The following is a 1053776-nucleotide window of genomic DNA, read 5'->3' on the forward strand; positions in this document are numbered from 1 at the left end:
GTAAAATTTTGTAAGGTTGTGACGTGCATATGTGCAGAAGATTAATTCCAAATGCATATGCACATTCAAATCCCATCATTTACCTGGTTTAATCATAAACTTCCAAGAATCAGGATCATGTGTCCTGAAACATCCATTTCAGTGATTTATAATTGCTAAGTGACCTTTTCTAGATTTGCCAAAAATCATTTAAGCCCAAGCACTGCTCTGCAGTATTTAATAAATACCATGAAGTGGTACTTGATTTTCAGGTACTTAGTTCTGAACTGGATTCTTAACCTCAGCTCATCTGCTTCTATTACTTCTTCAGATAGTATATTTCCTCAAGGGAGGATTTCAGATGTATTGCATGAGCAGAAGGATGGAAGTGGAGAAGTCTGGAAAAATCCCACCTGAAATACAGCACATGAAATGTGCCATTAGTTGTCCATTAGAATCAGGCCCCCGACCCCGCTTCCCTGCTAGAGTGTGGGAGCAGGGCAAGCCCCAGATCCTGCTCCCCAGCAGGAGCTCGAGGGCCAGATAAAATCGGCTGGCAGGCCGGATGTGGCCCGCGGGCCGTAGTTCGCTCACACCTGCTCTGGACTATGGATTTATACTAATGGGAACATTCTAACCAAGGAACTGAGGTCCTTCCAATGATCTGGAAGCAGCCAGAGACTTGACTTAAGCCAGCAGTTTATTCCATCACTGCTACAAGCCTGAACCAAGAACTTTGCATTTAATGTATGTATTTCATTCCTTTAACCAGTTTTAACTCTCACCTTTCCTTCTTTCTTTTTATAAAAAAACCTTTAGATTTTACACACTAAAGGATTGGCATCAGCATGATTTTTGGGTAAGATCTGAGTTATATATTGACCTGGGTGTGTGGCTGGTCCTTTGGGATCAGAAGTACCTTTTATTTGATGAGACTGGTTGTAAATAACCACTTATCTTTAAATCCAGTGTTTTGGGGGGTGATACTAGGACTGGAATACCTGAGAAAACTGCTTTTATGACTTCTTGTTAGTGTGGTGAGACAGAAGTTTACTTTTGTTGCTGGTTTGGTATATCTTATGGAAGAATAACCACCAGGGGTGTAGCTGCCCTAATTCTCAGCAGTTTGTCCTGAATTTGGTGTTCTCAGTTGTGACCCACAAAGGCATGGTTACAAGATCCCTGTGAGATCTGTAACAGATGTTAGTGCCAAGCTCCCACTCACCCACCCCTTGAGCAAGGGACTTACCCAGGGTTGCCAATTGCCCAGTGAGTGAGAACAAACCCACTTGCAGTCCCACACCTGCCTCACCCTAAGGTGCCCCCTGGGGAATCTACCCAACCTGCACACACCCCTCCACGATGACCACCAGCCAGGGTGACCCACTTCTGCAGAAACTATGCAGATTCTCCAGATCCCTCCAACCAGTACAGCTCACAGAACTGGGCAAAGCTAAGACAATAAGTAGAAGCAGGTCCCACCTCTGATTCAGAGCAGTGGGGTTCATCTGACAGGGTTTATATTCCTCTTCTCCCCAAATTCTGCAGGAGCATGAGACAGGAGTCAGTGGGAAAGCAGGTCAGGAAGCTGGTCGGGCCCATCTGAAGAGTGAACACCAGACCATTGTAGGGAGCAAGGATGGACTTCTGGCTAAAATGCAGGTACAGAAGCCAGGACATCTGGGTTCTCAACTCAGCTCTGCTGCTATGTCACTGGGGATTCTTGGGCAAAGTCACTTAGTGCCAGGTTGTCTAAACTGGCCAGACCCAATCCTGAGCCCCTTGAACCATCCCCTAGATGGAAACACTGCCCTCTATCACCCACCCAGCTACAGAGAGACATTGGAGTTAAAGCCAGAAGTGGTTCCTACCTGAGTTATGGAGGCCTTGGAACTGGGAGACAATCTTTTTCCTCCTCCAGCTCCAATGTGCTACAACAAGTCCGCTAGCTGGGATCACAAAGTGACTGACGGGCAACCTGCATAGAGAGAAAGAGACAGACCCTAAACTCATGAATTCAGGCAGTGCGACCTCTCCTGTGCTAAGAAAACTCCCTAATCTCCCCCCCCCCACACCCCCCGCAGCCCCAATCCCCATGGAAAAGCAGAGTGACAGCTGAGGAGCAGTTCCTAACTCTGACATCAGTCTGAGAGCTGTGGGGCTTGGCCACTCTCCTGGGGTCTCTGCAGAGTCTCTGCAAGGAACATGAGACAAGGAGTATCCAGGGACATTGGAGGGCAGATGGGAGACTCCTTTGGATGACATGGGAACTGAAAGCAATCTCCCCCACCTGCAGCCTCAATCCTTCTGGGATGTATGGCCCCCGTCCCCACCTGGATTTTTATTAGATTTGCTCACAGTGACTATCCTGAAGGAGTAACTCTCCTTCCCAGGGATCCTCAAGGCATTTCCCTGAATTCCGATCCTAGTCCCATTCCTGCTGCTTAGTGCTGACCTTCTGGAATTGTCCATTCCATGCAATGGGAGATGAGGTCCTGGAGCGACACCATCCTGCAGCTGCTTCTGTCACCAATCAGAGCAGCTGGACCAAATGATGCAGTTCTGGCCCATGGGAATCCTAAGGATTCCTATCTGAATGGAGGGAGAATTGTGTTTAGGCTCCCCAAGGAAATGGGACGACATCAGTGATCCCACTGGAGATGGGGGACATCATGACCTTGTGTCACACACAGTCCTCTGCTTGGAGGTGTCAGTGAAGGCCCTACAGCAGGAGGTCTTGGAGTTAACATCCCATTGAGACACGTGAGTTCACCCCTCTGAACAATTGTTTCAGGCTGGCTGCAGACTCAGGCAGACACCACTGCATCACACACCATTCACGTTTTCAAGCCACAAGGGCTAGAAATTTAATTTTTGTTTTTAAATGAAAACTGAGATCTCAAATTAATCACGACTACATGAACTTGACTCTAGGCATGGACCTATAGTGCTTAGGCCTTAATTTGGCCTGGGTGTTGGAGGGCCAGCAAAGAATGGTGGTGGGGATGAGTTATTGTGGGGTGGAGAGAGGAGTATGGAACAACCAAGAAAGAAATGTCAAAAAGGGTGTTAAAATCAACAGAATTGAAAAGGCAAAAGACGACTCTGTCCAAGCATCTGAAAGTGATGTTTTAAATGGTGTGTGGATCCAGAAGCCAGTCTGGCACATTGTTGCTGATTAGTGAGAACAAATCAGGAAGCTCAGGTTCCAGTTGATGACTTTTTTTTATATATAAATGTTTACAAAATCCAATACACTTATGTCAGTTTCAGAATTTCTCTTGCTAACTTTTTCCATTAAAGTGCATGGTTCAAAACTTCATGAAAAAGTAATTATAAACTTGGCTCAGAGTGGGGAAGGAGCTTTGTTTAGTTGGGTCTGCGGCTGTTCAATATGCATTTTTTTTTCTCCTTCTGCATGGTGAAAGGGCCCAATTTAATTTTATAGTCGTAGCATCACATTTGGAGGATGCAGTCAGATAATTCCTTTGGTTGGGATTGGCAAACGTTCTTCTCCTGAGACAAGCAGCTACTCTTAGCGCACCCTTTGATAGATCTTAAGGAGAGAGGATGAGAAAACAAAGCTTATGTTATTAGACACATGCTTAAGGTACGATTGGAAGATGTTCTGATACTATGGTAATGAGAGCAGTGCAAGAAGTTAAGTCTTCACCCAGTGATTCCTTTGCCAAGCTAAGCAACCTGTAATTAAACTACCAAGTATCTTTAGAAAAGACCAATTTGATCTTGATTTAAACCCTCCAAGTGGCAGAATCACTTGTCTGCCACCAACTCAGTTAGGATGGGAAAAAAGAAAATTCACTCTGTAGATGCAAAGAGAGCCTGGAATTTTTTTACATGATCTTTCTGCTTCTGTTGGAAGGCTCAAATCCTAACAAGTCAGGCATCACCAAGAGGGAGTCTTCTGTGACATCCCCTCCTGTGAATGTGTAAACAGCTGGCTGTTGGCACTCCTTGACTGGTACAAATATCAGTGTCTCTTGGTGTGGGAGGATGTGGGCCACATAGTCAGTGATGAACCCAGCTTTCACTGCTGGAGGAAACATAGTCTTAAAGGAGGGACTGTTTGAAGGTCATTTTATAGGGTTCAAAATCAGGGAAATCAGTGTATACCCTTTTCCAAGAAGGGGAATGCAGAAATAAAAGGCATTAAAATGAATTAGACACTTTTCTCTCTTGCGCTCTTCTAGAGGTGAGTGGGAGGGAGTGTTCCCTGTCTTGGTACCACAGGCAGGAGTGTACCCACCATTGGCACTGCTGTGTGAGATTATGATCTGGATGCCACAGGGCAAGTGGGTGGGAGTGTGCTCCCATCCTGGTGCCATGGGGCAGAAGAGTGGGAGCATCTACTATATAACCACCCTGAGGAGAGTGGTTGGAGCATCCCTGGTCTTGGCATTGCAGGATGAGTGTTTGGGAACATCGCAGGTCTCAGCGCTGGAGGGCAGGAGCATTTTCTTCGTCAGCCTGCCTGCTGTCTGCAGCAGCGGGACTCAGGAGAGTGGTGAAAGACAGAAACCCAGGCTCAAATAACATCAGGAAGGGTAGAGTACACAGTAGGCTCATTATTATCCCTCTCAGCCCCCTGGTTCTCATTCAGTGGCTGCAGCACACTGGCCTCATTCTCAAACTCATCCTCATTTTCAGACAGTTGCTACTGTGCAGGGTATTAGCACTGGCACCCCCATTACCAGGGGAGGCTACTGTGCAGCATGCTGTTATTGTTATACCAATAAAATAAAAACCAGCAGGATCTTATTAAAGGGGAAAAGGCAAATTGCCACATTTATTGTGAATGCAGAAAGAATCATAGTAAGCAGTTAGTTGTAGCTATAACATTCCATTCAATTTCATATTTATTCACACATTCATTCATACACACACACAGGTTCTGCAAGGTTATTATCATAGTTACCAGCCTTAGAGTTGCTCATGCCAACCCACTGGCCAGGTGGCCTGGACACGAGGAGGGAGCAGGGCCTTGTCAGATGCACATCTGATGCTCCTGGAAGTTGGTTTGCAGAATCAGACCCCAAAGTTCTCACTTTCTAGAGTCCATTTTTATAGGAATTTATTCCTATGCCAGTCTATGGGAATTGCTTCATCATGCTGTTGCTGAATCAATTAGCAGATGGCACATTCCTGATGGCTCCGTGCTGCCAGATGTTATCTTGTTTTTCGGTTCTCCCATCCTTGAGGCTGTTGGGTGGATTCCAGTCTGCCCTCCGGGGGTCCTCTGGTTGTTTCCACTTGATGCCTTCTTCAGTCAATGGAGACTGGATTCTTAGGCTGGCACCTCCCTTATCATTCAATTATTATCCACACCAACCATCCATCCACATACATCCTCTATCTCTATTTTAATCACAATTGTTAACAAAGCGAGATAAATACAACAAAAGGGCGGGGAGTCTCTGTGTGCGGTTTCTGTTTTTACAGAGTATTGCTTTGAGTCTCTCTCTGTGTGAGCAGTTGTTGTTACAAAGAATTGCTTTGAGAACAGACTGTGTCTTAGAATGTACTAACACAATTAGCAGTTTGCAAGTTTCACACAGAGAGGGAGAGAAACAGTACCAAAAACCAAGAGACCTCTTAATTAGTAATACCCTGGAATTTAAACTATGGGGAATCAAACTCATTTGTGATTTTAATACGGAACTTCTTTAATATGATCCAACATTATCACCAGGCAGTTGTGCACATGGGCCTGGGCTGGCTTTGTTAATCTCATGCCCTTCCAAGCTCTAAAGTCCACCAACCCAGAGTAGAAGAGCTCTGAGGTCATATTAAGATGTCCAGGTCCTGTAGAAGAACATGCTGCTGCATGTCTCAGGAGGCCTGTGGAGATATTCTACATATTGTAAAAGGTTGTGAGTGGAAATAATTGATGATGAGGTTGAGGATGATGATGAAGTGGCTGAAAGAATGTCAAGTGTGCTTCTCACAGGGAGCCTGAGAGCCTAGGGAAGCCATGGCTAACTCAACAGCTGCAAAATTGGAGTGTGCCATAGATTAAACAATCTGTCCTGCCCATGCATGGCTATGGTCAGTGAGAAATCTTCCTGGTGGGCTTCAAATCAGTACTAGGTGCCAGAGGGCTCCAGTTCTTTTACCCCTAAAGGACTCAGGAGAGCAATTTCAGTGTGTGGGGGGGTGCAAACCAAGGAAGGAGCCATGGGCTCTTTCTGTATTCAGATCCAGTGGCTCCAAATGCACCTGGAAGAGGTTTGGGAAGGCAGTGGCTGCTATTCCAGCCACCAAGAGGCTGCTTGCAGGCTAGGATGTGAATTCTCTTCCCTCTTTTTGTGAAGAGAAGTGTGTGCACGTGCATGTCTGTACATGACACACATCCTTTGGTTAAGCCAAACCCATTCTCAACTGATGTATTTAAAAATAACATAAGTGAATGTAGCACAGGCTGAACAGTCTCTGTGTATCCTCAGAACAGCAATAACTCGGGCAGCTGCAGAGCAAGCTGCTCCTTGCTGATAATGTGCCTCAACCCATCTCCGGAGAGGGCACAGCTAGGTGTGAGATGGGATTGATATGCTGGCATTTTGAACATGCCCAGTGCCGTTGGTGCTATGTATTCAGGCCTTGCCTCTCTTCTGGGACTGTCAACAGTGGGTTCAATGAATGCCACTTGCTACAGGATGATATTGACATAGCCCATTATGCACTGGCCATCAACTCACTTCACTGAATGCCCATTCAATGGTTAAGACCTCCAGGTGCTACCCTCCTTCTTCAGATTTGAACTGTTGACCAGATGATAAAGGGCTTGTTTGTAGGATTCATACAAGGGTTATGCGCTTGCAACATTCAGGGCACACCCAGAATGTTGTGCTGGACCTGTGCACACACAGCTCCTCTCAAGGGCATCAACCTTGGAATCTCGCCAAGATGACATGAACCGTGGGAAGCCTCTCAGGACTGGGCTCAAAGCCTGAGAGCAAGGAATGCGGTAGATAGAAATTGGTAAATAAGAATGTTAAACAAAGCCAGTGTATTCCTTTTATCTGTTGGAGAATGTAATGCGCGGGGGGAGAGAGAGAATAAAGGGGAAGGTGGAAAGCTGACAGGCAGAAGCCTGTTAGCAGAGACCAGCCTGCTTGCTTGCTAAAAGCTGTGTTCTGTCTTGTCATTGAACCGCCACACTTGTTAACCTGTTCAGGCCAATTCAGTCCTCCGACATTTAACTCAGGTTATTCACTTGCTCTTCTTTCTATTACCTGTGTCTTGTTAGTAAGTGGGTCATGAATTCAGACCCAGGGGCTTCAGAGGACTAAAATGGTTGCATTCACTTCCGGCCAATCAGGTAACCTGAAACTAGTTACCTGTTTTCTCCCCATATGGCAAAGCAGTAAGCTCACTTCTGTAGTGGGTAACATTATTTTTTCACCAGTGTTCTTGCTCTGAAGGCATATTCCAAAGAGACTGTCTAACTTGTTCTATTATCAACGGCAATTGGACCTCTGCTCTACCACCTTGAAGGAGGCTATTTTTAGGCTCTCTCCTCTAGGCATCTGTAATCTGAAGAGAAGTATGTTAGTTAAATGGATGGTGCATTGGGCAATAGTACCTTTGTAACTGTGCAGTTAGCTGATTGTTAACAGTATTAGAAACAGGGGTTCTAGTGAGAGCCAATTTGGTTTTCTGGGCAGAGGAAACAGGCACAAAAGTTAGGACTTGCTTATAGCCAAAGACGAGCCATCGTAACAAATCAGTTATTCAAAGAGAATGAGAAGACCAAGGGCAAGTCCTTTACTTGTCTGACAATGGTGCAGACTTTGTCAGCTAACAGTTGTCACTGGAGGCAACTACTATTGAACCCATGACTTGGGCTACATTGTCAAGGATTGCACAGAGCATAGGCTTGCTTTAACTAAAACTGGTTTTGGGTTTTTTTTAAATCAATTTAACTAAACCAGTGCAACCCTCTGCATGGACCAATTTAAATATAAATCAATTAAATGTATCCACCCAAGTTTTGTATTGGTTTGATTAGCTGGATTTCAAAACCAATGCTAGTTAAAGCATTGCAATGTTTACATGTAGACCAGCTCCAAAACAGGTTTTCACACTTGTAAACATAATGGTGCACATATAGTGGGTGCTTGCCTGAATCTCCATTGACACATGCAATTTCCTGGTTTAAACTGATGTACCGGAGTGTATGTGTGCGTCAGAGAGATTGTTGCCCTCTAATGGCTCATCCAAAAAGAGAATATAAACTCTACATAACTGATGTCGCTAAAAAGGATTCCCTTTTAGCTCAAGTGGTAGGGTCCTGTGTTTTGGGAGCAGAAAGTTCCAAGTTCTGCCCCAACTTAGAAGCCAAAATGGGGGGCTTTCCCATCCCATAGCCCTGCGTGCTACCAGACGCATTGGAGAACACGCATTTGGTTTTTGTCCGTGTCAATTGTTTGTAAATTATGACCAAGCAGTATTTAGGATCCCATCTCTCAGTCCATTGTAGCAATGCTTCCTTGGTTTGAAATTAAACACAAACCTCACATCCTGACTCTTAAAAAAAATCAGTTAATTGAGATCCAAATATTCCTTCTTAACTTTGAAACAAACACTGTCACAAACTGGTATTTTTCAAGCAATTTGAAATGATTTTTCTAGTGAATTTTCTTCTGTAACATTCAGTAATAGGTGGACATTCATTTAGCAATAACACAGGGGGTGTAGGGGAAATTGTATAATGCCAACAATAGCCTGATCTCAAGCTTAAGGATGAACAACTCTAACTATCCTAGAAGTGCAATAATTTCTGTGAAATACCAGCCTGACATGCTTTCTTATTGCTATGAAGTAGAAACTGGTCCCTAAAATTAAGGAAAACAGTCAGAAATAAGAATTTGCTTGGCGTTATCGAAGTGGGAATTCTGTCAATGACAGCCCATAAGAATAACACTTCTGTCACTGAAATTGGTTCATAAGTAGAGCAGCAGGTCAGTCTTTGCCTCTTCCACATAGACCTCTACTGTTCTTGCAGAGTCGAGGTTCCCCGTGACACAGAAACCTCCTTTCGTTAATATAGCAGAACAAATGTTCTGCAGATGTAAGGGATTAGGTATGGCTACAGGCCAGAGACTTGGGAAACTTGGGGCAGTTATTGGCTCAGCCACACGCTTCCCTGTGACCTTGGGCAAATAACTCGATCTGCCCTGTGCCTCAGTCCTCCAGTCAGTAAAATGGGCATATTAATAATTCCCTACTTCACAGGGGTGTTGGAAGCATTAACAATTGTGAGGCATTCAAATACTACCATGATGGGGGCCATATGATTAAACAGATAAAAGCAATTTCCAAATTAATGATAACTTTCAGGAAAATTGTTTTATTAGGTCTCTGTTAATTGCAGAGGACTCCTGCACCAATGGCATATCTCATTGCAGTCATAGGGAGGCACAACAGTTCTTTACTATCAATAAAATATTGTTTTATTCCCCCTGGAGTTTGTCTGCTTCCAGGAATACAGCAGATGGTTCCAATCAATCATGTGCGGGACCTCTGCTTCTGTACCTTGCTCACCAAATACTGTAGCTGTTCAGAAATCCAGGGTAATTGTGGCACACACTCTGACCCTGCTTGTCAAAGCAATCTGTAACTTTAAAGAGAATATTTACTGAGGCTGCAGTATATTCCTGTGGGACATGGCAGCTTCTCCCCTGAGTAAGGAAGGACTTGATTAATTCTGACTGTGTTGACACAAGTAGGCTATTGACTAGGATTTCCTCATGAGTGGGCAAATCCGTCCCCAACAGGAAACCATTATAGAGACGTCAAACATCCTCTTCTTGTATGTTAAAAAAAAATCCATGCCAGGGCTGCAGAAAAATAGCCGAGGGTGTGCACAGTTAGAAGTTTACACTGCAATATAACCCCCACCCTCACAAGCAGTGAGTCTGAGAGCCCGGGTCAACTGATTTGGGCTTGCAGGGCTCAGGTGACAGGGATAAAAATAGCAGTGTAGTTATTCCCACTTGGGCTGGAGTCAGGGCTCTGAGATCTATCCCCCTCACTGGGATTAAAAATTCAAGCAAACTCCGCATATGTGTTAAATGTCAATGACGCTTTGAAAGCCTCCCACTATCCTTTGCCAATGATTGAAGAGATGCTGCCAAGATTCACAAAGGCCTTTCTACTGTAGATGTCAAAGATGGTTTCTGGAAGGTAAAATTTGATGAAGACAGCCAGTATTTGAGGACCTTCTGGAGTTCTCCTGGCAGACATAAATGGCTGTGAATGCTACTGGAAATTTCTCCAGTGCCAGAAGGATATCAGACTTATCAACATAAAGTGCTAGAGGGATTGAAGGGGCTGGTGTAATTGCAGATGACATTTTAGTGCTTGGTTGTGGAGACTTCCTTGAAGAGGCTAATGTTGATTATGATCAGAATCTGATAGCAATAGTGCATATCAAGTGAATCTCAAGCTGAATAACAAAAAAACTAGACCGTGCCTGTCAGCTGTACCATGTATTGGACACCTAGCAGCAAAGGGCTTAAAACTAGACGCTGAGAAAGTTTGAGCTATTTTGGACATGCACTGTCCCCAAAATATGCAAGACATACAACACTTTTTGGAATTTGTTAATTACCCGTCCAGGTCTACCACACTTTTCCTGGGTCACTGAATCTCTTAGGGTATGTGTACATTGCAAAAAAAGGACCCAGAGCAGCAAGTCTCAGAGCCCAGGTCTACAGACTCAGGCTCATGCTATGGGGCTAAAAACAGCAGTGTAAACATTCCCATTTGGGCTGGAGCCTGAGTTCTGGACCCAGCTCCCTCATCAGGTTGCAGAGTCTAAGCTCCAGCCCAAGCAGGAATGTCTACAGTGCTACTTTTAGCCCTATACTGCAAGGCCCGTGACCCTGACTCTGTAGACCCAGGCTCTGCAACTCAGTAACTGTGACAGAATGTCAGAAGCTAGCACCTATTGAGTTCCAGGAATGGGTGGATGCAAGCCGGCCCACGTCTAAAGGCCTCTCCCCCAGCCTAAAGGGAGGAGCAACTAAACCCAGGGCTCAAATGATTATGGGGGACAACTAATGATAAAACAAGGACAGGAGTGAGGGTCACAGGGTCATAAGCAGGGAGCCAGAAGGGGACACTGAGCAGAGAACACTGGACAGCACCCACGGCTCATCAAAGGCATGCAGGGAGCCAGGAATGAGGCCAAGAGGAACTCTGCCTGGATACCTGAACCAAGAGAGGAGCGGAAATAGTTCCCACAGTCGCAGAGCACCTTCCCGTCCAACATCCTCCTCCTGGCATGGTGGATGGCCATCTGGCCAGCGCCAGGAGGAGGTTGAAAAGGAGGTCTTGTGACTTTGTGGGGCTAGGGATAGGGTGTGCATAGAGCAGGAGGTGGGGGGCAAAGCACAGCCAGAACCTAAGGAGAAGGTTCTTCAGAAGCTGGAATAGGTGCTGCAACCTGGTGCACTCCAAGTAGACGTATGTTAGCGTCTCCCTGATGCCTGCCGAAAGCTAGAGGGTCAGCCAGCAGTTTGGTCACTTAGGCACCAATCAGTTCCCCTACAGAGAAGGCTGACTGGGGATATGTAGCTAATTAGCTGATCAGGCTGATGAACCAATTAGCCACCAGCAGAGGGGTATACAAGATGACACAAGCAGGAAGTGAGGGGGAGGGTCTGGGCTAGGTGGGCTCAATATGTGCTGTGATCTTGAGGAAGGGAGTGCTCTGCTTTTTTCTGGCCTTGTGGGAAAGGGTAAGAAACACTGTAAGGACTTTGCTGCATGAGGCTGTACTGGTGTTGGTGATGGGAATTAGGATTGCCAACCCTCCAGGGTTGGCCTGGAGTCTCCAGGAATTAAAGATTAATCTTTAATTAAAGATTATGTCATGTGATTAAATCTCCAAGAATACATCCAATCAAAATTGGCAACCCTAATGGGAGTATAAGTAAATCCACTTGAAGTTGCTACTTACTGGAGGGTCAGGGGTTTCTGGGGCATTAGAACAGGGACGGAGCTTGAGCTTGTTACACTGAAGATGAGTGCTTGGAGATGACAGAGCAATGGGCTATCCCAGGGCTCTGTGCTCCAACCCTGTTCAACCCTGTTCAACCTTTACATCAATGACCTGCCAACAACAGAGTCACAAAAGTTCATTTACGCAGATGACATCAGTTGTGGTACCCAAGCCTGGACGTTCCAAAAGCTTGATGGCACCTTAAACTGGGACATGATAAAGTTAGCTGACTACTGTAAGACTTGGTGCCTCCAGCCAAGCGTCATAAAAACAATCTCCAGTTTGTTCCATCTTCATCACACCAGCACAATCCGAGAACTGAATGTTTATCTGAATGGTCAGAAGGTGAAGCATGAAGTAGAACCGATCTATCTAGGTGTGACCTTAGACCGCACACTGAGTTACCATGCCCACCTGAAGAAGAAAGCAGCTAAAGTTAAGATGCGCAACAATCTTCTTAGCAAACTGGCAGGTTCGTCATGGGGTGCTCGTGCTCCAGCTTTCTGGATGTCAGCTCTTGCCACCTCGTATTCGGTGGAGGAGTACTATGCACCAGTTTGGAGTCGATTGTCACACACCAAACTGGTGGATACACAGTAAAATGCTGCCATGCGTATCATCTCCGGCAGCCTTTGTCCGACTCCACTCCCATGGCTTCCAGTTATGAGCAATATTGCTCCTCCTCATATCATAGAATCATAGAATATTAGGGTTGAAAGAGATCTCAGGAGGTCATCTACTCCAATCCCCTGCTCAAAGCAGGACCAGCACCAACTAAATCATCCCAGCCAAGGCTTTGTCAAGTCGGGCCTTAAAAACCTCTAAGGAAGGAGATTCCACCACCTCCCTAGGTAACCCATTCCAGTGCTTCAACACCCTCCTAGTGAAATAGAGTTTCCTAATATCCAACCTAAACCTCCCCCACTGCAACTTGAGACCATTACTCCTCATTCTGTCATCTGCCACCACTGACAACAGCCTATCTCCATCCTCTTTGGAACCCACCTTCAGGTAGTTGAAGGCTGCTATCAAATCCCCCCTCACTCTTCTCTTCTGCAGACTAAATAATCGCAGTTCCCTCAGCCTCTCCTCGTAAATCATGTGCCCCAGTCCACTAATCATTTTCGTTGCCCTCTGCGGGACGCTCTCCAACTTGTCCACATCCTTTCTGTAGTGGGGGGCCCAAAACTGGATGCAGTACTCCAGGTGTGGCCTCACCAGTGCTGAATAGAGGGAAATAATCACTTCCCTTGACCTTGGCAATGCTCCTACTAATACAGCCCAATATGCCATTAGCCTTCTTGGCAACAAGGGCACACTGCTGACTCATATCCAGCTTCTCATCCACTGTAATCCCCAGGTCCTTTTCTGCAGAACTCCTGCTTAGCCAGTCGGTCCTCGGTCTGTAGTTCCCCGGGTTCTCTTTCTTCCCTTTTTTAAATATGGGCACTATATTTACCTTTTTCCAATCATCTGGGACCTCCCACAATCGCCACAAATTTTCAAAGATAATGGCCAATGGCTCTGCAATCCCATCAGCCAACTCCCTCAGCACCCTTGGATGCATTAGATCTGGATCCATGGACTTGTGCATGTCCAGCTTTTTAAAATAGTCCTTAACCTGTTCTTTCAACACTGAGGGCTGCTCACCTACTCCCCATTCTCTGTTGCCCAGTGCAGCAATCTGGGAGCAGCCCTTGTCTGTGAACACCAAGGCAAAAAAAGCATTGAGTACTTCAGCTTTTTCCACATCATCTGCTACTATGTTGCCTCCCCCATTCAGTAGGGGTCCCACACTTTCCCTGTCCACCTTCTTATTGCTTACATACCTGTAGAAACCCTTCTTGTTACCCTTCACATCCCTTGCTAGCTGCAACTCCAATTGTGCCTTGGTCTTCCTGATTACATCCCTGCATGCTCTAGCAATATTTTTATACTCCTCCCTAGTCATCTGTCCAAATTTCCACTTTTTGTAAGCTTCCTTTTTGAGTTTAAGCTCACCGAAGATTTCACTGTTAAGCCAAGCTGGTTGCCTGCCATATTTGCTATTCTTTCTGCACTTTGGGATGGTTTGTTCCTGTGCCCTCAATAAGGCTTCTTTAAAATACAGCCAGCTCTCCTGGACTCCTTGCCCCCTCATATTAGCCTCCCAGGGGATCCTGCCAATCTGTTCTCCAAGGGAGTCTAAAAAAGTCTGCTTTTCTGAAGTCCAAGGTCCCTATTTTGCTACTCTCCTTTCTTCCTTTTGTCAGGTTCCTGAACTCAACCATCTCATGGTCACTACTGCCTAGGTTGCCACCCACTTCTACTTCCCCTACCAATTCTTCCCTGTTTGTAAGCAGCAGGTGAAGAGGAGCATGGCCCCTAGTCGGTTCCTCCATCACTTGTACCAGGAAGTTGTCCCCAACATTCTCTAAAAGCTCCCTGGATTGTCTGTGCACTGCTGTATTGCTCTCCCAGCAGATGTCAGGGTTATTGAAGTCCCCCATTAGAACCAGGGCCTGTGATCTTTAGACTTCAGTTAGGTGTCCGAAGAAAGCCTCATCTACCTCATCCTTCTGATCCAGTGGTCTATAGCACACGCCCACTGTGACATCACCCTTGTTGCTCTCGCCTCTAAACTTAACCCAGAGACTCTCAACAGGCTTTTCTCCAGTTTCAAACTGGAGTGCTGAGCAATCATACTGCTCTCTTACATACAATTGTGGTGGAAAATTAACCATGCATTGTGTTTGGTTTAGAACAAGCCTGAGGCCAGCTTTATTCAAGCATGTGCATACAGGGAGAGTCAGCTGGAGCTGCTCTGGCGTAAACAGAAAATACAGGGGTTTATATAGCTGAAAACCACAATTGGTCAAGCACACTTCCACCAATGGAGCTTTCCCTTATTTGGCATATAATGCGAGCCTTAACCATAGTTTTGCCTTATTTGGAATATAGCAAAACAAGCTTTTCCTGTTATTGACAAGTTGTTCTTTTGTGATTAATGGTCTTTCCTAATTTCTAGCTGTTAGGGTGATGTTTCTTAAGCTGTGTTGCTCCAATTGCCCCACAATGGAATTTTCCTTACTCTCTTCTTAGGCTTCATATACACAGTTAGCTTGACCAAAGTTTTAGGCCTACTTGGGTCTACTTTTCCTCCACATTCCCCCCTTTGGTGCCTGGGGCCTAAACTTCCATAGCCATGAGCCTGTCAATTTCCTCCTTTTCTTCCTCCTGTTCTTTTGCCCAAACTATATCATACGTCTCATTTACAATTATCAGTGCCACCTGCTTTCTTGATCCGAGGTTGGCAGGTCTAAGGCTGGATAGACAATTATGAATACATCTATTACAGCAATAACATAACCCTATGCTAAACAGCAGTAAAAGCAACAACATTCCCATGGTGATAATATGATGTGCTTGGGATTGGTGTACAGCTTTATTCACAAAACACAATACATCAGTCTGGGTACACAAAGTAGACATTCTATAGGCAGTATAAAAGGCATTCTTTTCGGCTTGATATATATTTTGGAGCATGTGAATTTGTCTCTGTAATTCGGAAATTTTCTGAATCTCTGGTAGGATTGAAAGCAAATTTTGGAATCGATCAGGTACTAAAGTAGTCCAGTTAGAGGGTATTTGGAACCTAAGAGCTAATTGTAGAATTTTATCCGCAGGCCAATGAATGATATGATTGCCTGCGGCTATGGTGAGATTAAAATGTACATCATTCAAGGTAGTGGTCTTAACATGCACACAGCTATTATTAGCTTGGAAAAGTAGATGTCCGGTCTGGATAGTCCCGTGTCCCATACCCTCCCAACAAATGTTGTCATGAACAGTGACAACCTCTCCTGGTTTTAGTTTACGTACACACTGAAGTTGAGGGGGTTCTAACGGCCAGAGTGTCCATTGGCTTCCAATCCCTACCCAAATGTCGGGCGTTATTCCAGGAGCACTGACTACAAATCGGTTGGGCATACCAGGTAGTTCAAGTTCCCAAATGTCTCGGTGAATTATCCAGTTCCACATGCGTCCTCCCCATGGACCCGGCAGGATTCAGTAGGTGGGAGCCCACACCCCTCTGACCGGCCCAATATGCTTGGAAGGAGCACTGCGAACGTCTACATTTCCACTCAGAAAATCTCCAAGTATGTCTCCACGGCCACAGATCAGATGGTACTCCCGAGGTGACTGTAAGGGCAGAGGGCCATGCCTGATGTTCAAGATCCCTCTGAATGGCCGTGAGCTGGTCATTCAGAAAATCCTGAACCGCTGAACAAGCCTGATCCCACTGCAATGCCTTTCCAGCGTTGGTGATACCCAGTACCATTTTTGTTAACAGCTTTTGGGTCATTGAACTAAGGGCATATAATTCACCAACACCAGCCTGAACCTGAGCTAGCTGTGCTCCAGTAATAAGGCCCGTGGCTTTTTCCAGCTGTTCCCATTTTTCCTCATGTTGCTAACCTTTATGGATATTCTAGATTGCGGCTACGCTATTTGCACCATCCCATAGGTGTCCGGCCAAGTCCCTTTTCTTTCTAGCGAAAACCCAGGTCCGTTGCTGTGCCAACCGAATGGCAGCTCCTTTTGAACAATTAGGATATATAGAGGTAATCTGAAAACTAGATAAGGGTAGTGTAAATTTTACAGTCCCTAGTGTTGCGGTCCAAATACAAGACAGAACAAGGCTTTAAGCAAGCAAGCAGGCTGGTCTGCCTTGTCAGCTTTCCACCCTCTCTTTTATTCTTTTTCTCCTCCTGCGCATTACATACTCCAACAGATAAAAGGAATACACTGGCTATGTTTAATATTCTTATTTACCAATTTCTATCTACCGCATTCCTTGCTCTCGGGCCTTGAGCCCAGTCCTGGGAGGCTTCCCACGGTTCATGTCATCTGGGCGAGTTTCCAAGGTTCATGCCCTTGAGAGGAGCCGTGTGTGCACTGCTCCTACACAACACTCAAGGTGTGCCCTGAATGTTGCCAAGTGCATGAACCCTGCATGAATCCTTCATCCCCTCCTTTTTTGTTTATTTGTGCTCGGCCATCTCATGGTAGCCATCAATTTGCTTTTGCAAGCCATTAACTCCCGGACAGACAAGGTCATAACTCGTGGAGCATGCCAGGGCGGGTCTCGACAAAGCCTTAACAAAAAGGCTGCACACAGCAACAGCAAAAAATAAGCCCAAGAAGGTAAAGTGTAGTTGGCCGGGCCCCAATTAGCCATGCTAGAGTACTGGGAAGAGAGGTTTGCATAAGCAGCGAGCATTGTCTCATTCCCTATTTCCTCAGGGTGATGACATACTGGAATAAGGCACATACCTAACAATTCTTCAGCTGCTACAAAATCAGATAAACAAAAGTGGGTAACATTTGCTATTGAAGCCAATCTTTCCCATAGGTTATATGTCATTTGGGCCCGTAACGGAGGAGGCGCTCCCGAGTCAACTCCTACAGGAAATAGCAGGCACATAAGGCACACAATCAATACAGAATTAGCAGTGATTTGGGCGAGAATGGCCACAAACAGAGTCTCAGGAATCTCTGGCTGTTGGTTTGCTGCCAGTCTTCGTTGAGCCGCAGCGACCAATGCTTTCACTGCTCCCCATGTCACGGGCTGGCTTGGGACGCTACGTCTCCTCCGTCTCCGTCCCGCCATTGTCGACCCGGGAGGCACCGCGTTCTCCTCCAAGGTCAGCTGAAACTCCGGTATGGGGTTTGACAGCCCCTGGTGCCATGCCATGCTGTTTCAGTGCCGGTCGCACACACCGGGCCGGAACCCACAATGGTCCCGCAGGGAGAGACACAGCAGCATATCCCCGACCCCAAGTAATTAAAGGTACTGGGCCCAACCATTGCGGATCGGGCAGCTGACGGTAATAGACATGCGGTCTTTCCAGTACCTCGGACTTATGAAAATGCCAATCCGCGGGGGACTGCTGATCTGTATTCAGTGTTAAATTATTTAAAGTAAACAAAAGGACATGCAATTGTTGCTGAATGTCTCCTAAGGTTCGGAGACGCAGCTCCCCTTGTTTTAATTGTTTGTCAAGCAAGGTTTTTAGCGTGCGATTTGCACGTTCAACAATAGCTTGGCCTGTGGAATTATAAGGGATCCCGTGTTTGAGACGGACGTCCCATTGGGCACAAAAGGTGGAGAGGGCTGTGGAGCAATAGGCTGGGGCATTATCCATTTTTATCTGGCTCGGGCGACCCATAACCGCAACACAGGCTAGCAAATGGTGAATAACTTTGGGAGTGGCTTCCCCACGCTGTGGGGTCGCCCAGAGGAATCCCGAATAGGTATCAATGGAAACATGTAAAAACGAATAGGGGCGGAATTGTGGCACGTGAATGACATCCATTTGCCACAGCTGATTCGCTGCGGTACCTCTGGGGTTAACGGCATAAGAAAAGGTAGGGGCAGCAGCAGCACAGTGGGGGCAGGAACGAACAATAGAACGTGCATGATCAGCAGGAATGTGAAACTGTCGGGCCAAAACAGAGGCAGACTGATGAAAAAAGGAATGGCTTTCGATGGGGTCAGAAAAGAGGGAAATTACCTGACCACGTAACGCGCGATCGGCGCGCGCATTGCCCTCAGTGAGTAGCCCAGTCAGAGGGGTATAACTGCTAATATGAGCAACAAAATAAGGGAAATTACGAGAGGTGAGGAGATACTGTAAGGACAAAAACAGGCGGAGGAGGTCCGCATCAATCTGAGGTGTAATGAGGGCAAGGGGTAAATGATCGATTACCTTATAAACATAATGCGTGTCCACAATCAAATTAAAGAGACAATCAGCAAAAAATTGAAAGGCCAAAATAACAGCAGCTAGTTCCAAGGACTAGTGAAGCTCTCCAAGCGCTGTGCATGCAAATGTTATTGTACAAGTGAATGAAGCGCTTTCAGCTTTTCTAGGGGGAGGGGCCACTGGTCAATCCATACGGACTCTAAGGATTGCCATACCAATGGTAATGCGGAGGGCAAGGTGGGTGGGGGAGGGTTTTGGGCCATTATATATTAATATCGAGGGTGGTGTTCAGCTTTACAAGTAAGTCACGGCCCCAAATATTGAGGTGGACAGGGAGCACAAAAGGGTGGATTGTAGCAAGGGCACGGCCTCTTGGTTTAGAGACCGTGACCCAGGACAAACTTTGGCGCCCGGGTTTGCTACCCCCGATCCCCCACAACTCTTTAGAAGGAACTGTTGGCCAACTGACCGGCCACTCCGGATCACAAATCACCGTAACGTCAGCTCCAGTGTCCACCAGCCCTGTAAAAGGAAAATTATTTAAAAGAAGTGTTAACTGAGGTTTCGAGGGGCAGAGCGACATTGTTAGAGCAACAAATTGAGAGGACGTGTTGTGAGGCGGCGACTGAGACAGCGTCGATCCAAAGCCGTCTCCACCCCGGGTTCGATCCTCTGCGGCTGGCACCTGATAGGGGACTAAAATCAATTGTGCAATTGACCGTCCACGCGGGAGCGACTGCGGAAGATGGGTCCACACCTGAACCTTAATAACTGCCGGTGTAATCGGCGTCAATGACCCCTGGGATGACAAAAAAACCCTGTTTCCCAGCGTGTGAGCGAGGGAGAACCAGACCCACAAATCTGACAGGGAGAGGTCCCATCACCTGTGTAGGTATGGCGCAAACCTTCCCCGGCACCTGAAAATCAGCGTCCTCCTGCATAATCAAATCAAGCCCTGCACTTCCGGCAGTCGCCGCCCTCATGGAGTCTATGGATTTTAAGGCAGAGGAACAGTTGTCTGAGTGGGGAACACCCCCGTTTGGCCCTGGGTTCGGGGGGGACCCGTCGTGCGGTTTCCCGACCCACTACGACACTGATTAGCCCAGTGATAGCCCTTCCGACACTTGGGGCACTTCTTTGAGGGGCGGGCAGGCGCCGTCGATGAGCGGCACTCCTGCTGAAAGTGACCCTCCTTACCACAGCGATAACAACGCTTCCCCTCCTTCCCGCTTTTCCGCAGGGCTGTGGCCAGAACCCCAGCTTTATGTGCTTGTGTGCCGATGTTTTGGCACGCCCGCAGCATGTCCGACAGCTCTAGAATTCCAGAGGCTTGTGCCACCTGGAGAGCATGGCGGCAATCCTCATTCGCATTTTCAACCGCCATTTTTAACAGAATCTCCTGAGCTGCCGCAGGGTTACCCACCTCTCGGAGGATAGCCTCCTGCAATCTGTTGGTAAAATCCATAAAGGACTCTGATGCACCCTGACGGATACTGGCAAAGCTTTTGGTAGGCTTGCCTGAATCCGGGACCTTCCGGAAAGCATGCTGGGCGCAGGCAGAAATAATGGGGAAAACAGCCTGCTGGAGTTGAGACTGCATCTGAACGGTAGCAAACGGACCCTCCCCTGCTAACTGCTCATAAGTGACACCTTGCGCTATATATACCTGGGCTTGCCGTTCTGCCATCTGCCGATACTCACTAAGCCAAATAACATACTGACTGGGCGTCAGCATCATGCGCAACAGCGCCTTCCAATCTTCAGGGACCAGGGTGTACCCAGTACCTAGCCCTTCAAGGAGACCACGTACATACGTGCTAATGAGGCCGAACTCGCGAATCGCTTCCTTTACCTCTCTGATCACCGAGTAAGGCAAACTGACCCAGTTTGCAAGCTGGTTGCCCTGGCCATCATCCTGCCAGGTCACCGGGCAAACTGAGACCAGATCAGCTAATTCCTCTGCTGTAAGATCTGGGTGAGTCTTCGCTGCGTGAACCATTTGTTGCACCAGTGAAAGCCCCTGAGCAGACGCGGATGACCCCCCGGGGGGCCCCGGAGCATGGGGCCCCACGGGGGGACGGTGACCACTCACCGGCTCCAGAGGGGAAGACAAAGGAGGCGGCAGTAATTGAGGCACTGGGGGCGAAGCAGGGGGAGGGATGGCTGCAGGAGCGGACAGGGGTGGCAAGATCACCAGCCTCTCTATTGGCGCGAGGGAGGCCCTTTCCAAGGCGACACGCTGTATTGTGTCGCGGCAGAGGTGCCAGGCATGTAAAGCCTGCACGGGCGCCCAAGGCTCTTTGTGCAATGTCTGGCCCAACCGCTCCCAGTCCGCTAGCTTAAGGGTTCCGGCTTCAGGGTACCACGGGCATGGGGCACTCACCTCCTGTAGCAGGAGAGTGAGTTCTCGAGTGGGGCAATCATGCTGAGCCTTACGCAGCAAATACTGTAGCTCATTGCGGTGTTGCACTTGCAAAGCAGAGAAGGAGCTTCCCATACTTACCACGACGAAAAATACTCACCGGGATCCGCGAAGCGGATGAGTGACGCGTCTGAAACCCTTGCTGGGCGAGGTGAGTGCTGAGGACCCCACGTTTGGGCGCCAGTTGTTGCGGTCCAAATACAAGACAGAACAAGGCTTTAAGCAAGCAAGCAGGCTGGTCTGCCTTGTCAGCTTTCCACCCTCTCTTTTATTCTTTTTCTCCTCCTGCGCATTACATACTCCAACAGATAAAAGGAATACACCGGCTATGTTTAATATTCTTATTTACCAATTTCTATCTACCGTATTCCTTGCTCTCGGGCCTTGAGCCCAGTCCTGGGAGGCTTCCCACGGTTCATGTCATCTGGGCGAGTTTCCAAGGTTCATGCCCTTGAGAGGAGCCGTGTGTGCACTGCTCCTACACAACACTCAAGGTGTGCCCTGAATGTTGCCAAGTGCATGAACCCTGCATGAATCCTTCACCCTAGTGTAGCATTAATTACAGTTTATTGAAACTTTAACCCATCTTTTTTTTTTTGATGAAGTATTATGCCACATTTGATGGCTGAACACCCTTATATACTCTTGAGGGGCCTCAGCATCAATAGCGTAGGACGGGGTGTACTGCAATATGGTACAGTTTAAATTGTTATTTATTGGGACATTTTCAGTACAGGTAATTTTTTCAGCAGCAGGACAAATCTTTTGGGTAATTTGTTTGATTATTTACCAGTTGGGTGACCAAATAACAATAAGGGCCCTATTATGCTACAAACTCCGGGAATAGCCATCATATCTGTCCTGTTATGGGCCCCATCAATTTCAATTTCTGACTTTTGGGGCTCAGTTGCAGTGATATCATATATTTCTATTTCCACCAACCCATCTGTTCTCCACTCAATCATTCGCTCATATGAACGGTCCTGAACCTTAAAAAATAATTTCTCTGACCAAAATGTCCATAAATCACTTAAATGTGAAGGTTTTGGCCATTGGGTTTCATTTGAATATAGGGTATCTTCTATATTTGGGTAGGTTGTGGGGGTGGTGGTGAGATTAATGGAGGAAGGGATGATGGAGTTGATGGTTGTGGTAGCAAGGCTTTCTGGATATACATTGTTTGGGAGTCAATTAGGGAGAGCAGTACATCCCCAGGGTACTTGCCCAACGGCGCATTCTGCCGCCCTCGGGAGAAACCCCAAATACCAAGTAGTACCACATTCCCAAGCAAAGAGTCCACAACTCCCTCCTTGCCAGTATACAATACTCCGTCTCTTCCACCAGGGTCAGTTTTCAATGTCTTTTGTGGTCATGAATTCTTGTACCTTGGCTCCAGCAGAGCGGATGTTCCTCTTCCTTTCCTGGAACGTCCATGGCTTAACGTCATTCAAGGGAGAGGTTACTGGCACTGTATCCGGTCCTTCAAAGGGTTTTTTTGTTGATGAATCACTGGTGGCTTTGTCCATCCAAAAGAACATAACAGTATCATGAAAATTCAGCAATAGTAGCAAGAACATAGTTACACATACGAACCAAATAGAAGGCATTTTCGCACCATGGCTGATTCTTTTATTCTGACCACACGGTTGGTCATGGCAGCCGAGTGCCAGCGGGCAGTAGGCTCTCCACTGGACTTCTAAAGGCTTTATTCTGACCTTTGGTCTCCGGTGTCCCTTTTACCAGCAAGCCAACGCCTCAGCTGGCTATAAAGGCGAAACACTGGAGGTATTACTTTCTGTTCCTGAGGTTATATCTAGGTTCCCTTTCGGGGCCTGAAGCGGGGTTGTTGTCACAGTTACTCTGGTTGTTTTCGGGAACTGGATCTGCCAGTTGAAAATCCCCAGCGTCTGGGTCCAGAGGTGGCGTTGTTTTCTTGCAATGGAAGGCGTGGATCCAGCTGACGAGTCCCTTGCACTTGACCGCTGTATGGGTGGTCAGAAAGACCTAGTAGGGGCCTTTCCAGTGGGGTTCCAAAGAAGTCTTCCTCTGATATACCTTAATATAAACCCAGTCTCCAGGCTGAAGACGATGGCACAATGTGTCAGCTGGTTCCACCAGGGCACTTTGGACCTGTGAGTGGATAGACCTAATGCAACGAATTAGCGTCTGACAGTATGTCATAACAGTATCATCGTTTAGTTGCAGGTCCAATTGGCAAGGGAGTGGTGGAGGGGATGCTGGCATATGCATGGATCTGGCCATAAGGATTTCTTATGGGGATAGGCCATGTTTGCGTGCAGGTGTGCTCCTCATATACATGAGAGCAAGGGGTAGGGCATCAGGCCATTTAAGGCTGGTTTCAGCACAGATCTTAGAGATTTTGTTCTTTAGTTCCCCATTTTTGTGCTCAACCGCCCCTGCACTTTGAGGGTGATGAGCACAATGTAAGTATTGGGTGATGTTAAGAGCCTTGCAGATTTGTTGCATGATTTGGCCTGTGAAGTGGGTGCCTCGGTCACTGTTAATAGAGAGAGGTAGACCAAACCGAGGAATAAAATCCCTTAACATTTTTTTTACTATGGTGAGGGAATCGGCCTTGGCACAAGGGTAGGCCTCTACCCATCCGGAATACGTACAACACAAACAAGAACATACTCATAAGAACAACACTTCAGCATATTGATAAAATCGATTTGGATATTTACAAAAGGTCCCCACGAGGTAGGGTGCGCAGCTGGTTTTGTCCGAACTGGTCTGCCACTATTGTGGGCTAGGCAGATTGGACAAGAATTGCAGTACTGCTGTGCCATAATGGAGAAATTTGGGGCATACCAATGACGCAGTACTGAGGCGATCATTCCCCCTTTGCTCACATGCGCCAATCCATGGGACACACGAGCGAGATAGGGGAGCACAGCTTTGGGCACCACCAAGCGGCCTCCTGGGGAGCGCCACAAGGCATCCGGATGCGAAGTACATCCATCCCGCCTCCATCTATCCTTCTCTGGTTCTGGGGACCAATCTTGCATAAGAACTAAATCGTGGAGAGAAGCAGGCATGGAGGGGAACTGTGAACTGAAGAAAATAAAATCAAATGAAGCCGGAGACCCAGAAAGGGCCGCCTGTCTAGCAGTAGTATCTCCCAGTGCATTTTCTCTGGTAACATCATCATAACATGACTAGTACATTTTACAATGGCAATGGCAGAAGGGAGTTGAAGGGCAGAGAGAAGAGCATCAGCAAAGGGCCCATTACTAATCTTTGCCCCCCCCGAAGTGAGAAATCCTCGGTGTTTCCATAATCATGAACCACCCCGAAGGCATATCAAGAGTCTGTGTAGATGGTAACAGACTTGTCCTTGGCTAAAGTACAAGCACGGGTAAGGGCGACAAGTTCTGCGACTTGGGCTGAGTGTGCTCCTGGAAGGGAGTGGGCTTCCACAGGCTCGTGATGGGAACAAACAGCATAGCCGACCACAAGCAGGCCCACAGGATTTCTGAGGCAGAACCCATCTACACAGAATAGTAGATCATGATTATGAAGCGGGGTATCATTTAGATCAATTCTAGGAATGGAGAGTTCTGTTGTCTCAGCTAAACAGTCATGGGGTTCTCCCTCAGTTGTCGCGGGAAGTAGGGAAGCAGGGTTAAGGACAAGGTAGTGAGTAAGGGTTACATGTGAAGCATTTAAAAGCAGCATTTCATACTTAGTCTAGAGTTAGAGACATGCTGGGTTCTGCTTTTCAGAAGCAGGGTGGTCCCAGCATGCGGGATGGCAACACATAAGGGTGAACTCAAAACGAGAGTATCAGAAGCCTCCACAAGGGAAGCGGCTGCAGCTACCGCCTGAAGACAAGGAGGGAGTCCAGCTGCTACAGGGTCCAAAGGTGAGCTATAATATGCTACAGGGCATTGTTTGTCATCATGAGTTTGAGTAAGGACCCCCAAGGCTATTCCCTCCCTCTCATGGCAGTAGAGAGTGAAGGGCTTCTGATAGTCAGGTAGGCCCAAGGCGGGGGACCTGGTAAGAGCTTCCTTAATCTTAGTAAATGCTTCCTCAGCTTTTGGGGTCCATGGAAGAGGTTCATGGACCTTGTCAAGGGTTAATTCTTGCAGGGGCCTAACAATAGCTGTATACCCAAGGATCCACTGTCAGCAATACCCAGCCATACCTAGGAAGCTGCGCATTTGTTTCTTAGTGGTTGGTTTAGGGACCTGGAGGATGACTCATATTTGCGCAGAGGACAAGCATCTCTCTCCAGTTGAAATGTCATGTCCCAAATAATGGACTTTGGGCAGACAGAGCTGCAGCTTAGACTTGGAGGCTTTATGACCCTTCTTGGCTAGAGCTTGCAATAGCGTAAGGGAATCAGTTTTAGAGGCCTCTAAAGACGGCAATGCCAATAGCAGGTCGTCTATGTACTGGAGTAGAGTGGACCCCATTTTGAATTCAATGTCATCCAGATCCCTTTTGAGGATCTGCGAGAACAAGGTGGGCAATTCAGTGTAACCCTGGGGTAACCTGGTCCAAGTGTATTGACACCCTTGGTAGGTGAAAGCAAACAGATATTGACTATCTCTGTGGACAGGGTTAGAGAAGAAAGCCGAGTAGAGGTCAAAAACCGTGAAATAAACTGCAGAGGAAGGAATATAGGAGAAAATAATAGCAGGGTTCGGGACAACTGGGTAGGTAGGGAGAACAGTGGCATTGACAGCACGGAGATCCTGGACAAAGCACCAAGTATGCTTGCCAGGTTTCCTTACAGGTAAAATGGGGGTGTTACATTTACTGACTGTAGAAATAATAACTCCTTGTAGAATTAGGGAGATAATCACTGGGCGGATTCCCTCCTCGGCCTCCCTTGAGAGAGGGTATTGCTGAACTCTAGGAAGGGGCTTTGTTGGAGCTAGGTGAATTTGAACCGGTCTGGCAGTCTTGATGCACCCTACTTGGTTGGCATGCTCGGACCACAAACATGGAGGAACCTTGGCCAGCAATTCCTGTTGCAACAAGGAAGGGCTGGAGTCTGTCTCTTCCTCTGGAACACCCAATTGCAGGACTGCCAGGACCTCATTTTGACTGGGATCCGGGACATGCAAATGCACACTGTCTGGAGTGCAATAAATTGTACAGTTTAATTTGTACAGCAAGTCTCTTCTCAAAAGGTTAACAGGTAGCAAGGGCTGAGGAGGAAAGCATGGTGCTCAGACAGAGGACTGATAGAAACGGTCAGAGGTAAGGAGATGGGATGGGAAATAGGAGTGTTGCTCACTCCCATTGCATTTACTATTTCTGAGGTTACTGGGAGGGAAGGGAAATCACCCGCCCGAGGTACCAGTATCTATGAGGCAAGAGGTAGGGGTGCCATTAATTATACAGTTTACATATGGTCCCGTCTGGTTCAAAGGAACAAGCAAAGTGATGATGTCACCCGTCTCCTGGCTATCCTAACGGCTTTGAGGGCATAAGGGAACGGGTGAAGACTATTGGTATGAAAGGGCAGGATCGGTTGATCAGTTTAGGAGATTGGGGCAATTGCTTTTCCAATGGCCCACCTGTCCGCATAAGTAACAGGCATCATTATTTTGCCTCTGGATAGGGAGATGGTGGGGACCTCTGTTGGGTCTCCCTCCTTTCCCCCTTAATGGGTGGCTGCTGGAGGGTTTCTGTAGATTCTGAATCTGGAGGGCCATTAATTTAGTTTTGATGTCATCCTGTTTCTTTTCTAACTGGCAGTAGTAGTGTTGGGCAGCTGCTAAAATTTCATCTGGGTTTTTTCCTTCCCAATCCACGATACCAATTTTCAATTGGTCTCGCAATTGTGGATTGAGTCCTTGGACAAAAGCAGCCACCACGGTTTGTTTAGCATCTCGCTCTGCATTATCTATGCCAGAATATCTCTCGAAAACCTGCTTAAGACGCTGCATATAATCAGCAGGGTTTTCTCCTCTAATTTGTCTACAAGCACTAATTTTTGTCCAATCTGTCTTTCTCAGGCAGATTTTAAGAACCGCGTCCAACAGCTTGTTCCTGTCTGTGTTTAAGTCCCTATCCTCACCTCAGTCATTGATCGGCCAGTGGGCCTCTTGTAGGAGGCGATTTAATGTTTCCCTGGGCAGGACTCCTCTCAGGAGTTTATTTAAATCTGCTCAGTTAGAGTTGTAACAGCTTATGTCTGTTCTTAATTCTTCTTGGAATTTGACATGGTCTTCCCTTATTTTGGGGAATTTTTCAACCAAGTTATACAAATCCGTGGGAGACCATGGTGCATGTACAGTTACCAGGGTCACCTGGCCTGACTCATCTAAACCTGGGACTGGAAGTTGGCTCAGGGGAAAGGTTGCCTCCTGGTGGGGAGACGGGGGCTGAGGACTGGGCATGGGGGGTTCCCGGGATTGTAAAGTTCTTTGTAACCTAGTATTCCATGCCGGTGGTCCAGGTGAATTCTCTGTCAGTCCGTCTAGTTGGCCAGATAGGAATCGGACCAAGTCTGCTAGGGCAGTGATTGGGCTTTCTGTGGGATCCGAGGGCGACTCAGGGGAAGGGGGTGAGATAGATGCTGATACTGGTGTTACTGCTTGGAGTAGGGGTCCCTGGATAGTGGAGTCAGCTTCCAGGTTGTAGTCTGGTGGAGGCGTGCAGGGTCTACCGGCCTCTCTATTTGTTCTGCCCTGGGCAGACAGTCCTGCACCCGATTGTCCAGGTGATGTAGGGGCAGCCGGTGGTCTACATTCTAAATATAAATCTATAAGATCTTCGGATGGGGCCGAGGGTTTTTTTTGGAGAGGCCTTGAAGAATAAAGGGGTATCTGCTGGCCAGCTGGGGTTTGGGGAAGAGTTCATTTCTCCTTTCCCTCTTTTAATTGTGTTTTAAGTTTCTCTTGGGAGTCCTTGAGACTCCCCATTTGAGATTCACGGTGCCTTTTTTCTGTTTCCCCATTCCAATCGAAATATGCATCAAACTGACCTTGCCCTACTGCCTTGGCCTGTAGTGCGCCTCTGTGGTGCACAATCTTGTCAAGGTCGAAGCTTCCCTCTAAGGGAAACTGTAATTTTGGATCATCCCTGGTATACCAATTCCATTTCTTTAAAAACTTGCAAGCGAAAGGACTACAATTTGCATATATGTAGTACACCAGTGTGCCTTTTGGCGGGACGGTGATCCTTTTTGACTCACCAGTCCCCATTTTTTTACCTGATGAGGCGGGGATCCTCTTGGACCCTCCAGCCCCCAGTACCCAACTCGATTCACTCATCACAGTCACACAGGGAAGGTTTTGTTTAGGGCCTCCTCGACTGTCTTGCAGCCCCCTTCAGCAAAGCGCGTCGGCTGGCACCGCATACTCTGTCGCTTCAGGCGAGGTGATCAGACCAGTCAGTGGCTTGTCAAACTGCCTTCAGGCGGGAACCAGAGATAGGGAAGGAAAGAGGGAAGGAAACAGACTGTCCGAGGACAGAAGGGATGGGATCACACACTCCTAGACCCAGACAGGCCCCTCGCCGGTCATGCCATGCAGAGGGAAACTGCCAAGGTCAGGGCATTTATCGCGATGCCCACTAGATGGAGTCACAGGGCTTGCATTAGAGGCACCTCTGGTCATGAGCCCATGGCTTTGCAGGGCGCTCTGGGCATCTTCCTGTGACTCACACTGGTCTACCGACCTTCACTTTCACACTGGCACACAGAACCAGGTCTATCCATGACCTGCCCAGCCAAACTCAATGGCTCTTCCCGGGGAAACCAAACCTGGATGGGACTCTAATCCACCCCAAGGGCATCAGGCATGTCTGGCAGCAAAAGTCCGGATAGAGCGTACAACTCACCCAAGCCCAGAGCCTACGTGCAGTCCTCCACCAGAAACCCAATATAGAGATTTAAAAGGTCTCTTACCTTTCGGATGGGTCCGGGTGGGGAGCAGCTCGCTGTCCTCCGGCACTTGGGGATCATCGTCTATCCGAGTCACGGCACCAAGATTGTGGTGGAAAATTAACCACACATTGTATTTTGTTCAGAACAAGCCTGAGGCCAGCTTTATTCAAGCATGCGCATACAGGGAGAGTCAGCCGGAGCTGCTCTGGCATAAACAGAAAATACAGGAGTTTATATAGCTGAAAACCACAATTGGTCAACTTCCACCAGTGGAGCTTTCCCTTATTTGGCATATAATGCGAGCCTTAACAGTAGTTTTGCCTTATTTGGAATATAGCAAAACAAAGTTGTCCCATTATTGACAAGTTGCTCTTTTGCGGTTAATGGTCTTTCCTAATTTCTAGCTGTTAGGGTGATATTTCTTAAGCTGTGTTGCTGCAATTGCCCCACAATGGAATTATTCTTACTCTCTTCTTAGGCTTCATATACACAGTTAGCTTGACCAAAGTTTTAGGCTTACTTGGGTCTACTGTATTTTTCCTCCACACAAGGCAGCTCCTCCTCCCATACCTGTCGTTCCTGAACAGTTTATACCCATCCATGACAGTGCTCCAGTTATGTGAACTGCCCCACTAAGTTTCTGTTATTCCAATCACATCATAGTTCCTTGGTCATACCAGTACTTCCAGTTCTTCCTGCTTGTTTCCCAGGCTTCTTGCGTTGCATCTAAGAAAACTAGCCAATTGCCCTGCTTTCTCAGTATGAATCAGGAGGTTTCCCATCTTGTACCCTCCTCCTTGTGTTTCCTCCCAGTATCCCACTCCCCCACTTACCTCTGGGCTTAGGTCACCATCCCCCGGCGAACCTAGTTTAAAGCCCTCCTCATTAGGTTAGCAACCCTGCCTGTGAAGATGCTATCAGACGAGAGGTTGCCACTGGCAAGTTACTGGAGAAAGTATGCGCCAACCCAAGCCTGTCGCTGCACAATGACCTTTTTAAACCACCAGCTGCACATTTGCCATCACGCTGCCCACTATGGTCTCATCTGCCATGCCAGGATATTAGGGCGGAAATTCTCTGACAAGAGGAATGGATATCTGTTACAATCCCCAACCAGTCCCTCGACGCCGACTTCACAATTTGCCCGCCTGGTTTTGACCTGCTCTGTCACCAGTGGTGCCTGTTGAATAGATTCCGGACCAGACAAGATCTCTGTGCATCCATCCATTATCGCTGGGGCCTTCATGACAGCCCTTTGTGCAGCTGCAGCGCAACACAGTTGATGACACAGATTGTCGATGAATGCCTGCTGACTAGGTTCAGTGGTGGCCCAGAAGAACTGCATCTTCTGCATCACTGAAGATGCCATCGCTTAACTAGACAACTATGCACATGCTAAAATTAAAAAAAACAAAAACAAACAAAAAAACCCCTGACATTATTCATGGTTATTATTACTCTTTACTGGTAATGTGAGACTCTGAGCTTGTGAAGTTTTTCCTCTTTTTCTTGACAATATTTAGGCCCATCTTTTGCCTTGCCCTGTGTGTGTCCAAGGGGCGGGGGCACAATCCCAGGCCTCATGCTCTTGGCACACAAGGACCAGGGGGAGACTAATACAGTTAACAACAAAGGGAGGCAGGCCTGAAGTCAAGAAAGCACTTAAGTATGTGAATAAAATTAAGCATGTGTTTAAGTGCTGTCCTGAATAGGGGTGTGTCGGGATTCTGGTCCTTCAACAGCATCCCCTTGGGGTGTTGAGGAAGTTCTAGACTTATTCCAGGCCTGTTAACTCAAGGGTAGGTGCTCAATAGCACCCTGAAGGGGATGGATTCTCATCTTTCTGGTTTTGTGCCTCTTGATGTTTCCCCTCTTGGGGTTCCAGGGAACAAGCAAGTGATTTAGGAGCAGCAAAATAACCCTAAGCCACCCTCCTCATCTCCTTTTCCCTCCTGGAAAACAACTAGCTCACCAGGGCGGCAGCTAGCTGTTTGCCTGGGGATGGGGAGCCAGGGACTAAAACAGTTTGAGTCTAGTTCTTTAAAGCAGAGAGTGAGGAACATGCCAGCTGCTCAAGACCCAGAGCACTGGCCAGGATTACAGTTCCCTGATGTGATCCAGGACTGTCCAGGCCAATCCAGGACCACTGGCAGCTATGCTGCTACTTTTGGACTCTGCATCCATTTCTTAAAGGTGCAACACCCACACCCAGTCACCATAGTTCTTTAAGATGCACGTCAAGCTTGACACCAGTGTACCCTGGAGCAGAATTTGACCCACTGTTTACAGAACCTGGAATATATTGATTGTTTTCTTCACTGTAGCTTTACTTTCATGCTATGGACCACTGGTGTTTGGGCCCAATTTCTTACTGGCTTAAACCCATTGAAGTTAAGGGAGGTACAGCTGGGTTTAATTTAACCCTTTGTTTCTAGCTTTCCCTGTAGTCTTCTGGGAGTTTTACAGGGTGAGGAGAGCAGGGGAGAGGACAGTGATGGATCTGAAGCAGAACCTGTCAGATGAGGTAGCTTACGTACAGTTTCTTCAGTAGCATTGCCAACTCTCACCATTTTAGCATAAGTTTCAATACTGGGTGTTTTTCTTAAATTTCTGGCTCCGAGAGTCATGTTATTTAGGTGAGACTCTCAACTTTCTTATTTTAAAAAAGCAAATGTCTAGACCTCATGGTTGCAGTGGGGGAGGTTTAGGTTGGATGTTAGGAAAAACTTTTTCACTAGGAGGGTGATGAAACACTGGAATGCATTACTTAGGGAGATGGTGGAATCTGCTTCCTTAGAAGTTTTTAAGGTCAGGCTTGACAAAGCCCTGGCTGGGATGATTTAGTTGGGGATTGGTCCTGCTTTTTGAGCAGGGGGTTGGACTAGATGACCTCCTGAGGTCCCTTCCAACCCTGATATTCTATGATTCTGTGGTTGCAGATAAAAGCTTGAGAATGTGATCCCTGAGTGCTCTAAATCCAGAAGGTGAATAACAAGAACCCCAAATATATCTTTTTTTCAAGAAAATGTGAAAAACAATCTCCGGACTCATGATTTTTTGAATGCTTGAGGCTAGCAATGCTGATACAGAAATGAACAAATACAAGTAGAGCCTTCAGATTCAAATGCTGTGCATGTGTCAGTCTGAGAGTGTGAGAGGGGCTATGTGGTCAGAGGTAGAGGTGCAAGTATAAGGAGAGGAGAAGGGGATGACAAAGCTTTAGTGAAAGGCAAGATACCTCTGCTAGTATTGACAGCGTTCTTTCTGAATGGGGAGGTAAGGACAGTATTGGGCTCCGATGTGCCAGTTGTAGCCAAGAGGGAAAAAACTGTTCATCTGTGCTGACTTCTAGGGTATTTCTAGCCCATATTATGCAGTGCCACTTTGTCTAAGCCACAAATTGTATTTACTCATGGCCTGCTTGAACTATGAAGTTCTTTGTGTCCAGCTGTTCTGAAGTGGCTCAAGAGCATGAGTACCAACCACAGGGCAGACAGTTAAGTGGCAGGGCACAAACCCCAAATTGGCTGTAAGTTCTATACTTAAATTTCAAGTGTAAATGCCTCAAGCACTGTAACAGGCTTAAAGGGGACTGTCTGTGACTCCGGTTTATCGTGCCATGCCATAAGCTTGCCTTTGTGATAAATAGTCCCCTCCAAAAATCAAACAATATTCAGGTTACTCCCAGTCCCAAAGGACCAATCACTTACCCCAGGTCAATTGCACCTTAGATCTCACACCAAGATCTAATTAGATATTATTTATCTATCTAAATATTTATTAACTAGGAAAAGGAAATAGTTATTTACAAATTTAAATCAGGTAAACATACACACACAAATGAGTTATTCTTAAATTTCAAAAGGTAATACAAGCTTCTCTAATAAGCAAGCTCTACATGTCCAGGCTAATCCAGGCTAAACACCAGGGATCTCTTGCTTGTGCCTAGAAAACCCTGCCCTTGAGAGTCCATGCTGCACAGAGATAGTTTCTCCTTGTCAGGGATTTTTATTTCCTTTTCCCCCTTCTCTGAGCATCCAGTTCAGCTGATGGGAGGAGTTTACTTGCATGTCTAGTCTACTCTTCATGGGGAGGGAAGACAGCAACCAACAAAGTATCTTGTCCTCTGGTGTTGTTTGTCTGGTGTCGATGGGCCTTCTCTGTTGGGCAGGACATAACACCTTTTGCTGTAGGCCAGCATTTCACACTAGTTAATGTCTCTCTCCTGCCTGGTGACCTACACAGTTACAGAGGCTTACAATGCAAATGCTTGAATGTTACTTTACAATATGAGCTACGGATTGTTATAAGTTAAATTAATGCATGCAACAACTTAAAGCACTCAGTAAAATCTGAACACTAAGCACATTTTTGTAACACTAATACCTATTTTAACAATACTAACACATAGGTGAGCCAGATTGGTTCCAGCTGTGCGTTTGTCAGCATCCAAATGAGGCATAAGCTGGCACCTGGCTTGCCAGCATCATTCCTTGTTTCAGCCCACAGTGTCCTTCCTTATGCCAAATGAAGAGTCTCTTTTAACAATAGCTGTAGATTCTGTAAGGTGAATAAACTCAAATCACAGGATGAAAGGTAATCCAACTCCTGGTTTCGACCCCTGTGGTGAATATGGCTTCCATGTATATCCTGCCATGCTGAATGTGTCTGAGTCTATCACAGTGGCAGAAGACATCCTGCAGAGACATCTGAACATGCATTGTTAGAGGACAAACATTTAACATTGGCACATGCCATGTCTGAGACATCCCACCGTCTATATCCATCCCTGACAAAGAAACAAAGCCTCAGCCTTTAACTAGTGTCTTGGAAGACAATCTGCTAGAGGGGAGGGTCTCACTCAGTGGCTTAGGGCTACTGATCAGTTTTGGAAACACAGTTCTCTACCTGGTTTCTCGTGCCCTGAACCAGTGAGAGCCTGGTAGAATTGCGAAGGATGGGGCTGTCTCATGTCACTCAGTACTGACTCTTGCCACTGGCTTGCCACTGGTTAACAAACATCAAGCTTGGGGTTTCTTTGAGTCTGAAGGTGCAGTTGTGACAATTGCTGTGTTGGTTGTGAACGGGGAGTGAACTTGGGACTGTCACACCTAAAAGCATCAGCCACTACAGGTTGAGCTAAAGGACTAAATTGCTTAACAGGCAGCTGTAGCAGACTCATATGTCTGTGAAATGGGCACCGAGGGGGGTGCATAATACACAGACCATGGGTTACACTATGCAGTGCAGAAGCAAGACAAGATTCTTGAATGCACTTAAAGATGAATGCAAATCTCATGAAAGCTTCTACAAAATGAAGATGAAGAGGTGGAATTATATGGCATGGAAAATGCCCTCTTATCACAGCGTGATTGCCGGTACGCTCCCCCTCTTGTCCTTTGCTTTTTTATCATTCCTTACTATCTTTTCTGCTCCCAGAAAGTATACAGTAAAATAAAAAGCACTGCCCTCCAGATGCAGTGAGATGGGATGCTATTTCAAAATAATTCCAGATGCCACTACTGTCCCATTACCCACTGATCTGATCCATCCAACTTTCAATGGCATGTAACAATGGTATGAAAAAGCCTTTAGAAACATATGTTTCTCACTCCTATTTAATTGGAACATTGGGTTTTCCCCTTTCTGAGTCTGACCCAGTTACTGCACTGCTGGGAAAGGCTGCCCTCACTATGTCCCTTCTGTGTGTAACACACAACTCCAGCTCAGGCTCTTGAATCCCTCTGCTGTGCATTGCTGTCACTGGCAGTGGGAAGGAGGATAAGCACATTCTTTGGAGTTGATTAGATCCACACACTGGCTTTCTCCCCTCCCTCCCCCCCGCCAGCAAAGGTTCTGTTAATTCTAGCTACATAAAGGGCCAGATCCTCTGGTCTGCCCAAGCCATGCTCAGTGCAAGCATGGGGAGAAAGATGGATTTAAGCTGACTTTGCAGCCCCTGACCAATCTATGCCACCCCAGCCCTTGGAGTGAGTTAGCCTGAAAATTGCTGTAATGTAATGGGCTGCTCACAGTGCCCAAGGCCATTCTGGTAACTGGAGACTGCTGGGGCGTAGTACACCCCAGCCACATCCCTGAACTTTCCCCAGCGCAGGAGCTGGGGCGGGGGACAGAGTGGTGGTGAGAGGAAGTGTGACTGGCTTAGGAGCATCTAGGGCAAAGGTGTTTGAATGGCTGGATCTGTACTGGCTTTAAAGCTTCTTCATTCCATTGGAGTGGCACAAAGCAGCCAGAGCAAAGGCCAGGATGTGATCCCTGATATTTTAATTATATACACAACTTGCTTGGCTTGAGGAGAGTGTTGTCTAGTGATTAGAGCCGGGGACTGGGAATCAAATTTCCTGGGATCCTTTCCGAGCTCTAACACTAGCTTTTTATAGTGCAATTCTGAGCAAGTTGCTGAAACAAACTGTGCCTCCATTATCCATTTGTAAAATGGAGAGAATAACCGTTGGCCTTTAATGATGCTGTGATGGGGTGTACTTGTCACGCACTGGGGATAAAAGGGTTAAATCCACACCCTTGGCAGCAGAAACCATGCCCTCTTGCCCCTGCTGGAGCTGCAGTATAAAAGGGAGCAGCTCAGTTCAGTCAGGACTGGCTGCCAAGCAGGAAGGATACATGTTGCAGGCTCTGGCCTGGGACCAGCTGAAGCCTCAGACCTTGGAAGCCAGAAGCTCTGAGACCCAGGCAGCTGAGGATGCCCAAGGGAGGTTATCATAGAATCATAGAATATCAGGGTTGGAAGGGACCTCAGGAGGTCATCTAGTCCACCCCCTGCTCAAAGCAGGACCAATCCCCAATTTTTGTCCCACATCCCTAAATGGCCCCCTCAAGGATTGAACTCACAACCATGGGTTTAACAGGCCAATGCTCAAACCACTGAGCTATCCCTCCCCCCACCTTGGAACCACCGAGAGCAGCACAGGTTGAGGCACCCGATGATGCCCAGACCATAGCAACAGGAGATATGGTAGGAAGTAGAGGGTGGGGAGTGGGAGGGGACTAGCCCTTCTCCCAAGTGTCATCAGCATGTTTTGGATGGATCCTCGCTGACTCAGTAGTGAGAACACTTGCCCCTGAGAGGGGCCTGGGCTGGAATCTGGTGCAGCAGGAAGGGCTTGGGTCCCCTTCCCTGGCTGCCACCCACCCCTAGGTGGTGGCCTACTCCCCCACTGGCCACTAGGCCACATAGCCCCGTTGAGGAGGGCAGCCATAAAGACTCTGACCACTAGGCCATGCAGCCCTGCTGAGGAGGGTGACCATATTGACACTGGCTGCTGGGCCCTCCTGCCCTGAGGGAAAGATTAGTCAGGCAGACGTAACCGCAGGGCTGCAATGCCCTTGCCCTGCCCCAAGGGGGGATGGGGTGTCCTTGTCCTGTAACAGATGCCTTAAAACATCCCTTAGTTTGTTTCTAAAACACCATGAGGACGTTGGATGAAAGTTGCTCTGGAAGTGAGCCCCATTCCAATTCACACCCTCAAGTGAGAAATTGTTACAGTTTGCTGTGTGCTTCTTAACATTGGGGATATTTTCTTCATTCTATTTTAATGCAGTTTTATAATCCCATTAATTTAAAATCAATAGAACCTAAAACCAAAGCATGTCAGTGAAGAAAAGCACTCTCCAGGGCATGTACTCGTCCTCCAATGCCATTATAGAATATCAGGATTGGAAGGGACCTCAGGAGATCATCTAGTCCAACCCCCTGCTCAAAGCAGGACCAAGCCCCAACTAAATCATCCCAGTCAGGGCTTTGTCATGCCTGACCTTAAAAACTTCTAAGGAAGGAGATGCCACCATCTCCCTAGGTAACACATTCCAGTGTTTCACCACCCTCCTAGTGAAAAAGTTTTTCCTAATATCCAATCTAAACCTCCCCCACTGCAACTTGAGACCACACTCCTTGTTCTGTCATCTGCTACCATTGAGAACAGTCTAGAGCCATCCTCTTTGGAACCCCCTTTCAGGTAGTTGAAAGCAGCTATCAAATCCCCCCTCATTCATCTCTTCCGCAGACTAAACAATCCCAGTTCCCTCAGCCTCTCCTCAGAAGTCTTGTGTTCCAGTCCCCTAATCATTTTTTTTGCCCTCCGCTGGACGTTTTCCAATTTTTCCACATCCTTCTTGTAGTGTGGGGCCCAAAACTGGACACAGTACTCCAGATGAGGCCTCACCAATGTCGAATAGAGGGGAATGATCACATCCCTTGATCTGTTGGCAATGCTCCTGGTAATACAGCCCAATATGCCGTTGGCCTTCTTGGCAACAAGGGCATACTGCTGACTCTTATCCAGCTTCTCATCCACTGTGATTGCCAGGTCCTTTTCTGCAGAACTGCAGCCTAGCCATTTCATCCCTAGTCTGTAGCGGTGCATGGGATTCTTCCGTCCTAAGTGCAGGACTCTGCACTTGTCCTTGTTGAACCTCATCAGATTTCTTTTGGCCCAATCCTCTAATTTGTCTAGGGCCCTCTGTATCCTATCCCTACCCTCCAGTGTATCTACCACTCCTCCCAGTTGAGTGTCATCTGCAAACTTGCTGAGGGTGCAATCCACGCCGTCCTCCAGATCATTAATGAAGATATTGAACAAAACCGGCCCCAGGACTGACCCTTGGGGCACTCCACTTGATATTGGCTGCCAACTAGACATGGAGCCATTGATCACTACCCGTCAAGCCCAACAATCTAGCCAGCTTTCTATCCACCTTATAGTCCATTCATCCAGCCCATACTTCTTTAACTTGTTGGCAAGAATACTGTGGGAGAACATATCAAAAGCTTTGCTAAAGTCAAGGAACAACATGTCCACCGCTTTCCCCTCATCCACAGAGCCAGTTATCTCATCATAGAAGGCTATTAGGTTAGTCAGGCATGACTTGCCCTTGGTGAATCCATGCTGACTGTTCCTGATCACTTTCCTCTCCTCTAAGTGCTTCAGAATTGATTTCTTGAGGACCTGCTCCATGATTTTTCCAGGGACTGAGGTAAGGCTGACTGGCCTGTAGTTCCCCGGATCCTCCTTCTTCCCTTTTTTAAAGATGGACACTACATTAGCCTTTTTCCAGTCATCCGGGACCTCCCCCGATCGCCATGAGTTTTCAAAGATAATGGCCAATGGCTCTGCAATCACATCCGCCAACTCCTTTAGCACTCTTGGATGCAGTGTATGGACTTGTGCTCCTCCAGCTTTTCTCAATAGTCCCGAACCACTTCTTTCTCCTCAGAGGGCTGGTCATGTCCTCCCCACACTGTTCTGCCCAGTGCAGTAGTCTGGGAGCTGACCTTGTTCGTGAAAACAGAGGCAAAAAAAGCATTGAGTACATTAGCTTTTTCCACATCCTCTGTCACTAGGTTGCCTCCCTCATTCAGTAAGGGGCCCACACGTTCCTTGAGTTTCTTCTTGTTGCTAACATACCTGAAGAAACCCTTCTTGTTACTCTTAACATCTCTTGCTAGCTGCAACTCCAGGTGTGATTTGGCCTTCCTGATTTCACTCCTGCATGCCTGTGCAATATTTTTATACTCTTCCCTGGTCATTTGTCCAATCTTCCATTTCTTGTAAGCTTCTTTTTTGTGTTTAAGATCAGCAAGGATTTCACTGTTAAGCCAAGCTGGTCGCCTGCCATATTTACTATTCTTTTTACACATTGGGATGGTTTGTCCCTGTAACCTCAATAAGGATTCTTTAAAATACAGCCAGCTCTCCTGGACTCCTTTCCCTCTCATGTTATTCTCCCAGGGGATCCTGCCCATCAGTTCCCTGAGGGAGTCAAAGTCTGCTTTTCTGAAGTCCAGGGTCCATATTCTGCTGCTTTCCTTTCTTCCTTTTGTCAGGGTCCTGAACTCAACCATCTCATGGTCACTTCCGCCCAGGTTTCCATCCACTTTTGCTTCCCCTACGAATTCTTCCCTGTTTGTGAGCAGCAGGTCAAGAAGAGCTCTGCCCCTAGTTGGTTCCTCCAGCACTTGCACCAGGAAATTGTCCCCTACACTCTCCAAAATCTACCTGGATTGTCTGTGCACCGCTGTATTGCTCTCCCAGCAGATATCAGGGTGATTGAAGTCTACCATGAGAATCAGGGCCTGCGATCTAGTAACTTCCGTTAGTTGCCGGAAGAAAGCCTAGTCCACCTCATCCTCCTGGTCCGGTGGTCTATAGCAGACTCCCACCATGACATCACCCTTGTTGCTCACACTTCTAAATCTAATCCAGAGACTCTCAGGTTTTTCTGCAGTTTCATACTTGAGGTCTGAGCAGTCATACTGCTCTCTTACATACAATGCAACTCCCCCACCTTTTCTGCCCTGCCTGACCTTCCTGAACAGTTTATATCCATCAGTGACAGTACTCCAGTCATGTGAGTTATCCCACCAAGTCTCTGTTATTCCAATCACATCATAATTCCTTGACTGTGCCAGGACTTCCAGTTCTCCCTGCTTGTTTCCCAGGCTTCTTGCATTTGTGTATAGGCACTTGAGATAACTCACTGATAGTCTCTCTTTCTCAGTATGAGGCAGGAGCCGTCCCCTCGTGCACTCTCCTGCTCGTGCTTCCTCCTGGTATCCCACCTCCCCACTTACCTCAGGGCTTTGGTCTCCTTCCCCCGGTGAACCTAGTTTAAAACCCTCCTCACTAGGTTAGCCAGCCTCTCTTCATTAGGTGGAGCCTGTCTCTGCCTAGCACTCCTCCTTCTTGGAACACCATCCCATGATCAAAGAATACGAAGCCTTCTCTCCGACACCACCTGCGTAGCCGTTCCTTGACTTCCACGATTCGACAGTCTTTACCCAGGCCTTTTCCTTCCATGGGGAGGATGGACGAGAACACCACTTGCCCCTCAAACTCCTTTATCCTTCTTCCGAGAGCCACATAATCTGCAGTGATCCACTCAAGGTCATTCTTGGCAGTATCATTGGTGCCCACGTGGAGAAGCAGGAAGGGGTAGTGATCCGTGGGCTTGATGAGTCTCGGCAGTCTCTCCGTGACATCGTGAATCCTAGCTCCTGGCAAGCAGCAGACTTCTCAGTTTTCCTGGTCGGGGCAGCAGGTAGATGACTCAGTCCCCCTGAGGAGGGAGTCCCTGACCACCACCACCCGCCTCCTTCTCTTGGGAGCGGTGGTCGTGGAACCCTAGGACAGCGCATCTCATGCCTTCCAATCGGCGGAGTCTCCTTCTGTTCCCTTCCCTCAGATGTATCATCTCGTCCACTCTCTGCATTAGTACCTGTGGAGAGAATATGAAAACAGTTGCTTACCTGTATCTGCATTGCTGGTACACGGGCGCTCCCCTTTCTTCTTCTGGAGGTCACATGCTGCCAAATTTCTTCACCATACTTCTGTCCCCGCTGCGCAGCCTGCTGTGATTCTTCAGAACATTGTGCCCATAGAAGCATATCCTGACGTCTGTCCAGGAAATCTTCAGTTTCTCTTATGCAACGCAGGGTCGATACTTGTTTCTTCAGACCTAGAACCTTCTCTTCCAATATGGAGACCAGCTTGCACTTTGTACAGACAAAGTCGCTTCTGTCCTGTGGAAGAAAGACAAACATGGCACACCCAATGCAGGTCACAACAGCTGAATGCTCACCATCCATACTACCTTCCTTCTAAGAGCTTCCTCAGGAGTTGTAGTAACTACTCATTATGCTGCTTAGCTGGCCAAAGCCAATCATGCACAATAAGAAGTGGCCTGACTCTCTCTCTGTCTCTCTCACACACACACAAATCTGAACCTTTATTCTGAGATCAGATCAGAGACATTCCTCCCCTCCCCCCACTGTGGTGCAGGTGGCTTGAAAGAGTGGTGTGCCATGCCTTCTGGGATTAGCACAACAGTGAAAGCTCTAATGCAAGAAGGCATCAAGAGTGGGATTTTCAAAGACACCTAAGGGAGTTAAGTGCCTGACATGCAATAAAAGCCTAAGGGAGTTAGGTACCTCTGAAAATTCCAGTCATAAACTAAACTTCAAGGTGGCCCAGCAGAGACACCACTTCCTGCTCCCAGCAGTTCCTGTGAGGGAGCAGGGGATAAAGCAGCTGGTGGAAGTATCTTTCTTTTAACTTTCACTCTTAAATGCATGTGACTTTTGTGCTGGTGAATAGCTGACAGCCCTGGAGAACCAAGGCCTCTACTTATCTACCCAGCCAGCAGGACACATTTGTCCCTCGGCAGTAAGTGCCAAAGTTGCCTCAGTGGGTGAGGAGGTTTTGCCCCCCATGTCCTCAGCCAATATTAGTGACAGTTGAGGTAAGGAGACTCCTAGGAATGAGAATGAGATCACTTCATAGACACTATCAAAGAACCAGGACAAGATAGTTACATTCAGTCACTATTTACCTGTGCTGGATTTAGCCCTGGGCTGGTGATTCCCAGTCCTCCCACTGTCCCATCCTCATTCCTAATCTCATCCCCGTTACCTGTCCTCTGCACTATCCTCTCCCCCATGTGATCGGATCTTCTCATTGATTTGTGGAATGCTAAGAAATGACAGCAGGTGTGTGAGGGGTGGGACCAGCAGAGGAAGGATTAAATCATTAGTTCTCCTCTCATCCTCTGCCATCACCAAATGGTTATATCTCAAATTACTAAGAGTTAAAAGCTCTAGATCTCTGAAACATGCCTACAAGCTCCCTTGTCTCCCTGTGAAGCAGAATGCTGACCTTGTGAATGCTGGGCTCCTGGTCCCTGGGCTGGAGTGAAATGAATTCACTAAACCCTTCTCAGCTTGGCTGGCTGTCACAAACAATTGATGGCAAAGCAACTCTATTCTTTTCCAAGGTGTCCTCATCAGACAATTGTAGGTTTGTCTCCCAATTTCTTTAATTGCCAGTTCCAGCAAACCCATGTGATGGGATAAATAAAGGGTGCTTGCCAAGCCCACTCGATGTCCTAATCAATGTGGACAGAAGGAGATGTCACCTCATTGTTATAGTGCCAGCACAATCAGTAAAGGATGAGCCCTTCCCTCACCCTTAACTGCATTCATGAAAATTCAGCCATCATGCCCTCAGTCTGTAATGTGCACCAGCTGTCACTCATTAAGCAGCAGCAATACAGAATGTGGACAGTGCTGTGTCTCATCTTTTCAAAGCAATATATTTCTGTTCAGTGCACTACCTCTGTCTACAGCCATGCTGCTCCGGGCTGTGATTGGAGAGAGACAAACTGCTTCAGCCACAACCCTCCCCAATGCACCTCCCCCGACCCTAGGGCTGTCCCTTTTGTAAGAGTCTCATACATTTCATTAAGGGGCGCTCTGTCCCATTTCTGTCCCAAACAAACATGGTAAGCTCCCAGAATGGCTACTAAATGTTCCCACAATGCACTTCTAAGATAGGGCCTGGTCTTCTCAGAGCCTTGGAGCTAGCCAATTGTGCCTGTGTAACGATGCTGCCTTTGGTGGGACACACCTGAGAGTACCAATTCAGGACAAATTGCTTAGAGCAGGGCAGTCAGCCCCAGGCTGGTGGTTCTTCACCTTTAAGGCACACCAAACCAGCCAAATAGAGAGGACTTTGGTCTCACCCCACTGGCTAACCATAAGTAATACAAGCAATTCCCTTAGACACTCCAATTTCCCAGTATCACCACCAGTGCCACTCATTATGGGGATGAATGGTTATGAAAACCAATACCCCAGTAAAGGAAAAAAGGTTCTCTTGATCCCAAAGGACCAAGCCCCAGACCCAGGTCAATATACAAATCAGATCTTACCCACAAATCACGCTGTTGCCAATCCTTTAGAATCTAATGGTTTATTCATAAAAGGAAAAAAGATACAGATGAGAGCTAGAATTGGTTAAATGGAATCAATTACATACAGTCATGGCAAAATTCTTGGTTCAGGCTTGTAGCAGTGATACAATAAACTGCATGTTTAAATCAAGTCTCTGGAGTACGTCCACAGCTGGGACGGGTCATCAGTCCTTTGTGTAGAGCTTCCATTTGTAGCAAAGTCCCTCCAGAGGTAAGAAGCAGGATTGAAGACAAGATGGAGGAACTGCAGCAGCTTTTTATATTCTCTTGCCATGTGGTCTTTCTTTCTTTGTCCCAAAGACAAGCGGTCCATCACATGGCCTGGAAAAACCTCTGAGTTCTGTCCATAGGCATGTCCCTGCACAAGGTCACAAGGTGTGTCTGCCTTCTCTCAGTGGGTCAGTTGTATAGCTGATGGTCCTTGATGGGACATCAAGCAGGCTAGGCAGAGCTGACACCAACTTGTCTGGGGTGTCACCTAGAAGCACAGCACAAGTTTGAAATACAGACAGTATAGAGCCAATACTTATATCTTTAAATACAAAAATGATACATGCATACAGATAGCATAATCATAACCAGCAAACCATAACCTTGTCGTAGACACCTCTTTGACCAAATACAAGATTTGTTGCCACTACAGGACCTTGGTTGCAACAATGATCTATACGGTTACAGATTGTGACGGGTGTCGGTCGGTCCTCCGAGCCCCTAGGGGCGATGGAGAGCAGTGGTCTTTGTAGCAGGCCTCGGCCCCACCTCCCGGGCCTTGGGGAATTAGCGGGGAGGTGGGCCGGCCGGAGGCAGTAGCGCGCCCCTCGGGCAGGGGAGCGCCGGCAAGAGGCAGTAGCGCGCCCCTCGGGCAGGGGAGCGCCGGCAAGAGGCAGTAGCGCGCCCCTCGGGCAGGGGAGCGCCGGCAAGAGGCAGTAGCGCGCCCCTCGGGCAGGGGAGCGCCGGCAAGAGGCAGTAGCGCGCCCCTCGGGCAGGGGAGCGCCGGCAAGAGGCAGTAGCGCGCCCTTCGGGCAGGGGAGCGCCGGGGTAGGGGAACGCAGGCCCGCCCAACTCCACTGCGTTCCAGCCCAGGGCCCTGACAGTGGCGGGAGGCGAAGGTCCCACTGCTGGGTCAGCGGGCAATCCGCACCCGCTGACAAAACACCCCCACCCCACGGTGTAGTTGGGCCCCTGGGCTACTTCCTACCCGGTCTCTCTCAGGCGGGTCGCTCCGGTCCCTCCATCTCCTCCAGGTATTCCGCTGCGGGCAGCTCTTGAATCTCCATCTCCTCCGGGTATTCCGCTGCGGGCAGCTCTTGAATCTCCATCTCCTCCGGATAACCCACTGCGGGCAGCCCCGGTTCCTCCGGATAACCCGCTGCAGGCAGCCCCGGTTCCTCCGGATAACCCGCTGCGGGCAGCCCCGGTTCCTCCGGATAACCCGCTGCGGGCAGCCCTGGTTGCCACAGGCCTTCCCCCCGGTAAGGCTCCTCCTTGCCCAGGGGTTCGCCTGGGTCAGCAGCAGGCTTGCGAGGGAGCAGCCAGCAGCCTGTGTCTGTCTCCCTCCCTGGCGCTCTCCTCACTGGGCAGAGGGCCCCGCCCTTTGTACTTCCTGTCCCACCCTTCCCCTTCCGGGGATTGGCGGAAGCTTAGCCTGGCCCCGCCCACTCAAGCCCAGAGGGTGGCTCCTTACCCTCTGGTTCGGAGGGGAGCCACACTGGCTCCCTACATACCCCACCCCTCAAATCCAGCTCCCGATCTTCGGAGCTGGCGTCCTCACCTTCTCCGAGGCAGGATAGGAAATCCGCATTGGTGTTGTCTCGTCCCGCCCGATGGTGGATCGTGAAGGCATAGGGCTGCAGAGCGAGATACCATCGCATCAGCCTGGCATTATTGTCCTTCATCTTATTGAGCCATTTCAGGGGTGCGTGGTCCGTAACCAGTATAAAGGGGGCCCCGAGGAGGTAGTAGTGGAGAGCCTCGACTGCCCACTTAACGGCTAAGGCCTCTTTCTCCACGACGGAGTAGTTCCGTTCTCTGGGGAACAGCTTCCGACTGAGGTAAACAATCGGGTGTTCCTCCCCATTCACCTCCTGCGAGAGGACCGCTCCAAGCCCAACGCCGGAGGCATCGGTCTGGGCAATAAAGTCATGATGAAAGTCGGGGCTGAAGAGTATTGGATCGCTACACAGCCGTTTTTTGATGGTTCGAAAGGCCATCTCGCACTCGTTGGACCAATGCACCCGGCGAGGACTGTCCTTGGTCAAGAGCTCCGTTAGCGGGGCCGTAATGCTTGCGAAGTGGGGTACAAACCGCTGGTAATAACCAGCTAAGCCCAAAAATTGTCATACTTGCCTCTTCGTGGTCAGCACCGGACATTCCTGGAGTGCTTGGACCTTCCCGATGAGGGGGCGGACCTGTCCGCGGCCCAAGGTGTACCCCAGGTAAGTGGTTTCCTCCCGCCCGATTCGGCATTTTTTCGGGTTGGCCGTCAGCCCGGCTGCGCGGAGGTCCCGGAGGACTGCCGCTACTTGGTTAAGATGCTCCTCCCAGTTATTGCCATAGATGACCACATTGTCCAGGTAAGCCGCCGCGTATTTCGTGTGTGGTTGCAACACCCGGTCCATCAAACGCTGGAAGGTTGCCGGGGCCCCATGTAGGCCGAAAGGCATCCGGGTGAAATGGTACAACCCTGAAGGGGTGGCAAACGCGGTCTTCTCCTTGGACCGGGGATCCAAGGGGATCTGCCAATACCCTTTGGTAAGATCTAATGTGGTGATATAACAGGCCTCCCCGAGCCAGTCGAGAAGCTCATCGACGCGGGGCATCGGATAGGCGTCAAATTTTGAGATGGCGTTGACCCTCCGGAAGTCAATGCAAAACCGCCGGCTCCCATCGGGCTTCGGTACGAGGACGACGGGGCTCCGCCACTCGCCCTGGGAGGGCTCAATAACACCCAGTTCCAACATCGCCTGGACTTCCTCCTCTACGGCCTCCCGCATTCGCCTCGGCAATGGCCGGGCTGCCTCTCGGACCATCACCCCGGGTTCCGTCTGGATCACATGGTAGGTGAGCGTCGTCCACCCGGGTTTCGTGGTGAACGTCTTGGGGAATGCCCTCACTAAGCAGAGTGCTTGTTCCCGCCGCTCGATGGTGAGGGTCTCTGCTAGCTCGGGTTCACCATCATCCGACTCTTTGGGTGGTTGGGGCCCCAATTCCGGTTCGGGGGGATATGGGGCCACCATGAGCCCTTCTCGGTCCTGCCAAGGTTTTAAGAGGTTCACATGATAAATCTGCTTTTCCTTACGGCGACCAGGTTGCCGAATCTCATAGGTTACCGGCCCTACCTGGCGGAGGACCTCATACGGACCCTGCCAGCGGGCAAAAAGCTTTGATTCTTCCGAGGGGAGCAGGAGGAGTACTCGGTCCCCTGGCCTGAATGATCGAGCCTGGGCGCCCCGGTTGTAGTGTTGCTCCTGGGCTCTTTGGGCGGTGTTTAAGTTCTCCCTCGCGAGCTCGCCCGCGCCAGCCGCCCCTGCAGTTGTAAGACATATTGCAAGAGACCCTGTGTTGCGGACGGGTTCTGTTCCCAAGTCTCCCTCAAGAGGTCCAACACCCCGCGGGGTCGCCACCCATAGAGGAGCTCGAACGGGGAGAACTTCGTGGACGCCTGTGGGACTTCTTGAATCGCCAGCAGTAAAGGAGGGAGCAGCTGGTCCCACTGGCGGAGATCCCGGGTGGGAAAACGTCGCAACATCCCCTTCAGGGTCCGGTTGAACCGCTCGACCAATCCATCAGTCTGGGGATGGTAGACCGAGGTCTGCAATTTCTTAATCCCCAATAGGGCACATACCTGGCGGAACAGCTCAGATGTGAAGTGCTGCTGCCTCTTGCCGGCCCACCTCTGCGGGCAGCTCTTGAATCTCCATCTCCTCTGGGTAACCCGCTGCGGGCAGCCCCGGTTCCTCCGGATAACCCGCTGCGGGCAGCCCCGGTTCCTCCGGATAACCCGCTGCGGGCAGCCCCGGTTCCTCCGGATAACCCGCTGCGGGCAGCCCCGGTTCCTCCGGATATTCAGCGGCCGGCAGCCCCGGTTCCTCCGGATATTCAGCGGCCGGCAGCCCTGGTTGCCACAGGCCTTCCCCCCGGTAAGGCTCCTCCTTGCCCAGGGGTTCGCCTGGGTCAGCAGCAGGCTTGCTAGGGAGCAGCCTGTGTCTCCCTCCCTCCCTGGTGCTCTCCTCACTGGGCAGAGGGCCCCGCCCTTTGTACTTCCTGTCCCACCCTTCCCCTTCCGGGGATTGGCGGAAGCTTGGCCTGGCCGCGCCCACTCAGGCCCAGAGGGTGGCTCCTTACCCTCTGGTTCGGAAGGGAGCCACACTGGCTCCCTACACAGATTCTGTCAATAACATCACACCACCCTGTTCACCTTCCATTTGGTGAAGGGCAAATCTGCCCTCTGCAATTTAACTGATGAGTTTGAAGGAAACTCAGTGCATTGAAGCTCACAATATTTCCCATGGTTTTCCTCTGTGAAGGAAAACACAGCTCTTACAGCTATGTAATTCTTCTGAAAAATGTCAGTCAGACTCCAAGGTACATGGGAAATATTATAAAACACCCAGTCTCCAGGGATTTCCTGGCACTAATCCAGGGCTGGATTAACTCTCCTGTGGGCCTTGCGCAATTAGATTTTGTGGGGCCCCTGTCTGAGGGGATGTGGGCTCTGGGAGAGAGTTTGGGTGTGGGAGGGGGTGCGGGCTCTGGGCTGGGGCAGGGGGTGGGGCTGCAGGAGGGAGCCAATTGGTCAGCCCTTACCTCGGGTGGCTCCTGAAAGCAACTGGAACACCCCTCTGGCAGCATCCCCTGTGGGGGGGGGGGAAACCAGGGGGTCTCTACGGTGTGCCACTGCCAGCAGGCACCACCCCCACAGTGCCCAATGGCCACAGTTCCCAGCCAATGGGAGCTGTGGAGTCGGTGCTCGGGGCAAGGGACAGCACGCGGAGACATCCACCCTCTCCCAGAGCCACAGGGATGTGCCAACTGCTTCCGAGAGCGGTGCAGAGCGAGGGTGAGCAGGAAGCCTGTCTTAGTCCTGCTACGCTGCTGGTGGCAGCCGGGGACCCCTGAGCCCTTTTAAATCATCCAGGCCCCTGGGCAATTGTCCACTTTGCCTCCCCTGTTGATGGGCCTGTTGCAGGGCCCCCTTTAGCCCGAGGCCCTTGATTGCAGCCCCTAAAGCCCCTGCATAAATCTGGCCCTGCACTAATCTGAAGTCCATTGTAGGATTGGGAATGAAATAAAATCCAAAATCAAATTTTAACCCTCTCCACTTTCTTTTGAAGTAAAATGGAGTTTGGGCAACTTGAGTATAAAGTTAATTGGCAGTGTAATGCTTCTACTCTTCCTGCTTACAGACAAAAAACACCAGGAGAACCCAATGGCTTTTTATATGGATATTTGTCTACTGGCAACAAACCCCCTTCTACAGAGACCACCACACAGGCCAGGATCTAAACCCGGGGTGGGCAAACTTTTTGGCCCGTGGGCCACGTCTGGGTATGGAAATTGTATGGCGGGCCATGAATGCTCACAAAATTGGAGGTTGGGGTGCAGGCGGGGGAAGGCTCCTACTGGGGCTGTAGGAGGGTGCTCCAGGCTGGGACCGTAGGAGGGTGCTCCAGGCTGGGACCGTAGGAGGGTGCTCCAGGCTGGGACCCAGGGGTTTGGTGGGAGGCGGGGGAGATCAGGGCTGGGGCAGGGGGTTGGGGTGCAGGAGGGTGTCAGGGGTGCAGGCTCCAGGTGGCACTTACCTCAAGCAGCTCCCGAAAGCAGCGCCATGTCCCCACTTCTGGCTTCTACGCGGCGGCATGGCCAGGTGGCTCTGTGCTCTGCCCTGTCCACAGGCACTGCCCCTGCTGCTCCCATGGGCCATGGTTCCCAGCCAATGGGAGCTGCGGGGGCACTGTGCGGAGCCCCTCGGCTGTCTCTATGCATAGGAGCCAGAGGGGGAACATGCCACTGCTTCTGAAAGACATGTGGAGTGGGCAAGCCCCAGACCCCACTCCCTGGCTGGAGCGCCAGAGTGGGGCAAGCCCTGGACCCCACTCCCTGGCGGGAACTCAAGGGCTGGATTAAAATGTCTGGAGGGCCGGATGTGGGCCCTGGGCCATAGTTTGCCCACCCCTGATCTAAACTGAATTAGGACTGGTGACTTGGGGTGGACATGTTAGCCTTACTGGGACAAGGAACACAGTCGCTCTCCCGAGAAACCTGCACAAGCGCATTGCACAACTTCTGCGTGAGACCTTTGAAGAGATCACTGAGGCCGTTTACCGTGACGTGAGAGAGCACATCAACACCCTATTCTGCATCTAGGCATGCATACAGCCGTAACCCTCCTCACCCCAAGAGCCCGCACCAAATAACTTCCTTCCCAAAATAAAAGCCGCTTACCGGGAACCTCCTCTGGTGTTTGTCCTTCCCCAAGCACCGGCCCCCGCGACTTGCTACCTTCCTCCTAGCTTGAGAACAGCTCCTGGCTGCATGCATCTAGGGATTCTGGGGTGTCTTCCTCCACCTCAGCACCCTTGCTCCCACTTTGCTGCTCCTCCTCGTCCCACCTTGTTGAACTGGGCTCTGAAGTGTCCATGGTGGTCCTCGAAGTGGAAGTGGGGTCAGCCCCAAGTATCGCGTCCAGCTCTTTGTAGAAATGGCAGGTCGCAGGTGCAGCACCAAAGCAGCTGTTTGCCTCGCGGGCTTTGCGGTAGGCATTCCACAGCTCCTTGACTTTAAATCCTGCACTGCAGTGCATCCTGGTCATGGCCCCTTTCCATCATGTCCTTTGATATCTGCCCAAAGGTATTGTAATTCCTATGGCTTGAGAACAGCTGGGACTGGATAGCTTCCTCCTCCCAAACACTGATGAGGTCCAGCACCTCGCCATTGCTCCATACTGAGGATTGCTTGGCGCATGTTCACCTGGAAAGATTCACTGAGAGCACTCCATGCCTTGCTGAGCAAACAGGAAGGGGATTTTCAAAATTTCCAGAGAATTTAAAGGGCGGGTCTAACGGTTGGTCACCTGAGGACAGGGGCAATAGAGTTCAAAGTGATGACCAGAGTGGCTAGAACAGGCACTGTGGGACACTTCTAGAGGCTGACCAGAGTGTACTAACAGACCAGGGCATCCACACTGGTGCCACGTGCTCTAGCGGGGGCGCGCAAAACGTTATTCCACTTGCCGAGGTGGAGTACCAGGAGCGGACCAGCAGTGGAGTCAGCGTGCTCTACGTGCTGTCGGAGAAAAACCACAGTTCTCACTCTCAGGTTGGGTGCAGCAAGTCAGATACACTTTATTATCTCAAGCAATTGCACAGAGGGAGAGAGTGCACTAGGACACAGGGTTTCCGCCACCTAGGCAGGTGTCTCAAAAGATAAACAAATAGAGCAAGCATTTATACCTTTATTACAGACAATAATAAGCAACAGCTGCATATTGTTTATACATATTCCTTCATGATAATTTATTTTTCTCACCAATTTCTCTTATGGTCTACATTCTATTCTTATCTAATACAAGGTCACAACAGCCTCTTTCACAGTTCTTTTCCTACTCGCTTCGCACTATCCCCGCTTCTACAAATCTCATGTTATTAAAGTTAGAGTTAGCCTGACTCCTACTCATTTCAGAGGCCTGCATCCAAATTCCCTTTTTCTACTTCCACAGTGCCTTGCCAGTGTGGATGGGTAGTGAGCTAGTGCGCCCGGGGCTCCTTTAATGCGCTGTAACTCGCAAGTGTAGCCAAACCTAATTCTCCCCTCTAACCCTCAACAAGAGACACCAGATTTCTCTAGGAAACCAGCAGTTTGGAGAACAGCTTGATTCAGTATTCATGACCTGCACTGAAATGTTTTATCATAAAGCTAGGGATTCGGGAACTTGCTCTCAAATGATTCATTAAAATCAGAAGGCGATCGATCCCCAGAACTTTTGACAGGCATTTTGCAGTCACAGTGGGATCCTCACAGACTTTCTTCCCTTCATTCAGTCATTAACTTTAAACCCTTTCTTGCTGCTCTCTGCATTCTTCCTGGTCTTTGCACTACTCCTGGATGAGTCAGGGGGCTGGGAATTCTGTGGCTGTCTCCGTAAGATCACTGTATGCATTTCTGTATTGCTGCATCGATGGGGATTATGTAACTAGCAAATGAAGACCCAGTCAGATAATAGAGTTTTTAAAATGGGGATTACTGGTGCTGAAGATGAAATGGTGTCTCTGATGCTGTTACAATCTTCAGTGTAAATCCTTCTTAGTCTCGGGACTATTCAACTGATGCACTGAAAGCCTCCTTTGCAGCCCTTATTGTTAGGAGAAACAGAAAAACATTGAGTGCAGACACCTTAAAGAGAGAGGGAAAAATACAAGCCTGAGAGATAAGCTTGGTACTGTTAAGGCATTTGATTACTTTCAAGCACAGTCCCAACACTTCAGCTGAAACTATATCCTGATACCATCTCTTTTGTCTTCTCAGAGATGTGTGAACTCAGTATTTCGGCTTGGAATAGCTTTAGAAATGACAATCTCCTTCAGGACCCGAGTGGCAGCCTCACAAGTCGGTGTCTGTTGGAAAGAACTGTGTAATGAGATTTTGGAAAAGCAGGTGTCTCTGACTCTTCTGCTGTTTTATCTGGAAGTGTCCACAGGCTCCAGGATATAAAGTTCCAGCACAGGGATAAATAGCCAGGTTTTTGAATAACTAGGTTGATTGTAGTTGTTTTGGAGAGGCCAATTGATTGTGAAGTGCTTTGAGATCCTCCAAAGAGGTTGCTACAGAAAGGTGAGAATTATTAGCCTGTGTCAAGGACAAAGGCTAACTGCCTGCAAAACTGTTAATGTGGAAAATAAGCCTGTTTTGAGTGAGTTCTACCAGTAGGAACGCTTTGCTTTTTCATCCAAAGATCTCAGAGTTCTGTACCAATAGTTAGCCTCAGAACAGCCATAGGAAGTAAAGCAATTAACCCCATTTTAGACCCATGGGGCCAGGTTCTTCTCTATATTAGGCCAACTTTTTGCCACTCTTCTGGCACAAAGCTTCACTAAAGCGGCCACAGGAGGCTGATCTCCATGTTGGAGGATCCTCAGGTGGCATAGAGACTCATACACACATGCACCTTATGGTGGATGCATCAGCCTGGAAAGAAGGTATGGCCAGGGCTCTGTTGCACCTGGTTGATCACTTGTTGTTATGACAGCTCCATAGAGCCAGTGGCAGCTGGCATATGTTAGACCAGGGGTCGGCAACCTTTCAGAAGTGGTGTGCCGAGTCTTCATTTATTCACTTTAATTTAAGGTTTCGCGTGGCACTAATACATTTTAACGTTTTTTAGAAGGTCTCGCTCTTTAAGTCTATATATTATATAACTAAACTATTGTCGTACGTAAAGTAAACAAGGTTTTCAAAATGTTTAAGAAGCTTCATTTAAAATTAAATTAAAATGCTGATCTTACGCTGCCGGCCTGCTCAGCCCGTTGCCAGCCTGGGGTTCTGTTTACCTTGGCTGGCAGCAGGTTGAGCGGGGCCGGCGGCCGGGACTCCAGACCAGCAAGGGGCTGGCGGCCGGGACCCCAGACCGGCAGCGGGCTGAGTGGCTCAGCTCGCTGCCAGTCTGGAGTTCCGTCTGCCGGCTCCTGGCTGCCAGGGTCCTGGCTGCCAGCCCCGCTCAGCCCGCTGCCGGTCTGGGATCCCAGCCCTGCCCACATAGAGTGGGTACCTGTCTTCTCCCTGGTTCTAGCCCATTCTCTTCCTCTCTCTCTGCACTGAGCTGAGGGTGGGAGTGCACTGAGCACAGGGCTGGGGGTGAAGGAGCAGGCTGGGGGTTGGGGTGTAGGGTCTGGCCAGGAGCTAGAATGAGGGAGGGGGCTCAGGGTTGGGGCAGGAGGTTGGGGGGTGGAATGCTTACCTGGGCAGCTCCCATTTGGTATGAGGGGTGCAGGTGGGAATGTGGGAGGGTAAGGGGGGGTGCAGGAGCTCCCGTTTTGTGCTCAGGTTGGGGGTGGGAATGTGGGGGGTGCAAGAGTCAGGACATGGGGTGTGTTGGGGGCGCTGGAGTCAGGGCTGGGGTCGTGGGGGGTGCAGGGGTCAGGGCAGAGGGTTGGGGGTGTGGGCTGGGGTCTTGGGAGTGCTCCCAGCCCCCTGCCCTGAGCGGCGCACGGGAGGGGGCTGGAGGGGATATACCCTGATTCCACCCCCCTTCCCCAAGGCCCCGTCCCCACCTCTTCTCTGCCTCCTCCCTGGAACAGGAAGTGTGCTGCGGCTTCGCTTCTCCCCCTCCCTCACGAGGGCCATCAGCTGATGGGCAGCAGGGAGGGAGAGGAGGTGGGGCAGGAACCCAGCGCGCTGGGGGAAGAGGTGGGGGTGGGGAGCTTGCCTGCCCTGCAGCAGTAGCCGGTAGGACCAAGCTTCTTCACCCTGCCCCGGGAGTTGGGTGGGGGGGAAGAGAGAGAAGAGCAGGCAGGGGCAGGCAGGATTTTTAATGGCACACTGCTGCCTGCCGGGGTCCCGGCCTGGGTTCGGCAGTGGGCTGAGCGGGGCCGGTGGCTGGAACTCGGCAGGCAGCAGCGTGCCATTAAAAATCGGCTCGTGTGCCATCTTTGGCACGTGTGCTATAGGTTGCCGACCTCTGTGTTAGACCATCTTTCAGGCTGCTCTGACTTGCACTGGGGGACTCATAGAATATCAGGGTTGGAAGGGACCTCAGGAGGTCATCTAGTCCCACCGCCTGCTCAAAAAAGGGCCAATCCCCAACTAAATTATCCCAGCCAGGGCTTTGTCAAGCCTGACCTTATAAGCATCGAAGAAAGGAGATTCCACCACCTCCCTAGGTAACACATTCCAGTGCTTCACCACTCTCCTAGTGAAAAAGGTTTTCCTAATATCCAACCTAAACCTCGCCCAGTGCAACTTGAAACCATTACTCCTTGTTCTGTCATCTGCTACCACGGAGAACCGTCTAGAGCCATCCTCTTTGGAACCACCTTTCAGGTAGTTGAAAGCAGCTATCAAATCCCCCCTCATTCTTCTCTTCTGCAGACTAAATAATCCCAGTTCCCTCAGCCTCTCCTCATAAGTTATGTGTTCCAGCCCCCTAATCATTTTTGTTGCCCTCCGCTGGTCTCTTTCCAATTTATCCACATCCTTCTTGTAGTGTGGGGCCCAAAACTGGACACAGTACTCCAGATGAGGCCTTACCAATGCCGAATAGAGGGGAATGATCATGTCCCTTGATCTGTTGGCAATGCTCCTGGTAATACAGCCCAATATACCGTTGGCCTTCTTGGCAACAAGGGCATACTGCTGACTCTTATCCAGCTTCTCATCCACTGTGATTCCCAGGTCCTTTTCTGCAGAATTGCTGCCTAGCCATTCGGTCCCTAGTCTGTAGCGGTGCATGGGATTCTTCCTTCCTAAGTACAGGACTCTGCACTTGTCCTTATTGAACCTTAGGTTTCTTTTGGCCCAATCCTCCAATTTGTCTAGGTCACTCTGGATCCTATCCCTACCCTCCAGCTTATCTACCTCTCCCCACAGTTTAATGTCATCTGCAAATTTGCTGAGGGTGCAATTAATCCCATCATCCAGATCATCGATAAAGATGTTGAACAAAACCAGCCCCAGGACCAACCCCTGGGGCTCTCCGTTTGATACCAGCTACCAACTAGACATCAAGCCGTTGATCACTATCCATTGAGCCCGACAATCTAGCCAGCTTTCTATCCACCTTATAGTCCATTCATCCAGCCCATACTTCTTTAACTTGCTGGCAAGAATACTGTGGGAGACTGTGTCAAAAGCTTTGCTAAAGTCAAGGAATAACACATCCACTGCTTTCTCCTCATCCACAAAGCCAGTTATCTCGCCATAGAAGGCAATTAGGTTAGTCAGGCATGACTTGCCTTTGGTGAATCCATGCTGATTGTTCCTGATCACTTTCCTCTCCTCTAAGTGCTTCAGAATTGATTCCTTGAGGACCTGCTCTAGGATTTTTCCAGGGACTGAGGTGTGGCTGACTGGCCTGTAGTTCCCCAGATCCTCCTCCTTCCCTTTTTTAACGAATGAATCAGTGCAAGTAAATGCCAGGAGTGGGGGAGCCCAAACGTACCAGGACATTACCCAGGGTACAATCTGAACTATGGACAGCTGTCACCCCATAACTCTCCAAACTGGGGTGCCCCTTACACTGCTTTGCTGTGAGAACAACCACTCCTGGTCTGTTTACACACAGCCCGCAGCATATAATTCACTCCTAGATATGTTGTATGAGTGCCGTAGCCAGTCACTCAAGAACTATATTACAGAGCGACACCAGCAAATTCCCAGTACCAGATTTGTCCCCAGAAATGTGCATCTTGTACTGCCCAACACCAGCCTGGATAATACAAGCTCATATAAAGTCTGTCATTTCATTATTAGAAAACGATACGCACAACCCAGTTATCTCAAATGGAGATTCCCAAACACTTCAGTCCAAACACACACTGGTTTAGATAAAACTATAAAACAAGCTTATTCACTTAATCTTTTTCTGTAATTACTACAAGTAATGAGACATAAAAGTCAGAATTGGTTATAAAAAAATAAAGGGTAAAATGCAAACTAATATCTAATTTAACAAGCTGAGTGAATTTAAAACAAAAGGGTCTCTCTCACCATATGCTCTACCAGCCTTACTGGCTGAATCTTTCAGCCAGGATCCTTCCCCAGTCCAATAATGCTTCCTTTGTTTTTCAGGTGTTGTTCCCTACAGTCCATTCCCCAGAGCTTCGGGTACTCCAGTTTTAAATGTCTCCAGGGATAAGGCTTCCATCCCTTCTCTTGGGAGACAGTTCCTTAGCCAGCTACACCTCACCGTCAGGAAATTCTACCTGAGATTTAGTCTACATTTTCCTTAACTCACTTTCAATTCTGTTACTCCTAGTTAAACTCCTTAATATCACACTAAATAACTCCTCTCCCTTCTTGGTGTTTAAACCCTTTAACTACTTGGAGATTGTTATCCTGTGCCCTGGTAATCTCTGAGCCGACCTATACATATTTAATTTCATTATTTTAATCTTTCTTTCTAAGTCAGTCCCTCAGGCTCCTGAATCATTTGTGTTACTTTCCTCTGAACTCCCTCCCAAATTTGTCAACGTCTTTTTGGTAACAAGGGGCCCAGAATGGAACACAGTATTACAGATGCAATTTCACCACAATGGCATAGCTGAGTCTATTACCTGCCCTGTGTCATGGTTTGATGCTTCTGCAAAGTGCATTGGCTTTTCTTTCCTGCCATATTGCATGAAAGACTTGTATCCAGTGTTCTGTCCCATGTCCTCCTTAAGTTTCCAGGCCTTGCCCAAGGTCAGACATAAGTATGTTGGTCTGGGATATTTGTAGGAGCCATCCAATTTTTGTTGGCTGTCTCGTCTCTGTTACAGCTTGTGGTTTTAATTATTTGTCAGGGTGGAGAGAGCCTAAGCTTTTATGCTTATGTGTTTAAATCAGACTACACGCAGTGAATTACTGGCAGAGCTGGGAGTAGAATCCAGGAGCCCTGACTGCCAATCCTCTGCTCCCTGGGATCTGCTCCTGAGATGCTTGAGCACCTCACAGACCCAGCCCTGCGACTGCACAAACATATCTAAAACTGTTTGCCGTGTGTTGTTTAGGTGGGTCTGAAGAGGTTTCACTAGGAGCAATGGGATGAAACTGCAGTGTGACTAACTAAGGGGCAGTGTGGTCCAGTGGCTACAGCACTGTGCTAGGACTCGGAAACCTGGATTCTGTTCCTGGTACCAGCTAGGTGAACTTGGGCAAGTCAGTTCACCTCCTTGTGACTCTGTTTCCCCTCACCTCAGGCAAAGGGTGGATCAGTTTAGACTGTCAGGTCCAGATCCTCAAAGGTATTTTGGCTCCTAACCCCCATGAATTTAATTGGCAATTAGGTGCCCAAATGCCTTTGATGGTCTGGGTCTTTTTGCCCCAGGTTGAAGCCCCCAGCTCATTCTAAACCTTAGAAACAAGTTTCCCAATGGAGACTGTGACAGAACCCTCATTCTAGTGGCCCAGAGCACATGGCTTTAACAAAGATTAGTTGTCCTTTCATTGCATCTGCTTAAGGAGGTTTGCAAATTAAATGTTCTCAGCTATGTGTGTGAACCTGGTCACTGCTCCCCTGCTTGCCACAATTGATTTGTGCAGCACACTCACCAGGCCTGGGCTTTTTTGTAAACAGGTCAGTCAATATGTAGAGTGGAACCTCAGCTAGTTGTCACAGGTGACAAAATTAATGTCTTATGTTTCAGCACAAGCTGCTGACACAACCTGGTGGGACAATTACTTCAATGTAAAAAGCCACTTTTGTGAAGAAACAAAGGGGGGAGAAACTTGAATTTATTTCGAGAGGGTGAGAAACTCTACTTGGCGTCTCCCTGGCTTTGCCCCAGCTTACAAAGCATTTGGGCTAATTAATTATAACAGAAGAATGAGCCCAGTCCTCCTTTGGGTATAAAAATCACAGGAATTAATGTATCCAAACAGACCTCATGTCCCTTCTGGGCTAGTAGCAAGTCTCCAGCACTGGGGGGTGCTGGAAGCACTCAAGGAGCCCAGATCTCACTTTGCAACTAGCTGCTATCCCTGTAAAGGACCCACCAGAACCCCGGCTGCATTCACTTGCATCAAGTTATCCTACCAGGTTTTGTTGGGAGACAGCGTCAGGAGAACAACACAATTACACTGCTGGGCTATTGGCTTCCCAACCCACAGATCCTGATCTCGGAGTGTCCCCATCATTGGAGGAGAGTGGGAAGTATGTCCTGGAGTGCTTATTCCCATTGTGTGAGTGCAGCACCCCTCTTGGAGGGGCACTATTTTGTGCTCTGTCATGGGTGGCTGGCCCTTTAAGGAAAGATGAGCCTAGTCCCATTTGTGAGCACTCAGTTGCCTCTCAACTGATGCTCTGAGGACAGATGGGGATCAGGTGATAGCTGGAAGATCACCTAATTCTCATAAAAGCCAGAGGGTAATTTCCTTGAGTTAGTGATGTGTGGGAGTTCTTGGGTCAGAAGGAAGAGTCAAGAATCTGGCTTGCATGCATGTGATGTTCAAGACTATAATTCTGTAGGGTGTAGGCAGGCTCTTGCAGGAGAGCCGGGTCAGGGGGAAAAGGATGTTGAGTGTGATGAGCTTGTGTTAAATGGTTTGGTTTTTCCAAAAGAAGCAGAGTTCTTAAAAACCTGAAATCTTGTGGCTAGGAAGTAAAGGGTGATAGTGGGCAACTGACAAAGATAAGAAAGTCCTCTCTGGTCCCATCTGGTGCATTGCCCATTGGGGACCAATACAGTGGGATCTCTAGGGCTTCACATTTAAGGGTAGGGATTCCACTCCTCTCTGGAAAATACTCTGGAGGCTACTAGATCTGCCTGGGAGGGAGCTTCTCCTGGTGTTTGTGGGGGTTTTATTTACATAGTTTGTTCCATCACACTATACCCCTGAACTTTAGGAAAAGTCAAACGTTCTGGCTGAAGGAGGTCTCCATCCATAATTCACCTAAGTGCAATAATATTCTTTGGCAGGAACATCTTCCAGACCCCACAGTGATCAGCACATGCCTGAAGCATGTGGATTGATCTCCCTTGTAACCTCCATCCTACTGATAAGCATTGCAGTTACTGTTCCTTCAGCCTTCCTTAGAGAACACTCTTCCACTTACTCCAGTCCAGAAATTATTGTATCTGGCTGAAAGAAGGTAGAGTCCCCACCCTGGTCTAAAGTCCAAGCTTATCCTATTCTTGGGATTTGGTTTTACTCATCACTTAAATAGAAAAATATAAACCTCAGTCTAAGCATTCTCCTTAAACTTGGCTGTCCTTAGGGTTTTCCTCTAGGACCAATCCACCTGTCTGTCCTCTAGTTTCTCCTGCTTCTGGTAGGCAGATGTCAGCCTTCCTGTATGCCTAGATTGCAGCTAATGAGATCAGGTGTGCCTGAGGCCTGGGCATGTAGGATGGGGAAGGTTTGAGAGAGTGTCAGCCTGAAACTGAGGGCATTGACTTTCAAAAGCTAACACCGAGTGGTGAGCATGAGAACAGCAGCACTGCTGTTCTAGCTTTGCTCTGGGTAGAGGATGCTTTCCTTTGCTCGGTATTTAGCACAGCTTCATCTGTCTGGAAATGGCAGCTGTGAGAGCTTGGATAAATGGAGTGAAAGGTTGTCTAGTTTCACTGTAAATGTCATCCTCTGAAATTCTCTTACATAACAAGCTACAGAAATACTCTGTGGAGCTCAGCCGCTGTCCCTGTAGCAAGAATCAGCTGGGAACCATTCTCCTGCTCTCTAGTGGCAGATACACACAGTCACAAAGTGTTGTGCTCCTACACAGGCCTAATCCTTCAAGTACAGGCCTGAAAATGGCTGACAAAATCATAATTTAATAGCTTGGAACATGGAGGGGCCTAAACTACCCAGGAAAGAACCCAAAAAAGGCATGTAATTCAGTCACATAAATGGTCACGTATCTATGGCACCTAAGAATTTCAGAGCTGCCACTGAGCTGGACCCCTTGGAACTTCATGGACACAGTGGGGATATAACTAATTTCTTCTTTTTCTGCACTGGCCCTGCACTACTTTAGGCTAATGGGAAATCCCCACTACTATTAGCACTATAGGGTCTAGGATAAACAGTTGAACAGTTCTGGCCAACAGAGGGCAATGGTATATGGACAAAGTAGCCAGTTTGTTATCTTTTTGAGGGCCTGTCAGAACAGTGCTTGGTCAAACACAGGATTCTGCATAGCTTGTGTGTAGCTTAGACACCTGTAACATGGTATATTATAAACCAAAAGTGATTCTGAAGACTGTATTGATCCTTTAAGGGGACCAGCTGCCTGCTGCTAAAGATGCTCATCAGCATTCTTTGCCAAGGGCATCTTCTAATCCACCAAGTGCTGATTAGTGGAGTCCCAAAGAGGGCTTTTTAGGGAGGTGTTTTAACCCCTTTCTAGTCAGAGCAAAGGGTCCCTTACATAACAAAACCTAACTTCTATAATTCTCAAAAGCACTGTACAAAGGAGGTTAATATTTCCATGTTACAGATGAAGAAACTGAGGCACAGCAAGGGGCACTGACTTTCCCAAGGTCATCCAGCAAACTATTGGCAGAACTGGAAATAGAAGACAGATCTCCTGAGTTCCCATCCAATCTCAATACTCAGTCCTGTAGGCCACTCTGTCTACATACAGTATAAATGGGCCCAGGCTAAAATACTGTGCATCTTGATTTAAAACACTCACTCATCTTAGAGGAAGGGCTTGGATGTGAGGTTTTGGTTCTCAGCTGCTCTTCTGGAAACCCACATGGCCACAGCAGAGATGACAGAACAAACAACTGACTCCATGGGGCTATTCCTGGTGATAATGTTAACACTAATCCAGTCTAATTTGCTATTCTCCCCGCACACTCATCCCTGCCCATCCCAACTCAATGTTAGTGATAACATTTTCCTCTACTGACCTTCATCAAGGTGACAGTCTCATATATGGCTGAGCAACCCGGAGTTTAGGTGTTTTAAAGGATTAAAAACACACTTCAATCAGGTGATACACAGCACCACCTTCTTCTGCTGAGAGATGGTGAGAAGCCTCTGGTCTCTGTTTTCCTGCATTCACTAAGCAGTTATACATTGGAGAATGAGCAATGCATAAAAATTCAATTACAGCAAATAGGGAAGAATCAAAAAGGGATGCACAGCTGGCTAACGCAAAGCAGGGGGTTTAGCTCAGCAGTGAAAGACTGACATGTGACATTCAAATATGGAGTGCTCAGATAATAAATATCAATCTTCATAACTTATGATTTTCAATTATGCTATTTAAAAAACCCAGCTATTTTGTAATGAAACCCTGCTAGCAAGATCTGAGCAGGGAAGTGAAACATATGAAGAGAAACAAAGATCAGTAAAATCAGAAGCTGCAAATCTTGTGAGGCACTCTGAAATTAGGGATGAATAGAAACCGAGAAAGCCCTTGGAAATTACAACCACAGTTCAGTGTTCTGCACATGCTGCCATTTTAAAATACACTAGTCTCCAGCATTTCCAGTGTCACACCTAGTGAAACCAAAAGGTAACAGCTGTTGCCATCTTCTCCTTACATAGTGGTTCCCAATCACTGCCACATGTACCAGTGCTACTTACTTTAACAATGAACTACTGCTCTCTTCTCTCATTCAGCAGTGCTTCCACTCGCCCACAATGGAACATGGCCTGGGATTGTGCAACTCTGGCTCAGTGCAGCCAAAGGGTGCATACAGTTGAATAGGACCTGGGGGGTACAACCAAGGTCTTCGCCTGGTAAACCAGTGTGATTGCTCAAAATGCTTGGTACCCATTGCTCTAACAGGCAGAAGATTCTGACACAGGCAAACTGGAGGTAGCACTGTATCCTCTTTCTGACACGGAGTTGCTTGTCTGTTCTCCAGCTGCACCTATCCTGTCTCTTGTGGAGATCTCCCCTTCCTACCCATCAGACAGTATCTGCCATTTGGAGTGTAGGGGGTGGAGGCGGCCTCCCTGAATAAGGGCATCACCCAAGTTGAGAGGGGTTTTTGAAACATCTAGCAGTGAAACTTCTGACTCCCTTCTCTCTAGATTCTGGTCCAGGATTTCTCACTCTGCTGCCCGGCTGGAGCATTCATGTGAGCTGCAGGTAGAGGAGGATCCTTCAGATTCTTCTGGTCGTGATAGCAGGTAGATCTCAGGGTAGACAGGATACAGCAGCTGGAATAGTTCTGTGTTGGAGTGCTAACATTTAGGAAACTGCAGAAACAATAGGGAGGAGTGCTTAACATAATGCTGCCCACAGTTGGCCGATAATGACCTGATCTCTGTTTTCGGCATGCCATACTTAATGATCACAGATGCAGAGAGGTCACATGTTCTAGTGGACTGACCTTGGACTAGGAATCAGGAAGTCTTGCAGTCTAATTCCTGTTCTGCCATTGCATTGCTAAGTGGCCTTGGTCATATCCCTTAGCCTCTCTGTAGATGGTATCTCAGTTTCCTGATTTGTAGGTAGCACTAAAACTTGCCTTTCAAGCTCATGGAAGACTAACTAGCTGGTGAGTTCGTACAGTGTTTGAAGATGAAAAATACATGTGGTTTTTCCAGGCTATAAAAATCTATTGGATTGGTACAGGTCCTTCAGCAACAGATGGGCAATTCTACATTATTGGAATAATACAAAAGGGATGGGAATACTGGCAGAATTTCCATGGAGTTCTGGGTGAGGAAAATAGAAGACACAGGGGAGACCGTTTAATTTTGCCCAACCTCAAGGAATCTTCTGGATATCCAGTCCCTTTCCAAAGAGGACCTAGGAAATAAGGGCAGATTTCTAAATGAAGAGGTCCTCAAGCCAGCACATGGATTTGTTTGACTATTTTTAATTGTTAGCTTCTTTACTATTCTGCCCTGTAATATACAAGAGGACAGATCATCATCAAGTGGTTAGAGAATGATGGTAAAGATATCTGGTTTCCGCTCCTGACTCTGGCACTGATTTGCTGTGGTATCCTTGGGCAAGACACTTGGACCTCATTTTTCCTGTCTATATAAGGTAGGGTAGGATCTTTGGTACAAAGTAGATTGATCTTATTTCAGTGGCTTTATAATTTTCCTTTATGTATACTGAGAGACAGCTAGTTGGAAATTAGCAAATGAATTTAGTTTTATTCAGCCTATGGAATGGTTCCATCCAATCCTCGAAAGTGCCAGTTTATTAGTCATTTTCCTTAGCTGTGAGGCATTAATAAAACACAAAAGACTAAAGTTCACCCCATTGTACAGGGAAATCCATGCATTATTGTTGCTCAAAGTGTCCTGGAAATCTGGATGCCTTATTTTAATTTTCCATGAGAAATGGAATATTACATACAGTGCTAAATTAACCATTAATGGTTTTTAATGGGGCTTCACAATTGGACATCCTCTCCATATTCCTTATCAGGACTTTAACACCCAAAGAAGTTGCTGCTCCCCAGAGTCCTTTCCAGATTTTACACTGAACCCAGCACATGCTCAGACTGGACTTTGATGCTCTGATTCAGTGGGACCTGTGGGTGATCAGCCCTCTCAAAGCCGAGCCATGGGAGCGTAGTCAGTGTGGTACAGATCCCCATGCAGTGCAAACATGATCAATAATGCTCAGTTATGCGGCTTACCACTGAGTCTTGATGCTTAGATTTAGCAACTTGGGATGTGACAACCCCATCCAAGTTATTTTGCTGCCTCATGTCCATTCCACTCAGAATTGTGGCTCATATAATTTGGTTTACACTGTTTCAGTGCATTCCTTCTCAATCCTACCTATGGGATTTATTCCCCTTTGTGATGGGCCCCTATAACTCTTTAACAATCATTAAGGGCAAGCCAAAACCAGGCTGGGGCAAGCGTGGGGACACATGACTACCCCACATGTTGCCTCTGAGCTGAGAAGCAGCATCAGAGCCAGGAGTGCCAGGGCAGCAGTGAGTGAGCACCCCTTGAGGTTTTTAAGGTCAGGCTTGACAAAGCTTTGGCTGGAATGATTTAGTTGATGATTTAGATTTAGGTCCTGCTTTGAGCATGGAGTTGGACTAGATGACCTCCTGAGATCCCTTCCAACCCCGATATTCTATGATTCTATGATCTCCTGGCAGCCAGGCTCCACAGACAGGGGCTGGCTTCATGGGGTGTCACCTGGCTCCTTTGGGGAAGGGGCAAGAGTGTGTCGGGATGCAGCTCAGAGCTGTGCTGATCCCCCTGCCTGGGAACTGCCCAGTTGTGCAGAGGTGGCCTGGCTTGGAGAGCAGGGCAGGGAGAGCTGCTGGGCAGCCAGACAGTGCCCTGTTTCCCGCAGCATGGAAAGTCAGGGCATGAGCAGGCCAGGCAGCTCCTACCAGCTTCTGATCTGCCAGGTCCTGGCAGGCGGTGATGGTTTTCAAACTGAAATGGGTATGCCCCACAGTTTGAAACCTCTGTGCTAAGTGGAAGGCAAAAATCTGGGGGGGCAGGGCATGACCCCCCATTACCTCTAGGGGGTGCAAATATGCTTGCTTGCCCCAGGCACTAAAATGCCTAGTTACAGTTCTGATTAGGGGCATGGGCTGAGTAGAGAACAGACCATTATGATTTGCATGAGATATGCCAATATTCACTTGTGCATGGATATCTTGTCCTTTGAGGATCAGTGATCCAGTTCCTATTTCTTTCATCGTATAGGGACACAAGTGTGTCGCAAGTGACTGTTTGAGTTACCAGAGGATAATAGCACAGGGGATATTAGCGTATCTAACACGGCCTTTATGAATCTAGGTATCTTCGTTCCCTTCTTTTCAGTGGTAGGAGGGAGGCTTGGGATTAGAGAGGAAAAGGTATTATTTCAACTCAAGACACAATAGTAATTCCCCTTAGGGCTGAATTTAATCAGAACACCAGAACTGGCATTCAAAAGTATCAGGAGATTTAAATAAAACAGAGCAGTGGGTACTAGCAGGATTTTGATATGACGGGAGGGGAAATATTTAGTGCTAGAACTATGTAAGGAGAGTCTGTGCTATCAAGCAAACATTCTGACAATCTCTGCAGTGGGCAGAGTTGGATAGCTATGCAAGACAGAGCTCTGTTTGAGGCCATGTGTCTTGCCGAACTATAGTTCACTGACAAAGGCCACCCTGTTCTGCCTGGAACCTTGAATCAGCTCTTTGAAACCCACACTTTCCTTCATTTCTCTAGAAGGAATGGAACTGTTTGGGGGCCACAGCCTGCAGGTCAGGACTGAGGTGCCCTGACAGAGCTGTGAGAGAGAACCCAGGATTGGATCAGCAGCTGGGGGCTGGAGAGCAGGATGCAGACATTAGCAGAGCTGGAATAGCAGGGGGTGCTGCAGATCAGGATTGAGGTGCATTGTCAGCTGTTGTGTCCTATGGTAGTGGCAGCTCTTGGAAAGGTAGAGCTCCCTTGTTGCCAAGGTGGCTAAAAGCATATTTGGCTGCATTACTAGGAGCATTGCCAGCAGATCAAGGGAAGTGATTCTTCCCCTCTATTTGGCACTGGTGAGGACACATCTGGAGTATTGTGTCCCCCCGGCCCCGCCACAGAAGGGATGTGGACAAACTGGGGAGAGTCCAGCGGAGGGCAACGAAAATGATCAGGGCACTGGGGCACATGATTTATGAAGAGAAGCTGAGGGAACTAGGCTTATTTAGTCTGCAGAAAAGAGTGAGGGGGGATTTGATTGCAACCTTCAACTACCTGAAGGGATGTTCCAAAGAGGTTGGAGCTAGGCTGTTCTCAGTAGTGGCAGATGACAGAACAAGGAGAAATGGTCTCAGGTTGCAGTGGGGGAGGTCTAGGTTGGATATTAGGAAACACTAGGAGGGTGTTGAAGCACTGGAATGGGTTACCTTGGGAGGTGGTGGAATCTCCATCCTTAGAGGTTTTTAAGGAAGGTTTGACAAAGCCCTGGCTGGAATTGGTCCTGCTTTCAGCAGGGGGTTGGCCTCCTGAGGTCTCTTCCAACCCTATTCTTTGATGATTCTAGAGGGAAATTCAGGTCTCTGTTTTATAAAGTCTGTTATACAGCAGATGCTTTAATTGCTATTGTGTCAAAAGTGCAGGAGCTAAACTATGAATGGCCAGATATGTTCCTGGACTCCTATGAAAACCTTAAACACAGTCTAATAGGCCTCTAGACCAAAGCCAGAGTCCCTAGCTTCTGAGTCACAGTAACCTGCTACCATCAACTTCTCAGCACAGCTTCTCCAGAGATAGCTCTCTCCGGTAAAGTCTTTGTGGACCCCTGGCCTCCCCAGGCACATCACAAAAGAGGATGCAGCAAACAGCATCCTAGTCCTAAGGAATCAGTCAGAGATGTGCAGGCACATGTAGTCTAAGGAAAACTCCCATGTCTCTTCATATAATGCTTAAACAGCAACTGTCCCAGAAAAGCAGGCAAAGAGAGGAAATGGCAGGTCAGAATGAAGGAACATTGTCAGAGCAGTTCTGGAGCCCAGGACTGGAATAATAGGGGGAGATGCTGGTTGGGGCCGAGGTTCCTTGGCAGATTTCTGTGTGGGGAATCAGAGGCCTGAAACACAGGAGTTATGGCAGAGTGGGATGTAGACGCATTTGCTCCATGCGCATGGAGCAAGAGGCATAGCACCTGCCTGCATCATACCTGACTTTAGCCTCTACTGTTGTTCACCTTCACAGATTATAAAACTAGCAGGGGCCACTGTGACAATCTAGTTTGATTTCAGAACTTCCCTGAATTAATTGTGCTTGGAATGAGAGCATTTTTTTTTTTTAAAAAAAGCCATCCAATCTTGATTTTAAACTTTGCAGTGATGGAGAATCCATTACAACCCTCGGTAAGTTGTTCCAGTGGTTAAGGATACCCACTGTTAAAATGTTTGTGCCTTATTTCTACTCTAAATTTGTCTAGCTTCGACTTCCAGCCATTGGATCTTGTTAAACCTTTGTCTGCTAGATTGAAGAGCCCTCTGAGACAGATCTGGCAATTCCCTGCAAGATCTCACTGTATTAAGTTTATGTATTATTGTGGGGCAGGGATTGACTGTAATTCCATGAGAGTGTTCCCCAGCTTTCCAGGAACTAAGAACAATGGGGGGGAGGGGTGATTAGGCAAATTTATTCAGGTTCTAACACCTCTAGAGAGATCCCACCACCTGGAGACACTCATACATCTTGGTTCAGACTGGATTCTCCAGAGACCAACAGACAAAGGACTTTTGGATAAATAGCTAAATTTAAACTGAGTCAGGGCCTTCTCTTTGCTCCAGCAAACTGACAGGAGCTTCTGTCCATGGATGGGAGGGAAGCAATCATTATGGAAGGACTGACACCTGCCAGAGCCTGAGATTGGAGTTGGTAAGCTGGTGCATATGGTTTCTACAATCACTCGTAAGCTTTAGCATGTGTAGGTTCTGTTTTGAAAACATTGCAGAGAAAGCATTAACCTCAAGAATAAAGGGGTTTGCTGTTTATAATCTCTGGCATGAGCACAAAGTGCAGATGCTGGCCTGTTTAAGCAGTCTGGTTTGCTGGGAGTAACACAATGTATATAGGGAAATGTGCAGCCTGGAAAAACCCTGGTCAGGAGAGACATGCAGGTCTCTTGCCCAAGAGGTGATGGCTGAGAAGCCATGCGCCTAGAATAGGTGCCTATGGTGGACCACGAGAGGGAAATACAGCTGCACTTGTGCTGAACTGTGACACTATCACTAGTAATCTGTTCCTCCTCTAGGTACTTACAGGAGGTGATCAAGTCACCCCTTCACCTTCTCTGTGAAAAGCTAAATATATTAAGCTCCTAGATTCTCAATAGAAGGTGTTTTCCAATCCTTTTCCTGATCACTAAAATGCACTGACACTGATCCTTTGGCCCTGCTCTGGCTGTTTTGTGCCACTTTGGCAGCACAAAGCAGCCCTAAAAACAAGCTTAACCATCCATTGAGATTCTTCTGAGGATTCCCTGGGGCATATGGTTTCACAATCACTGGAGCAGCTCCAGCATCACCCTCTTAGACCCCAGTGCCAGAGGTAGAAATCCCTGGCCACTGGAGCTGCCTGACCTGGAATTTACTCCTTCAGCACAGTGCAGACATACCCTAAGTTAGAGCAGTCTGAGGCTGCAGCAGGGGATGGGTCCAGCCCAGATCAGCCCTGGGATCTGAAGGATAATCAGAGAAGTAGCTCAGAACTACTTTTTGCTCCCAACCCTTCTGCACTTGCAACAAACAGCTCAGAAAACACAGAAAATCAGGTCTTTGATTCATTTCATCCCACTCTTCTCCCTGCTAGAAAAAGTTAAACCCTGGCTAGTACTGGAAAGTGTTGGGGGCAAACACCTGATCTGAACTTCTCCTACTGAGAAGTTGGAGTTTAAAAAGCATCAGCAAAACTCCAAGTGTTTCCTCTATTACTCAGGGACAGGTGAAAAAAATGTGTCTTTTTATACCCACACATTTCTAAATAGATCTGGTCATCAATCCTGTTAAGTGAAGCCTGCAGATCCAAGGGAGTGGAAGTCTATTGCTCCTCTGAAACAGATTTGTGCAAGGGTTTTGAAGAGCAGTGAGAAACAAAGGCAGAATCAACAGGCACAAAAATGACTGATAACATGTAATTTTCTCACTAGCAGCAGGCTGTCATCCATCTGTCATGACAGAGCTGCTTAGACTGGGGAAGAGGGCGACTTGTTCTCGTGTTTAAAGTGCTTCTTCACTGGTAAAACTGATGTCTCCAGCCTCAGAATGCTGTGCTGGCTGAAGTCCCCAATTCACACCATCACATCAAAAGGCAGGGGAAAGGATTCCATGGTTTAGATCACCGGGTTTTAAGTCTGCTTACTTTATGTAACTATTTTTACTGAACTAGTGCTCAGAGGCCACAATCAAGACAGAATATAGGTTAGTTCCTTTGTGCTAGGTGCTGTACAAAAGCATATGAAGACAGTCCCTGCCTCCAGCAGCTTTGATTAGAGCACTAACCTGAGACTCAAGAGACCCAGCTTCAATGTCCTGCTCAGTCACAGACTTCCCCGTGTGACTTCGGGCAAGTCTCTTAGGCCTGGGTTTAAGCTTAACAATGCTTAACTTTTGGGCACCTAGAAAAAAAAATCACTGAAAATCACTATGATCCACAAAGCCTGGGTTAAGTGCCGTGGCTCCCTATACAATGAATGAAGAGACCAGCACCATCAAATGTGATCCACAAAAGCCAGCATTCTAGGCAGGAAACTGCCAAAACTAGCCAATGGGAGATGTGCTGAGAGGGTTATGTGCTGAGCCCTGCCCTTCTCACAGGCCTAGGCCCCTATGTCCATTTAGCAGTCCACAAATGGAAACCCACGACCTCTAGTCAGGCGACATAGGGCCCCAAGCTGCTCCCTGGGGGAAATGAGCTAGGTGCCTGCCTCACTCTGCCAAGGAGCTGGTGCTTCCTCAGTCTCTCCTCTTGAAGCTGGCCCACTGTGGGTAACTAATGGAAAGAGGTAGCTGGAGCTTGAACATGGGTACTTGAAGCACTAGACAATGGAGTCATTTCCATTCTCTCTCTGGCCCAGCAACTGGTCCACTGCGGATAAAGATTTAATCACTGGTCCAGAGAGAGAAAATGACTCACTCCATGGTCCAGGCACCCACCAGGGAGGTGGGAGACCCTGGGCCCAGTCCATCTGCTCCAGCTACTCTTTATCCAGAGTTGAACAGCTTCCATGAGACAGTGCAGGAACCACACATCAGAATATCCCATAAGTAAAGCACTCTGCAGTGAGATGGGAGGCCTCTGTTCAAATCCTTCCTCTCTCTCTGGCAGAGGGATAGGAATTGAACCTGGGTCTCCCACATGACAGGGAAGTGTTTGAACCACTGGGCTGAAAGGTGGGCTCCTCCTCCAGCTGGATTCTGGATGGGATGGCTTGCTCAGAGACCATCTGCTAGATTCAGCACCTTAGGGAGCTGAACACTTATCTTCCCCAGTTTGTGGAACACTCTGGGGCTTAGGTGGGAGTTGTGCAGCAGGATGCTTAGATGGAGGGAGAAGAGTGAGTTTAGGTGGCAGCAGAGCAGGAGTTCTGTGGATCTCAGCGGTGCTTTGGGCAAAATGCTATTGTCCCCCTTTTACAGGTGGGGGAAGTGAGGCAAAGAGGCCCACATCAATAGAGGTACTTACAACATCCCCAGCAGAGAGGTGCTTGAGGAGAAGTATATTACCAACTGGGAAACACACTTATGCTGTGCTGGTGGGAGCCAAAGTTGTACCTAGATAATTACAATCCAAAAAAGATGAATGACATGCTGTAACAGGGAGGGACTCACCACTGCAGCATCTCCTACTAGCCATCCTGGGAATTAGCTCTCATTTCACCAGAGCGCCCTTATCTAGTGGTATCTTGCCCATCGTCATTCTTGCCTCCACCTCTTGGACCCACACCGCTCCCTGGCATCCTCTTCTGGAGGCAGCCTTCTAGCTGTGCCCCACTCTGTTCTCTCCCAGCTTCTAGGGGACCCGACAGTCCTCAGTCCAGTGACTCACCTCAGTGGCAAACTGCAGTCTCTAGTCTAGCCACTCACCTCAGTGGCAAACTCAGTCCATGCACTGGCTACTCCCCTCAGTGGCTAGTGGGAGGGCAAAGGGTGGATGGGCCTGGGTGCTCCCCACTACTCCAGGCCCCAGCCCAGGAACTCTATAGCTGGCAGCCACAGACTGCCCCTCCTTTTACTCCACTGTCTTTTTCCCTGGGCCACTTCCCCACAGCCCTAGAACCTTCTCCACCCTTGTATCAGGGCCTCAGTCTGGCAGCCGTCAGGCTGGAGCTCCCTCTTGCTCCCCTGACCCTGCCTAGCACTGCTCTGTCCATAGTGCCCTCACTCAACCCTCCTCCAGGGCAACCAGTCCTCCTCCCTTAGCCTCCAGGGAGAGACTTCCTCTGTTCTGCTCATCAGCCCTTCTTATATGGGCCAGCCAGGCCCTGATTGGCTGCTCCACTAAGCCTTCTCCCTATTGGCTGGCTCAATAAGCCCTCTGCTAATTGGCTGTGTTCTGCACTGCCTCCCCAAAGCTGCTTTAACCCTTCTTCTACCTGTATGGAAAATAGGTTGGAAGCCCTGAGGGCATAGTGGCAGGAGTAAGGAAAGGAATAAGTGCAAACATGGGGAATTTAGATCCCTGAAATAGTACTTGGAATGGTAAAATCTGAGTTGATTAAGGTGTCCTTTTGGGAGATAAGCAAGTGATTTAAGGAAAGAGTGAAAAGTTAACTCTGCAGAGGCTGGAGGGAATTAAGCAGTTAAAGTTTATGAAAGTATTAAAGAGAAAAAATATTATAAAAAGAGAATTCTTGGTTTCTTTGCATCCATTCTGAACAAAAAATGGGCCGTTTTCCAAAGGAATGTCTGTAAATAATCCAGGCAAAGAGGCTATCTAATTGAAATAATTTGACTATGGACAATTTAGTCAAATTTGCCAAAAAAAATATAAGGGGGTTCTATTGGAACTTAACTGCCCAAATGTATAAAGGGAATGTGGTCTGTATACAGCTATGTAAAAACAGAGCAGTGTAGAAGAAATGTGTATTTTCCCCAGGACATGTGCAGTGTATATTGTAGAAGGGGTAAAAGAAATGCAAACATACCATGCTACTTAATTAAAATCCTATTAGGGCACAATAGGTTGTGTTTTCTTTGTCAGATTTTTGTTTAAAAGCAGGAGTTAAAAGTGAAAAGTAATCAAAACTCTGGTAAAAGTTAATTGTGTCCCTTTTAAGACAGAGTCTCTGAGCTGCTAATGGCTTTGGATCCAAAAGCAAGCCAAAAAGCGTCTGTGTTAATGCAAATTACCTAATGGATAAAGGTAGAAGCCATTGAAACCTGGCCTGCCAAGAGAACAAACACAGGAAAATATGGGGGTAATTCCTCTGTTTTGCCTGCAATCAGCAAGGGTATTTATAAAAGAAAGGAATATTTTAAGCAATAATCTGCCACCCCCAAAGGGGTATAAAAATGTTCTTTTTTAGAAAATCAGGAAAAGCTGATACCAGCTGAAGAGCAACCCAAAATACCATGAATCTGCTGTCACAATAGAAATTGTGTTTTGTGTTCAATGTTTTGTCTTGTGTTGTTTGTCTTGTTGCTAGCACTGTTGTGTATTTAAAAAAAAATACTGCAGGGAAACATCTTCAGGTAGTATACACCATATTAGGAGGAATTGGTTTTGGAGCAGGGATTATAAATACTGTAAACCTGAAGGTAATTAAAAAAAATAAATTAAGCTCTCTGTCCCAGCTACAGGACAACCTAATACAGAAACAAATGGAAATGAAAAATCATACTGCTATAGCTATGGGATGTACTGAAATGCAGATACTTTTTTTGTCCGCCTTGGAACATAAAATGTTTTGGGTAATATCAGGAAACACTAAGGTTTGAATACACTTGCTAAAGCAAAGAAAAAGATCACTGTTTAATACTTATCAATACGAATGGATGCAGTATGTTTCTAGCATAGTAAGGCCAGACCTTTTAATTGAGGAAATTGTTGTTAAAATCGCACACCTATAAACTCTGAAAGCAAAGATATGGAAAATTAGCCTACTCCTCATATGGCACATGGAATCCTTCTGGCTACCCCAGACCTTGAGCCAGTGGGCTGGGGAGGTAGAGAAGCTATTGGACATCAGAGGTTGTACCGAGTGGACTCCTCAAAAGTGGGTGTACTTGTCCTTGCCTGTTGCTCCAGAGCCCTGTAATAAAGACATTTCACTAGGATCCTGTATGTGGAATGAATTGAATAATGAGACCAAAGTACTGTATAATGGGCAATGTGTATGTGTTAATTCCTGAAAAGAAGTGTTTTGGGAGAAGGGAAGTGTTAGCAACCCACTAGTAGACAAATGTAAATGTAATGTAAGTACTGTGTTTACCAATAATCACATTTACTATTTACCACAACCAAAAAAGTCTCAGCTTTGCCCAGTTGAGGAAGGAGCTATGTGAAACCCGCGAAGCCATAGAGGCTGCTTTAGATAAGGAAAAGGCCAAGTGTAAGGAAATTGTTGTTAAAGACATCCAGGGATGGCAAACTGAAGACAAGGTAATGTTGCAAAAGCTGGGGAAGGTGGCCCACACTCTGGACGTCAAGTGTGTGGGTCCGTACTCCATTGTGAATTGCATCTCCCTGGTAGTGTACCAGCTTCAGCTACCAGGCAAACTAAAATGGGCACATGCCAATCAGCTCAAAACATATGCTTCTCCTTAGGTTTCTTGTCATGGCGTTGTGGACCTCAGTTGTGGACCAGTCACCTGCCTGGACCATCCAGGGTTCCAGCTGTCCATGGGATTATCTGGATAATCATAATTATAAGGAGGAAAAATACCTCCAAAGGCTCTCCCTAGCTCGAGCTGCTGATGGGGCCCAAGTCACAATGTGGCACAATGCTGGAGGGGAGGTGCCTTAGAGACAGTGCATAGTCCGGATAGACACAGCAGGGCCACAACAAAATACCTGGTGGGTGGCCCCAAATCTCCCTTGGACTCCATGGGGGCAAATCCTATTCCTCATGTGGTGGCCTGGAGCAGAATGGGAAGCACTTTGGCAAGCAATAGCAGTCCCTGATCCCTGGGATGCAATATTGTTGTTGCGACCTCCTAAACCAGGCAAATGACATCCTTGACGGAGGCCAGGAGGGGCTGTAATGGAACAACTAATGATTTAGGGAGTTTTCATATGTGCCTCAGTTTCCCCGATAGGTGCATTTGTGTTGTTCTTTTTCTTTCCCTTTTACTTTGTTAACAGGACAGGCAGTAATAGCGAGAGCCCAGGGACACCCTGAACAGGAGCGGTAGGACTGCTCTTACTGCTTCAGGCCTGCAGAATTCACCAGGGAGATACAATGTATGTATGGTGGCACATCTCTATGGGAATCCTCGGGTTTCCGATGTTTTTGGCCTCCTTTATTAATTTTACCTCTGTTCAGAATTGGCCATGGTGGAAGAAAAGGTCAATTATCCACTGGCAGAGGGGCAATTGTGGCACATCATCATGGGAATGTGGCACCATGTATTACCTGGGTATTCTTTCAGGGGTGGCCCCCTGCCGAGAGCCCCAGATCCCCTGGCCCTGCATATCCCTCACCAATTGGATCCCAGACGGGATTAACCCAGAAGGGTTCCTTACCTCACCAGACAACACCACATGGGACAACACTACGTCCCATCGCCGTCTGAACCCCCCTCCCAAAAAGTTTGTTTCCACCTGGGAACAGTGGTCCCTACCTTTGGAGGAGGAAGATCTCCATCCATACTGCCAGCACTTATGGTCCCACTGGGAAGGGGAAATCTGGGAACAATGGCTCCAGTGGACTACCGATGGGAGGGTACATGGGGAGGTTTTCAGTGTCACAGAAGAGTTTAATATGCCATCCGAGTCAATGCTCCACATTGACAGCTGGCATCGGGATGTGGTTGCAGTATTGGTCCCTGGATGGTGTTGGGTCCAACCTAACCCCCACAGTTCCAAACGTTGGTATATCACATATATCACCCCCTCATTCACACACGTGCCCCACCAGTGTGGGGAGGTAAATATCACATGCCCCACACGATTTCCAGCATCCCTTTTAAATTGTAGCCTCCTCCCTAGACTTCAGGAAACAATTCTAGGAAAGCACCTCCACATCTCCCCCCACCAGCGGTGGTGGCAGATGTTACCTGCCACCAAATGGGAAGCAGCCACTCAAAGCTGAATCCTCCTTAATGCCACCTTGGGAGCTTTAGATGTTTACCTGCCCCTGACACGGGTTCAGGTCCCTGCCTTCCTTCCCAATTGTACAAGGGGGGCCACTGTCCAACTTGCCCTCCTGAGGCAGACGTTGTCCTTGCCCCTCCCCGGAAAAGGCGAACCTTAGTAAGCTCCTTGTGGGATGGGGCCAATACGGCAGCTAGTATTTAAAACATTCAGCAAGGGGCCATGAGAGACGAACAATTGGGACAAATGGAAAAGGCCACGGGACTTGTCACAAGTGCAGATCTCACCCACCTTATGGTGGCCCCCTCTGCCCTCAAACATACTGCCGAATTGGCCCTCCACATGCGGGATACCTTGCAGGGAATTGATTGAGACCATAATTGAGGCCAGAGACTGACTAGCCTGGGATTCTGTGTGCTCCCAGATCCAACAATATCTGACCCAGCAAGTCCGTAGCATCCAGGAGGATGTGCTCCATGAAGCCTGGCCCAGGGAAATCCATTCCTCCTCAGAGATTCCCCGGGAACTGTTAGGGGGCTTATTCCTTCACCCACTTACTTCCCTGGTCCTTCTCGCATGAACAGAGAGCAACAATACCCGAAGTCCAAAGGTGCAAACAATTCGATGTTTATTGGGGTGAACTTCCAGCAAGCATGATTCCAGTTTCCTTCCTTAGTATCCTCCTTCCCAGCTCTGACACTACAGAGCCTTACACCTGTGTCCCTGTTCCCATTCCTGCCCTTAGCCAACCATTATTCCAATTTCCTTACCCCCATTCCCTGTTCCCATTTCCCCTCTTTAGCAAAACATGATTCCAATTTCCACACCCCCATTCCCATCCCCCCCACACACACACTTACTCATTGACTACAGATTATATAGTAAAACTTGAGTTCCGCTTAGCTATACCTTAACCAATCATTTTCCTGAAATTTAACTAACCAATCGTAACATGTTAGGATATAGATATTCAGGCCTGTCTGCAAAGGCCTGTACTTTAAGAATTTAGGTGTATTCTTATCACTTGGCTAGTTCTAGAGGTATAAAAGAAAGAATCAAAATCACTGTCTGCCGGTGTAAGGGTCTTCTCTTACTGTGACAGTCTGCGGTCCTGTGCTTAGGCTAAGGCCTTTGGCTAAGCAGCAGAGGCAGCCATAAGCTAGGAAGCGACCAGTCACATCCTCACATTCCATACAAGTCACATTGAAAGAAGGTGCTATTGGGCTGTTAGGAATACAATCCTGTCCTGATAATGCCTATCACCTCCAGAGAAAGGGAAGTGCCTAGAAAATGTAAAAGGAAACAGCATCCTGTCTGGCAAGAACTCACTTATCAATACTGGGATGTGAAATCCTCACTTCTGTATTGTTTTGTCATTATAGTTCCCACTTTGCTATTGTTTGCCTGTATAATCTCTGTCTGGTTCTGTGATTGTTCCTGTCTGCTGTATAATTAATTTTGCTGGGTGTAAACTAATTAAGGTGGTAGAATATAATTGGTTACATAATCATGTTACAATATGTTAGGATTGGTTAGTTAAATTTCAGGAAAATGATTGGTTAAGGTATAGCTAAGCAGAACTCAAGTTTTACTATATAATCTGTAGTCAATGAGTAAGTGTGTGTGGGGGGGGGGATGGGAATGGGGGTGTGGAAATTGGAATCATGTTTTGCTAAAGAGGGGAAATGGGAACAGGGAATGGGGGTAAGGAAATTGGAATAATGGTTGGCTAAGGGCAGGAATGGGAACAGGGACACAGGTGTAAGGCTCTGTGGTGTCAGAGCTGGGAAGGAGGATACTAAGGAAGGAAACTGGAATCATGCTTGCTGGAAGTTCACCCCAATAAACATCGAATTGTTTGCACCTTTGGACTTCGGGTATTGTTGCTCTCTGTTCATGCGAGAAGGACCAGGGAAGTAAGTGGGTGAAGGAATAAGCCCCCAAACAGGAACAATGGTCTTTTTGATACTCCTGGAAACTAACTGGAAGTGCACAGGCATAACCTGCTCCTTCACGGCCTTTGGACCCATGAGAGGAGTGTGGGCCCCTGCTATAAAAATCCAACCAAGCCTTTGGGAAGGGTGCCTCCGGGACTGGGTGGTCCATTGCGATATGTGGGAGGTGGCTTCCCCCAATGACATGGCTAAGCAGTATGTGCTGACTGCAGTCCCTATCAGCACGCATGGACTGCAGAGAGCAACACCTGGCAACTATGGCCTATGGAGCCCCCTCAAATGATGTGTAAAGAAAAGGCAATTCCAGGCCTCTTTTATGAGGTGGGTCAACACATCTGCTGGGAAGGGGAGTGTCATAATTATAAAGGGAAGGGTAAACACCTTTAAAATCCCTCCTGCCCAGAGGAAAAACCCTTTCACCTGTTAAGGGTTAAGAAGCTAGGATAACCTTGCTGGCACCTGACCAAAATGACTAATGAGGAGACAAGATACTTTCAAAAGCTGGGGGGAGGGAGAAAAAAGCCTCTCTCTCTGTCTGTTTGATGCTTTTGCTGGGGACAGAACAGGAATGGAGCCTTAGAACTTAGTAAGTAATCTAGTTAGATATGCGTTAGATTCTGATTTCTTTAAATGGCTGAGAAAATAAGCTGTACTGAATGGGATGTAGATTCCTGTTTTTGTGTCTTTTTGTAACTTAAGGTTTTGCCTAGAGGGATTCTCTGTGTTTTGAATCTGATTACCCTGTAAGGTATTTACCATCCTGATTTTACACAGGTGATTCTTTTTACTTTTTCTTCTGTTAAAATTCTTCTTTTAAGAATCTGATTGCTTTTTCATTGTTGTTAAGATCCAAGGGTTTGGATCTGTGGTCACCTATGCAAATTGGTGAGGATTTTTATCAAACCTTCCCCAGGAAAGGGGGTATAAGGTTTGGGACGATTTTGGGGGGAAAGACGTTTCCAAATGGGCTCTTTCCCAATTATATACCTGTTAGACGTTTGGTGGTGGCAGCGATAAAGTCCAAGGGCAAAAGGTAAAATAGTTTGTACCTTGGGGAAGTTTTAACCTAAGCTGGTAAAAGTAAGCTTAGGAGGTTTTCATGCAGGTCCCCACATCTGTACCCTAGAGTTCAGAGTGGGGAAGGAACCGTGACAGGGAGGCATTGGGATATGCCCCCACTAAGGCACATCTGTTTACCAATACCTCCACATGCGTTTCAAGGACCACCTACCCCAGGGTGCCCCTCGATTTGCGGTTGCAATCTCAAGTGCAAAATTTTTCGGTGCATTGGCCCGCTGTTATCCAAAGCAGTGTTAATGTTTCTAATTATATTGTGTTTAAATTTTCATGGATCATGCCCAGTGTTTTTCTTCCATTGACGCACACCCAGAAACAACTGACCATGTTCCAGACAGATGCCTCCTCCTTTACAGTGTTGCAGCATACATTTAATCTGGAGAAAGCTGCCTTTGCCACAGTCATCCAGATGGGGTGTCTATACCAACAAGGGGATGTGTTGTGCTATGTTACTAATGAAGCCAGAAGCCACTACTGGCTGGTGTATGCAATTGTTGCCACCCTGACAATTTTGTTTGTGCTATATTGCTGTTTGTGTAGGAGGCCAAAAGTGACACTAGCCACCATGTCGGAGGGAGGGTAAAAACCTAAGTGGTGACCCCTCACAACAGGATGTTGATTTGGGGTCAAGGGGGGGGGAATGTCACAATCATAGTAAAATAGCCCCATGGGAATGTCCCAGTCACAGTAAAATTTCCCCCCATGGGGTCCCCTGGTAAGCACCAGCATTGTATATCGCTAACGCCTATATATGTATATGCATGGGGAAGTATTTTGGGAAGGGTTGAAGGTGAGTGTGGAGCGAAAGGTTCCTTCGTAGGTTGTGAGAGGCCGAAGGTGGAGGAAGGGAGAAGGGAATGGGTTAACTCGACGCTCCAGCTAGGTCCGAAGATAAGACGCTGACTCCAGCCCAAGGCCATGGCACACGACCGACTCTTGGCTGCCTGCCAAGAAAGACGGGGGCCTGGATTCCAACCCTGACCAGCCGTGAGAACAGAGCAGTAAACCGAACAAGACTGCAGGGGATGGCAAAAACTAGTAAGACAGTGAAGGCCAGCGAGGGGGAAAACAACAGTTTCACGTCCCTGAAGCCGGTGTGTTTTGGGAAAGCTGAGGAAGCCACGGAAGGCTGGTTTGGACTGGTACAAAGAGCACAGGGGACAGAGGTCCCTGAACGAAACACCCCCAAAAGACCCCAGGACTTAAAACCCTCCTGAGAGCTGAAGCAAATCGGAGATCAACAGCGGACCCTGGATGGCCTGTGCACAGGACAGAACTCTCGTCCACTCTTTCCCCTCTTCTTCTGACGTTACACCCAGGCTTGACCAGCCTTGGGTTGTGCGTTTGTGAGTATGAAAGTGGGTTAGGGCATGGGCACTAACGCTTTCTTTCTTCCCCTAAGTGACGTGGGGTGCCCCCAGCACTCACCGCTGTTATTTTATAAATAAAGCTTAAAACTGAGTCAATTGTTGTGCTCCTTCATCTCCTCCCCTCAAGATCCTGCGGCCTCAGCCTGATCACCTGATGCCCCAGGCAGATGGTAACAAATCTGCCACAACCTGACCAAAAGAGCCAATGGGAGGCTAGAACTTTTTAAAATGGAAAAAAACCTTCCCCTTTGTCTGTTGTTCTCCAGAGAAGGAGACATGGAGCAGCAATGCTATAAGCAGGAATGCTGGGTAAGGCTTGAACCAGGGATAAAAATTCATCTTCCATACCTAGAAGAAATCATTGGACAGGAAATGTTTAAATAGATGCAATCAGGTTTCTTTTTTTTTTGCTTGTGGATCTCCTCTGTGCTAACCCCAGATGTTTCTGTTTTGCTTGTAATCTTTAAGCTGAACATCAAGAGAGCTATCTTAATGCTTAATTTTTGGAATTGCTCTTTTAAAATCTAGCAAAAGCCTAAGTTCCAGATGTATTTTCTTCCTTTTGTTTTTAATAAAATTTACCTTTTTAAGAACAGGATTCGAATTTTTGTGTCCTAAGAGGTCTGTGCCTATGCTCTTTGATTAGCTGGTGGCAACAGCTAATTTTCTTTGTTTTTTCTTTCTCAGCTCTTTCCCCGGAGGAGGTTGAAAGGGCTTGAGAGTACCTCACAGGGAGGAATTCCCAAGTGCTCCTTCCTGGGTTCAAAGGGGTTTTTTTGCATTTGGGTGGTAGCAGCGTTTACCAAGCTAAGGTCAGAGAAAAGCTGTAACCTTGGGAGTGTAATACAAGCCTGGAGTGGCAAGTATTAATTTTTAAAATCCTTGCTGGCCTCCACCTTCTGCACTTGAAGTGCCAGAGTGAGGATTCAGCCTTGACAGAGGCAAAAAGTCATCCTTTAAAAAGTGGAAGTTAAATCTTAGTGAGGAAAATAGAAAGGAGAATAAACTCTGGCAAATGAAGTGTAAAAATGTAATTTGGAAGGCCAGAAAAGAATTTGAAGAGCAGCTAGCTAAAGACACAAAAACTAACAGCATTTTTTTAAGTACCTCAGAGGCAGGAAGCCTGCTGAACAGCCAGTGGGGCCGCTGAACAGCCAGTGGGGCCACTGGACGATCAAGATGCTAAAGGAGCACTCTAGGATGATAAGGCCATTGCGAAGAAACTAAATGAATTCTTTGCATTGGTCTTCATGGCTGAGAATATGAGGGAGATTCCCAAACCAGAGCCATTCTTTTTAGGTGGCAAATCTGAGGAACTGTCCCAGATTGAGGTGTCATTAGAGGAGGTTTTGGAACAAATTGATGAACTGAACAATAAGTCACCAGGACCAGAGGGTATTCACCCAAGAGTTCTGAAGGAGCTCAAATGTGAAATTGCAGAACTACTAACTGTAGTCTGTAATGTATCATTTAAATCAGCTTCTGTACCAAATGACTGGAAGATAGCTAATGTGACGCCAATTTTTTAAAAGGGCTCCCGAGGTGACCCCAGCAATTACAGGCCAGTAAGCCTGACTTCAGAACCGAGCAAACTGGTTGAAACTATAGTAAAGAACAAAATTGTCAGATACATAGATGTACATAATTTGTAGGGGAAGAGTCAACATGGTTTTTGTAAAAGGAAATCATGCCTCACCTATCCACTAGAATTCTTTGAGGGGGGTCAACAATCATATGGACAAGGGAGATATAGTGTACTTAGATTTTCAGAAAACCTTTGACAAGGTCCCTCGCCAAAGGCTGTTAAGCAAAGTAAGCTGTCATGCGATAAGAGCGAAGGTCCTCTCATGGATTGGTAACTGGTTAAGAGATAGGAAACAAAGGGTAGGAATAAATGGTCAGTTCTCAGAATGGAGAGAGGTAAATAGTGGTGTCCCTAGGGGTCTGTACTGGGACCTGTCCTATTCAACATATTCATAAATGATCTGGAAAAAGGGGTAAACAGTGAGACAAAACTACTCAAGCTAGTTAAGTCCCAGGCAGACTGCGAAGAGCTACAAAAGGATCTCACAAAACCGGGTGACTAGGCAACAAACTGGCAGATGAAATTCAATGTTGATAAATGTAAAGTAATGCACACTGGAAAACATAATCCCAACTATACATATAAAATGATGGGGTCTAAATTGGCTGTTACTACTCAAGAAAGAGATCTTGGAGTCATTGTGGATACTTCTCTGAAAACATCCACTCAGTGTGCAGCGACAGTCAAAAAAGCAAACAGAATGTTGGGAATCATTAAGAAAGGGATAGATAATAAGACAGAAAATATCATATTGCCTCTATACAAATCCATGGGGTGCCCACATCTTGAATACTGCGTGCAGATGTGGTCGCCCGATCTCAAAAAAGATATATTGGAATTGGAAAAGGTTCAGAAAAGGGCAACAAAAATGATTAGGGGTATGGAATGGCTTCTGTATGAGGAGAGATTAATAAGACTGGGACTTTTCAGCATGGAAAAGAAGCGATTCAGGGGGGATATGATAGTCTATAAAATCATGAGTGGTGTGGAGAAAGTAAATAAGGAAGTGTTATTTACTCCTCATAACACAAGAACTAGGGGTCACCAAATGAAATTAATAGGCAGCTGGTTTAAAACAAACAAAAGGAAGTATTTCTTCACACAAAGGACAGACAACCTGTGGAACTCTTTGCCAAAGGATGATGTGAAGGCCAAGACTGTAACAGGGTACAAAAAAGAACTAGATAAATTCATGGAGGATAGGTCCATCAGTGGCTAATTGCCAGGATGGACAGGGATGGTGTCCCCAGCCTCTGTTTGCCAGAAGCTGGGAATGGGTGACAGGGGATGAATCACTTGATGATTACCTGTTCTGTTCATTCCCTCTGGGGCATCTGACATTGGCCACTGTCAGAAGACAGGATACTGGGCTAGATGGACTTTTGGCCTGACCTAGTATGGCCATTGTTATGTTCTTATGAAGTAACTTACCAAAGTTCACCCAGAAAGCATCATAGAATCATAGGGCTGGAAGGGACCTCAAGAGATCATCTAGTCCATCCCCTGCACTCATGGCAGGACTAAGTATTATCTAGACCAGGCCTGACAGGTGTTTTTCTAACCTGTTCTTAAACAACTCCATTTCCTGCATAACGCTTCCCCTGTGTGTTTACACTCAAGACCCATCTCTTCTCTGTCCCTGGGGACACTGGGTGCACCACCCTGACCCAGAAAGTCCCTCCCGCAGTCCTGGGGAAAGGGGAAGAAAGGCCAAATCTCACCTTTCTACTGAACTGTTTCAACGTTAGAGCTGTTTCAAAAGCATTGTGGGTTCTTTTATATGAAGGAAGTGTATTCTTCCCGACACCTTCAACCAAACACTCCACGTTCTCAGAAAATAGTGAACCATTTTTGCTCAATCTTTCAAAGGAGGAAATTCACCGTTGGTTACAACCAGGTAAGCAAAATGTCAGCCTGGAAAATAGGCTCCTCCCTTTCAACAAAACCCCACCCAAAACACAACCCCCACCAAACTAAAAAGCCATAGCACCAACATGACACTTGAAGACCATGGGCTAGATCCTCAAATATACTGAGGAAATTAATGGGCGTTAGGTGCCTTTTTTGTCTTGTCTATTTAGATGATCAGCTCTGGCTTACTTCGTTGGTACAGTGGGGCCCTGATCTAAACCAGGGTCCCTAGATGCTATTGTAATAAGAGCAAAACCCTGCCAGAGCAGACCATTATTTTTAATCTCATAAAGTCGTTTTTGGTCTTATCAGTTGAAGCCTCTTCCCTTTTCTCCACTTATCTCCTGGCTCACTGAGGCTGTGTTGCTTACGGCTGCAGTACCTGCTTCCAAGGAACAGGCATGTTGGTGGCACAAAATGCTCTCATCTTATTGAAGATAATGGGCTATTTGAGGATTCTGGGGCTGGCCTGGCCCAGTCACTGATTTGTGCAGGGGATTGGTCAGGCCTGAAGAAAAAGAAACAGGTGCAGCGAGATCATGCCTGAAATTTCTTGGGGCCTCAGCTACACTAGGGGTGAAATCCTGGCCTCATTGAAGTCAGTGGGAGTTTTGCCATTGACTTCAATGGAGCCAGGATTTCGCCCTGGGATTCTTTTTTCTGAAAAGTTTCCCCCAATAGCTACAACTGGTGCAGAGTAGCAGGCACATGAGGGGACACCAGCTTCTAGTGCTTTTACCATCATGTTGTTTAGACCTGCTGGGCCTAACTCACCATTGTCTCACAACCTATGCAGTCATTTACACCAATGCCAAAGAGAGATGATATGGTCGAGTGGCTTGGGCACTGCACTCTGAGTCAGGAGACCGGTTTCTCTTCCTGACCCGACTGCTGACCTCCTGTGTGGCCCTGGGCAAGTCATTTCACCTCTCGGTTCTTCCATAGCATCTCTCCCCTTTGTTTTCTCTATTTAAATTATAAGCATGTGGGAGCAGGAATATGTGCAGCACCTAGCAAAATGGGGCAATGATCTTGGCTGGAGCCTTCAGGTACGTTAATGATGATGATGATAAATCAGAAGGGCAGTGTTTTGCACTCACTTTATACTGACATCACTGACTACACAAGTTGCAGAGCAATGTTGACTTGAGCCCACTGCATGGTGGATGATAAGGAGTTTAGAATGCCAGTGACTACCTGTGGCCTTGTCTACACAAATGATCCTACTGTTGCATCCACTCATAAAGCTGCAACGGTGGGAAATTACTCAGAAAAAGCATAGTGTAGCCCCCCAAAAAACTAGGCAGGTGACCCAGAGATCCTCACCAATGTACATTCAGATCCGTTTTCAGCTGGGAGAGTGCAAGTGAGAAATCTGCCCAATTTGTTAAAACAAGTTGGCTGTTTCTCTTTTTAATCAAAGATTTTGACTCCCTCAGGGAATGGAAGGGCAGGATCCCCTGGGAGAATAACATGAGGGGGAAAGGAGTCCAGGAGAGCTGGTTGTATTTTAAAGAACCCTTATAGAGGTTGCAGAAACAAAAAATCCCAATGTGTAGAAAGAATAGTAAATATGGCAGGAGACCAGGTTGGCTTAACAGTGAAATCCTTGCTGATCTTAAACACAAAAAAGAAGCTTACAACAAGTGGAAACTTGGACAAATGACCAAGGAGGAGTATAAAAACATTGCTCAGGCATGCAGGAGTAAAATCAGGAAGGCCAAATCACAATTGGAGTTGCAGCTAGCAAGGGATGTTAAGAATAACAAGAAGGGTTTCTTCAGGTATGTTAGCAACAAGAAGAAAGTCAAGGAAACTGTGGGCCCCTTACTAAATGGGGGATGCAACCTAGTGACAGAGGATGTGGAAAAAGCTAATGTACTCAATGCTTTTTTTTGCCTCTGTCTTCACGAACAAGGTCAGCTCCCAGACTACTGCACTGGGCAGCACAGTATGGGGAGGAGGTGACCAGCCTTCTGTGGAGAAAGAAGTGGTTCAGGACTATTTAGAAAAGCTGGATGAGCACAAGTCCATGGGGCCGTGTCATAAGGTAAAAGTAAGCTTAGGAGGTTTTCATGCAGGTCCCCACATCTGTACCCTAGAGTTCATAGTGGGGAAGGAACCTTGACATGGTGGCAGAGGTGGGATCAACTTGAAATCATTTTGAGATCAGTTTGAGATTTTTTGAACAAGAAGCACAGATTTGAAAAGGAAATATTTTTTTTCCTTTGGGCTGCTGGAAAGCAGGTTTTAAACTGAAAGCAGTTAGAGTTTCTTCTTCTTCTCTGCTTTGGGGCCAGAGCAGAGACAAAAGGGAATTGTCTTTTGTGAGCTGGAGTTTTCTCTACCTAAAGGCAGGGTAGTTAACCTCCTGCAGGGATATTCACCAGTCTTCACAGACCTGAAGAAGACCTAGAGGGGTTTTCTGCCTATTTGCCTGGAGACAAAGGTGTTAGGGTTTTTTTTTTTAAGGATTTCTCTGTTGGCTGAAGATCACTATCAGAGAACATAGGTATCCGGACAGCACAGCAAAATTTTACAAGCCAAGTTTTTTGTTTTGTTTTGTTTTCTTTCTAACTCTCGGGTGTAAAGTTAGTTAAAAACAGAGAGGTTAGGATGACAGACTCCATGGTTCAACAAAAGCTGGAATTAGATAGATTTGAGGCTGAGGAAAAACAAAAGGAACATGAAAGACAGATAGAACTCATGCGGATGAAAATGGAGGAGAAGGAAAAAGAGAGGAAGCATGTGGAGGAGGAGAAGGAAAAAGAGAGGAAGCATGCACTGGAGATGGAGAAGGCAAAGGCTCAGCAGAATATACCAACAAACCCTAGCAATCCTTCTCCAGGTACCACTTTCTATCCCAGAAAGTTCCCCACCTACAAGGCAGGCAATGATACCGAGGCCTTCTTAGAAAACTTCAAAAGGGCCTGCCTTGGGTAAAGCATCTGTACAAACCAATACATGGTAGAGCTGAGGCAGCAGCTCAGTGGACCCTTAGCTGAGGTGGCGGCTGAAATGCCTAAAGAACACATGAACCAGTATGTACTGTTTAAAACCATGGCGAGAGTCAGAATGGGGCTAACACCCGAGCATTCCCATCGGCGGTTCAGAGCCCTAAGGTGGAAACCGGACATGTCATTTACCTGACATGCCTACCACATTGGGAAACATTGGGATGCCTGGATATCAGGAGCAAGTGTTAAATCTCCAGAAGATTTGCCCTTCCTAATGCAAATGGAGCAGTTCTTAGAGGGTGTTCCTGAGGAAATAGAAAGATACATCCTAGATGGGAAGCCCAAAACTGTAATCGAGGCAGAGGACATTGGAGCCAAATGAGTGGAGGTGGCAGAAAAGAAAAAAACTGGTCGCAGTTGGAGCGGATACCAGAAGGGACAACCTCAGACCATCCCCTATTACCGGGGGCAGCCCAAGGCCCCAACTACCCCCCAAGGAACCCCCCAGACACTTTATCATCCTGCCACACCGTTCTCCAGCAACCCACCTCGCCCCAGTGACCCATCAGCTGGACGGTGTTTTAAATGTAACAAGCCGGGGCATGTAAAGGCCAACTGCCCCAAGAACCCCAACAGATTACAGTTCATTGCACTGGAATCACACCAGAGGTCATCAGGCCCAGATACCTCCCAGATACCCTTGGAGCGGAGGGAAACTGTGAGTGTGGGCAGGAAGAAGGTCACCGCATGTAGGGACACCGGAGCACAAGTGTCGGCTATCCATGCTTCCTTAGTGGACCCCAATTTAATCAACCCAGAGATCCAAGTTATGATTAAACCCTTCAAGTCCAACTCTTTCAATTTGCCTACAGCCAAGTTGCCTGTCCAGTACAAGGGCTGGTCAGGAACGTGGACTTTTGCAGTCTATGATGATTATCCCATCCCCATGCTGTTGGGGGAAGACTTGGTCAATCATGTGAAGTGAGCCAAGAGGGTGGGAATGGTCACCCGCAGCCAGGCTAAACCTGCCGTCACGCCTAGCTCTGTTCCGGAAACTTCTACCAGGAGCCGGTCAGAGGTGATGGACCCGGACCCCAGGCCAATGTCTGCAACAGCAGTAGTGGATCCAGTCCCAGAGACCCAGACAGAGCCAGTCCCAGAACCAGAACCGGCAGAACAACCAGCACCAGACGCATTGCCAGCACTGAATCCAGTACTTGCAACCCCAACACCAGAGGGCCCCACCAAACCTGAACCAACAGCAGCCCATAACCCTACACAAGAGGCTCAGCCAGAGCCTGAACCCCAACATAGTGCACCAGCGGAGAGTGGTTCACAGACAACGGAAACAGCCCCATCCCCTACATCGCTTCCAGAGGGACCAAGTATAGGTCCACAATCCAATGAGGAACTGATGTCTCCAGCATCAAGGGAACAGTTCCAGACTGAACAGGAAGCAGAGGAAAGCCTCCAGAGAGCTTGAACAGCGGCACGGAGCAACCCACTGCCTCTCAGCTCTTCTAATCGATCCAGGTTTGTTGTGGAAAGAGGACTTTTATACAAGGAAACTCTTTCTGGTGGACACCAGGAAGACTGGCATCCTCAGAGACAGTTGGTAGTTCCAATTAAGTACCGGGCCAACCTCTTGAGCTTAGCCCACGATCATCCTAGTGGCCACGCTGGGGTGAACAGGACCAAAGACCATTTGGGAAGGTCATTCCACTGGGAGGGAATGGGCAAGGGTGTTTCTACCTATGTCCAGTCTTGTGAGGTATGCCAAAGAGTGGGAAAACCCCAAGACCAGGTCAAAGCCCCTCTCTAGCCACTCTCCATCATTGAAGTTCCATTTCAGCGAGTAGCTGTAGATATTCTGGGTCCTTTTCCGAAAAAGACACCCAGAGGAAAGCAGTACATACTGACTTTCATGGATTTTGCCACCCGATGGCCAAAAGCAGTAGCTCTAAGCAACACCAGGGCTAAAAGTTTGTGCCAGGCACCAGCAGACATTTTTGCCAGGGTAGGTTGGCCCTCCGACATCCTCACAGATGCAGGAGCTAATTTCCTGGCAGGAACTATGGAAAGCCTTTGGGAAGCTCATGGGGTAAATCACTTGGTTGCCACTCCTTACCACCATCAAACAAATGGCATGGTGGAGAAGTTTAATGGAACTTTGGGGGCCATGATACGTAAATTCGTAAATGAGCACTCCAATGATTGGGACCTAGTGTTGCAGCAGTTGCTCTTTGCCTACAGAGCTGTACCACATCCCAGTTGAGGGTTTTCACCATTTGAACTTGTATATGGCCGTGAGGTTAAGGGGCCATTACAGTTGGTGAAGCAGCAATGGGAGGGATTTACACCTTCTCCAGGAACTAACATTCTGGATTTTGTAACCAACCTACAAAACACCCTCCGAACCTCTTTAGCCCTTGCTAAAGAAAACCTACAGGATGCTCAAAAAGAGCAAAAAGCCTGGTATGATAAACATGCCAGAGAGCGTTCCTTCAAAGTAGGGGACCAGGTCATGGTCTTAAAGGCACTCCAGGCCCATAAAATGGAAGTGTCGTGGGAAGGGCCATTCACGGTCCAGGAGCGCCTGAGAGCTGTTAATTCCCCACCTCCAACCGAAAGCCTAAGGTGTACCATATTAATTCTCTAAAGCCCATTTATTCCAGAGAATTAAAGGTTTGTCAGTTTACAGCCCAGGGAGGAGATGATGCTGAGTGGCCTGAAGGTGTCTATTAAGAAGGGAAAAGTGCTGGTGGTGTGGAAGAGGTGGACCTCTCCATGACCCTTGGGCATATGCAGCGACAGAAGATCCAGGAGCTGTGCACTAGCTACGCGCCAACATTCTCAGCCACCCCAGCACTGACTGAACGGGCATACCACTCCATTAACACAGGTAACGCTCGCCCAATTAAAGTTCAACCTTACCGGGTGTCTCCTCAAGCTAAAACTGCTATAGGACGGGAGATCCTGGATATGTTACAGATGGATGTAATCCGCCCCTCTGGCAGTGCATGGGCATCTCCAGTGGTTCTAGTTCCCAAACCAGATGGGGAGATACGTTTCTGCATGGACTACCGTAAGCTAAATGCTGTAATTCACCCCAACAACTATCCAATGCCACTCACAGATGAACTATTAGAGAAACTGGGATGGGCCCAGTTCATCTCTACCTTGGACTTAACCAAGGGGTACTGGCGGGTACCGCTAGATGAATCTGCCAAGGAAAGGTCAGCCTTCATCACTCATGTCGGGCTGTATGAATTTAATGTACTCCCTTTCGGGCTGCAGAATGCACCTGCCACCTTCCCAAGACTTGTAGACGGTCTCCTAGCGGGATTAGGAGAATATGCAGTCGCCTACCTTGACGATGTGGCCATATTTTCGGATTCCTGGGCAGAACACCTGGAACATCTACAAAAAGTCTTTGAGCGCATAAGGGAGGCAGGACTAACTGTTCAGGCTAAGAAGTGTCAAATCAGCCTAAACAGAGTGACTTACCTTGAATACCAGGTGGGTCAAGGAACTATCAACCCCCTTCAGGCCAAAGTGGATGCTATCCAAAAGTGGCCTGTCCCCAAGTCAAAGAAACAGGTTCAATCCTTCTTAGGCTTGGGCGGATATTACAGACGATTTGTACCGCAATACAGCCAAATCGCCACCCCACTGACAGACCTAACCAAAAAGAAACAGCCAAATGCTGTTCAGTGGACCGAAGAGTGTCATAAGGCCTTTAACCAGCTTAAAGCAACACTCATGTCTGACCCTGTACTAAGGGCCCCAGACTTTGACAAACCATTCCTAGTAACCACAGATGCGTCCGAGCATGGTGTGGGAGCAGTTTTAATGCAGGAAGGACCGGATCAAGAATTCCACCCTGTAGTGTTTCTCAGCAAGAAGCTGTCTGAGAGGGAAAGCAACTGGTCAGTCAGTGAAAAAGAATGTTACGTCATTGTCTACGCTCTGGAAAAGCTACGCCCATATGTTTGGGGACAGCGTTTCCACCTGCAAACCGACCATGCTGCACTACAGTGGCTTCATACCGCCACGATAAATAAGAAAAAGCTTATTCGGTGGAGTTTAGCTCTCCAAGATTTTGATTTCGACATCCAACACATCTCAGGAGCTTCTAAAAAAGTGGCTGATGCACTCTCCCGTGAAAGTTTCCCAGAATCAACTGGTTAAAATCGTCCTTGAGATGTGGAAAATATTGTTAGTCTTTATATACTTAGTAGTATATTTAGAGGTGCATGTGTCTTATTAACTCTGTTTTTTCCTAGAGCTCCAGGAAGAAATCCCAGCCAGCATTTCACCCTATCTGTGATTTGGGGGGTGGTGTCATAAATATAAAGGGAAGGGTAAACACCTTTAAAATCCCTCCTGCCCAGAGGAAAAACCCTTTCACCTGTAAAGGGTTAAGAAGCTAGGATAACCTCGCTGGCACCTGACCAAAATGACCAATGAGGAGACAAGATACTTTCAAAAGCTGGGGGGAGGGAGAAACAAACTCTCTCTCTCTCTCTGTCTGTGTGATGCTTTTGCCGGGGACAGAACAGGAATGAGGTCTTAGAACTTAGTAAGTAATCTAGCTAGATATGCGTTAGATTCTGATTTCTTTAAATGGCTGAGAAAATAAGCTGTGCTGAATGGAATGAATATTCCTGTTTCTGTGTCTTTTTGTAACTTAAGGTTTTGCCTAGAGGGATTCTCTATGTTTTGAATCTAATTACCCTGTAAGGTATTTACCATCCTGATTTTACAGAGGTGATTCTTTTTACTTTTACTTCTATTAAAATTCTTCTTTTAAGAAACTGAGTGCTTTTTCATTGTTCTTAAGATCCAAGGATTTGGGTCTGTGGTCACCTATGCAAATTGGTGAGGATTTTTATCAAACCTTCCCCAGGAAAGGGGGTGTAACATTTGGGATGATTTTTTGGGGGGGAAGACATTTCCAAACGGACTCTTTCCAAATTATATCCCTGTTAGACCATTTGGTGGTGGCAGCGATAAGTCCAAGAGCAAAAGGTAAAATAGTTTGTACCTTGGGGAAGTTTTAACCTAAGCTGGTAAAAGTAAGCTTAGGAGGTTTTCATGCAGGTCCCCACATCTGTACCCTAGAGTTCAGAGTGGGGAAGGAACCTTGACAGGCCAGATACACTGCATCCGAGGGTGCTAAAAGAGTTGGTGGATGTGATTGCAGAGCCATTGGCCATTGTCTTTGAAAACTCATGGCAATCGGGGGAGTCCCGGATGACTGGAAGAAGGCTAATGTAGTGTCCATCTTTAAAAAAGGGAAGAAGGAGGATCCGGGGAACTACGGGCCAGTCAGCCTGACCTCAGTCCCTGGAAAAATCATGAAGCAGGTCCTCAAGGAATCAATTCTGAAGCATTTAGAGGAGAAGAAAGTGATCAAGAACAGTAAGCATGGATTCACCAAGGGCAGGTCATGCCTAACTAACCTATTTGCCTTCTATGATGAGATAACTGGCTCTGTGGATGAGGGGGAAGCAGTGGACGTGTTATTCCTTGACTTTAGCAAAGCCTTTGATACGGTCTCCCACAGTATTCTTGCCAGCAAGTTAAAGAAGTATGGGCTGGATGAATGGACTATAAGGTGGATAGAAAGCTGGCAAGATCATCGGGCTCAACAGGTAATGATCAATGGCTCCATGTCTAGTTGGCAGCCGATATAAGTAGAGTGCCCCAAGGGTCAGTCCTGGGGCCGGTTTTGTTCAATATCTTTATTAATTATCAGGAGGATGGTGTGGACTGCACCCTCAGCAAGTTTGCAGATGACACTAAACTGGAAGGAGTGATAGATACGCTGGAGGGTAGGGATAGGATACAGAGGGCCCTAGACAAATTAGAGGATTGGGCCAAAAGAAATCTGATGAGGTTCAACAAGGACAAGTGCAGAGTCCTGCACTTAGGACGGAAGAATCCCAATCACTGCTGCAGACTAGGGACTGTGTGCCTAAGCAGCAGTTCTACAGAAAAGGACCTAGGGGTTACAGTGGACAAGAAGCTGGATATGAGTCAACAGTGTGCCCTTGTTGCCAAGAAGGCTAACGGCATTTTGGACTGTATAAGTAGGAATATTGCCAGCAGATCAAGGGACGTGATCATTCCCCTCTATTTGACACTGGTGAGGCCTCATCTGGAGTACTGTGTCCAGTTTTGGGCCCCACACTACAAGAAGGATGTGGAAAAATTGGAAAGAGTCCAGTGGAGGGCAACAAAAATGATTAGGGGGTTGGAGCACATGACTTACGAGGAGAGGCTGAGGGAACTGGGCTTATTTAGTCTGCAGAAGAGAAGAATGAGGGGGGATTTGATAGCTGCTTTCAACTACCTGAAAGGGGGTTCCAAAGAGGGTGGATCTAGACTGTTCTCAGTGGTAGCAGATGACAGAACAAGGAGTCTCAAGTTGCAGTGTGGGAGGTTTAGGTTGGATATTAGGAAAACCTTTTTCACTAGGAGGGTGGTGAAGCACTGGAATGTGTTACCTAGGGAGGTGGTGGAATCTCCTTCCTTAGAGGTTTTTAAGGCCAGGCTTGACAAATCCCTGGTTGGGATGATTTAGTTGGGGATTGGTCCTGCTTTGAACAGGGGGTTGGACTAGATGATCACCTGAGGTCCCTTCCAACCCTGTATTCTCTGATTCTATGATTTCAGGAGCAAGGGAAGGCTTGTGCGTGGCAATGAGAATTGAGAGCAATACATGAGTGGGGTCTAGCAGAATGATACAGCCACATAAAGGGTAAATGAGGAAAGATGACCCAGTGGTTCAGGCATTAGCCAGTGACTTGGATGCCAATCCCCACTCTGCCACTTACTCCGTGTGTGACCTCAGTCAAGTCCTTTAGCTTCCCTGTGCCTCAGTTCCCCACCTGTGCCATGGGGATAATAGAACTGCCCTACTCCACAGGGCTGCTGTGAGGATAAATACATTAAAGATTGTGAAGTGCTCAGATATGACAACAATGGGGACCCTATGTAAGTACCTTAGACAGACAGTAAACTGCACTGGCGTGATTCGTGTCTGTGCTGGGGTCTGCAGCTGTGCAGCTATGGTGGTGGTTAAAACACCAGGGTTGAGAAGGCCACCGTTGAACTCATTTTCTCAGCAGGATAAAGGGTTAAGTGAGCCCTGTGGGAAAAGAGAGTTTAAGCACTCCAAATCTGGAGCCTGCTTCGGCTCCCATGGGAGCCAATGGCACAACTCCCACAGACCCATCTGTGATACTAAGCCCATATTCTTCATAGAGATATTGTTAGAATATGATTTTGGTATAACTATGATATGTTTTATGCAAGATGGATCATGTGAGGTATCATTAGAAAGGTTATGATGTAATGACTATGATTATCCTATTTGTATGCAAGTATCATTTCTTATCTGAAGATAGGAATATGGATTATGTATAAATTACAAAAATGTTTGTGCCTGGGGAATGCCAACCAGACAAAATGCAGTCAGTCTGGCTGGTTAGTCAATGGGCCATTTGGGAGAACAATAGGACTCTGAAGGTGCTAATCTCCCACCTTTCTGAGAAGCTTCCTGGGATGCTGCTTTGACACTGCAAGGTCATGTGATCATGTCACCTGGTACTGGACCCCATCTTGGCCTACTAGTATTTTTCCACTAATACGGGGTGGGGACCAAACTGGAAAACAAAGTATTCCCGCCGTACATAAATCCTATTTAAGGCAGGGAAGTGAGTTAATCTTTGTTGGTTCTTCACTGAATCCCTGCCCAAGATGACTGCTGAAAACACCTAAAACTGATCTGGGGAAGAAAGAACTGGACCCAGGCTAGAAGGTGTCTGGCCTATGAAAGGAATATCTGGAGTTCTAAGCTGCAAGCAAGAACAGTTTGTCTTCAAGAATCTCTGCAACCTGCTTCAAACAACATTTAGAGTGAGAAATTACTACTTGTAGTCACAAAAAGAAAAGGAGGACTTGTGGAACCTCAGAGACTAACAAATTTATTTGAGCATAAGCTTTCATGAGCTACAGCTTACTTCATCAGAATGCATCCGATGAAGTGAGCTGTAGCTCATGAAAGCTTATGCTCAAATAAATTTGTTAGTCTCTGAGGTGCCACAAGTCCTCCTTTTCTTTTTGCGGATACAGACTAACACGGCTGCTACTCTGATACATGTAGTCAGTTTCTTTAGTGTATTAAACTTAGCTTGCATGTTTGCTTTATTTGCTCAGTAATCTGCTTTGATCTGTTTGCTATCCCTTAGAATCATTTAAAATCTATCCTTTGTAGTTAGTAAACTTGTGTTTCTTTTCTCTAGACCAGTTTGTGCAATTCATAACTGAGCGGCAAAAAGCTGTGCATATCTTCCTCCACATTGAGGGAGGGGCAAATTTCATGAGCTTGTGCTGTACAGTTTTCTGTACAGTGCAAGACAATACAATTTTGGGTTTTCCGGAGGGGGTGAGCACTTGAGTGGTGGGCAATTCCTTAGCTGAGTCTTCTGATACAGAGCTGATCTCAGTGTCTGTGTCTTTCTGCAGCTGGGTGTGGCCCTACCTGTATGTGTGCTGGAGGAGGCTTGAGGGTCTGGCTCAGCAGGCCAGTGTAAGGGAACCCAGACTGGTGGAACTGGTAGGCTCAGTGGTACCCCAGTATATCAGGTGGCACCCCAGATGTGGGCAATCCATCACACCATCCCTGCCTGGTAAGAGCTGATATAGTGCAAGTCATGTAGGAAGATACACAGATGGGGACAGATTCATGAAACAGGATCCCTATTCTCTGTTAAATTACAACTCTCTGAGTGTGGGTGAAAGGGTCTACTTTGAGACAGAAGTCCTTAGATAACCACAGCACTGACCCATCTTGAGCAAAGTTCCCCAAGCTGCCTCACCAATATTCTGGATGGGCCCAGGTAGAGGTGGACCTTGAGGATCCTGGTCCTCAGACCTCACTTGCAATGTGAGTTGGATGGAATATGTGTTTAAAATGCAAGTTGTATTGAATTTAAGTTCTAGGTACAAATTTAATGGCAGTGCTTCACTATAAATATTAGGAAACTCATCAGTAAAGCTTAGGTAACGATTTTCAAAACTGTCTAGGGGATTTAGATGCAAACTCCAATTAATGACATATTTAAAACCTCTAGCAGGCTCTATCTCAACCAGGGTCTCTTGTTACTTATTAACTCAATCGATTCTCTATATATCTTTAAGATAGGTGGCAAGAAAAGAGGAGTAGCTCTTGTATACAAAGAAAGAGAGATTTCCTGGCTGCTTTGTCCATCTTAGGTCATACCTGTATATTTTGTTACCAGTCCCTGACGCACCTGCCCCCCTAGTCGAAAAGTAATGGGGGAGTGAATGCTGTTGCTGGTCATTATGTCTCAAGTGGTGAATTTTAGCAAATTGCTGTGGTGAGAATACTAATGTACACGGCAAATCCAAACACCCTCAGAACGTCAGGGGGTTGTTTTCTGCACATTGTGTCCTATTTCCATAGATATAGGCATGACTGATCATGCAACAGAGGTGCCCTCGTTACCCTCCAGTAATGAAACTGTTTATGAGTAATGAGGACATCTCCATCATACCTCATGGACATGCGTATCTTGGATAGAGGCACATAGTTTTTTACTTGGTTACATAGGTGAAGTTAATGGGATTAGTCTAGATTAGCACTGGTGTAAGTGAGAGCCGAATTTGGCCCTACAGCTCCTTCCCCCTTGACACCTCTGCCAACCTCCCCTTCCCTCCTCTTCCCCCAAGTCATAATTTCTGCTGCCATCCTCTCTCCTCCTGAAACCATTGTTGCTCTGGCCTACCTCATCTCCCCAAGCTCCCCTTGGTGGATTCTGGATGCTGTCTCACCCACCCCCATTCCTGAGTAATAGAAAGGCCTTCTTGCTTCTTTCACCTTCACTTTCAGGATGGCAAAGATCCTTGCCCTCCCCTCTGGAATGACTCAATGGTTCCAAAAACCTCTTTTTAACCTCTAGTGTAGATCTTGAATCCACTGCAGAACACTCTCTCCTTCACCTCTGGAGAGGACCTTGCCATATGCTCCAGTACCGTCCTCTTCATGTCCTCTCCTCCTGCTCCAGCACCCTCAACTGCCACCTCACTAGCTGTGGGCAGGAGGTGTGGAGTGAGAGTTACAAGCCATTGGCTGAATTTAATCAATCTTGTGACATCATATCCATGTATTTAATTGGGGTGCTCTTAAAGGATCTCAGTGTGTTTCAGAGGACTATTTCTTTATTAGCTTCTAGTGACACCATAAACCGCAAGAGTGGAGAGCCAATGGTTTGTCACCAAAACCCTGAGATGGAATCTCCTTGTCTCAGTGTGTTAAATGTTTGTTTTATGGGCTTTAAAATGTAATAGTAGGTTAGCAATATGGGGGTAGGAAAGCTCTCACTCCAGTTTCTCATGGACAGGTGTCTACATGATAAGCTTATTAGCTCTTTTTCTGGCAGTCTCAGCAGTGAGGACAAGGACCGAATGGGTGATGGATTATGAACTAACCTATCACCATAGAGATGGTCCCACCAGAGCAGTTTGGAGGAAGCTTCCCCTGCAGCTGCCAATTGTACCTCTCCCACAGTTTATAGAGGACTTCAGTTTCCATGACTCTGTCTGCTACCTTTCATGAGTCCTGAGCTCACTATCCACATGATGCTTGCATTTATCTGTTGCTGTATTCATAGGTGCTGGAACTAAGGGTTAAAGTGGTTTCAATCATATACAGCTTTTACAGTTTGGTTCAATGGCTCTCAGCACCCCCACTGTAAAAATTGTTCCAGGACCCCTGCCTGTACTGCAATCTTTAAATTATGTCATATGTATGCGTGTATACACACACCACATATGTTCATGCAGTATCTCTGTGATCATTTGCAGAACCATATGATAAATAATCTGCCACTTTTACTGCCTCCCCTGCACTCTGTCCACTAAAGCCATCTCCCTGGGACTTATTCCAATGCCCTGGGGAGCTCCAAACAGACACCATTTAAAAAAGCAATCAACTTGCAAAACAAAAGTTTCCTCCCTCCCCTCCCCACAGCAATGACATGTACTTGGAGCCCAGGAGGAGTTAGGTTCAGTACTACAGCAGTAGCAGCTTTTCTGCACATAAAAATATTATTATGAAGTCCATTTACTCATAGGGTAGATGCTACCATAATACATAATACCAATAATGGCCATAATAATAGCTTGGTGCTCTCAGAGTTGATTCCCAGGCCTTCACACTTATTTCCAGTCCTGTAATGTCCTCAAATAAAATGATCATGACTTCGAAATTCTCAAGGTATAAAAGAGCCATTTAAAGACATTTTTAGAGGTTTTAATGCTCCCTCTGAGCCTGGGACTTAGGACTCATGGAGAAAAATTTCCCAAAAACCTTAGCACCCACAGTGGCAGACTGATTTACACGTTTTTGAAAAACTGGTTCATGGTAACAGAGGCCAGATTCAGCAAAGTACTTATGCACCTGCTTAATGTTAAGCACATGCATCAAACCCACTGAAGTTAATGGTACTTAAGCATGAGCTGAAGGACTGGGCCCAACAAGGAGTTGCTGGAAGCATGTGCCTAAAGGTAAGCGCTGTGCTGAATCCCAGCCGCATGCTTTACAGGGGCAGGGATGTTTTAAGAACTCTCTTAAAATATTCCTACATATTTTTCTGTAATACCTGTGGCATGTCGAGAATACAGGGTGCGGGGAAGGCAGGTCTGTAATCCTGCCAGAGGTTTGAGTTTTCTAATCCACAGAAACATTTCAAAATTGAGATCCCCTCCCGCGCCCGCCTTGCTCAAGGAAAGCTCACAATCTCCCCAGCCAGTTGTTGGAGTATTTCACAGGGGTCAGTCGGTGTAGGTCCTGCCCCAGGCTGCGGGGGTGGGGGGAGATGCTAGGCGAAAGCACTGCCGAGCGAGGGGGCTGCTCAGGCCGAGGCGGCATATGCTGTGAGTGTGCACGGTGAAGTCACTCCGCCGCTGGCTGCATTTCCTCGAAGTCAGAACTCCGGTGACTGACACATCCCGCCGCCCTAGCGCGCTGGAGAGCGGAACACGCCGCCAGTGACTGGCAGCAGCCTGCTGGGAAATCTGGTTGCGAGCAGCTGTACAGCTCTTCTCAGGGGAGGCGGGGGGATTCCCTCCTTCTCTGCCAGTTATCACCAGGGTGCAGGCTGCCGGCTAGTCCAGCACAGCTTGCACGGGCGTGGCCTTTTCCCGATTTAGTTTTATTTTAAATAAATACAAAAGGAAAGGAAATAAAGAGGGCGGAGGACTTAGACCCCCATGTACAATAGAGAATACTATCCTCCATCCATTAGCGCACAGGGCCAAATTCATCCCTGCGGTAAATCGTTGGGCTGCAAAGACAGGGCACCAGGGGCAGTTCGCAAATCTACCAGTTTAGAAAAGCTGGTGTGAAAAACAGCCACCCCGAATATCTTCCATCCATTAGCGCACATGACCAAATCCCCCTCCCTAGGAATACGCCTGGCTGTGTCCTGACCCCATGGCTTCGGCATCCCTTCAGGGAGGTTCAGTGCAGGGCTGTGCAGGGAGAGAGGCTCTCCAGGTCCAACTGTCAGTTTCAGCACCTGTCTCCTGGGAGACGCGGTGAGTCTGGGGTGAGTCGCAGAGTCAGCTGCCCCCTGCCAAGTGGTTTCCCCATGTCCCAGGGAAAGCCCAGGCTTTCCACCCCCTCCCGACATCAAACCCAGCCTGCCTGGTTCGGGGGTGCTCTTCGAAATATAGCTTGGATTCATGACCGCTACAGATCCAACCCCGCGGGGGAGACAGTAATGTTTACAGGACTGAGGGGAACGCAAGACAAAGGGAAGCCTGAAACCAGTCCATGGCTTGCCGGCGTGTAAAGAGAAAGATAGGCTTCCTTCCAGCCCAGCCTACGATCGAAACGCCGGGCATCCCTCAGACCCTCTGCTTTGCATGCAGCTAGCATGTGTCCAGCACGCGAGCTTTTCAAGGTGAACTGGTCTCGCTTTAGCTTTACATTTTTCCCCTTTCACCAAAGCCACAGTGTTTTAGGGAGCAACACTGCAATGACACAGCCACAACTCCAAGAACGAGGGGAAATGAACCTGGGTTGCTCTTTTTAATATTTGTAATTCACTACCCCCCAGTAGTTTCCTCTGAAACTAAACTGTACAATAAGCCTTCTCAATGAGCTAAGAGGACCCTGGTATCCCGGACCAGGAGCAGCGCTGTAGTGCCCAATCCGAATGGACATTGCAGGCTGCGCTCAGAAATATTCCAGTGTCCATCTAGCTACACGCCCGCTGCCCAGCCAGACGTTGCCCTTTTAAGAAACCGGGGTGATGGCTCAGGTAGGCAGAGCCTGTTTGCAGTAGTTGCTCCTATGGCAACCCAATTGAATTAGATAGCCTCATGAATATTCCCAGCCCCAGCAGCTGCAGGAGGGATGAGGAGGGCAGTGATGTCAGCAAGCCGGGGATGCTGCAAGTTGCGGTTAATTGTGTCTTAGTGGCTGGGGGGTGAGGAGCGGAGGCTCCCCGGGGTGGGTGGCGGCTACCCCTGGGAGATGTGCGCTGTGCCGGAGCCGCAGCCCGTTCGCAGGCGGCATGGCCACGGCTGCTGCCGCAGCGGGGCAAGCCCGGAGTGCGGCTCTGACCTAGACTTGCCCGGCGGCGGGGCTCCGGGCGGCCCGGGATTGCAGTGACCCCGCCCCGCGGGGAGCAGGCAGCAAGGAGCTGAAGCGGGACGGGGCTGCCGTCCCCTGTTGCGGACGCGGAGCTGAGCCTGATGCAGAGCCAGTGGCTGGCACGCTCCGGCGAGGAGATGACACGCCTGCCACCGGCCCCCCCTGCCCGGTGAGCTGGGGTGCGGGAGGCCGGGGCCCCGGGGCGGAGCAGCCGCCATGGATAAGCTGCCCCCCGCCATGCGCAAGCGGTTCTACAGCCTGCCCCAGCCCGGCGGGGCCAAGGCGTCGATCATGGATGAGGAGGGAGACGGCGACAAGGACACCCGCAAGCGGAGCATCCGCCTCAAGCCGCTGCCCGCGGCTGGGGGCACCCGGGGAGACGCCGGCCCGGAGCCGGGCGCCAAGAGCAGCACCAACGGGGACTGCCGGCGCTTCCGCGGCAGCCTGTCCTCGCTGGCCAGCCGGCACCTGCACGACGCGGCCGAGGGCAGGCGGCTCATCGGGGGCGAGGGGGAGGCGGCCTCCCCCGGCGAGGAGCGGAGCCCCCCGGGCGGGGGGGAGCCCGAGCTCCCGCCGGCCCCCGCCCGGTCCCCCCCGCCGGAGCCGCAGGCCCTGCCCGCCTCCGCCTCCATCAAAGTGGAAGGCGGGGCAGGGGGCGACCAGATCACCCCGGACGAGGAGCTGCGGCTGGGCCAGGCAGGCTTCATGCAGCGCCAGTTCGGGGCCATGCTCCAGCCGGGGGTCAACAAGTTCTCGCTGAGGATGTTCGGCAGCCAGAAGGCGGTGGAGCGGGAGCAGCAGCGGGTCAAGTCCGCCGGGTTCTGGATCATCCACCCCTACAGCGACTTCAGGTACTGAGACCCCTCCAGCCCAGAGCCCCTCCACCAGCCGTGCAGCCCCCCCCCCCCCCCGCGCGTTGCCTCCTGCCAGTCCAGAACCCCCCCTCTCCCCCACAGCCTGCTGTGCCCCTCCCAGCCAAGAGCCCCCGCGCGGAGGGAACTTTTCTGGTTAGTTTCCCTGTCGCTGGAGCTAGAGGACACAGTTGTTGCTGAGCAGCCCCAATGTAAACCCGCTCTCCTACTCCGCGGAGTTTAAGCAAAACTTTCCCCTCCCTCCATCTTATTTTTGACTATATTGTCAAATGTATCATCAGCTTCCACCTGCGTTAAGGGCCACTCCACAGTCCAGCGTAACTGGGAACCTGCCCTCCATCCGTTACACAGCTGTGGTTAGTTGGTGCCTGTAGCATGTTAAACTGCTCCTGCCTCTCCACTTCCACCCCTAGGGTCTGTTTTGTTCATGTTCTAGCTTCGCTGTTTGCTGTTGATCCCTAGATCGTTATTCTCCCACCCTCCAAGAGTGGAGTAAGGATGTTGCTGCTGCTCCATAGGGCTACTTACTGCAGCACTACTTGCCAGGCATTTGTATGTACAAGGGATAGGGCCATTCATTAAGCAGAATCCTAGTCCTTCAAAGAATGGTTAAGACTTTTTTTTGTTGCATATATAGATCCTGTTTGTGGAACTAATTTGAATGGGGTTAGCCAGCCTAGTTTTGCTACAAAACTGTTCTCACTTTCACTTAAGTGGCAATCTTTCATTGTGGGTTAATGAGAGAATTAACTTGTAAGCAGTAGATCCAATTTCTTTAATGCTCTCTGTCACAGTATTTGGGTATTTTGGGGTGAACGGATGGCTACTGTACAGGCAAGTGTTCCTCGGTGCAATATGTAAAGTACTGCAGTCAGTAAGGAAGTACATAGTGCAAGCAATGTCCAAGGTTTATTGCTTCGATTTTAATTACAACAGGCTTATACACTACATAAAAATTCAGTGGAAGCTCTCCATACAAATACATATCACAAAATGCACACTGCAAATTGTCCAGCCCAGCATTATCTCCTAGGATGGGGTCAGGGAGATAGTTACAGGGGAGGCGAAGTGTTGATTTCTTACCAATAAAAAGCTCCTGAAACTATGTTTTAGAGATTTAAAAATCAGTTCACATATTTAAAGGGTCCACACCTGCCAGTGATCCGATTAATTTATATTTCTTGAATTAACACACAATAATAGGGTTTTTTTTTAATCTGAAAGACTGCACTGTCAATTAAATCCATGCATTGAAGTCCCAAATGCACTGCTGACCTAGCATGTAAGGGTTTCCAATAGTCACATCATCATATTTAGTCCTTGCATGTATAATGTCCTTCATGCACTGATTGAAAAGGGTTTAAAAAGATGTCTCACAACACAGTAGAATATGAGGGGTCGGCTTGAAAAACAATAATTATGTGGCCTTGTCTACAGATCTTTGTCTTATCTGCCTCTGCCTGGATGTAAAACCGAACCAAACCTCTGTGTCCTCTTAGGTTATTCTAGAGAACTGTTCTCTTGCATATAGCATCTTAAAGGGTTTGTTTGGTTCTTAGTGCATTCGCCATCTGAGCGGACTCCATCCAAAAGTAGCCTAGAATTTGCACGTTTCACTCATACTGTGAATTCATTCTCCCCTTCTTTCTTTAGGGCTAATTTTTCAGCATAGAACCAGACTGTCAAACTCCAGTACAGAGATGTTTGTAATAGTAGCCAATGTGCCTCTCATACAAGGTGAGATGTTCCTATTTGGTTAGAATTGCTAAATTAGCCAACACTGGCTGCTTAAAATAGAGCAACACATTATGAGGTAAGTTTTTATTTCTGAGGTGCTGCAATATATGGCCATTCACAGTATCACACACAGGAATAAAACATGCAGGCAAGTTAGACACACCCAGACCAAATGATCAGGCCAAGTCTGTAACATGCAGTAGGTCTCTTAGTCACATGCATGTGTGTGGTTTGTTAGTATTAATAATTAAGTCCTTGCCTGATGTAGCCTTGTGTTTGTGCAGAGATGATAGCGCTGGCTGGATATTGTCCTCAGGTGCAAGGCACTCTTGGTTTTAAATTCCAGTTAAGATGATCAGCTGCTGCTTTGTGTTCCCTTCTAACCTTATGCTAGTAGCCTGGCACACAATATACGCTTTCTCCCCACAGTCCATACTGGGCCTGCCACAGATGGGACAGCAGCATTGGTTGTACAATGGATGTTAGTGAAGGGGATGAAGAGAAGGGGAGACGATACTGTATTCTATCTTCCCCCACTGTTTTCTCCCTTTCCCTGCTTCTAGGTCCCTTGAGAATATCCCTATGAAGATGACTGCCACTAAAAGAAACTGTGTAGACTTCCCTGAGAATACTGACCGTGGCTCAGCAAGTTTGCAGATGACACTAAACTGGGAAGAGAGGTAGATACGCCGGAGTGTAGGGATAGGATACAGAGGGACCTAGACAAATGGGAGGATTGGGCTAAAAGAAATCTGATGAGGTTCATCAAGGACAAGTGCAGAGTCCTGCACTTAGGATGGAAGAATCCCAATCACTGCTGCAGACTAGGGACTGTGTGCCTAAGCAGCAGTTCTACAGAAAAGGACCTAGGGGTTACAGTGGACAAGAAGCTGGATATGAGTCAACAGTGTGCCCTTGTTGCCAAGAAGGCTAACGGCATTTTGGACTGTATAAGTAGGAATATTGCCAGCAGATCAAGGGACGTGATCATTCCCCTCTATTTGACACTGGTGAGGCCTCATCTGGAGTACTGTGTCCAGTTTTGGGCCCCACACAACAAGAAGGATGTGGAAAAATTGGAAAGAGTCCAGTGGAGGGCAACAAAAATGATTAGGGGGTTGGAGCACATGACTTATGAGGAGAGGCTGAGGGAACTGGGGATGTTTAGTCTACGGAAGAGAAGAATGAGGGGGGATTTGATAGCTGCTTTCAACTACCTGAAAGGGGGTTCCAAAGAGGATGGATCTAGACTGTTCTCAGTGGTAGCAGATGACAGAACAAGGAGTAATGGTCTCAAGTTGCAGTGTGGGAGATTTAGGTTGGATATTAGGAAAAACTTTTTCGCTATGAGGGTGGTGAAACACTGGAATGCGTTAACTAGGGAGGTGGTGGAATCTCTTTCCTTAGGGGTTTTTAAGGTCAGGCTTGACAAAGCCTTGGCTGGGATGATTTAATTGGGGATCGGTCCTGCTTTGAGCAGGGGCTTGGACTAGATGACCTCCTGAGGTCCCTTCCAACCCTGATATTCTATGATTCTATGATTCTATGATTCAGTGTTTGAACTGAAGGGGCAAATTTTCCCTGATTTTGGTGCTGAAGCATCCTTCTTGGGGGCAAATTAGTTCTCCCTTTTATGGATGACAATATTTTTGGCCTCTGAAATGCAGCAGATTGCAACAAATAGCAGGTATTATCAAAATGCTTCCAAGGGCTAGGTATCCTTCAGCCAAAGGACTTTACTTCCTCCATTGCAAATTACTCAGTGCAATACTGACTGCTCCTAATCAAAGGCAGGTACAGATTCCATGCTGTTAGGACAGTATTCTCTGTTGCCTTGTAACTGCATTGTCTCCAAAGTGCTAGGGGAACACTTTGTAATGACAAGGAGGAGTTAAAGACTAACAGATTTATTTGGGTTCAACCCATGGGGTTTTTTTACCCACGAAAGCTTATGCCCAAATAAATCTGTTAGCCTTTAAGGTGCCACCGGATTCCTCATTGTTTTTGTGGATACAGACTAACACGGCGACCCCTCTGATATTTTGTAATGACTACACAAGTTCTAGGGCAATGGAGAATCAGGCCCCAGATCTTGTTTCCTGCCTCTGTGGGATGATCAGTTTCACTGTTGAGAGTAGCTCTTGCACCTACAAGACAGAGATCTGGAAACTCATTGCTGTTGCATTAGACAGCTGGGGATGTGAACCTGTGGGCTGGATGCCTCAGTATGTCGAGTCACTACTATTGGGCCTGATTCTGACCTGACTTACGTTGGTGTAATTCCACTTGCTTCACTGGAGGTACTCCTGATTTAAAATGGCATGAGGGCAGTTCCTGTCGCAGTGGCACAACAGATGCTTTCATCATAGATTGTCATTAAAGAATCCGTTTTACACCTAATATGGTTAATTCAATGGCAAATCTATGACTCCTCCAACAGTAAAATGAGTTAATACGGATTAATGTTCCATTGATCCCAGCTTCTAGTCCTTTGCAAGAGGGAAAGAAACTGAATGACCTCTACCAAAATCAACTCCAATGCCCTAAGTATGGTGACTAGTGAATGGGCTAATTCTAGAAGCACTTAAAAAGTGATTTAACCAATACACTTTCTATTAGAAATTGCTGTTACACTGTGAAGCATACCTATGTATTAGTTACCAGAGTTTATTTGCATTCATGGTTGATTGCACATCAGTGCAGATTCAATGTATGTTTCCTAAATCAAGATTTATGTGAAACTTTGAAAGCTTTTTCAGTGGCTAGATAAATAGATTCATAATTTCTAACTTGGAGGAAACATTGATCCAGTACAATTCATTTAAGATAAAATAATAGGCAAACGACAGGTTTTTATTTGTGTTCAAGTAAAGGATATTGGGGATATCTGCTCTCTCTGTGATCAGGAACTGCTTGCAAAGTGGGTGTAGCATGCTGCTTTTTAGAGTGAACTGAGCCGCAAAAAATGTCAGGTGAAATGTACGAGCATCAGGAACTCTTAAGGAACACAGTTGTTTTCATTCCTGAATGTGGGCCCAATCCCCCAGATACTATCAGGCGTAGTTCTTTCTACTGTGGAATCAATAGAACTGCTCCCAGTAGTACACACTAAACCTGGTTGTCTGGGCCCAACTAGGGGATGAGAAACACAAGGCCCATGATTGGGTTTGAATAGACTTACTGATTTGTGAAGGACTCTATGGGGCACTAGTGGATCTGTGCTTATCCACTAGTGGATCTTTCCCTGCTTATCTTTTTACTAATTGTTTTGCTAAGATGAAAAACCATTTGCAACATGTACAGCGATACCCACTGCCTGTGTCAGTTCATCAGGCAGTTATTGTCATCCCTGTTCTGAATCAGCAATGGTATGCTCATTACCTGCTGCTGTAAAATGGCTCTGAGTGCTACCTCTCTGCATCATTTTATTCCTGCCCAGGTTCTGAGACCACCCACCATAGTGAACTCTGATCCTGTGAATTGCTTGCTACTCTTAGTGAAGTGGAATGGAAGCTGCACATTGTTTCAATGTCTCTCAGAAAGCAAATTGGGTGAGACTTCTGTTTAAAGTGAGAGGTAGAAAAAGTTTTGTCTGTCAGTAAAAATGGACAGGTTAAACACAGGTGGTTCAAACACTGGAGTCTCCTTTCTTATTTTCAAACTGATTATCCTTGGGTTAAAACTGGTTCTACATTGCTAATTGTGAAATGGTTTCACTGACCCCCGTCCTGCCATCCTTACTTACGCAAAACTTCCCATTGAATTCCATGGGAGTAGTACTCTAGGGCAGTGCTACTCAAAGTGGTGGTCCGCGGATCGGTGCCGGTCCTAGAGCCATCGGATGCCGGTCTGTGCGCACATTGGAAAAAAAAATTGCCAGTCCCCCACATCAGATAGCTTGAGAAGCACTGCTCTAGGGCATTTAGTAGGAATTGTTCAGGGTGCTTCAGGGAAACTGCATCTGTATTCCACCTCCTCCCCCTATCTAGCCCAGGAGTGCCCAGTCATATCTCAGATTTCTGCTGTCACTGGTCTCTGGACAGGGACTCTTGACCCACTCCCTTCTGATGGGGGATTTTTAAGGCCACACAGCTCCCTGCCATCCATTGAAATATCCCCAGCAAGCCCCAGTCTGCTTAAAGGCCAGCCCTGTGTGTTGCTTTCTCTTTGAGAATGATACTGTTTTTACCAACAGGCACAAGTTACCACCCAGCTCTTTCCTAGCAAGCACATTCTTCAGGTAAAAGCATTACAGAGAAAACATATAAAAACAATAAATGGATTTAAACACATACCAGGAGTCACCCATGAGTCTTATGGGGCCCTAGTAATCCAAAATCTTTCCAACACTTCTGCAATGGTTCTGCTCCGCCCCCTTGGACAGAAGGCCCTGTTTGCTGGATCGGAAAGCAGGCCCTGCATCAGTTTAAACCTGGCCTTTTTATATCAAAAGCCCTTTCTTTGTCTGTTGGTCTCTGGAAAACCCAGTTGAACCAAACTATGCAACACCCCCACCCAAGGAAACGATACCCTTCTGGAGGTGTTTATAACCTAACTGATTCACCTGTATCATCCCCCCACTTTTTGTTATTCGTGGAGGAGCTGTGATAACAATCCCTGTCCCCCAGTGGTACATTATACACTTAAAGCAGCATGGTCCCAGAGATATTGCATGGGGTTGCAACATCTGTCACACAAGGGCCTAATCCAAATCCTGTTGAAGTAATTGGAAAGGCTCTTCCTGACTTCAGGGAGTTTTGGCTCAGATTCCAAGAGAGGAAGCCCAGTCTTATAGTTAGCTAGTCTAGATTCAGGGGTTCTACTCCTGCCTCTGACTCTGTGTGTGCCCTTGTACAAATCACTTAATTTGTCTGTGCCTTAGTTCTCCATCTATAAAATGGGATAGTAGCTCCCTGCTTTAAAAGGGTGTTGTGGTGATAAGTGCATTTGTTTATGAGGAGTGTTCAGGTACTAGAACAAGCACCATTTAAAGAAAGTAGTGCCTCTATGAATCAAACGCTGCAGCTTATTACCATAATGATAGAGCAAGATTTGGACTATTACCATAGAACAGTGGCTCTCAACCCTTCCAGAGTACTTTACCACCTTTAAGAGTCTGATTTGTCTTGCATACCTCTAAGTTTCACCTCACATAAAAACTACTTGCTTACAAAACCAGACCTAAAAATACAAAAGTATTTAAGTAATTTAAAAGGCTTCACTATTATTATACTATGCTATTACTACACACACTATTACTGAAAAATTGCTTACTTTCTCATTTGTACCATATAATTATAAAATAAATCAACTGCAATGTAATATATATATTGTACTTACATTTCAGTGTATAGTATATAGGGCAGTATAAACAAGTCATTGTACGAAATTTTAGTTTGTACTGACTTCGCTGGTTGTAAAACTAGACAAATATCTAGATGAGTTGATGTACCCCCTGGAAGACCTCTGTATACCCCCAGGGGTATGAGTACCTCAGGTGGAGCCATAGAATACTGCCGTGATTATGTATATTATACAACAACAAAACACCAATGTATGTTGAAAGAATGTTACGGAGGCTGCAAATTCAAGCCTTAAATAGGAAATGCTAGCATTTCAGAGCAGCATTCTGCTGCTTAATGGTGAGACCATCCTTTCTCTTCCTGCAGTCTCCTGCCTAATTCATCACACACCTTCCAACTTCTGCAGCAAATGGGGCACGGGTCTTACTGACAACAGTCTCCTTCATTACACAGGTTTCAGAGTAGCAGCGGTGTTAATCTGTATCCACAAAAAGAACAGGAGGACTTGTGGCACCTTAGAGACTAACAAATTTATTTGAGCATAAGCTTTCGTGAGCTACAGCTCACTTCTCCAATGAAGTGAGCTGTAGCTCACAAAAGCTTATGCTCAAATAAAGTGAGCTGTAGCTCACGAAAGCTTATGCTCAAATAAATTTGTTAGTCTCTAAGGTGCCACAAGTACTCTTATTTCATTACACAGTCATCATTCATTCCTATAGTGGATTGATCCTGTGCACTGAGTGAGGCAGGAGTCATGTGGGAAAAATAGCATATGCTCTTGTAATTACTATATCACAATGCGTATATACAGGGGGGTTGAGTTAAGGTTGTACAGGCAATCTTAATTTGGGCATTTCCTGTCATTTGAGTGCTTGATTTTGCAACCTTAATAACATTCTTTTAAAATAGTTTTGCATTATACAATAGTATGTGGTGCAATAAAGTAAATAATATCGCATCAGAATGCTTTCAGAATACAGAAACCAGAATGCTGTCTTTCTGGAGATCAGCATCATTTTAGTTTGAAACTACTGACATTTGTGTTTGTTTCTTATCAGTAACTTATTAGCTAAGCCACAGAATTACTCAGACTGCTCTTGGGACCATCATATCAGAGCTCTCCTCTTTCCCACATCATGCATTTCTCTCTCTCTCTCTCATTTTTAAAGACATGTTAGTGCCAAGGCAGTTACAGGTCAATCAAATCATTGTTGGTTCTAATTGGCACTCTAACAAGCTGTTAAATCATTTTACTTGCAGATGAATGTCACTCAGAAATAAAGGTGCCAAATCCTTTTCCTCCTTTGAGAACATCAAAGAACCCATTTCCGTGCATATCTCTTCCCACAGATGAGCGTAAGTGAAAGGTAACTCCGGGAACTGGCTTGTTGGAACTTGAGATTCAACCCACAGAGCTAAATGAATGATGGCTGCACAGAGGGCCTGTATAACCATGTTCCAGTCTGGTCCCTTGTGTGATTGTACAGTAGGAAGGGTGCAGCTTTTATACAACATGAGACTATGGAGAAGATTTTCAAAGATGGAAAGGGGAGTCAGATGCCCAACTCCCATTGCTTTTCAGTGCCAAACTGTCCTTTGTGCCTGTGAAAATCTCTTTCCTGATCTGTAATATTATCACCTTTTTGGTGCAGGTTATCTTCTCTGCCACGCCCCTCGTGATACTGGGATATAGCAAGGCTACTGAGCGTCTGTCAGTAGAGTCGACTCTGCTTTAAGCCATTTTAAGAGATGTTTTATGTAATGACATCTCAGTTCCTCTCTCTAGGCATTCATGTTCATCACCATAAGGAGAGTGGTCACTTTGGATAGGCTATTACCAGCAGGAGAGTGAGTTTGTGTGTGTGGTTTTTGGAGGGGGGTGAGGGGGTGAGAGAACCTGGATTTCTGCAGGAAATGGCCCACCTTGATTATCATACACATTGTGAAGACAGTGGTCACTTTGGATGGGCTATTACCAGCAAGAGAGTGAGTTTGTCTGTGGGGGGGCGGAGGGTGAGAAAACCTGGATTTGTGCTGGAAATGGCCCAACTTGATGATCACTTTAGATAAGCTATAACCAGCAGGAGAGTGGGGTGGGAGGAGGTATTGTTTCATGGTGTCTGTGTATATAATGTCTTCTGCAATTTCCACAGTATGCATCCAATGAAGTGAGCTGTAGCTCACGAAAGCTCATGCTCAAGTAAATTGGTTAGTCTCTAAGGTGCCACAAGTCCTCCTTTTCTTTTTGCGAATACAGACTAACACGGCTGTTACTCTGAAACCTGTCATAGTGTCTAAGCACGTCTCATTCCCTTTCTCTATTAAATGGCTTAGCTTGTAAGTCAGAACAAGATTTTCCTAGCTAGCAATATTGAAAGCTCATCCTAGTGCCTCCAAATCAAAGCTGCCTTTTCTCTGCCTCGTCTATGACAGGCAGTAGGAAATATTCTGGAATCCTCATTTAGGTGGCCAATTTTGCTGGTGATGCATGAGGCAGAATAGAATGCAGCTTTGCTCTGCACAGATGTATGGGCTCTGCAGTGCTGACAGCACTAAAATGTATTGTTGTTTTTTTGGTCAGCAGACCAAGTGGTTAGGATGTTGAGAACGTTTAGGAGGGAGCAGGTGCGTGCCAGGCACTAACAAGGTGCCATTCTAGTGGCCCTTTTCTGACCTTGACCCTAGTTAATGCTTAATGCTTCATTTCTTTGGAGTCCCTTTACAAATGGAGTATATTTGTCCCCTGCAGTGTATTCATGTCAATCATGGCCATCCTGTGCTTGGCATTAGCACCAGAATGTAATAAAACCAGACAGTTGCTCCTATTAGGATACTGCATGCAGCAATGGAAGGATGTGTCAATAAGAGAGAGGCAGATGATGATCCAGTGGGAATTCCAAGGTCAGCTCAAGGGACCATCAATCTGATATGATAGGGTCCCAACCAAGCCCCAGTGAGGCACATGAGTTAATCTCATTTGTGGTGCTTCTTCCAAACATGCTAACTGTTGATTTAAATCTTTGCCACTTTGGAGGGACAGGTTGCCTGTGTTTATGCATCTATTGTTAAGGAGCTTAGAAGCAGGAGAGGTTCTGCAGGTTGCCAACTGACACTGGGCAGTGAAAGGTGCAAGAGCTTCCCCTCTCCTCTTTCACAGCTGTGGGTCTGGTTTCTGTGATTGCACAAGTGCTGGCTTTACTGGCAATGAGTACCTCCCCTTCCTTGCACTTGGTACCTTGTAGCTCTCCTTTCTACTCAGAGCTGCTCTAACGTTGCTATAATTTGACAGACATTTATGCCCCCTGCACATTTGGGGGATGGGAAACCTGGTGAAGTATTTATAGATTTGTTGAAGGAGAAAGAAATCTCTTGCAAAGTTATCAGCACTCCAGAGCTTGTGAAGGAGATAAGAGCTGCATTCTGAAGACTTGGGGACTCCATATTAATAAGTCTTTTACTTCCACCCATCACATCACACGTGATTTCATAGCCAGGCACTCAGTCCCCACAGCACTAGTATCACTGTCGCCCAGCGCAATGTCTTGTCTGCAAAGAAACAGAGTGCAGTGATGGCAAGGGGCGGGTGGGCGGGCAGGGTGTTGAAGCCCCTATTTATCCACTGGCTCATTCTGAGAATTCAATCTCCGCTGTTATGTTAGTGAAGAGATTGCAAGGAAGGTGCCAAACCCTGGGGGTGCAGGATGAGAGAATGCAGGAGCCGATAATGGAGGTATTAGAGCTCTGCAAAGAACCAGATGTTGCATTAGACACAGAAGCAGCACACGGGGGGCACTTTGCAGGCACTGTCAGGGTTTGGACTGGCTCTCCCAACAGACAGAACGATAACAGGCTGGATACTGACAGCTGGCTCCATGCTGTCTCTTCACACAGAGAAAACCCTTCACTAAGCACTGATTCCCAAGACTTGATTTCCACCACCTGCTTGCTTATATCGCTTTTTCCAGTGTTGTAACTCCACTGACTTTAGTGATTTACACTGGTGTCAATGAGGAGGGAATCGGGTACCCTCCATCCACAGTCTTTAATGAGTTGTAGAGAGAGGAAGGGCTCAGTATAATCTGTGGCCATATTCTTTTCTCACTTACACTAGTGCAAACCTGGAGTAACCCCTTCAAAGTCATTGTGTGTGTCCCAGTGTAACTGAAGGATCAGTAGTCTCTGGAGAGGAAGCATTATCTACCTGTCAAAGTGCAATGTTGGGAGGTGGGAGATCTGGGTTCTGTACTTGACTCTGTCATAAATTCATTGTCACCTGGAGCAGGGCATTCTTTGTGACTGGAGAAAGTCACTCTTTCTCCAGCTGTATATCGTGGCTAATAATACTCAGTGACCAGGAGAGGGGTTGTGAGGCTTAACCTTTTGTAAAGCTCTTTACTACCCTCAGATGGAAGGTGCTAAAGAAGGGCAAAATAGACTTACCTGCTCTGGGATCCATTGGTACATAAGGTATGTGTGATCTACAGCAGTCCAAGGGTTTACAGGGAAATCTTGGAAGAATTTCTGTCTTCTGTCTTTGAAGATGTGGGATACACCCCTTAGCCTGTTAATGGCACAGGCCTGAATGGATCTCCACACTGCTGGCTGATTTCTAGAGAATTGGTTCCTTTGTCCTTACCTTAATGAGACAAATTTGACCAGCACCGAATCTGAAAAACAGAATCCAAGAATAACTTCTATGATTCTACATTGCTTGGCACGTTTTTGAAGCTAGATTAGACAGACAATCAGTAAATGTGCTGTAGGGACTAATCTTGCATTGGCAGGGAAAGCGGCTAGAGGAATTCTCTCTCTTCAGTGGTCAGGTGCAGCACCTTGGGAAGGATTGGGGATGCTTCCAAAATAAAATAATGCTGTGCCTTTCCCTTGTGCGCAATGTACGCCACAACGTGGAACACCCTCTGCTTGTGGAATCGCAGCCTCTTGGTTACAGTAAATGTGACCCGATGGAAGGCCCAGCCCCAGGGTTATGTAATCTGGCCTTTTTGGGATGTGGCAGGCTTGGAAAACATCACCTGGTATAATCTCCTATGGAATAACCTTTTGAATGATCTGTTGTGATGCTGGGCTTTCAGCTCAAACGTGAATGTGCTTCGGACAAAGTCAGTCCTGATTAAGCTCAGGTCAGAGAGTAGCTGAGGTGCTTGTTCCATGCTTGAGAGCTGGAACAAGGCAGCCTGAACCAATGACACATGCTTAAAGGCAAATCCAAGTATGGGGGTGTCTGTAGGCTGAACACTGACTCTGTGTTTGAAAAGGTCTGGTCTTTAGGATTCACAAGGCCCTATGCAAAGTAGTGCATGGGGGGTCCATCTAGTTCTTTCACTATGAACGCCCCCTGCCAAATCTCTCTGTACCCATGATATCCCTCCTCTCCTGCCTGTCTGTGACCCACCACTTGAATGAGGTGAATTCCTCCTTGTTACTGTCCATGAGGCTTCTGTGACCACCCATCCCACTGCACTGAACAGGAGGGGCAGCCTTCCAAGCAGGGGAGGTTAAGCTGGCTCTGTGGTCCACTGGTACCGTAGCAATGGCACTGGCAGGTTTGTGTATGGTGTGGGTCACTGAGTATTTAAACAGGGTTCTGGAAACCTCTGCCACAAGTGGAGTCGTGCAGTGAAATTTGCACTGCAGGAAGCGGAGGATTTGCCTTGACATCATCTGGCCTGCTCTGAGATCTGCAGACAGTCAGCAGACCTGTGAGCACATCCAGTATCTTCAGCTTTGTAGAATTAAGGCTTAGCTTCAACATAAGCTAATGCAAGCTGTGCCCACCCCACACAGCTGGCTGCTGTATGGCTTTATGTCTGTCTAAGCATTCTGGCATGGGGGCGGATGTGTTATGTGTGTGAATGACTCTGCTTTGGAAATTAATACATAAAATCGGGGGTGAAGCTAATAATAAGACACTGCCTCGTGAGTGATGGGGATGTGAGAAGCACAAAGCAGAGGCTTTGTCAAGCTTCTGTACTGGGAACAACACTTCTCCTGCTATCAGAGCATGGTGGTTCTCAACCCCAGCTCCACATGGTAAGAGCTCGGATGTCCAACCAGTGCCTGTCTCCTCCCACAGTCAGTGGGCACACTAGAGATTGCAGTGGAGCTTCTCCAAAACCCAGTCTCTCAACCCCAAGAATAGCTCAAGCTGTACTGAAGGTTAGAGTGCATGTAGGTGAACAGGAAATGGGCAGTAGAGGTACAGGTAGCTGATTCATCACTAAGGAGTGAAGGAGACATATAACCTCTATCCATGAATACAAAACTTTCAGAGAGCTTGAGAAAAGTCATCTGTGCCTCCAGACCTCTGGAAGGTGACCCGCACAGGCTCTGACCTTGGCAGCCTTTACAGGGGTATTGTTTTCCTAAGGATGAGTGTTCTTAAACAATTTCTCCAGTGTAATTGGCAGAAATCTACTTTCCCAAGCAATATCAGGTCAGCAGTTCTTCTTCGTCTCCTGAATGAGACATACCAAGGCATGCTGGGTAAGAGTGGCGTGAAATGTTCCCTAATCGTTCATTCAAATTCTCCTTGACTAGCGTTAGGGGTTGTCTTTCTGCATTCATTCATGAGTGTCCTAGTGAATTAGTTCACTGGTGGGACTGTTCACTAAAAGAGTGAATGTTAAATGAATGTTTGTGGAAATTTGTTATTCTTCACACCTGAAATTTGATTTGAGGGGTCGTGATCCAATCATGGAACACTATCATACCATGTGACTTATAAGCCAATCAAAATGGCTTGAATCTTTAATTTCAAATCTTGAATTCTCACAGCTGAGTGACAGAGCGTGTGTGAGTGAGAATTCTTCACAAACCTAGTCGCAGCAAACTGAGAAAGTCATTTGCTCCTGAACAGTTTGTGGAAAAGGTGAGAGGCGCCATTAATCAAATAAACTATTTTGGTTTGCATTATTCGTCCAACTTTGGAGCACAGACATACAGGCCACCCCTGATTATTTAAGATCCACAGCAGTTTTTGAAAGAGTTGGTCTCTTAGCCAAATTCCATCTGGAGTAATTCCACTACAGCTTCAATAGCATACAGTATTTCTGTTCATATCCTGCCCTGAAACATTCTGTGGGGGTTGCTGTGCATTGCTTAACAGCTGTTGCATTTCATCCCAGAGTTAGCTTCATGCCAGTGCTGGGTGAAATTACTCCAGTACACGTAGTTTGTACTGTACTCTGGGATCCTCATGGATTTACAAAGGGAAGGTGTCTTTTCTTTCAAACTATTTTTATTTGAATGGATATAGGGTGCCAGATTCCTTGGTGTAATGCCACTGAAGTCAGGGACATTACACCAGAAATGTATTTCACCCACTGTGTTTGTCTGGGGCTGATCTTTCTAGTTAAATACTTATCACTGCTGTATCTAGAGCAGGGGTTCTCAAACTGGGGATCAGGACCCCACACGGGGTCACAAGGTTATTACATGGGGGGTCGCAAGCTGCCAGCCTTCACCCCAAACCCTGCTTTGCCTCCAGGAATTATAATGGTGTTAAATATATAAAAAAGTGTTTTTAATTTATAAGGGGGGGTCACACTCAGAGGCTTGCTGTGTGAAAAGGGTCACCAGTACAAAAGTTTGAGAATCACTGATCTAGAGCAATGCCCAAGTCCTGCTTTTGCCATGCCATAGTGGTATATACATGCACTTGTTAATGTTTGTTACATGTGGAATCCGACTGCAGGATTCCAGAGCAATTTCATAGAGGTTAAGTCCAGAAAGGAGCATTAGATCATCAAGCCTGACCACCTGCATAACACAGGCTATACATTTTCACCCACTTACTCCTACGCTGAGCCCAACGACTCTAGTTGGATGAAAGTCCTCAGGTGACTAATTTACTGTGTGCCACGGGTAGAGAAGAGGAGAGACTGGGGTGCCATCGACATCCATGGCCCCTGCAGAGACAGGGAATCGATTAGGTAAGACATGCCCAGATGATCCCAGCAAGTGAACTGCACTTTATGCTGCGGAGGAAGGTGAAATCCCTGCCAAAATTCCTTCTTCACCCCACTAGGATGGGGACCTTTAGGGGGCATGGCGTTTTCTCCCCTTAGCCCATGAAGAGGCTGTGGTATGAATCAGTGCTGTCTGTGGTGGGTTGGCTCCTGAACCCAGGAGTTACTTGTCTAAGCAGGTTGAGAGGGTTCTGAGGAAGTTCTCCTGCACAAGTCTGTGAGGAAGGGAGCTAATTCACTCCCTGCTCTTCTAAGCTTCCCAGGAAGGACTGTCCCCTTGTTTCTGAGCACAGAGTAAAGGTTCCATCTACCGATGGCTCAGCTGCGAAGAGTTGGGATTTGGTTTGGATGCTGAACTGTCAGAACCTTTTTGTCCTGATGCTTCTCTCACTGACTTCATGAGCTTCAGAGGAGGGTCTTCTGATTTACGCCAGCATGAGAGGAGAAGATTTGCAAAAATGGGCTGTCTCCTCAACTTAGCCCGAATAACTATCAGAGGATCTATCTGCCTATATCCTCACAACTCTCCTGAGAAGCAGGGCAATTATCCTTATTTTACAGATGGGGAAACTGAAGCACAGAAGATGGTGTGACTTCCCAGGGTTACAGAAGCCTAGAAGAGCAGAGAATTGAACGTGGGTCTCCCAGGTTAGTGGCCAAACCACTGGACCATCCTTCCTCTAAAAATCCTCTCTGAGCACTTCAGCATACCAGTGAGTGCAAGTCATTTGGACTGGGTTGTGCCAGTGTTAGCCCAGGTGGACACAATTAGGTAGAAAGGGATCAGGTCCTACATCCTGCCTCCTACCGGAGCTTTCTTAAGTGCAGTGAATAGAGCAATAAAAAATTAAAAGCAATATCCTGGAAATCACCTCGTCAAGTCAAGGGAAGCAGTTAAGTTTTTTTCCTTCTCCCATTGAAATCACTGGGAGTGGGGATTGGTCCCCACGTGTGTAGAATTAAAAACTACCAAACATTTTAGACAGAGAAGTATTTAAGGATCCAGCTCCTCCTTTGCTTCCCTGAGTTCAGGGATCTGTGCTTTTTTAGCTGCCATCACAGCTACTTAAAACAGGGCAGGGAATGGTCTTACCCCTGGGCATTGACAGAAAAGGAAAAACCTGTTTTCTGATATTTTCTTTTAAAATATAAATGTGGTTGTAACTTTAAAGTCTGGGGAAATCTCTCGTGGTTGTAATTTTCAAGACTGCACATGGGTTTTTTTTGTTACTGATCTGAGGCCATAAACATGACTGGATAGGTTGTGTCTAGCCTTAAGCAAAATATCTTTGTTCTCCTCCTGCTCCCTTTTGGCCCCCCTGTGCATTGGTCAGGCACAGTCCCGGTCCTTGCCTAAGGACTGGATGACAGAAAAGAGGATTAATTGTGCCAGTGCCTGGCCCAGAGCAGGACTAACACATTAGACAGGATGCTACTGCCTGTTGCAGGGTGAGATGGGCATTTCCAGCCCATGATCCTGGAGCCATTGGGCCTGCCTCATAAACAATGCCCCTGAGAGCAGCTGCCAGGCTGCAGCTTCCACCTACATTCCCACCTACACGTGTCCCAACCTAGGCAGTGGCTTATAGTCACTATCTTGCTCTTTTCCTTTGTTTTCAAATATTTTGCATGTCATCAAGTACAATTGTGTTATTTGTGAGGGGTGCACAGTTCCCAGGGACTAATTCTGAACAGGCATCGGGTAAATTTAAAACACACCTTTAATTAACATGTGTGTGGTGTTTGCGGTAGGAGCTGAGTGTTAAAGGGGGAGAGCAAGACAAACAGTTCAGATCTCAATAACCAAAGATAGACGTCAATTCTGTTCAATTAGTAATTGTAGTTCATTAATATAGATACCTGTGTGTTTGAATTACTCATGACTGCACTATAAGGTGGGTAGAAAGTTGGCTAGATTGTCGGGCTCAACGGGTACTGATCAATGGCTCCATGTCTAGTTGGCAACCGGTGTCAAGTGGAGTGCCCCAGGGGTCGGTCCTGGGGCCGGTTTTGTTCAATATCTTCATAAATGATCTGGAGGATGGTGTGGATTGCACTCTCAGCAAATTTGTGGATGATACTAAACTGGGAGGAGTGGTAGATACGCTGGAGGGCAGGGATAGGATACAGAGGGACCTAGACAAATTGGAGGATTGGGCCAAAAGAAACCTGATGCGGTTCAATAAGGATAAGTGCAGGGTCCTGCACTTAGGACGGAAGAACCCAATGCACAGCTACAGACTAGGGACCAAATGGCTAGGCAGCAGTTCTGCGGAAAAAGACCTAGGGGTTACAGTGGACGAGAAGCTGGATATGAGTCAGCAGTGTGCCCTTGTTGCCAAGAAGGCCAATGGCATTTTGGGATGTATAAGTAGGGGCATAGCGAGCAGATCGAGGGACGTGATCGTTCCCCTCTATTTGACATTGGTGAGGCCTCATCTGGAGTACTGTGTCCAGTTTTGGGCCCCACACTACAAGAAGGATGTGGATAAATTGGAGAGAGTCCAGCGAAGGGCAAGAAAAATGATTAGGGGTCTGGAACACATGACTTCTGAGGAGAGGCTGAGGGAACTGGGATTGTTTAGTCTGCAGAAGAGAAGAATGAGGGGGGATTTGATAGCTGCTTTCAACTACCTGAGAGGTGGTTCCAGAGAGGATGGCTCTAGACTATTCTCAGTGGTAGAAGAGGACAGAACAAGGAGTAATGGTCTCAAGTTGCAGTGGGGGAGGTTTAGGTTGGATATTAGGAAAACCTTTTTCACTAGGAGGGTGGTGAAACACTGGAATGCGTTACCTAGGGAGGTGGTAGAATCTCCTTCCTTGGAAGTTTTTAAGGTCAGGCTTGACAAAGCCTTGGCTGGGATGATTTGATTGGGGATTGGTCCTGCTTTGAGCAGGGGGTTGGACTAGATGACCTCCTGAGGTCCCTTCCAACCCTGATATTCTGTGATTCTATGATTCTATGATGGTGGAATAATCATTGTCGATGTACATCAAAAAGCTTTAAAGAGATTGTTTGCTTTTAATAAAAAGCCAGTTAAAATCTGGTGATAAGGAGACCAAAGGGCTTTAGTTCTTCATAGTTCGGAATGCACTTCAGCTGTTTTGGATCCTGTTTTGGATCCTCAGTTTTGGGGAGCCTTAAAAGGGCCTGACTCTCATAGGGTGGGTGCTTTCAGCACTTTGCGATCATCAGGCAACTTTAAAGTTTCTCAAGGTGGGAACCCAAAATTACTAGTCATTTTTCAAAACCTTGGCCTTGGCAATGAATACCTTGGAGAGTGTTAAGAAGGGAGACTGGTAGATCTGTTTTAAACAGCTGGTAGAATCTTCCATTGTAACTCTGATGTAAGAATTCCTCTATCCGTGAGTCTAGTCACTTACATAGCCTCCATCACGATTCTACTTGAGCACCTCCCAGATGTTTATGGGTTTACATTTGTTATGCTCATATTAGGTAGAGAGGTAGTATTTCCATTCTACAGATGGGGAACTGATACAAGGAGAGATTACATGACTTGCTAGAGGTCACATAGAGACTCTGTGGCATAATCAGGAAATGAACCCAGGTCTCCTGAGTTCCCAGACTGTTTAGTGCCTTGATCACCAGTTTGTCCTACCAGTCTCCTGGGATGTCCTTTATGTTTTAGATGGAAAACAGGCAAAAATCTGTAATGAAAAAACTGGGATGCCTCCATCTGAATGTATTTCAGAACTTGTTTCTGGCAGGTTGATCATTTTAAAAATATATTTACTTCTCATTGCTGAGCTGAATTCTTAATTAATTCTACATTTCCAAGAACAATTAATCAAAGGAATGGTTTGTGACCCAGTATTACTCCCACAGAAGCCAATGGCAATGCTCTCATTGTCTTAAATAGTGTGAAATGAGGCCCTCAAAGACCAACCCTTATTTAGAGGCAGTATCTATGTAAGTTCTTATAATAGTAGCCAGAGGCTACATTGATGGGTACCTATGCTAGAAGTACTCCAGTATTCTACAGTAGCAGTAGTATGACAGCAAGGTGCAATGTTTTGCAATATTACTGTAACACTTCTCAAAATCAAGGGGACCCTGCATTATTTGTTGGCTTGTGCAAACTCCCATTGACCTGACTGGGCAGGGAAGGAAAGATCAGTGTTGGGCAATGATTATTCTATCTCGGAGAGGGTGGCTACTCACATGAGATGTTTGATGCTCTGTATTGCTGATGTTGTATTTAAGCCCACTCCCTGGCAAACCCCTCGAGATGGGCCTAAAGGGAGTGGTGGGACCACAGCACTGCTGAAGTGTGGATCAGAGCTTTGCTGCCTGGCTCCTCCCTAACATGTTTTATTTAATAAAAACACTTTCCAGGTTTAAGCCTGTGATGTCCCAGGGCACAATGTCCGTGATATTAATACACAGTAGGCCAGTTAGGCAGCAGGAGGCTTGCTAGCAGTTCAAAGAATAGACTCTTCCTGCTGCTTCTGCAGAGCTCTTTTTATGGCATTACAAGACGCCGTGAATTGCCATGGGGAGGTGCTGGTTTCTTAATCCTGCTCCTCCCATCCAAAACTCCTGCTGCCCTTGAGCTTCCCTCTACTTTCTATCTAAAGCAGCAACACTTGCTGCGGAGGAATCAGGGAAATGGAGGGGCTCACAGAGACCTGCAGAGGGTTGGGAGACCCAGAGGCTCCTTGCAGATGGAACTGCCCCATGTGGGGCCTGGTCATTCAATGAGGGTGGGAGGGCTGGGGTAAGCTGCCTCCATGCGACGGAAGAGTCTGTAAAAGCGACCTCTTGGAGTTTCCAGTTCCCTGCATGGGTGAAGTGCAAGTGGGAGACAACAGAGCCTAAGCGAAGGAAGTGAGGCGGTTATGTGAACTTCACTCTGTCTCCCAGTGAGTGCCGGGACACTGGGCTAGGGGGCGGGAGACCTTGTTCTGTGCTCAGTTCTGCTGCTGCCTTGCTGGGTGGGACTTTGAGCAAATGACTTACACTGTGTGCCTCAGTTCCTTCATCTGCAAAATGTGGGTAGCCCCCTTTGGCAAACAGCTTTGATATCACTGGATGCAAGCTCTCTCTGATCCAGGTATTATAATGGAATTAAATGTGTCCAGTGTGAAGAGGGGATAGAAGATGCATGTAAATAAGTATAGCCCTAACCTAGCACAATCTTTCTCTGCTGAGACCAAAAACAATTGCGGCTTTTTTCTTAATTGCTGCATTTAAAAATATGATTCACTCTCTTGACTCTGAGCTAGTGGATACCTGACTAGTCCAGAGATCTCAGCAGCCTTTATCTTCTCCAGTGTGCCTGGAGCTCCTGCCCAGTCTGTTACTCAGTGCAAGCAAGACACTGGCATAAAGAGCTGGGGAATCTTCTAGACTTAGAACTGAAACCTCACATAGTCACTGGATCACTTTTCATAGAATCATAGAATATCAGGGTTGGAAGGGACCTCAGGAGGTCATCTAATCCAACCCCCTGCTCAAAGCAGGATCAATCCCCAACTAAATCGTCCCAGCCAGGGCTTTGTCAAGCCTGACCTTAAAAACTTCCAAGGAAGGGGATTCCACCACCTCCCTAGGTAACGCATTCCAGTGTTTCACCACCCTCCTAGTGAAAAAGTTTTTCCTAATATCCAACCTAAACCTCCCACACTGCAACTTGAGACCATTACTCCTTGTTCTGTCATCAGCTACCACTGAGAACAGTCTAGATCCATCCTCTTTGGAACCCCCTTTCAGGTAGTTGAAAGCAACTATCAAATTCCCCCTCATTCTTCTCTTCCACAGACTAAACAATCCCAGTTCCCTCAGCCTCTCCTCAGAAGTCATGTGTTCCAGTCCCCTAATCATTTTTGTTGCCCTCCGCTGGACTCTTTCCAATTTTTCCACATCCTTCTTGTAGTGTGGAACACAGTACTCCAGATGAGGCCTCACCAATGTCGAATAGAGGGGAACGATCATGTCCCTCGATCTGCTGGCAATGTCACTACTTATACATCCCAAAATGCCATTGGCCTTCTTGGCAACAAGGGCACACTGTTGACTCATATCCAGCTTCTCGTGCACTGTAACCCCTAGGTCCTTCTCTGCAGAACGGCTGCCGAGCCATTCAGTCCCTAGTCTGGAGCGGTGCATGGGATTCTTTCGTCCTAAGTGCAGGACTCTGCACTTGTCCTTGTTGAACCTCATCAGATTTCTTTTGGCCCAATCCTCTAATTTGTCTAGGGCCCTCTGTATCCTATCCCTACCCTCCAGTGTATCTACCACTCCTCCCAGTTGAGTGTCATCTGCAAACTTGCTGAGGGTGCAATCCACACCATCCTCCAGATCATTTATGAAGATATTGAACAAAACCGGCCCCAGGGCCGACCCTTGGGGCACTCCACTTGATACCGGCTGCCAACTAGACATGGAGCCATTGATCAGTACCCGTTGAGCCCGACAATCTAGCCAACTTTCTATCCACCTTATAGTCCATTCAACCAGCCCGTACTTCTTTAACTTTCTGGCAAGAATACTGTGGGAGACCGTGTCAAAAGCTTTGCTAAAGTCAAGGAACAAAACGTCCACCGCTTTTCCCTCATCCACAGAGCTAGTTATCTCGTCATAGAAGGCAATTAGATTAGTTAGGCATGACTTGCCCTTGCTGAATCCATGCTGACTGTTCCTGATCACTTTCCTCTCCTCTAAGTGCTTCAGAATTGATTCCTTGAGGACCTGCTCCATGATTTTTCCAGGGACTGAGGTGAGGCTGACTGGCCTGTAGTTCCCAGGATCCTCCTTCTTCTCTTTTTAAAAGATGGGCACTACATTAGCCTTTTTCCAGTCGTCCGGGACTTCCCCCGATCGCCATGAGTTTTCAAAGATAATGGCCAATGGCTCTGCAATCACATCCACCAACTCCTTTAGCACTCTTGGATGCAGTGTGTCCAGTCCCATGGACTTGTGCTCGTCCAGCTTTTCTAAATAGTTCTGAACCACTTCTTTCTCCACAGAGGGTTGGTCACCTCCTCCCCATGCTGTGCTGCCCAGTGCAGTAGTCTGGAAGCTGACCTTGTTCGTGAAGACAGAGGCAAAAAAAGCATTGAGTATATTAGCTTTTTCCACATCCTCTCTCACTAGGTTGCCTCCCTCATTCAGAAAGGGGCCCACACTTTCCTTGACTTTCTTCTTGTTGCTAACATACCTGAAGAAACCCTTCTTGTTACTCTTAACATCTCTTGCTAGCTGCAACTCCAGGTGTGATTTGGCCTTCCTGATTTCACTCCTGCATGCCTGAGTCATATTTTTATACTCTTCCCTGGTCATTTGTCCAATCTTCCACTTCTTGTAAGCTTCTTTTTTGGATTTCACTGTTAAGCCAAGCTGATCGCCTGCCATATTTACTATTCTTTCTACACATCGGGATGGTTTGTCCCTGTAACCTCAATAAGGATTCTTTAAAATACAGCCAGCTCTCCTGGATTCCTTTCCCCCTCATGTTATTCTCCCAGGGGATTCTGCCCATCTGTTCCCTGAGGGAGTCAAAGTCTGCTTTTCTGAAGTCCAGGGTCTGTATTCTGCTGCTCTCCTTTCTTCCCTGTGTCAGGATCCTGAACTCGACCATCTCATGGTCACTGCCTCCCAGTTTCCCATCCACTTTAGCTTCCCCTACTAATTCTTTTCCCTTTGCCGTGCCCCTTTCTCTGGCCCCTCTCCCCCCTGCCCCCAACACCGAGGTGGCTCCAGGCTGGGGCTATGTGATGAAGCCTGTCTGAAAGAGTCATAGTCTTTAAGGCAAGAAGGGACCATTGTGATCATCTTGTCTGACCTCCTGCATGTCGTCCACCCGCTCCTGTAGTGGCCTGATAGCCTCTGGCTGAGGTACTGAAGTTTTCAAATCATGGTTTAAAAACTTCAATTTGCAGATATGCCACCATTTACTCTAGTTCAACAAGCAAGTGACCTGTGCCCCACACTACAGAGGCAGCTTTAGCTCTCACGATATAAGCTGAGTTATCCTGTAGGGATTGTGGACCGTGTCCTCAGCTGGTGTGAATTGGCATTGCTGAGTTGGCTTCAGGGAGCTATGCTGATTGGTTGTAGCTGAGCATTAGGCCTGGTGTTCTTAGGGGAAAAAGACCTGTCATTTAGGGTCAAATTATTCCTTCCTGCTGGAAAAGGAGGGGAGACAGACTGCTTGTTGCCTTCTCTGACTCCTCCCATCACAGGGCTGGTGGTTTTAGTCTTTGTAGGGAGGAACGGGAGACATGGCTTGGAAATCCCCTGGATTCCTAAGCTCCATGCACTCAGATCCTAGGCCCCTTGACAGTGCTACACTGGCCTCCCCTTCACCTCTGGCTTTTGGAGCTGGGCTGTTGTTGACTGCCTGAATTCTATTCCCCAGCCCACCTGGAGTGGATAGAAAATGTACTATGGGAGTCAAAGCTGCTCCAAGCTGCATTAATGCCAGAAGCAATTTCTACTGCGAAAGGCACTAAGCCATATGGGAGCATGTTGCAGGGAGTGTCTCTTTCCCCTTGGCTCCTCTCATTCCCAACCTGCAGAACCCTGATCCACTAGAGCAGGGGTCAAGGGTCCACTGTAGGCTTGGAAGGTGGGGTGCAGTGGAGAAGAACTAGTTTATAGCTGAGACTCTGCTCCCTTCCTTTTGTGACTCATTTGCTCCCTCCTCCTGCAGTGGGAGAGGAATTTCTGGCCCTTAGGGCAAACTAGGGGTCACCAAATGAAATTAATCGGTAGAAGGTTTAAAACAAAAGGAAGTATTTCTTCACACAACACAGAGTCAACCTGTGGAACTCTTTGCCAGAGGATGTTGTGAAGGACAAGACTATAACAGGGTTCAAAAAAGAACTAGATAAATTTATGGAGGACAGGTCCATCAATGGCTATTAGCCAGGATGGGCTGGGATAATGTCCCTAGCCTCTGTTTTCCAGAAGCTGGTAATGAGCGACAAGGGATGGATCACTTGATGATTGCCTGTTCTGTTCATTCCCTCTGGGGCACCTGGCATTGGCCACTGTCGGAAGACAGGATACTGGGGTAGATGGACCTTTGGTCTGACCCACTATGGCCGTTCTTATGCTCTTTATGTTCTAACTCTGAATGTCATGACCTCAGCAAACTCCCTGCTTGTCTCTGAAAGCTTGATGCCTTTTCATTACTGTGACAAGCAGACATACCCAGGGCCTGAGCCAAGCAGCAAGAGTGTGCGTGCATTGGCACTGCAGTCTACACATTGCTGCTATTCAACCCAGTTGTAAATCTAGGTATTTGCAAAATCAAAGTCACTTTATTTTTCATGGATTTTGCCCCAAACATTTTCATTTTGAAAAATAATAGAGCCTGATCCTGCATCCCTCCCTCTTGGGAGCAGAACCATGGATGTCAATGGGATAGCTCACTGAAGGTGACTTGCATGACTTAAGAGCTGTTGGATCAGCCTCACATTTGACTTTTCACCCAACCCTTTCCCCACTCTTTTGCTTTATTATTTTGGTTGTAAAGGCCTAGATCCTTAGCTGCCGCAAATCAATATAGCTCTAATGAAGCAGGTTCACACCAGCTGAGGAGCTGGTTCAGAAATGTTCGTGTGAGTATGTGAAGCTCAAAAGTTTTTGATACGTGCCCCAAATACTGGATGCTTTATACAGACTTCTTGAGCAAACTGCACCGGGAGTGTCCTGGCAATAGACTTTCTAGACAGATTTCCAGAGCACACTGCTTTCTGGGGTGGGAGGTTCCTGGATTTCTTGCTAATGCTAAGCTCTTGCAGAGCAGCATCCACCACCAGCCACAGAACTATCTATCATCGGTAGTTGGCTAAGAGATTCTGTGTTATCCTTATATATGATGGCCTGCCCTCGTTTATATGTACCTGCATCACCTCTACTGTGGACTATGGCAATGCTGTATGTCTGGGCACCCTTGGGAAACTCCAATGAATACAGAATGCTGCAGCATGTATCTTCAGCAACAAGGCTACTGTGAGCACATCAGATCTGTCCTCCCCTCTCTGCAGAGCTTTTCATTGAATTCCAAGTCAGACTCTAGGTCTTGATCCTGATCTTCAAGGTACTCAATGGCTTGGGCCCAGGGTATCTAAAACATCACCTAAAGCTCCAAGATGAAGACCCTGGTCAACATCTCTGCTACTCTGGCATAATAAGGGTGAAGTTAGTCTATGCAGGAGACAACTTTCTCAGTAGCTGGTCTGAGAGTGTGGAATGACTCCCCCAGGAACTAAGGACCATCACAAAACTCTTTACCCTCTGTTCCAGAACAAGGTGTGTTTCTTTGACCTGCCTTCTCTCTCCAACATCAACACAGAGCAGCCTGGGCATTCTCAAAAAAACCCCTAATCTCCAAACCAAACATTCCACGGCACACACTGTTCTCACTATGGGGAGCGAGTGAACCGCATGGGGAAGGTGCTCAGACCCTGCAGTGATGAGGGGAGGTGAGAATCTGCACAGGATAGAACAGACAAAAATGTAGCAAGGCCAGCTCTTTTCCATGGTTCTTCAGCATTTTCACCTCCCGACCCAACCAGAATCAAGGAGATCCATGTCAAGCTCCATGTTGTCCCCACTGCTCTACCAATGCTCCCAAGTTTGTCAACGTCTTTGCTAGCTTCTTTCACGGAGCCCCCTCTGCACCTCCCTAAACCCATCCACAAGGTTCCTCCCCTGTCCACATGTAAGTCCTCCTAGAGGCTCCACTTCTGCTGTGCTGTTTACAATGAATGGAGTTGGCTTGTACACAAATGGACTGTTGTTATTCCCGTTCCCATAAACTCTGTCTATGCAACTATCCCTCCTTAGATTACAAGTTCCTTAGGGCATGGAATATTTGGAAAGCACCTGGCATATTGTGGGTGCTACTGTAAATAAGAGCAATAATAAAACTGCAAAATTAACCTCGTCCAGCTTCCATTAGACTCTTGATGACTGTTCTGGCCATTTCTTGTTATCTGACCCAGTTCATTACTCCAGTAAATGTGGAGATGTTGGTGGGATTGTCTTACATGTAATTTGCTATGTGTGATTCTCAGCTGGGATAGATATGGTGACACGAGTCGTCTCTCTTTTATTTTTATATTCTAGCCTTTTTTTTTCTTCAATTAATGAGTGACAGAGGCCCAGATCCTCAGCAGGTCTAAAGTGATGTGATTTCCATGGAGCTGTGTCATTTTATACTAGCTAAGAATTTGGCCCATGGTCTCTGTAGCTTGTGGAGAGAAACATAGGTGAGAAATACATTTTGTACAACTTTAGTTTGCATGTTCTCTTTGTCATACTGTGTTGTGGTTGCAGCATTCTTGATTCTAAACCATAGAGTATGTTGAGCCTGATCCTGTAGCTGTTACTCACGAGTAGCCCAGTTTGTCATGTAAGAGCAACAGGATCAGGCCCATAAGAAGTATGCCTGTGTGTCTTTCCATGGAATTGGGATCTGGCAACTCTGAAACAGGAGACAACCCCATTTGTATTCAGAGATGGGTCCAAAACAAAACCCTGCTCCCAAACATTTTTGGGAAAGTTTTTTGATACAAATCCTAATTTATGATTCAGGCCCATCTCTATAATGGGCAAAACCAAACACTGGATCTGAGCAGTGCTCAGGGTTGGACTGTGACCAGGATCTGAGTTTTGTAGCTCGGGCCCATCTTTACTTGTATTCCTATACACTCAACAGTAGATGCACTGGGTCTTTGCAAACTACTGCCCCTATTGAGCTGTATATTCTCTACTGCAAGTTTCCAAGGCAATGCACACCCTTGAAGGAGCTTCCTTCTGTCCCCCAGCATGTTGGTTCTTTTTATTATTTGCTCATCAGAGATAAATACATGTCGAGAAGGGTCAAAGCCTGGATCAATGGACAGCAAACAAAAAGGGACTTTTCCATATTCATACAAGTGCGAGATTTTTGGGAGATCAAACAAAGCATGTTGGGCTTGTACATAATTTATGTTGGGAGCTCTGTTAAATCAAGACATATCAAGCACATTGAACGTCTTAACAAAGAGTCATGGGGAAGAGGGCTAATGATGTGTTTATCCAGTACAATGGGCTGGACATGAAGAGAGGGTTAGATCCTTTGCATTGCTTTTTCCTCGATGACTTGCTGGGATTCCAGCAGGCCTGGATGAAGGGTGAGAACGAGGAATTATACATAGCTATGTAGCTTTTTAGGGATGTGGTCATGCTGCTTATCCCCTCCTGGTGAAGCTTGGCTAGGATAAGCATAGAGAGAGATGACATCCTTTGCAGTGACATGACTGCCCAAGAAGTGATCCCACTGGGTTTCCCCTGGAACAAGCCAGCAGAACCTAGGCCCCAGACCACGGCAGAAGGTATGAAGAGTCCTCTCTGTGACTTAGCCAGTGCAACACCAACAGTGTGTGGAGCCAAGCCACGATAGGGTGGGGCCATGCTGGCCAAGAGACACACTGATTGGGCACCTCTCCAGGTCAGCTTGTGCCTACAAGTCTCTGGTGAAGGCTGTAATGGATTTTAAAGCAGAACACATATGGGAGGGGGTAGTGGTGCCATCACCAGCTTCCTCTGGCAGTGAATTACTACTCATGTCCCTTTGCATGTCATCTTCAAATCCACTCAACTTTGGCTGAGCCTGAGGTCTCACCAGAACTGTATAAACATGTCTAGCTCCAAGATATGAACCTTTTCCCTTTCAAGTCCTATGGAAGGGAGGGAATGAAATTTTTGCACAGAAAGTAATGGTCCTAAAACCTCTTTGCTCTACTGTCCTGTCGCAGAGCATGACTCGCTCTGAGCTGAAAATGGCTGGATCCAGGGAGAGTGGGAATATGAGTAATGCTGTCTAGAAGCTGAAAAGGTAATTCTGCTCTAACTGCCTCCACTCTTCAGATTTAGGGCAGAGAATTCCCTGAACCTGAGCTCTGAACAAATGAGATCTCTTGAGGCTCTGTGTGTGTGACAGGGGACGAGTGGAGTGGAGTGGAGTGGGGTGGGGTGGGGTGGAGTGGGGGGAGGGGAGGGATGAAATCACATAATTCCTCTTTCTTTTTTTAGGAAAGCCAGATTCTAAATATAGATTTAAGAAACTACTTAGTTTGCTGAGCAAGCAGCTGCAGGAAAGAGAGCACAGAGCAGGTCCAGGGCAGTAGCCACTAGAGTAGCTTGCAAAGAACCTAGTATGGCTGTTATCCTTGTGACATGTTTGTGTCTTGTCACTGCGAGGAACATCCTTGTAACACAGTAAAGGAATATGTTGTTTCCTTGTGATGCCATGCGTGCAGGCCAAGGAGGAGATTCAAGTAGCCAAATACATTTGTGAACTGGCTTTCCCTTCCATTTTCTACCATGGCATGTTGCACACTGGATTCCTCAGACCTTTCTGCAATCTTTAACGCAGTATTTTTTTCAGATGGTGGATGTTGCTTGTTTGTATTTGTATTTGAATGGTTGTGGAACAAGTGTGCATGAAGCTCTCCCCAGGGTTGCTCCCAAGAATGAGATGTGTGCCTTGGGTTATGGAGGGAGCAGTATCCAGTGGGTAGAGCACGGGATGGGAAGATGGGACTCCTGAGTCCTGACTCTACCACTGACTCATGTAGTGACCCTGGGCAAGTCACTCACCGGCTCCGTGCCTGTTTCCCCATCTGTAAAATGGGGATTACATTTACAGCAGGATTGGAGGGTTATGTAGCTTGATTGATGGCTGTCAAGTGTCATTGAATCCTATTATTACAGGTACAATATAAGTATAAAGCAACACTACTTGTCTTGGGGAGCATGGACTGACATACAATAACCAATGGGAAAGGGAATCTGGGGGAATATTTGCAGCTGGAGAAAGCTGTTGGCCTGACAGATCTGGAGACCATGAGACATACAGAGGACAGGCAGTGGCAGTGCAAGCTACATACATACTCCCTCTCTACCCTTTGAACCAGCCTCTACCATGACTGGAGGGACCACTCGTCAGGATGGAAGGGGCAGTCAGTGTCCATGGCCTGTTTGTGGTTGAAATTGTGCTCAAGGATACAACTTTCCACTCTTCTTATGTGAACTAAAAAAATACCATCCTGTTAGACTTGAAGGGTCACAAGTAAAAAGAAGTGTGGTTTGGTGGTTAGTGTGGACTTAGAGTCTGATCCCGGTTCTGTCACTGACTCACTTCAGTCAAGTTTCTTACCCTCTCTGTGATTGAGTTCCCATCTGAATAATTGGACTAATTATGCTCATAGGAATGTGTTGGGAAAGTTAATTCCCAAAGGCCTACAAAGAGCTTTGAGATCCTCATGTGAAAGGGTGAAAAGCAAAATGAAGTGGTGTTATCACAAGCTCCATATACTTGAGGAGCAGCACACTGACATGGAGGGACCTTAGCCTTTGAATGAATAATTTAAAAGGCAATGTTAAATCAAATAAAACAGTAGATCTTTGGTGAAGATTATAGAAATGTCTTGAGTCCTATAGATCCAGCCTTGCTGGGGGGATAGTCTATTGTCTTACAGCTCATCCCAGTAGCTGCAATGGTTGAGGCTGGAGCTGCTGGCTATCCTAGCATCCAGGAGCTGGAGCTTTTTCTCTCAAGGCCCCAAGTTTATGAAATGCTCTCCCTTCCTGCAGAAGCCAGAGCACATTCAAGGTTGACTGCTTTTTAATTTCTTTTTGTTCATATTTGATGGAAGGGGGGCTCTTGGTAATGGGTTCCTTTTATTGCGTCCTGCACTCCTTTATTTGAACTAATGGAAAGTGCAAGGTCCAAGACTTTCTTAATCATAGCAATTAAAAGGCTGTTTGTTTTAATAGGCATATCATTTGTTTATCCCCAGAGGGCCATTTCAGCAACTGCTTAATAGTCCACTGGAAAGAGCTGTCCAGGGTGCTGAAATGGACCACTCGCAAGGGACATAATGCTTCCTTGTGTCCGTCCCAGAGCATGCAAAAGTTCATGCTGAAATCAAAGGCTGTACTAAGAACTAACAAGGCCCTGATTTATTTAGAGCATTGTGCTATTGCATACCGTAGATTAACACATTCTCTGTCAGAGATTACCTTGACATAAGGCCAGTTTTGGTAGTTCTTGATTCTCTTGAATTTCTCTATAAACATCTCTTTGTGAACTGTGCCATGCAAAGCTCTTCATGTCTTTAAACAGCATGAAATAGAGTAGATGACATCAAAACACTAATAATTTAAACTAATTCTTATTGATTTAATGCCTTATCTTTTGTAAGTTAAAGGGCATAAATCATATTTTACTGTGTTATAATAGGGTAAATGCATCAATGCACTGAACATTTGAAAACTATTAAACTCTATAACTGGAATAAAAAATATCACTGAGTGCATATTTATATGTGTGATTATATTTTTTACTGTGACAATAAAATGCTCCAATTTTAGTGTATAATAGGGAATTAAGCATAGAACTAAGCCAAAATCTCCTGTGTTCTCATCTCAGTGCTGGCGCTGTCTTGACATATTGGTTTGGACAAGTCATTTAACTTTTCTGTATTGCCTTGTCCATTTGTAAAGTGGGGATAAAAAGGTCTGCTTGCCTAACACTACTGGGGATTGATGAATGTTTAAAAGCACTTTGAAAAATGCAAGTGTTGGTTGTTATTTGTTAATTATATAGAGTTAGGTAAAAAACTGCTGAAGGAGAAACAGTAGCAAGCTACTGCACTACCAAAATCTGGGCTACCAATACCAGTTCAAATTACTGCATTACCTTTGTTTTTCTCACTCTCCTTCCCCCAACCCCCGCACCCATATGGCATAATACATTTTACATGTTACAGGGGAAATAATAATGTAGGCATATTTGATGTGCTCTGAAAATCATACAGAGTCCTGGACTGTTCAGACAAATTTGGGCAAGGGATAATTTAATATATAATGAAGATAATTCAACTGAAAGGCTAAATACATCTAAAATATCTTGCTAACCCTTCCTCCTCCCCAAACTTGATGAGTGAATTCCATAGGAATTTTATCAAGGCTGGAGCACTGGTTGTAGTGAATCAGATGTGACAGAGTAGCTCTAATCCACTGAGACATAGGCCAATGCCAGTAGTGAATGCCTTGTCTGGTTCCCCTCCCTACCTGTGGCTCTGACCCTATTAACACTTAAACATATATGCAAGTTTCCTACTTGGAGTAGACCTGTTGATGTCAATGACAGTAAAGTTAAACATGTGCAGGATCAGGGCCTGTCTTAGTAACTTAGGCTTAGATCCTCAAAGATATTTAGGCTCCTAACTTCCTTTGGTCAATAAAATCATGAATGATGTGGAGAAAGTGAATAGGCAAGTGTTATTTACCCCTTCACATAACACAAGAGCTAGATGTCACTCAATAAAATTAATAGGCAGCAGGTTTAAAACAAACAAAAGGAAGTACTTCTTTATACAATGCACAGTCAACCTATGGAACTCGTTGCCAGCGGATGTTGTGAAGGCCAAAAGTATAACAGGGTTCTAAAAAGAATTAACTAAATTCATGGAGGCTAAGTTCATCATTGTCCATCAATGGCTATTAGTCAGGGACACAATCCTATGTTCTCGGTATCCCTAAATGTCTGCCTGCCAGAATCTAGGACAAATGAGAGCGTTCTGGATCACTTGAAATTGCCCTATTCTGTTCATTCCCTCTGAAGCATCTGGCACTGGCTGTTGTCAGAGACAGAACACTGGGCTTAGATGGACCATTGGTCTGACCCAATATGGCTATTCTTCTTGATTTCAGTGGATGTTAGGAGCCTAAATGTCTTGTAAGGATCTGGACTTTAGCCTCTATTGCAGGTCTGGCACAGCACCATTGCTCACATTCCATCCACTTGTATACATTTTAACCTGCAGTGGAGATGGAGTTTGGTGTAGTCCAAGTTCTATGGAGAATTGGAACATGCACAACTGATGGGAAGCAGCCAGCGCTGATGAGTATGGCCAGGGTGTTAGTCTGGTAAACTGTTATAGGAAGCAGACTTTGCAGTATGCTGTCACGTGATGCACACCTTATTATCGGTACTCTTCAGTGGTTATTTATGGATGGCAGAGTATACATCTTATTTGCATAGCTTAGTACAGAGTTAATTAAAGTAATTTATCTCATTCTTTTAACAGGTCCCCTAATCATTTTCCATTATGTAGCATTCAGTTTTTCTGGGTTTTTTAGTCATTTAACACAAGCATTCTCTTTGTGGATGTTTATTTCAGAGAGGTTTTTCACGTGCATAGCACATTTGAATAGATCACTATGAGTAAATGAACTTATTTAGCAGGTGAATTCCTACACTGGGTGTTTGCCTAACTGTCCTTTAATGCATTTAGTAGCAGTGACTCACCACATCTCTTCTATTATCTCTGTGAATAATGCAAAGTTATGACCATCCAACAGAAATACACCAACTCCTGGCTGGAAAAAAAAATACTCAAAATAGAGGAAAGTGTCTATCTATCCCTCTTTCCTTGTGTCTCTCGCTCCTCATTCTACCCAGTGAGTAGCTGCTTTCTGAAATAATCCCTTTCCTCCAACCCCCCAAAACCCTACCATTCCCACTGCAGTCATGCTGACATCTGCTAATGCACTTTACAAACAATGGTTTTTATCTCTAGCCTGACTAGCAGTCCAGGGAATTAAACTGTGACCTGTTTCCTGTCAAGAAAGTTGCTGGTGAGTGTAGTAATATATCATTCAACTTGCATCCTCCAGGAGAGGAGAGCTGCTCCTTTGTCAGGGCGGGGGGGGGGGGGGGGAGGGGGAATGCTTAAAGGCAGAAATTTAGGAAACATTCCCATGTAAAGAGTGACCATATAAAGAGGGGAATTCTTTTGTCTGAATCAGCTCTTAACCAGCACCCAAGACTGGTCTTGTTGGAGATGGTGGGTGTTTTTGATGGGATGTGGTCATTAAATATACCATTGCACTCTTTGTAAAAGTAGGAAGGTTAGCCATGGTATCTCATTTAAATTCCACTCCTGGTGATATTCTGACTTTGGTTTTGCTTCATTTCTGTGCATTGGCAGAAAGCTACTTGGTTCAACCCAGAGCTGGCTGCATTGCAATGAAGGCTGAAAATGGCCCAAATGCTTTGTTAATTTAGAGTTAATGTATAGAATCATAGAAATGTAGGACTAGAAGGGTCCTCGAGAGGTCATCCAGTCCATCCCCTGCATGATGAAACAGGGCCAAGTAAACCTAGATCATTCCTGACAGGTGTTTGTCCAAACCCTTCTTAAAAACCTCCAGTGATGGGGATTCCACAACTGCCCTTGGAAGCGTATTCCAGAGCTAAACTACCCTTATAGTTAGAAAGTTTTTCCTAATATCTAACCTAAATCTCCCTCGCTGCAGATTAAGCTCATTATGTTTTTGTCCTTCCATCAGCGGACATGGAGAACAATTGATCCCTGTTTTCTTTAACATATTAGAAGACTGTTATCAGGTCCACACTCCATCTTCTTTTCTCAACACTAAACATGCCCAGTGTTTTTAATCTTCCCTCATAGGTCAGGTTTTCTAAACCTTTTAGTTTTTGTTGCTGTCCTCTGACTCTCTCCACATCTTTTTTTAAAGTCTGGCATCCAGAATTGTACCCAGTACTCCAGCAGCAGTCTCATCAGTACTGAGCAGAGCAGAGCAGGACAATTACCTCCCACGTCTTACATACGACAGTCCTGTTAATACATCCCAGAATGATATTTGCCTTGTTTGCAACAGCTTCAGATTGGCTCATATTCAATTTGTGATCCAGAAAAAGCCTCAGATCCTTTTCAGCAGCACTACTACCTAGCCAGTTATTCCCCATTTTGTATTTGTGCCTTTGATTTTTCATTTCTAAGTGCAAACTACTTTGCACTTGTCTTTATTGAATTTCATCTTGTTGATTTTAGACCAATTCTCCAATTTGTCATGGTCGTTTTGAATTCTAATCCTGTCCTCCTAAGTGCTTGCAACCCTCCCAGCTTGGTGCCACCTGCATATTTTATAAGAATACTCTCTGCTGCATTATCTAAGGAAGGGTTCCCAGAGGGATTTAGACATTGCAACACCAAGCTTTGTGGCGCCTAACTTTTAGAGGCCTAGAAAATCACAGGTTCAACACTGAGATCTGCAACGCTGGGTTAGGTACCTAGACTCCCTATCCATTGCATAGGGAGAGATCAGCGCCTTGGAATGCAATCCACAAAAGCCAACACATTAGCCCACACCTAAGCTAGCCAATGGGTGATGATGACAAGAACAAAGGGTGTGTAAGCCACACCCCTTTCATGGAGATAGGCACCTAAGTCCAGGCTGCAGGGAGGCGTCTTTCTCCCCCTCTGCCAGGTGGGGTGGGGGCTGTACCTGGGTCTCCCACATCCCAGGTAAGTACTCTAACCACTGAGCTAAGAGATGTTAGGTGGGCACCACCTCCTTCTCTGGCCAGACTCTGAATTGGACCCAGTCTGCTAGGTAGTCTCTGAGCATGTCTGCTGGAGTGGGCCCTGCACACAACTTAGATGGCTGAACGCCTTTCTTCCCCTGGCTTGTGAATCGCTCTGAGGCTCAGGCAGAAGAGAGGCGTCCAGACACAGGAGAGAGGCAGCTGTTCACATGCCCAGAAACAGGAGTGTGGGGACCCAGGGAACTTTTACTCTGAAAAGCTCAGTTGCGGAGAGAGTTTAGGCAGCTACAGAGTTTACAGGAGTTTTCTAAATCACAGTGGAGCCAAAACTGGGACGTAGGCACATAACACCTGACTTAGATGCCTGCGTCTGGAGTTTAGGTGGAATAGTAACTTCATGGGTTCCACCATGGCTCATTAATGAGAACGTTGAGTAGTGCGAGACCCAGGAAAGACCCCTGAGGGTATGTCTACGCTGCAACCAGACACCCTCAGTTCCTGTGCCAGCAGATTCGGGCTCAGACTAAGGTGCTGTTTAATTGTTGTGTAGACATTTGAGCTCAGGCTGCAGCCTGTGCTCTGGGACTCTCCCACCTCACAGGGTCCTAGCACCCAGGCTCCAACCAAGCCCAAATGTCTATACAGTAGTTAAATAGCTCATTAGCCCAAGCCCCATGAGCCGGAGTCAGCTGGCACAGGCCAGCTGCAGGTTTTTAATTGCAGCATAGACATACCCTGAGAGACCCCACAAGATGCATCCTCCCAGTCTGACAGTGAACCATTGATGATTACTGTCTGAGTGTGGTTTTTCAACCAGTTGTGCACCTACCTCATAGTAATTTTATCTAGACCACATTTTCCTAGTTTGCTTATGTTATGTGGGACTGTGTCAAAAGCCTGACTAAAATCAAGATATAGCATGTCTACTCCCCCCCGCCTCCCTCCCCCTCCCCCTCCCCAGCATCCACGAGGCCAATAACCCTGTCAAAGAAGGAAATTAGGTTGGTTTGGCATGATTTGTTCTCGACAAAACCATGCTGGTTATTACTCAGCACCCTATTATCCTCTGGGTGCTTACAAACTGATTGTTTGATAATTTGTTCCAGGACCTTTCCAGGAACTCAAGTTAGGCTGACTGGTCTGTAATTCCCCAAGTCCTCCTTTTCTCCCTTCTTTAAAAAACAGCACTATGTTTGCCCTTCTGCAATCCTCCTGGACCTCACCTGTGCTCTGAGTTCTCAAAGATAATCTGAGATTGCTTCAGTGGTTCCTTACGTACCCTCAGGTGAATTTCATCAGGCCCTGCCAACTTGAATACATCTAACTTATCATAATATTCTTTAACTTGTTCTTTCCCTATTCTGGCTTGCATTCCTTCCTGTTTGTTGTTGCTTAAGTATATTTTTCTTATGAAACTGTGGACACTTAAAAATCCAGGAGAACATAAGTTAAGGTAGCATTCGTGCCCAACACAATACCAGTCTCCAAACATTAGACTGATACCGTCCATGATATTGATCCAGACCAACACACTGATACCCCTCTGACACACAATCATTTTCTGTTCCATAATAATATCTCCTCTTAATGCACACAGCCAAAAACTGAAAATCCCACTGCAGCGTGCACTCTGAACTTTGTCCTTCCAACATTACAATATTTAATTTAATGTCAGTTATTGTAAAAAAACAATCCTAGCACATCCACACAGCATGTACTTGGTATTGAACAGAAAGCTAATTTGACTCGCTGGTCAAAAATCACAAACGAACATCTGCTAGGTGTTTACACTGTGACTTTTAAAAAATCAGATCAGCTATGCAATACCCACTGCCATTCAGAAATTCACACAAATATGATTGAAATGCACATGCTCACCCTCTTTCATAGGCATATCCATAGAACGTTTTAACTGAATTACAGATTACCAGGTCAGAGTTAAGGGTGTGGGCTGCAGTGTGATTTTTTTCAGTTGTAAGGTGTGTGATAGTATTGTATTAAAAGCAAGTATGTTAGAACTGGCTGGTCAGACAGTGTGACTGAGCAGCTCAAAACAAGAGGAAAACCAGCACTAAGTCAGCTAAAATAAATCACATGCATTCCTACTGTTAATTTTCTATGTAAGCTTTTGGAAATGGGAGGGGAGCTGTGGTCAGCAAGACAGGAAATGGGAAGCAGTGGATGTATTGTTTCTTGACTTTAGCAAAGCTTTTGACACGGTCTCCCACAGTATTCTTGTCAGCAAGTTAAAGAAGTATGGGCTGGATGAATGCACTATAAGGTGGGTAGAAAGTTGGCTAGATTGTCGGGCTCAACGGGTAGTGATCAATGGCTCCATGTCTAGTTGGCAACCGGTGTCAAGTGGAGTGCCCCAGGGGTCGGTCCTGGGGCCAGTTTTGTTCAATATCTTCATAAATGATCTGGAGGATGGTGTGGATTGCACTCTCAGCAAATTTGCGGATGATACTAAACTAGGAGGAGTGGTAGATACGCTGGAGGGCAGGGATAGGATACAGAGGGACCTAGACAAATTGGAGGATTGGGCCAAAAGAAATCTGATGAGGTTCAATAAGGATAAGTGCAGGGTCCTGCACTTAGGACAGAAGAACCCAATGCACCGCTACAGACTAGGGACCGAATGGCTAGGCAGCAGTTCTGCGGAAAAGGACCTAGGGGTTACAGTGGACGAGAAGCTGGATATGAGTCAGCAGTGTGCCCTTGTTGCCAAGAAGGACAATGGCATTTTGGGATGTATAAGTAGGGGCATAGCGAGCAGATCGAGGGACGTGATCGTTCCCCTCTATTCGACATTGGTGAGGCCTCATCTGGAGTACTGTGTCCAGTTTTGGGCCCCACACTACAAGAAGGATGTGGATAAATTGGAGAGAGTCCAGCGAAGGGCAAGAAAAATGATTAGGGGTCTGGAACGCATGACTTATGAGGAGAGGCTGAGGGAACTGGGATTGTTTAGTCTGCAGAAGAGAAGAATGAGGGGGGATTTGATAGCTGCTTTCAACTACCTGAGAGGTGGTTCCAGAGAGGATGGTTCTAGACTATTCTCAGTGGTAGAAGAGGACAGGACAAGGAGTAATGGTCTCAAGTTGCAGTGGGGGAGGTTTAGGTTGGATATTAGGAAAAACTTTTTCACTAGGAGGGTGGTGAAACACTGGAATGCGTTACCTAGGGAGGTGGTAGAATCTCCTTCCTTAGAAGTTTTTAAGGTCAGGCTTGACAAAGCCCTGGCTGGGATGCTTTAATTTGGGATTGGTCTTGCTTTGAGCAGGAGGTTGGACTAGATGACCTCCTGAGGTCCCTTCCAACCCTGATATTCTATGATTCTATGATTCTAAGGGAAACATCCTTAAGCCAATCTCTCTGTAAGTTGTAGTCCACACTATGGAAAACGTTTGAGATCTAGTAGTCACAGCACAGAACTGCAAGTCGAGTTCTGTTCTCTGCAGTGCCACAGACTTGCTGTGTGACCATTAGACTATCCCTTAACTTCCCCATGTCTCCGGTTCCTCATCTGTAAAATGGAGGTGATAATCCTTACCTACCTTTCAGGGGAGTTATGAGGCTAAATTTGTTACTGTTTGGGAAGTGCTTTGGGATCCTTGGGAGGTGGTGGAGAAATGCAGTGCATGGTTATTAATAATTGCTACGAGCCCTTCCAAACGTCACATGCATTTTTATTAATTTCCATCAATAATTTAGAAAGGGCAAAAAAAGGCTTTTTACTGCAAGTATAAAATGACATTATGATGTTTGACCCCTAGGATGTTGGGATCACTGAGCAACCATTGACACTAAATTAATGATCCTTCACTAAGTGTGTTGCATTTGACCTAGATATAGGTGGGCTGCGGCTTCCTCATTGTTGCATTTATAACTTCTAGGAATTCTGGTTAGCAAATTCCACTAGGCACCTCTTTTTGCAGTGTGGGAATGGTGTCTAGGCCAAAATCCTGGTACTTTTCAACCTCCGTTATCTTCTTCGTAGAGGCCAAAAGTTGTATTTGCTCGCCATTTGGGGCACTCATTAGTGAGTAGTCAGTACATTGGATATAGATGCTCATTGTCTCTATTCCATATGTGATGCCTTCTAAATGCCAGGAACAAAAGGAATCGATGGCATTTGTCTTGACTCACTTCTCCAAACCTGGGCTAAAACTCTGCTTTAAGTACCACATGGAAATGAAGGTTATGACTTAATCTCTGCTTGTCTGCCTCACAAAACAACTGTGTGTGTGTGCGCGCGCGCAAGACTCGAAACTCAGCATTATAATGTCAGTGGCACTGCCGTTGAGCAGGTCAAGGCTGGCATGTGTTGGCAGAGCTAGGAGGGGGTCCTAGGACTGGAGCAGCAGAGACTGCAGTATTCAGGACCACAGGGAGCTGGCAGAGCTGTGTATCTGGATTAATTTACAGTGGACTGGAATACGAGGGAGTTCTGCAAATCAGGATTGAAGTATATTGCTTAACCTGTGTCTGGGAAATTTCCTGCTACTCACACTGACTAGTTAGCCAATGCCATCAGTTTCTCACTCTCTGCTGAACCCTAAAATCACCTGCTGATGTTGAGAAAGGCAGGCAGAGAAATCAAAAGATCTCTGCAGAAAGCGACTGTCACCTTTATGTGTATGCAGGGCTGGCTGCTGCTTTAGCTTTCATCTGCTTCCTTTGAAACTTGGGGAGGAGTAATGCTCTTCTTCTGTGTGTGCATCTCCCTCTGTATTCCAACAGTTAGATTAAAGACGGCTGAAAGGATTTTTCTCTTGGGAACACATATACCAATTTCTTCCAGACTGACATGCTGTTGTGTGATTATCTAAATTACTTGAAAAGGAAAGCTGCGTCATCATATCAGGCCCTTAATAAATAAGTTTGCAGCTTGGATTTGTTCAGTACTAGCACGTATTGCGATATGGAATGATGGTGCTCTGAGGCATACAGACTCATCTCGTTGCTTCTTACATCAGCTACTGTGCTTGCATGCTAGATAGGCAGTTGCACTGGGTATGTGGCAGGGCAATGACCATGCATCGAAGAGCAAGATAAAATTATCTGATGGGATTTTCAGAGGCACTCACTGTTGGCCTAACTTTGCTTCCACTTAAGTTCATTACGATGGGCTTCAATGGGACCAGATTTAGGTCAATGCTGAATACTTCTGAAAATCCCCACTCTGTGTGTTGTGTGTGTCTCTGTTTGTCTGTGTGTATATATATCTTACGTTTGGGGAGTGCAGTTTTCATTGATCTATACAGAGAAGTCTTTTGTTAACAAAATAAAGATGAGGGGTCAGATCCACAGCTTGCACAAATTGATGTAGCTCCATTGAACTTGCTAGAGCTATGCTGTTTTATACCAGCTGAGAATCTAGCCCAAGATACAGGCGCAAGGAGTAAAATTCTTACCTAGATCTTCATTCTGAACATCCCAAAGTTGGGTGTGGTTGATGCAAACCCATCTTGGCTATGTAGCCAATTTGCCAAGAAACATGTGCTATGTCTGTTTCACAGATCAAATTCTGTGCTTGGTTACATCAATGAAAATCCAGAGCAGCTCCACTGAAGAGTGCCCCTGGTGTAAATAGGAGTGGAATTTATCTCTTGTATTGTAAGCCTTTTGGGACAGTGACCTTGTCTTCCTCTTTGTACTCTCCATGGCAAAGAATATATTGGTTGCTCAGGAAATGAAGAATAAATAAAATATCTTGCGACTGTGTGAGTAAGCAAACAAAGCCGATAGATGAGTTTGCCCTGTGCACTTCATTCATTTACTTTGACAAGCACATTTTAATTTTAATTGTTTATGCTACTTCTACATGATATACTACAGGGCATTTACTGCTATTTTAAGAAGTAATGCAATCTTGGTGATAATGAGGCCACGTTACATTGATGTCTCCACGAGGATTGGAGTGAGGCCACTAGGTTACTGTGAGACTCCTCAGCAAAGTCTGAGAACTAGTGAGGTTTTCTGTCTGTCTTACTCTGGATTAGCTTCTGCAGCAGCATCATGTGATCACTTATCTATTCTACTAATACTTGGTATAACCAGCAAGTGGTTTATAACATCAGGGATTATGCTCAGACACACAGTGCTTTCCAAAAATAAAATGAATGCTGTTCTGAGAGCCCTTCAGATAATATTGATTGATCAATAAAGAAAAGACCAGAGTATCAGAGACTGGTTTGAGGGCACAGAAGTGAAATGTTTCCCTTGGTTACTTTGACAATGAAATACATATCTTCAGGCACGCGACTATGAGCTCTATTGATCATTTCTGCACTGCATGGGCATCCAGGGAGCACTGTCTAAACTCCCCAAATCCAGTCTCTGCACACGCTAGGCACAGTGAGAAATCTAAGCTGAATTCTCAGGCTCCATGTAGTGCAGAGTCCTCTTTCTGATCGTGGTCAGCACCATCTGCTTCAGAGGCAGGTGCAAGAAACCCGCAGTGGGCAGTTCTGAGAGAGCCTGCTCAAAGCACTACATTCCTTCTGACTCCCAAAGATCAAAGGTTGGCTTATGCCGGAAGTGGGAGGGTTTGTATCCCTTCCATTAGCTTTTTTTTTGTAGTGTTTGTTTATTGTTAGAATGGTGGTTGTTTTTGTCAGCCATGTAAATGTCTTGGTCTCTTGGGTTATTGCAAAGCCCTGATCAGGATTTTGGAGTGGACACCCCCATTGCACCCTACACCCCCATCAGGACCCACCATGCCAGCAACCTAATATCCCTCTTTACGTTAAGTGCCTAAATACAGTAGTCATCTGGTGTGCCCTAGACGTACCTCTGACAGGCAGGCAGGGCTTGGGGAAGCTAATAAGAGTACAGTTCTATAAAGCAGATGACTTGGTCTCTCTCGCCCTGGGGCACCTCCTTTGGCTGATCTCCTGTCTCTGTCTCGCTGTCTAGGTTCTACTGGGATCTGACCATGCTGCTCCTGATGGTGGGAAACCTGATCATTATCCCTGTGGGCATCACTTTCTTCAAGGACGAGAACACCACCCCATGGATCGTTTTCAATGTGGTCTCAGACACCTTCTTCCTCATCGACCTGGTCCTCAACTTCCGGACCGGCATCGTGGTAGAGGATAACACCGAGATCATCCTTGACCCCCAGCGAATTAAGATGAAGTACCTGAAGAGCTGGTTCGTGGTGGATTTTATCTCCTCCATCCCTGTGGACTATATCTTCCTGATTGTGGAGACCCGTATCGACTCGGAGGTTTACAAGACTGCCCGGGCTCTGCGTATCGTACGCTTCACCAAAATCCTCAGCCTTTTGCGCCTGCTAAGGCTCTCCAGGCTCATCCGCTACATCCACCAATGGGAGGAGGTGAGCAGAGGCTGTGTTTCATGTTCACTTGGGTCCTGAGGCCCCTTTCCCCTCACACCAGGAGCGCGGTTCCTCCCACTTCACACCACTGTAAGTGGGAGAAGACTTGGGTTCTAGATGTGGCTCTTGGCAAGTTGTCAGGAGGAACCTCAACCTGGCGAAATTTAGGCACTGTTGCTTTAGACTGTACTGTCTCCTTAAGGGTCATGATGTAATGTTGGATGATGTTGCACTGTTTAAAATGAGAGTAAATTCAGGTCATCCCACTGCATGTCATATGAGATTGTAGAGTACCCGCAAGGAGAAATGGATAGCCAGTCTGCCTGCTGTTGCTCTTCCAGAGCCAGAAAGCACTACCAGGTAAATCACCTAGGGCAGGGGTTCTCACAACAAACTCACAACTCTGAGTGTGGCCACGAAATCGTGCAGGGGGCCGCTCTGACAATCTTTCCTAAAATATTTAATTAACTCTAGGAAAAACAAATAAATATGCACAGATACATATCCAAGTTCCGACCCACCTCTGTCCCTATCTCCAGTGGCCTTTCAGCAAGAGCCCGCCCTGGGGAAGGTGGGTTGGGAACTCACCGGCTGCCTGCAGAGTCCCAGGCTCTCCATGCCCTGGCTGGGTGGGAGTGGGGGAGCTGATTAGAGGAGCACCCCAACAACCGAACATTGTAGCTGCTTTCACAGACAACAGCTGCCGCAGGCCCCACGCACACTGGCCCCTCGTGTCTCCAGAGGCGCTGCCCAGAATGCAGGGCACTGATCCCTGCTGGTAGAACATGCTGCCCTTGGTAACAGCTATTCAAGAGCAACAGCTGGGTGCTGCAGGGGGGGACCACTGCTTTCTGGGAGGGGAGACGGAGGGTAAGGGGTGGGCTGTGACTTAAGCTGTTCGGGAGGTGGTGGAACCTTTACATTGTCTCCCCCCCACGCACACACTATAAACGTATACATTGGGGGGGGCAATGCCCCCCAATTTACATCCATACTTTAGAGGCTGTCATGGCCACAAAAAAATCTGCAGGTATCCGCGTTTGAGAAACGCTGACTTAGGGTATCAGCCTCTCTGCAGGTGCCTGCACAGACATGGACTTGGCCACAGATACATGTTTTCATGAACCTGCAGCACTTGTTTATCCAAGTGACTTAGTTCATTACATGCTTATCTTTTGAGTAAAGAGCTTGGTGATGTATTTATAACCTGCCAGCTTTTCTAAATTCTCAAGCGCCATGTTCAGGGGAAAAAGAAGCCAGACAATCTGCAGGCAAACAGGCATTGCTTGGTGATAAGGAGAAACCTAACAATCCGGCCCCCCGCACCTCCCTGGCCCTGCAAGGAAATTCCAACTTATGGGTGCTGATACTCTGCTTCCCAGGTTGGTTTGATTGGAGCCCCCTACCTTGGCTATGGCCTAAGAAATGATCACCTCCCAGTCCCCTGCTCCCTCCACAGGAGCAGGGAAGGAGCACCTGATACTTATACCCATGTCTCAGGAGCATTTCTGCAGTGGAGGAAAGGCTGGTCAAGTGTCATGCATTTTTCTCTTCTCTGTACCCCAGCTAGCCCTGGGTTCCCCAGTTTTGGGAGCACTGATTTTATGCAATTGTGCCATTTCCTGTCATGCTTCCCACAGTGGCATGGCTAAGGAGGGAGTGTCCGCAGTCACTGTGAAATCCCTGGGGTTCATCTGTGTATCCTTATTAATAATAATTTGTATTAGAGTAGTACTAAGGGTCCCCAATCAAGATCGGAGCCCCATTATGCTTGGCACTGTGTGGGGAGACAGTGAGGGGCAGTCATCCCAAATAGCTTGTAAATAGAGAAGACAGATGAAAGTGAGGAAGAAAAGTAGAGGCATGGGCGGAGGGAGTGGCTTTCCCCACGTCACACCACAGGTCAGAAGCAGAGCTGGGAACAGAATCCAGGCCTCCTCGTTCCAATCAGAGAGCAGAAACAATACCATATGAATTAAGTGACCAAACACACAATATGAATTGTGAGTAGATGAAGCAAACGAATCCATAGCCTGAAAATTGTCCGTCCAAAACCGTCCATTAATACTGATGAATAAATATGACTGATAAGATCAGTATCCATTCACAAATGACTCAGAATAGGATTAATTCAGGCACAAATATTTGTGAGGAGTAGAATCATAGGACTGGAAGGGACCTTAAGAGTCATCTAGTCCAATCCTCTGCACTCATGGCAGGACTAAGTATTATCTAGACCATCCCTGACAGGTGTTTGTCTAACCTGTTCTTAAAAATCATAAAATCATAGACTTTAAGGTCAGAAGGGACCATTATGATCGTCTAGTCTGACCTCCTGCACAATGCAGACCACAAAATCTCACCCACCTACTCCTGTAACAAACTTCTAACCTATGTCTGAGCTATCCAAGTCCTCAAATCATGGTTTAAAGACTTCAAGGTGCAGAGAATCCTCCAGCAAGTGACCCGTGCCCCACACTGCAGAGGAAGGCGAAAACCACCCAGGGCCTCTGCCAATCTGCCCTGGAGGAAAGTTCCTTCCCGACCCCAAATATGGCGATCAGCTAAACCCTGAGCATGTGGGCAAGACTCACCAGCCAGACACCCAGGAAAGAATTTTCTGTAGTAACTCAGATCCCACCCCATCTAACAACCCATCACAGGCCATTGGGCATATCTTCCGCTAATAGTTGATCAATTAATTGCCAAAATTAGGCTATCCCAACATATTGTCCCTTCCATAAACTTATCAAGCTTAGTCTTGAAGCCAGATATGTCTTTTGCCCCCACTGCTTCCCTTGGAAGGCTATTCCACAACTTCACTCTGATGGTTAGAAACCTTCATCTAAGTTCAAGTCTGAACTTCCTAACTGCCAGTTTATATCCATTTGTTCTTGTGTCCACATTGGTACTGAGCTTAAATAATTCTTCACCCTCTGTGGTATTTATCCCTCTGTTATAGTTATAGAGAGCAATCATACCTCCTCTAAGACTTCTTTTGGTTAGGCTAAACAAGCCAAGCTCTTTGAGTCTCCTTTCATAAGACAGGTTTTCCATTCATCAGATCATCCTAGTAGCCCTTCTATGTACCTGTTCCAGTTTGAATTCATCTTTCTTAAACATGGGACACCAGAACTGCACACAATATTCCAGATGAGGTCTCACCAGTGCCTTGTATAATGGTACTAACACCTCCTTATCACTACTGTAAATACCTCGCCTAATGCATCCCAAGACCGCATTAGCTTTTTTCGCGGCCATATCACATTGGCGGCTCATAGTCATCCTGTGATCAACCAATGATGGAGATTCCACAATCTCCCTAGGAAATTTATTCCAGTGCTTAACCACCCTGACAGTTAGGAAGTTTTTCTTGATGTCCAACCTAAACCTTCCTTGCTGCAATTTAAGCCCATTTCTTCTTGTCCTTCTTGTCTTAACCTCAGAGCTTAAGCAGAACAATTCTTCTCCCTCCTCCTTGTAACAACCTTTTATGTACCTGAAAACTGTTATCATGTCCCCTCTCAGTCTTCTCTTTTCCACACTAAACAAGCCCAATTTTTTCAGTCTTCCCTCATAAGTCATGTTTTCGAGACTTTTAATCATTTTTGCTGCTCTTCTCTGGACTTTCTCCAATTTGTCCACATCTTTCCTGAAATGTGGTGCCCAGAACTGGACACAACACTCCAGTGGAGCCCTAATTAGTGCAGAGTAGAGTGGAAGAATTACTTCTCGTGTTTTGCTTACAACGCTCCTGCTAATACATCCCAGAATGATGTTTGCTTTTTTTGCAACAGTGTTACACTATTGACTCATATTTAGCTTGTAGTCCACTATGACTCCCAAATCCCTTTCCGCAGTACTCCTTCCTAGGCAGTCATTTCCCACTTTGTATGTGTGCAATTGATTGTTCCTTCCTAAGTGGAGAACTTTGCATTTGTCCTTATTGAATTAAATCCTATTTACTTCAGACCATTTCTCCAGTTTGTCCAGATCATTTTGAATTATAATTCTATCCTCTAAAGCACTTGCAACCCCTCCCAGCTTGGTATCATCTGCAAACTTTATAAGTGTAAACTCTCTATGCCATTATCTAAATCACTGATGAAAATATTGAACAGAACCAGAACCAGAACTGATCCCTGCGGGATCCCGCTCGCTATGTCCTTCCAGCATGACTGTGAACCACTGATCACTACTCTCTGGGAATGGTTTTCCAACCAGTTATGCACCCACTTTACAGTTGCTCCATCTAGATTGTATTTCCCTAGTTTGTTTATGAGAAGGTCATGCGAGACAGTATCAAAAGCTTTATTAATGTCAAGATATACCATGTTAACTGCTTCCCCCATGCACAAGGCTTATTACCTGTCAAAGAAAGCTATCCGATTTGTTTGACATGAGTATTTTGACTCTCTCTAACCCAGGAGTTTGTAGTGTTTAAGGAGCATGTTTCTTTCTGTGCTATTGTTCTGCTGGTCCAAGAGAATTAAATAATTTGGCTGCTTCTTGTACTGAACTTGTTTAAAACATCAGCAATTAAGAGCTAATCAGGAACCCTCTTCCCCTGCTACTCTCCTATCTCACAGTGCGCAGCGGCCCCTAATTTTGAGTCTGATAACATGACTAATGTGTGGTTTATTGCACTTTTGCTGCCGGCAACACTAAGCCCAGGGGTGGCTACCATTTGCATTACATCTCCAGATGCTCTGGAACACTCTGAAGATCATGCTCTCCAGCGAGGTGTTATGCTGCAAGTGGAAGGGACAGATGGCGATGTATTGCCACTCGGGACTACAGTGCAGATGCCAGCAGTGCAAGCCCAGCCCTTTCTTTGGCACAGGACTGAGCCAAAACAGCTGGTTCTCAGGGATGACCCAATGGTAGGAAGGTTTCTTGGTTTTGGGTGGAGCAGCAAGAGATGTCCTTGTTGGGGTGTCACATGCTACAAAGCAGTGAGGTGTCAGGGAGGAGAGTTACTCCTCCTTCTTGGGCAGGATTAGTCTGTCCTGCTCACTGGAATCACACAGACAGTTCTCGTGTCTCTTACCCTGAAGTGCCTACAGCTGATCTGTCTCAGATGACAAGTTCCCATGCAGCTCTCCTCACTGCACAGGCTCACTGTCACGGGCCAGAAATGTACAGCTTTAGCAGGGAGCCATGTGAGACTGGATTGACTGTGGGGGCAGGGTGTGAGGTGGAGGGCCAGCCAACCAGAGAGAGACAGAACAATGTGGGGGGTGGAGGGGAAGTGAGGGTCTGTCTGCGCTGGGGGCTAGCTGATATGGGGAAATGGCTGCATGTGTGTGGGCAAGCTGAGGAGAGGCTAACATGCAGTCACTCTTCCTTGTTAACTAGTGACCCCCATTGTCATCATTCTGTGTCTCTAACTAGCCAGCTCCCTAAACACACAGCGGGAGTGTGGAGGGTAGTTAAGGAGAGGGGGAGGAGAGGGTGGGGAACATAGAATCATAGAAAATTAGGGTTGGAAGAGACCTCAGGAGGTCATCTAGTCCAACCGCCTGCTTAAAGCATGACCAACACCAACTAAATCATCCCAGCCAAAGCTTTGTCAAGCTGGGCCTTAAAAACCTCTAAGGATGGAGATTTTACCACCTCCCTAGGTAACCCATTCCAATGCTTCACCACCCTCCTAGTGAAATAGTGTTTCCTAATATCCAACCTAGACCTCCCCCACTGCAACTTGAGACCATTGCTTCTTGTTCTGTCATCTGCCACCACTGAGAACAGCCGAGCTCCATCCTCTTTCGAACTTCCCTTCAGGTAGTTGAAGACTGCTATCAAATCCCCCCTCACTCTTCTCTTCTGCAGACTAAATAAGCCCAATTCCCTCAGCCTCTCCTCGTAAGTCATGTGCCCCAGCCTTCTGATCATTTTCGTTGCCCTCCACTAGACTCTCTCCAATTTGTCCACATCCCTTCTTTAGGGGGTGGACCAATATTGGATGCAGTACTCCAGCTGTGGCCTCACCAGTGCCGAATAGAGGGGAATAATCACTTCCTCAGTCTGCTGACAATGCTCCTACTAATACAGCCCAAGATGCCATTGGCCTTCTTGGCAATGAGGGCACACTGCTGACTCATATCCAGCTTCTCATCAACTGTAATCCCCAGGTCTTTCTCTGCAGAATTGCTGCTTAGCTACTTGGTTCCCAGCCTGTAGCGGTGCATGGGATTCTTCCGTCCTAAGTGCAGGACTCTGCACTTGTCCTTGTTGAACCTCATCAGATTTCTTTTGGCCCAATCCTCCAATTTGTCTAGGTCCCTCTGTATCCTATCCCTACCCTCCAGCATATCTACCACTCCTCCCAGTTTAGGGTCATCTGCTAACTTTTTGAGGGTGCAGTCCACGCCATCCTCCAGATCATTAATGAACATCTTGAACAAAACCGGCCCCAGGACCAACCCTTGGGGCACTCCGCTTGATACCGGCTGCCAACTAGACAGCAAGCCGTTGATCACTACCCATTGAGCCCGACAATCTAGCCAGCTTTCTATCCACCTAATAGTCCATTCATCCAGCCCATACTTCTTTAATTTGCTGGCAAGAATCCTGTGGGAGACCGTATCAAAAGCTTTGCTAAAGTCAAGGAATAACATGTCCACTGCTTTCCCTTCATCCACCGAGCCTTTATCTCGTCATAGAAGGCAATTAGGTTCGTCAGGTATGACTTGCCCGTGGTGAATCCATGCTGACTTTTCCTGATCACTTTCCTCTCCTCGAAGTGCTTCAGAATTGATTCCTTGAGGATCTACTCCATGATTTTTCCAGGGACTGAGGTGAGGCTGACTGGCCTGTAGTTCCCCAGATCATCCTCCTTCCCTTTTTAAAAAGATGGGCACTACATTAGCCTTTTTCCAGTCGTCCGGGACTTCCCCCGATCGCCATGAGTTTTCAAAGATAATGGCCAATGGCTCTGCAATCACATCCACCAACTCCTTTAGCACTCTTGGATGCAGTGTGTCCAGTCCCATGGACTTGTGCTCGTCCAGCTTTTCTAAATAGTTCTGAACCACTTCTTTCTCCACAGAGGGTTGGTCACCTCCTCCCCATGCTGTGCTGCCCAGTGCAGTAGTCTGGAAGCTGTCCTTGTTCGTGAAGACAGAGGCAAAAAAAGCATTGAGTACGTTAGCTTTTTCCACATCCTCTGTCACTAGGTTGCCTCCCCCATTTAGTAAGGGGCCCACACTTTCCTTGACTTTCTTCTTGTTGCTAACATACCTGAAGAAACCCTTCATGTTATTCTTAACATCCCTTGCTAGCTGCAACTCCAATTGTGATTTGGCCTTCCTGATTTTACTCCTGCAGGCCTGAGCGATATTTTTATACTCCTCCCTGGTCATTTGTCCAAGTTTCCACTTGTTGTAAGCTTCTTTTTTGTGTTTAAGATCAGCAAGGATTTCACTGTTAAGTCAAGCTGATCGCCTGCCATATTTACTATTCTTTCTACGCATTGGGATGTTTTGTTCCTGCAACCTCTATAAAGATTCTTTAAAATACAGCCAGCTCTCCTGGACTCCTTTCCCTCTCATGTTATTCTCCCAGGGGATCCTGCCCATCAGTTCCCTGAGGGAGTCAAAGTCTGCTTTTCTGAAGTCCAGGGTCCGTATTCTGCTGCTTTCCTTTCTTCCCTGTGTCAGGATCCTGAACTTGACCATGTCATGGTTACTGCCTCCCAGGTTTCCATCCACTTTTGCTTCCCCTATGAATTCTTCCCTGTTTGTGAGCAGCAGGTCAAGAAGAGCTCTGCCCGTAGTTGCTTCCTCTAGCACCTGCACCAGGAAATTGTCCCCTACACTTTCCAAAAAGCTTCCTGGATTGTCTGTGCACCGCTGTATTGCTCTCCCAGCAGATATCTGGGTGATTGAAGTCCCCCGTGAGAACCAGGGCCTGCGATTTAATAATGTCTGTTAGTTGCCTGAAGAAAGCCTAGTCCACCTCATCCCCCTGGTCCGGTGGTCTATAGCAGACTCCCACCATGACATCACCCTTGTTGCTCACACTTCTAAACTTAATCCAGAGACTCTCAGGTTTTTTTGCAGTTTCATACTGGAGCTCTTAGCAGTCATACTGCTCTCTTACATACAATGCAACTCCCCCACCTTTTCTGCCCTGCCTGACCTTCCTAAACAGTTTATATCCATCCATGACAGTGCTCCAGTCATGTGAGTTATCCCACCAAGTCTCTGTTATTCCAATCACATCATAATTCGTTGACTGTGCCAGGACTTCCAGTTCTCCCTGCTTGTTTCCTTGATTTATGTACATGCACCTTCCCTTTCTGTGAACAGACAACCCCGACTTTCTCCATGGGCTTATGGCAAAGGCTTTAACAAAGATTCCGCTAATGTTCACTTGAACTAAAATGTAAATTCAATCAATTCATGATAGTCATTTGTATTTGCTTTCTAAAAGTATTCCTGCAAACAAGTGTCCTGGCAGGGATGACTATGGAAAGAGCCAGTTTTAAATAACTAGGAGAGAATATTCTTGGAAAGCAGATTCAAGCTTGAAACCTTGTGTTAAAATCCTCCGGTCAGGGAACAGAAACAAGACCACGTGCCTCTGATTCCATCAGATGGGACCATTGTGGTCAACCTCTGATCTGTGCGTCCAATCAAAACAAGGCCGAGTGGTTCAGATTTTGAATGTTAAATACAATAAAAATCTTTGCTCATACAAAGTTCAAACTGAGAAAGAGGGAAAACTGACTGAATAATAAATCTAATTTGCTGAGCTTTGCCAGTAGGCACCTACCCTAACACTCAGTACTAGTATGCAGTACCATGTATAGACTTGTCGGTCATTTGAGGTGAAAGCCAATGTTTCCTGAGTGAAATTAAATGTGTATCTGGAGAACAGTGGAATATCCTTCTTGAGAAATCTGTTTTTAAACAGCAAAATGACAGCGCTGGTTAAATTTTTGTTTTGGACAAAAAAAATGGTGCTTTCAATACAATGGACTTTTCTGTGGGACTTTTTTTTTTTTTTGGTCAAAAAAACAAAAATTATTTTTGCTTTTGGAAACCAAAAACTGGAAAAATTTCAGGTTTGGGATTTTTCTTATTTTTTTTTAAATTGAAAACATGAAAACTTCTGAAGAAAAATTTAAATGACAACTTTAAAAAAAAATATTTTCCCTAGGAACAAAAAACCTTTCCCCTCCAGCGCTACCAAATAGGTTGCTGATCTTGTCCTCTGTTTCTGCTGAGTACTGGTAAGGGGTGTAGGTTTAGCCTGGAGAATATACAGCTCTCAGGGTCTGTAACTTAATTTTATGGGTATCTCAGTTCCAGAAAGACATTGGCACATTTGAGGGACTTCAGAGAAACCCAAAAAACAGGATAAAAAGGAGGGATCAGCTTGTGAAGAAAGAATAAGAGTGGAGAGCAGTGGCTTGCTGGCTGGGCACCCAGCTCTGAAGGCAGCACTGTGCCAGCAGCAGCACAGAAATAAGGGTGGTTAATGTGAAAAGTGATATTTGTCAATATAACTTTTCACAGCAGATTACCACCCTTACTTCTGCACTGCTGCTGCTGCTCTGGGCTGATAGCCAGAGCCCCACGGCATCCAGGTGAGAGATTGCCGGGGGGGGAGGGGGGTAAGGAGAGCCCAAGCCCAGGCTGCCTCCTCTTGTGAAAATGGTGGAGGTGGAAAGGAGAACCTGAGCTCAGGCTGCCTCCGGCGAGGGCTTGTTGGGAGGGTGAGCCCGAGTCTGGGTGGCAGGGCTCTGGCTGTTCCCTTTATCCCCACCTCCTGCGTGTGCATGGCCCTTCTTCACGGGCCCCAGCCACCCAGGGCTGACAGCCAGAGCTCTTAAAAAGTGAAAAAACGCACAGCTTGCACCTCCCTTGACAGATGGCCCTGGACTAGATGACCCTGGACTAGATGACCTCCTGAGGTCATCACAGATGACCCTGGACTAGATGACCTCCTGAGGTCTCTTCCAACCCTAATCTTCTATGATTTATGATTCTATGATTCCCATGCCTCCCGTGGGAGGCCTGCCCCATAGTCTGAGAAGTGCTGCGCTAGAGAATGCAGTGCAGGGCGCAGTCCTGCACTGGGGATGGAGCAGATGGGTCAAATTATAGTACTACAGTAGATTCGCGAGGCCCCAACATTGTTTGGGGGCCCCAGTGTGCTAGGTTTTGAAAATGACCTCAAGGGCATTATTAATCTCTAATGTTCACTGCCAAGGCAAACCCCCACTGGAAAGTCTGTAGCATGACCCAGGACCATCTCTGAGATTTCTGAATGAAAGCCGACCCACTGGGCACACCACTGCGGGGAGTCTAGACAGTGGACTTCCCAACTGTACACCCCCACATTTCTTTAAATGGCATGATCAAGCTTTTGTTTTAACGCCACTGGAGCAGCCTCTAGCACTCCTGCTGAAGCCCTAGTAACTTGCATTCCCACTGCATAGAATGACCAAGAGCCCTGGCATCTGTTACTTCCGGAGGACATCCAGGCTCCACTAATTCCAACTTCCATTGATTTCAGTGGGGCAGGATTTCACCCCTGTACGTGGTGAGCTGCTGTTTGTCTTGTGAAAATAACCCCTTTTGCCCCAAACTGTCATTTGGGGGGAATGGGTGCCCCTCTGTTCCTACACCTCATCACAACCTCCCTTATTGGGTTGTAGCCACTAGCAATTGACATCTGAACCTAAGCAGAGTCCTTGTTAGAGGAATAAAGCTAACAAGGTCTGGTCTTGGATTTTGCCCTCAGCAGGAAGTTATGTAGCTGTAGTGCAAATTAAGCTTTCTACCTGGGCAATGAAATTACACAATCTCAAAGTGAATATCATAAAAAAATGTATTGTAATGAATTATAAAGAGCAAGGCAAATATTTGAATAGCTGCGCGGTTGGGATAGAGAGGAGAAAAGCAGTTTTACAGTTGCTTTCTGGCAACATTTAATGTTTCTATTGTCAATGAGATGGGATGATAAAGAGAATGGATGACTCCAGGGGCTGCAGAGCCATTTGTCTCTAGGTCACTAGTTCAGATCCAGCCTGGTAGCGAGTGAACGTTATATGCCATCTTATGGCTGTTCGACTGTTTATCCTGATCAGTTTTCGGCAGACTCATGTCTGTTACAAAGCCATCACCACAGCCAGCCCCATTGGTCCCCAGGTCCCATTCAGGGGCAGCCTCTAGGTCCTGGAGGGTGGTCTCTCTACAGCAGGGTGAAAGGACATTGGTAAGAGGGTACAGGGAAGTTTGTCCTGCCTCTGCCTGCCCTGGGGTGTAAACAAGTCATCAAGGCTATCACACTGGCACCTTTCACCAGCACCAAACACACTGTGATTTAAGGACAGGATGATCAAATCTATCTAGAATCAGCTCCGTGTGCTATTGAGATGCTGCTGTAGCCTGTCACTTGCTGTCCATTGGACTCTCTTCTAGACTACTCCATATGATGTTCCTTTCCCAGTGCGTCCTGGGCAATGTGATAAGGCTGCTCTCCTCATGGAGAGTTCGGATCTATTTCCCAGCCAGCTGTAGCAGCTCCTCATTTGAAGTCCATGCCTCCCCAGTCCTGCCTATTTTTTCCAGACGGTTGTTTTTGGGTAGAGTTTTCTGCTCAGTTGTATTCTAGCCCCAGGCTGCTGTGTCATGGTAACACAGGGTCTCAGGTGAAGGAGTGCTGGAGTCCGGCACAGGGAGATTCAGATTCCAACCACAGTGGTTTCATAAGAGGCCTGTAAATAAGGGGAAGCCAGGTGAGCTAGCTATAAACTCTTCCCATAGTTTCTACATACGCTGGTAATGGGCCAGTCACCTACTGTACGATGTAGGGCCATGGTGCACTTGTCACACTGAGATCTCCCATCACATTGCCACATGAGGCATTGCTGGAGCACTCCAATGCTGTGTCTTGTGTTCCGAATCCCAGATTAAGCCCATGTGTAGCAGGAAGAGCAGCTAAGGAGCCGCTGGTAACCCTGTAACTAATATGGAGAGAGTCCAATGAGCACACGGGGGCAAGGCCTGATGGGTATCTGCTGAGATCTATGGAAGCAGCTGAGATTCAGACCTACGTGGGCCTGTGCTAGGCCAGTGCTAGCAGATATGCTAGGCCAGTTGAGAAGGTTTCCATTCTCAGTGGCATTGGGAAGCTGTTGTAAGATACAAACCAGCTCAAGCAGTCCATGTGCCACAGCAAACCTGCCAAAGAAGATCAGTGCAGACCTCTGCGTAGCCAAGGCTGTGTCTTCTGTGGCCAAGCTGCCTAAAATGATGTGTACAGCATATATGTTAGCAGCTGCTGAAGGGCTCCTTTCGATTGAGGGTTTCATTACATCGGTTGACCCCACCGCCCTGGTCCTTCCGCTTGCAATCCATGGTATGGTGTTTGGGCAGCATGAGAGACATGCTCAGCCAAACTTGCCAGGTGTTTCTGCCAGATGTGCCTGGCACCACATAGCAGATAAATCCATTTTTCCTTAGCTATAGCAAAGGGCAGCAGGGTAATTGCTGCCCTCATAAAATGACAGTGAACCCACTTCTAAGAAGGCTCTACAGATTGTAGCCATGTCAGGTAAAGAACTTAACGAGACAGCAGGTGAGAGCAGAGTTTCCTCTCTGCTGCTTTATCATCAAATGAGACAGGTGGGAGAGATGGACACTGGACCCACAAGTGAGGCAGGGAACCTGCCTGACAATTTCACGGGGCCAAACGGTTAAAAAACAACCCCAGGAAAGGAGCTGTCTCTGAAACTGAACCTCACCCACAGCTGGTTGCAGGCATGAGCCTAGGGGGATTGGGGCCATAATAGTAAGGCGTAGCAGTAGGGAACCAGGTTGGTTAAGAGAGTATATAAAACTGGGTACCTACTTTCCACATAGAGGACATGGAGGAATGAATGGGAATGGGACAGAGAAGAGTCACTCAACAAGGTGGGAAAAATAAAAACGACCTACTGTGGTGATTTAGGCCATATGTTTGATAAAGGGGCATCTGCCCTCGAGCCATTTGGCCATGCATGCTGTGCCTCAACCCTCCAAACTGTTCTACCTAGGCACGAGATCAGGTGCATTCTTCAGCCCACAAGCCACCACTAGCTGCTGTCCAAATTGACTCCACAGTAACGCACATGTGCATTGCCCCTTCCTGCATTCCAGTACAGAGGATGGGTTGGGCAGTGGAGAGACAAGTTAATGAGCAAAAACCCAGGTCTCCTGGTTTGAAGGAGTGTAATGTAGCCCATGGAATGCACTGGATCGCGGCAGGAGCTCTAGACCTAGACACCAGCTGCATACCTCTTTCAGCTCACGCCCACTGTAGTGAAGAAGGCTGAGTACACCCAAGCCTTGTTGACATTTTTCGCTTGTCCCCAGACCTGAGATACTAGCATGGCCATTGAGTAGTTGTGAGCTGGAAGGGCACTGTGGGTGTACGGGGAGACTTTGGCAAACCAGTAAAGTGCCTGAAACCACTATGGCTTATTGCCGAAGCAGCCAAGTCAGCAGGCTGTAAATTAGCCAAGTCAGCAGGCTTAGCTTAACCAAGGCAGGAGGGGAAGGAGTGTTTTGGGTGCCACAGAAAGGGCAGCTTGACCCCAGCTTCCTTCCTGATAAGAATTGTGTTGAAGTGGCTGATACATGCATTTTCAAAGAGCAGGATGTGCCCCAGGAATGTCTATTGGGGCCTCAAGGCTGCAAACTCTGGAAAAACCGGCACCTGGTTAATAGATAATCAGAAGGAACCTCTTGCTTGACTATTGACACTGCTTACTTAACAAGTTTTCTTTAAGGGACATGTCATTCTATTACTAATGTATAAAGAAGGGGGAAAAGTTTGAGGTAGTTGGACTTGTTTTTGGACTCTCCCTCTGGATACATCTTGCAGTCCCCACCGGCAGACGGAAGATTTGGCCACCGGAAGCCTGCCGCTGTGCCACTCGAGAGCCACACTCAGCTTTGGTAATTATCAAGAGTTGGGGGTGTTTTACTAACCTTTTGCAGACGTGTGTTAGTGCTTGAGACTAAGTAAAGTTTAGCTTTAAGTGAAAGCACTCTTGTGTTGTCCTGTTTGTGCCAACCATCTATCGGTCGGACAGCCGTGTCTCCCCTGATTTATTTCCTGACACCATCTTGCACAGAGTAAAAGTTACCAAGAGCTTTGGGTTGAAAGAACCCCAGGTAACATGGGTACTGCCTTGCAAGGGAGCTCCTTTAAGGGCAAGAGCTGCCTTTCCAAGTACGAGATGCACTGGGGGCGGGGTGGGGGCAGATGTCAGCTGAGCTGAGGAACCAGGAATCCTCCTACCTGCAGGGATGGCTCAGGGGGCAATTGGTTGGGCAGCATGCCCAGCAGCATTGCTAACCATTTCTCTGCACACATAAGGGCCAAGGCCTGGTCAGTCCCCCATGGGGCTGTGGAGCACTGCTGGGTGCATTAGCTGCGTTCCCCACTCAGGAAAGCACCAGCTGCCCCTCCTCCCTTGACCTTGTGCAGGTGGCTTAGAGGAGGAAGAAACTTAATGCGTGCTCATCCTCCAGAGTGCACCCAAGCCATCTTTTGCCCTTAGCAATTCCCACGTTACTCCTGGAAGTTCTGAACAGCCATGGTGGGGCGCTCTCTCCACAGCACACCCTGGAGGGTGGCGGGGGTGGGGGGGAGAGGATGGAAAGCTCCAGCCCTGAGCACATTTATTTTTTACCCACTTCTATGCAGATGTGACAGGGAGAGCCAGATGGCCCCTTTCTGTTAGTTAAAGGGGAAAAAGCTCCCCAGGGGGCGCAGGGTTTGCATCTGACCTGACACAGAGCAGTGTGAAGGGTTGATGGACGAGAGCCGTACTGATGAAGTTATTTTCTAAGCACAGCTTGGAAAGAGCTGTGGTGAAGACAGTTTCAGGACATGCAATTATCCAGTTTGCCAGCTTAATGCATTCAACTTAACCTCATTTATATGGAGTAGAAATCAATGTGTAACTTTTTTCGGGCTGCAAGATGACGTTTTACTCCTGCTTCTCTCAGAAAGATGAATTTTCTCAGCTCCCTCTTCCATGTCAAACCCTTCCCCCGCCCTGCTCTCCTAGCTCTGAGCAAACAGGAATAGCCTGTGGGCACAAGGAAAGGCTGGGGCCGTTCTCCATGATCCTTTGGGCAACCAGGGCTTTGAATGTCCAGCGTGGGGGTGAGGCCTGACAGTGCATTTACAACAGAAATCCAAGAGCCTTTTCTCGTTTCAACCCACCACCACTTAACTAAGAGAGAGGCCCATTCCGTTGTTAATGGAGTTAATCATCAGCCCGCTGGGGATTCTGAGACCTCGAGGAGGCTCCATTACCTGGAGCTCCAGCAGCAGAGCTTCCAGACAGAACCTTGGACCTTCTCTGCGCTACAGCAGCATCTCCCACCACGAAGAGGGGCATTAGTATCCTAACAGTAAGAAACACAGCCAAAGCAAACTGCATGCTGCTGCTGGAGGGGGCTCTCCAGGATCCCCGGGCTAAAATTCTGCCATCAAACTGGAAAGGGGGTTTGGGGGAATTTCCTTGCCTTTGGAGGAGTCACCCCCTCTCTGGATATTGCTAAGCCATCCCTGCCATGGACAGCTTCTCCTGGGGATTGTTGCAATTCCCGTGAAGTGTGTGGAATGGATCAGGGTGCACTAAGGGTTGGGGATTTTCAAAACACTTCCTGGGAGAAGAAACTCAAAAATTACCTCCCACCCACCCCCATCCTCCTCTTTATCAGATGATACATGCTGAACACTGGGCTGTATTCTTCATATGCTCTGCACGGTGTTGGGAACAAAGGATAAGCCTTCCGAAGAGCCGGTTGGGTCCATGCTGCCACCCACCTCTTTCTTTGATTCTCTTCCAGCCAAGAAAGCAATTTTTGTTTAAATACAAAAACAAGTGACTGGATTGCCCAGATCCTCTCCCTCCTCGCTACAGTGCCTTAGGGATGTGAGGGTTTATCCCACGCTCCTGGCAAAGTTTTGTGGGAGCCCCTTGTTTCATGCATTGGCAGCACACTGCTGGCTAGTGCACAAAAATCCCAGACAGCAGGGCAGCCTGAACTCCTGTTGAGGCGGTGAGAGTCACAATGCATGACTCAGCATTTGTGCTGCCGAATGCTCTGCAGCATCTGCAGGATGGACAATGGCAGCAGGTTGTCTGCTTAATGCAGATCCCAAGCTGGGTCACTCTTCAGAGCTATCGGCTCTCACCTTGCTGGTCTCCACAGCTGACATGACTTGCAGATTTCCATGAAATTGTTAGGCTGGTCAAGGGCAAAACGCTTCATTTTCCAAAAGGAAAAAATGAGGTTTTGTTGTTTGTTTGGACAGTGGAAAATGGCAAAGAGCTACCCTGGCAGAGCACAATAACAAATGGCCACCTGCTGAACTGCAGGTAAATGGATCATCACCATTTTCTCCAGGAAGGTCTCCTCCCATGTTTTTGGGAAAAGCCAGAAATCAGAACTGACCAGAGGAAATCTGCCTGTTGGTGAAAGGAATGACAATAGAGGGAGGCCTGGACTGAACACAGGAACTTCTGAGTTCTTGCATTGGTCCATGAATGTCAAGGCCTCAGTTCCCCTATTAGTAGAACAGGGCTAACAATAGCTGAGCTACTTCACATGGGGCTCGAGAGGTTTAAGATAGCTAATGTTTGCAAAGCACCTTGGAGCTAGAGGATCAGGATCTGTCCTGATCTGCATTCTGAGCAATCCAGCTCAGATACTATTTCAAAATACAATTATCCCTGTGTCGCTCTTTGGCAAGCCATGCACCTCTTCTCTCACCGTTCTAGAAAGACAGTCCTAGGCGAAGCCAAGACCTATATATTCCTCTGTTCCACACTAATTGTCTCCTTTGGCCCCACATTATACTGCAAACCTGCAGAAACACCATCCAGTGGGGTCTTTTACCTCCTCTTCCTTGCCTTATTTACTTTGCTGACCATGAAAAGTCTCATTAGCACAAGATCCTAGAACAGGATTGCGTCACCAAACCTCATGGCTACTGTCCCCTAAGGGGAAGTAGTTACAACAGTGACAATGACACAGCAAGGAGGTGGGCAGAGTGGTTTTGGAAAGGAGTGATGGGCTGGTAACAATGGTAGAGTCAACAAGTCCAGGGCTAGAAGGGTCCACTGTGATCATCTAGTCCAGGGGTTCCCAAACTTGGTTCGCAGCTTGTTCAGGGTAAGCCCCTGGCGGGCTGTGGGGCACTTTGTTTATCCGAGCATCTACAGATTCGGCCGCTCACAGCTCCCATTGGCCGTGAACGGCGAACTGAAGCCACTGGGAGCTGCGAGTGGCTGTACCTGCAGATGCTCAGGTAAACAAAGCGTCTCGTGTCCCGCCAGGGGCTTACCCTGAACAAGCCGCAAACCAAGTTTGGGAACCCCTGATCTAGTCTGACTTTCTGTACAGCACCAGCCAGAGACCTGTCCCCAAACAATCCCCGTTGGAACCAGAGCTGACTGTTTAGAAAAACATCCCATCTGGATTTAAACAGTGCTAGGGATGGAGAATCCACCCTGATCCTTGGTCAGTTGTTCCAACAGATAGTTACCTTCACTGTGAAGATCAAGCTCTTTCTGGATGTGTTCAGTGTGATGAGCTGCCCGTATCATTCCCCTACCTCACAGAGTCTACGCTTTACAAATAGGCCTAAACAGGGCAGTTATGTTGTGAAAGCAGAGGGATTGGTGTGAGAGAGGGGAGTGGGAGGTTGTTCTGAGCAGTGAGGCATCATGAGAGAAGGCGTGAAGTCAGCAAAAGGGGCAGGCAATAAAGGGATTGGTTGTGGGAGAGGCTGTGCAGATGCACAGGGAGTGAAGGATGGAACAAGGGCAGAAGGGGTAGGTAATGGGGGTTTGCACAGAGCCATCAAAGGGAGACTGAGAAGTCAGATTCACTCCTGTGGTGGCTCTGCTGAAATCCCTGGTTTTGCACCAGTGATGAACTGAGTCCCAGGAGTTCAGAGATGGAGGAAGCCAGCAAAGGAGTCCTAATATGGGGGCAGGCCCAGTTGGAGCGGCAGGAGTGGAAGTCCTCCTAGTAGCTGGTGAGAGTAGGGCTAGCATGCAGGGAGGCAGAGGTGGCAGCTCTCAAGGCGAGTGAGGACCAGGGCATGAGGCAGGGGATGGAGAGGGAAGGGCAGGTTTTAGAGCTGTTGGAGAACAGCTGACGTGGCAAGAGCCTGAAGGTGAGGGAGGAGCCAGTGCTGACACCGAGCTCAGGGGGGCGGTAAGAAACCCCCCGCTTCTGAACTCTGCCCAACACTGAGGCGATAAGCCAGAGTCTTCTCCATCCCCAGCAGGGAGAGGCCAGGAGACTCTTCTCCATGAGCATGGGTCAGGGTCCTGCTCAGTCTCTGAGAGGTCAGGAGCCTTCCCCGGCTCAGGGTCTGGTAGAATCATTTCCGTCCCCGTGGTGGAGAGACAGGGAGTCCTGCAGCAGGTGGCTCGGAGAGAACGTCTCCAGCATTGGCGGTGACAAGCAATCAAACAAGCAGCAAGGGTGCCTCCTTGTAAACATTGTGAGGAAACAGTGAAGATAATGGCTCCTAAAGCAGCTGATAGGCCTGTTCCTCCCAGGGTCCCTGGAGGGGTAGAGAGCATTTAAGATGCAGCAGCTGTGTTTGATTTTTTGGCTTTGCACAGCAAACTGCCAACTATTAAGTCCCCTTGATTTGATGTGTCTCAGCACAGCCTATTCTGGAGTTGCTGTCCTCTGAATAGGGTTGATTAGATGCCTCTCCTGTCTATTTTGCCCAAACATCAGCTAATTCCATTTTACACTAACAATGTGCCAGGCTCTTATTGTGCTATAAGAAATAAAGCTGCAACTGTCAACAGTTAATTAGATAAACTTAGGACTAGAGAGGTCCCTAGGGCTTCAGCAGGGCCAGCGGGTGTTCCCCAGAGCAGGGCCAGAAGCAGAGTCCTAGATCTTGGCTCCTCTGACCCCATCCACCCCAGGTTGGGATTTGCACAAGGAGACTGTCTCCTGTGCCCAGCTCTAGTTAGTTACGGTAGGGCCAGTTCATCCTAACGGCTGAGCTTGGCACAAGGATTGAGGTAAAGGTAGGTGATTTTGTGCCTCTTTGATGCTGGGGCTCATTTGTCCCACGGCAGGATTAGAGCAACCCAAGGGCTACCCTGACTTGTGCCCTGACTCACCAGCCATGCTTCCTGCTCACTCTCTTGTACCAAGGGGACTCCTGCAGAAGATGATGTAGCAGTAGTTAGGCTGACTCTATGCTGTTAGGGACTCCTCTTATTCTGGGCGATCTCCCAGAGGGCTGTAACAGTGGCTCTGCTGCCTGTTTAGGGACCCAGCACACAGATGAATTTGGCACCATGTGTTTGCCCTGTCATCCCTTCTCTCCTGCACCCTGAGTCCCAGCTCAAAATAGCCCAGCCGCTGGAGATGCACAAGGGATTCTTCTTCTTCTGACTCATTGCTTCTGGCAGAAACACTACAGGAGCGTGGGGTGCTCCGCCAGCCAGATTGTTCCCACAGTGACTGGGGCCCTCTGTGGCCACCACATGCCCTGGGTTGACAAGTGATGTGGCTGCTTGTGTGTGGCGGCTGAGAAAAGGATGGGCCAGGTGGAAGGAGTGCAGCAATGTAGGGTTAGAGCGTATTATGCCTTCCCTGGTGGTCTCTCCTCTTCCTGGAAGGGTTTGTTGGCCTAGTCTCATGTTGCAAGATACAGCAGCTCATGGCTCCTTCCTCTGCACAGCGAACGCGTGCTCTATGGAATATCTTTGCTCTACCGCATCCCTGCTGGGACATATAAACCCCTTTGTGACATCGCTGCCTGAGCTGACCTTCCTGCAGTCAGTGAATCACTCTGCGCTCACTGCAGAGGGGGACATGTGGGAATGAATGTCAATGTCTGAAGGAAATTGTCAGGGCACGTGACTGGACCAAGTGCTTGCGACTTTCTCTTCAGTTCCAGCCCTCCAGCTCTGGCAGATGGGTCTCCATCCCATGCCCAGGACACACCAGACACAGCTTCTGATTCTGGAGAGCACAGGGGAAATGAGAGCTGTGTGGAAGGCTGGACCAAAGAAGAAAAGGGAAGGTAACAGACTCCCGTAAACCAGGAGCCATAGAAATTAGAAATGAGAGTTGCCTAGTGCTTCAGCTAGTGCCTCCTAGTACAGGATTGTTCCCTGCACTGTATTTCAGGGCTGTTTCCAGATGAGTTTTAGATGCTCCAAATGGTGGGACATCCCCACTTCCCCTGGGAGACTCTCCCACAGCTTCCCGTTGAGTGCTGTGCTGGGAAGTCTTTCTTCCTGATATGTTGACTTCTGTTGCTCAGTTGGGGGATCTCCTGTTATTTCCTGCCTGTGCCTCAGCCTGTCCAGGCCCAGTGTGAGGGGTGTATTGTTCCTGTTGGAAATAGGGTGTCAGGAGATGCTCTAGGAGAGGAAGCCCATTTTGCCACCAAGGAAAAATCATTCCCAAACAGAAGGACAAGTCCTCCTGATCCAGAAAGCAGCGAGCATGTGCAGATCGCAGAGTGGGCCGCAGCACTTCTGCTTTGCCAGCCTCACATAACGCTCCTTGTGAGTGCAGCTGGGGATGGGAGAGCACAGCGACGGGCTTCGGGGGAGATGGATAATTCCCTTCCTGGAGCCCCTCTCCAGGGCACCAGAATGGGGGGGCCAATGGGCCATGTCCTCCCCACACTTTTTATTGGCCATAAAAATGGGGGAAGGGGTGGAGAGAAGCAAGTAGGGGGTGAGGTCTTGGGGGGAAGAAGCGGTGCAGGAGAGGAGCCTTGGGGGAAGAGGTGGCATGGAGGCAGAGTCTTTGAGGAATGGACGGTGTGAGGGCAGGGCCTTGGGGACAATGGGCAATGCAAGGGTGGGACCTTGTGGGGCAGCACAGAGGGATGGGGCCACAGTTCGGATGCCTGTGCCACCCCACTTTAGGGTGTTTCCACAGCTCCTGGTCCCAGCTTCTGGTAATCAGAGGCTTAGGGACACCCAGAGTTTGGGGTTGCATCCATGACCATCTTGGCTAATAGCCATTGATGGACCTGTCTTCCAGGAGCTTATCTAATTCTTTCTTGAATCCAGTTGTATCTTTGACCTTCACAACATCCTCTGGAACTTGTTAACTGTCTGTTATAAGAAGAAGTACTTCCTTTTGTTTGTTTTAAACCTGCTGCCTATTTAATTTCATTTGGTGACCCCTAGTTCTTGTAGACCTCTATCATCTCCCAGCTTAGCTGCCTCTTTTCCAGGCTGAATAGTCTTTTTAATCTCTCCTCATATGAACACTGTTCTATATGCTTAATAATTTTTGTTGCCCTTCTCGGTACCTTTTCCATTTCTAACATATCTTTTTGGAGATGGGGTGACTAGAACTGCAATCAGTATTCAAGGCGTGGGCATATCATATTAATATAGTGGCATTGTGCTATTTTCTGTTTTATCCCCTATCCCTTTCCTAATGGTTCATAACTTTCTGTTTGCTTTTTTGACTGCTGCTGCACATTGAGTAGGTGTTTTCACAGAACTATCCACAATGACGCCAAGATATTTTTCTTGAATGGTTAACAGCTAATTTAGACCCCATCATTGTGTATGTATGGTTGGGATTATGTTTTCAAATGTGCATTACTTTGCCATTATGAACATTGAATTTCATCTGCCATTTTGTTATCCAGTCACCTAGTTTTGTGAGATCCCTTTGTAACTCTTCGCAGTCTGCTTTGGACTTAACTATCTTGAGTAGTCTTGTATCATCTGCAAACTTTGCTAGCTCATTGTTTATCCCTTTTTCCAGATCATTTATGAATTTGTTGAACAACACTGCTCCCAGTACAGTTCTGTGGGGGACACTGCTATTTACCTCTCTGTTACCTCATTCTCCATTTATTCATACCCTTTGTTTCCTGTCTTTTAACCACTTCCCTCTTATCCCGTAACTGCCTACCTTGTTTAAGAGCCTTTGGTGAGAGAACTTGTCAAAGGCTCTCTGAAAGTACAAGCACACTGTATCCACTGGATCACCTTTGTCTACATGTTTGTTGACCTCCTCAAAGTATTTTAGTAGGCTGATGAGGCATGATTTCCCTTTTCAACAGCTGTGTTTACTCTTCCCCAACAAATTTTGTTCATCTATGTGTCTGATCATTCTTTTCTTTACTATCGTTTCAACGAGTTTGCCTGGTACTGAAGTCAGGCTTACCAGCCTGTAATTTCTAGGATCATCTCTGAAGCCTTTTTTAAAAATTGGCATCATGTTAGCTATCCTCCAGTCATCTGGGACAGAAGCTGATTTAAATGATAGATTACATAGCACACTCAATAGTTCTGCAATTCCATATTTGAGTTCCTTCAGAACTATTGGATGAATACCAGCTGGTCCTGGTGACTTATTACTATTTAATTTATCAATTTGTTCTAAAACCTCCTCTAGTGACACCTCAATCTGAGATAGTTCCTCAGATTTGTCACCTAAAAAGAATGGCTCAGGTTTGGGAATCTCCCTCACGTCTTCTTCAGTGAAAATCAATGCAAAGAATTTATTTAGCCTCTCCACAACGGCCTTGTCTTCCTTGAGTGGTCCTTTAGCACCTCAACTTCCAGGAGCCCCACTGATTGTTTGGCAGACTTCCTGCTTCTGATGTACTTAAACATATTTTCTGTTAGTTTTTGAGTCTTTTGCTAGTTGCTCTTCAAATTATTTTTTGGCCAGCCTCATTATACTAAATATACTCTTACTCTTGAGCTTCCTGAACTTCAGGGACTGTTTTGTCCAGTAACTATTAGGAAGGGCCTTTAGTAGAAGGGAGTGTCACCTAGTGGTTAAATTAATTGACTTGAGGGTGAGGTGGCCCCTGGCAAATCCCCACCCCTGCCTGTGACGGCCAGTCTCTGTGGGCCTATTGCCACCAGTTTTATTCTGTATAAAGGCACTACCCCCGCCCCTGCTGGCATCCTCCTGCTTTTATGCTCTCCTCCCCTCATTTTCACTGGACAAACCCACATCTGATGCTAAGTTCCTACCAGACAGGGACAGTGCGCCACAAAACTAGGACTGTCCATTTTTAATCCGGACAAAAGATTTCCCTACATGGGAGATGGTGGGAATCAGTATCATCTTAGGCTAGTCACTTAACTTCTCTCTGCTGCCGTTTCCCTGCCTGTCAGATGCAGGGAGTGCGGGGGAATAATATTCCCAGAGAATCCTATGGACGTTGTGAAGCTTAAGCACTTACCATTGTGTAAAGTGTTTTGAGATCTTTAGACAGAAGAGGCCAAAGAAGAGAGAGAATTATTCTTGTTATTCAAAAGGTAGAATAATTTAATCCTAGTGCTAAATCTTCCAAAAGTGGCACCTTGGAGCTGGCACGGGGAAATGTGCATACTTCCCTGCTGCTGCTGAGGGTCTGTGCTTCACTCTCACATGTCCCTGCTGTCAGGGTACATCCTCTGGTATCTGTGTCCTCCACCTGATAACGTGCTTCTGTCCTGAGTCACATTTCACCTCTGTCACAGCTACAGGGTCAAGCAACTGGCTCCATTCGTCCCCCATACAGTCGACTCCTCATTCTGCATGAGGTCAATATTGTTTGTGGAGCAGCCATTGGCTAAAAGAACCACACCCCACTAAACCACTGCGCTGCTGGCTCCTTCTCCCCCTTCTCCCCCCCCCCAGCCCTCCAGCCTATGTGCTCTGAATAGTGTGGTGCAGCCTCACCGCTCTGTTCACATCTTGTCCCACAGAACAAAGTATGAAGTTCATAGAATCATAGAATATCAGGGTTGGAAGGGACCTCAGGAGGTCATCCAGTCCAACCCCCTGCTCAAAGCAGGACCGATCCCCAATTAAATCATCCCAGCCAGGGCTTTGTCAAGCCTGACCTTAAAAACTTCTAAGGAAGGAGATTCCACCACCTCCCTAGGTAACACATTCCAGTGTTTCACCACCCTCCTAGTGAAAAAGTTTTTCCTAATATCCAACCTAAATCTCCGCCATTGCAACTTGAGACCACACTCCTTGTTCTGTCATCTGCTACCATTGAGAACAGTCTAGAGCCATCCTCTTTGGAACCCCCTTTCAGGTAGTTGAAAGCAGCTATCAAATCCCCCCCATTCTTCTCTTCTGCAGACTAAACATCCCTAGTTCCCTCAGCCTCTCCTCATAACTCATGTGTTCCAGTCCCCTATTCATTTTTGTTGCCCTCCACTGGACTCTTTCCAATTTTTCCACATTTTGTGGTTGCTCTGGAAGCCTTTTGGCACTTGAGGAGGTATATAATTAAGTCACACAGGCAAGAGTGGTTTGTGCCACACACTTAGATTTCTCTAATAAGCCACTGCAGGGGTTGGTGGGGTTTGCGCTGCAGCAGGATCATAAAGAACAATCAGCGCTGTCATTCTAATGCAGTTTGTTTTTCCTGGTAACTTTTCAGCACTGCCATTGCTGCTGCGTTAATCTACAGAGGCGGATTTTCAAAGTGCTGCGGGGGAGATGGGGGGGGGCGGGTGAAGGTTAGCAGCAATGACTGTCATTAAATCAGACATGGCAGCAGAAGTTGAAGAATGGTCCTCAACCATGGCAGCCAAGATGGGAGGAGGGGAATGAGCAGGATGTCATGTGACTCCCCAGAAGACTCAGTTTCAGCTAAAACTGAACAAGGAACTTTATCCAAATACGAAAGCAGTATTATCCTACCTCTGCATCACAGGAGAACCTCTTCATAGAATTTCCCCATGTTTCTCATCCAGGTCTGGCTCTCTACTAGAAATTTAAAGAAACAGTAGGCTGTAGATTGGAGGAAAGGAACCTGATTCTGATTTCACTTACACTGGTTAGGATGCATGAGGAATAGGCTGGAAAATACAATAATTCCATTATATAAAAGAGGCTGCCATTTTCATTATAATTCCAATAGGAAATGCTGCTTGACAACAGACATCAAGACAGAAATAACCAGAGCTGCAGCTGGAGAGACAGGGCGCAGCAGGAGATTTGCACAGCTCTTTGGGAAAGCAGGAAAAAGTCTGACATGGATATAGAACATTAAATCAGAAAGGAAAACCTATACAAGAGTGTTATGGAAAAATCGTGCAGTTCCCTGTCTCTCCAGCCGCACCTCTCATCTTCCTGTTCTGATGCATGTCATCAGGCTGGTAATACGGCAGGGTCCAGCTTTGTTACTGCATATTCCCATTGCCCTGTGAGGCTTTCCTGGCTAAGAATGACACTCGCAGCTCTGACATCCTTTCCACTCAGTAAACCCTGACCTACCAACCCCCCAAAAAGGAAATTAATAAAATCTAAAACCCTCACCCAGCAGTTTTTACCCTTGAAAGGTTGCAATGCCAGGCACTCCATGAAGTACACCAGGGACTTTGTATTGCTATTTATTTTAAGTGGAAATCACCCAGATACTATGGTGATGGGTGGCAGTACAAAATCCTAAAATAGACACATAGATGCTAATGAGATAATTGTTAGGGATGTTAATTGTTAATCATTGTTAATCATGTTTCACACTGGATCATGTGGCTAGATGTTATTTTGGATCCCACTAACAGGCTTGTTAGTAGACTGGTTGAAATTGACATCACTTGTTCTGACCAGTTTTTTTCTCTTGCCCTAGAAAGAGGGACCCTCCCCTTTCCCTTTTGACCTGACTTCCTAGCCAGTTCTGACTCCAACTGAAAATTGCCCTCCTTGTCCTGATGGGATTGACATCCTGCCCTTCCCCTGCCCACTCACTCTTTTCCTGGGGCCTGATTTTGATCTCAGTTATACCAATGTACATCAGGAGCAACTCCATTAACTTCAGGGTAAAACCGCAGGAACCTAACAATTGGATTGGACCTGTGGTCCATCTACTCCAGTATCCTGTCTCTGACCATAGCCAAGCTGCTTCAGAGGAATGAAACATGAAATTTTTTATGCCTTCCAAAACACTTTTTTGCATTGTTATAGCTCTGGATAGTTGAATTATCCATATAAACTGCCAAACCCTCTTTGAATTGTGTTAAGTTCTTGGCCTCAACAGCATCCTGTGGCAGAGAGTTCTAACTAAGCATTCAGTGAAAAATGTTTCCTTTTACCGGTTTTGAATTTGCTACTTTATGAAGTGAATTGAACATTCCCTTGTTCTCGAGACTGGGAGAACAGAAGCTCCTGATTTACTTGCTCTATATCAGTAATAATTTTATGTACTTTTATCATGTCCTCCCTTATCCCTCCCCTCTCTCTAAGGTAAACAATCCAATCTCCCCTCACAGGCGAGTTTTTCCAGGCCCTTGATTATCCTCACTGCCTTTCCCTGAATCTTCTCTAAGTCTGCAATATTCTTCTTGGGATGGGATGACAAGTACTGCCCACAGTGGTCCAAATAAGGCCAAAGTATTAGTTTATATCAGGGGTTCCCAAACTTGGTTCGCGGCTTGTTCAGGGTAAGCCCCTGGAGGGCCGCAAGATGTTTTGTTTACCTGAGCATCCTCAGGTACAGCCACTCTCAGCTTCCAGTGGCTGTGGTTCGCTGTTCCTGGCCAATGGGAGCTGTGAGCGGCCGTACCTGCTGATGCTCAGCTAAATAAAGCATCTCACAGCCCACCAGGGGCTTATCCTGAACAAGCCGTGAACCAAATTTGGGAACCTCTGATCTAGAGGTTTTGGTTGAGTGAGTTTTTCTGTGAATGTCTAAGGCAGCTGTAAAAACGAATGCACATGTTTTGCATCTGAAGAAGTGGTGCTTTACCCACGAAAGCTTCTGCCCAAATAAATCTGTTAGTCTTTAAGGTGCCACCAGACTCCTTGTTGTTTTTGTGGGTACAGACCTACACGGCTACCCCCTGATACAATGCACATGTAGGTGCTCTCAGCATTTCTGAGGATCAGGCCATTTAGTTGGGTATCTAAATACACACACCTGGTTTGTAAAGGTTGGTCTTGGTCGAGCCAGTATCATTGAACCATCAGGTTAGAAGGGACTGCAAGGGTCAGCTAGCCTAACCCCTGCCAAGATGCAGGATTTGTTGTGTCTGAATCATCCCAGTCTCCTTTCGAAAACCCCCAGTGAAGGAGCTTCCATGACTTCCCTACACAGTCTGTTCCATCATGTCCCACTTAATCTCTTTTCCTAACTGCTTATACCCAGTTCCTTCAGCCTTTTCTCTGGTTTGCATTCCATCCCTTTGATCATTTTTGTTGCTTGCCTCTGGATCCTTTCCAGTTTCTCTACATCCTCTCTATACATTGATGACCAAAATTGGACACAGTACTCTAGCTGAGACCTACCTAGCGCTGAGTACAGTGGTACTATCACCTCCTGTGATTTGCATGCTAGGCCTCTGTTAATGCAACCTGAAATTGCATTTGGTTTTTTTGGGTTTTTTTTTGCAACAGCATCGCATTGCTGATTCATGTTGAAGTTGTGATCCACCACAATTCCCAGATCCTTCTCAGCAGTGCGGCTGACAAGCCAGTTACCTCCCATTCTGTATTTATGCATTTGGTTTTTCTTCCCTAAGTGTAGCACCTTACATGTGTCTTTGCTGAATTTCATTTTGTTGTCTATAGCCCAGTTCTCCAATTTATCAAGATCCCTTTGAATTTTACCTCTATCCTCCAAAGTGTTGGCAATCCCCCCAACCCCCTGCAGAGTTTTGTGTCGTCTGCAAATTTGATCAGTATGCTCTATTCCTACATCCACGTCATTGACAAAGATGTTAAACAACACCGGGCCCAGAACAGATCCCAGTGGAACTCCACTTGAGACCAGTATATTAGAGCAGATTAGAATTTGGTCTAAGTGGTGCTCTTTTGGATCCAGAACTGAATCTTTGAACATGCCAAAGGACTAGGATGTTAAAAGTGAACAAGGCATGGAGCATAGGGGAACCAGCCTACATTAATGGGGACATTGCTGTGTGGCCACCAGCTAGTGCTGTCTGGTGGCAGGAGTAAAGCCTAAGAGGGGATCATGTAATTAACATTTCATTTGCCTGCTGAGGATCTTGCTTTGTGTGGTTACATTTGGCTCTGTAAAAATTGCTCGGTGGGGCTGACATTTATATAAAGTACCAACCTTGCAGACAGCAGGGGATCTGAGAGTCAAGCTGGGTCTTTTTCTCCTTGCATATTGTCAGCTGTTAATCAAGGTTCTTCAGGGCAAATCAGGCCTTCAGCCACACCCCATTGTCTTTAGTAGACTTGCTTGCTCAGCAGAGACTGGAATTCAGTAACATTCCTGTTGAAGAAGGAGGAAGAGAATCCAGCTCACTCAGTCCTGCAGAGCCAGCACTGCAATAAAGTTTATTTCATGGCCTGACTTTCAGAAATGCTGAGCTCTAATATGGGCAAGGGGCTGCAATAAGAGTCGCAGCTGCTGAGCTTGCTGCAGATCAGGTCATTAGTCACTAGCCAGAGCAGCTCTGACTCTGAACATGCAGAAAGGAAGGACAGTCTAGTAATCAGAGCACTAGCTTGGGACTTGGCAGACATGGGTTCAGTTCTCTGCTCCTCCACAATCTTTCTGGGCAATCTCTCTGTGCACCATCTGTCTAATAGGGTCAGAGCCCTGGGCCACCCCCCCCCGGGGATGCTGTGAGGGTTAAGATATTGCAGGGTACTCACAGACTGCGGTGATGATGGCTTGGATAGAGAGAAAGGGCCCATTTTACTTTTGGCACTTCAAGTCATTTTCCCTCACTTTTTGCCTGCCCCTGCATTATTGGGAACAGCAGAGCAGGAGTGCAGGGGGCTGGAGCCTTGCTCCTACTCAGTGCCTATAACTGCCCCTAGCTCTCAGCATAAAGTGCTCTTAGGGACCTTCCATGCATCCTAGTGCCCCATGCCATGCATTGGAGGGGCAGGGAGGTGTCATTGTTCTGGTCTGGCCCATTACACAGTGAGGCCCAAGTCACAGTTTGGATCCAGAACAGCTTTTGTTACCTGGTCTGCTCTGCACCTGTTTCATGGTTAATCAGATGATTTAAGTCTCCAGGGCTGTCAGTTCAATACCCTTTTGAGAGCACTTCAATCAGTAATGGCGTAAAAAATGAAGGGTGGAAGTCGCATTTGGTTCCTGAGGTTTTAATCTAATTAACTGGAGGATTGAGTTAAGGGGAAGCGCTCCATCTCTCTGTAGAATGTGACTTGTCCAGGCAGGGTGATTTTGTGCTATAAGCCACAATATATTAAACTAATACATAATGTAATTGACTGTAACACAATAACAGCCTCTGTGGACGGATGTTGCAAATTGGAATTTATGGCATCTGTTGTGTTTAAAAAAAACAAACTAACTGCAGGCATTTCCATTGACAGGAAATCTGACAGCTTTTCAAAATTAATAGCTGAGATTGACAAAGGGTCAGTGTGAAAACAAATCTAATTAAAACAATAATAAAGCCAGCAGGGCTGATTGTGGCTCCTGCCCTGGTCCCTGTGCACTGCTCTAGGGGCGGCCTGTTGTGTACTATGAGGATGCTAGGTTGTCGTGCCATCCATAGGCAGCCATGAGGAGGCTGTCATATGTTAGAGCAGCCCCTGGGCTACTCTAACTGACACCAATACAACGCATGCAGCGGCCTAGAATCCAGGCAGTGCAAAGGTGGCTTAGGGTGACATATGCCATTTGTGTTGTGCCTCTAGGAAGTACAATACAGAGTCTGCCCCTTCAGACACAGGGTAAATATCAGCTTCAGGGGAGATGTCATTTGTTAAGGGATTTCCTAAAAAGGGCTGTAATAATGAGGACTTTGGAGCAAATTCTAATAGGGGGAGAAGTAGGAGCAAAGGATGCACTTAAACCCTCCTAAACCTGGTTAAATCCACGCAGGGAGGAATGCAGTGCTCTGATCTCCACAGGGAAATGCAGATTTGCAAATGCAAATATGGGTGTTTGGGGATGAACAGGTGCATGGGCTTTTCACCTTTGGGATTGTCTTATTTTAGGTGACATCCCTTCCATACGCTCTCTCTAGATATTTGCATAGTGCTTAATGCAGGAGTAATGTGCATGTTCTTGAAATTAGACGAAGGTTTCTAACCATCAGAGGAGTGAAGTTCTGGAATAGCCTTCCAAGGGAAGCAGTAGGGGCAAAAGACATATCTGGCTTCAGGACTAAGCTCGATAAGTTTATGAAGGAGATGATATGATGGGATAGCCTAATTTTGGCAATTAATTGATCTTAGACTATTAGGGGTAGATATGCCCAATGGCCTGTGATGGGGTGGGATCTGAGTTATTACAGAGAATTCTTTCCTGGGTGTCTGGCTGGTTAGTCTTGCCTACGTGCTCAGGGTTTAGCTGATTGCCATATTTGGGGTCAGGAAGGAATTTTCCTCCAGGGCAGATTGGCAGAGGCCCTAGGGGTTTTTCGCCTTCCTCTGCAGTGTGGGGCATGGGTCACTGGCTGGAGGATTCTCTGCACCTTGAAGTCTTTAAACCATGATTTGAGGACTTCAATAGCTCAGACATAAGTTAGGGGTTTGTTACAGGAGTTGGTGGGTAAGATTCTGTGGCCTGCGTTGTGCAGGAGGTCAGACTAGATGATCATAATGGTCCCTTCTGACCTTAAAGTCTATGATTCTATGATTCTTCACTTGCTTATTTAAATGGAAGATGTGATAAATACACTCATTGATCAAGAATGTACTACATGAGTTATTTAATTCTCTAAGTTTACAGCTCTTGCACAGGACCTCTGAGTCTAGCACTGAGTTACATTGGACCCCACTAGATGTATTAATCCCCTGGTATGTGACATTCACAGATTGTTTTAAATCTATACTGAATCCTTACCTAAGGCTGGCAAATTAAAGTGTGACTGAAAGAGAGGTAAAGAGTTGTGGCTTTTTGGAACCTGATCTGGACTTTGAGCTGTTGGTTTTAGTTTTTATTTGAAGAGTGTCTTCTATGGATCTGATTTTGTTGCTTTGGTGATCTGATTTTAGGTTTCTGTTTAGATACTGAGCTGTCAGCAATTCAATATCAGGATCAGGTTCTTTCACTAGTGTAATTAGGAGCATAGGAATGGCCATTACTGATCAGGCCAGTGGTTCATCTTGTCCAGTATTCAGTTACCAGTCGAGGTCAGTAGCTGTGCTTCAGAAGGGGGTGTAACAAACCCCAAAGTGCCCACAGGGAAAGTTTCTTCCTAAATCCCATCAGTCAGAGGTTGACTTATACCCTGAGAAGGGAAGGGCATTAAAAAAAAACCCACTTTCTAATATAACTGTGGATGTCCTTGTCACCCAGTCCTTTTTTTGAATCTTGACAAGCTCTTAACATCAGTGATACCTGGTGGCATTGAATATCACAGGTTAAATGTGCATTAGGTGGAAAAAACTGTGTCCCCTCTGATCAGTTTTTAAATTTGGCATCCTTGAATGTCATTCAGTGTTCCTTTGTATTATAAGATAGAAGGTAGGTGAAGTGTTCTGATTTACCTTCAGTGCTAGTTGTTGTTTTATATACCTCTGTCATGTCCCCTTGGTCACCTCCTCTCCGGACAAAACATTCCCATAATTTTCACACTCCCCCTGTGAAAGTCTTTCCTGAACTAATCATTTTCATCTCTTACCTCGAAACCTATGTCTATTATATCAATTTGGAAGCAGGGTGGCTAGGAGTGAATGTGGTGTTCCAGGATGAGGGGACTGATCACAGACTTATGTCATGGCACAACACTTCCCCACCTTAACATTTTGTTTGCTTTTTTGACCACAATGAGCAGAGGTTTTCAATGCACTCTCCACAGCAATGCCCAGTTCCTTTTACCTGTGTTGTTAACTTAGAAGCCAGTAATGTGTATGGATAGCTCAAATGATTCCTTCCTACGTGCATTACTTTGCATTTACCACCCTTGAGTTTTATTTACCATTGTGTTGCCAAGCTTTGTGTCCGATGAAAAGCCCATTGAAATCAATGGGGCTCATTCCATTTATTTCAATAGGCTTTGTTCAGACCCCCTGTGAAGCCCCTCGGAAGTTTCTTTAAGTTTTCTCCAGTCTTGACTAATCTAAATAATTTTATGTCATCTACAAATGTTCTCATTTTGCTGCTCAACCCCTTTTCCATTTCACAGATAACTATATTAAGCACTGGTCCTGGTACAGAACCTTGGAGCTGTTAATCTTTGCTGTTGGTGAAAACTGACCACTCATCTCTCCTCTTTGCTGTCTGTTGGCCACTTGCTAATCCATGACAGAACTTTACCTCTCATCCCAGGGTGACCAAGCTTCCCAAGCCTTGGGATAGACTTTGTCAAAGGCTTTCTGAAACTCCAAGTTAATGATGTCATCTGGTTCTCCTGCATCCGTGACCTGCTCAAAGCATTCTAATAGGTTAGAGAGGCAGTGTTTTCTTTGCCAAAGTTATGCTAGTGAGTCCTTTTCAGACCATGATCAGTGACCTATTGAAAGTGTTTTATAATTCTGTTTTTAATGATCATTTCAACCAATTGTGTCTTATGTTGATGTAAGAGGAATGATATAGAATAACAGAACTTGGCACTTACATAGCACTTTGCCTAGTCCACATAGTGTATAAATATTCATTAACCCTTGCAACACTACTGAGAGGAAAGTATTATTACTCCCATTTTACAGATGTGGTGAATGAGGTGCAGAGTCATTATGACTTGCCCGAGGCCCCATATATTAATAAATGATGAGAAATGTGCATCGTTCAGTCATCTATTCCTTGCTAGGTCTTGAACTGTTTTAATAGAGGACATTGATTAAATTATACTCAAAATGTCCTTCTGTACAAATTGTTCTCCTTGTAGAATATTAAAACTGAAAAAAAAATTAAAGTCCGTTTTCCTTCATTTTCACCTTTCTGCTGTTAGTTTAATTCTTGCAGTTAGTTTGGCCACAAAGAAGCTAAACTGGTCAGTTTCACTTCCTGATTCTCCTTCACCAGCAGCAGCCGTTGTGCTCGGGCTTCCAGCGCTGCAGGGAATGGTTTAAGTGAAAGATAGAGTCATGGTGCAAAATTCAGATCGACATCTGAGGTGCAAACATTCCAGAATTTTGTTTTGTTCAGATTCGGGCCCATCTCCAAAAACCAAAAACCCAAAAAACCAGCCTCCTGGAATTTAAAATGCCACCAAAACATTCCAATTTATATGCTGAGTTTTGTAACTAGTGTTTTAGCAAAACCTAAGGCTAGATTTTCAGAGTGTCTTAGGGAGGTTAGGGTCCAATTTTCATTTCAGTGGGAGTTGGGTGCCCAAATTTGTCAATCACAAATCATGCCAAACCAATCTAATTTCCTTGTTTGGCAGGTGTACTGATATAGTGGGTGGGGGGAAGCAGTAGATGTGATAAATCTAGACTTTAGTAAGGCTTTTGACACAGTGCTGAGTGGATGTGCTCATTTTTAATTGCAGGTGATTGACATTACTCACTTTTGATTCTTTTTGTGTTAGTTTTCTAGACTCAGAGTAAAATTTCCCAAAGTAGCTAATTCCCATTTTCAAAAATGTCTTAGGGCCAGATTTTTAAAGGGATTTAGGCACCTAAAGATGCAGCTAATGAGAGTTAGACACCTAACCTGCTTAGGCACATTTGAGAGTCCCACTAGGTCTCATCTCCATCTTTAGGTGCCTAAATCCCTTTGAAAGTGTGACCCATAGGCACTTCAGAGCCAAATCCTCACTGAAAGTCAACAAAAGACTTAGGCATCTAAGTGTCTAAATCACATAGGCTCCTAAGTCTCTTAGGCACTTCTAAAAAATTTAGCACCAACCTTATTGTTGCTTTTATCAGACACCTTCTCTGAGATTTCAACCATTGCCTCTTCCTCTCCATCACAAGGAACCTAGGACCTGCTCCTTACTCCTCTTAATGGTCCCAGGAGTCTCACATTTGAGTTTGGTGGGAGCAGGATCCACTCCGGAATCTTCTTCCTAGAGGTATTTGGACAAAGCAATTGAAGGGCAAGCCAGTCACTGGAGTTGTCTGTGTCATGTTTGTCGTGGTAAGAAAAGTTCTTAAAATGATGATGATTAAAATCTAGTCTGAATGGTTGCATGGGAAGGGAGGCAGTTTCCTTGACAACCTGAACTCTAAGAGGCACAAACACATGGCGCAAGCAGGATCTTTGGGGTTTTATATATATATATATGTCTATAAACATCTGCCATTTGCACTAGCTTTTTTGGTGCTAATTAGTCCTGCTACTTCACCTTTTCCTGCTGTAAACATTTTGCAGCAGACACGAGTCTCTGCGTGAGAAGAGAAGAAAATGTTTTTTATTTTTAGTTGGGTTTCCTGGTGGCTTTTGTCCTGTCTCCTGCCCACCCACTCCCACCTCCCGACTGGAGAAGAAGCTCCATTAGCATGATCAGTCCTGCTGGAAGCCAGCTGTCTATGAAGAATTAAACTCCCTCTGGAGGTTAGTATAAATCTCTCTTGCTGCCATGCAGTTAAATTATGCTGGCCAACAGAGTGTTACAGAACATTCACTGTGCAAAGCAAAACCCCTCCACGTACAACATAATTCTTCACACTGTTATAGCCTTGAAAATAACCCCTTCACCCATTCTTGCACATTTTTTCCACTTCAAATTAGCCCCTGATCAATGAAAATGGGTCCGTTGTGAGTAATAGGTGCCTTTGAAATTCAGAACTTGTGTGTGTTAGTGGCAAAAATAGCCATTTTGTGCAATCTTGAGGGTTGGTAATTGGCCAAAATGACACATGGTTTGGGGTAAAATGTGTCTGGTTTTGCACATCTTGAATTGCAACCTCACTGGGGGGAAATGAGCAATCTTAGCAGGATGTAAATGAGAGAGGTTGATGGATATTTGGTGGTCAGCAACGGTGGGATAAGATATGCAGAAAAAGCAACTGAGAGCTTTTGTACGATGCTGCTAAAATAAAATGTATTAGAGTTTCAGAGAGTATGCGCGCTGGTTCCTCAGTGCACTGAGGGGTGAATTATTTTTCAATCTATCCTAGTCACCCTGGTTCTTATGCCTTGTCCATCACATAGTATGTGTTAGCTGGCCAAGGGGTTTGGCTGCAGGTGGCTTAGGTGTGCTTGTTACTTGTCACTGTTTTGGTGTCCATAAAGTATTGTATATTCCTGGAGAGTTTGTACCTTCCTGCAGGGAAAGCCATCTGATAAAATCGCCAAGCCTGGGGAGGTGCTTGTTTGATCTTCTCCCTCTTCCACTGGCACATCCTGTTGTCAAATAGCAGCCAGGGCATGTCATTGTTAGTGTTGTGTGGGATGTTCGTTAAGTTTGGAGAAAAGGAAGGAAGGTGTTTTCTTTGCAGGCAAGAGCAGGCTCTGTCCTCCGACAACAACAAGCCCTAAGTGAGAAAAATAATGATCCCTAAGCAGTTGCATTACCATGAATGTTGGTGTGGGGCAATAACAGCTTAGACATTATACTCAGAGGTGTGATTGAAGCATGAGTAGGTGCACCCCAGCTAGCATTAACTAGCTAATGCAAATACCAACAGGAGTGAAGCCGCAGCAGCATGGGCTGTGTAAGCCTGTCTGGGACCCTGGGTTCTTACTCAGGTGGCTGGTCTGTGCTGCAGTCTGTGCTGCCATGGCTTCACTGCTATTGATAGTCCTGTGAGCTAGATCAAGGCTAGCTCAGGTATGTCTACACTTGCTGCAATTGCACCACCAGCTGCAGTGTAGACATATCTTGTGGTCTTTTCTAGTCAGATCTTGCAAGCTAAGCAGGGTCAAGCTTAGTCAGTGTTTGGATGGAAGACATCTAAGAGGAATTGAGGCTGCTGTCAGATGTAATGTTGGTGACAGGATATTCTGCTGCTCCTCCACCAGTAGGGAGCCTGTGTGAAATCTGTGCAGTGTTACTCTTGTGTTCCTTCCCAGAAGTGGGGGAGGGATCCAAGTGTATATGTTAGAGCCAAGCAAATATTTCCCAGTGAATGGTTCACTCAAAGATTTTAGCCTCTTTCTCTGCTTCTGGAATGTTCTTGGGCAGATTAACTTACCTGATAAATTGATAAACTAAACAGTAATAAGTCACCAGGACCACATGGTATTCACCCAAGAGTTCTGAAGGAACTCAAGTGTGAAATTTCAGAACTACTAACTGTAGTCTGTAATGTATCATTTAAATCAGCTACTGTACCAAATGACTGGAGGACAGCTAATGTGATGCCAATTTTTAAAAAGGGCTCCAGAGGTGATCCCGGAAATTACAGGCTGGTAAACTTGACTTCAGTACTGGGAAAACTCACTGAAACGGCAAAGAACAAAATTGTCAGACACATAGATGAACATAATTTGTTTGGGAAGAGACAACATGGTTTTTGTAAAGGGAAATCATGCCTCACCAATCTACTGGAATTCTTTGAGGGGGTCAACAAGCATGTAGACAAGGGGGATCCAGTAGATATAGTGTATTAATATTTTAGGAAAGCCTTTGACAAGGTCCCTCACCAAAGGCTCTTAAGCAAAGTAAGCTGTCATGCAATAAGAGGAAAGATCCTCTCATGGATTGGTAACTGGTTAAAAGATAGGAAACAAAGGGTAGGAATAAATGGTCAGTTTTCAGAATGGAGAGGGGTAAATAATGGTGTCCCCCAAGGGTCTGTACAAAGACTAGTCCTATTCAACATATTCATAAATGATCTTGAAAAAAGGGTAAACAGTGAGGTGGCAAATTTGCAGATAATACAAAATTTCTCAAGATAGTTAATTCCCAGGCAGACTGAGAAGAGCCACAAAAGGATCTCACAAAACTGGGTGACTAGGCAACAAAATGGCAGATGAAATTCAATCTTGATAAATGCAAAGTAATGCATATTGAAAACATAATCCCAACTATACATATAAAATGATGGGGTCTAAATTAGCTGTTACCACTCAAGAAAAAGATCTTGGAGTCATTGTGGATAGTTCTCTGAAAACATCCACTCAATGTGCAATGGCAGTCAAAAAAGCAAACAGAATATTGGGAATCATTAAGAAAGGGATAGATAATAAGAAAGAAAATATCATATTTCCTCTATATAAATCCATGGTATGCCCACATCTTGAATACTGTGTGCAGATGTGGTTGCCCCATCTCAAAAAAGAGATATATTGGAATTGGAAAAGGTTCAGAAAAGTGCAATAAAAATGATTAGGGGTATGGAACTACTTCCGTATGAGGAGAGATTAATAAGACTAGGATTTTTCAGCTTGGAAAAGAGATGCCTAAGGGGGGATATGATTGAGGTCTATAAAATCATGACGGGTGTGGAGAAAGTAAATAAGGAAGTGTTATTTACTCCTTCTCCTAACACAAGAACTAAGGCTCAGCAAATGAAATTAGTAGGCAGCTGGTTTAAAACAAACAAAAGGAAGTATTTTTTCACACAATGCACAGTCAACCTGTGGAACTCCTTGCCAGAGGATGTTGTGAAGGCCAAGACTATAACAGGGTTCAAAAAAGAACTAGATAAATTTATGCAGGACAGGTCCATCAATGGTTATTAGCCAGGATGGTCAGGGATGGTGTCCCTAGCCTCTGTTTGCCAGAAGCTGGGAATGGGCAACAGGGGATGGATCACTTGATGATTGCCTGTTCTGTTCATTCCCTCTGGGGCACCTGGCACTGGCCACTGTCGGAAGACAGGATACTGGGCTAGATGACCTTTGGTCTGAACCACTATGGCCATTCTTATGTTCTTATTAACTTTTTCCTCTAGTTTTATTTCTATCTTTAGTTTGCTCACAACCAATTTACTGCTAGTATTCAACACTTAATACATATGAACAAAAATGAACTATTAGTTAGCTGTGATTGGCCAGATGGTATCATTATTATTTCCTGAATGGATGATCATTATTTTTGTAATCAGGCAGAAGGCTCAGCAAAGCTACTGATGCTTTGAATCTCTTGGAGAGAAGAATCAGTTTAAGGAGAGAGGGAGCATTTTTCATCAGTTTCTTAAAAACTATTTTTTTTTGCTGTCTATGTAATACAGGACTTGCCTATGGCATCTTTCCTAAAAGAACTGGGCTATTCGGGGGATGGGGGGTGGGGAGTTTTTAAAGGTAAATTTCTCTTGTACTAATCATACAAAATAACGGCTTGGACATTTGTGGTCTATTTAATTGTATCAGTACTTGAGATCTGGTGAGGGTCTTAGGGTCCTTGTCCACCTGCTACGTTTGATACCATCTAAAATGCACCACTTTTCATAGAATCATAGGACTGGAAGAGATCTCGAGTGGTCATCTAATCCAGTCCCCTGCACTCATGACAGGACTAAGTATTATCTAGACCATCCCTGACAGGTATTTGTCTAACCTGCTCTTAAAAATCTCCAATGATGGAAATTCTACAACCTCCCCAGGCAATTTATTCCAGTGCTTAACCACACTTATGTTATGAAGTTATGAAGTTTTTCCTAATGTCCAACCTAAACCGCCCTTGCTTCAATTTGAGCCCATTGCTTTTTGTCATATCCTCAGAGGTTAAGAAGAACAATTTTCTCCCTCCTCTTTCAACACGTACTTGAAAAGTGTTATCATGTGTTACACTGTTGACTTATATTTAGCTTATGGTCCACTATGACCCCCAGGTCCCTTTCCGCAGTATTCCTTCCTTGGCAGTCATTTCCCATTTTGTATGTGGGCAACTGATTGATTGCTCCGTTCTAAATGGAGTACTTTGCATTTGTCCTTATTGAATTTCATCCTATTTACTTCAGACCATTTCTCCAGTTTGTCCAGATCATTTTGAATTTAAATTTTGGTGCAAATTTGTGCACGTGTAAGTTTAAAATACACCAGGAATGAGTATTCAGGTGTTGTGTGTGTAAAACTCTGTTACTCCAAAAGTGGATGGAGCATGAGCAAAGCATACTGGATCTGATTCTCTTTTGTCCTGCATCTTGCATAGTCATTTATACCAGTGTACAGGAAGAGTGAAATGCTATCAAATCAAAATGGTAGCATTTTACGTTCACTCTGCATTAGTCTAAATGACTACGCAAGGTGCAGGGCAACAGACAAGTGGTCCAGTGAATTTTAAATTCAAGCAAATACTCTATGGAAACCTTTTTTCCTCATTCACTCAACTCTCATATACCCAGAAACAAAAAGCTTTGTTTAGAAAACCAGCTAAGTTTGCTACATGAAAAAAAAAATCACAAAATTTTCCTAATGCTTCATTTGCAAAACCCAAATAAAGGAACGAATAGTTAAGAGTGTCCTAAATCTCACATTCTCCACGTAATCAACAAACATGCTATTTTCAGAAATAATCAAATGCACATTTAATCACAGCACAACCGTAACACTGTCCCATAAGGTGGGTTTTTTAAATTATTTTTGTTGTCTTGATTTCTTGTACCCTTAAGTGTTTTCTTCTAAAGGGATATTTTTGGATTTGTACCATAAATTAATGTTGTACACTTAAACTACTTAGCCAACACCATTCTCAAGGAAATGAAATTATAGATACTTTACCAAAAATTCCACTGACAATTGATAAATCAGTTGGAGTATCCACACTCAGATATGCACCAACTTTAAAAAACTACACCTTTAGTTAAAACAGTGTGATGGAGCCAAGGCCTAGATTCCACAGTCGGGGCTGGGCCTGTTAAGTCACCTTCAAGTCTACTTTGCCCTCTGACTTTAGTGGCCGTCTGAGGCTTCGCCCAGCCCAGCGGTGTCCTACAGGGGTGTAGAGCTAGTGGAGATGTATTCTACAGAGTTGGTCAGTGCTGACAGGATTTCAAATGTGTACCACTAGGAGCCTGATGGATAATCAGGGGTTCTAAGGCACATCCACAACTAGAGGTTGCTTTACTGGGAAAGGATTCCGTCCAGCTGCGGTGTTCACAGTCCCGCCTGCTGCTGGCCTGCCAGGAAGCTTCACTGTTCTCTTGGCTGGGGGTGTAGAGCAGACTTCATAACAGGGATTCACAAGTCACAGCCATTTGTGGACAGTTGGCCTGGTTTCTGAGGTGAAGCCCTCAGCACTGTCAGCCAGTGTCACCACCTCCCGCTTGCCTCTCTCCCGAAACAGAGGTTCGGAGGTTGAGTACAGGCTGCCATCCCCTCTGCCAAACCCCAATTACTCAAATGGCAAGCAGATGAAAGACCGAGTGTGTGACCAATTCCAAGGGAGCCCAGGAATCCCGATAGAACCTAGCGCAGGACTGGTCACTAGCACTCCAGGCTTCCCTACCTTAATGACAAAAGCCAGGCCAGTACCAATCACAGCTCATGTCCCAGTGCGATGGACTTTCAGACACTCCTTCCCCATCTCTCATGCACAAGCAGGGGGGAGGGCAGGATGTGCTCCAGGGCAGCAACGCAGAGCGCTCGGTGAGAGGCCAGCTTAGGAGCTCTCTGATGAGTGTTTGGAACCCGTATTCCCCATGACATGGGACAAAATTACAGCAGCGTTATCTGCTCAGACCAAGGGCATCCACCACATCCCCTGTGGCTACTTCTCAGAGTGAGGGTTTCTTATTTGTTCTTAATGTCTGAAAGTGAATTTATTTCAAGGGGGGAAAGTTACTGAACGGACTGCCCTGGAGACAGGGGCTGTCTGTCCAGAAAGTGGCAACAGCCCAGGGAGTGGTTATGTTGGCTCACCCATGTGCCCTCCCCTTGGCCTGGAAGGAATCAGCCCTGGGGATGGCAATTCACTCTATATGGCCCATTCAACTCTTGGCTCCCATTCCTGGGTCTGCCAGCCAAGGGGGTCAGTTCGTGCCAAGAGCAAAGGCAGCTGCTTGTCATGGGGATTCCTGTCCACTAAGAACTAGGCTGAAGCTCACAACTCCGTTCACACAGGCTGCTGACGCACATCAGATGGTGAAAGCTTTGCATCCCTAGCTGGAATAGGGCCAAATCCTTAGCTAGGGGGTGAAAAGCTTCGTATCCCTTTAACAATCCCCTGAGACATCCATTTCTGCAGGCTTTTGATTTTCTATCTTTCTATGTTAAAGAAAAAAGGCAGTTCCTGCCACTGTCCCCATGGGCAGGGCTCCTAGGGATGGAATTATTGCTAGAACTCTGATGAAATGTGAGAGTGCAGATTCATAGGAGAGGAAATGTCATTAGCTTACTAAAACCCTCCATTGACAAATATCTACTTGCGGTCCCTTTCACAGATCATTGCCCCAAGCACCAGCATAGCTCTTGGTTGTCATTTGAATACTCTGGACTTGGGGAGATCATTTCTGTGACAGAAGAAGGGATGAAACCAGTCAAATGATTCTTTCTGAAGGATTTGCTCAGCAGTCATACTAACCTGCTGAGCCATACAAACAGAGCTGGATTTCCTAAGGCAGCCTTTCACTCGGGATTCTGGGTCCATCTTGCGTGGAAATGCTGTTTGGTGGCCTCTCACGCTATTTTTGGCTCTGTTTCCTGCTGCACCCGAGAAGCAGAGGAAGCTGGGTAAACAATGGGGTTGAGAAACAGTTAACCAAACTGTCTGCCTTTCTTCTTCCCTAATTACCTGGCCACATCGCCGCAGTCACTGAGCGCCTTACAGTCTTTAATTTATTCTCACAATAGTCCTGTAAGGTAGGGCGGAGCTATTCATAGAATCATAGAATATTAGGGTTGGATGGGACCTCAGGAGGTCACCTAGTCCAACCCCCTGCTCAAAGCAGGACCAATCCCCAACTAAATCATCCCAGCCAGGGCTTTGTCAAGCCTGACCTTAAAAGGAGGAGATTCCACCACCTCCCTAGGTAACCCATTCCAGTGCTTCACCACTCTCCTAGTGAAAAAGTTTTCCTAACATCTAACCTCCCCCACTGCAACTTGAGACCATTACTCCTTGTTCTGTCATCTGGTACCACTGAGAACAGTCTAGAGCCGTCCTCTTTGGAACCCCCTTTCAGGTAGTTGAAAGCAGCTATCAAATCCCCCCTCATTCTTCTCTTCTGCAGACTAAACAATACCAGTTCCCTCAGCCTCTCCTCAGAAGTCATGTGTTCCAGCTCCCTAATCATTTTTGTTGCCCTCTGCTGGATGTTTTCCAATTTTTCCATATTCTTCTTGTAGTCTGGGGTCCAAAACTGGACATAGTACTCCAGATGAGGCCTCACCAATGTCGAATAGAGGGGAATGATCATGTCCCTTGATCTGCTGGCAATGCCCCTACTTATACAGCCCAAAATGCTGTTAGCCTTCTTGGCAACAAGGGCACACTGTTGACTCATATCCAGCTTCTCATCCACTGTAATCCCCAGGTCCTTTTCTGTAGAACTGCTACCTAGCCATTTGATCCCTAGTCTGTAGAGGTGCATGGGATTCTTCCGTCCTAAGTGCAGGACTCTGCACTTGTCCTTGTTGAACCTCATCAGATTTCTTTTGGCCCAATCCTCCAATTTGTCTAGGTCCCTCTGTATCCTATCCCTACCCTCCAGCATATCTACCACTCCTCCCAGTTTAGGGTCATCTGCTAACTTTGTGAGGGTGCAGTCCACGCCATCCTCCAGATCATTAATGAACATCTTGAACAAAACCGGCCCCAGGACCAACCCTTGGGGCACTCCGCTTGATACCGGCTGCCAACTAGACAGCAAGCCGTTGATCACTACCCATTGAGCCCGACAATCTAGCCAGCTTTCTATCCACCTTATAGTCCATTCATCCAGCCCATACTTCTTTAATTTGCTGGCAAGAATCCTGTGGGAGACCGTATCAAAAGCTTTGCTAAAGTCAAGGAATAACATGTCCACTGCTTTCCCTTCATCCACCGAGCCTTTATCTCGTCATAGAAGGCAATTAGGTTCGTCAGGTATGACTTGCCCGTGGTGAATCCATGCTGACTTTTCCTGATCACTTTCCTCTCCTCGAAGTGCTTCAGAATTGATTCCTTGAGGATCTACTCCATGACTTTTCCAGGGACTGAGGTAAGGCTGACTGGCCTGTAGTTCCCCGGATCCTCCCCCTTCCCTTTTTAAAATATGGGCACTACATTAGCCTTTTTCCAGTCGTCCGGGACCTCCCCCGATCGCCATGAGTTTTCAAAGATAATGGCCAATGGCTCTGCAATCACATCCACCAACTCCTTTAGCACCCTCGGATGCAGTGCATCCGGCCCCATGGACTTGTGCTGGTCCAGCTTTTCTAAATAGTCCTGAACCACTTCCTTCTCCACAGAGGGCTGGTCACCTCCTCCCCATACAGTGCTGCCCAGTGCAGTAGTCTGGAAGCTGACCTTGTTCGTGAAGACAGAGGCAAAAAAAGCATTGAGTACATTAGCTTTTTCCACATCCTCTATCACCAGGTTGCCTCCCTCATTCAGTAAGGGGCCCACACTTTCCTTGACTTTCTTCTTGTTGCCAACATACCTGAAGAAACCTTTCTTGTTACTCCTAACATCCTTTGCTAGCTGCAACTCCAGGTGTGATTTGGCCTTCCTGATTTCACCCCTGCATGCCTGAGCAATATTTTCTACTCCTCCCTGGTCGTTTGTCCAAGTTTCCACTTCCTGTAAGCTTCTTTTTTGTGTTTAAGATCAGCAAGGATTTCACTGTTAAGCCAAGCTGGTTGCCTGCCATGTTTACTATTCTTTCTACACATCAGGATGGTTTGTTCCTGTGACCTCAATAAGGATTCTTTAAAATACAGCCAGCTCTTCTGGACTCCTTTCCCCCTCATGTTATTCTGCCCGGGGATCCTGCCCATCCATTCCCTGAGGGAGTGCCCTGACAGGGAGTTTTTCCCAATGTCCAAGCTAAACCTCCCTTGCTGCAATTTAAGCCCATTGCTTCTTGTCCTATCCTCAGAGGTTAAGAGGTTGGGGGAGGGATAGCTCAGTGGTTTGAGCATTGGTCTGCTAAACCCAGGGTTGTGAGTTCAATCCTTGAGGGGGCTATTTAGGGATCTGGGACAAAAATGGGAGATTGGTCCTGCTTTGAGCAGGGGGTTGGACTAAATGACCTCCTGAGGTCCCTTCCAATCCTGATATTCTATGGTGTAAAATGATGTAGACAATAGCTGAATCTTTTACCTAGGGAGGTGGTAGAATCTCCTTCCTTGGAAGTTTTTAAGGTCAGGCTTGACAAAGCCCTGGCTGGGATGATTTGATTGGGGATTGGTCCTGCTTTGAGCAGGGGGTTGGACTAGATGACCTCCTGAGGTCCCTTCCAACCCTGATATTCTATGATTCTATGATTCTATGAAAAACAATTTTTCTTCCTCCTCCTTGTAACAACCTTTGACATACTTGAAAACTGTTATCACGTCACCCCTCGGTCTTCTCTTTTCCAGACTAAACAAACCCAATTTTTTCTATCTTCCCCCATAGGTCATGTTTTCTAGACCTTTAATTATTGTTATCACTCTTCTCTGAACTTTAACCAACTTGTCCACATCCTTCCTGAATTGTGGCATCCAGAACTGGACACAATACTCCAGTTGAGGCCTAATCAGTGCAGAGTAGAGCAGAAGAATTACTTCTTGTGTTTTGCTTACAACACTCCTGCTAATGCATCCTAGAATGATGTTTGCTTTTTTTGTAACAGCGTTACACTCTTGACTCATATTTAGCTTGTGGGCCACTATGACCTCCAGATCCCTTTCAGCAGTATTCCTTCCTAATGACTTCCAGGCAGTCATTTCCCATTTTGTATGTGGGCAACTGATTGATTGTTCCTTCCTAAATGGAGTACTTTGCATTTGTCCTTATTGAATTTCATCCGATTTACTTCAGACCATTTCTCCAGTTTGTCCAGATCATTTTGAATTTTAATCCTATCCTCCAAAGCACTTGCATCCCCTCCCAGCTTGGTATCGTCCGCAAACTTTATAAGTGTACTCTCTATTCCATTATCTAAACCATTGATGAAGATATTGAACAGAACCGGACCCAGAACTGATCTCTGTGGGACCTCACTCATTACATCCTTCCACCATGACTGTGAACCACTGACAACTACTCTCTGGGAATGGTTTTCCAACCAATTTTGCACCTACCTTATAGTAGCTTCATCTAGGTTGCATGTCCCTAGCGAGACAAACCCTAGTGTTTTCAGAATGCCAGTTCTCCCTAGCAAATAAAGAAAAGTGTCCCCACTGAGCTGTACTCTATGGGGCTGTCATAACCATACAGCTAAGGGTAGCCTAGAATTCCTCCTTATCTGTAATGCGTTAAGAAGCTCAAATAACCTGGCTGGCACCTGACCAAAAGGACCAATGGGGAAAGAAGATACTTTCAAATCTGGGGAGGGGGATGCTTTGTTTGTGCTTTTTGTTGGGTGTTCTCTCTCTTGGGACTGAGAGAGGCCAGGCCGAAATCCATCTCCTCCAACCAATCCTGAACCAGTCTCTAATATTACAAAAATAGTAAGTAAAGCCAGGCAAGGCGTGTTAGATTATCTTTTGTTTTAGCTTGTGAATTTTCCCTTTGCTAGAGGGAGGTTTATTCCTGTTTTTTGTAACTTTGAACTAAGCCTAGAGGGAGTTCCTCTGTGTTTGTGAATCTTTTGTTACCCTGAAAAGTTATCTTCCATCCTGATTTTACAGAGGTGATTCTTTTACCTTTTCTTTAAATAACATTCTTCTTTTAAGAACCTGATTGATTTTCAGTGTCCTAAGACCCAGGGGGGGTTGATCTGTGCTCACTTTGTAACCAGCTGTATGGTTAGGATATTATTCTGAAGCCTCCCCAGAAAAGGAAGTGTAAGGGCTTGGGGGGATATTTTGGGGGGGATAGGGCTCCAAGTGGCCCTCCCTAAATGTTTGTTTAAATCACTTGGTGGTGGCAGCATACCGTCCAAGGACAAAAGGGATTTGTGCCTTGGGGAATTTTTAACCTAAGCTGGTAGAAATAAACTTAGGGGGTCGTTCATGCGGCTCCTCACATCTGTACCTCAGAGTGGGGAGGGAACCCTGACAGGGGCATATGTCTGTCTGCACCCCACCTTGATCACATGATACGTGGGCTTCTGAATATATTCTGCTTATGATTAGTATGATGGGGGGAAATACGTTGCCCCTCCTTGTAATGGAGAATTAGTGGCTGCAGAGAACCAAATGCAACTCCCTGATTCAGGGCTGCTGAGCCCTCTGGTTCTAAATGGCCCTGTGAAGAGTAAGACTCTGCATACCAGCAGAAGATGGTAGCCCAACTCTGTGTAGCCCAAATCTTCTGTGCCCCCTCCTCTCCATCAGCCTGCCCTCCTCCATGTAAGGCCAAGGGCAGAGGAGACAGCTGGATAGGAGACAAGTTCTGCTGAATTTTTCACTGTAGAGCTCTGGCTGGTTTAAGGCTGCTGTGCACTGTGTGAAAGAATGCTGGCACATGCATCCAATGTACAAACACAGAAAGAGACCCTGCCCTGGGGGGCTTATAATCCATTTTCAAACTGGGGATATCAAAGGAGGATCGCTCCCTGGAGAGAAGTAAGGCACAAGTGAAATGCTGAAGAGCAGCTATGTGATTTATTTTATAAAGCAGACTGAAAATTTTAAATCGAAGTGAAATTTGGATGAAGAATGGGAGGGGGTGGGTATATTTGGTGATTTTTTTAACCTGTTTTCTGACTTGCTCTAATATTTTGTATTTAACCACTGATCTGCCTGTGGAGAATTGACCCAGCCTTGTCTTGGACTGCCTTTGTTTTGTTGTGGTTCCCTGGCCTGGAGCTCTCTGTCTGTTGGTTGTGTTGGTTGGCTGAGGTGCTGTGTGTGAATCATCTCCCTCCTGGCCCCTGCAGATATTCCACATGACCTATGACCTGGCGAGTGCGGTGGTGCGGATTGTGAACCTGATTGGAATGATGCTCCTGCTGTGTCACTGGGACGGCTGCCTTCAGTTCCTGGTGCCCATGCTGCAGGACTTCCCTGAAGATTGCTGGGTGTCCCTCAACCGCATGGTGGTAAGTGCCTGCTCTTTCTGACACCCCAGAGCCCTCCACAAGCCTGCAATAATGAAGCAATTTCCCTCCAGCCCCCCATCACACAAGCATCCCTCCAGCATCCCCCCAACACACAGCTCCCTATTCCACAACGCTTCCCCCCTCAGCAATACAGCATCCCCTAGGATTGCCAATCCTCCCGGATTAGCCAGGACTCTCCCAGAATCAGCCTCAATCTCCTGGTCGCAATTGAAAGTAGTCAGGGAGATTTTAATAGGCCAGAAGTCCAGTCGGCGGCACAGCAGGGCTAAGGCAGGCTCCCTAGGAGCCTCAGGGACGTGCTGCTGTCTGAGGTAAGTGCTGCCCAGCTGGAGTCCGCAACCCTCACCCCCTCCTGCACCTCAATCCCCTGCCCAAGCACAACCTGGAATCCCCTCCCACGGTCCGAACTCCTCAGCCCCAACCCAGAGCCCGCACCCCCTCTCGCATCCTAACCCCCTGCCCCAGCCCAGTGAAAGTGAATGAGGGTGAGGGAGAGCGAGCAACAGAGGGAGGGGGGATAGAGTGAGTGGGGGTGGGGCCAGGGTGTTTGGGTTTGTGCGATTAGACAGTTGGCAACCCTAAGCACCCCACAGCTATCCAGCAGCCCTCCATTGCCTCCCCCACTCTAGTATCTTCCTCCTCTCTCTAGCAATCACCTGGAGGTGGAGGGAGCTGGCGGGAGGTGGAATGTGTCTTGCAGAGCCCTCTGTGGTGAAACAGGCAGGGCTGACAGGCCTGGAAAGCAGCAGGGGCAGAACCTAAGTAGAGCCTGCTCTGGATGCACACAGGAGAAGGCAGGAGCCCAGCTACTGCTGCTGGCAGGAGACAGCAAGGAGGAGGGTTCAAAAAAATTACACAAACCCTGCTCCATGCTGGGAGCAGGCTCTTGTGCATCTGTGGGGCTGAGCTGGGGCGGCAGCGTGCCCAGTGCCTCCCCATAAGGGCAGGCCTGGGTTTGAACCAGAGGCTCCTAATTCCTGACACCAATCCCTGCTGTGGCCTTGAGCAAGTCACTCAGCCTCCCTTGCCTCAGTTTCTCTGTGTATAAGATGGTGCGATCGCACTGCTCACCTCCCTGTCTTGTGGGGGTGTTGTACAGACTATAAAGCACCCTGAAAATAAACTGTGCCAGTTAGTATTGCAACTCCCAGAGCAATAGGCAGGGCTCTGCTGGTGGCTGCAGTGTTTATGATGAGACATGGAACATATGGTAAGTGCCTGATGAGCTTATGGTGCCTTTCAATATTTCCCAAAAAATTCAGGATCCCTTATTCAAAGGGACAACATCCAGATGATTAAGCAGCAAAACTGACAAACCTTAAAAAGTTTCCTCTTATTGCAGCTCTTATTGCAGCTCCGGATCCCCCAGCCACTTTTTTCTTCAAAATCAGTCACTGAAGCAGAAAGAAACTTGAAATTAAAAAAGTGCAACCAACATCTCATGCCTGCTCCTTTCAGAGCTGCGAAGGGCCAGGGTGGGTGGCGCATCTCAGGCTGAGTTAGAAGCCACAGAAAGCCACCTGTGGGGAAGTTGGTTTGTTTATTTCTCCCCGCTGGTGAATGGTGCCAGACTGACTGCTCTATTGATCTGCAGGACAGGTACAGCATGATCTTCCCCCAGGTTGCCCCCTTTCTATTTCTCTTGTGGTGACTAGAGATGAGGGCCCTGTTGTGCTGGGTGTTGGACAGAGACAGAGTGAGAGACAGCCCTGGATGGAAGAGCCTACGGTCTAGACAGACCAGAATGCACAGCAAGGGGAAGTGACATGCCTATGGTCACCCAGCAGGACAGTGGTAGAGCCAAAAATAGAACCCAGGCATCCTGGCTCCCAGTCCAGTGCCCTGGCCACTAGATCATGCTGCCTCTGATTTTCTGCTGATGTGCCTCAACCCTCCCAGGGAGGTACTAGCCTGAGCAGCAGCAGCTGAAAGGGGAGCAGAGTCTCTCTGCCTGGTCAGTGCTGACCCCAGTCAATTAGTGCCAGTTCTGCGGTGGGTTTTGTGACGTGGATACCTGTCCACTAGGAGCTGGGTGGAAGCTGCAGACATGCTGAGCAACCTGGAAGGACTTTCAGACAGTTCTCTCCTGAGCCAGACTCCCAGAGCTTTGCACCCCATCGCTACACTCTTGAACAGCCAGGCTCCCATGCACAGCCTGGCGTGCCCAAGTTACAGTGCAAATTCAGCCAAAACCAAATGTCATCTGGAGGAGCTGGAGCAAGTGGCACCGCAGGCAAGGAGGGGACAGTCCAGACTGACACATGCCAAGCGCTACACCTAGGAAAAGGCAATAAACAGTATGGTTAGGGAGGGATGGAGAAGCTGGATAGCCCAGGGGTCAGGGCACTAGCTTGCAATTGGGGAGACTGGGGTTCAAGTCCCCGCTTTGCCACAGACGCTGTGTGGCCTTGGCAAGTCACTTAGTCTCTCTGTGCCTCCGTTCCCCATCTGTGCAATGGAGGTGATAGCCCTGCCAGCCTGGCATGATGAGATGAGAAACCCATTAAAAATTATGAGGTTCTCAGAGACTATGGCAATGGGGGCCAGATAAGTACCTTAGATAGACAGACTTGGGGGGTAAACCAGTGAGTCTGAGACCCCCATGTGATAAATCTGGGCTCCCAGTGCTATCCTGGGGTTCAGTACAGCTAAGGATGTACAAACAATGCCAGTTTGTACCCCTGGGGCATGCAGCAGTTTGGTCACCACAGTCGCTCTCAAAGGACTTTGCAAAGGATATTCTTACCCCACCTTTTTTTTTTTTAGTGGGGAAATTGTGGCACAGGGAGGTGACGTGACTTACCCAGAGTGACCCACTAGGCCAGTGGTGGAGCCAAGAAAGTAACCCCAGTCTCCTGAGTCCCTGTCCAGTGCTCTATCCACTAGGATACACTGCCTCCCACTTGTCTCACCCACTACAAAGATGAGCAAAGGATTGGAGCACGAGACCCGTGAGGAGGGAGGAATGGAGCTAAAATTATCATCTTAAAAGGAGATTAGGCGAGGGCAGGGTATGATCACAGCCTATTAATATTTTCAAGAGATCAGTGTGACAGAAGGAAAGGACTATTTGCAGGCTGAGAAGATGGCAGGAGCTGTGGAGGGTGAAGGAAAAGCTAAGCGGGTTGAGGGTTAGGTGAAAAATGAAACACACATCACCTTTGATACAAACAGCCTTGTGAAAACTCCTTGACTCTGGCAACGATTGCTGATGCTCCTGTCGCATTGCCTTTCTTCAGCTCTAGGCCTAACATATGGGAAATGTGCCCTGGGTGAGGAAAATCAGCCCCCTGGTTCTATGAAGTTGAAGTGGGACAAGTTTGGGATGACCATATGACTCAGCTCTATCCCTGTGTGAGCCCCAAGGGTTTGCTAGCTGTGGGCTGCTGTCCAGATGTCTCATTCCTAACTTCTGCTATAGTAGATTGGCTCAGTCGCTCACAACTGGCTGCTCTGCCAGAAATGTCCAATAAGCCACTGCATCAGTTCCCATGGTGCCTTCTCCAAAGTGCTCGAGGCCCCGCCCTGACTCCCCGTATCCCCCAAAGCTGGTGGGGGCTTAGCTTGGGCTGGTAGCCTGGAGTTGGGGGTCAGCCGGCTGGCTATAGCCGGGGGGACCCAGGGTGACTTGAGCCAGAGGGTGGCTGGTCAGGACGGTGCTTGGGGGCTGGCCAGCGGCCCGGGGGTTGGGGCAGTTTGGCTAGGGCTCCTCTGGCTGCGGTGGGCCTCAGGGCTTTGGTGGGTGGAGAGGAGGGAGCAAGGTGGGGTAGGACCTCGGGTGGAAGGGGTGGGGAGTCTAGGAGGAGGCATTCACATAACATCCATGTACGCAATGCTTCCTTTGCGGAATTACAAGAATTGCCACAAAACATTTTGGCCTATGTCTGAGCAGGAGCGCCTGAGTGTGGGACATTGAGGGTGACCAGACCTGTGCAGCCCTATCTACATTAGAGATAAAGTCAAACCAGTTTGGCAAATCATTTCAAAAACCTGTGAGTTCACCCACGCAACAGCTCCCTGAATCAGGGAATGCACTAAACTAGGTCAGTGCCAGACGTATGTTCAAATGGACCCCCTGCTCAGCTGGGTTCACACACTGTTGTGTAACTTGGTTCTGCTTGGTTGAAAATTTGTTTAATGAGGACAGGACTGTTTCTTTAACACAGTATAAGGGCTTAACACACACAAGTTCTGCCACATTAACTACCCTGGAACATTCCCTCTCGTGTGGCCGCAGTTATTCTGGTATAGCTATTACCCTTCAGGAAGGAGAATAAGCTACATCAGTATAAGGCACTTTTATCCCCTTATAGTTGTGTCCACACTGGGGTTTGTATCAGCATTACTAGTTCAGTTACAAAAATATCACGAGTGTAACAGATTCGTAGATGTTAAGGCAAAAGAGACTACTGTGATCATCTAGCCTGACCCCCTGCCTGGCACAGGCCAATAGACATATTTGTGCCAGTAAAAAAACCCTGGGCCTAGACCAGGCCTAAATTAACAGTGTGGAGAGGTCCATAAACCAATGGGCATCCCAGAGATTGCAACCATAAGTGTCTGGAAAGGTTTTGTAGGTGCCTGAAGTGCTCAGTGGATAGATTGACGCCCTGAGGCGCTGAGCTGAAGTTCCAGTTTCTGCTGCTCTCACTCGCTGTCACTGGCACACAGCCCTGCCCAGTGCCAGCTGCTCCTTGCTTGCCTACAGCCCTGGCAGTCTGAGCTGTAACCACCATAAGATCTGAAAAGTTACTCAGGGTCTGGTGTGAAACAGGCTGCTTCCCAGGGGGAGCCAGATGCTGGAGGGAATGGTGTTGGCGGTGCAGTAGGTAGCGCTCTTCCCTCTGAGCCAGTTCTGACCCTGTGCGTCAGTAGGATGCTAGGGGGATCTGGTCTGCACTGGGTTACCACTGTACAAAGTACTGCCTAGCCCTCTAAAGTCCCAGGGTAGATGGGTAAAGATTATCCCCTGCTTCCTGAGGGGCTGCTGGAGAGGTGAAGTTGTTTGTCCAAGGCCAAACAGCAAGTCATTGGCAGAGCTGCTCCCAGTTCTCAGCTCCCAATCCTGTATCTCATTCCTCTAGATCTCAGACCCTGACCACCTGTGGCCATTAGAGACCCAGTTTTTATGTAGCATTGAGTTCCTCCTTTCACTGACAACTCCTGCAGAGCTGGATGAGAACTGAGTTTGCTCAGCACCTCACCAGAAGGGCCCAACACCACCAGCAGATCTTCTGGTGAGAGAGGGTGTTAGCCTGGGTATTTTAGCCCTTCAGGAAATTACAACAGGGCTGATAGAAATCTGTCCTCCAAAATTCTCACTTCAGTTTCAGCTTGATAGAGCATCATAGAATATCAGGGTTGGAAGGGACCTCAGGAGGTCATCTAGTCCAACCCCCTGCTCAAAGCAGGACCAACACCAACTAAATCATCTGAGACAGGGCTTTGTCAAGCCTGACCTTAAATACCTCTAAGGAAGGAGATTCTACCACCTCCCTAGGTAACGCATTCCAGTGCTTCACCACCCTCCTAGTGAAAAAGGTTTTCCTAATATCCACCCTAAACCTCCCCCACTGCAACTTGAGACCATTACTCCTTGTTCTGTCATCTGCTACCATTGAGAACAGTCTAGAGCCATCCTCTTTGGAACCCTCCTTCAGGTAGTTGAAAACAGCTATCAAATCCCCCCTCATTCTTCTCTTCTGCAGACTAAACAATCCCAGTTCCCTCAGCTTTTCCTCAGAAGTCATGTGCTCCAACCCCCTAATAATTTTTGTTGCCCTACGCTGGACGTTTTCCAATTTTTCCATATCCTTCTTGTAGTGTGGGGCCAAAACTGGACACAAAAGTACTCCAGATGAGGCCTCACCAATGTCGAATAGAGGGGAATGATCATGTTCCTTGATGTGCTGGCAATGCTCCTACTTATACAGACCAAAATGCTCTTAGCCTTTTTGGCAACAAGGGCACACTGTTGACTCATATCCAGCTTCTCGTCCACTGTAACCCCTAGGTCCTTTCCTGCAGAACTGCTGCCTAGCCATTTGGTCCCTAGTCTGGAGCGATGCATGGGATTCTTCCGTCCTAAGTGCAGGACTCTGCACTTGTCCTTGTTGAACCTCATCAGATTTCTTTTGGCCCAATCCTCTAATTTGTCTAGGTACCTCTATATCCTATCCCTACCCTCCAGTGTATCTACCACTCCTCCCAGTTGAGTGTCATCTGCAAACTTGCTGAGGATGCAGTCCACGCCATCCTTCATATTGTTAATGAAGATATTGAACAAAACTGGCCCCAGGACCGACCCTTGGGGCACTCTGCTTGATATCTGCTGCCAACTAGACATGGAGCCATTGATCACTGCCCATTGAGCCCAACGATCTAGCCAGCTTTCTATCCACCTTATAGTCCATTCATCCAGCCCATACTTCTTTAACTTGTTGGCAACACTTTCCTTGACTTTCTTCTTGTTGCTAACATACCTGAAGAAACCCTTCTTGTTACTCTTAATATCCTTTGCTAGCTGCAACTCCAGGTGTGATTTGGTCTTCCTGATTTCACTCCTGCATGCCCGAGCAATATTTTTATACTCTTCCCTGGTCATTTGTCCAATCTTCCACTTCTTGTAAGCTTCTTTTTTGTGTTTAAGATCAGCAAGGATTTCACTGTTAAGCCAAGCTGGTCGCCTGCCATATTTACTATTCTTTCTACACATTGGGATGGTTTGTCCCTGTACCTCAATAAGGATTCTTTAAAATACAGCCAGCTCTCCTGGACTCCTTTCCCCCTCATGTTATTCTCCCAGGGAATCCTGCCCATCCATTCCCTGAGGGAGTCAAAGTCTGCTTTTCTGAAGTCCAGGGTCCATATTCGGCTGCTCTCCTTTCTTTCCAGTGTCAGGATCCTGAACTCGACCATCTCATGGTCACTGCCTCCCAGGTTCCCATCCACTTTTGCTTCCCCTACTAATTCTTCCCTGTTTATGAGCAGCAGGTCAAGAAGAGCTCTGCCCGTAGTTGGTTCCTCCAGCACTTGCACCAGGAAATTGTCCCCTACACTTTCCAAAAACTTCTTGGATTGTCTGTGCACCGCTGTATTGCTCTCCCAGCAGATATCAGGGTGACTGAAGTCTTCCATGAGAATCAGGGCCTGCGATATAGTAACTTCCGTTAGTTGCCGGAAGAAAGCCTCGTCCACCTCATCCCCCTGCTCTGGTGGTCTATAGCAGACTCCCACCACAACATCACCCTTGTTGCTCACAATTCTAAACTTAATCCAGAGACTCTCAGGTTTCTGCCGTTTCACACTGGAGCTCTGAGCAGTCATATTGCTCTCATACATACAGTGCAACTCCCCCACCTTTTCTGCCCTGCCTGTCCTTCCTGAGCTTATATCCATCCTGAACAGCTTATATCCATCCATGACAGTACTCCAGTCATGTGAGTTATCCCACCAAGTCTCTGTTATTCCAATCACGCCATAATTCCTTGACTATGCCAGGACTTCCAGTTCTCCCTACTTGTTTCCCAGGCTTCTTGCATTTGTGTGTAGGAATGTAAGATAACTCACTGAACATCCCGCTTTCTCAGTATGAGGCAGGAGCCCTCCCCTCTTATGCTCTCCTGCTCATGCTTCCTCCCGGTATCCCACTTTCCCACTTACCTCAGGGCTTTGGTCTCCTTCCCCCGGTGAACCTAGTTTAAAGCCCTCCTCACTAGGTTAGCGAGCCTGCTTGAGAAGATGCTCTTTTCTCTCTTCATTAGGTGGAGGCCTTCTCTGCCTAGCATTTCTCCTTCTTGGAACACCATCCCATGGTCAAAGAATCCAAAGCCTTCTCTCCAACACCACCTGCGTAGCCATTCGTTGACTTCCACGATTCGACGGTCTCTACCCGGGCCTTTTCCTTCCACAGGGAGGATGGACGAGAACACCACGTGTGCCTCAAACTCCTTTATTCTTCTTCCCAGAGCCAGGTAGTCTGCAGTGATCCACTCAAGGTCATTCTTGGCAGTATCATTGGTGCACACATGGAGAAGTAGGAAGGGGTAGCGATCTGAGGGCTTGATGAGTCTCAGTAGTCTCTCCGTCATGTCATGAATCCTAGCTCCTGGTAAGCAGCAGATTTCTCGGTTTTCCTGGTCAGGGTGGCAGATAGATGACTCAGCCCCCTGAGGAGGGAGTCCCTGACCACCACCACCCACCTCCTTGTCTTGGGAGCGGTGGTCGCGGAACCCCCCTCCCTAGGACAGTGCATTTCATGCCTTCCAATTGGCGGAGTCTCCTTCTGCTCCCTTCCCTCAGATATATCATCTAGTCCACTCTCTGCATTAGTACCTGTGGAGAGAACATGAAAACGGTTGCTTACCTGTATCTGCATTGCTCGTACATGGCCACTCCCCTTTCTTCTTCTGGAGGTCACATGCTGCCAAATTTCTTCACCGTCCTTCTGTCCCCGCTGCGCAGCCTGCTCTGATTCTTCAGAACGTTGTGCCCGTAGAAGCATATCCTGACGTTTGTCCAGGAAATCTTCAGTTTCTCTTATGCAACCCAGGGTCGATACCTGTTGCTCCAGACCTTGAACCTTCTCTTCCAATATGGAGACCAGCTTGCACTTTGTACAGACAAAGTTGTTTCTGTCCTGTGGAAGAAAGACAAACGTGGCACATCCTGTGCAGGTCACAACCGCTGAACGCTCACCATCCATATTACCTTCCTTCTAAGAGCTTCCTCAGCTGTTGTAGTAACTACTCAGAGAAGCCTGCAAGATGAAAGGCTCTCCGCAGGCAAACTCCCTGTGTTAGCCTCTCTGCTGTTCGCTGCTCAGCTGGTTTGCAGCTGACTGGCTTTTTATAAAAGTCAGACCCACTCAAGGCTCACCTGGAACAAAGCACTCCCAATTAACACTTTTCAAACAAACAATCAAGCACATGATCAAACTGACAAACTGTCCCTGCAACAGACACTCATATACTCACCAACACAGCCCCCCTAATGCAGCACTTGGCGTACCTCCTCTCGGACAGATCCCAGGCAAACTCCCTCTGTTAGCCTCCTTCATTTCCTGTTTTAAACTGCAGCACTGCAAGTTTAAACAAGTTGCACTGCAGTGTTCAACAGCTGTTGCGTTCAACCCCAAAAGCAGCTGCCTTTCCATGATGGAAATAAGTGATTCTCATAGATGTACCGCTGATAGAGCATGTGGGATCCTTCAGGCTGAGAGACGCTGTAGAGAAGCCAGAATGACAAGGTCAGTGGAGACATTTCCTGAGCGCTGCCCTACTGGGGTGAAACACGACATTGTCTCCCCACTGTGTAGTGCCCTTCTCTTGCCTCTGTCATTGCAGTGACAGCCACAGATAAGCATGAAGGCAGAAGGGTATCAATGCAACCACTGCACTGTAGGGGGGCTGGGTTTCCATCATGCCACCTCACCAACCTAAATTGGGCACAACAAAGGGTTATGTGCAGACCATGGCTAAACTGCCCTTTTCACTTCTCCTGGTGTGCACTGAGCTCTGAGGCGGCTGCTCCATGCTCATCTTATGCTTCTGCTCCCCAGTGATGTGCCCCAGATCATCTTTCTTGGGCCACTCTGCACTGGACCTGTGTGTCCCAGTCACACACACGAGTGAACGGACATACCTGGCCTCTGTAACTTCTCCACAGGCCTTCTCTGCCTTCCCAAGATAAGATCCTGCAAGCCACTGCTAGGGATCCAAATTCTCCCATGGGCTGTGATGCTGCAGCTCTCCTGCCCAGCATCAGCCTTCTGCTCACTCCCACTGAGCAGTGACCTACTGTCTCTAATGCAATTTGATTAACACAAACCACATCCATTTAACAGGGAAGGTTCATTACACAGAGAGGGAGAGAGACCGCTGTGCTGCCTCTGCCCCCTCACATGGGTGGCAGCTGGCATAACTGGGGCTGTCAATCCACTGCTCACCTCACAGGTGACATGCCATCATGGGCAGAGGTCTGGCCAGGGCAACTGGTCCAGCCCACAGTCTCAGAGTTCCCTCTAGCCCTTCAGTACATAGACAATAGGCCAGGTGGGGAGAGAGAGCTAATGATTGGAGAGTGTTTGTGTGTCATTGTGTAAGTGATGGAGCTTTTTACAGTGATGACTGATTGCTAGAATGAAGTGGGCCCAGGGAAAGGGAAGGTGGGTAAATACCCTAACTGCAAACTAGTGGTAAGGGAACAACACGTTCATTAAAACAAAACCTAGTCTGAGGTGCACATGGAGGAACCTCATGGAGCACTGTCCGCAAGTGAAATCTGTGCTCCCATTCCAAGGTGCAAAATCTGCTCCCCTTGGCACAGTGAGGGGCCCATTTCATAGTAGGGCTCTGAATCTGCAATTACCATGTTGTCTCAATGGCAAGAGATGTTTTCCAATGCACTGGGTTGAACTGGATCCTTGTTTGTTAGCAAGACCACCCCAGAGAGTTTGACACGGTGAAGAGCTCTATATTTATGGGGCTCTGAATGGGCTACTTCTGGGTTCCTTTTGCTGCTGCTTTTGTTGTGTTGTCCATTTTTAATCAGGACATTATACGTATGGCCACTGAATATAGCCTGGGTCAGACTATCCTGAGTCTCTGTCCACTTGCTTAGTGCCCATGAACACTCTCCAAAGGTTCCAGCTGTTCTTGGCTGCCCAGAAACAGCAATTATATGCTCTGTCTCCATCTGTGCTAGTGGAGCTTCTGACAAGTTTCCCACTGAAGTTGGTAATGTTGGGAGTCCTGTTGTAGATGGGTTACCAGCCTGTTCACCGCCATTGTGGTTAGATCTCTCTATGGTGGGCAGTGTCCAGAAACCTCTGGGAGCCCATTAGCATGAGGCTTCCCAATGTTGCTACACGGTGGAGCTGAGCCAATGGTGGGAAACTCCTAGGAAGTGTCCCTAGTGTAGACAGGGTCTCTCTAGGTGGTTAATAGAACTATTCCTTGGTTATACTACACTCACCCACCAACCAACCCCTCCCCACAAAGACCTTTCCCAAGCTGGTCTGGCCCATGTTATTGGCACAGATCAATCCGTAACGTTAGCATCTTCCTAGGAACAGACGAGTGGTGAATTTGTGGGTTCTTCACTGTCACTCATGTAACCACAGTGAAGATATTGTTCATATATGTTGTTGCAGCAGTGTGTGATGACAGTGTAATGACCAGGTAGGATTTTGTGGGAAAGACCGTAGAGCTATCACTGCACCCCTAGTGTAGTTAATAAACCTGTATTTGGTGTGTGAACTCAGTCTAGTCTGAGTAGCTCACAAAACCTCAAACTTGCCTGCATTCAGCCCTATCTACTTCTGTAGCAGTTGGTGTGCTCCTGCTATTCATTTCAGTGCAGAGCCAGGACTGTGCAGACTGTCCCAAGAAGGCAATGAATCGATTTGCCTTTCGCTGTGACAGCTTAGGGCACCCCTGCAATATGGTCACCCATGGCTTGTGCTGCTCCTAGGGAGTAGTACTATTTTACACTGAAAACAAGTCCCTGCGCTGCTCTTGGGGAAAGGGCTGCTTGGACATTATAAATACTAACTTGCCTTCACCCCTTCATGCCTGTTCAGTTGGGGTCTGGCACGCCTAAGCTGGAGAGTAAATCAGAGACGTACAAGTGATGTTAGAATACAACCCAACAAGGGGTTCTAAGCATCAGCTTGGAGCAGGTCAGTTGTGGTATGCCAGCTGTTCCCCAGCTTAACCCAGTTTTTAGGCAGAGCAGTGATTTGCTGCAGTTCCTCCTACAGCACACAAATCACCCTGGGAATCACCCTGTAGCCTTTGTGTGCTGTGATCAATGGCGCTGCCTAAGATCATCCTGGGCTAGCAGCGTGTTAGTCTCTCTGGGTTCCCTTTGCAGAAGGTTTGGCCGGAGCCAGTATATGCAATTTGTGTAAATCCTAGCCATGATTTTTAAATGTTGGTGCCTAAATTTAGGCTTCTGTGCCCAGAGTTAGGCACCTAAATAAAAGATCTAATTTTTTCAAATATACTGAGTGCCCAGCTGTTTTTAGGGGAGTTGTATGTGGCCTTTGGGGAATTAAGTCACCAGTTTAGGTACCTTAAATATGGACTTAGCAGCCTAACCTTAGGCATCTGTGTTAAAAGTGTCTGTCCCAGGGAATGTCTCCCTGGCTTCCTTCTTGTGTCCTGTAACACTGCTAAAGCCTTGTCTGTCTGTCTGTCTGTGTCTGTCTCTTTAGAATGACTCCTGGGGGAAGCAGTATTCCTATGCGCTGTTCAAGGCGATGAGTCACATGCTCTGCATTGGCTATGGGCAGCAGGCTCCTGTTGGCATGTCAGATGTGTGGCTCACTATGCTGAGCATGATCGTTGGTGCCACTTGCTATGCCATGTTCATCGGCCACGCCACAGCCCTCATCCAGTCTCTGGACTCCTCAAGGCGGCAATACCAGGAGAAGGTAAGGACCCTGCTTTGCCACAATTAGATTAGAGCTGAGGTGACACCAGTTTATGGATGGTTGGTGTCTTTTCATTCACTCAAAGAAAACCCCACTAGCCCCTGGGAAGAAATCAGTATAACAGACGCAGGGGGCTGGCTGTGGGAAGGCTGGCCAACCCATGTGTCCACTCTCTTTCTCAAGGGACGTTATCAACTTCAGTGGCAGCTAAAATTTTCACCCACTTTGTCTCTTTCAGGTTTGGTTTCAAAGCCCACGTCAATCTTCCAGAGAGCGCTGCTGTTTTTTAGCCAGGCCTTTCTTTAAAAGTATCAATTCCAACCACTCCAGCGCTTCTGAGCAACCCTGTGCTACCACATTGCTGAGTGTAGCTCAAAGCACGAGAGAGCCAAACAGACAATGAGTAGGCTGCGTAGCTGCCAGATTAACCACAGGGAGATGCAGTGGCCAAATGTGATGACGTTACAGTGTCATGCTATTACATTGCATCCTTGTGTGTTAGCTGGTGCAATGTCAAGACAATAAGTCTCGTGGCACAGTTCTTTGATGGAGTTATTTTGTCCCAGCTGATACAAAAGGGCAGGAGTTCTAACTTAATTTGAGGCAGCCAGGCCCTGCATAGTAATGAAGAAGAAAAAGTGCTTGTAGAACTATGTGTAGCTGTGGGCCTAGAGTCTAGGTGCCACAGAGGTGAGGAGTCTACTTAACAACAAGGGAGTTTGGTTACCTCCATACATGGAGACAGGCACCTACCACTGGTCAATAGAGTTCAATCACCTCTGGACAAAAAGGTAGGTAGTCAGGGGAGCCAAGGTACCTCCAGAGTGGGAGAGTGGGCACCCTGACCACTAGACCTCTGGACAAGAAAGGTCTAGTGGTCAGGGTGCTACTAGGAGTCAGGAGATCTGAGTTTTAATCCAGATTCTGGTACTGATTTGCAGGGTGACGTTAGGGAAGAGATTTTCCAGCTCCATGCCTCAGTTTCCCCATCTACAAATTTGGGGGGTGATTATTATTTAAACAGGTAAAGCAACATGTTTTTAGGCTTCATAGAAGTGAGTTTTAAGGAGACACTTGAAGGAGATGGAGGGGTAGAATTGTGGATCTGGTCCAGATGAAGGTTCCAGCCATAGGAGATCAAAACTGGAACTGTGAGGAGGAAGAAGCAGGAGTGGCTGGTTGTGTAGCTTGCACAGAGAGCAGGGGCAAAGCAGGAAGCAAAAGGAAACAAGAACAGAAGTAGGCAGGACCTCATTTGTGGGGAAAGCTCAAAACTGAATTTGATTGAGAAGTTGAGAGGGAGCCAGGGAAGGAACTTGAAGGGAAGCTGGGTATGATCGGAGCAGCAGGCAATGTAGATAATTTTGCCACGATATTGTGGATGGTTTGGAAGGGGGAAAAGAGAGTGAGGAACGCTAAAGAGAAGGAGCCTGCAGCAGTCACAGTACAAATTGATCAAGTGTGTGCAGAGTGTGTATGCAAATGTGTTTGAAATGGCAGCATGTAAGCTAAGGACTGATTTGCAAATTCAACTGCCTGGACTTGGTAGCAACAGCTCAGTTTGCATCTGCAGGTCTAGGCAGTAGGGTTTGGTCCAGCCAGATTCGAAGTCCAGGGTGGAATGTGGCCCATTTGTGTTTGATTCTGATCAATGTGCATAGTCCAGAGCTCTCAAGCACCAAACAGGAAATAAGGACACAGTTTACCCATGGGGATTGCAGTGGGGGGTGGTTGGAGGGGTGTAACATTTAAAGCAGGACTAGAATTTCAGGATGTTGTGAACGAGGGGTTAATCCTGCATGTATCTGAACATCCCCAGGGAAATCTTTATGGCAGAGTCAATGAGCAGTGAGGGCATAACAAAAACTATATTTTATGTGTGCTGGTTACAGCGGATTCATTTCCCCTGGGTTTCTCTCAGGAGCATAGCCAGAGGGAATCAAGTACATTCAATTTCCTGTTGCAAATGGGGCAAAAGATGGCCTAAAAACAAATATATATTTACTTTCTGCATTCCTGGAACTTGAATAGCCATAATTAAAAATGAGTCTGCTTCATGATTTTCAGCTCCCCAGCTCAATTTAGCTCAGTCCTCCTGGGACAATGTTTCTGCTGGAGCATATTAGAAGCAGTGAGGTTCAGAGGATTGATTTGGAGAAGCAGCCATCAGGCTGGGGACTTATCCTGAGTTGCTGTTGTAGTTGTCTGTATTCCCACATACCTAGCAGCCCGAGTTGTGGACCAGGCCCTCAAGTGCTTTGGGCTGCTCCTCATTGGAATGGACGTTCTTGTGCAGTGGTCCATACTGTTTGGCTGGATGGGCTATTTCACGGGTATGATGATGGTGGCGCGGTGCTGAGGAGCAGACATAAAGTGTTGGTCTGGGGAATCTTTTATTGTATTCTTGGCTTTAAACAAAACTTCCCCTCAGGAAAAGGTTCAAATTTAAGCTTGCAGTAAAGTTTTAGGCTGGCTTATGTTTTAGTCAAGCCAGTTTGCTCTTGCATTAGAAAGGCCAGTTGCACAAACAGGGCTTCGGAGGGCCAGAACTCAGGCCCAGACTCTGCAGTCATCAGTGGGAGACTTGTCTGAAGAAGGACTGCATGAGGTGGCCCAACATTCTTCAGTTTGTAATCCGAGCCATTGAATGGTTGGACAGCCTGCTCCTGTTCTAGCTATTGATCGCCCGTTGTGCGCACCCCTTGCTGTATCACAGAATCATAGAATATCAGAGTTGGAAGGGACCTCAGGAGGTCATCTAGTCCAACCCCCTGCTCAAAGCAGGACCAATCCCCAACTAAATCATCTCAGCCAGGGCTTTGTCAAGCCAGACCTTTAAAACTTCAAAGGAAGGAGATTCCACCACCTCCCTAGGTAATGCAGTGCTTCACCACCCTCCTAGTGAAATTTTTTTTTCCTAATATCCAACCTAAACTTCTCCACCTGCAACTTGAGACCATTACTTCTTGTTCTGTCATCTGGTACCACTGAGAACAGTCTAGATCCATCCTCTTTGGAACCCCCTTTCAGGTAGTTGAAAGCAGCTATCTGAGCGCCACATCTACAAGAACAAACAGATCCTCACGGGGCTCCATGGGGCGGGGAGCTGAGACATAGCGAGATTCAGTGACTTGTGCCCAGAATTGAACCTAGATCATGGGCGACCAAGCCCCTGTCTAACCGCAAGTGCATCCTTGCTCTTGACCATCTTTCCTTCTTTCCTTTTATCGATCCTGGCAAGGCATTGTTACAGCAGTTCCACAAAGGTATCCCTGGCCTGCTGGTGATGCTGCCCAGATACCTCCAGGTAACTGCTTTGCATAGGGAAAGGTCCCACACCAGAGAGATGCTGGCTCGTGTAACATGTGAGCTGGGCTCAGTCCCGAGGGCAGTCCTCGACTGCCATGCTCTTCAGTGGGAATTGAGGGCATTCAGCACCTCAGGGATCCTTTCCTTGCCATAGCAGAAGCCTTTGGCCCTTAGGTGCCTTGGTCCTTCCTGTTCGCTGCCTGTGGTTCATACCAATCCAGTCTCCTGAAGGCTGTTATACTTTAGTCTCAGCTCAGTTGTTGGGTTAGTGTGCAGGTGCTGGGTGGTGCTGGTGGCCTGTGATCTCCAGGAGGCCAGACTCAATGGTCTGATCCAGTGGTTCTTAACCAGGGGTGTGTGTACCCCTGGGGGTACTTAGAGGTCTTCCAGGGGGTACATCAGCTCATTTATATATTTGCCTAGTTTTACAAGATGCTACATAAAAAGTAGGGCTGTCAAGAGATTAAAAAAAATTAATTGTGATTAATCGCACAATTAAAAAAATTAATCATGATTAATTGTGCGATTAATCGCACTGTTAAACAATAATAGAATACCATTTATTTAAATATTTTTGGATGTTTGCTACGTTTTCAAATATATTGATTTCAACTACAACACAGAATACAAAGTGTACAGTGCTCTCTTTATATTTATTTTTTATTACAAATATTTACTCTGTAAAAAACAAAAGAAATAGTATTTTCAATTCACCTAATATAAGTACTGTAGTGCAATCTCTTTATCATGAAAGTTGAACTTACAAATGTTGAATTATGTACAAAAAACCCCTGCATTCAAAAATAAACCAATGTAAAACTTTAGAGCCTACAAGTCCACTCAGTCCTACTTCAGCCAATTGCTCAGACAAACAAGTTTGGTTACATTTTCAGGAAATAATGCTGCCTGCTTCTTATTTACAATGTCACCTGAAAGTGAGACTAGGAGTTCACATTGCACTATTGTAACCAGCGTCGCAAGATATTTACATGCCAGATGCGTTAAAGATTCATATGTCCCTTCATGCTTCAACCACCATTCCAGAGGCTATGCATCCATGCTGATGACGGGTTCTGCTCGATAACGATCCAAAGCAGAGCAGACCGATGTATGTTCATTTTCATCATCTGAGTCAGATGCCACCAGCAGAAGGTTGATTTTCTTTTTTGGTAGTTGGGGTTCTGTAGTTTCTGCATCAGAGTGTAGCTCTTTTAAGACTTCTGAAAGCATGCTCCACACCTCATCCCTCTCAAATTTTGGAAGGCACTTCAGATTCTTAAACCTTGGGTCAACTGCTGTAGCTATTTTTAGAAATCTCACATTGGTACCTTCTTTGCATTTTGTCAAATCTGCAGTGACAGTGTTCGTAAATCAAACAACATATGCTGGGTCATCATTTGAGACTGCTATAACATGAAACGTATGGCAGAACGCAGGTAAAACAGAGCAGGGGACATACAGTTCTCCCCCAAGGAGTTCAGTCACAAATTTAATTAAAGCACTATTTGCTTAATGAACATCATAAGCATGAAAGCATGTCCTCCAGAATGGTGGCTGAAGCATGAAGGGGCATATGAATGTTTAGCATACCTGGCACATAAATACCTTGCAATGCCAGCTACAGAAGTGCCATGTGAACGCCTGTTCTCACTTTCAGGTGATATTGTAAATATGAAGCAGACAGCAGTATCTCCCATAAATGTAAACAAACTTGTTTGTCTTAGCAATTGGCTGAACAAGAAGTAGGACTGAGTGGACTTGTAGGCTCTAAAGTTTTACATTGTTTTGTTTTTGAGTGCAGTTATGTAACAAAAAAAATCTACATTTGTAAGTTACACTTTCACGATAGAGATTGCACTACAGTACTGGTATGAGGTGAATTGAAAACTACTATTTCTTTTGTTTATCATTTTTACAGTGCAAATATTTGTAATAAAAAATAATATAAAGTGAGCACTGTACACTTTGTATTCTGTGTTGAAATAGAAATCAAAATAGTTGAAAATGTAGAAAAACATCCAAAATATTTAATAAATTTCAATTGGTATTCTATTGTTTAACAGTGCGATTAATTGTGATTCATTTTTTAATTGCAGTTAATTTTTTTGAGTTAATCATGTGAGTTAGCTGCAATTAATTGACAGCCCTAATAAAAAAGCACTAGCGAAGTCAGTACAAACTAAAATTTCATACAGACAATGACTTGTTTATACTGCTCTAGATACTATGCACTGAAATGTAAATACAATATTTGTATTCCAATTGATTTATTTTATAATTAGGTGGTAAAAATGAGAATGTAAGCTATTGTTCAGTAACAGTATGCTGTGACACTTTTGTATTTTTAGGTCTGATTTTGTAAGCAAGTAGTTTTTAAGTGAGGTGAAACTTGGGGGTATGCAAGACAAATCAGACTCCTGGAAGTGGTACAATAGTCTGGAAAGGTTGAGAGCCACTCGTCTGGTCCCTTCTGACCTGGAATGCTGTGGTTCTGTGATGGGCCCTGATCGAGCACTGTGCGTTGTTTCCTGCCCTGCCTTGAAAGGGCTGGTTACTCAGTGACATCCCAGGGAGGGTAGAAAATGGCTGCTCCCAAAGCTGTGAACTTTTTACACCCAAAGGCACTTTGCCGTGTAAATGGTGTGATTCAGCCAAGAATCCCACTGGCATCTTGCTGTACTAGAGCAGACTTGGCAAGGCTTTTTCCCCTTGCTGAATCTGACCTTTTACATTGTTTATTCCCCCTTAGCCATGCCGCAGACCCATGAACCCCCCTGCCCTGCCTATCTGCCAGCCCGTCCTCTTCTCCAGGCTCCCTCCAGCACTGCTTCTTCTGTCTGCACTGGTGATTAAAGGTGTTGTGTAAAAGGAGCTCAGGTGTTGGGCTCCCAGCAGGGCCATGTGCACAGGTGGGGGAGGGTGACATGGGCTGTCAGAGGAGGCCAGGCTCAATGACAAATTTGCCACTGTTCATCTCCAGCTACTCCCACTCCTTCTTGCTGCACTGAGAAGTCCTATTGATTTCTCATTGTCCTAGAGCTCAGCAGGATTAATATTAATGGGAAGTCATTATTCATCCCCCTTGATAGACTCTGTAACCTTGAGCCAGCTGGGAGAGCTGAACGTGCTGCCTCCATACTACTTTGAACAGGACAGAGAGGGCTGAGCTCATAAGAACAGCCATAGTGAGTCAGACCAAAGGTCCATCTAGCCCAATATCCTGTCTTCCGACAGTGGCCAGTGCCAGGTGCCCCAGAGGGAATGAACAGAACAGGTAATCATCAAGTGATCCATCCCCTGTCCCTCATTCCCAGCTTCTGGCAAATAGAGGCAAGGGACACCATTCCTGCCCATCCTGGCTAATAGCCATTGATGGACTTATCCTCCATGAACTTATCTAGTTCTTTTTTGAACCCTGTTATAGTCTTCTTGGCCTTCACAACATCCTCTGTCAAGGAGTTCCACAGGTTGACTGTGCATTGCGTGGGGGCTCCCTGGACCCCACTTCTCCCTCTCTCATCCCACCAGGAGACTAGTAGGCACTGGGAGCTAGGTGTGTCCTGCAGCGAGGTGGAGCTCTCCTCTATTGTCTCCTGAGATGCAGCCGCTGACGAGAACTAGTCTTGCTGCTGTCAGCCATGAAGAATCCAATCTAGCTGAAATTTCTTTCCAGAGTCCCCTCTCCTGTTCCAGATCTCACATGCTCTATCAAGCTCTGTTCTCTGCACCTTCACTGCTCTCCATGCTGCCCATTCTAAGACAACTGTAAATATATAGTTACAGGCTGGACCGTTAGGTAAATATTTGTGCGTAGCCCCAGACTGGCTTGTCACTGCGCCAAAGGGGTGGCGTCAGTTCTCACGCACAGTCACTGGGGACTGTTGGCTTATCTGGGTTTTTTTGAAAGAGGCATTAAAATAGGGAATGGCAAACTTTTTGGCCTGAGGGCCACATCTGGGTGGGGAAATTGCATGCAGGGCCATGAATGTAGGGCTGGGACAGAGGGTTGGGGTGTGGGAGGGGGTGCGGTGTGCAGGAAGGGGCTCAGGGCAAGGGGTTGGGACTAAGGGCAGGGGGTTGGGGTGCAGGAGGGTGCAAGGTGTGGCAGGGGGCTCAGAGCAGGGGGTTGGGGTGCAGGAGGGGTGCGGCAGGGGATTGGGGTGCAGGAGGGGTGTGGCAGAGGGCTCAGGGCAGGGGGTTGGGGTACAGGAGAGGTTCGGGGTGCGGGCTCTAGCCCAGCACCACTTACCTGGAGTGACAGCAGCACACAGCAGGGCTAAGGCAGGCTCCCTGCCTGCCCTGGCCCCGAACTGCTCTGCTCTGCTCCCGGAAGCATCCAGCACCATGTCCCTGGGGTAGAGGGGCCAGAGGGCTCCACATGCGGCCCTCGCCTGCAGGTACCTCCCCCGAAGCTCCCATTGGCCGCGGTTCCCTGTTCCCGGCCAATGGCAATCCCGCAGGCCGTAGTTTGCTCACCCCTGCATTAAATAGAGACATGCTTACACTGCAGTATTCAGGATCTGCTGACCACTCTCAAATTCCAGCAGAGAGTCCCTGCTTAACCTGCCTTCTTGTGTCTGGGTGTTGGATCTCACATGGTTCTTTTCCAGGGGTCACCAGCCACTTGGAAATGAGTGGGACCTTCCTGATTTGCACAAATGTGTCCTGTATCCTGTGAATCTAGCCTGGTCTTTTCCAAGCTGCATGGGATGTGAATGCCAGTTCCCATGATCTCAGGCCTGCTGTTTAGGAGATAGACCTGAACTCGTTCTCTGCCTCTCCATGGCATCAGGATGGGTCAGTATGAGAAAACACAAACCTCAACTCATGATTTAGTCCCACCAGGAAAAGGTGCCCTGAGTCAAATTAACATGACTGCAGCCCTCTTAAAAGCTCTAGGCCAAACAAAAGCTTGAGAAGAGAGAAGGTGTCTCTAAAATATGTAAGTGGATTTGGGGCTCGGTTGATGGCCCTGGAGACTGAGGTTCTGCACCCAGAAAACTAGCAGAGTAGAAGCAGCACTAGGAGAAACTTTCCGGCACCACCCACTGCACCAGAGGGAGCACTTCCTGGGTGTGAGGGCAATCCAGGCCTCAGACCCCATTCAGGCCCTGGCCTCTCTTCTGAGACTGCCAGCACCTGAGCTAATTAGTGCCACTGGCTATTTGTCCCAGTGGGAATTGGAATGAAACCGCCACTAACTTCAGTTAGGCATCCAAACAGCCCTCAGCTGGGAACAGGTGGCATTCACTGCCAGTCTGGAGGTTAAAACGTCTCTCTGCCATCAGCCATCCCCTGGCAATTTCCTTTCTAAATGTGTACTGTGAGGATGATGGACCTCTGTTTGCTAAGAACTGGCCTGAGAACTGTTATGTCTCCATGTCTGTACGTCTCCTTATGCTAGGGTGAGTGAAAGAACTCAAAGTTGAGAGTGAGGTATGTAATCTATGAGCTGTACTGATCATGTCCACATCACATGTGTGGCCTGTGCTGGGCTGAGACTCCATGGGGACTGGCGTCTGGGTAGATTCTCTGAGAGCTGGGCTAGATTTTTTTGGTTTTCTTCAAGTCCTCACTCAGAATGTGGCAGAAAAGTCACCAGGACATTGCAAAGTCCCCAACCTGTTTCATACAGGTCACTGAACAGCTGACATTGGTAATGACTGTTGGCTTTGAGTCACACAGCCTTTGCTCTGAACTCCAGTCACCCCACCTCCACCACCATCTGGTTTCAAATAGTTTATAAGAAACAGGTGATGAGTCTTCCTGAATAGTGCTTTAGAAAGGGGCTCCCAGATGCCCAGCCTGGGGCAATAACCTCTTATATCAGGCAGCTCAGGGAGACCCCCAGCATGCAACAAGTGCTGAGGTCTAGATGTGTCAATCTTATTCAGTAGTTTTCAACCAGGGTTATGTATACCCCGGGGGTACGCAGTGGTCTTTTAGGGGGTACATCAACTCATCTAGATATTTGCCTAGGTTTACAACAAAAGCACTACATAAAAAGCACTAGCAAAGTCAGTACAAACTAAAATTTCATACAGCCAGTGACTTGTTTATACTGCTCTATATACTGTACACTGAAATGTAAGTACAATATTTATATTCCAATTGATTTATTTTATAATTATATGGTAAAAATGAGAAAGTAAGACGTTTTTCAGTAACAATGTGCTGTGACACTTTTGTATTTTTAGGTCTGATTTTGTAAGCAGGTAGTTTTTAAATGAGATGAAACTTGGGTTGAGGGTACACAGGACAAATCAAACTCCTGAAAGGGGTACAGTAGACTGGAAAGGTTGAGAGCCACTGATCTTATTGACTTCAGTGTATATGTGGGTTCACCTGAGCCTGTGGGAGGGTGAGCATACATGTGAAACACTGTGCACGTGCGTGCGTGCGGGGTGGGATGGTGGGAGTTAACTACACGTCCAGCCAACACGTACAAACCTCTGTGGGCCAAACTAATCCATGGCAGAACTCCAGTGTTGTAAGTGGACTTACACCAGGGATGAACTGGCCCATTGCGGGAGAAGGCTAAGATTTTGACTTCTGTTATTCCCGTAAGTGAATCTCTATCGAGGGTGCATGTTTTGGTCCCAGAGCCCTGTGCAGCAACAATCTGACCTGAGCAGAGCATTTGTGTGTGTGTCTGCATGTGTTCACAGTGAGGAGAAAGCTCTTGTCATTAGCAGTTCAGTACATCCTGCGTGTGGGGGAGGGGGAAGGGAAGGTTCATACTTCATTATCAGTTTTCAAATTCATTTCTGCACATGCATGGGAAAATAAATGAGTAAAGCTCAAAGCCGAGCCTCCCTGCTGAGCAGTGACCCCGGTGGGAACCGGAGGTGTCTGCTTCGTGGGCGCTGATTGGAATTGCACAGCCTCTTCGTTCCCCACCCCCACCCCTCCATCACGCTTTCCTCCTGCTCACTGCTGCAAAAGGAGTGTTGTTTTCTCCATTACCCCAGCCTTTCCAGACCCACTGGCAATGAATGTCCCACCCAGGGTGAGCTGAGTGTGCAGGCTGGGATCTTTGAAGAGCTGTGTCCCTGGGAAGTCCCAGCCCCAGGGCTTAAGGACATGACCTGGCAACCAGGGGCTAAAAGGGTCCTATACAGCTGTGCTGTGTGCTGCCCAACTGTAACCTTGCCCCAACCAGCCTGCTTGAATGTGCTGTTCTGATCACAGGCCGTGTTGGAGGGCGGCTCAAGGGCTTGCCCGGAGATATCTGCAGGTGCCATGATCCAGCAGCTCCAGAAGTTTCTTTCTATCCTGTGGAATCTTTGTTCAAATCCAGCCCCTCTTGTGGATGCCTCCCCTCTCAGATCTGATCTCGCATCTGTCCTAGGGCTGCCTCCACACAGACACACTCCATGCTTAACTCGTTCCAGGTTAGAGCCCCAGCCCCTCCGGGCGTGGCAGCTCGTGGCCCCGGCCCCTTCGGGCTTGCTGCATCAGTTATGAATGTAAAAAACATTGCTTGGTCCCTGGCACCTCTTTCATTACAAATTAATCACTGGATACCCTCATCAGTGGAGGTGGGTCTCAGGACCTGCACCCACAATCTCCCTGTCTTTCCAACTGCACTTGCCCTCATTCTCCCCACTCCCGCAGTCTCTCCTGCAATAGAGATGTCAGCTCAATAAGGGCTCAGTTGTATTTGGCTCTGGATGGATGTCCCCTCCTTCCCAGCTCCCTGATCCCTTTGTGTTCAAAAGGGACATAACACCTGCCAGGATTGGGCCTTAGCTTTACACCAGACTTCACAGACTCTGCTCTGTGAAAATCTATTGTCCAAACCTGGAGTTCTTCTTTGCTGTGCTCCTGATTCAGGCTAGGATCAGGCCCGTTGGACCCATCTGCCACGGTGCTTGGATCAGGAGTCTTTCCTAGCCTGGAGAGAAAATCATGCAAATGAGCTCTTTGAATGGCTCTCCCTCCCCTCACACATGTTGATGCATAGGGATGTTTAGTCTGGTGCCGCAATGCGCCATCCTTGCTGGGGCATACCTCCTGGGGGAGCACCTGTAAGAGCAGGCGAGTCCTGCACTGCATTTCCACTGTGTTATGCACCCAGATCAACCCCTAAGGGTATGTCCACACTGCATTGGGAAGGAAGCCTCCCAGCCCAGGTTGACAGCAGGGCTTGCGCTAGTGCATTATAAATAGCTGTATGAACTCTGCAGCTCAGGCTCACATGCCAAGGGGTGAGGGTGGGCTTGATGGCCCAAGCTCCAGCCAAAGCTGCAATGCCAACATCTACATGGCTGTTTTCAGTGCACTAGCCTGAGCCCCACTAACTCAAATGTGTCAACCCAGGTTGGGAGGCTCACTGCCAGGTGCAGGGTGACTGTACCTTTAGGATGCATCTACATAGCAAACCCGTTCCCCCCCCACACACACTTAAAATAGCCATGCAGACACCTTGGTTGGAGCTGGAGCTTGGAGCTGAAGCCTGTGTACATGGTTATGGTTCGTGCCGTAGCACAAGCCCAAGTCTGTAGACCCAGACTCTGAGACTCAGTGCCCCGGAGTTTTGTTTGCTGTATAGACACCGGGTGAAACCTGGCAGAACTCCCATTGACTTCAGTGGGGCCAGGATTTCACCTGCTGAGCATACAGACTGCCTTGTGGGGGTTAAACATAACCATTCCCCCACCACAGGGGATGTCCCTCTGGTTTGCAGTCTGGCAGCAGAGAGCAGCCATTTCCATTTCATCAATCTGGTAACTGACCCCTCCTTGTCACAGTCCAGCAATGGGATTGTCTGAAATACATCCTCACTTGAATGGGGACTGATTAACAGCCTAGAGCGGCAGCAGGGGTGGCTGATGGTCACGGCTGGACTGTGCCTGGACCCTGCATGGAGAGTGGAAAAACATACACCGAGTTTTCAGCCCATTTCTGGGGGGATTTAATAGAACAGGAGATAAGGACCCTAATTCTGCTTACACCACTGTTAATCAGGAGTAACTCCACCGGAGTCACTGGCGTTGAGTGCAGGATCAGTCTCAGATTGTTCTCAATATTTCAGTGTGATATATGGCTCCTGAAAACCCTCCTGCTGCAGTATAAAAATAGAGCCAAGGCTGAGCCATACAAATCTGATCCCTATCTGAACCCCAGTGTTTCGAGGAGCTGAGAACCAGGATATTCGGTGAAGAGTATTTGCAAAATGTGGCTTTGGATCCAAATGCAGCCATCAAATGCTCCAAAAATTGAGGAATGGATAGATCTGAGGATTAGGTTTAGTCCTATCTTTAATAAGAAATCAAAGTTGTGTTACTACAGCATCCCAGAATCACCTGGGCGTTGCTATGGAAAGGACATACAGGGCAGACTAAGGCCCTGCCTCTGCAAACAATGCCACACCTGCTTCGCTTTACGCACCCGAATAGTCCTGGGAAAGTCAGTGAGAGTCCTTGTCTGTGTGTGAAGTTAAGCATGTGTAGAAGTACTGGCAGGAGCAGTGTCTAATGTAACAAATTGCACTTATCTTGGTTCAAGTGAAAGGTGGGGACTGGAGAAGAGAGGAGTGCAAACTTTGACACCGACCCCAAAGACACTTGGCATAGACCCCTGCAAAGTGAAACAGACGAGCTACGCAACTTCTGTGTTGCTATCTCCCTTGATTTTATTGCAAGTGTTCCAATATTTGTTTATTTTCTTAAAGCCCCAACTCCTGGAGTCCTGTGATTATATGAGAATCTGTTGTTTTTGCAGGAGGGTTTAAAGTAAGATCTAGCCCTCATGATTGCAGAGAAATGTTAATGGTGTGAACTCTAAAAGCTCAAAATCCCGAAACCAATTAAAAAGAACTCAAAAATTATTAATTTTTTTAAAATCCTGTGATTTTTTTTTTAAGCCTTCCTCGTGATTTTTTATGGGGCCCAGGTCATGATTTTTGAATGCCTGGGGGTTGGCAATACAAATCTAATCTAATCAAATCTAATTCTAATCTTGGATCATAGAAAATGCAACAAAGATGCAATCAAGATATTCCATTTGGTGGATTCAGTGACCTGAGCTATGCCCTTGTAGAATGTAAATTCACCAGAGCCCCCTTGTCAGGGCCATGGCTTTGTATGTCATGGCTGCTGAACTTTGCTTTTAATCCATTCTCATAGAATATATACTGCCCTCAAAGCACTGCAATATTTCACTCACTAAATGTACTGAGCCTGAATCTCCTCCCTGTTAAACCAATGCAGCTCCGCAGAGTTCGTCCTGGGTTTACATGAGTGTGACTGACAGCAGAATCAGGCCAACAGTTGCTGGAAGTACATAAGCAATTGTCAAGGCTGATTCCCCACTCTGGCACTTTGAGTGTAGAAGGTGGGGGCCCGCAAGGATTCTAAAAATTAATACTGGCCATTCCAGGCTTGTATTAAACCTCCAAGGTTACAGCTTCTCTCTGACCTTGGATGGGTAGATGCTGCCATCACCCAAATGCAAAAAAAAATGCTTTTGAGAACCCAGAAAGGCACACTTGGGAATTCCTTCCTGTGGGGTGCCCTCAAGCCCTTTCACCGCCCCCCAGGAAGAGCTGAGAAAGAAAAACAAAGGAAATCAGCTGTTGCCACCAGCTAATTAAACAACATGTGCACAAACCTCTTAGGACACAAAAATCCAATCCTGTTCTTTAAAAAGGTAACTTTTATTAAACACAAAAAGAAAGAAAAGACATCTGGAACTTAGGCTTTTTGCTAGATCAAAAATTAAGGATCGAGACAACTCTCTTGAGGTTCAGCTTAAAGGTTACAAGCAAAACAAAAGCATCTAGGGTTAGCACAGAGGAGTCCACAAGCCATAAAGAAATAAAAGAAATAACCCTAATCACATCTTCCTAGACCTTCCCTGATTTACTTACATACATCTTTGGGGTTTCAGATAAGCAATCTCTAGGTATGATCTGATGATTTTTCATACCTGGCTTAAAGCTTCCTACATCATAGTTCAGCCCAGTTCCTGCTTTGGTCTCCTCTCTCTGGAGAACAACAAAAAACAGGCAGAGGGAAAGTTTTTTCCCAATTTAAAAAAAGTTCTAGTCCTCCCATTGGCACTTTTGGTCAGGTGCCCATTCCCTTCATTTTACCTATGGGCTTTTTTTAACCCTTTACAGGCAAGTAGAGAACAGGTACCAAGAGGGATTTTATAGCTAACTGGCTGGCTGGGTGTCCATAAAAGGAATTTCTCCCCCCCCCCCCCCCCCCCGTCCCTTCCCCCACTTTCATTTATCACAGCAATAATGCTCTGGGTAGGAAATAAATATTTATCTCGATGAGAGTTTGTGGGAAAGCATTTTGGCTTATTCTAAGTGACCTTCATGACAACTGTCTGTGTGTGTGTATGTGTGTGCATGTGTATCCATGTATATACATTGAGTTAATTGAACCGAGAAAATGGAAATCAAAGTTTATTTGAAGATCTGACGACTGATCTCTGTGGGTCAAGGGAGAGCTTGGTGGAGAGTGGGGAAGGCCAGGAGTGGGAGGGGAGCAGTTCTTCCTATGTGCAGAAACCTTCCTTGCTGATTCCCTGAGAAATGTGTCCAGGTCTATGATATTATAGCTGTCACATAGAGACACAACAAGGAGCAATGGGGTAAATTGGGTTTAAAAGTGTTCGGCACCCAAGGGCTTTGAGTGAGCTGTGCAGGGAAGGAAATAGACAGGAAACTAAGGTGACCCACCCTGGGAGAAAAAGATTCCCAATTAGATCCTTCCCTTCTAATACACTAGTGTTGCCTTCCAGGGCTTACGGGAAAAGCAGACTTGAAGAAGATGAATTGACATTTAAATGCACCCAATTTTCTTCAGAGAGATTCAGATAATCCCTAAATGAGTCTTTTAGGGTTGAACGTGGGGGTGTCACTCATCTCTGCACATGTCACTGAGCTCTGGGCAAATTCAAGAGCACAAGCGAGGGAACTGAGCAGACGACTGCAAGAGAGAGGCTGGGCAAAATGGGCCTGCCGAAATAGGACCTGGACGCAGCCTTCACCCACAACTCACAACACAGTCTAAAGAAACAGTGTCTCTCTAACAGATTCTCTCTGAGGAGCTCTCCGCCCACTCTTCCTGCAGTGCATTTTCATTTTTTTGGAGCAGCCTCTGCATTTGTGGGTTCTGTCTCGGACCAGAACTGTAGGTATTTAAATGCTACTTGAAACACTATGCATGTGTTAGTCACAGCCCTGCTGATGGCAGGAAATACCAGGAAGCTTGAGATGTCCAGTACAGTTTTCAGGTAAAGTTCATATAAGGATAGACATTTTGGGGTGCAGAATGGACCCACTGAACCTTTTGGCTCCCCCATCACTAGTAAAACTGTAGGCAAGGTGGGACAGGGAGTCTTTAATGCTCTGTTGAATCTGTTGAGAGATGCTGGTAGGGCAGGAGCAGGGATGGGAGATCTGTGGTTTGAGTCACATAGGGACCTGGCTAGTGGGATGGCTCTGGAGACACAGGTCAGGGGGTGCCTGGTCTGTAGAGAGCAAAGGCAATTGAACCGCAACTTAGATGACACTGAGATGGGGCAACTGTAGGAAAATGGAGTTCAGTCTAATTAGCAGAGTTCACCCTGTGAGCAGACAGCCCGGGTGTATCTGAACTAGCAGTTGGGTCCCACCAAGAGGCGGTGTGAAAGAGAAGAGCCCTCTGAGCTGTTGGTGGGCTGCGGTCATGATCCCACTTCAGGCTCCACAATTCCCTCAAATGACAGAACCAGGGCACAGGCCTTGCACTGGCACAGCGATCAGGCCAGGGTGCTGGCTGTCCTGCACAGGGCAAGGAGCTCAGCAAGGGAAGGGGGAGACTGTCTAAGGCTAAAATTACAAATGCTATTAACATTCAGAGTTGGCAATGAGAAAACACTCTAACATAGCACTCTGCTACTCACCCGCTCCCCCAGCTGCCCTCTCACCTTCTCAGTGAGGCTGAGACTGGCATTTAGCTTTTCCAGTGAGTTCAAAGGAGCAAGATCAGGCCCTCTTTAATTTTCAGCATCAAGCTGAGCAGACAGGATATAGTTCCTCTCTGACTCAGCACTGAACAGCAGCGGGGACTGAGTACTAGTCCATGGCACAACAAGAACACTCACCTTCCTGAACAGCCTGGCTGCAGTTTGTATCTGTGGCTGCAGCAGATAACCTCAGCATTGCTAACCCAAATCTCTTAGAGGATCGGCTGCTGTGGGGGCTCCAAGGAAAGACGTAGCCAGAGGAGAAAGATCTGGAACCCTGCCATTCCTAGGACTGTCTCAGAAATCATAGAATCATAGAATATCAGGGTTGGAAGGGACCTCAGGAGGTCATCTAGTCCAACCCCCTGCTCAAAGCAGGACCGATCCCCAATTAAATCATCCCAGCTAGGGCTTTGTCAAGCCTGACCTTAAAAACTTCTAAGGAAGGAGATTCCACCACCTCCCTAGATAACGCATTCCAGTGTTTCACCACCCTCCTAGTGAAAAAGTTTTTTCTAATATCCAACCTAAATCTCCCCCACTGCAACTTGAGACCATTACTCCTTGTTCTGTCATCTGCTACCACTGAGAACAGTCTAGAGCCCTCCTCTTTGGAACCCCCTTTCAGGTAGTTGAAAGCAGCTATCAAATCCCCCCTCATTCTTCTCTTCCATAGACTAAACATCCCCAGTTCCCTCAGCCTCTCCTCAGAAGTCATGTGTTCCAGTCCCCTAATCATTTTTGTTGCCCTCCACTGGACTCTTTCCAATTTTTCCACATCCTTCTTGTAGTGTGGGGCCCAAAACTGGACACAGTACTCCAGATGAGGCCTCACCAGTGTCGAATAGAGGGGAACGATCACGTCCCTCGATCTGCTGGCAATGCCCCTACTTATACATCCCAAAATGCCATTGGCCTTCTTGGCAACAAGGGCACACTGTTGACTCATATCCAGCTTCTCGTCCACTGTAAGCCCTGAGTCCTTTTCTGCAGAACTGCTGCCTAGCCATTCGGTCCCTAGTCTGTAGCGGTGCATTGGATTCGATGCACTGCTAGTCTGAGGAACCATCTTTAAATTCATGGTCTGATAGCTCAGAGGATAGCAGACATACAAGAACATGCCAGCAGAAATCTGTGATTTGCATAGCAATGATATAAGGCATATGAGCCTAGCTCTGGGAGGTTGACATACGTTTAAATTCACATAATTCTGATTACCATCTTACTTTTAATCCCACTTCAGTACCAGCATGATTTTTAACTATCTCAGCAATTGCTAGACTAGACAATCCATACATTTCTGCATCTGAAAGCAGCTTGGAATCCTCATTTTCAAATGCTATAAAGCAACAACCTCCGACTACTAATGTCAGACCTGAAGAGGGTGGGGAAAGCAAGAAGGTCATTGGAACTACATGATTTTATGGTGTGTTACCTCTTAACCTGCTTTAGTTAGAAACTCTTTGGTAAGACCAGTAAATGCTCGCCAACCCTGGGCTTGGGCCAGCAATCAGAAAGAAAGGAGCTTGACTCCTGTGCATGCATTTTATTTCCACTAGTCTTCAGTGAGGGATGCAGCAGGATGTGATAGGTATGCAGAGTGCCCTCTGTACTGCATTCTCATAAACGGGAGATTACAATCAGTCACTCTTCTCCCTGCAGCTCCTCACACTGGCTTTCTTTGAATGTTAGTGGATAACTCTCTGCTCCCCAATTTGTGTGCTCTCTGATTCGTATTTTCTTCTGCCATTTTATACCATAAGTAACTGGCTAGATGGTCAGTCCATGAGTGCAGCACACAGCTACCTCCAAACATTTGCTTTGTTTTCCTGGGGCTGAGCAACTGTTTTAAATTTTATGACTCTGGTACCTTCATCCAGCACTTGGCTGGCAATTACTGTTCAATGCGGGAGGTTCTCCAACTAGATGAGGGCTTGGTCTGAGCTGGTCTGGGGGTGGGCAGCTCTTTAAACAGCCACAAAGCTAGAACAGTGCTCCTCATTAGGGTGGCCAAGTGCCTGGTTTTTGACCAGAAAGTCCGATCAAAAAGGGAACCTGACAGTGTCCAGTCAGATCTACTGACTGGACACTCATGTTCGGTTACTGCGGGCAGGAGAGGCCCTGGATTATCACCTGCGCCAGCCCCTATTCAGGTGGGGCTACCTCCTAACTGTGTTGGGTGGCTGCAGCTCCCAGCCCTGGCTCCACAGGCGAGTCTCTCCTCACCTGGGCTGGGACTGGGAAGGGAAAAACAGCAAGCGACATGGGGGAGGGAGAAGAGGAGTGAATGGGGGAGGGGCCTCGGGGGAAGAGGCGGGGCAGGAGTAGTGCTTTGGGGGGAATAGGTAAGGCAGGGGTGGTTCCAACACTCCTGTTGGATTGTCTGATTTTTAAATACTACCAAGTTGGCAACCCTAGCTCCTCTGCAAGTAGGATCAGCAGCCTGCTGTGGCAGAGGGACGCTGGGACGTCCCCATGTATTTGCTTCTGATTTACTCCCAAGTGTGCTGCACAGAAATGCTCCCCCACAGCCAGTTGGGAATAGGTAGCCACCAAAGAAGCCACTAGACTGCTCCTCTAGTCAGCTAAGAGAAGGTGCTGTAGAGCAGCGCTGACTACAGTATTCTGCCATCCCCCTGCCTCTGTGTTTGCAGTGTTCCCATGTCCTTGCTGAGCAGAGAGTCAGGTCTGGATCTGTCACCTGCTAGGGTGAATCAGTGGACTTTCTCTGGGTCTAGAGTGGTGTAGGGATGAATGATGCACGTAGGAGAGCCCTGAGTATAGACATGCAGCTGCCCATTGCCTTGAGTGCCACACAGATGGCCACACAGCTGCCATCCCAGATGTCCCGTCCCCACTACTCCCCATCTGATGTGTCATGGAAATGACTGCACAGCTGCCCCATACCCTTGCAGTGGTGTCTGTCCATGTTAAACTGGCAAAGTTCTCTCTTATACCCATGAGACAACTGGAGTATGTAGGAGCCCCGCAAGACACTGTGCAACTCAAAGCTTTCCTGGCTTAGCATGGGGTCCAGGGCCTAGTAGATCTGGTGGAAAGGTTTTGCCAGACCCATTGGGTTTCAGCAAAGACAATGTTATGAATATTGGGTTTCTTTGATGCAACAGTATTCATGGTAACCATGATGTGAGAGGAAGCATGGTCTTGTTTAAGGTACTAGATTGGGACTGAAGAGAACTGAATTCATTTCTGGGCTCTGCCACATATTTCCTGTGTGACCTTGGGCATGTCACTTAATCTATTTGCATCTGTGAAATGGGGAGAATAATACTGTCCCTTTCTCCCACTTTTTGTGTTATCTTTTTAGAATGTAAACTCCTCAGGGTGAGGCCTGTCTCTCACTACATTTTTGTATGTCATCTTGCACAATTCCCCATGTCTGATCTTGGCTCCACTCCTGCACCCTTGAGCGAGTGTTGTTTATTCATGGTTCCAGTTCCATTGAAGGCCTTTTTCTCCCCCAGCACTGCCCATGTCCCATCAAATGAGCCCTTGCGTCCCCGTTAAGTGATGCTGTGGAAATGCAAATCCACAAGCAAAACTATAGCCAAATTAGACTGGCAGATGTCTGCAGTGCAATAGAGCTGTGGAAAAGGCCAGCACAAATTTGGTCTCTGGTGGCCATGCATCACGAAGTAGGGAAACCGAGGCAAGAGTGCTTAACTGCTGAATAGAAGAGGGTGGGGGAGGGGTTGTTATGTGAGTGGAAAGTGGGGACAAACTGTATTGCAGCTTTTGCTAAATAGCTTAGCTAATGTCTGGCTGTATCTGTCTATCTTGTCTAGTTAGGCTGTACCCCCTTCAGGACAGGGCCTGTGTTCTATTCTGTTTGTACAGTGGGGCCCTAATCCTGGTTGGGGCTGTTAGATGCTAAAGGAATGCACATAAGTAATAATGAGGGTAATGGACTCTCTTGGGCCATTTGATTCCAGTGGAGCTATGCTGATTTACACCAGCACAGGGGCTAGAATATCGCATTCCCATCTGGGCACCTCATAACTAGAACGACTTTGGCAAACTAGAGGCAGTTCAGCAAAAAACAGAACTGATCAGGGGGTTGGAGTAATTGACTTCTATGGGAAGATTCAAACCTCTAACTATTCACAGCTTGGCGAAGAGCTGCCTAGGAAATGGAATGGGATAATGCAGAGTGGTTCAAGGTGATGTAACTAGGAGGAATGGAAAGGAAGAGAAAACCAGGCTGAATAAGAGGCTGAGTATCAGGCTCTGTCAAGGTTCCTTCCCCACTCTGAACTCTAGGGTACAGATGTGGGGACCTGCATGAAAGACCCCCTAAGCTTATTCTTACCAGCTTAGGTTAAAAACTTCCTCAAGGTACAAACTTTGCCTTGTCCTTGAACCCTATGCTGCCACCACCAAGCGTGTTAAACAAAGAACAGGGAAAGAGCCCACTTGGAGACGTCTTCCCCCGAAAATATCTCCCCAAGCACTACACTCCCTTTCCTGGGGAAGGCTTGATAAAAATCCTCACCAATTTGCATAGGTGAGCACAGACCCAAACCCTTGGATCTTAAGAACAATGAAAAAGCAATCAGGTTCTTAAAAGAAGAATTTTAATTGAAGAAAAAGTAAAAGAATCACCTCTGTAAAATCAGGATGGTAAATACCTTACAGGGTAATCAGATTCAAAACATAGAGATTCCCTCTAGGCAAAACCTTAAGTTACAAAAAGACACAAAAACAGGAATATATATTCCATTCAGCACAGCCTGTTTTACCAGCCATTAAACAAAAGGAAATCTACTTCATTTCTAGCTAGATTACTTACTAACTTGAGTTATGAAGAGCATTCCTGATCTGTTCCCGGCAAAAGCATCACACAGACAGACAGACCCTTTCCCCCCCGCCCCCTCCAGCTTTGAAAGTATCTTGTTTCCTCATTGGTCATGTGCCAGTTAGGTTATCTTAGCTTCTTAACCCTTTATAGGTGAAAAGGTTTTGCCTCTGGCCAGGAGGAATTTTATAGTTCTGTATACAGAAAGGTGGTTACCCTTCCCTTTATATTTAAGACAGGCTCTGTGCTTGGTTCAGTTGTCATCTAATGTATCTAACACACGACTAGATCTCAGGAGGCCTGGCTTCTGTTCCTGGCTCTGCCGCTGGCCGGCTGGGTGACCTTGAGCATGTCACTTTACCTCTCTGTGGTTTAGTTTCCCTACCAACCCTTTGTCTGTCTTGACTGTTTAGATTGTGAGCTTTTGGGGGCAGGACTGTATTTTACTGAGTTTTTGTACAGCACCTAGCACAATGGGACCCTGATCTTGGTTGGAGTCTGTAGATGCCACTGTAATACACATTATTGTTGTTATTTATTATTGCATTTGCTAAGCAAGGTGAAGGGATAGCTCGGTGGTCTGAGCATTGGCCTGCTAAACCCAGGGTTGTGAGTTCAATCCTTGAAGGGGCCATTTAGGGATCTGGGGAAAAAACTGGGGATTGGTCCTGCTTTGAGCAGGGGGTTGGACTAGATAACCTCCTGAGGTCCCTTCCAACCCTGATATTCTATGATTATTGATTTGTATTACCATAGCACCTAGGAGGCCCGGTCATGGCCTAGACCCCATTGTGCAAATGCAGAACAAACAGTCCCTGCTCCAAATTCCTGACAATCCAAGTATAAGACAAGAGAGAACAGCTAGGGAATACAAGGGAATAGTGAGACGATACTGGTCAGTGTAATTGTGGAATAATCTCCCAAGCCTGTAATGTTTAAACCGTGCAAAACTCTGTTACATGTGTAATAGGACACAGGCCTGCCCTGGGAGGGAGAAGGGCTAGCTGACCTTGCCCTGTGGAGAAATGTAATGATTCTGTGATATCGAGTACCAGGGAGATGGAGGGTGAGCTTGGGGCAGATATAAATGTCCACGGAGATGTGAAGAGGAGCAAGTTAGTACACTAGCCTTCTGCCTCTGGAGATCTGGGTTCTAGTTCTGTATGGGCCATTCAGAAGTGAAACAGTGTTTGGTCTCAATCTGATTCAAAAGCCAGCACTAAATTCACAGCAGTTGGCACCCTGGAGGTGCACTGGTGGAGCTGTGTGAGGGACTCAGGACTGGCAATGCAGGGACTGTTTCCATGGGATGACTCAGGTGCACTGAGTTTTCTGTAGGAAGCTGGCATGATGCTCTGCCACAGCTAGACAGAACTGTTAGTTTCTTCTCAGGATTGGATTACGACTGAGATAGCAGGGGTGCTCCAGGTCAGAGCTGAGCTGTATTGACAGAACCAGGACAGGGTGCATGCAGGACTGCAATGCAGGGGTAGAGATGGGATTTGTGGGTGCTGCACATCAGGACTGAAGAGTATTGGCCAAGCTGTGTGGTTGCCCATTACTGGACCAGTAGGGAGTGCAAACTGAGATGCCTTGACAGAGCTGTGTGGGACGCACGGCTATAAGCCCCTTGCTTTTCCGAGTGCTAGTGGCTGCCAGAACTCAACATCATTATTCCAAAGCCTAGAAGAGCCCATGAACTGAGAGTGGAAAGTCTCAAGTCAGCTCTGAACTCCTCCACCATTAATAGACGAGGTGATGGGCTGCCCTTAGATGTGATGTGCACGTCAGCCTAACAGTACTCCAAGCAAACCTCCCCAAATGCCTCCCCTGGCCCATTATTTTCATCAACTGCTCAGTCTGAGGTCATTGCTGATCTAACCAAATGGAGCAAAAGGTCATTCCCAAGTGACCAGCATGAGCCTTCCGTGCTCATTCCTATTGGGGGCCCATCCAAGTGAAGGTAACGGCAGACAGGCAGGCCGTGGGGTGTGTGAGGGCAAGTGAAGCTCAGCCATGTACCTGTTCTGAGGACAAGTAAAGGGGGCTTTGGTCTCCTGGGTGGTCCCTGACACTGCCTGGGGTTCTGGGTGTTAACCTGGCAGGAATGGGCATGTTTGTTCTTCAGTCAGGTGAACTCTTGGCACTGAGCTGTTAGCATTCATTTGGCAAGAGCTGAGTAACCCTGTGTTGGTTGCCCCTAAACGGAAAATGAAAATGAACAGTTTAAACCTGAGAACACAGAACGGAAGAGGTTGGGTCTGGTCCGGTTGGGCAGGGGAGTCTAATGTGGGAACAGGGGAGGGATTCTAGTGGCAAGAATATTGATGAGAGCTTCTGTCTCTGAACTTTCAGCTGGGAATCCACCCCAAGCCCTCTGGACATGAGATCCTGGCTGCCAGTACCCCACCCAGCCGCTGGGAGGCACGATGGAGCGGGGGCAGGTGTCTGCTGGGAGCTCAGGATAGGGCTGGCTGCGCACAGAGCACATGTAGGGAGGAGAGGTGGAAACCAGCAGAAGGGCAGTATGGTGGCTGGGGAGCACCAGGCAGCTGGGAGAAAGCTAGGTGGGTGAGGTGGTAGGGAGAGGATCCTGGGTCACCAAGAATATGTGTCTCGGGTTCCTCTGTGCAACTGACTGAGGAGAAGTCACGCTTACTGTGCTAAGGGTTAAAACATGTGGTAGCCATTTGTGGGAAGTGTGGGAATGGACTCTGAGCTCCTCTAGCTCGTTGGCCTCTGCATCACCTGGCTCTGCCTGACACAGCAGACGCAGGTCAGCGTGAAGGAGGCAGGTGTAGCCACCATCTGAGATTTGCTCTGACGTGCACAGGCGTCTGCAGTAAGATGACTGGAGGCAGCGGAGGTGCCCTTTGGCGTTGTGTCCCGGTAATGTCTTGCCTTTGCTTGTCTCTTTCTTCCTGCGCAGTACAAACAAGTGGAGCAGTACATGTCCTTCCACAAGCTCCCCGCCGACATGCGCCAGCGGATCCATGACTACTACGAGCACCGCTACCAGGGCAAGATGTTTGACGAGGAGAGCATCCTGGGAGAATTGAGTGAGCCCCTGCGCGAGGTAATGAGGGGTGCCCTGAGTGTTCATTGAGGGGCTGAGTGGGGCCAGGGCTCTCAGCTCCACAGCGGTGGAGCTCATGGTGTGCAATGGCAGAGGCTGATACTGCACCAGCTGGCACGGGGACGTCACAGCATATGTGGGGTGGCGGTGGGGGAGAAGGAGCAGAGCGATAGGGCCTGACTGTAGCAGCAGCAGACCTAGAGGGAAGTCTGTCATTCCCTGGCCTCTGTCTGCCCATAATCCATTGCCATTGAGCAGAATAGTGCAGTCCTGGATTCCCCAGTGTCAGCCCAGCAGCCAGGACAGCATGTCTTGAGTCTATTAACCAATGCAGTGCAGGGGATTAGAGCTAGTGAGAACATTTCTGACCCAATGAAATTGTCAAACGATGCTGTTTTGTGGAAGCCAAAACCTTTTGCAGGGACATGCTGGTTCCAGAGAAGTTGGCATTGGGAAGGTTTTCCGTCTGAGAGAGATTTTCATGGGTCAGTGGTTAGAGCCCCAGTCTGGGATATGGGAGGCTCAGGTTCTAGTCCCTGCTCTACCTAATTCAGAGTGATCTAGGGTGAAACACTCTGTTCTGAATCAGTTAGAGCAGGGACCTGGGTCTGATGCTCATTGCCCCATCCTCACTCCTTTGCCTGACCCAGGTTACAGAACTGGAAGTCGCTGCTTTCCCAGTCCCTATCTTCCTCCTGCGCTAGACATCTAAAAAAGAGGAGGAAACAAGTCACAAAGGGAAAAGAGCCCATGTGATGGAATACCCCTGTGACTTTGAGTGGTTCTGCTGCTGGAGAGATCCCCAAATGTACCTCTATTATGCCCTATGCATGGGTGTTGCATTACCAGACTAGCTCTTTGCAGATGAAGGAGCCAATGCTAAAGCCAATGATCTGGCACCCAGAGTCATTCACAAGTTCATATGCCAAAGCAACAGCATTTCCCCGGATAGCCTGCCAGCCACACATGGTTTATTGCCCAGCACATGGACAGCCCCCTCCCCACACACACAATTTAAACCTCGCACTGCCAATGCCCAGGTGGGAGTGGGCTGGAGGGGAGAGAAGAGCCTTTCTCACTAACACAAGGGAGCCTCAAAAAGGAAATTGCAACAAGAAAGAAGAATCAGATTCCTTCTGGGAGTGGGTTTGGTAGATGACCTGCCTCAATTTCGCTTCACATTGTTTTCTGAGTCTGAATCGAAGTGACCCCGAGCAGCACAGTGCAGTGAAAAGCACTGTCATATCCTAAGAGGGTGTGATGCACTGGAATACACACAGGACGTATATTTTATGACAAAGGTACAATCACATTGTATTTTCTTCATCTGAGTCACTCAAACCAAAGAAGTCACAGCCAACCTGGGACACACTAACTGGTAGGCACCTATCCTGCCCACCTTCTCCCCACATAAAGCCACCACTTGCCCATGATATTTCCTTTTCCGACTGGCTGGGTACATCTGCCCAGTTTTTGGCATTTTGGAAGCAGGCCAGGACAATGCAGGACATAAGGCTGCCAAGGCGAGTTACAGCATTTTCCCAGGAATGAGCCCTCTAGCTGCTTCATGTGGCATTTCACTGGTGCCACCCACAATGTGCATGGCTGCCAAAGACTGGCCTGTGGGGGAGATGGCTGTTGGGTCCCAGGTTAGAAAGAGAGAGAGAGCATGTCGTGAATTCGAGCAATAAGACTGAGCTCCCAGCTTTAGTAAATATGGCTGCATTGAATGGCCATCCAGGCCCTCCCAGAGTGCTGTTCCAGCAGGCACTGGATTTGTGTCCATCCTACGGTGGATCTTTTGGGAGAATAGTATCTTGGTTGGGGCTTTGGAGGGGATCTCTGTAGGCTATTTCACCCTAACTGAAGCGTTTCTCTCAGTGCATGTCTCTGTCTCTTCCCCCCGCCCCTCCAGGAAATCATAAACTTCAACTGCCGGAAGCTGGTGGCATCCATGCCGCTGTTTGCCAATGCAGATCCCAACTTTGTGACATCCATGCTGACCAAACTGCGGTTTGAGGTGTTCCAGCCGGGGGATTACATCATCCGGGAGGGCACCATCGGCAAGAAAATGTACTTCATCCAGCACGGGGTGGTGAGCGTGCTTACCAAAGGCAACAAGGAGACTAAACTGGCAGATGGCTCCTACTTTGGAGGTGAGAGTCAGTGACCCACCCAACTGTGCTGCTTGGGCAACAAGACCCATGGCTGTTCCCCAGGCAGTCCTCGTCTGGTTCATGTTAGTGCTTGTCATAGACAGGGGGCCAGCACCAGACAGAATTGGAGCCTCAGTCACCTTGTCTGTCTGTCTCCACCTGAGGACTCCTGTCTTACACTTAAATCGTGAGGTCTGTGGGTCAGGGCCTGTCTTTTTGTTCCGTGTTAGGGCAGCGCGTAGCACAGCGGGGTCCTGACCCATGACTGGAGCGCCACAGCATAGAAGAACAATAATGAGATCAGCATCAAGGAGGGGGAAAGCTTTGTTAATGCCCTTTGTTAATGGTCATTTCCTCCTTGCTCCTTGTGCGTTAACAGATCTGCCAAACACAGGCCCTTCCTTATACAGTTACTTTTGCCTGGTCCCGCCTGCTGTCAGGCACTGTATTGCGGTGATGGACAGGGATCAGGCTGCATGGTGTTAGATGCTGTACAAACACGAGGCAAAATGACAGTCCCTTGAGAGAGAACTCGCTATTTAAATCTGACACAGGTTACCAGGGGAGCGGGGCACACGACAGCAGTGAGATGAGTGGGAGCAGTATGATAAACAGTGGGTTGGGATTTCATTGCCTGCCTGCAGGCTGTGGGGCTGGTGACTGCAATGCTCTCACTCCTAGGGCTCTGCAAAGCTTTCACCCAGAAACCCCAAACCAAGCAGACTTCACATGGAGGCAACTTCCACCGCAAATATTAAACCTGCCGAAGCTGAGTGGACCCGGAGAGGATGGGCGGAGTGGGCCCCTCTTCCCCACCTCCTAAGCCCCGTGGCCTGCTCTCCACAACCAAAGGATCCCCCTCCATCTATAACAGACTTTGGGACCCCCACCCCCGCAGGCCCCAAATTCACTAAAGAACCCCCTTTGTCCTACCAGGCTCCAGGATATTTGCATGACTGTGCAAACCCAGGCCAGTGGGATCCATTAGCTGGGCTCCAATCCCATGTGGAGTTTCTGGTTCACATAGATCTGAAATAGCAAAGTGAAACTTGTTGGTTTCATCATGAAACAGCTGAGCTCTTGTAGCTCCTCCCTTTCCAGCTATGAAGCCCCCTTTCTCCCCCTAGCAGGCCATGGGGTCCCCTCACTCTTCTCACATGAGCACCGCACACAGTCCCTAGGACCCACATGCAGCCCAGCCTTCTCTTGCCGTGGGTAGTTGGCTCTCTCCCAACGTTCCAGATCTTCAGAGGCTGGCTGGCTGACTTGTGAAGGGCTAAAATGGAGGAGACACCTGCTGACCTTGAGCCCTGTTTGGAATGGGCAATGGGTTCCGAGTAATCTGCACTCACCCCCAGAAATGCCTTTGGCTGGATTCCCTGATTGGGGGTGGGGGGGAAAGAAGGATATCGGCTGTGGCATCAACAAAGCCTGGCGATCTTCCTGCGCCAGCTATACCCAGAGGCCGGTGGGAACAGGAGAGCACTACACTGAATCTAGTGGTACCCTTGCTCTCAGAGGGGCAGGGTCACATTGTCTGGACCCATCTAATTTGCTAGAGGAGAACGGCTTTCCTCCTGGTGGCAGGATCCATTAGAACCATCTCCCAGAGGTGCCAGCTCTTTTTAAAAACAGATTTTAAAAATTATAGCATCAGTCAGAGTAGTACCTGGAGTAGTACCTCCTACGTCAGGGCAGATCCAAACGGGGCACTGGGGAAAGGCATCGTCCAATTACTTACACGCACACACATACACGCACAATGTGTGGTGCAGCCACAAAGTTGAAACCAGCAAAGAGCTTTGTGTGTTCTCTGCCAGCCTAAGAATGATTATGTGAAGTTTAATTGATTTAACCTTCGTAATAAAGGTGTTCCACTTGGTAAGCTTATCCTGTCAGTTAATAAGATCGTAGCAGATCCACCAATAACTTGTAAGTTTCTTTGCTTGCACAGCATCAACATGGGGGATCGCTGAACCTCCTGATGCTGAGTTACAGGTCAAATCAGAGACCTGACTGCAAATCTAGGGAGAGTTAGCTTCAGCGAGACGTGGTGTGACCTTCCACTCCCAGTGGGCCAGGAAAAGTGTGAGAGAGACAGTTCATCCATTCTGAATGCACAAGTGATACCTATGATAAGCCACAATTACAGAACTTGCTGGCTAATTAGATCAGCTGAATCCCTGAGGTGCCATATTGTACAGCAGTTACTGCAATTGAGCCCTCTGGTATTTTGTTCTGTAAATGTTATTGCATAGTGGAACATTTATACCGTTAATGTGGAGGCAGGGATGTCGCTTAGTGACATGAGCTGCTTTTGTTTGGAGGCAGCGATGGTCCCTTCCTCGCTCTCCCACTCCCGGGGTTCTCAGGCTGTGTCTTCATTCCAGAAATCTGCCTGTTGACCCGTGGCCGGCGCACGGCAAGCGTGCGAGCTGACACCTACTGCCGCCTCTACTCCCTCTCGGTGGACAACTTCAACGAGGTGTTGGAAGAGTATCCCATGATGAGAAGGGCTTTTGAAACAGTGGCGCTGGACAGGCTGGATAGAATTGGTGAGTAGAGAGTATGAGGCAATGCTTCATCACCCATGGCGATGGGCTCCTTTCAGTGGCTGTTTCCAAGTGAGGGAAACCACACCCTGCCCTACCTTCTTCCACAGTCTCTTTTTCAAATGGGTAAAACCTTCTCCATCCCATCACCTTTAGCTCCATTTCCAAGCAGGTAACTTCACTCCCCACATACCTCCGTTTCCATTGTCTCCATTTCCAAATGGCCTCTGTGGAGCACATCCTGCCAACTGTGCAATATTGTGCAGGAACTCCATATGATATAGTGTAATAGCCACCATGGGCTGGGACGTGGGACCCAAGAAATGGGGCTTAAGCCAGATTTTGGTTGGTAGTTGACATTGTGCAAACGCCAGGGGCTTCCCACTACTAAGAGAAATGGGCCAGAATCTGACATCCTTACTCTGCTAGCAATCCCATGGATTTCAATAAGTCTTTGTGTGGAATAAGATAGTAATCAGCATAAATCTGGCGCACAGTTTGCAGGGACACTAGCTAGGGTATAATTACATGGACTAGCATTATTCGTTTTTACCGCAAAAACTGATCACCAGCTGGGATTAGGAAGAGCCACACCCCTGTGATATACTATGGCACAGTGGGGTGTGGACGTGCCGGTGCTAGGCCTTGGACTATAGCCACAGAAAACAAGACTAGCAGAGCAGACAGGGTATGTTCTGAGGAGGGCAGGGGACCAGGATGTTTGCTGATCCAAAGAAAGATCCCACTATTGCAAAGTGATCTGCAGAACATAAAAGTTAAGCCTTATATGCTAATTAGCCCAATTATGAATGTATTTGCTATGATTAGATGCCTGATTAAACAAAGATATGGGAACATTTACAGAACAAAGCCAAGGTCCAGCGTTGGTTTCTGTAGGTGTACTAAGCTGGGAGTATGGCAAAATACTGAACCCCAACAGGTGAAAGGAGTCATAACTAAGGCTGATATACCCCAAGTTATTGTATAGATTCCCCCAGCAGAGTTGGCAGCTCCATTGTGCTGGGTGCTGGACAGACACCTAGGAGGCGGGAGTGTCTGCTCTGAAAAGTGGACCATCTAAATAGACAAGACAAAGGGAGGGAGAAAGGAAGGATTATTCCCTGTTTATTGCTGGGGAGCTGGGCACAGGGAGATTAAGTGATTTCCCCAAGGTCAGACAGGTTGGCTGTGACAAAGCTGGAACTGAATCTTCTGGAGCCCCAGTCCAGTGCCATAACCCCTAAATTGCCCTTTGTTAAATAGACCTCTCTTAAAAACGTGTGCTTGTTTTCACCAATTCCTAGAATCAAAATGGCTAGTGCAGTTCTAGGCAATGCTCTGGGTGGGCACGGAAGAGCTGGCAGGGGGTTCTGGGCCTGGCCACACCAAGAGGCATTCATTCAGTTCCGGGCATCGAGCTCCCAGAATGATATTGCAAATTGGAGGGACTGACTCTGGAGGAAAGAGTAAGAGCTAAATATGTGCAGCTTGGCTGAGCACTGGCTCATTAGGCCCTAATGTAAGTGGTGGCAGGTTTGTCACTTGGGACACTTGAATCTAGACTGAACAAAACGCAAGAAAATGTGCTGTAAGGAGCAGTCCTGTCTTGTCCCCAGGGGATGGACCAGATGGGAGCTAGCAGGGTTTCCCATTTCTAGTTCTGCAGAGTCTCTGAAAAGAGATTCCCTGTGATGGACACTTACGCTGCCATTCAGCCTTGCAAATGCAAAGCTCCCTGGTGCATGCATGCATGTGTGAGCAGGCTATGCTGTGGTGCCAAGCTCCATACCCATCTGCTGCATCTCTCTGAGTAGGCAATACAACTGCTGAAATCTCTCTCTCAGCAAAGCAGAGGAGAAAGCACATGTGAGCCCAGAGCACATGGTTCCTAGCTGTGTAGACAGCAGTGCCTCCTCTAATAAGGAGCTGTAACATACTAACTGTGATGTCCCCATCTAGTAGCAGACCCACACAGAGAATAAGAACCCACTACTGCTACTAGCTAGCAGAGCTGCTTTATTAACTGAAGTGGAAGCGGCCTGGGCTGAAGGTCCCGGGTTCCATCCCTGTTGATGAACCATGGTGGAGGGGGTTGTTACATACTTTTGATGAGGACCATACATAACGAGGGAGAAATAGAGTAGCAGCGGAAGGAGCTTGCTGTAGTCCTGACATGATGCTCTGGTCCAGGTTCCAGCTGACCTCATGGAACCCACGTTTGCCACCACTCTTCTGTTTTAGGCCCCACCACTGACAGCCTGTTCTTTGCAGTGTGAAGCCTGGGAGGTGACACGGGACTTGTGGAACCATGGAGCCGGGTGCAGACCCAGTAAGACCAGAGGCAGGGGCAGCGCTGATGCCGTCAGTCAGACCAATTTCCAATGACAATGCTTCAATAAAACACCACATAGAGCCATTGTTTCCGCACCCTACAAGCGTCACCCAGATGGCTGCTAGGGAGGGTGGATCAAATGATAAACTGCTGAATAAAAGAAATAGTAATGGTGTTTGCAAGTATCAGTCATGCCAGATACTCAGGGGTGAATCCCAGTGTAGGTGGATGTGGGGGTTCCCAAGTCATGTGGGAGCATCCCACCCAAACAGTGACAGGATTCAGGGACTCAGTCATGATCTACACATCAGCCCTGTCCAGCCATCATAGAATCATAGAAGATTAGCGTTGGAAGAGACCTCAGGAGGTCATCTAGTCCAACCCGCTGCTCAAAGCAGGACCAACCCCAACTAAATCATCCCAGCCAGGGCTCTGTCAAGTCGGGCCTTAAAAACCTCTAAGGATGGAGATTCCACCACCTCCTGAGGTAACCCATTCCAATGCTTCACCATCCTTCTAGTGAAAAAGTTTTTCCTAATATCCAACCTAGACCTCCCCCACTGCAACTTGAGACCATTGCTTCTTGTTCTGTCATCTGCCACCGCTGAGAACAGCCGAGCTCCATCCTCTTTGGAACCTCCATTCAGGTAGTTGAAGGCTGCTATCAAATCCCCCCTCTTCTCTTCTGCAGACTAAACAAGCCCAGTTCCCTCAGCTTCTCCTCGTAAGTCATGTGTCCCAGCCCCGTGATCATTTTCGTTGCCCTCCGCTGGACTCTCTCCAATTTGTCCACATCCTTTCTGTGGGTGGGGACCAAAACTGGATGTAATACTCCAGATTTGGCCTCACCAGTGCTAAATAGAGGGGAATAATCACTTCCCTCGATCTGCTGGCAGTGCTCCTACTAATGCAGCCCAATATGTTATTAGCCTTCTTGACAAGGGAACACTGTTGACTCATATCCAGCTTCTCATCCACTGTTATCCCCAGGTCCTTAGCCAGTCAGTCCCCAGCCTGTAGCAGTGCATGGGGTTCTTCCATCCTAAGTGCAGGACTCTGTACTTGTCTTTGTTGAACCTCATCAGATTTCTTTTGGCCCAATCCTCCAATTTGTCTAGGTCACTCTGGACCCTATCCCTACCTTCCAGCATATCTACCTCTCCCCCAGCTTAGTATCATCCGCAAACTTGCTGAGGGTGCAATCCATCCCATCATCCAGATCATTAATGAAGATGTTGAACAAAACCGGCCCCAGGGCTGACCCCTGGGGCACACCATTTGATACCAGCTGCCAACTAGACATTGAGCCATTGAGCACTACCTGTTGAGCCCGATAATCTAGCCAGCTTTCTATCCACCTTATGGTCCATTCATCCAATCCATATTTTTTTTACTTGCTGGCAAGAATACTGTGGGAGACCGTATCAAAAGCTTTGCTAAAGTCAAGATATATAAATCCACCACTTTTCCCATATCCACAGAGCCAGTTATCTCATCATAGAAGGCAATCAGGTTGGTCAGGAATTACTTGCCTTTGGTGAATCCATGTTGACTGTTCCTGATCACCTTCCTCTCCTCCAAGTGCTTCAAAATGGATTCCTTGAGGACCTGCTCCATGATTTTGCTGGGGACTGAAGTGAGGCTGACCAGTCTGTAGTTCCCCGGATTCTCCTTCCCTTTTTTAAGAATGGGCACTATATTTGCCTTTTTCCAATCGTCCGGGACAGGGCCGGCCCACAACATTTTGGCATCTGAGGCGGGGAGCTCAAATGATGCCCCCGTGCCCACCTGCTTGGGCCAAAACTTTGAAAGGTCTCAATTCTGCCTTCTTCCTGTTCTACTCCTCTCATGGTACTGCCCTGCTACCTACCCCAATAAAGGAGAACTAACAACTTAAAATGCCTTGTTCAAAAATTTTAAGTAACACTTTCAAACGCCTGAACAGCAAATGTAACTTTTCTTGTCTGCATAGTAAACACTGGCGTTTTTATCTGTTTAAATAATCAAATTGGTGCTTTCCGTGCTTTCTTGGTTGAAAAGATTTGAACTGCTTCTGCTGAAGGTCCACAGTGTGGGCCAGCTCATGCTCTAGCAGATCGAGGGACGTGATCGTTCCCCTCTATTCGACACTGGTGAGGCCTCATCTGGAGTACTGTGTCCAGTTTTGGGCCCCACACTACAAGAAGGATGTGGATAAATTGGAGAGAGTCCAGCGAAGGGCAACAAAAATGATTAGGGGTCTAGAGCACATGACTTATGAGGAGAGGCTGAGGGAGCTGGGATTGTTTAGTCTGCAGAAGAGAAGAATGAGGGGAGATTTGATAGCTGCTTTCAACTACCTGAAAGGGGGTTCCAAAGAGGATGGCTCTAGACTGTTCTCAATGGTAGCAGATGACAGAACGAGGAGTAATGGTCTCAAGTTGCAATGGGGGAGGTTTAGATTGGATATTAGGAAAAACTTTTTCACTAAGAGGGTGGTGAAACACTGGAATGCGTTACCTAGGGAGGTGGTAGAATCTCCTTCCTTAGAGGTTTTTAAGGTCAGGCTTGAGAAAGCCCTGGCTGGGATGATTTAACTGGGAATTGGTCCTGCTTCAAGCAGGGGGTTGGACTAGATGACCTTCTGGGGTCCCTTCCAACCCTGATATTCTATGATTCTATTGAGATGGTTGCAAGGCTGACCAGCCTCTCCTGTGTCATTGTGGAACATAGATGTGTTTTTATTAACTTCAGCATGGAGAAGCTGCGTTCTCCACTGGCAACTGTTACAGGAAGTGGTAGAAGTATGCACAGAGCAACAAAAGCATTTGGAAAGAGGGTGGTCATCTTACTTGTGCACATATATTCCAGAACAGCCTTTGGAGTTCTTCCTGCTGAAATGTATCTTGAAAGGGCTTTCAGTTCATCACCTAAATCACTAGCATCAATATCGCGCAATATCATCATGTGTCAACACTATCGCTAGTGCCCTGCATTGCTGGTGTAGGTCTTCTTCAGGTATAGTGAGGAGTTTTGGAATATTATACAACATCCCAAATATACTGCTGTGTTCCTTGAGCTGCATGTAACGTTCTTCAACTGACTGTATTGCACAATCTCGCACCTGGTTAAAGAATTCAACTTTGAATTGTTGTTTGGGGTCTCTTCTGGGATTATCCCATGCCTCGTAATCAAAATGTCTTCTTCTTCAGTGATTCTTGTATTCTTGAAGGGGTGGGAAAATAGCTTCAGTGTGAAGTTCCTCTGCCAACTTCTGTGCATTCTTCAGAATGTTTTGAAATCCCTCATCTGACAGGTAAGACTGTAGGTATGACTTTGCTTTGTCCAGTTGTTCCATTGCTCCAGATATATCAAGGTCAAGACTTTGGAGTCTCTTGCTTACAACATTTATTTCAACAGTATGTCATGCCACAACACTAAGCCACAGAGAAATTTGAAGTTATATATGTTTCTGGTGATTCCATTTCTCTCTGCCACTGTTCTCCCACGAACAGTTCCTGTCATAGTATTATCCTCCATAATGGCAACTATGGCATCATCTATCTTCCCAATTTGGTGTTTGATAGGCTTTATCACCTCCACTCGACTTTTCCATCGTGTGGCACTCAGTGGTTTCAGCTTCAGAGACGATGTTCCCAGACATTGCTTCAAAATTTGCCATCAATGAGTTGATGCAGAGAAAAATACATAGATGCTTTGAATTACATTAAAAAATTCAGCAGCTTCAGTAGAAATTGATGCTGCATCACTGACCACCAAGTTCAATGAATGAGAACTGCATGGGACAAAAGAAGCTCGAGGGTTTAACTCTCGAATCCGTGTCTGCAATCCTCTGTTCTTTCCTCTCATGTTGGCACCATTATCGTAGCCCTGACCTCTCATGTCAGCTATCGCAATTCCCGTATCTTCCAGCTTTTTAAGAAGCACATTTGTCATACCAGCTCCAGTAGTATCATCAATGTCAATAAATTCTAGAAAATGCTCTCTGACAGTCACCATTGCAGGGACATTTTCACTAGGTTCTATTGTTGTTACAAAACATACCATTAAATTCATTTGTTCCGTTTGGCTGATGTCAGGTGTGCAGTCCAGAATAACAGACTTGCTGACTTGCTGACTTGAGATCTGCCACAATCTTCTGTTTGACTTTTGTTGCCAATAACTGTATAATCTCACTTTGAATTGTTTTTCCAAAGTAGTGATGTGTATACATTTCTTGGGTGGTGACTCTTCTTAGATGCTCCTGGAGTACAGCATCAAACTCAGCCATCAGCTCCACAATTTTAAGGAAGTTTTCACTGTTTGGCACATACAGCAGATCTGAAGTGCCACACAGTGCTATGTTTTGGGTAGCAAGCAGTCTCACAATGGCAATGAGCCTTTTCAGAACATTTTGCCAGGAAAGAGACTCTGATGCAATCTTCTCTTGATGCTGATCGTCTATGGTGGCCTTTAACCTTAGTCTCATCTCAAGCTCTTTCCACCTATGGAATGCTCTCTGGTGATTTGCTGCCTTCTCATGGCATGCCAGATTTCTAGCCAGATTTTTCCAGTCCTTTGTTCCTGTAGAACCCAGTGTGGCTGGAACATTAGACTAGAAGAGTTTGCAACAAAAACAATATGCAGCATTCTGGGCTTTTGAGTACATAAGCCATGGCCTCTCCAATTTGTCACCATTGGGGATTTCACGCTAGTAATGTGTTGGATGGAAACTTCTATTTTCATTGTCTTTGGGGAACATGAAGTTTTTCACTTGCTATGGCCCATGCAGTACAAGAAAGTCCCTCAGGCTACTGCTCAAGTGGGTCCACAGTCCTGGATCATCTAGACTTAAGGAACTAAACTCAGCAGCAGCTGTTTCTTGCGCCTCCACCACACTCTTCTCTGATCTACACTTTTCTTCAGGAATGTGCATGGTTACATCCATTTGAGATGGAGATATGGATGCTGCAGTAGCTGCCAGGTCACCTGCTCTCTGACTAACTGGAAGATCAGGCATCTCCTCACCACTCACATCCTCGCTGGGGCCGGAAGGCTCACCATGAACATTTGTGTCTATGTATCTCAGGAGAGCTCCTTCCTGCTTAGATAGAAAAGCTTCCTTTGCTTGCTTTCTTTTTCTGAATGCTGCCCCAGAGGGGCATTTTCTTCTTTCACTCATGACGGCTGTTCTGTCCCAGCTATAGTGGCTCCCAACACTCAATTGAAGGGGACAAATAAGCAGGCTGGTAGCAGGGCCTGAGTGAGGGAAGATATCAGCTACTTAAGGGCCTAACTGGCTCTTACTACTTCAGTTGACTGCCTGTTTTCCTCAAGGGAGTTCAGGGAAGCAGCAGGAAACAAGGAACTCCCTGAGAAGCTGGTGTTAATCAGTCCAGACTCCTGGGGGTGCTAGAGAAGTTCGAGGGTTTAAATCTCGAATCCGTGTCTGCAATCCTCTGTTCTTTCCTCTCATGTTGGCACCATTATCATAGAGAGGTACATAAGAGGCTCCTCCTCCTCTCTCTCCCTGCAGCTCCTGCTGCTTTCTGTTATTCCCTCTCACCTTTTCTCCTGCCTGCCTGTTATGTCTCTTGTGCCCTCCCTCCTCCAGCACAGCACTCCACCATCTCTGTGCATCTAGAGCAGAGAGAATACATATGCACCAGCAGCAGACACAATTTTCTACACTCTGGGTCCTAGTGGCACCCCTCCCCCCACAGTCTGGCACCTGAGGCGGCCGCCTCAGTTCTCCTCGTGGTAAGGCCAGCCCTGGTCCCGGACCTCTCTCGATCGCCACGAGTTTTCAAAAATAATGGCCAATGGCTCTGCAATCACATCAGCCAACTCCCTCAGCACCCTTGGATGCATTGCATCGGGCCCCATGGACTTGTGCATGTCCAGCTTTTCTAAATAGTCCTTATCCTGTTCTTTCACCACTGGGGGCTGCTTACCTCCTCCCTATATTATGCTGCCCAGTGCAGCAGTCTGGGAGCTGACCTTGTGAAGCTAGAAGAGGTGTGCTACTATGTTCCCACTGCTCCCCAGGAGCAGAGAAATCCTCTAGAAAATCTTCCAATGAAAGGCCCTCTTAAAATTGTATTCTGGCCCTGATTTCGCTTTGCTCTGTTCCTGCTGTCAGTGCACCTATGGCAGGGGGAAAGGGGAGCATGCAAATGTGGCTTTAAGCTATCCTCTTGAATTCTGCGTCATGCCAAGGGCCTACCTCACCCCCAGAACAACTCAGAGCAGCCCCCAAACTGCTGTAAGTTGTGCCAGTTGTAAGAGTCCTCTATGGGTCATTTCACCAGCAGAGAATAGCTGGAGTGCAGTGCGCTCTGGTCAGACCACTTCTCGCTTCCTCCCTCCCTTAATGCATCTTATACCCTGGGGACTGGGAGGGAATCCAGCGTAGAGCTGGGGAGAAGCAGAGACAGACAAAGGCAAACTCTGTGTCACAATGCTGCCAATTCTCACAACTGTAGTGTGACTCTGTGTTTTTTTCCTTAAAGCCCCAGTCACTGGAGTCATGTGATTACATGAGACTGTTTCATTTTTTAAAAAGAAGTTTCTAGTTCTCATCATTCCAGAGAAAAGCTGGAAAATGTGACCCTTAATGGTGCAAACAGCAAACGCCAAATAAGAATAACCCCCAAAATAACTTTTTAAAATCTCATGATTTGTGGGGCCTGACTCGTGATTTTCAAACACCTAAGGCTGGCAATGCAGTAGCAGTCACAAACACTCTGAAGCTCTTCTGTGGCAGGTAGGTGTAAAGTAAGCAGTTCTCAAGATGATTCACACCCTCTGCCCCCAGATTGTTGAGTCTAGCAATAGTACGATTTCCACTACTGAAAGTACATGGGTCTTTTAGAGAGCTGCTCAGTTGCTCCGGTTGTAATACCACCTAGCTCTTATAGAGTGTGTTTTTCATCCATCGATTTCAAAGTACTTTACAAATGAGGTCAGTATCATTATCCCCCTTTTACATATGGGGAAACTGAGCAACAGGTAGGGGAAGTAATTTGCCCAACATCACCCAGCAACCAAAGGTAGAGCTGGAAATAGAACCCAGGAGCCCTGGGTACCAGTCCAATGCTCTGTCTACTAGGACATATTGCCTCTCTGTACAACTACATTGCTTTGGGTCAGAACAACCATGTGCACTGCAATCGAAATTTTTAAAAGGCGTTGATTATGCCTGCTACAGCTCTCTGCCCCCAGCAGAGCAGATGCTGTGCTTTCCAGGACAGATCCTCAGCTGCTGTAAACTGTCAGGTCCATTGACTTAAAGGGACTTAAGACCATTTACACCAGCTGAGGATATGTCTCTCCATATTCAAAGAGCAGCTACCTACATTCAGTGAGAATAACCCTGAGTTTAGATTGAGAGCAACAAAGAACAAAAGTCAGGTCCCCAATGGAGAGCTCAGTGTGTGTCATCTCCTTGGTTACAGTCTGCAAAACTCTGCTTGCACAAAGTGGCAGCTATAAACAGAAGATTCCTAGAAACATAAGGATGCAGTACATACCTACACAACACCCCTGGTGGGTAGGGCAGTGCTATTATCCCCATAGTATAGAAGGGGAGCTGGCCACAGAGACACTAAGTGCCTTGCCCAAGGTCACCCAGGGAACTTGTGGTGGAGCAGGGACTAGAACCCAGGTTTCTGGCTAGCACTTAAACCACTGGAACATCTTTCTCTTTTGTAATCCACTCCCCATCAAAACCAAAACAGAAAACCCACCCACAGCGCCTGCTGCTCCATTAATAATATTGTATACATTATTGTATACAGCATCTTTCATCTGAGAATTTCAGAGTATTTTACAGTTGTCAGGTAAGTATCATGTCTTCGTTTTACAGATGGGGAAACTGAGGTAGAGGGAGGTGACTTGACTTGGTCAGGATCATACAGCAAGTCAGTGACAGTGCAGGACAAAGACCTCAGGTGATCTGACTTCTAATCCTCTGCTCTAAGAACTAAACAATGCTGCCTCTCGGTAGCATCCCAGTGCTGAAGGCAAGTAGATGTCTGGCCCTCGGATGTCTGTGCTATTCTGTGAGTCTCCAAGAGGAGATACTTAGATCTTGGGTCTCACTGGCTTTGCAGGAATTACTGGAGCCATAATCTTTCAAATCCCTCCTTTGGGTGCCTGGACTTTCCCATCTTCAGCTAGGAAATGAGCATGAAAGCTCGTATGTACAGGTGCATGGTGTTAAGACTTTCCTTGTAGTGATGGCCAAGGGGGAGAGGGGCCACTCCCTGCAGCAGTGCTCTGTGAACTAGCCCAAATTCCAGGCATGCCTCTTTCCCTTGGAGCAGCCTCCCTCCAGTGCTCCTGCAGAAGTCTTGGTCAGGTCAGAAGGTGACATGGAGGAGGTAGAGTAACTGGCCCACCAGTGCTTTCTCCTGCTCTTCTTGCTCCTCTGCTGAGCCAGGGCAGCCTCTGCCGTAAAAGGCACAGCCGTGCCACCCGTAGTAACAAAGTGAAAAATCCTGGCACTGCTGCTCCCATCTCTCTCTGGGATGCTGCTTCTCCTGCCCATCAGAACTGGTGTTTAACTATTCTCCTGTGCATCCCTAATAGCACAACATGGGCACGTGAAGACTAGTACCTTACACACTCTGGCCATAGTGCCTTGCCTCCTGAAGGCTCACCAAGCGTTTTGGCTAGGATTTCCAAAGGAGCCGGAAAGAATTAAAATCCCACCCCCTTTGCACATCAACACGCTGCAGGTGCCTAACTTCCTTAGGCTCCCTTGAAAATCCCAGCCTTTGTAAACAGGGGTCACGTCACTAACCACTGAACTGCAGCCATATCGGGGGAGCGACATGGCAGCTGTGTAACAGCACCCAACAGTTTGGGAGAGTCAAGAACACAGCACCAGCTGAAGCTGCCAGGGAAATGAGGGAGGCAGAAGGTCATTCCCCAAGCTGTAATGTGACTGGAGTGGCAGGTGTGAAACACGGTGTGGGACTTGCAGTGACTATTTCTGCTCTCGTGTATGTGGATTTAATGCCATGGATGTTAGTGGAGCTCCTACTGATTGAGGCGAGTCAGTCAGAGTGGAAGCAGCCCTCCCTGCCGTAGTCAGAACTCCAATTTTGCACCTCATCTAGAAAACGGCGGTAGGAAGCCCTTCCCCACCTGCCATCTGCACTCCACAGTTAGCCAGGAGGAACGTGTTTCCTTGGGTAGGTGTTCAGTGCAGTCTTACCCCAATACCCCTGTCCATTCCATCCTCCATCCGCCCAACTGTCCCTCCATCAGATACAATGAGCAAGAGGTGCCGACAGGTGGCACGGTGCCCACCCTCCCATACACACATACAGGTACAGTGAACAGAAAGCACAAAGAGCAGGAAGCCCTGGAAAATAGGATGTAAAGCCGGCCGGCCCATTTGCCCAGCCGCATGGATTAGCAAGAGGCAGGGGGAGCAGGGTGCTCTACCATACCCCATAGCAGCAGAGGGAATTAGAGGTGCCCCTGGTTTTGGGTCCCCACCTACCTGCTCCTGCCTCCCAGTCGTAGAGGGGGCGGGCGGGGGCAGATTTGCTGTGGTTTCTGGTTCAATTCAGAGCCTAAGAACTCCAGGTTCTTTCATTAGTTTCATTCAAAAAATAAATTGCAATAATAATTAATGCACCTTCCACAAGTGCAGAGCTGCAGCTGGGTTGGGGCAGCTGGGGGCAGGGATACAGGCTGTGCGTCCTGGGAGTTCCTAAAGCGCTGAGCCCCTGAGGCCTGCCTGGTGTCATGTCCCCTGACACAGCACATGTGCTATACAAGGCAGGCCATGGGCAGCCCTAAGGAAGGGCACAGAGCGGGCCAAGCTTCTGCCCAGGATACAGTTGTCGGGGGAGCAAAGTGTAAAGTCGAGGCAGGATTTGTGCAGAGATGCACCAGCGTGAGTGTTGCTGGGGGGCAGGGAAGGGGCTTAATAACAAAGGTGGAATGTTTCCATTGAGTGACTGGGTCAAAAGCCTCCTGCAAGTAAGACATGAGCTGGGCAAGCTCCCTCCTCACTGCTCTACCTCAGACTCGACCCTCTGCCGCCCATGTCCCCCGGTCCTCGCCTGCAGCCCATGCCGCCCCCTGATGCTCCAGCGCCAGGCCTCCCACGCACCTCACTGCCAGTGCCCCGATCTGGTCCTTCAGTCCAACTTGACCCCTGCTGCTCCAACCCCGGGCCTCCCCCACACAGTGCTGCCAACATCCCCGGTCCTGTCCCGCAGCCCCATCAGCCCCCTGCTGCTCCAGCCCCGGGCCTCCCATGCACAGTGCTACCCCCACCCTCCTCCTGCTGCTTCTGCCCCAGGCCTCCCACGCACAGCACTGCCCCCACCCACCCGCTGCTGCTCCAGCCCCAGGCCGCCTGTAAAATGGGAGCAATTGCCCTGCGCTGCCTCTCAGGGGTGTTGGGAAAAGTGACACGCAGTCTATTAATGTTTATGAGGTGCCTACATACTAGTGATAGGTGCCATGGACATGCACATAAATGAAAAGAATTACGTACCTGGTGGTATCACAACATATGGGCAGTATATAGAATAAACTACACCCAAATGTGGAGTTGCAGCACCAGATCCTGCTTGTCTTACTCACATGAGTAACCTCCAGTGAATTACTTGCATGACTAAGGCAGTCAATTTGACCCAGGAGGCTAGAATTTTATATAAGGTTTCTGGTGCATGTGTACGTCACTCGGGCACAGGAGTTACGATGGTCCTGGCATTAGAATACAGCCTTAGAATAGCTGCAGTTTGTGGGGGTTTTCTTTGTATTTTAAAACAACCTTGGAGACTGCCAAACTTCTGTGACATCCCTGTTACCAGTTGTAGCCAGTGACCGACATCACTAACTGACTAGTGTAACAGGTATTATTTTATCTTCTCTCTCTGCTCTTGCGAGCAACCAATGCGCATCGAGAACTTATGATGAGCTTTCAATGAGGAGTAGGAACTGAAATACTTACTAGCCAGTAACAGTCCCCTTTACCACCAATGGGTCAGATTCTGACGTGTGTAGTTATGGAGAGTAGATCCTGACTCCACTCATAGTCCCATTGAACTCAATAGACCCGCTCGTGAGGAAGGTGCTACCCAGTATGAGTAAAGCTGTCAGAATCTTCCTTGATGGCTTGTGTTTGCTTCAACTGAGAAAAATTAGAGTAAGCAGGTGCCTATAAAAGACCAGCACTGAAACCCCCATAGACAGCACAAAAGGTGGCAACATGGTCTAGACTGTGAGCTGTTTGGGGCCCAGATTGTTATTTTGTTTGGTGTTTGTACAGCACCTAGCACAGTGGTCCATGACTGGGTGCTATGAGAATACAGATAATTATAAATAACAGCACCCTGGACTGGAAGTCAGAAGACCTGGGATCTATTCCTGGCTCTGTCACTGACTTGCTGGATGACCTTGGGGGAGTCACGTAATCTTTTTGTGCCTCCTTTCTCCCCTCTCCCCCCACCTTTTGCCTGTCTTGTCTCTGTATGCTGTAAGCTCAGGAGGACAGCCTTTCTCTCGCTATGCTTGTACAGGGTCTTGTTCAATGGCATTCCAGCCTTGCCTGGGGCCTCGAGGTGCTACCATAATAATAACAAAACTACTCAATGCTCTGCAGCAGCTAAAATGCAAATGAGCTTTTCAACAAAGGAATCAGCCAATGTATGGGGAAGGAAACCAGTCTGTAATCAAGCCAGAATCTGCATATGGATGGACAGCACATGTCTGCACAGGCATCGCAGCTGTCAGCTACTGTATGTGGTATAGAGCAGCGGTTCTCAACCAGGCGTCCATGGCACCCAGGGGGTCAGCAAGCCCTTTCAAGGGGGCCCCATGGCTGAAGCCCCGGTCCCCGGCTGGCATCCTCCAGGGGGCTGAAGCTGGGGCAGGCACGGGGCTGAAGCCCCGATTCCCTGCTGCCCCGCGGGGCTGAAGCTGGGAGGCGTGGGGCTGAATCCCGGAGCCCAGATCCCTGGTGCTCCCTGTGGGGCAGAAGCCCTGAGCCCATGGTGGGCAGAGTTGGGGACATGGAGGACATTGCCCCACACCGCCCCAAACTGCAGGGCAAGATCAAGGCAGTCCCTGGGGCAGTTCCACACCTCCCTGAGTCCTCCCCACATCTCCTCTCCCCGCCCCCTGGCCAGGTCAGAGACAGGAAGCCAGAGCCGGGCAGTGCAGGGCAGCTGCTGTTCTGACTGGTGCCATGGAGCAGGCATCCGCAGCATTTCTTCCTCTACTGCTGGTGGCCCAGTTGAAGCTGCTCCTCAGTTCCCAGCCCTCTTTGCTCCCGCAGAGGAAGCCGGTAAGAGCCCCCAGGTGGGGAGCCCCAGCTCCATGGCTGGCAGACCCCTCCAGGAACAGGGACCACAGGGGAGCCCTCCCAGCACACAGCCCCTAATACCTCTCTCCCTACACCCTGAGCTCTGCACCCTGAGCTACCCCCTACCCACACACAGCCCATAGCCACCCTCTGTGTGCACACAGCCACAGCTACCCTCTGTCTGCACACAGCACCTATCTACCCCATCCCTGCACCCAAGCTATTTTCAAACTGTGAGCTAAGCCCCCCCACCTTTGAGTTATAATTTAAATATATAAATTCCCTTCCTGGACCCCACCACGTGGCGGGGGCTCGAACCCCGCTGACCCCTGCCCCCGGCCAAATAGAAGTCAAACTACTTTGCCTATGCCCAAGGGCTCTGGAGTTTTTATAGTATGTCGAGGGAGGCCTCAGAGAGAAAAAGTTTGAGAACCCCTAGAATCAGGACCCATGGCTCCAAATCCAAAAGCTTCTGCTACCTGAGCTAAAGAGGGCTCCTTGCCCCAATCCTGCAATTGATCGAGCGCCACTGGGCTCTGGGTTCCAAATATTAAAGGTTACTAGAAAAACTTCCACAAAGTTTGAGTGCACTCGTGCCTATTTGCAAATGATTTGTCCAGCTAAATAGAGTGCAGGAATAATGGGGAAGGCTGTGGGGGAGAAATATTCGTCATGTGATTTATTTAAATATTATTAATGAACTTCCTCAAATAAATTATCAACAAGTACAATTTGACCAATTCTGATTTTAGCCAACGTGTTAAAGTCTTCTTTTCCTATGCAATGTAAACGACAGATTCACATCAAGAGACAACTAACAACATTTTGGGCAGGAAAAGAGATTGATTTGGGGGCCTGCTCTAGACATTGGGTTTGTGCTGATGTAATTATAGGTATGTTACACCAGAGCTGAAGGTGTCATTTCCAGCATGAGCATACAGACCCATGTGGCTCTGATCAAACTAGCATGCTAACAGTAAGCAGTGTAGCCCCAGTAGTGTGAGCAGTGCAAAGGGCTAGTGCAGGTAACATGCTGACAGTGTAGGGGCCATATCCAAGGCTTCTTTGCTCCCCCAGCCATCAGCAGCTGCAATATTGGCCCATTAGAGCCACTGGCAGCCAGCTAAGTTAGGACAGGAGACCAGCCCAGTGCACAATAGTCCAGGATCAGAGGATTGCAAAGGCCACATTCACACCTGCCCCATCCTGAGCTGTGCTGCAAACTTGGCTGTGCTCTAGCCAAGGATCTGACCTGGTGTGCTTACTATTCAGTCTTCAAAATAAAGACACAGAATGAATCTGAGCCTCCCAGGAGCTAACTAGCTATACAGAAGCCACCAGAATAAAGTGAGAATGTTGAAAACGCATGCAGATTCAAAAAGCAATTCCCTGACCTGTATTCTTAAACTACAGCCACTGGCCTTAGATGGAACTGGAGGGAGAGAGCCAGGATAAACAGAGTGTTCCAGCTAATCTCCCAAGGGTCTATGCAGAATTTTAACAACAGAAAACTCATCTTGATGATTTGCTAGAACTGTTGTTGAGAGCTGATTCTTTTCATTAAACCACATGGCCCTTTTCTCTGGGATTCTTTGTGTGTTATCTCCAGTCAGGTGACGTGTCTTTTCAATTCTTTATTGAGAGAGAACCATCTATTAGTTAAGCTCCAGAATTTCAGAGGCATCACTGTACTTCAGAGCTCTTATGACTGGAGGGCACGTCCTCCAGGTTCTAAATACCAGTTTTGTTTTCAGGCCATCACTGTGTTGATGAGAAATTGTTTTTTGTAGGACCCACAGTATTTACTACAATTATTTATTATTTGTATTGCGGGGTTCTCACAACAGAATGCAGCCACCAACTCTTGCTGGTGGCCGCTCTGACAATTTTTCTTAAAATACTTAATTAACTTTAGGAAAAACAAATTAATATGCCATCTACATGTCCAAATCATTGTAATCTATCTATGTATGCGTTTTTTTTTACAGACTCAGTAATAAAAATAGTGTACAGTTGTCTCTATTCTTTATTGGACCTAAATAGAATAGAAACACAAATAAGGTGCCTTGAACGTTCTTGTCTTTTTTCTTATCATTTCTTTTGCTTTTTTTTTGTTTCTTTCTTTTTTTTTTTTTTTAAGACTTGCTAGCTACTAAGTGTGCAGTGAAAAGTGATACAGAGACAGCAGGGGCCAGGGGTGATGGGGCACTGGAGGAGGCAGCAGTGGGGAAGAAGTGATGGGAGTGGGGCTTGGGCCAGAGCCCGTCACCATGCAGCCAGGGAATGGAGCCCAAAGCTCCACATACAGGGGATCGGGCCTAGGGACAGAGCCCGAAGCCCTGTGGCTGGAGCCTGCCACCCAAGGGCTGATGCCTGACCCCACTGCCTCCGGGAAGGTGGGGAACTCACTAGCTGCCTGCTCCTCCAGTTTGTGCCTCTCCAGGGGGAGGCAGGGCCCAACCACTGCTGGTGGTCTCTGGGAAGGGGCTGCTGCTTTGCTCTCCCTCCTCCAATCTCTTCCCAGGAGGCCGGGGCCACAAGAAAGCCCCTGGTGGGCTGCATTTGAGAAATGCTGCCTTAGGAGCCCCAGTCCTGGACCAGGACCCCCTTGTGCTAGGTGCTGTACAAACAGAACACTGGCTCAGTGTATGCTCCAAAGAGCTTGTGCAATCTAATTATGATGCACCACTGGTGTTTCCAGATCTTTGCTCATGCTACTTTAGTAAACTGGCTCATGTATCTTTATGCACCACTGTCCTCTACTGGATGGTATCAGAACTGCTCAACTATGTGTCAGAGATCCTGTATTACTCACACCTAGTGAAGAGTCTCCTTTACTCAAGTGGCCGGGGTCTGTGCTTTTTGGAGAAGGAAGATCTGAGTTTGATTGCTACTGCTGCTATGAAGTTTCGCATATTTGGGTTTAGGAGTCAAACTGGAACAGACTAGTGTCTATTCTATATATTATATTAGTTCTTATACCATGCTTATCGCCATAGTGTCGGAAGGATAGAAGGTCTAGAAGGATAAAGTCTTGACATCACGCAGTCTCTGTGCTTCCAGCACTGAAATGAGAGGAAAATAGATTATCCTGTCCAAGCATCCTACTGTGGTTCACTGAACAAAACTATGGTACAGAATAGCTTTACGGTTCAGATTACACAGAGCTGCTTAGAGAAGCCAAACTAATCAGCAGATCTCATTTCAAGGCAGGTGAAATGACAATAAATCCAGCGCGAAGAAACTGATCTGTAGCCAGAGCAGTTTAATAAAGAAAGAAGGAAGAAAAGAGTCATTGCAGAAACACTCTCCCTCGGAAACTCCTCTCTCCTGCCTTGCTCCAGCTTTGGCTTGTGTTTCACTCACGGCTTTAGTTAAACTGTCAGGAAACCATCTTTCCTCAACTAGGGCATCACCCTGTACCTATTATGGTCTGACACTGCATGGGGCTGCCCCACTGGAAGTAGCCAATGAGCTGCACACATGGCCAGAAGAGACATGGGTCAGTGGAAGGGTGTGCGAGGATATAACATGCTGCTGGGGTGCTCAGAGCTGTGCGCCAACATGTTACCTCTCTGCCTCAACAGGAGTGAGTTTTGCTGGCAACTAGATTGTGTGTCAGCTCCCTGCCACACCAGTCTGTCTGCCTCCCCAGCCAACTCCTCAAGGCTCTCCTGGCCCAGACCTCACCTAGCAGGTACAATCAGTGAACTCCTGCACCCGAGTGCCCCAGGGATGTTTCTCTGCAGTGCACAGTCCCTATCATGGTGCATTCACAGAAGATATTAAGTTCACTGCTCTGTTAAAGACTCAGTACATCACAGCTTATTAATTGAACTGGGGTAAATACACCCTTCCCTTCAAACACCGCCCTGAACTGGTTTATGGTAAAAGTAAAACAAGTTTATTAACAAAAGAGCATCGGTTAAGAGACACCAAGTAAAAGATAATGGTAGCGCTGTCTACAAGCAAATAAAAGTGAAAATACGTACTTAAAATCTAAAACTTAATCTAGCACAATACCGTCTTTGTGCAAGATGGTTTCTCTCATTCTCAGTCTCCTTTCCAGCCTGGCCAGGACCCATCACAGACATCAAAGAGTTCGGTTTCTTTGTTGCCTTAAGGTGAAAGATCGAGATGGAGTCTATCTGTGTTCCTTGTCTCCCCAAAGGGATGTCTTTGTGTTACATGTCAGGAAGGCCTCCTGGGGACTCAGTCTCCTGTGTCTTTCTGGGGTGCAGGGCCATGTTAATTCTCTGTCTCTTTTGTTTTACCTCATGATAAGGCCCACTGGTTTAGCATGATAGCAGCTTTGTTTACAGCTAATATGTAAATTGAGGTAAACCTCCCTTCCTTTGTCTGGAGCAGACCGGTCTATCACCTTTACCTAGGTTAGGCTGTCTTTGTCTTAAACAATGTTCTAGTAACATTATACAGAGGGAATTCATAACATCACATATAAGGTGAACACATGCATTTTACAATGATAATAATAACCAGCATGTTATTAGCTTTCAAGTGATACCTCACAAGGCATATTGTATACCTGTATTATTGCAGTAGCATGTAGGGTATGAATACAGGGGGCCCTCGGCTCACAGAGGGTAAGGATGTACTGAATGCACTGCAAAGAAGGCACTCTCGCTATACTGCTGTCACGGAGTGCAGGCATTGAACAGTTAGAGTCGTCTCCCGCCTCTCAATCTACCTGGGCAACAATCATTAACATCCCAACATTCTGCTGTGGAGTGAGGGCAGTGTCTCTGAGATCAGAGGCGGCTCAAGCATAGAAGGGCAAATTGGAAGCCAAGTGCAGATGACACAGGATGAAGGAGTGAGGTGAGGGGTTTGCTGTGATGATGGAATCACCGAGCAGACGCTGGTCTAGCACTTTTGGGGAGGCTGCAGTAACCACTCCTGCTTCTTCCCCTCCTCCTTCCATCTCTTCTCACTTGCAGGCTTCCTCATCCCAGTTTCTTGCTAAAGAAATCCACTGTACAATATCCATAGAGCTACTAACTTTCAGCCACAGGGTTGGAGTTTGACTGTCTCCTTGAAGGCCCCCATATCTCCCTCTCCACACCCTGGCCTTGCAGTTGTGTGGGAGAGCTCTTTGTACCCCTGGCTGGAATTTGCACCTGTGACTCCAGAAAGCTCATTATTGCAAACCTGAGGTGTTGCCCTCTCAGACCTACCCTTTTGATCCTTAATGTGTTAGCCAAAGTCTAGCTTGGGTAATTCCATTTTGTTTCCTACCCTGCAATTTCAATTGGGTAGGTTCTTGTTTACTTCCTCGCCAGAACTGTTGTATAGTGTTGCTGTGCACTGCTGAAGAGATGTCCCATTGCATCCCAGAAGTGGCCACACTCTTGTCCTGCATAAAACAGTCCTCAGATATATGGTTTGAATGATGATGGAATCATACAGGGTCTGATGCTCCATTGCCTGCAGCTCATATAGCTATTTACACCATTGCAAAACACTGCCAAATTCAAATTGTAGCTTTTCACAGCTATTTTGCACTGGTGTAAATAGCTACATGAGCTGCAGGGAGAATCAGGGCTTGTCTATCCTGGTTATATATGTAGCAGTCACTCTCATTCTATGGCAGGTTTTCCAGATATTGAATCATTCTTGTAGTTCTTTTCTGTACCCCTTTTAGTTTTTCAACATCCTTTTTGAAGTGTGGACACCAAAATGGGGCACAGTCTCCAGTAATGGTCTCACTAGTGCCATGTCCAGACATAATACCAGCTCCCTGCTTCTGGTTGATATTCCCCTGCTTTTGCATCCGAGGATCCCATTCTTCCTCTTAGCTACAGCATTGCGCTGAGTGTTCATGTTAGATGGTTACTTACCGTGACCCCTAACTCTTTTTCAGTCATTGCTTTCCAGGGTACAGTCCCCCAGTTATAAGGGTGACCTATATTCTTTGTTCCTCGATGTATGACCTTGCATTTGGCTGTGTTAAATTGCACATTGGCTCACCTTACCAAGCAATCCAGGTTGGCTTGTATTAATGACATGTCCTCATCATTATTTAGCACTCCACCAATTTTTGTGTCCTCTGCAAATTTTACCTGCAGTGATTTTATATTTTCTGCCCAATCATTGATAAAGCTATTGAATAGCATAGGACTGAAAACAGATTCCCTACAGGATCCCACTAGAAGCATCCCCACTGGGTGACGATTCCCCACTTACAATTACTTTTTGCAGTCTGTTGGTTAACCGGTTGCATTGATTTTGTATAGTGCTAAATATTTGTATCAGAATATCATGTGGGTCTAAGTCAAATCCTTAGAATTTGTCTACATGTGAAAGTTAATCTGGAATAATGATCTCAACAAAGAATGATGACAAGTTTATTTGACAAGCCCTATTTTTCATAAACTTTGTTGACTGGCATTAATTTTGCCTACATTCTTTAATTCTGAAGATGCAATGTGGCTGTGGTGCCAGAGTTCAGGATGGACAGTGTTTACAGATCCAATCTGCCATGCTGTGCCTGTATCTAATTCAAATTCTGCAAACCCACTGGGAGGAAGGGTGTTTGTCAGTCCTAGTTTTGGATGGGAGCTGAAAGTGCAGGCAGGAGCCCGGGGCACTGAAACAGAATGAGAAAGGAAGTTAACTGATTGGTGTGGAGCTTGAGGAAAGTTTTGTTTGGGAGGAGGGTTAATATCGCTTTTGATTTAATCCAAACTGGCTGGCGCCTTAGGATGCCACTGTATACTCACCTTGAACCCCAGTCTCAAGACAAGCTGCCATGCACACGTGCACTCCTGAGTGCTGTATACCCAACATGCATGCAGGTTACTACTGACTAACCTGAGTCCTCCAAATCTTGCCAGCACCAAGAAACAAAAGCTAAAGGGAAACCCACAGGCAGCTGCTCTAATATCTTCAGGATGGGATCAGCTGGGAGTGTGGAGTGCAGCGGCGGCCCATCCATATAGGTGAACTAGGTGGTCGCCTAGGTGCCAAGTTAAATGGGGCTCCAAATTCTTGGGAAAAAAATCAAATTAAAAAAATAATAAAACGAAAAAAAATTAAAAATGAAAAAAATACAAATAAAATACGAAGATGTCATTATTTCAATTCCCATGCATGTATGGAGGGAATAGGAATTATAATTCATTTCTCTACATTTCTGAGAATTTATTAATATGTCAAATCTTTTATTTACTGCAAAAATAAATAATATTTTAGCAAAAAAAATTTCAATTTGCGACATAGGGTCAAGATGACCCACTCCGCAATTTTGATAAGCAATAACTCAGCCACAATGAAACACATCCACCAGTGGCAAGAGCTGCAATGCTAGAGACACCTAACTCAAATATACATCAAGGTCACATAGCCGGAAATTCATGTAGAGCGGAGATATCGCGAGTTGATACATGTCAAACGGTCATTTTAACACACGTCGCAGGTAGATGGTTAAGAATCAAGCGAATACTGTGGAAAATTGTGTTTCTTGGTGCCAAAGAGTAAAGAATATCATCTTTCAGCATTATATATCCAAATGTGAATATCTTCAAGAGTTATTAAATCTTAGCGTTATTATCGGGCTGTATAATTATGAACTTTTCTTTGTTATAACTGGTTCACATGTAATAAATAAGGTTCATAAAAGAAAAGTAACAGCGTTAATACTTAATAGACTATGAAAGTGATGAAGTCACACTCCAAGCGGGTAACCGTGAGGAAGGGGATTACTTTCCAAACAACCGGTGTAAAGTTATAATGTCGAAAAAGGTCATTTTGTTTCCTTGTAAACACTGTAACTAACTGTTATAATAGGTAAGTGAGTGTATGTTACCTTGAAGCAGTGAAAAGGCATGTTGGGATGGCTGCATTGTGGTTTAAATCTCCAACCATGTGGTGTGTCAGCCATCCTTAACGCTATAATGCTTGCAGTCGGGAGCACAGTTAGCCCCGGTCTACACTAGGACTTTAGGTCGAATTTAGCAGCGTTAAATCGATGTAAACCTGCACCCATCCACACGATGAAGCCCTTTGTTTCGACTTAAAGGGCTCTTAAAATCAATTTCCTTACTCCACCCCTGAGAAGTGGATTAGCGCTTAAATCGGCCTTGCCGGGTCAAATTTGCGGTACTGTAGACACAATTCGATGGTATTGGCCTCCGGGAGCTATCCCAGAGTGCTCCATTGTGACCACTCTGGACAGCACTCTCAACTCAGATGCACTGGCCAGGTAGACAGGAAAAGAACCGCGAACTTTTGAATCTCATTTCCTGTTTGGCCAGCGTGGCAAGCTGCAGGTGACCATGCAGAGCTCATCAGCAGAGGTAACCATGATGGAGTCCCAGAATCTCAAAAGAGCTCCAGCATGGACTGAACGGGAGGTATGGGATCTGATCGCTGTATGGGGAGAGGAATCCGTGCTATCAGAACACAGTTCCAGTTTTCGAAATGCCAAAACCTTTGTCAAAATCTCCCAGGGCATGAAGGACAGAGGCCATAACAGGGACCCAAAGCAGTGCCGCGTGAAACTTAAGGAGCTGAGGCAAGCCTACCAGAAAACCAGAGAGGCGAACGGCTGCTCCGGGTCAGAGCCCCAAACATGCCGCTTCTATGATGAGCTGCATGCCATTTTAGGGGGTTCAGCCACCACTACCCCAGCCGTGTTGTTTGACTCCTTCAATGGAGATGGAGGCAACACGGAAGCAGGTTTTGGGGACGAAGAAGATGATGATGATGATGAGGTTGTAGATAGCTCACAGCAAGCAAGCCGAGAAACCGGTTTTCCCGACAGCCAGGAACTGTTTCTCACCCTGAACCTGGAGCCAGTACCCCCCGAACCCACCCAAGGCTGCTTCCTGGACCCGGCAGGCAGAGAAGGGACCTCCGGTGAGTGTACCTTTTAAAATACTATACATGGTTTAAAAGCAAGCATGTGAAAGGATTACTTTGCCCTGGCATTCGTGGCTCTCCTGGATGTACTCCCAAAGCCTTTGCAAAAGGTTTCTGGGGAGGGCAGCCTTATTGCGTCCTTCATGGTAGGACACTTTACCACTCCAGGCCAGAAACACGTACTTGGGAATCATTGTACAACAAAGCATTGCAGTGTATGTTTGCTGGCATTCAAACAACATCCGTTCTTTATCTCTCTGTGTTATCCTCAGGAGAGTGAGATATCATTCATGGTCACCTGGTTGAAATAGGGTGCTTTTCTTCAGGGGACACTCAGAGGTGCCCGTTCCTGCTGGGCTGTTTGCCTGTGGCTGAACAGAAATGTTCCCTGCTGTTAGCCACGGGGAGGGGGGAGGATTGAGGGGGGTAGCCACGCGGTGGGGGGAGGCAAAATGCGACCTTGTAACGAAAGCACATGTGCTATGTATGTAATGTTAACAGCAAGGTTTACCCTGAAAGAGTGTAGCCACTGTTTTATAAAATGTGTCTTTTTAAATACCGCTGTCCCTTTTTTTTTCTCCACCAGCTGCATGTGTTTCAATGATCACAGGATCTTCTCCTTCCCAGAGGCTAGTGAAGATTAGAAAGAAAAAAAAACGCACTCGTGATGAAATGTTCTCTGAGCTCATGCTGTCCTCCCACACTGACAGAGCACAGACGAATGCGTGGAGGCAAATAATGTCAGAGTGCAGGAAAGCACAAAATGACCGGGAGGAGAGGTGGAGGGCTGAAGAGAGTAAGTGGCGGGCTGAAGAGAGTAAGTGGCGGGCTGAAGACAGGGCTGAAGCTCAAATGTGGCGGCAGCGTGATGAGAGGAGGCAGGATTCAATGCTGAGGCTGCTGGAGGACCAAACCAGTATGCTCCAGTGTATGGTTGAGCTGCAGCAAAGGCAGCTGGAGCACAGACTGCCACTACAGCTCCTGTGTAACCAACCGCCCTCCTCCCCAAGTTCCATAGCCTCCACACCCAGACGCCCAAGAACGCGGTGGGGGGGCCACCGGCCAACCAGCCACTCCGCCACAGAGGATTGCCCAAAAAAAAAGAAGGCTGTCATTCAATAAATTTTAAAGTTGTAAACTTTTAAAGTGCTGTGTGGCATTTTCCTTCCCTCCTCCACCACCCCTCCTGGGCTACCTTGGTAGTCATCCCCCTATTTGTGTGATGAATGAATAAAGAATGCATGAATGTGAAGCAACAATGACTTTATTGCCTCTGCAAGCGATGATCGAAGGGAGGAGGGGAGGGTGGTTAGCTTACAGGGAAGTAGAGTGAACCAAGGGGCGGGGGGTTTCATCAAGGAGAAACAAAGAGAACTTTCACACCGTAGCCTGGCCAGTCATGAAACTGGTTTTCAAAGCTTCTCTGATGCGTACCGCGCCCTCCTGTGCTCTTCTAACCACCCTGGTGTCTGGCTGCGCGTAACCAGCAGCCAGGCGATTTGCCTCAACCTCCCACCCCGCCATAAACGTCTCCCCCTTACTCTCACAGATATTGTGGAGCACACAGCAAGCAGTAATAACAGTGGGAGTATTGGTTTTGCTGAGGTCTAAGCGAGTCAGTAAACTGCGCCAGCGTGCCTTTAAACGTCCAAATGCACATTCTACCACCATTCTGCACTTGCTTAGCCTGTAGTTGAACAGCTCCTGACTACTGTCCAGGCTGCCTGTGTATGGCTTCATGAGCCATGGCATTAAGGGGTAGGCTGGGTCCCCAAGGATACATATAGGCATTTCAACGTCCCCAACAGTTATTTTCTGGTCTGGGAATAAAGTCCCTTCCTGCAGCTTTTGAAACAGACCAGAGGTCCTGAAGATGGGAGCGTCACGTACCTTTCCCGGCCATCCCACATTAATGTTGGTGAAACATCCCTTGTGATCCACCAGAGCTTGCAGCACTATTGAAAAGTACCCCTTGCGGTTTATGTACTCGCCAGCTTGGTGCTCCGGTGCCAAGATAGGGATATGGGTTCCGTCTATGGCCCCACCACAGTTAGGGAATCCCATTGCAGCAAAGCCATCCACTATGACCTGCACATTTCCCAGGGTCATTACCCTTGATATCAGCAGATCTTTGATTGCGTGGGCTACTTGCATCACAGCAGCCCCAACAATAGATTTGCCCACTCCAAATTGATTCCCAACTGACCGGTAGCTGTCTGCATTGCAAGCTTCCACAGAGCTATTGCCACTCGCTTCTCAACTGCGAGGGCTGCTCTCATCTTGGTATTCATGCACTTCAGGGCAGGGGAAAGCAAGTCACAAAGTTCCATGAAAGTGCCCTTACGCATGCGAAAGTTTCGCAGCCACTGGAAATCGTCCCAGACCTGCAACACTATGCGGTCCCACCAGTCTGTGCTTGTTTCCCGAGCCCAGAATCGGCGTTCCACAGCATGAACCTGCCCCATTAGCACCATGATGAATGCATTGGCAGGGCCCATGCTTTCAGAGAAATCTGTGTCCATGTCCTGATCACTCACGTGACCGCGCTGACGTCGCCTCCTCGCCCGGTATCGCTCTGCCAGGTTCCAGTGCTGCATATACTGCTGGATAATGCGTGTGGTGTTTAATGTGCTCCTAATTGCCAAAGTGAGCTGAGTGGCCTCCATGCTTGCCTTGGTATGGCGTCCGCACAGAAAAAAGGCACGGAACGATTGTCTGCCGTTGCTCTGACGGAGGGAAGGGCGACTGACGACACGGCTTACAGGGTTGGCTTCAGGGAGCTAAAATCAACAAAGGGGGTGGCTTTACATCAAGGAGTATTTCAGGCAGGACTTCACGGAGGGTTCCAATAAGAAATGGTGCACCTAAGTTATTGTTCTTATTGGAACAAGGAGGTTAGTCTGGCCTCTGATTGATACATGGCTAGATTTACCTCGCTGCACCTTCTCTGTGAGTGACTGCAGTGTGACCTAGAGGAATGAGTCCCCTAGACAGGGGAGGGGGGGAAGCAAATGAGTACAAAACAAATCTGGTCTATTTCTTGTTTTGATTTACTCCATCTATCTTTTACATCTTTGGCTGGCAGCAGACGGTGCAGAAGGACTGCATGCCATCCACATCTCATGGCTGCTCGGCAGAAGATGGTACAGTACGACTGCTAGCCATCCTCATCTCTTGCTTGCCCGGCAGAAGATGGTACAATATGTCTGCTAGCCATCCTCATCTCTTGCCTGCCCAGCAGAAGATGGTACAGTACAACTGCTAGCAATCCGTATCACCTGCCTGCTCACCATAAGATGGTTCAATAGGACTGACTGCAGGACTAAAGAGAATGACGTGGTCAAGTCACTCCAAATTTAGTCCCTGCGCCCATGTCTGCCCAGGCGCTCCCGGCCGACGTGGCCAGGAGCACCTCGGACATGACGATGATGGCTACCAGTCGTATTGCACTGTCTGCTGCCAGAAGACAATGGGTTGCTGCTACTGTGTAGCAATGCAGTACCGCGTCTGCCAGCACCCAGGAGACATACGGTGACGGTTACCTGAGCGGGCTCCATGCTTGCCGTGGTATGGCGTCTGCACAGGTAACTCAGGAAAAAAGGCGCGAAACGATTGTCTGCCCTTGCTTTCACGGAGGGAGGGAGGGAACGGGGGCCTGACGATATGTACCCAGAGCCACCCACAACAATGTTTTAGCCCCATCAGGCATTGGGATCTCAACCCAGAATTCCAATGGGCAGCGGAGACTGCGGGAACTGTGGGATAGCTACCCACAGTGCAACGCTCCAGAAGTCGACGCTTGCCTCGGTACTGTGGAAGCACTCCACCGAGTTAATGCACTTAATACACTTAGAGCATTTTCTGTGGGGACACACACACTCGAATATATAAAACCGATTTCTAAAAAACCAACTTCTATAAATTGGACCTAATTCCGTAGTGTAGACATACCCTTAGTACATAACAATATTCAAATGCCCCATGGCAGAAAGAGGAAAAAGAAAACCCTCAGGAGCTGAGTATCATAAATGAAAGGCTGAGAAGGAAAAGGACCAAGCAAAACAGCAGGGATCCTTCCTGAAATATCTTCTCATTAATCCAAATAAAGATGGAAGCAGTTCACAGCATCCAGATGAAGGAATTTGCTCACATCCACATGGAAGCAGTTTGGAACGTCAAGATGAAGGTATATTACTTCAAGATGAGGGTAGCTCACATCCACAAAAAAGCAGTTTGAAAACTCAAGATGATGGAAACTTACTTCTAGATGAAGGCAGCTCACAGCATCAGACTGATATGGAAGTGGAGAAAATTTATTCACCTTCAGAGACACATGCAGAAATTGAAGTAAATGAAGTAGAAGGAAGAAAGGATGAGGAAGTTACAAACAAGTTACAATATGGGGACCCAGCTTCATGGCCTAGATGTGATGACAAGTGTGCGGCAAATTCTCGTGGAACATGGACCCGAACAAGTTCATGAATTTCCCTTCCCTAAGGATGGAAATAACAGAAAACTCTCTGCTCAGCATTACAAGAGGAAACTAATTAATGGGGAAGAAATTCATCAAAATTGGTTACAATATTCAGTGTCGAAGGACTCTGTGTTTTGCTTTTGCTGCAAGGTGTTTAGAAATCAAGCAATTGGTACATCACTTACTGAAAATGGTTCGAAGGACTGGAAAAACATATCTTCAATTCTCTCTTCTCATGAAAGAAGTACAGAACATTTGGGATGTTTTCAAAATTGGAAAGAACTTGAATTATGATTGAAAAAAGGAAAAACTATCGATGAAGAAAATTTACGTGTGATCAAGGAAAAAGAAGAATGTTGGCAACAAATATTACAGCGTCTGATTGCTTTGGTGAGAGTTCTTGTGGGCAAAATTTAGCATTCCGCGGCCATGGTAGAAATGAAAATTTATACATTCCAAGTAATGGAAACTTTTTAAAATATGTTGAATACCTAGGTTTTTGATCCAGTCATGAAGGAGCATCTACGTAAAATAACTGATGATGAAACACAGGTTCATTACTGAGGAAAAAATACGCAGAATGAACTGATTCAAATCCTAGCAAATGCCATTAAAAAGAAAATTGCAGAAGCTGCCCATTCTGCAAAATACTTTTCAATAATACCGGACTGTACACCAGTTCGTTTTGTGGATATAAAAAAGTCTGCAGATGAAGATAATGTTGAAGTGCTCATAAAGGAACATTTTTTGGGTTTCGTACCACTGAAGGAGATGACTGGAGCATTTATGACTTAAACTATTCTACAAGAGCTTGAAAAATGTCATTATCTATTGAAAACTTATGTGGCCAAGGCTATGATAATGGGAGTAATATGAAGGGTAAAGACAATGGTGTGCAAAGGAGAATGATGGAAATCAATCTTAGGGCCTTTTTCGTTCCTTGCAGTGTGCATTCTCTGAATTTGATTGTCAATGATGCTGATAGATGCTGTTTGGAGTCAAGCAGTTTCTTTGACCTGGTGCAACGTGTTTATGTGTTTTTCTCAGGCTCAACATGCTGTTGGGAGATTCTAACTCGCCATGTGAATTCTCTAACTGTGAAACCACTTAGTCAGACAAGATGGGGAGAGTCACATTGATGCTTTGAAGCCTCTTCACTATGAACTTGGAAACATTTATGATGCCCTAATTGAAATTTCTGATGATACCACCTTTACTAGATTATCTGGCAATATGGTACGTTCAGATGCAGAAGCTCTTGCAAATGGCCTTTCCAAGTTCAAATTTGTGACTTCACTCATTTTGTGGTATAATATCCTTTTCGAGATTAACCTCACTAGTAAGCAGCTTCAGGAAAAGAACCTGAACATACATTCTGCTATTCAAAAACTGCAGCAAACTAAAAATATTCTGGAGGAATTCAGAAGTGATGAAGGGTTTGAAAGAACACTAGTAGATTCTCTCGAGCTTGCTGAAGAAATAGACTTTCTGACAGAATTTGAACCAGAGCCAGTTCGCATTCGGCAAAAGAAACAGCAGTTTTCATATGAAGGACAAGACACACCCAATTCAGAACCCAAAACAAAGGTTCAAAGTGAATTTCTACTTTGCAGTCCTTGATACTGCTATTCACTTGGTTGACGAAATATTTCAACAGATGCAGCAGCTAGAGTCAGTATTTGGCTTTTTATATGATATCCACAGCTTGCAAAAGAGAACAGCAAAACAGATAAGAGAATTTTGTATAAAGCTGGAGTTGGCGTTGACTCATGAAAATTCAAAAGACATTGATGCTACAGATTTGTGTAGTGAGCTTCAGGCTTTTTCCAGACGACTTAAGAAACATTCCTCTCCTGAAGAAGAACTGAAGTTTGTTTGTGAAAATCAGACAATTTTCCAAACATTTTTATAGCTCTACGCATTCTTTTAACTCTGCCAGTTTCCGTAGCTAGTGGGGAACGTAGCTTCTCAAAGTTAAAATTGATAAAAACATATCTGCGTTCAACAATGGTGCAAGAGAGACTTGTTGGACTTGCCATGATGTCAATACAGCATGAAATAGCCTGAAAACTGGATCTAAAAGAATTAGTGACTGAATTTTCAAAAGTTAAAGCAAGAAAAGTCACGTTTTAAGAGCACAGAGTGTTTTTTATTCGGAGTGTTTTGTAAATACAGGTTAAAGTTCATTGAAGAGTTTTCTTATTTCTTTCTATATTGGATGTGGTGGTAATGGCAGTTAAAGCAGGATAGCATAATGGATGATTTTGGATTTGTAATAATAAAATTATAATTAACATTTTAAATGCATTTTTATTTGAAATCGGACTGAAATATCATCGAGCTGTCATGTACAAATCTATTCTGAAAATTTCGTGTCTCTATTTTATCTGATTTCAGAAACATTGGTTGAACAGACGGACGGACGGACAAACTGAATAATTAAGCCTCTGTTTAAAAAAAAAACACTTAAAAACATTAAAAGAAAAAAAGGGGCAAAATGTTTCCCAGTTTACCAAAAATCTCAGCCTAGATCTGCTCTTGGGGCTTGGGGGTGGGGGGCGTGGATTGCATGGTTCACCGAGGGTGCCAGTTGCTGTCAGCTAGTCTAGGGCTGCCCCTGGTGGAGTGCCCTTGAAAAGTCAAGTGGTGGATTTAATTGAAGCCAGTTTGTTAAGGATATGATACAAACCCCTATGAGCAGCAACTCCTCATGAAGCAATGCTGGAACAGAGTAGCTCGTTTTCATTAGGCTTTGAGGATACAACTAAATTCTGATGCATCAGACGTTCTCTCCCATTGAGAAGGTGCCATGATCTGGTGAAAGGGCTCCACACAACACCCTCACTCATGGCTCAGAGCTGTTCTTTAATCACGTGAAGTTTCCCCTCAGTGCCAGGTGGATGCTGGGGCCAGGCAAACTCGTGTCACTGAATTTTGCAACACTTGGAAAAGGCAAAGTGCTGGGTAATATTACACTGCAAGGCTGAAAGATGAGCTGGAACTTAAATTTGATTGGCTTGAAATTCTGCTTACAAAGCACAAATGAAACTATAATGGCAGGCAATCTGCTGCCCAGAGAGCTCTCACCTGGGCCAGCAGAGCCTTTGGGGAGGGAGAGTTCTTCTGTTCCTAGTGCACAGAGACTGCTGCTCAGCTAGAAGTACTTGCTTTACTTACCTCCCTGCTAGGGAAACTGCGAGACTTAGGGTGAAGTCCTGGCTCCATTGACAGAGTTCACATTGACTTCAATGGAACCAGGATTTCATCCTTAATTCCTTACCATTTGTAAAGTGCTTTGAGAGCCTGGGGCAAAAGGGTCGAGAGATGACTTAAATGTCACAGTCACCCTTAAAGGGGAAATGGACATGGACTTATATGATGGAGAACATGGGGGAAGGATGTTCTTGTGAACTCAAACAATGGTTGGAGAGCTTTGCAAAACCTCCAGGGCGAGGAGGAAGTTCCACTGTCTCTCCCTCAGTCCTGCAGGATAATGCACAGTGACTAATGATTAGAAGTTGTATGCACCCAGCACAGTGTGCTGCGCAGTGTCTCTATTCACTCTATTCAGATCATCTACTGTGCTTGAGCCAGGTGGAGGTGGCTTTAGGTCACCTTATGCACTCCCCCAATATTTGGGCTGCGTGGGGGCTGGTCCAGGTCCCAGCACAGAATACAGCAGCCTCTGGTATGCTCTAACTTATGCCAGGCCACTCCCAGCCCCTTTGTGGCAGCCAAGGCTTGCTGAGGTGTAGGAATGCTCACCCATGCCCCCTTTCTGCTAGAAATGCCCCCTGCACCAAGAAACAGGAGATGGGGATGATTTAGAGTATTCTCTGACAGTTCTGCTCCATTGGAGGGTTCCCCAATGCCTCAGGGGGACACATCGTCAGGCTTGATGGCTGCTTTGCACTGGAGGAGGGCTGAGGATCTGACTCACCATGACTCACTAGCCGAGTAGGTGCAATGAGATGTGGACTGGATACGAAGGAGGGATGTCCAACGATTAGCGCAGGAGACTGGGATTCAGCACTCTTGGGTGCTGTCACTGCCTTGCTGTATGATCTAGGGCAAACCACTTCACCTCTCCATGCCTTGGTTTACCCAGCTGTAAAAAACATTGGGACAATAATAGTGACCATACTGAGTTGTTGAGAGGCAAAATCACTTGAAATTAGTCAAGCGCTGTCAGACCCTAGGTTGAAAGGTGCTACAGAAGCACTGAGCATTAGCTAGCAAAGTGTTAATAAAAGGTCTTCTGCAGAAAATAACTTACCATTCACCAGAGGAAATTTGCCCTAGAAAATCCAAAGTTGTATGTGTGGCATACATGGCTTCTGCCTTTCTGCGGCTGGGTTTTATCAGGTACAGTTCTATCCTGAGAACATGTTGAGCTTCTCCAGAAAACTGCAGGAATGTGCAATGGCCAGGAAACCCCACTAAACCTTGGCCTCTGTTTTGGATTCCCTCCAGGTGAGAAGAAAGTCCCAGCTACCACTTCAGGAGCTGTTTGTTGAAAGCCTGTCAGGGATGGTCTAGATAACATTTAGTGCTGCCATGAGGGTAGGGGACTGGACTAGATGACCTCTCAAGGTCCCTCCCAGTCTTACGATTCTACAATTCAAAGGAATCCAGCATGGTGGCAGCATGAGGAGCATGCAGCAGGAATATAATTTGGGGGAAAGTCGGAGTACTCACGCAAGGTCCACCCACAAACCAAGCTCTTGAGATACCAAAATGAAATGCCACTGAAAACAGATCTTTACAAAATCATCCCTCAGCACTGGCTCAGGGGTGAAATAGTTAATAATGTTTGTATTTAATGTTTTGCCATTAGACTTCAGAGTGAACTAGTCCATTGAGGTGAATGAGGCAGAGCTATTGTTTCAGGCTCTCTGCAGGCTCAGGCAGACATCACTGACATAGTTACACTCAGGTCTTCTGTTTGGAGTTTTCTTTCCAACCACAAGCACTACAGAGTAATTGTTTTAAATGGAAGTTGAGATTCTAAAGCACAAGGTAATAGCCTCCAGACAAAAAAAAGCAGTTTGCCAATCTGCCCTGACCTGGCCCCTTACAACCGCTGGTGAGCAAGACTCCTCATGCCCCATGAGGCAAGATCTTATGGGACACTACTTGACTAGAGGATGTAGTGTATGTCAGCTTACTGGCTGGCACAAAGCTGCCATGGCACCTCCATTTGAGAGAACTAATGAGAATGGGACAATGTGGCCCGAAAATGAACTGGGAGGGGCAGGCAGTGGCCTTCAATTGATACCCCCTGAAAGGTTTCCCCCTTGCTTTTACCAATCAGACTGATTCTTCCTCTCTCCTTTTTTTCTACAGGTAAGAAAAATTCCATCCTGCTACATAAAGTCCAGCACGACCTCAACTCTGGTGTCTTCAACTATCAGGAGAACGAGATCATCCAGCAGATTGTGCAGCACGACAGAGAGATGGCGCACTGCGCTCACAATGTCCAGGCTGCCGCAGCAGCAGCTTCCACACCAACCCCCGTCATTTGGACTCCACTGATCCAGGCGCCCTTGCAAGCTGCAGCAGCCACCACTTCAGTAGCAATAGCTCTGACCCACCACCCGCGCCTCCCGACTGCTATATTCCGTTCTCCAGTATCTGTTTTGGGGTCTTTGGGGCAGCCGTCCAGCCAGACGCCGAGACAACTGAAAAGGCTTCAGTCTATTATACCATCAGCTGGTCCTTCTGCAGTAGGTTCTCCATCCAGCACGCCATCCCAGCTGCACACTCCAGGAGCTGAAACCCCTTCATCATCTTCCTTCCAAATCCAGCAGCTGGCAGGATTCACAGCCTCTGCTGGCTTAGGCCAGTTCCATCAGGCCTCAGTTGGATCTCCTTCCCCTGGCTCAAGCCAACAGTGCTTGGGTGGCACATCATCAGCAGGATTGAACCAGTTTCAACAGGCGCCTTCAGGGTCTCCTTTAGGGGCAGTTCAGCAGCAGCCACTTTCCAGCAACACTCTGCCTAGTGGGTTTGGCCACTTCCAGCAGGCCACCACTAGGTCTCCACCTACTTCCTTCACCCAGCTCTCATCAAACTCACCTAGCAATCTTCTCAACCAATTCCAGCCCACCCCCAGACCACCGCAGGTGGGACAGTTACAGCCACTCACGGGAAGTGGAACTTTGGGAAGAATGAACCACTTTCAACCCCCTCCTTCTTCCAGTTCTCCATCCTCTAGCTTAAGCCAGCTGGCACAAGCCTCTGGAGGCTCCCTTTCAGGGCTGTGCCAAATACAACCAAGTGCATTAGGTTCTGCAACTGGGACGATAGGCCAGCTGCACCAGGAAGGGTCACCTTTTGCCTCCATGTCTCCATTGCAGCAGCCTGGTGTAGCCTCCCCTTGTTACACCCCTTCTGGCCTTAGTCCTCCTAGTCAGAGCCCAGAGGCCACAAGAACTTTCCAATGTGGCCCTTCCAGGGCCTCTGGCTCTCATGGATCTCTGCTCATGCCTCAGACCTCCAGCCCACCTCCACTGGTCCTTCAACCCAAGAGCTCTCCACATTTGCCACCAAGACGCCTGAGCCAGGACATCAGGTTGATTTCTGCTTCCCAGCCATCTTTGCCCCAAGAATTGTCTCAGACTCTGAGCCAAAGTTCTCCTCTTTCCTCTAGAGAGTCTGTTCTGAGCTTCTTTCCTTTCTCTGGCGGAGGGTCTGGACTTCTCAGGAAGCCCTGTAGCTCTATTCCTGGACGCATGACTTTGCCACGTCAGATGTCCTCAGGTTCTCTGCCACACCCGCTAGTGTTTGGAGCCAGTGCTGTCGTTGCTCCCTCCCTGACTGCTGGTGGGAGGAAAGAATCTGTTGTGCTCCCCGGGGAGCTAGAACCTGTCAGATCCAAACTGCCCTCCAATTTATGAGGATCTCTTCTCAAAGCCGTTTTTGCCACTCCTGCAATTCAGTTCCTGATCAGACTTTCACAAGTCATTGCTTTCCTTTTTCTTTCTTTCTTTGCCTTTCTTTCTTTAGGTTTGACTGTGATTAGCGATAAACAAAAAGAAGATAACCAGGTATTCTTAGAGCTATAGATTTTTGGTCACTTGATTTTATAGAATATTTTAATACGTGGAGCAAAAGAAAATGAGGAAATTTAATCTACTGAGGTAATACACAGATACAATGTGTGCCTGAGCTGGAACTTGTCAATGATCAGCCATAGAGCCACCAAAAGTTTTCCTGTTGAGACACAGATCCCAGGTTGACATGGGCAGAAAAGAAGGAACACTGGGCCAGGTCCATAGCTGGTGTATTGTGGAACAGCTCCATTTGAAGAGCTGTGTTGATTTGCACCAGCTGGAGATCTGGCCTATAGCGTCTAGATTTTGAGGTCCTGAGCAGTTTGCTGTGTGCATTGGAAGGTTCTGATTCCCCCATGGTTTTCTCCTGTCCTGAGTGGATTGCAGAGGAAGTGGTGGAGGGTCAGTATTGCTAATGCAGTTCCCTGTAGGGATTAGAATCACAAGGGCAGGAGGGTTGCTTTTCCCTTTCTTGGACTCCTTCTGGACAAGGTGAAGCATCTGGTGACCTGGCTATGGAAGGACCCTCACTTCCCTCAGCATTCTTCCCACCCCACTGATGTGTTAGTGGGAGCAAAAGCCAGTCGCAGGTCCATCATGGTAGGGAGGGGCTATGTCCCCTCTGTATTCCTAAAGGGATCGGGGACAGGGGAGGTGCGAGTCTCATCTCACTGGTCACTGTTGTGCTTTGCCAGCTGATCAGCAGCATGGCTGCTGCCTCACAACTAGCACCATGCTCAGAGGCCTGTTGCTGATTTTGCATTCCAGCTGAAGGAAGTCAAAGTAAGTGGTGGGAAGAGGATGGTTCATTCGCCTCACCTCCCTCAGTGTTAGCCTCTCAGCTTCTGGGGGCCTCTGCTTTGAACCACAAGAGAACAGGTTAAGATGATGTTGAAAGGTAGAGGCCAGCTAGTTCCCATCCTGCCACTCCTATGTTCAGAGAAGCCCAATGGTGTGGCACAGAGTGTCACCCTGGTGCTCTGCTGGAGCCTGAGGGAGCCACCTGATTTGCATCTAAATTAATATAATGTAAAATGTGTGTATTAAATGCTGCCAGCCATGGCCTGTGCTTCTCCTCTGCCAGAGGAACAGAAATCATTTGCTTGACTTCACCAGCAATAATAACCTGCAGTTGATTGGCTGTGGCTCCACTCTGCAGTGACAGCACCATCAGACATAGCCAGATCCAGCAGGCTTCTTGGGCTACATCTTGGGTTCCTGGCATAAGACAATCCAAGTGGGGACAGGACAATAACGAGAATCCTGGAGAGGTTTCAGCCATTGGATGTGCAGAGTGCTGAGCTGCGGCAGCCTTTACCTCTAGAGCAAATATCTCCTCTTGCTTTGCTTGTTTTTTTCTTAGACCAACAGGTGTCTCTGGTCACCTCACTGTAAAGAGCCGAGCACTCGCCTTTTTTCTATCACATGGTCCCATGTGCCCCTTCTTCCTATGCCCTCTGATATCATAGATTCCTTCCAGTGCTCCCATGAAAGCAGGCCCTCCTGCCACAGTGCCAGAACAACAGAAACAATCAGAGTAATAGCAATCCTCCTGTCTCTCCCCAGCCCCTAAAAAATGGCTGGCTGCTGGTTTTATACCGAATCCTTTGCAAAACTCTGACATGGGCCTGTGTCTCCAAAAGTTGCTGCAAGTGTAACTGGGCACTCTTGGTTCAAGGTGCTTTGGTGGCTCACAATTAAGATGTAATCAGCTTTGGTCTTCCTTAAAGGGTCAAGGGTATGCTAGAAATATTTTCTACTAACTAAATACAGCTATATATGTGTGTGTACATAGGTGTATATGTATATAGATACAATATACACAGCTATACACGCACACACACACACACACATATATATATATATATATATATATCTTCTAGTTTTAAAATACATGTCAGTTTTGACCCTCCTGTAGTGGCAATTTGCAGGTGATGCCTATAGAGTATATACATTGCTTTCCAAAATGTGTATAGGATTATCCGCCCAGCTTCAGCTAAAGGCCCATTTGAAAACAGAAACCACTGACAGAGGGGGAAACTGACCAACAACCCCCCCCCCCACTCCCCCCCCCCCCCCCCCCGGCTCAAGGATACAAGATGATTCCTAGAAGGAAGCTTTGGGAGATCTTTTTTAAAAATTTCCCCCTGTTGCCACATGCTGGACAGACCGCACTGAGCATCTTGAGAGAGTGGGACCTGAGGAGATGGCTGGGGTCAGAGAAGGTAAGGAGTGGGTGGGAAAGATCTTGAGACCAACAACACCAAGCCTTTGTGGATAAACACGCTGCGACTGCTGTGTAGGCACTTGAATTTCGAATGAGACCCACGGATGCTCAGACACACAGAGCTGCACAGACACACCTGCTGGGCTGTCACTGGTGGATTTGTGTTCCTCCCCCCATTTGGTGGACAGCCTTCATTCGGGTGGGTTCCTTGGTTTTGATTTTCTAGGGGACATTATTTGATTTCTGATTCTTAGCGGTGCAATAGCTAATACTGAGTTACTCCGACTGGACTTCAGTCAACACTAGGCTTTTCACAATAGTTTTTTGTGAGGGAGGGAAGAGTTATAGGGGAAGGGTTTGGAATACAAAACAGACACAATAAAAAAAACCTTAGTAAATAAAAAAGACCCTCTGTCTTGGTATCTGTTTACTTTAACCCACAGGAGAAGGTAAACAACAGATTGTATGGTCTCTCATTTCAGGTCATCTATTTCCTACTAGTCCTGCTTGGGGACACTGGGGGACTTTGCATTTCCCTTCCTGTCTGTACCCCTATCGGTCTGTATTTTCCTAACCGTCCATGTGATTTTGAAGGGGCTTCCTTTTTTCTAGGAAAATAAAAATAAATTGCTGGAAAACACCAACAAGCATAGAAAAGGAAGGGCTCTGTGCTTTTAAACCGACAAGAGGAAACATGATAGCTGCTTATAGGGATTCGTATTTGTGTTACTGGAGAGCTGGGACACCCCAGCTGAGTTTGGAGCTCATACAAGCACATAGTGAGAAGCAGTCCTTGCTGCCAAGAGTTTATGCTCTGCATAAAAACCAGAGAAAAGTCGGGAGAAAGGAAATATTGAATCCCCATTTTCACGACTGGGCAATGCTGAAATGTACACATGGCACACGTTTTGAGGATGAATTTGTCCTCCAGAATCTAAATTTCATTTCTTTAAAAAAAGGAAGTTCTCCCTTGAGTCTTTGTGTGTGTGGATCCCACTCTAGGTGTTCATGCATCTCATGCAGGTGAGATTGGGTTCTTGAGCCAGCAGTTTCTACTGGAGCCACACCTGCATGTCCTCATGCCCCCCAGCCAAGGGTACACAGAAGCCCAACCACCTCTTAGTTCCCTCTTACTGCCTGTGGCAGCGAGGTGGAGCTCAGCTGTGTCCACCTGCTACCTCACAGCACCTTTTACCCAATCCTTTTGTAAAGCTCAGTTCAGTGAGATATTTCTGCCTTATTGGCAGCCCCTTCTTTGTTTTCATTCTCTAAAATCTGTCATTTCTTCTGGCTATTAGTCAATGCCTTCCTGCTTAAAGACTGAGCCTCAATCCTCTAGCTTTAAACCATGCCCATTGTGCGAAGGACTCATCTCTCTAATCCATGGGCACAGTCAGTGTCTGTTCTGTTTGGGCAAGTGCCACGTCCGGGACTGTTGCTCATTGTTCTGGTCCTTCTTCACTCCACTTGCTACTCCAGAGATACTTGGCTAAAGCTCCACCTACTAGAGCAGACAATGAGGGAAAAGAAAGGTTTTGGAAAGACATTCCTCTGACATCAAAAGGGACTCTTCTCCCAGCAATCCCTCTCATTAACTGCCCCTATAAGCAGGAACTCTACCCTACAGGCTCCTGGTTCCAGTCTGAAACCTGGACAGTCAGCTGTTCTTAGGCCTCCAAACTGGCTAGGAGATGAGCTGGTCAGAAAACTTTAGATTGGAGTTTCATCAGAAAATGCAGGTCCATCAAAGTTTAAATGATTAATGAATTTGTGTCAATTTTGCCAAAATTTTGTTTGGGGCGGGGGGGGGGGGGGATTTCTGACAATGTAGAACATCCCGTTTTGACATATTTTGGAACAAAAAGTTCCAGTTTTCTTTTGAGAATGACTTCATTTCAAATTGTTTAATGTTTTGAATTACATTCTTTGTTATAACATACAATTTTAAAAAGTCAAAATCGAAACTAACCATTTTGAACAATCCAAAATGAAAGGGAAGGGTTTTTATTCTCGCTGCTTCTTTATCCCCAGAAAAAAAGGGTAAATACTGTGATGGGATCCCCGGGGTGCAGCCTGGGACTGTGGGACCACTGTGCCGCCTTAACTCTCCAGCCTGGGCTGTGTCTCACAGTGCTTTGCTAGTGACAAGCAGCAAACCCCTCCAGGTGCTATTATCACTCAGAAAAACAGCATGTGGAGCCCCACACCCAGATAGATTGCATGAATGCTCCCGGAGCCACATCAAGATGAGCAGTGCAAATTTATTAATTTGTTCACCACTTCATCAATGGAAAGTGGATATACACCAGCCTTTATAAACCAGAGCAAGCACCCTTACCAAACACTTCAGGCAAATTCACTGGTAAAGATAAACAGTTAAATAAATTTATTAACTACAAAAGATAGATGTCAAGTGATTATAAATTATAGGCAAAAAGTCAGAGTTAGGTACCAAAAGAAAAGAAAATATAAGCACGTAGTCTAAATTCTCAACCCTATTAGACAGGGCAACATCTAGATTAAGTAGTTTTCTCACCCCACTGGATATTGCAGTCCTTAATATACAGGTTTGTCCCTTAAACCTGGGCCAGTCTCCTTTGTTGGAGTCTTCAGTCTTCTGAGTGTCTTTGTTGCTTGCAGCATAGGTGAGGACAGGAGAAAGGCCAAGCATGTGACCCTGTGTTCTGTTTTATACCCTCGGTCCCATGTGCTTGGAGAATAGAAGTCCAGGCATGTCTGGTGAGCATTGCTGAGTCCCCAGGCACGGCTGAGCAATTCCCCTGGTGTGGCAGGTGAATCATTGAATTGTAGCTCCCTTGCTGGACAATGGCTGTTAATGGTTGTTTGACACCCTCCCGGGCATTGGTACTCCCTGTCCTTCCTCGGCATTGTCTCTGGAGAGCTAGTATCTGGGCACTTCCCAAACCTACAGCATATTTTAGTGGGAAGCATACAACACAATTCTCATAACTTCATATGTGTTAATGATATACATATTTTGATAGAATAGTGGCTTTCAACAGATCATAACCTTTCCCCTGATACCTCACATGGCCTGCTTTATGTGCAAGATCACAATTATATATAAATGAGGAATATGGGGGTTACAGGTTGCTCCGTCAAGGTATAGAATGTCACAAATACTTCTTAACATGGGCCTGAGGCTACTGAACAGATTGACATACTGACTCCAGTTCAGAATAGTGACTCTAGCCTCCATCATCCCCTCATTAGACCCTTAGGATTGGTTTGCTGCTCTCAGCTTCCAAGATGTTTATTTTCACATAGCAATTCTTCTGACTAAACAGTATCTCCAGTCACTTTGGGACATGACCACTCCCTGTACATGGTACTGTTGCTCAGCCTTTCTACTGCCCTGAGAGTATTCAGAAAAGCTAGGCAGTAGTAGGGGCCCACCTGGGAGAAGGAATACAGCTCTACCTGGGCGTGGACAAATGGCTTCTAAGAGGTTATTCCCCATCAGGAAGCTTCCAATGCTCTCTCCATAGTCCTTAATCTGAACCACTCCTTAGGACTGAGAATGAATTACAAGTCATCCCTCACTCCAGCATAGTCCATAGAACGTATGGAGGCCCTTCTTCGTTCCAAATCAGCAAAGGCATACCTCTCTCTGGACAGATTTCAGGACATCACATCCCTGGTCTCCACCCTCAGGGAAACCCTGCAACAACAGCAAGACCTGTCTCAAACTATTAGGCCACATACGCTGTGCACTTCTGTGACATCTCTTACCAGACTTCACATCCCCCTCTCCAAAGCTGGCTGAGGCCTGCTTACTAACCAACCAACCAACCACCATTTGGGCACTCACCCCATGGGCCCAACTCCTTTAGTAGCTTCCCTGCATTGGTGGGGAACCCCCAGTCTGCAAAAGGGGGTACCATTTTGCACCTCTCCTCCCACCATCACACTAATTGCAGGTGTTTCCATTAGGACAGATGGGGGAGCTCCGCTAAACAACTGATACATCCAAGGTATATAGTCCAGGGAAGAGTTCTCACCCCTTATCCATGTGCTGTGGGATGATTCAGCAGTAGAGCCAGTCTACTGCTCCTGGCAGGGGGGGCCACTGTACAGATCCTGACAGCCAACGCCTCAGCAATGTATTGTATCAATGGACCAGGAGTGCCTGCTCATCCTCTCTCAGTTAGGAAGTGAGTCAGCTGTGGAAATGGTGCCATCTTCACACGATAACTCCCACGGCCCTTCACCTATCAGGGACAAACAATGATCTAGTCTACTAGGTTACCTCAAAAGACGGTACCCAGCCAACCAGGAGTGCTCACTGAAGCACTCCATTCTTGAACCTGTATTCCACAGCTGGGCCTCCCCCATCATAGGTCTTTTTGCCACCAATAAGAACAACAAATACCCTTTCATCTGCTCCATAGCAGGGACTGGCCCAGGCTCCCTCCAGTATGCTTTTCTCATCCCCTGGTCTCAATGTCTTCCCTATGCTTGTCATACCACCCCCCTCATACTCAAGGTCATAAACAAGATCAGGATGCAGCCTCAGTGGCCCCTTATTGGGCCAGAAGGCATTGGCTCCCAGATCTACTGCATCTGTTCAAGCAGCTGCCACGCTCTCTCCCCACGCTGCCAGACTTGCTGTCCCAGAATCAAGGGCAAATTCTCCAAATATCTCTGCCCTGATGGTCTGGAAGTTGGCTGGCTGAGCACAACAGACAGGGATTGTGCCACAGAAATCCAAGAGCTCCTGATACAGAGCAGGAAGCCCTCTACACGATCAGTCTGCAAAGCGAAGTGGGAGAGATTTTCCATCTGAGCTTCACAACAAGATCTGAACCCTTTGTGAGCTTCTACCCCCAAAATTCTGGATGGCATGCTCAAACTCAAGCCTTGCCATCAGAGTGCACCTAGCTGCCATTTCAGCTTGCTGCCCTCCTATTCAAACTCATGCAGTGGTCCCTCATGCCACTGTTTCAGAATTTCTAAAAAAACCTGTTCATGCCTTTCTCCCATTCCAGAGCCTCCCGCCCTGGGACATTCATGTAATTCTGATGGGTCTTTTGGTACCCATCTTTGAACATTGATGGACGTTCTCTCTTCACGATTTAACACTCAAAAAACCACCTTCTGGTGACTGCCTACTCAGCCAGTAGTGTTAACGCGATTCAGATACAAATGGCAGACCCCTCCCTTACTGCCTGCGCAAGGGTAAGGTGGTGCTGAAACCCCTGCCCGAGGTTCCTCACCATGGTAGCGTCTAATTTTCACTTAAACCAAGCCATCAGCCAAACTGTTTTCTTTCCCAAACCACTCAAGCCCAAGAGAAAACAACTCCCAATTTCAGATGTCTCCAGTGCTGCCCTATATTGCTTAGACAAGACAAAGCCATTCAGGAAATCACCCCATTTATTTGCGGCATTAGGGAAAGCTGTGAAAGGTCAGAGCATCTCTTCCCAGAGATTACCCAAGTGGATCACTCAGTGCATTCCGATTTATTACAAACTAGGGCCATGTATACCCTAGAAGTCCTTTGCTGGGATAGCTATACCAGTCTACTATACCAGCTCCTAGTGTGGATGCAGTTTATCCCAGCAAAACTGCCCTTTTGCTGGTATAGCTTATTCTAGTCACAACACGTCAAACAAGCTATGAAAACGCAGTTTTGACAATGTAACTCACCTACACTAGGGACTTTGGCCAGCACAGCTCTGCTGGTCAGGGATTGCACCTTCTCAGACTCATGACTGATGCAGCTGTGGCTGTAGAAATTTGTTGTGTTTGTAGACATGTCCTAGCAGATATTCCCTTTTTCTCACGAATCAAGGACCACTCAGCTAGGGCCCAGGCAATATTCCTATATCAGCGATCTGCAGGGCAGCCACTTAGAGCTCAGCAGATGCCTTTACCAAACATTACACCCTGGATCTGGCAATTCGATCAAATACCTCATTGGGGAGAGCAGTAGGTAGAACTTCTCAGACTTTCCTCACATTAATCTGGAAGCTGCTAGCTAGTCACCATAAGTGCGATCCAAACAGACAAAGACCTGAAGAAGATAAAATGGACACTGACCTTACAGTAACTGTGGGCTTGTCTACTTGAACACTGAATTCACGGCAAGCTGGGGTGTAAATCTACCCTGATCTAGGCTGCCATGCATGGCCTGTCCGTGTGGACACTGCTGTTGCAGTTCCCTAGTGCACTTTAATATACTTCCATTTCAAAGTAGGATAGATCGAAGTGCTTGGAGGAACTTGTAGTGGGCAGCAATAGGGTCCACACAGCCAATGTGCAGCAGGCTAGTGCAGGGTAGATTTACACTCCAGCTTGTCACAAATTAAGAGTTCATAGAGACAAGCTCTATGTTTTGTCTGTGCAGATCCCACAACCTGTCCTCCATTCCCACTCCTTCAGAGTCCATCTTTACTGCTATTCTGCATTAGCAAGGGAACTCGAACCACTATGCCCTACATGCTCTTAGGTGAGAGTAGGGGGAAGACATGCAGGGCCCAGGGAATGCCCCCGCTCACACTGCTAGTCAACAGATTCCCATCTTGCACATATGAGGTGCATGCAGACCACAACTGGGATTCTCATGGTCAGGACACTTGGAAGACGCAGTTACCATAAGGTGAGTAAGTGGGTGTCCCTTCTGGCTGCTGAGAATACCCTGAAAACATAAAATGACAGTAAACTGTGATGACAGCTTACTGTACTCTGCAGCTGCAGAGAGCTTGGAGCAATAGTTCTGCGAGGGGTGAACTGCCCCATTCCTCTCAATGGAGTGTGGACTTTACATGGTGGTATAGTTAACCGCTTCACTGCTGATCCAAACAAATAAGTAAAGGGGGGGAGGATTGCAGACTTGCAGAATATCCCATGAGAGGCATCTCATTTTGGTGCTACAAGTGGATGGCATCTAGGGGAGGACCACCACACTGGCCCCCATAGGCCCTGTGGATTCAAAAAGCTCAGAGGGGTGGGTCCATGCCCCGGGGTGGAGCTGAGCCTCACCAAGTGGGAGACAATCCCACTCAAACTATATGGGGCAGCCTATGCTCCAGCTAGGCAGCTCACCTGAGCAGCAGGGGCCAGGTCTGCTCCAATACTGGGTGTGAGGCCAGCCGGCTTCCTCTCCAGCTCTAGTGAATGCTGTTGATCTCTCTGCCAGATACTGTCTGCAAACTCAGGCAGACAGCACTGTGTTGATTACACTTGACTCATGTTTACAGGGTTTTCTTTGCAACAACGAGAGCTAGAAAAATAATGATTTTTAAATGAAAGCTCAGACTCCAGGGTTCTCACAGGTCTCTGGAAGCCAGGGCTCTGGCATGAGTTTATTGCACTTTTGTCTTAATCTGACCTCTCCAAGGGATCGTCTGAGACCCAGTGAAGGGCAGCCAAGTTTGTAGAGGACATGGAGCCTGCTTGGTCATATCTTGAATATTTGCACAATCTGCTGAGGGCATCTCACGTTGGAAATTAGGAATCTCAAGTGGAGCTTGGCTTGTGGGTGGATCTTGGGAGAGCACCACCACACTTGTTTCCAGTTCAAGCCTTGCCCATTTTACAATTAAGGAACTGACACACAGAGGGGTGAAGAGACTTCCCCACTGGTGCACACAGCAGATCAGGGTAGAACTGGGAATTCACTCCCAGCCCAATATGGATCCTGGATCTGCAGATTACCCTTCACAAGGGTGAGGGACAGTGCCACAAGGACAGTGTTGCCAACTTTCACAATTTAATCATGCATCTCATGATACCTGGTCTTTTTTTAAAGTTCCAGCTCCTGGAGTCATGAGACTCTCTGCTGTTTGGATCCAGGTATTTGGATCAGATCTGTCTCCAAGCTTGAATTCTGAAGTTGCGTTTTCCTGGAAGGGCTAAGAGTTCAGGGCCAGACATTTTTGTTGTTGTTCCCTCCGATCTGTCTCTTGTCTTCAGGGGAGGGATATTATAACATGGAACCAGCCTCAGAGCCAGGGCTGGATGAATAATTCATAGCAAACCATTTATGCCATGACTGTCACCTCCTTTTCATGCATTAGCTGTGAACAGGAGGCCAGTTTCTCTGGAGTATTTGTCCTTCGGGGCGACTGGCCGGATCACCTCTGCAAATGATTCCTGGGGAGTGAGCAGGTCATGGTGAGAATTTCACACCTAAAAGATTGGACTGGATCTATGGGGCCTGTGACACGTTCCTGATCCCTAGCTGGCTGGGCATAACCCTGACTGCCACCTCTAGGGGTTCCCACCCCCTCTTGATGGCAAGTGTTCAGCCCCTTCTATGGAGAAAACCTGTCAATCTTCAGCAAACACTCTCTGATTGGCTGTCATTCCTATTACCTCATCTCCTGGAGAAAGGCAGCCAGACAGAGCTACTCCATGTGCTATAAGGCATCTCTCCCCACTCCCCAGCAAGTGGAGCTCTCACAGCTGCCTCCCAACCCGGCCATCTCTTAAAGGGCCAGGTGCACCCCTGAGTCTCCTGAGTTCTCCTGCTCAGGAGCAGCTTTGTCTCTCCCATTCCTGGCACTGCTCCCTTCCTCCAGGGCAGGGGTGAGGATAAAGGGAGGCACGTGAAACTCCCAGCCAGGAAGGAGAGGAGTGAGAGACTCCTTGCTGCCCCATCCCTTCTGGGGCACACCCTGCACCTGGAGGGGTGGAGACAGGGCTAGATTAACTCTCCTGTGGGCCCAGGGCTATTAGATTTTGTGGGACCCCTGTATTCAAGTCTTTTTTCCTAATTTAAAACAAAATGATCACAATTATGGCATCGAGGCTATTAATGCTATACTAAACTTGCCTTTTAATTACCTAAAGCCATTCTGTGGTTACATTTCAGTCTCAAAACATGTAGAATATAGCTAAGTTAATTCAAAATAGCCTACTTCTTACCTGAGAACACCTGTTATATTAGTTTCTTTCTGGGAGGGAGTTTGGGTGCAGGAGGGGACTCTAGGCTGGAGCAGAGTGTTGGGGTGCAGGAGAGGGTGAGGGGTGTGGGCTCTGGGAGGGAGTTTGGTGCAGGAGGGGATTCTGACCTGGGGCGGGGGGGTTGGGGTGCAGGAAGGGGTGTAAAGTGCAGGCTCTGGCTGGGAGGTGCTTACCACAGGTGGCTCCCAGTCAGCGGTGTAGCAGGGCTTAGGCAAGGCTGCCTGCCATAGCCCCACGCTGCTCCTGGAAGCAGCCGGCTGCTGTCACGTCTCTGCACACCAGCGGGGGGAGTGGGACAGCGTGTCTCCGTGCACTGCTCCCACCCCCAAATGCCATCCCTGCAGCTCCCATTGCCCGGTTCCCGGCCAATGGGAGCTGCAGGGACAGTGCTGGGGGTGGGGGAAGCAGATGGAGCCTCCTCCTCCCCTCCCACCCGGCCAGGGGCCAAAGAGACGTGCCAGCAGCTGGCTGCTTCTGGGAGCAGCATTGGGCCACGGCATGCAGGCAGCCTGCCTGAGCCCTGCTTTGCTGGACTTTTAGCAGCCCGGAGATCTCGATCGACTGGCAGAGGGTGGGTCTGGGTTCCCCTCCAAGCCCCAAGGCAGGGGCGTACAAACCCAAGCACAAAGACTCTTGAGCCCAGGGTGGGGATGAGGACTGGGTGGGTTGAGGAACAGCCCCAAAGGGGTGGAAGGATCTCTTGGGATGCTTGGCCTTTGTTACCGTGGCAGGGGTCTGGATCAACCATGGCTGAGCCAGAGCCCAGGGAGCTCGGCTGTGCACAGAGCCAGGCCCTCACAGGGCCAACGGGGTGAACAGCAGGGGTGCTAAAGGTGAAGACCCTGCAAGGCCATGACCTGTTCCGGGGGAGGGGGGCGCTACAGCAGTAAGTGAATATACTTGTATGCAGCCAATCAGAGTGACAGAAGCGCTTCCCCGCCCCATCCGTTCCTCAGGAGCTCAGAGTTGTTTTGGGGTAGGGGAGGAGGGAGCAAAAATTGCCCCTCGGCTCAGGGTGGCTCTGCTTCCCACCCTCCTGCAAGTAGTGGGTCAGTCTGCATCTCCTCTTTGAAGCCCTGGGAAGGGGAAGCAGAGGGTGACGAGTCCCAGGAGGAGCAGGGCTGAGGCTCCAGGAGACAGACAGATGGGGTGGGGACTGATGTGGCTGCATAATGAATTGCAGGGCTGGGGGAGAGGAAGATGTGGGGTTGGGGGGAGCACAGGATTAATGGTGTGCTGGGGCTTGGGGAGAAGTTGGAGGGTCCCCGCCATCGGAGGGCCACAAAAGCTCTTGATGTGGGGCCCGAATCCCCTCACCCCATAGATTTGAGAGAGTTGATGACACTGCTTGTGACACCTGCATGGTGCCAGGGGGAAGCAGGGATGTTTGAAATCCAAATTCAGCACAGTCTAACCTTCAGTTTTAAACCCAGTCTTGTGAGTTTTAAAGCTGTGGGGTTGGTAATAAGGCAGCAGATTGATTAATTGGTGCGAGGGGCGGGGTCTGTCTGTGTTGGGGGCAGCAGATTAATTCATTGGGTGGGTCGGGGGGTGGAGTAGAGTAATTCCACCCTGGGTGGTTGGGAAAGAGCAGAGCAATGAAGGGAGGGTTTGGAATTAGCATATATGTGATGAAGTGATGGCTGCCACTGCCAGCTCCGCTCCCTGATGCTGGTGGGAGCTAATGGCAATTCCTCTCCCATTTGCACAGAGTCCCTACCCCACCCTTAGGCCATGTCTGCCCTGGGGGTCTTTCTCTCATTGCTGCTAACATTGCAGTTGTACAGGTGCGACCCTTCATACAGACAGGCAAAGCCACTCTCTCCACCAGTGGGGCTGCCCCATTCTCAAACCCCCAGGGTGAGCACCATGTAAGCACCTATACTCATGGCTCGCCTATACTCATGGCTGTAATCAGAGCAAATCCCCAGTCTAGACTGTGTGATTTAAATAGAAATGTGTTGGGTGTTTTGGCTGAAGCTCTTGGCAGGTCTGGCATCACTTTTAGAATGAGATTCCTGCTGCAAATACAATTATTTAATTAAAAAATTGGCTGGCCAAGTAGATTTGTCAAGACTCGTTCAAAATTCCCTGACCATTTCTGCTAGTAAACTCAGTAGAATATTCACACCAGCTGAAATTCACCCCTGTGCAAAGAATCAGCATAAAGCCTAGACATCACTCACTATCTGCTTGTTGCCCGGATCAGTGTGCTATCTGAGCACCTCATCATCTTTAATATAGCTATCCTCACAAGCTCCCTGCAAGGTATGACAGTGCTATTATCCCCCAGGGAACTGGGGCACCAAAAGGCTTGTCCTGGCTCTCATAGAAAGTTTCTTGCAGAGCAGAAACTTGAACCTGGGTCTCACAGGCCTTAGGTTAGTGTACTAGTTGGATACCAGACTGTGCTTCTTTTGCTTATGTCCTTCTGAAAACTTATGTAGTGCCTGGGCATTATGCTTGACCTCTGCACAGAAGTGAATTTCATTCTAAGTTAACACACAGTGGTTGTGAAGGTAGCCACAGCAAATCAATTAAAAAATTCCACTAATGCTTAGAAAATCTTTTTCCCTTTATCTCCCAGCCGTGCTCAGGTATATAGAGCCACTTGTGATGCAAACTGTTGTGTGTCACCATAGCAATTACAGATCTCAAAGGGTGTAATTGGCTTTCGCAAATGGTAGCCAAGAGCATGTTTAATTTTGTCATGGCAACTGTCACGTGGAATGGATACATCCCAAACGACTTAAGCATCATCCATCCATATTTAATTAATAGTGACCTGCTTTTTTCTAAACAATAGTATGAGCTATTCAGCCAGTCGGAGTGCTAGACTTTCTCAACAGCTCACACCTTGTACATTTGCATAGTCAGGTGCCTTATACAGAGATGCTTGGGCCCTGATTCCCAACTCACACTGGAGTAAATCAGGAGGAGTGTAGCTCCACTGATGCCAATGGAATTATGAGAAAGAGGAGAAGCAGGCCCCTGTACTCTATCTCTGAAGAAGAGGGAGTGCAAAAGAGATGAGCCCAGGATGCTAATCTTGGATTTAATACGCCCTGCCCCACCTCTTTTCACCCAGTGCTATGGGGGTGCTTGGATCCAGGGGTTTGGCCTATTATAGAGACAGGGTCTAGCTACCGCACGCAGATACAGATCCAGCTTTAAACTGTGATGCTTCCTCACCAAAACTGGGGGCTCTTTGGTTCATGTGTGACTCCAAACCTAAGCTCTGACCTGGGCCTCTTCTTTCATTTTGCAAACCTAGTGAATTATTTGACCTGGCAACTTCCCAAAGGGCTAGTCTACTCTGGCAACGCTCACGCCCCTGAGTGAGAAAGTTGCAGCGCTGTTAATTGCTAGTGTAGAGAAGATTACAAGGCTCCTTATCACTGAACTACAAAGTGATTTGTGAATGTTCCAGTCTGGAAAGAATCCTACATTTCCCTTCACACTCTTCTGTCTGCAAAACACAATGGCCAAAGGAGACCTTATAATTCAGTTAGTGCTGTGCCTCCAAGAGCCAGTGAAATATCTGGAGTGGTATATGAGCGTTGTTCAGAGTTCCTCCTTCCTCATGGGCAGGTCTGACAGCTGCTACTTTCACTCCAGCCAGGTGCAAACACACACTTCTTGTCTTCATTGCAAACCCAATGAACTGAGCAGCCCATGAATTTGAGAGCTCCTGGGATGGGCCAGACAGGCTGAGAAACAATACCACGAATGCCCATCAGGCTCATTCTCTGCTTCATTCATGCAGGGTGTTAGAGACTGAGGAATCTACTACTAATCTAAATGAAGAAAACAAACCCAAAGATTCATGTGATCTTTTGATCCTACATTCAAATTAGAGGACTCGGCCAAATTAGAGGACTGGGCCAAAAGAAATCTGATGAGGTTCAACAAGGACAAGTGCAGAGTTCTGCACTTAGGACAGAAGAATCCCATGCACCGGTACAGACTAGGGACCAAATGGCTCGGCAGCAGTTCTGCAGAAAAGGACCTAGGGGTTACAGTGGACGAGAAGCTGGATATGAGTCAACAGTGTGCCCTTGTTGCCAAGAAGGCCAATGGCATTTTGGGATGTATAAGTAGGGGCATTGCCACCAGATCGAGGGACATGATCGTTCCCCTCTATTCGACATTGGTGAGGTTTCATCTGGAGTACTGTGTCCAGTTTTGGACCCCACACTACAAGAAGGATGTGGAAAAGTTGCAAAGAGTCCAGCGAAGGGCAACAAAAATGATTAGGGGACTGGAACACATGACTTTCTGAGGAGAGGCTGAGGGAACTGGGATTGTTTAGTCTGCAGAAGAGAAGAATGAGGGGGGATTTGATAGCTGCTTTCAACTACCTGAAAGGGGGTTCCAAAGAGGATGGATCTAGACTGTTCTCAGTGGTAGCTGATGACAGAACAAGGAGTAATGGTCTCAAGTTGCAGTGGGGAGATTTAGGTTGGATATTAGGGAAAACTTTTTCACTAGGAGGGTGGTGAAACACTGGAATGCGTTACCTAGGGAGGTGGTGGAATCTCCTTCCTTAGATATTTTTAAGGTCAGGCTTGACAAAGCCCTGCCTGGGATGGTTTAGTTGGGGATTGGTCCTGCTTTGAGCAGGGGGTTGGACTAGATGACCTCCTGAGGTCCCTTCCAACCCTGATATTCTATGATTCTATGATTCCCCTTAGTTAAGAGCCTTGGTCCTGCAACCAATGCTTACTGACTGAAGCTAGGGAAATTACACACTTGAGGAAAGACCGCAGGATTGAGTCCAAAGGTTTTATGATCAGGGACATTTTTACCTTGTTAGTTCATGGAGATCCTAAAACTAGTATGGGGGTGGTGCAGTACCAACTGTAGGAAGCAATATGTGCCCAGATGCCAGGGTGATGGTCAGTGGGGAATGGGATGGGAGGTGAGGATGAGGAGTGGGAGAGATGGCTGGGGCAGGCGAAGGGGAATGGCAGGAAAAGTGGGGGACAAGGAATGGGAATGGGAGGAGATGTGGGGGAGGGGCAATGAGTGGGGAGGTGGCCACAGGAAAATCTCTCTATTAAGATGTGGCCCATGCTATGTAGAATTTGGTGAACTCCTGGTAAATTAATGAACTAGTGTCAACTCCTCCTTTCTGGGGAAATTATCCACAGTCTTGCTTGTTTCATGCCCTAAAACATCTGCCCTTTGCACCAGCCATTGGTTTTCACCCACTGCTCTACTAAAAAAAGCCCAGGCTCTGAGATCATAGAATCATAGAAGATAAGGGTTGGAAGAGACCTCAGGACATCATTTAGTCCAACCCCCTGCTCAAAGCAGGACTAACACCAACTAAGTCATCCCAGCCAGGGCTTTGTCAAGCCAGGCCTTAAAACGAAGGATAGAGATTCCACCACCTCCCTGGGTAACCCATTCCAGTGCTTCACCACCCTCCTAGTGAAATAGTGTTTCCTAATATCCAACCTAGACCTCCCCCACTGCAACTTGAGACCATTGCTCCTTGTTCAGTCATCTGCCACCACTGAGAACAGCTGAGCTCCATCCTCTTTGGAACCCTCCTTCAGGTAGTTGAAGGCTGCTATCAAATCCCCCCTCACTCTTCTTTTCTGCAGACTAAATAAGCCCAGTTCCCTCAGCCTCTCCTTGTAAGTCATGTGCCCCAGCCCTCTGATTATTTTCGTTACCCTTGGCTGGACTTTCTCCAATTTATCCACATCTTTTCTGTAGTGGGGGGCTCAAAACTGGACGCAATACATCAGATGTGGCCTCACCAGTGCTGAATAGAGAGGAATAATCACTTCCCTTGATCTGCTGGCAGTACTCCTAATAGTGCAGCCCAATATGCCATTAGTCTTCTTGGCAAAAAGGGCACACTGCTGATTCATACCCAGCTTCTCATCCTCTGTAACCCCTAGGTCCTTTTCTGCAGAACTGCTGCTTAGCCAGTTGGTCCCCAGCCTGTAGCGGTGCATGGGATTCTTTCATCCTAAGTGCAGGACTCTGCATTTGTCCTTGTTGAACCGCATCAGATTTCTTTTGGCCCAATCCTTCAATTTGTCTAGGTCACTCTGGACCCTATCCCTACCCTCCAGCGTATCTACCTCTCCCCCCAGTTTAGTGTCATCTGCGAACTTGCTGAGGGTGCAATCCATCCCACCATCCAGATCATTAATAAAGATTTTGAACAAAACTGGCCCCAGGACCGACCCCTGGAGTACTCCGCTTGATACCGGCTGCCAACTAGACATCGACCCATTGATCACTACCCGTTGAGCCCGACAATCTAGCCAGCTTTCTATCCACCTTATAGTCCATTCATCCAATCCATACTTTTTTAACTTGCTGGCAAGAATACTGTGGGAGACCATATCAAAAGCTTTGCTAAAGTCAAGGAATAACATGTCCACTGCTTTCCCCTCATCCACAGAGCCAGTTATCTCATCATAGAAGGCAATCAGGTTGGTCAGGCATGACTTGAGAGGAGAGGCTGAGGAATCTGGGGTTATTTAATCTTCAGAAGACAACAGTGATGGGGGATTTGATAGCACCCTTCAATTACCTGAAGGGGGGCGGGTTCCAAAGAGGATGGAGCTTGGCTGTTCTCAGTGGTGGCAGATGACAGAACAAGAAGTAATGGTCTCAAGTTGCAGTGGGGGAGGTCTAGGTTAGATATTAGGAAACACTATTTCATGAGGAGGGTGGTGAAGCACTGGAATGGGTTACCTAGGGAGGCGGTGGAATCTCCATCCTTAGAAGTTTTTAAGGCCTGGTTTGACAAAGCCTTGGCTGGGATGATTTAGTTAGTGTTGGTCCTGCTTTGAAAAGGGGATTGGACTAGATGACTTCCTGAGGTCTCTTCCAACCCTACTATTCTATGACTTGCCCTTGGTGAATCCATGTTGACTGTTCCTGATCACCTTCCTCTCCTCCAAGTGCTTCAAAATGGTTTTCTTGAGGACCTGCTCCATGATTTTTCCAGGGACTGAGGTGAGGCTGACTGGTCTGTAGTTCCCCGGTTCTTCTTCTTCCCTTTTTTAAAGATGGGCGCTATAGTAGCCTTCTTCCAATTGCCCAGAACCTCTCCTGATCACCACGAGTTTTCAAAGCTAATGGCCAATCGCTCTAAAATCACATCAGCCAATTTCCTCAGCACCCTCGGATGCATTCAATCTGGACCAGGGCCTTGTGAATGTCCAGTTTTTCTAAATAGTCCTTAACCTGTTCTTTCACCACTGAGGGCTGCTCACCTCCTCCCCCATACAACATGTGTTGCCCAGTGCACCAGTCTGGGAGCTGACCTTGTCTGTGAAGACCGAGGCAAAAAAAGCATTGAGTACATCAGCTTTTTCCACATCCTCTGTCACTAGGTTGCCTCCCCCATTCATTAAGGGTCCCACATTTTCCCTGACCTTTTTCTTGTTGCTAACATACCTGTAGAAACCCTTCTTGTTACCCTTCACATCCCTTGCTAACTGCAACTCCAGTTGCTTTTTGGCCTTCCTGATTATACCCCTGCATGCTCGAGCAATATTTTTATACTCCTCCCGAGTCATCTCTCCAAGTTTCCACTTCTTGTAAGCTTCCTTGTTGAGTTTAAGCTCACCGAAGATTTCACTGTTTGCGGGGTTTCACTGTTTGCGGGGTTTCAGAGCCTGGCTCCAACATGAGCAGGATGTCTGCACCGCTGTCTGCTCCATAGCATGAGCCCCGCTAGGCCAAGTCAGTTGACCCAGGCTCTGATATGGTTTGGTTTGGGGTTTGGGTTTTTTTGAAGTGTAGACTTATCCCTGGAAGCCATGTCACGCTATACGCTAAGACGTGCGAATGAATAAGCCAAGGCTCACTAATAGCCAGGGCTCAGGCAGGAGGGAGGCAGGGAACCCTGAGAGTAACAGGGCAGGCAGAGTTGCTCAGGTTCTGTTGCCTCTTTAACAGGATGGGAGGGGGAAGGAAGGGAGCCAGGCAGCCCATGAGCTGCTGCCAGATTCAATCTAGAAACAGGCAGTGAGAAGCAGAGCAGCCTCTGAGTTACTTCTTTGTTCAGAGTGTGGGTGCTGGGGGAAGTGAAGCGCTTGTGGTGGAGGGCAGCAGCGGAGGATCCTGTCATAGAATCATAGAATCATAGAATATCAGGGTTCGAAGGGACCTCAGGAGGTCATCTAAGTCCAACCCCCTGCTCAAAGCAGGACCAATCCCCAATTAAAGCATCCCAGCCAGGGCTTTGTCAAGCCTGACCTTAAAAACTTCTAAGGAAGGAGATTCTACCACCTCCCTAGGTAACGCATTCCAGTGTTTCACCACCCTCCTAGTGAAAAAGTTTTTCCTAATATCCAACCTAAACCTCCCCCACTGCAACTTGAGACCATTACTCCTTGTCCTGTCCTCTTCTACCATTAAGAATAGTCTAGAACCATCCTTTCTGGAACCACCTCTCAGGTAATTGAAAGCAGCTATCAAATCCCCCCTCATTCTTCTCTTCTGCAGACTAAACAATCCCAGTTCCCTCAGCCTCTCCTCAGAAGTCATGTGTTCCAGGCCCCTAATCATTTTTGTTGCCCTTCGCTGGACTCTTTGCAATTTTTCCACATCCTTCTTGTAGTGTGGGGCCCAAAACTGTACACAGTACTCCAGATGAGGCCTCACCAATGTCGAATAGAGGGGGACGATCACGTCCCTTGATCTGGTGGCAATGCCCCTACTTATACATCCCAAAATGCCATTGGCCTTCTTGGCAACAAGGGCATACTGTTGACTCATATCCAACTTCTCATCCACTGTCACCCCTAAGTCCTTTTCTGCAGAACTGCTGCCTAGCCATTCGGTCCCTAGTCTGTAGCGGTGCATTGGGTTCTTCCGTCCTAAGTGCAGGACCCTGCACTTATCCTTATTGAACCTCATCAGATTTCTTTTGGCCCAATCCTCTAATTTGTCTAGGTCCCCCTGTATCCTATCCCTGCCCTCCAGTGTATCTACCACTCCTCCTAGTTTAGTATCATCCGCAAATTTACTGAGAGTGCAGTCCACACCATCATACAGATCATTTATGAAGATATTGAACAAAACCGGCCCCAGGACCGACCCCTGGGGCACTCCACTTGACACCGGCTGCCAGCTAGCCATGGAGCCATTGATCATAACCCGTTGAGCCCAACAATCTAGCCAACTTTCTACCCACCTTATAGTGCATTCATCCAGCCCATACTTCTTTAACTTGCTGACAAGAATACTGTGGGAGACAGTGTCAAAAGCTTTGCTAAAGTCAAGAAACAATACATCCACTGCTTTCCCTTCATCCACAGAACCAGTAATCTCATCATAGAAGGCAATTAGATTAGTCAGGCATGACCTTCCCTTGGTGAATCCATGCTGACTGTTCCTGATCACTTTCCTCTCATGTAAGTGCTTCAGGATTGATTCTTTGAGGACCTGCTCCATGATTTTTCCGGGGACTGAGGTGAGGCTGACTGGCCTGTAGTTCCCAGGATCCTCCTTCTTCCCTTTTTTAAAGATTGGCACTACATTAGCCTTTTTCCAGTCATCTGGGACTTCCCCCGTTCGCCACGAGTTTTCAAAGATAATGGCCAATGACTCTGCAATCACAGCCGCCAATTCCTTTAACACTCTTGGATGCAACTCGTCTGGCCCGATGGACTTGTGCACGTCCAGCTTTTCTAAATAGTCCCTAACCACCTCTTTCTCCACAGAAGGCTGGCCATCTACTCCCCATGCTGTGATGCCCAGCGCAGCAGTCTGGGAGCTGACCTTGTTAGTGAAGACAGAGGCAAAAAAAGCATTGAGTACATTAGCTTTTTCCACATCCTCTGTCACTAGGTTGCCTCCCTCATTCAGTAAGGGGCCCACACTTTTCTTCACTTTCTTCTTGTTGCCAACATACCTGAAGAAACCCTTCTTGTTACTCTTGACATCTCTTGCTAGCTGCAGCTCCAGGTGCGATTTGGCCCTCCTGATTTCATTCCTACATGCCCGAGCAATATTTTTATACCCTTCCCTGGTCATATGTCCAACCTTCCACTTCTTGTAAGCTTCTTTTTTATGTTTAAGATCCGTTAGGATTTCACCGTTAAGCCAAGCTGGTCGCCTGCCATATTTACTATTCTTTCGACACATCGGGATGGTTTGTTCCTGTAACCTCAATAGGGATTCCTTGAAATACAGCCAGCAACCTAGTGTCAAAGAGGCAGGGCCCTATTTGTGGCTCGGAGCAGAGGCAGATTATGGTTTTGTGGGTTTCTGGGACAGAGCAAGTGGGGGGCCCCTCCCCACCCCTTCTGCCTGCAGTCCCCACCCAGCGCTCCTGCCGGGGAAAAGGGGTCAGGGCTCAGAGGCTTGCCATGCCCGTCCAGCACTCCTGTTGCAGCTCTGGCTGGCTTCACAGGAACCAGATCCAATTTTTCCTGAGAACATCCCCGCTCCCCAAGAGAACTCCTCAATGGAAGACACAGCCCTGCCTTTGCTCCTCCTCTGCTGTACTGATACAGCCTTTTGATAGTCCTGGGATGGAGCAAGGTTAAAGAATGGAGCCTTGCATTACACCAGTGGTTAACCAGGGTGGGGGTGACAACTTCTTCCTGCTGGAGTGGGCCATCTCTGAGACATAGCCCCAGGTCACTAGCTTTTACTCCAAGTCCATAAAACACACTTTCAATATAGTTTCATTATTCCTTAACTATTTCCCATACACACATCTTGCAATGACTATGAATTTTGACAAGTTACAAGCTTTCTACAGATACCTCACATGCTACTGTTTATGGCTAAATATCCTGCAAGATGTGCATTTGGTGTAGTGAGTTTGTCAGGTCTGAGGTCCAAGTTTGCAAAGAACAGGGGACCCTTTGCTAGGGGCTCTGTGTCACAGCCGGGACATGAAGAATTGCAATGGGAATTAAACAGCAGTAGCTTGTGGGGGTGAGGGGGTAACACAGGTATTGCTCACTGTGACAAAATGAGGGGAGTCCGTGACACTCACCCAGACAAAGACGGTTACCCCTTGGGGTGGGTGGAATTTCTGAAGCCTGGTAACTATCAGACCAAAGGCCCCTCACTCTGGATGGATAAAAGTTCTCTAGAACAGGAACTTGGGGTGGGGGATGTGAGGCAGGGAATTTGCTAAAGCCATGAGGCAGGGTAGGACCACAACTGAGTCTCAGTGGAGGCCAGAAATGCTTTCTCAGCTGTATACTTGTATATATCAGCCTCTCTTGGCCCCTGCCAGGTCACTTGAGGTGAATCTGCTACCACGTGAAGTGTGATTATCCCAGTGGAAGCTGGGCTCGGCTGACTGGGCTGACCTTGGTTTTCCGCTTGCTGGAGCTGTCAGAAGTGAGCGGCGTGCAGGCCCGCTCCTGTCGGCGCGCTGCCGGGGGGAGAGGCACTCAGCCTGACCTCTCTGCCTGTGTAACTGAGGGCAGCAGCTACTAGTGCCATCCATGTGCCAGCCTCTCTCACTTCAGGAGAGGTAGAGCAGAGTGGCGATGAGGCTGCTTTCCCCTTGAAGGGAAGTGCCAATAGCAAAGGGCGGGGGGGGGGGCGGGGGCTGAATGTGTTTGATGGGCTCCTGCGTTACACTCAGAACTCAGCACATGGGTCTGCAGCAGGCAGGGGAGGGAAGGCGGATGGTCCAGTGGTTAGGGAGCTAGCTGGAGACATGGGTTCAGTTCCCTGTGCCTCCACAGACTCCCTGGGTGAGCTTGGGTTTCTCTGGGCCGCAGTCCCCTAACAGCACGGCCTTACCCCGCAGGGGTGGGAGTTGGCGGATGTGATTGCAGAGCCATTGGCCATTATCTTTGAAAACTCATGGCTATCGGGGGAAGTCCTGGACGACTGGAAAAAGGCTAATGTAGTGCCCATCTTTAAAAAAGGGAAGAAGGAGGATCCTGGGAACTACAGACCAGTCAGCCTCACCTCAGTCTCTGGAAAAATCATGGAGCTGGTCCTCAAGGAATCAATTCTGAAGCACTTAGAGGAGAGGAAAGTGATCAGGAACAGTCAGCATGGATTCACCAAGGGAAAGTCATGCCTGACTAATCTAATTGCCTTCTATGACGAGATAACTGGCTCTGTGGATGAAGGGAAAGCAGTGGACGTATTGTTCCTTGACTTTAGCAAAGCTTTTGACACGGTCTCCCACAGTATTCTTGCCAGCAAGTTAAAGAAGTATGGACTGGATGAATGGACTATAAGGTGGGTAGAAAGCTGGCTAGATTGTCCGGCTCAACGGGTAGTGATCAATGGCTCCATGTCTAGTTGGCAGCCAGTATCCAGTGGAGTGCCCCAAGGGTCGGTCCTTGGGCCGGTTTTGTTCAATATCTTTATCGATGATCTGGAGGATGGTGTGGATTGCACCCTCAGCAAGTTTGCAGATGACACTAAACTGGAGGAGAGGTAGATACTCTGGAGGGTAGGGATAGGATACAGAGAGACCTAGACAAATTAGAGGATTGGGCCAAAAGAAATCTGACGAGGTTCAACAAGGACAAGTGCAGAGTCCTGCACTTAGGACGGAAGAATCCCATGCACCACTACAGACTAGGGACCAAATGGCTCGGCAGCAGTTCTGCAGAAAAGGACCTAGGGATTACAGTGGACGAGAAGCTGGATATGAGTCAACAGTATGCCCTTGTTGCCAAGAAGGCCAATGGCATTTTGGGATGTATAAGTAGGGGCATTGCCACCAGATCGAGGGACGTGATCATTCCCCTCTATTCAACATTGATGAGGCTTCATCTGGAGTACTGTGTCCAGTTTTGGGCCCCACACTACAAGAACGATGTGGAAAAATTGGAAAACATCCAGCAGAGGGCAACAAAAATGATTAGGGGCCTGGAACACATGACTTATGAGGAGAGGCTGAGGGAACTGGGATTGTTTAGTCTGCAGAAGAGAAGAATGAGGGGGGATTTGATAGCTGCTTTCAACTACCTGAAAGGGGGTTCCAAAGAGGATGGATCGAGACTGTTCTCAGAGGTAACAGGTGACAGAATGAGAAGTAATGGTCTCAAGTTGTAGTGGGGGAGGTTTAGGTTGGATATGAGGAAAAACTTTTTCACTAGGAGCATGGTGAAACACTGGAACACGTTACCTATGGAGGTGGTGGAATCTCCTTCCTTAGAAGTTTTTAAGGTCAGGCTTGACAAAGCCCTGGCTGGGATGATTTAGTTGGGGCTTGGTCCTGCTTTGAGCAGGGGGTTGGACTAGATGACCTCCTGAGGTCCCTTCCAACCCTGATATTCTATGATTCTATGATAAATGCATTAGGGATTGTGAGGTGCTCAGGTACCAGCATTGTGAGTGCCATATATGTACAGTAGCTAGGTGTGAAGGGCTTCTAGACTAACATGTGGTGATAAAGTTAACTGGGTTACCCAGAGTATTATGGGATGGAGCCATGTTCCACCCTTTCTTCCTGTTTAGGCAATGGGACTCCCCCTCCCACCTCTCTCCACCTTGAGATGCAGTTAAAGAAAGCAGCAAGGACCCAGCCTACAGTCCTGTGGGTAAGCTCTTTTTGTGGCACCGAGCGTCCCTTCGCAGAAGGGCTGATTGCTTTGTGATGTGTCGATGACAGGCTGTTTGCATGTAACCACAGCCCTGTCACCTCCCAGATTCGTTCTGTCCACTCCACCCAGTCACTCTCTTGCCTCCTCCCCCTCCTGATCACCCCGTTCTCCATCACTCCCGCCTGCCCCTCTCCCACCCTCGAGCTGAGCACTCCTGGGTTCCCCAGCCTTTCCTGGGAAGGCAGCATGGTCGCAGCCCCAGGCCCCAGTGTGCGATGGCTTTGTCCCAGTTATTTACACGGACATAGGAGGCGGAGCAAGGTCTCATGGCTGCCACCTTCCTATAACAGCATCTCCCCTTTCATGTTGCCCCCTCCCAAGCGAAGGCGCTGTGTGTGAAGGCGCTGTATCCCACATGCTGTGATTGCTGTTGTTTCTCTTAATCATCTGCATGTTTCCTTGATTGCATTTCATATGGTGATTGAGAAAAGTAAGTGGCAAGCCCCAGGCTTGGCAGTAACTAATCTTCCTGAGGTGGAACCCTGCTCCCTGTGCAAAGGGAGGCGAGGTGGGTCTGGGTGCCATGCTGGCACATATAGGCAAGTGACAATGATGGGCAGGATTTGGCTCTGGACTGTGTGAAGGGCAGATGGACTGTTGGCTGCCAAATCACTGCCTGTCAGCTTGGAGAGCCTCTTGCTGCAGGGCACAGACAGTGGTGGTGGCCCTGGGAGTAGCTTGCCTGGATGGAGCCTCCCTTGCCCCAGGCTTCATTTGAACTGGGTTTCCCATGCTCACGAACACTATAAAGGGGTACCAACATCATTGTCCCTTCGGTGAAATGCTCTGTTAACAAGCCCACACTCTGTTGCTACTCGCAGCACAAGCACTGCACCCCAGGAATGGGCTGTGGGTCACAAGCAGATGGAGCCAACGCAGTGCCAGGTGTTTTCCCACTCACTCACTGCAAGGCCTCCATGCTGCACCCTGAAGGGCGGGCTGCTTTGTCATTTTGCTGTGCACCCAGACGCTCTCCTGCACTGATACGTGCTCCCACCAGTGTGTTACAGTTAGGAGAGAGGCCTGAGACTCAGAATTATTCCTGGCTCTGCGGTGTTACTTCAGCCAAGTCACTTGAGTTCACTGTGCCTCTGTTTCCACATTTACAATGCTTCTGCTATGCCTCCCCTCCCACACTCCCAACACAACATCATTGCAACAGCAGCTGACGCTGCCGGCCTCGCCAACCGTTTTCACCCCTGCTCCCACTTTGGGAGCATCGGAACAGGATCCGCCATAATCCTGCATCAGGCAAAACCTCGCGTCTGCCACATTTGTAAATCACTGTCTGCTCAAGTCCAGGTGCTATCAGACCCCTGATTCGAAAAGTCATAGGTGTGCAGAAGTGACTGAAATCTCTGAAATTGGTCTTAGTCTTGCCTGAGCTCCCTCCAGTGTTCCCAACTGTGAATTGCATATACTCTGGTGTATTCGGTTAGCCTTAGCTATGACCATGTCCATGGCCCAGTAAGAGCAGCCAGGTCCGTGCCCTACGGCCATGTGATCAGAGGAGTGACTGGCACCCCACCAGCTTCTGGGCAGACTCCTCCCAGAAGACTCCTCATGGCTTCCTCAGTTGCATTGCAGGTGCCTTGGACTGACCCAGGGAGGGGCACAGCCATTGCTTGGCTTTCTTTCCTTTAGGCATTGCAATGCTGGACAGGAGGGTGTTAATGGTGGCTTCCTTGTGGGATATTCATTTGCCAGTCCCTGATGCTGAAAACACCTCTTTGAACCCCAGGGAGTTGATCTCTTCTCCTGTGCTGCAAATTAAACAGCTCTGCTTGGTCACTTTCTTAATACCCCATTTTCTTCTGCCACTTTGGAAACAACTGAGACCTGCCCACACCAGCTCCCAGCTGCTTCTCCATATCAGCTGGGCTCTGCCAAATGCAGAGCGGAGGACTGGGAAGGAGCCGCTAAGCTCCTACGCATGGTCTGCTCACTCCAGTCCAGCCCCTCCCTGCTCGGCCCACAGGCATCAGCCAGGCTGAAACAGAGGCAGTCAAATCCACCTCCCCACTGAGCCTTCTACCAAGGCTGACAGGCGCTGTCAGCTCTGGGCTTGCTCCTGTCTGTCATTATCACCCCGCCCCCCCGCCTTCCCATGCCGATATGTAGTTAGTTCTGTGTGATGCTGTACAGCCACCGGGGTGTCTTGGGGGAGAGCTAGGGGAGGCATCACTGGGGATGTCTTGCTTGTTTGAACTAGCATGGCTGCTGCCCCAGTTAGCCCAGCTGCCACATCACCCTGGGAACAAACCTACGTCTTCGCTCGACAAGGTCTCCAGGTTTGCTCAGCCCTGGTCTGGGTTCTAACTGGAAAGCCCTGGCTCTAGCACTAGCAGACATCCTGAGGTGTCTTTGTCTTGGGGATGGAGGGAGGAGCTGAGGCCCCTTTTCTATGCTCCACTGCACCTGAGTCCCAGGACTGCCCTCTCTCCTCAGATCAGTGGGTCCCACAGTTGGCCACGGTGGGCACCAGTGTCTCAAACTCCAGCCAATACTGTGTTTTGACCCGCAGGCTTCTAGGCAAACATGTAGGGTTGGTTGGGTGCACGATGGGTTTTTTTTCCCCTTCCCCTGAGGCATTGGGTCCCTGCTGCAGGCGGGATGCCAGGTGACATGAAGCAGTAAGGTACTGGTGCATCACAAACCCTGTGTCCCCATATGGCTGGGGTTTCATTTCACCACGAGTGGCTGTCATGTATCTCTTTAAATAAGGAGACTTGCAGAGTCATTGGGTAAAAGTACAGGAAAATGAACCAGCCGCTCATCAACCTTTAATGGGGGTTGCAATTTAGCCACAGGTGCTAATGTGTTTTCACAAGCACTTGCTTTCAAACAGCTACATGGAGAGTAGCAGCATGAGCTCCCCTCCTGCTTCAAGCACTGACGAAGCACTGTGATGGCTAAGCGCACAGCCAGCTGTCAGAAATCAGGAGATTGGCATAAAAATCTTGAGATTTAAAAAAATAATTTTGGGTAATTTTCTTTGCCTTCTGGTTTTTGAGCCTTGAAAGTGCCTCAGGTCACATTTCCCAGCTTGGCTTCACAATCACGAGAGATAAAATTTGTTTTTGTTTTTTTTAAAGAATGAAAGCTGAGATTCTTGGATAATCCCATGATTGCAGGAGCGTTAAGCTAAAGACTAACTAGTGTGAGAATCGCGATGCAAGCATGAGGGTTGGCAGCACTGAACTTGCTACATCCCCCTGATGTGGAAAAAGTGTTTGTATGTTGGACTAGACTCTGCGTAAAGGCTGCCCCAGTGTGGCTCCACCACGCATTGGGAGATGGTTCTGGCATAGCCCTCCGGCACATACTAGCATGGCCAGATGGCTTCTGCGCAGACGTAAATGGTGCAGTTGGGGCGTATTCTTGGAACAGTTGCAGGGCTAATAGTTTAACCATTGCCCTGCAGTGATGACAGCTCAGGTGCACGAGCAATGAGGCTGAGACTGAGACGGAACCAGCGAGCTCACTGTCATGGCACCAAGTGAGTGAAAGGAGAAAAAGTAAATGGCCTAAATGGTGACAATCATATTAGAATATTAAAATCTTTCAGATTTAATAACCCTGGACAGGCCCAATCACCCCAGGAGAGGCATCAGAGTTTGGAAAGAGGCTTCTTTTCAAACCTGTTTCCCTGAATATTGGCTCGGTGGACAGCCATACTGCAGGGTATGGCCTTCCTTCCCTCCATGGACAGTGTACATGGGTTGGTGGGGGGCAGGGAGGAGAGAGCTAAGTGTTTCCTCCATGACCACAAGATGGCTCCCTGGCTCTTTGCAAACCAGGCCACAGATACCCTTAATTCTTGCCTGGTGTTGCAAGAGGGCTCCTGCCCCTGCTCTGGGGAAAGCCCCACTCTGGGGAAAGGTTTCAGAGTAGCAGCCGTGTTAGTCTGTATCCGCAAAAAGAAAAGCTTAAGCTTTCGTGAGCTATTGCAGCTGATGACGTGAGCTGTAGCTCACGGAAGCTTATGCTCAAATAAATTTGTTAGTCTCTAAGGTGCCACAAGTATTCCTTTTCTTTTTACTCTGGGGAAAGCCACCTTCCCCCGAAGCAGCATCTCTGGGGCTGCCTGGCTCATGGCTGACTTGCTCTGTAGCCCCAGCAAGCCGACCTAGAGCCTGGGCCTGCTGAGCGCTGTCACCAAGCATTATTATTGTTAATAATGATGAGCTGCAATTTTGCTCTCAAGAAGCAGAAGGGAAAAGTGGGCTCCTGTGAAGATGTACACTATTAGTTGCCATGGCAACGCAGCAGTGGGTGTTAAGGTGGGTGATAAGGATAAGGTGGTTATGGACTAATTGCTGCTTGATGAGGGCTGATTAAACACACGGCTGAGTGGCAGGAGAATTAGCAGGTGACAGAGGCACCTTGTCCAGTCTGTCACATCACCTTCATCGGGATCATTGGAACCTTGTCAGCTCGCCTGACACTGCACTCAGGTTTGGGCTGTATTTTAAAGCAATTAAAGTCATCTGAGTAGGGCATGGCAGGGTCCTTTGGGGAGTGGGGTGACACCACTGCTGGAGGAGGCAAGTCGAATGGAAACTGCAAGCCCTCCCTCCCCCACCCTGAGTCCCGGCTTTGGGCATGTGCAAACATGGCCTCTTTTCTCTCCCATGCTCCATGCACACACTTGCTGACCCTTGGCAATGTCAGTCTCCGACAGCTAGAGGCTTGGCATTAGACTCAGGAACTCCCACTGGATCATGATTAGGGGTTTGCCCAAGACTCCTAGCTAAACTTTCCCCCTCCTCCACCCTTGTTGTGCTTTGCAGTGGTAGATAGCTTCCCTCCGCCCCAAAAATGGTTGCCAGCCAGTGGGGTGTGTGCATGAGTGTATACCTTCTGGGATGTGGTAGGACTGAAAGGAGCTAAAAAATGAATATACTTGGGACAAATTGATGGCCGCAGAAGGAATTTCCTGTTTGTCGGGGTGTTGCACGTTCAGATCTAAAACACAAATCCTCCTGCTCCAAGCACACAGGCCCCATTACTGAAGCTAAAGAAGAATCTCCATCAGGTGTTAGCAGTAGCTGGCCTAAGATGAACAATAGCGCAGTTCTGAAGCCATCCAGTAGAGGCCAGTGCTGTCTCGGTAGCCTTATGTCCTGGTGTAAAGCAGGTAAAGTAAAAAGCAGCCCCACTTGCAACAGCTGTAGGTCCATTGGCTTCACCAGTAGCTTCCACTCAGCGCCGAATTCAATCCATTATCAATATAGTTTGGTTAAATAACCTGTGGTGCACCCTCCAGCCTCACCAATGCTCCCCACCATTCCCTTCATTAAACACTAGATCAGTGATTCTCAACCAGGGGTACACGTACCCCTGGGGGTACACAGAGGTCTTCCAGGGGGTATATCAACTCATCTAGAGATTTGCCTAGTTTTACAACAGGCTACATAAAAAGCACTAGCAACATCCGTACAAACTAAAATTTCATACAGATAGTAACTTGTGTATACTGCTCTGAATACTATATGCTGAAATGCAAGTATAATATTTATATGCCAATTGATTTTTATAATTATATGGTAAAAATGGGGAAGTTAGCAATTTTTCAGTGTAATCCCGTGATTGCAGTGTGCTCTGACACTTTTGTATTTTTAGGTCTGATTTTGTAAGCAAGTAGTTTTTAAGTGAGGTGTAACTTGGGGGTATGCAAATCAGACTCCTGAAATGGGTGCAGTAGTCTGGAAAGGTTGAGACCCACTGCACTAGACAGCTCCCCTGCCCTTAGAAGTGCCACCCACCTATACAGCCAGCTGGGAAAGGTCAGCTATTGTGATGGTTTGGGAAAGTGGCTGTGCAATTTATCAGAGGGGTCGCTGTGTTAGTCTGTATCCACAAAAACAATGAGGAGTCTGATGGCACCTTAAAGACTAACAGATTTATTTGGGCATAAACTTTTGTGGGTAAAAAAACCACTTCTTCCCAACTAAATCTGCTAGTCTTTAAGGTGCCAGCGGACTCCTCATTGTTTTCATGCAAATTATGACTCTTAGGTACTTGTGTCAGGCTACAAACTCTATTTTGATTGTGCAGCCTTTTGTCTTCTCTTCGGTCTATTTGCCTCCATGTTGGTTTGAAATCCCAAAAGCTGGTGCCAAAAGAATAACAAAAGAGGGTCATTGGCTTAAAACGCTCGACCATTTACATGTAATTGCCCTGGACGATACTCTAGTGCCAACCCGGAGGACTGGTTTAGCAGTGAGGAGGGAACAATGGCAACGCGGTCACCTGGCAGGGTTTTCTGGTCACTTGGGGAGGCGGAACAAGACATCACCTGACCGGGGTGGGACGGGGAGCTAAAAGTTATAACTAGGGAGGAGCTGATTTAGCTGGGTCTTTGGTTATTTTTGTCTGTAGTTCAAAAGGAGAGAGAAGTAACCCAGCATAATAGGGGAGAAGCCTGCTTCAGGCAGGGGGTTAGGCCTGCTTTCCTGAGCCATCGGAAGTCCCTCGGGAAGGGTGAGCTAGTGGGAGTCACTCTGCAGTTAAGCTGTGTATTGTTTTGTAAATAATCTGAATGCTTGTGTTTTGATACGATATGATTAATTAAAAGAGCAATAATGTGGTATGTGTTAACTGCTTTGTGATGCCAGAGTGCCTCCAGGGAGCATTAAACTGGACCCAGAAGCTTTGCCCCTTTGGGGGTGATATGCTGGGCCAGGGTGTGTTTAAGCATGAGTAGACTGAAGGGTCAGTGGGTCAGTGCTGTATCCAAAGAAGCTAGGCCCTTGGAGGGCAGGTACCAGTTCTAAGGTCTGTGCCCTGATCATGCGCTGAGGGACCTCCAAGAGTGGGCAGTGGGCAGACTCCATTCAGGTCGTAGAGGCTTAAAACACCTGAGGATCCAGGGCCACAGAGACTTGAATTCCCTTCACACTAGCCTGGTGGGTTGCCAGCAGGGGGCACCCAATCAGAATAGTGACTGAGCCCACTTGTCATACTGGAAAGCAAGATGCTCCAAGCTGCACCCCAATACTCTTCCCCAAGCCTCCTGCTCTCACTGTGCATCAGATGACCACCCCCTCCCCCAGGATGTACCCATGCAAACTCATGCTGCTCTTCTGACGCAGTGCAGGCTGGCCTGGCTTTGCTCGCTGAGGCAATTGCTTTCCCGCCAAGCAACTGAGTCACTGTTTGGTGCAGGCATGTTCCAGAACTTTCTATGATACTGCACGGAGTGGTGGGTCTTCACCTGAACAGCTGCTGCCCATTTACCGGGCAGTCATGGAGCCTGTGCACTGCCTGGAGCAGGCCTGGGCTTGGGTTCTTGGTTATTTGTCTTATGGCACCTAAGGCGATGGGGGCCAGATGCATGACAGGGGCTCTGAGGTGCTCCCATAGTGCACATAATTTCCTAAGCCCTGGGAGCACATCTCAGGCCTATAATGCAAGGCAGGCAGGCCAGTGCCAGCTGGGCATAGGAGGGAGCAAGCACATGGCTTATTGCTGGTCTTCTTGTAAGTAGGCTGTGCACAACCTGGTGTGAGGAGTCCAGGGAGACTTCCCCATTCCACCACCACCCCGATGCCACAGTCTCTGGTGATGGCCATGACATGCCCGCTGCTGCCTCAAGTCCCTTCAGCAGGTTTTGGGTTCCCTCTGCCCAGACCCCTCACATCTTCTGTATGTCCGAACAAATGCCCATAACCAGGGGCCTAATTGTTGGGGACACTGGGCACGGCCACTAGGTAACTCGAGGGGATGGAAGACCACGAGTGTCGATGAAGCCCCGTCGCACTAGGCCCAAGTGTCCTTGGCCCCCCCACCCCACCTCCCACCCCCGCCTGGAGGCACTCGCAGCAGTTATGCTGAGGATCTGCAACAATATGTTACAGAGTCGGACTGCCTGAAACTAAACAAGGCCAAACAGGGCAGATATGGAAGAACAATGCTGAATAAAGCAGCTTTATATATGGTTTAACAGATGGTACAGAGAACAAGGGAACTAGCTGGTAACTGGATTGGCTGGCTATATGGATACTTAGGGCAGCTTGCTATTGGATAAGTATGCTGGAAAAAGGATGTATAAAAGCCTGTGTAACTTCCTGCTCTGTGTGCAGGATTTGAGATTCTATTCTCCCTGTACCTTCTTTGAAGCTTCAAATAAACTTTTCTGCTTCTCCACCCTGTTGTGATTATTGGGTGATGCACACCGGGCAGCGAACCCCTGCTGTTGCTCGCCTCTGGCACTGGGTGCCAGCAACAGCTTTTGGCATCCCTGGGTGGGCCACGAGGCTGCTATTTAGCCTTGCCCGGACCCCTCCTGGAGGTCGAGGATTGCGGCGAGAACCGACGCCCAGCGCGCATCGGTGAGTTCATTGGGGGCCTCGGAGGAGATGCGATTTGATCAACCCCGGAGGGCACAACGGTGCAGCGCACTCATATAGTGGAGAAGCAGCTGTGGGCGACGGTGAGGAACTGGTCCCTTGGACATAGGGGAGGAGCAGCTGCGGGCGATGGTGAGGAGCCGGTCCCTTGGATAAGGTAGGAACCTTTTGAAATCCAGATTGTATGCTCTGTTGGAACCTGGGGACGCCCAGAGTTACCCTGTAGGTATGGGACAGGGACAGAGCTCGGGGGTTAGGGCACAGTGTACGCCCCTAGAATGCATTCTAGCAAACTGGAAGGTATTTGGTGCGAATCTGATGACTAAGAGTCAATTAAAACAATTCTGTACGGTAGACTGGCCTCAATATCAACTAGAGGACCAGGAACGGTGGCCACTGGGAGGGTCAATCAATTATAATACAATCCTCCAATTAGTTTTGTTTTGTCAGTGAATGGGTAAATGGAATGAACATCTGTATGCACAAGCGTTTATGGCTTTAAGAGATAGAACAGAGCTGTAATTCTGCAGAGCTGTAATTTGACTCCGACTGGTTCGGTAGCAGCTAATGTTAGTCCCCAGATCCTCACCCCCACTGTAATGGCAGAGCCGGTGTCCCCTTCGGCCCCCACACCCCCACCTTATAAGGGTAGGATGCCTCGGGTTACAGAGATTGCCCCCTCAGTGGGACTCTATCCTTACTGAGACTGCTGTGGCTCGCCCAGGGGCAGACTGACGTCAGGCTACCGCTATGCAAGTTTACACCTATGTGCCATTCAATCCCATAGACCTAGCAGCTTGTAAAACACAGGCTGGGGAATTCTCCACGAACCCAAGCCGGTTTATTTCAGTCTTTGAGGGGTGCCTCAGTAGTCACAAGCCGGATTGGGACGACTGTAATATCCTCCTGAGAACCCTGAGGTCTGAGGTGGAGCAGGATCAGGTTACAGCTAAGGCAAGGGGAGCATCAGCTTTCAAGCGAAAGAAAGGAAGCTATATGCCAAGTTCCTACCCCAAGTAATCGTAAGCAGCTCAGGGCATTTCTGGGTATGGCAGACTTTTGCAGGATATGGATCCCAGAGTTTGGACTATGGGCTAAACCCCTGTACGACTGTGTAAAAGGAGCAGATCATGACCCCTTCTATTGGACCCCAGAAGCTGACAGGGCATTTAAAATCTTGAAAAGAAAGTTGATGGAAGCCCCAGCTCTGGGCCTGCCAGATCTCTCTAAGCCGTTTCAGTTGTATGTACATGAACGAAAGGGGGTGGCCCTAGGAGTGCTCACACAGCTGTTAGGAACATGGAGACGTCCAGTGGCTTATTTTTCTAAGCAACTGGATCAGGTTGCAAAGGGTTGGCCGGCATGTTTACGGGCGGTCGCACTACTGCCCTAGTGCTTGAGGAAGCTGAGAAGCTAACATTTGGAGGGGTTATGCAAATCTATACTCCCCATATGGTCCGAGCCTTATTGGATGCAAAGGGTGGGCTCTGGCTCACCCAGGCTCGGATTGCTCGGTATCAGGCTAAGCTGTTAAAGAACTCTGAAGTCACCTTACAGCCTTGTCCCTCCCTTAACCCAGCCACCCTCTTGCCAGAAACAGAGGAACAGAAACATGACTGTTTAGAGATCATAGATGCCCAGTACTCCAGCTGTCTGGATTTAAAGGATGTACCCCTCCCAAATGCAGATTATGAGTGGTACACTGATGGTAGCAGTAGTGTAATAGATGGGCAAAGGAGGTCGGGTTACGCTGTTGTGACCCTCCATGACACAGTGGAAGCTGAAGGTTTGCCTGCTGGGACCTCTGCCCAGCTGGCCAAACTAATAGCCCTACCCGTGCACCTGAACTGTCAAAAGGAAAGCGGATCAACATTTTTACTGATTCAAAGTATGCTTTTGGTGTGCTACATGCTCATGCTGGCCTATGGAAGCAAAGGGGAATGCTGACAGCCCAAGGCTCCCCAGTCAAGTACAGGCCCCAAATCCTCCGGCTCCTAGAAGCCGTACAACTTCCCTCGGAAGTGGCAGTTGTACACTGTAAAGCCCATCAAAGGGAAGATCAAGATGTGGCCAGAGGTACGCCTGGGGAGATAGAGAGGCTAAGCATGCTGCCATCCTGCCATGCCCTCAGACTGAGAATGCCCATATGCATGCCCTTATCCCATCAGTAGGGGAGCTTCCAACCCCTCAGTACTCTGAGGAGGAGAGACAGCTAACTGACAAGCTCGGTCTCCGGGAAAAGGAGGGATGGCTCCATTTCCCGGAAGGGAAGGTCCTCCTACCAAAGGGCCTGATCTGGCTGATGCTACAGAAACTATATCAAACCACTCATGCTGGCAGGGAAGCACTTATCCAACTAATGGGAAAATACTTTATCACTTCCGGACTCCGACCCCTGGCTGCCCAGGTACAAACGGACTGCTTAGTCTGCCAAAAGAATAACCCCCGACCGGGACTTCCTGTGCCATCAGCTGCCCTAAAACCCACTCCGGGCCCCGGACGAGTGTGGCAAATAGACTTTACTGAGTTTCCCCGGACCCAAGGGTTCAAATATCTCCTTGTCATAGTGGATCAGTTCAGCGGATGGCCAGAAGCCTTCCCATGCCGTAATTGCACTGCCAGAACAGTGGCCCTCAAGTTTGTTAAGGAGATCATTCCTTGCTTTGGACTCCCCCGGTGGATGGAATCTGACAACGGGACACACTTCACGTCAAAAATCATCCAAAGCATCTCAAATGCCTTACAGATCCCCTGGAAACTCCATACACCCTGGAGACCGCAAGCCAGTGGTGTAGTGGAGCATACCAATCAGACCCTTAAATGGCATCTCTCAAAAGTGAGCCAAGAAGCCTCACTGCGATGGCCTGATGCTTTGCCCCTCACCCTACTCCGTATCCACGTTCTCCCAAAGGGTAGATTAGGGCTTTGTCCCTTTAAAATTAAGTTTGGAAGGGCATGGCCTATGAATGGCACCCCAGTTCTGTCAGGGGAATGGGTGTTGGGTAATGGTTTTTTGTCACAGTATATGTGTTCCCTGTCTGCTGTCCTCTTGTCTCTTCACAGGTATATCAAGGATTCCCAGCCTCTCCCCTTTCAGTCTCCTGTCCACTCCTTATAGCCCGGCGACTCCGTGCTTGTTCGTACCTGGAAAGACGAGCCTCTCCAGGAAAAGTGGAAAGGACCCTATACCGTCCTGCTGATCTCCCATACAGCGGCAAAGATCGAGGGACACAAAAACTGGATCCATCGCTCTCGTCTGAAGGCAGTACCCGCCCCCTCGTCAGCAGAACAGTGGACCGTCCAACCTGCTGACTCCTCATCTAGTGACAATCTCAGGCTAAAGCTACTGTTTAAAAGACACAAATAGCGGGCACCTTAATGCCAAAATGGACCCACCCAGGTACTGAAGACCCTGGGTTGGGAAAACTCTGGTAATAATTAATTGGGTAACATTGTTATTCTCTGTATTGGTATTTCCAAACTGTGCATATCGGGAGCATAACTCCTTTGTTTCGCTTGCGCACCATGTTGCTACTTTAACAAACCAGACTGATTGCTGGGTATGTGCTCCATCTCCACTGTCCCCCAAAACAGGAATGCCCCTTGACATGCTGCCCCTGACCCTAGCAGAATTAGCCACCACCAAAGAGCAGGAAAGAACGGACTCTCCGTTCTGGAACAAGACCTCTTTACAGCAAGCCACCTATCAGGACCAGGAGTATTCAGTTGCAGTACTCACTGAGGGAGTATTATGTTTTACCCGAAACCAATCTGATCACTATGGGCGTCCTGTGGGAAAAAGCTCCTGTATTATTACACAGTGGGCTGATGCGTATTGGATAAAGACCAAAAGGGGAGGCCAGCAGTGTGGGTGTAATGGTTCCTCCCCTTTTAGGAAAACTTATGCTGAAAAAAGGATGTATAAAAGCCTGTGTAACTTCCTGCTCTGTGTGCAGGATTTGAGATTCTACTCTCCCTGTACCTTCTTTGAAGCTTCAAATAAACTTTTCTGCTTCTCCACCCCGTTGTGATTATTGGGTGACGTATACCAGGCCGCGAACCCCTGCTGTTGCTCGCCTCTGGCACTGGGTGCCGGCAACATAATCCTGAGCTCCTGCTCTCCCAGTGTTACACCTGGCCCCACCAAAGCTCCTGGCACTGGCAGGCATGCCTGAGTGAGGCCTAGAGGAAAGCTCCAGCCAACCCCAACATCCCTGTTGCTGCCACCTCAGCCCTGGTAGCTTTGCCTGGCAGGCACCCTGATGCCAATTAAGGACACAGCCAAGTGCAGAGAAGTCAAGCTGTTCAGTCAGGCTCTGGTTTCTTTGCTTTCCTGGGTGACTGGCGGTGTTGGCAGCCTCACTCAGCAGCCAAGACTCAATCAGGCTAGGGAATCCTTGGCCCCGCTGTTAAGGAAGGAGAGGCAGCTTGTGGAAAATGGTTTGTTCACTGGCACCCTTTCACTAGAGCCTCGTGCTAGGTAGGATTGCCAACCCTCCAGGATTGGCCTGGAGTCTCCCAGAATCGGCATCAACCTCCCAGTGACGATTGAAAGCAATCCTGGTGATTTTAATAGGCTATTTTAAGAAAATGACATTACATCGTGCTGGGGGCAAAAATTTTCCTGGAATAGCTTCAGACAGCGTTGTCAACCCCAGTGCTAGGCAAAGCTGGAGTGCAGCAGCAGCAAGGAATGTGACAAGGAGGGATGGCAAAGCCCTGGGTAATGAGGCTGGGAGAGCACAGCCTGGGATATGTCACAGCCTGGGATATGGGGAGAGCCGCACAGCCTGGTAGTATAAATCCAGCATGTCGGTCAAGTAGCACTGGTGCCTGGGAATGCCCCAAAGAATAGCCATTGTTGGTGCGGCTCCTAGAGAGAGAGTCCTGGGCTCTGGCCCTTTACTGCATGGGGAGTGTCTGTGCCCATTCAAAGTGAGGGAGCACATGAGCGAGGGCTCCTGGGTTGAAGCCCTGCCGCTAGCAGGAACAAAGCCCAGAAATGGCTAGCCACAGCTCCAGCCCTGCTCCCTGGGGAGATGTCCCAGCAGTCGCTCAGCAGGGAACTAGGCTTTTTGTGCTGTGACTCCTGTAGTGATTAAACCCAGGGGCTGGGCCTGCATCAGGCAGTGCAGCCCAGGGCTGTGAGGTGAGCAAGGGGCTGGCAGGCAGGCCTGGCGCTGACTGGTTGGGTGCCCTCAGTACAGTCACTGAGCTTTCTGTTGCCCCAATATTTGCTTGCCTTACAGGGGACACGGGTCATGACAGGGGCCTGGCCTAGGCCTCGGGAGAGCTGGGTTTGAGTCCTGTCTGCCTGCTGACTGATGCTGTGTCTGTTTTAATATCTGTCAAATGGGGCTGATGCTATGGCCCTGCTTCAAGCCCTGTGGGTGGGAAGTGCTGTGGTAATGACACCACCACCACCACCACTGATCACAAAATATTCTGAGCACTGCGGAAATCCAAAATTGTCATAGCACGGCTGGTCCTGCCCTGCCCAGGAACCATGGGCCGTCCCCAGCGCAATGGTGATGAATTGGCACAAATCCCAAGGGAAATGTGTGTTACAACTGGGGGAGCTGGTGGGCCTCCAGGCGAGGCTTCCAGGCACCAGAAAGGTGCTGCAGCCTGGGGGTTGTTACAGGGGAGGGGGCTGTCCGGGGTGTGAGAGGCAGGCAGGCTGTACCGAACACAGAACGTTTCTCTTCCCCTCTGTGTGCTGGGGCTTGGCATTTTGCTGCTGCTGACACTGTCTGTTAAACCCCTCTCCAGGGTGGGGGCCAAGCTGGGCCAGGGGAGGAATAACTTACAGCTCTGAGAGACGATCCAGACCCAAGGTGCATTGGCAGAGCTGGGTCTGGGGATCTCCTGACTGGACTTGGAAGTGGGGCTGTGGGTCAGGAATGTGGTACATCAAGGACTGGCCTAGTGGGGAGCTGTGGGTCGGGACTGTGTGGCTCTGGGAGACCTCTGTATGGGCTGAAGGGGCATCAGCAGCGCTGAGTTGTGTATGTGGCATCTGGGACTGGAATAGCATGAGTGACCAGGACAGCAATTGCAAGTGGGCGGGGGCGGGGAAGGAGGGGGAAGAGACTGTGGGTCAGGATTGAGGGGCTGTGATGGGCAGTGGGGGTGGGGGAGCCTACACAGCCAGTCACTATGCCAACATGTCATGGCCACTTCACAGAAACTTTCTTTATTTCCATTAGCCTTCGATCCTTCACAGCAGAATGACGTAACATGGAGGGAGGGGGGCATTTCTCCTGAGAAAGACAGCAGCAGGGAGAATTCCCTTCCTGCAGCAGGAAACCCATCCCCTGACCTTGTTCTGTGTAACTGGCCAATGCTGTTGCTGTGGTAACGGTGCGTGTGGAGCCGGTGGGTTGCTTCAGCCAGGCCTGGTGTTATCCGCACATACAAAGGTGCTCAAGGAGCTGGGACTCCGTGCCCATGGCAACTGCACTGAGCAGGCTGCAGAGGAGAAATGGGCTGAACGTATTGTTTGTTTCAGTCACCTGTTGAAGATCTAGCAAGGACTCCCTTGGGCGTAGGGGTGGGGGTGGTGAGGAACCACTGCTGCCTCTGAGCACTGTAGTTTACCAGAGCAGATACATTCCCTGGGGGGTGGCGGGGAGGGACTCGCTGCTCAGCCCCATGCTGCTGGAGTGAGCAAGTTCTACACGCTGGAGGGAGAAAAGGGATCTTAGAGGAGCGGTGCAGACTAACCCTGAGCCAGCTTGCACCATACAAGGCTGTGTCACCAAGAGGTGCTCATGGTTCACCACCTTCCCTCTCCCTGCTCAGGGGGCTGAAACAGAGGAAAGGATAAACCAGTTCTGGTGGTGCCAGAACGTTACACCAAGTCTATTTCCTCTGTCACTGACATTTGATTTAAAAACTCCCAGCAGTTGGCACCTGCCTGCTCCTGCAGTGCACTTTCTCCCTTGGCCAGCAGATGGTATGGCAGCTCCACAGCTAAATCCCACAGAAGGAGCTGGTTGCTGGAAGTCCTAGGATGAGGCTCTGGCATCTGAACTAATGGTTTTAGAAGCGTTTTGAGAAATGAGCTTCATTACATATGCATGCCAGTAGCTGCGCCGTGCCCTGGCACAGCTTGGCCTTACCATTGCTAAGGAGATGGATCAAAGGAGCCTGCAGTAAGGATTGGACTAAATTGTTGCTCAGAGTCCCAGGCCCATTTGTGCAAACTTACAGCAAGTTTCTGGTTTCAATGCAGTTGTAGCCATTAGTCCGATATAGGGTTTCCAGGGGTCCAGTTTTCCACTGGAATGTCTGGTCGAAAAGGGATCCTAGTGGCTCTGGTCAGCACTGATGACTGGACCATTAAAAGTCCTGTCGGTGGTGCAGTGGGGCTAACGCAAGCTCCCAGAAACAGCTCGCATTTCCCTGTGGCTCCTAGGTTGAGGCATGGCAAAGGCGGCTCTGCACGCTGCCCCTGTCTCGAGCACTGGCTCCGCAGCTTTCATTGTCCAGGAACCGTGGCCAATGGGAGCTGCGGGGGCGGTGCCTGTGGGCGGGGGCAGCTTGCTAAGCCCCCTTTGCCATGCCTCCACCTAGGAGACGGGCATGCCACCACTTCCGGGAGCTGCCTGAGGTAATCACCACCTAGAATCTGTGCTCCTACCCCCACCTCAACCTCCTGCCCCAGCCCAGAGCCCTAGGGTTGCCAACTTTCTAATTGCACAAAACCGAACACCCCTTCTCCGCCCTTTCTCCATGGCTCTGCCTCCAATCGCTCCATCCCCCCTCCCTCCATCACTTGCTCTCCCCCATCCTCAATCACTTTCACTGGGCTGAGGCAGGGGGTTGGGTTGTATGGGGGAGTGAGGACTCCAGCTGGGGGTGTGGACTCTGGGCTGGGGCAGGAGATTGGGGTGCAGGAAGGATACGGGCTGGGGGGGTGCAGGCCCTGGATGGGGCCAGAAATGAGGGGTTCAGGGTATGGGAGAGGGCTCTGGGTTGCGGCAGGGTGTTGGGGGGGTGAGACTGTGACTGTGGCTGGGGGGTGCAGGCTCTGGGGTGGGGCTGGTGATGAGGAGTTTGGGGTGCAGGAGGGCGCTGAGGCAGGGGGTTGGTGTGTTGGGGGGATGCTCCCAGCCAATGAGAGCTATAGAGCCAGCCCTTGGGGCGGGGGCAGCGCGCGGAGCCTCCCTGACTGCCCATGCGTCTAGGGGCTGCAGGGACCTGACGGCTGCTTCTGGGAGCTGTGAGGAGCTAGGGCAGGCAGGGAGCCTGCCTTAATCCTGGGTCCCCACTGCGCTGCTGACTGGACTTTTAACGGCTCGGTTGGCAGTGCCAACTGGAGCCGCCAGGGTCCCTTTTTGGCCGGGCATTCCAGTTGAAAACCAGATGCCTGGCAACTCTACGGAGCCCCCTCCTACACCCCAAGCCCCTCATCCCTGGCCCGAGAACAGCGCTCGTGCCCCCAGCTGGAGCCCTCACCCCCCCCCACACACACCCCTGCCCCCTCCCACACTCCAAACCCCTCATTTCTGGTCTCACCCCAGAGCCCACACCCCCAGCCGGAGCCCTCACCCCCCCACACACACCCCAGCCCTTTGCCCCAGGCCAGTGAAAATGAGAGCATAAGCGAGGGGCAGGGAGCAAGCGAAGGAGTGAGGGGGGTGGCATGGGGGGGGGCAGGGCCTCAGAGAAGATGTGGGGCAGGGTGTTCGGTTTTCTTGCAATCAGAAAATTGGCAACCCTAATCCATAGCTGCGTGAAGTAATAGCTTTTATGGGTCCAGCTTCTGCTGGTGAAGGAGACAAGTATGTGAGCTCTTCTTCAGGTCTGAAGGGGTGCTCAGAAAGTCACAGTTGAAAACAAACTGGAATAGATTGTTTAGCATATGGAATTAACATGTAAGAAATCATTCAAGGTAGACACAGATAGTTAACAACTTTAGGGCAAAGGCAGATTAGTGGGTTATAGGTTTGTGTAATGAGCCATAAACCCAATGGCTTTAAGGCCATGAGTGTAACAGGGACTATACATTAAATTGCGAGCACTGGAGCAGCTATTGATCTTGCTGAAGGGCGCAGGTCATGCACCATCTTGTTCTGAGTTTCAAACCTGACTGTGAACAAGGAAGCTCGCCCATCTTTACTGAAAATAAAACTATGGGGGAGATGGGGAGAGAACACTTCTATATCTAGGTTTCTAAGATTAACAGCAAAAATTGTAATCCAAAATACACAGGCAACAGACGCACCAGCCCACAGCTCAGTCTGTGACACCTGAATTTGTGCTCTTTGCTTTCCTGGTGCACATTAAGTATCATGCCTGCTATTGGCAACTTTTCCTACATTTCCTTAGATCATGATGATAATCAACGGACAGCCTAATGCTGCCACCTCTGCATCTTGCTTCCGCCTGCAAGAACGTCCGCTCAGGGGCACTGAATATTCCCCAAGATGCATGGTAAAAAAATTGTGACAGTCAATCCAAACACTGTGGATTGGCAGGGACCAGCCCAGATATGCTGCAATGACATTCACATTCAAATGCTGCTGCTGAAGCCAACACCCCTGTGCTCTGGGAGTCAGCCCTGGGTGTATGGGCTAGAGCCAGGCTCTCCTGGGCTGCTGTCACAATGTGGGGACTTTGCTATGTGACCAGGGCAGGATTAGGATCATGATGCTGTGAGAGCAGATTTAACAGATGTGGCAGAGCTTAGTTAACAATTTCAAGCTGTGCACAAGGACTTGCTGGGCAAACATGGCACTTCTCTGGGACCCTCTCCTTTGGGACACAGCCAGTGTTCCCACTAATTTTTCCCCAATGAATTTTGAATGTAACAAAATTAATGTGGCAGGGGTGGGGCCGAGGGCTTCGGAGTGTGGGAGGGGGCTCAGGGCCGGGGCAGACGGTTGGGATGTGGGAGGGAGTGAGGACTCCGGCTGGGGGTGCGGGCTCTGGGGTGGGGCCGGGGATGAGGGGTTTGGGGTGAAGGCAGCCCCAGGGTTACAGTGGGGAGAGAGGACTCCCCCCCACCAAGCTCTCTCTCCCCTTAGCAACACTTCGGATAGGGGGATAGGTGCCTCTCCCGCAGCTGCGGCAGGGCCAGGGCAGGGCTGGAGCCAGCAGGGAAAGGCATCTCTCCCCGCTGCAGCCTTGAGCGCCTGCACGGCGCTTAATAGGCTACTGTACAGCCGTACAGCTTAGAGGGAACTTAGGACACAGCCCTCTCCAACTTTCAGCCAGTGGCAGACACTGGTGAGCAGCATATTGAGAACAAGACTTGCTGCCTACGGCAGGAGTGGCGGGAATCCCAGAGGGCTGTGCTCTAACCAGCTGCCAAGGGAAATGATTGATTTGCTTTGAATTGCGCCTCCTGCTCCCTTTCAGGCAAGGGTGCCACAGATGGCTAGGGTGGAGGCAGCTGCCTGGGCTCTGGGCCAGATTTTTAAAGCTAGCATGATGTCTAAAGATGCCGATAGGCACCTGGGTGCTTTTGAAAATCCCTAGCTGCATTCCTAAAGACCCTTAGAAAGCTGGTCCATCCTGTCTCCCATGGTTTTTTGTACAATTGCAGGAGCAAGGTGAGTTCTTGCCCCACATTCGGTGGGAGAAGGTTTGGGCAGCAGGCTCCAGCGGTGGGACTTCAGGAACCTGGTCGTGCAGCCCTGGGCTCTGACCACGGGGCAGTGGGTACTGACACCCCCACCCCCGGACTCCAGCTGCGGGGCTTCAGCCTCCTGCCCCTGGTTCCAGCTGCGTGGCAGCAGGTGCTGGCTCCTGACTCAGTCCTGAGCTCCGGCTGCACAGTGGCAGGCGCTGACTACAGACGCCAACCCCCAGCCCCGGCCGCAGGGCAGTGGGCTCCAAGCACTGAGTTTTGGGCACCAACCCCTGGCTCTGGCTGTAGGGCAGCAGGTGCTGACCCCTGGCTCCAGCCTCACGGCCCTAGCCCTTGGTGCCAATCCCCTGCCCCAGCTGCACAGCAGCAGGTGCCGCCACACAGCTGTGGGTGCTTACTCCAGCCACACAGCCCCAGGCTCTGGCATCCAGCTCCGGGTTGTGGCCACAGGCACTGAGCCCTGGCCCTGGCCGCATGGCAGCAGACACCAGGGCCTGGCTCTGGCCACTCAACAGTGGGGCTCATGACCCACCCCCATTGCCTCTGTATCCATCTTGGCCCCCGCTGTCTCCCATGGCCCTATATCCATCCCCATATCCATCCCATTGCCCTGGGCCCCTGCTGCTTCCTCTGGCCCCACATCCATCTCACTGTCATGTCTGGCCCCTGCTGCCTCCCCCTTTGGCCCTCCCATCCAGGGCTTAATGGGTTCTGGGGCTTGCTGAGAAGTGTGATATTAAGAAACATGCAAGTATCACTTATCACAGCAGACTGACTAGCTATCTGTGAAAAATGGTAGGTGTAGGTTTGTTAATAGCACTTTTCGTAGCCTCCCAGGTAGCTACTAAGTGTGCTGTGCTAGTAACAAAGATCACTTTTCACTGCAAGGCCCAGGACCCACTAGGTCCTGGATTGGCAGGGGGAGGGGGACGAAGAGGGAGGCAGCATGATTTTTGTTATTGAGTCTGCCAAAAAAAACCCCTACAAATATACATTACAGTGACCTGGATGTGACTGTGCACATTTAACTGGTTTCCCTAAAGTTAATTAAGTATTTTAGGAAAAAAGTGTCAGTGCGGCCGCGGGTGAGAGTTGGTGGCCACACTCTAAGGCCGCCAAAAATGTTGTTGCAAGAACCCCTGCTCTAGGAGCTGGACTGCAACAGGCAGCACATTCCACACAGCCGGGTGTGTCAGGCTGGGTTGTAGCACAGGACAGTCTGCAGAGCACGCGCTGGTGGATCATGCAAGGTGTCAAGTCTGAGAGTGTGCCAGATTGAGCTTTGTTCCTTCCCAACCCCCCTTAGTTTCTAGTACTTGTTCCCCGACAACTTGTTTTGTATCACATCAATCAGGCATCTCCCTTCAAGGGCACAGTCACATTCTAGATCTCCACTCATCTCCTCCAGCTGCCCCTCACTTCTCCTGCAGCGTTCTCTTCCCCATCTGCATTCCTTATTTCAGTGCTTTCGCGGCTGGAAAAACCTCCCATGTCCTCTCTATCGAACACCCTCTCTCCTCTTCAAAACCCACTTCTGCCAAGAATCTTCACCAGCTGCCTCCATATCCGCTGTTCCTGCAGTCTTGGTGGCTGAGTTTCAGAGGTGCCAACCACGTGCAGCTTTCCTTGACTTCAGTGGCATTTTGGGGTGCTCCTCACATATGAAAATCAGGCCCTTAAGTGTATAAGCACATTGGTGTATGTGCTCTGTAAAGCACTGCATCCATTTATAGTGGGGGTATAGATATTTACTCAGTCATGCCCCTGACCTGGAGAAAAAGTTTACTCCATGGGCCATGCAGGACAGTTTGCTTTTGCACAGATAAAGTCTGAGGCCTTGTCTAAGTGGGCGGGGTGCACTGGCTTAACGTAAATTTGATTGTATACCCATTTAGTCTGTTAAACCAAAACATCCCGTTTGAATGCTCTCATTTCAGTTTAAGGGGGCTTTTTGTGGTTTATCTTAAACCTGTACCTAACTGATTTAAGCTAACCCAAAACAGCCACTAAGCTGAAAATCGTGTCCATACAGGAGTTTGCACAGTTTAACTAACCTGGTTTAAATTAACACTCTAGATTAAACCAATGCAATGCTACTGCCTAACAGTGCAGTGACAGGGGGATGTAGTGTTGAATGCATCAGCAGTCTGTTCAGTACCTAGCACAATGGGTGCTGGTCATGACTAGAGCTCCTAGATGCTTTAGTAATGCAAATAACTCATTTGATGGATGATCACATGCTATAAGTTTTTCCAGTAAAGAAGTTACATTTAACTGTGAGGTATATGTGGAATGGGCTGCCCTCTGACATTTATGCTTTGTCATTGCCACTCTGTGGGAGTTAGTAGCCAACCAACCTGAGAAATTCTTCTTGTGAGAGACTTAACATCACCTCTGCGCTCTAAAGGTCACTTCTCCTCCCTCCACCATATAAAATTTGTATCAAGTTTTGTTTAAGTTGCAAAGCCAATACCATCAAATTACCTGAAGTGACCAATTTAACAGTGGTCTCTTTCCATTTTTAAACCTAGGCAAGGTGTTTGTTTAGCCTTTTCAACTTTTTCTCTGTCTGGTTTAGGTTCAGATTATGCAACATTCACGGGCTGCTTGATAAATGCACCATTGTACAAAAATGAGGTAAATTTCTTTGTAAACTCCCTGTCTCCTATAAACCCAAAAAATCCCTGCCCAGCTGCAGTACTGAAGGCAGCTACCTAGAAACACATTGGAGACCAACTCCCATCTAATTCCTCAACACATTGCCAAAGCTTAAGTGGAAACAATCAGAATCAGACTGACTGTTGCCTTGGGTCGGAGGCTAGCTGCCATGGGCTGTGTAGATGTACTCTAAGAGAACCAGGCTAAAGTGAGTGTGAAAATGGGAAGCACTTGGAGAGATCATCCCAATAATGTAACACATGGGATGTTGCTCGTCATGGGCTGCCCACCCTTTGGTCTTCTAGACTGCTTTCAGGGCAGGGAGCCAGGAGACCTGGGCTCTAGTCCAGACTCTGCCAGGGAAGTAGCTAGGTGACTGGCTTGAGAAGTAACTTACCTCTATTTCTGATCAGTAAAATAAAGATAATACTTACCCCACATTGTAAAGCACTTAGAAAGCTACAGCTACAAATGGCTAAGTGCAAAGCATTAGAATTCTGTTCTTCTATGGATTTATGGGTTTATTGTATTAAAGACACTTTCTATAGCATACTTCATTGCTTTGAAATACTCTCATTGTGGGGCAAGTTTGTTGGAAGAGGAGATTTATGCTGGTGAGTTTCTGAAATGTAGGGGAGTTAGGTGCAAAGACACTGTGCATGTTGGAAAAAACACACTCCACTGCCAGTGACATGCTGGTTCTGCGTTGGAGCCACTCAACTCTGCACTGCTCCACCCAGAAGGAAAAACAGGTATGAGTAAAATTCAATCCTGGGTCACCGAAAGGGTTACAAAATAGCAGGTATGGTGTGATAAATGAAGGAGGGGTAGCTCCCTTTTATGGACATCCAGCAAACCAGTAGCTACAAAAATTACCTCTTAGTAGCTGTTCTCTAATTGCTCTACCTGTAAAGGGTTAAAAAGTCTCACTGCTATGCATAGGTAAAAGGAAGTGAGTGGGCACCTGGCCAAAAGAGCCAATGGGAAGGCTAGAACTTTTTAAAATTGAAACAAGACTCCCCTTTTGTCTGTCTGTCTGTTGTTCTCCCGGGGAGAGGTGCACAGAGCAGCACCTATGCTGTAAAAGCTTGGGCGAGGTATGAAAAATCATAGGTATCATACCTAGAAACTACTCATTTAAAACCCCAGATATGTAAGTAGACCAGGAATGTCTAGGAAGATGCAATTAGGTTTATTCCTTTTATTTCACTATGGCTTGTGGATTCCTCTGTGCTAACCCCAAGTGCTTTTGTTTTGCTTGTAACCTTTAAGCTGGACCTCAAGAAAGCTATTCTTGGTGCTTAATCCTTGTAATTGTTCTTTTAAAATCTAGCAATAATCTGTGTTCCCAGATGTATTTTCTTTCTTTTTTTAATTAATAAAATTTACCTTTTTTTAGAACATAATTGGATTTTTTGTGTCTTAAGAGGTTTGGGCACATGTTATTTAATTAGCTTGTGGCAACAGCTGATTTCCTCCCCCCCTCCCTTTCTCAGCTCTTCCCCGGAGTGGGGTGAAAGGGGTTGAGGGTACCCCCCAGGAAGGCATTCCCAACTGTGCCTTCCTGGGCTCTCAAAGGGGTTCTGCACTTGGGTGGTGGCAGCATCTATCAATCCAAGGTCAGAGAGAAGCTGTAAGCTGGGGAGTTTAATACAAGCCTGGAGTGGCCACTATTAATTTTTAGAATCCTTGCAGGCCCCCACCTTCTGCACTCGAAGTGCCAGAGTGGGGAATTAGCCTTGACATATGGGAATGAACAAAGGGAACAAACTTTCCAAGCAGACCAGAATTTGATTGGATTAAAAAAGTGTATTGGATATCCAATACTAAATAATAAACATGAAGTTATTAAAAAAGCCATAGAGTATACAGCAAATACTACAGAAAAGCAAAAAAAACCAACCAATCAAAATTGTACAGAAAGGTAGAATTCTACAGCAGTCCTCAAAATTCTCCTACATCAGAATCATAAAACCATATACAGGGTTGGTTTGTTTTTTCCCAAATCCTTCTGAAGGAAGCTGCCATTTAACAGCCTAACGATGACACTACAAGATATACAATGTTCCAAATTCAAAATCACAGGATATGTAAGAAAACGTAGCATTAAAATGTGAAAAAGTGCAATACAGATTGTACACTGATTTGAATGTTTTTTTAGTTTAACCTTAAAAACCAACAACTTTGAACAGTTGTTTTATCAGTAAAAATACTAGCCCCCACCCCAAATTCAATGGCAATATTAACATTCCCTGTGTTTTACATAAGTAATATTCACAAAGACCCACCAACTAAGAATATTGAGTACAAATGATGGTACACTTTGCGTATAGAGGAAAACATACACAACCCTTACAAGCAACATGTGCATCCAAGTGTGTGTGTTTTGTTCATTAAATACAAGATCTGTAGCTTATTTTGTCCTGAATTGTATTGACAAAGGCCTGAACATCTATTTTCAGGTGGCCCGGGGTGCTCAAACGTTGCACTTTTCACCAACTTTCCCCCCAGTCCCAATAATAAATAATACCAGCAAACCCGCTGGAAATGGCAACACACAAGGAGTCCAGGAAAAGAAAGGAAGTCAAATCCCAAATAAGTCCCAGCTACTTTCCAGGATGATTCATTGCTTCCCTTCCCAGTGTCAGGAACCAAACCATTGGCCTAGAGGGTCAGCTTTTAATCCAATGGATAGAAGAAAAAGAAAATGCAGTCTTATTGCTTTCTTTATTACATAAACCCTAATGTTTCCTGCTCTGAGAGGTGCAAGTGTCTCCCAGAGAGCCAGTCTGTGCCCACTGGAAGTGCTATTTGCCTCACCTCTCCTATCATTAACCTGTGTTGGCAGAATAGATTTTCCATATAAAGCCATCAGTAAGTTCTTGTTTTCCTTTCTTCAAAAAAGGGTGTATATGAGTTCCATGGGAAGCTAAGATTTCATCAAACTACTCCTCAGGCCCGTCACCATTGCCGCATGTGGCACGGCCAAGCATGCTGGTGTACCACATGGCAGCAAGTGTGCAAGTCGGAAAAAGAAGATGCTTCCCTTGCCCCCCACCCCTTCTCCTCATGCAGGAATTCCCTTTTAACTTCCCTCCCCTGCGCAGAGAGATGTGTGAACAGCACCTGAGTCATTAACACTGATTTTTCAACGGGTTTTAAACATGTAGAAAAATACATTTTGCCTTGACTGCAGTTGAACATTTAAGAATCTTTTCAAAGCACTGTTTAAATGGCCGGGGACAGCAAAACTACACTAGGGTTGATCTAGCTGAAAGAGCCGGGGGTGGGTGGAGGTTAATCTAGTTAAAAGATCCTATGGGTGGGGTTTGATTGTTTCCAAAGGCCTGCTATCCTACTGGATTATAAAAGCTCCACCTTTCTCTGCTTCAGGATATGCCAGCACTTAAACCCCAGATTTAAGTACCATAGCAGCGGAGAAGCGTTGTGCAAACTGTGCACTGCTGACTGCTGTATGTTCTAAGAGCTGAAATAATGCTCAATTTGCGCTTAAACATTTTAAGATCTGTAGGATCTTTAAAATTATAGCTAACAATAAATCCAAGCACTGTTGCCAAAATAAACTGTGATGTCATCTGTACATACGAATCCTACTGTATAAGAGGAACTTTTAAAAAATGGTTCTAAATGACACTCCCACTGCAATTTAATAAGCAGAGATATAATTAAGTTACAAGAAAGGACATAACAGAAGATGCTTTCATTTTCTTCAGTCTTTTAGTGAACATATGAAGACTGGAAAACAACAATAAGGAAACCTCCCATTAGCCCCTGGCTCCCCTCCCCCTTCCCCATTTACTTTTCCCCCATCAAAGTATTGAAACTGCACAAAAAGCAACAAACAAGTCTTTCAATGTTACATTTCAATTCAAACAGATTTGTAATCTCACAGTGATGAGAGGAGAAAGTCAGGCTTTTAATAATTATAATATAAAAATAATAAAAGAGCTTACAAATAGCAATGCAGCATCCCAAATGGCCATGGATTAACTGCTGGAAGGGGATGTAATTATATGCAGAATAAAAACAAAAACAAAACAGAATACCCCACACTGGCAATGAATTTCCATACACAATAGAACAAGCAGTCAAACGTCAGCCTAGGCTGTGGAAAACAACAACGCTTTTCTTTTTTTTTCAGATTACACAATTTTTTTCCTTTTTATAAAAAAAGATAAAATAAAATAAAAACACACAAATAAAATTGTACATAAATGCGAATGTCCAACACTGAAAAGGCAGGGCAATCACACCACTGAGACAAAACCTGACCAGAAAAAGAATGTAAAGTCCATTTGATTTTTTTTTTCTTCTTGCCTGGACACTAGATTTCACCTGATGTGTCCCATCCTGCATGGTTTCAGCAGGCAAACAAGACTTCAACTTGGCAATGACTTTGTTTCAGGATGAGGAGGAGAAAAGTCATCCTTTTTAACCAGCATTAGCATTAATGCACCAGTTGGTTTGTTTGCTTTCTACATCTGCTCTCGTGTGCTGTCCCTCTCTTTCTCTGTACAATTCCTTGTGTTCCAAGGCTGAGTTCCAAGACTTGTAAAACTGGATTTGGAGTCATGTCCTGGTGAAGGTGTTCATGCTGTAGTGATGGCATTAAGGTCCTTCATTAGTCCTTCCAGGTGGGCCATCTCTTTGGTCAGCTCATCTGGTTCATAGTTCTGCAGGAGATTTAAGAGGGTTACTGGACAAGATGAGCTGTGCTCTTTAAGGAAGAGTGGGAGGAAGCATGATCAATGACTCTGGTACACAATAGGACTATAAATCATGTATAGGCAAAGCCAAGTTTTGATGGTTATGTGACTGCACAAATTGAAACCACCAACCATTTTTCAAATTCTGAAATTTTGCAAAAGTGATGAAAGGAGTAAGAAACTGATGGGCAAAGGGTGCACCAGAATTGGGCATGCAAACAAAACCACAACAAAACATACAGAAATCAAACCAAAAAGGGTGAATTATTGACAAATACAGTGTGATAGAGAAAAAACACAGAGAAAGTGGAAAAAGAGAAGAAAAACAGAAATTTCAAATTAAACATTTTCTGCACCCACAACACTAAGTACATCAAAGATAATGATTTGAAGCAGTGCTACGGTAGCGTCAGTTACAAAGGATTTTTAGCTGTCATTTTCAAAGCTGGCTGCCTAGTTAGACTGCTTACTTACCAAAAAAAAAAAAAAGAAAAAGATGCTGAGCGGTTTGTAGCTCCCACAGCCTTCAATGGGAGCAAGGGTTGCTCAGCACCTTTGAAAATCAAGCCACTCATTCAGGAGCCTAAATAAGGATTTGGGGTCACAGGTTTAAGTGTTTTGACTTTAATCCTCAACTATCCCCTTTTGTCACCCCCACTCTTCATCCTTGGGATGTAACACGGTTGTGCTGCGTGGGATTTCTAGTAACAGTTAAATCCAGGCACAGCCTTCTTTCACAACAACTGTAGGGAAATCAAATGCCAACTTGGGCAAGGTCATAGCATGTGAAGCAGCAGTGGCTTTCCAGGAAAGCAAACAATGCTTGCTGGGGCTTCCCTCTCTAGTCAGTAATTCTTTGGCACATACAGTCCAGTGCAGAAGTCTAACATAGCTCCTCTTTACCCTGCTCCTCTTTTCATCAAGACAGGTTAGGGGAAAGCAAGAGGCTTGGACAGCTCCTCGTCCTCAGCTAACTGTGCTGGAAGGGAACAATGTTATCGCATGTTCATGTAACTGAGAGGTTTGTTAACTTGAGGTTCTGCTGAATTTGGTAAAATTGTCAATCCCTGCTCAGGAAGGCTCCTGGAGTGGAACAAAGGGAGTAGTGCACATTGAGGCAGAAGTATACTGACAGAGCATTACCATAAGCTTGGCTCTAACTATTAGGCCTTAAACTTAAGTACTAAGTCCTTAACTTCACCACAAAATATAAAAGGAGTTTGCCCTGGGTGAGACTTTCAAAGGCATAAAAGACAGTTCAGAGCCCAACTCCCACTGACTGTCAATGGGAGTTCTAGTCTAGTCTATATAAGTTCTTATACCTGAGTGCCTGACCTGGGTGCCTAACTGTCCTTTATGCCTTTGAAATCGTCTCCCTTATGGTTAGCATTACTATAATGCTCTCTGTGGGCATCCAGGGAGGTTTGTCATGCTGTGGTAAGTGCTGCCAAGAAAGCTGTAAATACACTTACACTTTCTGAGTCCTCAAGCATCCTGGTGGTCTCCTGCACATCAGGGGCGCTGGGCACTACCACTGGCATAGGCGGTCGAGTTCTCCCTAAAGTCCCGATCGACGCAGTCTTCACTGAGTGAACTGGATGGTTAGAAGCTTAAATTAAAAAATGTTACATACCCTTAGCAGTGTTCCCTCTAATTTTTCCCACCCATGTGTGGAATGAATTTTGTTATGTGCACCAATATGGAGGTGATGTGTGACACATCACCTTCATATTGGTGCACATAACAAAATGCATGTGGTGGGGGTGGGGCCAACAGGTTCGGAGTGTGGGAGGGGGCTCAGGGCTGGTGCAGAGGGCTAGGGTACAGGGGTGTGGGCTCTGGGGTTGGGCCAAGGATGAGGGGCTCAGGGCTGGGTCAGAGGGTTCAGTGTGTGAGGGCTCCGGCTGGGGGTGTGGGCTCTGGGGTTGGCCCAGGGATGAGGGGCTCAGGGCTGGGGCAGTGTGTTGAGTACAGGGGGTGAGGGCTCTGGCTGGGGGTGTGGGCTCTGGGGTGGGGCTGGGGGTGAGGGGTTTGGGGTGCAGGAGGGTGCTCTGGGGCTACGGCGGGGAGAGAAGACTCCCCTCAGCGCTCTCTCCCCACAGCAGCATCTGGGCTGGGGTGGAGAGGTGCCTCTATCTGCCTCAGGAGCTCTGGGGCTGGGGCTGCAGGATAGGTGCCCCTCCCCCAATCACAGCAAGTCCAGGCCGGGGGAGGGTTGCCCTGGCCACGCCTGGGTCCAGGCCGCTCTGGGGCCGGCCCGGGCCGCAGGCTGAGTTGGGGCCAGGGGAGGGACACCCCTCCGATGGCAGGTTGGGGGCCGGGCTAGGTGGGGATTCTCCGAGCGCCTGTGTGGCGCTAAATAGGCTACTGCGCGGCCGCGCAATTTACAGGGAACTTAGACTCTTAGCCATAATTTCCCTGTCCAGACGGAGAAGGTGGTTATGGGAATGTCAGAAGCATTGCCACAGTGCAGAGAATGCTCTTGAATTGGCCAGATCAAAAGGGTTCTATCAGAATAAAACTTCTTTTCCAGTGGGTTAGAACTAATGCTTCAAATTAACGAACGCTGGAGTTGAACATCCCTTTGGATTATCCAAATACTTGAAGATGAAGTTTATTGCTGTCCTTGAAAACTAAATGTATGAAATTCAGCCCAGTCTGAACTCTTACTGCCTCTCTAACATCTCTCTTTGGCTGTCAGGTGTAATCTTTCCCAAATGACTCCTCCTGGCACATGATGTGCTTGCTTTTAGACAATGGTGGGCCCCAAACCAAAATGGAGTCACGTGCTAACTTTTCCTTAACACAAAAGCAACTCCTCATTTTCCTCTCCCTCCCTCATCTATCTCCGCTGACAACTCCACTATTTGTCACTCTATCCTCCTCCACGTGCAGGATTTGCACTGTGATTCTCAGAGCTATACCATGTCATTTATCCTTCCACCCCACCCTGCTCACCTTGCTGCGTCAATAATGGTGTGCTTGGCAATGCAGGGTCATATGTGGAACCTGTGGGTGGAACTGCTGGCACTGCAAAGCTCTTCAGAGGGTGAGACGGACGGACGTGGGCAGTAGGGAGACTTTGACCTGAATCCTCCTCCTGCGCGTTGGCCAGATAAGATGCTGTGGCACTTTCTGGATCTTGATGGTCAGCACAACATGTCTGAGATGAGGAAGCCGGCATGGTGTCTGTGCTTGGTGTATTTCGAACAGATTCTACAATGGGAAAGTAAAAATGGGTTTTATTTTCTTCCATGGAAGTTTTCCCTCTTTTCAGCTAGGCTATTAAATATTTCCTTTTGCAGTGTCCCAATAGCCACATGGGACCAAAGCAGGAGTCTCTAACAAGCGCTTTTCCTGAAGATCCTGGTTAAAGCTAGGGAACTGATTCACGCATCAACAATCCCCTGAGCACTTAACATCCAATACTATGTAACTGCCCTGTTTTAAGAAGTAAGTCCATAAAAATTTCACAAGACAAAACAAAAAACAAAAAAAACCCCAAACCAAAAAAACCAGCCATCCCATGACAATGCAAGCTTCGGCACAAAAGGAGGCCACAGCTGACCAGATGTTTTGCTGTCCTACAAGGTTTCTGCAGCTTATTTTCAGGCAAATAAGAAACACAAGGGGAAAAACAAAATCACCGCTAATTCATATATAGATTTGGTCTATGATACTGGTCTAACAACAGTGTGTCTCAAACCTTAATATCTAAAAATGCGTATCCCATTCACATTTCCACATTGCATAACCACAAATAATGACTTCTCCACACTCATCCTAATGTTACCTATGTGCACTTCAATTCTTCCCTGTCTTTTTTTCTAGGTTACTGTGCCTAAATAGGATGTAGCAATCAAGATATAATATGCCAAGTGGTGGTCAGTCGACTATTAAAGAAGAGTTCATTTTAGTAGACAGCTCCAAAGGGAAAGCATTATCAGCCCAATACCTAAGCAATCAATATGGTGCATCATAAAGTCAGCATGAAATTCTGCATCATCATCAGCTTTTGTTTAAGAAATAAACAGCATGTGATGCACATCTTAATTCTAATTTGAGACTAGAATATTCCACAACTTTATAACTACTAGAAATATCTACCTGTTTATGTATCACCAATCATTGCGATACATAGATGAAACCAAAATCTTCTGCAGGATCATGAAGGCAGGGCAATGAAAGGGAATCTGGTATTTTTATGGCATCTCTATCTGACCTACTCTGTGCACAAGAAAATATCTTGGCTGCAAAAGCTGCTACTCCCATAATCATCTGAATAGTACAAAAAAGAAACAAGCAATACCTTCTACTACAACACAATCCTTCACCTGCATATTAGCAACTTCATGAGGTATTTGAAGCTTTGCCTATAAACTGAGACATTCCAAGTCTCAGAAAACAACAGTACAAGCATCATTGTTGCCTATGATACCTTATTAGGATTCAGAACCTAACAACAGACTAAAGCAGAGGTGGGCAAACTACAGCTCGTGGGCTACATCCAGCCTGCGGGACCGTCCTGCACAGCCCTGGAGCTCCCCGCCAGGGAGGTTAGCCCCGGCCCCTCCCCCGCTGTCCCCTCTTCCCCTCAGCCACGGGGGCAGTGCAGCTTGCGCCCGCCTACGTGCCAGGTTTTCCAGTAAGCCTGTCTTGCCGCTCTGAGTGGCATGGTAAGGGGGCGGGGGGGGGGGGGGGGGGGTTGGATAAGGGGCAGGAGGTCCCAGGGTGGAGAATAGGCAGGGGGTGGTTGGATGGGGCAGAGGCTCGGGGGGCGGGGGGGCTGTCAGGAGAGAGGGAGGAGGGGGGGTTGGATAGGGGGTGGGGTCCTGGGGGGGCAGTTAGGGGACAAGGAGTGGGGGGGTTAGATGGGTTGGGGGGGCTGTCACAGGGCAGGGATGTGGATAGGGGTCGGAGAAGTCAGGGGACAGGGGGGGTTGGATAGGGGGTGGGGTCCCGGGGGGGGGCACGGTTAGGGGCAGGGGGTCCCGGGAGGGGGCGGTCAGGAGACAAGGAGCAGGGGGGGTTGGATGGGTTGGGGGATCTGAGGGGGGCAGATAGGGGGCGGGGGCCAGGCTGTTTGTGGAGACACAGCCTTCCCTACCCAGCCTTCCATACAGTTTTTCAACCCCAATATGGCCCTTGGGCCAAAATGTTTGCCCACCCCTGGACTGGAGGCATTGCATTCATTGTATCCTAAGAAGTTTAACTATTTGTGATTCCTACAGCATACATAGCAATGTTGCCTAGATATTTCTCATAGCACTGGCTGCTTTAATAGGAATACTGCAAGACTTGTACTTACACACCACTGTGCCTGAAGCTTAAAAACATTATGTAGGAAAGATCAAGATTTTTCTTGTTGTTTTAACGCAACCAATCAGGGAAGTTATTAATGTTCTAAGTGTGCACAAATTAAATGTAAACAGGGTTTTAGATTCTATAGGTGCTAAAAAAGGACACTATCCGATATCTCAGGCTCAACATTTGACCCAAGCAAAATTCAGATAATTGGGGCAAAATCTTCATAAGTACAAAGGGGATTTTGTTCATTCTTAATTCATCACTGCATTACTGAGAAATAAAAATAAAGCTGATAACTCTTCTGTTCCATTTCTGGGTCTTCAGTAGGAATGAACTAGCAAACACTATTCCCTGAGATGGGCTCTCAGTGCTGAATTGGTTATACAAAGCACACTGCTCACTGTGATGAGGTGTGGTGCAAGTTAAGCTGCAGCTGCCACGCAAAAAACCCAAACATGTTCATTTTAGTTTCAGTCAAAACAAGGAGACTCATTGTCTGACATATGGAAAAGAAAAAATATCAGTAGGCACAGGGTATGTTATTTTCTCACTTCTAAGGAGACCATAAGAGCAATGGGGACTGATCAGAGCAAACTACTAAAGATGACTTGAGGGTTTTCCTTGGAACTTTGCTTTCCACATTTTGTGAATAGTTCCCTTTCAAATGAATGCTACCTGGTCATTCATCTCTCACCTGTGGAATTGGCCCTGTCTGAATTGGACATGGACGTGCCAATCGGCCAAGGGTTGACCTGATGATGGTGATAGCTGCGAGTTGGAGAAGCGAGGCTGCCGGAGTGGAAATGATGGTGAGGGTTATCGAGTGAATGGATGGGATGAGCGCTAATCACAGCTGTGAATGGACACAAGACAGAAAAAACGCTTAACATACTGACAAGCACGCACACATACAGAAATGCACTGCACCCCTCCCTTCTCCCTCAAAGGCACAGTACAAGGTAGCCAGCCATTCATCAGATTCAGAAGGGAATCAAGTGGACTTATTTTAACATCAAATGCCCGCTCTACCCCCTACTATAAAAAAACAAACACCCCCCCGACATCAGTCTTCTCATCATTTTTCTTATGCTGAAAGAACACACCACCTGGTCACCTGCTTTCACCGAGAGGCCTCTTGAGAACATGAGGATCAGCTCCTTTTAGAGCTTTCCTGTATGACTCTAGGATGTAAACTTCACACCTAATAAGGGGAATGGAAATGTGAACTCAAACTGTGAAAACCATTTCAGTCTGAGAGAATTTAATTTTCCAACAAGCATGAACAAGTATTACAGTACCTTTGGTTAATTAAATAATGTTAGACAGATGGTGAGACGCACAGGATGAGACGCAAAAGATTTACTCGTGCCTTCTGCTCAGAATCAGCAGAATTCTCATCCAATACATTCAAATTGGAGGCCTTTTTTTCTCTCCACACTTTTCTTTCTGCCTGAGTGGTATGAATACTTGAATTTCTCAAGAGGGCAGCATTTGTATATCTTACATTCTCCTCAACTTGTGGCAGTGACATTAACCGCAAAGCAAGGGTTTCTACAACTGCAAGTTCACACTACATTCCAGAATTTGGAGGGCTGTCTTACACAGGATTTGGTTCTTATGCTAAACTCAAACACTAGATTACTCAAGAAATGGCCCAAAAGAAAGTTGGAGGGATATGCTGAAGGTTAGGCCTCATTGCTAGCACCATAGTTAAAGAATAAGAAAACTGCAGTCGGTTACTTACCCAAACATGAAGTTGCCCAGACCTATTGCCTCTAAAACTCCCCTGTTAGGAGTCACACACCATGTGAATCCAGAATCTTTTAAAGTAGTTGGTACAACTAGGGCCTCCTGCCTCACTGCATGCAAGTTTGTACACAAAGTTTGCTTAAAAAGAATGAAACCCCTGCTCCCTCCATTCCTATTCACCTGTTTGGATAACAGTCTCTGAGGTGGGGAGGGTGTGAATTTGTGGAGGCAATGTATTCAGAGATCTGCAGTAAAAGGGAGATCTTACCTGGCTGAGATTATAGCAGTCACAAAAACCATGGGGCATCTATCATGTCATCAAATTGGGAAGCACAAACTATCACCATAAATTGTAGCTATTTCAACTTGTAGGAAAAAAACTCCCATCGACAACTCTGGGTGCTTTCACAATGATTACAAATACACATCTCAAAAATGATGCATTATAAGATAACAGATGGGGCACATAAATAAACAGCTGTCAATTAACATCAAAAGCCCTACATTTTCCATTGCACTCCCTTCCCAAATGTCTGAGGGGAAAAATGGATTTGCAGTGTTTCTGGAGAGTTAACCAATTGGAACTGGTAACCAGGAATGAGTTCCATGTTGAGGGACAATCCCAGAGAACACCCTGCTAATGCCCATCACATGTTTAAATGAATTGGACTCCAGTCTGAACGCAGATTTGTCAGATTCCCAGACCCTAAACCATCTGCAGGTTTGTGATTTAAAACCAACACCTTAAATGAACAAGCAGCTAACAAAGATCATGGTGTAGGGGCTAATTTTGAAGACTCAAAACTACAGTGTGATGAAATTAGATAAACAGTCCCCAGAAGGACAGGAAAAGGGGCACAAACTGATAACAATGGTTCTGTGCATCTGAGGACCCTTTAAAATTTTTGTTTTGCAGTAGCCAGCACCAGAGGAGCTAAGAGCAGCTGCCATCGGACATGCCTGAGGCCGCTAATACAACTGCAGCTGCCAACAACTTTGATGAGACTGGTTTTGTGAGCGACAATGCTGGGAGAAGGCTAGAGCCTGGGCAGTAGCCCCTCAGCTGTTCTATATTATCCGAGTTGATGAAAGTGGTTCCTGTGAAAAAACACTTTCAAAGCCCCTTGAGATGGTGCCAGGTTCCATCAGCTTAGGCAATCCCCCCTTCCCCACCTTTCACTAAACCAAACAGACAGCAGCTTCTAGAACCAGACTTTTTACTCTAGATTTCCCCCAGCTCGAGTAATGCCGTCCAATTACCCTAATTATTGACTGATCTCTATCTAACTGTATTTAAAAATTAACAGAAAAAGAGCCCAAGGAAGAGACCTGCAGGCACAGACCGAGACACTCCAAGGGATGCTCAACACGCAGTGTGGTGGTAGAAGGAACTCAGACAGTTATATCACCTCTGGCATCTGATGTTTGATGAATCAATGGGGTGCTTATCCAGTGTCTTTGGGCTTTCAAGAGGGTTCCAGGAGCCAAAGCACAGGTCGTGGTCACAGGGTGACAATAACCCTTTAAGAGGACACAGGGCCAGTGCACCTGTGTCTCCTGAGCCCACTCATACTGGGCTTAAAAGAGGGCATCTGGGACCGAGAGGGAAGAGAGACCCAGCAAGTGAAGGTTGCCTGAGAACACAGACTGAGTCAGTTAGAAAAGAGAGTGGCGAGAGCTGCCAGAGCCAGGAAACTGTAGGAGGTTCCTGGGAGAAGACTGAAGATATGAGAGCAGCGAGAGAGGTTTGCTGGTTGGCACCCCAAGCCAGAGAGCTAGGGCCAAAGAGGCTGAAGGCCAGGGAGCAGCAGAGGGAGGTGCCTGCTGGCTCTATGCTGGAGAGCTGAAGCAGAGGGCCACAGAGAGCAGAAGGGGTGAGCAGCAGAGAAGCTTTCCTGCTGCTACCTGCATGCCCAAGAGCTGGACACAGAGGAACAGTGAAGGATGCTCTGAGAAGAGCAGGGTTGCACTCCAGCTGGAAGGGTTGGGGTGGCTGTCCTGTTAGCGGGACAGAAGGGGACTCACAAAGAGTCTGGATATGACTGAAGGTCCCAGTGCATGGGATGGGGGAGAGCATCTTGGGGTTTTAATGACTACTTGCACTGGGGTGATACACTGAACTATGTGGTTGGACCTTTGCACAATGTATTTATAGCAAACCGGCCCCCAGGAGTGTTGTTATTTAAGCGAGAGGGCCTGAAGTGGAGTTACTGGTAATTCTGAAAGGGGAAACTGAGGCAGGTGCGCCTATCATGCTGGGGACTACCAAAAGTGTGTGCTCCAGGTGGGGCCACCCTCTTACAGGCACCATCCCAGAAATGGGAATGTACAGAGGCCGTCTAAGACAGTGGTCCCCAAACGTCTTATCTCGCACCCCACCCTTATCCCTGTCCGTTCCCCCCTCCCCACAGACCTGGGAGCAGGGCCGTGGCTCTGGGAGGATGGGACACAGATAGGGGTGAGGGGGCTGAGGCTGGGGCCACAGCTAGGGGCGGGAGCAGCCCCTCGGCCAGGGGTGAAGGCCTGCAGATGCGGCCAGGCACAGAGCCCTGGGTGCGGGATGGACAGCTAGGACCCTGGGTGCGGAGCTGGTAGCCGCAGCCGGGAGCAGATCCTTGGGTGTGGGGCCATCAGCCGGGGCCATGGACAGGAGCAGAGTTGGGCAATGGCTCCCTCCCTGCCCCCTGTGGGGGCTGGTATAGGCCCCAGCCGTGCCCCGCCCCCCCAAAATGTTACTCTGCACCCCCGGGGCACGCACCCCACAAATGGAAGACCTCTGCTCTAAGAAGAGCAAGGCTCTTGCCATACAGGCTTTGAGATGCTTTCCTCAGAGAAGCTGCCTGCACTGTGAGGATACATTTTAGTTGCGGTTCTTCTCAGTGTGGACAGGGTGTCCTTTTTGAAAATATAAGGATGGATTCTTTCAATGAAATACCAAAAGATAAACCATTTCTTCTGCCCTCTCTGGGGGAAGCTTGAAGCTCCGGGTCAGAATGCTATCTGCAGCCAATGCAGCTGATATCGCTGCAGTGTCAGTCTCACCAGAGAGAGTATCTGAACACAAACATGACTGAGTCTTACCCTAATTAAATTTTTAATTGTCTACAAACTCAGATCCTGGTTGCTGGAGGCTCTCGTAACTGTTGTTTAATAAAACAGACATCTAAGCCAAAAGAAAAGTCATAAGGAAAATCTTCAAGATGCTCTTGATGAACCAGATGAGATCACATATCTCCTTGACATTCAGTACATCATGTTAACCTGCCACCAGGACAGCTGTATTAGTGGTAGATTCTTACTTCATCACAGACACATGCTGCTCACAGCTCACATTTCTGGGCAATGAGGTCTCTCATTAAAAAGAACACAATGTATGCCAGTCAAGTGAACAGTAAGTTTGATCTCTCAAAAGATTCAATGTTCCTTGCAAAAATAATGCCACACACATTTATTTCTGTCAGCATCGTGAACTGGATACTGCCAACTCCCTGGAATACTTACTGCTACAGTATGAGACCAAATCCTTCCATTAAGAACATAAGAACGGCCATACTGGGTGAGACCAAAGGTCCATCTAGCCCAGTATCCTGTCTTCAGACAGTGGCCAACTGTCAGGTGCCCCAGAGGGAATGAACAAGTGATCCATCCCCTGTTGCCCATTCCCAACCTCTGGCAAACAGAGGCTAGGAACACCATCCCTGACCATCCTGGCTCATAGCCATTGATGGACCTATCCTCCATGAATTTATTTAGTTCTTTTTTGAACCCTGTTATAGTCTTGGCCTTTACAACATCCTCTGGTAAAGAGTTCCACAGGTTGACTGTGCGTTGTGTGAAGAAATACTTCCTTTTGTTTGTTTTAAACCTGCTGCCTATTAATTTCATTTGGTGACCCCTAGTTCTTATGTTATGCGAAGCAGTAAATAACACTTCCTTATTTACTTTCTCCACACCAGTCATGATTTTATAGATCTCTATCTTATCCCCCCTTAGTCGTCTCTTTTCCAAGCTGAAAAGTCCCAGTCTTATTAATCTCTCCTTATATGGAAGCCATTCCATAACCCTAATAATTTTTGTTGCCCTTTTCTGAACCTTTTCCAATTCCAATATAGCTTTTTTGAGATGGGGCAACCACACCTGCACGCAATATTCAAGATATGGGCGTACCATGGATTTATATAGAGGAAATATGATATTTTCTGTACTATTATCTATCCCTTTCTTAATGATTCTCAACATTCTGTTCGCTTTTCTGACTGCCGCTGCACATTGAGTGGATGTTTTCAGAGAACTAGCCTCAATGACTCCAAGATCTCTTTCTTGAGTGGTAACAGCTAATTTAGGTAACAGTTAATTACCTATACCATGTTACGGGCCTGATCATGCACACTGCTGAGCACCCTCTACATGCACTGAATTCAATGAGAGTGGAGGGCACTTAGCACCAGGCAGGAGATGCTCAGCATACTGTAGAATTGGATCCTACATGCCTTTATCTATAGGCTACTCTTGTTCCATACTAAAGGAATGCATTTTGTTTTGGAAAAGACTGCTTTCAATATCAAACGAGTGCAAGGGAATGGGGGAATAGGTTTTTGGCATCTGAATTCATCAAAAAATCATATAAATCTAAATCCTTCGTCATCCTTACTGCACCTGACACCCTTCCTACACGGGATGGAGGAGAGCTTTCAGAATCAGACTCAAATGACTACAGGTTCCTCATAAGGCATCTATATTTAACAGCTTACCTAATTTTTAAGTAACTACTCAGAGCACAGATGATTAGTGTAAAATCTTGACTGTCTTTCTTCACTCTTTCCCCAATGTATGTAAAACAGGAAGAAATCAAGGAACATTGCACTGAGTAGTTAAAAAGAAACCAACAACCCAATTTGTCATTCTAAGAATTATAATCTTGTAAAAACCTCTGAGCATAGAAAGAAAGAGCAAGCTAAGAAATTCCGAAACAGAGCTATTGATGTCATCAGACTAGTTGGAAAAAGAAAATGGAGGCCAGGGAATGTCAGAGTTCAAAATTATGTATTTTTATGTAATTAAACAAAGCACCAGAAGGTTGAAAGTTGAGATGTAAAGAATTGGCCACAACCACCTTTCTCAAAAATACTCAAGTATGGGTGCGATTACTTGGATATGTAGACCATAGAATTAAAGAAGCACAGGGCTAGAAGGGACCGCAAGGAACATCTAGTCTAACCCTCTGCCAAGATGCAGGATTTGTTGTGCCTGAACCATCCAGGACAGATGGCAACTCAGCCTTCTTTTGAAACCCTCCAGCGAAGGCGCTTCCACGATCTCCCGAGGCATCTGTTCCATTGTCCTACTGTGCTTACAGTTAGGAATTTTTTCCTAAGATTAAATCTAAATCTGCTATGCTGTAGTTTGAACCCATTGCCTCCTGTCCTGCCCTCTGTGGCAAGAGAAACCAACTTTTCTCCACCTTTTTAATGGCAGCCTTTCAAGTATTTGAAGACCGCTATATTGTCCCCCCTTTAACCTCCTCTTTTCCAAACTAAACATACTCAGTTTCTTTGGCCTTTGCTCATATGGCTTGTGTTCCATCCCTTTGATCATCTTTGTCACTCTCCTCTGGATCCTTTCCAGATTCTCTACATTCTTTCTATATATTGGCAACCAATATTGCACACAGTACTCCAGATGAGGTATATGTAAACTGATTGCTCAAGGAAGTCTGAGCTTAGGTCAGGCAGGTGCTGTGTTCCTTTACCACACAGTTCTGTCAATACACGCCAGCCTTCATCTGGAATTCCCCTCCTATGCCTAGCCTTGGCCTTCTCTTGAGCAGAGATGGAGTTCTTTGAGATGTGTCCCCCTTCTGGAGCTCCACTTAAGGTGTACACACGGCCCATGTGCCTTTGATCAGGGTTTTTTGGTAGCAGTGCCCATTTGGCCTGCGCACATACTCCAGATAGCCTCATGCCCTGTGTTGAGGATATACAGAACTGTATGGGTGAATGACCCTTGGTTTCTTCTCTATGGTGAAGTCCTACAAGACAAGACTCTGAAGCAGAGGGCGGACAGTGGAGCACACATAGGGACACGCATCTCAAAGAACTCCAGTTACTGCACAAAGTGAGTAACCTCTTCTTCTAGTAGTGCCCCTATGGGTGCTCCACTTCATGTGATTCCCAAGCAATATCATCAGAAGGGGGAAGGAGCTTCAGAGCTGGATCTAACACTGAAGATATAATTGCAATGCCAACCAAAACCTCTGAACTGGAGGCATGAACCAAGGCATAATGTTTAGAGAAAGTATGTACTGAGATACAGCTTGCAGCTCTACAGATTTCAACAACTGTAACATCTTTCAATATTCCCATAGAGGTAGACTAGGACTTTGTTGAATGGGGTAGAACTCAAGAAGGATACTGAATGCTGGCAGCCTCATAACAAGAGATAATATACCCTGAGATTCATCTCGACAGTTTTTGGGTGAAAACTGTGGATCCTTTGGATCTGTCCACAAAAGAAACAGTCTGGGAGACTTTCTAAACAGTTGAGGTCTGTCCAGACAGAAGTCAAACACCCTTTTAACATCCAAGGTATGGAGGATAGTTTCCTCTCTGGTCTGGTGTGGCTCTGGGATAAAAACTGGAAGATAAATAACCTGGTTAATATGAAATTCAGAAGATACTTTAGGAAGAAACTTAGGATGTGGCTGCAATTCAAATTTTATCCTTGAAGAAAAATGTAAAAGGAGCATCTGCCATTGAAGTTCCCATTTCTCCAACTCTCCTGGCAGAAGTGATAGCCACCAAAAAGCCTCTTTCATTGATAGCTAAAATAGAGGACACACAGTGTCTCAAAGGGAGGTTTCATAAGGGAATTAAGAACCAAGTTTAAGGGTGGGCCCTTTAATTTGCAGGAAGAGATTAATCAATCCCTTGATGAATCTTGCCGTTGTGGGGTAGGCAAACAGTAAGAATCCCTCTACCAGTGAATGAAAGGCTGTGATAGCCACCAAGTGAAACTTGATGGAACTCAGAGAAACACTTATCTTTTTTAATTCCGACAGGTAATTGAGAACAGCAGAGAACAAAACTGCCCCTGGGCACACCAGTGGTGGAATCTCTTCCATTTTCAATGTTAAGTGTTTCAGGTAGATATCTTCCTGCTCTTTAACAATACCTGTTCTACTTCTGCTGAAATCTCCAGCCCCAAGAACCATCAGGGAGCCAAGCTCTGAGCTGAAGCATTCTCAAGTTGAGATGAAAAGTCTGACTGGAATCAAAACGGTTGGAAGTCTCAATGGTGGACAAGAAATGAGGCATATCAGGTAAGGATATCACACGTGTCTTTGCCAAGTTGGTACAACTAGAATGATTCTGACTTAGTCGTGTTTAATCTTGTTCAACACACTGAGGATCAATGGTTTTGGGGAGTATACTGTAAGAAGACCCCTTGTCCAAAAAATTAGGAAGGTGTCTCCTAGGGATTGGGAGCCAGTCCATATCTCAAGCAGAATTTCTTGCACTTCCTGTTGGTAGTGATGGCAAAGTCCACATCTGGAAGCCCCCAAGTGAGAAGAATATGTTTGAGAATTTGAGAGTCTGAGTCCCACTCGGAATCTAGTGAGTGCCTGTTCAGATTGTCAGACATTGTGTTTTGTATGCCTGGAAGGTAACAGGTTGAGATGAGGGTGTGATTGGCTATATACCAGCTATTTTCTGGGCACATATACCGGCTATATACTGGGCACATTGCTTTACAAAAGTACAAGTCATAGCAGTTGAAGACAACTTCTTTTCGATGCCTGCAGGCTTATTTGAAACCTGGAGATGGGGTTTGTTAGGGTCATAAACCTGTCAACAGGTAGGTAAGCCCTGGCTGTTACAGCATCCAGAGACACCCCTATGAAATGTATCTGCTATACTGAGATCAGAATGGATTTTTCCGTGTTGAGTTGAAGACCTAACCTGTAGAATAGAGACATGGTTATCCGTACTGCAGAAAGAATTTTGTTGTACAATCAGTACTTAAGAAGCCAATTATCGAGGTAAGGGAAAATGAAAACACCTAGCTGTCATAGGTGAGCGGCTACCACTGATATAACTTCTGAGAACACGCTTGGTGCAGAGAAGAGGCTGAATGGAAGCAATCGATACTGGAAGTGATCCTGGCCATTGAAGGGGAGGTTCTACATCGATTGCTGACGCCGCCGTTGACAGACCCAAGAGCAGCAGCCAGGAAGCAGACCTTCACATGGAGATGGCGGAGGCCATGGTGCGAACCACAGAGTCTTCTGTGTCTGAGGCTGCTTGGAGGGCCACTCTCGCTGCAACCATGTCCTCTTCGAGGATCGCCCACAATTCATTCCTGGACCATTCAGGCAGCGAGACCTCAAAATTGGCCATAGACTGCCACATATTTTAGTCATAGCAACCAAGGGGGGCTTGGTAGTTGGCCACTCTCAACTGAAGGCAGGAAGACGGATAAATTTTTTGCCCAAACAGCTCCAATCTTTTTGAGTCTTTTTGACTATAAAACAAAGAAACCCCTTGTGAGGGGGTGAAATGCAATGTGAAAAAAATGTATGCTGAAGATCAAGGGCCACAAACCAATCTCTGGAATCTAATGATGGAATTATAGCTGTGAGAGTCACCATTCTAAATTTATGTGATATCACAAAGGTGTTTAGAAGTCTGAAATCTGGTATTGGTCTCCATCCTGTGTTATTTTTAGGGACCAGAAAATACTTGGAATATAATCCCTTCTCCTGTAGTGGACTAGAGCTGTATCTATGGCCCCTATGTGTAGAACAGAGATGACTTCCTGTCCCAATAAATGGTCATGAGATGGGTCCCTGAAAAGGGACAGAGAAGGAGGTTGGCTGGGGGGAGGGAGGGTTTAAAATGGATAGAGTAACCTGATTTTACAACCTTCATGACCCAACTGGCAGATGTAATCTGTTCCCCAGGACAAAAGCTGGGAAAATCAATCTCTAAAGGGTGGGAGGTGGTTAGGCTGATGAAGCTGAAGATTCCCAAGGGGGGAAAATTCTGGGCCGTTACAAAACCACGAAAATTAACACTTGGTCACAGATTTAGGTGGTTCTGTAGATCTATGACAGGTAGAGAGCTAGACTGGTCAGAATCTCTGTGTGGTTTGAGTTCTACTAAATTTCCTCTGCTTTGCAGGTCTGTAAGGCCCTCAAGTCCTTCAAGGTAAGAAGAGATTCATTGGTGGAATCTGAAAAGAGTTTAAGTCCATCAAAAGAGAGGTCTTGTACAGAGAGTCCAGAGGAGAGCAACAAAAATGATAAAAGGTTTAGAAAACTTGACCTATGAAGAAAGCTTAAAAAATCTGGTTGTGTTTAGTCTTGAGAAATGAAAACTAAGAGGGGACCTTTTAACGGTCTTCAAATATGTTACGGACTGTTATAAAGAAGACTGTGATCAATTGTTCTCCATGTCCACAGAAGGTAGGACAAGCAGCAGTGGGCTTAATCTGCAAAAAGGGAAATTTAGGTTAGATATTAGGAAAAGCTTTATAACTGTAAGGGTAGTTAAGCTCTGGAATAGGCTTCCAAAGGAGGTTGTGGAATCCCCGTCATTGGAGGTTTTTAAAAATGGGTTGAAGAAATACCTTCAGGGATGGTCTAGATTTACTTGGCTACGCCCCAGCGCAAGCAGCTGGAATTGATGATTTCTTGAGGTCCCTTCCAGCCCTACAGTTCTACGATTCTATGACATCAGAGTTTGGTAATTTGCAATCCTGAATTGCAGGGTTGCTGAAGATTACCTTGTGACTGAAGAGAGAGAGTTGTTTTTGGTTCCTATCATAAAGCTGTAGACTTTTCATGGTGTTGTCTGCTATGTTTGTTAACAGCCTCCACAACTAAAGACTTTGGTGAAGGATGGGAAAATTAAAATTCTGAGTTTTTTGCTGGAACATAATACTTTTTGTCTGTCCGTTTACAAGTAAGTGGTGCTATAACCAGTCTGCCAGATGGTTTTAGCAGAATCCTCATTCATGGGTCAAGCCACTCATCCAGAAACTATTGCATACAGGATGTCCAAAAGTTTATGTTGTGACTCCTGGACATCCTCTAGTCTAATGGGATATGGAGAAAGTCAGCAATTCTCTTCATGAGCTCCTGAAATTCCTTGAAATCATCAGCCAAAGGCAGTGGTGGAGGCATTACAGCCTTAACTGGAGACAATGATGAAATATTCAATCTGAGGTCTCACCTCGTCTGCTCTTGCCTCTTGCTCCTTGCAAGTCTCCTTTAGAGGTTCAGACTGTTAAGGAGGAAGTGGTGGATCAGGCAAACATCTCTCTCTATGTTCCCCATGGGAGAAATTAGGAGCTATTGAGAACTGTTGGAGATAAACAGCCCATGGATCCCAAAAAGGCCACTGTGGGAGCCAGCATCCACTGCTGCTCATAACAGTCAGGCAGGGCTTGAGATAGGGGAAATTCTAAGAGTAAAGCTTCCAGGATAGGTGACAGGTGAATAGTCCCTTCCATGGTAGATGGGAAATTCATGGACAGAAATCTGAGAATCAGAGGAATTCCCCTCAACATAATCCAAAGGTGGGGTGGGTAATGGTGATGAGGATCATTGTCCACCCTGTATGGTAGGTACTGGAGAATTGGGAGGCACCTGGAAAAATGACAGTTACCTTTCCCGTAACTGGTGTTCTTCGAGATGCGTTGTTCATGTCCATTCTATATTAGGTGTATGTGCTCGCCACATGCACTGGTGCCGGAAGTTTTTCCCTTAACAGTATCCATAAGGGACCGGCTCTGGTGCTCTCTGGAATGGCACCCGCATGGTGCTGTATTAGGGGTGCCACCGGGTCCCCCCAACCTCAGTTCCTTCTTGCCGGAAACTCTGACAGTGGGGAAGGAGGGCAGATTATAGAATGGACATGAGCAACATCTTGAAGAACACCAGTTACGGAAAAAATAACGGTCTTTTCTTCTTTGAGTGCTTGTTCATGTCCATTCCATATTAGGTGACTCCCAAGAGGTACCCATGGAGGTGGGTAGGAGTTCACAGATGTGTAGATTGCAACACAGCTCTGCCAAACCCAGCGTCGTCTCTGGCCTGCTGAGTGATGGCATAATGCGCCGTGAGTGTGTGGACAGAGGACCACGTCGTGGCTCTACAGATCTCCTGGATAGGATGTGTGCCAGGAAAGCTGCCGAGGATGCCTGAGCTCTAGTCGAGTGGGCTCTGAAAATTGGCGGCAGTGGGACCCCCACCAGACTGTAACGTCTCTGCAAGAGGTGATCCAGTTGGAAATCCTCTGTGAGGATACCAGAAGACCCTTCATCCTATCCGCTCTGCTGATGAAGAACTGAGTCAACTTACAGAAAGGCTTGGTATGCTCTTGGTACAAAGCCGATGCCCTTCAGACGTCCAGACGCCTCAGCTGGACCTTGTCTTTGTGGAATATTGTGTACGGCGATTCTGAGGTCAAGGCTTTAATTTCAGAGACTTGCCTCGCCGATGTCACTGCCACCAGGAAAGTGATCTTCCATGACAGGTGGGAAAAGGAGCAGGAGCTCAGCAGCTCAAAGGCCAGGCCTGTGAGCCTGGAGAGGACCAAGTTGTGGGACAGGGGTCTGTACCTGCAGGAAGAGTCTCTCGAGGATTCTCAAGAATCTGACAATCATGTCATGAGAAAACACCGTCTAGCCTTGGATTGGTGGTGAAAAGTGGAAATGGCCACAAGATGCACTCTAATAGAAGAGAGTGACAGGCCCTGGTTCCTCAGACGAAGCAGGTAGTCTAAGATAGACTGTATGGAAATGCGCGAGGGAGAGATGCCACGCTCAGACGCCCAGTGGGAAAACCTCATCCACTTGGCCAGGTAAGTCAGTCTGGTTGAGGGCTTCCTGCTTCCCAGGAGGACCTGTTGGACCTCATCCGAGCAGATCCGCTCCTCCGGGTTCAGCCACGTAGCACCCATGCTGAGAGGAAGATGATGCTGGGGTGCAGGAGCCAACCATGGTCCTGTGACAGCAGGTCTGGATGGTTGGGCAGGGGCCAGGGAGGGGCCGCTGCCACGTTCATGAGCATGCTGAACCAGTGCTGGCGAGGCCACGCTGGGGTGCTCATGATAATCTGTGCCTTGTCTCTCTTGATCTTTGCTAGGACCCTGTTGATGAGAGGAATCAGAGGGAATACATACATCAGGTTCCCTGACCACAACAGAAGGAAGGCATCAGAGAGAGAGTCCTTGCCCAGGCCTTGCCGTGAACAAGACTGGTGGCATTTCCTGTTTAGCCTGGTGGCAAACATGTCTACTTGGGGAGTTCCCCACCTCTGGAATATCATACAGGCTACCTCCAGGTGGAGTGAACACTCGTGGTGAGAGGAGAAGTACTTGCTGAGGTGATCCGTTAGTGTATTCTTAACGCCAGGGAGATGACAAGCTTCCAGATGGACTTTGTGGCTGATGCAGAAGTCCCAGAGATGGAGTGCCTCTTGGCAGAGAGTCGAAGAATGTGCTCTCCCCCCCCTTTGCCTGTTGATGTAGAACATCGAGGCCGTGTCGTCCATCAGGACTCTCACCACCTTTCCTGACAGGTGATGTAGGAAGACTCCGTATGCCAAGCGGACCGCCCTGAGTTCTTTGATGTGTATGTGTCACGTCATCTCCTCCAGGGACCACATACCCTGGGTGTGGAGGTCGCTGAGGTATGTGCCCCAGCTGAAGTCCGAGGTGTCTGATACCAACTCGATAGAGTGATGGGGGGTGTCGAATGGAACCTCCTCTGGGACCGTGTATGATAGGTCCACCATCGCAGTGACGCGAGTACTGCCAGGGGAATGGTAACAACATTGTCCAGGTGATCTCTGGACTGGGAATAGACCATCGCGAGCCATTGCTGTAGGGACCACATCTGGAGTCTGGAATGGCGGACAATGTATGTGCACGCTGCCATGTGACCTGGCTGTAGTCAGGGGGAATGCGGAGACTTCCGCGATGAGGTCTGACAACGTCTGGCGGCAGGAACACTCTGGCGCAGGTTGAGTAGAGCACCACTACAATTAACTCTATTCTTTGCACTGGAACTAACATAGACTTTTTGTCATTTACCAGTAGGCCCAGGGAATGACACATGTGGCTTGCAGCACCGCAACATTCTCCTGGACCTGAGAGCTGGAGTTGCCCTTGACTAGCCAGGTGTCAAGGTACGGGTAGATCTGGATACCCCGATGCTTGAGGTAAGCAGACATCCACCGACAGCACTTGGTAAACACTCTGGGTGCTGTCGCCGAATAGGAGGACCGCGAACTGGTAGTTGGAGAACAGTGGGACAGACGGATCCGGGGTACACTTTTCTTATGGGGGGGCTCCTGGCGGGGTTGACTCCCTTGGCTCTGAGATTGCTGCAGTTTGAACTACTTACAGGCTGGATCGGGAACATACTGCCCCAGAGTTTTCAGGATAGTGCGGGAGTCCTTAAGGCCACGCAGTTTACTGTCTATCTGCTCTGCAAACAGGCCCTGGCCATCGAAGGGGAGGTTCTGCATCGATTGCTGAGCCTCTGTTGACAGACCCAAGAGGAGCAGCCAGGAAGACCTTCACACGGAGATGGCGGAGGCCATGGCGCGAGCCACAGAGTCTGCTGCATCTGAGGCTGCTTGGAGGGACATTCTAGCTGCAGCCATGTCCTCTTTGAGGATCGTCCACAATTCCTTCCTGGACCCTTCGGGCAGTGAGACCTCAAAATTGGCCATAGACTGCCACATATTGTAGTCATAGCAGCCAAGGGTGGCTTGGTAGTTGGCCATTCTCAACTGAAGGTTGGAAGACGGATAAATTTTTCAACCAAACAGATCCAGTCTTTTTGAGTCTTTATTCTTGGGCATAGCCCCAGGTCTCCCTCTGGTTAACGACCTCAACTACGAGGGAGAAAAAATAGGTAGTATGGCAAGAGACCACCCTGGCTTAACCAGGAGATCTTCAATGATCTAAAACTGAAAAGAGTCCTACAAAAAGTGGAAACTCGGTCAAATTACAAAGGATGAATATAAACAAATAACACAAGTATGTAGGGACAAAATTAAAAAAGCCAAGGCACAAAACAAGATCAAACTAGCTAGGGACATTAAAGGACACAAGAAAACATTCTACAAATACATTAGAAGAAAGAGGAAGACTAAGGACAGAGTAGGCCCCTTGGGGGGGGGGCGGAGGGAGAAGGGGAAGACAATAACAGAAAATGTGGAAATGGCAGAGGTGCTTAATGACTTATTTGTTTCAGTTTTCACCAATAAGGTTGGTGGCAATTGGACGTCTAACATAGTGAATGCCAGCGAAAGTAAGGTAGGATCAGAGTCTAAAATAGGGAAAGAACAAGTCAAAAATTACTTAGACAAGTTAGAGGTCTTCAGATCACCAGGGCCTGAAGAAATGCATCCTAGAATACTCAAGGAGCTTACTGAGGAGATATCTGAGCGATTAGCAATTATCTATGAAAAGTTATGGAAGACAGGAGACATTGCAGAAGACTGGAAAAGGGCAAATATAGTGCCCATCTATAAAAAGGGAAATAAGGACAACCTGTGGAATTACAGACCAGTCAGCTTAACTTCTGTACCCAGAAAGGTAATGGAGCAACTAATTAAGCAATCAATTTGCAAACACCTAGAAGATAATAAGGAGATAAATAACAGTCAACATGGATTTGTCAAGAACCAATAGTGTCAAACCAACCTGATAGCTTTCTTTGACAGGGTAACAAGCCTTGTAGATGGGGGGAAGTGGTAGATGTGGTATATCTTGACTTTAGTAAGGCTTTTGATACTGTCTCGCATGACCTTCTCATAAACAAAATAGGGAAATACAACCTAGATGGAGCTACTATAAGGTGGGTGCATAACTGGTTGGAAAATCGTTCCCAGAATGTAGTTATCAGTGGTTCATAGTCATGCTGGAAGGGCATAATGAGTGAGGTCCCGCAGGGATTGGTTCTGGGTCTGGTACTGTTCAATATCTTCATCAATGATTTAGATAATGGCACAGAGAGTACACTTATAAAGTTTGCGGACGATACCAGGCTGGGAGGGGTTGCAAGTGCTTTGGAGGATAGGATTAAAATTCAAAATAATCTGGACAAACTGGAGAAATGGTCTGAAGTAAACAGGATGAAATTCAATAAGGACAAATGTAAAGTACTCCATTTAGGAAGGAACAATCAGTTGCACACATACAAAATGGGAAATGACTGCCTAAGAAGGAATACTGCTGAAAGGGATCTGGGGGTCATAGTGTACCAAAAGCTAAATATGAGTCACCAGTGTAACACTGTTGCAAAAAAAGTGAACGTCATTCTGGGATGTATTAGCAGGAGTGTTGTAAGCAAGACAAGAGAAGTAATTCTGGGTCTCTACTCCACGCTGATTAGGCCTCAACTGGAATATTGTGTCCAGTTCTGGGTTCCACATTTCAGGAAAGATGTGGACAAATTGGAGAAAGTCCAGAGAAGAGCAACAAAAATGATTAAAGGACTGGAAAACATGACCTATGAGGGAGAATTGAAAAAACTGGGTTTGTTTAATCTGGAGAAGAGAAGACGGAGGGGACATGATAACAGTTTTCAAGTAATAAAAGGTTGTTACAAGGAGGAGGAAGAAAAGTTGTTCTTCTTAACCTCTGAGGATAGGACAAGAAGCAATGGGCTTAAATTGCAGCAAGGGCAGTTTAGATTGGACATTAGGAAAAACTTCCCGTCAGATTGGTTGAGCACTGGAATAAATTGCCCAGGGAGGTTGTGGAATCTCCATCATTGGTGATTTTTAAGAGCAGGTTGGACAAATACCTGTCAGAGATGGTCTAGATAATACTTAGTCCTGCCCTTGAGTGCAGGGGACTGAACTAGATGACCTCTCGAGGTCCCTTCCAGTTCTATGATTCTGTGAGTTTGGTGCAGGGTGAGTATAGAGATACTCATGGCCTTTAGTCTTTCCCTGTGGGGTCTCCACCTCCGGAGGAGGGCGGGATGCTGCGGCCAATGGCCTGACGCTCCCACCACTGACCAGGCGGCCTGGGAAGGCTGGGTGAACCCCCATGGATTCCATGGGTACCATGCTGCTGGCCATTGGCCTGGAGGCACGGGGTCGGTTACAGTGCCAATGGGGTTGACAGTACCACTGGTGCCGGAGCCTGTCCTGCTACCAGGGACTCCTGACCAGCAACGAAAACGTAAAGCAGAACGGACACTGCGGAGTGACCATGACCGGCTTGCCCGGTGGTCCTCCTCCCCGTGGTGCCAGCCGCTGTGCCTCAACACACCAACCTATCTGATCGGGACTAGTTCCTCCCGTGGAACCCCGTAGATCTTTGGTGTTTGGCGGATCTGCATCAGTAGAATGGTGATCTACACCTCACGCTGCTTGACCTGTACTGGGATCTAGAGTGGAAGCAGGAGTCAGAGCGGGTCGGCTGTCGGTAGAATCTCCCCGATCGAGGGGATTTGCGTCTCGGCAACAGGTGCCAGCGATCGATCGCAGGAATGGTGCTGAGGCATTGGAGACCCGATAGGTCGGTCTTGAGGCTCCTGCCAGGGGGTGTGTGCCTCTGCAGGTCTGCACCAGGTTACTGGTGAGCCGTGCCTCGAATCCCGCTGTCAGTGCCCAGGGTCCGGAGACTGGAGAGGAATGATGGCTCCGTGCAGGCGAGTGCTGGCAGGATGTCCCCCGCAATGGGGAGCAGCGCTGCTGAGGTGGGTTTACCCCTGGCCTTGGGTACCGCCGGTGTAGGCAGCACTGGTAGAGTCAGGATCTCCTGCGCTGCCTGCAGGGCCTTGGGCATTGATGAGACTTTGAGTTGACGGAGGCCCTCATCACTGTCCAGTGTGGCAGGCATAGTATGGGAATGGCTCGACTGCTCGACATGAGCTGGGGCCCCACTCCCTGATGGAGGTGTTGAGCTGCCCACCATGGGTCTTGGCTCTCCTCCGGCTCTCTCCTTTCCCTTATGGGAAGGGGGAGATCTTCCCTTTGCGGATCTCTTGGGCTTCTTGGCCATGGCTGGGGAGGGGGATGGATGCTGGCTCATGGATGGCACCAATGGGGCGCTCCATACCAATGCTGCAGTGCTTGGGGCTGAGTCGGACCTCTGCTCCGGTGCCAGGGTCAGCACTGACTCCATCAGGAGTGCCCTGAGATGGATCTTTCTCTCCTTTTTCGTTTTGGGTTTGAACGACTTACAGATGTGACACTTGTCGCTTATGTGTCCTTCTCCCACACACCTTAAACAACTAATGTGTGGGTCACTGATGGGCACAGGCTGCTTACAACGATCGCATGGTTTAAAGCCTGGGGACTGGGGCATGCCCGTCCGTAGACTGAGTCCCGTCGAGGACCAACTAACTAGAACTAATACTAAGGGTAAATACTAAACTATATACAACTATTTTACAAAGAAACTGTCATGAGACATACTGAACTAAGTGAAAACTAGTCGAAGCAGCAGAAGTTCCAGCACTGTAACTGGCGGCAAGAAGGAACTGAGGGTGGGGGGAGCCGGCAGAGCCCCTTATACTGCGCCATGCAGGCACCACTCCAAAGGGCGCCAGAGCTGGTCCCCTACGCATACTGCTAAGGGATATGGAGGTTGACAGGGCACTAAACGTCCTTGAAGGCCAGTGTACAGAAGGATTCTTAAAGCCTGGATCAGAGGCAGGTCTCAGGGCTTGCTCCATCCTGAGCAACCTGAACTTAATTTGCCTGTTTTTCCTAAATCTGCTTGTAAAAGACATGCAGATATTACACTTGGCCGGTATGTGGGAGTCTCCCACACAATGGAGGTATCAAGAATGGCCATCACTAACTGGGATGGATCCCTAGCAGGAAAGATGGTGCTTGATGCCTGGAGATCCTGGCATACGCTAGCAACAATGAACCCCCTGAAGATAGCCCCTCAGCAACAGAGGTGGTGGTGGTGGGTGGGGGTTGATAGAAAAATCCTCCAATAAAAATAGAATTCAAAACAAGCAAACTAGGTAAATTATTAAACTAAATGAACTATCATACAAACTAAACTAAAAGGGCTCAGCTACAGGCTGTGCTAGAGTGGGCATGCAAGATGCTCTGTTTCAGGGTGAAGAGCAGTTGATATAGTGGTTAGCCCATACAGCTCTATATATCCTCTGTCAGGGCATGAGGATGTCTGGAGCACATGTACGGGCCAAATGGTCACTGCCACTGAAAATCTCTGATTAAAGGTGCATGAGGACCTGAAGTGGAGCACCCACAGGCACGCTACTTGAAGAAAAATGCACATTGTGCTGACTTGTGCCTGACAACGGCATATAGTGGTTTTGCGATAAAGACAAATACTTGTGGAATCCAGCATAAGACCAAACTTATATGCACTTATGACCTGAGCCAAGATCTCAGTAATTCTCCGGAGACTGAAGACCAGTAGAATTAATGCATTGTGGCAAAGTTTCCTCTGCTCTCAGAGAGATTGTTTGAAACTGCAAGTATTGTTTGAGAAAAGAACTGTTCTTACAATATTCTGGAGTAATGGGAAAAATAGCATGGCCCCATTGCATGGTGCTAGAGCAGTAGCAAAACTTCCAGTTAGTGAGCTTCCCTCAATCATCAGTAACTGGTAGTAAAGAAAATACACAGATAGCAAAGGTAACCAACCAGGCACCCACAAACTACCCTCTTATTTGAAATTTGATTTTTTCCCCCAAATGGGATGTCTGGCAGCTGATGCACATTAAGTCTACACATTGAAAGACAGAAAGTAGTAGGACGCATCCAAAATGAGAGTCTGCTTGACCAGGCCCACTGAACCTCAGCTTCTATCAGTGAGCATTCTAGGCAGCATTCCCAGCACCTTGAAATTAGAATAATATAATTTTTTGGAAGAAAAGTACTATCAGAATGAGTACTGGGAAGCCTACAGGATTGTTCTATATAGTTATTCTTTCTAAAATATGTGCAAATGCTTTTTTGAGCTATTTCTTCCACACAGTAAATACTCCTTGTTCAGAAAGGGCCATCCAGATCTCTCTGTCAATAAAATAAAGGTTAAGAGGACTTTAGTGCCCCTTCCTGATATTATCCCCATTGCAACCTGGGATGGAATTATTTGGGGGTGGGGGGTGTTGAGAATATATTCACAAAGTCTTGTTTTGTTGTTCCCAATTATAACAAAACATTCTTTCTGGCAGAGACAATTGGTAAGAAAGGCTGTTAACTTACGCTGAGGGGGCTGAGAATCAAATGGCATCATCATTTTTGGCCTCATCCCTCTTCTTCCTGCCAATGTGGACATGCTGTCCTCTGACTCATGCCCTGAGAAAGAATACTGAAGGTTACTTACTACAGCACTGATTCCTTCATGACAATACACAACCAGGTGATTTGGCTACAAACATTTTTTAATTCTGTGTGCATAGTTTGGCTGTCCTCTTCATAATAGTTCTGCAGCTGATGACTGGCAAGCATCCAAGAACAGACTAGATTTAGTTCTTCCACCCCCTCCACTGGAAAACCAGCAGGGGCAGTTGGGTTACAAGCACTATTGTGCATGGGAGAAACATTCCAGACTTCCATGAAACTAATATCCTATAGAAAAGCAATTTCTGGAGAGAAATGGTAGTATGAATTAAGCTCAGTCATGTAGAGATGGCACTAATCATCATTTCCCTCAACAGACTAGTATGAGATACTTGTTATACTATCTTGCACACAAGATTACTAACTTGTTATAACTAGGTACCATTATTATGATATACCAAAGAATAACTCAAAAATGTATTCTTCTGCACTCTATTGTCCCACTGATACATATGTAAACCATGAAGATGAATCCCCTACACTGGAATGGAACAGAGCCCTGTAACCTAGTCACTAAACCGAAACTAATAAATAGAAAAATAAGAAAAATAACAATTTAATAAAAACTTTATTATAATCTATACAACATTTTAACAAATGCTTTTGCCAGATACAGTGGTTATACTGAATCTAATTTTACACAATTAAATACCATGATCCAACTACAGCTTGTTGTTAGCCAAGCTTACCCCTGTATGAGTTGCGCCTTTGATGGATATTGCTATCCATGGAATTGTCAACTGGTGTTATGTCCTGGGAGTTGCGAGGGATTGGGGTATCTGTCATGATTGGGTTAGGGTCTGGAGATTTATCAATGGGTTTCAGCTCCAGTCTCTCATGATGGATCCAAAGGTCAGGGGGTTTGACATCCTTGGAATTTCCTTTGTATTTATGGGACCCATTGACTGATTTGCAGGCAGCTCGTTTCCTTGCAAAACAAGAAAATAAATAAAACATTCTTAGACAAATATTTTGTTACTCTCAGAGACAGGTGAGTTTTCATCTGAATTTTTTTCAGATCTACTATTCAGCTGTGTGGCAGCTATCTACATGTTCCATACCTAAAGGGATAGGCTGGTGTACTATGCAGCCACAGATTTTTTCCTCAAAATCTGCCAAGTGCTGCAGAACCTAAGCTTTCATAAACAAATATTAAGTTCCCAGTCCTTGTGGTGGTGAAGACAAGTATGAAGTGTATGAAAACCAATGCTCTGTTGTAGTCCTAAGTGTGCAAACAACCTTAAATAACAGCCGCAAGTGGGGTGTGAAATGACACAATTACCTCAAAATGGTGATAACTCTGAAGCTTAATGTTGATAATCTAAATGTTAATGATTTTACTACTGATCAGGTTAGCAGACACATTCAGCTAATGTGCTTACTCGCTCTTGTTGGAGTAACAGTGCCAGGTTCTGGAGTGTGAGGCAATTTTTGTGTGATGTCAAGGGTTTTAATAGGTGGAAAATGAGAAAACCCCTTTCCACCTTGGACCCTGGGAGCAAAAGAGGAAATGTCATATCTGGCACCCAGAAGGAATGCAAGTAACAATTAAGATGTGACTAAAACAAGGCAGATAAAAAATTGAGGGGGGTGGGGAATCAGTTTGTTTACACTGTGCAGGGAGTAGGTAGCCAGAGAAGCTCCATTTGTCAGGGGACCAAGGTAGCCTAAAGAGTGCAGCAGGAGGGAGGGTATTTCATTCCCTGAAACTCCTCTGCAGGTTCTGGGTGAGTGGAATGTAAAAGTTAGGAGGCCTTATATCAGTCCTAAACTGCTGAAGAGGTAAGCTGGCAGGAGTGGGTACACAAGAGAGTGGAAGAGGGTGAGAGGAGGAAGGACGTGAGCAAGTTTGAGGTGTTGTTCTTGGGGCCTGCTGCTTCTCTTGCTGAAAGGACCTTATAAGCTGGGAAGAAGATAAACCTTTATAATTTTTAGAAACATAATGTGGGACATGCTATTTAAGGTATTGCTCTACCAGAAAAATCAAATTGATAATGTCCCTTTAATTTAATAAAAGTATCCATCCTGGGATTCACCAAATATACAGAATTTTCAGTCTGCTGCACTAGAGTGCCACGGATCACACAAAGGATTCCTGAATGGTATCTATCAGGATATTTCACACCTAAGTTCTTTTGGTATGACAATCCTAGAATCATAGAAGATTAGGGTTGGAAGAGACCTCAGGAGGTCATCTAGTCCAATCCCCTGCTCAAAGCAGCACCAACTCCAACTAAATCATCCCAGCCAGGGCTTTGTCAAGCCGGGCCTTAAAAACCTCTAAGGATAAAGATTCCACCACTTCCCTAGGTAACAAAATTCCAGTGCTTCACCACTCTCCTAGTTTTTTCTAATATCCAACCTAGACCTCTCCCACTGCAACTTGAGACCATTGCTTCTTGTTCTGTCATCTGCCACCACTGAGAACAACCTAGCTCCATCCTCTTTGGAATCCCTCTTCAGGTAGCTGAAGGCTGCTATCAAATCCCCCCTCACTCTTCTCTTCTGCAGCGTAACTAACCCCAGTTCCCTCAGCCTCTCCTCATAAGTCATGTGCCCCGGCCCCCTAAACATTTTTGTTGCCCTCTGCTGGACTCTCTCCAACTTGTCCACATCCTTTCTGTAGTGGGGGGCCCAAAACTGGACGCAGTACTCCAGGTGTGGCCTCACCAGTGCCGAATAGAGGGAAATAATCACTTCCCTTGACCTTGGCAATGCTCCTACTAATACAGCCCAATATGCCATTAGCCTTCTTGGCAACAAGGGCACACTGTTGACTCATATCCAGCTTCTTGTCCACTGTAATCCTCAGGTCCTTTTCTGCAGAAAGGACAAGACTAATAATAGAACCAAGCAACTTTTGCATCTAAATCTTTCATACAAAGACTCAGAGATGCATTACACTACATGACAGGTTTCAGAGTAGCAGCCGTGTCCCCAGCCAGACACCTGGGAAAGAATTCTCTATAGTAACTCAGAGCCCTCCCTCTCTGGTGTCCCATCTCTAACCACTGGGGATATTTGCTAGTAGCAGTTGTGGATGGGTCCTATGCCATCGTTGGCAGTCTCATCATCCCATACCCTCCACAAACTTATCAAGCTCAGTCTTTGCCCCTCCCTACTCCCCTCAGGAGGCTGCTCCAGAACTTCACTCCTCTGATGGTTAGAAACCTTCATCTAATTTCAAGCCTAAACTTATTGATGGCCAGTTTAACACCTCTTCCTCCCTGATGTTTATCCCTCTGACGAATTTATAGACAGCAATCATATCTCCCCTCATTCTTTGTTTTCTTAGGCTAAACAAGCCAAGTTCTGTAAGTCTCCTCTCGTAACATAGGTTTTCAATTCCTCTGATCATCCTAGTAGCCCTTCTCTGCATCTATTACAGTCTGAATTAATCTTTCTTAAACATGGGACAGAATTGCACACAATACTTCAGATGAGGTCTCACCAGTGCCTTGTATAACGGTAATAACACTTCCCTATCTCTACTGGAAATACCTCACCTGATGCATCCTAAGATTGAATTAGCCATTTTCACGGCCATTCCACATTAGTGGCTCATAGTCATACTGTGATAGACCAACATACCTAGGTCCTTCTCCTTCACTGTCACTTCCAACTGATACATCCCCAGTTTACAGCAAAAATTCTTGATATTAGTCCCTAAGTGCATGACTTTGCACTTTGCCCTATTAAATTCCACCCCATTTTTATTAGTCCAGTTTTCAAGGTTGTCCAAATCTTCTTTTATGATATTCTGGTCTTCCTCCATACTGGAAATATCTCCCAGCTCTGTCATCTGCAAATTTTATTAGCACACTTCCACTTTTTGTCATGTCATTAATGAACATGTTAAATAAGATCAGTCCCAAGACCAATCCATTTAGTTTAAAGTGAATTAATTCAAGATCACTTGAACCAAGATTGTCCTCTACAATGAGTTCTTCTCTAAGGGTCTTGTTACTTACCAGTACTAAATCTAAAATGGCATCACCTTTTGTTGGAGTAAGATATTTAACACTTTCATCAGTGAAGCCAAGGAAACAGCCATCCTTAAACAGCTAGTGTTAGTGGCGCAGACTTATATAATAATTAACTGACTTAAATTCAACCCCATAAGACACAATTGATATTGATAGGTAAGGGCAAAGAAAATGCATGAATGGCTGAGGGTTGTGCCAACACTTTCAGATGGAATATTTTCTAAGCCTTTGCCAGTACTAACTGCAATTGTGAGGTCATAATGGAGACATCACTACTCTTGCAGTCATAGATGCAGCTATTAAGTAACTGAATAAATGGAGAAAACCAGAACGGAGTAAAGCACATCTTACTTTTTCTGGTGAGAGGTGGTGCGACGAGTGCAGAAGACAGCAACAATCACCACTATCACAATGGTGATCACTCCAACAGATACTATTATGACTAGAAGCATGTTGCTATCCAGGGGGGATGTGGGGCTTCCATGGGGACTGTTACTGCCTGTAGGGGAGGCGGGGGAAGAGGGGGGAAGAGGAAAGCACTTGTTATACAAAACCTTTACTTGAGAAAAAGCTCCCCACTACAGGATGCAAAAAGGAATCAACAGTGATGGGGAGCCTGAAGAAAGTACACAGTGTCAGACAGAAACTAATCTTGGCTCAGCTGGTGCATTTCACATTAAGTACTCTCTCTCTTATCTTTTGTTATTTAAACATTTGCACATCACCACCTGATTATGGCCCCGTACAATTATCCTTTTCTCCTATATAACATTTTGATGATCTATTTCCAAATGATAGCCCATTAAAAATTATGTAATGATACCTACAGTTGCTGTGAAAACCATTCAGGTGTGGTGAGACAATCAACTATATCACAACAAAGAGGTTCAATACGTGAGAGGCTGGCATAGTTAACCTGCAAAGCAACAATGAGTCTTCACATTGAAGTGTATCTGCATGAGCACTTCTGATTAAAAAAAAAGAATACTGATAGAAAAATCAATTGGTTAAGTCCTATTTGTACTGAAAATGTTGAAACAGGATACTATGCCAAAAGACAGGCACAGGGTGTGCTTATATATAATGACATCTGATCAACTGCTCCCCATAGCAATCTCTAAGGAGTCTCCAAGGGAACAACAAACATGCTCATTACATGTCACTGGACCAATTAATGCAAGAATTCTTATCACCTGACTGTATCTCCCTCTGAGGCCACACAAGTTCACCCACTCTGCTACTGTTGTTGTGGATGCATGGGTGGGTCCCTTCAGATATTAGGGCAAGAGGACAGAAGCCCACTGGAACACACACTCCAATACCCTAATAGTCTGGGGCTGTAAGAGTGCCACCTGCAGGGGCCTTCCCATTACCTATTCGAGCCTCAGTTTCCTCATCTGTAAAATGGGGATAATGATACTGACCTTCCTTTGTAAAGAGCTTTGAGATGCACTGGTGACAAGTGCTATAAAGAGCTACAGATTATTATTATTATTACTTAACTCCCTATTCAGTTACCCCCTTCTTGCACCATGTGTCTCCAATAACAAGATAGTCTTCTGTCATATGAATAAACTCATTCTCCCTTCCCTCCCCTGGAACTTTGGAAGTATTGGAATCTGGAGTTTGTGGCCCAGGTTACCCCTGTTTCTGTAGTGGGTCTGACCTGGATCCTTAAACTTGGGCAAAAGTTTACTTTTGGATGTGAATTTTGTGGCATCTCTAATTAAAACAAAACAAAAATAACAATCAAGCACACAAATTACATATTTGTTCAAAGAAATGGTAGTTTCCTGGGCATGGCTCAGAAATGTAGGTTTCAAAGTAAAATATAATCCTTTAATTTCAAATACCTTCCATAATTTAAAAAAAAAATCCATCTCAGCATGCTGCTTCCAGAGAACAGCACTGTGCTTCTAGCAGCTATCTTCTTTCACAGTCCAAGCCTCTAGGACTTTGGGGAATTGTACTTTGCTGTCTCTAGAAAGGTGTGTGGTGGACGGTGAAAGGGAAGAAGGGCCTGAAAACACATCCAGGAAAGCTGACAAGTATGCAGTGAAAAGGACCCTGCTGGAACTAAAGGGTATCAGGCATTCCTTTGGATACAGTAACCACACTTAATACACTATTGGTATTCTATAATGAAAATTTTTCTTTAAAATAAGATACATTTTATGCAGCTCTAACCAGTGGTACCTGAGTGCAAGACTTTCATGATACTAAATGCAAATGAGAGGAAGGTTTAAGAGCAAGACTTTTTTCTCCTTGACCCTATTATGTTCTATACAATTAATTGTACACTGGTACCTAGTGGCAGTCATTTTAAACTAGGCTGGGAAAACGTTTGGTGACATAATTGAAATCTGGTGCATATAAACATTTTTGTTCCCATTTGTTTTTTCATGGCGGACAAAGACTATATTATAGTAGCATGCTAAATTATTTTCCGAGTCTTACTTGTGAACTGCTAATACCAAATGGTTCATAAAAGGGGAAAACTGCAATTATTGGAAAATATGTCTTCAGGGCTGTAAATAATAGCTTCATATTTTAGGAGACATATCACATTACACACCATTATACCAAGACATACTGAATTTCAACCTAATAGGTCTCTGCTGAAATGCTTTATAAAGGGCCTTACCACTCATGGGTGGTTTGTAGTCAGGTCCTATATCCAATGGCCGACTTCCTTTTCCTGCGGACCCTAATGCTGGGAAAAAACCCCACATTAATAAATATCAGTTATGTGATAAACTTTCTTCATCTCCCACCTATTCATTTCCAAAACCTGTATCATCTTGGATCTATTTTGTACAAGTTTTGTTTTTATATGGACATGAATAGCAAATACACTCCACCAGAGATGTTCCCAACAAGTTCAGCAAACTCTGAATACCTCCAAACACAGAAACAGTTCAGAAGGGCTACCACCTAATAGGTGGATACCGCTTTTCTTAGTAAGTTGGGCTTTTTCTTTTTTATTACATTTTTAAAATATCAATAACAAGAAATGATTGTTTGTAACCATGATAACCACTAGATTGATACAAGTAACTTCCTAGATGCTTACATTTGGGGTAATATCTACTTGGGCATCACTGAACAATAGCATATACAACAACAGGCTAAGTTCCTTTTCCTAGCCCCAGAATTACAAGCCAGGTTAGGAGACAGAAACACATAAACAATGGGAATGTATCTTAGACATAGTCAGTCTTTGCTTATCCATACAAGCTTGCAAGTCAATTTTTTTGGTGTCTCTCTCGCGCCCCCTGAAAAGTGACACTGCAGTCAGAAAAATCTTTTTAGTGGATGTTAAGAGAACAAGTCTAGCAGCTTCTGGTCTGTCTTTCAGAGACAACACACCTAAAAATTACTTAAAGTTCTGGACAGAGCAGTGTGATTAGAGGATGACAATGGAGGTACACCTATTTGTCAGCTGGTTCATTAAGGCAAATAACATATCCACTTCAAGAATCTGAACTACTGTTACCTAGTTCATAGATACTGAATACAACTGACCTAATAATTAGAGTGCAGCTCTCTTTTTATCTTACCATATGTTCACTATTATTATAACTCAGAACTAATTTAGGCAATCTGCAGCAGCAACACGACACATGGAGTCACAAGTTCAAATCTAGTGTCAGTGCCCGTACTGAGTTAGCAGGACCTTTCTAGCACAGAAGATACAACAAAGACAAGTGCAAGAAAAAAAATCAAATGCACAGCTACAAAATGGGTAATAGGTGGCAGTATTGCTGGAAAGGATCTGGGGGTTACAGTGGATATGACTGAATGAGAGTCAACAAACTGATGCAGCTGCAAAAAATGCTAATATTCCGGGGAGTATTTACAGTGGTGTCATATATAAGAAATGGGAGGTAACTGATCCACTCTACTTGGGACTGATGAAGCCTTGGCTGGATTTCTGTGTACAATTTTGGGTACTGCACTTTAAAAAAAGATGTGGACAAACTGGAGAGAGTCCACAGGAGAGAGGAAAAAAAGTGATAAAAGGTTTAGAACACCTGGCCTGTAAGGAAAGATTTAAAAAACTGGGTATGTTTAATCCAGAGAAAAGACAACTATGGAGGGAAAAAAGTCTTCAAATATGTTAAGGGCTGTTATAAAGAGGACAGTGATCAATTGTTCTCCTTGTCCCCAGAAGGTAGGATAAGTAGGAATGGGGTCAATCTGCAGCAAGGGAGATTTAGGCAATTATGATGATACAAAATTATGACAATACAAAATTGCTGTTATGCCAAAGTTAGAATACAAATGTGTAGCAACACACACACTCACTTTTGTATTTATACACCTATATATATATATAGTTAGAAATATGACAGATATTGCAATCCCATGCAATATCTTTGGGGAGCATACTGTATTAAGTTTATGTTTCACTGTGGGCCAGGGACTGTATGCAACTCCAAGTGGGAGAGTTATTACAGCTTCTCTAGAAACCAAAAACAGTAGGGGGTGATTAAATTGAATCCCCTAGGTGGAAAATACATCTAGAGAGGTACCCCACCTGGGGGAGGACTGCACATACAGGTTCAAACTGGATTTTCCAGAGACTAACAGACAAAGGGCTTTTGGCATAACAACACTGTGTTTAAGCTGACTCAGGCCTCCTTTCTGATCCGGCATACAGACAGGACTTTTTGTCCAAAGGCAGCCCCCAATCCTTGTGGAAAGGTTGGAAAGATTTTGGCCTACTAAGGTCCCTATGACTGATGGGGTGACCTTTGGTAAGCTTCTAATATGCATCTAGGAAGTTTTATTACTTTTATGTGTTCTCTGTAATGTAACCTTAAGAATAAAGGTGCTGCTTAGAAAGAGCTCTGTGGTAACTTGTAACTGGTGCATAGCTCTTGGAGAGAAGGCAAAGCACAGGCACTGGACTTTAGGCAGAATGGTTAGCTGGGGATATCACAGTGTAAGGCAGGGAACTGTGCAGCCTTAAACCCCCTAGAGTCAGGAGGGAGAGACACGTGACACTGGGAGCCAGAACCCTCCATCAAGGGGTGTATGTGCCCTCAAGGAACCACAGAGGGGGAATACAGGTGCAGTTACCTTGAAACTTTGACACCCAAAACCCTACAATTCTGCAGTCATGAAAGAAGGTTTATAAGGTTAAGACATCATCCTGATTAAGATGGGAAGTTGAAAAAGCAATAAAAATTATCATAGAGATATAATGGAAATGGAGAAGTTGACAGCAATCTCTATAAATTAGCAGTTACGCAATACAGACAATTGATAAGGGAAGCTAAAGACATTAATGAAAAATACAGAAAATACACTAGATTAAAGACAGTAAGAAGGAATTTGTTAAATACATGAGGAATAAAAGAAATCCTAACACTTGTGTAGGTACATTGCTAGATAGGAATGGTAAAATTGTCAGTGCAGAAAGGGTAGATGTGTTTAGTAAATATTTCTGTTCTGTATTTGGAAAGAAGCTGGATGAAATATTCACATTTTACAATGATAATGAAATACAGTAATAGACAAAATGTTAAACAGCAAGTACTGAAGGTAAACATTTTTAAATCTGCAGGACCAGATAACTTGCAATTAAGAGTTTTGAAAGAATTGGCCAAGGAGTTCTCTTACCCATCGATGTTGGTATTTAACAGATGTTGGAACACAGGGGAAGCATCAGAGAACTACAAAAAAAAGCTAATATGCCAGTATTTTAAAAGAGTAAATGGGATGACCTGGGTTACTTTAGTCTGGTAATATCTGGACATTGAACCAGATATTGAAACCAGGCAAAATCATGGAAAGGCTGATATGGAATGGAATCACTAAAGAATTAAAAGATGGTAGCATAATTCATGCCTACTTTTATGGAAAATGGGTCTTGTCAAACTTGACACAGTTTTTTGGATCAGATTATGAATTTGGATGACAAAGGGTAATTGTGCAGACATAATATACATAGACTTCTGTAAGGTATTTTACTTTGGGTACGTCTACACTATGAAATTAGGTCGATTTTATAGAAGTTGATTTTTAGAAATCGATTTTATACAGTTGAAAGTGTATGTCTCCACTACGTGCATTAAGTCTGCGGAGTGCGTCCTCAGTACTGTGGCTAGCATCGACTCACGGAGTGGTGCACTGGGGGAAGCTATCCCACAGTTCCCGCAGTCTCTGCTGCCCACTGGAATTCTGGGTTAAGCTCCCAATGCCTGATGGGGAAAAAACATTGTTGCAAGTGGTTTTGGGTACATGTCGTCAATCTCCCCTTCCTCCCTCCCTCCGTGAAAGCAACTACAGACAATCATTTCGTGCCTTTTTTCCTGGGTTACCCATGCAGACACCATAGCACGGCAAGCATGGAGCCCGCTCAGCTCACCGCTGCTGTTGCGAGCATTGTAAACACCTCAAGCATTATACTGCAGTATGTGCAGAACGAGGACGATTGTGAGGAGGATATGGACACAGACGTTCCAATTGTCACATCCTATGCTTTCAGGGACATCATGGTGGCAGTGGGGCTAGTTGATACAGTGGAACGCTGATTCTGGGCCCGGCAAACAAGCAGACTGGTGGGACTGCATACTCTTGCGGGTATGGGATGATTCCCAGTGGCTGCAAAACTTTTGCATGCGTAAGGCCACTTTCCTGGAACTCTACGAGTTGCTTTCCCCTGCCCTGAAGTGCAGGAATACCAAGATGAGAGCTGCCCTGACAGTTGAGAAGCGAGTGGCGATAGCCCTGTGGAAGCTTGCAATGCCTGACTGCTACCGGTCAGTCGGGAATCAATTTGGAATGGGCAAATCTACTGTGGGGACAGCTGTGATTCAAGTAGCCAATGCAATCACTGATGTTCTGCTATCAAGGGTAGTGACTCTGAGAAATGTGCAGGTCATAGTGGATGACTTTGCTGCAATGGGTTTCCCTAACTGTGGTGGGGCAATAGACAGAATGCATATCCCTAACTTGGCACCGGACCACCTTGCCAACCAATACATAAACTGCAAGGGGTTCTTCTCAATGGTGCTGCAAGCACTGGTGGATCACAAGGGACGTTTCACCAACATCAACGTGGGATGGCCGGGAAAGGTGCATGACGCTCACATCTTTAGGAACTCCGGGCTGTTTGAGCAGCTGCAAGAAGGGACTTACTTCCCAGATCAGAAAATTACTGTTGGGGATGTTGAAATGCCAAGAGTTATCCTTGGAGACCCAGCCTACCCCTTGCTCCCATGGCTCATGAAGCAATACACAGGCAGTCTGGACAGTAGTAAGGAGCAGTTCAACTATAGGCTGAGCAAGTGCAGAATGGTGGCAGAATGTGCCTTTGGACGTTTAAAAGCTCGCTGGCACTGTTTGCTGACTAGGTTAGACCATAGCGCAACCAATATTCCCATTGTTATTACTGTTTGCTATGTGCTCCATAATATCTGTGAGAGTAAGGGGGAGATGTTTATGGTGGGGTGGGAGGTTGAGGCAAATCGCCTCACTGCCAATTTTGAACAGCCAGACACTAGGGCGATTAGAAGAGCACAGGTAGGCGTGCTGAATCTCAGAGAGGCTTTGAAAACCAGTTTCATGACTGGCCAGGTTATGGTGTGACAGTTGTGTGTTTTTCTCCTTGATGCAAACCCGCCCCCTTTGTTAATTTTAATTCCCTGTGAGCCAACCACCCTCCCCCCTTCGATCACAGCTGGCAAAGGAAATAAGGTCACTACTGTTTTGAAACTATGCATTCTTTCTTTATTAATTAAAAAAAAAAGGGAGATAACTGATAAGGTAGCCTGGGTGGGGTGGGGTGGGGGAGGAGGGAATGACAAGGACACATTCCTTATTGTAGCCACACTACAAATCAAAACCGTTTGAACAACAGCCTTCTGTTGCTTGGGCCATCCTCTGGAGTGGAGTGGCTGGCTGCCCGGAGCCTCTCCCCCCGCGTTCTTGGGCGTCTGGGTGAGGAGGATATGGAACCTGGGGAGGAGGGCAGGTGGTTGTACAGTGGATGCAGCGGCGGTCTGTGCTTTTGTTGGCTTTCCTGCAGCTACACCAGATGCCTGAGCATCTGCTCCCCCATTAGCTTCAACATTCCATCCTGCCTCTTCTCATTGCGCTCACTTAATGCTTTCCTGGACTCTGCCACTGAATGCCTCCATGCATTCAGCTGTGCACTATGAGTGCAGGAGGACTGCATGAGCTCAGAAAACATGTCATCACGAGTACGTTTTTTTGCCTTCTAATCTGCAATAACCTCAGGGACGGAGATGATAGGGGGAGCATAGAAACATTTTCACCTGCAGGGGGATAAAAAGGGAAAGTAAAATTTAAGATGATACATTTCTGAGAACAAAAGGGAGACTCTTTCACAGTGAATCAAGCAATTCACGGCAGGCAGCACATGTGCTTTAGGTACAAGGTCGCATTTTGCCTTTTATATTGAGCACCTGCTGGTATGGTCACACATCACACATGGCTGGGCAACAGAATTCAGTTTCCAGGCAGCCATGGTAAACGGGTTTGGCTTTTAACGCCTTCATAACATGTGGGAATGTTTTCAAACTGCAGCGTCCTCCTTTCCCATAGCAAGCAATGCCGGTTGGGTTTGCCATTTAAAAGGAGGGGCTGAGGTTTTAGGGTGGATGTGTGGCACACCCCTCCCTCCACCCCTCCGTGTGGCTATTTGGGATGATCCCTTCACCCCTCCCCCTGCCGCATTGCTATGGGATGATCTCTTTTAGCCAAGCGCAGCATGAACAGGGTCCTTTTACTGTTTCCTTCCAAAAATTCCCATATTTCAACCAGGTGACCATGAATGATATCACTCTCCTGAGGTGAACACAGAAAGATAAAGACCAAATGTTGCTCGAATGCGACAAAAACCCAGGACCATTCGCTGCCATACTTTGTGCTGCAGTGATTCCAGACTACTTGCTACTAGCTTGGCTTGGTAAAGTGTCCTACCATGGAGGACGGAATAGGGCAGCCCTCCTCAAAAACCTTCTGCAAAGGTTTTCAGAGTACCTCCAGGAGAGCTTCATGGAGATGTCCCTGGAGGATTCCCGCTCCATCCCAGACACGTTAACAGACTTTTCCAGTAGCTGTACTGGCCGCGAATGCATCCCAAGTCTTCAGGGCAAATCAAACATTAAACACTATTGCTTTTAAACCCTGTACTGTAGTTACAAATGTGCACTCACCAGAGGTGCCTTCTCTGCCTTCAGGGTCAGGGATCGTGCCTTGGAAGGGTATTGGCTCCAGGGTGATGAAAAGGTCCTGGCTGCTGGGGAGAACGGATTCACCGCTTGCCTGTTGCGCATTCTCCTCCTCCTCAACAAAATGCTCCTCCGTGTTGCGTGAGACTCCCTCCTTGCAGGTGTCCACGGACAGTAGTGGTAGGGTCTCCCCCTGGAATGCCATGCAGCTGATCATAGAAGCAGCATGTATGGGGCTCTGACCCAGAGCGACCGTTTGCCTCCTTTGTCTTTTGGTAGGCTTGCCTGAGCTCCTTGACTTTCACACGGCACTTCTGTGTGTCCCTGTTGTGGCCTCTGTCCACCATGCCCTGTGAGATTTTGGCATATATATTAGCATTTCTTCTTTTTGATTGGAGTTCTGCCTGCACAGATTCTTCTCCCCATACAGCGATCAGATCCAGTGTCTCCCGTTAGCTCCATGCTGGAGCTGATTTGTGATTCTGGAGGGACTGCATGGGTCACCTGTGCTGCTGAGTTCGCCATGCTGCCCAAACAGGAAATGAAATTCAAAAGTTCCTGGGGCTTTTCCTATGTATCTGGCTAGTGCATCGGAGTTGAAAGTGCTGTCCAGAGCGGCCACATTGGAGCACTCTGGGATAGCTCCCGGAGGCCAATAACGTCAATTTGCGTCCACACTACCCCAAATTCTACCCAGCAAGGTTGATTTTAGTGCTACTCCCCTTGCTGGGGAGGAGTACAAAAGTTGATTTTAGGTCGACGGAACGGGGTTGCTTGTGTAGACGCATTCATTATAAAATCGACCTAATTCAGCTAAATTCAACCTAACCCTGTAGTGTAGACCAGGGCTTAGTACTGAACAACATTCTGATTAAAACGAGCAATACACAAAACCAATGTGGCACACGCTAAATGGATTAAAAACTGAGTAACAGATAGATATTAAAAACTTGTAATGTAAATCATAGAATCATAGGACTGGAAGGGACCTCAAGAGGTCATCTAGTCCAGTCCCCTGCACTCATGGCAGGACTAGGTATTTTCTAGACCATTCCTGACAGGTGTTTGTCTAACCTGCTCTTAAAAATCTCCAATGATGGAGATTCCACATCCTCACTGGGCAATTTATTCCAGTGCTTAAGTACCCTGACAGTTGGGAAGTTTTTCCTAATGTCCAACCTAAACCTCCCGTGCTGCATTTTAAGCCCATTGCTTCTTGTTCTATCCTCAGAGGTTCAGAAGAACAAATTTTCCCCCTCCTCCTTTTAACAACCTTTTATATACTTGAAAACTGTTATGTCCCCTCTCAGTCTTCTCTTTTACAGACTAAACAAACCCAATTTTTTCAATCTTCCCTCATAGGTCATGTTTTCTAGACCTTTAATCATTTTTGTTGCTCTTCTCTGGACTTTCTCCAATTTGTCCACATCTTTCCTGAAATGTGGCACCCAGAATGGGACACAATACTCCAGGTGAGGCCTAATCAGCGTGGAATAGAGTGGAAGAACTACTTCTTGTGTCTTGATTACAACATTCCTGCTAATACATCCCAGAATGATGTTCGCTTTTTTTGTAACACTGTTATACTGTTTTCTCATATTTAGCTTGTGGTCCACTATGATCTCCAGATCCCTTTCAGCAGTATTCCTTCCTAGGCAGTCATTTCCCATTTTGTTTGTGTGCAACTGATTGTTCCTTCCTAAATGGAATACTTTGCATTTGTCGTTATTGAATTTCGTCCTATTTACTTCAGACCATTTCTCCAGTTTGTCCAGATCATTTCGAATTTTAATCCTATCCTCCAAAGCACTTGCAACCCCTCCCAACTTGGTACCATCCGCAAACTTTATAAGTGTACTCTCTGTGCCATTATCTAAATCATTGATGAAGATGTTGAACAGAACCGGACCCAGAACTGATCCCTATAGTACCCCACTTGTTATGCTCTTCCCGCATGACTGAACCATTAATCACTACTCTCTGGAAATGGTTTTCCCTCCAGTTTTGCACCCACCTTATAGTAGCTCCATCTAGGTTGCATTTCCCTAGTTTGTTTATGAGAAGGTCATGGGAGACAGTATCAAAAGTTTACTGAAGTCAAAGATCATTATCCAAAGTGGGTGTTTTTAGTGGGGTCCTGCAATAAACTGTTCTTATTGCAATATCATCAAACATCATTATCAATGGTCTGAAAGAATATATAAATTCATTGCTGATAAAGTTTGTAGATAACATAAAAACCGACAGAGTGGTAAATAATAAGGAAAGGTTAGTTCTACAGAGCAAAGTGGATCAGTTGGTAAGCTGGGCTCACCTGATCAATATGTATTTTATTTAATACAGCCAAGTGCAAGAGTATACATTTAGGAACAAAATTTTCAAAAGTGCCTATGTGTAACTTAAGAGGTAAAGTCAAATTTTCAAAAATGACTTAGGCACTTCGCAGGCTACATGTCACAAACAGCCAATGAGACTTGGTTTCCTAAGTCACTTTTGAAAACTTGACCTTGCATGTTATGTCATTTAGGCACTTTTGAAAAATTCACCCCATTGCTGGAATACTGTGTCCAGTTCCGGTGGCCACACTTTGAAATTATTAATTGGAAAGGGTTCACAAAAGCACCAGAAGAATGATGAGAGGTCTTGGTACCTGCCTTACAGGGACGACTAAAGACATTTCATCTATTTAGTTTAGCCAAGAGAAGATGTCTTGGATTGGGACTTGGGCCAGAAAAGCTGCTGCTTTGAACGGTCAAGATAGCAGCAGGGGGAATGCCGGCCAGCTCATCACACATACGAATACAGGAGGTGATCCAGGACGACATTTTTTGGGATGAAACCGGTAGGCCTTTCATCCTGTCTGCTATTGCCACAAAGAGCTGCCCGGATTTGGTCCTCTCAAAGTAGAAGGCCAGGGCACATCTAACATCCAACAAATGGAGATGCCGCTCCTCTGCATTCCTATGCCCTTTTGGGAAGAAAACTGGCAGGAAAATAGCCTGGTTACTGTGAAACTGTGAGACCACCTTTGGAAGGAATGCTGGGTGGGGGCACAGTTGAACTTTGTCCTTAAAGAACACTGTATATGGGGGTTCTGATGTAAAGGCCCTCTAATCCTTTGAGGAAGTGGATGGCCATTTCATGAGAAGACCAATTTACCTTTCACTGGAGGGTGGAAGACTGAGATTGCCGCTAAACGCACCTTGATCAATGAAAAGGCCAGACTTTGTGCTGGAATACCTGCTCCATCTGAAACAACAGACTGGAGGGATGACAGAGTTGGTGAGAGATCTCACTGGGAGGACCACATCAAGGAACACTTCCACTTGGATAGGTAAGTTGCTCTAGTAGACAGTTTCCTACTACCTAGCAAGACCTGGCAGACTTGTTCTGAACAGGTCTGTTTCTTCAGGTTCAACTATGGAGCTTCCATGCAGTCGGGTGAAGGACCCAGATGTTTGGGTGGAGTATATGGCCATGGTCTTGTGAGATCAGGGCCAGCCAGGGTGAAAGTGGCAGCAGGGGCACCAGTAACATGTCCAGCAATGTCCCTCTCATTGGCTGCTGTGACACAAGGGACCTGGGAGGAGGGTGGAAGTACAAAAATTCATGTCGCTTGGCAGGCACATAGTACTTCTCTGCCCTCTTTCAGGTGGGAGGAAGAGAAGATGGGGTATGCCACAGGGATCTGACCAGACCCATTATGGCTTCATTGACAGGTAGGTCCTCCTTTGACGGGGCTGTTATGGCCAAAGTCTCAATGAGGCTATGTGAGGACTCTTTAAGAACCCCCACCCTCCAGCTGTAGGTTAAAAGCCATTCTTTTTAAAAGCTCATGGTGACTCTAAAGTCAGCCTATGGCATCAAGCTGCTAGGTCCTGAGATAGCTTCGTCTGGGGAGGAGGAGGAGGAAGCCTGTACCAGCAAGGGGCCCTCCTCTTCTTCTTCAGCCCTAACTATGTCCCCCCAGGCCTAAGTCCTGTGTGTCAGTACCGGCTCTGTACCAAAGTCCGGGTCTGGTGCCAGATTGTGAGTTGGAGGAGCCCTCCTCTCGGACACTACCGTGATCACGCTAGCACTGCGATAACGGCCTGGCATCAGCAAATGGTCCTGCACCGGACTCAATGGCATCTGCGATCAGAAATGAGTCGATGGTGCTGCTAGCATGCAGTGGAGGAGTAGCCTGATGTGGGTTGTACTCTGCTGCACTCCCCTTGTTTGTCCTTCCTCAGTACCAGGAAGCATCCCCTCTCGGACCATTGCTCCTTATTCTTCTTTCTTGGTACTGGAGATGGAGAATGGTGACGAGAAGCATGCGGTGCCAGAGATACTCTTCGCATCAAAGCCGAGGTGCTCGTAGCTGAGTCCAATCGGCTTGGCTTTGATGCCGGTTTAGGTGCAGCTTCCATTAGGATAGCCTTTAGTCAAGCCTCCCTGTCCTTCTTTCTATGAGGCTTGAAATCCTGAAAGATTTGACAATGATGTCATATGTGCGCCTTTCCCAGACACTTTATATAGCTGGAGTGTGGGTTGCTCACTGGCATACACCTGCTGCAGGAGACGCAGAGTTTGAAGCCTGGAGACTTGGGCATGCCCGGCTCCAGGGGCGAAAGAAGCCCCTCTAAGCTAAGGGCGGGGGGGTCTAACTATATACACTAATTCTATCTAACTAAGTACACTACTACATGAAATTAAGACTAATATAACTAATCTAGAGAATAACAGGAAAAAAAACAACTGAATGAATGCCTTGCCAAAGCAAGAGGAGCTGTTCTAGTGACTGTCACGGCTGTTAAGAAGGAAGTGAGAGGGTGAAGGGCAGGCTGGGCCCCTTATACCAGTGCGTAAGCATGAAGCACCAGAGGGCACTAGAGCTGACCTGATGGATACCACTGAGGGTAAAATCTCCAGCAACTGTGCATGTGACGTGTGCACACCTAACGTGGAATGGACACAAGCAAGCACTCAAAGAACTAAATGTTCTTCTGAAGTTCAATCACATGTTGGCGTGTCTATAGCTCAACCACAATTTATGGGCTTGCTGCAGTGACAACCGAGTGAAATTCTATGACTTGTGTTATGCATCGAGAGATCAGACTAGATGATTATAATGGTCCTTAATGGCCTTAAAATCTATTAATCTAGATCCCTTTTGCATAGTGACTCTCAGTCAGTCTGGCAAATATCTAATTCCTAGAATGAGGGATTGATAGATTATTCTTTCAACTCTTCCGAGTTTTCACATCTGTTGCTACCTTGACAACAGTTCTATCTGCAAGATGCTGAATCTGATCATCCTCTCGCAGCAGTTTTACACCATTGTAATTCAGAGGAGAAATGGGCCCACTAGCCTAAGGACTGCAAGCAATTGTCCTTCTCCAAAACTGATCATCATTGCAGCAAGAATTAGAATAAATGTCTCTATTTTCAACATGACACTATGAACTAGCTAGTGTACATGTCCCATCTTTGGTCCTAGTGTACCAGCCTGTCTGCAGAGAGTTGTACTGGAAGTTAAGTATTGAGGTTCTCTGTTGACCTCTTCAGCAAGGATTGGTAGAAATAAAATGTGCATGCAATCCTTAAAGACTTTCCAGTGTTAATAGGTCAGTTTTTTTAGGCTAGCTGTCTTGGGAGTGCCCCATAAGTATATGCAAAAAGAAAAGGAGTACTCGTGGCACTTTAGAGACTTAGAGTACTCCTTTTCTTTTATGCTCAAATAAATTTGTTAGGTGCCACAAGTACTCTAAGGTGCCACAAGTACTCCTTTTCTTTTTGCGAATACACACTAACACGGCTGCTACTCTGAACTCCATAAGTATGCTACAGCTGAAAATGAAGTGAGCTATAGCTCACGAAAGCTTATGCTCATATAAATTGGTTAGTCTCTAAGGTGCCACTAGTACTCCTTTTCTTTTTGCGAATACAGACTAACACGGCTGCTGCTCTGAAAACGATTACCTTTTGTTACTGTAGGTTAGCTCTACTGTGTACTACACACATTTCCTTTTGTCCTGGTACCTGACCAATGTGCAACACACAGATAGCTTCAACAGGGAACTTGTTCTACTGTGTGCCAACACCTGTGCTATGAGGGAGGAGAGTGGAGGGGCAAAGTATTGTACTATGTACATAAGGAGGAACACTATGGGAAAAAGATTTGAAAATGTATTCTTGAGATAACATACCCATCAATATGTGGCTATGGCAGAAATAAGAACCACAGAGGTTAGTGATTCAGTCCACTCACTGTGGGCTGGTTTGTTCCCTATATTCTCCAGTGCTTTTTCCATCACTTCTCGAGAGACATTATTCCACAGTCTAACAGATCTTGTTGTCAGGAAGTTTTTTCTGCTATTCAGCCTATGCTTTCCTTTTCTTCATTTCACCCATTGCTCCTAGCTTGTCAGCTCTTCAAAGCCCTATTATATTTACAGGAATTATAAAATAAATGTCTCCTGCTCTTCATATATGCATTTTTGAATTAAAAGTTCTATGCAATTATGAACACTAACAAAATGTTACTGTGATAAAACTTTCCTCCCTTAGGATGCTCATGCTGTATTAAGGACATGAAGACAGTTATGTGCAGAACTGAGGTTAGAAGAGCAGTGCAAAAGGGACAGTGCAGCAACTTTTAAATAAAACACAAAGTTTTAGTCTTTCCCATCCCTTTGGGATAGACACTGGGATAGCAGCCAGGGTTTTTGCAACCTAAGGCTGGATAAGAATTTGTTCCTAAGCTGCCCTCAGTCATTACTGTTTGGTTTGGAACAGGTAAAATAAACAGTGTTTACAAAATATTTCTCAGTAATGGATTTAAAAAGATATTTATAATGTGGAACACATTTTTGCTTTAATTGTATGCCTAAATTCTTTGCTTGTATCCCTTTAAACTCTTTCCTCCCCAAACACTAAAATACATTTCTCTCCCTATTAATGGGATGTTTACCTTATTTGAAAGAAAGCAAAATTAGCCCTAAAAATTCACCACAGACCCCAACTCCACACAGCAAGCTCAAAGCTACCATTTGTCAAGTTAGTAAGCTTAAAGTTTTTGGTGGCTAAAGTTGTTGCATTCCTAGCGGAGACTGATCTCTACATGAGCCAACCGGCAGACTCTCTCATGCAGAAAGCTGAACAAGACTAAGGCTACTTTTATTTACTGCAAAAAATAATAATGGATGTAGAGCTGACAAAACAGCACTTGTGCTAATCCAGCAAGTGTTCTTTGGTCTTCTACCCCTCTGTGCTGAGATCCAGGGTTCACCAGTCAGAGCTCTACTTGAATATCATCTAATCCAAATCCATTTTAACAGAATGATTCAGGGCTGGCATAACCCACTTCTCCCCTCATGTGACATCTGACTATGGAGATCACTTTACATTCCTGACACCCAAACCACAAATAAAATCTCTAGTTCCTCTGCTCATAAAACTCCACAAGAGCTCGCTCAGTTACATTTAGAGCAGCTGATGTGTGTTTCATTTAACAAGTGCAATTGCAGGTGGAAAAGAAACACAGTAGTGTGTGAAAGAGACGGAATAAAGGAGAAAGAATGTCCACTTATTTACCTTGATCATTAGGCATTTTATCTGAGGATTCAGCTACCAGGACAAGCACAGGGGAGTAAAAAAACAAGAGAAAGATCACCAGGTCTGAAGGAGTGACAGACAGTATTCAAAGAACTTCACACAGCAGAAAAAAACTAGTTAGAGATTTAAACTTCCATTTTTAAAGACAAAAACTCACACAGAAACAATACTGCTAGATATTAAAACGACACATCTTTTTTGCATATTTTCAATGTCTTGTTCATTCCTATCCTTTCACCAGTTACCCATGAACAAGCATCTCTTGATTAAAGAGGCAGTTATGTCATACTTGTTCATGTTATACCATCCATGACATTAACATGTAATTGTTCGCAGACCGATAAGAACTTATTTGCAAATCCTGCTGCCTGTACTGTTGGGCAGACGCAACACACTGCACCTGAAGTCTTTAGGTAACTAGAAGTCAGTTTTTCTGAAGTTCACTTACGGCACTGACGATGTAATAACAGCTTGGTGACATATGGGCCAATAATTAATTTAAAAATAAATCTCCACAAACATATGGGTTTAAACTAGTTTATGCATTTGTTTCCAGCCAAGAGCTGCTGGAAGAATGAAGAGAAAACATCTTCCCTAATCAAACTTCATCTTCTCCTCCGCAGCCCATATCCAATAGAGAACTGATGCTGCCAGTTGCTTTTCCTACAGGTATTTTAGGAAATGCTGGAGAACATACATGAGACTTTACCTTTGGGTGTTCTGAACTGTACTGCCTCCGACATAGGCCCCATGCCCTTGGAGTTGCGGGCCTGGATTTTGAAATAATATGGCGTATCAAGGGTTAACTCTTGGATCTGGTGTGTCAATCTGTTTCCCACCACAGGTTCGATGACCCAATCATGTATCTCAGCATTCACATCTGTGCTGTAGTAAATGATGTATCCTGTTCAAAGGTACCAATAAGATAAAATTTATGCACTAAAAGGTGGGATTTTTGTTGCTCCTTAAATGACTCCAGAGCACAAGTCCTATTGACTTTAGATGGAATTGGTGCTCTTAAACCACCGAGGGGCTTTCGAGAACTGCAATCTCCTTTGTTTCAATATATAAACATTAATTTAAATATTAGATACATATCCCATGGGAAATTGTAAACCATTGTATTATATCATAAAGTATAACAATGCCACTTAAAATATCAAAATTATCTTACATTTAGTTATAGAGAATTCCATTATTTCCACCTTCTTTTCCAATCATATGAAAACAATGTAAAATTATAATTTGAGCACTATTATAAGAATGTTCCCTCCTCAAATATTAGCAGTTTAGAGAAAAATGATAGCTTTAAAATTAAAAAAATATATAAGTAGTTAAAACTTTTTGCTCTCTCTCAGTTTATATTAACAATGAAAAATGTCAACCTCAAGACAATTGCATACTGCCTGTAAAGATATGTTAAATCAACATAATCTTTTATTGAATATACTGTATGTATGGCACCATGATGAACTGGCAAAATGATTATAATATATATTTAATGACAGTGAATGGGAGAAACAATGGCATCAAATAAGCACTCACTGACAAATACAGGGCTAAACATCAGTAGTGCTATGCACCTGCACAAGGGGACATCTGATGTCTCCTTTCTCCCTTGCATTCGCTACCTGTACCAGGGATAGAAGAGTGGAAGGGGTTGCACACTCTGCAGAGCTGTAACTTCCTCTCCCATGCAGGTGGGTGGCACCCACCTCTATTCCCTGGGATGATCCCATGCAATGGAGCTATGATCTGCCCTAAGCAAGATCTGCCCTAAGCAGCATGTAAAGTGGCAGTCAAACCCAGAGATTAATGCAATTCAAGACAATTCTCTTTACTTTTTGTCTCAATTAATTGGTTGGTATTTTCAATATATTGTACAACAAAGGCCTGTAGAACCCAGAAATTGCACTTCTTAATGTTTATTTACCTCAAGTTATGTTAAAAAAACATTATTTTGGTTGCTAATAAGCCAGTAGAAATTAGGGAATGTTACAAATAAAGTTGCCAGTGTAACCTTAATTCACCCCTCTTGTGTGTATGCATTATGATAAAGTCTTTAATGACATGATCACATACTGTTTTTCCACAGGACCCTGTCTCCCTCAGTGCACAGAAAGGCCAGTACTCACTTTGTGAGCTGTTTAGTATCTTGTTTTCTATTCAATTCACCAGAGGGCAGTCTGTTCACATGTTCCTGTAAAATGTGGAACTGGCATAGGACTGACATATAAAGGGAATTGTAATGCTTCACAGAATGCAATAATTTTATCAGATTCCCTTTTACAGCGTGATTACGAAACATTTTAAAATTATTCTGCTGTGATCGCTACACATTCAAACAATAATAAAGCTTAGTCTTGTAAAATTCTACTTAATCCAGGTGAGCAAACACATCATTTCTAGACTTTTGTGCCTGGATTTTCATGACAATTTTGGATTAAAAATCTAAGTTTGTCTCCTTCTTTTTCACATACACATATATGGAACACTTGGTGGGGTGGTATAACGATTTTATTGGCATGGATTTGAGATGGCTGCATAATTTGCAAGTGATTAAACGTGGAGTAGCTGATTTTCAGACTCAGACCAGTTCAGGTTTAAAGTCCGCTAGTACAGTATGAAAGCTAGAAACAGAAGACTTGCACTATTGCAAAGAGGAGAGTCTCATCTTTCCAAAAAAGATACACAACCCTTGTTTCTTGCTGTCCAAGGATTCGTTATCAGACCAAATTATACATAAGACATTTTTAAAAGAAGTTACTGAAATGGATGTTACAATTTTCCTTTCCCTCAGAGTTCTGTTCAATTGGACTCTCCATTCCAAAGGTTTTCTAAAACAACACCCTTAGGCTTCCCCATTTTTATGGCTCTAGGCAGGAAGTACATTTTACTGGCATATATCATAAACTGTTTGAATCCTGCCTTGTTGTCAGAGTCAGTCAGAGCACAGAATCAATCCTCGACCCCAACCACCAACTAAATAACCTGCCTATGCAATACAGAAGACGTGGGGTGGATGGGGAGCCAAAAGTAGGCAAACATACGGCAAATCTACCTAAAACAACTACAAAAGCAACTTTGAACCAGACAACTGGAATGGCTGCTAAAAAGCAAAGGGCACTCCACACACAGTCCTGAAGCCTGCAGCTAACCAGCTTCAGTGCTGAACAATCCAATCCATGAGGGGGGGCCCTCGCAAACCAAGAAAACCCAGAAGGGCATGGCTCTTCTAGATGGGCCTGAGCCAAGCAGCAGCACATACAGATCCCGTAAGTGGGGATATGCTGTTGCACTTCTCAAAGACAAACCTTTATATACACCACACCATCATGTACTCTCTATCTGTGTGTATTCACTACTGTGTGCACTATTGTAGCCACGCTGGCCCCAGTATAGTAGAGAGACAAGGTGGGTGAGGTAATATCTTTTATTGGACCAACTTCAGTTGCTGACAGAGACAAGGCTTTTGAGCTACACAGAGCTGAAGAAGAGCTATTACCTCACCACTTTGTCTCTGGATATATAGCTGTTCATCTTTACATGCCTCTATATTTTCATCCACATTTACAAAATTGAATTCTACATTATTTTATGAACATTGGGGGGATATTTTATTTTCTCCCTTCCCTTCTTTTGTCTGCATGAAGTTCTTAGGTATAGAAACAACCACCCAGATCCAACGTGCAATCCAGAGCAGCTGGCTCCAATGGTCTACAGGGTACAATGAACTACCAGGGTACAGATATACCCAGTTGTGCTCCTAGGCCACTTATGAATTGCCTTGAACACAGGGAAATCCTCCAGCACCTACACAAATTGGGTCTAAGTCCACTTTGTACCAGAGGAATGCCACAGACAACATGCTAGAGAATTGGGCCAAAGAGTCTCTTGCACAAAACACATAAGGGACAGTCTAACTGCAGATGTGTTTCTCTGAAAGTTTGCTACTAGGATTGCATAAGCTGGTGAAGATGGTGATTTCTACAGTATTTAAAATGATAATCTAACCTTTCATGAAAATTTTACATGATCCAAACTCCTATTTTACAATGATCTATGCTTCACGTGGAGATCAGCAATACCAATGCCTCTAAAGAGCAGAGCAGCAGTGGGCTGAAAACGTCAGAGTTGCATTTATTTTTTATACTTAACTCATTTCCAGCAGATGTAAAAGTAAACAGTTAATTTGAGCTACATGAAAAGATTCATAAATAACAAGATAAACATCCTGGATGGGTTTGTGATTAACAAAGAGGAGAGTGGGGCATTATCTATGGTGTCTAATCTGCTGTTGATTAGATATTTTCCATCTACCCTCCCAAGCTCAGTATACCAAAAATAAGGACACAGGATCACTTCAGAGAGCGCACACAAACGGCACCTGTAATTTTGCCATTGGCTTCAGATGGAGGCTGCCAGTTGACAATTATGGTTCTAGGTTTTCCCTCTTTGCTCACCACAGTCACATCTTTTGGTGGAGACGTAGGAACTGCAAAAAAACCCAAACATTCATTAGAAGCATGTAAGTGATCTCACTGAATGCATGTAAATGATCTCATAAGCATCCTTTTAAGTATGAAGTATGGGTGCCCAGAAGTATGGGTGCCAAGCAACAGAAACCCAGTATGTTTAATCGCAAGGTAAATCTAGCATTCTAGGGCAGCCGTTTTAATGATTTACTCCATTAAAATGGCAAATGCCATATGGTGCATAATATTTCCTTTCCTTAAGGAGCTATCTATTTCTACAGTCCAACAGATGCTGTGAATCATGACTAGATAAACAACGTGTCTCTTCAATGTTTGTCTTTTTTTAAACTGACAATATATTTGTAGAAGCAAAGCTACTAGTTGAGAGTACTAACTGGTAATCACAATACTTTAACATTCCTGAAATCCCATCAACCTGAGAAGACACCATTCCATATTTTGTTTTTTACATATATAAAATTTATCTCTACAGAAAAATGTTTGCTCTGGGACTGAGATCTTGCAACGGCAATTTTCCACCATGAACACATTTGAAGCACCATGGTAAACTCCTAGAGGTTTTTAATTGTAACCTCTGAGAGACCCTTCACTTTGACTACAGGTTTCTGGATGGCTTGCAAGGAAGTCTGCATCTACTGAGGTGTTTTCTCTCTTGCTCTCTGCTAACCGAGGTTTATCTGAACTCTGGAAACAGATATGATGAACACATGGCCCTTTTTTTCTTTTTAGTAGCTTGAGGCAGAAGTCTTCTCCCCACCGTTCCTCCTGCACAAAAATGAGGATTTGATACAGGCCTTTTACCTCCGTAAAAGGCTTAAATGTGTGCATCAGAATCTTACTGTGAACTGAAATACCCAGATGGGGCTCAGATTAATGGCAATGAAATGCATAGAGCCGATGTCTCCAAAAGTGCAATTGAATAACCAGCTATGCCTTGGAACTATATAATTATAAAAAACAGACTTCTAATTATGTAATTTTGAGCAAACTATATCTGCCGTGGAAACTGAATTCAGTAACAGTCCTAGTTAGTGTTGTCACAGTGCTTTTCCTGTTCAAAGTGCTTTATGTATGTTACCTACTGGTGATTAATCCTCCTGTCATCCCCTGTGTTAGGTTACTAAGTATTATTATCCCCACTGTAGAGATGGGGGAAGTGAGGCTCAAAGGTTAGTGACTACTGCCCCAATTCAACAAACCACCAAAGGTGTTCAAGTGCTCTACGGAATACGGATAGACTTAACCTAAGCACGAATCAACCTTAGATAAGGCTAGGATGAGCAAACCAGGAACACCGTCAAGACTAGAACTCAGGAGGTTTCCGTTTTCCAGGCCTGTGCTTGAACTACAACAAGAAGTTACTCATCTTGTGCAGTAACGATGGTTCTTCGAGATGTGGGTCCTTGCGGTTGCTCCTCTGTAGGTGTGCTTGTGTCCCTGCGCTGCTGATTAGAGAACTTCAGTAGCAGTGTTCATTGGGCCTGCACATGCACCGTCTCTCCTTATGCTGCGCCACAAGTCTAGCCGGTGTGCATGAGCTAATGCCCCTCAGTTCCTTCTCTACAACAGAGTCATAGACAAGAACTCTGAAGTAGAGGGGAGGAGGGTGGGTTGTGGAGCACCTGTAGGGGGACATATCTCAAAGAACCACAGTTACCATACAAGGTGATTGAGTTCTTCTTCTTTGAATAGTGTCCCTATGGATGCTCGACTGTAGGTCACTCCCAAGCAGTACCCCTTCTGGAGGGCCAGGACTTCGGAGTCGGGTCAGTTACAGATGACTGCACTGTGAAACCGAAGATGGCATCAGAGATGGAATCCCAGTGATCGCATAGTGTTCTGCGAAAGTGTGAACTGACTCCCATGTCTCTGCTCTACTGAGCTCTGAGCTAGGGACATTCTTGAAAAAGGAGATGGATGAAGAGATCGAACTTGTGGAGTGTGTACGAATAGAGTCTGGAGGGATCATGTTGCAAACTTGATAACACTATCTGATGAAATTTGAGACCCACTTGGATAGTCTTTGGGCACACCTCCACAGAACACTATGCGATCACTGGGGACTTCACCTCCGATGCCATCTTCAGCTCCACAGTGCTGTCATCTGTAACTGAGCACTAGGATGTTTCCACAATGGAGAGAAAAAGTCTACGGAACTTCCTGAAGGCCTTTGTCCTGTCCAGGTAGAAGGCCAGGGTTCTCCTGACATCTAGAACATGTAATATAGCTTCCCTGTTGTCTTGGTGAGGCTTGAGGTTGAAGATTGGAAGGTGAATCAATCGATGCATGTGAAACGGGGAGGTTACCTTAGGGATGAATTTTGGATGGGACCTGAGTGTAACCTTGTCTGGAAAAAATACCATGTAGTGGGGATGTGTCACCAGAGCTGCTATCTCCCCTATTCTCCTGGCCGAGGTAATCGCTGTGAGAAAAGCCATTTTCATTGGCCGAAAACCAGTCTCCCTTTTCCAGTGTTGGAATGATCCTTGATAAGGTGATCTTGAATTTTTGAGCCTTGATAAACTTATTGAGAACTCTGAGGTCTAGTATGGGTCTCCAAACTCCCTTCCTTTTGGGTATTAGAAAATAACAAGAATAGAATCCCTTGCCTTACAGATGTTGAGGTACTGGTTCTACGGCTCATAACAATAGCAGACAATCTACCTCTTGTAGTAAACTCTTGTGAAAAGGGTCCCTGAAGAGGGACAGAGAAGGGTGTTGTTGAAGGGGTAGGGAGGTAAAATGCATGAAGTACCCGGTTTGAACAATCACTAGGACCCATTGGTCCGATGTTATGCGTTCCCAGGTGCTGTGGAACGCTGCCAATCAGTGGCCAAATGGGCGTGGTTGGCTGTGTCAGTCAGGGAGATTGGTCTAATGGCACCTTAACCTGCTCGTCAAAAGTGGTGCTTAGACGTAAAAAGCTGGGACGAAGATTGTGGACCAGGTGGTTTGTGGTTAGGGAATTTTCCTTTCTTCTTTTGCAGCTCGTAATGGTGTTGCGGTTGGTACTGAGACGTGTGTTCTACACTGGGATGAGGGATTAAATCATCTCTTTTTTTCCATATATAGATACCCAGTGACCGGAGGGTAGCTCTGGAGTCCTTCAGGGTGTGAAGGGAGGCATCAGTGTTCTTGGCAAAAAGCTTCGTGCCCTCAAAAGGAAGGTCCTCAACAGTGGACTGTGCCTCTTTCGGGAAGCCTGACAAATGGAGTCGTGACACTCTTTGCATCACCACAGTTGTGAAAATGGACCCAGCCACTGTGTCAGCCACATTGAGGGCAGATTGCAGCAATGTCTTTGCCATTAATTGGTGCTCCTGGATAATAGCCTTAAATTTGGTCACAATGTGCTTCTGGCATCTTTTCAATAAATTCATTCACTTTTGAGTAATTTATGTAATCATAATTCACCATGAAGGCCTGGTAGTTGGCGATACGGAATTGTACAGTGGCTGAGGAATACACTTTTTTACCAAAAAGGTCAAGGCGCTTCCAATCCCCGTCGTAGAGAGTAGCTCTTGACAGTGTGATTGGTTGTGGAAGTTGACGGCGTCCACCATGATGGAGTTGGATGTTAGGTGGGAGAATAGGAATTCAGATTCCTTAGAGGGGACATAGTATTTTTTGTCCACTTACTTGCAGGTTGGTGCCAAAAAGATGCTGTGGTCTGCCACATAGTCTTTTCTGGGTCTAAAATGGCTTAATTAATTAGGAGGGCAATCCTTGAGGAGGAGGCAGAGTAGAGGATCTCAAGGAGTTGATGGTGGGTGTCCATGACTTCCTCCAATGGTATCTGAAGAATGACTCCCACTCTCTTTGCCAGCTCCTGGGAGAGACAAGAGTTGTCTGCCAAAGATGGTGGAAGAGGAAAATTAAGAGGATATGATCCTCTGTGTTACTTCCTCCCCTATACCAGCTTCCTGTTCCTCTATGACGAGGCTTGAAGACTGAGAGACATGCTGGCAGTGCGCCACCCAAGGGTCCCAATATGGCCATTGGGATGGTGGTGGCATAGAGCTTGGCGGTGGCACCCATGGGTGTCCATACCAGGATGGTGCTTGTGGGGCCATCTGTGGGTATATCCTTGGTCTCTGTTGGTAGTAAGCACCATATGAAGCTTGGGAGGAGTACTGCAACACTACCTCCTCTGGCTCATTGTCTGACACCTCACTACAGGGCAGAGGGGCATGGCAACGGGGATACTTCCCGTGCTTGGTGGAGGCTTGGTGCAAAGGTCTCGGTACTGAGAGATGGGGACTCCGGTGCATCTGGCATGTGGAGGTCTCTGAAATGGTGGGATTCTTCCGGTACTGATTGTCCTGGCATGGGTGGTAGTGTTGGGGAGGACGGGGATCTTGTCCACACCAGTTGCTCCAGTGCCAGGCAAGCCGTCGTTGGTGGTGCTGATGTGGATTTGAGTACCAGGAGCATCTTTTTAGAAGATTGGTTACCCCTGTCCTTCAGGGCTGATGACTAAGTGCCCATGCCCATTGGGTCTGTAGGCCTGTCAAGGAGTTCTGGTTGCTGTCATTCTCTGTGATCCATAGGTGCTGGACTGAGATAGTCTTGATGCCGGTGATGCCGAAGATACTGAATGAGATGCTGATTGATTGCAGCTATCTTGCGGCTCACTGTGGGGACTTCCCACTCTCTTCTTAGATGATTTATGAGAGGGATCTTCAGCCTGTTTCCTTGACCCACAGCCCTTAGATGTAGAATGCTATAGGGAAGGCTCATGTCTACCAGGCAACTGGGGTCGGAGAGCTGCCTCCATGAAGATGATCTTCTGGCAGAGCTCTCTGTCTTTGCAGGATTTTGGCTGGAGTTGTTGGCAAAGACCACACTTCTGTTGTGTATGGCCTTCCCCGAGCCTGTGAACGTACTGAGAGTGCTTGTCTGTAATCGGGATGGTCTCTTTACAAGTGAGGCACTTTCTGAGGTCGACAAACCAGGCATACTCCGTTGGGGGGAAGGATCCTCAACAGGGGAGAAAGAACGGGAAAGAAATTAATGACAGGTTTCAGAGTAGCAGCCGTGTTAGTCTGTATCCGCAAAAAGAAAAGGAGTACTTGTGGCACCTTAGTTTGTTAGCCTCTAAGGTGCCACAAGTACTCCTTTTCTTTTTAAAGAAATTAATGTATTTTTTATTTTGTTTTCAAGGGTAAAATAAGAAAGGAGAAGTTGACTACAACTAGAACTCTTAGTAGTAGACCAACTAACTATAGGTATGAAAATTAAGTGATAGTCTTAATGGACTGCTAATGACTTCATCTCTTGTTGGGGTGGTTGAGAAGGAACTGAGGGGGGTTAGCCAACGCGAGCTGGAGAGACAGCACACAAAGAGAGACAGCACATGTGCAGGCCTAATGGACACTGCTAGCAAAGTTCTCTGATCACCAGTGCAGTGATCCAAACTCTCCTACAGTGCAGCGCCCATAAGGACACTACTTGAAAAAGACCAAACCCTTCTTCAGTAGTAGTTGAGGAATAAGTCCTACGCAGCATTGCCAACCCCAACTGTTCAAAAATCATCAGTCAGGCACCTAATATCAGGAGATTGGATTAAATCATGAACATTAAAAAAGAAAAGATACATTAGGAGTTCTTTTTATTTGTCTTCTGTTTTTTGAGACTTTTGGGTGCATTAAGGTCATGCTTTCAAGGTTTTCTCCACAAACACAAGGAGTAGAAAGTTTGCGACTCCTCCTATATAAGTCTATGAAGATCTCTAATGAAAAGATGACTAGTCAGGGACAGAGAAGTGATTTTCTTCATTTCGCCCTGATTCATATCTCAGTTGCCTGTATTTTTAATACAAATTCTACTTAAAAGGTGTTTACACTTTTCTGCAACTTCTAGGTTCCAACTCTAATGGTTCATGACAGATTAATATTGTTACACTAAAACCAAGTTATCAGATGCTCTTGCTTTGGGCCTCACCACACTTCACCCTGATAACTAGACCTAGCCCTGCTTGCTGCTTCTGTCAGCTAGGTAAGTCCCTTAAGAATTTAGTCCCTCAGTACTAGGTCAACCATAGTTTCTGTGAAGCTGATACCTACAAAGATGTCTAACACGACAAAGATACATTTCAACCACACCCACAAAAAAGAGAAACATTTTCAAAAGCAACACGGATGTTTTTGAAAATTTTACTTTAAATCTAAACAAAGTGATTGGTTTCACTCTTTCTTTATGGTATTGTGCAGACTGGACTGGCTCTTTGTGCGCTTTGTTTTTACATATTTTTAATGTCATTTTTTAATAGATATCAAGGCCTTAAGGCTATTTGGACAGGGGCTTATTTGTATTTACAATTAAAATAAACCAAAAAGTAAATATAATAAGAATAGCAGATTTAGATTTAATCTCAGGAAAAACTTCCTAACTGTACAAACAGTAGGACAATGGAACAGACTGGCAAGGAAAATTGTGGAATCTCCTTCTCTGGACGTTTTCAAAAAGAGGCTGGATAACCTTCTGTCTTGGATGAGCCTTGTGGTCCCTTCTGACCCTATGGTTCTATGAGTCTAAGAAAGCTAAATTTAAGCTAAAGTGAAGATAGCTGGATGCTAACAAAGAAAGTGAATGCTCCCCGCTCTTTGACCAATCTTGCAGGTGAAAAATAAGATACTGGGGGACAGGTCTGGGGCAGAGGGGTTCTGCAACCTACAGATACTCATTAGGCATGAGCTTCTACCAACAGCTGTAACACTATCAACAGTTCTGTAGTTTGTAAGCACAGTTTACAGCTCCTATAGTTCTGGTAGCTGCCTAGGCAATTCACGAAGAGATGACGAATTTAGGGCTGATTTTGATGACTACATTTCTGTTCACCAAAGTTCTCAGAATAGTTTGTCTCATCTCATTTTTGTTCTATAATTAATGAATTTTAGCAAATTTTCGTTATTAATTACATGATTTTTCTCAGTAGCTGCTATTTAGATATGATTTCTCAGATATTTGAAACATATGTCTCCCTCTTCTTTCTCATCCATTAACTGCGGATCATTTTATCCATTTATTTTCTGTAATTTGATCACAATTCTCTCTTTTATGTAATCTCCACTTCATTGACTTTCAAAGAATATTAATATCAGGATTGCCCCCACTCTGCCCTCCCCCCACCCCAAATCCCACATTAGCAACAGCAGAGGACTGCCATTTTAAGTCAGCATTGGGGTAGAACTGACTTTATTCATCTCGTTGAAATGGTGAACAGTTCCAGAAAGACACAAGTGAATACCTAATTCAAAGGTAGTCCCATGTGCTGTCATACTCCAAGTACTTGATCTTCGACCTTTAGTCACCATCACAGAGAACTCATACAAGGTGTTTGGTTTTAAACTGGTCACTAAATAGCTCAAGGTGGTTGTGTTTGCAGTCTGAAAGAAACACAAAGTATAAGGAACTTCTGAAGCGAAAAACATAATTTACAAAGTCTCAAATACTCTTGTCTAAGGTAAGTGCCTAAAGCATTATTATAACATTACCAAACACTTGAAAACCATAGCCATTAATTCTCTCAATATTCTTTTTTGCTCTACCATGCAAATTCATTAATCATTTACTCTATCTGAAACGAGAAGTTCCTTTCGTAATCAGCAAGAGCATTCAATACTAGTCAATCATAAATGTAAATGCACAAGGTCTAGGACACACTTGTTATGCAGCAAGACTTTTAGCTGTCTACTGGTGGTGTATAATTTACAGTGTTCCATTAAATGAACTAACCATGGGAAAGAATGATAAAGGGAAGCTAAAATTAAAAATCCATCGTGCAATTTGAGTATTTTTCAAAAGTTATGTTAGGATTCTAAGACAAAATCTAAAGAGTTCAAAAACTAGCTGAAAATGTTGGTTCTCAGAGTCTGGGGGACAAAAATGGTTTTATTTTCTATATCTATACGTTGGTTTGCAGAAAGGGGGACCATCAGTGGACAGACTTTCCTAAATCACACATAGCCTCCGGCACAGGTAATCAGAAATATGACTCATTTAGTTACCATTTCTGCCTTTGGGCTAAACTGTCCAGTATGTACTGTATGTGGCTTGAGTATAAATAGTATACCTGATGCATACATAAATATACCTGGTTCCTTATTTGGATCTACTGCTAATCTAAAAGCAGAATGAAATGACTGGCAACTTCAAAACTGGACAATGTGAATATATATCCATAAATAATTGCTACCTTCAGAAAATTTTACTTAGAGATAATGTTTCTTTTTCTAAAGGTAAAGATTATCTATTAAGTCACATTCCTTGAAAATAATGAGAGAATACCGTTCTAATGAAAAGGACATAGAAGTGTAAAGGCAATAACACTCGCACTTCTGATGTAAAGTGTACAATGAAACCTTTTAAAATTATCCCAGTAAAAGATCAAGAAAATTTCTAGTTGCCAAATGAAACTTGGAGTCACATAGAGTGCTTTGAATGTTCAAAGAAATGAAAAGCTATTTTTGGATTCGACTAGTTCGGTTTCATCACGATCAGTATGAATAGGGCCCTACCAAATTTACGGCCATGAAGAACGCGTCACGGACCATGAAATCTGGTCTTTTGTGTGTTTTTATCCTATATGATACAGATTTCACAGGGGAGACCAGCGTTTCTCAAATTGGGGGTCCTGACCCAGAAGGGAGTTGCATGGGGGTCACAAGGTTCTTTTAAGGTGGTCGTGGCATAGCCACCTTTACTTCTGCACTGCTTTCAGAGCTGGGCGCCTGGAGAGTGGCAGCTGCTGACTGAGGGCCCAGCTCTGCAGGCAGCAGCGCAGAAGTAAGGGTGGCAATACCATACCATGCCATCCTTATTTCTGCACTGATGCTTGCGGTGGCTCTGCCTTCAGAGCTGGGCTCCCAGCCAGCAGCTGCCGCTTTTCAGCTGCCCAGCTCTGAAGGCAGGGCCGCCCGTAGCAGCAGTGCAGAAGTAAGGGTGGCAGTACCGCAAGCCCCCCACAATAACCTTGCTACCCCACAACAACTTCTTTTTGGGTCAGGACCCCTACATTCTGAAATTTCAGATTTAAATAGCTGAAATCATGACATTTATGATTTTTAAAATCCTATGTCCACGAAATTGACCAAAATGGACCATGAATTTGATAGGGCCCTAAGTATGAAGGAGAGAAAGAATAAAGACAGGGGAAATGACTGTCAGAAATTTCAATTTTCATCAGTCTTACCAAGAAATATTAGATGCATAGGCAAAGCAACCTACTTTTAAGAAAATTTAATCTTGGGTGGAGCAGTTATTGCAACCTAGAGGTTAATAGTCCCTTGTAATTGTTTACTGACTGCCACTTAAAAAAATAAGCAATCCTCCATTGGTAGTACTTGAGCTAATAGGAAACCACACATTCAAAAGTGGTTTTCATCAGCTTTACACAGTAAGTGCCATAGAGGATCATATCCATGATCCATCTAGCCCAGTATCTAACCTCTGACAGTAGCAAGTGCAAGATGCTTCAGAGGAACAAGACACTCTGATCTGGACAATTAGGTAATAATCTTCCCCCATAAGGCAAGTCATACCCTGAAACAGCACGATTAATAAACTTTATACTTTTCCCCCCTCGCCAGAGTAAACATGGATATTCTTCTTTATCCATATATATGTTCAATTCTTTTTTGAATCCTATTAAGCTCTTGGCCTCAGTCACACCTGGCAGGTATGAGTTTTACAGGTTAATTGTGCATTGTGTAAAGAAGAATTTTCTTCTGTCTGTTTTAAATTTGGTGCCTGCCTTTCAGTTTCATTGAGTGCCCTTTCACACAATACAAGGCCAAGGAGACAAACTGGAGTGGCCTGATATACTTTCAATTTCATTCATTGTTTTGTTTCATTTACTGTTTTAAGAAGGTGGCAGTGATATCCCATGATACTAAATATTGCTTAACTAGTACTATAATTATATATGATAGATTTTTGCAGGATAAAATTTATTTTCCTTCTATAGGTTTCTAAAAGATCTAAACTCCAGAAATAAGTGATTTACTTATTTGGAACCCACCATCTGATGAATGCACTTTGTGTGTAGGACAACTGTATTCAAGCAGCAAAGAAAATTTGAAAAATGCTCTCTGACATGTCAAACCAATGCATCCTCTTGGTTGGCAGCAGGTAGAATACTTCAGCTTCAGGAGATACTTCCTATCTGTTCTAGTGCCACAAAGCTCTTCATAGTTACCTTACATAAAAACTCAGAAAAAGAGGGTTCCTGGATTTGTAATCACAGAACTCCTATTCGAGGTTTACAAGCTCATCTTGTTCTAAATATTTTCTACAATTTCAACATATGAGGGGGAATCAAAAGCAGCAAGTTATGAATGGACTGTATCAACATGCAGTTAGCTGCAATGGGTGAAACACTGATGGGTGAAACACTGGCTTAAACATCTGCAGCACTGGAGGCATCAGGATTGAGGTAATTGCAAATCCGTAATGTGAGTCATTAAGGGTACTCAGAAATAGGAACAGATCTGGTGATGGATCTACTGGAGGCCTAAAAGCTATTCTCCATAACAGAAGGAAAAAGCTTTATATATCATCTTGATTTGCATGCTGGGGTCACCTAAGACATAGGCACTGCCACCTAACTGATGGATGTCCTAGCTCCTTCCTGAAAAGGGATCAGCAGTATGGGATCTACACAACTTCTTGGAATCCCATCTTGAGATGTTTAAGGGAAGAATCTATCATTGACTTAGAGCCGAACACATGAGATGTGCTGAGACAACAAAATTACACTTAATGACCTTCCGTGGGCAGACACTATTGTGGAACTTGGCATAATAAGAAAATTCTTCTGAAACTGCAGATTCGGAAGACAGCTTCTGATTCCTAATGGGATGAACTGCACAGGGTTACTTTGATAAGGGACAAGGTATGTTTTTCCTTAGAAGCTTGTCAGAATTCTGAACCTCTTCAGCCAGAAATTGTGAGATGGAAGTGCCATGCAAACACTGCATCCAGCTGGTCAGACTTCCAACTCAGATATCTTCAATACTTGGTTGGTCAGTGGCAATTAGTCTGACAGAGAACCTATGAGAACTCCACTGAGACTGATAGACCCTAATATGTTCACTTAATAGTAAGGTCACTGGAAATGGGCTTGGCAACAATGCACATTCATCAATTCATACTCATTAAGAATACCAAGGATCTGGCTGACAGGACTGCTCAAGAGATTTTGCCCTTTGGGCTGAAAATTAGTAGTTGTTACTTCTCCATAAAACAGTAAAGAATACGTGGCTGAAGCAGAGAAAAAACAAACAGTGCACAGACTGTTAATGCTCTGGGATAGATGACGATGGCAACCCAAATGGGTCTAATGCTTATGTGTTCTAATGCAAACACTTTGCATTGAGGAATTTTGAACAATTTTATTTCATTATTATGTATTATGTTTGGTCAATTACTTATGAATCCATGCTCCTGAGTCATCTGGTCACCAGCACAGAGCATTATGGGAGCAATTAATATAGTACTGCAAAAAGAAAAGGAGGACTTGTGGCACCTTAGAGACTAACAAATTTATTTGAGCATAAGCTTTCGTGAGCTATCTTCAATAGGGTCTTAACTCATGAACCTACAAGCACTGTATAAATGGCTCCCAAGATGCCCAGTGCACGTGACTCAGGAATGTGGATTCATAAATAATACTTGCCTTTAGAGGCGTAACACAGAAACCACGTCTCTTTTCATATCAATATCATATTTGTGGTTTGTAATAAGATTGCTCTGTAAAGGAGCATAAAAGAAGCTCCATTAACTGGCAAATGTAATAACCATTTCCTTTGAGGCTCATTTCTATCTTGCAATGTACAGTCAGCATTTTTCAGGCCTTCAAGAAACTGTTAGTCCAAAGAAGTCTTGAAATCAACTGCCTTTGGTATGGTATATGCAGAAAAATCTGAGAAGCAGGGAATGCCATAATGGAATAGTTATACATTTTTACACAATCACCGCCATAAAAATAGTTTTTATCATCAACTTAGTATGACCCGAAAGGCTTGTCTTTTTCCTTTTACATGAAGTAGGGTAAATATCTTTCAGTTTGACTCAGCCCATTAATTTAGATTCCCATCACTACTGTTTGAAGAGGACCCATTAGTAGCATACACAGTGTTACTGTGCTACTGGCCCCACAAAGGTGAGCCCATGTCCTTCACGCAAGCAGTTTATGCCAAGGCCAAATGAAGAATACAAAGTCTATATTCTTTAGCATCCAAACTCCAGCAGAGGAAATTAATCCTGCAAGTGTCTTCCTCCCCCTACCTTCACCCCAAAAAGGAGATTATTCTTCTATCTACTCACATATATCACTCCATATTATACAGAACTATTGTCAGAAAAATAGACCCCAAAATGTCCAGTTAGATCAAGTTTATAAAAACCTTTAAACTGATTACTAAACTGAGTGATATTATTGTAAATGGGAGTCCATTCATGTCAAATTCAATTGGACCCAAATCTAAACTGCTTGCTCAGCAAATACCTCAGCCCTCAAATTGCAATTAACCTAAACGGAGCACTGAATCTGTGTTCATTAAATTGTACCAACTGTGTTGATGTTGTTCAGCTTCCAGTACCTTGTACTTCGTGTTTGCAGGAATGTTGGTTTTCCAGCGGACCGTGTAGTAGCGAGCATCTGTGATCTTCTGATTCTTTGGCAGAGAATTGTCTGCCCAAGTGATCCTTATGGTGTCATGGCTCAGAATGGAAGCCTGAACTCCCACCGGTGGCATCATGGGGGAGGGATCTGGCACTGGAGTGTATGGAGCATTAATAACAAATAAATCAACTTCGGAAGTGTCTAGAGGATTGATGGGTAAAAAGTAGTGTATTATAATTAAAAAGGGAGAATGTGGCATTTTAATGTAAACAAAAACAAAAAAGGAAATGCAGGGTTATACAATGGAATGAAAGATGAGGAATGGAGAAAAAGAGAGAAAAGCCAGAGTTAATAGGGAACATAAGACTAGCAAAGTAATTATTCCATCCCGATTGCTTTTAATGCAAAGGTTATGAATAAAAATATCCTATACAGTTCATCATGTAAGCATACTAACATCTATGAACCTCAATCACCGTATAAAGTACTTTCAGGATAAGATACTAGTTCAAACCTTCGGCTTTATTTGCCTCAAAAACATCCACTTATTTCTTCTCCAGAAAGCAATGATATGAGAAGCACAAGATGGACTTCTTAGGGATAAGTAATTAGTGTTTCATTCAAGATTACTGGAGAACTATCATCTTTCAGAGCATTTTGGGAAAAAAAATCTATATGTTATATGAAATAGTGATTCAGGGAATTCAAACTCCAAGGTACTCTAGAAAACCTAGCAGAATTCCTGGTCTTCAAAAGAAAGATTAAACTCACAACAATGTTCACATCTGATGGATCATCTCTTAAAACAAAGCCAAAATGTTACACAATGTTAGCAATGCCAAGAAGCAGAACGAGACACAGGGCAACAGCAACTCAGAGGCTAATGGATTACTCTGCTTAAAGCCCAAGATAATATCAGGTTTATTATCGGTTTATTACAAGATGAAAAACATTATCCTAATGCCTCATTTAATTTAGTTACTGCAAAACAAGACCTAAACACATCATACAGAGAATGCATGCATTATAATCAGTGTCTCAGCTTCAAAGATAAATGCTATACTTTTTTTGAGACATTCATAAAAGGAAAAAATTAGGGCCAGATTTTTCAAATTGTACATGTATCATCTGCGCTATACAGTTATAGCCACATACTGAAATCAGAACATTTGTAAGTTTTTGCAGGGTAAATTCTAGAATTTAAAACCAAAACCAAACATACAGTTTTGGGTAGTTTAATAGTTGGCTTAACAATTGAAGTTAACCACAAAGGCAATAATGTGAACCAGTTTAGGACACAGAGAATATCTGATATCATAAGAGAATAAAACTCTATTGTATTATGCATTTTCTCATGTCTTTGATTGTTTTCTGGGACTCAAGGCTATAATTTTCAGCTATGTGTAAACAATAAATTAAAAGAAGGCAAACATTGCCCTTTACCTGTATGAGGCCTGGTCACTGCACTCTCATAGAGTGGGATTCCTTCACCAACATTGTTAAATGCTTTCAGAGTTATGACATAGTGGGAACTTGGATCTGATGGAAGAAAAATTCACATGTAGTTTTAGTGCAATTTCTCATTGCAAATTGTTACTTCTATTTCCTGCCTCTAGTTTCTCTATACATCACTCACTGCTTTACTTGTTAACAGAGAAATGCATCCAATAAGCAGCAAAACTAGAACTGTGAGTTTTCTCTAAGACTTTGTCTTCCAGCATGCTTCGTGTATCGGACCGTACAAGAATTCTTCGCATACTACAGGATGTCTGTATTCATACCAAATCTTTAACTGGAGCAAAACTGAGATAACATTGAGGTGCTAGGGCTGCGGGGAGGTAGCTGGGGCTAGAAAGGCAGCATGTCCAAACCCCTTTGCTGATGATGAGTGGCCACTTTAGACTGCAGTTTGTCCCTGATGGAAGGGGCCAGATGAGGACTGGCAGTGGGTAACTGAGGAGAGGTGGGCTTAGGGGATTGGGGTTCCCCAGGGAGGGGAGACCCAGAGTGTGGGGGCATTGCTGTGGGGCAGCACCCCAAGGTAAGGGGCACCGGGGTCCAGGAGGGATGCGGGGTCTGAAGTGCTATAAGTGGTGGAGATCAGAAGGAAGCAGGCACCAGCAGGAGGCACTCCGAGGCTGGAACTGAGCTAATTCTCAGATGACCAGCAGGAGGCACCGTGGTGGTGACTGCTGGCCATGCTACACTTCATAATGAAAGAATCTTTGAAAAACACAGTTTAAGCTGTGACTTGGAAAATACCAATACAAATCAGAGTTAAAATTTAGAAAACAATGTTAGTGAATTTTCCTCACCCAAGTTCTCAATGGTGTAATAGCGTTGTTTGTAGTCCACTTTGATAGTCTGTGCATGAGGGCTGCCAATGCCATACCCTATAGCATATCCTCTTACCACAATGTTCTGGTTTTCAGGAGGAGTCCAGCTCACTACAATACTTGTAACAAGTGGACGAACATGTAGGGAGCTTGGAACTTCAGGAACACGAGTTTCTGTTACAAAAAGAAAAATGCAAACCAAGTATTCTTACAAGCATTCTTAACCCCTTGTGCTGCCACAGAGCAACACTAATATTTTTAGGAAACCCCACTTACATTTTTTCTCTGTTAGTGCTCAAAAACAAGGGCTGCAAAGAGTGACAAAATTCCAGTTATTCATCTGTGCATTGCAGCAGAAAGTAAAAAGATAAATGAAAACTGAAAATCCAAATATGGTAATTTTAACTACCAAAAAGGCAGGTCTTGTTATAACAGAAAAAAAGAAATTAAAAACAAACCCTCTATATAGTAAACTAAAATTAACCGACTTTTATATTCCAATATATACAGAAATTCATACTTCTAGTACTTTTCTTAAAGGAGAACTTTTACACTGGAGCAAAATATTACCGACAGAGACAAATCCATTTAACTTTCTGGCTTTTGTTTATTTTCCTTGCCACTTTGCAGTTTTCCAAAATTTGCTTAAAATAAAGGATTTACCCCACTCCATCCTCACTAACCATTTTCTTCTTATGTATGTAACTGCAGCACAGTCACATTGCTGACTTTTTGGCATCAAAATATTTCCATGACAACAGACTGATGACACAGAAAAAAGATTATAACTTCACTGTAGAATTAAGGAGACAATTTTATAGCTTTAACAACTGCCAGTAAGAAGTTATTAAATTTGCTACATAAATCACTTGTGATTTGTTCAGTGGACTCTAGGTTAGTAGTCCCTCTTTAAATCTATAAGCCCCCTTTACTTACCAAAGCAAGTACACAGACATATTGTGACTATGTGGCTGATGTTTAATACTCTTATAAATCTGCAGCACCTCACTGGTTTAGTTATGAGCCCACTGCATGCAATCTTACTGCTAAGACATCATCAGAAATGAGCACCTGTGGAATCCACATTAAGGGTCTGAACAGAGCAAACACTCAATCAGGATCCAATCAAATCGATCAAAACTGTGTAGCTGAGTTCAGATGGATTTCCACAGCACTATCAGAAGAATAGCATCAAAGTAATTTTAATGAAGGGCTTTTACCACCATTGTTAATTGAAATATAAGCTACTAAACAAACTTAATATATATGTCTGCACCTTTAACTAAATTGCTTGAAAGTAAAGGAAAAATAGCTGCTTTTTATTTGCATTACTTTCTCCATCCAGTGGAACCTGCAGTGGCAGATGTTAAATATTCCAAATAAAAGATAAGATGGATTAATATTAGGTTCACACAAACAAAAAATCAATTCTGCTAGTTCTGCTGGCTCCTGCCTGCAGGGTTTCTCGCTTAATGAACTGTGCTTTATTTATTGAAAATATTCAACCAACTTCACTGATCAGGATGTCAGATCATAACATGCCTATTGGCCTGCCTGAGCTTGAGGGCTTATGATCTCCATCTAATATTACTGGTCAATTAAAATTCACAATTATTAAATGCAAAAAGCTACATTAATACAATGCTAAAAATGAGATATTAAATTGTACAAACTCAGTCCATTCTAAACTTCTCACAACAGTGTACAGGGGCCATTACATCAACTGGAGATCAGATGGGTGCAGAAGCGCCACAGCCACCCCACTCCATTATGGTGGCACTACACTATCATAATATTGTCTTATACAAGAGAATCTTTCACAAGCCAAGGTGAGCAGAGTGTAAGGTTGCTTTAAACAAAAAAGGAGGAATAAAAAGGAAGGTGATAAAGAGAAAAAAGAGAAATGCAAAAAAAGATTAACCGATTATTAAAACTGATCCAAGGACTCTATTTATAACCACTTTCTAAACTGAAATTTCTGTCTGTGGCTACCTCTTGTATGAGCTACTAAAGGCAGTGTTTTCTCCAGCTCCCTAATGTTGCCTGCTAGTTTGTGACTCTTTACCTTAGCCATTAGTCTCCAATGTGGAACCTGTTACATACTTTTTGAAAATCTAAAATATAGTGCACCTACTGAATTCCCCTTACCTATCATGGCAGCTATATATCGTCAAATAACGTCAGCAGATTAGTTAAGTATGGCCTCACATTCATTGATGAGGACATACTGGTTATCTTTACTCACCTCTGCTTTTCAAGATATTCTCTTACACTGTCACTGAATGCAGTGTCTAAGAGTTCTTGTATGAAATGATGAAGTGACACTTTTTAAAAAAAACACAGTTTGCTTCTTACCAAACTCAACTGCAGTTGGTCAGATTCTGGACAGCCCCAGCTAAACCATCTTTCCTCATTCAAATCCCTCCTAGAGATGCAGGATAGGATTTTTAAAACCATCTAGAGGATTTAATTTCAAATAGAAGATGATATGGGTCTAAATTCCCTAGACTACTTTGAAAATCAACCTCGGTTCTTCCGTAAGACCCCAAATAGTTATCATTTTCAGTCAAACGCCCTCTTACCCTCTCTCTACTATAAAGAAGAAAGAGGTAAGAGAGAAAGAAGTTTAGAAGAAGAAACAGCCTGTCACCAGGGTGTGAATCTAAGTACGTAAGTACCTAAGTACGTAACATAATCTTATTATTGTTACCTTCGTCCACATTTTTCCCTTCTCTACTAAGTCTTTGTGCTTCCCATTCATTTCACCATAATTATAGTTAGGCCTCAACCTGCAATGTACAACTTGTGGGCAGACTGCTGAACACACACAGCCCCACTGCAGTCAACAAGACAGCCCCTAAGCTAGGAGTGGCCAACCTGAGCCTGAGAAGGAGCCAGAATTTACCAATATACATTGCCAAAGAGCCACAGTAATACGTCAGCAGCCCCCCGTCAGCTCCCCCTCCCTCCTGATCAGTTGTTTCGTGGCGTGCAAGAGGCTCTGGGGGGGAGGCACAGGGGAGGGGGTGGGAAGGGGTGGAGTGGGGGCAGGGCCTCTGGCAGAGCCAGGGGTTGAGCAGTGAGCACCCCTCAGCACACTGGAAAGTTGGCGCCTGTAGCTCCAGCCCCGGAGCTGGTGCCAATACAAGGAGCTGCATATTAACTTCTGAAGAGCCGCATGTAGTTGGCCACCCCTGCCCTAAGCAGAGCAGTCTGCCAAAGCACTGGACCTTTGAAGATTGGGGCATTAGACTGGAATTCTTTGGGGCATGCACTGTGTCTTATTTGCTTCATAAAACACTAGCCTGCTGTATAAATAATGAGTATATGATCACACTTTTGCTTGCGTCAAGGAACAACTTTTTTCCCACTTTTGCAGGGTGAAAACATGTGGAGGATTAAAGTCAGGTACCCAATTACATTATTTCTTTTCAACAGACATTGAATAATTCATAATTGACATTGGCACCCTGTAATTAGGTATTATTTAGTGGGGAAGGCAACACAATACATATAACTGAAAGTAAAGGAGCAGTATTTAGATCTTCAGTTTTCAGGCCAATTTCTTGACAGGAATTTTATTACATTAGTGACTACTACTAAAATTATATATAAATAAAATACACATGTCCTGTTGTGCAATTAGAATATAGTAAACACAATGGAGCAAAATTATGTTTGCTTTGGAAAAAGGTCTGCCAAATTTTGTAGTTACCCTGGTCCATGAATTTTGAGGTCTTTAAAGTCAGAAACATGCTTATGGTCCTTACCATCTAGATCACTCTCAAAAGTTTCTGCTGATATCCAATCAGTAGCTGGTCCTGTACCATTGCTTGTTAAGGCAGCCACACGGAAACTATATTCTGTACCTCGCTCAAGACCTAATATAAAAATAATATAAAAGTTACTAAAATAGGAGCTCTAATGGTGATCAAAGAATCACAATTTCTAATTAAAACATCAAGAATCTCACCATCAGACTTTGACAGTAAAAGCTTGTTAATGCAAAACTAAATGAGTGGATGCACACACTGTAGCTGCTGTTGTGACATCGTTTGGGTCAAGCCTGAAACGGAGCCAGTGAGTTAAGTGCATTATGTTTTGGCCTTTCACCCCTGAGACTGCTGTTGAGCAAAACCTGAGGTCAGGAATGGAAATCAGCACTACTTGCAGTGAGACTCCAGTAAGTGAAATTGACACAAATTATTGTGTAGCAGCCAGACTGTGACGGCAGACACCCAGGACTATGGCACTCTGGAGACCTTCCCTGTAGGTCACTGGCAGAACAGCATGAACGTCGTGTGTAACATATATAGCCAGCTGATAAATGAAAGACTTTGCTTTTCATGCTTTGTCTGCACAACAGAAACCTCCACATTTCTATAACTAACCTTCTGCATTCAGTGCCAACTATTGAGTGATCAAAGTATGTAGGAAGTGAATTATTCTTCTTAGATAAACATCTACAAGCTATAACCAAAGCAATGGTAAGATACACTGTAATAGTTAATATATACCTTTATCAAACATACATATGAATAAGAGCATCCACAGTTACCCCCCAAACCCACCACTGTGCCATTTAAGGTATTTTTAAAAAAGAACATAAACCTTTATGACATGGTTTGAAAAACACTTCCTCTGTGAGCAATTATTCCATACTTGTCCATTATGGGATTTCTTGCACCTTCCTCTGAAACATCTGGTACAGATCAGTGTCACAGACAAGATACTGAATTAGATGGACCACTGGTCTAATCCAGTGTGGCAATTTCTATGTAGTGGGAGCTAAGAATTCAAGATGATATCCAAAGAGCCTTAAAAAACCCAGGATTCAAAGGATAATGTAACATCTTGGAGGAAACAATCCACGGAAAAAACAAAAACCAAAATTTAAAATCCCCCGAGCATAAAATCTTTGTGGTACAACTAAAGTTGTATTAGTTTCACAGATCAGCTAATTTTTAAATAAACACTAGAGTTAAAAACCAGTTCAACATCACCTTCATTATTCACATTTTAGTTTATTATAATAAATGTTTAGAATTTATTTCTTGTATTTTTGTATTTGCACTATTCAGAGCACTCAATTTCAGTTTTGTTTATAAACAATTTATAATCAGCTCCACATTACAGAATTCTGTTATATGAAAATAGTAAAGTCTGGATTGTGAATGCTATTTTTAAAGGAATACCATTCCTCTGAAAATTTTCCATTGACCTGTCAACTGATGTTAAGTTTACAGAATTCAGATTGTTCTGACAGAGCCCATTTACATGTACTAATGATATGGGTTGCATGCTGAATTTCCTTAATGACAAGGGTATGATGGGACTAAAACAAAACAAGTGTTTCTAAGTGTAGTTTGGTTTGGCTTTACATGCCCTAAATAGAAGAGGTCCTGCTCCATTCTCGAGCCCCACAGCACCACTGAAACTCACTGTGAACGGAGCTTGCAGATCTGGGAACAAATCATGCAACTGCCCATTTTAAGTGTGTGTTCATCTAGTTAGGCTATTATTTTTAGAGCCCTGTGTGGATACAAAATTTGTATACACATCTGATCTGCAAACATGGTCTGCAGTTATAAAGTGGATATCCACAGATTTGCAGGGCTCTAATTATTTTATCTCTTATAGCAAAAACAGTGGCTGGCTAGTTGTGACTTCAGAGATTAAAAAATGAACAAAACATTTAGACAGGTTTCAGAGTAACAGCCGTGTTAGTCTGTATTCGCAAAAAGAAAAGGAGTACTTGTGGCACCTTAGAGACTAACCAATTTATTTGAGCATGAGCTTTCGTGAGCTACAGCTCACTTCATCGGATGCATCCAATGAAGTGAGCTGTAGCTCACGAAAGCTCATGCTCAAATAAATTGGTTAGTCTCTAAGGTGCCACAAGTACTTCTTTTCTTTTTGCGAAAACATTTAGAATCACTTATGTGTTGAGTGTCCTGATTACTTTTGTTATATGATGTACATATACAATTCTATCAACAATAAAAAGCGTACATTAGCACTTTTCAATCAAGGATCTCAAAATCCTTTACAAAGGTTCCACTTTGCAGATAAGGAAACTGAGACACAGAGGATTTAAGGGAGTTGTCCAGTATACACAGCAATCCAATGGCAGAATTAGGAACAGAACTCAGGTCATGACTTCAGTCCTGCCCTACCTGCTGTCCCATGCTGCCTCCAAACTTACCACAATTAGCTCATGTAAAGCACATTTTCAGGTCACCTATAAATGCTAGGAGTGTATGGAATCTTGTTCCCAAACCTGCCATTCCCAGAAACAAGCGGGACCTACTCAGCTCCTGATAACAGGAGCTTGGGGATAATTGTGACTTTTTTCAGTTTTAACTAAATGATGTAAAATAGCTTACCTTCAATTAGCTGAAAAAGTTGTGTCCCACCAATGCTCTCTGTTACCTCACTCTTACGAGATGCTTTACGGTAGCGAATTTTGTAGCCTGTGATTTGACCATTGTGTGTTCCTGCAGGAGGGGGTTGCCAATGTATTATGATGCTCTGTGAAAGGTAAAATGCATTATAAATCACTGCCTCCCATCAAGCCAATCAAACTGTTTTATTCGTAATGCTCCACGTATTACCCCCCAAAAAATACAAATAGTAAAACAGGGGATATTCAGGAAAGAATTTTTAATTAATCTGCAAAAATACTCAAAATGTAAAATCTTTGTGCCTAAATAAAACTGAATGTGCACATGGTTCTCTATTTTAAAGTACTCAGGAGGCTAACCCGTAATAATGTTTATATACACATATGTATACAGATATATGAAATTATTATAAATCAGACACACAGGGCAGTAGTTAATCACTGGGAACACATTCTAGCTCTGTTACTTCAGAGTTTTACATTTGATCTAAACTCTTCTGTTCTGTAGTACAGAGCCTCTGTTCTTAGCCCTGGTGCATTGCCATTTAGTTACGTGTACTCCTAACCCACAATGGAGCTTGTGCTGCTCCAAACACAGGGTCATAATTCCTCTAGTTTGTTAAAACACACAAAACTGAATAGAAGACAGCAGGCACTATCTCCCAGAGTAAGACCTGATTTGTACCAAAACTGATAAAGTTATCCAAGTGGTTGGAAACTAAGGACATGTAGGTTGGAGGAATCAGGTGATGTACATGGAAAGAAAAAGCCTGCCCTGAACCTGAATACTTGGGGAGATAGTACAGAACTGATCTGGAATTAAGCCAGTCAGGCTCTGTGATCTGGAGAGGGGTAGTCTTTCTGGGAGAGGGGGACATGTGTCGAAGTCTGCTTGAGGGATGGGAGGATTTGAAGGAACAGTCTAAGGGGGCTTGAAATTTTGGTCTACCTGGGCTCCATCTACTAGTCATCCACCCGTCAAAAATGGCAAATTAACAGCATCTTACCTTGGAATTCCGCACTTCCAGCGACAGATTCTGGGGTGCAGCACTGGGGACTAGAAATGTTTTAAAAAATTACTCCTCCAAAACTCTGTAAGTAATAGAATTCCTCCCTGATATCGGTCCATTGCATAGGAGTCAAATCCCAAGATCTCTCGTCTTGGGCCATATTTTATATACTTATTAAATAGCTCTACTATGAATACTTTACGGTAGACAGTAATTGTTCAGCCAAGTAGGTCTTACGGTATATAGATCTAGTTGGCACAGGTTCTATTTTTTTAACCTGAGTGCCTACTAGTAAGCACCTGAATAAAAGGGGCCTGATAGTCAAAGTTTCTGAGCATCTACATCTCCCATTGACAACACCAGAAGAGATGGTTGCTCAGCATCTTTTAAAATCAGAACATTTACTTAGGTTCCTAATTTTGAAATTTTGGCCCTATTGTTTATATCATGACATCTTCCCAAAGGAAAACTGGATACAAAGTAGCTCAGGTCTGTTTAGTGGTGTAAAATGAGAAATTCTTTGTTAAACTGTTTAACTAAACAGTAGCAACTTTGTATCATGACATTTACAATTGGGCTGTGAAAAAATGAACCAATGGATATATTAGAGAGCCTTAGACCCTGTTATGTCCCGTCTGCATTGATTTAGTGGTGCAAAGCTCACATAAAGTTATCCCAAAGGGATAGCGGAGTCTTCTCCTGGCATAGAAACGAAGAGCCAGCATAATGTAAGGTGCTAGGGTGAGGCTGCAGCATAACAAGGCTATATAGGTTGGGATCAGAGCATGCTGAACTCTGGTGATACTTAGCTGGCAGAATAGTTCCTAGGGAACCATTCCAGATAGCATCAATTGAGAGCCCTCCTATGGCTACCGTAATTTACGCTGGGGACTAGCTAGACTCAGCATGGGGGTGGCAGAAGGGCAGGCTTCTCCCTGAATGTGAGCTCAGCACAAGTGAGGATTAAGCCCTGCTCTCTTTCACAAAGACGAAAACAGATTAAGAAGAAGAAAACAAAAACTGCAACACTTTCTGGAGCCTGCTTGCAAATAGGGGTGCGGGAAACCTGAAAAAGGGAAGAAGTATCTGAAGGGCAATCAAGAATAAATACAAGCATATTTCAGAGCTAAGCATTACAGGTAAAAGCCAGTGTTAATAGTGGCCACTCTACAATTTTTTTTTAAATATAGCCAAATTTACTTACTTCCCTTTCCGATTGGCTTGCCTGAAATAATGTAACAATCGCCTGCTTTTAGCAATAAATACTACTGATTTAACAATATCCACATGGGAAGCAGATCAGAAATACAGGGTTTTTCCCCATCAGCTAGCAAACTTAGCAGGTGAATTATTAAAGGGAAAAAAAGGAGAAGAAAAAGTGTAAAGATAATGTAAGAACAAATATGAAACATCAAAGAAATCATCAATTTATCATAGCTGTACTGTATGTGCCACTACAAAAAAACATCTTTTAAATTTAAGACTAGGACTTAATCATTCCAATGCAAGTATTTATTCTGGGGTTGATGATTATTATACAAGATCTCCACCTATGAACACTTAAAATGAAAACTCTCTTAATGTGAAAAATCTGCCTACATACAGTAAATTACAGAAACTCAAAAAAAAAATCTGGGGTTACTGGCTTCAGTATTATTCCGTGTTTTTGATCTAGATATGTTGTACAAGCGTTAGTCCATGATGTGAATATTAGGGAAATAATTGTTTGATTATTAGGGAAATAATTGTTTGATTATTAGAAAAGCAGATGCTTTTGCAGGTATAGTAATCTCCTTCCACCCACTTCCAACAATCTCAAAGAGGTCCAATCAGCATGCACGAGCATATTCCGCAACCACATCATGATACAGGGCAATGTCTTGCAAGAAACTTCTGCAGCTCTATTCGGTTAAAAATCCATTTAATCGGAAGAGATTACCAAATGATTTCCACAAGAAAACTGGAATAAAGCAACTCACCATCTGACAGAGTTTGCACAACAACATCTTGGGTAGAGACTCCAGGACCGTGTTTATTGTAGGCTACCACTCGGAAGCTGTACTCAGTATATTTCTTTAATCCATTAATGGTGTAGGAGTGACCTCCAACATCAACATCCTGTTCACGAACAAAGATACATGCGACTCAATCCCTAAAGCAATGCTGACATGCTAACAGGCCTGGCTCCCGGCAAGCGCTGCAACCTGGTGTGCTGGGTCACAGTGCTGCTCAGGTTTGCCCCCTGCCTCATCATGATGGAGGGGCAGCTGGGCCAACCAGTGCTCTGACCCTGCTCACTGGGTTGAAACACCTGGAGTGGCGAGCTGTGCTCAGCCCGGTGCGTGGGACAGGAACCACCATTGCAGGGTGAGTCACAGACACACACAAAAATTAACAGACAAATAGGAAATATTGGCTATCTATGGCTTTCTTACCCACCCTGACAAGCCTGGAGCCCAACTCATAATCAGCTACAGGGGCAGCATTGTTGCTTTTTCCTTTAAAGTCACAATCTATTGAGTCAACAAAGTTTAGTCACATAAGAGGATCCCACTCTCTTCCTCCAAAATACTAGCAGCCAAACTCAAGCAATAGAAAGATTAGGGATCACATTAAAGCCACCAATTAAATTAGCTGTTTCCATCTCTCGTAAAAGAGGAATGAATCTGTCTACAAACTTAGCAAGTCCACTTGACATAGTCTGAGTTAATATTGCTAAACTTAAGATCCTCACTGTGTTTCCAATACTTCTTAGCAAGCTCATTGACTTAGCTCTTAAGTATTCCCAGAACACATTCTCTTGTGACGGTGCATGAGCCTTTTGGTGCCCTCTGGAGATGACTACATCCCTGATGTTTCCCACTGAAGTGGTGGCCCTTAGAGAAGGGCTCTGTGGGACAAACAGCCTGGAGATACATTTTCGTATTAATTCCCAACAAGAACTCAGTCAGTTCAGGAAGACACTCCCACGTGGGAGTGAATTAGATATATGAGATACGTGTAAAGCTTTGTGGAGGGAATGGAGCCAGAGACTTCTGATACGTTATTGTTATTGTGGTTAAACCAGAACTGCTGAAATAAATCCAAAACCCAGATAGGCTTTTTGTATTTAAGTCTCCTTTAAAATTTCTGAGTACTCACTCAGAGCCAAACTTGCCCTTTCATAAATATTTCTTCATAAGCATTTGCTAACTTGGGGCCTTGTCTATGTAAAGGCTGCTGCAGCTTACCTAAAATCAGTTTTAAAATGAGCAATTTGGTTAAAACAATGCAAACTCCAGTATGAAAAGACATATTGCTATGTAATTGGATTATGTTGATTCATCTTGCCTTGGTAAAAGCTAAACCAGCACAAGTCAGTTTTAAACTGATAAACTGATGTAAACTCCTTTGGATTTTCTTAACTAATTTGCTTTTAAACTAATTTTAGTTTAACTCATGCAACTTTTATGTGTAGATCAGGCCTGAACAAGTCATGTATCAATTTGCTGTTAAATTAGATGAGCTAGAACATAGAATACTGTCTTAATTTTGTTATGTTCGTACTTCATGAACCCCACAATACTATAAAACTCTCAGTTCCTCTTTTCAGAGAGACATTCAGTTTCTATAGCTCCATAATTTCATCCTTAATATGCTGGCATTATCCAAACTGCCAGTCAAATGATTGGCAGGATGTTTTGAGAAACTCAGAGGAAAAGCGTTATAACTAGAAAGCATTGTTATTGGGTATATGGCTGTATGACCAGAGTTAAACTGGCATTATATTCTGTCAAGAGAGATATAGGTCTCATACCTGTTCATTATCTGTCCCCTTTTCCATGTAATACAGCTTGTAGTTCTGGATTTCACCATTGCCTGACAACGGTGTGTCCCATGTGACAGTGATTGAAGTGGGCGAATTAGCATATGCTCGAATGTTCGGTGCTGGACCAGGAAGTTGAACTGGAACATAAACATGGAACTAGTGTAAATTCATCAAACATAACTATTACATTTGACATTGCTAAATGTACTGAGGCAAACCCAAAAAGCAATCAACCCTGAAATACTCCTTAAAACAGGTATTCTGGGTAACTGAACAAACCCATTAATATTACTGTACATTTTGCAGGCACAAGTTGTGTCCGCAATGGGAGTCCACCCTTCTGAAAACTTATCCCTACATATTGTGCATAGACTTTTAGGCACATTCTACTAACAGTGAATCAAACTCCTCTCTATTACACCAGTTTTATATGGATGTCACTTCCCTGACATCAAAGGCGCCACATAAGCATAAAACTGTTGTAAAGGAGAGAGAATATGTTCCAGTAATTTTCCACCCTCTTCCACACTACCTCAGTTTCAGAATACCTGAACTCCATTTCACTAATTGGCAGACTGAGAGATATGGTATTGTCTCAAATGGTAGAAAACTTCATTTTTTAATCTCATTATTTGCAAACCCTGCAGACCACAGAGCAACTTCTGATTTCAAAAGGAGTTCTACTGCAAAGGTACATTATATGTTGGAGCTTTTTATATTGCACTTCAGAGATATATTCTGAATGTATCTGCTCTCCATTCATGCCAAAATAGAACTTGTTTTGAAGAACACAGAAATATCAGCCAGCTGGTGTAACAGATGGAGCAAAATCAAAGAACCTCTGACACTAATACTTTCTTCCTTCTCTTCTGCCAAAACAAACACAAAAATTATCCCATTCTTTGTGTCACTGTGTGAAAATTTCATATCTGAGGTAGAAATCTGCAAAGGCACTTACATTTACAACAAATGCTTTAACATTTGTAAACCACTTCCATACACTTTAAAAGGGATGAAAAATACATGCTTAAGTAATTATAATATGTTGATCTAGCTGTCTTTGTGTAGTGCACATTGAAAGTATTTGCACTTTCTATGCTCAGCTGAGGCAATTATGTGTGGAATATAGGAACAAGCGGTACAGAACAGAGATAAAACATTAACAGAACTAGAAGTAATCATAGTTATAGAAACTAAGGGTTGATGGGATCAGAAGGATCTTCACAGAGTCATAAGAGATAAAAATTAATGGCCTGATTTGCAGAGCTGTTGGAATAACCCCATCTCCCACTGGGGACAATGGGAGCTGCAAGTGCTCAACACTTGAAAAAGAGGCAATAAAACTACATTTCAAAGAGCATGACAAAAATAGGCAACATTCGGAGCAGCTGCCTGTTCTCTCATGGACTGTGTATAGTTACTGATGTTTTAATCCACCTAGCCATTATTGGTAGACACAGCTCATTAACTTCCAGATCCTCAAAAGCTTAACACAACTGGAAATATCGGAAGTACCCCCAGAAAATTCTGGTTTGGACAGAAGCAAGTTGTCACTCTTATCACCTTCCAGAATATAGGTTACTCTTCAGGAAGAAACTCTTGGCTTTCAGAACTGAAAAATGCTCTTTATTATCTTTATGATTGGCAATCATATCCCATTCTTAAAAAATACAGATTTAGGTAGTGAAACAGACAAGACAGTCACCTATCTTTTTGTAACCGTTGTTCTTTGAGATGTGTTGCTTATGTCCATTCCATTCTTGGTTTGTGTAAGCCCACATGTGCAGTCATCGGAGATTTTTGACTTAGTGGTATCCGGAGGGCTGGCTGTGATACCCCCCTGAGTGCCGCGCTCATGCGTCGGTATACCAGACGCTGCTGACCCTATGCCCTCTCAGTTCCTTCTTGCTGACAACTCCATGAGGGCGGGTAATGGAATGGACATGAGCAACACATCTCAAAGAACAACAGTTACGGAAAGGTCGGTAACTGTTTTTTCTTCTTCGAGTGCTTGCTCATGTTGATTCCATTCTACATGACTCACAAGCAGTGTCCACGGAGGTGGGCTCGGAGTCCACAGTCTTGCAGCACTGCTCTGCCAAAGCCAGCGTCGGCTCAAGCTTGCTGGGTAAGCACATAATGAGATGCACACGTATGGACAGATGACCAGGTAGTGGCCCTACAGATCTCTTGGATTGGTACTTGTGCAACGAAGGCCACTGATGATGCTTGTGCCCAAGTCGAGTGTGCCATCATGATCGCTGGCAGAGGCACCTTCACCAGCTCATAGCAGTGGCAGATGCCCACCTCGGGGTGGAGTGACTGCTCGTGGCGAGACGAGACGGCTCTGCTGAGGCGATCCGATAATACATTCTTGGTCCTGGGTAGGTGTGCTGCCACGAAATGAATGGCATGCTGCACATAGAAGTCCCAGAGCCAGAAGGCTTCCTGGCAAAGTGCTGACGACCTTGCACTACCTTGCTTTCTGACATAAGCAACACGGTGGTGTTGTCTGTCGTGGTGTTGTCCATCAGAACTTGAACCACCTTGCCTTGTAAGTGGGACCGAAAAGCCTGACAGGCCAAGCGAACCACTCTGAGCTCCCTGACATTCATGTGGCGGGAGCAGTCGACCTGGTGTACTGTTTCCTGTTCTGACGAATCGTGAACAAGTCCACCTGGGGAGAGCCCCAGTTTCTCAGCCTCCTTGTTTTTTTGGGTGAAACTAGATTGCCCTTACTTGTCTCTTTCATTGGCTGCAGAAACAACCAACAACCCCAGGGGCGGGTGAGTGTACAAGTATTTGAACTCCTTGGCTGGGATGAAATACTTCTTCTCAGCCCTCTGGGAAGTGGGTGGCATTGAGTTCGGGGTATGCCAGAGAGCTTTTGAATCTTTAGGACCCCTTTGTGCACTGGGAGAGTGACATGTGCAGGGGTGGATGCGGAGAGCACATTAAACAAAGTGTCTGCTTGCTCCGCCATCTCTCCCACCATTAGGCCTAAGCTCGTAGCCACCCTTTAGAGCAGGGCTTGGTGCTCCTTAAAGTCATCTGGTGGGCTAGCACCCACAGTCTGATCTGGAGAGAATGAGGATGACTTTTCCACTGCGGGCAAGCCCAGGGCATCAGCTCCTGTGGGGAAAGAGGGTCTTGGGGTGGGCACCCTTCCACCCCAGCATCCACTTGCACTTCACCCACCGAGTCTGGTGCTGTCTGATACTTGTCCGATGCAGCGACTGAACGGTGGGTTCCAAAGAGGATGGATCTAGACTGTTCTCAGTGGTACCAGATGACAGAACAAGGAGTAATGGTCCCAAGTTGCAGTGGGGGAGGTTTAGGTTGGATGTCAGGAAAAACTTTTTCACTAGGAGGGTGGTGAAGCACTGGAATGGGTTACCTAGGGAGGTGGTGGAATCTCCTTCCTTCGAGGTTTTCAAGGTCAGACTTGACAAAGCCTTGGTATGATTTAGTTGGGGATTGGTCCTGCTTTGAGCAGAGGGTTGGACTAGATGACCTCCTGAGGTCCCTTCCAACCCTGATATTCTATGATTCTATGACTGACCATTGGTGCGACGGGGGCATTGGCATAACTGGCATACCCCAGGCTTTCCAGTAAGGCCATTGCACTGGCCTCTGGCCCTGCTGCCAGGAAAGTCTAGGTCATGCCTGTTGGGAATGTGGACAGACGGCAGCCACGCTTGCAGAAGCCAGAGATGGAGCCAAGCATGTTCACTTGGCCATGTGGTCCAACAACCGCAAGCAGGTGTGAGCCACGGTGAGCTGGTAGTTCTTTACATGGGAGATCAGGTCCAACATGGCCTGAAAAAGATCAGGTCCAACATGGCTTCCAGAAGGAAGGCTCTAGCTCGCGTGGAGTCGAGAACCGCCCCAATGAACTCTATTCACTGGACGGGCATTAAGGTGGATTTTTTCTCATTTATTAACAGGCCCCTGTTGTGGCAGGTGGAACGCACCAGATCGAGGCTCCTTTGAACTTGCTCCTGACACCTGCCCTTGACGAGCCAGTCATTGAGATACTGGAAGACCTGGACACCTCAACATCTCAGGTAAGCAGCCACTGGCGCCATATATTTTGTGAACACCCTCAGGGCTGATGAGAGGCCCAAGGGCAGTGCTGTGAAATGAAAATGGCGTCCACCCACTATGAAACAGAGGAAACGTCTGTGACCTTGGAATATGGAAATAAGCGTCCTTTAAGTGGAGGGCAGCATACCAGTCTCCTGGATCCCAGGTGGGAATAATGCCAGGGAGAAGGAGTTGCTCGTGAGAAGGGTCCCTGAAGGGAAAGAGGGGGGTGGGAGTGAGGGGCGGCTGAAAACTGCAGGGTATAAAACAGAGATTCTACGTCCAGCACCCAGTGGTCTGAGATGACCTGTGACCAGGTCGAATGATAGGGATGAAGATGGTTGAGGAAAGAACAAGGTGGATCCAGGGAATTGATTGAGGCATCGCTCTCAAGCGCACCTTCAAAATGAGTGCTTCTGGCCCCCGGGATGCTGCACTGGGGCAGGCAGTGCAGGTGAATGGGAGGAGGAAGGGCAGTAGCGACTAAAGCTCATGTGTCTATCCCTTCTCCTTGCAGACGCCCTACGAGGCTGCCAAGGCCTTGGCAGAGGGGTCAGCCAGAACTGCTTCCATGCAGACTGCAGCATATTCATGGTCAGTAAGTGAAGGGTGGCCCAAGTGTCCTTTAATCCATGCAGCCTCACATCAGTCTGCACTGAAAAGAAACCGTTCCCATCGAATGGGAGGTCCTAGATAGAGGCCTGCATCTTTTGGGACAGGACGGCAGTCTGAAGCCAAGAGCTGCACCTCATAACCACCGTGGCTGCGACCACCCTACCTTTCTTGTCCGCCACGTCCCACACTATTTGGATGGAGCGCCTAGCCACCGTGGTGCCCTCCTCCACCAGGTCACCAAATTCCTGGGCCACACCCTGTGGGAAGGACTCCTTGAACTTATGGAGGGAGTCCCATAAGTTAAACTTGTACTGCCCAAGAGGTCCTGATGGTTCACTACCCGGAACTGCAGGCTGGCTGTTGAATACATTTTTCTCCCAAAGAGGTCCAGTCTTTTGGCCTCTTTATTTTCGGGAGTTGAACTAGTGTGCCCCTGCTTGTCCTTTTCCTTAGCCGCAGAGACAACCAGTGAGCCCAGAGGTGGGTGGGTATAAAGGTACTGAAACCCTTTGGCCGGGATGAAGTACTTCTTTTCAGCCCTTTTGGAGGTGGGAGGGATGGACGAAAAGGTCTACCAGAGGACCTTGGCAATTTTCAGGAACCTGTCATGCACTAGTAGTGCAATACATGCCGGGGTAGAGGCTGAGAGGACACAGAACAAAGCGTCCGCCTGATCGGCTGTCTTCTCCATCCCTAGGCCCAAGTTCTCGGCCACCTGTTGAAGCAGGGCCTGATGTTCCTTAAAATCGTTTGGCAGGCTGGCCCTCAAGGGTCCTGCAACCGCCTCGTCTGGGAATAAGGATGACGACGAGGCATCATCCCCAGTGGGGGATGGAGGTTTTGGGGTGGGCACTGTCTCCTCTACCCGGACCTCTGAGTGGGTCTCATGCCCCGAGCCCGGTGCTGCCAGCTGTTGCTCCAAGGTGGCAGCAGATGTGTGGTGCGAAGGGGGCACTGGTGAGGCCTCATCTGGAGTACTGTGTCCAGTTTTGGGCCCCACACTACAAGAAGGATGTGGATAAATTGGAAAGAGTCCAGCGAAGGGCAACAAAAATGATTAGGGGTCTAGAGCACATGACTTATGAGGAGAGGCTGAGGGAGCTGGGATTGTTTAGTCTGCAGAAGAGAAGAATGAGGGGAGATTTGATAGCTGCTTTCAACTACCTGAAAGGGGGTTCCAAAGAGGATGGCTCTAGACTGTTCTCAATGGTAGCAGATGACAGAACGAGGAGTAATGGTCTCAAGTTGCAATGGGGGAGGTTTAGATTGGATATTAGGAAAAACTTTTTCACTAAGAGGGTGGTGAAACACTGGAATGCGTTACCTAGGGAGGTGGTAGAATCTCCTTCCTTACAGGTTTTTAAGGTCAGGCTTGACAAAGCCCTGGCTGGGATGATTTAACTGGGACTTGGTCCTGCTTTGAGCAGGGGGTTGGACTAGATGACCTTTTGGGGTCCCTTCCAACCCTGATATTCTATGATTCTATGATTCTATGATCGTCATCACCGGCATGCCCCATGCACTCAAATAAGGCCACTGCGCTGGCCACTGGCTATGTTGCCAAGGCGGTGACGTAGACATAGATGCAGACTCAGGTGCCCAATCGCACTGGTGGGGTTTTGGCAAGGGGCTGAACTGCTCTTCCGTGCTGGAGGAATCATCCTCCGGTGACCATGGCGGGGCTGTCGACACCTGTGCCTGCTGTAGTTTGAACCCGCTGCCTCTTGTCCTGCTCTCTATGGAAAAACAGAATAACTTTTCTTCATCTTTTTTGTTGCAGCCTTTCACATATCTGAAGACCATTACCATATCCCCCCTTAATCTCCTCTTTTCCAAATTAAACATATCCGGTTCCATCAACCTTTGCTCATATGACTTGCATTCCATCCCTTTGACCATCTTTGTCACTCACCTCTAGATCCCTTCCAGTTTCTCTACATCCTTTCTATACATTGGTGACCAAAACTGGACACCCCACTCCAACTGAGGCTTAACAAGCACTGAGCAGAGCAGTACTATCACTATCCCGTGACTTACATGCTATGCCTCTGTTAATGCAAACTACAATTCATTTGCTTTTTTCGCAACAGCATTGCATTGCTGACTCATGTTGAGGTTGTGATCCACCACAACTCCCAGATCCTTCTCAGCAGTGCTGCTGCTATGCCAGTTTTCCTTGAGGAGGTGTTGCGCTGTACAGTCAAGAATGAATACACTTGCTCTGAGGTCCAACGGGAAGTGAGCAAAAGACTTACTGAGAGTCTCTGGGTGAGGATAACAAGGGAAAAGAACAGTAACGATGTTATGGTGGGGGGGGCGTCTATTATAGACCCCCATATCAGGAAGAGGAAGTAGATGAGTCATTCTACAAGCAGGTAACAAGATTAGCTAACACACATGAGCTAGTATTAATGGGGGATTGTAACTTTCCCTGATATCTGTTGGAAGACTATTAGAGCAAAACATAATACTGCAAATCCTGCAAATTATTAGCATGTGTAAGGAACAACTTTCCAATTCAGAAATTTGAGGAAACAACCAAGGGGTCACCCATTTTGGATCTGGTTTTGACCAACGGTGATGAATTAGTTGCAAACGTGAAGGTGGTTGGGAACTTGGGAGGATGTGATCATGATCTGATAGAATTCAAGATCCTATGGAAAGGAGGACATGAGAACAGCAGAACAAGGACACTGAATTTCAGAAAGGCAGACTTCAACTGACTCAGAAAAATTGTAAGCAAGGTGCCATGAAAAGACCAATTAGGAAGAAAAGAAGTCAAAAGGGGCTGATAGTTCTTTAAAGATGTAATACTATAGGCTCAATAGCAAGCTATTCTGACACAGAGGAAAGATAAGAACCACCATGGGAGGCCAATGTGGTTTTGGAGCTTTTTTTAAGCTATCTAAAACCAAAAGGGATACATACAGGAAATAGACGGAAGGTCATGTCACCGAAGAATACATGGGAATAGTACGAGCATGTAGGGACAAAATCAGGAAAGCCAAGGCAAAGAATGAGCTACAGCTGGCAAGAAATGTTAGAGACAGCAGGAAGACGTTCTTCAAATATGTCAGACAAAAAAGAAAGATCAAGCACACTGTTGGTTCACTGCTCAACGGAGAAGGTGAGCTGAGAACAGAAGATGACAGGAAGGCAGAGCTGCTAAAGCCTACTTTGCCCCAGTTTTCTCACAAAAATATAACGTGACCAGATGACTAGTGAAGTTACCATTGACAATAAAGGGAAGGGATATAGATTGGGATAAGAAAAGAACATGTCAGAGATCTACAGACAAATTTGCCTATTTAGAAACTGGGGGATTAATTCCCTGAAAGAAAACTATCGCCTTCCTCTCATGGATAAAAGTGACCCAGCCAAAATTTTAATTAGATCTGCTTACAAAAGTGGAGAGAACTAAATCTGGTTCACTCTGACTGTTTGAATTATTTGGCTATGAATCATTTCATTGAGTTAGCACCAACAGCTAAGTCCATCCCATGTCTATCCCTAAAAGGACTTTTCTTATTCTAAGGGAGATTTTCAGTAGACAACTAAATATTTCAAACAAACAATTAAAAATGTATATTAATGCTTCTCAGTTCCTTTGATTCCAGTCCATTTGTCTTCTTTACATCTATGTTACTAGAACATTATGGTTGCATGGTTAAATACTCAAAAATCAGTAAAAAAAAAATAAATAAATCAAGGACTGACATTATTACACAACTCTGCCTGCTTGTGCATACACATTACGATACAGTTACACCACCACAGACTATTTTTCAAATACATGATTTTTTCCACAACCTTAGATACACATTGTGACTTTAAGAGCATTCCAATGCCAGAGGGCAGGGGGCTCCCTTGTACCTAGCAGTGTCTCAGTGTGCCCCAAATCATTCTTGTCATAATCTGTATTTAAAAGGTGTCATGTAAGGTATGATATGGCAATGCGCTAATGGCAAACTGGCAATGCGCTAATCATTAATACTATTGAGTTGTGTATGCATGGGTGATGTATGAAAAATTATAAATATGTGATGGAAATACATTCTAGAAATGCGTTGGCAGGTAGGGCGTAAGTTACCCACTCTGTACAAAGGAATGTGTCTCTAATGTAAATTAAGCAAAGAGACAATGGAAGTACATTTAAATAAAAGGTTAACAAAGCCATCAAACTAGCAAGTTGGGAGATAGCCATATAACTATCGTGACAGGGGAAGAAGACTGCAAAAATTAACATGGCGTCAGCAAGCTGAGCCCCCAGAAGGGTTTCCTGACTGAAAACACAGATAAACTTTGAGGATATAAGCAAAGAGCCATTTTGACTTCTTTCACCTGAAGAGACAAAGAAACTACGTGCTTTGAGCTCTGTGGTGGATCTTGGCTAAGAACTGGCCAGCCCTGCTGGAAGAACTGTGGTGAGAAAACTACTCTGAACAAAAGGTTCTAATTTCTTAAGTTAGGGTTTACTCTTAGAAGCGTATTTTTTTTTTTTGTTTAACCATTTCTATCCCAATTCCCTCTACTTGGTATTACTTAAATATCTGCTCTTTGTTAATAAACTTAATTTTGGCTTATTATACAATCATCTCAGTGCAGTGTTTCAAACTGAAGAGTAAAATCCTCAGCCAAACTACCAGGCTAGTGCTATGTAGTCTCTTTAAATGGACCAGTGAAATTGATAAAGGTTTGTGAGTGCTGCAGTGAGATAGGCTGAGCACTGAAGAGGAGATGGTCTGGGGAAGACTCGAGGGGCTGTTGTCATCACCCTGCAAGGAGTAACCAGGATGGTGGAAGCCAAGGTGAGGCCATAGTCCTGTAAGGAGGCTGCTGGTGTCAGGACTCTGAGCCACAGCTGCACAGCACAGAAGCACCCAGGACTACAGGGCAAGCAATGACACAACCCCTTACCGGTCTGAGTGACTACTCAAAGCGTCACACATATATGGGTATCTTGTACTACTGTATACTACTCTGTATATGAAAGAATCCATGAAAGTAAGTAATATGAAAAGTAAACTACACTTCCACAGTATACTAGAGTAAGTATACAATACCTTAAAAGTGAACATGTACATGTATATACAAGACAGTATTGTATATAATTCATTTGCAACATCTTATTATGGAAGCAATGGTTGGTTGGTTCTATAGTTAAGGCTGAATTGAACTTTGCACCTGAAGTAGGGATTCACCCACTTTGTTTCATATGGTGAATACTGTTTATCCCTCCCCAAAATTACAGCACTTACTCCAATTTACAAATTAATTTATGAGTTAAAAATAATTTGAAATGGCTCCTTTAAGAAGTTTAATTCCCTGGGTCAGATTATTTTTGTCCTGAATGGTGTTACAGAACAACAGATTCTTCAAACTTTCCATATTTTGTGCATGTATATAAAGAATTAGTAATTATTTTCCCCATTATTCTTTATAACAAAACAACCTTAACTGCTCTAACATGAGGGGGAAAATGAAACTTCTTTTTAATCTGGGACTACAAAAATTATAAACTAATCATAACTGTATGGTTAATTCACTGCAACGCTATAGGATGAAGTGAAGATTTGGGTGCCTTAACTATGTATTTTCATACCTTAGCTGTAAGGATAAGGCCTTTGTCTGTAGACATATGGCAAGGCCTAAAGCCCAAGACCTTCGTCTGCAGCCAAATTAAAAAAGCAGCAGCCATTAGCTGAGAAGCAGGAAGTCACATCCTCACATTCCATCTAAATTACATTAAAACAATGTAATATCAGGCTGTCAAGAAGGACACCCTGTCCTAAAGGCACCCACTACCACCAGATAAAGAAACAGATCTTTAAGATGGTTAAAGAAAACTTAGTTTGATAGCATTCTGTCTGTCAAGAAATCACTTATCAATAGTTGTGAGATCCTAATTTCTTTATTGTTTAGTCATTATGGTTCCCACTTCTCTATTGTTTGTCTGTATGATCTCTGGTTCTTTTATTGTTTCTGTCCATTATACAGTTAATTTTGCTAAGTGTAAATCAATGAAGGTGGTGGGGTAGGATTGGTTAGAAAATTTTGTTACAATATATTAGCATTGGTTAGTTAAATTTTAGTATAACGATTGATTAAGGTATAGCTAAGCAGGTCTCAATTTTCACTATATAAACTGGGATCCAAAAGGAAGTTCTTTGGGAACCAGCTCCGGGATACAGCCCCAAGAACAGAGCTGCCAGATCTCAACACTCTGCCAATGACACCATGCAGAAACTGAAGTCCCCCAGATGGACCTGATCAAGATTGGCCATGTTTTATTGGGAGTGGTGAGCATTGTACGTGTAGTGTGTGCATTCTAGTTTTCGCTGATTGTTAATAAATAGAGGTTACATAGGATATTACTGTGTAAGGCTCTTTCACTGGTAAAAGACCCCACAAACCCACAAAAGATTAAGCCCTGACTTCACAGAGAAAGGGTGTTTGCTCTGAGTCCACAGGGAAAGGGTGTTTGCCCGAAGCAGTAGAAGAGCCTGGACCCCTAGGAACTAGGAAAGGGTGGGTGCCTAAATTAAGAGGATTATGTCTTGAGTCCTAGGAACTGAGTAAAGGTGGGTGCCCTAGACCAGCGGTTCTCAACTGGGGGTCCGCGGCCCCCAAGGGATCCGTGAGCCCTTTCAAGGGGGCCGCGGGGTCCTGTAGCTGAAGGTCCAATCCCCAGTGCACCCTCCCACACAGGGCTAAAGCCAAGGGAGGCATGGGGCAAAAGCCCTGGTCTCCGGTGCCTCCCCCCCGCCCAACCCTGCGGGGCTGAAACCGGGGGAGGTGTGGGACTGAAGCTTCAATCCCAGGCACCCCCGCGGGGCTGAATCCTGGAGCCCCTAGCCCTTGTGCTCCCTGTGGGGCTGAAGCCCTGAGCGCATGGGCAGAGTTGGGGACATGGAGGGCACTGCCCCCCCCAAACTACAGCTCAAGATCAAGGCAGTCCCGGGGGCAGTTCCACACCTCCCCCGAGTCCCCCCGCATCTTTTCTCCCTGCCCCCTGGCCAGGTCAGAGGCGGGAAGCCAAAGCCGGGCAGTGAGGGACAGCTGCTGTTCTGGCTGGTGCCATGGAGCAGGCAGCCACAGCATTCCTTCCTCTACTGCTGGTGCCACAGGTTGAAGCTGCTCCTCAGCTTCCCCTCTTTGCTCCTGCAGAGGCAGCCAGTAAGAGCCCCCGAGGTGAGGAGACCCAGCTCCGTGGCTGGCAGACCCCTCCGGGAACAGTGACCACAGGGGAGCCCTCCCAGCACGCAGCCCCTAATACCACTCTCCCTATACACTGAGCTACATCCTCCCTGCACCCTGAGCTACCCCCCTGCCTGCACACAACCTCTAGTACCCCTCTCCCTGCACCCTGAGCTGCCCCCCTAACCTCCACTGTCCTAGCCCACCTCTCACATGAGTTAGGGGAGGTACGTCAGGGGATGCTACAAAACAGACTGGCAGTGGATTATTTGCTTCTACGCCATGGTCACGTATGCCGGGAGTTTGCAGGCATGTGTTGCTTTAACATAACAGATGAAGGACCCTCCATAGAGGCTGATTTACAATGCCTGTAGCAACTGGCAAGAGACATTCATCAGCAAACTGGGGAGGATTGGCTAGGCTCTTTATTTTCTGGCTGGGGCCTTTCCCCGTGGCTAAGTGGGTTGTTCAGTCTGTTCTTTAAACTTCTTTTTCCTGTATTAATAGTGTTATTCCTGCTGTGCTGTATGTGGTCCTGTGTAAAGGCACTTGTTTTGCGCAGCCTTGGGGATCTTAATTTTACGCGTAGCCCGTTAGTGAGCAGATAAAGGTGAGAAAACTCAGGTATGGGAATGAGTATTCTCAAAGGAGGGAATTGTTGGGGTCCCAGGGCATGGCCACTAGGTAAGTCGAGGGGATGGAAGGCCATGAGTGTCGAGGAAGTCTCTTTGCTCAACCCCCCCTTCACAGAATTCAGTCCTGGCTGGCCTGAGAAAGCCCTTGCATTCCCAGAATAATGCTGCAGCTGCAGATAGAGCTGTTTTGTGTAGGTTTTGCTGGCGCCAAGTTAGGATAACGGCAGGAATCAGCTACAAGGCCATAACCGCTTATTTGCCTCATTAATCGCAAGGCTAAGCAGGCTGTGCTGTTGTTTTGAATTGCTAAAATGCTCGTTAAAGGTTGCTGGAAAAAGCATTGTTGTAACCCATATAAGGCAAAGCAGGTTTACTTGGCTGATGTGTAATGCAATAGAGATAAGGAGTATAAAGGTATGTGACTCTGCCTGCTCAGTGTGCAGGATTTGAGATTCTTTTCTCCCTGTACCTTCTTTGGAGTCCAAATAAATTTTTCTGCTTCTCCACCCCGTTGTGTCTATTGGGTGATGCACACTGGGCAATGAACCCCTGCTGTTGCTTGCCTCTGGCACTGGGTGCCGGCAACAGCACATAGCTCCAGCTACCCCCTCCCTGTTAGTTGAGCTACCCTCTACATACACACAGTGACCTCCTCCCTGCACCCTAAACTGTTTTTAAAATTTTTGAGCTAAGCCCCCCACCTTTGAGTTATAATTTTTGGTTGCGTGGCCCCTCTCAACCCAGCTGGGTGGCCTGCTGAGGTGAGTTGGGGGTGGAGGTGGCGAGCCCTCCCTAGGACCCTGCCATGCAGAGATGGTTCGAGCCCTGCTGGCCCCTGTATCCCACACAAATAGAAATCAAACTACACCTATGCCCAAAGCCCCTGCCCCAAGGCCCCCCCACCAGGCCCTGGAGTTTTTATAGAATGTCAAGGGGGGCCTCAGAGAGAAAAAGGCTGAGAACCCCTGCCCTAGAGAAAGGTAAGAGGGTAAGAGAATTTGGTGTGGGTAACATAGCATGTTTGACTCTCTTGAGTTTATCCTTAAGTCTGAATTTCCTGGGTTTATAACACAGATTTTTGGGAAAATTCCAACATCCCAACAATTACAAGGTTAAGTTACTCAACCTCAACTCCAGGTTAACACTTTTTTAAGCTGTTTGCAGTGTTACTATAGCCGTGTTAGTCCCAGGATATGAGGGGGACAAGGTGAATGAAGTAATATCTTTTATTGGATCAGCTTCTGTTGGTGAAAGAGGCAAGCTTTCGAGCTCCACAGAGCTCCTCTTTCAGTTCAGTTTTTATCTGGACATGTTAACTGAAGAAGTTTATATTGTGACAAAATAGAATATTAATTAAAATATATTAAGAAATTTTAATATATAATTTTAATTTTTAAGGATCTATATATTACAATATTAAATTTATATTTCCAAATATAAATAATCCATACTATCTTAATATCATAATATGAGGCAGACTTGAAAATTCAGTCTAAAGCTACACTAGTAAGATCAGCAAGTGCAACCAGAGCATGAATAGCAACTTATTATGGGAAAAGGCCAGGATCTAGGTCAATGAAAGTCAGTAAGGGGTAGAAATGTTCAAGGCTTACCTTCAGGCTGAGTCGCCACCTTTAGTGGTATGGAGCTCTCTCCAGGGCCATGTCTGTTTTGAGCCACAACTCTGAAAACATACACGGTCTCTGGCATCAGGTTTTGGATTGTCACTTGCATCTCTCCAGGACGACTTGTATTTTCAACACGTTCCCTTTAGGAAAGAAAAGATTTGGGCAGGAAAACAAAAGTGAAGATTTATCACTGATTAGTAAAATGATAGTACAAATCTAACAGACATTCTGTTTGTACATATCTAATAAGTAATTGATACGATTAATTATATTGTATTGATTACACATTAATGTTAATATGCCAAAAGCACTGAAGACAAACAGCTTCTAGTTCTGCAGCTTCATTTTGAACAAACATGGCAAAGAAAAAAAGTTACACACCACCACAGTGAGGAGAGGGGGAAAGCACTGTTTTGCTGGATTGTCTTATTCTTCATAACTAGATAATAATTCAACTTTAAAATTTGTCATAGAAGTCCAAAGCCCTGGGAGAAAAATTAAGAACTGTTTAAATTGCTTTGGTTATTAATTCAGAGGATTGTTTTTAAAGCATCAGTTTAAGATTCTTTTTTGAGCTCAAATTTGATTAAGTTCATTCTGGTATTTGGACATTTTTTGTAAAATGTCTAAGGCTATGTTTGCAATGTTGTCACTTTCACCAACAGAAGTTGGTCCAATGAAAGATATTACCTCACCCACCTTGTCTCTAAGAAACAGTACAGCACATAATAACAAGCAGTGATCTTAGATGACCCTTACAATACCTGGCCCTAAAAGTCTAGTTGTGACCACTAGTGTATGTTTAAGTTTAGGATGGAGACTCAATCCTTAACTTTTAAAATTTAACAGATTTTTTCAGTTCATGTCACAACCTCAAAGTAAAACCATTTTGATCAGCCCAGCAGCTTGAAAGTTCACGTGATGAAAAGTACTTTTTCAAACTAGACTGAAATGTAGTTTTTAATGGGTTTCAGAGTAACAGCCATGTTAGTCTGTATTCGCAAAAAGAAAAGGAGTACTTGTGGCATCTTAGAGACTAACCAATTTATTTGAGCATAAGCTTTCGTGAGCTACAGCTGAGCTGTAAGTACTCCTTTAGTTTTTAATGACATTTGTCTTTTCTGAGTTTAGCTATAGCTATATTGTTGAAAAGTGACATTACTGGGGACATTACTGACAATGGGAAAAGCCCATAATCAGACTAAAACTAGTTTTCTATCTGCTCTAAAACAACAATTTTATTCAGTCCACTTGGGGACCTGAAATGCATAAAGATGTTAGTGGCAGCCTTTAAATCTTATCCAAACTGGCTCAGAGGAGGTAGGTCTATATTATAGTTAATGCGAGGGATGTGTTGAAAGGATTCTTTAGGCACCATCCACACAAACTATAGTTTATAATCACACATTTGAAAATCATTTGCTCCTGATCTTTTAAAATTTCATTTATTTGGGCTGCTGTGGATGTGATGTAGGTTAGATAGACTTCAAGAGAGTTTTTAATATTTTGCTGGAATTCCTTTTTAATTTTTTTTGGTGACTGGCTAAAGATGCAATACAGTTTAAATCCAGTATGGGGTGTTGGGATTTGTTACAGACCAGCAGATGGAACTAGAGAATAGGAGGAGTTACTCCCTAAAACAACAACTATCAGCAACTAGTGGGAAAAAAACTCCAGTTAGAGGAGACTTCAATTTGGGAGACGAATGTTGAAGGCCTCATGTAGCCAGCAGTAAAACATCTTTAGACTTTCTAAAAATTATATATCATAATTTTCTAACAAAAAAGATGTTGCACCAAACATGAAATAACTATTTTGGACATCTTTATGACTGATAAAGATGAATTAATCACTGGGCTGGAAGCTGGTAATTGCCTGGGAAGCAATGATCATGACCTGATGACATTCAATATGGGCAAACAGAGGATACCCTCAATCAGTAATATATATACTTGATGCTTCAAGTTTCTCAAAGTTGAGGAAATGAGCAAAAATGATTGGGAGGAAAAATTTAGACAGAAAAAGGAGTGTGCAAATTGGGAGTTTTTAAAGAAGATTTTATTAGATGGTCAAAAAGCCTCAATTCCATAGTCAAGAAAGAGAACAAATTTGGTTAAAAGCCCATCCTCGTTTAGTGGAGAAGTGAAGGAAATGGGCACGGGTCACTTGCTGGAGGATTCTCTGCTCCTTGAAGTCTTTAAACCATGATTTGAGGACTTCAATAGCTCAGACATAGGTGAGAGGTTTATCACAGGAGTGGGTGGGTGAGATTCTGTGGCCTGCATTGTGCAGGAGGTCAGACTAGATGATGATAATGGTCCCTTCTGACCTTAATATCTATGAATCTATGAAACGATCAGAAGAAAAAAAAGAAAAAAAAAGCAATATATAAGAAATGGAAAATGGGAGAAGTAGAGATAGAAGTTGATATCAATTAAAAGTTATGAAGTGCAGAAAATTGATAAGGAAAGCTACAGACACCATGAAAAATCCACGGCTGGCAGGGCTACGGACAACAAAGAGGTTTTTTTATTTTATTTTATTTTTTTTAAAGTATATTAGGAACAAAAGAAATTATATCAATGATACAGGACTATTACTAGACGGAGACTGCGATGAGGAGTGCTCCCCACACTGGCCCTGCAAGAGCTGAATTAGGCCAGGTGGGCCCAATCAGCTGGAGGCAGCTAATTAGAGAGAAGCTCACCTGTGAGGGAGAGGCGGGGCTTTCACAAAAGACAGGAAACTGGAGGGAGAGGGGACTGTAGGGAAGGAGTCTGTAGTCACTCCCTGAAAAAAAGGGGTGGGACTGAAGAGATGAGTTGTCTAAAGTTACTCCCTGGGAGGAGTGAGTGAAAAGACTTGCAAACCCAAAGGAGTGGGAAGAGCCAGGAGGTATGGAAGCAGCTCAGTGAAAGGCAGCAAGGTGTAGGGAATGGATCTTGGCTACTGTGTAGAGGGTCCCTGAGCTGGAACCCTAAGTAGAGTGGGCCTCGGCTCCCCTGCCAGCCACTGCAGGAGTGGCACTGTGAGATAGTGAAGACAACGACTGCCTGAGATTGCTGGAGGGCAGGAACTTCGATACACTCCTCCTCACCTCCCCCCAAGAAAGGGAAACCACAATCGTGACCTGGCCGGAGGGCTGAGTCACAAAGAGGACTGCTGTGTCTCCTGAGAGCAAGAGAGGGGCTTCAGAGGAGAACTGACGGGGTATAACTGCTGGGAGGGGCATCAGCCTGATTTAGCTAATCCCCAGAACCACCATCTAGCAGTGAGTACAGCAACTCCATTACAGAGATAGTGAAATTGTTAATAATGTTGCAAAAAGGCAAGAAATGTTCAATAAATATTTCTCTTCTGTATCTGGAAAGAAGTAGGATGATGAAATACTTTCCAGTCCAGTAGTAAGTGAGGAAGTTAGACATCAGCCAGCCCAGATAACTTTCACCCAAGAGCTGTAAAAGAGTTGAACACAGAATGCAGGTCACACGTACAGAAGGGAGGACTCTATTCTGGAAAGTAGTGATTCCAAAGGATTTAGCAGGCAGAGTGGACAAACAGGTGAACATGAGCTGTCAGTGTGGTACTATGGCAAAAAGGACTAATGCAATCCTTGGATGTATAAACAGGGGAGTAGGAGTAGGGAGATGGCTCTCTCTCTCTATACAGCATTGGTGAGCAGGTCTGGTATCCACATTTTTAAAAGAATGTTGAAAAATTGGAGAGGGAGCAGAAAAAAGCCACAAAACTGATTACAGGGAGGAGAAAATGCCTTAGAGTGTGAGATTTAGCTCAATCTGTTTATTTCATCAAAAACAAGATTAAGAGGTGACTTGATTTAAGTACCTTCATGGGGTTCTAATGGGTTCTACAGAGCTCTTTAATATAGTGGAGAAAGGCTGAACAAGAACCAATGGCTGGAAACTGAAGCCAGAAGAATTCAAATTAGAAATTAGGCACATTTTTAAACAGCGAGGTTGATTAACCACTGGAACAAATTATCAAGGGGAATGGTAAATTTCCATCTCGTTATCCTCAAATCAAGACTGGATGCCTTTCTGGAAGATATGCTTTAGCTAAGCACAAGTTATGCTTTAGTCACACATTGTTATTGAGCTCAATACATGGGTAAGTGGTGAAATATAACAGCCTGTTGATACACAGGAGGTAAGACTAGCTGAACATAAACTCTATGAAGTGTCACCTGTGTTATCAAAGGAGAACTAAACTTACGTTTATTACCGTTAAAGCAACAAATAATAGACAATGAAGTAATTTTTAAAATTTTTAAAAGAGACGTTTTGTAGGAGACCAGGCTAAGGTGCCACATTACCCTGTCCAGAGGATCTAAGTGATATAAAAGGGCAAGTAATCTGAGCCACCTCTGACAAGATATTGAAGTTCAACCACAATACTGACCTTTAGTGAGTTATATTTTAGCTGGAAGAACAGATTATGCATGTCTGAATATTATGGCAACCAGAGGGGCTAGTGCCCCCAAACTCAGCAAACATCAATCAGAGCTACAAAACAGCAGAAAATGCCTCTACAGATACATTCAGTGTGGGAGTATGGTATTGAGGACTGTCTTATCCAGCTCAAAATTGAAAGGAATCATTAAAACCTACAAATCACCAGTAGTTATTACCTTTATTTTCAAATCATAGAATCATAGAATATCAGGGTTGGAAGGGACCTCAGGAGGTCATCTAGTCCAACCCCCTGGTCAAAGCAGGACCAATCCCCAATTAAATCCATTTTTTTTTCCATGTGAATTTTTGGCCAGCTGGGTGTTTTAAAAATATCATTTAAATACTCTGTTTTGTTTGAAAAAGGCAAACTCTTCTACTTTCTTCAAATTAAAATAAGAGCAGTATTACAGAAGTAGACATCAGCAACTGCCCCAGTGAGTTAATAAAAGGAAAATGTTAACCTGTTAATACCATCCTTTCTCTTAGTGTACTCCTTTGATTAGTGCACTTTGTTTAACTCTGCAGCAGAGGGCAGACCATTCTCACACTAATGATTACCTGCTATTAACTCATTTGTGCTGAAGAGGTAGGAACAAAAAGTTTCTCTCATACAATTTTCCCCTCTTTCTCCACACTGCCTTCAGGTCTGGTTTATATTATGGAAAAACAGTGCAATGAAACCAGTTTTAAAAAAAGTTTCAGCTAGTTTTCTGCCCGAGTGGAGACTGGTTTTCAAAACCTTTTTTGCCTAGATCACTACCACAATATTATACTCTGTCCCCACTGAAGAAAACCTGTGCTCCCTAAAAACAGTTTTTAAAATCACTTTATAAAAAGTTTCCCACCACTGTTGCTTTGGTAGTGTAGAAGGAGCCTTAAAAGAACACACGCAACTTAATTTTTAATTGACTATTTTTTTAAATTTCAGTTTGACAGAGTATCCTATTAATATGTTCTAAATTTCAAAAAATACTTTTCTGCTTTTTTGATGTTTATAGAGGTCTTTTCAGCAAGAGAGGAGTTGACTGACTATTCAGTGAAACTGACTGTCCCCAAAGTGCTATCAAACTGGAAAAACAGAGAAATAGTTTTTCCCAACTAACTTTTTCAGTTACAGTAGGTACAAAATTTTCAGTTGGCAATGCAATTTTGCAAATTGATGGGGTCCCTTTATAGCCTACATTGTATATAATGATTGATATTTAAAATACACAAAACAAGTGTAATCCGACGATGTTCAACAGCGGTGACTATCTCATTGATATGCAAAATATATCACATTTTATCACCCAAATGTAAATGTACTCACCAGTTTTACCTAAAAACATAACACTCAAGTTATTTTGCAAAATTATGAAAATAAAATTCTTGTAATGGAAAGGGAACACTTATTTACAAGAAATTAGTTATGTGGATATGTCAAAGTATTATCATTTTCAGTAATAACAGTATACAACAGCATGTTAAAAATATGTTGAAATAAGTCTAATTAAGTGGTACATAAATCTTTCATTTATACTCTCTTAGGGAGTCCTGAATACCTTTACGAGCTCCAATGTGTTTAGGTACGCATAATAGGTAACATAACAGATGTCTGATATGAATAACTATATTACCCAACAGAACATTAAGGCTGTCCTATCTCACTCCACCTAAATTTCCAGACAAACAGCTTTGTAAGATGGAATTAAGGTTGCAAATAGTTATCAATTACTTCAGGGAAAAAAGCCCTCAAGCGAATATTGTCATTTTCTCAAAAAAAGCTACAAATGCTAGCCTGGAAATTCAAATTTAATGTTACACTTGAAAGAATCCAAACATTCTGGGAGGAGTGGTAGATATGCTGGAGGGCGGTAGGGATAGGATACAGAGGGCCCTTGACAAATTAGAGGATTGGGCCAAAAGAAATCTGATGAGGTTTAACAAGGACAAGTGCAGAGTCCTGCACTTAGGACGGAAGAATCCCATGCACTGCTACAGACTAGGGACCGAATAGCTTGGCAGCAGTTCTGCAGAAAAGGACCTAGGGGTTACAGTGGATGAGAAGCTGGATATGAGTCAACAGTGTGCCGTTGTTGCCAAGAAGGCCAATGGCATTTTGGGATGTATATGTAGGGGCATTGCCAGCAGATCGAGGGACGTGATCGTTCCCCTCTAGTCGACATTGGTGAGGCCTCATCTGGAGTACTATGTCCAGTTTTGGGCCCCACACTACAAGAAGGATATGGAAAAACTGGAAGGAGTCCAGTGGAGGGCAACAAAAATGATTAGGGGACTGGAACACATGACTTCTGAGGAGAGGCTGAGGGAACTGGGATTGTTTAGTCTGCGGAAGAGAAGAATGAGGGGGGATTTGATAGCTGCTTTCAACTACCTGAAAGGGGGTTCCAAAGAGAATGGCTCTACACTGTTCTCAGTGATAGCTGATGACAGAACAAGGAGTAATTATTTCAAGTTGCAGTGGGGGAGGTTTAGGTTGGATATTAGGAAAAACTTTTTCACTAGGAGGGTGGTGAAACACTTGAATGCGTTACCTAAGGAGGTGGTGGAATCTCCTTCCTTAGAAGTTTTTAAGGTCAGGCTTGACAAAGCCCTGGCTGGGATGATTTAGTTGGGGATTGGTCCTGCTTTGAGCAGGGGGTTGGACTAGATGACCTCCTGAGGTCCCTTCCAACCCTGATATTCTATGATTCTATGATTAGGAAAGTATTATTGAAACACCAAAGCCACCCTAGCTCTGCCTCATCCCCATTCCCTGCAGATCTATCCATTGTACCCACATGGAGACATTTTGCTGGAGATATTAGGGGGAACAGACTATTTGCAGAGTTTGGAATTGGTGGAGTTGAACCCTGGAGGAGATGGAGTTAGTATTGTCCATGTATTTGGTATATGCAATTTACACCACTATCTTGTACCATTAGCTACCTAATTAATGGTCCACCTCCTAAGCAGTCTGTAGCCCTGACACAGTAGCTAGGTGTTTATGCAAAGTTTCACACTACGAAAAAAACACTTCTGCACTTGAAACCTCGTACACACTTTGGGAAACCAACTTGATTTTGGTCATTTTTAGTGAAGAGACAAAAAGGCAGGTATGACTTAGTGATTTTTAGGGAAGGCAGTACTTTATCTTCTGTGCGTACACTTAACGCCCTGACTGTAGCGACATGAAGTCACGTGCCACAATTTAAATGTGATTCCATCAATGAAAGCAGGTCACTTCTCCACACTGAAGTCACTGATGTGAGATGAAGATGATGGTAATGGTTTGAGGACAGAGTTATTTCTGGTTTTCAGTTCTGTGAGCAGTGATACAGAAGCAGAAAAGATGGCTTCTATAGATTTCTACATTCATGGGTGTGTGGTTTCAAGTCTAACTATGATAATCCACACAGCCCTTCTTGCCCATGTAGCTTCTTCTTTCTGTATCCAGATCCTACTGTTAGAAGAGAAATATTGTACCCTGGGATGGAGGCACTTAAAGATTTAGTGGATTTATCTGGGGAATAGTTCCTAGACCATTAGATAGGCCCCAACTGCTCACTGCCTCCATCTGGCTCTCTCTGATCACTCACAAATTAGTACAAAATGTGACACAAGGTACTCTACTGCCTGCCCCCTCAAGACAGCTTCCCATATCTATTACCCCCTCACATTGCATCTGTCAGCATTTGGACCATGCGGAATTTATATAATCAAAAACTGCTTTGTAATAGTCAGGAGTAGTGAAAGCAGACAGAATAGTTGTCTGCATAAGTAGCTGCATTGCAACTGCTTGTTTTCAGTTGTTTATTTTCTATAACTTTCAGCTCTCCTTTTTAAACTTATTCTCTGCCTGAGGACATTTTTTTAAGCAAGGAAAATTGATTCAGCTTCTTTGGAATATGAGGAAAATGGAAAATATAAGCTTTCCTCTTTTTTTTCCAACCTCTTTTTGAACAGCTCTACAGATGAAGCAGCTGATAAGTGAAAGCTGACATTTGGTATGGTATTACTGCTCAGTAGTGCCTGAGCATTGCCGTGAAAAATCATACTCTGATCATGAAAAGTATATTTTGCAGTCTTATCATTAAGCTCGTAAAGTGAGCAGCTAAGGTAGGCCATGCCATATCTATGTGTGGCTCACTTCACTGTGCAGAGAAATTCAGTGAAAGTGAAACGTCGGTGGATGGGCATTCTGCAGGAACCACCTAATTTGCTGCCCATCTTGTATAAAGTAAAAGCTGCACACATCATTACAGTCTGTCAGTTGTGTAGGACAGGGTATTCCAGTGGTGTCCAGACAAACAGTTTCACATTACAGAATTTTTTTCCTACTAGTTTTTCCTCTTTTTCCTGTAGAAATTCTGTTTAAATAGCTATGTGAGAAGAATGTTAAGTTTTCACTGTTAGTCACACAGAAGTCAGGAAATGACAATGCAAGGACAATTGTCCCTTTGTATATACACACTAAGACATAGTCCTTAATTACATGATCACATACTGTAACAATGAATGGGACTAGTAGCAGAGTAAGGTACTACTCAACATGATCAAGGGTATGAGAATCTGGCTCTAAATTGTTAATATACATACTTGGCAGAAAAGACACCTCTCATGACCTGATTTTCAAAAGTGACGCAGCACTACTTCCACTGAAGACAAGGTGGGTGACATAATATATTTTATTAGACCAACTTCTCTGGTGAGAGAGACAAGCTTTTGAGCCACACAGAGCTCTTCATTTAGGTCAAAAGAGCTCTGTATGGCTCGAAAGCTTGTCTCACACCATCAGAAGTTGGTCCAATAAAAGGTATTACCTCACCCACCTTGTCCCCCTCATATCCTGGGACTGACATGGCTACAACTACACTGTAGTTCCACTGAAGTCATTACAACACCGTTAAAAGTCAAATCATAAAGCAAAGATATGTTGGCTCATTATGACTTTGAAAATAGTATAAGTATACAGGAATATAAAAATATTAAATATTAAAATATATGTGGACTTAAAACATAAGAAAAAATATAATGTTTTATTCAACAAATAGAAAGTGATCATGTGATTAAAGGCTGTTTTATAACAGATATGCAAGAGGGGACAGAGTTACCCTTGTACATGCAACCTTAACACTGGGATTTCATATTTTCTGAGTAATTAACTATGTAATTGTAACATTCTCTTAACATTTTAAAAATTGGATTAACAAACAATTCTGCCACAAAGCCATACAACTAGTCAAAGAAGCCAGTCGGCATCAAAAAGTGTAATGGGATACCCATTGTCAACTTCACCATTCTTCTGTCTGAATTTTTTTTTAGACTACTATTGTTAGGATATCTAAGTTTAGTGTAACAGAGTTCCAAGAAATAATTCTCCCCATTTTTCAGTTTATTTTGTGCATAATCAGTTTCCCTTGTTCGTTTGATCGTTCCCTGCAACAATGGACAGAAAAAACATTTAAACAGGAAAATGTGATTGCAAGTCACAAAAAAGTGACCAAGGGACTTGTTAACAAACTAATACCTGAAATTAGCCTTAAGCTAAGAATTTTCAAATTTTTTTTAGTGTGTATTGTATTTTAATATAGAGATTGTCTCATAACCCACCTTACAAACAAAAGTAAAGTACCTTAAGGCTGTGAAATTCAAAGGGTATTAAGGGGAATTCAATGGAAGTTGGGTGTGTGACTTCCTAGGTATCTCTGAACATCCCAGCCTTAGCATATGTTGCAATGAAAGATAGCAAACATTGGAGATGTAGATATGGAGGAGCTAGTACTATGTGACAAATCTGCTCTCTGAAGACCATCAGCAGTCCATGCATCTCAGCTTGAGAACTTCTGTTCTTATTCATTGTTTTTAAAAAAATTGATTAGATTTCAAGTTGACAGTATCCTTTCTAAAACAAAGTTGGTATTTCTATGCCAAACCTTTTTTTAATTTTAATTTGATTCAAGATGTGAGCGCATCCCATTTGTTGCCCGATATCTTCCAAATACCTTCTAGAATCCTACCACAGAATTTGTTTGTGAAATTTCAAGCAGATTGGTTTAGGTAGAGTGAAGTTAGTGACTGTATGCATGACAAGAGTCAAGCTTTGAATGGAGGACTAGCTTCAGGCTCTGAATGGAAGATTAGTTGCATTGTTAACTAATATAATCCCCTAATAAACAATGCATTTGAACAACTGTTTGCTTAATTAAGTTCAGCAGAATCAAAATTCAGCCTAAACTGGATAAACACTGGCAACTTGTCAGGTCATGCATAATTTGAATATGGTAAGGCAGTTAGCAACCACACTCATTTTTAACGAGAAGGCATAGCATTTAGAGAGGACAATGGTCATATCTTACTTTTAATCTAGTTCATTATACTTTCTTTTAGCTTCTTATTTAAGTTACACACATTTTCTAGCCATAGGTACGCGGATCTCCAGGTCCAGATTTCATCTCAGGATCTCAACACTTTACAAATGTTAAATTACATAACACCCTTCTAAAGTAGGTAAAACTCATTATTTTTATTTGGCAGAAAAATACACTTATGCAAAGAGATTAGCAACAGAGCCTGCAGGAATGCTGACTGGGGCTGTGTCCACCTCACATGAGGTATGTCTACACTGCAATAAAACACCCACGGCTGGCCTGCATCAGTTGACTCAGGCTCATGGGACCCAGGTTGTGGGGCTATAACATCGCAATGTAGACATTCAGGCTCGGGCTGGAGCCTGGGATCTGAGACCTTCCCCATTTGCGGGGCCTCAAAGCCCAGGCTCCAGCACAAGCACGAACATCTACACTCCAATGTCATAACCCCGCTGCCTGAGTTAGCTGATGTGGGCCAGCCGCAGGTGTTGTATTGTAGTGTAGACATACCCTTAGGCACTGATCCAGCAAGATTCTTAAGCAAGTGCCTAACTTTAAACACAAGAAGTCCTACTGAAGTCAGTGACATGACTCACATGCCTAAAGTTAAACAAATGCTAAAAAACCTTGCTGAATTAGGGCCACAACAGAATTTGTGTGGGCCAAACTAAGAGAACCACGGGGGGTATTAGCAGCAAATCAATCCCTGCCTACATGGTAATGCCCTGGAGTTTCTTAGGTAATTCTCTAAAGATTAAGGGATGCTTCTGCCCCTTTGCTCAGGAGAGAAACACTTCAGCAGGAAGTTTCTTCCTTGTTCCTGCTGTTTTATTTACACAACTGAAGACCCTGAATTGGGGGAGGCAGGCAGGCATTCCCAGAAAGTTGCCCCCTGAGTTCCCAGATGGTAGAGGCACCAGCTCCCTGCATCCCCTGAAGACTTGCACTGCTTAAACTGAGTATTAACTCCTGTTTACCAAATAGGGGAGCTTCTACCTCATGGTGACATTCTGCCATTCTGAGCAGCAGATCCTTTTACTAAGAAAGCTAGATGGATTGAATTAAACTGGTGAAACATTGTGCCAACACAAGATTCATGAATAATCAGCACTACGATGATTTTAATGGCAATTCTTGTACATAAAGAAGTCAACAGTCACCAACAGTTACCACACTGTAGTATCTGGAATCTGACAGTATGTCCCTGGTTTTAGAACATGAAATAATTTCTGCATTTCAGATATTGTGGTGTGGTATCTATTGACTGTTTAAGGGCTAACATGGTGCAAGAGTTTACCACACTATCAGCATCCCATAGGTGGCGATAAAGTCCACAAGCACTTTTAGCTATTAAGCAGTCTGCTCAAAGTATGCAACTGACCCTTTGCAATGATTCAAAACCAGGCTGATGCCCACTTCACGAACACGCTTCAGTTTGAAAACTACCAGTGTTTGTTTTCCAAGTATATTTTACTTGTCTCTTGAAAATTAGCCCTGAAACAAATATCAAAGACTGCCAATTGTAATGGTTTCTAGTAAAACTTTGGCAACCTCTCTAGCCCTTCAGCTTTTGGACACTGTATGGAGCCACTGTATATATATATATATATAGTGGACACCAACAAATTAGACCTGAATAAAGACTGGGAGTGAATAGACCACTACAAGAAATAATTTCCCTGTGCTGACCTTCTTGTCAACTGTTTGAAATGGGCCACCTTGATTGTATTGGCCTCATTAGCACTACAAAAATGATTTCCCCTCCCTTGGTATTCACCCCTTCTTGTCAATTGTTGAGAATAGGCCACTTCCACCCTAACTGAATTGGCTCGTTAGCACTGACCCCCCACTTGGTAAGGCAACTCCCATCTTTTCATGTGCTTTGTATTTATACCTGCCTACTGTATTTTGCACTCCATCCATCTAATGAAGTGGGTTTTAGCCCACAAAAATTTATGCCCAAATAAATGGGTTAGTCTCTAAGGTGCCACAAGGACTCCTCGGTTTTTTTGCTGATACAGACTAACATGGCTATCACTCTGAAACCTATACATATATTGTTTGCCTGTAGAAACTAGTGTGAAGGGACAGTATTTGAGTTGAGAAAGGATGCAGAAAACTGAATTCAATCCAATTCACAAGCATAGATCTTTACCTGTTTATACCTTCCTTGGTGTAGAATACTGTATAGGTGAGGTTGTCTCCATGAGGATCTGATGCTGGTGTCCGCCACGTTAGTTTGATGAAGCGAGTAGAGACGAGGGAGGCCACGACATCCCGAGGGGCCGAAGGCAACGGTCCAGTTGTGGCTGGTGCTAGATGGTCAGTAGTGGCACTGGTCAGTGAAGTGGGAGGTAATGTTGGGATGGCAACATCTTGTCATGTGCAAACATTGGGGAACATGAAGGGCAAACATCACGACGGTTTAAAAAAAGAAAACAGAAAAAAACAAAAGAAATAAACAAAACCACGATGGGAAACAAAACAAAATGAACACACACAAAAAAGGCCATTAAACTGAAGGCTGACATGCAAGCAAAAGGTAACTACTGAAAACTAATGGGAAATATTAAAGGACACATCACTGTAGAGCAAGCAGACCAAATCTCCATTGTAATGGAAGTGGCAAGGGAAGGGGAAGGGTGAAAATTGAGGAAAAATATCACCTCATAAGAGGACACATCCGTGCCCAACAATATTTTTCATTTTTTGAGAGAAAAAAAAAATTAACGTTCATTTGCTATTCAATAGTACATTCAGACCTGATTTTCTATTTTACTTTGTTAAAATGTGGTATTAATTTGTACTAGACTCAGTTATAAAACGTAATCTTTGGATTATACAAAGCTCATTGAAGAGGCACTGCAAGGTTATCCAGTTCTGATGTGTAAATTATGAAGTAGTTTAGCAGAGTTCCAGTCCCGTATCAAACTACAGTGTCATCTACCTGCTGCATAGTACCATGTAACTGGTATCTGAAGGAGTTTGGGGTGTAATACAGTCAATACATGTGATGCAGTGATATTCTTCCCATGAAATTTAGACAGGAAGGTTGTGTTTTTTCTCCAAGGTGCTCCTATCTTCCACCCAAATCAGGTATTTCTCTCCAACAACTAGTTACTTCTCATTGTTTATTAATTTTTTCAGTGACAATTTTAAAGCGTATTAACAGAACCACACCTAATGTTGCTTCATGACATGAAGAATACGATGTAAACTTTGTTGTAGAATGTCTTGTATGTCATCATATATGATGCTTCTATACTAATGCTGAGACAAATCCCTTGGATTAATATATTAAAAAGTGGTAAAGTGTAATCTGATGCATGTTAATAGCAGTCGCTACTGTATGTAAATAGTTTTATGCTGAATCCCATTAAGGCAATCCATGCAAGCCTCCACTAAATCTAGTGCAAATATTCTGTGTAGGAGAAGCCCAGTTACATGCAGTACTATAGGCTGTGCATGCAGCAACTCTGATTGCTAAGGTCACCTGACATTTTTTTTCAGTTGCTTACAACTTTATTAAAAACTTAAACCATTCAGGTTGACTTGTTTTTGGAAATGTCATCTAAAATGGTTCAGCCATTTCCAAAAATGTGGTTAGGGAACAATACATGTTTCTAACACTCTTACAAACATTTTGTTGAGAAGTCATGTGGACCCTAAACTCAGGTGTCTAGAGGCAAAAAGTCCAATTCATTAACTGTCCACTTTCCAAGCTGTGTTATACTACTAAAATAATAGCAAAGTATTATTGTTCCTTTATAGTTTTTCTGAAAATTATTTCGTACTTTGTTTTACATTAACCATGTGTGAGCCTAATCATCATGTCCTAAATATTACTGATGTAAAATCTGAATCAGCACTAGTTGAACAGTCTGACAATATTGTGATTGCTTGGATAATGGAGCTGTTTTTGACCTTCTTGGAAATCAGGATTAAATTGGTATTTACAATAAGCTAAAAACATCTTTGATGCATGCTATGTAGTTTGCAGGCTTTACATTTAACTTTTGACACTTTAGTAGAGGCTCTGGTGTGAATTATTAAAATTTGGAGTTTGCCTCACTCTTTTGTTGATGGTACACAATATGCTATTAATTTTTTTTACGCAGTTATATCATCCATAGGAAAAAGGAGGAAGTGACAGATTGTTGTGCACTAGAGGCATAGAGGGACAAATGCAGTATTGGCGGATGATGAGCACCTCTGTCATGAGTGGCAAGGACAAAGCTACAGACACATCCACAGAATAAAATAACGTTACAGTTGCATGAACGACACACAAGACAGCAAATCAGCGCAGACACTGAAAGACAGGGCTATTGATAGTGTTACTAAAAGAACCTTCATTTTAAATTCCAAATATGAAAACTGTCAACAAAATATCCTCTCAGTCTTGACCAAGCACAACTTTCTGTTCTCATAATTTCCATTTCTCAAACAACTGACAATGGCTAAAGCACTATATACAATACACTTATAACCATGCTTAGAATTTAGTTTATGCTTCGTATCACTTTCATATTGCAGGTTCAGTCCTTAAAAAAAAACAAACCAAAAAAACCCACCCCAGCAACTCGCCATGTTTTTATGGTGCTAGAAGTGATATTCATTGGCTGATAGCCTAGAATATTTGCTTTTATCAGACCTACAGAATGTGACAAAGTCTATAATGAGAACTACTTAATATGAAACAATCACGCACACAATAACCAAGAAAAGCACAGGTCTTTTGAGGCAAAGGACCACAGCAAATAAGTCTCCATCTCTCTTCTATCTTCTCCTTTGACTGTGACCTTGCATTCCCTTCACTGACTGGGCCTTAACTCCGCCCCACATATCACATATGCCATTCTACCTATCTCCACTATAACTGCCACATAGTCCACATCTGCTGAAATCCCCGCACCCCTTTTTTAAAAAAAATCTCCTCTCTGACCTTGTTTACATTGGTAATGTTTGGGAAAAGCATAGGTGAAGCCATCATGACCACTAAATTCCAGTGACACTGACATTGTTGCTGGGATACTGTGATCAGAGTCTATTTACTTTAAGAAGAGTAATTTTCAGAGATTGTCTATGGCACCCAGAACCTGGGATAGGTGTGTTTTTGCTGTAGAGTAGTAGAAACTGAAATACAACAGACTAATAACTGCTCCAAATACCAGCATGTACAGAATGCCATTGGCTCTTCTCAGACAAACTATGTAGTGCAGTCAGCATTCCCATCTTCAAACAACTCCACTAGGTTCTCATCCATTTCAGAATCCAAACCAAGTCCCCCCCCCCCCCCACATATCTTTATGGATTTCTTACAGGCCTTGGGCCAGATTCTGGTCCTCGTTCTTGGGCCAAATAAGAGCTGCAGCAACCCAGGAGAGATGTGGGTGTATGTGGCCTTACACTGCTTCACCTTGTACTCCTAGGTATATGGGAGGTACCAAGGCATAAAGGGGGCAAAGCAGGAGAATAGCATTCATCAAAGTGCTTAGATGTATGCTTAATCTTCATCGTATTCATAGTCCCATTAAAGTCAGTGGAACTCCTCTGAAGCTCATATTTAAGTACCTGCCTCACTGTTTCACTGGACTGTGTCCCTAATCACTGACACCCTTTATGTTCCCTCAACACAATCTTGGCATTGTGGATAAAAATGTGGTAGTGTTCTGTATAGCTCCTGTATTCATGAATAATCTCCCTGCTAGGGTGACCAGATGAAATGGACAAAATATTGGGGGAAGCAAAAAAAAAAAAAAAAAAAAAGCGGCCGGAGCGGCCAAAACCGCAATATGGGAACAAATGACGTCCCGACCATGCATCGGTCGGGATGTGGGACAAAGAACTAAAAATTGGGACAATCCCAATTTTATCGGGACGTCTGGTCACCCTACTCCCTGCATAGCTGAAGACTCTCATTTTAAATTCCAGTTGAAAACCTATTTTTCCCCTGCAGATTTTCTTTTCCTTCTACTTTTATCATGTTACTTTATGATTTAATTCCATGAAGTACTTTGGGATTCAGTTTGTGTGAAGAGTGCTATACAAATATCAAGTTGTACTGTACTGCACAGAAGCCACATCAGGCAACCATACGTCTTCTGAAGTGGTAACTACTGGTCCATCCCTGACAGATGACTGCTTCACTGCTACGGGGTAGCATTTTCATAAGCACTTAACTGTGTCTGGAGCCTAAATTCCATTCCAGGGGGACTTAGGCCCCTAACTCAGTTAGGCACTTTCGAAAATATTACCCACATAATTCCACATAGCATCAATTTCATTGGCTTAACACTCAAAGAAAGTTAAACAGCCACCCTTTTAGTTGCTCAGCCTAATTCCAGGAAGAATAAGGGAAACAAATATCTGTTATGAATTTAAAAAGAAAAAAATTAAACTCAGTAGCAAATCTTTTTCCACAATAGCAGTTCTCCCTCCTAAAATCCAACACTTCTTGACATTCTAATTTCAAAATCTGCATCTTCAGAGTACTTTAGATCAGGGATCGGCAACTTTTGGCATGCGGCCCATCAGGGAAATCTGCTCGCAGGCTGGGACGGTTTGTTTACCTGCAGCGTCCGCAGGTGCGGCTGATCGCAGCTGCCACCGGCCGCGGTTCGCCGTTCCAGGCCAATGGGGGCTGCGGGAAGCGATGGCCAGCACATCCGTCGGCCCACGCCGCTTCTCGCAGCCCCCATTGGCCTGGAACAGCGAACCGCGGCCGGTGGCAGCTGCAGTCGGCCGCACCTGCGGACGCTGTAGGTAAACAAACCGTCCCAGCCCACCAGCGGATTTCCCTGACGGGTGCATGCCAAAGGTTGCCGATCCCTGCTTTAGATTAATGTTTTGGCTAGTGTATGATGTCTTGGTAATATTGTCAGGTGATTTATTTAAATTATAAGCTCTTTGGGGCAGGGTACATGTCTTACCTATCTTTGCAAATCAGGTTAACCATGTTAATTAAAAAAGTTATATAAAGGTTTTTAAATAACCAAACTGAAACCAAAGTACCTGATGAAATCTGCCCATAAAAAATAACTCTAATGACTTTTTTTTAAATTCACGTTTAATTTAAAACACATTCCACTTATTAATATATTAATCTCTACATATAATGAAACACACCCATCATTTGCTTCAAGTAATCTGTACACTGTATTTGAGGAACCTGAGGGCAACAAGCCGAAGCATCTGGGAGAGCTGCCAAAATTTCCCAGATTAACAAAAACTCAGTTGTGTCCTTGTGTAAGACTAGAGACTGGAAATACTTCTCCTGACAGCATTGTAGGTAGATCACTCAAACACAACAAAAACCAGCGGGGTATGAAAAATAAACCATGAACCAAATAAATGCACGAAGGACTTGTACATTGTACATGTAAGGTAAGCAAGGAATAGGCAAGCAAACTCACTAATGGGAAGCAGCAATTAAATATCAAGTTGGTAACAAATTGGTATTTTTGATAGCTATGGTATGCATTTAGAAGACTAAGTTATTTCCTTCTTCCCTTCAGCCCCCCACTCTCTTTCAAAATGCCTCGAATGCCATTACAAACAGATTTGCAAGTACAATGCTCAGCAGTGCACAGCTATGTCAATGAATAATTACATTAAAATTAGTTTAATACCCGTAAAGGAACCACTTTATTATCTCAAACTTTTAAGCACAGTTTAACAAGGTATTTGCGAAATAAGTCTTTATATCCATTTCTCTGGAACATTCCTTAAATTGCTATTTCTGGGTAGTTTTGTATTAATCTCAAATTTTTTAGCAGCATGTCAAAGATGCAAGTGATATGTTAAGAACATGGATAAAGAATCATGTTCCACAGTGCCAGAAAGATAAACAACGATTAATCTTCTCAATTATTGCTGATATTGAGATTCTTTTAAAACATATTTTTGAATGGGCTCTCAAGGAAAAAACCCCAAACATTTTCCACACAGTCTAATGGCCACCGATGCTGCACAATCCACAGACAGTATGATTCCTCGATCATTTGAAAGACATGGTTCAGCAGAACCACAGCTGATCTTAAATAAATCAGTCCCCCTTATATTTTAAATAGCAGCTCCACTGTGCTCAGAAGGTTGTCATTAAATAATGATATGGTTGCTAAAAGTACATTTTGGGAAATGCTGAAACATGGGACTTAACTGCTTGACCAATGGACACTGAAAAGAGGCCGATTTATCTGTCTGAACCATAAAGACTGGATAAACATTTTTAAATAGTATGAAACAAAACTTCCAATATGTTGCTCTTTCTGCTCCAAGAATGAAGTTTTCCAATGCATTTTATAGTAAACTCAGCAACAAAACATGAGATGCTTGTATTATGAGACCTAAACTGATGCAGATGATCTTTATCTATCAAGATGAATGGTCATTGCAGGCACTGGGCATTCAGTAAGTCTCCAGCTATGACGCCTGGGATTGATATCAAATGTTATAATGTGGGAAATGACTAACCTACAATTAAAAAAATAGAAAAATAAGTTTATCATCCAAAGATATATAAATGTTCTGTCAGACATTATAATGTATGTGCTATAGATTTCCCACACATAGCTCTGCCAATTTGCCTAGGCCATGGGCTGAAATATCTCATGTTTATGATATGCAAAGAGTGAATTCCAGCTAAGACAAGCTTAACACAAATCCTACTGACTCAGCTAAAGAGAAGATTCCTTATAATGCACCTGACAGATCTGAAGACCATAAGGTTCCCAGTTAGACCAGCTGTGGCAATGTGCAAAATGAACACTCTGGAGCACGATCTGGCTTGCTAATTGCTCAAATCTGTTCTGCCATACCATTCCTTGGCAAACATTCTAGTCCAAGGGCTTTTCTTGAATAGTGACTACCTATTGTGACAATTGTATCAAAATGCTTTGTAATGTTCACAAATAGCCACAGGGATCTAGACTGAAACCAAAATCATTGTTATTGGCCACTTAATACACATCAGAAACCAGGTCTCCAGTGGTGAAAGCACAGTATAAAACATTCCCTTAGTGGTTTTCCATCCAGTAAAAAAGTGAGGATGACTACTAGATTTTGACGGCTTAAGATGGTACAATTCTTCAATGACACAGCAAAGAGAATCTCATCATTATTAAAATAATTTGCTGGGGGAGATAGAACTAATTCAAATATATTTAAGTGATGTTATTCTATGATAAGCATTTCAGGATGCTAATGTGATCATTTAAAAAAAGTTCTCTCTATCAAAAACATCACTCCCAAAGGGCTACTAAAATGAAATGTTTTATTGGTTAGCTAATTATGATGAATATTTTCCATGCTGTCTAGCCCCTCCGGTTTAGATTTCCCTTTTCATCTCTCTTTCTCTCCAACTGCACACAATGGCATAGTCACAGGTTTTTTTCCTGCTTTAAGCAATAGCATTCCAATGCCAACAGCCTAACACTGACTATAGCAAATGAAAATTAAAAAGGTAAAATGGTTGATGACCAAGGTCATTTTAAACTACACCGAAGTAGTGGTTTATGTAAAACTGCAGGTTTTACTATGCATCAGACATAATAAAGAGAGAGATGTATATAGTAAAAATGTTTGTCTAGTGACCAGTACACCTAACTAGTCAGGAATCTTGCATTCTGCTGACAGCATTGCCACTTAGTGGCTGAATTACTGTGGACAAGTTCAGTTCTCTGTGCTTCAGTTTTACAGATCTGCAAAATGAGGATACTACTGCTACAATCTACCTAGTAAAGCCATTGCTGAGAATTACCGAACATTTGTGAACGCTCAGAGCCTTGGATATAAAAAGATTATATATAATGCTGCAAGCGTAAAGGAAACCCATTTTAAGATTACAAACACAGTGATCAATGTTATAGCTACTTGAGAACAACGTACAAAACCTTTTTTTAAAAAAACAGCAAATGACCATTTCACCAAAAATCATGAAGTTATTCAAAATGTTTGAATGCTTTATCCTCTTTAATTGTAAAAGTAAAAATAAATGTCTCATAAGAACCAAATTGCCAGCTTTGAATTTAGTTATTCTGGCAAGGTTATTTACTTAGCAGTCTTTTCCGTGTAGATTGACAGTCAAAGAATTACTAAATGCTAGGCCAGAATATGAATTTGAAACATATCTCAATTCCATCAAAAGCACTGTTTGCCCAGTTTTGAGAATCACAGAGAATACCCTCTCCCCCTCCTACATTTAGTGACAGAATATTTATCTTTGGTCTTGGTTAGGAGGCTGTGAAACTTTAAAGAGCAATAGTCACAAGCTACATTCACCAACTAATCAGAATCTTTGACATTTGCCTTTGCAGAATTAAGCAATACAGCATCACCTGGTGGCAGTGTTATCGTCATGAAATAACTGCACCATTACGTATTTACCATACCTTATCTTTTAAAGGGCAGCCCCCCATCTGTTTCTTGTATCAACCTAATCTCTTTTTCTTATGCTTAGACTAAGTTTTTCTGTGAAGGGCTTGTCCTTTTGTTATTCCTAACAGTGCAAAAGGCACTACCACCATAAAACTAAATAATATATTAGTTGGTGATACAAGTCCAGTTCTTACTGGACAAGTGTCCATATCAATAAAACTGACACTTTTGTTGACAGTCTCAGCAGATCAGTATGGTGACTGAATTACTTCTTCACTTTGTAACAGATATTCAGTACAAACACATCTGAATTACACCTTTCTTAGGGCTTGTCTATATGGACATTCAGTACACAGCAAACTAGGGTGTGAATCTAGCCCGTGTTAGCCTGCCACGGTCTAACAATGTGCACCCTGCTGATGTGCATTAACAGTCCACTAATGCGCTCTGACTTAGACCTGTTTCAAAGAGAACTAAATCAAACCACTATAATAAACTCTTAAGACAATGAAGACAATATATGGTCACTGTATGTATTCTGTGAACATACATACATTCAGATGTGTACAGTTTTGGCAATGAGTACATTTTAAAAAACATTTCATTGTAAACTTTTAAAGGAAGTCATAAAATCCAGGATAATAAAGAACACTCCTCCCAAAGTCACGGCATTGTGAAATGTTTTGCTTTAAAGGAAGGAATTTGATTTTTTCCTGTCGTATAAAACAGTCATTAAAAAAGGTGTGACAGACCTTACTGATGCATCACACAGCAGTGAGTCCAGAGAGGAAGCAGCCTCTCCTATAATCCTAATCAGAAATGCTGCATTTCAGATAAGATACCAGCATCCAATAGAAGGGAGGTAAAAAGAAAAAGACACTGAATATGTTTCTCATCATAACAGACACAGATACTAAAAAGAAGTAAAAAAACCGAAACACACAGTCATATGCTCTTCCCCCAGAGACCTGCAAACCCAATTCTCAGAAACGGGCTTTGCAGCTCAAGCAAAACCATAACTACATATTCAAAAATGAAGTAAACAACATACAACAACATTTGAAGATTAGTTTGTAATATCCTGTCCCCAAGAACACGTAAATAATAATTAAAAAAAACAACCCTAGGACAATGCCATCATATAGCAAGGCAACACAAAATACATCCTGTATAGACTGCTCTGGGAATGTAAATATTCTTAAAAATTGTATTCTTATGCAGAATTGAAATCTCTGAAGAAAAGTGGAGTCTCTAGCAATATGTGGTAGTTTGACTTCAATTTTTCATACCAGTAGAAAGCAACAATTTGATTCTGACATCTAATACACTATATTCAAACATAAATAGTTCTTTATAGAAAAGTTACAAATAAAAATATAGTACACACTGGAAAAAACATTTATTTTTACTGCATGTGGAGCCATTTAGAGGCAATTTACAGAGTTGAGGAGTCAGACTGCAGCAACACTGCTTCCAGCTGTGATTTCATTAGGCTTCTGCTACTGACTTGCTGAGTGATCTTGGGCAAGTCACTTCACCTCTCTGTGTCTGCTTCTGATCTAACACTTTGTGTTTCTTGTCTATTTAGACTGTAAGCTCTTCTGGGCAGATGCTGTCTTTCATTCTTCATTTCACTGTTTGTCCAGTGCCTAGCAGAATCAGACCCCAATTTCTGTTGGTGGTTGTAAGCACTAATGTAATACAAACCACAACAATAATCTCACAAAACAAGCAGACTTGGGCATACGACTAAATGGCAGACATCCAAGCAACATCTTTAGTGATATTATGCATTGTTACTGTCCTGAATAAATACTAGTTTACTCAAGTGTAATACTTTTTGAAGAGACCATCAAAGATTCCCACAATTGGGGATGGACACTTTTTTAAAATTGCAGTATAAATTGAAATAAATATGTGTATCTGTTTTGGAACTGTGGCCGGTGATCTGCTGGGTGGTATTCTAGCCCTAGCACAGAACACTACACAGCTGGAAGTGCCAACTTTCAGATAGCCCTGGACAAATTTCTGTTTGAGGTATGATACTCAAAACTACCAAAATTCTCCTTGCAGTTTCAACTGGATACAGCATTCTTCTTGCTTCCATGTCTTGAACTTTTGTGTGGTACTGATAGATACTGTTATATTTCACTGCAGAGATGGCTGAAACATTTCCTGCATACAGTAAGTCTGCAAAGTGCTCTGCAATCCATGGGTCCAGATCTAATGCATCCGAGGGTGCTGATGGAATTGGCTGATGTGATTGCAGAGCCATTGGCCATTATCTTTGAAAACTTGTGGCGATCGGCAGAGGTCCTGGACCATTGGTAAAAGGCAAATATTGTGCCCATCTTTAAAAAAGGGAAGGAGGAGAACCCGGGGAACTACAGACTGGTCAGCCTCACCTCAGTCCCTGGAAAAATCATGGAGCAGGTCCTCAAGGAATCAATTCTGAAGCACTTAGAGGAGAGGAAAGTAATCAGGAACAATCAGCATGGATTCATCAAGGGCAAGTCATGCCTGACCAACTTGATTGCCTTCTATGATGAGATAACTGGTTCTGTGGATATGGGGAAAGCGGTGGATGTGATATATCTTGACTTTAGCAAAGCTTCTGATACAGTCTTCCACAGTATTCTTGCCAGCAAGTTAAAAAAGTATGGCTTGGATGAATGGACTATAAGGTGGATAGAAAGCTGCCTAGATTGTCGGGCTCAATGGGTAATGATGAAAGGCTTGATGTCTAGTTGGCAGCCGGTATCAAGCGGAGTGCCCCTGGGGTCAGTCCTGGGGCCAGATTTTTTCAACATCTTTATTAATGATCTGGATGATGGGATGGATTGCATCCTCAGCAAGTTCGCAGATGACAATAAGCTGGGGGGAGAGGGTACACTGGAGGGTAGGGATAGGGTCCAGAGTGACCTAGACAAATTAGAGGATTGGGGCAAAAGAAATCTGATGAGGTTCAACAAGGAAAAGTGCAGAGTCCTGCACTTAGGACGGAAGAGTCCCATGCACCGCTACAGGCTGGGGACCGACTGCCTAAGCAGCAGTTCTGCAGAAAAGGACCTGGGGATTACAGTGGATGAGAAGCTGGATATGAGTCAGCAGTGTGCCCTTGTTGCCAAGAAGGCTAATAGCATATTGGGCTGCATTAGCAGGAGCATTGCCAGCAGATCGAGAGAAGCGATTATTCCCCTCTATTTGGCACGACTGAGGCCACATCTGGAGTATTGCATCCAGTTTTGGGCCCCCCACTACAAAAAGGATGTGGACAAATTCGAGAGAGAGTCCAGCGGAGGGCAACGAAAATGATCGGGGGCTGGGAAACATGACTTACGAGGAGAGGCTGAGGGAACTGGGCTTGTTTAGTCTGCAGAAGAGAAGAGTGAGGGGGGATTTGATAGCAGCCTTCAACTACCTGAAGAGGGGGGTTCCAAAGAGGATGGAGCACGGCTGTTCTCAGTGGTGGCAGAGGACAGAACAAGGAGCAGTGGTCTTAAGTTGCAGTGGGGGAGGTCTAGGTTGGATATTAGGAAACACTGTTTCACGAGGAGGGTGGTGAAGCACTGGAATGGGTTACCTCAGGAGGTGGTGGAATCTCCATCCTTAGAGGTTTTTAAGGCCCGACTTGACAAAGCCCTGGCTGGGATGATTTAGTTGGTGTTGGTCCTGCTTTGACCAGGGGGTTGGACTAGATGACTTCCTGAGGTCTCTTCCAACAGTAATCTTCTATGATTCTATGATAATCCTTTCATATAAAAGGCCCTGGATATTGGTAAGTAAATTATTATTGACATGCCTCTGTCTTCATAGATTGCAAGGTCAGAAGGGACCATTATGATCCTCTAGTCTGATCTCTGCACATTGCAGGCCACAGAACATCGCACATCCACTGCTGTAATAGACCCCTAACCTCTGGCTGAGTTACTGAAGTCCTCAAATCATGCTTTAAGAACTTAAAGTTACTGAGAATCCACCATTTACACTAGTTTAAATCAGCAAGTGACCCTTGCTCCATGCTGCAGAAAAAGGCGGAAAAACTCCAGGGTCTCTGTGAATCTGACTTGAAGGAAAATTCCTTCCTGACTCCAAATATGGCGATCACTTGGACCCTGACCATGTCGTCAAGACCCACCAGCCAGACCCCTGGGAAAGACTTCACTGTAGTAACTCAGAGCCCTCTCCAATTAAGTGTCCCATCACCGGCTATTGGAGATATCTGCTGCTAACAGTCGCAGATTGGCCACATGCCTTTGTAGGCAGTCCCATCATACCATCTCCTCCATAACTTATCAAGCTCAGTCTTGAAGCCAGTTAGGCTTTTTGCCCTCACTGCTCCCCTTGGAAGGCTGTTCCAGAACGTCACACCTTTGAGGGCTAGAACCCTTTGTCTAATTCAGTATTGTCGGTATTTTATGCCACTTAAAGAATAGCTGTGACACCCTGAAGTTTGAAAAATATTTTTTGATACAATTCTACTATTTCATATAATTATGATTTTTTATATTTGTATTACAAATAGATTTCTAAGTCGAAGTTCATATGCCCCTGCTGCTTATTTATCATTTATTTATTCACTAGAGTGTTATATCTGACAGTACGCTCTTTACAGAAACCATCCAAAATGTCGGGAAATCACATATAGGATAAAAAGAAAGAGCAGATGAACTCTTAATAAAGATCTTGAGTTCCTAGCAATAAAGAACAAGAACAGATACAGAAACATTATAAACAGTACTGGTCCTTCAGTACGTATAACTTTCAGTGTTTCCATTAAACATCAATAGTACTAAAAAATAAACTTCTGTCACCAACAGAAAGAGTTCTAAAAGGTCTGTGTGTATGTCAGAGCACACAGAAATTTGAAGTTACATTCCAACCACTTAAGGTCATGGCTCGAGCTTGCAGCAATGGGATGCAACACTCGTCTTACACATGAACTATTTTATTCTGTTAGTTGACTACTAACACAAGAACCCAATTTAAAAAGCAATTGCAATAAACATGTTGTAGAAGAAAAGAATGAGATGGCTCTTCTCTCTAACCCAAAGGTGAAACATTTACCACTGAGAAATAGCAAAACCTAGCTTCTTCATGACCTAGACGGACACAAGTAGGAAAGCAGATCTAAGCATGGCTTCATTTTTTCCTTATTCCTCCCACAGTACCTTTAGTATTAGTGTGTCAGCAGCAAAACCAGGCAGAATTAATCTGTCTTTTTAAAGACTTTGGCACTGCGTTTACCACCCCAGCCCCCGGATCAAAAACATCATTTAAAAAAAAGTATCCACCATATTTTTAAGGCAGTGACAACTTTCACTTCAGTTTCTATACTGAGATTAGACAACATACATTATTAAAAAGTGAAATTCCTAGTTTTATGCCTTATTTTTAACAATGCTTTGAGCCTGCTACAAAAGCTTATATTTATTTAGAATTCCTTCTTGACACCACTACACAAAAATTAAGATAACATCTGTAGAAAATTAATCTTCTCCCACACTTAATATTTTAACTGTATGAATTCTATTGCATATACAGCCAAAATGTAAAATAACCCCCTTTTTTTTTTCCAAATGGCGTTCTGCTGTCTATGACATTACTGTATAATTTAACAACTTTGAAATATAAGCAACCAATTAAAAAATTTCACACATTAGTTCCCTTCTGGTGCAAAAGCTGATTTTTCCTTTCCACACATACAATAAGAGGTTAGGATCAAGCATAAGTCAAGGCTTGTTCTGCCAAATTATTATTTGTGAGTAATAGAGAGAGGGAAAAAATCCTTTGGTAGAATTGTCATGTAGCTACAAACCTGAAAATCTAGTAATGGCACTCATTCGTTATATGGTGTTATAGTTCTGGCCTTAAGGAACATCACAAAAGAGGAGGTTACTTACCTGTAACTGGAAGTTCTTCGAGATGTGTGGTCCCTATCTGTATTCCACACTTGGGTGTGCATGTGCCTGAGTCTGGAAGTGTTTCTTAGCAATGTCCATTGACCCACATGTGTGCGGTGTGTCCCCTTGTGCTCCCAGCTGAGGGTATAATAGGTAGTGCAGGTTGATGCCTCTCCAATCTCCTTCTTACTGTCATGGAATCCAGTCTGAAGGAGAGGGATGGAGGGTGGGGAGTGGATAAGGACCACACATTTCGAAGAACCTTCCGTGACAGGTAAGTAACCACCTCTTCTTTGAGTGATGGTCCCTACATGTATCCACACATGGTAACTCGCAAGCAATGATTAGCGTGGAGGTGGGTGCAAGAATGCCAATGGAAGCGTGGTCTGCAGTATGGCCTGGCCTTGGTGGTGTCTGTAGCTGCTGTGTGTGTGTGTGTGGGGGGGTGTTGGGATGGGTTGTAGCATTTGCAGATACACCCCAATACCCATTTTGAGATGCTTTGGGACAAAAGGGATCAGTCAGCAATGGCCACAAATAGTTTTGGCGATGTTTGAAAGGGTCGAGTCCTGTGTAGGTAAAATGCCAGTGCACAGTAGATGTTGAGGGAGTGCAAGGCTCTGTCAGCAGGGGAAGCGCATTGTTTAAGGTGGAAAACTAGCAGGTGGATGCTCTGATTTAGGTGGAATTCCGACACCCACTTTTGGGAGGAATTTGGAGTGGAGACACAAGGACAATTTGTCCCTGTGAAATATTGTGTAAGGCGGGTCCACCATCATGGCCATTAGTTCACTGACCCGTCTGGCTGAGGCGATGGCTACTTTCATTGAATGTCACTTTCACATGTTGCAAACAGTTTGTGAGGGCACAGAGAACAAGATTAAGGTCCCACAGGAGTGTGGGCTTGAGTACTGGTGGAAAGGTGTTGAGTAAACTCTTCATGAAGCAGATTGTGTTGGGGTGCATAAAGATTTGTGGTATGGGAGGGATTAAGGGGGTAGCAATCATGATCTTGGAATGATCGGACCACCATGTGAGGGAGGCCAGCACAGTCTGGGGAACAATGACCCTGGTGTCCACAGGGTCTCTGTTGGGTCTGTATATGGAAAGGAGCCAGGCCTGAAGACAATGCATATGGAGACATGCATGCAGTGTTACATAGGTGCAGGGTGCCATATGTCTAAAAAAAGGAGAAGCAGCAGCGGACCATGATGCATCGTCTGTGACACTCAACCTTGATGAGAGCTGTCAGTGCTGCTAAGTGATCTGCTGGGGGAAAGTCGAGCCGCACTCCAATAAAGTTTATCTTCTGTGTAGGCATCAACACTGACTTCTCCTCATTGACGCAGATACCCAGAGATGCCAGGAGACTGTAAGGAGCGAAGATCACAGCGATTGCTTCTTGGTGGATAGCATCTCCAGGGGCCAGTCGTCGAGGTAGGGGTATACTGAGTAGCCGAGGCGGCGCATCTGGGCTGCTATCACGGCAAATACTTTTGTGAATATCCATGGCACTGTCGTTATGCTGAATGGGAGGACCTGAAATTGGTAGTGTGGGCATCCTACCTGAAAACAGAGAAACTTGCAGTGGGTCAGGTGAATATCCATGTAGAAGTAAGCGTCCTTCATATCAAGAGCCGCAAACCAGGTTCCTTAGGGAGGGAGAGGACAATCGATGCTGGCATAACCATATGGAATTTGGACTTTCTGGTAAGTATTCAGCACCTGAAGATCTAGAATGGGGCGAACTTTTTCAGGATGAGGAAGTACAGTGAGTAAAAGCCTTGCCCCCTGCTCTATCACACTCTTGAGGAGCAGAGCATCCACTTCTTGTTGGAGAATGATGGGATGGGTCCTCAGGGAGGAGTTGCGGGGGGGCGGGTGTCGATGTGGTTGAAATGAGAGGAATTCTATGGAGTATCTGTGGTGGAAAGTCTCCAGTAAGTAACTGTTCATGGTGATCTTGCCCCAATTGTGGGTGAATAGGGCAAGACGGACTCCAAATATGATATGGGGCACCGTGGGTGGCATCAGGGCAGGTTTGTGGCTCTCAAGCTTCACATCAAAACTGAGGTTTTGCCTGTTGCTGGGAGAGGGTTGAGGAGATGATCATGGCGGAGGCTGGTAAGCATGACCACTGAGATTGGTGTCACCAACATGGAGGCTCCTGGTAACGTTGGTAGTAGGCGAGGTATGGAGCGTGTGGGCGTGGGCGGAACAGTTGCCTCTGCTGTCCGCATCTCAGGGCCAGGGTATATATACCCAGGGACCGTAGCGTGGCCCTGGAGTCCTTCAGTGAGTGGAGGGATTCGTCCATCTTCTCATGGAAGAGTTTGTTCTCATCAAAGGACAGGTCCTTGATGGTATTTTGGACCTCCCAGGGGAAGCTGGACGATAGTAGCCATGAAGCCTGGCACATAACGACCTCAGTTGCTAGAGGGTGAGACGACGTGTTGGCCACGTGCACAGAGGCCTGGAGACCCACCTTGGCAACCCTTCATCTACCAGCGCCTGGAATTCCTGCTGTTGGTCCAGCGGCAGCTTGTCCTTCAGCTCTACTATGCTGTTGTAGTTGTTAAAATCATAGTTGGCTAGCAATTCAGAACTGTAGTCATGCTGATGAATATACCTTCCTGCCCAGCAGGTCAATCCTCTTTGCTGCCCTGTTCAGAGGAGCAGACTTCTGTGGGTGCTTGTGCACCCCCTCCGCTGCCGTGTGGACAACTAGAGAGCTGTGGGGGGGGGGGGGGGAGGAAGGGGGATGCGTAAAAAGAAAATCTGCCCTTTTACAGGTATGAAATACCTCCTCTCTTCCCTCCTAGGTGTGGGGGCACAGGAGGTGGGGGTGCACCATACTGCACGTGCGGGTTGGAGGATGGCCTTGTTCATGGTTAGAGCTACCCAAGAGGGCCCCTGGGGTTGGAAGATGTCCAGGAGCTGGTGTTGCATGTCCTGAACCTCCTCCAACGGGATACCTAGGTCTGCCACTACCCTTAGGAGCAAGTCCTGGTACTGGTGATGGTTGTCCGGTGAAGAGAATAGGAGGGGAATAAGTGCCTCATCAGACAATGAGGTTGTAGCGGAGCTGGTGGTACCAGTTCGACGTCTGTCTCTTCCTCATAAAACAATGACGCTGGTGGCAAATGGGGGATGGTCGATAGGATGCATTAGATGGTGCATAGTGTTTGCGATAGGGATCCCAGTGTCCCCAGGAGGGCCAGAAAGAAGGGTCCCTAGGTCTTGGTGGGCCCCATGGGTAGCAATCACAGGCTTCTGTTGCCAGAACATACACTGGGGGGTAAGGTGGTCTGTGCACAAGTCTGGACTTCGGTGTGACATTGTGGAGAACGAGGGTTCTGGCTCCGAGAACTCCTCGGGCTCTGATGACAGTTCCGGCAAAGGGAGTCCCGTCGGTACCGGAGGGCTGTGGTTTGGCAACAGGACAGACTTCTCCAGCAGCAGCGGTTCATCCTTCAGAGCAGTAGTTCTCAACCAGGGGTACGTGTACCCCTGGGGGTACACATAGATCTTCCAGGGGGTACATCAACTTATCTAGATATTTGCCTAGTTTTACAACAGGCTACATAAAAAGCGCTAGAAAAGTCAGTACAAACTAAAATGTAGTACATACAAAATGAGAAAGGAAGCAATTTTTCCGTAATAGTGTGCCGTGACACTTTTGCATTTTTATGTCTGATTTTGTAAGCAAGTAGTTTTTAAGTGAGGTGTAACTTGGGAATACGTAAGACAAATCAGACTCCTAAAAGGGGGACAGTAGTCTGGAAAGGTTGAGAACCACTGCTCCAAAATAGGGATATTGCCAGAGAGGAGAGGAGACTGTGTGTATGGTAGGACCAGCTCCTTCGTTAACGAGAAAGGCTTGGAGCACCCAAAAGTTCATGGTGTGCTCATGAAGATGCCAGAAGTGCCTAGTGGCATCTGCGGGGCGGGCCTGTCTGAGAGGTGCAGAGGTACCGGTGGAATGGGTGGAGCACACACACCGGTGACAGGTTTCAGAGTAACAGCCGTGTTAGTCTGTATTCGCAAAAAGAAAAGGAGTACTTGTGGCACCTTAGAGACTAACCAATTTATTTGAGCATAAGCTTTCGTGAGCTACAGCTCACTTCATTGGATGCCTACTGTGGAAAGTATAGAAGATCTTATTATATACACACAAAAAGCATGAAAAAATACCTCCTCCCAACCCACTCTCCTGCTGGTAATAGCTTATCTAAAGTGACCACTCTCCTTACAATGTGTATGATAATCAAGGTGGGCCATTTCCAGCACAAATCCAGGTTTTCTCACCCACCCCCCCCACCACACAAACTCACTCTCCTGCTGGTAATAGCTTATCCAAAGTGACCACTCTCCTTACATTGTGTATGATAATCAAGGTGGGCCATTTCCAGCACAAATCCAGGGTTTAACAAGAACGTCTGGGGGCGGGGGGGTAGGAAAAACAAGGGGAAATAGGCTACCCTGCATAATGACTAAGCCACTCCCAGTCTCTATTCAAGCCTAAGTTAATTGTATCCAATTTGCAAATGAATTCCAATTCAGCAGTTTCTCGTTGGAGTCTGGATTTGAAGTTTTTTTGTTGTAAAATAGCGACTTTCATGTCTGTAATCGCGTGACCAGAGAGATTGAAGTGTTCTCCGACTGGTTTATGAACGTTATAATTCTTGACATCTGATTTGTGTCCATTTACTCTTTTACGTAGAGACTGTCCAGTTTGACCAATGTACATGGCAGAGGGGCATTGCTGGCACATGATGGCATATATCACACTGGTGAGTGTTCTGGACGGAAGGGTTGCTGTCGGTACCATCAGATCACATTTGCGCGTGGTCTTACCCTCCACATGGGGAAGCTTGGGTGCTGGTCCAGCCAGATCCATGTGCAACATCTCATCCAATCTGGCCCACCTTGGGGAGGAAACACTGTGCTTGGGAGAAGTCCATGGAGGGGATCTGCTCTTTTCCCATGGAGAGTGTTTTTTACTCTCATGCCAGGACTTATCCTTGGCTTTTGGTACAGATAGTTCCGGTGCATGCGAGGTGCTGGAGGGGCACTCACCACCTGTGATGGTCGTTGTACAGGGGGGTCTGCTGGTCCCAGATCCAAGTACACCCTCAGTCTCATAGCTTCCTCCACCAAGTACTTATGGAGGTAGAGCTCTCGAGCTTCCCAGGTTCAGGGTGGTAGGACTTGTAGATTGAGCAGCGCACTCTGACGTGTGCCTTGCTAAGGCAGTTGAGGCACTGCTGGTGGCTTGTCACTCACTGAGAATTTTTAAATCCCAGAATCTGGGACATAGTCCCCGGGGGAGTGTGGGGGGTGGGAGGGGGATCAGTCCCGCAAAAGGGAAAGAAACTACACTAACTAAACTAACTTATCTAATTATACTAGAAAGACTATATACAACCATTTACAACTATATACACCGAGTGAAAGGTAAATCACGCTCAGAAAAACTATGAGCGTGAAGGAGCAGGGGTTCCAACTCATGCCATGTGGCAGTAAGAGGGAGGTGGAGAGGCATCGACCTGCACTACCTATTACACCCTGGGCTGGGAGCATGAGGGGATGCACAACACACGTGCGGGTCAACGAACTCTGCTATGAAACACTTCCGGACTCAAGCGCATGCACACCCATGTGTGGAATACACATAAGTACCATCACTCAAAGAAGAATGAAAATTTTTGACAGAGTAATAGTGATGATAGAAATCAGGCTCATGCTGATCCCCTGTCGTGCTGTTCATCAAAGAAAGAAAAATAGAACAACATTTATACACTGTGGCACAACAGGTTGATCATTTAACTGTAATTTATATATAAATGTCATCAAGATTTTTACCTTGTTTAATCATAAAATATTTTACTAGGTGAGCATCCCAGATACTTACAAATTGAATCTAGTTTGTTCAGTGCAGATTTTAAGACTCACATAGTGATGAGCAACTTCTCTCACTGTTTATAAATGAATTAAGCTAAAGTAAAGTAAGGCCCCTTTAATTCTGAATCAAAGCATCCACACAGGGTTTAAATGAAATTTAACAAATCCACTTTAAATTCACACCTTTGGTTAATTTGGATTAATCTTCTTCAGTGTCCCTTAGTCTCCGTCTCTCGTAAGCGTAAAGGTGTTGCATACAACCAATTTGCTTGGTACAGTTTGGTCTACTCATGACCGTACAGCATGTGACTGAGTACCAACAAGATGTTTTGATTAAAAAAACTTGCATGACATGGAAACAATAGGGCACACATTCGATAGATTAAAATACAGTCTCACTGACAGATCTCAAAATGTAATTGCTGAAGGTGAGACAATGAGCCAGGCTGTTTCTAGTGGGGTCCCCCAGCGATCAGTTCTTGGTCCAATGCTATTCAATATTTTTATCAATGATCTAGATACAGTAAAACCTGCCAAGAGTGACCACCCATGGAAGTTAACAAAGCTGGTTGTTTGTAAGAGATGGTCTCTCTTCAAAGGTCTGCACACCAGAGAGCTGTGGCCTCTGCAAGTAGTCGCTCGTGACAGGTGGTCTCTAGAGCCGGTTTTACTGTACCATAAAATCTTTGCCAATATACTTTGCAGATGACTTAAAGATTGGTGGGGTAACAAATAATGAGGATGACATGTTACTATTACAGAGGGAGCTGAATTGCCTGATTAAATGATCAGAATCCAATAAAATATGTTTTTTAGCCAAGCGCAAATTAATCATCAGGGAACAAAGAATGCAGGCTACATGTACAAGCTGGGAGACTCTGTTTTGGAAAGCAGTGACTCAGAAAAGGGCTTTGGGGTCATCGTGGATAACTGTTGCAGTGTGAACTGTCAGTGCGATGCTGTGTTAAAAAGGGCTAATCTGATCCTTCAATGTATAGACTCAGACTTTAAGGCTAAACAGGACCATCATGATCTAGTCTGATCTCCTGCTCTTCGCAGGCCACAGCACCTCACCCACCCACTCCTCTAATAGGCCCATCAGATCTGACTGAATTGTTGAAGTCCTCAAATTTTGGTTTAAGGATTAAAAAAAATTACAGAGAATCCACCATTTACTCTAGTTCCATGACCCAGGCTACAGAGAAAGGCAACCCCCTCCCCCACCCCAAATCAGGGTCTCTGCCAGTCTGACCTGGGGGAAATAACTTCCTGACACTAAACATGGTGATCAGTTAGATCCTGTGCATGGGGTTAAGACACACTAGCCAGACATGTGGGAAAGAATTCTTTGTAGTAACTCAGAGCTTTCCCCATTTAGTATCTCATCTCTGACCACTGGAGATATTTGCTAACAGCAGATGTGGATGGCCGTATGCCATTGTAGACACTTCATTATACCGTCCCATACATAAAGGGAACATCAAGTAGAAGTAGGCAAGTGATCCTGCCACTGTACACAGCACTGGTAAGCCAGCTATTAGAAGACTGTGTCCAGTTCTGGTGTCCATACTCCAAGAAGGAGAGAGTTCAAAAAAGGGCCACAAAAATGATCCCTGGGTTGGAAAACAAGCTTTCTGATGTGAGTTTTAAAGAGCTCATATATTCAGTTTATCAGAGAGAAGGTTCATTGTGCGTAGGCAGTAACACATGGAGAAGAGATCGAAGAACAGGGGGCTTTTCAGTCCTGCAGACAAAAGGCAGAACAAGGTCTAATGGAGGAAGCTGAAGTTAGACAAATTCAAACTTGAAATATGATGCAATTTCCTAGCAGTGAGAGTGACTGAACACAGGAACACCTTACTGGGGAAGTGGGGCCTCACCATCACTTGGCGCCTATAAAATAGGATTAGATACATTTCTAAAATATGTTTTAGTCTGTCTTCTGGGAAAAATTCTGTGCCCAGGGTGGGAAGGAAATCAGGCTGGATGGTCGTGATGGTCTCTGGCCTTACAGTTTATGAATCCCCAAGTTCAAGCCCTCCCTTCATGGGTCATGAAAAGAACAAAAAGCACTGGATTGCTCTCAACATGCCCATAACATTGGCAGCACTGTATTAAGACAATGACTGTAATCACTTTTCACACCTCAGGTCGTCAGTTGGTCGCTCACATGGGTCAGGAAGGACTTTTTCCTCCCAGTATACAATTGGCTAGATGTATTCTGAGAATTTTTTCCACCTTCCTCTGAAGCATCGGGGATTGGCCACAGTTGAATCATAGAAGATTAGGATTGAAAGAGACCTCAGGAGGTCATCTAATCCAACCCGCTGCTCAAAGCAGGACCAACACTAACTAAATCATCCCAGCGAGGGCTTTGTCAAGCCGGGCATTAAAAACCTCTAAGGATTGAGGTTCCACCACCTCCCTAGGTAACCCATTCCAGTGCTTCACCACCCTCCTCGTGAAATAGTGTTTCCTAATATCCAACCTAGACCTCCCCCCCACTGCAATTTGAGACCATTGCTTCTTGTTCTGTCATCTGCTACCACTCTTTGGAACCCCCCTTCAGGTAGTTGAAGGCTGCTATCAAATCCCCCCTCACTTTTCTCTTCTGCAGACTAAACAAGCCCAGTTCCCTCAGCCTCTCCTCGTAAGTCATGTGTCCCAGCCCCCTGATCATTTTCGTTGCCCTCTGCTGGATTCTCTCCAATTTGTCCACATCCTTTCTGTAGTGGGGGGCCCAAAACTGGATGCAATACTCCAGATGTGGCCTCACCAGTGAAGATAAGACATTGGATGGGGTGGACCAGTGCTTTGAGGTGGTAAAGAGAACCCTCTTTCTGGATGCTTTCATGTTGTGTCTTCTTTATATGCTCAGTGTCCAACTGATTTAGGGTCAGGTCAAACTGGCAGGGACCTTGGGATTTTTCGGCCTTCCTCTGCAGCATGGAGCATAGATCACCTGGGCATAACCCACCTAATCAATTCCCTGCTACTGCAGAGGCCTTGGGCCATAGTGGCATATTAGTCTGTCCTGACCTCTACCTGAGGCACTGTTCTGATTATTGGACCCAAACATTTATCCTAAGCAACTATGAAAAGTATGTGAAAGTTCATATGATGTCATCATGATCTATGACTTATTGTCTGCTTAAGAATTAACTATGGAAAACAACTTGACCTATTTTTAATAAATGAATGTTATGGACCGGTGCAGGAAAACCTGAAAGAAAAATTGAAGTAGTCCAAACAAATATGGCCTACTGACTGAGGACTGAGGTGAGATCATACTTAGTAAACAAGAAAATTTGTGAACAAAGTTACCTATGACAAGTCTAGCATTATGGAAATGGGTTTAATTGGTGGACAAACTAATCAAAATAAAATATGCTGCCTATCCTATTTCTCATTCTCTCCGCTTTTCATCAAATCCTAAAATAAAACTACACTTCACTCATCCAAACCTGCCTTGTCTAAGGAGAAAGGATCCAAACAGATGATGTCCCTGACCAGAAAATGAACCAGGGCCCATGCAGTAGGTATCAATGTCAATTTGCCAGCCAAAGCAGCCATTCATTCCTGACCAATAGTCTAGTGTTCCAAAAACATCAACAAAAGCCATATTTCACCCATCTTTTCCATCCTGTCTCTTCTCCGTATTGTGTCTGTTTATCAGAACAGGATAAGTGAATGCCCTTCTCACATCAGAACAAAGTAAAATTAACCTTTTCCTTTTCATCAAAGGAAGATTGCTCTGAAAATATGAAACCGATATTTTGCCTCCAAACGGACATGGACTTAAAAGGTTTTGTTTACATTTGTTTTGCATAATTGCTCAACCAGAGTTTCAATATGAATGCTAATTTCTTGTTCTTTCTTGTGTTTAATCAAATTTTCAATTTGAATGAATCCTTATGGGTTTTTGCCAAACAACCAAGTAGAACCAAGGCCTCTGTGGAAACATACCCCCAAACCTATCCATCACTGTTTAGTCTCCCAGTGACTGAAAAGCTTTAGTCTAACCCAAATTTTTGGGCTCAACACAGGGGCAACTGGGTGAAATTTAATGGATGGTGATAAACAGGAGGTACTACTGGGACCTCCTGGCCTTATACTATATTATACACCATCAGTTATCAACCAGGGGTCTGCGGCCCTCCCACTGAAACTCCGAGCCACGGCGCCCCCCCCACAGTTGAAACAGGGAGCAATGCAGGCCTGAAGCCGCACCCCTGGCACCACCCACCCTCTCCCCGCAGGGCTAAAGCCGGGAGTGGTGTGGGGCTGAAACCTCGAGCTCCCCTCTCCTCCGCACTGAAGCTGGGAGCAGTGCGGAGATGAAACCCCGAGCTCCCCCCCTCTCCCCACTGAAGCCGGGAGTAGCGCAGGCTGAAGCCCCACTGGCAGAGTTGAGGGGGCACGAGGCTGTTGCTCCCTCCCAAACTGCAGTGCCTTACCCACAGTGGGGCAGTCCTTGGAGGAGTTCCAACCCCCCTCAGGTCCCACCCTCTGGCCAGATCCTAGGCGGGAAGCCAGAGCCAGGCAGTGCAGGGCAGCTGCTCCTCTGGCTGGTGGTGCCTGGAGCCCCGAGTCCCTTTCCCCCAGCCGGGCCCTGAAGTTTTTATAGCATGTTGAGGGGGGCCTCAGAAAGAAAAAGGTTGAGAACCCCTGCTATGCAATGATATATGATAATATTCATTACTGACATCATCATAGTAAAAGAGAGATGATGGCTCAGATGATAGGAGATAGGAGGCGGAGGAGAAGATGAGGGTATGTGAGGGGTGTGCACGCAATGGATGAGATGGTCACTGGACTGGACAGTGAGACTGATGCAAGACAATGTTATGCTGGTGGGTGTATCCCCTGCTGTTAATTTTTCATGATGGGAGTAAAGCGGTCAGTTGTTTGCCAGAAAAACTGGTCCTAACTTTCTACCTCGATTCTTCTGATTGAATCTTGAGATCTGGTACTCATGATGCCTTTGATCCTCTCTCTCAGTCTGTCCCCTCCCTGTAACCATCCCTCTATGAACCTATACATTTCACACACGATATATCTCATCTTCTGGATATCTTTGCCTTCTGAAACATCAGGGTAACTCCTTTGCTATATCTGTTCAAATGCCTTTTCAAGTGTAATTAAGGGCTTGTCTAGAAGGGTAAGATGTTGCAAAATAAATGGGGGTATGAATTTAGAGTGTAATAGCTGTTCTGCACCAGCTCCCCCTTTGGACACACCTATTCTGCACTAAAAGTGTCTTTTTATGGATTAGTTTAATCCATTTCCAAAGCAGATTAAGCCAAACCTCACAAAGGCCCTCTCAGTGTAGAATCAGAGAGTCCAGACAGGGGATTAGTGTGGAATAGCATTGCATACTGACAGCTATTAAAAAAAATTACCAAGTTAGATCCCCATTCAGCACTTATCTTAGCCTCAGTACTTTAAGCATAAGTAGTACCACTGAATTGAAATTATGACATCTCTTTAACTTCCAGATTTAATGAGTTATACTTAAGTAGTAGTCAAATTTCTTGAACTTAATTTCTTAAAATCAGTGGAACTATTCATGCTTAGGCATGTCTTGAAGTATCTTGCTGCACTGGAACCTCAAACAGGAAAAAGGCAAAGGTCATTTGACTAAATAAAGAAATCAAATAGATTTAATGGAAAAAGCACTGAGTTTGCAGCATTCTTGCAGTACTTAATATATCTACAGCATAAGGAATATATTACTGATTTCCCAAGAGAAAGAATTTAGCTGGACAATGTACATTAAAATGAAAACGTCCTTCAATATAAAAAGAATAAACATACTGTTGTGTTTAAACAAACTAATCCACAAAATTGATACAACTAGTTATAAAAACTTGGTCAGGTTTTGGATATGATTTTACAAAATGTTATTTGAAGAAGTTTTGGGGTTTCTGATATTATTTTATGTTCCTAAAACTCAATTTTCAAAATGAGATTTTTCCAGCTCTTCATCCATAATTCAGACTCGGCACTTTTGATATTTTAACCAAAAATAATGTAAGTGTTCCAGACAGTAAGGTCTGAAAAGCTTCCACCTTACTTCCAACACATGCACAGTCACTACTTGTTAAAACTTTATTCTTCAATCAATCTTCAGACTATATGTTTACCACCACAGCCATTGCTTTTAGAGTTTTTCATAAAAAGTCGAGGTCTTTATAACACTGTAATAAGACTTCCATTTTTTAACATACGTACGTACGTGCATGTGTGTATGTAAAGACAGAGAGCACAAGTGCAGTGGAATACATGTGAGAGAGACAGATTTTAAAATAATTTAAAAGTATTACCTATCATTAAACACTTTTAAATAACTTATTGTCAAAAACAGGATATTTTGGTCAAACTGACACCACCTCATGACTTTTCTCATTGTTCTTTGTAAATGTGAGACTTAGCTTTTTCGCTAAAGACCTTATATTCCCATTTTGTCCATGACAAACCACCACCCTTAAGTATTTTAAGCCTTAAAAGCCACAACAGACAAATATGTCTTAACATGACAGCAGTTTTTTTTGAACTAAACACCATCCTTAGTCTACTGAGTAACTAATTCACATAACTATACATAGGTTCTGGAACTAGTGGTGCTGGGGATGTGGCAGCACCCTCTGAATTGAAATGGTTTCCATCATATACAGGGGTTACAGTTTTTTTCAATGTCTTTCAGCATCCCTACTATAAAAATTGTTCCAGCACACTGTAACTATATGTTGATAATTAATAGATCAAAGTGGAGGGTATCAGGCTGATGAAAGAAATTCACCTATAATTTTTGTTCTCTGAAGATATGTATCTTAGCAAATGACCAGTACACTTTTTGGGTACGTCTACACTACACTGTAAACCTCGGTCAGTTGGACTCAGTTTCATGGACCTTGCGTTTCCAAGCCTGCACTTGAGCATCCACACTCCACTGAAAACTTGGATTTATAATTGCTGGACCCAGGTCTCACAGCTGTGCTAACACGTCCACACTGCACTACATAGACCTTCTGACTTTGGTCTAAGCCTTGAGCTGTGTCCACACTGCAATATGACAGGGCTTGGACTTGGGCTCTGAGCCATGACCATAGCAGGATCCTAGGACCTGGGTCCTGTCTGCTTACTGACATGAGTCAGACTGATTTGTGTGAGAACAGAAAGGGAGCCTGGGCTCAAACCTGAGTCAGAGTCCAGGTTGAAGGTATGTCTACACTGTTATAAAAACCCAGGGTTAGTAGAACTCAAGACTCTGGGTTTGTTAACTTAGGGCTTGAGCATCTACATTCATTTGTAACCCCAGGTTATGCATTGTTGAACCCTTGGTCCCAACCTGGGGCTCCAGTGTCTACACTGTATTATGTGGGTTCAAGTCCACCCACCCATATCGCAGACTTCCTAGCGCCCTCTGTGATCAAATGTACCCTTGCGTCCACAACCTACACACTGTTATAATAATCTTTGAACTAAGTATGCCTTGTAAGGTATCATCTGAAAACTCAGTTTGCTGGTCAATATCGTCCTGATAAAATACATGTGGCAACATGTCAAGTTATAAGAGTCCATTGTATGGTATTATTAATACATGTTCCAAACTGAGGTTGGAAAACAGGTCTGTCTCAAACAAAGGAATGTGTGTTCTGCTTAATTTGCATTTAAGCAGTAAACAGAGTCATCAAGCAGGAAGCTCCAACACGTGAGATCCTTTCCTATAGACTCTTTGTCTCCTCAATCTCAGCTGGAAATGGTAAGCATTTCAGCTGGAAAAGGAAGCAGCCATTAACCAGAAGAAGGGGTCCTGACCTAAGAAGTTGGGCCAGTAACTGTTGAGAGCATATAGTGAAGAAAACTTTGCTTTGAATTTAACATAGTTTGTTAAGTTAGCCACTAACTGCATTTTATCTTTATTTTTCTTGTAACCATTTCTGACTTTTATGCTCATTACTTGTGTTCACTTAAAATCTCTCTCTCTCTGTAGTTAATAAACTTGTTTTACTGTTTTATCTAATCCAGTGTATTTAAACTGAAGTATCTAAAGAACTATTTGAAATAATTGGTGTATTATTAGCTTAATGAAATAACAGACTTAACATTCTTGTATTGTCCAGGACAGGGCTGGACAGTACAGTGAGTGAGTTGGAGTCATCTTGTACTATACCCAAGACTGGTAAGAGCCCAAATGTGGCTGGCTCGCTGCAGCACAGGCAGATATAGCTGGGAGTGATTTACATGCTGGTTACTGTTTGTGAACCGTCTAGACTGGAGGCTACAACAACAAAGCAGTGTAAAGGGCACCCCAGGTAAGACAACAGTGGTGACATGGCTATTCAATCTAGACTGTACCCTGGGTATGTCACACCCTCCCAAAATATGGCCACTCTAACCCTTTGTTCACAGTGCAGTGTGGAAAACTTTGACTGTCCACCAAACTTTACTGTCCAGAGGACAGTCCATGAGATTGTGGAATACTTTTGGTAGACTCCCACAGCACGAGTCCAATGGGGCTGCATCTACATTGCAAAGCAATAAGACTTGAATCCAGCTTGACTCAGCTCAGACCCTCCACCCATGTGGGGTCCTGGGATCCTTGGTTCAAACCCTGGATTAGCACAATTTGTGTACAGACAGAAGAAGGAAGTAAGGCTGGAGCTTGAGTTTGAACCTTGAGCTTACACTGCAGTGTAGACATACCCCTATAGTTTATTTCCCACACAAGACCAGATGGGAATGATCAAGTCTCTTTAGGTATTTGATTCCTGGGGCAGAAATAGTTGCTGTTCACATACAGCAACTTGTCAATGATTACTACTACTTTCTTCTCCCTTGTGTTCCATGATCCATTTTTAAGCAGATTTTTAAAATAAACCTTTATACCTAGGCAAGGATTCAAATTTTCTGGAAAAATCTTATTTAGTTCTAGTCTATAAACCAGTGTTTCACTGGTAGCACACTTAGATTTCTGAAATCCATTTGTGTACCATAGGGACCTTTTCTGATTTCCATTGCTTAGCAATACGTCACCTGAAAAAACAGGCACACAAAAGTGTTTTCAGCAATTTCTGCTTGTGGGAAGAAGAAAAATAGCCTTAAGGGGGGAAACCCAAAAGAGTCATCCTTTGATTCAGTGTAGAATTTTTATTCTCTTCCAACTGTTCATATTTTGCATAATTTCCTAGTATTTTTGTAGCTTTACAAAATTCTATGGTATATTAAGTCAGCATTTTCTCTATTATACCTCTAACACTACAATATTATATCTCAACTCACAATCTGTTCAACTCCAGAAAAATTAATTAAAAAAAATGCTTTCACATTAAACTAATGGCAAGTGGCCTAGAAACTGATCTACCTTTTACAGGTGCATGATAGTCCAAAATAATGGCAAAAATAACATGTAGATTATTTGTCTCTGACCCACACAAATGAAGATAATCATGTATTTTATGGGGGAGGGTATTTGAAATGATCCATATGGACTTTTTCAAATCAGACCACAATCCTTTTCCATATGAAGTTTAGATGTCTTGTACATACATTCAAGAGGAGCCAGGAGGACTTGGGATGCCTGCTCTGAAACATCAAGCATCTCTTTATTTACCCTCTCAGAAGCCATGTTGACAGGGATGTGATCACATGTGGCTAGACTTTCCACCAGATCCAATTTATCACTACTATTTTCAGCTAGTTTGAGAACCATATTTCCAGGGCTAATATGGTGTAATTAAGATAGTTGAACCTCTCTCTCCCTGTGGTTGGTTAGAACCTTTGCCATTAGAAGTACTGATGGAGAAGAACATGAAAGCTTCCTCTTCACTACCTGGTGAAAAGAAATGGTGCCCTTCAATTGGGTGCATTGTGCCTTGACCAGAGCATTAACAGCTTTTTGTTGTCAGTTCTGAACAGATTTAAAACTCCATATCCCTGGGAACACTGGTGGGGAACAGCCATATATTTAGTCTGTCTGTGATATTTTCCTTTACTGCCAGAGAAGTGGTTACCAGAAATGTCTTGCTGGACACTACTCAGATCCACATCTACTGGGTTTCCTAACAGAGGAAGCATAATCCTGATATTCTCTGCTTTTTTTTTTTTTGTAAAACATTGTGGCCTGATTTGTCAATCTAGATCAGAATCACCTTTTTGGCATACGCAGTCTCTAAAGATCCTGCTGGAAGAGATCCAGTGCTCTAAGTATGAAGCCCCTCTGTGAGAGCACCTCATCTCCACGTAGGTTGCATCTGTGGTTGAGAAGAAGAAATCTGGAAATCCAGCTCTAACTGGAAATAGCCCTTAACTGGCACCAAACTAGAGAAGCTGAAATTGTTTGTCATCCAGATGTAATGTGAGAGTCTGTTTGTGGCTTGCTTGCATTGCATTGTATTCTCAGAGTCCACTGAGGTGGTTTCATACTGATACAAAAATAAATAAATAAAAATGGCATGTATTGCCTAGAGTCCCCAAATTCAGACAGAGGGTATGAGATAAGAGGTAGGTACCACCATCCCCACTTTACAAGTTAGGAGTTAGTTCAGGCACAGAGTTAAGCAAATTGTCCAAGACCGCACTGGTCTGTGGGAAAGCTGTGAATTGAACCCAGATCTCCTGCTTCCCACTCCAGTGCTTTACCCACAATCCCATCCTTCCTCTCACGTAAGGGATGCCGTGAACACTGTTGAAGGTATGCAACCCAATATTTGTAGCATGGCCCTTGCTGAAATCTCTTGGTCCTGGCAACATCTTTCAACAAATTCTGAGACGCCTTATACTTTGCAAGGCTTTCACATGAGCTGCATATCCCAGGGCTCCTACATACACCCATGAGACAATTAAAGTAAGATGGGATGTTAGATAGCTGATCATTAAACTTCCATAGAGACTAAAGTGGATCAATACAAGCTGAGATGATCCATGCAGCAATGATACCCCGAGAGAGTTTCTTTAATAGCCACAGTCAGAAAGAGCTAGGCCAAAATGCATTTTAAAAACATCCTCAGAATTAGGATTTACATAGAAAGAGACCTCAATGGAAGAGCCAATATCCATTCAGTGCAACCAGGAAAGGTGCAATATTCTAACCAAGTTTGGTCTAAAAAGTCAGACTGTGAATGCAATTCCAAACTTACGTTTCTCACAAAGTGATGAGTAGGAAAATAGGAAATATAAAAATGTTCATAATTCAAATTTAAAGTTAATGCCCCAGTCGGTAAAAGGGGGAAATTCACACTTTTTGGACCTATGTTTGTGTCTTTCTGAAGCCCTTTGCTACTGACAATACTGCACTGGTTCCCATTCATACGGTTCTCTCTGCACTCATAAGGCTATAAACTATTTTTCATTAAAGTTTAAAGGCTACAGAAACTGATGGTACGACCAGAAAAGAGATGACATGGCATATTTCTGCGTACCAACTCAATGCAACCCCCTGCTCTCAGGATTTCACTCTTCTAACATCTACAAACTAAGGAAAAAAAAAAAACAGGCAGGGAAACACTAGCTTCTGCAGTAGAAAGGTTCAAAACACACTTACTCTGCTATGTTTACTTTATGATTTTGAAGATAGTATATAGTGTATTTTAAATGATGTTTTGAAACAGTTGTCTACATAAATCAGCATATTTATTTACAGTCTATGAATTTTTTGTAGGCGGCAATCAATAATGATTCACTTTTTGGCTGCCTGACTACCTGTCAAGTGCCTGTCATGTAGGGGTGACAGCAAACCATCTGCCTTCCTCCCCTCAAAGCACCTCCTTCTAGTTGCTACCACCTGTTCTTTTCCAGCCCCCAACTGACTGCTACACTGCAAGTGGCTGGACTACAGGTCCTAGTAGCAGCTCTCAGACCTTTCACCAACATTTAACCACTATAAAAAAAAACAAAAACAGTTTTGTATAGTAGCCATCAAAGATTTTAACACAGAGTATGCACAAAATAATACTCTAAAAATGCTGGTAGGAAAGAACTTTGTTACACTGGATGAGTTGTGTATCCCTGATCCCTATATTGCAAAAGAATGACGATAAAGATCAGTATTTGCTCAACCTAGGGATGTAAATAGGGTTTAAAATAGTAACTGTGTAACCTAGTAAATTATATCAGTTAAACGGTTAACAGTTAAGGAGTTCACATAGGCGGGAAAATAGTAGTGCGGAGGGTGCTGCAACACCCCCACATTTTATGTGGGCCTCCACTGCCGGCCCCACACCCGGGGTCCCTCCTGGCTGCATCCCTGAGCACCCGGGGTCCTGGCTGCCGGCCCCGCATGCCTGTGGTCCCAGCTGCCAGCCCTACTGGATCCATTATATATTATAATTATATATATATATATATATATATAGTCAATTCAGATATATTACTTACTGGTGAAGTTTATGGGATCCTATCTTGCAGGGTTTTTAGAGAAACTAAGAAGCAAAAATGACCACAGTCTTCATCTTGTAATGGAAGGAAATTGATCTTATGATCGCTGGTTAATCTTCTTTTGGAAGGTGAAAATACTCCAAAGGTCCTACTAATATGTCCTTGTTTTCCCATGCAAAATACAGCAAGCAGTTAATACTGTTCATGTCCCCTCCTCCCGTCACACTTTGGTAGCGTCCTTCAAACAACATCATGCAAGTTATCGTGATTTTTGGTAACTACTGTTCCATGGTAAAGATGGAATGATCGAAAAGGAGTACTGCCTGGAATCATTTCACAAAAACAACAGAAGACACCGTTAAATGTAAACTGTGTAATACAGAGCTGAGGGATGCAAACAGCACCAGAGCAACACTGAACCATTTGAAGCTGAAACATCCCTCTGTTTCATGTGAAACAGAAGGCAAAAATCAAACAATGCTCAAAGCATTTGTTTCTGGCAGTTCAAGAAAATGCAACACACAACGTGAGGAAAAACTAACGGACTTGTGCACCACGATCACTATACATATGCTGCCTGTAAGTGTCGTTGAGGATACAGGTTTTCATGCATTGATGAGTTTTGTAGAATCTGAATACCGTGTGCCTATAAGACAGGCTATAACTTCGCAACTAGAGAAGTGCTATGAAGACTGTGTGAAGTCTGTCCAGGAAAAATTTGAAAACGGTAAAGTAGCTTTCACCACTGACTGCCGGACAGAATTAACTACAGAAAGCTACATGACTGTAACATGCCATTATATTGAGAACTGGGAGCTTTGATCCACAGTTTTACAAACTGAATGTATGGCAGAATAACATATAGCAGAAAACCTTGCTGAAAAACTAAACGATACAGTGGAAAGATGGGGTCTGACAGGCCATGTCTTGGCATACGTACACGATAATGCAAGCAACATTGTTCTCGCTAACGCACCAAGATATGTTACATGGGAATCTATCAATTGGTTTGCCCATACTTTTCAGCTAGCCATAAATGATGAGTTTTCTTCAAGTAGTGTGGATCGTGCTGTTGCAGCTGCAAGTAGACTAGTTGCACACTTCCACCACAGCACCGTGGCTGCAAATGCACTTGAAAGAAAACAAACACAGCTTCAGGTTATGCAACACCGTCTCATCCAGTCATGTAAAACTCGCTGGAATTCAGTATATGACATGTTCGAAAGATTCAATGAGCAAAGGTGGGCGATAACAGCTGCACTTTCAGATTGCTCTGTAACAAAACAATCTGATGCCCGAAGACTTCAGCTGCAAGATGAGCACTGGCAATTAATAGAGGATATCTTAACAGTACTTTCCACTTTAAAATGCACTACAACTGCCATGTCAGCTGAACAGTCAGTGTCGATTTCAAATATTTATCCAATTTGCAACAGTCTTCTTCAAGCTCACCTTGGAAGCAAAGCTCCTGTCGAAAATGGAAAAGTCACTGATTTCAAAGCTGCTGTTCATCACTCTCTGGAGCATCGCATGAAACCCAACGATCCTGCCATAACTGCCAAACCTGCACTTATTGCCTCCTTGTTAGATCCATGCCATAAGCACATGTGGTTTCTTTCATCTGCTGTCCAGATCACTGCTAAATCAAAGCTTCTGCAACCAGCATTGATGTTAGAAACAAAAGAACCGCTGAGTGCTAACGCTGAACCGAGAAGTGCTGAACCAGATGAGCCGATAGAGCCAGTGCCGAAAAAATGCATGAAACTCAGAAGAGTGCTATGGTGATGCTTTTACGTGAAGATTACACCAGAAAGGAGAATGAGAAGAATGTAGTAGAAAATGAACTGGAAAATTACTTCAGGGAGCCTTGTCCTTCACTGGAATGCAGTCCATTGGAGCAGTGGAAGGTCAATGCACGGTGTTTTCCAAGGCTTGGAAAATGGGCAAAGAGTTATCTGTGCAATTCCAGGATCATTTGTGCCTGCAGAACGTGTGTTTTCCAATGCTGGCCTTACTGTTAATCGGCTGCATACAAGACTGACACCAGAGCATGTAAACATGTTAATTTTTCTTAACAAAAATCAGCAGTAGAGTTGAAATGCTAATCAGATTGTGTGTGTTTTTGGACGACTCAGGGATATTATGTAAAAAGTTAAACCAAAAAATGAGTTTTAGTTTTACACATAAGACTGGCTGTTTTAGTTGTTAATAAAGGCACTTGACAAAGATAAATATAGGCGCAGTCGATTCATTGTGAACCAGTGGCCCTGCAATATTTTTAATAGTGGCAGTGCTGAAAGCCAACCCCCTCCTTACCCCTTCCACCCCACCCCCCCAGAGCTGGGCCTGGGAGCAGAGCCCTAACTCGCCGGGGCGGGGAGGAGACACGGACACAGATTAGGGGGTGGAGGCTGGGGCCATAGCTGGGTGCGGGCCTGGGGCCAGGAGTGCAGGGTTAGATGTTTAATTGCAGTGATCCTCATTCACATCCATAGCATTAGAATCATAGAATATTAGGGCTGGAAGAGACCTCAGGAGGTCATCTAGTCCAATCCCCTGCTCAAAGCATGACCAACACCATCTAAATTATCCCAGCCAGGGCTTTGTCAAGTCGGGCCTTAAAAACCTCTAAGGATGGAGATTCCACCACCTCTCTAGGTAACCCATTCCAGTGCTTCATCACCCTCCTCGTGAAATAGTGTTTCCTAATATCCAACCTAGACCTCCCCCACTGCAACTTGAGACCATTGTTTCTTATTCTGTTATCTGCCACCACTGAGAACAGCCCAGCTCCATCCTCTTTGGAACCCCCCTTCAGGTAGTTGAAGGCTGCTATCAAATCCCCCCTCACTCTTCTATTCTGCAGACTAAATAACCCCAGTTCCCTCAGCCTCTCCTCATAAGTCATGTGGCCCAGCCCCCTAATCATTTTCGTTGCCCTCCGCTGGTCTCTCTCCAATTTGTCCACATCCGTTCTGTAGTGGGGGAACCAAAACTGGACACAATACTCCAGGTGTGGCCTCACTAGTGCCGAATAGAGGGGAATAATCACTTCCCCCAATCTGCTGGCCATGCTTCTACTAATAAAGCCCAATATGCCGTTGGCCTTCTTGGCAACAAGGGCACACTGCTGACTCATATCCTTCTCATAGCTTTTCGTCCACTGTAATCCCCAGGTCCTTTTCTGCAGAACTACTGCTTAGCCAGTCGGTCCCCAGCCTGTAGCAGTGCATGGGATTCTTCCTTCCTAAGTGCAGGACTCTGCACTTGTCCTTGTTGAAGTGCAAGGACTTCTTGCTGTATTTTGTGCAGGAAAAAAAGGACATATTGGTAGGACCTTTGGAGTATTTTCACCTTCCAAAAGATGATTAACCAGATGTCACAAGATCAATATCCTGCCATTACAAGATGAAGACTCCGGTCATTTTTGCTTCTTAGTTTCTCTAAAAACCCTGCAAGATAGGATCCCATAAACTTCACCACTAAGTAATCTATTTGAATTGACAATATATATATTATAACATATAATGGAACCAGTAGGGCCAGCAGCTGGGTAAACATAAATTTAATGTTAACTGAAACTGATAAGACTGATGCTTATCGGTTAACCAGTTAAACTTTTACATCCCTAGCTCAACCAGGGCATAATTAAATTAAAAATGAACATTTTAAAAAAGCTTTTTAGTAGGGATCTAGAGACTCCTGGGAGCCCTCTCCCTGAGACTAGAATGAGACTCTCCCTTCCTGATATGATGTCTGAGAGAGCCCTCCCAGGGGTCCCTTCATGGCAGCTTTAAAAGGGAAGCAGGGAGAAGTACTTCAGCTGTTGAACCAGGAGGCAATGAGAGTAGCATCAGGGCTCGGATGAAGACGAGGGTAGTATTTATAACAGCTACATCCCTAAAAGCCTGCATAAATTGCGGGTCAGAGTGTGGCCAGAAGGGCACCAGAGACATACTTCAGAATCACGTGTGATAACTTAGTAAGCAGGCATCCCCATAAATACAGGAGAGGGTGGATGGACTCAAGATATTTGCACTAGGGGGAGAGAGAGCATTGTACACAACCCACATGCTGAATGCTGCAGTCTAGGGAAGTGAAGGGGAGATATTGTTAGGGCAGGAAGAATAGTACCCAGACCATCCTGCCAGGCCTCTGACCTTTTCACGTCCTGCCCCCTACAGGCAGAACTGCCCTCAATTTTCTGCTCCCTGCAGAAGAGCAGTCCTTTACTGCCGGAGAGGAACAGCACTTTGAGATGTGTCTAAGCCAGGCCACCCGTTTCCCATCAGCCCGCTTTTCAAACAGTTAGTATGGCACCAGCGACCCCTCCCCTCCAAAAATATTAACAACTTGTTTCCCCTTTAAATCGCCCATTATTTGTTTCAAGGTCTCTGCCACACATAGCTTGTCCTCAGCCACAAGTTTTTCAGAATTTCTCATTAATGCAAAGAAACAAAATCTCATCCACAAAGGGTGATATCAAAGCAAAATATCTAATTTCTATAATTTGAAATCTGTTTTATATACAGGTTTCTAGTGTACTATAATTGTTAGTGTGCAGTGGACTGCAGCAAATCACTGAATTGCATCTGTGGAGTTTGAAATTACTGTACATGCACAGAAAATGAAGACTTATTCTATGGCTGATTATCATATATAATACAGATGTTTATGATATCTACAGCAGAAAACACAAGAGCACAGTATATTTCAGTTTGAAACCATTCCCCAGCCGGGCCAGCCCACTTCAGCAAGGACATGACCAAAATTGGAAAGATCTAGAGCAAGACAACAAAAAACAAACACCAAGAAAGACTTTCATACAAAGCATTCAGAAAGATTGAGGCCTTGTCTACACTACAGGGGGAGATCGATCTAAGTAGATCTACTTACCGCGTGGTCCACACTATGCTATGTCGACGGGAGATGCTCTCCTGTTGACTCCTTTTGTGCTTCTTGTTAAGGTGGAGTACAGAAGTTGATGGGAGAGCGATCTGCGGTCGATTTAGTGGGTCTAGTATCGACCACCAATGCTTCAATCACCACGCGCTGATCCCCCGGTAAGCGTAGACAAGCCCTGAGACTATTTAGTTTAAAGAGGCAGTGACTGAGAGCTGACATGAAGCACAAAATAATACATGGTAAGGAAGTGGTCAGCTGTACTGCTATTTAACCTCTCTCAATACCAAAGATCTTCATCCTCACCTTCAAGGTCCTGCATAATTCTGCCTTTTCCACTTAACCAAGCTAATTTCTTATGTTTTCCACATCCCACCTCTTCTTGCCAATATTGACACTATTGATGCCTTATTATATTTAGGTTCCTATGACTCTCATCACAGTAGTATCGGTTTGTCCATCTTTAGAAGACAGAAAAAACTGAGAGGTTGGGAAGGGAAGGAAATTGACTTAGTAAGCACCTTCAATAGGTAAGAAAACCATGCACAGACAGTAAGGAATTTTTTGTCACTTGTACATTTTGATTTGATTTTTCAAACTTCACAAAGCTGATATTGCTCATCACCAGGAGCCAAGTCTGAAGATTTATAAAACAGCTGTTTGAGTTAGCATGCCAATAACCTTCAAGTGTAATATATATTTTAATTTGCACACCAAACAAAGATTATTACCAAGTCACTATCTTCATGTACTTTAAGACATCCATACACTCCTTTTCCTGAAACTTTACTTCCTCCTTGCCTTTCATTTATTCTGAGATAGTATAAAGCTTTAATAGCTTATTTTGATATTATCTCTCTGTGTATAAATGTGATGGCAGGCAGCACAGTACACCACTTTTCACGAGTTAGAATTTAATATGCACAGCTCAGTCATGACTTTGCTGCACCACTTGTTAAGCTATCATTCTCAGTGAAGAAAAATTAAATGTGCATTATGCTATCAACCTTGTGATCATATGTCAACAAAGAGCAGTATTTAGAACATATAGGTGTTACACATGGAGTGCAATGTTAAAAACATTGCAGGCCACGTAACAGAAACATATAATTTCATAGGTGTAGTGTTACACCTGTTATGAGAATCCACCAACACCGCTTCCATAATCCTCTGGCAGCATGCAAAAGACAGGACAGAGTTGTAAGGCAAAGTCCTTTACTGTAACAGGTAAGATTGCTGGAGCAGGATAGAAGGTGAGACAGTAGTAGGAGGAAACAAGAAGCAGAGGAGTGACACCAGGGAATTAAAGTTGAAAGAGAAGAAGGAAAGCAAAACTCCTGGGAGCTTTACAAGCCTGGGCAGGGCCTGAATCCAGAACTCAGATACATGAATTATTCAACATTTAAAAAAAAAAAATGAAAATATGGAGTTATCCTTCCATTTCCCAACTTCTGAGAACTTCTCAATCTGATTTGTGTAGTCATCAGAATTCCTCAAGAAGAGATAAGATTACTTTTAATTTTGTTCCCTGAACACACAAATAGTAGTAAATCATTGTTGCATCCAGATTCCTAATACTGGACAGATGGGGAAATACCATAGTTTATAGCACTAAAGCAGTTGAATCCAGCAGGTGGCATCTTTCACTCCAAAATATGTAGCAAATTTTGTAAAATACAGAAATGACTTCAACTAGCACTGAAACATACCCACAATGTACAGTATATTCTCTGTATACTGAACACCCAAAATTATGTCTAGCTGTTCTATTTCTGCTAGTATTGTAAGTGCAGCCATACAGTGTCTATGGTCCTATCTGAACAATATCTCTTCTTTAATTTTTCTGAACCCAAATTTTTCTGTGGACAACAGAATGCATAGCAGGTACCTTCCTTGCCATAAAAAATGGTTACTCGCTTTCTTGTAACTGTTGTTCTTCAAGATATGTTGTTCATGTCCATTCCAACCAGGTGTGTGAGCACCGTGTGCACACCAGCCAGAAGATTTTTCCCTTAGCAGCATCCGTAGGATTGGCCTGGAGTGGCACCTTCATGATGCCCAATATAGGCCCCCATCGACCCTCTACCCCCCCAGTTCCTTCTTGCCAGCTTCTCCGACAGAGGGGTAGGAGGGTGGGTATTGGAATGGATATGAACAACACATCTCGAAGAACAGTTACGAGAAAGAGAGTAACCGTTTTTTCTTCTTCGAGTGATTGTTCATGTCCATTCCAAACAGGTGACTCAAGCCAGGTGGAGTTGGAGTCATCCACTGATTGGAGCACAGCGCGTCCAAAGGCCGCATCATCTCTGGCCTGTTGTGTAATTGTATAGTGCATCATGAACGTAAGTATCAAGGACCACGTAGCCGCCCTGCAGTTTTCCTGGGTGGGGACTTGTGCCAGGAATGCCGCCGAGGAGGCCTGAGCCCTGGTAGAGCGGGTGGTAATCGGGGGGGCGGGCACCCTCGCCAGGCCGTAACGCTCCCAAATGCAGGATGTGATCCATGACGAGATGTTTTGAGATGAGACAGGGAGACCCTTCATTCTGTCCTCCATGGCCACAAAGAGTTGGACAGACTTCCGGAATGACTTAGTCCTCTCTATGTAGAAGGCTAGGACCCTACGTACATCCAGTGAGTGCAGCCTGTGCTCCCTATCGGAGGAATGCGGATTGGGATAAAACACTGGGAGGAAGATGTCCTGGCTCACGTGAAACTAGGAGACAATCTTAGGGAGAAAGGCTGGTGAGATCTGAGTTGGACCTTGTCCTTATGAAAAACTGTGTAAGGGGGCTCGGATGTGAGGGCCCTGAGCTCCGATAACCATCTGGCAGAGATAATTACCATGAGAAAAGCAACCTTGTACAAGAGAGAAAGCAGGGAGCATGTTACCAATGGTTCAAATGGAGAGCCCATAAGTCTGGAGAGGACTAGATTAAGGTCCCAGGCTGGACAGGCTGATGAGTCTGCGGGAAGAGCCTGTCCAGGCCCTTGAGGAAACGACTGACTAGAGGGTTTGTGAAGACCAAGAAACCATCTGTGCCTGGATGGAAGGCGGAGATGGTGGCTAAGTGGACCCTTTTTGATGACAGGGACAGGCCTTGCTGTTTTAGGTGAAGAAGGTAGTCCAGTATGAACGGTATGGGGGTGAGCAATGGCAGCTTACTGCATTGCTCAGCCCAGATGGAGAACCTTTTCCACTTGGCAAGGTATGTTGCCCTGGTGGAGGGCTTTCTACTACCAAGGAGGACTTGTCTGACTTGATCCGAGCAGGTCAGCTCCGTGGTGTTTAGCTATGGAGCACCCAGGCCATAAGGTGGAGTGACTCTAGGTTCGGGTGCCGGAGTCTACCATGGTCCTGCGTGATCAGATCCGGGACCAGCGGTAAAGTGAGTGGTGCCGCTACGGACATTCCCAGGAGTGACGTGAACCAGTGCTAGTGCGGCCACACTGGTGCTATCAGTATGATTTGGGCCCGGCCCGCGTGGATCTTGAGGAGCACCTTGTGGACGAGCGGAATTGGTGAAAAGCATAGAGCAGGCGGCCCCCCCACAGGAGAAGGAAGGCATCCGCAATGGACCCCGGACTGTGACTCATGAAGGAGCAGAATAGCTGACATTTCCTGTTGCCACGGGTGGTGAAAAGGTCTATCTGGGGAGAACCCCAAACATGAAAGATTGAGCTCACCACTTCCGGCAAGAGGGACCACTTGTGGCTGTGAAGGGTCCAGCTGAGACTGTCTACCAGCTCGTTCTGAACTCCTGGGAGGTATTACACCAGAGGTGGATCGAGTGCTCTATGCAGAAGTCCCACAGCACGACGGCTTCCCGGCACAGGGGAGAGAAGCGTGCACCCCCATTTGTTGATATAGAACATCGCTGAGGTGTTGTCCATGAGGATTGAGATGCACCTGCCTGCTATGTGGGTTTTGAAAACCTGGCATGCCAGGCGCACCGCTCTCAGCTCTCTGACATTGATGTGCAGAGCAAGGTCTGCCTTAGACCAGAAGCCTTGAGTCCTGAGGTCCCCTAGATGAGCTCCCCAGCCCATATCCGAGGCGTCTGTCACCAATGAGAGAGAGGGCTGAGGGCTGGCAAAGGGCACTCCCGCACAATCCACTCGCAGGTCAAGCCACCATAGGAGGGAGTCCAACACCGGGTGGGACAGGGTTATGATGCTGTCCAGAGCATCTCAGGCTGGCTGATACACCGACTCCAGTCAAGACTGGAGCGGGCGCAGTCTGAGTCTGGCATGCTGTACCACGTAGGTGCATGCAGCCATGTGCCCCAGCAGCTTTAGGCAGTTCCTTGCTATGGTCGTGGGGAACTGTCTGAGGCCCCGTATGATGTCCCCTAGTTAGCGAAAACTGGCTTCCGGGAGGTATGCCCTGGCTTGAGTCGAGTGCAGGACTGCACCTATAAACTCTATCTTTTGTACTGGGGACAGAGTAGATTTGGCCTTGTTTAGGAGGAGACCTAATTCGAGGAAGGTCCTTCTTATGAAGTCAACCTGACCCTCCACTTGGGCTCTGAAGCGGCCCTTGATCAGCCAGTCATCGAGGTAAGGAAAAACCTGAATCTGGCACTTGCGCAGGAACAACGCGATGACTGCCATGCATTTTTTGAATACTCGGGGAGCTGTCGACAGTCCAAACGGGAGGATGGCAAACTGATAGTGGCCGCTGCTCACCACGAATCTGAGGTAAGGCCTGTGATGTGGGACTATTGCGATGTGAAAATACGAGTCCTTCAAATCAAGGGAGGCGTACCAGTCTCCTGGATCCAGTGAGGGGATAATGGAGGTTAGTGAGACCATGCGGAACTTGAGTTTCTTTACAAACTTGTTGAGCTGCCGCAGATCCAGGATGGGTCTGAGGCCCCCTTTAGCCTTTGGTATTAGGCAATACCAGCAGTAAAAGCCCTTGCCCCTTAGCTCCTGAGGAACCTCCTCCACAGCCCCCACTGAGAGAAGGGACTGCACTTCTTGAATTAGAAGTTGCTCATGAGAGGGGTCCCTGAAGAGGGACGGGGAAGGGGGTTGGAGGGGGCACAGAATTGCATGGAATATCCCCTAGAGTCCTTCAAACTGTGAAGTCTTTTATCTGTTTTTTCAGAGAAAAGGGAGAATCCCTAGAAGGGGAGGTCCTGTATGGTCTGCTGGACCTCGTGGGGCAGTCCAGAGACTTGTAGCCAGGAGCCTCGCTTCATCACCACCCCCGTGGCCATTGTGCGCGAGGCTGCATCGCCGTGTCCAGAGCCGCTTGCAGAGAGGCCCGGGAGACCAATTTCCTCTCCTCCACCAGTGCAGAGAACTTCACCCGAGAGTCCTGAGGCAGGAGCTCCGTGAACTGAGCCATTGCCGAGCAGGTGTTTTGTCTGCAGCGGCTTACAATGACCTGCTGGTTGGTTATTCGGAGCTGCAGGCTCCCGGTCGAATAGACCTTTCGGCCAAATAGGTCCAGCTTCTTAGCGTCCCTGTTTTTAGGGATGGAGCCTTGGAACCCCTGGTGCTCTCTCTGATTGGCTACATTGACCACCAAAGAGTCAGGGGGAGGGTGGGTATAAAGGTGTTCGTACCCCTTAGACAGCACAAAGTAGAGCTGCTCAGTTTTCTTGGCCGTAGGGACCAGAGAAGCGGGGGTCTGCCACAGATTTTTGGACATGTTAACTACTGTTTTTATCAGTGGCAGAAGAACCCTGGATGGGCCGGAGGGAGCGAGGATGTCCACAACAGAGTCCAAATCCTCCTCCACCTCCTTGGTCTGTATCCCCAGGCTTTGAGCAGCCTGTCTCAATAGTTGCTGGAAAACGCGGTTGTCCTCGAGAGCCGGGGCCGTCGATGTCCCTGCAACCGCTTCATCAGGCGAGGACAAAGATGACAGGATGGGTAGCGGGCCCTGCTCACTACTCTTGGCCCCTCTGGGGTCCCTCGGCACACGGTACTCGAGCTGCAGTGCCGGTACTGATGGTGGGTTCGGCCCTGTGGCTGGTGCCGGGGCCAACAAGTCCAGCAGTGCTGAGCCTGACGGTGCTGTTGGGGTCGAAGCTGGAGCCCTCGGCACTGCGGCTGCCTGGAGAGATGGTGCTGGAGCTGGTTGTGCCAGCAGTGCCCCTCCCTCGGACAACAGTGCCGCTGGAGGCGGTGCCAGCGCTGTCTGTGGCACGAAAGATGCCGAAGACACCGACGCAGTTCTGGGTCGTGGACTTGACCTTGGCTCTGGTGGTAAGCCCAGGGTGTCCAGAAGAGCCATTGAGCAGACGGCTGCCACTGTTGCTGCCATGGTGCTGGGTATGGCTGGTGACTCCGTCGAGACCTGGACCTCCTGCTCCGCCATCTGCTGGAGTGATAAGAGTCCACCTCTGACTCCGAGGTCTCAGAGTAGGAGGACCACGGAGGAGAAGTACCCTGGGTCACCGGCGAGCAGTGCCGTGAAGCCAAGGGACGGTGTGGCCCTTCTGTCTACGTGGGCGGTGCCGGGGGTGCTGGTGATGGAGAATGGCGGGCCATCATGGCTGGCTTGCCCCTGGAGTGGAACGGGGGGCGTGCGGTCACTGGCAACTTGTCCCACCTCTGTGGGGAGGATGGCACCGGGACGCGCATCAGGTCTGTGGCAGCCTCGAACGCCTGCGGCGTCGATGGTAGCTGTATGTCCCCTTGGTGGTCCAGGGACTGAGGAGGGTTCGGAATCAACTGGACCCTGGCCGGGGCAGCAGTCGACGAGACCCTGGGTGGAAGCAAGGAGGGGGTGGTCTGTCCCAATGCACTCGTGGACATCGCAGACCCCTTAGGTTTTGAGAGGGGTGATCGACCCCTCACTGGCCTCTTCTTTACCGGCACCAGGGATGGAGAGCGGTGCTGCGCTGAGGCCGACTTCGTATGGCCCGAGCTGTGGCGGTGCCAGGAGGTCTTAGAGTCCTTAGTCGGAGCCGTTTCATGCACCGTTGGTGCCGGAGTGCTGCGCACTGATAAGGATGTGCTCGGTGCCGGTTCGGTGGGTCCTGGGTCGGAGTGTGGCCTCAATGCCGCCTCCATCAACAGAAGTTTTAGTCTCTGTTCCTGGTCTTTGAGGGTACTGGGACGGAAACCCCTGCAGATACGGCACTTCTCTTTCTGGTGACTCTCACCAAGGCACCGCAAGCAGGAAGAGTGAGCATCACTCTTGGGCATAAACTTGCCACAGTCCTCGCAGAGCTTAAACCCTGGAGACCCGGGCATACCCCAGGAGGGGAAACGTTGCCCAGGGCGGAGGTGGGGAACCTCCCAAACCAACTAACTATAACTATAAGGAACTATTAACTAACTGAGAAACTATATACATGATATACTATCAGACACTGTTAAAGTGCTTGCTACCGGAGCGAGCGAAGTTCCAGCTAGTCATCACCGGCGGTAAGAAGGAACTGGGGGTGTGGATGGTTGGCGGTGCCCTATATTGGGCGCCATGAAGGCGCCACTCCAGGGGGCACCCAGGCCCACCCTACGGACGCTGCTAAAGGAAAAATCTTCCAGCTGGCGTGCACACGGCCGGCACGCACCTGGTTGGAATGGACATGAACAATCACTCGAAGAACCACCAAGAATTCTTAATTCTAAAACAAGACCAGGATCAGACAGGCAATACGAAAGTCAAATAATAGTATGAAATGAATACTCTCTTGCCTGATGTCTTCCTTCTCCTTCATATCAGTTGTCTCCCCTACCCTCCTAAGACTGATTACCAAAAGTTTTGTGACCTGAGGGTGGGAGAGTGATCCAAGATGATGCCCTAGGATGTTATTTGTACGATTCTGTGTTTCTCTTAGTGAGTATTTCTACTATCATGACAGTAGTTATGCTCCCTTAACACCAAAAATATGTAATATGGGACATCATATGTTTAAATGGCAAGGATGTGAATGTTATTAATGATTTCTCTGTCTAGCGCACGATAACAAATATTTATCTTACTCCATAAATGTTCTTTGAAATAATTCTTTTATCAGTTTACAGACGTGATGGAGATTACTTTAAACAAATAAATTCTGACAGAGGAGAATAGCTTCTGAAATTGAAATGAATTTTGTCTGAACTAATTCACTTGTGTAAAGTTCCATGACTGCTCATTTTTCACTTCTGTAGTCCCATTGATCAGTTTCAATTTAGCTATAGCCACTATATTTTTATCTATCTGTGCCATAGTACTATCTTAGCCTGGCTCTATTGTGTTTTTTTTTTTTTTTTTTTTTTTTAGTAAACAGTCCAGGATAACATAGTACATTCTCCATATTAAAGGGGAATGGTTTGGGGTTCACTCATTTTTTTCCTATTAAAAAATATTAATGTACAGTTAAAACACTTAACTCAATGACTCATGCTTTAAAAAGTCTTTCTGGTTTAGCTGAGTTGTGGACATAATGCCTCATGCAGAAAAAGCCCCTTGAAACTGCTCTTCCCCTCCCTTCTGGCACCATGTTTCCCCAGTTTATCTTACCATGTTCAAGTATTATCAGCTGGGCTCCAGCCTGTGCATTTCCAACATCATTTTCTGCAATGCACTGATAGAATCCTTCATCTGATTTCACAAGACCCAAAACCTGCAGGTTATGCTCCTTCTGAGGGGGAAAAAGGCAAAACGTTTCATGATGCATTCGTTAAAAATGAACTATAAATGCAAGCACATTAGTTTTAAAATGGTTTACTACGACTTTTTGAGAAAATGCCCACATATTATAATATCATGGAAAAAGGGCTTTGGAGTTATCTTCAGATCTCATGGCTATTATAACAACCATGAGCCTGTCCCAGGTATTTTCAAATGGCTACACCAAAAATCAGCACAAAACTATTATTAATAGGCTATGGAAGTCCATATAATCTGATGCAAACATTCAGAAGTTAAGCATAGGCATGTATACAATCATGTATCAAATAATTATGTTAGTAAAACCAAAAATGATTGTAAAAGACAGACTGCACACTAGGAAATCAAGTTCTTACCTACACAGTCTTGCAGCCTCAGATTAAACCTTTAAGATACATATTACACTTTAAAGTTTGCTCAGCCAAAACTCAGAATTATATCACGAGTAAATCTCCATGGTACATCTTTGTTTGAGATTTTAATTCTTGTGCAGCCAAAACGACTACACAAAACTCAAGCTATCTACGGTCAGAATATACCTCATGGCTTGCCAGTTTTCTGCTGTATGAGAAGGACTGAGGCTGTTCAAATTCAAGCTGATAAATTGTCTTCCACCAATTAATTCATAACTGCGTATGTTGCACATAAAATATGTATGCTATAAAGAAACAGACTCTTATAGTGTAAGGAACACAGCATCTATGCTCTTCAATAAAATGTTTCACACTGGATTATACAGCAATAGAGGATTCAAGGAGCCATTTAATGTTTCTGGACCTTAACCACACACTGTAAAAACAGGCAGCTGACCCTGTAAAAGAGCATAGCTTATATGTACATACATAGGAGGATTAAGGTATAGGTCAACAGGTTGAAATGACTGAAAATGAAAATGTACTTACTACAATTTTGAAGTAGTCACTAGGGATCACCATGTCTCCATTCTTGATCCATTTCACTGTTGGAGTTGGTTTCCCAGTCACTTCACACTCAAAGACAATATCCATAGATTCATGAGCATAAATATTAGCAGGCTGCTTCAGAAATTCAGGTGGAGCTTTACATATAAAGGTAGAAGGAGAAAAGTTACTGTTTATCTAGACTTTGGTAATATCATTGGAGTTTACACTCTATATAATAAAAACGATAAATAAATTATAAGTCGAGCTGGGTGAAATTTTTGGGACAAAGAGTTTACTTGCTGAAAGACGCAGTTTGGGGTTGACCGGAACTATTTAGGTATTTGTGTCAAGTTCACCAAGTAGTTTTGATCAGACTGAAAAAGTCTAAATGTTTCAGTAATGTCGAAATTAACCCAATTACTATCCACTGTCACTGGGCCACGAAGAGAGAGAGAGAGAGTATGACTCTATAGCCTGCTAGGTAGGGCACGTACCGAGGATGTGGGACACCCAAATGCAAGACCTGCTCTAGTAACTAGTTATTTATACAAAGTGGAACAGTTTTAGAGAAGAGATGGAGAAAGCCCCATAACCAGAATATGCCATAGCCCAATTGCAAGGTCACTCTCTGTAAACTGGCAGACCCAAGTTCAAATCCCTTTCTCCACATCATAGAGAGAGGACTGAACCTAGGATCCTCCTCCCCCCCAAATCGCAGGTCAGTGTCCTAACCATTGGTGAGGAAGGCACCATGACCACCTCCTCCTCAGTTTTGTAAATCTAGTCCTCCTTTCCTTTTGTCAAAATTCCTGAAAAATCAAAACAAAAATTTTTGGATAGAAATAAATGATTCATTTTGACATTAGGAAATCATTCAGTTTACATTTCTCCCCGCCCTACTTTTCCATTCACCAAAAAGTTTAAAAGTCAGTTTTGGTTTCACCCAAACCAAATTTTTTTGTTTTTTTTGAATTACAGTTAACAACTCTTTATTCACCCAGCTCTAATAATAAGCACTGCTAAAGAGTACACCAAGCACTGTAAAACAAAGAGTAGCAAAGGCACCCAACTCCCATTACAATTCAATGGGAATTGGGCACCTACCTCCCTTAGGCTCCTTTGAAAATTATAGCTGTAATTGTCAGTGATCAAGCACAATTAAAGTAAGCAGAAAATAATTCTTTAAACTACTTTTAAATTCTAACAGAATGAGAATTTTGAATAATAGCAAGAAGTGCCTTCCATCGCCCAGAGATATAGATACGAAATGTTCTAGCTACTGCTGTTTCAAGATTATATTCAGGGCCAACTAAACAGCCAGCTATTTTGAACTGAAGTGATCTGATGGGAATATATGGGAGAAGAAAATGAGTCATATATGATGGAACTACTCATTAAGAGCCTAAAAATCAAAAGTATTTAAAAATCAATGCAGAATTTAACTGGGGTCCAACAATAAGACTTCCGTTGTTGAGTAATATGTTGCACCCTCTTGCCTGTGAGATAGCTTGCTGCTGCATTCTAAATGGAGGCAGAGTGTGCAGTGGCATAGGGTATTAAGCCTGGTCTTAAACCTTAAATGCTTAAAGCTTAGGTCACCATAGCTACGGAACCCAGATGTGAGAAAAATCTACATCCCTCGGTACCAAAGCTATGTCGACCTCACTCCTGATGTAGAAGCAGCTAAGTCGATGGAAGAATGCTTCTTTCAACCTAGCTACCATTCAGTGCTTAATTTGTAATGAAAGAGGTACTGCGGCTCAAGCTGGTTTATTTTTTACTTTCATAACTAACGGAGCAAGCTCAGAGGTACCGGAACTATGCACTGCCAAGCTCAGCCTGGCAAGCTCTGACACAAATTAAGCACTGCTACCATTGCTTGGAGAGGTGGAGTTCCTACAGCAATGTAAAAACCCTTTCTGTCGCTGAAGTCTGCGTCTACACTATGAGGTTATAGCATCATAGCCAGGGCATCGTAGCTATGCTTCTGCAGTGCCCATAATGTAGACATGGCCTCAGACCAGGAGCTAGAAGACCATTCATGGTTCTGTCATTGACTCACCACATGACTTTGGGCAGACGACTTAGAGCTCCACTGTACAACCTTTATACCACTTTTAATGGAACTAACCCAATGAGGAAAGTCCTCAGAAACACAAGTAAGTTTGTACAAAAGAGCCTTTAAGTTCACTATGCCAAAGTTCTTCCATCTGTAAAATGGGAATAGCACCTACTTATCTTTGTAATGGGCTTCAAGATCTGTCGATGAAAAGTGCTACATAAATATTTAATAAGTTGCATTTTAGAAATACCGTAAGTCAAGTTGGGGCTCCAGAAAACAAAGAATTGTAACTAGTCTATATTAAACAAGAGAATTTGTCAGCTGCACCAATTTGATCATATTGAAAAGGCAGATAAAATCCCACAACTAGTATAATACAGGTTTCCTGTAAACACAAGGTGTAGGTATGCTCAGAATCCTAATGCTTGAAACTCAAGGCAGAACATCACCACCAAATAAACTGAATGAAAAATTAAATTAAATTTACATATCCTACGGAACAAAAAGACAGATAAGCTGATAAAACCAAAAAAAGCAACACATATGTAGGACTGAAATTTTGTGTCTCTCTCACATTCTTTAAGTACGAATCACCTTGATATCTTTATGAATAGCATGACAACTCAATTTACACAATTTTGTGTCACAGCCAAACATTTTCTACCCTTTTTTCATCTGCATGCTGTCTCACTTAGATTGTAAGGCAAGAATTATGTCTTATGTCCCTGTTCAATACCATGAACCTTTATGGCGCTCAAAATAAACAAAAATAAAAAAACAAGTCCAGACCAGTAGATATCATGTATAACATTGAGCAACCTCACTTGATGCCATATAAACAAAATGTTAAAGATGAAAGTACACCGGACCCTCGCTAGAATGCGGGATTTAGGATCCATGCCCAGTACCATGTTAACGCGGGGACCGTGTTAAAATGAATTGCAATTAAAGTAATTAAATTTGGGATCCATGGCTGCGACCGCGTTATATGCGAATTCGTGCTATACAGACACACATTCTAGAGAGGGTCTGGTGTACTGTAAAACATGTTTATTTGATGGTAAAGTAAAATATGATGGATCATAGAACCACGTCATAGAAAGGAGATAAGTTAAATTATTTTTGTATACCTTTTAGCCAATAGATCTGATCATACCAACATGGATTCCAGAATAGCATTAGTTAATGGCTGCTGTATACTTGGAAATAATGTGAATCTACTGAGATTCACAGAGATGCAGGGCTATTTTGCTGACATATGCTAGTAGAGAGAATAAGTGGGTAGTGTTAGGACCACTCCATGTCTATAAATCAGTGCGTATGTCTGACTAGAGTAAGAACCAGAGGATGGGTCAGAAGAGGCAATGCAGAGGTAACCCTAGGAACAGCTAAGCTTGACAAGAAAACATAGGCTTGTTTTGTTATTTAAGTGAACTATAAAGGCAGACCCTAGGCAGAAAGTAATTTAAGTCTGTTTCCAATATGTGTTGTATATACTCTCTTTTACAGCAGAGAAGGAATTCCCCACCTGATTACGTATATCAATGGTGGATTAAAATACTCAAATGTAGATGCTTGAATTCATATAACAATTCCAGAATTGGTCATATTTTGGACTTTCAAGTAATAAAAGTTATAGAATTGTTTTGTATGTAACACAACCCTGCTATGGAACAAATTTACTGCTAAGAAACAAGGACCAGCAGACAAGGTATGTCCACACTGCAATTAAACACCCATTGCTGGCCCAGGTCAGCTGACTGGGGCTCATGGGACTCAGGCTGCGGGGCTTTAAAATTGTGGGGCAGATGTTTAGGATCAGGCTGGAGCCTGAGCCCTGAGGCCACACAAGGGGGACGATCCCAGAGCCCAGGGTCCAGCCTGAGTCCCAACATCTACACAGCAATTTTACAGCCCCACTGCCCAACCCAGCTGAGCCGGACCAGCTGGGAATGTTTGTTCGCTGTGTTGACATACCTTAAGTGCATGTCTACATGGCATTCTGGAGCACGCTTCCCAGCTAAGGTCGACAAAATTAGGGTGGAGGGCCTCACGCTACTGCTCTAAAACTAGCTGTATAGACAGTGCTTTGACGTTGCAGCTTGGCCTCCAAAGCCCACCCCCCTCCATAGGCTTCAAAGCCCAAGCTGCAACTTCAAAGCACTGTCTATACCTCTAGTTTTAGAGCATTAGTATGAGCCCCACCAGACTGAATCTGTTCACCCGACCTGGGAGGCTCACTACAAAATGCTGCATAGACATACCTCTAAGACTCTTTAGCTGAGTGGCAGAATAAGGAACTGCTTGCAGCAAAACTCTATGAATATCACCTGTTCTGAAGAATGTTCACGTTTGTTTGTTTTTGGTACACTCATAGACATAAGAACAATTTGCGTACTTATTTGGCAGCCCTGATTCCAGGGAGAGTCAAAAGCACTCTTTTCCCCTTCACCATTTATCAAATAAAGTCAATATGTAAGGGCAACAGAGTTTAGGCAAACATCTCACATACTTGACTAGTCAATGGGATTTATTTCCTGCTAAGGAAAGTGAAGGAATGCTAGAACATGTTACATTTCTTCCTAAGAACACAGTTCCATTTTTATTGAAGGCTGTCTGTATGTGAAGGGTTTTTTTTATGGTTACCTGGAGACAAGCAACTCTCCAAACACTAACTGTAGCTCTGGCTTATAAACGAAGCAACTTAACAAGGACATAAGAACACGGAAACATTTTGCTATAAAAAGTAACCAGTTTAAGCACTTCTCCCCCATGTCCACTAACCATTTTCATACAAGGTCTTCTCCATTGCCTGCGTTTTCATAAAAACTACCATAAAGATGGAAGAAAGTTTCTCCTTGGAAACACACAGACACACACACACACACAGAGCTTTTCTGTTCAAACTTAACTTCATGCATATTCATTACAGTACAGCCTTTAATTTTACAATCATACATTATTTTTACAACATGACTCCTGCCTCATTTGATACATTCGCTGTCCAACCTGGCCACTGTGTGAAGCATGCATCTTGCATAACGAAAATAGTATCCAATCACATAAATAGAGGCTACACTGCACACACACAAGGTTGCAAGGACAACTGTAACTTAATAATGTCCTGACTTGTGAACTCCATTTCGTAACATCATCTTTCCTTTTATGCTGTCTATTTTATGGAATTTGCTAAGGTAAAATAAAATATTTCATTGTATGCAAACCATTTGTTAGACAGAAGCAGAATACTCTGTCCTGAACAATATGTGCATTCAATGAAGGAAGATTCCATGAAGAACCCCTGCTAATCTTCCATAGGCACCTTTACATATTCTAGAAGCAGGCATTATTTCTTCCATGCTCTCCCTCCTACATACACATCACTATTCATAGAAAGGAATGAGACAGGACTCCTTTGGAGCACTGTATCCTTGCATGCACTGTCACAGAGTACAGTACACATGAACTTACACATTAAAAATGAAAATCCACTCAACTTTCTTATGCATGGTACTGCACATCTCCAGTAGAATGCTGATATATCTAACCAGAGGAAACTTCCACTCTGCTTGTATACACACATATGAAGTGCCAACGGAACTTCTGCAGATCACAGCCACATAACAAAAAAAGCGTGTATGTGAAAAGGACATTTTAATAAGTCATTATAACTGGGCCAGATCAAAGATGGTTTTCACCAGACCCCCATAAGACATATCTATCACCCTGGAATTATGTCCCTGCCAAATTTCAAGTTCCTACTATCTCCTCCTTAGACAATGGCAACTGGTCAAAAGAAAGATTGCAGTATTTTAAAAAAATAATTGCAAAAGTTTACTTATTTCCCCTCCACTCTCTGTTCTCAAAAATCCCACATTTAGGAGTAAAATCAGAACTCTTGCTAATACGTTTAGAAATCTGCAACAAGGACTGTAACAGAGTCAACTGCTTCTTGAGTGCTCCCTCATGGTCTAGGGTTACACTACAGGCAGCCTGCCTCCGTTTCCCCTCTTGGATTGTTCTGTGCGATGGGACACTAGATGGGGTTACTACAGATGACTTACTACAGAGAATTCCTCCCCAAGTGTCTGGCTCGTGGGTCTTGCTCATATGCTCAGGGTCTAACTGATTGCCATATTTGGGGTCAGGAAGGAATTTTCCCCTGGATTTGGCAGAGACCTGGGGGTGTTTTTTCCCCCTTCCTCTGCAGCATGGGGCATGGGTCACTTGCAGGTTTAAACTGGTGTAACTTTAAGTCTTTAAACCATGATTTGAGGACTTCAGTAGCTCAGCCAGAGGGTAGGGGTCTATTACAGGAGTGGGTGGGTGAGGTTCTGTGGCCTGTAATGTGCAGGAGGTCAGACTACATGATTACGATGGTCCCTTCTGACCTCAAAGTCTATGAGTCATAAGAAACCCAAATTTGTACTTCTGTCCATTCACATCTCTTCTTGGGTTATGCTTTATTAAATTAAACGTTCAAAATAAAGTTGTCAAATCCATCCAGAAGTCCACACAAAGGTTTCTCTTCCTTCTCCCTGGCCTTCTTCCAGGGACTTTCCTGGTTTGGGAGGCCACTCCCAGGCCCTACCTGGCTAGAGTCTCAACCCTCACTCCCAGGACTCTCTGATAGAGCCTGCTCACTCCTAGCAGTCTCTAATCCCTAAGCATTCCCCCTTCATTGTAGTCTCCTGCTGCTCCTTATAAGGTAATCACTCTGATCTCTCCCAGGTATGGCTCATTCTGTAATCGAGGCTGGCTAGGCCCAGCCCTTAAGGGGAAAGCCAATCTGTTGCAAGGATTAAGTGCGATTTACATTTACATCTAAATACCATACAAGATTTTAATACACCACTTTTTGACTTCCTAGCAGGTAGGGATATTATAATTTAACTCCATATGTTATTTGAGCAAAGATTGCCAATTGTGATGAATTGTGTAGTGGCTTTCTAATAGGGACAAAATTCCAGTAGTGAATATAAGACCTAAATCTCAATAGCACTTTTGCCCATCTATATGATCCCCATTAACAAAAAAGTACATTCAGACATCTTGCTATTTAGGCAACTAGGGGCTGGAAGCATCACCGAAGACACATAGTTGGTCTTCCTATTTCAAGAGAAGTGTGAGCAATGGCCACTGTCATCTATTCCCCAATATAGCAAGTTACAGATGTCACAGTCTTGCAAGTGAAGACAGCATATTATTGGCAGAACATTACTACAAAGCTTTGGGGAAATTTATATCTATCTATCAGGACTAAACAGGCAGGAAATATATCCAAGGTTACTTACAAAGGCAGGAAAGGGAGCAAAAGGCAGGCTTGGGAATGAAAGTCAATAGTCGAAAGGTGCGTGTAGGAGTGGAGGAATGGAAAACTGAATGGTTGCCCCAATATTTTAAAGATAGTAAACATGTGAAACAAACAGAGCTAGGACTATTCTTCTAGTTTCACCTACAAGACAGAACACAACTCCTACAGTTTGAAATGGTAATGTGTAATTCATCAAATGATTCAACGTCTCTAGGAGCAGTGTGGTCCCTCTAAGTCAGGGCAATATACACAAGTAGGGGGAAATGTAAATTAAATCTTGGGGGAGGCTACCGCAAAAATGGATGTCAAACTGTGTGTGCTGTTACCTATTCCCACGTAATCTTTGTTTAAGAGAGCAGAGTTGGAATGTTTGTCTCTTTCAAATAAGGAGTGAGTGTTCTTCCAGGCTATGGGGTAAAAGCCAAGTTGTTTACAAATGTTTAATATGGAAAACGTACATTTCATTTTCAGTTATTTTCTTTTTAATAATTAAAAAATAATGCCTTTAAAATGTGGTCTTTTACAGTTTAACTACTTCATTGTTTAGCGTTCACACCAATTAAACACAACATAAATGCAGATGTTTGTGGTAGAGAAGTTAAATTGATAACCAGAGAGCAAATGAGCCAATTACCATATAAAATAAGATTTGTAATGGAAGATTATGTGTTTCGGTACCAAATAGACAATTAAACTTCAAAGCAGCCCTGGCAGCTCTGCTTTCCCTCCCTATCCCTCCTAATGTCATTATCCACGCAAAGAACAATTTTAATTGCTAAACGCTTATGCAGAATTTCACATGCAGACTATTATACTTGCAACATCCCTATTTCACAGGCTCCATTTAATTCCTTCACTATTTTGGAGCTATTTTAAATTTTTAAATGTTTAAACACTGATACCTAGTGATCTCCAATGGAAGCCAGTGTTTAGCAACAGTGCAACTGCAGCACTTCACTGTTTCCTTACTGTGCTATGCTAGATAGAATTCTCTTTCTGACTTGATAGTATTAGTATTTGCATAATCTGTGGATTCATTTTTAGATTTTCAAAGATTAGGAATGGATGTCCCTCAGTAATTACGACGGGAATAAAGAAGTGTTGTCTATTGCAAGCTTTGCATTATGATTTCTTTAAGTACCTTTTCATAGCTTTGCAACTCTTTTACCTATGTTTGGAGCAGGAAGACTGAACAGCCTCAACAGGTAGCAGCTTGACTAAGGTCTGCTATCAAGTTAGCCACATGCACTGCCTCCAATGGGTGAGAGAACCAATTATATTTAGTCCCTCCCAAAAATCCCCAGATGAGCTTTCCTTTTATTGTCATACCAAATCACTCCTTTTCCCCAACAACAACAACAACAACAAAATCCAAGGGTTTTTTTTCCAATCTCATTTCAAATTTGCAGCTCAGGCTGAGAGAGAATAAATGTAGTACATCAAACCTTTAAGCACCATTTGGCATAATAACTAATCAAAAGTTGTGTTTTTTAGTTGTAGATACAATTAATTATCCATATATTAATCAAATTAGTGGCATATAAAATATGAGTGAGGTAGGAATTGAAAATACATTAAAATGTTTTAGGCCTTATTTACAGCTCAGTTTAATAGTGTTTATTTGAAAATTTTGTGTCTTCACTAAAAGTAAAACATATTAATCTCTACGAGATTTTATTAATTTATGTGAATATTTATTTCCACAAAGGGCAATCATCTGAAAGATCTAAGTACAAACTTACATAGCAAAGCAGTCTGGTCAGCCGCTCCCCTTTTAGGCAAGCATCAGACCCCACCAATTTGACTGACAATGTATCTCTCTACACACGTATACATCATATATCACTTGAAAGCTTATTAGGTCTACTTTAAGATAAGATATGACGTGGAGCTGTCAAGTGCTGCTGTTACTATAGAAACAGGGATAAGCAACGACATCATCAACACATTAAAATGACCACTTTGAACCAGTTGCATGTTTGTTAGTTTAATTATTCTACATATTATTTCACGATATAAAATTGGATTTCTTTGGGATCTCAAACCATCACAACAACAATCTCTAGGGTAAAACAAATCTAATAATAAATTTCTAAAGGTATCATTGAAAAGTAATAGTGCTGGTGACATTTCTAGTCATTATCATCAACTTGTTCATCCTTAATACCTCTGTTGAGAATGCATGGGTCATCACAGTCCTTAGTCCCTGAACAGAACTGTGTACATGCCAAGGCAAGATTGTTCTGACAACAGACACAGTTGATTGTGAAGCAACCCCTGTGGGTACAGGCACAAATGAAGTTTTGAAGAAGCTCAGATGCAATACAGGAACTAGTTCATCATTCACATTTTTCCATCCGTGTTGTAATGGCGATCAAGTATTTGGTTTACCTGTGTTCAAAGGTTTCAGAGTTGTAGCCATGTTAGCCTGTATCAGCAAAAACGAGGAGTTCTTGTGGTACCTTAGAGACTAACAAATCTATTTATGTTCAAACACATCCAAATTTTTGTTTGCCAAGATGCCCTTTTGACATGCTCTTCAAAACTGTCCTCACATAGTGAGAGTTTGGCCAGTAAATTGCCCTTTTTGATGGCTAGATTCAGGTGCAAGCAATACAGGTCTCTCTGAGTCTTCTTTTCTCTCTCACTTTGGTCATACAACACTGCTACCAACTTTCCTGCTGCAGAAATAATCACTTGTCTGTCACTCTCCCTCCAATTTGGCAAGCTCTCTGCAACTGTAAGCTTAATTGTTTTGGTAATATTAAATTGCAGATTTTTCCCAGTTCCAAATAGGGATGACACAGAGTCACATCTTGCTAACATATATACAGCAGATGTCAAGAGTGTGTCACAAACTGTATGCACACCTCACTTACGGCACCATTTGATAGCTCCACATCACACCTTGTCTAAATGTAAATAAGCTTGAAATGATCTAGGATGTGGGTGTGGACAGGCTGGGTGTATTAATCTCTGAAATTATGACCCTTTTTGGAGAATTGCCTCATGCCTATTTACAAAAACCAGCCATCATCTAATAAATAAGCAAACCAATATTCCATTACACCTCAGTCACTACCACATTCCTTCTGTGTCCTAACCTTCCTCAAAAGTCCAAAAAAACATGGGTGTTGTAGGGTTTCCTTAACAGATCTGGATATTTCTGATCAAGGGTGGGAGAGTGCTTTCAAAAGTTGAGTGCCTCATGGATAACACTCTGCCAGAAGCTCTCTCTCTACGATCCCAGGGGCTTCAGATCAGGGTGATTTGATTTAAATCACTAGTCAGGAAGACTCGATTTAATCATGGATTTCTACATAAAAGTGCATTCTTGTTGGTTGTTATAACCTTAATACATATTCTTCACAACTCAGAGATGGATGTAGGTTTCATTTATAGAATGTACACACTATACATTTTAAAGTGATTTATTTTGAAAACTTTTCAGATTAGTTTTACAGCTATATCAAAAAATGAATGATTGGTTATTTCATTTACCAAAGGTAATTGAAGCAGATATTTATGAAATCATTGGGAGATGAACTATCTCCAGTTCAACAGGTTAATCATTAATATTTGGAGGTTTCAGAGTAGCAGCCGTGTTAGTCTGTATCCACAAAAAGAAAAAGAGTACTTGTGGCACCTTAGAGACTAACAAATTTATTTGAGCATAAGCTTTCGTGAGCTACAGCTCACTTCATCGGATGCATTCAGTGGAAAATACAGTCAATATTTGGAGGATTTTCTTGCCATGTTGTATTAGGAGGAGAACATCACCAGACAGACATTTAAATTCTTTTATTTAACTAAAACAACGTTATGTATTCTGGATTTTTTTCTTCAGCAGCAAACACATAATATTTTAACAAAACAAGCATATGCAGTTTTGAATTTAGTTAAACATTCAAGTTTTTTTAAAATCAGGTTTGTTTTTGTTAAAATTGTATTTAATTAAAATAGTTAAATGAAATATAAATAAAGGTTTTAGTCCTGTCGAAGTAGAAGGACAAAGCTCTGCACACGTCCAAAGTGGGCATCGTAGATTCAAAGGAATTTGCATGTGGTTTTGGAAAAGGTAGGGAGATGGATAGGCTCATTGACATGGAAAGATGAGTGCACCTTTGGAGAATTTCGGGGAGTAAGCGTAGGGTGACTTTGTCCTTAAAAATATGGTGCATGGCGGATCTGCCATGAGTGCTGCAATTACTCCTGTGCGTCTCACACAGGCAATCGTTACCAGAAACGCAGCTTTCATAGAGAGATGTAGGAGGGAACATGTGGCTAATGGTTCAAATGGTTTTGGGTTAGGCATGTTAAGACTAAGGGGGAAGTCCCAAGATGGATTAGGCGGTTTGATGTATGGGTATAGGATTTGGGGTCCTTTAAGGAATCACTTAGTAACAGGATTAGGCTATACTGCCTCCCCACCAACACTGTCGGATGATTTCTTAAAATTTCAAGACCTCCTCTGGCTGCGGTGACAGCGCAAGCTCCCGGTGCCGAGGCTTCAGGTTGCCTGCCTCTCATGGCACCGTCTGGCACTGCAATGGAAACGGTGCCAGCACAGAGGACCTTGTTGGAAGAGACCTGGGCTGCGCTTACTTTCCCGGCACCACTGACCTCAGCACATGCATTGAGTGCTATGGTGCAGAGAACGTTGGTGCCGAACGATCCTCGAATGCCGCAGGCGCTCCTAACAGAGGGTTTGTCTCACACAGGCTCTCTGGCATCACAGTTCATACATTTACCGGACCTACAGGTGTCACCTTACCTACAGTTATCTCTACTTGACACCTATTTTTCTCTGGACATTCACATGAGGTGCAGACACCTGTCTCCGGCTGTATCTCACTTTTCTAGTGATAAGGAAGCCATAGTGCAGGGAGACTTTTCACCGTACCAGTTCTCCCAAATCAGCACTGGTCACAGAAAATCTAGATCTTCGTTCATCAAAGACCTCCCTCCCTGGTATACAAACCCATGGATGGCACCACCTATGCCTTTCCCCGGTCAGTGGCAATACAGGGTTTATGAGTATTATATAAGTGATTCCACTATGATCGCCAAGATGCCAAAAATAGGAGCAATGCCACCTCGTCACCACCAGTGCATACGGCTACGAATAAGACACAACAAGCTGTTACTCCACACTTCAATGAACACGCTACACATGCTTCCCCAACCCTTGTGGCTTCCTGTCCTGCCTTGTTGCACCCCTAGATAAATGCAAAGCGGGGACTTCATCCTTAATTTGGTCATAGATAACAGAAGTTCTACTAACTGCTGACCTTGCAACAACCAACATGAACAAAAGGCCAGGATCCTTCTCACTCATAGTGTAGCCTCTTCTGAAAGAGGCAATACCAATGTTTTTGAGACTAAACATCTCGACCCAATATTACACCTCATCCTTACTGTGTTTTCACACTTTGTCATCTCAGTGTCACACTTGAGCCCTCATAACTCATCACCATCCTGTAGCCCGACTCCCCCAGCATTGTTCTACCCTTTTCAATGGGCCAAGGTAACCAAGGGGAGACATCTGAGCACCCAAGCAAGGGTCTTCAAGTGTAGAATGAAGCAGCTACCTGTAGTCCAACAGCCATCTATAATTGCCCCTTACCATATCTAAAACACACAAAAGAATCTGACTAAAATTATAGCTCATCTTGCCTACCAAGCAGTATCCACAATTCCCAGTTGTTCTAAAGCCCTCTTATTTTGATATGAGACTATCTCATACCATTGTGGAAGGTATGGGATTCCTGAATGGCAGGTGAAGAATTTAATTTTCCTCCTGGTGGAACTAGATACGTTCCAACAGGGTGTGACATGGTTTCCAAGTATGTTGTATCATATTAGAACTAGGGTTGTCAAGCGATTAAAAAAAGTATCATGATTAATCGCGCAATTAAAAAAATCGATTGTGCTTAATGTTGCCGTTAAACAACAACAGAATACCATTTAAATATTTTTGGATGTTTTCTACATTTTCAAATATATTGATTTTAATTACAACACAGAATACGAAGTGTACAGTGCTTACTTTATATTTATTTTTATTACAAATATTTTCATTGTAAAAAGGAAACAAAATAGTATTTCAGTTCACCTAATACAAGTACTGTAGTGCAATCTCTATCATGAAAGTTGAACTTTCAAATGTAGCATTATGTATAAAAAATAACTGCACTCAAAAATACAATGTAAAACTTTAGAGCCTACAAAAGTCCACTCAGTCCTACTTTTGTTCAGACAGTTGCTTAAACAAGCAAGTTTGTTTACATTTGTGGGAGATAATGCTGCCCAGTTCTTGTTTACAATGTCACTGAAAGTGAGAACAGATGATAGCATGGCACTGTTGTAGCCGGCGTTGCAAAGTAATTACGTGCCAGATGCACTAAAGATTCATATATCCCTTCATGCTTTGACCATTCCAGAGGACATGGGTCCATGCTGGGTTCTGCTCGATAACGATGCAAAGCAGTGTGGACCGACGGATGTTCATTTTCATCATCTGAGTCAGATACCACAAGCAGAAAGTTGATTTTCTTTTTTGATGATTTGGGTTCTGTAGTTTCCGCATCGTAGTGTTGCTCTTTTAAGACTACTGAAAGAATGTTCCACACCTCATCCCTCTCAGATTTAGAACAGCACTTCAAATTCTTAAACCTTGGGTCGAGTACTGTAGCCATCTTTAGAAATCTCATAATGGTACATTCTTTGCATTTTGTCAAATCTGCAGTGAAAGTGTTCTTAAAACGAACAACATATGCTGGGTCATCATCCGAGACCGCTATAACATGAAATATATGGCAGAATGCAGGTAAAAGACAGAGCAGGAGACATACAATTCTCCCCCAAGGAGTTCAGTGACAAATTTAATTAATGAGTGTCATCAGCACAGAAGCATTCCTCTGGAATGGTGGCCGAAGCATGAAAGGGCATATGAATGTTTAGCATATTTGGCATGTAAATACTTTGCAACGTCAGCTACAAAAGTGCCATGAGATGCCCATTTTCACTTTCATGTGACATTGTAAATAAGAAGCGGGCAGCATTATCTCCTGTAAATGTAAACAGACTTGTTTGTCTTAGCAATTGGCTGAACAAGAAGTAGGACTGAATGGACTTGTAGGCGCTAAAGTTTTACATTGTTTTGTTTTTGAGTGCAGTTATGTAACAAAAAAAAATCTACATTTGTAAGCTGCACTTTCCTGATAAAGCATAAAGTATGAGATGAACTGAAAAATACTGTTTCTTTTATCATTTTCACAGTGCAAATATTTGTAAGTTGCACTTTCCTGATAAAGCATAAAGTATGAGATGAACTGAAAAATACTGTTTCTTTTATCATTTTCACAGTGCAAATATTTGTAAGTTGCACTTTCCTGATAAAGCATAAAGTATGAGATGAACTGAAAAATACTGTTTCTTTTATCATTTTCACAGTGCAAATATTTGTAATAAAAATATAAAGTGAGCACTGTACGTTTTATATTGTGCTGTAATTGAAATCAATATATTTGAAAATGTAGAAAAACATCCAAAAATATTTAATAAATTTCAATTTGCATTCTATTATTCAAAGTGTGATTAAAACTGTTTAATCACAATTAATTTTTTTAATCATGATTAATATTTTTGAGGTAATCACTTGAGTTAACTGCGATTGATAGCCCTAATTAGAACCACCCTTAAAAATGAAACTTTATTCCACCCGAAAATGCTGTTTATAAAGAAAGTAAGGAAAAAGTTCTGAAGTATGGCGATCATGCCAGCTAATCCATCAGTCACATCTTTCATCTATTTTCACACCCTCGCTACTATTGCTGCAATGTGTTTGATTTTCTTTTAATCTATTCACTTTGTGGCAAACATGGCTCATGATTCTGCAAATACCATTCTAACTATATCTTTCTGTACTTGCCAAGATTAAAAACGCTTGGGTCTTTCCATACATTTACCAAACTAGAAAATGTGCTGATGGATTGTTCCAATCTGATTTACAGCATAGGTCACCATTTTATTGCTTGCGATAGCTTGGCTATGCCAACTCGACTTTACTCTCACAGTAGAGAGTACTGTATTCTAAATGGTGTGTATTTCATTTAAATTTAAAAGCAATTTCTTTGGTCAGTAAGATGACCTTAACTGATTCCTGTTAGCTATTTGGCAATGGCATATACAGTACGGACAGTAACAAAAATTTTACAAACCCCTCTACATCAATCAGGTACTGGGTCAAAGGACTAAAAATGAAATTAATGACAATTTTGATTAAATTATAATTTAAAAAAATTAAAAGGAGTGTGCTAATCCCCAGCTAGTCTCAGTTATCATTTAGCTCAAGTACAAGTCAAACAACATAACATCTGTCTCAAGGTAACTTAAAATGTAAGCAAAAGCCACTTACTTTAGCTTGATTGGTTTGTGGACTTTTTTTAATGAATACTTTTCAAAGCAGGAAGTCCGTAACAGAATAAGACACAAAATTAATCTCTGCTCTAAAATGGCATACCTGACAACATCTTCCCTCCAAAAAAGACAGATAATGTCTACAGATTGATGTTTGGTATTTAAATATACAGTATATCCACATACAGTAATTGGTTTTCTTAAAGTGAACAGCAGCAACAGGAAATTACTCCATTATAGGGGCTTGTGTAGTGAAAATGCTCTCTTCCCTAATGGCAATGGTGGAGGGAGGGAGAGGCTTGTTTATGAAATAGATTAAAAGAAACTCCCCCAAAAAGCTATTGCTAAAGAAAGTCAAAAGTCTTCCAAGCCTCTGAGTAGGGCTGTCATCTTTTGAAAAACACATTTAATATGTAACTGGAAAATCTGCATAGCAAACAAAAGCTGACAAAATGGAATCTAGTTAGAAAATATCCACAGAATTGAAAACTGTCAAATGCATAAAAAAGGCAGTGTACCAAGAAAGAAAAAGATTATAAAATTGTAAACTAGTATATGCACAACATTTTTTAATACACAAAAGCCCCAATTTCCAATATATGAACTGCAACTGTCCTAATAGGATGAAAGCTCCTGCGGTAGCAACATAATGTACCTTTATTCTTATCTTGGAGAATAAAAATTTCATGTCTGTTTTTAACAAGCAAATGATCAACAGTTTTAGATACTGGGAAAATTAAATATACATACACATTTAGATGTGTAGTTCTGAACTCTGGGAATGGTTTACTATGTCAACAGGTCACTGGGATTCTTCTATAGCCCTCCTTCCATGTAAAGCATATAGTGACTGACAATTTTTATTACCTGCGAAACAGTATCTCTCAGATGGGATTTTGCACCTATTGCAGTTGTAAAGGCACAAATGACCAATGAGATAGCAGAATTTTGAGCACTGACGCAGGTTGTCTAGAGGCTGATAGCTTCCTCCACACAAATGCCAAAGCATTTAATATGAAGAGAAATACTTTCAAAGTGAGAGGGAAGAACCCTGGTTGGAATGAAATTAGTTAGAAAAACAAAGGCATCTTGCTCATGCTCCAAGTGAAAAAACTTGCCCAGAAACTGCAAAGTACAAAACACTATCCATGGGCCATTCGCAAGAGAAATGTCTCTGAAGCAGCACAGAAAAAAGTGATTATTAATAAAACTACCCATAGATCAGATAATGGTGGATATTGGAAACATCCTTGTCCATCAGAGAAATACCATGTAAAAGTAAAATAGATTGGATAATGTCTGAAACGCCAAGACCAGTCTCTAATTAGATGGGATCTATTCCCTTTTTATAGTAGAGTAGAAGAGCTTGTAAGACCTGCAATCTGTTTGGCTCTGGCCTGAGGACCTTACAATACCGTAATTGTAGCTTGAGAATGGTCTTTAGAGCAAGGAGTTTATTAGCTCTACTGCCAAAGTGTACAGAATTTGTAAACTGAGCAAGCTCTGGATTTTTCCTCTTTTCTTTAAAACAAAAGCTAGCATTAATTCAGCGTTAAGGAAGCATAATCAAATCAGAAAGTCCAAAAGTTAAGACTTCTCTAAGCCAAGTTGCATGTTAGGATGAAACCTTTCCTGTTGTCAAATTCTCAGCTCTGTGACTTTGATCACGTCACTTAACCTCTTTGCGCCTCAGTTTCCATATCCATAAAAGGAGGCCACCACCTCCATTTGTAAATCATTTTGTGCTCTACTGATGGAAAGCGCTATGTAATTGCTAAGTATTATCATTTACATGCTATGTGGACAACTTGGCATTTTAGTCCAACTTTTAAAGGTGACTTGTGAAAAATATTCAAAATACTAATCTGTCCTTCTTTGCTTGATAATGGGTTATTAATACCTTTCAGGTTGTCTATTATTAGAGATTTTAAGTATCAGGAATGTCAATTCTGATCTTCCCTGATTTCACTAGAGGCCCTCTTGGTATGCTTTGGAGGATGTGCATTGTGAGATTTCAAACCTTAATTAACGGGACAGTGCTACTGAATCTTTAACCGAGATTTCACTAATTAAAAACGTTGATTAGTCAGTGGTGTTAGGCAGGTACTGTATTAAGCATAACAAACAAAAGCTAAACAGTTTTAAACCAACTAAGAGCTTATCTACACACAGTTCAGAAACCAATATAGTTAAAGGAGTATAACCCTCCAACTGTGAGCACATTTATACTAGTGTAAAGCTGCTTATATCGGTATCTTATTCTGTAAATTCATGGGTTGTACTGTTTTGGTATAAAATCACACCACTAACTGAAACAGATAAAATTGGTATAAAATCTGTGTGTAGAGCAGGCCTAAAAGTCCTTTTCCCCTCTTGGATGTTTAGGTTTGAGTTTCACTAGCTCTCAGTCTCTAGCTCTCATAATTTCACTAGCTCTCCAGTCACCAAAGGAAAAGGGAGAGAGGGGGGAGAGAGAGAGAGAGTGTATAGTGAGTTGGGGGTGGAGAGTGTGAATATTAGAAAAAACAAGATTACTTTATAGACCACAAAGAACCAAAAACTGCACAAGCCAAGCTTTTATTTTTCCCCTCTACAGGTCACTTTTGACTTCTGGAGTTTCCTAATGTTTGAGAGCTTTTTTTTTTTTTGAAGTCTTAACATTTCTGTATCAAAAATGAGAGAAATAGCAGGAACAAACTTCAACTTTACTGGGGAGGAGAGGGGTGGAAGAATACAGCTGTTCTCCCAGAGACAGCAGGAGCAGAAGAGGGATTCTTCACATGTGCTGTAGTCACATCACAATAAAGTCTTGGCTATCAAAGAAGATAAGTGGGAAGGAATGAGAAGGAGATATGTCCCTAAATTAAAACCAAATTTGTTAGAACAGCCTATGTGTGCTAAGATTCTTCAGTTGTAAAGACTCTCTCTTTATTGGATGTCCTGTTTTAGGAGAGAAGGTGTAGACACTCCCGACACCAATGTGCGTGACAGTTGAGAGGCTTGACATAAAAGCAGAGAAATTCAGTCTAACCAAGTTGCACAAGTTCCTGCAAAAAGAACACATTTCTTCTTATATTTTTTTAACCATTTCTAATATTTCCTACCAGTATAGGTGTGAAATCAAGGAAGCAGCAATAGTTCTGAGACCACCTGCAACAGCAGAAAGTGGAACTACATACAGGGACTGAGCATTTTATAACATCAGACTGACCGAATATTTAGAACTGGACCCCTAATGGTTCCATGACATCATAATGTGGTTTAAAGATCATGAAGCATGGTAACTGACACCTGCTTACCGGGGATTTGCAGAGCCAAATTCATGAAGGAAAAGGTGGCTATACAATATAATCCTCCCCATTTTCAATGCCAAAATAATCTGTGAGGGAGATTAGGCATTTAGGGCGAGCAAGTTGGAGATCAGATACTCTGGTGAGATCTCTTTAAAATGAGCATGTTTTATCAGCGTAAGAACTCCATTCTCAGCTCTTGTGTAAATATCTTTGAATAATGACATATCTGTCCCTATGCAGCAAATTCTCCAGATATTGTACATTCTAATAATATTTAATAAAAATCCTTTCCTTGCAGGCTGACTTGGTGGTGCAGGGGAACACAACACACTCATGTACTGGGATCAGAGATGAGTAATGAGCTCAGTCCCTGACTCTCTGGACCCAGCGAGACTGCAACACCATGTCCACATTCCATGGCTCTGTCTACGCCAAGGAGCATTTCTAAAAATTACCCACCATTGTTAACATCTGTTCAGCAACGAAGAGCATTTTTTTTTTAGAAGAACTCCAGGCTTCATGGAGAGGAAAGGAGTCTTTGCTTTCAAAGTAATTTAATAATTTGCTGAGCAAGATAGCTTATGGATGGGTGCTGTGGGACAGAGGAGATCATAAAGGACCCACCAACTAGAAAATGAAAACAATGAAAACATACGACTACTTGAACAACATTCACCAGTCCTCATGATAGAGAGCAGATAGTTCTACTAAAAGAAGAGAAATTATTTTATACATTAATGATTACCAACGTAATCATAATATTAAACATTAAAATATATATAATGTGAACATAAATGGGTACTACTTAACTAAATATTCATTAATTATATGACAATCAAAGTACAAAGTTAATCTCCTAAAGTACTTCTTGGATGCTTCTATATTTGTTTTAGAAACAGATAGCTTATAAATAATTAAGGTATTGATAAGGTGAAATTCTTATGTTCACTGTGTTCCCTCTTGTTTTAATATTTTAGTTTTAACAACTCCTCCTACTCCAGTTCTTCCAGGACAAATAAAAGCTTATTTGACCCTGAATCCACCCTACGTACCAGGGAAACATCTGAACAACAAGAACTCTCATCAAAATTTAACTTTCTTACAGCAGTGCCAAAACCAATGAAATTTTTATTGGATTCCAGATCCCTAATTTTCTAAATGAAGAACAAATGGTGAGGAGGCATCAGACACAGCACCCTGTACAAGATGGAGGCCTGTTGCCTTTGGGCCCTTGTTCCACATTTGTAGCACAAAACTACTTTATATCATAAATCTTCAGAGTTTCTGTTTTAATTTACTGACTTGCCACCTCTAATAAACACAGAGCTGCAAGAGAAGCCAGACTGGTGGCTCTAGGCAGATTCTGCTCTTGGGAGATTATTTTGTTTAGATATTTTCCTCCCTGCTAAACACCACAGTTTAAAAATCTAGAATGCCGCATCTATTTCTATTCAGAATATTTAGTGAAAGGATTTGCAGCACTCCTTCAACAACATGGAAAACAGCAAACTCTACTCTTGGCATTTATGGATATTATTTTGGATATGGTGATTGTTTTCTTGAAGAGTAAAAAATAAAGGGTTTGAAGGGACAGTCAGGCTGGCTGGCGTGTGCTAATATACACTTCATTTGATATTTAACAATAACTTACAGTCCAAAGTAAAATGTTAATGCTCTCACAAATTATTCATTTAATAAAATAACAGCTCTTTTCCCACAGATGATTATTATGGCATATTAAAACACTTATAATTGCAGAGAGGTCCCTGCATCACTGGTGGAGCAACTGCTATGACAACCTATCAATCTATTGCCATTAAAGACCAATCGTTCCACCAGACTATAAACCAGACTTTCAGAAATAGTAGGCGCAGGTAGTGCCATCTATTACTATTGTGGTTGCCAGAAACTTCCCATTATAAGAACCTCTTCTTCAGTTGCTTAGAACTTTGCCACACTTTAACCATTTCAGCTGAAGTTTTACACACTGGGTGTTGCCTCAGACTGAATGTGTTTGGAAAATTTCAGCCAATACAGATCAGCCATTCCTGAGAATAAGACTAGGGGAAAATACCTGATCTTGCCTATGTTAAAAAAATCTGGTAACCATTTCTTCAAAACCTCTAACACCTCAATGCTTTCAAGAAGGGACTTGAAATTTGGCAAGGAGATGACCTTTGTAAAATTCACCCATGCTTGGCCAAGTTATAAAGACTTTGAAAAACTGTAGTTCATACATGTTCAGTAGAGACTTCTTAGACTTTAAGAGCTGAATCCCCTGAACTCTCCCTGCAATACAGCTCTGGGCTGCTGTGGGCTGTACAGGGTCAAGGAATCTGAACTGAGAGCAAAAAGCCTGTCTTTCCTGTGCTCTTGACCTCCAGGCCAGGAGTAGGCAGTGTGAGAAGGAAGCTACCTGATTCAAATGTAGAGGGGACAAGAGCTGGACACAAGGAGGAGCAGGAGAAAGAAGTATTAAATTGGGACAGGGAGTCTGAGGGTTGGGAGGCAGAAACAGGCTGGAAGCTGACAGGAAAAGGGAGAGGGAAACTGGAACTGGCACTTAGGGTGCAGGTAAGAGACTGGAACCAGAAGGGTAGAGGGCTGCAACTGGCTGGGCAAGGATACAGGGACCGAGAATCAGTGGGGCAGGGAGAAGAAGGGGGGGGGGGGGGGGCAGGAGAGAGAGATCTTATGGAATGTGGTGAGAGAATTGGGACAGGATAGGAAAAAAGACTAGCACAATAACAGGGTGGGGACTGAGATTTGAGGGAGCCCACGAAGGAAGAATGGGACAGAGTATGGATAGGAAAAATGGGCAGGGTGAGGCAACTGGAAGTCAGGGTGGGGGAGAGACACAGACTCGATGAGGAGTAGGGAATGGTGTACTGGGACTGCAAGTCTGGAGGGGTGAGACTAGGACTGGACACTTAGAGGGAATACGCAGATGAATCTGTGTCCACTATAGCATACCCCACTCCCAGAGCCTGGCATAGAATCCACAATTCCCAAGTCTCACCATTAGGCTGTTCACAAGTATCTGTGATACCTACTGGAAAAGGGTCCCATCCCCATCTAGTAGCAGTCCATGTAAATGAGCACAACCTACAACTGCTATCATTTACTTTGTTAGCTAAAGAGGCAGAAGACAGTGCAGGGGATGTAAAGCTTCCTGTGCGGCTGATGACCCATGTTGGTGTCTATATGCACATGATTCAATTTCTTGTTTACTCGGTTTATTTTTTGTTTAAAAACGAGAAAATTACACACAAAAGACTACGTTAAAAGAACATTATTAACATTGCACAATCAAGACTTCAAACTTTAGGAAATGCCAGAATTAAGATTGCCTATGAAACCTTAATTCAGCCCCCTATGCATCTGTATTATGGTAGTCGTCAATTATATGTCATATACTTTTCCTTGCATTGGACCGCTGCCTCATTCAATGCATGGGGGGACATGCTCTGAGACTGAATCAAGATTGTGTAGTGAAGGTGTCTTATCTATAGGACTCCTGCTTCATTTGTTGTAGAAGTTGGAAGGTGAGTAGTGAATAATATGGATGGTCTTCGGGTTAAGGAAATTTAAAAATGCCCTATGGAACTGGATTCTATCCTTGCCTCTGCCACAGAGTTCCTGTGTGATGCGAGATCAGTTGCTTAAACCAAACTTTTCAGAGGCGATTTCTAATTGTGTTCCCCACTTTCTGTGTGCCATGGACACTGAGCTGCAGAAGTGCTGAGCATTCACAGCTGCCCCTGATGTCAGAAGAAGTTGTGTACTTTGAAAAATTAGGTGCCTGGTGTCTCAAAAATTAGTGGATACTTTTGAACATAATCTCTCTATGCCTCGGTTCCCCATCTATAAAATGATAATAATACCACCTAATCTCACAGGTGTGTTGTGAAAATAAATTAATGTTTGTGAAGCACTCAGATACTATAATGATGAGCACCATAAGAAAGCCCATGAAAAAATAAATAATTCTGTCTTCAGAGAAGGATTTCAATAATGTGCAGTAAATAAGGTCTGGGGCCACACATTGAACATGAGGGGAAAACAAAATACTAAATTGCTACTCATTAAATGGGCCTCATCCATTCTGTGCACTGAATGAGGCAGGGGCTCTCTGGAAAAAAAATAGTATGTTGTCATTTAATTAAAAACTATATCAAGGCATATGCACAAGTGGGCCAAATTCAGGTTGCACGGGCAACCTTAATTCTGATATTTCCTAAATTTCGAGAGCTTCACTTTGCAACCTTAATGTTCTTGTAACACAGTCTGTGTATGTTGGTATAAAAACTCGGCAAAAGTCAAAAGGTCTGCAATATTTTAAAGATACTTTTATTAAAATTGTTCTCTGGATACAGATTTCCTAAACTCGGTATTGTTTTGCCTTAAAAAAAAAAAAAAAAAAAAAGGAACTGCATGCACTAAAATAACTGACTCGATGTCCTGTGCTTCAGAAGTCCTTTTGTCATCTTTACTGAAATACTGTTTTGTAACCTCTTACATACTGCCCTGGGAACAAGAGACATCTCTATAGTAGTCATGCACTGGGAGGATTATTTTTCTTCCTGTTATAGTTGTGCAAACTAGAACTGTATACATCATGCAGGATTTGGCTCACAAAGATGCTCAGAAAATGAACTGTGCAGAGGTCTGCCTTCCATCTGGAAGTAAACCAATCCCTGTAATTTTGCTTTTAGCTCATTGAAAATTGAGGCCTCCCAGGGAACCTGTCCCTGAGTGAGTCTGTTCAAAGTTACTCTGCACCCCACAAACAGCTGGGAAACCCACCTACTTCTTTCATTTAGATATCTTTAATCCAACAAGACTTCTTCTCTCAAAGTCAATAGGAATTGCAGGACTGCACCCAGAATATTACAGGATCGTGCATTATATTTAGGCAGAATATAACGAATGATGTCAAGCAACGAGGATGTGTGGGTATGTACGTGTACAAAGGACAAGAGTTACAATATTACACGGCAACTTTGTATAGTTATGCACCCATCTTTATGTAACCACTTTTTAAAAGATGTTTTCAATCTCACCCCACTGCACTTTCATACATGCAAATACAGCTCAAGATTTGGAGTAGTTCTGTAATTCAAGTCTAACCTTTTGCATGGCTCTGAGTAGCAGCACGCTGTCATATGACAATGGTGCTGTACCACAACATTTGCCTTTTCAGGCTTCTATACTTTCCTACAACAAGTTCTATATTTAACAAAGTCAAGCAAGTAAACAAACAAACAAAACTGGTAAAAAAAAACAAGGCAATCTGAAGAGTCTCCAATCCAAACTGAATGTTCAACAGTACAATAGCTCATGTTCTAATTAAGTGTTTTTGATTTCCACCATTATTAAGTTTGCAGACTGGGGAGTTCAACCCAAAGGATATCAGTTAATCTACTGTTAACAATATCTTTAAATCTGTTGAAATTTACTATTAAATACTTAAATTCATGGATTAGTTTAAGCAGCATCTAAAAATGAAGCAGTTAAGCTAACAAATTTTATCTCCTCAAAGCCTAGTTCCAGACTTCCCAAATAAGGAGTTAATAACTTTAGATTTTGGTTGATCTCTTGAAAAATTCTCTAGAACAAATTCTATTCTATTCTCTCAGTTACTTTAGTACAATGAAAGCAATTGGAATTCAGGCATGTACATATTGGAGATGAGGACCGAAAAGCGTCCAATATTTAAAGTGTTTTTCCCCAGAAGAAATCAATGGAGGATATATTCTGAATAAAGAATCAATTTCAAATTTAAAAAAAAGATAGAAATGCCAAGTGTTTGCAATATTTTGGAAAAATATGTTTCTCAATGCATATGGATAGCAGAGTGTAAAGAATCTATAATACTGATACCCTCCCTCTCCCACCAAAAAATCAGCAACTGCTAATAACTAGCAAAAACAGAAGTCACCAAGAGAGAACAACAACATTTACAAAGTCTGGATGATTCAAGTTTTAATTTAGCAAATACAGCAGTTACTTTTTTTTATTGCAAACATTAACCTCTACAAGTGTTCATTGGGTCACTCCTCTTCTGTTAAAACACCTTTACTATTGAAGTGTTATTTTCATCACCTCTGATTATGGAGATCTTAATAATTAAGAGCCATACATTTGTTCTTGAATTTTTGATTAAATTTAGGAATCACTGCCCAAAGGCACAAATTAAAGGAACAATTTCAAGTACCATAATTTAGGCCCTAATTTTCCCCGACACCAAAACTGTTAGAATCTGGTGCACAAGTTCTCACACATTCTAAATGTCTTTTTCTCTAGGATTGCTGAGTTTTTATTTCTTTAGTAAGCTTCAGTCTATGAAGTACATGTGATAGTTCATGCTGTACTATAACAGAGCTAACCAAAAGGGGAAGCAAAACATAAACCTTGTATTCATAGCTCTGTTATTGTTCAGAATGCCTGTGTGACGAAGTGGGAATGTTCTTAATGTTTTCTCTGAATACTGTTTGGGTGCCTCAGTTTCCCCTATGCATTTCTTAAGTATCTAAGTGGTGGAATAAAGGTGTGTAATTGTTGCAGAGCCCTAGATGATGCAGAGCCCTATTGATGGTGTCTGCACAGAGAATGGCTGACACCCTGTCTCCTGGCAACTGATGGCCTGGGCCCCTTCCCTGCAAGGTGCCATCTGAAGGTGTTGGAAAACAAAGAGATCAGGTGGCCTCCTTGCCCAGAAAAGAGACAAAGGCCAGAGGAAGGGCTGGAGGACTTTTCAGTTTGGAGCTGGCTGGGGAAATGGAGGGAGGTCCAGAACCAGGGTCTGGGCTCCCTATCCCCTAAGATGGACCTCACTGAGGGGTCCTGTTTTCTGTACCTACAAGCTCTGTTTTGGACTGTGGTCCTGTCTGTTTTGGACTGTGTTCCTAATAAACCTTCTCTTTTACTGGCTGGCTGAGAGTCATGGTGAATTGTAGGAACTGGGGGATGCAGGGCCCTGACTCTCCCACACTCCATGACAGCCTGTAAACAAACAAAGCTATCCACAACAGGAATGTAGTCATATTAATTACAGCTGCATTGACAAGTCATGGAAAAAATAATTTGTCAAAAAGAAAAGGACAAAACTGATATTTTTTCCTTTTTTAAACTTCTCAGACTGCCTCTTACACACTCTGGAGAAAACAAAACATTTAATAGTACAAAAAATGGAACTTGACAGGGTTGACTGAACTCATACTACAAACTATCTTACTAGGAGTATTTTCATTAGAGGGCTGACAAATGATTTTTTTAAAATTAGGCTTCTGTCTACCCTTTTTGCTTTTTTATATATACAGGCAGCCTGAAGGCTCTCACATGATGGTATACTGACTCACTACATAATATCCAATTCATCAAGATATTCTTTTAGAATAATTAGAATTAGTTTGAAATTAAAATCCCAAGATATAATTGTGCTGTAGAAATTAGAGAGCATGTAGAATGATGATTTTCCCAGCCTGAAAAACTTTCATATCCCTTCCAGTACAGTTCTACTCCAAAAGTGACTATGCAAAAAATGAGATCTTACTCCGCTGATCTACTCCCACTACGTATTCAGAAAGCTAGTTCCTTACTACTTAGAAACCTGTTAGTACCACAGAGTCAACATAACTAAGAAAGCATGAACTCAGTTCTGTTCCTTCTTGTGCATCGACAGAAAACATTTACTAAGTTCCAATCAATTATACTTGTACGAACTCACAGAAGACAAGGTTGCCCAGCTATCACTGAGGGTATAAATTTGGCCTTCAGAAACTTTATTACAGTTGATGAACAAGGAGGAAAAAACCTCATTCTTATATTCTAAGTTGCGTTTGCAGATAAAAATATATTTTTACTTGTAAACTGAGTACATTTGATGTGAAAATCACCAAGACACAAATATGAAACCCTGTGATGCCATTTCTATAGTTGTTTTTCAGAGTAGTGCAATGCTTTCAATAAGTGTAGGAAGAGATGTTGAACATGTAGACCTCCATTCCTCGAGAAATCTTTCCCCCTCTAAAAATATTTTGCATAACAGTATCTTAAAAATGTGGCTCCCTCCTTAGGAATGGTGACAAAAAGGAAAAGCCACAAGAAACCATCAATGGTTTAATGTTCAATACCACAATCTCAACCTCTCCTGTGCCCAAATTAAATGTATGAGAGATTGGTAGAAGTGTGAGAAATCTGAACAGTTTGGCAACATCATGAATACGCTAAAAGCTGCTGCCCTAAAACAGCCATTTAGCAGGTGACTGCTGAAGATTTGCATTTCCCTTCCACCCAGTATTTTGGTTTCCATTATGTTTTCTCCAGGCTTTCCCTTTCACTCATTTCTGAAGAGGAAGCACATCCTCAAAAATGGCTCTGAAAAACATGCAAAAAAATGCAAGTGATTACATTATACATGCATGCCTTTAAGTTCTTTGTGACTACTACAAAATAATAAAATTAATTTAAATTGATGCTCTAACTAAGTAAACTCAGTTTTATTTACGGAATCAAACTCTATGGGTGTTTTTCCTTTAAACTATTCTGATTATGAAGAGAAATTAATTAGCTGATCTACCACAAAAATGCTTAGGGGGCAAGTCACCATAGATAATAGGCCTGGCCCCTTGAAATAAAATTACTGAATTGTTTCATTTTCCATAACTGGATAAGCTTCCTTTCTCCCAAGGAGTACTGCTTCATAATTGGACTTCCACTAATTGCAATACTCTCCCCTTCCCACCAGAGAAATAAAATATTCCCTTCCTATGTAACGCATCAACCATTCTCATCTTAACTATCATCAAAAACGTATCCTGATATTCACAATATACTCACATCTTATCCCACTCTCCTGAGACTCATTTGATTAGTGTCCATTTTGTTACTTACCATTTCCATTTATTTTAAACTTCATCCACATAAACTTTACCAGCACTAACTGGAAATTTAAGAGTATTGCAGAACCATATCACTGCTGGAACTGACAAGATGTACAACAGCAACTGAGAGTAAGACAGTATAAAGTTGTGAATTAAACACAAAAACTTGATTTAACCAATAAAAGATGACAAGGATCACCCTGGTATCACAGACAGCAATACTTGCCAATTAAGATGCCATTCCTTTAAAGGGACATCTCACCTAGAAGGAAGGCATTTTAATGAGCTTCACAATTCACACATTATTTCTTGTGAGTCTTCAGCATATGCATTTTAAAAATTAATACTGAATCTCTGATTTGGGCTTTTACTTTTAATTGAAATTCAAGTGTCATATCTCTTCTTGACAGGCAAGTAAAAAAGTCTACAGTGTATCTCCATCTTGTGATCACATCTACTGTCTCCTTCAGCACTTAACACACATTAAAAAGCACCCTGGAAGTTTCTATCAGTGCCATCACCTGACTGGTCTAACATCTATTTCTTTATGGAAAAGGTATATAATTTGCAATAGCATGTCCAACTGTGACAGCCAGTGCCCTGTTGTAATATAGAACAATGCTCAATATTAATTGTTCTTGCTATGTAAGTCTTGGAAAGTCTCATATTGTGTTCCATATGTTATATTGTAAGAGACAATTTATTCCAAGAAATCTAAAAGGAAAATATACTACTGAGTTTTTATGCACAAACTCAAGTTGATAATCAAATTGATTAAGCAGACATAGTCAAACTTTTTCTAAAATACAAATTAGTATTTTGGTAAATAATAAACCAAGAGGAAATATGAAGCGTGCAAAACAACGTAAAAGAAATGTCAGTGTTACAGCAAACTGGGTTCAAAGAGACATCAGGAATTTGCTTTACTAAATGTTTTCTCTAAAACAAAAATGCCACTCCAGCAACAAACCATTCATTTGAACAGACTTTTTAGCAACATTTCAAAAGGAAGTAGTAATTAAGAGGGTTTAATGAAGCTAGGGGAGAGTAAGAGGAAGAAAAGGAACCAGGAATAGATTGCATTATTCTGGGATGCTGAAAGACAAATGGCATGCTGCTGTTGAGACAGAACTTTCAATTTGCAGCGTTTTCCAGTTTTCATTTTTAAATCATGGAACTAAGTTTTGAAAGAAATTAAACAGCAGAATTGCCATGCTTCTCATGCATCTAGCCAGAGACCCCATTCATATAACCATGTTAAAACACAGTTGTCTTGAGACCCAGGTACAACACTGCTGAGATTTATAGTGTAGCTAGGACTTGATTATGTAGACCAACAAAATTCTTGCTAATAATCTTGTGGTTTGCTTAAAAATAATCCAGTCTACAAGAGTGTTTAGTTGCCTCTCTCATGAAACAGTAGCTGCTTTAAAACTCCATTAATGACCTCAATTTGTAAGAAATTTTAGCTGAAGTAAAGGAGAAACCAGTTCCTTCAAATTCCCTTAGTTCAGTATCAATTTCTGCATTGCAGATATTTAAGATTTAATGCCTAATTTAGCAACATTTTCTTTGTGTCTCAGCATTTTTCAAGAACAATTACAAGCAGAACCATTTTGTGATAACTGCATGTGTTATTGATAATTTGGTTTCAGGTTTCTTAATGGTATTTTGTAACTTCTACACAATAAAAATAAAAAAGTGTCCAAATCTCTCCCATTCTTAGACAAGACTGCGATAACTTAAGAAGTGAAATATATGAGTTATGGTGTGAGGACTAGAAGAATGGAGTCCACACCGGTGGGCAGGCCACAGTGGCAGCAGGTCAATAAATCTTTGTTAAGCAGGTTGATATCAGTTCTTTCCCAGCACTTTTTTCAAGCGCTGACAGAAACAGGCCTCTTGTTGATCTGTCCTCCACTGCTGCTCCTGCTGTATGCCACTGCTGTTCTGAATTTCAGGTCTTGGTGCAAACCTCTGGTACCCCACTTAATCTGGGGAGGAAAGTAATCTTATTTTCCCTCCTCCCCCATTGGTGGCTGCAGCTGACAAGAAGAACTTGGCTATGGCTCCTCTGTGACACCAAGCTCCTTCCTTCTCCCATCCCCTCCGGGCTTGGTAGCCCCCACATACTGAGCACTCTTTGAGCTAGTCTCTTCCCATGCAGCTGTGGCTCCTCCAAGTAGCTGCATTTCCCAAAGCCCACAAGGCAGAAGCGGTGGTGTTCAGCCTGCTTCACAAGCTGGTTGGTGAGCTTCCACGCTTTCCCCCTTCCCTGCCAGGCTGCTATGGCTGTAACCCAGTGACATTTGCAAGACATCCACCATTCAAGTGCAAACTCTTCCCATCACTTGTGTCAGGGTCTCTCACAGTTCCTGGTGGCGTTTGTGCTAGGGCCCTGGGCTTCACTGTGTTAGTCTGGTGCATCTGAGGTCCTGGACTTCAATGCCTGTGTCTGGCATATGAGGTGCCTGCGCTCAGCACTTCAGCACAGCTACAGTGCACTAACAGATAAAGCTTGGGACTGGGCCTTGGGCAGGTTACTGGATCTCTGACTTAGTATTAGATAATTTCTTTAATATGGACTACTTTCTATATCTATATGAATTGACATGGTTGCCCCCTTTGCTGATCAATAGTAGATTTCAGAGCCTTGTTGCAGGTCAGTTTTCTTCTGCAGGAAAAAATCAATGGTGCAGGGTCAGGGTATTCCTAGTGTAATTTATTTAATTACAAAATGTCTACAAGATCTGCTTATGTTAAATAGAGGTGATAACCTCCCCACAGGCAATTCCTTCACTTCCGCTCATGCATAATAAAAACCTAAATAATCAAATAAATTAAAATGTAAAAACAAAAAAAATCTGGAGATGGATTTAGATGATTATTTTCAGCATGTCTTCTGACAAAAGCAACTGTGTGCTTCCCATTCTGCATTCCTGCAGCACTACATCTATCCTCTTCTCACCTCCAATACATACACCCCTCCCTTATCACAGCTTGGCTCATTTTTTATAACCTTGTGTCAGGGTTCCTTCCCCACTTTGAACTCTGGGGTACAGATGTGGGGACCCGCATGAAAGACCCCCTACACTTATTCTTACCAGCTTAGGTTAAAACTTCCCCAAGGCACAGCTTCCTTTCTTGCCTTGGGTTTGCTGCCACCACCAAGTGATTTAACAAACAATCAGGGAAAGGACCACTTGGAGTCCTATTCCCCCAAGCCTACAGCCCCTTTCCTGGGAAAGGCTTGAGCATATATCCTTAACAATTGGTTACAAAGGGACTACAGACCCAAACCCCCTGGGTCTTAGAACAATGGAAAAATCAGTCAGGTTCTTAAAAAGAAGGATTTTATTTAAAGAGAAAAAGGTAAAACATTCATCTCTGTAAACTTAAGCTGGTAGTTAACCTTACAGAGTAGCAGAAAATTCAAAGAGCACAGAGGAACCCCCTCTAGCCTTAGTTTCAAAGTTACAACAAAACAGGGATAAACCTCCCTCTAGCAAAGGGAAGGGGGAGAGGTTTTGTTTTGGGTTCTTTGTGTCTGTGGCCATTCACTCTTGGGTCTAATAGGGACCAGACATCAATCCATGTTCTCCAAATCTTTCTAAACAAGTCTTTCTTATTTCAAACTTGGAAGTAACAGCCAGGCAAGGTGTATTAGTTTATCTTTGTTTTCTCAACTTGTGAATTTTCCCTTTGCTAGAGGGAGGTTTATCCCTGTTTTGTTGTAACTTTGAAACTAAGGCTAGAGGGGGTTCCTCTGTGCTCTTTGAATTTTCTGCTACTCTGTAAGGTTAACTACCAGCCTAAGTTTACAGAGATGATTCTTTTACCTTTTTCTCTTTAAATAAAATCCTTCTTTTTAAGAACCTGACTGATTTTTCCATTGTTCTAAGACCCAGGGGGTTTGGATCTGTAGTCCCTTTGTAACCAATTGGTGAGAATATATGCTTAAGCCTTTCCCAGGAAAGGGGCTGTAGGCTTGGGGGAATATTTGGGGGGACCAGGACTCCAAGTGGTCCTTTCCCTGATTATTTGTTAAATCACTTGGTGGTGGCAGCAAACCCAAGGCAAGAAAGGAATCTGTGCCTTGGGGAAGTTTTAACCTAAGCTGGTAAGAATAAGCGTAGGGGGTCTTTCATGCGGGTCCCCACATCTGTATCCCAGAGTTCAGAATGTGGAAGGAACCCGCACAAAGGGTAAAAGGAAAGATATTTTTATATTTCTCACAACAGGTAGGAGAATTAGAAGATGCTCTGTACTTGGATCTGTGAGCCATGAGTGACAGTCTGTAGCCAATATTAGAAATAGATATCAGATGTGGGTGGAAATTAAAGGATTTCTAGTCTATACATTGAGCCTAGGTGATTATAAACAAAGTTAAATCTGGTTTTGAAATATGCAACAATGATGTTTTTTGTGTATATATTTTTACAAGTTTATACTTTTCAAATTCACAGATCAGTGATGTCACTATTGATGAAATTGACAAACGTAAATAAAAATGTTTGTATTCATAAAGAAAAAATCAGTTTACATTGCTAAGATATATTGTGTTTAGTCAGGTCCATTTTGGGCAATTTGTAGGACAACATAGATTAAGATATTAGAAAAAAGAAAAACACAGCACAGCAAATCGCAGTTTAAAAAAACCTCTTTGGTTAATATAAAAAGGAACACTATGGCTTAGCTAGATACTACGGTAAGACTGTTTCATTTACCTTTCTTATTTACATGACGAACTTGTTCTCTATGAATGTAAGACAAGAAAAAACAGTTACTCTCCTTCTCGTAACTGTTGTTCTTCGGGATGTGTTGCTCCCATCCATTTCAATCAGGTGAGCTTGAGCCGCGTGCACGATCGTTGGAAACTTTTCCCCTTAGCAGCTCCTGTCGGGTCGGCTGGGGAGCCCTCTGGAATGGCGCTCAATATATGACCCTGCCGACCCGTCCCCCCTTCAGTTCCTACTTGCCAGCTACTCCGACAGAGGGGAAGGAGGGTAGGTATTGGAATGGACATGAACCACACATCTTGAAGAACAAGAGTTACGAGAAGGTGAGTAACCATTTTTTCTTCTTCAAGTGCTTGTTCACATCCATTCCAATCAGGTGACTCCCAAGTGCTTCCCCGGAGGTGGGGTCAAAGTTAAGGAATCGCTGATCAGAGAACTGCTCTGCCGAAAGCTGCATCCTCTCTGGCATGTCGGGTGATGTCGTAGTGAGTGGTAAATGTGTGCATGGAAGACCAGGTTGCCGCTCTCAAGATCTCCTGGAGAGGCACCTGGAAGGCGGCTGACGAGGCTTGTGCTCTTGTTGAGCGGGCCATAAGAGCTGTGGCTGGGACCTTGGCCAGCTCGTAGCAGGTATGGATGCAGTCCGTGATACAGGAAGAAATGCATAGTGAAGAGACCGGAAGCCCTTTCATCTAATCTGCCACCACCACAAACAGTTGGTTCGATTTCCTGAAAGGTTTTGTGGGCTTGATATAGAATGCTAGTGCACACCAGACATCCAGGGAGTGAAGGCTCTGCTCCTGCACACTAGCATGAGGCTTGGGATAGAAGACTAGCAGAAGGATGTCTTGGCCAATGTGGAATTGAGACACCACCTTGGGCAGGAAGGCTGGGTGAGGCCTGAGTTGTACTTTGTCCTGATGGAAGACCGTGTAGGGGAGGTTGGAGGTTAGCACTTTTAACTTGGACACCCTCCTGGCTGATGTGATGGCAACCAGGAATGCCACCTTCCACGAGAGATATAGAAGGTAGCATGTCGCCAGTGGTTCGAATGGGAGCCCCATTAGTCTGGAGAGGGCCAGATAGAGGTGGTCGCAAATGTGGATATAGCCTTTCCATGCCCTTCAGGAAACACCCTACCATGGGGTTGGAGAATACAGAGTGCCCCAACTCTCCTGGGTGGAACGTCAAAATGGCACCAAGGTGTACCCTGATGGATGATCCTGCCAATCCCTGCTGCTTTAGATGCAATAGATACTCCAGGATGAGCGGTATAGATGCCTGAAGTGGAGTTGCGTGATGCTGCTCACACCAGAACGAGAACCTTTTCCACTTCGCTAGGTAAGTGGGCCTGGTGAAAGTTTCTTGCTACCAAGCAGCACCTCCCTCACTCATTCTGAGCATTGGAGCTCCGTTGAGTTTAACCATGAAGCTTCCGAGCCATGAGATGGAGGGACTGGAGGTCTGGGTGAAGGAAGCAACTGTGGGCCTGTGTGATCAGATCAGGGTAGAGCGGCAGTGCGATCAGGGTGTCCACTGAAACTCCAGAAGTGTGGTGTACCAATGTTGGCGTGGTCACACTGGGGCCAGCAGAATTGCCTCCGCTTTGTCTCTGTGGATCTTGAGCAGCACCTCGTGGACGAGTAGGACTGGCGGGAAGACATACATGAGGTGGTCTCCCCAGAGTAGCATGAACGCGTCAGAGATGGAGCCAGCAGAATGTTGGACACTTCCTATTGCTCCTGGTGGGAAACAGATCTATCTGGGGAAACCCCCATCCTTGGAAGATGGAATGTATGACATCTGGACAGATGGACCACTCATGGCTGCGAAACAACCTGCTGAGGTGGTCTGCAAGCTCATTCTGTACTCCTGATGTTGTATCCAAGAGTGCTAAAGGAATTGGCGGATGTGATTGCAGAGCCATTGACCATTATCTTTGAAAACTCATGGCGATCGGGGGAAGTCCCGGAAGACTGGAAAAAGGCTAACGTAGTGCCAATCTTTAAAAAAGGAAAGGAGGAGGATCCTGGGAACTACAGGCCAGTCAGCCTCACCTCAGTCCCCAGAAAAATCATGGAGCACGTCCTCAAGGAATCAATTCTGAAGCACTTAGAGGAGAGGAAAGTGATCAGGAACAGTCAGCATGGATTCACAAAGGGCAAGTCATGCCTGACTAATCTAATTGCCTTCTATGATGAGATAACCGGTTCTATGGATGAAGGGAAAGCAGTGAACGTGTTATTCCTTGACTTTAGCAAAGCTTTTGACACGGTCTCCCACAGTATTCTTGTCAGCAAGTTAAAGAAGTATGGGCTGGATGGATGCACAACAAGGTGGGTAGAAAGTTGGCTAGATTGTCGGGCTCAACGGGTAGTGATCAATGGCTCCATGTCTAGTTGGCAGCCGGTATCTAGCGGAGTGCCCCAAGGGTCGGTCCTGGGGCCGGTTTTGTTCAATATCTTCATTAATGATCTGGAGGATGGTGTGGATTGCACCCTCAGCAAGTTTGCGGATGACACTAAACGGGGATGAGTGGTAGATACGCTGGAGGGTAGGAATAGGATACAGAGGGCCCTAGACAAATTGGAGGATTGGGGCAAAAGAAATGTGATGAGGTTCAACAAGGACAAGTGCAGAGTCCTGCACTTACGATGGAAGAATCCAATGCACCGCTACAGACTAGGGACCGAATGGCTAGGCAGCAGTTCTGCAGAGAAGGACCTAGGGGTGATAGTGGACGAGAAGCTGGATATGAGTCAACAGTGTGCCCTTGTTGCCAAGAAGGCCAATGGCATTTTGGGGTGTATAAGTAGGGGCATTGCCAGCAGGTCGAGGGACGTGATTGTTCCCCTCTATTCGACATTGGTGAGGCCTCATCTAGAGTACTGTGTCCAATTTTGGGCCCCACACTACAAGAAGGATGTGGAGAAATTGGGGAGAGTCCAGCGAAGGGCAACAAAAATGATTAGGGATCCGGAACACATGACTTATGAGGAGAGGCTGAGGGAACTGGGATTGTTTAGTCTACGGAAGAGAAGAATGAGGGGGGATTTGATAGCTGCTTTTAACTACCTGAAAGGTGGATCCAAAGAGGATGGATCTAGACTATTCTCAGTGATAGCAGATGACAGGACAAGGAGTAATGGTCTCAAGTTGCAGTGGGGGAGATTTAGGTTGGATATTAGGAAAAACTTTTTCACTAGGAGGGTGGTGAAACACTGGAATGCGTTACGTAGAGAGGTGGTGGAATCCCCTTTTAAGGTCAGGCTTGACAAAGCCCTGGCTGGGATGATTTAGTTGGGGATTGGTCCTGCTTTGAGCAGGGGGTTGGACTAGATGACCTCCAGAGGTCCCTTCCAACTCTGATATTCTATGATTCTATGATACAAGCTGTCTCATCCTGGGTGATAGGTTGACGTGAATCACACCTGGAGTGGTCTGAACCTCAATCTGGCATGTCTGACCATGTAGGTGCAGACTGCCATGTGGCCGAGGAGACTCAGGCATCCCCTTGCAGTTGTGGTCGGGTATTGCCTGAGAGTCTGGATGATGTCTGTCACTGCTTGGAATTGGGACTCCAGCAGGTCTACTCTCACTTGTACCGAGTCCAGCACCGCCCCAATGAGTTTTATTCTTTGGGTCGGTGACAGCGTTGATTAGTTCACGTTGAGGAGGAGTCCTAGTCTCTCAAAGGTAGCTCTGACAGACTAGACTTGAGACTCCACCTGCTCTCTGAAGCACCCCCGCAGCAGCCAGTCATCAAGGTAGCGATACACCTGTACCTGCCTCTTGCGGAGAAAGGCGCAACCACCGACATGCACTTGGTGAACGCTTGGGGGGCTGTCGATAGACCGAATGGCACCATGAACTGATAGTGTTTGTGGTCGACCACAAACCTCAGGAAACATCTGTGAGCTAGACGAATGGCTATGTGAAAGTACTCATCTTTCATGTCGAGGGCGGCATACCAGTCCCCTGGATCCAGGGAAGGTATGATTGTGCTCAGGGAGACCATGCGGAACTTCAACTTAACCACGAACTTGTTGAGTCCTCGCAGGTATAGAATGGGTCTGAGACCCCCCTTTGCCTTGGGGATAAGGAAGTATTGGGAGTAGAAACCCTTGCCCCTTAGCTCCTGCGGAACCTCCTTCACTGCCCCTATGGCAAGGAGTAATTGCACCTCCTGGATAAGGAGTTGCTCGTGAGAAGTGTCCCTGTAGAGGGACGGGGAAGTGGAGTGGGAGGGAGGGGAGGAGCAGAACTGGAGAGAATATCCCACATCTATCATGCAGAGCACTCGAGGGACCAAGCATGGTGGAAGTGGAACAGATGATACATGAAGCACAGGGAAGGATTCATGAATAGCAGCGGGTATGCCGTCCTCACGCATCCCTTCAAAAGCCTTGTTGGAGCCCGATGATGGCTTGGTCAGGCCCTATACTTGCCCTGAAGGCGGGTTTTAAGGCTTGCGCCTGATATTTCTGCCCCTACAGCCGTAGAAGTGCTGCTTTGGCGGGGTTGGTACTGCCGCTGGTGCTGCGGCTGGGGCTTGAAATGCTTGCGCTGGGTAGCCGGCATGTGCATCCCCAGCAACTTCAGGCTGTGTAGCTTTGAGTTGGTCTGGTCCGAGAACAGCCCTGCGCTCTCGAAGGGAAGGTCCTGCAAGAGGTAACCCGGACACTTGGAGCTAGAAAGTTCTTCTCATCACTACCCCCGAGGAGAGGGTATGGGCAGCTGAATCAGCCGAGTCGAGGGAGGCCTGTAAGGCGGTCCTCGCTACTGCCTTCTCCTCCTCAACTATGGCGGAGAATTCTGCCCTTGACTCTCAGACACAGAAGTCCAAGAATTAAAGTTGTGCCTGCTGAGGATAGCCTGGTGGTTGGCTATCCTCAACTGGAGGCCTCCTGTGGCATGGTTCTTCCTGCCTAAGGGGTCCATGCATTTAGTTTCCTTAGACTTGGGGCCGGTGCCTGTTGCCCCTGACACTCCTTTTCATTTACCGCCGAGACCACCATGGAGCAAGGATATGGGTGCAAGAAGAAGTACTTGTAGCCCTTGGAAAGGACAAAGTACTTCCTCTCTATGCCCCTGGCAGTGGGCGGAATGGAGGCTAGAGTCTGCAACAAGGTCTTAATAGTGTTTTGAATGGTCTTTATTAGCAGTAGTGCCACCCAGAAGGACCTTCTGTGGAAAGAATGTCTACCATAAGGTCCTCTGCCTCGACCACTTCCTCCGCTTGCAGGCCCATGTTCTGGGCAATGTGATGGAGCAGGTCTTGGTGTACCCTGTGATCAGTAGGCAGGGGCCCCGAAGCTGACGCCCCTGATACCGCCTCATTGGGTGAGGAAGATGAGGTGGCGAGTGGTGGTACAGGGTCCTCCTGGCCCTTGAGCTGCTTGGGTTGCTCCTGGACTGTACCAGGCTCCGCCACTGGCTCAGCAGGGGTGGCTGTCTCATGAACTAGCGGCAAGTCCTGAGCTGGTTACGGCCAGCTCCCCGAGGGGCAGGTCTATCTCTATGTGACTGGGAAGGGCGGAGGCCTGAGGTCACAAACCTAGAGCCCCCGGAAGGGGTACCCTGGGCCTGATGGTAAGCCCAGGGATTCCAAAAGGGCCATTGCCTGGGGGGTTGTCACTGTGGCTGCCAAGCTGCACGTGCATCCTTTCGGCGCCTGCCCAACCTGTGCTGACTGCACTTCGAATTGTACGAATTGGCATCAGACTCTGAAAAATCATAGAATATCAGGGTTAGAAAGGACCTCAGGAGGTCATCTAGTCCAACCCCCTGCTCAAAGCAGGACCAATCCCCAACTAAATCATCCCAGCCAGGGCTTTGTCAAGTCTGATCTTAAAAACCTCAAAGGAAGGAGATTCCACCACCTCCCTAGGTAACACATTCCAGTGCTTCACCACCCTCTTAGTGAAAAAGTTTTTCCTAATATCCAACTTAAACCTCCCCCACTGCAACTTGAGACCATTACTCCTCGTTCTGTCATCTGCTACCACTGAGAACAGTCTAGAGCCATCCTCTTTGGAACCCCCTTTCAGGTAGTTGAAAGCAGCTATCAAATCCCCCCTCATTCTTCTCTTCTGCAGACTAAATAATCCCAGTTCCCTCAGCCTCTCCTCAGAAGTCATGTGTTCAGGTCCCCTAATCGTTTTTGTTGATCTCTGCTGGATGCCTTCCAATTTTTCCACATTCTTCTTGCAGTGTGGGGCCCAAAACTGGACACAGTACTCCACATGAGGCCTCACCAGTGTCGAATAGAGGGGAACGATCACGTCCCTCGACCTGCTGGCAATGCCCCTACATATACATCCCAAAATGCCACTGGCCTTCTTGGCAACAAGGGCACACTGTTGACTCATATCCAGCTTCTCATCCACTGTAACCCCTAGGTCCTTTTCTGCCGAACTGCTGCCGAGTCATTCGGTCCCTAGTCTGTAGCAGTGCATTGGAATCTTCCATCGTAAGTGCAGGACTCTGCACTTGTCCTTGTTGAACCTCATCACATTTCTTTTGCCCCAATCCTCTAATTTATCTAGGTCCCTCTGTATCCTATCCCTACCTTCCAGTGTATATACCTCTCCTCCCAGTTTAGTGTCATCTGCAAACCTGCTGAGAGTGCAATCCACACCATCCTCCAGATCATTAATGAAGATATTGAACAAAACCGGCCACAGGACCGACCCTTGGGGAACTCCGCTTGATACCGGCTGTCAACTAGACATGGAGCCATTGATCACTACCTGTTGAGCCCGACAATCTAGCCAGCTTTCTATCCACCTTATAGTCCATTCATCCAGCCCATACTTCTTTAACTTGCTGACAAGGATACTGTGGGAGACCGTGTCAAAAGCTTTGCTAAAGTCAAGGAACAATACATCCACTGCTTTCCCCTCATCCACAGAGCCAGTTATCTTGTCATAGAAGGCAATTAGATTAGTCAGGTATGACTTGTCCTTGGTGAATCCATGCTGACTGTTCCTGATCACTTTCCTCTCATCTAAGTGCTTCAGAATGGATTCCTTGAGGACCTGCTCCATGATTTTTCTGGGGACTGAGGTGAGGCTGACTGGCCTGTAGTTCCCCTGATCATCCTCCTTCCCTTTTTTAAAGATGGGCACTACATTAGCCTTTTTCCAGTCACCGGGGACCTTCCCCGATCACCATGAGTTTTCAAAGATAATGGCCAATGGCTCCGCAATCACATCCGCCAACTCCTTTAGCACTCTCGGATGCAGCGCATCTGGCCCCATGGACTTGTGCTCGTCCAGCTTTTCTAAATAGTCCCGAACCACTTCTTTCTCCACAGAAGGCTGGCCACCTCCTTCCCATGCTGTGCTGCCCAGTGCAGTAGTCTGGGAGCTGACCTTGTTTGTGAAGACAGAGGCAAAAAAAGCATTGAGTACATTAGCTTTTTCCACATCCTCTGTCACTAGGTTGCCTCCCTCATTCAGTAAGGGGCCCACACTTTCCTTGGCTTTCTTCTTGTTGCTAACATACCTGAAGAAACCCTTCTTGTTACTCTTAACATCTCTTGCTAGCTGCAACTCCAGATGTGATTTGGCCTTCCTGATTTCACTCCTGCATGCCTGAGCAATATTTTTATACTCATCCCTGGTCATTTGTCCGATCTTCCACTTCTTGTAAGCCTCTTTTTTGTGTTTAAGATCAGCAAGGATTTCATTGTTAAGCCAAGCTGGTCGCCTGTCATATTTACTTTTCTTTCTACACATCGGAATGGTTTGTTCCTGCAACCTCAATAAGAATTCTTTAATATACAGTCAGCTCTCCTGGACTCCTTTCCCCCTCATGTTATTCTCCCAGGGGATCCTGCTCACCCATTCCCTGAAGGAGTCAAAGTCTGGTTTTCTGAAGTCCAGGGTCCGTATTCTGCTGCTCTCCTTTCTTCCTTGTGTCAGGATCCTGAACTCATGGTCACTGCCTCCCAGGTTCCCATCCACTTTTGCTTCCCCTACTAATTCTTCCTGGTTTGTGAGCAGCAATTCAAGAAGAGCTTCAGAACACCAAGGCTGAAGTGCCTGAAAGCTATGACCATGGCGGAGCCGAAGCCCCATGTCCAGGCCACAACTGTCATGTGGAAGAGGAAGTGGACCGGTGCTGAGGTTTACAATCTCGCCAAGGATCAGTGCTGGCGGTCTGGTGACAGGGAACGGTGCCATGGGTCCCGTGTTGGTGATTGGCTGCTGGGCTCCAGTGCTGCTTGTCAGTGCCGGTCCTTCAAGGGTGCTGTGGACAGGTGCTGATCCGTCCTTGGTGTCGTAGAGATACATCACCATGCCCCCGGTGCCAGGAGTGTTCCTGCTGGGTTCGGTGCCGGGGAATGATGTCGCAGGGACAGGGATCGGGAACATTGCCGGGCACGGTGCGAGTCCGGGGACTGGGAGCACCGCATCCTGATGAGTTTGCCTCTGAACAGTACCAGTCTTGACGGTACCGGAGACTTGTCCCCAATAACCGGGGGCTGAACCGCAGTCATCTCTATGAAATCTCTTGAGGCTTCAAAAGTGTCCGGGGTGGAGGGTGGCTCCAACACCTCCACCTGGCACCATGCCTTATGGGGCGCCAGAGTCGATGGCACTGATTCTTGCTGTCTGGGAGCTGGGTCCTTCTTTGGCTGCAGCAAAGCATCCCCTGGCAGTCCTGCAGCTCTCTGAAGAGAGCAGCCTCTCTCAGTCCTTTTATGTCACTTGTGGGGCATCAGGGAAGTAGAGTGGTGCCGGTCCGCTGCTCCCTGTTGTGGCCCGAGCCTTGGTGTCCTGAAGCCGTTGGACAAAGTGCGGAGTCCATGAGCAGCTGCTTCAAACAGAAATCCCGCTCCTAGGTTTAAAAGCCCTGCAGATTTTGCAGCGCTTGGTCTGATGCGCCTTCCCCAGACACCTCAAGCAAGAGTGGTGGGGGTCACTATTTGACATGGGCTTGTGGCATGCGCTGCAAGACTTAAAGCCTTGGGTTCGCAGCACGCCCCAGAGCCCAAGGAGGGGTGAGGGAATAGGGAAAGATCTCGCTCACAAACACCTATATTAATTATAACTATAACCGTACTAGTAACTAACTGCAAAACAAGAAAACAACAACAAGAACTAGAGTAGGTAACTACACTAAGGGAGCACTTGCAAAGCAAGTGAGTCACAGTTCCAATGGCCGCCACAGATGGTAAGAAAGAATTGAAGGGGTATTGGGTCAGCAGGGTCGTATATTGAGCACCATGCCCATCCAACGGGAGCTTCTAAGGGAAAAAGTTTCTGACGACCATGCACGTGGCGCATGCACACCTGATTGGAATCGACGTGAACAAGCACTCGAAGTAGAAACATTTTTACATCACTGTAATCAAAAACGGTAACTTCCTTCTGTGATTTCCTTAAATTTTTCAGAAGAAAGGACTCATCTATCCAGGCTGCTAGATAAGTTTTATTTTAACAGTACCCTTTTTTCCTGAGATCCTATGAAACCCTGGTGATATCTAGGAAAGCAGAATACTTTCTCCTAAATATAAGAGATTACCGTTACTATTTCATACCTACTGCATTATTTTCTGTATCGGTTATTGAAGTAAAGATTATCACCAGGGCACTACATACAGCTCAGTTAGAAACAGCAATCAATATAGAAGACCTAGACAGTATGAGAAAGGCTTTAGCAATTTGCAATGGTGGCTCAAATTTCTTCCCTAGCATAGTTTCCAACAATAGTGAAAGCTTAATGCAAAAATCCATGCCATCTAAATCTACAGGCAGACCTATTATTCTGATGTTACAGGATTTAATTTGGTTTTCAAATATCTCTAGTTTCCTGTGAAGTAGACATTATCTCTTATCGATATACCTACCAGAGATTTAGAGTGGTCAAATGCACTTTCTAAGTGATTGGTTTTATCATCTAATGCTTAACTCTTACAAGAATACTATGAAGCCCAGCTTAGAAGAGAAATGAATCAAAATGAGCTTGTAAGTCATAGGCACATGACAAAATTGGTTGTGGAAGACAAAGAAATGGAATAGATGGGAGACACCATCTGCCACATGGTCAGCATGTAAGGCCATTGTAGCAAAGGGACACCAGTAATGATGAGGCTACAAGGGAATCCATCGATGTTAGGTACAATAAGATTAGAAACTATGTATTTCTCAATATGCTATGTATCTTCAAACACCTCAAAAATAGTATTTTGAATTACTGAAGGAAAAACAGAAATATAAAGTATGCTAGTATTAGCATTCAGCCCAATGTATTATAAGAATATTTAAATGAGGCAAAATATGGCTGCTCAAAGTGGACTCTGATGTTTCCTTATGACTCTCAAAAGCATCACACTTGTAAAGTTAAATAAGTTACTACAAACCTGAGACTGGTGTGATTATAGTTCATTTATACAACTCCTAGCAAGTAGATTGTTTTGAAGCCTCTACAACATGGCATTAAGTACAAACGGCAAAAAATTAAACAGGCAGCTCAAAAATTAGCTGAAAATTTTAAAACTTCCACTTTCCCCAACATTAGCATTAACAGGACTTAAAAAACAAACAATACAATACAATACAGAGTCAAGAGATATGCTAAAGGGATTTTTTCAAGCACTGGTCTGTCTCATCAGCATCAGGAACAGAGCTATGGGAAGGAGTCACAGCCTCCCATTCATCTTGCTTCCCAGGTCAAGTTTCTACTTATTAGGAGAGCTGTTTGTTCCAAGCCCTGCTTCTAGCTAACAATATTATATGACTAAACTGTTTTTCAGACTATTTTGTCAAATCTTGTGAAGTACATGGATCATATTTCTCTTTTCTTTAGAAAAATAGTAGAAAATAAATCTATCATTTCAAACGGAAAAATACTATAAATATTAATACAAGTACAATCTTAACAGTGTAATCAATGACTTTGGATGCCAGGGGTCACAGAGAAGTGAAGTGACTCACCCACAGTCACACAGAGGTCAGTTATGTGAGAGCCAAGAACACAAGTCAGGTCCCAGTCCAGTGCCCAATCTACTAGCGCCCCCCGCCCCCGCCCCCGTCTTTGATGGGGCGAAGGAACAGTTTTGTTCTTGTATAATAGTTTGGTTAATAAATTTATATCTACAGTTAACCACCTAAAATTTTTGCCCAGTGGAGATCACGCTTATTATTCCACCAGTAAAAACTAGCTAAATTAAAAATAAAGTCGACTGGCTCTGAAGTTTATGGAGCATTTCTTAGAAAATAAGATCTCTAATACCTGCTTTAACAAATATGTCAGCACTACAAATTTCCTTTCATTTTGTCATTCAGCTCCACTAGCTCCCAGGAACACTGGGAGCACTATTAGTTTCTCCATCTTAGACTGTTTTGAGTGTGACAGTAGAGTGATCAGGTCTGGGCATCTGATGAAGTGGGTTCTAGCCCACGAAAGCTTATGCCCAAATAAATTTGTTAGTCTCTAAGAAAACACAAGGACTCCTCGTTGTTTTTACAAAAAATAAAGTTCCAGTCATCAAGACAACCGATTACTAATCAAGCACATTTCTGCAATATAGCAATAATATGGTAGAGATCTTTTTCAAACTTGATTTGAGTGTTGTGATAGCCAATGTAATATATACATATATTGGCTAGATAATATATTGCCTTTATCTAGATCTCTTATCGATTAGCAATTCAGATCATAAAATGCACAGAAAGTGCAAAAATACGATTTTCCTCTGCTTTACACACCAGGAAAAATCTACAGGAATACCTTCTTCTTAGAGGTACTGATTATTGTAAGTATGGGGAAGGTACACTAAAAATATTCTAGATTTCTCCCTTCAGAGCACACCAATTCCCCCCAAATATATCTTTCCTGAGACTGCTTGATTTTTCTGTACTATTTATTCTGACAGAATATGCCAGGTGATCTAATTACTGCCACATAGTATCTCAACTCTATCACCCTTAAGAGACACCTTAAATAAAATGTTCCCTTTAAACTGTTTTTCCGGTTTTAATATAGAATATCGATACTGAATGCTTTCCTAGAACACTCAAAGGCTCATTTCCTGTAACACAAGAAATCTATGGGAAAAGATATGAAAAATAAGACAATACTGTGAAAGTCGCAATCTTAACACTTGCCACATAAATATGAAATCTACAGTATTTCATTGTTTAAGTGAAAGGACTTCTAATGCAAACTATATAATTCTATAATTTACTCTAGGGAAATGAAAATGGAAAAAATTGTTTTATTATTTGTGGCTCAGTATAAGCTGCAGTAAATATTTCAATAGAAAGGGGAAACTCCCTTTAAACTCATTATCTACACCATAAGTACCAAGGCAGACACAGGAAGCTCTAGCAGCGGTCTAACTCGCGTCACAGTATTTGCAGAAATCCTAGGGGATCCAGATACAGCAATAAATTTAAAATGATTCCCAGATGAAGAACGAACTTGTAACCTTTTCAGCGTCTAACTGCCACCATGGCTCTTTCTGATGTAAGTTTATAAATTGAACAGAAGTCAGCAGACTGAATTTGAAATACATTTACAACTTGTTTCCCCAGCATTTCTTTCACCACCACCACCTTTTACCTCGTGGAAATCCGACAGATACTTTCCTTTGCTGGTTGAGATCAAAACAGTTTTCCCAGTATCCACAACCTACTATAATGTTGCTAAAATAAATCTAATACATAGCACCACTCCTCCTGCTGACAGGAAAGGGAAAAAACAACATCCATGTAGCTAACAGAAATCTGACTTTGTACCAAATCCTTTCAAACACTGAACTATATATTCTCCTTCACCGGGAGCTAATCCACCTTGATAAATGCACTCTTCAAGCTCCTCGACTTCAGAATCTGCTTGCTTGCATCGTTCTCTTGTACAATCGTTTGTATCAAACACTGTCCCAGTGCAACATGAGCAGGGACACACATTTCCATGGTACTTTATTTTAAGAACACAGAGAAAGTTCAATGGAGTCCACTGGAAGACTCAGCTGTGTAGCTGAAGAAGAGTTCAGATTTATACTTTTCCTGGGATCTTCTTATGCTTGCTACCACATAGAAAATGCCAAAGACATGTGTGAATCAAGAATTTGTACATAAACATTGCTTTGGGGATGTGTGAAACCTAAAATGTGTAGCTGAATCTGTGTGCATTTGCTGCTGAATGATTTTCTAGTTTCTCTTAAGGTTTTATTTTCTTCCTTCTGGGCATTGGTATTTCCTCTTGCTTAAAGATTTCCACCTAAAACATGCCATTGATGTTAAATTCATTGTTTTGGTTAATATTACATATGGTCCTTAGTGTTTAATGACCAGGTATTACCATCTTGAAACATATAAATATTTAAAAGAATGTAGTATGTACGTTGAGGTAGACTTAATCCAATGCAACAGTTACAAATAATGTTACTAAGGTCTTGTCTACACTACAAATGCTTTGCTGGCATAGCTATACAAGCAAAAAAAACTTCTGTTGGTATCAGCTGCATCCATACTAAGCAGAGTCCCTTAGTATGGATGCAGCTGATACCAACAGAAGTTTTTTTTGATGGTATATCACCACCACTTCCCTCAATGACATTAGCTATGCCAACAAAAGCACTCTTTTATTAAAATATCTGTGTCTACAATGGATTTTTTTTTCTTTTTTTTTTGGCCAGCATGCTTATGTTGGTTAAGGGGTGTGGTTTCTTGTCATCCGGGACCTACATAGCTATGCCGACAAAACTGTAAATGTGGCCTAACTGAAAACCCTATTACCTCTCCTGGTTTTCTTCTCATACATCCAGAATATATAAACAGCTCGCTATTTGTTCCACAAACACACATCTAAAATCTGAACATTCTCTGGCAAACACTTGTCAGTACCATAATCCATTACTGCAACTTTCTTTTCTGGCATCCCAGTGCCTACACTGCCTACCTTGAGCATATGCAAAATGAAGATGCTGGAATTATCTTCCTCGCTTATCATATCAAATCATGCTCCTTTTTTAAATCTTTCTATTGGTTCCCTACTGTCCACTGCATGAAGCTTAAAATTCTTTATTTTGCCTTTATGGCCCTAACTCCTGGCTATATCTGTATCTAGTCTGTTTTCACCCCCTCCATCCCCTCCACTCAATTATCAATGCACAGTTTTGGCTCCTCTCATTCCTGTCCTCATGCCTTAACCACACCACCTGCTACTTGTGGAATGTTCTCCTGATCCCTACTTCCCAAACCACCACTTTCCCAGCTTTTCAATTCCCTTCAAAAAAGATTAACTTCTTCTGCAATATCCATGTTAACCAAACCAAACATTAAAGAAAAACTCTCCTCAGCGTTCTTCCTTCAAGACTTTTGTATTTCTAAAAGAGTGCAGGGTTTTCAGGATAGGCCTGCCTTCCTTTTGTGTCCTGTACAGTGTAAGATATTGTCAGTGCTTAACAAATAAATGGTCATGAGTAGAACTTGATTAAGCAATATTATTTTATAGCTTTAATAAATCTCTTGATTTTACACCCACAATTTAACAGGTTCAACCTACTGGCTTTGGTAACTTACCAGCAACTGCCTCAAAATTCCTACGAGGCTGCACCTACTGCCACTGTACTTTGGGGGAGCTCTCAGTTAAGAATCTCTGAGAAGGGCCATCCCCTTCAAAAGCCCTAACATTGTGAAACAATGCCTTTTTACCCAAACCTGGTAAGTGCAGGTCTACAATAAGTCAGTGAAATATCAGCATGACATGTTAATGGAAAAAACGGAAAGCATGTTTTAATTTGTACAGTCTGTAGTTAAAGATTTCAATAATAATAGAAACAGTAAAATAACAATAGAAAGAAACTGGTTTGTCCAGGAAAGGAAGTTCAGATGAAGCACAGGCGAATTAAGTACCCAAAACTCTATTTCCTATATAAATCTCTATTGATTTAATTCTCTAAGAAGAATAATGACATAAGAGGGTTGATTACATGGGATCAGAGGATCATTAAGTGGGAAAAGCTGAGAATTTTTCTAGAGGATAATGATACAATAATCAAATTACAGTCACTCCAACCAATCAACAGTTCTTTGCCAAATTACAATAATAGAGAAATGCAATTACTCTCCATACAGTGACTTTTTAAGATGGAGGGAAGTAAGGGACAGAGGTTTAGAGCCAACAAAAAACCACAAGACTTTCCTAAATTATTCAGTATCTCCCATAAGAGGAGATTCATCATCATCACTCCAATGACCGCATTGTCATTGGGGCACCATCATTGATGATCAACGAATTGTCTCCACGCCTGATGATTGTGTGTCAGTGCTTGAGTCTCTGTGAAGTCCATTCCTGTCCACTCTTTAATGTTGTCAATCCATCTCTTCTTCTGTCTACCTCTTCTTCTCTTCCCCAGTACTGTCCCTTGGAGGATGATCTTGGATAGGCCAGATGATCTTGTTACCTGGCCGCACCACTTCAGCTTGCGCTTCTTCATGGTCATCAGGAGGTCTTCATATGACCCAGTGCATTGGGTGATGATGTTGAGGACCTCTTCATTAGTGATGTGATCGAAGTAGGAGACGCCCAGAATTTTACGGAAGTATCTCTTCTCTGCTACCTGTATTTTCCATTCAAGTTCTGCAGTAAGGTTCCACGTCTCGCATGCATAGAGAAAAATGGAGATGACCAATGCATGCAGCAGTTTCAGTTTCGATTTCAGGGAGATGTTCTTATTCCTCCAAATTGGCTTTAGCTTTGCCACACTGCTGCTGTTTGTGAAAGAAATCTTGCCCGGATTTCTGCCTTGGATCCTTCATCAGTGATGATTAACCCCAAATACTTGAACTGTTTCACTGTCTCCAGCTCTTGTCCACTGACAGTGATATGCGAGCTGATCCCATCACGTTTGTTTGTCATCAGCTTGGTTTTCTCTGCACTGATTTCCATGCCATATTTTAAAGGTTTCATCCAATTGTTTCACAAGGTTGGCAAGTTCATCTTCGCTGCCTGCCAGGCCATCAATGTCATCAGCGAAGCGAAGATTTGAGATTGTTCGCCCCCCAGTACTGACTGTGCATATGTGATCTTCTAGGGCATCAGTCATTATACGCTCCAAGTAGATGTTGAACAGTGTGGGCAAAAGGCGGCAGCCTTGCTGGATTCCAACAGTGGTGCGAAACCACTCTCCTATTGTGCCATTGACAAGAACTGCACTGCTGGCCTTGGCATACAGTTGTTTAATGGTAAGAATAAAGCTTATGACCAACATTGTACTTCTTCATGGTCGCACAGAGAGCTTCATGCCATACTCTGTCAAATGCCTTCTTGAAGTCAACAAAGACGTGATAGCTGTCCTGCTGGTGTTGTAAGTACTTCTCACATAGAACATGAAGGTTGAAAATCTATTCTGTGGTACTTCTTCCAGCACAAAAGCCAGTCTGTTCTTCAGCAATGATATTCTCTCCTTGTGGCTTCAATCTGTTCAATATGACTTTCAACATCACTTTGCTGGGACGGCTAATTAAGCTTATGGTCCGGTAATTTTGACACAATTGCAGGTTGCCTTTCTTTGGCAGAGTGATGATTAGTGACTGTGTCCACATGGAGGGCCACTCACTGATCGGCCATATCTTGTTGCAGTTCTTGGTGAGTACATCTATTACTATTTCTCCTCCGAATTTCATCAGTTCAGCTGGGATGTTGTCAATACTTGTAGCCTTTCCATTCTTGAGTGATTTCACAGCTGTCTCTACTACTTCAAATAGTATTGGAAAGTCATCCTCCTCTGTTCAATCTGAGCTGTCTACGACACGATGATCTTCATTTGTCTGGTGGTTGCATAGATTAGAGCAGTAGTTTGTCCACCTATTGATGATGTCCCTTTCTTCTGTAAGACTGTTCCCTTCTTTGTCTTGAATTGCATTAGCTTTGGTTCATCTTTCCTCCATCAAATCTTTTACAACCCGGAAGGCTCATTTGCTATTTTTATTATTGATACACTCTTCAATTTTAGAGCATTTTAGAGCCACCTTCATTCCTTTCTTAATCTTTCTGCCAATCGCTCTGTATTTATCAGCTCCCTCAATGCTGTTCTTGTCTCTCAAGTTCTATTCTAATTTCACATATTTGTAATATTTCATGTGTGACCCATGGTTTTGTCTTCTTACAATGTTTGCCAAGGATGGCCATTGCTGCCTCATTCATTACAGCGTTGAAATTTTTGGTCATGGTTTCTACGTCTTCCTCTAGAGCAAGCAAGGGGGCAAAATTTTCCACTGATCATTGCTTGGAATGACACTGCAATGTTTCGTGTCAGAGTCATTTTAAGTCAAACTTGGTTCTGGTTAACTTTGGCCTGATGATTTTCCTTAGCCGCAGCCAAAAATTCAGCATCACAAGGTCATCATCACTTCCAACATCAGCACCGGAGAAGCTTCTTGTTTTAGCTCTGTTAATCCCAGAATGAAATTGGTTTTGCACCATGATGTAGTCCATCTGGCTGTGATGTAGACCATTAGATGTGTGCCATGTTGATCGTCTGGATGCTTTATGTGCTCCTAATGTGTTTGCAAGAACCAGATTGTTATAGCTGGCTAACTTCAAAAATCTCAATCCTCTCTCATTGGTTACCTCATTACAGAAAGTTCCACAATAATCTCACCAATATGCCTGTGCGCCAGTACCCATTTTAGCATTCCAATCTCCTTGTACAATCAGGATATGTTTCTTGTGTACCTTATCGATGTTGTCTTGGAGCTCATTGTACAAATTTTCAATTTGCTCATAGTCATAGTCTGTTGTAGAGACGTAGACTTGTACCACTGTGATATTAAATAGTACTGCCTTTAGACAGATGGAAATAAGCCTGCTGGACATTGGGTGCCATCCTAATACTCAATTCTTGATATCTTTATGCACCAGAAATCCTACGCCTTTCCCCTGTGGGTCCAGGGACAGAATAGGCCCATTGTGCCTCCTGAATGTCATAAGAGACAACTAAAAGGGGGCTGCCTGGAGAGGGGTGGGCTCCGCCAGGTTAGAAATTTGTCCAAGACACACCATATGAGGAACAAGGCAATGATGTCCATACTGGATTGATTGCAGCCTGGGTTAATAATGACTGTGCCATCCGTCTCCCATCAAGGCAGATGCGAAAAGTATACTACTGGTGTGACCTCAACAAAGAGGATCTGTGGAAGAAATAACATCACCATAACCACATGGAATGTAAGGACATTGAGACAAATAGGGAGGTTGAAAGAACTCACGTACGAAATGGAACAATACACCTGGCACCTCCTAGGAATCTCTGAGGTCATATGGAAGAACTTTGGAGAGGTATTAACAGAATAAGGCCAGGTATTCTATTACAGTGGAAAGGACAAACATGCCAACGGCATAGGATTTCTTGTGCATAAGAGGAGGTTACTTACTTGTAACGAGCTCCTTTGAGATGTGTGGTCCCTATTTGGATTCCAAACGTAGGTGTGCATGTGTGCCATATGATAGAGCCGGAAGGTTTTTGTAGCAGTGCTCGCTGACCTGCATGAATACTGTATATACCCCTCATGCTTGCAGCCAAGGCTATAATAAGCCATGCGGGCTGACACCACTCCAGTATCCCTCTTACCACTGAGAAGTCCAGTCCAGAGCAGAGGTGATGGAAGGTGAATGCTGGAATCCAAATAGGGTCCATACATCTTGAAGAACCTCCAGTTACAGGTAAGTAAACAACTCTTCTTCTTCAAGTGATAGACCCTATATGGATTCCAAACATGGGTGTGAGTAGTGAGCAGGTGAGTGTGAGGACTTGTGAGGGAGCACTGTCTGGAGTACAGCGTGGTTCACGGCTGCGACCACTGCTGTCACCAGTGCAATGGTGTAATGAACTGTGAAGGTCGGAATGGAACGCCATGTGGCGGCATGAGAGATATTCTGCCATGGTACGTGTATGAGGCATGCGGATGTGACCGTAAGTGCTCGTATAGTGCACGCTGTGACAGCAACAGAGGTGTAACATTCATGGATGCTGTGATGGGATCTCCAGGGTACAACCTGGAACTGTGGGACTGCTGTGCCCCCTTAAGTCTCCAACCTGGGATGGCTGTCTCAGTGCTATGACAACGACAAACAACAAAACCCCTCCAGGTGCTGTGATCACTCAGCCATCAGTATGTGGAGACTCATACTCAGCGAAATTGTATGAATGCTCTCTAAGTCACTCATGAATCATATAGAGAGAGGCACCAGCCAATCACCACAGCCTCCAGCCTTGCACCCCAGAAATATACACTGTCTTACACTGCTCAAGACTCCCTTGCACAGTGCAAGTGCTTAATTAGTTCACCACTTCGTCAAAGGAAAGTGGACATGAACCAGGGTTTGTAATCTGAGCTGAGATTCCCAAAGCACTTCAACAAAAAACACACTGCTTTAGGTAAAATATAAAACAGATTTATTAACTACAGAAAGGCAGATTTTAAGTGATTATAAGTAGCAGGCATAGTGATCAAAGCTGGTTACAAAAGAAATAAAAATAAATTCACAGCTAAAATCTACAAACTAAGCAGGATTTAAATCAAGCAGTCTCTCATCCTAATACGTTACAGGCAGCTCACAGTTCTCAATACACAGGCTGAATTCCCTTTCCCAAACTGGGGACCAGTCTCCACAGTTCAACATCTTTGTCTTCCAGACAATCTTCCAGGTGTAGAGATGGGGGAGGAGAGAGGTCAAGTGATGATGTCACTGTCCCTTTTTTATACTTTCTTCCAGCTGCTAGAAAGGTCCTTGCTGTGACGTGGGGATCAGGCAGAACCCCACTGCGTACTTACCCTCTCTAAGAAGTCTCTGGGAGAGTGGATTCTTCTTGATGGGCCAGCGATGCCTGCCTAGTCAGTGATAGTTGCTCCTTTGTTGCCACTGAAAGTCTGGCTGTGGGTGTTTCCAAAACTCAACATATTTCAGTTACACACACTTAGGAAAACTTCATAACTTTGGAAACAATGATATTGTGTACAATTCGACAGGATATTAATGTTCAATAGATTAAGACTTCTTAAATGATACCTCACAAGGCATACTTTGTACAAAACATAGAAAAAATAATATAATAGTGGTGAATATGGGGGTTCCACGGTGTTTCTTTGAGGTACAGAATGTCATAGGTGCATCCAGAAATCCACCTGGAGATCATCTGCGAGGAGAGGGCAAGCCCCTTGCATTGGTTGACAATGGTGATAAAGCATCTCAGAGAAATCCGAAAGGCACACGTGCGTTGGAGGTAGAAGGCAAGTGCACAGTGGAGGTTGAGGGAATGGAAAGCCCTGTCAGGGTGAGAGGTGTGGAGTTTGGGATACAAGGCCAAGAGGCGAATGCACTGATTCAGGTGGAATTCTGACACCACCTTTGGTAGGAATTTCAGATGCAGGCGCAAGGAAACTTTATCTCTGTGGAAGATCATGTATTGGGGGGTCAGCCATCATGGCCACCAGTTCGCTGACTTGTTGCACCAAGGTAACGGCCACCAAGAAGAGTACTTTCATGGCTATTCCTGAGTCCCAGCCAAAAACCAAGCTGTGAGGTGGACAGGACCAGGATTGGGATGTCAAAGCTGGACCTGGTCTTGTGTGAGGAGATCCGGGCTGGCACAGAGGAAGATCAGAGTGTGAGCAGAGAGGTGGAAGTCTGTGAACCAATACTGACAGGGGTAGAATGGGGCTGTCAGTATCACCATAGTTCAGTCTCTGCAAATCTTTTGGAGGACTTGTGGGAGGAGGGGAAGGGGGGAAAAGGCATAGAGCAGATCGTTCCTCCGGGGTGGGGGGAGTAAGGCATCCCCCTGAGAGTCGTGTCCCATGGTCCCTCTGGAGCAATAAAGGGGCAGTTTGTGGTTCTCACTGGTTGCAAAGGGTTCCCAAAGAGGGGGGGTGCCCCACCTGCGGAAGAGGTAAAGGAGAATGGTGTTGTGCAGTTTCCACTTGTGGTTCATGTGGAAAGACCTGCTGAGTGTGTCTGCCAGTGAGTTCTGGGTGCCTGGGAAATACATGGGCCTGGAGTGTAACGTGGTGTTTGAGGCACCAGTTCCACAATCAGACGGATTTTGTAAAGAGGGAAGGAGAGTAGGAGCCAACTTGCTTGTTGATATAAACCGCTGCTGCAATGTTGTTGGAGAGCAGCTGAATGTGGTGGGACCAAATGAGGGGAAGGAAGGCTCGGCACATGAAATGGACTGCTCTCAACCCCAGGATGTTCATATGTAGCCTGGCTTCCCATGGTGTCCAGACCCCTTGGTCTGTGCGGTGGTCCAAGTGATGGTGGCTTGTGGGGTAAGGAGGTGTAAAGGGTGTACACACTTGGAAAGGTTGGCCCACCACATGAAGGAGGCCAGGACCATCCGGGAAAGGATGGGTGGTGACAATGGCAAAGACTTTGGTGAAGACACGGGGAGTTGTCACGATACTGAAGAGGAGGACTTTGAATTAGTAGTGAACTGGAGGAACTTGCACTGAGCAGGGTGAATATCGATGTGGAAATAGGCATCCTTCATGTCGAGAGCGGCAAACCAGGCTCCATGGGAGAAGGAGGGAATAATCAATGCTAACGTCACCGTGTGGAACTTGGATTTTTGGATAAATCTGTTGAGTACTCAAAGGTCCAGAATGGGTTGCAGTCCCCTGACCTTCTTTGGGATGAGGAAGTATGGGGAGTAAAAGCCCCCGTCCCAGCAGCGAAGCAGGACAGGCTCTATGACACCATTGAGGAGAAGAGCACCAGCTTCCTATTGCAGGAGGGATTGATGAGAGGAGTCCCCATGGAGGAACCAGGGTGGGCAATAAGGGGGGAACTCTATGGAGTACCCATGATGGATGATCTCCAGTACCCAATTGTCCATGGCGATCTTGCCCCATTTGTGGGCGAATGGAGAAAGATGCCCCCTAAAGATGAAAGGGGTACTGCAGGAGGGAGTAGGAACAGTTCCTGACCAACACATCAAAACTATTGTTTGCACTGCTGTTGGACAAAGAATGTCAACCTCCAAACTGGAGGGAAAGCTACTCTAACTGAACTTACTGAACGAACTAACTAGTTGACTATCAACTAGGAACAACTATTCAGATAATTATATACAGAAAGGCACTAGAAAAATCACTCCTTTAGCAGAGCCAAGAGCATGGAGGGACAAAGGGGTTCCAACTCCAGCCATGTGGTGGTAAGAGGGAACTGGAGCAGCATCAACCCACACAGCCTATTATAGCCTCAGTTGCAAGCACAAGGGAGATGCATGGCGCATGTGAGGGTCAACGGGCACTGCTATGAAAACCTTTTGGCTCCAGCACATGGCACGCATGTGCACCCATGTTTGGAATCCATATAGGGACCATCACTCGAAGAAAAATAATTTTTCTCTAATGCCTTGATACTAGAAGTCAGATGTTCTTGTTGCTAATTCTATAACAACTGATTGGCATAAAAGGACTAACTTTCAAAAAAATATTAAAGTTTTGACACAACCAAACAAATGAAAGCCAGAAGTAAAGCCAACATCATTGTAGATCTGCCTGATTATGCTTGATTGTTTCAGTGTCACAAATTAACACTGATCTCAGATCCTTTTAATACCCAAATGGCCAGACACAATGGGACAAGTTAAGGATGCAGCGTCAATTTTAACTTTGAATTTCTTTGCTTTCTTTAGTTTGTCTCACAGCTTTGATTTTATTTCCACTTCTACATAAAAAAGTTTGAGTCCCCTTGATGATTCTGTAAAATACATAATCAGCTTCTTAACCATCTAAACACACAAAACACACAGGGTCTCACATAACCCCACCTTGCACAGATATGTATCAGCCTGCATATAAATACACAGAAAAAAGGCACACCAGTCTCCCCAAGTTTCTTCTCCCTGCCCTGGAGCCAAGATCAATAGATGGCACTTGCAGCATACCCTGAAGGTCAACAGATTCTCATTATTTTGGATCCAAGTGGAAGTAATTCCAAAGTGAAGCAGCTCTCAAAAAGAATAATTTCTCAACAAACCCCTTTACTTTTAAACCAAGCAGGCTCCACCTTAAGTGCCTGATAACTACCATAACAGCATTTTATGAGGCAAGAGGCATGCTCTCAGACAGGAAGTTCCCAGACCAGTTAGGACTTCACAGGTCAATACCAATATCTTTTATTCCATCTAGAAACTAACAAGCAACTAGTGCAGATTGAGCACAGGTAATTTGCTCCCAGTAGAATACTCCCTCCAACCAGTAGGCAGCCAAATTCTTGCACCTTCTTAATATGCAATCCCATAAAGAATATTCTCCGGTAACAATCTTCAGGTGAGCAATTTTCCTTTGTTAATTTAACATTAAGATTACAGGGGGGAAATAGACAATATGAAATCTGATATCCTGTGACCTAGTATTTCACAAATTATGTAAATTTTGTGAGGAGACTTTAAAGCCGTATTTTATAACCCAATATCCCAGAGGTAAGCACAGTAGTCACTCTTGAAAGGTGACTTTCTGAACCATTTAACAGTATATCATGGCTTGCTTGGTTGCGTTTGTTGTTGTTTTTTAAAAATATATCTTTATAAACTCAGTGGTTAAAAACAGACCACTAGCCAATAGGAAATTTTTCCCATCTGCTCATTTTCCTTCTCCAGATCTGCTATGCCAGGACAACACACTTGGGTATAGTTCCACCCTGCCAGCAAATGGAGACAGCATACAAAGATTTTTTGGTAATATCAGACTCTGGGACTTGCTGGTGCTTCAGCTGAGACTCCTAAAGATTCCTAACAACCATAGATAAGTATGCCTTGAACCCTGAACTAGATTTTAACTACCATAAATACATGACTGCACTAATCTGAATAGAGGGAACCTGAACCAACATAGAAGGTTCGAAGTAGCCTGGAAGGCACCTCTCCACATGTAAATGACCTCATCTGAAGAGAGCCGACCTCCATGAAATAGAAAAAGCGTACTGTGTAGCTCAAAAGCTTGGAACTTTCACCAACAGAAGTTGGTCCAATAAAAGATATTATCTCACTCACCTTGCTACTTTATGATAATTTAAGACAGAGTTCAATGAATATACATTTTGAGGGACACTTCTGTCACAGAAAGTTGTGCTTATTACTCTGGATTTCCTAAACAGTATACTGAATCTGTGTGCTTGGTTTTGTGTATATGTATATTTAGTTTCAGCTTCAGTATTTCCCTCCTTCTAGACAATTTAAAGTGTACTTGTGTCTATTTCCAGTCTTAATTATGTCAGCACTAATGAATGGGATAAAAAAATCTTAGCACCTGCAAACAGTAAAATGAATTGTAAATTTATTGATTTCCTAAAGGGAAAAAAGTTATTAGTCCAGATTCCAACTATGCAGAATTAGCTTTGTTTTATTTTGTAAGGCAAAACACTCTGTTGCAGAGTCACTTTCCTTTCTTAGGAGGACAAACTAATAAAAGGTAATCCTATTAGAGACAAATGTTGTCTATAGAAAGGAATTGGCCCTTAAAACAGGACTACTATTCTCCATTTATTATGAAACATGAAGAGCTCTAAAATTATGACATAGTTACTATTATAAGATTGGCTAATTCTACCATTAAAACATAATGAAATGCAATCTCTGCAAAACAACGTTATGGGGTTTTTTAAAAATTATTTTTATAAAAGCAGCCGTCATTACTGTGCAACCCACTGTAAACAAATCAGTCATCTCTATGACAAGATGCATCATAAATGCACCAATCAGGCATTTGGGGGCATTTCTATATCTTGTAGTAGAACAAAGTTCCAATTAAAAATTCATACTTGAGATCCCTCGCGAGGCATGGCAAGGATTAAGAGGTGCCAACATTTCACCTAACTTTCTGTGCCCTCTAGAGAACTTACCTTATTTGTATACTTCTTTGCAAACTCTACATAACTGAAACAGTGTCTTTAAATATATGTCTCGATGTTATTTCTATTAAAAAAAAATAGCATTCAGGAGCAACCTTACACGTAAATGGTATGCACACAACAGAAGAGGAAATTAGGTGAATAAACTGATTTCAGTTTTATATTTTTCCAGTGGGTTACTCTAAGACAGTAACATCTTTACAGATTATGAAAAATACCTGTGACAGTGTCCTTTTCAGGTAAGACCTAGAAGGTAATTATAAAGGCAGGTCAACTTGCAGTCCTAATAACCTAGAGACTGTTCCCTTTAGGAAACAACCAACTTGTAATATTGTCGTACTCATCTGATGTGTGCAACTGTCTTCAATGTGGTTAATATGTATGTATAAAAATTTAATTCCTCATTAGAGTGTTTATGAAATCATTAACAATACAAAGAGTACAAAAACAGCATGAGTATAATCATGTGACATTTCTAGGAAACCAACTCAGGTTGTTGGTTTTGGTTTTATTGTAGAAAGAACAAAAATCTGAATCCCTTTTGAAATCAATGAACGTGCAAGAACAAACCCCTGAATATATACATACGTGGAGATCAGTTCTTTCTCAAAACTAAACATTCTACATACCTTGAACTGTAAGATCTGCTTGAGCTTCAATTGTCTCATTCCCATTATCCACAATGCAGGCATATGTCCCAGCATCATCTTCTGTGATATCACTGATCTCCAGGCTCCCTCCCGCCAGTAACAGAAATCTTTCAGAGCTGTGCAAGACAGGACATATAGGTAATGTAGCAAACAAACTAATATGTATGGAGTACTGATCAAAGGAAATATGGAAAGTCTCCAAATGAAACTTCTAAATACACTGAAAAAATAGCTGATTACATCACTTCTGAGGTTGGATTCTTTAATGGTATATTAACATAGACGAATGGTGTGTTTTTAACTAGACTGGTTATTTAAATATAGGTTTAAATTCAACAGTATACATCCCACACAATATTAATGCATTTTTTGCACTTTCAAGCTTCAAATCTTATGAGTTATATGCAACTCAAGTGATTTTAAAATACTGTAACTAAAATTCATGAAAGATGTAAGTATTCAATCACTGCCTTCAAAGAATAATTTTCCCAGCACTAAAACCACTCCAGCCATAGCTGGAAAGTGGTTAACTCAAGTATATCAAAAGCCAAGCTTAGCATCTATGCAACCTAAGAAATAAATGGTTGTAAATACTCTGCATAATTGCATTTTTGTAAAGAAGGCAGCCATTTGAGTTCTATACAAGAGCTCCAAAATAAAACCTGTTCTACAAGGGCTTCCTACACTAAAACAGTGGGAAGACCGTGGGAAAACTAAACTTACAGATCTAAAACAGTGGGAAGACTAAACTTTCAAACTCTCCCCCATATAAACATTCAGGGCTGACTTTTGTCTTCTTTAGAAAAAAATACCTATCTTCAGATTTTATTATGTAAGCCATGTGAGTGCTTTTTCATGAACCAAACCAACAAAGAACAATACTTCTAGCTTCCCTCCTTAGGTACCCTCCCATTATATCCAGCTTTCTTATATGCTGTTCCTTATATTTAGAAGAATCTTCCAACACTCCTCACTCCCATGCACTGCTACAGACTAGGGTCCGAATGGGTAGGCAGCAGTTCTGCAGAAAAGGACCTAGGGGTTACAGTGGATGAGAAGCTGGATATGAGTCAACAGTGTGCCCTTGTTGCCAAGAAGGCCAATGGCATTTTGGGATGTATAAGTAGGGGCATTGCCAGCAGATCGAGGGACGTGATCGTTCCCCTCTAGTCAACATTGGTGAGGCCTCATCTGGAGTACTGTGTCCAGTTTTGGGCCCCACACTACAAGAAGAATGTGGAAAAATTGGAAGGCATCCAGCAGAGATCAACAAAAACGATTAGGGGACCTGAACACATGACTTATGAGGAGAGGCTGAGGGAACTGGGATTGTTTGGTCTGCGGAAGAGAAGAATGAGGGAGGATTTGATAGCTGCTTTCAACTACCTGAAAGGGGGTTCCAAAGAGGATGGATCTAGGCTGTTCTCAGTGGTAGCAGATGACAGAACAAGGAGTAATGGTCCCAAGTTGCAGGGGGGGAGGTTTAGGTTGGATATTAGGAAAAAAAAATTTCACTAGGAGGGTGGTGAAGCACTGGAATGGGTTATCTAGGGAGGTGATGGCATCTCCTTCCTTAGAGGTTTTCAAGGTCAGGCTTGACAAAGCCCTGGCTAGGATGATTTAGTTGGGGATTGTCCTGCTTTGAGCAGGGGGTTGGACTAGATGACCTCCTGAGGTCCCTTCCAAACCTGATATTCCATGATTCTATGAGTTCTTGTAAAATTTAATTTTAAACAACTGTACACAATACAAGTACACATATGTCACTAACAAAAAGCAAAACTGAGAAACAAACAACAAAAGCCTGGTTGACTGGATAAATTCCAAATCATCCAAATCCTCCAATAAAAGTGGGAAATAGAAGAATAGCAGCTGCCTCTTCTGGAACTGCAGAGCCAGATTTTTCTGCTAAAGTAGTCTTTGACATAGATTAATATAGTAAAATCTAGGGTTCACTGGTCTATAGTTATTAATTAGAGCAATCCAATCTTTCTGAGTTTGACCAAGTGGAAGGTCCAAAACTAAAAATACTTTTGTGTAAGTTCTGGCCAGTATAATTACACTTTTTTCCTTTATAATTTTATTAAAAGGCAAGCGGACAAAATACAATACTCAACCTACGTGCTTCCTCTGTTAAAACATTTTAAATTAGGATTCTATCATTGGAAGAGGTATGCTAACATAATTGCAAGGGTTATTTGTTATTAGATAGAGGCCTTTGGAGCGTTCTTCTATTTTATGTCCACCACAAAGAACAGAAGGACATTTAATTTTTCCCAAGACTGTTCTATCCAGATAATTTACAGGTCTGTACTCCAATTTGTGAACCGACTTTTCTGTTGGACGTGCTGGTTTAAAAAAATTTAAAAATAAAGAACATCTTTCAAATTATGTGAAAGGAACAGTTCCGTGTGGATACAAATTAGGAAACAGACTGAGAACAAATGTCCAGGAAGACTTAGAGACAAGGCTCTTCTATAGACAATTCCAGTTGGATGACCCCAAAAAATCTGAGGTAAAAGTAATTATGGAGATGATATACAAGGGAAAACAACACTTCAGAGAGGTTAAAAAGGTTTTGTTTTTTTAAAAAGAGCTTAGGGAATTAGGTTGAGAGTCCATGTTTCAGGAAGGCCATACTGGAAGTCCTAGTATCATGACTGCCTTAAGCAATGGTGCTTGTGCAGGTGAACAGCACAGCTGGCTGGTTCTACACTAGCTGAGAGTAAGACAGCAGAAACTGTTACCTGCAAGTCCTTTCTTGTAATCTTTCTCTCTCTCTCTCTCTCAAAAAATAAAATAAAATAAATCAAGGACAGAAGATTTGGAGGCAAAGAGTGGGTCGATGTTGTTGCATAGTCTGCAGCAATGAAACATGGTCCTCCAAAAGTCCACCTGAATGTGAAGGGACATGGCTGAAGATGAACAGTTATCCCCCATTCTGTATTTGTGCGTTTGATTTTTCTACCCTAAGTGTAGCACCTTACTTTTATCTTTGTTGAATTTCATTTTGTTGTCTATAGCCCAGTTCTCCAACTTATGAAGATCCCTCTGAATCAGGAGTGGGCAAACGTTTTGGCCCGAGGGCCACACTGGGGTTGCGAAATGGTATGGAAGGCCAGGTAGGGAAGGCTGTGCCTCCTGAAACAGCCTGGCCCCCGCCCCCTATCCACCCCCTCCCACTTCCTGCCCCCTGACCGCCCTCTCCTAGGACCCCACCCGCTATCCAACCCCCTCCGCTCCCTGACCGCCCTCTCCCAGGACGCCACCCGCTATTCAACCCCCCCTGCTCCTTGTCCCGTGACCGCCTGGGACCCCCTGCCCCTAACTGCCCCCCTGGGACCTCACCCCCTATTCAACCCCCCCAGCTTCTTGTCCCCTGGCTGTCCCCCCGCCCAGAACCTGCACCCCATCCAACCACTTCCTGACTGCCCCCCGGGACCTCCTGCCCCTTATCCAACCCCCTCCTCCCACCGCTCCCCGCCCCCTTACCATGCCACTCAGAGTGGCAGAACTGGCTTATTGGAAAGCCTGGGAGGTGGTCGGGCACAAGCCGCGCTGCCCGTGTGGTGGCATAGCTGTGGGGGAGGAGGAAGAGCAGGGGATGGCTGGGGCTAGCCTCCCCGGCCGGGAGCTCAGGGGCCAGGCAGGACAGTCGTGTGGTCCGGATGTGGCCCATGGGCCGTAGTTTGCCCACCTCTGCTCTGAATTTTAGCTTTAGCCTCCAAAGTGTTTGCACCTCCCTCCCCGCCAGCTTTGTGTTATCTGGAGCAATGGTCTCAAGATGCAGTGGGGGAGGTCTAGGTTAGATATTAGGAAAAACTATATTTCACTAGGAGGTTGGTGAAGCACTGGAATGGGTTACCTAGGGAGGTGGTGGAATCTCCATCCTTAGCGGTTTTTCAGGCCCAGTTTGACAAAGCCCTGGCTGGGATGATTTAGTTGGGGCTGGTCTTGCTTTGAGTAGGGGGTTGGACTAGATGACCTCCTGAGGTCTTTTCCAACCCTAATCTTCTACGCGTCTATGATCTGCACAAAGATGAGAATCTTTGCCTTTTGGTGTTGATGCTTCATGTCTTTGTCTCTCTTGCTCATTAGTAGCTGCCACTACCAAGGAGCCTGGGGCAGGATGAGAATACAAGTGTTCATATCCCTTAGAGGGATATAATACCTCCTCTCTCAGCTTATTTTGCTTCAGGAGGCAAGAAGGAGTGTGTCTGCCAGGATGCCTTAACTGCCTCCATAATGGCTTTGCTAATCAGCAGAATCACTCTTGCAGGGGCTGCCGATACCAGAACATCCACCAACTTGTGAGACCTTTCAATGCAGCTCCTCTGACTGAATATCCCAGAACAGAGGACACCTTTCTTAATAGATCTTGATGAGCCCTGTGGTCCTCTGGTGGTGGTGAATCGTTTGCTACCTCAACAGCCTCACCTGGTGATGAAGACGATGACGCAACAGGATGCTGAGGTTGTGGTGTATTGGAGAAGCCATCAGAGTGACTTCTGGCTGCTCAATACCAATCTCGGTATTAGGAACTGGAGAGTAATGTCACAGTTGTAGCGCCGCACAGGAGTGACCTTGAGGACAGTGAATGAGAGTTGAGAGAGAAGGGATGTCCAGAATGTCCACTGATATGGGCATGGGACCCATCCTTGTCCTGGCCATTGCCCTTTTGGAGGAACCCAGTGCTGTTATTGCTGCATGACCCATGGTGCTCAAGCCTCTGATGAAGCATAGGCTTTTCCTCTTGACTGGGACACAGATGAATATACCTCCGAGTCTGAAGTCTCTGACAATGGAGGAGCAAAACTCGTTGGATCTGGGGATAGGAAGCCTGAGCCCGGGGACAGTGGTAATGGAGATATCATTGGAGACTTGCCTCTTAACTGCACTGGCTTTTGTGGAAGTTTGGGAGGTAAAGGTACCCCAGGTTCCTGACATGGTGAGGTAGCAGCCACAGGCATAGGTACCTACTGTAAGCCTTCCATTACTACCAGGGATATTGCCACCGAGAGGCTAAGCAGGTCCCTTGCAGCTGCACTTGCCTCTGGGATGGTTGAGAGTGGCAATGACTGATGACCCTGATACCAGGATCTTTCAGTGGACAGCCTCAACAGACCTGGCACAGGTTCCAGAGGGCAATCCCTTCTTATAATCATGGAATCATAGAATATCAGGGTTGGAAGGGACCTCAGGAGGTCATCTAATCCAACCTCCTGCTCAAAGCAGGACCAACAACTAAAAACCTTAAAAACCACAAAAACTTCTAAGGAAGGAGATTCCACCACCTCCCTAGGTAACCCATTCCAGTGCTTCGCCACCCTCCCAGTGAAAAAGTTTTTCCTAATATACTTCTTAGGGAATGACTTCTCTAGGGAGCATCTCTCCCTCAAACGTCTTGCAGAGTCTCTGCCTCTACCCGGCTTCAGTACTGACAAATTTAGATTCAGACTCATAGACTTTAAGGTCAGAAGGGACCATCGTGATCATCTAGCATATTGCAGGCCACAGAACCTCACCCACTCCTGAGCGTGCTACTGAACCTGAGGAGGGACTATGCCTTTTCTTTGGCACCAGTGAAAGGAACCAAGAGCCACAGACATCTCCCGTGGGGTGTTCCATACTGACGCTGATGTGTGTGGGGCATTTTCCATATGTGACAACTCCAATGGATGGCAAAGTGCTGCCTCCATAAGTAAACACTTGAGCCTCACCACTCTATCTTTCTTTGAGCAGGGCTTAAGTCCTTTACAAATTTGACACTTGTCACCGATGTGGGATTCTCCCAAACATTTCAGACATGCTGGGTGTGGGCTGCTGACTGGCGTAGGCTTCCTGCAAGTCTGGCAGACCTTAAACCTCAGTGAGTGAGGCACCATTCCTGTACCATTCCTCACACTGAAAGATAAAAGTTAGTCAAAAAAGACCTAAAACTAAAACCTTCCGCTAAAAACTAGCTAAACTAACTCCTAACAATAAAAGGGAAAAGAGAGAGAGAGAGAGAGAGAGAAGTGAGGGAAGCACTTCTCACAACAAGTCTGAAATTGCTCCAAGAACTGCCACTGGTAGTAAGAAGGGACTGAGGGAGGTCTGCTTTCTTATACCTGCATGATAGCTGTGGGTGTTTGGGCTGCCCTGACAGGTACTGATGAGGGAAGAAGTTCTCCAACAGCTACGCACAGGGTGTACACATACCTACAGTGGAAAGGACATATGCAAGCATTCAAAGAACACATTTGTTAACTGAATTTTGGAGGGGGGGGGGGTGCACAGATATACAAAAAAACCCAAACTCAACGAGACTTGTGATAAAATCATGAGAGTTGGCAACACTGCTATCAACAGCTCAGAATTCAGTAAACTCAAAACCATTTTATATCAAAACAATCAAAGGCACTTCTCAGTGAGAGCTATAATATGCCCTATTCACCTTTCTATCTACACCCATTTTGACTGTAGAGCTGTTAAAAATGGTCAAGAGCATTATTATATTTCATAATAAGTATTTTGCTCCTACTCTCCTTGTATTCAAAAATAGATTAACTGGTTTTGCTCATACTTTCCAATAAAATTCATCTTTGGGCAGAGGCCACAAATGAAAATTTCAGCCTGACAAGTAGAACTTTCAGAATGCTGTCAAGTAGTATCACTGCTTAAATGTAGTAGGTACTACCATTCCTGCCAATAATATTGATTCACTTTTCTAGCTGGACCTCTTACTGCATACTGTGTTTGGCTGAAAGAATAAATTAAAGTCTGAAAAACAAGTTATATACTTAGATCAAAACAACACAAAAAGATTATATAGGGAAGCCTTTTCAACCAGCTAGATTTGAACAGCAGTTCTGTGCTGCAGCAGCACACCTTTTTCTATTCTGACTTTTGAAATAGGCATTTCATCATGAATCATTTAAATTCCCAATTAATAGATCTTTCTGGGTAGGTGGTGTGTGCTCAACACAAAAATACCCTTCCTGTGAAAAATACCCTCTTCTTTTCCTCAATGTCCCATTTCTCTTATTTTCTTTACTGAAACTGATTTTGCTCGAGTTAGCTTTCTGAGAGATTAAAATATTAAATACAAAGCAAACACTGGCTTGGTTCGGAGATATGCCAAAAGGTACATTACCACATTAAGCAGCAAGACTGCTCGCAGTTATATATGTTGTTGCCATTCTGAAACTCAAACTCACACTGATGGAAACGGACCAAAAAATGTTTTAAAAAAAAAAATAGAAAAAATTACCCCAGTTCATGATACACAATACCATGTTTTTATTGAATAGAACCTTGCTAGAAGAATGCATTTTCTGGGTGCTGAATTTAAATATCATATTTCCATAGATGAACAAACATAGGAAAAGCTGGTAGCAACCCTTACATTTAGTTAGCCCAGCGCTTTCAGCTATAAAGTATGCTTGTAATCTTTTCTGCAGAAGCTTGAACAGCTATATGATTTGCAACAGGACTTTAAAATCCTGCAGAGAGAAAGCCCACAGGGTAGAAAAGTATCTTTTCTTTGTCCCCTGAAATTCCATTTGGGTTTAGCTAAGTTATAAATTGTTAAAAATTGCCACTTGTGTGCCTCAAGAGAATTTTGGCAGCATGCCAACATAACGGAATGTGAATATTCTCGATTGCTGGGACCCATGCAGCCACCACCGAACACTATGCTGGAAACATGTGGGCACTGCTAGAGCAGCTGCAGTAGTGGTTAAGGGGGAGAGATCTGAAAGAAATACTCAACCCTGGACCTAGCATAGAGCACCAGAAACGCCTTAGCATAAAAAACTCCTCCTGTTGCCAGCTAATATAGTTAGTCCTGTAGTTCAAGAGGTAAAGGCCTGTGATGCAAGTTCTTGAAGTTCCAGGACTCAAAACCCTGATGCTGCTGCTTATTTATTTGAAGAAAGGCACTACAGTTGTATAATATAATTTGTCTTTACCATTTTTCTTTTAAAAATCTCTAGAAAATTACATATACAAATGTTTAAAAGGTCATTTAAAGTTTAGATTGCAAAGTCAAACACCTGGAAGTTAGGAAAAGCTAGATTGTGTATACACAGAACAAAACAGTTTTTAATTACAAGACCACGTTCTATTTTTCCTCAGGACCTCTGCCTCATGCACAGGCTGGACATACAAGGAGACAGAATTAATTTTCTATGGGCAACTGGATTTAAGAGGCCATTATTGTTTTTAAAAAATGCATTTTGGCATGGTGCACAAAACAAATAGTCCATCCTTTTGACAACTGAGAAAGACTCCTCTGTAACTTCAGTGTGCTGAACAGTTTGGCTATAATCTTTCTAAGAAGTTAATATTTTGCTAGATAATCATTTACAAGGGATTATTCATTGCCTTTTGGCATGTGAGATGGTTAATCAGTTACATTTCTTTAAAAGATCTGTTTAATTAACCACTTACTCTTGAAAGGGAAGCTTTCAGTTAACTATAATTTACAGTACTGCATTTCTTTTAATCTATTTCACACGCAAAGCACCAATGCTTCCTCCTATCTCTCTCTAGCTATGACAGATCACGTACCTAAACATAAGAGTACAAGCTTTAAAATAGGGTTTCTCAACCTATGGCTCATGACCGAAAATTAGCTCACCAGAATGTGTCAGGGTTGCCTGGGCTCAGCTCCTCAACCCAGGAGCTGCAGCCTGGAGCATGGGGTCACAGTGGTGCTCAGGTTTGGCACAGTCATCCCTACATCATGATGACAGGCGGCTGGGTGGGTCAAATCTGAGTGAGTAGCACTGTGACCCCATGCACCAAGTTGCAATGTCACTCAAAAACGATTACCCCGGAAATCAAAATGCTCAAAGCGGGAAGCTGAGCCCAATCAGCCCCCAAGACAGACGCCAAGAGGGAGTGGGCTGTGTCATGTTCTCCTGTAAGTACTGCTCGCCTGATATACTCCCCCACCCTCACAGCTGCCCAACACCTCATCTCCCATACCCTATCTTGCCTTCCAGCCTAGACCCCGTAATGTACCTCTCCCCCACAGCCAGGCAACTCCCGTTCTGTCACACGGCCCATGCAGGCCTCTAGCCCCCAGATCTTCCCCCACAAGAACCCAGCCTCTTCTGTCCCTCAACTTCTTTCCCCAGAACTCCAAATCCCCTCCACCCCTTTTATCCTCTGCCCCCACAGACTGGGGGAGGAGGGCTTGTCTTCTAAAAGCATGACTTGCATCACTCATTGCTGAACTTATGAGGCAGTGTTGCACGTCATTTCTTGCAGTCAGTGACTGGTAAATCTCATGGCAATGTCACTACATGTTGGGGTAACAAACGTCCTTAGAGTCTTACCCTTGTATGAGTTAGCCAGGATTTTTAAAATAATATTTCAGTGGAGGTTTTGAAAGGAATTAGTCTGGCAAATATTTTGTCATGGGGAGCTAATTTCACAATTTACTATGTGCCTCCCATAGCTTTGCTTCAAATAATAATTCCATGAAATTGTTTAAACTTGCAAAGACTGACACCATTAAAATTCACTCATGCTGGAATATGAAATATTTCTTTACTTTAAATCCTGTTGAAATCTTTGACAAACATTCCATCAAACCAAATATATCCACTGCATCTGGCTCACATTATAAATATTCTTTCCAGAAGGCGCAGTCCGCTGAATTGCTAAGAATAAGCTTTCTTAGAATTATAGATTTTAATTGAACACATAGCTTGAGAGGACAATTTCTTTAATTCTATAAAGGGTGATTTGCCACAGTTAAAAAACAGAATGTAAAATGGTTATGTTATCAAATAAAGTAATGAGTCTAGTGGTAAGAAAAGGGTACTGTTAAAGCTAACGCTACAGCATGATTAAAGAAAAACAGCTTTATTTTCCGCCTTTAATATTTCCTCTTGTCTTCAGCTCCACTTTCCTGATTTTCATTCCTGAAACTATCAGGTCTTTTACTGGAAATCAAACCAATCAGACACCCCCAGTATTCCATTCACCTTACAGGGTTCACAGAAAGGAGATCCCCTCTCCCAAATACTTCATGTCCACTCTTTGGGGACTAGATCCCACCCTTTGCTCATTTTTTTTTTTTAACATGAACTTTAACTTCTTTTTTTAATGAGGTCTCAATGTACATAAAAAAATCTGTCCAGACCTTAATTAGCAAGTTTATGTTTGTGAGAATGGTCATAAGGGAGAAGTATTATAGTTAGCAAAAACAAGCTATTTCAGAATTTACCAATAGCTCAGAGTAATAGATTTTTTTAAAATTAGATTTTATTTAAACTCGATTTTTTGAATTTCAAATATATTTTTCTTTAAAAATAAATCTATTTAAGATTAAATTTGAAGTTATGACACACTATATTAAGGCCTACACTTAGTATAATCTATTACAATAATTTAAATTAAACAATATTCAAGCAGTACATGTACGCTGGCAAAGTTTTAAGGAAAGTCAAACCACTGAACTGGTGAAGTCACTATCTGAGCACTTGGAACCAGAATTTGCTGAGATGGTACACCACCTTTTGACAGTCTGCAGATATAGAGAATATTTACTTCATTTTAGCTTATTCAGTTAGTTCAGTTCACTGACTGGCTCATTCAGAGTTGAGAAATCGATAAGGAGTCGAAAAAGGAAAGCTTATTTTCCTTTACCAATTGATGAATAAAAATGAAGTATGAGGATGAGATCTACTACTTCTAAAATCTTGAAGGACCTGGTGACTAGAAACAATCAGTTGAATATATTAACTACAGATCATACTTTCTTTGTTTAATAAATAAGAGTTTTATATGCAAAACATATTTTGATAAACTTATTTTGTTTTTATGTATCCAGCACATTTAAGGTTTGTTTTTTTTAAAATTTAACTAATGTAAAGCTATTTTAAAATGCTGGTTTTGTGCATTTTTAATTGAATTCAAATTTCCATCCAAATGCAGCTTAACACAAATCAAATATAAAATTAAGCATCAACTAGTAAATAGAAATGCATCACTAACCATTTACTAACAAAATAAAAATAAACGAAGAATCTGAAAAAAATTATGTTAAGCTATGTAATTGCTTCAGTTAAGCATATCCTCCTGGGTAGCAAAAAGAAGTACCAAATTTTGATAGTTACCAACTAATGAGAATCTTTCTTCAGAAAAATAACTAAAAAGTACAATTGCAAAACAAGATTAAAATAGATGATTTAAGTCAAGATTTCCTGCTTGCTGATTAAAATCATCATTTAAAAAAATCAAAGAATTAAATCACTTTGATTTAAACCAATTCACCCTGCTTTATACAAAGGACAAAAATACTTCAAAAAAATTTCGAATTCTGAATCGGAATTGCTACTCTAACATAGAATCATAGAAGAATAGGGTTGGGAGAGACCTCAACATGCTTGATTGTGTGCTGGAATGAAACAGGAAAGAAAAATAGAATGAGTGTTCAGGTGTCTTATATATGGATACTAGGTATTTTTACAACTTGGCTGGGAAACAGAAGGCTATGAAAAATACTGCAATGAGAAAAAGGTATTCCCTACTAGACTTTGCGTAAGAAGATAAGCAGTGGTGTGTAATTGTGCAGAATAGATTAACGTTTTTAAAGTGGAATTTATAACCAAAATTTACATCAAGGGAAAACAAGATACTAACTAGCATAGTAAATCATCCATGGAAGCTTCGGTTTCAGAATGGTAGCCATTTGATCACACAGCAGGATTTACTGCACGTTAGAGAAGAACACCAATTTTCACTAAATCTGCTCAAACAATACTATGGTGAATAGTGAGGCAGAGTTCAGAGTAGCAGCCGTGTTAGTCTGTATTCGCAAAAAGAGAAGGAGTACTTGTGGCACCTTAGAGACTAAAAAATTTATTTGAGCATAAGCTTTCGTGAGCTGAGGGAGCTGGACAGCTGTTTGGTTTCTACAGAAAATCATCTGTCCTTTCAAATGTTGTATCACACGTGCAGCAGTCTTAAAAGAACTCAACAAATTCTACAGAAAAGAAATGTTACTTACCCTAACCATAACTAGAGTTCTGCGAGACGTGTGATCCCTGTGTCTTTGTTCTCCCACCAGGAGAATGATGTTAGAACACTGTTGAGAATTGAGAGTTGTTTGTTCAGGTTGTCTTTGCTCAGAACATAGACTGTCCATAAAGATGCCTGGAGGCACTGGAGATGGAGCTTTGTGAAGAGTGCCACATAGGTGAAGGTGGGCATGTGGTCTAGAAGGACCTGACAAGATCAAATTGTAATCTGAGAACTCATCTGAAGCTGAGCTATGAGGTCCCTCATCGCATGGACTCTGTCTTCAGGTAAGTCTGAGTTGCTGTAGAAGTTTATTTGTCAACTCAGTTTGTTATAATTAATAAAATCACATTTAGAAATTAACGCCTGACAATTTGTAATGCGAAATTGTACACTAGTGAAGGAGGAACTCCTCTTTGCAAAGAGATCTAATCTTTTGGCATCTTTGTCTAAAGGAGTAGACCCAGGCTGGTGCAGTCTGTTGCATTTGGTGATAGCTTGAACCATCAGACGTGGGGTGAGAAAACAAATATTTTTCCACTTTAGATGGTACAAAGTACTTTTTATTGATCCTTTGGGGGAGAGGGCACAGGTGGCCAGAGTGTGCCAGACTACCTTGGTTGGCTCCAATATAGTTTTCTTGATCAGAAGCACCACCTTGCTAGGCCCAGCAGTCTGAAGGAGGTTCAACAACTTGTGAGTAGGGCCCTGGACTTCCTCCAGGGGAATCTGGAGTGACTCCACAATACTCTTCAGGAGGTTCTTAAACTGTTTATAGTTGTTGGGTGACAATGGCAAGGCCAGTGACATCACCTCCTCAGGTGATGAGGATGAAAGCGCTGCAGAAGGATTAACTGGGTTTGTCTTTTTGGGTTGATCATCCTCCTCATAATTCTCAGGAGTTAGCTGCAGTTCCTCCCTAAGCAGCAACCTTTGCACTCCCACCTCAGATCCTTTGAAATTGGGACAGCTGAAATAAGAATCCCAAGAACCCAAAAAGAGCCAGTGAGTGGAATCGTAAGGGTGAGGGTACCACTGGTCCTGAACCTTGTGGTGTGCTCTCCGAGGGTGCCCAGAGACTCTGAAGCCCTGTCAGTTAATATCATACCTCAGAACAGGCAGAGGAACTACTGTCTCAGCCTCCAGCTCACCTGAGTAGGACTTTTCAGCTTCCACTGGCAGAGACAATGGTACCATGCATTTTGTGATACCTTGGCTGGTGGACAGTACTAGCGAATGGTGCACCAATGGTATGGGTATCACTTTCGAAACAACTGGTTCCACAAGTATTAGCGACTTCTGGTTTGAAATAAAGACCAAGTCTTCCACGATAGTGTATCTGGGTCTCACAGGTGGGGAGCAGAATGGGCTTCTGCCTTTTGGTAGAGCCAACCGTGCTTATTTCAGTCAATGTCAGCATTGCCAAGTCCTTCTTCCCGCTGTGCTGTGTCAGTGCAGCCAGCACTTCCCTTGTCTCTCTTGCTAGCACTGGGGTCGTTCCTGCCCCTCCTGTGGCTGGCTATTTCAGGCTGCTCTTGGCCCTTGGTACCAGCAGTTCAGACCCACACACCTCGCAAGCTCCTGACCCACCCATTCTGAGGTGTGGAATCTCATTTGTTTGGGAAGGTGCAGGGAGTGGATTTTTCCTGTTTCTTATGGGGGTATTTGTCCTTACCCTTCTCCTATCACTTGCTAGCGTCCTTAGGCATGGTGTCTGCCGGACCAGAGCCAGGGGGTGTCTTGTGGGGCAGATTACCTGGGGGCAGACTGGGGCCTCATTGTCTACTTCATTAGGTGTGTTTGGAACCAGAACTCACAGGATTGCTGATTCTCTAATGCAAAATAAGCACAAGTCATGACACTCACTCCCCAGGAAGACCCAGGTGCAGGCCATGCAGGATTTGAAACTGGAGATCTTAGGCATATTAAGAACCCCAAAGAGTGCATGATGAGTGATGGACAGGGAACGCCTAAACCCTGAAACACTATCTACACTAATGAACTCCTAAATTCGTAAAAAACAATGATCCAACAGTAAGCTATTTCCAAAAAAAGCTAGACTCGAACAGGAACAGCTAGCAAAACTGCAGGGGTTCCATCTCAAATCATAAGCAGCAAAAAGGAACTGGAGAAGCAGGCTATAAATGTCACCCCTCATGTCCTTGATTCAGAGCACAAGGAGGCAGTGGGCACAGGCACGAACCAACAGACACTGCTAGTAAAAAATCTTCTGGTCTCATACACATGAAGTGTACATGCACTCACACTGGAAGACACATAGGGACCGTCACTCAAATAGAACTATGTTCTATGAAAAAAGAATTAAGAACTCATTTTCTGCAGAGTGAGGCAAATCAAATTTTCTTCTTTATTACCATCAAAATAAATTTTATGTCAACAAATACACTTCTCTAAGGAAAGAGCCATAACACAAATGGAATCAACTTTAGCCAGCAACAGCCAAATACCTCTCTCGTCCCCTAGCTGACCAAAGAGACTTTGTAGCATAATATGTAAAAAAAGGCTTTTAGGGCCCCACCCCTTATTTATTCCCTCTCTTTTGTAGAGGTAAACATTTATTTTGAGCTTTAAAGGAAAAAGAAATATTCCTCTTAACTATCTTTCTCAGAGACTAGATGTCCACTGATGTAGTAACCATTAGCTCATACAGGTGTATGGAGTCATCAGGGGCTATGCCTACACTGCAATAAAACACCTGCAGCTCTCCCATGTAAGCTAACTTGGGCTGCAGGGCTATAAAACTGCAGTGTAGATGTCTGGTGCCTGGGTTATGAGACCGACACACCTGCATGTCCTCTATGGGGTCCCGGAGCCCAGGCTCCAGCCCAAGCCTGGAGGTCTCCACTGCAATTGTACTGTCCCACAGCCTGAGTTCTGTGAGCCCGAGACAGCTGACACGGGCCAGCCGCAGGTTTTATTGCAGTGTAGACATACCCTGTGAGGCTGGCCTGAAAAGACCCACACGCCCACTTACATTCTAGACCACTGGCCTTTAAATCTAGAAAAAGACGTGCAATACTCAGTCCTAAATCAATGAATCAAGGTTGTACAATGAAGGAGACTTGCCTGTAGATCTCAGCCTCATCTGTTGCAGAGGTTGTAAAATATATAGTGATTCAGGCAGGAGATTACAGGAAGAGAAAGGATGATCTCATGAGGAAGGCAGTTGAATTCTACCATGGAGAACTGGATTCTATCCCTGTCTCTGTCACAGAGTCCCTGTGTGACTCCTGGCAAATGCTTAAACCAAACTTTCATGTGTGGTCACTAATTGTATGCTCCTATGTTTCTGGGTGCTCAAATTGAGGCCCTCGGATCTGAACTGATGAAGGGCTGAACACTTAGAGCTGCAACTGAAGTCAGTGGGAGCTGGGTTTTGAATATATAAAGTGCTATATAATGCTATCTACACTGAAAAATCAAGTCTGAGGCATCTCATACTGGACACCAAAATTATTGGATACTTTCAACCTTGATTTCTGTGCCTCAGTTTCTCATCTGTAAAATGGGCACATTACCACCTAATCTCACAAATGTATTGTGAAAATAAATTAATATTTGTAAACCACTCAGATACTCTAGAGATAAGCACCACAAAAAAAGTCCATGAGGAAATTAATAAATGTCTTCAAAGCAGGGTTTGAATAGTACGGAGTAAATAAGGCATGGGACCATACAGTGAACAATGAGGACAAAAAAATACTCAATAGGTGCTCATTAATTGAGTACTGTCCTTTCTGTGCACTGAATGAGGCAAGGATTCTATGGAAAACATAGCATTTGATCATGTAATTAAAGAATATCATAATGCATATGAAGAAGGGAGCCCAATTAGGTTGCAAAGGTAACCTTAATTCTGGAATTTCCGTATTTTCGAATGTTTGACTTTGCAACCTCAACATTCTTTTAACAGTTTTGTGTGCAATTTCCTGTTTTGAAATATCAAACAAATAAACACATGCGATCATGTGGCATCATACTGACACTCCTGTGGTTTAGATCCACTGTTATTTTATCAGTGTTCTGGATTGACTGAGTTGGTCTGCCCACCCTACATGGCACAAGGCTTGTCACAACTCTCAACCTGAAGACCGCCACATTAGAACAGCAGAACCTACTGTGTCACTTTAAAATTAAGCAGAAGCTGCGTGGACTTAGGGTCTAAAACCATAAGTCTGACTTGGCATAATAATTCCTATATCACTAAGTTTAGGTAATGGGAAAGTCAATTTCAATTTACAAGCCATTACTTACTCTTCTATGGTAAGTTCTTCTTCATTTCTCATCCACTTGATAACTGGAGTTGGAAATCCTGAAGTGACACATGGGAAAACTGCACTTTGTCCAGTAACTTTGGTAAGTGGAGAAGGTTGCCTCAGAAACACCAGGTTTAATGGAACCTCTGGATCTGCAAATATTTTGTAAACAAAATGACAATGAATTTATCAAACACTGAATAAAGACAATGAGATTATCAAGTTAACCCCAGTATATTGCTTCCCTTCAGTAGTAAACACAGTGTTCAAAACAATGAAGCAGCTAGTTTCTTCTCTACCTCTTTTTGGTGAAGCTACAATAAACACAAAACTATAAAGCCAAGAAGGCATTTCTACAGAACACTAATTTGTCTTACCTATAAATTGAGTTTCTGCAAAGGGCTAATCTAGGATTAACTGGCTGCATCTGATTTCCCGCTCCAGATATGCAAATTGACTGTTCTGCTGTTGGAGTTCTGGTTTCTCAAGAGCAGTCTGCTCCAAATTCCCCAGGAAACAACCTGAGCAACTAGCTATACCTACAAAACTTGGAAACAGCCACTCAGTAAGTGGAGGTTACTTACCTGTAACTGGAGGAGCTTCGAGATGTGTGGTGCCTATCTGAGTTACACTGCACCATGCATCTGGATCTGGAGATTTTGAAAGTAGTAGTGTCTGTTGGTCTACGCACCGGACCCTTGGTTCACCTCATGGTTCCATCTGAGGTGATAAAGGCACGGCAGACCATCCGCATGTCTAGTTCTTTCTTCACTGCAAATCCAACAGATCCACAGTAGAGGGTGAGAAGTGGAATACAGATAGGGACAACATCTCAAAGAACCTCTAGTTTCATGTAAGGAAAAGACGGTTACTCATCTTTGTAACTGTTGTTCTTCGAGACTTATTGCTCATATCCATTCCAATTAGGTGTGCATGTGCCGCGTGTATGATCATCGGAGAATTTTTTACCCTAGCAACACCTGGGGGTTGGCTGTGGAGCCCCCTGGACTGGCACCTTCATGGCGCTGGATATATACCCCAGCTGACCCAGCGTCCCCTCAGTTCCTTTTTGCCAGCTACTCCGACACAGGGAAAGGAGGGCGGGTTTGGAATGGATATGAGCAACACATCTCAAAGAACAACAGTTACAAAAGTGAGTAACCGGCTTTTCTTCTTCGAGTGCTTGCTCATATCGATTCCAATGAGGTGACTCCCAAGCCTTACCTAGACCGTAGGGTCGGTGTGAGATGTTGCTGAGTGTAGCACTGCTGAACCAAATGCAGCATCGTCTCTGGACTGCTGGACTATTGAATAATGAGAACCAAAAGTATGCGCTGAAGACCAAGTAGCCGCTCTACAGATCTCCTATATCGGAACCTGTGCCAGGAAAGTGGCTGATAAGGCTTGAGCCCTTGTAGAATGGGCATTGAGGGGCTTGGCCGGAACACTGGCCAGGTCATACCAAGCACGGATATAGGAAGTGATTCAAGAGGAGACGCGCTGTGAGGAGACCGGGAGGCCTTTCATCCGGTCGGCCACTGCAACAAAGAGCTGGGTCGTCTTTCTGAACGGATTCGTACACTCAATATAGAAGGTGAGGGTCCTACGAATGTCGAGGGAGTGTAGCCATTGCTCTCGCCAAGTAGCATGTGGCTTCAGGTAGAAGACTGGGAGGAAAATGTTCTGGTTGACGTGGAAAGTTGATACCACCTTGGGAAGGAAGACAGGGTGAGGGCATAGTTGCACCTTGTCTTTGTGGAAGACCATGTACGGTGGTTCTGAAGTGAGACCTCTGATCTCAGACACACGCCTCGCCGAAGTGATAGCCACAAGGAAGGCTGTCTTCCAAGAGAGGTAGAGAAGTGAGCATGGGGCCATCAGCTCGAATGGGGCCCCCATAAGTCTAGAAAGGACCAGATTAAGATCTCATGAGGGTAGAGATGGTCCAGACCTTTATGAAATCTACTGACCATAGGGTTGGAGAAGACCGAGCGAGGGTTTTCTGCTACCTAGCAGTACCTACTGCAGCAAGTGGGAGCAGAGGAGCTCCAACTGAGTTAGCCACACAGCATCCATGCCGTGAGATGGAGGGATTGCAGGTCGGGGTGACAGAGACGGCCGTGGTCTTGTGAGATCAGGTCTGGCCAAAGTGGGAGTGGAATCGGCGCGTCTACCGATAACTCCAGTAGCGTGGTGTACCAGTGTTGCCTGGGCCACGCTGGGGCGACCAGAATCAGCCGTGCTCTGTCCCTGCGCAACTTGAGCAGGACCTTGTGGACTAATGGGAATGGAGGGAAGGCGTAGAACAGTTGTCCCTTCCACGGGAGCAGGAAGGCATCTGATAGAGAGCCCGGGGAGCGCCCCTGGAGAGAGCAGAATGTTTGGCACTTCCGATTCCTGTGTGAGGCAAACAGGTCGACCTGGGGAAACCCCCACCTCAGGAAGATGGAGTGGATGACATTGGGACGAATTGACCACTTGTGAGACTGGAAGGACCTGCTGAGGCGATCTGCCAGTGTGTTCTGGACCCCCGGGAGAAAAGACACCACCAGATGGATAGAGTGGGCTATACAGAACTCCCACATGTGAATGGCCTCCTGACAGAGGGGGGATGAACAGGCTCCCCCTTGTTTGTTGATGTAGAACATGGCCGTGGCGTTGTCTGTGAGGACTACCACACAATGGCCATATAGTCGCTCCCGGAATGCCTGACACACCAGGCACACTGCCATCAGTTCTCGTATATTGATGTGCAGAGATAGCTCGGTGACAGACCACAGACCCTGTGTCTGGACGTCCCCAACATGGGCACCCCAACCCAGGGATGAGGCATCTGTAACAAGGAGGGCTGAGGAGTGTGAAATGGGACCCCTTTGCATACCATTCTGGGATCTAGCCACCAACAGAGAGAGCTTAGGACCGATTCTGGGACGGTGACCACCATGCTTAAGCTGTCCCGACCTAGACGATAGACTGTTGTCAGCCATGCCTGAAGTGGGTGGAACCACAGTCTGGCATGCCTGGTCACATAAGTGCAGGAGGCCATGTGCCCCAGAAGGCTCAGACACATTTTCACCACTGAGGTTGGAAAACTTTGAAGGTTGTGGATAAGGTTTGCCAGAGACTGAAATCAGGTATCTGGTAGGAGAGCTCGGGCAAGTCTGGAATCTAAGATTGCCCTAATGAACTCTATTCTCTGGGTTGGTTCCAGAGTTGACTTTTCCACATTGAGTAGAAGGCCCAACTGATGACACGTGGCTATGGTAACTTGAACGTGGGACTGCACCTGTTCCTTGGCGCTGCCTTGGATAAGCCAATCGTCGAGATACGGAAACACTTGAATCCGCTTCCAACGGAGGTAGGCTGCCACGACAGCCATACATTTGGAGAATATTTTGGGGGCCACAGAAAGGCCGAAAGGAAGAACCGCGAACTGATAGTGTTCGCGGTTGACCACAAAGCAAGGAAGTGTCTGTGCACTGGATGGATTGCTATGTGGAAGTACGTGTCCTTCATGTCGAAGGGGGCGTACCAGTCTCCAGGATCCAGGGAAGGAATAATGGTCTCCAGTGACACCATACAGAACTTCAGCTTTACCATGAATTTGTTGAGTCCGCATAGGTCCAGGATAGGCCTAAGCCCACTCTTTGCCTTGAGGATTAGGAAGTAACGGGAGTAAAATCCTCTGCCCCTGAGCTCTCTTGGAACCTCCTCGATCGCCCCCATGGTCAGGAGCATTTGGACCTCCTGTACAAGGAGTTGCTCGTGAGAGGGGTCCCTGAAGAGGGATAGGGAGGGTGGATGGGAGGGAGGGGAGAAAGAAAATTGGAGAGAATATCCCCTTTCCATCGTGCGAAGAACCCAACGATCTGTAGTTATGAGAGACCACGCACGGTGGAAATGGGAAAGACGATCCCAGAATGGAGGGGAAAGATCTTGGTTGGTGACTGGTACACTGTCCTCGGGCGCACCTTCAAAAGTTTTGTTTGGGTCCTGCCAGTGGCTTGGGCAGGCCTTGGTTCTATCCGGACTTGTGGGTTTTCTCCTGCCACCTTGCCCCCACCTCCTATAAAAGTCCTGCCTCGGCCAAGGAGAGGGATAGGATCGTGGAGGCTGCAGCTTAAAGGGTCTACACCGAGTGACCGGTGTGTGCATTCCTAGGGAGCGCATTATGGCCCTGGAATCTTTGAGGCTTTGGAGCCTAGAGTCAGTTTTGTCAGAAAACAGGCCCTGCCCCTCAAATGGAAGGTCCTGTAGGGTTTGCTGCAGTTCTGGCGGTAGGCCAGACACCTGAAGCCACGATATGCGGCGCATGGCTATGCCCGATGCAAGGGTCCTGGCAGCAGAGTCTGCAGCATCCAAGGAGGCCTGTAAGGATGTCCTGACCACCTTTTTGCCTTCCTCTACTAGGGCCCCAAACTCGTCTCTGGACTCCTGAGGCACTAACTCCTTAAATTTTAACATGGAGTTCCATGAATTATAGTCATAGCAGATCAGGAGCGCCTGCTGGTTCGCTACCCTGAGCTGCAGCCCTCCGGAGGAGTAAATCTTGTGCCCGAATAAATCGAGACACCTGGAGTCCTTTGATTTGGGTGCCAGAGCCTGTTACCCATGTCGCTCCCTCTCATTCACCGAGGCTACCACAACTGAACACGGCTGACGGTGAGTGTACAGGTACTCATACTCCTTGGAGGGATAAAGTATTTCCTCTTCACTCCTTTAGCCATCGGAAGGAGGGAAGCAGGCATCTGTTAGATTGTCTTAGCGGTGGTTGGATGGTACATATGATTGGCAGAGCTACTCGGGACGGGGCCTCCGCTGATAGGATATCCACCACCGGGTCTTCCAATTCTATCACCTCCTCCGCTTGGAGGTTCATATTACGTGCCATCCTATGCAGGAGGCCTTGGTGGGCACGAAGGTCTATTGGAGGGGGACCCGAGATTGTTGTCCCAGCCACTGCCTCATCTGGAGAAGACAAAGACGCTGCCATTGGGGCTAGAGGGTCCAGTGGTGACTCCTGCTGGGATGGTTCCTGTTCTCCGTGGTCCACGACGCCGGGGTCTGGGGCTTGCTCAGGGGTCGGGGCTGCAGTTTCCATGCCCCCCAGAGTGGGACAGCTTATGGTGGCCTCTGGCACCCGAGGTTCTGAGTGGGCTGAGCGGGAGGCCCCTGACAGGACTCCCTGGACTTGTGGTAAGCCCTCAGGGTCCAAAAGGGCCATTGTGTAGGCCCCTGGCTAGGATCATGGCCTTCCTCCTGCCAGTGTCCGGCATGACCCTCACTGTGGCCAGGAGCCGAGTACCCCGGGCGTGAGCCACCATCGGACTGAGACAAATGGGAGGCAGATAGTGAGAGCCAAGGCGGTGCTGAACGTGATTGCGTCGAGTCTCCAGGACACGGTGCAGATCAGTACCAGGCCGCAGGTGACTGGTGCCATCAAGACGCTGGGATGTGGTGCCGGGACCGAGACCGGTGCCGAGGTCTGGGTTGGTACTGGGATCCAGACCTCGACGATGACCGTCTGCGGGAGCGGTGCCGAGATCTCCTCCGGGATGGAGATCGGTGCACCGAGCGGTCCCGGGAGTCCCAGCGGTCCCATGAGCTGGAGCGATGCCGTGAGCTGGATCGGTGCCGTGAGTATGACCGGCGACACGAGGGGGAATGTCGTTGGGACTGCGAGCATCATCGGTACTGTGCACGGTGTCAGGAGCGAGATTGAATCCGCAACCATGACCGGTGCCATAGTTCCACCAGAGGAGTTATCGGCCAGATCAGGGCTGGCTTGCCCCGGGACAGTACTGCACGAGCCGGAGCCGCGGTTTGTGGTGAGGCCGACTCCATCAGGGTGATGAGATCTCGCGCCACCGTGAAGGTTTCCAGTGTTGATGGGAGCCAGAGCTCAACCACGCTACATGTCGGGCAGCCTGTGCACACTGGACTCAACGGCTCTTCTCTCAGTGCCGGAGTCAATGGTGTCGACGTCGGCGCTTGCACTCTCAGTTGCTCCGTAACCGGACACGACTCCGAGGGCAGCCTCAGAGGTGCCGGCGACTGCTGAGGTGGATCAGTTGATTCTGGCGTGCGGTGCCGCTTCCAGCCAGGTGAATGAGATTGGCTCCGGACCAGTTGCGCCGGTTGCGGTGTCGGGGAAGTATGGTGCCGCCGGTCTCTGCTAGAGTCCATCTGCGGTGCAGTACCTGCTGCTGTCGCCGGGGTGCTGCGCACCGAAGCGCCTGGCGCTGGGTCATGGCACGCCGCTGGAGGATCCGGGCTAAGGGCCACCTCCATTAGGAGCTGCTTCAACCTAAAGTCCCGCTCCTTCTTGGTGTGGGGCCAGAATGCTTTCCAAATTTTGCACTTGTCCACCTGGTGGGACTCCCCCAGACACTTGAGACAGGAGTTGTGGGGGATGCCAGCTGGCATAGGCTTGGAACAGGCTGAACAAGGCTTAAAGCCCAGAGCCTTGGGCATGAGCCCAAGCGGCAAGTGAGGAGGAGAGGGAAAGACCCCTTCCAACCCACTACCCTAACTTTATATATACACAACTACACTACACTAACTATAGAACTATACGAACTGTGGAAAAGAGAGAACGCTAGGGAAAGTGGAGAACAGCAAAGCCGCGCTCCACAGTTCCAATGACCGTCATGGGCGGTAAGAAGGGGCAGCAGTGGAAGAGTAGGGAAGGTGTAGTTGATTTTCTTGCTACTAGTTTCCCCTCCATTATTGCTTGGAAGTCAGCCTGGTCTTGTGGCAGTTTTTCAGCAAAATCCTCCAATTTGCTGTAATGAAGGAAATCGTATTTGCCAAGTAATGCCTGATAATTCGAGATCCTGAATGGAAGGCTGACTGAGGGGAGAAGACCTTGCAGCCCAAAAGGTCCAGCTGCTTGCCTTCCCTGTCAGATGTGCTGGAGCATGGATGCTGTTGTCGAGCTCATTCCATCACTCCCTGGACCACAAGTGAATTGCGGGTGGGGTGGGGAAGGTGTGAGAAAAACTCATACCCCTTGGCTCTCACATAGTAGCATTTATCTGCCCTGTTGGTGGTAGGCATACATGTGGCTGGCATATGCCAAACCATTCTAGCTGGCTTGGGGATGGCATCAATTGGCAGAGCAACTCTACTCATCACCAATGAGTGAAGTGTGTCCAGCAGCTTATGAGGAGTGTCTTGGATCTCCTCCAGAGGAATGTGCAGCTCTCCTGCCACTCTGCGCAGAAGATCCTGGAATTGGCAGTAGTCATCAGGAGATGGGGGAGATACCAAAGCCACTGCTGTTTCAGGTGAGGATGATGGGAATCTCTCCTGTTCCAGCAGTACCAGTGGAACCGGACTGAGTAGCTCTTCTTCCATGATCAGTTCCGAGCATCTACTCAAAGGTGCCCAAGACAGCGAAGTAGGCAATGTTTCTCTCACAGAATAGACAGGTTCCAAAGATGTGTATTAGGACCAGGATCCCCAGTAGGGCCAATATGACAGATCCAGAGGGTGTTATGGTGGGCTCCACAGTGCAGAAAACCAGTGACTCCTTGGTGGCTGAAGTGGCGGTTACTGCCAGGATGTAGAAGGCCTCCACTGGTACTCATAGTGGAAGGAAGGGATGGACAGAGTCCACTCTTCATTCAATTTCTCTGAAGACGAAAATTCAAAGGCCGGTTCCATCAGCGGTATTGGCGGAGCCAGTGGAAATGTGTTCACCACCAGAGCAGGGAGTGAGGAGTGATTCAGCAGCGGCATGCCCTGCATGGGAGATAAAGTCTCCCTAGAAGTAGAGGATCCCAGATGATGTGGAGACCTCAGCTTTCCCAGAGCAAACACTTCCTGGGGCTCTGGTGCTTTACACAAACTCCCTGGAGTCAAGGGACCTCTCTCTGTCCCAATCCAGTACAGGAACAATGGTCCTCCATGGAGTGGATGGTTCTTGAGCTCAGAGGAATGCCAGTGTTGGTGGTGTGTGCAGGTTGGTACCCAGTACTGACAGATCCGTTAGTTTCAGTGGTCTCTTTTTGTTCTTGTGTGCTTTAGTGTGCGCTACCTCCCCATGACTGGAACTCATGGAAGGAGCCTCTTTTCTTAGGGATGGAGGAAGACTTACTGCCATGCTTATGTGAATGCTTCCTTGCCTCCAAAATAGGCCCCCGCACAGGGTCCATTGTGGTTGTACCGCTGGTGCCAGACTCAGACTCTGTAGCTGGAGGTGCACTCCTGGCTGCCTCACGCCAATGTATAGAGGGGGATGATGCGGGGGGGGGGCACCAAACCTGGGTCCAAATAAGGTTTCATGGCAACTTCCAAGAGGTGCTTCTGGAGGCAGAGAGCCTGGCCTTCTCGGGTACAGCTGGAGAAGGACTGGCAGATACGGCACCTGGATGAAATATGGGCTTCTCCCAAGCATTATAGGCAGCGCTGATGTTTGTCACAGGCAGGAGGTGCAAATTTTAAAGCCTGGGGTCTTCGGCATAGTCCAGTATCCACGCACTGAAACAAAAACTAGTAAACTACCAAAACTACTATATAAACAGTAAAAACAGTAAAATAGTTAGCTTTAGAGTATATACAACTCTTTATCTTTTTTAAAGTGCATCACATGTGAGAGGACACTAATAGTTCTGACTCGGACCATGTGGTGGTGAGAAGGAACTGGATACATGGTTGGTCCGCCCTGCCCTTTATCACCTTGGGCAAAACAATGAGGCGAGCCAAGGGAGCACGCATGGACCAATGGACACAACTACTTTCAGAATCTCCGACTCCGGATGCATGGTGCATATACGTAAACCCTCAGTGGAATACAATAGGGACCATCACTTGAAGAAGAACTAAACACTATAGGAGTAGCTGACTGGTCCAAACTTCACAACAAACTACAGGACCCTGTGGTGGAAACTCCAATAACAAAAAAGAAATTACTCTTTCTACTCAAGGTTCCCCAAGGCTGGGACTAACAGGCTCTGTGAAACAACTTTAAAACTGCAAGGTGGGTTCATGACGACTCACTTGAATTAATTCATCTTTCCCACTCCACTAAACCTGGGACACAGTCTTTACTGGCAGCATTGAAGATTCAGTAGCAATTATTTTGTAGCACTTTGGAAAGATGTGTACAGAATGCTTTCAGGTGGCTACCTGTCAAACACTTAGGACTGACAGAGTTCAATTTTTATTTTTGCTAATTTAGATTAATATTTTTTCTATTTTTAAGAATATATTTTATTTTTATCTATTTTTATTTTTAATATTTTTTTCTATTTGTAACTGTTTTTATTTTTACAGTTGCAGAGAATGAAAATGGGTTGGGGTTAGGGGTGGCACAGAGCTGACAAAGGAGGCCGAGGGGCCCAAGGCACAAAGTGTGGGGGAAGCTGAGGTCCTGACCTAGCACACCAGAGACCCCAGACCAGGATTGCTAGGAGGAGAACAGGTCCCCGGCCACAGGCTGCTGCTGAACAGTATCTGCCCAAGGATGGCTCTGACACTTGTGGTTGATGAGTGAGAGAGCAGGGTTGTGACAAAGTTGCTGCAGAGGACTCCCTAAAGAGCCAACAGGGCCAGTGACACCCAGTCCCTGCAGGTGCAAGGTGAGTGGAAGGCTGCGGGGCTGGCTAGGTAGAGCAAAGCGGAGACCTCTCAGCCAGAACTGCAAGAAGCATTACATGTCCCCTGCCATGGGGGAGGCCACCCACTGTTGAATGACTCCTGTTCAAGAGAGAGCCATTCAGCAGAAGGGTGGCCTCCTCTGTGGCAGAGGATTCATAGTCCTCTTTGCGGGTCTAGTCAGGGATATCTGCTCTGTTGCACCAGGAATGCAGCCTCCCCACCTAGGGTGACCAGACAGTGAGTGAGAAATCTTGGGACATGGAGAGGGGGGTAATAGGAGCCTACATAAGAAAAAGACCCAAAAATCGGGACTGTCCCTATAAAATCGGGACATCTGGTCACCCTATCCCCACCACACCTTGCGCCTGTAGAGATTGGATGTCACTGGTCCTGTGGCAGTGCAGGAAGCCCTCTGGATGAAACATGAGCGCGTCCATGACATTAGGGCTGCAGAGGGCTCCCTGCACTGCCGCAGGGCCAGTAACACCCGATACCCACAGGTGCAAGCAAGGAAGGGTACACTCATGCCGATTGTTACTGACAGACACATTTTTCGTCAGTTTCAGTGTGTCAGCTGAAATAGACGTTGACCTACATCTATCCATTAAAACTGAATCCTGCCAAGCCTACAAACCAAGCCGCCAAGTCTATATACCAACTCTCTTTCTGCCTAAGAAAATGAAATCCCTGTGGCAGAGTCAACCTTGAGCTGAGAGAAAGAAGTCAAACTGACTGATTTGTATGCTTCAGTAATACAAGCCTTATGCTACACAAAAGGAGACAGCTTTTTCCTTACTCAGGCCACTTGTAAAAACTAAGAGCATCCAAGGGCCTAAGGCTACTTATTTCAGTGGATAAATGTGGTAAGGACATTAAAATACTCCTGTGCTTTTGGATATTTAGAATTAGGGGAAAGGTTGGGAGGTGAAAGTCCTTGTCCATATGGCACTCTGACTTTATTTTGAGTCTGAAAATGAGACAGTTTCCCAGGATCAGCCTATCTAGAAAGAAAGGTAAAACAAGCAAACTGCCAATTTACGCACATTTTTCTAGCATAGGTGATGGTTATCAGAAAAGGCCACCCTACACTGACAGACAGAATTGAGAAATAGGGCACCCATTGGCTTGAATACTGCGCAACAGTCTACTCTGCACTAAATCAGAGTCCCAGAAATGAAAAATTCTCTTGAGACAAATGTACATTTTTTCTTCCCACATTGAAAAACTCAGGGTACATGTACATAGCAAAACAAACAAACAAAAAAACATGGCAGCAAGTCTCAGAGTCCAGGTACCTAGGTCAGGCTTGCAGGGCTTGCGCTGAGGGGCTAAAAATAGTAGTGCAGACGCTCAGGCTGGGTGCCCAGGCTTAGAGACTCCTCCACCTCTCCAGGTTTCAGAGCCCGTGCTCCAGCCAAATGTCTCCACTGTTATTTTGAGTTCCGCAACATGAGCCCTGCGAGCTCGAGTCAGTTGATCCGGGCTCCGAGACTCACTGCCACAGGTCTTTTTTCACTGTGTAGATGTATCCTCAGTGACCTACTATTCAACCCTAGAAAAAATATGCTGCTATTACCCAAAGCTCAAGCTTACCCACTGAGGGTGCCCTTTTGACCCTATCCTGGTCAGGATGGAACAGGACTTTAGTTTGTATCCCTTGTCCCTACCACAGTATGTAATTTTAACACAGAACCTATAATATCCCTTGGAAGTAACTGATTTCCTAGACAATAACACCATTTCTACCACTTTAGTTAACAGTCTTCTCCTGCAAATACCAGCCTTTCAAGCACCAGGACTTCAGGCAGAGCCTTTTGAGAGTATATATGTTACACTCACTACCATAAGATCAATACCTAGTAGTCTGCGTGTGCATTTGTCTCTCATCCACTACAAAGGAGGAAGTTAGTTGACAGACAATCTCTAAAATTGGACAAACCCTCAAATCTATTCAAAATGCTATGCAAAGATCATATTCCTGGGTTCATCACTCTGATCACACCAAGAACCACCCTTCTAATTCCTCCTTTCACACCCACTGCTCCACTGCATCATATAAAAACTACTTGTCTTCATCGTTAAAGGCGTTCAAGGTTTCACCTCACCTTACCCATCATCTCTTATATACTTCTGAGCCATCAATTCCTATCTCTACTCTGCGAACAATGCCAACATTTATCACCCATCACTCCAATTTTCCCTCAAAACATCTTTGCATTTTTCTTATGTCGTCCATTATGAGAGGAATTCCCTGTAAAAATCTGCAGAGCCACTATGTTGTCTTCCTTCAAATTCCTCCTCAAAATTCACCTTTGTCATGTCATGATGCCAAAAGACACACTCAACAATGGCTAGGCAGCTAATGTACTAAGACCATTGCTCATCATATTTATCATTTCACCTGGTGAGCCCTGCCCACTCACCGGAGCCCTGCCCACTCACCGGAGCCCGCACCCCTCACCTCCTACTGCATCCCAACCCCCGGCCTGAGCCCTGAGTCCCCTCCTGCATCCCAAGCCCTTCCCAGAGCCTGCACCTCCCCCAGAACTCCTTGCCCCCTCCCGCACCCTAACTCCCTCCCATAACCCCCACCCCAACCCCCTGCCCCAGCCCTGAGCCTGCTCCCCCACTCAAAACCCCTTGGCCCTAGCCTGGAGCCCCCTCCCGCACTCTGAACCCCTCACTTCTGGCCCTGCCCCAGAGCCTAGGGGAAGCCTGGAGCCTTCCCCCCAGAGGCTGTGTGTGGCCTGCGACTGATTTTTTTCTGTGGGTCAGTGGCCCCCTATAGAAAAAAGGTTCCCCACCCCTATGTAGAGTCAGAGGGTTTTACTCATGTCCCAAGCAAGCCAATCAGAGGAGTAGTAGTTAAATTCTTCTTAAGACTAGGAAAAATTGGTGCCACAATCCAGGCACTTTCTCCTTGCATTCCTGTATTAGAAAATAATTGCAGAACTCAGAATCAATGTCCTGCTGTATAAAAAATGGAAGAAAGACTTAGGACTTTCAGGCAGGCTCCTCCTGAGAAAGGTAGTTTTGCAGCCAACAAAAGGAGCACTCATCTGCCTGTGTGGATGGAGGAGTGAGGAGAAGTTCATTTGTTCCAAACTTGAAGAACCTAAAGCAGAAAGTTTTCAACCAGACTTATCTTTTCTAAAAATTTGTCAATCCTCATGGCGCACACACAAAATTAATAAAAATAACTACAGCTGAGAATAAAGCAGATATATTGAATTATATAGTTTACTCTCATCTGGTGTTTTTTGCCGGTTACAAAATTCATTGCTACAAAAACATGAGTTTGCAACTTTTGGATCTCAAAATGGTAGGTTGAAATACTGATATAAATTATATTTTGCACTAATTGTCAATATGTTTTAGCTTTTCCATTCACTATAAGGAGGACATGTCTAGCTAGTCATGAAATATAGGAGTTTCTACATGCACAGCTTACACCAAAAGGTATTTATGCAGACACTACATGTTAGTTTGGTTTGTTTTATTGTTAACTGTTTTATAAACCAGATAAAAGTTACAGAGGGTTTACCATGGATGGACAGGGGGTCAGTGGTATTGATCATAAGTAATATATCCAAGGTATGTAAGAGGTTTGTGAAGGAGTTTTAATTCAAGGAAAAAGTATTTTCTTGCTTTTTTCTCCTTTCCTAGAGCATACAATTGCAGAGATCTGTTTTCTGTGTGTAAAATGATGCTGAAATGCATTTGCTGCTAATGTTTAGTCATTTATATGAAATTAAAATTATGAAGAAACCTGCTTCTGCTATTAATATGACACAAAATTGAAATGAACTGTTTAAAATGTTAAAATAAAAAATGTTGTGATGAAATTTGTGCTGGTTGATTAGAAACTAACATTCTCCTTTAAACTATATTGACTCAGAATTATGAGACTGATGGCTAGTTCTTGCTCAGAACAGTATGATGGACAACTGATATCTCTTTCAATAAGAACATAAGAACGGACATACTGGGTGAGACCAAAGGTCCATCTAGCCCAGGATCCTGTCTTCCAATAATAGCCAATGCCAGATGCCCCAGAGGGAATGAACAGAACAGGTAATCATCAAGTCATCCCTCCCCTGTCACCCATTCCCAGTTTCTGGCAAACAAAGGCTAGGGACACCATCCCTGTCCAACCTGGCTAATAGCTATTGATGGACCTAAAAGTTACTCTCAATAAAAGTTACTCTCTTCAAATTAAATGAAATAATTATTTCTAACTAAACACTGGTATCTCTTGTTTAGGGTTTTACAAAAACATTTTAGTTACTTACTAAGCTGACTGATTAATCAGTCAAACTCACTATTTGTGTTGTTTTTTATCCCACTAATTTAAGAAGGAAAAACAACAAATTAAATTTTCAGTAAGTAAACATATACTAATGGAGCCGAAGTAAAGAATGTTTAAACCTAAAAAAATTAACTTGAATTTGAGGCCCAGACTCAGAAAAGTATGTAAGCACATGCTTCAACACATCCCTATTCAGAAAGGAACCTCAATAAAGGGTGTTCTTAAACTCCATTGACTAAGTCTAACTGTCATTGTGCCAATCATAGAATCACAGAATGTTAGGGTTGGAAGAGACCTCCGGAGGTCATCTAGTCCAATCCCCTGCTCAAAGCAGGACCAAAACTACTAAATCATCCCAGCCAAGGCTTTGTCAAGCCGGGCCTTAAAAACCTCTAAGGATGGAGATTCCACCACCTCCTAAGGTAACCCATTCCAGTGCTTCACCACCCTCCTCATGAAATAGTGTTTCCTAATATCCAACCTAGACCTCCCACACTAAAACTTGAGACCTTTGTTTCTTATTCTGTTATCTGCTACCACTGAGAACAGCCGTGCTCCATCCTCTTTGGAACCCACGTTCAGGTAGTTGAAGGCTGCTATCAAATCCCCCCTCACTCTTCTCTTCTGCAGACTAAATAACCCCAGTTCCCTCAGCCTCTCCTCATAAGTCATGTGGCCCAGCCCCCTAATCATTTTCGTTGCCCTCCGCTGGACTCTCTCCAATTTGTCCACATCCGTCCTGTAGTGCGGGGACCAAAACTGGACACAATACTCCAGGTGTGGTCTCACCAGTGCCGAATAGAGGGGAATAATCACTTCCTTCAATCTGCTGGCCATGCTCCTACTAATAGAGCCCAATATGCTGTTGGCCTTCTTGGCAACAAGGGCACACTGCTGACTCATATCCAGCTTCTCATCCACTGTAATCCCCAGGTCCTTTTCTGCAGAACTGCTGCTTAGGCAGTCGGTCCCCCGCCTGTAGCGGTGCATGGGATTCTTCCTAAGTGCAGGACTCCGCACTCTATCCCACAATTCCTGACTCAGTAAATGCAATATATTCTAGGTGTTTTACAAATATTCTAGGAGCTTTAACCAGTTAAATTTTTCTAATGTAGACCAGGTGATAGGCATTGATTTTACAATTTAGGGCAGAATGGACTAAAGAGCATTAGAGATAGGTCGTTCTTTCAAGTGAATCTCAAACTGAGCAATCAATTAGCTGTCCAGCCAAGATATAGAAACACAGAACATTCTATGGGACAATTTAATTTCCATTCAAAAAGACAGACACTAAAATCAGAAGAAGATTGAAATTCCTTCTCTATGGACATGCAATTTCATTTTCAACATTTTCACAAGGAAAGAGAAGTCATTAAGTGTAGTCCCTAATGTGGGTATCTTGTGCAATAATATAATCTAAACCAGGAGGCTACATAGCATGATAGAAATTCCAAAGAATCCTTATAATTACCACAAACCTGGAAATCTCTAGAGCTCATATGAAAGGCCCTGCAAATACTCAGAAATATTTTAAAAGCAAGGTGTAGCAACCAAGAATTCAATCATGGTTTGAAGACTATAAAAAAAAGAGACACAAACTCTATCCCCGGGACAGAAAAAAAGACTACCAGTCACTGCAACAAGGCAACCTGAAGATTTTTATGACTACTAAAACTAAACCTGCTTAGAAACCTGATTTCTAAGTACTTTCAGTTCAGTTAACCTGCCAAGGAAAATATAGAAACCCTGTGAATTACAGCAGCTTTTGATGCCTGTTAAAACCAGAGTGTGGTTTTGACAAACCCTGGTTTTTAACAGGCGTCAAAAGCAGCTGTAATTCACAGGGATTTTATGTTTTCCATGGCAGTTTAACTAGACTGAAACTGACCTAATTGGAGCAGGTATTCAAACAGTGGAAGTGGAATCAGAGCTCTAAATCTAAATCAAAAAAAAGTTAGAAAGAAAGAGTCAAAACTTCTGCACAATCAATGGGAAAGTCCATGTAAAACAAACTCTCATACTGGTCAGAAGAGCTAGGGGTTGGACCTGGCACCCAACTCAATGTCTTATTTCTGATCCGTTTTTATAGCTGTGCTCCTGTTAGAACATCTAGTCATACTGCTGTTCAGTTGTCCTGTATTACACTAAATATACTAAACTGCAAATAGTTGATGTCATAGTTACTCCTTAGTTTTGTTATAGAAAGGTAATCTGTGAAAAAGATAAACATGGTCAAGATTTTTCAGAAGTGACTAGTGATTTTGTGTCTCCCCGTTTCTGGGTGCTCAACTGGAGACATCTTAAATGGGCCTTATTTTCAGCAGCTGAATGCTCAGTATTTTCTAAAAATTAGGTCTCTCTAAAAATGCCTCAAGTTGGGTACCGCAAAATTGAGACAATCACAAATACCAGTCATTTTTGAAAATCTTCGGCATGGGTATTTCGAACACCAGGCTCCGTTCTGGAAAACCTGAAGATGCCTATCTACACATCTTGCCTCAAGAGTGACCAGCCCCTTTCTTTACAATTGCCTCCTCACAAACAAAGCTCTTCTTTAGGGCTTTTAGTGTAGGGAACCTTTTATAGGAACTCTTTCCCAGCACACTTTTCTTGATTGCTTTAGGGCTTTCATTACCTCTGTCACATTTAAAGTCCCAGCTGCCATTTGGCAGCAGACTGCTGCTTGCCAGATCTCCTTTCCTTCTATCTGGTAAGTGTTCCTATTATGTTTTCCTTTCATCTTATCATTAAAGGAGACAACACACAAGTATGCAAATGGATAGACTGATGGGGAAAAATCTTTTAAAAAATAGATTAGTACCTGGAAGAACTTTAAGCTCTGCTTCATCACTGTATTTGGGGGACCCGCCACTTTCAATGACACAGCGATAGAGTCCTCCATCCCCATCTGTAACATTGCTAATGATTAGAGCTCCACTTGGTAATGTGAATACACGGTCATCCAAAAAGAATGGCTGACGATCCTGCTCCCACCTCACAAATGGTACCAGATCAGCATTGACCTCACAGTTCAGAATTACGCTGTTTCCTCTATAGACAGATGTTGATTCTGGCTGGCTAGTGAACCTTGGAAGTCCTGGAAAGTGAAGAGAGAATGGAAAAATCAAAATTATGTCAAACTACCACAATTCTGAAGGTCAAACCAGCAATCTGACTGTAAGCCTGACAAAAGTTGCACTCCAACTTTCTAGAATCAGCAGATATGGATGAGAACAAGAAAAAAAATTGCTTATTTGAACAACAAGTGAATACAACACAGATTCTACATGGGACATCATATTAAATATGTTTTAATAGGGGAAAGAAACACTGAGGGCCAAATTGTGAAAGCCTTTATGGGAGAAGGAGACCACCTGCAAAGAAAACTCACCCACTTCCCCATGTGCTCCCTCTCTGTGTCCCTAGGAAGCAAACGGTACTCCAGAAAAAATGGTGAAGCCTAGACCAGTCCCCTCTTGGACATCAGGCTATATATGCTTTGGGCCAAATTATGGCATTTAGCCACTGGTCCAAGTAAGTTGTGCTGTAGAATTATATCAGGAACTCAGAGAGGGACTGCACATGGCCCCACTTCCTCTCAGCATTTTTTTTGAGTGCCATGCACCCCAGGACTAAAAATAAGGTCTGAAATTATCAAAAAACATAACACATGCCCTGGGGAAGGAGAGGAGGATCCTGGAATGCTCCTCCCTTCCCAGATCCTACATTCTGCGAGAGGGCCTATTAAATACAATTATCCGTTGATGAGAGGTTTAAGTTAAGAATTTAAATTCAAAAGTCAGGAAATTTAGAAGTGTGCCCCCCACCCCACAATGGCAACATTATCAGTGTTCACTACACAAACGACAAAGATATACATTAACTTCACAGTCATTTAGTCATTCAATCTAAATAAAACACAGTAGGAATGTAGTGCATAACTCCCTTAGGCCCCTTTGTACACACTAAACTTAAAATACCGCTGTACTGGTGCACATGAGCAACATGACTAATGTAGCATTTGGAATTTCTTCATATGCAAGTGTTTATATTTTCAGCCTTAACTTTGCATTTATGTATTTTTGTGTATTTAATTTCTTTGCCTTACAAAAAAAGTTATTCCTGGATGCAGTACTATGGCATAACAGTTGTATTTTGCACACTACTGGCTTTAAACTATATCACTTTCTAGATAAACCAACAAATCTAGCTGAAACATTATAATAAAAATGGATTGCTCTGCAGTCTTCAAAATTTGTTTAAAAGGCCTAACAAAATGCCTAGACAAAAGTTAATTCAGGAAAAGGATGAGATTATTTCCCTTTAACAAACTAACAATGTTAAAGTTTAAAAACTCTAAATTCTCATAAATCAGGAAATTTACTTCAAGTTCCAACACCAATTTATTCTGTGTCTCTTCTCCAACCCCCACCCAAATCTAAATTTTCCAGTACAGGCCACAAACCCCGAGGAAGTTTGGAAACCCAGCCCACGCACTGGATACTGACCGGAAACCCATGTTCCAAGTATGAGATCATCTTACTTTCTACAAATGTGACAGAGAATAATCCTACCCTCTGTTCACCACACGAGCTGGGGCTCACACCATATCTTCTAAAACAGGTGGGGCTTTGCTGATGTTACTAATATTGGTCAGAAATCCAGATAGAGGTTAGTGATAAAATTGTACTCCATGTATCCTACTCATTCAGTTTAGACAACATGATAAACCATCCACCCTTACAAGGTGAGACTAAACTCTGTACACAGTATAACCTAGAAGAGTGAATATTGGTCGTAGCATATGACTCAATACCATATTCTTGTAATTCATATATGCAACAGGTAGATTTGTTCCTTCCATGTGGCAACTCATGTGTGTTTCCCACTAGTAAGCAAAGAACAAATGGCTGTATAGGAGCAGAACTAAGGTTGGTGTCGGGAATTTTAATTGATAATTTCCTGACTTTCAAGCATTTGGGGTTTTTTTTTCAAATAAGTTACAAAGTATTTTCAACTTTCCATTCACCCTTGCCAAGTGAAAAGTTGTCTACCGTGACAAAGTTCCTCCTCTACCTTGGTGGGTCTTGCGCTTATTGGCGGAGTTACTTGCTCGGAGATTCACGGCAGCCCTCAGTTTGGCCGTTTTCATGAACCCACAGTCCAGGTCAACTCGTCCTGTGTCTGACCAGGAGTTGGGAGGTTTGGGGGGAACCCGAGCCCGCCCTCTACTCCAGGTTCCAGCCCAAGGCCCTCTGGAATGCAGATGTCTAGAATGCCTCCTGGAACAGCTGTGCGACAGCTACAGTTCCCTGGGCTACTTCCCCATGGCCCCCTCCCAACACCTTCTTTATCTTCACCATAGGACCTTCCCCCTGGTGTCTGACTATGCTTGTACTCCTCAGTCCTCCAACAGTCCGCGTTCTCACTCTCAGCTCCTAGTGCCTCTTGCTCCCAGCTCCTCACACGTGCACCACAAACTGAAGTGAGCTCCTTTTTAAACCGAGGTGCCCTGATTAGCCTGCTTTAATTGATTCTAGCAGCTTTTTGATTAGAACACCTGCAGCCAATCAGCCTGTCTGTCTTAATTGTCTCCAGAAGGTTCCTGATTGGTCTGGAACCTTCCTGGTTACCTTACCCAGGGAAAAGGGACCTACTTAACCTGGGGCTAATATATTTGCCTTCTATTACTCTCCTGTAGCCATCTGGCCTGACCCTGTCACATTACCAAAACATTTTTTGCAAAGTATTTTAATGAACTTACTAAAAGCAAAGACAATTGAGTTTTCCCAAAGTAGATGAAGTACATTATCAGCCCTGCATATCTATGAGTTCCAGAATGATCTGAAAAATCTCAGTGGAAATAAAATCAAGAGAACACTACTACATATCTAAAGGCAGAAAAGTAATTTAATTTACTACACAGCTAGATCAGATTTGCACCATAATTCACAAGTCACCATAAGACTCTTCTATAACAAGCCACAAGTCAATTGATCAACAATATCAGTCAAATGACACACTCATGCTTACTTCCTCACATATGCAGCAAGCAAAGCATTTTGACTATAAAAGCTGTAGGCCCAGTGAAGCCAATTACCACTAGGTACAAGTTTCAGAGTAGCAGCCGTGTTAGTCTGTATCCGTAAAAAGAAAAGGAGTACTTGTGGCACCTCAGAGACTAACAAATTTATTAGAGCATAAGCTTTCGTGATCTACAGTATTGGGTACAAGTATTTGCTAGCCAGAATAAAATGTATGCAAACGTTCTTACAGCAGAGTTGTTATAACACAGTATAATAGAATTCGACATACATATTAAACCAGCCTTTTGAATTAGTGTTGAAAAGTCTAAAACAAAAAGATATGCAAGGGTCTAAATTGTGACGGTCTCAACTACAATAATGTTCAGCATAGTGTACTGAATTTCTGTATTCCCAACCAAAAACCTAAGTGAAATGTTCACATTTCAAGGTATTTACAGCCTTAAGATATATTATTTCTTGTGTTATTTTCAACTACCTTGCCATCAGTCTGCCACCTTCCTCTTTACTAATTATGTCTGAAAACCAACCATGGTCATTTGCTTAAAGGAAGCTGGAAAACAGCTGACTATGCTAGGTTTTGATGATGTTGCTGTCAGTGGCCTTCATCTCCTCTTTCATTCAACCATATGAATTATCACAATCTGAGACTAAATCCACTTTAGTCACAAAATGATTGGCAGAGAAGTAAGTTTATCACGGGGTTCTCAGAAGCCAGATAGGATGAGTGGCATAGACATGGAAACAGCTATGATAGCCATAGTTACCATTACATAACCATTTCCATTCTAACCCAGTCTCTTCAGAAGCTCAAAACTGTCTGAAGCTTTCACCTTTCAGGCTGAAATTCTCCCTTTTTGGGTTAACGGGATTTTTTTCTTGAAGTTTGAGCGAAAATGGTTAAAGAGACTAAGGGTATGTCTACACTATGAAATTAGGTCAATTTTATAGAAGTCGATCTTTAGAAACCGATTTTATACAGTCGATTGCGTATGTCCACACTAAGCACATTAAGTCGGCGGAGTGCGTCCTCACTACCATGGCTAGCATCGACTTACAGAGCGATGCACTGTGAGTAGCTATCCCACAGTTCCCACAGTCCATTTTAATTCTGGGTTAAGCTCCCAGTGCCTGATGGGGCAAAAACATTGTCACGGGTGGTTTTGGGTACGTCATCAGGCTTCCCTCCCTCCCTGAAAGCAACAGCAGACAATCATTTCGTGCCTTTTTTCCTGGGTTACCCGTGCAGAGGCCAAATCACAGCAAGCATGGAGCCTGCTCAGCTCACCGTACATCTCCTGGGGGCTGCTGGCAGACGCAGTACTGCATTGCTACACAGCAGCAGCTCCTTGCCTTCGCGGCAGACGGGACAGTAGGACTGATAGCCGTTCTACATCTCCTGTGTGCTCCTGGCAGACCTCGGTGAGGTCGATCAGGGGCACCAGGACAGACATGGCTATTCTCCTCTTAGAACACCGAATGGGAGCCAGAGACTCCAGGTCATTCTCTTCTTTAAGTTTCGTCTCATGGAAATTCAGTCCTGCCTGGAATATCATGCGAGCTGGAGGCTTCTGCCTCAGGCTGCTCTCCCAGCCGGCAGCACTGCACGGTCGCACCTGCCCCAGCCTACCCCTTGCTCTGATGGCTCATGAAGCCTGGACAGTAGTAAGGAACAGTTCAACTATAGGCTGAGCAAGTGCAGAATGGTGGTAGAGTGTGCCTTCGGACGTTTAAAAGCTCACTGGTGCTGTCTGCTGACTAGGTCAGACCTCAGTGCAACCAACATTCCCATTTTTATTGCTGCTTGCTGTGTGCTCCATAATATCTGTGAGAGTAAGGGGGAGACATTTATGGCGGGGTGGGAGGTTGAGGCAAATTGCCTGGCGTCCGATTTTGAGCAGCCAGATACCAGGGCGATTAAAAGAGCACAGCAAGGCGTGCTGCACATCAGAGAGGCTTTGAAAACCAGTTTCATGACTGGCCAGGCTTCAGTGTGACAGTTGTGTGTGTTTCTCCTTGATGCAAACCCACCCCCTTTGTTGATTTTAATTCCCTGTAAGCCAACCCTCCCCCCACCTTCAAGATAAAGTAACTACTGTTTTGAAACCATGCATTCTTTCTTTATTAATTAAAAAAAAATATGAGATAACGGACAAGGTAGCCCGGGTGGGGTGGGGAAGTAGGGAAGGACAAGGCCACATTGCTTATTGTAGCCACAATAAAAAATCAAACTGTTTGAATGACAGCCTTCTGTTACTTGGGCCATCCTCTGGAGTGGAGTGGCTGGGTGCCCGGAGCCTCCCACTCCGCGTTCTTGGGCATCTGGGTGAGGAGGCTATGGAGGAGGGTAGGCGGTTATACAGTGGATGCAGTGGGAGTCTGTGCTCTTGTTGGCTTTCCTGCAGCTCCAACAGATGCTTCATCATGTCCATTTGCTCCCCCACCAGATGCTTCATTGTGTCCATTTGCTCCCCCATTAGCCTCAGCATCACATCCTGCCTCCGCTCTTTGCGCTCACTTAATTCTTTCCTGGCCTCTGCCACTGAATGCCTCCATGCATTAAGCTGTGCCCTATCACTGCAGGAGGACTGCATGTGCATGTGCATTTTTTTCGCCTTCTAATCTGCGATAACCACAGGGATAGAGATGATAGGGGGAGCGTAGAAACATTCTAAGCTCTACGATTCTGGGGGGACTACATGGTCACCTGTGCTGCTGAGTTTGCCCCGCTGACCAAACAGGAAATGAAATTCAAAAGTTCACGGGGCTTTTCCTGTGTACCTGGCTAATGCATCGGAGTTCAAAGTGCTGTCCAGAGCAGTCACAGTGGAGAACTCTGGGATAGCTCCTTGCAGCCAATACTACTGATTTGTGTCCACAGTACCCCAAATTCGACCCAGCAAGGTCAATTTTAGCGCTACTCCCCTCGTCAGGGAGAAGTACAGAAGTCTATTTTAAGAGCCCTTTAGGTCGACAGAACAGGGTTGGTTGTGTGGATGCAGTCATTTTTAAATCGACCTAACATGGCTAAATTCGACCTAACCCCATAGTGTAGACCAGGCCCAAGTAAAATGGGAATGATAAAAAATATTTTTCCACAATATTTTATTACACAGCTCTACAATCAAAATAACTGAGTGTTGAAGGATGAAATATTAGCATAGAAATAACCCTCTTTGAGAAATGCCTTCACTTTTTACCAGTTATTACCACCTGAGGGACTGTCAAACAAGGAGATTTTTCCTTCCCAGGACAATCTGCAGCTAAAGGAAAAGGGATGTTGTAAAATGAAAGCCTTACTTAACAGTTTAAATTTCAAATGCTTCAACTGTTTTTCCTTATTCTGTATCATTAATAAAACGCTTAATGGATTTGTAATGGAGCTTTTCCATGACACTAAGCAGGCTGTGGTCTCTGTATACCAAACCATGAACTTCATTTAAGATAATTTAATGTTGGTCCTTTTCATGCTCATGTTAACATCTTTGACTCTTTGGGCCCATATAGTCCATTTAAATTAATACAACTGATCCTGTCAGATATTACTTTAATATTTAACAATTTAGCAAGAAGTGAAGCATTTAGCTGATCTTTTCAACTGTGGATTGGCCAAAGAATTCTTAAGAGAACTGATCTTATCAAGGTCAATCTAAATAGTTTGAAATGATAGGAGCAACAGCCCTGGTAAGTGCACATATCATAGTCATGCTCAGTAAAATGGCATAATAAAGTAGCTGTTTTTAAATATTTCCCTAGCATCAAATAAAAGCTGCCTCAATTAAAAGAGAAGGAAAACAAAGGGAGAATTGCTACCTGAAAGCAAAAATACATTGAAAAATACAGACATGTAAAGGGATGCTGTATCAAGGCCTCCTTGCCTCATTCCCTGCTCACTTCACAGTTTCATTCAAAATTCACAGGGAAGGGATTCTGAGTATTTTACTAGAGCTGCAAGAGGAGAGCCAGGGTTCCTGCAGAGCCCTTCCCTCAATCTCATAAGGATCTTATAAAGTCTGCAGGAGCCCTCTTGACTTTTTGCTATCCAGCTGCGTTAGCAACAAACATACTGTGTGTGAAACAAATCCTTATTTAGCTACTCACTATATGAGCTTGGCAAACTGCTGTGCATATTAATTATTCAGGTTTCTCAGCTCTGTCACATAAAAGCTTTTTTTCCCAGAAAAAGTGAAGGCATTTCTCAAAGAGGGTCACTTCCATGCTAAAATTTCATCCTTCAACACTCAGTTATTTGGTTGTAGAGCTGTGTAATAAAATAGTGCGGAAAAATATTTTTTTATCATTCCCATTTTACTCAGTCTCTTCAACCATTTTTGCTCAAACTTCAAGAAAAAAATCCCGTTAACCCAAAAGGATAATTTCAGTCTGAAAGGTGAAAGCTTCAGACAGTTATGAGCTTCTCAAGAAACTGGGTTAGAATGGAAATGGTTATGTAATGGTAACTATGGCTATCATAGCTGTTTCCATGTCTGTGCCACTTATCCTATCTGGCTTCTGAGAACCCTGTGATAAACTTACTTCTCTGCCAATCATTTTGTGAATAAGGTGGATTTAGTCTCAGATTGTGCTCATTCACATGGTTGAATGAAAGAGGAGATGAAGGCCACTGGCAAAGAAAAGAGAAGTTAGTTGAGATGGGCTGAAGCTATTATTGCTGCTGCTGTTCAAGTCCAATCCTATTTCCTAGAAGACAAAACAAGACAATGGACACGATAGGGGAGAGAAAAGAATGGCAAAGATAAAAAAGGCAACTTCTGTTTCCGGTGCTTACTCTCATTTGCAACCTCGCTGCTGGAGAGACGCAGGCATGGTTTAATTGGGGATTGGTCCTGCTTTGAGCAGGGGGTTAGACTAGATGACCTCCTGAGGTCCCTACCAACCCTGATATTCTATGACTCACTCTTATAAGCCACTTAAAGACCTGGCAAGCTTGTAGCAGCATTGGGCTGTTTAGGATATTGCATTTTGCTGCCTCTCTTGTCACAGACTCACAGCACTGTTACAAAACACAGTCTTAGACAGGTAAGCCAGATTTTTATTAGACAGAAGGGAAAAGGAGAGGGACAGGAAAGGTAAGAAATAATGTTGGCAGTGAAAAGGACACATGCGGGGAGAAAAAGCCTCACATCCCAGTTGGTGCTTGGGATTTAGTCAAAGATGGTGGAGATGGCAATGTCATCTGGATTTCTTCTCCCTGGCCCAGTCTGGTCAGGATATCTATCAGGATGAAAACAACAAAGGCCCAACAGTGTTACAGAACGTCCCAGGAGACTGTGGGGTGGTAACCATGATGGTAAAACTCTGACTTTTCTTGTTCTCCTGGCAGGGTTGCCAACTTTCTCTCACAAAACCAAACACCCTTGCCCCACCCCTCCTCCGAGGCTCTGCCCATACCCCACCCCTTCTGAGGCCCCACCTCGTCTCACTCCACACACACCCCCCTGCCGCCTTCTGTTACTTGCTCTCCCCACCCTCACTCACTCGCTCATTTTCACTGGGCTGGCTCAGGGGGCTGGGGTTCGGCTCTGGGGTGGGGCCAGGGATGAGGGATTTGGGGTACAGGAGGGGGCTCCAGGCTGGGGCTGAGGGGTTCAGAAGGTGGGAGGGGGGAGAATCAGGGCTGGGCAGGGGGTTGGGGCGCGGGGGGGGGTGAGTGCTCCAGCTGTGGGTGCGGGCTCTGGGGTGGGGCTGGGGATGAGGAGTTTGGGGTGCAGAAGGGTGCTCCAGGCTGGGATCGAGGGGTTCGGAGGGCAGGAGGGGGATCAGGTGTGCAGGCTCTGGGCAACACTTACCTCAAGCAACTCCCAGAAGCAACAGCATGTCTGTTGTGTCCCCCTCCCTCCCCCACCATGATGAGGCACGGACAGGCAGCTCTGCGCACTGCCCCACCTGCAGGCTTCGCCTCTGCAGCTCCCACTGGTTGTGGTTCCAGGCCACTGGGAGCTGCGGGGGCAGCACTTGGGGCAAGGGCAGCATGCAGAGCCCCCTGGCTACCCCCTGTGCATAGGAGCTGGAAGGGGAACATGCCGCTGCTTCCAGGAGCCGTGTGGTGTGGAGGCTCTCAGGGCCTGCCAGCCCCACAGCACAGCGCCACCAGGATCCCTTTTCGACCAGGTGTTCCGGTCAAAAACTGGACACCTGGTCACCCTAGTTGGCAGCCAACTTATGTTTTTCGTCAGCAATTTTTGGGCTCACGTCCCCCAAAGTTTTTTCTTTTTAAGAATCCCAAACGGGGAGTGATGCCAGGAATAGCCCACCTTCTCGTTATTTTGATTGCCAGTTAGGCCTAATTTCTGACTCACCAATTTTAGTCCATTGATTTCCAGTCCCACACTTCTTTTGTTTACCAGACTTGATTTCAGCACAGTACAGTCCTTGAGTAATATCAGTCTACCTTTTTGTTTGGACTAACTCAGACTAACTTCCTTCTGTACTTTTTCCCACCAACATTTGTTACAGGTTATTTTGACATTTTATGAATTTTCATTCACTTTTGTCGAACAACAAAGTACTTGACAAAGCAGTAAAGCATGATACTTGCTCCGAGGAGGCTTTGGAAACCTTATATTGCTGAAATGTTGGGAATTTAGAAAGACCATTCATATAGTTTATAATTAAATGATATAAAATGTATCCATATGATTCCTAAAAATAAGAATTTGGTTCATCACTTGAAAACTGTAGTTCTATAAACTGTTCCCAAATTATTGGATTAGGCCATTGTCTTTTGCCCTCAAGTAGCTCTTCTGATCATGAAAATGATCTGGCATCCAACTCTCATTAGGTTTCGATCAAGCCGTTCCAGATGAGAACTTCCCTAGCAAAACTAGTGAATAACTAGTTTAAAAATCATTATCTCCAACAATAATTCTGTATCAAACTATGACAACAGAACAACATACAAGATAGGTCTCTTGACGGAGGCAGCTCTTTAAAGAACTCCAATTTTCAGGTTACTAACATTTCCTTTTCTGCTCAGTGTACCCAAATCTACAGTGAATTAACTAGGCCTAGAAGCACCCAAAACCCAAATCAGTGTGTGAGAGAAGACAAAGGCAAATTAGGTAATATTTAAACACAATACTTTCAGACCACTACACCACAGTCAGGCTATGCAGCCAAGAGTCAGTCTGCTCCATGAACAGGCCCTCCCCAACAAAAGGTAGGTCCTGCAGCATCTGCTGAACCTCAGGGGGCAGGCCAGAGGCTTGCAGCCAGGAGATGTACCTCAAGGTAATCCCAGAGGATAAGGTATGTACGGCCAAGTCTGCAGCGTCCAGTGAGGCCCGTAAAGACCTCTGTGCCACCGTCTTGCCCTCATCAACAAGGCCACAAACTCCTCCCTGGACTCAGGAGGCACAAACTCCTTGAACTTCAGCATGGAATTCCAGGTGTTAAAGTTGTAGCGGCTCAGGAGTGCCTGCTGATTGGCAATCCAGAGCTGGAGCCCACCCGTGGAGTACACCTTGTGGCCAAACAAGTCCAGCCACTTGGTGTCCTTCGACTTGGGTGCTGGGGCTGGCTGCCCGTACCTCTCCTTCTCATTCACAGCCACAAACACCAGCGAGCAGGGCTGCGGATACGTGAACAAATAGTCATACCCCTTCAAGTGGACAAAGTATTTACATTTGACCCCCTTGGCCATAGGGGAAATGGAGGCCAGGGTCTGTCAGATGGTTTTGGCATTAGTCTGTATGGTCTTGATGAGGGGCAGGACCACCCTCGACGGACCTTCCAGAGCCAAAATGTCCACCACCAGTTTCTCCGATTCCACCGCCTCCTTGGCCTGCAGGTTCATGTTGCATGCCATCCTGCACAGGAGGTCCTGATTAGCATGAATATCTATGGGGGAGGCCCGGAGATAGAGCCACAGCCTTGTCACGGGAGGAGGACGAAGAGGCCGGGGGGAGGGGGGGAACTGGAGTCAGAGGCGGTCCTGAGATGGGAAGGGGGCACAACATCTCCTCCATACCCCCAGGAGTGGGCTGACTGGTGGAGGCTTCCGGAACCCATGGTTCAGAGGTGGCCAACCAGAAAGCACTAGACTGTGCATCCTGGGCCTGGTGGTACGCCCACGGGGTCCAGAACGGCCACTGGGTGGGTCCCTGCCCGTGCGCCTGCCATGGTCCTGCCCCTGCATCAGAGTGGCCACGGCCTGACTGGCGGCGGTCCCGGTCCGAAAACCACGATCCCATCTCCTAACTCGAGGAATGGGAACTGGACAGTGAGGGGCAGGGTGGCGCCGAGTGAATCTGTGCCGGTGAGCGGCATCAAGAAGGAGAGCAGTGCTGCAAGGCTGGGGAGCGGTGTTGGGACCTGGAGTGGTACCTGGACCTGGAGCAGTACCGTGGCCTGAAGCTGCATCGAGACGATGAATGGCACCAGGATCGGTGCCGGGTCCGGGACCTGCTCTGTGACTGCGACCGGCGGGTGGAGCGACACCGTGATCGGGAGCGTCAACATGAACTGGAGCAATGCCAGGAGTACAACCGGCATCGTGAGCATGACCGGCGCCACAATGGAGAGCAGTGCCGGGAGTCCAAGCAGTGCCGGGAACAGGAGCAGTGCCAAGGCCTGACCACCAGAGCCAACAGTCAGATCAACGCCGGCTTGCCTCGAGACAGTGCCATCCACTGGGGCACAGGAGGCTTGGTGTGGAGGAGAGGAAACCCCAATGCCATCATGGCGATGAGGTCCCTCGCAGCGGCAAAGGTGTCTGGAGTGGAAGGCAGCTGGACTTCCACAATGCTGTGGGCTGGAGAGTCTAATGGCACCAGACTCAACGGTTCCCCCAGCAGGGCCAAAGTCGACGGTGCCGCGTCCATGACCTTCACTGCCGGGTGCTTCCTTCTGGGACACGCCACAGTGGCTGGCTCCAGGGAAGTGGGTCTCTGAGAAGGAGAGCCACCTCCCTTTTCCGGCTTTCGGTGCCGCTTCAGTTTCGGGGAGTGGGAGCGGTGCTGAGTCGATGTTGCCAGCTTCAGTGCCAGGGAGCGGCGGTGCCGCGGATCTTGGCCAGAGTCCAACCACGGTGTCGCCTCTACTACCGCCTCCGGGGCACTGTGCACCAAAGAACTCGGTGCCAGGTTCTGCCGTGCCAAAGGAGGCTGGGGACTAAGTGCCACGTTTATAAGGAGTTACTTCAGGAGAAAGTCCCGCTCTTTTTTCGTCCGAGGATGAAATCCCTTGCAGATCCTGCACTTTTTGGCTTGGTGAGCCTCCCTCACACACTTTAGACAAGAGTCATGGGGGTCACCCGTTGAGATGGGTTTGGAGCAGGACTTGCAGGGCTTGAATCCCGGGGACTTGGGCATGAAGCCCCGAAGAAAAATAGTCTGGGTGGAGGCTAACACCCCAACCCGACTGCCACTAACTAAAACAAAGAACTGCCAACAAAAAACAAACACCACCACTCTACCAAAGCTAGGGAAACGTGGAGAACTTGCAGAGAAAGATGTCACAGTTCCAATGACCGTCACGGACAGTAAGAAGGAACTGAGGGGACGCCGGGTCAGCAGAGTCACGATTGAGCGCCATGCAGGAGCCACTCTCCAGGGGGTTCCACAGCCGACCCGACAGATGCTGCTAGGGGAAAAACTTTCCGACGGCCGTGCACGTAGCATGCGCACACCTAACTGGAATCAATATGAGCAAGCACTCGAAGAATAACGTGTTTTGTTCAACCTGAAATGAAACATTTAGCTTTTGAGCTTTTTAAAAACACTAAACAATTTAATGAAACGAAATTCAGGTAAATTTCAAAACAAAGTCGTTTAGAATAAAAAATAAATTCTAATTTCAAAAAATGTCAAAACAAAACTTTTCGGTTTTATCTGAATATTTATAATAAAATTAATTCAACAACTTTGACATGAATTTAGGATATTTTAGCCAAAAAAAATTCAGCCAAAATTTTTTGTATTGCTCTACTTAGAAGAGCAATTATCTCTTATAGCTTTGAGTTCAAATGGCTTAAATATGAAGACCTCTTTCTTAGCCGGTTCAGGAAAATGGAGCTAACCAATGGAGCAGAGTGACATTCCAGCCTTGGTGCCCAGTGTCCGTGAGAATGTGAGAGAGTCCAACAGAGTTAATGTGAAAGAGGAAACTGCTGTAAGGAGAATCCCACTGATGAAGAGAACGAAGCCGGGGTCGGAAATGTTTCTTACTAGGGAACTGGTTCTTTGAATAAGACCATCATGTGGTCAACTAGTTTTAACAAGGTATGGAAAGTACCTGAAGGACTCTTCATCCAGTAGGAAATTCCTGCTAGTGTAGGTCAAAGAGGGATCACAGACGCTTTAGTAGATGAGTGAAGGAACCCATTCAGTCTTTTCCATTCAGAATTAATTGGAAACACTAGCTGGGACAGGAGATTCAGCCAGTCTTGGAGTGATCTGCAAAGTGACACCTTTACTGACCCTTCGAACATGGTATCTTCTTTCAGGGAAAGGCAGTTTTCCCTATATCCAAATGCTTACAGAAATTGCAAGAGGCCAAAGTAAAACCAAATGAGAGGGTGGTGTACAGCAGATGTGCACCATCCTAAATGAATTGGAGGAATTTCTGGCACCCCAAAGCATTTGGGATGTTGAGGGAGGCATCCTTCATATCAAAGGATACCAAGAATTCCTCTCATTCTACTGCCATAATGAAAAGTTATTCTTCAATATCTCAGATGATAGAGTTGAGCTACCTAAAATTCAACATGTGATTCTAGTTTCCTGTCACAGGAACACTTAAGGGACATCTGAAGTGGATTTCCTTCCACTACTATCTAACTGCTGAATCTATTCAAAGAAAGGATCCCCAAGAGTCACAGCAGTCTTGAGGCAATCTAAAGAGTTTGTGTAGGGGTGTCTTTGGGGGGGGGGGGAGTTAAAATCTGACCAATTTTAGGATTCTTTCATGATTTTCATTAACATTCTTGTGAACTGTGAAACCAAAGTCATGCTTTGCTATGGCTTTTAAAAAGTCTTGGAGGTTTTGTCTCCCCATTAGTGCCACACAGATTTAAAGTAAGGGAGTAACAGGACTAGACTTCCAAGAAAATACTGCCTGGAGTGGTCAGAATGGAGGAAAGAAGAACCAAGCATGAGAGCACTCCACTTGTTAGAAAGGACTCTGGCTCTTCTGGAGAATCCAGCAGATTCAGAAATATCCACTTGTTGCTGGCGCTTGTAGGACGAGAGAGAGAGCACCAAATCACACTTAATTTTTTTTTTTTAACTCTATGAAAAATGTGGTAGCTGATAAGTAATGAGGAAAGGAAGAACTCTATGAGAAGCATGACTGTTAATTATACACATAGGAGGAGCAGTGAGCTGCTCATAGTTTCTTCCTCTCAGCAGTCCTCTTCAAAGGCCCTATTCAGCAGCCAGGTCAGGGAAAGGTTGATGTGGAAAGAGAAGGGCTATAGAGCCTAGAGAAGACAACCCCTAAAGGTGACTCAGTGAAACTGACTGTATAAAAATGTACTGTGAAATGCACAAAGTATATTTTAAAAGAAATATTTGTTCTCTTTCATCCTTTTAAGTTACATATAAAGAGCTTAGATGTTATTTGTAACAGCAGGAGGTAAATATTCTTAAGAATGAAGTTATTTTTAAGATGACTGCTTCTCATTAACCCTTGTGCTGCTCAGACTTACCATGACACTTACTCCATTTAAACTGCCCACTAACATTCCAATGTAGTCCATAAAGAGCAAGAATCATCTCCTACATTCAACAGAATAGCAGGTGCTCTCTAACAGCATTCTCTGGGAACACTCAACAACAGTCAAGTGATTCATTAGTAAGAGAGACTTGGATAGTCACAATAACTGATCATAAAAATGAGATATCAGCACGAATAAGTTTTTAAAGTGACTATATCAAACAAGGTTAACTTAAAAGCAGTTGAAAATCATTAACAGAAATAATCCAAGAAATTATGTTAATAAATCAATAATGGCAAATTACTGAACTTACTGGGAATTTATTCACAAGTTCCATGCCACCTTATGTAACAGTTGCATGTAGGGCTCAAGATCCATGTAATCTGGTTTAGAAACTGTTCTTAAACCCTGATGAGCATAAGCACAGACAATGATGATCCTCCACACTCATAGAATTACGGAGTGAACTGGTATCACTACATCAATTATAAAGTTCCTCACTCGGCTGAACACAAACAGCCTTGACACTGTGAACTGATGACATACAGTTAAGTCTAGACTTGTTAAGTATGCAGTAACTGAAGCAGTAACACAGAGGTGTGAATTTCCTTCATTTTTCTTAAGGAGGTAGTAATCCTGTGTGTTCATAGGGTTAACCAAGCAAAACTTCACATTTTGTACAACTGTGACCAGCAATCTTTTTTGTATTATTGGAAGGCAGTGAGACTGACTCGTGATATAATCTTTAGCTTCTGCCTTCCCTACCTTTTAGCCTTTCTGCTTTCTTATACACCTTCTGCTGACTCCCACTGATCTCACCTCTGTCATAAATATAAAGGGAAGGGAAACAACCTTTCTGTATACAGCGCTATAAAATCCCTCCTGGTCAGAGGTAAAACCCTTTCACCTGTAAACGGTTAAGAAGCTAAGGTAACCTCGCTGGCACCTGACCCAAAATGACCAATGAGGGGACAACATATTTTCAAATCTGGAGAGGGGGCGGGGGGGGGACAAAGGGTTTGTCTGTCTGTGTGATGCTTTTGCCGGGAACAGATCAGGAATGCAGCCTTCCAACTTCTGTTAAGGTAGTAAGTAATCTAGCTAGCAAATGCATTAGATTTTCTTTTGTTTAATGGCTGGTAAAATAAGCTGTGCTCAATGGAATGTATATTCCTGTTTTTGTGTCTTTTTGTAACTTAAGGTTTTGCCTAGAGGGATTCTCTATGTTTTGAATCTGATTACCCTGTAAGGTATCATCCTTACCATCCTCATTTTACAGAGATGATTCTTTTACCTTTTCTTTAATTAAAATTCTTCTTTTAAGAACCTGATTGATTTTTCATTGTTCTTAAGATCCAAGGGTTTGGGTCTGTGTTCACCTGTACCAATTGGTGAGGATTATTATCAAGCCTTCCTCAGGAAAGGGAGTGTAGGGCTTGGGGGAACATTTGGGGGGAAGACGTCTCCAAGTGGACTCTTTCCCTGATCTTTGTTTAAAACGCTTGGTGGTGGCAGCATACTGTTCAAGGACAAGGCAAAGTTTGTACCTTGGGGAAGTTTTTAACCTAAGCTGGTAAGAATAAGCTTAGGGGGTCTTTCATGCAGGTTGCCATATCTGTACCCTAGACTTCAGAGTGGGGAAGGAACCTTGACAACCTCACTTCCTTTTAGTTATTAGAGGACAATTTTTTTCCCAAAAAATAATTAAATTTCTACCATTTTGCTTCTTCTGCCTATATTAATCCAGCAGCCCAGATGTAGCATTGTGCTCAGTCTGCTGTCTAAGCTCTTCTTTGTTTATACTGAAAATTTTAGGGAAATCTCTCAGTTGTTCTTGCGCCAGTGCATGCATCAATGTATTCTGGACAACAGTAGATTCACCACAGTCATTTTACTTGCAGGGTAAATCATACAAATGTAGGGCTGGAAGACACCTTGAGAGGTCATCCATTCCAGCCCCAAGCATTAAGGGAGGACCAAGTAAACCTAGACAATCCCTGACAGGGATTTGTCCAATCTTTCTTTAAAAACCTTCAGTGATAGGGATTCCACAATCTCCCTTGGAAGCCTATTCCAGTATTTAGCTATCCATATGGTTAGAAAGCTTTTCTTAGTAGCTAACCTAAATCTCCCTTGCTGCTGATTAAGCTCATTATTTGTTGTCCTAATTTGAATGGACATGGAGAACAATTGATCCCTATCCCTTCCTCAGTCTTTTTTTTTCCTCACAACTAAACAGGCCCAGGTTTCTTTTAACCTTTTATCATTTTTGTTGCTCTCCTTTGGACTCTTTCCAATTTGTCCATATCCTTCTTAGAGTATGGCTCCCAAAAATAGACACAATGTTCCAGCTGAGGCCTCCCCAGGGAAATAGTGAACTCCCACATTTTATACACAACACGCCTGTTAACACATCCCAGAAGATTAGACTTTTTTTTGCAACTGCGTCACATTGTTGGCTCATATGCAAGTTGTGATCAACTATACCCCCTTAAATGCTTTTCAGCCAACTACCACCTAACCAGTTATTCCACATTTTGTAGTTGTACATTTGATTTTTCCTTCCTAAGTGCAATATTTTGAGTTTATCGTTATTGAAATTCATCATGTTGAATTCAGATCAATTTTACAATTTGTCAACTTTGTTTTCAATTCTAATCCTGTTCTCTAAATTTCTTGCAACCGCTCCCAGTTTGGTGTTATCTGTGAATTTTACAAGCACACACTCTACTCTATTATCTAAGTCAGTGGTTTTCAAACTTTTTTTTGGTGAACCAGTTGAAGAATACTGTTGATGCCAGCGACCCAATGGACAAGGACAAGTGAAGAGTCCTGCGCTTAGACGGAAGAATCCCATGCACCGCTACAGGCTACAGACCAACTGGCTAAGCAGCAGTTCTGCAGAAAAGGACCTGGGGATTAAAGTGGACGAGAAGCTGGATATGAGTCAGCAGTGTGCCCTTGTTCCCAAAAAGGATAACGGCATATTGGGCTGCATTAGTAGGAGCATGGCCAGAAGATCGAGGGAAGTGAATATTCCCCTCTATTCGGCACTGGTGAGGCCACACCTGGAGTACTGCATCCAGTTTTGGGCCCCTTACTACAGAAAGGATGTGGACAAATTGGAGAGAGACCAGCAGAGGGCAACAAAAATGATCAATGGGCTGGGGCACATGACTTATAAGGAGAGGCTGAGGAAATTGGGCTTCTTTAGTCTGCAGAAGAGAAGAGTAAGGGGGGATTTGATAGCAGCCTTCAACTACTTGAAGGGGGGTTCCACAGAGGATGAAGCTGGGCTGTTCTCAGTGGTGTCAGATGACAGAACAAGGAGCAATGGTGTCAAATTGCAGTGTGGGAAGTCTAGGTTGGATATTAGGAAACACTATTTCATTAGGAGGGTGGTGAAGCACTAGGGAGGTGGTGGAATCTCCATCCTTAGAGGTTTTTAAGGCCCAGCTTGACAAAGCCCTAGCTGGGACGATTTACTTGGTGTTAGCCCTGCTTGGAGCAGGGGGTTGGACTAGATGACTTCCTTAGGTCTCTTCCAACCCTAATCTTCTATGATTCTATCTTCAAATCTTCATGAGTTTGTGCCTTTTCTCTTCTTTATGATTTTTGGAGAAAACTTTCCAGGCCCTCTTAATGAAGAGTTTTAGCCTGGTTTCTATTCCACTTTAGAAATTTCAGGTCTTTATTTCCCCCGTTTTTGAGGAGACGTCCTTGGATGATTAGTCAGATATGACATCCGACACCACAAGAGACTGAAATAGGAGTTTAAGAAAGATGAATTCATACTGGAACAGATGCATTGACGGAAGGGAGCAGAAGGAGACTCCACCAATTGGAAGGCATGAGATGCACTGTCCTAGGGATGGGGGATCCAAGACCTCCACTCCCAAGAAAAGGAGGTGGGTGGTGGTGGTCAGGGACTCCCTCCTAAAGGGGACTGAGTCATCTATCTGCTGTCCTGACCAGGAAAACCGAGAAGTGTGCTGCTTGCCAGGAGCTAGGATTCACAATGTGACGGAGAGGCTGCCGAGACTCATCAAGCCCTCAGATTGCTACCCCTTCCTGCCTCTCCACATGGGCACCAATGATATTGCCAAGAATGACCTTGAGTGGATCACTGCAGACGACCTGGCTCTGGGAAGAAGAATAAAGGAGTTTGAGGCGCAAGTGGTGTTCTCATCCATCCTCCCTGTGGAAGGAAAAGGCCCGGGTAGAGACCGTCAAATCGTGGAAGTCAACGAATGGCTACATAGGTGATGTCGGAGAGAAGGCTTTGTATTCTTTGACCATGGGATGGTGTTCCAAGAAGGAAGAGTGCTAGGCAGAGATAGGCTCCACCTAACGAAGAGAGAGATGATCTTCGGAAGCAGGCTGGCTAACCTAGTGAGGAGAGCTTTAAACTAGGATCACTGGGAGAAGGAAACCAAAGCCCTGCGGTAGTGGGATACCAGGAGGACGCACACGCAGGAGAGCACAAGAGGGGAGGACTCCTGCCTCATACTGAGAAAGCAGGATGATCAGCGAGTTATCTTAAGTGCCTATACACAAATGCAAGAAGCCTGGGAAACAAGCAGGGAGAACTGGAGGTCCTGGCCCAGTCAAGGAATTTTGATGTGGTTGGAATAAAAGACTTGGTGGGATAACTCACATGACTGGAGTACTGTCATGGATGGATATAAACTGTTCAGGAAGGACAGGCAGGGCAGAAAAGGTGGGGGAGTTGCATTTTATATAAGAGAGTAGTATGACTGCTCAGAGCTCTGGTATGAAACTGCAGAAAAATCTAAGAGTCTCTGGATTAAGTTTAGAAGTGTGAGCAACAAAGGTGATGTCGTGGTGGAAATCTACAATAGACCACCAGACCAGGGGGATGAGGTGGACGAGGCTTTCTTCCGGCAACTAACAGAAGTTTCTAGATTACAGGCCCTAGTTCTCACGGGGGACTTCAATCACCCCAATGTCTTCTGGGAGAGCAATACAGCAGTGCACAGATAATCCAGGAAGTTTTTGGAGAGTGTAGGGGACAATTTCCTGGTGCAAGTGCTGAAGGAACCAACTAGGGGCAGAGCTCCTCTTCACCTGCTGCTCACAAACCGGGAAGAATTAGTAGTTGAAGCAAAAGTGGATGGGAACCTGGCAGGCAGTGATCATTAGATGGTCGAGTTCAGGATCCTGACACAACGTAGAAAGGAGAGCAGCAGAATACAGACCCTGGACTTCAGAAAAGCAGACTATGACTCCTGCAGGGAATGGATGGGCAGGATCCCCTGGGAGAATAACATGAGGGGGAAATGAGTCCAGGAGAGCCGGCTGTATTTTAAAGAATCCTTATTGAGGTTGCAGGAACAAATCATCCCAATGTGTAGAAAGAATAGTAAATATGGCAGGTGACCACCTTGACTTAACAGTGAAATCCTCGCTGATCTTAAACACAAAAAAAGAAGCTTACAAGAAGTGGAAGATTGGACAAAAGACCAGGGAGGAGTATAAAAATATTGCTCACGCATGCAGAAGTGAAATCAGGAAGGCCAAATCTCACTTAGAGTTCAGCTAGCAAGGGATGTTAAGAGTAACAAGAAGGGTTTCTTCAGATATGTTAGCAACAAGAAGAACGTCAAGGAAAGTGTGGGACCCTTACTGAATGGGGGAGGCAACCTAGTGACAGAGGATGTCGAACAAGCTAACGTACTCAATGTTTTTTTTTACCTCTGTCTTCACAAACAAGGTCAGCTCCCAGACTACTGCACTGGGCAGCAAAGTATGGGGAGGCAGTGACCAGCCCTCCGTGGTGAAAGAAGTGGTTCAGGACTATTTAGAAAAGCTGGGTGAGCAGAAGTCCATGGGGCCGGATACACTGCATCCGAGGGTGCTAAAGGGGTTGGCGGATGTGATTGCAGAGCCATTGGCCATTATCTTTGAAAACTCCTAGCGATCAGGAGAGGTCCCAGAGGACTGGAAAAAGGCTAACGTAATGTCCATCTTTTAAAAAGGGAAGGAGGAGGATCCTGGGACTACAGGCCAGTCAGCCTCACCTCAGTCCCCGGAAAAATCATGGAGCAGGTCCTCAAGGAATCAATTCTGAAGCACTTACAGGAGAGGAAAGTGATCAGGAACAGTCAGCATGGATTCACCAAGGGCAAGTCATGCCTGACTAATCTAATTGCCTTCTGTGATGAGATAGCTAGCTCTGTGGATGAGGGAAAGCAGTGGACGTGTTATTCCTTGACTTTAGCAAAGCTTTTGACACGGTCTCCCACAGTATTCTTGCCAGCAAGTTAAAGAAGTATGGGCTGGATGAATGGACTATAAGGTGGATAGTAAGCTGGCTAGATCATCGGGCTCAATGGGTAGTAATCAATGGCTCGATGTCTAGTTGGCAGCCGGTATCAAGCAGAGTGCCCCAAGGGTCGGTCCGGGGGCCAGTTTTGTTCAATATCTTCATGCCATCCTCCAGATCGTTAATGGATTGCACCCTCAGCAAGTTTGCAGATGACACTAAACTGCGAGGAGTGGAAGATACGCTGGAGGGTAGGGATAGGATACAGAGACCTAGACAAATTAGAGGATTGGGCCAAAAGAAATCTGATGAGGTTCAACAAGGATAAGTGCAGAGTCCCATACTTAGGAAGTAAGAATCCCATGCACTGCTACAGACTAGGGACCGAGTGGCTAGGCAGTAGTTCTGCAGAAAAGGACCTGGGGTTACAGTGGACGAGAAGCTGGATATGAGTCAACAGTGTGCCCTCTTTGCCAAGAAGGCTAAAGGCATTTTGGGCTATAGGAGTATTGCCAGCAGATCAAGGGACATGATCATTCCTCTCTATTCGGCATTGGTGAGGCCTCATCTGGAGTACTGTGTCCAGTTTTGGGCCCCACACTACAAGAAGAATGTGGAAAAATTGGAAAGCGTCCAATTGGAAAGCAGAGGGCAACAAAAATGATTAGGGGGTTGGAGCACATGACTTCTGAGGAGAGGCTGAGGGAACTGGGATTGTTTGGTCTGCGGAAGAGAAGAATGAGGGAGGATTTGATAGCTGCTTTCAACTACCTGAAAGGGGGTTCCAAAGAAGATGTTCTCAGTGGTACCAGATGACAGAACAAGGAGTAATGGTCTCAAGTTGCAGTGCAGGAGGTTTAGGTTGGATTAGGAAAACCTTTTTCACTAGGAGGGTGGTGAAGCACTGGAATGAGTTACCTAGGGAGGTGGTGGAATCTCCTTCCTTAGAGGTTTTTAAAGTCAGGCTTGACAAAGCCCTGGCTGGAATGATTTAATTGGGGATTGGTCCTGCTTTGAGCAGGGGGTTCGACTAGATGACCTCCTGAGGTCCCTTCCAGCCCTGATATTCTATGATTCTATGACTGGAAGGAGGACTGACCACACTTAGTTACTCAAGTTCATAGTCAAGTGTCATGTTAAATCATAGCTCCTTCTGGATAGCCACTGGCAAGGAACAGTTAGCAAGAATGTTGCAACCTTTACTTTCACATGTGTACCTCACCATCGTTATCATGTGTTCCACATAGAGACTACATTACCAAAAGATGCTCTTTGTGGGATACACCTTAAAATCACCTACTTCAGCCAGTGCAGAATGTAGTTGCCTGCTTAAATGGCATTTCATGTTCAGAACGTATTACACTTGTAGCTATGTAATCTGTATAGGCTTCAAGTTTGGCTTCCAGGTGAAATTTAAGATGTTGGTTTGACCTGTAAAGATCTAACTGATGTAGAGCCCTGCCTATATCGGAGACCACCCCTCTCCCCACATGCAATACCACAGCAACTGAGATCAGCTGAGGTGCTTAAGCAAACAGTCCTAGGTTTCAACAAGAAGATGTAAGCAGCGGGGCATTAACAAGGACCCAAGCTTATTTCCACGTGGTCTGATAGAGCCTGGATACGAAGCAAGACAACAGCAAGGAAATCCGTTTTTTCCTGAAGATTTGGAGTTTTTGTTTGCTTCAGGGATGGGTGGGGGTTATTTTATTTGTGGTGGATAGTGTCATTTGAAGAATATCAAGTCTGTGTAAGGGTGAACGTTAATGGGAATGGACTGGTGAGTTTTGTCTATGGATGTTAATCCAAATAAATTTTGTAAATATTTTTCATTTTCAGTGTCAAAAGCTCAGGATAGCTGTATATTAATCGTACTTAGAGTTCAGACTCTAAAATAGCAAGACCTTCTAGTTTCTGGGTATAAAGGGCCACCAACCTCATTAAGCAATTTTCTTCCTCAGTGGGAAAAACAGGAAACAGTCCCACTGTTAATGTACTATTGCTGTACTCCTGCAAACTCAGCAAGGGCACTAAAAAAACCAAGTTGCATTCTAATTTAATTACAAAGCTCTGCAACTCACCTGTCTTGGTGCTTTCTATAGTGCTCCCCACCACCATATCTAAGCACTGCTGTATCTTAGCTGACAATTGATGTGAGGCCCAACAGAAGCCAGTTGTCTCTTCCATAGCGCCTGCTGCAAAGCCAGTATAAAAGAGAACCAAAAACTTGGTTTTGTTGGTAAAGTGATAAGACACTAGTTGAAGAACAGGTATGTTATTAAGAAGCATCATCTTTATGTGGGGGAGAGAGTCCCAGAGCCCGGACTCCAGCCCAAGCATCCACACTGCCATTTTAGAGCCCTGCAGCCTGAGCCCCATGAGCCCAAGTCAACTGACTTGATTGTTTTATTGCAGTATACTTATACCCTAAGATAATGGTCCCCAAACTTGTCAGGGTCACATCCCTACCCTTCTAACTGGGACTGGGGGGAGCGGGGCCGTGGCTCCTGGGGCAGAGGGTGACAGGACACAGACGGGGTAAGAAGGCCAAGGCTGGGGCCACAGCTGGGGGTGGGGCTGGGGCTGGGAGTGGGGCCGGGAACAGAACTGTGGCCAGGGTCCAGGCTGGGAGTGGAGGCACAGCCAGGCTGCAATAGGGGTGGTAGCCAGGCCCATGACTGGGTACTGAGCCGGGGATGGGGCCAGAGTGGAGCTGGGGGCAGGGCTCGGTGGCCCTCTCTCCTCATTCCCCAAACATTCCTCTATGCCCAATTAGGGGGCCCGCCCCACAGTTTGGGGATCTCTGCCCTAAGACATTTGGGAGCACTAGCAGACAGGAATTGAATGTGTGTTTTAGATGACTAAGAATGCTATATTGTAGTAAACTAAAACAGCACCTCAACGGCGTTTGGGTTTGAGTGCCAGAACTGGGCACACTTTTGCTATCTGTAATATAAATGCATTACAGACATGTAATCAAAAGACATACGAATTTATTTAATGTTCTGCTGATCAGAATAATCATGTTGCTTTTCACCAGGTATGCTGGCTGCACACACACACAGTACCTAACACATTGCATTTAATATATGCTTTTTCCAAGCAATATAAACTCATTTGTCTACAGATGTCATTAGATTTACTATAATTGCTGGTTTGTTCCTACTATCAAATGCTGATTAAAAAATGATCAATTTACTAATTGATTTGGGGAAGAGGGGAAATTATAAGAATAAAGGTGACAAAATGAAAGATATAGGATTGACCAGATATTTATTATATGAAACAGTATAAAAAGATTATATACATGCACAGTTTCCCAAATTTAATTTAAAATTAAATTAGAATTATGAACCATTAAGTCAAAATACAAAAGCGGAATTGGTTCAAAATCGTTAAAACTCTAGAAACTGATTTCAATGCCAATGCCTCTAAGGGGAAAAAAAAAAAAAAGACAGCATTCCTTAAAAAGACCACGTAATTCAAAACTGACAGGACACGTGAAACAGAAATACCAGAACTACTTTCTTTGTTCCTAAGATGTAATTAACCTCACAGCACATGGAGTCTTATTTCAAACTAGCAATCACTTTATCTTTCAGTCATCAGCCCATAATACTATCTAACAACTAATTTTCAAGGGGATATTGAAACGTAAATCTTAAATTATCCCCAACTCACAACAGCAAATTTTATTGAAAAAAAATTTCACAGCAAGAAAACTTTTCAAATCTTTCCTTCTACTATATAGACATGATAATTAAGAATCAAAATTTGACCTCTCAGCATATAACCTACTTTAGATTTAAAATTTATCTTTTTTTAAAAAATCCAAGAAACTCAAGAAAATATGGTCCAGTAATATTTCTGTTTCACTGAAGAAGCAATCAAGCAATGCACAACTAAGTCTAAAACAAAACAAATATTTGTTTTATTATGTTGATGAAGATTTTCATTCCAAATTTTCCAGTTGGAAAATAAAATTAAAAATCAACTTTTTCTCTGCTGAAGAGGTTGACAAAAAAACATTTTCTGATAGCAATTTTTTAAAAACAATTACTTCCTACAGAGCTCCATCTAAAGGTGCTATCAGATGACAGGAACTAACATATATTTGAAATCTTTATAAAATACTTTGGAGTTTTGCTGCCCATAGGATCCTTTAGATTTGGGTTCACAGGGTGTGTTACCCAATTTATGGGGGGATGCCTGTAGTTTTACAATAGACAAGGGTTTTCAGGTTTTTGGTTTTTATTAAAAGGTTTGCAGAAAGCATTTAAAATTTCTGCAAATGCCATAAATTTGCACAATTCACATTTTTTCATGCCCTCAATACTTTCATATATTGGATGACCAGCTATATTTTGCTGGATTTGGTCCTGTGATTTTTACAACCCTTTTCATCCAAATTGTCTCAGCAATAGCCTAAAAGAATCAGTCCCTATGCCTGTTGGGCAGAGCAGAGGGAAGGTGATGGGATGAGAAAATGAGGCAAGACTTTTTTTAAAAAAAGAAAAATCCTAGATGTTCAATCAACATGCTCAGGAGTATTTTTTTAATTCCGTCTAACCGCTGCCCTCCGCTTCCCAAGCTAAGCAAGTTCTTCTATTTAAAGGACAATGGGCCAGATTTTAAAGGTATTTAGGCACCTAACTCCCATTGAAATCAATAGAAGATTAGGCTCAATATTTTTACACCAAAAACTGTGCTTCCCCCAGTCATTCCATCCCTACCTTCCCCTTATTCAAACAACTGAAGTGATTCTTCTCAATTCCCATTCACATACAGTAACTCTTCAGTTAACATCGTCCTGGATAACGTTGTTTCGTTGCTGATCTATTAAAAAACATGCTTGTTTAAAGTTACGCAATGCTCCTTTATAACGTTGTTTGGCAGCCGCCTGCTTTGTCCACTGTTTGCAGGAAGAGCAGCCTGTTGGAACTAGCTGGCGGGGGCTTGGAACTAGGGTGGGCCGGCAGCCCCTCCATGAGCTCCCCTAAGTTCCCTGTGTGTGGCAGTTCAGGTGTCCCTACCCCCACTGCCGTGGGCTGCTCCTGCCCTTTGCCTTGGAGCTGCTCCCAGGAGCCTCCTGCTTTCTGTGTAGGGGAAAGAGGGGTGGTGATTTCAGGATATCCCCCTCCCCCTGCTTCTGTATCCCATCTCCACAGAGTGCGAGGTGGGACCGGACCACTACAGAGCTCAGGACAGAGAGAGCTTGCTGGCAGCAGCTGCTGTCTCAACTTGCTGATCTACTTAAAAAGGCAGTATACTTAAGAGTGAGGCCAGCATACTTAAAGGGGCAATATGTCTCTTTCTCACACACACACAAGCACACGCACCCCCAGCACCTTGGAAAGTGGAGGGAGTGGTGCGCATCAGTGAGATAGTGTGGGTTCTTCCTCACGTTCAGTTTCCGCAGGGAATGTTTGCAACCACTGCTATGCCTCTGTGTCTCTTCCCTCCATTTGTGCTACATTACCAACGTACCAATGTAGCGTGAGGCTACATTACCAACAATGTGTCAACCCTTGAGGGCTCAGCCGAGTGCTAGTTCATCATTTAGCAGCAAGGCATTCCCTGGGAAATATCCCACCCTATGACTCCACCACTTCAACCAAGCTTCACAATGATCATTACTATGTACAGTATTAAATTGTGTGTTTAAAATTGATACTATGTATGTGTGTGTGTATATATGTCTTTTGTCTGGTGAAAAAATTTCCCTGGACCCTAATCCTCCCTCCCCCCCATTTATATTAATTCTTATGGGGAAATTGGATTCGCTTAACATAAAAATGCTTAAAGTAGCATTTTTCAGGAACATAGCTATAATGTTAAGCAAGGAGTTACTGTGCAGAAACCAGGCAGGGAAATTTTTGTTCCAGGTGAATGTTCTATAAAGTAGCAGCATATGAAAGTAGGCTTATAATGGTCTCTCTTTTGCAGCCTTAATTGAGCAGTTATTACCAGTGATCACTATAATACAGTACTCTTCCCAAAAACTTAAGTTAGAAGTTAACACATTTCCTAAACATAGTCCCCCTTACATGTTTGAGTTAAGTGATCTTCTGAGCTTTGATTTTTTCAGTGTACTGCACCAGAGCCAATTCTACAGATTACTCTAGTGGACTGAGTTCTGACAAGTCAAAAGCTGAATTTAATCATGTAACATGCTGTACCTACAGGCATAACGAAGAAGAACTACTGAGAGAGTGCCCTTAAAACCAACTTTTCAAACGTACATGTTTTCAAGTATATTAGTTATTTTGCAAGTCCTAATGTATTAAAGCTAAATTTAATAAATAGACTGGGATACTTTTTAACACATTCAACAAAGGAATAGCCACGAGATGAGTGGTCCATCAGTGGTCCATTTAGTCCAGCACACTGTTTCTAACAGTGGTCACTTACCTGCTGTTAAGAAGGAGGTACAAAAAAAGCCCAGTAATGGCTAGTTATCAAATAACCTGTTAGGAAGTTTCTTCCTAATTCTTGGCATTTAGGTGATGATTTTGTGATGAAGCATAAATATTTATTTTTTATTCTAATGTACTTCTTTATGCTCTCTTTATGTAAAGAGAACAACAATGGTATGTCCTTTTAAGATTCTTATTAAGTTCTTGGCTTCAGTGATATCTAGCAACACCCAATTCCACATATTAATTATGCATGCCTTAAAATGTATTTCCTTTTACCCTTTTCATATTTGTTGCCTTTCAATTTCATTGATTGTCTGGTTTTGTTCCTATTATGAGAAAGGGTAAACAGAGTACCCAATTTACGTTTGCTATACCAGTGGCTCTCAACCTTTCCAGACTACTTCACTCCTTTCAGGAGTCTGATTTGTCTTGTGTACCCCAAGTTTCACCCCCAATTAAAAACTACTTGCTAACAAAATCAGCATACTATTACTGAAAAATTACTTTCTCATTTTTGCCACATAATGATTAAATAAATCAACAGAAATATAAATATTGTACTTACATTTCAGTGTATAGTACACAGAGCAGTATAAACAACTCTTTCTCTGTATGAATTTAAAAACACCAAAATACAGGCTCAAATTAAATGTATATCCTTCCCTCCCCCACACCCTCAAAAAAAAAGGAATAGGACCAAAAACATGCCACATGCTTTCTGCTTGGAACTTGATTTCTCTCACTCCCTAGACCAGGACTAATCCCAGTGTTTACTGTATCTTTGAGTATTTGTGAAACCAGTTTAAGAATAAATGCACATTTTTAAAGACCGATAGGCTGTTCTGATAAACAGGTTGTTTTGGTTTTGAAGTGAACTCAAATGGAAAATTTGCTGTGAATAATTCCTATACTACAGAGTACTGTACTAATGAAAACATACAATGTTGGTTGAGTGAGCTCAGATGTTGTATAGCTGGAGGTTGAATTTCATAAATCTGGCATTTCTGCTTGTCTGTAATGTATCAGGTCACTCACTCCAGATGTTGGCATTCCTGTTTTTCCGAAATCAAAAAGGGTTAGCTTTCTGGGTAATCTCAGTTTACTGGAAGTGACAGGCAGAGACTAGGGTCCAGCTCTGCAATATGACTTTGTTCCCTTTTCTCCCCCCACCCCACCATGGAATACTAGAACACAAGTATGATGATATCAGGAAACTTGAAACTTTCATGACCTCAAGAGAATTAAAGTAATTAAATTAGCTCTTCTCCCCCCTCTAGTTTAAAGGCACAGGGAGCTTTAATCTGAAATGCAATATTTTGTTTTTCATATTTACTTGCAAATATGTTGCATAAAAAAGGACTCCTGGCCTTCATATCTGCGAATCAGAGCTAGCCAGTTTATTTCATATAAAGAATGTTTAAGCTAGACTTCAATAAGGCCTTTTACATGGAAACTTTACCCCAAAGGTCGAACAGTCTTCTCCTCATTTTCTTTATTTAGTGAGCTTTTTATAATGCTGCAAAGAACTTCCTGCTCTTTCTGATTAGATTTTGCCTTTGAATTCTGAAATGACAGTCTGAGGATGTGTCTACACTTAAAGTGCTACAGGGGCATAGAGAGGGGTTCTCCGGTTGGCGTAGGTAATCTGCCTTCCCAAGAATTCTTCCTTCAACCTAGCACTGTCTACACTGGGGATTGGTTTGGGATAGTTACATCTCTCAGGAGTGTGGATATTTCACTCCCTGAGAGACATAGAATCATAGAATATCACGGTTGGAAGGGACCTCAGGAAGTCATCTAGTCCAACCCCCTGCTCAAAGCAGGACCAACCCCCAACTAAATCATCCCACCCTGGGCTTTGTCAAGCCTGACCTTAAAAACTTCTAAGGAAGGAGATTCCACCACCTCCCTAGGTAACCCATTCCAGTGTTTCACCACCCTCCCAGTGAAAGTTTTTCCTAATATCCAACCTAAACCTCCTCCACTGCAACTTGAGACCATTACTCCTTGTTCTGTCATCTGCTACCACTGAGAACAGTCTAGATCCATCCTCTTTGGAACCCCCTTTCAGGTAGTTGAAAGTAGCTATCAAATCCCCCCTCATTCTTCTCCTCCGCAGACTAAACAATCCCATAGCTGTGCCTATGCGAGTTCCCAGTGTAGACCAGCCCTTTGGCTTTTAGACACTTAGATGAGGTGTACTTAATGTGTGTTAAACTGCTCAAAGTAAATGGCATGTTGGTGAAATATTTTTTGCAACATTACATTTTGATAAATAAAGTATCTGTTTTTTCATTCATGTCTTAACCAAATATTATCTTAGGTAAAAAATACATCCCATTCTTGATACATTACTTTTTAGTGTTGGAAGATTGGAAAGGTTGAACAGGGTAGATTTTAGGAATGCAGTTTATACAATTTCTGTAAGCCATCAGTAGAAACTGAGAAACAATTTAGACAATTTCAGGGTAATAAAAATGTTCTAGTTCACATCTGTCATTCTAGGTTTCAGAGTAACAGCCGTGTTAGTCTGTATTCGCAAAAAGAAAAGGAGTACTTGTGGCACCTTAGAGACTAACCAATTTATTTGAGCATGAGCTTTCGTGAGCTACAGCTCACTTCATCGGAGCTAGATCTATCATTCTAGATTCTCCCAAGCTGCATTTACTTCTTTTCATGTAAGATGGCAAACAAGAACACATTGCTACTTTGACTTAGTCCCGAATTTGGACAGCTAATCTTATATATTTAATCATGGGCCAAAATGAAAATTCTCTGTGAAGTTTGGCATATTTTCTTTTTATGCTTTTTTAAAATACTGCACAGGAGCTTTGTTTGGAGACAAGGACAAAGATTTTCAAGCGAATAGTGATTTTTAGATGCCTCAATTTTGGTGTGTCCAACTTGAGAGACCTTAAAGAGGCCTGATTTTGAGACAGTGTGGCGCCCTCATGCACACTGCCAATGCCTTGGGTAAGATTTTTGTGCTGTGCCTCTTGGGTGGCAGTCTGACACTCTGCACCTTTTTCACGGGACATTAGAGATATGGTAAAATCCTGACCCTATTGAAAATGAGAGTTTTACCATTTACTTTAATGGAGCCAGGATTTCACCCTTGATGTATTAACTTCAGTAGAGGCAGCAGAATTCTGGAAGCCATTACTTTTTAAATATATCATCATCTGTAACTCCATCAATTTATTTCCTCCCTCGTTGTTATACTTCTCTCTTTTATTTGCCTGACTGCAGCCTCTTGTGGCACACCTTTTAGGAAAGGACATCTTTGTCTGAGCCCTTTTGGCCATGACACATAACTGGAATGTTAAGGGTCCATCTGTTCTTTACTCTGGTCTACCTTTCCTTAGTTTGTGAGGTATTATCCTCTTTGGGAAGGTTTATGGGAAATTACCTAAGTAAAAATCCATGATTAAAAAAACTGTTAGAAATAAAGTCTGTTAAAAATAGAGAGAAAGAGAGTTTAAAATAAGTTGTGCATAACATATCTAATCTGAAAATTTAGTAAAGCTCAGCTGGATAGGCTCACTATAACAAGTTAAAATAGAAAGAAAAGAAATCGCTTACATTCCTTGAAATGAATGTCTATTCTTTGACCCTCTTTGGAAAGAGCAGCCTCAGTTTCCCTCTCCTTTCTGTGTCTGAGATTTCTCTCTCTTATTCTTCCAGGACCTGTTTCTTCAAGATTTCCAGCCCGTTTATCATGGGTGTTTCTAAAGTTCATCATTATCCCTAGCACCTCTTACAAAAGTTGTTTTGGTTTGTTATCATACCAGACAACTCCTCACACCATCCTTAGTGGATAGGTCTACAATTTGTCTGCAACTGTATCAGTCCTCCGAGGCCCAGGGTCAAGATCTATTGTGCAAAAGGTCTGTAAGGATTGTTAATTAACCTAATTTCAAATGGTTAATTTACTGACCATGCAGACAGATTCTAACCTGTCAGGTGAGATAGTCAGCCTCTGTCTACATTTTAAAATGTAGCTTATAAGCTTCCATAATTCAATTTTAACATACTAACTTACTCCATATTAAATATCACTTGATTGATACCACCATATTCTCTTATAGGCACATTCCTGCCCATGACAGAGTGAGGGTTGTGGGCACTGCTATTTAAAGCTTGTTGGTGTAAATTAGAGAATGGACAGGAACAGATAGGAAGACTTTTTTCCCTACATCTGTTAATTACTTCCATAGGAGAATCTGTTACACTCCCATGCCAATTTTCTATTTCACCAATAATTAAACTTACTTCAATAATAGGTCATCTTAATCTCTAGAAAATATACACTTGTGTGTGTGTTTAATGCTATGGAATATTCCAATCTGAAAAGCCTTTCAAGAGGAAACAACTCTGAACATATAGCGTTTCGTTCTGTTTCCTATGAGAGTAATACCTGTAGGAAAAAAGTGCTTGATACAGATTCTCAAATGGACAGTAGCAGATACTTAATTTACACGTAAATAATAATCTCCCTTTTTGAGTGGAATATTTTGTATGAGATGAAGGTCATTCTAGCCATTTTGATCCTAAACACTTAAGTAGCACTAGAGCTTTAGAAATTATAGTTACCCATTGAGACCATTTATTTATTTTTAAAATTAGGCAACTAATTACATTCCATTAGAAAAATTATTAGTTTCTGCTTTAGAAGGATATAAATTTACTATCTAGCAGAGATTGTAGGCCTTTATCAGTAATTAGCAGCTTACTAGCTAGCAAAGTCTCCTTGTTGATATTGACTAATGGGCAGAGTTATCTTTATTTACATAACTGCACTTTATGAAATGCATGTGCCTTCTGACTGCACATTGATAGAAGAGCACCTTGCAATATAAATTCATACCTTGGCCTTTCTAGGAATGAATGATTTGGTTCAGAAATGCAAAAGTGAGAGCAGTATTCTGTGAGGCACCTTAAATTTTACAGAAGTAGTTTTATACCAAATTTAAAAAAAAAAAACACTGGAGTTATAGTAGAGTTTGTAGGTAGTCAATAAGTAGTTTCGGATTTTGGTATGGTGGTTGAGAGGTACCCTCAAAATCTCTCTTCCTTCCATGAATGTTGACACCCGTTAAAAATAACAATAATTGGATAAAACAAACATTTATTTTGGCTTTCAGTGTGTTGACTTTTCACCCAGAAAGGTGTCTTTCTTCTGATTTTCCTATTTGTAAGTCAGCATGAACAAATCTTTTTGTAACGGATCCAAATGATTTCTTATAGGCTGCATTACAAATGGTCCAAATATATGGCCTATATTCCTAACTAAACTGTGTGTTAGGTTGTGGGATGAAATGAAAGGATATTTTAGTATCAGCAACAACAAGTGCAACTGATGGCCTTTACAATGGCATTATTCAGATTTCTTAGATGAACCAATCCATTGATGCATTTTGAAAAATATAAAGGGTCTGTTATTGTCCCTGGTGTCCAAATTTAAGATGCCACTGAAGCAATGAAGGATAAGAAGTGTCAACCAGGGGTACATGTAGGAAGTACGCAGAGGTCTTCCGGTGGGTACATCAACTCATCTAGATATTTGCCTATTTGTACAACAGGCTCCATAAAAAGCACTAGCAAAGTCAGTTCAAACTAAAATGTCATACAGACAATTTTCATTAGTACAGTACTCTGTAGTATAGGAATTATTCACAGAAAATCTTCCATTTGATTTCACTTCAAAACCAAAACATACCTTTATATTAGAATAGCCTACCAGTCTTTAAAAGCGTGCATTTATTCTTAAACTGGTTTTACAAATACTCAAATATACAATAGATACTGGGATTAGTCGTGGTCTAGGGAGTGAGAGAAATCAAGTTCCAAGCAGCAAGCATGTGGCATATTTTTGGTCCTCTTACTTTTTTTCAGGGAGGGAGGAGTATACATTTAATTTGAGCCTCTATTATGGTGTTTTTAAATTTTCCATGCAATTTGCACACATCACACTTCTGACTGTTCCTTTTAATTTCCACTTAACTAGCTTCCTCATTTTCGTACAGTTCCCCTTTTTGAAGCTAAATGCTACTGTGGTGGGCTTTTTTGGTATTTCCCCCCGCACCCCCAAAAGGATGTTAAATTGAATTACATTATGGTCAATACTACCAAAAGGTTTCAGAGTAACAGCCGTGTTAGTCTGTATTCGCAAAAAGAAAAGGAGTACTTGTGGCACCTTAGAGACTAACCAATTTATTTGAGCATGAGCTTTCGTGAGCTACAGCATGCATCCGATGAAGTGAGCTGTAGCTCACGAAAGCTCATGCTCAAATAAATTGGTTAGTCTCTAAGGTGCCACAAGTCCTCCTTTTCTTACTACCAAAAGGCTCAGCTACACTCACCTCTTGGACCAGATCCTGTGTTCCATTTAGCAATTGCGTCTCACCTTGTGGGTTCCAAGACTAGCTGCTTCAAGAAGCAGTCATTAATAGTGTCTACAAATGTTATCTCTGAATCCTGTCCAGAACCCAGTCAATATGGGGATAGGCTTGCACCAAATGCACAAACAGGCCATCTATCCACAAGGCATGCTGCACTGAGTGCTATAAACCATTGGTTCTCAACCTTTTCTTTAACCCAGGGACCCCTACACTTAAATACACAAACCTGCAGACCCCCAACCAGAGACGGTGTGTGGCAGGAGGCACTCCCTTCCCAAGCCCCCCCGCCCAGGGCTGAAGCCGATCCTTGGCAGACCCCCTGAAATCTAATCCAAGGGCGGGCTGCAAACCCCCAGTTGAGAACCAGTGCAATAAACTGCTGGACTTCTGCCTGCATTATTTGTACTCTTTCAGGGAGATTTGTTTGTTCCTTTTTTTTTTGCTTGCTTTTGGGGGGAGGTGAGGGATATTTATTGCCGTAAGTTTAGAGAATGTTAAGTGTGTGTCTGGTTCTCACGTTCCCTCTCTAAACTCCCTCACAAAACTCCCATTTGCTGCTCCTGGTTGCTCGCTCCTCTGGTAGCTTAGGAGCTGTCTTTTTAAACCCCTGCTCTCCCTGAGTGGCAATATGCCTACTCCCATACCCCCCCAGATTTCTATACAAGGTTGTATTTGAATTTACAGTGCCCAGGTGTGCTCAGGTTCAACAGCCATAATACATCGCCTTGAGCCACACAGCTTCTATGAGTCATGACTAGCTAGCAAACCTTTTGGGCACTTTGTCTGCACATGCACAGTGAAATCCATTTGGCACATGCCAATCTAGAGCTAAATTCTTTCAAATAATGTTTTCAATGTTTCTCCCCCAAAGGACAAATGAGAATGTCATGCATTAGCTGGGGTAAATGTTGAGAGATTGAGACCATTTTGGGCATGATCAAAACCATGGTTCGATCCCTAGGTCTGTGCAAAAAACATTGATAGACTCCAGCAAACTTAAGAAAAGATGGGGGTTTCTTTGGGATGCAGTGGGGGCTGTATCTCAGGAACCCATGGATCAAATGACCCCAGATTTAGATCACTAACCTACTTTCGTGAGATACACCAAATTTCAAAGCAATCAGTGTAAACATGCGGATTTTACAGCACGTGGAGACATCAACCTTTAAGCACAAAGGCATTCTTAACTTTAACAATAGCAGAACTAGAGCTCTACTATAATAAAACTTTTTTCCATCTACATCTTCTGATATTGTGATAAAGAACTGAAAGCCCCTTATCTACACTAGCCTTTTCCCTAGACTTTCCCACACTTGCTGCCACTAGTTCAGATCCACCATAACAACCATGGGAGCTGTAAAGAAGATGAGGGAGGCACTTATGTTCCGAGCACTGTCATCTGGACTTTCTCTGAACTCTTGTTTAACATCCCGGGGCTTGACCAAACAGGGAGGGCATAAATGTAATGATTTTTTAAAAATGTAACAAAAATCAATTTTTTTAAATCAATTTATTTTATTTAAACTGATTTTATATTTACATGTTGCTAGCTCTTAGTTTTCTTCCCATTTTATTGCTAAAGTGGATAGTTTGTATTTGATGTTTTCATTTCCTAATTTTGGTAGAATTTTTAGGTTTTACATAGAGATTTTTTCTACTAAGTCGCACACTTAAAATGTTCATCTGCACAGTAAAAAATAATTCTAGAGTCTCATTAACATCCTTAATTAACACAACACAAATTAATAAGCAAATAGCCCAGGCTATATTTGCAACCAGCACCACCTATTAATATACTGAACTTCTACAAGTTAAGAAGCTAAAATGTTTCAACAAGACTATACTCATCTCTCAGGGTTTGCAGTTCTGAAGTCAACAGGGCTTGTTCTCCTAAGTCAATTAGGTGCCTAAATATGGACACACGTCCATATAAATATCTATTTTTGTAAATGTTGGCTGTTTATAAATTAGTTCACACTAAATTTGTTAACACACTGAAAGTCTAAGTAACTGTAGGTGCCTGGAATGCGGAAGCAATTTAGTTTTGAAGTGACAAATTTTATGCCACTAAGAGAAAAGTTAATTTTTAGTACCTGCTGCTGCAAAAACTTACACACTTGCTTAACTTTAAGCACAAACAGCCCCACTGAAGTCAATGAGACGATTCATGTGACCTGCTAAGCGCTAGTGAGATAGGAGCCTTAATTGTCAGTATTTTGTCTGCTGCCTATTACAGTGTTATAGTGCCATTTTAAAAATAAAGAAGGGCATTTCTAGATTAGATCATTTTAAATTTTATCTGAAGCTGCAGCAGCACACATTTTCACATTAGTTTTACAAAGCTTCAACCTGATATAAATCAATGATTGGAAAAAAGTCAAGTTATTTAAATTATGTAAACACTCCACCCCATAAGTGCCTTTTCTTCCCCTTGATGATAATACCACCTGATAACTTCCACTCCATATTTGCAAATTGCATGAGTACCCAATTTAAAAAAAAACATGGAGGAAAAGATCTTAGTACTTCTAATCAACTCATATGGGTCATGAAGACCTTGGTCCAACATCTTGTAAACAAAAATATTTAGCATTAGAATGGAAGATTTAAAGTAACAAATCATTTGGAATCTTTTCCACCTAGAAAATTGTACCCCTTTAGCACTCCAACTGACTGCATGCAACTTGAGAGGCTGGGTCTTCAACAGCATGGTATCACCAAGCAGCTGATAAGCTTTCTACTTGGAAAAGTTTCCAAAACCAGAAAGTACAGAATAATTTGCAGGACATGGTTTGCTTAGTGCAGTGGTCCCCAATCTTTTTCAATTGTGCCCCCACAACCAGTTCAATCCCCCCGTCAGAGCCATGTTCTCAGGGCGGAGGTGTGAATGGGGCAGGATGGGGGAGGGGGAGCCACACTCAGAGCAAGACAGGGAAGCCACTGGTATCTCTCTCACCAGAGCCGTCCCTGAGTGCTCCTCCAGGCGAGAAGCAGCTGCTGCTGTTCCTACTCGGGGCGCCAACTTTCTAACTGTTGAAAACTGGACATCCTGCCCCGCAAGGCCCAACCCTTTGTCCCGCCTCTTCCCCAGACCCCACCCACTGCTCACTCCTGCTCCTGTTGCTCGCTCCCCACGTCCCAGGATTCACTTGCCACCTGCAGAGCTGGGCTGGGAAGAGTGGACGCGGAGCCTGCCTGCCTACCCAATCGCGGCATGGCAGGAGGGGCCAGTCCCCAGAGCAAGGTGTCAGGATGGGGAAATTGGGTCACAGTGGGACAGATGGGGGGTGGACAGGATACACACACCAACCTCTCTGCCTAAGAGGCTTGACCTGGCCAGGAACCAGCCAGCCACTTCTCTCTGTAAGCAGCTGAGCAGAGAGCAGCTCCTCCAGGCTCCAGCTGCTGTGCTTCCCACCATGCAGTGGCAGAGGCCGGTTACTGCATGTAACCGGACTTTTAGTGTCTGGTCAGCACTGCTTACTGGACTTTCCGGTCAAAAACCGGACACCTGGCAACCCTACTTCCCATCCCCCAGTGGTGGACGAGACTGGTTATTGCGTGTTACCACATTTAGTGTCCGGGCGGCTCGGACGGAGGCCGGAGCAGAACTAGGGGCAGAGTTTGGCTGGGTGGCACTCCCTCCCTGCCCCCCTGACATTCCTCTGCGCCCTCCTAGGGAGGCATGCCCCACAGTTTGGGGACCACTGGTTTAGTGCATGGGACTCTGCCTCATTTTTCTTCACCTGGCAGTAAAGAAGCTTTGGGGACGTTTATCGTCAGTCTTCCAAAAAAGCCTGAACCGCTGTTACCCTGTGGGGGGGGGATCAAGTCTCAGAACTAGGGGCCATTACCCACTGTGGCAGAGCTCCGACCTTGTCTCAGTGGGTCCCGTGCTTCCTGGCAGATTACGCTAGCCTCAGAGGCTCACTGTGACCCTCTCCGTAGCCCTTCTCCCTCTAGAGGCAAGGGTCACAGCCTACTGAGCCACTTTCAACATAATCCAGCAAGGAGGTTGGTGAGCGAACTCCCACCATCTCTGTTGTCCCTACGGGCTTATTCCAGAACAGTTTAGCCTCCTGTCCTGACAGGGGCCTGTCTTCCCCTCCCAGGAGGTGTTTCTGTAGTGGTGAGTTGCGGGGAACCCGGGCCCCCCCTCTACTCCGGTTTCCAGCCCAGGGACCATAAATGCAGCAGCTGTTGGCAGCAAACCTTTCACTACCAGAGTTGCTACATTTCCCTGGGCCACTTCCCCACAGCTTTCCCGCTTCTCTCTCTCAATGCCTTCTTCACCCTTTCCTTAGGGCTCCCTTTCCAGTGACTTGAGGCTGTCTTCATTACCCAGCCCTTCAGCCACACTTCCTCTCCTCTGGCTCCCTTCAGCCTGACTGGAGTGAGCCTTTTATAGTATCAGAGGTGCCTTAATTAGAGTCAGATGTTCACATTAGCTTAACGGCCTCACCTGACACTCTGCAGGTTAATTGGAGTCAGGTGTTCTCATTGGCCTAACAGCTTCAACTGACTCTTTGCAGGCTAACTGGAGTCATGTGTCTACCCTAGCCTGGAGCAGCCCCTGCTCTGGTCAGTCAGGGAACAGAAAACTGCTTATCCAGTGGCCAGTATATCTACCTTCTACTACTCAGCTGTACCTCTACACGCTCATGCTCCACACCCTTCATGTCCTCACCCTCGCGTCCCGCCCTGACACAAAGTGGCGGGATCTCCTGCCACCTCTAGAGGGTGAGGAGCCCCGGTGGGCCAGCCTCTATTCCACCTTAGTCCCAAGGCCCGCCGGGGATATCAGTTGGCGGCTCCTTCACGGGGCCGTGAGCACGGGCGTGTACTTGGCGCGGTTCACCCCGATCCCAGACACCTGCCCCTTTTGCGGCGTGAGGGAAACCCTGGCGCACGTCTATCTGGAGTGCGCCAGGTTGCAGCCCCTATTCCGGCTCCTCACCGATATTTTATTAAAGTTTTGGTTGCACTTTTCTCCTCACCTTCTTATCTATGCACTCCCTGTCCATGGCCCCACTAAGTCGCGGGACCTCCTGGTCAGCCTCCTCCTGGCCCTGGCTAAAGTGGCCATCTATAAAACCAGGGTGAGGAGGTTGGCCGATGGAGTCTCCTGCGACTGCGGGGCCTATTTCCGATCCTCCGTCCATTCACGCCTCCGGGCAGAGTTCCTCTGGGCGGCGTCCACCGACTCCCTTGACGCCTTTGAGGAGAGGTGGGCGCTGTCCGGGGTTCTCTGCTCGGTGTCCCCGTCCGGTTCCCTTCTTTTGACCCTTTGACCGCACTCCTGTCCCTGTTTTTCATTAGTTGTCCCCCGTAATTTTTTGGCCTCCAGGTCCTGTGGATCTCCCCCTTAGGCTGGGGGGGGATCCTTTAGCGGTGGGCGAGCTTTGCCCGCCCACTTCCTGGATCCCAATAGGACTACTCAGCTGTACCTCTACGCGCTCGTGCTCCACACTCTTCATGTCCTCACCCTCGCGTCCCGCCCTGACACAAAGTGGCGGGATCTCCTGCCACCTCTAGAGGGTGAGGAGCCCCGGTGGGCCAGCCTCTATTCCACCTTAGTCCCAAGGCCCGCCGGGGATATCAGTTGGCGGCTCCTACACGGGGCCGTGAGCACGGGCGTGTACTTGGCGCGGTTTACCCCAATCCCGGACACCTGCCCCTTTTGCGGCGTGAGGGAAACCCTGGCACATGTCTACCTGGAGTGCGCCAGGTTGCAGCCCCTATTCCGGCTCCTCATCAATATTTTGTTGAGGTTTTGGCTGCACTTTTCTCCTCACCTTCTTATTTACGCACTCCCTGTCCGTGGCCCCACTAAGTCGCGGGACCTCCTAGTCAACCTCCTCCTGGCCCTGGCTAAAGTGGCCATCTATAAAACCAGGGTGAGGAGGTTGGCTGATGGAGTCTCCTGCGACTGCGGGGCCTATTTCCGATCCTCCGTCCATTCACGCCTCCGGGCAGAGTTCCTCTGGGCAGCGTCCACCGACTCCCTTGACGCCTTTGAGGAGCGGTGGGCGCTGTCCGGGGTCCTCTGCTCGGTGTCCCCGTCCGGTTCCCTTCTTTTGACCCTTTGACCGCACTCCCGTCCCTGTTCTTCATTAGTTGTCCCCCATAATTACTTGGCTTCCAGGTCCTGTGGATCTCCCCCTTAGGCTGGGGGGGGATCCTTTAGCAGTGGGCGAGCTTTGCCCGCCCACTTCCTGGATCCCAATAGGACTACTCAGCTGTACCCAACTGGCCTGGGTCTATCACACCACACATTTTGGATTTTAACTCATTACCAAATCTATACACACCAGGAGGTGTTTGACAGCACTGGCCTTTGGAAAGACCCTCTCCATGGCAAACTTTTAATTTTTTTGGTCTAAGCAAAATTAATTCAGCTTTTTTTTTTTTTATTTATGCTTAGTTAATTTCTGATTTTTTCCAACTTAACAAGGTTATCATAGTATGAAAATGGAAGTGTGAGCTTTAGCAGCAATGAAACTTTCTCAGTCTTGAGAGTACACTTCAAGAGAGCTGTTCTGCATAGGCCTCTATTTTTGCCCTGGTGCAGACTTCCAGCCCAAACATCCAAGATTAGGAGATGGAGTGCTAAACTGCTCCTGAATGATTTGAGAGAAGTCAGTGAGATTCTTCAATATATTAAACCAGTACCTCTTAAGTATATACACTTTGAAGCGCACACGATTTTTTTGTTTCAGTTAAAGAAATATGCACTTATTGTGCAAGAAATATACCAGTACCTCCTCAAAATGTACCCATGTTTTCTCTCTCCTTTACAAAAACCTAAAAAACTATATTCATGCAAAATGAAGGTTGCACAGTTAAAGTTAGAGAACCAGGAAAGGCACAATTTAAAGTTTGTACAACAATAACTTAGCTGTTTTCCACACATGTATATTTTACTTTCCTATTTTCTATGTTCAATGTATAATAATGTACTACTGAGAGAAATATATATCATGAAAGACACCACAAAAATACAGACTGTGCAGTGTGGCTGAGTACATGTTATTGCAAGAAACTTAGCTTTTGCATCTTTAAATTATGCAACCCAACACTGCATTTCTGCACCTCATCTTGTTTGCTTTGTCTCTACTGGCGACCCAGCATAACCAGATGGCTTACCTATATCTTACATAGAAAGAATAAATAGAAATACTTGAAGTTCACCTGAAAGTGAATTAAAGACTGAGCACCAAATTTATTTTCACATCTGGAATAGGTTCTCTAAAAGCACACAGTCTAACCCACTGCAAACCTTTCCTGGCATCACATCATCAATTGTTCAGTGCCACAATGACAAGTTTATCGTACTGTGCCAAAAAGGAAGCAAGCAACCAAAAGTCTATTTCCCTAAAATAACACATTCAGTCACAGTCAAAGCAATTTAAAACTCAGAAACTGAGAATTAAATGATATTTTACAAAGCTTTTCTAAGCAGATAGATCTTATCAGCACTGCATATAATATTAATACATGCAAAGCATGAATCAGCAGCAACACCTTACTTTAGTTATTGATATTTTCTATGTTATATAGATGGTATAAGGCATCTGTTTCTAATGTTGGCAGATCATTAAATGTGTGACATTATGATGTAGGGAAAACTTTTAGATTATTTAATAATATTTATAAAATGTATCTGTGATAAATGAAGTCGGGGGGTAACTTCCTTTTATGGACACCCAGCCAACCAGCCAGCCATAAAATCCCTCTTGGTAGCTGTTCTCTATTTGCTTTACCTGTAAAGGGTTAAAAAGTCTGACTGCATGCATAGGTAAAAAGGAAGTGAGTGGGCACCTGACCAAAAGAAGCAATGGGAAGGCTAGAACTTTTTAAAATTGAAACAAGACTCCCCTTTTGTCTGTCTGTTGTTCTCAGGAGAGAGGAGAGACTGAGCAGGAACAGGGCTGAACTATGCTGTAGGAAGCTTTAAACCAGGTATGAAAAATCATCAAATCATACCTAGGAATTGCTTATCTGAAATCCCAGATACATAAGTAAATCAGGGAATGTCTACGAAGATGCAATTAGGGTTATTTCTTTTATTTCTTATTGGCTTGTGGACTCCTCTGTGCTAACCCCCAAATGCTTTTGTTTCGCTTGTAACCATTAAGCTGGACCTCAAGAAGGTTATTCTTGATGTTTAATTTTTGTAAGTGGGTTTTTAAAAATCTAGCAAAAGCCTAAGTTCCAGATGTATTTTCTTTCTTTTGTTTTTAATAAAATTTACGTTTTTTAAGAACAGGATTGGGTTTTTGTTTTGTGTTTTTGTATCCTCAGAGGTTTGTGCATATGTTGTTTAATTAGCCGGTGGCAACAGCTGATTTCCTTTGTTTTTGTTTTTTCCTCAGCTCTTCCCCAGAGGGAGGGTGAAACGGCTTGAGAGTACCCCACAGGAAGGAATTCCCAAGTGTGCCTTTCTCGGTTGTCAAAAGGGGTTTTTTGCATTTGGGTGGTGGCAGCATCTACCCATCCAAGGTCAAAGAGAATCTGTAACCTTGGAGGTTTAATACAAGTCTGGAGTGGCCAGTATTAAGTTTTAGAATCCTTGCGGGCCCCCAGCTTCTGCACTTGAAGCACCAGAGTGGGCAATCAGCCTTGACAGTATCAATTACATTTTACCACTCCTTTCAAAGCCTATATACTCACAGCATATAGCCAGCCTGGCTTTACATGTAGAAGGTTCTGAAAAATACCATTTTATTTTTAAGTTAAAAACTCAAGCATAGTGTCTGTAGAACATGCCATATATGGGGTACACAATGTAGTGTAGCATAAATGTTTTATTGACAATCACTGCACTACATTACTCACTTGCAGTTTTGCCATTTGTAAGCAATACAAAAAGAAAAGGAGTACTTGTGGCACCTTAGAGACTAACAAATTTATTTGAGCATAAGCTTAAGCATATCTAGTTAGATATGTGTTAGATTCTGTTTTGTTTAAATGGCTGATAAAATAAGTTGTGCTCAATGGAATGTATATTCCTGTTTTTGTGTCTTTTTGTAACTTATGGTTTTGCCTAGAGGGATTCTCTATGTTTTGAATCTGATTACCCTGTAAGGTATTTACCATCCTGATTTTACAGAGGTGATTCTTTTACTTTTTCTTCAATTAAAATTCTTCTTTTAAGAACCTGATTGCTTTTTCATTGTTCTTAAGATCCAAGGGTTTAGGTCTGTGTTCACCTATGCAAATTGGTGAGGATTTTTATCAAGCCTTCCCCAGGAAAGGGGGTGTAGGGCTTGGGAGGATTCTGGGGGGGGGAAGACGTTTCCAAGTGGGCTCTTTCCCTGTTACAGATTTGTTAGACGCTTGGTGGTGGCAGCAATAAAGTCCAGGGGCAAAAGGTAAAATAGTTTGTACCTTGGGGAAGTTTTAACCTAAGCTAGTAAAAATAAGCTTAGGGGGTTTTTCATGCAGGTCACCACTTCTGCACCCTAGAGTTCAGAGTGGGGAAGGAACCTTGACACGAAAGCTTATGCTCAAATTTGTTAGTCTCTAAGGTGTCACAAGTACTCCTTTTCTTTTTGCAAATACAGACTAACACGGCTGCTACTCTGAAACCTGTAAGTAATACAGTTATTCGAAACTCACTTCAATAAAAGAATTTATATTACACCTCACCCTTTTTTAAACATATGAAATGCATCCCAGCACAGATGGCAACATAAGATCCTATACATCACATAAGACCAACCTACCCAACTTTAATTATTTGTATTACATGTTTGTGTGGTAAACGTTTGTATTACAATGGCCTCATCCACAGTGGACAGATTTGAGTAGGGAGCCCTTACAATCTAAATAAACAATATAATCAAAATGTGGGAGAAAGGAAGTATTATTCCCATTTTACAGATGGGGAACTAAGGCACAGGTAAATTAAGCAACTTGCCCAAGGTCACAGGAAATTGTGGCAGCGTCGAAATTGAACTCCAATCTTTTGTGTCCAAGTGTCAATACTTCAACACCACCACTTCTATCCTTGTTCTCTCAAAGGCTAAGGCCTTATGCAAGATCTCAGCTCCAGACACAATTTCACTTACCACTAAAAAATGTATAAGTGATATTTTGTTACATATGTATTTCTAACAAATGTTTCCACCCACAATCAATATTCTTTTAAGACATGAATGTGGGTGTGGGGGTTCAAAAAGGTTTGTGTGGTAAACGTTTGTATTACAATGGCCTCATCCAGAGTGGACAAATTTGTTCATGCCAGTGCTTACAAACTTCTTTTCAAGTGTAGCTTTAGGAGTGCAAACAAACAAAAAAATCTGCCTGTGCAGCAGCATTTCTAAGTTTATTACAGGTGATCGTGTCACAGAACCTCCAGCCCTAGACCACGGGAATGTTCAGAACAGTACAAAGGGTGAAAAAAGGCCTGGACATTGTAAAAAGTGTTTTTGAATTCTCTGTTTCTCACTCTATTAACTTTACATATTCATAATCATTGCACTGAAAATGAGAACGGACATGCCACACAGTGTAAATGATCTGGTGTAGAACTCAGCAAAATCAAATACCACAACTCAGTGAGAAGAGGCTAGATTATAATTATTTTAGATAAAACTGTTGGGATTGCTTTTAATGTCATTTCCAAATAAATAAATAGGAATATACTTCCCATTTCAGGGATACTCAGGGATACTCTGTAAGATGGAGAAAAATCAGTTGTTTATTTCCACTGTTACTGGTCTTTCACAATACCACATAATAATGTAACAGAGACAATGTCTGAATATAAATGGCAACAAACAGCAGCTCAGGGAGATGCTGTAGCATCAGTCAGGATGAATTCATTACCCTGAGCCATTTGTGTGGAGAAGAAAGAATTGTCAGAAAAGCTGGCAAGTAGATCATTAGAGAAACGAAGGAAAATTGCTGCATGGCCAATTTTTTCTCCTTAAATTGCTTCGGCTTCTTTTACTTTTGTTTTTGAAGTCTGATTTGCTGTTGTGAAGTAATTATAAGCCTCTTTCACGTAGGGTATATAGTTTGCATAAAGCTACATTGTCCATAAAAATAATAGAATCAGACATTCCTGAGGCCTCAGCTATAAATAGGGCCCGACCAAATTCATGTTCCATTGTGGTCAATTTCACGGTCATAGGATTTAAAAAATAATAAATTTCATGATTTTGGGTATTAAAATCTAAAATTTCACAGTGTTGTAATTATAAGGGTCCGGGGGGGGGGGGGGGGGGTGTTGCGGTACCACTACCCTTACTGCGGCGCTGCCTTCAGAGTTGGGCAGCTGGAGAGCGGCGGCTGCTGGCCAGGAGCCCAGCTCTGAAGGCAGAGCCGCCACCAACAGCAGCGTAGAAGGAAGGTGTGGTATTGCCACCCTTACATCCGCGCTGCTGACTGCAGAGCTCGGCCCTCAGTCAGCAGCTGCCCCTCTCTGGCCGCCCAGCTCTGCAAGCAGCAGCACAGACGAAAGGGTGGCCTGATATGGTATTGCCACCCTTATGTCTGCGCTGCTGCTGGCGGGACGCCACCTTCAGAGCTGGGTGCCTGGCCACCAGCCGCCACTCTCTGGCCACCCAGCTCTGAAGGCAGAGCAGAAGTAAGGGTGGCAATACCGTGGCTCCCCTAAAATAACCTTGCGGCCAATCCCCTACAACTCCCTTTTGGGACAGGACTACCAATTTGAGAAATGCTGGTCTCCCCTGTGAAATCTGTATAGTTTAGGGTAAAAGCACACAAAAGACCAGTTTTCATGGTCCATGATGCGTTTTTCATAGCCATGAATTTGGCAGGGCTCCAGCTATAAACTGAACATGACATATTTAGAGAATACAAACCCTCCCCAACAAGTTCCTTATCTCTGTTCTCTAGTCCCAAAGACACTTTGAAGACAATTAGACATGACCTTAAAGGTGACCACCAAAAGGAAAATAAATGGGATTGTGCTTTTTGTGTTTTCTTTGCATCTGTAAAGAAGGTCTAAAAATCTGGCAGATTATTTCCTTTCAAACACTTCTGTTTCTGCTTATTACCTTTGAAATATCAGAAATACCAAGTCTCATCTTCCCTCATTTTGCTAGAGGTCCCCTTAGAGACTAAAAAACTTGCGTGAGAGTTCTCTCAGCCCCTAAGTGAAGGGACAGGGATGTTGATTCTTTAACATATATATTTCTTCTCAGTTGTGTTAGCCAGGTACTTGAATTAGCAAGTGACAAAGTACTTGGTCTTTTCTTCCAAAGCATCTCCCTCCTATAGAAGAGAGGTTTCAGAGTAGCAGCCGTGTTAGTCTGTATTCGCAAAAAGAAAAGGAGTACTTGTGGCACCTTAGAGACTAACCAATTTATTTGAGCATAAGCTTTCGTGAGCTACAGCTCACTTCATCGGATGCACACCTTTCATCTTTCCACAGTATGCATCTGATGAAGTGAGCTATAGCTCACGAAAGCTTATGCTCAAATAAATTGGTTAGTCTCTAAGGTGCCACGAGTACTCCTTTTCTATAGAAGAGAGTGCACTGTGACATTCTATACCTTGGGGGAGTGCCCTGTAACCCTCATATTCCTTATTTATATATAATTGTGATATTCCAGAAAGAAGGCCATGTGAGGTATCAGGAGAAAGAACAATGACTTTTGGCAAACCATAACCTATCTAAATATGTATATAATTAGTGCACATGAAGTTATGAGATTGTGTTGTATGGTTGCCACTAAAACATAAATTCGGGAAGCGGCCAGATATTAGCTCTCCAGGAGACAACAGCAAGGAAAGTAACCAACTCACAGGCGGGTATTGAACAGCTATTATCCAGCAAGGGAGCTACAATGCAGTGACTCACATGCACAAGGTGACACCAAGGGAATTGCTCGACCTTGCCTGGGGACTCAGCAATGCCCACCAGACATGCCTGAACTTGTGTTCTCCAAGCACATGGGACTGAGGGTATAAAACAGAACACAAGGGTCCCTACGCTTGGCCATTTCTCCTCCCCCCACCTATGCCGCAAGCAACAAGGACACTCAAAAGACGGAAGACTCCAACAGGGGAGACTGGCCCAGGTTTCAAGGGTGAAAGCTGTGTACTATGAACTTCAATATCTAGTGGGGTCAGAAAAACTGCTTTATCTAGATGTTGCCCAATCTAACAGAAATGAGAGTTTAGATTGCGTGCTTATATTTTATTTTATTTTGGTAACCACTCTGACTTTTTACCTGGGACTTATATAATCACTTAAAATCTACCTTTTGTAGTCAATAAAATTGTTTTACTGTTTATCGTTACCAGTGAGTTTGCCTAAAGTGTTTGATAGATCTGCTCACATTTACAAAGGCTGGCAGATATCCACTTTCCATTGATGAAGTGGTAAACCAATTAATAAACTTGCACTGCTCATCTTGAGCAGTGCAAGACGGTATATTCCTGAGGTACAAGGCTGGGAGGTGGGGGGAATTCAGCTGGTGCCTTTCTCTGTGATTCATGAATGGTTCTGGGAGCACTCATGCAATCTAGCTGGGTGTGGGGCTCCACATGCAGTTGTGCTGAGCAATAACAGTGCCTGGTCACTAGCAAAGGATTGTGAGAGACAGCTCAGGCTGGAGAGTTAAGGAGGCACCGCAGTCCCAGGCTGCATCCTGGGGATCCCATCACATGCACATCAACATTATCATGCAGTCAATTGCAGGACTCACCTGCTACTGTAAGCTTTGCTGTTCTGCTTACAATGGTCCCAAGGCTTTCCACAGTTGCCACACATTGATAATATCCTTCGTCAGGTTTATTGTGCTTGGAATGCACCACACCATTTATTAATAAAGATCCATCTGGCAGCAGCTGGCGCCGATCATCTGACACCAAATTTAGGAAAGTCCCATCTTTCTTCCATTCAATTTTTGGAGAAGGCTCACAGTAAGCTGAACAGTTCAGTATGACAAAAGCCCCTCGAACTGATAACGTGTCCACTGGCTCCACCAGAAAATAAAATGGAGTGAAGGTTCTCACGGTGGACCCTACAAAACATAAGTAAAATCTGGAAATGTTTGTTTACCCTTCCAATAGTTATTAATATAAGGAGACGTTTCTTATGGGGAACATAAAAATATTAGAATATCTAGTGAGCCATACTACTCATAACTCTTACAGTAGTAAATGTATTTCTTAATAGTTTGGAAATGTCATTTTTCTGTTCTAGCAAGTTGAAAATTCAAGGTTTCCAGTATTTTCTATTGACAGGAGATATCCTGAGTGGACAACTGTGTTAGGGATTTGAGACGCAACACTGAAATTTTTGTGGAACAAGTGAAATACTTTATGGAAAACCATATTTATTAAAGGTTCAAGGATAATCCCAAAAGAAAAGATACGAAGTCAAAAGTGCTAGCCTGACCAACTTGGGATCAAGATAAAAAGAAAGAGAAAGGGCCATCAAGAACAGCTATATGTCCAAGTTACTTTCTACTAAGCCCTATGACAGAACAGGAAAAAATTCAACATACTGACATGCTATAAGAATAACTAAGCTTGGCCTATAAATTAAGCTTTTTTGCCCTCATCCTTTCCAGAATCTCACAATAACTATTTTAATAGGGGAAGAGGTAGTATTCCACTGGACCAGCAATCATCCCACTTTTGACAAATTTAGTTTTATGAAACTTTAGGATTAAAAAGTTAACCTTTTAGCTGCCAAGACATACATCAGGGGCAGTGGAAGCTTCCTAACAGTGACGGAGCCACCAGCACCGAACCATGGCCCCACCCCCCCGCGCCATCCCTTCCCCCCCAAGGATCCCCTGCCCCAACTCCAGTTCAGGCACCCGACATACATACTGATTGGTTAACCCTTTCAGCACTCAAAATATGCACCAAAGGCCTATTAATGCCCTTCAGTGCTGTTATTAAATCCAAGTTTAATTTCGTTTCACAGAATCATAGAATATCAGGGTTGGAAGGGACCTCAGGAGGTCATCTAGTCCAACCCCCTGCTCAAAGCAGGACAATCCCCAACTAAATCATCACACCCTGGGCTTTGTCAAGCCTGACCTTAAACACTTCTAAGGAAGGAGATTCCACCACCTCCCTAGGTAACGCATTCCAGTGCTTCACCACCCTCCTAGTGAAAAAGTTTTTCCTAATATCCAACCTAAACCTCCACCACTGCAACTTGAGACCATTACTCCTTCTTCTGTCATCTGCTACCACTGAGAACAGTCTAGATCCATCCTCTTTGGAACCCCCTTTCAGGTAGTTGAAAGCAGCTATCAAATCCCCCCTTATTCTTCTCTTCAGCAGACTAAACAATCCCAGTTCCCTCAGCCTCTCCTCAGAAGTCATGTGTTCCAGTCCCCTAATCATTTTTGTTGCCCTCCGCTGGATGCTTTCCAATTTTTCCACATCCTTCTTGTAGTATGGGGCCCAAAACTGGACACAGTACTCCAGATGAGGCCTCACCAATGTCGACTAAAGGGGAACGATCACGTCCCTCGATCTGCTGGCAATGCCCCTACATATACATCCCAAAATGCCATTGGCCTTCTTGGCAACAAGGGCACAAGTTTCCTGTGGACAGTCAACGAAATTTGGACACTATATCAGAAACTTGTGACAAGATTTGATATACGGCATGCCAAGGCAAACCCATTCTCACTGCAATAATATACTGGAACACTAACTGTTGTTCAACGACTGGTGCCATTATACGAAGTTCAATGTATTGTATTGGCAATAAGTCAAAGCAGGAAAATAAAAGGCGGTAGTAGTTCTTTCTTACCTCATGGGATGTTGTGAGGATAAAATCTTTGCCTGGGGCTTGTTTTTAAGAAGTTGTTAACTTTATCTCCTTTGTTAATAAAGCTATTTTTGTCCATAGTTTTTTCTTCTCTTAAAACACCTCTTATTCCTTTTAAGTTCTCCAGCTATAATTAACCATTTTGCCAACCTATCTTTTTGCTGAAACCCTTAATCAATTTGAGTAGCCTTATTTGGTTGACTTCCCACTTTTCTATTGACAATTCACACTGTTTCTTAAAGGGAGACAGTCAATCTGAAATCTAGTCAAATTCAGGTTTTGTAGCATCACTTTCTACTTAAAGTTTTTATATTTGGCTGCAAATATAAAAGTTCATCTGCTCTTTTGAAGATAAAGAAATCTTAGTCAATGTGAATCTAATTACTGATATCTCTCTAAAATAACTTTTAGTAAGTTTTGGTTTTATAACTCTGATGGACTGGAGTTATAAATTACTCTAATAATTCGAAGTTAAATGTTGTGGGCAGAGTGTAACAATTTGCCCAGATGTGTGTCACGGCCAACTCTAAATAGTTAACACATTTTACTTTACTTTAATCCTGTAGAATGTAAAAAAAAATTTAGAACAGAATTAAATGTCTTTTGTCATATAGATTCCAGTTTATTTATATTATTATAAATAATGTGTTTTACAACTTTGATCACTTCATTACTATAAAAAGGTCTAAATAATAAGTTTCAAGATTTATCAAAAGTATTATCTTCCAGATTCAAACTGACATACACCATTTAAAAATGCACTCTCTAACTGAATGAAATATTTCATTAATGGCTAAGTGCTACTTTAGTATATTTATAGGAACAGGATAGTATTGTCTTTCAGGACATTTATTTTATTCCTTGGCCTTTTGTGATACATGGATACCAGTGAGAGCAGTCTGATGTCTTATTTGCAATAGTATGAAATAAAAACATTAAGAAATTAGACTTCAAGGGACAAGATAGTCTGCTTTTTTGGTAATTATTTGTAATCCAATTCTGAGTCTAACATATAATGTGGTACCATCGTACAGTTTTTTACTCCTACATTAATTAAAGGGTAAACATGATTACCTTTCCATTTTAAATTATTCTCAAAAACTTCTATAATTAATATTCATATTCTATTGTATGGGTTTTAATTACTATATTCCTAGTGTAGTCAGCGACATAGAGAGGACTGTGTGTCAGTATCACTTTCTCTTATCATAACTTCATCATCACCACTTCATCATATCATAGCTTTTACCAGAGAAAACTCATCAGAAAGCAAGAAATTATTTTGTGGGGGGGGGGGGGTGGGAACAGAAACTGACAACCAAATCAAGATCTCTTAATAAAACAGTTATTATAATGTTGGTTTGGTGGCAAGAGTGGTCTTAAGATTTTCAGAGCAGCTAATAGGAAAGAATAATAGGGTGCCCTAACTATTTGTTTGACCAGGAAAGCGCTTCTCCCCCTCCACTTAGGATTTGGAAGCAGGGTATGTCACACATAATAAATCACACTGCTGGTATCATGCTAATATAATTTAAAATAATACCACCAGAGCCTTTAACCACAAAATAAGAGGGTATAATATAAAATGTGGCAACTTGATTCAGAAGCACGAACACAGAACACTGAAGTTTATTTCCATACCTAGCTGGGGAACAAAGTGAGGAATCTGACAAGAGGCTTCTAGGAAGCCAAGAGCATCCATCTGCCGGCTGAAGACAAGACAACAATGCCAAACTGAGACAAGGCACACACATAATGTCTTTTCACAACTGACTTCCTCCAGAAACTCTGCAACATTAACAACCTCCCTCACAACACCATTCTTGCCACCATCGATGTCACCTCCCTATACACCAACATCCCTTACAATGACACATGCCTTCCTACCTCAAATATTTACAAGACAATGGAGAACACTCAGAGATCCACCCCAAACATTGTTAAACTCACCTATTTCATCCTTACCCATAACAACTTTACATACATCACTTTGTCCAAACCATGGGAACAGCCATGGCTACCAGGATAGCTCCCAAATATGCCAACCTCTTCATGGGCCACCTTGAGGAAGGATTTCTGGACAAATACAGCATAAAACCAACAATATACCTCAGTTACATCTAGGACACTTTCATCCTCTGGACAGATAACCTAAACTCCCTCACAGATTTCCACCAAACTTCAACAACCACCATCCATCCATCAAACTTTCTCTAGAACATTTCCACAACTTCCTGGACACCACAGTCAGCTCAATAATCGAATCCTACAGACAAGTAAATACAAGAGAAACATGCATCACCATGGGACTGGTTACCTCATTACAAAAGCAGCTTTGCCTCTCCTGGAATTATTGACACCTCCTCATCTATTATTGGGAGTGGACTACATCCACCCTGATCGAATTGGCCCTGTCAACACTGGTTCTCCACTTGTGAGGTAACTCCCTTCTCTTCATGTGCCAGTATATTTATGTCTGCATCTGTAATTTTCACTCCATGCATCTGAACAACTGGGGTTTTTACCCACGAAAGCTTATGCTCCAATAAATCTGTTAGTCTTTAAGGTGCCACCGGACTCCTTGTTGTTTTTATGCATCACCACACTTATCTTCACAGATCCAGTAAACACCCCAAACATACCAAGAAATCTGTTATCTATAGCCAGGCCCTCAGATACCATAGAATATGCTCCTAGAAGAAAGTCCAGGATATACACCTTCACACACTTAAAACCACCTTCACCAAACAAGGACATGCCACCAAAAAAGCAGATTGCATCTTGGAAAGGCCACCAAAATACCTCAAGAGAACTTGATTCAAAACAGGAAGAAAAAAAACCCTCTGACTTCACGCCCCTAGTTGTCACCTACCATCCATACAGGAACCCATATAGGTTATCATTAAATAATTACAACCCATACTTGATAGTGACCACATCCTGAAAGAAATTTTTCCTAAACCCCCTCTTCCAGCCTTCAAACAATTCTCCAATCTCATCATCAGAAGCAACCTCCATACAGACCAGGATCCATCACCAGACTGCCATAACAACAGATGCAAAACCTCCAGATGTATCTCCATTTCTGCAATGATCAAAATGCCCTACAACACACCTTTCAAGATCTATGGGACCCACACAAGCCTATCACAACATGTAGTATACCTCATCTACTGCACTAAATGCCCCCCAATTATAACTATGTAGGTAAAATCAGATGATCACTATGCTCTCTAATGAACTCTCACAGAAAAATGATTGGTTTCCACTACATGCATCCGATGAAGTGAGCTGCAGCTCATGCTCAAATAAATTTGTTAGTCTCTAAGGTGCCACAAGTACTCTTTTTTTTTCTCAGTCCTCCTCAAAGGAAATCTGCAAAACACTTTCAAAAAACAAGCCTGGGAGCTTAAATTCATAATTCTGATGGACACTAAAAATCATGGTCATAATAAAGACACTGGATATATGGCTTATTATTAAAGTCTGTAACCCACTCCCCCATCCTTTTTTGTCCTATGACTGCAGGGGTGCTAACAGGCCACTTCAGCTTGCATGGTCCATTAGAATGTGTTAACTACTTATGCTGAACAATCTGTTCCACCTTGTATTAGCTGTGAGGCTGGGAATTCATTTCCCAGACCTGAAGAAGAGCTATGTGTGGCTCAAAAGCTTGTCTCTCTCACCAACAGAAGTGGTCCAATAAGAGAGATTATTTCACCGACCTTGTCTCTCTAGGATCCTTATTAGTAGTCCAGAGAAACCGAGGACTGAATGGAAACCAAACTGGCTTCACCAATGAAAAGTGGTATTTTGGGTCAGATTTGTGGCATTTTGGTAAGACCAGCCTTTCCTTAGTCTTATCTGCATGTATATTGTGGATAAAAATCAATTTTTTTTAATTGAAAAAATCAGACTTTTTGATAAAATGGTTTTTGAGGAAAAAACCTGTCTGAAGATAGTTTTAATTAAGATGCATTACAGGTCAAAGATATCTTATCATGGAATAGGGATTAGAAACTCTAATTCTATAGTATGAGACAATATATTCATGAAATGTTTAAGAAAAGTTTTGTAAATTAGTTCCAATAGTTCATGGATTAGGGACCCAATTTTATAGATTATTTAGCTTAATCTGTCTATCTCCCCAATGGGACTCTGTGCTTAGTCTAGAACAGGGGTGGGCAAACTGTGGCCCACAGGCCAGATCCGGCCCGTCAGGGCTTTGGACCCGGCCCGCGGGATTGGCACCCCCGTGGCGCCATGGGCCCCGCGCCGCTCCCGGAAGTGGCCAGCACCACATCCCTGTGGCCCCTGGGGGAGGGGGGGCAGAGAGCTCCGCGCGTTGCCCTCGCCCGTGGATACGTCCCCCGAAGCTCCTGGGGCCACAGTTCCCCGTTCCTGGCCAATGGGAGTTGAGGCAGATGGTGCCTGGAGGCAAGGGCCGGGCAGGGAGCCCTCTTCCCTCCCTCCCACAGGGGCCGCAGGGACGTGGTGCCAGCCACTTCCGGGAGCAGCGCAGGGCCAGAGCAGGCAGGGAGCCTGTCCTGACCTGAGTGCACACCACTGCCACCCCAGAGCCACTCCAGGTAAGTGGTGGCACCAGGCCAGAGCCCGCACCTCTCCTGCACCCCACACCCCAACTCCCTGCCCTGAGCCCCCTGCCGTACCCCACACCCCTCCTGCACCTCAACCCCCTGCTGAGCCCCCAACACCCTGCCCTGAGCCACCTGCCGCACCCCACCTGCACCCCAACCCCCTGCCATGAGCCTCCTCGTACACTCCGCACCCCCTCCTCCGCCCCAACCCCTTGCCCCGAGCCCCTTCCTGCACACCAAACCCCCTCTCACACACTGCACTCCCTCCCGCAACCCAATCCCCTGCCCCAGCCCTACATTCATGGCCCAGCATACAATTTCCCCACCCAGATGTGGCCCTTGGGCCAAAAAGTTTGCCCACCCCGGTGTAGAAGATACCATCAGAGATGCTTAGTTTTGCAGTTCTCAAACTGTGATTTGTGTCTCCAGAGATAACATGCTTGTTAACAGCAAAAATGTTTTAAAATAAATAATTTCCAGAGGTGAGATATAACAGACTGCAACCCTATTGTCCCTCTGCAAATTTGAACAAAACGCAGGGAAATAGCTGTTTTATTGCTGACGCTGTTGAAATTTGGAAGGAACTGAGTGAGATCTTAAAAAGAGAAATATGCAATGAAAGAGTTAAATTACAAGCATTAAGAAAAACCAAATGGGACAAGAACTATCACTAGCTCATTTTCTTGCAAATATTCCCAATACTCGATACCAGGGTCAAACCTTAACTGCTGAGGAAGAGGAGTTGGCTATGACATGGACATCCAACAATCATCCCTCAATAGTGCCAACTATAATAAACTTCAGAGCTAAGAGTGACCCATTCAAGAAATATGTTTGCTGCTGATGTTTTAAAGAAAGTCACACCAGTGAACGGGTGGAAGTCATTTAAGCACTTGGTTTCAGAGACTGTTGAAGTGATAATCTCACTTTTAACAGCAGTAGCTTCTTCTGCCAGTATAGAAAGAATATTTTCTTCCTTTGGACTAATTCGTTCCAAATTGAGAAATTGTTTGGGACCTGAAAAAGCAGGAAAGCTTGTTTTTCTTTTCCAGATTATGAACAGGAAAATGAAGATGAAAACAACTTAGTTAGCAGCAGAAGCCAATATTTTAAGTTTCTCATGTTGACCTGGCTGACATAGTCGATTTAAATTTTTTTTTAATATTTCATTTAACTATTTTAGTTAAAACCAATTTTAACAAAAACAAACCTGATTTTAAAAAAATCTGAATGTTTAAATAAATTCAAAAATTCATATGCTTATTTTGGTAAAATATTATGTTTGCTGTTGAAGAAAAAAATCCAGAATACATAATATTGTTGTTTTAGTTAAATAAAACAATTTAAATATCTGTCTGCTGATGTTCTCCTCCTAATACAGCATGGCAAGAAAATCCTCTCAAATTCATGATAAACTGGCCTTCCTGGAAGAAATTCTTGGCAAAATTGTTCACCCGAAAAGCCCTACTTTTCAACATGTTTTTCTGTCTTTCTGCATGCATGTGATGTTGCACTGCCGTCCTTGGTTTGCTGAGAGTTGCAGCACCAAAATTCCAACTAGCAGCAAAGGGATGTGGAAAGTAAAGCATGAGCAGTGAGAAAAGTATTTCAATTTCAGCATACACGTTTACTACTAAAACCTCACCCCCCTTCACCCCATAAGTAGTCTTTTGCTATTCAAAACAGACGCCTTGCTTATAAATAAGGTGAATATTATTTTTAGTACTATAACTGTCACTTGGCATGAGGATTTTTGTTGAGAGCTACAAAGTTAAACATTCAGCTACATGTGTAGCAGAGATCAGGCATTCCACCTCAGGTTTTAATAGGTCATCCATCATTGTTGTTCAATAGAGACAAAGGCTCTTTTCTACACAGAACAACTAACCACCCTTAACCGCCATACTAAAGCATGGTTTCAACATATTCTGGGTTTCCCTGCCAGCGTGGCTGGAACTCGATTAAAAACATGATCTACTTGGCTGAAAATATATTTCAATCCACTTAAAACAAAGTTTGACCCTAAACTACTAGGGCTTAAATCCATATCCATGTTTAAGCCACACTTTAGCATAAACACTTTGCCTTGGGAAGACAAGGCCCCAATGAGGGCTTTTCTGTCTATCATAGATTCACAGAGTCCAAGAGCGGAAAGGATCATTTTGATTATCTAGTCTGACCTCCTGTACAAACACAGGTCATAGAACTTCCCCAAGATAATTCTTAAAGCATATCTTTTAGAATAAATGTTCAGTCTTGATTTAAAAATTGTTAGTGATGGAGAATCCACCATAACCCTGAGATTCTCCCACCCCACCAACAGTGCAATTAAGACGACCACCACATTACATTGCCTGCAACTAATTTACTGTATTTTGGATACAACTGATGAGCCTTCCAAACTTTCTTCATCTTCCCTCATTCTTGACTGAACGTTGTGTGTGTTAGTGCTGTGTGTGTTAGAAGCTTTAAAAATAGACATAATTTAGTTACATAACTATGAAATGAGTTAAGTAAATTTTAAAGAAATCAGATCACATAAAAAGAATGTAATTACAAAATCTGTCGCCACTTTAATGAGTCATTGTAAACAAGTACCACAGAGACTTCATGAAAAAATAAAATGAACATTTTGTAGTACTGAGAAAGGGCATCAAAAGTTTGTTGTGCTGACAAAGGAAGAAGTCACAGTTGAATATTGTAAATGAAATACTGTTAAATCTTTTTTAAGATTACAGGCAAAGGTTTTGTTAAAAACTTTTTGAAAAATATCAAAAGAAAAATAAAGCTCTTTGAAAATATAATTGCTCTCCATAGATACAAAGGAATCTCAGCTGAAGACTTCCTGTTTCCCTCCCTTGCTACAGCATCACAATCACCATGAAGTTGTAATACAAATTCTTTTGTAAATCTCTATTCCATTCCTTCAAAACCACAGCCCTTTATACAATGGAATTATGTGGCTGTGCAAATGGCCACATAATTATCTATTTTAACAGTGAAATCATTGCATAATTATTCAAAACTTCTATTTTAAAAATTAAGTCTGTAATCATTATGGTTGCAAAGATAACTTTCAGAAAGGAAACAAAATGTAAACTGACAAAGTAATGTCTGTCTGAATCTAGCAACAACAGAAGTGTGAAAAACCCCATTCATATCAATGGGATGTTAACTTTGAAGCCTGACAATTCAAATATCCCTCTTATTAGCTCTCTTGCTTTATTATTTTTAGAATCCTTGCAACTTAATGTGGTTACTCATTATGGTTGCATGCATTAGCAAATTTTGCAGCAGGGTGTCTTTGGGAGCTAGCTGATGTCCAGGGTTCCTCCTGTGGGAAAATAAGAATCTCAAATACTTCCCACCAACCCCTGCAAAAAGAAAAAAAAAGAAAAGAAAAAAAGTCTCCTTGCCACTTTCCAGAAAAGAGAAGAAATCAAGAGCTACATCTTCTCTCCCAAACAAAAAATGTTTGGAGGTCCGCAGGTCAGAGAATGAGTCAACTGTGATTGACTGGGGCCTTAGGGAGCAGTAGAGACCAAAGAGCCACATACATTAGGAACTAAACGTGTGAAGCTTTATGTACTTTAAGGGGCAGTGAACACAGGAGTCAGGTCGGAGCAGAAGACAGAAAAATAACGGTTACTCACCTGTAACCAGAGTTCTCTGACATGGACCCTGCACCTTCACACTCGTGACACACCAATGATGCAGCTTAGTTAGTGGAACATTTTGTAGCCATCCTCTGGTCCCCCTCTTACCTCTTTCCTCACTGTTCCTAAACATTCTGAAGGCAAGCCTATGAAACTGGGGGAGTGGAGGGGTAAGGGGGAGATGCAGAGATGGCTGCAGCTCCTTCCACCACTTGATCAGGTCTGAGAGTGTAACTAGAACTCTGAGGAAGAGGGGAAGGTAGGTGTCCCTCCTGAGGAACTTCGGTTACAAGTGTGTAACCTTCATTTCATAGAATATCAGGGTTGGAAGGGGCCTCAGGAGGTCATCTAGTCCAACCCCCTGCTCAAAGCAGGACCAAGCCCCAACTAAATCATCCCACCCTGGGCTTTGTCAAGCCTGACCTTGAAAACCTCTAAGGAAGAAGATTCCACCGCCTCCCTAGGTAACCTATTCCAGTGCTTCACCACCCACCTAGTGAAAAAGTTTTTCCTAATATCCAACCTAAACCTCCACCACTGCAACTTGAGACCATTACTCCTTGTTCTGTCATCAGCTACCACTGAGAACAGTCTAGATCCATCCTCTTTGGAACCACCTTTCAGGTAGTTGAAAGCAGCTATCAAATCCCCCCTCATTCTTCTCTTCTGCAGACTAAATAATCCCAGTTCCTTCAGCCTCTCCTCATAAATCATGTGCTCCAGCCCCCTAATCATTTTTGTTGCCCTCTGCTGGACTCTTTCCAATTTTTCCACATCCTTCTTATAGTGTGGGGCCCAAAACTGGACATAGTACTCCAGATGAGGCCTCACCAATGTCGAATAGAGGGGAGTGATCACGTCCCTCAATCTGCTGGTAATGCCCCCACTTATACAGCCCAAAATGCCGTTAGCCTTCTTGGCAACAAGAGCACGCTGTTGGCTCATAACCAGCTTCTCGTCCACTGTAACCCACAGGTCCTCTTCTGTAGAACTGCTGCCTAGCCATTCGGTCCCTAGTCTGTAGCAGTGCATGGGATTCTTTCTTCCTAAGTGCAGGACTCTGCACTTGTCCTTGTTGAACCTCATCAGATTTCTTTTGGCCCAATCCTCTAATTTGTCAAGGTCCCTCTGTATCCTATCCCTACCCTCCAGCGTATCTACCACTCCTCCCAGTTTAGTGTCATCTGCAAACTTGCTGAGGGTGCAGTCCACGCCATCCTCTAGATCATTATTGAAGATATTGAACAAAACCGAGCCCAGGACGGACCCTTGGGGCACTCCGCTTTATACCGGCTGCCAACTAGACATTTGCCTTTGAGTGCTCTGCACACTCCCACTCATGGGACTGTTTAATAAGCAGTACAGTCATCTGAAGAAGGTGGGACAGAGTCCAAATTAAAGAGTGATAGACGTACCGCTCTACCAAACTGAGCATCCAACCAGGTCTAGTGCAATATACTAGGTGTAGTGTAAACATGTGACTACATGAGCGGCGGCGAACCAGCTGAGCAGCGGGGGACAGCAGAGCAGCACACAGCAGGAGTTTGCCTGGGATTGGTGAGTATCCGAGTGCGTGTTTGCTGAGTAAGTATCCGAGTGTGTGTTTGCTGGGAGGGCAGTGTGAGAGCCTGAGCGAGTGCCTGATTGGCTGGTAGCCTGCAGGGGGCGGGCATTGGGGCTGTCTGCTTGTTTGTTTCAGGGGAGCCTGGCTGTTTAAAAATAGCCAGAGCTTCGCGAACCAGCTGACCGGCGGCGAACCAGTTGAGCAGCACACAGCAGGAGTTTGCCTGGGAGTTCGCCTGGACTGAGCCCAGTGAGGCTTACATCTTGCCAACTTCTCTGAGGAAGCTCATAGTAGGTAGGTGATATGGAAGGGGGGGGTTCAGCTGTTGTGACCTGCACTGGATGTGCCATGTTTGTCTTTCTTCCACAGGACAGAAGCAATTTTGTCTGTACAAAGTGCAAGCTGGTCTCCATATTGGAAGAGAAGATTGAAGGTCTGGAGCAACAGATAACGACCCTGCGTTGCATACGAGAAACTGAGGATTTCCTGGACAAAAGTCAGGATATGCTTCTACGGGCACAAAGCTCTAAAGATTTAGAGCAGGTTGCACAGCGGAGCCAAGAGGCCAGTGAAGAGGATTGGCAACATATGACCTCCAGAAGAAGAAGGGGGAATGTCCGGGTTTCAGCAACGCAGACACAGGTAACTAACCGCTTTCATGTTCTCTCCACAGGTACTAATGCGGAGAGTGGACCAGATGATACGTCTGAGGGAAGGGAGCAGAAGGAGACTCCACTGGTTGGAAGGCATGAGATGCACTGTCCTGAGATGGGGGGTTCCACGACCACCACTCCCAAGAGAAGGAGGCGGGTGGTGGTGGTCGGGGACTCTCTCCTCCGGGGGACTGAGTCATCTATCTGCCGCTCTGACCGGGAAAACCGAGAAGTCTGCTGCTTGCCAGGGGCTAAGATTCGTGATGTGACGGAGAGACTGCAGAGACTCATCAAGCCCTCGGATCGCTACCCCTTCCTGCTTCTCCACGTGGGCACCAATGATACTGCCAAGAATGACCTTGAACGGATCACTGCGGACTACGTGGCTCTGGGAAGAAGGATAAAGGAGTTTGAGGCGCAAGTGGTGTTCTCGTCCATCCTCCCCGTGGAAGGAAAAGGACGGGGCAGGGACCGTCGAATCGTGGAAGTCAACGAATGGCTACGCAGGTGGTGTCGGAGAGAAGGCTTTGAATTCTTTGACCATGGGATGGTGTTCCATGAAGGAGGAGTGCTGGGCAGAGACGGGCTCCATCTTACGAAGAGAGGGAAGAGCATCTTTGCCAGCAGGCTGGCTAACCTAGTGAGGAGGGCTTTAAACTAGGTTCACCGGGGGAAGGAGACCAAAGCCCTGAGGTAAGTGGGAAAGCGGGATACCGGGAGGAAACACAGGCAGAAACGTCTGTGAGGGGCGGGCTCCTGCCTCATACTGAGAATGAGGGGCGATCAGCAGGTTATCTCAAGTGCTTATATAAGAATGCACAAAGCCTTGGAAACAAGCAGAGAGAACTGGAGGTCCTGGTGATGTCAAGGAATTATGACGTGATTGGAATAACAGAGACTTGGTGGGATAACTCACATGACTGGAGTACTGTCATGGATGGTTATAAACTGTTCAGGAAGGACAGGCAGGGCAGAAAAGGTGGTGGAGTGGCACTGTATGTAAGGGAGCAGTATGACTGCTCAGAGCTCCGGTACAAAACTGCAGAAACACTTGAGTGTCTATGGATTAAGTTTAGAAGTGTGAGCAATAAGAGTGATGTAGTGGTGGGAGTCTGCTATAGACCACCGGACCAGGGGGATGAGGCTTTCTTCCGGCAACTCGCAGAAGCTACTAGATCGCACGCCCTGATTCTCATGGGTGACTTTAATTTTCCTGATATTTGCTGGGAGAGCAATACAGCGGTGCATAGACAATCCAGGAAGTTTTTGGAAAGTGTAGGGGACAATTTCCTGGTGCAAGTGCTAGACGAGCCAAGTAGGGGGGGAGCTTTTCTTGACCTGCTGCTCACAAACAGGGAAGAATTAGTGGGGGAAGCAAAAGTGGACGGGAATCTGGGAGGCAGTGACCATGACTTGGTTGAGTTCAGGATCCTGACACAGGGAAGAAAGGTAAGCAGCAGGATACGGACCCTGGACTTCAGGAAAGCAGACTTCGACTCCCTCAGGGAGCGGACGGGTAGGATCCCCTGGGGGACTAACATGAAGGGGAAAGGAGTCCAGGAGAGCTGGCTGTATTTCAAGGAATCCCTGTTGAGGTTACAGGGACAAACCATCCCGATGAGTCGAAAGAATAGTAAATATGGCAGGCGACCAGCTTGGCTTAACGGTGAAATCCTAGCGGATCTTAAACATAAAAAAGAAGCTTACAAGAAGTGGAAGGTTGGACATATGACCAGGGAAGAGTATAAAAATATTGCTCGGGCATGTAGGAATGAAATCAGGAGGGCCAAATCGCACCTGGAGCTGCAGCTAGCAAGAGATGTCAAGAGTAACAAGAAGGGTTTCTTCAGGTATGTTGGCAACAAGAAGAAAGCCAAGGAAAGTGTGGGCCCCTTACTGAATGAGGGAGGCAACCTAGTGACAGAGGATGTGGAAAAAGCTAATGTGCTCAATGCTTTTTTTGCCTCTGTCTTCACTAACAAGGACAGCTCCCAGACTGCTGCGCTGGGCATCGCAACATGGGGAGTAGATGGCCAGCCCTCTGTGGAGAAAGAGGTGATTAGGGACTATTTAGAAAAGCTGGACGTGCACAAGTCCATGGGGCCGGACGAGTTGCATCCGAGAGTGCTAAAGGAATTGGCGAATGTGATTGCAGAGCCATTGTCCATTATCTTTGAAAACTCGTGGCGAACGGGGGAAGTCCCAGATGACTGGAAAAAGGCTAATGTAGTGCCCATCTTTAAAAAAGGGAAGAAGGAGGATCCTGGGAACTACAGGCCAGTCAGCCTCACCTCAGTCCCCGGAAAAACCATGGAGCAGGTCCTCAAGGAATCAATCCTGAAGCACTTACACGAGAGAAAAGTTATCAGGAACAGTCAGCATGGATTCACCAAGGGTAGGTCATGCCTGACTAATCTAATAGCCTTCTATGATGAGATTACTGATTCTGTGGATGAAGGGAAAGCAGTGGATGTATTGTTTCTTGACTTTAGCAAAGCTTTTGACACGGTCTCCCACAGTACTCTTGTCAGCAAGTTAAAGAAGTATGGGCTGGATGAATGCACTATAGGGTGGGTAGAAAGTTGGCGAGATTGTCGGGCTCAACGGGTAGTGATCAATGGCTCCATGTCTAGTTGGCAGCCGGTATCAAGTGGTGTGCCCCAGGGGTCAGTCCTGGGGCTGGTTTTGTTCAATATCTTCATAAATGATCTGGAGGATGGTGTGGATTGCGCTCTCAGCAAATTTGCGGATGATACTAAACTAGGAGGAGTGGTAGATACACTGGAGGGCAGGGATAGGATACAGAGGGACCTAGACAAATTGGAGGATTGGGCCAAAAGAAACCTGATGAGGTTCAATAAGGATAAGTGCAGGGTCCTGCACTTAGGACGGAAGAACCCAATGCACCGCTACAGACTAGGGACCGAATGGCTAGGCAGCAGTTCGGCAGAAAAGGACCTAGGGGTGACAGTGGACGAGAAGCTGGATATGAGTCAGCAGTGTGCCCTTGTTGCCAAGAAGGCCAATGGCATTTTGGGATGTATAAGTAGGGGCATAGCGAGCAGATCGAGGGACGTGATTGTTCCCCTCTATTCGACATTGGTGAGGCCTCATCTGGAGTACTGTGTCCAGTTTTGGGCCCCACACTACAAGAAGGACGTGGATAAATTGGAGAGAGTCCAGCGAAGGGCAACAAAAATGATTAGGGGTCTGGAACACATGACTTCTGAGGAGAGGCTGAGGGAACTGGGATTGTTTAGTCTGCGGAAGAGAAGAATGAGGGGGGATTTGATAGCTGCTTTCAACTACCTGAGAGGTGGTTCCAGAGAGGATGGTTCTAGACTATTCTCAGTGGTAGAAGAGGACAGGACAAGGAGTAATGGTCTCAAGTTGCAGTGGGGGAGGTTTAGGTTGGATATTAGGAAAAACTTTTTCACTAGGAGGGTGGTGAAACACTGGAATACGTTACCTAGGGAGGTGGTAGAATCTCCTTCCTTGGAAGTTTTTAAGGTCAGGCTTGACAAAGCCCTGGCTGGGATGATTTGATTGGGGATTGGTCCTGCTTTGAGCAGGGGGTTGGACTAGATGACCTCCTGAGGTCCCTTCCAACCCTGATATTCTATGATTCTACTCCTGCAGGAATTCCGCACCAAAAAATTAAAAATTCTATGCACAATATTTTAAAATTCTGCAAAATTCTGCATATTTTATTTGTGAAAATAACAATATAATCATGCCAGTTTCAATTATATTGATAATTTATTTCAAAATACCTGTCAGCTAGTATGTCTATAATAATACAGACAAAAAAAAGATTCTGGTAATATTTTTTGATAAATAGAGTCCTTACTAGGCATATTAATACAGAACTTTGAGTAATTTATTTAAATTACAATACAGAACTGTATTTCCTGTACCCGTAAAAAGCAGTGCAAAGGCTTAGGGGAGTCAGAGGTGATGGAGGATCTGAGGAAGAATGAAGAATCGTGGAGTGAACCAGGAGGGTTGGTCGGTATGGGTGGGAGAAGTATGGAACAGGGCTTTTTTGGCGGTGGCAGGGAGGAAGGGATTGTTAGGGAGTAGGGGAGCCTCCCCCATGCAGACACTGACTGACCCGAAGCCTCTCCCATTCAGTCAGGCACATCTGTTGCTGTCTCCACGCCCTCCCATAGGCCTCTGCAGCCTCCTCGTCCATCTCCATGTGTCCCTGCAGCCCCCGTCCACATGTGGCCTTGCATCCCCACTCCCATTCAGACCCTGGCTCAACGCTATCACCCCACTAGCTGCTGAGCCTGTGCCCCAGTGTCTCCTCCACTAGTTATTCTGAACCCCAGTCTGTGACCCCCAGCATCCCCATGTGCCCCACTCGGTCTGTCCTAACCTGACTCCATGGGCAGGATGCTCTGATGAACTTCTACTCCTGGGAGAATTCTGCACCAGTGTGCATGCTCAGAATATTCTTCCCCGGTGCAGAAAATACATTCTGCCCGAGAAGTGCTGCAGTTCCACCACTTGCCCACCAGAGTGACTTGTGGCATGCTGCTGACTGTTCTAGCACCACAGTGGTCTCTGATGGGCAAAAGGCAGAACTGCAGCAGTTCTTCAGCGGAATGTAATTTTCTGCAGGAAAAAAAATTCTGCGCCAGGCATGAATTCTGTGAGTGCACAGTGACACAGAATTCCCCCAGAAATATGTGACTAGAGTTCTATGTAGCAGTTCTTCAAATTTCTACAATGAAAATATGTTTAAGGCATGCCAAGGAGACCACCATTGCCTTCGTAGAATGTCATCAAATCCCTAATGGTAGAGGAACGGGGCTAATTTGTAGCTCTCTTCAATATTACCCACTCTAGCCCACTGAAAGAGTGTGTGTGAAGTAACTGCTTGGATAAGAAATAAAAAGATCTGATAACTTTCTAAACTCTTTACTTCTATTTAGGTAAAACACTAAAGCTGGTTTAGCACCCAAGGTATGGAGTTTTGCTTTGCTGAATGAGCATGGGTTATATTAATTGATTGGCTGAGTTGGAAATCAGTTGCCACATTGCGTCATGAGTAAATAGAGTCCTACCTCATTTAATATAAGGTGAGCTGAAATATGCACAATCACAGACTACAGGGAGAAACCAGAAGCGAGAAAGTACAGACTAGAGCAAAGCTGAAGTCAGAACCTTATTTAATCTTTTTATTACTGACCTTGGCACAAAAAGTCGGAATGTGCTAATAAAGTCTGCAGATGACACAATGCTGGGAGGTACTGCCAATCCAGAGAAGGACCAGGATATCATACAGGAAGATCTGGATGACCTTGTAAACTGGAGTAATAGTAATAGGATGAAATTTAATAGTGAAAAGAGCAAGGTCATGCATTTAGGGATTAACAAGAATTTCTGTTATAAAGCTGGGGACGCATCACTTAGAAGTAACAGAGGAGGAAAAGGACCTCTGAATATTGGTTGATCACAGGATGACTATGAGCCGCCAATGTGATATGGCCGCGAAAAAAGCTAATGCGGTCTTGGGATGCATCAGGCGAGGTATTTCCAGTAGAGATAAGGAGATGTTAGTACCGTTATACAAGGCACTGGTGAGACCTCATCTGGAATATTGTGTGCAGTTCTGGTTTACCGTGTTTATGAAGGATGAATTCAAACTGGAACAGGTACAGAGAAGGGCTACTAGGATGATCCGAGGAATGGAAAACCTGTCTTATGAAAGGAGATTCAAAGAGCTTGGCTTGTTTAGCCTAACCAAAAGAAGGCTGAGGGGAGATATGATTGCTCTCTATAAATATATCAGAGAGAAATATCAGGGAAGGAGAGGAATTATTTAGGCTCAGTACCAATGTGGACACAAGAACAAATGGATATAAACTGGCTATCAGGAAGTTTAGACTTGAAATTAGACGAAGGTTTCTAACCATCAGAGGAGTGAAGTTCTGGAACAGTTTTCCAAGGGAAGCAGTGGGGGCAAAAGACATATCTGGCTTCAAGACTAAGCTTGATAAGTTTATGGAAGGGACAATAGCCTAATTTTGGCAATTAACTGATCAACTATTAGCAGTAGATATGCCCAATGGCCTGTGATGGGTTGTTAGATGGGGTGGGATCTGAGTTACTACAGAGAATTCTTTCCTGGTGTCTAGCTGGTGAGTCTTGCCCACACGATCAGGGTTTAGCTGATCGCCACATTTGCGGTCGGGAAGGAATTTTCCTCCAGGGCAGATTAGCAGAGGCCCTGGTTGGGGGGAGAGGTGCCTTCCTCTGCAGCATGGGGCACAGGTCACTTGCTGGAGGATTCTCTGCACCTTGAAGTCTTTAAACCACGATTTGAGGACTTCAACAGCTCAGACTATAGGTTAGAGGTTTGTTACAGGAGAGGGTGGGTGGATTCTGTGGCCTATGTTGTGTAAGTCAGACTAGACGATCATAATGGTCCCTTCTGACCTTAAAGTCTATGACTCTATGTGGTTACTGGATGCCAAAAATCTAACCTTTTCCACATGAGCTCACAGCACTTATGACTAAGGCTGTGAGTCTGTCACGGAGCTCGCAGAAGTCATGACCCGGTGGTCCCGGACCATGCCCCTCCTTCACCCCCACCAGCAGCAGCGGATGACCCAGAGCCCCCCCTCCAGAGCAGTAGCTGTGCCCCTAAAGCCCCCCAAAACACGGAAGATTTTGTCAGGGGTATATAGTACAAGTCATGGACAGGTCACGGGGCCATAAACTTGTGTATATTGCCCGTGACCTCTCCATGACTTTTACTGAAAATGTCCATGACTAAACCTTAGTCTTACTTAAGAGTGGATTGTTCCTTTAATTTAATCGAGACATTGCATTTCCAGTGAACAGGACCTCTCTAGATCTGACAGGGTCATATGGCACTATAGACTGGTATATCTATCAACAATATGTATCTTATAGCTCTGCATCTTGCAGCAAACACATGGAATGTAAGACAAAGGTTCTTGTTCTCACCCCTCCTTCATGTGTTCTCTTCTTTCCCCCACCTTATTTCTGTTTCCACGCTCTCTCCCTGCACTTTTGCCTTCTGTTTAATAAGATTCTGACTTAGCTTGCCAAGATAGCACCTCTGGCAACTGCTGGAATAGAATCACTTCGGAACTTCCTTGATGGCCCCTACTTCCAAGTGCAAGCGGACCTTGTCCTCACTAGGTTCTCCAAAGGGATCCCTGAATAGGGAGGGGAGGTGTCAAATTGTATGGAATTATGCCTTTTTACTATTTCTAGAATCCATTTGTCTGTGGTGATGGTACTCCAATTGCTGTAGGAATGAGAAAGTCAATCCCCAAAGGGGTGGGCGGGGCAGCAGTTTCAGATTCGTTAACAGTTCTCAGACCTCATGCCAAACCTGTGATATACGACCTAGCACAGTAGATGAGAAGGAGGTTTGTCTGCCTTTATATGGGTCTTGAAATTCTCTCTCTCTCTCCTGCTGCTACTGTTGAGCAGAAAGTTGTTGGTGCTGATGTTGGGGGTCTGTGTGTGAAATACAAAGATGTGGATGAAGATTATTAGTCTGATATTTGAAGTCAAGAGGACCCAATTTTCTCCTTGAGGACTGCTGAACCACTAGCGACCTAGCTGTCGATCATCTTCTCTAGGACTTCATCCATCTTTGCACTGAACAAGCCATCAACAGTTGAATGGAAGGAAGGATAGTAGCTTCAGTAGGATCTTAGACTGCTTTTTTATTGCCTAAGGGAGTAAGGAACCAATGCAGGCCTCTCAGTGCACATGAAAATGGCAGTTATGGAACTGGAGGAGTTGGCTGCTACTGATTCCTGAAGTAGTAAAGTTGAGAGCCAGTTTTGATGTTCCCTGCAAGCTCTTGATGTGAAGGTACAGCAGATTATGCACCATGACAGACAGTGTCCTTCCCCCAAGAAACCTAAATACCTCTTATGGGCATCCAAAGCAGGGAAGACAGTAGTACAAGAGGCATGCCTCTTAAATCCTATCCTATTGCCCTTTGGATCTGTGAGCCTGCACCAGGGTGCAAGAACTAATAAAAACTAATACATTCTTTTATAGAGAAAATAAAACTAAAACATCTAACACTAGTCCTAACTAAGAAATCTAACCAAAGTTCTGAGTCTTTGTAGAGGTTGGATCCAGGCTGATTAATCAAGAGAGGTTCCTCTCCATCTGCTGCTGTGGCTAGAGGAAAGTGAGGCGGATAGAGCTCCACATCCCCTTTCATAGTGTCACGCTCAGAATGCTCAGGAACAGTAAGGGAAGGGTGTGAGAGTTTTCCAACAGGTGCTGCTATGAAATATTCCTCCAGTGGTGATGCACCGCTGGCACATCCCATGAGCTGGGAATGTGCTGAGGGGACAGCTTCTGTTCAGACACAGACTTCCTCCCTACCTCAACCCACTGCCAAACGGTGTGTAGCAATGAAGTTCTTTGTGGCCTCTATGTGGTCTTTATAGAATGGCACTGGTGGGTGTACTCCATAAATCCACAAGATCTCTGCAACTCAACTGAGGTCTAAAGTACAAATAAGAATATAGATCACTCGCTAAAATTTTCAGAAGTTTTCCTTTTGGCCCAAAATTTGACTCAACTCCAAGTGAAATTTTTGGAAACGTTCAACGAAATCAGTTAGCATTTGAGATATGGAAGTGGAAATAACTTTTCAAAAGGGATACAGTGTGATACATTTTCTATTGCTTGCATAAAATAAGACAGGCTTGCTTTCAAATGTCATATCTTCCACTCACATTGTCCTCATTGAAAACACATCTGAAGAAATCTGTTTCACCAAGATAAGAAAAGCAACCTTACATCAGTGACTGTTGGCAACACAGTTCATGATCCCCACATATTACATCAAGATTATGAATTCTACCACCAGTGACCCAATTGCAAGAAAGCTCATACATCCTGCAAGAATTTAGATATGGACGGTCCATCTTCTGCTTGGCATTGTTCTGACCATTTTTCAAACATTATGAAGAGACAAGCCAGACAAATGACAAGCAACCTATGCTAGATGGGGTGGGTAGGCATGGACAGAAACCAAGAAACAAATCCTAAGAGAGAAAAACAATGATAAAAAGGTCAACAGTAGAACAGGAGAACAACAGGAGACAGAGTAGGAAAGAAGAGTAACCATATCCTCTTAGCAACAAAAATAGGAGACATTAAAAAGCCAAAAGACTGAAACGAGGAAACGTGGTATGGAATAAAAAGGACAGTGAAGAAATGCAAAAAGGTAATTAAAAATAAATATTTTCAACATTCTATTTTCATAGGTGTAAAAGGCTTCACTTAGGTCCTCAGTTCCAGCAAAGGTGGACTACTAATTGACAAAAATGAGCAGAAATGTGTGGAAATTGGGCACGGAACTAAGGTCCATGGTAAGTTACCAATACAATCCTCTGTGACTCAGAGATCTTGTACTTCATTAGGAAAAAGTGAGTGTTTAGTAGGTAACTATCTTAGTGTGGACAAGGCACATGTAGTTCTAATGTGTGTTAGATGGTTGAGGTAAACCTTGGGAGTAGAGGGGACCAGTGCATTTACACATATGAGGAGTTAATACCCACTTTTCCTAAAAATACATGTAGCTAGAGTGTAAGCACCTCTGCTTTATGGACTAAATTAGAAAAATAATGTGTGTACTATGGCATTAGAGGAATTTAAACATCCTGGAGTTAATCTGCATTATCAACTAAGTTAATTGATAAGTAATTAAAAACAAACGCATGGGACTTGTGTTCAAAGAAAAGCAACTGCATTTTAAGGACAGCAATGTTTCCTTTTTTAAATGGAACCTAATCCCTTACTACTTTGGCCACCAGAGAAACTGCAGAGCTAGCAAATCCAGTCATAGTAGGGGGAAATGGTATGCAAATACCTTGCATCACTCAACATCATCTCATTCTTGGTGATTAAGCAGAGTTAAATGTTTTAAAATCTTACTCCAGTCAATGTTCAACCAGAAGGATAGCAGCTATAATGCTGACTGCTTTTGACTCAACTTCCTACAAATATGTCTCAAAGATAAAAACATCAACAAAAGCCACAGCCAGTTTTCTCCATCTCCCTCTCAATTGTTATCCACCATTTAAACATTTCTTCTACTTACTTTGGTGCCCACACAAAGTTCTCCTCCCTGCCCATATTTCATGCCAGTAAATAGGACTTTGGTTTGCCCAACACTGTCTAAATAGGTCTTAGAAAATTCATTTAGCCTATGAAGAGCAAATGAGCAAAATTTAGTGAAAGCAAACAGTTTTTTTTTAAATTGACGCTTTATTCCTGTTTTAAGTATAAAATCACTTCTTCACACACATCCACTGGATTCTCCATCCATTTTAGAATATGATTAAAAACTGCATTACCCCACCCCTTAATTCTCCACAACCTTGATCATAGAAGCATAGAATATCAGGGTTACAAGGGACCTCTGGAGGTCATGTAGTCGAACCCCCTGCTCAAAGCAGGACCAACCCCCAACTAAATCATCCCACCCTGACCTTGAAAACCTCAAAGGAAGGAGATTCAACCACCTCCCTAGATGACTCATTCCAGTGCTTCACCACCCTCCTAGTGAAAAAGTTTTTCCTAATATCCAACCTAAACCTCCCCCACTGCAACTTGAGACCATTACTCCTTGTACTGTCATCTGGTACCACTGAAAATAGTCTAGATCCATCCTCTTTGGAACCCCCCTTGAGATAGTTGAAAGCAGCTATCAAATCCCCCTTCATTCTTCTCTTCTGCAGACTAAACAATCCCAGTTCCCTCAGCCTCTCCTCATAAATCATGTGCTCCAGCCCCCTAATCATTTTTGTTGCCCTCTGCTGGACTTTTTCCAGTTTGTCCACATCTTTCTTGTAGTGTGGGGCCCAAAACTGGACACACTACTCCAGACGAGGCCTCACCAATGTCGAATAGAGGGGAAAGATCACGTCCCTTGATCTGCTGGCAGTGCCCCTACTTATAAAGCCCAAAATGCTGTTAGCCTTCTTGGTAACAAGGGCACATTGTTGACTCATATCCAGCTTCTCGTCCACTGTAACCCATAGGTCCTTTTCTGCCGAACTGCTGCCTAGCCACTCAGTCCCTAGCCTGTAGAAGTGCAGGGGATTCTTTCTTCCTAAGTTCAGGACTCTGCACTTGTCCTTGTTGAACCTCATCAGATTTCTTTTGGCCCAATCCTCCAATTTGTCTAGGGCCCTCTGTATCCTATCCCTACCCTCCAGCGTATCTACCACTCCTCCCAGTTTAGTGTCATCTGAAAACTTGCTGAGGGTGCAGTTCATGCCATCCTTCAGATCATTAATGAAGATATTGAACAAAACAGGGCCCAGGACCGACCCTTGGAGCACTCCGCTTGATACCTGCTGCCAATTAGACATGGAGCCATTGATCACTACCGGTTAAGCCTGACGATCTAGCCAGCTTTCTATCCACCTTATAGTCCATTCATCCAGCCCATTCTTCTTTAACTTGCTGGCAAGAATACTGTGGGAGACCGTGTCCAAAGCTTTGCTAAAGTCAAGGAATAACACATGCACTGCTTTCCCCTCATCCACAGAACCATTTATCTTGTCACAGAAGGCAACTAGATTAGTCAGACATGACTTGCCCTTGGTGAACCCATGCTGACTGTTCCTGATCAATTTCCTCACCTCTAAGTGCTTCAGAATTGATTCCTTGAGCACCTGCTCCATGATTTTTCCAGGGACTGAGGTGAGGCTGACTGGCCTGTGGTTCCCTGGATCATCCCTCTTCCCTTTTTTAAAGATGGGCACTACATTAGACTTTTCCTAGTCGTCCGGGACCTCCCTCGATCGCCATGAGTTTTCAAAGATAATGGCCAATGGCTCTGCAATCACATCCGCCAACTCCTTTAGCACCCTCAGATGCAGTGCATCCGGCCCCATGGACTTGTGCTCATCCTGCTTTTCTAAATAGTCCCGAACCACTTCTTTCTCCACAGGGGGCTGGTCACCTCCTCCCCATGCTGTGCTGCCCAGTGCAGCAGTTCGGGAACTGACCTTGTTCGTGAAGACAGAGGCAAAAAAAACATTGAGTACATTAGCTTCTTCCACATCCTCTGTCACTAGGTTGCCTCCCCCATTAAGTAAGGGACCAACACTTTCCTTGACCTTTTTCTTGTTGCTAACATACCTGAAGAAACCCTTCTTGTTACTCTTAACTTCTCTTGCTAGCTGCAATTCCAAGTGTGATTTGGCCTTCCTGATTTCACTCCTGCATGCCTGAGCAATAATTTTATACTCATCCCTGGTCATTTGTCCAATCTTGCACTTCTTATAAGCCTCTTTTTTGTGTTTAAGATCAGCAAGGATTTCACTGTTAAGCCAAGCTGGTCGCCTGCCATATTTACTATTCTTTCTACACATCGGAATGGTTTGTTCCTGCAACCTCAATAAGAATTCTTTAAAATACAGGCAGCTCTCCTGGACTCCTTTCCCCCTCATGTTATTCTCCCAGGGGATCCTGCCCATCAGTTCCCTGAGGGAGTCAAAGTCTGCTTTTCTCAAGTCCAGGGTCCGTATTCTGCTGCTCTCCTTTCTTCCCTGTGTCAGGATCCTGAACTCGACCATCTCATGGTCACTGCCTCCCAGATTCCCATCCACTTTTGCTTCCCCTACTAATTCTTCCCCGTTTGTGAGCAGCAGGTCAAGAAGAGCTCTGCCCCTAGTTGGTTCCTCCAGCACTTGCACCAGCAAATTGTCCCCTACACTCTCCAAAAACTTCCTGGATTATCTGTGCACTGCTGTATTGCTCTCCCAGAAGACACTGGGGTGATTGAAGTCCCCCGTGAGAACTAGGGCCTGTAATCTAGAAACTTCTGTTAGCTGCCGGAAGAAAGCCTCGTCCACCTCATCCCCCTGCTCTGGTGGTCTATAGCAGACTCCCACCACGACATCACCTTTGTTGCTCACACTTCTAAACTTAATCCAGAGACTCTCAGGTTTTTCTGCAGTTTCATACCGGAGCTCTGAGCAGTCATACTGCTCTCTTACATACAATGCAACTCCCCCACCTTCTTTGCCCTGCCTGTCCTTCCTGAACAGTTTATATCCATCCATGACAGTACTCCACTCATGTGAGTTATCCCACCAAGTCTCTGTTATTCCAATCACATCATAATCATGATCTAGTCTGCTTCCCAGACTTAAATTCTCTTCTTCCACTTGTTCCCTAGCACTTTCCTCTGAGACTAACTCAATCTTCCCAGCATTAGTGCAAAAGCCTTCCCTTCTGCAGTGCCTCCTATCCGAAACAGCCTTACTTTTTCTCAGTCTGTAACTGGAGCTCTTCAAATTTAATTTGAAAATCTATTCCATCTTTGCCCTGGCTCTGCTATAACACTTTTTATACAGCTTTTTAACTATGCAACTATGGTAATTATGCAGAAAATATTGAGAATTTTTGAAGATGCTACATAAAATAAAAACTCTAGTTTTCCAAATCTATTCCTTTCTACATAGGTATTACTGTGGTATCCAAGAACCTTAAACACTGAAATCAAACATCCTTGGCTGACTTCAATATATTAAGTGTAACTGAATTTGAACAGACACTTATTACCTTTGAAAATACCTACTTTTAAAGTCATCTTAACTACAGCTGGTTGTGTAAGTACCCTGACTGGAAATATTCTACCTTCTTAGGTTTCATGAATGCACAAGTTTAATTAATTATTGGTAAGAATGCTATTTTGTCACAACAGATTTGGGGAGGGTTATTTTGTTTTTAAGTTACAAATAAATCATGTTAATGTTGTAAAATCAAAATATAAGCATTTTTGTACTAAAAATTCTTGCATTTTTAGAGCAAACAAAAGTGTGCATGTTTCAAGAACTGTCTGAACATAGTAACTGCTGCACAAGAAGCTATCTTTGTAAACCAAAACTGGCTTTCCAAACTGAAAAAAGATTTTCCTTCACTATCCAGTTGTCAACATCTGTAAATAGTTTTCTGAAAGACTTGAACTCTGATATTAAAATAAAACTATATTAAAATATTATGTTCTGATTCAAGTGCCTAAAACTAAGATATTTCAGACATAGAAATTCTGGGGATGGTCAGAAAAAATGACCACAGAAAGGGCTCACTGACTGCATGGTTCTGCTGTTGGGTTCTACCCAACTAGTTTGACAACTTGATTTTACTATTAACACTGTAGATTCAACCAAGTTAGCTGTGGAAGAACATGTTATAATCTACTCTGTCTCCAACAGAATTCCCAATTTAGTACCAATTCCAAAGTCTTCATTGCTGGCAACTAAGTACAAAGCCGAATAGTCTGATACTGGTTTTCATATAAGTAACTGAGATAAAAGTGTGTTTTAACTTTTAAAATGAGCAAATTTGATTGGAAGTTCCTGAGAGAGGGGGAATCATAGAATATCAGGGTTGGAAGGGACCTCAGGAGGTCATCTAGTCCAACCCTCTGCCCAAAGTAGGACCAATCCCCAACTAAATCATCCCAGCCAGGGCTTTGTCAAGCCTGACTTTAAAAACCTCAAAGGAAGGAGATTCCACCACTTCCCTAGGTAACGCATTCCCGTGCTTCACCAAACTAATGTGGAACACGAGCTGTTAATTCAGGCACTTTTTCTAACTGTAACCACAAATTAAGGCAGCCATAAGCACCCTTACATGTCAGAACATAAGTACTTTCCAATTGTGTCACTTAGTCATACAAGGATCTCAGGAGAATAGGTTATTTACATATTGCTGCAAGGAAAAAAAAAATATCAATCAGCTCGGGTGTGACATTGTACATGTTAAATTAAGAGTCCAACACAATTTAAAAGAATAGATATTGAACCCCCTGGAAACCTAGGTTTAGCATAGAAACACTGATGAAATTTTAACTATAGTGGCAATCCCTATTAAGATGTTCTTTTTTGTGTTCTGCAGGTCAATGACAAAAGATCCAAGCTCTCTCACCACAGGACTTAACTTTTAAAAGGCTTTTCGCCAGAATTTAATTAACATTCCCACTGGGCCTTGTAGTACTAAAAAGACCATGTTGTGCCCTTCCTAACCTAGATCATTAAAGGATTAGACAATTGTGTTTTCATTGAAGACATTACACAAGTATAATCCTTGCAAACTGCCAACAAGAGTTTACATTGAACTTATAGTTTGTGGATTTGTTGAAGAATTCATAATTAAGGGACATATCTATACACACAGACTGGTACATGAATTAGTCTGAATAAAAATGTTATATTAGGAGATCCATGTGTCATTTTTCTGGACAGCACTGGTAACATTTTGCACAGCCAAATTATTAACATTTTAATTGATATAGAACAGTTGGGAAAATGTTTCAGTGAAGAAACAGATTTAGTGGCAATATTCATTATCATATTGTAGTTGTATGGCAGAATATGTGGGGTCACAGATAACACTGAATGGCATGAGATGAATGAATACATCAAGGGCCTGATTTTCTGGAATGCTAAGTGCCCACAAGACCCATTCATTTCAGTCGGCACTATCTATGTTGACCACTTCTGAAAACCAAGGCCAGATTCTCCAAATTGCTACTATTTTACACTGTCCTCCACAGACATAATTACACTTCACCTCAACAAATAGGGACACTACATAGTTTTACAGTCCATATTGCAGCAAGTCATCCAGAAAGGATGTGTGGATATTTTAATATTTCCAATGCAAGGCTGACAATAGGACCCCGGAGCGAATAAATGATAACTCTGACACTACTTTATTACAATACACAATTTGTTTCATAGTGTTCCAAGTCCACGCTTTCCCAGACTCTCAGGATTCCTCTCTCCGTAAGTGTGAGCAATTTTTTCTCTGGAGCGTTTAATATTATGACTGACTACCACACAATACACAAAAATACTTGTAAAAAAGGATGACTTTTTTCTCCCCAAGATCACGGCTGTAGTATAAAAATTCATCTGAGGCTTTGACTGCTGTAACCATACAAACATGTTCTGTTGAATACTCTAGGCAGAATACTTTACAAAAATACGCAATGTAAGAAAATGCAAGAAAATAATTATTTCTTGAGAAACTGTACTTCTAAATAGGACTTTTTTTTTCCTTTCCAATGAAAAATATCTGTTTAAATGGTGAATTTTTATTGATGGTATTTCAGTCACCACTAAAATTATACAAAACATTAGTACATCATTTATTTGTCTTCAAATCCTATTGGAAAAAATACAGTACAATGAAAAACATTTAACTGGAAGACAGCTTTGCTGCTTATGATCTAGAAATAGCTAATAAACAAAATTAAACTTGGGAACTTCAAACAGATGACACTGACAAGAATTTTTCAGTTATGGATATTACCAATTTTTTCCCAGATGTGTCTTCAGTAAATAGAGATTACTTACCCATAACTGGAGTTCTTCAAGATAGACATAGTACATTCTCGTTCATGGGATGCACCAGTGGATGCAGCTCAGATAGTGGAACTTTCTCCAAGCAGTTCCTATTAGAAGATTCACACATCCTGCTACCCCTCCCCTCAGTGCTCCTGAACATTCAGAGCAGGAGGCTATGAAAGGGGGAGTGATGCCCTGTGCCTCATCAGTTCCCTCCACCACCTCCTTGGAGTCAAGATTCTATTACACCTTCAAGGACGAGAGGAAGACAGGCAGAGAGTATAAATACGCAAAGTCCAGATGAAAACCCCTTTCTACCGACTGCACCCATCTTTTCATTATCTCTCAGAAGGTATGGAATATGACTGTCCATATCTGCAACTGTGGACCACACCAAGCCACTGCCAAAAAGTTGGCAGTAGGATACATGTGTAAGAATGATAATCCCTCATAGGGTAAGTGATATAAAAGTTGCCAGCTTTTTTCAACACTAAATTCAAATCCCAAATTGATGTTGGATCTGTGATAGATAATTTCTGCCTATCTAGGCCTTTCAGGAACCTGGTCATGATAGGGTGAAAAGCCATCTTATCACTGATCCAAGGATGACACACTTAGACAGCAGCCAGATGTACTTTAATGGAGCTAGGGACTAGACCAGACTTCTTAAGGCGAAAGAGGCAGCCTAGCGTTGAGAGAATTTTTTGCCTGAGTAGGTGACGCGTGTGAGGCTGCCCAGATGGAAAACTGTTTCTACTTACTCAGGTAAGCATTTCTTGTGGATTGTTTCCTAAGATTAAGGAGGAAATTCTGAACCGTTGTGGAGCAGACAGCCTTCAGTAATTTAACCACTGATGAACCATGCCATGAAGTGTGGCACCTGAGGATTCAAGTGCAATATCTGACCATGGTTCTGAGTAATGAGGTCTCCAGTTATCAGTAACCAGGGGTTCTCAAGTGGAAAGCCAGCGAATGTCGGAACAACATGGCTGTCTTGGATAGGCTGGAGCAGTAAGTATTCTGCCTCGATCTTGCCTGCGAATCAGGAGAAAAAACGGTTACCTACCTTTTGTAACTGTTGTTCTTCAACATGTGTTGCTCAAGTCCATTCTGTTCTAGGTGTGCGTGCACGGCTGTTGGAGATTTTTGCCTTAGCAGTACCCGTAGGGCCGGCTGGAGCACCCTCTAGGGTGCCGCTCTCATGCCATGGTATATCAGGTGCTGCTGACCCACGCCCTCAGTTCCTTCTTGCTGATAACTCCGACAGAGGGACAGGAGGGCCGATAATGGAATGGACATGAGCAACACATCTCGAAGAACAACAGGTATGAAAGGTAGGTAACAGTTTGTTTGGTTTTTTTCAGTGCTTGCTCATGTCGACTCCATTCTAGGTGACTCGCAAGCAGTATCAATGGAGATGGGCTTGAAGATCATCATCACACAACTTGTAGTACAGCTCTGCCAAAGCCAGCATCGTCTTGCACCTGCTGGGTCAGTGCGTAGTGCGACCCGAAAGTATGGACAGACAACCAGCTGGCTGCCCAACAGATATTTTGGATCAGCACCTGCACCAGGAAGGCCGCCGAAGACGCCTGAGCTCTAGGGGAATGAGCCATTGTAACGGGTTCGGTCACAGAGAGACCCTTGGGACTGTTCCCTGACGTGCTTGAATTACCTCTGAGCCTGTTTTCTCTGCCAGCTTGGGACTCCAGAACCCTGCCTTGTTGACCCAGACACACTAGCCTGCTGCAACACAGACCCAGGTCTGGTCCATGCCCCCAAAGCTGAAGACTTTAACCAAAAACTGCTCGGTAGGCCAGCTATCTCCAGCACCCAAGCACCCAGTTCCCAATGGAATCCAAACCCCAAATAAATCCGTTTTACTGTGTATAAAGCTTATACAGGGTAAACTCAAACTGTCCGTCCTCTATAACACTAATAGAGAGATATGCACAGCTGTTTGCTCCCACAGGTATCAATCACCTACTCTGGGTTAATTAACAAACAAAAGTGATTTTATTAAGTATAAAAAGTAGGATTTAAGTGGTTTCAAGTAATAACAGACAGAACAAAGTAAGTCACCAAACAAAATAAAGCAAAAACACGCAAGTCTAAGCCTAATACATTAAGAAACTGATTACAGATAAAATCTCACCCTCAGAGATGTTCCAATAAGCTTCTTTCACAGACTAGACTCATTCCTAGTCTGGGCCCAATCCTTTCCCCTGGTTAGTTTCAGCAGACATCTTAGGTGGAAACTACGTGTTCGCTCATGACTGGCTGCCCCTTTGTTCTGTTCCACCCCCTTTTATAGCTTTGGCACAAGACGGGAATCTTTTGTCTCTCTGGGTCCCCACCCCTCTTTCTAAATGGAAAAGTACCAGATTTAAGATGGATTTCATTACCAGGTGACATGGTCACATGTCCTGTGAGACCCCAGCCTCCATTCTTCCAGGGCTGGCCCACATGCACCCAGGAAGGTTTGCAAGTAAACAGCCCATTTACAACCAACTGTCCTAGTCAATGGGAGCCATGAAGTTTCCAAACCATTATTAATGGCCCACACTTTGCATAATTACCATAGAACCTCAGAGTTATACGTCATATTTCTAGCTTCAGATACAAAAATGATATATACAAATAGGAGGAATATATTCAGTAGATTATAAGCTTTGTAATGATACCCTACGAGAGACCTTTTGCATAAAGCATATTCCAGTTACATCATATTCACACTTATAAGCATATTTCCTAAAACATATGGAGTGCAACGTCACAGCCATCACAACTGCTAGCAGGGGCACTTTCGCCAGCTCGTAGCAGTGATGGATGCATGCTGTGATCCAAGACGAAATTCTCTGGACTGACACCAGACAGCCCTTCATCCTGTCTGCGACAGCAACAAACTACTGCGTTGACTTAGGGAACGACCGTATTCTATCGATGTAGAAGGCCAGGGCATGCAACCTGCACTCCTAATCAGATATGTGAGGCTTCGAACTGAGGACTGGTAAGTGCGTGCCCTGGCCCACATGGAACTGGGAAACAACCTTGGGCAGAAAAGCTGGAAGCGGGCGCAGCTGGACCTTGTCCTTGCAGAAGACCGAATAGGGCGGCTCTGATGTGAGTGCCCTGATCTTGGACACCTGCCATGCCAACATTATAGCGACCAAGGAGAACACCTTCCTGCAAAGGAGCAGGAGGGAGCAGAGGTTCAAAAGGAGGGCCCAGGAGCTTCGAGAGCACCAGATTCAGGTCCCCTGGGGGAACCGGGTCTCAGATGTGCAGGTACAGGTGCTCTAGACCTAACACTAACTACAATCGAACAAAGGCCCGAAGTCCAATGGAAGAAACCACTAGCTCTTGACAAGCAAGAGAGGCTCTCTGACCGACTACCACGGGCGGTAAGAAGAAACTGAGACGGTGTGGGCCAGTAGAGCCTGATATACTGCAGCATGAATGTGGCACTGTAGTGGGCACTACAGCTGGCCCTATGGGTATCGCTAAGGCAAAAATCTCAGACGGCAGCACACATCAGAGCGTGCACACCTAGAATGGAATCGACATGAGCAAGCACTCAAAGAAGAACTGGTGAATATGCATATAGCTGAACCTTCTTCCATGGGAACAGAAATGCAGCCCAGATTGACCTGGAGCTGTAGCCCACCCTGAAACAGAACTAGGGACACTTTCTGTTTTTCCAAGTTGCAAAGAGATCGACTAACCAAAGACCTCTTATGAGGGATATTGAAGCCTGAATGGCTGTGTTGAGAGACCATTTGGGTCTAAATTAAAGGATTTGCTTAGGCAATCTGCCAGGCCATTTTGAACCCCCAGCAAGTGAGGAAATAGGGAGGGGAGGGATAGCTCAGTGGTTTGAGCATTGGCCTGTTAAATCCACGGTTGTGAGTTCAATCCTTGAAGGGGCCATTTAGGGATCTGGGGCAAAAATTGGGGCTTGGTCCTGCTTTGAGCGGGGGGTTGGACTAGATGATCTCCTGAGGTCCCTTCCAACCTTGATATTCTATGATTCTATGATAGCCACCAGCTTCTTCACCAGCAGGACAGCTTTCAATCTCATGTCCTTGTGCCGCGGGGTGGGGCGAGCTCAGCACACAGTCCCGTGAAAGTGGCTTTTCTCATCCGAAAGTTTTGCAGCCACTGCGTGTCATCCCAGACTTGCATGACGATGTGATCCCACCACTCAGGGCTTGTTTCCCAAGCCCAAAAGCGGCATTCGACTATGGTGAGCATATCCGTGAATGCTACAAGTTATTTCATGTTGTATGCGTTATGCGAGTCAACATCACTGACGGACTCCTTACTGTCAGTTTGCAGCTTAAGGAGTAACTCGACTGCCAAACATGACATGCTGGCGAGACTCATTAGCATATTCCTTAGCAGTTCAGGATCCATTCCCGCAGACCAAAAGGAAAGACAGAGCACACAGTACAAAAAACGTTGAATGATGGCACCAAATGTGGATGGAAGCACAGGGATTGCTAGGATGCGAAGCGATGTATCACGGGGCATTGGGGACAGGAACCAGAATGCCCCACGCCCCCTTCTCAAAAGCCACAGCACCAGAATGGTAAGAGGTACTCTGTGGGATAGCTGCCCATAATGCACCACTCCCAATGCAAGTGCTGCAAATGTGGCCACGCCAATGCACTTGCAGCTGACAGTGTGAACACACGGCAGCGCTTTCCCTGCTGTGGTCTCCAAGGGCTGGTTTAACTCAAAGCGCTCTACATTTGCAAGTATAGCCATGTCCTTAGTTAGCCCCATCCACATCAGTCCTATTGGGTTAGAACAGTTCAGCAGAACTTTCAACACAGTTTTTGAATATAGCTCCATTCCTAGTTTAAGGCCCTTTCCAATGTGTACATTCTCCAGATCAGAAACAAACGGGGGACCCAACTGCTTTCAGAATTTAAGTTAGAAAACCTCTGTGTGTGTGTTTTCACTAGTAACTGCATAGTATCTTCATTTAAATGCAAATTAATAGCTTCTGAAACGAACATTCCACTAAGATGGATGACCACAGTTCATACTTAATGCTTTTGGCTTATTCTGTTTGGCTACAGAATGAACACCAGTAACTTGTTTTGCATGGGGAAAGTTTTTTTTGTTTGTTTTTTGTTGTTTTTTTTGACAGTCATAGAGCTGGAAATTCTCTTTTTTAAATTATAATAGATTCTGTGGGTAGATACCCTCTTATAATACAGATCAAGCAGATGACATTGATCGAGTACTAATTGCCTAGGATACCATGATAAACATGCACACACACTCATTCTCCTTAACAAATGATGGTTTTTCAATAGATTATTCTCTATGGGTGACTGAAAAGTGCCTTCCTTAATTAATGCCAAGAAATTTAAATATAGGCTGTCATTTTAGGCAAGGAGCTTAGCTTTCATTTATAAGGAAAACTGTTCGTATTAAGCCTACTACTATTTTATAGGTAGTAATAAAGGAACATGCACTTGTGAAAAGGCTAGATATTTCTTCATGTTAATCAGTAAGGATCTAATACTACAGGGTTCACCATTCAACAGCATTTATACAGAACAAAAAAGTTTAGCCATTCATTCATTAACATAAAGTATGTAACAGAAGAAACACATTACATCTAGTGCAGTTGTAGCTTAAGGCAGTGCTTCTCAAGCTATCTGATGTGGGGGACCGGCAAATTTTTTTTCCAATGTGTGCGCATATCGGCAGCCGATGGCTCACAGACCGGCACTGGTCCACGGACCACCACTTTGAGTAGCACTGGCTTAAGGAGTAACTCGACTGCCAAACGTCATGTCCTGGTGAGACCCATCAGCATATTCCTCAGCAGCTGGGGATCCATTCTCGCAGACTGAAAGCTTTGCGAATAGGGGCTGCTAACAGGGAGTTTCGAGAGGGAGTTCTCCAGGTGAAGGAGGAGCAAATACGGGACCCTTGGGGTAAGTGGCTGTCTATAGTGTGTGCTGAGCTTGTGTTTGTCTGTCTGTTTATTTGAAGGACAGTGTGCTGTGGCCAGCAGTTGGAAGCTCTGAGCTTCTAAACAAGGTTTGAAATCTAGAAGCCTCTGTTCATTGGCTGAGCCTTAGTCAGGGGGCAGGATGACCAGGGCTATCGTAGGAGTACATAGGATATGTACCCCTTTATAAAGCAGTGGGCAAGCGACCTGGGTGCTTTATAAAGGGGTACATAGCCCCGCCCCCCTTGCTCACTGCTTTATAAAGCCCTGGCCTCCTTGATAGCCCCGCCAGGAGGAAATTAGCCCCTACCTATGTACTCCTAAACATGATGCACACACAATTTTCTTCTCTCCCCCCGCACACCCCTCCATCTCCACCTCTTCCTGTTCCGTTAAGTACATCTTGTATAAAAGATAACTTTTCAAAAGTAAATATTTAGGATTGAGGCTCACATCTGTCATTAACTTTAATAACTGACAGATTATCTGTCAGCATAGGTTGATGCATAAAAGTTTTCCTCAGAGAGACTCAAAGAACTGCCTCCTTGCAGCTGTCATCTCTATGACATCTCATGACTAGCTGTCATCTCTAATTGTTCCCAGTATAAATGAGGCCATAGATGCCCTCAGTCAAGGCACCCTACTTTGAAAAAACCACCACTTTTTCTACTGTTTCTAGTGAGAGAAAAGCCAAAAGCCATCATTATTGAAGGGCACACTGTTGCCTCAATCCAAGTGGGAGATGGCAGCCATTTTGAATGAGAGCAGGTCTATGTGGAATTCTCTATAGCAAAACATCAACCATCAGCACTTGCAGAAGGAGAACCTTCTAGTTAAGAAAAATAAGAAAGAATAACCATTAACCTATAAAAAAAAATTTAAGTGTAGCCCATGCACAAGAGATCAGTAATTTTTTATTTTTTTTTTTTTTTTTTTTAACTCCCAGGCAATGTTCCCTCTAATTTTTGATAGGCCGTATGTGGAAAAAAAATTCTGTGCAAATTTTTGAACGTGCGGTGTTTCGCCATGTGCGCAGGGTTTAGGATCTGTGTGCGCGCGCACACACACACGCACAGCTTAGCGGGAACAGTGCTCCCAGGAAAGATTGAAGTGTGTTATTCTGTTATTACAATCATGTGGAACAAAGAAACTGACACTGGGTGCTAATTTAAAGATGAACCCTAACTTATCCCATTTTTCAAATTAATCTGAATTAACTAGTTTGCTTATAAATTATCAGAAAAATAATTCCATACTAGGAGCTTTAATTTTAGGGAAGATTCACATATTCTTCATACATTCTTCATGTGGTTGAATCACTGCTTTAAATAAGAAACTCAGTGCATCCTTAACTATAAAACCATAATTCTTCTGTTGCTGTGGAAGCAAGAATAGGATCAATCTCTCCCACTCTCATAGCAGTGTTGGCTCTACAGTGCTGACAGGTAAACTGGTAGTAAAAACCAACTGTAGTCACCAAAGCAAGCAGGGAGCAGATCTGTTGAGTAAGTAGCTGACATTCAGTTTTCTGCCCACAATGGCACAGTAAACAAGGTTTAGAACAGGGATTGGCAATCTTTGGCATGCAGCCCGCCAGGGTAAGCCCCCTGGTGGGCTGGGCTGGTTTGTTTACCTGCCACGTCCACAGGTTCAGCCGATTACAGCTCCCACTAGCCGCGGTTCACTACTCCAGGCCAGTGGAGTCTGCGGGAAGCGGCATGGGCTGAGGCATGTGCTGGCCGCCCTTCCTGCAGCCCCCATTGGCCTGGGATGGCAAACTGCAGCAAGTGGGAGCCACAATCAGCCGAACCTGCGGACACTGCAGGTAAACAAACCAGCCCAGCCCAGCCCACAAGGGGGCTTACCCAGGCGGGCCACGTGCCAAAGGTTGCCAATCCTAGTTTCGAACATGAATGCAATAAAACAGAAAGGTTAATTTTTGTTTGTTCAAACAGATCCATATAAAATACTTGGAGTACTCAACATTCTTTGGTAGTGCTTAAAAGTTCTGCAGCAAATTTTTAAATTTATTAAAAACAACAGTTTATGTGGCCCCACACAGTATGTAGAGGAAGACAGCGCAACTGCACCAAAGGACTGGCCATCTAAGTTAGACATACAATACAATTTAAACACTAGTTTCAGATTAATAACAGTGCAGATTTCTTTACTTCGCCCTCTCCCCATTTATTTGCTTTACTCCTCTGGACGATTAACAATGAAAAAAGGTTGCAGAATTGTGTTTGCATGAGAGATCTGAAGGGCCAAAGGAGCACATTACAAAAGCAAGAGTGTTCCAAGCATAAGAGGCAGTAAGGAAGAAGAGACAGAAAAAAGTAGGAAGGGAACAGAAAAGGAGCCCTAGTTCAGTGGGAAGCTTGATGTGGGAAAGGACAGGGTTGAAAGAAATGAAAGCAGAGATTTAAGCAAGAGAAAAGCTAGAAATCCATGAAGGTGAAGACTGGAAGCTTGTTAGGGAGTCCAACATCATCTTCCCCTATATGCCTTTTTTCAAGGTGGTCTGCATTTTGGTGAATTTTTAAAGGAAAAAAAATAAGTAGCTCTTTCAAAGCATCTTTAAAGACGCAGGGATATAAATCAGTCCTGCAAAGGATGGTGTAAGAGAATCTAGAGACAAGGTAATTACCACTGCCACCTGTGTGAACCTCAGCAGTATGGAAGGGGGTTAAGTACTTGCATTTTCAGTAGCCCTGATTTAGTTCACTAAAAATGAAAGATTAAGGATAACATTCTTTCTTTGACTTTGTTCATTTGACATGTGTAGGATTCATGCAGGGTTCATGCACTTGGCAACATTCAGGGCACACCCGGAGTGTTGTGTAGGAGCAGTGCACACACGGCTCCTCTCAAGGGCATGGACCTTGGAATCTCGCCCAGATGACATGAACCGTGGGAAGCCTCCCAGGACTGGGCTCAAGGCCCGAGAGCAAGGAATGCGGTAGATAGATATTGGTAAATAAGAATATTAAACAAAGCCAATGTATTCCTTTTATCTGTTGGAGTATGTAATGCGCAGGAGGAGGGAGAGAAATAGAAGAGAGGGTGGAAAGCTGACAGGCAGACCAGCCCGTCGGCAGACCAGCCTGCTTGCTTGCTTAAAGCCTTGTTCTGTCTTGTATTTGAACCGCAACAGACATGGCTATGAGTATGGTCAGTTTAAGCTTCCCACTTTCCTGCACTAGCATGGCCAACATCCCTTAGCACCACAACAGTAGCGCTGCTCCTAATTCAGAATGTGCTTGACTGTTACCTCATTTAGCAAATGCAATACTTAAAATGTATAAATATTAAAATATAAGGACAATCATGAAAAGAGTTTGGGTCCTAGTAAAATACTGGAGAAACAGATGGAAGGATGTGCACCCCTGTAAGACCCATGTAGGTACCAGTAAGTGAAGGCTGCCGGCAAAGTGAATATCCCTTTTCCACAGCCCTCATTAAGGAAGATTCCCAATGCTCTTGGCTGTGTAGCAATGTTTCTTTCCCTCAATGCACTTCTCCAAGCTCTGTTGGGAGAATGACACAAAGGACAATGGTATGAGGCATGCTCCTTTTTGCTCCAAATCCTTAACAAGGGAAGAAATCAAGGCATAGGGAAACAGGGTGCAGTGGGGCAGGACTTCCTTGTGAACATGTCCATGGGGCTAGAGAAATCTCCACAAGCCAAGCTTAAGCAGTACATACTGAGGCATCCCTTTTTCATAGAATCATAGAATATCAGGGTTGGCAGGGACCTCAGGAGGTCATCTAGTCCAACCCCCTGCTCAAAGCAGGACCAATCCCCAACTAAATCATCCAACTAAATCATTTTCAGTAGATGGTCTCTTTTTTCTAACTACTAGGCCAAGGGAAGTAGAAAAGGGTATAGGAGGTTCTTTCTGCCAATATGGCCAAACAGGCAGGAGTCTTCTATCCCCAATCCTATCCAGTGAGACCTAGATGCAGGAAGAAAGTGCATCAGAAGCAGGTGGAGTTCCCTATCTCTCCACACTTAAGAATCCCTCACTTGATATGGGAGAGCAACTAGGGAATCAAGAGAGTAATTCCCTCTACCATACCCACCGTAGGACACAGAGAGCAACAGAGGGGAGAGGGGACAGGTGCACACAAACTCTCCTCACTATGAAGGGGAGAGGAAGACCCAGGAAACAGCACATGGGTCTGATGCTCTGTACCTCAGGGGAACAGCCAGCACCCCCATGTTCATCCTTGTAAAATGATTGCATTGGATACCACACAAAGTTTGTCATGTTCGGTGTCTTCAGAAGGCTCATGATGCACTGAGCATTGTCATAGTAATGTTATAGGTTATAATTTCATGTATGTAGTTATGAGGCTGAAAATGTATCCTTATGGCTTAAAATAAACCCAGGCAAGAACTCTCCAAGAGCAGAGAAGCAGTTCACACCTCATCAGGGCAGGCATAGGACACACTTAGCCCAGCCTTAAAGGAACAAAGGATGCTGGCCTAGGCAGCAACAAAAGGATCTTTTGGACTCTCCAGTGAGTCATCCTCCTTCCTGTGGCTAGTTTGGGACTGTGATGAGATAATGCTCACCTGACTTTGAAGGGGGAGGGGGCCAAGCCAAGAGGGAAGAAAGAACACGATAAAAGGGAGAGACATTTGCCATGCTCTTCCTCTCTCTTCCATCTACATCTACAGGCACCACACCAAGCGACTGAAGTACTGATCAAAGGGGAGAGCCACCAGCCAGCCTGTGGTGAGAAGCATCTAAGTTTGTATGGGCATTGAAAGCGTTAAGATCAGCTTAGAATGCATTATGCTTTTATTTCACTTGACCAGATCTGACTTGTTATGCTTTGACTTATAATCACTTAAAAAAATCTATAATAAATAAATAATAAATTTATTTGTTAATAAATAGTTAATAAGTTAATTAATAAATAGTTAATAAATTTGTTTATTCTACCTGAAGCAGTGTGTTTGGTTTGAAGCATGTCAGAGACTCCCCTTGGGATAACAAGCCTAGTGCATATCAATTTATTTATTAAATTGACAAACTCATATAAGCTTGCAGTGTCCAGCGGGCATAACTGGACACTGCAAGACGGAGGTTCCTAGGGTTGTGTCTGGCACCGGAGATATTGGCTAGTGTCATTCACTTGCAAAATCCAAGGAGTAGCTTACATGCTAGAGGCTGTGTGTGAACAGCCCAGGAGTGGGGGTTCTCACAGCAGAGCAGGGTAAGGCTGGCTCCCAGAGTCAAGGATTGGAGTGACCAAGCAGATCACTGGTCCAGATAACACCAGAGGGAACGTCACAATGGGAAAGCAAATTCACACATCAGATATCTCCACAGAGCCAGGGGAAGTGGGAGACTTCCTTTTCAATTAGCATTTTCACTTTTCCATGAGAGGCAAACACACCCCTACTACTAAAAGCCACCTTTCAGACAGGTTTGGCTAAAAACTACTGTGATAATTTTGCACGAAAGTGCATTTCACAGAGTCCTCAGCTCTGTATTCTCATGCAGACCTTCACTTCTCTGAAATTGCTATGCAGAAGTGGTAGACTTTCTGGGCATACACATGAATAATGCTACAAGTGGTTGAGACAGACAATAAGGCATATGAAGTAGATTAAAAAACAAATAATGGAATTAATGAACTTTCCACTCCATTTATTAAGTTAAGATAAATGTCAGACAGTCAGAATTAAGCTCTTTTTAGTAGAACAAAAATGAAGAGATTTCCAAAAAGTATTAAACGTCAGTAGGTTGAACTATTTTGAACAACAAAATGTATTTTTACATTATCCTCACAGGAATGTCATACATCATTTTACAATAAAATACTAGATAAAATAGCAGATGATGCAACAAAAATCACAGATATTTCTTTAGCTTTAATTGTCATAACAGAATGGAGGCTGCCAAGAAATGACAGTTACCACGGCATCCCACTAAGATTTCAGCTAATTTGGACAAACCAAATGGCCCAACAATTCAGAGCTCTAATAAAACTTCCATCAGATATAAAATTCTGATTCCCTAGGAAATTCCATATCAAATTTCAGTGAAAGGATTGCAAAGTGGGGTTGATACATTCTGTTAACTGGGTACCTGTATCAATGTTTCTGAAGTGGGCCACATCATGCACCAGCCCAGCACTGAGGCATTTGGGCCAGCCAATACCCTACTAGTCCTAGCAAAAGACTGTTACGTTTCATAACTATTGGTCTTCAAGATGTGTTGCTGTGACAAGGTGCTGGGCAAAGGGTTGCTGATTCAGCTCTCTGTCATGCCAGCTCCCATTTAGGGGAATAAATTAGAGCTGGCTGGAGAGAACCTGGCTCTAACTGGGGAAGCAGAGACAGCTGTTGCCTAATTAGCCTGGGGCTGTATAAAAGCCTCAGTGGAAGGAAGCCAAAAAGGGGGAGCTGAAAGAAGGGAAAAGGCAGGGAGCAGAAGCGGGAAGGCAGCTCTTCCCTCCTTCCTGCGGGCAGATGGTGAAAGGCCAACTGTACATGGTGAAACGGTGGTGGAAACAAGCCTGTGAATCAACTGCACCAATGGTTGTTAACCCCAGGGTCTCAGAGTTGACTTTGTGGACCTAGCAGAGGCATGAGCCAGGGGGCCCTGTCGCACTCTGCTAGTTACTCATGTCCATTCCATTGTAGGTGTGTATGCTCACCACATGCACCAGGGCCAGAAGTTTTTCCCTCAATGGTATCCGTAGTGGACCGGTTCTGGCACCCTCCAGAGTGTCCCACATATGTGAAGGTATAAGAGTCGCCACCAGCTCCCCCCTCCCTCAGTTCCTTCTTGCTGGAACTCCAAAAGAGTGGAAGAAGGGTGGGTCATGGAATAGACATGAGCAACACATCTCAAAGAACAACAGTTATGAAAGGTAACAGTCTTTTATTCTTCGAGTGCTTGCTCATGTCCGTTCCATTGTAGGTGACTCCCAAGCAGTATCACTGGAGGTGGGTAGGAGTTCATGGACATGTTGACTGCAACACAGCTCTACCAAATCCAGCATCATCTCTGGCTTGCTGGGTGATGGCGTAATGCGTCATGAACATGTGTACCGAAGACCATGTTGCAGCCCTGCAGGTGTCCTGGATAGGGACATGCGCCAGGAAGGCAGCCGAAGATGCCTGAGCCCTAGGCGAGTGAGTCTTCACTATCGACGGAGGCACAGCCTGCACCAACTTGTAACAAGTACAGATGCAGGTGGTGATCCAGTTAGAAATCCTCAGAGAGGACACAGGAAGGCCCTTCATCCTGTCAGCTATCGTGATAAAGAGCTAGATCAATCTGCAGAAGGGCTTGGTGCGCTCCAGGTAGAAAACCACGGCATGCTTGATATCTAGAGTGTGCAGCCGCCTCTCCTCACTGGTCGTGTGAGGCTTTCGATAGAACACCCAGAGGAAGATATTCTGATTGACACGAGAGTGCGACACCACCTTTAGTAGGAAGACCGGATAGGATCGCAGCTGGACCTTGTCCTTGTAGAATACCATGTACGGGGGCTCTGAAGTGAGGGCTTTAATCTCGGAAACACATCTCACCAAGGTAATAGCTACAAGGAATGCAACCTTCCACGACAGGTTTGGGCCACAGGCTCAAAGGGCGGACCTGTGAGCCAGGAGAGGACCAGGCTGAGGTCCCATTGGGGAACCAGGTCCCAGATTGGTGGAGTCTTCCAAAGCCTTTCAGGAAATTGATGGACATTTCATGCGAGAATATCAATCTACTATGGATGCAAGGATGGAAGGCCGATATGGCTGCCAGGTGCACCTTGATCAAAGAGAAGGCAAGGCCCTAGTGCTTTAAGTGAAGCAGGTAATCCAGGATGGACTGCAGAGACGACTGGGTCAGGGAGATATTCTGCTCCGACACCCAGCAGGAGAAACGTTTCCACTTTGCCAGGTAAGTTGCTCTGGACGACGACTTTCTGCTCTCCAAGAGAGCCTGCTGCACCTGACTAGAGAAGGATTGTTCTTCTTGTATTCAGCCATGCAGCATCCAAGCTGTGAGGTGAAGCGAGGCGAGATTCGGGTGAAGGAGCCTTCTGTGATCCTGCGAGTGGGTGGGAAGTGGCCTCAAGGCTGCTACAGTCAGATCCATGAGCATGCTGAACCAATGCTGGCGAGGCCATGCTGGGGCAATCATAATGACCCGTGCCTTGTGTCTCTGATTTTTGAGAGTACTTTGCTGATGAGCGGAAATGGCGGGAAGGCGTACATCAGGTCTTCTGACCAAGACAGGAGAAAGGCATCAGAAATTGAGCCTCTGCTGAGGCCTTGCAGAGAGCAGAACTGATGACACTTTTTTCTGTCTGGTGGCGAACAGGTGCACTCAGGGAGCTCCCCACTTCAGGAAGAGCATTCTGAAAACCTCTGAGTGAAGGATGGACCTGCTGAGGCAATCTGCCAGCGTGTTCCGGATGCCAGGAAGGTCCAAGGTTTCCAGGTGGATTGCATGCTGGATGCAGAAGTCCCACAGATGGAGGGCCTCCTGGCGCAAAGCTGACAAATGAGCTCCCCCCTGCCTGTTGACAAAGAACATGGAGGCCGTGTTGTCCATCAGTACCTGCATTACCCGACTGGACAGCTGAAGAAGGAAGACACCACAAGCCAGACGGATGGCTCTGAGCTCCCTGATGTTTATATGTAAAGCAAGCTCCTCTCGAAACCATAACCCCTGAGTCTGCAGTGTACCAAGATGGGCTCCCCAACCGAGGTCGGACGCATCTGAAATCAGAGAGACCGTGGGTCGCAGGCTTGTGGACAGCACGCCGAATTGGGTTGGACTACCACCTCAGGGAGGTAAGTACCCGCAGCAGGTTCACGATGACCTTGTCCAGGTGATGTCTGACCAGGAGTAGATCAATGCCAGCCACACCTGGAGGGGACGCAGCCTGTGTTTCACATGTCGGACAATATAAGCGCATGCTGTCACGAGCCCCAATAGTCTGAGACAGACCCAGGCAGTGGTAAGCGAATGGGCCGTGACGCTGGTAATCAGATCTGACATTGCCCTGACCCTACCCTCTGGCAGGAACGCTCTGGCTCGGGTAGAGTCGAGTACCACTCTGATAAATTCTATCCTTTGGACAGAGATCAACACTGATTTTTGTTAGTTTATCAACAGGCCCAGAACTTGACAAGTGGCTCACATCATCTCGATGCTGTGCTGGACCTGGACTCAGACCCTGGAGCAGTCCTCGATGAGCCAGTTGTCAAGGTCTGGATACCTCGACATCTGAGGTAGGCCACCACCACCGACATGCACTTCGTAAACTCCCTTGGCGTCATTGCTAGGCCAAAAGGGAGCAGTGTGAATTGCTGGTGGGCAGTTCCAACCACGAAATTTAGGAACCATCTGTGTCCATGAAATATCGATATGTGAAAGAAAGCATCTTTTGGGTCGAGGGCGACGTACCAGTCCCCCAGATCCAGGGAAGGAATGATGGAGGCCAGGAAGACCATGCAGAACTTCAACTTCCTGAGATACTTGTTGAGGCTCCGCAGGTCAAGGATGGGGTGTAGACCCTCGCTGACATTTGGGATAAAAAAATAGCAGGAGTAAAACCCTTTCCCTCTCAAGTGCAGAGGGACTTCCTCCACAGCTCCCATCCACAGAAGACTTTGCACTGCCTGAACGAGCAGAATCTCGTGAGAAGGGTCCCTGCAGAGGGACGGGGAGGGAGGGGGAAGAGATGATACAAATAAACTGGAGGGTATCCCCCCCAGCTACTGTGCTGAGGACCCACTGGTCCGATGTTACAGAGGACCAGGCAAGGATGAAGGGAGACAAGCAGTTGGAAAAAAGCAGGGGTGCAGGATCCAGGACACAGGCACAGTCACGTTCTATTCCTGGTAAGGGGAGGTGCAAGAGGTAAAGTTTGGGCACCACTGCTATAACCAATATACAAGCACCAAAGGTGAATATGTCTGCTTCACTGAACATATGCAGATGAGGAGATGGTGGGAAGAGTGTTTCAGACACTGAGGGAGAAAACTGATTTAGCATTCATGGGAGTGATGGTTTCCGAGACATTAAGAAAGAAAGCAGGATTCAAGGGCAGGGCACCAGCATGTTGTCATGGCCTGTGTCTGTAATATAACACCCTAACCTGTGACTCAGTAAGTCTGGCCAATTACAGTAGCCAAGTCTTGAAAAAACAAAGGTACTTGAACCTTTAATATTGATAAGGACTTTTTAAAATGGCTTATTTACATTTGCCTTTTTATCCCCATAAGACAAAGTATATGTTAAATCTTCAGACTGATTCTTACTATCTGGAAAGTTAATCTTCATCATATAGAAAAAAATTTATTTATGATAAAGTTTAATCCTTCACAGAACTAAATCTGTATCTAACCAATTTACTTGTAAAAAAACTGACAGCTCAAAGGTCAAGTACAAAAAAGTAATAATGTATTTTTCAACAGATTTTGTATTTTGAACTTTTGCTATTTAAATGGAGAGGTGTAATTTGAATTCAAAGTTAGAAAAAAACTAGCAATTTCCAAAATAAGAGTGGCACCACAAAGAGAGAGAATTTTATTTATCTCCTCATTAACTTAATACAAGGGTGTTCATAATAGTGATAAACAGGGCTACCAAAAAGTCATTAATCTCATGTGACACAAATGCATTTTGCAGCCCTGTCACGCAGTCCCACATCTCAGATGGATGCTCATATATTCAGCTGAGCTGTAAAAAGACAGCTGGCATTTGTCTGCAGTTGAGCCTTTCAGCCGCTAGAGATAGATGTATGCAGGCAGCGAGGCCCTTCTTCTCCTGCTAGACCAGAGCCAGGCACAACCAGCTGGGCAGTGGCTGGAAAGACGGGCAGTGGCAGCAGCAGCTGCACAAGGTAAGGAAACTGACATGCTTCTTCACCTCCACAGTCAGCACTTGATCCTACAATCACTAATGGACCTCTATACCAGTGGGGATCTACACTGAAGACCACTGCAGGATCAGGGCCTAAACATCAGGCATGCACAAGACACAAGCATATTACTGAGCAAGTGACCCCAGTGGCTGAACAACAAAAGTAGCTGGAATGGGAGAGAACAGTGCATCGGTACCATGCTAATATTTTACGAAACACCACCACCAACAAGCTGCTACTGAATACACAAACAGTAGCTGCACTATTGGGAAACCAAAAGCATAGTGCACTTGAAAATGTATACATTATGATTGTGATAAATTCTACATATGCACTGTTTGAAATTTAAAAGAAAGGTGAAAAACTTATGCAGTGGAATATTAGGGCACTAAATATATACTGAAATATTTGGTAAAGTAACAAAAAAGCAAAAATATTAAAATTTGATTACAATATCTAATAATGCTACTTGTAAAATTAGAGATTTCAATGCATACATTAAAACACTTTTTGATTATTGCTTTACTTTTATGTTTGCTAATCTAACAGCTATCATGCTACTTGGTCTGATCACGGCACATTCTGTGCACCAATGCACGTGAGTAAGGGAGCACAATATGTCCCTCTTAGCACTCAACATGGGAGTGGAAACAAACTCTGTAGACCCACTACACTACACCACCCGCAACTCAAGCAGGCAGGAGAGGTAGGGAATGGGCAGAACCTTGCCTACCCCCTGCAACATACAAAGCAGCATAGTTGTGCTGGTATAGACCTACAGAGTTTACTCCCTCCTCAGAGTAGTGAGGAAACAGGCTGGAGATTATGACTCAGACACTATTTTCCTCCGGGAAGTTCCTTGAGCAGCGCAACAATGAATTGCTCCTTATCCTAGGATTGTGGCCAAAGCCATGAATGAACCCTGTAGTTCTATGTTTTATATAATCATTATCACCCTTTGTTTTAGGGCACTGAAATAATTTTATTAAATTGGGAGCAAGGAAACCACACACATACACACACCCCTAAAAAATATACTAGAAACAATCTAAATTATGATCTCATTATTAAATTGTTTATCAATAAAATTCCCAAGAGCCAAATCTTGGTCCCACTGATGGTTGGCCATTGACTTCAATAGCACCAAGATTTAGCCCCAGTGGAGTAAGCAGCTAAGAGAACTTATATTAGGATAAAAAGCTTTTTACTTGTTGATGAAAATTACCTACTTTAACTCAGGGTCATTCCCAAAATTTAAAACCAATTTAGTACTGCTCCAAAGTCTATGAAATGGTGATCTCAATCCAGTTCCTAATGAACAGATGGCTACATCGCAGAAAAAAAACCTCACACTCAAAACTCTTAACAGAGGTTAGTACTGAACTTGACGGAAACTATGTCAGCAAGATAGCAACGTAAGTTACATCGACTTAAGCGCAGTGTAGACAAGCCCTCAAAGAGCACATCCAAAACATGGGCTACAATGTAATGAGGCGATAAGAGAAAACTAGCAGTGTTACCACCAATTCTTGTACCTGAATGGCACACAGAGAACTTACATTTCCAGTAATATTTCTTTTCATAAGCAGTAATGACTACTGTACACACAAAAATAGAAACTAAGGAAAAAATCATTTTCAATCCAATTACTGAAGCATAGAGTTGTCTAATATTGATATTCCACTGACCATTCATTCATTACTTTCACTACTGCACCAGAGTTTCAATACCAACTGAAAAATGCTATGAAAAACATGCACCAGATTAAACCCTTTCTATATAATCTATGTTCTCAACACCTTATCTCCCCATCCACACCTCTATATGCTTCCTATTAAAGTGAACGTCATGCTGTTCAAATCTGAAGAATCTGCCAACATTTAATAATTGAAGGAGACAAATGCCTTGGGGCATAGCATTTGACGGTCATCGAGGAAAACTGCAGTAATTAGAATTAAAATTACTTTATCTAGCAGGGACCTGAGCATGTTCATGCATCCAACATTAACAGAATGGCAGCAAGGAAAGCAAATACTTACTATACATAAATAGCTACATGCTTTAGACCATTTAGAAAAAACGTTTAAATTATAAACTCCTAAATTCATCAGGAATTAAAAGCATGCTTAGGGGTAGGAAGTATTGAGTGAACTATATTATGTCGATCCTACAGTACATTACAATGGCATGTCAATATGTCCAATACACCACTTAACTTCAGACCAGGAATCCTACACCAAAGAAGAGCTAAAGCTGGTCATAGCCAGCGTCAACATTGCAGTAAAGAAACGGGGGAGGAGGAGGGAATGCCTCTATAGTGCTATTGTTCAGTGAAATGTTAATCAGGAGTCCCCTTATGCCTGTGGTTGGCTGTCCACATTATAAAAAGATCATGCAACATTTTTTGAATAAGCAAGGATGACTGGCGTTCTAAGCAATGTTACCGCTCTATTATTTTTGTATTGCCAGAGTGCCTAATGGCACCAACTGAGATAGAAGATCTGTTTTACTACGTGAGCACACAGCCCTAAAGATGTTACAATCTAAACAGACAGGACAAATTATGAGAAAAAATCAGTATCCCCATTTTATAAATGAGGAATGAAGGCAAAAATTCAATGACTTGCCTGGCATGAAATAGAAAAACTGGGGCAGAGCCAGGAACTGAGCAAATATCCTGAGCCCTAGACCAATCCTTTTACAAGATGACTATCCTTCCTTGCTCGAAATAAAAATTAATTAAGACCTGAAGTGCTGAGCTGCTCCTGAACAGGCTAAAACAAGATACACTTAACGTTCTTTAAACTTAAGGCAATAAACACCCCCTGATAAAAACAAAACAAAAAGGGGAAAAGCTTCAGGAGTAAAAAGAGAATGCAGGTAGAAGTCCAGCAACACAGTGGCGGCTATCCAGTTTATTGAACTCAATGCAGCATGTATGATTACCTGCCCTATGGGCAGATAGCATATGAGTGCATTCGGTGCAAAGAGTGCCTAACCCTCAGACACTGTGTTCGGACTTTGGAGACCAGAGTGGCTGAACTGTAGGAGCTAAGGGAGATAGAGGTACATAGATGAGACTTTCCAGAACAGAGTAGAACAGTCCCACCCCTGGTCTGACAGCCTCTGTGCTGTTGAGGAGGATGAAAGTCTCAGGGAAGGAGAACATCCAACTGGAGCAGAGGGAAACGATCCCATAGTTGGGACCCTCTTTACAGATGATGTCGTGGTATCCTCTCGCACTGAGGAACCTCACCAGGGGAGGGAACTCTAGTTATTAGAAAGAGAAAGATCATAGTAATGGGCTATTTGATCACCAGAAACATAGACAGCTGGGTTGCAATGACCGGGAGAACTGCATTGTGACTTGCCTGCCAGGTGCGAAGATTGCGGATCTCTCAAGACAACTAGATAAACTTATGTGTAGTCCTGGGGAGGAACCAGTGGTCGTGGTACAGGTCAGTACCAATGACATAGGGAAGGATAGAAAAGAGGTCCTGGTGGCCAAATTTAGGCTGCTAGGTAAGAGACTGAAGTCCAGAACATCAATGGTAGCATTCTCTGAAATGCTTCCAGTTCCACCTGCAGGGCCAGTTAGACAGGCAGAACTGCAGGATCTCAATGCATGGATGAGACAATGCTGTATGGAGGAGGGATTCAGATTTATTAGGAACCTGGGGAACCTTTTAGGAAAGTAGAGCCTATACAGGAAGGATGGGCTCCACCTAAACCAAAATGGAACTAGATTGCTGGCACTTAAAGTTAAAAATGGTCATAGAGCAGTTTTTAAACTAAGGGGAAAGCTGACAGGTGCAGAGGAGCATGTGGCTCCAACAGAGACATCCCTTAGGGGAGGATCTATTAATGAAGATTCTCTATGTCCTAGTGAAGAGGAGAGAATGGAAGATGATAACATATGGGCAGGATCTGATGAGAAACAGTCAAGTGAAAAAAAGAGTCCCATTCAATTACATCACGAAATGGCAGACAACTGAAAAGTGAAAAAAAAATTAAGTGCTTATGTATAAATACTGAAAGTCTAAATAATAAGATGGGTGAACTAGAGTGCCTCATATTAAATGAGAATATTGATATAATATGCATAACAGAAACTTGGTGGAATGAGAATAATCAATGGAACACAGTAATACCAGGGTACAAAATGTATTGGAAGGACAGAACAGATCATGCTGGCGGGGAGTGGCACTATATATGAAAGAAATTGCAGAGTCAAATGAAGTAAAAATCTTAAATCAACTGAACTGTACCATAGAATTTCTATGGATAGTACTCCATGCTTGAATAATAAGAATATAGCAGTAGGAATATACTACTGACCACCTGACCAGGATGGTAATAGTGACTGTGAAATGCTCGGGAGATTAGAGAGGCTATAAAAATAAAAAGCTCAATAACAATGGGGAATTTCAACTATCCCCATATTGACTGGGTATATGTCACCTCAGGACGGGATGCAGAGGCAGTTTCTTGACACCTTAAATGACTGCTTCTTGGAGCAACTAGTCCTGAATACAACAAGGGGAGATGCAATTCTTGATTTAGTCCTAAATGAAGCAAAGGATCTGGTCCAAGAGGTGATATAGCTGAACCGCTTGGTAATAGTGACCATAATATAATTAGATTTAACATCCCTGGGATGGGGAAAACATCATAGCAGCCCAACATGGTAGCATTTAATTTCAGAAAGAGGAGCTACACAAAAATGAGGAAGTTAGTTAAACAGAAATTAAAAGGTACAGTGCCAAAAGTGAAATACCTGCTAGCTGCATGGAAACTTTTTAAAGACACCATAATAGAGGCTCAACTTAAATGTATACCCCACATTAAAAAACACAGTAAGAGAACCAAAAAAGTGCCACCGTGGCTTAACAACAAAGTAAAAGATGCAGTGAGATGCAAAAAGACATCCTTTAAAAAGTGGAAGTTAAATCCTAGTGAGGAAAATAGAAAGGAGCATAAACTCTGGCAAATAAAGTATAAAAATACAATTAGGAAGGCCAAAAAAGAATTTGAAGAACAGCTAGACAAAGACTCAGAAAGTAACAGCAAAAAAATTTTTAAGAACATCAGAAGCAGGAAGCCTGCTAAAGAACCAGTGGGGTCACTGGACGATCAAGATGCTAAAGGAGCACTCAAGGATGATAGGGCCATTGCGGACAAACTAAATGAATTCTTTGCATCGGTCTTCAAGGGTCAAAATGTCAGGGAGACTCCCAAACCCGAGCCATTCTTTTTAGGTGAGGTGTCATTAGAGGAGGTTTTGGAACAAATTAATAAACTCAACAGTAATAAGTCACCAGGACCAGATGGTATTCACCCAAGAGTTCTGAAGGAATTCAAATGTGAAACTACTAAACTACTAACTGCACTATGTAACCTATCATTCAAATCAGCTTCTGTACCAGATGATTGGAGGACAGCTAATATGACGCCAATTTTTTTTAAAAAGGCTCCAGAGGTGATCCTGGAAATTACCGTCAGACACATAGATAAACAGAATTCGTTGGAGAAGAGAGAACATGGTTTTTGTAAAGGGAAATCATGCCTCACCAATTAGAATTCTTTAAGTATGTGGACAAGGGGATCCAGTGGATATAGTGTACTTAGATTCTCAGAAAGCCTTTGACAACGTCCCTCACCAAAGGCTCTTAAGCAAAGTAAGCTGTCATGGGATAAGAGACAAGTTCCTCTCATGGACTGGTAACTGGTTAAAAGATAGGAAACAAAGGAGAGGAATAAACAGTCAGTTTTCAGAACATACAGAGGTCAATATTGTTGTCCCCCATGGGTCTGTACTGGGACCAGCACTATTCAACATATTCATAAATGATCTGGGAAAGGGGGTAAACAGTGAGGTGGAAAAATTTGCAGATGATACAAAACTTCTCAAGAGAGTTAAGTCCCAAGCAGACTGCAAAGAGTTACAAAGGGATCTCACAAAACTTGGTGATTGGGCAACAAAATGGGAGATGAAATTCAATCTTGATAAATCCAAAGTTATTCACATTAGAAAACATAATCCCAATTATGCATATAAAATGATGGGATCTAAATTAGCTGTTACCACTCAAGAAAGATCTTGGAGTAATTGTGAATAGTTCTCTGAAACCATCCACTCAATGTGCAGCAGCAGTCAAAAAAGCTAACAGAATGTTGGGAATCATTAAGAAAGGGACAGATGATAAAACAGAAAATATCATATTCCCTGTATATAAATCCATGGTACATCTTGAATACCGCGTGCAGATGTGGTCGCCCCGTCTCAAAAAAAGATATATTGGAATTGGAAAAGGTTCAAAAAAGGGAAACAAAAATGATTAGGGGTATGGATCAGCTGCCATATGAGGAGAGATTAATAAGACTAGGACTTTTCAGCTTGGAAAAGAGACAACTAAGCGGGAATATGATTGAGGTCTATAAAATCATGACTGGTATGGAGATAGTAAATAAGAAGGGTTATATACTCCTTCTCATAACACACGAACTAGGGGTCACCAAATGAAATGACTAGGAAGCAGGTTTAAAACAAACAAAAGGAAATATTTCTTCATTCAACGCACAGTCAACCTGTGGAACTCTTTTCCAGAAGATGTTATAAAGGCCAAGACTATAGCAGAGTTCAAAAAAGAACTAGATAAATTCATGGAGGACAGTCTCTACGCAAAAGAATAAATGGACACAAATCTGACATCAGGAATCATAACATTCAAAAACCGGTAGGAGAACACTTCAACCTCTCTGGCCACTCAGTACAAGACTTAAGGGTGGTAATTCTGCAACAGAAAAGCTTCAAAAACAGACTCCAACAAGAAACTGTATCTAGCTTGCGTATTATTTCAAGCTCAGCAATTAACCTGGGTTTGACTAGAGACTGGGAGTGGCTGGTTCATTACACATATTGAATCTATTTCCCCATATTAAGTATCCTCACACCTTCTTGTCAACTGTCTAAATGGGCCATCTTGATTATCACTACAAACGTTTTTTTCTCCTGCTGATAATAGCTCATCTTAATTAGCTTCTTACAGTTTATATGGCAACTTCCACCTTCTCTCTCTGTGTGTATACACACACACACACACACAGTATATTCCGTTCTATGCATCCAACGAAGTGGGGTGTAGCCCACGAAAGCTTATGCTCTAATAAATTTGTTAGTCTCTAAGGTGCCACAAGTACTCCTGTTCTCTTTCCATGGAGGATAGGTTCATCAATGCCTATTAGCCAAGATGGGCAGGGATGGTGTCACTAGCCTCTGTTTGCCAGAATCTGGAAATGTTCTGTTCATTCCCTCTGGGGCACCTTGCATTGGCCACTGTCAGAAGACAGGTTACTGGGCTAGATAGACCTTTGGTCTGACCCAGTATGGCCAATCTTATTTTCTTATGTAATATCCATGCACTTTAAAAACACTTCTCACTAGGGAGTTGATATGTCAGCTTTTAACATTTATGAACATGGGGTACAACTGCGCTATCATGCATGCATGCACACATGTCAAATGGTATGAAAATTAGCCAAATGAAATACAAAATAATCAGTTTGGTTCAAAGAGTTGAAAGTCTATAACATTACTAGTATTCTCCTTTTTAAAAGTCAGCATATGCCCAAAGTTAGCTAAGCTATCTTGTTGACATTTTAATGGCAGCTTATTCTATGGGTATGTCTACACTATGAAATTAGGTCAAATTTATAGAAGTCGGTTTTTTAGAAATCGTTTTTATATAGTCAATTGTGTGTGTCGCCAGACAAAATGCTCTAAGCGCATTAAGTGCATTAACTCGGCAGAGTGCTTCCACAGTACCGAGGCTAGAGTCGACTTCCAGAGTGTTGCACTGTGGGTAGCTATATTCCCATAGTCTCCGCTGCCCACTGGAATTCTGGGTTGAGATCCCAATGCCTGATGGGGCAAAAAACATTGTCGCGGGTGGTTCTGGGTACATGCCATCAGGCCCTCCCTCCCTCCATGAAAGCAACGGCAGACAATCGTTTTGCACCTTTTTTCTTGAGTTACCTGTGCAGACACCATACCATGGCAAGCATGGAGCCCGCTCAGCTCACTGTCACCGTATGTCTCGTGGGTGCTGGCAGACGCAGTACTGCATTGCTACACAGCAGCAGCAACCCATTGCCTTCTGCCAGCAGACGGTGCAATAGGCCTGAAAACCATCCTCATTGTGTCCAAGGTGCTCCTGGCCGCCTCGGCAAGGTCAGTCAGGAGCGCCTGGGCAGATATGGGTGCAGGGACTAAATTAGGAGTGACTCCACCAGGTCATTCTCTTTAGTCCTGCAGGCAGTCTTATTGTACCATCTTCTGCTGAGCAGCCAGGAGATGTGGATGGCTTTCAGTCCTACTGCACCGTCTGCTGCCAGCCAAAGATGTAAAAGATAGATGGAGTGGATCAAAACAAGAAATAGACCAGATTTGTTTTGTATTCATTTGCTGCCCCTCCCTTCCTCCATGAAATCAACAGCCGACAATCATTTCGGTGAGGTCTGTCAGGGGCACCCTGAAAACTTTAATGGAGATTCAGTCCTCCCTGAAATACCAGAGAGAAGGATAGCTTAGTGGGTTGAGCATTCGCCTGCTAAACCCAGGGTTTTGAATTCAATCCTCGAGGGGGCCATTCTGTGTGACAATTCTTTTTGTTTCTCCTTGATGTAAAGCCACCCCCTTTGTTGATTTTAATTCCCTGTAAGCCAATCCTCTAAGCCATGTTGTCAGTCATCCCTCCCTCCATCAGAGCAATGGCAGACAATCGTTCCGCGCCTTTTTTCTGTGTAGATGCCATACCAGGGCAAGCATGGAGCCCGCTCAGATTTCTTTGGCAATTAGGAGCACATTAAATACCACGTGCATTATCCAGCAGTATATGCAGCACCAGAACCTGGCAAAGCAAAACCGGGCGAGTAGGCGACGTCAGCATGGTTACGAGAGTGATGAGAACATGGACATAAACTTCTCTCAAAGCACGGGCCCTGGCAATGCGGGCACCATGGTGCTAATGGGGCAGGTTCATGCAGTGGAATGCCGATTCTGGGCCCGGGAAACAAGTATAGACTGGTGGGACCGCATAGTGTTGCAGGTCTGGGACGATTCCCAGTGGCTGCAAAACTTTCGCATGCGTAAGGGCACTTTCATGGAACTTTATGACTTGCTTTCCCCTGCCCTGAAGCGCATGAATACCAAGATGAGAGCAGCCCTCACAGCTGAGAAGCGAGTGGCAATAGCCCTATGGAAGCTTCCAACACCAGACAGCTACCGGTTAGTCGGGAATCAATTTGGAGTGGTCAAATCTATTGTGGGGGCTGCTGTGATGCAAGTAGCCCACACAATCAAAGATCTGCTGATATCAAGGGTAGTGACCCTGGGAAATGTGCAGGTCATAGTGGATGGCTTTGCTGCAATGGGATTCCCTAACTGTGGTGGGGCCATAAATGGAACCCATATCCCTATCTTCACACCGGAGCACCAAGCCGCCGAGTACATAAACCGCAAGGGGTACTTTTCAATAGTGCTGCAAGCTCTGGTGGATCACAAGGGACACTTCACCAACATCAACGTGGGATGGCCGGGAAAGGTACATGATGCTTGCATCTTCAGGAACTCTGGTCTGTTTCAAAAGCTGCAGGAAGGGACTTTATTCCCAGACCAGAATATAACCGTTGGGGAAGTTGAAATGCCTATAGTTATCCTTGGGGACCCAGCCTACCCCTTAATGCCATGGCTCATGAAGCCGTACACAGGCAGCCTGGACAGTAGTCAGGAACTCTTCAACTACAGGCTGAGCAAGTACAGAATGGTGGTAGAATGTGCATTTGAACGTTTAAAAGCACGCTGGCGCAGTTTACTGACTTGCTTAGACCACAGCAAAACCAATATTCCCACTATTATTACTGCTTGCTGTGCGCTCCACAATATCTGTGAGAGTAAGGGGGAGACGTTTATGGCGGGGTGGGAGGTTGAGGCAAATCGCCTGGCTGCTGGTTACGCGCAGCCAGACACCAGGGCAGTTAGAAGAGCACAGGAGGGCGCAGTGCGCATCAGAGAAGCTTTGAAAAACAGTTTCATGACTGGCCAGGCAATGGTGTGAAAGTTCTGTTGGTTTCTCCTTGACGAAACCCCCCGCCCCTTGGTTCACTCTACTTCCCTGTAAGCTAACCACCCTCCCCTCCTCCCTTCGATCACCGCTTGCAGAGGCAATAAAGTTATCGTTGCTTCACATTCATGCATTCTTTATTCATTCATCACACAAATAGGGGGATAACTGCCAAGGTAGCCCAGGAGGGGTAGTGGAGGAGAGAAGCACCGGGAGGGGTGGTGGAGGAGGGAAGGACAAGGCCACACAGCACTTTAAAAGTTTAAAAAACTTTAAAACTTATTGAATGCCAGCCTTCTGTTGCTTGGGCAATCCTCTGGGGTGGAGTGGCTGGGTGGCCAGAGGCCCCCCCACCACGTTCTTGGGCATCTGGGTGAGGAGGCTATGGAACTTGGGGAGAAGGGTGGTTGGTTACACAGGGGCTGTAGCGGCAGTCTGTGTTCCAGCTGCCTTTCCTGCAGCTCAACCATATGCTGCAGCATATTAGTTTGATCCTCCAGCAGCCTCAGCATCATCACGCTGCCACCACCTTTCGGCTTCAGCCCACTCTTCAGCCCACCACTTACTCTCCTCAGCCAGCCACCTCTCCTCCCGGTCATTTTGTGCTTTCCTGCACTCTAACATTGTCTGCCTCCACGCATTCGTCTGTGCTCTGTCAGTGTGGGAGGACAGCATGAGCTCAGAGAACATTTCATCGCGAGTGCGTTTTTTTCGCCTTCTAATCTTCACTAGCCTCTGGGAAGGAGAAGATCCCGTGATCCTTGAAACACATGCAGCTGGTGGAGGAAAAAAAAAAGGGACAGCGGTATTTAAAAAGACACATTTTATAGAACGGGTACACTCCTTCACAGTAAACCTTGCTGTTAACGTTACATACATAGCACAAGTGCTTTCGTTCCAAGGTCCCATTTTGCCTCCCCATGGCTAGCTCCTCAACCCTCCCCCCTCCCTGTAGCTAACAGTGGGGAACATTTCTGTTCAGCCACAGGCAAACAGCCCAGCAGGAACGGGCACCTCTGAATGTCCCCTGTAGAAAAGCACCCTATTTCAACCAGGTGACAATGAATGATATCACTCTCCTGAGGATAACACAGAGATAAAGAACGGATGTTGTTTGAATGCCAGCAAACATACACTGCAATGCTTTGTTCTACAATGATTCCCGAGTACGTGCTACTGGCCTGGAGTGGTAAAGTGTCCTACCATGGTGGATGGAATAAGGCTGTCCTCCCCAGAAACCTTTTGCAAAGGCTTTGGGAGTACATCCAGGAGAGCCGCAAATGCCAGGGCAAAGTAATCCTTTCACATGCTTGCTTTTAAACCATGTATAGTATTTTAAAAGGTACACTCACCGGAGGTCCCTTCTCCGCCTGCCGGGTCCAGGAAGCAGCCTTGGGTGGGTTCGGGGGGTACTGGCTCCAGGTCCAGGGTGAGAAACAGTTCCTGGCTGTCGGGAAAACCGGTTTCTCTGCTTGGTTGCTGTGAGCTAACTTCATCATCATCATCTTCCTCGTCCTCAAAACCTGCTTCCGTGTTGCCTCCATCTCCATTGAAGGAGTCAAACAACACGGCTGGGGTAGTGGTGGCTGAACCCCCTAAAACGGCATACAGCTCATCACAGAAGCAGCATGTTTGGGGCTCTGACCCGGAGCGGCCATTTGCCTCTCTGGTTTTCTGGTAGGCTTGCCTCAGCTCCTTAAGTTTCACGTGGCACTGCTTTGGGTCCCTGTTATGGCCTCTGTCCTTCATGCCCTGGCATTTTGAAAACTGGAACCGAGTTCTGATAGCATGGATTCCTCTCCCCATACAGCGATCAGATCCCATACCTCCCGTTCGGTCCATGCTAGAGCTCTTTTGCGATTCTGGGACTCCATCATGGTCACCTCTGCTGATGAGCTCTAAATGGTCACCTGCAGATTGCCACACTGGCCAAACAGGAAATTGAAATTCAAAAGTTCGCGGGCCTTTTCCTGTCCACCTGGCCAGTGCATCTGAGTGGAGAGTGCTATCCAGAGCGGTCACAATGGAGCACTCTGGGATAGCTCCCGGAGGCCAATACCATCTAATTGCATCCACAGTACCCCAAATTCGACACGGCAAGGCCAATTTCAGCGATAATCCCCTTGTCGGGGGTGGAGTAAGGAAATCGATTTTAAGAGCCCTTTAAGTCGGAAAAAAGGGCTTCTTCGTGTGGATGGGTGCAGGGTTAAATCAATTTAACGCTGCTAAATTCGACCTCAACTCCTAGTGTAGACCAGGGCTATGTGTGTTCCTTATGCTACTTCTGTAACAACCATATACCCTAGCAATGTCCTTCATGGGCATATCACTTTTCAAATGCCCACTTTTTTTCAAAAGGTACATTTAATCTAACAGTGACAGATCAAAAGCATTTTTACAAATCTATTCAAAGAAGATATTGTTGAACTAAGTTTTACTAGTATAGTTGATAACACTACTTATAAAATAAGTACTTTGAATAGCATTATAATTATAAATACCATTTTATAGGTCTTTTATTTGATTTTCAGACCAGTCTACGTCTAATAGGCTTTCATCTACATAGAAACGAAAGATAAGGTCACCAATAAAGTTTCCAGCATTTCCAAGCAACATTTAAATTCTAGTGTCCAGACCCACTCAGGTACTAAACAGAAAACTTACTGAGTCGTGAAGATGTGGCGGCATTATCTGGCTTCTTCTTTGCCACATTAAGGAAAAGTACTTCAATATTTCAGCCATGGGTAGGATAGCTGACTGGGGAGAGACCAAGTACCATAATGCTGCCACTCTGGCAATAAAATATGCAAGTCACTCATACCTAAACATCTGGCACTTTCAGAGTTCATGTCCTTAAAATGCACGTTTCTCCACTGAACAATGAATAAACATGGCATTGCAGTGTTCCACATCTGTCATCTCTCAACAACATATCAAATTTTACCCATTTCACAAACAATATGGTTTATTCTCAGCTGCCAGCCCTGCAAGCTGATCCTGGGAATCTCCACACCTTTTACACAGCTCAGCTAAATCAGGGTTAATAATGGTGTGAAATGAGGGAAAGACCTTAATTTAGTTTTCAAATCTCAGAATGAGTTTACCAGGTTGGCAGTTAGAAAAAATATTTAGCTGTGAACTTGAATCATGGAAAGAAACATGAAATTCCATAATGCAAACTATGCTTACAACTACTTTTTAATATTTAACAACTTCAAGCATAGTGCATGTGTAAGTAGCAAAGCATAAAGTTTAGTTATATAAAAGGAAATTTAACAAACAGTTTACTTTTTAAGTATATACCTACTTTAGGAAGGCTACTGTATAGCATTAACTGCATTTGCATTCAGAACAAATTATTGCAAAAATCTATTCAGTACGATGCATTATTACAGGTCCAAAATTATTTTACTTTATCCAGTTGACAGTATTTTTTCAGGAAGAGAAACTAAGCTGCTGGTGATCTCTTCAGGGCAGGAAGGAAATAATTTGTACATAGTAGCATAATATGCCCTTGAAGAACATACACTCAGAGGCTGAACACCTACAGTTTTCACACTAATTCAGTAGAGAATTCTCCCAAAAGAGAAGTGGTTGGTGCACTGACATCTCTACAGTCTGTTAAGGAAAAGGGAGGAGTCAAGTGCTCATCTGAGTAGTTATCGTTTAAAAGTTTTACTTTAAAGCAGCGTAGTTGTGTGTGCAGGGCCACCCTTAGGATTTATGGGGCCCTACTCAGTATTATTAAACTGGTGCCGGGGGGAGGGGCAGAGGCAGCAAAGGATATACCCCCGTACCCTCTCCCTCAAGCAGAATGTGCGGCGCTGGCACATTCGGCTCTGTGAATACGGCCCCAGCCTAAGAAGACTGCAGTGCACGCTAGGTGTGTGGGAGCCAACCCGCTTTTACCTGCTGTCATGGGCAGTGAGTAAAGCTGCTGCTTGGGGAAGCTAGCTCCCCAGCCCACTTCTTCTGCCTCTGGCCCCACCCATACTCCACTCCTCCTCCATCCCACTCCGCCCAGGCCCCACCCTCTTCCCATTGTCTCCCTCTTCTCTTCCTTCCCCCACCCTGCTAACCCCTGCAAGCCAAATCCCTGAACCCAAATGAAGCAAATGACATTTGGAAAAAAAAAAAAAAAAACTCTTCTGCAATTTCTTTCTAAAGAAAATGGAGCTTGTTTTCCACTGCATGCCAGATGGGTGAAGACTGGACATGCAGAAGGTACCTAATTAAAAGCACTAAATTTGGGAATAAAAAATGTCAGTCACAGGTTTTTTTTTATATGCCCTGAAGTTTGTCAGAGATTTATTTGCAAAAACTTTGTAGTAAGAGCAAGTCAGCTGTCCTGCTGAATACAACATTAAATATTATGGAATACATGATGCAGCTCTTCTCTGTTTTACATTTTATTAATCAGTATTTCTAAGTTGATTTTATATTTTAAATGTACTCTTAAGCCTTCATAAAGTAATCATTCCAGATTATTACATATTTAACTCACTGAAACAAAGACATTATTTTAAATTAATCAGTCAGAAGTTTAATGTGCTCATAACAATGTTCATTGCTTTTAGAAAAAGGGAACACTAATTTACTTTGTGTGATCTCCATAACAATAGACATGTTTATGAAATGTCACCAACTTTAAAAATGTTTTCTAAGATATCAGGCATAACAAAGGATTTTACATCTTACTCCCTACTGGTTTTGCCTGAGGGCTCTCTTAAAACTAGTTCATCTGATAGTCAGAAGTAAAGAAAGGGAAACACTTTGTCCAGCTATCTGGAGGGAAGGGGGTGTTGTCCCTTTAAGTGCTCTCTTGGGGGTGGGGGAGTGGAGAAAGGGATGGACAGAAAGGACAGGAAGACTTTGGAAACAAGTTTTTTTTACTATAGTAATTAAAATGTGTATTTTAGATAAGGGTGGTCTTTTGAAGGATTTATTTAAAAAAACTTTATGTCTGAAGATCCAAGCACTTAAGGCTAAAGATGATTGTGCATCTAAAAATCTACACAAGGATTTTTTAGAGACGTGATTTTATAATCTTCACCAACTCACTAATGAAATATTTTTAAAGCAAATTTTAAACTAAGGTCCTGTAGACTAACATGTTCTGAGTAAATATTACAGTAATGCACAACTGTTTGTCAGTAAATTCAGAAACTGACAGTATATACCTAGGTTTCAGAGTAACAGCCGTGTTAGTCTTTATTCGCAAAAAGAAAAGGAGTACTTGTTGCACCTTAGCGACTAACCAATTTATTTGAGCATGAGCTTTCGTGAGCTACAGCTCACTTCATCAGATAAAGTAAGCTGTATCTCACGAAAGCTCATGCTCAAATAAATTGGTTAGTCTCTAAGGTGCCACAAGTACTCCTTTTCTTTTTAGTATATACCTAGAGGTTGACAAATGCCTGCCTGTTAAATGCTTCCTTACCGCTTGAATGGCTCTTTAACAGTTTCAACTTTGTGCTAATAGGTCTGGCAGGCTTTTTCACTTTTAAGTTACTAGATCCCCTCCAGAGTAAAAGTCACCAGGCTGCAGCAGCCAGCTGTGGGAGCCTGCTGGAAGGGTCAGAACAGGAAAAGCTGGGAGACGCTAAGACCCAGTGGTGCCCCAAATTTTCAGGTGCCCTATGCAGCAGGCCGCATATGCCTAAGGAGGGGGCAGGGGAGGGGTGTGTGCGTGTGCGTGTGTGTGTGTGTGTCCTTTTAAACATCAACATGAGTTACCTATTATGATTTATTGGTTCTTTCCAGTTGCCATCAATTTTCCCTATTTCATCTCAATTGACTAAGTGTGGTAAAATTAAATGAAAAACCAGTTTTAAAAGCTTCACACAAATACTTGTCTCCTCTTCAAGTATTTTAAACCTTTACTGTTTCATGTTCTGCAGACAAGTAAAATCTTTTACCAAATATGTTTATACACATAGCTTCCTAAAATGAAACATTGGGGTTTTAAGTCACCCAATTTATTTTTGCCAGGATGCAGTCATGCCTCCATTGATTTTATCTTTTAAAATATTAGCTTTACATATATTAAATAGAGATGTAGGGGAAAATCTAAATGATGGATTCATCTGTGCATTCATTCATAACCCCGATTTTTCTAATGTAAAATGAGTAGGTAAATTTGTTTCAAAAGAAATTCTAGAGATTGCATTTCACCATCTAAAAACATTTGTAAATAGAACTTGATATACCAGATCACACTTGATCTTAGCCCCAAGGAGCCAAGAAGTCTAGTATCCTGTCCAACACTGACCAGTCCCAGATGCTTCAAAAGAGGTAACATTTCCTAACCCATGTCAGTTAGCGATTGGCTTATGCCCTGAAGCACAAGTGTTAATATTCCTTCTGTCTCTTTGATTCTTTATCCAATCTAGTGTGGATGCTCCCATTATCCATAAAAGCACCTAAGGGTTTTGTGTGTTGTAGTTTCTTTTTAAAATCCTATTAACCTCTTGGACTTCATGGGCTGTATAGACATGCCCACGACAGTGAGCCTTCCAGCCCAGGTCAACAGATCAAGCTACCAGAGCTCACCCGAGCACTCTAAAAATAGCTGTGTAGACAGCTCTTTGAAGTTGCAGCTTGGACTAGAGATCAGGCTTGGAAGCCTGGGGTGGGGTAGGGTGCAGAGCGCCTTGCGTTATGTCCCACTCTTATTGGTCATCTTTGTAAGCTAATCATTTTACCTTGTAGCAATGAATTTCACAAATTAGGTAGACTCCAAGGCCAGAAGGGACCTCTATCAGTTTTGAATATGTTGCTTGCAAGTTGGATGGTCCCAGTGTTCTTATATCATATATATTTGTGTCATATCACACTCTTACTGGTCATTTTTATAAACTAATCTTTTTTTATTTCAGAGTAACAGCCGTGTTAGTCTGTATTCGTAAAAAGAAAAGGAGTACTTGTGGCACCTTAGAGACTAACCAGTTTATTTGAGCATGAGCTTTCGTGAGCTACAGCTCACTTCATCGGATGCATAGCATATCGTGGAAACTGCAGAAAACATTATATACACACAGAGACCATGAAACAAAACTTCCTCCCACCCCACTCTCCTGCTGGTAACAGCTTATCTAAAGTGATCATCAAGTAGGGCCATTTCCAGCACAAATCCAGGTTCTCACCCTTCCCCCCCCCCCCCCCCACAAACTCACTCTCCTGCTGGTAATAGCCCATCCCTCTTTAAAACCTCTCTTTATAATGCGCATGATAATCAAGGTGGGTCATTTCCAGCACTAATCCAGGTTTTCTCACCCCCCCCCCACACACCCCCCTCCAAAAACCACACACACAAACTCACTCTCCTGCTGGCAATAGCTCATCCACACTGACCACTCTCCTTACAATGTGCACAGCAATCAAGGTGGGCCATTTCCAGCATAAATCCAAGTTTAACCAGAACGTCTGGGGGGGGGGGGGGGGGGGTTTGTAGGAAAAAAACAAGGGGAGATAGGCTACCTTGCATAATGACTTAGCCACTCCCAGTCTCTATTCAAGCCCAAATTAATAGTATCCAATTTGCAAATGAATTCCAATTCAGCAGTTTCTCGCTGGAGTCTGGATTGGAGTCTGCTGAATTGGAATTCATTTGCAAATTGGATACTATTAATTTGGGCTTGAATAGAGACTGGGAGTGGCTAAGTCATTATGCAAGGTAGCCTATCTCCCCTTGTTTTTTTCCTACAAACCCCCCCCCCCCCCCAAGACGTTCTGGTTAAACTTGGATTTATGCTGGAAATGGCCCACCTTGATTGCTGTGCACATTGTAAGGAGAGTGGTCAGTGTGGATGAGCTATTGCCAGCAGGAGAGTGAGTTTGTGTGTGTGGTTTTTGGAGGGGGGTGTGGGGGGAGGTGAGAAAACCTGGATTAGTGCTGGAAATGACCCACCTTGATTATCATGCGCATTATAAAGAGAGGTTTCAAAGAGGGATGGGCTATTACCAGCAGGAGAGTGAGTTTGTATGTGTGTGGGGGGGGGGGGGGGGGGGGGGAAAGGGTGAGAAAACCTGGATTTGTGCTGGAAATGGCCCTACTTGATGATCACTTTAGATAAGCTGTTACCAGCAGGAGAGTGGGGTGGGAGGAAGTTTTGTTTCATGGTCTCTGTGTGTATATAATGTCTTCTGCAGTTTCCACGATATGCTATGCATCCGATGAAGTGAGCTGTAGCTCACGAAAGCTCATGCTCAAATAAACTGGTTAGTCTCTAAGGTGCCACAAGTACTCCTTTTCTTTTTTTATTTGGCCTTCATACTGAAGCCTTTTCATGCCTCTAATATTTTTTTCCTCCTATTTCTAGACTCCCTCCTATTTCTGCTCTTTTTTCCAGGCAGGGTAATTACAACTTAATACAATATTCAAGATGAGGGCAAACCAATTTATATATTATATATTCACTCTTATCTTCTATACATCCTAATATTGTTTGATTTTTTGAACGTCTGTGCACACTTAGAGATTTTCACTGAACTGTCCCCAGTAATGCAGAGGTCTTTTTCCTAAGAGGTCATAAATAATTTATAACTCAGAAGAAGAAATTCCAGTAATTCCTTACAATGTATTCCTTGCATGTATTAATTCTGAGTTCCAGCCACCTTTATGTTGCCCATTGATTTAGCTGTTCCCTCAGTACCAGAAAGAGTAACTGATCCAGATGAGATGGTTCTGGTTTGGGATATTCCCTTGGAATTTTCTGAGAGAAGGTTCCCTTTTTAGTTGCCTTTCTTCAGCCTTTTTAAATAGTGCCAATGATGGTTCCTCCTAACACTGCCAGTATCCATTTTCCACCATCCATTTTGCACCAACTTTTGAGATTTCAAAAGGTGTTTTCTTTCTGCATTGGAACAGAAGCATCACATTCTATTGCTTGGTGGTTAAGATACTGACCCGGGATGTGGAAAACCAGAGTTCAGATCCCTGCTCTACCTGATTCAGGGAACAGACAAACTCCAAATGAGGCAGAGCAGAGACATGAATTTGAGTCTCCCAGAACAATATATTAATCACTCCAGTATACAGTCAGTTCCCCTGCCTATACCTGAAACCCTGTCCAAAAAAAGCTCCATGGAAAGCAATACCGCTGTGAAATATTTCTGCTTTGACAAAAACAGCATATTTTACCAAAATTTCCTTTTTGCAAAACTGTTCTTACCAGCTCTAATTCCTTATCATAATTGCTTGGTGAGGGAGAATGATCTTGGAGCAGGGTGGATTTGATTTAAACTTCACTCCTCTGAGGGTCAGTCCTGTGTCTAATTGAGAGGCAAAACTTGTTGATGGCTGGTTTGTATCCATTTGTTCTTGTGCCAACCTCGGCCCTTAACTTAAATAACTCCTCTCCCTCCCTGGTGTTTATCCCTGTGATGTATTTATAGAGAGCAATCATATCTGCCCAGAGCCATCTATTGGTTAGGCTAAAGAAGCCAACGGTTTGTGTTTAAAGTGTGCATTCTTATGAGATCAGTTAGAAATGGTCCAATTCTCTGATGTAGACTTGACCAAAGAGATGTAACTCAATTATTGTAGTTTTTACTTTTGTTTTTTGAATGTAGTGTTGTCTTGTGCTTTTTAAAAAAACCTCATGAGAGCTATTAACCAGAAGGTTGAGTTTCTTTGCCATTTTGTTCAAGAAGTGAAAATTATTGCTTGTTACAAACAGTAAGTTACAGCTTATAATGTACTCCAAATTGATTGTAACCATAGTTTAAAGAAAGGCTTACAAGAACTTTAGTTTCCCTAAGCATTACCTTCAGCATTAACTGCTGTTAATGGTTGATTTCTCAGGGATTAGAACCTAATTATTTGATTATACTATGACTAAGGTATGCTTGAGTTAAAAGAAATTCTCAAATGAGAGAAGCTCATGAAAGTTGTTTGACCTAAGAGCAATTATAGTTTTTCTAACCATTACATTTTTTTAAATTAATGCTGAAATAATTAAACTGGATAATGGTTTAAAAATAATGTTGCGGCATTGTGGCTGAGGAACCACTTCTATTATGACAGGTTTCAGAGTAGCAGCAGTGTTAGTCTGTATCCGCAAAAAGAAAAGGAGTACTTGTGGCACCTTAGAGACTAACAAATTTATTTGAGCATAAGCTTTTGTGAGCTGTAGCTCACGAAAGCTTATGCTCAAATAAATTTGTTAGTCTCTAAGGTGCCACAAGTACTCCTTTTCTTTCTTCACTTCTATTATAAATGCCAGTTTTCAGACCTTTATATTCAAAAAAATTACCCTTGAGATTGAAATTTCTCTTGCTTTGTTCTTTGCTGAAAGGTGATTCTTTTGGGGATTGTAGTGAATAGAGAGAAACAATTCGACTTCTCTCTCTAGGACAAAATTGGTTGTTGTAGCATAAAACTCTACAGAGGCTGTTTTTGTTCTCTTATCATCCAAATGGCGCTTAGTTTATACACCCTGTTTTATAATTTAACATAAATCTGTCAACAAAAGCCTCATTTAGAAAGGATTAAAGTTGTTGAAATGTGACTTTCTCCACAAAGTAAACTTGACAAAGGAGATGCCAATAACATACCTTGTTGTCTGTATCAGCACACACATACTGTCAATGATAGTGTAAAGCAAAACAGCAATTATGACATCACCAAATAGTCACAGTTGACATATGTGCACAAGTTAGATGGGTGGTGTTGCATGTTCTTGGAAGAAGTCTAAGGTCATAATTAAGGTTCTTTTTGAGTAGACTTTGCAATTCCGACTCTTAGAATGCACCTATGGTGCAGCTTGGACCAGCGGACATTTCTATTAGAAGGACCTGTTAAAGTGCTCTTGTGTGCTTCCCTCCCCACTAGGTTTTCAGCATTCAGAGGTGTAGTTATGAAAAGGGTATGTGACCCATCAACTGCCTCAGTTCCTTCCAGCCACAGTAGCAGTTGACCAGGAATCTTGTGAGGTCTTTGGACCCAGATTCATTGGAAAGGCTCTTCGCCCATGCTGCCACCTTCACAGTTTTAATTAGGATATAGTCAGTTCTTTATTTTTATTTTTTTATGCATAAGGATTGTCATGCTCTGGCAGGGGTCTTTGGTTCTGATATGTCAGAACTGTAGACACAGAACGGGGGTTCAAGAGTTGTTTCTCTTGCCCTGCTTGCTGTGTATCCTGTTTTGGGTACAAATGTGAGCTGCTTGGCCTGCTTGCGGGGAAGGTAATTTGCCTTCTTGAAGGTGCTGCATATGGCACAATATCTCCAGGGCCAGAAAGTAGGGTCAGAATCTCCTTCAAACTGTGCTACTTCAGAAAGAATTAGCAGCTAAACCTGACTATTTCGAAACACAGGGATCCGTGGGCACTGGCTGACCAGTCTCAGTTCCAACCCCAACAAGGGTTAAAAAGCCTGTAAAAGTTCTGATGCAGGTATGTGCCTCCTTTACTGGAGCCAAACCTAAGATATTGGTCACTATGGATCAGCAAAGATTGAATCTGATCAAACATAAATGTTTCAGCAGAGACACAACTGTGAGGACAAATACCTGTACCTTCAGGAGAGTGCATGTCTGTTTCGGTGTGCTTTTGGGGGGGGGCGGCGCTGGTGTTTCTCGTTGACTTGGTCAGGGTTTAACTGGCCACCATATTTAGGATCACGTAATGATTCTCCTAACAAATGTATTTTGATGACTCCTGTTTACAGGTGGTTGATTACACCATCCAGAGATAAGGGAGGTGAGAATAGCTTTCTAGAGAAATGAGGTGACATAAGACATGGGCTGAGGAAGGAACCCTGGAACAGCCAAACCGAACAAGTGTTGGGCTAGATTGTGAGTGTAATTTTCAGTTGCTTTTATTCACAAAAGAAAAGGTTACATTTTGACACAATACAAAATATGTGAGCTCATGCTTGGATGGGGAAGCCACCAGCTCAAGCACAGTTGAGTGTTTCTGCACATAAAACCAAAAAACGTATTAAACTCAGACAGCATGTTCAGTAAAGAGTGTAGGGAAGGGTCCTTTTAATGGCAGAGTTCCGGAGACGGTCAAAGCTATCTCTCAAGCTCTGAAACTCTAAAAGAAAATCTTCCACATGCATACACTATGAATCTTCTAATATCCATTATTATAATTAAAAATCTACACAGTTTGATAGCTACAATAAAGAAAGGGTTTCTTTAATATTACATACATGGAGGTGATATCCACGTAACAAACTGCACAGGTGTTAAATACATTTTACATAGCTGTGCAACTGATCACATACCTATGATTAGATCACATGCTCACTAAACTACCACCCCAGAATTTATTCTAAAATTCCCCCAGGAAGGTGAACTCTCATTCAGTCTGCTCTGCCATTTGTGCCTCCAGAGGGGGACAGGGCCCAACACCTGGGGAGAGGCCACTGCTCTGCCTTGCCCCTTCCCCCTCCTCCCCCAGCATATCACTGTGCAGAAGGCTGTAGCTGCAAGAAAAGCCCAATAGCCGCATTTGAGAAACATTGACTAAGGATGTCTTTTTCAGTTATGTGAAGGTCACCTGAAACACAGATGGGTGCTTTTTTAGCACTCTTATAATTATTTTTCTTCTAAATATGCAATGCTATACCCTGCTTGATCCCCAGGAGGAATCTGGGTTACTGAATATCAGTCAAGTATTTAGAAAGACTTGGCGTTGCCATCCTACCATTTCTGCTATTATTGTACTGATTGCTTCCTTGCTGCAGATCATTCTCATAGTCATACCAACCTGTATTAAAGTACAACTGTGTTGTCTACACCAGAATTCTAACATGCATGTTAGACATGGCCACAACGTGGGGGAGTGCAGAAGAGGAGCAGACAGGTTACTGTGTCATACATCCTCCCACCTAAAGAAATTTACATTCTCACAATACCCACCCATCTCCCAAGAAATCACAGAGAGCCACTTCGGTCAGAGGACATTTTTAAAAGGATTGTTTCTCACTTGTTTTATGCTCTGTGGAAACGATAAAAGTAAACCATCCTGTGGAAAGCCTAACAAAATCTTTAAAGTAACCAAATTGGTAAATTATTTTTCCTATGAAAGTTAATTTTATTCAGTACTGGAAACACCACCACACACCACTTCTAAAACTGCATTATTTTAAGACAAATGGAGGACACTTAGGATGGGGAGAGGAACTGCAGATGACTGCCAAGTTCTACGCTGCTTTCAGGAGGGAGAGAAGAAGGGTGGAGGGGCTGCAGAAGACTGTAGAATGTGAGTTTCATTAGGTGGCAGGGTTATTTGAGTTCTTAATTGAATATATACAACCCTCCTGGGGGGAATTCTACACTAAAATTTTAAAATTCTGTGCAAAATACTGCATATTGTATTTGTCAAAATAACACTGTATATATACACACATACATACATACACACACACACACACACACCAGTTTCAATTATTTTGGTAATTTATTATAAAATACCTGTCAACAACTATGTAACAATACAGACAAAAAAAAAATCCCCCAGGAGAAGAGAGTTAAAGAAACCTCTATGATAGTCCAGTTACTGTTCCTCTGCTCCCTTCCCCCGCCCAAAACCCAGCCACGGGGCACGCCCCTGGCTCAGACACTTGCATCTCCCTCCACCCCCCAAGCCCAGGGATCTAGAGGGAGAAACAGCTTGATTCTGGGTCCCGGGCTTGTACCGCATTTCCTGCGCATCACCTCCTTCCTTCAAGCCGTGCCGGGAACTGCAGCTGCCAGGAACCCTCCAGCTCCTCCCCCCAGCAGTGTCTTTTATTTGCAAGCTGATGAGCTGGGCTCTGCTGCATTCAGTGGCCCCTAGTGGTGGCCAGCAGCTCTTCAGCGCCAATTCTGTGGAGGGAAAAGGAAATTCTGTACGGAACATTAATTCTGTGCAAATTCTGCATTGTGCAGTGGCACAGAATTCCCCCAGGAGTAAGAAAGTGCTGCCAGGTAGAATAATGTAATGAACTTAATAAGTGACATACTAAATGCTACAGAACTCACAATTAATACACCTGTATCTTTTAGTACCTCAGTTCAAGTGCCAGAAGGTAATTCGCCCTTGGATTTTGCCATTTGCAAGTAATGCAGCCATCCCAAGTGAGTGCCTGTGAAAAAAACTTTATACCACATTATCTCATCATGTATTCCCTCAATATAAAAACACGCACTATAGACTGCCTATATAAGTTTACGTACATATATCATCTTGCAGTGACAATCACTGCTAAGATCTAAACATCAATGTGAGAGCGGATTAGTCAACATGCTGTTTCTGAGAAAAAACTGAGACAAACAAGTTTGAGAGTCCACTAATCTATCACTACGGTGACTTACGAGCAGTTATATGTGACAGCTCAAGTTCTGCCTTAACCTTTAAATTGAGTTTACCGAAAAACTATAATACAGCAAATGCTCCTACCAAATACTTCATCACCTGTTAACAGGTCTTTGCAAAGATCTGTATGTTCAACATGTCGGGGGTTTGCATTTCTCTGTTAGTTACACATGCTTTTTCGAGCCTATAATTCCTTTTATTTTGATTTATAAAACTTGTTCATAAAGAGAAGTACCTATCCTTGACACTCAGTGCTCCCTGGTATATTTTTAAAGTAATCCCAAGTAATCCCCTTCTTCCAATGACAATCACCACGTAGCTGAAAACATATGTAAGATCTTTAAAATCTCCCAGAGTCCTCTCAACAAAGGAAAAATAAATGGGTCTGGCAGCAGGCCCTGAAGGTCAGCAAACTAGGATATGGGAAAGCTGCAGGAATGCACTGCCATCCCTTTACATGAGTCGGGCTTCAGTTTGGCGTTCCCCCACTGCTGTAATTGTGGGTTTATGAGACAGAGAGAGACGGTCCTAAGTCATTTAGGGCTTTATACCTTAAACTCTACTTGGTATTAAATAGTCAGTGCAGATCCAGATGCTCTACTGTCATGTACTCCTAAAAATATGCCCCCTGTAACAAGCAAGCCACTGAATTCTCTGTTATCTTCAGTTTCCAGATGGATTTAAGATGTAGCCCAATGCAGAACACACTGCAGAAGTCTAATCTGACTAGGACAAAAGGCACGGATGTTGCTGAAGTTCTGCAACTGAAAGGAAAGTAACCTGGCAGTATGTAAATGGAAAAAGCTGATCTGACTATAGTTGCTACCTGTTCTAGTAACAGCTGAAGTCCAACCAGGCTCCTAGATTGCAGAACTGCCCAAAAAATGGTAGGCGAATATTTACAGAGACAGTCTCAGCCATTTCTTCCAGCCGTTTCCCCAAACCTACCAACATCCTTTGCCTTCTCTGGATGGAGTTATAACCAGCTAGCTCTCATCCATGCCCCAATCTGATTCACACATTGGGCTAGACAAGCAGCTACTTTGACTGGACTAGTTGAATACAGAGCTGGGTGTCATCAGCGCACTGAAGGCAGTTCAACCTCTATCTTGTTGTAACTGTTCCATATAATATACAAGTTGAACAGGAGATGTGACGAGATGGATTTTACAGAACTTGTGCTTCCTGAGGGTACTCTCAGCAGGGACAACATCCTTTGAGAATGCTCTGCAAGGTAAAAAGGAGCCACCTGAACAGCTCTGTCTACTCCTGGTGTGGTCTGCAGACAAGGCAACATTACTAGTGATCAACTGTAACAAGGCAGATGACAGAGCAGCAGCAGCCTGGATACACAATCTTCATCCACTGGATGGTTGTATTAATATGATTTAGTTTTGTGGCAGAATACCTTCTACATTTCAGGATGGGTGTAAACAGTCACATCACTCCCTTGTTGTTCTCTCTTCAGTTAATGCTGTCCCAAATAATTAACTATGGAATTAAATATGACAAAAGAGATCCTGCAGTATCATCACACCAGGTCTTTGATATGTGCAAAGTAAGGTCTCATTTTTCATTAAATCATGAACAGTTGTAACTTTATTAATCACTGATTTTACAATAATCAGCAAGAATCAAAGGCCAAAATCATTGTCCTTTGGCATCCTAACCTTATGTCCATGTCTGGTAGAAGATGCTTTAATGCTTCTTAGCGCCGGTACACATTCATCTTATGCGCATTTCTAACCTAACTTGCAAATAAAAATGTTGAAGTCTTATACAAATAAGGTGAGCAATACAGACAAGGAAAAAACTTGATAAAATTCTCCTTTTTAAAGCTTTCCTGATGATCTAATTTTTCCAGATTTTGTCCTAGCCATTCCTCAGCTTTGACCAATAGTACTACTATATTTTATATCCCATACAAATATTGACTATTCACTATTGACTTAAAAAGCTGAAGTAGTTTGTATCCATTATTTATACTACATTGAAGAAGCATCCAGCTACATGAAATGTACTTTTACAATTATTAGAAATTCCATTTTGATAGATAGGAAATACAAAATGCGTTCTTTGTTGGTTCAAGAAATTCATATGTACTAGCAAATTTCATTATGGACATGCAGTCCAAGGTAGAATTGATGAATGAGGTACTCAAGCACCCTGTCAAATGGATGTAAAGGGAACCACCCACAGTTACAAAACAGCTGAAGAGTGGCATTCACAAAATGTAGTCTCTGGCACGAACTTTTCAAGTCTTGTTTTTTTAAAACAAAAACAAAATTCAGACAAGCATAAAGCTGCAGTTGGAGAAGCAGCAAAGCTGTAGGGGTACAAATTCAAAGGCCCCCCCCAAGCACATCTCAATGTCGCCCAAGAATGCCCGACCTAATGCTGAAACTCCACAATGCCTACGGTGTTATGCAGAGCACAAACGTGAGATATGCTGTAAGTTGTAGCTTAACTCAGCTTCTATAACACTTTTTTCTTCAGTACTTAGCATGTGTTTTGATGATGTATTTATGATGATTTTGATGCTATTTTTTATCAAAAACAGTGAAAATAAAACACCCAAGTAACGTTTACAGAAATATAAGGCTGAATTAATCAAAACAGATTTATTAGCTTGTGTACTAGGTATGTTTTCTAGAAACATTAGCAATACTACATTTTCACCAAATAAAACCTATTGATTTTTAGATTCATGACAATATTGTTGCATAAACCTATGACTACATTTAGTGACAGCAGTTGAACTCTGTTGGTGCTAGTGTGTAGACAGATTATGCCATTTTAAATCACAAACTAAGGAAGATATGACTTGCAGTAATATTGCAATAGGTCATTAGAACCTGAAAGGATATCATTACAAGTTTAATAGAAGTTTTGTATTAAAATTCAATTGTCAATACATTGAGACCACAGTCTTCTGTACTATGTAAATAGGAAATTAATGGATTCTTCAACATACTTAAATATAAAAATATTTTTTAAATGTTAAGGTTTCAAACTCAAGCACTCAAAAGTTAAGAAATGCCACAATTAAGGCTGCCCATGCAACTGTAATTTGGCCAACTAGCACATATGCATTATGATACTTTTTCCACAGGAACCCTGCCCCACTCAGGATAGACGATGCTCACTAAATGAATACCTATTTAATATTTCAAGTTATCCTCATCATATAGGCATATGTCCCCATGCCTTATTTACTGCACAGCATGCAAACCTTGCTCTGAATAGAGAATTATTAATTTCCACATGGGTTTTTCTACAGTGCCAATCACCATAGTAACTGAATAGTTTAAAAGTATTCATCTTCATCACATACCTTTAAGGCAAGATGGTGGTATTTTATAGAATGAGAACTGAGGCACACAAGTTATGGTAAAAGCATACACTAATCTTGGGTGCACAATTTGAGATACCTAGGGCCTGATTTTTCAGAGTACTTCATATTTTATAGCACTTTACTTGTTCAGAGCACAGCTCCCACTGACTTCAATTACAGCTTTGAGTGCTCAGCAAATTAGGCCCCAGTGCTCTGGATGGGCACCCAGAAAGTGAGGGACACACGATTAGTGGCCTTTTTGAGAAGTGTGGTTTCAGTGACTGGCCCAGCATCACAAAAGAACTCTGTGGCAGAGGCAGGAACACAACTGAGTTCTCCAGGGTGATATTTAACTGCCTTAACCATCAGACCATCATCCTTTCTCTTTCTAGTATCCTCCGCCTCATGCACTACACACCTTCCAACTTCTGCAACAAATAAGGCAGATTACAGTCTCATTCACTACACAATCCTGATTCACTCCCTGAGCACCATCCATCTTCTATACTGAATAAGGCAAGGGCCCTGTGGAAAAAATACTATGCAATCACGAAACTAAAGACTGTATCGTTATGAATACGAGCAAAAGGGTCAAGTTTAGGTTACACAGGTAACCTTACCTGTGGCATTTCCTAATTCTGAATTCTTGACTTTGCACCCTTAATGTTCCTTTAACATTTTTGTGTATGTAATTCCTTAAGTTTTTTTTAAAAGCAAACTGGAAAAAAAAAAGACAGTAAATCACATGGAACCATACTGACCTCCACATGGGTCATCAGCAAGGTTAGAACCTTTATATTAACAGCACAGACCTCTACCCCTTCAGCTAACAGGGTAACTAAAAGTAGTGGGTTGCCAGCCTACATGACCAGCCACTAAAAGGAAAAATACATTTTGCCAGTCTGTTTCATATACATTTACTGATAGCCAAGGAATACTGAGTCACAGAAATCCTGTGTTCTATTCCAGGTTTTAAAGAGAAGTGTGTTCCACTGGTAACAGACCCTTCTGCCCCATTCCTCCAAGCCCGACTCCTTCTACCCCATCCCATCTCTTCCTGATCTCATCCTCCACCCCAATTTCACAGCTACCCCTCTGGCTCATTGTTCCAGTCCCCGAGCACTGCCAATCTTGTGACTATTACAAATGCTTTAGAGGCTTATAAGTTTGCCAAATTTGAGGTTTTTTTAATATGATTTAAAACAAAAACAAAAACAAAAAACCAAAAACCAAAAAACAAAACCAACAGCAAAATGTACACTTCGATACTAGCGCCACCCTCTTGCCAAGCTGAAAGTCCCTGCTCCAAAGACAGGAAGTACTAGAGCTTCTAAATTAAATGGCTGTAAGAATTTTTCAGTACAGTAATTCCTCACTTAAAAAGAAAAGGAGTAGTTGTGGCACCTTAGAGACTAACAAATTTATATGAGCATAAGCTTTCGTGAGCTACAGCTCACTTCATAAGCTCACGAAAGCTTATGCTCAAATAAATTTGTTAGTCTCCAAGGTGCCACAAGTACTCCTTTTCTTTTTGTGAATACAGACTAACACGGCTGCTACTCTGAAACTCCTCACTTAAAGTCATCCTGGTTAACACTGTTTCGCTATTAGGTTGATGATCTATTAGAGAACATACTCGTTTGAAGTCACTCAACGTTCCATGATAAAGTTGTTTGGCTCGCCCCGCTCCACCCGCCCATCCGGCGCTCCTGCTGGGGAGCAGGGTTGGGGTACGGGAGCTTACCCCATTCTGCCCGCCCAGCGCTCCTGCGAGGCAGCAGGGTCGGGGCGCGGGGGCTTGCCCCGCTCCGCCCGCCCAACATTCTAGCCAGGGAGTGGGATCTTGCCCCGTTCCACCCACCTGGCGTTCCAGCTGGGGAGCAGGGTTGGGGTGCAGGGGCTTATCCCACTCTGTCCGCCCGGCATTCCAGCTGGGGAGCGGGAAAGCCCCCAACCCCGCTCCCCAACCCCTCACAATGCAGGCCAATGCTCAAACCACTGATCTATCCCTCCCCCTGAAGCTGGTTTAATGCTTTACCAGCTTGCCAGTATGAATGTCTCCGGCTAAAATCCAAACTTGTAACTAAAAGTGGAGAAGAAATCAACACTTCTTCATATGCTGTCAGCCTCTTTGTACTCGCTTACCTTATTTAAATTACATTTTCCCAAGCAGTGTTTCCAGCTTTATATATCATTCACACAGGTAGTAAGAATCAAATCATTAATTTCTGTTCTCTCAGCACTATGCTGGATGGTAAATTAGATAGATCTACAGCAGTGCAGAAGCTTTGGATTGAGCTAACCCTGTCAATAATTAATAGAGCTCCATGCTGCAAAGCACAGCAACCAGCTAAATTAACCAAAATCTTCCCTCATAACACCAGTTACTGGTCTCCCTCAATAGTTACACACACAAACCTGGCAACAAATAAAATTAAGCACTCTACAGAAGCCCTTGATGCGTAATGACTTTTGAAGGTCACTTTCTTTTGCCATTTAAAAAAAAAAAAAACATTTTCTAAAAAATAAATGTTTCTAGCTCTGCAGGAAGAACTTTTCTTTCTCAGAGCTGCAATTGCAGCACTTACCTTTGGAACAAGAATCAGGCCCGCTGACTGGGGGGGTGGGGGAGGGAGTAGAGTCACCCAAGTGGGCCACAGGGCTCCTAGGCACACCTTGGGGGGCCCCGCGAGCCGGCACAGTGGGTCCCTGAAGTGACAACATCCCAGAAGTGACGCATTCATCACTTCCGTCCCAGGCCTCCCCCAGTTCTTCTCAACCATGAAACCTGAAAGACTTTGAAGCAGAAGAGAAGGAGGGCAGGAGGTGAAGCACCCATAGGGACAAAACATCTTGAAGAATTCAAATTACTGAAAAGGAAAGTAACCTCTCCCCCTTCTTTAAGTATATGTCTTGAATGGGTGCTCCGCTGTACGAGACTCCCATGAGTATCTCAACATGGAGGTGGGTGCTGAGGCACAAATCCAGAAAAGTTCAGAGGACTGAATTGCCGAAAGTGGGTCAGCTCTGGATATTTGTATGATTTTGTAAAGTTTGGAGAATGTGTGAACTGAGGACCAGGTTGCAGCCCTGCAGATTTCTGTTATGGGGACATTCTTAAGGATACAGAAGTGGACCGAGTCCTCATGGAGTGGGCTGTCACTCTATGACCCTATCCCAGCTGCATCATAGCATGTCAAGATACAACCCAAAACCCACTTAGAAAGTCTCTGAGTCGCAACTAGTGCTCCTTTATATCCTTTCTTGAACCGATGAAGAGTCTGGGAGAGGAACTAATGGTATTAGTCCTGTTGAGGTAATAGGTGAGGGGCCACCTCATATCTAGTGTGTGGAGAGTTGCTTCCTCTCTCAAGATAAGGCTTTGTATAAAATATGAAGTAAACTATAAACTACTGGTAAATTTCATATCTTGGTTGATATGAAATTGCAATGAGACTTTATGGAGAAAGATGGGGACATGGCATGATCTGTCACAGTAGGCCCACCTTGATCATCACTACAAAAAGTCGTTGTCCCCCCCCGCTCTCCTGCTGGTAATAGCTCACCTTACCTGATCACTCTCGTTACAGTGTGTATGGTAACACCCATTGTTTCATGTTCTCTGTGTATATAAATCTCCCCACTGTATTTTCCACTGAATGCATCCGATGAAGTGAGCTGAAGCTCACGAAAGCTTATGCTCAAATAAATTTGTTAGTCTCTAAGGTGCCACAAATACTCCTTTTCTTTTTGCGGATACAGACTAACACGGCTGCTACTCTGAAACCAGTAGAAGGTAGTGTATGGTGGGTCTGTTATGAGCACCCCAAGTTCTCTCATCTTTCTGGCCTAGGTGATGGCTATTAGAAATTAATTATTGCGGGAGAGCAGGGAAAGAGCACCAGGTGGCCATCAGTTCAAATGGGGAGAGGGGTCCCTCAAGGCATTGAGGACCAGATTAAGGTCCCATGTAGGAGCAGGGTTCTGGAGAAGGGGAAATAAGTTGTACAACTCCATAAGGAATTTGGCCACACAGGCATGTAGAAGGGTGTAATGGCAGCCAGGTGTACTCTAAGTTCACTGACAGTCTTTGTGTTTAAGGCCTACACGTAATCTAGGATCCTTGAGTGGAGCTTGTGAAGCTTGCAAAGAGCAGAGGTAACACCAGGAATGGAACCATTTCCACATTTGCAGGTAAGTCTTACAAGTCAGTTTCCTGCTAGACAGAAGGACTGACTGAACACTGGCCAAGCAATTTAACTCTATGTCTGAGAACCAAACAGGAGCCAAGCCTTCAGGTTCAGAGACAAAAGGTTGGGCTAGGCTATGGTGCCTGAGTCTTGTGATGGGAAGGCAGAGAAGCACTGCCACAGAAAGATGAAGTAGAGTCGAGTACCATAACTGCCTCAGCAATGAGGGCACAGTCAGGATAGCCCTCACCCCTTTTTCTCTCAGTTTGAGCAAGGTCCTGAGGATCAGAGGTGTAGGCAGGTAAATGCAGTGCAGGACTTTGGGCCAGGGTACTACTAGAGCATCTCCCAAGGATTAGTGCCATATCCTTCTTTGGAGCAGAAGAGATAACACCTTGCACTGGTTGAAGTTGCAAAGAGGCCCACCTTCAGGAGGCCCCACATTTGGCAGATGCTGTGGAAAACAGAGTAGTTGAGTTCTCACTTGCAGTTCAGATAGAAGATCCTGCTCAGGGTAAATTGCAGAAATAGCTATGTGATGAGAGCAGCATCAGCTTCAGTTTTAGTGACTCTGCGCATAAGGATTCAGATCTCGCTCCTTCTTGTCAGTTTATGTAGTGTAGCTGCCCTGTTGTCTAACATTACCCCTCTACTTCATAGAGAAAGTGCTCACATGCATAGCAGACTGTCCTTGGTTCCAGTTTGTTGATGTAACGCAGTAAGAACTATTTTCCCTGTGCTGTGGCAGCTCACAGATACACCCTCTCTCCCCCACAACCCAAGCAGAGAGGTGGTGTGACCAAAAGCACTCCTGTATTCACACCAGACATACCATTGTAATTATCTTTGTATGAAATATGCCGTATGGGAAGAAAGAGCATGGAGCCTCCTTCTCCACCATATTTCCTTCCTTACTGCTTGGATAAACTTTACTTTGAAGGGTAACTTTCACAAGAATCCTCTTTAAAGGTACACTGGACTATAAAAGAGAGGCAGAAAACTCCAGGAGATTTTTTTGCACCTAAGACAAAAGCACGAGCACCTTTAGGCCTCTGGGAGAGATCCTGACTGAGGACGGGGTCAATTGCCATCTTGCTGGAAGACTGGGTGAGAAAGACCATCTTGAACAAAGCCTTGAACCAAACCTTGCCAGATTAAGATTTAGATTTTCAGATGCGTTTTCATTTTTATTTGCTGGTAACCATTTCTAACTTTATCCCAGGCAGGGGAATGTGTCAAGGGAGGCGCGAGCTGTGTGCCCCTTTTTTTGTTTGTTTGGTTGGTTTTTGTTTTAAAGAGCTCTGGGTGTCAGCCCCAGGTGGCTGGGGCTCATGCAGAAGGGTCGTGCACACCCAGGAGGTGGGGACAGAGGGGACAGCTGGAGCCCCACCACCTGGACTTGGGCTCCCCTTCCATCACCCCCAATCCCTCATCTGAATGCTGTGGGGCTCTGGCTGTCACCCCAGGGCAGCAGCAGCAACACAAAAGTAAGGATAGCAATGGGGTGCTAAGTCTGCTGTGAAAAGTGATATTGAGGAATATCACTTCTCACATTAACCACCCTTACTTCTGTGCTGCTACTAGCACGGTGCTGCCTTCAGAACCGGTTGCCCAGTCAGCAGCCACTGCTCTCCACTCTGCCTCCAGAGGTGAGTGGCTGTATATGTATTTTTGGGGGGTGGGGGTGGGGGCATAAAAGACTACAGACACAAAGAAGGGGGTCCCAATCAAATAAGTTTGAGAACCACTGAACTAAATCAATCCAGTGCTGTACTTAACTGAACTGTTTGGAAACTCCAGTTAACATAGCAAAATGTTGACTCCTTACAGGGGCAATGAACCTTAATATCTGAACTGCCAAGAAAGGGAAAGACATTGCAGACACACATTTTTGGGAAAATCCAGGACTGGGAGCGTTTTGGGGTTACCCTGCATGTAAGAACCAAGGCTGGTAGAAGCCAGAGTCTGCCTGGTGTGTTGTTGGCAAGCTGTTGAGATCAGAGCTGCTGGACCAGGGTTGCAGCTATACACAGACACTCAGGGTGTAACCTGCATGATGGTAGGCTCGTTGTGAGCAGCCCAGGTTGGGAGCTACAGCAGCAACACATGGTGAGGCACACAGCATTACAGGGTAGGCAGTGACATATCCCTTCCCTGGTCTGCATTGCATCCCAGAACATGACACGTGGGTCATGAGGATTTTAGAAGGTGGTGATCATGAGAATGGGGTTCCCAAACAGACCTTTGGTGGGTCATTCCACCACCTGAGAGAGTCCAGTACTCACACAGGTACAATGATCGGTACAGAAATATTGTGTCTGTTTGTGGTGTAGTCTTTAATCATGCCTGAGGACATCTGTGCAATTTCACACGCAGCATAATGAACATGGAGACAGACCTGTGGCCCAGGAGTTGTAGTTAGGTCCTTGTGATTGTTTGAAGGCTGTGATGTAGAGATCAGTGGAGAATCTCTCCTTGCGCAGGTTAGCCCTAGCAGTTAGAAAGTATAGCATGGCTCCAGTGAAGTCTATTCGCTGAACTGGTGTTAACACAGATTGACATAGGGGCCCAGAGACTGAAATAGGGTTAGGGCCTTGGTGGTTGCTAACTAGGTCTTTTGCATAGATTGGTCTTGAGAAGCCAATCATCTAAATATGGAAAGACCACAATGCCCCATTGATATAGGTGAGCCATTATCACTTTGCAAAGATATTCAAGGCCATGGAGAACCTACAGGGGAGGACATGGTATTGGCAACGCTGTGCGCCCACGATGAAATGCAGGAAGCACTTGTGGGAGGAATGGATAGCAAGATGAAAGTAGAAAACTTGGAGGTCAAGGGTGACAAACCAGTCCCCCAGATCTAGGGATGGGACTATGGTAGCTAACATCACCATTCTGAACTGCTGGGATAGGGTGTAGGTGTTAAGGTTCATGAGGTCTAATATCTACCTCCAGCTGCCGCCTCTTCTGGGAATCAGGAAATATTTGGAACAGAAGCCTCTTCCCATGAATTATGGGGGAACTGGCTCATTTGCCCCAGATGCAGAAGGAACTGGCATTCCTGCTTTAGGAGATCCTCATGAGATGGGTCCCAGGAAAGGAGATTAAGGGTGGGTGGAATGTCCCGTGGTGACCACATCTGGGATGCACTTGTCTGAGGTGATGAGCTTCCAACATGTAGTAAGAGGGATAGATGGTCTCCGAAAGGAGGGAGGGTGGTGGAATCATGTATCGGAAGATCTGGAGGAAGAGATTGTTTGAGGCCCTCAACCCAGTTATCAAAATGGTTGCTTGGAGGAAGATGGTGGTTGGGCAGTTTTGCAGGATGCTGGTCCCCTTTTCTGAGGTCTGGATCTCCTTAGGACTCCGTAGACCTGAAATAGTCGGGAGCATTGTGCCATTTGAGACTTACTGAAACGTCTCTGTTTCGGGCATACATATTGCCAACAATCACAATGTTGCCCTTGAGTCTTTAAAGGAGTGGAGGGAGAAGTCCAGGTCACCACTAAAGAGCTTTGGCCCTTCAAAAAGGAGGTCTTGCAAAATACTGTGGACCTCCCTCAGGAGACCAGAAGATTAGAGTCAGAATGCTCATTGCACATCTACTGATGTGGTTAAGGACCGTGAAGCCATGTCAGCATCAAAGGCAGACTGCAGGGAAGCTTTCATGATCCACTGACCCTCCAAATCAAGGCTTGAAATTGTTCCCCATGATCTTGTGGCAGCTGTTCAATAAAATTAGTATACTTTGAGCAGTTGTTAAAATCGTATTTTGATATCAAGGCCTGGAAGTTTGCAACTAGAAAATGAAGACCAGCCAACAAATAGCTTTTCCCACCCAGGAGATATAGACGTTAAGAGAGTTGGCGGTGGCCTTGAAGTAGTACTCCATTCCCTTGGCCAGAATGTCATACTTTTTATCTGCCTGTTTGCAAGTGAATGGAACAGTGGCAGGCGTTTGCCATAGACTATGTACAGTTGATAACAGTGCTTCATTGATGGGTAAGGTGATCCTACCCTGGGGAGTGATATACAAAATGCCCACCAGGGAATGATGAGACTCCCAGATCCTCTCTAAAGGAATCTGGAAAGACTCTGCTAGACACTTCATTAAGCTCTGGTAGGCCCTAAAAGTCATCTAAGAGAAGGCATTACCACCTCCTCAGGGGACAAAGAAGAGGAGGACTTGACTGAAGGGAGCAACCCTTCTTTTTCTGGTGGGTCCCACTCTTCTTGGGTCTTCTCAGGTATCGAGGGAACACATGGTACCAGCAAGCGATCTTGCAGTGCCAGTGACTGTTGAGGTAGCTGCAAGTGTTCTTGTTGCTGTTTCTTCCAGGCTGGTACCCTATCAAATTGGTCACTGTAATATGTCAAGGGGTTCTAGTAGGGTAATTCTAGGAGTCAGCCACCCAGCAAGTTCAGAGTTTTGGTGTGACTCTAAAAACGTACAGAAGGCATTGGGTAAGCTTGGGAAAGCCAGTGCTGATTGCAGGGCTTAAGCCCTTAGACCACAGGATCACCACTGGCAGGAGAACTGTTAAGCACAGGCTCTGAACCTGGAGCATGTCCCGAAAGGCCCTAAACTCTGCCAAGATGAGACCCAGCATGCCAACAGCATGCAGGATCCACTGGTTGGGTAGTACTGTGATCTGGTGAGCGTCCAGCAGGAGGAGTTTATCAGAATTGCAACAATTAGCTTTCATAGTCAATTTACCACTGAAGTTAGACTGTTGTGTATTTGAGTTGTATATTTGGGTTATATGATTAACACTTTCGATAAGCACTCATCTTAACTGTTCCCATGGCACAATACTACCAGTATTAAACTAAAGACTACCTCTGCATTCAAAAAAATGTTTATATAATTAGCATTTTTATTCCTTAAAAGCATATACTGTAGTTCCGTTTCCTTTGTTTTCAACATGTTACCAGGAGTCACATAAAAATCAACAAGACCAAGAGGCAGCTAGAAAAACAGTCAAGAAATGTTTAAAATCTTGGGGGGGGGGGGGGGGGGGGGGGGCTTAAAAATTCACATGATCAAAACAAACCATTAAAGTGTAGTACAGGTGGTATTTCATCTATAAAATGGAACATAGATTATATTTTGGTGCAATTTATAGAACAGTCACCTCAAAACATCAAAGTTAATTCAGATTTAGTGAATCTTCATCCTCTGTTGGAATTGGAAATGAAAGCTTTCTCCTTTATGTAATTTGAGGTTAACGCAGTGCTGTGGCTCACTAAGAATTTATATTAAAAACTGTCAGAGACCCTCAGTAACCACAAACTGAAACAAAATTCTGTATAGTATTCATTCTAGGTTCTTCCTCCCCATCCCCAATTTAAAAAGAGTAGTAAAAATGAGAAGAGGTACTAACTGAAACCAGATTTCTGGTGCAGCAGTTTTCAAACGCTTAACAGGAAAGGGTAAGTCAGCGTACTGCAAGTTACATTTCAAACAATGTAAAAGCAGCACAAACTATATTATCCTTAACAAAAAGCTGCACCCTATTTTGCTGAACTCTGTAGTATGAAGGGTTCCAAAAGAAGCCATTTTACACGTTTAAAATAACACTTATATTAAGTTAAAATTGGCTATTTTGAGTCAAAGTAATCACCACCTTGCTGAAAGTTACATCATTGTGATATCACTGTAAAAACAATAAGTGTGTTCCAACCCTGCTTTAATACCAAATAAAGCTCTGGTTGTAAATCACTAAACACTAAATATTGTTTACTTTTTTTATAAAAATATGTTTATTTCACAGAAAAATCATCTGTGTATACAAATACAGATTAAATGTGTAATTTAATAAACATAGGTGTCATCTGAAAATATAGTAGAGTAGGATTAAAAATCCTATGATATACAAATTTCAGACAAATTACCGAATTGAGACAAGATGGAGGACAGGAGAACAAAAGGAGAGAGGAAAATAGAAAGGTGAGGTGCAGAGAATAGATTTATAGATTCCAAGCTCAGAAGGGACCATTTTGATCATCTAGTCTGACCTTCTATATAATAAACCAAGTACGGCCTTGTTGTTTTAGACTAGGTGTGATATTTTGACAAAAGGCTCTGTTGGTTACTGTAGGCAGATAAAGAAAGGGAACTTGGGACCAATCTTATTTAACATTTTTATTACTGACCGTGGCACGAAAAGTGAAAGTGTGTTAATAAAATTTGCAGATGACACAAAGTTGGAAGATACTGACAATTCGAAGGAGGACCGGATATCATACAAGATGATCTGGATGACCTTGTAAACTGAAGTAATAGAAATCGGATAAAATTTAATAGTGCAAATCGCAAGGTCATGCATTTAGGGACTAACAACAAGAATTTTTGCTATAAGCTAGGGACTTATCTGTTGGAAGCAACAGAGGGAGGAGAAAGACTTGGGTGTAATGGTTGATCATAGGATGACTATGAGCAGTCCATGTGATGTGGCTGTGAAAAAGGCTAATGCAGTCCTAGGATGCATCAGGTGAGCTATTTCCAGTAGAGACAGGGAAGAGTTAGTACCATTATACAAGACACTGGTGAGACCTCATCTGGAATAGTGTGCGCAATTCTGGTCTCCCATGTTTAAGAAAGATTAATTCAAACTGGAAGTGGTGCAGAGAAGAGCTACGAGGATGATCTGACGAATAGAAAACCCAACTTATAAGGGGAGACTCAAAGAGCTTGACTTGTCTAGCCTAACCAAAAGAAGGCTGAGGAGATATAATAAGAAGGCTCTCTATAAACACCTCAGGAGGGATAAATACCAGGGAGAGTGAGGGGAGTTATTTAAGTTAAGCGCCAATGTGGACACAAGAACAAAAGGCTATAAACTGACCATCAACAAATTAGACTTGAAATTAGATGAAGGTTTCTAACCATCAGAGGAGTGAAGTTCTGGAACAGCCTTCCAAGGGGAGCAGTGGGGGCAAAAAAAATCTAGACTGAGCTGGATACATTTATGGAGGAGATGGCATGTGGCCCATCATTGACTGCCAGTAGCAAAAATCCCCAAATGCTGGAGATGGCTCTGAGTTATTGTATATTGGGGAGCATTAGTAGCAGCATGGCCAGCAGATCGAGGGAAGTGAGTATTCCCCTCTATTTGGCACTGGTGAGGCCACATCTGGAGTATTGCATCCAGTTTTGGGCCCTTCACTACAGAAAGGATGTGGACAAATTGGAGAGTCCAACGGAGGGCAATGAAAATGATTAGGGGGCTGGGGCACATGACATACAAGGAGAGGCTGAGGGAACTGGGCTTGTTTAGTCTGCAGAAGAGCAGAGTGATGGGGGATTTGATAGCAGCCTTCAACTACCTGAAGGGGGATTACAAAGAGGATAGAGCTAGGCTGTTCTCAATGGTGGCAGATGACAAAACAAGGAGCAACTCACTCATCCCAGCCAGGGCTTTGTCAAGCCTGACCTTAAAAATATCTAAGGAAGAAGATTCCACCACCTCCCTAGGTAACGCATTCCAGTGTTTCACCATCCTCCTAGTGAAAAAGTTTTTCCTAATATCCAACCTAAAACCTCCCCCACTGCAACTTGAGACCATTACTCCTTGTTCTGTCATCTGCTACCACTGAGAACAGTCTAGATCCATCCTCTTTGGAACCCCCTTTCAGGTAGTTGAAAGCAGCTATCAAATCCCCCCTCATTCTTCTCTTCCGTAGACTAAACAATCCCAGTTCCCTCAGCCTCTCCTCATAACTCATATGTTCCAGTCCCCTAATCATTTTTGCTGCCCTTCGCTGGACTCTTTCCAATGTTTCCACAACCTTCTTGTAGTTTGGGGCCCAAAACTGGACACAGTACGCCAGATGAGGCCTCACCAATGTCGAATAGAGGAGGACGATCACGTCCCTCGATCTGCTGGCAATGCCCCTACATATACATCTCAAAATGCCATTGGCCTTCTTGGCAACAACGGCACACTGTTGACTCATATCCAGCTTCTCGTCCACTGTAACCCCTAAGTTCTTTTCTGCAGAACTGCTGCCGAGCCATTCAGTTCCAAGTCTGGAGCGGTGCATGGGATTCTTCTGTCCTAAGTGCAGGACCCTGCACTTGTCCTTGTTGAACCGCATCCGATTTCTTTTGGCCCAATCCTCTAATTTATCTAGGGCCCTCTGTATCCTATCCCTACCCTCCAGCGTATCTAGCTCTCCTCCCAGTTTAGTGTCATCTGCAAACTTGCTGAGAGTGCAATCCACACCATCCTCCAGATCATTAATGAAGATATTGAACAAAACCGGCCCCAGAACTGACCCTTGGGGCACACCGCTTGATACTGGCTACCAACTAGACATGGAGCCATTGATCACTACCCGTTGAGACCGACAATCTAGCCAACTTTCTATCCACCTTAGAGTCCATTCATCCAGCCCATTCTTCTTTAACTTGCTGGCAAGAATACTGTGGGAGAACATGTCAAAAGCTTTGCTAAACTCAAGGAACAACACATCCACCGCTTTCCCCTCATCCACAGAGCCAGTTATCTTGTCATAGAAGGCAATTAGATTAGTCAGGCATGACTTGCCCTTGGTGAATCCATGCTGACTGTTCCTGATCACTTTCCTCTCCTCTAAGTGCTTCAGAATTGATTCCTTGAGGACCTGCTCCAACATTTTTCCAGGGACTGAGGTCAGGCTGACTGGCCTGTAGTTCCCAGGATCCTCCGTCTTCCCTTTTTTAAAGATGGGCATTACATGAGCCTTTTTCCAGTTGTCTGGGACTTCCCCCGATCACCATGAGTTTTCAAAGATAATGGCCAATGGCTCTGCAATCACATCCGCCAACTCCTTTAGCACTCTCGGATGCAGCGCATCCGGCCCCATGGACTTGTGCTCATCCAGCTTTTCTAAAAAGTCCCGAACCACTTCTTTCTCCACAGAGGGAGGTCCCCATGCTGTGCTGCCCAGTGCAGCAGTCTGGGAGCTGACCCTATTCGTGAAGACAGAGGCAAAAAAAGCATTGAGTACATTGGCTTTTTCCACATCCTCTGTCACTAGGTTGCCTCCCTCATTCAGTAAGGGGCCCACACTTTCCTTGACTTTCTTCTTGTTGCTAACATACCTGAAGGAAACCGTTCTTGTTACTCTTAACATCTCTTGCTAGCTTCAACTTGAGGGATAGCTTAGTGGGTTGAGCATTGGCCTGCTAAACCCAGGGTTTTGAGTTCAATCCTTGAGGGAGCCATTCTGTGTGACCTCGAAGATTAGTCTACAGATTTTAGAGTGGACTCTAAAATGCATTACTAAGACTTCTGAAGTTGAGAATAAATGTTCTCATTTCCAGGCTGAGGACTGAGAATACCCTCCATACTTTGTTCAGACAAATATGGAGCATTGGAAGATATACCACAAATGAGGGAAGCTGTCAACTAAAAAGCGGGGCTGAAAACCACTCCCTACCCAAAACTTCGTAAGGCACAGAAGGTCAAGGCTCTTTGCCACATGACCAAGACAGCAAATGGTGAAGAATAAAGAGAAGGCACAGCAGAATGGCTCCTAGGAAGACAGGCAAGTGGGCTGGGTAAGACACAACCTCTTGGGAGTGGAGATTGTTAGCTCTCTCAAAGTTCAAAACAATGAAGGAAGCAACATATCAGACTCAGAGGCCCCCGCCACTCCCTTTCACATCAAGTGGAGCAAGACTGGCGAGGCAGAGCAGGGACTCTTTTGCTAGGTTTTTATAAAGTGAGTCCAACATATAGATTGTTCAAAATAGCCAATTTGGAGGCATGTACATATATCTCACAGATTGGCACTGGTTCATGACAAAAGTGGGTAAAATCTACACTTTTCTTGTCTTCCAAATAATTTCAAAGTACTAATTCTGAACCAGAAACTTTCCATTACTCCACCTATGCTTACGTCAATGCCATCATCTTTATATTCACTCCTATTCTCTTTGGTGTCTCCATGTTCCTAATCACTTCCTTTGATTCCTTCATCCACTCTAGATACTTGTGTTCTCCTGCACGCTGTCCTATGGGAGACCGTTGTAAAGAGGTTCTAATGTATTCTATGCATCCACCTGTAGCTCAGTGGTTTGAGCATTTGCCTGCTAAACCTAGGGTTGAATGTTCAATCCTTGAGGGGGCCATTTAGGGATCTGGGGCAAAAATTGGGGATTGGTCCTGCTTTGAGCAGGGGGTTGGACTAGATGACCTCCTGAGGTCCCTTCCAACCCTGATGATAATCTATGACTTTGCAAGAATCTCCTAGTCATAGAATCATAGACTTTAAGGTCAGAAGGGACCATCATCTAGTCTGACCTCCTGCATAACACAGACCACGGAATCTCACCCACCTACTCCTGTAACAAACCCCTAACTTATGTCTGAGCTATTGAAGTCCTCAAATCATGGTTTAAAGACTTCAAGGTGCAGAGACTCCTCCAGCAAGTGACCTGTGCCCCATGCTGCAGAGGAAGGCGAAAAACCCCCAGGGCCTGTGCCAATCTGCCCTGGGAGGAAAACGTCTAATCCTTTTTTGAATCCTCCTAAACTTTTGGCCTCAGTGATACCTTGTGGCAGTGAGTTCCACAGCTAACTATGCCTGGTGTAAAAATATGTTTCTTTTTATCAGTTGCACATTGGTTGGCTATCAGCCTTATGTGACATCCCCTTGTTTTTGTGCTATGACACAAGGTGAACAGGAATATCCAACATACCTTCCCTATCCCTGTAATTATTTTGTATACCTCCTATGTGCCCTCTTCTTTCTAACCTAAACAGTCCTCATCCTTCTCAATCTCTCCTCTCCTCAGTCTCTCACTGAATGGGGCAGGATCCTATGGAAAAAACAGCATGTGATCATGTAATTACAGACACTATTATAATACATATGCACAAGAGGGACGAATTAATATTGCACAGACAACCTTTATACTGGCATTTCCTATCTTCTAAGTGCTTGAATTTGCAATGTTAATATTCTTTGAACAGTTTTGTGCATGTAACTTGATAACTTTGAAAAAAAAAAAAGCTGAAAACACATAAATTCCATCATGTGGCAGACTGACCCCCACAAGAAGTATACCATCTATGAACAATTACCTTCCCGTGTTTTATACAGTACTAATTTCTGTATCTTTATATTGTAATCCCCTTATTGTTTAGACCTGTTACTTGTCTGGCATGTCAACAGCACTATAAAAACAAAGGAGAAGTCAATTATATTAGTCAAGAAGACACCATGAAAACATGAATATAAAATTTTATGGAGGAGTAGTTAAGAGTATCTTTTATGTAGGGAACATTCTGGAATAGTTTAAAATTGTAACAAAAGTTTAACAAAGGTTTAACACCCCTTCCCTCTTAGGCTATTGATCTATTATTGACTGAGGACAAGAATCCATTTACAAATTTTGGACTGTACTACCAATCTAGTTGCATCAGGGTTTCAGGAAGATGACATTTGAGTAGATTTCAAGCCTAGGTTAATTGATTCCAAAATTTTAACTTCAAATATGTTGTGTGGTAGTTACACTTTGTGAAGAACTTTTAGAATAGGATCTGAGTAACTGTTTAGATTGTCACCTATTTGGAGCAGGGACTGTCTTTATTGTGTGTACAGTGCCCTGTATTAATGAGGCCCTGATCATGGCCTCCAGGTACTATTGCAAGTTTTAAAAACAACTCCTTTCATTTTCTCATTAGAGTAAGGTTTAAAACCTGTTCTTAGTATTACTTTTTATCCTATGAGAATGTTTCTTAAGTCTGACAGCACAGTTTCAACTTGATTAGCAATACTGCCTAAAAGACCATGAAAAGGCAAGAAAGGCTAACATGACATTTACAGCACACTGCACGAACTGTGAATAGTTTTGTCTAGTATAATACATGGTGTATTGCCATTCCACTTTTCACTTGTACCTACAGGCCCAACGCAATGGCCTTAGTCCAAAACATTCCACTCAATCGAAAGGTACAATTCCATTTGAACAATCCCAAGCCCTGTATACAATGCCCTGCACAGGCATTCTCGTAGTAACAGCTACATGCAACTAATCACAAAGCCCACCACTCAGACATTTGTATCATACAAAGAGGGGGATGGGGCGCTGTGGGAATCCCAAATCACCCGTTTCCATGGTTACACTAGTTGAGCAAGCAGCGTTTTACAATAACCAGACTACCGATTCTCCATGGTCATTCTTATAAGGCAGTGTCGATGGACTATAGGAAGGTTTGCAAATAATGCTATATTAAGATAAGATAAATGTAAAATCAGTTTTGAACCTAAATTTGAGCATTATTAAATCTATCAGCTTCACTGTGATTTTAAATTACACTCCCCAAAAGGAAAATTGAGTTTGGGTTACCTGGTACTTATAATTAAAACATACTTCCCCCACCTCTTAAATATTAAGAATAAGTGTCAAATATCAACTCTATTATTTTGTTAGTCAGTGTAAATGTTTAATTGTACTTTGTAAAACAAATGTAATATTAACTACTTTACACAATTAAATACATTTTAAGCACTAATTCTTGGGGGCAAAAATGCTACAAAAATTAAGAGCATCTGACATGCATTTACTCATTTACTTTGTCATTCAAGCAAAATTCTGTGGGTTTAAAATATGTACATATTTAAATTACTTAATTGCTCTTTCTGGGGAATCTCTATTTCTCTCTTTCCCACCACCCCCTCCCCATGAAATTCATTTTTATTTCCATATTGACAAATCTAACAGGCTTTTAAAAAAATATTTAAAAAAAAAACTAATTTTTTTTTGCTACAAGTTACCTTTTGAATGCTGAGCATTATTGACGTCAATTCCTGTCTGTTACACTTCTTTAAAATAATCTGTTATGACATTTGTACTGAGAATCAATCATCTAAAGCTGCAAATAGTCATGGTGACCCTGTGCGTTACAAGGCGTATTAGTCAAGCTGAAATAAAATATCATTTGACTTGCAGACTGCAACACATCAGTTTAGGACAGGCAGCACACAATGACATATTGCCATGTGGGTTTTGGTTTTTTAACCACAGAAAGAAGTTAAGATTCCTTGTGTCCACTGTTTCAGAAACTGCAGCTAAAAACTGATAGTGGTGAAGAAATCAAGAACAATTATGCTCAAATGAAACAAAGAAGAACATTCTTTCAGTCATTCAAACAGCAAGTAATATTTCTCCAACTGAGCTTTTTTCAGTTAAAAATGGAATGCACAGACCTGAAATTCAATTTGAAAAGAAGTTCTTTACTATGGGAAAAAAGATGAGGAAGAGAAAAAACCCACCCAGTTCTTCCACTTGAAGCACAATGTCAAAATGTATGCTTACAATTCTAAAAGCTTTGAGAGATTTGAGGTGTTGAACAGCACAGTTTAGAGAAAACAAATGTTAATGAGATGCTTATAGATCCTGAACAAATTGATTTACAGAGATCTTGTCAAGTGTCTACTACCAGGGGTGCCGGGGGGGGGGGGGGGGGGGGGTCAAAGTAAACAACCAAATGCTTATAAATAGAAATGAGTTATTCACTACAACAGAATATGAATTTTAAATGGAAATCTAGAGTTCTTGATATAAAAGGTAATATAGCTGTACTACATAAAACTTTTTTTAAAAGTATTAATCTTTTTGAGACCAGTCAGATTTTCTTGCCTGTGGAGAGACTTTCCAGCATAGATGCCCCAAAAGCCACAGGCCTCTAGCAGTTTAGCTAGTCTTCTCTACATGCAAAATTCACCAGTTTATCTTGATCATTTAAAGCACTGCAAACCTCTATGTGGACACACTTAAATTAGGTTACACCTCGCTTAAAGTTAAATAGCTATAAGCCAGGTGAAAACCAATTTAAGTTATATCCACAAACATTTGTACCAGTTTAATAACTATTTTAGTTAAATTTGTGTGTTTATAAGGCCTTGGACAAACAGGTAGCAGACCCATCCCCAAAACAACAGTTCATTCCCAACTAGATGTATGTCTGTTTTGACAGGATTGAAGATTATACAGCCAAAACAAGGGAAGGATAGACCTACCACTAAAATCTTTATCTTATTAAAAAAAGCGTTGATATTTTTCTAGTTGAATTAAACTTTGACGATTATACTTTTATTAGGCTCTGAACCTAATTTGAGCATGCAGAAGTCCAGGATTAATTTTTGGCCATTTATATATATATATATATAGTGTCTCTATAAATATAAGCTCGACAGTTTAATAATTTTACCAAATAACTGTAGTCATAAGGGGATACGTATTGTGACAAAGTTCCTGCTCTACCTCGGTGGGTCTTGCGCTTATGGGCAGATTTGCTCACCTGGGAGCTTCACGGCAGCCCTCAGCTTGGCTGTTTTTCTGAATTCACAGTCCAGGTCAACTCCTCCTGTGTCTGACCAGGAGTTGGGAGGATTTGGGGGGAACCTGGGCCTGCCCTCTACTCCGAGTTCCAGCCCAGGGCCCTGTCAAATGCAGATGTCTAGAATGCCTCCTGGAACAGCTGTGCGACAGCTACAACTCCCTGGGCTACTTCCCCATGGCCTCCTCCCAACACCTTCTTTATCCTCACCATAGGACCTTCCTCCTGGTGTCTGGTAATGCTTGTACACCTCAGTCCTCCAACAGTCCGTGTTCTCACTTTCAGCTCCTAGTGACTCTTGCTTCCAGCTCCTCACACGCACACAACAAACTGAAGTGAGCTCCTTTTTAAAACCCAGGTGCCCTGATTAGCCTGCCTTAATTGATTCTAGCAGCTTCTTGATTGGCTGCAGGTGTTCTAATCAGCCTGTTTTAATTGTCTCCAGAACATTCCTGATTGTTCTGGAACCTTCCCTGTTACCTTACTCAGGGAAAAGGGACCTACTTAGCCTGGGGCTAATATATCTGCCTTCTATTACTCTCCTGTAGCCATCTGGCCCGACCCTGTCACAGTATGTATCACAAGTCAAGCAGCAAAGCTTGTTCTGATTTTTTTTTAATTAGTTTAGTTCTGGTAAAAGATGTGGAACTACCCAGCCTAGAAATTGAAATACTTCACTTATTCACAGAAGAGGAATAGCACAGGCGGAGAGTCAGTGAAAACTTTCCTGTATTGCCTCACTACATAAACCCGACCTGATGGGGTCATCTCTACAGGTCAGAGTTGTCAGTCTTCCATGCCTACTATGTCCATTCTCATCTACTCAGTCAACCACCTGAACCAGGATCCAACTTTATGAGGTAAGGTTCTCAGCCCAAGCATGACAAGCACTTTATTGGTGCAAGGAACACATTATGGTTCCCCTATTTACACTGATCAGTGCTAGGACATGTTGGAGCTTCACTTGTATTTGTAGTGCTAGATGAATGGCTTCTTTCAGTTCACATCCCTTTTCATCTCTTCCCAGAACTATCACCCCACACCAGATAATGTGCAAAGGGTTTCTCCAGCCAGAAAGTCTGGCATCCAACCTAGTCATGTTCTTGTGTGGATATTTAATCAGGTGTCCCAACTGGACAGTTACTAGTAAGCCATAGGGTTAGGCAAGACTGTACTACTCCGAGAGGTCTCTTTGCAAAACGGGTGAAGATGAACAGTTGAGGGATAAAGCAGAAATATAATGTATGCAAATGCAGAATCTCACCTAGGTCAGGAGATCTATACATAGCAAAATAAAAGTTTTGAAAGATGGTAGCAGTTCTGGGCAGACAGGTTGCACTGTTTTATTTTTTGCTTTGTTTTAGTTCTCTATCTCTCAGCTAAAATATCTCATGGAGTTCAGTATTTATCATGACTCCAAGGTATTGGAGGTTATGAGCTTGGGGTATGTCAACTCTCTAAAAGTTCACCATGAATCCTGGGGCTGGGAGTAAAATAAGCTTTTGTCCTGTTCTACCTTCTGTTTCAAGAGTGCTCTTATTAGTCTTCTGTCAGGAAAGATAAAAGTGAACCCTATTGTGCAGCAAGCGATCACAACCTAATTTCATAAGTTATGTGCAAACAGAATATACTGCAAACCAGTTGTGTTGTATATTATTATAAATGGTGTTTTATAAAGGCCAATTTCCAAACATTAAAAACAAACAATCATGAGCAAAACTGAAAGGAAAAATTTTAACAAAAATGTGGATGGGAAATGGCTATTGCTTAAAAGACTACATAATAAAAAAAACTTTGGTTAAAAAACCACCCAGACTAATAAAGGGAGCTATAACACTGGAAAAGTGGGGAAGCGAATACTAGTGAGTACAAATCAGCAGTTAGGAAATGCAGACAAACGATGATAAAAGGTATCAAGGAAAAATCTACAGACAGAAAGGTTAAGGAAAATAAGGAATTATCTTAATGTATCAGGGGTGGGGGGATTAAATCCTAAGTGAGGATCGTAAAATTGTCAATCATGACATAGAAAAGAAAGAAGTATTCAATAAATATTTCTGTTCTGCATTTGGAAAGAATCAAGAGGATTCATTCATATCTTACTTTCTATTTCATCAATAACTATGGAAGATTCCATACAGCAAATATTTAAGTTAAACATTTCTAAATCTGCAGGACTAGATAACTTGCACCCAAGAGCATTAAAAGAATTGACCAAGGAGTTCTCTGAACCATTAATGTTATTTTGGGGAAGTTCTATGGCCTGTCATACAGGAAATCAGTCTAGATGATCAGTCTAGATGATCACAATGGTCCCCTCTGGCCTTGAAATTTATGAATCTGAAGTATCAAAAAAACTTTCTTCACCCTCAGTCTGTGGGTTTTAAATATTTTAGTGCATCCAAACATGCTTCAGTCACAGTGGTTTAATAAACCCCAATTTCTCCAAATAAACTGAGAAAAGCATCAAGTTCTCAAAATGTTTCCCCAGGCCAGCCCTGGAGCAGTAACAAGGACCTTTCTTGTTCCGTTAAGTAGCGAAGAGATCCATAATCAGGGTTCCTCAAAGGGAGGATATATCTTAAAGCACCTCTGAATTCAGTTCACGCTCATTGTTGTGAGAAAATTCCAACTGAGACTGTCCATTGTCACATTCTGTATCCCTGGTAGATAGACAGCTTCGATGAGCACATTGTGATGGGTGCATCAATTCCAAAGTTTGAGTGCTGTCTTGTAGGGGGAGGGAGATCTGGCAGCTCCTTGGCAGTTTATACAAAACATACAGGTCATATTAAGTCCATCACGACCTTTGTGTATTGTTTCTGATGAAAGGCAGAAAGTGTGCACAGGCACTCCTGACAGTCCTTAGCCCCAAAAGAGTGACATGGAAGATCATTTCTGTGGAAGGCCATTAGTCCTGAACCTTGTGGTTGTGTAGGTGAGCTCCCCAGCGTATTAGGGAGACGTGTCCCAAGATGGTGAATGTGGGCAGCGAGAGGAACGCTCTCGCTTGTACTGCATCAAGGTTGGTGCTGACAAAGTCCAGTCACTGTACCAGGATTAGTATACCGCTACAATGAAGAGAACCCTGTGTGGAGCAGTCTGTACTGATAATGATCCTGCCCCAAAGACAAGCAATAGGAAATCTCCTGTATGATGGTTGTATTGAGCTATGGAAGTAGGCACCCTGTAGGTTCAGGGAAAATCAATCAATCAATCTCCCTGCTCTAGAGCTGGTCCCAACTGCTCTGAAGTAGGGCAAGGTGACTTCTGAGTGACGTGACAGGTGTATAGATGGCAGCTAATGCTGCAAGGTGTCATTGTTCAGGCCCTCAACCAGCTCATCAAAAGTGCTTATAAGAGGCAGTTTGAGAGGTCACAGACTGGGGTGCAGACTGTTCCCACTTTTGAGCCTTGGTCCTCTTACACTGTGGCTCATAACAGCACTGAGATGGTGGGTATTGAGAAAATTGTGACCTGCGGTGCGGTTAAGAGGTATATCTTCTCTTCTGTCCCACAGTTTAGATTCCTAAGGAGTGTAACGTGGTCCGAGAATCCTTCAGGATGTGGAGAGAAAAATCTGTCTTCTCTGCAAAGAGTTTGGCCCTTCAAACTGGAAGTCCATAGCTCTTTGGGAAATCTAGAGAGGTGTAGCCAACAAAAAAAAAAAAAAAAAATCCACAACCCGCTTCAGTACCACTGTCATGGAGACTCAGCGGGCAGCTCTAACAGCTACATCCAATGCTATCTCTAGGACCAGTCTGGCTATTAACTGACTGTCTCTAAGAATGATCTGAATCTGTTTTTTGTATTTCCAGTAAATGTTCCAGAAACACATTGGGTTTCCCATAATTAAAAAAATTGTATTTGGCCATGACAGTTTGGTAATTTATTACTCTAAACAGTAATGTTATCGATGAATACACCATCTTGCCAAGCCTAATCGTATGGAGTTGACTTGGCATTATGTTGCTTGCTTCATGCATTAACCACATCCACTATGATGAAGTTGGGTTGCAGATGTTGAAAAGAAAGTCTGCCTCTTTGGATAGAGATGTAGGGGTTTTTGTGTGTTTTTTGTTTTGTGTGCTGGAGGGATAGCTTCCTCTTCAGGTTCTTTCTTCCTGTTCTCTAAAAGCTCTCTCCTGCCCTGGCTCAGGTGCTCTGGACAGCCAGGCTGTAGCAAACCATCTGGTGGACTCTTCCTGAGACACACCGGGGATAGTTGTAACGTGTGTGTACGTCGCCCAAGAGTTACAATATGGCCTTGCAGGGGAGAGGGAGGAAGGCCGCCATGGGTGGTGGGCTTACCTCAGGAGGCCCATACCACGATTGTAGGTTGGCTTGACGGAATTGGGGAGGATCCTTGTAGTGTGACAGTGGACTGCGATGAGGGGCCAGAGAAATGATCTCTTCCTGGCCAGTGTCAGATTCATCAGTGGGTAAAGGTGGTGCTGACTGTGGTATTGGCAGCATATAGCCCGGTGCCAAGACCAATTCTGGGTGCCAGAATGTGCTTGATATCGGGGTTCTGGTACCAAGTAATGGGGATTGCAGTTGTTCCCCAACCATCAGGTCTCCAGGGTACCGGAGACCATGCAGTACCATGGGCTCATTTGGTAATACGGAGGAGTGTCTGTGGTACTTTATCAGTACCGATAGTTAGGCAAAGCACTCCCTAAATGAAAGTTTTGTTGCCCAGTACAGAAAGTTTGTTGGTGCCGCTATTTTAGAGATGGTACAGTAATTGTCGCTCCCTGGGTCCTGAGGCCACAGGTCTCCAGAATATCAGAGCACGTGTGTTACCATGGGCTCACATGGTATCAGAGAGGAGTGTCTGTAGTATGTTGTCAGTATCAATGGTTGGGAAGGTGCAGAACACTTCCTCAACGGGAGTTTTGTTGCACCTGGTACCAAAGGGTTTCTCTGTGCTGCTCTTTTAGAGATTGTACGGTAATTGTCCCCTCTCCTTAGGGGGCGGTACCATTGCCTCAGAGCATGACTGCAGAAGCCCCAGGAATGGTGTCCTGGGGAAGAGCTCACAGCAGGAGGTCCCTTCTCAGATGCCTGCTTCAGAGTGCGGTGCCAATGGTGCTGTCACAGAGCTCACAGTAGGGGTCCCTACTCAGTGCCGTGTTTCAGAGCTGCTGGTATCGTCCTACCAAGGTGGCCACTCTGGGGAGCCCCACTGGCTGGCCAGCTACTCAGAACCCATGTGTTGGGATCGGTGCCAAGATGGCCACACTGGCAAACCCCTCTGGCTGGCCAATTGCTTGGAAGAGCTCTTTTTAAGAGCCTTTCGGGGCTGGGAAAAATTATTGGGGGGGGGGGGAAGGATGCCCCCAAACAAGGAAGGAAACAAGTTCTTTTCCTCTCTCTTTTTTTTTTAACCCAAGGAATAAAATAAAATAAAAACACTAGGCTAACTACTATTAAGGAGAACAAAGGTAACAAAACAAACACTACTTATGCTAATGACACAGATAAGGAAAGGAGGACTGCTCATTCTGTCTTGAGGGGGGTTCACCCATGCAGTGCTAAATAGCCTCGAGGCAGAACACGAGGGAGGGAGGGCACATGTATGGGCTCAACAGGACACTGCTACCAAAAATCTCCAATTACAGGCACAAGGGCACACGGACACCTACAGTGGAGCACCCATAGAGACACTGCTCGAAGAAGAATGGTCCAACTTATGGTCCAACTTGGTTCCTCTTCTTAGAGATGCTGGCACAGACCAATCAGATGGTTGGTTACCCATACTTCAGCTGAAGATTTGAAATGTCCAACCAAAATGTCTACCATTAAATCAGAGAATGAGTCATCCCCTTTGAGTTCTTGCGATTCCAGCCCCTTTGTGCACATCATCTTGTCATACCAGCTTGTGCAAGACAAGTTAGGCCACAGCTGTTGGTACAAGCATCCTGGGACATATATTGCACACTGGCTGCTTTACTCCAGTCAGCAACTTACTTCTTTAAGCCCACGTCTACACTACCTGCCGGATCAGCGGGTAGTGATCAATCTATTGGGGATCGATTTATTGTGTCTAGTGTAGATGCGATAAATCGATCCCCGATCGCTCTGCTGTCGACTCCGGAACTCCACCAGGGTGAGAGGCAGAAGCAGAGTCGGGGGGGAGCGGCGGCCGTCGGTCCCGCGCCGTGAGGACACGAAGTAAGTGATTCTAAGTCTATCTAACATACGTTGACTTCAGCTACGCTATTCTCGTTGCTGAAGTTGCGTATCTTAGATCGATTCCCCCCACCCCCATAGTGTAGACCAGGCCTAAATTACTTTGCATGGGCCCCTCTATGGTACATTCCCTCACCAACTTTGCATGCTATGCTTGGTCAAGATACAGTTTCTCCAACGTACTGGCTGCTGAAAATGTCCCCTATTTAGAGTTAATATTGTTTATACATCATCTCTCCACATCCTTTGATGTTCTTTAAACTTGTTTTAACAGTCCATTATGCGACAGTCATTTCAAGAATGGTTGCTCTCCAGCCAGCCAGATCACCATAAATCTACTTTTCTGTTCTTGTTTAACTACAACGGTGGGACCTTTGTATGCACTGAGATGTGTCTGTGCATTATTGATCGAACAGGTACATTTCTGATTATTCCACTCTGTGTTCATGTATCCTTATTGCATACTATTTGGTTTCAGTCCCTTTTATTTACTGCCTCTTTAGCGCAAGTGTATTTCACTAACTTGATAACACAAGAATGTTATCAAGTTTTCCCAGTTTTTATTTATATCTCCTAGAAAAAAAAATTAGCGAGGTCCCACCTAGTAGCAAGCTCTTTATTTAGGCAATCCTACTATAGTGATATGCAGTATAGACATGCCAATGAAGTTCGCTTTTCTGTATTAAAAATTCTCAGTTCACATGTCTAAAAAAATTATCAAACCATTAAACAATTTAAAATTGTAATCCAGGCTAGGAGGAGTAAAAGGAATAGTCTAACATATATGCATCATGCACAAAGGTCAGCACCTTTCCCTCTTACTCAGTATGATACCTTTGGGAAATAATCTTGATACCCATGAGCCCAAAATTTTGGTAATGTCTTGCCTAAATCCAAGATATTCAAGTTAATGTGATCATATAGTCAAATACACCACATACAGCTTACTGAATACGACAGTGATTGATGCCCAAAACAGTACAAGTACAGTAGCAATCTGTTAAACAGATTATTTATATTTTGGTGCAACAAAATAGGTATTGATTGCAACTACATTAAAATATTTTAATTTGGTACAAAGAAAAATATTTACTATCAATCTATTTCTTGACATTTTAGAATACTTGGTTCATTAGACATTAATTCCACTATCATTCATGTAATTTAAAAGGACTTTGCACTATGTTTATATTTTGGTGCATCCAAGTTGTTCTCAATAAATCTATTCTTTGAACAGGCATCTATTGCAGAAATCCCGAGAAAGGTTCATATTGCGTCTGGCATTCTTCAGCTTACAACCACACACACATTACCTGCACCATTTTACACAACAGTAAGGGGCACCTCTTGGAAGATAGAAATGAAATATTTATCAAGGAGTATTCTAACAAAAAAAGGGAATTTGATCTTGCAATATTGTTTCAACAGAAAAATCTTTCTAAACAAAAACTTAGTGTCCTAGCTACTTTATAATTCCCTACCCACTTTCTAGAGCTAATTTATCACATTTATTAAAAAAACAGCATTACCATTTATTCTCTAATATGTAAAGTAAAATAGTAGAAAGTTTCAGCAAAGGGTATCCTATCTAGTATCTCCTCTTTTGCAAGAGACTATATACACTGCAGTTCATCTTCAAGTTCTGTACCGGGTCATTTTTTAAAATTCTATTTTAGGTAAGCTAGGGACTGGCATATTTCATATCCTCCAAATAATATTAATGCAGCACATTGTACCTTCCTATGAAGGCATCACAACACTCAGTGACAAGGGAAAGCTTTACCTTATTTTATATATGACAAATCTGAGAAACAGAGAGAAGCAAGTCTATGGAAAAATTGTAAATAGACCCTAGATTGCCACACACAGTCCTGCACATTAGCTGTTACACTCACTCTTTTACAGTATTACTTAGACTGTAAGCACCTTGGGACAGATGACAACTTTCTTTTATGCGTTTGTACACAGTCTAGTCCAATGGGGCCCTTTTCCATGACTAACTGCTACTGCAATACAAATAATAAATGATTATGGCTTTGGTTATCTTCAAAGTGGCAGACACGTAATTAACTATATTTAAATGTTAGCCATAAAGCATTGATATTCCAGTAAGATAAGAAGTTATCTTCTGCTTCTCTGATGGCAGACATTTCATGATACTTTACAAATAAAATCATGGATATTCCTTATGTTTAGGTGGGCTTTCCTCCTCTCAATAAAATACTTTGCGTCAACTGCTGCAAATTAGTAAGGCTGAAACATTTTCACCCAGTAACGTACTCCTAATATGGTTATTCTCTCAAGCATTTGGCATAGCTAACACAATAAATGAAAGGTGCTTCTATAAAACAAGACTCTAAATGGTAATCCATATTTAAGAGCTCTGCGCCAACTCCACTGTCTTTAATATTTCTATTATAGAGCACTTTAAGATCTACTCATGAAAAGACCTATATAACTGCAAGAGAGCATTATTATAATACTGAGAGACCCCAACAGAGATTGAGGCCTCATTGTGAAGACACGGTACACATAATCCCTACTTCACAAAGCGTAGTTTAAAAATAAGTGACAAAGGGTGGGAGAAAGGAAGTAATAGCAAGCCTGAAATGGGTATGACCATTGTCATGCATTTTGTATGACATACACAGGCGCCGAGCACCCACGGAAAAAAAACCCAGCATCCACGGGCATCCCCACGGACCAGCATCTCCCCGTCCCTTCCCCCAGCACCTCCTACCCACCGGCAGCCATACTGATCAGCTCCTGCACCTTCCGCCCCCCACGATCAGCTGTTCAGAGACCTGCAGGAGGCACTGTGGTGGACGGGTAGGAGTGGGGGCAGGAAGAGGTAGGGCGGGAGTGGGAAGTTGGGGGAAGGGGTGGAGTGGGGCAGGGCCTGGGGCGGAGCAGGGGCAGTAAGAAATATGCAGGGGCTTGGAGAAAGGGGTAGAATGGGGACAGGGCCTGCGGAGGAGTGGGGATCAAGCACCCCCCGGACCTGAGTAAGTCAGCGCCTATGATGACGACATGTATTTGACAGGTCTGTCATGCCCACCCATATCTCAGGGAAAAGTATTGAGAGTGAAAACATAACCCACTACACAATAGCTGTAGTCTAAGGGAATGTGCACTGGGCTGCAAGCCGGAAAACCACAAATTCTCATCCCAACTCTTCCAGTTACTGTTAACATTTTGGTGCACTCCAATCTTTGCAAACCAAAGCCTCATAAGCCTTATTTTATGGGAGATACCTCTTTTCCACTCATTTTTCAAATTAAGATTGCACAAAGACACTTCGAAAAAAACTGGGAATACCCAGTCTCTAACATGAAAACCAAAGTCTCATTCACTTGGAATATTATTTTTTTATGAAAGGCAGCGTATCAAGTTTCTGTGCTTCGCTATGCTGTCTCTAACCACTAGACTATAGCGTGCTCCAATAGCACAAAATGGAACTCACGATCCTGACCAACATTGGAGTGCCGTCTCAGTCAGCTGCCAAAAGAAATCTGATGAGGTTCAACAAGGACAAGTGCAAAGTCCTACACTTAGGACAGAAGAATCCCATGCACCACTAGAGGCTGGGGACCGACTGGCTAAGCAGCAGTTCTGCAGAAAAGGACCCGGGGATTACAGTGGATGAGAAGCTGGATATGAGTCAACAGTGTGCCCTTGTTACAAAGAAGGCTAATGGCATATTGGGCAGCATTAGTAGGAGCACTGCCAGCAAATCGAGGGAAGTGAGTATTCCCCTCTATTCGGCACTGGTGAGGCCACATCTGGAGTACTGCATCCAGTTTTGGGCCCCCCCACTAAAGAAAGGATGTGGACAAATTGGAGAGAGTCCAGCGGAGGGCAACTAAAACGATTAGGGGGCTGGGGCACATGACTTACAAGGAGAGACTGAGGGAACTGGGCTTGTTTAGTCTGCAGAAGAGTGAGGGGGGATTTGATAGCAGCCTTCACTACCTGAAGGGGGGGGTTCCAAAGAGGATGGAGCTCGGCTGTTCTCAGTGGTGGCAGATGACAGAACAAGGAGCAATTGTCTCAAGTTGCAGTGGGGGAGGTCTAGGTTGGATATTAGGAAACACTATTTCACTAGGAGGGTGGTGAAGCACCGGAATGGGTTACCTAGGGAGGTGGTGGAATCTCCATCCTTAGAGGTTTTTAAGGCCCAGCAATTGGAAAATGTGTGCTATGTCTCCCTCAACAGGCTAGTCAGAGCATAATGTGGAGAAGAAAGTGGTACAGTTATTACCTCTATATAAGACATTGGTGAGACTATATTGGAATAGTGCATCCAGTTCTGGTGTCCATGCTTTCAAATGGAAGTCTGAAAAACTGGAGACGGTTCAAAAAGAAACTACAAAAATGATATGTGGTCTGGCCAACATACCTAAGAAGAAGCCCACTCAGTTTATTTTATCAAATAAAATGTTACGAAGCAACTAGACCTCAGTCTATAATTACCTACATAGAAAAAAGAAAGAATACTAGGTGGTTTTTCTGCCTCTTGCAATGCTTGCCTGCTAGTTTAACATCAAAGTTCAAACTGGAAATAAGATGTCTTTTTTAAAAAAATTTTAAACTAGAGTAATGAATTATTGGAGATATGGTAAATTAGCCATCATTTGGCATCTTTAAATGACATTTGGATGTCTAAGGATACGTCTTCACTATAGTGTTAACACAGGCTCTTACCCAAGTTTTAGCCTAAAGTCCCCAACTATCCACACAGCAAACCCTCTGACCTAGGTTTGGAGGTGCTTTAAATTAGTCTAGGGTATGGGTTAGCGCTTTGGTGCTGCTTTCACTCAGGCTAGTACCCACGCTCTTTGGCAGTGAGGTCACAGGCAAAAATCACTCCAGCGATGATGGGCCTCCATCGCCGCTACTCACACTCCCTCAACTCGCTTTGCACCCCGCCCCCACCCCGAAGGACAGGAAAGTACTCCCGCAATTGACGCAACTGATAGGGAAAAACCCCTAAAGTGTGTCAGCACAAAGAACCAAGGGATATGGCCCAAACACATACAGATTAGCACAGAAACAGTGAGCATACAGTAACATGGGCATGGTTTTGCTGCGGGAAGGCTCAGACCCAAGCTCAACTAACTCTGGTACCAATCACGCAGATTAACTGTGCAGGGAAGACCTATCCTAAAATATATGATCTAGTTCAGCCACAAGTTGTTGGACTAGATGTAAGAAATTTCCTGTGTCATGCAGACATCTACGGCCTAGTTTATGGAGGTCAGACTAGACCGTTATAACAGTTCCTTCTAACCTTAATTTGTGAATCTACAAATAATCTACAGGACATTTTGTTAAAGTATCTCATTTTTCCAATTAAACCCATAATCTCTCAAATCAAGGTGTGTCACAACAGTAGATTCTAGAACAGTTACAAGAGAAAAATTAATGTCCAACTTTGATTAAAAAGAATTCTACCAGCAATTATCAATTCAAATTTTTAACTAATGATTAACAGCTACTAGCTACAAAGAGATTAAAAACATGGTAAAATATCAGTGACTCAAGTTTTCATTAACAGGTAGAAAAAGAAAGACTTAAGAACCAAAATGTGTGTGTGTGTGTATATATATTTCCTGTCCTTTAATCCTTTAGAAAAAACATAGAAAAGAAGCTAGAGGAAACTGCATATTGCTCCCAAGGCAAAAAGAGATAAACTAACATAATATTGTCAAATCATTACAGCCATGTTTTATCACCAGTCACGAAATATGGATGCTCTTTTCTCTTATATAATTTAAACACCATAAAATGACAATGAAAACAATGAAAAATAAAATAAAAATATAGGAATACTGATTGAGCCATCCAGAAGTACTAACCAGCAACGAGTGTTGACCTATGTTTCCACTACAGCTGTTGATTAATCGCAGTTAACTCACGCGATTAACTCAAAAAAATTCACTGCGATTAATCGCACTATCAATACCAATTGAAATGTATTAAATATTTTTTGATGTTTTTCTACATTTTCAAATATATTGATTTCTATTAGAACACAGAATACAAAGTGTACAGTGCTCACTTCACATTGTTATTTTTTATTACAAATATTTGCACTGTAAAAATGATAAAAGAAATAGTATTTTTCAATTCACCTCATACAAGTACTGTCGTGCAATCTATATCGTGAAAGTGCAACTTAAAAATGTAGATTTTTTTGTTTACATAACTGTACTCAAAAACAAAACAATGTAAAACTTTAGAGCCTACAAGTCCACTCAGTCCTACTTCTTGTTCAACTAATCACTAAAACAAACAGGTTTGTTTACATTTATGGGAGATACTCCTGCCTGCTTCTTACTTACAATGTCATCTGAAAGTGAGAACTGCTGTTCGCATGGCACTTTTGTAGTAGGCATTTGTAGCAGGCCATCTTTAAAAAAGGGAAGAAGGAGGATCCTGGGAACTACAGGCCAGTCAGCCTCACCTCAGTCCCCAGAAAAATATTGAAGCAGGTCCTCAAGGAATCAATTCTGAAGCACTTAGAGGAGAGGAAAGTGATAAGAAACAGTCAGCATGGATTCACCAAGGGAAAGTCATGCCTGACTAATCTAGTTGCCTTCTATGACAAGATAACTGGCTCTGTGGATGAGGGGAAAGCAGTGGACGTGTTATTCCTTGACTTTAGCAAAGCTTTTGACACGGTCTCCCACAGTATTCTTGCCAGCAAGTTAAAGAAGAATGGGCTGGATGAATGGACTATAAGGTGGATAGAAAGTTGGCTAGATTGTCGGGCTCAACGGGTTATGATCAATGGCTCCATGTCTAGCTGGCAGCCGGCATCAAGTGGAGTGCCCCAAGGGTCAGTCCTCAGGCCGGTTTTGTTCAATATCTTCATAAATGATCTGGAGGATGGTATGGATTGCACCCTCAGCAAGTTTGCAGATGACACTAAACTGGGAGGAGAGGAAGATACGCTGGAGGGCAGGGATAGGATACAGAGGGCCCTAGACAAATTAGAGGATTGGGCCAAAAGAAATCTGATGAGGTTCAACAAGGACAAGTGCAGAGTCCTGCACTTAAGATGGAAGAATCCAATGCACCGCTACAGACTAGGGACCGAATGGCTAGGCAGCAGTTCTACAGAAGAGGACCTGTGGGTTACAGTGGACGAGAAGCTGGTTATGAGCCAACAGCGTGCTCTTGTTGCCAAGAAGGCTAACGGCATTTTGGGCTGTATAAGTGGGGGCATTACCAGCAGATTGAGGGACGTGATCACTCCCCTCTATTCGACATTGGTGAGGCCTCATCTGGAGTACTATGTCCAGTTTTGGGCCCCACACTATAAGAAGGATGTGGAAAAATTGGAAAGAGTCCAGCAGAGGGCAACAAAAATGATTAGGGGACTGGAACACATGACTTCTGAGGAGAGGCTGAGGGAACTGGGATTATTTAGTCTGCGGAAGAGAAGAATGAGGGGGGATTTGATAGCTGCTTTCAACTACCTGAAAGGGGGTTCCAAAGAGGATGGATCTAGACTGTTCTCAGTGGTAGTTGATGATAGAACAAGGAGTAATGGTCTCAAGTTGCAGTGGGGGAGGTTTAGGTTGGATATTAGGAAAAACTTTTTCACTAGCCGGGTGGTGAAACACTGGAATGCGTTACCTAGGGAGGTGGTGGAATCTCCTTCCTTAGGAATTTTTAAGGTCAGGCTTGACAAAGCCCTGGCTGGGGTGATTTAGTTGGGGATTGGTCCTGCTTTGAGCAGGGGGTTGGACTAGATGACCTCCTGAGGTCCCTTCCAACCCTGATATTTTATGATTGCAAGGTATTTATGTGCCAGATATGCTAAACATTCGTATGCCCCGGCATGCTTCAGCCACCATTCCGGAGGACATGCTTCCATGTTGATGATGTTTGTTAAAGAATAGTGCGTTAATTAAATTCGTGATGGAACTCCCTGGGGGAGAATCGTATGCCCCCTGCTCTGTTTTACCCACATTCTGCCATATAGTTCATGTTATAGCAGTCTCAGATGATGACCCAGCACATTGTTTGATTTACAAACACTGTCACTGCAGATTTGACAAAAGGCAATGTGAGATTTCTAAAAATAAATAGCTACAGCACTCAACCCAAGGTTTAAGAATATCAAGTGCTGTCCAAAATCTGAGAGGGACAAGATGGGGCCCATGCTTTCAGAAGTCTTAAAAGAGCAACACTCAGATGTGAAAATTACAGAATTCAAACAGCCAAAAAAGAAAATCAACCTGTTTGGTGGTGGCATCTGACTCAGATGATGAAAATGAAAATGAAAATGCACCGATCCGCTCTGCTTTGGATCATTATTGAGCAGAACCAGTCATTAGCATGGATGCATATCCTCTGGAATGGTGATTGAAGCATGAAGAGACATATGAATCTTAAGCACATCTGGCACGTAAATATCTTGCAATGCCAGTTACAACAGTGCCATGCGAACGCCTGTTCTCACTTTCAGGTGACATTGTAAATAAGAAGCGGGCAGCCATATCTCCTGCAAATGTAATCAAACTTGTTTGTCTGAGTGACTGGCTGAAGTAGGACTGAGTGGACTTGTAGGCTCCAAAGTTTTACATTGTTTTATTTTTGAATGCAGTTATTTTTTTGTACATAATTCGACATTTGTAAGTTCAACTTTCATACTTCTTTAAATTAGGTGAATTGAAAATACTATTTCTTTTGTTTTTGACAGTGCAAATATTTGTAATGAAAAATATAAAGAGAGCACTGTACACTTTGTATTTTTTGTTGTAACTGAAATCAATATATTTGAAAATGTAGAAAACAGCCAAAAAAATTAAATAAATGGTATTCTATTATTGTTTAATTTCGCAATTAATCTCGCAATCATGATTAATTTTTTTAATCACTTGACAGACTTAGTTTCGACTAATCCCTCCATAAATATAGTGAGAATCCTACATGCTTCTCTCCAGCTGTACTAACAAAAGGACCGATATCTCAGAACGCCCCTTTCACCTTTCCAAGGCAGTGACTTGAACATGAATGCTCCTTTCTGTGAATGCCACATAATGTTTTCAAACTTACTGAGTGAGTCTTATTATTTCAAAGGCTGAAACGAGCTGTTCATGAAAATAAAGGTAGACACTTTCATGGGTATAATCAAAATCTGCACAATCTAGGGAACAAGCCACAATTCTCAGTGAAAAAGGAATAATTCATAAACTTGCCTTAGTTCACTTTTTATGCTAGGACAACGTAAGAAAAGCCCTCTGCAGTTGTATGTATTGTATTTTTTAATGGTTTAACAAAACTAACGGTTTGTTTCTGACTTCTAGATAATTGCTAAATGATAGAAAGAATGTAGTAATTTTCACACACTGTTCAAATTACAAAAAGAAAGCATTTTTGAAAACAACATGACACTGAAGTGATAAAAGTAATCAACACCAAGTGCTTTGGGTTGTCCCTCTCCCCCCTTGATAAAAGAGTCACATTTTAAATTAAAAACTAACTTTTTGAGCTATCGTGCCATTCATTTACCTCAAAATATTGCAAATTATACCTTCTAGGTAGAATACCACCACACTTTGGTTGCTCTTTTAAAAGCTACATTTTAATTGAGAAAAAAAATCACACTGAGACACACCTTAAACCATTATTCAAAATATTAAAGAGTAAAATAATGCAATCTTATTTTTTCATTGCTTCTTAGACCACTAGTTACAAATGTAAACTAATCTAGGGAAATTAATGTGTTACTCAGTATGAAGGTTTAGCTCTACCAATTTTGCTCAACTTCAGCCATGGAAAAGAACTTCTAAGTGAAGCCACATTAATTCCTAAACACAGAAAATGAACAGCAAATGAATAATTTATTGAAGGTTTTTGCTTCATGTCAGCAGCTTTGCTTGAGGAAGTGATATTTATGAAGTCCCTTAGGACACTGAGAAGTTAAAGATGGGAAAAAGGAATAGCACACTAACATCAGGACTTTCACAGAATGATACTTACTGTATCTAGGTTATTTCCTACCATGGATGAGGTACACATACAAACAGTGAAGAAATTCAGATTTTAGGAGTCCAACAGAAGCATCAGTGACATTATATCAAGAATCTGGATTACAGATTTATAACTTCAACTACTTATTAGATCACTGGTGGGGAGGATTATTAAAAATATTTAATGTGAAGCCATTATTCTATTTGTATGACTAACTAGAGAAAACTAGATCCAGATGCAGTTATCTATCAAACCTGCCAGTGCAGCTGCAAATGCCAACCCAGAACACTATTTTCAAGGTCCAATGCACATTCTTCTAGATTTACACTATACAGGGAGTCCTCGGACTTAAGACGCCCGACTTACTTCAGACACCACTTACGAAGCTTTTTAATTGACTGCCCATTTCACCCTTATGATGCTTGATTTGCATAAAGTTCGCTTGAAATCACTTCCTGGTTGTGTTATACTGGTACGGAGCTGGAAGGGGTCGCTTCTAATTCGCTTTGAGGTAGCAGAGTAGCTTGTTGCCAGGTAGGGTTGCCGCTTGTTTTTTATTGGCTCCCGGCCCCAGGCTCTGCCAATCAGAAAGCTTAAACAGTGATTGTCTGAGGCTCAGCATGTGTGCCGCTCTCCCTGGCTTTCTGAACCTGTTTTGCCAGTATTCTGAGCAGAATATGTGAGTTCATATGTTTATTTGAATGCTGTTTATAAAATACAGCATACAGTAAATACATTGATGTTGCAACATTAGTCATCTATAATTCATTTAGTACAAAAATCTGAGTTATTGTGGTGCAAATAGTGTATCAAGCCTTCGTTCAGGAACTAATCCCTACTTCATACCATTGATTCCTATGGGAATAGCGGTTTCAACTTGCAACGTTTTGACTTACAACACAATTCTGAGGAACAAATTGTGTCATAAGTCCGAGGACTCCCTGTACTGTACTTCTACAAGGATTTAGATAAAAGGAGTAATTTTATCAATTAATGGTCTTAAATCAGTTGATAAAAGCAACAAGTCCTCTTCCATAAGCTCTCCCAACTAAAAAAAGAACAAAAAAAAAACAACCCTCAAATACTGGCATCAGTAAAACTACTATATTGCAATACATACAGATATGCTTACTCTATTGCACATAACAGTCTTTGTAAAGAAACTCCTTTTTACTAGGCTTGAACATTAACAAGTGAAGAAATACACAACTTTCTGTGAGTTCCGTTGCTCCACATTATACCGATAGGGACTATAAACAAACAGTCTGCCTGTTACTGGCAAAGACAACATGGAAAAGAGCTATGAGTACTGTAACACCTCTCCTATAAAGGTAATTTGAACCAATGATCATTTTATTGTCGGCAACGCACTGTTTGGTACATTTGCAATTAAAACTGAAAACGATGTTAAGAACAGGGGAGGGGCTAGTGATGAATACAGAAAGGCCAATTACAATTTCTCAGGAAATGGATTTAAATGGAAAAGCCAACAAGGAGAGGATAACCAATTTCCATTCAGCTGATAGGAACTGTGTTGCACACACAAATGCTGAAGATCCGGAATGTTTAATTAAAACTGGTTTAAAAGAAAAAAGCAAGTCAACTTCCAAGAAAAAAAAAAAAGATGACTTAACAGGTCAAACGTACAGTTCTTCTGTTGAAAATGAGATTTTTAATCACCATGGACTTACTGCAATTTAATTCCTCTCCTAGCTAAACACCTTCAGTGAGCCATACAACAAATTTATATTTAAAAACTAAAATATTACATTTTACTTACCCTAAAGGCACAATACAAAAATATTTACGGAAAGTATTCCAAATAAACTGCACTATAAGGAATTCAACCTTTTTTGGTTTATTGGTAAGTGGTGGCAAAAAAAAAAGCATAAGAATTTTCAAAACATGACTAACATTTATGTCTTGAGTCCGGAGTGTCAAAACACCCTAGCAACTATGATGAAAAGTGTGAAATAGAAAGAATTTTCTTGAATTTTAGAGTTGGGCCTAAAATATCTGAGTAAAAATGAAAAAGACATTTCTATCTTAACTCTGTAATAAAGACTAGCGACTTGATTTTTCAGGAGTGCTGAATTCTGCTGAAGTCAACAGGAGCTGACAAAAAACATAGCACGTTTAGGATACAGGCCATAAGTGTTTTCAACAAGCAACATATTTCAGGAATAAAAACTTACAGCCCAAGTCAGAAGTTGACAATATAGTACATTTTCAGTGAATCTTTCAGAAGTAAAAACTTCCTTTCAATTATTGTCCAGGTAATGACAAGAGCAATGCAGACACTATGTGTGATCCTTCTTAGCTGACACCTCACTCAAATAGGAAGCATCCAATCAGAAGAGAAAAATCCCAGGATGCTAAAGTAGGCAAGAACCCAAGGATGGAGTGCATTTACGGCCGATATGCATGATATATATAGTCAGTGTCTCTATGCTCACAATTACTAAGTTACTAAAATGACGTTTTAAACCTCAACCTGGTCTGCTCCCAACTGTTGCCACTTCTAAAGAGCCTAAGCAGTCAAAACTGTATTTTTCAACTGTTTGCATACAGATATGTTGAACTCTACAGAATAGGGCGGCAGTTACCTAAAAGCTCAAAGCACCAACATTTAAATACTTTAGCAGAGTGAATTTAGCAGATTCAGAATATTGTGTGTGATTAAAGACGATCATATCTGCAGGTACTCAAACTTTTCTACGTTGACAGTCTCACATGACTCTCCTGAACATGAGAGGTCAGACCAATGAGAGAACAGCAAACACAGTTACATGTGTGACAGACAAGATTGTCCATGACCATTGCAGGCCATTTTAGTCTTGCTTTGTGCTGTTCATGCTTTTCACATAAGCCATTCATGTGCCTTGCTTCACAGCAGTTAGTGGCAACATAGCAAATCTGCTGGCAACTTGTTCTGTTGCAGGCTGTTGCTTCTCAGTTGCTAGGGTCAACTGACATGCTTTCTAGTTTGACTTCAGTGAACCTTTAAATAGTTTATATTGACCATCATGAGAACAACTGCCTTGCTTTAGCCGGCCATCAAATATGGCCTTGGGTACTCTCGAATTGGCCATATTAACAAGCTGCTCAGCGACTGCAGCTGAGCATCAATGGGCATGCTTTGAACGCAAGACATCCAACAGCTATTAAGGAATTAGATGGGAATCTCATCTCACCATTTAACCCTGCAAACAGACCACAGACAATGCATATGAAACTGATCAACATGAACAGTTTTAGTTTTACTAATGGGTCAAAAAATACTTAATAATTCAGTTTATGGAGACAATGACATGATCATGCACAAAAAGCTTTGTCCATTTCTTTGGTGTTGAACAAGTGTCTCAGGATGAATTAAGGGTTTTGTTCATAGTTAAAGAGACTTCATCTAAAAAATAACCACCCCTGAGAATTTCCATTGACAACACAGACAAAAGGAGAAACACTCTTCCACAATGCTAGGAGTTCTCACACCATCTACAAATCTGAAGGAGATGGGATGAGTTGAATGACCAAACAGCAAAAATCAAGCCATAAAACCTACTCCATCAAGGAGTTTAGGAGAGTCCCGCATCTGACAACAAAAGATCAAGAAGTCCAGAAGAATCAAACTGAGCCCTGTTCCTCATGTGGATTTTCATTCATATCCTTGAACTCATTATTGTTTATTCATTCAATCAATTGCAGGAAAAAAATGTAATATTCAATATGTAGAACAACGAACTGCTTGAAGAAATACAGAAGAACCTTAATAATTCATCCCAATGAGAGTGAGGCCCTCCACAAATTAACAAGTAAACAAAATACCAAAGATAATGCATTACTTTAAACAGTTCTAGTTCAGCTCTAATTATTATTGATAATACCTCACAGAATCATAGAATATCAGGGTTGGAAGGGACCTCAGGAGGTCATCTAGTCCAAGCCCCTGCTCAAAGCAGGACCAATCCCCAACTAAATCATCCCAGCCAGGGCTTTGTCAAGCCTGACCTTAAAAGAGATTCCACCACCTCCCTAGGTAACACATTCTGGTGCTTCACCACCCTCCTTGTGAAAAAGGTTTTCCTAATGTCCAACCTAAACCTCCCCCACTGCAACTTGAGACCATTACTCCTTAATCTGTCATCTGCTACCACTGAGAACAGTCTAGATCCATCCTCTTTGGAACCCCCTTTCTGGTAGTTGAAAGCAACTATCAAATCCCCCCTCATTCTTCTCTTCTGCAAACTAAATAATCCCAGTTCCCTCAGCCTCTCCTCAGAAGTCATGTGCTCCAGTCCCCTAATCATTTTTGTTGCCCTGTGCTGGACGCTTTCCAATTTTTCCACATCCTTCTTGTACTGTGGGGCCCAAAACTGGACACACTACTCCAGATGAGGCCTCACCAATGCCAAATAGAGGGGAATGATCACGTCCCTCGATCTGCTGGCAAAGTTCCTACTTATATAGCCTAAAATGCCGTTAGCCTTCTTGGCAACAAGGGCACACTGCTGACTCATATCCAGCTTCTCGTCCACTGTAACCCCAGGTCCTTTTCTGCAGAACTGCTGCCTAGCCACTCGGTCCCTAGTCTGTAGCAGTGCAGGATATAGTCTGTACTGTGTATTTTGTTTAAAAAAAGTCTCAATATGCAAAATTTACTCCATTGCACATTTTATAATGGCAAAAAAAGATCTCCTCACCAGTCAATAATGTAACAGCAGAGAGAGTCAATGTTCTACTGTAATTCATGGCACACCAATGCCATGGGCAGCTGTAGATTTAGAGTACAACAAAACTCAATTGTATCTGCCTGTTGGACCACTAGCAAGTCATACTGTGGAAGTTATCAGAGCTGAAAAGGTACTTCAGCTTGGTTAATTGTCAGATAATCAGAACCACATGAATGATCTTGAACAGAAACTAGTTCATATTAATTTTAATAAACTAAAAGGCAGAGAGTTCTGGTTCTACTGGATGGAAGGTAGTTTTAAAAAGAGAAATAATTTGCTCAGTTCAGTAATATCTATTCTCCACCCACCAAAACACTTGCATAATCACATTTCCTTTTTTCATTCAAAAAGTTGACATAGAAATGTCATCCTAACAGAATGAAAGATGGGTCAGTGTCCCATTAAGAAGCAATTAAATTTAATAATCGTATCTGAAGCTATTAAGAAGCTAGAAGCAGAGTAATTCCACTTAAGTGAGAAAACTGTAATAAAATTCCATTTTAACTTGTTAAAGACAATATGTAAGTAATATTGTCCTGCTGTTTCCAAATTAATGTTTGATCAAAAACCCACTAAAATAAGAATTATCTAGACCTCACACCTGGATAAGCTTTGGTTTTCAGTTTGTCTAAAAATATTCTTCTAATATATCAACCTCAAAACCAACTGGATGTATATTCCCTCTTTTTGCCACCCCAAAACAGAATAGCTTATCAGATGTATGGAAAGGGGAAGTTTAGTGTCTGTAACATTTGTTTGGGTTTTCATGTACAAAAGACTAAATATTAGAGGGATATGTAGTTATTCCCTGCCAGCAGATAGAGACAGAACACAAGATCTCTGATGACATCCCCTACACCGTGGCTCTTAACCTTTCCAGACTACCGTAACCCTTTGAAGAATCTGATTTGTCCTGTGTACCCCAAGTTTCACCTCACTTAAAAACTTACAAAATCAGACATAAAAATCCAAAAGTGTCACAGCACATAGTTACTGAAAAGATGCTTATTTTCTCATTTTTATCATATAACTATAGAATAAATTGGAATACAAATATTGTACTTGCATTTCAGTGTATAGTATACAGAGCAGTATAAAACAAATAATTGTCTATGAAATTTTAGTTTGTACTGACTTCTCTAGTGCTTTTTATGTAGCCTGTTTTTTAGGTAGGCAAATATCTAGATGAGTTGATGTACCCCCGGAAGACCTCTGAGTACTCCCGGGGTACACGTAGCCCTGGTTGAGAACCACAGCTCTACATACACAGGGGTTTTAGGAGTTTCAAAAGCAGAGTGAAAAAACTCCACTGCATTCTTCCCACCTGTGGAAAGAAAGCTGGACACTGCACTGCCTTTGGTACAAAGTAACACCTTGTGCTTGGCCAACTACCTCTATAGTACACTCAGTAAGAGAAGCAATCATCCTTCCTCCAGTTTCTAGGCCCTATTCTGTTGTGCTTGGCTGGAGAACTGAGGGGACGAATTATGCTTATGCCAGCTTATTATGGGCCATGAGCAACCCTCTAATATCTGCCAGCCACCTGGAATTGGTGATGGGAAAGCAGCAGAGGAATGAATGTAAGTGGCTTCCATTCTTAGCGATGAAAAGCAGTCCAAAGTGCATTCTGTACAAGAACATTGCACCTGGGCTGCCACCATACTGCACACTACAGCTATATCCACAGCTGCATACGGAAACTCACTCAGTGGTTCCTTAAGAATAGATATTCTCTGTCTCATGTTCTTGTGAACCAGCTAAGGGCTGTGATACTGGTCTATCTGATAAAGACAACTGAGAATTCTATAATGGCAAATTATTTATGTGAACAACAACACTTAAAGCCTCACATTATACCTCCTTCTTCTGGATGACTAGCCTTATATAGGAACATGAAGAGAAGTACATATTAGCCATTTGTGAATGCTACTTCAAATCTCAGGACATTGGTCAGTCTGGCTGTTTCCCACAACCAGATTGGCCTTTTTCTTGAAGCTAGATGAGGCGTATAAAGGGTTTTGAGAGAGAGAAGGTGGTGAGTTCATACTCCTAAGTACAGCCAGTCCCACCACACATGCCATTCTGTCAAGTCCTGACCTGTAATCATACATACGAACTCAACAGATGCAATGGCTGAGGGGGGTAAAACTTTCATGAAGCCCAGTGCAACGTCACAGTAAAGCGTCCTGACAGCAGAGAGAAACATGGGAGACAGGAGCCAAGTACAGAAAGACTGACAATTTCTGAGTTTACTCTGTTCCAACCTATATGATAGAATAAGGAAAAACATTTAAGTGTTAACATTCCAATTTCCATGAAGTCTGTTTTTGGCGTGGAAGATGTGATTCTTTTATTGTGCAATCAAAATCTGACAGATTTGGCATAATTTCTAGAGAAGCTCCGAGTTACACTTTAAAGCATGTAATATTAGACAATCTAGTATACTCTAAAACTCAATCTTTCTCGCCAAGCAAGCATCAAAAATATGTTTTACATACCGAAACATGACTGTTTGAAAGCATTCTCCATTAAGGCTAGCTAGTGCTGTAGATTCTTTCTTAAGCCAGAAAAAACAGGCTGCTCTCAACTGAATGATATGGTGGAAAAATCAGTTCAGTAGCTCCAACACTTCTTTTGAATTTTTTCAGTGGCTGACACCTCTTCTATTAAGATGCCCATAAGGGCTTTTACAGAATCTTAATTGTAGGAACTGAGCACTTTATAAGGATAACACAGAATCATGGGGCTGGAAGGGACCTCGAGAGTCCCTGCACTCATGGCAGGACGAAGTATTATCTAGACCATTCCTAACAGATCTTTTCTAACCTGCTCTTAGAAATCTCCAATGATGGTGTGACGGGTTGGATCACTGAAACCCCTTTGGGACTGCCACCTGATGTGTCTAGACTACCTCTCAGCCTGTTTTCCCTGGCAGCTTGGGACTTCAGAACCTTGCCTTGTTTGAGCCAGACACGCTTGCCTGCTGCAAACAGAAATCCAAGTCTGAACCACGTCCCCCACAAGCTGCAGACTTAACTGAAAACAGCTTAAGAAGCGCTCCTGTCTCCAGCACTCAGATGCCCAGCTCCCAATGGGGTCCAAACCCCAAATAAATCCGTTTTACCCTGTATAAAGCTTATACAGGGTAAATTCAAATTGTTCGCCCTCTATAACATTGATAGAGATATGCACAGCTGTTCCCTCCCCCGCCCCCCCAGGTATTAATACATACGCTTGGTTAATTAATAAGTAAAAAGTCATTTTATTAAATACAGAAAGTAGGATTTAAGTGGTTCCAAGTATTAACAGACAGAACAAAGTGAATTACCAAGCAAAAATTAAAAAAAAACACGCAAGTCTAAGCCTAATACAGTAATAAAACTGAACACAGATAAAATGTCACCCTCAGAGAGGTTTCAATAAGCTTCTGACACAGACTGGACGCCTTCCTAGTCTGGGCACAATCCTTTCCCCTCGTACAGTCCTTGTTCCAGCTCAGGTGGTAGCTAGGGGATTTCTCATGACTGCAGTCCCCTTTGTTCTGTTCCTTATATATCTTTTGCATTAGGTGGGAATCATTTGTCCCCCTCTCGGTTCCCACCCCTCCTTCTAAATGAAAAAGCACCAGGTTAAAGATGGTTTCCAGTTCAGGTGACATGATCACATGTCACTGTAAGACTTCATTACCCACTTGCCAGCACACACATATACAGGAAGACTTACAAGTAAACAGAGCCATCTACAGTCAATTGTCCTAGTTGATGGGAGCCATCAAGATTTCAAACCACCATTAATGGCCCACACTTTGCATAACTACAATAGGACCTCAGAGGTATATTTCATATTTCTAGTTTCAGATACAAGAGTGATACATTTATACAAATAGGATGACCACACTTAGTAGATAAGCTTTGTAATGATACCTTACAAGAGACCTTTTGCATGAAGCATATTCCAGTTACATTATATTCACACTTATTAGCATATTTTCATAAAAATGAGTCCAGTCCCCTGCACTCATGGCAAGACTAAGTATTATCTGACCATTCCTAACAGGTATTTGTCTAACCTGCTCTTAAAAATCTCCAATGATGGAGATTCCACAACCTCCCTAGGCAATTTATTCCAGCACTTAACCCAATACTCCAGCTGAGGCCTAATCAGCATGGAATACAGATGCAGAATTACTTCTCGTGTCTTGCTTACAACGTTCCTGCAAATACATCCCAGGATGACGTTAACTTTCTGTGCAACAGTGTTACGCTGTTGAATCATATTTAGCTTTTGGTACACTATGACCCCCAGATGCCTTTCCACAGTACTCCTTCCTAGGCAGTCATTTCCCATTTTGTATGTGTGCAACTGATTGTCCTTCCTATATGGAGTACTTTGCATTTGTCCTTACTGAATTTCATCCTATTTACTTCCGACCATTTCTCCAGTTTGTCCAGATCATTCTGAATTTTAATCCTAACCTCCAAAGCACTTGCAACCCCTCACAGCTTGGTATCATCCACAAACTTTATAAGTGTACTCTCTATGTGGGACCCACTCAATATGCCCTTCCAGCATGACTGTGAACCACAGATAACTAATCTCTGGGAACAGTTTTCCACCAGTTTTGCGCCCACCTTATAGTAGCTCCATCTAGGTTGCATTTCCCTGGTTTGTTCATGATAGGGTCACGCGAGATAGTATCAAAAGCTTGACTAAAGTCAAGATATACCACATCTACTGCTTCCCACCATCCACAAGGCTTGTTACCCTATCAAAGAAAGCTTTCAGGTTGGTTTGACACAATTTGTTCTTGACAGATCCATTCTGACTATTACTTATCACCGTATTATCTTCTAGATGTTTGCAAATTGATTGCTTAATTATTTGCTCCATTATCTTTCCGGGTACAGAAGTTAAGCTGATTGGTCTGTAATTCCCCGGGTTGTCCTTATTTCCCTTTTTATAGATGGGCACTATATTTACCCTTTTCCAGTCTTCTGGAATCTCTCCCGTCTTCCATGACTTTTCAAAGATAATCGCTAATGGCTAGATATCTCCTCAGTCAGCTCCTTGACTTCAAGAAATCTAATTTGTCGAAGTAATTTTTAACTTGTTCTTTTCCTATTTTAGTCTCTGATCCTAACTCATTTTCACTGGCATTCACTATATTAGACGTCCAATCACCACCAAACCTTCTCGGTGAAAACTGAAACAAAGAAGTCATTAAGCATTCTCCGTTATTATTTTTCCCTCCTCATGGAGTAACGGGCCTACCCTGTCCTTGGTTTTCCTCTTGCTTCTAATGTATTTGTAGAATGTTTTCTTGTTACCCTCTTATGTCTCTAGTTGATTGATCTTGTTTTGGGCCTTGGCCTTTATATATACCAGGGGTGGCCAAACTTAATAACCCTCCCGGTTGCATACGATAATCTTCAGAAGTTCAAGAGCCGGGCGCACTTGCTGCTAGGGTTGCCAACAAGGGATGTAAACAGTTAAATGGTACGCATTAGTCTTATCGGTTAACCCAGCCTAACTGTTAACCCCCAGCCCTTGGCAGGCCGAAGCAGACCCAGCAACACCAGCCCACCAACCCCAGCCCCACTGACCCTAAGCAGTTAACTTTTTAAACGATATGTACATCCCTATTGCCAACCCTCCCAGTTTTGCAGGGGGTCTCCCGGAATTGGGCTCCATCTCCCAGAGGCTACTGAAGCCAAACTGGGAGATTTTAAGCTGCTAAAAGTCTGGCGGCGCAGTGGGGCTACCTGCTCCCAGCCTGCCCTGGTCCCACGCCGCTCCAGGAAGCAGCCGGCATGTCCCTGAGGGGGTCCGCAGGCCTCTGCACACTGCCCCCACCCCCAGCACCAACTCCGCAGCTCCCACTGGCCAGGAACTATAAGGATTCAAAAAAGAACTAGATAAAATCACGGAAGATAGGTCCAACAATGGCTATTAGCCAGGATGGACAGGGATGGTGTCCCGAGCAGCTAGCCTCTGTTTGCCAGAAGTTGGGAATAGGTGACAGGGGATGGATCACTTGACGATTACCTGTTCTGTCCATTCCCTCTGAAGCACCTCACAGTGGCCACTGTCAGAAGACAGGATACTGGGCTAGATGGACCTTTGGTCTGACCCAGTATGGCTGTTCTTATGTCCTAAAATAGGGCTAGTGGCAGAAAAGAATTCATTAACTTGTAAACTCAGCATGTTCAGTATAGAAGTCACTGAGACATGAATATGGAACTCCACAATTCTATTTTTACTAAGTCAGTTTGCAAAGTAGAACATTTTAAAACTGGCGGATAGTAAGAATTCCAGTATTTTAACCATCCAGAGACTAACTGAAGAGCTCTCCAGTTGACAGCAGAAAAAAAGAAACCCAATAGTACTCCACTATCTTAGGTCTCGTTTCTACACTAGTGCAGGTCTAAGATTCAATAGGGTTTCTCTCCAACCTGAATATTTTAAATGGAAAAAACATGGATTTGACTCTCCCCTGCAGAATACAAGTAATTTCCATTGACCTCAAATGCAGGAAGTTCATTAGGACCCAAAATTCTGGCTTTTACTGGTGTTATTCTTAGCGAAGATAAAAGAAATTAAGAAGTATTAGCTGGCAGACTAATTCATACCTTATAGGGAAAATCTTGAGACTAGTAGCAAAATCCATAAAACACCCATTTGTAGTAGGCAATGAAAAAATCACAAACCTTGTTAGTTCATCCATCCTCTCTCTCTAGTTACTTACGCTGGATCTAACAAAAGCATATTTGACAGCTGCCTTAAGAGCAAGCACAGACCTGGCACTTAGCTTCTCAGTATGCCAGCATTACAGATCAAGTCAGTACCTACATTTCAGATGAATTGAGTTTAGCCACCACATCATGTCCCAGAATAATACTTCTGGGTGTTGGAACAAAGATTCAAATTATTTTTCTCTCTTTTCAGATTCAAATTGTTCATGGAAGCCAGAAAGGCAATATATGTTTGCAGAGGGAAAAAAGCAACCATGCAGTTATATTTTTCTTTATTAAATTTACATTCTTTGCCACTTTTATTTTTACTTTGTACATTTAAAAATAATTCATGAAGGCATTACCTTATGTAAAACCATTCCATATTTATATGTCTCTTTTTATATGCCTCTGGCTTTCACAGAAGTCATTTTGCATGGATTTAACTGTATAGTTATGAGCCTATTTTATAAAGCTCCAGAATGTATTATGGAATTGAATTACTTATATGGTAGCTAAAAATGGGGATTTTTTAAAAAAATATATATTTAAATCATATTTTAAAATACTTTTATTTAAAACAAGCCTGTTTAAAATTAAATGAAATTATGACAGCCTAAGGCTTAAGTTTACTATAATCTATTAAATTTATATAAATGAAATAAAATATTAACCAGTTACATGTTTTCTGACAAAGTTTTTTAAGGAAGTCGAACCAATGAAGTCACTGCTAAAAGTCACTGGCTAAGGCACCTAGAAAGTTTTTTGCAGAGTTAAATCAGCTTTTGACAGCAGTAGCCTCTTCTTCAGGTGCAAAGAGGATATTTTCTTCATTTCAGTTTATTTAACTAGTTTTGTTCAATGACTAATTCATTCAAAGTTAAGAAACTGATTGGGAGTTGAAAAAGCTCTTCCAACCTATGAACAAAACCTAGGTGTGAGAGGATAAGATCTACTAGTTCTAAAATCTTGAAGGACATGGTGACTAGAAACAATCAATTCACTAACTACAGATAATACCTATTTTAATAAATCAGTTTTATGTATCTATATCTATATCTTATAGAATAAAGAAGCTCCTGCCAGGGTTTTTAAATTCACTCCCTCACCCCTTTTGTTCTACAATAGCTTGAATCTGGTAATCCACAGGGCAGTCTGCAAATCTCCTATTTTTTTGCCTCCAGACATTCAAAATGGTGTGGAATTATAAAGATATAGAATTAGAGTTTTTCAGTTAAGTGATTTACTGGTGGTGGGTTGTGCTGAATTGTATGGATGAATCTGGTTATTTTTTAAGTTTTATGTTAAGTCTGAGGTGTAGGGAAAAAATGTGTAGGGAGGAAAATGTACGGACAGATTCCAAGAGCATCATGCACCACCCTGTATCTTGACATGTCAGCATGCATGTCAGTAGCTTCCCTAAAAATGCACGACTGCATATCATGGGAGGCTTGGGGGGAGAGAAGAGAGAATCAAGTATCAACAGCCCTGTGGGTCTTTTGAGAAAGCAACATTATTCTTGAATGCTTATGAATCAAGGCCCTAGCAGATAAGGCACAAGATGGGGTATTAGCTGGTGTCCAATAGAGACCACCAAATTGGACCAAGGACCAGGATGATTAGCTTCTTACACACTTACCTATGACCTGTAGTAAAAAAAGCTGTGTGATCATGGGGGATTCCAATCTGAGTGACACATCCTGGGAGTCTCATACTGCCAGTACTAAAACTTCCTTGGAATTTCTAAATATTATAGATGACAATTTCCTCACTCAAAAAAAGTGTTCCAACCAACATAGGGGAATTCTATATTACACCTCATCTTGACAAATAAAGAGGAACTGATCAGAGTGAAAGTTAATGGTAGCTTAGGCACAAGTGACTACGACTTGGTCCCATTTATAATGTGCAAACAGAATGAAGTCCACACCAGTAATATACTTTGTGCTTTAACTGTACGAATTTCATAAAGCTGAAAACAATTATGAGCCAAATCAGATGGAAAGAAAAATTTACTCAGAAAAATGTGAATGGTATCTGGGAATTGTTTGAGTACACTTACTAGACACCCAAAAAGCCACAACCAAGGAAGGCCGTATTGATTAAAAACTGGCCTGATTTAGAAGGGAAGTGAAGGCAGCTATAAAAACTAAAGACAAATACATAACAAATGGAAGAAAGGGGAAGCTGATAGTAACCAACAAAAATCAGAAGTCAGGAGCTGAAGAAAACTTATAAGGAATGCCAAGGAACACAAGGAGAAATCTATGGCCAGCTGAATTAAGGGCAATAAATAGTTTTAAAGTATATTAGGAACAAAAAGAATCCTAACAATAGTATTGGTCCATTACTAGAATTTTCAAAAAAAATACTTCAGAAAAGGCAGAAGTGTACACTAAATATTTCTGTTCTGTATTTGGGAAAAAAACAGATGATCTAGTTATATTGTATACCACTTTTTCCATTCCATCAGTATCACTGGAAGGTGTTAAACAGCAGCTACAAAAGTGAGACTTTTTAAAAATCAGTAGGTCCAGATAACTTGTATCCAAGAGTCTGAAAAGAGCTGGCTGATGAGCATGCTGGACCATTAATGTTGATTTTCTATAAGTTTTGTAACACTGAGGAAGTTCCAGAAGACTGGAAGAAAATGAATGTTATGCCAATGTTTAAAAAATGTAAATGAGATGACTTGCATAATTATAGGCCTGACACTGATCCCAGGTACGACAACAGAGCAGCTGATAGAGGACTAATAATGAAGAATTACAGGAAAGTAATATAATTATTGCCAATCAACACAGGTTTATGAAAAATAGATCCTGTCAACCCAACTTGTAATCTCATCAAAAAAAAGGTATCAAGTTTGGTTGATAAAGGTAAGAGTATTGATGTCATATACTTAGACTTCTGTAAAGTGTTTGACTTGGTACCGCACAACATTTTTATTAAAAAAGCCAGAATTATATAAAGCTAACCAGGCACACTCTAAATGGATTAAAAGCAGACTAATAAGTCTCAAAACGTAACTCTAAACATGGAATTGTCATTGAGCAGATGTGCTTCTAGGGGGTCCCACAGGAATCTGCTGACCCTATGCTATTTAACATTTTCCTCAATGACCTTGAAAAAAAACAAAATCATCACTGACAGAGTCTGCAGATGACCCAAAAATTGGGGGAGTGAAAAACAACAAAGAGCACAGGTCACCGATACAATCGTAAGCTTGGCGCAAGCAGAAAATGTGTGTTTTAATATGGCTAAACATAAATCCATACATTTAGGAACAAAGAATGTAGGCCATACTTACAGGATGGGGGACTCTGTCCTGGGAAGCAGTGACTCAAAGATTTTGTGGTAGATAATCAACTAAACATGGGCTCCCAATGTGACAACGTGGCCAAAAGGGCTAACATGATCCTTAAATTCATAAGCAGGGAAATGTTGAGCAGGAGTAGAGAGGTTATTTTATCTCTGTATTTGGCACTGGTACAACCACTGTTGGAATACGGTGTCCAGTTCTGGAGTTCACAATTCAAAAAAGGACCTTACACCTTAGTTCCTCCTCTGCAACTGACACATTGGGTAGTTCAGCTCCTCCACTGATTCCAGTTGCTTGCTAGTTGTACTTCTTCCTAGGTGATGTCAGCACATTCAATATCTTCTCTCATTGTCTTATGCCAGTTCTTCCTTGATCTCCCTCACTTTCGCCTCGGGTACCCAATTCAATACTTGCTTAGCACTCAACTTCCATCTGTGATGCACAGCCTCCAAATCTGTTTTTGTTAGCCAGTATGAGATTGGCCGAGTTTCTGCTCTATGCAGTAACATGCTCAGTACAACCACACGGTATAAACAACCTTTTGTTTGGTGTGGAGTCCTCTGTGGATAAATCTACAGAGTGAGTGGCAGTGAGTATCAGAGCCCAGGTTAAAGCTATATAGATATTGCGGCTCATGCTCTGAAGCCTAGGGAGAGGTGTGGGAGTCAGAGCCCGAGCAGCAACTACACAGCTAATTTTAGTGCTGTAGCACAAGACCCATGAGCCCAAGTCTGTCCACCCAGGCTCTGCAACTTGCTGCCACAGGTTGTGTAGATATACCCTACTTGACCAGATGTATCTTTATTGCAGCTACCTTCGAATATCATACCCCCTAAATAGCAAAACTCTTCTATCTGTTCCATTTCTTTTCCATCCACATACATCTTTGCATTTGTTGTCCAGTTACCTACCTTCATAATCTTGTTTTTTTCTGCATTTACTTTCAATCCAGTTTTTGCTGCTTCCTCTACCTCTAATGTAAGGTCAATCATTCATTCCATGTCATACTTAGGAAAGCGATGTCATAGGCAAAGTCAAGGTCATGTAACTCGTCTCTGCTAACCCATTTTACACTGTCCACAATGTCTTTTGTGGACCGCTTCATCACCCAGGCTATTTGTACTGCAAAGACATACTCTGCCACTGTTAGCAACAATGCCAGTCCCAAGCGCAGATAAAAGAGGAGGATTATACAGTAGGATTTGTGACCCACTCTGGTAAAACTTTACTGCAATTAAAAAAAAAAAGTTCAGTTAAACCAAAACTTGAGGATAGTAGGTGCAAATGGAGCTCAAAACTCAACTATGACAGATCTCAATTAAGGCCGAAAACAAGCTGAGATTGAGAGACTGAATCTTGACGACCAATCTGCAACAAGTGTAGGCACAAGGAATGTACGTAGTTTGTACAGTATAGGAAAGTTGGCACAGGTTACTCACACGAAAATATAACATCTGAACAATTCAAGAATGATGTTGCAAATTGGAGAGGATTCAGAGAAAAGCTACAAGAATGATTAAAGGATTAGAAGACATGCCTTATAGTGATAAGACTAAACGAGCTCAATCCATTTAGCTTAACAAAAAAAGAGAAAGTTAAGGGATGACTTGATTATAGTCTATAAGTACCTACGTGGGGAACAAATAATAGGCTCCTGAACCTAGCAAAGGCAGGTATAACAAGACCCAAGTGCTGGAAGATTAAGGTGCACAAATTCAGACTGGAAATAAGGCATACATTTTTAACAATGAGAGTAATTAACCACTGAGACAATTTACCAAGGGTAGTGGTGGATTCTCCATCACTGGCAATTTTTAAATAAAGATTGAGTGTTTTTAGAAAAACACTCAAATAATTTTAGGTATTATTTGGGAGAAGTTCTCTATCTTATGTTATACAGGAGGTCAGACCAGATGATCACAATGGTTTCTTCTGTCCTTGGACTATGCAAATTCTTGTATCTTGGTTATATCTGAATAAATTACATACTATAGTTTGCCTAAAATCCCCCCTAATAATTTCAATTTGCTAAGGAAGTGGATCTTTACTTCTTCACCATGGGCTGCTTTGGATTTAGACCCTGCAAGAGTTTTCAACCTGATCTGATACAAAATGGATGTCACATCCCACTCCAGAGCTGGCTGCTTTTCCGTATTTATGAAGTAGCTCTTCTGTGCAGTAGAGGTTAGGAAACTGAGAACTTACACAGCCAAAAGGGGCTATAGAATCATAGAATATCAGGGTTGGAAGGGACCTCAGGAGGTCATCCAGTCCAACCCCTTGCTCAAAGCAGGACCAATCCCCAATTTTTGCCCCAGATCCCTAAATGGCCCCATCAAGGATTGAACTCACAACCCTGGGTTTTGCAGGCCAATGCTCAATCCACTGAGCTATCCCTCTCCCCAGCTGGTTTAATGCTTTACCTGCTTGCCAGTATGAGAGTCTCCGGTTAAAATCCAACTTGTAACTAAAAGTGGAGAAGAAATCAACACTTCATCATATGCTGTCAGCCTCTTTGTACTCATTTACCTTACTTAAATTACATTTTCCCAAGCAGTATTTCCAGCTCTGTGTGTGTGTGTGTACACATACACACAAAATCATTCACACAGGAGTAAGAATCAAATAATTAATTTCTGTTCTCTCAGCACTATGTTGGATGGTAAATTAGATACATCTACAGCAGTGCAGAAGCTTTGGATTGAGCTAACCCTGTCAATAATTAATAGAGCTCCATGCTGCAAAGCACAGCAACCAGCTAAATTAACCAAAATCTTCCCTCATAACATCAGTTACTGGTCTCCCTCAATAGTTACACACACAAACCTGGCAACAAATAAAATTAAACACTCTACAGAAACCCTTGATGTGTAATGACTTTTGAAGGTCACTTTCTCTCACCATTTAAAAAACATTTTCTAAAAAATAAATGTTTCTAGCTCAATTTATTGTTTGTATACATGGATAAATAGTAAAACAATACATGTATATTGGAGTGTGTTGTTAAACAGATGGAACATGTCTCTTTGGTCTATGGCATGGTCTCTAAGAGTCTGGTCTCAAAGAAGTATCTTGAAATCCTAGTCAGTGAATCAGGTTTAAAATCACAGGGGTTTTAGGATCCTACTATAATGAATAGAAAAGCAATGAATGAATAGAATAGTAGTGATATTGTATATATCAATTTAAGAACCATGATAGCTTAAAGCACAACAGATGAAGCAATAATAGCTAGCGTCTTGATGTGTAACTAGCAGTCAATGCTCTATCACAGGGTGGGCAAAATTTTTGGCCCGAGGGCCACATCGGCGTTGCGAAACTGTATGGAGGACCGGGTAGGGAAGGCTCTGCCTCCCCAAAGAGCCCGGCCCCCGCCCCCTATCTGCCCCCTCCCACTTCCCGCCCCCCTCAGAACCCCCGACCCATCCAACGCTCCTTGTCCCCTGACCATCCCCTCCCAGGACCCCAGCCCCTAACCACTGCCCAGGACCCCACCCCCTATCCGACCCCCCCTTCTCCCTGTCCCGACCCTTATCCACACCCCTGCCCCCAGACAGGCACCCCCGGGACTCCCATGCCTATCCAACCCCGTTCCCTGTCCCAACTGCCCCCCAGGACCCCTTGCCCCTTATCCAACCCCCTCCACCCCCCACCATGCTGCTCAGAGCAGCAAAGCCCCACCACCTGGGCAGAGCCAGCCGCACTGCCCGGCAGGAACGACGGGCCAGAGCACTGGCGGCGCATTGCACTGAGGCTGCAGGGGAGAGGGAAAAAAGAGGGGGAGGGGCTGGGGCTAGCCTCCCTGGCCGGGAACTCAGGGGCCGGGCAGGACAGTCCCGCGGGCCGAATGTGGCCCGCGAGCCGTAGTTTGTCCACCTCTGCTCTATCGCCACAGATTTTATATTACTGTATAAAAATCACAAATTACAGGATTTACATTAACCTTTGAATTTTGAAGATATACATAAAACATTTTTAAAATAACACAAATCAAAATTACTAAACAATCAACCTTAAATGCAAAAAGTGTTAAATAAGGTACAAATTAAGAGACTTGGAGGTCAACAAATCAATTTGCTGATTAGCAGAGCAGGGCAGTACCAAAAGAAAATTCAGAAAGCCACAGTTCACAAATCGTAGGAGGCACAAACATAGATTACAGAAACCTGGTAAATTGTGGTCTGTTTTAAAGTAAGACTAAAAGCAGATGGTCCAAAAATTGTTAGAACATTAGATTATCCTCCATCTTAATGTTAGTTTGCTTTAGGTTACTATATTATTTCATTCACATAGTGCAGATACTTAATACATTTTCTTTTAGTATAAAACAACTGCCCAGTTTGGTAAGAGCAAGTCAAAGGAGCACATCCAGTCATAAAAAAAAAACCACGCAAATCAGAAACTGCAGAAATCAAGACAGTCACAAACAATTCTGACACCAACTAGGAATGTAAATATTATTTTTAGAAGTACCCATTTAAATTATTAAAATTATAACTGATTCGGACCTCACAATGCCTCGAACGGCATGTCTCTCCCCCCCTTGCCCCAGACAGATGGGGAAGGGCAGCTGAGCTCATACCGGGGGTGGTACAACAGGCCACGCCAGGACAGCCTGGGGCGGTTGAGGGAAGCCAGCACTGCCCTCACATTCTCAGTGCCCAGGAAAACGGAGAGGGGACCCAGGTACTGAGTTTGTCCCGATGCAGTCTCCACCGGTGCTCCATGCCAACCCAGCAGCAGCTTCCCTTCAATTATCAGCTGAAGCCACAGCACTGACCAGCATGCCATCCACCTCCGCAGCCAAACCCCTTCCAGTGGCACAGGGGGAGGCCGGGGACTACTTTACCCCCCAGTGGGGCCTGCAGCCCCTTACCCCCCCGCCCCACAGCTGGCTGCCCCCCATGAAACCCCACAGGCTGGCGGTTTGCTCATCCTGCTTCCCTGCGCTGCCAGGCGTTTCTTGGCCTAGCGAGCGGTAGCCTTCTCTTTCCTCTGGGTCCGTGTAAGTATTTCCCCTCAGAATAGTGGGGCTGGAGGGACTGTTTTTAGCACTAAGGGGTGTACAGGACCCTCCTCGACACTGGGGCGAAGACCCCGCTGGGCTAAAGTGTAAATATCGACCCAGCCCCTTTAAGAGGGGGCTGGGCTCCCCCATGACCTCTTGTGATGCCTGCCCCTTCCTGGTTGCCATAGTCACCTCTTGCCAGCATCCCAGAATGGTGTCTCTGCTGCAGGAGAACCTGTTCGAGACCTGCACACAGGCCCAAGACCCCAGCAAGGACTTCTACCAGCTGATTATCACGTGGAAGGAAGTGGGTGAACGAGGGAGGGTTAATGGTAAGACGAATACTCATCGGTAGGGCCATACCAAATTCACAGCCATGAAAAACACACCACAGTCTGTGAAATCTGATCTCCCACTGTGAAAACTGGTCTTTTGTGTGCTTTTATTCTATACTACACAGGGGAGACAAGTGTTTCTCAAACTGGGGGCCCTGACCCAAAAGAGAGTTGCAGTGGGAGGTGAGGGAGCACAAGATTATGGGGGGGGGTCACAGTATTGCAACAGTTACTTCTGCGTTGCCTTCAGAGCTGGGCAGCTGGAGAGCAGTGGCTGTTGGGCAGGCACCCAGCTCTGAAGGCAGCGCCCCACCAGCAGCAGCGCAGAAGTAAGGGTGGCAATACCATACCATGCTACCCTTACTTCTGCACTGACTCCTCAGGTCAGGACCCCTAGAATTACACCACCATGAAATTTCAGATGTAAATAACTGAAATCATGAAATTTACGATTTTTAAAATCCTACGACCATGACATTGACCAAAATGGACCGTGAATTTGGTAGGGCCCTAATTATCTGTTTAGTATTTTACATCCCTAACACCAATCTTAAGACTCTTCTGAATCATTAAGCAAACATTCTTAAATGACCAAATCACAGTAACTTTGCCATTTCATTTGTGTTATTTATGTAAATGGTAGTCTCTCTTTTGACCTCAATACAATTTGGAACAGGCCATCATATGTCTCTTTAAGCCCAAGAAATTTAGATAATTCAATGTGTATGTATTCATTTGCAGCATCAAATTTGGTGCTTCATTAATACAAGAAGTTCCTGCTTTAACACAATGGACATTTTTTTCAGCGTGCCAGGCAGTTGTGTTTGGTCCATGTATTAGTTTTCACAAGTGTTTTTCCTATGGTACAAGAAATTATTTTTCTCATTAGGAAGAGATTGTTATTTGGGTATGCTTCTATAAACCCAGGGATGTAGGCACTGTGTAGAAACCTGAGAGACTGAAAGGGTTAGACTGAAGTCCAGGTAGTCTTGAAATATTTAAGTATCTTTGATTTTGTGGACTATAAAGTCACATTTAAAGGCAGTTATTTATTTTCCACCCTTTGTAAGAAAAAACACTGTACTAAAGATGTTTTTTGTTTTTCCCATCTTCATACGGATCTGAGAAAGATCTATGTGAAGAGCAAAATTGTAATTCTTGTGAGAGCTCTAATTCAGGACAGGGTTAAGGTTGTTTGGAGGACAATGAAAATGTTTGTTTAATGGTCTAAGTAAACTGGGTATTAAGGTTGGTGTCAACGTAAATAAATTTTGCAATTTGCACAGTTTGTAACTGCATATTCTTGAATGGCAATCAACCTTAATTAAAAAAATAATTAAAATTGCCTTAGTTTTTTGTTTTTAATGTAATAAAATTCCAGGCTCTATTGTTTTTTGTGGAAAGTTCTGTACCCTGTTTGCGGAAAGCTTAAATGTTGATTAAAGCTCTCTCTGGTATATGAATTTTTTCCCAGAGCAGCTAAGGTTATTTTACTGACTCCATAGTCCCATTCCCCAACCAATTTAGCTCTTCAGACAGCCTCCAGCCTTAGTTCCTCAGTTAGTCTGCACTGCCTAGTTCCAGTCCCCAACCAATCCTCATTACTTGGATGTAGCTCCACTCCCCAGCCCAGTATAAGTCCTGGCTCCCGGGCCCCAAATTTTCTAGACAACCCCTCTCCTTGGTGCCACCTGTACCTTCTGCTAAGGTGATCAGGAAGAAAGCCCTGTTCTTGAGGCCTCAACAGGTTTGCCAGCTGCCAAAAATGCCTTTGCATGAGAACTTGCAGCCTCACCGTCTTCCTGGATCCTTTCCCTCCCCGGCCCTAGCCACCTTGTTCAGTTTTTATCTATGACCTACCCCCCACTGTTGTCCCAATCCATAGCACTGCTGAAATGCAGTTTAAGTGCTAAGGCTTGCAATTAAAACCTTAATCAAGCAATTACAACTTTAATTATGAAGAGATTTGCAGAGACCCAGTTCACAACAAGATTCAACATTAGCCATTTTTTAAAAGATGACATATTTGTGAAAAATGTCCTCTCTAACTGCTGAGAGACCTATGTGCACATGTGCAATCTGAAGTTCTTACATATTTTGTTTGCTGAGAAAGAGGTGGTCAAAAAATTATGAGACACTTGCAATATTTAAAACCTGGTTAATTTTGGATTCAGAATTATCTTTTAGTTTCTAAATTCTCAGGGGCAAGTTATTCTTACAACTTCACGAGTTTTTAAACTGATCACTTCCTCAAATCAAAAGTTAGATGACATAAAAACATGGTTTATAATAGAACAAAGTCTTTACAGAAAAAGGATTTTAAAGTCAGTCTACATATATCTCTTACATAAACATGTCCTGATGGCAACCTGGAAATGCCTAACTTCTTTAGACACCTGCAGAGTGTCTCTCTCAATCTTTATTCCCAGAAACAAATCTGCCTTCTCTTAAATGTGTTCCTTTTCAAATGTGCCACAGTTCTTTTAATCACCAGTGCATGCATACTTCTTCCTGTCCTGGCATTGTCTCTTAACAACCCTCAAGTACTTGCAGAGAAGTGGATTATCTTGAGTCATTCCTTTCCTTCCTGCTTGTTTTTGCTTACAGCCCCCTACTAAACTAAAGAACCAATTCATATACAGTGTTCACAAACTATTATGGCAGCTCCGATTCCTATATAAATTGAAAGAAGCCAGGAATTAGCAAGGCCTCATGATGTGCACTGCCACTCACTGAATACTGCATTTGAAAAAAAATCTTAAAATCTTACATATTTTGGAAACAAGAAGACCACTGGCCAGGCAAGATAGCCACCTTGCATCTCAGAGCAGGAGACATTAAATGTTTTGGGCCCACAAAGTTACTGCTCTTTCAGCTAGTTTGCTTTTAAGGACACTCTGTGAGTAAACCTCTGTAATTATCAGAGTCAGTTGACAATGGGAGACTTACAGATCTTTTAGCTCTGACCACTGGATTGTAGAAGAAGAGAACTTCAGATTTCTGCAGTCTGGCTAGTGTACATCTTTACAACCCTACAGTCATTTATGTTTTGCTACAGAGTTTCTTTTGTGTGAGTTCTGAAGAAACAACTCCTGTGGTCTTGAGGAAAAAAAAATATAAAAGCACTTAGTGAATGAAGGTGAAATTAGTCCTTAAAACCAGTTGATGTATGTGAATTTGTAATCTGAGTCTCTATTGAAAGGCATATAAATTCTGATATTTGTCTTGCTGAGATGATAGCTAAGCTATTTGACCAGAAAAAGGAAAGTGATTTTCTGAAGAGGTTCACACAAAAAAAGAAGTCTTGATTAGGCCAAATTAATGATTTAAAATCCACAGAGGAAAAGAGGCCCATGAGTAAGCATTTAAAGAGGGAAGCCACCTTGAGGAATTTTACTTTAAAATGAGAGTTGATAATCTTTGGTCTTGTTGTGCCCAGAATACCTGAGTGAGAGTAAAGGCATGGATTAGGATTGCCAACCCTCCAGGATTGTCCTGGAGTCTCCAGGAAATAAAGATGAATCTTTAACGAAAGGTTGTGTCACGGAATGAAACCTCCAGGAAAACGTCCAATCAGAACTGGCAAGCCCAAGCATGGATACACTCAAAGTATTAATTTTTTCAGTAGTTGTTTACATGAAGAATGAATATACTGTAGGCATCCGATGAAGTGAGCTGTAGCTCACGAAAGCTTATGCTCAAATAAATTTGTTAGTCTCTAAGGTGCCACAAGTCCTCCTTTTCTTTTTAAATGTCTCTTCCTACAGTAAACAGCGATTTTTACCATTCATTAATAATACACATAGCTATTTCCAATTTTTTCAAGCAAAGCTTGCTTTAAACTAGAAGTTTAATTCAGCCTGATACTCATCAACTAAAGATTCAATCCTGACCTGCCAAACACAATGGAATGACATCGATAGGCCATCCTCTTTAATATCAAATTATGCAAGTAAATATTTTTCCTCAGCCTGATCTCCAGCTTGCCAATGACATCCTAGCTATGAAGTTCTAGTTGCCTGTATTAAGAAAACCAGCCTCATGATTATTTTTCTATCACCATAAATATTTGAAAAAGACAACAACGTAGAAAACTGATTATGACAGGAGCTACTGTGAGTGCACACAAAAGAGAGGCTTACTTTTGAAGATAATCATTTTAAATTTTCATATCACTCCTTAGAAAGTATGTTTAGATGTTAAATGCCTGGCATAATCAAAAAAAATATAAAGTAGTCTCTAATTTTCATTTGGTGACCTTCTCATGCACTTGATCAGTGCTCTTTCACTATTTTTGAAATGGGGGCCACTTTGGCAAAAAACCTTCAATGTGAGAACCACATGGGGTGGGGCTGAGGGGTTTGGAGTGTGAGAGGTAGCCCAGGGTAGGGCAGAAGGTGGGGTGAGGGCTCTAGGGTGGAGCTGGGGATGAGAAGTTTGGGTTGCGCGAGGGGTGGGGAGGGCCCTCAGGGGTGGGGCAGAGGGTTGGGATGGGGGGGTGCGGGCTCTGGCTAGGGGTGCAAGGTCTCGGGTGGGGCCGGGGATGAGAAGTTTCGGGTGCAGGCAGGCTGCCCCAGGGCTGGGGCCAGAGGACTCCCCACAGTCCTCTCCCTGCCAGCAGCAACTAGCTCCAGGGAAGGGGACCTCTCACCCCAGGAGCATGGGAGCTCTGGGGGAAGGGGTCCTTTCCCCCCGCCCCCCGCCAGTAGCAGGGAGCTCCAGGGCCAGGGGAGAGGCCCACAACAGCCCCGCAAGCCCCAACTTGCTCCCCTCCCCAGGTCCCGCCCACCCACTACCTCTTCCTCTCCAAGTCCCTGCTGCATGGCCCTTTAGAGCTGCTGCGCGGCTATTTATAGCCTGCTGTGCGGCCAAGCAGCTTAGAGGGAACTTAGGGAGCTACACTTGGGGTCCATGGGAGCCGCCACTGGCTTGCGGGCTTTGCAATGAAGAACACTGCACTTGATAAATACATTGCCTATTTTCACCCAGATCACCTAAAGAGATTTCAGCAAATTCTGCATCTAGGTAAAACAAAATAAATATCTTTCACTTTCAGGATATTTTAGTGGATTTATTTACAAAAAATTCTTCATGTTAGGTAGAAATTCCTTATGCTTTTACAGAGAAAGAATGTCTAGACTAGTATGCTACAGCATTTTCAGATCTGAAATAACCCAGTATTTATGCTTGAGTTAAGATCAGCCTTTTGAATTTCAAATATTTAAACATTCTTGTTTGTTTCACATTTTGGTTTCTAAAAAGGTACCTCAGGTCAAGTTGCCTCTTTATTTTACTTGCTGAAAACAGACTAAGCACCAATATATCCCAAATGATTCCATACATGCAAACAGTATTGGCAACTAAGAAATAATGATATTGTTTTAAAAAGATTTTTTTTAAGTTACATGTCTTTTGTCTATTATTTGATGACTGAATTGTTAAGGAAAGCCCAAGGCATATAGTCTCAATTTACATGCATGACTCAGGATAAATTCAAATCACAAAATGCACAAGCAAAAATGGAGGTGGGGGAGTTTGAACACCAAACCTCCCCCCATCTTGCTCTGAAAGCAAGACTCACTGTCTTCAAATGGATATCTTTCTAAAAGATATGCTCTAGTTAATTCAGAAGTTACAAGGTTGATGCAAGACTCACTAAGTGAAATTATACAGATGATCAGCATGTGGATGACATTCTTCCTACTGCTCCTGCCCCCTTTTATATCAGGTAAGAGGACCAGAGAAGATTGAAAAGGCTCTAAAAAGCCTAATCTGGCCAGGGGATGTCTTCCAAGGACACCAATGCAAACTCCAGTGTACGGAGGCATGCCAGAAGCAGAGCTGAGAAGGGAGTGGAGCCGCAGTGCATAGCATTACAGAGATTTTGGGCAGTGCTGATGCCTCTAGGCAGCCAAGGACGGGTTGACATAATTTAGGTGGCCCTCCAGAGGCAGTTCATGGAATGGAAACATGCAACACGTCTCCAAGAACAATGGTTACAGAAAGGTGGATAACAGTTGTTTCTTTGAGTGACTGCACGTCCATTCCACTGTAAAGGACTCCACAAGCAGTCTGAGCTGAAGGTGGGCTCGGAGTCTACTTGAATAAGGACTGTAGGACCACTTGTCCAAATCTGGCATTGTCTCTAGACCAATAAGAGATGGCATAGTGAGAGGCAAAGGCAGGGACAGACAACCTGGTTGCTGCCTTACGAATATCCAGGATGGCCAAACAAGCCAGAAAAGCCACATAATCTGCCTGTGACCTGATTGAGTGAGCTACCACTTTACATGGAGACGCAATATCAGCCAATTGATAGCATAAACAAATACAGCCAGTGTGATAAATGAAAGGGGGGTGGGAGGTAGCTCCCTTTTATGGACACCTAGCCAGCCAGTAGCTATAAAATCCCACTTAGTAGCTGTTCTCTAATTGCTCTACCTGTAAGGTTAAAAAGTCTCACTGCTATGCATAGGTAAAAGGAAGTGAGTGGGCACCTGGCCAAAAGAGCCAATGGGAAGGCTAGAACTTTTTAAAATTGAAACAAGACTCCCCTTTTGTCTGTCTGTCTGTTGTTCTCCCAGGGAGAGGCGGACAGGGCAGAGCTTTGCTATAAGGAGCTTGGGCTAGGTAAGAAAAAAAATCATCAGTATCATACCTAGAAACTACTCATTTAAAACCCCAGATATGTAAGTAGATCAGGAAATGTCTAGGAAGACACGATTAGGTTTATCCCTTTTATTTTGTTATGGCTTGTAGATTCCACTGTGCTAACTCCAGGTGCTTTTGTTTTGCTTGTAACCTTTAAACTGGACCTCAAGAAAGCTATTCTTGATGCTTAAACTTTGTAGCTGCTCTTTTAAAATCTAGCAATAGCCTGAGTTCCCAGATGTATTTCCTTTCTTTTTTTTAATTAATAATTTACCTTTAAGAACAGAATTGGATTTGTGTGTCTTAAGAGGTTTGTGCACATGTTGTTTAATTAGCTGGTGGCAACAGCTGATTTCCTTTTCTTCTCCCCTTAGCTCTTCCCCACAGGGCAGGCGAAAGGGCTTCAGGGTACCCCATAGGAAGGAATTCCCAAGGGCACCCTTCCTGGGCTCTCAAAAGGGTTCTGCACTTAGGTGGTGGCAGCATCTACCAATCCAAGGTCAGAGAAAAGCTGTAACCTTGGGAGTTTAATATAAGCCTGGAGTAGCCAGTATTAATTTTTAGAATCCTTGCGGGCCCCCGCCTTCTGCACTCGAAGTGCCAGAGTGGGGAAATAGCCTTGACAGACAGAAATCCAGGAAAAGATCCTCTGAGTGGATAATGGGTGGCCCTTTACTGTGTCTGAAACTGCAACAATGAGCTGAGATGAAGATCTGAATGGCCTAGTTTGATTAAGGTAAAAAGCCAAAGCTCTTCCAACATTCACAGCATGGAGCTTTTCTTCCCATTTACTCAAATGAGGCTTTAGAAAGAAAGCTGATAAATAAATTGTTTTATTAATGTACAAAACTGAAGCCTCTTTAGTCAGGAATTTTGGGTGAAGTCAAAGAAAAACCTTGTCCCTAAAGAAGATTGTATAGGGAGGCTCCAATACTAAAGCTTGCAGCTCCCCTACCCTCCTGGCTGAAGTTATAGCAACCAAGAAAGCTACCTTCATAGACAGGTGTAACAGGGAACAAGTCACTAGCAGCTCAAACGGGGGACCTGTCAACTTTGCTAGAACTAAATTTAAGCTCTGCTGTGGAATTGGGCTATGTACCTGTAGGTATAATCTGTGCAAACCCTTTAGAAACCTGATAGACACAGGGTTTGAAAAAAATTGATCAGTTTTCCACGAGAGTGTGGAAAGCTGAGATAGCTCCTAATTCTGTCAGAGTCCCTTGGGTGGCTAACCCTTGTTGTTTCAGAAACAAGAGAGATAGTCCAAGGTATTATAAACGGAGATTGGGTTGGGGAGACATTTCTTTGCATGGACCAAATGGAGAATCTCTTCCATATGGTAAGGTAAGTAGACCTAGTTGAATGCTTTCTAGTATTTAGCAGAATTTCCTGCATTCCCTTAGAGCAATCTCCTTCTGAGATTGTCAGCCTGAAGCATCCACGCTGTCAGATGGGGAGCCTGCAGGTTAGGATGAAGACGACAGCTGTGGTCCTAGGAGATCACATCCACCTCTCTCGGGAGAGACAGTGGAGGTCTGACTGACAGGGCTAGTAGAATTGAAAACCATTGTTGATGGGACCATGTTGGGGTTATTAGAATAAGGTGTCAGAATCTTTCCTGACTTTGGACAACACTTTGGGTAGGAGCAGAACTGGAGGGAAGGCATACAGCAGGTCTTTTGACTAGGGAAGAAAGAAAACATCTGTCAGTGAAAGTGGGCTGCTACCCACTAAGGAACAAACATGACTACTTTTTGCTCTTGTTGCAAACAAGTCAACTTAGGGAGTACCCGACCACTGAAAAATTGGATCTGGACATATCATGGCAGAGAGACCAGTCGTGGTGACCTGTGCATGACCTATGGGCTGCCAGAGAGTGTTCTGAACTTCTGGAAGGGTAAGCAGCTTTCAGGCTGATGGAACTGACAGTGCTGAAATTCCAAAGAAGGATTGCCTCCTGGCATAACTTGGTCGACCAGTCCTTCCCTATGACTGTTTACATAGAACATGGCTGCTGTATTGTCTGTGAGCACCAACAAGTTCCACCCCTTGATATGTGGAAGGAATGCCATGCAAGCCAAATGGATGGCCCGAAATTCCCTGATATTTATGTGGAGAATTAGACCAAACGTCCTGAGCTTGAAGGGGACCTAAGTGAGCTCCCCAACCTAGATCCACTGCATCTGTGATCAGAGTATGTATCTGTTATGAGGCAAAGGGCACTTCCTCACAAACATTTGCAAGATTCTACCCACCAGTTCAGGAAGACAAAACCTGAGTACATACTTGAACCACCATGAGTATAGGACAATGGCCAGCAAATACACCAAAGCTAGCCAATCCTGTAGTTCTCTGAAGTGCAGTCTGGCACGCTGCACCACGTAAGTGCACACTGCGATGTGTCCTAGAAGTTTGAGGCAGTTTCAAAACATAGTAACAAATGGCGCCTTTAGATCTAGAGCAATGACCTGCACTGTTTGGAACCTCAGCTCCAGCAGAAAAGCCCTGGCCTTTGTAGAGTCCAGGACAGCCCCAATAAATTCTGTTTTTTAACAGGAGTCAAAATAGATTTCTCTGTATTAAGTGCCCTAGCACACTGAAAAAGGACTGTATAGTAGCTATGCTGGAGAGCACCTGAGACAGGGACTGGCCTCTTCATTAGCCAGTCGTCTAGGTAAGAGAATATATGGACTCCCAACCTTCACACAAATGCCACTACTACAGTCATGCATTTTGTGAATATATGAGAGGCTGCTGACAGGCCAAAAGACAATAATGTGACTTGGTACAGGGATTTGTTGACCGAGAATCTGAGAAACTTTCAGTGTCTCTGGTGAATCACCATATGAAAATAAGCATCCTAAGTCGAGAGTAACATACTAGTCCCCAGGATCTAAGGAAGGGAAAATGACACTAGGGTAACCATCCAGAATTTTGTTTCTTTTGGGAACTTGTTTAGCTACCTTAGATATAAAATAGGCCTGACGACCCCTCCCCATCACCCACCCCAGCCTTCAGGATTCAGAAGTACCAGGAATAAAATCCTTTTCCTCTGAATAACATGGGAACTTCCTGTATGGCCCATCTGAGCAGGAGAGACCTGAAGCAGCATGATCTCATGAGAGTGGTTCCTGAAGAGGGATGGGCAAGGGGGTTGAAAGGGGGACAAAAATAAACTGAAGGGTGTATCCCAGTTCCCCTGTGCTTAGCACCCACTGATCCGAGGTGATATGGGACCAAGCACTTAAGAAGTGGGACAGGCAGTTTGCAAAAATTGGGGTGGGAAGGAGGCTACTCTGGGAAGTGGCAAACTGCTCTTGACCAAAAGGTCAAAATTATTATTTAGGAGGAGACAGTTTGACTAGATGAACTAGCAGCTGCAGAAGAGTGGGGAGGAGGAGTACACCTCTTGTAACTTCTTCCCCTCTTTCTGGACAGGTCCTGGGTATGAGGCATGAAGGGCAGAAACCGTTGGGACTGCTGTGGGCAGAACAGCTCTCTTTTTGTCACTGGTGTATAAATCCCCAGAGACTATGGGGTCGCCCTTGAATCCTTAAGATTAAGAAGGTTCTCATCCATCTTATCAGAAGAGTGAGGGGCCCTGAACGGTTGGCTGCACCTCCAGGGGAAGGCATGACAACGGCAACTAAGATGAACATTGCACAGTGATGGCAAAAGCCAAAGCTCAAGCCGCAGAGTCTACTGCATGTAGGCTCACTTGAAATGTTATTTTAGCAACTCATTTGTCCTCCTCAACCATAGCCTCCTGCTTCGAGTTGTCCAGAAGCTTGCCTTTAAAACTTCTGGATATTATCGCACAGGCTAAAACTGTATTGACCCAGCAGAGCCTGTTGGTTCATAATCCTAAACTGTAAGTCTCCTGTGGAATAAATCTTCCTGCTGAACAAATCTAGGGGTTTTTTTGCTTTTTTTGCTTTTAAGACTGGAGGCCTTGTGTCCCTGCCTCTTTTTTTTTTTGCTTGCAACTAGCAGGGATCCTGGAGGAGGGTGTTTATAGAAGTGCTCAAACCCCTGTAAGAACAAAAGACCAGCCATACTGGGTCAGACCAAAGGTCCAGCTAACCCAGTATCCTGTCTTCCAACAGTGGCCAATGTCAGATGCTACAGAGAGAATGAACAGAACAGGTAATCATCAAATGATCCATCCCTTGTCACCCACTCCCAACTTCTGGGAAAATGTGACGGGACATAGTATCTTCTCGCCACCCTTTTAACAATTTTCAGAGTAACAGCCGTGTTAGTCTGTATTCGCAAAAAGAAAAGGAGGACTTGTGGCACCTTAGAGACTAACCAATTTATTTGAGCATGAGCTTTCGTGAGCTACAGCTCACTTCATCGGATGCATACTGTGGAAATCGCAGAAGACGTTATATACACAGACACCATGAAACAATGCCTCCTCCCACCCCACTCTCCTGCTGGTTATAGCTTATCTAAAGTGATCATCAAGTTGGGCCACTTCCAGCACAAATCCAGGTTTTTTCACCCTCCGCCCTCCCACAAACAAACTCACTCTCTTGCTGGTAATAGCCCATCCAAAGTGACCACTGTCTTCACAATGCGTATGATAATCAAGGTGGGCCATGGGAGGCAAGGAAAATGGGGTCTGCCATAGAACTCTAATAGGTTCCAGGATAGCCTCATTCATAGGAAGAACCACCTCAGAGGGTCCCACAGGGGATAAAATGTGTATAAGCCTGTAAAACTTTTCCTGCATGCCTTTTGGTTGGATATCCACAGCTGCAGACACCCTCATCAACAAGTCTTGATGAGCTCTGAAATCATCAGGAGGGGGAGAAATAGTCTGTCACTACCACCTCATCAAGCGATGAAGAAAAAGAGGCTAAGCGTTGTTGAGAAAGTCTCCTCCAATTCCTCCACAGGAGAGTCTTGTGCATGCAATTACCCTGCACGGTACCAGTACTGGGGAAGGAAAGACTGTGACCCTGCTGCAGCAGCTCATGTCACCTAGCCAACGCAGAAGGGCAGGAAGGGAGCAGAGAGGAAAGCCCCAATGAGTCCAAAGGGCCACTGATAAGGCAGCAGGAGCCAGCTATGCACAGGCCATTGATCTGACCTTGGAGTCTGCTTCCTCAGACCACAGGAGAACTGATTCCATCGGTACCAGGGAGACTAAGTCTGGAGATGAGGGTACCAACCAGATCACTGCTGGCTTCTCCCTAGATGGAACCATATGGAGAGGTGCAGCCACTGTAGCAGACACCGGTACCAAACAGAGCTCTGGGGCTGAAGCTAAGACCATAGGAGTGTGTATTTCCAATCCTGGTACCATGCAGGAGTCCTAAAAAGTAGGATACACTAGCACCGACAGGTTCAGCAACTCTCAGACAACCTCAAAACCCTTAGGCATAGATGGTATCAGAAAAGGCTCCTGACTCTGCGGTACCAAAAGGTGCACTGATACTTCAGGGATTGGGCTCAATGGACCCTTCCTGAGCTGCGGAATCAGCTGCCAAGTCAGCAATCCCTACTGCCTTATGGACTGTGTCTGGGATGACCTCTTTAAGTGTACATACAAGTCCTTGCCTCCATTCACTGCCTTCACCAGATTTTGAAGACGCCGCTACCAAGTTTTTGAGAGACTTACACTGTATCTTCTTTTGTACTGGCGACAAGAATCTGACTCTTGACTCGGTCATCGAGGGAGCACTACTAATCAATTCAGACGTGCTCAGTACCCATTCTGAGTGGGAAGATTCCGATGGCAGGCAAAGCACAGACTCCTTAAACAGATACTTGAGACATAAGAACAGCCATACTGGGTCAGACAAAAGGTCCATCTAGCCCAGTAACTTGTCTTCTGACAGTGGCTAATGCCAGGTGCTTCAGAGGAAATGAACAGGACAAGTAACCAAGTGATCCCATCCCAGCTTCAGGCAAACAGAGGCTAGGGACATCACGTCTGCCCATCCTGGCTAATAGCCATTGATGGACCTACCCTCCATGAACTCATCTAGTTCTTTTTTGAACCCCGTTGGCCTTCACAACATCCTCTGGCAAAGAGTTCCACAGGTTGACAATGCATGGTGTGAAGAAATACTTCCATTTGTTTTAAACCTGCTGCCTATTAATTTCATTTAGTGACCTCTAGTTCTTGCATTATGAGAAGGAGTAAATAAGAGTTAATTATTTACTTTCTCCAAACCAGTCACAATTTTATAGACTTCTATCATATCCCCCCCGAGTCGTCTTTTCCAAGCTTAAAAGCCCCAGTCTTATTAATCACTCCTCATATGGAAGCTGTTCCATACCCCTAATCATTTTTGTTGCCCTTTTCTGTGCCTTTTCCAATTCCAATATATCTTTTTTGAAATGGGGGGACCAGATGTGCACACAGTATTCAAGATGTGGGCATACCACAGATTTATATAAAGGCAATATGAGTCTGGCACCTCTGTCCTTCTTTGATTGGGATTTGAACCCTATACAAATGTGACATTTGTCACTCACAAGCACCTCTCCCAGACAGTTAAGACAGCTGGGGTGTGGGTTGCTCACTGCCATAGACTTGTTACATGAGAGGCAGGCCAGGCCTTGAAGCCAAGAGAGCAAGGCATTAGTCCAATATCGAGCCCAGTACCTAAACAGGAACTGGTGACCCCACTCTAGAAAAAACTACTCTAACCTTACTCTTATATCTAACTATGTACAAACACAATAGACTAAAAACTACCACTATAGGTACGATATACATTAAAAAGAAGGAAGACTGGCAAATACAAGGATCACAGCTCCAACTGCCACTGGTGGTTGGAAGGAACAGAGGGGAGGCAGGAGCCACGCTGCCCTTCACCCCTGTGTCTGAGGGGAAAATCTCCAACTGTGTATGAGGCATGCACATGCCTACAGTAGAATGAACATGTGAAATTGCTTAAAGAACATCTATTTAACCCTGTCAGGGGGTAGCCATGTTAGTCTGTATCCACAACAAGGAGACCAGGGGTACCTTAAAGACTAACAGATTTCTTTGGACATAGGCTTTCGTGGGTAAAAAACCACTTCTTCAGCATCTGTGAAAACCTACCATACACATTCCCCCCTCTGGTTACCAAAAAATTGTTCCTGGAGGGTTTGCTGTATTCTCTCAGAGCCTAACTGGGCTTACAAATCTCTAGCACTATGTTATTATCCCATTCTGAACATATAAATCAGAACCAATGTGAAAACTATGTAAGGACTCCAAACCCTGCCATATGATCCAACTGCTTTGTACAGTCAGAATTGATAGGGGTGAGAAAAATGCAGTAATCTTAAGTATTTTGATTACTATTACATACAAAAAAAACCTGATATTAAGAGAATGCTGGCATTTTCTGATGAAAAAAATTTAACTGCTTGAAGCGCTAATTCGCCAAGAACAAAACTTAGCAGAAACATATCAGTTTTGACAAAACTTTTGTCAGGAAGGTAAACCGCCAATATTACAGGTTATTATATAATAGGTTAATATTCCTGGTTATGGCAACAAATCAGGCAGAGCAGGGACTTGAACCCCAGGTATCCCACATCCTAACTGAGTACCCTAACCAACAAACTACTCGCCAGTCTGGAGTCAGCCTTGCTCACGCACACTCTGGTTTTCACAAAAAACATCCAAAGGTCTTTATTTTTGTCAGGGTAGATTTGATTTGAACCACTAGTCAGGAAGACTTGATTTAATCATGGATTTCTACATAAAGGTGCATTCTTGTTGGTTGTTATAACATATTTCATACATATTCTTCACAACTCAGAGATAGGTGTACGTTTCATTTTTAGAAAGTACACGCTATACATTTTTAAGTGATTTATTTTTAAAACTTTTCAGACTGGTTTTATAGTTATATCAGAAAATGAATGATTGCTTGGTTATTTCATTTACCAAAGGTAATTGAAGCAGATATTTATGAAGTCACTGGGAGGTAAACTATCTCCAATTCAACAGGTTAATCGTTAATATTTGGAGGATTTTCTTGCCATGCTGTATTAGGAGGAGATCACCACCAGACAGACATTTAAATGGTTTTATTTAACTAGAACAACGTTATGTATTCTGGATTTCTTTTCTTCAACATAATATTTGAACAAAACAAGCATCTGAATTTTTGAATTTAGTTAAACATTCAAGTTTTTTAAAATTGTTTTTAACTAAACTAGTTAAATGAAATATTAAAAAAAAAATTAAATCAACTGTCAGCCAGATCAACATGAGAAACTTAAAATATTGGCTTCTGCAGCTAACTCAGTCATCTTCACCTTCATTTGTTCATAATCTAGAAAAGAAAAAACAAGCTTTCCTGCTTTTTCAGGTCCCAAACGATTTCTCAATTTGGAATGAATTATTCCAAAAGAAAAAAATATTCTTTCTACACTCACAGAAGAAGCTACTGCTGTTAAAAGTGAGATTATCACTTCAACAGTCTCTAAATCCAAGTTCTTCCTCCAGTTCACTGGTGGGACTTTCTTTAAAACATCATCAGCAAACATATATTTTGTGAATGCTTCACCCTTAGCTCTGAAGTTTATTATAGTTGACATTATGGAGGGATGATTGCTGGAGGTCCATGTCATAGCTAGCTAACTCTTCTTCAGCAGTTAAAGTTTGACCCTGGTACCGAGGATTGATGATGATGATGATGATGATGGCCAGAAAATGAGATGGAGATAATGCTTGTCCATTCTTTTTTTTAATGCTTGTAATTTAACTCTGTCATTGCAAATTTCTCTTCTTAAGATCTCACTCAGTTCCTTCCAAATTTCAGCAGCATCAGCAATAAAACAGCTATTTCCCTGCATTTTGTTCAAGGCTACAGAAATAGGCTTCAGGGTACTCAGCATGTGTTCAACCTTTCTCTTTGTAGCTTTTACTGCTACTTCTTATAAGTATTCTGCTGTGTGTCCATTTCCTGATGTATCAATTGTTTCTGTAAGGAAGAAGACATTCCCTTCTTCTGTTGTCACACGAGCACATACAACAGGATCACGGTTGACATTGTTCCACCCATCGAGACGGAGGTTAATAATTTCACCCTCTTCACCTTTTGCACACTGCTCAATTTCTTTCATACACTTTCATAGCCAGCAATTTGCCTGCGACATCTGCTCTGTTGGGTGGACTGTATTCTGGTCTTAATCACTGAACCATGTAATTGAAGTGTGGGTTCTCAATCATACGGAAAGAAGAGTTTGTTGCATAAAAAAAACGGGCAATTTTTTCATCAATTACCTCTTTTATGATCTGCTGGTTCTTATCACAAACTTATCTATGGTTGTTTCTGGATGATGGAGTTTTTTTTCTTTTTGCTACAGGTGATACACTGTGGCTATGTGACATACATGATGTGACTGAAACACTATCATTGGCAGATAACTCTGAAACCATAGAAGAAATGGTGATCTTGAAGGTGGATAGTCTTCAGAATCCTTTATGTTGAGGATGGATTCTCCTGAACAAAATAAGTCAATGCAGTTATTTAATAATTATTACCATACTGCTAATTTAGTATTACTCCTTGCATTCACTGACACTCAGTACTACTTTAAAGGTGAAATTGTAAAAGGAAGATCTGCATATTTCAGCTATTTATTTATCAAAACTGCATCTAAAATAAGTACCATAGAGTAAACTATATTTTTTGCTCAAACATGAGAATTCAGGAATAGTCCAGAAGGAAGACAGGCAGTCCTTAGGAAAGAAGTATGAAATAAAGTTTACCAACCTATTCAGACACGTTCCTTTCATCATCTTCAACGCAGCTTCCTCCTGAGAAAGAACTCTTCAGTGAGCTGTAGCTCACGAAAGCTTATGCTCAAATAAATTGGTTAGTCTCTAAGGTGCCATAACTACTCCTTTTCTTTTTTCTTTTTGCGAATACAGACTAACACGGCTGCTACTCTGAAACAAATCTTCTCGTGATGTTGTTTCATTAGGGCGACCAGACCTTGCACTTCTTTGTTGCACTGTTTGCACTTTGCACGCATGCCTGTCTTACCCACAGGTAGAGGAACTTCATTAAAATATTCCCAAACTGGGTCTCTTTTACAGCCTGCTGCCATAATAGGTTTTCCCTTCTAGTGAGAGAATGGTATGGTACAGGGTTTCCCTAGACTCGCCCCACCCCACCCCACCCCCGAATTTCCCCAACTTCCCCCTCCCTCTCCCCAGTTACATGCAGTGTTGCCAATTTAGTCTTGGTTGGACATTTGAATTGAAACAAACATTAATACACACTTTAAAAGCATATACAGTATATGAGAAAATATTTGTACCAGAGAAAGCATAATGGTTTGAAAAGTCTGAACAAAGACCAGGTTCCTCATATAGCTGTTATTTATGACAATGTCAGAGCATTTGTTTCAGCTATATTGACCTACCTAATAATTTCAAATTATTATTTATAAGCAAGCTCTGAATGAGCTCTCCCCTGACAACTAGTGATGAGCCAATGGTGGGTGGAAAGGCTTCCGGACCAGACTGTATTTACATGAACACACCTGCTCTGCCTAGGTATCAAGCAGACAGAGCTGGGCTGCCCAAGTGATCAAGTTTGGCTGGTGTTGGGTTACAAATCACTTAAGCATTAAATGTGGGGGTCATGCAATGTTATCATCCTTATTGTATGAGTAAAGGGCAGCAGAACTGTACTTAGCCTGACTGAATGAGGGGGTCTCCCTCAGTGCTTAATTTGTGCTAGGGCTTGCCAGGCTGAGCTCCAGCACCTCTGGGCTTGTCACATCAATTATGAAAGCAAACTTGCTTGAGCTCTGGCACCTCTTTCATTACAAATTCAGCACTGTTCATCTTCAGCTGAACTTCACTCCCTAAGCAGGAGGTTTGGATGTCATATCCTAGTGGAGAAAGAGAGAGAGAGGGTGGGGCACAGGTGTTTTGCTTGTTGCTGTGGGCTCTGCCTCAGAGTCACAGGAACGATTTGACCTGCCCCCTCTCCAGTTTAGAGATAGAGCTGATTAGGCTTCATAGAGAGTCTTTTGGTTTGTTAAGTGACCACTAGAGCTGAAATCACGGATAATCAGGTCTAAATGCTTAGACCTGCTGTGGGACAGTGTTTCTGTGGAAGAGACAGCCCAGCCTGCACTAGCAGCAAGGTTCCTCCACTGAGAGCTGGTGGAACCTCAAGGAGACAGACTAGCAGAGGTCACAGTGGCAGCAGAAGGTGACAGTGCAGGGCCATTGTGGACAGAGCGGTAGAGTGAACAGTGGCATGACCGACAACAGTGGCCAGAGCACTGGACTATGTTTTAGTGACTTCACTCCAGAATGCTAGATTTGTGACTGGGAAACTTATATAAATATATGTTTCCAAGTAGGCTAAGATTTTTTAAATGCATTATTTGCCAAGGTTATCTCAAGAGACCATTATCTTGGGGATTTTCTGTACTAAACTTTATTATAATAATTAATTTTTATGTAAGAATGGCCATATTGGGTCAGACCAATATCCCAGTATCCTGTCTTCCGACAGTGACTATTCCAAGTGCTTCAGAGGGAATGAACAGAACAGGGAATCATGGAGTGATCCATCCCCTGTCATCCACCCCCAGCTTCTGGCGAACAGAGGCTAGGGACGCTCAGAGCATGGTGTTCCATCCCTGCCCATCCTGGCTAATAGCCATTGATTGATCTAACCTCCATGAACTTATCTAGTTCTTTTTTTAACCCTGTTATAATTTTGGCCTTCACAACATCCCTGGTAAAAAGTTCCACAGGTAACTGTGCATTGTGTGAAAAAATACTTCCTTTTGTTTCTTTTAAACTTGCTGCCTATCAATTTCATTGGGTGACCCCTGTTTCTTGTATTAAGTGAAGGGGTAAAGAACACTTCCTTATTCATTTTCTCCAGACCAGTCAAGTTTTTATAAGCTTCTAGCATATCCCCCCCAGTCACCTCTTTTCCAAGCTGAAAATTCCCAGTCTTTTTAATCTCTCCTCATATGGAATTTGTTCCATATCCCTAATCATTTTTGTTGCCCTTCTTCTCTGTACTTTTTCCAATATATCTTTTTTTGAGATGGGATGACCAGAACGGCACACAGTGTTCAAGATGCACAAAAGGGCCATATCATGGATTTATATGGTAAAAGTAGAGGAGCTTGGTTTGCCAGACTTATCAGCTAAACCAATACTGGAAACCTATATGAAAAGCCTGAAGAACACCATGCTTCTGGACTGCATCAACATGCAGAAAGCCTTATAAGCCCGTCACTGTCAAAGCCAATTTTAGAGGAACTTAAGGAGGCTGCTAAGAATGCTGGAGACACAACTCTGTTTATGTGAACCAACATGGCTGTTGCATCACTCTATTTAAGTAAGAGATACCACACACTACAAACTGGAGGCCAACGTGAAGTGCATTGTCACTTGTTAATTCTGAAGTTGGACACTGGTTTCGAACAGGACTGGCAAATGCTCGCTGTCTTTCTGAAAAAAACTCAGCTGACTCTCTAGAAGTAGGAGGTGCAACAGTGAAAGACTCAGCAGTTGAAAAAGTGAAGAACTCTCTCACCATATTCAAAATATGTGCACACATGGCTGATGAATGCACCACTGCAAAGAGACATCAAGTATTAAGTCAATGCATACGTTATCTTGATGTCCGTGGTAAGCCAGTAGATACATTCAAGATGTTCAGGTTACAGAAGAAACATCAGCTGCATCTGTGACATCTTAGAAGAGTTGAATGCTTATAAATTGAACCCCAAAAAGATGGCTGCTTGTGCATCTGATGGAGCTATAAACTTCTCTGGAAAACATACTGGAGTACAAGCTTTGCTCATAGCAAAAATGTAATCCTAATCTCTCCTATACACACTGCAGGGGCCATCTACTCCAGCTAGCACTCGTACAAGCTGCAGAAACTTCAAAAGACATCAAAAGGCCATACATTTAATGGCTTTTTATACTCTTTTTCAGCAACATCCAAAAGGACCGAACATCTAAGAAACAAACAGAAGATACACTGGGATTGAAGTTCAAGTTAGTCCAACCTGGGAAAGCCTGCTGGCTTTCTCATGAGCAGTTCTTGGCTATTGTCTAAAAACTACTGCAACCGTTATTACTGGCTTTGGAAAGTATCCAACAAGACAGGACAGATCTGAGTAGCGAGGCCGGTGGACTAGTTTTGTTACTAAGTTCAGAGAAGACTAGCACCACTGTCTCTCTTGTAAATCTACTGTTGAAACCACTGTGTCATTAAATATCATCCAGACATCAGCTATAACAGTAGTAGATCTTTGTCCAGCAATAGAAGCTACCCTTGGAGCAATCAGAGAGCTATCCACTGAAAATATACTGGAAGAAGCAAAGACTTCAGTCCAGAAGTTGACGAATTAAGGTACTTATATTGACTCCTTAAGCGAAGGGGACAAGAAGTGTTTGTTAAGCCAGCTGAAAAAGTACACAGACTTGATTCTTACAAATCTACAATAACGATTTCTGGATTCTACTCAACCTCCACATAGCTTTTACATGTGCCTGTTTCTAACACACCAACAGATGAGTGGAGTGAGACACTACCAGCAATGGGGCTGCCATGTGATCAGGACAGAACAGAGAATTTTGAACACAAAGTGGAATATCAGATGAGGAATAAATGCAGATTTAACTTCAACTTCTTTATCACTATTAGTGGTTCAACCCAATCTTTGTGCTATGTTTCCTGGGATGAAAGAAGTAGGAATTCATCTCTTGCTACTCCCAGTCACAACAGCTACAGTTGAGCATTCTTCTTCCCCACTGAATAGAATTTTGTGATCTGAAAGAAGTTGCCTTCTGCCTGAGCATGAGCCTATCATGAAGGACTGGAAGTAACGGACACATGAGAAGACACCAAACAGTGCAAGAAACCAAGAAGGATGTAGATGTACTGCTTCATAGTAGGCTTGAGTAGCCAACTTTAATTTTGTGATGATTTTAAAATGTGAGTTAAATCTAATAAAATAGTCAAGAAAGATTTTTCATTTTTACTATGCTGCCATACAGCCCACCTTTGCCCTCACAGTCTCAACCCTCGTCAGCCCTCATCCCCCCTGAATATTCCAACACCCCCCCTCATTTCAATTCCTGGGGAAAACACTGGTATGGTAGATGTCAAATCAATGAAGGCTACACTCAGAAAGACCTCAAGACTTCTGGAATATGCTGCTCAAAGTGTTTCACTTTTGTTTCTCCTGCCTGTCCCTCCCTTCTCACATTTATCTCCAGACTTCTTCTCCTTGTCCAGATCTATTCCGCCCTCGACAATCTTCTATTCATTGAACTTTTTGAAACTTTGCACTTTTAGAGAGAGGTAAGGGATTGACTCTGTGTACACAAATTTGCAGAGGGACAATAGGATTGAGGTCTGTTATTTCTCACCTCTATATATTTATTTATTTTAAAACATTTTTGCTGTTAACAAGCATGTTATCTCTGGAGACAAATCCACAGTTGAGAACTGCAAAACTAAGCATCTCTGATGGTATCTTCTAGACTGAGCACTGAGTCCCATTGGGTAGATAGAAAGATTAACCTAAATAATCTATACAGAAGCCCCTGGAACCCCATAAAATTGGGTCCCTAATCCATGAACTATTGGAACTCATTTACAAAACTTTTCTTAAACATTATATGAATATATAGTCTCATACTATAGAATTAGAATTTATAACCCCTATTCCATGATGAGGTATCTATCTTGATTTTTATCCACCCTACTTTTTCCTCTAGATGTGGAACAAAACCAAATACTGAAGCCTTGGCATTTCTGGCAAAACAGAATTCTTGTTTTTCAGCCAGCCCTATTTAAAAAGGGGACAAATACCAAAGTTAAAGTTGTCCATACAAACGTAACTCTTCTTCTTTGTGCATATGCATTGATTCTTTCACCATACATTTACATACTAATTATTCACAAAATTCCTGGCTCATGAAGTGTGGAGGTTGGATGATGTGCAGTGAACAAGGCAGCTGTTCAATATTTATTCATTATCTGTTCAGTCCTCACCTTCATTCACTGCACACCATCCAATTCCCACAATGAATAAGGGAGGGTGCAGACTACTTGTCTCACTCGCTGCACACAGTACTGGGTTTATAATGATGCCAGGCCCACGCTTGGGAAGGGGTCATAATCCTGGATTAGGTGGGGAGATGAGGGCAACAGCTGTCTGCCCTGAGCAGAGCAGGCAGAGGCAGCCAGCAAGCAGGGTAAGGTGGTGTGTCCGGCTCTGCCTCCCTGCAGCAGCTCATACCACTTGGCATAGCTGGAGGGGTTGGCAGACCCAGGTCAGGGGTTTCTGGCTGCCACACAGACAGCTGGACCAGCCCATGGCACCTGCGCACAGATCACACAGCCCCTGCCTCCTCCCTGGGCTCTCGGGCCCCCGCCAGGCCTGGGGCAGTACTAGTGAGAGGGTGCGGCGCATGCAGCTCTCCTGCCCCGTGCGCCTGCCCTGGCCCCACCATTATTCGAATGCAGAGGCCGGGGAGTGTGGGGGTCCCAGACCATGCTGGGCAGGCAGCAGCACCAGCACCTGGCGGGTCGGCACCCCGACCAGTGGGTGCTCCTTGCTCTAGACAGGCCTCCTTGGCCTGGGCGCCGCAGAATGGCTGGAGCCCCATCACCTCATACCCATTGTGTTTTTTTGTTTTTGTTTGGTTTTTTCCTTTTAGAATGTATTCTATGTGCACTTGTGTATATTCTTTTTGCCCTAGGGCTACCATCGCTGGTACCCTAATGGCAGCCACCTCCATCTGCAACTTAAAGTTGTAAATATCATAAATAAAACCTGTGCACGAGTGTGCTGTGTCAAAGACAACTCCTGTGTCAATCTCCTGTCTTTTACAATTGTTCCCTATGGGGGCCACCACATACATCTGAAGCTGGGCCCACAAAAAATTAATCCAGCCCTGACTACACATCATTCAACTTTTGCAGTAAATGAGGCAGGAGTCTAATGGTTCCTTAACTCATTCATCATCCAACCTGCACAACAATTGAGGCTGTGCTATTAAAACAATGATTTATATGGATATTAAATATAAATATTTAGCACAGTGCTCCATATTTTTCAACTGTCATTACCAAGATATTTTAGCTTTAGTTACATTTGGGTTTAAATGGAGAGTAAGCGTTAGACCATTTTCTTTTTCCATTAAGACAGTAGCACATTATTCCCATTTTTGGGGACTTTTCACCCTCCTTTCAGCCTACATACGGAACACAAAGAATTAAGCTTTAGTTACGTTCTGGCTAATGCCACTGACAGTCATTAAAGAACAAAAAAAATATCTTTTGAGATAAAGTTTCCATCTCCTTATGGTGAAATTTCAGTTGTAGTGATAGCACATGGGGTGTTCTATTACTCTCTAATACATCCTATTAATACAGGATCAGGGGGTGAAGGGTGGCCTTTTCCATTAATACCCAACAACGGAGCCTTAGTTTGACTATCACTGCTCTTGTCAAAATCACAGCCTTAAAGCAAACAACTTTGGTTGCTTATTAAAAATAATTTTGTTGTAACATATCAAAAAGTCAAAGTCCCGATGCAAGATATGTTAATAAATTCAGCAAGTCAATGCATCATGCCTTCAGTTTAAGGATTTTATTAGATATTAAACCCTTTTTGTTATAAACTAGATAATTTAATCTGTGGAAACTAAAGCAAAACAGTTCACATCACAGGGTTTAATGCACTAATTCACCCTAACCCCTGATTTTATCACCCCTTATTTGTCTACAAGATTCCATAATGTTTAAGCTGATAACACTCTCCATTCTAGCACATAAAAAAAGTGTGATTTCCATATGCAGCGATAAAAGGAAAGCACAGTGAACAGAATTGCCATTATAACAAAATGCTTAAACTCCCAGAAAACTTGCAATAGAGCAGGGTGGACAAACTTTTTGGCCTGAGGGCCACATCGGGGTTGCAAAACCGTATGGAGGGCCAGGTAGGGAAGGCTGTGCCTCTCCAAACAGCCTGGCCCTGCCCCCTATCCACCCCTCCTACTTCCCACCCCCTGACTGTCCTTTTAAGAACCTCCCACACAGCCAACCCCCCTGCTCCTTGTCCCCTGACCGCCCCTTCCCGGGATCCCCACACCCTTAACCTCCCCCCCAGGACCTCACCCCATATCCAACACCCCTGCTCCCTGTCCCTTGACTGCACCCCCCGGGACCCCACCCCTGATCCACCCGCCCCCGCTCCCTGACTGCCTCAACCCCTATCCACACCCCACCCCCTGACAGGCCCTTCGGGACTCCCACGCCTAATCCAACCCCCCGTTCCCCGCCCCCTGACCGCCGCCCCATCCAATCGCCCCCTGCTCCCTGTCTCCTGACTGCCCCCCGGGACCCCCCACCCCCTTACCATGCCAGAGTCAGCCACTGCCGTGCTGCCCAGCAGGAGCGGCAGGCCAGAGCACTGGAGGAGTGGCTCGCGGAGGCTGCGGAGGAGGGGGGATAGCAGGGGAGAGGCCGGGGGATAGCCTTCCCGGCCTGGAGCTCAGGGGCCAGGCAGGACGGTCCCGTGGGCCGGATGTGGCTCGCGGGCCATAGTTTGCCCACCTCTGCAATAGAGGGTGGATGTCAAAATTCATACTTTCACTTCAAAATCACCTTCCTAATGTACACAGGAGGAAGACTTAAGTTAATAAAACTCCATGGATGATTTAAATTATGAAATCTGAAAATGCTATTCTATCAGATTTTCCCCAGATTAAGGTCTCATGGAAACCACCACTTTAAGAGCCATCATGGTTTTTGTTTTTCACTTAAAATACTAGATCAAGATTAGTTTAGTTTACCCAATTGTTAATGTTTTACTTGTATTTAAAAGGGAGCTAGAAGAACTTTGAAACAAATAAATTTTGTTTTTACTATATATTTTGTATGGTACCTCTATACGTTATGCTTAAATGCCACTTTAAAGCTATTTCTTCAAATGTGAATTAGGATTCATGAAAGAGTACTAATTTGACAACAATTGAGAATGAAGCCCTGTCCACAGAACAAAGAGCACAGACCGCAATAATGCAAGCGAAACGTTCCTGTCAACCCATAACCTTGATATAAAGGAACTACCCTTAGAAGTGAGTGTGTGGGCTATTCTCCGTGACCTTTGACCTCTACCAAGAATGCCAACACGTGACACAATTAGTGCCAGTTTTTGCTGTAGTGATTATGTGCACATCTGTTCACTAAAACTGAACTAAGATGTCCAACTCATTTCATAAAGGACACCAATCCCATACAAGATCTTAGCTTTCAGTCACTACCAACATGAGCTAGCTCAAATCAGTGAAACACAGATGACAGCAGAAGTTTCATATGTGCAATTCTTCTGAAGAACATGAGAACTTCCATACTGGGCCAGAACAATAGTCCATTAGCATAGTATCCTGTCTCTGGCCAATACACACAGGGCAATTATGGAGTGATCTACCCATGTTTTCCACTCCAGGCTTTTGTCAGCCAGAGGTTTTGGGTCACCCTGAGCATGGGATTGCATCCTTGACCACTATGGCTAATAGTCATTGTAGGACCTATCCTCCATGAACTTATCCAGTTCTTTTTTTAACCCAGTTATACTTTTAGCCATCAAAACATCCCATAGTAATGAGTTCCACAGATTTACGGTGCATAGTGTGAAGAAATACTTCCTCTTGTTTGTATTAAACCAGCTGCCTACTAGCTTCCTTGGTGACCCCTGATTTTTGTATTTTGGGATGGGTAAATAACACTTCTCTATTCACTTTTTCCAAACCATTCATGATTTTATAGACCTCTATCATCTCCTTGTCTCTCTGCTAAACTGAACAGTGCTAATTTTTTTAGTCTCTCCTTATATGGAAGCCATTCCATACCCTTAATCATATTTGTTGCCCGTCTCTGAACCTTTTCCAGTTCCACTATATGCTTTTTGAGATGGGGTGACCAGAATAGAACAGTATTCAAGGCCTGATGTACCATGAATTTATATAGTGGCCTTATGACATTTTCTATCTTATTATCTATCCCTTTCCTGATAGCCTTTTCGACTGTTGCTGCGCATTGACCTCAAGTTTTCATAGAACTATTCACAGTGATTCCAGATTTTTTTCTTGAGTGGTAACAGCTCATTTTGAACCCTTCGTTATATATGTATATTTGGGGTTATTTTTTCCAATGTGCATTGCTATGCCATCTACCATTTTGTTGCCCAGTCACGAAGTTTTGTGAAATCTCTCTGTAACTCTTCACAGTCAACTCTGAACTTAAGTATCTTGAATAATTGTGTATTATCTCCAAACTCTGCCACATGACTGTTCACACCTGTTTCCAGATCATTTATGAATAATACTTTGAATAGCACAGATCCCAGTAGAGAGCCTTAGAGGATCCTGCTGTTTACCTCTCTCCATTGTGAAAACTGAACATTTATTCCTACCCTTTGTTTCCTATCTTTTAAGCAGTTACTATCCTATGAGAAAACTTTCCCTATGATCCCATGGCTACTTAGTTTCCTTAAGACACTTTGGTGAGGGACCTTGCCAAAGGCTTTCTGAAAATCCAAGTATACTACACCTACTTGATTACCTTTGTCCACATGCTGGTTGCTACCCTCAAAGAATTCTGATAGATTGGTGAGGCATGATTTCCCTTTACAAAAGCTGTGTTGGCTCTTCCTCAACATATCATGTTCAGCTAGGTCTGTGAATTCTGTTCTTTACTATAGTTTCTACCAATTTGCCCAGTACTGAAGTTAGGCTTGCTGGCTTGTAAATTGCCAGAATCACCCCTCGAGCCACCACCACCCCCCTCTGCCCCCCCCCTTTTTTTTTTTAAATAAAGTATGTTACATTAGTTACCTTCCAGTCACCTGGTAGAGAGTGTCTTGTTTTAGCAGTAGGTTACATACCACAGCTAGTAGCGCTGCGATTTCATATTTCAGTTCCTCTTGGGTGAATCCAATCTGGTCCTGGTGACGTATTATGTTTAATATATCAGTTTGTTCTAGAACCACCTCTTCTATTGACACATCAATGTGGGACAGTACTTCACATCTGTCTCCCAAAAGAATTGCTCTGATGTGGGTATCTCCCCCACATCCTCTGCAGTGAAGACAGATGCAAAGCTTCCTCCCTAAAGATTATTAACAGATTCACAGCGTTTGGGCTCCCTCCAGAAAATCCAGAACTAAGTTGTTTTGGAGGTCTACCCCCACTATAGCAAGTGATACATTGCATCCCTGTTAAGTGGGTTCCACAGTAGTACGAATATAGACCTACATTGGGTCCAAGTGAACAATGGTTTTAAACTGAAATTGGACATTGGCATGAGCAATAGCCCCAAAGTGTGTGACCAAAAAGAGTAAGATCATGAAAAAGAGGGATTGTTTGTGTTAAACTTGTCGTGACCTAAATTCCCTCTAAGCTGTATGGCCGCGCAGCTGCCTATTAAGAGTCGCACAGGGGCTCAGGGCTGCAGTGGGGATAGATGCCTCTCCCCCCCACATGGACCTGCCCTGGACTTGTCGCGGCTGGGGGAGAGGCACCCCTCCCCCCACCCCAGCCCAGTCCTGGCATGGACCTGCTGCAGCCAGAGAAGAGACACCTCTCCTACCCCAGCCCAGGTGCTGCTGCAGGGAGTCCTCTCTCCCTGCCATAGCCCCCGGGCAGCCTGCACCCCCAAACCCCTCATCCCCAGCCCTACCCCAGAGCCCACACCCCTAGCCGGAGTCCTCACCCCCACATCACAACTCTCTACCGCAGCCCTGAGCCCCTCATCCCCGGCCCCACCCCAGAACCCTCACCTCCACACCCCAGACACCAATCCTCTGCCTCAGCCCTGAGCCCTCCTCCCACACTCCAAACCGTCTGCCCCACCCTCACCACATGAATTTTGTTATGTGCACCAATATGAAGGTGATGTGTCACACATCACCTCCATATTGGTGCACATAAAGTTCATTCCGCGCATCTGTGGGACAAATTAGAGGGGAAACTGGTTGTGACCCCTGAAATAGTAGGGGAAGCAAAAGTGGATGGGAACCTGGGAGGCAGTGAGCATGAGATGGTCGAGTTCAGGATCCTGACACAGGGAAGAAAGGAAAGCAGTAGAATACAGACCTTGGACTTCAGAAAAGCAGACTTTGACTCCCTCAGGGAACTGATGGGCAGGATCCCTGGGAGAATAACACGAGGGGGAAAGGAGTCCAGGAGAGCTGGCTGTATTTTAAAGAATCCTTATTGTGGTTACAGGGACAAACCATCCCGATGTGTAGAAAGAATAGTAAATATGGCAGGCGACCAGCTTGCCTTAACAGTGGAAATCCTTGCTAATCTTAAACACAAAAAAAAGAGGCTTACAAGAAGTGGAAGATTGGACAAATGACCAGGGATGAGTATAAAAATATTGCTCGGGCATGCAGGAGTGAAATCAGAAGGCCAAATCACACCTGGAGTTGCAGCTAGAGAGAGATGTTGTTAAGAGTAACAAGAAGGGTTTCTTCAGGTATGTTGGCAATAAGAAGAAAGCCAAGGAAAGTGTGGGCCCCTTACTGAATGAGGGAGGCAACCTAGTGACAGAGGATGTGGAAAAAGCTAATGTACTCAATGCTTTTTTTGCCTCTGTCTTCACAAACAAGGTCAGCTCCCAGACTACTGCACTGGGCAGCACAGCATGGGGAGGAGGTGGCCAGCCCTCTGTGGAGAAAGAAGTGGTTAGGGACCATTTAGAAAAGCTGGACGTGCACAAGTCCATGGGGCCGGACGCATTGCATCCGAGAGTGCTAAAGGAATTGGCGAATGTGATTGCAGAGCCATTGGCCATTATCTTTGAAAACTCATGGCGATCAGGGGAAGTCCCGGAAGACTGGAAAAAGGCTCGTGTAGTGCCCATCTTTAAAAAAGGGAAGAAGGAGGATCCTGGGAACTACAGGCCAGTCAGCCTCACCTCAGTCCCTGGAAAAATCATGGAGCATGTCCTCAAGGAATCAATTCTGAAGCACTTAGATGAGAGGAAAGCGATCAGGAACAGTTAGCATGGATTCACCAAGGGAAAATCATGCCTGACTAATCTAATTGCCTTCTATGATGAGATAACTGGTTCTGTGGATGAAGGGAAAGCAGTGGACATGTTATTCCTTGACTTTAGCAAAGCTTTTGACACGGTCTCCCACAGTATTCTTGTCATCAAGTTAAAGAAGTATGGGCTGGATGGATGCACTACAAGGTGGGTAGAAAGTTGGCTAGATTGTCGGGCTCAACGGGTAGTGATCAATGGCTCCATGTCTAGCTGGCAGCCGGTATCTAGCGGAGTGCCCCAAGGGTCGGTCCTGGGGCTGGTTTTGTTCAATATCTTCATTAATGATCTGGAGGATGGTGTGGATAGCACCCTCAGCAAGTTTGCGGATGACACTAAACTGGGAGGAGTGGTAGATATGCTGGAGGGTAGGGATTGGATACAGAGGGGCCTAGACAAATTGGAGGATTGGGCCAAAAGAAATCTGATGAGGTTCAACAAGGACAAGTGCAGAGTCCTGCACTTAGGACGGAAGAATCCTATGCACCGCTCCAGACTAGGGACCGAATGGGTCAGGAGCAGTTCTGCAGAAAAGAACTTAGGGGTTACAGTGGACGAGAAGCTGGATATGAGTCAACAGGGTGCCCTTGTTGCCAAGAAGGCCAATGGCATTTTGGGATGTATAAGTAGGGGCATTGCCAGCAGATCGAGGGACGTGATCGTTTCCCTTTATTCGACATTGGTGAGGCCTCGTCTGGAGTACTGTGTCCAGTTTGGGGCCCCACACTACAAGAAGGATGTGGAGAAATTGGGGAGAGGCCAGCGAAGGGCAACAAAAATGATTAGGGGTCTGGAACACATGACTATGAGAAGAGGCTTAGGGAACTGGGATTGTTTATTCTACGGAAGAGAAGAATGAGGGGGGATTTGATAGCTGCTTTCAACTACCTGAAAGGTGGATCCAAAGAGGATGGATCTAGACTATTCTCAGTGATTGCAGATGACAGGACAAGGAGTAATGGTCTCAAGTTGCAGTGGGGGAGATTTAGGTTGGATATTAGGAAAAACTTTTTCACTAGGAGGGTGGTGAAACACTGGAATGCGTTACCTAGGGAGGTGGTGGAATCCCCTTCCTTAGAAGTTTTTAAGGTCAGGCTTGACAAAGCCCTGGCTGGGATGATTTAGTTGGGGATTGGTCCTGCTCTGGACATGGGGTTGGACTAGATAACCTCCAGAGGTCCCTTCCAACTCTGATATTCTATGCTTCTATGAAATACCAGAGTTACCTTTTTTAAGGTTTAGGTTGAGAAAACTGTTAATTGGGTACCAAGTGTAGTGAATAATTGGTTTGTTTATTATAAAGAAATGCTAAACCAGTAGATAAGAAAAGATATTGCAAAATAAGCTGGAGTGATGGCATGATGGGAAGGTGTTTCCCAGGCTTGATTCTGTTATAAATATTTTGGCCAACGCTTGTAACTGCATTATAATTTGGATATAAAATACAAGTTTATAGATGCTTGCTTTGGTATTTTGGATGTAACCAACACCATGTGGACTTTGGACTAATAAAGGAATGCTTGTGTGGAATCTGAGTCATGGTAAACCATAATAAATGTATTTGGAAAATTATTTCCAACAATAGGCCTCAACTGTCAGTTCCATTTATACAAAAAAAAAAAAAAAGACAGATCATTAACTAATACAACAAGCAATCTCAATTATGCAGGGAACGTGAGTGGGCAAATGTCAATGTATTACAACTTACTGGTATTTCTTCATATAAGAATTACAGGCCATTTACATTTCTTGAAAAATAGATTCCTGTTCTTGAAGGTAAAATGTCAGGAATGTCTCCACGGCAGCATATTTCAGGGAGCTCTGAACAGGGAAAGTGCCTGGCAACAATATTTCTACCTCACTATCATATAAATTATGAAAGATCCTGCCACCTATTAGCCAGGTTGGCCAGGGATGGTGTCCCTAGCTTCTGTTTGACAGAGGCTAGGAATGAACGACAGTGGATGGATCACTTGATGATTGCCTGTTCTATTCATTCCTTCTGGGGCACTTGGCAGTGGCCACTGTCGGAGGACAGGATGCTGGGCTGGATGGACCTTTGGTCTGACCCACTATGGCCGTTTTTATGTTATGTTCACCTGACAAGCAGGTCTTCAAGCAGTCAATGTGGACTTGGTATGTCTGCGCTGAAGCTGTGCCACTGAAGTGTAGATACTATAGCAACAGAAGGGTTTTTTCCATCAATGTAGTAAATCCATCCCTTCCAGAGGTGGTAGCTAGGTTGATGGAAGAAATCTTCAGTTGACCTAGTTGCATCTGCAGTGGGGTCAACCTACCTGACCATCACACAGTGACTGAAATTTTTCACAGCCATGACTACTGTAAGCTAGGTCAACCTAAGTTTTACGTGTAAACCAGGCCTCAGATACTAGTCAGTCCTTGACTGAAACAGAAATCCATACAAACTAACATGTTCAGTCCAGTATCTGAACTCCAAGACAAAACCAAACTAATCACCAAACGCGATGAGACCGGAGGTATATACACCCACAACAACAACAACGAGGAGGGTTAGAAAGCAGAACCAGTTTCTCCAAAAAATAAAAACCTTTTTTCAAAAAGCAAAATGACAACAAGGTAGGCTGAGATTTTCCTACTATTAGCCTGTTGAAGTATCAAGTCAGTATTTACGTCAGATACAATGTTGACTGTCTTCTGACTGAAACGAGGCTGATGCCCACTCTATGTAACACATGAATAAAAATTTTAATTGTGATCAGAGACAAGGCCAGACAGGAGACTCAAGAAACATAGCAGTGCTTTAAAACAGAGAATTGATGAAGTTGGAGAAACTTTCAAGTAGGTTAGTTCCCACCTGAAGTCGTGCTCGTTTTGTGACATCACAATTAGTTACTGTGAGAAACAAACAGCAGGAACAGAGGAAATTCTAAACAAAAAATCTTGTGTTTATGCAAATATCCTTAGTAATAACAAAAAAAAAAAAAACACACAGTATAAGCACACAAAATAGAGGCAGACTCCTCTCTAAATATGTTTTTCAAAGCTTTCCTTGAGGTCTCTGCAATTCTTTAAACCATCCAAAGTAAGATTAAAATTCAGATATTTAATAAGCTGTGCTGGGAGCAGACTGCTGTAAATCTTTCACAGTGGAAATCTATAAATATTGGATCAATTTCCAAGCACAGCTTTGCATGTTAGTCATTTCTAAAATAAAACAGTCCTTCAAGGTTCTATTTCTTCATTGAATTATTTTCCAATTCCCATGAAAGAAAGATGGCACATATTCAGGCTAACTAACCTGGCACATTCACATGTGAGTCACTCTCTATTATTATTTTCATTCCAGTAACGGTTTAAGGTGCCAGAGATCAGCAGCCCAATTGTGCTTCTTGCTGTACAAACATCTCTTACATCTTGAAAAATTTACAGTCTAAATAGACAAGGCACACAAAAGGGGGGATGGAACCAGAGGTAAAATGACTTGCCAAAAATAACACAAGGAGCAAGGGTATGTTTTCACTGCAGAGGTAACTCAAGTGAGAATAGTACCACAGCAAAACACCCAGGCTGCACAGAGTGCTTATGTTCACAGCTGAATAGTCATACTAACACAGACTGTAGTCTATACCCCCAACAGACCAGCCAACTCTAATTTAAAGCATCCACTATACTTAAGTTTTCTTGAGGATGGATGGGACTTGAATTTAGAGGCAACGCTCAAGTTATAACATAATTCAGTGCAGTCGCCGTGTTAGTCTGTATTCACAAAAAGAAAAGGAGTACTTGTGGCACTTTAGAGACTAACAAATTTATTTGAGCATAAACTGTAGTGAGCTACAGCTCACTTCATCGGATGCACTGAATGCATTTGATGAAGTGAGCTGTAGCTCACGAAAGCTTATGCTCAAATAAATTTGTTAGTCTCTAAAGTGCCACAAATACTCCTTTTCTTTTTGTTATAACAGAAGTTAACTCTGCTGTGAAGATAAGCCATGTGGCACAGCTGCAAATAGAAAGCAGGTCATCGAGTACAGTGGCCTCTACACTTGACCTCAACATCACTGAAATGGAATTATGAGGCAACTTCTCTCCTCCCCATGATTTCTGCTACAGAGTAACCATAAATTGACAATATTAAAAGCTACTTTTTAAAGCCAATTAGCTTTTTTTAATCTGGTGTATCTCCCCCCAGCCCCTCTTAATTTACACAGCACAGTTAATGAGCCACTGTCTCAAACTGACCCAAGACAAGACAAAGTGAGATTGGTCAGAAAGGGAAAACACTGAAAAACTGCACTCTTCTGGAACAGTGCAGGGAAGTCCAGGACAAAGAATGTGAGAACCTGGGACAAAGCATTCTGTCAAAGAGATCTGGCTATGGAACAATTTTCTAGAGATCAGGCAAACACACAGTAGAGCCATCTCTAGGGCACGTTGCAAAGCATTCCTCTTTGAGAAAGCCTTTCCACCATGAGTGATGCTCACAATGTGAATACCCTTTTATTCCCAAACCCCGGGCAACTCCTCTCTACATAAAAAATAAACCCTGCCCCAAGCAGAATTTTGACCTTAAAAGGGAGAAGTACCAGAGACTCCATGAAGTAAACTAGAGACTTCATTCTTCCTTTAAAAAATACATATATATGGAAAGTGCTCAGATACTACGATGTGCAGCAGTATAAAACTATAAAACAAACTACAAATTTAACAAGCCTACCATATCACCATGCAACTCCAAGCAGATTAATTTTTAATTATTCTCACAACATTCTTCTAGTTTCTTTTGGTAATAAAAATGGACATCTGCAAAAGCAGGGGACAAAATGTGTATTTAAACCAAAAAACTTAACTGAAAAAATGCTAAATTGTAAGGTCTATTTTGACAGTTTGCCAATTAAAAGTGTAGAAAAGATGGCAGGGTGTAATTTTAACAATTTGGAGAACTCACAGAAATTCTTGCTGGTAGAAAAAACTGCTAGTAATAATACTTTAATGTACATAAACGTTTGTTTTAGTAAAAATAAAATCTGAATTCTAAAGCTCATACTCCTTAACTAAGACTGAAGTCTCAAAAAATTCTCTCCACTGACCATTTTCTGAACTCGAGAGGAGTTATGCATTTTAAGAACCATTACAGGGTACAGTTTATTTATTATACTTTCATAAGTGACTAGCAGATCATAACTCCATTTGTGGGAATACATTCCTGTATTATGATAGTTATGATTATTTAACTTACATAGATAAAGTGAACATGGAATTGCATTACCTCTAGTTCAGAAATAGAACTGAACTCCTAAGGCACAGAATTACTTTTTCTTGCCATATTTCCTTACTATGCTTTCCTTTTCATATTTTTCTTCCAAGTTCTCCAGAAGAAAAAACAATTATTTTTTCCTCCCTAATTTGAGGATAAACTGGTTCCTTTTAAGTCAATCTAATGGAGACACAAGTTTCTCAGAGCAGCAGATTTTGGCATCTTTAACATCCATCTCCTCATCTATTGTATGGAATTTTGGGACACCTACCAAATACCTATTACCAAGAACTTAACTGACTAGCTCAAAGACAATATGAAAATTAGGGGCTAGAGAGTGGATCCACTAGCAAAGTCCAGGACAACACCTTGGGAAGAAATGCAATGCTCCTACCCCTTACTGTAGTTTATATTGACTATTCTAACTTTCCCCAAATCTCCTTTTTTGCTGCCTCCAATCTGAATCCTTCTCTTTTCTGCTGCTGCTTAGTGTTCTCAAACAGCAGTAGAAACTGACAAGAGACTTGCTGGTTATCCTGCTGCTATTCAGAATACCATGGGCAGCAATGGGAAAACAATGAAAGTCAAAACATTTTCACACTGCAATTGCTTGGGAATGCTGTATATTTGGAGAGAACAGTACCGTATCAATATATTTTCCTCACGGTCATTAGGAACTTCTCTAAAAACTCAAATTTAAATACTACAGAAATTTTATTTAGGACCCCTAGCCCTCAGGAAGACCTTCCTACTAGTCAAGAGCAAGAACATTTTTCAAGCTCTATATTAGGGAAGACTGAGTTATTTTTAAAAAAGGCTGAGCCCTTTGAACACTCAATGAATGTGAACTTCTGCTCCTGTTTCCTAATAACTTCCTGGATACTTTACAATTGTTTCCTCCCAGGAAGTTTATTCAATCTATGCAGCTCCAATACTAACAATTCTTGTTGAGAGATAAGCTGTCCAAGAATATCAAAAGCACATTCCTAAAACTCAAACATTGACCTGTTTCTGGCTCAGCAACAACAGGGTTTTCATTTGGTCAAATGTCCCATTATTAGTACTTCCAGACGTCTCACTCAATTTTACTAATTCGTCACACTGCAATACAGCCTCCATCAAGAGATGAAACAAAATTGGGATACCATTTTAAAAAGATCTGTTATCCTCTATAACAAACCATATGTATGTGATATAAGGAATTTCTCAAGTTAAGACAAAATTACCTAATAAATGGTTCATTCTGCATAGAAGCCTGTCAGGTTACAGCTACACCGCAGCTCAGAGGTATAATACCCAGCTCAGATAGAATGTATGTGCCAACTCTGCGTGGGCTATCACCTAAAATTAACCATGTTGCTGTGGTGGCATGGGGAGCAGATTGGGACAGCAGTCTGAATAAGTACCTAAGACAGAGGTGGGCAGACTACGGCCCGCGGGATCGTCCTGCCCAGCCCTTGAGCCCCCAGCCTCTCCCCTGCTGTCCTCCCTCCCCCACCGCCACACTGCTAGCGCTCTGGGCAGCGGGACTGCACGCTCCTGGAGGGCAGCATGGCAGTGTGTCTGGCTCCGGCTGGGCATCATGGCAGCCAGACATGCCACTCTGAGCGGCATGGTAAGGGGGCCGGGGGGCAGTCAGGGGACAGGGAGCAGTTGGATAGGCGTGGGAGTCCCGGGGGGCCTGTCGGGGCAGGGGGGTTGGATGGGTCGGGAGTTCTAAAGGGGGCAGTCAGTGGGTGGGAAATGGGAGGGGTCAGATAGGGGGCAGGGCCAGGCTGTTTGGGGAGGCACAGCCTTCCCTACCGGGCCCTCCATACAGTTTTGCAACCCCAATGTGGCCCTCAGGCCAAAAATTCCGCCCCCCGACCTAGGATCTCAGACAAGTGCATATGTGGGTGACTAGAGTGAACTGCTGTGGCCACACCACTAATGTTAGGTGCTAGGTCAAGCAGAACCAGAGCGTGATGCTTCTGGCCCATCGCATTTCCTTTTGATACTTTTTACTTGTAAATTTATCTAAATGTTTAAAATTCTGGAAGCTCCTTATCAGAAGCAGCTGGCCTTATTCTCTATGGAGATTTGGCATTGGTTCTGCTTGACCTAGCACCTAACATTAGAGGTGTGGCCACGGCAGCTAACACTAGTCACCCACATATGGATTGGCATTGCACATTAAAAGACATGGTATCTACAGGGTCAGAAAAATGTCTAGTTAGACTAGAATTAGGATTGCTTGTGGCCATTATATGGCTGGTCAAATAAAAAGGAAAAAATAAATCAATCCTTCATTCATTTTTAATACTTTGAAGAAGAAAATTATTCACATTTACTATTAAGCAAAAATTAAGAACCAAAAGTTGTTAATTGGAATACAAATCAAGACAGTTTTATATCCAGAGCTTTACCTTTTGCCCTCCGTTTCAAGAGGTGGGGGGAGGGGGGGGAGGAAAGCTGGCTTTTAATCATTTGGGTAACTTATTACTACTAGTTTCAGAGTAGCAGCCATGTTAGTCTGTATCCACAAAAAGAAAAGGAGTACTTGTGGACCTTAGAGACTAAACATGACAAAACAATGGAGAGTTAAGTTTCTTGCAAACATTTGTCCAAATTTCAAGGATTTTGCCACAAAGTTTGCCTAAAGTCTTATCTTCTCTCTATATACATCAGCCTGATAATTAATAATCGCCTCTGGAAGAAGAGCACTTAGCATTTCTGTAGAGCTTTACATCTTCAAAGCACTGTACCAACATTAACTTATTAACAGTGATACAGAATCATCATACAAACCTAAATTTTCAAGTAATGCAAATATGGCAGTTTCACCACCAATTTCCCAGGAGAACTCATGCAAAGGAAAACATAGTGAATATGAAGATCAAGGATTAGTTACCTAAAATATTATACCTGTAGCATGCATCAATAGAATATTCCATTGTTTACAATTACAGAACATTTTCAGGCAGGGGAAGAGCCACAAAATTAATAATTTTTGAAAAAAAATTAAGACATTAACACTACTCTAAATTGCTCACAATCTGAAATCAGACAAACAATATTCCAAAAAGAGAAAGTTCTTGGAAAACTGAGAAGGATGAGAAGGGAGAAAGCATTCCTGGAAGAAGTGGGTTTTAATGAGAAAAGGAGCATTCTGTAGAAAGACGACTATGCCAGGTCCAAAGCCTAGAATGTGAAAAAGAGTAATGGAACCTACCTAAGTTGAATGATAAAACTAATAATGACTAAGCAGAGGGCCAGTTGGTGATATTAGTGCCATAATTTAAAAAAAAAAAAAAAAAAAAAAAACACAACAAAAAAACCACACACAACCTTAAATCAGTGGCAATCTTCCTGATGATTGTATACTTATATGTTGTATCCTTTCCCCTCCCTTCATTTCACTTGTATATTGTATTCCTTTCCCCCACCTTTAGCCTGCTTTTGAGATATTAATCTCTTTAGGGCAGGGAACATGCCTTATTGACTGTACAATTCACACACTTTGGGCATTAAAAACAAAATGTAAGGGGAGAAATAGGAGGAAGTTGATCAGAGATGGGCTGAGTGAATTAAGAAAGAAAGATCTGGAAGGTTTGGGCAAAGATATTGAAGTGAAGGGGATGAAACGCAAGAAGCAAACAGAAAAATTCAACATAATCATCAAGATGTACATAATCATCAGATATTCTTATCCTCATCTTCTCTCTACCTGTTTTTAATCCTCACTGGTTAGGTCATGTCAAACTTAAGTTTATGCTTTTGAGGTCAGGGCCTTTAACTTGTTCTCATGAGATGCAGACTTGCTCTTGTTCAGTGACCTTTCAGTTGCTCTCTAGGCTGCCTCAATTCTAGATGTGAATGTCATGTCATAACTGGCATTTCACAAAAACAACAGTGCTGAACCCAGAAAAGATGACATCATTCACCTGAATTGTCTCTGGAAGCCAGAGAGGAACTTTTCAATAATGTGTGAGCGCCTGACAACTACTCTTGAGGTGTACTCTGCATGCACAGAAATTTCAAGCCCAAATCCAGAATCCTGAGTGGGGTCTCTATTCTTTTACCTATGGGTCTGGTCCTTTAGGGAGGAGCGCTCTTGTCCAGAAATTGGTTTGCTTTGCCACTCAGCATATGGGTATATGAGCCCAAATTCTCAGCTAAACTAGGAGAAGATACCAAGTCCATGACCTGAAGTGAATCATGGACAATAGATCTGTTGATACTCAAATCATTTTTGACATCAGGGTGCACCAATAAGACTTATGAGACGAGAACCCCTCTTTTAGATCTCATTTTTTTCCTCTTCCAAAGCTGACATTTGGACTTTTATGGCAATTAAGGAGGACACGTCCTTCTTGAAGTAATTTTACTCGTAAGGTACACCAAATCCTCATGGTACCCTTAGATGACGCCTAGTCCTATTTAGGAACCCATTTATGACAATCCTTAGGCTACCTCAGATCCAGCAGAAGTCCTTAGGGAACAAAATCCCTCCAAGGAAAGGAGATCCACAGCGAAGAATCAAGGAGATAATGATGAAATACCTAGCCCCCACAGTCAGGGGAAATCAATAAAACATGTCCTTTGCAGAGTAGGAGCAAACAACTGCAGCTCCTTCTGTAGAGGCAGCTATCTAGTCACAATCTAGACATGCTGATACCAGAGCACCAAGGTTTACAAACGGAAAATGAAGTTGACTGCCTTTAATTTCTGGCAAGTGTCTGGATTACCTATCAAGAGGGAATATCAACCATACAGTCAGAGAAGAGGAGATATTTTGTGACGGATGCGTAAGTTTTTATGCTCCTTATTACTTATGTAACCAATATTGAGTTCCCAACTGGATTGGATCTCATGAAAAGAGCCTAAATGTGTGTCAGCGGGAAAACAATGCTGTTGGTTTCAGAATGACTTGAACTGGTTTGCTGGGAGCCGAAAATAGTAAAAGATTTTACACTTCAAACCAGCTTGATTTTTACATTTCAAGCTGGTCTTTGTTTCTAAAGCAATTGTCTTCTGTATAATACATATACCACATACTGACATTATCAGTGGTGCATGTAGAACTCTTCGAAAGGAAACTAGGCAAGGAGCCTTCTACTAAAGAAAGCAAGTTTGTTTCAGATGATGTTTTACAATCATTTGGAGTAGTGTGCGCGTCTTTAAATGAATCTTCAAGAACGTAAAAAGAATCCTTAGTTTCCCTAGAACACTGACTGTTTTGTTTGAAGCTGCCAAAAGCTACAAACCAAGATCAAACTTTTTTCCTAAAGTATACAGTATAGCTCAGTTCACACAAGCTTCCTTGTAACTGCTAGTTTATGCTCTCTCTTCTGTGAAACAAACCTTTATGTCTCCACAGTGGAAAAAAACACTGGTATATACCCTTTTCAAGATGTATGTAGGTAGCCAATTAAATCGTAAAGTAATACCTGTTTGAAAGTTCGGCTCAAAGAAGCAATACATTCTTAAAATTGGATCAGTGCCAAAAAAGGTCACATTACACTTTAGGGTCACCAAGACCATTCAGTTTTGGAATCTGGCATTTTTTTTTTAATTTAAATTAAAAACCAAAGGTTGGAAGGATTAAATATTATGCACATGATATATGCACACAGATCTTCCTCAGTGGAAGAACAAACCTAGAACTGAAATTTTCAAGGATGCAAAAACAATAATTCAAGAGTTTGTTGTGATTTTATAAGTTATTCAGAAAGAGGGAGAGAAAGGACAGCTGGAATGGGCTTTGTAACTTTTCTTCCCCAAAACAGTTCAGCTTTGGGTTTGCTGCTGTGCTATTATTAAACACTTTCTTGTAGGACCTGAGGAAGATTGCACATGCTAGCTTCCTGAGAAGCAGTACATGTGGGTTATATAATGTCCATGAGACAGGAAACGCTGAAGTGAAATCCTTAATAGCACTTAGGCGGAGAAAAACACCAGATAAAAAGAACAAGCATCTGTATAAAAGGATGAAAAATAAAAACTGCATTTTTCTTTGTCTCATGTAATAAGAGCATCCTAATTTATTTATATTTTAACTGCATAGTACAGAAAGAAATGTATGCAAATTAGAAGGAGAAAAATCAGTACAATCGCTATTCCAGTATGTTTGCACTCCATCCACAAACCTATACAATGAGTCACCAAGAAAAGCGATTAAGAACAAATATCAACTGTACCACCTCTCTACCTCTGACCTCTTAGCTTTCTAATTACAAGTCTAGTATTTACAGTAACTTAAATCCATACAGTAACTTAAATCTTATGGCTTCAAACCTAAGAATGCTGCTTGCCATGTTTTACGAACTATCAAGATTAGCTGCTGTCATCTTCACAATTATATATTCATAAAGTCTACCAAACAAGTTCAAATTTCAGTCACTTACACTTAATCTTTGCTGATCTTAGTTCTGGAGCAAATCAAGGCTCAGTCATTTCAATACTATTAACCCAGTTAAACTTCAAAATCAATATAAAATTTTTTTTCTGAGCTAAATCCGCAGAAATTTGTATGACATTTTAAATCAAAGGTTTTACATATTGTAATTCAGAGTTATTTCCTTATTTTAATTCATGAGTTTCTAGATATTAGAAATTTAGATGAACAGTGTTGCACTATTTTAGCTAACCTAAAAGTTAATGGATATTGCAAGTGTGGTTAGATGTTCTGGGGTGGGTGGGTGTGTTCTCCCTGTGTGCCGCCCCAGCTCTGTGCAGACAGACAGCACAGCAGATCTCGAGCGAACCACACAATGACCACAAGATCTGTTAAGGTACGAAGACACCAGGCCAGGTTTATTGTTGACAAAGCACAATAATAGCACTTGGCAGACTTTACGAGGATACTAAGACATGTATGCTCATGACAATGGATGCAGTTCAGTGAATGGCAGGACTTTCCATTCCCCACTCGGATGGACCAAGACACTTTGTCATAGATACCTCTTTATACCCCGATACAAACAAGTTATGTACTGCCCCCCTGACATAGTTACTGTCCCCCTGACGTGGCTAGTTATTACCCATCTCCGTCTACATGTTGGTTTGATTAAAACATTTATTACATTGTTATTCTGACCTTATCTTTTAGGAGAGGTCAGTGTATTCCTGTTATCCTTGGGGACTGTTTTTGTACCATCCTTGATATTGGGATGTTTGGTACCACTGTTCTGGAATGTGTTTGCGTGAGTACTTTGTGCTAGTACTTCTTAGGAATGTGTGTTTTTGCAATATTAGCCTGTTTTTGCCAGATTCTGTAAACCTGCAAGCAGGCAGAGTCAGACATTTGCTTACAGCCTGACTTTTGCTAACTCTGCTTTATATTAGCAAAAAGCTTGCCCACTACTTTAGCTCAGGACTCATACCAGCCCTGGAATACACGAGCTTATATTTTAGGCTTTCTTCCTACTACAGCAAGCACTATTAACCTTGCAAAACACTTGTGATAAAGCTATTCGCTCTGATTAGTGTTTTCATGACAACTATTCCTCATAAAATTTGTCAAACCATATTCCTCTTATTTTCTTCCAAATTTGCAAAGAGAAGAAATGCATTAATCTTCTCAGATCCATGTGATGCTGAGTTAGTAAGCCAGCAGTGAATTTAAAACATTTTACATTATAAAAGGGTTAGAAAAGTCAAGCTTCAAACAATGCCACTAAGAGTATCAGACATTGACAGGAATAATGCAGATGTTACTCTGTATATTCAAAGTTATATGGTTTGACTAATATATTTAAAAGGTACAGTATATGATATCAAAATAATCCTTATAGTTATTCTACTATAACCAAGTCGTTCTAAAGCATTACATTTATTAATTTAAGACTAGTCACCTGGTCAAGTGCCCACTTCCACTTCACACTCCATCAGATTGATCCCTGTTGCCATGGTAATGCACTCTCCTACCCATTCTTCCCTAGTTGAGGAACATCCCACTTGGTGAAATCCGAGGGTTGCCCACTTTCTATTGGCACAAAACCGAACATCCTTGCCCCGTCCCCGACCCCCGCCCCTACCCCAAGGTCCCGCCCACCCACTCCATTCCCCCTCCCTCTGTCGCTTGCTCTCCCCCACCCTCACTCACTTTCACTAGGCTGTGGCAGAGGATTGGGGTGCAGGAAGGAGTGAGGGTTGCGGGAGGGGGCTACGGACTGGGGCAGGAGTGGGTGAGAGCTCCAGCTGGGGGTGCAGGACGGGACTCTGGTCTGGAGCCGAAGGGTTTGGGGTGCAGGATTGGGCTCAGGGCTGGGGCAGGGGGTTGGGGTGTGGACTCTCGCTGGGGGTGGGGCAGAGGATGAGGGGTTTGGGGTGCAGGCTCCAGGAGGGAATACTGATCTGGGGCCAGGGGTTAGGGTGCAGGAGGCGGTTCGGGCTCCAGCCGGGCAGCGCTTACCTCAGGTGGCTCCCGCTCGATGACACAGCGGGAATAAAGCAGGCTCCCTGCCTACCCTGGCTCTGCACAGCTCCTGGAAGCGGCCAGCATGTCCAGCTCCACAGCCACAAGCTCCCATTAGACACAGTTCCTGGCCAATAGGAGTTGCAGAGCTGATGCTCAGGGTAGGGGCAGCGCGTGGAGATTCCTTGAACACCACTGCACCTAGGAGCCAGATTTGCTGGCTGCATCCGGGAGTCGCAGGGAGCTTGCCTTAGCCCCACTGGGCTACCAACCAGACTTTTAATGGCCCTGTCAGCGATGCTGTCCCTTTTCAACCAGGCATTCCGGTCGAAAAAGGGACACCCGGCAACCCTATGTAATCCAGGGGAAAATATGGAAGAGAATATGATTTGCAATTTCAGCAAATTTATTCTCAGTTGATATAGTCTAATTTTCCTAAAATACTCAGTTCACACAACAAGCATTTAATGTTTACATTGCCTATGTTAACCTAATGCACTTAACATATGGAACCCAGAACATTTTGAAGAGAAAGGCACAGAGAGAAAGCCAATAGCCTCAACACACAGCCAAAAGCAGGCATAGCTCCTCCGCCTGCTCCACAGAAACATGCAGTATTTTTAAAATGTTTAAGACTAATATTTTAACTATTCAGCATTACACATCACAGAAAATGAATTTTCAGATTGATGCATGGTAGCTTTAGTTTAAATTTCACTCAGCCTGACGTATTTGTCAAATGCCCTTCTGTTGCTCTCCCTGGGGAACTGAATTTCTCCTCTTCCTAATGCATGTGTTCTGTTTTTCAAGAAATAGAACTCAGTGTTTGTTTATATCAATGTATACATTTACATAGCTGCTTCTCCCCTAGAAATACATTTCCAGTAGCTCAAATATTGATTAAAAGCAGAAATGTGCAGCCTCGAAACACTGCTATGACAGAATTTTTTGTAGCTTTGTCTTTGATATCTTGCCACATTTGAAGTAATATTGTTTGATTTCTTATGCATTTCCAAATTTAAACCTTTCAGAACTGAACATAGTTATAACCAAGTAATTTAGATGCAAATATTAGCCGAAAACTGATATTATAAGGTATTGGGGGGCTGGTGGAGAAGAGAAGGAAATCACTTCAGGTATTCAGTAATTTGTTGTAATTCAGGCCCTCAGTGTTCAGGTCTACCAAAAGAAAATCAATTTCTCGAGCAAATAAAACTGCATAAATTTAGCTTCTGTCTGTTAGAACTTCACAAGAACAGTGCACTGTATCATGTGTAAATTACTTCTTCTTATCCTAAGGGAAAAAAAAATCTGCTCAGCTACAACCACTTCTTTTCAGATACACAGGACTATTACAGCTCTTCTCCAATCACAATCCAACCCTTACTGCTATTGACGGCTAACAGCTTTCACCAGTCCCCTACTGAGGGCCTCAAACATTCCTCTGCTCTGTCAGGCAATGAAAATATCAGCAACAGGATTAGAGCAACCCTCTTACGCAAAGACTAGCTCAGTAACATCCCCCAAAAAAAAGTTAAAAAACCTGGGTGTTTTTTTAGGTACACCACATTTATCTGTCACTCCAAATTACAGTCATCCGAATCGGTTTGAAAACTAACTACCATAAATAGACTCAATAACCAACAAAAATAAAAGCAGACCTGAAAAATGTGTGTGTTTATAAATACTTTATTGGACATTAAAAGGCACTGACCAAATTAACTAAGGTATAGAAAAAGAGTACTCTCAAAATGAAGGGTATCTGGTTTTACGCTAATATTTACTAGGGAAAGAGACTAAAGAGTAGTGCACAAAAACAACAAAAAAACAAACAAAAAAAACACCACACCCAGGATTTTTCTTGCTATTTCTGATCTCATTACACCCCTAACCACCAATTCACTGTTACTCCTATTCAACTTTACACCAGGGAGTGGAGAAGAGCTGACCAGAAGCATCCAAATCCAGGAACATTACAAAAAAAAAAAAAAAACCCACACACCCCTACACACACAGAAAATGAAAAATCTAATTTAAAAAAAAAAACAGGATAGCAGGGCAAGAGACACTTGAGAGGAGCTGTAAGCTCTTAAAATTAAAAAATATGTTTGGGAAGAAGATGGAAAATAATAAAGCAGATAAACAGGCCTTGTATTATAATACACAATAAATTCAGAAGTTTTTCTTAGGCAACTTGGCTAATGTAAAAACCACTAGAATGGCCAAATAACCACCACTGCATATTTTTACAAATCATATTCTATCACACCTTCCAGCCTAGACTTTTCTCAGACAACAGGTAAGTCAGACACTCCGAGCATCAGTTCTCTTTTTTTTACCAATTATCTTAAATAAGAACACAATTTAAAGCGGGTTCATTTCTACAAGTAGGTGACAAGGACAGTGGCTGCAGCTCTCTCATAATTACATGAAAATTATTAGATTTAAAAAAAATTCAAGGATGCTTGAAAAGCTAATTACTGTCATCACTGTTAAATGAAAATAGTAAGAATTCTATCCTAAAAATATTTTAATTTTTCTTAAAAAAATCAACTCTTTGGAAACCTGAATATTAGCACTTAGGTCCTGATCCTGCATCTAAACCTGACGGTGGCCACATCAAGATCAGTGCAGAAGCTCACCTTCAATAGGACTCCATGCAAGCTCAGCAGTCTGCCTCTGAAGAGTCAGCTGCAGCACTGTGGCTTTAAGATATCAAATGTATGTTTCCATAGATTTATATGGCTAAATGTTGCTTCTGTAGAATATATCTCAATATGTTTATATTTGTGCACAATACATAATAAACATATTACATATGGCTAGAAAGTGATTTAACCACTGAATAAGGGCAAGGTGTAGACGAACTTTTCTGTGCCAATATATTTAAAAACATTACAACTATGATGAAAAGCCAAAGACCAGAAATGCAGGTATGATGGCACATTGTACTTATTTAAATACATTTCTGCCTTCCCTTGCTTTGTGTCAGTATTATGTATTGTGTACTATTTTTTCTTTCTACCTTTAAAAAAGATAAATTTTATTGATAGATAGATCTCTCAATGTTAAACATTAATTTTGATCACTAGTAACTACTACAGATGCAAAAAGTAATAAATGGTACTAGAGATACCAGTCTGAAAATAGAGGTTTATGATAAAAATACTGACATGCATTTTAAATGCACCACTAGAATACTAGTTTTCCTATTTTTATTTTAAAATTGTTTATTTTAAATTGAAGATACTCAATACAAGGATTATTTTTCACATTTCAAAAACAAAGCAATTTTAATTTATATGGTTAATGAATACACACACTTATTTCTAACAAACGATAGATTACACAGTTTCAGAAAGTGTGGTTATGCATTATATTAGAATGATCTATGGAATAAGCCTTGTTTCCAACTCTCAGGACCTGTTGCTTTAGAAACCATAAAGCTTGATTTAAAATGATTGTTCTAGTGGCTAGAGCAGTTCTTTAAGTTCTCCATGCAACCTAGGGTCTCTTGTTTTCTTTTACAAACTAAATCCAACAGGGTCAAATAGTGATGCCAAGAGAAAGCTTTAGATTAGTTTCTACTCATAAATTAGGGCCTTTTTAAAAAAAATAAAAGGAGGACTTGTGGCACCTTAGAGACTAACCAATTTATTTGAGCATGAGCTTTCGTGAGCTACAGCTCACTTCATCGGATGCATGCTGTGGAAATCGCACAAGACATTTTATACACAGACACCATGAAACAATGCCTCCTCCCACCCCACTCTCCTGCTGGTAATAGCTTATCTAAAGTGATCATCAAGTTGGACCATTTCCAGCACAAATCCAGGTTTTCTCACCCTCCGCCCTCCCACAAACAAACTCACTCTCTTGCTGGTAATAGCCCATCCAAAGTGACCACTGTCTTCACAATGCATATGATAATCAATGTGGGCCATTTCCTGCAGAAATCCAGGTTCTCTCACCCCCCTCCAAAAACCCCACACACAAACTCACTCTCCTGCTGGTAATAGCCTATCCAAAGTGACCACTCTCCCTACAACCTGCATGAAAATCAAAGTGGGCCATTTCCAGCACAAATCCAGGTTTTCTCACTCCCCCACCCCCATACTCACACAAACTCACTCTCCTGCTGGTAATAGCTCATCCGAAGTGACCACTCCCCCTACAATGTGCATGATAATCAAGGTGGGCCATTTCCAGCACAAATCCAGGTTCTCTCACACACACCCCCCCACACACACACACACAAACTCACTCTCCTGCTGGCAATAGCTCATCCAAACTGACCACTCTCCCCACACTGTGCATGGCAATCAAGGTGGGCCACTACCAGCATAAATCCAAGTTTAACCAGAATGTCTGGGGGGGGGGGGGGGGGGGGGGGAGGAAAAAACAAGGGGAAATAGGCTACCTTGCATAATGACTTAGCCACTCCCAGTCTCTATTTAAGCCTAAATTAATAGTATCCAATTTGCAAATGAATTCCAATTCAGCAGTTTCTCGCTGGACTCTGGATTTGAAGTTTTTTTGTTGTAAGATAGCGACCTTCATGTCTCTGATTGCGTGACCAGAGAGATTGAAGTGTTCTCCGACTGGTTTATGAATGTTATAATTCTTGACATCTGATTTGTGTCCATTTATTCTTTTACGTAGAGACTGTCCAGTTTGACCAATGTACATGGCAGAGGGGCATTGCTGGCACATGATGGCATATATCACATTGGTGGATGTGCAGGTGAACGAGCCTCTGATAGTGTGGCTGATGTTATTAGGCCCTGTGATGGTGTCCCCTGAATAGATATGTGGGCACAGTTGGCAACGGGCTTTGTTGCAAGGATAGGTTCCTGGGTTAGTGGTTCTGTTGTGTGGTATGTGGTTGTTGGTGAGTATTCGCTTCAGGTTGGGGGGTTGTCTGTAGGCAAGGACTGGCCTGTCTCCCAAGATTTGTGAGAGTGTTGGGTCATCCTTCAGGATAGGTTGTAGATCCTTAATAATGCGTTGGAGGGGTTTTAGTTGGGGGCTGAAGGTGACGGCTAGTGGCGTTCTGTTATTTTCTTTGTTAGGCCTGTCCTGTAGTAGGTGACTTCTGGGAACTCTTCTGGCTCTATCAATCTGTTTCTTCACTTCCGCAGGTGGGTATTGTAGTTGTAAGAATGCTTGATAGAGATCTTGTAGGTGTTTGTCTCTGTCTGAGGGATTGGAGCAAATGCGGTTGTAATGGGGACAATGTATACCTTCAGATCAGCGGCACTGCTATGGGTACCCGCATGGCCCCACAGTATGCCAACATTTTTATGGCTCATTTAGAACAACGCTTCCTCAGCTCTCGTCCCCTAACGCCCCTACTCTACTTGCGCTATATTGATGACATCTTCATCATCTGGACCCATGGAAAAAAAGCCCTTGAGGAATTCCACCATGATTTCAACAATTTCCATCCCACCATCAACCTCAGCCTGGTCCGGTCCACACAAGAGATCCACTTCCTGGACACTACAGTGCTAATAAACAATGGTCACATAAACACCACCCTATACCGGAAACCTACTGACCGCTATTCCTACCTACATGCCTCCAGCTTTCACCCTGACCACACCACACGATCCATCGTCTACAGCCAAGCTCTGCGATACAACCGCATTTGCTCCAATCCCTACATGACTACAGCCATGATATAAATGGAATTATCCAAAGGTGACCTATTCCTCCCTCCACTCCACAACCCACAATTCTAATGTCTTTAAATGTAATGGAGAAAAATGATTATCTGCACAACTCCAGATGTATATAGCACTTCACAGACCAAGGAAAGAACAGATTCCCTGGCCACAACATCTTACAATCTTGGTCAAGTGACATAACTGAGATGCTTTGTAAGAAATCTTTATGGAGCTTTTCAAAATCCCTAGATCACTGTGCATATCCTGAACCCCAGTGCTTAACTAAATGCTAACAATTGTTTAGTCTTCACTGGGGACAGAGAATTAATCTAATATTAGGGAAGAGTAGAGAAAGAAAAGGGAAATGAGTTTGTTTTTCATTCATACCTTACGCATCGCATCCAGTAAGAGACTTCCATAATATTAGTATATTTGCATATTGTAGTAAGATGAGGCCCTGAAACATAAACCCTTGTATCAGAGGCCCGGTATGAGACCTAAGGCCTGAACTAAAGTAATGGTCGAGACTTTGTTAACATAAACCAAAGTTAAACTGTGAGCCAGAGGCAGGCCCTGCTCACAGAAGCTGGCAAGAAGGCGGCTGATGTTACACATATACACATACCTAAAAGGTACTAAGCACTAGTAAGATAAATATGTGCCAAGATAGTACCAGAACATTCCGGTACTAACACATTCCACATAGATAATAAGGAACATGCTGACCCATCCTAAAGACAGGGTCAAAAGGATAATATGATGGATAGAGTTGTTTTGTTCGAACCAACATGTACAAGGTGAGAGGCAGCACCTTAACACGTAGAGGGGTTGTACCTCAATACGTCAGGAGTGATGTGTAGCTTGTTTGTACCTATGTGTAAGAATGCACCCGAGGGCTGTCTTGGTCTGTCCTCGGGGGCAGTGGAGAATCCCACCACTGACTGAGCTGGTCCATTGTCAGGGGGCACATATTCATAGTATGTCCTGTAGGGTCTGCGGGAAACTAGTACTGTGCTTAGTTTGACAATAAACCTGGCCAGGTGCCTTCGTACCTTATCGGAGTCTGTGGTCATTGGGGGTTTTCTTGGGGTCTGCTTTGTCAGCTATCTGGGGGCAGCACACAGAGGGAGCACACACACATAGCCGACTATTATCATTAAAACAGAGCAGAGCACCACAGCGGTGACATCTGATAACACATATCAAGTTGATAATCAGATATAAACTCTAAATCACAAGTCCCCTCAAACCTGTGCATAGCACTGACCTCTTAAATCTGTCTTACAGACATCACCACCACCTCCTCTTCATGAGCATCCATGCCAGCTACCATCACTGTTCACTTCCCCTATTAGCTAAAATGTATAGCATGAGAAAGTATCTTAATTTGATTGATCATCTTAAAACAACGTTAACATATGACCAGGCAGCTCTCCACATACCACCGCTTGAAAACTGCTACTATACAGTAAATCTTTGTAAGCAGATTCTTTGAGTAAAATCCTGGTCCCTTGAAGTCAATGTGAATTTTGAACCACCAAACATCCCACTATGGACTAGGAATGGACAAGATGATTACACTCTTTTGTCTTCATTTTCTATTATTTTATTATAAAAATGTGCTTAAAATTGCATCATAAGGTTGTGAAGTCCAAAAAGGATGGTAACAAGATTCAAGTGCCACAGGAAAAAAATAATCATACAGCATATATGATACAAGTTTATTGGATCTACCAATTTACCTTTTGATAACTCAGTTATGACCTATTTGTAGCTATTTTACTGTCTCATAGGTTGGAGTTCTACACTACACAAAATACATTGACAAGGGTGTGATGTTGCACTGCATATGCTTTATGGAAATATGCTTATGAATATGCTTTATGCAAAAGGTCTCTTATAAGGTATCATTACAAAGCTCATAATCTACTGTGTGTTCATCCTATTTGTATGTGTGTATCATTCTTCTATCTGAAGCTAGAAATATGAAATATAACTCTGAGGTCCTATGGTAATTATGCAAAGTGTGGGCCATTAATGGTGCTTTAGAATCTTGATGGCTTCCACTGACTAGGACAACTGGTTGTAGATGGTTTATTTACCTGCAAGCCTTCCTGTGTATGTGTGGGCCCGCTCAGGAAGAATGGAGTCTGAGGTCTCACAGGACATGTGATCATGTCACTTGATACTAGAATCCATCTTAAATCTGGTACTTTTCCATTTAGAAAGAGGGGTGGGGACCCAGAGAGACAAAAGATTCCCCCCTTGCACCAAAGCTACAAAACGGGGTGGAACAGAACAAAGGAGGCTGCAGTCATGAGAAAGCCCCCGCTTTCCACCTATGATGTCTGCTGGAACTAACAAGGACTGTACCAGGGGAAAGGATTGGGCCCAGACTAGGAAGGAGTCTAGTCTGTGAAAGAAGTTTATTGGAACATCTCTGAGAGTGAGATATTATCTGTAATCAGTTTATTACTGTATTAGGCTTAGACTTGCGTGTTTTTGCTTGGTAACTTACTTTGTTCTGTCTGTTACTTGAAACCACTTGAATCCTACTTTTTATACTTAATAAAATCACTTCTGTTTATTAGTAAACCCAGAGTAAGTGATTAATACCTGGGGGAGCAAATAGCTGTGCATCTCTCCCTATCAATGTTATAAAGGGCAGACAATTTATCAGTTTACCCTGTATAAGCTTTATACAGAGTAAAACTGATTTATTTGGGGTTTGGATCCCATTGGGAGCTGGGTGTCTGGGTGCTGGAGGCAAATAACCTGCTGAGCTGTTTTCACTTAAAGCCTGCAGCTTGGGAGGTGTGGTCCAGACCCTGGGTCTGTGTTGCAGCAGGCTAGCATGTCTGGCTCAACAAACAGGGTTCTGGAGTCCCAAGCTGGCAGGGAAAATGGGCTCAGAGGTAACTTCAGCACGTCAGGTGACAGTCCCAAGGGGGTCTCTGTGACCAAACCCATCACAATGGGTGTTAATGCTAACACACACCACATTTGGGATTTTTTGTTAAAATATATTTTTAGAACATCTTGATTACAAGTTTTGTCCTCTTACCATATATTCATAGTATTGAAATTTATTTTTCTGGCTAATTAAAAGTTCATATGCCGATTGGTACATTATATGCTGTATATATATTGCAGTTTTAAAAAAATCCATTGCTGTTTTATACACTTGCACTGTAGTTTCTGTTCAAGTAATGTTCTGTACAATCCCTATAGGCAAGGCAAAACCAACAGCAATGTAAGGTGACTGAGGTCATAAAGCCACGCTGCTAATTACTGGAATTCATTCTGCCCATATGTAAATTCAAACAGATTCAAGAGAGGCATACTCAATATTCCTTTTATATAATTAGTGGACAAAGTATTTTTCAATAAAGGAAGTTCACCTATGAGAACAGTGTAGAAAATTGCATTCTATGCATATCAGTTTCTGATCCAAACACAACCACCATAGTCATAAAAGGCACCAACCCGAATATTTAAAAGCTTTGAAGGAAGGATTCCTCAGCATGGATCCGCTGAGACAACAATATTCAGATAACCTAGTTCTAGGCAAGAAATCTTCCAGACTTTCAGGCAAACTGTCTGTATAGATCACCTGTATAAGAAACCAGCAAACAAAAGCAATTCCCAGGATGACAACTGCGGAACACTACAAGAAAGACTGGAGAAGGTCCCTTCCCAAAACAAGTGTCTGATCTGTTTCAAGAGAAGCAAGCTAATTGGCATTCTCTGATATATTCAGTGAGAGTACAGAGATGGTTCTTCAGTTATTGCCACTCTACCACATCACAGTACCTTTGGTAGCGGTTAAAAAAAAAACATCAGGAGAGGTAAGTCATCTCCCTCAAGCTACTGGAAATAGAGGGTGTAAGAGACCCACCCTAACCATTCCTCAGCTCCTTTCAATTTCCACAGAACCACACTTGTATACTTTGCCATAAAGGGAGCAGCACAGTCCAATCTTGTTCTCTACCCACTAGAAATCAGGTTCTATACCCAACTCTGACACTGTTTCTCTGTGACATTTTGGGCAAGTCACTTTACCTTTGCTTCAGTTTCCCCAACTGTAAAACTGAGATAATGGATAAGGACACCAGGCAATAACCATACAATTACGATTAAGGTATTTTAGTGTATGCTGTCTCAGATTAGCTGCAACTGAATTTTAAAGAGATTGTTTGTTTTTCTAACACTCCCCAACTAGGTCATCGCTAGGCCTCCAGTCGCCAAAACAGAAGTGCTGGAACACAAGTGAGTGAGAGGCATCAGGAGGGAGCAGCAGGATAAAAGGGGGAGCTGGGAGAAAGATTGGGGCAGTAGGGTAGCCAGGGGAGATCCAGAAGAGCAGGGGTTGACTCCCTGAAGAGCCCATACTGTCCCCTGTGACTGACTCCTGCTCCCTGCAGGGAGGGCTCCACTGTCCAGGCAGCTCTGCTACCCATCTCCAGACATAGCCCAACTACTACCCCCATGCTGTCCTGACTGCAACACCAGCTTCCTCCATGCTGACCCAACACCAAGCACCCCCTGCTGGCTCAGATGATGCTATGCAGCTGGGGAGAGGAAAGAGCCATCTGACCCAGGATTGACAGAAGTACCGGAATGCCATTCTGGCTCCCCCACCAAAAAAAAAACTGCTGTAATGGCATTCACAAGCAAGCATTCTCATAGAATATCAGGGTTGGAAGGGACCTCAGGAGGTCATCTAGTCCAACCCCCTGCTCAAAGCAGGGCCAAACCCCAATTTTTGCCCCAGACCCCTAAATGGCCCCCTCAAGGATTGAACTCACAACCCTGGGTTTAGCAGGCCATGTTGGCATGACTTGAGAGCTGAGTGTCCCTAGAGGATTGAGTTAAGTTTGCTTGGGTGCCTTATGTGTGTGTTTGGATTTCTTTTACATTGAGTTGAAATTTAATTCTGAATTTCCTTGGTTCGTAATGATTGTTGCAAATTTTTTTTTGAAAGTGTAATGTTTTCAACCCATAAATTATTAGAGTCAGCCTAACTTGAATACCTGGAAAGATACTAGAACAAGCTATCAATCTGTAAGCATCTAAAGGATAATAGGATTATAGGGACTAGCCAACATGGATTTGTCAAGAATAAATCAAGACAAATCTACTTAATTTCATTCTTTGAAGCCCAAGCCCTGCAGCCTTGGTGACGTTGGGCGACGGGGCTTGGGCTTCCCCTACCCTGCCCAGGGTGGTGGGGCTCGAGCAGGTCAGGCTTCAGTCCCACCTCCTGGGCTCATGTAGTAATTTTTGTTGTCAGAAGGGGGTAGCAATGCAATGAAGTTTTAGAGCCCCTGATCTATAACAACAACTACATGCATCAGACAAAGTCGGTATTCACCCACGAAAGCTTATGCTCCAGTACATCTGTTGTCTATAAGGTGCCACAGTACTCTTTGCCGCTTTAACAATTATATACAATCATTAAACTCTGGGGGCAATGCTGCTACATTGTTTGTGTACCCCATGAGTACCCTTCTGGAGAAACTAAAAGCAGCAAACTGAATCTATATATTCTGGTTACCAGTTACAGGTGTATGGGAGCAGTATTCACTGGTTCTTCGTTTTCCATCCTTTAACTCAAGCTTGAGGGGCTGTCAGCTGCAAAGTGCTTAGTAATAGAGAATCTTCTGGCCTGTCACGAGATTGACACTATTTGGTCTCCAAGAAAGGAATCTAGATTCCTTTCTTATAAGTAGGCTAACAATCAGAGGCTGTGACATTGTTAGCTACTATCTTCATGGAAAATATAACAGCCGTTTATGTGAAATCTGACAGATCAGCAGTTCTCAACAAGGAGTCCGGGGGCCACAAGCAGGTTTCAGGGGGTCCGCTAAGCAGGGCCAGCACAAGACTCACTGGGGCCAAAGGCAGAAAGCATCCGGGTCTGAAGCCAAAGCCTGAGCAACTTAGCTTTGCAGGACTCCTGTGGCGTGGGGCCCCGGGCAATTGCCCTGCTTGCTACTCCCTAGTGCCAGCCCTGGCTTTTATATGCAGAAAAACAGTCGTTGTGGCACAAGTGGGCCTTAGAGTTTTTAATAGCATGTTGGGAGGGCCTCAGAAAGAAAAAGTTGAGAACCCCAGTGACAGATGTAGAGGCCTTGCCAACTACTTCATCTCACAGTGACGATGTTACAGTCAGTTAGTTTAAAGTTGCAAGTGATAGTAAACTTCCTGATGAAACCTAGAAGGCCCCACTTTTACCAACACTTCAACAACCATCCACACTGAGAACTTCAGTAGCCACCCACACTTCATGGATCTTCAAAGAATTAGAGAAAAAATGGACTGCATCTCAAACTGGGCTTCTACAAATTATCTACGTCTTTTGCATAACCCTAAGAAGTCAGCCACCTTTTTTCTCCTCACACGATGGAAGAAAGGCTATTCTTCTGACCTCAGCTGGATCACCTCAGCACAGTTCTAACCATTACCAGCCTCTTGCAGAGTTTTTTGAAACTTCCCTCAAAACCAGCACTGTCCCATTCTCACTTGAACAGGAGTGATGATCCCCATAACCACCACTATCCCTAGATTTCAATGGAACTATAGGAAAGCAGACTGGAAAAATACTCAGAGGTGACCAATGAGTATATACTATGAATACCACATAATGCCTCTGTAGAAGATGTTTATATTCACTTTCATCTTCAAAAGAGTCAAATCCATCCCACATTGCTATCAAAAAAGTCTTACATACCTTGTCTACACGAGGAATGTGCGTAACTTTTGAAGCAGTATGAAGAATCTAGTGACTCAGATTGCAAACCACCTCACTGACAACCTCATTGCACATCACAGGGAATGCAGAGATTAAATTACATCAAATATGGACATGAGAAGGTCTAGCAGGAAAATGTGTTAACTCATAAGGAAGCTTGGAGCAGAAGAGAATCTACCACCCATACATCAGTGTAAAATATCCACCAACAGCATTGCCACACACCTGATTAACATGACAAAAGCCAGAGTTAGCCCTTTGAGGAATCAGTAAATAGGGAATGGTGCAGAGACAGACTGGCCCCACCTCTGAATGAGGAAGGTATATTCCAGCCTTTCCTCAACGACGAGATGGAGGAAGCACTGAATCGCATGAAAGCATAAAAAGCAGATGGCCTTGATGAGATTTCACCAGAAATACTACTATACTTTATTTTGGTAAGAAGAGCATAAAATGGACTGTAAAATTTTCATAGCCAGTGTCATTCAACAGAATGAGACACATGAAATATGGAGGAAAGCTAGGGTGACAGCTATATCAAAAACAGGAAAAAGACCACTCTCTTCTAACTACCTACCATCTGACTTCACTTCTGAGCTATGCTTACAAACTTTTGAGAAGACTAATTCTGCAAAGAATCATACCCACAGTAGAGCACTCTCAGCAATGACAGGCAGACTTCAGACCTATTAGGAGCACTTGCGATCACATCTTTGCTCTTACCACCTATATAGAAAATGGTTTTCAACAGGAACAGACAGCAGCTGTTTCTCTTGACTTCACAGCCTTATATGATGCATCTGGAATACTAGCCTACTGATCACAATGTCAAAGATATCACCTTGATGGGTCGTATGGTTACAAAAATTCAAAATAGACAACTCCAAGCAATGCTAGGGAATAAACTGACCCAGAAGAACAGACTGCCTCAGGGGTATGCTCTGACTCCAACTTTTTTTTTTTTTTTAAACATAGTTGCAAATTATCTGCCTGCAACAATTTCAAGGTATTCATGTATGCAGATGACAGACTTCAAAAAGATTGAGGACAACCTGAACACATATGGCAGTAGTGGATACTGCAAGAAGTGGAGACTTAAGCCAAGTAGTGTCTCAAAGACAGAGTCATCATTCTCCCACTTAAGTCACCCACTGCTCTACAAGAGCTCAACATCTTGGATGGAGAAAAACTGGTAAATAACACAAAACCAGGATATTTAAGAGTAACTCTAGCATGCACACTTACCTACAGGGTGGATAAAAATCAGATTTTTTTTTATTTAAATCGGATTTTTTTGATAAAATGCTTTTTGAGGGAAAAAAGCAGTCTAAAGATAGAATTTATAATCCCTATTAAAACTAATTCTATAGTATGAGACTATATATTCATGTAATGTTTAAGAAAAGTTTTGTAAGCGAGTTCCAAGAGTTCATGGATTAGGGGGGACCCAATCTTATGGGGTTTCAGGGGCTTCTGTATAGATTTAGGTTAATCTTTCTATCTACCCAATGGGACTCAGTGATCAGTCTAGAAGATACCAGAGATACTTAGTTTTCCAGTTCTCAAACTGTGGATTTGTCCCTCCAGAGATAACATGCTTGTTAACAAAAATGTTTTAAAATAAATAAATATATAGAGGTGAGAAACAACAGACCTCAACCCTATTGTCCCTCTGCAAATTTGTGTACACAGAGTCAATCCCTTACCTCTCTCTAAAATGCAAAGTTTCAAAAAGTTCAATGAATAGAAGATTGTTGGGGGCAAAATAGATCTGGACAAGGAGAAGTCTGGAGATCAATGTGAGAAGGGAGGGACAGGCAGTAGAAACAAAAGTAAAACACTTTGAGCAGCATATTCCAGAAGCCTTGAGGTAGCCTTCATTGATTTGAGATCTACCATACCATTCTCTCACTAGTAAGGAAAACCTATAATGGCAGCAGGCCATAAAAGAGACCCAGTTTGGGAATATTTTAATGAAGTGTCTCTACCTGTGGGTAAGACAGGCATGCGTGCAAAGTGCAAACAGTGCAACAAAGAAATGCAAGGTCTGGTCGCCCTAATGAAACAACATCATGAGAAGTATTCCTTCTGAATGAGATAATGAAAGGAATATATCTGAACATGCAGGATCTTCAGGTTAGTAAACTTTTTTATTTCATACTTCTTTCCTAAGGACTGCCTGTCTTCCTTCTGGACTATTCCTGAATTCTCATGTTTGAGCAAAAAATATGGTTGTTTACTCTATGGTACTTATTTTAGATGCAGTTTTGATAAATAAATAGCTGAAATATGCAGATCTTCCTTTTACAATTTCACCTTTAAAGTAGTACTGAGTGTCAGTGAATGCAAGGAGTAATACTAAATTAGCAGTATGGTAATAATTATTAAATAACTGCATTGACTTATTTTGTTCAGGAGAATCCATCCTCAACATAAAGGATTCTGAAGACTATCCACCTTCAAGATCACCATTTCTTCTATGGTTTCAGAGTTATCTGCCAATGATAGTGTTTCAGTCACATCATGTATGTCACATAGCCACAGTGTATCACCTGTAGCAAAAAGAAAAAAAACTCCATCATCCAGAAACAACCATAGATAAGTTTGTGATAAGAACCAGCAGATCATAAAAGAGGTAATTGATGAAAAAATTGCCCGTTTTTTTTATGCAACAAACTCTCCTTTCCATATGATTGAGAACCCACACTTCAATTACATGGTTCAGTGATTAAGACCAGAATACAGTCCACCCAACAGAGCAGATGTCGCAGGCAAATTGCTGGCTATGAAAGTGTATGAAAGAAATTGAGCAGTGTGCAAAAGGTGAAGAGGGTGAAATTATTAACCTCCGTCTCGATGGGTGGAACAATGTCAACCGTGATCCTGTTGTATGTGCTCGTGTGACAACAGAAGAAGGGAATGTCTTCTTCCTTACAGAAACAATTGATACATCAGGAAATGGACACACAGCAGAATACTTATAAGAAGTAGCAGTAAAAGCTACAAAGAGAAAGGTTGAACACATGCTGAGTACCCTGAAGCCTATTTCTGTAGCCTTGAACAAAATGCAGGGAAATAGCTGTTTTATTGCTGATGCTGCTGAAATTTGGAAGGAACTGAGTGAGATCTTAAGAAGAGAAATTTGCAATGACAGAGTTAAATTACAAGCATTAAAAAAAAGAATGGACAAGCATTATCTCCATCTCATTTTCTGGCCATCATCATCATCATCATCATCAATACTCGGTACCAGGGTCAAACTTTAACTGCTGAAGAAGAGTTAGCTAGCTATGACATGGACCTCCAGCAATCATCCCTCCATAATGTCAACTATAATAAACTTCAGAGCTAAGGGTGAAGCATTCACAAAATATATGTTTGCTGATGATGTTTTAAAGAAAGTCCCACCAGTGAACTGGAGGAAGAACTTGGATTTAGAGACTGTTGAAGTGATAATCTCACTTTTAACAGCAGTAGCTTCTTCTGTGAGTGTAGAAAGAATATTTTCTTCTTTTGGAATAATTCATTCCAAATTGAGAAATCGTTTGGGACCTGAAAAAGCAGGAAAGCTTGTTTTTTCTTTTCTAGATTATGAACAAATGAAGGTGAAGATGACTGAGTTAGCTGCAGAAGCCAATATTTTAAGTTTCTCATGTTGATCTGGCTGACAGTTGATTTAATTTTTTTTTTAATATTTCATTTAACTAGTTTAGTTAAAAACAATTTTAAAAAACTTGAATGTTTAACTAAATTCAAAAATTCAGATGCTTGTTTTGTTCAAATATTATGTTGAAGAAAAGAAATCCAGAATACATAACGTTGTTCTAGTTAAATAAAACCATTTAAATGTCTGTCTGGTGGTGATCTCCTCCTAATACAGCATGGCAAGAAAATCCTCCAAATATTAACGATTAACCTGTTGAATTGGAGATAGTTTACCTCCCAGTGACTTCATAAATATCTGCTTCAATTACCTTTGGTAAATGAAATAACCAAGCAATCATTCATTTTCTGATATAACTATAAAACCAGTCTGAAAAGTTTTAAAAATAAATCACTTAAAAATGTATAGCATGTACTTTCTAAAAATGAAACGTACACCTATCTCTGAGTTGTGAAGAATATGTATGAAATATGTTATAACAACCAAAAAGAATGCACTTTTGATTTAAAAAAAATGACTAGTGATTTAAATCCATCTGATTTAAATCAAATCCACCCTGCTTACCTAACTTGGTGGGTATCACCTCACCAAAGCAACTCATAGGAGGCCATTTTGGCTCTTAATCTTAAGTAAGCTTCCAGACTCAACTTGAGAAGCTAAAGCACACACACAGAGCACAGCAGAGCTTGGAGCTAGCGCTCCGCTATTCAGTTGGAGAATACTGTGCTCCTGTGTGGTTAAATTCTTCCCATACAAAGTTCATGGATGTACAGCTGAATCAAATCATATGAACAGGAATCATGTGACCAACAAACACCAAGTATCTACCAGTCCTCTCTAATATCCCACCTTCTAACACAAAGAATCTCCTTGATGAAATGCAAGAGATGCAATAACTGCAACTTTTCAAAAGATATATGTGAAGCGTGTCACCACTGACTCAGCAGCCGACAACCAATCTGGACTATTATCCACCATTTCTCCAGCAAATGCTGCCATATTGTGCCAAGCCAAACTGGAAGAAGCTGCTCCCCGTTGGAAACTCCTCTTTTATTACTCAGCCTGATGAGACACTCCCTGGCTTCAAGCTGCCACACTCTCTCTCATGCAAACTTAACCATTTCAGGTGTGAGATGAGGAGTGTGTCAAATGATCACACCTGGGTACTCAGGAACAGACCTCTATATACCCATGATGTGGTTGAGACATTGCACACCTACTGAATGGCTGCTCCTCTCATGCTAGTCTAGTAGGACGACTTTCCAGACTCCACACTGCTGACCTCGAGGTTACTGAACAGCTAAAATGTGTGATGCCCATCTAAGCCAGTGGTGGGAAACCTGCGGCCCGTGAGGGTAACCCACTGGTGGGCCGCCAGACAGTTTACATTTGCACGGCCGCCCACGGCTCCCAGTGGCCGCAGCTCATCATTTCCAGCCAATGGGAGCTGCAGGAAGCAGTAACCAGCACGTCCCTCTGGCCCACGCCACTTCCCGCAGCACCCATTGGCCGGGAACAGCGAACCGTGGCCACTGGGAGCTGCAGGCAGCCGTTCAAATATAAACCAACTGTCTGGCGGCCTGCCAGCAGATTACCCTGATGGGCCACGTACGGCCCACAGGCCACAGGTTGCCCACCACTCATCTAAGCCCTTTTTTACTTATACATCTGTTTGATCTCCCTCCTTTACATTTTAAAACTTTTTTTTCATATTTATTGTACCAATTGTGGATTCATGAATACCCTAGTTACAAAAAAAATTTCTTCAAAACTAGCCTACACACAGGATTTAAGTTAGTAACTATATACAAAGTTTGAATAATGTGTTATTCCATTATTAAGATGGGGCAAAACAGGACTGGCAAGTATTGTTTCTTAAACACCCTTTTAATTTTTTTTGTTTTTTTTTTAAAACCTGAAACTGAAGTACTTGGAAATTGACAGAAAGTTAATTCTGTTTTCAAAGAGTGTGATTTAAGAGTGAAGAGTATATATGGTGTTCTTTGATCTTTGAAGACGTTGATACCCTGCTTAAAATGCAAATCTGAACTCAGCCTTAACTATGGAGAAGAGACCAATGCCTGAACAACAAGGTTCTCACAGAATGGAAAAACAGGATAGATTACTGCATATGTGTAGGCAATGTGGTCAGGTAACTTTAGTTATAGTTAATTAATGGTCTTCTCTTACAAATGAATATCTCCATTGAATTAAACCTAGGCTGCAGTGATTGGTCTCAGAAGGAGAACTGCAACACACTACTTTGGGAAAACAGCACTTCAATCTTTAGAAGTCATACTGTAGTTCCCACCAGCACTATATAATTCACATTGACTTGGATCAGAGCAAGCCCTAACCACCTAGGATTTTCAAGCATCCCAGTGATGCCAGGATACAATCAGATCATTCTTTCACTGTGTTTGATGAATGAAAAAATGCTCTTGCTTGCATCTTCAAAGCTTCCAAAAATGAACTACTCACAGCCTGGGGTGAAAACCTTTTCAACTTCAGATCCAGCTTGTTTACATCCAGTGTCTCCAGGATGGACCTACAACTCAAGATTTCAAATCCAAGAAGCTCTGTTTGAAGGAGTAGAGGTTACTCATCTTGTGCAGCAACTGGAGTTCTTCGAGATGTGTCCCCCACAGGGTGCTCCAATTTAGATGGCTGTTTGCCCCTGCACCTTTGATCAGAGATTTTTGGTTGTAGTGCCTGTTCTGCCCACACATGCGACCTATGCATCCTCGTGCCCTGAACCGAGGCTACATAAGGCTTCGTGGGTGAACTGCCCTCAGTTTCTTCTCTACCACAGAGACTACGAAGGCAGCTCTGAAGTAGAGGGGAGGAGGAAGGTAGTGGAGCACCTACAGACAGACACATCTTGAAGAACTCCAGTTATTGCACAAGGTAAATAACCTCTTCAAGTAGTATGTCCCTGTGGGTGCTCCACTTTTAAGTTATTCCCTAGCAACAACACGTAAAGGAGGTGGGAGTTTCAGAAGAGAGTCCATCACTGAAGAAAGTTGTGTTCCCTAATGCCACATCTGATCTTGCAACATGAATTACGGCACAAAGGTCAGAAAACATTTGCACAGAGGATCATGTTGCAGCCCTGCAGTTTTCAGCAACTGGAATGTCACTGAGTAGAGCTCCAGACTGACTGCATACTCTACTAGATTGCAGTCTCTCTTAGAAAAGGTGTAACCTCAGCAAAAGCATAGTACGCAATAACAGATCCATTTAGAAAGTCTCTGAGTGGAGACAGGTCTAAGGGAGAGTCTATCTGTAATAGAAAAAAAAAAATTTAGGTGTCTTCCTGAATGGCCAAATCCTGTCCAAATAAAAGGTTAATTCCCTCTTAACATCTAGTGTATGAAAAGCCAACTCTTGTGTAGATGGATGAGGTTTCGTGGGGTGGGGATGGGGGGGAGGGAAGAGAGAGAAGGTGGTGAACAGTTTGGTTGATATGAAATTCAGAGGACAAGAATTTTTGATGAGATCTTAAAAAGATTACTTTGTTCTCCCAAAGAAAAGGGAAGGTTTGTCATTTGAGCCCCATCTACCCAACCCTTCGAGCAAAGTGATGTGCACCAAGGCCATCTTCACAGACAGATGTAATGAACACATAATCAATGGCTCAAAGGGTTATTTTATGAGACGGTCAAGAACCAGATTGAGATCCCAAAGTGCAGGGACTCTACTCTGAGGAAAAAGATTGATAAATCCTTCTAGAAATCTCACTGTGGTCAGATGAACAAGTACTGAGAAACCTTCTATTGGCACAAGGAAAGCTGTTATTGCCGCTAAACAAACCTCGAAGGAACAAACCTCATAGAAAGGCCTGAAAATTTTTAATTCCACCAAGTAATCCAAGATTGAGGAAAGACAAGTGGACAGGAGAAAAATGGCACCGCTTAGTCAAAAGGCTCTCTCTTCTCCATTTCTGAAGGTAAGTATGTCTAATAGATTCCTTTCTGCTATTTAACAGTATCTTTGTACTTCCGATGAACATGTGGTCTCTATTCCTGAGAACCACTGAGGAACAAAGCTTGTAGTTGCAGGATGTTCAGATTGGGGTAAAGCATCTAACCCCCATCCTGAGACAACAGTTGACATTTGATCGGGACCCATCACAGAGGGCAAGAGGTGAGTCTGATGAGATAAGGGAACCAAACTTGTCTTGGCCAAGATGGTGCAATCAAAATGAATGGCTTGGTCCTGTCTGATCTTGATAAGGACCTTTAAGAGCAATGGAGTTGGAGGATATATTTAGAAAAGACCCTTTGTCCATGTAATGAAGAAAGCATCTCCTAGAGATTGGGGATTGAGCCCCACCCTAGAACAGAATTTTCTGCACTTTGTGTTGGCTGCCCTGGAAAAAGTTCAGCCTCTGGAAAATACCCAAGCTAGGAATACTTTGTCAAGGACTCAAGGGTTCAACTACCATTGTCTGCTCAGGTCGCCCACCACAGTGTTTTTTATACCTAGGAGGCAAGAAACCAACATGGCTATCTGACTGATTATGCATCAATTCCAAAGCTTCAATCACTTCAGTGCAGAGTGAGGGGAATGTGCGCTGACCTGACAATTAATATAATACATGCAAGCTATGTTATCTGCCATGATCTTGATAGACTTGCTTTTGAGTAGAGGAAGAAAGTGGAGGCAAGCATTTTGGACCACCCTTAATTCCAACACATTGATGTGCAAACATTGTTCCTGTTATGACCATTTGCCTTGGACCGTGAAAGGACCCAGATGTGCTCCCCATTCCAAGAGGGAAGCATCCAATGTTAATAGGACTGTAGGAGGATTCTGGTTGAACAGGATTCCTGTACACACTTTGGATGGATCCATCCACCAGGTGAGTGACTATAGGACCTGACTGGGTACAGATACCTACTTGTTGGGTACATAAGCAGTCCCAAGACTTCTCTGGAGACATCAAAGATGTAACCTGGTAGCTCCCCATGTTTCCCAGCAGCTGCAGACATGTCCTTACTGGAAGTTGAGGACTACACTGCACTCTTTGTATAAGGTTCTTTAGCACAAGAAACTTATCTGCTCATTATTGAATCCAGAAGCGCTCTTTTAAAGAGAATTCATTGTGTAGGGAGTAAAGATATGTAAGCCTAGATTTAGGATTAGTGAAGCTGTTGTTTGAACTGCCAACTATATCTCCTTACATGATGAACCCTTGAGGAGCCAGTCATCAAGGTAAGGAAGGACAGTTATTCTTAGACAATATAAGTAAGCAGCTATGACTGCTATGATTTTTGAGAACATCCTAGGGGCGGATGTAGGACCCAGTGCTGGTAACAGAAAGTGAAACAAAGAAATCTTCTATGAAAAGGATGAATCACTACATGAAAGTAAGCATCTTGAGGTCAAGGGTTGCAAACCACGCCCCTAATTCCAGGGAGGGAATTAGAGCAGCAAGGGACACCATTCTGAATTTCAGTTGTCTGACATGTTTGTTCAATAGTCTGAGATCTAGTATCAGCCTCCAATCCCTATTTTTCTTTGCTATCGGAAGATATCTTGAATAGACCCCTTTTTACCTGAGTTTAAGTAGGACTGGCTCCATGGCTCCTAAACTTAGGAATGATGAGATCTCCTGTATCATCAATTGCTTGTTGGAGAAGTCTGAAAAGGGATGGGGAAGGAGGCTAGAAGGGTAGGGTGGAGGAAAGTTGAATAGCACAACCCGACATAATGGCCTGCAATACCCATTTGTCTGATGGTATAGCCTCCCATGGTTGATGAATGAGAGGTGGTGTGCAAATTGAGGAAAGGGCAGTTGTGTCATGTAACTGATAAAACCTGGTCGTTGGGTGGTCTGGACTCTTGACCAAACCATCAAAACTGGCACTTGGACAATGTTGAAGGCTGGGATGAAGCAGCTGAGGTAGCTGCAGGCTTTTTCTTTGAAAACCTCTTACCCAGTGGCTCTGGTGGCCTAAGGAAGGTGGAAAATTGGGCAAGGCAGGATCTTTGTGCCAACTGAAACCTACTAAACTTAATTTTATGTGCAGGTATGCACATCTCTAATGACCTCAACATTGCCCTAGAATCCTGTAGGATATGAAGCAAGTTGTCCATAGAAACTGTGAAAAGCTTCTGGCCATCAAAAGGCAAGTCTTCCAGAGTCAACTGTACTTCCTGTGGAAACCCAGACAACTGAAGCCAGGAAGACCACCTCATCACTACCACAATGGAAATAGACCTGGCTGCAGCGTCCACTGCATAGAGTAAAGACTGTGGTGAAGTTTTTGCCAAAAAGTGACCCTCCTTTATAATGGCACTAAACTGTTCTCGATGTTCCTGTGGCAAATGGTCAATAAAAGCATTACATTTCTTGTAATTCAGGTTGCCATATTTTGACATCAGTGCCTTATCCTCACCTTAAAAAGTGTTGTTGACAAAGAGCTCTTATGACCAAACAGGTCCAGACTTTTTTGGTCCTTTATTATAAGGGATGGCTTTGGGGTATGCTGCAGCCTCTTTCATGGACTACATTCATGACCAGACATTTTGATGTTGGATGAGAAAATAATTCAGAATCCCTGGTCATGATGCAGTATGTTTATTTGTTTTTTTAAAAAAATCAGCCCTCTTGCATGGGGGTCGTGGGGGAATTGTCAGAGTTTGCCAAATGGATTTGGCTGGCTCCATGAGGGCTTCATTAACTGGCAGTATGCAGCAAGCGCAGAGGTGCCAGGGTTATGAATTGCCAAGCCTAGTGGTGCTGGGGCTCAGCCATGGCAAGCCTTGGCACAAATTAAGCACTGCTCCTTCCTTATACTTGGAGTGGGAAGCTCTCGGAACTGGCAGTGCAGTTCTTGACTACGGTACCAATAAGTGTTGGAGTCCAGGATTTTGGAGCTGTTTTTCCCTTGGAAGCTCTCAGTGAATGTGGTCTAGATCAGTGCTACTCAAAGTGGTGATCCATGGACCGGTGCCAATCCGCGAGCCATCAGCTGCTGGTCTGCACGCACATTGGAAAAAAAAAATTGCCGGTCCCACACATCAGATAGCTTGAGAAGCACTGGTCTAGATGATGACAGGGCGTTAGCAGCCGTGGAGGGACCCAGTATGGGGGGTTCATTGTACCCAGGGCCAAAGCCAGTTTTAAGACTTGCTCCATCATTAATAGACAATACTTCATTTCCCTGGTTTTATAGGATCTTCCCTTCAAAGAACAGATTTTACACTTGCTGGGAAAGTGAGAGTCTCCTAAGCAATGAATGCAGTGGGAGCGCCTGTTACTAACAGGGATTGCTTCTCAACAAGAGCAGCACCCTTTAATTCCCAGGGAGCCCAGCATTCCTGGGAAGAAATAGTTGTTCAAGCCCCTCAACAGGAGAAAAAATGAAAAAAGCCCGTGTGTGTGAAAAGAAAAAGAAAAACTTTCCAACTATAAGGTACTAAAAACCTACACCTAAGAACCAACTATAAAGCTAAAACACTAGTAAAAAGGAAAACAGGTACACAGCAAACTGGAACACGCTAGACTCGTCTCTGGCCAAAGGTGCTTGAGAAGGAACTGAGGGCGGTTCACAAGCGTAGCCCCATATAGCCTTGGTACAGGGCTTTAGGTTGTGTAGGGTGCTTGTGCAGATAGGATGGGGACTGCTACCAAAAATCTCCAATCACGATGAGCACCTAAAGTGGAGCACCCACAGGGACACCACAAGGGAAAAAAAAAAAAAAAACCACCTCTTCTTGTTGACTCATAGGAACCACACTGGCAGACTGAAGAATCTGAATCTACATTCAACAGTAGAACCAAAACAGACAGCTCAGAACAAGTGGCCACAAAGCCTTCTTAGTTAAGAACAATATGAGCCTTTCCTTCCAACTGCATCTGAAAAAAAATCAGCCTAAAAACCACAACCTTAAAACAAATACCCATCAACCAGCCACGGGCATCAATCACAGAGGATTTGCCATTACTTGTCTCATTTCTTGAAATTTGGCCACTTGTCAAAGAATACTATAGGCAAAAACCAGAAGTTAGTGACTACAAAGAGCCCAAAACTGCAAAAGAAAAAGAGGCAAAAAAGGACCCAAAAAGTCACCCATCAAATATCCACACTGGCCATAAACAACCCACACAATAAAACCTAAATTAATAAGATACTTTATTCTCTAAAAAGAAAACAAGCAAATGTTTTTGTACAACATAAATAGAACGTGAAGTTTCTATGGCCAGTCCAGTCTGCAGAAAAGAGGGAGCTGTGGGAAAGTTATGGGGGAGGCCTTTCAAACTCAGTTTCTAGAAGAATAAATGTATTAGTATCTTATGTAAAACACAGAAGGTAATTGTTCCATTCTGTTCGGCATTGCTGAGCACTATATCCAGTTCTGGCTGCTACATTTTAAGAAAGATGTGGACAAATTGGAGAGAGTCCAAGGAGAGTAACACAAATGCTAAAAGGTTTAAAAAACAACCTCTGAGGAAAAGTTGAAAGACATGGACATATTTAGCCTAAAAAAAGAGAAGGCTGAGTGGGGACATAACAGTCTTCGAATATATAAACTGTTATTATAGAAAGGAAACCAACCAATTGTTCTCCTTGTCCACTGAGGTTAGGACAAGAAATAATAAAGGAGGTTACAGAAGTTGGGAGGTATCTTCTTCAGGTATTCAGGGTTTCAAAGAATGAATCAGAAGATGATATAAAGAGGACTCTGGGGTACATTCTGAGGAAGGAAGAACCTATGCAGACGGGACGGATTCCATCTTAATGAAAGAGGAACCAAGCCCTGCCAAATTACATTAATAAAGTTTTTAGGAATTGTTTAACATAGGATTTGGGGGAAACACTGAAATTTGCCAAGGATCACTCAGGCTGGACAAAGACATCTGTTAAAGATGTCAGCAACACGAAGGTATCTCTGTATCAAGTAAAGGACAGAACAGAAGTTACAGCTGAACAGGGGCAGGGCAGGGACAGGTCAAGATCACACAGATAACTGCTGTTAAATCAACAAGATGTCACATTAAAGTAATAGCCAGATACAAAAATAAAAGTTATGTCTGTATATACAAGTGTAAAAAGTTTGAAAGCAACAATAAATGAACCTGAATGTATGGAAATGGACAGTCCTTAACATAAGAGATATCACTGAAACATGGTGGGAAAAAATAAGTGGGATACTGTAATACTTGGCTATACACTATATAAAAAGGGCAAATTAGGTTGAAGATGTGGAAGAGTAGTATATATCTAAGATTCCTCAAAATATGGTCGAGTAAATTCTCTGAATGGAGAGGACCATGCAGTTAAATCTATAAGGATAAAAATCTCAGATTATAAGATTAAAAATATGCAAGCAGAGTTATAAAACCAACATCCATATAAGGAAAAAAGACAGAGTACACAAAACAGATCAAAGAGGCAAAGTCTTATAAAATCATAATAATGGGAAAATTCAATAGTCAAATATCAAAATGTGATATGGCTTAGAGAAGCCAAAAAAGCTCCAAAGTAAAAACAAAGAAATTAAAATCTTAAAATTAGGTATAGATGCTATTTAAGAAAAACTATAATAATTTTAAAAGTCATGCATATTTTTGAATAAAAAAAAGCAAAAAGTAAACTAGTACGACTAAATAGCACGGTTCAAAGAGGTTATTCGAGCCAAGCAGATATCCTTCTGGAAATGGAAATCCAACCGTAGTGAAACCAATAACAGCAGCATTATGTAAAAAGGAAATTGGAAGGGCTAAGAAGGAACCTGAAGACCAAATCAAAAGGTATCAAGAACAAAAAAACACTCTTGAAATATATCAGAAGCAGGAAGTTAAAAGAAATAGTAGGCTTCTGAACCACCATGGTATAAAGTTAGAAATTAAGATAGATAAGAAAATTGCTGAAAAACTAAGTGGTTTCTTTATGTCAGTCTTCACCACAGAGGATGTGAGGGGGATACCTACTCAGACAGTCTTTTGTGGTAATAAACAGGTGCCACTGGAAATTGCTGTTTCAAAAGAAGGGACGCAGAAACAAACTGATATATTAAAAAGAAATAAGTCATCTGATCCAGAGAGGATACACCCAAGAGTTCCAATTGAATTTAAGAAAGAAATGGCTGGGCTGCTCTCAAAAAATATGCAATCAGCTATTATACCAGAGGACTGGAAGAGTAGCAAATGTTGTACCTATACTAAAAAAGGCAACAGGAATGATACAGGGAATTACAAATCAACAAGACATACTTCTGTATGGGGTCAACTGGATGAAATGATAATTAAAAATATCATAGATCATCAATGATAGCGTCTGACTCCACTACTTACAAAGTTAACTCATAACTCTAGTTTTTTCAATGGGTCAGTAAAGTAGTAGTTAATGGAGAACCCACTGAAAATTTATCTGGACTTACAAGAAGCCTTTGACAAAATTCCTGAACAAGAGGCTACTAAAGAAACTAAGTAGTCATGGTGGGAAAGGCAAAGTACTATCCTGGATCAGAAACAGAGAAAACAGTAGGAATAAGTAGTCAATTTTTGTCTTGCCACAAAGTTAAGTGTAGTGCCACAAGGTTCCAAACTGGGCCTAGTGCCATTTATTTATTAATTAATTCAAAAAGGGAAATGAGCATTGAGATGGCAATATCTGCAGATTACAAAATCATTTAGGTTAGCCAAGACTGGAGGACACTGAGGGACAGAAGGACCTAACCAACTGAATGGGCAACACAGACAATATGATAGGAGATGGAAATTCACTGTTGATACATGCAAAGTAACGCACACTGAAGGGGAAAAAACAAAAAAAAACCAAAGCACTAACCATATCTTACTGGGTTCTAAATTAGCTTACTAACTCAGAAGAAAGACCTGAGCATCTCTGTGGACAGCCCAACAAAGACCTCTACTCAATGTGCAGTTGTGGTCAAAAAAGTAAACAACGTTAGGAGGCATAAAGAAATTGGATAGAGAGCACAGGCACTATTACGAAGCCAACATAAAATGAATGGTATACCTTTACTCCCAGTACTGTGTTCACTTCTGGTCAACACATGGAATGTAGCTAAAAAGGACAGACAATGAAAATTATTGGGGCATTAAAATACTATATGAATTGAGGTTAAAAAGACTGGGACTGGTCACCTAGCGAGAGGGTGAAAGAGAGAGAACATGATAGACATATACAAAAAATAGTATACAAAAGGCAGATCAGGCACTTCTATTCATCTGCTCATAATGCAAAAACATGACTTGCCGTTCAGTGCAGACAAGCCCTACAAAAGAAAAAAATCAGATAGGAAAGGTGGTTGCAAATGTTAAGGTTTCTTCTAAGTAATCAGAAAAAAAAACAAGGTTTTTCTACCTCTTCCATCACACACTTCTGCATTATAAAGATAGTTTTTTCACAACTAACAGCGGTTGAAGATCCGAGTATAAAAGGTGTCTGAAAACCACTTCTTTGATGGTTCAGAGTCTGAGGGATCTAAAAGCTTTGACACAGTAGCCATAGGCTTAGAAATTCTAGAAGACACATCCTTGCACCACTTCTGACACAGTGAGTAAATATATTTCGTAACCATTTTGGTCACAAAGGAGAAGTATGGATTCTGAAATTCACTGCAGAAAGAAAAAAAAGAATCAGAGAATAGGAGAGAGGCTGGAATACAGAGTCCTCAGCATTAAAAACTTTGGACACAATTCCTGGTGCTGCTGAGTGTAACTCTGGTAACTGGACTAGCCTAGCCTCTGTGTTCCAGACTGGTGTACCAAAACTGCTGAAGTATATCAGCTGGACATTTTAAGAACACTCAGAGTTTTAAAAAAAAAAAAAAATCTACATTTATCTTTAAGAAGTAAAATGGGAAAACAAGTTACAGCAGAAAGACTAATAAGATTGGTCATGATTCATGAACAGTAAACTGATTGTGCACCAATTTTTCATCAAGACTTACATTCACAAATTGTATTTAGAAAAGAATGTACTTTGTCTTAAATAGATGTGTACGTAAGAGAGAGAGAGACCCCAAAAAGCACAAAATATTTATATAACAGCTTGTAGATCACACTTAAATTAGCTTTCTAGGACAAACAAAAGATTTGCAGGAAGAGGAATCAATGAACTAGTCAGCAGCATAGTCAAACTGTGGAAACAATCTTAAGCCAAGGAGAAAGCCTCGAAGTTGGCCTTAAAAAAGGTTTAATAAATCCAACAACAAGAACTGCCACTTTTTTTTTTTCAGTTTATAAAGAAATGGAGGAAATTTGTGATGTTAGTGACAGCCTCTATGATTTCCCCCCACCCCCGATAATAAAAAACACATGAATTAACTTTCCAAATATTACAACGTGTCACATTTCACTGCGCAGAATGGATTTACTATACTGCGACAAATGATAATGTTTAGGCTCTCACATTGACACCATGCCTATTTGGTGATACCTGCTACATATGTTTTCCCTTCCCTTGAAGTAACTATTGTGTAGAGCAACTGATCTGACAAGTGAATTTTTTCAGGTATTAATAAAGCATCTCAAAATAAAACCTCAGGAATAAGTATGCAACTTCTATTAGCAAGAACTATAAAAATATAACATGTTCACTTCTAAAGTCTGTTGTTACCTCCACTGTAACCATAACACCCAGGATTCACCCCCAATTTGAGGCACTGTAATCTTCCTAAAAAGTCTTGTCTCATACTGTTCTCCAAAAAGTGTAGATTTCTAATGAGTCTGATTTCTTCCTGTCAGAACATCACAACACCGCAATGGTCTTAAACAATGCTAAGAATACTCACCAAACAAAAAAATAAAATAAAATAGCATTGGAGAATGTATGAAAAAGGAATTGGTTTACTCCTGGGGGAAGCATGCCCAGAATTTATGTCCGCTGCAGATTTCTTTGTTTCCCCACAGAAAAATTACTTTCTGACAGGGAAGCAAAGGGAAACCATGTCATGCAAACCATCCACCCACCCCAGCAGGATGTTTCAGGTGCCATGGGGAGAGAGCTGCACAGTGATCTCCCACCTCCATGCAGCCAGTGGCCTGTGCTCCCCAATTCCATGCTGGAACCTCCACATTTGTTTGACATATAAACTTAGCAGAATTTCACAGAATTTTAAAATATTGTGTGAAGAATTTTAATTTTTTTGACACAGAATGCCCTCAGGAGTAATTTGTTGTATGAATCCAAGTGTCACTCAGCTTCACAACTTGCAACCATTCAAGAAAGCACTTTTGTATCATAAAAGAAATTGTCAGCAGCATGTAAATTTGTATTAGAAACAATGGTGATTTAATTTTCCAATTGGATTTTTATGAGGAAATCATTAAAAATAATTTACACTACAAAACATATTTAATATAGTCACAGTATTCTATGTATAATCCATGGATTTTATAGCAGTTGGAATTACCAAATACAGTATTCCAGGGGCTTAAGTACCTTCATGCAAGAATTTAGTGTAAATTGCTAATGTTTGGAGAGAGGGAATGTAATGTTAATTTCTACCCACTGAATTTCTAACAGGCATTGGAGTATCTGTTCTCCAGCAGGGCGCTTTGAATTTAAGAGTATCATGGCATTGCAGTAACACACTTTCTTAAAGGGCACTTACAACACTGGTAAAAAGTTCAAAGGACCCTATAATGCAACTATGTGCACATACACACAAATTTATTTTTTTAACTACATGGAATTATTCAGGTTACCATCTTCAACAGGCAGCTTAGTGACTTAATTGGAGCACTAGCAATCAATAGACAACCAGTAGTATGGTTGATTTCTCAAATTCTCTCATAGCACTGTAATATTTATTCTATGGCTTTAAGAATTCTTTTGGCTCTTTTATTTGGCATTTTTGAGAGACACTAGGAAGGTGAGATAATATTTATTGATCTATTTTAGTATGATAAAAAGATATGGACAGGCAGTATATCTCCCCATTCACAACACAAATAGGTTATTAAAGATTTAGTGAACACAGGCTACTAATTTTAAATTTAATCTCTAAAATTTGTATTGTAAGAACAACCAGTTTGACATTTAGTGACAGTATTTTCTAATCATACTTTGGGCATGTCATAGCCTACTTTTAACATGTCACATTTAACTACTAGATTTATTACTATCATATTACCATGCACCACATTAAATGTTTGTTGTAGTTAAGAAATAGACAAACAAATCAATCTGGTTATTACACCACTAATAAATAAGTTTTGGGATTTCTCCTGTACATCACCACCAAAAGAAAAGCCTACTATTGCATTTTATTAGAGTACATCATTGATTTTTGCCTTTTCTCCATATATATCAGTCTCATTAGGCTTGCTGGGGAGGGAGAGGGGTGAGGGTAACATTAGGGCAACTATGAAAGAAAATATGCAAGAAAATATTTGTTACTATTTACAAGTGAAGCCATTAAGGAGCAAGGTAACCAATATTTAGCAGAGTAGATGAATGTCTAGAGAAAACGGATAACAAATCAAAAAACACTGGTACTGCAATGATGGGAGATTGTGAAAAGAAAGCAATTTTAAAAATGTATCATTTTTGCAGCTAATTAGACACATAAGAAATAGTGCTCTTGATCCTGCAACCAGTTGAGTTCTAATCTTGCAGCCACTGAAATCAAGAGGAGGTTGGACATTAATTTCAGTGGAAGCACAATCAAGCCTACTTTCATTTCATTAACCTCTCTAAGCCAGAACCCAGATTCCTCACAAGAAACTAATATAATTATTAGATAATGGCAACAATTTCATTACTCTTTCCCCTCTCTCACATGGATTACAAAGTGTGAAAATGAAAACAAATCCTTATACATTTTTAGAAAAAAAGATCATAACTGCATATCCTTCATGAAGTTGAGGATTTCTAAAACGCTAAAATTGATGTCTATACTGCAACTCCTGTTTTCTGTCCCAAAGTGACTTATAGGCTACAATTTGGAAGTTATGTATTGTTACATAAATGAGAAATGTATTTGCTAAAAGAACATGTTAATACTGTTCTTTATGTAATTTTCTTGAACACACCCATCTTGTTCCATTTCCATGCACCCTCATTGCTTCCTTCTGCTGTATTGCTGACTAAGAGGAAAGCATGCATTAAATATTTTTTGAAAATCTCATGCAGATAGAAAGCCATAAAAAATTGAGCTACCTGAATATTATTTTTAAAAAAGAACAAGATGCCTGAGCTGTGTTTAGATTTCTCTGAGGACACTGGCATAATTTTATCTTCTCTTTCAAAGTAAATAAATTAATGGTTTCTCATTAAGATACGTAATGATATATGTGATGATATCCATCGAAGTCATATTTATCATGCACCTTTGTCCTCCTCACCTACACTCAAGACGAACTCAGCTCCACCAGATCTAACAATACAAGCCTCTGAACAACTTTCAAAGACCCAACATTTATAAAACGTTCAAACAAAAGTGTGGCATCTCTCCCCCACTTCCCCATATTACACTGCCCTGGCAATAATCACTCCTAAAATAGAACAGTGACAAAGGTTTGATCTCTTGAAAACCACCAGGATACTTTATAGCCAAGAATAACCAAGTGTGTATTATATTATTTTGAGAGAGAGAGAGAGAGAGAGAGAGAAGCCAAGAAAGCTATTTTAAAATGAAAATGACAATATTTTCTGCATACTTCCAGTTTGTGAAAAATGCATACTACACGTAGGTATATGCATAAACTGATCAAATCTGTGTAAATTCATACATTAGTTTACTTTAATAATGTCATCATTAGTCCACAACCATTTAATTGAAACAGGACCTACAACAACAAAATAAATCTAAGAATGCTAAAATGTGAAGTAACAAGGTAATATCACTGCAAAAGTGAGACTGAAAGAAACAAACCACCTACTTACAACTTAGATATGTAGCAATGTACTGCCTTCCCCTCGAGATAACAAAAAATTACAAACTTTACATAAAGCACTTCCTAGAAAGATTCTACATAATACTCTTGTAACGGACTCCATTCACTTTGCTCTTTTAACAACCATGGCTGAAGAGTTAGAAAAACTTACAGTACAGAAGACTAAACTAAACCAACCAGCTGCTAGTAACTATGCTGTATTCCTGTTGCATAAAGTCCAGATAGAGAGACTATTGAGGTCATTCTTTATTCACAAAGAAAAAACGTCAAGGTGGCCTTTCACTGCATTCTATTTATGGGCACTTATGCAAATGCCAAAACAAAACATATTGCATACAGCTTAGGAGGAGTTATTTTCAATCAAGTCAAATTATATGCTGAACATTCAATATACATGTATGAGAAGTAACAGATTTATTATGCAGGTGGTATTGGCGGCTTGTGATATACAGGAGGTCCGACTAGATGATCTGGTGGTCCCTTCTGGCCTTAAACTCTACGACAGAGGTCGGCAACCTATGGCACACATGCTGAAAGCAGCATGCAAGCTGATTTTCAGTGGCACTCACACTGCCCAGGTCCTGGCCACCGGTCCAGTGGCCTTTGCATTTTAATTTAATTTTAAATTAAGTTTCTTAAACATTTTAAAAACCTTATTTACTTTATCTACAACAATAGTTTAGTTATAAACTTATAGAAAGAGACCTTCTAAAAACGTTAAAATGTATTGTGGGCACGCAAAACCTTAAATTAGAGTGAATAAATGAAGATTTGGCACACCACTTCTGAAAGGTTGCCAATCCTTGCTCTACGACATTGGTAGTGTCCTGTGTTTATAATTATTTTGCAAGTTAAATATATACAAAAATTCTTAATGAAACAATAAGAGATTTGCACAAGATCACCCAAGCAAACTCATGATCTTATAACTATAAATAAATGTCGACCTCCCCACCCCTATCTGTTTCTGTTTTTGTCTTCCCTTGCCATTTCATGTCTAACCTCTTTGGGTCAGAGACCTAGATATATTTGACTTAAATCAAACACCATATTTTTGGAATTTAATAATGATTGCATAAATAGTTAAGACAAGAGGAATTAGGTTGAAAATGGTGACTTGAGACATTAATACTCTTACCCACAGTAAAGAAAGGGTAAACTAATAATTTAAACAGTTAACTTTGTAAAAGTATAAAAAACAATCAAAGGGCATGGGGCTTCTTGTCCCTCTAGCCCAGTGGTTCTCAAACTTTTGTACTGGTGACCCCTTTCACATAGCAAGCCTCTGACTGCAATCCCCTTTATAAATTAAAAACAAATATATTTATCACCATTATAAATGCTGGACGCAAACCGGGATTTGGTGTGGAGGCTGACAGGTCACGACCCCCCATGTAATAACCTCACAACCCCCTGAAGGGCCCCGACCCCCAGTTTGAGAACCCCTGCTCTAGCCACTATGGCTCCTGTTAACATTAAAGGGAGTTACATAGTGCAACAGTGTAAAGAATAAACCTGTCAATTTTAATAGTTATAGTATGTATTAGGAATTAGGACCCTACAGTAACCATATGGTGGAATTCACTCTTGGGGCTCTGCTGCAGTGTTCGCTCTCTCTCGCTCTTTTTTTTTTTTTTTTAAATGGCACCTGAGCACCCAGCGCGTACATTATATTTTATATACTAGAGGAACAGAATATTTGTTTTCCCAAGTGCAGTTGTCCAATATCATTCCAAGGCATGTAATAACTGCAAAAACAATCTGAAGTTTAAAATCTTATATGCCAGTGCTAAGAGGTAAAAGTGGCATGAGCAATCTTTGTAGATCACCACTAATTGGTCATTTTCAGAGTGGTGACACAATTCTAGCCCTATTTCTTCCCATCCAGAGACAAAAAGATAGTATTGTATTTTTTTTTTCCAGATCATTTTTTAAAGAAAAATCACCTAATTGGCTCCAGGCCACAGCCTCAAGCCAACTTCCAGAGAATCTTCTTCTGGTTCCAACATATATAGCATGTTTTTAGTACTCTCTCTTTGTGGATCCCTTCCCACTTCACTACATCTTTCGCTACCATATCCCATTTTAACATTCTTTTCATAAGGTACAGGCCATACTTCGGACTTAGAACTTACAAAACTTGCATTTAGTAAAGACAAACACTCTATCATGTAAATATCAGCCACCAGACATACACATTTTATAGCAATAGCAGGACCCACACTGACAACCCCCATGCCAAGTTCCTGCCCAATGTGATTTGAAACAGCCATACTATACCATGTAATAGCAGAGCTTATTCAGTCAATTCTATGAAGAAACTCCACTGCCTGATCAATAATTTCTTTTTCAAACAAAACCTCAACACAACCACTATCTTTAAAATGTGAAAAATGCAAAAGCTACAATATATTTCCAATCAAAACTTAAAATTATTCCTTGGCACTAGAAACCAGATTTTTTTCAGCATGAATTCAAATGCCAACAAAGGGACAAAAGTGTTTTTTTTCCCCTTTTTTAGCAAAAGCTTTGCAAACTAAGCAGCTTACACTATTAAAGACTTAATAAGCATTCTATAACATATTTAACAGATTTGACATTCTTTGTAAGATTTAGAAAACACTAATTCATATATCACATTTCAACTGGATATGATTTAATTTTTTAAACCCCTGAAAATCAGGATTCATAATGGAAACACTAAGATCATGAACTGTAAAAATTTGACAAGTGTGACTATTACAATAATTGAAATGCTGCAAAACCATTAATTTAAAGTCTTGTATGCCTGCCAATCCCTGTGTTAAAAAGGCAAAAGTGGCATGAGCAACATAGAAGATCATTAGTGGTCACTTTAAGCAGCAACACAATCTACCCCTATTTCTTCCCAACCAACACAAAAATATGGTACTTTTTTTCTATAATTTTTAAATAAAAAATTACTTATTGGCTCTCATTTACCCAACTGGCTCACCCCCTCCGCAGGTCGTCATCTTTCGGCTGGAAAGCAGTCCCTGCTGAAATCAGCAAGCAGGTCTGGTCTCGCAGCTCAGCCAGGGCCCGATTCTGCTCTCACTGATTTCAACAGTAGTTTTCCCATAGACTTCAATGAGAGCAGGAAACGGAGGTCCTTGGTGAAGCGCACTGGGAAGGCCGAGGGAAATGGGACCCAGGCGCCTCCTGTGCCTCTCCCTGCACCGAGAAGTGGCAGGGATAACTCAACTGAGGGAGGCATGCAGTGGCCTCTACTGGTGCATGTAAGGTGCCCAAGGCTGCCCCGCTCTCACAAGTGGAACGGACCTGCCCAGCGCTGGGGAAAGGCGCCTGCAAATGCCCAGCGCGAACCAACAGCCCTGACCTTTCCCAAGCCGCGGGGCTACTGTTCCCCGCCCTCTGCGACCCGCCAGCCCGGCGGGCGGCATCGGCCCCTTCCCCCCGGCGCAGCGGTCACCCCGGGTAGCCCCTGCGCGCCGCGCCAGGCCACTACTGCAGCCACCTCCAGCGACCGCGGTCGCAACCTCCGCGCGGCGCGGAGCCCCTCAGCCCGCCAGCTCCCCGGCCACACCGCCCTCGCGCGCTGCCACGGGGGCTCGCCCGGCTCCTAACCTGCGGGGCTCTGCGAGCTGCTCCTGGCGGCGGCGGCGGCCGGGTCCGGCTGCCCTAGGAACAGGGCGATCCAGAGGGAGCCGAGGAGCCGCCTGGCTCCCCGCGCCGCCATCGCTCCGCGCCCCGAGCCCGGCAGCCGGGCACCCAACAGCAGCAGCTGCCCCTCCCCCGGGGGCTTCTCCGGCCGGACTGGGTCCGCTCGCCCTTGGCCAGGCGCTGCCGCTGCGGCGGCCTGAGGAAGGGGCTGCCCTGGTCGGGCTCCGGCGGCGAGCGCCGTCCGCGCAGAGAGGCCGGGGTGGGGAGTCACTCCATCGCGGGCCGGTCCCAGCGCCAGGCGTCGCGTCTCCAGCACACAGCGACAGGGACACTCGCCACGCTCCGCCCCCAACCACCGCCGCCCGTGCGCATGCGCCACACGCACGCCTCTTCTACCGTACCCCTCCCAGCGGGAGGCAACGCGCTCCTCTGACGGCCAACCGTCGGGGGCGCGCGCGGAGCACTACCTTCCCCCGCCCTCGCAGAGAATCCCACACTGCTCCTGGAGAGACAGAAAACGCGGGGCGGGACGACAGGGAAACCCGGAGCGGGACTCTCGAGGGGATGGCGTCGTGGGCTCCTGCGGGAGCCGCTCCTAGCTGGGCACAGGCACCGGGCAGGGCTGTGGGGGGTCACGGGGCCCTGCTGGTGCAGGAACAGCGCCTACACCCACACTGACCCCCTATCTCCCCTCATGCTACACCCCTCCCTCCCCCTGCTCCTCTGTACTCCCTCTGACCCCCTACGCCCCCCCATCAGGGGTGGGCACCACCACGTTGCGTGACGGACACTTAACAAAATTATCGTACTTAGTGACGGACATTGGGATAGGGATTCTGTCATTCAGTCATTCAGTTTTTTGAAAAATTACCACAGATCTCAGATTTTTTACCACAGACACTTGTGTCCGTGTATAGACATGTTGCTGACCCCAGCCCCTCATCCTACACCCCTCTGTCCCCCTACTCCCCACCCCCTCATCCTACACCCCACCGAGTGCCTACGCCCACTGACCCCATACCCCTCTGACTCCCTACCCACCACTGACCCCACACTCCCTCATCCTACACCCCACCAACCCCACACCCCTTCATCCTACACCCCACTGACCCCCTACACCCCACCAACCCCACATCCCCTCATCCAACTCCCTCTGACTCCCTACATCCCCTCATCCTACACCCCTCTGACCCCCTGCACCCCCATCGATCCCACTTCCTCTCATTCTACACCCCACCAACCCCACACCCCCTCATCCTACACCCCTCTGACCCCCTGCACCCCCATTGACCCCATTCCCCCTCATCCTACACCCCACTGACCCCCTACACCCCACCAACCCCACACCCCCTCATCCTACACCCCTCTGACCCGCTACAATCAGTATAATCAGCACAGCCCCCCCAATCAGTGTGGGCAGAGAACTCCTCCAGAGCCAGGGTGGGGAGAGCAAGCTCAGCCGTTGGCGGGGGGCGGGGGGGGAATCCAGCTTCTCTGTCTGTTGAGGGAGAGGGACATCGGCCCAGGGGCTGTGGAGGACGGGGCCGAGGGCGGGGAGAGGCAGCTCCTCTGACGGTGGGGGGCATAGAAAGTGCCTCTCCAAAAGTGGCCACATTTTTATTCCTGCCCACCCCTGCTTATACCCCTTGCCCTCTTCTCTTCTGTGCCATCCCAACAAAGCTCTCCCTCCTACACCCCTCATTATCCATTCTTATCCCTACATCCCAATACGCTTGCTTCCCAACTAATCTTTTCTCCCTCCCTCCCCCAGCCCCTGTACCCCTAGGGCAGGGGTTCTCAAGCTGGGGGTCAGGACCCCGCAGGGGGTCGCGAGCTGTCAGCCTCCACCCCACACCCTGCTTTGCCTCCAGCATTTATAATAGTCTTAAATATATTAAAAAGTGGTTTTAATTTTTAAGGGGGTGTTGCACTCAGAGGCTTGCTATGTGAAAGGGGTCACCAGTACAAAAGTTTGAGAACCACTGGGCTAGAGGGACAAGAAGCCCCATGCCCTTTGATTGTTTTTTATACTTTTACAAAGTTAACTGTTGAAATTATTAATTTACCCTTTCTTTACTGTCGGTAAGAATATTAATGTCTCAAGTCACCACTGCTCTAGTGTGACCAGTGTTTGCATTTGATCAAGCATTAAAACAGTGCAGAATTACGATATTTTTATGAAAGATAAAATAAATGTTGACAGTACAAGTTATTTTCTTACATACCATCCAGTTAAGTTGGCATTACAGGAAAAAAGCAGCATGATGCCGGATCAACTTCTGTCCCTATGTGCTTCAAAGCAGGAAAAAAAATTACAAGTTTTACTTCACTTAAAAAAAATTGACTCCTTTAAATCTAGTTTCTATGCCTGGATTTCTTCAGAAAAGAGAAGGTGGGTTATTATGAACCATACGCTCCCTACATATTTTTGAGCTATACTGCATGTCCCTTTATCCTGATATTTAACTATTTCTTGTTTGGTCAAACATTTTTTAAAAGTTCTGGGAAGAAATCTCCAGGAATGCCCACTACATTGGCTTGGTAACTCTGGGACTCACCGTAACCTGCATTACAGATGGCCCAGGTCAGGATCTAGGCTGAGATGAAAAATGGCCACAGATTTTTATACAGTTGCTTGCTTGCAGCACTCGCCCTAACCAACATTTCAGATGGTTCAGCCTGTTGGGAATTATGCAATAAGATTTCTGGACCTTTCTTAGGAAAAGCAGAACATCACATAATCGATATACATTACCAAAGAAAGTAAATACAGAAAGACTCTTAAAGTAAGATTAACAAAGGGAAAACTATTAGTCATTAAAAGTTTGGTTATTATGATGACTAGCTGCAAAGTAAGGAATATTTAGAGAACATGTCTCTGTGAACTTGAAGAGAGAATGTAATTTTGTTTTAAGAACTACCGAAAGGGAATTAAGCAAATGCTGTAAAAATATTAGCTTGTGGCACCTTGTTTCTTTGAGGTGTGAGGGTTTGCTGCTAAACAGTGGCTGTTGACTTTCCTGGTAACTAAGGGTATGTCTACACTACCCACCAGACCAGTGGGCAGTGATCGATCCAGCGGGGGTCGATTTCTCACGTCTAGTTTAGATGCGATAAATTGATCACCGAGCGCTCTCCCGTCAACTCCTGTACTCCACCACCGTGAGAGGCACAGGCAGAATCAACGGGGGAGCGGCAGCAGTCGACTCACCCTAGTGAAGACATCGCGGTGAGTAGATCTAAGTACGTCTACTTCAGCTACGTTATTCACGTAGCTGAAGTTGCGTAACTTAGATCAATTACCCCCCCCCCCCCCCACCGCCCCAGTGTCGACCAGGGCAACGTTTCTCAAGTAACCACAGGATAAACAAGAGACGCTTGTCTTTCAAAATAAAATAATAATAAAACAATACATTCTGCAATGCAGAATACAACTAAAGAAAATACTAAATATACTTTGAAAAAAGAAAAAGTATTTTTGTTCTTCTGATGGTATTTAGTTGTATACAATATTTGCCATTCAAATCAAAATAATTTTAATATTGTATCATTATCAGTCAGCTTAATTCTGACTGTTGAATCTTGTATTTTTACAAAGGGGAAAATAAGAGCTATGAACACACTTTCCTCCTTCATTAAACACACAAAATATGCTCTTATTTTTCCATTCCACTTTGTCTCCTCTAAATAATACGGTCAGAATGTTATTCATATATATATATATGCTATCTTTGTTTCTAATTTTATTATTGGCTATTTGAATCATCTCTTTCAGTGCATAAATTATATAATACTAAGACTCAAAAGGTGGCATGGTAATCATGAGAACACCAGGCCCCTAGGACATTATAAGACATGAAACATGCTAGGCTGGGTACATCCCCCAGCTGTGTGATTGCACTATAACCTGCTTTAGAACTAGTTCAGAATATTTTGCTAGGGACAAAATGTGTATTTTTGCACTTTTAACTAGATAGCAGCACTCAATTTAGTGGAACTGAGCAATAGTTTAGAAAAGTTTATTGTTCACCTTGATGAATCATCTGCTTTATAAAACTTGCCAGTTAATCAGCATGTTCTCCTAAATTTAGCCATCTTCATACTAAAATGAGAATATTCCTGGATTTTTTTTCAGTTGTGCTTTGAGAGACTGAAGAATGAAAATCTTACAGTACCCAGAAAATATATCTATATAGCACTGTGATCACAATGTTGGATTGTTACAAGGTGTAACCCAGGGGCGGCAACCTTTCAGAAGTGGTGTGCCGAGTCTTCATTTATTCACTCTAATTTAAGATTTCGCGTGCCAGTAATAGATTTTAAAGTTTTTAGAACATCTCTTTCTGTAAGCCTAACAAATTTATTTGAGCATAAGCTTTCTTGAGCTACAGTTCACTTCATCGGATGCATGCAGTGGAAAATACAGTGGGGAGATTTTATATACATAGAGAACATGAAACAATGAGTGTTACCATACACACCGTAACGAGAGTGATCAGGTAAGGTGAGCTATTACCAGCAAGGGGTGGGGGGAACCAACCTTTTGTAGTGATAATCAAGGGGGGCCATTTCCAGCAGTTGACAAGAACATGTGAGGAACAGTTGGGGGGGTGGAAATAAACATGGGGAAATAGTTTTACTTTGTGTAATGACACGTCCATTCCCAGTCTTTATTCAAGCCTAAGTTAATGGTGTCCAGTTTGCAAATTAATTCCAATTCAGCAGTCTGTCGTTGGAGTCTGCATTACACAAAGTAAAACTATTTTCCCGTGTTTATTTTCCCCCCTACTGTTCCTCACACGTTCTTGTCAACTGCTGGAAATGGCCCACGTTGATTATCACTGCAAAAGGTTTTTTTGTTTTGTTTTGGTTTTTTTTTTTTCCCTTGCTGGTAATAGCTCACCTTACCTGATCACTCTCGTTACAGTGTGTATGGTAACACCCATTGTTTCATGTTCTCTGTATATATAAAATCTCCCCACTGTATTTTCCACTGCATGCATCCAATGAAGTGAGCTATAGCTCATGAAAGCTTATGCTCAAATAAATTTGTTAGTCTCTAAGGTACCACAAGTACTCCTTTTCTTTTTATGGATACAGATGAACACGGCTGCTACTCTGAAACCTTTCTATAAGTCTATAATATATAACTAAACTATTGTTGTATGTAAAGTAAATAAGGTTTTTAAAATGTTTAAGAAGCTTCATTTAAAATTAAATTAAAATGCAGAGCCACCCAGACCGGTGGCCAGCACCCAGGCAGTGCGAGTGCCACTGAAAATCAGCTCACATAACACCTTTGGCATGCGTGCCCTAGGTTGCCTACCCCTGGTGTAACCAATTAATAAAGCTAAATGTATTGGTACAAATACTGTTCTGTAAAGATATATAAGAAACTTGGTTCACTGTGTTTATATTTTGTTCAGTGTTATGGTGAGAAAAGGGTAGTTTTGTACTTCTAATAATAATTACTAGGGCTGTCAAGTGATTAAAAGAATTAATTGTGATTAATTGCGTGATTAATCATACTGTTAAACAATAATAGAATACCATTTATTTAAATATTTTGGATGTTTTCTACATTTTGGAATATATTGATTTCAATTACAACACAGAATACAAAGTGTACAGTGCTCACTTTATATTTATTTTTATTACAAATATTTGCACTGTAAAAAGCAAAAGAAGTAATATTTTCAATTCACCTCATATAAGTACTGTAGTGCAATCTCTTTATCATGAAAGTTGAATTTACAAATGTCGAATTATGTACCAAAAAAACTGCATTCAAAAATAAAACAATGTAAAACTTTAGAGCCGACAAGTCCACTCAGTCCTACTTCAGCCAATCGCTCAGACAAACAAGTCTGGTTACATATGCAGGAGATAATGCTGCCCACTTCTTGTTTACAGCGTCACCTGAAAATGAGAACAGGCATTCACATGGCACTGTTGTAACTGGCTGTGACGCTCCGTATCTTGGGGGAACACCCTACACCCCCATATTCATCTTTATAAAATGATTGTGTGGTATCCAATGCAAAGTTTGTCATGTTGGGTGTCTTCAGAAGGCTCATCATGCACTGAGCATAATTGTTATAGTGATGTTATAGTAATTGTTACAGTAATGTTATAGTAAGGTTATTTCATGTATATAGTTATGTGCGTGAACAGCCCAGGAGTGGGGGTTCTCTCAGCAGAGCAGGGTAAGGCTGGCTACCAGAGTCAAGGATTGGAGTGGCCTAGCACAGTGTTTCTCAAACTAGGGCCGCTACTTATTCAAGGAAAGCCCCTGGCGGGCCGGGCCGGTTTGTTTACCTGCCGCGTCCGCAGGTTCGGCCAATTGTGGCTCCCACTGGCTGCGGTTTGCTGCTCCAGGCCAATGGGGGCTGCGGGAAGCGACGTGGGCTGAGGGATGTGCTGGCTGCCCTTCCCGCAGCCCCCATTGGCCTGGAGCGGTGAACCATGGCCAGTGGGAGACACAATCGGCCGAACGTGCGGACGCAGTAGATAAACAAACAAACCACCCCGGCCCACCAGGGGCTTTCCCTGAACAAGCGGCGGCCCTAGTTCGAGAACCACTGGCCTAGCAGATCACTGGTCCAGACAACACCAGAGGGGAACGTCATAGTGAGCAGGGTGTATGTACAGCTTGTTACTCCAAGTGAAGTTCACACTTTAAGCACTGATATTTGTGATTTTAAGTGAGTCTTAAGTTCAGTGGCTAAGGACAGTCAGGAGGAGGTCACAATTTTGTTATTTGCTGTTGCTTAGTTTTGAGAAAGGGAAATAAGAACAGGAAAGCAGGAAAATGAGGGAAAGCAGTGAAGCGATTGCAAAGTTGGAACTTTTTATGTTTCAGTCTGCGGAAAAGGAGAGGGAGCACCAGAGATTACTACAGCTGAAAGAACTGGAGATAAAAGAAAAAGAGACAGCCAGGGAGAAAGCTGCAAACAGAAGGGCCATGGAAGAAAAGGAGAGAGAAAGAAAGAAAGAGTGTGGAAACACCAATTGGACTTGCTAGAGAAGCAGAAGCAGAACCCTCCCCTCCAACCCCAACAACTCCCATCACTCCAAAAATCCACAAATGGGAACACTTATGTCCTGTATATAGTGAGAATGATGATATTGCTGAATATCTGACTACCGTCAAAAGGCTGTGTGTAATACATGAAATCCCTGATGATAAGAGAGTTCCTACCCTGATTGCAAAATTAACTGGTAAAGCTCGAAATGTATTCAATGGAATGCCTATTGAAGATGCTTTAGATGATTGTAAATTTAAAGATACTATTTTGCGAAGTTTTCAGATTACCCCTGAAACATATAGAGTTAACTTTAGAAATCTTAAGAGGGATATTGGTATGAGTAATGGGGAATATGTAAACAAAATGAAAGATTTGTTGGGAAAATGGGTGAGGGGTAAAGAGGTGGCAAGTTTTGAGGGAATGTTGGATCTTGTTTCTCAAGAGCATTTCCTAAGCATGTGTAAGTCTGATGTAAAGCAGTGTCTATGGGTCAAAGATGTAAAGTCTGTGGATGAGATGACTTTTTTAGCTGATGCCTTTGAACAGAATCAGGTGTCTATTGAGGACAGGCCACAGAAAGAGAGGTGTAAAACTGGTGGGAAGGGAGGATCCCATTTGCCCGTGGGAAGAGAGAAGGGGGCTAGGAGCCTAAACAATCTCTTACCCAAAAAGATTCCTCTACGGGGAACTCCTATCCCAAATCTCCTGTAAAAGCAGAAGAGCCCAGAAGGTGCTATCAGTGTAATTCCACTGATCACCTGAGGAATAAATGCTCTGTGCTAGGAGGAAGCAGGCAAACAATAGCTCATGTTAGTTCTGCTGTCCTCAACACAGAAACCATCCAAGCAATTAAAACCTGTCATATTGGTTCTGTGAGGTTAGCCTCTGCAGAACCAGATTTGGAGCATGTTAAGGCTGTCCAAACTGATGGCAGGGAATACTTGGGGCAGAGGGATACAGGGGCCCAGATCTCTCTGGTTAAGCAGAGTGTGGTCCCAAAGGCCAGAGTGTTGCCTGGCCAAATGGCAGAGATTGTGGGGGTGAGCTTATACCACTAGCTAAAATCCATGTGGTTTGGAAAGGTTTGGAAAGTGTTTTGACCGTGGGGATAATGGAACGCCTCCTGATCAGGCTCAAGGGTGGAGGGGGTGGGGAGGGGGCTCTCAGCGATGCCGGGCGCAGGCTCTATGGTGGGTTTGGCAGCCACTGCATCAGGAGGTGGACTATCTTCTGTAGGGCCCCCCCCCCCCGGGAAGGAGGTTGATTGATCCACACCAAAGAGGGGTGCCCCTGGTGGCTTGGGTCCCGGCCGCGTGGCACTGGCCGTCGCCTGAACAGGCTCGGCGGCCGTCAGCGGGGTGCCTTCTGCGGCCGGGTTGATGGAGGAGTCCAGGGGCTCCTCGGAGGTGGGAGTGAAAGCAACAGTTAGGGGGAGGGAGCATGGGGAAAGGGGTGCTGGAGTGAGGTTGCCCAGATCGAGGACCACTGGCAAAGGGTCGTCCTCCCGCTCAGTGACCGGTGTCAGACCTAGGGCCTCGATCTCCTAGTATATGGAGGGGAGATCGCTTTCCGCCACCCTGGGGTTCTCCCCGCCTGCACCCGACGCGATGGTCGCCTCAGGGATCACAGAGGCTTCAGATGGTACCAGGGCAGGAGGGGCTCCCTCAGGGGCATCGGAAGGGAGGGACTTCCGTGGAGGGGAGATACTACCTTCTGGTGCTGCCACGTCTTCCCCAGCCGGCACCGGTGGATGGAATGCACCTGTGGGCAAAGTGGAAGGCTCAGCATCTGTGCCCCCCTTTCTGGTTTTCCGGGGGGCCTCCGCATCAGATGGGAGGAGTGGAGCTCAAGCCTTTCCCTTGCCCCGCTTCCCCTTTACTAGGACCCAGCCCTCCATGGCATCATCTGGGGGCTGGCTAACAGGGATCGGGTCGGGGGGCAGGGGCAATGGCTCAGGGACTCGGGGGGGTAACGGTGGGGCAGCACGAGGGAGGGAAGATTCCCCCTGGGGTGGGCCCTCTCCCATGCCCGGCGGTGTCCCTGCCTCACCCTCTTCCACAGGCCCTGCCAGATTGCAAGCAGTGGAGGCGGGGCTCTCCCGCTCATCTGGGCATAGTGGGGGAGGTACCCCTTGGGCCCGAGCGAGAGCAGTGTTGGGCTGAGAAGGAGGAGGTGTGGCTTTGGGTGCCGGGCAGCCGGGGCGCCGGTGATCATAGAGTCACAGAATCATAGAATATCAGGGTTGGAAGGGACGTCAGGAGGTCATCCAGTCCAACCCCCTGCTCAAAGCAGGACCAATCCCTAACTAAATCATCCCAGCCAGGGCTTTGTCAAGCCTGACCTTAAAAATATCTAAGGAAGGAGATTCCACCACCTCCCTAGGTAACGCATTCCAGTGTTTCACCCCCTCCTAGTGAAAAAGTTTTTCCTAATATCCAACCTAAACCTCCCCCACTGCAACTTGAGACCATTACTCCTTGTTCTGTCATCAGCTACCACTGAGAACAGTCTAGATCCATCCTCTTTGGAACCCTCTTTCAGGTAGTTGAAAGCAGCTATCAAATCCCGCCTCATTCTTCTCTTCCGCAGACTAAACAATCCCAGTTCCCTCAGCCTCTCCTCAGAAGTCATGTGTTCCAGTCCCCTAATCATTTTTGTTGCCCTCCGCTGGACTCTTTCCAGTTTTTCCACATCCTTCTTGTAGCGTGGGGCCCAAAACTGAACACAAAAGTACTCCAGATGAGGCTTCACCAATGTTGACTAGAGGGGAACGATCACGTCCCTCGATCTGCTGGCAATGCCCCTACATATACATCCCAAAATGCCATTGGCCTTCTTGGCAACAAGGGCACACTGTTGACTCATATCCAGCTTCTCGTCCACTGTAACCCCTAGGTCCTTTTCTGCCGAACTGCTGCCTAGCCATTCTGTCCCTAGTCTGTAGCGGTGCATTGGATTCTTCCGTCCTAAGTGCAGGACTCTGCACTTGTCCTTGTTGAACCTCATCAGATTTCTTTTGGCCCAATCCTCCAATTTGTCTAGGGGCCTCTGAATCTTGTCCCTACCCTCCAGCGTATCTTCCTCTCCTCCCAGTTGAGTGTCATCTGCAGACTTGCTGAGGGTGCAGTCCACACCATCCTCCAGATCATTTATGAAGATATTGAACAAAACCGGCCCCAGGACCGACCCTTGGGGCACTCCACTTGATACCGGCTGCCAACTAGAAATGGAGCCATTGATCACTACCCGTTGAGCCCGACAATCTAGCCAACTTTCTATCCACCTTATAGTCCATTCATCCAGCCCATACTTCTTTAACTTGCTGGCAAGAATACTGTGGGAGACCGTGTCAAAAGCTTTGCTAAAGTCAAGGAACAACACGTCCACTGCTTTCCCCTCATCCACAGAGCCAGTTATCTCGTCATAGAAGGCAATTAGATTAGTCAGGCATGACTTGCCCTTGGTGAATCCATGCTGACTGTTCTTGTTCACTTTCCTCTCCTCTAAGTGCTTCAGAATTGATTCCTTGATGACCTGCTCCATGATTTTTCCAGGGACTGAGGTGAGGCTGACTGGCCTGTAGTTCCCAGGATCCTCCTTCTTCCCTTTTTTAAAGATGGGCACTACACGAGCCTTTTTCCAGTCTTCTGGGACTTCCCCCGATCGCCATGAGTTTTCAAAGATAATGGCCAATGGCTCTGCAATCACATCCGCTAACTCCTTTAGCACTCTCATATGCAGCGCATCCGGCCCCATGGACTTGTGCTCGTCCAGCTTTTCTAAATAGTCCTGAACCACTTCTTTCTCCACAGAGGGCTGGTCATCTCCTCCTAATGCTGTGCTGCCCAGTGCAGTAGTCTGGGAGCTGACCTTGTTCGTGAAGACAGAGGCAAAAAAAGCATTGAGTACATTAGCTTTTTCCACATCCTCTGTCACTAGGTTGCCTCCCTCATTAAGTAAGGGGCCCACACTTTCCTTGACTTTCTTCTTGTTGCTAACATACCTGAAGAAACCCTTCTTGTTACTCTTAACATCTCTTGCTAGCTGCACCTCCAGGTGTGATTTGACCTTCCTGATTTCACTCCTGCATGCCCGAGCAATATTTTTATACTCTTCCCTGGTCATTTGTCCACTCTTCCACTTCTTGTAAGCTTCTTTTTTGTGTTTAAGATTAGCAAGGATTTCACTGTTAAGCCAAGCTGGTCGCCTGCCATATTTACTATTCTTTCTACACATTGGGATGGTTTGTCCCTGTAACCTCAATAAGGATTCTTTAAAATACAGCCAGCTCTCCTGGACTCCTTTCCCCCTCATGTTATTCTCCCAGGGGATCCTGCCCATCAGTTCCCTGAGGGAGTCAAAGTCTGCTTTTCTCAAGTCCAGGGTCCGTATTCTGCTGCTCTCCTTTCTTTCCTGTGTCAGGATCCTGAACTTGACCATCTCATGGTCACTGCCTCCCAGGTTCCCATCCACTTAAGCTTCCCCTACTAATTCTTCCCGGTTTGTGAGCAGCTGGTCAAGAAGAGCTCTGCCCCTAGTTGGTTCCTTCAGCACTTGCACCAGGAAATTGTCCTCTACACTTTCCAAAAACTTCCTGGATTGTCTGTGCACCGCTGTATTGCTCTCCCAGCAGATATCAGGGTGATTGAAGTCTCCCATGAGAACCAGGGCCTGCGATCTAGTAACTTCAGTGAGTTTCCCGGAAGAAAGCCTCGTCTACCACATCCCCCTGGTCCGGTGGTCTATAGCAGACTCCCACCACGACATCACCCTTGTTGCTCATGCTTCTAAAGTTAATCCAGAGACACTCAGGTTTTTCTGCAGTTTCATACTTGAGCTCTGAGCAGTTATACTGCTCCCTTACGTACAGTGCAACTCCCCCACCTTTTCTGCCTTGCCTGCCCTTCCTGAACAGTTTATATCCATCCATGACAGTACTCCAGTCATGTGAGTTATCCCACCAAGTCTCTGTTATTCCAATCACATCATAATTCCTTGACTGTGCCAGGACTTCCAGTTCTCCCTGCTTGTTTCCCAGGCTTCTTGCATTTGTGTATAGGCACTTGAGATAACTCGCTGATTGTCCCTCTTTCTCAGTATGAGGCAGGAGCCCTGCCCTCTCACGCGCTCCTGCTCGCGCTTCCTCCCAGTATCCCACTTCCCCACTTACCTCAGGGCTTTGGTCTCTTTCCCCTGGTGAACCTAGTTTAAAGTCCTCCTCACTAGGTTAGCCAGCCTGCTTGAGAAGATGCTCTTCCCTCTCTTCGTTAGGTGGAGCCCGTCTCTGGCTAGCATTCCTCCTTCTCGGAACACCATCCCATGGTCAAAGAATCCAAAGTCTTCTCTCCAAGACCACCTGAGTAGCCATTCGTTGACTTCCACGATTCGACGGTCTCTACCCAGGCCTTTTCCTTCCACGGGGAGGATGGACGAGAACACCACTTGTGCCTCAAACTCCTTTATCCTTCTTTCCAGAGCCACGTAGTCTGCAGTGATCTGCTCAAGGTCATTCTTGGCAGTATCATTGGTGCCCACGTGGAGAAGCAAGAAGGGGTAGCGATCCAAGGGCTTGATTAGTCTCGGCAGTCTCTCTGTCACATCGTGAATCTAGCTGCTGGCAAGCAGCAGACTTCTCAGTTTTCGCAGTCGGGGCGGCAGATAGATGACTCAGTCCCCCTGGAGGAGAGAGTCCCCGACCACCACCACCCGCCTCCTTCTTTTGGGAGCGGTCGTTGCGGAATCCCCAACCCTAGGACAGTGCATCTCATGCCTTCCAATCGGCTGAGTCTCCTTCTGTTCCCTTCCCTAAGATGTATCATCTAGTCCACTCTCCGCATTAGTACCTGTGGAGAGAACATGAAAACGGTTACTTACCTGTATCTGCGTTGCTGGTACATGGACGCTCCCCTTTCTTCTTCTGGAGGTCACATTCTCCCAAATTTCTTCCCCATCCTCCTGTCCCCGCTGCGCAGCCTGCTCTGAATCATCAGAACATTGTGCCCGTAGAAGCATATCCTGACGTCTGTCCAGGAAATCTTCAGTTTCTCTTATGCAACGCAGGGTCGATACCTGTTGCTCCAGACCTTGAACCTTCTCTTCCAATATGGAGACCAGCTTGCACTTTGTACAGACAAAATTGCTTCTGTCCTTTGGAAGAAAGACAAACATGGCACATCCAGTGCAGGTCACAAGAGCTGAACACCCCCCGTCTATATTACCTTCCTTCTACGAGCTTCCTCAGGAGTTGTAGTAACTACTCAGAGAAGCCGGCAAGATGTAAGCCTCAGTGGGCTCTCCCCAGGCGAACTCCCAGGCAAACTCCCTCTGTTAGTCGCTCAGCTGGTTCGCAGCTGACTGGCTTTTTATACACTCAAGGCTCACCTGGAACAAAGCACTCCCAATTCACACTTTTTAAACCACCAATCAAGCACACGGTCAAACTGTCCCCACAGCAGACACTCAGATACTCAACAACACAGCCTCCTTAATGCAGCCCTTAGTGTACCTCCTCTCAGGCAGATCCCAGGTAAACTCCCTCTGTTAGCCGCTCTGATGGGGCCGGTGCCCTGCTGGGGCTCGTGGGTCCCGGATGCCCCTCCTTGCCAAGCCAATGGGCAGTCCCTCCAGACGTGTCCCGTCGCCCGGCAGAGGTAGCACCAGGCCTCCCCCATAGAGTAGTGCACCCGGTAATGGGCCCCCTGGTAGGGGACCAAGAATGACCCCTCGAGTGCCTCTCCACCATGCGCCGCTGGTGGCAGTTGAAGCTGCACCTGCCGGCGGAAAGAGAAGACGTGACGGAGGGCGGGGTCTTTGCAGCCCAGTGGGAGAGGGCTGACAACAGAGATGGGTTTCCCCAGGGTGGAGAGAGCGGGTAACAGGGCAGCATTGGGAAGAAAGGGAGGGACAGAGGTCAGGACTAGACGGACGCCCAGGTCCTCTAGCGGCTCAAGGGGGACAAACACGCCCCCCACCGCCAGGCCCTTCTCCACCGCCTCCTGGGTGGCGGCCTCCGATGCTAAAAAGAAGACGACCTTTCCGTACATTTTGGAGGCCGCCACAATGGCCGTGGGCCCCACCACCCTCGCCAACGCCCGCATGTAGGTCTCCATATGGGGCGAGGCAGGCACCAGAAGGCAAAGAACGCTGTACTTCCTGGTCAAGGTCAGGAAGGGGCCCCGGCAGCTACAGATGATAGCAGAGGCGGGTGGGAGAGGTGATGTAGTGGCAGGCGGAGGGGCTGCCGCCACTTGGGCGTACGCCCTGGGGGCCGGGGGAGGGACACCCGCAGAGCTGGTAGAGGGAACAGCAGGAAGGGACGCCGCGACTGATGTCAGGGCCGCGGCAGTGAGGGCAGCCCCTGCCATGGAGGGCTTGGTCTTTTTTGTGGGGCCTTTACCCTTCTTTTTACCCTGGCCTTTCCCACCGGCTGGGGGGGCTTCCCCAGAGTCGGAGGGGGCGAGGGACGTGGCAGCAGCGGAGGTCGTTCCGGTGTCCACTGCTGCCGGTGCCCCAGCGGGGGCAGTAGCAGGTGGTTCGGCTGTGGCAGCGGAGGTAGAGGCTCTGGGGGACAACGGGGTGGCAACGGGGTGGCAGATGGGGGAGGGGCGGTTGGGTTTTCTGGAGGAGCACCACCCGTCTCGTCCCCCACCATCATGACCAGGGAGGGAAGGGCAGGCACCAGGAGGAGGAGGAGGAGGAGAGAGGGAAAGCAGGTCGACCACTCCTCCCCGCTAGGCTGCAGGCAGGGGAGGAGGGCACCAAAGGGGGTGGGCTGGACGGGGGGCAGCAATCAGGGGTTAGGGGCAATGTAGTGGGGTGGCTGCCCCACTCCTATCCTAGATGGGGCTTCAGTAGGCCAGGGAGGCGGTGCAGGTGGGCGGCCAATCAGAGAAGGCCTGCTAGGGAGCCAATCAGAGGTTTCATTAGAGACAGCCAATCAATCAGAGCCAGACTCAGCCATACATAAAGGCTGCCCAGGAAGGGAGTGCGCAGTCTCTCCCTGGTGGTCAAGGGAGGAGGACTGGCTCCTCTGCTGGAAGGTAGCACCTTGGACAGAGCAGTGCTGGGGAGTTCCGGCCAAGGAAAACCCCAGGCTGCCGGCCTAGGCCAGGCAGGTGCACAGGGCCAATAGCAGGGCAAGGGGAGAGAAAGAGGGCAGAGAGGCTGTTGCTAGAGGGTCCCTGGGTTGGGACCCAGAATAGCTGGTGGGCCTGGGTCCCCCACTTCCCCTTGTGCTACACCAGGCTGAAGAGGAGTGTGGCTTGATCCAGGCTGTGGCTGGGCCCTGCGATAAGGGGCTAGACTTAGAGGCTGCAGCCAGCCACTACAACAGGTGCAGATCGTGGACTGCTGATAACTCCAAACCCCTGGAAGGGGGTGAGACTGGAGCAGTGGGCACTGCTGGAGGACAGTGTCCTGAAGAGGATGTTGCCGAGCAGGGAGCAATGAGGGTCCCCGAAGCAGCAGAGCAGATGAGGGGCAAGGCACCATGTGAAAAAGGTGCTCCATGACTGGACAGAGCTAATTCCCGGAGCAACCAGCAGGAGGCGCCAGCGGTGGTGAGTCCTAACCCTGTCACAGGCAATAACCAACACCGGGTGAAATTCCGTCTCCCCTAGCTGTACTAGGGGAGGGTGGGATACAACAGCATTGAGGGTGCAGCGAAGAGGGTTTAAACTAAAATGGGGAGGGGCACAAGTGCATGGGAAGGGGCATGAGCGCACAGAGCAAGGGGCTAAGCGGGCTGGAGGTAGGACAGGTAAACCAAGGGGCTAGCTTCAGAGTCTGGGTCAGGGCAAACAAATAAAAGCTGCAGAGGGAAACAGGTGGGGCAGGCAAACAAACCGAAGCTAGTAAGGGGGGCTGAGCAAAAGGGGGGGGGCAAAAGGCTGCAAGGGGCAAATGGGGCAGGTAGCAAGGGGTAAAGCTGTGAGGTGGGCAGTCTGGGGTGGGGGAAGCATGTGCTCCCACTTGCACAAAAAGTCTGTTTAGGCTGGCTGCTGCTTCTGGCCCAAATGGTGGAAATGGGGCATGGCAAGCCAAGCAAGCAGTTGAGTCCAGAGGCAGGAGCTGAGGCAGATGGTAAACGGCCAGTGGGGGTGGTGGAGGGGGCAACTGTAATGGTGGGGGCACACAGATGGATGGAGGGGCAGCTCCACACCACACCCTTATGTCCCCACAAACGTAGTCAAGACTTCACCACAAGAGCACAGTTTGAAAGTTACTCAGTCTTAAGACCCCCTCCACGGTGGTCTGCAAAGTCTTCAGGTGCTCCCCCGCTAAGAGATGGTCCTCTTCTTCTCCTCCTCGGGGCTGCAGCAGCTCCAGGCAGCAAGCTCCGCAGCAGCAGCTCCAGGAACTCCAGATGGTGGTCTAGTCAGGCAGAAAGGACCCCTCTCAGGTGGTGGTGGTGTCCACAGCAACAATGGCTGGGGCCCATCACTCCCCCGGTCTGGGGTGCAGGCCAGCAGGCTCCCCCCCCCCAAGGGGCTGCAGTTGGAACAATAGCAGCAGCCGAGGGTGGGGGGGTCCAGCAGCAGGCCAGCAACCAGGTAGCAGAGAAGGGGGATGGTATCTGGCCCAGCCAGGGGAGCATCTGGAGCAGTAGTAGCAACAGGGAGAGCCGAGAGCCTAGCAGCAGCAGTACCAGCAGCGGGAGCAGCAGCCCTCTCCCTCCTTCTCCCTCCAGGTTACAGGATAGTGATCCTATTGGGATCCGGGAAGTGGATCTGTGGTCTTTGCCCGCCCACTACTAAAGGATCCCCCCCCCCCCCAGCCTAAGAGGGAAATCCACAGGACCTGGACACCAAATAAATATGGGGGATAACTAATGAAATAACAGGGACAGGAGTGTGGTCAAAGGGCCAAACAAAGGGAACCGGACGGGGACACTGAGCAGAGAACCCCGGACAGTGCCCACTGCTCCTCAAAGGCATCAAGGGAGTCAGTGGACGCCGCCCAGAGGAACTCTGCCCGGATACGTGAATGGATGGAGGATCGGAAATAGGCTCCACAGTCACAGGAGACTCCATCGGCCAACCTCCTCACTCTGGTTTTATAGATGGCCATTTTAGCTAGGGCCAGGACGAGGTTGACCAGGAGATCCTGTGACTTTGTGGGGCTGTGGATAGGGAGTGTATAAATAAGAAGGTGAGGGGGAAAAGTGCAACCAAAAGTGTAATAAAATATTTGTGAGGAGCTGGAATAGGGGCTGCAGCCTGGCACACTCCAAATATGTGTGCCAGGGTTTCCCTCATGCCACAAAAGGGGCAGGTGTCTGGGATAGGGGTGAACTGCACCAAGTACATGCCCGTGCTCACTGCTCTGTGAAGAAGTCGCCAACTGATATCCCCGGTGGGCCTCAGGACCAAGGTGGAATATAGACTGGCCCACCGGGGCTCCTCACCCTCCAAAGGTGGCAGGAGGTCCCGCCATTTTGTATCAGAGCAGGACACGAGGGTGAGGGCGTGAAGGGTGTGAAGCACAAGCATGTATATAGATGTTTCCTTGGCGCAGTCTGGAAACAGACCGGCTGCAGCTCGTGCAGCCGGCTCACTATGAGGGGGTCAGTTGGGTCCACGGGGCAGGGGCCCAATGAAAAGGTCCGGCGGGCCTGGGGTGGAGTTGGGTGGGGCACACCCTCGTGCAGGACCCTGTCAAGATAAACCCGAGCAGCGGGAGGCAAAGCCCCCTCACCTCTTGAAGTACGCGCCGGGGAGTACGAGGTTTGGAGAGCCCCATGCACTGAGCGAGCGTCAGGGGATCCAGCCAGTCTCCCCGGTCGTAGTCCAGGAGGTCTCCGACTCTTCTGACTTCTGCCAGAACCAACCTCTGGCGAAGCTGGGGGTTGTGTAGCAGGGGCTCCGCGAGGAGATCTGCCCCCTCGGTGGCCACCACGGACCTGGTCATTGAAAGCAGTTTCCAGGTCCAGAGGAGGTCCTGGTAGAAGACCAGCAACCCAGAGAGGTCTCGCGGAAGACCTCTCGGATGGAGATAAAGGAGCTGCCGGTCGTATCGGAGCCCTCGGAAGTGGCGCAGGAAGGTGTGCGCCAGTATGCTCCAAGCGGGACTACCTGCACCATAAAGGAGCCTCTGCAGGGCCTGGAGGCCGAAGACCTGCCCTCCTTCCTCCAGGTGTAGATGGAGAACCCCTGCAGGGACCCAGTGCAGTCCTGACCAAAAGAACTCCACAATTGATGTCCAGAGGTTGGCCAGGTAACCTGGGGCTGGGACCAGGGTGTTCAGCCAGTACCAGAGCATGGACAGAACTAGTTAATTAAGCACCAGCGCTTTCCCTCAAAGGGAGAGGCACCGGAGCAGTCCTGTCCATTTCTGGAGCCGCTCTATCACCCCACCCTGTAAATTGTGCCAGTTCTCCGGTGGAGAGGGATGCATGGCAGAAAGGTAAACGCCGACATAGAGCAGCGGACTCGCGCTCCACCAGATGGCCTGAAGCACGGGTGGGAGGGAGCTCACCTACCACCAGTCCCTTACTACAAAGCCAGAGCTCTTGACCCAGTTGACTTGGGCAGAGGAGGCTGCCAAATAGACGGCCTGGCAAGCCTCCACCCTCGCCAAATCACCCGGGCTCTAGACCACGAGGAGCACATCGTCAGTGTATGCCAACAGGACCAGCCACAGCTCCAGCTCCCGCAGCACCAACTCTGGCAACCTCCTGCAGAGGAGACAGAAGAAGGGCTCGATCGCCAGAGCATACAGCTGGTCCGAGAGGGGGCACCCTTGCCGTACTCCTTGCCCGAAGCTGACTGGTTCGGTCAGGGTCCAGTTGAGCCTGACCAGACACTCTGCGGAGGCATACAGCACCCAGAGAAAACCCACAAACTGGGGTCTGAAGCCAAATGCCCGCAGAGTGCTCAGGAGATAACCGTGATCCACCCTATCGGATGCCTTCTCCTGATCCAGGGACAGGAGTGTAGGGACGGTCTGCCGTTCGCCCTCAAGTTTCAAGAGGTCCCGGACCAGACACAGGTTGTTGAAGATGGTGCGGCCCGGGACGGTGTAGCTCTGGTCTGGGTGGACCACTTCCGCCAGCACGGACCCTAGCCACAGAGAGATGGCTCTCGCTACGACATTGTCGTCCGTACTGAGGAGCGAGATGGGACACCAGTTTCATAAATCGTGGAGGTCCCCCTTCTTCGGCAATAAGACGAGCACAGCTCGCCTGCACAAAAGAGGACCCCGCTCTGCAAAGACTCAGCCCAGACGGTGACTAGGCCTGGGCTGAGGACGTCCCAGAACACACGGTAAAACTCCTCAGTCAGCCTGTCTGTGCCTGGAGATTTATTGGTGGGCATGCAGCGGAGGGCTTCCGAGAACTCGGCCAGAGTGAGAGGCAGCTCTAGCCGCCCATGCTGACTGTCGGGAGTTCGTCCCAGAGCACTCTCCGAGCATTAAGATGGGTCGGATCTGGGGAGAAAAGGCCTGCGTAGAAGGCCCTGGCCCTCTTGCACATCTCCGCCGGATCTGTGGTAGGGGGGGTGCTGTCCTCTGGCAGGTGATGTGCTTCTTGGGCCCCACTCTTTTTCTCCAGAGCGTAGAAGAAGCGGGAGCCATCTCCCGAAGGAGGTGGATGCGGGATCGAACAAAGGCACCCTGGGCCTGATGGTCCTCGAGGGCCCCAAGCTCCTCCCGCTTCTCTCGGCACGCTCTGCAGAGGGGCAGATCCTTGGGGCTGGCGGCCAGACGCCTCTTCAGCTCTAAGACCTCCCGTTCCAACTGCTCTATCGCCGCATCCCTCCGTTGGCTGGCACCCCGGGTTTAGTCATGGCGGAAGAGCCGGGTGCGCACCTTCCCCAGGTCCCACCACCGCCACGCCAAGGGAAAGGCAGGCCGCTGTCCTCGCCAGGCCAGACAGAACTCCCGGAAGGATGCCACAAAGCCCACCTCCTCCAACAAGCTGTTGTTAAAATGCCAATAGGCTGGCCCCAGCCTCTCTGCGCAGAGAGAGGCTGTCACGGTGGCTAAATGATGATCGGAGAACGGAGCTGGCTGGATGCTGGAGGAGTGGGCCAGTGACAGGTGGAAATGTGATAAATAGATGCAGCCCAACTGGGAGTGGCACGATCGATGGGCCTCCATGTGGACAAAGGTGAACGTTGAGACGTTGTCCGGGTGGTGGTCGCGCCAGATGTCCACCAGGGAGCAATGGTCTACTATCTCCCAAAGGACATCCACTTCGGCCGGGCACCGCTCAATCCCCGAGCGGTCCTGCTCCTTGAGGGTAGTATTAAAGTCCCCGCCCAGAACCAGGCACTTGCGAGGATCCAAGGCGCCGAGGAAGGCGGACGCCTGCTGAAAGAAATGCAGCCACTCTGAGCCCGATGTCGGGGCATAGACATTAACAAGGTTGACCACGAGCCCCTGCATATGGACCCGGAGGTGCAGCAGGCGGCCCAGCACAGCCTAGGCGACCCCCAGCACCTCAGGCAGTAGGCTGGGGGAGAACAGGGTCGCCACTTCAGCCATACGAACTGTGAGATGGCTAAAATAGACCCTGTCCCCTCAATCCAGCCGCCAGCTGTCTTCAGCGGCCGGATCCATATGGGTCTCCTGCAGGAAAACCACAGAGTACCCCCTCCTCCCGAAGGAAGGAGAGCACCTGGGACCTGCAGAGACCCATCCTACAACCCTGGGTGTTCAATGTTGCGATGGTGAGAGGTGCTGTGAGGAGGGCTTGTGGGGGATCCTTGCCGGCAGGGACACTTGCGGCTCCCAACGGACCACGCAACAATCCATGACCTACCACGTAGGTGAGTAAGGAGTCACGGAAGTGGTGGACCCGCTGGTAGGCCGCGGAGGTCTGCTTCCTGGTCCTTTTACTCTCCCCTATGAGGGCCCTCATGGCCCGGAGGATTTGATGGAAATCCCCCCCCCCATCACTGGAGAGCGAGCTGCACCTTGTTATGGGAGCCATGGATGTCCTCAAGGAACTCCTGCAGCTCCTCTTGCAGCGTATGGGGGACTGGGATCACTAGCCCCCGGCTATCCTCTGGAGGGACCCCCGACACAGCCCTGTGGCCCACCAAGACGGGCAGGCAAGGGGCGGACCCCTGACGTGACGCCCGATGAGCTGGCGCCACATGGCCGTCAGCAGGGTGCCACCTGCGGCCGGGCAGATGGAGGAGCCCAGAGAACCCTCAGAGGCGGGAGCAGAAGCAGTGGTTAGGGGGAGGGAGCATGGAGAAGGGGGGGCTGGGGTGAAGTTGCTCAGATCGAGGTCCCCTGGCAGAGGGTCATCCTTCCCCTGGGTGACCGGGGTCAGACCTAGGGCCTCAATCTCCTTGTAGATGAAAGGGAGCTCTCCTTCCACCACCCTGGAGTTCTCCCTGCCAGCTCCTGAAGCGACGCTCGCCTTGGGGCTCACAGGGGCTCCAGATGGTAATGGGGCAGGAGGGGCTCCAATGGAGGGGAGGGACTCCAGTGGAGGGGTGGTACTGCTTTCCTGTGCTGCCACACCTTCCCCAGCCAGCACCGGTGGATGGAACGCACCCACGGGCAAGGCAGAAGGCTCAGCATCGGTGCCCCCCTTTCTGGTCTTCCGGGGGGCTTCTGCAGTGGATGGGAGGAGCGGAGCTCGAGCCTTCCACTTGTGCCGCTTCCCCTGGACTAGGGCCCAGCCCTCCATGGCATCTGGGGGCTGGCTAACAGGGGTCGGGTTGGGGGGCAGGGGCAATGTCTCAGGGACTGTGGGAGGCAGCGGTGGGGTGGCATGAGGGAGGGAAGATTCCCCCTGGGGCGGGCCCTCTCCCATGCTTGGCGGTATCCCTGCCACACTCTCCTCTAGGGGCCCCGCTGGACTGCAGGCAGCAGAGGCAGGGCTCTTCAGTGCTGGGGGAAGTACCCTGTGGGCCCAAGCAGGAGCACTGGTGGACTGAGGAGGGGCAGCTCTGGGCGCTGGGAAGCCTGGGGCACCGGTGATAACAGGGCTGGTGCCCTGCTGGGGCTTGGGGGTCCTGGATGCCCCCCTTTGCTGGGCAGGGGGCAGTCCCTCTGGACATGCCCATTGCCTGGCAGAGGTAGCACTGGGCCTCCCGCATGGAATAATGCACCCGCTAATGGGCTCCCTGGTAGGGGACCAGGAATGACCTCTCGAGCACCTCTCCATCATGTGCTGCCAGCGGCAGTTGAAGCTGCACTTGCTGTCGAAACAAGAGGATGTGACGGAGGGTGGGGTCTTTGCAGCCCAATGGGAGAGGGCTGATAACGGAGATGGATTTCCCCAGGGTAGAGAGGGCGAGTAACAGGGTGGCACTGTGAAGAAAGGGAGGGACAGAGGTCAGGACCAGGTGGACACCCAGGTCCTCTAGAGGCATCCACAATGAATTATATTAAACATGGGGAGACAGATTCTAGGTGGGGTTTGTAGTACTGCCTGCTATTAAGGTTGACCAACACTTCCCCTACTAAGACCCTGTTTTCAGTTGCTCATACCTTTTTCAAATTAACTGTTTGGGATGAAATTTTCCATGCCAGCTGTCTCCTTCAGGCAAAATTTTTCTGGAAAACTTAGCCAAAATGGTTCAGCTGTTTCTGAGAATGAAGCTGGGGACAATAAGTTGTTTTGTCCATGTTTAAAAAATCCAGTAACTGTTTTATTAAGACTCTCTAGTGTCCCCATACTTTGGAGAAGGGACTTAACATTTGTGTCAGGAATCTGCCTTTTATCATCCTTGTGAAATTCCACCCAAATTTGGCCAAATTATACAGCTTTGAAAGATTGCAGTTTTCACATGCTCAGTAAATTGCTAGAGCTTTGCAGTTTTTCCACAAAGGTTCCACCTCCTCTAAGCACACCCCTGTGCAGAGCTGCAGGGGGCTGAGCAGGATTTTTCCTGCAATCACAGTTCTGAGCTGCTCTGAGCTGTGCTGGATCTGGGCCCAGGATCTTAGAGCAAGGAACCAGTCTCTTCTGTGCTCTCAATGTCCCACTTACTGATGCCTAGGCAGCATAGATCAATAAACTGCCTGAATTACATGCAGGACCTGGGTGAGAGACAGTAAATTGGGACAAAAAGCTTGGCAGAGGAGGATGGTGTGACATTGCACCCCATAATGCTTTATTGAAATATGATTGAGTGTAAATATGACATAACTGGAATGTTTTATGCAAGATATGCCATGTAACACATCTCTGCAAAAGTTATGATCTACTGAATATATTCATCCTATTTGTATGCATGTATCATTTTTATATCTGAAGTTATGAGCATTGGCTCTGTTTGTATTTAAAGTGTTTGCTGTAGGAAGCACATCAGGCAGATTTGGTCAACATAGTGTGAAGGGGTTATTCAAGTAATTGGGAGTACTCCCAAAGTCCATTGTTAAGATGCCAATCCCCGCATCTGAGCTTTCCTGGGAATGTTCAAACTAACATGTAAACAATGGTGTCAGCCTGCAAAAAGCTGAATCATTCCTAGACCTGTGACTTGCCCAGGTGACTAGAGACTCCATCTTGTGGCTGTGATGTGGCACTAGAGAGAGAATATAGAAGGTCCTGGAAGCCCCTCCATTTTGTCTTCAGCTGGCTCAGAAGATGGTCTCCCCAAAGAGATACCTGAAAAACTGGAACAAAGGACAGAAGAATAATAGAATATCAGGGTTGGAAGGGACCTCAGGAGGTCATCTAGTCTAACCCCCTGCTCAAAGCAGGACTAATCCCAATTTTTGCCCCGATCCCTAAATGATTGAACTCACAACCCTGGGTTTAGCAGGCCAATGCTCAAACCACTGAGCTATCCCTCCTCCCCCTGTAACTATGGGGGTGTGACTGATTGCTGGACCCAGACTAGGAAGGAGTCTAGTCTATGAAAGAAACTTATTGGAACATCTCAGAGGGTGAGATTTACCTGCATCTAGTTTTCTAGTGTATTAGGCCCAGACTTCTGTGTTTGTTTTATTTTGCTTGGTCATTCACTTTGTTCTGTCTTATTACTTGGAACCACTTAAATCCTACTTTTTATATTTAATAAAATCACTTATTAACCCAGAGCAAGTATTAACACCTGGGGGAAGCAAACAGCTGTGCATCTCTCTCTATCAGTGTTAGAGGGCAAACAAGTTATGATTTTACCATGTATAAGCTTTATACAGAGTAAAACAGATTTATTTGGGGTTTGGACCCTACTGGGAACTGGGTGCTGGAGACAGGAGCACTTCTTAAGCAGTTTTCAGTTAAGCCTACAGCTTTTGGGGGGAAGAAAACCAAGTGACTACTGATAAATTTTGCAGTGGACACAAAGACAGGGGGAGTGGTATATTAGAACAGCCATACTGGTTCAGACCAGAGGTCCATCTAGCCCAGTATCTTGTCTTCCAACAATGGTCAATGGCAGGTGCCCTAGAGGGAATGAACAGAACAGGTAATCATCATCAAGCAATCCAAACAATGAAAAGGACATGTCACTGATACAGAGCGATCTGGATCACTTGGAAAGCTGGGCGTAAGCACACAATATGCATTTTACTACATCCAAATGTCACATTATATCTCTAGGAACAAATAATGTTGGCCATATTTACACCAGGGTGGACTATTTGGAAGCAGTGACCCTGAAATGGACTGGTGGGTCATAGTGGATAATCATGAATTTCAGTGCAATTTTATGGCCAAAAGGGCTAATGTGATCCTTGGATGTATAAACAGGGGACTCTTGAGTAGGAGTAGGGAGGTTTTATTAGCTCTTAACCAGGGGGCAGGGCTAATCAGGAAGACCAGGACTTCAAAAAGCCCACTCCTAAGTGACTGGGAGCAGCTAACAGGAGGCTTGCGAGGGAGGTTACAGGGGCAGTGTGAGGGAAGGCTAGATACACTTAACATTCCTTAAAAACATAAAGGCCTAAAACACCCACTGATAAAAACAAAACCGTAAAGGAACAAGCTTCAGGAGTAAAAAGAGAATGCAGGCAGAAGTCCGACCACAGAGTGGGAGTGTTAAAGGCAGATTCCCTACTCTGGTACTTTGAGTGCAGAAGGTGGGGGCCCTCATGGATTCTAAAAAATACTGGCCACTCCAAGCTTGTATAAAACTTCCAAGGATGTAGATGCTGCCACTACCCAAATGCAAGGACCCCTAATTTGAGAACCCAGGAAGGAGCACTTGGGAATTCCTTCCTATAAGGTACCCTGAAGCCCCTTCACCTGCCTCTCTGGGGAAGAGCAGAGAAAGAAAAAACAAAGAAAATCATCTGTTGCCACCAGCTAAACAAACAGGACACAAATCCAATCCCGTTCTTAAAAAGGTATTAAAAAAAAAATACATCTAAAAACCTCAGACTATTGCTAGATTTTAAAAAAAACCACTTATAAGGATTAAGCATCAAAATAACTGAGGTCCAGTTTAAAGGTTACAAGCAAAACAAAAGCACCTGGGGTTAGTACAGGAGGAGTCCACAAGCCATAAAGAAATAAAAGAAACCTAATTGCATCTTCCTAGACATTTCCTGATCTACTTACATATCTGGAGTTTCAAAATTAGTAGTTTCTAGGTATGCTCTGATTTTTCATACCTGGCTCAAAGCTTCTTACAGCATTGCTTCTCTGTCTCCTCTCCAGGAGGACAACCACAGACAGATAAAAGGGGAGTCTGTTTCAATTTTAAAATGTTCTAGCCTTCTCATTGCCTCTTTTGACCAGGTGCCCACTCACTTCCTTTTACCTATGCATGCAGTCAGACTTTAACCCTTTATAGGTAAAGCAAGTAGGGAACAGATACTAAAAGGGACTTTGTAGCTAACTGGCTGGCTGCCCATAAAAGGGAGCTACCCGACCCATTTCATTTATCACAGGGGGCTATCCAGTTTGTGTTCAAAGCTGCATGTATAATTACCTGCACTATGGAGGCATGTGTGCGCATTTGGTGCAAGGAGCTCCTGGCCCTCAGAGACAGTGTACGGGCTTTGGAGACCAGAGTGGCTGAACTGGAGGCATTAAGGGAGACAGAGAGGAACACAGATGAGACTTTCTGGGATACAGTAGAATGGTCCCACCCCCGGTCTGACAGTCTCTGTGCTGCTGAGTAGGATGAAAGTCTCAGGGAAGGAGAACATCCAACTGGAGCAGAGGGAAATGATCCCATAGGTGGAACCCTCCTTCCAGACAATGTTGTGGTATCCTCTTGCACTGAGGATACCTGTCTGGGGGAGGGAAACTCCAGTTTTTCAGAAGAGACTGTTATTAGTAATGGGCAATTCTATCACTAGAAACATAGATAGCTGGGTTTGCGATGACCGGGAGAACTGCATGGTGACTTACCTGCCTGGTATGAAGGTTGTAGATGTCTCAAGACATCTAGATAGATTTATGTGTAGTGCTGGAGAGGAGCTGGTGGTCATAGTACATGTAGGTACCAATGACATTGGGAAGGACAGGAGAGAGGTCCTGGAGGCCAAATTTAGGCTGGTAAGTAAGAGATTGAAGTCCAGGACCTCCATGGTAACATTCTCTGAAATGTTTCCAGTTCCATGTGCAGGGCCAGTTAGACAGGCAGAACTGCAGGGTCTCAATGCATGGATGAGATGGTGGTGTAGGGAGGAGAGGTTTAGATTTATTAGGAACTTGGGAAACTTTTGGGAAAAGGGGAGCCTATATAGGAAGGATGGGCTCCACCTAAATCAAAATGGAACGAGATTGTTGGCACTTAAAATTAAAAAGGTCATTGAGCAGTTTTTAAACTAAGGGCTGGGGGAAAGCCGACAGGTGCAGAGGAGCATGTGGTTTGGACAGAGACATCCCTTAGAGAATCTCCATTAATAGATCCTCCCCTAAGTCCTAGTAAGGAGGAGAGGATGGAAAATGATAAAATACAGGTAGGATCTGATGAGAAACAGTCAAATGAAAAGAAGTCCCATTGAGTTACATTATGGGATGGCAGACAGCTTAAAAGTGACAAGTGCTCATATACCAATGCTAGAAGTCTAAATAATAACTAGAGTGCCTCGTATTAAATGAAGATATTGATATAACAAGCATCGCAGAAAAGTTGGTGGAATGAGGATAATCAATGAGACACAGTAATACCAAGGTACAAAAAATATATCAGAAGGACAGGACAGGACAAATGAACCAAAAATCTTAAATGAACCAAAAACTGTACCATAGGATCTCTATGGATAGTAATTCCATGCTCGAATAATAAGAATATAGCAGTAGGGCTATATTACCAGCCACTTCACCAGGATGGTGATAGTGGCTGTGAAATGCTCAGGGAGATTAGAGAAGCTATTAAAATTAAACACTCAATAATAATGGGGAATTTCAACTATCCTCATATTGACTGGGTACATGTCACTTCAGAATGGGATGCTGAGATAAAGTTTCTTGACACCTTAAATGACTGCTTCTTGGAGCAGCTAGTCCTGGAACCCACAAAAGGAGAAGCAATTCTTGATTTAGTCCTAAGTGGAGCCTAGGATCTGGTCCAAGAGGTGAATATAGCTGAACTGCTTGGTAATAGTGACCATAATATAATTAGATTTAACATCCTTGTGATGGGGAAAAAGACCACACCAACCCAACATGGTAGCATTTAATTTCAGAAAGGGGAAGGGGAACTACACAAAAATGAGGAAGTTAGTTAAACAGAAATTTAAAAGGTACCGTGCCAAAAGTGAAATAACTGCTAGTTGCATGGAAACTTTTTAAAGACACCATAATAGAGGCTCAACTTAAATGTATACCCCACATTAAAAAAAAAACAACAAACAAACAAACAAACATAGTAAGAGAACCAAAAAAGTGCCACTGTGGCTAAACAAAGTAAAAGAAGCAATGAAGAGGAAAAATGGCATCCTTTAAAAGGTAGAAGTTAAATCCTAGTGAGGAAAATAGAAAGGAGCATAAACTCTGGCAAATGAAGTGTAAAAATATATTTAGGAAGGCCAAAAAAATAATTTAGCCAACAACTAACCAAAGACTCAAAAAGTAATAGGAAATCTTTTAAGTACATCAGAAGCAGGAAGCCTGCTAAACAGCCAGTGTGGCCACCAGACGATTGAGATGCTAAAGGAGCACTCAAGGATGATAAGGCCATTGAGGAGAAACTAAATGAATTCTTTGCATCGTTCTTCATGGCTGAAGATGTGAGAAATATTCCCAAGTCTCAGCCATTCTTTTTTAGGTGACAAATCTGAGGAACTGTCCCAGATTGAGGTGTCATTAGAGGAGGTTTTGGAACAAATTGATAAACTAAACAGTAATAAGTCACCAGGACCAGATGGTGTCCAGGCTGAATCCCCACTCTAGCACTTCGAGTGCAGAAGTGGGCATCTGCAAGGATTTTAAAAATTAATACTGGCTACTCCAGGCTTGTATTACACTCTCAAGGTTACAGCTTGTCTCTGACCTTGGCTTGGTAAATGCTGCCACCACCCAAATGCAAAAAACTCCACACCTTTGAATCCAGGAAGGAGCACTTGGAAATTCCTCCCTAGAATCATAAAATAACAGAGTTGGAAGGGACCTCTGGAGGCCATCTAGTCCAATCCCAACTAAATCATCCCAGCCAGGGCTTTGTCAAGCCTGACCTTAAAAACCTTCTAAGGAAGGGGATTCCACCACCTCCCTAGGTAACGCATTCCAGTGTTTCACCACCCTCCTAGTGAAAAAGTTTTTCCTAATATCCAACCTAAATCTCCCCCACTGCAACTTGAGACCATTACTCCTTGTCCTGTCATCTGCTATCATTGAGAATAGTCTAGATCCATCCTCTTTGGATCCACCTTTCAGGTAGTTAAAAGTAGCTATCAAATCCCCCCTCATTCTTCTCCTCCGCAGACTAAACAATCCCAGTTCCCTCAGCCTCTCCTCATAAGTCATGTGTTCCAGTCCCCTAATCATTTTTGTTGCCCTTCGCTGGACTCTCTCTCCAATTTCTCCACAACCTTCTTGTAGTGTGGAACCCAAAACTGGACACAGTACTCCACATGAGGCCTCACCAGTGTCGAATAGAGGGGAATGATCACGTCCCTTGATCTGCTGGCGATGCCCCTACGTATACATCCCAAAATGCCATTGGCCTTCTTGGCAACAAGGGCACACTGTTGACTCATATCCAGCTTCTCGTCCACTGTAACCCCTAGGTCCTTTTCTGCCGAACTGCTGCCTAGCCATTTGGTCCCTAGTCTGTAGCGGTGCATTGGATTCTTCCGTCCTAAGTGCAGGACTCTGCACTTGTCCTTGTTGAACCTCATCAGATTTCTTTTGGCCCAATCCTCTAATTTGTCTAGGTCCCTCTGTATCCTATCCCTACCCTCCAGCATATCTACCACTCCTCCCAGTTTAGTGTCATCCGCAAACTTGCTGAGGGTGCAATCCACACCATCCTCCAGATCATTAATGAAGATATTGAACAAAACTGGCCCCAGGACTGACCCTTGGGGCACTCCGCTAGATACTGGCTGCCAACTAGACATGGAGCCATTGATCACTACCCGTTGAGCCTGACAATCTAGCCAAATTTCTATCCACCTTGTAGTGCATCCAGCCCATACTTCTTTATCTTGCTGACAAGAATACTGTGGGAGAAAGTGTCAAAAGCTTTGCTAAAGTCGAGGAATAACACGTCCACTGCTTTCCCCTCATCCACAGAGCCAGTTGTCTCATCATAGAAGGCAATTAGATTAGTCAGGCATGACTTGCCCTTGGTGAATCCATGCCAACTGTTCTTGATCACTTTCCTCTCATCTAAGTGCTTCAGAATTGATTCCTTGAGGACATGCTCCATGATTTTTCCAGGGACTGAGGTGAGGCTGACTGGCCTGTAGTTCCCAGGATCCTCCTTCTTCCCTTTTTTAAAGATGGGCACTACATTAGCCTTTTTCCAGTCTTCTGGGACTTCCCCCGATTGCCATGAGTTTTCAAAGATAATGGCCAATGGCTCTGCAATCACATCCGCCAATTCCTTTAGCACTCTCGGATGCAACGCATCCGGCTCCATGGACTTGTGCACGTCCAGTTTTTCTAAATAGTCCCGAACCACTTCTTCCTTCACAGAGGGCTGGCCACCTCCTCCCCATGCTGTGCTGCCCAGTGCAGTAGTCTGGGAGCTGACCTTGTTTGTGAAGACAGAGGCAAAAAAAGCATTGAGTACATTAGCTTTTTCCATATCCTCGGTCACTAGGTTGCCTCCCTCATTCAGTAAGGGGCCCACACTTCCCTTGGCTTTCTTCTTATTGCCAACATACCTGAAGAGACCCTTCTTGTTACTCTTAACATCCCTCGCTAGCTGCAACTCCAAGTGTGATTTAGCCTTCCTGATTTCATTCCTACATGCCCGAGCAATATTCATATACTCATCCCTGGTCATTTGTCCAATCTTCCACTTCTTATAAGCCTCTTTTTTGTGTTTAAGATTAGCAAGGATTTCCACTGTTAAGCCAAGCTGGTCGCCTGCCATATTTACTATTCTTTCTACACATCGGGATGGTTTGTCCCTGTAACCTCAATAAGGATTCTTTAAAATACAGCCAGCTCTCCTGGACTCCTTTCCCCCTCATGTTATTCTCCCAGGGGATCTTGCCCATCAGTTCCCTGAGGGAGTCAAAGTCTGCTTTTCTGAAGCCCACGGTCTTTATTCTGCTGCTTTCCTTTCTTCCCTGTGTCAGGATCCTGAACTCGACCATCTCATGGTCACTGCCTCCCAGGTTCCCATCCACTTTTGCTTCCCCTACTAATTCTTCCCAGTTTGTGAGCAGCAGGTCAAGAAGAGCTCCGCCCCTAGTTGGTTCCTCCAGCACTTGTACCAGGAAATTGTCCCCTACAGTTTCCAAATATTTCCTGGATTGTCTGTGCACTGCTGTATTGCTCTCCCAGCAGATATCAGGATGATTGAAGTTGCCCAGGAGAACCAGGGCATGCGATCTAGTAGCTTCCGTGAGTTGCCAGAAGAAAGCCTCGTCCACCTCATTCCCCTGGTCCAGTGGTCTATAGCAGACTCCCACCACGACATCACCCTTGTTGCTCACGCTTCTAAACTTAATCCAGAGACTCTCAGGTTTTTCTGCAGTTTCATACTGGAGCTCTGAGCAGTCATGCTGCTCCCTTACATACAGTGCAACTCCCCCACCATTTCTGGCCTCCCTGAACAGTTTATACCCATCCATGACAGTACTCCAGTCATGTGAGTTATCCCACCAAGTCTCTGTTATTCCAATCACATCATAATTCCCTGACTTTGCCAGGACCTCCAGTTCTCCCTACTTGTTTCCCAGGCTTTGTGCATTTGTATATAGGCACTTGAGATAACCCGCTGATCGCCCCTCGTTCTCAGTATGAGGCAGGAGCCCTCCCCTCTCACACGCTCCTGCTCGTGCTTCCTCCTGGTATCCCGCTTCCCCACTTACCTCAGGGCTTTGGTCTCCTTCCTCCAGGGAACCTAGTTTCCCTGTGGGGTACCCTCAAGCCCTGTCACCCCCACTCAGGGGAAGAGTAGAGAAAGAAAATGATGATTAGCTGTCGCTAACCAGCTAATCAAACATGTGCACAAACCTCTTAGGACACCAAAAATCCAACCCTGTTCTTAAAAAAAGGTAAATTTTGTTAAAAACAAAAGGAAAAAAATTACATCTGGAACTTAGGCTCTTGCTAGATTTTAAAAGAGCAATTCCAAAAATCAAGCACCCAAAACAGCTTTTTTGGGGGGTTCAGCTTAAAGGTTACAAGCATACAAAAGCATCTGGGTTTAGCACAGATGAGATCCATGAGCCAAAATAAAAAATAAACCTGATTGTGTCTAACTAAACATTCCCTATCCAAATAATTTCTTCTAGCTATGGAAGATGAATTTTCATACCTGGTTCAAGCTTTACACAGCATTGCTGCTCTGTCCCTGAAGCCCAGAGACCAGACAAAGGGCAAGTTTTTTTCCCCCCCCAATTTTAAAAAAGTTCTACCTTCCCATTGGCTCTTTTGGTCAGGTGCCCACTCCTTTTCTTTTACCTGTGGGCTTGTTAACCCTTTACAGGTAAAGCAAGCAGAGAACAGACCAAGAGGGATTTTACAACTAACTGGCTGGCTGTCCATCAAAGGGAGCTACTCAGCCCCCCTCCCCATCCCCCATCCATGTATCACACACCTCCCAAATCACAGACGGTGCTGGCCAATCTGGTTCAGGTCGGGTCCACACTGGCTGGGATTTCTTCCTGGAGGTTTAGGTAACAGAGTTAATAAGATACATGCACCTCTAATTTTACTAATAATTAGATGAAGCACTAAACAGTACTTTTTACATTTCAAGGATTACAATGACTTAGAACGTAGGGACATTTTTAACCGGCTGATTTTGGGAAACTTTCCCGGGAGAGTGCATCAGCCACTTTGTTCGAGGCTCCTGAAATGTGTTGTATCTTAAAATCAAAGTTTTGAAGAGCTAAACTCCACCGAAAGAAGTTTTTTCTTAGTCTCTCTGACTGTGTGAAGTCACTTCAGTGCAGCATGGTCAGTCTGCAGGTGGAACCGCCATCCCCAAATGTATGGGTGTAGCTTCTCCAGAGCATACACAAGGGCGTAACATTCTTTTTCGGAGACTGACCAATGGCTTTCCCTCTCAGAAAGTTTTTTGCTGAGGAACACGACAGGATGGAATTGTTGATCTGGTCCTTCCTGCATTAAAGCTGCTCCCACACCACGCTTGGACGCGTCTGTGGTTATGATGAACAGTTGGTTGAAGTCCGGGGCCCTCAGTACAGGGTCAGACGTAAGGGCTGCCTTAAGCTGGTTAAAGGCTTTCTGACACTTCAGTCCACTGAACTGCATTTGGTTGTTTTTTTCTGGTCAGGTCTGTCAGTGGGGTAGCAATTTGGCTGTAGTGTGGTACAAATAGTCGGTAATACCCAGCCAAGCCCAAGGAGGATTGGATCTGCTTCTTTGATTTAGTGACAGGCCAATTTTGGATAGCATTTACCTTAGCCTGTAGGGGTTGATAGTACCTTGACCCACCTGGTGTCCAAGGTATGTTACCCTGTTTAGGTCTATTTGACACTTTTTGGTCTTAATGGTTAATTCTGCCTCCTTTATGTGCTGGAAGACAGATTGGAGGTGTTCTCAGATTCATGGGCAGAACACCTGGAATATAGCCACATTGTTGAGGTAGGTGACTGCAAATTCCCCAACTCCAGCCAGAAGGTTATCTACCAGTCTCTGGAAGGTGGTGGATGCATTTCACAGTCCAAAAGGGAGCGCATTAAATTCATACCTGGGTGATGAAGGCTGACCTTTCCTTGGCTGGGTCATCTAGTGGCACTTAATTAAGTTTAAGGTAGAGATGAACTGGGCATGTCCCAGTTTCTCCAATAGCTCATCTGTGCATGGCATTGGATAGTTTTCTGGGTGAGTTACAGCATTTAGCTTACTGTAGTCCACACAAAAGCAGATTTCCCCATCTGGTTTGGGAACCAGAACCACTAGAAAGGCCCATGTGCTCTTAGAGGGCAGATTACATCCGTTTGTAACAGGTCCTTGATCTCCCTTTTTATCGCAGTTTTGGCTTGAGGAGCCATCTGGTAAGGTTGGGCTCTAATTGGGTGAGCATCACTTGTGTCAATGGAGTGGAATGCCCATTCTGTCCATCCTGAGGTGGCTGAAAACGTTAGTGTGAAGCTGGTGCACAGCTCCTGGATTTGCTGTCACTGCTTAGGCCCAAGACTCACCTCTTCCATGCCAGAGTTGCTTTTTCCGTCATAGACTCCTTCTGGCCACTCAGCATCGTCTCTCTCCTGGGCTGTAAACTGGAGAACCTTGATTTCTCTGGAATAAAAGGGCTTTAGAGAATTAACATAGCATACTTTATGTTGTAGAGTAGGTTCTGGGAATGCAAAGAGGTAATTAACAGCTCCCAAGCGCTCTTGGACCATAAATGGCCCTCCCACAATGCTTCCATCTTATTGGCCTGGACCGCCTTCAGGACCATGACTTGGTCACCTACTTTGAAGGAACGCTCTCTGGCCTTTTGCTCCTGTTGAGCATCCTGTAGGTTTTTTCAAGCAAGGGCTAGAGAGACTCTTTGAGGGTGTTTTGCAGGTTTGTTACAAAAGTCCAAAATGTTAGTTCCTGGAGAAGATGTAACCCCCTCCCATTGCCGCTTTACCAGCTGTAATGGCCCCTTAACTTCATGGCCATAAATGAGTTCAAAGGGTGAAAATCCCAAACTGGGATGTGGTACAGCCCTGTAGGCAAACAGCAACTGCTGCAACACTAGGTCCCAATCATTGGAGTGCTCATTCATGAATTTACGTATCATGGCCTCCAAGGTCCCATTAAAATTCTCCACGAGGCCATTCGTTTGATGGTGGCAACCACGTGGCTCACCCCATGAGCTTCCTGAAGACGTTTCATGGTCCCTGCCAGGAAGTTAGTTCCTGAATCTGTAAGGATGTTGGAGGGCAAATCTACCCTGGCAAAAATATCTATCAATGCCTGGCTCATTCTTTTAACCTTGGCGTTGCTTAGAGCTACTGCTTCCGGCCATGGGGTGGCAAAATCCATGAAAGTCAGGATGTACAGCTTTCCTCTTGGTGTCTTCTTAGGGAAAAGGACCCAGAATATGCACAGCTACATGCTGAAATGGAACCTCAATGATGGGGAGTGGCTGGAGAGGGGTATTGACCTGATCTTGGGACTTTCCCACCCTCTGGCACACCTCACAAAACTGGACATAGGTAGAAACATCTTTGCCTATTCCCTCCCAGTGGAATGACTTCCCAAAATGGTCCTTGGTCCTGTTTACCCCAGCATGGCCACTAGGGCGATCATGAGCTAAGCTCAAGAGCTTTTCCCTATACTTAGTTGGAACTACCAATTGTCTGAGGATGCCAGTCCTCCTTGTGCCCACCAGAAAGTGTCTCCTTGTAGGAGTCCTCCTTCTATAGCAAACCTGGACCAATTAGAGCTGAGAGGCAGTGTGTCATTCTGTGCCACCATCCAAGCTCCCTTGAGTCTCTCATCTGCTTCCTGCTCTGCCTGGAACTGCTCCCTTGATGCTGGAGACATTAGTTCCTTGCTGGGTTGTGGACTTGGTCCCACTAGAAGTGATGCAGGTGATGGGGTAGTTTCCATTGACTGAACTGCTCTCTGCTGATGCACTAGATGGTATTTCAGGCTCTGGTTGAGCTTCTTACACCTGTTTAGCTGCTGCTGCAGGTGCAGGCTCTGTGGCGCCCTTTGGTGCTGGCTCCCCTGACTCTGGTGCGGTTGTGAGCACAGGCTCTGGTGCTGACTGCTCCGACAGTTCCAATGTTTGGACTGGTTCTGGCTGGGTCCCAGGAACTGGATTTACAACTGCTGCCAGAGACTTTGGTTTGGGGTCAGAAATGGCTGGGGCCCTGTAAGAGGGTCAGAAATGGACTTAGGTGTGGAGGCCTGTTTAGCCTGGCTGTGGGCAACCAACCCCACACTTTTTGTTAGCCTCACATGGTTGGCTAAGTCTTCTCCCAGCAGCATGGGAATGGGATAATCGTCATAGGCTGCAAAAGTCCATATTCCTGACCAGCCCTTGTACTGGACAGGCAACTTGACTGTAGGCAAGTTAAAAAGAGTTGGCCTTAAAGGGTTGCACCATCACTTGGGCCTCTGGGTTGATGAATTTGGGTCCACCAGGGATTGATGGATAGCTGACACCTGTGCACCAGTGTCTCTCCACACAGTGATCTTCCTCCCACCCACACTCAGTTTACCTTTGCTCTGGGGGTATTTGCAAGACATCTGGGCCTGAAGGCTCCTGGTGGGACTCTGGAGTGATAAGTTGTAGTCGGCTAGTGCTCTTGGGGCAGTTGGCCTTCACATGCCCTAGCTCATTACATTTAAAGCATCGCCAAGCTGACTGTGGGCTGGGGCAAGGTGGGTGGTTGGAGAGTGGGGTGGTGGGATGAGAGGTCATCTTGGGCCTCCCTGGCTGTGTGGAGGGCTCCTCCTTGCAAGGTGGGGCTTTGGGCTGACCCCGATGGTGGGGTGTTGTCTTGGATTGCTCCTGCTGATATCCACTCCACTGCTACTAGCTTTCTTCTCCTCCACCCCCACCCATTTGGTTCCAGTCTCCCCCACCTCAATTACAGTTTTGGGCTTCCCATCTAGGATGTATCTTTCTATTTCATCAGGAACAATCTCTAAGAACTGCTCCATTTGCATTAGCAGAGACAGATCTTCCAGAGATTTAACACTTGCTCCCGATATCCAGGCATCCCCAAGTTTTTATAATGTGGTAGGCGTGTTGGGAAAATGCCATATCTGGTTTCCACCTTAGGGCTCTGAACCGCCAACGGGCATGTTCGGGTGTTAGCCCCATTCTAATTCTGGCCTTTTATTTAAAAAGTTCATACTCATTCATGTGTTCTTTAGGCATTTCAGCTGACACCTCTACTAAGAGTCCACTGAGCTGCGGCCTCCGCTCCACCATATACTGGTCTGTAGGGGTGGTTGTACCCCAGGCAGGCCCTTTTGAAATTTTGTAAGAAGGCCTCCGTATCATCGCCTACCTTGTATGTGGGGAGCAGTGCCTGGAGAAGGACTGTTGGTATTGCCTGCTGGACACAGCTTAGCCCTTTCCAGCTCTAAGCGCTTCAGCTCTAACTCCGCCTCTAAGTGCTTCACCTTTCTTCTCTCCTCTGCTTCTGCCTTGAAGCCTTTTGCCTGTCTCCTCTCCTCCATGTTGAGCTCCAAGCGCTTCACCTCTCTTTTGTCCTCTGTTTCCAAATGAATCATCTGTAGGAAGAAATCCCCGTCTTCTGCAGTCAGAACTCAGTCTGGGTTAAGGGCAGCCCTCCAGCTTGGCTCCTGGATCTTGGTCAGGGGAGGGCTGACCCTTCCCTCCTGGGAAATTCCCAGTCCCCCATACCCTCCTTTCATTTCAGTCATGGAGCTGGATGTCTGGGGTTGATCTAGGTCTGTCTTCTCCAGGGCATGCCACTTAAGAAAAACCAGTCTTCCCAAAGGTTTCGTGCCTGACCTCAACCTCATGCACAGGCTGCCCTACTCTTAGCCTAACTATTTTGTTGCCATGAAACTAGAAAAGAAAAAAATAATAAACTGCTTCTTTGGTGTGCCTTCCCCCCTCTCCCCCCCAGGTAGCAAAGTAAAGAAAAGGGGTGGGGGGGGGAGCCTCCCTGGCTTTCAAGCAGCCAAAAGGAAAAATGTGTCCTTTTGAACCAGAAGCACAGACCTCAGGATTTTAAAACTATCCCACCTCTCTGCCACCATGTCAAGGTGGAATCCCCACTCTGAGTGGGGGGCCCGCAAGGATTTTAAAAAATAATACTTGCCACTCCAGGCTTGTATTAAACTCCCCAGGTTACAGCTTTTCTCTGACCTTGGCTTGGTAAATACTGCCACTGCCCAAATGCAAACCACCCCCCCGCCCCCCCCCCAAAAAAACCAAAACAAAACAAAGACAAACCACACAACCCACACCTTTGAATCCAGGTAGGAGCACTTGGAAATTCCTCCCTGTGGGGTACCCTCAAGCCCTTTCACCCCCCATCCAGGGAAGATCTGAGAAAGAAAATGAAGGAAATTAGCCGTGGCTACCAGCTAATCAAACATGCACAAACCTTTTAGGACACCAAAGATCCAATCCTGTTCTTAATCCCCCTCCTCCTCTTCATGTAGCACAGATGGTATTCACCCAAGAGTTCTGAAGGAACTCAAATGTGAAATTGCCGAGCTACTAACTGTAGTCTGTAACCTATCATTTAAAGGTACCAAATGACTGGAGGACAGCTAATGTGATGCCAATTTTTAAAAAAGGGCTCCAGAGGTGATCCCGGCAATTACAGGCTGGTAAGCCCGACTTCAGTACCAGGCAAACTGGTTGAAACTATAGTAAAGAACAAAACTCTCAGACACAGATGAAGAGACTTTGTTGGTGAAGAGTCAACATGGTTTTTGTAAAGGGAAATTATACCTCACCAATCTACTAATATTCTTTGAGGTAGTCAACAATCATGTGGACAAGGGGATCCAGTGGATATAGTATACTTAGATTTTCATAAAACCTTTGACAAGGTCCCTCAAAGGTGCTTAAGCAAAGTAAGCAGCCATGGGTTAAGAGGGAAGGTCCTCTCATTGATTGGTAACTGGTTAAAAGACAGGAAACAAAGGGTAAGAGTAAATGGTCAGTTTTCAGAATGTAGAGAGGTAAATAGTGGTGTCCCCCAGGGGTCTATTCAACATATTCATAAATGATCTGGAAAAAGGAGTAAACAGTGAGGAGGAAAAAATTTGCAGATGATACACAACTACTCAAGATAGGTATGTCCCAGACACACTGAAAAGAGCTAAAAAAGGATCTTTCAAAATTAGGTGACTGGGCAACAAAATGGCAGATGAAATTCAATATTGATAAATGCAAAGTAATGCACATTGGAAAACATAATCCCAACCATACATATAAAATGATGGGATCTAAATTAGCTATTATCACTCAAAAAAAAAAAAAAAAAAAAATGATATCTTGAAGTTATTGTGGATAGTTCTCCAAAAAACATCCACTCAATGTGTAGCGACAGTCAAAAGAGAGACCAGAATGTTGGGCATCATTAAGAAAGGGATAGATAATATCATATTGCTTTTATAGAAATCCATGGTACTCCCACATCTTGAATACCGCGTGCAGATGTGGTCGCCCCAGCTCAAAAAAGATATTGGAACTGAAAAAGGTTCAGAAAAGAGCAACAAAAATGATTAGGGATTTGGAACAGCTGCCATATGAGGAGAGAATAATAAGACTGGGACTTTTCAGCTTGGAAAAGACGACTAAGGGGGATATGATTGAGGTCTATAAAATCATGACTGGTGTGGAGAAAGTAAATAAGGAAGTGCTATTTACTCCTTCTCATAACATAAAAACTAGGGGCTGTGACATTATTGACATAATCTGGGACCATATAGATCATTGTTGTAACCAAGACCCTGTAGTGGCACCAAATCTTATATAAAGGGGGTCAAATGAGGTGTCTAAGACAAGATTATGGTTTGCTCATTATGATTATGCTGTCTGTGTATCATTTTTGTAGTTGAAGTTATGAATATTGGCTCTATACTGTCTGTAGTTCAAACTTGTGCTATGCTTCTGGGTGACACCCTAGACAAGTTGGTGTCAGCTCTGCCTAGCCTGCTTGATGGCCCATTAAAGACCATCAGCTATACAATTGACCCATTGAGAGAAGGCATACAGGCCTTGCAACTCAGCAAGGTATGCAGGGACATGCCTATGGACAGAACTCTGAGGTGTTTCCAGGCCATGTGATGGATAGCTTGCCTTTGGGACAAAGGGAGACAGACCACATGGCAAAAGAATATAAAAAGCTGCTGCAGCTCCTCCATCTGGTCTTCAATCCTGCTTCTTACCTCTTTGCTACACTGAAGCATTGAACAAAGGACTGATGACCCATCCCAGCTGTGGATGTACTCCAGAGACTTGATTTGAACCTGCAGTTTATTCTATCACTGCTACAAGCCTGAACCAAGAACTTTGCCATGACTGTGTGTAATTGATCCCATTTAACCAATTCTAGCTCTCATCTACATCTTTTTCCTTTTATGAATAAACCTTTAGATTTTAGATTCTAAAGGATTGGCAACAGCGTGATTTGTGGGTAAGATCTGATTTGTATATTGACCTGGGTCTGGGGCTTGGTCCTTTAGGATCGAGAGAACCTTTTCTCTTTTACTGGGGTATTGGTTTTCATAACCATTCGTCCCCATAACGAGTGGCACTGGTGGGGATACTGGGAAACTGGAGTGTCTAAGGGAATTGCTTGTGTGACTTGTGGTTAGCCAGTGAGGTAAAACCAAAGTCCTCTCTGTCTGGCGGGTTTGGTTTGCCTTGGTGTGCATAGAAACCCCAGCCATGGGCTGCAACTGCCCTGCTTTAAGCAATTAGTCCTGAATTGGCACTCTCAGTTGGGTCCCACCAGAACAGCATCGTTACAGGGTCACTAAATGACATTAATGGGCAGCAGGTTTAAAAAACAAAAAGTAAGTATTTCTTCACACAATACACAGACTACCTATGGAACTCTTTACCAGAGGATGTTGTGAAGGCCAAGACTAACAGGGTTCAAAAAAGAACTAGATAAGTTCATGGAGGATAGGTCCATCAATGGCTATTAGTTAGGATGGACAGGGATGGTGTCCCTAGCTTCTGTTTGCCAGAAGCTGGGAATGAGTGACAGGGGACGGATCACTTGATGGTTACCTGTTCTGTTCATTCCCTCTGGGGCACCTGGGATTGGCCGCTCTAAGAAGACAGGATACTGGGCTAGATGGATCTTTGGTCTGACTCAGTATGGCCATTCTTATGTTTTTAAGATCTCTGTATATGGCAGTGGTGCTACCACTACTCAGTGGTGGATTAGCCAATGGACCAAAGGGGCCTGTGCCCAGGGGCCCTGGCCAATTGGGGGTGGGGGCACCAGAAAAATGGGTGCCCCAGCAGAAATCTGGAAGTTGAGTTTAGACAAATTCAGACTTGATAAGGCACACATTTTTAACAGTAAGGGTGATTAACCAATGGAATAATTTACCAAGGGTTCTGGTGGATTCCCCATCTCTGGCAATTTTTAAATCAAGATGCATATTTTTCCAGATATGAATTAATTCAGTAGAGACCCAAGTCCTGTGTTATACAGGAGGTCAGACTGGAAGATCATAGTGGTTCCTTCTGGCCTAGGAATCTATGAGTCGGGGGGAATGGAGGGGAGAACAGCTTGGCACTGAGACTGGGATGGGAGTCCTGCGGGGGAGACTAGGACTGGCAAGGCAAGGCAATTGGGAGTGGGGTGGGAAGACAGAAGTGGAGAAGAGACAGGACTGGGGGAGAAGATGCAGAAAGGGATCAAGCTTGGGGTAAACTGGCAGAATAGTCTGTGCTCACAAGAGCATGCTTCCTTCCAAAATCTGATGATTCCCGAGTCTCATTATTCCTTTGCAGACAGCAAATATCTGTGAAACCCTTTGGAAAAGTGCCTTAACCCCCAGTAAATCTGACTCACATAAAGGATGACAACCTACTACTGCTAGGAAGTAGAGCTGATCCTGGCATTTACTGGCTGGTAAGCCTACCTTGAGTACCAGGCAAACAAGGTGAAACTATAGTAAAGAACAGAATGATCAGATACATAGATAAGCACGATCTTTTGGGGAAGAGTCAGCACAGCTTTTGTAAAGGAAATTATGTCTCAACAATCTATTAGAATCCTTTGAGGTTGTCAACAAGCTTGAAGAAGAGGGTGACCCAGTTGATACATTTCACTTGGACTTTCAAAAAGTCTTTGACAAGGTACCTCACCAAATGCTTGTAAGCAGTCATGGGATAAGAGGGAAGGTCCTTTCATGGATCAGTAATTGGTTAAAAGATAGGAAACAAAGGGCAGGAATAAATGGTCAGTTTTCACACTGTGGAAAATACAAGGTTCCCCCCGAAGACTCTGTACTGGGACCAGGCTGTTCAACATATTCACAAAAAATCTGGAAAAGAAGGGTGAACAATTAGGTGGTAAAGTTTGCAGAAGATACAAAATTACTCAAAATAGTTAAGGCCAAAGCTGACTGCAAAGAGTTTCAAAGGGATTTTACAAAACTGGGTGACTGGGCAACAAAATGGCAGGTGAAATTCACTGTTGATAAATGCAAAGTAATGGAAAACATAATCAAAAGTATACATACAAAATGATTGGGTCTAAATTAACTGTTACAATGCAAGAAAGATCTTGGAGTCATTGTGGATAGTTCTCTGAAAATATTGGCTCAATGTGCAGCAGCAGTCAAAACAGCTGACAGAATGTTGGGAACAATTAGGAAAAGGGACAAATGATGAGATTCTGTTTTATTATGTCACTATATAAATCAATGCTATGCCTACATCTTGAATACTGCATGCAGTTCTGGTCACCCGATCTCAAAAATCTATTAGCACTGGAAAAGGTGCAGAGAAGGGCAACAAAAATGACTAGGGGTATGGAACAGCTTCCATATGAGGACAGATTAAAAAGCCTGGGATTGTTCAATTTAGAAAAGAGACAACTAAGTGGGGGAATACAATAGAGGTCTATAAAATCAGGAATGGTGTGGTGAAAGTGCACAGGGAAGTGTTATTTATCCCTTCACATAATACAAGAACCAAGTGTTACTCAGTGAAATTAATAGGCAGAAGGTTTAACAAACGAACAAACAAAAGGAAGTATTTCTTCACACAGTACATAGCCACCCTGTGGAATTCATTGCTGAGAATGCTGTGAAGGCCAAGACTATAACTGGGTTCAAAAAACAATTAGATATGTTTATGGAGGATAGGTCCATCAATGGCTATTAGCCAAGATGGTCAGGGACACAACCCCATGCTCTGGGTGTCCCTACATCCAACTGCTAGACACTGGATGACAGGGGATAGATCACTCGATAATGCTCTATGTTTATTTCCTCTAAGGCATCTGGCTCTGGTCACTATTAGAGACAGGATACTGGGCTAGATGGACCATTGGTCTGACTGGCATGGCTATTCCTATGTTCTTATGCTATCATTTACTCTGTTAGCGCAAAAAGAACAGCAGAACTTCTGGCACCTTAGAGACTAACAAATTTATTTGAGCATAAGCTTTCGTGGGCTACTGCAAGCGGCAGTGGAAGATGCAATGGATCTAAAGGTTCCAAACCTGCCAATGACCCACGTAGGCGTCAATATGATGTTTTTAAAAAAATTGAATAAACTACACACATGCAAAAAGACGATATGAAAAGAACATTATTAAGGTTGCAAAGTGAAGCTCTCAAGCTTTAGGAAATACCAGAATTCGAGCTTCCTGTGCAACTTCAGTTCTGCCCCTGGATGCATATACAATATGGATACAGTTGATACCAGCATGAGCGGGCACACTTTTTTTTTCCCCACAGGACCTGGCCTCCTTTAGTGCACAAGATGGACTATCTATGGGGATGGAGCAGTGCTATGTTGGGTTTGTAGCAAAGCCAGAATTGGCTATGTTTGAAGCTGGTTATTGCCACTGGCTAGGCCCTTTGGAGAGGATATCAAGGTTCTTTTGGAGAATGGTCCAAACGGGGTGACTTGAGCTGAACGAGTGGCTCACTGGATTAAACATATCTTTAAACAGGGATAGACATGGCATGTTTTAAGGAGCAGATTTTGCAAGGCAGCTTGTCACCTAATGTTGGGAGGGACTGGTACCAGGCCAGGTTTGTTGGTCTCATAGTACCTGTTATTAAATGCATGGTTTAATTCAGTTGAGTATCTTTCAGTCCTGTGTAAGAAGACTTGAGCTGTACTAGGGAACAATACTCTGTCACAGAATAGCATGAGACAAGCCCAGAGTTTTAGTGTCTGTGCATTAGCTTCCCAGGTAGAACCAGCTAATTGCTGCCCAGTGTAACGCACTGGGTTACAGTCACAGTCCAGCCTGTAAACTGCCTAAGCTTTGGTGTGACCCTTAAAAAGGTCTGCAATAGATACCTTGCTACGGTAACTAAGTATCTATGTGATATCACAACATTTTTTCATGTGAGATCCAGACACCCTGCCCTAGACTGCTTCCCCATGTGATTTCCTGTGCCAAAGTGGTAAAGAGTTATGGTGGGCCAGAAAAAGAAAAGGAAGTATCTGAAATGATTTCACCTCCTTATTCTCCAACACCTTTGCCGATTTGCCTTCAACTTTACAGAAAAATTCTACCCTGGTACAAGATCATGCCTGTGAAACTTTGGGATGTTTGGTATAGCTTTAGCAAAGCTGTATAATGTTAAATGCAGGATTATAACAGGAGCATAGCTTAAACCTTAACTAGGAGGTAGGACTAATATCTCTCAAGAAGGCAGAGAGCCACATAAACTTTGGTTGAAGTAGTGCTAATATCTCCAGCCGCTAATAGCTGAGAAGAGTATCACACACACGTATGTTAAAAGAACATTGCTTGACTTTGCAAGCTTAGTATTCAAAAGTTAGGAAATGCCTATTTTTTTCCATGGGACCCCTGCCTCAGGGCCACGGGATGGCTGGTGATCCCTTAGTAAGCAGCTACTAAATATCTGGTTTTCATCTCGTTGCTCTATATGTAACCCCTGACTTATTTACTGCAAACTATTAGTTTCCTCATAGGCATTTCTGTGGCACTTTTAACTACAGTATCTGAGTGCTTAACAAACATTGGTTAATTTATTTTCCCAAGAGATGAGGTAGTGGTATTATCCCCATTTTATGCATGCAGAACTGAGCCACAGAGAGATTAAGGAGAAAAGTACACAATTTTGGGTGCCCAATATGAGACCCCGTAGGACACAATTTTTCAGAGTACGTAATCTTACATAGCACTTAATATGTCCAAAGCACAGCTCCCATTGACTCCAGGTGCAGTTGTGAGTATTCAGCAAATCAGACCCCAGCATCTCAAGCCAAGCACCCAGGAAATGAGGAACACACAGTTAGTGACCACCTATAAAAAGGTTGGTTTAAGTGAGTTCCCCAGCATCACACAGGAACTCTAGGGAGAAGCAGGGATAGAATCCAGGTCCCCATGTCACCATTCAGCTGCCTTAACCATGAGACCCGTACACAGCTCATCATCATCCTGAATGAGCATGTCCATATAAAACCAAAACCACTGTAGCGAGGCGAGACTCACTGGTTTGGCGCCTCCTGCTGGTCGTCTCAGGAATTAGCTCTTTCCAGCCTTCAGAGCGCCCTCTGCAGGCTGGTGTCTTGCCTGCCACTGGCATCTGTGTCCCTCCCAGACCCTGGTGCCCTTTACCCTGGGGTTCTGCCCCAGCAGTACCCCCACACTCTGGGTCTCCCCTTCCTGGGGAACCCCCAACCTTCTAAACCCACCTTGCCTCAGTGGCTACTGCCAGTCATCATCTAACCCCCACGCACTGGGGCAGACTGCAGTGTAATAGCCACTCATCATTGGCAAGGGGTTAGGACCAGCTGCTTTGCCTATCCCCAGGCTGCCCCAGTACCTTTCTGGGCCTTTACCAAGGCCTGCAGCCTGGTCATTTACCAGGCTGGAGCTCCCCTTGTCCTTTCCCAGCACTACTCCACTCCCAGGCAGCTAGCCCTTCCCATTCCAGGGCTAGAGTGAGACTTCTCCAGCTCCTAGCCCATAGCCCTCTTATAAGGGCCAGCTGTGGCTGCTTCCCCCAATCGGCCTAGCAGTTCCCAGCCGCAGCCCTCTCCAGGGCTGCTTTTACTATTGTCTGGCCCAGGCAGCCCTCTCCCTGGGCTGTTTTAACCCCTTCAGGGCTGGAGCGGGGTGACAACTCCACTACAACCACAATCTCTAGCGTTCCTTGACTTCACTGACAAACTGTCAAAATAAAAGGTTTCAGAGTAGCAGCAGTGTTAGTCTGTATTCACAAAAAGAAAAGGAGTACTAGTGGCACCTTAGAGACTAACCAATTTATTTGAGCATAAGCTTTCGTGAGCTACAGCTCACTTCATCGGATGCCTAAATTGGTTAGTCTCTAAGGTGCCACTAGTATTCCTTTTCTTTTTGTCAAAATAAAAGTGGATTTTAGATGACGGTAGCCACAAACTGCAAACTTTTTAAAGCCTTTATCAAAAGCTACTCATTCAAATTGTGTGTGACTTACAAGCAAAATGCAATGATTGTTCACAATGGAAGTTTGGCAGCGTACAGGGGACAGAGTTAAGTTGGGTGACCTTAATTATGCATTTGCATACTTTCTAATATGTTTAAATATAGTGTGGCAAATTGCCGGTACAATTATGATGGGTCCCTCACTTCCTCTTCTTTGGGGGAGGTTCAGGGCACAGTTTCCTGCCCCTGAACCAGGGTATCTACTGTCCCACTCGTAACCCAGAGAAGGGTAGTGGAGAGGGAGGGACCCAGGCCTGCCCTCTACTCCGGGTCCCAGCCCAGGGCCCTAGTGATAGTGGTAAACCACTTGAACTAGTGCTTCCTTCCCCTGGGCTACTTCCCTCTCCTGCTCTTCAGCTTGTGGGGCTTCCTGCCCTCTCTCTCTGCACAAGCTGGGTGTTTCTTCACCTCGGATCTTGGTCTTCTAGCCAGCCATGGCACTTCTCCAAACTGCTCTCTGCTCCAACTCCTCCTGGTCTGATTGAAGTAGGGGTTTTTTATCATGTGACTGGCTTCAGGTGCTTTAATTAGTCTATAGCAAACTTTCTTCCCTCTATGGGGAATAAGGCTCCCTTCTAGTACGCTCCTGCTGCCCTCGGGCCATGCTGTATCACAGTAGCCTTAACCTTTAATTTACAGGTTTTATAATATTTCTAGTTTTTGAGAAAATCATATTCTTGAGTTTTTTCCTTAAGTAACTGATAGTTATTTAAAACCTTAACTTCAATTTAACAATGGTTTTTTACCAACATATTGGACTGGGTCCTCCAATCCACCCAAGCTCTGCTTGGTGCAGGATCCGGGGTTGGGAGCAAAGGTGGCTTTAAATGACTTCTGTGATTCTCCAACCTGAGGCCATAATGGAGCCTGTTTGGCTCCAGGTGTGACTTAGAACAGCCTCAGGGCTACTCTAAGTTGCACTTAGCCATCCATGGGCCCAAGAGGTTGTTCAGGCAGCCCAGGATCACCAGAATCCAGTGGCATTCTGGCCATGGCCCCTTTTCCCTGGTCACACATTCTTTCCTTGGGCCCTTACACTGCAGACCAGGGTGGAAGGTGGCATATGTGACACTAAGCCCCATATTCTTCATAGAAATATTGTTATAATATGATTTTGGCATAACTAAGATGTGGTTTATGCAAAATGGGTCATGTGAGGTATCATTGGAAAGGTTATGATTTACTGAATATGATTATCCTATTTGTATGCCTGTATCATTTCTGTATCTGAAGTTAGGAATACTGACCATGTATCAATTACAAAAGTGTTTGCACATGGGGAATGCCCACCAGACAAAATGCAATCAGTCAATGGGCCATTAGGAAGAACAACAGGACTTTTAAAGATGCTAATCTCTCACCTTCCTGAGAAGCTTCCTGGTCATGTGATCATGTCACCTGGTACTGGACCCCATCTTGGCCTACTAGTATTTTTCCACTAATAAGGGGTGGGGATCAAACTGCAAAACAAAGGATTCCCACCTTATATAAATCCTATTTAAGGCAGGGAAGTGAGTTAATCTAGATCAGTTCTTCACTGAATCCCCACCCAAGATGATCGCTGACAACACCTAAGACTGATCTGGGGAAGAAAGGATTGGATCCAAGCTAGAAGGTGTCTGGCCTGTGAAAGCCATATCTGGAGTTCTAAGCTGCAAGCAAAAGTGGTTTGTCAACAAGAAACTCTGCTATCTGCTTAAAACAATATTTAGGATGAGAAATTATTACTTATAGCCAGTTTCTTTCGTGTATTAAATTTAGTTTGCATGTTTGCTTTATTTGCTCAGTAATCGGCTTTGAGCTGTTTGTTATCCCTTATAATCACTTAAAATCTATTCTTTGTTGTTAATAAACTTGTTTTTGTTTTCTGTAAACCAGTTTGTTCAATTCATAATGGGGGGAGGGAAAGGGGGGAAAGCTGTGCATATCTTCCTCCACATTAAGGGAGGGGGCGATTTTCATGAGTTTACGGTGTACAGATTTCTGTGCAGTGCAAGACAATACAGTTTTGGATTTACACTCCAGAGGGGTTGTGCACTTGAGTGCTAGGCAATTTCGAGCTGAATCTTCCCACACAGAGCTGATTTCAGTGTCTGTGCCTTTCTGCAGCTGGGCGTAGCCCTACCTGTGTGTGTGCTAGAGGAGGCTTGAGGGCCTTGTTTAGCAGGACAGGGTGAGGGAGCCCAGGCTGATGGAGCAGGCAGGCTCAGTGGTACCCCAGTACATCAGGTGGGAAGGGAGGAAACCTGTCACAGGCCCCATGCAGGTTCCGGGGCAGCTGAGGAGGTGGTATTTGCTACTCAACTTTCTAGGTCCATCAGAAATCTCTCTGGAGTCCAGGGAGATTACTGATGAAACCGAGGAAGCTGAATAGCACATACTGCCTTCTCAAACACCCTGGAACCTGCATGGAGCATAATAAAGCAAAAACTTTCCCCGCCAAACCTCACAACTGGGGGTCTAGCAGCACCAGGAGAGGCTGAGCCTCCTTTGAGCTATTATACCCACTGCTCATGAAGTCATGTTAATGTGTCCAAGTTGTAGAGTGCAGAGCACCTGAGTCAGGTTCTGAGCTGTATCCACACTGCAAAATGAAAGGGCTTGGACCTGAGTCACAGCAGGACTCAGGCTCTGATTCACCCCCCAGCAAGGTCCTAGGACCTGAGTCAGACTCATTTGTGTGTGGATGGAATGGGGGCTTGCGCTCAAACCCGAGTCAGAGGTCAGCCTTCGTACCCTGTGAGGCATTCAGGTAATTGGGCGAGGGCATTAGGTTTAATCCCTCTGTGTGTACAAAGGTGACATGGTATCGTCACAGCCTGCTCCTACTGAAGGCCTCCTGTGAGGTCTGTGAACCCCTGGCCCACAATTAAATCAGCAGCAGGTTCAGGTTCTCACCACCTCTCAGGATTTGGCCCACTCACTTTATTGTGTGTTCAGGGAGTTCAGAAGGAAATCCAGGCCCTTAATGATTACAGATGTTCAGGATCTTTCTTTTCTGTTTCATCCCCAAAATGGCACCCTCCAGCAGCAGCACAGTACCACCTAACAGCTGGCATTGGGTCAGTGTGGACTGAAAGGAAAGAAGGTTCCTGAAACAGCCTGGGTTTTCCTTGGTAGTGTCCCATGCAAATACAGACCCTCACAATCCCTTGTGCCTCTTGAGAGGGTCAAGTCACAAAGTGGTTTGGCTATAGGATGAGGAGGCCAGGCACCCTCCCTTTACAATGAGAGGGAATGTGCCGTGACACTGCTCAATGCCTATTAAGAAAGAAGCCACAGGAGTAGCAGCCACTTAATATACCTCAGAGGAGGAAGGGTGCTATTTGCATCAGGTGTGTGGACCATAAACAAACTGCTCTCTTTTAGAAGATTTAACTAGAAATGAGAGAAAGGGATAGAAACAAATGGTAACAATACAAAATCACAAAAGATGAACCTGGGTCTGTACTTGCTAATAGCTAACATCTATTAAAGGAGGTTCCCCCATCCCCCCAAGTTCATTCTGTTGGAGAATTGCCTGATTTCACAAGAACCAGAATCTAAACATTCACGAAAATACCCTCACCCCACAAGCGGTTTCCTCAGTGAAAGGACACAGAGCGCTTCTCCCTTCTATGTGTTATGCTGAACACAGCCTTTGGTTTCTATTTGCAGATAGAGCAAACCCTTATCTTTTTGTAAAGTTCCTTTTTTTAAACCTTCATGTGGTTTCAATTGGTTGCAGTTGCCTCTGATGGTTTTCCTTCAAAATTCTTCATATTAAGACTTTAGCACAAGGCTAAACAATTGAGCCTTGCATTTCATCACCAGTAAAACAGGGCAGGGTGACAACTCCCACTGCCCAAATAGGCTATCACCGACTCACATTATCCCTGGTGATTAATTTTTACTCCAAGTCCATAAGGCATAAGTTTAATATAAATACATTATTCCTTAAATATTACCCATACATACATCCCACAATTATTATGAATTTTGACAAGTTACAAGATTCCTGTAGATACCTGACATGTTACTCTTTACAGATAAATATCCTATAGACACGTTTGGTATAGTGAGTTTGTCAGGGCTAAGGTAAGTGTTGTCTGGAAAGAATATGGGGTGCTTTGCCAAGGGGGTCTCTGTCACGTATACTTGTGGTTTCTTCTGAAAAATACCATCTTCTTCCTTCACAAAATATAAATGTTCATTGTGGAGGATGTAGAAATAAATCTTAATCTCGCTTCAACATACTGTGTATTTTTGAGTGTGGGAGGAGAGAAATGGGTTCTTTATTGTGTGTGTGTGTATGAGATATGACCTGCAGATCTGATATCCTAAATCCTGCAATATTCTTTTTTTTTTCTTTTCAATTTTTCCCAGGTCCAAAGTCATTCCAAGTTTCTAAGTTATTTTTTCAGTAGTGAACATAACTGGCTTGTTTCAGAGTAGCAGCCATGTTAGTCTGTATCCATAAAAAGAAAAGGAGTACTTGTGGCACCTTAGAGACTAACAAATTTATTAGAGCATAAGCTTTCTTGAGCTACAGCTTGATAGCTCTGCAGACTGAAGTCCTCTTTCTTTTTACATGGAACAGACACATTATGGGCAGTGTCAGTGCAAACACCTTCCCTGCTTCCTTCCAGTCTACCTTGAACTGGAGGACTTGTGCAGTCTCATTCCTTGGCCCCATTAAGAATATCACCAAGGGATGGTAATTAGTGGGGGTCCAGCCATAAGGGCATTTTCTTGTAATGTGATGTCTGTCCATTAGGCAATAGACTGGAATTTGAACTACTTTCAGGTAAGACACCAAACAGCCATCAGGTAGTGATCATTTTCAGAAACTACTGATCTGGACTGGATGTGAATTAATGACCCATTCTGGGTTTTCTGCCACTCTCTTTACTGCAGTTGGTGTTTCTGAATCTCACTTGGACATGGAGTCATATTCTGACCCTTTTGAAGTTCATTCTGTATTTCTCAGAATCAATGTGCAGAAATACCAACAAGTCAATAAATCCTGTCAAGTCAGAAGTAAAAGCAGTGTGCTGTAAGGGCTACATTTTCTCAAGAAACTACTATTCAGGCATATTTGTTGTTTCAATTAGTCTGATTTAGAGACTCAGTCAGGGGGCTGGTGCCTGTAGCACTCAGACTGTAATCTGATTTATAGAGCTGCCAATCAGGTACCAAGGAAATAAAAAGGGGGCAAAACCATGTTATGACAGCATCTGTACAGATCTTGACGCACTTGACATTGCAGTGTACCTGACAGGAAGATGCAAACGTCTGTGGCGTGATCACCTGCATTCCACATCCTATCAGAGTTGCATGCTTTGGTTTCCTGTTTTTGATCATTGGCCCCTGAAGAGGTATGCGAAGGGGTGGTGGCATTGTGGTGGTTTTTCCAGAACTAGTTGCCCTGATGGGTTTTGTTTGTTTGTTTTTTTGTTTTGTTTTGTTTTAAAGTGGATTTAATGTGTGTGAAAAGTGCCAGACTGACAGCCCTGGAGATGGGAGCACTGTACCTGTTGAATGGATATACAAGTATTATCTGCCAGAGCTGTCACTCTTGCACATTTCCCCAGCATGAAATATACTCCAATTTTTTAAAATCCCCTCTTGTTCCTCCAAATTCCTGTCTGATTGATAACCTGAGTGACAGGATTCAGGTGGATTCAAATGGAGGATGATGTGTAGGGTCACTGAAAATTGGGGAGAAATTTTGGTAAATTCTACATAAAATTTTGTGGATAGATAGTAAACATCTGCAAGACCTATCCACAGGTGATTTAAAAATCAAATTAACTCAAAATATGGCTAAAACCTATTTCTGATTGCAAGCTGAAAACATTGGGGAACAGAAGGCGCTTGTTAACTCTTTTTAGGAAAACAGGACTGAATTGGAGCAGTAATCTTCTAGTAAAAATAGCTTTATGCATTCCTCTGAGAAATATATAGCCAAGGCCCTGTGTGTGCTACTAAAGTATGGACATAAATTCTGCAACATAGCCCCCTGGTTTCTATGGCACTAGAGTACAGCAGACTGAATATTCCCTGGCAGCTTCAGGTGGACATTGTTGTTTTAATAAAACATGAACATGATTAGCACAGTACATACAGAATTTGTGGTTTCATTCATTTTGATATTGAATTTACAGTATTTTGTTATCCTAAATTTTCAGTTTTTAGATTGAGAGTGTAATATTGCATTATACAGTTTGTCAAGGGAGAGGTTTTAGCAGCTGGATAAGGTAACAGCTGAATAAGGTAACAGCTGAGACCTTTTGGCATCTGGGAAGGCATAGAAGGAAACTTGGGATGAGGGGATGTTTCTACTAAAATTATCAGTGAGAAAGAGTCAACAAAGTTGATCATTTATATTTACATTGTCATCAGTAGGATTCAGGGTGAACACCCCATAGAATCATAGAATCATAGAATCATAGAATATCAGGGTTAGAAGGGACCCCAGAAGGTCATCTAGTCCAACCCCCTGCTCAAAGCAGGACCAAGTCCCAGTTAAATCATCCCAGCCAGGGCTTTGTCAAGCCTGACCTTAAAAACCTCTAAGGAAGGAGATTCTACCACCTCCCTAGGTAACGCATTCCAGTGTTTCACCACCCTCTTAGTGAAAAAGTTTTTCCTAATATCCAATCTAAACCTCCCCCATTGCAACTTGAGACCATTACTCCTCGTTCTGTCATCTGCTACCATTGAGAACAGTCTAGAGCCATCCTCTTTGGAACCCCCTTTCAGGTAGTTGAAAGCAGCTATCAAATCCCCCCTCATTCTTCTCTTCTGCAGACTAAACAATCCCAGCTCCCTCAGCCTCTCCTCATAAGTCATGTGCTCTAGACCCCTAATCATTTTTGTTGCCCTTCGCTGGACTCTTTCCAATTTATCCACATCCTTCTTGTAGTGTGGGGCCCAAAACTGGACACAGTACTCCAGATGAGGCCTCACCAGTGTCGAATAGAGGGGAACGATCACGTCCCTCGATCTGCTCGCTATGCCCCTACTTATACATCCCAAAATGCCATTGGCCTTCTTGGCAACAAGGGCACACTGCTGACTCATATCCAGCTTCTCGTCCACTCTCACCCCTAGGTCCTTTTCCGCAGAACTGCTGCCTAGCCATTCGGTCCCTAGTCTGTAGCGGTGCATGGTTATACATGGGACAGTTCGCACTCATCTCAGATATTTTTTCAGGTCATCTGCAGACTCAGGAAGATAGCATTGCATGAGTTTAGACTCAATTCACATTTGGCACGATTTCTTTGCAAGCAAAGATCTAGAAATTTAAAAAAAAAATCAAAGAAGCTTAATTTCTACACTGTTCTCGGACAGAGGTTGGACCACATGGGACCCTTTTTATAGCCTACCCTACAATGTGTATAACTGGCAGTCACTCCCAGAGATGTGCCTTCTGAAGCTATTGGTCCCCTCTTGTGGGAAGGATGTGGAGAACCAGCCTCTTCTCCAGTGTTGCAGAGAGAAAAGAAAGAAATTGTTGACTTTTTTTCTGAGCCAGCTTCTGAGATTTCTCAAAAACAGATGATTCTGCAGGGAAATGCAGATAGATTTTCCATGGCATGGATTTCTAGTGGGTACAGTGATGTGGTATACATCCTTGAGGAAACAGAGAGAAATACTGCAGTCTCTACATGAGCAAAACTCCCAACGACGTCAGTGGAAGTTTGGCTCAAGTAAGTACTGCAGAATTTAGACCAGAGTTAGCAATGGAATCCCTGAATAATGATGCTACTGTAGATCCATACTTCATTCCCTGTGGCCTCATATGCCTTAGAAGATCTTGTCATGGGTCACAGCTACTATAGCCTGACTGCTAGGCTGACAATGGATAAAAATTGATTACTCTAGGGTGTAAACTGTGTGCAGGGAGAATTCAGCACTAGGTGGAGCGCTGAGAACATTCTCCTAGAGCTGCTGCGTTCTCAGCACTCAGCACAATTTCCTGGTGCAAGTGCTGGAGGAACCAACTAGGGGCAGAGCTCTTCTTGACCTGCTGCTCACAAACCGGGAAGAATTAGTAGCGGAAGCAAAAGTGGATGGGAACCTGGGAGGCAGTGCCCATGAGATGGTTGAGTTCAGGATCCTGACACAAGGAGGAAAGGAAAGCAGCAGGATACAGACCCTGGACTTCAGAAAAGCAGACTTTGACTCCCTCAGGGAACTGATGGGCAAGATCCCCTGGGAGAATAACACGAGAGGGAAAGAAGTCCAGGAGAGCTGGCTTTATTTTAAAGAATCCTTATTGAGGTTACAGGGACAAACCATCCCGATGTGTAGAAAGAATAGTAAATATGGCAGGCGACCAGCTTGCCTTAACAGTGAAATCCTTGCTGATCTTAAACACAAAAAAGAAGCTTAGAAGAAGTGGAAGATTAGACAAATGACCAGGGATGAGTATAAAAATATTGCTCAGGCATGCAGGAGTGAAGGCCAAATCACATCTGGAGTTGCAGCTAGCAAGAGATGTTAAGAGTAACAAGAAGGGTTTCTTCAGGTATGTTGGCAACAAGAAGAAAGTCAAGGAAAGTGTGGGCCCCTTACTGAATGAGGGAGGCAACCTAGTGACAGAGGATGTGGAAAAAGCGAATGTACTCAATACTTTTTTTGCCTCTGTCTTCACGAACAAGGTCACCTCCCAGACTACTGCACTGGGCAGCACAGCATGGGGAGGAGGTGACCAGCCCTCTGTGGAGAAAGAAGAGGTTCGGGACTATTTAGAAAAGCTGGACATGCACAAGTCCATGGAGCCGGATGCGTTGCATCCGAGAGTGCTAAAGGAGTTGGCGGATGTGACTGCGGAGCCATTGGCCATTATCTTTGAAAACTCATGGCGATCTGGGGAAGTCCCGGACGACTGGAAAAAGGCTAATATAGTGCCCATCTTTGAAAAAGGGAAGAAGGAGGATCCTGGGAACTCCAGGCCAGTCAGCCTCACCTCAGTCCCTGGAAAAATCATGGAGCATGTCCTCAAGGAATCAATTCTGAAGCACTTAGATGAGAGGAAAGTGATCAGGAACAGTCAGCATGGATTCACCAAGGGCAAGTCATGCCTGACTAATCTAATTGCCTTCTATGATGAGATAACTGGTTCTGTGGATGAAGGGAAAGCAGTGGACGTGTTGTTCCTTGACTTTAGCAAAGCTTTTGACACTGTCTCCCACAGTATTCTTGTCAGCAAGTTAAAGAAGTATGGGCTGGATGAATGTACTGTAAGGTGAGTAGAAAGTTGGCTAGATTGTCGGGCTCAACAGGTAGTGGTCAATGGCTCCATGTCTAGTTGGCAGCCAGTATCAAGCGGAGTGCCCCAAGGGTTGGTCCTGGGGCCGGTTTTGTTCAATATCTTCATAAATGATCTGGAGGATGGTGTGGATTGCACCCTCAGCAAGTTTGCAGACGACACTAAACTGGGAGGAGTGGTAGATACGCTGGAGGGCAGGGATAGGATACAGAGGGACCTAGACAAATTAGAGGATTGGGCCAAAAGAAATCTGATGAGGTTCAACAAGGACAAGTGCAGAGTCCTGCACTTAGGACGGAAGAATCCAATGCACCGCTACAGACTAGGGACCGAATGGCTAGGCAGCAGTTCGGCAAAAAAGGACCTAGGGGTTACAGTGGACGAGAAGCTGGATATGAGTCAACAGTGTGCCCTTGTTGCCAAGAAGGCCAGTGGCATTTTGGGATGTATAAGTAGGGGCATTGCCACCAGATCGAGGGACATGATCATTCCCCTCTATTCGACATTGGTGAGGCCTCATCTGGAGTACTGTGTCCAGTTTTGGACCCCACACTACAAGAAGGATGTGGAAAAATTGGAGACAGTCCAGCGGAGGGCAACAAAAATGATTAGGGGACTGGAACACATGACTTATGAGGAGAGGCTGAGGGGACTGGGATTGTTTAGTCTGCAGAAGAGAAGAATGAGGGGGGATTTGATAGCTGCTTTCAACTACCTGAAAGGTGGATCCAAAGAGGATGGATCTAGACTATTCTCAGTGGTAGCGGATGACAAGACAAGGAGTAATGGTCTCAAGTTGCAGTGGGGGAGGTTTAGGTTGGATATTAGGAAAAACTTTTTCACTAGGAGGGTGGTGAAACACTGAAATGCGTTACCTAGGGAGGTGGTGGAATCTCCTTCCTTAGAAGTTTTTAAGGTCAGGCTTGACAAAGCCCTGGTTGGGATGATTTAATTGTGGATCGGTCCTGCTTTGAGCAGGGGGTTGGACTAGATGACCTCCTGAGGTCCCTTCCAACCTGATATTCTATGATTCTATGATTCATGGGGGAGGAGGCAATAGGTGCCAAAAGGAAGGTTAAGGGTAGGTGGGGGAAGATAGGGAACCAAGACATATTGGAGGTCAAGTGTCAGGAAGAAGGGACCTGGGAAGTCTTAGAGGGACATGGAGGTATTGCTGAGACACAGGGATGGATTCTGTTCTCACTTTCACCTGTTTTACTCTGATGTAAAATAATGAGGAAGGAGACCAAGACACATTGAGGCTTGTGATGGGGTATACATACCCCATTCTGCACAATAGAGGGTTAGTGAGCTATTGTGGGCTCATTTTGCCCCGGTCTGCCACACCATGAGTGGTGTCAGACTTGGAAGGAGGAGCTTACAAAGGGAGAACACAGCACAGCTGTGGCCAACCAGCAAGGAGAGCAAACCTCCAGTCCTCAGCTCCTGGAGCAAAAGCTGCCTGATGAAGGAAGGGAGGTGGGCCTGATGTTGATCCACTTCTGATGGGACTATTTTTCCACGGTAGCCTGTGAACCTAGCTGGAGTTTAACAGAAGCTCTCTGAAGAAAGAGCCTTACCACATCTGTGGGACACTTCATTTGCATTCATTTCTTTTCATGTTAATTGACAACTCCAGAAGGAGTGGACTGTCAGGGACAGCTGGATTGATGTGGTAGAGTACCCAGATCTCACAGAGCAGGGGCCAGGTGGTGCCCTGGGGAAGGAATGTGGTGACAGCCTAATTGAGTGATAGAAAGGAGCCTATTGGAGGATTGTGAAGCAGGAAGGAAAAGGGAGAGAGCTTCAGTAACTGAGGGTAAAAACAACAAAGTCATTTAAATGTGGATGCTTATCTCAACTCAGCCTCTGGAAACTTCTGAACTTTGCTCACCATCAGTTTCTACTCCTTTCCCTGTGAATATAAACTGGTACATCCAACTAAACATAACAAAAGCAAAGGTTTGAACCCTAACTTTACATTCCAACTGAATCTATTTAATGCTGCCATTGTTACTCCCCCCAAAAATCTGAGAAACAAACACTCCACTGGAATCAAGATGCTATTTTAGAACTTTGATCTTATGCTCCATCCACATTTTTCTTAGATAGGCTCTTTGTCCATCTGTTCTACTTAAGCAGCACTCCCCTGGCATACTGCTTATGCTGGAGAGATCCTTGAAGCTCTGCATTTGGCATCTTTCCTTCTAAATTCCTAATCTCCCATCTCTTCGAGAAATTATAATGTAGCACCTCACCTCCATCCTGCCTGGTGGGCACAGGGCTGCTTTTGTCTAAGTGCTGCTACCCAGCTGTGGCACAAATTACCTGGCGGAGGTTCCTGTGGAACAACAAAGCCTGCACCTTACCAAAGACTCCAGCCACATTTTAAATAGAAACCTCTTATAGACCTGGGGAGTGGAAGTCCTAATCTAGATTTGATCTTGGATCTGCTGCTTTGTTGCATGAGGATGCCAATCATTTGACTCACTGGTTGTGTAGGTACAAGTGCAAATACAGCATTATGGCTAGATCTATGCAGTTTGATAATAAATTAAAGCTTCTGATATAAACATAAAGATCTGCAGATCTGGGGTAGAAATAGTTGAATTTTCAAACATTTTATGCTTGTTGTGCAGTCGGTCTGCAAGGTACAAATAGAACTGAGCAAAATTTTTCAGCTGAAACATTTTTTGTTAAAAAATGCAGATTCAGAAACTCAAACATTTCATGAATTTGTGTTGATTTTGCTGAACTGTTTGTTTAAAAGAAAAAGAGCTAAAAAATTTCAGAAAAAAATTGAAACTTTTCTGATGTTTTCAAAATGAAATGTTTCAATTTGAAAGGACTTTTCATTTAGAAATTTCCTTTAATTTTATTTTCAAAAGCACTAAACATAAAAAATGCTCATTTGACCCAAAACTGCTTGTTTTTACATTTTGATTCACTGAAAATGTAGAAAAATTTCATGTTCTGGTTAACCTGAAACAATCTTTTTCCCAGTGAGTTTTTGTTTGAATTGCCAATGAACAAAAAAAATCCATTATTTGCACAAGTCTAGTTAAACAGAAAAGCCTGTAATGGGCAGGAGTGGCCCTAGCTATTTTGCTGCCCAGGGAGGAAAACATTTGCAGTTCTCCCCTTGAGTGGCCAAGCGAGACAGGAGAAGAACCGGGGGCGGGGGCGGCGGAAGCTGAGTGGCATACCAGTTCGGCAGCTCCTGGAAGTTGGAACCCAGGATGATCGCCCTGCTCAGCCGCCTCTTCAGCCAGCCCTGGTAATATGTTCAATCTGAAATCAATGACTCATTATCGGAGACTCCCTCACAATGTGGTGATAGAATGGCAATTCTTCTGCTTTTGCCAATTCTTCCTCCCTGCCCCCTGCCCCAGTGTTTGGAGCTTATTCCAGTTTGTGCACATATATGAATATATCAGTATGAAAGTGAAAGTCCAAACATTTTAGCCACATTAGTCTTCCCATGTATCAGTGTGCCTGATGTGTGGCATTGTCATTGAGTGATTAGATCAGGGACTAGGAACACATTGATTCTACTTCCTATTTTGTCACGTGTATAATGGGAATAAATCCACATACCTAAGCCAACGTTTGCAAATTTGGGTGCCTGAAATTAGTATCCTTTATCCATATTCAGACCTAAAATATATAGGCTGCCTAGGCCCATCCAAACTTTCCTTGCCTTCCTCAGCTAGGGCTTCAACCTGACCAGCCACTTTAATCTGCTCCAGAGAAACATTTTCCTGACCAATGAGTTCTTTCTGTGCTTGATCTTATTCCAGATTCACTTCTGAGACATTAGACAGACATTCAGAAACTTCATTTACAGACAAACTGCTCTTTTCCTCAGACAAACAGCTATTTCCCACCAGGTTAGAGTCCCCCTCCCCCTGGTCATAACATAATGGGTTAAACACAGAAAACTTCTCAGAGTAATACAACATACCAACATTGCTACAAACTGAACTTTCAAGAGGATATGGTTTTTGCTGTTCTTCCATTGCTTTTTTGACTTGGAGCCTAAGTCTGGCAACTCTCTCCTCAGCAGCCAGTCATTCCATTTGCCTTCTACGAGCCCCTTCCTCTCTTTCAGCCATTCTTTCCTTCAGGGCCGGATTAACTTTTTGTTTGCCCGGCACCAAACATATTTGTTGGCCCCCCCCGGGGAATGATTGTAAAAGGGGCCGGGGGCAAAAGCACAGTGGGACAGGAGCTAGGGTTGGTCCCTGGAGCAAGGGAGGGGCCAGGGTAAACTGCAAGCACAGCAGGGCTGGGGAGGGGGTAAACAGGATTCCCCCCCCCAGCCCACATAGAGCGGTTCTCTATGGTTCTAGCCCATTCTCTTCATCTCTGTCTGCACTGAGCTGCCCCTCCTCCAATGTGACAAAGTGGGAATGTTCTTAATGTTTTCTCTGAATGCTGTGTGGGTGCCTCAGTTTCCCTTATGCATTTCTTAAGTATCTAGGTGGTGGGATAAGGGTGTGTGATTGTTGCACAGCCCTTGGCAGGTGTGATGCTGTCTGCACAGAGAATAGCTGACATCCTGTCTCCTGGGAACTAATGGCCTGGGCCCCTCCCCTGCAAGGTGCCAACTGAAGGTGTTGGAGAACAAAGAGATCAGGTGGCCTCCTAGCCCAGAAAAGAGACAAAGGACAGAGGAGGAGCTGGAGGGGGTTGCAGTTTGGAGCTGGCTGGGGAAACGGAGGGAGGTCCAGCACTGGTGTCTGGGCTTCCTGCCACACAAGACAGACCTGACTGGGGGGTCTTGTTTTCCATACCTACAAGCTCTGCTTTGACTGTGTTCCTGTTGTCTAATAAACCTTCTGTTTTACTGGCTGGCTGAGAGTCAAGGTGAATCACATGAAGTGGGGAGTGATGGGTGCAGGACCTGACTCCCCCACACTCTGTGACATCCAGCAGCAGCAGGACAGGTTCTCTTCCAGCCCTCTGGGGTGGGTGTTGGGAGTGGGAGGAGCGGAGGCTCATGTGGTTACTCCTATAACCGGACTTCTAGTTTCCAGTCAGCACTGCTAACCGGACACTCGGGTCCCATTTTCTACTGGAGTTTCCAGTCTAAAACTGGATACCTGGCAACCCAGAAAAGCCTGAGGGGGGGAAGAGGGGCAAGCAATCATTTTTAAAAGTGAGAGGGCTAAGCCTTAAGTGGTGAGAAGCAAGGGGTGGGTGGACTAGGGAGTGGAGAGGAGCTAATGGGCCGGGCCATACCTGCTGTACTGCCCAGGTAGGTTGGAGACTGTGGGGATCAGCTGACACAGTATCCCCAGCCCAGGTGACGTGACAGCCAGTGGTGGATTTAGAGTTAGTGGGGCCCCCCGGCCCTGTGCTCAGCTTCATTTTTGGGGCCCCTCCTTGGGACCCAGCCAAGAAAAAGAACAGTCTCTCTTATTTCCCCCCCCGCCCCCGTTTTTCATGCTTTTTTTCTTCATCCTCCTCCTATAAGTAATAGCAAGTAAATGAAAATAAAGTGAGGTACCTTGATTGTTCTTGTAGTCTAACTTATTTTTCCACAGACCACTTGAAAATCGCAGAGGGTCTCGACGGACCACTTAATGATCTTTCCAAATATTGTAAAAAAACTTTGGGGTGCGGGGTCTGGCCAGGAGCTAGGGTGAGGGAGGGGGCTCAGGGTTGGGGCAGGAGGTTGGGGTATAGAGCGCTTGACTGGGGCAGCTCCTGTTTGGTGCGAGGCGTGCAGGTGGGAATGGGGGGCGGGGGTGCAGGAGCTCCTGTTTGGTGCTCAGGATTGGAGGGGATGTGGGGGGGTGCAGGGGTCAGGGCAGGGGCTGAGGGTGAGTGAGGGGGGTGCAGGGGTCAGGGTGGGCGGAGGGCTGGGGATGTGGGCTGGGGTCCTCACGGCAGGGGGCTGGAGGGGGTATGCCCCGATTCCAGCCCCTTCCCAAAGGCCCCACCCCTTCTCCTTCTCCTCCTCCTTCCCTGAGCAGCAAGCACGCTGAGGCTCCACTCTTCCCACTCCCTCCTGCCGGCAAACAGCTGATGGGCAGCAGGGAGAGTGGGACGGGAGGGAACGCAGCAAGCTGGGGGAAGAGGCAGGGGAGGAGCTTGGCTGCAGGCAGAGCCTGTCCTGCTGCAGCAGGAGCCCCAGGAGCCAGCAGCACCAAGTTTCTGCCCCCACAGGGGCTGGGGGGTGGAGAAGAGCAGGCCGGGCTGGGGCCCCTTTGGATCTTGGGCCAAGCGCCATGGCGCCAGTGGTGCCTTGGTAAATCCGGTACTGCTTTCCTTAGCTTCTCTCTCCAGCTGGGCCAAGGCTTGCTTCTCTCTCATTCGAATTTCTGCCAGTTTTTGTTTATGTTCAAAGTGCAGGCTCTTTCTCAGGGCTCGCAGTTTCATTACTTCTGCTGATGCTTTCTGGTTCGTGGTTGCTGATCTTTAACCAACAAAACTCTCAATACCAAAATTCAAATTTGGATAATGTGGGGTTCTGATCCAAAGCTTAATTGACCTGGCTCTGTGGATCCTAGCATGACTACGCCACTATAACGATGCTGGCTTTGATGGGACTCTTCTGAGAATATCAATTCAGGACAAATTGCTTAGAGCAGGGCAGTTACAGCCCAAGGCTGGGGTTTCTCCACTTTTAAGGCACACCAAACCAGCCAGGCGGAGAGGACTTTGGTTTTTATCCCACTGGCTAACCATAAGTCATAAAAGCAATTTCCTTAGACACTCCAGTTTCCCAGTATTACCACCCATGCCAGTCGTTATGGGGATGCATGGTTATGAAAACCATTGCCCCAGTAAAAGAAAAAAGGTTCTCTTGATCCCCTGCCCTGCCGGAGCCGCCCCTCCTCCTCCCTGGTCCACCACTGGTCCTGCTCAGGCCCTAGGGGCACCCCCTGCAGTGCGCCCAGATGAGCAGGAGAGCCCCACCTCCATTGCATGCAGTCTGGCCGGGTCTGTGAAGGAGGCTGCGGTGGGGGTGCCACTGGGCTTGCGAGAGGGCCTACCCCAAGAAGAGGATGCAGAGGACCCCCGTGACCCATCATTAATTGAGATCCTGAATTTTGTGGACTTCCCTGGGGGCTGGTAGAAGGGCACCCACAGAGCTGGTGGAGGGAGCAACGGGGAGGGACGCCACGGCCAGTGGCGGGGCTGCGGCAGAGGGGGCAGCCCCTACCATGGAGGGCTTTGCCTTTTTGGCGGGGTCCTTGCCCTTCTTTTTCCCCTGGCCTTTCCCACCCTCTGTGGGGGAGAGAGCGGGGCAGAATCAGAGGGGGCAAGGGAGGTGGCAGCAGTGGAGGCCACCCCTTTGTCTGCTGCTGCCGGTGCCCCAGTGGGGAGGGGTAGCGGGTGATTTGGCAGTGGCCGTTGAGGCGGGAGCTGCAGGGGACGATGGGGGGGCAGATAGAGGAAGGGCAGCGGGGTCTGCCAGAGGGGTTCCACCTGCCTTGACCCCCACCATAATGAGCGGGGATGGAGGACAAACACGGCCGGGGGTAGGGAAAGGGGGGACAGGTTGACCACTCCTCCCCCCTAGGCTGCAGGCAGAGGAGGAGGGCGCCAAAATGGGAGGGGCAGATGGGGGCGGGGGGGAAGGTCTATAGAGGCAAGGACTGGGGGCAGGGGTGTTTCAGTCACCAACACAAGATAGGATTCCGGCTCCTCTAGCTGCACTGTAAGGGAGAGTGGCTACAATAGCATTGGGGGGGAGGGGTGCAGTGATACAGAGGTTCAACTGAAACAGGGAAGGGGCACAAGTGCATGGAAGGGGCGCACGGGCTAGTCAGGGCAGGGGTACTGCGGTGGGAGTAGGGGACAAACAGGCTGGAGGTAGGACAGGGCAACCAAGGGGCTAGCTTCAGGGCCTGGCATGGGGCAGATGAACAAACACAACTGCAAGGACGGGGTGGGGCAAGCAAACAAACTGAAGCTGCTGAGGGACTGGGGCAAAGTGGGAGAGCAAAAGGCTGTAAGGGGCAGGCAGGGCAGGTAGTAAGGGGAAAAGGTGGGGGTCTACTGCTGGGTGGTCAGTCCAAGGGGTGGGGGGATGACGACATGCGCTTGCAGGAAGTCAGTGTTAGTGCTGGCTGCTGCTTCAGGCCCAAGCGGCGCAAAGAGGGCATGGCAAGCAGCTGAGTCCTGGAGGCAGGAGCTGAGGCAGATGGTAAGTAGCCAGTGGGGATGGTGGAGGAGGCAGCGGTGGCGGGGGGGACCTCAGCGGTGGACCGGGGGAAGGCTCCAGCCCACACCTCCTATGTCCCCACAGACTCAGGCAAGACCCCCACCACAAGAGCACAGTTGGAAAGTTACTCATTCTTAGAAAGCCCCCACCACAGTGGTCTGCAGAGTTCCTGCACACTTCCCCAGGGGCACACGATCCTCTTCTTCCTCCTCCTCAAGGCTCCAGCAGCTCCCAGGCAGCAAACGCAGCAGCAGCAGCTCCAGCAGGCACTCCGGTGGCCAGGTAGGTAGTGGCGGTGGTGGAAGGGCTCACAGCAGCATCAACGGCTGGGGCAGGGGTCCCTCCAGGGGAGAAAGTGAGCTGGTACGGGCCGGTACAGCGTATCAGTAAGAACCCACACCGGCCCATACTCAACCCTTTAATGTCCCTGCCCCTTTTGCCTCCTCCGTTGACGGCCCTGCTGGTAGGGTCCTTACCGGCAGGGTCGCTGACGGGGTTTGGGGGGAATGGGCAGCAACGTTAAAGCGCTGCTGCTTGCCCCCCACTTGGCCACTGACAAGTGGGGGGGAGGGGCAAAGGGAGCAGCTGCCCCGGTCTGGTGATTTAAAAGGGCCTGGGGCTCTGGACGCCACTGCCACAGCAGCAGCATCCTGGGCTCTTTAAATCGCCATGGGAGCCCCGGGTGGCGTGGGCCAGGCGGCCTGGAAGGGCTGGCTGTGGGATGCTGACCCCCAGCCCTGCCCCTTCTGTCTTGTGCCCTGGCCCCATACCGGTAAGTGTCCTGAGTTACTTTCACCCCTGGGTCCCTCCCGCCCCTTCTCTGGGGAGTGGGCCAGCAGCCCCCCCAAACCCTCAAGGGGCTGTAGTAGGAGCAGTAGCAACCGGGGGATCCACCAGCTAGCCAGCAACCAGGTAGCAGAGAAGTGGGGGGGTTGGGGGGGGAAGCTGGTCCAGACAAGGGAGTAACTGGAGCAGCAGCAGTGAAAGCCCAGGGCCTAGCAGTACCAGCATCCTACCTCCTGCCCTCCAGGCCAAAGGGCTACAGGAGGGTGGCATGGAAGGCAGGAGTCCGGTCCTGTTAGGATCCTGGAAATGGGCGGCTGGTAGCCTGCCCACTGCTAAAGGACCTCCCCCAGCCTAAGGGGAGGATCCACAAGGTCTGGGATCTCATTTAAGTTCGGGGGACAACTAAAGATAGAACAGGGACAGGAGTGAGGTCACAGGGTGTCAGGGTTCCTTCCCCACTCTGAACTCTACAGTACAGATGTGGGGACCCACATGAAAGACCCCCTAAGCTTATTTTTACCAGATTAGGTTAAAAACTTTCCCAAGGCACAAACTTCACCTTGTCTTTGAACAGTATGCTGCCACCACCAAGTGATTTAGACAAAGAATAGGGAAAGCACCACTTGAAGTTCCTATTTCCCCAAAATATCCCCCTAAGCCCTTACACCCCCTTTCCTGGGGAGGCTTGAGAATAAACAAGATGAGCACAAACCAGCCTTGGATTTTTAAGACCCAAAAAACCCAATCAGATTCTTAAAAAACAGAACTTTATTAGAAGAACAAAAAAAGATGAGCACAACTCTGTAAGATCAGAATGGAAGAATTACAGGGTAATCAGATTCAAAACATAGAGAATCCCTCTAGGCAAAACCTTAAGTTACAAAAAGACACAAAAATAGGAATACACATTTCCTCCAGCACAGCGAATTTCACAAGCCAAAACAAAGAAAACCTAATGCATTTTCTAGCTAGATTACTTACTAACTTTACAGGAGTTGGAGGGCTTGCATCCTTGATCTGTTCCCAGCAAAGGTATCACACAGACAGACAAAAGCCTTTTCTCCCACCTCCAGATCTGAAAGTATCTTGTCCCCTCATCTGTCATTTTGGGTCAGGTGCCAGACAGGTTATCTGAGCTTCTTAACCCTTTACAGGTGAAAGGGTTTTGCCTCTGGCCAGGAGGTATTTTATAGTACTGTATACAGAAAAGTGGTTACCCTTCACTTTATTTTTATAACACAGGGCTAGACGAAGGGAACCTGATGGGGATACCAAGCAAAGAACCCCGGACAGTGCCCACTGCTCCTCGAAGGTGTCAAGGGAGCAAGCGGATGCCGCCTGGAGGAATTCCGCCCGGATGTGTGAGCGGAGGGAGGATCGGAAATAGGCCCCACAGTCACAGGAAACCCTGTCAGCCAACCTCCTCTCTCTGGTCTAATGGATGGCCACTTTGGCCAGTGCTAGGAGGAGATTGACAAGGAGGTCCTGCGACTTGGTGGGGCCACAGATAAGGAGTGCATAGTAAGAAGGTGAGGGGAAAAGTGCAGCCAAAAACTTAATAGGATATTTAAAAGGAGCTGGAATAGGGGCTGCAAACTGGTGCACTCTAGATACACATACACCAGGGTCTCCATCACATCGCAGAAGGGGCAGGTGTCCGGGACAGGTGTGAACCATGGTAAGAACACACCCGTGGTCATGGCTCCATGAAGGAGCCACCAACTAATATCCCCAGCAGGCTTCGGGACCAGGGTGGAATATAGGCTGGCCCACCAGGGTTCCTGAACCTCCAGAGGTGGTAGGAGGTCCCGCCAATTTGTGCCGTGGCAGAACGCGAGGGTGAGGATGTGAAGGGAGTGGAGCATGAACGTGTACAGATGTCTCCTAGGCGTGGTCCAGAAACAAGCTGGCTGCAGTTCGTGCAGCTGGCTCATGGTGAAGGGGTGGGATGGCCAGGTGGGGCCATGGGGCAGGGGCTCTGATGAGAAGGTCCGGAGGGCCAGGGCTGTAGGGTGGACAGGGGGCACCCTCCTGCAGAACCCGGTCGAGGTAGACCCGAGCAGCAAAGCAGCCCTCACCTCCTGAAGTACACGCCGGGGAGCATGAGGGCTGGAGAGCCCCATGCACTGAGCAAGCATCAGGGGGTCTAGCCAGTCTCTCCAGTCATAGTCCAGGAGGTTTCCAATTCTGGTATCTTCTGCCAGGAACAACCTCTGTCACACCGAGGGGGACTCTGCCACCTGCACACAGAGCTGGGCGTTGTGTAGCAAGGGCTCCGCGAGGAGATCCACCTCCCCGATGGCTGCCACGGACCTGGTCACCGAAACCAGTTTCCAGGTCCGGAGGAGGTCCTGGTAGAAGACTGGCAGCCCAGAGAGGTGTCGTGGAAGACCTCTCGGATGGAGATAAAGGAACTGCCTGTTGCAGCAGAGCCCTTGGAAGCGGCGCAGGAAGGCGTGCACCAGTGTGCTCCATGCCAGACTTCCTGCACCATAAGGGGGCCGCTGCAGGGTCTGGAGGCAGAAGACGTGGACCTGAGTGCTCAGGCACTTCAGGCCCTGTCCTCCCTCCTCCAGGGGCAGGTGGAGGACCCCTGCAGAGACCCAGTGGAGTCCCGGCCAAAAGAACTCCAGAACTAGTGTCTGGAGGTGGGCCAGGAAACCTGGGGCCGGGACCAGGGTGTTGAGCCAGTACCAGAGCATGGACAGGACTAGTTGATTGAGCACAAGTGCCCTCCCTCGGAGGGAGAGGCACTGGAGTAGTCACGTCCACCTCCGCAGCTGCTCTGACACCCTGCCCTCTAAACCTTGTCACTTCTTTGGCAGAGATGGATGCGTGACAGAAAGGTAAATGCTGAGATGGAGCGCGGGTCAGCTGCTCTACCGGATGGCCTGAAGCGCCGGTGAGAGGGAGCTCACCTGCCACCCATCCCCGACCACCAGACCAGAGCTCTTGACCCAGTTGATCTGGACAGAGGAGCAGATGGCCTGGCAAGCCTCCACCCGCACCAGGTTGCCCAGGTCCTGGACCACAAGGAGCACATCGTTGGCATACGCCGACAGGATCAGCCACAGCTCCGGCTCACAGAGCACCAACCCTGTCAACCTCTGACGGAGGAGACAGAGGAAGAGCTCGATTGCCAGAGTATACAGTTGGCCTGACAGTGGACACCCCTGATGCACCCCATGCCTGAAGCTGACCGGCTCGGTCAGGGTCCAGTTGAGCCTGACCAGACACTCCGCGGAGGTGTATAGCACCTGGAGAAACCCCACAAACTGGGGTCCAAAGCTGAATGCCCTCAGCATTCCTAGGAGATACCATCGTCTACCCTGTCGAACGCCTTCTCCTGATCCAGGGACCGAAGGGCGAATGACAGACCATCCCTACACCCGAGCTCCAAGAGATCCCGGACCAAATACAAGTTGTCAAAGATGGTGTGGCCCAGGACAGTGTAGGTCTCGTCGGGGTGGAACACGTCCGCCAGCACGGACCCCAGCCGCCACGAGATGGCCTTCGCTATGACCTTATGGTCCATACTGAGAAGCAAGATGGGATGCCAATTCTGAAGGTTGCAGGGGTCCCCCTTCTTTGGAAGCAACGCAAACACAGCCTGCCTGCATGACAGGGAGAGGGCCCCACTCTCCAAGAACTCAGCCCAGACGGTGATAAGGCCCGGGCCCAGAACATGTGGTAGAACTCCACAGTCACCCTGTCCATGCCCGGGGATTTATTTGTGGGTATGCGGCGGAGGGCTTCCGAGATTTCAGCCAGAGTGAGAGGCAGCTCTAGCCAGTCCCGGTCATCCGTGCTGACCATCAGGAGTCCATCCCAGAGCACTCTGCAAGTGTTGGGATCAGTCGAATCTGGGGAGAAAAGACTCACATAGAAGGCTCTCGCCCTCCCGCGCATCTCCGCCTGATCCTTGAAGGGGGTGCTATCCTCCGCCAGAAGGCAGGCGATGTGCTTCTTTGCCCCCCCCCTTTTCTCCAGGGTGTAGAAGAAGAGGGAGCCACGGTCCATCTTCTGAAGGAGATGGATGCGGGATTGAACAAAGGTACCCTGAGCCTGATGGTCCTCGAGGGCCCGGAGCTCCTCCCGCTTCTCCCAGCGTACTCCACAGAGGGATGGATCCTGAGGGCTGGCGACCAGATGCCTCTCCAGCTCTAAGACCTCCGGTTCCAACTGCTCTATCGCCGCATCCCTCTGCTGGCTGGCACCCCGGGCGTAGTCGCGGCAGAAGAGCCGGGCACGCACCTTCCCCATGCCCCACCACCTCCACATCAAGGGAAAGGCATGCCTCTTCCCTCGCCAGGCCAGCCAGAACTCCCGGAAGGATGCCACAAAGCCCACATCCTCCAACAAGCTGTTATTAAAGTGCCAATAGACCGTCCGGGTGGTGGTCCTTCCAGACGTCCACCAGGGAGTAATGGCCTGGACATCTGTCCCAGAGGACGTCTGTGGCAGCCGGACACTGCTCGTGAGGATCCAAAGAGCCAAGGAAGGCAGACACCTATTGAAAAAAGCATAGCCACTCTGGGCCCGATGTCAGGGCATAAACATTGAGGGATGGAGGACAAACACCAGAGGGGGTAGGGAAAGGGGGAACCGGGTGACCACTCCTCCCTGCTAGGCTGCAGGCAGAGGAGGAGGGCACCAAAATGGGAGGGGTGGATGGGGGGGGCTATAGAGGCAAGGACAGGAGAGGAGGGGTTTCAGTCACCAACAGAAGATAGGATTCTGGCTCCTCTAGCTGCACTGGGGTGGGTGGCTATAACAGTATTGGGGGATGCAGTGATACAGGGGTTCTATTGAAACAGGGGAGGGGCACAAGTGCATGGGAGGGGGGGCTAGGTGCATGGAGCTAGTCAGGGCAGGGGTACCATGATGGGGGGATGTACAAACGGGCTGGAGGTAGGACAGGGCAACCAAGGGGCTAGCTTCAGGGGCTGGGGCGGGGAAGATGAACAAACACAACTGAAAGGAGAAGGGCGGGGCAGGCAAACAAACTGAAGCTGCTGAGGGGCTGGGGCAAAGTGGGGGAGCGAAAGGCTGCAACGGGCAGGCAGGGAAGGTAGTAAGGGGAAAGGTGTGGGTCTGCTGCAGTGGGGGAGGGAGGGGTTGTCAGTCTAAGGGGGAGGGCACATGTGCTTGCAAAAATCAGCATTGGCTGCTGCTTCAGGCCCAAGTGGTGGAAACAGGGTGGGCAAACAAGGCAAGCAGCTGAGTCCTTGAGGCACGAGCTGAGGCAAATGGTGAGTGGCCAGTGGGGATGGTGGAGGGGGCAGCAGTGGTGGTGGGGGACACACAGATGGACCAGGCTCCACACCACACCCTCTATGTCCCTACAGACACAGTCAAGACCCCCACCACAAGAGCACAGTTTTAAAGTTACTCAGTCTTAGAAGGCCCCCTCCACAGTGGTCTGCAGAGTTCCTGCATGCTCCCCCGATAGCAAGCGATCCTCTTCTTCCTCCTCTAGGCTCCAGTAGCTCCCAGGCAGCAAACACAGCAGTAGCAGCTCTAGCAGGCAGTCTGATGGCCAGGCAGGTGGTGGTGGTGCCCACAGCAGCAGCAATGGCCAGGGCTGGGGTCATAGAATCATAGAATATCAGGGTTGGAAGGGACCTCAGGAGGTCATCTAGTCCAACCCCCTGCTCAAAGCAGGACCAATCCCCAACTAAATCCCTCACTCCCCTCCTCCGGGGAAAAGACCAGCAGCCCCCCCCCCCGCCCCTCCCCACACAAGGGGCTGCAGTAGGAGCAGCAGGAACTGGGAGGGGTGCACCAGCAACCAGGTACTATAGAAGAAGGGGGTGGGGGGGGCTTGGTGCAGACAAGGGAGTAGCTGGAGCAGTAGCAGTGAAAGCCCAGGACCTAGCAGTAGCAGCCTCCTCCAAGTCAGAGGGTTACAGGAGGGTGGCGTGGGAGGTAGGAGTGCGGTAAAAGGAAACCACACTGGCTACTAGAGGAAGAGGTTTCTGATCCCTGAGTGATCATGGCAGGGGCTACCCTAAAGCAGTCAGGAAGGTGCTAGAAGCATTCAAGTCAGGCAGACTCCATAAGATACCTGGAACCAACTAAGAACTGATTAGAAGCAATCGAAGGAAAAGGGCTAATCAGATCACCTGAAGCTCATTTAGAACCAATTGGGACTAGTTTAAAAGGAAGCCCCTTCAAAGAGGCCAGCTGGTAGGAGGAAGGTGTGTTATGGGAAAACTGGGAGAAAGAAGGTATGCAGTAAAAGACCCGGAGAACAAGCATGGTCAGGTACCAAGGAGGGTGGTAGGAAGTACATTTGGGGAAGTAGTCCAGGGAAGGGCTATAGCTCTGGTCTTATTGGAAAACTACCTGTTTCTGCTGCCAATTAGGGTCCCTGGGCTGGAACCTGGAGAAGAGGGTGGGCCCAGATTCCACCCCTCTGCACAAATTCTCCCTGAGAAGGAAGACGGGGACTAAAGAGGGTTCTTACACCAAACCCATTGTCTGACCGATGATGAAAGTGACTCAGTAAGCTGTAGCCCTTGCCTCTAGGAAGGGAGAGAGGCTACACTGAGGGTTACAGCAAACCTCTGAGGCAAACCCTAACCGCCTAGAAGTGCAGGACCCCCCCGCCCCCCGAGGGAAAGCTGATGCTCTGCCACAACACACACAGGTAGAGAAATGCCTAGCTGCAGAAAGATACAGACTTTGAGATCTGCTCTGCATGGGAAGACTCAGCTTGGGAATTGCCCAGCACTCAAGTGCACAGCCCCTCAGGAGTGTAAACCCAAAATTGTATTGTCTTGCAGAGCACAGAAATCTGTATAGTGTAAGCTCATGAAAATCACCCCCTCCCTCAATGTGGAGGAAGATATGCACATCTTCCTCCACATTGGGGGGGAGGGATAGCTCAGTGGTTTGAGCATTGGCCTGCTAAACCCAGGATTGTGAGTTCAATCCTTGAGGGGGCCATTTGGGATCTGGGGCAAAAATTGGGGATTGGCCCTGCTTTGAGCAGGGGGTTGGACTAGATGACCTTCTGAGGTCATAGAATCTCAGGGTTGGAAGGGACATCTTTTTGCCCCCTGGTTATGAATTGTACAAACTGGTTTATAGAAAACAAAAACAAGTTTATTAACTACAAAGGATAGATGTTAAGTGATTATGAGGGATAGGAAACAGAACAAAGCAGATTACTGAGCAAATATGCAAACTAAACTTAATACACTAAAAAAACTGGCTACAAGTAGTAATTTCTCATCCTAAATGTTTTTAAGCAGATTGCAGAGTTTCTTGTAGACAAACCACTCTTGCTTGCAGCTTAGAACTCCAGATATTCCTTTCACAGGCCAGACACCTTCTAGCCTGGGTCCAGTTCTTTCTTCCCCAGATCAGTCTTAGGTGTTTTCGGCCGTCATCTTGGGTGGGGATACAGTGAAGAATTAACCTAGATTAACTCACTTCCCTGCCTTAAATAGGATTTACATAAAGTGGGAATCCTTTGTTTCCCAGTTTGGCCCTCACCTCCTATTAGTGGAAAAATACTAGTAGGCCAAGATGGGGTCAAGTACCAGGTGACATGATGACATGACCCTGCAGTGTCACACCAGCATCCCAGGAAGCTGGGAGATTAGCATCTTCAAAGTCCTATTGTTCTCCCTAATGGTTCATTGACTGACTAACCAGCCAGGCTGACTGCGTTTTCTCTGGTGGGCATTCCCCAAATGCAAACACTTTTGTAATTGATACATGGTCAGTATTCCTAACTTCAGATACAGAATGATACATGCATACTGTAGCAGGGTGCTGGTGCAGACGCACCTAATTAGCCCCTGCCCCGTTTCAAGGGAAACAGATTGGGGCTGATGGAAAAGGCCTGATGTCAACCTGAGGATTATAAAACAAAGGCTATAAAGGCTGGGAGGGAGCCAGAAAGAAGGGTGCGGCAAGGGAGAAGTCAGTCAGGGAGGGAGCTAGAGGCCTCCTAGCTGAAGGTGGACTCTGCCTGTAAGGGAGGTAACCAAACCTGTAAAGCTTGTATATAGATGGACACTGGTGGTGGGACAATGATAAGTAAATAAAGACATGGGTGTTGCACAACCCTGAAGCCTCTCCGAGCCTTATTGGGGAGGGTAAGCGGGCCCCAGGAAGAGGGGCGGGTCGTGGACCCTGTTACACGTGGGGGCTTGTCCAGGATCCTTTGCCAAAGACACAGTTTGGTGACCGAGAGATGGAGGACACTCTGCACTGGCTCATGGAGTGACACGGGGAGATGTAGAAGACACTGCAGGCCTTTCAGCAGTCCCACCAACTCTGAGAGGCAGCTCTACTGGCTTGGCAGGCTGAGCAACAAGGGACTTTGAAGGACTTTATCAAAGAACAGGCTCCCATGCAGCAGCAGCTCCTGCAGAAACTGGTGAGTCCTGCAGGGGGAGATGGCCCCGCCCCCTGAGCCTCGGCCTCTGTAAGATGGCCCCGGCGGACGACCCTGATGCCTTTTTGGGCACCTTTGAGTGGGTGGCCCCGGGTGCGGGACGTGACAGGACAACCTGGGCCCTGTGGCCCAGGAATTGACAGATTGGGTGACGCAGTGGTTGAGGCCTGACGCCCAAACAATGGGGCAGATTATGGATCAGGTGATCCTCAGACAGTTTATGCAGTGCCTTCCCGATAGCATGTGGGTCTGGGTGCGGCAAAATCATTCTGGCACCATAGAAGCCACAGTCAAAAGGACGAAGGAATATGCAGAGGCAGACTTCTCCCCGAGGGAGCATCGGACCCTACAAGACACAGAGGGAGGCAAGAAACCGCGTGAACCCCCGGGGAAGCCAGCAGACAAGCGATGGGAGGAGCACAAGGGAACCTCTAGCCACCTGAGACAGCTTGTATTCTGGCGCTGTGGACAGCTGGGGCATAAGAGCCATGACTGCCTGGTGATGGACTTTGGGGCTGCCGAATTCTGTGGTTGGACCAAGGTTGGGGGATGGAAGAAGAGACGTGGAATAGCCACCATCCCCTTGTGGCGGGGGAGAGAAAGCCCCAGAGGTGTCTAGAGGATATGGCCTCAGCCCGCTCCCTCATACAGCAGCGCTTGGTAAAGCCTCATTGGCTTATCCCTGGAGAAAGGATGCTGGTGGAATACATCCATGGAGATGGGGAGTATTGTCCTGTGGCCCAGATACCCCTGGAGGTGCAGGGAAGGTTTGCCTGGAAGTGGGTGAGGGTAATGGAGGGGTTGGCCTACCCCGTGATCCTGGGGTTGGATTGAAACTCTGCCCCAAAAGGGAAAGATGGCACAGGGAGGAGACCAACAGAGAAAGCGAGAGGGAGGAACCTGGAGGGAGGAGGCATGGCCCCTATGGGGGTGGACCCTGAGAAAGAGGAGTCCCCACAACCTCAAGGGGAAAAACACAGGAACCCTAGATAACACAGCCGGGATAGAGACCCTACGGGAGTGACTCATGAGGGAATGGAGGTCCCAGGATGGGACCACCCAGGGGAGGGAATCCCCGTGATAGAGGAAGAGAAGCTAAAGCAAGCTCAGAGAGTAGAACCCTAAAAGGGGGAGGCCCAAACTCCAATAGGCAGAGGCCCTAAACCGGAGACACAGGTCAGCCTCGGGGCAGTTGGCACTGATCCGTCTTCCCCCACTGGGGAAGGAAAGAGAACATCCGGGGAGACCGGCCCAACGTTGCAACTGGTGCGACAACCTCTGGGTGAAGGTGGACTTGTGGGGTGACCTACCCCCTACCCAATGCACCTTTTGTGGGTCGGGCATGCCAAACCCCCACAGAGTTGAGCCCGGAGACCACCCAGATGGGCAGGGAGGCCATCCCTGGAGTAAAACCCCAGGCTGAGAAAAGCAGGGCTGAGCAAGATCAGGCCTGGCATCAGCTTAAGTGGGGAGATATGTAGGAGGGTGCTGGTGCAGAAGCACCTAATTAGCCGCTCCCCAGTCAGCTCCAAGAGAAGCAGATTGGGGCTGATGGAAAAGGCCTGATGCCAGCCTGAGAACTGACAACACCTGCTGGCCTGACAAGCCAAGGGCTATAAAGGCTGGGAGAGAGCTAGAAAGAAGGGCGTGGCAAGGGAGAAGTCAGGGAGGGAGCTAGAGGCCACCTAGCTGAAGGCTGACTCTGCCTGTAAGGGAGGTAACCAAACCTGTAAAGCTTGTATATAGATGGACACTGGTGGTGGGACAACGATAAGTAAATAAAGACACGGGTGTTGCACAACCCTGAAGCCTCTCCGAGCCTTATTGGGGAGGGTAAGCAGGCCCCAGGAAGAGGGCCGGGTCGTGGACCCTGTTATCCATATAAATAGAATAATCATATTCAGTAAATCATAACCTTTCCAATGATACCTCACATGACCCATTTTGCATAAACCACATCTTAGTTATGACAAAAACATATTATAACAATATTTCTAAGAAGAAGATGGGGGCGTAGTGTCACAGGGCATATCATAAGTCTCTTTGGAATGAGAGACTTTTCCCTGGGGTGGCTTGGGGTCTGGGGAGGGGAGGCATAGCACAGCTGTGGCTGGCCCAGGACTCCTCTGGGGAGGTGGGGGAGGGCCTCGAGGCTTTGGCTGGCTGGAGGCTCCTTCAGCCAAGGGGGGTGGGTGTTTGGGGCGCTGGCCACAGGGGGTGGGGGCATGAACAGAGCTGGAGGCTAGCCTCCCTTAAGGGGGCTCCACCTGTTGCCCATGCACGAGACCCGGTGGAGCAATTAGAAATCTAGATTTACCATGCAGTGTAGACATCCATCGTGGGTTTAGAAACCCCAAGTCCACAAACCTAGGTCCCACAGGCCTGGGCTTAGTGTGCAGTGTAGGCATACCCTTACAGTTTATATTAGGGACCCCAGTTGTCTTCATTTACAATCCTAAACTGCTGTGTAGTTTTGCTCTGATGTCTCACTCCAGTGGTGCACGTAGGGACACCTATATAAGAATTATAGTATATATCCGTCGGAGTGATGAGCTGCTTAATTAGTTACCGGGCTGAATTCTGCACTCATTCCCACTGGTGCAGCTCTGTGGGGTTACCCTGTTTGTAAAACACTTTGAAATCCTCAGATGAAAGCTACTCCAGAGAGCTAAACTATTATTACTCACAGTTAAAACACATCAGTGGGCAGTGGGGATGTGCTGACGAACATGAGGCCTCTTTGGGATGAGAGGCTTTTCCCTGGGGTGGCTTGGGGTCTGGGGAGGGAATAAGCATAGCAAGTCTGGAACATACACGCCAGCTTTTAGGGAGGAGTTTTACAGTTGCCCTTAAATGGAGGTTGCCTTCCAAGCATTGCAAACACCAGAGAAACTCTTCTTATTTAATTTACCGGCATTGCTATGTAAGCAGTGTCAGGATGAGCTCCACCCTGACATCTGGTGGTGAGGTGTGGCAAGTTGTGGAAAAAAACTTCAGGGGCCGATCTCATTTGCATAGGCACACCCACCCCGCCTAGATTGAGGCCATAGCTGCCCTAATGGTCACTTTGGCTGCTGTGGGATTCCCCAGTGTCTCTGTTATTGGGGCAGGAAGAATAAATTGTTATTACCCTGATTATGGGAACTGTGCTTGGAACTGTACTTGGCCTTTTGTTATGATGGAGGGACTCACCATCAACTAAGTAGCACTCGCTAGGCAAGGGACATGGGTTCCAAAACTGTGTGAATGGAGAGAGACTTAAGACAGGTATTAGTACCTGGTGGTGTGGGCCCCTTTGTGAGGGCCTGAAGCACCAATTGCACCTCTGTCTCTCTCCACTGTGGAATGTCAGAGCTAATTTTGGGTCTATTAAGAGTCTTGCTACAGGTACTGTGCTGCATTCACTTTGGCCTTATGGTGCACCAGCACTAAGGCCCCCACTACTATGAGCTGAAATCACTGAGCACTGTGTCAAGTAGTGGGGAGCTGGAAGATCTAGAGTGCAGTGGTGCTGTTCGTGAGACGGCAAGCTGTGCGGAGTGGAGCCGGTCGTGGTGGAACGGAGCCGTCCGTGAGACAGCGGTGTGTTCGTGAGACGGCGAGCTGTGCAGAGCGGAGCCGGTCGTGGTGGAGCGGAGCCGTTCGTGAGACAGCGATGTGTTCGTGAGACGGCGAGCTGAGCAGAGCTGTTCGTGAGACGGCGAGCTGTGCAGAGCGGAGCCGGTCGTGGTGGAGCAGAGCCGTTCGTGAGACAGCGTAGCAGAGCAGAGCCCTGTGGGGCAGTCAGCTTCAGGACACGTAAGGTGCCCCTTACCCCTTTCCCCCACACACAGGCACATTTTAGCCAGACTGGGGAGTAACACTATGCAAATGAACTTTTGAACTCTGGGGCTGGACTTTTTGGACTTTGGGTAATTTGTGGATTGCTGGACTCAAGAGACGTTTGGGTGCTGGGACTCAAGAACCCGAGGGAAAGGGGCATGCCCCAATTTGCTTGGGGTGGTTTTTTTTTGCTCATGGGTTGTGTTATGAATCCTGTTGGTGGTGTTTCCCCAACATAATGCCACATTGTTTCTCTCTGTTATTAAAAGGCTTTTTGCTACACTCAGACTATGTGCTTGCGAGAGGGGAAGTATTGCCTCTTGGAGGCGCCCAGCGGGGGTGGTATATATTTGTCCCAGGTCACTGGGTGGGGGCTCGAGCCGGTTTGCATTGTGTTATTGGAATGGATCCCCTAGATATTGAACCCGGCCCTTGTTGCTGCCAACTCTGATGGGCAGAAGGGTTACAGCTATATGTGGGCTGTGGAGTTGCAGTGTGGGAAAAAAAAGGGTTAACAGAAGATCCTTTGATGTGCAGATGAGCTTCTACTGGCAGCCAACCTATGCTAAGAGCAATGCTGATGCCAAACCCTCAGTATATCCAACACTGCACTGAACAGGCATCTGCTGAGATGTCTCCTCAACGTACCTGATGGGGAGCCAACCGCTTGTTAAAATAACATTTGCTCTTATACATAGGCTGCTGGAATCATACAGCTGCAGAGAAAGGCTAGCTCCCTCTTGAGAAGTGTTATCCCAGCATAGAAGTGGATGGTGTATGTTTGTCAACACCCATCACTAACTAGTACTAGGGAGGGCTGCCAGGCCCTTGTGCATGTGACCACGAGAGTTCATGTGAAGGCACCAGGCGGAGCACATATAACATTTTCTAGAAATGGAAAACAGTAATTTACATTTGAAGGCTAGATTTTACCCCTGGACGTCCTCTGCAGCGGTGAAGGAGAGCTGGGGGAGGAAGGTTTTCACGCACTCACCTGTAAACCTGTGGAAGATCTTTTCACATTGCAGCTCCAGGATCGCATGGGGGAGAGCACGTGCTATGCACCCAATTCCCCCCTTCATGAGCAAGCTGCAAAGGAGGTGTTAAGTCATGGCTTCCCCTCCCGGTGCCAGTCAGCAGAGCTGAGGGAGGGACTGTGGTGTAAAAGCAGTAGTAAGAGCCTAACGAGGGGTCTGGGCTTCAGATCCTGAGCTGCAACTGCAAAGTGCTGTCTACATAGCTATTCGTAGAGCCCTCGCGCAAGTCCCACCAGCCCAAATCTGTTCATCAGGGGTGGGGCTCACTCCCACAGGCTGTGTAGACATACCCTGAGAGAACAGAGAACCTAGAAAGGTTGTGAGGGAGAAGGCCTGAGAAAGGCTGTGGTAGGAAGAAGCCCATGGAGGCAGTAGTAAGGAGCTGGACTGAGCATACCTTGGCTGCTGATTAGAGGGTCCCTGCTGATTAGAGGGTCACAGTGTAGGGGCAGGCCCAGGTTCCCTTCTCAGCCACTGGTATAGTGGTATGAGGCCTGAGATGGGGACAAGGATAATGAAGAGCCCTAACAGGATTTATGGGGCCCTACGCAGTTTTATTAAACTGGTGCCCCTATGTCCGACAGGAGCCCAGGCTCGCAGCCCAGCGGCGAGGGGAAGAGACAGCAAAGGATACCGAGACACCCGGCCTGCCTCACAGTGGTGGAGAGTCACAGTTCCCTGCAGAGACCCCCGTACCCTCTCCCTCATGCAGAATGGACATGCAGAAGGTACTTAATTAAAAGTACTAAACTTGGGAATAAAAAAATGTCAGTCAGGTTTTTTTGTATGTCCTGAAGTTTGTCAGACATTTATTTGGAAAAAACTTTGTAGTAAGGGTGAATCAGCTGTCTCGCTGAATACAACATTAAATATTATGGAATACATGATGCAGCTCTTCTCTGTTTTACATTTTCTACAAGAGATCCACTTCCTGGTCACTATGGTGCTAATAAGAGATGGTCACATAAACACCACCCTATACCGGAAACCTACTGACCGCTATTCCTACCTACACGCCTCCAGCTTTCACCCAGACCACACCACACGATCCATCGTTTACAGCCATGCTCTATGATACAACCGCATTTGCTCCAACCCCTCAGACAGAGACAAACACCTACAAGATCTCTATCAAGCATTCTTACAACTACAATACCCACCTGCTGAAGTGAAGAAACAAATTTACAGAGCCAGAAGACTACCCAGAAGTCACCTACTACAGGACAGGCCCAACAAAGATAATAACAGAACGCCACTAGCCATCACCTTCAGCCCCCAACTAAAACCTCTCCAATGCATCATCAAGGATCTACAACCTAACCTGAAGGACGATCCATCGCTCTCACAGATCTTGGGAGACAGGCCAGTCCTTGCTTACAGACAGCTCCCAACCTGAAGCAAATACTCACCAGCAACCACACACCACACAAGAGAACCACTAACCCAGGAACCTATCCTTGCAACAAAGCCCGTTGCCAACTGTGTCCACATATCTATTCAGGGGACACCATCATAGGGCCTAATCACATCAGCCACACTATCAGAGGCTCATTCATCTGCACATCTACCAATGTGATATATGCCATCATGTACCAGCAATGCCCCTCTGCCATGTACATTGGTCAAACTGGACAGTCTCTACGTAAAAGAATAAATGGACACAAATCAGATGTCAAGAATTATAACATTCATAAACCAGACAGAGAACACTTCAGTCTCTCTGGTCACTCAATTTCAGACCTAAAGGTCGCAATATTAGAACAAAAAGACTTCAAAAACAGACTCCAACAAGAGACTGCTGAATTGGAATTAGATTGCAAACTGGATACAATTAACTTAGGCTTGAATAGAGACTGGGAGTGGATGTGTCATTACACAAAGTAAAACTATCCCTCCCCTTCCCCCTCCTTCCCCCCCCCCCCCCCACTGCTCCTTGGACGTTCCTGTTAACTGCTGGAAATGGCCCACCTTGATTATCACTACAAAAGGTTTTCTCCCCCTCCCCGCCCCTGCTCTCCTGCTGGTAATAGCCCATCTTAAGTGATCACTCTCCTTACAGTGTGTATGATAACACCCATTTTTTCATGTTCTGTGTGTATATAAATTTCCTCACTGTATTTTCCACTGAATGCATCCGATGAAGTGAGCTGTAGCTCACGAAAGCTTATGCTCAAATAAATTGGTTAGTCTCTAAGGTGCCACAAGTACTCCTTTTCTTTTTGCGAATACAGACTAACACGGCTGCTACTCTGAAACATTTTCTTAATCAGTATTTCTAAGATGATTTTATATTTTAAATGTACTCTTAAGCCTTCATAAAGTAATCACTCCAGATTACTACATATTTAACTCACTGAAACATAGACATTATTTTAAATTAACAGTCGTTTAGTGTGTTCATAACAATGTTCATTGCTTTTAGAAAAAGGGAACACTAATTTACTTTGTGTGATCTCCATAACAATAGACATGTTTATGAAATTTCACCAACTTTAAAAAATATGTTTCCAAAGATTTTAGGCATAACAAAGGATTTTATATCTTACTCGGTACTGATTTTGCTGGAGGGTTCTCTTAAAACTAGTTCATCTGATAGTCAGAAGTAAAGAAAGGGAAACTCTTTGTGCAGCTATCTGGAAGGAAAGGGGTGTTGTCCCTTTAAGTGTTCTCTTCAAGGGGTAGCGGGTGGGAGGAGGGAGAAAGGGATGGACAGAAAGGACAGGAAGACTTTGGAAACAAGTTTTTTTTTTTTACTATAGTAATTAAAATTAAAATGTGTATTTTAGATAAGGGTGGTCTTTTGAAGGATTTATTTAAAAAACTTTATGTCTGAAGATCCAAGCATTTAAGGCTAAAGATGATTGTGCATCTAAAAATCTATGCAAGGATTTTTTAGAGACGTGATTTTATAATCTTCACCAACTCACGAATGAAATATTTTTAAAGCAAATTTTAAACTAAGGTCCTGTAGCCTAACATGTTCTGAGTAAATATTACAGTAATTCACAACTGTTTTTGTCAGTAAATTCAGAAACTGACAGTATATACCTGGGGTTTGGCAAATGCCTGTGAAATGGCCTCATTACCACTTGAAGAAAAGGAGTACTTCTGCCACATTAGAGACTAACCAATTTATTTGAACATAAGCTTTCGTGAGCGAAAGCAAGTGAGCTTTAGCTCACCAAAGCTTATGCTCAAATAAACTGGTTAGCTTTAGCTCACGAAAGCTTATGCTCAAATAAATTGGTTAGTCCCTAAGGTGCCACAAGTACTCCTTTTCTTTTTGCGAATACAGACTAACACGGCTGCTACTCTGAAACCTGTCATTACCACTTGAATGGCTCTTTACCAGTTTCAATGTTGTGCTAATAGGTCTGGCAGGCTGGAGGCCTTCTAACTACTAGATCCCCTCCCGCCAGCTGTGGGAGCCTGCAGGAAGGGTCAGAACAGGGATAGGAAAGCCGGGCGGGTGGACACTAAGACTAGTGGTGCCCCAAATTTTCAGGTGCCCTACACAGCTGTGTATTTTGCGTATGCCTAAGGACGGCCCCGAGCCCTAAGGACGGGGACATAAGGATCATAGGGCTCAGAGTCATGACCAAAGACCTGATCTAAGGACTCTGGACTTCTATTTTGGGACTGTGTTACCCCAGAAGGGGTGGACATCAATTGTGACCTGGCCACATTGCTGAGTGACTGACAGGAAGAAGCAGATCACCAGAGCAGCCATTGGTAGGGGAGAGAGCTGCGATGCTACACCTGGCCATGAAGAAGCACTCCAATAGCGAGACCCTTCCCTTCACATGTTGTGAGGATTAACATCTGCAAAGCTCTGAATTCCTCAGCTGGAAGGAAAATAAACCAGCTTTGAATAAGCTTTGAATAATCGAGAGCTCTGAATAACCGAGTCTGATTGAATGTATTAATAGGACTCAGATGGATGCAACATGCTTCTGGGCATGACAACTGTGAGCTCAAGTGCAGCAATGTGTCTTGGGCACCTGCCACAACAGTGCAGTTTTGGGAGGTGCAGTGTTCCATTGTTAGACATGTCATGCCTTGAATGAGGGCTCTTGGCTCAATCCTTTCTTAGGTGGCTGTCTAGATGGAAGCTAAAGTTCATTAAAAACCTCCAGAGGACACCAAGAGCCCTGGCCAACATTCCCTCCCTCAATAAATGAAACAATTTCTAGTATAGGAGACTGTGGATTATTGCAGAGCATATAATCGTTGTATTTGCCTACACAATCATTGCACTATCAGGCTTTAACTCATTACCATGCTTAGTGAAGCACTTTGAACTGCCTCAAGCATGAAAAGCACCATCTAAGAACAAGTTTTATTCTCACAGAAAGGTATTATGGAAAGTTAGAGTTGCTGTTGGCACACAAAATGTTATAACTGGCGCATGTTCATAAAAGCAAAATCCAGCTTTGTGCATCAAAGCCACAGGGTACCTATTTGCACATTATTCTTCCCAAAGTGCATCCTCTCCCCTATACTTTGAATGGTCTGTGTTCCCCAACGTGAGCCAGATGGTAGCAGGAGGGATCTAAAATACTCAACCTTTCTGACTTTTAGAGGAAGAATTAGGAATCCAATCACAGGTTTCTTTCAGTTATTTGAATGAATGTTAAAGTGAGGAGCTAACATCACTGAGCCCGGAGCACTCATGCAGGAGCACCCTAGCCTTTCCTGTTCTGCAATTCCCCCTTCTTTCCATCCTGGTCATTAGACAGCTCACTCTAACCATCTGGCCACCATCCCTATAGTATCTGAGCTCTACCCATGCACCTTATTTCTAATCGGCTCTCCTCAGTCTGCGCCTTTGTGATAAACGCACCTCATTTCTGACCTGCAGTACTCTCTGTAGTACTATTTCTGGAGTTTCATCCAGTTTTGCCCCTGCACCTCACTTCTGAACTGCAACACCCATATGCTATTTCAGTTACTGACTTCTGCCAAGCTGTCAGCGCCCCACAATCCTGACCTTTTATGCACCCTACTGTTCCAATCCTGGACTCTCAAGAACTGCCTGCCAAACTGGAAAGTTTTAAAGGGTTTATTGTGAAACAGACAAATGTACAGTAGGGACTCAACTGAGACTGGTAAACTCATTTTCATGGGTGACCAGCAGACCTTGAATGGTTTGTTGTGACCAGAAGCCCCGCAAAAATTAGTCAGTTATGTTTGGAGGTGCCATGTCACTAACATACCCTGAAAGCCTCTATGCTGGCCTGTGCATACTGAAGCGATCACAAGAGACAAGAGTTTGAGGGAAAAGGGAATTGTTTTGCAGACCCGCCCAAAAATACTAACTTGGCTTTGATCACCCAAACAGGAGGTGGCATAAAGAGTACAGTTTGGGTGGTCTCCATCTCAATAGAAGGGGGACTACTCTCCGTGGCTGACTACAGTAGTCAGGAGGGGATTAAACTAGTAGCAAAAGGGGAGAGTAGACAGAGGGACGATATGAGCACTCAGCACACAATTGAGAACAAAATCAATAAAAAAACCCCAAAGGACATGGAGAAGAAATTCTTGAATTTCCTATACCCTAATGCTAGGAGCCTGGGTAACAAACAAGAGGAACTGGAATTGCTCATTTATAAGCATAAATTCTATCTAGCTGACATTGCTGAAACCTGGTGGGATGATCTGAACAATTGAAATGTTAAAAATCCATGGTTATAACCCATTTAGGAAAGATTGAATGGGCAAAAAAGGGGAGAGGGAGTAGCACACTACATCAAAAATGGCAGTACCTATGTTAGAATCACTGATAACTCAGAAGAAAATGATCTTGAATGCTTATGGATCATTGACCTCACAGATAAAGCACAAGATCGGGTATTAGTTGGTGTCTTCTACAGACCACCAAATCACACTATGGAACCGGATGACCGCCTCCTTATGCACCTATCTAGAATGTGTAGGGGGAAAAAAACAACCTGTATGATCACAGGAGATTTCAATTTGAGTGATATATGCCAGAGGTCTCATGTTGCCAGTACTAAAACATCCCTGGAATTTCTAAACATTATAAATGATAATTTTCTAACTCAGAAAATGTTGCAACCAACACAGGGGAATTCTATATTAGACCTTGCCCTACCTGATAAAAAGGAACTGATTACAGAACTAAAAGTTAATGGTAGCTTAGGTTCAAGTGATCATAACTTGATCACATTTATAACGTGCAAGCAGAATAAATTCCAGACCAGTAATAAAAAAAGCCTAAAGGTGGGTAATGTAATTAATACAAATCAATATCAGTTTATGGAAAATAGATCCTGTCAAACTAACTTGATTTTTTTTTGATGAAATTACAAGTTTGATAAGGTAATAGGGTTTACGTAATATACTTAGCCTTCTCTAAGATCTTTCAGTCGGTACCACACAACATTTTGATTAAAAAACTAGAATAATATAAAATTAATATGGCACACATTAAATGGATTAAAAAGTGGCTAACTGATAGGTCTCAAAATGTAATTGTAAATAGGGAATTGTCATTGAGCGTGTCTGTTTCTAGTGTGGTCCTGCAAAGATTGGTTCTTGGCCCTACGCTATTTAACCTTATCAATGACATGGAAGAAAACATAAAAACATAAAATCATCACTGATAACGTTTGCAGATGACACAAAAATTGCGGGAGTGATAAATAATGAAGAGGGCAGGTCACTGATTCAGAGCAATCTAGATTCGTAAACTGGGCACAAGCAAAAATATGCATTTTAATACAGCTAAATGTAAATGTATACATCTGGGAACAAAGAATGTAGGCCATATTTACAAAATCAGGACTCTATCCTGGGAAGCAGTGACTCTAAAAAAAGATCTGGGGCTTGTGGTGGATAATGAGCTGAACATGAGCTTGCAGTATGATGCTGTGGCCAAAAGAGCTAATGCAATCCTGGGATGCATAAACCGGGAAATCTTGAGTAGGAGTATAGAGGTTATATAATTTGGTACTGGTGCAACTTCTGCTGGAATACTGTGTCCATTTCAGTGCTCACAGTTCAAGAAGAATGTTGATAAATTGGAGAGAGGTCAGAGAAGAGCATGAGAAACGAATGATTGAAGGATTAAAAAACATGCTTTATACTGACTGAGCTCCTTGAGTCTATCCATTTAGCTTAAAAAAGAGGAGGTTAATGGGTAACTTGATTACAGACTATAAATACCTACATGGGGAACAGATATTTAATAATGGGCTCTTCAATCTAGCGGCTAAAGGTGAAACATGATCTAGTTGTCTGGAAGTTAAAGCTAAACACATTCAGACTGGAAATAAGGCATATATTTTTAACTGTGAGCAATTAACCATTGGGACAGTTTACACAGGGTTATGGTGGATTCTCCATCACTGACCATTGTTAAAACAAGATGATGTTAAAGATATACTCTAGGAATTACTTTGGGTAAGTTCTATGGCCTGTGTTATGCAGGAGGCCAGACTACTTGATCACAATGGTCCCTTCTGGTCTTAGAATCTATGAATTATCAGCAGTCAAAATCCTTAGGCCAAATATTAAAGAAAATACTGGTTTCAGAGTAACAGCCGTGTTCGTCTGTATTCGCAAAAAGAACTCCTTTTCTTTTTTTAAAGAAAATACTGAGAGATACTGAAAATATGCATACAGTCACAGAAGGGGATGAGGAGGGATGTGTGTGTGTGTGGTGTGTAAATAAAATGGATTCATGGTGTTATCCAGGATCCCATCCCACAAGCATTCCATCCTCTTCAATTCCCTTCATAAGAAGGAAGGCCCATGACCAACTGTGAAGCATTAAAATCTCTATTTTGAAGTTTAAATGTATTACTTTGCAGGAGGTTTGAACTCAGTCTCTCCCCTCTCTCCCTGGCCTGCCAGATACTTGGAAAGCAGCAGAGACAGCACGCTTAGTCCTCCGGAGGATAAAGTGCCTCACGTTGCTTTGTAGGAACCACTTTGAGGGCCTCCAGACAAACCCAGCTGTAGTGTTTCACAGCTGGAGGTCTGTCATGAGACCCAGAGCCATGAAGCTGGAGGGCAGGACGTAAGTAAAGAGAACATGAGGGGAACCTTTGGGATTCCTAGAGCTCAATGGGTCCTTTGTGTGTCAGATCAAGGAGGAACACATACATTTGCACCCACTTCTAAGATTGTGTCCAGAGATCCTTACTCAGCTCTTATTTCACAAATTTCCACAGGTTTCAGTGGAAACATGCCTGAGTAACAGCCTCAAGATTTAGCCCATCATGACCCTGGATATAATGAAGCTCCACTTGCAGGGCCACGTTATGCCCTTAGATATGTAAGCAGTGTCAGGATGAGCTCCACCCTGACATCTGGTGGTGAGGTGTGGCAAGTTGTGGAAAAGAACTTCAGGGGCCGATCTCATTTGCATAGGCACACCCACCCCGCCTAGAATGAGGCCATAGCTGCCCAAATGGTCACTTTGGCTGCTGTGGGATCCCCAGTGTCTCTGTTATTGGGGCAGGAAGAATAAATGGTTATTACCCTGATTATGGGAACTGTGCTTGGAACTGTACTTGGCCTTTTGTTATGATGGAGGGACTCACCATCAACTAAGTGGCACTCGCTAGGCAAGGGTCATGGGTTCCAAAACTCTGTGAATTGAGAGAGGCTGGGGACAAGTATTAATACTTGGTGGTATGGGCCTCTTGGTGAGGTCCTTACATGCTAATTGCACTTCCTCCTCTCTCCACTGTGGAATATCAGAGCTAATTTTGATTTCATTAGTAGTCTAGTCACAGGCTGCTGAGCTCACTTTGGGCTAACAGTGCACCAGCACTGAGGCTCCCCTACTATGAGCTGAACTGACTAAGAGCTGAAATCACTGAGTGTTGTGTTAAGTAGTGGGGGAGCCTGAAGATATATTGTGGAGCAGTTTGTGGGATGGCTGGAGTGCCTTGTGGACAGGCTGGTGGAGCAGTTTGTAGGATGGCGGGAGCTGCTGGTGGGACGTGGAGCAGTTCGTGGGACGGCGGGAGCTGCTTGTGGGAGCAGAGCGGAGCTGAGCGAAGGAGTTTGTGGGGCAGCTGGCGGAGCAGAGCGGAGCGAAGGCCTATGGAGCTGTGGGGCGGTCAGCTTCAAATCATGTAAAGTGCCTCTTACCCCCATCCCATCTCCACCCAGGTTGGGAGGTAAAGCTCTGCAGATAAACTTTCGAACTCTGGGGCTGCCCTGACCAGGGACAGAGACTTTTGGGTCATTGGACTTTTGGGACTTTGGGTGATTTGGGGTTGCTGGACTCAAGAACCAAAGGGAAAGGGGCATGCCCCAATTTGCTTGGGGTAGGTTTTTTTTGCTCATGGGTTGTGTTATGAATCCTGTTGGTGGTGTTTCCCCAACATAATGCCACATTGTTTCTCTCTGTTATTAAAAGGCTTTTTGCTACACTCAGACTATGTGCTTGCGAGAGGGGAAGTATTGCCTCTTGGAGGCGCCCAGCGGGGGTGGTATATATTTGTCCCAGGTCACTGGGTGGGGGCTCGAGCCGGTTTGCATTGTGTTATTGGAATGGATCCCCTAGATATTGAACCCGGCCCTTGTTGCTGCCAACTCTGATGGGCAGAAGGGTTACAGATATGCACATAAGGTTCATGTTGAAATGCATGGGAGCAGTCTCAAGAAAAATTTGGCCCAGAGAGGAGTTCGATAGAATTCCAATATTGCCTCCTACACGCAATTCCAGTTAGAACCCAGTTCTGAAGTTCCTCTTCAAGCTAAGCATCAACTTCAACAGGAGCAAGGACTTGACTGAGGAAGGGGTGCAGTTTTGGGCCTACAGCGAACAGCTGTGTCTAGCAAAAATATTACTATAAAAAGGTTCCAAGGAATATGATAACTATGCTATTCAGTGTACAGGAAATGCAGTTCAGGGCCTCACATTTAAAGTGCTGACTAAATCATTCACTATATTTTTCAGACTCTTCAGTTTAATTTTTCTATGCTATCCCCCTCTTGCTGCCCTAACCCTAACCCTAAGTGAGGTGAATAGCACTGAAGACCAGACAGTCCAGTTTCATAGCTTCTGCTGACTGGCTCTGACTTGCTACCACACTTGTTGTCTGTTCACTATTAACACCATTGTGCTGCTGGTTTTGACATCCCTATAACAAACTTCGATTTATATGGCCTTATATAATCCCTCCTCCTTTGCACGGCCTTGAGAGCAGTGTAAAGTGGAACTCATTTAAACAGGTCGCTACCAAAGGAGCAAACCTGTCAAAAAAATACTATCTTTATGAATCACACCTCACCCAGTACAGAATAAGCCAGGCTCCTTTATAAATATAGCTTATTTGGATTTGGCAGAGACTGAGTCTAGCATTTACTCCAATGAGTAAACTTAAAAAAAAGAGGTGTGGGAGTATGAATGAGATTTCCAGAATCATAGAATGAAGGAAAGAAAAGATCTAGAGGAAAAATAAAATATCCTACATTCACCACTCCATCATTCAGTTTATAGCGACTTCAAGTATTTGAGCAGCCATGCACACAAGAATTCAGTTTCCCATTTTATAGTGCACCTCTGACCATATCTGATTCTTATCCACATAGCAAGGCAGCAGATGAGCAACACTCTTTTCCACACCCATTGCCCATAGAAAACTTGTAAGCCATTGTGTCGTGAGAGTCATGTGGAGTTATTTCAGCATACGATATCAGAACATGTCCTGCCACCAAACTGGCAGTGCCCACTAATAAACAAACAATCTGATCGCTTCAGGGAGATGATCTTTTTAAAATGGTTAACCCTACAATGATGTGCTGCATGTGCCAAATAGCAAGGGTTGGGTGGGGCAGAGGGGAGCCTTCAGCTCAGAAATTATTGGACCTATTTTTAGGCTCCTGAAGTCATGCTGTGCTGCTTCCACTCTGTCATGATGACCCAGCATGTAGCATTCTAGGACGTGACAGAGCCGAGGCAGTCATAATGGATCGTGGAGCTGGCCTAGAGGGTGGGGTTAGGGAAGGTAAACAGCAGTTATTTGTATTATGTGGTGTGAATACATTATTTGAACAACACTTATAAGACTTTATTATTAGTAAAGAATGTATGTCCTAGGAAAAAAATCTTTTTCCAGAGCACAGTATTATAATATAAAAGCTACTTACTTGAAGCTTCCTCTACTCCTGGAGGCCATCCTCATAATGTGCCAGCACTTCCCACTCTCTGGCATCCCAAAATGGTGCATGCTGAGGTATCCCAGTGCCAGGGGAGCTAGAGAGTGGCAGTTATATATGACAGCGAGGAGGAGAGTGTAATTTCTGTGCTGAGCACCCTTATTTCCTGCTGCTTGGGGCACTCAGAGTATGGCCTAATTATAGAATAAATAGATACTTATATGGCTTAATGGGTGCCTCACAATCCCTTCACAACACACCTGTGAGGTACAGGCATACCATTATCCGCATTATACTGAGGCAGAGAGAGACTAGGGCCTGCACTAACAGGAGTCAGACATTGCGACACTGCACATCACAGTCCCTAACTTTTAGGGGCCTAGAGAATCACTGTGATGCACAAACCTGAGTTAGGTGCCAAAGCTCCTATACAATGACGGGGGAGAAACAGGCTCTCAGACTGTGATTCACAAAAGCCAGCACTTTAGGCAGGAAGGCACCTAAACTATCCAATGGGAGACTCCAACCACTGGGTTGTGTGCTAATCCTCACCCCTCTAGGTGCCTCTCTTGGCGAGTGAAGCCCAGCTATGAGCCGTTTTCTGGAGTTAGGCACCTACAGTGTTATAGTGAGAAGCTAGGGGAGGAAGAGGACCTCCCTTGTAACTTTTAGACTGGGATGTGTGGACCACAGTTCAAGTCCCTCTTCCACCTGAGGGTGCAAAGGGAGTGGAACAAGGATCTAGCACCTCTCAGGTGAGTGCCTAATGACTGGGCTAGGGGGTATTCTGATGTCGGGCTCCTCAGACTCCGCTGTTGAACCTGTTCCATTATGGATAACTACTTGGAGACATTGGACCAGAGAAAGAAAACAAGCAGGAGAATGACTCTGTAGCCTGGTGGTGAGAACACTTACCTGGGATCCACTCCTTCTCATCCAGTGACTCTGGTTATTCACAGTGGATCAGCAATGGTAGAGATTGAGGCAGTCCCTCTATGTCAGAATAGCCCAATGGCTACAGTATGCACCTGAGAGGTTGCAGATCCCTGTTCAAATTCCTTCCTCCCCTCAGGAGGAGGGGGACTTGAACCAGGGGTCTCCCATATCCTAGGCAAGTACCCTAACCACTGGGCTAAAAGTGATGAGGGAGGTAAGCCTCCTTTCTGCCCCAGCTGTTTTGGGTGAACACACCTTAGGTGCTTGATCCAGTAGGCATACTCAGAGAGCACCTACCAGATTGGGCCCCACATGTGATTTAGGCAGCTGAACATCTACCTTCCTCTGGTTTGTGACTTGCTCTTGGTCTGAGGCAGGAGACAGACAACTGGGCACCTAGGGGGAGGCAGCAGTGCACATACTCAAAGGCAGAAATATAGGTGCTGAGGGCCCCATTATGGCAAAAAACGTAGGTGATAAGTGAGTTTACGTACCTCCAGCAGGAGTTTTGTGCATCGCAGTGGACCTGAAACTAGGACTTAGGTGCCTAACTATTTTTGTACGTTCAGGTCTGTGTGACTTGCCTAAGGTCACAAAGGAAGTCTATAGCAGAACAAGGAATTAAACCCAGGTCTTCCAACTCCTACGCTAGGGCCCTAATCAGTGGGCCATCCTTCCTTCAGGTTACTTTTAAGGACCCTGGTATACACATTAGCTGCACACAAACATTCTCCACAACATTCAGCTGACACTTACCTAAAAGCAAGTACGTTCAGCTACAAGCAATTAAAAACACACATGTAACAGAGTTCTCCTACTCTCACAGTACCGGACAACCAAGTTAGCACTAAGAATACAGTGGAAAGAGAAAATTATGTGATAAATACTTACTGCATAAAGTACAGGTTTATTATTTTGGAGAATCCCTTCTAAATGAGTTAATGATAAAAGAATAAATCAGTAACAATAAAAATAATAATTAATAATAACCACCACCACACTTTTGCAACTATACAACCTTCTCCAACTTCCAACATTTAACTATGAGCTAACCTATGGAATCTTTCAGTGAGAAAAATCTTCCATTGCCATTGAGAGGGAAAACCTAGTGGGGAAGTGACCTGATAAAAGAGGTGAGGGCCTGACACTGAATAAGTTCCCTTGACTTCAGTTGGTAGTTGCTTGAGCTCATCACTTCTAAGGATTAGGCCCTCCATGGGTTAACCAAATACATTTTCTGTGCCCACACAACCTTAGATTGAATTAGCAGGACCATTTTAAACAAAAACTGGTTAAAGGAACACAGCATCAGTACAACAAGGTTATGCAGGTGATTTAATTGGTGTGAGATTTGCTAGCCACAGACTGGGCGTTGGAACTCAAGTCTAGAATGACCATTTTCACCATCATTATGTGAACAGAGCTGTAGAAAATGTCTGCACCGCTTCTTTCCATTCCAGTCTGTGCTTAAGGAGTCATAGTAACAGCTTTTGGATTCAAGTCCTCTGATGAGCCCCTCTGATTTATTAGGTAAAACATCTGGAAAAAATGAAGCCTTGTGGCAGTGTAAATCCCCACAAGGGAGAGGAGAGAGGTTCCAGCTGAACAGGGATCCTGTCCGAAACCTGAGCTCTGGTGAGAAGGCTGAGATTACTCTCAGGTTCAAAACCTCAAGCTTAGAGCTGGCCTGTTACCATTTCACCCACTGGCTCAGAAGCCATCACACAGAGCTGGTCCAATTTGGCACAGAGGAATGGAGGGAAGCTAACAGCCCGCAATATGTGGACCATGCCCCAGCCAACTAATCAATTTTCATATTCTCTTGCAGCTTGAATGTCTGTAGTAATTCTGCCCTTGACATTACTATGGTAGCTGCTGTTATAAATCACTGCCTGCTGTGGTGGCAGTATGAAACATAGACTATATACATCCCGCCCTCAAAACAAAGAGGGACAGCTGACTGCAGAGGGGCATGAAATGTATAGTCCAGATCACCTAGGCTATGTTGCTATTATTATGTGGAGGGAGGTGACTTACAGCTACCTACGTGAGTAAAATAATGCAAGTTTTTAAAAGGGAAAGAAACAGCTAATTGAGGCTAATGCTGATCAGGAATGAACAGAACCTGCACAGGTGGCAGCCATGTATTTTCTGAAGTGGAATTTTGGTTTCAGTTGGGCTGTGTTAGGTGAGTTTAGCAGAGACAGAGCGATGCTGACTGTTAGCAGGAAAGTCTTGCTTTACTACTGAGTCACTGCGTAATCACTTGTTATATATTTTATATTTAAAAAAATCAAAGCTATGGCAGAGTTAGAACTCACACATGTACTAGACTCAGAATTATTTATTCTTTCTGCACTTCTTCATATAACAACTCATGTTCCAAATTTCAGAGCTAATGATATTTCTCCAGAGACCTATCTTTTGACAGTATTTTTCCATCTAAATCCCCTTTCCAAGCATTTGAATAACAGTTCAAAATACTACCCTGGATGCCAAGGTTTTTTGGTTGTTGTTGTTGTTGTTTTTGGAGGGAGTGTAGGATGGGGGGAAGGAGTAGGAGGTTATTTTTTAATCAGATAAAGTATTGCAGAGAAACCAGCCACTTCTCTCCATTCAATGTATACTCTATGGGGAATCCATCTAATACCCCTTCTCTTAGTGTGAAGCAGGACCAGCAAGATGCTGTATCAAACCAGGGAAGAACAGAAAAGCTGGGATGGAGCACAGGAAATGAACAGGGAATCTGAGGAATGGATTATATAAACTCGAGTAAGGAAACTGCCAATGAACAGGTGAGATGGAAACAACGTTTATTTCTTTTCATTGCTGACAAACTGCACCTGGCTAAGACTGTGATTTAGGTGGAGTGGAATACACTTTCTGAGAGGAATTACATGGCTCTGGGGATTAGCACAGTGGTGTTGAGCCTTTCCTCTTTAGGCAGCTGGTTCAACTCCTGTCAGGTGGTAGTTGTAGCTGAAGGTTGTTTCCATCATATGGCTGCTTGAGGGCCTACATGAAATGAGTGTGGTGGTTTCACTCCAGTTCCCAGGACCAGAAGTTCAACTCACAAAAAACACATTATAATTGGAACTAGTTAGCACCTTTGTTGGCAGTTGCAGAGACATGGAGGACTGAATGAGAGTACAGACAGCTCCCACCTCATTCACTGAGAGGCTCCTTCTAAGCCAGGTTTCAGGGCCATGCATGTGGGAAGCTTGCCCTGCTGTCTCTGTGTACGTTTTATGACTTCTATTATGGCAACACCAAAGACCCCAGCCGAGACTGGGGCTGTACTGTGCTGGGTTTTGTACCCTCACGGAGTGAGAGATGGTCTCTCTCCTGTAGAGTTCACAATTGAAATAGACCAGACAGATAAGGGTTAAGAGAGGAAAGAGATTTACCCAAGGTCAGAGCAGAGCTCAGAACAGAACCCATGTCTGAGTGCTAGGCCAGGGTTCTAGCCACTAGACCACACTAGCTTTGTCTTTTATGGATTAAGAGAGAATATCAGTCTCTTAGGTTGCCAATCTAGCACCCTTTCACCATTACAGAGTCACATAATGGATTTTAAAATGTTTCTTATAAAAGAAATACATTGGCAATGGGGGCCGAATGGGAGTCAGAGCTGTCATATGGTGTAATTCATACACACACTTGTACAAAATGCTTCAGTGGGAGAGTCGATCATAAGTGAACACAATAAGGAAAGTTTTAAGGTGAGATTTCTCAGACTCCAGGAGCTGCTAGTGCTACAACACAAATAATAACAGTGAATAAAGCAATTGATTCGGGGGAAGGGAAGGGAGCGCAACCCAGACAAGTGGGGGAGAACAAGTGGAAGAGTAACTCCCAGCTCAGGAATGATGCAGGGACAGCTTGACTTACTGGGACAAAAGAAAATAAATAAGGCCAAGATTTCTAGCCTTGAGTAGTGATTGTGTGCACCTGGGTTTTAGGTACCCAACTTGAAACACCTTAAACAGGCCTGATTTTCAGAAAATGCTCTCTGAAAATCCAATCTCTTTACATTACCTCTGGTTGGGACTACCCATCAGCAAACAACAGCTGAACCCAGCAGGCAGAAAGGAGAGCTGGCCTCTCTGAGTCTGCACAAAGGGATCACCCCAGACTCCACTACCGGGGGTGGCCTGACAGGCTTCTTCTGCAGTGGAAGTCAAGTGAAGGCCAAGGATTGAGGAACCGAGGGACCTGCATCGTTCCAGAGTGAGCGGTCTGCCTTGCAGTAGGACATCACAACTGCAAATACTGCCTATACTACAGTGGGGTAGCAAGGAAAGGCGTCTGTGATGAGTGAAGACCTGATCTGTGTGTGCAGACAGGTGAAGGTTCACAGGTGAAGGGATGTGTCAACATCACCATACACCCATGCGATGATCAGGCCTGAAAAAGATATATGGAAACGTACCTGTCAGCAATCAGCCCTGCAGAGCTCCCAGCTCAAGGGACAGAGTGTACAGGCCCAAATAACTATGAGAACATGACTTGTACAGTCAAGCTGCTAAGTAGCATTTCAATTTACTATGGGTGTGTTTGTGGGTGAAAGGAGGGAGTTTGTCTTCCCCCGGGGAACTTCATTTCCATGACACTGAATCTGGGTACCAGACTCTGGCTGACAACTGGATCCTGGCAGATTCTGCCTGCTTTTGTCCCCAGCCCCCCAAATTCTACTGCCTTCCTAAACTGTATCAGGGAGATCTCAGAGACTGGCACCAGTCCACGGACCTTTTCTTGAGAAACACTGATCTAGACTCTTGATGGAGCAAGGCAGGAGTTGTCAGGGATCCTGTGTCTCTCCATACAGAAGGTGAATGGGAGTGTAGAATGAAGGCAGGGCTCTACTTCCATAAGATACCTGAATGCACTTATGAACAAAGCAGGGCTTTGAAGGGCTCTTACCTTTTAACATGGAATGACAAGCCTTGTGGATGGGGCAAAGTGGTAGATGTGGTATATCTTGACTTTAGTAAGGCTTTTGATACAGTCTTGCATGACCTTTTCATAAACAAACGAGAGAAATATAGCCTAGATGGAGCTGTTATAAGGTAGGTGCACAACTGGTTGGAAAACTGTTCCCAGAGAGTAGTTATCAGTGGTTCAATGTCAAGCTGGAAGGGCATATTGAATGGGTCCTGCATAGAGAGAGTACATTTAAAAAGTTTGTGGATGCTACCAAACTGGGAGGGGTTGCAAGTGCTTTGGAGGATAGGATTAAAATTCAAAATGATCTGGTCAAACTGGAGAAATGGTATGAAGTTAATAGGATGAAATTGAATGAAGACAAATGCAAAGTACTCCACTTAGGAAGGAACAATCAGTTGCACACATACAAAATGGGAAATGACTAGGAAGGAGTACTGTGAAAGGGAACTGGGAGTCGTAGTGGATCACAAGCTAAATATGAGTCAACAGTGTAACACTGTTCCAAAAAAAAAAAAAAAAGAGCAAACATCATTCTGGGATGTATTTGCAGGAGTGTTGTAATCAAGACACAAGAAATAATCCTTCTGCTCTACTCCGCACTGATTAGGCCTCAACTGGAGTATTATGTCCAGTTCTGGGCACTACATTTCAGAAAAAATGTGACAAATTGGAGAAAGTTCAGAGAAGAGCAGCAAAAATGATTGAAGGTCTAGAAAACATGACCTATGAGGGGAAATGGAAAAAATTGGGTTTGTTTAGTCTGGAGAAGAGAGGATCAAGGGGGAACATGATAACAGTTTTCAAGTACATAAAACGTTGTTATAAGGAGGAGGGAGAAAAATTGTTCTCATTAACCTCTGAGGATAGGACCAGAAGCAATGGGCTTAAATTGCAGCAAAGGAGGTTTAGGTTGGACATCAGGAAAAACTTCCTATCAGGGTAGTTAAGGATTGCCTGAACAAATTGCCTAGGGAGGTTGTGGAATCTCTGTCACTGGAGGTTTTTAAGAGCAGGTTAGACAAACACCTGTCAGGAATGGTCTAGTTATTATGTAGTCCTGCCTTGAGTACAGGGGACTGGACTAGATGACCTTTCGAGGTCCCTTCCAGTCTTACAATTCTATAATTCAGGGCTCAAAGTTAATCCCTAAGGCCCTGATTCAGAAGGGAACTTACATACATTAGAGTTAGGACTCAGTTCTTTTAACTTAGCTTTATTTCATGAAATTCATTCATAAATCCAATGAAAAGTGAAATACTCACGGTATTGTCTTTATGGGTATGTACATAGTGGCAACATGCTCTAACATTTAGGCTCTATCACACAGTCTTGCCACTCAGTGGAGTCACATCTCTGGATGTCCTTTGGTAGTTCACAAGAGATCTGGAGACTTACCATGTTTCACCTCTTTTCAGTAGTGTTTGGATGTTAGATGCTGTACAGAATACAGGAGGTAGTAGAGAGTGTTTGAAATGCATAAGTAACTGTGCTATGTAGCTACCCGCATGCTCACATCATTAGGATCATACATGTACGCAGCTAGAGATTTAATTTTGGGGTCTGGGTGAAACTGGATTTTATAAGCATAGAACTACAGCTGCAAACATCAGTTCCATTCCATGAAACATTTTTGAGGTTTCAAAATTTGGTTTCATTACCATGTGGAACAAAACGGAGACCACAAAATATGAGAGAGACATCTAGACTGACCCTCTATAGCCTACTGCAGGGGTTCTCAGAACAATTTTTTTGGTAGCCTCAGAGTGTGGTCACCAATCCTTGCTGGTGGCTGCTCTGAAAATTTTTCCAGACCTGAGCCCTGCCGCTCCGGGCTGAAGCCCAGAGCCGGAGCCCAGGGCCTAAAGCCCGAAGCCCGCGGAGCACACACACTGGCCCCATGTATCTGTAGAGGTGCTGCCTGGAGCCCGCAGGAGGCTGTGTGGTGCAGGCTGCTGATCCCCTGATGGTGGTACCAGGGAACACCAAGGCAGCCAGGAGCAACAGCTGGATGCTGCAAGGAGGGGCTGCTGACCCCCCTCCCATCTCCATCCAAGAGGCTGTTGTGGCCACAGAAAAATCCCTTGGTGGTCACATTTGAGAAACGCTGGCCTAGTGTTTAGGGCACTGCTGTGGGATGTGGGAGACCTTGGTTCAAGTCACTGATTGATCTAGGATGAAAAAAAAAAAAAGTTGGCTCTGAATCTCTCTCTCCAGAGAAACCGTCCTGACAAAGTTGTTGTTGAAACCAGTGTTTCCATGTGTGCTGGGGTGGGGGGTCCCCACACAGTGCAGCGTGAGTGCACTCCGTCCCTCAAGCCACCTCTGCATCTAGGCAGTGAGGTCTAAGGTTTTAAGTCCAGCAATTTGCTCTTTGCTGTAGGGCTGTGCGGCCTAGGAATCAGAGTCTATAGCAGTCCCCTGAATCCCTGGGCTGTAAGGCCTAGCGGCCAGAGTACCTGGTAATACCCTGACTCCCAGGACAATGAGGCCTAGTGGCCAAAGTCAATAATAACAATACTCTGGATCCAAGAGCAGCGAGGCCTAGCAGCCAGAGTCAATAGCAACACCCTGACCCACAGGGCAGTGAGGTCTAGAGGCCAGAGTCAATAGGTTTGCCCTGGTCTGCAGGGCGATTAGGTTTAGTGGCCAGAGTCAATAGGGTTGGGCCGCCTCACAGGGGGCAGCAGCCGGGGTAGGGGGACCGGCGTCCTTCCTGCTACACCAGGTCTCAGCTCAGGGCTCTAGTAGTGATAAATGGGCTCGCCACTTAGTCAGAGGGGGTCCGCCCAAAACACGCTGACTGCTGTAGGGACAATGGCTCATCCCTCCCTGGGCTACTTCCTGTCATGACTCCTGCAGTCCTGGTCTAGACATATTTGGGATCTCTAGTCTCCTCAGGTCAGGGCCAGCTCCAGGCACCAGCTTTCCAAGTAGGTACTTGGGGCGGCATTCAGAATGGGGCGGCAGTCCGTGTCCCACGGTGGCAATTCGGTGGCAGCTCTGCCGCTGTTCCAGGGGCAGCGGCAATTCGGTGGCAACTGCTTGGGGTAGCAAAATTGATAGAGTCGCCCCTGCCTTGGGTTGTGCTGATCCCAGAGGCACCAAACTCCGAGTGGCGTCCTTGCGTACCTGGGCATCTGCCTGAGTCTTGGTGTCTACGGCTCCCACAGTCTGCGGCTTCTGCAGCTCCTGGGCTAGAATCTGCAGCATGCATCCTTTCTCTCTGGCAGCTAGCCCAGACTGAGTTGGGCCGCTCCCTTTTATACTGGTGCTACCCAGTAGCATCGAGCATCCCAGTAGAGATGTGGGGGCGTCACTTCTTCAGCCCACAGTGAGGAATTAACCATTCCCTATCCACTGTGAGGTGAGTGCACCCTGTCACACCATGTAATGGCATTTTACAACAGAAAAACTTTCATCAAACAGTTTGACTAGCTCTCCATAGCAATACCTCCTCACAATATGGATGCTGCTCATGCAAACAAACACTTGGAGAGCCTCCAGAAACTAGGTCCCATTTGCAGATCTTATGCACCTAGCATATTTTGGGGCACTGTGTAAATAATACAGAAGAATGCTCTATACCAAGAGAGGTTTCTCAAAGGCTGTGTCTGCACTAGAATTTTTCTTATATTTTCCATCATGATGGTTGTTGGGGCAGCTCCACCAGTGATAGCAATGGTGGCAGGGCTAGCATGGATGTGCTGCCAGTATTTTTAACTACCGTCTAATCCTGCTCAGGAAGGCCCAGATGGTGGTTTAAAATGCTAGCGAGCACTAGCAGCCTTTTTGCGTTAGTGATAATGACAGTAAGAGTGCTAGTAGAAGTGCACCAGGGGGAAACTGAAAGAAAAACATTAGTGTAGAGAAGGTTGGTAGAAACATATCACCCACTTTCTACACTACTTCAGTTTTCTACAAGTTTTAACATGAACAGTATTTGCTGGAAATAGCTGACTGTGCCAAAAGCTAGTTGATTTTTTTCTCTCCCAATCATTTACTTTTCAAGAGCCACTGCCATCTCCCAGAAAACAATGAAAGTCGCTCTGTGCTCGTGCGAGAGCCAGATCTTTGCTTCTTAGGAATTCATCTGCTCCTGCTGTTTATTAGAATCCTCTGTTCAGTACACTGCTTGTAGTTACTTTGGTAACTGCAAATAAAAGATGAGAATTTCAGGTAGGGAGTGAGCAGTAAGGAGAGAAAGACACAAACTCTGTTTTCATTCAAATATCTCTAAAATAAAAAAAAGGGGTGGACTCTAAGAAAGCAGATGATGGATTTTAGTGTCACAATAGTTTCCAAGTACAGTGTTTTTTTCCCACATTTTTATGAGCTTCAGAGCATTTAGAATCAAAATGAACTGGAAGAAACACAAAGATTCTGTTTCTCCTCAAACTACAGCACTTTCCCCTGATCTCTGCATTTTAAGGCTCCAGACAGCTAAATTGGATAGATGAGACTCTATCTTCTTTGCCCACATCTGTGTGTTGAAATTAATTTAGTTCAGGATCCTCTGCATCAGATAGCTCATGGACCCATTGTCACGTTCTTCTGTACCAGATATGGACTGCTCACAAAGTTTGCTTATACACACCATATGTGTTCATCATTATAAGACCCTTTAACGCTTTGCCAGAAGTGGCTGAGGTTAGTTTAAATAAGGTATTTTACACAACTCCACCTAGTGGCTGGACAGTTCAGAATTCCATTACATCTCCCCATTTAAGTTCTACATTCCTACCATTTGCAATATTTAAACTATCACTGTCTTTGCAGTTCAGTGCAGATCAGTCTGTTAAGTGTCTCTGAATCATTCTGGTTTTCTAACAACCCAAATGCATAACAGCTTGGTCATCTGGCTGTCCATTAGTTGCAATGACTGGCTGTGGTTGATCCAGAATCCTTGAGTCTTCTTCTTGTTCTGCATCTGCCAGCTGCCCCGTTGATTGTTCTCTCTGAGGATCAAACTGTAGATGTCGATGGTTTCTGTTGCACTCTCCAGCATTGGTCTTAATCACATATAATCTGGGCATTGAATTATTTTTCTTTACAACAGCTGGAGTTGTCCATCCCTTTTCTCCATCTAATTTGACAAGAATAGACTCACCAGATTCTAGTTCCAGCAGTTCTTTTATTGAGTGACATCTGTTGTAAAAGTGTTCATAAGCTCTTTTAGCCATTGTATCCGATTTGGCTACTCTCTTCATGCCTGACTACTTTGGGGATAACTATTGTTCCATCTTTGGAAAAGAATTCGAGTCATCTTCCCATCATGAGTTGTGCTGGACTCTATCCAGTAGCTGCTATTGGTGTTGATCTGTAATTCAGAAGAGCAAGGAATGTGGATCTTCCTGCTGTAGGATTTTCTTGACTGTCTGTAGAGCTCTCTCATCCTCTTCATTTGCTTGTGGGTAATGTGGGCTGCTAGTAACATGATCAAAGTCATATTTCATCGGGAATTGTGGTCTGTTGTCTTTCACTAGTTGTTCTGGAATACCAACAGTGAGCAAAAGTGCACTTCAATTTCTCAGTAACAATCCAACATGTTATATCTTTCAAGTACATTATTTCTATATTCCTGGAAAAAAATAGTCCACGACAATCAGGTGATGATGTCCTTCGAATTTGCATAAATCTGCAGCTAGTCTCTACCAAAATCTGTCTGGTAAAGGTGGTGTTATTAAAGGTTCTTTGGGTTGTGTTGGTCTGTTAGTGCTCCAATGTTCACATGCAGATAAAAAAAAAAAAAAGTATGTCCTTGCTGATGCCTGGCCACTACACTGACTGTTTGGCCCATTCATGGCATTTCGTTAATCCTTGATGTCCTTCATGGATGAGGTTTAGGATTTCTCCTCTCATTTTGTTTGGAATTACAATGCAATAGCCTTTAACCATGAGTCCATTTGACTTGTTTAATTGTCCACAGGCCTTAAAATACCTTCTTGTCACTTCCTTAGTCTCCTTTAGATACTTGGGCCTAATGTAACTTAGAAAGTCCTGAAGTTGTGTGTCTGTTGAGGATGCTTTTTGTAGCTGGAGTGGTCTCTTTTCTGACACTGGTCTGTATGCGTCCACAGCATCCATGAATGGTTTTACATCATCTTCAAGTTCAGGGGTAGTTGAGTGTGATTCTGGGCTCCATGACACAGTGCTGGCCACTACCAGATTTTTCCTGGGAGCATATTTAGCAATTGGGGTAAATTGCATTAACTTTAGCAATAGACTTTGATGATGGTTACAAGTGATTTATGGCCTGTTATCAGTGTAAACAAATCCAATCCACACAGATATCTGGTTGTGCCAGGTCCGGCCTGATACTGGTTAAATGGATGGTGGTTCAGTAAAAGGGAAAAAGCCAGAGGAAACACCAGCAACAGCCTCACACTTTTGGTCCTGTAACTAAACACAACAAATTTGTTTCCTTACAATCACACTTTAGGTTAATTTGCAGGCAAGGTGAACAATGTGTTTCCACATTATGTATGAATAGTTCATTTGTTGCGGAGTGAAGGGGCGTAGGGGAGTGAGAGTATGTGGTTGGTGGAGGTGGGCGGGGGGAGGGGAATCAAACTTTGCTGTTACTTTTGAAAGAGAAGATTGAGGTCTCCAGGAAACATTTTGGATCTGGAGTCTTGACAGCATTAGCAGGGAGCTGCCGACAAGCCGTGTTCAGACCTGAATAGAGAATAGTAAACAAGGGAGAGATTATATATAATTATAGACAATCATGTTGCTGGGGATAAACAGGAATCAAAAGCACAGAGGCACTGAAGTTTGGCACCTCCCCAAGCCCAGAACAGAAGCCAGCCAGCAAGAGGCAGCGCGACTGCAAAGCTCTTCCATTTGGGCCTGCTTTCAGTTAGCTCAGGGGCTATTTTTTCTTCTTTTTGGCTTGAGGCATTCCCCCATAAAGAAAGAGTCTGTCTGAGGGAACATGGGAGCCAAACTGAAGTCAGCAGAATCCTTGTCTGTGACATTAATGGATCACTCTGTGAGAAATGTCAGAAGCATTTGGAAAAGTTACAGCATGCTTAGGTCAGCAAAAACACGTAGGAATTTCTGAACAAAAATCTCTTTACAAATGCTCCAAGTGTCTCTCTCGCATACCCTGGGGGCGGATAGCTCCTGCCAGAAGAAGGGGCACTGCAACCTGGAAGCCAAGGGCATCCACATCTAATAGTGGCCTGTTAGCCCCATTCACAACACTGGACACCCAGGCGTTCAGCGTTAACCTCAAAGGGCCCTTTCTGGCCACCAGTGTGTTTGTGATGAGACCCACAGCCCACCCACCTGCCCAGGTGTCTGAGCAGCAGGGAAAATAGGGCCTGGCAGTTGGCACAATTCTCTCTGCCTAGCTGTGAATCGGAGGCAAACGAATGAGCAGGAGGCCTGTAAGATGAAACACCCCACCACACCTGCGCTCCTGCTTGGCCCTGCAACAGAGGGAATAAGCAGGAGTGCATGCATGATGGGACCCTCCCTTCGCCATGTGCCTGCCTTCTTGTGACAGCAGCAGAAGGAATGAGCAGGAGGCTCTACATGGGTGGGTGGGTGTGCTCCCCCTCCACCACCTGCCTGCCCTGCATTAGAACAGCAGAGGGAATGAGCGGTAGGCCCAGTTAATTTGTTTTGTTGGACTCTCCCACTATACAGGCAACTGTTTTGTTTTTCAGACCCTGGAGAAGGAGAAGAGGACTCCCAGGAAGAATACAGACACCTGAGCTCCTATTTCAAAGGTCCGGTCCTTCAAGGAGTTCTCCAGCCAAACTAGGGGAGGCCACGCTTTCTATTCCTGATCATTCAAAGGTGAAAAGAAGGGGAATTTAGATAAGAAATAACAAAACCTAATTTTCAGAACTTCTTTAACAACATAAAAAAAAGTGAAGCAGCGTTACAAACCCATCCCACCCCACATGAACGCATGGCCTTTCAAAATCTTTTCCCTAAGGAAAAATAATTGACTGTATTAAAGGGGAAATGACACTTGACTAACTGAATAGTTGGTGGGTGGCATTATCTGGATTCTAATTTACCGGGATAATGATACTTTCTTGATGAATTCTCAATAAATAATTCTGTTGTCAAGACATTGTCTTGTAAGACATCTCAATTTTGTGGGTCCTACCAAAATAAAGCATGTGGTCATGCACACCTGCTCCCCCCTCTGGCTGTTTAGTAGCTGTACTGGCATCAGAAGAAAGTAAACCAAAAGGGCTGTGTCAATTTCAGCATTGTTGGAAATAAATAAATAGGTGAGACTAAGGGGAATTGATGTTTGCTAAGTGGAAAGGGGGGAAAAATGGGTTAGGAAAGACATGTTGGGCCCACTCTCATCTGTTGTAAATTCACATGAAGTCAACAGAGCCATGAGATTTATATCAGCTGAGGATCCGGCCCTGTGTTTTCAGAGATCCATGGGGCTATTGCAGGTAACTGGAAATAGAAACAAACAAACAAAAAAACCCAACCAAACAAACTATAAAAGAGTATATAACAGTGTCCTCTCAACACAGGCCCATCCGTGACTTGGGATAGGAATGGTGTCACAATTTTAGCACTCTGGCAAGGGGAATATAGGAGAGCAGAATGACAGCTCTTGGATTGACTCCATCTGCTTTCCTTCGTTTTTCACATGGATGTGAACAAGAAGGAAGCGGGATGTAAAGCCCTTATCCTGATGGGAAGTCAGAAATGAAATGAAATTAATGGTCTCATACCTGGCGGACACCAATCACAAATCCCTCATAAAGGCAGACTCCAAAAGCACAGCTCATCAGTGTTATTTTTAAAAAAGTGTATTAAAGGTTAAACAAGCTGGAAAAAAAAAGCTCTGGGAAGGATGGATATGAGGGGCAGTCAGAAAATCCTACTCCACGCACCAAAGACAGACTTGCAAGGCAAAAGGAATCAAAAGAGTGAGCCACCTACCAAGTAACATACAGAGTATATTTCCAGCAGGTGTCTTGGAAGAGGCCATTGGTGGAACAAAGTATTTTTCCTGTCCTACCTGCAGCAAAAAGTATGTGGAGTTTTCATTAGCTGATGGATTATTTTTTGCTTTGCAAACCTCATTCGCATGTGCCTGAGGAGAGGTTTTTCACTGTGGAGATTTTGGGATGAGCCAATGAGATATGTTAGCAGGGGGTCTCTCCTCAGGAGAGGCCCAGAGCTGGAATATCTGCGACTGCAGCAAGTCAGTATTGAGGTGCATCCACAGAGCTCTGTGGGAACCCAAGGCTAAAATAGCAGATGCTGAAAGTTAGCATTGGGGAAACCAGCTTAAGTGGCTTTCTGCCAATTTCCTATGTGTAAGAGGTATTTTTGGGTGGCATGGTGGGGGCCTGAAAGCATAGCTGGAGGGTTTCTGTCTTCTGACTATTCCCAGCTCCCTAGACAACCTCTTGGAGCCATAGGAAGCAGGATCAGTTTCCAGATAGTCCCAGAATTCAGCGGGAAATGGTGATGCACCTTTGCTCCCGCCTCCTTTCTGAGCTGTGCTGAAAGCAGCAGCTTAGAATGTAGGCCCAAGAGTCCAGCACCACTTCCTCAAAATCTAAATGGGCTTAACTAATTGCATTAAAGGAGGCTTTGGTTGGAGCTAGCAGGGAAAGGAAACTTTATCCTCCAGCCTAGAGCTAAGGTTACTGGTGAGACAGTGAATGGTGGGAAGGATATCAGAGCTGCACACATCAAGTAAACTCCAGTACTAATTGCAATCTTAATATTAAAGGGACACTTTCAAGCTTAATATCTGGTTTGGTGCCTAGAAGCTATAGAGATAGATGCCTAGAAATGCCAAGCAGAAAACATGAGAGAGACAAGGTGAGTGAGATAATATCTTTTACTGGACCAACTTCTGCTGGGGGGAAGAAGAGACAAGCTTCACAGAGCTCTTCTTCAGGTCTGGGACCAACACGGCTACAACAACACTGCAAACAACAGAAAATATGACTTCCTGCTGGGTTTCCTTCATTTCTGTAATGTTGCTGTCATTCTTTACACATATTTTTCAAATAAATATTTCAACCCTATGAAAAAAAAAATCAGTGCCATCAAGCTAAGATGAGGTGAGTAACCCGGTAATACCAAGCCAACATGCATAGTTCAGCTGTCATAAGCAACCCGCAGTGAATGCAAGGAGAAAAGCTGCAGTTTTGTTAAGGAAACATTTCTGTTTCAGGGTTCTGAAGGATTGTTATGAACTGTTGCAAATTAAAACCTGAGATGCCAGGCTCATGTGTATGCATGTGTGTATCTAAAGAACTGGTTGGAATTTATTTCCCATGTGGAATATTTCAATGAACATGAAAAAAGATTGTTGTAATCTTATGTGGAGATTGAACTTTTTGTCAAAAAACAAAAGCCAAAAAGTTCAGCCACAATATTTTTAGTTTGGGGGTGAGAGGAGGCTAGATGAAAAGTGAAAATTTTCTTCAGTAAGCAAACTCTTTCCATAAAACAAACAAACAAACAAACAAACCCCATTTAGTTGAAAAATCAAATTCAGTTGAAAGCAAGCTTCCACAGAAAATTTTCAACCAGCCCATATTTATTTTTTACAAACTATTATTTCAATTGGAAACTCCCCCTCCGCCCATATTAGCCCTAACTGCTCTCACTAGTTAATGGTGCAGCAAAAAAAGCAGCATCGGCAGTAAATACAGCAAAGAAAAGCACTCTGATCCCCGCGTATCACATCGGCAGATAAACAAGGGAAATCACAAAACATGACACTTCAAGAGCTGTGAGGACAGTTGCTACATCTGCTGAAGAAGAATCACTCAGAGGTTTATTAGCTTGGTTACCACAGATAAGATCTAACACTTAAGCTGATTCAAAGAAACATGCAGGTATTTTCATAACATATCTAACAAGGGTTGGGTAGTTTAAAACCTACATTTAATTAAACAAAATCAGGCTTGTAAATATTCTAAACTCTGCATATGTTGCAGTGTCTGGCTTTTTGGTGTTTTTTTTTTAAATTCCCCAGAGCAGGAAAACAACAAGCCAACAGAATTTGGATGCACATGCAACAGAAGAAAAGCAAAAAGAGAAGGGAGCAAGATCAATTAACCATCTGATTCCTGTGAGGAGAGTCAAAATGTGGCCCCTCAAGCTACCACTGTCGGTGTCAGTAAAGAGCTAATCAATAGACGCTGGTGATGGCACGGTGCGGAATGCAGCGCTGTACAGAAGCAGCCCAGAGCAGGGTTACAGCCGACAGGGCTAAAGTCCCCAGATTACAATAAAGCAGCTTGAAGGTGACAGATTTCGTTGTTGAAGGTGATAAAATTCCACATGGCATGTTGCAAAACAAGGGTCGGAATTCAGAGCTGGAGGAATCGCATGAGACAATGCAAGGGATGGTTTACCTTCCTCTCCTTTTCATGTGGCCAGGACAGAAAACACTGAAATTCACGAGGTTTCTGACAGGCTATGAAGGCCACGTTGGAACGGCGGGTCATGATCGATCTATCAGGTATCAATTTATCGCATCTAGTATAGACGCGATAAATCTGCTGTCTGCTGTCGACTCTGGAACTCCGCCACAGCGAGAGGCGGAAGTGGAGTCGACGGGGGAGCGGTGGTCATCGATCCCGCGCTGCGGGGACGCGAAGTAAGTGATTCTAAGATACGCAACTTCACCTACGAGAATAGCGTAGCTGAAGTCGACATATCTTAGATTGATCCTGCCCCCCCCAGTGTAGACCAGGCCTAAGATCCCTTTCATCAGACCAGGACTGGGTGGCCTGGAACACGGCGGGCCGAAGTGCGACTTGTGGGTTGAACATTGGCCTGATCCTCCCCTGCTTTGCATCTTGTGTTGTCAGTTACAGCCTAAAGCAGGAGTAAAATGCTACCAGATCAGAATAGCAGTGTTTACCTTTGCATTGCCAAGGTGTGAGTAATGACACAAGGGGTAAAGCAGTGGAAAATCAGAGCCATTGTCCCTAGAAACAGGTTGTGAGGGTCTAATCTGGAGACATACAAGCACCACTCAGGGGCATGACAGGGTCTCAGGTGCAGTACCCTATCTTGATCCAAGTGGCCAGGTCTCCAGCATGGGGGCCGAGCATTAAAGACAAAAGGATGTGCCACTCTGTTCCATTTTGTGCTATGTAGAATATGTCTACATTGCAAAGCAAAGCGATGATTGTAGCAAGGGTGGCTTTAGTCTAGCTACCATGGGTAGCAATAGTAGTTTACAGAGTAGCATACCGCAGTTTCTTTGAGAGCGTGTGGCACAAGCTGTCAGCATAGTCTGTGTGGTATGTAGATTGTAATGGATTTTTTACCTTCAGTTCATGCATCCGATGAAGTGAGCTGTAGCTCACGAAAGCTTATGCTCAAATAAATTTGTTAGTCTCTAAGGTGCCACAAGTACTCCTTTTCTTTTTGCGAACAGTAGTTTAGGCATTAAGGTGCTGAAGCCCGTACAGCAGCCACCTGAATACAAGCCCAGTGAGGGCCCTGGGTACTTACTTTGGTTGCTAGCCCACAATTCACCAACATGGCCCCTCATTTGGGCAGAGCTGGCCGAACTCCTGACTTTGAACAAGCGACTGGACTTGTCCTGAAAACTTTTGCACTTTGAGAAACCCTGATGCCCTTATGCAGGTGAAACTCCCCATGTCCCAGAGCCTAAGGTCCTCACTCTGTTTCGCTCAGGCTGTTTGAAATGCAGGAAGGAAGCAGCTAGCAGAAACAAGAAGGCAACGGGGGGGAATAAATAAATAAGTCAAAGCCTGAAACTGAACTAGCAATTAGATCAGCCATGAAATATATTTAAGTCAAATCAATCCAGAAGGGAATGTCAGTCACAGCTCGCGCTCTCTCTCCTTCCCCTGCCCACAGCCCAGGGCATTACAGTCCCCTTAGTCAGACTAGGCAAGAAATACAGCAACAGTGAGTCTCCTAAGATGCTTTATCACAGCTTTGCAAAGTCCTAGTTCATCTTTCCTCTCACGGATTTATTTACATATTGATTTATTTATTCGACTCTCTTCGTCAGGCAAGCCCCTTGAGGTTAAACTATTTTATTTACAAAGACATTGGGGTCACAGATATGAACAATTAAGTCAGCCAAGGTACATCTTTGCATGCACTCTCACAGTGATGTGCTGAGCAGACAAATCAGTCTTGTCAGCGATTCAGGGGTGGAGTGGGATGGGGGGGCTGCTCGAGCCCCAGATATCCAAGTTGGTCAATAGCTGCTGCAAGTGGAAAGAAGCAACTGAGGGGTCGGTGTGCAGGGGGAGGAGAGAGAGAAACCGCCTTGGGGGGTGATGGAAAAACCGTCTGGACAAACCTTTGTGGGGTAACTTAGCAGAAGGAGCAGGGCCTGGTGGTGGAGGCTGTATTGCACCGGCCCTCCACTTCACCTGCCAAAGTCACCCCTAACAAAAAGCAGCACATTTGCTCCTAGCAGGGAGACGGGCTCAGGAGAAAGGGGGAGGGGGGAACAACCATGGGAAGAGAGTCTGGAAGAGACTGATCTACATGATAGAGATTTCAGCTCTGCTAGCTTCATGTTACAAGGCAAGGCATTAGAGCCCTTTTTATAGATGACTTTTCCACTAGGCAGAACTTCAGTGGAAAACTCTCCTTGCTCCAGTTAGCATCCTTACCACCCTGCATTGGTTGTTTCTCTCCCCCCACCCCATTCCCTCCTCTCTCACTCATTATTTTTAAAGGGAGAATTAACTGAGACACTGATGGCATTTATGCATTGATCTCAGTTAGCTTCTCATACAGCACCACAGAGCTGTATTCAGGGAAACGCTGTCCCTGGAAAAGTCCTGCTGCTTCCGATGGGCCTCCTCTGTGTGCACTGAACTCAGACATCTCACATGCACAGGTGTCCTTGGAGATATATGTATATATTTTGGACTGATGTATTTGCACTGGATTTGAGTTCTCAAGTGAGGGGCGGGTGAGAGCTAGGCACAGCATGGGCAGTTCTGTCACTGAGTTACAATCCCATCCTGCAGTGCTCCGGTCTATTCCAGTCCTAGATCCTTTACTTCATTTTGGCCAGTGCACCTTAATCCGGACCTTCAGCACCTTTGTTAGTCCAATACCAGCACAACTGGGTGAAAGGACCTCCCCTTTATGTCCCATGTGAGAAACTGCACCTTCACCTGCACAGGCCCACAGCACTATGCCAATGCCCTGCAGAAGGAAGAGAATTAATGACCTACTAAACTACCAATAGTAATACCTAGTTCTTTTACAAAGCGTTTTTCAGCAGTACCGCTGAAAGCACTTTGCAACCTTTAATGTTTATCCTCACAGCACCCCTGTAAAGTAGGGCAGTGCTATGGTCCCCATTTTTATACATGGAGAACTGAGGGCAGAGAGAGGCTAAGCAACTTGCTTAAGGTCATACAGGAAGTCTGTGGCGGAACAGGGAATTGAACCCAAGTCTTCAGCTAGTGACCTCAGCACCAAATCATCCCTTCTTCTTTCTACACTATTTCCTGCACCATCTAGGTATTTATTGGAGGGTTGGTACTGAGCAAGCAGGACTGTGCTTAGCTAGTGAGAGATCTGCTTGGCTCATAGCCCAGAATGAGAGTGTCTGTTACCCTCAACAGAGTCCTTTTCAGTTTATGGAATTGCTTCAAATAAATTCTTAAAGAAGCCAAACAAAGATCAGTGTGTTTCCTAAGCATACTTGCATATCTGTTTGTGTAAGACTTAAGTATGGTATTAGGTACAGGTAAGACCATTGTTATTCACAAACCTTAGTGCAGTATTGCCGTGCACCCAAAAACATTAGTGCATGGTGTACAATGAGATCAGAATCTGGCCTACCAGAAATAGTTACACTGAAATCAACAAAGCTATTCTGAGGTTGCATTAGTGTAGTTGCTCCAGATTTACATGGGGGTCAGACTGGGCTCTGGCCCAATATCTCCTATTCACGGTAAGAGTTTTATGTGGAATTCCATCCCATCCCATTCTTTCAGCATCTTAGTCCTTTCAAAAATACATAAAGACTTCATTTGTGTTTTATTTGACAATCATGCACCAAACATCTTAATACTTACCTATATATATAAATCCTACATCAACTATTTGTAGGCCTATGGGTGCATAACAATACCACACCAGTTACCTCTAATTAAACAGGGAACAGAGATGCCAAGGAGCTCTAAACAGCGGTCTAACCATGTTAAAAAGTTTGCATATCACACTATTGATCCTCAACCTGAGCTGAACAGCTATATTGCCAACCTGATCTGAACAGCTATATTACCAAGCTAATCAATCACTAATGCCGGCTAGAATATTAATTGCAACAATGTATTAATTTTGCCAACATCCAATCATTTCTAGTCTATAAGAACACAGCAACTCACATGACTTCTACAATTGTTATAAGTACTGTGCCAGTACCATACACAGCACTTTGCAGACATTGCAAAAAGACACGGTCCCTGGCCTGAAGCATTTATAATCTGGCACACATTCAGGGGAGAGATGAACACATTTCGCTGACAGTCTGAAAAGGAGTTTCCTGGATCAGTTTAATTCAGCAGACTGCATAAAGATGGGTTAGACACAAGCTTTTAGGAGTTACATGTATATAGCTGTGCTTACTACCTACTGATCAACATGCATTGGCATGTCTTGCCCATACCTCCATGACTCTCCATGCTCATTCTGCATAGAATCACAAAGCAAAGCTTCCTACCTATGCCAAGAGTCTTTAAACCACGATTTGAGGATTTCAATAGCTCAGACATAAGTTAGGGGTTTGTTACAGGAGTTGGTGGGTGAGATTCCGTGGCCTGCGTTGTGCAGGAGGTCAGACTAGACGATCATAATGGTCCCTTCTGACCTTAAAGTCTATGATTCTATGATTGATAGCAGATGGCCAGGAATCCTGCCACCACCATATAGCCACCAAACAAGAAACAAATCCCCCTGCAAAAACCAATGGATACGTAATGGTCAGCAACCACTCAGAGCCAAAGAGTCTGACAGAGGTCTGCTTAACATGAGACTCTGCATGACATAACCATCTGGCTCTTGCCAGAGCCTCTTAAAGGTACAGTTCCCCACAGAAACCTTGGCTCTGGAGAGGAGTAATGAAATATAGAACTCTTTACCTCTAAGGGTATGTATACATTGCATTTGGGTGTATATAGGTAGACATACCCAAATTGCATTAATCTAGCTAGAGCAGCTAAATATAGCCGTGAAGATGCAGTGGTGCTGGCTTCACAAGGGTCTGTACAAACTCGGCTGGAGCCCTGGGTACGTACTTACAGTTCTTGCTCACACCACCAGGGCTCATGCTGCCACAACTTCACTACATTTAGCCCAGTCACATCTACACATGCTGCAATCTCATATCCAATTGCGGTATAGGCATAACCTGAGTCTCTGGTCTGGACTCAGCCAGGGAGAGAGGGACTGAAAGTTGTTACCATCTCTGTTAAGGCTAATTCCCCACTCTGGCACTTTGAGTGCAGAAAGTGGTGGCCCACAAGGATTCTAAAAATTAATACTGGCCACTCCAGGCTTGTATTAAACTCCCAAGGTTACAGATTCCTCTAACCTTGGATTAGTAGATGCTTTCATCACCCAAGTGCAGAACCCCTTTGAGAGCCCAGGAATGCACATTTGAGAATTCTTTCCTGTGGGGTACCCTCAAGCCCTTTCACCCCCGCCCCCAGGGAAGAGCTGAGAAAGGAAAAAAAAAGGGAAATTAGCTGTTGCCACCAACTAATTAAACAACGTGCACAAACCTCTTAAGACACAAAAATCCAATTCTGTTCTTAAAAAAGGTAAATTTTATTAATAAAAAAAAAGAAAGAAAATACATCTGGGAACTCAGGCTATCGTTAGATTTAAAAAGAGCAACTACAAGGATAAAGCACCAAGAATGACTTGAGGTCCATCTTAAAGGTTACTAGCAAAACAAAAGCACCTGGGGTTAGCACAGAGGAATCCACAAGCCATAAAGATATAAAAGGGATAAACCTAATCACGTCTTCCTAGACATTTCCTGATCTACTTACTGTGACAAAGTTCCTTCTCTACCTTGGTGGGTCTTGAGCTTATTGGCGGATTTGCTCGCCTCGGAGATTCATAGCAGCCCTCAGCTTGGCCGTTTTTCTGAACCCACAGTCCAGGTCAACTCCTCCTGTGTCTGACCAGGAGTTGGGAGGTTTGGGGGGGAACCCAGGCCCACCCTCTACTCCGGGTTCCAGCCCAGGGCCCTATGGAATGCAGCTGTCTAGAGTGCCTCCTGGAACAGCTGTGCGACAGCTACAACTCCCTGGGCTACTTCCCCATGGCCTCCTCCCAACACCTTCTTTATTCTCACCATAGGACCTTCCTCCTGGTGTCTGATAATGCTTGTGCTCCTCAGTCCTCCAACAGTCCGTGTTCTCACTTTCAGCTCCTAGTGCCTCTTGCTCCCAGCTCCTCACACGTGCACCACAAACTGAAGTGAGCTCCTTTTTAAACCCAGGTGCCCTGATTAGCCTGCCTTAATTGATTCTAACAGCTTCTTGATTGGCTGCAGGTATTCTAATCAGCCTGTCTGTCTTAATTGTCTCCAGAAGGTTCCTGATTGTTCTGGAACCTTCCTTGTTACCTTACCCAGGGAAAAGGGACCTACTTAACCTGGGGCTAATATATCTGCCTTCTATTACTCTCCTGTAGCCATCTGGCCCAACCCTGTCACATATCATCCCCCCTCCCCCTCCCGCTCAACACTACGAGGTTGGGCAACTTGGGACGTCAGGCAGCGTACTCGTGACAAGCCATCTGCATTGCTATGGTGGCTTCCAGCCCGGTGTTGTATGGTGAATTGGAAAGGTTGTAGGGACAGGAACAATCTGGTCACCCTTGCATTCTTCTCTTTATTTCGCTGCATCCACTGGAGGGGTGTATGGTCAGTCACAAGGGTAAACCGTCGTCCCAGAAGGTAATAACGTAGTGTTTCCATGGTCCATTTCACAGTGAGGCACTCTCTTTCAACCACAGCATACTTCTGCTCTCTCGGGAGGAGTTTCTTGCTGAGGTAGAGGACTGGGTGTTCTTCATCTCTGACCATCTGCGATAGGACAGCTCCCAATCCTACTTCAGATGCTTGTAAAATGAATTCTTTGTTGAAGTCTGGGGCTATAAGCAAGGGGTTACTGCAGAGGGCTGTCTGTGGATCCATGAATGCTTTCTCTACAGCATCTGTCCACTTCACCATGTCTGGACCCCAGGCTTTTCTCAGGTCTGTCAGGTGACTCGCTCTGGTAGCAAAATGGGGAATAAATCTTCAGTAGTACCCCACCACACCCAGGAATGCCCGGACTTGCTTTTTCCGATTTGGCTGGGGCCAATTTTGGATAGCCTCTAGTTTGTCTAGTTGGGGCTTGACCATGCCCCTTCCTACAATGTAGCCAAGGTATTTAGCCTTGGCTAGCCCTACAGCACACTTGGCTGGGTTGGCTGTGAGGCCTGCCCGTCTTAGCATGTCTAGAACCGCTTCCACCTTTTCTAAGTGGGTTTCCCAGTTGAGGGTGTGAATAATCACATCACCCAGGTATGCCGCTGCATAACTGGTATGGGGCCATAGGAGCTTGTCCATAAGATGCTGGAAGGTGGCAAGTGCCCCATGCAGTTCAAAAGGAAGACCAGTATATTGAAACAGACCCTCTAGTGTAGAGAATGCCGTCTCTTCTTTTGCATCGTTGGCAAGGGGAATCTGCCAGTATCCCTTTGTTAAATCAAGGGTGGTCAAAAATCGGGCATTTCCCAGGCAGTCAAGTAACTCATCGATTCAGGGTATGGGGTATGCATCGAATCTGGATATCTCATTCAGCCGGCGAAAGTCATTACAAAACCTAGTGGTGCCATTGGGTTTGGGCACCAACACAATCGGGCTTGACCACTGACTGTGGGACTCTTCGATGACTCCCAGCTCCAACATCCTTTTTACCTCTGCCTTGATCTCCTCCCTTTTTGCCGCTGGGACCCGATAGGGCCTTAAAGTTACCTTTGCCCCAGGGTCTGTGATAATGTGGTGATATGCTTCGGTGGTCCGACCTGGTTGGTTGAAAACACGACCTAGTATCGATTGATCATCTCAGTTACCTCCTTCTTCTGGTTTGGTGTCAGATCAGTGGATATCCTGATCTGCTCCTGCATGTTATTTCCCTGGATCGGGGTCTCTTGGGCCACTACACACGCCTCTCATTGGTGCCAAGGCTTTAAGAGGTTAATGTGATAAATTTGTTCTTGTTTCCGGCATCTTGGCTGCCGCACCTTGTAGGTTAGTTCCCCCACGGGTTCAACCACCTCATAGGGCCCCTGTCATTGGGCCAAAAGCTTGCTTTCTGCTGTGGGTACCAACACCATCACCTGATCCCTGGTTGGAACTGTCAGACTTTTGCCTGGCGATTGTAATGGGTTTGCTGGGCCTCCTGCACCTTTTCCAAATGTTCCCGTACAATGGGGTGACCTGGGCTATCCGTTCTCGCATCTGCAACACATTGTCAATTATATTTCTCCCCTCATTGGGTTCCTCTTCCCAGATTTCTTTTGCGATATCTAGTATGCCACAGGGGTGACGTCCGTATAATAATTCAAAGGGGGAAAACCCAGTTGAGGCTGAGGTACCTCCCAGATTGCAAACATAAGGTAGGGTAGCAGGGTGTCCCAATCCTTCCCGTCCCAACTTACCACTTTCCTTATCATTGCCTTGAGGGTTCGGTTAAACCTTTCTACCAGCCCATCGGTCTGCGGATGATAGACTGAAGTTCTCAGGGTATGTATATGGAGCAGCGTATACAGGTCCTTCATTAGCTTTGACATAAATGAGGTACCTTGGTCTGTTAATATCTCCTTTGGTAGCCCCACTCAGGCAAAGATCCCCAACAACTCTTTAGCTATTGTTTTAAAGGCCGTGTTCCGCAGGGTGATGGCTTCTGGGTAGCGAGTAGCATAATCCAGAATGACAAGTATATATTGGTGGCCCCAGGTTGTCTTCTCCAGGGGTCCCACTAAGTCCATGACTATTCGCTCAAAGGGGACCTCTATGATGGGAAGGGGTACTAAAGGTGCCCTCAAGTGGGGACGGGGACTGTGTGGCTGACACTCCGGGCAGGACGCACAGTACCTCCGCACTTCTTCATGTACTCCGGGCCAGAAGAATTGTCACAGGATCCGTGCCAGGGCCTTCTCTACCCCCAAATGCCCCCCAAAAAGATGACTATGGGCCAGACTTAATACAGCATTCTGGTGTTTTTGAGGTACTAGGATCTGTTGTACCTTCTGCCCCTGTATTGGTGCAACCCGGTATAAGAGATTCTTCTTCATAATGAAGTAGGGTCCTGGTCCCTGGGTTTTCCCTTCCATGGGGACCCCATCTATTTCGGTCACCTCTTTCCTAATGTTGTCATACCTTGGGTCTTCAGCCTGGTCCCGTCCAAAATTTCCTCTCCCGGGGCTGATCTGCCCAAGATCTAGGGGTCCAGTCTCCGTTGCCTCTACCGGTTCAGAGGCGTTAGGGTGTGGGTCAGACTTGGGTGCTTCTCCCTCCTGGGTGCCCTCCTTTTCAGCTGCTCGGGTCCGCCTAACTACGAGAGTGACCCTCTGGCTTTGGGCCAGTATTCGGGTTCCCAAGGCCTTAACTGCCCTTCTTTCCCTTTTCGTCTTTCTACCCTGTCTGGCAGTGGAGAACAAATCTGGGGATATTTCAGAGAAGATTGGGGGTTGACAGTCTACTGTGGATGCCTCACTAACTTCAGGGCTTCCCCCTTTCTCCAATTCCCCTACCGGGAGTAAGTCTCCAAACCCTGGGAAGTCCCTCCCTATGAGCACCGGGTATGGGAGTTTAGGGACTACCCCTGCTGCTACCTCAGTAGTGTTCCCCTGAATCTCGATGGTGGGGTAATAACCAACTGTCCCATGGACACATGTTATCCCCGTACGCTTAGCCCATAGCAGCTGACTATGCTTCACGAGCTTCCCCGAGACAAGCGTGATAGCACTCCCCGAATCAACCAGTGCCATGGTCTCTATCCCATTTAGCTTCACTGGTCTGGTGTACATATGTGGGGTTAGTGAGAACCCCACAAGGTGGATTAGGGAGCATGGGTCTGCCCAGTTCCCCAGGTTACACTGCATAGGCTCCTCGGCATTGGGACACTGTGCAGCTATGTGTCCCCACTCCCTGCAGGCATAACATCTGTATGGAGCCCTAGGCATTCCCCGGTCTCTTGGTTTGGGCAGTCTAACATCACGATCCTCTTCCCCCTCAGTGCTCCGACTCTTTGTGGCTTCTGGTGGGCCTTCAGCCCCTTTCTTTTTCCACCTGGGCTCTCCTTGCAGCCCAGTCACCCGAGCTCTAGGGCTTGGTGCTGCTAGTTTAGCCTGGGGTGCTTCTTCCTTAACTGGTCGGGTCAGCTCCCTCGCCATCCTTCGCCTTTCTACCCGTACGACAACCTCGTTGTAGGTGGAGGGTTCATTCTGGCTTACCCAGGCAGGAAGGTCTGGCGGTAGTCCTCTCATGTACCAGTCAATGACCAGAACTTATAATATTTCCTCCGGACTCTGGGACTCAGTTTGTAACCACTTTCGTGCAAAATGGATGAGGTCATACAATTGGGACCATGGGGTTTTGTTTTCCTGGTATCTCCACTCATGACATCGCTGGGCCCGCACTGCGGTCGTTACCCCAGATCTAGTCAGGGTCTCTGCTTTCAGCTGGGGGTAGTCTGCCGCAGCCTCTTCAGGGAAATCATAGTAGGCCTTCTGGGCCTCCCCACACAGGAATGGAGTGAGGATGCCAGACCACTGTTCTCGGGGCCAAGCCTCCCACAGGGCTGTCCTCTCAAAGGCCAGGAGGTATGCCTCTACATCATCCTCCCGCGTCATTTTCTGCAGCCAATTGCTGGCCCGCATGATCTGCGTCCCATCATGGCCGCGGTTCAGCTCTGTAAGGGCCTTTACCTGGTTTACCAGTTCCCACAACATAGCCCGGTCTTGAGCAGCCTGGTCCATCAGCAGGCGATTAGTCTCTTGCTGCAGCTGCACTGCCTCCTGTTGGGCAGCTGCCTGGACACGGGTAGACTCTTGCTGGGCAGCCGTGGCTTGTACCAGTGCCTGTATTACATCCTCCATTGTGGTGAAAAAAAATAAAAATAGACCCTCTCCCCCTTTTTTTTTTTCCCCAAACACCCTTCTTCTTCCGCCGTGCTGTGTACACCAAATCCCACTTCTAAGACCAGTTGTGACAAAGTTCCTCCTCTACCTTGGTGGGTCTTGCGCTTATTGGCGGATTTGCTCACCTTGGAGCTTCACAGCAGCCCTCAGCTTGGCCATTTTTCTGAACCCACAGTCCAGGTCGACTCCTCCTGTGTCTGACCAGGAGTTGGGAGGTTTGGGGGAAACCCAGGCCCACCCTCTACTCCGGGTTCCAGCCCAGGGCCCTATGGAATGCAGCTTTCTAGAGTGCCTCCTGGAACAGCTGTGCGACAGCTACAACTCCCTGGGCTACTTCCCCATGGCCTCCTCCCAACACCTTCTTTATTCTCACCATAGGACCTTCTTCCTGGTGTCTGATAATGCTTGTGCTCCTCAGTACTCCAACAGTCCGCGTTCTCACTCTCAGCTCCTAGTGCCTCTTGCTCCCAGCTCCTCACACGTGCACCACAAACTGAAGTGAGCTCCTTTTTAAACCCAGGTGCCCTGATTAGCCTGCCTTAATTGATTCTAACAGCTTCTTGATTGGCTGCAGGTATTCTAATCAGCCTGTCTGTCTTAATTGTTCTGGAACCTTCCCTGTTACCTTACCCAGGGAAAAGGGACCTACTTAACCTGGGGCTAATATATCTGCCTTCTATTACTCTCCTGTAGCCATCTGACCCGACCCTCTCACATTACATATCTGGGGTTTTAAATGAGTAGTTTCTAGGTATGATACTGATGATTTTGCATACCTGGCCCAAGTTTCTTACAGCATAACTCTGCCCTGTTCGCCTCTCCCTGGGAGAATAACAACAGACTGACAAAAGGAGAGTCTTTTCTCCATTTAAAAAAATTCTAGCCTTCCCATTGGCTCTTTTGGCAAGGTGTCCACTCACTTCCTTTTACTTATGCATAGCAGTGAGACTTTTTAACCCTTTACAGGTAGAGCAATTAGAGGACAGCTACTAAGAGAGATTTTATAGCTACTGGCTGGCTGTGTGTCCATAAAAGGGAGCTACTCCCCTCCCCCCTTCATTTATCACAATCTTTCAGCTATTGATAGCCTGAGTGAAGTGAGCTGGAGTTCTCAGTCCAGTCCATAGCACCTACTGGAGATGGTCACATGGCCTTGGGAAGTATTAGGTAGGTACCTGGGTTGGTTGTCTTGGTAAGAGACTAATGATGGCTGACTGGGCATGAAGACTGAATTTCTCCTGCAGCTAGAGCCCCACCCTGAAGGGTAATTCTAAGGCAGAAGACAGCATGGGGATGCTTGCTCTGCCACTACCCAAGCAGTACCTGTATTGTGATGAAGTAGAGAATGTCAGTCTCTGGAGCTGTCAACCCAGCATCTTTCACCAGCACGTGCAAGAAGCAATCTAGGGACAGAACAGTGTCTTGTGTAACCTGCAGAGATTAGATTATAAACATATAAAATGACTAACCCATTGAACATGTTCTTCCCATACATATCCACCTGCATACACAATGCACTTGCATTATGTGATATTATAGGTTTAGACAAATGGGTTTTGTACAGGTTTCAGAGTGGCAGCCTTGTTAGTCTGTATCAGCAAAAACAACAAGGAGTCCTTGTGGCACCTTAGAGACTAACAAATTTATTTGGGGATAAGCTTTCGTGGGCTAAAACCCACTTCATCAGATACAGTTGGGTTTAATTTTCAACACCGGGCAGGAAAAAAGTAAACTGGAGTCTTTTGAGGGTGTGTGTGCTGGGGGCAGAAAGGCAAAGCCTGCTATATCAAGGCTTTCTTAGAAAACAAAAGCAAGAATTAGATGGCTATAAAAACACTGGTTTCAGAGTAGCAGCCGTGTTAGTCTGTATCCGCAAAAAGAAAAGGAGTACTTGCGGCACTTAGAGCCTAATCAATTTATTTGAGCATAAGCTTTCTAGAGCTCCAGCTCACTTCATCGGATGCATTGTCATCCAAAGTATAGTAAATATTTCATCTCTGTTTCTAGCACAGAGGCTGGGGAGATAAAGAAGTAGCTGAAGGAGAGATCAAGGTGAGTGTCAGTTACTTACTGCTGCTGATGACTGAGGGAACCTCCCACATTTTGTTTTCCTAAAGTACAGTACAAGCTTCAACCTGCTTAACAGCCTGGTTAGCTGTTATTTTCCCCCCTCCCAGGGTGCATTTTACATGCTGCTCCAGTGAAATGTGGTACAATTATTAATTGTTCACCAACACATAAAACGCACGGTATTCTTCTTCGCCACCATCACAGCACAGATCTGATCAAACAGGAGAGCAGAAAAGGTCACCCACCAAGATAGTGATTCAGAGAACAATTCTGAGAATGAAAAAAAAAAATCTCCGGGAGTTTATTTAAAATTTCCCTCTCCCTGTTTAAAAGAATTGGCTTGTTTGAACTTCCTAGGGAAGACAGGAGAGTATAAGAAATTGTTAGCCTTGTATCTGGCTGCGTTTCCTTTCTGACGAGAAAATACCCTCTCATCTCCATGTCTAAGGGGATGAATTCTTTATCTCACATTGTGTTTGTGCAGGAGCATGAAATGTATCCCTAACCTTGATCTACATCCCCATTTCACATTGCAAGAGCAACAAGAGCAGTGAGATACAGAATTAGAATAGGAAATCCACAAAGGGGTATGTGTGTGTGTGTATACATACACATTCCAAGAACTAGACTTTTTCTGTCTTTAACACATGTTATTTAAAGTTAACTCATATGTGCACAACTCCCCAGAGATGCTCAGGCCCTGGTTTGTGAGCTTCTGTCTCTGTGGGAAGCTCCCGCCTGCCTTTCTGCAAACTGTCCCCCTGCTGCATTCGATGCGACAGATAATCTGAAGGCCCATAAGAAAGGAATTAAATGCCCGTTATCACGCTGCCATGTTCCATTACTTTGTTTTAAATGGCCATGAACGCGAAGGGAGAAAACACAAGTGGAAAGTTAATTAAGCCACTGAAATGTCTGTGAAGCAACATTAAGAGTGGATTGTGCCATCACTGCTCATGATGGCAAGCAGTTGCTCACATGCGTCAGTGAGTAAGAGTGGTACAGTCCACCCCTTCACTGTGTATTTTATTTTTTCTTGTGGATTTAGGGCTGGTGAAGTGTGACTGATGCCCAGCCCTGGAGCCAGACATAGAGTTCAATCTGGTGGGGAGTTTGGTAAAGGTGTGACCCTAAGAAGTGCTGCTAAGAAACTGCTCTTTATTTCCAGGCCACAGGAACCTGACTTTGGTCAAGTTTACAAAGGTGAATGCCCCTGCTGCATGGCAGGGCTCTCCTGGCTACTCCTTCAGGGGGAAACCAACTGAAAGCAAAGGGTGAGCTCCCACCCTTCTCCCTGGCTTTCGGGAGCTCATTTCCTCCAGGGCTCTCTCTCCTCATGGGCTGGTGAAGTGAGGGCCCTCCCCAGGCAGGGTTCTCCAACATGGGAGCAGTGTGAGGAACTGGGGCTCGGTGAGGGGTCCTGGATTCTCAGCCTCCCTGGAGCAGCGGCACCCAACAAGAGGAGAGGAAGTGGCCCCCATCTGCCTCTTCCACATAAAACTCTGTTGCCTACCAGCTCACCTTCCAGCTAGGAGGTAAGGGGTGAAGGGAGACTGCTCTGCCTGCTCCAAGGGAGATCAGAGGAATCAGCTCCCACTATGCCTCCTCCACTCCAAAGGACAAAATTCCCCAAGGCAACAAAATGGCCCTGTCAGCTGCCTGCCCTCTGCTGGCAGGGTGTATGTGTGGGGGGCAACGTTAGGAGAGGTAACGGGCACTATGTGGTGCCAGATGGGAAGAACAGGAGGGGACGAAGGTGGGAAATTGAGAGAATGGCAGAGGAGCAGGACAGGGACACAGGGACTTAGATGGAGAGGGGAAGTTAGTCAGGGAAATGTGAAAAATGACAGGGACAAGGGTGTGGCAGAGAGGGGGAGGCAGGAAGTGCTGTGATCCTAGGAGGGGAAAGCAGAGCTCAAGTGACAAGAGGAAGTACAGAGATAACAAGTCTGTGGAAGTCAGGTGCCACAATTCAGCCACAAGTGCCATATTCAGGCCAGAGCAATGTCTGGGATGTGACCATGCAGGAGACGGGGGCTTGAGAGATCCTGCAGTAGGTGGGAGATGGACACAAGAGATTGTACGGAGAACCTGCTCTGGTGCCTGCTGGTTCTGCTGCACATTTGCTAGTATTGAAATAGAATTTGCCTCTGTCCTGTTCCAGTTGACTAGATATTAATGGTCCCATATCTAACACAGTATCTCCTTCCTTCCCCACCTCCATAGCATCTCTCTCCCACGCTATCTAAATGGCAGGAAAGTCAGTTGGGGAGGCCCTTCCGGTTTCATGTTAGATTGTGAATCCTAGTCAAAGCTGCACAACGCCATTTATAGAAGCGGGGGGGGGGGGAAGACAGCACCCAACCATAGCCCCTCCCCACATGCCTTGGCCCAGATCCACAAAGGTCTTCAGGCACCTAACACCTATTAGTGTGCCCTTGCTCTTACACATGTACTTTTGTTGGGCTGGTTAGGGGCCTTCTTAGAGACAAGAACTCCTTTCAGATTTCTCCTCTTGTCCCATCCCACTGCCGCAAGCTGGTGTTACCCTTCCATGGTAGGTTACCCTTCCACGGGCTCACAAGAAGCCACTGCTGGGGCCCCAGCCAGGTGCAGAAGACAAAGGGTTTTATGGGGCTGTCGGCCCCTCCCATCAGGGTCCCACCCACAACAGTCTCACTCAGCAGCAGCAATTGTTCACCAACTAGTCCCATGTAGCAAATCCAAAGACTAGCCCTACGTCCAGCATCCTTTCACCTGAATAGCTCCAGCAGGCTCTAGCACATTCCTGGCCCCTGCCAGGCATCTCTCTCAGAGCTGGAGCTCTCCCATTTTAGCTCCTCCTGCCCAGCCTGACACCTCTTGCAGGTGTAGCAGGGCAGGCTCATGGAGCCCTCAGCAGCTCAATAACCCTTTCCTGGCCAGAGTGGGGTTTGGATAACCCCTCACAGCCTCTTTATCACAAGACCCACCAAGAAACATCCCCTCTGATTTTGAGCCATCCTCTTATATTGTTCTACTTTAACCAAAACTTCCATGTTACTGAAGGCTTGTCCCCCCTCCCCCCCATGACAGCCACACTTGGCTCTTCAGTCTGCTCTGTGAAATTCAGTCATTCCTAGTCACTCAGCAGCCCCCAAAGCTGGTGGACTGTTTAAAGTCTAATTTTAGAGGCCCAGGTGAGCCATTTAATAGTCACTCTCTGCTTTCATGACCCCAGTATGTAGGTATTTGGGTGAGTCTGTGCCAGCACAGACCACACAGGACTGGAGAAGGGAGGGAGAGTAAAGGTGGCTGTATGCCATCTTTGCACCCTCCTGAGTCTCCACTGCTCTGGAAGCTGAAACATTGCCTGGCCTAACTTAGCTAGCCCCAGGGCAGTACCACTGCTGAGAATATTGTAGCATCTGATCCCTTATGCTCTTGGCATTCCCCGTACAGCAGGGCTTGTGGGAGAGTCTTACAGAGCAGCTGATAGTGGTCTTATGCATTGCCTGCACCAGAGGAATTCTTATCTAGCCATGGTGGGAAAATGTAAGGACGACAGCAATGAACAAGGTCTGTAATGGGGGTTCAAATCTCATTCTTTGTGTTGACATTTCTACTGTCTTTATCATCCTAAGGGAGCCATTTATAGGGTTGAAATAAGACATCTGCTCTGCTCATAGTACTTCTACTGTTCAGGACCTAAAAACAAGAGCTGTCTCCTCACTGTATTTTAGCTCTATAAAGGGCCCTCAAATTATGCAAAAAGCAAGGAAAAGTGTAAACAATTATAAACCATCACTGCAAATTGTAAAAGCCCCACATGCTACTCTCTAACAGGTCTAGCTCACCACACTAAAAACCTCAAGTCATTTAGCAAGTTTCCCATTTTGGGGAGGGGGAACAGGGGATATGTGTGTATATTAACTGGCACCAGCTGCCTCCCTACAGCAATAGAAATGTTTGAAACATGTAGCAACGTCCTATGACAGAATTCAGGAGTGCTACTGGGTCACCAGCAAACCAGGGATAACTCCTGATTGGCTTCCACAGGTGCTGCGGGAAGATATTGAAGGAGGGATGAAGAATGCAGGACAATCAGCTTCCACAGGGTAACATGGTTCTGTCATGTTACAGTCTTATTTCTTCTGGTTAAATGGCTGTATAGGTTGTTAGATCTTGGAGAAACACTTGCTAACAACAGTAAGTTGTGATGCAGTCCTTTCTAGAAGTTGAGTGTGTTATATGTTCATTCCTTCATCTCTCTGACTGAATCATTTTGGAGATGTAGTGCTGCCACTTATGTGTACAGACATTCAAAGCAAACACACACACACACCATGATGCCACAACATTACACTGCAAGGGAGTCAGGAAACTCTAGGGTCAGAATTAGACTAGGGAATTTTAGAAAAACGATTCCCCGGTGCTACGATTATTTTAACTGCACTGCTGGTAGCAGCAGTCAGAGTCCTAGTGCGCACAAAGCTGGGGCCACTTCTGGAATTTTGAATACCCTATAATTTAGACGCGAACACAAGGGGGAATTTGTGCCTAAAATCTCCTCTTGTAGACAAAGCCCTGGGAGACAGCAGGAGAGGATGCCTATGTTGGCAAACTACAGGCATCTGCTTCTGCTGTCTCCCAGGGCTTTGTCTACATGGAGAGATTTTATGTAAAAATCCAGGGCACTACAGTGTGTAAGTAATGGTTTGGAGTGGAGCTTATCTTTGTTTTTGTGTTGGGTAAGACCAGTTGGATGTGTTTGATTTCGCCATCACTCTCTGAATGCCTGAAGGAATTTCAAAAGCCGTATCAAGGACACAAGCACACGGAGAACTTTTCTTTGGTGCCTGATCTGGAGTGGGAGGGTAAGCATTCATTGTATGATGCTGTCATCACTTAAGCCTTACTGCGGTAAGTACTGTGGCTTTCCCTCCTCAAATGAAACGTGGAAAGATGCCCTCCTGCAGGGCTGATAATCCCGCTATCAGCTCCTCCTGTCCCCTTGCCAATCTGCACTAGTTCAGCTACAGAGAGAGCCCACGCCAGAACACTTTCTGCTCCAGTTACAGCCGTGCAGCCCCACTGGAGCTAATGGAGTAGAACAGCACAGAGAGTGGCCCAGCATGTTTACTTTCTCCAAGGGAAGGCCTTCTGTTTGGATAGATTAGCTCCTTGCCTGTGTTTTCCCTGGCACAGCAATGCCAGCTCCGCCCCAGGGAGCAGCAGGAGACCCCTCTTCATCAAACCCCACCCCCAGGATCCTAACAGTGGCAGCTTGTGTTCTCCACATTTCCTTCTGATCTCTCCCACCCTGTCTTCCAGCTTTCTGGGTTCCTCCTTCAGGGCTGCCTCCTGAAATAATTTTATGAAAGAGAATAGTACATTCCTATTTCAACTCCAAGCTTGGCATTCAAGTCAAAATAAGCAGAGATCAGTCACAGCGTGGGAGGCAGAAAGAGCCCCGCTGTAGCTTTGTGACACGTCTTACAACCTCTGTTCCCATTTCTCTTTCTGGCTTGTAGGCTGAACTACCAGCAACGGAAATTTATCCTCTCACCCTCTGACTATACAGGAGTGGGCAGCGTGACACAAGAAATAAAGTCAGTAGGTGGTAATGACCTTGTGAAAAAGTGTCTGTGTTGCAAAGAAGAGATAATTACACAAAATTAATCTCACCCACCATGCCCCTGCACAGCCAGGACTGGAATGCAGCATCACAGTGACCATATGATCTGCACCTTTTACCCCTCCTGCTCTCTTCCAGTGCATCCTCCTCCCAGGTCTCATATCTCTGGCAGTCACCTGGCTCCAGGTGGAATTACAGAGATCTCCCACTCTCAGACTGGGCCCCAGGCTGCAGTCCCCTGGTGCTAACTGTGATTACTCCAGTAGGTCTGAGTCTGCAGAACTGAGCCCGACTCCAGGCAATGACAAGGGGAATCAATGACCAAACAGCCCCCTTTAAAACGAAGTATCATTTATTTAGAACAAAGGCATTTAAGAGAAAACAGCTCTTCAAAACCACAAACCAGCCTACATGCACATCTAGTTCATCAGGAGTTTAACCATTTTTCATGCAGGGATCTGGCAGGACTAGCTCCCTAGAGACAATTCCACAGAGCTTCTCTCTCTGTCAACTTGTCTCCCTGTCAGAGCTCACGGACAGCCCCTGGCAGCTCACCCCCTTTGCAGGGATCAAGCCACTATTATCTGTTTATAGCCCTTTGATCTGGTAACTCCCAGCATTAGCTAAACAAGGTTTGCAATTGGTTGGAGGCAGGACACAGGCTTTTTTAAGCTAACAGTCTGCCCCATTGTCTTTCAAGTGTGCACTTGGTGTTCCTATCTGGGAAGCCTTCATGTACACAGCCCATTGAATTCAAGCAGTATAGGCATATAACAAACATTCCACTACCCTCACTATAAGTTAGATCAATACAATAACTTCTCTTCTCTGATCCAGTCAGCTGCTGTGTCCACAAAATCTTTATATCTCAGCATACATAACACTCTTACATACCAGTTCCCTGTCACACCTTAGTCCTTCTGCTCTGAAAGCACACACTTCTATCACCAGAGCTAAAGGAGATCTCCCTTAACTGGCAGTAGTAATAGGCCCCTTATCCTCTGTGTAAGCCAGTCTCCAGCAGGCAGTGTCAGTACATTAAAACTTTTCAGTACTCATGAGTGATGGAACAAAGCAGAGTCTTGGGTGGGTTATGATAAATGTGGATATAAATCCTACCCAGAAGCCTATACTGTGTCTAGGAGCCCTCAAGTTTATGGCGCCTTGCAGAGGTAAAGTTAGACTCCATGAGGAAGGGTAGAACCCCTCAATTTAGGGAAAGGGGGGTACAGACAGAGCCAAGAGTGAATAGGAGTTACAAAGGACATTTTGGGTGAATGACTTTCTGTATATCTACACTGCAATTAGACACTCGTGGCTGGTCCATGCCAGCTGATTCAGTCTCATGGGGCTATTAAATTGAGATGTAGACAGCACCTGGTTGGGCAATGGCTCTGGCAAGTCCTCAGCACTTCAGGGATCCTCTTCAGGCTCCAGCCCCAGCAAAAGGCTGGAGTCTGTCTCCTCCGGCGGCTCCAATATAAGTGAACTGCTGGGCCCACTTTTTATACTTCCTGTCCCACCCCTCAGCTACTGGTGGGGTGGGTGCGGGCGTCTTGGAGGGAGGCTATGCCCCCTCACTACAGACAGAGGAGACAACTCAGAGTTGAGTTCTAGAACTCCCTGTGACAGGTTCGGTCACAGAGACCCCCTTGGGACTGTCACCTGACGTGCTGGAATTATCTCTGAGCCCGTTTTCCCTGCCAGCTTGGGACTCCAGAACCCTGCCTTGTTGAGCCAGACACACCAGCCTTCTGCAATACAGACCCAGGCCTGAACCACATCCCCAAAGATGCAAACTTAACTGAAAATGGCTTAGCAAGTGCTCCTGTCTCCAGTACCCAGACACCCAGCTCCCAATGGGATCCAAACCCCCAATAAATCTGTGTTACTCTGCATAAAAGCTTATACAGGGTAACCTCATAAATTGTCTTCCCTCTATAAGATTCACAGAGAGATATGCACAGCTGTTTGCTCCCCCAGCACTCACTTAGTCTGGTTAATTAATAAACAAAAGTATAAAAGGTAGGATTTAAGTGGTTTCAAGTAATAACAGACAAAACAAAGTAAGTTACTGTGACAGGGTCAGGCCAGATGGCGACAGTTGAGTGATCCTACTGGAATCCAGGACGTGGGTGGGCAGAAGCCAGCCCACTGCTAAGGGACCTCCCCCCAAGCTTAAGGGGAGGATCCACATGCCCTGGAAGCCAAATGATTCCAGGGGACAACTAATGAGGTAACAAGGACAGGAGTGAGGTCAAAGGGTCAAATGAAGGGAACCTGACGGGGACACCGAGCAGAGAACCCTGGACAGCGCCATCTTATCCTTGAAGGCATCAAGGAAACCAGCGGACGCCGCCCAGAGGAACTCTGCCTGATTGTGTGAGCGGACGGAGGATCGGAAATAGGCCCCACAGTCATAGGAGACCCCATCGGCCAACCCCCTCTCCCTGGTTTTATAGTTGGCCATTTTAGCCAGGGTTAGGAGGAGGTTGACCAAGAGGTCCTGTGACTTTGTGGGGCCGCAGATAGGGAGTGCATAGACAAGAAGGTGAGGAGAAAAGTGCAACCAAAAATGTAATAGGATGTCTAAGAGAAGCCGGAATAGGGGCTGCAACTTGGCGCACTCCAGGTAAATGTGCACCAGGGTCTCCCTCATGCCGCAGAAGGGGCAGGTGTCTGGGACGGGGATGAACCAGGCCAAGTACACGCCCATGCTCACGGCCCCATGAAGGAGCCGCCAACTGATATCCCTGGCGGGCCTCGGGACTAGGGTGGAATATAGGCTGGCCCGGCACTTTGTGTCGGGGCAGGATGTGAGGGTGAGGATGTGCAGCCGGCTCACGGTGAAGGGGTAAGCTGGTCGGATCCCTGGGGCAGGGGCCCAAAGAAAAGGTCCAGAGGGCCTGAGGTGGAGGGTGGGCGGGGCGTGCCCTCTCGTAGGACCCGGTCGAGGTAGGCCTGAGCAGCAGGCGGTAAAGCAGCCCTCACCTCCTGAAATGCACGCCGGGGAGTACGAGGCCTGGAAAGCCCCATGTGCTGAGTGAGCGTCAGGGATCCAGCCAGTCTCCCCGGTCGTAGTCCAGGAGGTCTCTGACATTAGTGACCTCTGCCAGGACCAACCTCTAGCGCACCGAGGGGGACTTGCCACCTGCACACGGAGCTGGGGGTTGTGTAGCAGGGGCTCCACGAGGAGATGTGTCCCCTCAGTGGCCACCACGGACCTGGTTGCTGACAACAGTTTCCAGGACCGGAGGAGGTCGTGGTAGAAGACCAGTAGCCTGGAGAGGTCTCGCGGAAGACCTCTCGGATGGAAATAAAGGAGCTGCTGGTCGTATTCGAGCCCTCGAAAGTGGCACAAGAAGGCATGCGCCAGTGCTCTCCACGCCGGACTATCTGCACCATAAGGGAGCCTCTGCAGGGCCTGGAGGCAGAAGACATGGACCTGAGTGTGCAGGCACTTCAGGCCCTGCCCTCCGTCCTCCAGGGGCAGGTGGAGGACCCCTGCAGAGACCTAGTGCACTCCTGGCCGAAAGAACTCCAGCATTGCCATCCGGAGGTTGGCCAGGAAGCCCGGGGCCGGGACCAGGGTGTTGAGCCGGTACCAGAGCATGGACAGGACTAGTTGATTGAGCACCAGTGCCCTCCCTCGAAGGGAGAGGCACCAGAGTAGTCCTGTCCATTTCTGGAGCCTCTCTGTCACCCTGCCCTCTAAACCATGCCAGTTCTCCAGAGGAGATGGATGCATGGCAGAAAGGTAAACGCCGAGTTAGAGCAGCAGACTGCTCCACCAGATGGCCTGAGGCGCAGGTGGGAGGGAGCTTGCCTGCCACCCATCCCCGACCACCAGGCCAGAGCTCTTGACCCAGTTGACCCAGGCAGAGGAGGCTGCTGAGTAGATGGCCTGGCAAGCCTCCACCCACGCCAAGTCGCCCAGGTCCTGAACCACGAGGCGCACGTCGTCAGCGTACGCTGAGGGGACCAGCCGCAGCTCCAGCTCTCACAGCAACAACCCTGTCAACCTCTGATGGAGGAGACAGAGGAAGGGCTCGATTGCCAGAGCGTACAGCTGGCCCGAGATGGGGCACCCCTGCCCTATTTCCCACCCGAAGCTGACCGGTTTAGTCAGGGTCCAGTTGAGCCTAACCAGACACTCTGCAGAGGCGTACAGCACCTGGAGAAAACCCACAAACTGGGGTCCAAAGCCAAATGCTTGCAGAGTTCTCAGGAGATACCTGTGGTCCACCCTGTCGAACGCCTTCTCCTAATCCAGGGACAGGAGGGCGAATGACAGACCATCCATACACCCAAGCTCCAGGAGATCCTGGACCAGATACAGGTTATCAAAGATGGTACAGCCTGGAATGGTGTAGGTCTGGTCTGGGTGGACCACGTCCGCCAGCACGGACTGCAGCCGCAGCAAGATGGCCTTCGATACGACTTTGTAGTCCATGCTGAGGAGTGAGATGGGACGCCAATTCCAAAGGTCGTGAGCGGATCCCCCTTGTTTGGGAGGAAGGCGAGCATGGCTCACCTGCATGACAGGGGGAGGACCCCGCTCTGGCCCTCCCACACATCTCCGCTGTATCCGTGAGGGGGGGCATCCTCTGCCAGAAGGCAGGAGATGTGCTTCTTGGCCCCCCTCTTTCTCCAGGGTGTAGAAGAAGTGGGAGCCGCAATCCATCTCCCGCAGGAGGCGGATGCGGGATCGACAAAGGCACCCCAGGCCCGATGGTCCTCAAGGGCCCGGAGCTCCTCCCGTTTCTCCCAGCACGCTCCGCAGAGGGATGGATCCTTGGGGCTGGCAGCCAGACACCTGTCCAGCTCTAAGACCTCCCATTCCAACTGCTCTATAGTCGCATCCCTCTGCCGGCTTGCACCCCGGATGTAGTCGCGGCAGAAGAGCCGGGCACGCACCTGCCCCACATCCCACCACTGCCAAACTGAGGGAAAGGCATGCCTCTGCCCTCACCAGGCCAGCCAGAACTCCCAGAAGGACGCCACAAAGCCCACATCCTCCAACAAGCTCTTATAAAAATGCCAATAGGCCGGCCCTGGCCTCTCCGCACTGAGAGAGGCAGTCATGGTCACAAGATGGTGATCAGAGAATGGGGCCAGCGGGGTGCTGGAGGAGTGGGCCAGTGAAAGATGGAAGCGTGACAGGTAGATGCGGTCCAACCGGGAGTGGTGCGACCGCTAGGCCTCCACCTGGACGAAGGTGAACATCGAGATGTCGTCCGGGTGGTGGTCACACCAGACATCCACCAGGGAGTGACAGTTGACAATCTCCTGGAGGACGTCCACATTCAGCTGGGCATTGCTCGATCCGAGAGTGGTCCCACTCGTTGAGGGTGGTGTAAAAGTTCCCGCCCAGGACCAGGCACTCGCAAGGATCCAAGGAAGGCAGACACCTGCTGATAAAAGCACAGCTGCTCCAGGCCCGATGTCAGGACATAAACTTTGATGAGGTTGACCACTAGCCCCTCCATGTAGACCTGGAGGTGCAGCAGACGGCCTGACACAGCCTTGGCGACCCCCAGCACCTCGAGCCGTAGGTCGAGGGAGAACAGGGTAGCCACTCCAGCTATACGAGCTGTGAGATGGCTAAAATAGACCCTGTCCCCGCACTCCAGCCACCAGCTAGCTTCGGTGGCTGGATCCGTATGGGTCTCCTACAGGCAGAAAACAGAGTACCGCCCCTCCCAAAGGAAGGAGAGCACCTGGCACCTGTGGAGACCCATCCTACATCCCTGGGCATTTAATGTGGCAAAAAGAAAAGGAGTACTTGTGGCCCCTTAGAGACTAACAAATTTATTTGAGCATAAGCTTTCGTGAGCTACAGCTCACTTCGTCAGATGCATTCAGTGGGGTTATTTTTCCACTGAATGCATCCGACAAAGTGAGCTGTAGCTCACGAAAGCTTATGCTCAAATAAATTTGTTAGTCTATAAGGGGCCACAAGTACTCCTTTTCTTTCTGTGGATACAGACTAACACGGCTGCTACTCTGAAACCTGTCATGTGGCAAAGGAGATTGGTTCCATAGTGAGGGCTGGAGAGGATCCTTGCTGGCAGGGACGCCTGTGGCCCCCATTGGGCCTTGCAGCAATCTGTTGTACTGGTGCCGCACAGCCCCTAAGAGGTCAGGACAGCAGAACACAAAGGCCACCCCCTGAGGGTTATCCAACAGGAAGGGGAATGAGATGACTCCAGGGGCAGTGTCAGCATAGGACGTGGGGCTAGGGGGGAATATGGGAACAGGGATGGGACTGGGATCAGGGAGGGGAGCAGACCCAGGATCAGTGGCCCTGGCAGCTGAGCTACCAGGGTATGGCACCTCCCAGCCGGGCTCAAGCGTGAGGGGAAAAGGAGCGGGAGGGGGCCCTCAGTGATGCCAGGCTCAGGCACCATAGCAGGCTGTGTGCCCGCAGCCACAGCATCAGGGCATGGAAGTTCAACAGAAGGGCCCCCCACCTGGGAAGGAAATCGGGATCACCCCCTGTTGGAGTGGGGCAACCAGACCGCTCAGGGCCTGTCTGCATGGCACTGCCCATCACTGCAGTGGGCTCGGCAGACACTAGTGGGGTGCTGGCCACGACTGAGCAGGGGGATGAGTCCGGGAGCTCCCTGAGAGTGGGAACAGTGACTGGGTGGCAGGGGGGGAGGGGAGGGAAGGGTAAAGGGAGGGCAGTGTGAAGCCCGCTGATGGTGGGTCGTCCCCTCTCTGAGTGACTGGAGTCAGACCTAGGGCCTTGATCCCCTCAAATGGAGAAGTCTCCACCCACTACCCCAGAGGCCTCCCTGCCAGCATCCGAGGCAACACCCACCTCGGTGCCAACAGGAGGCATGGATGGCAAGGGGGTGAGGATGGAGGGCGATGGTATGGAGAGTTGGGAGTGGGGGGGCAGCATGGGGAAGAGAAAGCTCCCCCTGGGACAGGCCCTTTCCTATGCCTGGGGCTAACTCCACCACACCCTCCCCCATGGACCCCGCCGGACTGCACATAGTGGAGGAGTGGCCCACCTCTCATCTGGGCATGCTGGGGGGCTGTCCTCAGAGCCTGAGAGGGAGCGGTGGCAGGCTGGGAAGAAAGAGGAGTGGGAGAGGTGGTTGGCTGGCGACTATGGATGCCAGTGCCCCGGGGGGCGATGACAGGCAGTTTGGCAGTGGCGGTCAAGGCGGTAGCCACGGGGGTGGGGGGGACAGGGAAAGAGGTGGAGGAGGGGCAGCGGGTTCCACCCAAGGGGACCCACCCACCTTTTCCCCTGCCATAGTCAGTGTGGACAGGGTACAAACACCAGAGAAAAAGGAAGGGGAAGGTCAACCGCTCCTTCCAGCTAGGCTGTGGGCAGAAGAGGAGGGTACCGAAGGGCGAGGGGGGAAAAGAGTACAGTGGCACCTACCAAGGCAGGGAAGGAGTGGTGCAGGCACCAACCAAAGATGGGATTTACGGCTTCTCCGTCTGCACTAGGGGAGGGGGAAGGACTGTAATATCATAGGGGGGGTGTAGTGAATAACAGGGCTCAGCGCATTTGGAGGGGATGTGGGAGCACAGAAGAAGGGGCTGGGCAAGGCAGGGGCACTGTGGAGGGAGAGGGGAGAAACAAATGGGCTTGAAGCAGAGTGGGGACAGGGCAAGCAAACCAAAAGGACTAGCTTCAGGGGCCGGGTCAGGCAGGCAAACAAACAGACCTCCCAAGGGTGAAAGGCGGGGCAAGCAAACAAACTGAAGCTACTAAAGTCCAGGGCAAAAAGCGGGGGGTGGGGGGGTAGCAAGGGGCAGGTAGCAATGGGAAAAGGGGCAGGCTGCAGCAGGAAGGCTGATGGGCAAGGCAGAGAATAGGAGAGTCCACCAGCCAAAGGCTGCAGGGGAGAGGAAGCAGTCCAAGGGGAGTGGGGGGCCCATGTGCGCTCACATGCACTTGTAAATCAGTTCGAACAAAGTGCTGCTTCAGGCCCAGGTGGTGGAAAAGGGGCGACGGAGGCAGCCGAGTCCCAGAGTAAGAAGTGCAGGCAGATGGTAAGTGGGGGTGGTGGAGGTGGCAACAGTGGTGGGGATAGGGTGGACAGATGGACCAGGCTCCACACCACACCCCACCCTATCTTCTCACAGGGACAGTCGATATCCCCACCACAAGAGCAAAGTTGAAAAAAAGTTACTCAGTCCTTTAGGTGGCTCCCCTCCATGGTGTCCTGCAGGATTCCTGCCCGCTCCCTCAGCAACAGAGGTCTCCTTCTTCCTCCTCAAGGCATCAGCAGGCTTCCAAGCAGCAGAGGCAGCACCAGGCAGGAGGGACTCCTCAGGTGGTGGCAGCAGAAGCAGGGTCGGGGTCCCTCACTCCCCCTTGGGGGAGCAGGCCCGCAGTCCTGAAGGAGGAGCAGCAGCAACCTAGGAGCCCACCAGCCAGGGCCGGGGTCTGGCCAAGATGCGAAGCTGAGGCAGCAAGAGCTCTGGGCCTAGCAGTAGCTCCACACCCATAAGAGTGTGTTGTGGAACACAGATATTAGCCCTAGAATGTTAAAGGCCCTTTTTCCTACAAATTGAGAAGGGGTTACTTCAGGTTAATTAGAGACACCTGAATCCAATTAAGGGCTGCCTGAGACGGTTTAAAACCCTTCCTCTAGTGAGAGGGACACAGACACATCAGCTGTTACTAGGCTAGTAGTATCAGGGAAGTAGCTTCACCAGGAGGAGAAGCTGTACCCCTTCCCATAGGGGAAGGAGACAAGCCCAAGTGCTGGCTAGGGGAAGGACTGACACCCTGGCCCAGTGAGGAGGCAGGGAAAGGTATCACCCTTTGTTTGGGTCTGTGGGACTATTTCCTTTTTTTGAGTGGGGAAGGAGCACCCCTTAGGCTTACCCTCAGGCCTACCCTGAAGACACAATCAAGGGAGCACTGAAGGGGGAAGGCAAACCCTGCCTCAGTGGGACTGATTACCCCAGGCCCACCACTGGCAGAGGGGAGAAATGCTAAGTTTGGCAAGAGAGAAGAGGTGCCTTGCCACACCCTCTATATTGAAACTTCCTGCTCTTTTTACACTGGGATCAGCTGATTCACCCATGCATGGATCATCATGTAATCAGGGCTGGCTTAGGCCAGGTCTACACTACAGACCTATATTGGTATAACTACATGGGTCAAGGGAGTAAAAAATCCACACCACTGAGCAACGCAGTTATACTGACCTAACCCCCTGTGTAGACAGTGTTATGACAACAGGAAAGCTTCTCCTGCCCATGTAGCGACTGCTTCTCAGGGAGCAGGATTAACTACGCCCAGGGCTGGATTAACCTTTTGTGGGCCCTGGCCAGTGGCACATTAGTCACTGGGCCAATGGGGCCTGTGCCTGGGGAGCCCTGTAAAAATGAGCACCCCCCACGCCCTGACCCCACTCCACCCGCCTACCACTTCTGCCGGGGTGTGGGGGAGAACTGCAGGTGGAAAGGGTGGGCGGGTGGCCCAGGGCCCCACAACCCCCTAATCTGCCTGTGGCCCTGGCACCCAGACTGTGGCCCAACCCCTGAGGCCCTGCCCCCCACTCCATCAAGCTTGGTTTCTTCCTCCCAAGGCTGAGCTCGCCGCTCGTGTAGGGGGGAGGGGGCAGAGAGGAGCAAGATGTGAGTGGATGGGTGCAGGGAGGGTGTGGAGAGGAGTGAGGGGATGAGGGGGCGGAGAGGAGCAAGCAAGTGGCAGGTCAGGCAAGGGGGCGGAGAGGAGTGAGTGGGGGAGCAGAGCCTGAGGGGAGGGGCAGGGGAAGAGGCCAAGAAGAGGTGGGGCCTTAGGGTGGAGCGCAGGAGCTGGGGGTGGGGCTAGGGTCTGGGTGCTGGGGCCCTTCTGAGTGTTGGCGCAGTTGGCACCATTATAAATCTGGTACTGACTATGCCAACAGGAGAAGCTCTCCTAGCACTGTTGTAGTAAGACAAGCCCTTAGCCCCAGGCTCTCCAGCCCATGGAGCAAGCCACCCTGATATAGGCCTTAATCGATATCATTCTAAAGGGTACGTTAGTATAGCTACTCCTCTGAGCAATGTAGGATGCAACAAATACTTGTCATACCCGGTCTTTTTTCAATGAACTATGTTCAGAGATATGCAGAGATGTTTCCTGATTTAGGGCAATATCCATCTTTGGAAGAGTTTTACTGGTGGTTAATGACCTTAATATTTCACATACAGAATTTTAAAGAATGCAAAAGAGATGAAGTGGGAGGTTGCTGCTTGCTTAATGTCTGTATAAAAGGAACTGTTGTCTAAATAGGCTCTTCTGTGTATAATGATGCTTCCTAGGGTGCACTCCATAGGTGTACCACTGGAAAGCTATCTGTTACCAAATGAATACTTAAATGACCTAATTTTAAACAATGTTCTTAAATGCACTTAAACTCCATAAAACACCCTGCTGAGGGCAAAATGAGCAGACTGGTTATTCAACAGTCACAGCTGGAAGACAGAACAAAGGTCCAGTCATTAAAGCTATCACAGAACCAGTATTATTACAACTGTACAGAAATACTCCTGTAATGATTCCTCACTGATTGGCATCAATAACATAATGTAGCAACAGATAATGCTCTCTCTCTTCTGGGTTTATCCTCTTATTGTAGTTCTTGGAGAAAGAGCTTTTCAAGCACTACAAAGTTTGCTTGTTGTGTTTAACATTTAAATAAACTTAACTGTGGCAAAATCAGAGTGGCATCACTGAAACACTGTAAGTGGGGTTTGTTAGTCATTAATCATGTCTTTGAATCCTTCACTGAAAGTAGGAGCTTAAGCTTATTCCTAACTAGCAGTCTATGGCCCTGTAAAATGTAACTTGAAACATATGTTTAAGTCCTATTGACTTCAAAGGGGTTTAAGCACATACTTAAGTGCTTTAATGAATTGGGGGCCTTAGTTAGGTCTGAGAACCAGAGAAAGTAAAAGGATATTGAGCATGTTCGGCATCTATCTGCATGCAAAGAATATTCATAATGTTTCACGGCAAACCCTTTAATTAGTACCTAATCTGTAGACTATAAGGAAAGCATAGCCTGCTCTCAATCAGCACCATCAAAGTATCACAGAAGCTGTTCCCTATTAGTTACATGTGATCACCACTGAAGCTAACCTCCTATCATCTAATTAATAAGAAAAATGGATTTATATATCTTTCATATAACAAATAGTATTCCGCTTTTGATTGCATACCTGTATTTGTTTAGCATAAAAAGGGCCTTAAGACTCTCTCTGAAATTAGGTTTTTCTGCACTTGAGTCTTTGAACAAGCCTTTTTGTTTAAAAAGCCGGAGGAAGCTCTGAAATATGCAGCGTCCCTAGGGATAAGGTAACATACAAGATAAACTACTCAGAGATCAGGGTTCTTGCTAGATTAAATGCAATTTTCTACAGCTATGAATGGAAAGAAAAATCCTGGGAAAATGACATTTTCCACATTTGAATAAGATCTTACTTTCCCATGGCAGCCTGCACGTCTTCACACTTATGTCAGTGGCTGTCCGTTGCAGACAGAGCTTATCAGGCATCAAGCATATCTATTTGCAACTTTGTCCCTTTTACCTTTAATTCCAGTAGTTTGGGGATTCCATGGGGGGAGGGGGGGAAGAACCTCATTAGATCAGGATTTTCCAGGTGCCAGGCATCCAGTTTTCAACCAGAAGGGACCCTGGTGGCTCCATTAAAAGTCCAGTTGGCAGCACAGTGGGGCCCTAGGGCTAAGGCAGGCTCCCTACCTGCTCTAGATCCATGCAGCTCCCAGAAGTGGCCACCAGGTCCCTGAAGCCCCTAGACCCATTGGCAGCCTGAAAGGTTCCGCGTGCTGCCCCTGCCCTGACAGCCGGCTCTGCAGCTCTCATTGGCCAGGAACCATGACCAATGGGATCTGCAGGCGTGAGGGCAGAATGCACCATGTGAAGCCTCCCTGGCCACCCATGCTTCTAGGGTCTGCAGGGACCTGGAAGCCGCTTCCCGGGAGCTGTGGTAAGTGCCGCTGGGACCCTGCACTCCAAATCCTCTCCCGCACGCCAACCCCCTGTCCCAGCCCAAAGTCCCTTCCTGCACCCAAATTCCCTCCCAGAGCCTGCACCCCCCAACCCCCTACTCCAGCCCCCTCCTGCACCCCAAACCCCTCATCCCTGGCCCCAGAGCCCACACCCCCATCTGGAGCCCTCAGCCACTGCAACCCCCTGCCCCAGCCTAGAGCTCCTCCTGCACCCTGAACCCCTCATTTCTGGCCCCAGCCTGGAGCCCTCTCCTGCACCCCAAACCCCTCATCCCTGGCCTCACCCCAGAGCCCGCACCCCCAGCCGGAGCCCTCACCCACTTCCCTTACCCCAACCCCCACCCCAGCCTGGGGGAAGTGAGTGAGGGTAGGACACAACAAGCGATGGAGAGAACGGGGATGGAAATGGGGGTGGGCCGTCAGAGAAGGGGCGGGGCAGAGGCTGGGCCTCAGGGCAGGGCAGGGCTGGGCTGTTCAGTTTTGTGCCATTAGAAAGCTGGCAATCCTATTTTCCACTGGAAGAGCCAGGAGTCATACACTGAGTTGGTAGCTTCCTCTGTTCTCAATATTGTCAGCTTTATCCTCTGAGTAGGGCTCCTAGGTGCTACAGCAATACAAATGAATAAATAATAAAAAGCAAGTGACTATTTCCCAAGGAACTAAACAGTTACATTAGTTAGGATTAAAAAAAACCCCACCACCACAACCAAACATTTAGAAGAGATACATTGCTGAGAAACATGAGGCTTAAGCCAACCTCAGAACAAAGGGGCTAGGAAGAAACTTCCCCTATGGGTAGAACCTCAGTGAACAATTATGGTATCTTACACCTTCATCTGAAGCATCTGGTATGGGACATGTTGGAGACAGGAGGATGGGAAGTGGGATCATTGTTTTTATCTGCAATGGCAAGTCAAGAATGTTGTTTGAGGTGATTCAGAAGAGGTAAAAAGAAAAGGAGTACTTGTGGCACCTTAGAGACTAACCAATTTATTTGAGCATAAGCTTTCGTGAGCTATTTCATCGGATGCATACTGTGGAAAGTGTAGAAGATCTTTTATACACACAAAGCATGAAAAAATACCTCCCCCCACCCCACTCTCCTGCTGGCAATAGCTTATCTAAAGTGACCACTCTCCTTACAATGTGTATGATAATCAAGGTGGGCCATTTCCAGCACAAATCCAGGGTTTAACAAGAATGTCTGGGGGGGGGGAGGGGGGTTAGGAAAAAACAAGGGGAAATAGGTTACCTTGCATAATGACTTAGCCACTCCCAGTCTCTATTCAAGCCTAAGTTAATTGTATCCAATTTGCAAATGAATTCCAATTCAACAGTTTCTCGCTGGAGCCTGGATTTGAAGTTTTTTTGTTGAAGAATTGCAACTTTCATGTCTGTAATCGTGTGACCAGAGAGATTGAAGTGTTCTCCGACTAGTTTATGAATGTTATAATTCTTGACATCCGATTTGTGTCCATTTATTCTTTTACGTAGAGACTGTCCAGTTTGACCAATGTACATGGCAGAGGGGCATTGCTGGCACATGATGGCATATATCACATTGGTGGATGTGCAGGTGAACGAGCCTCTGATAGTGTGGCTGATGTTATTAGGCCCTGTGATGGTGTCCCCTGAATAGATATGTGGGCACAGTTGGCAACGGGCTTTGTTGCAAGGGTAGGTTCCTGGGTTAGTGGTTCTGTTGTGTGGTATGTGGTTGCTGGTGAGTATTTGCTTCAGGTTGGGGGGCTGTCTGTAGGCAAGGACTGGCCTGTCTCCCAGGATTTGTGAGAGTGTTGGGTCATCCTTCAGGATAGGTTGTAGATCCTTAATAATGCATTGGAGGGGTCCACCATGATTTCAACAATTTCCATCCCACCATCAACCTCAGCCTGGTCCAGTCCACACAAGAGATCCACTTCCTGGACACTACAGTGCTAATAAACGATGGTCACATAAACACCACCCTATACTGGAAACCTACTGACCGCTATTCCTACCTACATGCCTCCAGCTTTCACCCTGACCACACCACACGATCCATTGTCTACAGCCAAGGTCTGCGATACAACCGCATTTGCTCCAACCCCTCAGACAGAGACAAACACCTACAAGATCTCTATCAAGCATTCTTACAACTACAATACCCACCTGTGGAAGTGAAGAAACAGATTTGATAGAGCCAGAAGAGTTCCCAGAAGTCACCTACTACAGGACAGGCCTAAAAAAGAAAATAACAGAACGCCACTAGCCGTCACCTTCAGCCCCCAACTAAAACCCCTCCAACGCATTATTAAGGATCTACAACCTATCCTGAAGGATGACCCAACACTCTCACAAATCCTGTGGGGGGGGGGGGTGAGAAAACCTGGATTTGTGCTGGAAATGGCCCAACTTGATTATCATACACATTGTAAGGAGAGTGATCACTTTACATAAGCTATTGCCAGCAGGAGAGTGGGGTGAGGGGAGGTATTTTTTCATGCTTTGTGTGTATAAAAGATCTTCTACACTTTCCACAGTATGCATCCGATGAAGTGAGCTGTGGCTCACGAAAGCTTATGCTCAAATAAATTGGTTAGTCTCTAAGGTGCCACAAGTACTCCTTTTCTTTTTGCGAATACAGACTAACACGGCTGTTACTCTGAAACCTGTCAGAAGAGGTAGTCACCCTTTGTTCCAAGGCTGAAATCTCCACCTTTTTTCATTCCTTGGCAGCACTTTGATGCATTTTGACTTCTGAAAACTTACCAGATTCCACTGTAGTTAGGTGTAGGGTCATTCTTGGTGTGATGCTGGCAGCCAGGTGCCTGGGCTTGGTTCTACTAGCTTGACTGTCCTTTATGCTCTGCTCCCACTCTATTGGCCAGCTGAGCTTTGCTTTTCCTCTCTCTAATGCTTGAGGCTGAGGAAGCTATTTTGTGATTTAAATTCTGTGATTTAAGCAGCTGAGAGGCCAAAAGTTAGCACTTGAAGCAAGGATTTTTAAAAGGCCTGATCGAGATACTGCTGAGCTGAGCTGCTGTGTGGCAGCATGTGATCTGGCCAACCAGGGATTTAAAGAAACAGTACACACATTCTCACAGCAGCTAAGCAGTGAGTGGGTCACACTGGATTTTTAAGATAATTCACAGATTCTACCAGCTCTCCACCATGTAGTAGTTCTTTGCTCTTCTCCCCTACTGCCTCCCTCTTCTGTTCTGAAGGATGCACTGCATTTACTAACTGGCTGTTATCAATTAGCATTAGCTATAACAATAATGAGACATGCAGTGTTGCTGTAGCTCGTATTTGTCCCAGGATATTAGAGAGAAGGTAGGTGAGGTAATATATTTTAATGGACCAACTTCTGTTGGTGAGAGACAAGCTTTCAAACTTAAACTTCTTCAGGTCTGGGAAACGTACTCAGCATGTTTCAACTAAATACCAGGTAGAACAGATTGTTTAGCATAACTAGTTAGCACATATTTCAAAAAGAAAAGGAGTACTTGTGGCACCTTAGAGACTAACCAATTTTTTTGAGCATAAGCTTTCGTGAGCTACAGCTCACTTCATCGGATGCATCCGATGAAGTGAGCTGTAGCTCACGAAAGCTTATGCTCAAATAAATTGGTTAGTCTCTAAGGTGCCACAAGTACTCCTTTTCTTTTTGCAAATACAGACTAACACAGCTGCTACTCTGAAACCACATATTTCAAGGGACCATTCGAGGTGAAGAGGCCCATTAATACTCAGGGGTGGGGGGAGAAGGAACAGAGGAAGGAAAACAAACAGATTCAGAAACTGCAGACATATCTCCACTGTTATAATGAGTAATACTGGTTTCCACAACACACCTTTCAAGATCCATGGGTCCTACACATGGATCTATGGGCTTACCACAACGTATGTACCTCATCCAGCGCATTAAATACCCCAGCTACAACTATGTGAATGAAACCAGACAATCACTATGCTCTCAAATGAACTCTGACAAAAAAAAAAAAAAGATAAAAAACAAAAACACCATATCACCTGCGGGTGAACACTTCACAAAATGATCACTCCACATCTGACCTCTGTCCTCTTTCTTAAAGGAAACTTGCACACCACCTTCAAAACATGAGCCTTGGAGCTTAAATTCATAATTTCGTGCAACACTAAAAATCATGGACTGAACATGGATTTATGGCTTATTGCAACTATCTATAACCTACTAACAAGTCCCTCCCCCACCGCTGCCTTTCCCCCCACCCCTTCCTTTCTCCCTATGATTGGAGGGGTATGAACAGGCCACTTCGCCTTAAATGGTTCCTTGAAATGTGTTAACTACTATGATAAACAAATTGTTCCACCTTGTATTTAGCTGTGACACTTTGAGCATATTTCCCAGATCTGAAGAAGAGCTCTGTGTCGCTCGAAAGCTCGTCTCTCTCACTAACAGAGGTTGGACCAATAAAAGGTATTACTTCACCCACCTTGTCTCTCTCAGATCCTGGGAGCAACACGGCTACAACACTGCAAACATATAAAACTTTTATACCAGTCAAAGGCAGGTGAAAGGTTTTAATCAATTTTTAAATTCTAACTTTTTTTGGGTGCTTTTTACAAGCCGAAGGAAGGTTGGGAACCTGAGGACTGAAGAGCAATAAAAGCTGATGAAGCCCTCACAAAACCCAGACAGTTTCACACTCCTTCGTCCACAGGTATAAATTCCCTCAGTACCTTTGTTGTTTCAGGAGCTGGAAGGAAGAAAGAATTCAAGTGGGGAATGGGGAGGGTGACCCGGAGCTCGCTCAGACAGCAGGGAGGCGCCCTGAGGAAGAATAGATGAGACAGAAGTCACAGAGCTCAGCTAGGAGGGCAACAGTCTGCAGGCAACACTGCTGGCCTTAAGATATGGACTGGAGGTCTTGGAGCAGCCAGGTGTGCTTTACACTGCTTTGATGGAGAGGTTTTTAATTCTTTGTCCAGGAGGGCTCCTTCCTCACACCCGTATACAATAGACAAACCCTACCCTGATCTGTAGCTGGTTATTCCCCAGCTGCCTGTCCCTGCTCCCCAGCTGCTGCCACCAATCGCCTTCCAGCTTGGAGGGCAGAAGGTCCTGATACCAGCAGGATGTTATAGAGCCCAACTCCCCAGCCCACCTTCCTTGTTCCTCTCAGCTCCCAGGCTGTAGGAGCTGAGCATCCCCCACCAGAGTCTGTGCACAGGCAGAGAGGCGCTTTCTCCTCCAAAGGCTGAGGAGAGAAGGGGAGAGTGGAGAGAAAAAAGGCTGGTGGGAAAAAACAGAAGTGAGAAAAGGGAGAAGGAAGAGGAAGGAAAGGCCACCTGCCCCTCAGCCCACTCTTTGGCTCTCAGGAGCAGAGCCACAACTACCCTGATCCACCCCCTCCCAGAGCTTAGTACAAAGGACCCATAAGGTGGGGCAGTTTTGCCACTTCTTTGGTTTTTGGTTCTCCAATGCATCTGGTTCAAAGGTGGCTGCTCACTACCCTGCCCCGCCCCAGTGCTAATGGGACAGATGAATGTCTGAAGTCAGCCCACATCTGAACAGAAAGGCACCACAACCTATCTCCACCCCAGGAAGCTGGGCCTGTAGCTGCCCCTCAGATGAGCACCACTCAGCTGTAACCCAGGACTCAAAGTCATGCGTCTCAAAGCAAGAGCTATGGTCCACAAGGCCTTCCCCCATCATGACCTGAGATGATGGGCTCCGTCATTCTGGTCTGCGTTATCAGCATCTGGTGAGAAGACAGATTGCAAGCTACCCCATCCCAGTCACCTATGCCATCCACCAAACCCCCAGAATGATGGGGGCAGAGTAACCATCCGACCTCAGTCCAGCCTCAAGTGCAGAAGAGTGGAAGGAAGAGAATTCTCATTTACAAAGCAGCTGACAAGCCAACCTAGAAATCTCCACTGTCTGGAAGTTAGTAAGGCTTCTCAGGAGAGCAGATAGAGATGCTCATTGACATAGTGGTGTGGTCCCCAGATCTCACTGCACTAAGAGACTTCAACATCCCTGCAGAGAACACCTCTCACACAAGGGCCCAAAGAAACCTCCAGTCATGAATCAGGGCCTGCAACAGAGCTGGTCTGCGGGCAGCCTAATGAACACAGGCTGCCTGGTTGGCCACAGTGCCCGATTGCTTGGAAGAGTCAGCAGACTGTTCAGTGACTGCTCAAAGCATTCACCCATAGCTGCAATAGCTCCCAGCCTTTCCTCAGTCCAGCTAACCAAATCCTGACCCTCGGCTCCAATTTCTGGCTCCTGACTCCTGCTATGACCCTTGGCTCTAGCCTCTGACCTTGGTCTCCAATTCCTAGTTACCAACTCCTGTCTAAGCATGACCACCTATGTGCTGGTCAATGACACCTTCCATCCATCATGTGCCTCCCACAGCTGATCACCAGGCCAACGTAGTTGGGTATCTCTAGACTGGACCTCTTGTTTGGAGATGGATATGGGGCTCTTGAGAAGCATTCCCCTATCCTGGTCAGACCTCAGTCATTCTGTCCCTGTCTCCTCCTAGCAGACATCTGAACCCCAGAAATCAGTTCCATCATTGTTTGCCCTCAAAGGCTCATAGATCCAGCCACACCCAGTTGAACAGCATCCTCAATGAACCCCTGACTAGATGATTTTATAAACTCTGTTCACCCCCATGATGTGATAGAATTAGTGACAGAGCTATAGTAACCAAGGCTTGCCTCATTTTATTTCATTCTCCAGGGTGAACTCAGATTCCAGAGAGAGGGAGAGAACAGTAAAAAGCACCCCTCACATTTAGCTTAAACTTGGTATTGGGCATGTCCTTCTCTTTTCCTTCCCTTGGGTGATAAAATGTGAATAAATTTATAACCCCAACCCAAATGAGTGTTCTTTTCTCTCTCGCTCTTTAAATCCTCCTTTCGAAATTTTGTTCTCTGGCTAAATGAGACCTACGTAAAGAGAGAGGAGCTAATTAAAATAAATTGCACAATTCATAAAAAACCCATAATCAAACAAATCCCTCCTTCCCTGAAAGAACACTTAAGCTTTTGTTTAGCTGAGGGCTTCCTTAATGTAGCCAGCCGGGCAATCCTTCCAGCCACCCGCTACCGAAACACTGAACAAAGAAACAGAGGGGAAAAAACAACCCCCCCCCACCCGCTATTAACAGGACTTCAGGCACTCTAGTGCAGAGATCTAAGTGACATGGCTGTAGTTAGAGAAGGGGAAACAGTTCTTCCCATGCACACAGATTTGTTCTTTGTTGGCGTTCGGCCCTCTCTTTTCCAGTTATGGCTGTATTTTCCATTGGGCGTTTCTCAAGCTACGCATGCTCCAAGGGCTGGAATTCTGGTGTGGGGTGTCCATAGAGAGGGGATAATCACTAACCTCATGTCAGGACCTTGCAGGATTCTCATTTACTCACCCCTTGGAGCTGGGGTGCGTGGAATAAGAGGCCGTGAGTTCTTGATTTACTCTTTTGGCAAGGTTGTGTTCTTTGTTCATTCCTGGTCTCCTTAGACAGACAAATATTTTTGCATTAATTTCTACATACATAACTATATTCCTTGTTTGGTCATCTGTGGGGATTGAATGGCTGCAGACCACAGGAGGAGAGCTGAGAGAAATATTTCAGCTGAAAAATGTAGATTCAGCTCAATCAAAACATTTTGCAAATTCAGGTAGATTTCACAGAATTATTTCAGTTGGGAAAAAAGCCTAAAACAAATAATTATAACGTTTTGTTTTGGTGTTTTCAAAGTGAAATTTAGATCTTTCAATTTGAAATAACTTTTTGTTTACAATTTTTTAAAGAAAATTAATGTAAATTTATAAAAGTTTTTAAATGACTTAAAATGAAACAAAAGTTTTTGTTTGACCCAAAAGGATTTTTTGTTTATTTACCAAAAATTTGGAAAAAATTTCTTTTGGGACACCCCAAAACAACCCCCCTCCCAATTTTTTGCAACAAATCAGCAAACCAAAAAACCAGATATTTGGACTGCTCTGCACAAGAGTGAATCTGCAGAGGTTACGCTCTCAATGAACTGCCGTTACCATGGTAAGGAGCCGCTCTATATTAACTGCTTATGTTGATTCCCTCCCTGTCATAGTGCGGGACTCAACCCTGTGGCGCCTCCTGCTGGTCGTCCAGGGAATTAGCGTTCCAGCCTCCAGAGTGCCCTCTGCAGGCTGGTGTCCCACTTGCTGCTGGCCCCCATGTCCCAACCTGGACCCCAGTGCCCCTTTCCCTGGGATGCTGACCCTGGCAGTGCCCCCACAGTCTCTGGATCTGCCCCTCGCAGGGGAACCCCCAACCTCCTATTCCCATCTTGCCTCAGTATATGGCTACTGCCCAGTCACCATCTAGCCTCCATTCATTTGGGCAGACTACAGTATATAAGCCACTCATCACAGGCAAGGGGGGGTTGGACCTGCTGCCTCTGCCTACCCATAGGCTGCCCCTGGCAACCCCAGTACCCTTTTTGGCCTTACACTAGGCTTGTAGCCTGGGGGGTTTTCAGGCCGGAGTTCCTCTAGCCTTCCCCCAGCCCTGCGCCACCTTAGGTGCCTGGGTACACTCCCCAGCAGCCAGGCCTGTCTCCCTCTAAAGGCAGAGAAAGAGTATCTCTACTTCTGGCCCACTGCCCTCTTATAAGGGTCAGCTGGGCCCTGATTGGGGCATGGCCCCAACTGTACCTTTTTCCCCAATCAGCCTGGGAGCTACTTGTCCCTAGCCATAGCTTTCTCCCAGGGCTGATTTCAAGTCCTTCAGGGTAGTAGCAGGTGGCTACCCTACTCCAGGAAGGAAAAGTCAGTCTGCTTGGCCTGCCCTGCTGGTTGGAGCTCTCTCCCTTCTCTAGATGCCCTGGGCTGTTGCTTCTGGCTGGTGCCCTCCCACCTCTCTGGCTGCCCTGCTGGCTGGAGCTCCTTCTCCCTCCCTTGGGCTGTTGCTGGTTAGAGGGCTCCTTCCCTGGATTGCTGCTGCCACTGCTGTTGGAGGGGGAGGGGAGTGTACAGGCCTGCCTGACCCCCTCCTTCCCCCCACCTCTAGAGGGAGAAGCCAGGACCCCACTACTGCCACCTGTGAGGGTCCTTCCTGCCTGGCTGCCAGGCTTGCTAGAGCTGCTGCTGCTGCTGGATTTGTCCTGGGGAGCTGCTGGAGCCTGGAGCAGAAGAGGACTGAGAGGACCATCGGCTGCTGGGGGAGCATACGGAGACTCTGGAGACTACTGTGGAGGGGGCCATTAAGGACTGAGTGATTATCAAACTGCGCTTTTGTGGTGGGGGTCCTGACTGTGTTTGTGGGGATGTAGGGGGTGTGGCATGGAGCCTGCCCCTGGTCCATCTGTGTGTCCCCCCCAATCCCCACCACCACCGTTGCCCCCTCCACCACCCCCACCAGCCACATACCATCTGCCTCAAGCTCCTGCCTCTAGGACTCAGCTGCTTGCCTGGCCTGCCACGTCTGTTTCCACCATTTGGGCCTGCAGCAACAGCCCACCACACAGTGACTTTTCTGCAAGCGCGCCTGGCTACACGTGCCACCCCCCCCCCTTTTTTTTTTTTTTTGGACTGCTTCCCCCCTCCAATTACAGCCCTTGCCCCGCCCCCAACTTCTTTGCCTAAGCCCCTTGCGAGCCCAGTTTACCAAAAAGAGTAGGCCCTCCATAGCAGGGGCTGCCCCCACTGCCACGTCCCTCCCCGCTGTTCCCTCCACCAGCACCGCGGGCGCCCCCCCTCCAGCCCCCAGAGTGTATGCCCAGGTGGTGGCGGCCTGCCCGCCAACTACTATGTCCTCTCTCCCAGCCATCGCTGCTGTTACCATCCCTAGCAGCCGGGCCCCCTTCCCCACCTTGACCAGGAAGCATGGCGTCTGTTGCTTCCTGGTGCCTGCCTCGCCCTATGTGTAGGCATTGGCAAGGGTGGTGGGGCCCATGGCCATTGTGACTGCCTCCAAAATGTATGACAAGGTCGTCTTCTTCCTTGCCTTGGAGGCCACCGCCCAGGAGGCGGTGGAGAACGGCCTGGCAGTGGGGGGCGCGTTAGTCCCCCTGGAGCCGCTGGAGGACTTGGAGCCGTGTAGTCCTGACCTCTGTTCCGCCTTTCCTCCCCAATGCTGTCCTGCTACCCACCCTCTCTACCCTGGGGAAACCAATCTCCATTATCAACCCTCTCCCACTGGGCTGCAAAGACCCCGCCCTCAGTCACATCCTCTCGTCCACCGGCAGGTACAGTTTCAACTCCCACCAGTGGCGGAGAGGCGCTCGAGGGGTCTTTCCTGGTCCCCTACCAGGGGGCCTACTACCGGGTGCATTATTCCATGGGGGAGGCCTGGTGCTACCTCTACTGGGCAATGGGGCACATCCGGAGGGACTGCCCCTTGGCCCGGCATGGAGGAGCACCTGGGACCCCCGAGCCCTGGCAGGGCACAGTCCGCGTCAGCGCCAGCGCTGCCCCTCCTCTTTCCCAGCCCACCACTGCTCCTGCTCGGGCCCTAGGGGTACCATGTACTCTGGCAGGGCCCGTAGAGGAGGGTACAGTGGGGGTATCGCCCATCATGAGAGAGGGCCCGCCCCAGGGGAAATCTGCCCCACCTCGTGCTGCCCCACCATTGCCTTCCCATGTCCCCGAGTCATCCTCCCTGCCCCCAGACCCAACCCCTGTTACTCCGCCCGCAGACGATGCCATTGAGGGCTCGACCCTAGTACAGGGAAAGCTGGGCAAGTGGAAGGCTCAAGCTCTGCTCCTACCACCTGATGTGGAGGCCCCCTGGAAAACCAGGAAGGGGGGCACCGCTGCCGAGCCTTCTACCCTTCCCACGGCTGCGTTCCATCCACCGGTGCCGGCTGGGGAAGACGTGGCAGCACCAGAGAGGAGCGCCACCTCTCTGTTGGGGTTCCTTCCCATGGAGGCCTTCGATAGAGCCCCTCCTGCCCCCTTAACATCTGAAACCCCTGCGAGCCCCGAAGCGAGCGTCGCCCCGGGCACTGGCGGGGAGGGCCCTGCGGTGGTGGGAGGCAATCTCCCCTCCATCTATGAGGAGATCGACGCCCTGGGTCTGACCCCGGTCACCCAGGGGGAGGACGACCCTCTGCCAGCGGGCCTCGACCTGAGCAACCTCACCCCGGCCCCCCCTTCCCTGAACCCCCTCCCCATAACCACTGCTTCTGCTCCTGCCTCCGAGGGTCCCCTGGACTCTTCGACCTGCCCAGTCGCAGGCGGCACTCGGCTGACAGCCGCCGAGCCTGCCGAGCCTGCTGAGCCAGAGCCTCACGGCTGGGACCCAAGTTACCAGGGGTATCCCCTGTTGGCATGGGACAACCAAATTCCTTCCCGGGCGAGAGCCCCACTGAAACTTGTCCACCTCCTGATGCCGTGGCTATCACACCTGCCATTGAGCCTGAGCCTGACACCACTGGGGACCCCCTCCCTGTCCCTCAGACCCCTGAGCCAGACTGAGGGGAGCCACCTCCCGGTGGCCAAGTTACTGGGGCCCAGGATCCTGCCTCTGTCCCTCTCCCCAACCCTACTCCTGACCCCGCCCCTATCCCTTCCACCTCCCACGATGCCATTGCTGCCCCTGGGGCCATCTCCTTCCCTTTCCCGGAGGGTGACCCTCAGGGAGCGGCCTTTGTGTTTCCCTGTTCCGACCCACTAGGGGCTGCTATCTTCCCTCCGCCGCCTCCCATTGAGCCGGGGTCTGAGGTGGCCCACGTGGCACCGGTCCATCGGGTGCCACGTCGAGGGTCCGCCCCTTGCCTGCCCGTCTCGGTGGGCCATGGGGCTGTGCCAGGGGCCCCAACTGAGGATGACCGGGGGCCAGTGACCCCATCCCTCCATCAGCTGCGAGAAGAGCTGCGAGAGTTTCTAGAAGACATCCATGGCTCCCGTAATAAGGTGCAGCTCGCTCTCCAGTGATGGGGGGATTTTCGTCAAATCCTCTGGGCCGCCTAGGAATAGAGCCACTCATCCATCCAAAGCTCCAACTGGTAAAAAAACACAGCAGCCTCTCTACTGAGCAACACATCCCCCTGCCCTCTGCACTGGTTGCCACCAAGAGAGAGTCCAGCTCAAGATTTCCATTGTGAGGACAGCCCAGCTACCAGCGAGATCACCTCTCCTGCGATCACAACCTCCTGTGACAGCTTCAGGCCACTGGAACAATGAAACCGTTAATAGATGGAAGCTACTGAGGGCAGGAGACAGAACTTCATGAGAGCTGGACCTACACTGTGGAGCTGACTCCTGCAAGAAATGAGGGACTGTGCTGTGCTCAGAACTACATGCAACACTTGCTGTGACTCTTCGCTTCCCCTCAACAGCTCTTCACATATCTGTACACAGGCAACCATATCCAGTTAAATAAATTCATCGCTAAGTGTGCTACCACTGCCTCTTCAAGATTCCCTCCAGACAGAGGGAGACAGAGCTTACTTTTACAATTGTGACTGTACAATTACCTGGTGATTACGTCCATGTTCGCAGTGAGAGAGCAGAGTTTGGTGGGAGCCATGGGCAAAGGGGATCAGTCCAGGTGAAATTTAATTTTTTTTAATATTCACCATTGGCTCCAATTTAAATTCTCCTTGTTGTAATCCCCATGGAGGAGCTGTCCATGGCAGTAAGGGTTTAGCAGTACCCAGAGAGGTGGGGGACTGTGCTAGGAAGATAAATTACCCCAACCCTCCCTTCAGTTCGGTGATGGAATTATAACAGCCGGCTCCCACAAACACCTCCATTGCTGGGCAAGGTGGTACAAACATTGTGATGGGGAAAGCACAGCACGAACTAGAGACGGTGATCACTGGGCACCCTCTCAAGTGTGGGTGCATGGGGATGAGAGAGAAGAGGGTGCAGGGAGTTTCTTCTGCCCCCTCCCCAAATACACAGTCAGGATTCCAAGCTACTGCTTTCTTGAGCTTTGATGGGGCCCCGCTAGCAGCCCAATGGTCAGCCAGCTTCAAGGTATGTCTTAACCCTTGAGCCCCCTGCGTGCATTCTCTCTGAGCCATCCTGCATGCCATGCACCTCAGGAAATATTACAGACCCCCTGCATGGATGCTACTGCTCCAATCCCCTCACCCCCCACAGCATTTTGCCCTTAAAAAGTGATAATGCCTGAACTTTGTATGGGTGTTTAGACTCATTTAGTAATTCCTAATTAATGAACTGGAAGGCAGAAGGTGTGCAGAGTGCTCTTCTGATCGCCTTTCATTGCGCTTTTGCATCCCAGACTGTGAGGCATTTAGATCCAAATATCTAAGCGCAAATATACTCCAGAAGGATGTAAGTTCTGATGAGCACCAGTGTGTTACGCATTAACTGGCCCGTGTGGCCCCTGCTGGCATGCAACAAAAGTTGCCAAATGCACGTTAACGTAGTACTGTTGCTCGTGCTGCAAGGGTCTCAGAAGTCAAATGCACGTGCCTGGCATTTCGAGAGGTGTTATCCTGTTGCAGGCTCATCAAGGTATTTGGAAGGAGAGAATGCCGACAGCTCATTTAATCATAATACTTTGCATTATTTTGCAATTCGTTGCATTATTATTTAATCATAATACTTTGCATCTTCCCTCCAAGATTTCAAAGCACTGTGCTGACATTAAGGGCTAGATTGTGACCCCAGCTGGATATGTTACCTGGTTACCTCACTCCATTGGACTCCACCCCACTCAAAGGCTCATGGAGACTGTACCTCAGGCCATGTCATGCCACTGGGAGAGGTTCAGGAAAAGTGACACCTGATCCATGAGCATTTAACAGAGTCACTGCTCAGGACAGGTCCACCATGACAAGAGGCAGGGCCTACATGGACAGCCCCAGGATGTGTTAAGCACACTCCTCAAACATGTACCTAGCATAGGCGCCGACTCTGTGGGTGCTCCCACAGACTCTGGAGCACGACAGGGAAAAATTGGTGGGTGCTCTGCAGCCACCGGCATCTCCCCGCCCCACCCCAGCTCACCTCTGCCTCCTCCCCTGAGCATGCCATGTGCCCGCTTTTCCCCTCTAGCTCCCAGCGCTTGTGCCATGAAACAGCTGTTTTGTGCAGCAAGCGCTGGGAGGGAGCGGGGAGGAGGAGGGGGAACGTGGTGCACTCAGCGAAAGGGGGGGGACCAGGGTGGGGATTTCTGGAAGGAGTCCAATAGGGGCAGGGAGGGGGTGGAGTTGGGCGGGGACTTTGGGGAAGGGGCTGGAATGGGGGTGGGGCAGAGGCAGGAAAGGGTGGAGTCGGGGCAGGCCAGGGGTGGAGGGGCGCAAGCACCCATCAGCACTGGGGAAAGTTGGTGCCTATGGTACCTAGGTGTTTCAGCTCTGCCTGGTTGAGGATAAGCATGGTACATAACCCAGAAATGCCTCTTCTCAGAGCCTGGACATTATCAATGGCAACATTTATATAATACCAATCTCCTGGAAAAATAACGTAGGCACTGCACAGTTAGGGTTGCCAACTTTCTAATAGCACAAAACCAAACACCTCTACCCTGCCCCTGCCCCCTTTCCCTGAGGCCATGCCCCTGCCATGCCCCTTCTCCAAGGCCCTGCCCCCGCTCGCTCCATTCTCCCCCTCCCTCTGGCGCTCACTCTCCCCACCCTCACTCACTGCCACCGGGGTGGGGCAGGGGGTTGGGGTGCGGGAGCGGGGTGAGCAGAGGTGAAAGTAAGTCTAGGGACTTACCAGTACGGGGCTGGGCTGGGGCTGGGGTTGGCTCTGGCCCCCGGAAGGGGTGGGGCCTCTGGCGGAAGGGGCAGAGCTGGGGGAGGTCAGAGCCAGCCCCGGCCCACCCTGTACCAGCAAGTGCCTCCTTCCCCCTCCCCGGGGTAACAGCGGCAGCCGGGGGCTCTGGCAGCGGTTTAAAGGGCCCTGGGCGGTAGTGGCGGCTGGAGCCCTGGGCCCTTTAAATCATCCCCGGAGCCCCGCCACCTCTTCCCCAGGGCTCCGGCAGCAGGGCTCTGGGGACGGGGCTCCAGCCACCACTACCACCCCGGGCCCTTTAAATCATCCCCAGAGCCTGCTGGAGCCCTGGGGAAGCGGCGGTGGGGCTCCGGGGATGATTTAAAGGGCCCAGGGCTCGGCTGCCGCTACCACCCCGAGCCCTTTAAATCGCCGCCCCAGCCCCACCACTGCTACCCCAGGGCTCCGGCAGCAGGACTCCAGCCGCAGGCCCTTTAAATTGCACCTGGGGAAGCCGATCCACCCGGTACAGTGCACCAGCTCTTGCCAGTGTGCCGTACTGGGGCATACCGGCTTACTTTACCTCTGGGGGTGAGGGCTCCAGCTGGGATGTGGGCTCTGAGGAGGGGCCAGGGATGAGGAGTTTGGGGTGCAGGAGGGGGGTCTGGGCTGGAGATGAGGAGTTCAGAGTGTGGGAGGAGGTGCGGGCTCTGGCTGGGGGTATGGGCTCTCGGGTGGGTCCAGGGCTGAGGGGTTTGGGGTGCAGAAGGGGGCTCCAGGCTGGGACAGGGGGTTGGGGTGCAAGAGGGCTCTGGCTGGGGGTGTGGGCTCTCAGGTGGGGCTGGGAATGAGGGGTTTGGGGTTCAGGAGGGGCCTGGGGCAGGCAGTTGGGGTGTTGGGGGGTGCAGACTCCAGGAGGGAGTTTGGGTACGGGAGGGGACTCCGGGCTGGGGCAGGGAGTTGGGGTGCAGAAGCAGGTTCGGAGTGTGGGGTCCCAGCGGCACTTACGGTGGCTCCTGGGAAGCGGCCAGCAGGTCCCTGAAGCCCCTAGACAAATGGGCAGCCAGGGAGGCTCCATGGGCTGCCCTCGCACCCACAGGTGACACTTCCACAGCTCCCATTGGTCATGGTTCCCGGCCAATGGGAGCTGCAGAGCTGGCCCTCAGGGCAGAGGCCGTGCACAAAGCCTCCTTGGCCACCCATGTGTCTAGGGGCTGCAGGGACCTGGTGGCCACTTCTGGGAAACTCGCGGCACACTTTAGCCCCGGGCCCCCGCTGCGCCACCAACCAAACTTTTAACATCCTGGTTGGTGGTGTCGGACGGAGCCACCAGAGTCCCTTTTTGACTGGGTGTTTTGGTCAAAAACCGGATGCCTGGCAACTCTATTCACAGTGCAAAAATAGGGAATAAACAAACACATTCAAACATATTAAGAGGGAAAGTTTCATTATTAAAACCATCAGTAAGACATGTGTGTCATGCCACTGGTGTTGATCAGCAAGGCATGTGTTTGCCTTGAAGAAATCCTGGCCCAAGGCAGAAACTCACTCATTCTCTTTGTTCCCTTTCACATGGTGCTCAGAGCATGCTCAGCTCAGACCTTCCCACAGCAGCCATAGGAAAAGCCTTTCATGGCTGGGGGGTGAGACAGGGACATGCCATCACACCCAGTGGCAGCCCAATGGAGAAGTCCTCTAGCTAAGGGCAGGGGAGGTTTGTGCAGCTGGGAGGGAGAGAGACTTGGGTGTGTTTATGTAAATACCATTTGCTCCTGCTCTGCTTAGATATTCAGCACATAGAGCAGTGTCAAAGTAATCAATTTTGGCTGGTGTTGGGTACAAATCACTTTAGTACTGAATACAGGTGTAGTGAAATGCTGTTACCAAAATGTTGTAATTATTGTGGGAATACAGGGTAGCGGGACTGTGCTTAGCCTGTCCCAAATGAGGGGGATCACCTTCAGCTGAAAGGACATCATTAAGCCAGGGGCTCAAATGCCAGAGCCTTGTGAAAGTAAGAGGGATAGGAATCCCAAACCAGGAGGTTGCACATCTTCATTAAGGGTCCTCCCTTGACTGATTTAACCTGTTCCTCCCACTGTTCAAACAATAGAGCTAAATAGGCTTCCTTAGAAACCTCTTTGTTATGTTAAATACCTAATCAGAGCTGAACTCAGTTGTGGTAGGACTGTGTTTCTGCCCTACTGGCTAAGAACTAAAAATTACTGAGAGCTGAAGTCACTTGAGGTGGGGTAGCCTTTCTGCCCAGCCTGCAAAGAGCTGAAAATTACTGAGAGATTGATGTACAAATGTCACAGCAGGGAGGCAGATGGCAGCAGAAGGTGACTGACAATCAGCTGGTGAATGAGTATCTGGTGCGGCGGAGAGGTGCAATGAGCAGCTAGCAGGGTGGCCGGTGGAAGCAGCGAGCAGGAGCGGCCAGCAGGGGGGCTGGCAGAGAGGGGCAGCAAGCGAGTAAGGTACCTCTTTACCCCACCCGGGGGGGCGAACTCTGCAAGTGCACCTCTGGGGCTGCACTGACCAAGGACAACAACTGAGAGTGGAGTGCAGAGAAGGGTCGGGCACGTAAAACAGACTTTTGGGTTGCTGGACTTAAGAACCGGAGGGGAAAAGGACACTGCCAAACTTACTAGGGGGTGGGTCTCTTACTCATGGTTTATGTTTATGAACTCTGTTTGGAGTGTTTTCTCAAATTAACACCAAGTTACTTTCCTCCTTTTATTAAAAGTTTCTTTTCTACACTCAGACTCTGTGCTTGTGAGTGGGGAAGTATTGCCTCTCAGAGGTGCCCAGGAGCGGTGTGTAAATTTCCCAGGTTAGTGGGTGGGGGCTCGAGCTGGTTCTGTGTTGTATCAATGGAAAGGAACCCCTTGATATTGAACCCAGCCCTGGTTGCTGATGGCTCCACCTGGCAGAAGGGTTACACCTATTTAGCCTCTGATACTATCTCATTGGCATTGGCATTCACTATGTTAAATGCCCAATCGCTACTCACCTTTTTGGTGAAAACTGAAACAAAAAAGTCATTTAGCACTTCTGCCATTTCCACATTTTCTGTTATTGTTCCCTCCTCCCCCCATTGAGTAATGGGCCTACCCTGTCCTTGGTCTTCCTCTTGCTTCTAATGTATTTGTAGAATGTTTTCTCATTACCCTTTATGTCTCTCGCTAGTTTGATCTCGTTTGAAGCATCGGCCTTTCTAATTTTGTTCCTGCATACTTGTGTTATTTGTTTATATTCTGATACCAGTCAGCTCTGTGTTTTTGGGGAACCAGGGTGCAGTATCTAGCTGTCTGACTCATGAAAGACCCACCCGCCATCTCTGCTTGACCCAAAACCAATCAGAGAAAAGGCTTGCAGAGAGCAGTGAAAGACATTGGGAGACACACCTAAACCTCTCCTGACAAGGGTGACAAGATTAAGACATCTCCATTAGCATACAGAATGAAGAACAGAGACAACACCCCTAGCCTCATCTGCATGAAAGATGGGAGAGGGATTAGCATAAAGAATGAAGAACAGAGAACTGCACTGAACTCTGGGACCAGAAAAGCAGGGAAGCACTGCATCATGGGAATCTCTGCTCCAGATGTTAATGAACCTATGTCTGCCCACACCCAGTTCAGCAGTTATCAGACCAATTCTAATAATAAATCCTTGATTGATATCCAAAATACTGAAGCAGCCTAATTGCATTGTGACCTCCCTGCAAGAAAACACCACCCATAGCAAGAGTGATCAGCTCCTATTGTCTAGCCTAAAGAAAACCCTTAAGTTATTCATTTACTCATAAAGAAATCTAGTGTTCTCCCTTGAACCATTGTATTTTCTCTACAAAAATCCCTACTCACCCTCCAGTCAGTGTTCTGATGCATAGACCCAAACTGTGCATCAGTTCCACTGGGACTCCATCTCCTGACTGATCGTGCTGGGGGCTCTACCTGTCTCCTGCCCTCAGGACCCTGAGCTACCACCGTCACCTGGGAACCCCAACCCGTTCATGCTTCAAGGAGTGGTGAGATCCTTTTCTCTCTCCCTCTCTCTCTCTCTCTCTCTCTGTTTTCCTTTCTGCCTCAGGTATTAACCTTTAATAATGTATGTTATTGTGGTTTAGGCTCTCCTTGCGTAATCATCACTATTATTCAATAAATAACTTTTATGGTTAAGCTGGTTGCTTCTCTCTCTCTCGCGCTCTCTCTCTGAACTTTACTCTTTTGTGTTTTTAGCCTCCCCCATTTACTCTGCAGCAATGCTTCTTTTACCTAAGCTAAAGATCCCTGTAGCACCCAAAAATACTGTGGGGTTTGCTCACCAAGTGAGGTACTACCAGTACAATTGTGACATGAAAGTGGGATAGGGATGTGTTAAACCTGTGGTATATAAAGGGGAGGCAGCTGAAAGTGCTGCTCGGCCCAGCCTGTTGAGAGCAGGGGCACATGAGGGTGACAGCTTGAAAGTGCTGCTTAACCCAGACCATTGAGTACAGGGACATATAAGGGGATGAGCTTGAGGGTGCTGGTTGACCCAGTCTGCTCAGACTTGCTCTGTGTGTGTGTGTGTGTGTTCATCTAGTTCTAGGGCTGGAGGAACCCAGTCCTGGGGAACCTAGGTACTGCAGGATAGCTCCATTGGGAGGGGACTTGCAGAAGGAAGGAGTAGAGCTCCATATGAACACACAAGTGACATATGCAGTACATTATTAGAATTACAGGACACAAATCCCCAACTCAGAAGAATAACTCTAATAAATGAGCATACCCCAAAGTAACGGGCACATCTGGTAACAATTCATCCTTTGTAATTTAACCTAGTTACCACTTTTTGCAGGACTCTTTTTTGAGTTTCGGGTCATTGAAGATCTCCTAGTTAAGCCAGGGTGGTCTCTTGCCATACTTCCTATGCAGTGGGATCATATGGTCTTGTGCCCTTACTAATGTCTCTTTGAAAAACTGCCAAATCTCTTGAACTGTTTTTCCCCTTAGATTTGCATCCAGGGCTGTATTTACACCTTACGCACCCCTAGGCACAGCATCTTCAGTGCCCCACCCTGCCTATAGCTGAGCTCAGTGTTGCACACAGTTTTAGAGAGGTAAGGTGCCCCTAGAACGCCGGCGCCCCTGGGCATGTGTCTACTGTGCCTAATTGGAAATCTGGCCCTGCTTGCTTCCCATGGGATCTTACCTACCAACTCCCTGAGTTTGCTAAAGTCTGCCTTCTTGAAATCCATTATCTTTATTGTGCTGTTTTCCCTCTTACCATTCCTTAGAATCAGGAACGCTATCATTTCATGATCACTTTCACCTAAGCTGCCTTCCACTTCAAATTCTCAACTAGTTCCTCCCTATTTATCAAAATGAAATCTAGAAGAGTCTCTCCCCTAGTAGCTTTCTCCACCTTCTGAAATAAAAAATTGTCTCCAATACATTCCAAAAACTTGTTGGATAATCTGTGCCCTGCTGTGTTATTTTCTCAACAGATGTCTGAGTAGTTGAAGTCCCCCATCACCACCAAGTCCTGTACTTTGGATGATTTTGTTAGTTTTAAAAGGGCCTCATCTACCTCTTCTTCCTGGTTAGGTGCTCTGTAGTAGACCCCTACCATGACATCACCCTCACAGGCACAGACTTTAATTTTTCCAGGTGGGTACTCCACCTTTGCTCTGCACCGAGCCCCTGCCCCCACTCCACCCCTCCCCTCAAAACTCCACCCTCATTCTTCCTCTTCCCATCCCACTCCACCCCTTCCCTTGAGGCCTAGCCCCTGTTCTGCACCCTTCCCTGAGTGCCCCTTGCCCGTGGCTGAACAGCTGATCAGCGGATGCCTGGTGGGTGCTGAGCACCCACTATTTTTTTTTCCATGCGTGCTCCAGAGCACCCCCGGAGTCAGCACCTGTGATCATCCTTAGTTTTTACCCCTTTTATCCTTACCCAGAGACTTTCAACAAGTCTGTCTCCTATTTCCATCTCAACCTTGGTCCAAGTGTATGCATTCTTAATATAGATAAAGCAACACCTCTTCCCTTTGTTTCCTGCCTGAGTAAGCTGTATTCTTCTATACCAATATTCCAGTCATGTGTATTATCTCACCAAGTCTCTGTGATGCCAGCTATGTCAGAGTTGTTTTTATTAACTACCATTTCAAGTTCTTCCTGCCTATTCCCCATACTTCTCACATTAGTATTCAGACATCTAAGATACTAATTTGATTTCCCCACTTTGTTCTCTCTTACCTCTCCCTTATCTTTGTTATAATGGCCCATGCTCCCTCCAGATTCGACCCTTCTCCCAGGTCTCCATGTTTTGGACTAACCTGTGGGCTTTTGTCACCTGCCCCCATTGAACCTAATTTGAAGCCCTCCTCGCTAGGTTAGCCAGTCTGTATCTAAATATGCTCAAATCCTTCCTTGATAGGTGAACCCCATCTCTGCGTAGCAGTCCTTCTTCCCCGAGCAGCGTCCTGTGGTCAAGAAAGCTGAAACCCTCCTAGAGACACCATCCTCTAGCAGCTGCCAGAGCCCTGGATGCCTGGACCTAGGACCTCTGAAAATAACATTTCTGCTGAACAGCTCCCTTAGGGCTAATGTACTTTGTACATCTTCAGAAGAATAAATATGCTCTTTCCTCTCATGGTTGGTACGTGTTATGGGATCTGGACCTTGTTTCTCAGCTGGACCTTTATCATCCACTCAGGCCAGGATTTAGAGATTCCACCCCACACACACGCTGTCATTTAGGGTGCCAAAGGTCAATGGCCCAAGGGCATGATTGTCCCCCATTGCTACTCTTACACTACTGTGCAGGATGTGCTCCTCATTCCCACAATATCTCTTTTATTTACTCTTCTGCCATCCCCCCACCATGGCCTTCTTCCCTCCCCCCTTGGGTGGCTGAGGTAGACACATTTTTTCATCCGACCTGGGGGTGCAGAGAAGAAGCTGGCCAAGCCCTTGAAGAGCTTTGTTTGCAGCTAACAGAACCCGCAGTGATGTGCTCAGACCCTGCTCTCCCAGGGTTGAAGTTGTGCCAGGAGATTCCAGAAGGCCATTCCAGCATTTTTGGGGACATTCTGGTACTTCCAGAATGATGAGGGATAGTTCTGGGAGTATCGGAACTGTGTTCCAGCACTTCTGTTTTTAAGGATTCACACAGCATACAGTCCCACAGTAAATTAGAGGCTCACCTGTATAGCAGAAGTCTCCCCCTCACTATGTAACTTTGTGAGATCGAAGTTTTTGGAAGAGTCTAACTGCAGTTAGGCACCTAGAGCCCAGTGAATTTCAGCCTGCACCTAATTCCCTAAAGCTCCTTTGGAAATTCCAGCCCATCAATTCCCCCTGCAAACCAATAATTTGATGTGTTTAGGTCAGTAATACTCATACTGAGGCTCACGAGCCCCAAGTGGTTCTTTCATGTGTCTCCTGAGGCTCTTTACAGCACACGATATTAAAACACTGTGTAATTGGTTAATAATCAAAATCTAAAACAACAAGGAGTCCGGTGTCACCTTAAAAACAAACAGATTTATTTGGGTGTGAGCTTTCGTGGGTTAGTGTTTCTGTTTCTGTGGTGTGGTGTGTAGTTGCTGGTGAGTATTTGCTTCAGGTTGGGGGGCTGTCTGTAAGCGAGGACTGGCCTGCCCCCCAAGGTCTGGGAGAGTGAGGGATAGTTTTCCAGGATAAGTTGTAGATCACTGATAATGTGCTGGAGGGGTCTTAGTTGGGGGCTGTACGTGATGGCCAGTAGCATTCTGTTATTTTTCTTGTTGGGCCTGTCCTGTAGTAGGTGACTTCTGGGTACCCATCTCATTCTGTCAATATGTTTCCTCATGTCCTCAGGTGGGTAGTGTAGTTTTAAGAATGCTTGATAAAAAGATCTTGTAGGTGTTTGTCTCTGTCTGAGGGATTAGAGCAAATTTTGTTGTATTTTAGGGCTTGGCTGTAGACAATGGATCATGTGATGTGTCCTGGATGGAAGCTGGAGGCACGTAGGTAAGGATAGCGGTCAGTATAGCAGTCAGTAGTTCACCAGTAGGTCACTGGTTCTCCACTTGTGAGGTAACTCCCTTCTCTTCATGTATCAGTATTTAATACCTACATCCGTAATTTTCCCTCCATGCATCTGAAGAAGTGGTTTTTTATCCACAAAAGCTTATGCCCAAATAAATCTGTTAGTCTTTAAGGTGCCACTGGACTCTTTGTTGTTTTTATGGATATAGACTAACACGGCTACCCCCAGATACTTGACAATCAAATCTAAGTTATTAATCAATCAGGATGCTTTTACTGTGTCATTTTTCTGTGAGAATAATATAAATATAGTAAATAAAACCATGAATTCACACTACTGTAGCTCTTTTGGGTAATGTTGTCGCTAATTTGGCTCCTGACCCACTGAGGTAATTGGTTTAGGTCACAGGAACCTTTCTGACCATCTCACCTGACCTCCTGCATAGCACAGGTCAGAGAATTTCACTCAGCGATTCCTGCAACTGGACTTTCCGTGGAACTTGAGTATCTTTTAGAACGACCAATATATTCTTGTTTGAAGGTCTCCCAAGTCATGGAGAATCCACTCCAGCCCTTGGTAATCTGTTCCAGGGGTTAAGTGCTGACTTAGTTATGGATACCGTGCTCCTCACAGTGGCACCTTCACACTTTACTAATTCTGCCTCCAGCTTTTGTCAGGATGATTTTTCCTCAGCAGATTGATGTTCACCCCTGTTCTGCAGTTGGAGGAGGTAAGGGACCCAACTGTCCCCAGACAAATGTGCATTACACAGAACATTGGATTCCAACCCTCTGCAAGGAAATAGATTGAGTTCTCTGTGCAAACTAATAATGACACTGTTCCTTGGAGGCTCCTCTAGTGGGACACTTCAATGGCTGCCTTGATGATCCAGCATCCATGATGCAGCTGCTGCTCAGAAGGATCCACCGCATAAACTCAATGAATTGGAAGTAAAAATTAAGCAGTTAGACTTGGCACATGCAAAACAATAAAGATCCCTAAACGCTCAGCGCCTTATTGAACCTAAGACAAGGCTGTTAATTCGTTATTCACTTCCCAACCTAGACAGAAAAGCTTGTTATACCCAAGGGCCAGAACCGATGAACGGAGCCATAAATCAAACAGTTTACAAGACCAGCAATTAGGAAACAAGCAGACAGAAGGGAGAACTCAGTGGTAAATCAGAGACACCCCTGAGTATGGCAAATACACAAGACAAGGCAGCCCTTTCCGCCCTCTATCTCTATTTCTCCAATCCATTCACCATTCCTCCCCGCTTTTGCTCCATTCCCCATCTCTGCTTCTTTCTCTCTCCTTTTCTTTTGCCCTCTCTCCTTCTTCCATCATTCCTCTTCCCTTCCAGGGGGCCCACTCTCTTTCAAGCAGTGCAGAAACAGACCTGCTAAGTGAATGAATGTACCAGCTGGTGCCCAGGCCCAACCACAAACACTGGGCACCCAGAGGTGCCCCACTGAGGAGTGCACAAAAAGCTGTTGGGGGGGAAGCAAGAGGGGGGCTCTGTTGCTGAAGGAGGCATATGGCTGTTTGCCACAAAGCTAGAACAGCAAAACTGCACATGGGGAGAGGACCAACCACGTATATCATGTGATGGAGGTTTTACATTCATAGCTTCCAAGGCCCGAAGGGACCACTGTGACCATCTAGTCTGACCGCCTGTGTAACACAGACCACTTCTCCAAAATAATGCCTAGAGCAGCTCTCTTAGAAAAACATCCAGGCTTGATGGTCAGTGATGGAGAACTCCCCACAGCCCTTGGTCATGGTCTAATGGTTAGTACAGTTGTTCCAGTGGTTCAGTTGCCAACCCCTCAGTGAGAGTCAAGATAACACTGCCTAAGGAGACCTGTATTCTCTGCCTGGGCCAGTCCAAGTGAGTGCACGTACTGCAAGGAGTTGTGGTGATGACTCCATAGGGCAGATGGCATCTCAGTCCCTCCTTTACCCCAGCAAGTGTGGCTGTGCTAACAGGCCCTATGCTAATATCTCAGTGATATTGCCCAGGGTGCAGCACACTCCTTCCTCAGAGTGGGCCAAGTCCCTGCCGATGCCCAAGGGGATTTGGTCCATTGAGAACACACACTTTTCTTGCTTCCCCTGCTGCAATCCTGGGACTCGTCTTACCTCCTTCACCATCACTGTAGATTCCTGCCTTTTGTCCTCCTCATTGAGCGTGATCCTACATGTCTGCCACTCAGAATACTCACTGCTCATTGCTTGTTCTCGGACCCTGTGCTACTGCATTCCCCACAGTCACAGTGCCACGTGCTGATCTGTGTGCCGGTATGCAAGGCTGCTTTACTTTATATACAGCCTGTGGGGTGGGGGAGGGGGGCGTGATGTATGCACCTGTGTGTGTGTGAATGTGCAGCAAGGGCATCAGAGCCTTCCCAAAAGTGGGGGACCCCCACCCCCTGAGGCCCCTCCTTCTCTCCCCAAGGCCCTGCCTTGCCCCTCCTCTTCCCCCAGAGACCCCGCCTCTGGTAAAGCCAGAAGCTGGAGTGGGACCGTGGAGCCCTCCCTCCTCCCTTCCCCCCCCCCACTCAGGGTAGGGGCCAAAAGCAGCCCCCTGCCTGTGTTGCTGCCCAGAGCAGGTGGAGGGACCCAGGCTCCCCACAGTTGCCCACACAACTCTCTCTGGCCGGGGGACGGGGCCTTGGAGTCTCAGCCTGGCCATGATAAGAGCCACCTGGGAAGCCGTCAGGAGCTGCAGTGGACCCTCCACCTGGCTGTGGTGCAGGGTGCCAAGAAAAGCAGCCCTGGCCCGCGTCCCCATGCCCTGGGCCCCATGCCCAGGACAGGTGGAGGGTCTGTAGCTCCCCACAGCTGCCTGTGCGGCTCTTATCATGGCCAGGCTACAGCTCTGAGACCCCACCCCCAGCCAGAGCCAGGTTGGGGAGAGCCACATGGGCAGCTGTGGTGAGCCAGTGTGGAGTTGTGGACCCTCCACCTCCTTTCAGCCCCCTTTCACTGCGGGCAAGTGGAGGGTCCATGCAGCTTCCACTACTGGCTAGGTTCCACCAGCTGCTGGCCTGGCTGGGGGGTGGGGAAGAGGACAGGGTCTGCCGTGGTGCAAAATGGATGGGCCAGGCCTTTCCACTTTCAAAAAGTGGGAGGAGTATGGCCCCCTGAACACCCCTGTTCCGGTGCCACTGATGTGCAGTCTGGACATTGTTGGCATTTAACCATGCCTTATGTCTTGCTGTGTGTAATCTGCACCCAGCATTGGTAATTAGGCGAGAACAAGAAAGCATGGCATGTCCCCTTTTGACATGCCAGCGAGCACAGCCCAGCATTTCTTCAAAAGCTGTGTTGACTCTTCCCCAAGAAATCATGTTCATCTATGTGTCTGATAATTCTGTTCTTCACTATAGTTTCAACCAATTTGCCTGAAGTTAGGCTTACAGGCCTGTAATTGCCAGGATCGCCTCAGGAGCCCTTTCTAAAAATCAGCGTTACATTACACATCCGCCAGTCATCTGGTACAGAGCTGATTTAAACTATAGTTAGTAGCTCTGCAATTTCATATTTGAGTTCCCTTAGAACTCTTGGGTGAATACCATCTGGTCCTAGTGACTTATTACTGTTTAACTTAACAGTTCGTTCAACTCTGCTACTTCAGACTTTCTCCCTCCTTGATGAAAGCACCGGTCAGATGACTCTAATGATGCTAGATGGCAAAGATCATTGATTTTAAAGAGGAATAAGTCTAAAAATCTGAGAATCATTCCAAAGCTTTGGGCTATGTTCAGCTATTGACATCTGTGGAGTGTCGTCCTCTTATGCAAGAGTTTTGCTGCCTCCCATGCTAACAAAATAGGTGTGTCTTTAAAATAACACCTCAGCGTGTCTCACTGCTTATGCAGCATGCAAATGAAGAACAAGGGGGACAAATGCACTGAGACTAGGGCACCCCACAAATGCATGTATGTGCTATGGTTCCCTCTCCATTAAAACTATAGTTTAAATCAGCTCTGAGAAATCATGCCTCATCAGTCTATTAGAATTTTTTGAAGGTGTCAACAAGCATGGAGACAAGGGGGAATCCAGAGGACTTCCAGAAAGCCTTTGACAAGGTCCCACACCAAAGGCTCTTAAGCAAAGTAGGCAGCCATGGGATAAGTGCGGAGATCCTCTCATGGACTGGTAACTGGTTAAAAAGATAGGAAACAAAGAATAGAAATGAACGGTCAGTTTTCACACTGAAGAGAGGTAAATAGCAGGGTCCCCCAAGGATCTGTACTGGGACCAATGCTGTTCAACATACTCACAGAAGATCTGGAAAAGGGGGTAAACAGCGAGGTTGCAAAGTTTGCAGACAATATAAAAAGAAAAGGAGTACTTGTGGCACCTTAGAGACTAACCAATTTATTTGTACAATGTGTAAGGAGAGTGATCACTTTAGATAAGCTATTACCAGCAGGAGAGTGGGGTGGGAGGAGGTATTTTTTCATGCTTTGTGTGTATATAATAAGATCTTCTACACTTTCCACAGTATGCATCCGACGAAGTGAGCTGTAGCTCACGAAAGCTTATGCTCAAATAAATTGGTTAGTCTCTAAGGTGCCACAAGTACTCCCTTTCTTTTTTCTAATCCTTAGAAGCCATTCTCCAGAGGGAAGGGGGGCTGCTTATCTGTCAGTCACTGAACCCTACAAGAGAGGCCCAAAAACATAGCATTACTGATTATAAAAGGGGTGTGTGAAACCCTTAAAGGGCTACACAGCTTTATAGCTAGGACTAACTTGACAACCTCAAGTGCACTTCACATGCAAAGGTTTAATTTTCCTAAATGGGTGCAATGGCTTTCCACACTATCAAGTATGCTTTAAAGAGACACTTGACGGACATGCCAACTTCTATCCTACAATCTGCTTTGCCTCAAAGTGCAAGAGTTCTGGGAAGATTAGTGCTCTACAGTAAGCCATATGTTCAATATCAGCTTCCCTTCACAATGCCAAGACATGTCTGCTAGGAATAAAGCCAGAGGGAACATTAACAAATCATAATTGAAATGGAGCTGGTCTTTGGCTGCTGCTCTAAAGAGCTACCACTGGGGGAGCCAGAACATACGCTCGTACCAGACAGAGTGCATTAAGGAATGGTGGGTTGTATAATTAACTCATGGGACATAACTGGGGGCTGCATACAGCTCTCAGGTCTCTGCCCCTTCCTCATGGAGCCGAATGCTAGAATTTTCTTTGTCTAAGCATCTGATGGAAATAAAGCAGTTTCCCTTTCTGGCCCTCGGTGGAATGTGACTGGCTTTTTCTTTGAGGGAACCTTGCTTTAGGTTCCCCCAGAAGGCTAAGTGATGCATTTCTGAACCACTGAATGATTGGTCCCAGCCCTTGCCGGCAGAGGTGTTTGATTATTCTGATAAAGGAAGTGTACCCTGTGTATAGGAATAGAGCAGTATCCCTTTAAATACATTGTGACCCCACCAGTGACCCTCACAATCTTTTTTGGGTTTCTAAAACACAAGAGTAGCTGGATGTGTGTAGCTACGCCTTCCATGTTTGTGTACAGTTATTGGGAACCAGCCATGCCTGGGTACTTTCTTCCCATTATTAGTGTTGTGTAGAGAGCAAAAGTCTCCACAGCTAGAACAACTCACAACCCAGACAATGCAGCCAAGACAGACAAAGAGAAATGCACTCTAGCCTTAAAAATGTAAGAGCAAGAACCAAACCCAAAGTAGATTCCTACCATCCCTGGGTGATTGTGGCCTAAGATGCCCTGAAACTCAGCAAGGCCAGCCATTCAGCAGGCCTGGCTCACGGAAGGCTTGTCAAGTGTGCTGAGTAATGCTGGGATGGCAAAATAAAGAGGGGGCTGAGATTTGGTGAAGGAGATGTGAGATGAGCTACAGACAGCTCCCTGAATGAAAGCCCATGCTCAGGAATAGCCTGCATACTGCATAACAGGAGGGATATCAGTTTCCAGTGAGGAATTTTATGTTCATGAAGTCTCGCAAGTGGGACTATCGGTCTATCGCAGGCCCTGTGGAGGGAGTGTGGTTTACACTGGATTCTACTCCTAGCTTTGCCAGTGTCTCACTGTATGATATTAGCCAAGTCACTTTGCCTCTGTGCCTCATTTTATTCTTGTGTCTAACAAGCTTCAGCCCAGTGCTGATGGGCTTTGTGGAGTTTTCATTGTTAATGAGAATTAGGTCTGGATCTTCGGGTAGACCCAGTGCATGCTTTTTGGCTACCAAACAGGTTGCTTTTCTGGTAAACACCCAAAGTATGTCCTCCCCATAGATATGAGGTGCAAGGTGAAAGGTATCAAAATAGTGAGCAGAGGCAGTAAGCAAAGCCTCCAGTGAGAGAGCAAGAAAATCAGCTGACAGGATGGGCAAGCAGAGAAGATCCAGGGGAGGCAGCGGCACTAGGAGAGAGAGCTCAACACAATGATCTGCCAGAGCCCAGGAGGGAAATCAGGGAGGACATCAGGAAACAACATCAAGGAATTCTGGGATATTCCCAAGGGAAGCATGAAAGGCGAGATGAGAAGGCAGCTGGTGATGGGCATCAATGGAACAGAATTATAGACAGGGATGGCATCTTGCAGAAAATGAGGCATTTTTGGACCAGGAGAGATGCGGGCCTGGAAGTCAGCGGGCCCTCCATGACATGCAGTGAGGTGTGTGAAACTGAAGGGGACAGAGGAGTGAGACATCTTGTACACCTTGAGAGAGGAGCTGGATCAATGGATTAGGGGGAGCAGAGGGAATGTACTATGGAAAGGTAGCGTTGGTCCACCCGTGACAGTGCTCAGGGAAACTGGGGAGCCAGAACATCAGGCCAAGATACAGTGTGGGAGGCATAGTGGGAAGAGAGCCTGAGCACCACTGCAATTCTTACACTTGACATTGCCAGAGAAGGAAGCCAGAAGAGCTTCAGAAGTGCTGGTCTCCTACCAGGAGCCTGGCAGCTTTTCTCTCAGTGAGAAAGCTGCTTTGCACGCCACATTTCATTGCAGCAAATGAGGCATTTTTGGACCAGGAGAGATGCGGGCCTGGAAGTCAGTGGGCCCTCCATGACATGCAGTGAGGTGTGTGAAACTGAAGGGGACAGAGGGGTGAGACATCTTGTACACCTTGACAGAGGAGCTGGATCAATGGATTAGGGGGAGCAGGGGGAATGTACTATGGAAAGGTAGCGTTGGTCCACCCGTGACAGTGCTCAGGGAAACTGGGGAGCCAGAACATCAGGCCAAGATACAGTGTGGGAGGCATAGTGGGAAGAGAGCCTGAGCACCACTGCAATTCTTACACTTGACATTGCCAGAGAAGGAAGCCAGAAGAGTTTCAGAAGTGCTGGTCTCCTACCAGGAGCCTGGCAGCTTTTCTCTCAGTGAGAAAGCTGCTTTGCACGCCACATTTCATTGCAGCAAGGAATAGCTGAAGCTGCGCTACACAAAGACAGCAAGGATGCTAGAGTAGGATGCAGAAAATCCGTGGTGTCCCACGCTCTTCTACTCAGATGTCCCCCCACAGCACACCCACCCACCCAATAAGGGTGCAGACCTGTAGAGAGCAGCTGGGGCATTTCCTCTTTAGGACAGGAACTACAACTGATGGGGAAGGTTGGGATAAACCAGGAAATGGGACCTGGATCTTTAAGAAAATCCTGCTTCTGCCCATCTAGGCTGATCAAATAAGGTTATTAAATGAGAGAAACAGGAATGCACAGCTGGTTTCAGGGAATTCTGGTTGCCCCTGCTTTTCTGAGCTGCAGTACTGGAGGACACAACAAAGGGGGCAAAAATTCTGGATGAGACTCTGTTCGCAGTTACACTGGTTTAATTCCAGAATAACCCCACTGAATTGACTCCAGATTTACATCAGTTTAACTGAGAATCCATCCCTCTGTTAGAAACGGAAATGTTCCAGCCAGTGGCTAATCACACCACTGAGCCGATCCCAGGGATGCTAGTGCTACCTACTGAGGCCAGCGGGATTTCACCCAGGCAGCCAACATGTTGCCCCTTGTGTACATGATTTGACATCACTCCTGCTGGCCTGTCTTCAAGCCATCGGGAGAGGAAACTCCTGAAAATATAATATGCAGGTAAACTGAAGTGTCACCAAACAAAACAACCATTCACTGTATCTTTTTTTTTTCTTTTAAAATAAAAAATCCAGTCAGAACAACATTTGGCTATAAAGGAACCTCACAGATTTGAGAGCATCATGGTAACATTCTCAACGGGGTGGGGGTCTTGCCGAAGATGTGGTATCTGCAGAAGAAACATGTAGTCTTCCACAAAAAGATATTCCAAGTAGGAGAAAAATCTTTTACATACAAGCATGCCCCTCAGGGTTAGCCTCCTCTAACATGACAAGAAGAATTTTTACAGCCTTGTCTGAAAATCGTTAGGGAAAACGGTGTCTTTATAAAGACACTGTGTAATCCTCAGTATCAAAAAAAGGAAACATGCGAAGTTGAAGTCTCCAATGGTTCGCTCAAAGAAGCACCACAGGTTTTTGAAAGAGTCCAAGCAAATTCTCCAGTCAGCTACCACATCCACCCACAAAAGAACATAAGAACGGCCATACTGGTTCAGACCAATGTTCCCTCTAGCCCAGTATCCTGTCTTCTGACAGTGGCCGGTGACAGAGACCTCAGAGGGAATGAACAGAACTGGGCAATTTTGAGTGATCCATCCCCTGTCATCCAGTTCCAGCTTCTGGCAGTCAGAAGTTTAGGGACACCCAGAGCTTGAGGTTGTGTCCCTGATCGTCTTGGCTAATGGCCATTGGTGGATCTTTCCTGAGGAAGGAATTGGCGGCTGTGATTGCAGAGCCATTGGCCATTATCTTTGAAAACTCGTGGCGAACGGGGGAAGTCCCAGATGACTGGAAAAAGGCTAATGTAGTGCCAATCTTTAAAAAAGGGAAGGAGGAGGATCCTGGGAACTACAGGCCAGTCAGTCTCACCTCAGTCCCTGGAAAAATCATGGAGCAGGTCCTCAAAGAATCAGTCCTGAAGCACTTACATGAGAGGAAAGTGATCAGGAACAGTCAGCATGGATTCACCAAGGGAAGGTCATGCCTGACTAATCTAATCGCCTTCTATGATGAGATTACTGGTTCTGTGGATGAAGGGAAAGCAGTGGATGTATTGTTTCTTGACTTTAGCAAAGCTTTTGACACGGTCTCCCACAGTATTCTTGTCAGCAAGTTAAAGAAGTATGGGCTGGATGAATGCACTATAAGGTGGGTAGAAAGTTGGCGAGATTGTCGGGCTCAACGGGTAGTGATCAATGGCTCCATGTCTAGTTGGCAGCCGGTGTCAAGTGGAGTGCCCCAGGGGTCGGTCCTGGGGCCGGTTTTGTTCAATATCTTCATAAATGATCTGGAGGATGGTGTGGATTGCACTCTCAGCAAATTTGCGGATGATACTAAACTAGGAGAAGTGGTAGATACGCTGGAGGGCAGGGATAGGATACAGAGGGACCTTGACAAATTGGAGGATTGGGGCAAAAGAAATCTGATGAGGTTCAATAAGGATGAGTGCAGGGTCCTGCACTTAGGACGGAAGAACCCAATGCACCGCTACAGACTAGGGACCGAATGGCTAGGCAGCAGTTCTGCAGAAAAGGACCTAGGGGTTACAGTGGACGAGAAGCTGGATATGAGTCAGCCAAGAAGGCCAATGGCATTTTGGGATGTATAAGTAGGGGCGTAGCGAGCAGATCGAGGGACGTGATCATTCCCCTCTATTCGACACTGGTGAGGCCTCATCTGGAGTACTGTGTCCAGTTTTGGGCCCCACACTACAAGAAGGATGTGGATAAATTGGAGAGAGTCCAGCGAAGGGCAACAAAAATGATTAGGGGTCTGGAACACATGACTTATGAGGAGAGGCTGACGGAACTGGGATTGTTTAGTCTGCGGAAGAGAAGAATGAGGCGGGATTTGATAGCTGCTTTCAACTACCTGAGAGGTGGTTCCAGAGAGGATGGTTCTAGACGATTCTCAGTGGTAGAAGAGGACAGGACAAGGAGTAATGGTCTCAAGTTGCAGTGGGGGAGGTTTAGGTTGGATATTAGGAAAAACTTTTTCACTAGGAGGGTGGTGAAACACTGGAATGCGTTACCTAGGGAGGTGGTAGAATCTCCTTCCTTAGAAGTTTTTAAGGTCAGGCTTGACAAAGCCCTGGCTGGGATGATTGAATTGGGGATTGGTCCTGCTTTGAGCAGGGGGTTGGACTAGATGACCTCCTGAGGTCCCTTCCAACCCTGATATTCTATGATTCTATGATTCCTCCATGAACTTGTCTAATTCTTTTTTTGAACCCCATTATACTTTTGGCTTTCACAACATCCCATGGCAACAAATTTCACAGGTTGACTGTGTGTTGTATGAAGAAATACTTCCTAAATGTGCTGCATATTAATTTCATCGGGTGACCCCTTGGTTCTTGGGTTACATGAAGTGATAAATAACACTTCCCTATTTGCTTTCTCCACACCCTTTATAAATCTATAGACCTCTATCATCTCCTTTCCAAGCTAAACAGTCAAGTAGTTTAAAGATCTCCTCATATGGAAGCCGTTCCATACCCCATTCACTTTCAGTGCCCTTCTTTGTACCTTTTCCAATTCTAATATTTCTTTATTGAGATGGGGTGACCAGAACTGCACACAGTATTCAAGGTGTGGGCATCTCATGGATTCATAGAGTGGCATTATGATATTTTCTGTCTTAATATCTATCCCTTTCCTAATGCCTCCGAACAGTTTGCTGAATATACAGCAGCAGTCAAAAAAGCTCAGGTTTTCATAGAACTAGCAACAATGACTCTAAGGTCTCCTTTTTGAGTGGTAGCAGCTAATTCAGACCCCATCATTTTGTATGTCTAGTTGGGATTATTTTTTCCAATGCACGCACACATAAACCATCTGTTTTTAACGTTTACTGCACACGATTCTCTCTTCCAGATTCTTACAAGGACCTTCCACCAAAGGGTTAAAAGGAAAAGACCCTTAACTAATTTGGGGCAAGAGTTTCCTCTCCCCTGGATTCTGCAGAGCTCCACTCCTGAAGTCCTCACTCCAGCCACAGCCTTCTCTCCTGCTGTGAAACAGATGGAGGAACACACAGAGGGCCAGGGAACGCATCTCCAAGTTTCCTCCAAATAATCCGTTGAGTGGGGAGGGGCTTGGGGTGCTGCAGAGCAGGCAGGGTGCACAACTTCCAAATCCTGGTAGTCATTAGGGAAGGGAAGTGGCATCCCAGGCATGATCTGGCCCCTCTGCAGGAATACTTTCCCCCTCAGGCGTAGCAGGGCTCCCTCTGGGACCTCTCTCTCCCCAACACCTGCACAAACCCTCCCTCTCCAAAGTGGATGCACGCACAGAAGGGTTCAGCTCCTGACACACCCTTGTTTTCCCATGCACAACACACAACAGGCCTCAGGATTCAAAGTATCCTGTCAGCCCTGATTCCCTGAATGTAGTGTACAGGACCTGGGTAATACCCCTTTAGAAAATCAGTGAGCCAGTTAGTGGTGATCACTGTATTCAGTTTTAGAAGCCAGCCAGAGCAGTGGTGTGTATGTGTAACTAGGCCTTGCATGCTGGGTAAATTTATAAACACTTATTTTGACCCCACCTTGCCCCAGTGATTTTTTCATACAATTATGGTTGTGGAAAGGGCCAAAGGCACAATACTGATGGTTAGGGTTGCCAGGCATCTGGTTTTCGACCAGAACACCCAGCCGAAAAGGGACCCTGAGGTCTCCAATCAGCACAGCTGACCGGGCTGCTAGAAGTCCGGTTGGCAGTGCAGCGGGGCTAAGGCAGGCTTCCTGCCTGCCCTGGCTCTGTGCGGCTCCCAGAAGTGGCCAGCATGTCCGGCCTAGGCACAGGGGCAGCCACGGGGGCTCCACGCACTGCCCCCATGCGGAGTGCCGGCTCTGCAGCTCCCATTGGCCAGAAACCACAGCCAATGGGAGCTTGTGGGGGCAGTGCTTGCGGGCACCTTGACCCCTCCGCCTAGGAGCCAGACACACCGGCCACTTCCGGGAGCCGCCTGAGATCAGCACCGCCAAGCCTGACTCTACACCCCAAACCCCCTCCTGCAGGTTGGAACCTCCTCCTGCACCCAAACTCCCTCCCAGAGCCCACCTCCCAGTCCCCTGACCCAGCCCTGAGCCCTGCACCTAAACTCCCTCCTAGAGCCCACACCCCACCACCCCCCACCCCTGAAACCCTTCCTGCACCCCAAACACCTCATCCCCAGCCCCACCCCAGAGCCCATACCCCCAGCCGGAGCCCGCACCCCCTCCCACACCCCAGCCCCAGCCCTGAGCCCTCTCCCACACTTCGAACACCTCTGCCCCAGCCCTGAGCCCCCTCCTGCACCCTGAGCCCCTCATTTATGGCCCACCCCAGAGCCTGTACCCCCAGCCAGAGCCCTCACCCCCTCCTACACCCCAACCCCCTGCCCAGTGAAAGTGAGTGAGGCTGGGGGAGGGCAAGCGATGGAGGGAGGGGGGGATGGAGTGAGCGGGAGTGGGGCCTCAGAGAAGGGGCGGGGCAATGGAGTCAGTTTTATATGATTAGAAAGTTGGCAACCCTACTGATGGTGCTGAAAACTGCTGGCAAAGGCACCATGCAGATGCACACTCCATTGGACAACACTCCTCCCTAGCAAAAGGGGCAATGTCCTAAAGGGAAATTACCCTGGAATGCACATCTCAAACCCAACCCTCTGAAGAGCACAGCTCCCATGCTCCTCTTCGGGTGGGGAAGAGACAGGCCTCCATCTTCAGTCATCAGATCCCTCTGATGTGCTTAAGCCCTCCAAAAAAGAGATGAAAATAGTGGGAGGACAAGTGGCTAGTTCTCTCTCTCCAGATCTGAGATACAGAACGATTTGATGGACTTCTGCTCAGATCATTGAGTGTCCCGTGTCCACAGACACAGCAGAACCCAGAGATATTTTCAGAGGTCGAATAAAATCAGATACTTTAAAGAAGCAAAATGCCTGTTCCGGCTGGGCTAGAGTGCCAGGGGAGCACGTCCCTCTGGGCCAGCCAGGTTCCCGTGGTGCCCGGCCCCAGGTTGGGACTCCGGATTGGGCTGTGTGACTTAAAAAAACATATCCCATTAGCCGATCCCTCAGTTGACAGCCAGCCAGTTACACAGTGGAAATGCCTCCCATCTGCTTTTATTAACTAACAGTCTCGTTAAACCTTGCAGTGCTGAGGAGCTAATCTGCCCTTCCCACACCATGCCGAGGAGCTGAAATTTATGAAGAATAAAACGTGCTTAATCTTCCCCGCCCCCCCCCCCCCACGCCCCCATCTCCTGGCCTCTCTCTCTCTTCCCAACAGAGCCAGGCTTCAGCCACCACTTGTCTCTCCAGCAACCTCCTGCTGAGCGCCCCACGTGCAGCCCCCTCCCTAAGAAGATTCCTTTCCTGCTCCCCCCACTACACCCCTTCCGCTGGTAACTTCCCTCCCAGCTCGGGTCCATTCCTCCCCCTAGGATATGCACTCTTGCCCCATTTGGCTCCCTTTGCTGGGTCCTGGGGTCAGGTGAAGGACTGGGAGCAGGAACGCACTTTGCCCGGGGGGTAAAGGGGGGTTACACAGAAGGTGCAGGCTGGAAATCAATTAACGTTCCTGATGAGCTGGAGGTGGGGCTCACTCCAGACAGCCCTGCCCCACCCCAGTTACCCCACTGTGATCTCCAGACTTTCACCCCTACCTGTCTCCTAGGAGACAACCAGTCCCAGGAGTGAGTCACTTGTGAAGGAGCCAGTTCTTTAAGAGTTGCTATTAAAAAACATGCCTCAGCAATAGCAAGAGCCCAGCGGCACCCTGGACAAGTAGGTCACTGCACAGGGCCTGAGAAGCCAGGGTAGAGTCAGCATGGACAGGTAACAAGGGATGCGTTTATCATGGTGGAGAGTCACGGCTGCTAATACAAACAGGCTGCTGCCCCACGGCTGTTCCACACAGCCCAGCCTAAATCTACAGATTTATGTACGCAGACAGGCAGTGAGACGCCAGTTCCTGGCGGCCGAACAACAACCCTTTGTTCTCCCCGGCCTAGCACAGCCAAGTTTTCAGTCAACACACAACCCCAAAAATGGACCTGGCCATTCACTCCAGCGGTGCCCATCCCACTGCCAAAGGGCAAAGCCATCCTTGTGCGGGTGGTTCTGCGGAGGGGGAGGAAACGTTTGCTAGTGGTTGAAGCAGGAGGTGAGGGCCCCTGGCCCCTACTGCTGGGCAAGCATTGAAGGATAAACTCGCACATGGAGCCCTCGCTCACACGAGTGAGTGCATACTTACAGGACTAACTAGCCCTCTGCTTGCCCCTCTAAGGTGGGGATGATCCAAAAATACATATAGCAATAAGTATGTGCTAGGTACAATGAGCTAAATCCTATCCAAAAACAGGACATAGCCCAGCACTCCCCCTCCCAACAGCTGATAGGCTGAGAACAGTTCCCAGCCTCTCAGGGGGATTGGGAGGCTCATCTGAGTAATGCTGGGAAAGTTGCTTTGAGATCTTTTGACAAAAGAGGTTCTAGAAAGCATTCTAGTTGGGGGCGGGGGGTGAGCAAGACAAACACCCTGTCATCCCCTCCTCTGTGCCACCCCAGAACTGGCTCCCACGACTATCACAGCTCATTGTTATTGTAGTAGCAGCAATATTACCATAGAGCCTAGGAGTCTCAGACATGGACCAGGACCACAGTGTGCTAGATGCTGTACACACACATCCCCCAAAAAGACATCCCTGCCCCAAAGAACTACAACCTACAGTGTAAAACAAGAGACAGCAGATGGCTACAGACACACCAACGGGGTAGAACAAGGACACTCCATTGGGATTACTCACCTGAGCAAACTTACTTGTGTGCTTACACATTTGCATGATCAGAGTCACAAAGAGTACGTCTAGCTTGAAAAAAATACACCATGTTTTAATATGCCCAATGGTCATGTTCGGCATTAGGCTCCACCCTTCTTTGTCAGAATAAAGACTGGTGTTGACCCAATCAGAAAGCCAGCAGCAGATAGGACCCAGATCTCCTTATTTCCAGGCCTGCTTCTGTTTCTAACCTACCTTTGCATTATTTGTGTCTTCACCTCCTAATATAGTGTCATGTGCAAAATGCCATTAATATGCTGTTTACTCCCTCGCCCGGCTCATTAATGAAGATATTACATAAAATCAGACTGAACACCAATCCCTTTGGCATGCCATTGTATAAACACCTCTTTTAGAAGCTTCAAACAATCTCTTATGCATGAAGGACTGTTGTCTTGAGATGTGAATAGCCATTAGAGCTAATGACTTCACCTGTCACAGTTTATTTGCAGTGAAACCCCTGGGGGAAAACCACCAACTGTACTGATAGTTTATAAAGTAAAAATGAGAGTGAATGTCACATAGGATTTGTATTTGCATTTAGCGGGGATATATGTTAATTCTGTGTGATTAAAATATCTGTGTGGTTACAAGTCTGATATAGATTTCTTCCTCACTTCCTGTCCTGAAGTGTTCTGTAGCTTTGTTGCATGATGTTAAAAATATGTTCTACCCTAGAAGTGGCCGCACTTCAGTGATAAGTGAAGTGTAATGGACTATGGCAGTGTAGTACGTTGTAAGCAACTGCCCCAAAGCGGATAGAATCAGAATTACTCAAGTGTGTGACATAGGCCCTATGCTGCAAACGGATTCTGTTTTTGGCTCAAGCGGCAGGGCTAGTATATGATGTACAGGCCCCCATCCTGGCAGGAAGGAGGCAGCAATGTAGCAAAGTATCAGAGCAATATTAAAGGAGGAACTTCCTGGCCCTCATGGGCAACAAATGTCAGAGTATAAGAGATGGCTTACATCCATCATTTACATCAGATACTGAACATGAGCTACTTCAGTTACTCGCTGAGTTACTCCAGGGGCATCTAATGCACTGACCTGTCACCTCTGGTGAAGGGGGTTTGCAAGCAAGCTGAAGTGAGTTTGATGAGCCTCATTCCTGCATGGTATTTCAGTACAAGCCGACATTCCTTGCTTAGAAGAGGCTCCAGGGCTGCAATAGCAGGAGGTGCTGTAGAGCTACATTGGAAGTGTGGTCCTGGGGTTGCCAGGGATGGGGCAGTATGCAGTGGCCTAGGCCAGGCCTGTGGTGCAAAGGCAGAGCAGTGTGTGAATAGCACACCTACCTCCCCTCTCTCACCCTGATACTGGTGCAATATTTCATGTGTACCAATTTCACCAGAACATTAAACAAAGAGCACTGATTTCTTTGGGACTTCTTGAGTATTCAAAAGTTAGCAGTTTGGCTCCAGCCTCTTTTTTGTGGGCAGAGTAGGAGAAGGTTTCATCTCTTTTTGAACCAAAATATGGGGAAAGGGGCACATTTGTCATTATAACAGATCGATCCAGCAGGCCAACAGAGGAAACCACAAACCATTTATTTTTGAAAATGGATCATGCTATCACAGTAGATGCCTGAAATTATTTCAGTTGAATATTATGTTTCATTAGCTGTAAAAGATATAATTAATAATAAAAAAACAAAGGGGAAAGTTTAAGTCTTGCTGCAAAGAACTTATTACAGATATAAATCTCTCCAGAGGCAAATGTCAACAGAGGGAGGTTTGTGTGTGTTGATTTCCTTATAGGAAGCTGAATTATTATGGAGAAACAACAGTCTCTCCGTAGTAAAGGTTGCTGCCAGATTCCATTATAAGCCAAATATTTAGCACCCAGCAGCCCCCAAATTTTGGTTGGCAAAATTGATTTGGTCTGAATATACCCAGGCTTTTCTAAAGGAAAAGGATTTTTTACATTTATTTTTTCAAGTTTAGAGAAAATTGCTGAGCAGTTTGTGAGTTACAGCCCATTAAAAAAACCCCATCACTGGCTATAAACTGCTCAGCAACAGCTCCACTGTTAGGATGTAACCCACGCTCTATTATAACCCCCATAATCATTCCCCCTTACAATGTTACACAGGGAAAGTGTGACTGTGATTTATGTTCAGTGCACATTAGAAATGTTTTGATTTTGGAAGTTTGATGGCAATTGCCTAAACCGTTTCAATTATGGAGGCTTCAAAGTGACATTTCTTGAAAATTTTACTCCAAACATAAAATTTTACTAATGCTAACTAAGGCTGTGTCTACACTAGAGACTTACCTCCAGTTAATTGATTGCCAGTTAACTCAAGGAAGTAAACGCGTTTGTTCAAGCTGGTCTGGACACTCCACACTGCTTTTGTACCAGGCTATAAATGTTTGTAGTTTACCCTAGGCTCATTCCTGTGATGTCAGTTGGATTCCAAGTGACCACAGGCAGCGCTGCATGCAAGGGGAGGAGGAAACCCAGATACAGCAGGACTTCCTCCTCGTGGGAGGCAGGAGAGAGAGAGAGAAGACAGAGGAACACAGAGCCCTGCACATGTGCACAGACATTGGAACATTCACACTTATGGTATTGGCGGGGGAGAGGTGACGGACAAGCACATCTGTGAAGCATGCACCTTGTCCCTGCAACTTTTGGGTTAAAGAAATTACTCCACTCATCCCTTCCCCATCCCCCCACTTTTTTGTAGTTGCACCTATGCAAGAGGGCAGAGTTAAGGTTGCCTCATTCAGCTTAATTTGGATTTTCTAACTTTTGCAATTTTAATTCTCCTTTAATATTACATATAAAATGCATAGACACTGAATGTATGATAGATCATGCCTATCTCTTCATCCCCATTCATACAGGCCCTCCTGTTAAGTTAGCACTTACTGGGGGACTTGATGTCTCAGGGCATTGCTAATAGATTATGGAGCCTTTCATCAGTAGGTTGCCAGTTTGAATATAGCTCAGCTCAGCAGAGATTGAAAATATTTCCCATCTAACGGATTTTTAGAGGCCCCTATGTGAGAGGAGTTTGGTGGGTCTCATTTCTAGCAGCGAGACTTTGCAACCTGAATGTTCTTTTAACACAGGTGTGTGTGTGCACATGCACGCAATTGCCTAGGCTTTTTTAAAAAGCAAACCAAAAAATAATCTGAAATTCCATCATGTGGCATTATATTGACACCCACATGGTTCATTAGCAGGGCTGGAACCTTTAAATCCACCGCACAGACCTCTGCCACTGGTGCTGATAACAATAGTAGGCTGGAATGGGACATACATGGATATTTGGTCATGGCAGAGGAATGAGGAGACTAAGGATTCTTGAGTTCCATTCCATGCTCTGGTCCAGAGCGAGCTATAATGGGTATAGACTCTTCTGTCTATGGCCCACAAACAGGACCCCTTCTTGCCCATCTCTGCCAACTGTTCCCTTCCCAGTCCTGTCTCTTCCCCATTCCTGGCTCCTTGTCCTGGTCACATTCTCTTTGCCTACCCAATGCCAGTCTCCACTCCTCAGACTTCTCGTCCCTTCCAACTCTTTGTCTAATCTGTTTCTTCCATTCCTCTGGTCTGCAGATGTTCTCCCCCGCTCCGCAGGCTCCCAAATCCCAGGCTCCCTCTCCAGGGTTCTCATCTAATCTCATTCTTCCCACCCACTCCAGTTCCTTACTCCAGTCCCAGTCTTCCCCACATACCCCAGCTCCTTGTCAGATCTGTCACCTCCACCCCATTTTCCCCACTTACTGTTTCCCAGTCCCAGTCTCCTTGCCCAACAAGCATCAGTCTCTCACCCCAACTCCCTAGCTCCTAGTCCCATTTTCTCTTCTCTTCGTCCCTGTCTCATCAGGCTCCTTGACCTGATCTATTCCTTCCCCTGTCCAGCTCTTGCCCCCTTTGCATTTGAGTCAGGTGCCTTCTTCCACCATACTGCCTGGGTGCAGCAGGGTGGGTCTATGAGAGCACAGGAAGGAGAGGCCACCTGCTCTCCGCTCCAGTGCCTGACTGCACCCCAGTCCAGAGTAGCAGCATGGAGATGAGTGTGCTCAATTGCACACGTGTTGTCCAATCACATATAGGAGCTGTGAAGGGATGGCGCATGTTCAGCGAGGGCTGAATCATTTGCGATCTTAGCTACTCAACTCTAAGACATCTCCACTGAGCATGTATGAACTGAAATTTTTCTGGACTTATAAGTTAGCAAAATTTGCACAGGACTAGCCAAATGCGCGACCCTCACTTAAAGGCCACCACTGTGCCAAATTTCAAATCCCTATTCTACAGCTTTGCAAAGAAAAAACAAGTTAGCAAATTTTTTTTTTAAATGGCAAAACTATGTGTTTGCCCCATCCTTATCCTCAGAAACATCTGAGCCATTTCCACAGAAACTTTCTGGAAAATTTCAGCCTGAGGCAGACACCTAGCATGGGAAAATTCAGCCCAAACAGTTAAGATTTGGCAAAGTTAAGCAACTGAGCAAAGGTCTTAAAATGGGAATTGTTGGACAATCTTAATAAAGGCAGTGCTTTCAACCCTGCCTATGATGTATATACACATAAATACATTACCTACACATTTATACACATGTATATCTATTGATTTTATAGATAGTAATTCACAAAAATAGCAAATATATTATGATCAGCTTATCTCTAGGGCTTAGACCATCTGATTATTGGTAGGTACTGCTGTTCTCCTAACAAACCCCTGGATATATCCTTGTGGCTGTAGAGAAATACAGCTGAAATAGCCTTACAGGATAAGTAGCAATCTTATCCTGCTCTTACAGCACAAAAGCATTGGAGCTGTTAGAAGAAAGGTCATTTTGCAGGTAGTCTGTGCTATTCTCTTTATTTGTGGGGACATGTGGCCAGTGTGGGGAGCTGCTTGGATACTGCAGGATGAATTTCATGTTCACACATGTGTCACTATAATTTAAAATGAGGGAAGATTTCCATTATAAATCCCATTTTTTCCTGAGATTTATATTGCAGATATTTGAATTCATTTTGGGGCTAAACCTCACTGTGTAATTTCTCTGCCAGGGAGCAGCTGTTTTTCTTGCAAAGTGCACAAAGCCAGTTCAGCTTTTTTGTTATAAGATGGTGAAGAAAATCGCTTTCACACATGCACCTGTAAAGCATGCCCAAAAAAGCCATTGCAAATAAGCTACAGTTTAGAAATTAATTGATAATAAATTCAGACAAATTAAAGTTCCAGCAAACCTACAACACAATAATTGTATGCTAGTTTGCCTCTATCTTAACTGTAGATAGATCATTGATACCTTATGACATCAAGGGCAATAGCAAATTTAGAGACATTATGAACCCACATCCCCTTATGGCTACTCACTGATTACCTTTTTATGAATTCCTTCACCTCCATCAGCCTGATGGAAGGGAAGTCACCCTAGAAGCCAGACTTGCTCACATATGCATACTGGAGCCAGCCCTCCACAGCACGCTAGTCTGTTTATGACTTAGTCTGGTCTAGCAAATCAGTTGGTTTATTTTAGTTAACGCTTCATCGATTTTACTTTGACACAGTCCAATAAAACATTGACAGAAGCAATTTACGTTGGCTCGTGGCTCTAGTTACAGCCAACCACCATGGCATAGTTAAAGAAGGGTTAAGCATTCTGTTGCTAATGTACAGATTAACCTTTTAACCAAGCATATGGATAATTGGTTGGTGACATCTAAGTAGAGAACTCACAGCCAATTTGGAGTTTGTGCTCTGGCTCCTAACTGTATTATGTTCCCTGAGGTTGGTATTCATGCTCAAGTTACTTCAGACAGTGTTACAAGAAGCCTTCTCCTTCCTGGCTTGTGATTTACACAGTCACAGTTTTATAGAGGCTGACAATACAAGCGCTCAAGTGTTACCTTACAATATGGATATAGATGTAATGAGATTAATGCTGCAGCAACTCACAAGCATTCAATAAAATCTAAACACATTCTTATCATTCCAATCCCTATTTTAACAACACTAGCACACAGCTGAGCCAGACCAATTCCAGCTGGATATTTGTCAGTGCTCAGGTGAGACATGCGGATCTTGGCATAAGCTGATACCTAGTCTGCCAGCATCTCAACTCTATTCTCCACTGGTCATAGACTCCCAAAAGGAAGGCCAGCAAACATTGAACCCAGTCACACCAGCTAGGTAAGCATGGTTAACCCACAGGACACTGCAACCCAGGCCCCAGTCTAGGAGTGGGAGTGCCACAAGGTACTACCTAGCCCATTTACATAGTCTCTTCTTCATGACCTACAGAATACATTTCCTTTCCCCAGGTGCACCTTTAATCAGATTCCAAACACTGCAGAGCAGAGCACAGACCCATCAGGAAGAACCTTCTACCACACCCAGCTCACTCTCCCTTACTTCCTGTTCCTGCCAATCATATAGCTCCATTATTGAACTAATTACCTCATTAGCCCAGTCATTGCCCACAAGTGTCAACAATCCTCACCTAACAGGTGAATTGATTCCAGCTGAGCCTGTAATCTTCTCTATTACAAAATTACCTAAGTGACCATGGTCTTACAGCCAGCACTGTATGTGACGGAGAGTCACCTAATTCCACCCCAGGAGAGCTAACTACACCAGGCCTGTCTCCTATGCGGGTGCACTCAGAGAGGGGTTGGAAGTGCATCCAGCTTTGTAACCATGACAATGATGCAACATGGCCAATTTGTTCAAAGTGGAATCCCTAATTACACCACATCATAGGTGGTGGTGGTGGTGGTGAGTTTCTGATATTTTCAGAGAGCAAATTAAATAGGCCCAGTTTATTTAGATTTAAATCACACCTGAAGCTGAATGTGAAGGAAGCGACTCACTCTGGAAAGAGATGTCATTCATGTGGGCAAATAAACAATCCCTCCTACAACCCTCAACCTTCCCCCTGCTCCCCCTCCCCACCCCCCGTAAAGACATCATGCCACCCTTAGGTCATGGCTTGCATCCAGACACACCCCAAACCATGATGTTCCTAGATAGCTGGTCCCCAAAACTTTGAAACCTTGTAGTGCCTCCCAACCCCCTTGCCATTCTACCAGCCTCGCATTCCAGATCCCAGGGAGAATTTTGCCCAAGTAAAAAGTGCAGGATCAATATTTGCTAATATGGCTAAAAAAAGGGACACTGAACTTGATGTTTTTTAAATCGACTAATTTTTTTTAAGATTCTACACCTGGGAGCAAAATTTTAAATAAAAATGCTTTACAAAAATGTAAGGGTTTTTCTAATCCCCTGTTGATTTTTCACAATTTAGCAAGGGAAAAAAACTGACTCTCAAAGGCTTGGATCCCGCAAATGCCTATGCACTCTTGGGTATCTATACAACATGACTACTCACTTGCGTTAATGGTTGTAGGATTGCGGCCGAGCCAATTATACAGGGGAAACAGTGAAACAGACTATATCCAAAATGCTGTCCAACGAACAAGAGGAAACAAACAGAAAATATCTGCGAATTCTTTCAGTATTAGTCACATTAGGAGTTTGATGCAATGGTACCATGTTTTTCAGGCAGAAATATGATTTTTCAAGTTGGTGGTGGCTCTTTGATTCATTAATTTTTCCAATTTGTAGGACGTGCTGGTTGCTGCCAGTGGGAGCACGTACCTCAATGAGAAAGCCACACTAATTAAAGCAGTACCTGACTGGCAAAATGTCAGCTCGAAAAGAAACACAAAAAGAAATTGCTCTTCATTGAAGAATGATTCTAAATGCCATTCAGACAAGGACTAGCTGGTCATGCAAACACAGTAGCTTTTCTCAGAAACCAGGCTCATTCATTAGAATTCAGGAAGGCTGGAGTATTCCCACGTATGACGGCTTCAGCCATGGATTGCAATGCATGCTTTGAAACTAGCAACACTAAAGACAAGAATATTTGTTCTTAGGAAAAAAGTCACTCTCCTTGGCTGCTGCAATTCAGTACCAGTGGTGTTCCGATGCTTTGGTTATGGAGTCACTGGGTGAGGGTCTATGCTGCACCCACTGGGAAGCAGAGACTAAGGTTTTTGTTAAGCCACACTTGCACCCTCCTACTTCTAGGCTGCTCCCAAGTCCAAAGTGACTCTGATGTAATCCAGTCAACCAGGAGGCTGTCTACGTTACAGCAGGGTAGGTCAGAATCTCTGGGGGGCTACATGAGTTCTCCCCGAGCCGGATCCAGGGCTTTTAAAGCCCCTTTATGGCACTCCAGGCCCTTTGCCCAACATAAAGAGCAGAGCAGGGGTGACAATCTCACCCATTGAAGATATGTCTCTAATGCATTTTAAAAGCCACAGCAATAAGTCCAAGAATCCAGATCTATAGACTTGGGCTCCCACTACAGCACTAAGAACAGCTGTGTAGAGGTTATAGCTTGGGCTGGAGCTTGGGTTCTGAAGCCCACCTCTCATCCCCTGGGTTCAAAGCCCAAGCCTGAACATCTACACAGCTGTTTTTAGTGCTGCAGCGCAAGTACTGCAAGCTCAAGTCTGTAGATCTGGGCTCTGAGACTTGCTACCGCAGGTTTTAAAATGCAGTGTAGACATGCCCTAAGCCTATTACTCCTGGGGGAATTCTGTGCCACTGCACAATGCAGAATTTTGTAGAAATTAATGTTGTGTGCACAAAATTTCCTTTCCCCCACAGAAATGGGCTGCAGTGCTGCTGGCCACCTCTAGGGGCCGCTGGACTGAGCTCACAAACAGAAGACATGGCGGGGGAGGGTGTGAAGGAGGGAGGGAGCTAGAGGATTCCCAGTAGTTGCAGTTCCCCGCATGCCCTGAGGGAAGGAGACAGCGGCCGGCCGCAGGAAACTCCACATAAGCCTGGGACCAAGCATCAAGTTGTTTCTCCCCCTGGATCCCTGGGCTGGGGAGGGGAGGGGAGTGGCTGTTTGGGCTGGGGAGGGGCCATGGCTGGACTCTGGGGGGGAGAGGAGTGGGTGTCTGGGCTTTTGGGGGAGGGGGTGCAGGTATCTGGGCCATGGGGGCCCCATGACTGGGCTCTGGAAGGGGAGAGGGTTTGGGGGGGGTATCGCAGCTGGGCTTGGGGGGAGGTGGGGTGTTGTGAGTATCTGGCCCCCTGGCTGGGCTCTGAGTGGGAAGGGGGCAGAGAAACAGGAACTGGGTTGTCATAGAGGTATCTTTAACTCTCTACTCCTGGGGGAATTTTTGTGTGTGTCTGTACTGTTACAGACATACTTGCTGACAGGTATTTTCAAATAAATTACCAAAATATTTGAAACTGGTATGATTATGTAGTGTTATTTTGACAAATACAATTTGCAGAATATTGGGGAATTTTAAAATATTGTGTGCAGAATTTTTATTTTTTTGGTGCAGAATGCCCCCCAGGAGTAGCCTATTTAGTGCTTGTACAGACATGCAGACAGATACAGTCTCTGCCCTGGGGACTTGCCAGCTAGTGATAGCTCCAGAGTACCTGCCTGCATCGAAACACCACTGGACTTTGTGGGTGTTTGCACTCTGAACCCAGAGATCTGGATCTGCATCTGTCATCTGACCAAGCCCCTAGTTTTATAGCAGCCTGAAACTAACCTGAGCTCTGAACACCCCTGCAGTTTGGGGTGTTCAAAACCTGGATGCAAATTTTGCAAATCGAGCAACAATCAAACCCTGACAGACAAATGTAACAGTTCATGCTGAGAATCTGTAATGATGCCACCCCCAGGCAGATCTCCCCTGGAATTCCAATATTGCCAGCTCTTATCATTTTATTGTGTCTTGTGATACTTGGCATTCTTATTAAAGCCTTAGCTCCTGGAGTCATGTGGTCAGTTGAGACTCTCAGCCTGCATTAATAAAAAAGTTTGTTGCTAGTTCTCATGGTTGCAGGGAAAGGTCTGAGAAGGTAACACCCTCTAACTCTCAAACTAGAAGGCAAATAAAAAGAACCTAAAAATATTATCTTTAAAACTCTCATAATTTTTAAGCAAATCTCATGATTTTCTGAGGCCTGTCACATGCAATATTGGAATTCTTCATGGGAAGCACGGGATTTAAGGAGGAGAGAAGGTTACTTGGTGCCTGGGAAGGGGTCAGCTATTCCATGGTACATGAGAGTGTATGGAAGTGCTGTACAACAGAAGGCATGAAGCCCTTAATAGGAGAAAAAAACAATGGGAACATGTGGGAGGAATGTGAGGCATGTGAATTGAATTACAGAGCCAGTTACACCTGTGCATCTCCGCAAGCATCAATGGGGTTTGCCTGGAGGTGAGAGGAGGATCTGGCCAGGAACGTAACCAACAATAGCCAGTACTGGCTGAACAGAACAATTCCTGGAGACATTTATTATTGGGGAGTTATTGTTACCAACGGACCCTCATTTCTCTGAGCCATGCTGCGTGAGTGTCTGTGCCTTTGCCAGATTTAATGGTCTAATTAGTGTGGACTCAGTCAGCTCCCTACCTGGTACCCATGCTGAGACATGCTCTCCTCCCTCAGTTCTGCTCTGCTGTTTTTGCTAGCAGGCAAGCACAACTCCACCGCTCCTGGGTTTCGGTTTCCTGTACTTCCCCTTTTCTCTACTCTGTCCCATGCTCCAGGCTGCTCCCAACTCAGGACTCCTGAGGAGCAGATGAGGCTGTTGTTGAAGTTCATCACCTTACCACGACATTGGCCTGAGTGCTCCCTGCTGGTGGTGGTCTCTGAGGCACCCCCCACCTTCATCCAGGGGCTGAGTTCCCTCCCCCAGCACTCCCCGATGGAGAGCAAGAGACCCCCGCAGAGAGCAGAATGCAGGTTGCCCACTTGGCAGCGCAGACCTTCACTGACTGGACCCCTGACGAGCCACTTTTAGCTCTAATTTCCACCCACTGCCCTCACTGAATCCTTTCAGGCCTGTGTGTGCCCAGAAACAGAAGGGGAGGTGCAGGGGAGGATAAGCGAGAGCAGCCTCCTCTGTAAGGGATGCTGACAGGGCTCCTTGAACAGGAAGTTTTCCCTCACGTGACTGCAGAATCAAACCTGTTCCCTTTGCAGAAGTCCCTTGGGGTTTCCACCACACCCGTGCCTCCTGCATGACAGTGCAATGAGTCCACCCATCAAACCACCAGCTACTGAGTCCAGCCCTGGCATGGGCAGCCCCACTCAGGGGCAAGATGTGTCACAAGAGGCCTTTGCTTTCAGATTGCTGATGCTGGCTGAAGGGCTGAGGCGTCTCTCCCCTGCAGCCCAGCAGACAGCAGGGTTTGGCTGGAACACCTGTCAACAAAGGGGTAACAAGACGAGGCTGCTGCCAGAGAGTGGAAATGCTTTCTAAATGTAAGCCATGACCCCAAGCAGGTCTGAGGAGTGAGGGGGTTACACCCTGCCAATAAGGAATCAGATCGCCTGTTTCTATCTCTTTAAGGAGTGCTCTATAGAGGGAACATGTGGGAGGTTAATAGCTAATCAACAGGAGGAAGGAAAGTGGGGATTAAACCCCTTTCTGGGTCCAACAGCAAACAGCAGCAGTTTACCTAGGATTTAGCCTGAGCACGTCCCTGAGTATGAGAATACTAGCTCCACAGCAGGCTATTGAAAGAGCAATAGAACAAATAGCATTAGTAAGTTTCTCAACAGGATCGGACATTTATGTGAGTAAGAACAGCATCCACAGTGACACTAGCTAAGATGAATATCATAACAGCTATTGATTCTTCTGCTTCAGGGCAAGAGCTGCTCATCAGCTGGGGTCAGCTCAAAATCTCCCCCCAAAGGCTAGTATTGCACAATTAGGTGCATTATGGGGGTTTTATGCCTTCCTCTGAGGCATCCGGCATGGGCCGCTGTTGGAGACAGGATACCAGCTAGATGGAATATTGGTCTGTTCAGCTCAGGCAGTTTTTATATCCTAATTCAAAATTTATAGCTCTCTCAACAAGACTCCATGCAGCGAAGTTGTGTGTTTGCCTCACATCTCGCTGTACCTCTTTGCCAGGCAGTGGTGTAATTAGACAGCCCACCCTGAAATATCCTTTGGCTTCAGTCTCTGAGGGAAAACGTACAAGGAGTGACTTGAACGCTTGCATTCCTTAGGAAGAGTTTGGAGAATGACGTAGAAGAGTTGGCTACAGCAGCCAGAAGCAGCAATGCCAGGATGACATTGTGTCAAAATGCTTTACAGACATGAATAAATCCTCAGCCCATGGAGTGGGTCAGTTACTCTTCCCCTTTTCTAGAGGGGGAAACTGAGGCAGAGTGGAGAAGAGATTTGCTGAAAAGTTACCCAGCAAGTTCAGGGGTGGCAGGTTTGTAGAAATTTTGGTGGTAGCCAGAACCTGCCCCCCCCAAACTCTGCCCCCCACCTGCCTAAGGCTCTGGGAGGGAGTTTGGGTGCGGGGAGGAGGTCTGGCGTGTAGGCCCTGGGCTGGGGATTAGGGTGCAGGCTCTGGGAGGGAATTTGGGTGGGGGAGGGGGTCTGGGGTGCAGGCTCTGGGATGTGGGTGTAGGAGGGGGTGAGGGGTGCGGGCTCTGGGACGGAGTTTGGGGGTGGGAGGGCGTGTGTGGGAAGAGGGAGGGGGTGCAGGCTCTGGGAGGGAGGTTGGGGATAGGAGGGGATGCAGGGGTGAGGGCTGTGGGGTTGAGGATGAGAGGTTTGGGGTGTGGGAGGGGCTCAGGGCTGGGACAGAGGATTAGGGTGCAGGGGGATGAGGGTTTTGTCTGGGGCTGGAGTTCAGGGGTTTGGGGCGTTGGAGAGGCTCAGGGCTAGGGGGGAAGGGCAGGGTAGGGCCAGCCTGCCCTGCCATTAGTGAATGGGGGGCACTTGGACCCTGCGGCAGCGATTGATGCAGGGAGCTGGCAGAGCAGAGTCAGTGTGAGCTGCAGGCTCCAGGGCTGGGGAGAGACCCGACCCCAAAGATTGGTGGAGCCGGGCCCCCGGGCCCTGAATATTGCTGGAGCCTGGGCACCACAAGTGTATATAACTTGCCGCCCCTGAGCAAGTTAGTAGTAACTCCTGAAATCCCTGTGCTGGTCTCAGTCTCCTAAACTGTGCTGCCACCCTCAGCTGATGTAGGACGCATGGAAGAATTAGCCATACGTAAATCAGATTATTGCTAAATGGTCTGCTTCAGACTGCACTGGAGTGAGAAGTGTTACCAGAACATTTCCTTTGCCTGACTGATTCCTGGGAGCCACAGAGCTGGGCTGGGGTTTAATCTGGCCTGGGAGTGACTTTCCTCCTCCTTACGCCCTTTGTCTTTGGCTTTAGGGTCTCAGGAGCCCTGGCACAGTTCAGCCCTCATAGGGAGCATGAGTCCAGCCACTTAGACTGTATCGACACTAGCAAAAATGACACAATTCCTCTGCTGTGGTGGTAGCAACGGTGGAAGCTGTAATATAGTCAGGCTCTCAGGTATTTTTCCTAATCTAAGTGTGCCAGACTTTCCTCGAGTGCGTTTAGTGTTTCAGGTGACAACGGGCGGTTCCATGAAGGCGAGGAAAGAGTGTATTTCAAAAATTTTGTTTCATAACCGGTGCAGAAGTTCACTCCTGTTTGAATGAAAGGACACCACATTCATCGTTCGGATAACCAGGCAGAACCACTCAACTTTGTGTGACAGCACCTTGTATCTAGGGATCTTCCCAGATACATCTATTCAATCTCACTGCTGGATAGGAGGGGATTATCATCCTCATTTCACAGACAGAAAAATCAGAAATTTAGGGCCAGATTTCCAAGGGCTCAGCACCCACAGTCAGGGCTGGGGTTTCAAGAAATCTCGGTACACAACACGCTCAGCTCTTTTGATAAGCAGGACACAGCTTGTTGCCTAAATGGGAATGGGGCTCTTTTGGAATCTGGCCCTGACTGTCAGTACTGAGCCCTCTTGAAAGTGTAGCCCACAAAGGTTACCTTATGGCTTGCTCCAAGTGTCACAGTGAGTCAGTGGCAGGCCTGGGAACAGAACCCAGAAGTCCTGATTCAACGTCCTGTAAAACCACCTTTATTTGCGCACCAGCGTCTCTAGTGATGCCAGCATGGTTCTGGAAATGGCAGTTTCACTGCTTCTGCACAGGCACAAGGAGGAGTGTGGGTTTTCTGTTTTGTTGTTGGACCTACAACAATGAAAACTTAATATACAAAGAGTACTGGTGACCAAAATGGTGATTCATTTATGTTCAAATCCAGCATCGTGCATATGCTCTGAAAGTGACCTGCAGAGGTGAGTTAGAAGCAGAGACAGGAATGGAACCCGAAAGACAAGGTTTCCTGCCCTAACCACTAGTGTACACTTCCTTGTTATAGGCTGGGATGCCTGACCTGATCCCAGAACTTTGCCCCCTATTTCCAAAGACGAGACCTTGGAACGAGTCATAAATGTGCCACCTCAGCTCCTTGCCAGGACTCCTTTTCCAATTTCCATTGCCAACAGCAATACAGCCACCCTAAATTCAGGCAGGTTGTTGGTCCCCCCTAGAGCAAGCCCTCACTGTATGTTTCCCCCAGTCCTGCTTTCCTTTCTGGTCTTTCTCTGTCAAGAGGGCAGTACTCTAACTTAAAGGGAATCCACCCCAAATAACAAAGAAGATATTCAGAGAAGGGGGAAAGGATAGCTCAGTGGTTTGCGCATTGGCCTGCTAAACCCAGGCTTGTGAGTTCAATCCTTGAGGGGCCATTTAGGGATCCAGGGCAAAAATTGAGGATTGGTCCTGCTTTGAACAGGGGGTTAGACTAGATGACCTCCTGAGGTCCCTTCCAACCCTGGTATTCTATGATATAAGGCCATTGTTTCAGCTGGCAGGTCAATCAATGCTTTTCATGCAAAATTCTGCTTTCTGTGACTAATAAATATTGATCTTTTCTGTTCCCATGCCGCACTGCAATAAACAGTGACTTAAGTATCTGCCAAAGCTGAGCAGCCTCCATAGCTTCTGATATGCATCAGCTTTCTAATTTTAGCCCCATCTCCCAAACAATCACTAGACAGTACATTTCTGCACTTGCTATTGTTCTTGCATTAACCCAATGAGTACCATGACACTATGGTGTCTACAGCATTGCACAACCCCTTTGAACAGGTGGAGCCCATGTCCTGTGTCATGATGAGGCACTGGTGCATTTGGACGTCCCACAACATGGGGGTAGCTGAGACGGCTAAGGAGATTGCCCTTTTCACACATCCTTTGGTGTTTGTCTTCAGACACTCAGGAAAAGGGTGGAAGAGGCTGAGCCATGTTAGAAGACGTGCTGGGGAAAAGCAGGGTCACATCGTGGGCATGCTGTAGATAATAAACTGGAAAAGTATGGTTAAGAATAGAAATAATGGGAACACAATGTTCCTGGGCACGGAAATCAAGTCAGCCTTTATGTCCAGGGCCAGGCTGCTTGGAACTTTTTTAATTAAAGCACTGAGACTCAGTAGTGAAGTGCCTGACTGTGACCTTCTGTGATCATATCGGCACTGCATGGGCACCCAGACAGTCCTGACTAATCTCCCAAAGACTGGTGGACTCTCACATCACGCATGTGTAAGTGACAAGGTGCAAGACAGAGGAGAATAGCTGGATCCTCCAGAGCGTAAGATCTTCTCTGGTTATTCCAAAATCCCGGTCAGGAATCCAATGGGGGTATCCCCAGGAAATTACGAAAGCTTTCTTTAAATACAAAGTAAATCTAGTGCTGAGTAAATCAAGTGGCTCTGTACCTGTAAACCACAGCTGGGAATCTCAGCAGAAGAGATGATTCCTGCTGCCAGTTGGGCCCCAGAGCACACCAGCACCTTCTCCTCCCCAGCCCCATCTCTGGTGTCAGTGACATCCAGGGAAGGCAGAGTGATGAGAAGCAAACTTAGCCCAGCTGCACTGAACTTCAGAAACTTCTGGGGTTCAGATTCCTGTTTGGATGGCAGTTCAGCTCTTACTTTATCCAAACAATTTTGCCCGTCCCTAATAAACACTCCGTAACTAATGACAAGTTCCTGCAGTTTACTGGATAATGACACCCACAGGGTGCAGAGAGGTAAGTATCATGGAAGTTGCACTGGGGTTTAGGAGACAGGACTCATTGTGCAATTGTTCTAGAACTTCACTCCACTGACCAACGCCAAGGAGGATTTCACTAACCTAAGTGTATTATTCTTTGAAATGAAAGCATGAGGGGGAAGGATGGTGGAGTCCCAGTGTCCAATGGAGAATTAGGAAAGAACAACTTATGGTTCCAGAGGAGCAAAAGAATGTATCAGAGTCATGTCACTCTTATTTGAGAGCACCATGCAGGCTCTTGACAGGTTGGAAGTTTGGTCCCATGAATATGGTACTAGGCTGGGATTCAGGAGACCTGAATTCAGTTCCTTGCTCTACCAGAGACTCCCTGTGTGACCTTTGGCAAGTCATCTAGTCTCTGTGTCTCAGTTCCCCCACTTGTACAATGGGGATAGTAGCACTCCCCTACCGCCTGGGGTACTGGGAGGGTAAATGCATTAAAGAGGGGGAGGTGCTCAGGTACTATGGTGATTGGGGCCAGACAAAGTGCCTAAAACAGATTGACCATGGCAGGTCCAGAGGTCCCCATGCTCTCATTCCTGCATGGAGGGTGTGTGAATGATTGCATTTGCTCACTACCATAGAAAGGAGCTGCTCTCTCTGCCCCTGAGCAGAGTGGCTCAGATTCATCCCTGCTGTGAGCAATGGAGTTAGCCAGTTAAGCATGAGACTACAAGCCAGGAAAGGCCAAGGTCCTGCAGGGCTCTTTGCAATCCCAGGAATTCCATTGTGTGTGATACACACACACACAGCCTGATCCTCAGTGCTTAGTGCTCCAGAGGGAGGAGTGCAACGTGCCCCCCCCCACACACACACATCTGGCCTTCTGTGTAACCCTGTGCCTATACATCTCAGCCTATTTATACCCACTTATGTCTGAGTAATTGCCCCTGCCTTCCTTGAACTGTATCAGTTTCTGCGTGATACCTAATACTGGGCCTATTAGCCTGGGACTGAGGAATACGGTTCATATTCCTGAAAATGTGACCTTCCAGCATAACGTGCTTTACAGAGAAGCTCTGAAAAGCCCTGTCTCAAGCCCACAATGGGAGCCATGTACTGAGAAAATTCAATATCTTCCACTGTTTGCAGTGTTGGTCCCAAAATATTAGAGTGGGAGGGTGGGTGAAGAAATCTCTTATCAGACCAACTTCTGTTGGTGAGAGAGACAAGCTTTCAAGCTTACACAGAGCTCTTCTTCAGGTCTGGGAAAGGAACTGTGTGTGTCACAAGGTGGAACAGATTGTTTAGCAGAAGGAGTTTATATGTTGAAAGAGATTTAAGGATATCATTAAAACTTTCCCCAAACAACTGCCAGAGAAACTCTACAATCTCATCCCCCACAAATCCATCCCAGGAACCTTCCACATGTGTCTCAAGATACATAAATAAGGGAACCGAGGCAGATTCATCATATCTGGCCACAGCACTCTTTAATGAAGGGGTATCAGGACTCACAGAAGCCATCCTCAAACCACTCACCATACAGAGGGCCAGTTTCCTCCAGGACACAACCAACTTCCTCCAGAAACTCCACAAGATTAACAACCTCCATCAGAACACCATCCTTGCCACCATACATGTAATCTCCCTGTATACCAACATTCCTCATGAAGACAGCATCACTGCCTGCCTCAAATATCTACAAGACAATGGCCAACCCTCAGAGATCTACCCAAAGCACATTGCCAAACTCATCTATTTCATCCTCATATGCAACAACTTTATATTAAAAAAAAACACTTTGGGCAAACCATGGGAACAGGCTTGGTACCAAAATAGTTCCTCAATATACCAACCTCTTCATGGACCACCTTGAGGAAGAATTTCTGGACAAATACAGCACAAAACCAATTATACACCTCAGATACATCTATGACATTTTCATCCTCTGGACAGGCAACCTAAACTCCCTCAGACTTCCATCACAACTTCAACAACCACCATCCATCCATCAAACTCTCTCTGGAACACTCCTGCACCAGCATCAGCTTCCTGGACACCACAATCAACTTCCCCAATGAAACCCTACAGTCAGCTATATAGAAAGAAACCCACGGATCACCAAACTTCTCTTCACAGCTCCAGTGGTGACCCCAAACACACCAAGAAATCTGTTTTCTACAGCCAGGTACTCAGATACCACAGAATATGCTCTGAGAAGAAAGTCTGGGATATGCACATTAACACACTTAAAACCGCCTTCACCAAACAAGATCATTCCATGAGAGAAGCAGATCGCATCTTGGAATGGGCCACCCAAATACCCGACAGACCCTGCTTCAATATGGAAAAAACCCTCTGATGTCACTTTCTTTGTTGTCACCTACCACCCCACATTGGAACCTGTAGGGGGTATCATTAAACAATGACAACCCACAATCAATAAGGACCACATTCTGAAAGACCCTCTTCTGGCCTTCAACCCCACCCCCCCAACCTCGCCAAGCTCACCCTCAGAAGCAAGCTCCCCACAGACCAGGACCCACAACTCAAAGTGACACCAGACCCCCCCCAGAACAACAGATGCAAAACCTGCAGACATATCTCCACTGCTACAATGATCAAGATCCCCCCCCAACACACCTTTCAAGAACCATGGGTCCTACACATGCTGTGAAAGGTATCTCATCCAGTGCCCTAAATGTCCCAATAGCATAGGCACCAACACAGGGCTGAAAAATTGGTGGGTGGTCTCCACCCACCAGCAGCCAAGCTTCTCTCCCCACTCTGCTCTGCCCCCCTGCCCCACCTTGCCTCCGCCTCCTCCCCTGAGTGTGCCGCATCCCTGCTTCTCCTCCCAGCACGTGCCATCACAAAACAGCTGTTTCGCAGCGTAACAAGCTCTCGAAGGGAGGGGGAGGAGCGGGAATGCAGCGCGCTCGGGGAGGAGGCGGGGAAGAGGCTGGAAAGGGGGTGGGGCAGGGGTGGAGTCAGGGTGGGGCCAGGGGCAGAGGGGTGTCGAGCACCCGTCGGCGCCAACAGAAGTTGGCACCTATGTTTGTGGGTGAAACCAGACAGACAATCACTACACTCTCAAATGAACTCTCACAGAAAAAACACCGTATCTCCCGGGGGTGAACACTTTTCACAAAATGCTCACTCCACATCTGATCTCTCAATCCTTATGCTCAAAGGAAATCTACACAACACCTTCATAAAACAAGCCTAGAAGCTTAAATTCATAATTTTTAGACACCAAAAATCATAAAAGATGCTGGATTTATGGCTGATTACAGCAATCTATAACCCACTAACCCTCCGTTATCCTATGACTGCAGAGGTGTTAGCTGCCCACTTCACCTTGAATGGTCTCTTACAACATTAATTCCTTATGCTAAACAGTCTATTCCACCTTTTATTTAGCTGTGACACTCAGAGTACCTTTCCGAGACCTGGAGAACAATTTTGTGTAATCTCAAAATCTTGTCTCTTTCATGTCTGTAATCGCGTGACCAGAGAGATTGAAGTGTTCTCCGACTGGACGCCACTAGCCATCACCTTCAGCCCCCAACTAAAACCCCTCCAACGCATTATTAAGGATCTACAACCTATCCTGAAGGATGACCCAACACTCTCACAAATCCTGGGAGACAGGCCAGTCCTTGCCTACAGACAGCCCCCCAACCTGAAGCAAATACTCACCAACAACCACATACCACACAACAGAACCACTAACCCAGGAACCTATCCTTGCAACAAAGCCCGTTGCCAACTGTGCCCACATATCTATTCAGGGGATACCATCACAGGGCCTAATAACATCAACCACACTATCAGAGGCTCGTTCACCTGCACATCCACCAATGTGATATATGCCATCATGTGCCAGCAATGCCCCTCTGCCATGTACATTGGTCAAACTGGACAGTCTCTACGTAAAAGAATAAATGGACACAAATCAGATGTCAAGAATTATAACATTCATAAACCAGTCGGAGAACACTTCAATCTCTCTGGTCACGCGATTACAGACATGAAAGTTGCAATTCTTCAACAAAAAACTTCAAATCCAGACTCCAGAGAGAAACTGTTGAATTGGAATTCATTTGCAAATTGGATACAATTAACTTAGGCTTGAATAGAGACCGGGAGTGGCTAAGTCATTATGTAAGGTAACCTATTTCCCCTTGTTTTTTCCTAAGCGCCCCCCCCCGCTCCCGGGAGATGTTCTTGTTAAACCCTGGATTTGTGCTGGAAATGGCCCACCTTGATTATCATACACATTGTAAGGAGAGCGGTCACTTTAGATAAGCTATTACCAGCAGGAGAGTGGGTTTGTGTGGGGGGGGGGGTGAGAAAACCTGGATTTGTGCTGGAAATGGCCCAACTTGATTATCATACACATTGTAAGGAGAGTGATCACTTTAGATAAGCTATTGCCAGCAGGAGAGTAGGGCGGGGGGAGGCATTTTTTCATGCTTTGTGTGTATAAAAGATCTTCTACACTTTCCACAGTATGCATCCGATGAAGTGAGCTGTAGCTCACGAAAGCTTATGCTCAAATAAATTGGTTAGTCTCTAAGGTGCCACAAGTACTCCTTTTCTTTTTGCGAATACAGACTAATACGGCTGTTACTCTGAAACCTCACCCATGTTGCCTCTCTAATGTACTGAGAAGGGTATTTCACAGCATCAGGACTAGTGTGAAAAGCTTCCAAACAGAAAGACACGGACTGAGGATCAGGAAGCTTAAATAAACCACATCTCCCCTTGATTGTGAATGGGCTTGTTAGAGAAGCTTTCCTCTTTCTGGGATCCTCCCCTTGCCCCAGTATCCCCTGGGAAAAAATCTAGGTGGGAGGAGGCTGCTGAGGTAGCAGATTTGTAGGCGTAGGAGTTGAGGAATCAATGAGGCTCTGAGCACAGAGAGCCGATGGGGAGAGTCGTTCTGCACTTTCCTGACACCAGGAATAAATGATTCAGTGGGAGAAAACATAGCTCAGATGAGGCTGGAATTACCCACTGGAGAGATATTTCATCGTGAGGAATTGCACTCACTGCAGTGTTCATCTCAGTGAGGCTTAATATCGAGCAAAAGGTCAAACCCAAATGGGAATCATTACAGCTTCTTACGCATCCAAACACAAAGCAGTTTGTATGCAAGTAGAGTACACACCTCTGGAGCCAGGCCCAGCATGCCAGGGCTGAAACATATACACGCACGGCTCAGTGTGTGAGAGAACAGAATTTGCACACAATAGTCCCAATATAGTAAGTGTATATTCGTAAGATTCAGGGAATTTACGGGCTCCTAAAGTGGATTTGCAAAACATTAATCAGCCTTTGCTACCCACATTGTTATTAATCATCATCCCTATCAATTACATTGTGCTTTCCATCTTCCAGGCATGTTACCAGTGCTAACTCATCATTCCTAGCTGGGAAGCGGTTGCAGAGCCTGGAAAAGAAAGGGCTTGACTCCCAGTTGTGTGCTCCAACCGCTCACCACACTGCTCCCCACCAATAGGTTACCATCTCAGCTATGACCCCGTAACACACACACTGGCTGAGCTCTGAAAGGCAAGAACAGTAAAACATGGCCAGAGGGCCGAACTACTTCTGCCGTGGGGCTCTCTTGCCTGACACCATAGGCCAGGGATGGTCCTGTTGTAATCCAGGGCAGTGCTTTGACCCAACAGCATCATTTTATTACTATCACTTTTCAAACCCAGTTGTTTTTATTAATGCACCTTCTGGGCTTTGCCCCTTGGCCTGTGTCTGCCCTCCCCACTGGCTGCATGCTGATTATGGGCTTTCCAGGCATGAGGGGCACCGTCTCTGTCAAGGAAGTGCTGGCAGACTGAGAGCTGAACTCCAAGTCCATCTTTGTGGTGGAAGGGACTCAGTCACTGAGATGTTGGCTCATCCTCTTTCCACCTGTCTCCACGTAGGGCACTGAAGGCAGACTGATTGTGGAGGGGGTCTTCTGACTTTCCTTCGCTTCCTGCAACAGCTCATACTGAGCTTCCCATCACTGCCCCTTCGCCCCTCCCTCTCACAGCAGACGGTATGATGAGTTCGTTCAAAAATCTCAGGCTGCTGGCAATGTCTTAACCAGCAGTCTGATAACTTCAGTGAACTATTAGATTTCTCAGGCTGGTGCAGTCACCAGTTGCCTGCTGGGTGACATACAAGATAAGGCCATAAGGTCAGCTACAGCAGTAAAGGACACTGTGGGCCTAGGAGGGGCTTGGACAGATGCGTGGCAAGCTTTACTGTACAACACAGACATAGCTGGAAAGAATATCCTGCCTCTTTAAGGGCCAAATGCGCATACAACAGGGCTTCCCTCAGCCCAAGTGCAGAGTAAGAGGGTGAGGCACACTGGATGCCGCCAAGGCCTACAGCAAAGGTCAAATGTGTGGCTAACTTTAGCCAAGCCCCACAGAGGAAGGGAGGCAGGGAGAGAGGTTTAACTCATTCCCTGCCATCTTCTGGATAAAATCCACACTGGGCTTGATTCTCAATTTCCTTGCTCCCCTGTATTGTCATTTACATCTGTGCCAAGTAGGCATGGAATGTGCCACTCTGCTGTGGTAGCATCTCACGCTCACTTTGCACAGACACAGATAACACAAGGGGCAAGGAAGCAGAGAATCAGGCCTTACTGCCCATAATGTTACTGAAACTTTGCCCCACTGGCTGCATCATTAGACTACAACAGCTCCTTTGCAGTGGTTACTCCACCCAGGGTGACCAGATCGCCCTTGTGAAAAATCGGGACAGGGTGGGAGGTAATAGGCGCCTGTATAAGACAAAGCCCCAAATATCAGGACTGTCCCTATAAAATTGGGACACCTGGTCACCCTAATTCCGCCCTGGGAAAGCAACTATATCGCTGAATCCATTTGCAGAAGGGCAGAGGCAGTGGCCATGTTCAACCTTCTCAAGTGGTTTCCTTTTGTAGGGTACATTTGGGCTTTCCAGATTCCACTCAAGGAATCCAATCAGGCAACTCACTTGGGTGCATAAATGACAGTGGCTTTTTCAAGATACCTGGAGCGCTGTGAGTGCAGCTGCCTATCACAGATTATTATTGATGGTGCAAAAACGTCATTGTTTGAAATATATTTTTGTCACCATATCGGAGTGACTTTCCACCAGAGTCCCATTCCTGACCTGCAGTCCCCCTGCTATTTCAGCTCTGGTGCCCATGTTGCTCAGGTGATGCACTTCATTCCTAACTGGCAGCCCCCTCGTACCTGACATGCAGCTCCCCCCAATATGCCAGCCCTCAGCACCATGCAAGTCTGCCAATGCACATCCATGGTGGCCTGGAGCCACCCTGCTATTGCACTCCTGGGCCTCCAACAGCTCAGTCAATGCACCTCAGTCCTGACTTGCAGCCCCTACTGCTCTTGCTGGAGCACAGACTACCAACTGTGACAAACTATTTGGTGGTTTCTGCGATGAAGCAACCAAACAGCCACAAGGGACTAGGCTGAAACTAACAGATTCATTTCCGCATGTGACCTAAACCAGATTTAATTTAGCTAGCCAAGATTATTTTTTGTTTAAATATTTACAGTGAGCGCCCGGCGTAAAGCTGGACTCCTGCTGGACAGCAGTCAAATAGCCACTCTCCCTCAATGGAAAATATGTTTTTAATTGAATATTTTAAAAATCCACAGAAATGTCCAGACCGCAGCCCTCCAAAATTCTTCTCAGGTCACTCCAGGGCCATCCCATGTATTAAGAGAGACGTGCAGACACAAGCGGGAGGAAGAATTAGCTGACCTTTCTTTAAGGATGATGTTGAAGCAAATGAATAAGGGCACAGTAGTGCTGAGCCCCAGTCATGGAGGAAATTGTAACAGGAGACACCGGATTACCTCTGGAATCGCTGCTGGTGACCACACTGAATGAAATATTTGGAAAACATGATACTGTAGATAGAAAACGTGGTCGGATCTGGCTTCTAATGGTGTTTGGCTTTGTCCATCTATTTGCTTCTTCTGGAAGCTAGATCACTCAGCTATGGATTAGAAATGCAATTCTGGAATCTCTTCCTTTTTAAATCAGGATTTTTAGATTCAAACTTCAAACCATTTGTTGGCTGCGGGGGCACTGAGAAAAGGAATTGCATAATAATACATGATTGGTTTCAGACAGATCGCCATCATCGTATAGGGTGGGGCCTCAAAGCAACCCCCAGCCCCAGAGTTTTGGGAGAAGTTTAGATCCACATTTTGTGGTGTGGAGGGGCCCGTGATATATTGATGCTCAGAAGAGCTGAGTGTTAAGAATGATGAGAAACAGAGAGCTTAATGGCTATTGTACAAGCATAAAACCAGGCAGCCAAGACAGTGCAACATTCAGGCTTTATTTCTTCCTCAGCGTATGCTCTCCTTTCCCATCAAGCACTTTCTGACAGCAGTGTTCTCTAAGGGGATGTCTACCCTGCAATCAGAGTTATGATTACAGCATGGGCTGGTATACCTGCGCTAGCTTTAATCTAGCTAGCACGGTAAAACCAGCGGCGAAGACGCAGTGGCACAAACTTCAGTGTGGGCTGTAGAAGCTCACCAGTGACCCTGGGTACATACCTGGGTTGCTACCTGGGCTGCAGCCCACACCACCACATGCCCGCTGCTACTTTTACCTATTCTAGGTCGGCAGATCAAAGCTAGTGCAGGTATGGCTATCTGAGCTGCAATCACACCTTGCAGTGTAGACATAAATTCCTAGCTATCACTTTATACCTAAGCATACTACAGTGCACCCTACCTGTGGCTGCAGCACTATGGGAAAGTAACTTATTTTACCTGCAGAGGGAAGGCTGAATTCCAATGGCAAATTTAACAGTGTAAGCAAATGCTGACAAGCCTCACGTGATCCAGCCCCCCCATCTGCCAGGGGCAGAGGAACAAGAGGTTTTTATTGGGGGTCCCACCTGCCACCACATGTCCCACATTTAAATAACTTCTCACTGCCCCCATCTCCCACACTCATCCCTGCCTCTGCATCCCCATCCTCATCCCTGCCCAGCCCCATGCCATGCACTCCCTCCAGCCCGGGCCCTGCACCACTAGAGCCATCACCATTGTTCCCGCCAGAGCCAGAACTGCTGCTGCAGGAGCCAAAGCAGCTGTTCCCACCAGAGCTAGAGTCAGAGTGCCTGGGAAGAGCAGTGTGCTGGGTCCTGCTCTCCATTTGAATTTCCTGGGCAGTAGGAGGAGAGGAGGGGCTTCCGACCAAGCTGGAAGCTCTGCCATTGGCAGCCCCGCTCATCACAATTCATGGCAGAGCCACCATTTTGAAGGCACGAATTCAAACATGGCAGTGGGGACTGGCGCATTGCACTCCCAAGATGTTCCAGCAGGCCGCAAACACTGGCAGCAGCTTGGACCAGGCATGTATGTGCGGCTGAGCAGCCCTGAGCCTGCAGGGCTCCTCCAAGTGCAGGGGCCCTCAGCAGCTGCACTTAAGGTTGCGGGCACCTGTTTTTTGACCAGAACAGCTGGTCAAAAAGGGACCCTGGCAGCTCTGGTCAGCCCCGTTGACCAGGCTGCTAAAAGTCTGGTCGGCAATGCAGCAGGGCTAAAGCAGGCTCCCTGCCTGCCCTGGTTCTGCACAGCTCCTGGAAGCGTCTGACCTGTCCAGCTCCTAGGCACAGGGGCAGCCAGGGGGGCTCCGCCACACCTCCCATTGGCCAGGAACTGAGGCCAATGGGAACAGTGGGGATGGCGCCTGCCAGCACACATAGCCCCCTGGCCACCCATCTGCTTAGGAGCCATACATGCCAGCCACTTTTGGGAGCCACCTGAGTTAAGCGCTGTCCTGCCAGAGCACACATCCCTCACTCCCTTGTGCACCCCAACCTCCTACCCCAGCCCTGAGCCCTCTCCTGCACCCCAAACCCCTCATCCCCAGCCAGAGCCCTCTCTCACACCCCATCCCCCTGCTCCAGCCCAGTGAATGAGAGTAAGGGTAGAGGAGAGCAAGCAACAGAGGGAGGGGGGATGGAGTGAGTGTGGGGAGGGGCCTTGGGGAAGGGGTGGGGCAAGGGTGTTTGGTTCTGTGCAATTAGAAAGTTGGGAACCCTAGCTGCACCTGCTATTCATCTGTCACTGCCATCTGCCCCCCTTGATTCGGAGGCCCCACCTTCACAAGTAGCTGAGTCAGTAACCTTTCCAAGGGGCCCCCTCCCAGCTTCAGGGCTAATGCAATTGCATGAGTTGTATGTGTCTTACCATCCCTGGCCATCAGCCCCCATTTTTATAGGGGCCACAGGGGACCCCACCCACCTGTCCTGCAATGCCTTTGCAAAATCCCACAGCACTTGAGCATGCCCAGTAGTAGGAGGAGTTTCTTACCCATCCTGCATGGGTTGCAGCCACTGGCCACGCTACAGTGCTGAAGGGGCTGCAGTTGGAGAATGCAATTTCTTTCCATATCCTCCTCTTGCCATGGGACACGGAGGTATGTGTGCCTTCTCTGGCCTCTCCCAACCCCTGCTCCGCTCTAGGTCTGCTGATAGAATCTGCGAGCCTCTGCGTCGAAAATAAATCCTGTGATTTATCCCCGTAACTGAAGGATAAATTAAGCAGCATAAAAATACACTTTATTCAGGCCTATAGTTCCAGCTTATGTTCCAGTCGGAGAATAACTCTCTGAAAGTGAAAACCATCAATAAAATACCAGTTCAGAAAATGGGAAGAAAGATTTTGCTCTTCTGAACCGCCTCCAAAAACCCTAACAAGCAGCAACTATTGTTTTGTAAACTTCCTGGTCAACCCCACAGTATGAAATAGAAAGTCCAGGGCTCTCTCTCAATTCAGCACGCATGGATCGGTCGTGCCAAGGTTTAAGTCAGGAAAATAATTCATGCAGTAGCACTGAAGTTGCACCTATAATAGTAACTGATGATATTTCTTGAAAAAAATTTGCTTGAAACCAGCACAACTGAAGACCCTGAGATGAGCTACAACCAACAATCCAATAGACTATCTTAAAACCAAAAGACTCAAAGACCCTGGAGATGAACTTGAAACGAGCAAAGCCAAAGGCCCTGTAGGTCAACAATGAAGCCGGTCAAAGCAGTCTTCCTGCTGAAATAGGTTTGACGTTCCCATCTGGTAACATCTGCTTTCAAGATTCTGTTTTATCACCAGAGCAATTGTGTATGCTTGTACAGATTGGGCCTTGCCAGTCCACTGAAAGTGATGTGCCAGATGAACAGTCTCCTTTTTCCATCTTCATTTTACAGAATGAAAAATGCACTGCATGAAAATTTGCATGTCAAGTGGCTAGCATACTCCTATCTTTCAGATTATGCATGCTGTCACATTTGTTGGTTGTTTGGAGATACCCCCATTGATCTTTGAGATTTTGTTACGGGTTTCAAAGATTGGAAGAATATGCTAAAGTCAATGTCTGTTCATGGGAGGAGCAAAAAACGTATGCAGTCACAATTCACGAAGGACCATAGTATCAGTCCGTGTTTTGATACACAAGAATCTGAAAATATTAGGAAGAGGCAAGAAGTAATAAAAATATTGCTTGACACAGTCAAAAAACTTTCGCTAATTTAGGTCTCCCTTTTCATGATCAGCGTGAAATGTTAGAGAGCAACAAACAATTGTGGTATTTACTTGAGCATCATTAAGCTACTTGCCAGACATAATCCAATTTTTGCCCAACAGATCAGTGACACTAAGAGAATCAAATACTTGAGCAAGACAATTACTGATGAACTATGGGTCTTTTAGCATCTGAAACCAGGAGGCACATAGTTAATAGCTGCACATAAAGCTAAGCTTTTACTGCCATTGCAGATGCAACCATGGATATTAGCCATGTTGATCAAATAGCCATTTTGCTTTGTTAGTATGGGAAAATATGAATATTTTTCCTTTAGACTCAGTTCACGAGATTATGTCTTTCAAGATGTATTATTTTACAAAAGATATCAGGGTGATCAATTTGTCCCCTGGAGTCCAGAGCTACCTGAAGGTTGAAACAACAGAATGGACTTCTACATAGATTGCTTCCATCAACGTGCACGGGCTGAAATTGTGGAAAAGCAGCATCACTTGCCCCATAACCTCAGCCTTGCTGAACACAATGCCATCAACAACCTCAGGAACAACTCTGACATTATAATCAAAAAGACTGACAAAGGAGGAGCTGATGTCATCATGAATATGTTGCAATATGAACAAGAGGCTGCTAGGCAGCTCTCTAACTCCACATTCTACAGGTCATTATCCTGTGATCCCACTGAGGATTACAAAAAGAAACTACACCATCTGCTCAAGAAACTCCCTGAAAAAGCACAGGAACAGATCTGTGCCTAGAACCCCGACGGGGGTATTCTGTTTGCTACCCAAGATCCATAAACCTGGAAATCCTGGACACCCCATCATCTCAGGCATTGGCACCCTAACAGCAGGATTGTCTGGCTATGTGGACTCTCTCCTCAGGCCCTACACTACCAGCACTCCCAGCTATCTTTGAGACACCACTAACTTCCTGAGGAAACTACAGTCCATCGGTGATCTTCCAGAACACACCATCCTGGCCACTATGGATGTAGAAATCCGCTACACCAACATTCCACACAAAGATGGACTACAAGCTGTCAGGAACAGTATCCCCGATAATGTCACAGCAAACCTGGTGGCTGACCTTTGCGATTTTGTCCTCACCCACAACTGTTTCACATTTGGGGACAATGTATACCTTCAAGTCAGCGGCACTGCTATGGGTACCGCATGCCCACAGTATGCCAACATTTTTATGGCTGACTTAGAACAACGCTTCCTTAGCTCTCGTCCCCTAACGCCCCTACTCTACTTGCGCTACACTGATGACATCTTAATCATCTGGACCCATGGAAAAGAAGCCCTTGAGGAACTCCACCATGATTTCAACAATTTCCATCCCATCATCAACCTCAGCCTAGACCAATCCACACAAACGGTCCATTTCCTGGACACTACTGTGCTAATAAGCGATGGTCACATAAACACCACCCTATATCGGAAACCTACTGACCGCTATACTTACCTACATGCTTCCAGCTTCCATCCAGGACACACCACACAATCCATTGTCTACAGCCAAGCTCTAAGATACAACCACATTTGCTCCAATCCCTCAGAAAGAGACAAACACCTACAAGATCTCTATCAAGCATTCTTACAACTACAATACCCACCTGCTGAAGTCAAGAAACAGATTGACAGAGCCAGAAGAGTACGCAGAAGTCACTTACTACAGGACAGGCCCAAAAAGAAAGTAACAGAATGCCACTAGCTGTCACCTTCAGCCCCCAACTAAAACCTCTCCAGTGCATCATCAGAGATCTACAACCTATCCTGAAAAATGATCCCTCACTCTCACAGATCTTGGGAGACAGACCAGTCCTCGCTTACAGACAGCCCCCCCCCAACCTGAAGCAAATACCCTCCAGCAACCACACACCACACAACAAAAACACTAACCCAGGAACCTACCCTTGCAACAAAGTCCAATGCCAACTCTGTCCACATATTTATTCAAGTGACACCATCACAGGACCTAATCACATTAGCCACACCATAAGGGGCTCGTTCACCTGCACATCTACCAATGTGATATATGCCATTATGTGCCAGAAATGCCCCTGTGCCATGTACATTGGCCAAACCGGACAGCGTCTATGCAAAAGAATAAATGGACACAAATCTGACATCAGGAATCATAACATTCAAAAACCGGTAGGAGAACACTTCAACCTCTCTGGCCACTCAGTACAAGACTTAAGGGTGGCAATTCTACAACAGAAAAGCTTCAAAAACAGACTCCAACAAGAAACTGCTGAGCAATATGCAAACTAGATACCATTAACTTGGGTTTGACTAGAGACTGGGAGTGGCTGGGTCATTACACATATTGAATCTATTTCCCCATGTTAAGTATCCTCACACCTTCTTGTCAACTGTATAAATGGGCCATCTTGATTATCACTACAAAAGTTTTTTTTCTCCTGCTGATAATAGCTCATCTTAATGAACTAGCCTCTTACAGTTTGTATGGCAACTTCCACCCTCTCTGTATGTGTGTATATTTTTATATATATACACACACACATATATATTCTTACTACATGTTCCATTCTATGCATCCAATGAAGTGAGCTGTAGCCCACAAAAGCTTATGCTCTAATAAATTTGTTAGTCTCTAAGGTGCCACAAGTACTCCTGTTCTTTTTTTGAATTTCACAGTGTCAAGTCCTCTTGATAACGTTTTACCAGAAATGGAAATGTTGTGTCTCGACTGTTTCTCACCACTAGCCATGGAATGGTTAGTGCTGAACACACAATGAGCCCATGAAGACGTGTCAAAAGCTACATGTGTTTGACACTCTCACAGACATGGTGGAGCGACCCTGCTCCCCTTGCAGTTGAGAAAGATGAGACTGCAAGGTGGGAGCTGGACAGCACCACAGAACAATGTGCCAAGGAAGAGTGTCCCCATGGTGCAAGGTTGCAATAATTGGAAATACACAATCTTGGCAGGAAGACACCACTTTTATTTAGGGCGGCGCTTTGTTTTAAACTTTTTATATTTAAAAAAGCCTAAGGTGACATGATCATTGGGCTCCATACTGCATGTTTGCTGGCCATGCTCTGACTCTGAAATCTGCCCCTGTTGATTTCACTGGGTTTTTTTTTAAAATGTTGTCTCTACATTTGAAGTTTAGTCTCTGGCCAGAGATAAATGCTGCTCCAGTGTGAAAAGCTCCTTGTGGCAGTGCTGGGTACAGTTCTGCTAGGAAGAGGGGTAGGCGCATGCATCTTCTTACCCAGCCTACTCTTGCACCTTGATGCTTGTTTATAAAGTGATCAAAGATCCTGCTGATGTGCATGGCATAAGTCCCTATTCAGATGGATGAGACACAGCTTGGGGGAGCTGGCAAACACGCTTTGCTCTTTTCTCAGGCATGGTAGGAATCCCCCTCGCCCCACAACTGACATCAGGACAGGGCACTGTAATCCTCCTTAGCCACATATGCACTCAGAAAGGGGCACCCCAAAGTGCCTTTGTGGGTTTTTCTGTTGAGAGCCCTTCCTGATGTCCTGCTGCTGCTTTAGAGATTGCCCACTTCAGCACGGCGCTTTGCTACCTGGGATGAGCTTTGCTACCTGGCATGCCTCGGCAACTACCCTATCCACGTCATTCTCCATTGCCATGTGACCACGGCCTCATTTACACTGGTGCAGGGGGGTGCAAAGTGGTGTAAAGTTATTCTGATTTGGTGGCATATACCTGTGCCAAGTAGGTGTAATAAGAGATGACATGGCACAGTGGAAAATTGCCCCTTGGTTACTGAATTAGTAGCTGTGAATGGACTGCATGTAGAATGGGCATTTTAGAACCGTAACCTCCTGGGATGCAGGAGTTTTTGATTTAACTGCTTTATTTTCCTGAATGGGCTATGGGCAGAGATATTCAGAACAAGTTCCGATAATGCCCAAGTAGTCATTGCTTCTCTCAAATGCAGCTCCAGACGTTGGAGGTTCCTGTACTACTTCTAGTAGCACCCACGTGGTGTACAACTAATGACTTTCCACTCGGATTTGTTCCATTCTCCCATGTAACCATGTCCAGCAAAGGGCACAGCGTAACAAGCCAACTTTCCTCTTCATCTCAACACAGAGAAGCTCCACTCCATCCATGGTGTGTGCGTGTGACCCTAGCGTGATCCTCTAAATCCCTCAGGCGCCCAGCTAATTCATGGGTGTACACAACTCCTTCCTCTCCTAGAAACTTCCGCTCGGCACATGCTATCCACATGCACTGCCCCCCCCCCACACACACACACACCTCGACTGTTCTGCCCAAGGCTCAGCCAAAGCGATCCCAACTCCTGTGACAAGCTGCTAGGTCCCAGCTGTTCCTCGCTGCACCCTTTGCCTCCTCCGACTAGATCAGCCACAGACATGCAGGCGTCAGTATAGAGTTCCCGCTGCCCTGCAGGATGAGGATCTGTTGAGGCTGACACGCAGACGATATCCTAAACAAACCAGGCTGTGTATAAACCCGTTGTAAATTGTTTACTTGCCTGATGAGGAACGATGGAGGAGCAACAGATGGGGCCATGTTCTTCCCAGGTCTCGTCTGGGAATAAAGCTGACGCACTCAGAATGGGCACAAATGAGGAAAGTACATAGAGGAGTCTTCAGGACCAGTCAGTCAATTCCATGCTAGAGAACAGTGAGAGATTGACAGCCATGGAAACTTCCCCAGAGCAGGCAAATGGAATTGGTCTTGGCTACCTGACAGCTGCCTTCCACTGGCACAATGATGCTATTGGCCAGTAGGCTTGTGACCGCAGGTGACATAACTTCCGTGGGAGCCAGACCAAGAATATGGAACTCGTTGCTGGAGGAAATGAAACTGGCCATTGAACTTGCCACTCTCAGAGCCATATATAAAATACACCTGTGAGCACCCTCTCCCGGAGAGTATTCTCATTGATTCGTTCATGAGAAAAACAAAAGGAGAAGGAAGAGAGAGAAAACATAGTCACCCCTTAAGAAATGGGAGGCACCTGGCGATTATGGTGAGGAGGGCTAAGTAGTTATAGAAAGGAGGGCTAGATGGATGAAAAGAGGGATGTGTATTGGATCAGACAGATAGACAGCATGGGCACGGACACTATATGCTTCCCCGCCACATTTGTCCTGACTCCCAACTCCTGCTGACGTCAATGGGTAATAAGGCACTGCTCACATTCAAGACTTTCCTGAGATTTAAGGGACACTGTGAGGGCTGCTAAGCCCTAACCAACCTCCTTTGACAGTAGTCGTGTACGGTGTGTGGAATCCATGCTACATCATTATATTTTACCCCTTCCATGACCCATTGCTCAAAGCAGTTGTAAGGCACTTGCTTGTCCCCAGCCCATGAAGGACATGCTGCCACATCCAGTCTCTCTTTCTGGGCAGTTTATTTTCCGAACATAAGTAAAAACTCCAGACAGGTCCTCAGCTCACCTTGGGCTACAGCTCCCAGGGGATTTGCCCCTTTGCCTCTGTTAGGGTTCCCTCCCCACTCTGAACTCTGGGGTACCGATGTGGGGACCCGCATAAAAGACCCCCTAAGCTTATATTCCAACAGCTTAGGTTAAAAACTTCCCCAAGACACAAATTCCTTTCCTTGTCCTTGGACAGTATTGCTGCCACCACCAAGTGATTTAAACAAACATTCAGGGAGGGGCCACTTGGAGCCCTATCCCCCTCCCAAAATATCCCCCCAAGCCCCTTCACCCCCTTTCCTGGGGAGGCTTGAGAATAATATACCAAACAAATAGGTTAACAAGGTGAGCACAGACCAGACCCTTGGGTTTTTAGGACACTAAAAACCAATCAGGTTCTTAAAAGAAAAACTTTATAAAAAAAAAAAAAAAGTAAAGGAAGCACCTCTGTAAAATCAGGATGGAAGGTAATTTTACAGGGTAATAAGATTTAAAACACAGAGGATTTCCCCTCTCAGCTCAACTTCAAAGTTACAAAACAGCTTAGAGAAAATTAACAAGCTAAAACAAAAGATAATCTAACTCATTTCCTTGCTATTACTTACAATTTCTGTAATTTTAGATGTATCATTTCAGTAGGAGCTGGATTACCTGCTTGGTCTCTCTCTTTGTCTCAAGAGGGAACACACACAAAAGAGCACAAACAAAACCTCCCCAGATTTGAAAGTATCTTCTTTCCCCATTGGTCCTTCTGGTCTGGCTGCCAACTAGGTTATTTGAACTGATTAACCCCTTAGAGATAAGTGATTCTGTACCTCTGGCCAGGAGAGATTTGATGTTACTGCATACATAAAGGTTGTTACCCTTCCCTTTATATTTATGACAGCCTCTCTCACGCCCGCCTGCTTCATAGCCAGCTTCATGCTTCTTTAGTGCTCTTTTAACTGAGCACTGCCACCCAGGGCTTTCTGCCTGGGGGCTTTCACCAGTAGGTTCCCATGGCCTCCCTTGGCAGCATCTCCAAGGGAATTCCTGGCTGCTCTATCTCCCCCTTCCTTACTGACAGCCTAACTCTTCATGGTCCCAGGAGTTGCCTTGCTGTCTTAATTGGCCAGTCTGGAAGTATCTATTCAGGCACATTGGAGCTGCTTCATTTCTAGTTGCCAGCCACCCTATGACACCAGCGCACACTGCATGTCTCTTATCAAAGTGAATTATCTCATGGACACCCAGGCAGATCCAGAAAGGGATCTAGGTGTTGCAACACTGAACATCATGGTGCCCAGCTTTTAGGCATCTAGAAAAGTCACAGGAACAAACACTGTGATCCACAAAGCCGAGTTAGGCACCTAGGTTCCCCATAGAAGGTATGGGAGGAGAATGCTACCTTAGACTACAAGCTACAAAAGCCAGCAGGCAATGCAGGGAGCTGCCTAAACTAGCCAGTGGGAGGTGCCGAGCAGAGGGGTATGTGCTAAGCCCCACCCCTTTCCCAGAACCAGGTGGGTAAGTCTGGACTGCAGGGAGGTGCCTATCTAAGCTTTGCAATCTGTGAACAGGAACCTGCCGCTTGGAGGTGGCTTAGGTGTCCAAAGTGTTTCTTGTGAGAATGAATTTATAATTTATCATAAACACTTAGAAACGTCACGTTTCCCTTCCAAAAAGCCCTGGTGCCTTTTCCTTGTGCTCACACGGGCTTGTTGTTTTAGGGCTGCTTATAAAACCTGCTCAGACCAGCCTGGCACTTAATTTTGTTTTCTCAGCTGGCCCTGAACGCAGCTTGTCTTTCCCTGTGCTTGGAGCTAAACAGTGTTAGCACTGGCTTAGCAGCTCCTATTGCTGGCAGCCATTGTCAGCACAGGGATATTTTCTAGCATGGAGCAGGCCTCTGAAGAGATGTAAAACAATGGTCCTGATCCCTTGTGCTCATTAACAAACCCTTTCTGAAAGCATACAGATGCTAGCTCAGGTGTCTCGTACATTTCCTATTCCACTTTCGCTTCCCTTCTTACAAAGTGTTGTGCGGTACTGCTAAACAGCTGCCATGTTCCACCCCAGAGGTGGCTGCTTTTCAGACATGGGTGAAATTATCTCTTTATGCAGAGTGTTTTACAACCCTCCAAGCTGAAAGGATACAGGTGTTGAGAGAGAGAGGGAGAGTAGCAGATTCATAGCTAACTAATTCACTTCTAATGTGAATCAAAGTGCTCATAAAAAGTGTGTCCTTGTAATGCCAAAGATCTCTCTTGGGAAGCAGGTGGAGTACCTCAGTTTCCCTCCCATGTTTTTTCTTTAATCTATAAAAGTCATTAAAGGGCTGCATTTGTTTACCAGAATTGGCCATGAATTAAAATATGAGTTTTGTTAACACAGGGTTTCATGTCACAACTATTTGGCCACACCACAAATCCACGCACTGTAAAGCACTGACATGCTGTCTAGCTAAAGTCGAGGAGGTCACACACCAGCCAGCACACCCCCTCTTTGCTGGGCATGGTGCAGCAACCTTTTCAACTCTGGTGCCTCCTGTTGACAGCCCCTCTGAGCCTGCAGTGATTTTCCCCTTCTCAGACTCAGCCTTACAGCCCAGCCACGCCTCGTCCTCACCCTTTCCAGGGACACAAAGAGTCTAACAAACAGAAGTCTAATGATCTCAGCCCCACCCTGCATTTGATAGTCCTTGTCCAACTTTGCCTCAGGGGGCTTTTACATCTCCTTCCTTTGAGGTCAGTAGGAAAACCCAGCCCTCGCCTCTACTCTGGGTGTCGGCCAAGGGGCCCCACACTAAGCAGCTAAGGCCTATGCCCTCAGACTTGCTGCTGTTTCCCTAGGCCATTTCCTACTTTCAGGCCCCTTTTGCAGAGCAGCTCCTTCTAGTGCTTTCTCTTCGGAGGTGCTAGCTCCTTATGCTGGCTGATGCAGAGTCCCCTTCAGGCATCCTGGCAGTCCACAGATCCTTGCAGTCTGGGCCTCCTGCAACTACCTGGGGAGGTTCCACCCTACATTCATTTCCCTGGGACTTCTCCTGCTCTGTTTCCCTTGGAGCTCCTCTCCTTAGCATCTCCTCCTTGAGCTCTGGTAGCCTTTTCTGGTCCAGGTGCTCATTAGTCAATTAGCTGCCAACCAGCCACCTAGGCACTGAATTACTTGCAGATGGGCTTGTTCCCCTTAAATAAGTCCTTCCTGGGTAGACTGGGCCTTGACTCCCCTAAAAGGGGCCAGCCACCCACCCTGTGACCAGCTCTTGTTGCCTTAGCATCTGAGTGCTGCACAACACCCTTGTGAGATAGGGCAGCTCTGTTATCCCCATTTTATAGATGGAGGACTGAGGCACAGAGAGACTAAGGGTGGCATCCATGAAGGGACTTCTGCTTTGCAGCACTGAGCATCACAGTGCCCAACTTTTAGGCAGCTAGAAAGTCACAGGAACAACTCCATGATCCACAAAGCTGGAGTGAGGTGCCCAGGCTCCCTATACCATGAATGGGGAGAGATCAGTGCCTTCTAATGTGATTCATTAAAGGCAGCCAATGGGAGATACCGATGACAGGTAGACACCTTAGTTCAGGTGCAAGGAGGTGCCTGTCTCTCTTTAGCTATCCATAAATGGGAACTGCTGTAGTCTGCTAGTTAGAGCACCCACCTGGGAGATGGGCAGCTCCAAGTCCACTCCCCCTGCTCCAGTTCATGCTTTCCTTAGTTATCCACAGTGGAATAGCTCCAATAGAAGAGACTAAGTCCCTGCTCTCCACCAATGTATCCCATAGCTCAGCCTTCAGAGCACCCATGGGAGAGGTAGGAGACCCTGGTTCAGATCCCCCGCAGAGCAGGGGGGAACTGAATCTGGCTCTCCCATGTTGCAGGTGAGTTTTCTAAGCACTAGGCTAAAAGTTGTAAGTGGCACCCCTGCTTTGAACAGGACCCATTCTGCTGGTGGCCTCTGAGCGCACCTGTTGGATCAGGCCCCATATATGACTTAGGTGGCTGAACACTTACCTTCCCCTGCTTTGTGAATTGTCTTGGGGATTCAGCAGGAAATGGGCACCTGAAAACCTACAGGGAGGCAGCTGTGCACATGCAGGAACGTAGGCTCCGAGGGAGCTTTTACCCTGAAAGCCTCAGTGCTTTATGTGTTTACAGAGTGCAGGAGAGTTTTGTGCATTGCAGTGGTGCCAAAACCAGCACTGGGGTACCTAGCTCACAATCACACAGGCAGGCTGTAGGAGAGCAAAGACTTAAATCCAGATCTTCCTGATTGCAGCTTAGCATCCTAACCACTGGGCTACCTGTGTTCTCTGCAACAGTCTTCCTCTTTCCATAACGACTGGACTATCCTTCCTGCTGGCCAGGCTTCTCTCTCCAGAAGAGCCGTAGGCCTTTTAGGGTTTGTCTACACATGAAAATATTCCAGAATAGCTATTCAAGAACAGCTGTACCAGAATAAATTTCTGAATAATTCCATGTCTGGACACTCTTATTCTGGAAAGAAAGTGCCTTTTCTTTTAAATTAGCTTAATCCAAATTAGCTTTGGACATTTCTAATGGAGGGTGTTGAAGATTGGTGTTATTGTGCAAAGGCAGCCTGGAAAGAAGGGAGGACAATTGGGGACACATGGTCATACCTGCAGCACATTGGTGGAGCCTTGCGAGAAAGCCTGACTCAAGCTCTAGAGGGGATAGGCACTCCTAAGTCAAACCAAAGTAATGAGCTGAACTTGAACAGGGGAAAGATTAATCATTGTTGGCAGACAAGAATGTGCAAGTCTAACAAAAGCCAAAGCTTTTTTTTTTTTTATTGCAGCAGGAAAGATGATTTTAGCTAAGAATTGTAAAACCTATTGCAAGAATAAATTTTCTTTGAGTCAAACTATAAAATGTGGAGTAAAATCCTCTTAAGCCATTGACAGTTCCTAATGGAATAAACTTTTTTTTCTGCAAACCAAAAAAAAAAAAAAAAAAGGGGGGGGGGAAGGATAAATTAGTAAAACTGAGCTTTAGTTTATTAAGTGAATAGATTAGGTTTCAAAATGGAAAATATTTACTTAGGCAAAACCTGCTCAATTCAATATCTTGCTTACTCAAACCATGCTTCAATTAATTTTTTAAGTTTGTGATTATAATTGGACAGAATAATGACATTTTCTTCTTGTATAAATACATATTTGTGAACCCAGTTAGCCCAGAATTCAGGCAGTAATAAAAGGAATGATGCTGAAAGCCTTTACCTGGCTAAACCCCAGGTAACATTAGTGCTTCTGTGCTCACCAGTAATAATTTTGGGGTCAGACATTTCCTGGCAGTTTATGATCGGTTGGAGGATCTGAGGTGAAGCAAAGAAACCTTATCGTAGATTGTCATTAAATGTCCGGAAATGTCTGACTGGGAGGTCATTATTGCTATTACAACACGGGAAGATATTAAAACAGAAAAATGGAAGTTGTTTCCTTCGTGCATGTGGAGTACAGATCCAGATCAACTGGATCCTAATTCCTTCAAAGTATCGGCCACGCTTGATTGCAGGATTTGGCATAGCTCCATCTCAAGTACTGGAAAGTTGAAAACTGAACAGCTCCTGGGATCGTGCGCCCAGCTCTCCAACAAGGGCACTTTAATAGGTGCAGGCTCAAATCACATACATGCTCACATGATTGGCTAAGAGCTGGATTTGGTTGTCCTCATTCAAGTTTGACAGTTTCAGACAGTGATCTTGTGATGGTCAATGGTTTCTGGGCAATCTTTGTATGTTCACTCCCATGGGTTTTTCCTCTCTTCCAGAGAGACACTGGAATGGACATGTAACAAAATGCAGATGTAACATTCAGTCCTTGGCATCAGATAGTGCTCTGACTATAGTGTGTGTGGTGGTGAGGGGAATAAACCTGAAATGTCAGCCTTGTGTGCTACTAAGTAGCAGTCATCTGTAAACAGGAGGGGCCTTTAGTGAGGATGGGTTTGTCAGAGTTCCCAGGCTACCTGCACCTCAGGTCTCAGGCCATCACCTCTCTCGGGGTGGAATCATGTGATTCTCTCACCTCAGACTGGGCCTTGGGCTGAAGTCCCTTCCCCTGGTGCTAACCGTGGTCACCACAGAAGGTCTAACTTAGGCTCAGACTCTGCTGTTCTGTTCCCTCCAGGAGAAATGACCATGGTATCCAGATATCAAGCAGCCTCCTTAAAGCAAAGTATTATTTACTGAGATCTTAAAACAACAAACCATCTCCATGCATGCCTGTCTGTCTCCCCCTAAGATTCACCATCCCGCAGGGAGCCAGAGAAGGTTCCAACTGCTTCAGACACAGGACTAGTCTAAGGCAGTCTGTGTCCATGTCCATCTCCCCACACTCACTGACCATTCCTCTTCTGTCTCTCCTCAGAGACTTTTTAACTGCTTAGTGTGCCTTTGATCTCTGGGCTCCCAGCCTTGGCAAGCAGCTGTGTAACTCTGGACTGGAGCCTGGAAGTAACATTTTCATTGCTAAGATCTTGGAATTGTTCCCAAGTGTTACTTGGGAGGCCGCTTATCTAGAGCTGTTGTGTTGCCTTCCTGTTTGTTTTTCCAAGAGCCCCCTAATAAACTAAACCAATACATTCATAGAGGAAAGCACAACACCACAGTATAGCTATACAGTGACTGTCTCCTTCACCAGGTCACCCCCAGTATTCATCCCATGGTTACAGAGCAGTATGTCTAGATTAGTACATAGCAGCTCCACATCCAGCACAGTATGGGCATTGCCTGTAATGTCATCTCAGATCTGGAGGTGTTGGGAATGAGTATAGGTTGGCTGCTGGCAGCTAATTTAGATATCCTGTTTTTGTTTTCTATTGCAGAGGAAGTACACACTGCATCATTAGCACTAAGAAAAGAGAGGAATATTAAACTGCAAAGGTCTGACTGGACACAATTTTGAAGCTTGTCTGATTGTGCAGCACTTGACAGTAACTGTACATTGCAGTGGTGCCTCGTTGGGGGGTGGGAGGGTTGAGGGATGAAGCAGAATAATATTTTTGTTTTCCTCAGAGCTTGCTGGCGTGCCGGAGCTATATTTCCTATGCTCTGTCTCTTTAAGGCTTGAACACTGCTAAAAGCAGGCTGTGGTTGCAGCAGGCTCCTTGAAGGCACTTCAGTGTCTGGCTGGGCCAGGAGCTGTGTTGTTGGATTCTACCTGTTTTCACACATTCTAAGGCTGGAGGGATCATCTTGTCTGACCTCTTGTGTAGCCCAGGCCATAGAACTGCCCTGAATTAATTTTTGTTTGAACTAGAGCAGATCTTTTAGAAAAACAACCAAAAAACTTGCCAGTGATGGAGAATCCACCACACCCCTTGGCCAGTTGTTCCAGTGTTTAATTAAACTCACTGTTAAAAATTTCCAGTCTGACTTTGTCTAGCTTCAATTTCCAGCCATTGGAGTCTGTTATACCTTTGCCTGCTAAACTGAAGAGCCCATTATCCAGTATTTGTTCCCCATGTGGGTGCTTATAGACTGCAATCAAGTCACCCCTTAACCTTCTCTTTGTTAAGCTCCTTGAGTCTACCATGTCTTCTAATCCTTTAATTATTCTTGTGGCTCTTCTCTTGAACCCTCACCAATTTATCAAATCTACTTGAATTGAGGACACCAGAACTGGACACAGTTTTCCAGCAGCAGTTCCACCAGTGCCAAACACAGAGGTAATATAATTTCTCTACTCCTACTTCAGATCCCCTTTTTATGTATCCATGAATCGCATTAGAGTTTTTGGCCACAGCATCATACTAGGAGCTCATCAACTGATTATCCTTTTTGACTCTCAATTCTTTTTCAGAGTCTCTGCTTCCAAGGACAGAGTCCCCCATCCTGAAAGTATGGCCTACATTTTTTATTTCTAGATATACCTAATTCATGAGAGAGAGCACATTACTACCAGAGAAACAAGAAACATTTATGAGTTCATCTAAATTGCCAGTTAATTGTCAGTCTGGGAGGAGGCTGAGTGGGAGCTGTAGGAAACAAACATGTCACCAGAATCTTAGATAAAGTACTTCCCCAGAAACAGCGCTTAGAGTCAGATCTGACTTTGGAGAAAATCTTACAGGTGAACCTTAATTCTGAATGTAAGAGAAGCAAAACAGTGATCAGAGCAGTGACAGATTAGCCACTGGGCCAATGGGGCCCGTGCCCAGTGGCCCCGGCCAATTGGGGAGCCCCGGAAAAATGGGTGCCCCCATGCCCCAATGTGCTCTGCCCACCTGGTTTTCCTGCCTGAGAGTGGGGTCAGGGCACGGGGGCTTGCCCCGCTCCCCAGACCTGCCTGTCTGGCGCTCCTGCCGGGGACCAGGGCAAGTCCCCGTGCCCTGCCCTGCGCCCCGCTCCACTCTCTGGCAGGTGCAATGGGGAGACGGGGGGACTGCAGGCAGAAGGGGTGGGGAGGGGCCCTCACTTGCTCTGGCCCACAGCCTCAAAACCCCTAATCCGCTTCTGGATCAGAGAGCCATGAAAGGACAAGATGTTGCAGCATGGAAACTTGAGTTCTTCCATGAAGGCAATAGAGACAAATTACAGCATGACAAACAACTCAGAGTTCAACAGCACAGGACATGTACATGACACTAACTCACGAGTCTAGAAGGCTGTAATGAAGGAAAGGCAATAAAGGGGGTGATTTTGCCTTGTGGGGAGAATAAGAACCAGAGGGAACCTGGTACTGCAGCTGAACCCAAGTGCAGCTGAGGATATGAAAAGACCTGTCTCTCAGTAGTGGGGTGGTCTGGGTAGAGCAGGACACTTACCCTGAGACACATGAAGGAGTTTGCTGGGAAGTTTAAAACATTAGCAATAGTGAGTTAGATAAAATACCTATGTGATAGCTAGGGGATTGGCAAAGATGTTCAAATGATTGTACCCAAAGGAGAGTTTTGGTAGGAAACTAAGACTACTGAACATAACAGTTACTCAGCAGCCAGCCAGACTGTGGAAAAGAGGAGGGGTAACATTTGTGATTTACAGGGACAGGAGTAATGTGGTGCTAAAAGGAGCAGTTGGCAGTGGATTAGATAGCAGCCTGTCCAGAAGGTGTATATTCAAATCCCCCATTTACATGATCTTACAAGCTGGTGTGTCATAAACCACCTGGAGACTGAGTCTGCATGCGGAGATAAGTCCAGATCAACTTGTCACAGACCCCGGCCCACAATATGTCAGGAAAGAATTCATGTCATTTACCATCATGTATGACTTTTTGCCAGGTTATAGTTAGCCCATATTATCCCTGCAGTAAAGGCGAGGCTCAGGGGTACAAACAAATTTTGAAAAAGAGGATCTGTTTCTTTCTAGCCTTAGTCAGGCTCTGAGCAACTTCACTAAATGGCTCACAGAGTAGCCCAGTTCAGCTGGAGTTGGGGAGACAGCTGAGGGCATACATTCCCAGGATAAAGGACCAACTTTGTCCTTAATGGCCAAATCTATAGCAGGTCAAACAACCTGACAAAGGGTGCGTAACATTTCAATGTGACCAAAAAATGCTGTAAGGGTGTTACTGAGTTGCAATCAGGTGCTGAGGAGAGAGAGAGAGAGTTTAGATGGGAAGTGAGAGTGGTTCTGTCTCACCACCAACTCTCCCTTTAGATGGAACTGACCTTTTAAGAGGCCTAACTGTTTGGAGATTATTTTAAACCCTACATGATCCTTGAATTGGATTCATAACACCCCAGTAACTCCCTGCATTTGCTCTCTAATTATTGCAAGAGTTAGACCATCCACTTTAACAGCCCAGCCCCACAGTCACATTCAGGTGACTGCTTGCTCCAGCTACCCCCTAATACATTCAGTCCATTCCCACAGGAGGCTTCTTCTCTCCACTGGGTACAGGAGCACTTTCTGGCTCAGACCTACACAAATTCTTTCACTCCATGCAAGAGCAAGCCCTGCTGCTCAGCTTCTCAGTGTAAGTGTCCTGCTCTACCCAGACCACCCCACTACTGAGAGACAGGTCTTTTCATATCCTCAGCTGCACTTGGGTTCAGCTGGAGTACGCAGGTTCCCTCTGGTTCTATTTTAATCCCTTCCTGCCACAGCACATTCAAGAGTTTATACACTGCATCACAGTGGGAAAGGTTGGACCTCTGCCATTGAGCAAGATCAATGACGGACTCCTTGGCCCTACAAGACAGGTGCATTCAAGACAAATGAGATGTTTGCAATTCCTCACACAGCCAAGAAGCTGGTAGATTTAGTTTGGGATTGGTCCTGCTTTGAGCAGGGAATTGGACTAGATGACCTCCTGAGGTCCCTTCCAACCCTGATATTCTATGATTCTATGAGTTCACCGTTTACCATTCCACACTTAGCACTCAGCCCCTGCTAAGGCTGCTCTGTGCCACTCCAGCCTTACATTTGGCTTAGCTGACTTCTTGCGGAATTTCTCGAGTGTAGGTGAATCCCTAATGGCATTGTTGCCTGATCTATTGATTGATTATTTAAGAAGTCCCCATTAACACTGAGGTTTGGTAGGTTCTTGTCCCAAGATCAGGCCCAGTACTGTTAGAATGACTGTCCAGTGGGAATGCCAACAGTGCCAATGTGAGATGCCAACACTCACACTTAGGAAAAAACCTTCTGTGTCTGGAACAGTTTTCTGAACACAGTCAGCAAAGTTACTAACACTCCAAGCTAGCAAGGTAGATAATACAGGATGAGGTCTGAGCATTCGTATACTCACACTAACCCTCACAGAACAATCTGAAGTGTCAGTCATTGTCTTCCTCCTCCTTATCATTTTCCTCATCACCATCACCAGGAATCACCTTCCTGGCATCTCCCAAATGTTACATCTCCCAAGGCACACAGGCTGGGATACAACTTTTATAATGTGTTACACTGATGCCACTATGCGTATTCAGTACGGGTTTCATCCCTTGTCCTTATTTGAATTTCCTCACCCTACTACATAGGGGTGTCTTTCTCCCATAGGTTATGAGGCTGTTTACCTCAAACTTATTAGCACAGATGTCAATTAGCTACCATGGTACCCTGTGGTCAGACATCTGTGGATGTTTCTAACTTATAAATATCCAAAGCTGATATCAATTAGCATCTTGTAGTCACTGTCAGCAGTTTAGTCATTAGAGCAATCTGTCTTGTGAGCTCTTAGGGTCTAGGGTGACTCCTGGTTAGCTGCTTATGCTAAGGCTTTTGGGGCCTTAGGCCTTGATTAGTTTAGCTAAGCTATTGTCTTACAAGAATTACTGCCTTAGCTTATACCCACGCTTTACCTAGTAAATACCTGCACCTATAGGCTGCAGCATAGAGTCAGCATTGCTGGCTCTGGCTGGAGGAAGGAGTGTGTCTGGGGCACTGGTGTCTGCCAACAATTCCTGGTGACCTCCAGAGATCCTTGGCTTTTGGAACCTGTTTTGGGAGCTGTTGCAGGTGGAGCAGCTTAAAGCAGCCCTGAGGCAGCTCAGAGTTGATCCTCAGGACTGAACAGATACGAGGGACAGGAAACCACAAAGTGGCTCTCTCCTTGAGCTCAATGAGGCCCCAAATGCCTGGTCCTGAGGATGTGGCCCTTGAGTTACCAGGGATGTGGACGTGTCTAGTGCTGTTACAGAGGAACCACAAACAGAAACAGCAATTCAGACAGATGTGCCTAATTACCCTAATCAGCAGAGAGAGCCCAGTGACTGATTCTTCCTGTCATCAGAACTCCAGAGGGAGAATGATCCAGAAACCTAAGCATCACAGATATGTACTTGATGCAAAAAACTCAACTAGGAAAAACTACCTTCAGTTTGCCATCAGGGTGACTGATAAATACATGTGTTTTCTATCTCTGCTTACGAGTGCACTGAGCTAGCGCCAAGATTAGAACTCAAGACTTCCTTGATCCCCACCCTGTTTTCATTCCTCAAAAATGCAAATGTGACAACTGTAATCTTCTCTTACTCTTCAGGTGTCAGCCCCTAGTGGAGGATGAGAGATTAGAGTCAATTTTGAACCATACCTAAGTGCTGCCTTCTCTCCACCAACCTGGAAAAATTCCAGTACAGCCACTAGAGCTCATCAACATAAAGATTTTGTTCCTTAGTCAACTGACACACACATCACAATATTGTCCTGGGGTATAAGGAGTTAATTCTGACACATCATCCCTAGACAGAGCTAAAGTGAATTGGTTCCACGGGGCTGAGTGCTCCAAAGTTCGCCTGACAGCTACTGGCCAGTAAATAATGGCGTGACAAAAGGGATAATTTGGCCTAGTGTCTCCAGATTCTGCCTGCTTAACTGCTCCAGTAATTTTGAAACTTTCAACACGGCTCCATTTACAAGAGCATTAAGTCTATCAAGCACAGCTTTATCCTCATTCCTATTATAGGATTTCATCAGATCACCCCCATGCTCTGAAACTGATTTCTGTGTACTCTAACAGCCTTCAGCCTCAGTCTCTGTGTGCGGGTAGATTATCCTCTCATTTTATCTTCAAATATGGCAAGCAATTCTTGGAAAATGTGCAATAAACTCCTCAAAGCTGTCCTGCCATTTCCTCTGATTGCGCTCATGTGAGGCCAGGGACATAGTTTCAAGTAAATCAATACACAACTCTTAAAGGGGTCCTGCAGGTAACAAGGGAGATGGAATGCCTCAGTCATCCTCCCTCCCAAGTTCCTGCCCCATCCATTTCTTGCGTCTTCCTCTTGCACCCCAGGGCACTGCTTTCGTCAGAATATTGCTTACAGGCATATCTGTAGTCCAACAAGCTAAGGAGTCTGGGCTGAAATGCCTGGCATGAAATCCTGACTCCATTTAACTGTTTCAATGGCAAAATTCCCATTGACTTCAACAGAGCTAGGATTTTACCCTGGGTGACTAATGACTTAAAGTCCAGCCTAGCACCTGTCAAAGTAACATAACTAGACACGGAGGGTGTTGAGGAGGAAGCAGACCTCTCTCTTGGATGCCTGACAGCCATGGTCAGTCCTCACTCGGGCAAAACTCCCTGTAACAGGGTGGCTTGTCCTTTAAGGACTAGAGGCCTGGGGCCACCCAACCCTGATTACAAAGGAGGCACACCTCAGCAGGGATCATCTGATTCCCCCAGAAAGGGTAGCTGGTAGCTGCAGAGGAAGAGAGTTCTTAGGGAGGATAGAGGCTTCAGGGAGTGAGTAGGCTCCAGCAGAGAAACCTTGGACTTGCAGATTCAGGCAGGAAAGGCCATGGGGGGACCTGCTGAGAAGAGAAATGGATGGGCTGAGGGGGGACTGGAGGACTTTATTTTTACTGTTTTGTTAATTTAATAAACCAGAACCTGAATAGGCTGTGAATGGACAAAAGAGTTTGGGAGTTATTGAAAAAGCCCCTTGTAGTGGGAAACTGAGGCAGGAGCTGCTCACACAGCTGACCTAATGCCACCAGGAGGTGGCCACCCGATGACACTCTCACAGATGTTTTTTTTTGCCTGAGCAAGAACTAAGTAAAAGCAGCTCAAGGACTCTGCGATGTGACAGATATTTCAATCCCAGGTGATATCATTGGGGTCCTTATTGCATTAAATGCATGTCTGACTGTGGACCAGGGAGTGTATGTACCTCCAAGGCAGGGAGGGTCACCACATTCCTCCAGGAACCAAAAGGTGTGTGTGTGTGTGTGTGTGTGTGTGATATTAAGGTGAACTGCTTAGGTTATAAACACCTCCAAAGAGGTACACTCCCCCCCTCCCCCGGGGGGGGGGGGGGGCTTTGCATAGAATCATAGAATATCAGGGTTAGAAGGGACCTCAGGAGGTCATCTAGTCCAACCCCCTGCTCAAAGCAGGACCAATCCCCAACTAAATCATCCCAGCCAGGATTTTGTCAAGCCTGACCTTAAAAACTTCTAAGGAAGGAGATTCCACCACCTCCCTAGGTAACGCATTCCAGTGCTTCACCACCCTCCTAGTGAAAAAGTTTTTCCTAATATCCAACCTAAACCTCCCCCACTGCAACTTGAGACCACTACTCCTTGTTCTGTCATCTGCTATCGTTGAAAACAGTCTAGATCCATCCTCTTTGGAACCCCCTTTCAGGTAGTTGAAAGCTATCAGATCCCCCCCCCTCGTTCTTCTCTTCCGCAGACTAAACAATCCCAGTTCCCTCAGCCTCTCCTCATAAGTCATGTGTTCCAGTCCCCTAATCATTTTTGTTGCCCTCCGCTGGTCGCTTTCCAATTTTTCCACATTTTTCTTGTAGTGTGGGGCCCAAAACTGGACACAGTACTCCCGATGAGGCCCCACCAATGTCGAATAGAGGGGAACGATCACATCCCTCGATCTGCTGGCAATGCCCCTACCATAGAATGGTTCAAACTGTTTTTTTCCCAGAGACCAACAGACAAAGAAAGGGCTTTTGATATAAAAAGGCTGGCTTTAAACTGCTGGATCAGAGTGAAGGCCCTGAGTCAAACAGACAACACCTTCTCCCTAAGCAGGGGCCCAACCCTTGCATAAGGGTTGGAAAGATTTTGGCCTAGAAGGGCCCCATAAGACTGAGGGGTGAGCTCTGGTGAGCCTCTAGCCTGCACATAATAACTTGTATTGTTTTTTATGTTTTCTCCACAATGCTTTTACCCTAAGAAGAAAGGTGCTTGCTTAGAAAGAGCTGGTGGTACCTAGTAACTTCTGGACATACGCTGATTGTAGCTATTGGTGAGAAAGTAACCCACAGGTGCTCGCCTGTAGGCAGGCTGGCTTGCTGGGGACAGAGTAAGGCAAGGAGCTGGTCAGGAGGGAGAGATGCAGGCCTCCACACAAGAGAAGTGATGGCTGGGAGCCTGAAACCTTTTGTGGGTTCCCTCAAGGGACCATGGAGGGGAGACAAGGCACAGTTAGTTACCCTGAAATTTGACATGGCCCGAAGGGTGTTTGCCTGAGTGATAAGGATTGACTAGACACTGAACAGAGATCTCAGGGCTCAGCCCAACAATCTGATCCTGAAAAGTGCTGAGCACCAGGCACTCCTGCTGAAGTTGTTTGCAATTAGGGTGTTCAGTACCTGTCAGAATCAGGCCCTCAGTTCCTGTCATATGGAAGGTAACAATGCAGAGCAGAACCCATCGAGGGGGTCAGGCACAGCCCATAGTTAGGGGTGGGATGAACAACGTAACCCTAAGGGAAGCTCTTGCTGCTATTCTGTCTCAGGGTAGCTTTGTGCACGTTCCTCTTGCCCCTCTATGCACTTGTATGAAGGCCAGAATCCAGTCCTAAAAATAATTTTTCAGTGCAGCAAGATTATAGCCCAGGTGGGCTCCTACCAGACTGCTACGCTAGACTCCTTCAGAGTTTTGTGGACTGTTGGCTAAACACTTCATTAAGGAATTGTTGAGAGACAGATTATTTATCCTGTGGGGTTGTTCTGCTCACTGGGATCAATGCAGCACATTAAGTTGAGGGGCTAAAATTACTTAAGAAACATCCAGCAGAAAGCCTGGCTGGGTGTGTTTGCAAAAGGATTTCGAAAGCAAATTAACTTAGCTCATTGAGTTTGTTTGTTTGTTTTGAATTTCAAAAGAGCAAAAGTGATTTAGTCCCTGTGGTGGCCCATTATGCTAAAATGGCATTGTCTCGGCCAATCAGAGAGGAGGGATGTTATCCAATTATGGACACATGACAATTTTGCAGTTTTCACTAACTGTACCATATTATACAAATCCCTGCATTCTGACTTGCTACTAACACTGGTGTCAGTCACTGGAACACATACAAGTCCTGCATTCTCATTGCTTGCTACCCTCGTAACTGACTCATCCGTCTGCGCTGTGCCAAACTCCTTCCACTTAAAAACAAACATTTTTAACCCAACTGTGTTCCAGAAAGATGTATTCATGAGCACTCTCAACAGATCAGTGACAATACCTGGAATTATTTTCTAGCAGTCAGCGTGGGAATTCAGGACGCTGGGATTCTGTTCCTGGGTCTGCCGTTGCCTTTCAGAGGTGCAGAGCACAAGTCCAAATGAAGCCCATGGGAGACCAGCACCTCTAAAAAACAGGCTCAAACCATCTCAGCTTAGCCCCAAAAATTAAAGGCACCCAAAATAAGAGGCCACTGAAAATCTGAGCCTATACTTTTCAGTTTTCTTCTTCCCTCTGTGGAATGGGTGTAATACCTGCTGGAGGGGGTTGTGCGGGTCAAGTCATTAACATCTGGCAAGTGTATTGGAAGGTGGTATGAGTGTATAGTATTGCAGTTGGCGTGCACTCCCACACTGGCTGGGTTACAGACTGGAGAGAGGCAGGGGGAATGGACAGAACAACCATGTGCTCTTTTCAGGGGGTTGCACTGCTGGGAGCTGTAGAGGAGACAAATCCTGCTGCTGGAGGGAGCTGGCTGCAATAAAGAATTATTTGGATTTTTAAGACCTACTTAAGTGCTGCTCTCCAAAGTGCATCTCTCCAAAAGGGCAGGGAAAGCCTGGCCACTGCTTGGAGCTAGGGTGACCAGATGTCCCCGTTTTATAGGCACAGTCCTGATATTTGGGGCTTTATCTTATATAGGCATCTATTACCCCCACTCCAGCCCAACTTTTCACACATGCTATCTGGTTACTCAGGTATTTGGTGCCAGTCTGTCAGGTGCAATGAGCCTTGGAGCACACTCAAGCCCACTGAATATTGCCTCAAGAATTTTCAATCACAGACACCAGGACAAGGAAGTTGGAGATGGCAAAGCTCCTTCGCAGAGACATCGAATGGGAGTCCCAAATGGCTTTAGAGCAATGCAATGTGTCGGCTGCCACTGCACTTCCAGTGAGTTTTCCTCTCCAAATTACCATGGAACCATGTCTGCAGCTCAAAGCAACCTCTTGGTGTAGCAGATTGAGGAATCCCCGGGACTCTGCGTCTCGCTTTTACCTACTCCTGAATTTCCCCTACACGTTTTTCCTGAGCATGCGGATACAGAAGGCTGCAAGTTTGTTTGCAGGGCTATTGCACCTAGCTGGGAAGAGCAGACTGGTTGCCACATCCAACAGCCTCAGGATTGTTCAGGAGAACATTACAGGTTGGAAGGAGACTCCAAGGGGACGATCTGAGACTAATCCAGCTACCTGACTAGTCATGGCTATACTCAGGACTACCTTGTGTATTAGTATGCTCTCTGTGCAGCTGCAGCCCAGCAAGCCGAGCTGCACACACCTGGGTCGCAGGCGCTGCCGAGCCTCTCTGCAGTTTGGGGTCACACTTTTTCTGCATTCAGACAACCCCCCAAATTCAAAATGAATCTCAGCCAAAAGTGTTGAATTTTTCCTGGTTCCCACCAAAAAAAAAAAAAAAACTGCTCCTCTCCCATGCCCAAGGAGAGTGAGGTGTTCACCTGCCACAGCCCAGGTTCACCAAGTGGTTCTGAAACCCCAATGATCCTTGATTGAGTTTTGGGGTGGCAGTGAACCCCATAGTTCAGCAGCTGGCTCTATTATGCTGCCTTTCCAATACCACCACTCTATACCAGTTCCTGCTGCTACAGGGATCGGCATTATTTTGTGTTTGTACAGCACCTAACACAACAAGGTCATGGTTCCTGACTGGGGGTTCTAAGTGCTACAGCAATACAAACAGTTATTATTAATAATAAAATCTCTAGCTGGATGCAAGCCTGGCAATACAGTCCTCCAATGTGAGGTGCTCAGCTTTCTCTGTGGCAGGGCGAGGACTGGGCAGTATCACTCCATGGAAGATGAATAAATTATTACTGTAAATTATTCTGACGAAGTGAGTTTTATTAGAAGTCCAGGCACAAAAGGTGCTTGCTGATTGGCTCCCAGTGATGTCATACCCTGAACAATCATACAATGCAGAGATAAGAATTTTCTCCTCTTTATTTTGTATATAATTTTCATTTTATACTGGCAGTGCCTTTCACTGTGGCTGGGGGAGGGGGAATTGCACTGTGCGGCTGATGAAAGCACAGTGGCCTTTGTTACTCAGTTGTGCAATGAACCTAAGGCTAGCAGTTTTAATCCAGAAACGCATAGTGTTGTATTGCTCCATCCACAACCCCAGTTTCCTCAGGAAGGAGGGATAGAGAGCTGTATTTTTTTGGCTCATTCGTACTGAGAATCAGCCTGATGGCAAACACAGGATTTGTTATTTATGAACTGACGCTTAACAACAAGTGCAAGTAACAGCAAGGGATCCATCCTGTGTTCCAACATGAGGGTGCAAGCAGGGGTTTAAATAGAGCGGAGAAGAGAATTCCCAATAAATAATTTATTTTGAAGAATTCACCATTTTTCTTCTCTGTCAGTTGATTTGCAAAATTCTCAGCTGAGCACAAAATAATTTGCAAATTTTTACAAAGAACAATTCTCTACTAGCAGGGAATGTTCATGCTCGCCAGGTCACTTACATACATCACATGCTATCATTTCTCTTCCCTCATTAGATGTGTCATCAGATATGTGACATGAAATTTGCTTTTGACAAACATTCAAGCTTTCACCTTTGCTTGTTGCAAGTATTCATGCTGGTAGAGGTTGATTGCTAGAATGTCTGCAGAAAGCAAACCTGAAAGCACTACTAATAGGGTTGAATTGGAATGCACTTTCAAATTCAAATGGACATGCACACATTTTTCCTCTTTGTTACGTTCAGGTTTTGAAGCTCCCTGAAGCTGTTATAACTGTGAATAAGGCTCTGAGCCCTGGCACATCTCTGTTGTTTTCTCCAACCATTATGGACACTGTAGTGTAAATATTATCAGCCAGCCCTAGTCTAGCATGTCATTCCTTGGCAGCGTCAGGGGCACGTTCCTGTTTGTGTGCTCTTTAGAAAAGCATAGCCTCTTTCTAATGAGGAAACATGGATCTGGAGTCGACCTAGAAGCTTGAGCTTTTCCCTTCAATGACTATACATGGTGATTTGTCCAACAAGGGCAGAAAGGAAACACATGTATCATTTGGAAGATGCTGCATGCTTTGTGGATCTCCCAGATGGCTGCACTGGAGAAATCAGATGTCAGACCTATCAGAGTGCTTAGACCTGCCATTCTTAGTCTTGTGGATCAGGACTCTCATGCCAGGTCTACCCTTAAAAGTTAGGTCGATCTATCTACATCTGTGAGGGGTATGAAAAAACCCACACCTCGACTGACATCTGATGCAGTATAGATGCAGCTATGTTGACAGACAAATGTGTCCGTTAACGTAGCTACTGTCACTGAAGCCTGGCCTACCCCAAAACTGAGGCTGACCTGGCTATATTGTTCAGGGATGTGAGAAATTCACACACCTGGAGACATAAGCAAACCTAAACCCCAGTGTAAACACCCCTAAGTTGACGGAAGAATTCTTCTGTTTACCTAGCTACTGGAGTGACCATAGGCGCAGCACCCATGGGGAAAAAATGGTGGGTGCTGAGCACCCACTGGCAGCCCCTCTGTCTGCTGCCCCCCACCCCTATCAGTGTTTGCCGCCCGCCGGCAGGCCCCACTGATCAGTGCCTCCCGCTCCCTCCCCGTGCCTCCCGCCCGCCAGTGGTAGGATAACCAGATAGAAAGTGTGAAAAATTGGGACGGGGGTGGGGGAGGGGGCAGTAATAAGCACGTATATAAGAAAAAGCCCCGACTATCAGGATGGTCCCTAAAAAATCAGGACATCTGGTCACCCTAGCCACCGGCCCTGCTGATCATTGCCTCCCACTCCCTCTCCGCGCCTGCTGTGGTCAGCTGTTTCATGGCATGCAGGAGGCTTTGGGAGGGAAGGGCGAGGGCGTGGCACGCTGGGGAAGGGGGCGGAACGGGGCGGGAAGAGGCAGGGTGGGGGCGGGGCCTTGGAGGAAGGGGTGGAGTGTGGGAAGGGCCTGGGACAGAGCCAGGGGTCAAGTACCCCCTGGCACATTAGAAAGTCAGCAGCTGTGGGAGCGATGGAAAAACTAATCATCACCGTAGCAAGTGTCTACACTACGGTGCTAAAGCAGCCAGTGCTGTAGCTGGACCACTGTAGGGTCTGTAGTGTAGGCAAGCCTACCAGGAGGTGGTGTTCCTAGTCTGATAGAAAAACACCACCAACACCCGTGGAAGGGATCTATACTACGGGTTTATGCCTGCTATGCCGGTATAGTCTCTGTAGTATAACCATGTTACAGACAGTGAGGTTCCCAGCACTTCTGTTGAAGTAGATTTGCTGAGTCACAGGCTCCACACGGACACCAGGAGCTTCCCACAAACCACTGCACCCCAGTTCCCAGGCATGTCATTTAAAATTCCATGGGAGCAAGTGCAAAGGACTCTGCGTCACATCTGAGGAGGAGCATCTGTGAGAGGCTGAGTGGAGGGCACAATCTAAAAAGAATTTGAAACCAGGGTTTCTCAGAGAGGCTCTTTCTAACCATACACATGAGCAGCACGTGCGAGGAGGAGACCTGGCTGGCCGCTTTGAGGTTAAACTAGGGCTGGGCTCAGATCACAGCTTTTGGATCCAGACCCAGATCTACATCTGAGACTTTGCCCAGTTTGAGGAAGGCAGCAGAATGGAGGGGGGATCCAACTCCTGGATTTTATTCCTGCCTTTGCCACTGACTCACTGTGTCAGCTGGCTCAACAGCACTATCTGCCTCAGTTTCCCCATCTGTAAAATCAGAGCTTATTACAAAGCACTTTGAAGTGCCCAGCTAAAAATGCTCTAGAAGTAAAAAGCTTTGCTGTTATTATTTGATGTTTTGTCTCAGTCTGTCACAGAGACAGCCCTGAGCTGGGAAACTCAGATCTGCATGTGAATTCCCCCATAGCTCAGGGGAAGAGGGTTTGGATTCAAAATTCTGGTTCAGGCCCATCTCCAATTTTAAAACTTCACTGGCAAAAATGAGAACAAAATAGGAGATAAAATACAGCCTCAGCAACTGGCTGGGGATCAGAATAATCAGCATAGGCCTAATTCTGCTACTCTTACTCACTGGATGTAGGATTTTGCTCATGGTGTGAACCATATAAGCAGTAGAGAAGGATCTGGCTCATCTGTTTACCACTTGTCTTAGACTGAGATTTCCTATATCATTCAGATTTTTAATTAAGTTGTTTTTGATGTGTCAATCTTTCCCTCCCTTTCACTTGAGGCATTATTAGACCCATGTATGGATTATAATACATAGAAGGCTGTTCTAGGATGATATGAATCAAAGTGCTGAATGTGGTATTTAGTTTAATTAATCGTTACTGTCAAATGATGGTATTGATCTCAGACTGAGAGGTGCTGTATTGGCCTGGAGGATAATTATTGCAGGGCAGGTATCTTAAATGTTTTGGTAGGACGATATTTGGAAATGGCAATGTTGTGGGAGGGAAACATGGAGGTGTGTGTGTGTGCACATGTGTGTCCTAAATCCATTTGTCTGAATAATCCAGCCTCAACAACTACCCAGAAGTCCTACGTCTTCCCCATAAATTCTTTGTTTCTGTGTAAGAAATGTTTTTATGGAACTGTGGCCCTAAATATGTGAGGGGAAATGGATGAGGTTATTGATCGGAAACGCTCAGGTTTTGCTTGAGATGCAAGATAAATGATGTCGGTTACTAGAAGGCGAAGGATAGCAGAGTGCTTAGGAAAATGGCAGATGTCTTTGCATTAGCTAACCCTCTCGTCATCCCTCAGCAACACATCACCTCCCATATGCCTCTCAGCATCCACCCCTCTGCCAGGATCCAGCCAACCTCACAGGTGTGACACCAAATCTGCAAGTGAGGAGATTTGGGGCAGCTCTGGTGGGAATTTGACATGAAACTGCTGGAGCTGCAGGAAGAATGAAAGGTGCCCCCCACACACACACAGCAGAGAGGGCAGATGGAGCGAAAGCTCCAGCTAGCAATCTGTGTATACACAGGCCGGCCAACCCACTGCTCCCTGCCCGCAGGACTCCATAATCTCCCAAGGCAGGCCTGCTGTTACAAAGACTCTCATCACTAACGCAGCGGGTGTAGATAGGCAGAGAGAGAGCGCACAATCTAGCAGGGGGTTAATAAAAGGCCTGATGCAGAACAAAAAAGCCTGTCAGTTGGCATGAGATGTGCTCCCCCCAGGAAATTAAAAATGTTACCCTGTGGTGTACAGTTTGTTCACAGTGGGATGGGCCCAGGCCCTGGGAAAGATGGGGGGATGGGAGGGCTAAACCAGGGTAGGAAGAGGTATCACAAATCTCATCTCTTTATTATTTTTAAAACTAACAAATTAGGCACTGCTTAGGGGCTAGCCAGGCACCTCGCAACTCTGGTGATGCCAAAATGCACTCTGGTGACATGTGTTGTCCCCGGGACCCCATCCTGGATGGGGGAGCTAGGCAGGGCCCCAGAAGAGCTGCAGGGCCACTTTCTCCAGGGTGGTTTATAACGTATCCAAAGCCCGTTTCCTAAAGATCCAAAAGATGTTTCCATGGAAATGGGCGGAGAACAAACTGCAGAGGCATTAGACCCCTCTCCCGTTCAGCCTGTGACTGTGACTGGCAGTGTCTAGATAACTAGCTGATGGAATTGTAACAAAATTCACTAACAATCGTGGTTTGAAACCAAATTGTTTTTCTGTCCACTCTTCCCTTTGGGCTGGACAAATCTAAGGTTTCTAGTATTTTATTTTTTCCCCACTAAATTCTGGAATCACTGGGCTTCAAGGTGAATCTTCAACTCCTATTTTCTTCCTGTTATTGTCTGTTTTATCCAGCATATTGTCCCTAAGCCATGGAATATGTACTATTGCAATAAAACTGGTAAAAAAAAAAAAAATAGGATTTGCCATGCTGTGATGCAGGGAGGGAACAGAATGGAAAGCGCACAGCGCCCTCTAGTGCATTCTGGCCACACTCCAGCTTCAGCAGCCCACAGGGCACAACTACTACATACAAGATCCACAACTAGTATGCACACACACGCACGCACAGTGCTGCCTGTTCTGCTTGTTTGTGACTCTATGAGAATTCCCTCATCTGCCAGATCTGCAATTTCCATCCATCCCTATTTCCCCCCATTACTCCACAGAGCCTGGCTTAGTTGCTTTCAGAGGTGCTGAGCTCCTGCAGCTCCCATTGAAGGGAAAAGGTAGCAGGTGACTCCCAAGCACTATATCCCAAAACTCTGGGCCAAATCAAGTGGCCTTTCAACTCCTGCAGGCAGCTGAATCCCTCCTCCTAATCTCAGGCCTCATTTCCCGCAACATGTCCTGTCCCCTCTCTTTCTACCAATAGTTGCAGCAATTCAGAGAAGCATAAATGGTGTTACCCAAGGCTTCACTGAAGGCCAGAGCCTGGCACCAACAGCCACAGCTGTACAGCAGAGCGATTCCAGCAATGGGGAACAATGTTTTCCCCAATTCCCTGTGGAAAAAACAATTCAACATGTTTCTTCTGAGGGTGTCCGATCTCCTCTCTGTCCTACCAGTAAGAGATCACAAAGGAAATGGGGAAAGTAAGGCCAACCCTGAGAGGTTGGGCTAACTTCTCCAGTCCACTAACTCCTGGGGTGGAGGGCATTGGCACCATTGTATGCCTTAGGAGGTGCAGGAGAGGAGGAAGGCCAGTCCCTCAAGAACTGATCACTGCCCTAGAGGTTAAATTGGATATTTTATAATAATCAGTGTCTTCTATAGAAGGAAGGATGGAATCCATGTGGGACTTATCCAATTGTTCACAAATTGGAAAGGTTCAGAAAATAACTACACATGTAATTCAAGGTCTGGAAAAACCTACCTTATAGTGAGAGACTAAAAAAAATTCAGTCTATTTAGTTTATCCAAGAGGAGGCTGAGAGGTGATTTGATCACAATCTGCATGGGAAAGAGATTTCTGATAGTCAACAGCTCTTCAATCTAGCAGAAAAAGGTATAAAAAATCCAATGTTTGGAAGCTCAAACTAGACAAATTCAGACCAGAAATACAGGGTAAACTTTTAACAGTGAGAGGGCAGTTAACTATTGGGACACTTTAACGAGGGATATGGTGGATTCTTTATCCCATGAAGTTTTTAAATCGAGATTGGTTGTCTTTCTAAAAGACACACTCTAGCTCAAACAGAAGTTAAGGGTGGATGCAGGAATCACTGGGGAATGGGCTCCAGGTCAGACTAGGTAGTCACTACAGTCTCTTCTAGTCTTAAAATATATAAATCTATTACTCTTTTAGGGCTTGCCTTACCGTCCTGAGCAGAGACTGAGCCAGGTTAAGACTGAGATTAAGACCATAAAAAACTCTGGGACTCTAAACTGGCAATATGTCCAGTAAAAAATATTCTTCACCAGCAATGATGGAAAGCTAAGGGAGGGCTCAAAGTGTCCAGATTCTGGGCTTTCCAGAGCATTTGGTTCCTGTACCCTGGATTACGGAAATGCTTCCCCTTGATCTTCTGAAAATTGTTACCTCAGAATAGGTCAGTTTAAGTAGCAAATAGTTAGGACTCTCCCGCCTAAAGTTTCAATCGTGAGGAGTGATTCTCGGTGCCTCAGTTTTGGAGAGCCCAACTTGAGGTGCCTTAAAGGGGCCTGCTGTTCAAAAAGGGCTGAGTATGTGTGCTCTGAGATACAGCTCCCTTTAAAGTGCCTCGGGTTGGACCCAAGAACTGAGGCACCCAAACTCATTCATGCATTGTGAAAACATATGCCAACCTGCGTAACAGTTTCCAGTGTACCTCAGATCCCGCCTCTGTGAGGGTCACATGCCTGGCTGCCTCAGGACACCTATCCTGGGCTGATCCCCAGCACGATCCTCAGTCCACCTAACATCACATAAAACAGCTGGTGCCAAGGCCTCCCTTATAACCTTTAGCTTAGTCAGTAGGGTGCTTACCCAGAACGTGGGTTCAGTTCCCCCCCAGTTCAGTTCCTCCTCGGCCTGATGAGAAGGGATTTGAACAGGGCCCTCCCCTAATTACTGGGCTAAAGGTCACAAGGGAGGCCTCTGCCTCCCTCGCAGCTTGTTTTATGTGGGGTTAGGCAGACAACTAAGCCGTTCTTACCAGGTGTCTAGGCCCTGTGATTCCTGGAGAAAGGCTCCTAGCTGTGGATCACAAGCAGAGATAGGTGCAGCTTGGATTTCAGCACCTCTCTCCGTCAGAGAGGTAGGGCTTGGCGCACACTGCTCTCAGCAGCATCACCCAGTGGATGTTTAAGGGGACTCCCCATCTAGCATACTGGCTTTTCTGGATCCTGCTCTCAGGCACCTGTTGCTCCCCAAGCATTGTATAGGAAATCTAAGCACCTAAGTTAGGGTTTGTGCATTCCAGTGATTTTCTAGGGGCCTCAGAGTCAGGTGTTGTGGTGCTCAGTATTGTGATGCCTACTCACATTTGTGGATCCAGGCCCTTGCCTCTTCCCTGGCTCTGTAGCATTCTTTCCTGATCTTGCATAGAGCAACACTTCCCAGAGCTTTATCTCCAGGGGTCCAGCTTCTTGTCTGCCTGTCCCCAGGCTCTCTGCGTGTCTCTCTCTCTCCTGGCCCCTTTACCAGAGCTCCCTTCTCAGGAGAAGATCCCAAGACCTATTCTCCCCCTTGAACTCCTACCTCTTTTCTTCTGCCCTAAGGTCCTTTATTAGTTACCCCCACTCCTCTCACCTGGGACTCAGTAACCCAGCTCCTCCCCACATGGGCCTTATTCTAAATTGGGCCTGGCCCACCCTTCAAATGCAACTGGGTGCACTAATTGCTCCTGGCTCCAGTTAACTGTTTCTCTGCTAGTGTGGGGGTATACACCCCATCACACTACCCATTCTGAATTGTTGCCACATTGTTGTGTGCTCTTTTTCTTTATTGTTAATCTAGGCTTTGTAAGTTTAAATCATCCATAACTTTTAAATAGTCTATTCCGCACCAATGAAAATGACTACCAAGCTATTGCAATCCAACTTTCAGGCCTGTTGTGTTGTGTTCCTAGGGTTCCATTATAAAATAGGCCCATGATGTTGAAATTTCTGTTTAATCTTGTGGGTCTAAATTTGATTAACAAGTACTGTCATTGCTTGGAGGGTACATAGAGTATCATGATTTCTGTATTCTTTTTTTCCCTTGCTGTACAGTGCTTTCTTTTTATAGCACATGCCTACTGGGTAGAGCACTAGTCTGAAACTCAGGAGACCTTGGTTCTATTCCTAGCTCTGTCACTGGCCTGTTGGGTGACCTTTGGCAAGCCACTTCTTCCTCCTGTGCCTCAGTTTCTCCATCTTCCACAGGGGTTTGTGGAATCCCCATCACTGGAGGTATTAAAGAACAGGTTAGACAAACACCTGTCAGGGATGGTCTAGGTTTACTTGGTCCTTCCTAAGCCCAGGGGGCTAGACTTGATGCCCTCTCGAGGTCCTTTCCAGTCCTACGTTACTATTATTCTATAAAAATAGGGATAATGATACTGAACTCCTTTGTAAAGTGCTCTGAGATCTTTGGATTAAAACAAAGTTATATAAGAGCTAGGTATTAGTATTAATATTATTGTATTATTGGTTTTATTACTATTATTTCTTCTCTATACCTAAAATCCAATAAAAATACATTTAAAAATAAAGGTTTTACTCACGTGCGAGATTGCACTGAATGATACACTGGAATTCACATCCTCCCCAGGCTCTTCAAGAAAAAACAGAGGTCCTGGAAACTGAAAGGTGCTGATTTTGCAGTTGGATCTGTCAAGTGGACCCCTGCACCTGTGTAGAGCGCCATTATGAAAAGCATGTGCTCCATTGGTTATTAGGACATTGGACTGGGAATGAGGAAACTTGGGGTCTATTCCCACCCTGTCACTGACTTGCCATGTGATCTTGGGCAAATCTCATCATCTTTCCAGGCTTCTGTTTCCCCTCCCACTCATTATCCATCTTTTCTATTTTGATTGTAAGCTTTTCAGAACAGGGACTGTTTTTAACTCTGTGTTTGTACAGCACCTAGCACAATGTGGCCCTGAACTTGTCAGGACCTTTAGCTACCACTCTAAATCAAATAATGTAAACTAATAATGTGAAATAATGTAACTCAACAGAGTGCGTAATCCCTTAGCCTGAAGATTTTGCATAAGGACATAGACCTCTGCAGCGTCACCTTCGCTCTCTCTGAGCTTGTAAGATGCATGTGACGTAGACCTCCTGGGGAAGTCATGTGTTGGGCCCAGATGGCCCCCTTCTTGGGATGTTTGTCCACGTGGCTGTAAAAGGAGAGGTTAGATTGTCCGCAGTGGGCCATCAGCCCCTGCCTGACTGTTTCTAATGGTTAAGGGGAAACTGACTATTGTCACAACACTTACCGTGAGAAAAGCGAATCGATAATTTTGGATACAGCCAATCTGGGCCTGGTTACTGGAGGTATCTCTGTTGCCATAGTAATTGTCTAATATATAGAATTGGTATGGGTGCATCAATAGGCAGGCTGGTTGGAATTCTTTAGTGCACTTGCAGAGCCTCATTGACACAGTTACCACAGCCAGATCACACATGGCAGCTTTATGTCTCTCTGCTCTGAGCGTACAGGGTGGTGCATTAGATGTGGCTCTTCTTTTGGCACCTTTTGTATATTCTTTCATATTCTTTGACACCTGCTAGCCAATTCCATCATTAGGAAGTTGCTGGTGTTCTGGTGGAGCTTTTCAGCTCATGTTTCACTCTTATCCAGAGCTCTCAGGTTGTCTTTGCCTGTTTTCCAGTGTTCCACAGACACGTAAGTGTTTCATGGTTATTAACCTTGTATAGTATTTCCCATGGTCTGGCTTCCCACTTGAAGTGGAGGTTTGCTTCCATGTAGTCTCTTAGCTCAAGCTCTTTACTGGGGCATTATCTCTTGATGGAGAGGAAAGCAACGAAATTCCCTCAGAACCCCAGGGATGCCAAGGATAATAATAGGCTTCTTTTATCTCTTGTCATTTCTGGAACAAAGCCCTCCAAACTACAGGCTGCACTGTTAATGGGAGGGCTGATTTAGGGTGAATTATCATCCATGTTTTTCAAGCCTGGACTACATGCTGCCTAGCAGTGTTGCCCATCTTACTCCTCGTACAGTCTGGAGTCAGTCTTTGTATTTTTGCAGCTATTCCTCCTGTTCTCTCTTCCTGCTGCTCATAGTGTTCGTCTTCTGGTGTGTCTCATTTTTGGTCAGAGGATTTAATTGTGTGGCTGCCTTCCACAGGTTGATACCCTTTTTGGCAGCGTTTAGCTCTGAATGGGTTCACCCACTTTAGTCTGGATGACAGCTACTGGGCTCCAGCTTTTTCATTCTGTGCAGCTGCTTCAGGTAGTGTGGAATATGCATGATACTTGAATTGTATACAGGACACCACCTTCGCATGCCCTCAGCAAAGGAAAGGCAATGGGAAATATTAAGTGTGTGGAAAACTTTACTGGTATTTTGAAATAACAAAAGCAGACTCAAATTCATCCCTGTTCAGAGAACCTGCATAAAGCCTATGCATCACTGAAGTATCCAGAATAGTGCTTAAGAAGGACTTCAGTGATGTATCAGTTTTGTGCTAGTCCTTTACACTGGGGTCAATTTTGCTCTCTGAGAATAAGGAAGGTATTTTCCCTTTGCTTTATTTTTTAGCTCCTCCATTGCCTGATTACGTTTGGTTTCTTCCTCTCTGTGTTGGAGTTCTCTGATATTTTTTCTTCAGAATCACTCTCTATTCTTCTCAAGGAGAAATGAAGCTATCTAGTTCTTTGCAGGTTACTTGTGTGAGAAAGCAGTCATCTGTCTGGAGACACCTTTCACTGGCAGATTAAGATCTGTTTTCACATGCAGCCACAATTACTGTCATTGGTTCCCCTTATACTTTTACCAAATTCTCTGCCACTACATGCTGTTGCTCATCTCGGTGACAAATGCCAGAGAATGCTGTACTAAAGAAAGATGAATCTATTCAATCTGCAGTAAATAGAAATTAGGAAGAAATCTTTGTTATGCACCAGTTTCTCTTAATAGTGTCAGTTAATATATATTAACCGCGATGTGTGTGAGTAGTTTGTAATATGGACTATGCAACATACCAATAATTTTGGGGATCTCCCCAGTGAAGTTTCTGAACCAGCCGTCTGTCAGCTGAACACTGCATAGGCTCATGGCAAAATCCTACTTTGTTTTTCAGGGAGGGTGTTGAAATGCGCCTGACGAAAAATATTGCAAAAGTCAGATTATGTCAGTCACAAGATCCTGTCTGTGTGCTGGAAGCTGGCCCTGGGACCTGATTGTTACTGTTTCCAGTTGCTGTTGTTTCAGTCCCTGGCACAGTTTCTGTGCTCAGTTGCCTCAGAGGCACAGTGAAGGGGGCAAAGGTGGCAGTGGGACTCCTCGCAGGGCAAGGGCACACCCCAGGAATGCCCTCTGTTGTGGGATCTGTGAGAAGCAGAGCAGCATGGGGCTCATGTCAGTAGCCCTATGTTGCTCCTCCACCAGGGCAATTCTCTCCCTGCCCATGACAGCTCCCATATGCTGCTGGAATTGGCCTAGGACAGGAGGCCAGAACTGCCAACCCCAATCCTAGGGCTAGTGTCCAGCTTGGTTGTTCAAGCCATACACTGAACAGTTGTGCAGTGAGAGGGCCATTAAGGCTACACAAGCGCAGTGGATGAGTAACCTCAACAGGCCCTTATGTAGCCTCCCCTCTGCAAGCAGGAGATCATTAGAATCATAGAATATCAGGGTTGGAAGGGACCTCAGGAGGTCATCTAGTCCAACCCCCTGCTCAAAGCAGGACCAAGCCCCAAATAAATCATCCCAGCCAGGGCTTTGTCAAGCCTGACCTTAAAAACTTCTAAGGAAGGAGATTCCACCATCTCCCTAGGTAACCCATTCCAGCGCTTCACCACCCTCCTAGTGAAAAAGTTTTTCCTAATATCCAACCTAAACCTCCCCCACTGCAACTTGAGACCATTAATCCTCGTTCTGTCATCTGCTACCACTGAGAACAGTCTAGATCCATCCCCTTTGGAACCCCCTTTCAGGTAGTTGAAAGCAGCTATCAAATCCCGTCTCATTCTTCTCTTCCGCAGACTAAACAATCCCAGTTCCCTCAGCCTCTCCTCATAAGTCATGTGTTCCAGTCCCCTAATCATTTTAGTTGCCCTCCGCTGGTCGCTTTCCAATTTTTCCACATCCTTCTTGTAGTGTGGGGACCAAAACTGGACACAGTACTCCAGATGAGGCCCCACCAATGTCGAATAGAGGGGAACGATCACGTCCCTCGATCTGCTGGCAATGCCCCTACTTATACATCCCAAAATGCCACTGGCCTTCTTGGCAACAACGGCACTCTGTTGACTCATATCCAGCTTCTCGTCCACTGTAACCCCTAGGTCCTTTTCTGCAGAACTGCTGCCTAGCCATTCGGTCCCTAGTCTGGAGCGGTGCATGGGATTCTTCCGCCCTAAGTGCAGGACTCTGCACTTGTCCTTGTTGAACCTCATCAGATTTCTTTTGGCCCAATCCTCTAATTTGTCTAGGGCCCTCTGTATCCTATCCCTACCCTCCAACATATCTACCTCTCCTCCCAGTTTAATGTCATCTGCAAACTTGCTGAGGGTGCAATCCTCACCATCTTCCAGATCATTAATGAAGATATTGAACAAAACCGGCCCGAGGACCAACCCAGCTGCCAACTAGACATGGAGCCATTGATCACTACCCGTTGAGCCCGACAATCTAACCAGCTTTCTATCCACCTTATCGTCCATTCATCCAGCCCATACTTCTTTAACTTACTGGCAAGAATACTGTGGGAGACCATGTCAAAAGCTTTGCTAAAGTCAAGGAACAACACGTCCACTGCTTTCCCCGCATCCACAGAGCCAGTTATCTCTTCATAGAGGGCAATTAGATTAGTCAGGCACGACTTGCCCTTGGTGAATCCATGCTAACTGTTTCTGATCACTTTCCTCTCCTCTAAGTGCTTCAGATCCTCTGTCCATCCCCCGCTCCATCTTTTCCATACTCGTAGTGGCACAATGACTTGGCTCCTGACTGGAGCTGGGTGGAATAACAGCAGAGCCCCTTCCCTGCTGGGATGACAAATTTGAACAAGTGGCCTTGGGGCCTGGTGAATGGAGTCACAACACCATTCAAATCTGGGTCAGCTGGGTCCTCTTCTTAGCAATATTCTGGTTGGGCTCCTAAATCCCCCCTCCCCCCCATGCTTATTCCACCCTCTTCCGCCTTAACTGGGGCTGATGTTCTGTCACAAATGGCATTTCCTTCCCCTCCCTTCTTTCTAATGAGTCTTTACCTAACTACTCACATTTGTCCCTGCCTCCTTTTCCTTGTCTCTTGTCCTGTTCTGTTCTTTCCCTTCTACTTATTTTCCCTGGAGCATGTTGGTTGTAGGCTCTGGGCCAAGATCTTCAAAGATATTTAGGCGTCTAACTTAAGGTTGCCACCTGTCAGGGTATTACCTGGACAGTCCATTTTTTGGCTTCTATGTCCAGGTGCCATTTAGGATTGCAGGTACCTGGTTTTCAACTGGATAGTCTGGTTGAAAAGGGGACCAGGCAGTGTCCTGTCAGATGTACTGACTGGACACCAAAAGTCCAGTTACCACAGGGCAGGAATAGGCGCTGGGTCATTAACCTGTGCCAGACCCTGCTCAGTCGGGGCCACCTCCTACTTGCAGACAGGCTCCTTGTCAGGCTGCAGCAGCTCCCATCCCAGCCCTGGAGCAGAGGGAGCCCAGCTGGGAGGGGATGGGAGAGGGAGGTGGAGACGATCCAGAGAGCGATGGGAGCGGGAGAGGGCGAGGAGCGAGTGGCAGGCGCAGGTCCTTGGAGGAAGAACGCACATTGGAGTCACAGGGAGTTAGGTGTCTGATTGCCTTTGAGGCTCTGGGCCTTACTAATCTTTTTCACTGAGTTTTTTTCAGATGGCTTGAAAGGGAAGCAGTGGCCTTCATCTAGTCCATCTGATGGGTTCCGCACTAGTTTGGAGCCAAATATGACAGGACTGGAGACAGAGCCAAGTGACCTTTATTCCCAAGCTTCTCCACACCTTTCTCGAGATTACTGACGCAATTTCCTTACCTCCCTCTTCTGATAAGATTTTAAATTCTTTTAGCTTTGTTGATCTTAACCCTTTGCTCTGTAAAGTGAGGTCCTGTCACTGGCATTAATTCTGATTGCTAAGGGTTTTTTGCCATCATCTCAAATTCATTCTTACTTCAGTTGCAGTGCGTGTTGTGTTCCCTTTGCTGCCTGATCCACAGAGGGTGTGACTCTGTTACAGCCCCCCCTACAGAGTGCAGCTCTTTAGCTAACCTGTAGCTGCTCATGCTTTCAGCTCTAAAGGTCCCCAGTTCAGTCCTGCATTTTAGCCACGCTGGCAGCCATCACACCAGCACTGCAGAGTTCTTAAAAGAACAGGACTTAAATTAGCAGCATAATTTGCTATGGGACAGTTACCTCCCCCCAGACTTTTCATAGGTCCATGTGCTCTGTGATATTTTCTACTTCTTGCCTCCCTTCCCCACCCCACCCCAGACTTTGCAGGACATAATATAATCCCATATGATATTCTATATGCTGTCACAACATTGCCCCTCCCCCCAAGAATTTTTCTGAAATGATGCCCCTATTTTAAATGATTCATCTTCTAAAACCAACAGCATTTAAAGTTAAAGGGAGTGCGGGAGAGAAACTATCTGCCCAGAGTTGTTCACTTCTGCAAAAGTACATGCATTTAACATGATGATCCCAGATTCTGTAGAACATTTAAACAACTGACATTTCAGGGCTTTACATTAGATGTCTATTCGGAATTTAAATTCTGGGTCCAGACTGTTAAGATACTTAATGAAGTGATTTAAAACCAGACATACACCTTTCCTGTGTGATCCTTCTTTTGACAGATTACAGTGCTGACATGCATTTGGTGATTGCCAAGTCTTGAAAGTGTTTGTTATTAACACATCACTATATAATTAGGGAATTTAGCAGGAGGCTGGGTGTTCACATGTTCTTCCTTTTCTCTGTTGCTGACAGTGCTTGGATGAAAGTCACTCGGTGTCTTGTTAGGAGACAAGTGAAAATGAGTTTTGTGGCCAAAACCAAACAACTTGGCACAATTTAGTACTGTTGGTAGGATGGGAATAGCAGGGGGTACTGCAGATCAAAAGTGAGATGCATTAGCAGCACTGTGTGTCTTATGGGGCAGACTAGCAGGGGGTGCTGCATTTCAGGATTGAGGTACGTTGGCAAAGCAAAGGTGGGGAACCTTGCCCAGTTTCTGAGAACAACGCAAAGCTCCTGTTTTAATCAGTGTTTACCTGTTCTTCTGCACAGTTCCACACAAACTGTTTCTTTCAGAATGTTTGTTAGCATCCTACCCAAAAGCTCATACTCCTGTGACATGTTCTATTATCTAGAACAGATACCACTGGCTAACAGACAAATCCCACTCCATAACCACTGGCTATTATGAAACATCACATAAAAAGTGCCAGAAATTCACATAGCATTTCATAAAAAGGAACCAAGACATGGTCCCTGCCCCAAAGCATTTACAACCCAAATTAAACAAAGCATGGACTCAAAGTGAAGGTTGTAGAAATGTTATTGGAGAAGAGGAGAAGGTAGGAAGTAGGTGTGAAGGGATTGGTTTGATAGAGCAGAGAGGGTGTTAGGCAGACAAGTGGGATGTAGCTTCAGGTGGATGGGGCCAGCATGATAAAAGGCATGAAGCCAAGTGTGCATAAAACAAAAGAAGGAGTAAAGTGAGAGGAATGTAGGGTGCAAAATGGGGAATAGGTGGAAATGAGATCAGGGCTCACCTCTCCCCTTTGCACTCTTTATACCACTTCAGTACTAGGACTGAAGAGCTGAGGTCTCCTATGCCATGGACAGTTTTGGGATCAGGGAATTGCAAACGTTTCCAAAGCATCTCGTTCCCTTAGCTGCACCCAGTACTTGCTTGGCCACCTTCTGTGAGCCTGTGATCAGAAAGGCAAGCTCAAAGTAAGGCCTTTAAATGTTCAACACTGGTAAAAGCATGCCAGCTCAGAGTGGCTAAGAACCGTGTGCTGTGCCTGTACTTACTGGTTATAGTGGAGGATTCAATCCCAGAGATTTAGGATGGAGGTGATGGAGGTTAACAACAAAAATAATCAACTCAATGGTTTCATACATCTCCTTTCCTCCCAATGTGGGGCAGAAGGCTGTATTTAAAGTTGTCCAAAGTGTGTAAAAGGTAACCGGTCATGTTTTGCCTCTTACATAAAAGTGTGCAAATGAACAAAAATTGAGACAGACTGGTACAAACTGGATGTATTCAAGCTAAAAAGCATGATTAGGGTCTTTATGGTTCCACTGAAAGTTTGAAATTTCTGCCATCTTCCCATCCCTGCTGCATCCCCTCCTCTTATTCTTTCTCTTTC

At 45.4% G+C, this 1053776-nt stretch overlaps 2 protein-coding genes and 5 long non-coding RNA genes across 39 annotated transcripts; 3 read left to right on the forward strand and 4 right to left on the reverse strand.

Annotated features, from left to right (window-relative positions):
- Positions 1–7124: 7124 nt before the first annotated feature.
- On the reverse strand, positions 7125–17514 carry LOC122461902. The gene is made up of 4 exons (XR_006284150.1): positions 17320–17514; positions 9138–9140; positions 7583–7590; positions 7125–7137 (listed from the first exon to the last, which is right to left on the reverse strand). It is a non-coding gene; the product is annotated as an uncharacterized LOC122461902 (long non-coding RNA).
- Positions 17515–98601: 81087 nt separating this feature from the next.
- HCN4 (hyperpolarization activated cyclic nucleotide gated potassium channel 4) lies at positions 98602–267173 on the forward strand. Of its 2 annotated transcripts, none has more exons than XM_037911597.2 (8): positions 98602–99570; positions 140920–141343; positions 188032–188193; positions 200432–200650; positions 224671–224817; positions 226733–226973; positions 229364–229528; positions 262871–267173. In XM_037911597.2, the coding sequence occupies exons 1-8, from the start codon at positions 98936–98938 to the stop codon at positions 264421–264423; spliced, it is 3546 nt and encodes a 1181-aa protein (XP_037767525.1). In that variant the 5' UTR covers positions 98602–98935; the 3' UTR covers positions 264424–267173. The 2 variants fall into 2 exon arrangements, with proteins under 2 accessions (XP_037767525.1, XP_037767526.1); XM_037911598.2 differs by lacking the exon at positions 262871–267173 and adding an exon at positions 231797–232021.
- A 30568-nt stretch (positions 267174–297741) lies between these two features.
- On the forward strand, positions 297742–300837 carry LOC122461903. The gene is made up of 2 exons (XR_006284151.1): positions 297742–297828; positions 300735–300837. It is a non-coding gene; the product is annotated as an uncharacterized LOC122461903 (long non-coding RNA).
- Positions 300838–315074: 14237 nt separating this feature from the next.
- On the reverse strand, positions 315075–813259 carry NEO1 (neogenin 1). 32 transcript variants are annotated; one of them, XM_037911827.2, is made up of 29 exons: positions 812848–813247; positions 606470–606787; positions 558779–559054; positions 542044–542197; positions 525730–525866; positions 467511–467665; positions 466459–466579; positions 420680–420839; positions 407688–407842; positions 393530–393678; positions 391713–391851; positions 389731–389780; positions 388707–388851; positions 386091–386201; positions 382300–382494; positions 381428–381523; positions 379962–380137; positions 374609–374747; positions 367251–367358; positions 363573–363767; positions 362843–362875; positions 348706–348774; positions 346413–346560; positions 342765–343003; positions 341938–342030; positions 321658–321816; positions 318615–318872; positions 317129–317265; positions 315075–315623 (listed from the first exon to the last, which is right to left on the reverse strand). In XM_037911827.2, the coding sequence occupies exons 1-29, from the start codon at positions 812957–812959 to the stop codon at positions 315540–315542; spliced, it is 4311 nt and encodes a 1436-aa protein (XP_037767755.1). In that variant the 5' UTR covers positions 812960–813247; the 3' UTR covers positions 315075–315539. The 32 variants fall into 32 exon arrangements, with proteins under 32 accessions (XP_037767755.1, XP_037767752.1, XP_037767751.1 ...); XM_037911824.2 differs by having other exon boundaries at positions 379962–380185; XM_037911823.2 differs by having other exon boundaries at positions 420680–420899.
- A 90397-nt stretch (positions 813260–903656) lies between these two features.
- LOC122461905 lies at positions 903657–915069 on the forward strand. The gene is made up of 3 exons (XR_006284152.1): positions 903657–903727; positions 904755–904887; positions 914713–915069. It is a non-coding gene; the product is annotated as an uncharacterized LOC122461905 (long non-coding RNA).
- Positions 915070–1024237: 109168 nt separating this feature from the next.
- Positions 1024238–1045095, reverse strand: LOC122461906. Its single transcript, XR_006284153.1, has 2 exons — positions 1044736–1045095; positions 1024238–1025254 (listed from the first exon to the last, which is right to left on the reverse strand). It is a non-coding gene; the product is annotated as an uncharacterized LOC122461906 (long non-coding RNA).
- A 1364-nt stretch (positions 1045096–1046459) lies between these two features.
- Positions 1046460–1048504, reverse strand: LOC122461907. Its single transcript, XR_006284154.1, has 3 exons — positions 1048411–1048504; positions 1046679–1048288; positions 1046460–1046579 (listed from the first exon to the last, which is right to left on the reverse strand). It is a non-coding gene; the product is annotated as an uncharacterized LOC122461907 (long non-coding RNA).
- Between the last annotated feature and the right edge of the window lie 5272 nt (positions 1048505–1053776).

The sequence above is a fragment of the Chelonia mydas genome, chromosome 10 (genome assembly GCF_015237465.2).
Source record: "Chelonia mydas isolate rCheMyd1 chromosome 10, rCheMyd1.pri.v2, whole genome shotgun sequence".
Taxonomy (NCBI): Eukaryota; Metazoa; Chordata; order Testudines; family Cheloniidae; genus Chelonia; species Chelonia mydas.

Bases quoted from the DNA above. Each gene is read 5' to 3' on its own strand.
- HCN4 (XM_037911597.2), top strand. From the start codon at position 98,936: ATGGATAAGCTGCCCCCCGCCATGCGCAAGCGGTTCTACAGCCTGCCC. The intron at 226,974-229,363 runs GTGAGAGTCAGT...TCTTCATTCCAG, and splicing joins AGATGGCTCCTACTTTGGAG to AAATCTGCCTGTTGACCCGT. The intron at 229,529-262,870 runs GTGAGTAGAGAG...TTTTTTCTACAG, and splicing joins GGACAGGCTGGATAGAATTG to GTAAGAAAAATTCCATCCTG.
- NEO1 (XM_037911818.2), bottom strand. From the start codon at position 812,959: ATGGCGGCGCGGGGAGCCAGGCGGCTCCTCGGCTCCCTCTGGATCGCC. The intron at 525,867-542,043 runs GTAAGTAATGGC...TGTCTTGCACAG, and splicing joins GAAGAACTTACCATAGAAGA to CTCTGAAAGATTTCTGTTAC. The intron at 343,004-346,412 runs GTAAGATGTGCT...TTGTTTTGCAAG, and splicing joins ACCACCTCTCACCAGAAAAA to GAAACGAGCTGCCTGCAAAT.